This window comes from Schistocerca americana, chromosome 2 (assembly GCF_021461395.2).
Source record: "Schistocerca americana isolate TAMUIC-IGC-003095 chromosome 2, iqSchAmer2.1, whole genome shotgun sequence".
Classification (NCBI taxonomy): Eukaryota; Metazoa; Arthropoda; class Insecta; order Orthoptera; family Acrididae; genus Schistocerca; species Schistocerca americana.
Window position 1 is genome coordinate 1,086,099,893 of NC_060120.1, and position 1,153,433 is coordinate 1,087,253,325.

The 1,153,433-nt window shown below is 41.5% G+C and overlaps 4 protein-coding genes, 2 non-coding genes and 2 pseudogenes across 8 annotated transcripts; 5 read left to right on the forward strand and 3 right to left on the reverse strand.

The window, feature by feature from the left end:
* The first annotated feature begins 2,803 nt into the window (after nucleotides 1–2,803).
* On the forward strand, nucleotides 2,804–189,843 carry LOC124594685 (annotated as a pseudogene).
* On the forward strand, nucleotides 40,171–40,245 carry Trnas-uga. The gene has a single exon. It is a non-coding gene; the product is annotated as a tRNA-Ser (tRNA).
* A 64-nt stretch (nucleotides 189,844–189,907) lies between the features above and the next one.
* LOC124594686 (phospholipid-transporting ATPase ABCA3-like) lies at nucleotides 189,908–733,310 on the forward strand. Its single transcript, XM_047133052.1, has 29 exons — nucleotides 189,908–189,918; nucleotides 189,987–190,137; nucleotides 211,317–211,707; nucleotides 251,440–251,690; nucleotides 265,848–266,088; nucleotides 266,467–266,640; nucleotides 269,334–269,515; nucleotides 277,720–277,851; nucleotides 281,489–281,606; nucleotides 295,546–295,700; nucleotides 308,225–308,380; nucleotides 342,336–342,546; nucleotides 371,099–371,348; nucleotides 416,632–416,720; nucleotides 443,403–443,620; nucleotides 464,597–464,689; nucleotides 499,733–499,879; nucleotides 504,696–504,929; nucleotides 505,015–505,291; nucleotides 536,551–536,676; nucleotides 536,801–537,004; nucleotides 569,328–569,531; nucleotides 630,535–630,643; nucleotides 663,309–663,507; nucleotides 667,963–668,150; nucleotides 679,052–679,222; nucleotides 694,452–694,672; nucleotides 708,569–708,720; nucleotides 732,725–733,310. Exons 1-29 carry the CDS (start codon nucleotides 189,908–189,910, stop codon nucleotides 732,788–732,790), a joined length of 5,121 nt encoding a protein of 1,706 aa, XP_046989008.1. The 3' UTR covers nucleotides 732,791–733,310.
* LOC124597702 lies at nucleotides 480,185–480,302 on the reverse strand (annotated as a pseudogene).
* An 18,469-nt stretch (nucleotides 733,311–751,779) lies between the features above and the next one.
* LOC124596491 (acyl-CoA-binding domain-containing protein 6-like) lies at nucleotides 751,780–752,855 on the reverse strand. Its single transcript, XM_047135643.1, has one exon. It carries the CDS (start codon nucleotides 752,709–752,711, stop codon nucleotides 751,977–751,979), a length of 735 nt encoding a protein of 244 aa, XP_046991599.1. The 5' UTR covers nucleotides 752,712–752,855; the 3' UTR covers nucleotides 751,780–751,976.
* Nucleotides 752,856–752,914: 59 nt separating this feature from the next.
* On the reverse strand, nucleotides 752,915–754,010 carry LOC124596490 (probable methyltransferase-like protein 23). Its single transcript, XM_047135642.1, has 2 exons — nucleotides 753,753–754,010; nucleotides 752,915–753,641 (listed from the first exon to the last, which is right to left on the reverse strand). Exons 1-2 carry the CDS (start codon nucleotides 753,909–753,911, stop codon nucleotides 753,057–753,059), a joined length of 744 nt encoding a protein of 247 aa, XP_046991598.1. The 5' UTR covers nucleotides 753,912–754,010; the 3' UTR covers nucleotides 752,915–753,056.
* LOC124596489 lies at nucleotides 753,534–957,081 on the forward strand. 3 transcript variants are annotated; one of them, XM_047135639.1, is made up of 8 exons: nucleotides 753,534–753,697; nucleotides 754,055–754,185; nucleotides 754,363–754,460; nucleotides 821,621–821,836; nucleotides 859,487–859,658; nucleotides 886,415–886,651; nucleotides 924,993–925,113; nucleotides 955,021–957,081. In XM_047135639.1, the coding sequence occupies exons 2-8, from the start codon at nucleotides 754,084–754,086 to the stop codon at nucleotides 956,811–956,813; spliced, it is 2,739 nt and encodes a 912-aa protein (XP_046991595.1). In that variant the 5' UTR covers nucleotides 753,534–753,697; nucleotides 754,055–754,083; the 3' UTR covers nucleotides 956,814–957,081. The 3 variants fall into 3 exon arrangements, with proteins under 3 accessions (XP_046991595.1, XP_046991596.1, XP_046991597.1); XM_047135640.1 differs by lacking the exon at nucleotides 886,415–886,651; XM_047135641.1 differs by lacking the exons at nucleotides 753,534–753,697; nucleotides 754,055–754,185; nucleotides 754,363–754,460; nucleotides 821,621–821,836 and adding an exon at nucleotides 857,272–857,407.
* Nucleotides 957,082–1,021,343: 64,262 nt separating this feature from the next.
* On the forward strand, nucleotides 1,021,344–1,021,418 carry Trnat-ugu. The gene has a single exon. It is a non-coding gene; the product is annotated as a tRNA-Thr (tRNA).
* Nucleotides 1,021,419–1,153,433: the final 132,015 nt, after the last annotated feature.

The window sequence follows — 1,153,433 nt, forward strand, 5'->3', positions numbered from 1 at the left end:
GAAAGACTAAAAAATATAATTACATTTACAGATGTTTCCATACCTTAGTTTGACTAATGCGGTTCTGTAGTTGCGGGAAAGTGTAGTACCACAAGGTATAAATAATTACATGCTTTCGATCGACTTATCTCAACTTTCAAGAAACTGTACATAGCTCCTTCGAATAGTATCTATTTTAGGAAATTAATGTAATGAAACCAAGGCTAAGTGGAACTGTATTTTTTGTCTTGACGGTAAGAAAGGTTGAAGTCGGTGTCTGCTTAGAATCGTCTCTGAATTGTGTCCACAGCTCGCAACAAACATATGCGTCTCATCATTTGGCACCCCCCCCTCAGTTTTGGTCCCCAGCAGCCCTCCTGACACGTCACGTCACGTCACGTCACGTCCCGTACTGAAACCTCGCAGTCGTGGCGCCTCGGCACCCCAAGCAGCGGCTTGTGTCGCCCCGGACCTGCACTAAATCATGCGTGTGATGTCTATCTCCCCAGTGAAGGCTGATTTGTCACGTTCACAGGTCTCGTTTCCGACCGCTTACTAGATTGTGGTTAGAGCCGTTCCAAAGCTCACCATAGAAAGTGAATATTTTTCTTTGTCGTATTGTGCTTCGGACATTAGGATGTGACTCCTTTTGAGTGAAACATTGTTTTCAAAAATCCTTCAGCCGTGCAGTTTGTTTTTGAATTTCGGTGTAGTCAAAACGCAGGGCCTACACATTGAGCCGTGAAAAAAATTGAGGATATTAATAAAAGAGAAAATGTTGATTTGAGGATGATAGTTCCGCTCAGCGAACGTTAGAGTTGTGCTGCGAGGTCGTGGTGGTTCTGCAGGCCGGATGGAAAACGATGTCTGGAGGTCTGAAGACTAAAATCACAACAGAAATCAAAATGTGATTCATACCAGCTGAACACGTTAACGTATTAGTCGTGTCAACGTTGCTCGATCCTAGATTCAAGAACATATGCTTTAGCACATTCGAAAGCAATCGAAAGCTTCGAGGATTTGTTTGCAGCTGGCTCAAAATGGCTCTGAGCACTATGGGACTCAACTGCTGAGGTCATAAGTCCCCTAGAACTTAGAACTACTTAAACCTAACTAACCTAAGGACATCACACACATCCATGCCCGAGGCAGGATTCGAACCTGCGACCGTAGCGGTCACGCCTAGAACCGCTCGGCCACTTCGGCCGGCGTTTGCAGCTGTTGGAAACACTGTCAGTGAGGATGGCCAACACGCTACAGGAAAACAGAGAAAATAAATTTGATTTCCGGAGTGAACATTATAAAACAGCACAGAAGAGAATAATTTGAAAATAGGAACAGGAATACCTAGCATCATAGTTGAGTTAGTATCTGGAAGATCGACTTCTACGTCTTCAGCCAGATCCGTGGGAAGTATGCGGTCACGTCGTCAGTAGTACCTACCCAAAGCTACAAAAAACTTCATTTACACAGGGTGTCCCTGGAGGAATGGTAGGTATTCGTGGACATTACAGGAAAGTACGGTAAACGTGGGCTCTAAAATGCACACGTGAAGAGTTATCAGCACTACCTCACCGTTGATACTGTGAAACAAGACTCTTCTACTGCAAGCTCTTTGCTTTCCATACTTTGAGAGAAGGTAGTACGGATCAGAACAAAAAAATTTGCCCCGTAAACATGGACTCTAAAATGCATACGTTAAGACCTATGAGCCCTCAGTAGAAGGTATGTCTTAGATGAACAAGTGCCCATACCTCTCAAGATAGGCACTTTAGGGCCCGTGTCTAGTGGACAGTTTTTGTCTCGTCTCGGTCCGTCCTACCTCCTCTCAAAATATGGAAAGCAAAGAACTTTCACTAAAAGAGGTTTGTTTCAAAGTCTCTAAGATGAACAAGTGCTCATACCTCTTAAAGAATGCGTTTCGGTGCCACTTTAACTAGACTTCTTCCTACCATATCCCTGAATACTGACCATCACTCGCGCGACACCCTCAATATTTGAGCTGTTCTGCGACACGGTCATTTTCTGATAGACTGTTCTCACAAGCAGCAACGCTGTGCACTGCTCTCAAAAGTGTTACTTTGACAGTCTGTGGAGAAAAAGTTGTAGAATATGTACTGTTAATTATTGCTGCATTTGTTGATTATTGAATATATTTTTTGTTGCTTTCTCCGCGATTCTGTAAACCGATCGTTTACCATTGATGTTTTGAGCTCGATTATTATGAGCTATCGATCTTTGGAGTCGAAGTCAGCACTGATGATTCGCCAACATCGCTCATCCTTAGTGAGGAGTGCAGCAGTATTGATAACGTTGTGCATGGATGAAGGCGGAAGTTGGTTGACTGGCAGTGGCGCTGGCAGCAGCGCGTGTGGTGTTTGGCTGCAATACGGAGCAGGCGATCAGAGAGATGTCGGGTCGCCGAATAGAGTGGACACGGATATCTTGGACGACAGACGTCAAAAATGCCCTCCGCATACTGGGTAGGGGGTGCGGGCGCCAGTATCGAAACTGAGGCCTTCAGCTTGATGGCAGTAAAAATGAGACATACGGTTTTGTACCATTAAAACGAACAGAATAATGGGACTGAAATGTAAGACCAGAGGGTTGGATGGCGACAGCGCGGCTGTACTGTGGGCCTGTACGCTTGCCGCGCGCACTCTGATCGGAATGACGTGTCGCGCGGCCACAGTGCCCAGTAGGAGGCGTCAGAGGTGTCGAGGTGTGGCCCGGCTAGTTCTCTGAAACGCGCTGCACCTGCGTACAGCGAGCGCCCATACATGACTGTGTCAACACTGTGCTTCTCTCTACTTTTGCAGGAGACATGGCGAGAACGTGGACCAAGTTCCAGCTGCTTCTGTGGAAGAACTGGGTGCTCCAGATCAGGCATCCACTCCAAACAGTGCTGGAGATTCTCATTCCAGTTATTTTCTGCCTTCTCATTGTGCTCGTCCGGAGCATCGTGGATCCGACAACTTACAACGAACCCACGACGTACGACTTCATCCTCCCAGACAACGGCACCGTACCAGAGTGAGTATATGTATAATCACAGCTGCTTCGGTCCGACCTTAACGCCTCCCTATAGGAGATGTCCGAGTGTCACCCTGTCAGGCTTCGCACGGTCTGTGACAAGCAATCACTGAGATAACGTTTACGACTGGGATCTAAAAGTTGAAAGCTAAAATGAAGCACGTAATGGAATTAGAAACCGCCACGAACACCATCCTATGCTCTACAAAAATGTAGTATTCCTGAATGGTAGCCATCTTTACATCGATGAAACTACATATGAAATGTACTGTATCTGATTCGAGCGCATAGATTAATACTTTTTAAAAACGCTGGAGATTACCCAGTGTGTTCACTTCTTTACAGGAACAGATGCAAAAGATCACGTTTTATCTTTCTGTAAGAACACTGTTTCCATAATTAATGTACCTGAAACTTCCTGGCAGATTAAAACTGTGTGCCGGAAGGAGACTCGAAATCGGGTCCCCAGTTCGAGTCTCGGTCCGGCACACAGTTTTAATCTGCCAGGAAGCTTTATATCAGCACACACTCGGCTGCAGAGTGAAAATCTTATTCTGTATTAATGTACCTGCCCCACGTACCGTCTACTAACACATGGATGTACATAAACTCATTCTCCTAACACTGTGTTATCAACACGATGTATACGCGCCTTTTGTACGCGCACAGTTCGTTGTACTATGCTAATGTTTGATAACGATTCTGTTCACTGACACATCTCCAAATAACGACGCACACCGAGTGTCCTGGATCACAGGTAATCTCTTCTTCCACTTACTATAATACACACTACCCAGTTGTCCTCCTCATCGTTGCTTCCTTAACACTGTAAGCCATTGTTTGTTAAGCAAAGTTAAGTTTGTTAGGCCCAGACACTGCCACTTCTGTGGTATTGTAGTTCGATTTGTTGGCTTCTAATGAGGATACCCCGGGCTCCGTTTGCTGCCAAAAATTCTTCCATGGTTGGAAGATCTGGAGCGAGCAGCCCTCAGACTTGTGAGATGAATGAGAAGCTGCTTGAATAAGCGAGAGGCGAATTTGAGACACAATTCGTCCAAGTGGCGTCAGAGTGCACAGCTTGCATACGCAATTTATTTATTGCGTTTTCCTGTCGTATATTTCTATTGTTCGCGTGCATTATTTTATTTGTGACACACTGAACCAATATTACTTTACGAAGACTCGTGTAGGAGATATCTGGGTTGTTTGCGCGTTGTGGGATGGTTAGACCTCTTGTGTTGTGGGTTTTCTGTATACTGAAAACCTGTGTTGGTGGTTTTCATGTTATTGTGATCTCTAGGAAGTGTATTTTTTTCTTTGTCTGTCTTTCAACTGTGATGAGGATGTTTGGGTGGGCAGTATTAATGGCTCGTCTAACTTTAATATCCTGTCATGCTTTTTCTCTAGTAAGCAAATTATCTCATCAACCATTAGTGACTTACTGGCTAATATCTTCCTTGACCATACCGAAATCAAAATCGATGAATAAATAATACACCGTAACTTTTATAAGGTAATCTGTTGTTGCCACTATGTTGATGACATAATTTGCTTGGTATATGAACACACGATGAGATACTACAGTTACACTGCCATATCAATACTTTCAATCCAAATATCGACTTCACACTTGACACCGAAACAGACCAAAAAATAAATGAACTTCCTAGACATCACACCAAAACCGGATCTCAATATACAGAAATCCTATAACAACCAGTACAGCAATTTTAACAAAAAACACAACTGAGACTAAACACACACAACAATGTTTCAGCACAACGCACCAGTAATGCTCATACAGTAGTGGATACACAAGATAAAGAAACCAAAAACACCAGGAAAACATGGGACACGCGAACATTTGACAACAAAATATCCACAGAATAGGAAGCATTACGGCAAAACAAGGAATACATGTGGCACAGAAAACAGTCAGTAATCTACAGAGCAGAAATTCAGCAAAGTAGGTATGTATTAATTTACCTGCCAATATTGCGAATCAGTATATGTGGGACAGATGTATCGAAGCATTTCAGTGGAGGTCCCTTTATTGAAACAAAAAACAGATTTGAAAGTGTCAGAATTTGTAAATGATTTCTCCGCCCATTCAGTGTAACATTCATGGCACTAAACCCGCGTTCTCATTCAGCCGTAGATATAGGTATAATGTCGACTGCTTTCGTAAGTTATTTCATAGAAGTGGAAATGTGCTGAGGACTTTCTTCATAGATTCGGAAATCTTTACTAGTGGCGCACAAGTGCTTACACTTATTTTAAAATCCACCTTCTTACATAAACGACGAATTGACATGACACCACACAACACACGTTCATACTCGTCTGAAAGCCATGTGTGTGAGTTTAATACGGGTGCGTCCGAAAAGAAATCCAGGTTCTCATCGCGAGATGGTTCTTTAATTATGACTCCTTTGAAAGTGCGCTTTCGTCCAACTCTTTTACTATAATCCTAATTTGCGGGGTATCATTTGTTTTCTGTGTTTCAGTAGTTTTTATAGCCACGTCAATTTCTTGTTTTGCTTGAAGGATCGAAGAATTTCTGTTTTGCGGAACTTCTAAGCTCTAGGGCCTTATAAACACAATTAATTCCATTAAAGCAACCACTTTGTGAAACATTTTAATAAACTTTCAAATTTAGATCTATGACTAAGTGATCGGGAACCATCACAACTCATTTTGTCAAAAAGAGGGAGAAGAGAACTATGGATTCCAAGAAGGGCTCGAACAGCATTAAGTGACAAAGCAACCTCACGTACGATGAAAAACACAGCCTAGTTTTCATAGCTGAGGATAATTCTCGTGAAACACGCTTTAGTAGTCTCTGATTTTTGAGATTTTGGAGAAAACGGAGAATGTAAGGAAGCAAAAAAAGTCTGTATATGGTTCATATCTGCCACATCATTCGGACAGCAAGTTCCATTTTGTTGTTCATACAATGCACGACAAGTATTTCTTATGTAAATGATTAGTGCAGCATCTACCCATTTGTAATGTGAAAGCATTCTTGATGCACCGTCTCTTGCGATACCTGCAAGATGGTTTTTAGTACATTGTATTTAAAGTTGTACTTTTCAAGAGCTGCTAACAGTGTACTGAAAATACCTTTTCCTGTCCCTTTTTGTAATTGAGCAATATAGAAAAAATAATTGCAAGCAACTCCCTCAAAGGACAAATGTACATATATTAGTAAGCAGGTCGTTTTGGAAATCTTACTTTCGCCCATCATGATACTAATGTTTATACCTGATTCTGTAAGGAAGTGAGCAATATTAATTTTCATTTCTTCTCCTATTAACAAAAGGGTATTTTGGCATGTATGGTTAGAATGAACCATATTAGCGACTGATAAAACGTTAAACTTCTGTGGTTCGATTGCAGTAGCCAACAGTGAAAATCTAACTGGATGAAAAAGTTTTTGCTGACTGCTTCGACTACGCTGACTACGAAGACGAATTGAATTAGCTCTCGTTTCCAAGTGAAAGGGTGATGCATTTAATTGTAATTATATTTTATTAAGATTCATTATCAATCCCTTCCCATATAGGGTTCGAAAACCTGTTGATGGTAGACAAAGCGATGGAGTTTGATGCAACAATAGCTGTGTGTATTTTGTTGCCATTTTATCCCGCGCTCGTAACAACAGAGAGAAGGGGAAGATGAAGGAAGGAACAGTATGTTACAAGCTGTGTCCTGTTTGTGTGGTGGAAGAACGTGTTACTGTAGTTACTGGGGTGGTCACTGTAATGCTTGTGATTCAATATGCCTCGCAAATGCGTAGACAGAGCTGAACATTCTTGCTACATTTACGGACAGGCTACACTCAAATCGCAAAGGAGGCCAACAATGCCATATATTAGGAAGGCGTGGAGATTGTACTTTGGCTGTGAAATCGGGGACAAGGAAAAGCCCTGGCCCCTCACGTATGTTGCATATCTTGTGTCTTGAGTAAAATATCTTCCATGGGCTTTGCTATACCCGTGGTCTGGCGAGGAACATCAAACCATGTGAATGATTGTCATTTTCGTGTGACAGTTCCGTTAAGACACGGCGTTTCTTGACATACCGGGACCGCGCGGCCAGTGACTCACGGTCACTGGTATCCCGCTCCTGTCCCACGTGACTGCGGTAGTGACGAGGACGGCAGCGAAACTAGTGCTACAACGTCACTTGCAAAACCCAATTTTTCCAAAGATCCTGATTTTTTGTGTAACGATGAGGGGACAGAGATTCACAAAATAACACAGTGCGAACTTAATGACCTAGTGAGAGATCTGGGATTGACGAAAGGTAAAGATGGACTGCTCGCGTCAAGACTACAACAATGGAATTATCTTGACAAGACGGTAATTGTGACCGCGTTGCGTAACCGCCGTTTGCCATTCCCTCTATTTTTCGAAACTAAAGGAACTTGGATTTTTTGTAGTGACGTACAGGGACGAATGGCAGCTATGGGCATTGACTATAAAAGTGATCAGCGGACGTTGTTCATTGACTTCTGCAAAGTAAGTCTCAAGTGTGTGCTGTTGCATAATGGCAACGTGTTACCATAGATTTCGATTGGGTATGCACCTTACGTGAAAGTAATATATGATAACATGAAACAATTGTTATTGCTATTGAACCATGACAAGTTTAAATGGCAGGTTTCATTGGATGTAGAAGTCGTAAGCGACACAAAACGGCTGCACCAAATCCTATTGGATATCCGCACCAAAGCCCTTCATTATAAAAAGAAAGATTGGCTTAAGCGTCAATCACTGGAATGAAGATCTGTGTTATACGCGAAGCACTTGTCGAATTCAAGAACATAGTTCTCCCTGTTCCATATGTAAAATTGAATCCATTAAGAAACTTCGATAAGGCCATGGACAAAATGGAGGAGCACTTCTCTATTTGCGTGAGAATATTCTACGTATTAGTTTGAGAAAATAAAAGAGGGGATTTTTGTGCTTTCCCAGTTTTCAAACTGTACGAAGATGAGCATTTCAACACTATCTTCACAGTTGATGAAAAGTTTGTATTTATTCTAGCGGCCACAAACTCTCTAGGAAGAGGGTGCAAAACCATAATGATCTCGTGGAAAACCATCTGCACTGCTACAATAGACTGGGCTGCAACATGTCCTTAAAGCCATACCTCGTACATTCCCACTTGGATTTCTTTCCTGACAACTGTGGTGCTGTAACCGGCTAGCACGGTGAATGCTTCTGCCGGCAAATTTCGGACTTGGGAATGAGATACCAGGGAAAGTGGTGTGCGTCAGTGCTCGATGCTAGTCAGGGAATCACCAGCAACAGACTAAAAAAACAAACGCCAAGCAAAATGGTTGCGCCTTCAAGGCCCTTCCTCCGAGTCATAACATCGAAGTAAATACACGCATCAGCTTACACAGGCAATAACGTAAAGTTATTTATTTTAGCGAAAATACATTTTTAAATCCGTAGAGACGCATAACACATCATCCGAAATTGTGCTAAACGCATTCTCCGAAAATTATTTCTAGCAGTTAGTTCATGAACCTAGTCGATTAGTGAACGTTTGGAAAAAACACCTCTTAGCAACAAATAATCCTGAGCTAGTAACGAGCATCAAAACGGATGCGGGGATTAGCGAACACAGGGTTGTCGTAGCGAGACTGAATATTGGAACCACCAAAAATAAGCTAAAAATATACCTATTCAAAAAAGCAGATAAAAATTCACTTGACGCCTTCCTGAGAGGCAATCTCCACTCCTTCCAAATTAACATGCAAGTATAGACCAGATGTGGCTTGAATTCAAAGAAATAGTATCGACAGCAATTGAGAGATTTGTACCAACGAACGACGGAGCTAATCCCTCACGGCACACAAAACGGGTCAGAACGCTGTTGCAGAAACAACGAAAAAACCATGCCAAATTCAAACGAACGCAAAATCTTCGAAATTTAGTGCGTACATCAATGCGAAATGCTTATAATAGTTTCCACAACGAAACTTTATGTCGAGACGTGGCAGAAAATCCAAAGAGATTCTGGTCATATGTAAAGAATACTAGCGGCAAGACAGTCAATGCCTTCTCTGCGCTACAGCAGTGCAAACACTATGGACTACAGTGCTGCGAAAGCAGAGTTACTAAACACAGCCTTTCTAAATTTCTTCACCAAAGACGACGAAATAAACGTTCCAGAATTCGAATCACAAACAGCCGCCAACATGAGTAACTTAAAAGTACACTTCGGAGTAGTGAAGCAACTTAAATCACTCAACAAAAGCAAGTTCTGGTCCAGGCTGTTCACCAATTAGGTTCCTTTTAGAGTACGCTGATGCAGTAGTTCCATACTTAAGAATCATATACATCGCTCGCTCGACGAAAGATCCTTGGTTGTAACAGCCAAGTAACTAGCTACTGTGTGAATGATGGATTTAATGAAAGCAGATTCAAGTATTAAACCTGTACAGATTAGAAGTTTAATTTTAATTCATGTACATAATTTTACTGTTTATTGACTGAGGATCATTAAAAATAATGAAACTCATGTCTTTCTAATTACATTTTTGTAATGTGTTTATCCGGTATCTTCCGCACCCAGGAGGATCCCGTTTTTTGTGTCTATGGAATGAATAATTAATATAATCTAAGCCTTACCCAAAGACTGGAAAGTTCCACAGGTCACACCAATATTCAAGAAAGGTAGTAGGAGTAATCCGCTAAATTACAGGCTAATATCGTTAACGTCGATATGTAGCAGAATTTTGGCACATATATTGTGTTAAAACATTATCAATTACCTCGAAGAGAATGGTCAATTGACGTACGGATTTAGAAAACATCGTTTCTGTGAAACACAACTAGCTCTTTACACATACGAACTGTTGATTGCTATTGACAAGGGATTTCAAATTGATTCTGTATTTCTAGATTTCCAAAAGGCTTTTGACGCTGTACCACCCAAGCGGGTTGTAGTGAAATTGCGTGCTTATAGAATATTGTCTCAGTTATGTGACTGATTCGTGATTTCCTGTCAGAAACGTCACAGTTCGTAGTAATTAACGGATAGTCATCGAGTAAAACAGAAGTGATTTCTGGTGTTCCCCAAGATAGTGTTATAGGTCCTTTGCTGTTCTTTATCTTAGCCGTCTCAGGTTTTTTGCAGATGATGCTGTCGTTTATCGTCTAGTAAACTCATCAGAAGCTCAAAACAAATTGCAAAACGATTTAGAAAATATATCTGAATGGTGCGAAAATTGGCAATTGACCCTAAATAATGAAAAGTGTGAGGTCATCCACAAGAGTGCTAAAAGGAATCCTTTAAACTTCGGTTACACGATAAAGCAGTCTAATCTAAAGGCCGTAAATTCAACTAAATGCCTAGGAACTACAATTACGAACAATTTAAACTGGAAATAACACATAGAAAATGTAGTGGGGAAGGCAAACCAAAGACTGCGTTTTATTGGCAGAACACTTAGAAAATGTAACAGACCTACTATAGAGACCGCCTACACTATGCTTGTCCGCCCTCTTTTGGAGTACTGCTGCGCGGTATGAGATCCTTACCAAATAGGATCAACGGAGTGCATCCAGAAAGTTCAACGAAGAGCAGCACGTTTCGTTTCATCGCGAAGTCGGGGAGGGAGTGTCACGGACATGGTACAAGCTGTCAGTGAACGCCATTAAAACAAAGGCGTTTCTCGCTGCCGCAGTATCTTCTCGCGAAATTTCTATCACCAACTTTCTCCAACTCCGGGGAAATTGAGTAAGTACTTGCGTATCTTCTGGTTGGCGCCAAACAATTTGTACATGGGAACACGTATGCGGCAAGAAGAGGAATCCGCGAAAACGTCGACATCGATACGGAGGAAATCAGGGACGCAGTCAACTTTTTCCGTCGAGGCAGCATTATACTGTATATGTACTGAGGTACCAGTGATACACGCGCGTTGACTACTGTATTTGATGCTTTTCAGGAGGACAGAGAATCATTCACCCCTAAACTTACTTGCATCTGCGTCAAAGGACATCAGAGAGTGCACAGGGTGCTCGTTGACATGCAGCTGCAACGAGGTACAACTTAATGGTTGACTGATGCATTCTAGACAAGTAGACTTGGCAACAGCGCATGACCTCATCCAAGATGGCGGCTTTTGCCGAGAATATAGGTTAATTGAACTACGTTCACTAACCTAACCCCCAGAAAAAATGGCAGGAATTTAGAATTTTGGCGGGAAAAATATTTCAATTGGGCTACGTCCACTAACCTAACCCTTGAGAAAAAATGGCGGGAAGTTTGAATTTTGGCGGGAAAACAGGTCAGTTCTGCTATGTGCACTAACCTAAGCCTCCAGAAGAAAAAAAATGGCGGGAAGTTTGAATTCCAACAGGATAATGCATGCAAAACCTTACTTGTCTTTATTATTATTCAATAGTATTCATTATCATTTATTATTATTCATTATCATTTATTATTATTTATTATTATTGACCTGCCTCCACTAGAAAATTTCCTCCAAATTCAAATTCCAGCACGATAATGGCTGCAAAATCGTTCTTCTCTTTATTATTGTTCACTATCATTCATCACTTATTATTATTATTTATTGTTATTATTGGCCTACCTCCACTAGAAAATTGCCCCAAATTCAAATTCCAACACGATAATGTCTCGAAAACCGTACTTCAATTTTTTATTGTTTATTATCATTTATTATTATTATTTATTCAAGATGTCCGATTTTCTCGGCCAGAAAGCCATTTGCATTACATCCATAGCAAAAATCTATCACAAGTTCAAATCCCAACACCATAATCGATCACACGTACGAGCTTCCGCGGTCACTTACCCATTTTCACTGGTGACCTATCAGAATCGCATCAAATAATAAAGTGCACTTATAGTAAGCTAGGTCACGTCCTTTGATTTTGCAGGGGAAAGGGACTGAAGTCTTTACTTCAAGCAGTGCGGTTATCACTTGTTCTCCAACACAATCAGTACACATCTTCGATATCCCAGTGCAGTCGTCACGACGTCCACGCTACAACTGAATTAGTTGAGATCGTCGCCGCACCTGCCCCCTCTCCAAGGCGCCACGGTCGCCGAGTGAGCGGTGGCACAGGCCCGGCGCCACGGGTGAGGCGGCTCTGGCCCCCCGGCCAGCGCGTGCTGTGGCCTGCGGCGGTGCACTGGGGGCTGCCCGCGCTACCCGCTGGACCGGCGATCGCTCCCACGTCGTAAACATGTTTCCGCTGGACACGCTGGAACTTGGCGAGTTTGGCGTCACAATGGTCCCTTGTCTGTTCACCACGTATATTCGTCGCCTCTGCACGTTTCCTGCAAAAATTATTTGCCTCGGAGCTGAATCACACAATGGTCGGCCGTTCCACAAAGAACGCCCTACCACACTTTTGGCGCGAAAGTTGTTTTCCTGGGCACGTTCAAACCCGTCGATGCCGACCGTTCACCACCCACCCGACAACGTCGTGCTACACTTTTGGCGCCAAAGTTTGCTCAACAGTTTAATCCGCCATGACTGAACAAGAGCACGTTTGCTCACCGCAAGACCTCTCGCTAAGTCAATTCACTCTCTCTCGCGCCGCGCTGCCGCCTCGCTCACGTCCGACTGCTTACGTCACACACCCTCGATCGCCCCCTCCATACACACGATGGACGTAGTCTTCTGTAAATATGCTAACACCCACATCGCGCATCTAACCTATCAATCACCTAAGTACTTAATTCCATTTCAATTTTAATCATATCAAATAATTCAATTTACAATTTCGTATACGTTTGCGAAGGTGTTCAACTACCTACATTAAAATACGTTTAGAGGACCAGACCACAACCTCTTCCTAAGAACCCTCACCGAGTTTGAATTCTGTCAGTAAAAGAAAACGTCGCTTGCGCTTTCGCTGCCAACCTAAGAAAATTGTGCGTAAAGAAAGGGCACTTTTACTAACCTCATCCACCTGACCACCACATCCTCCTACCATCAGGCGCCAAGTGTGCAATCTGCCAGTAGAGAAACCTCACTCGGGTCTTCACTACCGACGTAAGAAAATTGCTGTAAATGAAGCCCGCCGCAGCCATCACTTCCTAGGGGGTGGATGTTAAAAGCACTGCGCTAGGCTGATGGAAGGAGGAAAGAGTATACTTTACTTATTTGGAAGCAATTTATTTAGGGATGGAGTATATATACCACAGAACACACGCTCTGACGTGCCCCCACAGCATACAGACCTGCAAACTACTCCTCCATAACTCATGTATAATGCTCTACACAAACGCTTGCTAATTCTAAACCGTGCAAAAATTCACTGAACAGCCTACAGACATGTGAAGCACACCTAAATAATTCAAGACATTCACGCCCATAGAACGGAACAAATATTAATTTCTCTAAAAAATAATCCATCTAAAATACCATCCTCCCTAATCGTAAACTGTTCAAAATCATACACATGTCTTTATTTAAACAACTAGACATAGACAGCACCAGCACCCTCTGTATTCACCACTCAGTCCATTGTCCATCTTACTTAGTACACAGGACAACCCCTCTGACATCGGAATATGTGAATAGTTTGACATATCTTTTTGAAACTTTTGCATCTCATAGGTTTTCATATGTAAGGCTGACCTAAGGCAGGTTCTGATTTTCAGTAGTGCACTACACTTGGCAACACAACCACACCCATCAAGATATTCGTTCCAATCCGGGCCTTTAACTCCTCTACAGATAAATTTCTTCAGTTATTTGTTGACTCACTCACAGTCTGACCAGATTGTCGTTTCTGCGCAAAAACCGCTCTGGTTGCGCTGTGCTGCTCGGGGAAGTAAGGAAGGACTGCACTCTATTTATTTCGGGCCCTTTTATTTAGTCATGAAGTATATTTGTCACACAACACCCGCAGCCCACAAACACGTAAACAACTCCTTGCCGGCCGCGGTGGTCTCGCGGTTCTAGGCGCGCAGTCCGGAACCGTGCGACTGCTACGGTCGCAGGTTCGAATCCTGCCTCGGGCATGGATGTGTGTGTTGTCCTTAGGTTAGTTAGGTTTAAGTAGTTCTAAGTTCTAGAGGACTGATGACCACAGCAGTGGAGTCCCATAGTGCTCAGAGCCATTTGAACCAGCCAACTCCTAATTTCACCACACAATAGCAAACTGCTCTTAAACAAAGCAGTACACAATATCCACAGATCAGCTCTGTACTCTTAAACTCTCCAAATAACGCACAGCACAGTGCACAGACATGCTCGCAAAATAGTGCAACAGACGCGCCCAAACACCCTCACCCAATACCCTGCCACCAGCTGCCAAACCGACCAAAAGTCTCTGCTCAGCCTACCCCAAACATGACCCCCTCATAGTCGCATTCGCGTCTAACACCGGAGAAATTGATATCACCTATGCGCCTTAGATTACGCTCCAAGGCAGGCTGCGCGCGCGTGCGGCCGGCGGGAGGGGGGGTTCCAGAACCTCCACCCAAGTTCAGCTTCTGCGCGCTCGTGACAGCCGACCAGAAAGGGCGCTCTCCTCTGACACATGTGAAAGCTACTTTGTTCTTTTCATGTATACCGCCAGCGTCTCAGGTGTGGACCTGCCTCTGCAGACGGCTCCCAGGAGCCGGTCCCACCGGCTGGTGGACCAAACATCGAGCATAGAATACTTGTCCCGACGTAATGCGTGCTTGGTCCACCCGCGAACCCTATCGCGGATGCTGCATATGGTGGATCTGCCCCCGGACACAGCTCCAGATTTTAACGAAATTGCTTTTATTTTCGTTAAAGATAGTATAATAATTATTATTGCTTTTAGTTACTTAATTTGCCTTTCTTTAACTTTCTTCTGTAAGTACGAACTTTGTTGTAGAACCTCTCTCTTATTTACGTGTGGTAATAAAAAAATTCACTTTCAAAAGAATTACGTACATTTAAAAATTACGTGAACTCATATTGACTGATTAAGAATATTTAGTTGAGAATTAAATCCTTTACATCATTCGGCCTTGGCACACATTTTCTAAATGCAGTGGATTTTTTGTTAAATATTTACTGAATTCTATCCCGGCGTTAACTATGGAACACAAGATTATCTCTATTAGCAGAAAATGGTTAATTATTGCCAAGCCGACATTTAATTATCACTGATCAAACCTACTTCGCTATACATTTAAGTTATTTGAAAGAACCAAAATTGTTAAATTTCAATGTTAACTAACATTAACTATCCGCCTACGAATGCACAAACGTATAATTAGTTTAAAATTCATCAGTCTCAGGATCACTGTAAAAGAAGAACAATTTCTTAATTCACTGTTAATTTTTATCTATCTGTTCCCGATTCACGGGTTTGGTTGATTTTCCTTTAGCGGAACAATTTTTTAAATGTGCCGCCGCTGCAAATCGATCGGTCGCGGCACAGCCCAGCAACACCGCTAAAAATGCTGAAAATTCTTTAAAGAAATTTTATAGATGACATGGGCAAGCTAATTTACATTAATAATACACACTTTTGATAAATTCTGATATATTTAGATCAAACAATAATTCAACTCACATTAATTTGTAACTTCTGCTCTAATGGCGGCTAAATCTAGACAGAGACAAAAGAAGTCTACACATTCATAAATCGCTTCAACACAGCTTCCTCTCGCATTCAGCTCTACACAGAGAAGACCAAAGAATACGCTGTACATGATTCTTTTATACTACTGCTGACTATTAACATTTCTTTGTAATTTGACAATATTATTCTGCTCTGGCTAAATTTCACATCTCTGTTATCGCAGATACTGACACATTTCACAATCACATAACAAATATAGAAAAATTACTATCCTAAATACAGAGAGAATATTACTACAAAAAATATTACGATAATAACAAATGTCTTTTACACAAAATTCAATAATATTTTTTGTTCAGTAATTACGGTATATACAACTTGCTCAGAGCGGCGTATATAGTACAAATAAACTCTTGTTCATTAATAGCGTGAGTTTGCCAGGGAACGTTACATTGCCCCCTGGCAGCATTTGGCAAAGAGTTTCTATACTTTGACACAATGGTGCCAGTAACGTTCTTTAGAATTCTGTATTTTTTTACGGAATGGCTCTTTTAATTAGTCCCAGGGTTATATATGTTCATGGCTCCCCCATTTGGGCGAAGGCAGACAGGAAACCTGGGCAAAACTGTGCCGGAGCCCAGCCATCCTAGTTGGTTCATGATTAATATTGTCTCTTTAACAGTCATTCATTTGAATTAATTTAGCAGTTTGTCACCAACGGTTACATAATATCACAGTCACATACAGTTCAACGAAAGTTTTCTTTCACTTAGCACAGGATCACTTTTCATAATGTTTCCACTACCTACGTGTTACAAATTCATCTCTTGCACTTGTTAGTGTTCATTTTCTCTTATCAGTTTACGGACATACATAATAAATGTTCAATGTTTATCAAAATGGAGTCATTGACATGTTATGCAGTTTATGTAAATATTTTGGAAAAAGTCAATAATGCTATAGTTGGTGAGCGGTGCGGAGTGATTGTTGAGCGGCGCTCGGCGCGGCGCGTCGGCTCCGTGTAGGTCACCGCCCCCGGTGTTGACAGCTACGGCGCGGAGAGGCGTATGGCTGTCTGGTCTGCTACGGGCTGCTGCGGCCGCTGCATGGCTGATGTAGCTGTATGCGCGTTGTATATCAGCTCGCCCGTGTGACGTCTTCTTGCAGTGCTCCAGCAAACATGCAATAAGTTCACAAACAGTGTACTATGCTTGTGGGCATTTTTCCTGCTGTGGAAAAAAAACGCACACAGTTATTGGCAGTTATTATTCAGTAGGCCTTCACTAGTCTGGTTTGCACAATGTTTCGTTGTCACAGTAACACGTTTTATGGGCACACAATATTTTTCACCATGTCATGACTTGTCATTAGTCACACGCAAGTTTTCACCTTATGACAAAATGTATCTCTGTAGTCAATGCGCTTTCCTAGCGTCCCTTGACATACAAAGAATTAAAGTTTGACACTATCTTGATCCACCGTCCGTTATCGGCTCGCTGTTCGTGTCGTGCTAGTTCCTTGTCCACTTGCACACACGGCGATGATACAGTTTTTTATTACTTATACACAACAACTTCGTGACGTATTGCTGCAGGTTTAACAGTCACTGTCCGTCTCTGCCACACAATACTGCACTTTTGTTTAAGTTCCTTTATTTTTATTTACAATGTCCGTTGTGCAATTTTTGTAACAGCACATTCGTAACTCTTTACGAAGGTGTGTGATATTTGCGTACATGGTAACAAATATTAAAATTTCGTATTAGTTTACCCAAAAATCATCTATATTCGTGTTCGAGTAGATTTTATTTGTGCATTCCAGCCGGATTCAGGCATATTGTTCAATAACTCCTTTGAAATTATGTCTTACTTCACTTGCAAGGTCCTACGTAACTACAGTGTAGTCTCTGTAGGCTAAAATTGACTTGGACTGTATCAGGCTAGCTCCTTTTTTACTGATTGAATCTGCACATGTTTCAATTGAAGCTTCTTTGCGCGTAACTTTGCGCTACTTAAATTTGCAATAAGTTTGCCTCCCATGGTGCCCTCGGGTCACTACTGGGTGCATTATTCTCTCTGATAACATTGGTTTGATAATAAAGTTCTCAGGGCCTCATATGACTGATATTGTTCTGGGTTCGAATCTGTCAATCTGACAGCTACACATATATACATACACTCCTGGAAATTGAAATAAGAACACCGTGAATTCATTGTCCCAGGAAGGGGAAACTTTATTGACACATTCCTGGGGTCAGATACATCACATGATCACACTGACAGAACCACAGGCACATAGACACAGGCAACAGAGCATGCACAATGTCGGCACTAGTACAGTGTATATCCACCTTTCGCAGCAATGCAGGCTGCTATTCTCCCATGGAGATCTTGCTGGCCAGGGTAGTTGACTTACACCTTCTAGACCACGTTGGGTGGCACAGGATACATGCGGACGTGCGTTGTCCTGTTGGAACAGCAAGTTCCCTTGCCGGTCTAGGAATGGTAGAACGATGGGTTCGATGACGGTTTGGATGTACCGTGCACTATTCAGTGTCCCCTCGACGATCACCAGTGGTGTACGGCCAGTGTAGGAGTTCGCTCCCCACACCATGATGCCGGGTGTTGGCCCTGTGTGCCTCGGTCGTATGCAGTCCTGATTGTGGCGCTCACCTGCACGGCGCCAAACACGCATACGACCATCATTGGCACCAAGGCAGAAGCGACTCTCATCGCTGAAGACGACACGTCTCCATTCGTCCCTCCATTCACGCCTGTCGCGACACCACTGGAGGCGGGCTGCACGATGTTGGGGCGTGAGCGGAAGACGGCCTAACGGTGTGCGGGACCGTAGCCCAGCTTCATGGAGACGGTTGCGAATGGTCCTCGCCGATACCCCAGGAGCAACAGTGTCCCTAATTTGCTGGGAAGTGGCGGTGCGGTCCCCTGCGGCACTGCGTAGGATCCTACGGTCTTGGCGTGCATCCGTGCGTCGCTGCGGTCCGGTCCCAGGTCGACGGGCACGTGCACCTTCCGCCGACCACTGGCGACAACATCGATGTACTGTGGAGACCTCACGCCCCACGTGTTGAGCAATTCGGCGGTATGTCCACCCGGCCTCCCGCATGCCCACTACACGCCCTCGCTCAAAGTCCGTCAACTGCACATACGGTTCACGTCCACGCTGTCGCGGCATGCTACCAGTGTTAAAGACCGCGATGGGGCTCCGTATGCCACGGCAAACTGGCTGACACTGACGGCGGCGGTGCACAAATGCTGCGCAGCTAGCGCCATTCGACGGCCAACACCGCGGTTCCTGGTGTGTCCGCTGTGCCGTGCGTGTGATCATTGCTTGTACAGCCCTCTCACAGTGTCCGGAGCAAGTATGGTGGGTCTGACACACCGGTGTCAATGTGTTCTTTTTTCCATTTCCAGGAGTGTATATACACATATAATAGAAAAGATTGTACAAGAAATATTTCAAGTTTGACACACATATAGAATATTATGCAGTACACAAACTAATCATTACTAAAATGTTCCTCCTGACTGATCTCTGTCACAATTTAACACTATAAATAATTGCACTAATCAGGTTATCTGTGCAGACATTTAGAGCATGTTTAAGCTAACATTAATTAAAAGAAGACATAACACAAATATTCATAAACAAAAGAGAAAGTCAATCATATTCTTATAACTAAATACTTCTTCACTAGTACATTATGTCTACAGATCACACATCATTAATGTTCATTCATTTACAAAAGAATGGTGTACCTATATAGGACTATTAGTCTTTTACTATAGAAATATTTTTACATCCTTACGCGGATACAGTCCCCGTACTCTCCCTGAGTGGGGATCTGCTAAGAGATAGCTACACTCATGTGGCACACTTACTACTCTAAAAGGTCCATTGTACACCAATTGCCACTTGCGATTCTGTTTCAAGGATGCCGAGGACTTAGGATGATTGCGTAAGAGTACCAAGTCCCCAACACTAAATTTTTGGTTATTCGTCACATGTCGATTATATTTTTCTTTCCTTTTCTGAGCGCACCTGGTAAGGTTGCACCCTGCTTTTCTTATCTTCTCTTCCTTAGGCTCAGGAATGACTGGGACCTTAGGCAAAGGTGCCAGCCACTCATTCAGAACTCTATTATTATTCATTATAATCTCGTTTGGTGGATACCCCGTAGAAGCATGCGGGGTTGCGTTGTGAATTTCCAAAAACTTAGGTATCAGATCTGGCCATCTTGTGTGCTTATATGCAATGCATAACCTGAAAAATTTATTTAACTCTCCAAATGTTCTCTCTACTAAACTTGCTTGTGGGTGAAAACGGGATATTAGTATGTGCTTTATATCTTGTTCATGTAAATAGTTTTTCCAGGTTACCCACTTGTGTAAAATATTCTTTCCCTAACCATTTAACTATTCCACGAGCAGTGGCTGATTTAAGGCAGTATATTTTTAAGTATTTAGAGAAAAGGTCATACACCGCTAAAATGTACTTAAATCCACCCCTGGCTCGTGGGTAGGGTCCTGCTATGTCTATAGATACTAACTGAAGTGGCCGATGAGGCACTATAGGATGCAGTTCAAACCTTGTGGACTTATTTTGAAACTTAGCTTTTTGGCACAGAGGACAAGTCCTGATAATGGTGCGAGTCTGCTGGCTTATTCCCTTAAAGTAACAGAATCTGGATAAAATCCTCATTGTTTTGCCTATCCCAGCGTGACCCCATGCTAAATGCGTGTGCCACACTACAGCTGGGATAGCCTGTTGCGGTATACACACGACTCCATGGTCATTTGACACACCCGTTTTATAATACAGAATATCATCTATTATTTTGAAATTCTGAACACTTTTAAGATTGGTTCCTTCTTTAATTTTGCTACTGATATCTCGCCAAATCGGATCAGTTTCCTGCAATATAGACATATTCTTACACATATGTAAAAAGTCCCTCCTATGTACCTTATCTTGTACTAAGAGTATTCGATATTCCTCCGATTGTTCCAAAATCTTTGACATTGAGGATTGCCCTAGTGGAAGCCTCGACAAGGCGTCAGCTACAACATTATCTTGTCCTTTTAGGTACATAATCTTAATTTTATATTCCTGCAATGCTAACCTCCATCTTAGCAAGCGGGTATGGTATAATTTGCAAGACATTAAATAGCTCAGAGCCTGGTGGTCACTGAATACTTTGAATTCTTTATCATAGATGTAATAATTGAATTTCTTTACCGCCCAAACCACTGCAAGAGCCTCTAATTCGGTAGCGGAATATGCTCTCTCACAGCCGTTTAGTGTGCGGCTGGCAAATCCGATTACATTGATTGTTGTGGGTCGTTGCTCCTGTCCCACTGAAATAAACAAGCGCCCAGACCGTATGAACATGAATCTGTCGCTATGCAAAAATCTTTTGTCATGTCTGGGTGTCGCAGTATGTTTGCATTCACCAAGGCGTTTTTGATAGCGTCAAATGCGCGTTGACATTCTTCTGTCCACACCCAGTGCGCATTTTTACGCAACAGGCTCAATAAAGATTCGTTACTCATTAATTGGTTTGGAACAAACCGTCTAAAAAAGGATGCAAGACCTATAAACGCTTTGAGTTGTCTCTTAGTTCTCGGACTAGGAAACCCACGAATTGCATCAAGTTTTTTGCTGTCAGGTTTGATGCCTTGTGGTGTTACTATGTGACCTAGAAATTTAATCTGATTACGTCCAAATTTGGATTTCTCAAGATTCGCTGTTACCCCCGCTTGCTTAAACCTTTCTAAGACTCTACCCAGTAGTTCTACGTGCTCCTCCCAGGTGGCAGTAGCAATCACCAGATCGTCTACATACACTGTTACCCTTTGCAGCAAATCCGGACCTAAAACCGCGTCGAGGGCTGTTATGAAAACTCCTGCACTTACATTTAAGCCGAAAGGTAGTACCCTAAATTGGTAGCTCCTTCCCCCAAATATAAATGCCGTATATTTCCTCGACTCGGGTGTGAGCAGGATTTGCCAGAATGAACTTTTCATATCAATAGATGTCAAATATTGCACTCCATGGAATTTTTGAATTTGCTCATCTAAGTTTTCCGGATGAGTCCTGACAGGTACAATAATTTCGTTTATGTCTCTCGCATCTAATACTAACCGTACCTGTCCGTCTGCTTTTGCTACCGCCACCAAGGGACTACTATAAGGGGACAAAGACGGTTCTATTATTCCCCACTCGATCAGTTTTCTTATTTCTTTAGCTACTACTTTCTTCTTGGACCAAGGAATGGAGTATGAGGCTCGACAGTAGGTTTTGTGAGGCTTCACCTCGATATTGTACTGATATCCCTTAACAATTCCTGGTCGTTCTGAAAATACATCTGCATAGTTAGTTAATAACTGTACCAAATCCTGCTGTTGCATTGAGTTCAAATTTTCGGACCGCGATACTTTGTTCACTAGTGCGTCCACATTTGCTTTTAATTGATCACTTTGTACGTCTGGATAATAGAGATTTTGTCCTTGACAATGATTGTCTAAATGTAGTATCCACTGATTCCTACACTTTATGTTAATAGCATTACAATTAGGCACAGGTACCTCTTCAGATCTGAGCATGGACAATTCTATCCTCCTACCAGCGTTCATCAAACTTAATTTTCCCCGAGAAAGGTCGATTACTGCGTCCCTTTCTCTCAAAAAATCTACCCCCAAAATGCAGGCTACCCTTAAACCCTTTACTACCAGGAATGAGCACGCTATGGCTTCTTCCCCTATATACATCTCTACCCGCACTTGGAGTTTAATTGTTTGTCGCTGTGCACTTATGGCTCCAGTGACTTTACAATTGTTCACAGGAAAAGTCAGCATACGCCTTTCTTTCCCCAGTACTTTGAATAAGTCCATACTCATGACACTGACAGTAGCACCTGTATCTACGATTGCTTGCACATCAATATTGTTAATTTTGATCTCTATTATCGCTTGTACTTTGTCTTTGTGCTCCTTTATGCACGTGGATGGTTCAGTTATCAATTCATGTCCCATCTGTACCCCGTCATTATACCTGAGGATACAGATTCCCAATGTTTTGTTCGGTGTCGGGCTGCTCTCACTCCAAACCTCAGCCGACGATGGAGAGCGTATCTCGGCTGAATCTAGTTTGTTGAATTATTACAGGTGGATGGGTGTGGCTGCTCTGTGTCACTGACCTCCACTATGTGTAAGTTGTGTTGCGTCGGCCGCCACGGTTGCGCAATTGGCGCATTTTGTGGTGGCGGTCGGTTATTGTCATATCCTTCACTGTTTGGCCGGTCCGTACTGGGCCTCTGGTTTTGTGGCCAAGTTCGGTTTGCATCATTATAGGTATTAGTGTTCCACGGCCCCCTGGCATTTTTCCATCTACTATTGCTTGGTGGGCCTGTTTCATATCGGTCATCAGACCTCCTTTTCCGGTCATTATTCACCGGCGGACTATTGCCGTTCCGGTCTCTACCTCTATTCCCGTTTTGTACATAATCTTGTCTCCTATTGTTACCTCCGCCGTTTCCATTATTTGGTGGAGGCGTGTTATTTCGACCATTTCTGTGACCGTTTCCGTTACTTCTAACCTGTTCAGAGGCTGCCTTAACGTCCTCCTGAATCAGGTCAATTGAGTCCAGAACAGACAAGAAATGTTCCATGTCATTTTCGGGCACGTGTATAAGTTTTTCCTTTACGTGTATCGGCAAGTGTGATTTCAAAAGTCCGATCAAATCCCGGGATGAAATCTGCTCGTCCCAATACCGGGTCTTATTAATGTACTTCTCAAAATATTTTCGCAAATTGCCTAATCGTGGAGAATACGGCTCTGGATTATATACCTCCTTCCGTAATCTCTCCTGAATACATGTTGACCAATATTTGGCCAAGAATGCCTTTTCAAATTGCTCACATGTATCGCAACTGTCAGCTGCTTCGGTTGCCCATAATGCAGCATCTCCTTGTATGTAAGACATAACGAACTGTATTTTCTGTGTATGACTCCAAACGCTAGGCAAAATGTTTCCAAATCCCTTGATAAACACTACAGGGTGAACAGATTTCTTCTCCGTTGTAAAGATCTGAAACTGTCGGTTTCTAATCAGGCTTTCTTCAATCACTACTCTGGAATGACATTTATTTGTTTCGCTTACATTGGTTGCCTGTTCTGTCTCGCAGTCGCAATTTTTTACTGCTCTATTTATATGCCTATCATTGTTGGACCTGGCTGGCGTGACATACAGCTGTGAGTCGTCATGCCGCAAGCTGATTTCTATTTCGGCAAGACGACGGTTGACATTCTGCTGCCACAGCGGAATGTCAGTGTGTACCACCTTTTTCAGGTTCTGCACTTCCGCATTTGAGCCCACATCTTTGGCTCAATCGCGGCGTGCACTTTCTCGTCTATTTCCTTTATAAATTCGCTTTCCATTTTGTGCACTTGTTCGGACACTTTGTGCTCAATTACTTGATTTGTGTCAGTCTCTAATTGTTCCACCCTGTTGGTCAGCACACTGATTTCCTCTACGATACTGGCGTTAGCCACTTGGATACTATCTACTCTTTCGCTTAGTTCTTGCACTGTTTTGGGTATGGTTTCATAGTTTTGTTTCAAACTAACTATCTCACTTTGCATAGCTTCCAAAGATTGCATTAACTGCAAGTCTCTCTCATGCAGGCGTCGGTCACGCTCTGCTTGTTCAGCATCACGTTCTCTATCACGCTCTGCTTGTTTACATGCAAATTCAGCTACCAATCTCTGGTCACGCTCTGCTTGTTCATGCACAAACGTAGCTTGGAAATTGAGCATGCGCTCGAACATAACTCTTAATGATTGCACTTCTGACACCTCACCACTCTCTGGTCCGTGTCTAGTGCTTGTGGGTGGCACAGTATTTCTACTTTCAACTGAATCACTGGCCGGCAGTGGCAACATTTCTTGCCCTTCTGCCCCCAGATTCTGACATTGTACTTCCTGAACTACGTCACTAACATTACTTTGTGTCCCACTTTCTAACTCGGTATCACTACTTACTAACTGTTGTTCATTATCCATGTTGATATCCTTCTGACTACGCAATCTAACCATAGTAAACAAAAGAAATAAAATCTGAACTAAATATCCTAACACTCAGGTTTCACTGACATAATCACACAAGAAATGGTCATTTGTTAAAACACACTTATTATATACTACAGTGACTAACTACTCAAATGTCCTGTTATTTTAAAACAAAGCACTAACAACAAGCACACCAATAATGATCCGAGAACACTGCACTGAGGCTACTTTACTACCCACAGAACAACTACACTGTAGCTTTACCTTTTGGTGATCTATCTTGGGTGCAGCTACCCCCTGATGTTGTGGTAGGTAATTAATTTTTCGAAATAATGAGCTCTCTTCCTCAGCTTGCCTCTGGGTATGTAGTGTTCTCATGCAAAAAATCATATACAGGTATTACCACACAATATTGGTTATGCAATACATACAATACATGGAAAAATTATTAAATGTTCTCCAACAAAGTTCGACTATAATAATTCCCTAGTTATCTCATGGGTATTTAGTGGCCACTGCATATTCGAGCCCCACGTTGGGCGCCAATTTAACGAAATTGCTATTGTTTTCGTTAAAGAATAATTATTAATTATTATTGCTTTTAGTTACTTAATTTGCCTTTCTTTAACTTTCTTCTGTAAGTACGAACTTTGTTGTAGAACCTCTCTCTTATTTACGTGTGGTAATAAAAAAATTCACTTTCAAACGAATTAAGTACATTTAAAAATTACGTGAACTCATATTGACTGATTAAGAATATTTAGTTGAGAATTAAATCCTTTACATCATTCGGCCTTGGCACACATTTTCTAAATGCAGTGGATTTTTTGTTAAATATTTACTGAATTCTATCCCGGCGTTAACTATGGAACACAAGATTATCTCTATTAGCAGAAAATGGTTAATTATTGCCAAGCCGACATTTAATTATCACTGATCAAACCTACTTCGCTATACATTTAAGTTATTTGAAAGAACCAAAATTGTTAAATTTCAATGTTAACTAACATTAACTATCCGCCTACGAATGCACAAACGTATAATTAGTTTAAAATTCATCAGTCTCAGGATCACTGTAAAAGAAGAACAATTTCTTAATTCACTGTTAATTTTTATCTATCTGTTCCCGATTCACGGGTTTGGTTGATTTTCCTTTAGCGGAACAATTTTTTAAATGTGCCGCCGCTGCAAATCGATCGGTCGCGGCACAGCCCAGCAACACCGCTAAAAATGCTGAAAATTCTTTAAAGAAATTTTATAGATGACATGGGCAAGCTAATTTACATTAATAATACACACTTTTGATAAATTCTGATATATTTAGATCAAACAATAATTCAACTCACATTAATTTGTAACTTCTGCTCTAATGGCGGCTAAATCTAGACAGAGACAAAAGAAGTCTACACATTCATAAATCGCTTCAACACAGCTTCCTCTCGCATTCAGCTCTACACAGAGAAGACCAAAGAATACGCTGTACATGATTCTTTTATACTACTGCTGACTACTAACATTTCTTTGTAATTTGACAATATTATTCTGCTCTGGCTAAATTTCACATCTCTGTTATCGCAGATACTGACACATTTCACAATCACATAACAAATATAGAAAAATTACTATCCTAAATACAGAGAGAATATTACTACAAAAAATATTACGATAATAACAAATGTCTTTTACACAAAATTCAATAATATTTTTTGTTCAGTAATTACGGTATATACAACTTGCTCAGAGCGGCGTATATAGTACAAATAAACTCTTGTTCATTAATAGCGTGAGTTTGCCAGGGAACGTTACAAGATATACAGTATGCACCAGATCCACACTCGAACGCTAACTGTATACTGTGGATCTGCATTCGAATACAGCTTCCTACCTTGTGCGAGACGGATCCACCTTCAAACACTACCCCGTGCGTGGCATATTGTGGATCTGAATCTGAACACCGCTCCGGATATAACTCGAGGCGGATCCACACTCGAACGTTAACTCGAGTCTACCGCCGGTCATGGGAGCCGTCCGCAAGGTGCGCTTGTACACAGACATACAGAAAACAGAGCAGGCGCTCTCCTAATGTGGAGGTGACTGAATACGCCTGGGGTACATTTAGGTGCAGTTTTAGAACACAGAACGATAGGTTGTGTCGCGGTTGCATGGATGGATCTGACATAAAATAGAAAGAAATGCGAAAACTGATTAGCGCATACGTATAAACTACCCTAATATACACCGAAATGCGGTGAAAATGAGGACGTACTTGCTTATCTTCTGGTTCGCAGGCGACAATTTGTACATGGAGTCAAGCATGCAGCAACAAGAGGAGTGTAAGAAAACGATGACATCGAACCGAGCAGAATCAGGAAGGTAGACAATTTTTTCTCGTTGGGTTCGTGTTACAGTGTATGTCTACTGAGGTAGCAGCGATACACGTGAGTTGAATAGTGTATTTGAGGAGTTACAGGCCCGGATTGGAACGAATATCTTGATGGGTGTGGTTGTGTTGCCAAGTGTTGTGCACTACTGAAAATCAGAACCTGCCTTAGGTCAGCCTTACATATGAAAACCTATGAGATGCAAAAGTTTCAAAAAGATATGTCAAACTATTCACATATTCCGATGTCAGAGGGGTTGTCCTGTGTACTAAGTAAGATGGACAATGGACTGAGTGGCGAATACAGAGGGTGCTGGTGCTGTCTATGTCTAGTTGTTTAAATAAAGACATGTGTATGATTTTGAACAGTTTGCGATTAGGGAGGATGGTATTTTAGATGGATTATTTTTTAGAGAAATTAATATTTGTTCCGTTCTATGGGCGTGAATGTCTTGAATTATTTAGGTGTGCTTCACATGTCTGTAGGCTGTTCAGTGAATTTTTGCACGGTTTAGAATTAGCAAGCGTTTGTGTAGAGCATTATACATGAGTTATGGAGGAGTAGTTTGCAGGTCTGTATGCTGTGGGGGCACGTCAGAGCGTGTGTTCTGTGGTATATATACTCCATCCCTAAATAAATTGCTTCCAAATAAGTAAAGTATACTCTTTCCTCCTTCCATCAGCCTAGCGCAGTGCTTTTAACATCCACCCCCTAGGAAGTGATGGCTGCGGCGGGCTTCATTTACAGCAATTTTCTTACGTCGGTAGTGAAGACCCGAGTGAGGTTTCTCTACTGGCAGATTGCACACTTGGCGCCTGATGGTAGGAGGATGTGGTGGTCAGATGGATGAGGTTAGTAAAAGTGCCCTTTCTTTACGCACAATTTTCTTAGGTTGGCAGCGAAAGCGCAAGCGACGTTTTCTTTTACTGACAGAATTCAAACTCGGTGAGGGTTCTTAGGAAGAGGTTGTGGTCTGGTCCTCTAAACGTATTTTAATGTAGGTAGTTGAACACCTTCGCAAACGTATACGAAATTGTAAATTGAATTATTTGATATGATTAAAATTGAAATGGAATTAAGTACTTAGGTGATTGATAGGTTAGATGCGCGATGTGGGTGTTAGCATATTTACAGAAGACTACGTCCATCGTGTGTATGGAGGGGGCGATCGAGGGTGTGTGACGTAAGCAGTCGGACGTGAGCGAGGCGGCAGCGCGGCGCGAGAGAGAGTGAATTGACTTAGCGAGAGGTCTTGCGGTGAGCAAACGTGCTCTTGTTCAGTCATGGCGGATTAAACTGTTGAGCAAACTTTGGCGCCAAAAGTGTAGCACGACGTTGTCGGGTGGGTGGTGAACGGTCGGCATCGACGGGTTTGAACGTGCCCAGGAAAACAACTTTCGCGCCAAAAGTGTGGTAGGGCGTTCTTTGTGGAACGGCCGACCATTGTGTGATTCAGCTCCGAGGCAAATAATTTTTGCAGGAAACGTGCAGAGGCGACGAATATACGTGGTGAACAGACAAGGGACCATTGTGACGCCAAACTCGCCAAGTTCCAGCGTGTCCAGCGGAAACATGTTTACGACGTGGGAGCGATCGCCGGTCCAGCGGGTAGCGCGGGCAGCCCCCAGTGCACCGCCGCAGGCCACAGCACGCGCTGGCCGGGGGGCCAGAGCCGCCTCACCCGTGGCGCCGGGCCTGTGCCACCGCTCACTCGGCTACCGTGGCGCCTTGGAGAGGGGGCAGGTGCGGCGACGATCTCAACTAATTCAGTTGTAGCGTGGACGTCGTGACGACTGCACTGGGATATCGAAGATGTGTACTGATTGTGTTGGAGAACAAGTGATAACCGCACTGCTTGAAGTAAAGACTTCAGTCCCTTTCCCCTGCAAAATCAAAGGACGTGACCTAGCTTACTATAAGTGCACTTTATTATTTGATGCGATTCTGATAGGTCACCAGTGAAAATGGGTAAGTGACCGCGGAAGCTCGTACGTGTGATCGATTATGGTGTTGGGATTTGAACTTGTGATAGATTTTTGCTATGGATGTAATGCAAATGGCTTTCTGGCCGAGAAAATCGGACATCTTGAATAAATAATAATAATAAATGATAATAAACAATAAAAAATTGAAGTACGGTTTTCGAGACATTATCGTGTTGGAATTTGAATTTGGGGCAATTTTCTAGTGGAGGTAGGCCAATAATAACAATAAATAATAATAATAAGTGATGAATGATAGTGAACAATAATAAAGAGAAGAACGATTTTGCAGCCATTATCGTGCTGGAATTTGAATTTGGAGGAAATTTTCTAGTGGAGGCAGGTCAATAATAATAAATAATAATAATAAATAATAATAAATGATAATGAATAATAATAAATGATAATGAATAATAATAAATGATAATGAATACTATTGAATAATAATAAAGACAAGTAAGGTTTTGCATGCATTACCCTTTCGGAATTCAAACTTCCCGCCATTTTTTTCTTCTGGAGGCTTAGGTTAGTGGACATAGCACAATTTACCTATTTTCCCGCCAAACTTCAAACTTCCCTCCATTTTTTCTCAAGGGTTAGGTTAGTGTATGTAGCCCAATTGACTTATTTTCCCACCAAAATTCAAAATTCCAGCCATGTTTTCTGGTGGTTAGGTTAGTAGACGTAGCACAATTGGCCTATTTTCCCACCAAAAGCCGCCATCTTGGATGACGTAAGCTCTGTTACCAAGTCTACATGCCGCCATCTTGGATCACGTCATCGCAGCCATCTTGAATAAATTTGGCAACAATGGAACGTGGCGCGACGCTTTCCTTGCCCCACTACTGACACAGTCCTCTAAATGAAGTACCCCCCCCCCCCCCCTCGTCGCATCTTGGGTGTAAAATCGAGACTTCATCATCATAACTAAGTTAGCGATAGATGCTTTAGATGCTTGTGAGGCATTGCAATCCCTGGGTACACATTTTCCTGACAGATGTGCTGTTTACGTTGTTAGTGATGGAATGACTTGTAATTTTCACATGTCAGACGCTGCTGTTATGCCTTTATCTGGTTTCTTGTAGGAAGTATGCCCCGCTACTAACGATCATTTTATATAGGCCTGATCCAGGCATCGTATAATTTCTGAACTGTGATCGGATATGAACAGTGGACACTATACATCTCTGGAAAGTTATATTGTGCACGTATCACGCATAGCCAGTGGTTTTAGGAGGTATTTTTCTTGTTTTACAGATCGATACCGTAGTTTATCATAGAGAAACCAGGAAGAAGGATGTATGTAATACTCTTGAAATATATTTCTTACATTGGAATGTTAACAGCGCTACATTCCATATGACTGATAGGTCAGAAGCGCAGGCGATCTAACATTATAGCCTGTTTTAAGTGCAGAACGTTTTAGCCTTAGGAGTGCGTGTGTTTATGTTCTCTCTTACCAATACCTACCAGGTACCGATCTTAGAGTCTAGAACAATAATTTAGAGTTGATTGATTTAAGTAAAAATGCGTCGAACTCCATCCATCTGTTGCTCCATCGCGCATAAAAATCATTCGTTTCTTGTTCTTCTTAACCATCTGCTGTTACATCACGACACTTTGAAATCTATTACCATACATCGATAAGGCGTGCTAAGCTCCTCAACACGGGCATATCTCGAGAAATCTTGTGCAGTTGGATGGGCGAGGACACGGTAAGCTCCATTCATTCGCGAGACACGGAAGTTAGCAGCCTATTTCTGGTCGGATGCAGATTAAATCGGTAGCGGTTCTGCAGGGTGGGCTGGTCAATGACAGTGCGAGAGGGTCTTTCACCATCTAATTTTACCCTAACACGGCGAGAATGCTCTGTGACTCTCATCAGCATAAATTATGCACTATGCTCAGGGTGTTAGAAATATGTAGAGCGTTGTCTGATATAGTTTGATGATGTTTGTGCTCGGGAACTAACAATGAGTGGACGTAGTGCACAGTCATCTATCCATGTTCGCAGTGATACTTGCAAAGTGGAGAAGGGGTGTTTTAGCTATGATACTGAAATTGGGAAACATGGTGTCACATCAATGGTTGTGTTGAAATTAGTGTAAAACTGCTAGCACTGTGATATTTATTATTAGAGTACATCGATGTTGTCTTTTCCATCCCACACATCCACTGGTATGCTTTTGGTTACCACATAATGACTGACTGACATCGCTGGTTTGAGTTGGGGAGAGAGTTTTGGCGGCTGGGCTATACCTTCTAGGATGGATAGCACCGAAACGGTGATCGCGTACATGACTGCAATATGGGGAATCAGTCGAAGCGGAACGTAGAGTTATCAGCTATTCCATCAGTGTGAGAGACGAGTCTAAATGTAGAGCTCGAGAATCACCATCATACTGTAGTTTGGAGACTCTACACAACGTGAGCAAACTCTTCCGGTTTTTCTATGTTGTAAATGTCTTTTATTTAAAATCAGCCGATGTGTGGCGTTTATGGTATCCACCGTAAGAACATGATTTACACTGTGCAACGTCAAGTTTCCTCCGAAACGCCGTGGATCAGAACTTCTTAATGTCAGTTTAGAACCTGGCATAGGCCTCGAAGTTGTGACAGAAAAACGAAATGTTTGGCATTGTACAAAAGTGTGTTAGAAAACAGTGTTTCAAACAACCAAGCAGGGCAAGAGGAAGCGTCTTTTGCGACTTGGACTTGGTATAGTCTGTGGGATACGATCATTCGCCTAGAGTATAGGTGATGAAACTTTAAAGTGGCTTCTGCAGTGACTGTATATTTAATAGGATAGTGCAACACAGGCGGCAGTAGCAGCAGCAGTTTGAGGTGTAAATTCGGTGAGGGACGGGGTATACCGTTAGGAATGCTCGGAAGGCTGCAGGCTGCGCTATTCTGGGAAGCATTGCGAAATCTCCGTGTGCGCGCTGGAACCCCACCGCTGCTTTGTGTCATCGCGTGAGCAATGGTGCCTAGGTGAGTTCTGTATCGGATGAAGTTAGTGGTGCTTCTATAGTTCTTAATTTTTCTCTGTTTGGGGGGAGAGAATAACGACGATAGCATGTTGGGCTGATAGATTTGAATGGATGCGGATCTGGAGTACTCCTATGTAGTTTGGGGACGCACCACAATGCGCGCATTCCCATTGAATGGTCAAAACATGCTGCTGTCGCACTAACTCAGGTCGCTCTGTTTCTACATGGGTTGCAGAAGGTGGTGCATATGGTTTTCTCCGACTTCTGCTCAATTCCAACTTACAATGGAACGATCACATGCGCAAAGCTGTAGAAATGGGAGCAGTTGCATGATGCATAGGGACTGACGAAAACCAGGTTGTAATTTTATATATAGCAGACAGGTTCGAGGGAGGTGACTCGTTGCGAGATATGAGAGTCCCAGTGAACCGTCGATTTACTTTCAAACTCTTTTCTTAAAGAATTTATTTTATTTACTAGCGATTCATCAAGAACATTAACACATTTAATCACACTATGTGAGCGTGGAAGTAGTTGCCAGTGGGTAACTGATGAAAGCAAATTTCTTTCAATAAATGGAAATTTTATTCCTAAAAACCCTTTCCTTTTTTTTAAACAGATTTAAAAAAGCACTCTCTAACTGTCAAGTTGCAATTTATTCATAGGCAGAAATAACAATTTTTTCTGTTTTTTGACAGTATGAGCTTTCAGGCTTAGAACCTTGTCGCTCCATTTTAACACGGCCGTAGTCACGACCGCTCACAACAACCTCTGAAAGACTGTTGTTGTTGTTGTTGTTGTGGTCTTCAGTCCTGAGACTGATTTGATGCAGCTCTCCATGCTACTCTATCCTGTACAAGCCTCTTCATCTCCCGGTACCTACCGCAACCTACATCCTTCTGAATCTGCTTACTATATTCATCTCTTGGTCTCCCTCTACGATTTTTATCCTCCACGCTGCCCTCCAATACTAAATTGGTGATCCCTTGATGACTCAGAACATGTCCCACCAACCGATCCCCTCTTCTAGTCAAGTTGTGCCACAAACTTCTCTTCTCCCCAATCCCATTCAATACTTCCTCATTAGTTATGTGATCTACCCATCTAATCTTCAGCAGTCCTCTGTAGCACCACATTTCAAAAGCTTCTATTCTCTTCTTGTCCAAACTATTTATCGTCCATGTTTCACTTCCATACATGGCTACACTCCATACAAATACTTTCAGAAATGACTTCCTGACACTTAAATCTATACTCGATGTTAACAAATTTCTCTTCTTCAGAAACGCTTTCCTTGCCATTGCAAGTCTACATTTTATATCCTCTCTACTTCGACCATCATCAGTTATTTTGCTCCCCAAATAGCAAAACTCCTTTACTACTTTAAGTGTCTCATTTCCTAATTTAATTCCCTCAGCATCACCCGACTTAATTCGACTACATTCCATTATCCTCGTTTTGCTTTTGTTGATGTTCATCTTATATCCTCCTTTCAAGACACTATCCATTCCGTTCAACTGCTCTTCCAAGTCCTTTGCTGTCTCTGATACAATTACAATGTCATCGGCAAACCTCAAAGTTTTTATTTCTTCTCCATGGATTTTAATACCTACTCCGAATTTTTCTGTTGTTTCCTTCACTGCTTGCTCAATATACAGATTGAATAACATCGGGGATAGACTACAACCCTGTCTCACTCCCTTCCCAACCACTGCTTCCCTTTCATGCCCCTCCACTCTTATAAGTGCCATCTGGTTTCTGTACAAATTGTAAATAGCCTTTCGCTCCCTGTATTTTACCCCTGCCACCTTCAGAATTTGAAAGAGAGTATTCCAGTCAAAATTGTCAAAAGCTTTCTCTAAGTCTACAAATGCTAGAAACGTAGGTTTGCCCTTCCTTAATCTAGCTTGTAAGATGAGTCGTAGGGTCAGTATTGCCTCACGTGTTCCAACATTTCTACGGAATCCAAACTGATCATTCCCGAGGTCGGCTTCTACTAGTTTTCCCATTCTTCTGTAAAGAATTCGCGTTAGTATTTTGCAGCTGTGACTTATTAAACTGATTGTTCGGTAATTTTCACATCTGTCAACACCTGCTTTCTTTGGGATTGGAATTATTATATTCTTCTTGAAGTCTGAGGGTATTTCGCCCGTCTCATACATCTTGCTCACCAGATGATAGAGTTTTGTCAGGACTGGCTCTCCCAAGGCCGTCAGTAGTTTTAATGGAATGTTGTCTACTCCGGGGGCCTTGTTTCGACTCAGGTCTTTCAGTGCTCTGTCAAACTCTTCACGCAGTATCGTATCTCCCATTTCATCTACATCCTGATCCATTTCCATAATATTGTCCTCAAGTACATCGCCCTTGTATAGACCTTCTATATACTCCTTCCACCTTTCCGCTTTCCCTTCTTTGCTTAGAACTGGGTTTCCATCTGAGCTCTTGATGTTCATACAAGTGGTTGTCATCTCCAAAGGTCTCTTTAATTTTTCTGTAGGCAGTATCTATCTTACCCCTAGGGAGATAAGCCTCTACATCCTTACATTTGTCCTCTAGCCATCCCTGTGTAGCCATTTTCCACTTCCTGTCGATCTCATTTTTGAGATGTTTGTATTCCTTTTTGCCTGCTTCATTTACTGCATTTTTGTATTTTCTCCTTTCATCAATTAAATTCAATACATCTTCTGTTACCCAAGGATTTCTACTAGCTCTCGTCTTTTTACCTACTTGATCCTCTGCTGCCTTCACTACTTCATCCCTCAAAGCTACCCATTCTTCTTCTACTGTATTTCTTTTCCCCATTCCTGTCAATTGTTCCCTTATGCTCTCCCTGAAACTCTGTAAAACCTCTGGTTCTTTCAGTTTGTCCAGGTCCCATCTCCTTAAATTCCCACCTTTCTGCAGTTTCTTCAGTTTTAATCTACAGGTTATAACCAATAGATTGTGGTCAGAGCCCACATCTGCCCCTGGAAATGTCTTACAATTTAAAACCTGGTTCCTAAATATCTGTCTTACCATTCGATAATCTATCTGAAACCTGTCAGTATCTCCAGGCTTCTTCCATGTATACAGCCTTCTTTTATGATTCTTGAACCAAGTGTTAGCTATGATTAAGTTGTGCTCTGTGCAAAATTCTACCAGGCGGCTTCCTCTTTCATTTCTTAGCCCCAATCCATATTCACCTACTACGTTACCTTCTCTCCCTTTTCCTACTATCGAATTCCAGTCACCCATGACTGATTTTCTCTCAGTATTATTTCGTATCGCCAGCAATCAGTAATTGACGAACTATTACAATTAGTAGTAGGGGGTGCATGATAGGTTCACATTGAGCATCAGGCTTATAAAGTATGTGTTAGTGCAAAGGAAATGACTATGTCCAGTCGTAAGGAAGGTATGGATTTGACATGGTATCCTGTGATAGCATGTGAAACGTATGTCAAATCATAAGAGTGATAACGATATTTCAATTTCGAGAGCCACAGACATTAACAGAATGTATTTTTGATACTTCACTCATTGTCGAATGTCGTTCAAGTGAGACGAATCGTAACATTTAGTTGTAAGTACAGGGCTAAGATATATATGTGACCGATTTCTTAGGATAAACATTCTACCTGTGTATGCTCAGCCTGTAGCTCCAGTGACGTGTGCGCGGGTGATTCAGGTTTCCCGTTAACGGTAGGAGCTGTCAGACTGGAGACGCCTGTTGGAGTGTAGGAATGTAGATGAATTAACCGTGTTGGCCTCTAGACGACTGAATAGCGAACTATTACCTAGTATGTGTTGGATAGCTTTCGTGATTGCATGGAAATTTAAGAAGATTAAATACAGAGGTGCGTTTGCGCTGAATCATTATGCCCTCCAATGTAATTTGTTTGGTTGACTGCTCCTGCACATTTCGTGCCTTTATTTAATTGAGAGAAGACAAGTGTGGTGTGTGGAAGACATGTTTGCCGGTTCTCTAGACCTGAGGAACACTTTAGTTAACCTTGTAAATTATAGGGATGATTTGGAATCTACTATATCCCCGACATCGGTAATCGAGAGTGCAAATATCAATTTCCTCTATTTGTTTCGAATTGCTGAGTAAATGTCTTCACATACGTGACAAGTTTCTAGTTAGTCAGTGGTTCAGAGCATGCTCCACCTCGCTGAAGTTTGGGGTTTGCAGAGAAATAATTTCCAGTCTATATCTCGGGAATTATGTTGCGCTAGCTATCGGTAGGATGCTGCGTAGTGCTTGATATCGAGAAGTATTGCGAAAATGGTATAATATTGTGGCGATCCATGCGAAAATACGTTTGTTCTTGTAATACCGGAGTCTAGAGATGTGTGTAGAAAAGCGAACAAGCAAAAAGCAGGTTTGGAGCAGAAACAGTAACGTGTTTGTGCCGAGGGGATATGAGCCCGAATTTGTAGAACGGCTCTGAGAGCGACTTCAGTCCGCCGAGTGTGCTCTGGTCACACGCTGGGGGTGAATGACCTGTGATCATCGGCTGCAGAAAAATATCTAGTGCTGTTAGGAGTATATACGGTACTGTCCGTCTTCACGGTATATGTACAAATGATGTTAAAGGGATGATTTTGTTTGGTGCAGGGTACGAATTGTATGTTTACTACATCAATGCAGTATGTGGTGACATATTGCTGGGTTGGAGATCAGTTTCACACACTAATATTCACACTCCAGTCCTCGGATGAAGAGCAGTGTAATTGAGTAGGAGTTTCTCCATATTCGACATTATGTAGGGTACACGGTGATATATTGATCGGTCGCAGGTTGGTTTCACATTCTAATAGTCAAGCTCCTGTCCTCGGTGGGACAGCAGTGTAAATGAGTAACAGTCTTTCCGTATTTGACGATATGTGTGGTAGTTTGTAAGATTTAATTGTCAGTGCAAATGGCGATTTGGGTAAAATAACTGCCGAAAGTCTCATCTGCAGAAGGAAAAAAGGCGGACGGTGCTTTGATACTAGCAGCAACAGTAATTCGGCAGGTAAATTCGATAAGAACCAATCACAATGCTCGATTTATTCACATCCTTTGTGCTGGGATGTAGGTGCCTCTACACAGTGCACTGAACGTTTATGTGTGTTGAAAGCAGGAAGGGTAACACGTGATGGACTGGGTACCAATTTAGGTCTGCGAGGAAGACTGCATTCGACGTTATTCTGCGCTGTTTTTATAAACAGGTTCTGTTGAGGCAAGAATTTCCGTGCATTCAACCTGCGACATCAAGACAGCGAATGTTGACTGTTTCTCAGACGCTATACAATTACCGCGAGGGTGAATCGGTTCTTATTTTTTACATAGTTATGTGACATCAGTATAAGATTGAGAACCTTCTTAGATGGGCTTGCAAAGGTTTGTAGCTATGTGTGTGCACTTCATGGTGTTGCGTCTGTCACACTGGGCAGTTAAGCAGGGTTAGATGTGTCTCTCATGTCGCACTAGGAACAATGTGCTCTGTGCTACTCTGTCATCAACAATAAAGACATGTGCTGCCCAGAGGCGTCTCACATATGAAACTGGCGTGAGTGTGCCTCGGAGTTATGTTACTTCATTATAACACTGACTGTCTACTCGAAAATAGAAACAACTTTCACCTGCGTCCGGTGGCGGCTTGCAGCTGTGACGGTGTGCATGCCCCTGGAGCGTCTGCACTCCTGCCCAGATGCATCAGCGAAGGTGCCTAGGTGAGCACATATATCGAGAGGAATTTATCAGGTATCAAGTATGAAAGGGATGTCACCGTCTCATGTGACAGCTGATGGCCGCGTCAACTCGCAGGGCTGCAGGTAGCCTCCTGTTTGATATACTGGATGGGGGTGGCGGACTGTGTCTGTGTATGTCATTTGCTTGTCTGTTGTATTATTTTGCGAGCAGGTCTGTAGGCTGTGCTATGTGGACATTTTATGAGTTGATTTCGGTCTGCACATCAGTGTAATAAATATACGCCATCCTTAAATAAATTGTTCCAAAATAAATAAAGTACACTCCTTCCTTACTCTGTCCAGCAGCCCACCACAGGCTGAGTCATTTTCGCACCATTTCCCCCTCCAGACCACCATCTTGGATCACTTCACAGGAGGGATGACAGCACCCTCTTGTGGCAGTATTGTGTACTAGCTCAGTTGGAATCTAGATCTCGTGGTGGAGACACTGCCTGCAAAATAAAAACGTATGTCCAGCACAAGCAGAGTCGTTTTCCCGCCATTTCCCCCCACCATCTTGGATTACATCACCAAACGGACGACAGCGCTCTCTGGTGGTAGTACTGTGTACTAGGTTCTGACCTCGTGATGAACACACTGTTTGTCGCCATCTTGGATAATGGTACTTGTGTCATCAGCTGACATCATGGCTGCCATCTTGGATTGCATCATGGAACAGTCGACAGTGCCCTACGGTGGTGGTACTGTGTACTATGTCAGTCGGGCTCTGGACCTTATGGCGAATACGCTGGATGGTGATGTGGCCTCTAATTGTTTAAATAAAGAGTAGTGCATGATTTATACAGTTGACAAATAGTAAGCATGTTTGCATAGTTTTTTAGTGGTTCGCATGTCTTTAGGCTGTGTGACGTGACCCCAAGCATGTCAGAGTGTGCTTTGTATCAGTCTAATAAGTATACTCCATCCCTAAATAAATTGCTCCAAAATAAATAAAGTACACTCCTTCCTCTCTCCACCAGCCCAGCACTGGTCGAGTCCTTTTCCTACAAATCCCTAGGAGGAGTTGGAGGTCGAGTGACTTAGGTTAGTCCAAGTGTCCTTTCTTTCGAGCCATTTTCTTAGCTTAGTAGAGATACGCAAATTGACATTTCTTTACCACCAAAATTCAAACTTGGCGCCATTTCCTAGGAACAGGTGGCGGTCAGGTGACTTGGGTTAGTGGAGGTAGCCCAAGTGACCTATCTTACCGCGATTTTCTTAGGTTAGTAGAGGTGTCATGCATTACTCTGTTTTAATTTGAACTCCCGCCAGGGGGGGGGGGTGTGTGGCAGAGGGGCGTGGCACTTTCTCGCCATCTTGGATAACGGTACTTTGGGGTAGAATCACCCTTGGGGTTCGGTAACATCACGATCGCCATCTTGGATGATGTCAACAACTGACATCATGGACGCCATCTTGGATGATGTCATCAACTGACGTCAGTTGATGACGTCATGGCCGCCATCTTCAATAATGGTACTTTGGGGTAGAATCCCCCTTGTCCCAATACTGATGACCTCAGCACTTTGGTCTCATAAGACCTTACCACCAATTTCCAAAATTTGCAAATTTCCTTCAGGAGTATCCACGTATATTTCCTTCTGAAGAAAAATACGAAGAAAAGTATTGGCAACTTCTAATTGTTCCAGAACCATTCCTTGTTGGATTGCAATAACTAGCATTACTCTAATAGTTGCAAGTTGAGCCACTGGTGCACGTGTTTCCTCGTAGTCAGATCCATTTGTATGTGAACATCCTTTACCCACAAGTCTAGGGTTGTGATTTGTGATATTTCCATCCTTGTCCTTCAATTTTAATATCCACTTACTGCCGATGGCCTTCCTTGCAGGAGGTAATTTAAGAAAGAACCAAGTGTTGTTTTCTTTTATAGAGTCAATTTCATCCAATATTCCTTATCTTGGCGAGTTACAATCTCCTTGTAGGTTTTCGGTACATCATCGAAAAAAGATTCAGCGTTCAGTGCAAGAACAGCATAATCATCTAGGTATTTGGAAGGGTTCTTCATCCTGGTATAATTTGGAACAGGTTCACTTTCAGAATGAGATTTTCACTCTTCAGAAGAGTGTGCACTGATATGAAACTTCCTGGCAGATTAAAACTGTGCGCCGGACCGAGACTCGAACTCGGGACCTTTGCCTTTTACAGGCAAGTGCTCTACCGACTGAGCTACCCAAGCACTACTCACGCCCCGTCCTCACAGCTTTACTTCTAACAGTACCTCGTCTCCTACCTTCCAAACCTTACAGAAGCTCTCCTGCGACCCTTGCAGAACTAGCACTCCTGAAAGAAAGGGTATTGCGGAGACATGGCTTAGCCACAGCTTGGGGGATGTTTCCAGAATGAGATTTTCACTCTGCAGAGGAGTGTACACTGATATGAATCTTCCTGGCAGACAGCGCGTGAGTCGTGCTTGGGTAGCTCAGTTGGTAGAGCACTTGCCCTTGAAAGGCAAAGGTGCTGAGTTCGAGTCTCGGTCCGGCACACAGTTTTAACCTGCCAGGAAGTTTCAGCTTCCTCTTCGTCACTGGTCAGTTCTGGTAGGGGAATTCTTTCATTTAACATCGTCTTCGGTGAGTTCACCTCCGTTATCGTCTCTGTGTCCCTTCTCTGATGATTCCTGTGCAGACGAGGTACTGGTATATGTACATAGTCAAATCTTCCTTCGCAGAAAACAATGTTCCTTCCTCTGACTGTTTTTCCTTACTCTGGACACCAGAGTCTGTAGTCGTTAGGACAGTAGCCAGTGAGGTAGCAATGCAAAGATTTGCTGTCAGTCTTCCCTGTTTTCAATTCCTTTGGCACCAGTAGATAAGCAATACATCCAAATACTATCAGGTTGCTCAAGTTAGGTTTCTTGTTGTACCACAAATCTGCAGGAACCTTTCCCTTCCAAACCGCAGTAGGACTTCTGTTTAGTAGATATAAAGCAGTACGCACTTCTGATCAGAACGTCTTACTTAATTTACACTGAAGTATCAAACAGCGAGCTTTCTCAATAAGAGTTCTGTTCATTCGCTGCGAGGCACCATTTTGTCGAGGAGTGTATCTGATTGTAAAGTCAGACTGTATTCCTTGTTCTTCAACTCGTTAGACATGTATTCACGACCATTGTCACACCGCAGTCGGCTGATCTTGAAGTTGAAATGAGCTGTAGCCATGGCGTGAAACGTCTTCAGATAGCGAGTTACCTCCGACTTCGATTCCAGTGCCACTGTGAAACCCGTAAAATCGTCGACGAACGTGAGCACATACTTGTTACTGTCGAGCGATTTGGCGAGATGGGCAGACGCAGGTCACTGTGGACCATCTCTAGTGTGACTGTGTGGCAGCTGTGATTGTTTTGATTCGACGCAATCTGAACATCGTTCCGTGTCCAGTTCCATACAGTCACCTTGTGGCTGAAGGCGTTCAAACCCATCGTAACTCAAATGGCCTAATCTGCGGTGCCACAGTTCCACATTAGTTTGAGTCGAAGCAGATGATAAGGCAACATGTTTCAAAAAAGTTAAAATATGTACTTGAGAACTATTCCTATTTGGAATGGAATGATTTCTTTTCCCATTTTAATTAAACCTTGATCTTTTTCAAACGAGATACTAAAACCATTCATTTCCAGTTTTCTAACTGAAAACAAATTATAATTAACATTAGGCACAGATAAAACATATTTGATCGTTACCTGAATTTCCTTTCACTTTGCAGCACTAGTGACTTTCATTTCCCCTTTTACTTTAGCCTCAAGAAAAATGTCTGACTTAGCTACTTTAATTGGTTGTTCTGACTTCTTTAAATTAATGAGAGGCATCTTACTGTTGATCAAGTGTTCCGTTGCTTCAGAGTCCAAGATTCAATTTACGTTGTTCACTAACTGAACTTCACTCGATGCTGCAAAACAAAATCATTTTCCTCTGTGACGTTAGGTATGACCACTGAATTGCTGGTTCCTCAGGTCTTGTTCGGTAACTTATATCTGCAGTTAGCCTTTTTGGGACCAGGCTTTCCACAACCATGACAAATAAAGTTGAATAAGTTCTCTGAAGTTCCTTGCTGATTTCTTGTTTTACTGGCGTCTGACGAATCTCGTTTCTGATACCGTTTGGTCTGAGACGCTGTTGGAGGGGGTGTATCTTCATTATTCTTTTTCCCGACGAGTCCCTTCTGCTTCGACTGTTCATCCAGTAATCTGTTTTTCACGAAGCTCAGTGTCAAGTCTTTCATTGAGAGCGTTTCGATTGCATTGGCCACTACGCTGTATTCTGCAACCATCGTTAAAAGTAGTTGGCGTACGTTGTCGGTTTCTTCGACAGTAGCTCCCGTCGAACGTAATTCTTGAATCAATTTATCAAATTTAAGAAAGTGATTAGCTAGCATATCATTTGTTGCATTTAACAACTGTTTCCTCAACGAAAGTTGACTAGCAACTCGTTTTTCTCAATCGTATTGCACATAGACAAGCATAAATCGAAAGAGGTTACCTTATCTTTCGCATATTCCAAGTGACTGTAGTTGATGCTTTGAATAAGATGACACTTACACTTCCGAACTTGTTAAGCTAATTCCTTCTCGGCACGCTGCGTGTCTGCCTCTCCGTCCACAAATTTCACCTTTGTGAGATAATTCGCTTGCACAAACAGTAAAAGTTCCAGTTCCTCGAGAAGCGTTTCCATCCTGAATTTCCTATTTTTGACATTTTTTTCCATCAAATAAAGAAATACGATATTTTTCCACTTCAGTTGCAATGCCGAGAAAACTTCACGCGAGCGTCCACTCGTGGCTAGATATTTTACTACAAATTCCGTTTTAAAACAAGCTTTTAAATTATAAATTTCTCACCCTTAAATAGCACTCACATGATAATTTTTCAGTTTCTCACCCTCGAACAACACTCTCAGAATGTTAGAGGCTATTATTAGTTGCTTTTTATAAAATTGAAAAATAACTGAAGAAATCTGAGCAGAAATTTAAATTATATTACTTAAATCGCAGATAAAAATCATTGAAATTGCACTTTCAACAGTATATATCAGACATTAAATTGTAAAGGGTAAAAATATCATTCTTGTTACAAAAAATTTTTAATTGTTCCATAAATGGTTACAGACAGTAAACTAAACTAAAGTTACACGTCTTGATAATAAATCACCATGACGGGAGAAAGTTGACTCAAACAAGCAAAAGTTCCTAATAAGATTACTAAGTTAAGGTTTTGAACACAATAGGCCTAAATAAATGCATTACACTGACCTTTAGAAAAATATTTATCGCACATGTTGTAAAGACTGTTGAGCAAGATACTCATGTGCTCAACCCTCATAAGCGAGCTATTGAATAGAGTCTTCTTCGAAAATTTTATTGATTGTACAATATTGTATTCCGTTCAGCATTGAATGTACTTGGAAAAAATGTTGTTATTTCCTAAAACTGGTTTCATGGGCATGTAGTGATTTTACCACTTTGGTCTAAAGCTGTCCTTTCTAGAAACGAATATTTCTCACTCGCTATGCTGACTGTCATTTCAAGAAGTCTGACTTTTTCTGCTCCTTCCTTCATATTATTTTCAAACCATTTATGTCTTGACTTCTCCATATATTTCTTTTAAACAAAAAGCCATAAAAATTATCCGCATTTAGGGTATCTGTTTTCTCCTTTACAACCTGAAATTGCTTTGTCCGATACAACTCGAACGGACCATTGTGGTAGTTCATGTTATTACTTGTGCTAGACATAGTCACAGCCTACAACATACACGATGTCATCAATTGTATCTAAGTATGCAATAAAAATGTAATAATACACTCCTGGAAATGGAAAAAAGAACACATTGACACCGGTGTGTCAGACCCACCATACTTGCTCCGGACACTGCGAGAGGGCTGTACAAGCAATGACCACACGCACGGCACAGCGGACACACCAGGAACCGCGGTGTTGGCCGTCGAATGGCGCTAGCTGCGCAGCATTTGTGCACCGCCGCCGTCAGTGTCAGCCAGTTTGCCGTGGCATACGGAGCTCCATCGCGGTCTTTAACACTGGTAGCATGCCGCGACAGCGTGGACGTGAACCGTATGTGCAGTTGACGGACTTTGAGCGAGGGCGTATAGTGGGCATGCGGGAGGCCGGGTGGACGTACCGCCGAATTGCTCAACACATGGGGCGTGAGGTCTCCACAGTACATCGATGTTGTCGCCAGTGGTTGGCGGAAGGTGCACGTGCCCGTCGACCTGGGACCGGACCGCAGCGACGCACGGATGCACGCCAAGACCGTAGGATCCTACGCAGTGCCGTAGGGGACCGCACCGCCACTTCCCAGCAAATTAGGGACACTGTTGCTCCTGGGGTATCGGCGAGGACCATTCGCAACCGTCTCCATGAAGCTGGGCTACGGTCCCGCACACCGTTAGGCCGTCTTCCGCTCACGCGCCAACATCGTGCAGCCCGCCTCCAGTGGTGTCGCGACAGGCGTGAATGGAGGGACGAATGGAGACGTGTCGTCTTCAGCGATGAGAGTCGCTTCTGCCATGGTGCCAGTGATGGTCGTATGCGTGTTTGGCGCCGTGCAGGTGAGCGCCACAATCAGGACTGCATACGACCGAGGCACACAGGGCCAACACCCGGCATCATGGTGTGGGGAGCGATCTCCTACACTGGCCGTACACCACTGGTGATCGTCGAGGGGACACTGAATAGTGCACGGTACATCCAAACCGTCATCGAACCCATCGTTCTACCATTCCTAGACCGGCAAGGGAACTTGCTGTTCCAACAGGACAATGCACGTCCGCATGTATCCCGTGCCACCCAACGTGCTCTAGAAGGTGTAAGTCAACTACCCTGGCCAGCAAGATCTCCGGATCTGTCCCCTATTGAGCATGTTTGGGACTGGATGAAGCATCGTCTCACGCGGTCTGCACGTCCAGCACGAACGCTGGTCCAGCTGAGGCGCCAGGTGGAAATGGCATGGCAAGCCGTTCCACAGGACTACATCCAGCATCTCTACGATCGTCTCCATGGGAGAATAGCAGCCTGCATTGCTGCGAAAGGTGGATATACACTGTACTAGTGCCGACATTGTGCATGCTCTGTTGCCTGTGTCTATGTACCTGTGGTTCTGTCAGTGTGATCATGTGATGTATCTGACCCCAGGAATGTGTCAATAAAGTTTCCCCTTCCTGGGACAATGAATTCATGGTGTTCTTATTTCAATTTCCAGGAGTGTATTTACTTCCAAACGAAACTCAATACTCCAGACTTTAAGTTCCTGCATCGATAGACTGAGTAGAAGCAAATGACTGGTTGCCATTCGGAAAAGCAATGTTTTAAAGATTGAAATTGGCGTAAACGGTCTTGTTCCTCATCTTCCCTAGCTGAACTGACTGACGCTTTAAGTGTTTCCGCTGGCGCTAGAGTCCGGAAGCAGCTCCTGTCCGCTATAGTCGGCTGCCTGGTACTGCCCGACCAGCCGCCACGTCACTATCATCTGGATGCCACACTCCAGCGGAGACAACAAGTAATTGTAGTGCCTGCTGCGTTGAGCAACATATAAAGCACAAGAAATGATGATAACGTGGCTTGGTGGCGTACGAAGGTTCCATCCTGCGGTAAAAGGGAACGACCGAGACAATTTCAGCAAGAAATTTCTGCATAATAGATCGTGTGCCCCATGGACAGTGTCTAATTTCAAGTTATTTTGATTTACTAAACGATATCACTTTACAAAATTTTGAATAACACAGCCCTCAGTCGCTGTGTTTTTCAAAATTTTGTATTATACAACAGTCGCTGATTGACAGCCATGTTAAAAACCTTAAGATATCACTTTATATTCGCCACATGAGCTGTGGAGCCACAACATCAGTTGTTCGAAGTTCATCTCCCGTTGGAATGTGGTATCAGGACACTTTATCAGTACAGACTACAAGAAAAGCAAGCTGCACTACAAGTCTATAATAACTACATCGATATAGAATGGAATAATATTAAGATCTGCATCATCGAAGCAACCTCAGAAGCACTTGGTAAAAGGAAGAAAACAGATGTTAAAATGCGACTCAGAATTTGGAACACAGAGATTAAAGAAACCATTAAACTAAAGCAGGTAGATTATTTCAAGTTTGTACAGACAAAAACATCAGAGAGATAAGAAAGAAACAAAATAAAAACGAACACTATGAAAAAAAAACAGTGCGCAAAGCATAGCAAAGGCGTGGGAAATAGGGGGACAATGCTAGCTTTAGCACAATTTCTTAATATGGGTTGCGTATTTCGGGGGCAAGTATATATTAAGAGGCAAAAGTATTGTTCTCTTTTGATTGACAGTTCCTAAACCTAATGTCCTATTGAGTGGATTATGACCTCTTGTGAATCGTCTGTTCTTCCAGGAAACCCCTACCTGTCCCCCCTTCTTTTCCCCCTCCTCCACCCCCATCACTATGGGAAATCCCCTTGCTGATACAAGAACACTATTGACATCAATTTGATTGACTAATAAATTAAATCGACCAAAAAATTAACCCATCCCCCTCTGGGAACCCCCTATTCCCTCCCCTCCCCCACCTGGAAACTGGCGGGAAAATGACTGAGTTCGGCTGCTTCGCCGTGAAAGCAGCGCCGCACTCGGGGACGTGGAACCGCGAGCGTCCGTGTCAGCCGCTGTGAGTAGACACCTGCTGCCCCCCGGGAACTGTAGGCGTCCTCCGTCTTCTCAGGTGGTCCGTATGCACGAACCGACCTGTCGAATACCAGTTCACGCGAGACACCTTCCTTCTGAAGCAAAAACCTGACTGGGAATTGATACAGAAATACTGCTGAAGTTAGTAAATAGACAATTTCCGGTCATGTGACCGTGATTAGGGGATATAAGGTGGATGCGGTAGCTATTTCACACACACAAATCGACGATATCACAAAACGAGTCGCAGGCTGATTCGATATACACTTTAAAAAATTATCATTGCATACAAAACGAGAGAGACCTGCAGTTTGCTTTGCGGATCACACGGGAACCAGCGTGGGATATTTCATTCTGCTGTGGACTCTAAACTGCCCCAGGCTTCCTGGGACACCTTCTTGGTTCAGGGGTTATTAAATTTGGTGTGGAATATCATACCTTGAAAATGTCGTGGGAAATATTAATTAAATCTTTAACAGATGCGTTTAAACAGTTTTCAACGCACAGTTAAAAACTACTCGAACTAAAGAGAGATCTACACCGCAGAGTGGTTTGCATACGTAAACAACAATGTTATGTTTTCTGCGAGAAATGTCGTTAAATAATCCAAACCTATTATTATATGACGTCACGATTGGAAGCGGTGATGGATGAAATTATAATCATAGAGTTCCCGACCACTACAGGTATGCTAACTGCATTTTCTTTTTAAAAGTGCTACACGGTCCCTAAGCCCCCTGGTTCTCTCAGGAGGGAGAAAGAGGGAGGAAAGAGTGTACTGCGTGATAGGATAGTACTCCAGCGCCAACACTCGTTACATACAATCTTCTTAAATTCCCACAGAGTATACTTGCAATGCACGTGGTCCATTCATCCGTCCAGATGGTGGTAGACCGGAAGCGCTCTCAGACTTTCTGAACTGGTGTACAAAGGATGGGCCAGCCCCAGCCCAGAATAAACTCGGCCGCTGAGACGCTGTTTCCAGCTCCGACCTGCTTGCTTGCTGCTGTGCTTTCTACACCCATCTCCATATTCACTAGATTGTTGGCAACGACACACATATTTATCGGTGTAACAACAATTAAACATTGCGATTGCTGCCGCAGTCTGACATCGAGCGATTTTCTGGAAATGTCTCCCCTTCATGCCTGTGGTTCTGGAACGAATCTCACGTTGAAATTTAATATCTATAGCGCACATAATTTTCCACATAAAATCTCTCGCATACTCTTATGACTACTGATGTGTTTAATTTGTACCTCTATAATGAATTCTACTCTGCGTTTGCAAATGATGAAAGTCTATGTGAATGCAGCTTGCCGCTAACTTGGTGTAATGTTTTGTCTGTACAGAAGTGTATCTGTCGCCTTTATCGCTCTTTCCCTCTCACACATAAATCGGTACAATAAAGTCAGGGCTTCGTGTTTTCTAGTTAGGCTGATCCGTGAAAAGACAGAGAAACAATTATGCTAATGGAGGATTCTCTCTCTCTCTCTCTCTCTCTCTCTCTCTCTCTCTGTCCTTTATCTGTGTGCAGTTTAAATATATTATTTACGTGAAATCAGCCTAGTAGAATCTCTGGTGGAGCCCCTTCGTCTTAATATTCAGCGGCTGGCTTGCTAGAAAAGATCTTTACATTTGTTATTATTATTAAGCGCTGCATTCAGTTGGGAAAATCGATCGTTTGAACAATTCGTTCAGTTTACGACAGATCTAAAATTTCAGATGTGGACGAAGCCTTTTTGGACGATTTCAAAAAACTCAGAGATTGCAGGCTCTCTTCGTCACAGCTGAAACTTCCCAATTAATTACAGGGCCCATACAACCATCAGTGGTTCAGACAGAGAACTCATTCGTCATTCACTCTAGAATAAAATGGTCACAAACCTTATTTCTGAGGAAAATTGTATATTGAATCCATTTCCGTACATGTTCCGTTTTCTGTTGGTTCCAAGTCTCATGTAATTTTCTTTTACAGGTTTTTCTTTCTCTTTATCTATCACGCTAGCGGCACAAACTTTCCTAGCTCGCTTTAGCGCGAAGAAGAGTAAATAAATCTCCTTTAGCAATCCGACAATCTTCCAACCGATACTTCCGAAGCTGTTCCTCTTTCCCACTATAATAACCATGGAGCATACATTTCTGTACCTCTGTTGTTCCAAAGAATAAACGTACTAGAAAAATACCTTGGCGTCGACGAGCTGTCGGCGCATATATTACTAGAAAATCTGATCAGATACTTTTCAAACGTAAATACATGTGGATGATTTGGTTGACCATTATTAATTATTGCGTGGTAGAGGGTAATTTTCCGTGGGGAGATTACAATGCCCCTCGCAGCGAGCGAAGTTTGTGAGCTCAATTTTGATTCACCGAACACACTTCGCGAGCTATCTATTAGCGTGGATAACCCGGAAGTGATGATTGTCAGTCCTCCGACTGAAAAAGAATATTATATTTGAGACAGACGAAGAAAAGAAATGTTGAAGACAGAAGAAATGAAGAGACCGGTACCGCTGCTGTATTGCTTTTACGTGCATCTAGGTGTTATATTTGCTGTGCACAACCAAGGAAGATGATCTTTCATGAACTGATGTCAGGGTCTACCCATTCGGGAACTTTCTTAAGCAGGGAAACCTTGGAAAAGCTCTTAAGCCTAGACCTCCAGCCTACGGTACATAGAAGATAGGAAAGCCTATAGAAGAAAAAAAAATATAATTTTGAAATAGATCTCTAAAGGAAAGACAGGGATCAATTTGTATCACGATTTGGAGAAGAGTGGTTTGTGCCTCTAGCAAAAAAAACGTTTTACAATAAATAACGCGAATTCTCGTTTTACAATCTTGCTCCTGGTACAATATCTTGCGGTGCTAAGCTCCCCCGGGTCTTGCATGTCCCCGACGTCCACATTTGTAGTCGGTCTTCTACGCGGCCCCCTCTGTAGTTGATCTTCTACGCGGCCCACAATGGGAAGAGTAGAAGGAACAGGGATACTCGAATTCACATGCAACATTCATTCCAAAAGAATTAGCAATGACCAAAAGGAAAACTCTTCCTGTAAGAGAACTGATTAGGTTGCACCGTCCAAGATTCTCCTTTTTGAAAGCAAAATCCTTATGGCTTCATGGATCTTTTTTGTTACGACGTACTTCCAGGAATTCAACCATTAACTAATGATGTTGCCAAAAGCATCATCCGATTTACTCCCTTTTGAATACTCCTTTTGACTTTGCCTCCCCACTTGTGCTTATAAGTCCAAAAGTTCTAACACATTTTCTATCACTGATTGTTCTTCGTAATTTAAAGGATTTATGTAACTTACTATAGATTTTGGATTCAAATCATCGAATAATGGAAAGTGTAGTTAATTTTATACCAAGACATCATCCATATTTCCTTGATAAGTCATATAATTTAGCTATACTCAAAACTTTTTATTCTAAATACATATATTTCTTCGCTTGAGTGCTGAAATGTAAAAGTTATTAGCATTGAGGAATGCGGATTCGCTTCTTTCAATTACTCTCTCATTCATACGGTGTTCATCCATGCTCATATATGGAAATGGATTTTTCACACAAAATTCCCAAACGAACACGAACCATTAAATTACTACTGAATCTATGAATATTACTTTCTTTAATCATTCATTAATAAATTAAAAACTCTTAACTTCTAATTATAACACCTATTCCTTTTAGAGTTCAACATGAATCAGTTTATCCTCGCGTTTGGTGCGAGTCTCTTACAAAGCATATCTGTATCGTCTATATCGATTTTAATTCCTGCGCCGACGTCAACTGTTTTGCGCGGGAAATTATCTTTGCGGCGTTAACCGTCACTCACGATTCACTACCACAACACATCCCTTCACACGTTTACACATGTAAGCGTTCACATGAGATTATATATGAATATTCACTCGGAACCTCTTTTGATTATTCCGCGTCATTTGCGGGAAACATTTCATTCTTCTTGAAGGTCAGTTAGATCCTTAATCATTCTTGATGACATTAGCAATGCTAAAGTTCTATGTTCACCCAAACCACAGGTGAAGCCTATCTCCACTATCTTCTTTACAACACTCGATAATAATAGTTAGTCACTATTTCTATACTCTATGTCACTGATTAACTATTTCAATTTAAAGGTTTCTATCACTACACACACAGTTTATTGTTATGTTTTTTACGAGCGTTCATTTCTGTCACTCGGAACACCATTCCTCCCTATCTTCTAATCTTCATTGTACTTTTTTAAGTCGTTATGAGAAAATAACCCTTTTATTTTGTTCGATCCCGGGTATGCTAACAGATAAGCCCCCGGATTCGGAATTTGTAGGATAATGCATGGTCCAGTATATAGTAACTCCCATTTCTTTATACTTTTCTTTATTGCGGATGATTTGGTATGTCGTTTAACTAGTACCTTCTCTCCGACATGGTATGTCTGTACCCTTTTGATTAATTTGTCATATCGTTGTTTTCTTTGATCAGCCTTTTTCGTCATATTTATGATAGCTTGTCTTATTTTTTCTTCCCAAGGCATCTCAGTTTCCTGAGTTTTGGGGATATGGTCAGTCCAGAAGTTTTCCTCTTTTGCTCCGAACATCAATTCACAAGGTGTATATCCAGTTGAGGAGTGGGGCATGTTATTATATATCTGCTCAAACTCTTCTACATAATTTGCCCACGCAGTTTGCTTATTATGGCAATACGTCCTCATAAATCGATTGAATTCTCTAAAAATCCTCTCAACCAAATTGCCTTGTGGGTGGTAAAATGATGTTAGTATGTGTTTCACACCGACTTGAGACAAAGTCTGCTTCCATCGGAGTCCCGTGAATATTTTAGCATTGTCTGTTATGATCGCCTTAGGTGTACCCACATGTGGAAGATAATCCCTTATCAATCTTAATACAATTACTTTGGCTGTAGCCGCCTTTATCGAGTATAGCTTTACGTATTTCGTACACACATCGAGAAATGCCAACACATATTTAACACCACCTCTTGAAGAAGGTAACGGTCCACACAGATCGCATGAAATTAATTCTTTTGGTTCTTGTACTAATATTGAGTATAATGGGTGCTTAGTCCCTTTTGAATCCGGCTTTGTTTTTTGACATATTATGCATCTCTTTAAGACCTCATGCACTCTGCGCTTTATGTTGGGAAAATAACAGTACCCACTTATTTTGTCTGCACATTTTGTCGCACCGAAATGTCCCCAGGTTAAATGAGTGAACCATACAAGTTTCTCTATTTGTGCCTCAGGTATACAAACACACCAACGGACTTTGTTTGGCCTTCCACAGCGGACAAATAATACGCCATTTACCAGCTTGTAATAGTTTGCCATCTGATCCGAAGGTTGCTGTTGTAACCTTTGAATGACACTTCCCCATTGAGCATCCTTTTTCTGTAACTGGGCCATATGCACACACAAATTGACGTAGTACGTCTTAAATGGATTTTCCTGCAGCAGCAATACAGGGAATTCTGAGGAATTATTTACTTCAATCTCTTTTGTTAAACCCTGCGGTGACCTTGATATAGCGTCAGCAATAATGTTTTGCTGCCCTGAGACATGTACGATCTGAAACTGGTATTGTTGCAGAGCGAGCATCCATCTAGCCAGCCTGGGGTGTAACAGTTTACACGTTTGTAAAAACGTTAATGATTGGTGATCGCAATATACGATAGTCTTCGACCCATATAAATAACAATGAAATTTTTTAAATCCCCAGACGACCGCAAGAGCCTCTAATTCTGTCGTCGTGTACGTTCGTTCACAGTTGGACAAAACACGACTAGCAAACGCAATAGGACAAAAGGTAAGCTGTCCATTTATCTTGCGTACTTGGAAAAGGCACACTCCAAGACCCACATTTGACGAATCTGTTGACAAGTAGAATTCCTCTTGCATGTCCGGATGGTACAAAAGCATTGCATTTACTAATTGCTTCTTTATCTCTTCAAATGCTTCTTGACACTCTAATGTCCAGAGCCAGGGCACATCCTTCTTCAGCAAACTATTTAGAGTTGCTGCATTCATGGCCTGATTCGTTATAAATCTTCTAAAAAATGAGGCAAGACCCATAAACCCTTTTAATTGCCTCCTATTTCTCGGTGTTGGAAACTTACTAATCGCAATTAGCTTCTCCTTGGTCGGTAAAATTCCCTTTGCGTCAACTATATGCCCCAGGTACTTGATTCTGTTTAGTGCAAAATGGGATTTCTGTAGGTTAGCAGTTATTCCCATGGTTTTGAACACGTCCAACACCCGACTCAGTAAGGTAATATGCTCCTCCCAGGTCTTCGATGCAATAAGCATATCATCAACAAATACTGTTATCCTGCTTCTTAGTTCTGGGCCTAGAGCATAATCTAGAGCTGCTATAAAGATTCCAGCACTAATGTTGAGTCCGAAAGGAACTACAGTAAATTGGTAACTTCTTCCGGCATAAATGAAAGCTGTATATTTCCTTGATAACTCATCCAGCTTGACCTGCCAATACGAACTCCGCAAATTGATGCTCGTCAAATATTGGACATCCTGGAACCGTTGTATCAGTTCGTCTATGTTTTCCGGATGTGTTCTCACTGGAATTATGATTTTATTTATTTCCCTGGCGTCGAGTACCAGTCTCACAGTTCCATTTGCTTTTGGCACCACCAACAATGGGGAGCAGTATGGGCTTGTAGAGGGTTCGATCAAACCCCATTTCAACATGCGATCTATTTCTTTTTGAACTTGAGCCTTTAACCTCCAGGGAACAGGATTGAAAGTTCTACAATACGTTTCGTGTGGCTTAACGTAGAGATGGCATATGTATCCCTTAATAACTCCTGGCCTTTCGTCAAACACGTTTTCATACACTAATAATAATTCTTTGAGCTGCTTCTTCTGCTCTTCAATAATGCAGTCGGATTCATTTAACTTCTCATACACTAATTGACCGAAGTCTCCTTTGACTTGGAACTCATTATTTACGTGCTGTTTAGAATTTTGTGCAGTCCTGATTACTTGCACACTGATCCCACTATTGTATTTTCTGGTAAGGCTTTCCTTTTTCAACAAGTCCAACTCAATTTCTTGTTTATTTACATTTAACCAAATTTTTCCTGTTTTAAAATCAATTCTGCATCCGTACTGACGTAGGCTGTCGACTCCTATAATGCAGTCTACCACCAAATTTTTTACAACAAGGTACGTGCTTAATATTGCTACATTTCCGACTTCTACACTAAGTAGTGACTGCACTTTTACATTAGCCGATCTAGCCCCAACGGCGCCTATTATTCTGCAATTTTGAACTGGAAAAATTGGTACTCGTCTTATATTTCTGATCTTGTTGAATAGAGCCTCCGAAATAACATTCGTGGTTGCAGCTGTGTCCAAAACCGCCACTATAGGTACAGTCTCCAAAATGACTTGCACTTCGGCTACTGCCACCTGTTCCTTATCCTCATCTTGGAGTTCTAAGTCCTCGGTCAACTCATCTGCCAGTAATCGTCCATCATTATACGTTAGCATGGGTACACATATCCTGTTGCCCCTCAACCAATTGTTGACCGCTCCTCCGGGGCACGAGTGGGTCCTTACAAGTTTGTTGGATTTTGGTTCGCCTGGTGGTTGACATCGTCCGTCACTTCGGTAATTACCGGTTGATTCGTAGATGTCCGTCCCCACTGATGTTGGTTATTTGAATCTATTCCCCCCGGTTGATTCCACTTTCTATTACTGTTATTGTTCCAGGCTTGCGGTCTGAAATTCCTTTCGTTCCCCCATACGGGATTGTATCTTTTCCCATTCCTGTTGTTCCCTGGATAGCCCCTCGCAAGACTATTGCCGGTATTATTATTGAGATTTTGAGGGGTTTCTCCACTATTTATCGATCTCTGTGCGTTCCCTTGCCTACCATTTGGCGGAGGTTCTATCTCCCTATATTGGAATCTGTTGTTACGGGCTTTCTGGTTGCTCTCTTCTGTAATGTCTATATGATCTAACGTCGTGAGGAACGACTCCAAGTCTTTATCGTTCCCGTAAATTAATTGATTCCGGATGTTAGTTGGTAATCTTGCCTTAAGTATGTTTATTATGTCTGGCAAAGGCATAGGTCTGTCCCAATATCTAGTTTTGTTTATATATTTTTCAAAATACTTCCTAAGGCTTCCTTTTGAAAAAGAGAAAGACTCTGGGTAGAGCACCTCCTGCCTTAGGCGTTCCTGTACCCCTTCTGACCAGAATTTTGCTAAAAACGCTTTCTCAAAATCGTCATATGTCGAGCAAACAGAAGTCATGTCCGAGGCCCAGATCGCCCCCGAACCTTGTATATACCCAGTCACGAAACTGATTTTCTGCCACTCCGACCAATTTCTGGGTAGCACTCCTCTAAAACTTCGGATAAAAACAATCGGATGGACCCCCCTTTTGTCAGTGTTAAAAATCTGGAATTGCCGATGCTTTATCATTTTTTCTTCGGCATGGCAAAGGCTTTCGTAATCTCCGTCAGATAAAACTTCACGCGAACAACTAGCTCGTGGGAATTTAATATTCGAGTTACTCACACAAGTCGGTATCGTGTGCGAATGTGCAGTAACTGGCTCTACAGACGCTGCCAACTTCTGCTGCTGGCCGGTATTCATTTGTTCTGAGCCTTGTTGTGAAACGCGTATCGACTCTTCTATCGTTTGTTTCCAATGCTCGAAATCAGCACCTAACTGCTGTCGCACTTCCTCAAGTCCTTTCGCAAACAAATTCTCTTCCTGTTTGCCGCATAGACTCTGGAATGCTGCTTTAACATTTTGCTCAACGTTTTCACACATTAGCCTTTTGTTTTCTAATGTGATTTCGGATAATTTACCCGTTAATACATTAATTTGGTGGTCTATAACGTCTTGACGTTCGGTCAGATGTTCAACACTTTCCTTTAGGTTCGTCTGCGTACGTGCCAATTCAGGAAGTTGCGCAATTGCACATGACATGGCATCTTGCTTTTGTACTAATTGCGGAACCATTTCCACCTGTTCCCGTACGGTATCTATCTTAATAGCCACATACTCCTTCATTTCTACACGTACGCGTTGAGTAGAATCCTCACATTGAGCTTTAACCAATTCTATTTGTGCAGTTAATTTTCGTTCCGTCTCTTCGGCCTGATCTTTAAGTTCCTTTGTCTTCGCCTCTATCCGCTGCTCTAATTCGGAAAAACTGTCATGTAACTGCTGCTTAATCTCAGCTTTCAGATTTTCCTGCCCCTCAGTAACTGAGGCTAATTTCGCATTCAAATCATTTTGCCCCTCGGTAACTGAGGCTAACTTCGCATTAATGTCGGTTTTCATATTATTCATGCTCTCGGTTATCATCTGCATCCGTCTCATGATAATTACTAATGGATCTAATCCATGTTGCATACTTGCTGTTACATCTCCAGCCGTGTCTACGGGGCGTTCTATTGCACTATCTGTAGCGATCGGTTCTACAACACTTCTTACTACATCACTATTATCCGTGCTCACAGCTGAAGGCTGTTGCGTGTTGCTCTGCTCTGCTTGACTCATCTTAAACATTGCCCTAGTTAAAACTATACAGATGTTCTACAGTCAATACGTATATATCTCCCTTCACACAAGAATACTTCTGTGGCTACTTTCATATAGTACTTACACAGGTAAATGCAACTAGGGCAGGTCAATCAAACTACATCTGGCATGAGCACAATTAGGAAATGTTCAAATCTACGTCTACTTCCTCAATACCAGTAAGCTTTAATAAAAATTATAGATCTGGCCCTTTTACTGCGCCCAGCGTGCTGCTTTCATTTGTAGATCCACTTAATTTGCCTGCGAGTATTTCTTCTCTTTTCCAAGTTAAGTTGTCTCGTCGTAGTTCGCATGAAACCGAGAACAAAATTATTTTAACAACGTCCAAAAACGTGTCCTGTCACGGATTGGCCATTATAATGAATTCTACTCTGCTTTTGTAAATGATGAAAGTCTATGTGAATGCAGCTTGCCGCTAACTTGGTGTAATGTTTTGTCTGTACAGAAGTGTATCTGTCGCCTTTATCGCTCTTTCCCTCTCACACATAAATCGGTACAATAAAGTCAGGGCTTCGTGTTTTCTAGTTAGGCTGATCCGTGAAAAGACAGTGAAAAAATTATGCTAATGGAGGATTCTCTCTCTCTCTCTGTCCTTTATCTGTGTGCAGTTTAAATATATTATTTACGTGAAATCAGCCTAGTAGAATCTCTGGTGGAGCCCCTTCGTCTTAATATTCAGCTGCTGGCTTGCTAGAAAAGATCTTTACATTTGTTATTATTATTAAGCGCTGCATTCAGTTGGGAAAATCGATCGTTTGAACAATTCGTTCAGTTTACGACAGATCTAAAATTTCAGATGTGGACGAAGCCTTTTTGGACGATTTCAAAAAACTCAGAGATTGCAGGCTCTCTTCGTCACAGCTGAAACTTCCCAATTAATTACAGGGCCCATACAACCATCAGTGGTTCAGACAGAGAACTCATTCGTCATTCACTCTAGAATAAAATGGTCACAAACCTTATTTCTGAGGAAAATTGTATATTGAATCCATTTCCGTACATGTTCCGTTTTCTGTTGGTTCCAAGTCTCATGTAATTTTCTTTTACAGGTTTTTCTTTCTCTTTATCTATCACGCTAGCGGCACAAACTTTCCTAGCTCGCTTTAGCGCGAAGAAGAGTAAATAAATCTCCTTTAGCAATCCGACAATCTTCCAACCGATACTTCCGAAGCTGTTCCTCTTTCCCACTATAATAACCATGGAGCATACATTTCTGTACCTCTGTTGTTCCAAAGAATAAACGTACTAGAAAAATACCTTGGCGTCGACGAGCTGTCGGCGCATATATTACTAGAAAATCTGATCAGATACTTTTCAAACGTAAATACATGTGGATGATTTGGTTGACCATTATTAATTATTGCGTGGTAGAGGGTAATTTTCCGTGGGGAGATTACACCTCCCGGATGATACGACACACAGTTATGTTCTTTGCACATGCCGGAACATAAGCTGCAGTAGCTTTACACTGCAACATACACAAATTTCAGACAAGCAGTGCAGTTATCGTTTATATGTGTACAGCACCTGCAAAACTTACAGTATGCCCAAACTCACATTGGCTGGGCGTCTCGATTCTCCTCAGTTCTAGGAAATTATTTGATATTTAAGTCTTGCAGTCAGCGCTTCCAGAAGATGCTGCATCCTACCAAGACTCTCTCAAACAAGTATTGTAAAGCACAGGCGTCTGGAGCTGCGTGATAATCGACAACGCTCTCGCGGGCGGGCCGGCCGCTGTGGCCGAGCGGTTCTAGGCGCTTCAGTCCGGAACCGCACGCTTGCTACGGTCTCAGGTTCGAATCCTGCCTCGGGCATGGATGTGTGTGATGTCCTTAGGTTATTTAGGTTTAAGTAGTTCTAAGTCTATGGAACTGATGACCTTAGATGTTAAGTCCCATAGTGCATAGAGCCATTTGAACCATTTTCTCGCTGGCGAAAGGGTTTGAAAAACATCACTGATGTGGGTTGGTGTGCTGTAACCACCATCGCAGTCGATAGTGCAACAAGGAAGATGTGAAGATCTGCTTAAGGGAGCCAATGAGGGGACGTTCTGTGTATCCATCTTGTTGCAGCTGTATTGCCTATCCTGTTTGTACACTATAGCAGATCGAGTTGAACCCTTGGAGCAGGAGGATATTACCGTTTAACGTCCCGTCGACAACGAGGTCATTAGAGACGGAGCACAAGCTCGGATTAGGGAAGGATGGGATAGGAATTCGGCCGTGCCCTTTCTAAGGAACCATCCCGGCATTTGCCTGAAGCGATTTAGGGAAATCACGGAAAGCCTAAATCAGGATGGCCGGACGCGGGATTGAACCCTTGCATTGCTATATTGTGCACCTGTTAATGAAATAAATCACCACTCCCATTTGGATATATTCCTCAGTGCGTTGAAATCACTATTCACCACGTCAAAACTACCCTCCCGATATGACTACACATACCTAATTTTCTTAGGTAGGTGGTAGTTTGATTACTTCTCACATAGGTGTGGTGATATGTCGGAACGTGAGCCACAGTATCTTTATGTTTAAGCAGCATAATGTATGGCTCTGACAATCATTTATAGGTGTATATAAAAATTTATGATTCCATAACAATAGACCAGCTGTATGTCATTTTCTCACTGCCTAGTAGCAAAAAAGCCTCTCGCCAATCGATCAATAAGGGATGTTATTAGAATTTAAAGAAGCCTTAGCTTCTTTTTTAATTTATCGATTTCACCACTTCCATTAAACATTATCATATTTTTGATATTTGTAAATCTAGCCAGCACACAGTGGTTTCTTATATACACTTCTGTCCAAAATTAAAGCAACAAATTCCGGTTTCCCCGTTCTGTGTCTAATTTATGATCTAATCATACAAACTGTCAACAGATGTCCGCACAATCATTTTATGCACTTTAGGTGGCATTCTGGTCAACAGATAACCACGCCAGTGATCACATCACGGCATTTATCAAATGGGGTAGTGCTTGCTGCGTTCTCCGTTATCCGCAATTGCTGTGTATATATTGTCACAGATGGTGCTGTATGGCACAGAGAATACACCTATCGGACACTCTGCGATGGACGACCACAGGAAGAATGGAAGGACGACAGTCACAAACTGATGTGGCCCGATGCCTTAATGAGGATCTTTGTTTCTCGGATGTGGCGACAGTTGATAGAGACCAAACCTGTATCCCAAAGGCCCAGGGCAGTGCCGGCCATTTGGACATAAGAAAGAGAGGACCGTCATTCGGTTGCAAGGGCACGACGGTACCGCCTTAATACTGCACGGCAACAGGCATCTGAATCTGCAGTATCTACTGGACGTGCTGTATCGAGGAAATTGGTGTGCGGCAGGTTTCGGCAGAGTGGTCTTTATTGTTGGAGACTGCCGTATGTGTACCTCTGATGCGTCTTCACAGAAGGGAACGTCTCGGGTAGAGACATCAGCATGCTACCTGGATGGTCCAACAGCGGTCTGATGTTCTTTCCACAGATGAGTTCCGATTTGGTACAGATAGTGATTCTCGACGGATTTGCTTGTGGGGGGAACTCGATTACGGGATCCAAACACTGGGGAAAGAGCCAATATCGAGGAGGATACCTAATGGCGTGGGCAAGGACTATGTTAACCACACGAACACTTCTTGTACAGGTGGATTGTCAAGGTTTAACTGCTGTCAGGTATGGTGGTGAGGTCTTGGGACCTCGTGCGGTTGTTGAGAGGTGCTGTGGGCTCAGACTTCGTACTGATGGACGACAATGCTCGACCTCGTAGATCACAGGTGAGTGATGTTTTCTTGTAAATGGAAAATATTGGGCCCATCGCATGGCCTGCTCGCTCTTCCGATTTGAATCTCATAGAGCATGCCTGGGATGAATACGGTGATGGGTTGTATCACGTCAGCTTCACCAACCACTCTCCATGACCTACGAGCCGATCTGCAGGAGAAACCGGCGTTATTGCCTCAACATGAAACTGATGACATCGTTCACACCGTGCCCCGCCGTTTCATGCCTGTAGTGCTGCCAGAGGTGGCCACACCCCATACTGAGCACATTAACCAGTTTTCAGAGTGAGTATCTATTGATACGTAATCAGCATGGTTTCAGAAAACATCGTTCTTGTGCAACGCAGCTAGCTCTTTATTCGCACGAAGTAATGGCCGCTATCGACAGGGGATCTCAAGTTGATTCCGTATTTCTAGATTTCCGGAAAGCTTTTGACACCGTTCCTCACAAGCGACTTCTAATCAAGCTGCGGGCCTATGGGGTATCGTCTCAGTTGTGCGACTGGATTCGTGATTTCCTGTCAGGAAGGTCGCAGTTTGTAGTAATAGATGGCAAATCATCGAGTAAAACTGAAGTGATATCAGGTGTTCCCCAGGGAAGCGTCCTGGGACTTCTGCTGTTCCTGATCTATATAAATGACCTGGTGACAATCTGAGCAGTTCTCTTAGGCTGTTCACAGATGATGCTGTAATTTACCGTCTAGTAACGTTATCCGAAGACCAGTATAAGTTGCAAAACGATTTAGAAAAGATTGCTGTATGGTGAGGCAGGTGGCAGTTGATGCTAAATAACGAAAAGTGTGAGGTGACCCACATGAGTTCCAAAAGAACTCTGGTCTGGAGAACAGGCAGGCCACTCCATTCGCCTGGTATCTTCTGTCTCGAGGTACTCCTCCACGATGGCACCTCAGTGGGGCCGTGTGTTATCATCCATCAGGAGGAAGGTGGGACCCACTGCACCCCTGAAAAGGCTGCAAAATGACATCCCGATACACCTGACCTGTTACAGCTCCTCTGTCAAAGACGTGCAGGGGTGTACGTGCACCAATTATAATCCCACTCCACACCATCAAACCATGACACCCACACAGGTCCCTTTCAAGGACATTAAGATGTTGGTATCTGGTTCCTGGTTCGCGCCAGATGAAAATCCTGAGAGAATCACTGTTCAGACTATACCTGGACTCGTCCATGAACATAACCTGGGCCCATTGTTCCAATAACCATGCACTGTCTTCTTTACACCAGGCTTTACGGGCTCCTCTGTGACCAAATGGTTCAGATGGCTCTGAGCACTATGGGACTTAACGTCTGAGGTCATCAGTCCCCAAGAACTTAGAATTACTTAAACCTAACTAACCTAAGGACATAACACACATCCAGGATTCGAACCTGCAACTGTAGTGGTTGCGCAGTTCCAGACTGAAGGGTCTAGAACCGCTCGGCCACTCCGGCCGGCTCCTGTGACCAGGGATCCGTGGAATGTACCATGCAGGTCTCCGAGTGAATAAACCATGTCTGTTCAATCGTCTGTAGACTGTGTGTCTGGAGACAACTGTTCCAGTTGCTGCAGTAAGGTCCCGAGCAAGGCTACCTGCTGTACTCCGTGGTCGTCTGCGAGCACTGATGGTGAGATATCGGTCTTCTTGTGGTGTTGTACACTGTGGACGTCCTGTACCATAGCGCCTGGAAACGTTTCCTGTCTGCTGCAATCGTTGCCATAATCTTGAGATCACACTTTGTGGCATGCGGAGGGCCCATGCTAGGACCTGCTGTGTTTGAAGAGCCTCCAGTTGCCCTGGTATTATACCCCTCATAACGTCATCAATATGTGTTTTTTGAGCCATTTTCAAGACACAGTCACCATTGTCACGTCTGAAAATGTCTGCACACTTACATGACGCTCCATGCTCTGACATGCACCAACACACCTCTGCGTCTGTGGACTGCAGCCAGCGTCACCGTGTGACGACCGCAGCTCAAATGCCCGCACGGTCACACTCCAAGGTGATTTAAACCTGCAAACCACCCACCAGAGCGTTGTTTCACCATGTATCAGCATTATCTTTAATTTAGAACATGAGTGTATTTTGTGGAAAAATAAACGCAACCTCGCAAAATTTTCATTTGCTGCTTAAATTTTGGACACCAGTTCTTGAGGTACAATTTGGCTGTGGTATATCAGTGCAGAGGTACTTTTAACTCACACGCTACAACAGCAACATTGGTTCAGAGTATTTCTTACAATTTATTTGCATAAGCAGTGGATGAGAATGTTTACAATTTTTCCAGATATATAAGTTCAAAAATGTTCAAATGTGTGTGAAATCATGGGACTTAACTGCTAAGGTCATCAGTCCCTAAGCTTACACACTACTTAACCTAAATTATCCTAAGGACACACATACACAGCCATGCCCGAGGGAGGACTCGAACCTCCTCCGGGACCAGCCGCACAGTCCATGACTGAAGTGCCTCTGACCGCCCGGCTAATCCCGCGCAGCGATATATAAGTCTACACTAAAAACTAACATGGAGATACATCATTTTTACTACTACAATTAAAGCCGCGAGGGATTAGCCGAGCGGTCTAAGGCGCTGCAGTCATGGACTGTGCGGCTGGTCCCGGCGGAAGTTCGAGTCCTCCCTCAGGCATGGGTGTGTGTGTTTGTCCTTAGGATAATTTAGGTTAAGTAGTGTGTAAGCTTAGGGACTGATGACCTTAGAAGTTAAGTCCCATAAGATTTCACACACACTACTATAATTAAATTTCAAAGCCCCCAATAGCATAGCTTTTACAATAATTCTGATGGACTGTGTACATTTAAAACTAATCTCACTTGGATGGCTAGTTGCACACGAAAAACTTAAAACTATTCTATTTACAAGACGCAGGTGGTGCATAGATATACATATTTGCTTGGTACACATAAACTGTGTATGAATAAATATATGTACAGATATTATTTGTTTACTCTTTTCCATTATTTAAACTTTTTTTTGATTTTTTCACGTACGTGGTGTGTATATATACAAGGTGCGACAATAAAGTAATGAGACCGATGTGAAAAAAATGTTGCTTACAGTTTTAGTCAAGTTTAGTGTTGTCTGCTTCAAAGTAGTTCCCTTCTGATTGACACACTTTTTTCAGCGCTTCTGCCATTGATGGTAACATTTCTGGAACTCATCTTCTGTAATATCCTCCAAGACCCTCGTCACAGCTTTTTGGAAATCTTGTGTTGTTTGAAAATGGTGTCCCTTGACCGCCGTTTTGACTCTTGGAAATAGAAAAAAGTCGCACAGAGCGATATCTGGTGAATAAGGTGACTGTGGTATTACTGAAACTTGTTCTGAGGTTAAGAATTGCTGTACTGACAGAGCAGTATGAGATGGTGCATTATCGTGATGCAAAATCAAATTATCAGCAATGTTGGCACGGTCATGAAGAACTCTTTTATGAAGTCTTTCAAAAATTTCCTTGTAGTAATATTGGTTAACTGTTTGTCCAGGAGGCACCCACTCTTTATGAACAATTCCCTTGGAATCAATGAAGCACACAAGCATGCATTTCACTTTTGACTTTGACATGCGAGCTTTTTTTGGTCTGGGTGATCCCTTTGAGCACCATTGCGAACTTTGGCGTTTTGTCTCTGAATCATACTGAAAAATCCAACAATCATCATCAGTGATAACACGGCTCAACAGTTCTGGATTGATTTCTGTTTGCTCTAACAGATAGGCTGCCACATTTTTCCGTGTTTCTCGCTGTTGTGGTGTGAGATTTCTGGGGACCATTTTTGCACAAATCTTTCTCATACCAAGATCTTCAGTTATTATTAGACGAACCATTTCTCGATTGATGTTCACTTCTTCTGCAATCATATTCATGGATAATCTTCGATCAAATCATATGAGTTCACGCACCCTGGCCAAGTTGACATCTGTCCGTGAGGTTGACGGTTGTCCACAGGAGTCTTCATATTCAACATTCGTTCTATCTTCACTAAACATTTTATGCCAACGAAAAACTTGAGCTCTTGACGTAACCTCCTCTCCAAAAGCCTTCTGAAGCTTACCGTAAGTTGCCGTGTTTTTATACTTTTCTTCAAAAAAATGGTTCAAATGGCTCTGAGCACTATGGGACTCGACTGATGAGGTCATCAGTCCCCTAGAACTTAGAACTACTTAAACCTAACTAACCTAAGGACATCACAAACATCTATGCCCGAGGCAGGATTCGAACCTGCGACCGTAGCGGTCTCGCGGTTCCAGACTGCAGCGCCTTTAACCGCACGGCCACTTCGGCCGACTACTTTTCTTCACACATGGTGTGTGAATGTACACGTGAACATAGCACACACAAATAAATAAATATCTAAATTACACACACACACACACACACACACACACACACACATACGAGGGGGGACCCAAAAGAAACCGGATTGTTGTCATAAAAAATTTATTGATGAACCTTTTTACAAAATTACTTCAGTCACCTTCAAAACACTCTCCATTACATGCGATGCACTTGTCAAGTCTCTTTTCCCACTGTTGGAAGCATGTTTGGAACTCTTCAAGTTTGATGTTGCCCAGTGCCCTTTGCAAAGCTGTTTTTACCGCCTCCACATCGTCGTAACGCTCCCCTTTTAGCGTTTTTTTCATTCGTGGAAATAGGAAAAAGTCGCGCGGGGCTAGGTCCGGCGAATACGGAGCGTGGGGAACGACAGAGCACCTCTGAGATGCCAAATAGTGTGTCACTCGTAACGCCGTGTGTGCTGGAGCGTTGTCGTGATGCAGAAACCAGTCACCTGATCGCCAAAGTTCAGGGCGTTTCCTCCTCACATCCTCTCGCAGACGCCTTAAAACATCCAAGTAAAAGTGCTGGTTAACAGTCTGGCCAGGGGGTAGGAATTCCCGATGCACAATTCCACGAACATCAAAAAAGACAATAATCATCGTCTTCACATTTGACCTCACTTGCCTTCCTTTTTTTGATCTGGGAGAGTTGGGAGTCCTCCACTGGCTTGACGCTTGCTTGGTTTCTGGGTCATACCCATAACACCAACTCTCATCCCCTGTAATGATTTTGTTCAAGAAGTTTGGATCACGTGCAATCTCTGTTTTCAAGTCCTGACACTCATTCATGCGGATGGCTCCAGTGTGAGAAGGTGCGGAACAAATTTAGCAGCAACACGTCTCATGTGCAAATCCTCACTCAAAATCCGCTGGCATGAGCTCCAACTGATTCCTGTCTCTGCTGAAATTTGGTCGATCGTTTGGCGACGATCCTCGTTGATCTTTTGGCGGACCTTTTCAATGTCCTCCTCATTTCGCGATATTGAAGGGCGTCCAGAACGAGCTTGGTCTTCAACACACATCTCACCACGTTTAAAGCGCCCAAACCACTCGAAAACCCGTGTGCGGCTCATAGCGTCCTCCTGAAAAGTTTCCTGAAGCATTTGGTATGTCTCCGTTGCAGTTTTTTAAAGCAGGAAACAAAATTTCACACACACTCTTTGTTCTTTTAAAGTTGCCATAACGACGTCGCAGAGGTAACCCGCCAACAGTCAGAGAAACACAATACCACACTTGCACGTTCAACTCTACACTAACGCCGTCTGCACAGTTGTTTCATGAAGGTCTCTACTAACACCATCTAGCGTGAGAACCCTGCACTACGTCTACGAGTGGCAGCGCCCTCGGAGTCCGGTTTCTTTTGGGTCCCCCCTCGTACACACTAAATTACTTACACTATGCACTATGATAAAAGCGTCATACTACCCCTCTACAGACTCTCTCTCTCTCTCTCTCTCTCTCTCTCTTTCTCACTCACTCATTCTCTCTCTCTCACTCAATCACAGTCGTCCCCCACCCCTTCTCTCGCTACAATTGAGAAGTGCGAGTATCGGAGAATTCCAACCCACGCACTTACAAATATCCCTTTTATTGCCATGAGGCGACAGGCCGATTTTAGTGCGCAGCACAGTGTACAGCACGCGTCCTCTCGATCAAATATTGGTCTGCTGTACCGCATGCAGTCGCTGCAATGCCGCACTGCGAACATAGCTGTACAGGAACTGCAAATACTCTTCGACAGAGAGGACTCCCACCTCTGGGTGGCACTTTCTAATGCACAATACGCATACAAATTTGATTGCAGGCCTACAAACTCCACAATTGGCAATCCATTCACCTCGACTTTCATAAGGCCAATAACCTTCTTTTTCTGTGGAACAATACCATTAGGATTATTGGCTGTGTGGGAGGACCTGTCGAATTATTATTGCGGTACTTCATTACTTCCCATGCATCGCAGTTCTTCACCCAATAAATGAAGCTATCTGTATGCATAAAAAATAAGTTTAGGATCTGAAAAATGATTTTTCACAAACTCATAATGAAAGTGGTACATGCGGAGTCTGAATAGGTCTGGTATGCACATCCCCACACAAAAAGGTTTCATAAACTCTACTCAGTCTTCGCCATATCTACAGGAACAAAGTTCTTATCGAATATTTTGACCCACTTAAAATTTGGTTTGGCAACGCATTTTCTTAGGCCATAATGCCCATCACACTTGGTTCTAATCAAAATTTCATATCGGTTCCTAAAATCTTCCGTTGTTTTAGCCGAAAACAGAATTAATCGTTCATTTATAAAAATCTTTCTCAAAGTCACACATTGTGGAAGCTCTCTGTCTCGTATTTAGATCAATATACTTCTTCACCCAGGGGGACTGCTTGAAGGAGATAGTCAGTGTGAATCTAACCAGCTCCATTCCCAAGTTGAGACACTGCTGGAGATTAGGATTATGAATAATGTATCACTGCTTATACCTCAGCATTGTCACCAGTTTTGGGGTAGAGCCTCCTAGTTGCTCTGGACACAGCGGCAAATCGGCACGTGCATCATGCAAACTAATAAGATATGTGAGTTCTTCCTCCATCACATACCTCCCATGATTTTTCCACCTAATCCCTTACATTCGTCTTCGGGCATCCATCGAAACTCATCAATCGGCAGTGATTGTTGCCTGGCGCGCCCACATAAGTTATTTACATCCAGGTATATCACGGAACTCGAATGAAGGGATGCGTTGAACCTGTCACCTAAACGTGAGTTATTTGTCTTCACATACCTATGGACACACTGGCAAAGTCCCCCATGGATCCCTCGCTCAAAGAAAAAAAGCATGTCAGCATCGATCAACAATTCAATGCTGCACTTCGTTTTCTCGAGCATTGCATCCCAAGACAACCCAGGTGCTGTGAAGTAAAAGGCAGGGTCCAGACACTATGTGGCCATACACAGATTCCGGAATTTCTCGAAAACGTCCACAAGCAAGTGCACGCCTGGAAGTGTAAAGCTGGGCAGACTTTCCTAAAGTGGGGATGTTGAGTTCCTGGCAGACATTCACGGCGTGCTCATACTCTGCATCCGTTATGGCATTGCTTGTAAGGTTGCGGGAAAATGCAGTTATGTCAGGTAGTCTGGTTTTGTAGAGTTTTGCCCACATACTCGTATGGGATAACCCTCTTCCTAGTCACAAGTTGAAATTTTTCCTCGTCAGCAAGTGCAGCTCGAATGATATACATATCACCCCGAGATTTTGTGGAGTGGGGCTTGCAGAAAACGTAATGTGTCAAGGAAGTGGAGTGTAATTCTCGGCGTCATTCGTTTGGAGAACGAAATGTATTTCTCGACGTTCTCTGGTAAGACTGTGACCTGATCTTTCTTCATGCCGAAATCAGCCAAGTGCTCAACAAGAAAGTGAGCGTCATACCCGCTTAAATTATGGAAGAAAATGGGTATTTGCCTTGGTAGCTGTACTTCAAATTGCTTGTATTGTGAGCTGCGCTACCGATCTTCTCCATAAGATGACAGTGATCTCTACAAGGAGTTTCTGCTTTTCTATCTAATGACAGCCCACAAATATGACAGTCAACCGCATTATTGTACAAATCTTCATTCTCCTTAGATTTGGTCATGGGAATGTTGTCACTGTAAAGCTTATCAACCTCCCACGAAAGTTTTTCAAACTCAGTCGGCAACATAACACAGGATTATCCGTGACATGAGATTTGTAGTGGTTAAGCTTGAATCATAGGCCGATACAATTTGGTACCTGAAGCATATGGTACGTATTTTTCTGTGAAGGTGGTATGGGAGGTCGTAGGGTCACCTTCACAGCGGGTCATAGGAGTGGGGAGGCATTCAAAGTAAATGTACACCACAAATGGGCATCGTTCCTGATGATGTGTATTTTTAAATTTTATGAATTTATTTTCCTTAGTGGGTGTAATAAACACGTACTGAGTCCTTGGAAGCGCAATCTACTAAATGCGCCACTAAAAACTTGTCTGAGGAAAAGGCACTTCGACACCTTAAGCAAATATGCTGTTTTATGTGCATGCTTGCTCAGTTAGGAGAAAAAGAGTTGGGATATGAGCTTCATTCAAATATAATGATAATTATCACATTCAGAGAAGAACAACATGTTTACATACATCTTACTCTCACTGGCAGTTTTTGAGAAATGGAGGTGGCCAACAACAATATGCTTCTCCTGCTCATCTGACTTGCTTTTCTTCTCCAGGCCATAAACATGAACCCATGTTCTGGTATTCTGCGCCTCGAATTTATATATGTCATAGATCTTGACGGGGAACTCAATATCATCAAAGTTATAACATTTATGAACGTCAAGGAATTTTTTAGCCTCCGATCACTTAGTACAGAAGCTACACGAGCGGCAGAAATTGGACATGCGCTGTTGGCTACTGCGCAACTCTCGTTTGCACACTCCGCCATTGCCGACCTCAAGGCATCAGTCTTTGTTGCACTACAGCCACTTAAACATGGCTGCCGTGATTGTTGCTCCCGCCAAGTGTGAATAACGAAGTGTAATTTGCTTTCTGCAAGCAGAAGCGAATAGTGCAGCAGAAATTCATCGGAGAATGAGCTGAGTGTACGGTGATATCTTCGCGACTGATGGTGTTGTGCGTGAATGGTGCCGAATGTTTAAAGATGGCCAAAATGACGTGAATGATGAAGGGGGCAAGGACGCATGTCTGTCGTTACAGCCGACCTTGTTGAACGAGTTGACAGAATCGTTAGAGAAAATGGTAGGTTCACCATAACTGCTTTGTCAATGGAAATTCCAGAAGTTTCAAGATCTGTTGTACACTGTATCATTACTGAACATTTAGGCTACATTAAACTTTGTGCTCGTTGGGTTCCAAAAATGTTGACAGACGCCCACAAAAGTCACTAAAGGGCGTCAGCTTTGCATTTCCTCGACCGTTATCGTGATGAAGGAGAGAACTTTTTGAAATCCATTGTTACTGGAGATGAAACTTGGATCCAATACGACACACCGGAAACAAAACGACAATCACAACAATGGATGCATCCAAATTCACCAAACAAACCAAAAAAATTCAAACAAGCATTCAACAACAGAAAGGTTATGGCTACCACGTTTTGGGACCAAAAAGGTGTGTTGCTTGTAGACCTGGAACTTCTATCAATGCAGCTGCTTACTGTGAAACTTTATGACGTTTGCGGAGAGCCATTCAAACCAAACGAAGAGGAATGATGACTTCAGGAATTGTGTTGATCCGTGACAACGCTCGTCCACACAGTGCTGGTACAACCCAACGGCTCCTCGAACAATTTCAGTGGGACATTTTCGATCATCCGCCGTACAGTCCTGACTTGGCACCCAGCGACTTCCACCTTTTCCCTGAACTGAAGACGTGGCTAGGGGGGCAGCACTTTCAAACAAACCAAGATCTTCAAAACAACGTCAATGTTCACTTTAAATCGTTGGTGGCAACATTTTTTGAAGGGGGTATTGCAAAGCTTGTCCACAGGTACGATAAATGTCTCAATCTTTTCGGTGATTATGTTGAAAAGTAACCATAAGGGTACAAAACTTTTGGTGATAAAATAATTGTTTTCTCTGAACATGTCTTTTATTTATGGGTTGAAAAAAAAAAAACAGCCTCATATTACCATATTGATATGTGCACGGCGAATAATTTCTCTTGCAAGCCAGGATTGGCCATGCAAACCAAGCCTGATCGGTTTTGTTTTCGACATTAATGCGTGCCTTCTTATTAGCTATATCTTCGGGGGGCTCTATATAGCTAGACTCTCTATTTACCATATTATGCACATGGACCTCCAGGTGTAATATTCGGCTGGTGCTTTAGCTGACCCTCTAACTTCCATCTCGGAAAATCGGTCCATTATAACACTCAAGGTGGATTCACAAAACCTGTCGGTGGTTGGTTGTGCTCCACGTTTATCGATTTTGATCCCTGAAATCATCTACAACCACAATAACGTATTACGTAAAGGACGAAATTTTTGGAAAGAAACTAAGTATACACAACGTATACTGAAACAATACGAAATACTTAGTGAAAAACTAACATTTATCGACTTTGGTCCCTCAAAATCATGTGGAACAACATATTACATACTCGATGAAAAATGTATACTCGTATTCTACTTACAATTATACTGCTGCGGCTGCAGTTCCTGCCACTGCTGCAGATGCTGCTGCAACTGCTGTTGCTGCCGCTTCTATTACTCGCTGGATATAAGACATGTACTCAATACGAAATTCTTAGTGAAAAATGGTTATCGTTATCGATTTTGATCCCTTGAAATCATCCACAGGCTCACTGGTCACACAAGAACTACATAGATGGAATATATTCTTATAATGCTACTGATGCTGCTGCCACAGTCTCTGCTGTTGCACCACAGCATTCGTTTCACCCACTGTTTGGTGTTCTTGGATATGCGCTGAATCAATAAGAAGAAAGCATTCAATACTACGAAGTTCTCAGTGGAAGAGAAAAGTTACAATTACCGATCTGAATCTGCACTTACCAGGTGGTGTTCTAACAGTCTCTGCCGTTTGGCGCGCCACTGGCACTGATGCCGCTGAAAACTTGTTGTTACATGAACCAAACAAACGATTAACGCGCTTGAGCAAGAACAAGACACTCGACCTCGCACTACGGTGATTGGCGACAGAAAGAGGGCGACTGGGGATATGGTGGCCTTCATATACCCTCTGCCCCCTCCACCCGCTATTTCCCGAAGGTAGTCAATAGGAACGCAGCACCATCCCACTCGCAGATGAATGCTGGTCTCAGTGCGCTGGACATGTGGGCGCCAGTCTGAGCACACTGGGCAATTCAGCGCTGGTTTGCGAACATAGCCTGTGTCCTGCTGCTTGTGAGTTTTTTTGCTGTGCAACAGAGCCGAACGTGAGATCATTGTAGGTAATTCTCTTGCCATTTCGCGATAACTATACGTTCAGCCCTCTATGTATCTAGGGTCGCAATAATTTTTGTCTGACATCCCAGGACATTTCTTTCAAATTGACCAAAAATTGACGTAATTTGGGAAGGAGAAATCGGTAAAAAGTGAAAGATTGAAGCAAATGCCGCTTTCAGTTGCGAACACTTGGAGCTACTTCCAAAAATAGCGGAACACTGGAAGATCACTGCGTATTTCTTTGACAGTGTCGGGCGCTGTTTCATAATTGCTGTCGATTCTGTAATACTCAACATCACATTTTTTGGCGGCTTCGGAAACACCAAAAAGTTTGGAGCATGAATTCAAAGACATGATGCTGTGTAACGGTATGACAGCACATTCCCAGATTTGCTGCTGTAACTAATTGACCCTGTTTGACTGAATTTGAAACAAAGTTACTGTCCACTTCTTTATGTGCTTCCAGAGTGCACGATTGATTTGTGCTTTACGTTAGCTAAATGCTCCTTAACATCCGCTCTAGCCCCGTCCACAATAACATCATATCACTTACAAATTACACGTTCTGCTTCGTTTTATGAAGAATCATTCATCTGAATATTTTTCTTGAAATGTACACTTCCTTTTCGGCATTTTGAGTTCACTTGAATCAATCACACACCTAAATAACAAATTAACTGCGACACGACTCAGAGAAACAGGGAATCACGTTGCCGCAAAGCTTAAATTCAGGTGAGATAAGGGACATTGATAGTGGTCCCTCAGTGTGGCATCGCGCATTCGAGTCATAGCGCTTGAAGCGAGGCTCATACTTTGAAATGAGCTCTTCCTTTTTAAACACGCCAGGTAGCAAATAAGATCTGTGTGATATATACTACACAGTAACGGTACAAATTGTGTAGGGAACATGCAGTGATCAAAAGCGTTCACGTGGTGACGACTCAATCAGTTTCATATAAATTTCCGAGAGCACATTACACACATTTCTTGATTTCACCCGCTCAAACACTTTGTAAGCAGTAACATCCTCTTTTCCCAGAGAACCCGTAGTCCTCAACCCTAGTTGTCGTAACATATTGAGGAAGTAAAATAAATGTATATGTCGTGTGACTAGGGCCTCCCGTCGGGTAAACCGTTTGCCGGGTGCAAGTCTTTCGATTTGCCGCCACTTCGGCGACTTGCGCGTCGGTGGGGATGAAATGATGATGATTAGGACAACACAACACCCAGTCTCTGAGCGGAGAAAATCTCCGACCCAGCCGGGAATCGAACGCGGGCCCTTTGGACTGACATTCTGTCGCACTGGCCACTCAGCTACAGGGGGCGGACATTGAGGAAGTGAGGACTGCAGAATATTTTTTTTTATAATGTGTGGCTACAACTCCATTCTCGAATAAGCAGAGTTCTGGAGTCACTATCCCCTCTTAATAGCGATAACAATAGCATGGCCATACTTTGCACAACACACTCACTATCACTCCTCAAATTCAATATCAGAATTACGGCACTGCGTTATTCACAGAAATCCTGCACACTTGAAGTTGAATAACTGAATGACGTTGCATTTTTAATGATTATACAGTTACATACAGCTGGTGCGCTGAAATGGACAAACGGAAGTCTATTGTACGCTTGGAATAAAGCATTCTTTACATTTAAGCCGATATTAGGTTTCTACATAACATAGTATTCCTTTTTGAAAATTCAACTCCCGCATACACATGTGATAGGATCCACATAATTAAGTCGCCGTTTCTCGCACATGTAGCAAATAAAAATATTTGTCCAACCCTCTAACATGCTCTTCTGATTTTCGTAACAAGCTCAATTCCGCAATAACAGATCCGTATGGCGGTGATCCTCCTCCTGCTCCAAGGTGTTAAAGAGGTACGATGCTTACCAACAACAAATTAAAACGTGCTTACACTCGATACACAGCAGTTTTGCGGTTTCTCCACCCATTTACTTGGACCCTGAAGATTAACTCCGAATGGACTTACTTTAATATATATTGCAAACGCAATGATTTCTTAGTCATGGAAAAACTATGTGATTTGTGTGGTACATAGATCTACGTTAGCTGTGCATCGAATACACTGATACAAACACCGACTTAGCGATCTGGATGTATATAAAACGCCACTGAATGTTGGCTGGATTTGCAAGTATCAAAAATAGGAAAAGGTTTCGTGGAAGAGGTAAAGCGATAAAAGACGTTACAATTTTAGTAAACTGTAATTGCATCCCTTATTGATCGACAAATAGGTGATAGTGGGAGGCTTCTTTGCTACTGGACAGTGCGAAAACGAAACCCAACTGGTGCGAGTGTGGATGTACCATAATTTCTTTTGTGCGCCTATAAACGATAACCAGAAATGTTATGCTGCTTGAACGTAACAGTATTGTGGCTCGTGTACCAACATATCACCAGACCTTTGTGGGAAGTAGTCAAACTACTTCCACGTAAAAAAGTAGGTATATATAGTCTCATCGGGAGGGTAGATTTGACGTGGTGAATCATGATTTCGACACACTGAGGAGTATATACAAATAGAAGGGGTGATAGATTCATTTCTAAACAGGTGATTCATTTCGTAAACAGGTGGACAATATAGCAATGCAAGGGTTCAATCGGATCTGCTATAGTGTAAAAATAGGACAGGCAATACAGCTGCAACAAGATGGATACACAGAACGTCCCCTCATTGGCTCCCTTAAGCAGATCGTCACGTCTTCCTTGTTGCACTATCGACTGCGGTGGTGCTTACAGCACACCAACCCATATCAGTGATGTCTTTCAAACCCTTTCGCCCGCGAGATAATGGTTCAAATGGCTCTCTGAGGTCATGAGTCCCCTAGACTTAGAACTACTTAAACCTAACTATCCTAAGGACATCACACACATCCATGCCCGAGGTAGGATTCGAACCTGAGATCGTAGCAGGCACTGAAGCGCCTAGAACCTAACGGCCACAGCGGCCGGCCCGCCCGCGGGAGCGTTATCGACTATCACGCAGCGCCAGATAGATGCCTGTGCTTTACAATACTTGTTTGAGAGAGTCTTGGTAGGATGCAGCATCTTCTGGAAGCGCTGACTGCAAAACTTAAACATCAAATAATTTCCTAGAGCTGAGGAGAATCGAGACGCCCAGCCAATGTGAGTTTGGGCATACTGTAAGTTTTGCAGGTGCAGTACACGTACAAACGATAACTGCACTGCTTGTCTGAAATTTGTGTATGTTGCAGTGTAAAGTTACTGCAGCTTATGTTCCGGCATGTGCAAAGACCATAACTGCGTGTCGTATCGTCAGGGAGGTATAAATTCAGCACATCAGTAGTCATAAGAGTATGCGAGGGATTTTATGTGGAAAATTACGTGCGCTACAGATATTGAAAATTCAACGTGAGATTCGTTCCAGAACCACAGGCATGAAGGGGAGACATTTCCAGAAAATCGCTCGATGTCAGACTGCGGCAGCAATCGCAATGTTTAATTGTAGTTACACCGACAAATATGTGCGTCGTTCCCAACAATCTAGTGAATATGGAGATGGGTGTAGAAAGCACAGCAGTAAGCAAGCAGGTCGGAGCTGGAAACAGCGTCTCAGCGGCCGAGTTTATTCTGGGCTGGGGCTGGCCCATCCTTTGTACACCAGTTCAGAAAGTCTGAGAGCGCTTCCGGTCTACCACCATCTGGACGGATGAATGGACCACGTGCATTGCAAGTATACTCTGTGGGAATTTAAGAAGACTGAATGTAACGAGTGTTGGCGCTGCAGTACTATCCCATCACGCAGGACGCTCTTTCCTCCCTCTTTCTCCCTCCTGGTGTAGCTGAGAGAACCAGGGGGCTTAGGGACCGTGTAGCACTTTTAAAAAGAAAATGCAGTTAGCATACCTGTAGTGGTCGGGAACTCTATGACTATAATTTCATCCATCACCGCTTCCACTCGCGACGTCATATAATAATAGGTTTGGATTATTTAACGACATTTCTCGCAGAAAACATAACATTGTTGTTTACGTATGCAAACCACTCTGCAGTGTAGATCTCTCTTTAGTTCGAGTAGTTTTTAACTGTGCGTAGAAAACTGTTTAAACGCATCTGTTAAAGATTTAATTAATATTTCCCACGACATTTTCAAGGTATGATATTCCACACCAAATTTAATAACCCCTGAACCAAGAAGGTGTCCCAGGAAGCCTGGGGCAGTTTAGAGTCCACAGCAGAATGAAATATCCCATGCTGGTTCCTGTGTCATCTGCAAAGCAAACTGCAGGTCTCTCTCGTTTTGTATGCAATGATAATTTTTTAAAGTGTATTTCGAATCAGCCTGCGACTCGTTTTGTGATATCGTCGATTTGTGGGTGTGAAATAGCTACCGCATCCACCTTATATCCCCTAATCACGGTCACACGACCGGAAATTAACTGTGAACAAGGAAGAATGAGACACTGCCTCACTGGTCATTACACGTAATTCACAATGGATGAATCATTCTACAGACATATGGTGCACACACAAGGCTGAAAATGACAGTGGAGAAACGATGTACTCGTAGAATGAAATGGAAGAGCCGATTACTATGGTGGAGCTACAAGTGGATTTGAAAAGCATGAATACCGGTGAAGCTACTGGTATAGACAGAATAAACGCAGAATTACACTCCTGGAAATGGAAAAAAGAACACATTGACACCGGTGTGTCAGACCCACCATACTTGCTCCGGACACTGCGAGAGGGCTGTACAAGCAATGATCACACGCACGGCACAGCGGACACACCAGGAACCGCGGTGTTGGCCGTCGAATGGCGCTAGCTGCGCAGCATTTGTGCACCGCCGCCGTCAGTGTCAGCCAGTTTGCCGTGGCATACGGAGCTCCATCGCAGTCTTTAACACTGGTAGCATGCCGCGACAGCGTGGACGTGAACCGTATGTGCAGTTGACGGACTTTGAGCGAGGGCGTATAGTGGGCATGCGGGAGGCCGGGTGGACGTACCGCCGAATTGCTCAACACGTGGGGCGTGAGGTCTCCACAGTACATCGATGTTGTCGCCAGTGGTCGGCGGAAGGTGCACGTGCCCGTCGACCTGGGACCGGACCGCAGCGACGCACGGATGCACGCCAAGACCGTACGATCCTACGCAGTGCCGTAGGGGACCGCACCGCCACTTCCTAGCAAATTAGGGACACTGTTGCTCCTGGGGTATCGGCGAGGACCATTCGCAACCGTCTCCATGAAGCTGGGCTACGGTCCCGCACACCATTAGGCCGTCTTCCGCTCACGCCCCAACATCGTGCAGCCCGCCTCCAGTGGTGTCGCGACAGGCGTGAATGGAGGGACGAATGGAGACGTGTCGTCTTCAGCGATGAGAGTCGCTTCTGCCTTGGTGCCTATGATGGTCGTATGCGTGTTTGGCGCCGTGCAGGTGAGCGCCACAATCAGGACTGCATACGACCGAGGCACACAGGGCCAACACCCGGCATCATGGAGTGGGGAGCGATCTCCTACACTGGCCGTACAACACTGGTGATCGTCGAGGGGACACTGAATAGTGCACGGTACATCCAAACAGTCATCGAACCCATCGTTTTACCATTCCTAGACCGGCAAGGGAACTTGCTGTTCCAACAGGACAATGCACGTCCGCATGTATCCCGTGCCACCCAACGTGCTCTAGAAGGTGTAAGTCAACTACCCTGGCCAGCAAGATCTCCGGATCTGTCCCCCATTGAGCATGTTTGGGACTGGATGAAGCGTCGTCTCACGCGGTCTGCACGTCCAGCACGAACGCTGGTCCAACTGAGGCGCCAGGTGGAAATGGCATGGCAAGCCGTTCCACAGGACTACATCCAGCATCTCTACGATCGTCTCCATGGGAGAATAGCAGCCTGCATTGCTGCGAAAGGTGGATATACACTGTACTAGTGCCGACATTGTGCATGCTCTGTTGCCTGTGTCTATGTGCCTGTGGTTCTGTCAGTGTGATCATGTGATGTATCTGACCCCAGGAATGTGTCAATAAAGATTCCCCTTCCTGGGACAATGAATTCACGGAGTTCTTATTTCAATTTCCAGGAGTGTATTTAAAGGTGGACGAAAAAAAAAAGTTCAAATGTGTGTGAAATCTTATGGGACTTAACTGCTAAGGTCATCAGTCCCTAAGCTTGCACACGACTTAACCTAAATTATCCTAAGGACAAACACACACACCCATGCCCGAGGGAGGACTCGAACTTCCGCCGGGACCAGCCGCACAGTCCATGATTGCAGCGCCCTAGACCGCTCGGTTAATCCCGCGCGCCTAAAGGTGGATATTTCAGTAGATGAAAGACTTTGACAACTAATAAATGAAGATTGGACGAACTGCAAGAGCACAGACCCTTAATGTATAGTAGAAGTAAGGTCTCTGTTCAAGAAAGTCAAACGTAGTGACTGTAAAAACTGTCATTACACCAGTCTTCAATACAGTGGCCACTAACCACATGAAGAATAACAGAGAAGCTACTATTTCTGAAGAACAGAATGGATTTAGATCATGTCGTTCATGCACAGATAAACTGTTTGTAAATATGAACGCTATAGAAAAGCACAGAGACTTTAATATGAAACTCATACAGCTGTGATAGTGTATGGAAGATTATACCTGGATGTGGATATCCTTATGATCCAACAGAGACAGTGAGAAGTCTTTACAAAAATACACGCATTACAATAAACGCAGATGGGAATCGATTAGTAGCAACAAATATTAACCAAGGTGTTAGGCAAATATATGAACTATCGACTACCCTTTTTAAAACTTACGTTCACTTCATTCTTCGTAAATGGGAATATGATATGAAGTAAACAGAGGAATTAACATAGTGAATGAGGAATACCTGAATGTTCTTTTGTTAGCAGATGATATTGTTATTATTCAGAAGAATGAAGATCACCTCCAAGCATTACATATACGCTGAACGAAATACGCAGGAAATATAACTTTAAAATTTCTACCAATAAAACGAAATTTATGGCATTCTGAGGAATATAATCAGTCGGATCCAAAGCTGTTTTGGATAATTCAATTTCATAACAAGTCTCTTAAATCTCTTATTTAGACTGGGCTATAGTTTTTGATTTTGACTCTGATACTGAAAGTAAAATAAGCAAATTCCAAGCAGTCTGTGTTACCACTAGCAGAACATTGGGCCATAAAGTACAAGAAAAGGCCATCATTAAACTTTATAAAGAGATGTCAGTTCCTGTGTTATCCTTTAGAAGCGAAATTAGGGTTACCACAAAAAAAGAAGAAAATAAAATCTAGACAGTAGTGGTGAGTGTCCCAAGCAATATGAGGCCTGCTCAAGAAATTCTGGAACATTCGTAATTTCGCGCCGATGGTGAATTGGAGCGAAATGCGGTTGGTATCCCTGCGCACGCCTGTGTAGCTGCTGGATGTTTCACTGATGTGTGTCTGTCATTTGTTGTTCAGTGCTGCACTGACTAGAACACTGTGTCAAGCAGTTTGCGATTTCGAGATGGCAGACTTAGAGGAGTAACGCAACTGCATTAAATTTTACGTGAAACTCAAGAAAACTTTTACAGAGACACACCAAATGATGCAAGAAGCCTCTGCTGATGAGTGCTTAAGTCGTTCTCGGTGTTACGAGTGGTTCACACGGTTTAAAAATATCCTTACGGAAGCTAAAGATGATCCTCGTTCAGGACGATCTTCGACGTGTACCGAAGACGCTCACGTCAGAACCATCAACGAAATTGTGCGTGCTAATGGAAGAATGACTGTCCGAGAGACTGCAGAAGAATGCAAAATTTCAGTTGGATCATGTTATGAAGTCCCGACACAGAATCTCGGAATGCGTGGTATCGCCGCCGAGGCGGTCCCACAGCCACGAACACCTCCGGCTCGCAATCTGCGAAGAGCTTATGGATCGCGCAAGAGATGTTCCTTAAGAGAATCGTAGCTGGTGATGGGACGTGGGTTTACAGTTAGGATGTTCAGCCCGAGATTCAATCTTCATAACGGGTCGGAAAAAATCCTCCGAGACCAAAAAACGCTCGTCAGGTCAGGTCAAATGCTAAGGGCATGCTGAGAGTTTTCTTTGACTTTGAAGGTTTAGTTCATCACGAATTTGTGCCACAGGGACAAACTGTTAACACTTTGGAGACCGAGCCCGAACACAGCTCGGGCCGCGACTGTGTTACGAAGGCGGCGCCCGAGTAGAGGTCGGGCCGCGATTTTATCGACGCGCGAGCCACCAGTCGCTTTAAAACTGTACTCATTTCATGTAGTAACAATGTACGGAAGTCTCGCAACCCGCCTCTTGATTGGGGCTGCCTCCTCCTGTTCATTTCTAGAATTATTTAGAAATAAACAGTGAACGTAACAGCTGCCCGCATCTCGTGGCCGTGCGGTAGCGTTCTCGCTTCCCACGCCCGGGTTCCCGGGTTCGATTCCCGGCGGGGTCAGGGATTTTCTCTGCCTCGTGATGGCTGGGTGTTGTGTGCTGTCCTTAGGTTAGTTAGGTTTAAGTAGTTCTAAGTTCTAGGGGACTTATGACCACAGCAGTTGAGTCCCATAGTGCTCAGAGCCATTTGAACCATTTGAACGTAACAGCTACTGTCGTTAATGTCTGAGCCAATACGATCACTGACGTAATTTATTGCGTGTACTCGGTACGTTCCGTAGTTCTCTGTAATTCTGCTACAAATACGTCAGATTTGTTGAGTGAGCAAGTAATTTTGGATGCTCGAGAGGAAGAAATTTGCTCAATAACTAGATCGATGTCTTTCTGACATTATTTTAAAATCTGTGATCTGACGAAGAACTAAAGTAAATGTTAAAAATAAATCTAAGCTTGGCCCCTGTCTAGTATGTATTACTCTTTAAGATCCATCAATTACATGTGTGCCAGTAACTCTTTAAGTAACGGCAGAAATGACCGGTTTCCTAGGCCCAATATTCCTCCAAGTGGTGTCAATTGACGGTACTACAGGGACGGGTTGCGACACCTGCGAGAAAGTATGAGAAGGAAACGGCCTGAAACGTGGCGAGGCAATTCGTGGCTCTTACTTCATGGTAACGCAGCCGCACAGTCACGTGACTATTGCACAGAAAACGAAATCACTGTGCCATCCCATCCTCCATACTCTGCAGCCCTGGCCGCTGCGGAAAACTCCACTGAAAGGACGAAGATTTGCAACGACAGGCGAGGTAAAAGAAAACTCGCAGACGGCGCTTCGCAAGAGGCGTACCGAGACTGCTTCTGGAAGTGGAAGCGGCGTTGCGAGCGGTCTGTCGATTGAGGAGCAGAGTATTCCGAAGGAGACCGTGGACAGCAAGTAAAATTCAAGCGCAGAAAAATTTTGTCGACAAAGTTCCGGAATTGTCTGAACAAATCTTGTACAAAGAGCTGTACCAGAAGAGATATGATTCAAAATGAAGATATTAAAACAAAATTAAATAGTTTCAACATGAATGAAAAAATTCAAAAATATCTTAAAGGTTGGAGACAATACCCCGTGAGAATGCCAGGTCACAGACATTCCCAGAAGATCCTTGAATGAGAAAAGAGATATTGGAAGACCTCAAAAAAGATGTGAGTGATTTTGTTTGTGAGTGCGGGACAGGCAGCAGCAGCAGCAGCTAATCCTCGAAAGCGAGGTGATACTGATGACGATGACTCGTGCAGCAGTAGATTTCTATTGCTGACAAGTTGTGGAAAAGAAAAAAGAAAATTTGCTGAATCATTTGCACGTACATGCTGCTCAGTAACAGCGTAAGTAGGCGATAGACTACGTCAAGTACCCAGAGTATAGGCCCTTTGCTGTTCCTTAACTATATAAACGATTTGGGAGACAATCTGAGCAGTTGTCTTAGGTTACTTGAAGATGACGCTGTCGTTTGTCGATTAATAAAGTCATCAGAAGATCAAAGCAAATTGCAAAACGATTTAGAAAAGATATCTGCATGATGCGAATATTGGCAGTCGACCTTAAATAACGAAAAGTGGGAGTTCATTCATATGAGTGCTGAAAGGAATCCGTTAAGCTGCGGTTACGTCATAAATCTGTCAAATCTAAAGGCCGAAAATTCAACTAAATACCTAGGAACTACAATTACGAACACATTAAATTGGAAGGAACACACAGAAAATGTTGTGGGGAAGGCTAACCAAAGTCTGCGTTTTATTGCCAGGACACTTAGAAAATGTAACAGATCTATTAAGGAGACTGCCTACACTACGCTTGTCCGTCCTGGTTTAGAATACTGCTGCGCGGTGTGGGATCCTTACCAGATAGGACTGACGGAGTACATAGAAAAACTTCAAAGAAGGGCAGCACGTTTTGTATTATCGCGAAATATGGGAGAGAGTGTCACTGAAATAATACAGTATTTGGGCAGGACACCATTAAATCAAAGAGTGTCACTGAAATAATACAGGATTTGGGCAGGACACCATTAAAACAAAGGCGTTTTTCGTTGCGACGGAGTCTTCTCACGAAATTCCAGCCACCAACTTTCTCCTCCGAATGCGAAAATATTTTGTTGACACCGACCTACATAGCGAGAAACGATCACCACGATACAATAATGGAAATCAGTGCTCGTACGGAAAGATATAGGTGTTCATTCTTTCCGCGCGCTATACGGGATTGGAATAATAGAGGAGTGTGAAGGTGGTTCGATGAATCCTCTGTCACGCACTTAAACGTGATTCGCAGATTATCCATGTAGATGTGGATAGATGTAGATGAGTTGAAAGTAATATACTGTGTATAAATAAACACTAAGTCGGATGAAATTACAGTGCAACAAAAGTCACGCTGCAGTTCTAACTGTGCAGAGTAAGGCGTACACAGAATACGGCGGTAGACAAAGTCACCAAAACTCTCCGTGCACCCAATGTTAATATCTCTTTCAGCCCTTCCCATTACAACAGATCTCAGGAGATATGCGCTTCTCGACACATATTTCTCTGTTCGTCTTATTTTCTTGTTTCAGTGAATAATATTACCTCTCAAAATATCCGATAGCAATGCCTGGCAACCAGTGGAAACAGCATAGGGTAGTTTAAGGTCATAGTAAAAGAAATGTCGGGGATGGAACAAGTGTCTGAGTAAGCAGTAAAACCTTCAGTCATTGGTAGAACACAAAGTTAATTCTGACTAAAATGCTAAAATTGTGAAAAGGAGGTGCCTAGAAGGTACGTTAGAGAGGAGAGTAAACAACCGTTAACGGACTGCACGCAGCAGTATACACTATGTGATCAAAAGTATCCGCACACCTGGCTGAAAATGACACAAGTTCCTGGCACCCTCCATCGGCATGGTGTTGGCCCACCCTTAGCCTTGATGACAGCTTCCACTCTCGCAGGTATTCAGTCAGGTAATGGAAGGTGTCTCGGGTAATGGCAGCCCATTATTCACGGAGGCCTGGCACGAAGTTGGCGTTCCAAAACATCCCAAAGGTGATCTATAGCATTCAGGTCAGCGCTCAGTACAGGCCAGTCGATTACAGGGATGTTACTGTCGTGTACCACTCCGCCACAGGCCGTGCATTATGAACAGGTGCTCGATCGTGTTGAAAGATGCAATCGACACCCCCAAATTGCTCTTCTACAGCGGTAAGCAAGAAGGTGCTTAAAACATCAATTTAGGCCTTTGCTGTGATATTGCTACGGAAAATAACAAGGGGCTCAAGACCCCTCCATCAAAAACACGACCACACCATAACACCACCGCCTTCGAATTTTACTGTTGGCACTACACACGCTGGCAGATGACGTTCACCGGGCATTCGCCATGCCCACACCCTACCATCTGATCGCCACATTGTGTACCGTGATTCGTCACTCTACACGTTTTTCCACTGTTCAATCTCCAATGTTTGCGCTCCGTACACCAAGCGAGGCGTCGTTTGCCATTTACCGGCGTGACGTGTGGCTTATGAGCAGCCGCTCGACCATGAAATCCAAGTTTTCTCACCTCTCGCCTAACTGTCATAGTACTTGTAGTGGATCCTAATGCAGTTTGAAATTCCTGTGTGATAGTCTGGATAAGTGTCTGCCTATTACACATTACGATCCTCTTCAACTGTCGGTGGTCTCTGTCAGTCAACAGACGAGGTCGGGCTGTACGCTTTTGTGCGGTACGTGTCCCTTCACGTTTCCACTTCAGTATCTCATCCGAGACAGTGGACCTAGGGATGCTTAGGAGTGTGGAAATCTCGCGTACAGACATATGACACGAGTGACACTCAATCACCTGACCACGTTCGAAATCCGTGAGTTCCGCAGAGCGCCCCATTCTGCTCTCTCACGATGTCTAATGACTACTGAGGTCGCTGATACGGAGCATGTGGCAGTAGGTGGCAGCACAAGGCACTTAATGGGGGGGGGGGGGGGCGTCCGGATACGTTTGATCACATAGTGTATATGGATTCACTGCCATCACTCTTGGGTAGTCTGCACTTTCATCATCACCCACTGACAGTTACTCAGCGACCAATCTGCTGGCAGCAGCACATGGAGATGTTGATTTGGAATTTGGAATATTGTAATGATCTGTCAGCAAAAATGTGTGAGCAACATTATACACTGAATTCCAAAACGGCCGATACACATCAGTCGTCTAGAGAGTTCATTGCTGAATTCATTGATGTATGTCGGAGCCACAGGTTTCTGGAAATTCGGGAACAAGGTACACAGCCATCGGGATAAGAAAGCAATGGCTTAAAATACTTCCATAGAGAAGTTAAAAGCAGCTGACCAAGCGACAAAGAAAACTCGTTGGGGGCTCTTCAGTAATGTGGCACTAGATAAATTTGGTCCCGAACTAGAGATCATTCCAGGAATTCTGATATCACCACTTGTTTATCTTCAAGGTCATCTTGGGAATCATGACATCCGGCCGTATGCCAAGGCTACTGAGGGGAGGGGTAGAGGAGTGGCAATGGCGTCACAACAGCAGCGACACTTCCTTCTCTCCGGGAATCGCGGCCTCAGCAGCAGCTCGTGCAGCCACATGTCAAGGCTGCAGAGGAGCAGGGACGGAGACCACCCTGCATCGCTGCTTGGCAGCCAGATACAATAAAGTATCTGAATTGCCTAAAATACCGAAAATTTGGTATCTGTGTTTGGATTACTGACTTCCGAAAATTCGTTTAAGGACTGATTCACCTGACACATTGGTAAATTTGATTTGAGGCTATATATCATTTCTCATGAGTAGACAGCATATTTCCCTATAAATAATTAAAAACCATCACACGGTTATATAATGTCAATAACAAATCAGGAATTTGTATTTGTTGAAAATGAGTTTCACCTTAAATACTATTCCATAAACCCTGGAGACGCGAAATAATTCATGCCATATTTCACATCTCAGTTGCTCCTGTCACCAGCGGATGACTGCACTGTAGAAAACGAGCAATGTTCGTTCTTTGTGCCACATTTTTCTTTGAGGTTATTAGTGCAACTAATAGATGGCGGCACTGTAGAAATGTAGATAGTTCATTCTTTGTACCACGAGTAGGTCTCACTGTACCAACAGATAGCGCCAGGGTTAACCCTTTAACTTTCTGATTTTCTAAAAAATTATGTTCCAAAAAATAAGTTTTTATCGATGAAAGCCGTCCTATGATGAATGATATTATATACAGACATATAAAGCTAGCTTTTAAAGCTCAAAATGACGAGTTATAAATTTTTGGACATAAATACCAAGTATAAAATAGCAAGTATAATCATGCACTGAAACTTGACTAAAATATCCAGAAATTTGAAGCCACTTTTTAGCTTCCTTGTTGCTATAGAATCTAACAATGTATTTCACAATCGTTTCCTAGAACAACTGATGTGTTTGTGTCGTACCACTGGTGAGCACTTGTCACTCAACTGGAAGCTATCGCCATTTTCAGTACCTTTTGAAGTAACGTCGCATTGTTCTTCACCACTTTCTGAGCCACTAAATTCAATGTCAAACTCAAGATCACCAAAGCCACCCTTTTTCGAAAGCAGTGCGTAAATAACAATACAGGACAGAGGCTGAAAGCATGTATTTGGTTGCTGAGTATCCAAAGCTGCAAAGAGAAAGATGATATTGAGTGGCAACCACGTCAACCGAAAGACTACAGCCAGCTTCTCTAGTGGCCAACCACTTGATTATCAGTACGGAAACAGAGATAATTTCTGCTCTTACGTTGTCTGAGTATACTCGGGATCTTAAGATTCTGTCAAAATAATAAAAACGAGATAACTCGGGATTTTATGTCAAGAGGCTAAAAAAAACATAACAGAGTCGTAAATTAATTGTTTTACACATCTAAGATGTTGAAATATGCGAAAATTTCTGCAAAACATGTAGGCAGCGCAAAAAGTGAGATGTTTACATGGGTTATATAGGACCTAGTTGAGGTTAAGTACATGGTAAAACGCTGTAAGACTCAAAATAGTTCAAATGGCTCTGAGCACTATGGGACTTAACATATGAGGTCATCAGTCCCCTAGAACTTAGAACTATTTAAACCTAACTAACCTAAGGACATCACACACATCCATGCCCGAGGCAGGATTAGAACCTACGACCGTAACGGTCGCGCGGTTCCAGACTGAAGCGCCTAGAACCGCTCGGTCACACAGGCCGGCTCTAAGACTCAAAACAATCAATGTGACTTCACAGTATTCTAAAAAGTCTACAAGAAATACGCCTGCAGTGGGAATGAAAGTGCAAGTTAATCTCTACAGATACAGATATTCGTTAAATTAGTCCCCAAAGTTGTAAAGAATGTATTCAAATCCTAGATTTCTATGCCTAATAATAGCTGACATTACCAAATGCTGCTATTATTTCAAATGACATGGACCAACTAAAGGCTTTGTACAGTAACAACAGTTTGGAATCACAACTAATGCAGCAAAGATCTCAAAAAAGCTTTTTAGACCGTGTTCACCACACACACACATACACACACACACACACACACACACACACACACACACACACACACACACACACACACACTTTCAGACCAAAATTATTAGTCCAGAATGAGATTTTCACTCTGCAGCGGAATGTGCGCTGATATGAAACTTCCTGGCAGATTAAAACTGTGTGCCGGACCGAGACTCGAACTCGGGACCTTTGCCTTTCGCGGGCAAGAGCTCTACTAACTGAGCTACCGAAGCATGACTCACGCCTGGTACTCACAGCTTTACTTCTGCCAGTACCCCGCTCCCTACCTTCCAAACTTTACAGAAGCTCTCCTGCGAACCTTGCAGAACTAGCACTCCTGAAAGAAAGGATATAGCGGAGACATGGCTTAGCCACAGCCTGGGGGATATTTCCAGAATGAGTCGTGCTTGGGTAGCTCAGTTGGTAGAGCACTTGCCCGCGAAAGGCAAAGGTCGCGAGTTCGAGTCTCGGTCCGGCACACAGTTTTAATCTGCCAGGAAGTTTCATATCAGCGCACACTCCGCTGTAGAGTGAATATCTCATTCTGGAAATATCCCCTAGGCTGTGGCTAAGCCATGTCTCCGCTATATCCTTTCTTTCAGGAGTACTAGTTCTGCAAGGTTCGCAGGAGAGCTTCTGTAAAGTTTGGAAGGTAGGAGACGAGGTACTGGCAGACGTAAAGTTGTGAGGACGGGGCGTGAGTCGTGCTTGAGTAACTGAGTTGGTAGAGCACTTGCCCGCGAAAGGCAAAGGTCCCGAGTTCGAGTCTCGGTCCGGCACACAGTTTTAAGCTGCCAGGAAGTTTCAAAATTATTAGTGTCTAATGCAGAAAAGCAATGTAGTGCTAGCAGACGGCATTTCCCTATGTAAGCGAGGAATCAAGCGGAAATCACCGTAAGTACAATTCAACATATTCTTAACGAACCGCTTTTCGATCTAAAAGCAAATCAAAATGTAAATAATTTAACTACAGACCACTGATGATGCTTTATCTCAATAAAGCGAAACGCGTCTGGTGAAAAAAAATCACGCATTTTTGTAGTTGCAATGACAGAACAAAAATATCCTCAAGAATTGTAAAGCAACTACGGACACTGCAACCACACAAATGAAGAATCAAAAGATAATTAATATAACGGAAAATTTTTACGACATGTTTTACACGTTTTAATTACTTCCACTATCTGTACCTGGCACCGCACTTCTTAAGATCGCCAGTTATACTGGTTTTCAATACTGGCGCCATAAAGATGTGCAAATAATGTGCATTATTAAGAGGTGTGTGGCTGGCGGATACATTCACCTTAGCAATTTACGCATCTAAGTTCGCACTTCCACAGTCTCTTTCTACGGTAACCGCTGGAACAGTTTATTATACTATATTAACTTTCCTTAGAACAGAGAGATAGTTACCTCTTCTTTCTTGATGAAGAAGATGCAGCATCCAGCTCCCTAATAAAGAATGCAGTGTAATACAATCATGAGTAATGTCGCCATCTGTTCGAAGTTTAGAGGCTACGGTGTATCTACATATCATTTTCAGAATGAAGCCATTTAGAAAGGAAAGAAACTGCCTTCCTTTCCAGAAGGTGTGTTGTAAAAACATTTACACAAATATATATTGTTGTCTGAGCTACACGCAATACGTCCTCTCAGAATCAAATGTTCAAATGTGTGTGAGTTGTTCAGGGACCAAACTGCAGAGGTCATCGGTCCCTAGGCTTACACACTAGTGAAACTAAGTTATGCTAAGAGCAACACACACACCCATGGCCGAGGGAGGACTCGAACCTCCGGCGGGAGGAGACTCAGAAGCACGAAAGGGAAGGGACCGATAGTAGAAGAGTGAAGCGGCTTAACGAAACATTACAATACAGATATACAGGGTGGTCTATCTGAAGTTTCGGATGAGATTATCTCGAAAACTATACATCGGGTAAAAATAGTGGGTAAGACAAGTTCGTAAGCTCAGAGGGGGTCATCAAATGGTACTACTCGTGACCTCCACCCCCTCCCCCTTGGGTGGGGCGGGGGGGGGGGGGGGGGGACTTTTAAATCTTAAATGGAAACACCCACTTTTTATTGCAGATTCGGATTCTCCATAAAAGAAATCAAGTTTCGTCTGAAACATTTTTTTAAACCATTGACAGTTGGCGCTGAAATCGAGGAAAAAATAAAATTGGGGAAGAAATCTGATTTATTTAGAATTATCCGAGAAAGACGCATTAAATCGATAAAAATTGTGCACCAATTCTTTCGTAACGCCAAATTTAGCTATTTTTGTGCAAAATGTACTGTATCCTACTTTTAGCGTTACCCAGCAAGAACGACATTGACATAGTAGAATGATGTTCCCATGGGGTGCTTCATCAGTGTGAGTCCCCTTGCCTCTCACATGTTGAGGTGCTTCATTAGCGTGAGTCCCCTTGCCTCCCACAATTTGGGGTGCTTAACTGATGAAATTAGCCACGATGAAATTGCCCAAAATTATCCCCATTTGCTTCAATGCATAAAGTCGATCGTATGCGAAAGTTGTCCACAGTTTTGAGCAGCACATCCCGTGGTACGGCTGCATACGCTCTTCGAATGCGTTGCACCATATCGTTTCGGGTTGTGGGCTGTCTTTCATAAACCTTATTTTTTAAATAACCCCACAAGAAAAAAACAAATGTTAGGTCTGGTGAACGTGGAGGCGACTGAATTTGTCTGCCCCGTCCTATCACCGACCAGGGCACCGTAAAAACGTTCCGCACATTTTTAGCATAATGGGGAGCTGCTCCGTCCTGTTGGAACCACATTCGTTGCCTAGTTTCTAAATCAACATCTTCCATTAGCTCCAACAAATCATCGTGGATAAGTTGTAAATAAGATTCTCCAGTAACATTCCAGACAAAAAAAAAAAAAAAAAAAAAAAAAAAAAAAAAAAAAAAAAAAAACAGTCCTATCAAGTAACCGTTTAAAATTCCACACAGAGCATTGACGACCAGTTGTGTTGATTGTCAACGGGTCTGTGCCAGTGTGGATTGACAGGGGACCAATAATGACAATCATGACGATTTAATTCGCCATTGTTTTTGAATGTGGCTTCATCGGTGAACGTAACGTATATAAAAAAACAATTGTCACCTCCTACCATTTCCAGGGTCCATTGGCAGAATGCCTGTGTCAGTGTGATATGATACGCATGATAATTATATGCCTTCAAAATCCTCTAAGCAGTTGATTTCAGTATTCCAGTTTGTATCTGAATCACACGAATACTAATTTCACGATCGAGTTGAACACAGGCGAGAACGGTAAGGATACGAGCTTCATTTTCATTGTATTCGCAATGACGAAGTGGACGATGCATGTATCCATTTCTAGCTCGTTGAGTGCAATTTCGAATAATGTTTTCGGTTGGACGTCGTCTGTTTGGGAAACGATCCGCATACAATTGCGCAGCTGCAGCGTAATTGTTATGGCATTCACCTAAAATTAACATCATATCAACAATCTCTGTAGGAGGATAGTGAACCATGTTTCGCTAAAGAACAATTTACTTTCGTCAGTTGATGTTTACGGTTCATAATCTGAAAGTGAAGTGACGTCTGATCGCATTGCACCGATCTTTATACTGAGCCATAGTTCGCAATTTGGCCACGATAGAGCCATAGTCAGGTGAGTAATGCAATTGTGAAGAGTTCCCTAACGAGATTTTAATACTATTCCGCCTCCGTCCATCAAAAATTGTGGCGGGTAGGATACATTTTGTAAAAAAAAAAAAAAAAAAAAAAAAAAAAAAAAAAAGCTTAATTTGGCGTAATGAAAGAATTGGTGCACATTTTCTACCGATCTGATGCGTCCTTCTCGGATCATTGTAAATAAATCAGAGTTCTTACCCAATTTTACTTTTTTCTCGATTTCAGCGCCATCTGTCAATGGTTTAAAAAAGTTTCAGGCAAAATTTGATTACTTTTTATGGAGAATCCGAATCTTCAATGAAAAATTGGGATTTCCATTTAAGATTTAAAAGTTGCCCCCACCCCATTCAAGAGGGTGGGGGCTGGGGGTCACGTGTAGTACCATTTGATGTCCCCCTCTGAGCTTACAAACTTGTCTTACCCACTATTTTTACACGATCTATAGTTTTCGAGATAATCTCATCCGAAACTTCAGATGGACCACCTTGTGTGTTCACCTTTCTTTTCGTACATATCTCTTTTTTCCGCAGGCTTATTTATATTGCGTCTTTGCCCCACACAGTGTTCTGATATTTACTAGATGACGTATGCTTTATGGCTAAACCAAATTAAGATCTATCAGAAGCTGCAGCAGTGTCAGCGATTGACAACAAGCTGACATTGCTAACATAGTGCTCTAAAACCATGTCATTCTATGTTAATAAGATTCGCGTTGACGGCTGTACATATAGCATTTTGGCTGGCCTACCAGCTCGCGTTACAATACTAGCAAATGGCGGGGGTGATGGAAATACGGTTTGCCAATGCGAATTTCCGAATATGGTCTATATCTCGTAGTCCGAACGCTGTTGTATGTGATTCAGACACTCATTAATAATACTACTTACTAAGACGTGTATAACACATCATAAAGTTTGTGGGTGGGATTATGAATTGCACTAGGTACCTCTGTATACTAGCTTACCAATTTGCTTTATAACAGGCACATATAAAATTTTAAGCTGTGGAATTTACATTTCACGAAGGGAAACAAATGCTATTTGCTGATACTGTTTTAATTACATCGAAAAAATCTCTGACTGTAGGTGCTATAGGCTCCCAACTCACAACACACGAGAAAATGGAGAGTGCACGTTTAACACAAGTAGTAATGTGTGTACATAACGTGGAGGGAATATGGTTCCCATCTCTTCCTGGACGCAGGTTTCACCCAGACGAGGCCACCAACCACATGTTGTTCAGATGACACTCCTTTATTCGGAATATTTGCCAAAAGTTTAAAATTTGATACAGCGTTCGCTGTAATTACGGTTGTTTTTTCGTTCGACACGTTAACAAGAATCAGAAATGAACATTTGTAGAGCCACAGAGCACGTGCTGACAACAGATCATCCTTTTCGTTTCAAATTGCGAAACACCATCGTAATGAAAACACAGTGTTTCAACACTGTTGCCAGTGTAAAAGTACTTTGCTTCACTTATTTCACCCAGTCACTGCTTCGTAGCTACACTGAAATGACATTGTAACAGTTCACTTCGGCGGTACAAAACAGTGTAGCCGTGATGCCTAAAACACTGTTGAGGCGCAGTGGATATTCCAAAGAGGTGATGTAATTAACTCCAAATTGCAGTACGATAAGACGATCCAAGGCACGGATCTAAGTTGAGTCAACATTCGTCATTCGAAGTGCAGTTCAGTCAGAGTTAACACCAAGAGAAGATGGAGTGCTGTCGCAGCAGCGCACCTTACAATTCGCTCTGGTGAACACACAACGTTTGCCACGACCTCCTCTCTCGTACAGCTTGAAGCCCCAGTGTTGGCGGTCCTCTTCTTCACCAGCTACGCACAGCTGCTCTCCAGTCTCCCAAGCCGCAGCATACCGCCCCGTCCCAGTGGGGCACGTGGAACGGACTTCCTGCAGACGATCGGCCGGGCGAGCCACTGGCACACTTATTAAAAAATTGTGCTTAGTATTACCAATATTTGTTGAAAGACAGAACCACCTATGATTCGCAATGAGTTAACTGGTTTTATGGGACAAATGTTACATCAACTAATCCTACTGTGTCTGATTTAAGAGCACTGCTCAATTTATTTCATGACATTTCCTTTGCAAAGCATCCTCAAGAACTTAAGTACCTCGGATGAAGCTCTGTGCCGGAATACCTCAATTCAGATACCTAGTTTCATCGAAACGTCGTTGTTGTAATTACTATTAATTGATGAAAATAGAATTGGGGAGAAGAGGAGTTTGTGGTACAACTTGACTAGAAGAAGGGATCGGTTGGTAGGACACGTTCTGAGGCATCGAGGGATCACCAATTTAGTATTGGAGGGCAGCGTGAAGGGAAAAACTCGTAGATGGAGACCAAGAGATGAATACAGTAAGCAGATTCAGAAGGATGTATGCTGCAGTAGGTACTTGGAGATGAAGAAGGTTGCACAGGATAGAGTAGCACGGAGAGCTGCATCAACCAGTCTCAGGACTGAAGACCACAACAACAACAATAAAAATATCGTAACTAAAACCGTTAAAATGCATTGATAACGTTGCATTGTCTAAATCCGATCTCACCTTTGTACTCTACTAATCATACACAGTCATTTACAAACAACACTGTGTCCAGTCTGTATTTTAACATTTTCGTAATGATCTCCGCTTTGTGTTTCTAGCGCTTACGTCGTGATGTCAGCCTGGTTCAGCCAAACGTGCTTTGCGTGCGAGCAGAACTGGCTGCCTGCGAGGGACTCGGTTTTATATCTCGATGTACTGTGTATTACCGTCCGTAAAATAGCCTCGACTGTAATTTGAAATTGCGTTAATATAATTATAATTTTGTGATTCGTGCGTGTGGCTTGGCTGAATGAGCTGACAAGGCCACATTATGAAGGAAGCTTGGGAGCGCAGTTAGAAGCAAAGCAGAGCAGAGCAGAGTGGGGCAGCCAGCGGGCGCCCCACAGCCTGCAGGTAGGTGGGTAGGTGGCGTGGGCGGGTGAGCGGCAAAAGGCTTAGCCCCAGCTGGAACACAATCAATCGAGCAATTGTTCTTTGCCAGGCCGAGCAATTCTGACATCCATTGGGCAATTGCTTAATATCCACGTTTGACAGAAAACAGAAATTACTAATGGATTGGTTGTTTACTTACCTTGAGTGGTCTCGCACCCAGGGCAGCAACCTAACTGCGTTATTTGGCAGTTACGCCAGCCGACAAAGGAAAGCAGGAGACTCCTTAACGTGACGCCGCACGCTGCTCTCTGCTAAGTAAGGCTTGCCCAGTACCCTGTTCCATTTTTAACTACTTTTATAGAACGCTGTTGTCCAAACTGCCTGCACTGTGCTACACTGAAGCCCCTTTTACACGACCGACTTTTCGTGTACCAGCAGCGCCCCTGGCGTTTCATTCGCGTACTGACTCTCGTCTGTCGTCTGCTCATTTTCGTTTTCACGTCAGCACCAAAATTGGCGGTGTTGCGAAAGATGCCTTCTGTGCAGTTTGGCATCTGAACGGTGAAAGTGGAGTTATGAGGTCCTATCCTTGTTAGGGAGCACTCAAAATATAGTAACAAAATGAAGGAACAAGCAACGACAATAGAGTTTATTAATGGCTGAAGCAGAATTCACGGTGGAAGTTCTTATCAAAAGAGGCGTGGTGATCTGTTCACACTCCAGATGACTGAAAAATAGGAAAAGTGTCAGCCAAGCATTTCGGAACATATACATTTGTTACTAGACATAATACTCACTTGGAAGAACATCAGACAATATGTAGAACGCAGGAAACAGCGGCTTTTTGCTTTATCCTTTATAACTTGTTTTCTTGCTAACTACCAAATAACAACGAAAATTATTCTTCTCGTTCTGTAATTTTGACTTTTTCACTGTTAAAATAATTTTGATTACACACGTTTACATATTTATGTTCTTCTTTATGTATAGTATAGGTTTTCTTCTCTGTAGAACGTAAATACTTTTTGCTTTCAGATATTCCGTCTCTCTTGTAGACTAGAAGAACACTACTAGGAAAAAATACGAAGACCTTGTGTAACTTCCCAGGTGCTACGGAAACAAAGCAGACACTACAATAAAGATTAAGAAGGCACGAAAGCACAAAACTAGTTTCTGTAATACGAACGAGCTCGACGACAATAGGTTATAACTTCCGATATTAGCAGATTAGTAGTCTCTCGTCTATGAGCGTGTGCAGTGTGCAACATACTCGGAAATTAAAGTTCCGTACTCGTTACAGTCTGTAAATAATTGACATCATAGACGCACACGCGACACGGTCGGTTGCTGATTTACGCGCAGGCACTAGGAGCGCAAGCACTCGGAGTAGTCGACTCGGACCAGAACATCCCTGGTGTGAGACGGGCGCGGCTGACGCCAGCTAACCCGGCTCTCTGTTTCAGTTCCTACGCGAGGGTCGCGTGGAGCCCGGCGCACGGCGCGCTGTCTGCAGTCATGGAGCAGGCGGCGGCCCGCCTCAACGTCACCGGTGAGTACAGTCCAGCCAGCTCTGTGTGCGTGTGCGTGCGCGTGCGTGCGACTCTCACACCGTTCCGTGTTGTCAGTGGGTTCTGTAACGGTACTTCGACTACCGCGCCTCCGCCAATACAAAGATATGATTTACGAGCGCCAGCGACCGATTTTTTAAAAGACGTCTATTTTTCGGCGCTGTGTTAAATATGCTTTTAAGTGGAAATTAAAACTATATTACGAAACGAAGTTATTTCAACAGTGATTCGAAATGGTTATCGCCAAATTTATAAATTAATCCTGACAGTGACAACTTAAGACATTTTCAACAGACGGAGAAAAATTCAAATGGCTCTGAGCAGTATGCGACTTAACTTCTGAGGTCATCAGTCGCCTAGAACTTAGAACTAATTAAACCTAACTAACCTAAGGACATCACACACATCCATGCCCGAGGCAGGATTCGAACCTGCGACCGTAGCGGTCACGCGGTTCCAGACTGAAGTGCCTTTAACCGCACGGCCACACCGGCCGGCAACAGACGGAGAACAATGAAAACAGGTCATACTACAAGAAAATTAAGAAGACAGCCACGAAGACTATATTATAATTAATACTACGTTTCTAACAAAATTATAAGGTAAATTTCAACTAATTTCTGATGCTATTTCCGTACCGTCGCTTTTTGTAGTGTTGCCGACCCGGTCTGCCATGCACGGTCAAATTACAGCACTATCTCAATCAGTAGTACGAAGTCCGCCTTATCCGTAACTTATTCCATCAAAATTCAAAACCCAATCAGATTTTCTATTTTATATTTTCACGGCAGAACCCCGAGGAAAGGAAACACTACAGTTCGCTCCTGACGACGGATACGCTGTCCTCTCTAAGAGAAGATCGAATGAACACAGTGGAACAGTTCTGTGGATACGCGACTTGTGATTCTCCGGCACACTTTATGTCGTGCGGGTCTCGGTGTGGAAGGAGACGAGATTCTCACGAGCCTCTAACTTTAAAAAAAAAATGGTTCAAATGACTCTGAGCACTATGGGACTTAACATCTGTGGTCATCAGTCCCCTAGAACTTAGAACTACTTAAACCTAACTAACCTAAGGACATCACACACATCCATGCCCGAGGCAGGATTCGAACCTGCGACCGTAGCAGTCCCGCGGTTCCGAACTGCAGCGCTAGAACCGCACGACCACCGCGGCCGGCGCCTCTAACTTCTTACCACTTAATACGCGGTTCTCATTAGGATCACATTGTGGGTCTTTGAAAGCCTGCACGGTTCTTCCGGGATCTACAGACGAGCCGAGACTAGTGCAGTTACGACGAGCCAATGGGGACAAAAGTGACTGGAATGTGTAGATAGGTATACGCTCGACCGTTCGGACAACGTACAGCCTTAGACATAAAAACTGACCGCCGGCCGGCCTCCACAGACACCAAGTCCGAGTCGTTCACTTAAGGTCGCTAAGTCCGGCCATCTGCACAATGTTGCAACACGGTAAAATGTGGAAGTATCAAGAGGACGTGTTATCTACTTCCGAGATGTTGTCGTGTTGTGTGAGCCCGTGGTATAGTGGTAATGGTTGTGCATTCTAAACTTATAGTCGCGTCTTCGCATCCGAATGTATCTCTTACTTTTTTAACGACATTTTGGTCATCGTCTAAAGTTACGAGTATGACTGAACATCGAACATAATTCGCTTCACTTTCTACCCACCAGTAATAGCAAATACTTCCAGAAACAATTCCGCATGACAGCTCGTGGCTGCGTCGCGATCAGAACAGCTTACGCTCGAGCGTTTCCTCGCGCTGCAGCGGCTACCGGCCACCGGCCAGACGCCACCCGCCGCCTGCAATCGGGAGCCGCCCAGGTGAACGCGGCGCCACGCCGTCAGTGTATGTATCAACTGTCATTTTCGAATTTGAAGTTCTAGTTATCATCTTGCAGTTAAGCATTGGATTTTGTATACTTGAAAATCATGAACTACAGTTAAGCGTTGTAAAGATGGGTCGCAAGAGGAGAGAGGTGTCACATCTGCAACACAGTATTTACTTTTGGTATAATAGAGCGGTGAATGCAGAGGAAGCAGTTCGAAAGATTTGAACTGTGTGTAGCGCGAGTGCTTTTGGGGAAAATACGCCAAGAAAAGATACTCTTGTTTCAACAAAGATTGTTCTGGCGTGAATGATTTACCACATTAAGGAAGTCTCGACTACTGATATAAGTGATGGATTACCATTTAACCATCATGCGACATTTGCATTCAACAAGCATGCTCTAATTCGAAACAACAAAAATTAACATAGTAACGACTATTGCAGTTTTGCTTGAACGTCATCAGGTCGCTCATTGAGCGTTCCTGTGCAATACTGTTAATGGTGCGAGTTATCGTGCCTTCATCGTTAACTTCCTAAGATGAAATGAAAGGCTGATCCCTATTAAAAGACCTAACCTTGAGCAAAGAGTAGTGTGAACATGATATTTTCGATGTGATAGCTCCAAAAGTGTGTTTTGCACTACGTATTCTTCCCCAAGGATGTGTCCATCTCAGCTGGAATTTGTTGCCAACAATTGAGACACCTCTCAGTCGCAGTGTAAGAAAATCGACCGACAAAACTGTATCACGTGTGCTACTGCATGATAACGCACTCTGTTGATTTGAGAAACAAAACTATCCAGGAGATTGATAGGGAAGTCATCTCTCAGGCACTTGTTCCTCTGATCACGTACTCGCAAAATTTTACCTTCCCTGCTCTCGATCGATCAACCGGCAAGGCAACTCATTTCTACACGAAAATGCTCATCAAACTACACTGGTTTAGTCACAACATTAGAACCAGTTGGTTTCTACAGGCGTAGAATTCGTAAACTACTTTAGCGTTGTCAGATTGTTTTACATACTGTGACGTTTGCTGATTAATTTCTTTTTGATGATTACTATTGTGTTCAATAAAGTAATGGAAAACGCAATTAAAATATTCAGTGTACTAACACGAATTAAATTCAACTTACTATAGAAACGTCACAAAGGCAGGCTATCTTAATAAAGCATTAAGTGACTGTAAGAGTATTGTGCCTATTTTAACACGAATTACTAGGTTATTACCGACTTTTGACTTTGAGAAGGTATGTATTTACTTCATGTCCTGTATCATACTCAAGTATTATGTAAATGTGGCACTTCATAGATAAAATTATGTATTCACAACAACGAAAAATATGTCGGCAGAAAACAAAAGTGTCATTATGAATTTTGCAGTATACCGTAAGGCTCTCGCTCTGACACTGAAGGGTACTGAAAGTAGCAAGACGAATTTTGTTCGAGCGTTGTCTTACGATTCCCTTATTGAGTTTCTAACTGTCTGCTAGTAGCTCAGCTGCAAAAGAATTAAAAACTTGGCCTTCAGCGAGTCTCGAAAGGCGAACGAAAGCACGTGGCAGCTGGTAGGCTACCTCTGGGCTAGCGAAGAGGTGAAGGAGCTCGGGCTTACTTATTGGCCCAGTAGCCGCCATGACAGATAAATCGCAACATAAGAGACGAGAGAAGTTGTATTTCCCGCGTGGAAGATTTTGGTGGACTCAAAAGCATTAACTGATACCCTTATACCACATCTCAAGAGAAAATCACTCACATGATTAATTGAAATGACACGATAATATCAAGTGAATTTAGCAGGATAGTTCTGTGCCATCCAGGAAGTAACTCGTCGGACACAGAGTTGCCAAACATATTCTGCGTTGTTGCCAAGTTTGAGTTATACTACCAGGAAGGATATTAGCTGATGTGTTCTGTGAGTGGCCTAAGAAGTGACTATAGCTTTGTCTCAAAGTTGGGGGTGGCAAGGGCAGGAATATCCTCATTATATGTCAATATGGCGAAAACACGATGTTTCTATTCTTCTAGCTCTAACATTCAAAAAATATTTACAATAAACAACAGAAGGGAGCCTGTGAAAAAAATAATTAGTTGAATCTCACAAACTCCATCTGTCATCTGATAATTGTGAAAAACTACTTTTTTTCATCTGCACTGCACTGCAGTATTTTCAGTGTGGATTTCAGGTAGAAAATTTGTTCGGTGCCAAATCTGTGTGGTCTGAACCGTGTTCGGTATTCACCAGTTAGGGTTCTCACTTGTTCTTGTGCACGTTCTAAGAGGCACGTGGAGTTGATTTTATGAGGGACTGAAAGGAGGGAAATTCCTCTGTCGTTATTCGTATCAGATTTGTGACCTTTTTTGTGGAGTGGTTGGATCAGTGCACATTTCCTGCCGTCTGGAAGTTTTCACTTCGCCAGATTTCCTAAATGGTCTGTGTGATTTCCTGTAGTGTTAGTGGTCCAAGATTTTTCAGTAGTTATGCGAGGATTCCCTCTTCTTCTGACGACTTTCCGTTCTTGAGTTTTTTGATGTGGAGATGGATTTCTTCTTGCGTCGGTGGATCGGCATTAGGTTTTTTTTATCTTGGAGATTTGTGTGGGAATCATTTGGTTGGTTTGGAGCATTTAAGGAGATCTGAAAAGGAATACGCCAATTCTTTACAGTTGTCTTTGTTGGTGAGGGCGAGTTTTACATTTTCTTCGCGATGGTCAGATTTTGTAGTGAGTAACCTTTAATTTTTTTGCGAAAGTTCTGTAGAAATTTCTGCTGTTGTAGTTTCGAAAGTTGTCCTCAATTGATTTCGTTATTTGGTGATGTAGTTGCGTTTTGTTTTTCTGATGGCTCTGTTTGTCTTTTTGCAGATGTCGAGGAAGTGTTACAGCGTTCCTGTAAATTTGTTGCTGTTGTATTTTTGGAAGGCCAATCTGCGATTGATGGCTTGAACGCAGTTGCAGTCCCGTCATGGTATTTTGCCTTTTTTAAAAGTGTGATTAATTCTTTGTCTTTTCTGATAATTTTACTGCAGAAGTGTGTCCATTTGTTCGTCGATCCTTGTTCCCATTCTTATATAATATTGGTTTCTTCAATTTTGGATCTGTCGAATTTTTGGATGCAGAGATTTTTGAAGTGAACTCTCTTCTGAGAGCATTTCACTTGAACTCGTGTGAGGTAGCAGTCTGAGCCAATTTTCGCGCCTCGTCGCACTTCAATATCGTGGATAACTCTGACCACAATCTATTGGTTATGAACTGTAGGTTAAAACTGAAGAAACTGCAAAAAGTTGGGAGTTTAAGGAGATGGGACCTGGATAAACTGACTAAACTAGAGGTTGTACAGAGTTTCAGGGAGAGCATAAGGGAACAATTGATAGGAATGGGGAAAAGAAATACAGTAGAAGAAGAATGAGAAGCTCTGAGGGATGAAGTAGTGAAGGCAGCGGAGGATCAAGTAGGTAAAAAGACGAGGGCTAGTAGAAATCCTTGGGTAACAGAAGAAATATTGAATTTAATTGATGAACGGAGAAAATATAAAAATGCAGCAAATGAAGCAGGCAAAATGGAATACAAATGTCTGAAAAATGAGATCGACAGGAAGTTGAGTTGAGTTGTTTTGGGGGAAGAGACCAAACAGCGAGGTCATCGGTCTCATCGGATTAGGGAAGGATGGGGAAGGAAGTCGGCCTTGCCCTTTGAAAGGAATCATCACAGCATTTGCCTGGAGCGATTTAGGGAAATCACGGAAAACCTAAATCAGGATGGCCAATCGCGGGATTGAACCATCGTCCTCGCGAATGCGAGTCCAGTGTGCTACCACTGCGCCACCTCGCTCGGTGATCGACAGGAAGTGCAAAATGGCTAAGCAGGGATGGCTAGAGGACAAATGTATGGATGTAGAGGCTTATCGCACGAGGGGTAAGATAGATATTGCCTACAAGAAATTTAAGAGACCTTTGGAGAAAAGAGAACCACTTGGATGAATGTCAAGAGCTCAGATGGAAACCCAGTTCTAAGCAAACAAGGGAAAGCAGTAAGGTGGAAGGAGTATATAGAGGGTATATACAAGAGCGATCTTCTTGAGGACAATATTATGGAAATGGAAGAGGATGTAGATGAAGATGAAATGGGAGATACGATACTGCATGAAGAGTTTGACAGAGCACTGAAAGACCTGAGTCGAAACAAGGCCCCGGGAATAGACAACATTCCATTAGAACTACTGACGGCCTTGGGAGAGCCAGTCCTGACAAAACTCTACCATCTGGTGAGCAAGATGTATGAAACAGGCGAAATACCCACAGACTTCAAGAAGAATATAATAATTCCAATCCCAAAGAAGGCAGGTGTTGACAGATGTGAAAATTACCGAACTGTCAGTTTAATAAGTCACAGCTGCAAAATACTAACGCGAATTCTTTACAGACGAATGGAAAAACTAGTAGAAGCCGACCTCAGGGGAAGATCAGTTAGGATTCCGTAGAAATGTTGGAACACGTGCGGCAATACCGACCCTACGACTTATCTTAGAAGGAAGATTAAGGAAAGGGCAAACCTACGTTTCTAGCATTTGTAGACTTAGAGAAAGCTTTTGACAATGAATGGGAAGCAGTGGTTGGGAAGGGAGTGAGACAGGGTTGTAGCCTCTCCCTTATGTTATTCAATCTGTATATTGAGCAAGCAGTAAAGGAAAGAAAAGAAAAATTCGGAGTAGGTATTAAAATCCATGGAGAAGAAATAAAAACTTTGAGGTTCGTCGATGACATTGTAATTCTATCAGAGACAGCAAAGGACTTGAATGAGCAATTGAAAGCAATGGACAGTGTCTTGAAAGGAGGGTATAAGATGAACATCAACAAAAGCAAAACGAGGATAATGGAACGTAGTCGAATTAAGTCGGGTGCTGCTGAGGGAATTAGATTAGGAAATGAGACACTTAAAGTAGTAAAGGGGTTTTACTATTTGGGGAGCAAAATAACTGATGATGGTCGAAATAGAGAGGATATAAAATGTAGACCGGCAATGGCAAGGAAAGCGTTTCTGAAGAAGAGAAATTTGTTAACATCGAGTATAGATTTAAGTGTCAGGAAGTCGTTTCCGAAAGTATTTGTATGGTGTGTAGCCATGTATGGAAGTGAAGCATGGACGATAAGTAGTTTGGACAAGAAGAGAATAGAAGCTTTCGAAATGTGGTGCTGCAGAAGAATGCTGAAGATTAGATGGGTAGATCACTTAACTAATGCGGAGGTATTGAATAGAATTGGGTAGAAGAGGAGTTTGTGGCACAACTTGACTAGAAGAAGGGATCGGTTGGTAGGACACGTTCTGAGGCATCAAGACGACATCAGTTTAGTACTGCGCGGAAGGGTAAAAATCGTAGAGGGAGACAAAGGCATGAATACACTAAACAGATTCAGAAGGATGTAGGTTGCAGTAGTTACTCGGAGATGAAGAAGCTTGCAGAGGATAGAGTAGCATGGAGAGCTGCATCAAACCAGTCTCAGGACTGAAGACAACAACAACAACTCTGTACTGGGTGTAGCAGATGGCAACGTGGTCGCCGCGCGCACTGGCCGCGCGGTTTGAGGCGCCACATCACGCAATGCGCGGCCCCTCCCGCCGGAGGTTCGAATCCTCCCTCAGGCACGGGTGTGTGTTTGTTCTTAGCATAATTTAGTTTAAGCAGTGTGTGAGTCTAGGGAGCGATGACCTCAGCAGTTTGGTCCCTTAGGAATTTACACACAGGTGAACATTTTTTTGCTCCGTGGTCGATGTGGTATTCACCAAGATGCTGTATCGGGGATCGCCATGTTTTCTGTTTTTCTGGGTAGACATCATTTCGAGGTTGAATTGTTGACAAATTTCTATGAGACATGTGCCATTGGTATTTTGGCGTGCTGAATTTTCACCGAAGACTTTTCTACGGGTTTTTTCTGTTCCATATTGAGCGTAGAAGTCTCCCATTAGAATTTTCACGTCATCTTCGTGAATTTTGCTCATGCTTTTTTCGAGTGTGTTCCAGAAGTTTTCGACATTTTCCGGATTTTCCTTATTTTCGATGTTGGTGGGGGCATATGCATTTAAGAGTGTAGCTATAGTTTGTATTGGTGCTCTGAATGCGCATAATTATCAGTCGATTGTTGATGGGTATGATTTCTTTCACAGTTGATGACGGATCTGTGTACGAGAAATGTCATGCCGAAGATTGGTGCGCCTTTCGCTACCTTTTGCTGTGTTTTGCTCTTGTAGATGCGATAGTTTCCGTAATGCAAGGTTTCATTGTCAGGTATTCATGTTTCTTGAAGAGCAGGGATGAGAATATTTGTCCGTCGATTTCTTATGTGAGATCATGTAGTTTTCCTTCTTGGATTAATGTATTGCTATTTAGTGTTGCAATGAATGTTTTCTGCTTGTAGGAAAGCCTACCACAGATCTCCGGTATTCTATGCTGTGCTAGCCTGGACTTTCCAGAATCCCAAAGTCCAGCTGCCGCCTGCCGACGGGCAGGTCGTGTACCACCTGGGTTAAAGTTGAATTTACTTGCACAGTTCACGTTTGCTTGTGTTTCATTGGTTTGGACTGGATAATACCAAGACCGGATAGGACCAAAGGTTATTGAAGCCTTTGGAACCAAATATTTTCAGCCGAGCTCATTGAGCTAACAGACGCTAACTAGAGTACCGGTGATTTTCACTCAGACGAGCCGGCCATTGTGGCCGAGCGGTTCTAGCCGCTACAGTATGCAACCGCGCGACCGATACGGTTGCAGGTTCGAATCCTGCATCAGGCATGGATGTGTGTGATGTCCTTCCATAGGTTAGTTAGGTTTAAGTAGTTCTAAGTTCTAGGGGACTGATGACCTCAGAAGTTAAGTCCCATAGTGCTCAGAGCCATTTGAACCATTCACTCAGACGTGTCTGGATTTTGGGTTCAACGGGTTGAATAACCGTTCAGGACTGTGTTAGTATTTGGTCCACCCCAAATATTTGATTTTCTCGGTACCACCCACATATGGGATGCCTTCCCCTATCGGCCACCTGGGGAGGCGCCCGATGGAGAATCTAACCACCTCGCACGGGATCATTATTATTGCGTTACTGCCCATTAAAATTGCTACACCAAGAAGAAATGCAGATGATAATCGGGTATTCATTGGACAAATATATTATACTAGAACTGACTTGTGATTACTTTTTCACCCAATTTGGGTGGATAGATCCTGACAAATCAGTACCCAGAACAACCACCTCTGGCCGTAATAACGGCCTTGATACGCCTGGGCATTGAGTCAAACAGAGCTTGGATGACGTGTACAGGTACAGCTGCCCATGCAGCTTCAACACGCTACCACAGTTCATCAAGAGTAGTGACTGGCGTATTGTGACGAGCCAGTTGCTCGGCCACCATTGACAGACGTTTTCAATTGGTGAGAGATCTGGAGAATGTGCTGGCCAGGGCAGCAGTCGAATATTTTCTGTTCAAAATGGCTCTGAGCACTATGGGACTTAACATCTGAGGTCATAAGTCCCCTAGAACTTAGAACTACTTAAACCTAACTCACCTAAGGACATCACACACATCCATGCCCGAGGTAGGATTCGAACCTGTGACCGTAGCGGTCGTGCGGTTCCAGATAACATTTTCTGTACCCAGAAAGGCCAGTACAGGACCTGCAACACGCGGTCGTGCATTATCCTGCTGAAATGTAGGGTTTCACAGGGATCGAATGAATGGTAGAGCCACGGATCGTAACACATCTGAAATGTAACGTCCACTGTTCAACGTGCCGCCATTGCGAACAAGACGTAACCAATGGCACCCCATACCATCACACCAGGTGATACGCCAGTATGGCGATGACGAATACGCGCTTCCAATGTGCGTTCACCCCGATGTCGCCAAACACGGAAGCGACCAACATGATGCTGTAAACAGAATCTGGATTCATCTGAAAAAATGACGTTTTGCCATTCGTGCACCCAGGTTCGTCGTTGAGTACACCATCACAGGCGCTCCTGTCTGTGATGCAGCGTCAAGGGTAACCGCAGCCATGGTCTCCGAGCTGATAGTCCATGCTGCTGCAAACGTCGTCGAACTGTTGGTGCAGATGGTTGTTGTCTTGCAAACGTCCCCATCTGTTGACTCAGGGATCGAGACATGGCTGCACGATCCGTTACAGCCATGCGGATAAGATGCCTGTCATCTCGACTGCTAGTGATACGAGGCCGTTGGGATCCAGCACGGCGTTCCGTATTACCCTCCTCAACCCACCGATTTCATATTTTGCTAACAGTCATTGGATCTCGACCAACGCGAGCAGCAATGTCGCGATACGATAAACCGCAATCGCGATAGGCTACAATCCGAACTTTATCAAAGTCGGAAACGTGATGGTACGCATTTCTTCTCCTTACACGAGGCATCACAACAACGTTTCACCAGGCAACTGCTGTTTGTGTATGAGAAATTGGTTGGAAACTTTCCTCATGTCAGCATGTTGTAGATGTCGCCACCGGCGCCAACCTTGTGTGAATGCTCTGAAAAGCTAATCATTTGCATATCACGGCATCTTCTTCCAGTCGGTTAAATTTCGCGTCTGTAGGACGTCATCTTCGTGGTGTAGCAATTTTAATTTAAAAAAATGGTTCAAATGGCTCTGAGCACTATGGGACTCAACTTCTGAGGTCATTAGTCCCATAGAACTTAGAACTAATTAAACCTAAATAACCTAAGGACATCACACACATCCATGCCCGAGGCAGGATTCGAACCTGCGACCGTAGCGGTCTCGCGGTTCCAGACTGCAGCGCCTAGAACCGCACGGCCACTTCGGCCCGCAGCAATCTTAATGGCCAGTAGTGTATTATGGTCACCACCCAACGATGCCTGGCCCTGCGACACAACACATGGTACCGGTCGCTTTAGGCGCGCCGCCAGCAGCCGGGTGAAAATCTTCAAGTCAGGGTTGAGTATGGTAAAGGGGCGATAATCACTGATCCTGGATCCGCCTCGTGGTTTGTGTATGGGCACAATGTCCTTCTAGGAACGCCCCAGGGATCTGCGTTCGCGACAAATATCAGTCCATGCTGGTGCCAGCAATTGTTGATATGTGCGATAAAATTCCAGAGGGAGGCCATCAGGTCCTGGGGACTTATGAGCAGCCCCTGCCTGTATTGCTTCAATGATTTCCTCTTCTGTTAAATCTGCAGTCAAATCCGCCTCCGCTGTCGGAGAGATCGTGCCGTAAGTGAGTTGAGAGACTTCAGCGACCACCTCTGGGCAATGTCGGTGTTCCGAGTACAGCCTAGTATAGTGAGCATAAAGGGCGTTTCCTATATCGCGCTGGGTCGTGATAGCTTGGATCAGTGTCCTGCGTTGGCGCCGGCCTCGGTGGTCTCGCGGTTCTAGGCGCGCAGTCCGGAACCGCGCGACTGCTACGGTCGCAGGTTCGAATCCTGCCTCGGGCATGGATGTGTGTGATGTCCTTAAGTTAGTTAGGTATAAGTAGTTCTAAGTTCTAGGGGACTGATGACCACAGCTGTTAAGTCCCATAGTGCTCAGAGCCATTTGAACCATCCTGCGTTGGCGCTATCGTTCTGCAATGACGTGGTACATGGACGGTTCCTCCTGGGCCACTCTGTCTTGAGTGCGCGCTCTGACGATCGCACCCTCAAGGTGGCAACCTGTTAATCTTGTGGTCTGTGCCTTGGCACGGTTCACCGTCACCTGCCTTGCGGGTGACTACGGCAGTGTTGTACATTCCCTTAAGATGCTGTAGTAAAAGTCCACGGCATGTCTCTTCCAAGCTGCAACATCTCGTCCGAAGCCTATGAAGGTCTTCCGGAGGGCTGGTTTAGCGCAGAGTAACCACCACGACAGTGTAGACCGGTAGGTGACACGCCGGCGGCTACAAGAATCCCACGTGGTCTTTATAAGGCGGCGGCATTCCTGAGAGGCTAGGTGGGCGACGTTCAACTTCCAAGGACCACGGCTGTGCCATACCTTCTGGCGGCCGAGGGTAATGGCGCAGATGTAGGCCTCGTGGTCAGAAAACGCTGTGGTTCAAACTTCGGCAGCTCTCGTTCTAGGCGCTACAGTCTGGAACCGCGCAAGCGCTACGGTCGCAGGTACGAATCCTGCCTCAGGCATGGATGTGTGTGATGTCCTTCCTTAGGTTAGTTAGGTTTAAGTAGTTCTAAGTTCTATGGGACTGATGACCTCAGAAGTTAAGTCCCATAGTGCTCAGAGCCATTTGAACCATTTTATTTTAAATCCAGCGTGGTCAATCGTTACAGTTCCTATGCGGCCATCAGGATACTTAAATCTTCAGTCCATGAGTGTGTCGGCACACTACATCAGTGCACGCCTCTTCATTGATCAGTCTTACGTATACGACTTTTTGTGTTATAGAAAAGTGTATTACAATGTTGTCTTGAGGTGCAATATGAAGTTCTTCCCGGATGAAACGTTCAGTGTCAAGTGCTCGAGGTCTTGCGTAGTCCCCTTGAAATGTGATCTTAATTGTGGACTTGCGGTACGAGTGCGCCATAGCACTACCGAGACACGGACGTGTCACACTCGCCGCAGCGGATGGTAAACAGGAAACACTCGCGCGCGCGGTACGCTAACAGGGGGACACAGGCACGACGACCTTGCCCCACCGCTGCTAACAGCGGACTATGCGACTATAAGTTTAGAATGCACGACCATTACCACTAGACCACGGGTTCACACAACACGACAACATCTCGGAAGCAAACAACACGTCCTCCTGACACTTCCACATCCTACAGTGTTGCCAGATTGTGCAGATGGCCGGACTTAGCGTTGTCCTGGGCGGTCGGTTTTATTGGCCACCTTAAGTGAACGACTCGGACTTAGTCTCTGTGGAGGCCGGCCGGCGGTCAGTTTTTATGTCTAAGACTGTACATGAGGAGTACAGTGATGACGACACGTGCTTAACAAGTGAAACAGGTGGGGAGCAGTGTAGTACACCATCTATGTCGGACAGTAAACCACAAATTGTGTCTCCAGTGGTACGTAGTAAACAACGATCGTTGTCCAAGGAATGGTTACTTAACGCAATTACGTACGTGGAAGATCATCAGCAGCATAGTGGTTTGGGGCAAGTCCGCAGAAATATGACCATGTAGCGCATAAGAAAAACGAGGGACATTCGAGGGAAGGCAAGGCGCACTTGTTACATAAACTGCCGTTCGCGCGTTTCAAAGGTACTCGGTACAATTTACAGGATGTGCATGATACTAGCCTGCAACATAATGCACATAAAATTGCGCGCGACGTAGACTACAGTGATTGCAAGGGAAACAGGGGATAGTTCCATAACTTCAAACAGTGGTATAGAATTGGACATCGTAAGATAACGAAATTTCATACAAAGCGTCAACTTCACGATGCACAGCAAACTGCGAAATCGGCCAGAAAATTTGTAGACGAGATAAACAAACTTTTCCCATCGTTCAGTAAGTAATTTGTTTTCAACTCCGACCATCGTAATTTGAAGAGGAAATGCATGTGAAAGGAATCCTGCAAGTTAGAGGTACGAAGAATGTTGTATCGAGGTCAACTAACATCATTGCCTTAACGCATAAGTATACAATTATGACGACTGTTAATACTGATGGTAAATCGGCTGGAAAGTTATTTATTGTACTGCGAGAAGTTGCAGGTGCTCTGCCCCCTGCGATTCTTTCTCGTGTCCGTGATCTTGCAAGGGCAGTAGAGAATATTTTCGTAACAGCAAGCGAGAGTGGGGAAATGGACATAAAGACTACAGCTATGGTATGAGCACTGCTTTGGTCCAATAGCTGGTCAAAATAACTTGCTTTTGCTCGATTCCTGGCCTGTGTCTGAAAATCCTACTTCTTTAGAGCAAATTATCGTTCGTGAAACTGTGTGACATTCCAATTCATACCACTTGGAACGATTTGACAAGTTCAACCTCTGGATGTTATGCACTAAAGGATAGCCAGTTTCACAATAAACTCCACGACAGACTGTTTAGCGTTCAGAGTATTGGGACAAGGCGGACACAAGCGCAAAGTACCGTTATCCAAGATGACGGCGATAACGACAATCAAGATAACGGATTTTGGCGGGAAGTTTTAATTTTGGCGGGAAGTTTGAATTTTGGCGGGAAGTTTGAATTTTGGCGGGAAAGTGCCAAGCCCCCCTCGCCCAGAAAATGACGCGAATTTCAAATTCCAACATGATAATGCATCACACCCCAGTTATCCTTACTAAGCAAAGAAAATGGCGGGAAAAAAGGACTTGTCTTTATTATTTAACCAGTTTCAAGCAGGTGTGTTCGCCACTGGATCTGGACTCCAACTGGCATAGTTCATATCATCGCCACCAGAGAGCGTCACCATGACGTCAGATCGTGACACAAGTACCGTTATTCAATATGGCTGCAACCAGTGTATCCACCACGTTGTGTAGGTCTAGCTCCTATAGCCGCCACCAGAGGGCTCTGTCACGGCGTCAGCTGATGACGTTCTGTGGTGGGGGAAATGGCGTGAACCAATAGGAGTCCTCAATCGAGTCACGTGTTCGACTTCGGCAAATAGGATCGAACTATACGATGACGTCATTGTAGGAGATACAGTTTAAACTCAGCAGCCCCGGGGCCTGAGCCTTGGTCAGTCAGTCAGCAGGATCATAAGAAGAAGAAGCATGAAGCGCCAACATCAGCAGCAGCAATCGACCTCCAGCACAGTCACTCAGAACAGGATCAAACAGAAAAGTAAGTCATGTTATTCTTCAGAGTTTTCACATACTGGCCCATATCTAATGATTCCTCATCTTTCTTCAACAGAGTCGAGCGCCACCATGCCTGGCTCTGCAGACGCATCCGGACCTGCATCAGCCTCGACAGCCATCTCACCGAGACCAACAACAGCGATACCCGTCACGTCTGACCCAGTAGCGGCCGTGGGGGACCCTGTAGCCCACATAGCACGCATGTTGGAGCAGGACAAGGAGCTGCTGCTCTCCGTCCCGCTCAGCAACTTGTGTGGTGAAGACGCACGACCTGCACACGGCGCATCGAATGCTGCTGCTGGAGGTGTTAAGTAGCAACTAGATGGAGGTCGGTACTGGGCGCCGACATACGCGCCTTCTCAGTCGAACATTCCTGTGATAGTGTTGCCGGCCGCGGCGGTCTCGCGGTTCTAGGCGCTCAGTCCAGAAACGCGCGACTGCTACGGTCGCAGGTTCGAATCCTGCCTCGGGCATGGATGTGTGTGATGTCCTTAGGGTAGTTAGGTTTAAGTAGTTCCAAGTTCTAGGGGACTGATGACCACAGATGTTAAGTCCCATAGTGCTCAGAGCCGTTTGAACCGTTTTTGTGATAGTGCACCCGCAGAGTTTAGGTACTGTAGATAAAAATAATAAGTCGAGTGCAGCCACGCTTTTCGCCATCACACACAATTTAACCCCCAGAGGCCCCAAACGTGTGAACATTGCTTTACAAGTGCACCATGTCGGGGGATCCAAGCTATAATGGAGATTGAAAACATTTGCAAATGTGTTAAAGTCCGAATTTCCGAGTTCGACTGCGATGAGACGTGCTATGCAGAGCGCTACATCAACCAGCAAATGACCACCGAATATAATCCATCCCATTCTCCCCCAGACATTCGTCTTACTGATGCTAAACTTTCTACTACTACGGTATATGATGACTGCGCCTTATGCGTGAAACCAGGTCTCAACTGCGTCAATCTAAGGCATCCGTCAGTTATCAAGTTATTCAGTCTAGACTCTGCCATACGGTTTGCGCTGGAGAGACTGAACCGTTGGTTGCCTAGCATAGAAGCAGCGTACAGTGATGTCATAAACACTCTACGTGTGAATATTATACATATTGACGGTTTTGAGCAGCACCTTCGTATGCATATGATCGTTAAAGCTAAAGACTTCCATTTGAAATACGTGTGTCAAAAACCAGAGTACTGTGAGTTACCTATTGGAGTGCGTGAGATACGTGCAGAATTTATTGGCAACCAAAAAGAATTATTAGGTTCTAAGAAGTAATGTACAGATTATGATGATACCCCAGAAATAGTACATCCAATGTACGATTATTAAATAAATAATTTATCTCTAAACTCAACTCTTATATGTATTTTATTTCATACCACTTTCCCATTACAATCAAATTATTAGAATTTTTTTTCAGTGTTATACCAGTTACTGAGATTATGATCATGCTACTCTTCAACCGTAAAATATATACTCATTTTCTTCGTGTAGTCAATATTGCTCAATCGGTCAAGTGATGGAACTATACTGGCTACACACAAATACTATTATTATCCTTTCACGTTTATTTTCTATATATAGATCAACTACATGACTGCATGACTCATTTAGTATAATGGCGGGCTGGGTGAAGCACCCTCGCCGCAAGGACTTTGTTGTCGGTGACTGGTCATGTGAAGATTCAAGTGAAGAGCTGAAGAAGAAGAACAAGAAGAATGGAATTCTCCTTCCAGATAATATATGAGCAATTATTGTAGGTCCATCGAATTGCGGGAAGACTAATGTCCTCATGACCTTGCTAACGCATGTAGACTGGCTCCGATTCGAACATGTCTGTGTATTCTCAAAAACACTGATTCAACCCAAGTATTAGCTATTGCAAGAGATAATGTGCAGTGTAGATGGTGTTACACACACGACGTTCAGTAAAAGCGGTGATATCCCTCCACCTGAAAAAGCAAAGCCAAACACAGTCTTCATATTTGACGATGTCGCCGTGAAAAACCAAGACCAAATTCGAAATCTTTCTCTTTCGGTCGCCATATGGGTGCTGACGTATTTTATCTAAGTCAAACGTATTCCAGCCGACCGGTGTGGCCGAGCAGTTCTAGGCGCTTCAGTCTGGAACCGCGCGACCGCTACGGTCGCAGGTTCGAATCCTGCCTCGGGCATGGATGTGTGTGATGTCCTTAGGTTAGTTAGGTTTAAGTAGTTCCAAGTTCTAGGGGACTGATGACCTCAGATGTTAACTCCCATAGTGCTCAGAGCCATTTGAACAATTTTTTGAATGATTATTGAAAAAAATGGCTCTGAGCACTATGGGACTCAACTGCTGAGGTCATCAGTTCCCTAGAACTTAGAACTAGTTAAACCTAACTAACCTAAGGACATCACACACATCCATGCCCGAGGCAGGATTCGAACCTGCGACCGTAGTGGTCTTGCGGTTCCAGACTGCAGCGCCTTTAACCGCACGGCCACTTCCACCGGCAATGATTATTGACACATACTCGAAATTTGCATGGTCATTACCAGTCAAAACAAAAACCGGTCCAAATGTCGCTGATGTTTTTGAATGATTGCTGCAGACAGGAATGAATCGATGGCTGGACAATCTCCAAACCTATCATGGTGGTGAGTTCTACAATGGGTATTTCAAGACAGTGATGCGGCGGTATGGAATACATCACTACTCCATTTATTGGATCATAGACATGTACATGGATGTCAAGGCCTGTAACAGTAACTCTTCTCCAAGTGAATCTTTTATTTACTTTACTGTCTGACTGCAAAAGGAAGGCCCCACATCACAGGTATCGTCACTTTGTGATACAAGGTAACTTTCAGAATTCGCAAAATACTCGTTGAGAGTCTTGCAGTTGACTGGGATAGTGGTTTCCTCCTTTCTCATGTTTATTTCACTTTTTACCACATTACAGGTTGCTTTACAGTTGTTTTTCGAATTTAATATGTACTCATTAGCTTTGCTTCTTGGTGTTTTAATTTCACATATGAAGGTTTTTCTTAAGCTTAAAGAGTTTTTCTTGTTCTCGCCACTGTCAGCAGTTATGTCATTCCGGGCGCTAATGACTGTAGCAGTTTTGCGCCCTAAAACCATAACAAAAAAAAGTTATGTCATTCATCATGAGTACAATATCCTGATTTTGCTTCGTTGTGGGGTATTTCTTTTTTTATGTTGTGGTTTGTGACTATTGCAGGTTTTTCATCTTTTAGAAACAAGATGGCAGTTTCTGTCTAGTGTATGTTTCATGATAGAAAAGGAATGTGAAGAACCATTCATTAATATCTGTCTCACTAGTTAGTATATTGGTCAACTCAATTAATGTAAAGTCAGTCCTCATTCTTTCAGTGTTCCCTTCATTGGTAACTATGTATATGTAGTTAACATCTTGAAATTATCAGTAGGCAGGTTTCCAATTTTGAGCCACATGACATAGTTGTGAGATATTCCTAATCTGATGGTGTCACATTCTGTTTAATTTCTTACACAGTGCTTACTGTCAGGACATGCTGCCTTCCTAGTCGGTTTTTCATTTCAGCAACAGACATTCATTGATCTTAACACATTTAGGAAACACTTCACATTTTTATCTCTTATTTATGGGTTAATATCCCCTGTGACAAACATTTTGTAATGCTTATATTGGCAGTTATTACAATTAAAGTTGGGAACTTTTTGCAAATGTTTCTTCATCAGAAGCTGGCATTTAGTAAACAGTTACAACAAGAAGTTTCTGAATGTGTAGTGCCATAGCAGAGCCTTCGAAAACATAAATTGTTGCAAGTGAATAACCATATTGAAATCTGGTTTCGCAGGACAGAGCTGATCAGGTTGTGGAAAGGGGCCAAGGTCAATTACTGTTAGTTATACAAGAGCACATACAACTTTATTCCTCAAACCAATACACAGTTTTCTCGTTAAAACAATAAAGATTAATTCTCGGCTGAGGGCCCAAGTAGCTTCCCCAGAATGTTTAAATGATTCCCTTTAAAACACCAGGATTTAAGAATAATGGCTGAAGGCCTTAATGAAGTAAAATTGCATTAACTTCTCGGCTAAAGGCCGAAATAATATTTCAGATCAGCTAAGGAAATTCTTTAAAAGCCAAGCATTTACAAATTCCAGTAAAAAACAATATTAACGAAAATTCAATTAATTCTTCGGCTGGAAGCCCAATAATTATTTTTTTACGCAATAAAAGAGAGGCTTTAAAGTTAAGCTTTTACACAGTGCAACGAAAAAACACCTTAAGAAAACTTGATGTATCTTGTCAGCTGATGGCCCAAACAATTACTCAAGAATAGTGAGAGACTACCTTAAGACAAACATTTACAGAACACGGCTGAAGGCCGTTTCAAGAATTGAAGATAATTAAAGAGAAACCTTACAGACAAGGATTTACATATTAAAGCCACAGATTCCGAAACAACGGCTGCTGAAGCCTTAAATACAGAGCAACAAAAATTTTAAATAAAACACAGCTGAAGGCCTAATCTTAAAACAGTTGTCATGAAGTTCGGCTGAAGGCCATATACTAAACATAAAACAGACAATATTAACACGTGGCTGAAGGCCTGGCACAATACCTATGACCAAACAAAATGACAATCACAAACAATAAACAATGGCGCTTAAAGTGTTTCAAGGGTCGGCCTGATGGGGAAACTCTAACCACAGGTTAGGTTAGACAGGCCTCCAAGTGTAACACTAAACAATCGGGTTGCAACACGACCTAGGGACGGCTGAAGAACCAACCAACAACCTAAACAATTCCCTCAGTCGCAACCGACGAACTGCCTATTCCAGCACGCAGACAGCATTCATTTGCTCAGTGGAAATCACAGAAGCTACACACAGTTCCACATAAACACACTTGCACAAGAACTCGAACAATCGTAAAAGCAATCACTGTGGAACAAAAGGGACGAATCAATTCGACACACAAAGTTTTCACAAGCGATCGGCGACCAACCCAGGTCGTTCCCACTCAAGTTGAGTGTGTCGGCGACGGTCGGGCGAGTCTTGGCTGTCCGAACCTGACTGTAGCTCCAACCCGACTCAACTCAATCTCCGTTCGGAACTCGGAGACACGGCGACCCGGGCACACTGGCTCAGACCCAACCATGCAGAGGTCACTCCTGCTCATTGGCCACGACATCTCTGCACAAGGATGGAACCGACCCCACGTCCAGCAAGATGGCCAACTGACGAGCCTAGAAACTGTCAAAAGACCAAATACACGTCGCCCGATGAGACGACCAACCAACGGTCGTCCCGCTCCAGTCTCCTTCCGTGGGACAGATCACGTCTGTCGCGAGCGGTCGGCGAGCACTGGCTGTCCGCACCTCACTGGCGCTCCGTCCCCGACTTCACCGCTGCTGCGTCCCGGTCGCTCCAGAGATGGTAGGACAGTGCACTTATCTATAAGCGCTGCTGCTGCCACTCGCGTGCAAGCAAACCAGCAACCTAGTGACGCCAGTAAATGGAATTAAGAAAAAACCTGGCGACAGAACTACATATACAAGATGACGAGCAATAAATGGCATACCGCGAGCCGCGCACGGCTCACAAATGGTACAAACAAGCTTATTTGCGTATTTTTATTCCAGAGGTCATTGACACATAGAACGTTGTACATAATTTTATTCAACCAGTATTGGAATTCAGTAACTTTACTACTTAAGGACTGTACATTTATATGTAACATCTCCTTCCAAAAAGAAAATCAAAATAATGGGACAATCGCGGGAAACTGAGGGTCTTAGAGTGAGGACATGCTAAACATAACAGTAAAATAAGCACACCACAATCCCAAAACACACGAAGTGACGAACAGAAGAAAACAAAATTACAACATTCCGCTACACCAACAAAATCCACAAGAATCAGACACTTCCCTTGACCTATATAGCTCAGCCGCAACTGTCGATACCACAAATACTACGAACATTGGAATCAGACATTTCCCTTGACCTTTATAGGTTATCCACAGCTGACGATACCAAATAGCAAAACCTACAACTACAAAAATTGGAATTGGACATTTCCCTCGATTACAACTATTGACACCAAAAAACCAACATCTACAACTTCGAAAAATAAAACCAAAACCACAACACCTCAAAAACCCAAACATCAATCACCCCTACGTAAATTAAAACACAATCAGTACACCATAAATACACAAAACGTCACAACTCAAGAAGAATTACCCCCCCCCCCCAAAAAAAACAATTACTTACCACCAACAGATTCCTACAATGAAAGCTAGGCCAGCCACGCCGCCCCTCCCCCCCCTGCACACACACACACACACACACACACACACACACACACACACACACACACGCGCGCGCGCAAAACAAGAAAACAGAAACAAAAAGACTCCCAGACCACCCACAGCCTACCAACCCCAAACCACCTACGGCCTACGTCACCCCCCTCCAGACAAATATCGCCACAAATAAAAATCGCAAAATAAACGAAAATCAATCACACCTCACAAATCAACAACTGCAACGAAAAAGGTCCTCTACAACAAAATCATAAAACAATCTCCCCCCCCCCCCCCCCCACAACCCAGTCACCAAAATCCACAAAAATTACGCACAACCCGCTCCCCTCCACCCACACATACCTAATCCCTTCAACTAACCACCCTCGGCCTGTACATCTTACTCACAGCTTTTAGAAAAACACGAAAAATACAGTAATCCCCAGGGAGATTCTTCCGCTATCAATACTGATCTAAATGAGATTGCAAGTTAGAAGAGTGCCTCTTCTACCTCCCTATGACTGATGTAGCCGCCGCCAAAACCCCTCTACTGTATTAGTACACGCCCCACATTCATAATTTTTGAACTCTAAACTATGGTTCACAACTAAATAATCAAAATCCCTCTTCCCCAAAATATCTGATACGACAGTACTCCCCTCATCAACATGCTCTTCAATCAACCCCACCAATTCACTCTTAGTACGGCCCTCCAAAATCCTGAAAAGACAGTCAGCATACCAACCCCCAGAAATACAGTAACAACCCCTCACACCCACACACCAACTGGAGAACTACCCCTTCCATACTTCCTCTTCCCATACTGCGACTCGTCGATCTCAAGCACCACTCCTGGCCCACCAAACTTACCCCTTTAGTTAACAAACTCAGAACACACGTCCCTACAAAAAGAAAACCAGTTTAACGCCGTTCTCTCACTCACTCCAGCCTCATGTTCACAATCTCAACAATCCGTGCAAATAAGTGGAGGAATTTAGTAATGGACAACATGTCCTCCCCCATCTCGGACCAGAACATGCACTGTTATATTTCGCCGTCATATCCATACCTAAAAACAGAAACCACACAATAAATTAAACGTTTTACTGCACCACAAACGGCAAACCAATAACAACTAACGAAAACGTCAAGCTTATAAACAAAAAAGTTAATTGATAGCTCACTGAAAAAACTTACAATCCTTACGTCCCAAACTACAAACACTACCAACGACTTCACACATCCATCATCAAAGCTCAAATGAACCCAATACTACAAATTACACTCAGCACATACACACACACTCACCATCAGAGGCACCATCAAACACAGCAAGATTACATATACAAACACAATACTATTTTGAGTCCACCCCATTGACTCTGGTGCTGGGGAAGGGCAAGTCGGTATGCGACGAGGCGCACGTACCTAGCGTGTATGTCGATCCTGACAAGGCTCATACTATGATGATGGTGATGGAGGAGGATGTTGCGATGTAACGAGGTCGGCGCGATGGGAACAGCCAGGCTGCGGCAATGGCTCCTGATGCTGTTGTGGACCTGACCCGGTAATTTGAGGGGCGGTAGTTCGTTGCTCGGCCCATGGGCGCCTGAGCGGAGGTGCCGGGGCGGCGGGGCGGTGGCGGGGGCGGTGGCGGGGGCGGTGGCTTCCCGCGCAGCGAGTAGCGGCGAGGCGTGCCTTACCGGGCGCCGCTTTGGTGAGGAAGACAGTTCAGCCGCCACCGGTATGCGCGCCACAGCCTGTTGAGGTTGTTGAGATGCGAGCGCTGTAGAAGAAGAGAGAAAATAAATAACCGTTAAGTACATTACTTACCGCGTTGAAAGACAGAGTGAGTAATTACCTTTCCCACTTTGGCTCCAGGGCATTAACACTTGATCGTTCGACTACACTGCACCCTCAAAAAAGTCATTATAATCATCATCTAGTAGAGGCAGATCGGAGCGCCTTTGTCTGTACTCGTCTGTCTCGCCTACAACAACAACAAACAAGATATATAAACCGATTTGTTACAGAAAAAACCTTCCTATACTAGTACCACTACTACTAGAGGCATATAATCTTTTTTTTTTTTTTTAAATTGACAAGTATGCTCCTCGGGGATCTCATTATTTGCTGGAGGCTGTTCCTGCATCTCCGGACGAATAGTCTCCAGCTGCCTGTCCAACAAACCTCTGGAACTGTTCCTGTAACAGGACGAGACATAATTTTATTGAGTTTGAATGTCGAGTTACACAGAAAGCTCACACACGGATATTGCTTTCTATACTTACGTGAGTGTTGTTGTTGGTTATTTACAGCTGTTCCACGCAGAGTTGCTGTGCTGCAGTAGATAATTGTTTTCAACCCACAGCTCTGCCTCCAGCTCAATTTGCATTTGCTTCAAGTGATCTAGAGGAACAAAAAAAGAAGTATGAAATATGAAAATTTTGAATCGCTACTATACAAGAACAAATTACAATGAAGATTATACTCACAAGGCAATTCTGGCTGAGAACCCAACACAGGAGGCTGAACTTCGAGAGTCTGCCACAGCTCTGTCCCCTCTCATCTCTCCTCACACTCCAGTATAAAATCGTGGAGTTGTACTATAATAAGCAGACGGAACAAATAAGGCGTATTTAACATACACACAAAAATTTACACTCAACATACAAATTATTTACTCACTTGGTAACCCTATCTCCAGAATTCTACGCCTCTTGCCGCTACATTCTGAAACGTTGCCACTGCTACCTCTCTTCATCTTGGCGGGAAAAAAACACGTACACGCAGAGATGACGATGCACACAAGGTAGACAGCAGCGGACTGAGGACAGTGGAGGTTGGTTGTCGGTTTAAAAGGGTGTCCCAGCTATCTTGTCCACCCAAAATATGTCTGGAACAATAACAGCTATTGGAAAACGACTTTCACCGGCATCAATGTAGGGCTGGGGCCCATGAATGTAAATATTTGGAAACATTCTAAAACGAAAGCATATGTGTTTTTTAACACAAACAATTTTTTTTTAAATGGACCTCCTATATTTTTTCTTCAGCAATCCATAGCATGACAAAGCACATACACAATGGCGTTGATTGCATCGCAATATTCCCCGTACATCCCGAGATACTGAGACGCGAAGTTGTCGCTTGAAACACCCGACATGCGCTGCTAGCGCACGTCCTGAGGCTCAGGCGTGAACCCCATGCTGCCCGTAATCGCGATGTGATTGACATGCGTAATCACACTTCCATACTTATCAAGAGGTCCGAAACGAATAATACGGTCTGCTGCCATCCTGCATTAACGTCGTACATTCCAGCAGGTATTTATCCCATAGGCTAGGGGTGATGCGGTTCTGCAACATATCTGTGTACCGCAACGTTAGTCACAAAGTTAACTTCGCTTATCCTTAATCCGTTACTAAAAAGGTAATGCCGTTCAACGTTAAAACTTTACTTTACTGTAGATCTAGTGCAAGTGACAGTTAATCATTCACTCGTAATAGTAAAATTCATGTTGATGGTTTTAATGAAACGAGCAAGTGGACTAAAAGTTTTACCGTTGTTTAGGTAAAAAGGTTTTGATTTGGGAAGTTCAGGTAGGACATAGAAGATGAATGTAAACATGTTTAACCAAATAGTTTTATTATCACATAATTATCAATGTTATGTTTATCTAATGCGTTAAATGACAAATTTTTGCAAACAGATGTTTCTTAACATCACTGGGTAAAATGGCCCTTTGTAGAAACTTCCACTTTCGGACCTCTTGATAAGTATGGAAGTGTGATTACGCATGTCAATCACATCGCGATTGCGGGCAGCATGGGGTTCACGCCTGAGCCTCAGGACGTGCGCTAGCAGCGCATGTCGGGTGTTTCAAGCGTCAACTTCGCTTCTTAATATCTCGGGATGTAAGGGGAATATTGCGATGCAATCAACGCCATTGTGTATGTGCTTTGTCATGCTATGGATTGCTGAAGAAAAAATATAGGAGGTCCTTTTAAAAAAACATAAGTTTGTGTTAAAAAACACATATGCTTTCGTTTTAGAATGTTTCCAAATATGTACATTCATGGGCCCCAGCCCTACATTGATACCGGTGAAAGTCGTTTTCCAATAGCTGTTATTGTTCCAGAGATATTTTGGGTGGACAAGATAGCTGGGACACGCTGTATATAGACCAAGCTGACCAATGAGAGACCTTCATTTGAGTGTACAGCCAATGTGAAGCTTTTATCGAACGTCACTATTTCTGGAAGGGCTTGATGCGACTATCATCTCTCTCTCTCTCTCTCCCTCTCATTCTCTGTCTCTCTGTCTCTCTCTCTCTCTCTCTCTCTCTCTCTCTCTCTCTCCCTCTCTCTCTCCCTCTCTCTCCCTCTCCAAGCAACAACAAAGCTTTTATGATTAACTGTGTTTCTGCATGTGTGCACATACATGATGGAGGCTTTTAGCGATGAGAAGTTTACCGTTTTTCGGACGTATGTTGAAAGCAGGATTTTTCTGGGAAGGATAACACGCGATGCTTTGTTAAGACTACGAGGAAGAATGCAATTGCTGTTATTCTGGGCTATTTTCGTTAACAGGTCCTTTTAGGATCCCGAGGGAGAGGAAGCAGTCGATATTGTTCTGGAACAGATTTCTATAGCGCGACCTGTGACGTCAGTACTCACAGGTAGAGAGAGGTTTTGCCCAGGCAACAGTAAACACGTTCGCATGCTGCCCGGAGAATGTCTTGGCTCTTATTTAGATAGACATGTGACATCAGAATAACACTCAAAGAACTCTTAACTGTAGATGCGGCTTTCACATGCCGTCGGCGGCAGCGTAACCCACCATTTTTCCCTCCTCCAGACCGCCATCTCGGATTATGAAGCAGGAGGGACGACGGCCCCCTCTGGTGGCAGGTCTGTGTACTTGTCCAGTTGGACTCCAGACCTCAAGGCGAACTCACTTGCTGGCAGGACTGCCTCTAATTGTTTAAATAACGACTAAATATGTCCATCCTTTCTAGCACAGGCCAAGTCCTTTTCCTGCCAATTATTAGGAAAAAGTGGAGGTCAGGTGACTTAGGTTAGTGGAGGTACCTAAGTAGTATTGGGGCAAAGAGATTTCTGGCACACTCTGCATTGTTGGCAGACATATCTAAGATGGTGACAATGATGGCATCCAAGATGGCGGCGTGTAGACTTGCAAACAGCGCTTGATGTCATACAATATGGTGGTCATGACGTCAGTTGATAACGCAAATACCGTTATCCAAGATGGTGGATTTTGGCGGGAAAGTGCCATGGCCCCCTCCCCCAGAACAATTGCGGGAAGTTCAAATTCCAACAGGATAATGCATCACACCTGGGTTATCTCTACTAACCTAAGAAAATCGCCGAAAGATAGGTCACTTCACCTACCTCCACTAACCTAAGTCACCCAACTGCCACCCTCTCCTGGTAACCGGCACCAAGTTTGGATTTTGGCAGAAATAAAGGTCAGTTGGGGTTTCGCTACCAATCTAAGAAAATTGCGGGAAACAAAGCTCACCTCCACTAACCTAAGTTAACCGGCTGCCAGCTCTTCCTAGGGGTTGGTGGGAAAAGGACTCAGCCTGCACTAGGCTGATGGAGAGAGGAAGGAGTGTACTTTATTTATTTGGTAGCAATTTATTTAGGGATGGAGTATATTTATCACAGTGATACAGAACAGACCCCCTGACATGCCCCACAGCATACAGACCTGCAAACTACTCCTGCATAAATCATGTATAATGCTCTACACACACGCTTGCTAATTGTAAAATATCAAAATAATAATCCAAATAAAAGACTCTGAAAAATGTTTGCTAATCGTCAACTGTCGAAATCATGCACCACTCTTTATTTAAACAATTAGGGGCAGCACCACCATCCAGTGTGTTCGCCACGAGGTCCCAACTCCAACTGACCTAGTACACAGTGCCACCACCAGAGGGCACTGTCGTCCAAGATAGCGGCCATGATGTCAGATGATGACGCAAGTACTGTTATCCAAGATGGCGTCAAACAGTGTGTTCTCCACAATATCTGGACCTAGTACTCAGTACCACCATGTGCAAATTTATGTATATAAAAATGTATATAATTAAACAAATTCATTGTATACTATGGACATATTTGATTTTTTATGATTCTTAGCAGGGGATAAATTGTCTTTTCTTTTAATCCATAAATTTCATAAATTGTGAGCCAGTCGTGTCAGGAATTTAGTTCTGGTGTCTTTAGTTATATTCATCTTCTTCTGACATAAGTATTCTCTTGACTGTGTGTTTAACATTAGTTCTTGATTGGGCGTCTTCTACCCATGTAGGCCGCTGACATTGAGATGATGCACAGAAGAAAGGAAAACTTTCGTGATTTTGCACAAATAATTGTTATTATTCAGACAACACAAATGGCTACCACACACATCTTACAAAGATACATCTTCTCCACTCCAGAACTAAAGACAGAGTCTCTCTATTAACAAAAAAAAATTGACTAGAATTTTTTATCATTTGTTATCCTCCTTACAGCGTAGGAAAATACATCTTTATCGGCGCTTACAGAGGCCATGCTAATAATTATGATCATTGGTTTTAAATTTTTGTCGTAGCTTGTTGGGGCTTTTCCTTATGTACCAATACAATTGCCCCCACACTGTGGGGGTGACATGTAATGGAGGCGCACAGTGTGTTGTATACATTTGTATAGCTTATTTAAGTTTGTGCTGAAGAGGGTACAATGACGTTTATTTGTCGGCGTATTTCGCTTTGTATTTTTGGGTTGGATATGTCAGGTTGTCTTGCTTACACATTATCTTAAAGGAAATGCGTAATTTACGTATGGAATGATAATTTATCAAGTATTTACAATAGGGCGCTCCAAGAGCGGTTACGCATCTCTTTGCCAACATTGCTAGTTTCTATGCGCATGCGTGCTAAATATGCTTGTTGACTGCGCAACAACCGTTAAATGTTCCACATACTACTGGGTACGGTCGTCCGCGATTCCACTCGCTCTTTTAGTGTCATTTTCACTCTCAGTGCCGTACTGCCCGTCGAATAAGTCGTTTTGGCGTGATTTTCCAACGTGAGTGCGATGCATATGCGTTTACTCTTCAAGAACCGATGCTGCGGCAGATAATTCACCTTTTATACATCCCGGGAGGAATCTTCTTCGTCGTAACCACATTGTCAGTGGGATGAATACTGCACATAAACACCCGATGTTAAGGTAAGTGATGCTTGCACAGTTGTAGTTTGCTGATTAATATATCAGACGTTGCGTAGCATGACATTACCATAATTGATTCCTTGCACTATTGCACACGCGTTTGGATACCACTACCTATTTCATCGTTCACTTTGGTGTAAGAATTGTTTTTAATCCTTGAGGTTTTTTTTCATTTTTTGCTAGCTTTTCAAGTTCATCTTTTACATATGGCTCGATATACACTTAAAATTCACATAAACATTTTGACATAAAAATGCATATTACAATGGCTTACATCTAAGGCTGACACTCCACCCATTATTTGTATCAAACGTAGAAAATTCTTAAATACTAAAACATTACAAAATTCCTTCTCCAATTACAGTTATTGGTGAGTACAGTTTGTTTGTTAACTTAAAAAAAAAATTCCTTTGTACATAAATACAAGTAAATTATTTACATTCCTTTACATCGTGTTACTATATGTGCATTTAATGCATCCGCATTTTATTTTCCAGTCATGCATACATCAGTTATGAGAGTTTAATATTTTCCTAGGGAGATTCAGAGAAAAACGCGTTGCTGACTTAACTACGCTTTGGTGCCTCCTCCTGCGTTGGGGAGGGAATAAGGAATTACTATTCTACTGGTTTATGGATTACTGAGGAAATGCTATTCGTCCTTCCTTAAGTCACTTATCAGGGAACCCCCTTTTAATGGATCCGAAACGTATAAACGACTCATGTACTATATACCATTGTGTTGCTTATAATTGTTTACGTGTAGCTTTGTGTTAGAACGCAAAAGGTTTTGCATTGCGTCATGCTTACCTCTTTACGATTTTGCGGAAATATCGTCGTTTATATCAGCATCTGACGCGATATGTGTTGATTAGTTTCATTTGAGGTCACTTGCCTCCGTGTTTATGTGAACTTTGTAGTCAGTAGGTACGTGCACATGTTTTGTAGTTGCACTGCGACGATGTATATTCTTATTCTTCATTTGCTTGATGACTAAAATATACACATAGACATACTAATAACTAAATCATTTCCTTGAGGTGCGGCCCGTTTTTTCATTTGGTACCTTGGGAGAGCCAGTCCTGACAAAACTCTACCATCTGGTGAGCAAGATGTATGAAACAGGCGAAATACCCTCAGACTTCAACAAGAATATAATAATTCCAATCCCAAAGAAACCAGGTGTTGACAGATGTGAAAATTACCGAACAGTCAGTTTAATAAGCCACGGCTGCAAAATACTAACACGAATTCTTTACAGACGAATGGAAAAACTAGTAGAAGCTAACCTCGGGGAAGATCAGTTTGGATTCCGTAGAAATACTGGAATACGTGAGGCAATACTGACCTTACGACTGATCCTAGAAGAAAGATTAAGGAAAGGCAAACCTACGTTTCTAGCATTTGTAGACTTAGAGAAAGCTTTTGACAATGTTGACTGGAATACTCTCTTTCAGATTCTGAAGGTGGCAGGGGTAAAACACAGGGAGCGAAAGGCTATTTACAATTTGTACAGAAACCAGATGGCAGTTATAAGAGTCGAGGGACATGCAAGGGAAGCAGTGGTTGGGAAGGGAGTGAGACAGAGCTGTAGCCTCTCCCCGATGTTATTCAATCTGTATATTGAGCAAGGAGTAAAGGAAACAAAAGAAAAATTTGGAGTAGGAATTAAAATCCATGGAGAAGAAATAAAAACCTTGAGGTTCGCCGATTCTATCAGAGACAACAAAGGACCTGGAAGAGCAGTTGAACGGAATGGACAGTGTCTTGAAAGGAGGATATCAGATGAACATCAACAAAAGCAAAACGAGGATAATGGAATGTAGTCGAATTAAGTCGGGTGATGCTGAGGGAATTAGATTAGGAAATGAGACACTTAAAGTAGTAACGGAGTTTTGCTATTTGGGGAGGAAAGTAACTGATGATGGTAGAAGTAGAGAGGATATAAAATGTAGACTGGCAATGGCAAGGAAAGCTTTTCTGAAGAAGAGAAATTTGTTAACATCGAGTATAGATTTAAGTGTCAGGAAGTCTTTTCTGAAAGTATTTGTATGGAGTGTAGCCATGTATGGAAGTGAAACATGGACGATAAATAGTTTGGACAAGAAGAGAATAGAAGCTTTCGAAATGTGGTGCTGCAGAAGAATGCTGAAGATTAGATGGGTAGATCACATAACTAATGAGAAAGTATTGAATAGGATTGGGGAGAAGAGAAGTTTGTGGCACAACTTGACCAGAAGAAGAGATCGGTTGGTAGGACATGTTCTGAGGCATCAAGGGATCACCAATTTAGTATTGGAGGGCAGCGTGGAGGGTAAAAATCGTAGAGGGAGACCAAGAGATGAATACACTAAGCAGATTCAGAAGGATGTAGGTTGCAGTAGGTACTGGGAGGTGAAGAAGCTTGCACAGGATAGAGTAGCATGGAGAGCAGCATCAAACAAGTCTCGGGACTGAAGACCACAACAACAACAACAACAACAACAACCTATAACACCCGTCGTAAATCTCTTCTTCTGCGCCGTGTGGATACGCTGGTCGCTGCAATATAAAAAACTTATAACTAACTTAAAAACTAATTGTGTTTTGTAGCTCAAAGGCCATTCATATACTCGGTCATCACATTCGTTTGCAGACTTTTTCATATTTCATTCTTATTTAATTATGTATTTATCTACTTGCATTTGTATTCCTTTCATTCACTTACCCTGCAAAGAAAGTTATTTTGACATCTCCTAAGGTATCTTATCCTTTTGTTAGCTAACACGTCCTGTATGTTTCGTTGTAATGATTTCTTTTAATTCTAGTTACAATGTATATTTTCTAGTATTGACGCAACTTCGCATGTTGATATAAATGTACTATTATATTCCTTCGTTCCCTGATAGTAATTATAGTTATTACGTGTTATTATTTATTTTGAAATTGGGCTTAATACTTGTGCAGCTTTGCGTTTCTATTTGGTTGCGCCGTGAGTTGGCCTGTTACGCTTGCGCAAGGTCATTGTCTCTTCCTAGTGCTGACGTAAATATGCATTGTTGAGCGCGCACAGCTGAGTCGTACGCTGCTCCAGTTTGCATTTCGCTTCGTGTGAAGCTGTGTTTTTTCACTGCCTCCCAAACAAATGTTTGTCTTTGCTTACAAAACAAGAAAATTACTTGAGTTCATACACATTTCATTTAAAAATACACATAATAAAAATTCTTACTTATAAAACTATGGCATTACTTTGTCTTTGTGAGGGTGGACACCTTTGTCTCTCCCTGTTCTTCCATATACCAACCTATAAGTTCCAGGATAAGGTATTTTTTAAATAATATGGGGCTCTGAGTATAGTAATTCCCATTTTTTATTCAAATTACCGATCTTTGTCGATTTGGGATGTGTTCTCAAGAGGACTTGTTGCCCTTCGAAAAAATGTGTAACTCGTTTTAACTTTTGTTGTATATTCTCTTTCTGTATTCTGCTCTATTCTCTAGTGTAATTACTGCTTGTTTGATTTTGTCCTGTGATGTTAACTCTTTAGTAGGTAATTTCGGTATGGGTCATTCGACAGTGCGCTTTGCGTTAAACATAAGTTCATTAGGAGTGAAACCTGGGGAAGAGTGGGGGAGATTGTTCACTATTTGCATAAATGGAGTCACGTATTCGATCCATTGTGGATGCTTATTATGAGCGTGTTTAATGGTCTGTGTGCTCATGAATTGTCTCCATTTTCTTCCTATGAAATAGGCTGCATTGTCTGTTAATATGACTTTGGGTTTCCCTACTCTTCGTAAATAATCCTCTTCAATTCTCCTTATAATGCTACTGGCTGTAGTGGTTTTGATAGCGTAAAGTTTGATGTATTCTGTGAAAATATCATAAAGGGCTATTATGCATTTGACACCACCTTTTGCTGTAGGATATGGCCCTGCGATATCCAGAGAAACCATTTCCAGTGGAGCTTTGGTTAGTATGGAGTGTAGTTCTGTAAACTTTGACATATTGGATGGTTTTGTTCTTTGACAAATAGCACACTTTTTCAATAGTTGTGGAACACTTCGTCGTAAATTAGGAAAGTAACGAAGTTTGGAAATCTTGTCTGTACATCTTGTTACTCCGTAGTGTCCCCATACTTCATGTGTGTGTTTGATAAATTCGTCGATATATTCCTCTGGAAGGCATACACACCAATGGTTAGAACTTCCGTGCTTCCGGTGGAACAATACGCCTTTGTATAACTGATACCATTTACTTAACTTATGGTTTGCATTCCGGTTAAGATTTTGTATTACCTTTTTCCACCTCTTGTCTTGCTGTTGTTTTATTTCCATTTGTTTACAGAAATTTTTGTAGTCTGATTTTTGTGTACTACTTTGCATCAATAATGTACGGATTTCTGAATCGTGTTCAGACAGTTCACTGAACTCGTCTAGTCCCTGCGGTAATCTGGATAATGCATCTGTCTGCCCTTTACGTATATTATTTCAAAATTGAATTCCTGCGGGCACAAACACCACCTCGCTAGTCTTCGGTGTAACAGTTTACATGTTAAGAGAAAGGATAATAATTGCTGATCACAATAGACCTTAGTGTTTTTACGCCAAAGAAAATACTCAAATTTCTTAAACGCCCAAACTACTGCTAAACTTTCAAGTTCTGATATCCAATATGATCTTTCCGCCTCTGATAAAGTTCTGCTGGCAAAGCTGATGACCTTGGGTACGGTTTTTCTTTTTTCTTCTTGTATCTGGAACAAACATGACCCCAGCCCTTGAGACGAGGTGTCCGTGCTTAAACAAAAGTCTTTGGACATGTCAGCAGGATGACTTAAAATGTTTGCTGATATTAATGAATTTTTAATTTTGGTAAAGTCCTCCTGGCATCTCTCATCCCATAACCAAGGCTTATTCTTTCTCAACAGGCTAAGTAGGGCATCGCTATTCATAAGCTGCTGTGGTATAAATCTTCGGAAAAAGGATGTTAGTCCTAGACATGCTTTCAATTGTTTTCTGTTTCTAGGGTGTGGGCAATTACGTATGGCATCTAGTTTCTTTGGGTCTGCTAATATACCCTGTTCTGATACGATATGTCCTAAAAACTTCACTTGTTCTTTGCCAAAGTTAGATTTCTCTAGATTTTCTGTTACTCCGTACTTTGTGACTCTCTGACATACCTTTTGTATTATACAGATGTGTTCTGTCCAAGTTGATGTGGCTATTAACATATCGTCAACATAAATGGTAACTTTACTGAGCAATTCAGGTCCTAAGACCTTGTAGATGGCTGATATAAATAGGCCTGCGCTAATGTTTAAGCCAAAGGGTAGAACTTGAAATTCATAACTCGTGCCATTGCCGACAAATGCTGTGTATTTTATACTCTCCTCATGTAACTTTATTTGCCAGTAATATTTTTTAAGGTCAATGATGCTGAAATATTTGGTGTTATGAAATTTTAGCAATTGTTCATCTAAATTATCTGGTTTTGCTCTTACTAGTACTAGGATTTTGTTTATGCCTCTAAAACTAGTCATACTGATCCATCAGGTTTGCTAATTGGTAGTATTTGGCTGCAATATGGAGAAAATGATGGCTATATTATTCCCCATTCGCACATTCTATTGATTTCCTGCTTAACTACTTCACTCTTTGCCCACAATCTAGAGTAAGACATAACGCAAAATGTTTCGTGAGGATGGACATTAAGTTTATGTTCATAATCTTTGATTACTCCTGGATTCTTATTAAACATACTTGCATATTTAAAAAGTAAGCCAGAAAGCCCTTGTCATTGTGTAGCATCTACAATATTTGGTTTGTTCAATTTTTGTTCTACTAATTCATGGTTAATTTCAGTGTCGTTCTCGCGTTCGTTATCACATTTGTTCACATAATACACGGTGGGATATGAATACTGTAAGTGACATGGGGTTCTGGGTTTACTTTCTCATACCTCTTCGGTGTGGTAATCAGGTTGACAGAAAATCTTTGGTCCTTCACAAAGAAATGGCACTTACCATTACCTATGTCTATTTGATTTTTGTAGGTTCTAAATGTGTCCATACCTATCAAGCAGGTGACTAGAAGTTTGTCTACTATTAAAAAATTACACTGCACAGAAAATTGTTCAATATACACGGTTATAAGAGCTTGGTGTTTTACTAATTTGGTTTTGCCGCCTGTAACGGTTTGAACTTGCAATTTTGCACTGGCCGAACAGGAAATTGATTCCGTCTTTTTAATTCAGTGAAAAATGCTTCAGGCATTAAATTAGTTGTGGACCCTGTATCAAGTATTAACTGTGTGTCTACACCAAAAATTCTCATTCTGATTACTGCTTGCACTTGTTCTTCCAGTGTATTTTTCGCCAATTTTAGTTCATGTTGGTATAGATCGTCTTTATGTCTCCTTGTTCATCGAATCGTACGGAACATGTTTGCAAATCTGGTTTGCCCCCATCGCTTATAAGCTCAATAGTATGGGGCTCAACTACGACCGATTCGGGTTTTCCTACGGCATTGTCTGATTTACTTCGGTACACGGACAGCTTCTGTCAGTTGTACTGTGTGATTGTTTCTCCAGTGTGTATCACTTCCAGTTCGCAACATGCTTTCTCGTGTCTTCATATGGCTGTTGTGAAATGTTGCCGTATTGTGATTTTGCTGCGCAAAGGTTGGCTGCGGTACGGCGTGTTGTATTTTATTGTTGTTGCCGCGCGCCGGACGCCGATGCGGCTGACAGTTTTCATTTACACGCGGTGCGTAATTTTGAGAGGAGGAATTGAAATTAGCTTGTGGATGGTAATCGTTCCTGTTATACGGAAAGTTTTGTTTAAATCTCTTGTTCCTACCATTTCCATCCCCGTATCCATTACCGCGGTTAAGGTATCCTTGCGGTTGCGCGCACCAGCTTTGCTGTGTGTTCCGTGTCTGGCTTTTTGTATTGACCATTCAAGTTACGTTGTTGCGGTGTATTAGATATTGACTCTAATTAGTCCTCTGTGAGATTATAAAGTTGACCTTTTAATCAAATACGCAATACACCATATTGCCAGGAACACACATTTTTAGATACCATTTATTCAACGATATACATAACGAAGATCAAGGAGAAAACATAAACTACCATACATATAACACATCAAAGAGTAAAATATGAATGCTCCCAACACCCCCACAAGTTCTCGAGATGACAATTCGCGAACTCTGAAAGTCCTACAGCTTGACAGCACCACTGATGTTTACCTTTAGGCAATGCCTTTGTCAAAAAATCAGCTTGCTGCTTATCGGTACTTACAGGTTTCACACTGAATTTTCCTGTTTTAATTAAATCACGAATATAGTGGTGCCTCACGCGAATGTGTTTTGTTCGAGCGTGATGCACACCATTGTGACTCAGTGCAATGGCACCTCTATTATCACAGCATACACTTACTGGTTTTTCACTATGCGTAACCCACAATTCACGAAGCAATCCTTGAAGGTATACCGCTTCTTGCGCTGCTGCTGATAGAGCTATATACTCAGCTTCTATAGTTGATAGAGCGACTGTTTGTTGTCGTTTTGAAGTCCAGGAAACTGCTGTTCCAGCTAACTTGAAGATATAGCCGGTCGTTGATAGCCGCTGATGGAGGTCTGATGCATAATAAGCATCACATAAACCTTCAATTTCAGTTGTTCCACTTTTTCGGAAAGTTAGTTCTACATTGACTGTGCCTTTAATGTATCGCATAATTCTTTTGATCGCTTCCCAGTGGATTTTCCGATAATTAGAATTGAATCTGCTTAGAACCCCCACAGCATACGCAATGTCCGGTCTTGTGCTTTGAGCTAAATACAGTAGTGATCCTACGGCTTGCTGATAAGGAATGCGATGTAACACAAGGTTTTCCTCATCTGTCAATTTATTTTCACATTTTTGCAGCTTTGAACCAGGTTCAAGTGGATATGCAACCGGATTACCAAATTTCTTGAATATGTTTGCTGCATATTTGCTTTGATCAATACTAATCGTCCCTTGTTTCCTGTTTCGTTTTATTCGCATGCCAAGACACCAACTAAGTTCACCAAGATCTCTCATCTTAAACTGATTCATTAATCCTTTCTTGAATTCTTTCTTCCACCTATTATTTCTATTAGAGAAAATGGTCAAGTCGTCTACATAAACAGCTATAATGAGTATATTTTGTTTCTCAATTCTGAAGTAAATGCAAGAATCATATTCTGACTTCTTTCGGTTCATTTTATGTAATGTCACATCTAATTTCATATTCGAAACGCGTGACGCCTGTTTTAGACCATAAATCGCCTTATCCAGCTTGCAAACCTTCATCTTCTCCCCCTTCTTCACGTAGCCTTCAGGTTGACGAATGTAAACTTCTTCATAGAGATCACCATATAGGAATGCAGTCTGAAAATCCATATGTTCAATATAAAGATCAAATTCAGCTTGTAAAGCTAACAGGATGCGAAGTGAAGAATGACGAACAACAGGCGAGACGTTTCATCAAAGTCTATTCCTGGTATTTGGGAATAACCTTTCGCTACAAAACGAGCCTTATAAAGTTCAATTGCACCATTTGACGTTTCTTTCACCTTGAACACCCATTTCGAATTAAATACCTTCCTGCCTGGTGGTAAATCAGTCAAAATCCATGTTTCATTTTCAAGTAAAGATTTATATTCATTATCTAAGGCTTCCTTCCATTTTTCACAGTCTTCCCAATTCATTGCTTCTTCATACAAATTTGGTTCAGAAATACAAGCAAGACAAGCAAAATCATCATTAAAATAGTTAGTATTTGGTTTTCTTTCACGTGATGATTTTCTCATTTCTGATTGCATTTCTGGCTGCGCAACTTCCGTGTGACTATGTACGTTGCTATTTACTGTTTTCTCAGTGTCCCTTTGTGCTAATTCAAGATAAACTGCACTTCTGTCAACTTCAGCAGGTTGTGTCAGTTCAGTTGCCTTTTCAATGATGTTAGGAGCTGGCGCTAGTTGACGACTGTCTATACGATTATCGTCAATTGGGGTACTGTTTGAAATACTGTTTCCACAAGTGCACTTTGAGTTTTCGATGAATTGCACATCAGGGGCTTTCACAATTGTCTTTGGTAAATTTGGATCAATCAGACGATATGCTTTAGAATCTTCGCAATATCCAACAAAGATAATTCTCCAAATAAATTGCTGTGTTTACAGCTTCAGCCCAAAATTGTCTACTTAGACCTGCATCTGTTAACATTGATCTTGCTTTTTCAATGATGTCCGATTTAACGTTATGCAACACAATTCTATTCTGGCGTGTAAGAAGTTGTTGTTTCATGTTGAATTCCATTCGTCTTTAAAAATAACTTCATGTGCCGATTGACGAACTCTTTTCCATTTTGTGTTCGAGGTATTTTGATTTTTCGACCAGTTTCATTTTCTGCTCGTGCTTTGAATTCAATGAATGTGTCACAAACTTCTGTTTTTGATTTTAGCATATAACCAAAAGATTTTCTTGACAGATCATCCGTAAAAGTGAGAAGATATCGTGATCCCCCCCACTCCCCACGAAGCCATGCTCATTGATCCACAAACATCAGAATGCACAATATCTAGTACATCGTTTGCTCTTCTACTTGATGTTTTAGGAAAAGGATGTCGAGACTGTTTACCTTTTATGCAGGGAATACACGGATCTAAATTGACGTTCGACTAGTTCAGTCCATCAGCCATTTTTTCTTTTAATAAATGCATGCTTACACGATTCAAATGTCCCAATCTTCGACGTCACAAGTCATAACTGTCAGTTTCTACAACATTTTCGTAATGATGCACTTCACCTAATCGATACATACCATTCATTTGAGTTGCAGCTGCTACTGGTGTTCCAGAAACAATTACATCACTTTTACTGTATACACCGCACTGCACATTGTCAAACAATACACACAATCCACGTCTTGTCATCTGACTAACCGACAGTAGGTTGTAAGCAAGGCTTGGAACATACGCAACATCAGTAGCAGTTATCTGTTTATTCTTGTCGTCACAAGTAACTCGAAGATGAACATCGCCCTCTCCAATAGCCTGAAGATTGCTGTTACCTGCTACTGTCACTTTAGCAGCTGTGGGCGATTGGAAAGTGTTGAACGAGGCTCTCTGATTCGTCATGTGTCGTGAACACCCGGAATCCACAAACCAGCCGTCACTATGACGCGAAGATGCAGTTAAAGCCATTAACACAGTTTCGTTTTCAGTACTCACTGCATTCGCAGAATTTGAAAATTCCTTTGGTTTCTTCTTTGTTCTACACTCATTCGCCTTGTGACCAGGTTTCTGACATTTATAACTTTTAAAAGGCTTGATATTTCGCACATCACGTTGGATATTCGTCGTCTGGTGTTTACTGTCCTGCTTACTAGCTACCAGCACCGAATCTGTGGCCTCATTTGTGGATGCAAACTGACGTTTCGTCGATTCTTGAATTAATCGCTGACCTACTAAATCACTTGTAATCTCGACATCCGAATTCTCAATTGCCATAATCAAGGGTTGGAAATCTGCTGGATTTGCAGCTACGAAATCATCGTCCATTTTCTTACCAATGCTTCGAAATTTTTGAGCAAGTGACATAATTTTCGACAAATACGCCTCCATATTTTTCTCAGAAGCCAATCGTACATTCATTAAGCATTGTAACAGCCCAATATAACTAGATAAACTCTTATCTTCAAATGCAGATTGTAAATTTTGCTATGCTTCTTTAGCAGTCGTTGCTCCACGATGTTTTGGATACACAGATGAATTTACAGATAAACATAATTTCGATAATGCTTTCTGTACATTCTTCTCATCTTCGTCAGTGCCAGCAATTGTGTCCCATAGTCCCTCATGTTTCAGGTACATTTCCATCGTGAATTTCCAGTCGTAGTTTGGCATACCGGTCAACTTTTCAAAATTAAAAGCCATCATGAATACGTTCAGATAGTGAAACAAGTAAATCTTGGAAGTTTCTCTGCAAAAAAAATACGATAGCAACAGTTTGAACACACGCGAAAATTATGTAACCTTGATTTATCAGTTTATTTCTTAGGTATGGAAAGTTCACTAATCTCTCCTGGGCCCATAACCTATTATACTGTATATGGACTCTAATTAGTCCGCTGTGAGATTATAAAGTTGACCTTTTAATCAAATACGCAATACACTATATTGCCAGGAACACACATTTTTAGAGACCATTTATTCAACGATGTACATAACGAAGATCAAGGAGAAAACATAAACTGCCATACACATATCACATCAAAGAGTAAAATATGAATGTTCACAACACGGTGTTTCGCTGTCTGACGCCCTATTTGTTACTACTTTCTCTTCATATATTAGGTCGATTGGATCTAAAATGGATAGAAAATATTCTGTGTCGTGCTCAGGTGTAGTAATTAATTTTTCACGAATGTGAGATGGCAAACGACTTTTTAAAATTTTTAGAACATCCACATGAGAAATAGGATTCGTCCAATAACGTGTTTTGTTGAGATACTTCTCAAAATATCTTCGCAAGCTTCCATATTTGCTATTAAAAGGGGCGGGGTTAAAAACCTCTCAAGTCTCTCCTGTACGGCTTCTGACCAGTATTTGCCAAGAAATGCCCGTTCAAATTGTAAATATGTGGTGTAACGCTCAGCTACCTCGGTTCTCCCACAAAAGTACATCGCCTTGCCTGTACCCAACAACAAACCTGATATTTTGTGCTTTCGTCCAGTTTCTAGGACACACATGTCGAAAAGCACTAATAAACAACAGGATTCATCGACTCACCTTCACTCGTAAATGTTGGAAATTGACGGTGTCCTAATAGACCTTCGTCAGCAAATATAGTGGACAAGCTGTTTGTATTTTGTGCTGTGTTTACATTCCTGTCATAATTATTTACACTTCTCGTAGTTACTGGTTCTGGTGTTATGCCCTGTAAACTTACACTCTGCATTCTCTCATTGCTATTGGCATTGTTTGTAGGGCCTGCAATGATCTGTGTGCATACATTTCTTTGGTTTGGTGTAGCTGGCATTTTGTTTATGTGTACAACTGGTGGCTCTGTATCAGTTTCACCTAAGTAGTTGCGTATCCTGTGCTCTATAGCTTGCAAATTGGTGTTCACTTTGTCGATAATGTCATTTTCCTTTTGTTGAATAACCCTATCAACTACATCATTGATTAATTTACATTCCTTCACTACCTTTTCCGCTGCGGTACTGGGTTTTTCTAAAATACCTGCTTCAGCTTGTGAAATTACGTCAGATAAATTTTCATTGATTTTGTCTCTTTCCTTTTTGGCAGAGACTGATTCGATTTCAAGTGATGCTACTTTTAAAGTGAGTTCATCTATTGCTGATGGTATATTTTCGTAATCCTTGCGCAGTTTGTTTACTAAGATAGAGATGTTCTTTACTGTGGAAGTTAATTGTGTTTGTGTAGCTTCCAGGATCGAGTGTGTGTCTTTCATCGCTTTTATTTGCTGCTCTACTGTATCATTCTGCTCGTTAATAGTGTCTAATTTCTATTTTATACCCATAACGTCATTGTTTACTTCGGAAAGTACATCTTGCTTTAGCTGTTTATCCATGTCTTTAAATTTTACATTCGTCTCCTTGCGAAAATTCTTTGTCAAATCACTAATCTGCTGTGTGACTGTATCCTGAAAGTCTTAAAACTTGTTTTTGCTCTTGTTTTATGTTGTTTATGTCTTGCGTGACTATGGTAAGGTTTTGCGACATACTGTCAAATTTTGTATTTATGTCTGCACGCAAATTGGTGTTAGTATTTTTTATGTCTGTGCTCAAGCTATTGAGTTTTTGAAGTATAGCGACAAGTGCGCTGTTTTGGTTGCTATCTAATGTACTTTGCTTGTTTATAACTGTACTCTGCAAATCAACATTTGACTTTCGTGTGATGAGTGACCGTAAAGTGTCGACAAAAATCATGTTATCTGCGCTTTTTATGTTTTCCTGTGCGAACAGAATGTTGCTCGCGGAGATACGTGATGTAGTTTCATCTATTGTCATCAACGTACCATCAAAGTTAGAACTCTGTGAAAGTTCACTAGCCCTTGTTGCTTCGGTTATGTTCATCTCTGAACTACTTAATACTTCTGAGTGTGAAAGACATGGCGCTGGTATTTGGAAGACATGGCGATGGTATTTCAAATGTTCTATCCTGCAATCGTACGCCACCTTGGATCATTGCGTTTTCACCGTTGTCAGCAATAACGAAAACTGATTTTTGTGCCATTTTGCTTGAATATAAAAATTAAAATTTTGAAAAATAGAAAATTGGAATATATTATTTTTGTGAATTTAAACATACGATTTACATGTCGTCAAGCGTTAAACAGCTACATTTAAGACGCATGAAATGTTATGACACAAAAACTTCAAACTTTTCTCTCGCTACTCAGCACGTAAAATTTCTGAAAAATTCACTACAATGCATTTAGGAAAGGAAATTAAGGAAAGGTACTTCTAATTATTACGCAGGAGACGTTACCAAGCATAGCTAAGCAAGTGGTTGCGTGGCGGTCCTACCTTCGGTGCGATGAAACAAACAGCGTATTTCCAAAATTTTCCGCAAATTCCGGTTTATTTTTGCTTCCTTTTTGAATTGGTTTTCTCCACAAGAATTTTCGGTTCTTCACAGTCGTGATGTTGCACATGAAAGTTTGAAAACAATTAGTACATGTAAAAAAACTCATGCAATGTCATAAGTAATTTTGAATACTTTACACAACTGGTTTCATGGCTTTCTCAATATCATGTCACCAGGTCGCCAGTTGTGCAAATTTATATATAATTAAACAAATTTCTGTTTGCATATTTGGTTTTTATGAGTTTTTCCAGTGAATAATTTTTTTTTTCACTTTTGAGCGAGTGATGTCGTGAACTTACTTCTGGTAGCACTGGTTATATTCGTCTTCTTCCGCTATGAGTAATAGTCTCTTGACCATGTCTTTAACATTAGTTCTTGATCGGGCTTCTTCCTCTGATGCAGGCCGCTGACATTGAGATGATGTGCAGAACAAACTTTCGCGGTTTTGACAAATAATAAATATTATTTAGACAACACAGATGGATACACAACACATCTTACAAAAATACGTCTTCTCCACTCGAGAAGTGAAGACAGAGTCTCTCTATTAACAAAAAAAAAAAAAAAAAAAAAACTGAATGGAATTTTTTATCGTTTGTTATCCGCCTTCCGGCGTAGGAAAATATGTCTTTATCAGCGATTCTGCGGCCGCGCTAATAATTATTATTTTTTTATTTTGAGCTTTTCCTCATTACAGAGGCTTATCTCCAACATAATAATTTACTTGAAAATTGCAATACAAACAATAAACGTTCTTAAACTATATTTTCAAAATATTCCTCCAGGTGTTTCGATCTTGTGTATCCTCTTCCTCTGCGCCCATTCTCCTCACTGTGTGCTGTACATTTTGGAGCCAGGTGGTCATAGGTCGTCCTATTCTTCTTCTCCCCTCCCGTTCCCACTCCAGTATCAATTTTGGCATTCTGGTTTTCTCCATTCGTCGCACATGCCCGTACCACTGTAAATTCTCCCTATCCATTACGTCATATATTCTTTCTTTTATTTCCATTCTCCTTATTATTTCGGTGTTCCTTATCTTTTCTTTCCTGGAGATTCTTGCCGATCTTCTCCAGAAGTCCATCTCTAGAGCTTGTAGTTTTTTAATGTGCTTCATGTTAATTGTCCAGGTCTCCGTTCCATACAGAACCACACTCTCTAATATGGATTTGTATATTAATTTTTTACTTCTGCTCATTACATTCCTGCTCCATAAGACTGAGTTAAGCATCCCAATGACCCTCCGTCCGCTACTAATTATTTTATTGATTTCTGACTCTGATTTTCCCACGATTTCTAAAATGGATCCCAAATAACAGAAAGTGTTTATCTTTTTGATTTTTTTCCCTTCAATGTATAGCTCATCTGAATCATTAGTCAAGTATTCTGTTTTTTGGTAATTAATCTTCAAACCCCAAGTTTTGTATGCTACTGCTAGTTGATTGCACATATAGTTATCATCCACCCCATCTTGTGCTACGACTACTAGATCATCAGCAAACAATAAATGATGTAGGTAAACTCCATCTCTTATTTCTAATCCCATACTATTACATTTACGAGACCATGTTCAAAGGCTAATATCTATATAGATTTTAAATAATGATGGTGACATGGGACAGCCCTGTAAAAGGCCTTTGCTTGTTCTAAATTTCTGTGAAAGTTTATTACCAACTTTCACTTGGCACATGTTATCTTTATACATCTGTTGTGTTATTTTAATCAAAGAAGGGTTTATGTTTGCCATATGTAGTGTTCTCCAAAGTAATTTTCTTGGAACAGTATCATACACTTTTTCTAGATCTATGAAAATTAATCCTATATTTTTTGATTTTTCCCTATGTTTCTCCAAAATCTGTCGTAATGTGAAAATATGGTCTACACATGATCTCCCAGCTGTGAATCCACATTGTTCTTCTTGGGTTCTAAAATTTTTTCCAGTTTGTTTTTAATTACTTTCGCAAAAATTCTCATTAATGTGTTTGTAACACAAATTCCTCGATAGTTTGAACAAATTTTGCGATCCCCTTTCTTAAATATTGTATTAATGTAACCTAGCTTCATCTCATTGGGTATTGAATCTCCATGTATCATTTTGTTGAAGAGCTGTGTTATCAGTTTCATAATTTTGTCACCACCATATTTCATACACTCCAGATTGATATTGCCTGGTCCCGGTGATTTACCATTCTTTCCTGTTCTCGACGCCTGAAGTACTTCACTTTCTAAAATTTGGATCTCATCATCTTCATGTCCTTTTTCTTCTGCTGTTCCTTCTTCTAGATATTCTTCTCTGTCCTCATTTAATAATTTTTGGAAATACCCTCCCCATTCCTTTTGTGTTACCAGTTGGAGATTAGTTTTGCTTTTTGTATCCTGTCAAAGCCTTTTTAATACTGACCATGCTTCTTTTGCTCTCCCAAATCCTAATTTGCTATTCACCTTGGCACATGTTCTTTCCCATGCTTCATTTTTTGCCATCCTTATTTTTTTCATCGCTTCATTCTTCTTTTCCTTGTATATTGATCTTGTTTCTTCTGATTTATCATTCACCCACTGAAGGAACGAATTCGTTTTGCTCTAACGAGAACCTCTAGTTCCTCTGACCACCACTCTGCTGCATGGTTGTGGTTGCTATCTTTTTTACCCAACACCTGTGTTGCTATGATTTTCACATTAGCTTTTATATAGTCATATATTTCCTCTGCACTTCCTTCAAATGATTCTACCAGTTTCCTTTCCATCCTGGCCGCAAAGAGTGTTCTGATACTTTCGTCTTGTAGGCTGTCAATTTTAAAAGGTAAATGTTTATCTTTCTCAGTCTGGTTCGTTTTATTTATGTTAAGTGTATCATTCCTTGCATTCTTCCATGCCCAGAGAGACTTCATTTTTACTAGATAGTGGTCTGATCCACACTGGGATCCTCTATAAGATCTGACGTCTACTGCCTTGAAACTATTTGTTCGCCTAATGATAATATAATCTATTATAGAACGAAGTTCTTTAGTGTTCTGTTGCCAAGTATATTTATGAATGTCCTTATGTTTGAAAAATGTGTTGGCAATTTTTAGATCAAATTGTTCACAAATTGCAATCAATCGTTCCCCATTGTCATTATATTCGTCCTCTCCATGTTTTCCTATTATTCTATAGGATTCTCTAATTCCTACTCTTCCATTCAGATCTCCCATGATAATCAGTTCATTTCTTCTTGGGATTTTTTCAATAGTCTCCCTGAGGGTGGCCCAAAATGTATCTTTCTCCTTATCTTTTGTGTCGTTCGTGGGTCCATATACGCCAATAATCACAACTTCCCTAGCAAATAATGTCATTTCAACAGTTATAATACGTTGATTGATGAATTTCCAATTTGTGATCCTTTCTTTCCATGATTTCTTTATCATAATGGAGACTCCTTCTTTGACTCTTACTGCTTTTGATAACAATTATTACCTGATTTTAAATTTTTTCTCATAGCTTGTTTGGGCTTTTCGTTATATACCTATACAACCACCAGAAAGTGCTGTCGTCCATTTCATGATGTAACCCAAGATGATGGGGGTAAAAAGCAGGAAAACGACTCTGCTTGTGCTGAACATGAGTTTTTATTTTGCAGGCAGTGTCTCCACCACAAGATGTAGACTCCATCTGACCTAGTACACAATACTCCCACCAGAGGTTGCTGTCATCCCTCCTGTGATGCAATCCAAGATGGGATCTAGGGTGGGGGAGAATGAAAGGAAAACGACTCTGGACACAAGTCTCTATTTTGCAGGCAGTCTCTCCACCATGAGATCTAGAGTCCAACTGACCTAGTACAATGTACTGCCACCAGATGGAACTGCCATCCCTCCAGTGACGTAATCCAAGATGGTGGTCTCTAGGGGGAAAATGGTGTGAAAATGACTCAGCCTGCACTGGCCTGCTGGGGAGAGTAAGGAAGGAGTGCACTCTATTGATTTTGGAACATTTTATTTAGGGGTGGAGGATATTTATCACACTGACACAAACACTAGGCCTGATGTGCTTGGGGTCACAATAAACAGTCTGCAGACACGCAAGCAACTCCTAATTTTCCGAAATAATTTCAGTACAGACCTGCAAACTGCTTCTAAATAATGCAGTACACACATGCGCAGACACGAAATCAACACGTAAACTGTCTAAATAGCACATAGCACAGCCTACAGGCCCACTCGCAACAGACACGCAACAAAAACACAAACAACACCTTCCACACCCTGTTGCAGGAAGTTAGCAGCAACCCCCGGAAGTGACGCGACTGTCGGCTGTCAAACCACACACAGGTGCCCTCAGGCATGAGGTGGCGACATCCCTTTCGTACTTGACACCTCAGAAATTCCTATCTAAATGTGTGTTTACCTAGACATTGGTGCTGGCACTACAGGGGCGTACACCCGCGAGTCGCTGCCATATGCAAGTGAAAGGGTGCAAAAAAGGGCAGCTCGTTTTGTATTATCACGTAATAGGGGAGAGAGTGTGGCAGATATGATACGCGAGTTGGGATGGAGTCATTAAAGCAAAGACGTTTTTCGCCGCGGCAAGATCTATTTACGAAATTTCAGTCACCAACTTTCTCTTCCGAATGCGAAAATATTTTGAGCCCAACCTACATAGGTAGGAATGATCATCAAAATAAAATAAGAGAAATCAGAGCTCAAACAGAAAGGTTTAGGTGTTCGTTTTTCCCGCGCGCTGGTTCAAATGGTTCGAATGGCTCTGAGCACTATGGGACTCAACTGCTGTGGTCATAAGTCCCCTAGAACTTAGAACTACTTAAACCTAACTAACCTAAGGACATCACACATATCCATGCCCGAGGCAGGATTCGAACCTGCGACCGTAGCGGTCGTGCGGTTCCAGACTGTAGCGCCTTTAACCGCTCGGCCACTCCGGGGGGCTCTCCCGCGCGCTGTTCGGGAGTGGAATGGTAGAGAGATAGTATGATTGTGGTTCAATGAATCCTCTGCGAAGCACTTAAATGTGAATTGCAGAGTAATTATGTAGATGTTGAAAGTTGTCTCTACTTTCGAGTATACAGTCACTGTTATACTTACGTTACAGAAGTCCAAAGTGCGCTCACGTCGGGCTCGTACATGAGACACCTCTGGGCAGCACTTGCCTTTACCATTGATGACAGAATAGCACAGGCTGCTTTCCCCCTAAAGCAACATATGAGCTGCGTCCAGCCATGCATACCTGCCCCCAGCGTGACTGACACCTCGCCGCGAGATGGTGGCGACTCGCCCTCTAAAAGTTTCTCAATGTTATTCTTGTGTATCATGGCTTTGTAAAAGATAACTGCCAAGTCGACCTCTCAGGAAATGTATAGTGTCCAGAAATAGTTAACGCTAGCTTCCTTGATGTCTCAGCTTGTATGCACAGAAATTCTTACCCTAACGGAACCTGTTTAGGAAAATAACACCAAATGCAGTCTTCCTCGCGGACCGAATGTGGTAGCCAGTCCATCAAGTGTTACCCTTGCTGCTTTCAAAACACTATGTAGAGGCTCCTTCTCCCAGCACGAAGTATGCGAATGAATTGGCCATTATGATTGGCCCTTATCGAATTTACCTGCTGAATTACTGATGCCGCTGGTATCGAAACACCGTCAGCCTTTTCTTTCCTTCTGCAGACGTGGCTTTCAGCGGCAATAAACTATTTTACACTGATCAACATATTGCAACAACAACTTAACCTCGCAAAACGTCATACACATCGTCGACTGATGACCACAGATGTTAAGTCCCATAGTGCTCAGGGCCATTTGAGCCATACACACCGTCAAATATGGAAAGACTCTCACTCAATTACAGTGCTGTCCCACTGAGGACCGGTGCTTCAATATTACTGCATGAAACCGATATCCAACCCAGCAATATATCACCACGTAGCATGTCGATGTAGTAAACATACAATTCATATCCTCTGCCAAACAAAATCATCCCTTATACATCATTTGTACATATACTGGGAAGACGGATAGTACCGTATATATACTCCTCTCAGCACTAGGGCATATATGCCCGATGGGTGCCCACATTACCTCAGAGGGCCGAAGTAGCTCTCAGAACTGTTCAACAAATTCGGCATCGTTTCTCCTTGGCAAAAACGCGTTACTGTTTCTGCTCTGAACCTGCTTCCTTGCTTGCTCGCTTTTCTATGCACATCTCCAGACTCGAGGATTACAAGAACACATGTATTTTTTCGCATGGGACGCCATAATATTGTACTGTTTCAGCGGTACTTCTCGATGTCAAGCACTAGGCAGCATCCTACAGATCGCTAGCGCAGCATAACTGCCAGGATATAAACTGGCAATTATTTCTCTACAAACCCCGAGCTTTAGCGAGGTGCAGTTTGTTGTAAACTACTGAGTAACTACAAATAAATAAAGGAAACTGATATTTCCACTCTCGAATACTGATGTTGGTGATGTACCAGATTCGAAATCATTCCTATAATTTACAAGCTAAGTAAGGTCTTTCCGATGTCTAGAGAACAGGCAAACATGTCTTCCACATGCCAGACGCACACACCACAATCGATCTTCTCTCAGCTAAATAAAGGTGCGAAATGTGCAGAAGCAGTCAACCGAACAATTTACATGGGAGGGAATAACTATTCAGTGCAAACGCATCTCCATACACAATCTTCTCAAATTTCCGCTTGATCACGAAAGCCGCCCAACACATACTAAGTATTAGTTCACTATACGGTCATTAGAGGATGGCAAAATTAACTCGGATATATTCCTACAGTCCAGCAGGCCTCTACATTCAGATGGCTGCTGCCGTTAACCCACCACAGGCCATGCATACACGGAATCATTCTAGAAAACTGGTCACATATATGTTTTATCATTATACTTATAATTAAATGTCACGATTGCGGTCTCAATTGAACGGCATTCCACAATGAACGAAGTACCGGAAATACACTCTGCTGTCGGCAGTGGCTCTGGAAATACAAATATCAGAAACGTCAGTATAAAGCCCGGTCCACACGCAACGATCTGTCTGCGCAGACATCGGCGCAGATGTCTGTACATGCAAAAGATCACTGCAAATTTGGTGTGTTCACACGACACAAACCCCAATCTACTACTCGCCCGCCATCTGTCGGTGTAGAAAAGAAATATCAGTGGCAAGCGATTACGCTCCCCGTAGACGTCAAAAATTTAATTCAGTTATTTTGAAATATAGAAATGGAGGAAGTTCTGTTGTGGTCTGTGTTCGCAACTTGTGTTGCAAGAAACATTCAGACCAACCACAGGAAACAGAGAAAGCGGTCAAAATGGTGTAGACAGTGGCTGCTAAAGCGAAAGCAGTTTTCTCACGCAAATATACTGCGAGAGTTGCAGGGCAAACCTAAAACATGGACAAGTATATTCATGTTTCTTTTTATAACAGCAGTATATTTTCTATTATGTTTGCATCAAATATATTCTTTTGAATAAACTTTTGATAAACGTATGTGAAATAAATTGTTTTTCATTACCTCGTGTTCCATTTCCTCGCACACTGACACTCCAATTTCATCTTCAATTGTACTCCTGCTTGGTCTTGGCGGTTCTTGATCACTAAGAAAGCCAAGCAGATCAGAATACCATAACGTTGGCTGGTATACTTGAGCTACTCCTACATCAGATCTTCTAGATTTCTGAACTTTGGATAACTCTTTTCGGTAAACAGTTCGCAACGATTTTTTTTTAATTACTGTTTCTCTGTTTGTCGAGGCGTCAACTGCCCGCAATTTTTCAATTAGAGCATTGTATGGTGCTGTCTTTTTGTCTCGGTCACTATATTCTTTACTTTTAATCTTCCACAAAGATGGGTGGTTTCTATATATTTCAATGAATTCACTTACAAACTCTCGAGAACACTGACGAGTATCAGCCATTTTAATGCCCTGTGCGCACAAATACAAATACTAGACTGAGCAAACAGCTGTTTCGCGCCAGATTTGCGGCGATCTCCCGTCCACACGCTCCAACTTGTCTGCGCAGGCGTGGTTTGAACCGACAGACTTGAGAGGTTTCGCTCAAACCTCCAACTCCAACTTCCAGGTTTGCACACACCTCAGGTTGGTGCAAATCTTCTGTCCACACACAACGATCTGTCTGCGCAGATGTGATGTGCGCAGACATTTGCGCAGACAGATCGTTGCGTGTGGACGGGCCTTAACAGTAACTGTATACTCGAAACTAGAGACAACTTTCAGTTGCGTATGGCAGCGACTCGCGGGTGTACGCCCCTGTAGTGCCAGCACCAATGTCTAGGTAAACACACATTTAGATAGGAATTTCTGAGGTGTCAAGTACGAAAGGGATGTCGCCACCTCATGCCTGAGGGCACCTGTGTGTGGTTTGACAGCCGACAGTCGCGTCACTTCCGGGGGTTGCTGCTAACTTCCTGCAACAGGGTGTGGAAGGTGTTGTTTGTGTTTTTGTTGCGTGTCTGTTGCGAGTGGGCCTGTAGGCTGTGCTATGTGCTATTTAGACAGTTTACGTGTTGATTTCGTGTCTGCGCATGTGTGTACTGCATTATTTAGAAGCAGTTTGCAGGTCTGTACTGAAATTATTTCGGAAAATTAGGAGTTGCTTGCGTGTCTGCAGACTGTTTATTGTGACCCCAAGCACATCAGGCCTAGTGTTTGTGTCAGTGTGATAAATATCCTCCACCCCTAAATAAAATGTTCCAAAATCAATAGAGTGCACTCCTTCCTTACTCTCCCCAGCAGGCCAGTGCAGGCTGAGTCATTTTCACACCATTTTCCCCCTAGAGACCACCATCTTGGATTACGTCACTGGAGGGATGGCAGTTCCATCTGGTGGCAGTACATTGTACTAGGTCAGTTGGACTCTAGATCTCATGGTGGAGAGACTGCCTGCAAAATAGAGACTTGTGTCCAGAGTCGTTTTCCTTTCATTCTCCCCCACCCTAGATCCCATCTTGGATTGCATCACAGGAGGGATGACAGCAACCTCTGGTGGGAGTATTGTGTACTAGGTCAGATGGAGTCTACATCTTGTGGTGGAGACACTGCCTGCAAAATAAAAACTCATGTTCAGCACAAGCAGAGTCGTTTTCCTGCAATTTACCCCCACCATCTTATGTTCCATCATGAAACTACTGACTAACTACAAATAAATAAAGGAAACTGATATTTCCACTCTCGAATACTGATGTTGGTGATGTACCAGATTCGAAATCATTCCTATAATTTACAAGCTAAGTAAGGTCTTTCCGATGTGTAGAGAACCTCATGGTGTACCTCATGGTGTACACACTGGATGGTGGTGTTGCCTCCAATTGTTTAAATAAAGAGTGGTGCATGATTTCGACAGTTGATGATTAGCAAACATGTTTGCAGAGTCTTTTAGTTGGATTATTATTTTGACATTTTACGAGTTGTTTGGCTCTCTGGATGTAAATGTATTGAATTATTTAGAAGTGGTTTGCAAGTGTGTAGGCTGTGCATTGCGTTATTTTTGTCAGTTTACAATTAGCAAGCGTGTGTGTAGAGCATTATACATGAGTTATGTAGGAGTAGTTTTCAGGTCTGTATGCTTATGGAAAGTCAGAGGGTCTGTTCTGTATCACTGTTATAAATATACTCCACCCCTAAGTAAACTGCTACAAAATAAATAAAGTACACTCCTTCCTCTGTCCATCAGCCTGGTGCAGGCAGAGTCCTTTTCCCACCAACCCCTAGGAATAGGTGGCGGCCGGGTGACTTAGGTTAGTGGAGGTGAGCTTTGTTTCCCACAATTTTCTTAGTTTGGTAGCGAAACCCCAAGTGACATTTCTTTACTACCAAAATTCAAACTTGACACCAGTTCCTAGGAGAAGATGGTGGTTGGGTGACTGAGGTCAGTCTAAGTGCCCTTTCTTTCACAGCATTTTCTTAGCTTAGTAGAGATATGTGAATTGACCTTTATTTACTGCCAAAATTGAAACTTGGCGCAAGTTCCTAGGAGGAGGTAGCTTAAGTTAGTGCAGGTAGGCCAAGTGACCTATCTTCCGACGATTTTCTTAGGTTATTAGAGATAACTGTGGTGTGATGCATTATGCTGCTGGAATTTGACCCGACGATTTTCTGAGGAAGGAGGGTGTGGCACTTTCCCACTAAATGCCGCCATCTCGGATAACGGTACTTGCGTCATCAGCTGATGTCATGGCCGCCATGTTGGATGACTATGTGGTGTTGCGCATGGATGACGTCATCGCCGCTATCTTGGATACATCTGGCAACAATGCAGAGTGTGCCAGCACACTCTTTGCCCCAGTACTCTAAGTGACCTATTTTCCTGCCATTTTCTTATGTTGGTGGAGGTATCTGTGGTGTGTTGCATTGTACTGATAGAATTTGAACTTCCTGCCGTTTTCTGGGTCGTGGGGGGAGGGGAGGGGGTTAGGTTAGTGGAAGTAGTCTAATTGACCTATTTTCCCTCCATTATGTCATTGCGACATTGCCATATCTATCGCCGCCATCTTGGACCCGCCATCTGGAATTAATTAGGCAACAAGGAGAGTGGGGCCACACCCCTGTTGTCCCCCTACTCACGTAACACCCTACACACATTTTTGCGTGACATAGGCAGATTCTAACCGATCCCACACCAAAAAGGGTAACCCTCCAGTAGCGTACACATCAAATGGACTTTCTCTTGTTCACAACGTCGACGACGAGTGAGGTAAGTTATTTCCTTTGTAATTACAAATATTTTGTTAATGCTCTACTTTTGTCATTGCTGTAGTGACCACTGTAAACACGGCACATATCATTCACCTCCAAAGTCGCTGTATCCATTTAGAATCACACGTTCGATATCTATCGTTTGGTGCCTGTGGATTCGATATGCAAACATTCTTGGAAATTACCCTCACTCTGTATACCGTGAGTTGGGTCTCTGCATTGTTAGCTGCTGCTAAGTTGTCTGCCGTGCGTGGGCTGCAGCAGCGGAGTGACTTCCGCTGTAAAATGCTCAGATCAGATCCAGTATCAATTAGATATTTCCTTCCTGAGGTCCGATCTGTTATAAATAGGTGCAGTCGGTGGCACCTGCCGGACGACCCCCGTTCCCGTGCACGGGCCAATACACTTTTCCGCCTTCTCGCCGTACCAGAAAACTGTAGGGCCAGACACGGACGCCGTATGCCAAGTGGAGCGACGCCTTCAGCGGCGTCGGCTACGCCTGCCACGGCGGCCCGTATTTCCGCGTGGAAGCAAAGCTGCCATCTGTGCGCTTAAGAGATAGATCCACCTTGGCGGCCAGGGCATCGTAGTCGCCACGTAACACCTTAGCGGTTATGGACGTAACACTGGAAGGAACAGTTATTTTACTGACCTGCGAGCTCGGCGGGATGGCATCTCGAATGCGGTCAGCAAGTTCTGCGACAAGTCCGACTGCGTAGCAATGACGGTCTTTACCTGGGCTGGCAGACGGTTGCTCCAAATCGTGCGCAAGAGGTTGTCAGGAAGGGTGCCGATGTCCACTTTGTTTGCGAAGATGACATCCACCCGCCCGCCCCCCCCCCCTTCCCCCCCCCCCCCCCCCCCCCCCCCCCCCCGGCTGGGCAAACCACAATGTGAGATTGTGGGGCTAAAAGCACGGGAGAAGCACTGCCAAGCTTGATAACGTAGACGGTTCCATCGATGTTTGATAAATCCGTACCGCAAAATTGCGTCGAGGTCACCACTGACGAGAGGTATACCTATGTGAGAAAATCTCGCACTTGAATTTGCGTATACTCAAAGGCGAGATGCAACTTCGGATTTATTAACTCTCCACATTCCCACGTGTGTACAAGCGTTACTGTAAACAACAAGAGTTACAGAACGTCTACAAAAAACAAAGAGTGAAAATCGGTAGTTGCTCTGCTATTCTAAGAGCGGATGTGGCGCGTCGCTGCAGGCGAGTCAGCGCACCCCTAGCGACGAGAACGCGCGGCCTAAGGACGGCATTATACTTGCTGTCCTCATTTCGCATTCGCGCGCCAACTTGGACGCGAGTCACTGTCGCACGCGCCGACTGCAATGTCAGTGTGTAGTAGTCGCTACAGGTTCTTGACAATTTAGATGTTTATCTTTTTCTTACATTATCTTCATGTTTGTTCCAACTACCATTACTTTCACGTTTGGATGAGCTTTAAAAATGTAAACAGTGTGAGTCCCATTAGCTCCAGCTATAATACTTGGATTTAATACACCTAATTTTGGGAATCCAATTTGATTTGAAAAGTTTGTACACATCTCCTGTTTTGAATATACATAGGCTTGTCATCACCATCTTTTCCCATAGAAATGGAATCACGTCTGTTAGGTTTTCACCTGCTACTATTGTCATTACAAGAAACTCTTTCACTAACAGAACTGTTTCAGTAGACAAGGACTGTCCAGGCTAAGGATAAGGAGTAGACTGTACTCGTATTCTCCTTTCTTCCACTACTTTCTTTTTGTACCATTTAAGTGCCTACTCCAAACTACCAACTTTGGTTAGGGAAGTCAGCACTAAATTTTTTTCACTTTTACTAGAAATGAGAAACTTGTCTTCAAACTAGTCAATTATTTCTGACTGTGAATCATCACAGCCACATGTTTTCTGATGTTCACCTGTTTCTCCCTGAAAGAAGTTTCACTTAATTTTACTCTAATTTCATCAGCTTCATCTTTGCAATATTTCTTTGAGCTGATACATTTCTTTATTACTGAGGTTTTCCGTATTAAAGCCAAAGAGTAGTTCAACAAATGCAAGCCATCTTCAGCATCCACAAACTCAGGGCCATCAATCGTGCTACAACTACTGTAAGATGGTTTCAGTTATCAGTAATTCAGGTTTTCTTTCGTTGATAATTTCTCTCTACAGGAAGTGCGGATTTTCATTCTATCTTCAGTACCTAAGCTCAGATCATTCATCCAGAGTTTCTTTTTAAGGGATTGCAACAAGATTTTGACCACTTTTATTCACAGTGCGTATTCTTAGGAAATCAAAGAAAGATAAATCGAAAACATCAACAAGATGAAACCTACAAGAGGTATAAAAATGTAAAATTCATAGTACAAATTAAATTGGCGCATTAATTATGATGGAACAATTTTTTTAAAGAAATACCCTTGCACAAACTTAGTAATGCATGCCGGTAAAGTTTGGTGCTCTAGTCCTCAGACTATAATTAATCTTATTGCATTCTGTGTAAAATGCCACTACTACTATTTCAGAAAGGCTCCTACACATAAGCTTGACTTGCGCATCATTTGTTGCACTGCAGCAACCTGCTCCTGTTTCCACCCTCCAGTGCGTTGGTAACTCTCTTTCAAGAACTTATTTCTGCTGAAGTTCATTATTCTGACAATAAAATTGAAAATTTTGTTTAATTATTGTTTATTGGTAGTCGATCTTTCTGTTATGTTACTTGTAATTAATTAATTGTAAGACAAACAGCTTTAGACACTGATCTGATTTCCACCGAAGAAACCTTGTAAATAAGCTGAAATTGGTCTGGGTGCACAAGTAAAATAAAAAATTGTTAATGGGCAGCTTGCAGAAGTCATTTCTCTGCTGCAAAAATGGTACCACGAATAACTGTTTAATATCATTTTAACTTTAGTTTTATGAACCATCGTTTTATCAACCAGTCTGCAAAAGTTGTAATATAGATGGCAAAGCAAATTTAAGTAGAATTAAATTTATTTCATTATGTTCTCGTTGGAATACTATCATGAAATTTAGCACACACATTATAGAAAGTGTATAAGAAACATTTTTTCGAAAGAAAAAGTTCTAATTTTGAAATTTTAAGAATTAAAAAACTTGGTTTTGGAAAATTGGATGTTTTTTTGGATGTAGTAAAGTAACACACATTTTTAAGTATTAGAAGAAACTGCATAAAGCAGAAAAAATTTCAGTTCTGTATTTCGAATAGTTTTTGGGATGTAGGCTTTTTAAGATTTCAGAGCATGACAAAAACGTCACAGTTATTGGTTGCTTTAAAAATTAAGATCTCTAAAATGGAAAGACCAAACAGAATATTTAATTTCGGACTTTTCATTATTCTGACAGGTAGAATAAAATGACAAATAATTTCAAAATTCTAAATGATCAATGTTCAAATTAAATTTTTTATTGTTTGATTTCACGTGGAATGACCCTGATGTTTTCATTATGAAGCATGCCAATTTGTGTGTAGTTAAAAACATGTGTATAATAGGCCTAATGAAGCCATCGGTTCCTGTACAAGTTTCGGATTTTCGGTAGCAGAACAGGTAAATTTGAGTGTATAAGTGTATGAAATGATTGATACGACTAATTTTGTCGAAACAGCGATGTTTGCCACTAGAAACATAATATTTAACCAGAAAACAGCCCGCCAGCAGAAAGTGTTCTCGGATTGAATAGACCTGCACGGCTAGTGTCGGCAGGCGGGCTGCGGGCTGCGGGCTGGCCAGCGCACAGCCGGGCCTCCGCCTCCTCCCCAGGGGGCGGCCGTGGCTGGCATACCCGCCACCATACATTACATCCCGCCCGACCAAAATAAATGGTTTTACCATTAAACTTAGCGCATTTCCCATACACTTAAGCAATGTGTGTGATTACATCGTGTTTAATTAATGTTGTTAACGATTTTTTTCTCCTTTCAGCGGTCGCATTTAACACCTCCGAGGAACTCATAAAAACTGTGACATCTTACGGCGTCCGTGAGACTTTCTTGGCGTCAGTAATTTTTGACAGCCCGTCGCTGGAAGAGTCTCCCGACCTGCCGACAGACTTAACTGTAAGTAGCAGCGCCACAGCAACTGTAGGTGTGTCAACATTTTTAACGTACTGTGTTTGAGTCAGTGAGTAGCATTTGAAGTATCAAAGCAGCGAGTGTGTCCTCTGTGAAGCAACTCAAAGTTCCCTCACCAGTATCCGTCTCTCGCGAGGCACGTATCGGCACCCAGATCCTGATCACACGCTTTCTCCCATGGGAAGGCGCAAACTTTTACCTCTGCAATTCCAGTGCTGGAGCGTGGGCACACAGAGTGGTGTGGTGGGTGTGACGGTGCGAGCAGCAGTGGCATGTTGTAGCCTGGGCCGTGTGCCTCCACTGCTGCTGCAACCACGAGTACTGCAGCCGGTATCGGGCTTGGCTGCTGATACGCTCGGTTGCCCCTAATTTAATTTTGGACACGTGTTGCGGGTATCAGCAGCACTGCCGTTGAAAACATTTTTGTAGGTATAGGAAAATGTTGCAGTATTGTTCTTATAGTTATTTAACAGTCTCCCAGATCGTGACACTCAAATGTTGACATTCAGTATCAGTGTACGTGACCTAAACAATAAGAAATACTCGTACGTCGAACAAAGGCAAACCTACGTTAACACGTGTGTAGTTTTAGAGAATGCTTTTGAGATTCTCGACTGGAATACAATCTTTGAAATTCAGAATGTAGCTGGAGTAAAATACAACTCGTACCGAAAGCAAAAACAGCAGTTACAAGAGTCGAAGGACATTGAGGGGAAGAAGGAGTGCTCGAGAAGGGAGTGAGACAAAGTTGTAGCCTACCCCTAATGTAATTCACTGTGTACATCGAGCAAGCAGTAAAATTAGTCGATAAGTCTGGAAAAGATTTCAGACGGAAGGTTTTGTCGACGGCATTTATAAATGTGTTAGAGACAGTAAAGGAGCTGGAAGAAGAGCTGAACGGAATGTATCGTGTCTGGAAGCGAAGTCGCGAGGTGAACACCGCCAAAAGTAAAACGAGGCTCACTGTAGAGTTGTGCTGTTGGGCAGTGGAATACCTGATGATGACCGCAGTAGAGATGACTGGCAACAGTAAGAAGAGAAATTTGTACGGAAGTTAAACATAGACGGTAAACGGTTCAAAGAACAAGAGAACAGAGGCGTTTGAAATTTGGCACTACAGATAAACGCTGATCAAATTGGGGGAAAAAATTATGGCACAGTTTTCCTAAACGTAGGTGGTGGTGATGATGGTGGCGTTTGGTTTGTGGGGCCCTCAGCTGCGCGGCCAGCGGCCAGCGGCGCCCGCCTGAAAGAAGGGATCGTGTGACAGGGCGCGACATGCCCTGAGGCAGCGGCCGACCGTCCGCCTCTGAGAAGCCGCCGCAACTTGTGGCAGCCGCGCGTCACTCGTACTGTACGCACACTGCCGTGGCTGTGCAGAGCACAGCGTGGAGAGCTGCGTCAAAAGTCTCTCGGACTAAACACTACGACGACCGGAAGAATTTTACATTACGACTGGTAGAGAAGAAGCGCCGGTTCGAGAATCTGTTTACGTCTTGCACTACCTAGACACAAATGTCGCTCTGTGAAATTGATGTTGTTAGTTTTATGATCCTAAGTGCCTCTGGCTGCTGGCGACGATTCCCTGTATTTTATTATCCGTACAGCTCGTCGAATTGCGCTGAGGAGACGCGTCTCGTTCGTTGACGTTTTACTGTCGCCTGTTTACAGCGAACTGAAGCCGACAGTAAGCCGATGAGGCGCGCCCTCAGTGAGGGACTACCGCGACGAAAAAGATGGCCAAAGTGAGCGACGTCCGTCAGACTGCGCCATCGTGCTCCAGTCCTCACAGCCCGTACGAAAGCTGAAACCGCGCCACACTGCTTGCAGGGACGTCAAACGCAAGGGCGGACTGCTCAGAAACCCAACGGTACGACGCAATCGGAGGACCCACACTAGGTGAATTTACTGGTGAGTTCGAGACTAAAACAAAAAAAAAATCGAAAACCCTCGTATACGTACAGTCTGAATAAGAAAAACCTTTGCTTCTTGGTATCAATTGACTTACGGCAAATGACGAACAACAGGTAAGCTACTCGTAGACGTTCCAAGTGGGACGAGCGCAGGCAGCAGGGAGCCGGGAAATGGCGGCGGCGGCGGCGGCGGCGTGCAGTAAGCCGAGTCCCGCCATTCTGCGGCTCCGATGTCGCAACGACAACATCAGAAATCTCGTCAATGTTTCGGCCTGTGAACTGAATTACTGAAATGAATTACATATGAACTGTGTAAACCACTGCCTCCAATTCTTCTCGGCGATATCCCAATACCCTATCAAAAAATGGTGAAGAACTTGAGCGTAGCTTAGAGTGAGCACCTCAGCTGGGCAGAAAGACTTTCACTAGCCGCTACGCCCTGCAGAAGTTTCGTAACACGTTCCCGCAGGTTGTGACCCCTATTACTGTCACGTGATCTACGTGATGAATTATGGCACTCGTAGTGAAATCTCTTAGGTGATTAGAACCAATCGTCTGCGCTACATTTGCAATATCCGATGTCATACGGTAGACAGTAAGTTGTCGGCAGAGGAGTTACGTAGCTAATATAAGCCACGTCTATTTCATCTGCTCTTCAAAGCACACGAACCCCAGTACCTGGCATCGGAGGTCAACTGTTTATCATCATAATCACACCACAATAAATAACTTGGCATGGCATTGCTGTCTCCACGCAGCCGTAAGTGCAGCGAAAGTGTTTCATCTCGTGCACGGCAGTTTACGCGCGGTCCCGAAAAGTACAGAGACTGTTAAAATCCCGTCACTAGTTCCATTAATCAAAGAAACTGTGTCATTTAAGAGAGGCATTGCTATGCTAACTACACAAGTTAGGCTATAGGTACGTCAGTTTCTATTTTTTTCTTTGTATCTTACTTATATGCTTAAATTTTCGTTGGGTATACGAAGTAAACGTATGGACTTTTTGAATAACGCGAGAAATTGCCGTAAAGAGGGAAGATCCATCTCATATGTCGATGAAAGATACATTCGTGGGTCACACATCATGTGGAACGAGTAGTCAGATGGCTCAAACAAACAAATAAAAGTGGCACTTTCAAAACGACAACTCCTCGCTTTAGTACAAACGTAGAAGTGAAAATAGTATATCGTGTGAATGTATAGATGTTAGTGTATTTTGTCCTGTGGATCAAATCACTACAGTAGCTTGTACCACTGACATGCGATATTACATGGAGTATGTCAATACAAAAATATATACTACAACACATACAACATGAATATCATACAATATTATCGCAAAATTTTACTAAAGGCTATTTCCAGACAGCAGGTATGAACGTTATAGTACTGATAGAGTTATTTTCACCTTTATAGCACAGCTTCTAATGGCTACAACTTCGTATAGTTCATTATCTCACTTTCATAGTGTGCTGCGTGGCTAGGCAGTACTACCCTCGCCCACTCACGCAGCACATCAAGAAAATAACATATCAATCTATATATTAGAACCTGTGCTATATACGTAAGAATAACACTATCAATAAGGTAATGTTCCCGCCTGCTCTTTCTCAATTTAGTAAAATTTTGTGATAATGATGTATGATACTCATTTTTTATATGTTGTAAAATACAAGAAATTTGCTCGTGCCTTGAAAATAGGTAAATGATTCTTCTACATGAGCAAAATCTCCTTGTGCTCCAAATGTGCTTTTAATGTTAAAGATAGGGAGTAAAACGGCAGATTAGCAAAAAGAGATGATTGCCGTAAGCGTTTCGTGGTAATTACTTGAGCTATGACTATTGATTTCAGATGCAGAAAGCAGTTTTGCCGTTTGATTTCATTACTATCGTTTTTGTGTTAGACGTCTGGAACAGGAATCAGTACCCACATTTCCTAGCAGTTCCGTTATTGTGCTTGCTGATTCTATTTTGAAATTTTGTATCTGTCGAATAATTAGCCGTTCTCAGGTAACGTTCAAAACGATTGCCTCTAGTCAAACCAGCTATAGCTTCAAGTTGGGCGAGCCATATAAAATTGATGCGCTATCTCTGGCTAAATATCGTGCAAAGAGAAAATTACAATTCGGCTGCAAATCGTAAAACTTGTAAAGCGTGTTACGTTGTGTACCAGTCTCTCATTTCTTACAGACAGCTGAAACGAAGACGCTCTTTTCATGTAAGTGATGTACTGAAAATAAAAATGAACCTGAATGTTTACGATTCAGTTATATTAGTCAACCACTATATTATTGCACATAGGACTGAGGGCGCTTCCGTCGGCTTCTCGAAAGCTTTTATCGTGATTGTTGACGCGGCCAAGCAGAAACAGTTGCCGTCCACGGTACCGCGCCATGTTTTCCTCCGTAGTCACCGCTCGCTGTCTCTACTCGTTTACTGTCAAGTCAGCGCGTGTTTCCGATAAACGCCACGGGAGGCCAAGTCCAGTAATTCCGTAGTAAACGCATACAGCCGGTGGCACAAATTATTCTGGTTCGAATTGCTGTATTATTTCGTATAATATAATTTACAACTACAATCTGTACAATCTTTGCGTGGCAAGTATAAAGACAAAATCTAGATTGTCATTGAAACCAAATCTGGTGAAAATACCTTCATTTTATAAGAAACAACCTGTTCAGTCCTATTACCTCTGACTTCTGGGAGTTAATAGTTCCCTCCTCGAATACTTTCAACATATTCCTCTGATGGCTATGCCTCAAGATACAATCCATTGACCATTGCCATTTTTTATTTACATGGCCAATTATCTTCAACGATGGCGAAGCCGACTTAACAGATACAGCCTGTAACTTTTTTATCCTTATGATTTCTCATTAGGTCAAATGCTACGGGTCGTTGTTCTTGGCGGTTTTGACATGTTCTCTGCGTGGCAAGTGCCAGCAAGTAGTAGTTGCTACTAGGTGTATCCTCTGATGATCAAACATTCATTTGGAATTGCATACACTCTGTTTTGTGATTTCTATAAAACATTTTGTCAACAATCGCGTGTATCAATTCTGTGTTAGTAAAAGTAGAATTTGGTGCACATGTTCTTGTTATGCTCATTTAGGGAATATGGCTCACTCTATTTGAACTGGACTGTAGATTAATCGTTATTCAAACACACACACACTCCATGATGCCTCTCGTTGCAACACTGCAAGGGCTATGCTGATGGACTAGCGGCCGGTGATCTCAAAACATCCCGAGGTGAGAGGAAAACCATAAAAACAGTGAATCATGTACTAGAATTTGCACAGCGCTTACGTGTTCCGTTTTGCAGAGACTACTCCCTAATTCGTACACAGTAGAGCGCCACGTCCAGGCACGTACATGGCATGAGGTAAGGTACGGTCAGAGACGGACGGCCTGGACACCCCTCCACGCGGCCCTGCACTAAAAGAACACTGAAATCCAGCAACGACGTTTTGGCCTCAGAATCGACACAATCTCACACTTTGACATACACAGTGACAAGAAAAATTCACACATAGCAACTTTATTTCTCTTTTTTGTAGCTGTAACTCAGATTCATCACATTATTGAGCTACAAATAGCATTCGTGTCCACCTTGAATGATGGATGACCCCTAGTGCAAGTAGAAATATTTCAAGAGATGTTGGTTTTTCACGAGAGAGATTGTACTTTAATTAAAAATATCAGTCCACTTGATTGTGACATTTGCGTCCCCCTCCCCTCCTCCTCTCCCCCCTCCCCCCCCCCCCCCCCCCCCCACGCACACACACACGAGAAGTCTTGGTATACCTAAGATTTCTCGTGTGGGGCGGGGGAGATCGATTTGTAGGTCTAGGTTAGGTTGGAATGTAACGTTTTGGTTGGAGGATCCTACAAGTATGATTACGAAATCTAGGATGTGGTGATTGACTGTAGGCTTAAGTTGCAATTAGAGCCAGCACTTTGGTTATGAATGTGAATGCGAAATCATGGTTGTGGCAACAAATAGCTTGATCTGTGACGTACTGATAAGCAACTCGTCACCTTGGAGTAGCTGTGTCGACCTAAAAAAAAAAAAAAAAAAAAAAAAAAAAAGCACTTGGTCGGTACCGCAAGCTTTTCGGCGCAGCCACGAGGGCAGGTATTCACCGCGGAGTTGAAGGCCACACAAATGTTTTATGTAACTGAGTTTGAAATAGTTTATATTTACTAACATGCTCCCTGAAAATAATTACGCACGTGTTATTGCAACCTATGGTTGGTTGAGAGCGTGAACAATTGAACATTGAGCCGAAGTAATACTCAGTCTTCCAACTTTTTATGAAACATGTACGGTACTCTCTTCAACAACCACTCCAAGGTTGTGCTTCGACTGCACAGTTAATAGCCTGATGTTTAGATTCTCTCCATATTTAAATCATTCTTTTGTTATAAAAACTCAAAATTGCAAGGTAAACCTATATTAGATAATAGACAGGTCTTCGAAGAGTATCTTGGTGCTCATAAACTACGAAAAATTCAAAGGGGGGAGGGGCATTATTGTACCATACGCATCTTGTACCCCTGTCGAAGCCACTGTTCTCTCGAAACAGTTCGAAGTACTTAGAATAAAATCCACAATTTTTTGCATATCAATCTGATTGTCCAGTACTGATTAACAGTTTAGAAGTAACCAAGCGCGTTGAAATTTTTTTGAGATTGCTAATGTCGGATCTGTGTTTCCACAGCTCGTTTTTTCCTAAAAAACGCATCGGAAAATGATTTAAATATTCTTGGAAAAACTGCTCGGACTTTATCAAAAACTGATGCTTTAACATAGAATTCATTTTGAAAGACGACTTTCACCTATTCATTTCCATAGAACTTAAAACCCCTATCGGTGTTAATTATTCGAAGGAGGCATAACTACATAACTTACTGAAGTTCAAAACTGTGTGCCCGACCGAGACTCGAACTCGGGACCTTTGCCTTTCGCGGGCAAGTGGCAAAGGTCCCGAGTTCGAGTCTCGGTCGGGCACACAGTTTTAATCTGCCAGGAAGTTTCATATCAGCGCACACTCCGCTGCAGAGTGAAAATCTCATTCTGGTTACTGAAGTTCATTCTCCGCTTCTCTCGCTTCGTTATCACCTCTCCACCGCTGCTTCTATTCGCTGAAAAGCTCAGATAACCGGTGACTGATTATATCTACGTCTACATAGATACTCCGCAAGCCACCGTGAGGTACGTGGCGGAGGGTACCCTGTGCCACTACTGGTCATTTCCTTTCCTGCTCCACTCCCAATCAGAGCGAGGGAAAAACGATTGTCTGTATACCTCAGCATGAGCCCTAACTTATTGTATCTTATCTTCGTGGTCCGTACGTGAAATTTATGTTGGAGCCAGTAGAATCATTTGGCAGTCAGCTTCAAATGTCGGTTCTTTAAATATTCTCAATAGTGAGTCTCGAAAAGAACGTCGCCTTCTCTCTCGGGATTCCGATTTGAGTTCCCGAAGCATTTGCTTACCTGTTGTTCAAGCGTACCGGTAACAAATGTAACAGCCCGCCTCTGAATGGCTTCAATGTCTGCCGACGTGGTACGGAGTCCAAACACTCGAGCAGTACTCAAGAATAGGTCGCACCAGCGTGCTATATGCGCTCTCCTTTACAAGTAATCACTCTTTCCTAAAATTCTCCCAATAAACCAAATTGACCATTCACCTTTCTACCACAATTCTCATATGCTCGTTCCCTATCACATCACTTTTCAGCGCTTTGCCGGGTATTTAACCGTCTTGACTGCGCTGAGCAGGACATTGGTAACACTGTATCCGAAGAGTACAGGTTTGTTCTTCCTAGTCATCCGTAGTAACTTACATTCTTCTACGCTTAGAGCTAGCTGCATTCATCACACACAACTAGAAATTTTGTCTAAGTCGTCTTGTATCTTCCTACAGTCACTCAACTTCGACACCTTACTGTACACCACAGCATAATCAGTAAACAACCGCAGATTGCTGCCTACCTTGTCCGCCAAGCCATTTATGTACAAAATAGAGAACAGCAGCAGTCCTGTCGGACTTCCCTGGGGCACTTTCTGGCGATACCCTTGTCTATGATGAACACTCGCCGTCGAGGCCAACATATTGGGTTCTATTACTCAAGAAGTCTTTGAGCCCCTCACATATCTGTCAACTTATTCCATATTCGTTAACAGCCTGCAATGAGGCACAAATGCTTTCCGGAAATCTAGAAACATGGAATCCGACTGTTGTTCTTCATCCATAGTTCGCAGAATATATTGTGAGAAAAGGGCAAGCTGAGTTTCACACGAGCGATGCTTTCTACAACCATGCTGATTCGTATATATAACCCTCTGACGCTCAAGAAAGTTACGTACATTCGAACTGGGAATATGTTCAAGGATTCTGCAGAAAACCTAAGTTAAGTATGCTGGTCTGTAATTTTGCGGGTCCGGTCTTCTACCCCTCCTGTACAGCGTGTACATAAAGTCCGGGAACAAGAAACAAACATTTTACAGATATCACACTTATGTCATTTTGAAGATAAGCCCTGAAAGTTTTTTTTCATGCATACTGCCACAGCGTAGTTTAGTAATTTGCTAGTCGCAAACATGGCAAGTTGAGGTGCGAAGTGCGCTTTCTGTGTGTTGGAGTTCGACAAAAACAAGTGTGCTACAGCTGTTCAACGGATGTTTAGAACCGAGTGCGGTAAGAAGCCACCAACAAGGAAGGCCATTTACCACTGGCACAACAACTTCGTTACGACGGGTTGTTTGTGCTCGGCAAAGTGGAGTGGACGTCCCAGTGTGAGTGAAGGGAATGTAGAGTGCGCACGAGAGAGATTCATAAGGAGTGCAAAGAAATCGGTGCGTCGTGCATCCCGTGAATTCCAAGTGGAAAGTCCTGCGACAGAAGCTGTCTGTGACACTATTCAAATTGGAGCTAGTGGTGAATCTCAATGACGACGACAAAGACAAGCGTTTTGAGTTTTGTTTGCAGTGGCAACAATTGAATGAGGACGGGGATGGCATAGTTGATCGCTTAATTTTTAGCGACGAAGCCACTTTTCGCACTGATGAGAAAGTGAACAGGCATAATCGTCGAATCTGGGGTACAAAGCATCCACACAAATGCACTGAATTTGAGCGTGATTCTCCAAAGGTAAATGTTTCTTGTGTCTTGTCACGTCGAAAACTGTACAGGCCATTCTGTTTCGCCGAGAGCACTGTCACTGGATATTCCTACTAGGACATGTTGCAGCAATGGCTGATGCCTCAAATGCAGTCGGACTCTCCCTGTTTTAAACGTGAAGTTCGTGGGTACACGAACACGGAGCTGCCGCATCGATGGATCGGCCGTACTACAGAAGGGGACAGCTCTTTCGTGAAATGGACTCCCCGATCACCAGATCTCACTCCGTGTGACTTTTTTCTGTGGGGACACATTAATGATATGGTGTACGTACCGCCTCTACCACGTGATGTAGCAGAGCTCCGGGAGAGAATACGGGAAGCGACTGCACGCTTATGTAGGATTTGTTAGAGGTAGAAATAAGTGGGCCACTTAAAGTTATCCATATTTTAACAGAACCATAAAAGATGTGTTACAAATCATTGCTTATTGTGTAATTTAGCTCTACAGAAAGACTGTTACTCAGTGAGATATTGCACGAAAAATTACATGCAGACTATAATTTCAAAATTAGACAGAATAGTAAAAGAATCTGGAGGTTTGCAGCTCGGTAATGAGTATATTTAAGGTCATTGGAATTCTTATATTCACTTCTCAGTACATTGACGCTTTGATGTTCCTGACAGCAAAAGTCAGTTTCAGCTGAAGGATTGTGAACTAACTTCACAAAGCTAGACGATAAAGTAGAAATGGCACAAGAAAGGCACAAAAGAATGATTTCTTACAAAAACAATGGATACAAGAGGGTCCAGAGAACGACTTTTACTTTTCCTACCTGCTTCCAAAGTTTAGAAAAGGAGGGATATGAGATAAATCGATAAAAAGGTAGAAATACACGTAGCTTCATTTTTTCCGAATGTAATGTAGATCATAGGAGAAGTCCATTCAAAGAAAGCCCCAGAAAGCCATTGCCTCCCTTCGAATGAGCTTTGTTGCCGAGTTAATTCTTCTGTGGAGACTGGCATTGTTGCAAAATATGTGACAATTTTCGTTCACATATGCTTTGCAACTGTTAACTAAAATCATATTCTGGCAGCTTGTACTATCACTCTACAGCTCAAAAAAGATTTTTTTTTTCTTCCATCAAGTTGATGAAATCATGTAAGACATACAGGGTGTGTCCAGAAAATAAATAAATCGAATAAATCTTACAGAACGATTTATTGAAAATTAAAGTACAAATCCTTAGTATTCTTCAAAATAGCACCCTTGGTGCCAACACACTTTACCAGCGGTTCTTCCAGCTCTGACAGGCTGCCCGGAACGCGTTGACAGACAGGAACCTCCTCCAGACACCTCGTCGTGGTGTCTTTCACGGCGTCTGCCGTCCCAAAATGATGACCTTTTAAGCCTCTATTTATTCAAGAAACCATAAAAAAGTCCGCTGATGCCAGATCGAGACTGAGTGGTGATTGGGACACATTGTCACACTGTGCCTGACCGGGAATTCGCCATCAATGAAAGTGGCATGAGACAGCTCGTTTGTGATAGAGTCGCCAGTTGTCACTGATCTTCCTAACGCGAGGCACCCTTTTTCGGAGACTTTCGAGGACTTTCCAGTAAAATTGGCTGTTGACTGTTTGTCCCTGTCGCACAAACTCCGGGTGGACAGTACCTTGGGAATCAAAAAACACGACGAGCATCGCCTTCAAGCCTACGTGTGCCACTTTGCACTTTGTCTCTTTGATTTAATCACATGTCACTGTTCCGGGAATCACACCACTTTGATCTGCTGACGTGTCACTTGAGCACAGGTACACATTACGAGCAACACGCACTGGGCAGCGACCTACCTTCCCAAGACCTCGCCCACCAACTCTTTCCACACCAGTCGCAACTTCCGAGCTGGCAGGAGAAAAAATCATTCTACTTACTTTACGGACGCACAATGTATTTGGGCGTCATAATGATGTTCCTCTGAGGAGCACTGTGAATTTTACCACTAACAGCGTAGTATACATCGCTAGAAAGCCTGTTCAAGAACCTCAATTTATGAATGATTTTTTTAATAACACCCATCTCCTCCCATCCTGTAAAAGCAATACAGAAATTATCAATAGAGCCCATACTATAGTTTGCAGGGGAGGGGAGGACGGTAGATGTGGGAGTGTAAAGTATTTTCCATATTTTGGAAGACGGATGATTACTTGCAAGTAGCCATAAAAAAGTTCTAATTCCGAACCTGTTAACAAGCTATGTAACAACGACTTTTAAATAATTTTCTTGGAAGAAAGACTCCTGACTGCACTATATTTTTTCCTTTCCCGGAGAGCAAGGGGCGCGCACGCTACCCCCTCCCCTCCCCCCTCCCTTTCCTTGTCTGTCACATTTGGCTGTCGAGGTGCTGGAGAACCCGCAATCATGTGAGCATCAGATCTTCAACGATCAGATCAACAACATAGTGTTCATTTCTGTCATTCAAAATGCATTCATCATGCGCGAACCCGAGTAATGCGAGGATAATGATTCAGTGAACTTCTGGGCTTCATACTTTGCAAGAAGCTCTCTTGTTTACAACAGGAGGTTCTAAAGATCCTCAAGGATCTATACACCCTCGAGTGCATAAGGTGTGGATCTTGCGGACCTCTCCAAGTGTACCTGTTCCAGTTTTATAAAGTGTTTGGGGAATCCTAGTTCATGGAACTTTTTGACAGATTAAAACTGTGTGCCGGACCGAGACTCGCACTCAGGACCTTTACCTTTTGCGGGCAAGAGCTTCTGTGAAGTTTGGAAAGTAGGAGACGAGGTACTGGCGAAACTAAAGCTGCGAGTACGTGATTCGGTAGAGCACTTGCCAGCGAAAGACAGAGAGGTTCCGAGTTCACGTCTCTGTCTGGCACACAGTTTTAATCTGACAGGAAAATTCATATCAGCTCACACTCCACTGCAGAGTCAAAATTTCATTCCTGAAATCCCAGCTCTTTTATAGGAACACGGTGCGCTTGTCCATAAAACATACACAACAGAAGGTGAGAAACACCGTGAGGCTATGACCAGCCTCATAACCAGTCTCTGGTGACCTGCTGCTCCTCATGATGTGAGAGATATGCAAGTTCTTGTCTGACACAAAACAAATGTCATTCAATCTAGAGGCTGTAGCCAGAAGTGTGCAACTGACAAAGCCATTGCGAATCTGAGCAAAGAAGGTCATCTACCGCCATTAACACTAAAACCACCGAGATGAATCTAAAAATATTTTATTTAAAAAGCAGTTTTTCAGCATCTGTGTATAAATTTCAGTGGAGAAATAACACAGCCAACTGGTTGAAAAGAATTGTTTAATATATTTACATATGTTTTGACACCTCTAAGAATGTCTTCGTCAGAATGAAAATTTAAAAGCTCTATAAAATAATACGCAGAAAAATAAGTTTGACGGAAAGAGGCACGTAAGAAAATGATAGTTTACCATTCAACTATCTTACATAATCACATCTCCCTAAATTATCTTTGCCGCATGGGGACGGCGCGAATATTCATTTATGTACGTAGGGCATTATAAAGAATCTACATAACTGCTTCCCCCTTCCCCCTTATTGTGGCGTGATCCATATCACTGGACATCAGTATACCGTGGTGGTACATTATACTACTTGCACCTTTTCCGTACTTCAAACTCTAGGCCTGTCAAGATACTGAGACCTTTATTCAAGGCCAAGTTTACCTCGTTTATCCCGGAACTTGTCAATACAAATTATCACTATAACTACGTACAAATTTTTAAAGATTGCGTGAACAGGTGCATTTGAATTCAGAGTCTGTAGTTTGATTATTGGAATCCAACCGCTGGTAGCCGGCCGCGGTGGCCGAACGGTTCTAGGTGCTACAGTCTGGAACCTTGCGACCGCTACAGTCGCAGGTTCGAATCCTGCCTCGGGCATGGATGTGTGTGATGTCCTTAGGTTTAAGTAGTTGTAAGTTCTAGGGGACTGATGACCTCAGATGTTAGGCCCCATAGTGCTGAGAGCCATTTGAACCATTTTTTAACCGCTGCTATTGCGGCATTGCCCAGCGCGCACCTCACGTGACGCACGCTGCGCTGCACGCGCACTTGAGTTCGTCAGCGCCGCAGTTACGTTGAGCTGTCTGTGAGTGTGCTACAATTTCGCTTGTTTACTCAGTCAACAAAAGTGCTCATCCCATTGCTGCAACGTAGTTTGCTGAGGCTTGTGCATAGTGGAACCGTCGATGCTTCGACGAGGAGGTTCATTATTTACGGCCCATGCCTTCGTTCCTGTCGTAATCCATACGTTTCAGTGGTTGAACCAGGCTCACGCTGTCAGCATCTTAAAGACACTTGAATGGGTTCAAGGTAAGTCTCCAATGCCATTTTTGTTTCCATGCCCGCTCTGTGTCCACCAAGGATATAAATGTTCGGAGTCAGTCTAAGTGAAGTTATCCCATAAAAATTAAGTTGGTTGCTTGACGATTTTGAAATATTTTTGCTTTTTCGCATGTGATTGTCCTATACTTGAGAAGTCTACAACAGTTTTTTTTTTTTTTTAATTTGCCTTGCACCGTTAATGAACGGCGGCTATTTTTATTTGTAAGTGCATGACGGATTTTCAGTTTGGAGACATTATCTCTGCATGGATTAAGTTACAACATTGCAGTTGACATTATTGTTTTTGGAAATGTCTCCTCTGCAACATTGTTTATTACCCAAAATATCCTAAATTAAAAAATAACCAGTCCTCACTTCCTTAATGTCCGCCCCCTTAAGCTGAATGGTCAGATTAAAACTGTGTGCTAAACCGAGACTCGAACTCGGGACCTTTGCCTTTCGCGGGCAAGTGCTCTTCCAACTTTTTTTTTAATGTCATTTTGTTCGCTTTTGTTCGTTGCATCTGCTCGGGGCGGACGTCGTAAGACATCCGTTTATGTTCGTTGTTGATCGATTAACTCAGTTTTTTTTGTTACAGGGGGCACGTAACCCTCTGACCGAACACGCTGAGCTACCGTGCCGGCTTCCAACTGAGCTACCCAAAGCACGACTCACGCCCCGTCCTCACAGCTTTACATCTGCCAGGAAGTTTCATATCAGCGCACACTCCGCTGCAGAGTGAAAATCTCATTCTGGAAACATCCCCCAGGCTGTGGCTAAGCCATGTCTCCGCAATATCCATTCTTTCAGGAGTGCTAGTTTTGCAAGGTTCGCAGGAGAGCTTCTGTAAAGTTTGGAAGGTAGGAGACGAGGTACTGGTAGAAGTAAAGCTGTGAGGACGCGGTGTGAGGCGTGCTTGGGTAGCTCAGTTGGAAGAGCACTTGTCCGCGAAAGGCAAAGGTCCCGAATTCGAGTCTCGGTTCGGCATACAGTTTTAATCTGCCAGGAAGTTTCATGTGTTTTTGTATCTTTCCCCACACTTACAATTTCATCCGATAGTTCATTTGAAAGATCATATCTTTTGCCAGGTCATTGAACTGTTGTGTTACGTTGGTTTTGAAAGCATCAGCAGTTTGCTTTTGCTGTTCAAGTAATTCCCTTTACGTTTCTATCTGTTGTTTTAAAAACTCATTAAATTTTTCATTTTGTTGTTTTGAAAAATCGTTAAATTTTTTAACAATACTTTGTTAGAGCTTTTGTTCTTGCTCTTCCATAAACTCTTTCTTAAAAATCATTGAGGATTTGTTTAAGTAACTGTTGTAACATTTGCATCTTGATCTCGTTGTAAGTGTGGCAGGCAGAGAATGATTTAACAAGTTTGCACTGTCGCATATTACATTTTCACCAAGGGAAAAAATACTCCCTGAAAAAATTTTACTCTATCTCATCTACTGTCATCATTGTATCATTTCGAATGATAATGTTACTATCAGCTGCATCCATGCTAATTGAAAGGTGTAATTGGTCGTCGTCAGTGTCACACGTTTTCAGTTTCGATTTCATTTGTTGCCATGTCTATTTCGAGGACATCTTGTGCCTGGCTATCCGGCAATAGACCGAAACAATGAGCCTATTGTGTGTACTGAATTTTTGATAATTTTACAAAATAACAAAATAAATTAATGCTTCTGAAAATGAAATATTGTTTGTTATAGTGAGGACACCAATACGAAACCTGTTCAGTAGTACCTCGCTAACATGTACCAAATGCATTGTTGGCGTAACTCAATTTTATGCACACATTTCTCCCCCTAAAATTAATTTTCTGTCGAAGTATCTACGTATTTTGCGAGGATTTGGGAATTGAATTACAAAAGGCACTACGACCACTATTGGCAAAAATGGCTCTGAGCACTATGGGACTCAACTGCTGAGGTCATTAGTCCCCTAGAACGTAGAACTAGTTAAACCTAACTAACCTAAGGACATCACAAACATCCATGCCCGAGGCAGGATTCGAACCTGCGACCGTAGCGGTCTTGCGGTTCCAGACTGCAGCGCCTTTAACCGCACGGCCACTTCGGCCGGCCACTATTGGCAGATAGGCTACAAAGTGCAGTGATGCACGCAATGGCTCATGAATTCGTCCACCCTTTCATTGGCTTTCTCGCTCCTTCCAGAAGTAATTCTCCAATTAATTATGTACTATCTTTTGCACATCGTGTGATTTCCATCCTCGTTGTGATAACATAGTATCACAGTCATGAGGCAGAGGAAGACAACAATTAGTATTACAGAAAATTCACAAAATTTAATGATTGTTTTAAATTATTACAAACTTGCAAACTATCTCTCCCGAAGGCGACGTCCGACTTCCTGTCACGGTTGCCAGATATATTAGTTGGAGAGAGAGATAATATGGATTTAAAAAAAAAAATCTTTATTCAAAACATTACATTACATTATTCATATAACCCACTACCTAACTACATTAGTGGGTCTTAATAATGATACAGTTAATGCAGCTTTTATTCTACACTACAGGTACTTCTATTAGTTTTACTCTAGTCTTACCGCTATGGGGTTCTATGCTACTTAATCTAAGAGTCTACATTCTACCTGCAGCGTTACAAGTGTGCCAGTGCTACTATAAACCTACTGGTGTTGGCCCGGCCCACTGAGCTAATCCCAGTGGGCGTGCCCCTGGCACTGGGCTGGCCTTTAACTTGGTGCCGCTGCAGTCTACTCTAGGTATTATCCTATCTTCTACATCTAATCTAATCTAACTAGATGTCATAATTGGTGTGCGGTCAAATCCGGTGTTTTGTACCCCCCTCCCTCCTAGTCCAAGGTAAGGCGGATTCCAGCCGTATGACGGCTGGGCAGGTCCCCACTTGGCGGTACAGGAAGGGTGCACGAAGTCTAAGTCTGTGAAAGTGTTAGTCTTTTACTGATGGTTGTCCCTTAGAAAGTTCTTAATTACTTTCTTTGATATTACATCAGTGAGAGTATTTAAGATGTTGAAGGTGTTTTCGTGCCTTAATATGTGGTACGTGTCATTGTTCGGTAGCTGTTGTCGTAGATCATGGGCTACATCATCGAAGAGGTGGCACTCATACACCACATGTTCTGGGGTACCTTGCACAGCACCACAGTCGCACGCTGGTGTAGCCTGCTTCCCAAACCGACATAGATATGTTGGGTATGGTCCATGTCCAGTAAGAAAGTGCAGCATTCCTCTTGTGCGTGTGAAAAATGTAAATTTCAACCTTTCCTTTATATCTGGTAGCAGTTCATAAGTTCTGCGTCCCGTGTCCTCACTACTCCATTGATTCTGCCAAAGTTCAATTCCTCTCTTTTTGATGGCATACCTGTCCCCCGCGTAGACCCCAAGTATTTCCCTGATTTTATCCCTATTTTCCTTCTTCTCCCAGTACCAGGCGGCTTGCTCCCGGATTTTTATGTCTAATGGACAAATCCCCATTAGTACTAGCAGCGCTCCTCCTGGTGTAGTCCTGTAAGCCCCTGCTGAACGTAGAAGCATATTCCGCTGCACTCTTCTTACGGCCATGGCAGGCATGACCCTCGTGAGTCTGTGTGCCCAGACTCCTGATCCGTATCCTACTATGGAGGTCAGAATACTATTATGATATAGTTTTATTAGGTTGGGTGGAAGGTGAAATCGCTTATGACCAATTCCAATGAGATTATTTAATAAAACCAGTGACTTTTGGGATACGGTATCAATATGTGATGCAAAGTTCCACCTCTCATCGATGATTACACCCAGGTATCGGGCCTCACGGCGCCGAAGAACTGGCATGCCGTTGATTCTTACGGTGGGATTTCTGACCAATTGGCCATTAAGAAGCAAGTATGTTGATTTGTTGGGCGCAATCGTCATTTTACTTTTGTGGCACCACGATGTAAGCGCAGTTACGGCTCTTTCCACTTTCGGTTCTAAATCCTCACGGCATCGGCCGCCGACAAGCAAGAGGAGGTCGTCTGCGTATGCTATGACCTCTAGCACATCGTCACAGTTCTTTAGATCTTCAAGTAGAGGCTCCATATTGATGTCCCAAAAGAGCGGTCCCAGGACAGAGCCCTGAGGACATCCTTTGGTCACAATCTTCCTGACCGTGCCGCTAGGGGCCGATAGCCAGATCTCCCTGTCTACACAATAGCTCCTCGGACAGCTGTATAGTAGCCCTGGACAGTGCTTTTCCCGCAGGCGGGAAAAGAGTGAGGGCCACCACAGGTTGTCGAAGGCGCCACTGATGTCTACCATGATGCCGACGACATACTTGTGCGGGGCAGAGCCACAGACCTCGGCAGCCAGGGCGATTGCGTCAGACGCAGAACACCCAGACCGAAAACCGAATTGTCTGTCGCTCATCCCACACAGCATGCGGTGTGCTGTCAGTCTGTGTGCTAGTAGCCTCTCAAAAAGTTTGCCCAGTACATCTAGCAAGCAGATGTGTCTATAGGACTTGATTTCTGTAGGATCTTTGTCTGGACCCTTTTTGATTATGATTACGTTCGCATTCTTCCAAATTGCTGGGAATTTCCCGAGTTGTAGGCACTCGTTGTACAACTTAGTGAGAGGAGCTACGAGCTGGGGGGCAAGGAATTGCACCACTTCCGCAGTAATGCCGTCCGGGCCAGGAGCTTTTCCCTTTTCAAGGGCCTTTATCTGGGCAGCGACTTGCTCTTCAGAGAAGGGGTAAGTTCTTATGTTGTTGTTGTAGTCCCTTTGGTCTTCTCTTCTTATTCTTTTCTGTTCTTCTGTCTCATTTTCCTCCACATCGTCAGGTAACAGGACCCGAAGGAGGGCCTCGGCAGTTTCCTGCCACGTGCCCGTCATCCGGTCCCCGTCCCTGACGGTGGATAGCACCATAGGTGATCTTATTTTCTCTCATACTAATTTGTATGGGACTCCCCAAGGGTCCATAGCCAATTGGCTTTTCACGTAATTTTCCCAACTTCTGAGTCTGACAGCCCTGAGCTCCTGTTGGAATCGATCCTTACTCTCTCTGTAGATCTGTAACCACCTTTGTTTTTCTCTCCAGACGACACTCTGCTGGTAGTACCTCCTCGCCCTCCTTACAGCCTGGCGCATCTGTTCTAATTCAGCCGACCATGGTGTGGGGGTGGCCGCAACGGCTCTCCTCCTGGTTGGTACTGCTGCTCGCACCGCCCTGGTGATAGCTTGTACCAGTTCTTCGGCGTACTCGTCCACGTTTTCATCACCCTCCAGCAATGTCGGGATGTTGCACTCTTCCGCGAGACGGTCCCAGTTGGCTTTGTTATAATTGAGCTGCAGCTCCCACCCCATGTCCCAGTGGCACTCCCTTTCCCCAATATTGAAAGAAATTAGGTTATGGTCACTGGTGGTTGCTCTGTCCCACACTTTCCAGTTATTGACTTTTGTGATGAGGTTTGGTGTTACCAACGTAACATCTATATTTGTGCCATCTCCCCCGCCGCCTGTACAGGTGGGGGGGGGGGGGGGGTTCCCTTGTTGGTTTGCAACCACCAGTTGTAATGCCATTATCGTCTCTTCAGCCTTTAGCCCTCGATCATCGTGAGTGCCACTGAACCAAAGGGGGGACTTTGCATTTATGTCTGCCGTCACTATCATCCTGCGTCCCCACAGTGCCGTGGTAACCAGTGTGAGTATCTCCAAGAACTCATCTATTTCTCGCCCATATTGGAAATACACTCCTGGAAATGGAAAAAAGAACACATTGACACCGGTGTGTCAGACCCACCATACTTGCTCCGGACACTGCGAGAGGGCTGTACAAGCAATGATCACACGCACGGCACAGCGGACACACCAGGAACCGCGGTGTTGGCCGTCGAATGGCGCTAGCTGCGCAGCATTTGTGCACCGCCGCCGTCAGTGTCAGCCAGTTTGCCGTGGCATACGGAGCTCCATCGCAGTCTTTAACACTGGTAGAATGCCGCGACAGCGTGGACGTGAACCGTATGTGCAGTTGACGGACTTTGAGCGAGGGCGTATAGTGGGCATGCGGGAGGCCGGGTGGACGTACCGCCGAATTGCTCAACACGTGGGGCGTGAGCTCTCCACAGTACATCGATGTTGTCGCCAGTGGTCGGCGGAAGGTGCACGTGCCCGTCGACCTGGGACCAGACCGCAGCGACGCACGGATGCACGCCAAGACCGTAGGATCCTACGCAGTGCTGTAGGGGACCGCACCGCCACTTCCCAGCAAATTAGGGACACTGTTGCTCCTGGGGTATCGGCGAGGACCATTCGCAACCGTCTCCATGAAGCTGGGCTACAGTCCCGCACACCGTTAGGCCGTCTTCCGCTCACGCCCCAACATCGTGCAGCCCGCCTCCAGTGGTGTCGCGACAGACGTGAATGGAGGGACGAATGGAGACGTGTCGTCTTCAGCGATGAGAGTCGCTTCTGCCTTGGTGCCAATGATGGTCGTATGCGTGTTTGGCGCCGTGCAGGTGAGCGCCACAATCAGGACTGCATACGACCGAGGCACACAGGGCCAACACCCGGCATCATGGTGTGGGGAGCGATCTCCTACACTGGCCATACACCACTGGTGATCGTCGAGGGGACACTGAATAGTGCACGGTACATCCAAACCGTCATCGAACCCATCGTTCTACCATTCCTAGACCGGAAAGGGAACTTGCTGTTCCAACAGGACAATGCACGTCCGCATGTATCCCGTGCCAGCCAACGTGCTCTAGAAGGTGTAAGTCAACTACCCTGGCCAGCAAGATCTCCGGATCTGTCCCCCATTGAGCATGTTTGGGACTGGATGAAGCGTCGTCTCACGCGGTCTGCACGTCCAGCACGAACGCTGGTCCAACTGAGGCGCCAGGTGGAAATGGTATGGCAAGCCGTTCCACAGGACTACATCCAGCATCTCTACGATCGTCTCCATGGGAGAATAGCAGCCTGCATTGCTGCGAAAGGTGGATATACACTGTACTAGTGCCGACATTGTGCATGCTCTGTTGCCTGTGTCTATGTGCCTGTGGTTCTGTCAGTGTGATCATGTGATGTATCTGACCCCAGGAATGTGTCAATAAAGTTTCCCCTTCCTGGGACAATGAATTCACGGAGTTCTTATTTCAATTTCCAGGAGTGTATATGTTGGAGATGTAGATCACTCCTGTCGATGTTTGCAGTTCCACGACATTGCAGTGTTCGCTCAAGAACTGCGCGAGGACCGTGGCCCTGAATGATCTGTTAGTGATTACTATTGCAGCTTTTGGTTCTGCTCCGGTGTATATTATTTGCCAATTGGCAGCCATGTATGGGATCCGTCCCGCTTGGGAGTACGGTTCCTGTAAACAGAGTACATCTAGACTCTTCTCTTCCACTACCCTCCGAAGTTCCTGCAAGACTAGTTTACTGTTATGTGCGTTTATCTGACCCACGTTTAGTTGGTCCATGTGGGAAGTAAGTGTGAATGTGCGATTCTGGCCAGTTTTTGGACCAGTCGTGAGCTATTCTACCAATGGTAATTACTGCTTGATGATATAGTTCCTCTATGTTGAAATTCTCATTGCGTCTTTCAAATACCTTTTTAACTAGATCTCGCAGGGCTCCGAAGTCGGTGGGGAGATTCATTGTCTTGAGCTGGATTCTGTCCACAGCCTCCATTACTGGAAAGGTGACATCTCTGCCATATTCATGGCCGACGCGTACCACATGTCTTAATGCCGTAGTGAGGATTGCCGGCTCCTCCAATCTGGAGAGTTGCAGTGCATGCTCCAGGTTGGGGTATATTCGTTGGGGGTCTATTCCCATTCCTCTCTGGGTTGGTGAGTCAGGGGATGAGTTTGTGCTGGTCACTTCGTTATACTGGACTTTTTCGGTATTTACCGATTCTTTGCTGTGTGGAAGTGAACTCCCAGGTACAGGATGCCTTCGTGGCCGAGAAGGTTCTTGGTTCGACCCAGGTCCCCAGCAGGGAGGAGAGGGAGCTTCTTCTTCACACGGATCTGTTTGTATACATACATCTTTCATTATTATAACCATAGATCTTGGTTGCGTAATTTTTTGTAAAAATTGTTTAAATTTGCTTGCCCTCAGAGCGTCCCTCAACCTCTTGCTTGGGGATTTCCTTTTAGGCTTCCTGAGTTCAGTTATGGCCTCAGCCATAGTCAATTCGAGAAATTAGCCTTTGTTCCAACATCCTGTACGTTGGGCAGTTCCTTCCGGTGGTGTTGCATGGTTTCCTTCCTCTTTTTATGCATGGGATGCAGGTTACATTTTGTTACAGTTTTTCCTTGTGTGGTCTTCTGCCCCACACCTGGAGCAGGCCGGCTTCCTTTCACAATGCTTATGGACATGGTCCAGATCGCCGCAATTGTGGCATCGGGGGACTACTAAGTAGTCTCTGACGTTAATTGCGTGGAACCCTATGTATACCTTGCCCATAGCGCTAAGTTTGCGCCACATCTTACCGGAAACCTCGGCGACGTGATGGACAACATCTCGCTCCCGAGGCCCGGTTTTAAAACGCAGCTTAAATTCATTTTTGAAAGTTTCCCATTCACAATCGTCAAAATTCTGATTATACAGGGTTTCGTATATGTCACTTTCGGTCAAGGCTACAGGTACATCATATAAAATAACTAGTGGATTTCTCTTTTTAAGTGGTTCACATTGAACTGCCTTCTTTAGTTTGGTATTATTTAATATCTTATCTCTATCTTCCTCTGTGGCAAGATCCACGATTACCACATTTTTGGTAGCTTTCGCTTTATTGACTTTAATTTTGTCTCTTGCCGGGTCGATGGTAGTTGTAAAAATCTCCTGTACTTTTTTAATGGTCTGTCCAGGTAGTGGTCTTAAAAAGACTGCCGTGTCTGGTTTCTTTGAAACCTTGGCTATCGTTTCTTTGGTTGTTTGGGCCTTCGTGGCGGTTTGCGCCACCATCCAGCCCATGTCTTGATCGGTTGTTGTCGTAGTCTGGCGTTCTCCTTCTCCAACTCTTGGAGACGCCCTTCGAGCTTCGCATGTGCTATGGCCCAGGCAGCGAGCTCGTTCTTTATTGCCAGGACCGCAGCCTGGCTAATTTTTCCGTTTTTGACACTGGAATCTAGGATCTGACTGATACGACAGTGTCTTTCGTATACATTTTCATCTTCGTGTCCCACTTCCTCCTGTGAGGTAGGGACAGTGGACATACTCGCCCTCGATAACGCACTCGAGTCACTCGTCTCTTGTTCAGCCATATTGTCGACGAGTGAAAGAAAGTTGGGAGCCCGTCTCTTACCCCGGACCGGCTCCTCTGGCATGGGGGGGGGGGGGGGGGGGACTATTGCAGCTCGCCCACCGACCTCGCCCCTAGGTCAAGGGCACTCCAGAGCTGCAGGGTTCAACGCGCCGTTGCCAGCGCCCTGGTCCCCGTCGAAGGCCTCGTCGTCGACGATTTCACACGACGCTCCTCGGCAAGTGCACCCCGCACTCCGGAGAGGCGGATGCACCCCTCGCCCTTCGCCGCCTACTAGCCCGAGCTTCCACCTGAAGGCCAAGGACCCACTCCTACTCAGGTGGTGGGTCGGTCCCCCAGTCGTTCGGCGGTCTGGGCCCATCTAACCTAGCCCAGGCGATGTCACCACCTCCTGGGTTTGGCAGAACACGCCCCGGTTACCCAGGGGCGCGGCGAAGCACCCTTGCCGACTCGCGCCGTGATCCCACGCCGACAAACGAGGTCGCCGGCATGCAGAGCACCTGCTGGTCTGTGCCCTGCGAACAGAAAGGGACTGGTGTTCGGTCCCTCGACACAGCTCCCCCTGTGCCACGCACCCTTCGCTTTCGCATCGGGTTGGGTCGCAGCTCTCCCTTTTGTCGCAAGGCAGAATGCCAAGCTTAACGTCTGGCACCACGGGAAGGCGGAAAGAGCCACTTGGGAAGGAGAGGCTGTAAGAGACGCTTCACTTCCCCTGTGAGGACTGCCGCGGCACACCCGACTGGGAAGCGATACGCCCCAGTGCGAGCCTCCGTGCCTTACGGCGCGCCGGCAACGGGCGGGCCCGCGCCGAAACGCGCCGTCAAGCGACTGACCTCACGCCAGACAGATCTGAAATAATTACCCTAATGCACGTTTATTCGCACCTTGTCTCCCCAAGCATGTACAACAAAGCCGGCGTGGCTGCGGCGGCTATTCTTCCTTCGTGGTGACTTCTTCCCCGAAAATCTCCATTTAATAATGTAAGTCCTCGTCGCATCAGGAGAAGGAAATTAGGACGTAGCTCGGTAGTAGAGTGAAAACTTGCGACTTCCGCATATTATAACTTTTACTTAACACAATACTGATACAGTGTAATCACGTACGTCAGTATCCCTACAGCTAAAAAAACCGACAGACACCGAGATTGGTGGGGAAAAAAAGTTAGGTACGTAAGAAAAATGTTAGTTTACCCTTCAGCTAGGTCACTCAGATAGTCACACCTCGGTACACTATCTTTGCCGCACGGGGATGGCGCGAATATTTATTTACATCTGTAGGCCGTGTAAAGAACCTAGACAGTGCGTTTTTACATAGACGTTTATCTTAAAGATGCGATACCTATTCGTAGCACAACTGTTCACTGCGCACTGGATGACTGCGGTGAACAGCGGTAGATCGTAACATTGGGAAGAGTTGCAAGAGGCGCCAAACGTTCCGAATTATCTTGACGAATTCCAAGCAGAAATGTGGGACTCAGCGAACAAGAAAAAGTAAGCAGTATGTGAAATAGCGCATCCAACAACTTTTTTGGCTTTTAGACAAAACAAATATAGGCCTACCCTGCAACAAATCTTTATTAAGTAAATGAATGAAAAAGCACGACATACATAAATAAATCAAAACTAAATTCAAAGATAAATATACGTTTATACACTTACCGTATATTAAATACAGGGTGTTTCAAAAATGACCGGTATATTTGAAACGGCAATAAAAACTAAACGAGCAGCGATAGAAATACACCGTTTGTTGCAATATGCTTGGGACAACAGTACATTTTCAGGCAGACAAACTTTCGAAATTACAGTAGTTCCAATTTTCAACAACAGATGGCGCTGCGGTCTGGGAAACTCTATAGTACGATGTTTTCCACATATCCACCATGCGTAGCAATAATATGGCGTAGTCTCTGAATGAAATTACCCGAAACCTTACACAACGTGTCTGGCGGAATGGCTTCACATGCAGATGAGATGTACTGCTTCAGCTGTTCAATTGTTTCTGGATTCTGGCGGTACACCTGGTCTTTCAAGTGTCCCCACAGAAAGAAGTCACAGGGGTTCATGTCTGGCGAATAGGGAGGCCAATCCACGCCGCCTCCTGTATGTTTCGGATAGCCCAAAGCAATCACACGATCATCGAAATATTCATTCAGGAAATTAAAGACGTCGGCCGTGCGATGTGGCCGGGCACCATCTTGCATAAACCACGAGGTGTTCGCAGTGTCGTCTAAGGCAGTTTGTACCGCCACAAATTCACGAAGAATGTCCAGATAGCGTGATGCAGTAATCGTTTTGGATCTGAAAAATGGGCCAATGATTCCTTTGGAAGAAATGGCGGCCCAGACCAGTACTTTTTGAGGTTGCAGGGACGATGGGACTGCAACATGGGGCTTTTCGGTTCCCCATATGCGCCAGTTCTGTTTATTGACGAAGCCGTCCAGGTAAAAATAAGCTTCGTCAGTAAACCAAATGCTGCCCACATGCATATCGCCGTCATCAATCCTGTGCACTATATCGTTAGCGAATGTCTCTCGTGCAGCAATGGTAGCGGCGCTGAGGGGTTGCCGCGTTTGAATTTTGTACGGATAGAGGTGTAAACTCTGGCGCACGAGACGATACGTGGACGTTGGCGTCATTTGGACCGCAGCTGCAACATGGCGAACGGAAACCCGAGGCCGCTGTCGGATCACCTGCTGCACTAGCTGCGCGTTGCCCTCTGTGGTTGCCGTACACGGTCGCCCTACCTTTCCAGCATGTTCATCCATCACGTTCCCAGTCCGTTGAAATTTTTCAAACAGATCCTTTATTGTACCGCTTTTCGGTCCTTTGGTTACATTAAACCTCCGTTGAAAACTTCGTCTTGTTGCAACAACACTGTGTTCTAGGCGGTGGAATTCCAACACCAGAAAAATCCTCTGTTCTAAGGAATAAACCAAGTTGTCTACAGCACACTTGCACGTTGTGAACAGCGCACGCTTACAGCAGAAAGACGACGTACAGAATGGCGCACCCACAGACTGCGTTGTCTTCTATATCTTTCACATCACTTGCAGCGCCATCTGTTGTTGAAAATTGTAACTACTGTAATTTCGAAAGTTTGTCCGCCTGAAAATGTACTGTTGTCCCAAGCATATTGCAACAAACGGTGTAATTCTATCGCCGCTCGTTTAGTTTTTATTGCCGTTTCAAATATACCGGTCATTTTTGAAACACCCTGTATATTTCTCTTGCTTTGTCATCAGCGAACTCTTGGTTCAAAACCAGACATTCACTCAGTTCGTGTTCCGTCGACACCGTTGCCAGACTACCCAGTCGTGCCAGGCCCATTGTTGACCTCCGCTACGTTTCAATCAATTTAAGCTTCGAAAAACTGCTTTCTCCACTTGCCGCTGTCACCGGTTGTGTCCGCAAAATTCGTAAGGCTACACTTTCGTTGGGCTCAAAGCAAATACTCTTTTATGAGTTCCACGATTTCAGTTGGCTTTACCAAGCAGTTTAACTTCATCTTTAAAGCCGGAAAGATTGATCTCCTTAGCCTGTCCATGACTAAAACTGTCGCACAGTTTGGAGCGCTTGTCACTTAGAACGTCAGATGACATGTCTTTAATTTTGTTAATGTCGTCCAAAAAATCACAAAACTCACCATCACTTTTAAGCTGTTGAACTCTCTCAGTGAGAGCATTTTATTATTCATGTATGTGTCTAATAGGACCACGCGACGTACAATCCATCAATTTCGCTTTTGGTGGGCGGCCTTCCTTTGCGTCCAGATTTGTTTCATCCTTTCAGAATGAAGTCTCTTTCTTTCATCAGCCACGGTGTTCCAGTCTGTTTTCTAACTTCCTTCTGACCAACTTAACAAACAAATACCTTTTGTCCGTTTTTTTTCTATCTGTAATGTCTGCCTGAGTTATACCGGCTGCTTTAAGATCCTCCTTAATAGCAGCGACCCATTTAATTGACTCAATTTTGGCCTTACTTCTGTGTTCGTAGAATTCTACTATTTGCTTTGTCAGCCTAGTGGGCGCCATTCTTTTAATGTGCCCATAAAATTTAAGTCTTCGTTTTCCCATGTCATCCCATATGTCTGTGTATTCTTCTATTTCCTTATTACTTCTCAACCTATAGTTTCTCTATCAGTAATTTTGTGACCTAATATTTTCCTAATAATTTTCCTTTCTTTCTTTTTACTTTCTATTTGAAATTAAAGTTTCTGCTCCATAAAGATATTCAGGTTTGATTACAGTGCTATAGTGCCTAAGTTTAGTGAATATAGAAAGTGATTTTTTATTACAAATATTTTGGGTTAATCTGAATACAGTTATCATTTTTTGACAGCGAACCTCGTTTACTGCTTTTACCAGACCGTTTTCTTGTATGCATTCCCCCAAGTATTTAAACTGAGAAACCTTTTTTATTTCCATATTTTGTGTTCAAAAACTTTGGCGCTTGTTTGTTGCCTGTCATATATTCCGTTTTTTGGATGATATTCGTAGTCCTATTTTTCCGCGTCTTCTTTAAGAATTTCAGTTTGTTTTTGAGCTGTGGTAATATCCCTAGTTCAAATTACCAGATCATCTGCAAAGTCGAGGCAGTATGCTCTAATATTACTTCTATCAAAAGTTGATTGGTTGACCTATATTTTGACTCAACTTTTGCTCTCGCCATTCTGTGATTACCTTTTCCAAAACACAGTAATGGGGAGAGTCCATCTCTCTGTCTAACACCAGTCTTTATATCAAATGGTTCAGAAATATCTGCCATGAATTTAACTTTAGAGCTAGCATCATTTAACGTTTCCTTAATCAGTGTTAGAGTTTTATTATCCAGTCCTTGTTCCTTTAAACTTTGGAAAAGAGATTCACAATCAACCAAGTCGTATGACTTTTTAAAATCCAGAAATGAACATACAATATTGTTACCAGAAATCACTTGGTGCCTAAGGATTAGTTTTAAATAAAGAATTTGTTCTGGACGGGATCTGTTTGGTCTGGTATTCACCAATTTTACGTTTTAATTATTCTTGGGCTCGCTCAAGTAAACACTGCGGGAGAACTCTGTATATGACCGAGAAAAGAGAGATTCCTCGCTAATTATTAACGTCGGTTATGTCCTCTTTTTTATGCAATGGATTCATTAGGGCAGCTTTCGAGTCCTCAAGCACTTTCTCAGTTTGCTAGATATGTCCTATTAGTTATCTCTTTTATTGTGTTAGGGCCAGATGATTTTAGTAGTACTGCAAGCACACCGTCTTCTCCGATGCTTCATTGTTTTTAAGTCGCTTAATTTATTTAATTATTTCGATTTCGTCAGGATCTTTAGAGTTAGGGTTGCTCTTATGAGTTTGCTGTGATTGGAATTTATTCCTGGTTCTTGACAGTTTTATAGCTTATCAAAGCAATTATCAAGTACCTTATAATTTTCCTCGTTGTTAATGGCTAAACTGCGATTTTCATTTTTGAAGCAAAGATTTTGAGGATGGTAACCGGTTAGTTTAGTTTTGAATGTTTTATGAAAGTTTCTTGTATTGTTCTTTTTGAAGTATTTTTCGATTTCTAAAAGTTGGGCATTTTCGTAGTTTCATTTAGTCTGTCGGATTAATGTATATGTTTCTTTTCTTAAAGTTAGAAAGGTGTTGTACGTATTTTAAATTTCGTTACAATTCCAATTTTTGAATGTCTCATGCTTAGACTTAACTGCTGTTTCACAATCCGCACTCCACCAAGGGTGTTTTTGTTTCTTTCGAAGCGGAATGAAATTTTGTGCTGTTTTTGCCAATTGTTCGATTAGTTTTTGTCAAGTTCGGTTATTAGAGTTGAGCTCATTTTAGCAGTCAGATTTTGGGATAACAAAAATGGCTCTGAGCACTATGGGACTTAACATCTGAGGTCATCGGTCTTTTGGGATTACATTTTTTGTTTTGAAGAGCATTTGAGGTCGAAGTTTTACTTTTATTCGCTTTAAATAATGGTCAGTATCAATATTAGCCCTCTTCCTAACTTGGACCTTTAAAATTTCTTTGTAGTTATAGCATGAAATTGCTACACGATCGATTTGAAATTTTTGTTTAGAAGGGTTCTTTTTAATATGTGTTGACATGATTTTAAGGTAAAATTTTTGCACGTTTCAACAAGTATTTGGCCGTTTTGGTTCGTCCATTTATGCACAGGAAATCCACCCACCGTTTTCTTATATTTTTTTCTATTTACTTAGGTGGGCATTAAAATCATCTATAAAAATTTTAACATGGTTTGGGGCAATTTTCGAGACGATGCTTTCTAAAATTTCCGAAGCTTCATTAACTTCTTCAGTCCTCATTGACTGGCACGTGGGCTAAAATTAAAGTGCATGCCTTATTTGCTCATTGAAGAGAAATTGTCATTAGTCTGTTAGAAATGTATTTTACCTCCGTTATTGAATTTATTTTTTATTTTTATTTTTTTTTGGTGACTGCAAAAGCAACTCCCAGATGTAGTGTATTATTAAGTAACGAGCGCATATATTATAATATCCAGTACTTTACAGTAAAAGTCTATTTTGTACTGCATTTCTGGATCTTCAGCTTTCTCTCTTCTCCCTTGTAGTGGAACTGTTTCTTCTTGTGTCTGTTTCGTACTTGCATTGTACCTCCTATGATCGGGTTTTCTATCCCGAGTTGAGTTACCTGTTCCTTAGCTTGGAATTTCAGGTCCTCCCTGCAGTTTGCGAAATACTCGGTTGACTCTTCGAGTAAGTCAATAGCGTTCGACATATATGTGCTAATACTTTGCGGTCTTTTGCTGACAACCTTAATATGGATATATCAATGATATATCATACATATCATAGTATGATATATCATACTATATCACCACTGAACAAAGGAATGTCCTATATTCGTCTTCGCTTATTTCAACCAGTGCGTCGCAGACCTCCCCTGTGCTACTTGACGTCAACCCTACTTTCTCTTCCTGTTGTACTCACCGGCATCAACATTGAGACAGATATATGACCATTTAAGATTGGTTAGCGTCGTATGGACGCAGAAAGGAAATCATAACTTTTTTCACCAAACAAAAGAATGAAACTGAATATTCTGATGCCTTTAGAGCATCATTCACAACTAGATTAAAGGTATGACTACTGCAGGGGATAAAAAATACCTTAAGATTTATGTCTATAATCTGCTTTTACATTCCTACGCTCTTGCCTTTCACATTAATACCGTTATCATAGCCTTGTCCTCTCATGTTAGCGAAAGATATTTTTATTTCCCCTAATTGTTTTAATACTATCTCTGTAAGCCCCGGACCAGATGTCTCTCTTGCAGGTAAAAAGCTGGGAAATGTTCACTAATTTTTATATCACTAGTGCCGACATCAGTATGATTCACATTAACAAGACACACTATCATTGTCATTAGCTCAACACCAGAAAATCTGCTCTAAAGTCTAAAATTATATTGCAATATTTTGCAAATTTTGTTTTTGACTTTTTGATGGGGAATGTAATTTTTTTTCATTTTAAATGTTTTGCCCCATATAATGGTGAGACTTATTATCACCATGAGTTGTCCTCCTTGTACGTTGTCCAAGAACTGAATCAAATTTTCCAAATAATTCGACCAACTTTCAAAAATTCCCATAGTTGTGAGTACACAGGTTGTCTTAAGTTCCTGTTGAAGGAAGATACTATACAGCAAAAAAAAAAAAAAATAATAATTGCTGTAAGGCGATCGATACACCTTACAAATGCCAAGATTATGCATTTAATATCTACAGAGTTCCTGCGTCGACAGTATTGCCAGATTTTAATTTTCAGAGGAGCTCCTTTTCACTTTTGGTGCGATTCTAAGTGCACTAGGGACCTATTATGGCTAGCTTATGTATCAAAAATGTGCCGCCAGTCACTGTAACCACCTAAAGTGAGTAATATTTTAGTTTTGTAAGAGATTGCAGCAGAAACAAAAAATAACATCTGCAGTTTTCGAATAAGCTAAACATTTTCTCTGAACAGTTTCACAAACTGTAACTGCAATTTTTAGAAGTGGTACGTTCCTATGAGATCAAACTACTGAGGTATCGGTCTTCTTAGAAGTAAAGCGACGATCGGAATCACCCTTAGGGTGGCTGTCAGATCTAGTGATTTGTTTTGGAGGGTTTCTTTTGACTAATGTTGTCTTAGCAAAATCGTCTATTCCGTCGTGGCATTTTGCAACTACATAACTTGTAATTTGAGTGTGAGGTGCGCTGTTGGTAGAATGAGCTAGAACAGTTCCCCATTCATTAGAAGTTCGCACACAATGCCCAGTCCCGATGTATCGAGAGCGCCGCCATTATGGACCTTCTTCTGCCAACATCCCGGCAAGATACAATTTTATCCAGATTTTGCAAAATACTGCAGCGAGCTTGGCTCAAGTACTGAAGTACCGTCATCTGTTAGCGCAACATGTAAATGCAACCTCCGTTAGTTTTGTTTATGTCAACAAGATTAAGTTGACAAGGTCGTCCCACAGATAGTGTTCCGTGTTGCGTATCCTGCATCGACGTTGTAAGCACCTTCATTCGAGAAAACACCGGACTTCTCTAGTAGTACGGGGCTGGAACTATTTAAGCAGCGCCACGTGGAAGAATCGGGCTGTTATCATTTGAATAGCGTTATGATAAGACGATTCTCTCGCCCCGTAATACGAACGAGTGCAAGTTAGTGTTTTCTATGGGCATATAGTGTTTACCGTGGGTATATAGGACGTGAAGTGTATAGTGACGTGTATTTCGATAACTGAAGTATTTTTGTCGACTGTTCACCGTCTAATTAACTTAGCATAGCTTACGAAACTGCCTAAGGATGGAAAGAGAAAGTGTCTCTTTTGGGACGACTGCACAAAAGGGTGGTCTTTTGTAAAGAAATGACGTTCGGACCAGGAAGCGTTTTGTTTCATCTCAGTAACTCCCGGAGGTAAGGTAGATGTGAGGCATCACGTTTCTACGAAGAATCATACAAACAGATTCGCGGTAGCAACGACGTCAAGGCCTACTTCTACATCCAAAAGTAATTTCGGACTTTTTCAGTTGTCCGATCAGTGAAATTTACTTCATGTTTCTGCAGTCAGATTTGACTCTGTTTGAAAAAAAGTATAAAAAGCGTAGAGAAGAATAAAGTCTCGCTAATTGAAACAAGAAATACATTAATTGACACTGAAGTAAGTCTGAATGAAAGGAAGACTGCCAGTTTTATTGGCATGCAAACCAAGATGAATTTGAACAACTTAAAGGATGAGAACCCTAACTAAGAAGTAATTAATTTGATTTCGAAATCTGAGAAAGAGACAATGGCTTTCTATACCATGGCATATGATTACTTAGAAAAATTGGCTATTTCTTTTAATAAATAGCAAGTATTTGATTAGATGACGCTATCTGTGATTCCGGATTAGGCGATGCTTGAAAACACTATTATATATCCAGTGACGTGGCTAAGCGAGGGGGTGGGGCGGGGAAGGGGGGGTGGGGGCGGCCCGCCCCAAGTGCCACTCGCATGGCTTTGAGTGCTGACACAAGTATCTGGTCTGTGCGTGTGTAACGAGGCGACGCCAGTGAAGATTAGGGAAAGACTACTTCCGTCTCTTACAGTACTGACAACTCAGTTTTAGTGCTGATTATCTGCTACGGTAGAAATATCCCACAGAACTAGAACAATTTGAGGACTCACAGGTTTAAATGCGGTACATCTTTTTAATACATCGTACCACAGTTATTGGAGTGCAGCGCCGGTCCGTGGTGTTGCACAACTACCAATAATTTTGCGCTTCGTATGTTCCCTTTTAGCCGGCCGAAGTGGCCGTGCGGTTAAAGGCGCTGCAGTCTGGAACCGCAAGACCGCTACGGTCGCAGGTTCGAATCCTGCCTCGGGCATGGATGTTTGTGATGTCCTTAGGTTAGTTAGGTTTAACTAGTTCTAAGTTCTAGGGGACTAATGACCTTAGCAGTTGAGTCCCATAGTGCTCAGAGCCATTTGAACCATTTGTTCCCTTTTCTTATATATTTTTCATGTTTCAGTAAGCGTAATACGAACCGTGAAATATGTTATCGTCCAACAACACTCTATTGGCTCGTAACGGACTACAAAACGCAGCTGGGCTACCAGAAGCAAACTCGAGGGGTTTTCCGTCCCGAGGCATCCCTCAGGAGGATGGCGCGGCCCAGTTAACCTGGAACGGGGTGGAGCACAGGGCCGCCTGTGCAGGCCTGGTGGCTCTGCGGTCACTTCACTGGGCGTCCTAGGCGACTAGAAACAGCTCATAAGGCTCCGCAATTTCTGATCTAGCCACTAGGATACGCCACCCACAATATCACCAATACTGATATTTCAGCATAATACATTTGCTTCATTCACGTACTTGTTTTGAGGGTAAAAATTTTGAGGAAGTGTCTTTTCATTAGCATAACTGCCTTTTTATATTTTTTTCAGTCGTGAATAACGAACTTCGGGAATCAAGGCGTTACAAAAATGTAACACTGAAACTTCATATACACACCTATCTTCATATACCACCGGCCCACAATGTTCGAATGCATTCCAGTAACCGTGCCTCGTACCAAACAAACGATCGCTAGGACTGGCAGCTGCAATTGAAGGCACGAAGTACAGCGACTTCTACAGATGTCCACTTCGGCGTTTGAGCTCACTATGGACTGGACAGACTGAATTGGATCCGCTTTCTGTTGCTTTTATTTTCACAGCTCTGCGGCTTGGTCTGGGTTCCCCCAAAATCGTCATTGCTTGTCGGCTGTTTCATTTCTTGTTTCTACTGTGTTGTGAAGTCTGACTTGAAGTGAATTACTGTTATTTCGATAGTGTGTTGTAAGAGAGCTGAAAAAGTATTTTGTAAAAAACTAAAATCGCCACCAGTTGCGTTTGGATGGGGCTTTTTGGCTGCTTTCGGGTAGCTACCTGTTTTCAAAAGCTGCATCAGAAGTATTTCTGACATGTCTGTGTATTGGCAGCATGTCACATGCTTAAGTCATAACAGAAGTAGTATTAACCACGTGTCAATTAACCATGGCGTGGTCAGGTCGTTCTCGTTCGTGCTGATAGTACAACTTCTGTTACGGTTTCTGTAAGCAGCTTATGCTACCCAAGCACAAACATGTGGTAAATCACCTCACGTAACTTTAGAAAATGGATGGTTTATGCTAACCGAAACCTGTTGTAACATTATTGTATTATATTTAGTATGCAATGTCATGCCATGCAAACATACGTAGCAAGGAATGTTTCATGTCATTCTGTGGAAATAAGCTGTTGGAGGACCCACCATTGTGCTGGACTAAGTACAGTAGAACATCGATCATCCGAACTAATTAGAGGAAATGTGTTATGTGGAGAATCGAACCGTATGTCCTAGAACCTCGTTTATACATTTTTTGAAGGTTGATGATAAAATAAATGCACAAGTGAGACTAACGTTAAAATGAAACTTCTCAGTATATTCGTATTAACTTAAAATGCATGCAAACGGACGATACATATACCGTAGAGTAGTAGACAGTTCTCGGGAGAGGCATTGTCTAACAGTTAGGAATCTTAAATGACGCACCACGCTAGTAATTTTCTCGAAACCAAAAATTATTAAACACTATCTGTTAGTCACTGCCTTTCACCACCTTTTTTTTTACAAGGGAACATATATGAGGGCTGGGCTATACTAATTGGGAACACTTTTTTTAGGTACATGTACGAAAGACGTAATAAAATAAACATTCTTCGAGGAATTCAAATGGAATGAGTGTTCTTATAGGACAACTATCCAAGGATTTCCACCCAATAATATCCAAACAGCAGACTCTCTACAAATTTTATTAAATTGGCAATACTAAACCCTTTTAAATAACAACAATTCATATAACTTACAGAACTCGACAAATGGTTAAAAGAATGAGCTTTAAAAACAATAACGGCGGCTTGCCATCATAAAATCAAGGAACCTTTTACAATAGTACTTTTAGAGTTTACCCAAGAGACAAAATCCAATAATAAGTTAACTTGGCTATACAACTTAAGATCACTTACAAAAACCTTTAAGATGATGACACTTGGTACCATAAAATTGGAAAAGATTAAGAGCAGTAATAAACTAAAAAAATAAAAATAATGGCAACTTGGCACATAAAATAAGAGAAATTTCTTCTGCAAGAACAAATTACAATGGTGCTTTAAAAGATTTTAGTCCACAGACCAAGATGCAACAATAAGTGAACTTGGCATTACAATTTAAAATCATTTATATAAAAAAAAATTGAGAAAGATAATGGCACTTGGCACCATAAAATCGAAGAAGCGCAACACACAACCAATAAATATAATAACAAAATAGTGATTTGATACAACCAAAGGGCGAGGGTAACTCCCAACGCAATCACAGACGAGCGAGCCCTCAACACTTGGGAGCCTTCCCACTACAAACGGTCCCCGAGATAAAGCGCTGGGAGCTCGCCGACATGCCTCCCACAACTGCCCATCACTTACGCACCTCGGTTATGTTATGTAACACATGACAGATAATACCAACACAAGATAAAATTCAAAAATTAAATAAAAATATAACATCCCGACAGCACATGATAACCACGGAGCCATTAACTCGGGCGCTCTTGACAAATGCCGGAAGCCAACACACACTAACCTTAATAAACAATTCTCGCTTCTTAAAACAAAACAATAAAAGCCAAGCACACATGAATAGTCAAACCACAGTCTTAGAAGTGCCTTAACGACACCAAACGCGACTCCCAGTGAGATAAAAATACAGAACATACCAGTAAATGCTGTTACGCAAACCAAATTGATGGGATCGTGTTGTTCGGATCCCAGAAGACCACATATACCAAGCAGCAGTAATTCACTATGCATATACTGTCAAAAACCGCCTTTCTTAGGCAGTATTTACCTAACACATCAAATGCCAAATATACCATACATAAACGCAACTCCGGGCAGGTAACACGAACCACCTACGTGAATTCCTTCAAAAAGGAACAAACAGGCACCACCAAAGGTAACGCTGAGCAGACCGGATGGGCAACGACCCACTCAGCGGGATAACCAAAAGATACTCCATTTGAGCAAATAAATTAGTACCAACAAATATCGTAACGTGCCACACATACACAGCAAAAACTTCCAACAACACCGTCCCACATCAGAATGAAGTTCAGAAACCGCTGCCGAAGCTTCCAGGGGAAAATCTGAAGAGCCAACCGAGCCCACACCCTAACCTGGCAGACGACTCCAAAACTCAGCAACTAGTTGTCTCCGGGCCAGAGTATCCAGCACCCCACCGGACCTCCAAATCAGACAGGCAGGCAGAACAAATATGCCGACTCCAGTTAATCACCACCGCATGGCCAGCACAGCGGCGAGCCGCCTCCGCCCCAGACCACTCTGCTCATATTGCGAGGCACAACAACCTTCGCGCTAGTCACCAGCAGGTCAGGCAGAGCGAACTTCACGTTCCGTGCAATACCGGGAAACCGACTACCCTCTCGCTTTCCGCCGGCCACCGCAACCACACGCCAGCGACGTAATAGCAAATCAGCACCGGAGCGCCACCCGCACCAGAACAGCGAGCTATAATCGATTATAGAGCGCGCTCTAAACAAGATCACAGGATAGCGACGCGCGCCATATCATCAAGCATCTAAAAAAAGAAATGGATTTCAGCAGATGAAAGCAAAACAGGCTAAAACGGATGTACTTCAGAGCCTGTCTGGCGCTATCTTCAAGTATGTTACGGAAATTGACGATTGCCAAAGTTAATCGAAATAAGACGATTCTCACTTTGGTGCAAGAAACGATTCGGATAATATCGGCTCCTCTTCAGAAGGCAGCAACGGAAATACGGATATGATGATAACCCATGAAGAGCCGGCCGAAGTGGCCGTGCGGTTAAAGGCGCTGCAGTCTGGAACCGCAAGACCGCTACGGTCCCAGGTTCGAATCCTGCCTCGGGCATGGATGTTTGTGTTGTCCTTAGGTTAGTTAGGTTTAACTAGTTCTAGGGGACTAATGACCTCAGCAGTTGAGTCCCATAGTGCTCAGAGCCATTTTTTTTAACCCATGAAGAAGACGGATCAGAAAAAAATACTGAAAATGATTGTGTAATAGTGATATAGTTATTATTATCAAAGACTGTAATAATGTTAAATGAATCACTGCGGGTCTTGAGATATGTCTCTCACCGGAACATTTATATTCCTTATAATGTTCGCTTTGCGATCGTAGAAAAAGGTAGTGAACATTTCCAGACCAGGGAAGGACCATTTGTCAGTGTATCTAGGCACGGATCAAACACAAAAAGGTGATGTGCAGTGTCTTTCAAAGTATGGTTTCATAAGGTAATGCCTCCTGCTAGAAAAATTCTGAGATCTTATGTGGTTTACTCTCCCACAGTTAATAACCTCTTATAGGTTATACATTGTTGTGTTGGAAGTCAGATCTGGAAGCTGGAGAGATCTGTGGAGATTGAATAAGAGTCGCTAACCGTTCTCTCCACCCATCTGTCGTCTTCTAATGTTGTGTCCCCAGCGCAGAAGACAGCTCATCGTCTTTGGCGGAGCCTGCTATGCTGTCATCTCGAACTTGAACCTGTGTTTGTGCTTTTTTTGTGGGATGCCACTTGCCCAGCTTACTCTCTGTATCTGTAGTACTGACAATGATGGTAGGCGACACCTCTCATCAATGTATCCTGTTTGTTTATATTTTAAAATAGCACTTTTTACGCTGTCTTCTACAACACTCGACATAGATTTGTTAATAGTGTGGTTACTTTTCTGGCTACTTCCGATACGTCCGTCCGAAACAGAGATACACGTCCGGCTCTGAGGAACACCCGAAACAGAGTGACTAGCGCAGCCGAAGTACTTCGTCTCGCGCGACCCGCGGCTGTCCGAAGCACTTCATTACTCTTATGTTTCTCAAAACAAGTGAAATTTAATAAGCAAAACCGGTAGACTCGTAGGGTAACCATGAGAGACTGTCATATTGAAAACTTGGTTAAATACGATGAAAAGCATATAAATAATGAATAAGAGAAGTTAACCTTTTTGGCGCCTAACACCCGAATGTGCCGACCAATCAGAAGCAAGTTCACTACAAATGGCGGACTGTTCCACGGGAGTGGTACATACTGCTGCGCTTATCTCACTCCACTTTTGCACCACATGCTACTTCACGTGTGTCGAGCTGCATCAAGGCGAGCTCCTAGCAAGATAAAATACTGGCAGCCGCAGTCTGCTGCCTTTTGCTGTCGTTCGTTTCCTGTCACCAGCAGTACTAATGCAAGATCTACATTTGTGACTGGATTTCAGAAATGGTGGAGACTGACCGTGAAACTACAAATGAACGTCTGGAAAATCATGAAAAGTGGAAAACATTCGAAGTGAGACTAAAATTGCATAAAACAAAAGATGATGCAGCCTTGCAATTAATGGACACTGAAAAACTTTAGCGGAAGACTCTTTTATCAAGGTTGTTGGACACAACTTTGTTCCTGGGTAAACAAAACCTGGCATTTCGTGGACGTAATGAAGGACGAGGCTCTACAAATACAGGCATTTTCGTAAAACTAGTGAAACTATTGTCAAAGTATGATGTAGTGCCAAAATAACAAAAAAATGCTTCAAATGGCTCTGAACACTATGGGACTTAACTTCTGAGGTCATCAGTCCCCTACACCTTAGAACTACTTAAACCTAACTAACCTAAGGACATCACACACATCCATGCCCGAGGCAGGATTCGAACCTGCGACCGTAGCAGTCGCGCGATTCCGAACTGAAACGCCTATAACCGCTCGGCCACCGCGGCCGGCCCGAAAGAACACATATTGAACTTGGAACGTGATAAATCTCAAAAAGTGTAATATTTGTCGACAGAAGTACAGAATGAATTTATAAATGTTTTAGCAAACCAGGTAAAATTTAAACTGGTCAACGAAATTAAATCGTCTAAATGTTTTGATATTATGTTTGATAGCACAGCTGACATTTCACATATTCATCAGGTGTCTGAAGTGACTCGTTTCGTGGTAATTGACAATAGAAAAGTAAAAGTAAAAGTAGTATTCCTTGGATTTTTTTCTTCTAAAAGGAAAAAAGCCGCTGACCTAAGTGACGAAACACTTCAGAAGCTTGAAAATTGTGGTTTAGACATTATGATGTGTTGTTCCCAAGGTTATGACAATACTGCTGTTATGAGCGGCGTATATGGAGGAGTACAAGCTATTACGAAAAAAAAGTAGCCGTTTTTGTTAGATGCATTGATCATTTAATTAATTTACGTGGCCAACATTCCTTTTGGACAAAATGTATCTAGTGTAACATTTTTCAGAACCATTTTTACATTTTTTTTCTGCTTCCACTGGGATGTTCTTATTAAACACAGCAAAGCATCTGTTAAAAGACTCTCACCAACACGATGGGTTGCTCATTATGCTGCAGGAAATTTTGATGGGTTTGTGGCTGCAATTGACAAATTTTATGATCAACAAGAAAATTTGGACACCAGAGGTGCTGGACAAAATCTTATGCCTGCTGTATGTTTATTTCCCATTTCTTAATTTGCCAGTTTTATCAGTTGCTTCAAGTGTGAGGAGCTTTAGTAAACTAAAATTAATCAAAAATTACTTACGATCCACAATGAACAATACGAGGCTACATAATCTTGCCACGTTAACTATCGTGTGGCGGACTCGAGTGTTAATATTTGTTTACATTCTTATTACTTAAAAAATGTTATCGTCTAAAAAATGTTATCGTCTCCGATCTTGTTCGCATCTACAAAGGGTGTTCAAAAAGTTTTGCACAGTATCTCTAATTTTTTAATTTTTTTCAGGAGGAGAATGAACATACTTGTAACATTTAGCTATACATTGAGCCTACTCAATGTAGCCTCCATGAACTGTAACGCATCTGGCCCAACGTTCTTTCCATGATGTCAATGCACTTTGGTGAAATTCTAGGGATTGACTTTTACACCATCGCTTGACGCAGGAAATAAGGTCTTTCTCACTATCAAATGTTTTACCGCGCAGGAGGGCCTTCAGGCAACCAAAGAGGTAAAAATCAGACAGAGGAAAGTCCGGACTGTTGGAAGGATGAGGAACAATTTTCCAACCCATTTTCCTGATTTTCTCCTGCGTCATAAGGGCTGTATGAGGTTTGGAATTGTCATGGTATAGTCTGATTAGCTGACCCTGAAGCTGTGGTCTGTGGGTCTTGATGGCACGTCGCATCTTATCCGATGACAAACAGTAATGGTCCCGGTTAATTGGGGAGCCAGGTTCCAAAATGTCATTGAAAATGACACCACACTGATCCCAGAAGAAAGATGCCATCACCTTTCGGCCTGCTGTTCGTGAAAGTCCTGGCTTCTTCTTCCATGGGGAGCCCAGATGACGCCACTCCATGGATTGGGTTTTGCTGTCAGGCTCGGACAAAAATAACCATGTTTCATCCTGGGTAATGACGCCGTCAAAACAATGTTTCCACTCTTCAGTAAAGGTCTTCACGAGACCCTCGCACACATTCTTCCTCGTCGTTTTCATTTCTCTTGTCAATAACCTAGACACTCAACGTGCACAGATTTTTCTGTACCCTAGGGATTGTGCCATCGATACCACGCTACCCAATGACAAACGAATAATTTCAGCAAGCTGTCGTGTCGTCACACATCTGTTATTTTGGATGATTTGATCAATGGTCTCGTTATTCACATCACTCACTGCCGTCAATGGTCTAGCGCATCGTGGATTGTACAGCAGAGAGAAATCACCTTCTTTAAACCCCTGCAGTCACAGCTGGATACTGCTGCGATCCAGTGTCCTCCCCATAAACAGGAAGCAACTTCCTGTGAATCGATGTGGCAGAGTCATCGCCGGTCTTGAAGAGGATCTCCATCACCAACCGTTGTCACAACCTGACATCTACTTCACGGTCCATTATACATTTATGTACCAACTTATAGCTAAATGTTGCAAGTATGTTCAAAAAAAATTTCATTCTCCTCCAGCAAAAAATACAAAATTAGAGACGATTGTGAAACACTTTTTGAACGCTCTTTGTAGAATGTTTTGAGAGCCCATTAAATGTATAAATACATCATTTCTTGTCTTTTATGGTCCTTCTACCACAAACCATAAACCATATTGGCAACCCCGACGCGATTAACAAGAAGCGGAACGCATTTGTGGTTAGTGAAGTGTAAAAATGATCGGTGACAGCAACAACACAAATCCAACGCCCGCATCAGTACAGAACGAAGCGGATATTACTCGTGTTTCAGTGAAGATTCCGCCCGTCTGGAAGAAAAACATAAAGGTACGGTTCCTTCAAGTTGAAGCACAGTTTACCACGTTGGGTATTATTAACGAAACCACGAAATTCAATCATGTTGTTGCGTCATTGGAAGCGGATGTTGTAGAATTAATTCTCGACTTTTTGACTCGACCATTATCTACGACTCCGTTCACAGAGCTTAAAACAAGACTAATTCAGGGATTTAAAGAGTGAGAAAACAGGAAAGTTACGAAATTATTAACAGAAGTGGAATTAGGTAATAAGAAGTGGAATTAGGTAATAGGAATCCAAGTCAGCTCTTGGGTGAGATGCGAACTTTAGCTGGTACGCAAGTCAAGGACGATTTTTTGAAAACCATATTTATGCAGCGGCTTCCTGTCACCGCACATTCTATGCTAGCTACAAGTAAAGATGATCTTGACACCATAACCACTATAGGTGACAAAATTGTCGAATTTTCACAAACGGGGTCGAACATATGTGCTCAATCCTTGCAGGCTTCATCCACTATTGCAGTCAGTAGAGTAAATGATTCCAGTAATGATAGAATCTCAAAACTAGAAACGAAGAGTGTTGAATTAACGCTGACAATCAATGAATTGAAGGCATTGCCACGTTCAAGAGGCAGCTCACGATCGCCTCGCTCCTCAGCAAGTACATCACGAGACAGACAGGTCACGGTCAGCCCACCGCTTCCATCCTAGTGGAGCACTATGTTGAAATATCACCACAGGGCCCACCTCCCACCCAAAATGCCAACAAAAGGTCAAACAGTCATGTGATAAGAATACATTACCGTAGCAGGCGAGGTACCACATAGACGTTTCACAGAAATGAAAACAACAAATAAACGAGTGTGAACTACGATACAACAAAGGAATTGAAGTCAGAACTTTCACAATGGAATGCAGTTTCAAAAACGTTAAAAAAATATGTTTTGACAGAGCACAGAGGAACTGTGTGATTGTGAAACTGTTGCGTTCGTTTGTTGCAGCTTATGTAACAAACTACTATGTTTTCATCATTTGATTGGGAATAATCAGTTTCACATTCATAACAACACCTAAATCGGGCAAGGAGGCATTTCTCAATTTCTTACCGGTCGTACAAGTTAGGTGCGTCAGTAAGAGGTGGCTGTCACATGACACACGTGCTATCTCACTAACGCCGCGTGTGACACACCAGACGTGTTCTCCGGTGGAGGAGTCGGATGACTTGTCGCCCATTCATCAGTCGTTTGCGGTTAACATTCAAAAGCCCTTTCAACTGCTAATACAGTAGTTGTGCAGAATCAACTGTCATTATAGGTCGCTTCCCTACACCTCGCCGTTGCAAGTGGACGTTACACCACGACACAGATACAAATCTGAATACAGCACAAAAATTAGCACGAGGGAGGTTCGAACACGGCACACCCCCTTGGCAGTCTCACACTGTGCCAACAACCCCGACAGTTCGATAATGAGGATACGTTTTATACAGTGCGTCACACGTACATCGCCTCAGCGGCAACAGCTTTGCTGGCACATTCAACTTGGACGGCTCTAGCCATCTAAGCTGCAGTGAAAAAAATGTGTGTGAAATCTTATGGGACTTGACTGCTAAGGTCATCAGTCGCTAAGCTTACACACTACTTAACCTAAATTATCCTAAGGACAGACACACACACCCGTGTCCGAGGGAGGACTCGAACCTCCGCCGGGACAAGCCGCACAGTCTATGACTGCTGCGCCTTTGACCGCTCGGCTAATCCCGCGCGGCTAAGCCGCAGTGATGCGAACAGTTGCAGTAAAGACGTAAAAATAAACGAGCAGAGAAACACTGTAGCTTTGAATGTAATTTAATTTTTAAACAGAAGGAAATACCATGTGGCAAAACTCAGGCGACATTGTAACTAAAAACAAGAGAGATGAAAATCACGGACTTTAAAAAGGGTAATTTTTCTGCTTGAGCTATGTAGGGCGTGAAAGCGCACTGTTGATTCCCATGTTTTTTAAATGTTGAGGCCACTGAAGGTATTACAGTCAGTCGTCTGGTAATCTCTAAACTTCCGTAGCAGACTCCAAGGAATACGGAATATTTCAGTACGGCTGCAACGATAACGAGAGGATCAACAGAATCCCAAGCCACCAAAAAATCCACATTTCCTCCTCTTTCATGACGTGCTGTTCTACATTTCGCCATCGTTCGGCAGTGACGTGTCACAAAGCTTTGCGCATTAGTACAATCACATTTAGCAACTAAAATGCTTTTTATTTCTCGCTACAAATCCCGTAACTTGGCTCAGCATCAGCTCTATTGTTTTCAGATGGCAGTGTTGCGGTGACGTCTGTAAAAATGCAGCACTTGTACAGTGTGCTCGATGTCGCGAAAATTGTTTTCCATGTTTCTACGACGCTTATCACTCTATATCATGTGACACCACATCTGTTCTTCAAAACAATAGATATTCAAATAAAGAGTACTTGATTTTTCACTTTTCTCCCAAAATTTAATTGTGTAATGTTTTCTTAACTTCAAAAATTCTTTTATAAAATATCGACAGTTAGGAATGTATATTTGCAATGAAAACCAGAATTTTGCGTCTGATGTGTAATTATAAACTAGAAGACATGCATTTTTCTTGAGAAATGATGTTCAAACGGAACGAAAAAAATTATGGACTACGAGGTTCGAACCGCCGTCCGCTAGTATACACGATAAATCATTCTACGCCACTCATATAACTAAATCACCCTTCCTTATTTTTATTGCATATTGCTTCTCGAAAAAGCGTTAAAGCTGATTTTTCTGTGTAATCTTGTGAAAACAACTTGTTTCTCGCAATTAACGGTGTCAGTGTGCGTGTTTCCTTACGAAGCAGGAAGCAGTGTCATCCATTTTCACAGTACTTATGAATAGCGAGGCAGTCGGAGCACGAGTAGCATTTACGAAGCAAAAGTACGATTTAGAAAAATGTCGACGGCTGTTAATACATCAGAATGTCTTAAAGACTCTTTTCTAGTGACATAGTAATAAGATACCGAATACATAAGTTGGACATAATTCCAAGAACGGAAGAACACCAGTGTACAAGGGCAACGGCTGCTGACCAATCATGGCGTTTGTGTTTGTTTACATGAAGGTTATTATGAATGAACACTCAGGATTGTCGGCGCTTCAACTATTCAAAGTGGCGGGTCACAGGGCAGCGAGTGCCTTACACATCAGTCCCTCATTGGTTTGCAAAACGTTCGTAAATGGCCGGTGCCTATTTAGTGTATCTGTAGTACGTAGAGGAACAGAAAGGGAAAACAGCTATGGTCGGACATCGAGAAAGCGTACTTTCCAACTGGAGTAAAGTTAAGTAAAACTGTGTTAAACACCGTAAGTCTTAACATCAATCTGAATAAATGAATTTGTATTTCAACAGATGGTTGCTCTGACATGACTTCTAGGATTGAGGTAGCGATCACTACAATAAAGAAAGAATAATAATACTTAAGGAGCACCTTGTTTTAACTATTCTTTAACCTTGTATATTTCTATTCACTCTGATGTGCAATTAATGTGAAACTCAATTGGGATCGTTAAAGAGATTGTCTCTCTTTTTGCAGCTTCGCCAGAAAGAAATGCTGCACTCATATAGCATGTAGGATGGCAACTGTCTATACTGTCGTTTAAAAAAAAAAGTCATTGAAAAAATCGTAACGCCTTGTGAAAATTTCGGAACGATCACATTTTTCAAGTGACACCTTTACCGAAACAGCTACGATCCTTTTATTTGCAATCAGAAACGGCTGATGTTCTCAGCCAAACATTATCTCTCAGTTGGTTTTCCCAGAAAGAAGCTACTGATGTTAGCAAACCAACTGAGAACTTGATTGATAGTCCTGACAATTCTAAAAACAAAGTGAGAAAATGTGGTTTCAGAATTCCTATTGTAGAGTCAAGCCAAACAGCTAGTGGATATAATAGGAAGCACCATTCAAAGAAGCAGGATCACACACTGACAAGTTAAGAGGTCTAATGTTGCTACATCAAGTATGGAATGTTATTGTAGGGTGAATGTTTTTATTCTTATTCTTGGCCCAATAAACACTGATTTATAAAACAGATGCTCTAAAGATTTTCTCAGTCTTTACAATCTCAACACACTACTACAAAAAATCTGCTCATCTTCAACAAGCTCCATGAAGTCAATGTTTATGGTTGTAGAAACTGTGCCTACAAAGTAACTGGGGAGTATTAAAGTGACTGCATTTCTAATCTGAAGGCAGAGATCAACCTGTGAGTGGCAAAACGGATAAGGGAATATGCAAACAAAACACTTCTGCCAAGCTGTGCAGTTGATTGTTTGCAGTTTTGCACTCCATGAATTTTTCCTTCAGTTAGATCTTTAATCTTGGTCCTTCCTTGTCTTCCTGTGTCAGCTGCAACAGCATAAAAATCTTTCTTGACACTGAAACTCATTAAGGCTTGGTTTAGAAAGCGTTGTGGGCAAAAATGCTTAACAGGACTTGCTTTGTTGTATATCCATGCAGATGTCATTATTAACAAAGAATAAAATCATGCAGAGGCATATTGAGAAGAGTGGAAAGAACAGAAAAGACATATTATCTTAATTACAGACTATAGTGACAGTTATTCTTCTGTGATACAAAAGGGTGGTAAATAGCGTTCATTACACTTTACAATTTTCTATAAAATGAAAAAGTGCAAATCAGATGCTAATGTGCATGAAGCACACCAAATATGTATTGCATGAGTGGAGAACTAAAATGAAAAATATGATCAAGATAAGTTTTGTAAGATCCTCTATGCCAGATTTTAAGCACTCAGTGTATAAAGAATACACAATATTACATTCAAAACTATAGTTTTACACGCCTTTAAGTAAGTTTTGAGTTACTATAATGGTGTAATACTATTCTCACTGTTTACCTGTACTTCTTTGGAAGTCTAGGCTGAAATACAGTGTTTTACCAATATAATTAATACTATATTGCATTTTTAATTATAGCATGTTTGTTTCAAAATGAGTATCATTGTAAATTGTACTGAAAAATAAAAATTACAAAAATATATTTGAGAATCTATTTAAAAAATAAGTATATTTATTTATAATGTGAAAAGGTAGCTGTCAACAAATTAAGAACTGCCGTTTTAAAAGCATTTTACTGTAATTTCAAATTATTTGCTCATAACTGGTTTAGCAGGTCTCTGTATCAAAAGACTTAAAGAGCTTGTAGTTAGGTGTCAACAGGTATATACATGAAGTTACCTAAGAAAAGGCTGTGAATGCAACATATTTCAAGAAATTTAAAACTTTTTTGTCTGAAATAAAACACATTTTTGTGCTTCTTTTTTACCTGTAAGAAAAAAAAATCATCCACACAACCCCAAAGACAACAGAGCAGTTACGTGCAAGAAGTATTGAGCAACCAGCACAACAGCTCATGCCTTCAAGCTGCTGAGAGTAATAATACACAGAATAACAGCAAATGAAGTTGAGGAGCTGTTAGAGGATCAGTTTGGTTTTAGGAAAGGTAAGGGCTTTAAAGGCAGTAGTGATGCTGCATTTGCTAATGAAAGCAAGACTGAAGACAAAACAAGACTATTTCAAAGAATTTTTTGATTTGAAAAAAGCATTCTGCAATGTAGAATGGTGCAAGATGTTTGAAATTTTCAAGAGAGGAAGTGTTAGTTATAAGGAGAGTTGGTTTATTGATCCATTTTCATCTACAGCTGCACAATGTGCAAGAAATATTTGGATTTTTATGTTAATATTAACAATTTTATATATAATTATACTTTTCTAGACAATAACACACATTAATATATCAATTAAAGATAAATACTTAAATAAATGTTGTTATGCTATATACAGAGAGGTAATATACAAATGTTCTTCTGTATGAGACTACAGTGGGTTAACATAGAAAAATTTATTTTCGTAGATATTCATTTACTGTGTAAAAGCAGTGATCAACCAATTAAGAGTTCGATTTAGATTTGAAGTGATCAGTGTTCTGTAATGGTATCTGGTAAGGCATTGTATAGTTTGATACTAGGATAGATAAGACTGTTTTGAAATAACTCTACGTTGGCACTTTGAACATGTACATCCAATTTTTGTCTTGTATCATAGCTGTGTATTGTGTGATTTAGAGTGATGAGTGGTCTTTTCATGTATAAGTTTTGTTTTAAACACATAATATTTTCCTATATATATATATATATATATATATATATATATATATATATATATATATATATATATATATAAGGAAGAGGCAGGATTATCCATTTTTGAAACAATGATCTACATGATTTGTGATTATCTAGTTTTCATAGCGCCTCCAGAATTTCCTCAGAACATATCCCATACCGGAGGTGAGATTGCACGACTGCATAAGATACACACTGAAGAGTGTTGTTGCTGGTACAATTTTTAATGTACAAAACAAAACAAGAAGTACTTAAATTTTTGTTCATTTGCTCAATATCTGCTTTCCATCTCAAGTTGCCTTGTAGATGAAGTCCAAAAAATTTGGTACAGGCTATTTTCTTAATCATCTATCCATATGTCAGTTATCAAAGCAACATGTTATCCTGTCAGTGACTTCTCTTATGTTTTTTACAAGGGTCTCTTCTGAGTTTCCTGTATTTAGGACGTTTGTATCATCAGCAAATTGAAATATTTTACTGCTGTCATTTCCTATGTTTAGGTCTTTTACATAAAGTAAGAACAGAACAGGACTCATTACTGATCCTTGTGGCACACCATATTTAACAGTCAGTAGCTTGGAATTATATTTGCTGATGACATTATCCCTTTTTTGATCTATTCCAACATACTGTTCCATGTTCTTAAGATAAGAGCTGAGCCAGTTGTTGGCTGTTCCTCTGATGCCAAGATTTTCTAACTTGTGTAACAATTTGTCATGATTTATGGTGTCAGATGCCTTTGACAAATCTAAAAATATGCCCGTGGTAAGTTTTTTGTTTACTAATGCTAACATCGCCTCCAGTAGGAAGGAGTGACCTGCTGACTCGGTTGAACAATTTGCTTTAAATAAATGTTGAGATTCTGACAGAATGTCATTATCCTCTAAGAAGTCTGATAGTCTCTTATTGAAGTGCCTTTATAATATTTTTGAGAAATAGTCAGAAGTGCCAATGGTCTATAGTTGGAAATATCATCTTTGTTTCCTTTCTTGTACCATGACTTTACTTTTGCTGTTTTGAAACATGAAGGAAAACTTCCTGTAGCAAAAGATAGGCTACATAGATGAGTTAAGACCTCAGTAATCAAGTCCCCACATTTCTCTATAGTGAAATCAGGTAAATCATCCATCCTTGAGAGTGTTTCATTTTGCAACTTTTTATTGTAACCTGTACTTCTTCTACATTCTTTGGGTACGGGAACATTGGTTTGCTTGAGACTTTTTTTGCAGTTTCTGTATACTGTTTTTTATTAGTGACCTGTTTTAGTAGTTTCTCTGTTTAATTCATAGTTATTAAACATATTACCTACTTCGATTGGGTTATTAATGTTTTCCAAGATGGCCTTCAATACAATATTATTAACTCTATTTTTGTCAGATTGTGTTTCTTTCTTTACAGCTTGCCAGGTTGCTTTGGTTCTGTTTGAAGCATTTTTTATGTATTTGTCTTTTTCTCGTTTCTTTGTCTCCTTCATTATTTTATCTAAGAGAGATTTGTATTTTTTGAAGTAACTATCAAACTCTGGAGTTGTGTTGTCACTTCTTGCAATACTGTGTAGATACCATTATCTAGCACAAGATTTCCTTATTCCACTCTTAATCCACTTGTTGCATTTAGTGGTTTGGGTTGTTTTGGCTTTCAGTGGAAAAGTAAGACCAAAATAATATTTGAGTATATTCATGAATGTCCAAAACTTATCAGAAATATTTTCTGTGTTATACACTAGCTCTCATGATTCTTGTCAGAGATAATTCTGGAATGTCTGTGCTGCAGCATTAATGAAAGTTCTACCCATGTGTGTAGATTTCCTCATACAATTATAGGATGTGTTACTGTTTCCACACCAGCTTATAGCCTATGATGATCAGCCAGTCCAGCTTTAATTACAACTGATTTATATTTTGTTTTGGAGCTAATTATTATTTGGTCTATAGTAGTACCACAGTGATTCATTTCACATGCAGGGGAGTGGACTGTAATCTCAAAATTATTGGCTAATAATATATTCATCATCTCAGATATCTAATTGCTTCACTTACTAAAGTCTACACTTATGTCTCCACATATAAGAACTGTTTTTCAATTTGTTACTCCTTTATTTAGTAAAGTATCAATGAAGAAGGCAAAAAGGAATACACTCCTGGAAATTGAAATAAGAACACCGTGAATTCATTGTCCCAGGAAGGGGAAACTTTATTGACACATTCCTGGGGTCAGATACATCACATGATCACACTGACAGAACCACAGGCACATAGACACAGGCAACAGAGCATGCACAATGTCGGCACTAGTACAGTGTATATCCACCTTTCGCAGCAATGCAGGCTGCTATTCTCCCATGGAGACGATCGTAGAGACGCTGGATGTAGTCCTGTGGAACGGCTTGCCATGCCATTTCCACCTGGCGCCTCAGTTGGACCAGCGTTCGTGCTGGACGTGCAGACCGCGTGAGACGACGCTTCATCCAGTCCCAAACATGCTCAATGGGGGACAGATCCGGAGATCTTGCTGGCCAGGGTAGTTGACTTACACCTTCTAGAGCACGTTGGGTGGCACGGGATACATGCGGACGTGCATTGTCCTGTTGGAACAGCAAGTTCCCTTGCCGGTCTAGGAATGGTAGAACGATGAGTTCGATGACGGTTTGGATGTACCGTGCACTATTCAGTGTCCCCTCGACGATCACCAGTGGTGTACGGCCAGTGTAGGAGATCGCTCCCCACACCATGATGCCGGGTGTTGGCCCTGTGTGCCTCGGTCGTATGCAGTCCTGATTGTGGCGCTCACCTGCACGGCGCCAAACACGCATACGACCACCATTGGCACCAAGGCAGAAGCGACTCTCATTGTTGAAGACGACACGTCTCCATTCGTCCCTCCATTCACGCCTGTCGCGACACCACTGGAGGCGGGCTGCACGATGTTGGGGCGTGAGCGGAAGACGGCCTAACGGTGTGCGGGACCGTAGCCCAGCTTCATGGAGACGGTTGCGAATGGTCCTCGCCGATACCCCAGGAGCAACAGTGTCCCTAATTTGCTGGGAAGTGGCGGTGCGGTCCCTTACGGCACTGCGTAGGATCCTACGGTCTTGGCGTGCATCCGTGCGTCGCTGCGGTCCGGTCCCAGGTCGACGGGCATGTGCACCTTCCGCCGACCACTGGCGACAACATCGATGTACTGTGGAGACCTCACGCCCCACGTGTTGAGCAATTCGGCGGTACGTCCACCCGGCCTCCCGCATGCCCACTATACGCCCTCGCTCAAAGTCCGTCAACTGCACATACGGTTCACGTCCACGCTGTCGCGGCATGCTACCAGTGTTAAAGACTGCGATGGAGCTCCGTATGCCACGGCAAACTGGCTGACACTGACGGCGGCGGTGCACAAATGCTGCGCAGCTAGCGCCATTCGACGGCCAACACCGCGGTTCCTGGTGTGTCCGCTGTGCCGTGCGTGTGATCATTGCTTGTACAGCCCTCTCGCAGTGTCCGGAGCAAGTATGGTGGGTCTGACACACCGGTGTCAATGTGTTCTTTTTTCCATTTCCAGGAGTGTATAAACGTCTCAAAAATGAGATCGACAGGAAGTGCAAAATGGCTAAGCAGGGATGGCTAGAGGACAAATGTAAGGATGTAGAGGCTTATCTCACTAGGGGTAAGATAGATACTGCCTACAGGAAAATTAAAGAGACCTTTGGAGAAAAGAGAGCCACTTATATGAATATCAAGAGCTCAGATGGAAACCCAGTTCTAAGCAAAGAAGGGAAAGCAGAAAGGTGGCGACTCACCTCCAACTGCGCAACGCTACGCGCTGTTCACATCCAGCTGCCGCTGCCCAACACTAAAATGGCAGACAACAACGCAAACTAGCCACAGACTGCACACAGCACACCCAGTGATTTTCATACAGAGCGCTACGTAACGTTGCCAATAAGAAAACAAACAGCCTACTTACAACAATATTATGGAAATGGAAGAGGATGTAGATGAAGATGAAATGGGAGATTCGATACTGCGTGAAGAGTTTGACAGAGCACTGAAAGACCCGAGTCGAAACAAGGCCCCGGGAGTAGACAACATTCCATTGGAACTACTGACGGCCTTGGGAGAGCCAGTCCTGACAAAACTCTACCATCTGGTAAGCAAGATGTATGAGACAGGCGAAATACCCTCAGACTTCAAGAAAAATATAATAATTCCAATCCCAAAGAAAGCAGGTGTTGACAGATGTGAAAATTACCGAATTATCAGTTTAATAAGTCACAGCTGCAAAATACTAACGCGAATTCTTTACAGACGAAATGAAAAACTGGTGGAAGCTGACCTCGGGGAAGATCAGTTTGGATTCCGCAGAAATGTTGGAACACGTGAGGCAATACTGACCCTACGACTTATCTTAGAATATAGATTAAGGAAAGACAAACCTACGTTTCTAGCATTTGTAGACTTAGAGAAAGCTTTCGACAATGTTGACTGGACTACTCTCTTTCAAATTCTAAAGATGGCAGGGGTAAAATACAGGGAGCGAAAGGCTATTTACAATTTGTACAGAAACCAGATGGCAGTTATAAGAGTCGAGGGACATGAAAGGGAAGCAGTGGTTGGGAAGGGAGTGAGACAGGGTTGTAGCCTCTTCCCGATGCTATTCAATCTGTATATTGAGCAAGCAGTAAAGGAAACAAAAGAAAAATTCGGAGTAGGTATTAAAATCCAGGGAGAAGAAATAAAAACTTTGAGGTTCGCCGATGACATTGTAATTCTGTCAGACACAGCAAAGGACTTGGAAGAGCAGTTGAACGGAATGGACAGTGTCTTGAAAGGATGATATAAGATGAACATCAACAAAATCAAACGAGGATAATGGAATATAGTCGAATTAAGTCGGGTGATGCTGAGGGAATTAGATTAGGAAATGAGACCCTTAAAGTAGTAAAGGAGGTTTGCTATTTGGGGAGCAAAATAACTGATGATGGTCGAAGTAGAGAGGATATAGAATGTAGACTGGCAATGGCAAGGAAAGCGTTTCTGAAGAAGAGAAATTTGTTAACATTGAGTATAGATTTAAGTGTCAGGAAGTCGTTTCTGAAAGTATTTGTATGGAGTGTAGCCATGTATGGAAGTGAAACGTGGATGATAAATAGTTTGGATAACAAGAGAATAGAAGCTTTTGAAATTGGTGCTACAGAAGAATGCTGAAGATTAGGTGGGTAGATCACGTAACTAATGAGGAGGTATTGACTATACACTCCTGGAAATGGAAAAAAGAACACATTGACACCGGTGTGTGAGACGCACCATACTTGCTCCGGACACTGCGAGAGGGCTGTACAAGCAATGATCACACGCACGGCACAGTGGACACACCAGGAACCGCGGTGTTGGCCGTCGAATGGCGCTAGCTGCGCAGCATTTGTGCACCGCCGCCGTCAGTGTCAGCCAGTTTGCCGTGGCATACGGAGCTCCATCGCAGTCTTTAACACTGGTAGCATGCCGCGACAGCGTGGACGTGAACCGTATGTGCAGTTGACGGACTTTGAGCGAGGGCGTATAGTGGGCATGCGGGAGGCCGGGTGGACGTACCGCCGAATTGCTCAACACGTGGGGCGTGAGGTCTCCACAGTACATCGATGTTGTCGCCAGTGGTCGGCGGAAGGTGCACGTGCCCGTCGACCTGGGACCGGACCGCAGCGACGCACGGATGCGCGCCAAGACCGTAGGATCCTACGCAGTGCCGTAGGGGACCGCACCGCCACTTCCCAGCAAATTAGGGACACTGTTGCTCCTGGGGTATCGGCGAGGACCATTCGCAACCGTCTCCATGAAGCTGGGCTACGGTCCCGCACACCGTTAGGCCGTCTTCCGCTCACGCCCCAACATCGTGCAGCCCGCCTCCAGTGGTGTCGCGACAGGCGTGAATGGAGGGACGAATGGAGACGTGTCGTCTTCAGCGATGAGAGTCGCTTCTGCCTTGGTGCCAATGATGGTCGTATGCGTGTTTGGCGCCGTGCAGGTGAGCGCCACAATCCGGACTGCATACGACCGAGGCACACAGGGCCAACACCCGGCATCATGGTATGGGGAGCGATCTCCTACACTGGCCGTACACCACTGGTGATCGTCGAAGGGACACTGAATAGTGCACGGTACATCCAAACCGTCATCGAACCCATCGTTCTACCATTCCTAGACCGGCAAGGGAACGTGCTGTTCCAACAGGACAATGCACGCCCGCATGTATCCCGTGCCACCCAACGTGCTCTAGAAGGTGTAAGTCAACTACCCTGGCCAGCAAGATCTCCGGATCTGTCCCCCATTGAGCATGTTTGGGACTGGATGAAGCATCGTCTCACGCGGTCTGCACGTCCAGCACGAACGCTGGTCCAACTGAGGCGCCAGGTGGAAATGGCATGGCAAGCCGTTCCACAGGACTACATCCAGCATCTCTACGATCGTCTCCATGGGAGAATAGCAGCCTGCATTGCTGCGAAAGGTGGATATACACTGTACTAGTGCCGACATTGTGCATGCTCTGTTGCCTGTGTCTATGTGCCTGTGGTTCTGTCAGTGTGATCATGTGATGTATCTGACCCCAGGAATGTGTCAATAAAGTTTCCCCTTTCTGGGACAATGAATTCACGGTGTTCTTATTTCAATTTCCAGGAGTGTAATTGGGGAGAAGAGGAGTTTGTTTCACAACTTGACAAGAAGAAGGGACCAGTTGGTAGGACATGTTCTGAGGCATCAAGGGATCACAAATTTAGCATTGGAGGGCAGCGTGGAGGGTAAAAATCGTAGAGGGAGACCAAGAGATGAATACACTAAGCAGATTGAGAAGGATGTAGGTTGCAGTAGGTACTGGGAGATGAAGGAGCTTGCACAGGGTAGATTAGCATGGAGAGCTGCATCAAACCAGTCTCAGGACTGAAGACCACAACAACAACAACAACTAAATTAAGTAAGTAAACTAGTAATTGAAGCAATACGGCCTTACCAATAAATAACTAGAGACTGCAGAGGTGTTAGCATGAAAAGTCAGTGCTTCTAATTAACAAATTGGTAATCTAAAAAAACAGTAATAGAAAATATCTTTATTTTGAGAATCAGCTTAAAAGTTATTATCAAGCGATGTATTTTCATTTGTTATTTATTTTTATGTCTTCCTCTGCAATTAATAGTCTTTGTAATTACATTTGTAATTAACTCTCCACCTGTTTACATCTCACAGTTTTCCAGTTTCAGAATTTGAGGCCTTATTTGTAACTTTCTCATATGTAGTCGGATAAAGCACAAGATTTGTAATATCAATGAATATTAGGACCCAGATCCAAACTGTAGTTAATTACATAACTAAAATAATACGAGACATTATTGTAATTAAAGTTCAGAATGATTTTCTTAAGGAAATTTGAAGATATTATTATCAAAGATGGTTATTCAAATATTGTATTTTATATATTATTCGACTGTAATATCAGTTTCTTTACGTTTTGTAAATTTTAATTGTAACACCAAAATTGTACAAAATTAATAATGCTTTATTTTGGAAACTATTGTTAAAACTCTATATAAATCGATGCAGCGAGGCTGCGAGTTAGTTGTTGTTTTGTAAGTCAGTTTTGAAGTTATGATTCTTCAGTTTCTCCCAGCGTATTTGTTGCTCGAATGGTCCACTGGTATACTGCCGGTTCATAGTGTCCAACGGGCACAATATTTCGGCGATCAGGCATGTCGCCATCGTCAGGTGCGCTGACGAACTGAGCTCCTGAGGACGGGCGGTCGATTTAAATCCACTCCCCCAACGGGCCGCTCTCTTCGCCGTCCGCGCCCGCGCCCCGGCGGTCGCGAAGACGTGGGCGTCGAAATCTGTCGTAGCGTCGATGTGCTTGCTACGTCCGCCCTGGTTGCCAGAGGATTTAAATCGGCCGCCCGCCCTCAGGAGCTCAGTTCCTCAGCGCACCTGACGATGGCGACATGCCTGATCGCCGAAATATTGTGCCTGTTGGACACCATCTTGGTCAGAAGATTGATAACCTTAAAAAGAATTTAAAAAAGGGGTAGTGAAACTTCATATACTCGGATTACAATTTCACCATGATTGTATGCCATTATAGTAGGGACACAACTTTGCCTACGTAGTAGGTTGATTCAGTGACATCAAGGACCACTTTCTGAACAAGTCCAGTGTATAAAATGTGGAGGTACACGCAGTATTGAGGCAACAAAGAAGTTGAGACACGTCAGAGCTATGAAATTTTTTATCTGCTTCAGTTCTGCGAGCAATTCGGATCACATTGAGCATGTGGGTCATTGAGCCAGTAGTGCACTGTTGAGGAACAGAACCATAAGCCAGTTGTTGAGGAAGGCCTTAATGGCTGAAAGCTTTGTTTGTGACAGTCTTTTTGTCGTGCCTAACTGTGACTCAAAATATGCGAGGAAGCATTTTGACAGCTCTCACACCAGAATGATTATTAGTGTGATGTCACTTGTTGTGTATCAACAATGAAAACATACTGATTCTCAATATTTACTAAAGCAGTTTCACTAAAGCATGTTTCTTCATTATTTCTTGCATATATGTCATAACAGCAGATTCTTTGGAGAGTCATTAATAAATGTAGAGTGTGGTTACAGTTAACTTTGGTCGCCGGTGACTGTTATTTAGCTTAGAAATAAAAACAATAATCTATGACATTTATTTACAGTTAAACTAACATAATATGAAAATATTAAAAGTGTCAAAAATACTACAATTTTTATTTATTTACTTTAGATGACAATACGATTTCCTGCTGAACTACGGCAATCACTTGGACTGTCTAGCCCACAGTCAAACTGGCAAACCAATAAATTATTTCCAACTTTTGAGACATATGGTCCAAGGGACAGGACTAAATCCTGTGGGGGAACACCATGTAAGTGTTATTGTTATTATTATTATTAATACTAAAAAATATCAGATTTCCTTTGGTTATAAACAGTCTGCACCAGGTAACATACAATAGAAAACATAGTTTTTCACTGCTTTACTACACACACTATGGACCGCCACTGGTGACTCCAGTACAAAAAACAAGCTAGTCTGCCCTTTGTAATTCCTTCAGTCTATTCGGAAAACTGACTCCAGGTCCATAAACATGCTACTATGCCCCATACACATCTCCATGTACTTGCTTCAGTCCATCAGGGAAACTGAATCAACATCCCTACTCTCCCCATATAAAGAGTGGAATGTTGAGTTCAGGAGAATACCAGTAACATCCTATCATGCATTATGGATCTCAGCACATAATTTTCTTGTAAACGGATTACATTCTGACAGTGAACTGAAATGGGACTTTGTGTTGTAGTTGCACCCTTTCATTATTAACCCCCGCTCTGCGTCTTGTAGTAATCTTTAAGTGTGCGGTATGCATTAGTTATGAAGTATGTTTTTGCTGTCTTTTTAACTCAAATAGTAATCTTTTGAGCAATGGAAAACCCAGGATGGAATGTAACGATATTATGAAAAGTATAGTTGCTACTCACCATATAGTGAAGATGCTGAGTCGCAGATGGGCTCAACAAAAAGGCTTCCGACGCCAGAGACTGTGGCCGCACATGCGTATGCGTGTGTGAGTGTTTGTTGTTGTGGTCTTCAGTCCAGAGACTGGTTTCATGCAGCTCTCGATGCTACTCTATCCTGTGCAAGCTTCTTCATCTCCCAGTACCTACTGCAACCTACATCCTTCTGAATCTGTTTACTGTATTCCTCTCTTTGTCTCCCTCTACGATTTTTACCTTCCACGCTACCCTACAATACTGTGAATGTGTGTGTGTGTTGTCTCTTTTGACAAAGGCCTTGTTGTGATGTTTAAAGCTTTCCCGGCGTACTGATTGTTCCATAACAACACGGGAGAACTGCCGGATATCAGTAACTTCCTGCCACGATATTTCGGCGCAGAGTCTTCTGGCCATCTTTAGGTGAATGCCACTGTAGTACTGGCGAGCACGCGTTGAGCTCCGCTATTGAAAGCCTTCTGAGGTGACATTGCGCATGCGCTGCTCAGCGTGCGCGTTCATAACGGCTCCGTGCGCTGCACCTCGCACCCTCCACTGTTAAAGCCTGGCGTATCGGTGTCAGGTCGATTTCCATCTTTATGCAGATGACTACGTCGACTACGAAGTTTCTCTATAACAGGATTCCAAGCAGAGTTCAGCTGATAACCACTCTCTCGATTGATGAGGGTCTCGTTGTCAGACAATCTTATTTCCACAGATTCATTGATAATCGAGCTCCAAAAGTTAGATGTATGGGCCAAAATTTTTGTGTCATCGTAATTCATGGAATGGTCTGTGGAAATACAATGTTCGGCGATTGCGGACTTGGTGGGTTGGAGAAGGCGAGTATGCCGTTGGTGTTCCACAATGCGTTCCTGCACAATTCGTGTTGTTTGCCCTATATATGATTTGCCACATTCACACGGAATTTTGTAAACACTTGGTTTACGCAGGCCCAGGGCGTCTTTAACGGATCCCACCAGTGATGAAATTTTGGTAGGAGGGCGAAAGATGACTCTCACTTGATACTTTCTCAATATTCTGCCTATCTGTGAAGAAATATTCCCAATAAATGGTAGATAAACAGTCGACCTGAAGGCCTCTTCCTCTTCCTTGTTCCGTCTACATATTTTATATTTAACAACGAATTTTACGAACATTCTGATGGTGTCGCCATGGGGAGTCCTTTGTCTCCCCTGGTGGCCAATCTTTTTAAGGAAGATTTTGAAGAGAGAGCACTCGACTCTGCCACTTTTAAACCGACAGTATTTCGGCGGTACGTTGGCGACACTTTTATAGTGTGGCTTCATGGTCTGGACCGTCTCCAAGAATTTTTACGTCACGTGAACTCCATACATGAAAACATAAAGTTTACCATGGAGACAGAGAGAGATGGCTGTCTGCCATTTTTAGACGTCTTGGTGCGACGGAAGAGTGACGGCACACTTGGTCACTCGGTGTACAGAAGGCCCACTCATACAGACCTGTATCTACGAGCTACTAGTTGCCACCATCCAGCACAAACAATGGGCGTTTTCAAACCCTTGGTCCACCGTGCCCATACTATCTCTGACGCCGACAGTCTTCAAGCGGAACTGGAACACCTGCAAAAAGTATTTTTGGAGAATGGCTTTTCACCTAGGCAAGTGAACAGAGTGATGAAGACCTACAAACGACGGAACAAGGAAGAGGAAGAGGCCTTCAGGTCGACTGTTTATCTACCATTTATTGGGAATATTTCTTCACAGATAGGCAGAATATTGAGAAAGTATCAAGTGAGAGTCATCTTTCGCCCTCCTACCAAAATTTCATCACTGGTGGGATCCGTTAAAGACGCCCTGGGCCTGCGTAAACCAAGTGTTTACAAAATTCCGTGTGAATGCGGCAAATCATATATAGGGCAAACAACACAAACTGTGCAGGAACGCATTGTGGAACACCAACGGCATACTCGCCTTCTCCAACCCACCAAGTCCGCAATCGCCGAACGTTGTATTTCCACAGACCATTCCATGAATTACGACAACACAAAAATATTGGCCCATACATCTAACTTTTGGAGCTCGATTATCAATGAATCTGTGGAAATAAGATTGTCTGACAACGAGACCCTCATCAATCGAGAGAGTGGTTATCAGCTGAACTCTGCTTGGAATCCTGTTATAGAGAAACTTCGTAGTCGACGTAGTCATCTGCATAAAGATGGAAATCGACCTGACACCGATACGCCAGGCTTTAACAGTGGAGGGCGCGAGGCGCAGCGCACGGAGCCGTTATGAACGCGCACGCTGAGCAGCGCATGCGCAATGTCACCTCAGAAGGCTTTAAATAGCGGAGCTCAGCGCGTACTCGCCAGTACTACTACAGTGGCATTCACCTGAAGATGACCAGAAGACTCTGCGCCGAAATATCGTGGCAGGAAGTTACTGATATCCGGCAGTTCTCCCGTGTTTTTATGGAACAAAGGCCTTGTTGGTCGAAAGGTCCCTTTCTGACAGTCTTTTTGTTGTGCCTGTCTGTGACTCAACATCTCCGCTATGTGGTGAGTAGCAACTAGCCTTTTCATAATATTGTTACATAGTAATCTTTTCCATCTTCTTAAGCAATTATTTTCTGATAGAAAACGCAGTGTGAAGTATTTATTTGTTTTTTGTTGGTAAATGGAAGTTCAAACTAGCTCTTGTTCTATGATTATGTATAGAACTATAAGTAAAATACTTAGTCTACTAATGGTTTCCCTGGTATGTACAACAAACTGGATAGATGTACACAGCCAGTGCAGTAAGAATACCCAGATTTTTAAATGAACCCAATCACTAGTTTTAGTTATTACTGTGACTTAAAGAGCAGTAGATTTTTCCCAAATACTTGCTTTCTCCTAAGATGTGCAGTAATAGGGTAGTTTACTAATAGGCCTAATTCCCACACTTATCCACGGGAGTAAATAAACACAAATCTTAATTGGTTTGTCAGTATACTCTACAGGGGTAGAGTATACTGCAAATTAATGTATAATTTTATTATTTACACAACTCTAAAGGCTTTTATTAATGATGGGATTTATGCAACATAATAAGTGAGTGTACAGATGAATGACTTAAATAACTAAAACTGATGCACCAAATTGGTGCACTGACTATGTCATTTTGGCAACGATGGAGAAGATACTATTAATACCAGCGGAATAAAACTGAGAGTTTGTCGCCTTTATTGAACTGAAAGTACTGGTAACTAGTACATTTTTAAGCCGAAATACATATACAAATACACATGGTCTTCACAAGACCTTTGATTTCTTATTGATTAAACAATAGTAAATACAAATCTAGTCTTAAGGGTGATAGCCACAGAAGTATATAGGATGAGAAACTTGAGTACAAACCAATATCTTGTTAAATAAAATATCCAGCTGTGGTAAAGATGTAAGAAGCAGAACAAGAGGAAAACTGAAAGAAATCCAAGAAAAACTTTTAAGGACTCCAACAAATGCCTTCAAGCAAAGATCTAACTGAAGAATGGACAAACATTAAAAATGCCATAACACAGGTGACTAAAGATATACTAGGTGAAAAACGCAAAACAGATAGTAAAAGGGGGCTTAAGATTGGAATAAAGTGACAGAAGAAGCCATAGAAAAGAAAAATAAAGCATATAGGGTGTTCTTACAGGAACAGACCGAGCAGGCTAAAGAGAAATACATAGAAATCAGGAATGGAACCAAAAATATAGAAAGACAGGCTCACAGATCCTCATGGGATGCATTTATAAGAAGAATTGAACGTGACATACACAATAGACAGGAAATAGCATATTATCTTATCAGACAGCTAAAAAGAACAACCAAAGATACTACAACTACAAATATCATTCCTTTAGAAGACTGGATAAGTCACTACATGAAATTACGATATAGTCCAGGTGTAGAAGAGCCAATGGAAAAGAAAGCACAGGTATGGACAGATTTAACAGATTTGAAAGAATTGAAACAAGCATTCAAGAAAACAAAAAACAGGAAAGCACCTAGATTAGATAGAATTAATTTAGAGCTGATAATTTACAGTAGGACATTTCTAGAATTCAGAATGCTCCATCTATATATCTGCAATTATTTGTGTAGTTCTGTTTCGATAACTTTTGTGCACCTCCATTCCTCTGGTATTTCACCTGTATGCCATATAGAAGGAAAATAACTTTTGAAGAAGAGAAAGACATAAAAAGTAAATTAACACCTATCAAGACATACATGGCACAGCAACAAGAACACTGTAGGGTAAAACTAGAAGAGAAACTTAAATGAAATTTTATAACAAAGTTCTAAGATAACTTTAAACATCAGAAATGACGATCCTTAGATCAGTGAAAGGCTGTAAAAGAAACTCCAGAAAAGACATGATGAAATAAGGAAAGCCATTAACTGAAAAATACAATGAAAGTAGGATTGGAAAGAGTATGTTTTGTGTACCGGTATGTCACTTCACAGAATGCCATGACAAGAAATGAAATACAATTCTATTGGAAGAAGGGGAGTGGGAAGGCTGAGGAAGAGATGTTGAGACTGGAACATGTCAAGGGGCCTAATCCGAGATTGGCAGAAGAAAAGGAAGAAACTGAGGTGTAATACTCAATTGTGGTAGAAGCCGTACAAATATGTTGTTGTTAACTATCTCAAAGAGAAAGCGACCTTTATTAACAAAACACACATTGAGACTGCACATTTTAACCAACACCTGATGGAAAGGGGTTTCAACAGTGTGGATTGAGTTTCACCCAAATGATAGACATGTAAATACTTAATTCTTCCATCAAGTGAAATGTGCATTCACCCATTCACACTGTTAGTGTGTAATGTGTAACCTCCACACATTACTATATCAAAGGCAGAAGTTGACACAAGATACTCTTTCACCCGCAAAAGACTTGAGCCAACACTGCAAATGTCGTAACATTGAACATGTACCAGTTTTTATTTCAGTAGATTCCACCTTATTTTTCTACGTATAATTTCGTTAGTAGAAAATTTTGTGAGAATATATGCTTACCAGATGAGGAACTAGTCATGTAAGTTGTGGAATATGATGCAAAGTTTGTCAGAGCTTAATTCTCTGGTGGTATGAAAAATCAGAATTTTGCAGGGTGAATCATTCCCTGTGAGATCAACCAATAACAAAATAAATTTTAACTTTAATTATTTATAATTATTTGTCATTATATTCTAGATATCAAAATTAGGTAAAATCCAAAATTAAAGATTTGTATACATTACGTTTCTGAGCTATCAATTTTTAAAGTTTCCAGACTAGTGCGATTTTTGTCATATTTTGAAACCTTAATGCGGCCATATCTCAAAAACTGTTAGATGTACTATCATGCACACCAGTTTATTCAGTTTCTTATGAACTTTAAAAATATGTGCTACTTGGCCATGTTCAGTAAAATGCTAAATTTTTCGTAACAAAGCTGTATTCTAAAAATATATTATTATTATTGTTACAGAATCTGGCCAGTTACAAACTGCTTAAAACCTAAGAGTTAGGTCTTTTTCTTTCTATGTTCCAAGAACTTTTTCATGCCTTGGCTGTTGGCCTGCCTTGTCCGTCGTTTCTGTTGTTGTTGGACAGGAAATTTTGTAGTATTTATCAGCAACCTGAAATTTTCCCTGTCGTGTATGGTGTCTTCAGAGACGTTACGTTTTCTCAGATCCCTTCCAGCTATGACGTGACCTTTTTTTTAATTTGGAAATAAAATTAAAATTTTTCTTCGTTAGCCTATTGTAATCATTATGTAAATATGACCATAAAACTGTAATCTCCCTTTTCTTATTGTGTCTGCAATTTTTTCTACTTTTTGTGAATTGACCTTCATTTCTTCTATTCTTCCGTTTGGTGTTGTACTTGGTGGGGAGGGGGCGTGGCAATTCCGACGGTAAAAAATCACTCGCACTCCCGTCACATACTATGAATACCTACATCCCCTCAGCGTACACACAAGGAGTGTAGCGTGAAGCGCGTATTACAGAGGGGAGGGCGAGCGTTGGAGCCAGTGGTTCTACGTCCTCACATTGTTTTTGTTACTGTTTGAGATCTAAAAACCTTTCGGAGTATTTTCCCCTTCTTTCTTTTCCAATTTTCCTTTTTCACCTCTTTCATTCACTGTTAGGAACTCAGATCCATAAAGTGATAATTCTATTCTTCGATCTTTCCTTAATTGTGGTTTTATTTAATCCATTATTCCGTTTGATTGTTAGGTGCAACAGGTAGAAGACGTGCGTTCAGTTGCTTCACTAGAGATTTTCATAGAGATAAAGTCATGCTGCATTGTAGATGGTGTAGAAGTGTGCACAGAATGAGCTAAGTGAAAAATCCGTGCAATACGCACTTGCGAAAAAATATATATATGTACCAATAAGTATAGCGATACGTTTTGAATTTGCGAACATTCGCGATAAACTCGTACTGTTATCGTCAATTGCAGACTTAAACTTAATTGAGCTCTTTTAAAATTTTTGAGAAGAGTAGGCCTGCCCTTGTTCAAAACAATCGTTCTCTAATTTCGTTGTGCGATTGCGTGGGAGGGTTAGGTTATTTTAAGAATCTTCGGACGCTTACCAATTATATTTTCGTAAGTTACCGGTTTGAGTGTTTTGGTTACATAATTTATTTCTTAGCAAGTCAGCGTTTGCGGTTCAAAGTTCTGTCAAAAAGTACATCACCTCGTAACTCAGAAAAACGTGCATTTTTGAAAATTTTCAGAAGCTACCATTGCCCTTTGCATAATCTGCGAGCAGACTGTAGCAAATCGCGGTTTGTGATTTAGTTACTGTTACATCTGGTTTTCTGTTAAAGAGGAGTAACCCTATATATTATCTTCATGTATTGAATATTAACACTGTTTTCGAGCTTGCTAACAACCATAATTAACCTCCAAACGATTTAGAAAACTGGTAGTTTTTGCCATAGGTTTTTGTGTTACGTTAATAGAAATCAAGTTTTGTGTATTTGCTTCATTTACTATAGGGAATTAGTAACTTTTTAGCGCAACAGACTGAAAGATAATCATCGGTCATAAATTAAAGTTATTAGTTCACTGCCTAATAATACATTGCAGCAGCCGAAATGGAGCCCAACTGTTCTTGAACATGGGATGAGTGGGTTGACGTTCGTAAGCAGCAGGAACTCACTCTGACTACTGTCAAACGATTAGCAAAAGAGCTTCCGGGAGTTGTTCCCTTGTGATACCTGCACCAGAGGTATCTCAAGTACTATCCTGTCCCTTGGATCCCAGTTCCTATGCAGAATGTACACGATCTGTCATTATAGATTCAAGTGATCGCGAGTGGTGTGGCAGTGGTGGATCTAGGCATCATGTACAAGGTGGAAGGGGGCCAGGGAGGACTCAGGGTGTTGTACCAGCCCCCTAACGAACAACTTCGAGGTGCTGCCTGTCACTAAAACTGAAACTGAGCCAGTTGTAGTAAATTCACCTGTTTTGGGGAAACCTGTTTTGTCCGATGTCAGGAGGAGGCAAACACAAGAGGGTAGGGATCTGTAATCATCGGCAGTTCTGACATATGCCAAATGATGGTACCCTATAGGAAAATGGCAAGAAAGGACACAAAGTACACTCAGTGTGTACGGCTATTCCGGCAGAAATTGAGGAAATAAAGTGCAACCAACTGCAGACCGTGGGGCACACTACAGCGAATGATCCCTGTCGCCGGGGCTCCAAGGTCTTTCCAGCAACTCTCAGAGAAGGTTGAGAAGACTAGCCTTGCACATGGAGTTTCCAGCATTGTCCCCAGAACTGATCGTGGCCCTCTGGTCAAGTGGAAGGAATGAACCAGAGACTTCGAAAGTGCTTTGACAAGGTACTCTGCGACTTCCTGGACTTGTGCCATAGGAATGAGAACTATAGGGTCCCCTTAAATGGGACACATGTGCATTACACATGAGAGGCTACTCAGGTAGCTGGCTGACTGTGGTGTGCACACAAGCCTTTTTTAAATTAGGTGACTCTCCTTACAATCCAGATAATGATAGGTGTGGGAAACCCAGGAATATCAGTGTAAGACAAAAGAAGTCCTCCTACAGGTCAGAGTAGTAAAATCCTAATGGTAAACTGCTGAAGTATTCACAGCAAAGTGCCAGAGTTTGAAGCTCTTCCAAAAAGCAATGAAGGTCACATCATGCTAGGTACAGAAATCTGGTTGAAACCTGAAATTGGTAGCAGTGAGATTTTTGGGGAAAATATAAGTGTACGTCAAAAGGATAGGCAAAGGGGAAATGGAGGTGGTGTTTTTGCCGCAGTAGGCAAGAAATGCAAATCCACTGAGGTAGAAATTTAAGTTGCATGTGTGCTTGTTTGGGCAAGAGTTGGTATCAGTGATGGGCATAAAATGATGATTGGATCCTTCTGTCACCCACGAGGCTCATCTCCCAGTGTAACGAGAAACTTAGAGAAAACCTCAGTTCACTTGTATGGAAGGTCCCCAATCATACTATAATCATTGGTGGAGACTTTAATCATCTGACAGTTAATTGGGAAACTTACAGTTTTTTTAGTGGTGGGGGAGATAAGACATCCTGTGAAACTTTTGATAAGACATCCTGTGAAACTTTACTAAGTGCTTTCTCTGAAAACTACCTAGGACAGGTAGTTAGGAGCCTCACCCATGATGGAAATGTATTGGACCTAACGGCAACAAATAGTCTTGACTTCTTTGAGGATGCCCACATCAAAACTGGTATCAGTGACCATCACGTGATTGTGGCAACAGTGATTATGAAAATAAAAAGGACAACTTAAACAAGGAAAAAGATATATGTGTTCAGTTAACTAGATAAAAAGTCAGTAGTGCCATACCTCAGTGAAGAACTTGAAACTTTCAGCACAGGGCAGGAGCATGTTGAGGAACTATGTCTCAGGTTTAAATAATAGTTGACCATGCACTGAACAGATATGTACCCATTAGAACAGTTCTTAATGGGAGAGAACTTCCTCGGTATACAGTCAATGTCAAGAAACCTCTAAAGAAACAGAGATTACTGCATGATAGGTGTAAAACAAAGCACAGGGCTATAGATAGAGAGATGCTGAATGAAACACATTTGGCTGTCAAGAGAGTAGTGCCCGAAGCCTTCAATTACTACTGTAGCAGAATATTGTCAAGTGATCTTTCACAGAACCCAAAGAAATTCTGGTCGTACGTAAAGGCTGTTAGTGGCACCGATGTTAGTGTCCAGTCCCTAGTGAATGAGAGGCACAGAAATATAGTAGCAAAGCAAAACCTGAAATGCTTAACTCCATTTTTAAATGTTCCTTTACAAAGGAAAACCCATGAGAATTGCCTCAATTTAATGCTTGTACCACTGAAAAGATGAATGAAATAAGTATTAGTGTCAGTGGCATTGAGAAACACTAAAATTGTTAAAATTAAATAAAACTCCAGGGCCCGATGGAATCCCAGTCAGATTCTGTACTGAATTTGCAGCTGGGTTAGCCTCTCTTCTAACTATAACCTGTCATAGATCTGTAGAACAAAAAACGATGCCCAGTTTTTTGAAAAAAGTTCAGGTCACACCCGTCTACAAGAAGGGTAGTAGAAGTGATCCACTAAACAACTGTCCAATATCCTTAACACTGATTTGTTGTAGAATCTTATAACATATTCTGAGCTCAAATATAATGAGGTGTCTTTAACTGAATGACCTCCTTAATGTTAACTAGCACAGATTTCGAAATTGTCGATCATGTGAAACCTAACCAGCACTTTTCTCACATGACATACTGAAAGCTTTGGATCAAGGCAATTGGGTAGATGCTGTATTTCTTGACCTCCAAAAAGTATTTGATTCGGTACCACAACTACTCTTATTGTCAAAAGTTGGATCTTATGGGATATCAAGTGAAATTTGTCACTGGATTGAACACTTTTTGGTAGGGAGGATGCAACATGTTACTTTGGATGGAGAGTCATTGTTGGATGCACAAGTAACTTCGGGTGTATCCCAGGGAAGTGTGTTGGGCACTTGCTGTTCATGTTGTACACTAATGACTTAGCAGACAATATTAGCTAATAGTAAAATCAGGATTTTTGTAGATGATGAAGTTATCAGTGATGAAGTACTGTATGAAAGAAGCTGCATAAATATTCAGTCTTCTTAATAAGATTTCAAAGTGGTGCAGAGATTGTCAACTTGCTTCCAATGTTCAGAAATGTTAAATTTTGCACTTATAGTACATTGAAATAGGCCATCTCTTGCAAATACCTTTAACACTTTGTAGGGAATGATCACATACGTTCAGTCATGGGTAAAGCAAGTGGTAGACTTTGGTTTATTGGTAGGATACTGGAGAAGTACAATCAATCTACAAAGACAATAGGTTCACATCACTTGTGCGACCGGTTCCAGAATATTGCTGAAGTGCGTGGGACCCGTACCATATATTGAACATATACAGAGAAGAGCAGCATAAATGGTCACAGGTTTGTTTAATCAATGGGAGAGTGTCACAGAGATACTGAAGGAACTGAACTGGAAGGCTCTTGAGGATAGATTTGAACTATCCTGAGAAAGTCTATTACCAAATTTAAAGAACTGGCTTTAAACGACTACTCCAGGAATATACTACAACCCCCTACATATCACTCACAAAGGGATCATGAGGATAAGATTAGAATAATTACTGTACACACTGAGGCAATCAATTAATCATTCTTCCCGCACTCCATATGTGAATGGAACAGGGAGAAACCCTAATAACTGGCACAATGGAATGTATCCTCTACAATGCACCTCACGGTGGTTTGCAGAGTATAGATTTAGATGTAGGTGTGTGTATCCATTTTCTTAAAATCTTAAACTTATCAGATGTTTTGATGTATCTGTGTTGTGTCTATATATATTTTTCTTTGCTCTCTTGGTTTTCATATATTCTGTTTTCTCACATTTGTAATGTAGTTTGAGCTGCAACTTTGTGAAGTGTATCTATAATTATCTTTGTGTCTGTTTTGTCCGTAGAATTTACTGCAATGTCATCAGCAAAACCGAGATATTTCAAATCAGATGTCTCTCTTTCTTGTCCTAGGTGGATTCCTTTATGTTTTTCTCTTGTAGTTCTTTCTTCCACTCTCCCATGATCTTGTCTAAGGCCAGATTGAAACAGTTGGTGAGAGCCCATCAACCTGTCAAACTCCTGTGTTAATCCTGAAGGGTTAAGAAACTTCTAGGAATTTAGCTTTTGGGTCATTCCACATCAAGGGGTCCCCACTTGACCATTTCAAAATATAATGAAATTTAGTGTGAAGGTTCTACATGGTCTTTGATGGTTATACACCCAATTTCAGTTCAGTATCTTCAGTGTTTGAATTCTTAGGGGATTTTAAAAAGAGGCTACTCACCTCCGCATCATGTACGAAGGCGCAAATGAGCCAACTTTGCTAGGCTTTTTTAAAAGTTCTAGCAAACATTTGGTCATTTGCATTAATATACACAGACAACGTTTTATGCTGAATCACACCATGGCAAGACTTAGGGATTTAGCCATACCTAAATATAGATACAAGCCACTAAAATGGTTAAAAAATTCGTCGCTCTATTGTGAGAGCCATGGTTTGTTCGACCCCTGCTACTTTTTGTGTGAGCCAATCATGCGAAAACTTCAGATGGCTATTCCTACCTATGATGTCTATATAGTAATCAAATTTAATTAGCACTGGATGCCCAGATGAAAAGATATGCATCTGCAAAGTTTGGCCAAAATTTTCCACTTGCAAATTTTAGGTTATTTTTGGGGGGCAATATCTCAACTGTGTCTTCTTTAATCCTCTTTTTCTTATCACAGCTGGCAAAACATCCTTTAAGATTTCAAAGAAAGCTTGTTCAATTTCTGGATCTTCAGTTTGACGAGTAAGAATACGTTTCAAAAGTTATTATTTTAGCACTTCGAGAAGATTGAAAAGTCAAATATTTTGCTCTTTAAGTACCATAATTAATTATTTTTATTCGAATGTATAAGTCACTTTCAAACATTAATTTAACACATGACATTAAAGTAAGTGTAGTACAAAACACAGCAAATTTGCAGAACAAAAATACTAAAGAGTCAGTTCCATTTTTCGTTAAGCACTACTACAATCTTGTCAATAACAGATTGTGGATAACTGTGTTGTCTTCCTGGTGACGACGTTGATGGGGCATCTAAAGTCATGAAGATATGTTGCTCAGGAATCTAGCAGGTATCTTTAGCAGTCGGCCAGTGGAAGGAACAAGCATGACCGTATGGGTGCATAAATCTGATGAGGACGTCTTGTTGTTCATGTGAAACTTCACGTTTCCAACCCACCAAAAATTCCCATCCATACAAGTAACATACTGTCCTGGTCGTAAACTTGGAATTGAGACTACTGGAATTTCTTCATCCGCTTCGAAGGCGTTAACTGTGAATGCTGTAGCATCATTGAAAACTCTGCTTACTCTGAGCTAATTACAATTAACTGATTTCCTCTTGTTCCAGATACTGTATGTCCCACGGTAAACCTTTTTTCTTGATCTGGGTAGATTTTTTCAATTTCTTCTTTTGGTATATAAAAAAGGTTTATGCCTGGAATACGATCATCAAAGAATTTGAATAAATCATGTGGTTGTTGTTGTTGTTGTTGTTGTGGTCTTCAGTCCTGAGACTGGTTTGATGCAGCTCTCCATGCTAATCTATCCTGTGCAAGCTCCTTCACCTCCCAGTACCTACTGCAACCTACATCCTTCTCAATCTGCTTAGTGTATTCATCTCTTGGTCTCCCTCTACGATTTTTACCTCCACGCTGCCCTCCAATGCTAAATTTGTGATCCCTTGATGCCTCAGGACATGTCCTACCAACCGGTCCCTTCTTCTTGTCACGTTGTGAAACAAACTCCTCTTCTCCCCAATTATATTCAATACCTCCTCATTAGTTATGTGATCTACCCACCTAATCTTCAGCATTCTTCTGTAGCACCAATTTCATAAGCTTTTATTCTCTTCTTGTCCAAACTACACTCCTGGAAATGGAAAAAAGAACACATTGACACCGGTGTGTCAGACCCACCATACTTGCTCCGGACACTGCGAGAGGGCTGTACAAGCAATGATCACACGCACGGCACAGCGGACACACCAGGAACCGCGGTGTTAGCCGTCGAATGGCGCTAGCTGCGCAGCATTTGTGCACCGCCGCCGTCAGTGTCAGCCAGTTTGCCGTGGCATACGGAGCTCCATCGCAGTCTTTAACACTGGTAGCATGCCGCGACAGCATGGACGTGAACCGTATGTGCAGTTGACGGACTTTGAGCGAGGGCGTATAATGAGCATGTGGGAGGCCGGGTGGACGTACCGCCGAATTGCTCAACACGTGGGGCGTGAGGGCTCCACAGTACATCGATGTTGTCGCCAGTGGTCGGCGGAAAGTGCACGTGCCCGTCGACCTGGGACCGGACCGCAGCGACGCACGGATGCACGCCAAGACTGTAGGATCCTACGCAGTGCCGTAGGGGACCGCACCGCCACTTCCCAGCAAATTAGGGACACTGTTGCTCCTGGGGTATCGGCGAGGACCATTCTCAACCGTCTCCATGAAGCTGGGCTACGGTCCCGCACACCGTTAGGCCCTCTTCCGCTCACGCCCCAACATCGTGCAGCCCGCCTCCAGTGGTGTCGCGACAGGCGTGAATGGAGGGACGAATGGAGACATGTCGTCTTCAGCGATGAGAGTCGCTTCTGCCTTGGTGCCAATGATGGTCGTATGCGTGTTTGGCGCCGTGCAGGTGAGTGCCACAATCAGGACTGCATACGACCGAGGCACACAGGACCAACACCCGGCGTCATGGTGTGGGGAGCGATCTCCTACACTGGCCGTACACCACTGGTGATCATCGAGGGGACACTGAATAGTGCACGGTACATCCAAACCGTCATCGAACCCATCGTTCTACCATTCCTAGACCGGCAAGGGAACTTGCTGTTCCAACAGGACAATGCACGTCCGCATGTATCCCGTGCCACCCAACGTGCTCTAGAAGGTGTACGTCAACTATCCTGGCCAGCAAGATCTCCGGATCTGTCCCCCATTGAGCATGTTTGGGACTGGATGAAGCGTCGTCTCACGCGGTCTGCACGTCCAGCACGAACGCTGGTCCAACTGAGGCGCCAGGTGGAAATGGCATGGCAAGCCGTTCCACAGGACTACATCCAGCATCTCTACGATCGTCTCCATGGGAGAATAGCAGCCTGCATTGCTGCGAAAGGTGGATATACACTGTACTAGTGCCGACATTGTGCATGCTCTGTTGCCTGTGTCTGTGTGCCTGTGGTTCTGTCAGTGTGATCATGTGATGTATCTGACCCCAGGAATGTGTCAATAAAGTTTCCCCTTCCTGGGACAATGAATTCACGGTGTTCTTATTTCAATTTCCAGGAGTGTATTTATCATCCACGTTTCACTTCCATACATGGCTACACTCCATACAAATACTTTCAGAAACGACTTCCTGACACTTAAATCTATACTCGATGTTAACAAATTTCTCTTCTTCAGAAACGCTTTCCTTGCCATTGCCAGTCTACATTTTATATCCTCTCTACTTCGACCATCATCAGTTATTTTGCTCCCCAAATAGCAAACCTTTACTACTTTAAGGGTCTCATTTCCTAATCTAATTCCCTCAGCATCACCCGACTTAATTCGACTATATTCCATTATCCTCGTTTGATTTTGTTGATGTTCATCTTATATCATCCTTTCAAGACACTGTCCATTCCGTTCAACTGCTCTTCCAAGTCCTTTGCTGTGTCTGACAGAATTACAATGTCATCGGTGAACCTCAAAGTTTTTATTTCTTCTCCCTGGATTTTAATGCCTACTCCGAATTTTTCTTTTGTTTCCTTTACTGCTTGCTCAATATACAGATTGAGTAACATCGGGGAGAGGCTACAACTCTGTCTCACTCCCTTCCCAACCACTGCTTCCCTTTCATGTCCCTCGACTCTTATAACTGCCATCTGGTTTCTGTATGAATTGTAAATAGCCTTCCGCTCCCTGTATTTTACCCCTGCCACCTTTATAATTTCAAAGAGAGTATTCCAGTATTCCAGTCAACATTGTCAAAAGCTTTCTCTAAGTCTACAAAAGCTAGAAACGTAGGTTTGCCTTTCCTTAAACTTTCTTCTAAGATAAGTCGTAAGGTCAGTATTACCTCACGTGTTCCAACATTTCTACGGAATCCAAACTGATCTTCCCCGAGGTTGGCTTCTACCAGTTTTTCCATTTGTATGTATAGAATTCGTGTTAGTATTTTGCAGCTGTGACTTATTAAACTGATAGTTCGGTAATTTTCACATCTGTCAACACCTGCTTTCTTTGGGATTGGAATTATTATATTCTTCTTGAAGTCTGAGGGTATTTCGCCTGTCTCATACATCTTGCTCACCAGATGGTAGAGTTTTGTCAGGACTGGCTCTCCCAAGGCCGTCAGTAGTTCTAATGGAATGTTGTCTACTCCCGGGGCCTTGTTTCGACTCAGGTCTTTCAGTGCTTTATCAAACTCTTCACGCAGTATCGTATCTCCCATTTCATCTTCATCTACATCCTCTTCCATTTCCATAATATTGTCCTCAAGTACATCGCCCTTGTATAGACCCTCTATATACTCCTTCCACCTTTCTGCTTTCCCTTCTTTGCTTAGAACTGAGTTTCCATCTGAGTTCTTGATATTCATACAAGTGGCTCTCTTTTCTCCAAAGGTCTCTTTAATTTTCCTGTAAGCTGTATCTATCTTACCCCTCGTGATATAAGCCTCTACATCCTTACATTTGTCCTCTAGCCATGCCTGCTTAGCCATTTTGCAATTCCTGTCAATCTCATTTTTGAGACGTTTGTATTCCTTTTTGCCTGCTTCATTTACTGCATTTTTGTATTTTCCCCTTTCATCGATTAAATTCAATATTTCTTCTGTTACCCAAGGATTTCTACTAGCCCTCGTCTTTTTACCTACTTGATCCTCTGCTGCCTTCACTACTTCATCCCTCAGAGCTACCCATTCGTCTTCTACTGTATTTCTTTCCCCCATTCCTGTCAATTGCTCCCTTATGCTGTCCCTGAAACTCTGTACAACCTCTAGTTTAGTCAGTTTATCCAGGTCCCATCTCCTTAAATTCCCACCTTTTTGCAGTTTCTTCAGTTTTAATCTACAGTTCAAAACCAATAGATTGTGGTCAGAGTCCACATCTGCCCCTGGATACGTCTTACAATTTAAAATCTGGTTCCTAAATCTCTGTCTTACCATTATATAATCTATCTGAAACCTTTTAGAATCTCCAGGGTTCTTCCATGTGTACAACCTTCTTTCATGATTCTTGAACCAAGTGTTAGCTATGATTAAGTTATACTCTGTGCAAAATTCCACCAGGCGGCTTCCTCTTTCATTTCTTAGCCCCAATCCGTATTCACCTACTACGTTTCCTTCTCTTCCTTTTCCTACTGTCGAATTCCAGTCACCCATGACTATTAAATTTTCGTCTCCCTTCACTATCTGAATAATTTCTTTTATCTCATCATAAATTTCATCAATTTCTTCATCATCTGCAGAGCTAGTTGGCATATAAACTTGCACTACTGTAGGAGGCGTGGGCTTCGTGTCTATCTTGGCCACAATAATGCGTTTGCTATGCTGTTTGTAGTAGCTTACCCGCATTCCTATTTATTATTAAACCTACTCCTGCATTACCCCTATTCGATTTTGTATTTATAACCCTGTATTCACCTGACCAAAAGTCTTGTTCCTTCTGCCACCGAACTTCACTAATTCGCACTATATCTAACTTTAACCTATGCATTTCCCTTTTTAAATTTTCTAACCTACCTGCTCAATTTAGGGATCTGACATTCCACGCTCCGATCCATAGAACGCCAGTTTTCTTTCTCCTGATAACGACGTCCTCTTGAGTAGTCCCCGCCCGGAGATCCGAATGGGGGACTATTTTACCTCCGGAATATTTTACCCGAGAGGACGCCATCATCATTTAATCACACAGTAAAGCTGCATGCCCTCGGGAAAAATTACGGCTGCAGTTTCCCTTTGCTTTCAGCCGTTCGCAGTACCACAACAGCAAGGCCGTTTTGGTTAATGTTACAAGGCCAGATCAGTCAATCATCCAGACTGTTGCCCCTGCAACTACTGAAAAGGCTGCTGCCCCTCTTCAGGAACCACATGTTTGTCTGGCCTCTCAACAGATACCCCTCCATTGTGGTTGCACCTACGGTACGGCCATCTGTATCGTTGAGGCACGCAAGCCTCCCCACAAACGGCAAGGTCCATGGATCAGGGGGGGGGGGGGGAATAAATCATATGGAGACAATATTTGGTTATCTAAGACCCTCTGAACACTAGCACAGGCTGCAAGTCCTTTTGCTCTTCCCCCCAAGGCCATCACAAGGCAATTTACCACGGCTTGTTAAAAAAAAATTCCATTTGGCAGTGATACCAAAATCCTTTTCATGCAGGCATAAACTGATGAAACTTTTGAAATTCTTATACTGAGCAGGTGAATCATCACTAAAGCAGTAAATGTTCTTAATGTTTTCAGTCTCTGTCTTTAAATATGCTATCAACTTTATTTGAAAGGCATGGACAGCAATGGTATTATGACAGAACAGCTGCTGACCATATGAATGCTAATACTCTGACATTCTTTGCCATCAAAATAGACATCATATGGATGAAATGTGGCCTTCCCGTTCTCCCTAATGGAATCCTTGCCCAGTATCCTGAACAACAAATGAATAATTCTCAGCAAAATCTGTCAATATAATTAATTTATTTTCTGCAAGATTTCTTTTTAGCTGCTTAAGATATAAATATTGCTGTTCTGACACAAAGTGATGGCTTCTTAAACGGATAATTTTCAAAATCAATGCCTCCACGAAATCTTCAACATTTCTCTGGCAAGTCTCCAACGTGTCTCTGACAGCATGGACCCATTGCTTGTATTCCATTGTTTCTTCAGGGTCATAGACTTTAAAATTGTCTTCAAGAAAAGCCTCTAGTCACATCTTTCCTGGACATTCCTTACAATGTTGGAGCATACAATTTTTTTTGTTCCAAACTGCATACAGTTTTTTTTCATGAAATCTTTGTAGTCATCTTGAATGGATGTTGCTGAAACCAACATTAATTTGACATTTTGATGAACTGCACATAGACATACTGAATGTGATCCAGAAGCACCAGCTGTACTACACCATTTTGACCTGAGCTCACAAAATTTTGAGAAGCTTAGTTCATTTCCATATTGCTTACAATAAGCAATAAACATTTCTTTAAAGCTACAAAGGAGCCGGCATTTCTCCTTGTGAATCTTTCCCCATTTATTCTTACTGCAACACAATCCTTTTTTCCTGGGTATGAACAAGAAAACTCATCATCTTCAAAGAAAGTGAGGACATTTTGTTTTATTTCATCACTGAGCTTTTTCTCCTTTTCGGTTTGCAGCTGTTGCCAAAATGCCATCTTCCATCTTTAGTTTCCTAGCCTTCTTCACCATTTTAGTTGAAACAGCAAATTCTTTAGCCATTTTTTCAGTAGTGCAGCCATTACGGGCCAGGGTGAAAATTTAAACTTGAGTGTTATTGCTTGAAATCTGAAGTATAATCTTAAGTTGTTCAATTAAGATGTCCATACATTTATGGCACTCATCCAGTTTTACCTGAGCAGTAACTGCTTGGCTCCCACCAGCAGCTGTGGCAATTACCTTCGTAATGCCGCCTTGGGCACTTGCACTTTTTGTTTCCCACTGAATCCCTTTTGCTGATCCTGAAGCTTTAGTAGTCATTCTCCAAGTGTTAGCAGTAAGGCAAGCATCAACAACACCCATGGCTTCAGTGGATGGTGATTCTTGCTTATCCTCGCGGGATGATTCTTTTTGGGCATTTCATGTCAACATTTGGTACAAATTTTCAGACCAGGTTTAAAGACTTTATTAGTCAGTAACATCAAACTATCTGCCATTGCAGTGTTTACTGGTATCAAGCCTTCTTGGTTATACGTTTTTCTTTACCAAATGGGTTGCAGAAATTCCGCAGGAATCGAAATTTTGTCATTAACAAGGCATTCTGGTATTAACAAATTTGGGCATCTTCAGTAAAATCAAGCCCAGACCTACACTGAAGAAGCTCCTTGTCAATTGGTGACATTTGCTTAACTGATTGTAGTTCCCTTTTGCTATGATAGAACGGTGATGACTTCAGACAATATTCTGTGTTGTTTTTATATAAAATATACTAATTATGCTAGCAAAACATATTGTATTAGAGCTTACCTTCAACTACAACAATAATTACCGATTATTCAAACACTGAGTACTCAACACTAAGGTTGTACAGTGTCAACATCAAAGATTACACCGCACAAAAGACTGACACTGTGAAAATTGCCAATAATGAAAGCAGCAACTGAAAGTGGTCATTCAGCAATGTATAAGAATAAGAATCTTTATTAGCCGTTCAGTATTTTCTTGTACAATGGGCTTCGTCAATAAGTTCAATTACAGTATAAAGATGGTTATATTCTCATAACAATGTATATATAAATCATATGAAATTTAGTGTAGTACAATAGCACACATTTGGAATTTTATATATTATTAATTTTACAATAAAAAGGAAAACATTATACAGATTTATATTAAGCAGGGAGTATTCATGTTGATGACACTATGTCATTATCATATACATGTTGATGACACTATGTCATTATCCTAAGCTATTGATACAAATTTAGGTCCTAGTACAGGCAGAGGTACCTTTCTCTATGTTAAAACAGCAAATATGCCATATTACAATCTTTAAATTCATTAACTGAGTAAAATGCTTTACCTTTGAGCCATTGACCCAATGTTGTCTTAAATTTACTTTTAGATACTGTTTGTACAATTTTAGGGAGCATATTAAACAGTTCGAGGCCTAAAAATTTATAACTATTATGTATCTTAGACAGTCTAGAGTATGGCAGATCAACTGTGTGGTTTCGTCTTGTATTGTGGGTGTGGACAGATGACCTAAGGGGATATTGAGCTATGTTTTCTTTTATGTGTAGTAAGCAATAATAGATGTACAAACAAGGAACTGTCGTGATGTTAAGTTTTTGGAAATGTTCCCTGCATGTATCCCTAGGAGACAAACCCACTATACAGTGAAGAGCTTTTTTTTGCCATCTGAAAATTGATATTGAATTGGGAGAATTTCCCCAGAGCAGAATACCATATGAAAGATGGGGGTGGATATAAGCAAAATATGAATGCAGCAGTAAGTTTTGGCTGACATTACTCCTAAGCTTATAAAGTAGGAACATAGCACGTGCAAGTTTAGAACAGACATATGTGATATGTTTATCCCAGCTAAGTTTCTGGTCAATCATCATTCCTAGCAGTTTAATGGACTTATTTTCTTTGTTTGATACCTTCAAATTAAAGAATATTTCCTCAGTTTTTGTTTCATTTATAAATATGGAGTTTGCACTAAATCAATGAACCGATTTTTCAAATATTATATTGTTTTATATCGTACAGATTCAAGAGTCTGTCCTGAATTGATAAAAGTTGTATCGTCTGCATAGAGGACTGTTTTACAGGGTAAATACTGTGGCATATCATTAACATATACTACAAACAGGAAGGGCCCAAGTATGGAGCCCTGTGGCACACCTCTTTTTATTGTTTGTGGGTTTGACAGCTGCCCATTTACACTAACAAATTGTACTCTGTTGCTTAAGTAGTATTCTAATAATTTCAGAGTGTCCTCTTCCATGCCGTAGTGTCTTAATTTCATGATCAAAGTACTATGAGATACAGTGTCAAATGCTTTACTCAGGTGTAGGAGAGTAGCACATGAGATTAATTTATTTTCAAAGCCATCATATATATCACTAACAATATTTTCAGCTGCTTTAACTGTGGATAGTTCAGACCTGAATCCATACTGTGAGTTACTTAACAAATTATTCCTCTCAAAATAGTGATTCATTTGTTGGTGAACACAGTCTTCGATTATTTTAGTTAGTATTGGGATTAATGAGATAGGGCGATAGTTACTTGGATTTGATTTATCTCCTTTCTTAAATATGGGAATAGTTACTGCTATATTCAAACAGTCAGGGAAAATCCCTTGCTGTAATATACATTAATGAGAGCGGTTAGAGGGGGCAGAAGATCACTTGATATCTTCTTTATGACAAAGTTTGACAGACCATAGAAGTCCTCTGCTCTGGAACTACTTAGTTTGCCTATTGCTTTGCTAACATCATTTTCAGTTACTGTTGCCCAGCAGAATTTATGGACTACATACTTATTTGAACCTAAAAGAGTTTTAGCATCAAGCATGGCGTTGGGGGGAGACAAATCTTGTTGTAGACTGAAGTTAACAAAGTGTGAGTTTAAGATATCTGGAGCTATGGGTATAGCAAGTTGAGTTGTTGGTCTATTTATTTCACTTTTAATTACTTCCCATGCAGCTTTACAGCTGTTTCTGGATTTAAGAATATAGTTATCATTCGCCCTACATTTTGCCAAACTTATTTCAGATCTATAAATTTTTCTTATTCTAATGTACATCTCTTTGTACTCGTTGCTGTTATGAGAGCTGTCCTTAAACATAAGAAGCATAATTCTGATGCTGTTGAGGTATGGTGTAAACCAATTATTTAGTCTCTGTGGTTTATGAGCTTGGTTATTATTCTGTCTTTTTACTAATCTAGGACAACACTCATCAAATATTCTTGCAATTTCCTCTATAAATAATTTGCTTGTGTTATTCACACACATATCTTTGTATAAGATGTCATTCCAGTTAACTGACCTTAATCTAGTTCTAAACTCTCTTATGTTGCATTCATTCATAGGTCTAACAGTTTTGTGTTGTTCATCTGGAATGCTGACTGGAACTGTAATCCATAGGCCATCATGGTCAGTTAGGCCTAACTTCACTACTCCAATTTCAACAATATTTTCATGGATTATATTGTCTAAGCATGCATTATATCTTGTAGGCTTATCATTTAGACAATAGCAATCAAAAGCTCTTAGGCTATCCAAGAATTACAATATGATATGACTCTGTACCCTGATGTCCATATTAATATCACTAAAAATTAACATTCTTTGGTATTTATATTTAGGCTTCGTTAGTAAGACTAACAGTTTTTTTAAATTTACCATAAATTCATATTCACTAGAAGATGGTGTGCGATATACAGGTGCAAGAATAATATTATGTTTAGGTATATGTACAACTGCAGCCTCAAAGATGGTGTCTATACACAGGTCTGTGACATCAATAGTAAAGTATTGTAGATTTAGTCTAGTCTTAATATATATTGCAACACCTCCATGTCCAATTGTTGATCTACAGTAACTAATAGCTAAGGAGTAACCAAATGGAATATTGAGGTCAATTTCTGATGAATATAGCCAGTGCTCATTTACACTAAGTATACCACAGTTGGAAGTTTCTAACCAGTACTGCAATTCTTCCAAGTTCTTTCTTAAAGACTGTATATTAATATGTAAAAACAAAAGACTATTTTTGCTAACCCTGGGCAGTAAAGATGAGGGTTCAGATTGTCTTCTTAAGGGCACTTCTATACAGCCGATATCTTGAGTTGTTTGTAAGTCTACTGCTGGTAGCCAGGCCCCATTTTGACAACGTTTGGATACATCTAGTTTCCTGGACTCAAGAGTGAATGGTTTGAAGGTTATTTTGATCCTGCTGGAGCATATCTGTTAATATTTTGCCAGACAGACCAGCAGGTTTTACAGGTTTCCTTGGTCCAGCGGTATTACTGTTAAGGTGGCCATTTCTTTACTCACAGTTTTGGTAATCAGTTTCGAGATTAATCTTCTTCCTTGGTTGTTGAGGTGGAATCCTTGTCGTGTATGGCACTCCCTGTCAAACCTGCTAGCTTTAATGATTGTGGTATTTTTGAATTTCGAACACAGGTGATATAGCCGTTTGTTTACGTCCAATACCTCGCGATTTACGCAGGATCGTTTTGTAAGATCATATCTAAATGGAACATCGACAACAAACACTTTTTTTGATGTGATACTTGGTAATGTGCTTCTTAAACCTTTTATTAAGTTCGCGCTGTTGTTTTTCGCTATGTCATTTGTTCCAGTCATAATTACGACGACATCAGCTTCAGAAGCCTTTTTGTTAGTGTTTTGCAAGACATCCTTGGCTTCTGCTGAAGGATACACACACCCCAGACACTCGAGATTTACGTTTTCATTAAGGTAACTTGAAACATTACGACCTTGACTATCACTCAATAAGGTGATTTTACAGGTTTTACGTACTAAACTTTGACCATCACACTGTTTCACTCCTGTTTGAATTTCTTTTTGATATTTATTAGCACTATTATGTTTCACTGCGTATGTTTCCTGATCGCTACTTCGTTCATGAAACTTGCTAGCATTCACACTGCGGCTACTTATGCTGTTTTTGGCATTATGCCGTTTTGCTGCGAATGTTTCTTGTTCATTACTTCGTTCACAAAGCTTACTTACGTTCACCCTACAGGTTTTTGCGCTGTCTTCTACCGGGCAGAGCTGCGAATATTTGTTTACGTCGGCGAACCTTACTCTTCTTGGTGGTTTATTTAATGCTGCTACGCTGTTATTATGGCGAACCGTTTCGCAGAGTGGAGGTTCCTTTACAGTACATGTTACCTTCGATATCTGCGATTTGTTATTTACTGCTTCTGAAGTCCCACATGCTCTCTGAGTGAGTCGTAACTGCTGATTTTCTTTCTTCAGGTATACGATTTCTTTATGTAGGACTTCCACAGTTTTCTGCAGACTGATTATTCGTCCGTTTAGCTTCACAGTAATATCACTACAAGGCACATATTTGTTGTTTTTTTACTACTGAACTATAACTTTCATACACACGCGAATTACAATCACTACCAGTTGCCGCCATCTTGAATCAGGCGTATATCACTATTATGACGATAGAGCCTTAAAAACTATTGCTGCTTTAAAATACCAATGCAAACCAAGTAACAATGCATTGTAGGGTTAAAACCTTCCAAAGGAACACAGCATTCCATTATGATCTTCTAGATTTTATAATATTCAGGGCACTTTCTGAGGTTTTATCATATGCTACACTGTAAAATAATGCAAAAACACTTCTTATTAGCATAGTTACTTTCCCTAAACCAAAGGAAAATCTTATAATATTGGAAGAGACTACAATTACACACTTTTTGATTTACAAATTCAAATTGTATTAATTTTTGTGTTTATCAGTAATCCATTTTCCCTACTTTTGATAGGTATTCTTACTCATCAATATGCAAGATCCAGAAATTAAACAATATGCTTAAAGGATGCTCTATCCAGCTGTGGCAAGAAAAAGAGGATTGAAGAAGACACAGTTCAGATATTACCCCCCCCCCCCCCCCCCCCCAAAGTACCCTAAAATTTGCAAATAGAAAATTTTGGCCAACTTTGCAGATGCATATCTTTTCATCTGGGCATCCAGTGTTAATTAAATTTGATTGCTATATAGACATAATAGATAGGATTAGCCATCTGAAGTTTTGGCGTGATTGGCTCACACAGAAATGGCTCTCAGAATAGCGCGACGAATTTTTTAGGCACCTTAGAGGCTTGTATCTATATTTCGGGATGGCTAAATCCCTAATTTTTGCCATTGTGTGATTCAGCATAAAAAGCTATCTATGTATATTAAAGCAAATGACCAAATGTTTGCTAGAACTTTTAAAAAAGTCTAGCAAAGTTGGCACATTTGTGCTTTTGTACATGATGCAGAGGTGAGTAGCCTCATTTTAAAATCCCCTAAGAATTCAAACACTGAAGATACTGAACTGAAATTTGGTATATAACCATCAAAGACCATGTAGAACCTTCACACCAGATTTTGTTAACTTTGGAGATGGTCGAGTGGGGACACTTTTTAATATTGGTCCCTTTGATGTGGAATGACCGTTTTGAAGTTGTGTCTGTTTGACTAATTGTCTGAGGGTATTGTCGATACCTGCATTTTCCAGTGTTAGAAATACTGTCTGTCTGTCTACAGAAATGTGGGCTTTTATGAAATCAATGAATGTAATGACTGTTTTAAGGTTCCCTTTTGTGCTGATCCTGAGAATGGTTTTCAAGTTAAAAATTTGCTCTGAGCATGCTCTATTTTTTCCGAACTCCACTTTGTACTCACCAGTTGTATGTTTTGCTTGAAGTTCTATCATATTTGGCAGGGCTTTGGGCATAATTTTATAGGTAAATGGAAGCAGAGGTATGCCTCGATAATTGTTGGAGTCTGTCATGTTACGTAGCGGATGGATTATAGCTTGTTTCCAGTTATTCAGTATTCTTCCTCCCTCCCAGCAGTCTTTAATAGCGTCCTAAATGGTTTCAGCTGCCAGTTTCCTCAGAGTTTCTGTTTCTGAGCTTATATCTGTCTTCACCTGACACTCTGTTGTTTTTAAGTGGCCAATGTACTGTTCAATTTGATCCACTGACAGTGGTTGTGGATGTGGAAATTTCTTTTGAGGCTATCTGAAAATTGGCCGTCATGTTGGTTCCTTGCAGTTTAGAAAATTTTTGAACTATTTTTGTTGTAACTCACGATTGTCTTCATTGTTGGTAATAAGTTCTTTTGTTGAATCTTTGAAGTGTGGGCTCTCTTCTTTGAAAACTTTGTAGAAGTCCCCCATGTTATTCCATCTGAAATTCGCATCTATTTCCTCTAATTGTTTTTTGTCATATTTCTGTTTCTCTGTTCGAATGATTTTTGATGTCTGTTTCCTGATCCTAGTGAATGTGTTCCAGTCTCTTTCCTTCTTGAAGGAGTTCCATTCTTTCCAAGCTGTCAGTCTACACTTCGTCACATATCTTATTCCATCACCTATGTTTCCTTCTTCTTCATGATTGTTCTAGTTATTTCACTGTTTCTACCTCTGCTTCTCTAATCTTGTCACAATTTTCCACCATCTCTTTGTGAAGCTTTTTAACAGATTCATTGCTGTTGTCTGACAGAAATTTTGTGTCAATTGTAAGGACTTTTTGAATTTTGGTCTTTGGTTTTTAGGTTGAAATTTGGCATCGATTTCTGTTAGAAAATGATGCTCATTTAGGCCTAGTCCTCATGAGAGCTGTACGTTCGCTATTTCTCTATGTTTTTGTTTGGTTATTGTCACGTGATACAGTTGACTTGAGCATAAATGTGTATTAGGAGAGGACCAGGTCTTCTTTCTCCTTGGTAATTTTCTGAAAAAGATGGACATTAGTTTCAAGTCAACATGTCTGCAGAAGTTGATGACCTTTTCTCCATTCTTATTGGTGTGCTTGTGTGCTGGAAAGTTTCCCTCTGTTGCCTTGTATTTCTCTTCTGTATTGCAGTTCTTGGTTTAAAGTTCCATACGAGTAGTTTTATGGTGTTCTGGTATTCTTGATGTCTCATTTTCTAGTGTTTCCCAGAACAGTTCAACGTCTTATGGATTTTTTTTCTATTGTCATTATTTGGGTAGCTGCATGTGCATTTATGATAGTATAGCCCTTGTTTGCTGATGTAAATGAGAGAAGTAATATTTGGACTAATGGGGATACAAAAGTTGTTACAGATTCTATCAACAAAAATAATTAGTTTTTGAAAATATAGTGTAATTGGATAGATAAAACATCTACTCACCAACAGTGGTAGGAGAACGTGCATGTAAAAAAGGTATTACATATGTAAGTTTTCAGAGCCAGTGGCTCCTTCTTGTGTCATAAAGGTTGAAGGGGAACAAAGAGGGGTGAAGGAAAAGGACTGGGGAGGTTTAGGTAAAGGGGTAGAGTTCAGGAAAGGCTTTTAGGATCCCAGGTCAGAGGAGACTTCTTTCCTTCCCATCCTGTGAAGTAAGTCTCATCTGACCGAGGGTTCTCGCTGGTCTGCCAGAGAATGTAGTCGTGTGTGCCTTTGTGTGTGTGTGTGTGTGTGTGTGTGTGTGTGTGTGTGTGTGTGTGTGTGTTGATTGAAAGTCCACTTTCTGACAGTCTTTTTGTTGTGTCTGTCTGCAGCTCAGCATTTCTGCGTTACAGTGAATACCAACTATCCTTTTGATAACATTGTTACCTTCCATCCTGGATTTTCCATTGTGTGATTCCACTGGTCACTTTTTTCTATCTAACAGATTATGAGCATGCAGCATAAAAAAGGAGCTTGGCAAAAAGATTTTTGAAGCCCTTGCAGTCCTGCATTTATTCCTATGTGTAAAGCCACAGAAGAAACAAAAATTGTTTCCAATTTTAAAGATTTTGATGTTCATCAAAATGTTCATCAAATTCGAGTGGATCTAGATGCAGATGGCATGCTTTTGAAAAGATTACACATCTTGTTACTTGTGCATATGACAATAAATGGTGAATGGCTTCTGTGCTGTTGGGAAATCAGAAAGGAGAAGTAAATCTTTTATTTATGCATCCATGTGGACCAGCTCTTTCCTTTTGATAAACAAAATCGTCAGATAAAGTGACTGTACTGAAAAAAGTTTCATACTACCTAAATTAAAAACAGCTGTCACTGAGAGCACATAGGCAATCAGATGAAAAGCTGTGAAAAGCCTCACAGATTATATAAGAAAAGAAATTGTTATTATATCAATAATCTATCATTACTGCTTGAGAGAAATAGGTTATGTCATTTAAAAGAAAACAGCAATATATCATCTTTTGACTCCTATTATATTGTTACTGGATCACCATCATGTCTTCTTTGTTGAAGATGAGTAGAAAGTTTCTCATTAATGGCACTCAAATAAATCATCATTGATAAAAACAGCTACATCATTGTTTGATGAATAATATTGATTAATATTAATGTATTTGTAAACTGAAATATAATTAAATAAATGTCCGCCTACTTAGCTGGGTGGTAACGTGCTTGCCTCCCTTGCACTGGGCCGGGGTGCTATTCCTGGCCGGGTTGGAGATTTTCTCCACTCAGGGACTGGGTTGTTGTGTTGACCTCGTCATCATTTTCATCCTCATCATTGGCTGCAAGGTGTCCAATGTGGCACTGACTGAAATAAGACTTGCACCCAGCAGCCGAACCCTGGGCAACAGTGCCATATGATCATTTGATTAAATAATTTATTCATAATATGTTGTTATGACGTGTGCTAAAATATTTGCATAGTTAACATTGGAAGGACAATCCTGTACTAATAAATCTGTAAAAATTGTTGTATATTTTTGTCGGACTGTTTGAACACACTAATCTCCAAAACTACTACGTGAGTTTTCATGGGGTAACTTGAGCACGGCTCGGGGCACTGTATTGCCTTAATTACATCAGAATCAGATCACGAGAAAATAAATAAATAAATAAAATAAAATAAGGGAAAGAGGCTGTTGTAATTGAAAGTTTCATCCACACTAATATTATAAATGCAAAAGTAACTCTGTCTGCTACGTTTTCACCACTAAACTGCGTAACCAATGTTGTTGAAATTTGGTGATGAGATAGCTTGAATCCTGAGGAAGAGCATAGGCTGCTTTAGAAAGTGTGTAGTACAAGATACTTAAATGATCTGAGGAATATTACTGAATTAAGTAAAAATATTTTCTCTTTGAAGAAGCTATTTACTCTCTGACTTTAAATTTTTATCGTATTTGTAAAAATTCTTTTATTGGTTAATTTGTATTATGTGATACAATTCAGAGTAATGAATACAATGGTTATACAACTTTCAGCATTTTTAATCCTTACTTTTACACTGTTGTACAGTTTATATGTTGCTTAATGTGTAGCTACTTGAATAGCACATTGTGTAGATTCGTGCTTGTGCCTGTGCCGTTCCATACGCTCTGTTCGACAGCAGCGTGTCAACTCGTCTTGCATCGGGACAGCTTGGGAGTGGAGAGAGCAGGGCACACGTCATGAGCTGTGCTTAGCTGAACAGGCAGACTCGTAAAGGAAGCTAATGTTATTGCTCGTACGATAGCTTACTTACTGACCGTCACTTCTGATAACAAAATTACTGATATGCGAGCACAACCATGGGTAACAGCTAGTCTTAACTTTGCATTACAACTTATTACTAAGTCCAAAGCCCTACAGGTTATGCACTAGCTGCTGTGCACTCACCAGTAAAATAAAAATTATTTTAATATGTTCCCATTGGAATACCATCATGAAATTTGCCACGCCCATTAACAAAAAAGGCATGATTAACATAATTAAAAAAAGTAACATTACAGTTTTGAAATTTTCACAATTAAAAAAAATTTGTTTGGGAAAATTCAACATGGTATTCATATAATCAACTAGGTTGTTTTGTTGGCATAATTCAGTGAGCCATGTGCTATTTCTATTGGTAAATTTGTGTGCTGGATTGTTTTCTAATGTCTTCTTGTATCTGTGTTCTCTGCCAATTTGTGCATTGAAGTCACTGAGTAGAATTCTCATATTATATTTATTATATTTGGCAATTTTGGCCATCTCTGTTACAAGTTCTTCCCAGAACCTTTCTGTTTCTTCAGGCTCTTTCTTTATCACCATTTGTTGGTGCATGTACATTAATAAAACTGTAGTTTTTCTTTGTGTGTCTGAATCTTAGAATCATTAGCGATTGTTGATGGGTTTCACATGTAATGAGGCCAGCACTTCTTTGTCTACAATAAAGGCCATTCCAAAGAGTGCTGCTCCTTTGCCAGTTTTCTTGTTTGTTCCACTTTTGAAGATTCTGCATTTATTTTAGTCTATTGCTTCTGAATCTGAATAGCATGTTTTTTGCAATGTGAGAGTTTGAATTTTCTGCTTCGTGAGTTCTGTTGTGAGATTGTGTAATTTTACTATGTAATTTTCCTGCTTGACTGAGTGTCTCAATATTGAAAGTGCCTTTATATGTATGTGTTTTTCATGGACGTTTACCAGAGCCCTCTGACCTCACTTTGGAAACATCCCAAAAAACAAAAAAAAAAATGTGGCGATCACCCATCCGTCATTTGGGAGAATTTCAGATTGATCATATTGCAATATCATATGACTACCAGAAATTCACAGTGTGCCAGTATGGAGAGGTGCAAATATCGATTCGGATAATTATTTAACCAAAATAAAAATTAAATTCACACTCAAGAGGAAATTCAAAAAGAAAAGCACCACTGATCCCAAACTTTGATCTAGACAAAATCAAAGACGCCAAAATCACTGAAAAATGGGAAGAACAACACACAGAAGATTGGAAGAAATTTCAAACTAAAATCATCAAAACACCAAAAGATGTGATCCCTTGTCACAAAAAACCAAAACACCCTTCGTGGAATCAAGGACGAGAACGAATTAGAAAAAAGAAGAAAGGCATTTCAAAAATATAATTGCAGCAAATCAGAAGAAACACAGAAGAAATTTTTTGAAATGTGCAAACAGACTCCCAAGATTTTAAGACAAATGAAACGTAAATATGTTGGTGAACAACTGTAGTCATTGAGGAAAATGTCAAAAACTACAACACATACGATTTCTATAAGAGCTTTGAAAACCAGATCAAAAACTCACCACAAAACATTTGCTTTCAAAAACAAGATGGCCCTGACAAATAAAGAAAATTGCCAAGTACTCGCCACATATTTTTCACAGCTTTTAAATTGTCCAGAACGCAAAGAGAGATTCCCAAAAGTGCAGCCAGAAATCTCACCACAGGTTTCATCACCACCAAAACAAGAAGAAATTTATGTGCACATCACGAAACTTAAAAGCAATAAAGCATCAGCGGAGGACAGAGTTGTAGTAGAACTCTTGAAGAATTTAGGCCCAAATTTACTCATAGAAATTACTCAAATAATCCGAAACATCTGGCAAACCGAGAAAATCCTGGATGATTGGAAGATTCCTCTGATTCATCCATTGCGTAAAAAGGTAATAAATCAGATGTAAACAAATATAGGGGGATCTCTGTATTACCATTCACCTACAAAATTCTATCAGCTTGTCTCTCGAATGTAACACAACAGCAATTAGAACCCAAAGTAGCAGAATATTAAGAAAGATCCCGACCGATCAGATCAAGTCTGGAGCAACTTTTCTACTTCAAGACCATACTCAAAATGCAATCTCTCAGACAAAAACCTGTAGTATGCGCATTTTTAGATTTCAAAAAAGCATACGATTCAATAGACAGGCCCTTACTATTCCAAATTTTAGAAGAGAGGCGATTAGATCCCAATACATGAGATATCACAAAACAAACACTAGATAGCACAAAATCTACAGCAAAATTTTGGGGGAAATCTCAGAACCCTTCAACATTCGAACAGGTGTGAGACAAGGTGATGGGCTCTCTCCTATTCTGTTCAACATAGTTCTAGACAAAGGTATGGAAGAATGGGAGAAAGAACTTGAGAAAAGTGGGGTTTGGAAGCTAATCCTACTGGGCGATGCTGAAAACAACCTCTACATACCATACCTTGCATTTGTGAACAACTTGGCGATACTAACAGAGTATGAGCAGACTGCAGTCAAACAGATGGAAATATTCAAAGAATGCACAGAAAATGTAGGTTTACAAATTTCTTTTGAGAAAACTAAATGCTTTTGTTCAAAAACAGAAATTTCAAGCTTGAAAACAAAATATGGTAAAATTGACAGTGTTCCATACTTTAAATACGTTGAAGAATTCAGGGAAACCACCAAGTATTGGAAAAATCCCACAGCAACAGTGTCTCAAAAAATTAAAAAAGTGTTAGGATTAACACAAAACCTCTTCAACAAAAAATTGATGTCAAGAGGGGCAAAAATTCGACACAACAATACTCTCATAAAACCAGGAATCCTCTACGCAAGTGAAACACTAACCCTTAACAGAAATTGACAACTTGAGACATCAAAAAAGAAGAGAGAAAGATCATCAGGAAAATTCTAGGAGGAAGACATACCCAAGACGGTTGTAGGGTACAAGCAATTAAAACAACAGAAAAGTTTCCAAACATTGAAATTGATATTAGGAGAAGGTGAACAAAATTCTTTGGCCATCTCAGCCAACTACCTGAAAAATGATTGACGAAGAGAATAATAGATTATGTAACCTCACTTAAGAATTCCACACCTTGGCTAGATGAAATTCAAAAGGACGTAAAGCCAAAAGGAAGTTTTGTTAGAGCAACCAAAAGAAAACCAAAGTGATCAGATGACCATAAACAAGGCTTTTTGGAAAGTATGAAAGTCTACTGGAAGAACAAGAAGAAGTCAAAGAAAAATTAATCGAGTTATTTGCTTAACACCTACCATTTCTGGGGAGAATTCGCCAATAATAATAATAATAATAATAATATAATCAAGTAGCTCACATTTTTAAGCTTATAAGAAACTAAATCTACCCCCATGAACCATGGACCTTGCCGTTGGTGGGGAGGCTTGCGTGCCTCAGCGATACAGATGGCCGTACCGTAGGTGCAACCACATCGGAGGGGTATCTGTTGAGAGGCCAGACAAATGTGTGGTTCCTGAAGAGGGGCAGCAGCCTTTTCAGTAGTTGCACGGGCAACAGTCTGGATGATTGAGAGATCTGGCCTTGCATCGCTAACCAAAACGGCCTTGCTGTGCTGGTACTGTGAACGGCTGAAAGCAAGGGGAAACTACAGCTGTAATTTTTCCCGAGGGCATGCAGCTTTACTGTATGGTTAAATGATGAAGGCGTCCTCTCGGGTAAAATATTCCAGAGGTAAAATAGTCCCCCATTCGGATCTCCGGGCGGGGACTACTCAAGAGGATGCCGTTATCAGGAGAAAGAAAACTGGCGTTCTACGGATCGGAGCGTGGAATGTCAGATCCCTTAATCGGGCAGGTAGGTTAGAAAATTTAAAAAGGGAAATTGATAGGTTGAAGTTAGATATAGTGGGAATTAGTGAAGTTCGGTGGCAGGAGTAACAAGACTTTTGGTCAGGTGAATACAGGGTTATAAATACAAAATCAAATAGGGGTAATGCAGGAGTAGGTTAATAATGAATAAAAAAAATAGGAGTGCGGGTAAGCTACTATCAACAGCATAGCGAACGCATTATTGTGGCCAAGATAGACACGAAGCCCACGCCTAATACAGTAGTACAAGTTTATATGCCAACTAGCTCTGCAGATGATGAAGAAATAGTTGTAATATATGATGAGATAAAAGAAATTATTCAGGTAGTGAAGGGAGACGAAAATTTAATAGTCATGGGTGACTTGAATTCGAGAGTAGGAAAAAGGAGAGAAGGAAACATAGTGGGTGATTATGGATTGAGGGAGAGAAATGAAAGAGGAAGCCGTCTGGTAGAATTTTGCACAGAGCATAACTTAATCATAGCTAACACTTGGTTCAAGAATCATAAAAGAAGGTTGTATACATGGAAGAATCCTGGAGATACTAGAAGGTATCAGATAGATAATATAATGGTAAGACAGAGATTTAGGAACCAGGTTTTAAATTGTAAGACATTTCCAGGGCCAGATGTGGACTCGGACCACAATCAATTGGTTATGAACTGTAGATTAAAACTGAAGAAGTTGGAAAAAGGTGGGAATTTAAGGAGGTGAGACCTGGATAAATTGACTAAACCAGAGGTTGTACAGAGTTTCAGGGACAGCATAAGGGAACAATTGACAGGAATGGGGGAAAGAAATACAGTAGAAGACAAATGGGTAGCTCTGAGGGATGAAGTAGTGAAGGCAGCAGAGGATCAAGTAGGTAAAAAGACGAGCGCTGGTAGAAATCCTTGGGTAACAGAAGAAATATTGAATTTAATTGATGAAAGGTGAAAATACAAAAATGCAGTTAATGAAGCAGGCAAAAAGCAATACAAACGTCTCAAAAGTGAGATCGACAGGAAATGCAAAATGGCTAAGCAGGCATGGCTAGAGGACAAATGTAAGGATGTAGAGGCTTATCTCACTTGGGGTAAGATAGATACTGCCTACAGGAAAGTTAAAGAGATCTTTGGAGAAAAGAGAACCACTTGCATGAATATCAAGAGCTCAGATGGAAACCCAGTTCTAAGCAAAGAAGGGAAAGCTGAAAGGTGGAAGGAGTATATAGAGATTCTATAAAGGGCGATGTACTTGAGGACAATATTATGGAAATGGAAGAGGATGTAGATGAAGAAGAAATGGGAGATACGATACTGTGTGAAGAGTTTGACAGAGGACTGAAAAACCTGAGTCGAAACAAGGCCCCGGGAGTAACAACATTCCATTGAAACTACTGACGGCCTTGGGAGAGCCAGTCCTGACAAAACTCTACCATCTGGTGAGCAAGATGTATGAGACAGGCGAAATACCCTCAGACTTCAGTAAGTATATAATAATTCCAATCCCAAAGAAAGCAGGTGTTGACAGATGTGAAAATTACCAAACTATCAGTTTAATAAGTCACAGCTGCAAAATACTAACGCAAATTCTTTACAGACAAATGGAAAAACTGGTAGAAGCTGACCTTGGCAAAGATCAGTTTGGATTCTGCAGAAATGTTGGAACATGTGAGGCAATACTGACCCTACGACTTATCTTAGAAAATAGATTAAGGAAAAGCTAACCTACATTTCTAGCATTTGTAGATTTATAGAAAGCTTTTGACAATGTTGACTGGAATACTCTCTTTCAAATTCTAAAGGTGGCAGGGGCAAAATACAGGGAGCGAAAGGCTATTTACAATTTGTACAGAAACCAGATGGCAGTTATAAGAGTCGAGGGGCATGAAAGGGCAGCAGCGGTAGGGAAGGGAGTGAGACAGGGTTGTAGCCTGTCCCGGATGTTATTCAATCTGTATACTGAGCAAGCAGTAAAGGAAACAAAAGAAAAATTCAGAGTAGGTATTAAAGTCCATGGAGAAGAAATAAAAACGTTGAGGTTCGCCGATGACATTGTAATTCTGTCAGACACAGCAAAGGACTTGGAAGAGCAGTTGAACTGAATGGACAGTGTCTTGAAAGGAGGATGTAAGATGAACATCAACAAAAGCAAAATGAGGATAATGGAATGTAGTCGAATTAAGTCGAGTGATGCTGAGGGAATTAGATTAGGCAATGAGACACTTAAAGTAGTAAAGGAGTTTTGCTATTTGGGGAGCAAAATAACTGATGATGGTCGAATTAGAGAGGATATAAAATGTAGACTGGCAATGGCAAGGAAAGCGTTTCTGAAGAAGAGAAATTTGCTAACATCGAGTATAGATTTAAGTGTCAGGAAGTCGTTTCTTTAAGTATTTGCATGGAGTGTAGCCATGTATGGAAGTGAAACATGGACGATAAATAGTTTGGACAAGAAGAGAATAGAAGCTTTCGAAATGTGGTGCTACAGAAGAATGCTGAAGATTAGATGGGTAGATCACATAACTAATGAGGAGGTATTGAATAGAATTGGGGAGAAGAGGAGTTTGTGGCACAACATGACAAGAAGAAGGGATCAGTTGGTAGGACATGTTCTGAGGCATCAAGGGATCACAAATTTAGCATTGGAGGGCAGCTTGGGGGGTAAAAATCGTAGAGGGAGACCAAGAGATGAGTACACTAAGCAGATTGAGAATGATGTAGGTTGCAGTTAGTACTGGGAGATGAAGAAGCTTGCACAGGATAGAGTAGCATGGAGAGCTGCATCAAACCAGTCTCAGGACTGAAGACAACAACAACAACAAGAAACTAAATAAAATGGTGCAAAATTGTAAATCTGTAGGTCAAACAGTTTTTGATATTTGTTGATTTTAAGATTTAAAAACATTGCAAAATTTCCAAAATTTGAAAAAAATTAACAACTCGAAAGTGAAAGGTCCAAAAACTGTACTTTGGGGATTTGCTTGTGAGCAACTAGCACTGTGAAAGCACAAAAACCTACCAAAATCTGAGATGTCATATATCAGACTAGTGGTTAATTTCATGTGGACCGACCTGGATCAGGCGTTAAGTTGTCAGATGAGCCTTAAATTGAGAATTACAATTAAATGAGACTGAATTCAAGTTACTGGAACACTGTATTGTTCAAAATAGCAGTTTCTGTGAAATAACATGCATTCTGCATTCCCCACATACCCAAAGGCTGATTTGTGCTTGATCTCATGTACAGCTTCACCAGATGCTTTGTACCGAGATCCTTTGTACCTACCATGCTTCCAAACACCCTGTGACTTACAATTTTTTCGTTGTAGATCAAAGCACTGTCTCTCTTCCAGTTCTAAAGCCCTGCTCTGAATGGTGGGGAGAAAAGCTCCATTTGTACATTTGTGGTGCTGATAATGCAGCTTCACTAAAGAGTCGTATGGTATGAATATACCATAGCCTGCCTTAGCACAATAAGTCTGGCAGAAGTGAACCACAAAACTGCTGTCTGGTACCCTTGACATTCATCTGTTCATAGAGCCTCAGAACATATTCAGAGCCCAAACATGATGAGGTATCTCGAACAAATGACCTTATCCATGACAACCGGCACATATTCCAAGAACATCGATTATGGGAAACCCAACAGTGCTTTCTCACTTGATATCCTGAAAGCCGTGGATCGAGGTAATTGAGTAGGTGCAGTATTTCTTGACTTCCAAAAAGCTCCCACGCCAACCCTTTTAAAGACAATTCAGTCACATAGAGTATCAAATAAAATTTGTTTCCGGACTAAGAATTCTTCACTAGGGAGGACCTGACATTTTATTTTGGTGGGAGAAAGGCATAGAAGTAACTTTAGGAGTTCCCCTGAGAAGTGTTTTGGAATCCTTGCTATTCATGTTGTATATTAATGATGTAGCAAACAGTATTAATAGCAACATCTGACTTTTTGAATATGCAGTTATCTGTAATGAAATACTGTTCGTAAAATGTGTGAGCATATTCAGGAACGCACAAAAAAAAAAGAACTCCAGGGATGCAAGCACCAGCCATGGAAGTCTGCATCGTATGAGCAGATACCTTCATGGGGAAAAGTTAAGCTGTTAGTAGCAGCATGGAAGACAAGCTGTGATTAATTACAGCAAAGATGAGGCATTTATGGAATCATTCTTCCTGTGTTCCATGAGATAATGGAATGGGAAAAAGTAACATGTGGTAGCGGAGGAAGCCCCTTCTGCTAGGCTCTCCAGATGTGGACGTAAATGTAGATAACCAGTTTGAAGAGTAACACACTGGAATTCTGTTTGTCTAATGATAGGCATTGTCAGGCTTAATTACTGTTACTTTAATATTCTCTTAGTTAAAAACAAATCTGGTCAGCTTACACATATTTAGCGAAAATGAACTCTACTCTTGAACAACTGATTTTCCACATCTTTTGTCCACTTTAGAACATGCTTGACATATCCAGCATAGATGTAGATGTAATGCAATTTTTTACACCATTGAAAGGACCAAAATTTTGTTTCCTCAAAGAACATCACATGTAGATGTATGAGTATTATTCGTATGTGTATGAATATAATGTTATATCAATATAGTACATAAAAATATATTTGTATTAATGAAATCTCTTCACTAGGTTGTCACATTGTGTATACTGTCCTCATTGCATTTGATTATATCCAAACTGTTAGAGATAATACAAGGGTCATTTCAAAAGTCCTGGGCACTGTAAGATGGAACTGAAAAAACTAATTTATTTTACGAAGTACCTTTACAGGCCTTAATAATAATTTCCAGTTTTGCTTATGAAGCCTTCCCAGTCTTTTGGCAACTTCTGTATTTTGGGTAGGGCAGCTCCATTGTTGGGCTGTCTGACTACTGGGCTTATCTCACTGGAATCTTCATCTATTGTACCAAAAGGTTTTCTGCTGAATTCTTCCTCCAATTTGGGAAAGAAATCAAAGCCTGGTGGGCTCATATCAGGACTGTACAGTTGGTGGAGAAATATTTTCGATCCATATTTGTCGAGCATTTCTCTCACTGGTAGGGCAATGTGCAGTCTTGCATTATCGTCCAAAATACGGTCACCACATGCAAACATCTCAGGCCTTCTTTGACGAATTTTTGGGTGCAAAATATTTGCAGAAACAGCTTGTAGCATGTGTCTGTTAACTGCAAATGTCCCGTGCAACACTCTGTCTATAGATGTGACTTCATTCACATCATATGGAAAGATCTGTTTCACCTTTGATTGTTGGCAGTGGAATTTTGACATTTGTGTAAGTTGGGATTTTTCCATTGTGATGGCTGAGACTTCAGTTCTGGCTCAAAATCTTGCATACAGGTTTCATGAAGTACAACAGTCCTTATCAGAAACAGTTCTGCTTCTGTTTGATAACATTGAAGCCATCTTAATGTGATTCTTTTGTGACCTTCTTTCTGCTCCAAGAATGAAATTTTCAATCTGCAGTGGAGTGTGTGCTGATATGACACTTACACTTAATTTTTGCATCTGTCAACACCTGCTTCCTTTGGCATTGGAATTATTATATTCTTCTTGAAGTCTGATGGTATTTCGCTGGTCTCATACATCTTGCTCACCAGATGGTAGAGTTTTGTCAGGACTAGCTCTCCCAAGGCGGTCAGTAGTTCTAATGGAATGTTGTCTACTCCCGGGGCCTTGTTTTGACTCAGGTCTTTCAGTGCTCTGTCAAACTCTTCACGCAGTATCATATCTCCCATTTCACCTTCATCTACATCCTCTTCCATTTCCATAATACTGTCCTCAAGTACATTCCCTTGTACAGACCCTCTATATGCTCCTTCCACCTTTCAGCTTTCCCTTCTTTGCTTAGAACTGGGTTTCCATCTGAGCTCTTGATATTCATACAAGTGGTTCTCTTTTCTCCAAAGATCTCTTTAATTTTCCTGTAGGCAGTATCTATCTCACCCCTAGTGAGATAAGCCTCTACATCCTTACATTCGTCCTCTAGCCATCCCTGCTTATCCATTTTGCACTTCCTGTCAATCTCATTTTTGAGACGTTTGTATTCCTTTTTGCCTGCTTCATTTATTGCATTTTTATATTTTCTCCTTTCATCAATTAAATTCAATATTTCTTCTGTTACCCAAGGATTTCTACCAGCGCTCGTCTTTTTACCTACTTGATCCTCTGCTGCCTTCACTACTTCCTCCCTCAAAGCTATCCATTCTTCTTCTACTGTATTTCTTTCCCCCATTCCTGTCAATTTTTCCATTATACTCTCCCTGAAACTCTGTGCAACCTCTGGTTTAGTCAGTTTATCCAGGTCCCATCTCCTTAAATTCCCATCTTTTTGCAGTTTCTTCAGTTTTTACCTACAATTCATAAGCAATAGATTGTGGTCAGAGTCCACATCTGGCCCTGGAAATGTCTTACAATTTAAAACCTGGTTCCTCCACCTCTGTCTTACCATTATATTATCTATCTGAAACCTGTCAGTATCTCCAGGCTTCTTCCATGTATACAACCTTCTTTTATGATTCTTGAACCAGGTGTTAGCTATGATTAAGTTATGCTCTGTGCAAAATTCTACCAGACAGCTTCCTCTTTCATTTCTTCCCCCCAATCCATAATCACCTACTACGTTTCCTTCTCTTCCTTTCCCTACTACCGAATTCCAGTTACCCATGACTATTAAATTTTCGTCTCCCTTCACTATTTGAATAATTTCTTTTATCTCCTCATACATTTCTTCAATTTCTTCATCATCTGCAGAGCTAGTTGGCATATAAACTTGTACTACTGTAGTAGGCATGGGCTTTGTGTCTATCTTGGCCACAATAATGCGTTCACTATGCTGTTTGTTGCAGCTTACCTGCACACATATTTTTTTATTCATTATTAAACCTACTCCTGCATTACCCCTATTTGATTTTATATTTATAACCCTGTATTCACCTGACCAAAAGTCTTGTTCCTCCCGCCACCAAACTTCACTAATTCCCACTATATCTAACTTTAACCTATCCATTTCCCTTTTGAAATTTTCTATACTACCTGCCCGATTAAGGGATCTGACATTCCACGCTCCGATCCGTAGAACGCCAGTGTTCTTTCTCCTGGTAACAACGTCCTCTTGAGTAGTCTCCACCCGGAAATCCGAATGGGGGACTATTTTACCTCCGAAATATTTTACCCGAGAGGACGCCATCATCATTTAACCATACAGTAAAGCTGCATGCCCTCGGGAAAAATTACAGCTGTAGTTTCCCCTTGCTTTCAGCCGTTCACAGTACCAGCACAGCAAAGCCGTTTTGGTTAGTGTTACAAGGCTAGATCAGTGAATCATCCAAACTGTTGCCCCTGCAACTACTGAAAAGGCTGCTGCCTCTCTTCAGGAACCACATGTTTCTCTGGCCTCTCAAGAGGTACCCCTTCGTTGTGGTTGCACCTCCGTTGTGGTACGGCCATCTGTATCACTGAGGCACGCAAGCCTCCCCACCAATGGCAAGGCCCATGGTTCATGGGGGGAGGAACACAGAACAAGGTTTGAACTCTGAATCTTTCGCTTAGCAGCCAAACACTTTAACCATTACGCTAACGCAGCTCATCAGTCTCACAGATACTGTGATTATTTCTGGTGACTTTATTATGAATTATATCGTGTGCACTGTGACTTATATTTCTGTCACTGCAAGTCATGCCATTGTGAAGTTCAACAAATGCTGTACCACCAATTAATGCCAAAATTATTGCTCTTTTGGATTTATTGACTTAGGAAGAGGTGCACTTCTCTATGCCTGTTTAAACACTGTACTGTACAACTGCAACTGGCCGTCCAGAAGCATTATAATGCTAATAAAGTGGGAGAGGCCACTTTAAACTCCACTGCTGTGTTGTCTACATCATTTTGGTACTATCCTTTTTCAGAATAATATTGCAGCACGTCAAGATAGGAGACTTCACACTAAATGGAACTGAATGGAAAACCAGTAAGGGGAACATCACGGTCACTGCTCACTGTGATGAGTGCTGCCTAGTGGCATTGCAGACATGTAATGCATATAAGCAAAGTATATAAATAGAGCAGACCGGAATGGGGAATTATTCTAGTGACGATAGGGGCTGCAAACTGGGAAATCCGCAGATGTGAGCAACTTTCACAAATGTCTGCTAACTGGGTGCAAGTATTTCAGACACAGCAAAGCTGATTGATTGTTCATGTACTAAAGTCATGAGCATCTATAGAAAATTGTTGAAGGACAGTGAAATCACAAGTAGACAAGTTGTCAGACGTTCACTCCTCATAACAGAATGTGGATGTCAGAAGTTTGCCCATTCTGTAAAGCTGTATAGGTGGCAATCTGTGGCAGATCTGATGACAGAATATGTTGCTTGTGCAGTCCCAAGTATTTCAGAACACACCATTCAGTGCACACTGTCAAATGTGGAGCTGCTGTAACACAATGTATCCATCAGTTGCCTTCTCTGTGAAAAACCATCAGCTCATAATTTGTGGGAATTGCTCAACCCGTCTGGTGACATCTCTTGCCGCATACATCTGTGGACTTGTCAGATCTGCACTGAGCAGAATCCCCACTGCATCAAATTTCCACACTATTGAGTAGGTGGTCACCATGTCACAATGTTTTATCTACCTCTCTTCCCTCCCGTCACCTGTCCTTCGCCTTCTAAAAGGATTCACTCCCTGCCTCTATCCCTCCTTTTACCAAGGTGTGGTTGACGCAAGTGAAGGCGTAAGGTGAAAAGGGTGAAAGTAAAGGGAAAGGTTGCTTTGCAGTATTCTGTTAGAATACAAACCTTTTGGTTATTAATGTAGAACATGAAATTGTGTTTCTGTTCCTAATGAACATGTTTCTCCTCTATAAAGCAAGAGGCCTCTCAGTTTCAGATTTTATCACGGTTTGTCTTACTGACATGGTGTTTAGTTGATTTTGTCATTTTTGCCCATTTATTTGAAATAAAAGATAATTTTACTATTGATAGTTAATGGAAAATATAATAATTGAAGCTTCAAATAATTCTCATTATTCAGTGTGGTGGAAGAAGGAATTATATTATTTCAGCAATGAGACTCTGAATACTTATGTTTGTTGACACTCAGAAACTATTCTTTTCAAGATTTTTTTTATTCAACACAGTGTATGAGGTATCCTCTATATAGTCACACCTTATTTCAGTCATGATAACAGGCAAGTTATAACTCAGTTTGAATGAATTACAACTGAAGATGTAGAAAAAATAGTATTCTTCCTTAAAAATAAAAATTTGACTGAATGGAACGAACTGCCAACCAGAGTAATTAAAACAGTTTCTAGTATAATATCAGGACCCTTATCAGAAATAATAAATCAGTCATGTGAAGAAGGATGCTTCCCTAGATGGTCTAAGAATGGCTCAAAAGAAGATGTAGGAAACTACCAACTAGTAAGTCTTCTCTCAATATTTTCAGAAGTACTTAAAAAAGTTGTTGCAAAACAGATCCAAAATTTCACGGCAAAATCTAATATAGTATGATATGTACCATCAACAAATTTATTGAGAAAATTTGCTTATCTCTGGACAAATCCCAAAAAATCACAGGAATTTTCTGTGATCTCACGAAGACTTTTGACTGTGTAAAACACTCTCTACTGTTACGTAAATTAGAAAGATGCAGAGTAAACGACAGTGCTTATGGTTTAAAATTAACAGACAGAAAGCAAAGGATAGTTGTAACATCAGATACAGGAAATTGTTTCTCAGATTGGAAAATTATTTCTGAGGGAGTTGTACAAAGTTCCACCTTAGGCCTAATCCTGTTTTTCTTTGATGTAAATGATTTATCTCTAAATATAACATCCCATCCAGTTTTATTTGCAGATGACGCATCTGTACTCATTGAAAGTGTGACCACAGAACAAATTCCCCAAAAAGACATTGACATCCTAAAGAGTTTAGAGCATTGAACGAAAACTTAACATGAAAAAAAAAAAAAAAAAAAGCCTTAGACAATTTAAAAGTGAACAACAAAATGAAGTGGGTTCTCCATTACCCATAAAAGCCAGCAACTTAGGGAAGCAGAATCTGTCAGAGTCCTGAGGATGTTTCTAGGAAAAAAATTATCCTGGTCTTCACATATAGCTATTTAGCAAACAAACTAAATGGTCTTGCATTTGTAGTGACAATATTTCCTTACGCAAGTGACATTGAGCCTAGGAAAGTTGTTCACCACAGCTGCTTTGAAGTTAATCACAGATACTTTGAAGTTATTGAAAGATACGGAATAATGTTTTTAGGGAATGCAAGTCATGTAAATAGAATGTTACTAATTTAAAAACCTGTTATTAGAAATATGTGTAATATCAAATCTAGAGAGTCATGCTAACCTTTATTCACGTATCTAAATATTTTAACTATTCCATATATTTACATTTATGAACTGTTTGTCTTTATCCATACCAGTCCAGAATTATGTATAAAAAGCATTTTCAAGAAACAAAGATAATATCATACCGGCATCTCATTTTAAACTGAAACTCTGCTCTCAGACTCTTCAATACATGACTATAAAAATTTATAATAAATTGATAATGAAAACTTTCAAGTATGAAGATAATATTATATGCCATCCTAGTACAAAAATTTTATTATTCACTCATGGAATTTTTAAATGGTGATGAAGATGTATTTGTAGAGTAATGAAACAGATTTGTAATGATTTTTGTAAATTAAGATTTTTGTTCTTTATTTGACACAGTGTATGTATCTCTGGTACGTTATCTGCTGTACTTTAAATCAGTGATTTATGCATGTACTCAGGTGACTCTTATTCTCTTTCATTTGTATCCATTGTTCCTTCTCATTTGATATACATAAGAAGATTACATGAAATCATGTATTTCTAAACTTTCTTTCTTTTTCAGACTACTGTTCCCAAGGATTTATTAAACTTCAGTATGCAGTCTCTGCGTCTATAATACAGTACGTTTCTAATATGAGCTGGGAAGATCTGCCAGAAGTGAGGCTACAGCGATATCCGTATATACCGTACATCGATGATCCCATGCTGGTGGCAATGGCCCAGTTTGTGCCTCTCATCATCATGTCAAGTTTTGTCTACACTTGTATTAGCACCATTAAATTTGTCACAACAGAAAAGGAAAACCAAATGAAGGTATTATATAAAAATAAAATAACTAAATGTCAGGGATAACTACAAGGATAAAAAATGTTGACATTGTGTGTTTTAATCTTTTGGCTGCTGTAGATGTGTGTACACATTGGGTTGCTCCTAGTACCAGGTGATATAGGAACATTTTAATATGCTGTCATTACTTTCCACCAGTACTGTCATTGTTTTTATTTATACTCCTCTTCTAACTCCTGGCTGCTGCAGAAGAGTCTAGATGCAGTTTTGTTGAGGTCTCGCTACTGTGGACACGGTAACATGCATAACCATGTTTTCACCACCTGATTTCCCCATATGTGTCTAAGATTCAGTCGACTTATAGTCTTTTATGCATTTCTGATGCTCTTTTCTGTTGCAATTTTCAGTTTTACTTTGATTATTCTTCAGGGTTGCAGCTTTGTTCTACATAGGCAGAACACATTTTATTTTTGCAAAGAAAATTACATGCTGTTGTGGGTACAAAAAGGAAGAATTGTGGATATACTTGGCAGGCAAGAGGGAGAACAAATTCTTGCAGACTCATGATAATGGTAATGCTTGTAACAGAATTTCATAGTCAGCTAAGTCCTCAGCCTTGTATCTCAGCAGAGATATAAACACAAGGTTGCCACAAGTTCTGCATATCAGGGTATTTCAGACATGTCAGGGAAATGCCATGGAAATTTGAAATAAACACTAAAAAGTCTTGATTTTTGCTGAACAGAAGAAATTGTTTGCTTATGGAGAGGATACTCATTGTCACTAGCTGCTGGGTGTCGTATGCCCCATTCCTACGCTGTACTTCCTACCAGTTCTCCCCTCCCAGCCTCTTTTCTAAGCATGGAGTGGTTCTCTTGAGTATTCACACAAGGTATCTGTGGCATGGATTGATAACCACAGTCTCTGTTTGTCAGCATGCTTTTGGTTACTAGTGAATATGGGCACGAATAGCTGGCCACACACAAGAAGATTTGTTAGACGGACCAGAACCGTGGGCCACTGCTGCAGTATGTCATGTTATTCATGTGAGAAGCATTTACAGTGTATAAAATAATGTACAGTATTTACATGTCGTGTGTATATGTATTTACAAGACACTTATTTATTTTTTGCCGCCCAGAAGTTAGAGACCAATATTGCATTTGGCGTTGTGTGTACCAGGTCTTCTGTTGTGCATGTTGCTGGACATTGGGTACACTGGAGCAGGTAGAGGGTTGTCTGCATTGCTCCACACTCACAGAGTGGCGGCTCCTCTAGGAAACCCAATTTAGTCAAATTGCTCTTACATTTCGTGAGACCCGAGCGTAGTCTGTTGAGGGATCTCCACGTATTCCAATTCTCTGTCTGGCTGGGTGGTAGTCTTTCGCTTGGTGTAATCTGTCCCACAGTACCGGTACGCCTTGCACGCCATAGTTCAATTCGGCATTACTGTGGTGTTCCAGCTAGAGCCTCTGTAGATCTGAGGAAGCTCTTTCTGGATTTTAGTCGTGGGTTTGCTGATGAATGGGCCCATTGGATCTGGTCTCTGCAATCTGCCCACAGGCTGGGTCCATTTGTGTGTGGTGTCGATCAGTGGATTTTTAGGATTTATCCGTGGTCCTAGGACTGTCGCACACTCTGGACAGGCTTGAGGTAGAGGGCAACGGATTTCAGGAGTTTTGGTGTTTTATAGGTGTTTTATTTATTGTAGTACATTTTCACTCTTTGAAAGTAGTTTATATACTTGAGAGAAAGTATGGATGACATCGGGAACTAAATTGTGGCAGTCACTGGCAGTTTGTGTATTATCGACTCCTATTTTTCTCGAAAGAAATGGACACAGCACAACAGGTAATAGCCTACAATAATGAACATAGTACAATCAAAATTCTATTGGTGCTCACTTGTTTCAAGACGCTTACATCTTTCTGAAGTTATTTATGAAATTATTATTTTAAATCCATCTTTGCAACTACAAGACAATGCATATTTTTGTCACCAAATGCATTTGTTTTATTGACATAAAATATCTTCAGTGGTATACAATGAAACATTTTTACAATCTGGCTTGCTTTCTGCATCTAATATAGTTTGTTAAAAAGTTGTGGATGTTACTTATGCTATGTTATGTCCAGATTTCACCCACCTCAGGAAATACCATCTGCTTGCATGTCTTTTAGGTATTCCCTAGTTTGGCACTGTTGTTTCTTGTATTGTAGTTGCAAAGGCAGATTTAAAATACCTTCAGTTGTTATAAAGACACATACACATACAATTGAACATTTTTTTCTGAAACATCACCTCATATTTTGTAGCTTAGTTTTTATAACACTGTGGTCCATAATTGAAAGACAATCTAGAAATGTTTCTACCATCTCTTTGTATGCCTTGTGTTTTACATTTTTGTTTGTGTAACATTCATGTGTCAGTTTTCACAAGCAAGGTATTTCACATTACGGTTGTATAAGTTTTTTGGATAAATAAAAAATCTACCTACCAAGCAGTGGTAGGAGAACACACATATCAAGAAAGGTTTTATGTATGCAAGCTTTCAGATCTGTGGCACTTCTTACAGCAGAAGGGTTGAAGAGGAAGGAAGAGGTGAATGAGAAAAACTGGAGACATTTAGGAAAACGGGAGGAGTTCAGAAAAGACACCCCTGACCCAGGTTTCTGGGTGACTTTTCTGAACTCTGCCTCTTTTCCTAAACCTGCCCAGTTCTTTTCCTTCACCCCTCTTCCTTCCTCTTCAACCCTTCCGCCAGAAGAAGGAGCCACTGGCTCCTAAAGCTTGCATATGTAAAACCTTTCTTTATACGTGTGTGTTCACCTACCACCACTCGGTGAGTATGTACAATGTATACTGGCAGCAGCAGAATCATTTGGCAGTCGGCTTCAGATGTCGGTTTCCTAAATTTTCTCCACAGTGTTCCTTGAAAATAACATCGCCTTCCTTCCACAAACTTCCATTTGATCTCCAGAGGCACCTCCACTACACTTATTGCAGATCCCACTCACTTGAGCAGTACTCGAGACTGAGTCACACCAGTGTCCTGCATGCGGTCTCCTCTACAGATGAACCACACTTTCCCAAAATTCTGCCAATAAGCTGAAGTCGACCATTTGCCTCCCCTACTACAGTCCTCACATGCTCATTCCATTTCATATTGCTTTGCATTGTTACCCCCAGATACTTAAGTCGCTCGATTGTGTCGAGCAGGACAATACTAATGCTGTATCCGAACATTGTGTGTTTGTTTTCTCTATGCACCCGCATTAACATACATTTTTCTACACTGAGAGCTAGTGGTCATTCATCACACCAAGAAGAAATTTTGCCTAGGTTATTTTGTATCCTCCTACAGTCCACCAACTTTGATGCCTTACTGTACACCACAGCATCATCAGCAAACAACCTCAGATTGCTGCCACCCTGTCCGCCAAATCATTTATGTATGTAGGGAACAACAGCAGTCTTATCTCACTTCCCTGGGACACTCCTCATGATAGCTTTGTCTGCGATGAACACTCACTACTGAGGACCACATGCTAGGTTCTATAACTTTAAAAGTTTTCAAACCACTCACATATTTTCAGGGAATTGCACTTTGGGAAACTTGTGGTAATCCTGGGGGGGAGGGGGGGGGGGGGCAAAAAAAAAATTAAAAAAAAAAAACAGACGGAAAGTTCCTAATCACCATATAGCAGAGATGCTAGAGATGCTGAGTCGCGATAGGCACAACAAAAAGATTCACACAACTATAGCTTTCGGCCATTAAGGTCTTTGTCAGCTGTAGATGCACATAAACATACGTTCACACACACACACACACACACACACACACACACACACTCATACAAACTCAACATGCACACACGTGTGCAGTCTCAGAGAGTTGAAACCACACTGCCAGCTCTCTGAGAATGCAGACGTGTGTGCAAGTTGCGTTTATGTGTGTGTGTGTGTGTGTGTGTGTGTGTGTGTGTGTGTGTGTCTGTGTAGGTGTCACTACTGCTGACAAAGGCCTTAATGGCCGAAAATTTAATTGTGTGAATCTTTTTGTTGTACCTATCACAACTCAGCATCTCCGCTATATGGTGAGTAACAACTTACCTTCTCTGGTATTGTTACATTCCATCCTGGATTTTCCGTTGTTTGAAACAAAATAAAAATATATTTTTAAGTTTATTAGTGTTTGTCCAAAGTTCACATAAAACAAATAGTGGGAAAATATTATGAAAGGAAAGTTGCTATTCACCATATAGCAGAGATCCTGAATAGCAGATAGACACAACAAAAGAGTGTTCAAAATCAAGCTTTCCGCCCATAAGGTCTTTGTCAAAAATAGAAGACAGACAGACAGACAGACAGACAGACAGACACACACACACACACACACACACACACACACACACACACCACACACACACACACACACACACTACTCATGCACACATGACTACAGTCCAAGGCCACTGTAGCCCCACTCCGAGCAGCAGCACCAATGCATGATGGGAGTGGCGACTAGGTGGGGGTAAGGAGGAGGCTGGGGCAGGGAGGGGGGAGGGAATGTAGGATATATTGCAGGGAAAGTTCCCACCTGCACAATTCAGAAAAGTTGGTGTTGGTGGGAAGGACCTATATGGCACAGGCTGTGAAGCAGTAATTGAAATGAAAGGTGTCATGTTTGACAGTGTGCTCAGCAACCAAGTGGTCCACTTGTTTCTTGGCCACAGTTTGTCAGTGGAAATTCATGTGGACAGACAGCTTGTTGGTTGTCATGCCCACATAGAATCAGCACAGTGGTTGCAGCTTAGCTTGTACATCACATGATTTGATTCACAGGTAGCCCTGCCTGTGATGGGAAAGGTGATGTTTGTGATCGGACTGGAGTAGATGGTGGCGGGAATATATAAGGGACAGGTATTGCATCTAGGTCTATTACAGAGGTATGAACCGTGAGGTAAGGGGTTGGGAGCAGCATTCCGCCATCCACCGAACCTACACAATGTACTCATCCTTCCCTACACAACCCCTGCTCCCAACCCCTTACCTCATGGCTCATACCCCTATAATAGACGTAGATGCAAGACCTATCCCATACACCCTCCCACCACCATCTACTCCTGTCTGATCACAAACATCACCTATCCATCAAAGGCAGGGCTATCTGTGAAACAAGTCATGTGATCTACAAGCTAAGCTGCAACCACTGTGCTGATTCTATGTGGGCATGGCAACCAACAAGCTGTCTGTCTGCACTAATGGCCACTGACAAACTGTGGCCGAGAGAAAAGTGGACCACTCGGTTGCTGAGCATGCTGCAAAACATGATATCCATCATTTCAATGACTGCCTCACAGCCAGTGCCATATGGATCCTTCCCATCAGCACCAGCTGTTCTGAATTGCATAGGTGGGAACTTCTCCTGTGATATATTCTACATTCCCGTAACCCTCCTGGCGTCTACCTTAGTTAGTCATTGTCCTCAGCCATCCGGCCTCCCTGTTCCCATTCCAGCACTGTACAACCCTCATTCCACCATCCCTCCTAGTCTTTTAGTTCTCTCCTTTTTTGCTACCCCCTCTCCCCACCTCTCCCCTGTCCTGGTTCTAATCTCCTGAATGCACATGGCTGCCCCTACCCCCTCCCTGCACATTCCCTAGCAGCACTGCACTGTCCACCACCCCTATCCCACTACCCCTCCCCCTCCCTGCACACAGCCTCCTCCTTACCTCCACCCAGTCGCCACTCCCATCGTGCATTGGTGCTGCTGCTCGCAGTGTGGCAACAGTTGTCTTAGACTGCAATTGTGTATGTGTGAGTTGCGCTTGCATATGTGTGTGTGTGTGTGTATGTCTGTCTGTCATCTATTTTTGAAGAGGGCCTTATGGGCCAAAACCTTTATTTGGAACAGTCTTTTTATCATGCCTATCTGCGACTCAGCATCTCAGCTATATGGTGAGTATCAACTTTCCTTTTCATAATGTTGCTACATTCCATCCTGAATTTTTCATTGTTTGACAAATAGTAGGAAATATTGATAGTGGGTGTAAAAGGTGTTCACAACCTGAAGAGTTTCTGAGCTTGAAGCTTCTCTCCAGATTAAACCACTGCACTAACAGATACACTAATATATACTTCATGCATGGAGTGAAAATATTAAAAACACAACATACGTACACGTGTGCAATTAATTGATTGTTTCTGATCTATAATTAAAAATAATCAAAAGAGGAAAGGCAATTGTAGCTCAGGAGCCACTTCATGGAAGCGGAGGTTAGCAGAAGACCACAGCTTTTAAAATGTTTGGAATCATTAGTTAACTTTGTGTTTTGGATGAAGTTGATTCATCATTCGGGGTGCATGCAACCCAGGACAACTGGGAAATCTGGGAGATCCTGGTAATATTTTCATCCAGGTGAAAACCGAGAAAAACGGGATTTTTTTGGAATTCTGGGAATTTTTCTTTGTTTTAGTTTTCTGTTAAATATTTGTGTTTTTGACTGAGAGTATTATTGTATCCCACTACTGCAGAATAATACTGTCAGCAATAAAACATGTTGTTGTTGTTGTTGTTGTTGTTGTGGTCTTCAGTCCTGAGACTGGTTTGATGCAGCTCTCCATGCTACCCTATCCTGTGCAAGCTTCTTCATCTCCCAGTCCTTACTGCAACCCACATCCTTCTGAATCTGCTTAGTGTATTCATCTCTTGGTCTCCCTCTACGAGTTTTACCCTCCACGCTGCCCTCCAATGCTAAATTGGTGATCCCTTGATGCCTCAGAACATGTCCTACTAACCGGTCCCTTCTTTTTGTCAAGTTGTGCCACATACTCCTCTTCTCCCCAATTCTATTCAATACTTCATCATTATTTATGTGATCTACCCATCTAATCTTCAGCATTCTTCTGTAGCACCACATTTCGAAAGCTTCTATTCTCCAATAAAACATAAATGAGAGAAAAAATACCAAAATAAAACTTCAGTTGCAAAGGAAAATTGCCATTTACAACAACAAAACACTGTGCACACAGAAGCGTCTGCCAACAGCAAAATATGTCAAAGGTCTTAGGACAAAGACTATGCAATACTTTGTCACAACAAACTGCTTCCAATGAGCATGACATCACAACTGTTAACATTAGGTTCATTTGAGCAGTTGCCAGCGGGCTCATGTGCATGTGCAGTTCAGTCGGATGTGAGCAGTACCTTCTCCTGCTTCTGGCTACTTGAAGCCAGATGGTAACTGGAAAAATTTTTCTGGCATGCCCAAGCTGCCAGATTCATGCATGTGCAGAGCAGTCTGAGTTGTGGTGGGGAGGGGGGTAGTGTCCACATGACCCAAGTTTACATTTAGAGATTTTGCTGTTTCCTCTTTGTGTACAGCTCCCATATAAAATGAAAACAAAATGGATTTCTGTAGCCGGGCACTATCAAGTGAATTAAAACACATTCACATAATTACAGAAAGCTGAAGTATATTACTAGTTTCAGTTTTCTGATTTTCTTTTTTTTTCCCTCTTGTTATTGGCTTGCTACGGAAATTTGGCTTTTATTAATCTTTCAGCTGAGGCAATAGTTGTTTGAGATTGAGCAGTATGGGATTGTTCCAACTGTTCAGCGAATTTCAAGTGCACATTTTCATCTTCTGGCACATGTGGCATTTTGCCATAATAAAGAACCAAACATGAGATAGTACATTACTGGTAGCCCAAGAAAGTTTACATCCCAAAAATCACCGTGAATAGCTTAATATCGGGTTGAGGGCTACTTCACTGTGAATCTGGACATACAAATGTGTGCTTCTGGCTGAATTATACATTTTAATATGGTTTATGAAATTCTGATACTGTTGGAGTATCCTATGATGTCCTGCTTCTTTTATGATGTAGGAGTTCCTAATGCTTTATATGTACAAACATACAGGATTTCTGCATCATTGTAGCTGTGCAAGCACAATAATTTCTGTTTTCTGGCACTCCCTGCCAACTGCTGAAGTGAACCTATCTCTAACAGTTCTCAGGAAAATATTGCGAGTTGTGCTTTGCAAAAGTTTTACTTTCAAATTAAATTTCATTTCACGCAAGATGAATTATATTATGTGTGAGAATGTGCAATGAATTTCTTAAATCACACAGCATTTAATTATTGTTTAAAACTTAACACTTTGAAGACTGGTCACTTGGAAGAATTTCAAGCCCAGATGACCTGACATTTATGTCATTATTTTAAATTTTACTGGCACATTTGTGTGATGTATCTTAAAGTGTAACACTCACCAAAAAAGACCAGTATTACCTGTGAAAGCTTAGCTTCTCTTGTAGCTTATTATTCTTCAGGATCAACATTATACATGAAAGCTTAAATTTCCTGTAGCTACACTGTGTATATTAATTTAAACTATTAACTTTTCCTATTTGTGTGTTAGTGCTACTTAACAGTGACGTTGCTATTGGATGATTACATCAATTGTCCTATGCTCTGAATATCTGCTGTCAACAGCTGATGAGATCACATGATGTGAGCTATGATTGGGTTACTAAAGGGCATCACAATCTCGATTTCAAAGCTTTGCAAACTAACGTTCTGTGTCTGGTGAAATTTGAATTTATATTTATTTATTTAGTGCATGGCATTTCATACGAACAGCGACTAGCAATGTGGATTACATAGTTTTACAAAATTTTACAAAAATATATTTATTTCATAATTTATAATTTAAAATATAAGTCTATAAATTAATATTTAATTTGTTGATCCATTCAAGGGCTGCCTCTGTCACTTCATAGAAATCTTCCAAGATCCCATGGTAGGCTCTTCTGTTACAGCTTGTTACAATGTGATGGATTGTCTGGTGTTCATACCCACAGTCCTCATCGGTAGAGGTATTCAGCACAGATGCCACGGCCTGTGTGGATCGATGTAGATGTAGATTAATTGTTTTGCAGGTGCGTCGCGTTGGTTCCATACCGGCTGGTCTTGTGTCAGGTCTTCGAAGGGTCTGATGTTCCTCATGGGCAATAGTGTTCCACATTTCTGTCCACTATTTTTTGATGCTGAAAGTAGCTGCCTGTAGCGATTCTGCCAGTAGGACAGATGGCTGCCTGGATTCTAATCACTTCATTCGGAGTGCAGGAACGTCAGAGTGCATTGGAAGCTCGGGGATTTTAAGTAATTTTTGGTATTCCTCGAGGAGGGCGTTCTGTCTTTGGAAATCTGGTGGTGCAATGTTGCTTAGAGGTGGTAACCAGTATAGAGGAGTAGATTTGATGCAGCCCATTATTGTCCTCATTGCTGCATTTAGCTCCACATCAATTTTTCTCACACGTGTGCTATTGAGCCACACTGGGGCACAGTATTCGGCTACAGGATAGACCGGCCCTAAGGCATCGCATCACAGTATTGTAGCTCTTGCGCCCCCGTGAGGTACCACTCAGCTTCTGTATGATGTTATTGCGTGATCTCAGCTTTGCTGTGGTGTTTTCTATGTGCTTCCTGTTAGAGAGGGTTCTACGGAGAGTCACTCCTATATATTCTGGAGAGTCTTGGTGGTGAAGGAACTGATCCTTAAAGGTGACATTCAATTTTGCATTGGCCATTCTGTTGTTAAGGTGAAAGCAGCTGACTTCAGTCTTCATTGGATTTGGTATCAGTCTCCACTTTTTGAAGTATTCATCTATTATGCTTAGATCTGCATATAGGATCGCCTCATCAGCTTCAAGAGTTCTCTGCTGGGTGGCCAAGGCCAGATCATATGCACAGATGAACTCCCTTGACTGTTTCAGGGAGGTCAGATGTATACAAGTTGAACAGGATTGCTGCCAAAACTGAGCTTTGAGGAAGACCATTATCAAGTTTCTTCTGTCTGCTTAGTTGGTTGCCAAGGACTACTTGGTAGTATCTCTCAGATAGCATGTTGTTTATCAGCCTGATTGTGGTTTGTCAATGTATGACACTGGCGAGTATGTACAAGAGTTCTTGTCTCCACATTGTATTGTAGGCAGCTGTAAGATCAATAAAAGCCACTGATGTTTTAAGGCGACATTGGAATCCGGCTTCTATGTGTGTAGTTAAGCTGAGCGCAGCTTCTGTTTGGTGTGAATACTGTTCGATGGGAATAACTTCGTGGATCTTTGGACCGATTTGGTTGAGGATGACTCTTTCCAAAAGCTTGTAGGAGTAGCTCAGGAGGGTGATTGGGCGATAGCTAGCAGTTTTGTTTGCTGGTTTACCCAGCTTCAGTGTTGCTATGGTTTTTGTTTTTTTGAAGGCTTTTGGCATGTTTCCTGATAGCATAATATTAGTGAAGAAACTTACAAGCCATCTACAAGTCCTGTTTCCACAACTGATGAAGAATTCAGTGTGTATCCCATCAAATCCTGGAGTTTTGCCTTTTTTCATTTTGAATTTATACTCTCATAATTACAAAAATATGCAGTGTACACACTGCTCCACATCAAAGATCTTTCCAAGACTTTTTTTGCTAGGTTTTGTTTTAAAACGTGGCTGCAGGAAGTTCTGCATTGATGATGTATAAAACGTTAATCATTCAAAGGATTGATAAGTTTTACAGTTCTATGGGAAAGTATACTGTCACTTAACAGGGAAAAAATGTATTTTCACCCGAGAGAAAATGTATTTTTTAACTGGGAAATTAGGAAATTGTTTTTTCCTTGTCCACCTATACTGCCTGTTCATTACACATGGCTTCACTAAAGCTGAACATTTATTTACTGTTACACAGATAACATGGAAATGAATCTGATCGACTGGAAAAGTGCTGTGCATTGTATTGTACATGCAAATCCTGTTCGTACTTCCAATATTTGGTGCGGTGGCCGATGGGAGGGAGAGCAAATTGAAAAATGCCTTTAGGGTAACCTCCATCTGCTACAGCACTGAGTGTCAACTTGGTTTCTGCGGATAGTATCTACACTGCACATGCGTGCTGACGTGGGTGTCCTAGTGAAACTCTTCGATTGCACATGGGAAGGAAATTTCAGTTCAAGGCACATTTTTTCTGACTGTGTTGGTGGGCCATACAAAACCCTTAGCAGACTTCATGTGGCCTGTGGACTGCTATTTGCCCATCCATGCACTACGTGGTTGAGATGTGGCAGTGTGCCACCAAGCAAGGTGGTTCATTGGTTAGCACACTGGACTTGCATTCGGGAGGACGATGGTTCAAACCCATGTCTGGCCATCCTGGTTTAGGTTTTCTGTGATTTCCCTATAATTGCTTCAGGCAAATGCCGGGAAGGTTCTCTGAAAGGTCATGTGTGATTTCCTTCCCCTTCCATCCCTAATCTGATGGGATGAGGCCTCGCTGTTTGTCCCCCCCCACCAAATCAACCAACCAGCCACAGAAACGAGACTGAAATTGTCACTAAGCCTTTGGGCAATATCCATCCTGAAAGCTAGCAAAAACACGCACTACAACGCCAGGCTTTTGTTAATCAATAGTACAAATTAGATTCCATCATCTTCTCTTTTGTCTTTAAACAATGATTAGGATTAAATTATTGGGCTTGTTTCTCATTAACATATTAATGTGATTTCAGTGCACTCAGTCAGAGATGATTTGTTGTACTTAACATAGATAACCTCAAAAGGCTCAATATTTTGAATGCTACATAATTTATTACATAAGTGTATGCCAAAAATTTAAGGAAAGAAGCCTTGGTGTACCAAAAGAAGCCTTGGTGTACTGAGAGATTAGCAGTTATTTCTGGTGCATAAAAAGTAATTCCAAACTTACAAAATTGATTGATAAGCCACTATATGGGTCACCTGGAGCTAAGTGATGGTCAGACTTCTCCACAGTTTTTATATCCTCCTGTAACTAAAGATTAAGTGAAATTGATTGAAGTTAATTACTATATTTATGTGAATCTAATGTGCCATCAAATATAATATGCACTCCAGTTTTAAAAATTACAATCACGAAGGAAAGAATTTGCTGGCACATCACTGGCAGGCAAAATTTATTTTACACAACAATGGGTTTATACATGAACTACCAAAACAACAACCCAAGTGACCCATTATTAAGTGACACAGTCATTAATAAAACAGAATGCTTAACTTGGTTACTTACGTGACATGGGAACAAACATACCATAAATTACAGGTGTTACTTATCATTATTGACTAATGTCATCATTACTGGTTTCCTCTGGGGATTTTGCATCAGAAACATATTCATTCCCTCTTTCCTCATCACCCTTGGGGTTGTTCCAGAGAACACCATCTCCACTTCTATCAAGATTATTTGAAATACAGCATTTATTGAATGATTTTACAATCACTGGTACTTCGATGCTTTTACAGACAGCCGAAAACCAGTGTGAAATAATGTGGGGTGCAGCACATTTAATTTTTACTGTCAGAGTCAGCTCATGTTTTGGTTTTTCAAAATCATTTTTTGTACTGTTGCTGAATGAGAGCTCTGAAAGGTTTATTTATATCCAGGATAGTGACACAGAAGTCAACCCTCCATGAGTCATGGCTAGAATGTAGTTTATTTTTACATTGTCAGTGAGATGACCACGAAATGCAGCAAGACAAAGCATTGATGGTAGTTTGGAAAGCCCATCAGAATGAAGATCTCCTGTGTTTTGGAGCCTGTCAAACATTAAAGTTTTAGTCATCCATCCTGTCTCTCAATTCTGAACAATGATATCATCAGGGAACAGCTTTTCATTTTTAGAGGTCTCGGGGCTCATTTTCTGCTCAAAGATTAAGAAAGGGGGAAGTGATTGCCAGCATTGCAGTTATGCACTGTTTTTCACACCCTGATGTTTTGGTAGTAACTTCTTTTGTCCCCTTCTCATCATTTGTGTAATTACTTGGCATTCAAACCAAAGTGGCATCCCATCACCATTGCCTATGTGGCCCATCAAAATATTCTTGTCTTTTGAAAGTGTGATGACATACCTCAGAATTTCTATGAAGGGATGTCTTCCTATGTGAGGGTCAGTGAATTTATTTTCAAGTAGCAGTAATTGCAACAATGAAAATTTCTCTTTATTCTATAAGTGAACGGTACTTTTAGCTACACTGAACTCTTATCCCATCCTCTTGTTCAGCATAAGGAATTCTCTGCTTGCCTTCCATTTTGTGACTACAAAATTCAAATGCACTACACAGTAACATGCCAAGAATAATGCAACAAAGTTGAGATGTACACTAATGTATTGTGACACAAGGAACAATACCTAAATTCCAATTATGCTGGTGGTGAATGACAGATTCAAGTTGGTTCTCAAATGTAAGGCACCATCGTGTCTTATGTGCATCCCAAATTTGAATACTGCATACTGTAAAAGAAATGCGCAGTAGATTCACAGAAATACGGTACTACTGTGGCTCACACTGCATGTGGATGTATTAGAATGGTATAGCAAATGGTTAGCATGTTTTGCTCACATTTATATTCCAAAGTAGCATGCTTTGAGCCACAAAAATGCCCTAGAATAATCTACAACAATCACATACTGCGAAACAATATGTACCCTGTCAAATATGAGCCCAACAGTCCAGCTGTCTAGTTTTCTACAAACTGAACTGTTAATTGAGTGATGGATGATGAAAATCTGTCCAATTTACTTCTACCAGAGCTGTTAATTTCTTGAGTTAGTGCAGTGAGAAAATGTGATAATAAAAGAAATTTTAACTTGGCTGTTTCATTGTCAGTTGAGTGATTAATGTGCAGAAAAGATTGAAAATAAACAAATTTTAATGTGACATTATTTTCAGTCCAAAGACTGTTTTGATGTAACTATTCATGTTAGCTGCAGGTGTTTACTCAAATGTGCTTACTGTAATCGAACTTTACGCCTTGTATTTATATTCTCTCTGTTGTGTGTTATCACAGCCATTGCTGTGGAAGTAATGAGCACAGCCTTAGCCAGGTGCACAGGTAAACCAGCACACCAGGTGACTACCCAGACACAAAGGCTTGCTGTGGAGGCAACCTGGTTAGGTTTAGCATGCATGGCATGTGGGAAGGAAGAATTTTTACAATAGCCAAGTAGTTAATGGCAGCCTGTATTTATGTTTGTGTGAAATAAATTTGTTATGTTTGATCATGTATTTATTATTCATGAAAAATGTTTATTCCAGAGCTACACTACTGTGCTGCAAAATTTTCTTGTAATCCTCTGGTGATATTTTTTGTGCAGGAAACACTAAAAATAATGGGAATTCCATCTTGGTTGCATTGGACAGCATGGTTTATAAAAACTCTGAGCCTTCTTTTAGTCACAGTCACGCTGATTGTGATTTTGTTGAAAGTTTCTTGGTACGGAACTGGGTTATCTGTATTCACTTACAGTAATGGAGTCGTACTTTTCCTGTTTTTTCTGCTATATGTGATGGCTGGTGTGTGCTTCTGCTTCATGGTTTCAGTATTCTTTCAGAAAGGTAAGTTCTTAATTGAAAATAATAAACATAAAAGATGGGATAACAAGAACATCATGACTTTCCATTGTTTGAACATAAAAGATGAAAGAGAAAAACTGAAATTTCAAAATGCAATTTGAAACACATCTTGATAGTGATTCCTTCTAGAAATTATCAACTTATCTAAATGCAAGGATTTACTAAAAACATGAAAATATTGTGGAGATGAACTGACCTCCATACATCATACCTGATAAAACAGTTCTAAGCATCATCGCAAGTTGTTGTGATGTAAAGATTGTAAGACATTCTGGTCATTTTCAGATAATTTGATTGATATGGATAATGTGAACTGTGATGAAATGACATGCATTTAATATAAACAATCACCTATTTCAGCAAATACAGCAGCTACTGTTGGTGGATTGTTGTGGTTTCTGGCATATGTGCCTTTCCTCTTTCTGCAGCAGCAGTATTCAGATTTAAGTCTTTTTGCAAAAGTTTTTTCATCCCTGGCCCACAATAGTGCCATGTCATTTGGCATGCAGCTCTTCATTATGTTTGAAGGAACAGGTGAGAATATATAGCTAGTCGTGGGGTTATCTCCTTCTTTTAAAATTCAAATGTTGTGACTTTGTATTGATACTTCATTAAGACTTATTTATTTTTATTAGTTATTTATTATTTTGTGGGTTCATCTTCTTTAGATATAATAGGAACAAGAACATATAATGACTTATTGTTATCAGTTTTGTATTAAAATCGATGTGGTATCTTTTTATACTGCGGATGAATATTTGAAAGAAAATGTATACCATCACTAAACTTATTGTGTCTAGAACTAGTTCAGTTGATTTTATTGAGCATTTGAGCATTATCACACTTTTTGTAACAACAGATTGGCTCTACCTGTGTTTACTCTTGTTAGCCTAATATCCAATTTAACTTTGTGCTCTTATTTCTAAGCTTTATTTGAAACTCCTTTTTCTGTTAAATGGTTGTTTTCACATTGTATCTTTTACTGTATTTATAGTATGTCTTACTTAAACTATGCACAATTTGGCATTGAATTGCCCTTGTATTTATTGTAAGTTTAAATTGAAACCTGTACAATTTGATACGTTCCATATCCTTGTGATTGACTCACTAACTGGATCTACGGAACATGAAATAAATAAATAAATAGTCATTTGCTGTCATGTTGCTTAGCCAACAATCAGTTATATCTAGTAGAGCATTCTCCTAAGTACAGTGAATCTCTGGATTTTGCCCTGTTATTCCAAGATAAACTTTAATATATTCCACTTTTCATCTTTGAAGTTTTCGTAATTAAGTGAAAATTCATTAATTTTCCTTCACTTCCCAATAATAAATTACACTATCAATTAAAAACACTTGTTACTGACTTGAAACATATTTTGTCAGTCTATTTCAAAACCAAAGATATTATTGGTTTAGCGTTTTCCATAATGCTCAGTTGTCAGAGTTAATTTTGATGTCATGAATTATTTCAGTCACTATTCAAAAAGACACAGTCTGAAATAACTTCTCATATACACATCAACAAATAATTACAACTCAAATAAAATTTTTTATCTTCACAAACACTTCACTGTTGGTATATTTATCATCACAACATACAAAGTAATGCCATGTATCTAAAAATTTTCATTGATATAAAATATATATAAACTATGTGATCAAAACTATCCGGACACCCCCACAAACATATGTTTTTCTTATTAGGTGCATTGTGCTGCCACCTACTACCAGGTACTCCATATGAGCAACCTCAGTAGTCATTAGACACCATGAGAGAGCAGAATGGGGCATTCCACAGAACTCACGGACTTCGAACATCCCTAGGTCCACTGTTTCTGATGTGATAGTGAAATGGAAACGTGAAGGGACACGTACAGCACAAAAGCATAGAGGCCGACCTCATCTGTTGACTGACAGAGACTGCCGACAGTTTAAGAGGGTCATAATGTGTAATAGGCAGACATCTATCCAGACCATCACACAGGAATTTCAAACTGTATCAGGATCTGCTGCAAGTACTATGACAATTAGGCGGGAGGTGAGAAAACGTTGATTTCACGGTTGAGCCACTGCTCATAAGCCACACATCAAGCCGGTAAATGGCAAACGATGTCTCGCTTGGTGTAAGGAGTGTAAACATTGGATGACTGAATAGTGGAAAAACATTGTGTGGAGTGACGAATCACAATACACAATGTGGCGATTCGATGGCAGAGTGTGGGTATGGCGAATGCCTGGTGAACGTCATCTGCCAGCATGTGTAGTGTCAACAGTAAAATTCGGAGGCGGCGGGGTTATAGTGTGGTTGTGTTTTTCATGGAGGGGGCTTGCACCCTTTGTTGTTTTGCATGGCACTATCACAGCACAGACCTACATTGATGTTTTAAGCACCTTCTTGCATTGCACTGTTGAACAGCAATTTGGGAATGGCGATTGCATCTTTCAACGTGATCGAGTACCTGTTCATAATGCACGGCCCGTGGCGGAGGGGTTATACAACAATTACATCCCTGTAATGGTCTAGCCTGCACAGAGTCCTGACCTGAATCCTATAGCACACGTCTGGGATGTTTTGGAACGCCAACTTCATGCCAGTCCTCACTGACCGACATCGATACCTCCCCTCAGTGCAGCACTCCGTGAAGAATGGGTTGCCATTCCTCAAGATACCTTCCAGCATCTGATAGAACATATGCCTGCGAGAGTGGAAGCTGCCATCAAGGCTAAGGGTGGGCCAACACCATTTTGAATTCCAGAATTACCAATGGAGGGTGCCACGAACTTGTAAGTCATTTTCAGCCAGTTGTCCAGATACTATTGATCACATAGTGGAAGTACTGTATCATCATCAAATATAAATTAATTACAACATTGATATTCAATCATTCATGCATTGTTTTATTTAATAATAATCACCACTGGAGATTTTTTATAGCCTCAGCCTTCTTCTCATGCTAGATGGCTGATGACAAAGCACAGGTTTAATCCAGTGACATGAAATTCTGTGCCACAGGAAGAGCAGGCTGTATCAGCTCTCACCTGAGTTTCATATTAAATAATTACTACAATAAAATCATTAACATTCATATATAACACCTAATCATTTATAAACTTTTGCAAAGTCACATACTTCTATTTTGACATAATGTCAATTCTTAAAGAATGTGTGTTCAAACATTTATATTACTAAAGTTACACCTCTGAAAAGTAGGACTTTTTTTCAGGTGTAGGCTTACAGTGGGAAGATTTTTGGAGACCCGTTAATCAGAATGATGACCTCGTTGTGGGACATATAATGCTGATGCTAATTGCGGACACTGTCATTTATATGCTTATTGCACTGTACGTAGAGGCTGTTTTTCCTGGAGAGTTTGGGGTACCTTTGCCATGGTACTTTTTTATGCAGGTATTTAATTTAATGTCAAAATACAGTTTTAGAAATAGAAACATTGAATTTATCAGATTGCCATATCATATGCTGTCTTTGTAATTATTCAATACTTTTAACATTCTTAACCTGATTAACTGCAAAATAAATCAGTAATGTTTATTAAAATGGAGATGAGCAAGCAATCTGTACTGTATTTGTGTCAATATTTCAGTGGAGGCTGGCCTGAACAGGAAAAAAGATCTATCCAGCAATTTTTGTGACATTTACAAATTATTCATTTCTGTAGATCGTACTATATTTCAAAATGGAGTAAAAGGGTTTCCTCTTAGAGAACTGGATTTACATTTCAGTGAAATGTAAAGTTGTTATGTTATGTAAACAATATTATGAAAAGGACAGATTGCTACTCCACCTTAAAAATGACAGGTTGAGTTGCAGACGGGAATAATGAAAAGACTACACACTGAGCTTTCACACGACCGCTAACTCCAGCTGCACTGGCCAGAATGCAGCTGCATCACATCGAACAGAAATGGCAATTCAGAGAATGGTTGGGAAGGGGGAGAGAGGTTGACACTGCCTCATGGAGTGTGTAGGGAACAGATGGTGGCAGGACAAGGCCGCCGGGCACAGCATCAGGAGGACACAGTGGAAGAGGGGAGGGGAAAAGGAGAGGAGCAGAGAAGGGGCAAGGCGAAAAGACTGGGAGGTGCGCTGCCACAGAGAAGCACACAGTGAGGATGAGGGGACGTGAATTAGGAGAAGATGTTAGGATATTTTTTTATCTTCACAAACACTTCATGTTGGTGCATTTATCACCACAGCATACAAAGGAATGCCACATATCTAAAAACTTTCACTGATGTAAAACATATATATGTACTGTATCATCATCAAATATAAATTAATTATGACAGTGATATTCAATCATTCATGTTGTTGTTGTTGTGGTCTTCAGTCCTCAGACTGGTTTGATGCAGCTCTCCATGCTACTCTATCCTGTGCAAGCTTTTTCATCTCCCAGTACCTATTGCAACCTACATCCTTCTGAATCTGCTTAGTGTATTCATCTCTTGGTCTCCCTCTACGATTTTTACCCTCCACGCTGCCCTCCAATACTAAATTGGTGATCCCTTGATGCCTCAGAACATGTCCTACCAACCGATCCCTTCTTCTGGTCAAGTTGTGCCACAAACTTCTCTTCACCCCAATCCTATTCAATACTTCCTCATTAGTTATGTGATCTACCCATCTAATCTTCAGCATTCTTCTGTAGCACCACATTTCGAAAGCTTCTATTCTCTTCTTGTCCAAACTATTTATCGTCCATGTTTCACTTCCATACATGGCTACACTCCATACAAATACTTTCAGAAATGACTTCCTGACACTTAAATCAATACTGGATGTTAACAAATTTCTCTTCTTCAGAAACGCCTTCCTTGCCATTGCCAGCCTACATTTTATATCCTCTCTACTTCGACCATCATCAGTTATTTTGCTCCCCAAATAGCAAAACTCCTTTACTACTTTAAGTGCCTCATTTCCTAATCTAATTCCCTCAGCATCACCCGACTTAATTAGACTACATTCCATTATCCTTGTTTTGCTTTTGTTGATGTTCATCTTATATCCTCCTTTCAAGACACTGTCCATTCCATTCAACTGCTCTTCCAAGTCCTTTGCTGTCTCTGACAGAATTACAATGTCATCGGCAAACCTCAAAGTTTTTATTTCTTCTCCATGAATTTTAATACCTACCCCGAATTTTTCTTTTGTTTCCTTTACTGCTTGCTCAATATACAGATTGAACAACATCGGGGAGAGGCTACAACCCTGTCTTACTCCCTTCCCAACCACTGCTTCCCTTTCATGCCCCTCGACTCTTATAACTGCCATCTGGTTTCTGTACAAATTGTAAATAGCCTTTCGCTCCCTGTATTTTACCCCTGCCACCTTCAGAATTTGAAAGAGAGTATTCCAGTCAACATTGTCAAAAGCTTTCTCTAAGTCTACAAATGCTAGAAACGTAGGTTTGCCTTTCCTTAATCTTTCTTCTAAGATAAGTCGTAAGGTCAGTATTGCCTCACGTGTTCCAGTGTTTCTACGGAATCCAAACTGATCTTCCCCGAGGTTGGCTTCTACTAGTTTTTCCATTCGTCTGTAAAGAATTCGTGTTAGTATTTTGCAGCTGTGGCTTATTAAACTGATTGTTCGGTAATTTTCACATCTGTCAACACCTGCTTTCTTTGGGATTGGAATTATTATATTCTTCTTGAAGTCTGAGGGTATTTCGCCTGTTTCATACATCTTGCTCACCAGATGGTAGAGTTTTGTCAGGACTGGCTCTCCCACGGCCGTCAGTAGTTCCAATGGAATATTGTCTACTCCGGGGGCCTTGTTTCTGTCAAACTCTTCACGCAGTATCCTATCTCCCATTTCATCTTCATCTACATCCTCTTCCATTTCCATAATATTGTCCTCAAGTACATCGCCCTTGTATAGACCCTCTATATACTCCTTCCACCTTTCTGCTTTCCCTTCTTTGCTTAGAACTGGGTTTCCATCTGAGCTCTTGATATTCATACAAGTCGTTCTCTTATCTCCAAAGGTCTCTTTAATTTTCCTGTAGGCGGTATCTATCTTACCCCTAGTGAGATAGGCCTCTACATCCTTACATTTGTCCTCTAGCCATGCCTGCTTAGCCATTTTGCACTTCCTGTCGATCTCGTTTTTGAGACGTTTGTATTCCTTTTTGCCTGTTTCACTTACCGCATTTTTATATTTTCTCCTTTCATCAATTAAATTCAATATTTCTTCTGTTACCCAAGGATTTCTACTAGCCCTCGTCTTTTTACCTACTTGATCCTCTGCTGCCTTCACTACTTCATCCCTCAAAGCTACCCATTCTTCTTCTACTGTATTTATTTCCCCCATTCCTGTCAATTGCTCCCTTATGCTCTCCCTGAATCTCTGTACAACCTCTGGTTCTTTCAGTTTATCCAGGTCCCATCTCCTTAAATTCCCACCTTTTTGCAGTTTCTTCAGTTTTAATCTACAGGTCATAACCAATAGATTGTGGTCAGAGTCCACATCTGCCCCTGGAAATGTCTTACAATTTAAAACCTGGTTCCTAAATCTCTGTCTTACCATTATATAATCTATCTGATACCTTTTAGTATCTCCAGGGTTCTTCCATGTATACAACCTTCTTTCATGATTCTTAAACCAAGTGTTAGTTATGATTATGTTGTGCTCTGTGCAAAATTCTACCAGGCGGCTTCCTCTTTCATTTCTGTCCCCCAATCCATATTCACCTACTATGTTTCCTTCTCTCCCTTTTCCTACACTCGAATTCCAGTCACCCATGACTATTAAATTTTCGTCTCCCTTCACAATCTGAATAATTTCTTTTATTTCATCATACATTTCTTCAATTTCTTCGTCATCTGCAGAGCTAGTTGGCATATAAACTTGTACTACTGTAGTAGGTGTGGGCTTCGTATCTATCTTGGCCACAATAATGCGTTCACTATGCTGTTTGTAGTAGCTTACCCGCATTCCTATTTTCCTATTCATTATTAAACCTACTCCTGCATTACCCCTATTTGATTTTGTGTTTATAACCCTGTAGTCACCTGACCAGAAGTCTTGTTCCTCCTGCCACCGAACTTCACTAATTCCCACTATATCTAACTTCAACCTATCCATTTCCCTTTTTAAATTTTCTAACCTACCTGCCCGATTAAGGGATCTGACATTCCACGCTCCGATCCGTAGAACGCCAGTTTTCTTTCTCCTGATAACGACATCCTCTTGAGTAGTCCCCGCCCGGAGATCCGAATGGGGGACTATTTTACCTCCGGAATATTTTACCCAAGAGGACGCCATCATCATGTAATCATACAGTAAAGCTGCATGCCCTCGGGAAAAATTACGGCTGTAGTTTCCCCTTGCTTTCAGCCGTTCGCAGTACCAGCACAGCAAGGCCGTTTTGGTTATTGTTACAAGGCCAGATCAGTCAATCATCCAGACTGTTGCCCTTGCAACTACTGAAAAGGCTGCTGCCCCTCTTCAGGAACCACACGCTTGTCTGGCCTCTCAACAGATACCCCTCCGTTGTGGTTGCACCTACGGTACGGCTATCTGTATCGCTGAGGCACGCAAGCCTCCCCACCATTGGCAAGGTCCATGGTTCATGGGGGGGGCAATCATTCATACATTGTTTTATTTAATAATAATCACCACTGGAGATTTTTCATAGCCTCAGCCTTCTTCTCATGCTAGATGGCGAAGATTTAATCCATTGATGTAAAATTCTGGTGCCGTGGGAAGAACAGGTGTTAGCTCTCACCTAGTCTCTGAATTACATTTTATTTATATATAAAATCAAAGATGAGGTGACTTACCGAACGAAAGCACTGGCAGGTCGATAGACACACAAACAAACACAAACATACACACAAAATTCAAGCTTTCGCAACAAACTGTTGCCTCATCAGGAAAGAGGGAAGGAGAGGGGAAGACGAAAGGAAGTCACCTCATCTTTGATTTTATATATAATTTTTCCCACGTGGAATGTTTCCTTCTATTATATTGATTACATTTTATTTAATAATATATAGCTCCTGACTGGAACCTGTAATCACTGGCTTGTAACTTCAGTAATCACTATAAGCTAAGAATTATCTTCTACAGTTAAAGGAAACTTGTTGCTGTATACCAATTAAAGAAGTGGAACTAACTTGAATTCCTGCAAACTATTGCTTTGTATTGTATTGTATGGAACTGGGGTCCTAGAAATGATGGAGAGGCTTGGTAGGGTTATTATGGTGTACGCGTATGTGGAGAAAGTGTTTGCACAGCAATTGTGGATATAGTGTAACTGAGGCAGAATAAGGGGAAGCAGCAAATTATCACATGGTACCTCAATTAGATGACAGGTCATTTCGTGTTGTGTTACTACGTCAAGCTAACCACAGCTTACTACATTAAAAGTATGACTGGATTTTGCCAATGGAAGATCCTGCAGATAATTCCATTACATTATAATGTGTTTAGCAGCATACAACCATTTAAAGGTAGTATTGAATCGCAAATGATACCCATTAGCTGCAGTTTACACTGAATTGTCATACACGAAGTTACAGATTATCCATTCCTAAAATCAACCTGTGTATCTATTAATGAGTTGAGCTCTGAGAACTACGCAACTACTCTTATTTTATGTTAGCTTTTCGAAAACTTTTGAGAACTTAGGTATATTGGCCACTAGTTGTTTCTTATGCAGATGCCACACTGCTTATTGTTTAAATACATCTGAAAAATCTTCCTGAAAGGTGTACTACATCTCTAAATCCGTCCACAGGTAATATAGAGTGCACAAATCATCACTACCATTCATATTGTGTAATCAAAACCATATGACTCCATTCGCTGTGTTGTTTCTCCCTGTGACGTATGATATTAATGCTGATAATGGTGTTAATGTGCTGTCATTATTTGGTAGCTTGTGCAAGTTTTACGTGTAATTCTTCTCAATTATGGCTGCCTTCTGATGATTTCCTGATGTCGCGGACTTGCAAATCGAGGCCACTGGTTACGGTATATGGCTTTTCTCTAGTGCAGTTGGTGCGAAGACTGTAAGAGAGTTCTAAATACGTCCAGCAGCTATGAAATTATACCTCAGCATTGTCTCACAAAACTGTTATATTTTAAATCATCTTGAACAATCTTACACTATATTGTAAGGGATCTCGAATTTCCAAATAATTACATCTAAATATATCTTTTCATGTCTACTGATCAAAGTTTAATTTAGTAATGAATGAACAAATTGTTTTTCAGTCCTTTGTCATTTTTACAACTAATTATGGCTTTTCTTCTCTGATACATCCAAAACACCTTCAAGCAGTGTCGACACACAATAATTAAACATTCACACAGCAAGTAGATCTGCTAGAGTGTCGTCACGCCTTGTAGACATTCTGTATGCATCCTGTTTCATAGACTTTACCTATAAATTATAACGACCTCAAACAGTGGGATGCTCCCACCTACTACTTAGCTACTTATCCTTTTACATGATCATCCCTTTTCTGACGTCAAGGAATAGGTGGAACATGTAACTCAGGGTGAGCTTCAGCCTACATCTCATCATGTCAACATCTTAAAAATTTCTTCATTGGTTGTCTCCACGAGCTCTGCTTCCTGGCATTTTCAAATAGATTTGTAGAAAGCTAAGTAATTTATGTTGAGCAATGAGCCTGATTCATTGTACTGACAATAAACAATATGTCATGACTGTGAAAATATTATGGAAAGGATAGATTGCTGCACACCATATAATGGAGAACCTTAGTCACACCATTTGTGTGGCATCCTTTTTGGAGTGCCTGTCTGAGACTCAACATCTCCACTATATGGTGAGTAACAATCTATCCTTTTCATAATATTGTCTTTATTCCACTGTGGATTTTTCCATTGTTTTATATCATTAACGTATATATAACATAACATATCTCAATAATCTCTTTGTGCTCTCATGTCAATTAACTGATTACTGAACATTTGTGGTTCTTATATGGTGAAATCTTTCCTAGCAGATTTTTTTCAGTTTTTTCTTAAATTTATGTACCCTACTTGCAGAGTTTGTATGCTTAAATATGGTAATAACATAATGTTTCTCAATACCTCCCATTATTTTTTGTAATTCAGATGTCCATGAATTTTGCTGTAAGTGTTGATACTATTCACACCTTCTTTCACAAGAGTTTCTGATGCTTTGTATTATTGTCACCATCTGTCACTGCAGGTAATGTATTTTATGTGCCTTTATGGAAAGTGACTTTCATAAAATGTGATAAAAATGTGAAATTGCACTCTGTTTATAATCAAAGATGCACTACACACTATGTGTCACTGGTGGTCATTTAAGGACTTTATAAGTAAGTCTACTGCAACTGTGTTTATGACTCTGAATTTATTGCATCCGTGGATTCTCATTGCTGTCGTAATACCTCCCACCATTAGAATGAGTACCACTTTGAATGATTGTCAATCAGAAACACTGACACATTGCACTTATCCATTAATGAGAGAAAAATGAAAATATTATCTCTTGTTGTGTTGTTGGTTCCTTCTATTCCTTTAAGATAATCACATTCCAAAGTTAATTAAATGAAGCATGCAGTGTTCTACTTCATTCTTTTCTGCAGAATGTCCCATTAAGTAATATTATGTTGGTAATTATACTTAGGATCTTTGTAATTACAGCTGAATAAAATGAATTTATCATATGAAAATTCTTTTTATTCACTTGTAATCAGATGGATTCAAAGTAATTTTATCAACAATATTGCATACAGCTGAAGATGACAGGACAACAGATATTAGAGATGCTTCTGTGTGGTGTTACATGAATCTTGTTCCATTGAAGAGAACTGTACACAGTTTGATTTTTCCCAGAAACCTCCTGAAGTATGTGACAGAATGGGACATTCTCTTTGGCATACAAGGAAACTTCTCCCTGAAATGGATATATAAAGAAGCAATTGACTAGCATGCATCCCCACAGGATGTTTTGAGAAATACAATATACATCACAGACACAAGCTGTTTCATTTAAGTTGTCCCATGGTATTTTGAACAAAATCTACATCTACATCTACTTGATTACTCTGCTATTCACAATTAAGTGCCAGGCAGAGGGTTCAGCAAACCACCTTCATGCTGTCTCTCTACCATTCCATTCTCGAATGGCACACAGGAGAAACGAGCACTTAAATTTTTCTGTGTGAGCCCTGATTTCTCTTATTTTATAATGATGATCATTTCTCCCTATGTAGGCAGGCACCAACAGAATGTTTTCAGAATCAGAGGAGAAAACTGGTGATTGAAATTTCATGCGAAGATCCTGTCGCAATGAAAAATGCCTTTGTTTTAATGATTGCTGGCTGAACGTTGAACTGTACCAGCAACTAGAGATAAAGGTCACAGCAGCAGTTCACTTGTCCGGCTGAAGTAGCGGAATACTTTTGACCAGATCGTGTCACGAGAACTGTATGTTGAGATTGTATGAGAGTCCTGTTTCACATTTCCGTTTCCAGTCCTTTTTGCTAGCTGACATCATATGTAACTAAAAATCCTCTTACAAAACATATGCATTATTCAAAATAAAATTTAAAAAAAGCCATAATTCTATTTACTTGTTTTTCCAGCGCTCATACTGGTTTGGAATTGAACATGACAATGAAGGCGTTAACGAGGAGCAAAGCATTCCTGAAAGTGAATTCTTCGAGAAGGAACCATTGCATCTGAAGAAGGGAATACAAATTATGAAACTCAGAAAGGTGAGTGGCTTAAATCTCCTTCCAGTTTTTCTCCTCTTTCTTGATGCAAAGTGAACAAGTAGCATATAATGCATCAAAAGAAGAATTTACTCTAGGAAATAATAAAGTTACAAAGGGACGCAATTGCTGGCCAGTACTTCCCTCGAGGAAGTGAAATTCAATCACTATCAACAGACACACTTAAAATTGAAAACACTGTCCTAGCTTCCAGAACTGTTAATTCTTTCCTCACGGAAGAAACAGGGATGGGTTGGGGAAGGTTTAAAAGCAGTGGTAGGGCAGTTGTGCAGACTCTTGGCTGAGAGGGGAGGGGCCCACCTGTTATGGGGGCAGCTTGACACAGTTGGCTGTTACATCGACACACCGTGTTTTTTTAGTAGCAGCACCTCTTATGATGTTTTTAGGATGTCCAAACAGATCCAGTGTGTATAATGGATGACAAGCTTTGATAGCGATATTACTATATGGTGAGCAAATTTTTTATGCTCTAACCCCATCACTCGGTTAACTTCTTTTGAGGTTTCATCACTTTATGTATTTGTTGTAGTCGTATTTCACTTGAGGTCATTGTGTAAATGTACTTACAAGTATATGTGGTCAGTGACTTTCTGGGAAGGAGTGGACCTGGTACTTTACAGTTTACTAAAAAAAGAGCTGCTGCTGAAGTAATGAGCTCATTGACTTTTCACGTTTGATTAAAGTTTGTCTTCTTAAAGGTAATAAGTGATAAAGTTGCAATTTTGTTCTTAAGCAGTGAATTGTAAGTGTCTTTTTTAATATAACTTTCCAAATGGTTCTCACATTTTTGTTTTGAGACTTTCTTATCGGATTGTGATTCCACGTGCTTTTTGTCTGTCTGCCTCCCTCTGTTGATAGTACTGAGGACAGGGCCCTCACTATTGCACCCACATTGTCAAGTCAAACTGTGGTGACCATCTGCTCAATAGTATGTCGGACCAACTTTGAAACCAAATATGACAGTTTTTCTGCACAGCACAGATTTGACAAGTCTTCTGTAGGTAAGTAGCACGTCCAGTGTCAGTAAATTACGAGCTGATTGTTCAGCATGTGAATCTGGCACCAGTAGTGTACCAGACATGTTTCGTTGTGTTCAGGTCGGCTCAGTTTGGTGACTGAGGCATTGACGTAAGTTTTCTACGTTGCTCTTCAAACCACTGTAACACTGTTCTGGACTTTTGACACAGACAATTATCCTGCTAAAAGATGCCATCACTGTCAAGGAAGACATTGGCACAAACAAATGCACGTGATCTGTAATTATGTTAACACAGTCTACAGCCATCATGCTGCCTCCGATAACTACCGTGGGTCTCGTGGGAGTCCCCATAGCATAATACCGTTCACATTGGTCCGTGACCACAGCACAGTTCATCCAAGTGACAATGTATCTGGGCACAGTCGACCCAGTGTAACGAGCAATGTGATTCCTGTGACAAGGTGACATGATCCCGTCAGTCCAGTCCAGTCTGATCCCAGAGGTCCCCAGTTTACTGTGGTACTAAATGACATCATTGGTCAATGTGGACACAAATATTCTGTGGAACCCTGTGTTCAACAATTTGCACCGAACGGTGCGCTCCGAAACACTTGTGCCTGCATCAGCATTTTAATCTGTCATTAAATATGCTACAGATTGCTGTTTATTCTGCTTTCTAGAGCAGGCAAGCCTCCACATTTTGTGACGAATCACGGACATCCGACACATCATCACTCGCTTATTGTTCTTTGACCACTTTCTGTAGAGCTCACAACAGTAGTACATGAACAGTACATGAAGTGATGAGCTTTGCCATTTCTGGGATACTTGTTTGAGAGTGCCTGGCTGTAATGATTTCTCTTACAAGCCAGCAATGACACCAGCCACATTCAGTTTCATACTGGGTGGTGGTCATAATGATTTGGCTCCTCAGTGTATTTTTGAGGTTGCCACAAGTTCTGGAAGTCTGGGAATAGCAAGGAATTTCAAACATATCACGGAAATTCGAAAAAAAAAAAAAAACCTGGAAAAATCTCATTTTTGTCTCAGTATCATGAAATTGTCCGTTTACTGAGATGTCGTGTTGTTGCTGGCTGGGCACAGCTGAGTACATGCACCGCCTCCCTACTCTCTCATTTTTACTGCTTCTCCCCTTCCCACCCCCTCCCCTCAGCTTGCAGTCAGTGCTGCCACCACTACTTGCTGCTAGCCTAGCAGCTGCCAACGAGAGTCAGGGGGCGTGAGGAGTGGTTTGTTTGGAGCTGATTCTCAGAGCCTGGTGACGCAGCGGCCAGAGACTGTGACAATGTGTGCACGAGTTGTCACTGTGTGAATATGTGTGCACGCTCGTTTTCTGACAAAGGCTATGGGCAAATACTTAGTTGTGAGAGTGTGATTGTCTTTTCTGTGTGCCTGTCTGTGACCCAGCAATCATATTTACGGTGAGTTGCTACCTATCCTCATTAGTATTGATTCTCAGAGTATTCACGCAAGTTACCTGTTGTGTCGGTGATCGCTGTGGTCTCATTTCTTCAACACGGTGTCTGTGACATGTGAATAGCTGGCCACACAAGTGGACTTCCATACCGGCCACAACTGCAGGCTATTTCTGTGGGTATCTCTAAGGGATTGTGCCTGCCGACCTGAATGAAGCCCACAGTTTCTCACCAATGTGCAGGCTCTGTCCATCGGGTCTAGTCTCACCGGTCTGCCCGCAGGCTGGGTCTGTCTGTGTATGGCACAGTGCAGTGGATTTTCACAGTTTATCCACGGACCCAGGACTGTGGTGCCTCTCGGCAGGCCGGAGCCTGTGGGCAATGGTTTTCAGGAATTGCAACTGTCTCACCACAAGTACATTGTACAGTGTAGTGTTTTATAGACATTTTATTTGTTCTAGTATATTTTGGCAATTTGAAAATAGTTTATATATTAGAAAGTATGGACGATAAGAAGAAGAAAATTGTGGCAGTCACTGGCAGTTTGCATGCCAGCTATAACACAGTGGGTAATAACCGACAATAACGAACGTAGTAGAACCAAAATTTTATTGGCGGTCACCTATAGTGTTGGTTTACACAACTCTTCCCCACCTTATACATTTCTTTCAAAGGGCCTACTTTTTTCTGAGGTTATTTCTGAAAGCAGTGAAGATATTTTAAATCTGTTTTGTGACTCCAACAAAATGCATATTTTGGTCACCAAATGTGTTTTGCTTTATTGAAATAAAATATCATCAGTGTTCTTAATGAAACATGTATACCATATTTCTTGCTTTCTCCATATAAAAATAGTTAATTACAAAAGAAGTTGACATTAGTACTTAAGATTTTTGCTCGCACGTTCAGAAATATAGAAGTCCTTACTTTTTTTGTCAATTTATGTCTTTATTTACCCTTGAGATCTCTAAATTTGTCAGGGAAAATGCTAAAACTTGTCCGGAAATCAGGGAATTTCACTTGGGGAAACGTGGTAATGCTGATTTTGCAATGACTGTGCAGAAAAGAAGAAGTTAATCTAGCTGTAAAAGATTTGACAATCTCAACTGGTTACAACATTGTGTACATTATAAAGAAATGTAACTTACTCTTACCTCCACTTTTTTCTAACATATGTGTATTCAGTCATTGATTCTTTATGCAGGTGTTCCATAACAATGTAGCTGTTGATGATCTGAACCTGAATATGTATGAAGGTCAAATTACTGTACTTCTTGGTCACAATGGAGCTGGCAAGACAACAACAATGTCACTTTTGACAGGTAATGATGTTCATATTACAGCAGGTCATGAAAATGATAAAGATTCAGTGAAATGTAGGTTGTTCACAAAGTGTGTAAATATTCGATACCAAACAAAATTAGTCAAGGACAAATAATCCAGCTCACTTTGTTACCTCCTGAAGTGTCCCTGTTCATCAGTATTTCTCCATGGGTTGAAAATTTCTCATCTGAGGTGGCTGCACCTTTCTTGTATTAATGTTTTTAATCATGACCAGTTTTTAATTTTAACCATTAAAATCAGTTTTTAACTGTATGAAAATATATGCTTTTGGAAACTAAATTGTAATGATTTGTGCAAGAAGGAAAATTTCTCACGAAATAAGGGATGACACAGTTGTATGCACTTAGATTCTTAAGACATAGCAAATCATAATTCATCCTGATATCAGTAAGACAAACTGATTGAAAGCTAATTTTAAATGTTGCCATGGAAATTTTGCGTAGTACTACCTGCTTACTAAAAGACTCCTATGATCAAATCATATACATGACTTAACAGAATACATAGAAAATACTGCTAAACACATGAGCTGGCAGTCCAAAGGCCTTCTCCTGAAGTAGACACACACACATTCACGCAAGCACAACACAGGCAAGTTTACGAGCACTTTACCATCCTCCACTCTTACCCTCCATCCCTCCCCCTCCCCACCACAGCTTCCCTCTTGACTCAACCGCCCAGAGTGTTTCTTCCATCGTGCACAGTTGCTTGCAGTCAGCCTCAGTGGACAGAGTCAGTGGTCGTGTGTGTGTGAGTTGTCTACTTCAGAAGAACAGAGGCAAGACCAGTGGTACAAAATGCCACTCAGATATCATCAACAGAAGAAAAATCAACACCATTGAAGCATCATTTATCTGCTTCATACGCAGCTTCAATGTCCACAGTAACGTCAGTGCCAACTATAGTTCAAGATTTAAACGAAAATACAGTTTTAGCAAAAGTTCCAGTATCAATTGGAACATCAGTTACAAAAACAGACTCAGCATCAAAACTGGCAGCATCTCCAACATCCACTGAATCATCAGCTTCAGAAACACCTCCAGCATCCGCTGAAACAGCAGCTACAACTACAGATACAACAAGTATGGTGGCACCTCCAGGGGTAAGAAATACAAGGAGCAGGAAACGTGTAATTCTTAAGGATTTTTGGTACCCAGCCTCAGCAAGGAACAGCCGGTAACATTGGGAAACATAAGTACCAACTCCTCTCAATCTAATTTCAATAATTTAAAAATAATGAGCCTTAACATACAATGCATTAAAAATAAAATATTAGAATTTGAGATTGCAGCCAGTGAAGCTAGTATAGATTGTATTTGCATTTAAGAACATTGGTGCATGAGTTATGAACTAGAAAATATTTGCATTTCCCCATACAAATTAGTAAGTCATTAATGCAGGAAGGAAACAAGACATGGTGGTGTTTGCATTTATGTAAAACCTGGAGTAAAGGTTAAAAATATGACTGTAACTGAATCCTTGAGTGAAGAAAAACATTTTGAGGCTGCAGCAATACAGTTGAATATGCAAAAGAGTAAATTAATAATAATGTCAGTGTACAGATCACCATGTGGTGACCCTGAAATTTTTAGAAATAAGTTAGAGGCATTGCTCAAAATATTATAATCATAAAAAATCAACAATAATTATAAGTGGAGATTTTAATGTCAACTTATTGACTGAAGGTGCATCCAAAGATCAGTTCCTGAATGTTTTACAGAGCTTCAATCTGTATCCACATATAACTATCCCTACAAGAATAACAAACCCTTCAAAAAGTCTCATAGATAATATCTTCACAAATATAGATGCTGTAGTAACATGGTTCACGTTTTCCGTCGCACTTCAGAGTAGACCGGGAACTGTCTCATAGGCATGCCCGATGTGAACTGACTGGGCACGGCCCGTGCTGCCTGAGTTGTTGTTGTTGTTGTTACGCCGGCAGAGGTCGCGTCCAAATTCTCGCGTGCCCTCTGGTGGACGGGACTCTACTTGCGGCAACTACCTTCCGTGACGCACAGTGCCGATGTGCGCCTCCCACGATCTTTCTGGTGGCTTGGTGGCTACTGCACTCCTCCTCCTTCGGGGGGTGAAGCCACTGTGATCCACTGCGTCAGAAGGTGGAGCGTTGTGCAGGAGTGATGACCTCCACGTCCATCGGAAGGCCAGAGTCGAGGGGATCTGCCAACCCTCGAGCCGGAACCTTCGAATACGGCTGGAAGTGACCCACACGAAGAGGCCCCCATCATCCCATCACTGGAACCCGGGAAAGAACGGGAGACAAGCTGTCGAACTTCGGATCCCGTTCCACCTCTGGAGGGGCAAGATCCAGTGGCGGGGACGATGGGGAAGGGACGACCACAGGTGAACCATCCTCCTGAGCAACCGGGCCTGCGAGGGGGGCCGGCTCTCGCTGGGGCATGTCGCACGATGGCGATACCGGTGCTGGAGCTACCGGAGGCTGCCAAGGCGACCATTTCGGCGCTGGACCACCGCTGGTATACAACGTGGATTGCGACCGAACCCACGTGCCCAGACCGACATACGCGGTGGAAAGCCAGGTACTCCGTTTTGTGAAGACTGGCGAGGACCGGGCCAGAGGAGGTGCAGCAGAGTCCTAGGGTGGCGCCCGTGGAGGAGCTCTGCAGGGCTGCGTTCTCCCGTAGGTGTGGTCCGGTATGCCGTCAGGAAAAACGTCAACGCCTCCTCCGCAAGAAATTCGTGCACATACTTTCTCATCTGTGTCTTAAATGTGCGCACCGTGCACTCAGCTTCCCCATTTGATTGTGGATGAAAGGGGGGAGAGCAAACGTGCCAAATATCGAAGTGCCTACAAAAATCCTGGAAGGTCTGCGACATAAACTGAGGTCCATTGTCCAAGACCAGGGTGACTGGCAGACCTTCCACAGAAAAGATTTTTGCTAGCGCCTGGATCACAACCTCTGAAGTGGTTGAGGAGCAACGAACCACATATGGAAATCGGGAATAAGCATTAATGACAATGAGCCAAAAGCCATTGGGAAACGTTCCCATGCCTGGGTTGCAGGCGGCCATGAAGAGAACGCTGACCTGGGAGACGCCTGTTGGCTCGCACACTGGGAACAGGCTGCCCCCAAGTGCTCAATTTCTCTGTCAATACCGGGCCAGTACACATGTCTGCGAGCCAAGGTTTTAGTACGGGAAACACCCCAGTGCCCCTCATGTAATAACGTGAGGACTTCCCTTCATAAACTTGCAGGAACAACCACGCGAGGAGCTGTATCATCGGTAGCCAGAAGGAGAACTCCGTCCAAGACCGAGAGGCGGTCTCGTAGAACAAAATAATTACGAAGAGGGTCCGAGGCCCGGCCTGGAGGTCGGGATGACCACCCCTCCTGAATGAGGCAAACTACTTGCCGGAGAACTGGGTCAGCTGCCGTTTCCCTGGCGACTCTAGAACTAGTGATCGGGAAGCCATCAACCGCTTGGCGGGACGCCACATCCAAATGAAAACACATAATCTCCTCTCGATCGAACTGAGGATCCGGGCCCACAGGAAGACGGGAAAGAGTGTCTGCGTTGGCATGCTGTCCGGTAGGGCAAAAATGAATGTCATGATGGTACTTAGAGAGGAACAAGGCCCAGCGCTGTAGTCTGTGGGCCGCCCTATCCGGAACCTGAGAGGCGGGGCCAAATAACGATATTAACGGCTTATGGTCAGTGATTAACTGAAACTTCGTGCCATACAAGAAAGGGTGAAACTTGGTAACAGTGTAGACAATAGCCAAAGCCTCTTTTTCCACCTGAGAGTAATGGGCCTGTGCGAGACTAAGAGTTTTAGACGCAAACGCCAGTGGCTGCTCGGAACCACCTGCATTGTGATGGGCCAGGACCGCCCCCACCCCATACTGCGAAGCATCTGTAGCCAGGATCAATGGCTTATGGGGGTCAAAAGTAGCCAAACATGGCGCTGACGTGAGGAGGCCTTTCAATGAGGTGAACGCTCGCTCGCACGCAGGCGACCAATCAAAAGGAACACCCTTGCGCAGAAGGCAGTACAGGGGGCGGGCGATGGTGGAAGTCCTGAGAATGAACCGGTGGTAATAAGCAATCTTGCCTAAAAAAGCTTGTAACTCCTTCAGCGAAGCGGGCCGCGGAAGGTCGACGATACCTTGGACCAAACTTCCTAGCAGCTGGACGCCGTGCCGAGAGATTGTGTAGCCCACATACTCAATGGACGGTTGGAAGAAGTTTGACTTACGCAGGTTGCAACGCAAGCCCACGGACCTGAATTTGAGAAAGAGGGTGCGAAGGTTGTGCAAGTGTTCCTTAGTGCTGCGGCCTGTGACAATTATGTCGTCCAGGTAATTAATACAATGAGGGATTGTCGACGTGACATGCTCAAGATAATACTGGAAGATCACCGGGGCACTGGATATTCCGAAGGCCAACCGCTGGTATTGGTAAAGGCCAAACGGGGTGTTGACAACCGCCAGCCGTTTGGAATCCTCATCAAGAGGTATCTGATGATAAGCCTCCAAAAGATCGATTTTCGAAAAATATTGGCCTCCCGCTACGGCGGAGAACAATTCATCAGCACGAGGCAAAGGATAGGTGTCCACCACCAATTGGGAATTAATGGTGGCTTTGAAATCGCCACAAAGACGTAATTTTCCCGAGGGTTTCCTGACAATAATGAGGGGCGAAGCCCACTCACTAGAAGAAATGGGAAGAATGACCAATAGGGCTGTCAGCCGGTCTAGCTCTTCCTTTACCTGAGGGCGGAGAGCCAAGGGGATCTGCCTCACACGTAGAAAACGCGGGCGAGCCGACGTCTTCAACATTAAGTGACCTTCAAAGTCTGAAACACGCCCCAGGCCCTCCTCAAAGGCATCCGGAAAGCCAGAGATCAAAGATTCTAATGATTGATAGGGAACGTCTTCGGAGGCCAACTGTATGGTGTCAGTGATAGAAAACCTGAAAGCTTGAAAGGCATCCAAGCCAAAAAGGTTAGCGGAGCTCGCATCACTGACAACAATAAAAGTAATAGGCCGAGTGACTGATTTGTAAGTCACGTCGGTAGTGAATTGACCCAGTAGGGGAATGAACTGTTTACCATAACCGCGTAGACGCTGGTAAACTGGCGCCAACTGGGGGGACCCAAGGTCGGAATAAGTTTGTGCATTCAACAAAGAAACTGTCACACCTGTATCTACTTGCAGTTGTAATTGGCGCGACCGAACCGACACCTCGATAAAGAGTTTGTGGGCCGATGCGTCGGGAGCCTGGCCCAATGAAACGTCCTGAATGTCAACGTCCATGTCCTCTGTACCTGCTTCGTTCGATTCTTTCAAGGCTGAGCGGCAAACTTTAGCAATGTGTCCTTTTTTATTACATTTGTGACAAACGGTCCAATGCTGGGGGCACTCCGATCGATCGTGATGTATATAGCACGACGCACTGGATGGCAACAGGGGCCAGCGGCCAGAACTCTTTTTATGCACTGTGCAGGAGCGGCCGTAACCGCCGGATTGTACCGCTCGCACGTCGTCCACCCCGGACACAGTGGACGCGGCCGCGCCGCCCTGAACCGCCGCGACGTCGCACCACGCTTCCAGCTGTTGACCTGCAGCGTGAGAGACTTCATATGATTGAGCAATGGACAGGACTTCCTCAAGGGAAGGGTCTTCTAACTGCAGGGCCTGTTGCCGGACCTCCCTATCAGGGGCCGAACGAACAATGACGTTGCGTACCATAACGTGGGCATACGACTCTCACGACTGCTCCGTGACAAAATGACACTTGCAACTAAGACCGTGCAGGGTAGCGGCCCACACCCGGTAAGACTGATGGGGCTGCTTCTTGCATTGATAGAACTCGACCCTAGCCGCACAACATGCGTGCAGCGGCGATAACATGAAGACAGTAATGAACACAATGCGCCAAAAGACAAGGACGAGGGTTCCTGCAATGGCGCTAGTTGCCGCAAAATTTGATACAGCGAGGGAGATATCCAAGACAAGAAAAGAGCACGACATACGTCCGCATCGACAACATGAAACACCTGGAAATGCTGCCGAAGGCGATGTTCATATGCGTCCCAATCCTCCGCCGTCTCGTCATACGGGGGAAAGGGTGGAGGGAACGGCGCTGGAGCAGACTGCGTGGAGAGCAACGCCGGAAGCACTTGTTTCATGATGGCCATGAGCTCCGTCTGCCACTCAACCAAAACCCGCACTAAATCCTCCATGCCGCGGATAAGCTGCGAAACCGGAACAATGACGCAACACGCAAAAGAACGACCCTACTCATCGCCAATTGTATAGTAACACTGTTCACGTTTACGTCGCACTTCACTTAGCGTAGACTGGGACTGTGTCCTATGCATGCCCGATGTTAACTGACTGGGCACGGCCCATGCTGCCTGAGTTGTTGTTGTTGTTGTTACGCCGGCAGAGGTCGCGTCCGAATTCTTGCGTGCCCTCTGGTGGACGGGACTCTACTTGCGGCAACTACCGTCCGTGACGCGCCGTGCCGATGTGCGCCTCCCACGATCTTTCTGGTGGCTACTGCAGATCCATAGATATAGATGTAATAAATGTTGACCTAGGAATATCTGATCACAATGCACTCATCCTTAAATTTCCCATAGCCCCTGTGACCAAAAATAGTTCATATCAAATGTACAAAAGAACCTTCTCCACAAATAATTGCAGTCACTTCATAAATACATTGACTAACCAATCATGGGCAGAAGTACTGTTACAAACTAGCACAAACACTGCATATAATGTTTTTTCTTCCCTGTTTATGTTGAATTTTGAAATGTGTTTTCCTAAGAAACATGTCAAAACAAACACATATGGGCATACACATACTAACTCATGGATCACAACAGGTATTAGAAATTCCTCCAGGACCATGAAAATGCTTAACTATAGACTGAAAAGTTGGACTGACGCCAAGTTTAAAGAACATGTAACAAATTACAAAAAAATAAAAAAAATAAAAAAAAATATAGAAAAGTAATTACAAAAGCAAAATTACTAAGTAATGATAAATTAATAAGAAAATCAGGCAATAAATCAAAAACTATATGGGAAATTGTGAAAAGGAAACAGGTAAGGGCCTCAAGGATCAGGAAATAGTACTCAAAAATAGTGAAAATATTGAAATAAAAGATGAAACTCTGGCAAATAACATTAATAATTACTTTTTAAGTATACCAGTGTCATTAAGTAAAAACTTTACTAAACATGAGAAATTAACAGCCCCAAAAGTAGACAGTAGTATGTTGTGAACTCCCACAAATGATAATGAAATATTAAAGGTGATAAAGAGTCTAAAATCAAAAATGTCTGCAGGTGTGGATGAAGTGCCTGTGTCAATAATAAAAAAAAAAGTTGCCTAACAAATTATAAAGCCCCTGGTACATATTGCCAATTTGTCTTTCAGCGAAGGTGTGTTTCCTGAGAGGTTGAAAATCTCTAAGGTTAGACCTCTGTTTAAAAAAGGAGATCCATACAAGGTAGATAATTATAGACCAATATCCCTTCTCCAATCATTTTCAAAAATTCTAGAGAAATTAATGAAAACCAGACTCATAAATTACTTAGATGCTCACAAACTTCTAAACTGCAGTCAACATGGCTTTCGCTCAGGCCACAGCACAGAATCAGCTATCCATGCCTATACCAAAGAGATTGTCAGGAGTCTCGACACTAAAAAATGTGTAGTGGGAATTAAATTAGATTTATCTAAAGCTTTTGATACAGTAAATCACAAAATTCTGTTAAACAAGATGGAGGCAATAGGTGTAAGGGGAGTTGTGAAGCAGTGGTTTCAATCTTACCTTCAAGATAGAACTCAGGTGGTAGAAATCATCGCAGAATATAAAAATCAGAAAATCAAGTGGGTCTCAGATGGAAAGAAATTGGAAATAGGTGTCGCACAGGGCAGTGTTCTTGGTCTCTTATTATTCTTGCTTTATATAAATGACATTAAAAAATCCTAATATTTCTACCAAAATAATGGTGTTCGCAGATGACACTAACATAATTATAAGTGATGATAAAAAATCATTAACCACCACAACTGATATAGTTCTGAAATATATTCAACATTGGTTTAATGATAATGAGTTAACACTTAATCTAAGTAAAACAAATTATATACAGTATGGCAAAGGAACTCAAGATATGGACCTCCAGTTAAAACTAATGTATAAGAAGATAGAGAGTGTACAGTCCACAAAGTTTTTGGGCATGCACATTGATCAAAACTTAAGCTGGAAAGACCATCTCAAGTACTTATCCCACAGGCTCAATTCGGCATGTTTTGCATTGAGGATATTATCTAGAGTATGCAGCACAGACTGTAGTAGACTAGAGTATCTTGCTTACTTTCAGTCCATCGTGTCTTACCGGCATAGTGTTCTGGGGTAAAACTAAATCAAGCTTAACAGATATCTTCAAATTTCAGAAAAGAGCTATACAAATCATAACACATAACTCTCCAAGAACTCGTTGTAGGCCCCTTTTCAAAGAACTGCAAATACTCACAATACCATCACTGTATATTTTTAAAAGCATTCTGTGTACAAGAGCACATATGAAAAATCTACGTACAAATGAGGACTGCCATAATTATAATACTAGAACTCGTAAGAATTTGTATGTAGAAAAGGTAAGGACAACACAAACCCAAAAGCATGTAAGTTATTTTGGAATAAAACTTTACGATGCTCTGCCAGTGTACATGAAGGAAATAATAGATGAAGTAAAATTTAAGACTGAGCTTAAAAATTACCTTTTAAGCAAAACTTTCTATGACGTAGATGAGTACTTTGATTGTGTGTAAATTTATTGCCAAAAATTTTAATTTATATGTCTAAATTTGTACTTTTAAAAATGCCTTGAAAGTGATATTCCATTATTATGTCTGTAGTACTTGTACTTGTATGATAACTTTGTTGTGACAATTTCTACATCATGTAAATGATTTACAGGAAGATAATAAAATTAAATGAAATGAAATGAAGCTTTTCTGGCTAGAAACTCACATCTTTAGCAGTGTTTTTATTATACCTATCTACAACTCAACATCTCCTCTATATGGTGGTAGTAATCTACACTTTACAACAATCTTATGAAAAGATGCTAAGTCTCAGAAAGACACAAAAAAAAGACTGTCAGAGTGTGAGCTTTGGCCAACAAGTCCTTTGTGAATCTGCTTCTGTGTTGTGTGTGTGTGTGTGTGTGTGTGTGTGTGTGTCTGTGTGTGTGTGTGTGTGTGTGTGTGTGTGCGTGTGTGTGTGTGATCTGTTTCCGACGAAGGCCTTGTTGGACATAAGCACACATTCTGACAATCTTTTGTTGTACCTATCTGCGATTCAGCATCTGTGTTATATGGTGAGCAGCAGCTATCATTTTCATAATATTGCAATGAAACCACCAATTTTTGACAGAATAATTTAAATGGATAGATAAAAAGCTACTCACCAAGTGGCGACAGAACATGCAATAAAAGAAGGTTGTAATTGGGCAAACTTTCAGAGCCAGTGGCTCCTTCTTCAGGCAGAAGGGTTGAAGGAAAAGGAAGAGTGGTGAGGGAAAGGTACTTGTGAGGTCTGGGAAAAGGGCCAGATTTCAGGAAAATCACGCAGAACCATGGCTCAGAGGGATGAGAAGGAAAGACTGATTATTGGGACTGCATCGGATGGGATTTGAAAACATGAGTGTGTAAAGGTGGAATACAGGGTAATATGCAAGACAGGGATTACTGCTTAAACATCATGCATGAGTTAATAAGAGCGAAAACCTAAGAGCAGTGCACATAACAGAAGTGGGAGGAGGGTGGTGAAAAATAGACAGGTAAGACTATGAAAGATGAAGAAAACTAAAATGGACTGAAGAAAAGAGTAGTTACAGTGAAGAAATGCTGAGATGGAAGAAATTAATGTAAATTAAGGCCAAATGAGTGGCAAGAAACAAGGACGTGTTGTAGTGCTAGTTCCAACCTGTGCAGCTCTCAGAAATTGGTATCTGGGGAAGAATCCATATGCTGCGTGTGGTGAAACAGGTGCAGAGGTTATGATTGTCATGTTGTAGAGCATGCTCTGCAGCAGGAAATTGTGTGTTGCCAGTGTACACCCTCTGCATATGCCCATTCATCCTAATTGATAATTTGATGGTAGTCATGCCAATGTAAAGAGCCGAACAGTCTTTACATAACAGCTGGTATATGACGTGTCATTTCACAGGTGACTCTCTTTTGCATAGTATGGGTTTTGCCAGTTACAGAGCTTGCTATAGGTGGTGGTAGGAGGTTGTGTTAAAAAGTCTTGCAGTGGCGACGGTCACATAGGTAGGCGCCATAGGGTAGGAAGATGGGTGCAGAAGGCGCATAGCGTCTGACAAGAACATTGCAGAAACTGGGAGGGCAACTAAAAGCCATTCTAGGTGTGGTGGGCAAAATTCCAGACAGAATGGATCTCATTTCAGGGCATGATTTTAGGAAGTCATGGCCATGTCCAAGCAGCTGATTAAAACATTCCAGATCAGGATAATACTGACTCACCATTGGTGCACTCCGAAGTTGTTTTTTGGAGGGATCAGCAGTACCAGGATTGGATGAAATGGCCTGGGAAGTTTGCTTTTGAGCTAGGCTGGTGGGTAAATAAGTGCAGTGAAGACAGGTGGGAATGGTGGTGTATTTCTGAAGAGACCTGCATCTGAACAAATATGTTTGCCTCGAAAGCCAACGCTGTATGGGAGGGAACATTTGAGAAAGGACGGCAACTGTCAAAATGTAAGGTCACAGATATTCGGGATATGACCCTACTATGCACCAGCCTCTTTTACAGTTTCAAATACAAAAATCTCTTGCTCTTGCCCGACTAATCTGTGACCTATATGCCTCAGTTTCCACTCCACCAGACTTCTCTCCGGCAGTTATCTGCAGTTATCTGCCCCTCATGTTTTCTGGGACGGATTCATCTCCCAAGCCAACTTCAGACTGCAACAAGCCAGAATTCGCCTCAAAAAGCTATCCCACCTTCTCCTAAACTACTTCAACAGTAATGTTTCCTTTCCTGTCCCTCTGCAGCTCCCTAAACAATCACACCATCAACCACACCATCAACCACCATTCTTCTCCTACAAACTGAGCTCAGCCAACCTCCATAACATCCCACAGTCTTCACCACTGCCTCCTAAACCAAGAATAACCCTTGTAATTACAAGAACTAGTCATAACAGTACAGTGTTCATAATCTCTCATCTAAAGCATTCTCCCCTCCTGAATTATCTGTATTATCCAAGGGTCTCATTTTTAGCCCTGAACCTGTGTTTGATCCTTTGCTGAGGGACCTACTTTCCTTCACGCATAATATCAATTGGGAATATCACTTCACAACCCAATCCAAAAACCTTTCCAACAGCAAACCTGACATTGAACCCTGCCTTGAAAAGTTCAGACCATGATCCGAGCTTGATCCACCACCACTACCTCAAAATCAACCCTTACAAGCCTTCCAAGAATTCCTTACATCCAGCATTGCTTCAAAACCCTTCCTCAGGTCCCTACAACATAATCCTGATCTGTCCTCTACACAACTCCAGGTTCTACATCCCCTAAAAGCTGATGACTCCATCAGTATCCTCCCAGCAGGCAAAGGATCTACCACTGTAGTACTTGACTGAAAGGAGTACATACGTTAGTGAAGGTCAACGCCAGTTGTCTGACAGCTCTACATGCAGTGTCTGCCATCAAGATCCCATCCCTGTGATTCAAACTGACCTGCAGTCCCTCCTTAAAACCCCAGGCCCCTCTCAAGGACTAACACTTCAATCCATAGAACTTCTCACACTACCCAAACCATGCACCTCCACCTTTTACCTTCCTCCTAAGATCCACAAACCCAATCATTCTGGGTGTCCTATAGTTGCTGGTTTCAAAGCACCCATCGAATGTTTGTCTGCCTTAGTTCATCCATACCTGCAACCCATAGTACAAAACTTCCCTCCTACATCAAAGATATCAACCATTTATTAGATTGTCTGAAATTCGTGCCCGTCCCACTCCCACCACACACCTTGCTTTTCACCATTGATGCCACCTCCCTCTATACCAACTTCCCCCATGTACATGGTCTGTCTGCTGCTGAACATTTCCTCAGTCAGCGCCCACCTGATGCCAAACCTATGACATCCTTCCTGCTCACCTTAATCAACTTTATACTTACCAACAACTACTTCATCTTTGAGGGCATACATACAAACAGATCAGGGGTACGGCCATGGGAACCAGGATGGCTCCTTCCTATGCCAACCTTTTCATGGGTCACTTGGAGGGAGCTTTCCTGGGATCCATAAGTCTTCAGCCCCTTGTTTGTTTTAGATACATTGATGGCATTTTTACCATATGGTGAGGCTGACCTGTTAAAATTCCTGGAATCTCTAAATATCTACTCCCAATTAAATTTCACATGGTCCTATTCTGAATCCCATGCCACTTTCCATGATGTTGATCTTGTCGTCACTGAAGGCCAGCTACACACTTTCGTCCACATTAAACCTACCAACAAACAACAGTACTTACATTTTGACAGTTGCCGTCCTTTCTCAAATGTTCCCTCCCATACAGCCTTGGCATCCGAGGCAAACATATTTGTTCGGATGCAGGGTCTTTTCAGCAATACCTCAGCCTTCACTGCACTTATTTACACCACCAACCTAGTTCAAAAGCAAACTTCCCGGGCCATCACATCCAATCCTGGTACTGCTAATCCCTCCAAAAAACAACTTCGGAGCTCACCACTGGTGACTCAGTATAACCTGGTCTTGAATGTTTTAATCAGTTACTTGGACATGGCCATGACTTCCTAAAATCATGCCCTGAAATGAGATTCATTCTGTTTGGAATTTTGCTTTTAGCCACCCTCCAAAACTCTGCAACATTCCTGTCAGACCCTATGCCCCTTCTGCACCCATCTTCCTACCCTATGGCTCCTACACACGCACCATCTGGATTCTTCCCCAGATACCAATTTCTGATAACTCCACAGGTTGGTACTAGCAGTACAACATGTCCTTGTTTCTTGCCACTCATTGGGCCTTAATTTACATTGATTTCTTCCATCTCAGCATTTCTTCTCTGTAACTACTCTTTTCTTCACTCTGTTTTAGTTTTCTTCATCTTTCATTGTCTTACCTGCCTATTTTTCACTGCCCTCCTCCCACATCTGTGATGTGCATTGCCCTAAGCTTTTCACTCTTATTAATTCATGCATCATGTTTAAGCAGTAATCCTCATCTTGCATATTACCTTGCCTTCCATCTTTAAGCCCTCAGGTTTTCAAATCCTGTCTGATGCAATCCCCAACAATCAGTCTTTCTTTCTCATCTCTGTTTTTCATTGTGAATAAATTGTGTCTTTATTCACACAATAAAATTATCAGCCACCAATTGCCTAGAATCTTTTTACGAAAACCTCGAGGACATTAGCATTTGGGTTTGGTAGATCTTAAGGTAACCATTGGCAGTCATCAGTAATGTAAGGTGAGAATTATAATAGTTTCACAGTTATGTGGTTTGTCTGTTGAAGTCTATGTGAATACTGAATACTACCAGACTATGTACCACACATTAAAAAATTTTTGGTGTAAATATTAGAATTTGATGGAGGTAACAACTGAGATAGAAGATGAACGTCTTGTTTACGTGTACTGAAATCAGTGTAATGAATGTTATTTTCAGAGATTTTTCTATGTACTGACATATTTGTGGTGGTGATAAGTAATTCTGACTGTCCACAAAGTTAGTATGAAGTCAGCTCAGTTGTCAAGTTTCTTAAAATGTTGAAATACCTTCTAGACAAATTTTGCCTTTTCAGTATTCACACAACCATCAAAGTATTACCCATCTCTATTGTTTCTAGGTATGTTAACACCTTCTGGTGGCACAGCATCTGTAAATGGATACGATATAAGAAGAAACATGGAAGCTGTCAGAGACAGCCTTGGCTTGTGTCCTCAGCATAATGTTCTATTTGATGAGCTCACTGTAAAGGAACACTTGCACTTCTTTGCGAAGGTAGGGGTATTAGTGCACGATCTTTAATTTAAATGTTGTACTGATAAGTATGGTAATCTCAGATGCTATTTAACAACATAAGGGAAACAATACATTGGTACTCACCGTAAAGGTGACATGCTGAGTTGCAGACGGGCACAACAGAAACAGTGTAATGATTTAACTTATGGCCAAAGCCTTCTTCACACACACACACACACACACACACACACACACACACACACAAGCATATATTCATACAGACAAGCAAGAAAACTTCACACACATGATCACCATCTGCAGGCTGCTGGAGATGACAGTCATGTGTGAGGTGTTCTTGATTGTATGAATGACTGTGTGTGTTTTCTTGGCCTTGGCTCTGAGCCAAATCACTGTAGTCTTTCCATTGTGCCTGTCTGCAAATCAGTGAGTAATCTTTAGGCTGAGTAGCAGTCTATTCTATTCCTTGCATTTAGTGTTGATATTCCCACCTGGAGTTTACATTGTCAGATGTTATTTTCATTATACAGGATGTATATGCCCTGGGACAACCAGGAACTCGGGGAAAAAACCTGGAAATATTTCATCTGGGAGAAAACTGGGAAGAACATGGATATTTTTTAGAATTCTGGGAAATTTTCAGTGTTTTGGTTTTCAGTTAAATTTTTGCAATTTTGACTGCTAAGAATGGATACTCTAACAAAGATTATTACTATATCCCACTACTGCAGAATTATACTGTAGCAATAAAACATAAATGAGAGAAAAAATAAAGTAAAACCTAAGTTTCAAAGGAAATGCGTGATCACAACATAACACACTGCAAATGCAAGGGTCTGCCAACAGCAAAATGTTTTAAAGGCATTAGGATGAAGACTATGCAATACTTTATAACAATAAACTGCTTGTGATGAGCGTGATGTCACAATTGTTTACATTAGCTTTGTTAGAGCAGTTACCAGTGAGCTCATGCACCTGCACAGTTGAGTCACGTATGGACAGTACATTCTCCAGCGTCTGGCTACTTGAAGTGTGGCTGTTGGCTGTATTGGTAAGCAGCCAGATGCTACCCGGAAAAATTTTTTCTGGCACGCAGTGTTTACACTTAGTGATTTTTCTGTTTCCTCTTCAATTAAAGCTCTCACGTCAAATGAAAACAAAACAGATTTCTGTAGCCGGGAGCCATCAATTGAATTAAATACATTCACATGATCATGTTTCCGTTTTGTGGTTTCAATTTATTTCTGGGTTTATGACAGCCAGCCATTAACTGCCTTGCAGAACGAAGTTACTTTTGTTGGTTTGTTAAAGAGATTTGGCTGTAATTAATGTTTTCCACTGAGGCAGTCAATTTATTTGAAACGAAATGTTTCATTCCAGACTGTTGGCTAGTTTCAACTGTTTGCTGGATTTCAAAAATTCAAATGGCTCTGAGCACTATGAGACTTAACATCTGAGGTCATCAGTCCCCTATAACTCAAAACTACTTAAGCCTAACTAACCTACGGACATCACACACATCCATGCCCGAGGCAGGATTCGAACCTGCGACCGTAGCGCTCACGCGGTTCCAGACTGAAGTGCCTAGAACCGCTCGGCCACAATGACCGGCACATATGGCATTATCCCATAATAAAGGTGGCAGTGTAGCCACACTATGTGTTACCGCTCCATTTGACCGTCAGCTACTGACCGCTGAGCATTGAAGTATGCGCACATGCAGGAAAGGTGACAAGCGCAATAATGCCTGTACGTCTTTGTGAGAAAGGCGTTGTCATCGAATTGTCTGCCTTTAAAATATGGTGTTGCATAAAATGTGTAAAAATAAAAGAACTATGAACATTGGCAAGAATAATAGACAGACTTGCATAGTTTATTATGTCTGTCGATCAACACAAGAATACCGTGTTGGGTAACTGGGAAAACTGCTGTGCATTTATTTATCTTTCCTATTCTAACTCAGAAAATACAATCTTCTTGTGCTGCCATGAAAAATAAAATTTGAAACGTAGAAGAAACCTCGTGAAAAAAATGTATTCCTAATGATGCTCAGACGATTTTTATAATACACATAAAATGTTTTGCAATATGTGTGAGTACCGGGAAAAATCGTGGCACATACAGGAGTATTTCTGTCTCCCTTTTGAACCCAGAGAATTCGTTCATCCTGTGATGGCATGCCATCTGTAGTCAAAATTATTTATTTGGATTGCAGGGAAAATATTCGCACGTGTGAAATTTTTGCATGCCAGTTTTTTAAGTGACCTAAGCAAACGTCTATATGTAGAGCATCTTTTTGGCACATAGCTGAAAGAATCATATTTCAGAAAATATAAAAAGAGCCTGACATACATGAAAAATCGTTATTAAAAGAACCAAAGGCACTTTCTGTTTCTAGACACCTCACGTACAACAAATAATTTATAGTTGTTGATATTGTGTCTATTGTACATAGTTATTGCTATAGATAATATAAAAGAAGTTTCCACATGCTGTTTGTTGGGACTAATTTTCGAGAAAGCAAGAACAATTACTTTTTCAAAAATGAAGACAGCAGTCCAACTAGCATCAACACAAATGAAATTTTACATATTTTGATGGATAATTCAATAAGAAAATTGACGAGTGTAATCACTGAAGACAAGCTTTAAACAAAGTCCACAACAAAATTGCGTAAGAAACTAAAATCTTTTTATAATTACTTTACCAGCCAGGCAAACCTAGACAGGCTTATGATTTACAATATATGTTTAAATGCTTACTGCAGCATTGCAGTGCTGTCACAGGTATCCCAAAACATCTTCATCCTCACTGTCTGATAAAGACGAATCCAAATTAAGAAGATTAATTATGAAAGGCTCCAGCACCGAGTCTCTGTTGATTTCCTTTTTAAAATCTTCTTCCTGGAGTGTTTCTGAATGTCTGATGCAGTTTGCCCATGCAGATATGTTTACATTGTCCACTGCTTCAAGTGTGAGTCTTTCCACGTCAGCAATTCGGAAGGTGCTGTTTCTTTCTGAGATATGTTCCTTAACTTGCGCCCATACCAGCTCAATAGGATTGTAATGGCAGTGATATGGTCGTAACCTGATTACTCGGTGACCATGCTGTTTTGCCAGTTCATCTATCTCGTAAGTGCAGTATTTAGGCTTGTATCCATTTACGAGAATGAGTAACTCTGCCCTGGTCTGTGATGCTGTGTGAGGAATATCATTAGACAAAAACCGTGAAGTAATTTCATCCTTCCTGGTATTTGAAGTAGGAGCCTTATTCACTTGTACAGAGTGCACACTTGCATTGTCCATGATAATAACAGAATTCTCTGCCATGTACGGAAGTAGCTGTTGCACAAACCACCGCTTGAAGACAGCATAGGTCATTTCAGAATGATAGTCATCTGATTCCTTTGTCTTCGATGCTTTAAATATTCATTTACTCTCTGGTACGAAGCCTGTCTCTGCAGAACCACCGTGAAGAACAATAAGGCATCTCTATTTTCCCACAGGAAACTTCAGGCCACCAACAGCGTCACTTGTCTTCCAGCACATTGGTCTTGAATGGTTCTGCTGAACGTATGTTTCATCGAGATAATAAATACGTGAATTTCTGGCCCATTTTATCTGGTGCATTTCTCTCAAGAACTCAGTTCTTGCTGCTACAGTGTCACTTCTCTCTAAGAGCAGTTTTCTTCCGTCATTGTTCTTTCTATATTTAAATCCCATCTCCCTTAATATTCTGAGCATGGTAGATTTGCTGCCGTTGAAACTTTTGGCTTCTTTCATGTAGGAACATAATTTATCTGCTGTAGGATATTCACCTTGGCTATACATGTCGAATATTTTGCGCCGTAACACATTCTTGCTGAAATCATTCAGCTCACTTACGAATTTCTTTCGATTTCGGCAGTTACCAGGTGACTTAAAAATAGGTGATTCGTTCTCTTCAGTAGATGCTTTGGCTTCACTGGCGATCCGTTGTACAGTTCTCAAACCGATACCACACACCTCAGCCATTCGTTCTTGGCACTTGTCAACACTTGGCGATGCTTTTTTGTCAGCGGTGGCTGCCACTTCCAGCTCCCATCTAAAGAACTGATACACGCGAAATATTATTTCTCTCGCCTGCCTGTGTAATACTGGATGAGATTTGCTGTTGCCACTTATATTATCACAATGCCTTGCAATACTTCTGAAAGAGCACTACACACAATGCTAAAACCAGTCGTAAACTTGCTCTGCACAGTTGTTGTTGTTGTGGTCTTCAGTCCTGAGACTGGTTTGATGCAGCTCTCCATGCTACTCTATCCCGTACAAGCTTCTTCATCTCCCAGTACCTACTGCAACCTACATCCTTCTGAATCTGCTTAGGGTATTCATCTTTTGGTCTCCCTCTACGATTTTTACCCTCCACGCTGCCCTCCAATACTAAATTGGTGATCCCTTGATGCCTCAGAATATGTCCTACCAACTGATCCCTTCTTCTAGTCAAGTTATGCCACAAACTTTTATTCTCCCCAATCCTATTCAATACCTCCTCTTTAGTTATATAATCTACCCATCTAATCTTCAGCATTCTTCTGTAGCACCACATTTCAAAAGCTTCTATCCTCTTCTTGTCCAAACTAGTTATCATCCATGTTTCACTTCCATTCATGGCTACACTCCATACAAATACTTTCAGAAACGACTTCCTGACACTTAAATCTATACAAATGTTAACAAATGTTAACAAATTTGTCTTCTTCAGAAACGCTTTCCTTGTCCAGAACGGCATTAAATCGGGCACTCGCTACGGCTGACTGACTCGACTCCTATTGGTCGACTAATGTGACTTCCGTGCTACTGCGCATCCAGTCCTCACCCACCAAGTTACATGACACCTGCTCTAACATCCCGAAAACCACACTTAAAAGTTTAATATCAGGTTGGGGCCTACTTCATAGTGAATTGAATCTGTACTTCAAGCAGAATTACCTATTTTAGTAAGATTTATGAAATTCCGATGTCTTGGAGTATCATCTGATGTCCTGTTTCTTTTATGATGTAATGTGAGATCTCTTAATGCTTAATATGAACAAAGATGCAGGCTTCCTACGTCACTGTAGCAGTAATGGCTGTTTTCTGGTGGTCGAGGCAATTGCTGAAACGAACCTATTTGTAATAGCTTGTGGGAAAATATTGTGAATGATGGTTTTAAAAATCATCACTTTCAATGTAAATTTCCTTTTACACAAGATGAATTACGTCACATATGAGAATGTGCGATGAATTTCTTAAATCACAGTGTTTGACTCTGACTTAACCCTTTGAGGACCAGCCACTCAGATGAATTTTGAGCCCAGAAGACTAGACATTTTTGTCATTATTAAAAAAAAAATAAAAAAAAAAAAAAAAATAGAGAAGACCAATTTATACATGTAACCTTAACTTTTCTGGTGGCTTATTGATATTTGAGACCAGTATTACATGTGAAAGCATAGCTTTTCTTGTAGCCACACTTGTATATTAATTTATACCTTTTAACTTTTCCTATTTGTGTGTTTGTGCTACTTAACAGTGATGTTGCTATCGACTGACTACATCACGTGCTGCTTTTGTTGATTGGCGAGATCATGTTACATGAGCGATGATCGACTTGCAAAAGCACATCGCAATCTCGATTTCAAATTTTCAACACTTCAGGAACTAACATGCTGTGTTTGGTGGAATTTGATACTTTTGTAATACAGAAATATGCAGTGTACTTGTTGCTGCACATTAGATATCTCTCCAATTTTTTCTTTTTCCTCCCTCCACTGGTGGTTTGTTACTAATGTACCGGGAAGTTCAAACCAGTGCATAAAATCGTAACCATTCAATTCATTAGTATTTTGAGGATGGGTTACAATAGTTGTTAGTGTGGTTTCACTGAGACAACATTGATATGATGTGTATCAGCTGGAAAGGAAAATGGTATATGTTTTTAACTGATCTGGTTTGCCTTACATCCAGTGATGATGGTCTACAAATGATTTTGCTACAGAACCTAATGACTGTCAGTCCTCATCTCATGAAAGCAGTTAGAAATATCTCTTTACAAATAATACAAGAAAATAGAGATGTACATACATAAAAAATTATGCAAGTCTACATTTGTAGATTTAACATTTATTGTATAAATGTGCCTGTATATTATATGATTAATGGAAAATCTCATATAAGATGTGAAACAAATACTAACAAAGAGATAGAGGTGCTGGCCAGTACTTACCTCAGCTCAGTACAGCCGATAGATACACATAAAACAGAACTGAAAATTTACATTCCTAGCTTTCGGAACTTTGTTCCTTCATCAGGGAGGAGAGAGGGGAAAAAAGGGAAGAAGGGAAAGTGGATTCAGTTACTCACAACCCAGGTTATGAAGCAACAGGGAAAGGTAAACAGGAAGGGTAGCAAGGATGGAGGCATGGTTGTCAGAGGGAAGCCAAAGATATTCTACTGTAAGTACTGTGCCAGCTTCAAACCAAAGAGGATGCATACAGAAGTAAAGTATAAAGATAAACACAACTATGTAGGATGAAAAGATGCGTGAATGGCTAAAGAGGAAAGGGAAAGAGCAGAAGACTGAAGAGTGAATGGGAGTGAGGTTGTTTAACGTAGGTTCAGTCCAGGGGGATGGCGGGATGAAAGGATGTGTTGGAATGCAAGTTCCCATCTCCGCAGTTCAGAGGGACTGGTGTTGGGTGGGAGAAGCCAAATGGCACATATGGTGTAGCAGGTTCCTAGGTCCCTAGAATTATGCTGGAGGGCATGCTCTGCTACTGGGTATTGGGCATCTCCTAGGCGGACAGTTCGTCTGTGTCCATTCATTCGCTCAGCCAGTTTGGTTGTTGTCATGCCGATGTAATAGGCTGTGCAGTGCAGGCACGTCAGTTGATAAATGACATGTGTAGTTTCACACGTAGCCCTGCCTTGAATTGTGTATGTTTTACCAGTAGCGGGGCTGGAGTAGGTGGTTGTGGGCGGATGCATGGGGCAGGTTTTGCAGCGGGGTCGGTTACAGGGGTAGGAACCGCTGGGTAGAGAAGGTAGTCTGGGAATATTGTAGGGTTTAACAAGGATGTTACGGAGGTTAGGGGGGCGACGAAAGGCAACTCTGGGTGGTGTGGGGAGAATTTTGTCAAGGGATGATCTCATTTCAGGGGTTGACTTGAGAAAGTCATATCCCTGGCGGAGTAATTTGTTGATGTTTTCGAGGCCAGGATAATATTGGGTGACAAGGGGGATGCTTCTGTGTGGTCTGGGGGTAGGAACATTGTTGTTGGACGGGGAGGAATGTATTGCTCGGGAAATCTGTTTGTGGACAAGGTCTGCAGGATTGTTGCGGGAGAGGAAAGCACTGGTCAGGTTATTGGTGTAGTTGTTGAGGGATTTGTCACTGGAGCAGATACGTTTGCCACGAATACCTAGGCTGTAGGGAAGGGAGCGTTTGATGTGGAAAGGATGGCAGCTATCAAAGTGAAGGTACTGTTGTTTGTTTGTGGGTTTGATATGGACAGAGGTGTGGATGTGAGCTTCAACAAGATGAAGGTCAACATCCAGGAAGGTGGCTTGGGTTTTCGAGAAGGACCAGGTGAAATTCAGATTCGAAAAGGAGTTGAGGTTATGGAGGAAATTAAGGAGTGTTTCTTCACCATGAGTCCAGACCACAAAGATGTCATCTATAAACCTATACCAGGCCAGGGGAAGCAGCTGTTGGGTCTTCAGGAAAGCCTCCTCCATGCGGCCCATGAAGAGGTTGGCATAGGAGGGAGCCATCCTGGTTCCCATGGCCGTTCCCCTGATTTGTTTGTAGGTCTGGCCTTCAAAAGTGAAGTAATTATGGGTGAGGATGAAGTTGGTAAGTGTGATAAGGAACGAGGTTTTTGGAAGATCTTCGGGTGGGCGTTGGGAGAGGTAGTGCTCAAGGGCAGAGAGACCATGGGTATGTGGGATGTTTGTGTAAAGGGATGTAGCATCTATGGTGACAAGAAAGGTTTCAGGTGGGAGAGGAGTGGGAATGGATTTGAGGCGCTCTAGGAAGTGGTTTGTGTCTTTGATGTAGGATGGGAGTCTGCGGGTGATAGGTTGGAGGTGCTGGTCTACCAGAGCTGAGATACGTTCAGTTGGGGATTTGAAGCCTGCTACAATGGGGCGGCCAGGATGGTTCTCTTTGTGGATTTTGGGTAATAGGTAGAAGGTAGGGGTACGTGGCTCAGATGGAGTGAGTAAGTCTATGGAAGCCGTTGTGACGCCTTGTGAGGGACCTTGGATTTTTAGGATTTTTTGCAGCTCAGTCTGGATGGAGGGAATGGGATCCTGGGTAACAGCTTTGTAGGTTGAGGTGTCAGAGAGTTGACGCAGTCCTTCTGCCACATACTCCACACGGTCAAGTACGACAGTTGTGGAGCTTTTATCCGCCGGGAGGATGACAATAGAGTGGTCTATTTATATTATATTATTTATGGTACAAGTTATATAATTTGAAGTAACGCTTGTAAGAGTGCATTCCTACATGATGTTTCCTGAATCCTGTTACGAGGGAGAGCATTCGGAGATGTGAGCAGCAACCACAGCTGGCCACTTCTGTAACGTATTCTTATAATGGATCTATTCACACTGATAATTACAGGAATTACTCCTGTGTTACTATATCTGACTATGCATTTTCGGGGAGAAAGGTAGCAGCTTTGAAATGCGTAATTGCCCCTCCCCTCTGCACCACGCCTCCTACGATGCTCAGCTGCTGCTTTGTACTCAGCATTTGTGTAACTTAGATGTTTTGTAGACCACTATAGCCATCTTTGTTGTGAAAAACTTAAAAAACCTCTGTAATGTGATCATTAGTATTAAATGAAATTTGCATCCCTGAGCCCATTATTCTGTTAAATTATGGGAGGAGCATTTAAGAAGGTATTCTTTCCTTTGTTTCTGAATATATGAGTATTTTCAGTTCCATGTCTAATACCAGCAGCTTATTATATACTTTGGCATCAAAATATAAAACTCCATTTTGAATCTTAGACACGGTCGGAGAGCCGCACGAAAATCATTTCTACTTACGGTATTACTGTGTGAATTTCACCGTCCTTTTTAAATTCATTTTTCTCTAGAATTCTTCCTGTCATTAGGGATCTGTGTTTAGAGATTTCTGTATTTCAACTTCTGAGGCCAGGTACCATTTCCAGTGGCACAATTAACAGCTTGTTTAAGAGAGGGGACTCATGAACTCTGTTTGTGAACCACATTTTCTACAAGGCAGTTTCAGTCCAGCCCGGCATTTGCCTCAACACGTGAAGAAAACAAATTTGAAAACCACACTGAATCTGGTTGATATATCATACTGATGCTTCTTAATCCAATGTGCTGATTCAATCCAACTCCTCGATTCATGAGCCAGCCCACTTTGTGTCAAGCAATACGAGCAGATGTCTAAATTTATTCTTATTTTTAACAAAAAATACCATCAGGGAGATTACATATTGGCATGTAAGTCTAAGAATCTCAAAGTCAAATGGCTCTGAGCACTATGGGACTTAACATCTGTGGTCATCAGTCCCCTACAGCTTAGAACTACTTAAACCTAACTAACCTAAGGATATCACACACATCCATGCCCGAGGCAGGATTCGAACCTGCGACTGTAGCAATCGCGTGGTTCCGGACTGAGCGCCTAGAACCGCTAGACCACCGCGGCCGGCAATCTCAAAGTCCCTCAGGAGGCTTCTACAACTTTACGCAATGTTTGTTCTGCACATTTCTGTAGAATAAATACATTTTTTGCCGTATCTGATTACCCACAAACATTATTCTGTAGAATGCTTTTGAGGGATAGTTTACAGAGTGTGCTAAGAATCCCGTCTGGAGGATAACATAATGAGAATGATTTCTAAATGGAAAGCAGTCACAACTGAGGTTTTTGATTAGCTTAACCACAAGCTTTTTCCACCTCCGTTATCCAGTTGGATATTAGAAATTTCACATAGGGAGTTTCATTTATTATGTGCCTATTGATTGTTATTTCATGTACCTGCAAGTATGATACACACACACACACACACACACACACACACACACATGCGCACAAATTCACCCGTGTGCATGTGTGGCTACATTGTAGCTGTGTACTACTTTGCAAGGGCACAGCTGCTCAACCGAGTAGAGGGATTGTGTCAAGTGAGGAGGAAGGAGTCTGGGGATGGATGGACGGAAAAGTAGCCTACAGGAGAGAGTCAGCAAGGGAATAAAGGGAATGCGATAGGAATGGGACATCGGTGAGACTGTCTCAATACATATGGGTGGTTTTGTATGGCACTGAGTGTGTTAGTTCTGTTGGTCGATTTTGGAATAACTGTGCTGGGAGTCAGCCCAACAGCTAACAGAAAGAGTATGAATTGGCTTGAAATTTAGCTAATTACTACTTGGAGTACTGGAATTAAAGCATGAATTCTTGTTGAAACTATATTTGTTACCATGAACAGTCTTCCTCAATGAAGTCACTATTAAGTTACACTGATGCTACCTCTAATGTTCTGTGGTTGCCATTAAAACTTTAAATATTTAAATATGTCTGCTTGTGTCTGTCTACGTGTGGATGGATATGTGTGTGTGTGTGTGAGTATACACCTGTCCTTTTTTCCCCTAAGGCAAGTTTATCCGCTCCCGGGATTGGAATGACTCCTTACCCTCTCCCTTAAAACCCACATCCTTTCGTCTTTCCCTCTCCTTTCCTCTTTCCTGATGAAGCAACCGGTGGTTGCGAAAGCTTGAAGTTTTGTGTGTGTGTTGGGGTGTTTTTTTTATTGTGTCTATCTACCAGCACTTTCCCATTTGAAAATATATCTAAAAACAAAGATGATGTAACTTACCAAATGAAAGCGTTGGTATATTGATAGAGACACTAACAAACACAAACACACACACAAAATTCAAGGTTCGCAGGAGAGCTTCTGTAAAGTTTGGAAAGTAGGAGACGAGGTACTGGTGGAAGTAAAGCTGTGAGGACGGGGCGTGAGTCGTGCTTGTGTAGCTCAGTTGGTAGGGCACTTGCCCGCGAAAGGCAAAGATCCCGAGTTCGAGTCTTGGTCCAGCACACAGTTTCAGTCTGCCAGGAAGTTTCATGTACAATGTATTTCTTAAATCACACAGTGGTTGACTCTAATTTAAAAACCAACTATTTGATGATGAACCATTTAGAAGAATTTCAAGCCCAGAAGATCAGACATTGATGTTGTTATTAAAAATTTTGCTGGTGAATTTGTAGATACATCTTAAAGTGTAACATGCACAAAAAAGATCAACTTTATTTGTGAAAGCTAGCTTCTGTTGCAGCTTGTTAACGTTAGAGACCAATATTATATGTGAAAGCATTGCTTTTCTTGTAGCAACACTATGTATATTAATTTAATTTTCCTGTTTGTGTGTTCGCACTATTTAACAGTGATGTTGCTATTGGCTGACCACTCACGCGTCCTACAGTCTGAGTATCCGCTGTGTCTGTCCCGATAGCTGAATGGTCAGTGTGACGGACTGCCGTCTTAAGGGGCCCAGGTTCGATTCCCGTCTGGGGTGGGGATTTTCTCCGCTCAGGGACTGGGTGTTATGTTGTCTTCATCATCATTTCATTCCCATCCAGCACGTAGGTCTTCCAATGTGGCGTCGAATGTAATAAGACCTGCACCAAGATGGCCAGACCTGCCCCGTAAGGGGCCTCCCGGCCAATGACGGCAAACGCTCATTTTCAATATCCACTGTCATCGGCTGGTGAGACCACGTGACATGAGCTATGACTGGCTTACAAAAGCACATTGCAATCTCGATTTAAATGCAGTGGAAAGTAACTTGTGGTGTTTGGTAGAATTCGAATTTATACTTTTGAAATATTAAAATATGCGGCATACTTGTCTTTCCAAAACGTGTTTTTTTTTCCTTGGTTTCGTTTCCTAAAGTGCTGGGAAATTCTACGCCTGTGTATAAAACCATAACCATTGAAAGGATTGATAAGTTTTACTGTCACCTAACATGGAAAAAGTATGTTTTCACCAGGGCTTGTGGCTTTACATGCATTTTGATCATTTACAGAAAAACAAATAGCACAATGCTTAAATGTGGGGAAATGTTACTGAAACACAGATTTGGCAATGTAGTGAATGGACATGACATTTACTACATCAGTTTTCAAACTTGCATATTGGAGCTTTACATTGACATACAAAGAGCATTGAAGTTAGAGATACCTATGCCTTTAGGTGCTGATACAGGCAGGACAATTAATATAGAATGTCATTTACTGGAAGCACCACATTTGCTTCCTTTCTCTTGCATCATAGGACGGAATGTGAAAATAACTGTTGAATTCAGATTTTATGGTCCACTGCAGAGCACTGATAATACAAGCAAATCAGGATACATATTGATATAAATATAAAATGATTGCAGTCCTTATACAGATTATTTAATTATACAGTATGCCAGTGCAGTCTTTCTAGAAATGTGATGATCATCTGCCCACAACTTTATTTTTTTCAGCTTAAAGGATTGGAAGGGAATGAGCTTAAACAACAGGTTCAAAAATATCTCAAGTTGCTGGACATTGAAGAAAAAGCTAATGCTGCTTCAAAGACATTATCTGGTGGAATGAAGCGTAAACTTTCAGCCGGTGTTGCATTATGTGGGCAGTCAAAGGTAATCTTCATTGTATAATATATGTTAACACTTTGGGTCCTGAGCCATTGCGCGCGGGTGTCTACCATAAAGACTGGCTGATTTTAACGTATTTTAAACTACTACAACTCATGAAAGGTTTCAGTTATAGCAATAAAATTACTTTATGAATATAATAGAGGGAAACGTTACATATGTCTGCTTGTGTCTGTATATGTGAGGGTGGACATGTGTGTGTGTGAGAGTGTATACCTGTACTTTTTTCCCCCTAAGGTAAGTCTTTCCGCTCCCGGGATTGGAATGACTCCTTACCCTCTCCCTTAAAACCCACATCCTTTTGTCTTTCCCTCTCCTTCCCTTTTTCCTGATGAAGCAACCGTGGGTTGTGAAAGCTTGAATTTTGTGTGTGTGTTTGTGTTTGTTTGTGTGTCTATCAACATACCAACGCTTTCGTGTGGAAAGTTACATCATCTTTGTTTTTAGAAATAAAATTACTTTTATTGGAAAACCTAGACTTTCTTGTTTAAAACTATATATAATACCTTTCTCTTGAATTAATACATACTTTTGACAAGCGTTATTATTATAACATTATTTTTGAAAAAAGGAAAAATTGGTCAAAGGTATATTCACTGTATTTTCTAGAAAGAATTTTTTTTTATTTTACACTAAAATTGTAGTTATGATGGATACAGTATGTCTTATCTACAGTAACCTCCTGTAACTATTTTAAGATGCAATTTTTCTCTTTGTGTGGTAAATTTTGAAGCACGACATTTTGCACAATGCTACTTTACATTCACTACACTGGTAGCTTGTGTCTTTTCGCCACACTTTTCCAGTCAGTTTTTTTCCTCTCAGAGAACACACTACACACTGTTTTTGTTTCTGTTTCTTATCAACATCTGTCTCAATCTTTTCAGGAAATGATTTCCAGTTGGTAGTCTTGAGAGTCCAGATGGACCAGGTTGGGGTTCAAGATCTTTGCTTTGTGCAAGATATGCACAGATAACTGTCATGAAGTGAGATATTGTGAGGCATTTTCCAGTAACCTTATTGTATAATATGCAGGAATTTACAGTCACCATTAGTATAACATGGAATGCCAACTTTCTCCACTACTTCACAGTTCGATGTTCAAATGCGCCGTATGACAATTGCTGATCTGATAAGTCAACACCAAATTTGTTTTTATTGTAGTCCACTACACAGGCTGGCTGTGACTTCTCTCTTCCTCTCTGATCAGTGAAAGTGACCATCTCAGCAGTGTGCCTTGTACTTATCATACGCACATTTCTTTTGTCCTTCCAACATAGTGCTAATATATTTCCTTTACGCTTGAAAATAAATTCGCCTCGCTGAAGGTTCGGATCTTTTATAGCACGAGGCAATCCCTGCCAAGATTTTCTTGTTGTTCCCACAAGAGCAGTTTTTGCAGCTTCCAGTTCTGAAGCAAGTATTGGACTTGTGTAGAGTCTGTCCGTGAACAAAGTGTAGCCTTTTCCTGACAGATTTGCAAGCAACGTCTTTACCAGAGTCACTGAGTCAGATCTTTCACCCACGTAAACAGAGAAATTCCAGATGCAAACTGTATCAGATTCGGTTAACATGTACAGTTTCATACTGTATTTATTTGGTTTTTGTGACGTGTACTGTTTGAAATACACACGACCTTGAAATTTACACATGCCTTCATCTACTGTAATTTTTTGAGATGGTGTATATGTACGCTGGAAATTAGCACACACATTATCTAGGAGTGTCTCACCTTGTGCAGTGGGTCATAGCCAGTTTCTCCTTTCCTCTTAGCTAAGGAATTATCACTAATGTGGAAGTTTCTCAAAATAGAAAGAAATCTGTCACGGCTCAAGATGTTTGGACAGAAATTACATGACACAACAGGGTTCTCGGACCAGTGCTCTCGTATACGTGGCCTCACACACAAATATGGACTACAATTGACAGAAACTTCCTTATTTGCATAAGTGTAACTCCTTTCCACTTTGATAATGAGCAGGTGGATGAAAGGGAATTTGTGCTTTGTAATCTCCTGATGCATTGTTGAGCATACAGATTAGTTTGTTCCTTTATATGTTTCATCATACTGTCTGTCAGGAAATGTGAAAAAAATTCTAGAGGTGCACTGTTCTGGTCTAAACTGACAACATTGCATATTCCAGATTGTCCTGAGAATAGATCGATATCTGGTGCATGATCAGTAGTTGTCGAACCTTCCTCAGAATCGGTGTGGCGCGCAGGTCTCGGCTTCCCCATCACCGTCAGCCTCGATCATTCTTCAGGCACAATGTAGATGGGATTACTTGCTGCTGAAGTGCTTGGACACCTGCTCTCCTCTTCTGAATCTATCAGAAGAGTAGTTTTTGCAAACAAAATCATAATTACGTACTGAGAGTTTTTCCAGTGAAAATCTGAACAAAAATTATACATGTTTTGTTGTCAGAATTCTTTACCTGAACTGCCAGAAACTTCTTCTTGAACATAGACCTCATCATCATCAGTCATCTACAATATCTTCCTCTGACAAATCAACGTCACTTTCTTCTAAATCACTTTCTTCTTTTGTCAAGCCACGCTTCGCCATGTCGATGCTACTGAGACCGCGCGGGAAAAAATCGCCGCTCACAAAACCCGACAAATAAAAACGGAAGCACACCCTTCCACAGCATGCCCACACCATCTAGTGACCAATACTCGAACTACAGTCTGTGCAGCACCTCCCAGACAAGCGGGAGCTGTAAGAACACACAAGGGAAGGAAGGGGAAGAACAAGAACACGCGCCCCTAAAATTATGGGCGCCAGACTTTTGGGCAGGCTGCGTACGCCCATATTTTTATGGGCGTTGGTGCCTAAGTGTTAAGATGTTCCGACACCGTGTCATCAATAAGTTTCCATAAAAAAAACCATAACAACTTGAAAATCAAAGACATCCAAGTTTTGACTGTTTCCTTCCTGAAAGTAGGGTCCATCACACATTGCTGAGCATGAGTTTCAGTCTCTTCATCAACTCAGAGAAGTAGTATTTCAAAGCTGTCTTGTGTTTGTTGGCCCCATCCTTTCAGATATCCTCAGATATCTGAAAAAAAGAAAAGAAAGGAGCAAATAGTCCAGAGGCAACAAATCTAAAATAAAATTATGTTGTAGTGAAAAGACTTGTTCTTGAGCGATGGACAGGTGATTTATTGCAGCAAAATGTACCAAGGCATCACCATAGGGCAGGAAAATACCAATAGGTGCAGAGGGCTGAGTGAACTTGTTGGTTTCCATCTGGCAGCATATTATGTCAACCTATTCCTAGGCCATATAGAGGACAATTTCCTAGTCATCTTGTATCCCAACCCTCTCACCTAGTTCAGACTCATTGATAATTTTTTAACACTTCTACTTAATTATTATCTACTTGTCAGTAAGGTAATCCTCAAAACTTTGAAGACAGATGAACTGACTTATCAAAAGTGCATGTCATCTGATGTTATCTAGAATCATAAGTAGAAGGTTAAAACAGAATTTTTCTCCACATAACTGAAATATTCGTAGATTGCTTGGATCTTCATGGAGTGTGTGATTTACAGTGAAAGTGATCGGTTCCAGTTTTTAAACATTTTTTCTTCTGCTCTTAAAGCTGATCAAATCCATCACGACACATTGCAAAGAGGCCGAGTTGTACAGTATGTCTTCGTAAAACGACTGACTGGTTCACAAATCAAGAAACATACTTTTTCACAACTTTAAATCTTAGTGAAATAATATTCGAGTAACTAACGCAGGTTACTCTTCGAGATATCAGCTCAAACTGCCCGTCGCAGCTGCCTCGCTGCTTCCCTATTTATATATTCTAACTAATGGATGGTCACTTCGACCATTATTACTTAATAATGATGACATATTTTTAATCGTATTTACAATTAAAAGTTACAAAGCTAAGATGTTCTGATTACACAGAATAATACGTCTAAAATTACAAAATTGAATAATATGTGAAATTTATAATGTAAAAATGTTTTTAAATGTGAAAATTCCATCTAAATATGAGTATAATAATGAACTTCACAAAATTAGTTAATACATGCTAATTACACAATGATTCACATTCCTAACAATAATTGAAGCTAAGAGGGTAAAACAAAACATGTTTTGATTGACAGAATTTGTAACAGATGCCTAAAATTTTATAGTTAGGTGTATATCTGGTTACAACAATACAAGTTTAATTAATAAAGTCATTAAGTCAGAATGTTCTTTACAGCTTTCATCCTAAATTTACGTTTTACAATATGTGCCTTCATTTGTAAGCAACAGAATAACTTCTCGAATGAGTAAACTACATTCATAAAAGTCCAATTATTTCAAAAATTACAGTTGGTGATTAATACCATATATTTTATTCTTATCATGTTCACTAATTAGTCTCCAATTTAGTGTCATTTTTATGAAATTCACGAATCACCACAATACCAATCATTTTAAAGTGAGGTATTGTACTACACGATGTCAGGGAATCAAAGTTTTCATTAGGTCTTTGTATATTAGGTATGTTACAACTTCGTAATGACCCGGACTGAGGATGAGGACACCATATCCGTGTTGCTCCAGACACTGAACAGCTTTTTCCCATTTGCTTCACCTGGTCCCCCTCTACTCAACAGCTTCCTCGATATTAACCTCCACCTCAAAGATGGCTGCGTCAGTGTGTCCATCCACATCAGTCCTATTAATCACCAACAGTATCTCCATTTTGACAACTGCCACCCATTTCACACCAAGAAGTCTCTTCCATACACCCTAGCCACCTGATGCCATCTGATATGCAGTGATGTGCAGTTCTTCTGCAAACCACCTGCCCCACCTCGTAAAACTACACCTGAAAGTACATGTATATGTATGTGTATATGAATTGTGTTGTTTTTGTTGTTTTTAAATTGCAATACCATGACATGTCCAGTGTCTTTGTAAAAGTGGTCTATGGATGAATAAAGCTACTACTAAATTAAACAATGGAAGTATGAGCTGGAATATCAACAATATCAGAAAAAGGATAGACTGCTATTCGTCATAAAGATGACATGTTGGGTTGCAGACAGACACATTAAGCTTTTGGCTAAGCTTTTCCACAGTGGCTGAAAGCTTAATGTGTGACAGTTGTTTTGTTGTGCCTGCCCACAACTCGACATATCGTCTTTATGGTGTGTAGTACCTATCCTTTTCCTTATACTGTTAGAAATACTACTACCACTACTAATACGTATTCTGAGTGTCTCACCGATGTCTCGACAGACCGCAGTTAACCTCCCCACCGTGTCCAGAAGCAGATATCTTGCACTTCGTCATTACCGTCCCACACGTACCCACTGACCACAGCACACCACGTGACTCGGTACCATCTACGCATAGCTCCCACAGTGGTATTCTGCTGCTGACCGACCTTACCCGATATCCTTGTCCGTCCCTGTTATGCTCCCAGCCCCTTGCCCCACAGCTTGTATCCGTGTAACAGACACGGATGCTAGATACTTCCCTCCTAGTCTACCTACTCTGACCCTAACGTGTCAAAGGTGGGGACACCTGTGAAAAAAGCCGTGTGGTCTGCTCAGCTGCAAACACTGTACAGCATCCTATGCGGGTGTGACCACAAATGAAGTATCTTTCCACAAAAATGGCTACCACCAAACGGTGGCCAGCCGATCAGTATTTTTCTTACCGACACCAACTTTTCTGGTTTATGCGGGACAGAATTGAAGTGGACTCGGAGGCCTCAGGCCATTTCTGCACCGTTTTGAGCAGGTGAGGGGGAGGGGGTGGCAAGGTTTCGGGCTGGTGGAAACCTAGTAAAACTATATTAACAAATCAATCACTTTATTACAACCTAGGCAGCTACACTCAGATGCCACAGCGGGGCAGCCGTGCCCCTTGCAGCTGGCAACCGGCTGTCGGGTCCCAGTGTACGAGCCACAGAATGTCGACACCTGCAAACAGCTAGTAGCAGCTATCCCAGTTAGGTATGCTGCTCTACTTGGGAGTAGTATAAGCAGTGCAGATGACTACGACATCTGCAGAGAATGCTAGCCTCCCAGTGGGAAACCCCTTCCCTGCAACTGGCGGCACGAGGCCTCACGGTGCCTGCACCGGTGTAGAAGGGAGAGCGTCTGTATTGCGCTGGTTGTGACCCACTACCGGCTCCCCTCCCCCCTTCCCCAGGCAGGAGTCGAGTAGCTGCTGGAGTGAATCCAGAGTGGCTCACCAGTGGAATGGCACTAAGCCTCAGAAAGAGATTTCCGCGCTAGTAGGTGTTATCGCGGTGGCGCCAGTCGGGCTCTCGGCAGCTGCTCGTCGACCCGTGATGCGGTAATGCTTCGCTCAGCCCCTTCACCATAGTCAGTCTGCCGGGCTGTGAATAAGTCTGCTAAAAAGTCACAGTTACTTTTATAATACTGTGTCTCGTTTATCGTACCGATGTGCTTCTTCTTGTCACGTTGTTGACAACATTTCTGTAGCGCGCCGGTGGAGAAACTGCTCGGCCCATTCTATAAGACGTCTTGCACTCGTCGGCAATGCTGCACAGCTTCCACAGAATTGTCAAAAGATAGTGACACCACTAGAGAACACTCGCTGCAACGTATCCTTTGTTCCAGTAATGTCCCTATCCACAACCTTCACTATTCCCTGTCCGTTATGTGCCTCTGTCCCCTTCCATTCCCTGACCCCACTCCAGTCTCACACATGCCTGCTACCCCACAGCACATCTGCATACCATTTTCTGGCCCCCACCCCCACCCCCTAACCCCCTCCAATCGCAGACTCCCAATGCTGCGCCTAGCAGCCCACTATCTTGATCCTGTCCCTGCACACTCCCACAGGAAGCACTACAGTTTCTTCCCCTTCCCTGCCCCACAACTCTTCTGTGTCATCTTTCCTCGCCAAGTCGAGTTCACTGCTCACCACTCACCAATTCTCGTAAACTGATGTACAGCCCGGAGAGCTGTGTGCTTACCAGATGCCGCTCCGTATCCACATCCAGTGACACCTGGGGGCTGAGGATGACACGGCGGCCGTTCGGTACTTTTGGGCCTTCCAAGGACTGTTCAGAGTTTGGTTTAGTTAAGTTTTTATGAATGTGTGTGTGTGTGTGTGTGTGTGTGTGTGTGTGTGTGTGTGTGTGTGTATGTATTTGTTTGTGTGTGTTCTGTGTCTCACTAGCTTAGTCTGCTTTTAAATGTTCATTTAATATACACCACTACAGGTAAATCTCATTATACTCTATAGTTACATGTACTGAATTCACGTAAATATAGGCTCATCTTCTATGTCAAATATGATGTTAGGTTCTCATTTAATAACATGTTAAGTTTAAAATAGCAGAGTTTCTTAGTATCTATATAAAAAATAACCAGTATCACCTTTCTGAATCACTTTTTAATGCAAAATTTTTCATTTAAAACTTTTACACTGAAACAGACAATACTACAATAAAATCACTTTCATTAAGTCCATCTACTTCCAAACAGCCTCTTAATTTTCTACATCAGAAGAATCTGATGTTGCTACAGACAGTTCAGTTTCCACAGTGGATTTCCTTACACACAAATGCTTTGTAGCTGAAGTGTTCTTGATAGGAGCTGGAACTGCCACACTGTTTTGCAAAGAAATGCTTAACTGTCAGCTGTGTGTCTTCTTTGCCAGTTGATTATGCAACTCTTTGTAACATATTAAGAGAATTTTCAACTTCTCTCTTCACTATTGCACTCCTTACTTGTCAAGGGTCACATTCTTCAAAAATGCCTTTTCTTCATCTTCAGCTTTCTGATGGGCAGAACTTCCTGAACTTCTGTTTCTTCTTTATTACTGTTCTCTGTGAAAACTGTCAAAGTTTTGTTGTTAAGATCTGTGGAATGAGAATTTAGGAGATCACACACATTCTGTTGTGTCCACCCAGTTCACAAGAAATGTTCACATAGATTTTGAAGAGCAAAATTTATTTAACAAGAGAGAATATGCCTTCTCTGACTTGTATTTGACAAAGACAATTACTTCTCGAATATGGGAAAACAATATTGAAAAGGAAGTCTTTTCTGGAGTTGTAGAAGAACAACTATATTTATAAAGCCGCTAAAGGCCTCAATGAAACAGTCAATGCCGGTGGAAGAACTAATAAACATCAGTGTTGCCTGAAGTCTGAAAAACTTAAGGAAGAAAACGAACACTCCAGCAAACAGTTACTAAATAGTGCACACACAAAGCACTACACTAGCCAAAATTTGAGTCCTGATGGGATAATCCACAGTTAAAGTTCTTGAATTTTTAATCACAGTATGAGGTAAAGTCCCCGAAAGACAGTTCAGTTTCGGAGTTTCAGTACGATAAAACACAATCCTGTTCGGAGTAGAAACAAAGACGGGAAATCTTACAGGTCCACTAGTTGATCCATGCAATGAAACACGGCATCATCATCATCATCATCATGGCAGCTCCAAAGTGACTTCCCGATTGATGGAATGCGACTCCATTTGGTGCCTGGCCCAGGAAACCCACTCGGAGTGAACTACTCAGCAACTACTCAAGCACTGGGCACCAGGATGCTGTAGGCACCACTTTCAATCACAGAGAATAGGTCTGTGGTGCCAGCGGCCTCCATTGGCACCTGGAATGCCATCCAGTGGCCAGGCAGATTGTGTTTGTCTGCAGGAAGTCTCCCACTGCTGCACAAATTATGTGATCGTTCCCCTCAAGTGCAGTGACAATTGTTGGTCTGCCCACAGCATGTTCTCTTCATTGACATCAGTGAATTTGATCTGCCATGCCATGTCTGCAAATACACTTGTTGCAGTGGTGTCGTCACTGCTCACTTCACCTTCTAGCACAGGTACAGCTTTGGCTGTTGTTTCCTTCATGCACTAGTCATACATTTTGAATCAATGTCAGTCTGAGTGTCTCTAATAACATCGATCACCATCTTAATATTAAACCAGTCAGAAAATCTGGATGGTAAGTTCCTATCACATTTTTCTATGAGATTGAAGAAAGTTTTATGCACATAGCATGCTTCAAATATAAAAATAACTTCCTGGTCCATGGGTTGCAGGATGAATGTAGTGCTCAGTGAAGGAAACAGGACTTCAGTGTTTTATTTGAATCAGTAATGGAAAGTGGGTGGCTGAGAACAGGTGGAGAATAATTTTGAAAAGGACTTTTTAGTTCTCACAGTAGACTTTCAATTCTCTGTTCAGGCCATTAACAAACTAGTCATTCAGAACAACAGAAGTCATCTAAGCTTTCTTGTTCCATCTCCAATGAATGCTCAGCATAATGATTTAGAGCTCTAGTATCTTGAGAGTGGTAGATCATAATAGGTTTTAATTTGCGGTTCCCACCAGCATTTCTTCCAAAAAATGGGTGCCTTGATAATTTGCACTCATAAACCCAGTTGCTGGTTTTTCTTCAGTAGAAATGAACATGTACCTGTTTTTAAATTCTTCAACTCAAACATCAACTGCTTTAGCGGCCTCTATTGTCATTTTAATGTTGTGAAAGGCAAAATGGTACTCGAAACAATTAGACCAATGTGAGATGCCCAAGGAAGGTGGTAGATTGTCCCCTTATTTTCTTAAATCTGTATACAAGATATTTGCTTTAGCTTGAATAGCAGCCCATGAGAAAGGCTCGTGCTGTGAGTTGTGATGCTCAGTCCAATGGCTAACCATCTTTTCCATGCTTTCATTGCCTCAGGTCACTCTAATCACACTTTACTCAGCTGACTATTGAGCAGTTTCTTGAATTGATTCTGCGTTGTCACAAAAAGTTCTCACACTGGATTCTCTAACACCCAAAAGCTTGCTGAATGTCAACAATGCACTCACCTTTCTCGTAGCATTCCAAAACTTCTAACTTTTTTTCTAATGAATATGAACTTCATACACACATCTTTCCCTTGACAGGCACACTTTCTTTCCTTTTACTCGATATTCTAAATACATATCTTTTCATGTTGCCCTTGAAAATGTGTATTGGGATGTGCTAATGCATTTGTGGCAATACTGAGCAGACGATGCACCACAACAAGTGAATAGTGTTCTCTTTTGAGTGTAAATTGATCATCTTTGCCACTGGCGGCGTAATAACTCGTGTTGATTCTCTTATATTTGTTCTTTGTAATGTGTGTTTTTGCTAAATGATTATTAGAAACAATCCTTCAAATTCCTCTGCTATAAATATTTATATGGTAAGTTCCCAAAGTGGTGACCATGAAAAAAAAGAAACAGAGAAACACACATTGTTGGAAGGAATGGATTCACAACCCCAAATATTGATGGTGAGAGTTAAGATGGAACAGGGTTTTTCATGAGACTCAAGACCCTTGATGGTTAATTTGCCTCCAATAGAAGCTACACAGAATAATGTTCAAGAGGGGGATAGCAAACGTCCAAGGTGGAAAAGTTAATCTTCCACTGTTCTGGACTGTGTTTACAAAAGATTTTTTCAGAAGATGGTATGGGGAAAAAAGAGCCTGTCACAGATACTCAGAACCCTTCACATTTTAGTGGGGCCAGATCTTCTTCCTCGCCAGTCCCTACGGGTGCTACGGTTACAAAATCTTCCAGCCAACATCGGTACTGTTGCAGCAGCACAGACAAATTCATTGTTATAGGACTTAATTAAGATGGTAGATTCTATCACAAAAATTTAGAGCAGACCTCCGTGCGTACAACAATCAACACTATGTGAGAGGAGGGCCCTGAGAGAGGTGTAGAAACAGACAAGAATAGTATGAACTCCGTAACAGACATGAAGGATTCACACTTACAATGCACATCAATAGGATGCACTGTGAAACAACTGGCAACCCAAGTGGCTAGGCTCAGTATGCAAGTAGTTGCCCATCGACAACAGATACATAGTCACAGCAAGAAGAAGTGCAATAATATTGATGGGGCAGTGTTGCTGGTATCACAAATATTTTGGGTACCTTGCTTGCCATTGCACTCAATCCTGTAGTTCCCCAACCTGCAAAGATGAATGTTAAAGGGCATCAAAAACCACATAGGCACCTGGAATGGTATAAAATATGCATAAGTACAAAAACAGTGTTGACCTCACACAATAGTTTCCCAATGACGGTTTGTGCATGACTGTGCTTCGGGTGAGAAATTTCGGGTGGACACAGGGTCAAAAATCAGTGTTTATCCGAGAATGGCTGCAGACACGAGGAGAGCAATACATACAATGTATTGATAGCAGCTAACAATTTGAGAATTCTGACATATGGGAAGAGACGGTTGGGACTACAACTGAGCCAAAATTCTCACCTATCCTGGACTTTGATAATTGCAGATGTGTTTCATCCTTTCATAGGTGCAGAGTTTCTGTACAATTATTGTCTCGTGCAAGACTGTGTCAACTGTCAATTAGTGCCAGTTCATACAGGAGAAGCATCGTCTACAACACCTTCTCAGTGACGTTCCACACCGTGCGAGGTGGCTGTGGCCAGCCGCACGAAGATGTCCGGTACCTCTTCCACGTCATTCGTGTCAGGGTTCATTCCCGTGATTCTGCAACGATCCACAGTGACGTGGGCACACACAGGTTCACCATGCGTGAAGAACTGTGGAAGACACTGGCATTCGGTTACAGTAAGCAATGTTACAGCACTATCCATGGACGGCCCATTTCACAAATTACTACGCAACTTCCCAGCACTTATGGGACCTGCAAGTGCCATTAGGAAATGTAAACATTTCACACAACATCACATCTAAGGACAACCTGTGTCCTGTTGGCTCCAGAGAGGCTGCTCACAGTGCAGGCAGAGTTCAACTGGCTGCTGAAAACAGTTATTGCAACTAGTTCTGACAATGTATCGGCATCACCAAGTCACACGGATCAAAGAAGAGATAAATACTGGAGAATAGATTGTGATTATAGGGTGTACAAAGCACAAACAGTTCTAGATCAGTACCCCATTCCTAACATGACGGACTTCCACAATACCGTTAGTGGCGTGACAGTATTTAGTGTGACAGATTGAGCAGAATTGTGGTCCCATATTCCAGTGGCTCACACAGATATTTAAAAAAACAGCAGTGACTACGTCTTTCAGACTTTTCATGCCATTCGGTCTCAGGAACGCTGCAGAGAAGTGAAAGAGATTCGTGCAAAAAGTGCTACAGGAGGTGCGATTTGTGTTCTGTTGCACGGATGACATTTTAATATTCTCTGCTTTAGTAGATCAGCATACTGACCACCTGTGGCAGCTTTTCTGTCAGCTACAACATTATGGCATCATTATCAATGAAGCAAAGTGTGTCATGGGAAAGAGTGAATTTCATTTTCTGCGATACTTAGTTTCCTTGGTACGGTTGGCATCATTATCTTAGTTGGTCAAAGCCAAGCAAAAACTGCCTCTTCCCAGTGCTTACAAAGACCTTCTCAGATTTTTGGGTATGCTAAATTAGTATAGACACCATTTTCCTGGGCTAAACCCTTCGCGACGTTGCTCGCCACAAAGAATATTACAGGCAACTGAAAGATTCCTGTGACTTCCAAGGCCAATACGGCATTCTGAGACCTTGAGAAACATCCGGCGTTGCTAGGACATCCAAAACTGAGCAGTCATGTAGCTGTTACGGTAGATGCAAGACAAACAGCAGGAGACGCAGCCTTGCAACAAAGGCAGACAGGAGGTGGCAGCCGCTTGCTTTGTTCTGCCTAGTCTTGAATTTGATGCAACAACAACAAAAATGGAGCGGCATCAACTGTGAACAGCTTATGATATACTTGGCAGTCCAACATTCTCGCACAGTCGTAGAGGGGAGACATTTTACAATCTTCGCAAACAACGAGCCCCTCGTTGTTGTTGTCCAGTGAAGTATGGACCTTAAGTCGCCGCATCAGTTTAGGCGTGTTGAATATATAACTCAATTTATAACCAAAATGCAGCACATAGCAGGAAAGAATAATGTGGTAGCAGATTGCCTGTCAAGAACTTGTGCCAGTCAGCAATCTATTCGTTGGGACAAGTTAGCGGCAGAGCAGCATATCGATCCTTTTTTTATGCAGTCTTCTCCAGAAATAATACATGGGATTGCAATTCAAAGGAGTACCATTTGCAGAAGTCTCGGGAGGATTTTGGTGTGGTGTAGCGAGAGGTCAACAGTGGCCCTATATAACCATATCCCCAGTGAGTTTTTGAAACGCTTTACAGTCTAACACACCCAGGTATGTGAGCTATGGCTAAGACAGTCATTTTCAAAGTGGTGTGGCCCGGGGCGCAAAGAGATTGTGAGGCTTCGACATGCACGCGTTTAACATGTCAGCGAAACAAAATTGGAAGAAGTGTTTGCATTGATTGCTCAATTTCTGACACATGCAGGCGGATTTTTGTGTACCAATGTGGACATTGTCGGCCCTTTCAGAGCTTTGCAGGACAGCATTTTACGAGATGGTTAGAAGTCACAATACTTACTCATATATTGGCAAAATTGGTGGTAAAAGAAATGATACACATGTGGTTCTCTGGATTTGGCCTACCACATGACATTAGCATAGATTGCAAAGGCAATTTGAAATACAACTGTTCAATGAGCTCATTTTATTATGTGGCTGCAATGATATGTATACAACGATCTACCACAGTGGAACGTTTCCATCACATGCTCAAGAAGTTGCTAATGTGTAGTCAGTTAGAGTGGGCAGAAGCACTTCCATTTGTCTTAATGGGATTATGCACGGCAGTGGTATTATGCATGGCAATAAAGGAAGATATTCAATGCTCTCCAGTGCAATTAGTTTATAGTGTATAACTGTGAGTTCCAGGAAAATTAATCCTCCAGACTCCACACATCAAATGGAGCCGCAGTTAAGTACGCAGTTCGAAAAACAGCTCAGAAATCGAATGAGGAACGTACAACCAACCAATCCCACCAGACTTTGTATACGAAAAGTATGAAAATATTCATGCACATGGACTTAGGAACAACATCCCATGTATTGCTTATGGATGAAGCAGTTCATCTTCTATACTTTTTGCCATAATGTGGTCCTTAAAAAATGATAGAAAGCTGGAGCCACACCTCCAACAGTGATAAATATGGGAAACATTGAGGGGCTCAAATCAGCATACACAGAAGGTGTCACCTTTCTTACTCAGCCTAAGACATCACTTTCTGAGGGGGAAACAGACAAGCTGATGGGTAGTGACAACAGACATCGAACCTGATGTTTAAGCCACTCAACAGAAGCAACCTACATCTGCAACCAATGGTTACATGAGGACTGGCAGGCAAGTAAGGTGGAAGTTCCATCACATTGTGGAAGCACCTGCCTTTAAAATTAAAGGAGGGTGGCAGTTGGGGGGGGGGGGGGGTGGGGGGGGGGGGGAGCAGCGATGAGGTGACATTGAACTGACAATGCACCACAAGTTCTCTTTGGATTGTGAAAGGATAATCTTTGCTGCTGTCAGCATAGTAACTCGTGTAGATTCACTTATAGTTGTTCTTTCTAGTGTCGGTTTTTGTGAGATAGAAATGAATAGTTATTAGAAGCAACCTTTTATATTCTTCTGCAGTAAATACATATATGGTGTGTTCCCAAACATTACTGCTTCCGCATACTATTAGCAGATGGTGCATGGGACTTAAAAGAATAACGAAATTGCATATAATGGGGGTCTATCTGTATATACACTGATGGAAAAAAAATCACAACACCAGAACATAATTTATAGAGAGTAATGAAATTTCGAGAATACATTTGTCTAGGTAACATATTAAGTGATGAATACTGCAAGATCACAGGTTAAAGCAAATGGGAAATGCTTGGACATTAATAACCAGGATAACTGCCAGAATATTATATGCATGCATGCTAGTGTGATGCACTGTGTCGTAGAAGTGCAGGATGGCAGTTTGTGGGATGGAGTCCCATGCCTGTTGCACTTAGTCAGTCAATATAGGGCGATTAATGCCGGTTGTGGATGACACTGGAGTTGTTGTTGATAATGTCCCATAGGCCAAGGCAATGTGTCATCACTATATAGGGCATTTTCGGTTACAACAGCGGTATGTCGGAGAGTGTTATCTTGTTGGAAATCAACCCCTGTAATGCTATTTATGAATGGCAGCACAACAGGTCAAATCGCCAGATGGATGTATAAATTTGCAGTAGGGGTGTGCAGGATAACCATGATTGTGCTGCTGCTGTCATATGAAATTGCACCCTGGACCATAACTCGTCTCGTGCAAGACTTAGTCAACTGTCGATTGTGCCAATTCGTACAGGAGAAGCATTGTCAACAAAGCCTTCTCAGTGAGTTTTCATGCCATGTGAGGTGCCTGTGGCTAGCTGCACGAATACATCCAGTACCTCTTCCACGTCATCCGTGTCAGGGTTCAGTGCTGTGATTCTACAATGATCCGTTATGATGCGGGGCACACATGTAGTCACCAGGCCTGTTAACTGTTTCGAGGGGAATGGGATCATACTACATGAGAAGTGTTACTACTCTGGCATTTGGCAGTTAGTTTTGACCAAACATGAATCGAATTATACGGCAACAGAAAAAGAGTTACTAGCCACAAAAGTTTCAAACTTTGATACGGGGATCCAAAACTGTGGTGTATACTGATCGTCAAGCTCTAGCATTTCTCATGGAAAGTCATTTATTACATAGGAGACTGATATGGTGGGTGTTATCCTTACAAGAGTACCAGACTGAAATTAATTACATAAAGGGTTCGTAAAATGTCGTTCCAGATGCCCTATCATGTCTTCCGTTGGGAAAGAACAATATGGTATGGACAGAAGGTCCTGGAGTTACTTACAGTATCAATTATTTAACATTAAGTTGGACTAACAATGAAGTATGCAATTCAGCCTTACGCATAAAGAAGTATATAGCCGAAAAATCCATATTTTAAAGATAAGTGATTGACAACTAAACAAAGTTTAACAACAGAGGATAAAAGATCAGAATGGTTGATTCATAAAGATGTATTATTCTGGAAAATAAAGAGAGTAAAGTTCAAATGGAGACTATGTATACCAGTTACAGTAGAATTAGACTTCATTACATTTATTCACAAGAGATATGGACACTTTGGTGTACAAAAGTGCATAAAGTATATGGTAAAATTCAATTATTTTAAGAACTTAAGTAGAAAAATATTAACAGTTATAAGAACCTGTGAAGTATGCCAAAAGATGAAGGAAGACAATTGAGTTGTAGTTATATCCTATAATACCTAAGAGATTTCATGACCTTTCTGCAGCAAATTTTTTTGGTCAACTTCCAGCAGGCAGGGGTTGGAGGAACGTGCATATTTGTGCTAATAGAGTGCTGGTGCAAATATGTTAAGCTCTACCCTATCAAACATGCAAATGCTGAAACAGTAATTTGCTGTCTGACATAATATTTCAGAGAATTGAGAAACTCACACAGATTACTGACTGATAATGGCCAACAATTTATGAGTCAAGCATTTAAAGAATTTTTAGCCTATTTCTAAATATCACCCACAAAGCAAGCCCTGTAATGAACTATGAAGGATATTTCATGTTTTTGTAGGACGTATTGTTCCACAAAACATATATCCAGGGTGCAGTTAATTCCACAATTTCAGGTACTGATAAATGAATTACTGCATGTGACAACAAGATTATCACCAGTAGGGGTAATGAATTAACCTTCCATAGGAGAACCATTGTTAAAAATGTTTAGTGGGGACAAAGGGGAAGAATTAACTATAGGTGAAGTACAGAGGCATGTAGAGAATAGCCTACCATATAATACACAACAATGGCAGCGGTGACAGAACAGTATTGTCCAGGTACCAGTTAAGCTTTAATACATGATCATCATTTAAGTTTTAATACTAAAAGAGGGATCATATCGAGTAATGGTGCACCACATCCTAAAGCATTCTTTTTAGTAGAGCCAGAAAGTGGTAATGAAAAGAGATTATATTACTTGATGAGACACAAAGGACAACCAATGACACTATATCGAGGACCCAAAGGTTAATGAGCATTTACACACACACACACACACACACACACACACACACACATATATATATATAAAAAAACAAAGACGAGGTGACTTACCGAACAAAAGTGCTGGCAGGTCGATAGACACACAAACAAACACAAACACACACACAAAATTCAAGCTTTCGCAACAAACTGTTGCCTCATCAGGAAAGAGGGAAGGAGAGGGGAAGACGAAAGGAAGTGGGTTTTAAGGGAGAGGGTAAGGAGTCATTCCAATCCCGGGAGCGGAAAGACTTACCTTAGGGGGAAAAAAGGACAGGTATACACTCGCACACACGCACATATCCATCCACACATACAGACACAAGCAGACATATTTAAAGACAAAGAGTTTGGGCACAGAGATGTCAGTCGAGGCAGAAGTGTAGAGGCAAAGAAGTTGTTGAAAGACAGGTGAGGTATGAGTGGCGGCAACTTGAAATTAGCGGAGATTGAGGCCTGGCGGATGATGAGAAGAGAGGATATACTGAAGGGCAAGTTCCCATCTCCAGAGTTCGGATAGGTTGGTGTTGGTGGGAAGTATCCAGATAACCCGGACGGTGTAACACTGTGCCAAGATGTGCTGGCTGTGCACCAAGGCATGTTTAGCCACAGGGTGATCCTCATTACCAACAAACACTGTCTGCCTGTTTATGCAGAGCCAAGAATATACACAGGATTTGCACCTCCTGTGGGCAGTAGTGGTGAACGGAAGTCATCACTTGCTGTGGTGGACATGTTATTCTGTGCAGCTGCTGACGGATGGCGTTATGGTGGACCACCAAGGAATAACTGAAGAGCAATGAACATTATGTAAAATGTAATGTAATTGACTTACTCTATTTTATCAGAGAGAAGTAGGAGTCTGGTGCTCATAGTAGAGTGCATTGTATTAATGGTTAATTTGACAATATATAGATGAAATGATGGCACTCTGATTGGGAATGCTTAATGTTTATTTGAGAAGAGACATGAGCTCTTTTTCCAGCTAATTCACAAAATCTTCAGGATAGAGGATCCGAGCACAATGAAGAAGATTATTAGCTGGACCTGAATAGCAGGACCAGCTATACAAGAGAAAGTTGTAGGTGACCGTACTATTCAGAAGATATTAGAAAATAAATTGAATCTAAAACTTAAAAAAAGATATAAAAAAGATTGTGTGCTATTCTGGAAGCACATATGCAACTAATAGGTTCGGTGTCTCACTGTGAGCACTAGGCACACAATATTAGATTTTCATAAGTGAGTATTTGAGTATCAAATCATGTAACATAAATGGCCATATCTTAGATTGAAATCAAACAATGGAAAATCCAGGATGGAATGTAACAATATGAGAGAAGGAAAGTTGCTACTCACCATATAGCGGAGATGCTGAGCCGCGATACGCACAATAAAAAGATTCACGCAATCATAGCTTTTGGCCATTAAGGCTTTTGTCAGCAGTAGGCACACAGGCGCGTGCACACACACACACACACACACACACACACACACACACACACGCAAGCGCAACTTTCTCACAAATCTGCAGTCTCAGAGAGCTGAAACTACCCTGCGAGCAGCAGCACCAGTGCATGATGGGAGTGGCGACTGGGTGGGGGTAGGAGGAAGCTGGGGCGGGGAGGGGGAGGGAGAGTAAGGTGGGAGTGGCGGACAGTGAAGTGTTGCAGTTTAGACGGAGGGTAGGAGAAAAGGTGTGGAGGGGGGAGGGGGTAAGTAGCGGAAAGGAGAGAAATAAAAATAAAAATAAAAGAAATTAAAAGACTGGGTGTGGCGGTGAAATGACAGCTGTGTAGTGCTGGAATGGGAACAGGGAGGGGGCTGGATGGGTGAAGACTGTGACTAAAGAAGGTTGAGGCCAGGAGGGTTACAGGAACGTAGGATGTATTGCAGGGAAAGTTCCCACTTGCACAATTCAGAAAAGCTGGTGTTGGTGGGGAGGATCCATATGGCACAGGCTGTGAAGCAGTCATTGAGATGAGGGGTATCGTGTTTGGCAGCGTGTTCAGCTACAGGGTGGTCCACTTATGTTTTGGCCACAGTTTGTCGGTGGCCGTTCATGCAGACAGTCAGCTTGTTGGTTGTCATGCCTACATAGAGTGCAGCACAGTGGTTGCAGCTTAGCTTGTAGATCACGTAAGTTTGGTGGACGGCGGAATACCGTGGTAGGAGGGGTGGGAAGGATAGTGGGTAGGACATTTCTCATTTCGGGGCACAACGAGAGGTAATTGAAACCCTGGCGGAGAATTAATTCAGTTGCTCCAGTCCCAGATGGTACTGAGTTAAGAGGGGAATGCTCCTCTGTGGCCGGACTGTGGGACTTTGGGAGGTGATGGGAGACTGGAAAGATAAGGCACAGGAGATTTGTTTTTTTACAAGGATGGGAGGATAATTACAGTCAGTGAAGGCTTCAGTGAGACCCTCGGTATATTTTGAGAGCGACTGCTCGTCACTGCAGATGCGATGACCACGGGTGGCTAGGCTGTATGGAAGGGACTTCTCGGTATGAAACAGATGGTATAACTGTCGAAGTGCAGGTATTGCTGGTGGTTAGTAGGTTTGATATGGATGGATGTACTGATGTAGCCATCTCTGAGGCAGAGGTCAACATCTAGGAAGGTGGCTTGTTGGGTTGAGTAGGACCAGGTGAAGTTGTTGAGGTTCTGGTGGAATGTGAATAAGGTGTCCTCACCTTCAATCCAGATAGCAAAGATGTCATCAATGAATCTGAACCAGGTGAGGGGTTTAGGATTCTGGGTTTTTAGGAAGGGTTCCTCTAGATAGCCCAGGAATAGGTTAGCGTAGGATGGTGCCATGCAGGTGCCCATAGCCATGTGTTCCTCTCCCTTTACTGCACAGTGTTCTACTCATCACTGTTGATGCCACCTCCCTGTACGCTAACATTCCTAATGCCCATGGCCTTACCACTCTTGAACACTACCTTTCCAGACGCCCTATGGATTCCAAACCAACAACCTCCTTCCTAGTCGCAATAACCAACTATATCCTCACCCACAATTGCTTCTCCTTTGAAGGCATTACCTACAAACAAATCTGCAGTACAGTCGTATGGGAAAATCTCCACTTCATTGCTACCTCAGAGATGCTGCCCCATCACTCGTGCACCGACTATAACACCGTGTTCAAACTCACTTAAATCTTGATAACCTACCATTGCAGCAGCAGTAACAGATCTAACAACTGCACCAGACACTAGTTATCTTATGTAGGCATTGACAGCTGCAGCACTGTAATCTACCTGTTTATATATCTCTGTATTTGAATATGCATGCCTATACCAGTTTCTTTGGCACTTCAGTGTACATCTACATACAAGACATTTTACAGTGCATCATGGAGGGTACTCTGTACCACTACTAACCATTTCCTTTCCTGTTCCACTCACAAACAGAATGAGGGAAAAATGTCTGTCTTTGTGCCTTAGTATAAAACCTAAATTCTCGTATCTTACCTTCCTGATCCTTACGTGAAATTTATGTTGGCAGCAGTGGAATGTTCTGCAGTCAGCTGCAAATGACAATTTTCTAAAATCTGGCTTTTGCCAAAGCTGCTCGAATCGACAGATGGCAGATTTCTGTATTTGCGCCACTGATAGTCACTAGAATGATTCCCGATTCATCCATTCTGTTCATCATCACATGCCCTCAGCACCACCGAGCAGCATACAACCTCACGGTGGGGAGTGGTCATAATGTTTTGGCTCATCAGGGTTGAGCTCTATGGCTTGCCACCATATTAATCTTTATAAATCCCACAATACTTCAAGCGACAACTGCTCAACTTATTGGGTGCTGGCTGCTGGTTACTGCTGGCAAGTAGCATATGCCGGTGTCCATGTTGCGATGGGCTTTTTATGGTTGTGTCTTCTGAAAGAGAACAATTGAATTGCACTTGAAGATGGATGATAATAAACATTGTGGGATTTCTATCTAACATTTCCTGCTCATTTGTTATATACAAAGGGACTTATTACATGGGTTTATCACCCAAAGTAATATGTCTGGAAAATTCTAATTGTGTTTAGTAAGTCTTCAAATTATTCTATTCAATAGCCCACGCGCTTCATTGTCAGAGCATAATGTACAAACCTTTCGCCTGGGTTCTGCTTGTTCAAATCTTTATGAAGCAGCCACAAAACCACTGTTTTTGGGAGTTTTAACCCTCCTGTCTTTGATACTCTGTTTAATCAGTTCAAGTGAGAGCTACCTCACAGTTTAGATTTCTTGTTTCTCACTTAAATCTTATGAGGCAAACATCTAGATGGTTCCTGTGAAAAAGGTACAGCTTATTTGTTGCCTCATCCTGCCCATTTCAAGGTTCTGCCCCACCCCCAATGTTATCATCATTGATGGGGTTTTAAACACTTACCTACATCTACATCTGTATTCTGCAAGCCACCTTTCGCTGTGTGGCATATTTCCTTCCTTAAGTACCTTTTACTGTATAGACTTGGCATCATTCTGTAAGTTTCTGGATGCTGTTTACCACGAGAACATCAGATGGGCTGATGAGGCATCTCAGCTAATCTGTGTAGCCACTATGCCAAGTCAGACTATTGACCTCTTGTTTCTATATGGTAACTTGTTATAGTGCTACATAGATACAGATTCAAATCTTTCCCATCACACCATTGAGAGTACCACTGTTAAGTGAGCTATTGAGTGGTCCACCATCCATGAGGCTTGAGACAATTTGTGACATGAGTACTGGAGTATCTGGCACAGATTGAGATGGCAGACATTAATGTCATGAAATTGTACTGGGAAAAGTAGCATCATTGGGTGCTTATGAAGTTCAGATTACTTTTAGCATGATACAGTTTATCTAAATATATATTTCACTGAGCATAAAATTTTAAATATATTTAACTTGTCCATGCTGTTATAATAACTAAGACTGTAACACTGAATTGTCAGACAGAATGTGTGAACAGCACTTACCCTCGGTATGTGAAACTCTTAATACTGTTGACAGTGCCAACAATTTTGTCTTCTGATAGTTTTCGTTTTGATGCAAAATTATGACGTATGCTGCTGTTCCATCACTTTCACTTAGTGTGCCTAAGTGGTCGACTTACCAAGCAAATTATCAAATACTAACAAAGAGGTAAAGGGGATGGCCAGTACTTACCTCAGCTCAGTATAGCTGATAGATAACACAAAACAGAACAGAAAATTTAGATTCCTAGCTTTCGGAATTTTGTTCCTTCATCAGGGAGGAGAGAGGGGAAAAATCATTTACAAGGAAATTATCAGTGTAACATGCAGAGCAGCCTCTTGTGGGCAGTACACTGTTGAAGTTGTGGGCAGTGCACGGTTGAAGTTGTGTCCATAAAAGGCAAAGAGCTGAGTCCAAGCATCTTGAATTACTTAAGCTTACTTAACAACTGTGGCTACATTTATGTGCGAAGTTATTCATTAATGCCTATATACCTGATGTTCACCCATGACAGCCTTTTAACTTTGCTATCAATATACAGTTCCCTGTACAATGTACCAAACAAAACATCTATTGATGTATTCATTTTTTTCTGTTTCATTGGCAGTAGGAAATTATTGTTTCCTATTATATCCAATATTTATGGAAACCTATTGTGTCTGTGACAGTTTGCTAAAGAGCCACAATTTTTGAAATACAGTGTTGGGAACAGCATTACTTATTGTGGCTATTGTAAAATGATGATTGTTTCATCATTGAGTATTGACCTGTGCCACCATCTGTCTATGTTTACATGAAGTTGAATTACATGTAATTTCTTGTTGTTGTTGTTGTTGTGGTCTTCAGTCCTGAGACTGGTTTGATGCAGCTCTCCATGCTACCCTATCCTGTGCAAGTTTCTTCATCTCCCAGTACCTACTGCAACCTTCTGCTTAGTGTATTCATCACTTGGTCTCCCTCTACGATTTTTACCCTCCATGCTGCCCTCCAATACTAAATTTGTGATCCCTTGATGCCTCAGAACATGTCCTACCAACCGGTCCCTTCTTCTCGTCAAGTTGTGCCACAAACTCCTCTTCTCTCCAATTCTATTCAATACCTCCTCATTAGTTATGTGATCTACCCATCTAATCTTCAGCATTCTTCTGTAGCACCACATTTCGAAAGCTTCTATTCTCTTCTTGTCCAAACTATTTATCGTCCATGTTTCACTTCCATACATGGCTACACTCCGTACAAATACTTTCAGAAATGACTTCCTGACACTTAGATCTATACTCGATGTTAACAAATTTTTCTTCTTCAGAAACGCCTTCCTTGCCATTGCCAGTCTACATTTTAATTCCTCTCTACTTTGACCATCATCAGTTATTTTGTTCCCCAAATAGCAAAATTTCTTTACTACTTTAAGTGTCTCATTTCCTAATCTAATTCCCTCAGCATCACCCAACTTAATTCGACTACATTCCATTATCCTTGTTTTGCTTTTGTTGATGTTCATCTTATATCCTCCTTTCAAGACAATGTCCATTCCGTTCAACTGCTCTTCCAAGTCCTTTGCTGTCTCTGACAGAATTACAATGTCATCGGTGAACCTCAAAGTTTTTATTTCTTCTCCATGGATTTGAATACCTACTCCGAATTTTTCTTTTGTTTCCTTTACTTCTTGCTCAATATACAGATTGAATAACATTGGGGAGAGGCTACAACCCTGTCTCACTCCCTTCCCAACCACTGCTTCCCTTTCATGTCCCTCGACTCTTATAACTGCCATCTGGTTTCTGTACAAATTGTAAATAGCCTTTCGCTCCCTGTATTTTACCCCTGCCACCTTTAGAATTTCGGAGAGAGTATTCCAGTCAACATTCTCAAAAGCTTTCTCTAAGTCTAGAAATGCTAGAAACGTAAGTTTGCCTTTCCTTAATCTTTCTTCTAAGATAAGTCGTAAGGTCAGTATTGCCTCATGTATTCCAATATTTCTACGGAATCCAAACTGGTCTTCCCCGAGGTCGGCTTCTACCAGTTTTTCCATTTGTTTGTACAGAATTCGCGTTAGTATTTTGCAGCTGTGACTTATTAAACTGATAGTTCGGTAATTTTCACATCTGTCAACACCTGCTTTCTTTGGGATTGGAATTATTATATTCTTATTGAAGTCTGAGGGTATTTCGCCTGTCTCATACATCTTGCTCACCAGATGGTAGAGTTTTGCCAGGACTGGCTCTCCCAAGGCCGTCAGTAGTTCTAATGGGATGTTGTCTACTCCCGGGGCCTTGTTTCGGCTCAGGTCTTTCAATGCTCTGTCAAACTCTTCCCACAGTATTGCATCTCCCATTTCATCTTCATCTACATCCTCTTCCATTTCTATAATATTGTCCTCAAGAACATCGCCCTTGTATAGACCCTCTATATAGTCCTTCCATCGTTCTGCTTGCCCTTCTTTGGTTAGAACTGGGTTTCCATCTGAGCTCTTGATATTCATACAAGTGGTTCTCTTTTCTCCAAAGGTCTCTTTAATTTTCCTGTAGGCAGTATCTATCTTACCCCTAGTGAGATAAGCCTCTACACCCTTACATTTGTCGTCTAGCCATCCCTGCTTAGCCATTTTGCACTTCCTGTCGATCTCATTTTTGAGACGTTTGTATTCCTTTTTGCCTGCTTCATTTACTGCAATTTTATATTTTCTCCTTTCATCAATTAAATTCAATATTTCTTCTGTTACCCAAGGATTTCTATTAGCCCTCATCTTTTTACCTACTTGATCCTCTGTTGCCTTCACTACTTCATCCCTCAGAGCTACCCATTCTTCTTCTACTGTACTTCTTTCCTCCACTGCTGTCAATTGTTCCATTATGCTGTCCCTGAAACTCTGTACAACCTCTGGTTTAGTCAGCTTATCCAGGTCCCATCTCCTTAAATTCCCACCTTTTTGCAGTTTCTTCGATTTTAATCTGCAGTTCATAACCAATAGATTGTAGTCAGAGTCCACATCTGCCCCTGGAAATGTATTACAATTTAAAACATGGTTCCTAAATCTCTGTCTTACCATTATATAATCTATCTGATACCTTTTAGTATCTCCGGGATTCTTCCATGTGTACAGTCTTCTTTTATGATTCTTGAACCAAGTGTTAGCTATGATTAAGTTATGCTCTGTGCAAAATTTTACCAGACGGCTTCCTCTTTCATTTCTTAGCCCCAATCCATATTCACCTACTATGTTTCCTTCTCTCCCTTTTCCCACTGATGAATTCCAGTCACCCATGACTATTAAATTTTCGTCTCCCTTCACTATCTGAATAATTTCTTTTATCTCATCATACATTTCTTCAATTTCTTCATCATCTGCAGAGCTAGTTGGCATATAAACTTGTACTACTGTAGTAGGCATGGGCTTCGTGTCTATCTTGGCCACAATAATGCGTTCACTATGTTGTTTGTAGTAGCTTACCCGCACGCCTATTTTTTTATTCATTATTATACCTACTCCTGCATTACCTCTATTTGATTTTCTATTTATAACCCTGTATTCACCTGACCAAAAGTCTTGTTCCTCCTGCCACCGAACTTCACTAATTCCCACTATATCTAACTTTAACCTATCCATTTCCCTTTTTAAATTTTCTAACCTACCTGCTCGATTAAGGGATCTGACATTCCACTCTCCGATTCGTAGAATGCCAGTTTTCTTTCTCCTGATAACAACGTCCTCCTGAGTAGTTCTCGCCCGGAGATCCGAATGGGGGACTATTTTACCTCCGGAATATTTTACCCAAGAGGACGCCATCATTATTTAACCATACAGTAAAGCTGCATGCCCTCGGGAAAAATTACGGCTGTAGTTTCCCCTTGCTTTCATCCGTTCGCAGTACCAGCACAGCAAGGTCGTTGTGGTTATTGTTACAAAGCCAGATCAGTCAATCATCCAGACTGTTGCCCCTGCAACTACTGAAAAGGCTGCTGCCCCTCTTCAGGAACCATACGTTTGTCTGGCCTCTCAACAGATACCCCTCCGTTGTGGTTGCACCTACAGTACGGCGATCTGTATCGCCGAGGCATGCATGCCTCCCCACCAACGGCAAGGTCCATGGGTCATGGGGGGGGCGGGGGGGAGTAATTTATTGTACCATTTTCTCACGGAATAACTTTATTTCTGTAAGCTCAATAACACTGTGTAGATCTCAGAGAAACAACATTTTTCAATCATAGAGAAAGAAATACTATACATGACAGAGAAAGAAATACTATACATCTTACAGCTGATGGACCTCCATTTTATGCCACTGACATTTTATGTTATGTAGAGTATAGATGTGTGCCATATGACAAATGTTTCGTGATTTTGTATAGCAAAACAGTTTTGTTGCAGCTGCCTCATTGTGCATGACAATCCCTAATCTGTTAAGCTGATGATACAGCTTTATGTCCTTTTGCATCACAACATTCCATATCCTGATAATATTATGCGAGAACCCCTTGATTCTGCATTAAATTGGTATGCAGCCAATAAATTTGTTTATAATCCACCCAAACTCAAAAGCTTGTGGTAGGATTGTCCAAGGAAATAGAAAATAAATGTGTCAAACTCTTAAAAATACACATTAATGCCAAAAAACTCAGTTGGGAAGAGGATATCAAGCATGTGAAAACTGAGATGTATGGTCGGTAATAATTATCTCTATTTGACATATAAAGGGCAGTCAAATGTAAATCAAACACACATCACAATTGGACGATGGAATGCTTCCATTCAAAAGTAATCATCATATGTGTTGGCCCCTGATGGTCTGACTGAAACCAATGTCCATGCATGTCTTTCTTCGCATCACCAATGATGGAAAATTGTACGGTGAACGATCTGTGCTGTAGTGTTTCCTAACCAAATTGCAGAATTGTAGTCTGTATCTGATTGGCAATGTGGGGCAAGTGTTATTGTGCAACAGTGTGATTTCATCCAACAGCTTCCCTGCTAGTTTCGGCTTCATGGTGCATCGCAATTTCTGCAAAAAGTCTTCATAGCGATGCGCATCGATTGTGGTTCCATGATTGAGGAACTTGGCGAGCAAAATTGCATGATAATGCTCGTTCCCACACTGCCAGTCAGATGAATGCCATGCTTCAGCTAAAACTAGTATCACTTAATAACCTCAATTCCTCTTCTTTACTTGTTGTTTTCTATTTTTCGATTATCCTTCATCTCCTCCCCATGTTATCTTTTCCTTTCTTCTGTCCATGTTGTTCCCGACTTCTGATTTCTTCTGCAATGAAAGCCTTCTACATTTAATATTTTATTCTTAAAAATGTTTCTGTTAGGTATTTCCAATTCTTTGATGTTTCAGTCTAGATCTTTCCATATTTCTGTTATCCATGCTATTGTTAATTTCTTCTTCCAGAAGTAGACAAATATTTGTTCCACGAACCTGTTCTCATTCATTCAGAAGAAGTGTCCTAAAAAGATTAATCTTCTTTTAGCCATTACTGCTGATATTTTCTCTATATTTTTGTAGCCCTCCTTATTACTTGTCATTTTCGGCCATCTGTAATTTGCATTGCACCCAGTATTTTTCCAGCTATCCATTTTTTAAGTACCTCTATTCTATCCAGCTTATAGTCCATTGTTAAGCATTCACATCTGTATAAACATTCTTGTCGTACCACTATGCTATAGTGTTTCAGCAGGCCGGAGTGGCTGTGTGGTTCTAGGCACTACAGTTTGAAACCGAGCGACCGATACGGTCGCAGGTTCGAATCCTGCCTCGGGCATGGATGTGTGTGATGTCCTTGGGTTAGTTAGATTTAATTAGTTCTGAGTTCTAGGCGACTGATGACCTCCGAAGTTAAGTCGCATAGTGCTCAAAGCCATTTGAACCATATAGTGTTTTAGTTTTGTTTTGCTAGGTATGCATTTCTTGTAGTAAATATTCTTTGTCAAACATTATGCTCTCTCAATTTTGTTAACTCTTACATTTACTGCAAATTTTTCTACTCCATTTTGTTGTATAGTTTCTCCAAGATGTTTGAATTCTGTTATTCTCTCTATTTTATGTATTTGTGTTTCTGTGAATTTTGGAGCATGTTTTTATGTTTGTCTTAAATCTGGTTTTTTCAACTGAAATTTTGAGACCAGATCTATTTGCTGTTTCTTCCAGAATATTTTTGTGAATAACTGCATTTGTCAGATTTTCTGAAAATATTGCAAAATTATCTGCAAAATCCAGACAGTTTACCTTAACTCCATTTGTTTTCTTTAGCTCCAAATTCCATGGGGCTATAGCTTCCCTCGTGCATTGGATGTATATTAATGTACCAGTACCACTTAGAATAATCAAGAAAGCTAAATATGCTTGGTATGCCTACCAACAAAGTGCTGACCCCAGACAAAAACTTCGAAATCGCCGGACATCTGGGTCAAATCGTATTATTTTCCTGGGCACACACATTCTGTCCTCCCCCCATGAACCATGGACCTTGCCGTTGATGGGGAGGCTTGTGTGCCTCAGCGATACAGATAGCTGTACCGTAGGTGCAACCACAATGGAGGGGTATCTGTTGAGAGGCCAGACAAACGTGTGGTTCCTGAAGAGGGGCAGCAGCCTTTTCAGTAGTTGCAAGGGCAACAGTCTGGATGATTGACTGATTTGGCCTTGTAACAATAACCAAAACGGCCTTGCTGTGCTGGTACTGTGAACGGATGAAAGCAAGGGGAAACTACGGCCGTAATTTTTCCCGAGGGCATGCAGCTTTACTGTATGACTAAATGTTGATGGCGCCCTCTTGCATAAAATATTCCGGAGGTAAAATAGTCCCCCATTCGGATCTCCGGGCGGGGACTACTCAAGAGGATGTCGTTATCAGGAGAAAGAAAACTGGTGTTCTACGGATCGGAGCGCGGAATGTCAAATCACTTAATCGGGCAGGTAGGTTAGAAAATTTAAAAAGGGAAATGGATAGGTTAAAGTGAGATATAGTAGGAATTAGTGAAGTTCGGTGGCAGGAGGAACAAGACTTCTGGTCAGGTGCCTACAGGGTTATAAACACAAAATCAAATAGGGGTAATGCAGGAGTAGGTTTAATAATGAATAGGAAAATAGGAATGCGGGTAAGCTACTACAAACAGCATAGTGAACGCATTATTGTGGCCAAGATAGATACGAAGCCCACACGTACTACAGTAGTACAAATTTATATGCCAACTAGCTCTGCAGATGACGAAGAAATTGAAGAAATGTATGATGAAATAAAAGAAATTATTCAGATAGTGAAGGGTGATGAAAATTTAATAGTCATGGGTGACTGCAATTCGGTAGTAGGAAAAGGGAGAGAAGGAAACGTAGTAGATGAATATGGAATGGTTTAAGAATCATGAAAGAGGGTTGTATACGTGGAAGAACCCTGGAGATACTAAAAGGTATCAGATAGATTATATAATGGTAAGACAGAGATTTAGGAACCAGGTTTTAAATTGTAAGACATTTCCAGGGGCAGATGTGGACTCTGACCACAATCTATTGATTATGACCTGTAGATTAAAACTGAAGAAACTGCAAAAAGGTGGGAATTTAAGGAGATGGGACTTGGATAAACTGAAAGAACCAGAGGTTGTACAGAGTTTCAGGGAGAGCATAAGGGAACAATTGACAGCAGTGGAGGAAAGAAGTACAGTAGAAGAAGAATGGGTAGCTTTGAGGGATGAAGTAGTGAAGGCAACAGAGGATCAAGTAGGTAAAAAGATGAGGGCTATAAGAAATCCTTGGGTAACAGAAGAAATATTGAACTTAATTGATGAAAGGAGAAAATATAAAAATGCGGTAAATGAAGCAGGCAAAAAGGAATACAAACGTCTCAAAAATGAGATCGACAGGAAGTGCAAAATGGGTAAGCAGGGAAGGCTAGAGGACAAATGTAAGGATGTAGAGGCTTATCTCACTAGGGGTAAAATAGATACTGCCTACAGGAAAATTAAAGAGACCTTTGGAGATAAGAGAACCACTTGTATGAATATCAAGAGCTCAGATGGAAACCCAGTTCTAACCAAAGAAGGGCAAGCAGAAAGATGGAAGGACTATATAGAGAGTCTATACAAGGGTGATGTACTTGAGGACAATATTGTGGAAATGGAAGAGGATGTAGATGAAGATGAAATGCGAGATACGATACTGCGTGAAGAGTTTGACAGAGCACTGAAAGACCTGAGTCGAAACAAGGCCCCAGGAGTAGACAACATTCCATTGGAACTACTGACAGCCTTGGGAGAGCCAGTCCTGACAAAACTCTACCATCTGGTGAGCAAGATGTATGAAACAGGCGAAATACCCTCAGACTTCAATAAGAATATAATTATTCCAATCCCAAAGAAAGCAGGTGTTGATAGATGTGAAAATTACCAAACAATCAGTTTAATAAGTTGCAGCTGCAAAATACTAACACGAATTCTTTACAGACGAATGGAAAAACTAATAGAAGCTGACCTCAGGGAAGATCAGTTTGGATTCCGTAGAAATACTGGAACACGTGAGGCAATACTGACCTTACAACTTATCTTAGAAGAAAGATTAAGGAAAGGCAAACCCACATTTCTAGCATTTGTAGACTTAGAGAAAGCTTTTGACAATGTTGACTGGAATACTCTCTTTCAAACTCTAAAGGTGGCAAGGGTAAAATACAGGGAGCGAAAGGCTATATATAATTTGTACAGAAACCAGATGGCAGTTATAAGAGTCGAGGGACATGAAAGGGAAGCAGTGGTAGGGAATGGAGTAAGACAGGGTTGTAGCCTCTCCCTGACGTTATTCAATCTGTATATTGAGCAATCAGTAAAGGAAACAAAAGAAAAATTCAGAGTAGTTATTAAAATCCATGGAGAAGAAATAAAAACTTTGAGGTTCGCCGATGACATTGTAATTCTGTCAGAGACAGCAAAGGACTTGGAAGAGCAGTTGAGTGGAATGGATAGCGTCTTGAAAGGAGGATATAAGATGAACATCAACAAAAGCAAAACAAGGATAATGGAATGTAGTCGAATTAAGTCGGGTGATGCTGAGGGAATTAGATTAGGAAATGAGACACTTAAAGTAGTAAAGGAATTTTGCTATTTGGGGAGCAAAATAACTGATGATGGTCGAAGTAGAGAGGATATAAAATGTAGACTGGCAATGGTAAGGAAAGCATTTCTGAAGAAGAGAAATTTGCTAACATCGAGTATAGATTTGTCAGGAAGTCATTTCTGAAAGTATTTGTATGGAGTGTGGCCTTGTATGGAAGTGAAACATGGACGATAAATAGTTTGGACAGGAAGAGAATAGAAGCTTTCAAAATGTGGTGCTACAGAAGAATGCTGAAGATTAGATGGGTAGATCACATAACTAATGAGGAGGTATTGAATAGGATTGGGGAGAAGAGAAGTTTGTGGCACAACTTGACAAGAAGAAGGGATCGGTTGGTAGGACATGTTCTGAGGCATCAAGGAATCACCAATTTAGTATTGGAGGGCAGCGTGGAGGGTAAAAATCGTAGAGGGAGACCAAGAGAGGAATACACTAAGCAGATTCAGAAGGATGTAGGTTGCAGTAGGTACTGGGAGATGAAGAAGCTTGCACAGGATAGAGTAGCATGGAGAGCTGCATCAAACCAGCCTCAGGACTGAAGACCACAACAACAACAACACATTCTGTAGAAACAATTTTACCCTGAACTGCAAAACAGCTACCAAAAACTACTTTAAGCAACATCAAATTTTACCATTTTGTCAGCGGAGGACCCCAACTCTCCTTTTATTGAGTGATATTCCATTCCCCCAACACCCCCCCTCCCCTCTCTCCTCCCCCGCCCCCTCCCCCTTTAGCCCCTGCCTTGACCGAGTTCTAGAATTGCCCTTGATGATAAAGCATCCCTTTCTCAAATACCATTTTTTGTTTTAAATGGCTGTGATACTTCTCACATAAATTTAATATTAGATATATCCTTTCTTAGAATATCATGAATTATGTTTGCTAATTTTGCTTTAACATCAAATTATCTAATGGTTTTATCTAGTGTTTCTTGTCTATTGAACAGAATGTGTATTTTTAATTACTGAATGGTACTTTTATAGATTTGCTGTGTAACATTCTTTGGCAAATTATTGATTTTATGTTAAAACTCCGTTGAGTACAGGATCTTCCCTTTTGAAAACCTCTTTGATATTCTTCCAGTTCCTTGTCTAAAGTTTCTACAACTGATAATTTTTGATAATTTTTGCATGCCATTGGCAAAAGTGATACTACTGATTAATTGTTGACGTTTTGTTTGTCTCCCTTTTGATGTAGTGGATGGATTAACGCTACTTTCCACTCATCTAGAAGCTTTTTGGTTTTCTAGGTGTTATTATTATTGTTATTCAGAGGGGCCCAGAAAAATGTATACACTGTTTGATAGCCAATAGTAATGGAACAAAATGACATACTATTACAATTCCTGCATGGGTTGGGGGTGGGAGGTTATTTTATGTGTTCAAAGTGCCCCCCATTAGCAGCCAAACAACGCTGATGCCACTGAACTGTTGAACGAACTGCATCTACCAATGTTGCCAGTGTGATAGTCACACAGGCTGCCTGAATGGTTTCTTTGTAGCTCATACATTATAGCTGGCTTCTGTTGATAAACTTCATTTTTCAGGGTCCCCCATAGGTAGAAGTCAAGAGGTGTAAGGCTTGGGGATTGTGATGGGTACTCAACTGCTCCTCTTCGATCTACCCATCATCCAGGCAGATTTTCATTCAAGTAGTGAGGTGGAGCGCCATATTGTTGTAGGTAAAATCTTTTATTTCCAAACATCTCTCAGATGGCAGGTAAAATCGATGTTTGCAACATATGAAGATACACCTCCCCAGTTACAGTACCTTAAAAGAAGAATGGGCCAATCAAACTTTGTGATGGCAGACCACACCACACATTAACATCTGATAGATTAACATGTTTGTTCACATGAAAGTGAGGATTTTCAGAAGCTCATTACATGCAGTTCTAATTATTTACAGTACTATTGAGTTTGAATTGTGCCTCGTCAGACCAGGTAGCCATCCCTGCATTTATTCAGCTTCACGAAGCATGCTTTCAATCCATTTGCAGTATTTCCATCCTTCTGTCCGGATTCTCCTCATTCATAGTGTACCGAGATCTTGGAATGTGACACTTTCCACTTTGCAGCCTTCAGAATTCATCATATGCTTGATCAGCATACCTCATTTTCGCATGCACCCTGTTTCACAGTTTTTTGAGGTGACCTAGTAAAGTGTTGCAACATAGCAGCACTGGAAGCTGGACTCAGTGATGTTTTTGGTCAGACAGAGCTTTCCTTATGCTCATCCTGAACAGTACTCAGCTACAAATTTATCCCGAATAAGTTAAATTGTTGTACATGTTGGTAGATGAGTTCCATACATGTTACGCCATTGTGTTGTACCTTCCAGTACTACTTCGACATGGCCTTGCATTTCTCAGACGACAATCTTACTTCATTCGTTGCTGCACTGTCACCTGCTGGAAAATGCATGCCAGGATCTGTTGAGACTGGACTCTACTACCACGCAAAATTGCAATGATATGTCATTTTGTTCCAAAGGTATTAAAAACCATTTTTCTGGATTCCTCTGTATTACTGTTCTTTTTGTTGTGGCAGTTGTACAAAATTGTGCAGATTATGAAAGCAGTTGAGCTGTAATATTACATGCTGCTTTGCTGTGACTGTGTAGCAAAACTAACAATTGCTGCATCACCAAAACTTACCTTTTTATCAAAGCTGTTGCACAGACATCCTGCATGAAAGCTCCACTGACTTTCTTAAGACTGAGCACAATTCCTAATGAAACTGTAGCATTTTACATATGCGTCCATTTAGAAGTCATTGGAATTATTTTCTCTAAAAAGTTCATAAATAGGAAATATTCAGTAAAAGATGGTGTTCTTGTTACCTTTCTAAAAGTCCAGTTTTTGATGCAGGTAGTGCTATTTGATGAACCTACTGCTGGAATGGATCCAACAGCAAGAAGATCACTGTGGGATGTACTCAAGGAAGAGAAAAAGCATCGCACAATTCTTATGACGACCCATCACATGGATGAAGCTGATATTATTGGGGACCGGGTTGCTATCATGGCAGGTGGACATTTGTGCTGTTGTGGTTCACCTTTCTTCTTGAAAAAGAGATATGGTAAATAAGTTTTATCTGTTACATGCCTGCAAGTTGTACACTAAATCAGTAATCTGAGGAAAATATTTAAATATGTTAAGCCTAGCACCTAGGAGTCAAACATTTTTTTTAAAAAAAGAGGGTTCAATAAGAAAAGGAGTTTGTGCTTTTGTGTGTGTGTGTGTGTGTGTGTGTGTGTGTGTGTGTGTGTTTGTGTGTGTGTGTGTGTGTGTGTGTGTGTGTGTGTGTGAGAGAGAGAGAGAGAGAGAGAGAGAGAGAGAGAGAGAGAGAGAGAGAGAGAGAGAGATATTGGGGGGGGGGGGGGGGGGAGGGTGAGGGGTGGGAGGGGAATGTAGAGAAGAGTCAGCAGACTGTGTGTTGCAGATGGTCACAACTCTTTGCCTATTGGGCTTTGGCTTCAATATATCTTCCAATAATAATACAGCAGCCGAATATGTCATCACTCAGTATTTAGCCAGGCCAGACATTGAGGAATTCCTTTTACTGTTCTGAATAAATTTCACTCTAGCAATAGAAATAAACTTCTTGAGTTAAGAAACACTGCATGATGTAGGTGAACACTAATTCACTAACAGTTCAGAGAATGACTATGGTAAACTGAACTAAAATCTTATATAGTTCAAAATTCTAGTGATTTTTATTACCTTGTGGCACAAAAACCTCACTTGTTGTTAATGAAAGTAGTCAATTTCCAAAAATATAATTGGATAGATAAAAAATCTACTCACTGAGCAGCAGCAAGAGCAAACATGTGCAAAAGTTAAGGGAATGTGCAAGCTTTCAGAGCAAATGGCTCTACTTTCTTACAGAACGGTTGCAGACGAAGGATGAGGGAAAAAGACAGGCGAGGTTTAAGAAATGAGGAGAATCATAGAAAAGTCACCCAGAACCTGGTCAGTGGTTCCCATTCCATCTAATAAGTCTCGTCTGAGCCAGAGTTCTGGACGACTTTTCCATAACTCTTCCCATTTCCTGAACCTTGCCGGTTCTTTTCTTCATCCATCTTCCTTCCCCTTCAATCCTTCTGCTACAAGAAGGAGACACTGGCTTTGAAAGTTCACACATTTCCTTAACTTTTGCACGTTTCTTACTGCTGCTGCTTGGTGAATAGATTTTTTATCTACCCAGTTATATTACTTATTATTAGGAGGAATTCTGGGTGTAATTTGGCAGTGACCTGAAACCACACTCCGTCGCTTGTATGCAGTCACTTCTGTAACACCTGGGAGCCTACAAAACAAGTGTAGTGCCACAATAAGTACTATTCTTGTACTGCAACTAAATGTCAGTGTATCGTATCGAGCCACACTCGCTGTGACATAGTAAGTGCTAGTCCTTAATATGTGTTCGTCTCATCCAATTTTTGTACTGTCACAGATTGATAGTACTATTTATATCACAGTTCATATGGAGTGTTCTCCCTACTCCAGAATGTGGAAAGACTGTCTTCTTTCATGGCTGTGTGCATGCTATAATCGATGTAATCATTTTCTATCTCATATAAGCATTTTCTATCCCATATAAGCATTTTATAAATAGCTAAAAATCTACCACATTTACATCTGTACCCTACAAAACATTATGAAGCGCATGGCAGAGGGTACTTAACCATCACATCACCTCACAGGGCTTCTTACCATTCTATTCGCCTATGGAGTGCTGGAAGAATGTTTGCTTAAATGCTTCTGAGTGTGCTGTAATTAGTCTGATCTTGTTTTTGTGAGCTCTGTAGCAGTATCAGCTGGAGTGAATAGTGAGTATACAGAATAGGTGTGGGGTGGCAGGGGAGGGGAGGGATAGCAGGATAATGCTGAAAGAAGATGCTGTTGCATGCCTGTAGGGATATAGGGACTAGCTGATGGGTAATTCACCACAGATGGGTCTCAGCACCCGGAGATGACAGCAGTGACCATACATCTGTGTGTGTGTGTGTGTGTGTGTGTGTGTGTGTGTGTGTGTGTGTGTGTGTGTGTGTGTGTGTGTTTATATGTTTCTGAAGAAGAACTCTGTGTAATACTGTAGTTTACTTCTAAATGTGCCTGTTTGCCTCTCTGTGCTCCTTGTGTGTCGTGAGCAGCAGTCTACTCTGTTTCATATTGTTGTTATTCCAAGTGAGATTTCTGTTTTTTGGTTTTATATTGTCTGCACCAGCCAGGTCATTAATATACAGCATAAACAGTAAGGGCGCAAAACACTTACCGTTCACACTTATGAGGTATATGCACCAATGGCCCTCTGTCCGAGGTAGTGTGCTGCATCCTCCCTACCGGCGTATCTTCAACTGTTGGTGGGGTTTCTGAGCCAAATTCTTTTCTAAAACAAAGAAGTAGTTCATCTACATAATTACCTTGATCTGTGGCTTTTGGAATATCGTGGGACAAAAAAGTGAGTCGAGTTCTGCACAGCCGACGTTTCCAGCCTAAATACTTGTCAGCATGGAGGATGTCACTCTGTTCGAGGTCTCTCACTATGTTGCAGCTCAGAATATGATCCGAGATTCTGCAACAAATGTACATGAAAGATATTTGGCGGCAGGTTTTTGGATCACTTGTTGTAGACGCTTGTAACCTGTGCTTTCTTCCAGCTACTTGGCAGTTTTTTGTTTGAGGAATCTGTGCTATATTACGATTGAAAGAGAGACTAAATCAGCCACAAATTCAAAATAGAATTTGGTAGATATTCTGTCAGGCCATAGAGCTTTGTCATTTTTAGCTATTTCTCAGCATCACTGACAATAATGTCTATGTCACATTTGCAGTGGTCCAAGAACTGGACCCAGGCATTACTCCTGGATTTTGGCTATATTTGCTTTATGGGCATTAGGCCTGGTTGGTTGGTTGGTTGGTTTTGGGGAAGGAGACCAGACAGCGTGGTCATCGGTCTCATCGGATTGGGGAAGGATGGGGAAGGAAGTCGGCCGTGCCCTTTCAGAGGAAGCATCCCGGCATTTGCCTGGAGTGATTTAGGGAAATCACGGAAAACCTAAATCAGGATGGCTGGACGCGGGATTGAACCGTCGTCCTCCCGAATGCGAGTCCAGTGTCTAACCACTGCGCCACCTCGCTCGGTCATTAGGCCTGGTCTGATGGATATTTCTCTGCCTAGTGTTTTGTCTTCCAATGCTGGAGGCACCATCAGAGGCAATAACAACTCACAAAGCCATTACAATCTCAAACAAACTCAGCAAACTGAACTGTTTCTCTTATGATGCCTCCAGCATCAGAAAACAAAACATTAGGCAGAGAAAGATGCCTTGGATGACAGCCTAATGCTTGTAAAACAAAGTTCACCAAAAACGTGGATACTAGCTGTGAAAGCCTGCACTGTCAGTACTTCTGGATTTCTCTTTGCAAAGAAATGGATTGTAGCATTTTTACTTTTCCTTTGCTACCCCCAGTTTCAATTCCTGTGTCATGAATGAGTGCCTGGACATCATATTTCATGCCACTGACAGCCTTTATGTGTCACTAGAATTTCTTTGTATTTTGTGAGTGTTGGTAAGGTTCTGGTATGAAATTCATTGAAGACTTTGTGCATTGCGAAATGTGTTTCATGTATAGATTCCTTATATCCAGCCTTATATTTTGTTTTATACCTATTGTGCACCAGAAATTTCTCAAAAGAGATTATATATTATGGACAATTCCTTCCCTCACGAACAGTTCATTCAGTGTATTTCCGTCTAATGCGTGGTCAACTATTCTTTTAAATGCCAGCCACAGTTCTTCTACACAGTCCAGCGCAGAGCTGAAAGTTTCAAGTTCCTCACTGAGTTATGACACTACTACCTCTGCATCTACATTGCTGAACATGTAAATTTTACATTTAATTAATTTAAGAAGATCTTCTTTAGTTGTACCAGTTATTTATTCCAACAACAATCGCTTGTGGGTTTTTAAAATTCCATTTTCAGGTGTAGGGAACAGTAACATACAAAGGAGAGGAGGGAAGAATTATAGTGTAGTGTATCTGTAAAATCCAGAAGAGCAGACTACTGAAACAAGATGACTCACTTATTGTATTTGGTAATGCACAATGTGGATGCACCAGATGGTGCAAGGGCTCCAAATCACCACATCTAACATGGAACTAGGAAAAGGACAGAGCATAATAATCAAACGGACCTAAAAATCTAACATCCAGGTGGGTAGGATGAACAAATCAGAAACCGAGAAAAAACACTATACTCACAGTGTCCGCCGTCGGGCAGCCACACGGTGTGAATTCCAACCAAGACAAAGTGGAGGGTCATGCCAGAGGTCTGGAGGCACAGTCCAGCACAGGTGCCAATGGAGTAGAGGCAAGTAAATATGATGTCGTTATTAGCGAAGATTGCAAAATCTGGATTGACTGGCCCGGGTGCTTACAATACTTCATTTAAAAACATAATAAATATAAATGAGCTGTGATATGATGTGAGGCCAAATAACTCCCAAACATGCAACAGCATCTTACGTTTTAGCCAACAAGACAAAGGTACATAGGCTAGATGAACAAACAAGGGGTAGAAACAGTAAACTCAATGGTATAAATTAACGGTAACATAGATCATGCAAAGTAATTCGTCATATGTATGATACATTATGAGCTCAAGTGATATAAAATAAAATATATAAAATCCATCACAAATCTAAACTGTGAGTGTAGTAATGTAAGCAGTGAAATAAGAATCAATCTGAATTACCACTCTGAGTGCCCTACATTATACAAAGCAATAATGATATGGAAAGGCACCTGACAGGTGAAATAAGTAAACTAATGGGAGAAAAATAAGCCTGAACCTCACAGACTTGTGTACATGTGTGTCATAATAGACAACTAAGCAATGGTACATAGGCCAAATGAGTGAACAGAGAATTAGACAGCAAAAGCTGTGATAAAAAAGTAGTGATAATATAAACTATAACAAGTGAATCTAGGACGTAAAATGAAATATGTAAAAATATAAATGCCCATCATAAAACTCTATAATGTAATCATGCACCATAAATTGCAAAATACCATACACAGGAATTATTTCTGTTAAAGTTGGCAAATGGTTACAAAAGTCCCTTATAATTCCTGTGTTTTATGGGAAAAACCAAGTGGGCCTACAGTTTGGACAGCATGAAACCTGTGACTGCAAACCAGATGTACTGACAGGTGTTCTTCAGATTAACTGTAATGATTGCCAATGCCTTTTTGTTGGACAAATAGGATGTACTTTTGCAATTCAGTTCGAAGAACTCCAGAAATTAGATAATTCAAGATCTGTGTTACCAAGTCACAGTTTATTAGCCCTTGACCCTAGGCTTCAATAGTTCTAAAAATATCTTCTTCAGAAGGTGTGGGCCCTAAAAATGTACATAACCAGTTACAAAAATTATTTTTACGAAAGAAACAAAATATTGAAAGAAAAATATTTGTGAGGTTCAGCATGCAGAAGATAGAGATCTATTTGCAAAAGATCGTAGTTACAAATGCATGGCGAAAGCAGAGCAAAGAAAAGCTAAACAATGACACTAAAGAGATAAAGGAAACAGAAAAAACTTTTGTTTACCACTATGGAAGCTTAAGCGAAAAGGAAAATGGGAAAGCAGTGGGCACTATATATATATGCGCGTAAGCACAGCATCTTGCTGGTGTTAAGTTGCATAATTTTACATTAAAGCAATATGACAATCTCGTATAGAAGGTCACTAATAAATGCAATAATTTTAGAGGTGGTAAGATAGATACTGGCTGCAGGAAAATTAAAGAGACTTTTGGAGAAAAGAGAACCACTTGTATGAATATCAATAGCTCAGATGGAAACCCAGTTCTGAGCAAAGAAGGGAAAGCAGAAAGGTGGAAGGAGTAAATAGAGGGTCTATACAAGGGCGATGTTCTTGATGACAGTATTATGGAAATGGAAGAGGATGTAGATGAAGATGAAATGGGAGATATAATACTGCGTGAAGACTTTGACAGAGCACTGAAAGGCCTAAGTCGAAACAACGCCCTGGGAACAGACAACATTCTATTAGAACTACTGATATCCTTGGGAGAGCCAATCATGACAAAACTGTACCATCTGGTGAGCAAGATGTATGAGACAGGCGAAATACCCTCAGACTTCAAGAAGAATATAATAATACCAATCCCAAGGAAAGAAGGTGTTGACAGGTGTGAAAATTACTGAACTATCAATTTAATAAGTCACAGCTGCAAAATACTAATGCGAATTCCTTACAGGCGAATGGAAAAACTGGTAGAAGCCAACCTCAGGGAAGATCAGTTTGGATTACGTAGAAATGTTGGAACACGTGAGGCAATACAGACCCTATGGCTTATCTTAGAAAATACATTAAGGAAAGGCAAACCTACGTTTCTATCATTTGTAGACTTAGAGAAAGCTTTTGAAAATGTTGACTGGAATACTCTCTTTCAAATTCTGAAGGTGGCAGGGGTAAAATACAGGGAGCGAAAAGCTATTTACAATTTGTACAGAAACCAGATGGCAGTTATAAGAGTTGAGGGGCATGAAAGGGAAGCAGTGGTTGGGAAGGGAGTGAGACAGGGTTGTAGCCTCTCCCCAATGTTATTCAATCTGTATATTGAGCAAGGAGTAAAGGAAACAAAAGAAAAATTTGGAGTCGGAATTATAATCCATGGAGAAGAAATAAAAACTTTGAGGTTCCCAATGACATTGTAATTCTATCAGAGAGAGGAAAGGACTTGGAACAGCAGTTGAACAGAATGAACAGTGTCTTGATAGGAGGGTATAAGATGAACATCAACAAAAGCAAAACGAGGATAATGGAATGTAGTCGAATTAAGTCGGGTGATGCTGAGGGAATTAGATTAGGAAATGGGACACTTAAAGTAGAAAAGGAGTTTTGCTATTTGGGGAGCAAAATAAATGATGATGGTCAAAGTAGAGAGGATATAAAATGTAGACTGGCAATGGCAAGGAAATCGTTTCTGAAGAAGAGAAATTTGTTAACATCTAGTATATATTTAAGCATCAAGAAGTCGTTTCTGAAAGTATTTGTTTGGAGTGTAGCCATGTATGGAAGTGAAACATGGACGATAAATAGTTTGGACAAGAAGAGAATAGAAGCTTTCGAAATGTTGTTCTACACAAGAATGCTGAAGATTAGATGGGTAGATCACATAACTAATGAGGAAGTATTGAATAGAATAGGGAAGAAGAGGAGTTTGTGGCACAACTTGACAAGAAGAAGGGACCGGTTGGTAGGACATGGGCATCAAGGGATCACAAATGTAGCATTGGAGGGCAGCGTGGAGGGTAAAAATCATAGATGGAGACCAAGAGAGGAATACACTAAGCATATTCAGAAGGATGTAGGTTGCAGTAGGTACTGGGAGATGAAGAAGCTTGCACAGGATAGAGTAGCATGGAGAGCTGCATCAAACCAGTCTCTGGACTGAAGACCACAACAACAACAACATTAAATATAAAATTATCTGTAAAACGTGTATGTAGCAAAGTTATACTGCATGTAGCTTTAGTTTGCAGAAGATAACTGCTACAAAAAATTACTTCTGTTTACAAGAAGGACAGAATAAAATGGATAAAGCTACATCTCAATTTAAAAATGAGATCCTTCTGTGTAGCTGTACTAATACCATTTTTGGAATATCAGCTGTAGAATTGTGTTGACAAGGCCACGAAAAATGAAACTTGGTGATATGAAACATCGGTAGTTTGACAGTAGAGAAACAATATTTTCAGGAGGACCGCACATTCACTGATATTAGTGGAGATCGGTAAACACATATTATGTGACCATGAGCAGTGGTTCAAATCTGTCAAGGAAGTGCTTACTTGCAAATTCAAAATGTTACCGTCTTTCTAAGCAAGATGTTGATAAATTTAAAGTTCTTCTAATAAATCCAGTTTCCAGCCTTTTATTTCTGTATATAAAATTATGATTTCTTTTAATTCCCTCAGTGCATGGTGTGAAATAAGTAAATGTTCAGCAATTATGCACATTCCCTGTTTCTTACCCAAAAGGTGCTACTTACATCTGGCTTTATAGCTCAACTGGTCGCCCTATTACATTTTTAGTAGCATCGTAGAGAAACTTTCATGCTTGCTTTAACTATTTATTTAACACAAGCAAACCATAGTTCTTATGCGCATGCATTTAGCACCCTCTGCAGCCCAATTTTTTCTGGTCGCTTGGGTCTGTATATTCATAACAGGTGGCTTCTGTCTCTGACATTATGTACACTTAATGTATGCAAATATTTTATCCTGTGACTCCTGTTATAATTTTATGTTGGCAGGAGCTACCTGTGGTCTTTTACCAGTGAGCATTCATTCTTAAGTGCGCTAAATGTAATCTGGCTGCTATTTAAAGCCATGACTTTGCAAAATTCTTGTTTTTGTCAGTTTATGTATTAAAGAGCTGCTCAGCTACAGCTATTTTAATGTACCATCATATGATGTAACAAGTGAGTATGCTAACCTCACAAACATTTTTCTATCAATATGTTGTTATGTTTGTAAAAATAATTTTTGTAACTGGTTGTATACATTTTTAAGGCTCACTTCTTCTGAAGAAGATATTTTTAGACATATCGAAACATAGGTCAAGGGCTAATAAATCTTCGTTTTGCAACTGGTTGGCTGATTTTTTCGACCTCTTCACTTAAATAATTTTCATCTCTTCACTTAAATATTTTCCACCTACAGGTGAAAGGTCGAGTCCTTAAGTTATTGGAAGAGATTAAATTTTATGCAGTTTAAATTAGAACCCACTGCAAGCAGTAAATGAGCAAAAGCATTGAAACATACAGTTTTGTTGATTAGTTATAATTTTTTTTAAAACAAGTCACAGGTTCAGACATATTTCCCTAAATTCCCATGTGCTTATTCATTGTTTCACTATAACCATCTTTCCATATTAGTACTATTTCATCTAATAAAGGGCACTCAGCTTAATTCTCTTAATTTGTTATTTGACTCCTCAAATTGCTATAATTACATTGTAGATTTTTATGATGGGTTTTATAGTTTTATATGTTTCATTTTACATCACTTGAGCCCATAAAATATCCTACATGTATGATGATTCACTTGGTAGAGTTTATATTACCATTAATTTTTATCATGGCTTTTACTGCCTAATTCTCTATTCAACATTTGGCCTCATTTCGTATTGCAGCAAACATTCTTACAAGTCTGTGAGGCTCAAGCTGATTTTTCTCCCATTTTTTCATATCATTATTACATTGTATAATGTAGGGGGCTCAGCTCGGTCATTTTTGTTTCTTATTTAGCTGCATACACTACTACAATCACAGTTTAGATTTGTGATGGTTTTTATATACTCTGACTGAAAATAGTGCAACACTAGGAAGGAGTTGCGTGACATAAACAAAATTTGTTAGGCTTGTTTCTACACCTGGAAGATGATGTCTATTCAAATTTCATGCCAGGTACATAAGAATGGTGCTAGTAGCGATACTGTGAGGATCCAAATCAGGTTTGCTTTATATACATACTGTAATGGTCATGAGCATTAGTTTCCCTTGAGAATGGACATGGTGATTTGATGTTAGTCACAAATGCCTCAGAGGTGACAGAGACAATAATTATTAGCACTTCACTGAGGTAGGGCTACAAGAAGTTGTATGTTCCTTCTGTGATGTTGTAGAAAGACTTGCAGGAATGCAATTGCTGTACATGTTTGCTGACAGGGACGATCACACGAATGCACAATTGGAAGGAGACCGGACTCTGGACGGCCATGTGGCACTATCGAGAGGGAAGGTCAGTGTGTTCTGTGTAAGGATCTGGTGCATTGTACTGCATCTGCAGCAGTAATTTGAGCAGCAGTTGGCACCATAGTCCCACAATGAACTGTTACAAACCAGTTTCTTCAATGACAGCCCTGAGCCAGATGCCCTGTGGTGTACATTCCACTGACTCCAAACGACAATCATTTGAGACTTGATGTCAAGTGAGAACTCATTGAATGCCAAGGTGGATGTCCATAGTGTTTGCTGGTTCTGCCTCAGTGCCAGTGATGGCCATGTGTTGGCTAGAGGAGCCCAGTTGAAGGCCTGCAGCCAACCAGTCTGCATGCTAGACGCACTGGACCTACACCTGGAGTCAGGGTCTAGGGTGTGATTTCATATGACAGCAGGAGCGCTGTTGTGGTTATCCCGAGCACCCTGACTGTAAACTTGTACCTCATTTTGGTGATTTGACCCATTGCGCTGCCATTCGTGAACTGCATTTCAGGGGGTATCTTCCAACAGGATAGCGCTCGTCCACATACTGTTGTTGTAACCCGACATGCTGTATGGAGTGTCGACATGTTGCCTTGGCCTGCACAATCACCAGATCGGTCTCCAATCGAGCACGTGTGGGGCATCATTGGACAACAACTCCACCACATCAATTAACAGCATTAATTGTCCCTGTATTGACTGAACAAGTGCAACAGGCATGGAACTCCATTCCACAAATTGACATCTGGCACCTACACAACACAATGCATGCATGTTAACATGCTTGCAGTCAACATCCTGGCAGTTACACTGGTTATTAAAGTACCAGCATGTCACATTTCCCATAACTTATCTCACACTTACATTAACTTGCAGTTTTGCAATGTTAATCACTTAAATAAGCTACCTTGGCAAATTTATTTCCAGAGTTTCACTACTCTAAATTAATTATTTATTGGTGTTGTGATTTTTTCTCTGTCAGTGTATTTTATTTTACGTCACTTGCACTGACTGACGCGGTGGTCTAGCGGTTCTAGGCGCGCAGTCCGGAACCGCGCGACTGCTACGGTCGCAGGTTCGAATCCTGCCTCGGGCATGGATGTGTGTGATGTCCTTAGGTTAGTTAGGTTTAAGTAGTTCTAAGTTCTAGGGGACTGATGACCTCAGATGTTAAGTCCCATAGTGCTCAGAGCCATTTGAACCATTTTTGAACTGACTGACGCGACTGCACGTTATGCGGTAGCAAACATAATAAACGAGTCACCTTGTTTTAATAGTCTGCTCTTCTGGATTTTACAGATAATTTGCATTATTTTTCTTCTCTTCTCTCCTTTATATGTTACAGTTTTATACGGTTGAAGATGAACTATTAAAATCCTGAAACTGTTGTGGTTAGAATAAATAATCAGTAAAAGTGAAGCAGATCTCTTTAAATTAATTAATCATGTTTCAGTTGAAAATGTACTACATACCAAATCTTATGTGTTAGTTTGACACAACTGCGTCACGGCCCCCGATGCCAGTTTCAGTACGGACTTTGTCAGAGATGTACGTTATTTTTTTTGCCTTCCTTAGTGTGCTTCAAAACTATCTGTTCCAGATATATTTTGGAAAATGCTTTTTGTATTGTGGCGTCGATAGTTTGTATCGACCACGAAACTTGATATCTGTGAACTGTAAGTGCTCTGTCGAGCCTCCATCTTAACTTTACTTTAGTCAGTTCTTTATTATACTTCATTCTGTACCCACGCTGGTGTTTATGCAACAGGTTATATGCACTACGCAATGACCACACCAAACAATGAATCGTTCAAAGATGTGGAAATATAACTCGAGTTTCGTCATTTCTTCGCCAACGGCGTATTCATCATTTACGCACAGTGATTCACGTCCTCAACCGATGCCGCGTGCTAACCTCATTATTTTTCAATGGTCGACAACTACGTTGTTAGAGCGAACAGTGGACTCAGACTTCGCGTCACAGGATTATGCCCATCCGACAGTGAAACTTAAACTGAACAGTATTTCAAATTGTGTCTCTTCAAATCAAGTGTTCCAAGAACAAAGTGATCTCCATTCGAACACGTGTTTAGCCACCCACCGGCATGCTACATCAGATACTGACGGGCTGTGTGCAATGCCGCCATTACTACAATCCGCGCTGGATCCGTTCCGCGCATGTGGTGTTCCAGTTGTGTCTAATTTACATGCACAACTCAGTATTTAACATAATATGGACCCCTTACCTCGCCTCAGTGGCCCGCCACATGCACTACAGGCATGTGATGCATCAGATAGTGGTAGCATTCTCAACCCCCCTGCCCCCGCCCCCTCAGTCGCGAGGGTCCCCGTTTCCGGTCACTCCGATCGCTCAACCGCTGGCCACAGCCCACAGCACCGCCTGTGTCTGTCGTGCCAGTCTCTTGCCCTGTACCAGAAGCGGGTCGTTTCCAGCCCTCTTCACTCATTGTCCAGTTTCCGTGCCCACCTCGTGTGCTGTCCATCCACCCGTTTCCACGGTACCGTCCATGCCTGCCACGCTGTGTTTTTGTCATACACAGTCAACTATGCCAGCTGTCACTACTACGGATTCACTTGCCTGGTTTACATCTGGGCCTACCGCACCAGCCTCTGACTTAACCTCAGTTCAGCCGCTACCTCAGAAGACACCGAAGCCACCCTCATCACTCCCTCCTGGCCGCCTGCTGAAGCTACCACCCTTATATGAGGACAACTCGGCATTGTGGTTGGCGCTCATTGAGCATCTGTTTGAGTTACATCATGTGTCTGATGACAACCCAAAGTTTCTCTGCCTCGTCACACACCTCCACAACCACTCGCATTTGATTTGTGACGTGCTCCTTTCGCCGCCGCCTGTACCAAGATACGAGTTTGCAAAGAAGACTATAATGGAACGACTTGCCTGCTTGCCATAAGAGTTAATAATCAAGATTCTCTATGAACACACACCCTCACAACTGTGGTGCCACCTTTGATTGCTTGTGAACGAGTTTACCGTGCCTGACGCCATGCTATGGGCTGTGTGGTCTGCCAAACTACCTAGCGATCTACAGATCCATCTGTTACCACACTCGTTCGCGTCCATCGGCTCGTGCCTACACATCGCTGACCAGTTGTATTCACTGCTGCAGCAGCACCAGCCGGTTCATTCCACACCGTTCATCGGCACAGCCACCCCCACATACCGACCTTCGGCCGGCAGAGGCAGGGCTCGCTTCGCCGCCACCTCGTCTGCTTCTCCTGGCAGTGTCAGCTCACTCTCGCTGCTATCCAAGCACTCCAGGATCGCCCACACACCTTATGTACCGGTCTATTTACTGGAACAAATCAACGAGGACAAACCGCCCCTGCTGTCGCAGTCTCCACCTCCTCCTCACCCTGCTCAACCTTTCTGTGGGTACCACAAAGTGTTCGGCGATGATGCCAAGAAGTGCAGGTTGCCATGCCAACACCCAAACACCGACCACAGGAACTAAGAGATGCCGAGTCCTGCGTGGAACCTAACAGGCGTCCTCTTACATTACACTCTGCTCTCTCGTCCGCCCAGCCAAGTGGTTGTCTCTATGTGACTGACATTGCGTCAGTTCTAGCTTTTCTGGTCGTCATTGTTGTTGATGTGTTGATCATACCTACTTTGATGGCACCACCCCCTTCTTCACAGAGGAAGTCACTTAGCTGTGAACGCATTGATGTTACCTACCTCAGGCTCAGTATAGGTTATGGTAACCCCATCTCCTCTACATTTTCCGTGGACGTTCTGCATTGCCAACATCAAAGAATCGATCCTCGGTATGGGTTTTTTCTCTCATTACGAACTATCTCTGAACGTCATACAGGGTTCAGGCTCCACCATCCTACGAACACTCACATAATGTGCACCCACGCCTATGTCCAACACTCTGTTTCCACCACAACATACGATATCAACGTGAGTGCTGCGCCCTCGCAGGCAACATTGTGACCTGCGTTACCAACCTACTGTCAGAATACGACTCGGTGACACAACTCCGCCAGGACAACGAGAAGCTGAAACAACGCATCGCATCCACTTACAGCGAGCTCGCCGCAGCTTGTACCTCACTTCTGCAACTGCAGTCCACGACACCGCCACCTAAACAAGATTTGCTCAGCTGAGCCTAGCTGAAACTCTCACTAGGTTTGTCCACAAACTTTACTTGCGTGTGACGTTCCAAACCCCTCCCGTCGCACTTGCCTCATCCAGTGCCGTGTGTCTCAAACAGTGCTACTAATGACAGTCACATGTGCGTTGCGACCACACCCACCTCTCAGACAGCTACCGCGCATGTTGATAAACATTCCCCCTCTATCACTCACCGGCCACATGACCCAGCAGCCATTGTGGCCCCACGTGCAACGCCAGCGCTGCTCTCGCCCATGCTGGTTGTCCAGTGCAAGGTTAACAGCGGACAGTCGCCGACCGTTCCCCTTCGCTCGGTGCTGTGTGCGCACCCACCCCCTCCACACAAGCACACGCCGTGCTCCTGTAACAGACACGTGGCTTTCGTGCTACCTTTCCCCACTCGCGCTAACGGCCTATGCCTCGTCGTGCCCTACTCGTCCAGAGACTCGACGCCAGGACATTAACCAATCTTATGTGCCCATGTGGCATCAATAGTTCATACTGACCATGAAATTTAATATCTGTGGACTCTAAATGCTCTGTCAAGTCTCCATCTTAACTTTACTTTAGTCAGTTCTTTGTTATACTTCATTCTGTATGGACGCAATGTCAAGTGTAAATATATATGAGCTGTGACATATATGGGAATGAAGTTATCTATATTGTGATTACCGATCCTGTTCCCATAGTATTATTTGTGGGGCATCTTGTCACATCACCTACTTGCAAAACTGTAACTCTTCAACTGTCAGTTACATATTGTGGTAGATATACAGATCTAATTATAAGTTTGTACTGATTATGTGCCTTGTCCAAACAAGTTTATATCCCCCAACCTTTGTCATTAACCTATTGTTTTGATATTCACTTAGACCTATGTCAAAAATCACACAGTATCGATTTCAGTTGTAGCTAAATTTTTGTACCCAGTATTATGTGAGCACCACTACTTTTTAGGAATTCTCACTTTGTTGTAAATGGTTCAGCAGTAGGTCACTATGATTTTAACAGCCTCATCCATGAGGACATTTCTTGGGATTTCATATTAACATTTTGTGATCTTCTCCAGTTATCTTTGTGTAGACTCGACGGAGAGTCACCTACCCTTAACAAAATCACATTCTACACACTAGAGCTGTATATTACCACTCTTTTCAGAGATATGATCAGAGCTGCTCACTCACTCACCGGAATGAATTAGCCGTTATATTCTGTTCTTGGTGATGCATGCCACAGTAAATGTTGATTTTCAGGTTGAAGCAGAGAACACTTTATTCATGGCACACATTCACAATCAAGTTAGGCTACTTCTAATAAAAAGTGAAAGATCATTCATGATAATTTGTGAATAACATAGGGTAAGTTCATTGGTATAATACCAATTCTAGAAGTCATCCCAAGCGGTTGTAGAGCAACATCAACAGCAGACACACTATGAAGTGTAATGTGAAGCATTGTTGCGGTGTAGAGTGGAGCATATGGGCCAGTCGAAGCAAGTTTTCAATTGCCAGTTCCTGGCCCAGAACTGAGCGAACAACTGAATTCCCCTTTTGTCTTAAGTACTTGCAGGCAGAAGGAAGTTTGCAATCAAACAACATGCGGATGGTACTTGTTTCCTCGATAGCAATGCCGCCACATAACATACTGTGTATCGACAAACTGTTTGTATACACTACCACGTCCACAACTCTTGGTGCCTTTGTAGTATTTGAAAATCATTTCTAGAGGAGCATTGCCTTCAGGCCAAGGGTAAGCAACTCACATGGCAAAGACTTTGTGCTGCAAGTGTAATGCAGTTGGCCTCCTGCTGATATGAACACTAAGTTTTTTTTATGACTAACCATTCACTTACTAAAACAAAAAAATATGTTTACCTTATTTTAAACAATTTTGGAAAGGATATTAATAATTTTAATATTTTAATAATAATAAAAGCATTTTAATAATAATTTTAATATTTCTGAACACTCCTACTTTTCATCTTCAGTAAAAATTAAAAACAATACATACTTTTTTGTTTTCTCCAAGAAAATTTCTCCTCCGAGATACAGCCCTCTGGCGATGACACTGCACATACTATTTTGAAGGTGTGAATTTAGGAAAAAATTTTAAAATGTTGTATCTCTGGAACACTTCTAGATATTTTGTTGTTTTTTTTATTTGAAAGATAATTGCTTTATGATTACATAGAAATCCTCCATTTGGACTTGCCTGTCAAAGTTGTTTTACTATAGCCTTCTGACCTTTTTTATAATTTATGTAACTTTTTTTTTTCAAAATATGCCAATCCATAAAATTTTGACTTTTTTCTGTTGATTAGTACCATATAGTTCTACATTCCCTGAAAAGGTGAGCTTCCATTTTTAGCTTGAACAGGTTTTGTAAACAATTGAAATTTTTGCTATAGGCCTACATAGAACCTGTTTTATTACCGCATTATTACATAATAGGCTCATAAAAATCAAAACCCAATCTTGTTAACATAATTTTAGATTTGAAAGATGAGTAAGAGACTCATTTTTCAAGCATTTTAAATGGTTCCAAAATGTATGTGAAAGGTCCAAAAACTTAAAGGTTTGAATTTATACAACTTCTGTCCACTCTGTTTTGTACTGAAATTAGCCAGTCAATGAACTGAAAAAGTGTTCCACTGCTTCAGTATCTTCCTTTGATATAGAGTGATGCCTTCCTGTTGAACCAATAGGGATTGGAGCATTTACACTCTACAAAACATTGTGAGCACAGAAGGCGTTGTTGCTGTCCTTCAGCTGGAAACCTATATCCAGCAGCTGGTCCATGGGGTAGCATAAGGTTCACTTCAGTTCTGTTTAACTCATAATTGGTGTCTATAATCTCTGCAATCCACCAGTCACAGTCATACATACATGCGACAAACATCCCCCTTCTCATGTTGAGAATCTGTATGTTATTTTGCTGTTTCTGAGGTGTTGGCCAAACAAACGAAATTTCTTCTTTGTTGCTTTTTAAAGTGTGTGCAATATGAGTTCACCCATCACTTTGTGTCCAACAATGTGTCTTCTGAATTCCCTTCAAATAAGTAGGTTGATTGGACCATTCTTCTTTTCTCTGCTCACGGAATTCTTCGATTTCTTCTTTGGTCAAAAGAATGAGAGCTGTGGATGTGTAAGATTTCACGACTCTCTTAAAATCCTTAGCGTTCTGAATTGCAGCTGTAAATATTATGTTTTGCAGCATGATGCTTCAGCAGGCCTCCTACACCATCACATGGCCCCTTCCTGTGACCAGTAGCACTGTATATCCAGTCAGTTGGCACAAGCGACTTACTCAATTCAAACAACTTGTAACAATTTTTAAAATGGCTAGGACCACCATCAGAAATAATGATGATCTTCTCTGCCACTGTTTGCAGTTGAAGAATTTTGTGCATTGCTAGCAAAGCATGTGCTGAGTCATGTCCTGTGTCATCACTTATAACTGCAACATAGTTCTTCAGCCTGTGCACACCCTTTCACTTCTGCAATATGCTGTTGTTGCAATCTCTTCAGATGCTGGTGTGTTACTGCTTCCACTGACCATTTACCAAGTTCATCAGTGAAACTGTCCAAGGCAACAGTTTTCTTGATTAGTTTATTTTCCTCTCATATCACATATGTAATTTCTGCAGAGTTATCTGCTACGTCTTCCAGGCCAAGTGTCTGTAGAGACAGTCCTCCCTTTCCAGGCAGTCACCACATACTTCAAACAAAGAAGTCTCTCAGTTTACATCACAGACTTCACTCGCCCAACCAAGATGTCATACGTCACGTGGTCTAGTAAGTTCTTCAAAGTTACCACACAAAGTTCAACATTCACGCAGGACACACATAAACAGACAGGTCATAGTGCATAAAAATTTGATCTTCCAATATATGAAATTGTATAGTTGCTCTTGTAAATTGCAAAAGTTTCTTTAATACTGCGAGTCATGTAGGTCTTCACTTTCACAAATTTTTTACCTTCAACTGTTACAGCTATAGTGTCTTTTTTGTTGGTACTCTGGCGAGAACAGTCCCACTTATTTTCCAGATAAAATGACTGCACTATTTGAACTTGAGCTGCTTCTATGGGATGACCATAAGAGGGATCTGGTCTTCCAAAGACTCCTTTGACAGACCTCACATTTCTTGATTTGTCTACCATGTACTTTGATACTGATGGAACGTGGTTCAAAATTGTTTTCTCTGAAAATGTCTCTGGAATAATACTTAAAACTTGCACCTTTTCACTGTAGAATGCATAATATTCAACAGCTGAATTGATATTTGTGAAAAATTCCTGGCAAGAGGTGCAAGAGTGCTTTGGTTAATTTTCTGCTGAAGATGAAATTTCTAGTTCGTAGAGTGTGGTCAGTTTTGCTGTAGTGTATTCATCCATAGCCTTAGTAATTTCTCTGTGCTTTCTTGATGCATAGAGCTTATGACTTGACTTCACTGATAATGGTTTATTAACAGGACTAACACTTACCTCTGTACTTGACTGATTCAGGGTATTTAATTCTTCCTCTATTGATGCAAAATCTGCATCATCTGCACTATGGAAGACTTCACCTTGTTCAGATACTATCATTGTTGTTATTCTGTCAAAACATTTAGAGCACAAAAAGTTGTCAATGGAAACATCTTCACTTTGAAACAGAACCTTCAAATAAGAACACTTGTTGCCAACCTGAACAAAGTCTATTTTTGTTCGTTTGTCTTATTTATCACTCTTTTATGGATATGCAAATAGTCAGCACACTTCACTCTCCTGTTGCCCCAGTCAGAAGACATTTCAAACAGTCGTTTTCACAAAACACACAGCAACTGTGTCAACTGGCAAATTCCTCACGAAAACACAGAACTCACTGGTTGATCTCAGATTTCTTAGAAGCTTCTTCAGTAAACAAATTAGCACTGAACAACTACAATACAGAAACCTGCAATGAACAACCACAAAGAAACTACAGGAAAGGGTAAGAAATATCTGCAACAATGAAAATGAAAAGAAATAACTGCAACAAAGAAAGTGATAAGAAATAACTGTAAAAAAGACAATAGAAATAAACATTGTAACAAAGAAATTAGTAAGAAACAACTTCAGTGAAGACATAAATTATCCTTGAAAGTTAAAAAAAAATTTTTTTTCAAATGAAACCTGTGAAACTTGAAAATGGAAGCTCTCCTTTACAGAGAATTACTATATTCTACTATATACATGGTAATAATCAAGGGGGAAAAATCTAACTTTTCTGGATTGGCATTTTTCCATAATTTTATAAAATGTTCAAAAGGCAGCAGTAACAGAACTTTAGCAGATATGTCCAATTGGAGGATACCATTGTAATCATAAATCAATTATCTTTCAAATAAGAAAAGCTCTAACAAAAATCTAGAACAGCTACAGAGACACAGCATTTAAAAAAAAATTCTGAAATTCATATCTTCAGAATGGTGTTCGCAGTGTCATCTTTGGAGGCCGCTATCTTGAGGCAGGAATTCTTTTGGAGAAAAGAAAAAAATACATGTTTATTACTTCTGAATTTTAACATATGCTAAATTCAATAACATTCAAGACTGTGAAGGTTCTAACACTTTGGGTGACTTAAAGTGGCGAAGTATGTGTGCAAAATCCCACTTTTTTAACGATACAACTTATTTGAGATGGTCAGCTGACTTTCCTTGCTGGTTAGCTTGTTGTTACAAGCTCCTTTTCTCTTCTTCTCCGCTGTATATCTGCTAGGAACAGGAATTTCTCATGACTCTTTCTACTTATAACAATAAACAGACATACACAGTTTGTTTTACTTCGCTTTATGATGTATGTTTGAACATCAAACTTTTACAAAACTCATTCTCTACATAAACAAACACTATCAAGTAAGTCTCTTTGCGTATCCATAGGTTAAAAACAGAGTTCATTTACACATAAGAAAAGGTTGGCTTAAAACCCAAGTCCATTCTCAGTCTGAATCTGAACACACGTCTTATCCTCTCTATGTCCAAAACAAACAATAATTAACAATATTTCAACTGTTCTTTTTCTCCACTACAATAGTCAAAGTTATAAAACAGCACAGAATACATAAATACTTCTTGTTCTTTCACTATGGCTCATGGCGTGACCGGCAAACACTTGTTGGTGCCGTTCGACTGCCATGTCTACAGGCTTCGTATTACACACTTCGAACCTCCACACACAGACAGGTGACTCACAGTAGGTAGGCTCTCTCACACTTATATTTAAAGTATTGTGTGTTCGAGATGGTAGAAGTCTGAGTGATTCTAGAATTTACATGGAAATTCTCGAAGCACTACATATCCTCCCCCCTCAGATCGAACATGTAATAGTTTGTACATAGTAATCTTGTACATTAATATGATACATAACAAAAATTCATATTTTAACATTATACCTTTATTTCATAGGTTTCCATATACGTTTTTCACACTAACAGTCCTTTTTTATTTTTTTTTTTTTTAAAAAAGCACACCCTTTAGCTGAGCAATTCTTTAATAACTAGACTTGAGTACTCATTACTGATCCAGTAAGCCTGACTAGCATTTGGGAAATGTGAGACTTTATTTATTTCTTTTTTTTTCAGCCGTAAATTACAGGTGTTTGTGACACTTGAGAAACATATTTTTGCTATCATTTTGGCCTGCTATGGACCTTGGAGATTCTTATCTCTTCCCTGATTGTGTTTTCCTCTTTTGCCAGTAGTTTTTCATTTTCACTGGCTGTGCTTCTTTTCTCTGTTTTGACCATTTGCAGGCAGGATGTGGAAATGGTGTAGTAAGCGAAATAAGGCTTTTAGTAATTTTGACTTTTTCTCTGAAAACTTCTCGATATTGAATGTCATCAAATGAAATTTCAGCTTCCTGTAAATCCTTTTTAAGTTGGCTTTCTCATTTTGAATATGATTTTGTTTTTGAAATTGATGAATGTATGCAATGAGTAAGACTTTGCAGGTTCATTCTTTCCAGATGACCAAAAAACATCATTCTCTGCTTCCTCATGCTGGTAACAATGTCTTCTGTATAATTCACAGTTGTGTCTTCGGTGGAATTCTCCATTTTCTTTGATAGGGCCAAGGATTTTCCTCAAAATTATCCTGTCTTTTATTTCAAGTTTTCGTAGTGGTCCTTTCTTTATCATGTTTAAACATTCTGATGCATACAAAGCTGACGGGCTAATTACAGTGTTATAATGACAAAGTTTTAGGTTTGAAGACAGGCTTTTGCTTTTGTATAAGTCTTTGCACAGATGAAAAGCACCTTCTAGTTTAGAACACCTGCTTTCTACAGCTGTATTTTCTGAACCATCAGGTGTAATTATTTCTCTAAGATATTTAAATTTCTTTGACTGCTTGATTTTCTCTTGTTGTATTTCAATATAAGGAGGATCGTGTTTGATGTTTGTGATGAATTCAGTTTTGTTAAATGCCATTTTTAGGCAAATCTTAGCAGCAATTGATTGTAGGCTGGACACTTGAAGCTTATTGCAATGAGTGCCAGCTGGTCAGCAAAAGCCAAACAGTTTCCACTGAGGCCATTTCTTTTGTGTCCAATTTGAATCCCATAACCTGGTGATATGGTTTTTTCCACTCTCTGGCTATCTTTTCCAGGACACAGTTGAAAAGCGATGGAGAGAGCAGGTCACCTTGTCTCACCCCTGTACAGATTTCAAATGGTTCTGATGGTTCACCTCTGAACTTGACGTTTGACACTGTGTTATTTAAAGTGGCGCTTATCAGATTGGTTGTTTCCCTATCTAGACCAAATTTGGCAAGGGTGTTCTTTATTGTTTCTTGATCAATTCAGTCATATGCTTTCTGAAAGTTGACAAAGGTCACAACAAACATTTTTGATCTTGATTTGGCGTATGATATAACAGATTTCAAGTTATGGATCTGCTGTGCACAAGATCCTGAAACCAGCTTGATATTCGCCCAATTGTTGATCTATGACTGATTTAGCTCTGTTTACCAACAGTCTGGAAAAGATCTTGTACATCCTCGGTAATTATTCAGATTACTCTTATCGCCTTTTTCATGAAGTGGGAGAATAATTGCTATGGTCCAATCTGGAGGTAGAGTTTCAGTTTCCCAAATCTTCACTATGATATCATGGAGATGTTTTGTTGTATCATGATCTGCGTATTTACACATTTCAGCCAAGATGTGATCCTCACCTCCAGATTTGTTATTTTTCAAGCCTTGTATTGTTTTCATGATTTCATCTAATGTGGGAGGGGGACTAATGTGGGAGGGGGACTAATGTGGGAGGGGGACTATCTGCAGGAGGAACAGCAGGATAAAAATCAAGCTTTTCATTTGGATTTTCAGCATTCAGCAGGGATGAAAAGTAATTTCGAAAAGCTGTAGCACATGATTTGTCATTCAAATTTAGTTTTCCATCGAGTCCTCTTATATCTAATGTAGGAGGTTTAAACTTCAATAGTGGTGATTTAAAGGCTTTATAAAATGCCCAAGTGTGATGTCTTCTAAAATTTGCTTCTATTTCATTGATTTGGTTTTTGTTGAATTGTCTCGTGGTTGTTCTCAATACTTTTGATGTATCCTGTCCAAAAGCTAAATTAAATTCAAGGAAATACAAACAATTGTTCATCCCAGTCCTACAAAAGCACAACCATCACTTATGAAGGGCCTTGAGACAAGCTTCAGTAAAGAACACAGTAGATACATCAAATAGCTGAATTATTAGCTTTGATAAATGAAATTAACGATAAGCCTATCATTGACATGGCCCGCCTAGCATCTCTAGACATTAAAAACCTTTATGTGAATGTGCTGGTAAATGAGGCCGTTAAGGTCATCAAAGAAAATTTGCTTAAGTACAAAACACTGTCTCAGCAAGAAATAGTCGAATTCATCGAACTGTTAGAATTCGTTCTGAAATATAATTATTTTTCTTTTAACAATAAATTTTATATGCAAAAAGTTGGACTGGCTATGGGTTCCAGTATATCTGGAACCATAACAGACATCTTTATAAATCATTTGGATAAAAGACTCCTCGTTAACCTGCAATATCCCATGTATAAATTTGTATATTACAAATGCTGTGTAGATGATACGCTGCGTCTTATTGATGGACAAGAAAAAGAATTTGCAGAAATAGTAAATAAATTTAACGAGTTACACGGTAAAATTGAATTCACTGTGGAAGAAGAGAAGAATGGTGAACTGCAATTTCTCTACCTAAGTATTAGGAAACAAAATGGTAGGCATGTTTTTAAAATATTTAGGAAACCAACCACAACTGATTTGTTGATACAAAATAATTCCTGCCATCCTAATAGCCAGAATCTTTCTGCTTTTAGATCTTTGATAGATAGAGCCTTTAGAGTCCCTATGAATGAAGAAGTCAGAATTACTGAGCTGTACATCGTGAAACAACTAGCCAGAGCTAATGGATATCACCAAAATGTTGTCAATAAATTAATACGACAGAAACAGTGCATGAATGCAAGGAAGAATACTGCAAATAATATTATGAGAGTCACAATACCATACTTCGGTGATATTTCGCAACAAGTGGCTAACATTTTCAAACCTTTTAAAGTTGATACCACTTTTCAGACCAATAATACGCTGCGGTTTAAACTAAGAAATAATTTGCAGCAGGAAAGCTATAAATATGAGAGAGCTGGGGTCTATAAAATTCAGTGTAACACGTGCAAGGCAAGCTATGTAGGCCAAACTGGTAGGTCCTTTAAAGTACATTACAAAGAACATAGTGATGCTTTCCAGCTTAATAATTTTGAAAAGTCAGCTGTAGCCACGCATATTTGGGAAACAGGACACCCCATGCTGGGAATAGATCAGGATCTTGTTATTTTACATAGACAGGACAATGGCAAAAAGCTGGATCTACTAGAACAGCTGGAAATTAAAATACATAGCGGGGATAATCAGAACACACTGAATGAAAAGCTAACTGGTGATACAAATAACTTTTTCAAACATTTCACTGGTTTCTTTCAGTAACTACAATTTTAGCAATTTGCAGGATACCATCATTTCATGAGGTTCTTGGAACATGTATACATTATCTGTTTGTATAGACATCTCTGTGACTTCCTTGTGTACTTGCGCGAGAGCTCACTCACGTTTCAGTGTCATGTATGGCTACGTGGTGTGTGGTATCAACGAAGACACACGGGCGGTTTACGATGATAGAGGAGAGGGCCATGTGGTTAGATGTTGAACACTATAGGCGACACCATTTTAGAGTTTTTTATATTTTGATGACTATCTGGAGATGCACCTTGGAAGACACGGCTGCAACAAGGGAAGTAGCCACGATGTTTTAATTTTACCATCAATTTTATTGTGCCTGGTGCATGTTCCATTTTAGTGAGTTTTAACAGGTTCTTTTACTTTTTGTTATTCTGATGATGGAAGCTTGACTTTCGAAACGCGTCAATCTTAGTGTTTTACACTATAAACAGGTGGTTGAGCTGATATATTTTTTAACATTGACATTCACAACCACGACCTCTCATCCAGTATGGATAAAATCAAATGATATTTTCCTTTTTTTTCATCCAGTTTTCCACTTGCACGTTTTAAGTAGAAATAATCTTGAAACAAGAAAAAATGTACATTTAGTATATTTTATAATCGACACGTGCTCAAAAAGATACAAAACATTTAAAATGAAATACACACACCTTGTTATTATAATTAACAAAATTCACACTCAGCTGAACTTGAACTCAGAACACTAGGTCAATTAGAAATCAGGTTGAACTGTGAACTAAACCAGTGAATGAGCCAAGAGCTTTGTAACCTGCATCGTGATACGAGAGTGGAATGAATGGGACGACTACCTCACAAACTGTGTGGTATGAAGCAGTGGCCGGAGAGCTATTGTGAGTCAGTTCCTTGCAGCTTACTTGCTTGAAGATAATTGGTGAGCGCTCCCCTTTCACAGTCTCTCATGTTGAAGTATCAAATGGACCACCGTGGGAGCTCCTTGTAAGCTGTTCAAGTTGAAAGGAAAAATAAAAGGTGAGAAAGTGTTGTCTGCATTAATGCCATGACTTAAAAAACTGACATTCCTTCAATCTCTATTTTTTTTTGTGTGGAAGCTCACAACAGTAAAGTACATCCATACATACTGTCTACATCATATTTTCTGCAGTGTGGGTGACATTTCTTACTGTCATAGTCTATGTCCCAGTGAATAATTCACCGCATTCCGTGGAATGCTGTCTCACCATATTGACCTAGAAACTTTGTTAGGCTCACTAACATCACTGGATAGATATTTTGGATCCAAAGAGTACCACTAATTTTTATTGAGTCACCGATTGGTTACTCTGTAGATCCATTCGTGGGCAGATTGGTCATCTCTAGTGTGTACTCTACACACAGTCAGCTGTCTGAGTAGTACACTCTGATGTATAGAGCACATTGGAGCCATTTAGGAGGAGAGTGCAGTTCTCAAACCTACGGCGCAAGTCTAGCAAACCGCACACAGAACCTTTGAAGTCTCTCGTACAATCTTTCCACTTGACTCAAAACCAGGGTGGCTACAAGCAGTTCTTGTGACAATGCAGCAGATTTTTAGCTTCACTGAAATTATGTAAGTGAGGCTGATCTTCTCAACCTTCTCCACCAGTTGCTGTAATGATCCTAATATGACCTCAGAGTCCAGAAGCCAGGAATCGACTGTCACTGTGCGATACAAGCTGTAGTCGGTTGCACCCTGTTCCCACAGTGGCTGTTAGAATGGGTAATTTCCTGGTCTGAATGGTGCTAGTCCCTGACCTTAGTGCAGGATGCCACAGAATGTTCAAAGGTGCTCATTCTCATTCTCGAATTGCAGGGACAGATGTGAAGGTTTTACGACATGCTTCATGCACCACACACTAATCCTCCCCTGTGGTTTTCAAACGTGGCCAACCAGAACCTCGATCACGAGTACACAGAGCTGACAGAAGCCACAGGATAGCTCTCAATATCGTGTCGGATCTCCTTTAGCACAGCACAGTGCAGAAACTTGACGTGACACGGACTTGACGAGTCATCAAAAGGACCCCGGAAAAATATTGAGCTGTGCTGCCTCTGTGGTAGTGCTGCCAGTGCAGGAGATTGTGCACGAATTGACCTCTCGTCTATATCCCGTAAAAGCTCGACGGGATCCGTGTCGGGTGATACGATCGGCCAGGTCGTTTACTCGAATTGTCCACTATGCCCTTCAAACTGGTGATGTGGTGCATTGTCATCTACAAAAATTCCACCACTGTGTGAGAACACGATGTCCACAAATGGCTGCAAATGCTCTTCAAGTATCCGAACGTAACCTTTCCAGTCAGCGATCGATTTTGTCGGACTGGTGGACCCGGTCTATTCCGTGTAAGTTCGGCCCACACCACTACACAGCCACCGTCAGCTCGCACAGTGCCTCGTTCACAACTCGGATCTGTGGCTCTGTGGGGTCTGCGTCGTACTCGAAATCTACCGTAAGTTCTTACCGACTGAAATACTGACTCGTCTGACCGGGTCATCTAGGGTCCGACCGATATGCTTACAAGTCCAGGAGAGGTGCTGCAGGTGAGGTTGTGCTGTTAGCAGAGGCACTCGCATCGGTAGTCTGCTGTCACAGCCCACTAACAGCATATTTTGCTGCACTGTCCTAACAGAAACGTCCGTCGTAGGTCCCACATTGATTTCCGCTCTGTTAGCTCCAACAGGTCTACACGAACTCCGATGCTCTCAGTCGTTAAGTAAAGGTTGTCGGCCACTGCATTGTCAAACATTACTTCTCAAAGTAATGCTCCAAATTTGGTATTCTCGGAACACTGTTGACACTGTGGATCTCGGAATACTGGATTTCCTAACGATTTCCGTAATGAGATGTCCCACGCATCGAGCTCCAGCTTCCATTCCATGTTCCAGATCTGTTAATTCCTCTCGTGTGGCCACAATCACGTCGGAACCTTTTCGTACGAATCACCCGAGTACAGATGACAGCTCCGACAATGCACTGCCCCTTTATCCTTTGTGTATATGATACTACTGCCATTTCTATATGTGGACGTCACTATCCTGGCGAATTAGGTGACATCAGTGTATACCTGCAGTTGAGGTACCAGAAATATTCAAGTATATATACTGGAATACTTCTGGTATCTCAACTGCAGATTTTTCAATGCTCATTTAACTTTAGGACTCTGTATCTCAGAATGAACAAAAATACACTTGCATCACTATTTAAATAAGCCCTTCATATTTACTCTGCAAAACGTAATAGGGAAAAGATGAGAAAACAATGTACAAACACTTGTAGCATTCATAGATTTGGTAAAAACATTTGGCATTGTGAACAGAAACAAAATTTGGACTATTATGGAAAGCGATTGATATCCTAACAAATTAGTCAAGGCTACAAAAAGCCTATGTAGATAATCAAAAATTGTAGTAAACATGAGTGAAATAAGAACAGAAGAAATTTTAATAAATAAAGGAGTATGGCAACTGCGACAAATACTGTCTAATATGAAAAAGAAATTGCTACTCACCATATAGCGGAGATTCTCAGTCACAGATAGACACAACAAAAAGACTGTCATAAATAAATAAAGCTTTCGGCCATTAATGCCTTCTTCAACAATAGACAGACACACACACACACACAAACACAATATAGTTGATGAAGGCCTTAATGGTGGAAAGCTTTATTTATTTGTAACAATCTTTTTGTTGTGCCTATCTGCGACTTAGCATCTTTACTATATGGTGAGTAGCAGTTTTCCTTTTCATAATATTGTTACATTCCATCCTGGATTTTCTATTATTTGAAATATTGCCTATTCTTTTAGCTATTCGTATCAATGAAATTATCATAATTGGATGCATCACATACAGAAAGATATTAAAATATCAAAAGACACAGTTTGGTTTAATTTGTGCACATGATGTCTTGATATTGCAAGAAAAAGAAGACAACTTACAATGTGCACTTAAACATGTGAATAAAATTTGTAAACAATAGAATGTTGAGATTTCCAAACCAAAACCAAATCCGAAATTATTGTGGATAACTTGATGTTAGGATGAATGACATCCTTCACTTATTTTGGATGTCAAATTTACCTAGACAATAATAAATATCTCAATTTAAAATTGACTAGATCTGAAAATGTGTGTGGCACAGTTCATAATGTATTTAAAAATAAGACCTGCCAAGAAATAAGAGCAAAATGTTATACAAGTGTGGGTCCTCCAGCATATGTTCATGGGCGTTAATGCTGGGTACCTACAAAAAGAAATTGAGGTACAATACAAAGTGCAGAAACGAAATTTGTAAGAACAAAAAGCTAGTCAAGAACAGACCACATAAAAAATGAAACAGTGCAACAAGAACTAAAAAGTAGAGTAACCAAACACCACAACACCTGATGTGAACATATACAAAGAGTTGGGCAGTAAGTGACTTCCCAAACTAGTTGTAGCCTATAAACTGGCAGAAAGAAGAGGTGTTGGAAGACCTTAGAAGAGATAGACAAGCAATTTCTGAGCATGGCACAGGCTTAATGCCTCATTCATGGAGCATAGAAGAAGACTATTATTTATATTTTTGATGAAGTCATGATAATACATTTTTTATGCATAATCCTTGTTTTGTTTTGCAGGTGCTGGATATCATTTGATCATTGTAAAGGGAGAGAAATGTAATGTTTCTGAAATTACAAATCTCCTCAGAAAGTACATAGATGACATAGAAGTGGCACAAAACATTGGTTCAGAGCTGTCATATATTCTGACAGAGGAAAAGTCATCAGTTTTTGAATCAATGCTAAAGGAACTTGAGGATAATGGCAAATCTTTGGACATCCTCAGTTTCGGGGTGTCTCTTACTACAATGGAAGAAGTGTTCATGAGGTATGCTGTTTTAGCTAAGCTTTGGTGGACAAAATTATAGGTAACTGCCGAAGAAAATGAAGAAATTTTATTATTATTATAATTATTGTTATTGTGATAATTTCTATTTTGTATCTGTCTCATACTAAAGTTATGAGAGAGGATTCTTATACTGCAGTTAAAGATACATATAGCTTGAAAGAAGAATAGTTTAAGAATCATGAAAGAAGGTTGTTTACATGGATGAGGCCTGGAGACACTGGAAGGTTTCAGATAGATAATATAATGGTAAGACAGAGATTTTGAACTAGGTTTTAAACTGTAAGACATTTCAAGGGGCAGATGTGGACTTGGACCACAATCTGTTGGTTATGAACTGTAGATTAAAATTGAAGAAACTGCAAAAAGGTGGGTATTTAATGCGATGGGACCTAGGTAAACTGAAAGAACCAGAGGTTGTAACAAGTTTCAGAGAGATCATTAGGGAACGATTAACAAGAATGGGGGAAAGAAATACAGTAGAAGAAGAATGGGTAGGTTTGAGAGATGAAATAGTGGAGGCAGCAGAGGATCAGTTAGCTAAAAAGATGAGGGCAAGTAGGAATCCTTGGGTAACAGAAGAGATATTGAATTTAATTGATGAAAGGAGAATATAAAAATGCAGTAAATGAAGCAGGCAAAAAGGAATACAAACGTCTTGAAAATGAGATCGAAAGGAAGTGCAAAATGGTTAAGCAGGGATGACTAGAGGACAAATGTAAGGATGTAGAGGCATGAATCACAAGGGGTAAGATAGATACTGCCTACAGGAAAATTAAAGAGACCTTTGGAGAAAATATCAAGACCTCAGATGGAAAACCAGTTCTGAGCAAAGAAGGGAAAGGTGAAAGATGGAAGGAATATGTATAGGGTCTATATAAGGGCAATGTACTTGAGGGCAATATTATGGAAATGGAAGAGGACATAGATGAAGATGAAATGGGACATATAATATTTATGAAGAATTTGACAGAGCACTGAACGACCTAATTTGAAACAAGGCCCTGGGAACAGACAACATTCCATTAGAACTACTGATAGTCTTGGGAAAGCCAACCATGACAAAACTGTACCATCTGGCGAGCAAGTTATATGAGACAGCCGAAATACCTGTAGACTTAAAGAAGAATATAATAGTTCCTATACCAAAGGAAACAGGTGTTGACAGGTGTGAAAATTACCAAACTATCATTTTAATAAACAACAACTGCAAAATACTGACACAAATTCTTTACAGACAAATGAAAAAACTGGTAAAGCCGATCTTGGGGAAGATCATTTTGGATTCCATAGAAATGTTGGACTACCTTAGAAGATAGATTAAGGAAAGGCAAACCTATGTTTCTAGCATTTGTAGAGTTAGAGAAAGCTTTTGATAATGTTGACTGGAATACTCCGTTTCAAATTCTGAAGGTGGCAGGGGTAAAATACAGGGAGCGACTGAAGACCACAACAACAACATAGCTTGAAAATAGGTTCCTGACATACAGCATATAAAATGAAACTGCTTTATGAAATGGAATTGCTATTTTTGTTTGTAAGACACACCTGCTGTTTTTTATATCTGCTGTTTCATATGTCATGATTCTATCAAATATTAATCAGAAGGAATGCAGTTTGTTACTAAGTTCTGTGCTCATAATTATGTTATCAAAATTAGTCAAAAAATTGTAGTTGTTTTTGAATTACAGTCACAATGACAAGCATCCTTGAAATGTTCAGCTAACAGCCTACATAGTTTGAAAGCTGAACATTTCTAGGATTCTTTTTCATTGTTCCTTTCTGTGACTTAATGCCTTCTCTCTGTGGTGAGTAGCAGTACATCCTTTGCATATTGTTGTTATTCTTTCCAGGACTTTCCATTGTTTTGAAGTTGTTTTTAGTAATTTTTTTATACAGATATTAGGCCATAGTCAAGGCATGTTTCTGTACATAAAGTTTCAGGTTGTAATGCTGGAGACATCCTGAAAGGCTATAATAACTTCATTAGTTGCTCTCTGAAATCAAATGAGCTTTGCAAGAAGAACTGTTTATACGTAACCACACAATCGTTGGGTTAGTGACATCATCTGACCACTGTCTGTTAATGGAGCCTTGCTCTTGTATATTAAGGAGTTTGAGCTGCAGAAAAGATGTTGTACTGTTTTACTTTGTTTAGCACTAACAAGCTCCACAACTTGTGTAATTTGTGTCCTCTTCTTCTTTTGAAATTGTTTTTGTGGTTTTTAAGTTAATGGCCCCTCCGTACTTTCCATAACAATAATGATTGGACCTTGATAAAAGTAGATTATTAGAGTGGTGGTTGTCTAGTCTGGTGCATGAGCTGCTACTGCAGATTTATCTATGATGTTCAGCTGACAATTGCTTTTATGTTCTTCATAATGTGTTTCAATGCTTATTTTAATAGTTCTTATGTTCATTCAGCCACATGTGAAGGGATTTTGTAAATTCCTACTGTGGCAAGCAGTGGATGTACTTCCTTTGCAGTGTTCAAATACTGATGCACCTGTCTTGTCAGTTGCATCACTGTGTCAATGCTGTGTATTCTGGAAAAATTTTCCCTTTTTTTTCCTTTTCCAATATCTTTTAGGATGTCCAAGTAGCTTTTTCTTCTGTCGAAGTAGCCATTTCTTCTGAAAGTGATTCTTAAATTTCCAGTTTTTGCTCCAAGTATTGTGGCTCAGATTTTTTGGGATGGTCCACTAATGTTTGGGATGGTGAATGGGGATGGAAATTTTTGTGAAGCTATCTATCTGTATTATTGGACTTCTGTAGACTTTGTACCATAAAGATTTTTCTTCATGTATATGCATACAAAAATTAAACATGCCCTCCTGTCTCTTTCCACTGTGAACTGTATGTTATGATTAATATTGTTCAGAAGACTTAGAAGTTCCGAGAGTTTGTTATCTCCATGAGGAAATATAATGTACAGAAACCAGTTGTTGTTTTTTTTTTCCCTGTCCAAAGCAGTGTTGTTCATAAAATTTTTCTGTACAAAAAGATCTGCTCATTAAATGATCATGTACAAATCACATAAATTGAATATTTTCAGAATTAGCAGCTCCTAGTTACCTTACGTGATGGATCAGTATTTGTTTTATTCGTAAAATTTTTCTGCACAAAAAGATCTGCTCATCAAATGATTATGTAAAAATCACATAAATTGAATATTTTCAGAAATAACAGCAACTAGTTACCTTACGTGATGGATCAATATTTGTTTTACTTGGATCAATATTTATTTTACTTCGATTGGTTTCAAGTCACCAGCAGATGGTCCACATTTTTTAGTGACTGTTTGAAGCTGTTTGGGAGTCGTTACTTAGCTGTGGCAAGAAATGATGGCCTGGGAATAATATATGTTAATGTTATTATGCAACTGGTAGGAAAAAAGACAGTGGCTGTTCACATACAAAGCCAAATCCTTGGCTATAGAAATTAATATAATCTAAAAATATTGCTTAAGGCAATTCATTTCCTTGCACTACACTTAAATAAAATGTATGACCTTGACTTCTATCTGCATCCCATAGACCCCTCTCCTCAGGATCCATTAAATATGACTGATGTAACATAATGTAATGAATATTCTACTGAACAACATTCTAAATGCTAATGCATTAGTAGGTCTAGAAATACTTTTCACAACTGTAGCTGTCAATTTGGTATCTGAACCACATAGTACTTGTTCACTAGCAGCTCCCACCCTTTGCTGACAGTTGGTGGCACCTGAAGGTGAAGCTTTATGCTTTGAAACTGGGGGAACAAATTAAGAAATTACTGCCAACTGAAGTGGACTTTTATTCTACAAATCTTTGGTGGTTGTTTCATTTGGGCGATATGCTCCAAATCATATTTGTGTTAATTCTTAAGAGATTTTTTTTTTCAGTGAAGGAGTGGAGAATCTTGATGTATTGTTTGTGATGTATTGTTTTGTGTTTTAAGTAGTTGTTGTTGTTGTGGTCTTCAATCCAGAGACTGGTTTGATGCAGCTCTCCATGCTACTCTATCCTGTGCAAGATTCTTCATCTCCAAGTAACTACTGCACCCTACATCCTTCTGAATCTGCTTAGTGTATTCATCTCTTGGTCTCCCTTTATGATTTTTACTGTCCACACTGCCCTCCAACACTAAATTGGTGATCCCTTGATACCTCAGAACATGTCCTACCAACCAATCCCTTCTTCTAGTCAAGTTGTGTCACAAATTCCTCTTCTCCCTAATTCTATCCGGTATCTCCTCATTAGTTATTTGATCTACCCATCGAATCTTCAACATTCTTCTGTAGCACCACATTTTGAAAGCTTCTATTCTCTTCTTGTCTAAACTATTTATTGTCCATGTTACACTTCCATACCTGGCTACATTCCATACAAATACTTTGAAAAAGGATTTCCTGATGCTTAAATCTATACTCAATGTCAACAAATATCTATTCCTCAGAAAAGCTTTCCTCGACATTGCCAGGCTACATTTTATATCCTCTCTACTTTGACCATCATCAGTTATTTTGCTTCCCAGATAGCGAAACTCATTTACTACTTTAAGTTTCTCATTTCCTAATCTAATTCCCTCAGCATCACCCGACTTAATTCAACTACATTCCATTATCTTAGTTTTGCTTTTGTTGATGTTCATCTTACATCCACCTTCCAACACACTGTCCATTCCATTTAACTGCTCTTCCAGGTCCTTTGCTGTCTCTGACAGAATTACAATGTCATTGGAAAACCTCAAAGTTTTTATTTCTTCACCATGGATTTTAATTCCTACTCTTTCTTTACAGAGCAGGCAAGCCTCCAACCTCCACATTTTGTGACAAGGCTCAGACATCTGGCATATCGCCAATGTCTCATTGTTTTACAACCTTTTATTGCCTTTCCAAGGATGTTAACGACAGTATCATGTGAACAGCTGACCAGCTTTGCTGTTACCATGATGCTCATGCTGGGCTCTGGGCCACAACATTTTGTCCCTTGTCAGAGTTGCATACACCAGTGGATTTCTCCATCTGCAGTCATACAATTGTACAGTTGTTGGATCGATTCTTCATCCATCCCTGCTGCACACATATACTTTCCTAACTGTGTCATGTCCTCGACACTGCCTGACAGCATTTAGTCTCAAAGTAGGCAGTGGCTGTTATATGAAGGCATGTTCAGAAAGTAAGTGTACTAGATTTTTATATTTTTGTAGAAAAGGTGTATTTAAGAAAAATTACAGGATTTCGATACACTGGTTGACTATTTTTCCACTTAAACACCATCCCGTTCCATGGTGATCTGTGGCATGAGCTCCTTTACGCCCTCCTCGAAGTACTCTTCCACCAGCACCTCTTTCTGCACCTGCCTGTTAATTGAAAGTTTAATTACACATGTATGCGCCTTCAGATCAAGGAAAGGCAAACCTATGTTTCTAGCATTTGTAGACTTGGAGAAGGCTTTTGACAATGTTGACTGGAATACTCTCTTTCAAATTCTGAAGGTAGCAGGGGTCAAATACAGGGAGCAAAAGGCTATTTACAATTTGTATAGAAACCAAATGGCAGTTATAAGAGTTGAGGGGCATGAAAGGGAAGCAGTGGTTGGGAAGGGAGTGAGACAGGGTTATAACCTGTTCCCAATGTTATTCAAACTGTATATTCAGGAAGCAGTAAAGGAAACAAAAGAAAAATTTTGAGTAGGAATTAAAATCCATGGTAAAGAAATAAAAACTTTGAGGTTTGCCGATGACATTGTAATTCTGTCAGAGACAGCAAAGCACATGCAAGAGCAGTTGAACAGAATGGACAAAGTGTTTAAAGGGGATATAAGATGAACATCAATAAAGCAAAACTAGGATAATGGAATGTAGTTGAATTAAATCAGATGATGCTGAGGCAATTAAATTAGGAAATACGATGAGTTTTGCTATCTGGGAAGCAAAATAACTGATGATGGTCAAAGTAGAGAGGATATAAAATGTAGACCGGCAATGGCAAGGAAAACATTTCTGAAGAAGAGAAATTTGTTAACATTGAGTATAGCTTGAAGTGTGAGGAAGTCTTTTCTGAAAGTAATTATATGGAGTGTAGCCATGTATGGATGTGAAACATGGACAATAACTACTTTAGACAAGAAGAGAGTAGAAGCTTTCGAAATGTGGTGCTACAGAAGAATGCTGAAGATTATATGGTAGATCATGTAAATAATGAGGAGGTACTGAACAGAATTGGAGAGAAGAGAAATTTGTGGCACAACTTGACAAGAAGAAGGGATCAGTTGGTAGGACATATTCTGAAGCATCAAGGGATCACCAATTTAGTATTGTAGGGCAGTGTGGAGGGTAAAAATCATAGAGGGAGACCAAGAGATGAATACACTAAGCAGATTCAGAAGGATGTAGGTTGCAGTAGGTACTTGGAGATGAAGAAGCTTGTGCAGGATAGAGTATCATGGAGGGCTGCATCAAACCAGTCTCTGGACTGAAGACCACAACACACAACAAAATGTGCCTTCAGAGAGGTGAAAATATGATAATCTGGGAATGCCGAGTGAGGAGAACACAGCGAGTGTCTCAAAACATCATGGTGGAATGAGTCGGTGAGCACCTGGGTGGCAGAGGCTGTTCTGTATGGGTGTTGTCATGTGACGAAGACACTCTTCTCATCAGCATTCCCCTCCTTTTGTTTTTAATGCTTCTTTTGAGTTTTTTAGGGTCCAAAAATATTGTTTCACATTCGTTGTCTCTCCGTGAAGCAGAAGTTTGACCAAACTGATGCCTTTCCAGTCCCAAAACGTTCAGACTATGAATTTTTTGCTCAAAATTATCGATTTGAATTTTTTGGCAGATGCAGAAATGGTGTGACGGCACTGTGACAACTGTCTGTTTTTCTCAAGTGTGTAATGAATCACCCACATCTCATCTCCAGTCACAACATACCTCAGAAATCCTCACCTATCAATCAGTCACATGGTCGCTACTGAAACAACTTTTCTTGTGCCACTCTCCCAGTATCCCATTTTGCATATAGTTTCTGGTATCCAGCATTTTTGTAAGTGTCTCATATAAGAGAGTTCTGGAGAGTTGTGGAAACGACATCCACTGTCAGTTGGCGGTACTCACAAACAGTTTCTTTGAAGTTCAGCGTCAACTGATCAGTCAAAATGGAAGGGCTTCTACTCCTCTGTTCATCATGAACATTCGTTCTGCCTCTGCTAAACTCCCTACACCCCTTAAACACACTTGTTCTGTTCACAATATCTTCACTGTAAACCGTTTTGGTTTGTAAAAAAATTTCAGTAGGTGTAATTCCTTCCATGAGTAGGAAGTGGATCACAGCACATGACTGGCACTTTGCGGGATTTCTTACCATCATCTTTTCAGCAATTAGACACTACAAGTGAGTTTATGTACTACCGTATAGGGACATTGTTAGTATTTTGGAGATTTGCAGTGCAGTATTTGCGTATGTGTGTGTGTTTGTTTTATTTTGCAACTGGTTGTATATCAAAACACTATTACATATTTTGCAAAATATTCAAAATAGCTGAAGTATGCCAATCTAGCATCTTCTGAGGTTGAGGTAATTCTTAAAGGGAAACAGACTGAATGGAGTTTATGTGATCATCAAAATTTAAATTTCCATCAAATTAATCTCTAATAATTTTGTAGATGTTACTCTATGTAACGCTTTGTCACATAGTACCAAATTAACATTTACATTTTGACTGATTTTAGCAAATTGCCTGAAGTTTATTTTATTAACATTTAATGTTACCCTTTTTGTGTTGAATCAAAAGTGGGCATACTTAAGGACTTAATCCATGGTTGTGTGCAACATGTGTTTTGGTAACTCACTCTAGTATAATCTGTGAATAGCGTGACATTGGCTGCACCATATGAGGTGTATGTATCATTTATCTAAATAAAAAATAGAATTGGACTTCCAGCACTGCCTTGTGTTACTCCTCATGGTAATTTGCAAAGTGGACAAGTAGAGGTTTCAGGTGCTCAAGGAAGTCTTCATCATCTCAAACATATATACCAGCCATTGCTGTAGTTGTCGATCTATAAAGTTATGTTCACTGGGGGCTTTCATGTTAACAATATTAGGGTCCTAATGACAGCGGAGAAAAAATTTAAAAGTATGGTCTTGCACTGTGAGTTCAGTTTCATGATGTTTGAAGGAAACTAAAATTACCAAAATCTTCACAAATCCACTTGAATCAAAGATGAAGAGTCATAGTGGCTGATGCTTTAAGTGGACTTAACAGAAAGTAGTGTAGGCCCTACTTCACATATTCACATAGAACACATACCATTGTATTGCTATCCTCACTTATTGGCATGATAATGAGCATCTACTTCAGTGGAATGAAGTACTTGTGATTCTACAAAAATTATGACTCCACCATATAAAAAAATCAAACAATGGAAAGTCAACAATTATTATTATTATTCTGGATTTACAATGTGAGTACATTTTTCCAGCACCTATTCTAGATTACAGTAAGTCACTAATTATTGTTCTCCACTCTTCTCTATTTGTCCATAAATCTTCAGGAATGTTGTTCTTCCTCATTGCTGACTGAACTCCCTGTATCCATGTATCAGGTGGTCGTCCCCTTTTTCTTCTTCCAATTGGTACCCAGTCGATTATGCATTTTGGTAGCCTTTCCTGTTCCATTCGTCTGATGTGTCCATACCATTTAAGTTGTTTGTGCTCGATGAAATCAATAATTGAATTTTTACATTTTATCTTGTCTCTGATTACTTCATTTCTTATTCTTTCTCGTCTTGATATTCTTGCTGAACGTCTCCAGAAATCCATTTCTGTGGCTAATAATTTTGATTTCAGTTGCCATTTTGCTGTCCACACTTCTGAACCATATGTAATAATGCTCCTAACTATTGTTTTAAAAATCCTTATTTTGTTATCAGTTGTTATGTGTTTGTCCCAGAGAATTCCATTCAATAAAGAGATTGTCGTCTTTCCAGAATTTATTCTTGATCTAATTTCTTTGTCCTGTTTCCCATCATTTGTAATTTTCACACCTAAATATTTATATTCCTCAGTAGCTGTTATTGTTCCCATCCCTTCTTCTAATATTAAGTCTCCATTCACTCCACCAATTACCATGTACTTTGTTTTATTCATGTTTACATTTAGACCTGATTTTTTATATTCTTGAATCAATTTTCTGGTCATATACTCTATGTCCTCACAGTCTTGGGCTATAATCAGTTGGTCATCTGCAAATTGTTACGAGTATATTGTTCTATCATTTATTGGTATTCCCATAGCGTGACATTTTTTCTTCCAATTCTGTAAAGTTACTTCTGTATATATTTTATACAATGTAGGTGAGATGCTACATCCTTGACGTAATCCTTTTGTGACTTGGAATCCATGTGATAGATATTTACCAATTTTTATTTTTGAAATAGAATTTTTATATAAATTTTGAATTGCTTTAACAAGAGATTGTCAACAATTAAGATGACATATCAAGTTGGAGACAGGCACAATAAAAAGACTGTTACACACCAAGCTTTTGGCCAAAGCCTCCTTCTGAAAAGAAAGGACTTCACATACACATTCAGTCAAGCAGGCACACCTCACACACACACACACACACACACACACACACACACACACACACACAACAGCTGACTCTGACCACTTTAGACCTTAATGCTACTGTTGCATTGAATGAAAGCAGCAGTTGGGAGTAGGGCAGGGAATGGGGAGTGATAGAAGAGTACAGGTGGTGGGAGAGAGTGTTGTATAGCAGTGTGTGCAGAGTTCACTATAGAAGGCAGCAGGACAAGGCTTAGGCAGCATTGGCTTGCTGTGGGGGAGGGTGGAGGAGAGGGGGGAAGCAGAAAAGGAGACCATCAGAGAGGGGAAAGGTCTAGTGTGTGCACTGGTAGAGAGTGAGATGATGTGAATTGGGAGGAGATTACAGGACAGAGAGGGCAAAAACAGTTGGGTTGGGGGTTTGGGGACAGTAGGTTATCATAGGTTAAGGCTGGGATAATTTCGGAAGTGGAGAATGTGTTGTAAGGATAATTTCCATCAATCAGTTCAGAAAATCTGGTGGTGCAGGGGTGGTTTCAGATAGCCTGGGTTATGAAGCAGCCATTCAAATTGAGCATATTATGTTTGGCCCTTCTCTCCCTCCCCCCTCCCACCCCCCTGTGCTTTGCTGTCCATCACTTTTCTCTACCCCACTCTAAATTTCTGCTTTTGAGCAACACAACATTCTGGCTAAAGCAGCTGGAGATAGTGGTCTTGTGTGTGTGAGACGTGCCTCTTGTGTGAATGTGCTGTGTTGTCCTTTCTTTTTTGAAGAAGGTTTTCGTCAAAAGCTTAGTGTGTTCATTACGCCTGTCTGGAACTCAGCATTTCATCTTTATGGTGAACAGCAATCTATCCTTTTCATAATTGTTCATATAAAAATATTTCAGGTTTATAGCATGGCTTAAGAGCTAATTCTGCTGGACTGCTGTTTCCTTTAAGTGGTACATGTGATTCAGGATGAAGTAACTTCTTTGAATATGGATTTGTAGCACTGGCCCTTGTAATTCTGGCTAACTGCACATCCAAAGGTCGCCTATTTAAAGTTTTTAGAATTCTGTAATTAGTTTTACTTGCCCTGCTACAAGATATAAAAACTAGTGAAAATCTAAGCTGTTAAATCTGCCTGTCAGCCTGCTGCCACCTGGTACGCATAAACTCTTCCCACATTTGTATAATTGCTTTTATTTATTTGTTTGGTGTGGTAAATCATTTTTAATATGTTGTTTGTACATATGATTTAGGGCAAGTAAGGGATAATGCTATTAATTCATAATTATAGTAGTTAATAAGTGACACTGTGTGTTCATCACAAGCAAACTAAATATTAATAAAAAGCACCATAATACATTATGATTTAACTAATAATATTTTGTAAATTAGACTTATAATAATTCTGCAGAAATTCAGAGGCAGAATAGTGGTTAAGCAAGAACTGTTTCAACTTTACTTTAAATGTATCTAATTTCAGTTTTAATCTTAAATAAGAAGCCATACAGTTTAATTTCATAGGCTTCTGCAGCCAGAAGCAGTTCGCAGAAGACATTAAGGTTTTATGGGTATTGTATCCTGTCATATTGTAAAAAAAGGTATACTGGAGGAACCAACATTTTGGCTACTGTAACTGTGGCCGAAATGCTGGCTTCTCCAGTATAGCTTTTTACATTATGACATGATATGATACTCAAAAAATCTTAATGTCAATCCATTTGGTTGTATAGCTGCTACTCACCATATAGCAGAGATAGTGATCTGCAGATAGGCACAACAAAAAAAGTGTCAGAAAGTAAGCTTTTAGCCAACAAGACCGTCATCAGAAATAGGCAACATACACATACATACACACACTCACGCAAACACAGATCACAAGCACGTGACTATGGTTTCTGGCTGATGAGTTCATAATATTGTCACACTCCATCCCAAATTTTTCATATTGTTGCATAATATCACACCAATATGATACATACCTATTTTTAAATTTATACTTTCTGTATTTACATGCAGATTAAACTTCTGCTTAGTTTCATATTAGTGAAAATCATAGCTGTTTTAGAAGATTTTTTCTCCTTTTAAGATGCTCTCTTTTGTCAAGATAACATATATATAGAAACAACGCATAGGCAGTGTTTGCAGACTTTAGAAAAGTGGTCTATGAGAATCCCTGAATTTAACTTGCTTTGTCACTCTGACAATCTTTGTCAGCATATTAATTTTTTTCTTTTAAAAAACAGTGAAATTACCTCAAAAAATGATTGTTCATCAGCAGAAAATGTTTACTACGGTCATACATTGTCACCATTGTTGACTGGATTGTATTTTGAGTGAGATTTCTAATGGCATATATAAGTTTATTCAACTTTTTATTTAGAGTGTTAAAATGCATCTCCCACTCCAAATCCCTCCCAATGTGTATGCGTGAAAATTTTCGACCACTCATATTGGAGACTTGTTTCCCTCAATAAACAAAACGGGGTTTACAAGATGCAGGTTTTGTGTGGTGTAGAGGTAATTGGTACAGTTTTTTTCAGAATTTATGATGAGCCTATTGGTTCTGAACCGTCTGCAACAGCATTGCTGTTCTGTCAGTCATCGTTTTGGCCAAGTGAAATATGATAGATCCCATCAAAGTCATCTCCTTACTTGATCTATTTCTCATTGCTGTAAAGTCTATTAGTTCTGTGTATTTCATTACCTCTGTATTTTATTTGTGTAATCTCTTGATGATCACCAGGGTATGATGGAATCCACCCTCCGATCCATCAGCCACGCTTCCCCAACCCTGTCCTCTGATTCACTATTTCTTCTTACTATTTATTTTTCCAAAAGTCTAACATTCTTTTTGACTTCAATATACAAGTTATTTACCCTTGTAGCCTAGTCCCTAGTAAATTCCTTTCTCAAGTACTTTAATTTACTTTCTTCTTTCCCTCAAATTTTTAAATGTTTCCTTAAATACTTGATTCACTCTAATTCCCTGTTAGTTTTAACAGTTAAGTTCCTTCCCTCTGTATTTTTATTCCATGATTCCTGTCCTGCTGATCCCTCCACATACCAGCCCTTAACATCATTAAGTCTCTTCTGTTCTACCACGATATTCTCTGCATTGTCTTTTACCTTCCATATCATCTTAGTTCCTTCATGGGCCTCAGTTGTCAACAATTTGGTTATTACCATAATTTAAAAAATAGATGTATCCTGTCCAAAAACTAAATTAAATTCAAGGAAATACAAACAATTGTTCACCCCAGTCCTACAACAGCACAACCATCACTTATAAAGGGCCTTGAGACAAGCTTCAGTAAAGAACACAGTAGAAAATTTTCTTAAAAATCAGTCAGTTTTCTCCAAAGATCCATGGTTCATTGCTCAGGATGGTAGAAATGTTATTCGCTAGTCCTCACAGTGGTTACTCTTTGTGACATTTCCGCCATCTCTTATCTTCTGCACTCATCAAAAAACTACCCTTAATGAGTTGTCAGGTCCATTGCCTTGTGAACAGATGTAGTATGCCTACTTCAGTTACTACCACAGAGCCAATTGTCATCAACAATTAAGCTCTCAGTCCATGTTAATGTTTTGGTTACCACATGTATGACTTTAACAATTAGCCTGGTCACATCAGGATTGGTTGACTGGCTGGACTTACAAGAATAAAACTGTGAGGTCATCAGTCCCTTTACTGTATATGTATCAAGCCAGGAACAATACTCGGAAGAAGCATAAGAAAGGCAGATGGTGGGAAGCCTGATTGTAAGAAAGATACAGTAAGACAGCTAAAATCAAGGAGAAGTAGGAGGGGAGTGACAGGGGGTAAGGTGAGTGAGCTGTTCTGCCAGAATGCCATTGGAAGTCCCCGGAGCATCCCACCAGCATCATCTCACCATCCGTTACCACAAGAAAACGAGCAGCACAGACAAGATGATGTGATAAAATTTTAAGAAAGATAAACATTAAAAACGGCAAGCAAAATAACAAGGAGAGTTAAATGGTGCTTGGATGGGTAGGGGCCAGGCCAGACTCTCGAGCAAGGGCCGCTGCAGGATCCTCAGGCCACAGCAGGCAAGAGGTGTCCCTCCAACCCCTCAGGCAGTCAATGAGGCCAAAGTACCCTGCCTGACAGAGACATGTAGAAACGGGCCCTACATGGGTGAACCATAAAACCAGGTCAGCCACTTTGGCTATGTCCACTAGCGCCAGAGGTAAGGTATCAGGAAGGCTAGGAGACTGCAGCAAAGCAGCAAAATTTGGGATAGGATATGGACGACCATCCGGCAGGCACCACATCAGCAGTAATGTGGCCACGGGTCAGCCAAGTGTGGTCAATGCGTAGCTGACGAAGGACAACGGATTCCCTGTGAGAAGCACAAAGGGAAGATGGTTATTTGGTTGTGGTTTCTTTTATTACCTGTTGTTTGTTTGGGGAGTCCAGGGTAGTTCCAGAGTTGGCATAAAGTTGACTGAAGGTCCAGTTCTAGGACCCCCATTTCCAAAATGAGCGTCCTGGTAGCCAACTTTGCCAACCAATTGGCATGTTCATTCCCTGAGATCCAATTATGTACAGGGTCCAATCAAGACGAACAGCTTTCCAGCTTGATGGAGGTCAGAAAGAAGATCCTGGATAGTTGTGTCTAATCGGTGATGAGGGTGGCACTGGTCTATAGGAAGTTGTTGCAGATTAGGAGCATCCTGCTAGTGCCCGAATGAGCATGGCCAAGGGCTTGTGGGATTGCCACCAATTCAGCAGTGAATACATTGAACCCATTTGGCAGGGAGCATAGTTAATTGCACTTCGTGTGTGTGTAAGCAAATCTGGTTCATCCATCAACTGTTGAGCCAATAGTGTATACCACTTCCAAACTCAGAAATGCATCGAGTACAGGTGATGAAAGACTACGGGGTCAGCTGAATCGTTCAGTCCAAAGGGTAAATCGAGAGAGATTTGTGGTCAGGGTACATGCCACAGGGGCATTTGCGATTGCTCCCTGACAAGAGGCTTTGGGGGGTCATTGGAGTTCAGAGCAGAGTCAAACTGCAGTTGTGACACCAGTTCTTTGTCTCTGTTGTGGGAGGTGGATCTCCCTTCTAGAAAAAAGGATTTAGTAGTTTGGATGCTCGGGGGAGCTGCAAACATGTATAGCGTAATTGAGTACCTGTTGTTGGTGTGTGTGATCCACACTGGAGGAACACCAGCCTCCACAAGGAGGCCGTTCGCAGGCAAAGTTCAAAAGGCTTCTGTTGTAATTTGGACCCCACTGTTGTGTATTGGGTCCAGTGGTTGCAATGCTGAAAGTGAAGCCAGATTCTCATAATCAAGATGGGACACGATAAGGGCTTTTCAATGCTGCAGAAAAGTAGTGCAATCTGCACCCCAACTGGTGTTACTGAGGCAGCGAAGTGTATTAAGTTTTAGTCACCATCTTCACTCGAGTTGGTGAAGATGGTGAAGCCACATCAGCCAGGCATTGAAGACTAGTCTCAAAAAGAAATAAGTCTCCAACACACTGAGTAATTGGCTGTTGAGGTAAAGTTATGGTCATGGATGAACAGTACAGCAGCAACAGAATTCTTGGCAGCAGAAAACTGAAAGCCACGGGTGAGTGCCCACGACTGCACCTTTCAACTATCAGTCTGTTGTAGGTGTTCAGCAACACACACACCGGAGGAGCAGTAGCAAAAGAAAAAATTGTCGGCTCATGAGGAGGGCAACTCTGAAGACCCCACAGGTGCTGGTAGACTGTTGAGGGTCTTGAAAGTAGGGTGCGACAAGAATTTCTGGACAAAAATTGGACATTGGCCCTGGAGCACCACTTGTGTGAGGTAGTGATGATGTGGTATCGCTTTGTGATGTCATAAGCCTTTTGTGGGCTGAAGAAGACTGCAATAAGGTGTTGACAACAGTTTTGCTGTCTGGATGGAAGACTCCAGGCAAACCAAATTATCAGCTGTGCAACAGGCTCAGCGAAAACCACCCTAGGACAGAGCCAGATGGCTCCGAGACTCGAGGAGATGCTCTCCCACCATGCATTCAGTCAACTTTCAGAGGACATTGGTGACACTAATTGTGTCATAGCTTTCCATCTGCTGGGGACGCTTACCTAGTTTCAGCACCAGGACAATGATTCTTTCCCGCCACTAAGATGGGAACTCACCTTCACTTTAGATACAGTTGGAGATGGTAAGAAGATGCTGACAACCCACTGATAGATGTCTGAGCATTTGGTTGCAGACGCTGTCCAGTGCTAGGGCAGTACCGGGACAAAGGGTTTGGGCAGTGAAGAATCCTCACTCACTGAGTGAAGCACAATAGGGCTCCAGGTGGCGTGTAGTGAAAGATAAGCTCAATCACTCAATCTGCTATTTAAGGACATGGAAGGCAGGTGGACAGTTCTCAGACACAGAGGCTCGAGCATAATGAAGAGTAAAATGTTCAGCCATCACATCTGGGTCAGTGAAAACAGTACCTTTCATGGAAATATCAAGAACACCTGCAAAGGACTGTTATATGTAAAGATGTACGATCTTCGCCCAAACACGTGATGCAGACGTATGGGGTCCATTGGTTGAAATGTACTGTTTCCAGGATTCTTGCTTCTGTCATTTTATCGTGTGGCTGACACGGGCACCGTGAAGCTGTTGAAAGGCAATGAGACGCTCAATTGACGGAAGCCATTTCTAACATCGGAGAGCCCATCTACAACTTCTAGTGGCCTCGGCAATTTCCAAGGTGCACAAATGTACTACCTTCTGTGGGGATCACTAAGTTGGCTTCCAACAGGGTGACTGCTCTCACATTCTGGACAGCCTCGCCAATGCTTTCATTTAGCGGGGAGCTAAGAATGACAGTGGAGGTGAAAGCATCCGAGTTGGCATTGTGGAGACCCCATCTAGGTAAGAGCACAGGGGAGTGATGCTGAGAGAGGGACAGGAAGATAGGGAAGTGGCTGCAGATAGAAAGATCAGTGGCTGAGTAAGTTCCATGTGCCGCACTGAAATTTTTGGAGGCTCCAGTATTCAAGAGATGTAGATCAAGGTCTTCCAGTAAGTTTTCAATGTCTTTGTCATGGCCAGTGATCATGGTTTCACCCCACAAAGGGTTACGTTCTCTGAAGTCGCCCAAGATTAGGAAAGGTGAGGGAAGCTGAAAAACCAATGCAGAAGACAATTTGTTCTGAGGCACTCCACCATGCTCGGGGAGATAAACATTACAGATGGTAAAACCCTGACGTGGCCTTACCCAAACAACCACAGCCTTCAAAGCTGTATCAAGAGATGCAAATTAACTACAGACAGTGTTAAGAACATATATACACCCTCCACTTGACACCCTAGCATAATCATCACAATTATTAAAATATCCCTGGTAGCTACAAAGAGCAGAGGTCCATATTGCTGGAAACCAAGTTTCTTCAAGGACAATGCAGGAAGCAGGGGAGAAGCTTAAGAGATGACATAGGTCAGTCAGGTGATGGAGAAAATCGCTAAAGTTCTGCTCGTGCTGTCAGTGTACTGTGAGGGTGTGAAGAGGCCATGGGTCACTTGCAGCCACTGGGTGAGAGGGTATGGTATAAAGACACATATAGGTTCTTAGATGAGTTGCATGCTATGATCCAGAGCCTCGGGCCACTGGGATTGCTGCTGTGGCCACAGAAGCAGAACACGTGGGGCCAGTGGCATGGGGGGACACAGGAATTTCCTTTATCTTGGAAGACTTCTGGTCTTTCTCTTCCTTAGGGTTTGGGTGAGTCAGAGGGCTTCTCTGAATTAATTTCAGAGGCTGAAGAAGATCGTGAAGCCCTAGGACCAGTAGCCTGTGGCTCCTTCAGCCTGTGGCTGATATCCAGTTACAGACTGGCAAAAACCTTAGAGGAGAGTGTCCTGAGGGATCCCTTCCTGGCACGAAAAGCAGAATGAGGGTGATGTGCCTCCAGCTGGGGGACAAGGATCGGCGTCCCCTGAGGATGGAGAGTAGCAGTAGTTGAAAGTTGCTAAGAGGTTCAGTGAAGCAGTTTTTTGTTTGCACTGACTTGCAAAGTCAATGTTGAGATCCCCACATATAATTAGTTTTCTGTTGTTTTGTGTAGTCTTGTGTAAGATATTTTCAAGGTTCTTTAACATGATGTTAATATCGCATTGTGTAGACAAATTATAACAATTTTTTCATCTGTGATTTCAATTCCATTTACCTCAATATCTTTCTCTACGGATAATTTTTCTACATAAGGCATACATTTAAAATTTATGCTATTTTGAACATAAATGCAACTACTACCATGTTTATACAATTTCCGACAAAAATAACTACCCAATACAAAATTTGGAATGCATACGATATGAAGTTTCTCTTTGTCAAGCCAGTGTTCAGTAAAACATAATACAGAAATATTTTTCATGTCATTTTCTGACAAAATATGAAATTTGTTTACTTTGTTGGATAGTGATTGCTCATTTTGATGAAATACCATCAGGTTTGGAGTTAAACATGAGTTCTGAAACTTACTGTCCTTAGTTCTTATATTTATATTGGAAATTCTGCCTGGAAGATATTTTTTTATTTTCAGTTTTCACTTTTGAATTTTCACCTCCTTCACATGGTATCAGTTTCCCTTGTTCTTAATGATTTTACAGAAGTCTGTAATCATTTTACTGAAATTCATTGAGCCTGTTGTTGTCTTCAGTCCTGAGACTGGTTTGATGCAGCTCTCCATGCTACTCTATCCTGTGCAAGCTTCTTCATCTCCCAGTACTTACTGCATCCTACATCCTTCTGAATCTGCTTAGTGTATTCATCTCTTGGTCTCCCTCTACGATTTTTACCCTCCATGCTGCCCTCCAATGCTAAATTTGTGATCCCATGATGCCTCAGAACATGTCCTACCAACTGATCCCTTCTTCTTGTCAAGTTGTGCCACAAACTCCTCTTCTCCCCAATTCTATTCAATACCTCCTCATTAGTTATGTGATCTACCCATCTAATCTTCAGCATTCTTCTGTAGCACCACATTTTGAAAGCTTCTATTCTCTTCTTGTCCAAACTATTTATTGTGTGGTGTCACCACCAGACACCACACTTGCTAGGTGGTAGCCTTTAAATCGGCCGCGGTCCGTTAGTATACGTCGGACCCGCGTGTCGCCACTATCAGTGATTGCAGACCGAGCGCCGCCACACGGCAGGTCTAGAGAGACTTCCTAGCACTCGCCCCAGTTGTACAACCACCTTTGCTAGTGATGGTTCACTGACAAAATACGGTCTCATTTGCCGAGACGATAGTTAGCATAGCCTTCAGCTACGTCATTTGCTACGACCTAGCAAAGCACCATTATCAGTTGCTATTGATCTTGTGATGCATGTACTGTCAGACCGATGTTCACCATTAACGGATTAAAGTTAAGTATTCCACCAGCTACGTCCGTTTTTCTAAGCTCTAATTTCCTTGTCCTGTTCCAGACCTCACGCCAGCCTGCGTGAGCTAAAACGCGTGCCTTTCGGCTTCCTCTATTATTAAGGTGTTGGCCCTCCTGCCAACCCACGACATTTTGTCCATGTTTCACTTCCATACATGGCTACACTCCATACAAATACTTTCAGAAATTTACTTCCTGACACTTAAATCTATACTCGATGTTAACAAATTTCTCTTCTTCAGAAACGCTTTCCTTGCCATTGCCAGTTTACATTTTATATCCTCTCCACTTCGACCATCATCAGTTATTTTGCTCCTCAACTAGCAAAACTCTTTTACTACTTTGTGTCTCATTTCCTAATCTAATTCCCTCAGCATCACCCGAGTTAATTTGACTACATTCCATTATCCTCGTTTTGCTTTTGTTGATGTTCATCTGATATCCTCCTTTCAAGACACTGTCCATTCCGTTCAACTGCTCTTCCAGGTCCTTTGCTGTCTCTGATAGAATCGGCGAACCTCAAAGTTTTTATTTCTTCTCCATGGATTTTAATTCCTACTCCAAATTTTTCTTTTGTTTCCTTTACTCCTTGCTCAATATACAGATTGAATAACATCGGGGACAGGCTACAACCCTGTCTCAGTCCCTTCCCAACCACTGCTTCCCTTTCATGCCCCTCGACTCTTATAACTGCCATCTGGTTTCTGTACAAATTGTAAATAGCCTTTTGCTCCCTGTATTGTACCCCTGCCACCTTCAGAATTTCAAAGAGAGTATTCCAGTCAACATTGTCAAAAGCTTTCTCTAAGTCTACAAATGCTAGAAACGTAGGTTTGCCTTTCCTTAATCTATTTTCGAAGATAAGTCGTAGGGTCAGTATTGCCTCACATGTTCCAATATTTCTGCGGAATCCAAACTGATCTTCCCCGAGGTTGGCTTCTACCAGTTTTTCCATTCGTCTGTAAAGAATTCGCATTAGTATTTTGCAGCTGTGACTTATTAAACTGATAGTTTGGTAATTTTCACATCTGTCAACACCTGCTTTCTTTGGGATTGGAATTATTATATTCTTCTTGAAGTCTGAGGGTATTTCGCCTGTCTCAAACATCTTGCTCACCAGATGGTAGAGTTTTGTCAGGACTGGCTCTCCCAAGGCTGTCAGTAGTTCCAATGGAATGTTGTCTACTCCCGGGGCCTTGTTTCGACTTAGGTCTTTCAGTGCTCTGTCAAACTCTTCACGCAGTACCGTGTCTCCCATTTCATCTTCATTGAGCCTAGTCTGTTTAAATGCAAGCCATCTCTTCCCAAGCATTTGTCACTTACAAATTTGTTGGGGGTAAATGAAAATTGTGCCAAGTTCATCGCACTGTTCCACGATAGCACTCTTTATGTTGTTTATATAAGAACTGCTTACTGACCTTCTGTGCAGAATTCCAGTTATAACCAATCTTGAGTTTGTATACAGTGCTTTGGCTGAACGAATGATGTCTCTCATCTCATTTACAATTTCTTCCTGACTGCTGCTTCGTATTGAATTTGTCCCAGAATGAATAAAAACACCTTTGTAATTGGTCTTTGGATCGTTTCCATTTTTAGTTGTAGACTGTTTTGCACCAAATTACTTAGTAACTTCAGGTTTGCTTCCTTGAGAGACTGAATTTCATTTCTAAGTGATTCAATATCACTTTGCAGCTGTTTGATTATTTTGTCCTTTGATTTGATCATAATTTCTAGGTATGTTTTTTTACTTGGTAAACATACTGGGCACATGCACGGAGAATCGTCGTTTATGAGTTTACAGATTTACTTTTGTGCACTTTTTGTGCAGCCAGAAATTCCACTTTATGCATTATATATATATATATATATATATATAAAAAAAACAAAGATGAGGTGACTTACCGAACAAAAGTGCTGGCAGGTCGATAGACACACAAACAAACACAAACACACACACAAAATTCAAGCTTTCACAACAAACTGTTGCCTCATCAGGAAAGAGGGAAGGAGAGGGGAAGACGAAAGGCTTTAAAACCCACTTCCTTTCGTCTTCCCCTCTCCTTCCCTCTTTCCTGATGAGGCAACAGTTTGTTGTGAAAGCTTGAATTTTGTGTGTGTGTTTGTGTTTGTTTGTGTGTCTATCGACCTGCCAGCACTTTTGTTTGGTAAGTCACCTCATCTTTGTTTTTATATATAATTTTTCCCACGTGGAATGTTTCCTTCCATTATATATATATATATATATATATATATATATATATATATATATATATATATATATATATAATAGAGGGAAACATTCCACGTGGGAAAAATATATAGTTTGTTGCGAAAGCTTGAATTTTGTGTGTATGTTTGTGTTTGTTTGTGTGTCTATCGACCTGCCAGCGCTTTTGTTTGGTAAGTTTCATCATCTTTCTTTTTAGATATATATATATATATATATATATATATATATATATATATATATATATATATATATATATATATATATATATATATATATATAAAACCGAGCAATGTGTCGTTACACTGTATACAGGGCACCATCTTAAGATGGAATGTTTGGAATGTTGTTAGAAGGGAGACAGGAAAAGTAACCACTGGGGTAGGTAGTATTACCGTTAAAGAGAATGAGACCATCTTAACCAACAGTACACAAGTAGCTAATGTATTTAACAACCATTTCTTATGTGTAGGTGAAAAAATTGTGAGAATAGTTCAAAAGAAAAAGCCATGCAGTACATCCAAGAGTCAGTTTTGAGAAATCTTAGTCAGATTAATTTTCTCGTAAGAATCTCCTGTAAAATAAGGAGAATCATTAAATCTTTGAAAAATAGATGTTCTGTTGGAATAGATGACATCTCTAACAGGACATTAAAACAATGTGGAACAGTTACAGCTGATGTTCTGAGTCACGTATGTAATATATCACTAACTCAAGGTATTTCCCTTGACAGGTTAAAATATGCCATTGTCAAGCCTCTCTACAAAAAAGGAGACACCGCAAAGGTCAATAATTACTGACCAGTATCCTTGCTTACAGCATTTTGAAAAATCTTTGAGAAAGTAACGGACTCAAGAGTGTTTAGCTGTCTCAGCAGTAATGGGATATTTAGTAAAACACATTTCAGATTTCAAAATTACTTTCCCACTGAGAGAGGAATATATAATTTCACTGCCCACATAATGGAGTCTTTAAATAGTAAAATGTCTCCAACAGGAATTTTCTGTGATTTATCCCTGCATTCCATTGTGTGAACCATGAAATTATCTTACAGAAATTACAATTTTTGGTATAAATGGAACAGCATATGAGTGGTTTAAGTCATATATACAGAACAGGAAGCAAAAAGTTTCTTAATATGATTTAAGCGATTTAAGGAAATTTGCCACTTCATCTAACTGGGATGAAATTACATTTGGTGTTCCACGGGGTTTGATCATGGATCCCCTTCTGTTCTTGATGTATGTGAATGATGTTCTGAATCACGTATGTAATGCATCACTAACTCAAGGTATTTTCCTAGACAGGTTAAAATATGCCATTGTCAAGCCTCTCTACAGTAAAGGAAACACCGCAAAGGCGTCTTAAACAAGAAGCAAAATGACACGGTTTGCTGATGATACAAACATGTTATTAATCCAGTAAAAGAAACTCCAATAGAAAATGATACAAAAAATGTCTTTGGAAAAATTATTAAGTGGATTTCTGCAATTGGACTTGCTCTGAACTTTGAAAAAACAAACTGCAATCAATTTTCTGCTGCTGGGAGAGTTCCTTCAATAAATATAAGATGTCAGCAGAGGTCAGGGTTGAGCATACCAAGTTTTTGGGTGTACATATAGATGAGAATCTTAATTGGAAAATTCATATTTTGGATATCCTAAAATGACTAGGTTCAGCAGCTTTTGCAATCAGAATAATCACCAATTTTGAGGATATAGAAATGAGTAAGGTAACATACTTTGCGTACTTTCACTGCCTGATGTCATACGAAATACTATTTTGGGGTAATTCAACAGTTAAAAAGTATTCACTGCTCAAAGCAACAAAGTGGTTAGAATAATGTATGGGGCTCATAGTCGCTCATCTTGTAGACATCTGTTTAAAAGGTTATGAATTATTACAACAACCTCACAGTACATTTACTCAGTAATGAAATTTGTTATCAACAACATGGACCAGTTTAGAAGCAACAGTGACATTCATGATTATAATACCAGAAGAAAGAAAGACTTACACTATCCTCTACTTAACCCATCTTTGGCACAGAAATGGGTAAAATATGCTGCTGTATAAAATTTTGATAAATTACTACATGAAATAAAATGTCTGGCAGATAGCAGCAATAGTTTCACAAATAAAGTGAAATTATATCTCCTTGACGACTCCTTCTATACCATAGATTACTTCTTCAATAGGAATAAATAAATCCATAGGTATAATATTCTATAATATATTGTGGAATTTAAGAGAATTTGGTAAGTAATAAAAGTTTTAAGCTCAGTTTTTTTTAAAAAAAGAACGTTGATTCATGTGTGCATTTCTTATGCACTTCATATGTTCCATACCAAAACGGTTACTGTGAGATTTATCAATGGAATATGTATCTAACTAACTGTCTGAAATCATGCCATGAATTTGAAAATAAACTGACATTCTTTTTAAATTCTACATTCTTCCTATTTGTTTTAGCAACTTTTAACACAATGTAAGGTTGTCCATCATTATAAATAAGTGATATGGATAGAGGCAATGAATTTTACATATTATAGGTCAATTCTTACTTTATAGCAAATTAAATTGCAAATTTTTTAAATGCTAAACCCAAATATTAAAAACAGAAACAAAACAAAGAAATTATAGTAAAAGATCAAAATCAGTTTTCTTTCTCGACATTCAAGATTATGTTGCAAACATTTCAGACATTGGCCATAAAAATACTTTTCTATTGGTGTGGTGTGTGGGCAAGAATTTCACACACACTTCCCTTGCACCAACATTTGTGGCCACTCCAACATACTTCCTCATATGCTTTTTGTTTCTGGACATGTATTTATAATCCACAACAAGAAAAGCCTCTTTTTTCAGCAGTGAAACTGCTGGGTGACGAGTTATTTTCACTTTCACTAGTTTTAGAAGTACTATCCCTCATTCCCACTATGTTTTTGTTTCCCTGGAAGTCATGGCCCGTAATTGATTTCCCAAGAGGAACATCTAGTTTGTAGCACTGAGAACTACCAAGCTTATTTGGAAGACAGTGAACTTCTTTGAGAATTTCTTTGTATCTGCATTGCTATGCCAGCTCTCCTCATTATCAGACACTTTTCCATAAGACATGATATGGATCATGTGGGATTAGGCCTGTGGCACAAAATCGATTCTTCCTGTTTTCATTAGCATGTGCTGAAACTTATTGTCTGTTTCAGAAGAAATGGAAAAGAATCCTCGTAAATGATGTACTTTTTCCATTCAGTTAATGTGAGGGTTGCCTAGAAAGTAATGCACAATATTTTTTTTCTCAGCCGAAAACAATGTTATGAATGCGAAACATTATGTATGTATTATTTGAAGTCTCCAGAGTGAGCACGTCAAGTTTCCCTCACTTCTGACATAGTGTAGCTGCAGGACAGTTTCAGAATGGTGTCTGTAGGCAATGTACATTATAAGCAAGTTGCCGTCATTGAATCTCTCACTGCAGAGAAAGAAATGTGAGCAATACTCACAAATACTTGTTCAAAGTCTACGGAGCATCTACTGTCGACAGAAGTACAACTAGTCACTGGGCACAGAAGGTAAGGTAGTCAGAAGGTGGTTCAATGGAGCTCCACGATTTGCAGTGTCAGAGAGACCATCCGTGGCTGTCACACCTGACATGTTGCAGCAAGCTGATGTTGTCATGCCACTTGTTTGGGCTATTAAAGGATGTGGAATACATTTTAAGCACTATGAGGAGGTGATTCACACAGTGAAGCACCTAGCTCTGCCACCAGGACAAGGATTGGTACCAACAGGGCATACACACATTTGTTTCGCGTTGGAGGAAGGCCATAGAACAGGATGGAGATTATGTGCAAAAATAGTGTGTGTAGATAAAACACCATTCTTTCGTGTATGTAATTATCATCATGTTCAATAAAGAACTCTTGGAAAAAGGAAAAATGGAACACAATACTTTCTGCCCAACCCTCATACTTCTCACCACACTGCATTCATTTGTCTAAAGAAGCTTACATCCAGTGGTTGAAGGAGTTTATCACTTCACTAGACTCTTGCTAAACCAGCCATTCCTTGCACATATGGGTGCCAGTTTAGTGGAAGCGCAGGATTATTGAGAGTGTCTAAAATTTATTATAAACACATACTGATTGTACTTTATCAAATCAAAAGATACATTCATTTTTATGGAAAACTTAGTCTTTGAGTGTGTACATGCATATTAATATCACTCGAAATTCACTGTGAAAGATGCCCCTAAGTTTTAGTTGTCACCATTATGATATGCAGCTGTAATATGCTTTATTACACAATGGCTTTACAAGCATTTCATAGGTCCTGCCATGTTTCTGATTGTTGCACAATGTACTCCAGGAAGATGTCTCCAGCTTCAGCACCAGCAGTTTGAGATATCCTAATGTTCTCTCCTCCTATGTCCTCTTCTTCATCAGTTTCACCGTAACTTTCCTGTGAGCTTACAATTACCTCTTTTCTGCTGACATTTGGTCATAACTCATCAACACTGTTGCCAGCAATAGTGGTTTTCTGTGAAGAATGTCAGTTCAGTTTACATCTAATTTTGACTTTCTGCTTGAGGTATAGCATAACGTGTTTCCCTTTAGAAGCCATGATAATGATCCGTAAAAAAAGCCACAATTTCAAAGTGTACAGGAATGTTGAACTTATAATTAACTAACAACAATGTTGCAGACGATATTTCATTATTGTAGGCGTCATTTCACGTTGAACGACTACAAGCTGGAAGTGATTACTGAGAGGCAAGACTACTGAGGGCCATATTAGGGATACTTTAATGTATTAGGGGGAAGCAGAATGAATGAACTATTATTCTGCACATACTTTTTGATAACTCTAAAGACATATGACTAGATAAGTTGTCTCCAACCATCACTATTGACCGTTTTACTTCTTCAAAGCGGGCAATGTGGTCGTAAAGAATCCGTCTTCAGATATTGGTTGATCAAACCACTTTGATTCATATTGAAACAGGTTCCTTGTGGGCCATCTTCTTGCCATGTGTTCCACAAATGCCCATATTTATAAAGAACTTATGGAGGAATCAGTTTACCATCAGAACTTGCTGCCATCATTATCAAAACACTAGATTTTGAGGAATTCAGCAGTTTGTCAGCAAGCTTAATCCCACATTTTGTAATTATCTGCTGCTTGTTCTGATCATCCATCATGTTGGTTTCATCGTAGTTGATTATGTTGCTAGGTAGGGGATTCTCCAGCATTGGCTTTATGTTGGAGAAATGCATTTCAGCCATCACTTTGTTCACTTCCATGTGAGCTCTTTTAATATTTTCACCTACACAAACAGAGAAATCTCCTGAATGTTGCTTGAGGAATAAATCTGCCCTTTCTTCTCCTGATACATTGTTAGAAAATTTCTTCTCTTTTCAGGCAGATTTATGAAGGTAATCTTTCACTACATATCTAATGTCCATTTTAGTGAAAAGGAGATAACCCATCATGTAGTACTAATTGTCCTCAAAATTTTTTTGGGTGAATCTCCTACACTCTATTTTGTACGCTCGATCTAGGTATCCCATACAAATCACATGCTTTTCTATACAATAATTTGCCACACTGAGAATCGTGAACAGCTTTATTTAAAAATTATGGGTCATAATTACACCATACTTCAGCATCTTTCTTGCTTTTATACAGTCTCAGCATTGTCTGAAATCAACCCAATGCAGTACACAATTTTGTAAAAAGCATCATTATTTTATAACATTACACAAAAAACTTGAGAAACTTGTACAACAATTGTGTCATTGACACAAGTCACTGATCTTATTCACAACAGCAGTTGTAATACTTTTCCGCTGGTCGCAACAGTAGAAAGTTTCCATTTGATGATACTATGCTGACTTTCAACAATGAGATTATTAATCAGATAATGACCTAGACAAATATTGACCCAAAATAGAAGTTGCGGAACGTGGCCAGTACAATCTCATGCTTAAAATAATTGGTGCACGGCAGTGAAAATTAGCAGCAAATCGTTGCTATGCATCGGGAAGGAGTAAGTAGACCATACTGTCTGAATTCCCCAAAATGTCTGAAATCACCCATTTCATGGTACATCTTATAAACTCTTTTTGAGACTCAAATCATTCATTCAACATCTCTTTCAAGTAGTTTGCTTTTTGTGAGAGAGTGACAATGTCATCGGCAAACCTTACAGCTTTTATGTCTCCTACATGATTTTTAATCCCCTTTCTGAATTTCTTTCAGTTTCCTATATTGCTTGTTCAATGTACAGATTGAATTAAGATTTGGAATAGGCTACAAACCTGTCTCACTCCTTTCTTGACCACAGTTCCCCTTTCATTTCCTTCAGCTCTCATAACTCCATTCTGGTTTCTGTACAGGTTGTAAATAACTGTTTGCTCCCTGTATTTTATCCTTGCTACCTTCAGAATTTCAATGAGTGTATTTCAGTCTGTACCTTGAACCAGCATTTGAAGATACACATTCTGCCTCACATATCCTTTGAACGGGCAGGTTTTGTTGAAGAAAAGTAAACTCGTGGACAGATTTCCGACATACGACAGATAATTGATAAATTGTGAGAGTTCAGCACTCCTGTTTTCATCTTCTTCCTTGAGTGCAGGAAAGCCTTTGACCATGTTGTCTGGGAAAAGTTGTGGGAGGTACTTGGGGAATTCGGTGTCCCACCACACTTGATAGCACTTATCAGAAGGCTATACAGAAATCACCTCACAGCTGAGAAGACAAATGCTGGCACATCTGATCTCTTCAAAGTATCAAAATGCGTCAGATAGGGCTGTGTCATACCTCTACAACTGTACAACCTCTATGCTGAACACGTCCTTAGAAAAAATCTTGATGGTCGCACTAAATTCCAATTGGTGGAACAACTATTAACAACCTCCAATTTGCTGACACCACCATGCTTTTACCCAGCAGTGAAGATGAAGCTACTGAAAGAATTAAGTGACATCAGTTTATCATAGGGATTAGACACCAGTCCTAGCAAGCCAATGTTCATGATAAACAGTCAGGGAACACAGGGCAATTAAAGAAACTGGAAGTCACGCATTTTCTGATCTATCTCGAAGCGACCAGCTGAAACATGACAAAATGTGAAGATGAGGTAATAAGACAAATTGTGCTATGGCAAGTAGCTATGAAGAAGCCTACCAAGACCTGTCAGAATAGAGCAGTAATGATCTGACTTGTTGAAACAGTGGTGATTCCATATTACATTACGGTTGTGAACCCTTAAGGCCAGAGACAATCAGCCTGTTGAATATCTAGAGAAAATAATCACGAAAGGAAAGTGAGGACACAAAACTGAGGGGAAGGGGGGCAGTGAACAAGTGAATGCATCAAATCAAACATTTCTCCATTCTACCTGTTCAGCAAGCTGCTAACTGTCGGGGATGGGGACACTCGGTTTGTGGGGTCACGACACTCAGCAATGAGTACAATGAATCGTGGTTGTTGTGATTGATGGATTTCACTCAACAATGTAAAAATCTTTTCTCTGAATCTGCAAATGCTACAAACAAAGGTCTACCTTTCTTTAACCTATGAATCTAATAGAGGGAAACATTCCACGTGGGAAAAATATATCTAAAAACAAAGATGATGTGACTTATCAAACAAAAGTGCTGGCAGGTCGATAGACACACAAACAAACACAAACATATACACAAAATTCAAGCTTTTGCAACAAACGGTTGCTTCATCAGGAAAGAGGGAAGGAGAGGGAAAGACGAAAGGATGTGGGTTTTAAGGGAGAGGGTAAGGAGTTATTCCAATCCCGGGAGCGGAAAGACTTACCTTAAGGGGAAAAAAGGATAGGTATACACTCGCACACACACACACACACACACACACACACACATATACATCCACACATGCACAGACACAAGCAGACATTTGTAAAGGCAAAGAGTTTGGGCAGAGATGTCAGTCGAGGTGGAAGTACAGAGGCAAAGATGTTGTTGAAAGACAGGTGAGGTATGAGCGGCGGCAAATTGAAATTAGCAGAGATTGAGGCCTGGTGGATAACAAGAAGAGAGGATATACTGAAAGGCAAGTTCCCATCTCCGGAGTTCTGACAGGTTGGTGTTAGTGGGAAGTATCCAGATAACCCGGACGGTGTAACACTGTGCCAAGATGTGCTGGCCGTGCACCAAGGCATGTTTAGCCACAGGTTGATCCTCATTACCAACAAACACTGTCTGCCTGTGTCCATTCATGCGAATGGACAGTTTGTTGCTGGTCATTCCCACATAGAAAGCTTCACAGTGTAGGCAGGTCAGTTGGTAAATCACGTGGGTGCTTTCACACATGGCTCTGCCTTTGATCATGTACACCTTCCGGGTTCCAGGACTGGCGTAGGTGGTGGTGGGAGGGTGCATGGACAGGTTTTACACTGGGGGCGGCTACAAGGGTAGGAGCCAGAGGGTAGGGAAGGTGGTTTGGGGATTTCATAGGGATGAACTAAGAGGTTACGAAGGTTAGGTGGACGGTGGAAAGACACTCTTGGTGGAGTGGGGAGGATTTCATGAAGGATGGATCTCATTTCAGGGCAGGATTTGAGGAAGTTGTATCCCTGTTGGAGAGCCACATTCAGAGTCTGATTCAGTCCCGGAAAGTATCCTGTCACAAGTGGGGCACTTTTGGGGTTCTTCTGTGGGAGGTTTTGGGTTTGAGGAGATGAGGAAGTGGCTCTGGCTATTTGCTTCTGTACCAGGTCGGGAGGGTAGTTGCGGGATGCGAAAGCTGTTTTCAGGTTGTTGGTGTAATGGTTCAGGGATTCCAGACTGGAGCAGATTCGTTTGCCATGAAGACCTAGGCTGTAGGGAAGGGACCGTTTGATGTGGAATGGGTGGCAGCTGTCATAATGGAGGTACTGTTGCTTGTTGGTGGGTTTGATGTGGACGGACGTGTGAAGCTGGCCATTGGACAGGTGGAGGTCAATGTCAAGGAAAGTGGCATGGGATTTGGAGTAGGACCAAGTGAATCTGATGGAACCAAAGGAGTTGAGGTTGGAGAGGAAATTCTGGAGTTCTTCTTCACTGTGAGTCCAGATCATGAAGATGTCATCAATAAATCTGTACCAAACTTTGGGTTGGCAGGCCTGGGTAACCAAGAAGGCTTCCTCTAAGCGACCCATGAATAGGTTGGCGTACGAGGGGGCCATCCTGGTACCCATGGCTGTTCCCTTTAATTGTTGGTATGTCTGGCCTTCGAAAGTGAAGAAGTTGTGGGTCAGGATGAAGCTGGCTAAGGTAATGAGGAAAGAGGTTTTAGGTAGGGTGGCAGGTGATCGGCGTGAAAGGAAGTGCTCCATCACAGTGGGGCCTTGGACGTGCGGAATATTTGTGTGTAAGGAAGTAGCATCAATGGTTTCAAGGATTGTTTCCAGGGGTAACATACTGGGTAAGGATTCCAGGCATTTGAGAAAGTGGTTGGTGTCTTTGATGAAGGATGGGAGACTGCATGTAATTGGTTGAAGGTGTTGGTCTACGTAGGCAGAGATACGTTCTGTGGGGGCTTGGTAACCAGCTACAATGGGGCGGCCGGGATGATTGGGTTTGTGAATTTTAGGAAGAAGGTAGAAGGTAGGGGTGCGGGGTGTTGGTGGGGTCAGGAGGTTGATGGAGTCAGGTGAAAGGTTTTTTAGGGGGCCTAAGGTTCTGAGGATTCCTTGAAGCTCCACCTGGACATCAGGAATGGGATTACCTTGGCAAACTTTGTATGTAGTGTTGTCTGAAAGCTGACACAGTCCCTCAGCCACATACTCCCGACGATCAAGTACCACGGTTGTGGAACCCTTGTCTGCCGGAAGAATGATGATGGATCGGTCAGCCTTCAGATCACTGATAGCCTGGGCTTCAGCAGTGGTGTTGTTGGGAGTAGGATTAAGGTTTTTTAAGAAGGATTGAGAGGCAAGGCTGGAAGTCAGAAATTCCTGGAAAGTTTGGTGAGGGTGATTTTGAGGGAGAGGAGGTGGGTCCCGCTGTGACGGAGGACGGAACTGTTCCAGGCAGGGTTCAATTTGGATAGTGTCTTGGGGAGATGGATCATTAGGAGTAGGATTAGGATCATTTTTCTTCATGGCAAAGTGATATTTCCAGCAGAGAGTACGGGTGTAGGACAGTAAATCTTTGACAAGGGCTGTTTGGTTGAATCTGGGAGTGGGGCTGAAGGTGAGGCCTTTGGATTGGACAGAGGTTTCGGATTGGGAGAGAGGTTTGGAGGAAAGTTTAGCTACTGAATTAGGGTGTTGTGGTTCCAGATTGTGTTGATTGGAATTTTGAGGTTTTGGGGGGAGTGGAGCTGGAAGTGGGAGATTGAGTAGATGGGAGAGACTGGGTCTGTGTGCAATGAGAGGAGGTTGAGGTTTGCTGGAAAGGTTGTGAAGGGTGAGTGAGTTGCCTTTCCGGAGGTGGGAAACCAGGAGATTGGATAGTTTTTTGAGGTGGAGGGTGGCATGCTGTTCTAATTTGCGGTTGGCCTGTAGGAGGATGCTCTGAACAGCTGGTGTGGATGTGGGAGAGGATAGATTGAGGACTTTTATTAAGGACAGGGGTTGACGGGTGTGTTCGTTGGCTGAGTTGATGTGTAGGTGAAGGATTATGTGGGTGAGGGCAATGGATTGTTCAGTTTGGAACTGGTATAGGGACTGATGGAAAGAAGGGTTACAGCCAGAGATGGGAACTTTAAGTGTGAGGCCTTTGGGGGTAATGCCAAATGTCAGACAAGCCTGAGAAAATAAAATATGGGAGTGTAACCTGGCTAGGGCGAAGGCATGTTTGCGGAGGGAATGTAAATAAAACTTAATGGGGTCGTTGTGGGGATGTTGTGAGGGTGACATGGTATTAGAAGGTGGAAAGTGTAACATGAGGTTGAAATGAAAATGAAAATAAAAATATATGGGGAGAGATAAAGGTGAACTAGAAAGCAACTGGAGATCTGGTGTGAAGAAAGGCGAAAAAGTGTTGGTTATAGCTGGGCTATGTTGATCCTGTGATGAACTTGGGTTGGTACACAACGATGTGCACAAAGGTTAGGTGGTTGTGTTGCCGCCAAAACACGTTAAAGGGTGGAGCAATTCGGGAAAATTTCGAAAAAACTGCGTGTGAATGTATTAAAAGGAGTGGTTTTGTGGTGGCAGATTGTGAAAATGAGGCTAACAATTGTCTGATGAAGAAATAATGACGTTAAAACCTGTGGGAAGCGGCTAAAAAAGATCAGTGATGTGGGAAAAATGGAAATGGAACAAAAGCGAAAGTTATAAGAACTAACCGAAATGGCTGTTTAATAGCTGAAAGGAACTGTTTGTGAACTGGAAACGGTGGATTTTATAGCAGTGGTAGTGTTGAAAGCGGAAAAAAAAATTTTTTGGTTATTGTTTGGAAGTGGGTTACGTATTATTGAGTATATATAGGCGGGATAAAATTGTATGGTAGATTCGGTAAAGAGGAGAAGGTGAATTCAAAGTGAAACTACTTGCCAAAACAGAAAGAGAAAATACGATGACAGGAAAGATTTCGAAATGCAACAGTGACAATAACAAATGTAATTGTTGGGTTCAAATTAATGATATGAATATAATAGAGGGAAACATTCCATGTGGGAAAAATATATCTAAAAACAAAGATGATGTGACTTACCAAACGAAAGTGCTGGCACGTCGATAGACACACAAACAAACACAAACATACACACAAAATTCAAGCTTTCACAACAAACGGTTGCTTCATCAGGAAAGAGGGAAGGAGAGGGAAAGACGAAAGGATGTGGGTTTTAAGGGAGAGGGTAAGGAGTCATTCCAATCCCGGGAGCGGAAAGACTTACCTTAGGGGGAAAAAAGGACAGGTATACACTCGCAGACACACACATATCCATCCACACATACACAGACACAAGCAGACATTTGTAAAGGCAAAGAGTTTGGGCAGAGATGTCAGTCGAGGTGGAAGTACAGAGGCAAAGATGTTGTTGAAAGACAGGTGAGGTATGAGCGGCGGCAAATTGAAATTAGCGGAGATTGAGGCCTGGCGGATAACGAGAAGAGAGGATATACTGAAGGGCAAGTTCCCATCTCCAGAGTTCTGACAGGTTGGTGTTAGTGGGAAGTATCCAGATAACCTGGACGGTGTAACACTGTGCCAAGATGTGCTGGCCGTGCACCAAGGCATGTTTAGCCACAGGGTGATCCTCATTACCAACAAACACTGTCTGCCAAATGGTCCCTTCCCTACAGCCTAGGTTTTCGTGGCAAACGAATCTGCTCCAGTCCGGAATCCCTGAACCATTACACCAACAACCTGAAAACAGCTTTCGCATCCCGCAACTACCCTCCCTGGAACAGAAGCAAATAACCAGAGCCACTTCCTCATCTCCTCAAACTCAGAACCTCCCACAGAAGAACCACAAAAGTGCCCCACTTGTGACAGGATACTTTCCGGGACTGGATCAGACTCTGAATGTGGCTCTCCAGCAGGGATACGACTTCCTCAAATCCTGTCCTGAAATGAGATCCATCCTAATATGAAATCCCCAAACCAACTTCCATACCCTCTGGCTCCTACCCTTGTAACCGCCCCCGGTGTAAAACCTGTCCCATGCACCCTCCCACCACCACCTACGCCAGTCCTGTAACCCGGAAGATGTACACGATCGAAGGCAGAGCCACGTGTGAAAGCACCCACGTGATTTACCAACTGACCTGCCTACACTATGAAGCTCTCTGTGTGGGAATGACCAGCAACAAACTGTCCATTCGCATGAATGGACACAGGCAGACATGTTTGTTGGTAATGAGGATCAACCTGTGGCTAAACATGCCTTGGTGCACGGCCAGCACATCTTGGCACAGTGTTACACCGTCCGGGTTATCTGGATGCTTCCCACTAACACCAACCTGTCAGAACTTCGGAGATGGGAACTTGCCCTCAGTATATCCTCTCTTCTCGTTATCTGCCAGGCCTCAATCTCCGCTAATTTCAATTTGCCGCCACTCATACCTCACCTGTCTTTCAACAACATCTTTGCCTCTGTACTTCCGCCTCGACTGACATCTCTGCCCAAACTCTTTGCCTTTACAAATGTCTGCTTATGTCTGTGTATGTGTGGATGGTAGAGGTGGGCCAAACGGTTATTCTGGAGTAACCGTTATCAAAGTTCCAGTTATTCCTTGATAACCGTTATTGTTAATGGTTACTAATAACTGCCAAGTTATTTTTCGCTAGCGAATACCGAATACTCTGAGGGGCTACAGTTAAATAACGACATAGTTGGAATCCATCAGTTTATTTATCAGTGCAACTGCGAGTAGTGTGAAATGGCAGGAATGTCATATGAACCGTGTCATAACCTTAGCTTATTAACTCCAGGTACATTTTAGTTGATGTTAGAACAATTATTAGTGTTTCGTATTATATGTTTGTAGGTTATTAGTCGCTATTAGAAATATTATCTTTGCAACTGCAACAGAAAGTACATGGAACTTCGCTACAGCACAGTTTAAGTAACATGTTAACAACGTGCGTTTTTAAGTATGAAGTAATATGTAAACTGAGTACTGTTGGTTAAATTCGAAGCTTAATTTCTTGTGCTGCTCACATAATAGAATATAGTGAGCCTTGTAATACAACAAAAAATCTACGTAATGTGACAGATTCGTTTACCCCTGTGCTGTAAAAGATAGTCCTACTGGGGAAAGTGTGAGTACGCTAATCCAAGTTTTATGTGAGATTTGGAAACTGCTCGATTTCTCCAGCTACAGCATGTTTATAACATATGAAGACATGCAGGTCGAAAAGGTTGACAGTGTTACATTTCTGGGACTACAACTCGATAATAAACTCAGTTGGGCAGGGCATACCACATTTTTTCACTCTATTATTTCATAAGGGAGCATATTCTTTGGTAACTCATCAAACGTAGCAAAAGTTCTTCACATGTAAAAGTGTTTAATAAAAATCGTTTGTGGTATAAATTCAAGAACATCATGTAGGAACCTGTTCAAGGAACTTTGTATTCTAACCACTGCTTCCTAGTATATTTATTCCTTAATGAAATTTGTTACAAGTATTTCCAACCAATAGCTCAGTACATAATAACAATAATAGAAATAGGAACAGCAATCTACAAAAGACCTAAAATCACTTACCTTGGTCCAAAAGGGGTCCAATATTCAGGAACATGCATTTTCAATAAGCTGCCAGCAAGTCAGCAACCATTAAAAACTTGGTTTCAGATAAAGCACGGTTTACAGTGTGTTTGAAAGACTTTATGATACATAAGTGTCTGATTCCACCCATCATCAATATGCCAGAAATGGCTATTTTAAGTGTGTCTATGACCTCACTACATACACATGGCAACAAGCACGAAGATACATATAAATAATACAATAACATCTCCCACCAAAAATACAATCAAACAAACAGGACAACTGTGGGAAGTTGGGGGTTTTAGGGTGAGGACAAGCTAGTAAAAAGAACACACCATGATCCCAAAACACAAAATGAAGAACAAAAAGAAAAAAAATACAGCAATCTGCTACACCAACAAAAATCTGCAGGAATCGGACACTTCCCTTGAACACTATAGGTCAACCATATTGACCATACCAAAACACAAATACCCACAACTAAAAGCACGAAAATTGGAATCGGACATTTCCCTTGACCTACATAGGTAAACCTCAGATGACGACACCAAAACATCAACACGTACAACTATGAAAATGGGATCGGTCATTTCCGGTGACCTATATAGGTCCACCACAGCTACTGATGCCAAAAAACCAACACCTACAACTGCAAAAAATAAAACCACAATCCCAAAAGTCCACAAATCAATCATCCCTACATAAATTAAATCACATTCAATACTCCATAAATACACAAAACATCACAGCTAGAAAAAAAAAATTAATTACCACCAGCAAATTCCGGACACACACACACACACACACACACACACACACACACAGACACACACACACACACAAACCAATTCATAAACACCGTGCCGTAATGACATTCACACACCACAACACCTTTTTACGCCGAAGCAGACGGGTGGAATCGGACGGTTCCATTGACCCTTCCTTCTACTCTGTAGATGAATATCGTAACAGAGACTGATAGACCAGCTTAGGTAAAAATTCTGCTATATTTCAGTTTTGACAGCACTTGGTTGCAACAGTCAAGATCGGGTATTCTGTGTACGATAAATTTATTAAAAGTGTGTATCTGTGTTTTATTCTGACAGTGTATCAATTCTGTAAATATTAGCACTTACTGTAATATATTCACATATTTTGACAATCTCCTGACAAATGATGAGGATAATAATTATTATATTCAACTGTATTGTGTTATACTTCCTGAGATGTTATTTGTCATGCGCAATGGCCAGCGGCTATTTCTGAAGAAGTACGTAAATATTTGTTCGCTCCAGTAACTATCATCTCTGAAATATCACCGGGGTCTAAGACTGGAGTCACTGTTTCAGGAACACAGACACACAGCTATTCCGTTACCAACTTCCAGGTTACCTGTAATGGTAGCCCGATAACTGCCAGAGAGTGAGAACTGTGAGCCAATAACGATAACTGCCAGAGGAAAATACCAATCTCTGACAGTTATTTCCATAGTCGCTCGAATTCCTTTTATGGTACCTCTCTTTATACTACCCGTCCAAGCTAAATTGACATATGAGGCGGTGGCTTAAGGGAACAACCGTACTTGTTAATGCCTGTACTGCAGCTCCTATCAGCCACCGCTTGGACATTAACTTTATTTAATTGTTTGTGCTAAAAGTAACGAAGGTGCATGATATAGTACACAGTTCTTATCAACAGATGGCGTGCAGTCTCAGATTTATTCCCATGGCCTATAGAACGCCTTCCAAATGGTCTACCCTCCCCTTAGTTCCTAGCCAGATCTCCGATGAGTTGACGGGAAAGTGTAGTACAATCTTAGGTCAACAGCTGGCGCGAGGCACTGTTGACATTAGACAGTTATTGAAATAACTGCCTGTATCAGAGGAACGGTTATCGCAGTAACTGTTACTTCTCAGTAACTAGTTATTTCTATCAGTTATGTTATTTTTTGCCACCTCTAGTGGATGGATATGTGTGTGTGTGCGAGTGTACACCTGTCCTTTTTTCCCCCTAAGCAACCATTGGTTGCGAAAACTTGGATTTTGTGTGTATGTTTGTGTTTGTTTGTGTGTCTATCGACCTGCCAGCACTTTCGTTTGGTAAGTCACATCATCTTTGTTTTTAATATAATGGAAGGAAACATTCCACGTGGGAAAAATTATATATAAAAACAAAGATGAGGTGACTTACCGAACAAAAGCGCTGGCAGGTCGATAGACACACAAACAAACACAAACACACACACAAAATTCAAGCTTTCGCAACAAACTGTTGCCTCATCAGGAAAGAGGGAAGGAGAGGGGAAGACGAAAGGAAGTGGGTTTTAAGGGAGAGGGTAAGGAGTCATTCCAATCCCGGGAGCGGAAAGACTTACCTTAGGGGGAAAAAAGGACAGGTATACACTCGCACACACGCACATATCCATCCACACATACAGACACAAGCAGACATATTTAAAGGTCTTTAAATATGTCTGCTTGTGTTTGTATGTGTGGATGGATATGTGCGTGTGTGCGAGTGTATACCTGTCCTTTTTTCCCCCTAAGGTAAGTCTTTCCGCTCCCGGGATTGGAATGACTCCTTACCCTCTCCCTTAAAACCCACTTCCTTTCGTCTTCCCCTCTCCTTCCCTCTTTCCTGATGAGGCAACAGTTTGTTGCGAAAGCTTGAATTTTGTGTGTGTGTTTGTGTGTGTTTGTGTGTCTATCGACCTGCCAGCACTTTTGTTCGGTAAGTCACCTCATCTTTGAGTTTTATATATCATCTTTGTTTTTAGATATATTTCTTTAACCTATCTTCTACAATAAATTTTAGGGATAGTATTAGCTCGAGTGTTCCTATATTTCTATGGAACACAAACTGATCTTCCCCAACGTGAACTTCTACCAGTTTTTGCACTCTTCTGTAAATAATTTGTGTTAGTATTTTCCAATCATGGCTTACTAACCTGATAGTTCGGCACTATTCAACCTGTCAGCACCTGCCTCTTTTGGAACTGGAATTATTACATTCTTCTGAGAGTCTCGGTGTATTTCCTGTGTTTCACATAGCTTACACCCCAGGTGGAGTGGTTTTGTCTGTCATGGCTGGCTTTCCCTAGGATCTTAATAATTCTGGGGTAATGTCATCTATTCCAAGGGCATTTTTTCTACTGTGGTCTCTCGGTGCCCTGTCAAATTCTTCTCATAGTATCATATCTCCCACCTCATCATCTATTTCCTCTTCTGTTTCTATAATATTGTTTTCAAGTTTATTTACTTTGTATAGCGCTTTTATATATTCATTCCATCTCCCAGCATTCCCTTCTTTGCTTAGAAATGGCTTGCCATTTGAGATCTTGTTATTTGTTACAGCTGCTTCTCTTTTCTGTGAAAGTTTCTTTAAGTTACTTATGGGTTGCATCTACCTGTCCCCTGCTTATGCATGTTTCTACTGCCTCCATCCAATCCTGGTTAGCCATTTTGCACTTTCTGCAAATCTCAATTTTTATATGTCTTTATTACCTTTCAACTGTTGACCCAAGAATCTCTACTAGGCATCAACTTTTAAGCTACTGCATGCTCTGCTGCCTTCATATCACAAAATGACCTAGTTCTAGTGTATTTCCATCCACTGTTTCAAACCATTGTCTGAAGCTTTCTCTGAAATTCTCAACCATTGGCTCTCTCAGTTTGCCTTAAATACCTACCTTTTTGCAATTTCTTCAGTTTTATTCTACTGTTCATAATGTCAATGGCTGCCTCACAACCCAGGCCATCTGGAGCCTCCTCTCCACCACCAGCGTTTCTGAACTTTGCTGAAGGCAGTTATCCCTGTAACACATTTACCATTCACAAAATTATCCCATTCTTGACCTACGGTTACCTACTGTCCCGACACCATCTGCCTGACAGTTTCCACCTCCTCTGTCTTGTCACCTCTTCCCTATTCGTGTCCCCTCACACTCATCATGTGCTGCTCTGCCATTGCACCCGCCCGCCGTTTCCTCTTCCCCGCTTCTTTCCTTTTCAGCTACACTACACCTGGCAGTCTCATTATGCTGTGCTTCCACCTAGTACCTGCATGCTTCGCTGGACAGTGCTCTTCTTTTCCTCCTACCTGTTTCATGCTATGACTTCCTCTTCCCTGCCCCACTCCAGATTACTGGATTCGTTCAATATGGCAGTTGCAGTCTGAATGGAGCTGTCAGAGATAGCGGTCATGTATGCATAATGTGTGCTCATTTTTGTGAATATGTGTGTGTGTGGGTGGGGGGGGGGGGGGGTTCTTTTCTGAAGGAGGCTTTGGCCGAAGGGGGGGGGGGGTTCTTTTCTGAAGGAGGCTTTGGCCGAAAGCTAATTACATATCAGTCTTTTTGTTGTATCTGTCTGCAACTTGACATGTCATCTTTACTGTGAGTATCAATCTATCCTTTCCTAACATCATTGTTATTTTGAATCAGTTCTGTACTACTGTAATTAGCTTATTTTGCACCTCCTTCTCCTTTTACAACTTAACAGGATGCCTTAGTTTTATTCCTAGAATGAAAATTTTAGTTTATCATTTTCTAGTTTTTGTGCTTTTGAAATAAAATAACAGTATTTGTTTGTATCTTTAGAAGTAGACAAGTTGGAGTGTTGATACAATCTCCTCTCATTTCTTCGTGACATGTCTATTTTGTCAAACCCTTGTGTATTCATTTATTTATTTTATTTATGGAGTTAAATGTATATGTTTTCTTGAGAAAAGCTGTTTAAAAATATACTTAAAATGTGACCACAAACTTACCATGTTTGCCATGGGTACTATTACAGTTGTAAACATGATTCCACTTTGCTCCCTTCAAGAGAAAAAAACTGTTCCTCATTTTCAGTTTTGAAGTCCCTTGAAGCGCTTCTCATTCCATGGAGTTTTGAATCTGCTGCAACATCCATTATAAGCATTTGAGCTAAGGGATCACCAATACCTGTGTTTAGCACATGTGGGTTATAGGCATGTTAATGCGTATTTATCAAAATCTGGTCAGTGATAGCTGCAGAAATTTGCTGTTTTCTGTGCTGGTTCAATTACAGTTAGGATTGGCAGCGCTGTGCCAGACTAGACATTTTTGCGCTCTCATAAAGATAAGCTATTTAGATTGTAATAACAGTTTGTTTAGTACAAATTACTCATTAAATACATATATCCATCCATTTTTAAGCTTACTATTAAAGGTATCACTTTCCTTTAAGTATTGGTCCAGAAAACACGAAAAGATTATGGGGTCAGATTGTAGCAGTATATTTATCTTCTTTTTGGCACAATTAACTCAGAGAATCCTGCCTAATTATTCTGTTTTTCTTTCCAATTTGAGCATGCCCATTCACTGTTAATTTCATATTTCCAGAAAGTAGAGTAAATTTTAATTTGTTTGATTTAGAATCTTTTGCACTAATGGGTAATTTGCATGTAGTTTTCATAGAATGAAGTTACATTCTGTCAGGATTGAGATCATTTAACAGATACTGCAGTTGAGTGAGTGCTGAGTTCTTGTTGTAACTGGAAATAAATAACTTTGTACGTTATGAAGTGCATCTGAAGCTCTAACCTGTAGACCTAATTTTTGCTGCTCGTAAGTAACAAAAACTCCTGTTGTGGAAAGTGTGTTAAGTGATTTAATTCCATTTTTTAATGTGTAATCCGTGGTGCAATGCTTGATAATTGTGAATGTTGCCAAAATATACTAAAGAGGGAGTGGTATGTGGTGACTGTGGGCTGGAACTTCACTGGGGTGACTGTAGTGGGGAACTGAATGGAAACTCAGTGAGGCTCTTCCATGGAACTATGGGCTTTGCAAAAAAGACATGAGAATTGCTGAGCAGGAGGCAAAAAGTGGTGCCCTTCAGCATGAATTAGATCACACAAAATTTGAACTGAATAGGGTGAAGTGGGAAAAAGATATTGGGAACTGCATAAAGGTAACAAGCTCTTCAACTTCATCTACGTTTTGGCTGACATACTTGAATAAATTTGATTTTTTACCTGATGTAGGAGAGGGGCAGGGAGGAGCCTCATCCAACTGCAGGTCACAGTAGGGTGCCGCAGACTTCTAGGAAAGAAACTCAGTGTAGGTCGGTACCAAAAGAGAGTAGGAAGAATAGAGTCTTTTGAGGGGTGTAGGCCAGATGGTGCAGGACAATTTAGGGACAGGGTACCAGGTTGCCAAATATTGTGAAACCAAATGCTAGCCTTAGCCAGATGTCATGGGACATTGGGAATTTGTGCAAAGGTTTTGGCAAATAGGATCGGGTTTTTATAGTTTGAGGAGAAGGGAACAGCTGGCTAAGACCAGTAATTGCAACATTAGGAATGACCTGGATGAAATAGTAGTAGCAACTAGACACAAAAATATGACTTTTGTGGAGGTCCTGCAGCGCCATGACCAGGCCCAGGTAAACACTGCTACAATTGGGGGATGGGAATATAGTAGACATGACCTGCACCTGAATGGAAGAGGGGAAGATAAGGTGGCTGCACTTCTTGCTGATATTACATGAGGGCCACCAGTGCACATAGCAAGATAAATGTGTTTACAGTGTCAGAGGGACACTTTTTTAGTTAGAATCAGAATTCAGCCAGCCTGTTTTGAAAGAAGTGAAAGTAACAGAAGAGCCCCACAAAATGGTTGATAATGCACAGAAAAGTAAGGTTAGCTTGTTTTATCAAAATATTAGCGGATTGAGTAACAAGGCAGAAGAGCTTCTTGTCTGGAAAATTTAGATAGCTCTGAAAAGATAAGACATCCTGTGCCAGTTTAAGCACCATATAACCGTACGGTTAGGCAAGTTACATACAGTATAAAAAATTACACTAATGTGGCTTACTCATGCACTAATAACATAGGAAAAGCAGAAGTCTTTCTTTGATGAAGCTCAGAATAAAAAAAATAGGTGGTAACAAATGCTCTCTGTGATCATAAAGCACAGGTATTTACGATAAATAACAGAGCACCTCACAGTATGGATACTTCTCAGTGGAAATCAGTAAGAATAACCACTGACTCCAGGACAAATGTTTTTAACAATAGTTTACAGGAGACGACATGGGATATAATTTATAATGAACCAAATGCTAACGTAAAATTTAATCTACTCCATGATAAATTCATATCATAGCTTTCTGCAGAAACTAATCAGAAGGGACACTACATAAACAGCCATGTAAAAAAACCATGGATCACTAGAGGGATTAAAGTACCTTGTGGAAAAGACAAATGTGTCTTTTGGCAAGAGCAAGTAATTATCCTGCAGTAGTTGCACACTACAAAAACTACTCAAAATTACTAAGAAAAGTTATTAAAAATCAAAGAACATGCACATAATGTCAGAAATCAGTACTTCTGCCAACCAACGGAAGGCCATATGAAATGCAGTGATGTGACAGACAGGACAACCAGCCACAGAGCAAGTTAACATCACTATTGAACTGAATGTAAGGGCTATGAATGATGAGTCACAGGTGTCAAATATTTTTATTAATCATTTCTTAAATATTGTAGAAAGCTTAGGGTGGAACAGTTCAAAAGAAAAAGCACAGCAGTATATTGAAAATGTACTTTCATAAATTTCAGTCACATGAATGTATCACCAACTTCTCCATCTGAAATTAAGAAAATTATACATTCTCTCAAAAATAAAAGCTCATCTGGTTTTCATGGTATTTCTGGTAGAAAACTAGGAAATTTGTTCCCATGTAATAAGTCCAGTCTTACCTGAAAGATGAAGTGCATCACTAACTCAAGCCATTTTTGCAGAGAGACTGAAGTACGTGATTGTTAAACCCCTCTTTAAGAAAGGTGATAAGAGAGACATCAGTAACTACTGACCTGTTTCACTACTGACATCATTCCCCAACATTTTTGAGAAGATGATGTATTCTAGAACAGTACCTCACCTTAGCAACAATACTGTCCTTTGCAAATCACAGTTTGGGTTTCAGAAAGGTTTCTCTACTGAGAATGCCATTTACATGTTCAGTTACCAGATCAGTTACCAGATTTTACAAGCATTAAATAATAAAACAGTGCTGGTTGGTATTTTCTGTGACATCTCTAAGGCATTTAACTGTGTGAATCACAATATTCTCCTAGATAAATTGACGTTTTATGGAACTGATGGTATAGCCAACCAAAGAATAATGTCATATGTAACCAAACAAATGCAGAAAGTTGTAATTAGTAATTCAGGCAATCTAGCCCAGGAACATAAATATTACTGGAGAGAAATAATCTATGGAGCTCCCCAAGGTTCAATCATAGGTTCACTACTGTTCCTCATAAATGTAAATGATCTTCCATCTAGTATACAACAAGCAGAATTAGTTCTTTTTCTGGATGACACTAGTATTGTAATAAATCCAAGCATACATACAGAAACAGAAGAAATGGTAAACAAAGTTCTTAAAAGTATCATTGACTGGTTTTCGCAAATGGTCTCACCCTCAATTTTTTTTCTTTTTTTTTCTTGAAGACACAACGTTAAGTTCTGCTCATCTAGAAGTAATACACCAATGATAAGCGTAATGCATGGTGAGGAAACTATAAATAGAGTGGAAACTTCAAAATTCTTAGGGGACTGTATTGATGATAATTTATTGAAAAAAGAAAAACACATTTTGGATTTCCTAAAACAACTTAGTTCAGCCAAGTTTGCACTTACAGCCATTGCAAATCTTGGGGAGAGACAAATCAGTAAGCTGACATATTTTGCATTTATTCTTCCAATAATGTCATATGGAATAGTGTTCTTCGGTAACTAATCTTTAAGAGAGTATTCATTGTGCACAGATGTGCTGTAAGAATAATAGGTGGTGCTCAATCATTTTGTAGACATCTGTTGAAGGAGTTGGGCATTCTGGCTACTGCTTCACTCATGCAGTTTGTTGTAAGTAATCCACTGAAGTTTGAAAGGAACAGTGAGGTACATAATTACAATATTGGAAGGAAAAATGACATTTGTTACTCCACATTAAGATTGTCACAAATTAAGGAGTGCACAATTCTGCAATAAACATTTTTGATCACTTACCCACTGATATAAAATGTCTAACAGATAGCAAAGTAAAATTTGATAACAAACTGAGGTAGTTTATCATTGACAACTCCTGTTATTGTGTAGAAGAAATTCTATTAATTTAATGTGTAAAAGGTGGTGGGTAGGAATTACTAACTTACATTTGTAAATCCTTTTTCTTTTTGGAAAAAAAACTTAGAAATGTTCAGAAAGTAACTGTATGTACAAATTAATTTGTGCTGTGAATGTAAAATGACTTGTTCCACATCATAATGACATGCAAAATGATCCATGAAACATATAACTAACTGACTTATGTTGAACAACTAAATCAGTGACTTGTTCCACATCATAATGACATGCAAAATGATCCACGAAACATATAACTAACTGACTTATGTGGAACAACTGAATCAAATCTATAATTCCAATTTCAAAATTCTTGGATTTCGAGAAATCAATATTGAAGTCTCTGCATATAATTATACTGTTCTCGAGAGAGTTACTTTCTTCCAAAAATTTCTCCGTATGACTATGAAAAACACTTAGTGCTGTACACAAATAAACTAAAGCTGTGTCATTCCTTGGTAATTCATCTATAGGGAATTTTATATCTTTTTCATTGGACATTCTCTAACAAAATATGTGTATTTACACCCATGACTCCATATTTTCCTACAATTTGTACTACCTAGTTTGAACAGAGGGAGGTGTGTCACCTGTAACAGAGCTTGGCTGAGCCAGTGTATTTTCGTCTTGAACTGCTCTTTCTTTATCATTTCCTACAATTAACTATTCTTAATATTTAATGAGTTGGTTTCAGACTTATGTAATAATTTTCTATTTTCTAGAGTTGGCAAAGATCAAGAGGTAGATGTGCTAAGAGATCATCATGCAAGTAATGAAAAATCTTCAAACAGCTCCGTTACGGAAGTTCCAGGTATGGCTATAAAGATAAATGTCATTATTTTTTATTAAAAGAATTACAGAAGTCATTAATATATAATTAAGAGATATAAACAATTTAGAATAGAAATCTCCTTCACACATATGTGATGTAGATATGTTCATGTTTTTTTTTCATAAGAAGCCAGGCACAAAGAATGAAAAGTTTTCATTCTGCCTGTAATGATGTTATTATTTTGAATAGAGTTTTATTTGCCTCAAATATATACTTTGTAAACTGAACGCTACTGTTCAGTGCATGCAGTCTTGAGCTTACCTGATGCAAGTATTATTTCTATATTCTTTTTACACATATGGATGCAGTTCAGAAAAAAATGTGGAAAAACTTCTTCTTCTTCGCAGATGGATCACTTAGGACCATGAGTAATCAACATTTGTTGGCCTTCCTTTGTGCCCAGTACTCCTTCATATGCAACGAATGGGCTAGTTTTCATTGCACAGTTCACGTATGTCAGTTATTTTCTCTCTCTTCTTCCTCAAAACCCCTTGTGTTTGTGATTTTTCTGATTTCATTTCTGCCATGTGGATTTGGAGACCCTAATTCTCTCAGGTCTTTTTCCATCTGTTTGTATCAGTTCAGTCTTGTAGTTTTGTTCTTTAAAAATGTATGGATTTTGTGTGTTAACTTGTTTGAGCCCATTGTTTCTAAATGCCCCATGAATTGGATTCTTCTCATGCGCATTGTGTCTGTTATTTTGGAGATATTTTTATGTATTTCTGCATTGGGTTTTGGATAATGCACACCATCTTTAGTTCTTGGTCGTAGGATTTTCCTCATTATTTTATGTTATTTCACTTCTGATTCCCCTTTTATTGTTCTGTGTTGAAGATTTAGTGTCTCAGATGTGTAGAGAGCTTCGGGTTTAATTACTGTTGTGTAATGTCGTATTTTGCAGTTCCACGAGAGACTCTTTTTGTTAACTGAAATGCTGTCTCCATTTTCTGCACTCTTGATCTGACAGATTTCTTTTCATTATAATTTTCTTTAATCCATTCACCTAAATATTTAAATTCTTTTACTCGAAAGATGTAGTTATTACCAATTTTGAGTTCAGAAGGTGCATCTTTGATGTCAGTCATCAATTTTGTTTTTTCAAGTAAAATTTCTAATCCTGTTTTTGCTGTCTGGTCTTGTAATAATTCTAGCTGTTTTTGTGCATCAGTAATGTCTTGGGCAATCAGTGCCATGTCATCACCAGATGCTTAACAGTTCAATTCTATGCCCTTACATTTTGGTCCCAGTCTGTGTACTGGTGCACCTGCTTTTCTTCATTCTCTAACAACTTTTTCAAGAGCACAATTGAAGAGCACTGGGGACAGTCCATCCCCTTGTCATACTCCTGTGTCTATTTCAAATTCTGTGCTCAATTCTCCCATAAATTGTACTTTGGATTTGGTCTCCATTTGTGTTTCTTTTATTATGTTTGTCGTCTTTTGATCTAGTCCAAATTCTGCTAACACTTCTCAGTCTGTACTGTCATATGCTTTTTTAAAGTCGACAAATGTGATGACATAACTTTTGTTTGAAGTACTATCGAGTTTTTCAAGTTAAGGATTTGTTCTACGCATGATCGACCTTTTCTGAATCCACCTTCTCCTAGTTTTGAATCCAGCTGAGGTTCTACTCGGTCTAGTAGGACTTTAGATAGAATTTTGTATGTTATTGATGATAAAGACATTCCACAACAGTTGTTGGGGTCTGTTTTACTTCCTTTTTTGTACAGAGGCTGTCTGATTGCTGTCTTCCAATCTGTGGCGATTTTTTCATTTTTCCAGATTTCATCTCTAATTTCTTTGAGTTTTGCAATAAGATTTTCTCCTGCATTTTTCCATAACTCTGTGATGATTTGGTCTTCTCCTGATTCTTTGTTATTTTTCAGTGACTGAATTATCTCTTTGATCTCCTGTAAACTTGGTGGCTTTGAGTCTGGGTTTCATTGTTTTATTTGGCTCTTCTTCCGTGAGCTGTTTTCAAGTTGAGCAATCTATACTTGTCATTACATTTTCAACTGAAACAGTCTTGATATGTATCTTACAGCTCAAGCCTGATTGAATGATTGTAAATAATGACAAACTTTATAGAAAATCAATGTCATGTAACTGAAGATTTGGGAAAAAACTATAAGTAATGAAACTGGCAGTAAAAGTCATTTGCCAATGCATTATGAACATTGATTTTTGGGATATCAGATAGTTTATATTGGGAACATGACAGAAACTAAAGAATTGAGAAAAGTGTAAAATTTGATACAGATTACAGGGAGCAAAATTTTTCAGGATGGCGGATTGACAGTGACATACAGAGTACTCAGTAAGAGTTAAGAATGTCTTTAGGCATCACAAAAAGAAAGGAAAATACGTGCTTATATCTTGTAGGCAATGAACTCAAGTGAGATGCAGAACATACTCACTCTGGGCAAGGCTGGGGAAAGAAGAAGGAACCATGTCAGCAGTTGGCGTAATCTGTTTAGGGAAACCACAGAATTCCTGGATTGCTGGAAGGGGATCTGAATCCAACTCCACACAGATGCCAGTCCAGTGTGTTAATTTTGTGTCAGCAGTTATGAGGATGAAGGTAGAATATGGGAACCATTTGTATGCATGTTTAATACTGTCAAAATACGTTTTCTTATTTATTTGTGACAGTTTTACACAATTTTGTGATCTATTAGATGGTATAGCTGACATAAATCCACTGCTGAAGCATCATAAATGATCATGTTTGTTTTCTGGGGAATGTGCTGCTGTTATGAATGCAACATTATATTAACAAAGAGAGAAAATACATTCAGGTGCCAGGACATTGGTAAGACCAAAGATCATAGGGACTAGGTAGCAGATGATAGTGTCAAACTGTTCAACTATGTACAGACTTTTCTGTTGACTTGCACCTGTTGGTATTTGAATTACAAGGAGACACACAAAAGCAACAGCTCAGCAAGACCAGGTTGCTTGCTTCAGGATGTCAAAATGACGTTTATTGACATGTAGAAGAACACTGTAAATCATTGAGACAAACTCTGGACTTTGGTCATGTGTAAAGGTTTTTTTTATTGTTATTATTTAGTGTACAATACATAACAAATTATTTAGTGTACAATACATAACAATCGGCTCATAGCCGTTGATCCTCATCACACGTAAAGGGGTGAAAGGAAATATTTACTCTTCAAAGGAAAAGTGTACAACTGAAAATGACCATTACACAAAGAAAGAAAAGAACACAAAACAATGGATAATTGAGGATGAAATAGTATAACATTATGAAAAGGATACACTGCTACTAGTGAAGATACTGAGTCGCATACAAGCATAACAGAAAGGCTGCTAAACATTATCTTCAACTTTTGTAGTCCTGCCTTCCTCAGTTGCGTGTAATGTTAAATGTGCAAACAATATATATGAGTCTTCTAAAACAAACCCTTTGGTTGCTTCATGTAAACTATTTTTTTTTTCAAATCGTCATTAAGGAATGCAGAAATGGCCTGATTTGCATATCTCGTGAAGCTGTTATGGCTACTAAAACTCTGGGTCATATTGGACCACAAGAGAGATCGTCTGTTCATAATTGTTGCCTTCTCATTGTGAACAGCCTTTCGCGCATAATCTAGCTCTGATGTGGTCAATTCTGATACACATGATAGACCCATTTACATCTAGCTGCCTATGATTGTGTGGTAATGGTACCAGATCCCAAGTTTTGGTCTTCTTCAAACACACCATTTCCTCTTAAAGTGCTTGCTTCCACTTGGATGACTCTTGTGGTGCCATCACTTCTTTAAATGTTTGAGGTTCTAATATACTGGCAAAACAGGCTATTTCTTGGTCCCAAAAATGAGCACGTACTCTCAGATTAGATAATCTCCCAGATCCAGCCTTTAATTTTCTTTGACTTGTGCACTAGTATCATCTTCTTTTGATTCCTCTTGACCATCTTCTGCAGGATTGTCACCTAAGTAAAATTCAGCATGTCTTTGTTCCATGTTTAAGTAGTACATTTACAATAGATTGTGACTCAGGATTGTAAAGATGATAAATGGTACTACACCCATCGTAGCAAACCGTGATCAGTGACCTCCATTTACTACCCCGTTTTTATGAAGATTGGTCAGGAATGTGTACATATGCTGATGATACAAACCATTTTTCAAGTGAAGTATGGAAATGGAAATGTCGTGTGACGAAGGCCTCCCGTCGGGTAGATCGTAATAGTATTATTTGCTTTACATGGTCGTTCACATACTGCCTCTGCACACAGTTTGTGAGATAAGTCTCTACTCAATAATATAGTGTGTGCACACCCAACAATGGATCTGTTTTCTTGATCAATTTGGCCATTCTGCTGTGGTGTATAGAGACATGTATTCTCTTGCATTATTCCATTTTGCTTGAAATAATCTTCAAATTGCATATTTATCTACATGGTTCCATTGTCACTTCTCAAAACTCTGATTTTGTTTCCAGTTTGTCTTTCAGTCAGTCTCTGAAATTCCAAAACCATAGGGAAATATCATGTTTGCTTTTAAGAAAATACAAAACTCTGTATGAAGTGCAATCATCTTTGAACACTATGTACAAATAGGCACCTCCAGGAGATGATTTTCTCATCCATCCACTCAAATCAAAACAGAAACTTTTGATCTTTATTTGAAATTTGACTTAAACAATTTTCTCTTCATCTTGCCGTACTCACACAAGTCACAATGAAGATCTTCCTCTTTATTCATTTTTAAACCAGAATTTAAGTTCATGTTAGCTATATTCTTCAGACCGCTGAAATGGTTGTGTCCAAGTCTCTCTTGCCAGATCATTATGGAATTCAAAGAAGCAGTAGTCATACATCTGGATATTTAAACAACATTTGGTAACACTGATTTTCCATATTGATTTCTGCTGCAAGTAGACCTGTATTGTGAACTTCCAATTTTCTTGTTGCTAAAAATAACTTTCATTCCTCTTTTTGTGATTGCTCCCACTGGAAATAAGTGTTTCTTTAGCTTAAGAATACATAAAGTATATTCCAAAGTGTGAGGTTGCCATTTTCCCCTCAACTGATGATAATACATCAATGGGTCCAATGCTTTCTGCTTCAACAATCGAGTCATCTCCAGTTTGAGCCACAAGATTGAATTGACGTGAAAGTGTTGTAGCAATCTTCAGGTGATGTCACATGTTTTGACACAACACTGTTGGCTAACCAAATATTTTTGTGACCTGGAGCAAAAGCATCAGCTTGTTCTGCACTCAAAGCCAGGTGCTCAGAATTATCAGTCTTTGTTTCAAGTTTTGTTAAAAGTTTTCTGCACTCAGATTTGAAATGTCCAATAACATTCAGTGTGTTTTCTATTGACAATGTTAGACGAAATGTGATTCTTTGAACTGTACTTGCTTGTTTTGTCTACATAACTGCTGCAAAGGCTGTTGACTTTTCCTCATATTCTAAAAGCTTTTGTTCTTCTTTCAATAAGATTGAAATCAGATTATCAAAAGTGCATTGATCTTCAGCTCACAAGTCCCACACAGTCAAAAACATTCCAAATTTTGCTGCCAGACTTCCCAAAGCTGTACCCATATTGTCAATTTCTGTCCAGCTAATGCTTGTACTTAAGATTCAACTTGACTTATATGTTGTATGATTGTGTCTGTTGGCAACTTTCTGTGATAAAAAAATTTCTGCCTCAAGACCATTTTATTAACTGCAGATCACTGCTAATGAATAGTATTTACTCTGGCCCACATTTCTGCTGCATTTATGGATGTCATGACACACTGCACTAATAGCAGACAGCATGAGATTGCCTTCATATTTAACTCATGCCAAGCTATTTGACTTTCACCAGCTTCAGTTGGCTTCAGTTTCCCCTCCGTGATATGAAGACCAGTGTGAAAACAATTTGTAACTAGTACTTCTTACCCTCAAATTTCTAGATACTGTAAGTCTTCAATTCATCCAACTTTGTGTAAGTCAAAATATCAAACAAATTTAAAGTACTTTGTTCGAAACAACAATGGAGGTTGTCCACAAGAGACCATCAAAACTCAACGGTTCCTGAACTTGAGTGTCAAACTTGAAATGTCATGGTTAACTTGTCTAAAACTCTGACCACACAGCGACTTTACAACAAAAAAAATGAAGTTTTTCTGAAAATCGCAGGGTGAAATAAATCAGAGTTAAATGAAAAATTGCTCGTTTTATAAGAAGTAAGAGGGACACTGTAACCATAGTGAAAAAAGGAAACCAAAGAGATATTTTTGTAACATCACAGGAACAGCCATGCACAGAACAAACGTTAATATCTGGTATGCTCACATTACGCAAAGCCAACAGGAACATTCCATACAGCAAGCTCACTCTTGTTAGCAATATGGTATGGTATGAAAAGGTGGTGAAAAGAAGAACAGAGAAAAATGATGTTGTATGATAAGACAGGTCGTATGATAAGACAGTGAATGAAACAAAATATGTGCAGAAAGAAAAGTAATGAAATGAGCAAAGAGAGTGAGAATAAGTAATAACAAACTACATCAGATACCATCCTGCCATTTGTTGACATTTCTTCCTGACAACACTTTGAGCACCGTGATCAGCATTAATATCTTTAGGGGAGTGAATTTAGGATGAACTCTGCAATTCATGATCACAAGACTAGAAATAAAAATAATTTAAAATATACTAGGCATTCCTCTCTAGAATTCAAAAATAATTTACATATATACTAGGAATTCTTCTCTAGAATTCAAAACGGAGCTCTGATGAAGAAGACCCTTAACACTTTTCTGGTAGACAGGGGGGAAGGTAATTGAAAATCCCATTATTAAAAAATCAAAGTGAAAGATTGCTCTCCTAGCTCCTCCTCGTATAATTAACAACAATATTAGGACTCTTCATTGTAAATGCTGGTTAGCAGTGTTGTTCATATTAAAGGTATTTTGACTTTAGAACTATATAAACAACATCTAACATTCTCTGAAGTCAGTACACAGGTTGTTCGGAACTTTTCTTCACAAACTTCTTGGGCTCATAGAGGGGAGTGAGTACATAATATTTTGAACTTATACCCACGTCCAGAAACATATTTTTTCCATTGTACAATGGTTTCAATTCAGATGGGAATGAAGTCTTTCATGACAGCACTTATATGTAAAACATTCTCGGTTTGACAGGATGATGTGTATTACTTCATGTGGGGTCATATGCACAGTTTAATCAACAAGTCTCCTGTAGAGACGCAAAGATGTGCTGCTACAAGTTCTGGCTGCTGCACTGGAAATTGAGGAGACACCACCAGATGGGATGGAGAGTGTGTATCAGAATACGCTTCGCAGGTACAGTCCCTGTAACAACGTCAGTGGTCGCCACATCGAGCTGTTACTGTAATGCATCAGCACTGTTCTGTACATAAAGTATGCCAGGTTCTTTTCTGTTTTGCAATAATGGAAGGCACCAGTCCTGTTCTGTACATACAGTATGCTGTATTCTTTTTCGTTTTGGAATAATGTATACATGTAATGTAAGTGTTAATACAAACAAATGTGATTAAATGATAAATGGATGTTTCATTATGTTTCCTTTTGAATTGTTACCTAATAATTGTACTGTGCCATACCTAATTTAATTCCTCAAGCGAAATTGGATGAGCTAAACATTTGAATTGAATGTAAAACATTCTTGGTTTTCTTGCCATGTCAACTGGGATAAAATCTCAAGCTTTCGACGATTACCTCCATCGTCATCTTAAGGAGCAACTAACTGTCTTCGCTGCTGCAGTGGTAGCCTTTTTTATAGCCTGTGGATGGCTCCTGATTGGTTGGCTTGTGATTGGTTGGCAATTACGTACTGCTGTCGCAGACAGTGTCAATGTGTGCGCCGGTGGCACCACTGCTTCCATTGGAATGTAAACCTTGGAAGGAACATCTCTGCTGCTTCTCTGCATCAAGCACTCATTTCCATGGACAGCTCAGGTGGTATCCGCTATCGCGGTTAAAGTTCTTTTGGCTCATTCTTATTTCAACAGCCTCCTTAACAACAGAATCCCAGTACGTGCAGGCATGGGACAGAATTTTTGTTTAGTCAAACAATATTTTATGCTTGTTCATTAGGCTGTGCTCCGCAATTGCCAATTTCTCCAGTTCTCTATTTTTAATATGGTGTTGGTGTTGTGCACAGCTGTCAGAAATGGTACGAATAGTCTGACCTATATAATTGCTTCCACACTCACACGGGATATTATAAACTCCAGGGACCCTCAGGCTGAGATTGTCATTAACAGAGCACATCATCTCCTTAATTTTCTTAGGTGGACAAAAAATCGGTCTTATACCCTGTCTACGCAGGACTCTTTCTATTTTGCTGGAAATAGCGCCACAAAGAGGAAGAACTGTAATCAGTGTGTCATCTTGTGAGTGTGCAGCATTTTCACGTTTCCTTTTTTTGGAGAATGCTGCTTCTATATTGCATGCACCATAGCCATTCTTTCGGAACACGTACTTCAGGTTGTTAATCTTGGATCTTAAGTGGTCCTCATCAGAAACAGTTTTTGCTCTACATAACAACGTGTTCAAAATGGCTCTCTTCTGAGCAGGATGATGGAAACTCTGTGCATTCAGGTATAAATCGGTATGCGTCGGCTTATGGTATACAGAGTGGCCAAGACACCCGTCCGCCTGTCGTTGTACTAAAACGTATAAGAAAGACAGTCTCCCTTCCTTCTCCATCTTGACAGTGAACTGGATGTTCGAATGTATGCTGTTCATGTATTCCCTGAATTGTTCGAGAGCTTCTTCACCGTGTGGCCAGATCATAAATGTATTGTCAATATAACGATAAAATCAGGATGGACGGAGGGGAGCCGAACTTAGTGCACGTTCCTCAAAATTCTCCATAAAAATGTTAGCCAGTGATGGAGACAACAGAGAGCCCATCGCCATACCGTCTGTCATTTCATAAAATTTGTTACCGTATAATAACCAGGTGGTCGTCATCATGTGCCGGTTTAGTTTCAGGAGGAAAAAGATCCGCCAGCATTTTCAAAGTGTCCTCCACAGGAACTTTTGTGAACAGTGATACCACATCCAGGCTGACTAAAATGTCATGTGGACCAATTCTAATCTGTTTGATTTTCTCAATGAACATCTGGGAGTTTTTGATGTGATGTTCACACTAGTCAACTATAGGGATCATCAACTTTGTTTGGTATTTGGCCAGATTGTAAGTAGGAGAACCAGTTGCACTGACAATAGGTCTCATGGGAACATTATCCTTGTGGATCTTTGGTAGTCTGTACAACCTGGGCAGTCTAGGAGCTCGGACTCTGAGATTTTTTGTAACATCATCTGGCAGCCCGAAATTCTTCAGTAACATCATGGTTTTTCTGCTGTACATCAAAGCTGGGTCCCATTTAAGACATTTATATGTACTGTCCTCCAACAGTGATGTCATTTTACTATGATATTCGGTAGTATTAAGGATCACAGTGGCATTTCCTTTGTCAGCTGGTAATATGACAAGATTTTCATCCTTCCAAAGTAAACGGAGCCCCTCCCTCTCCTCTCTACTGATATTAAATCTGGTAGGTTTAGCTGAAGCCAAAAAGTGACTGGTAAAAAGTCTCACTTTGTCGGCGTCGTCCTGTGCAAGATGCCGCACCACCTGTTCTACTCCACTGATAAGATCCACGATGGGTATAGTACGTGGTGTAGGAGCAAAATTCAAACCTTTATTAAGGGCCGAGATGGCTCCTTTGTCCAGGTTCTTGCCTGACAGGTTGACGACAGTGCGTGCTGTTTTGTACGATGCCTCTGATCTTTGCATAGCTGCAAGACGCTCAAATTTCTTTACCTGTTTAGCTGATGTATTACTAAGATGAGCTCTTTGATGAGCAGCCGTCTTCATATCAATTAATTCCCAGTCAAATGGCGAGAGAACTGTAGATAACAAAAGATGGCAACTATATTAACATCAAGCATTAAAATCTAGTTCGTATCCTTGTGTGTTGTAACCTTTCTTTGACAATCGCCCGGCTTGTCTTCTGTAATATATTCTTCATTCCAACTGACTTGGTATGGTGTTTAACCACATTTCTTAGACGTTTTAGTACATAACATAAGCCGACGTGTACTGATTTATACCCGAATGCACAGAGTTTCCATCATCTTGTTCAGAAGAGAGCCATTTTGAACACATTGGTACATAGAGCAAAAACTGTTTCTGACAAGGACCACTTAAGGTCCAAGATTAACCATCTGAAGTACGTGTTCCAAAAGAATGGCTATGGTGCACACAATATAAAGGCAGCATTCTCCAAAAAAAGGAAATGTGAAAATGGTGCACACTCACAGAAATGAAACACTGATTGCAGTTCTTCCTTTTTGTGGTGCTATTTCCAGCAAAATAGAAAGAATCCTGAATAGATGGGGTATGAGACCGATTGTTCGTCCTCCTAAGAAAATTAAGGAGATGATGTGCCCTGTTAAGGACTATCTCGGCCTCAGGGTCCCTGGAGTTTATAATATCCCCTGTGAGTGTGGAAGCAATTATATAGATCAGACCATTTGTACCATTTCCGACCGCTGTGCAGAACACCAACGCCATATTAAAAATAGAGAATTGGAGAAATCAGCAATTGCGGAGCACAGCCTCATGAACAAGCATAAAATATTGTTTGATTAAACAAAAATTCTGTCCCATGCCTGCACGTACTGGGATTCTGTTGTTAAGGAGGCTGTTGAAATAAGAATGAGCCAAAAGAACTTTAACCGCGATAGCGGATACCATCTGAGCTGTCCATGGAAATGAGCGCTTGATGCAGAGAAGCAGCAAAGATGTTAATTCCAAGGTTTACGTTCAATGGAAGCGGTGGCGCCAACAGCGCACACATTGACACCGTCTGCGACAGCAGTACGTAATCGCCAACCAATCACAAGCCAACCAATCAGGAGCCATCCACAGGCTATAAAAAAGGCTACCACTGCAGCAGTGAAGATAGTCAATTGCTCCTGACAATGATGATGGAGGTAATTGTCGAAAGCTTGAGATTTTATCCCAGTTGACATGGCAAGAAAACCAAGAATGTTTTACATTAATTCAAATGTTTAACTCATCCAATTTTGCTCGAGGAATTAAATTAGGTATGGCACAGTACAATTATTAGGTAACAATTCAAAAGGAAACATAATGAAACATCCATTTATCATTTAATCACATTTGTTTGTATTAACACTTACATTACATGTATACATTATTCCAAAATGCAAAAAGATACAGCATACTGTACGTACAGAACAGTACTGGTGCTTTCCATTATTGCAAAACAGAAAAGAACCTGGCATACTTTAAGCACAGAACAGTGCTGATGCATTACAGTAACAGCTCGATGTGGCGACCACTGACGATGTATCAGGGACTGTACCTGCGAAGCGTATTCTGATACACACTCTCCATCCCATCTGGTGGTGTCTCCTCAATTTCCAGTGCAGCAGCCAGAACTTGTAGCAGCACATCTTTGCGTCTCTACAGGAGACTTGTTGATTAAACTGTGCATATGACCCCACATGAAGTAATACACATCATCCTGTCAACTCTGTCGCCTACGAGGACAAGCAACTCTGAGACTTTTTTCTTTCCCTCAGCAGATGTAGATGTGTTCCACATCTGAAATGAAACCGCTGTAGAACAGAAATGGTATGTTTCTCGACATGGGTTTCTGTTCAAAATATTGTGAACTCACTCCCCTCTACAAGTCCTAGAAGTTTTTAACAATAATTTACAGACACTCTGTATGTTGTAAGTACTTTGTTTGAAGTAACTGAAGAGAACAGCTTCTGAGTACTGATGGCTTTATTCATAGTAGTTGGTTTTTTGCTAAGGCACATAATCCTCTGATTTCTAATGATGTAGAAAAGGTAATTCTTGTGATAAAAATGTGATTAATAATTATTTTCAGTATACTTTATAAAAATAGCCTGCAGTGGCTACTTCTGCCTCTTAGTGTATAATTTGGTCATACAATGCCTCTCGAAGTGCTGAGATATATAGAACACATTGTGCAAATGAACAGTTGTTAGTAGATGGACACAGAGAGAAATGGAATAAACTGACATGTCATACAACAAATGAGTGGGAGACATATTCCCTGGGATTATCGGGATTGATCTTAATTATTTGATTGCCATGTGAGCTATGATCCTGCGAGTCTCCTTTTCTGTTCTTATCCTTTGCAGTTGTGGAGCTACATTCACACTTAAACAATGTGTCAGTATGAATAAATGATTGTACACTCTCTCTCTGGGAAGATGACTACATAGATAAAATAATTATTCTATGGATACACAAAAAATACAAAGAAAAGTGAAAAAAGAGAGAGAATTTCTTAGTGACAGCTTACATTTAAGTTTGTCATAATGTACACAAGAGATTTTGTCGCCAGCAGTAACTGCAAATGTCACAACAGAAATTCAGTATGTCTATTTTGTAGATGAGTTGGCACTATTACAAGGTCAGCATGTAAATATTAACTTCTTTTAATATGTTACAAAGTGTTCTTGTTTCTGGCTGTGTGCTATGCTGAGAACACTGACTTTTTGATTTTTGTCACTGATCCTTATACATAATTATTCAAAGGCTGAAAAAATTAAGTTTCACAATTACAGCATTTAAGGCAATTATCTGGACCTGCATTAATTCAAGTAAATATGTTGTTACTGCTCACTACATATGGAATTCAGTTATGAAACTGGAAATTGAACTGTATCTTTCTACATTTTTCTACACACACAAAAAAAAGTTTTGTGTCACCTCGGTTCCAAGAGTTTTGGAACATGTACAGAAAATTGGAATAGAGATCAATATAAACATAATTTCTGCCCTTTTTATTGCTCATGAAAACCACACATTGCATGTTGTACCACAATACAGCGAGACCTTCAGAGGTGGTGGTCCAGATTGCTGTACACACCGGTACCTCTAATACCCCGTAACACATCATCTTGCATTGATATATGCCTGTATTCGTCATGGCATACTATCCACAAGTTCATCAAGGCACTGTTGGTCCAGATTGCCCCACTGCTCAATGGCGATGTGGCGTAGATCCCTCAGATTGGTTGGTGGGTCACGTCATCAATAAACATCCCTTTTCAGTCTATCCTAGGCATGTTTGATAGTGTTCATGTCTGGAGAACATGCTGGCTACTCTAGTAGAGCAATATCATTATCCAGAAGGAAGTCATTCACAATACGTGCGAGATGAGGGTGCAAATTGCCGTACGTGAAGACAAATGCCTCGCCAATATGCTGCCGATATGGTTGAGGGGCATGAAAGGGAAGCAGTGGTTGGGAAAGGAGTGAGACAGGGTTGTAGCCTCTCTCCAATGTTATTCAATCTGTATATTGAGCAAGCAGTAAAGGAAACAAAAGAAAAATTCAGAGTAGGCATTAAAATCCATGGAGAAGAAATAAAAACTTTGAGGTTCACCAATGACATTGTAATTCTATCAGAGACAGCAAAGGACTTGGAAGAGCAGTTGAACAGAATGGACATTGTCTTGAAAGGAGGATATAAGATGAACATCAACAAAAGAAAAACAAGGATAATGGAATGTAGTCAAATTAAGCAGGTGATGCTGAGGGAATTAGATTAGGAAATGAGACACTTAAAGTAGTAAAGGAATTTTGCTGTTTGGGGAGGAAAATAACTGGTGATGGTTGAAGTAGAGAGGATATAAAATGTAGACTGGCAGTGGCAAGGAAAGCATTTCAGAAGAAGATAAATTTGTTAACATCGAGTGTAGATTGAAGTGTCAGGAAGTCGTTTCTGAAAGTATTTGTATGGAGTGTAGCCATGTATGGAAGTGAAACATGGATGGTAAATAGTTTCAACAAGAAGAGAGTAGAAGCTTTCGAAATGAGGTGCTACAGGAGAATGCTGAAGATTAGATGGGTAGATCACATAACTAATGAGGATGTGTTGAATAGAATTGGGGAGTAGGGGAGTTTGTGGCACAACTTGACAAGAAGAAGGGACCAGTTGGTAGGACATGTTCTGAGGCATCAAGGGATCACAAATTTAGCATTGGAGGGCAGCATGGAGGGTAAAAATCGTAGAGGGAGCCCAAGAGATGAATACACTAAGCAGATTCAGAAGGATGTAGGCTGCAGTAAGTACTGGGAGATGAAGAAGCTTGCACAGGATAGAGTAGCATGGAGAGCTGCATCAAACCAGTCGCAGGACTGAAGACCACAACAACAACAAACATGGTTGCACTATCGGTCAGAGGATGGCATTCACATATCGTACAGCCATTACCACCTTCCATGACCACCAGCGGTGTATGTCGGCCGCACATAATACCACCACAAAACAGCAGGGAACCTCCACCTTGCTGCACTCGCTGGACAGTGTGTCTAAGGCATTCACCCTGATGGGGTTGCCTCCAAACATGTCTCCGACAATGGTCTGGTTGAAGGCATATGCGACTCACATTGGTGAAGAGAACATGTTGCCAATAGCGAGTGGTCCATTTGGCATGTTGTTGAGCCCATCTGTACTGCTCTGAATGGTGTTGTAGTTGGAGAGATGGACCTCGCCATGGGCAACGGGAGTGAAGTTGCACATCATGCAGCCTATTGTGCACAGTTTGAGTCATAACACAATGTACTGTGCTGCACGAAAAGCATTATTCATCATGGTGGCATTGCTGTCAGGGTTCCTCCAAGCCATAATCCATAGGTAGCAGCCATCCACTACAGTAGTAACTCTTGGGCAGCCTGAGCGAGGCATTTCATCAGCAGTTCCTGTCTCTCTGTATCTCCTCCATGTCCGAACAACATTGCTTTGGTTCACTCCGAGACGTCTGGACACTTCCCTTGTTGAGAGCCGTTCCTGGCACAAAGTAACAATGCAGACACGATCGAACCGCGTTATTGACTGTCTAGGCACGGTTGAACTAAAGACAACACGAGCTGTGTACCTCCTTCCTGATGGAATGACAGGAACTGATCGGCTGTCAGACCCCCCTCCGTCTAATAGGCACTGTTCGTGCGTGGTTGTTTACATCTTTGGGCAGGCTTAGAAACATCTCTCAACAGTCAAAGGGACCTCGTCTGTGATGCAATATCCACTGAAAATGTCTATCTTCAGGAGTTCTGGGAACCAGGATGATGCAAAACTTTTTTGATGTGTGTATTTTGGTGATATATGTTGATAAGTAAAACAATTCATTAGTGAATCTGTAGAATTTTCATAGGTTAATTCTTCAAAGTATTTGCAATACATTTATCGCTCACCTTGTTTCTTGTGCTGAAAGAGTCCTGCTAATCAGTGCCCCTTGACCTTGGATCTGCTCCTCTCAGTGGACTTCTTCTCATTTTCTGTCAAAAGGTGCTGCAAGAGATTTCTGTTGTTGAACGTATCCACTGGAATAACACACCGAGATAGTTTGAAGTTGGTGTATTGCCTGTAATATACAATTCTGGATGATGACAAATCAATTACCTTTTGCGTTCTTTACAGCCAGAAAAGAGAGTATACATCGGTTGGACTCCATCCAGACAGTAACAATTGTTACAAATCTATTTCAAAATCATTTGCTTTGTGGCGAGCATTTCTTTGATGTCACAGAGATCATGTTCTCTCCACACCAGTCACTCAGTGTTTGATTCCACCCAGCAAGTGGAAGTGCTGCCTTGCCTGCAGCACAGGATCAGTACAACTCCGATCTGCACAGACCGTAAAAGACCTTCGGAAAGTAGGGTGCTTATCACTAACTAACTAACTACCTTAAATCGAGAAACATCTTTCATCAGCCAATGAAGAGCATTCCTAGAATGAGAAACCTCATTACAGGAAGGCTGTGACAGAAATAGCTCTACAATTTCTTTCTTTTCCCTTGTGCATGATCATAAAATTCTTTTACAATATTCTTGCATAGAAGAAGGTGAATGACAAACACTAACTTCACTTAATGAAGGTTTACTCAGCACTTGCACTTACAAGAGCGCAGAGCAAACTGCCTCTGACCAGAACACATAGAGTATATATACAGCTACAGAACATTCCAGTACAATGATTCTTGACATTTGTGGATACTTATAGAATGTACTCAAATCGAATATAGAAATTAAAATTTTTCACTTCAGGCAAGTTTTGATCTTATGACCCTCCAGGCAACAAGCTAGTATAATAACCACTACACTATGGTGACTGCACTACTTGCCTTCTTCAGTGACATTCCTCCCTCCATAAGATAACAGCGTCTCGGTGTTACATCCTCGTAGTGCGGGAACGAGTCATCGGTCCTGCATACTCTGACTCCCGATGCCTGATGTTCGCCCTGGCGGTGATCATCTTAGAACTTTGTTTGCTGCTACATTCTTCATTACCTTTTCGCTTGTTGCCTGTTGCTGGAGCTTCGAATTTACCCTGGCTTGCAAGATCCTTATAAGGCTTCATTTGAAGGACGTGGACCGTATCTCTGATCGTTTGTCATCTTGTGTCGGGATCGAAATCTTCAAATTCATAAGTTACATCAGACATCTGTCTTACAACCTTATAAGGTCCAAAGTAGCGCCGGAGGAGCTTCTCAGAGAGACCAACCTTCCAAACAGGAGTGAAGATACAGACGAGGTCACCAGGCTGGTAAACAACAGGGCAGTGGCTCGCGTCATACCTTTGGCGATCATTTTCTTGAGCCTGCAGCATGCGGAGTCGAGCTAACTGCTGAGCTTCATCAGTTCTGGTCAACATCTGGCTGATGTAGTCATCGTCCACGTCATCGGGATGTAACAGAGAGACAGACTCCATCTTCGTCGTCGCCTCATGCCCATGCACGAGGAAAAATGGCGTAAATCCTGTGGTGTCCTGTTTGGTGGTGTTGTAGGCAAATGTCACGAAAGGCAGCACCTCATCCCAGTTGCTCTGCTCAACATTGATGAACAGCCAAGCTCTTACTAAGGCGTTCAGTATGCCCGTTAGTTTGCAGATGGTAGGCAGTCGTTATGTGATGAGTAATGTTGCACCGACGGTTTATCTCTGTCACAAGATTCGTTTGAAAACTTGCCCTCGATCAGTAATTAACAACCTGGAGGCACCGTGTTTTAATACAATGTCTTCCACGATGATTTTGGCTACCTCGGATGCTTCAGCTGTTTTCACAACTTTTGTAATGGCGTAGCATGTCAGACAACCAGTGCCCATCTATTGCCACTAGCAGATGTTGGAAACCATCCAAGGAGGTCAGTCCCAATATACCGGAAAGGCATTCTGGCTGGTGGAATTGGTATGAGTCAGCCAGGTGGTTTCTGAGGAACTGCCTTTCTCCTCTGGCACCCTCTAGAGTGCGACACATAGTGACGGACACTCCTAAATAAACCTGGGCAGAAAAATCTCTTGCAGATTCTAACATATGTCGTAATAAATCCTAAATATCCGGCCTTGGGTGTGTCATGGAATTTCTGTAGGACATCTAAGCACGTGTGTCTGGGAATCACTGGTAGCCACCGCTTTCCAAATGGATCAAAGTTTTTCTTGCAAAGTAATCCGTTAATTACCTTAAATTGTGCTTTCACACCCTCTGACCAAAGGCAAGCATAATTTTACATATCTTGGTGTCCTTCTTCTGCTCAGCAGAAAGATGCTGGAGTGCAGTGAGACAGTCAGTGCCTTCATCAAAGTCTTGATAGTCTTGTACAGGGTTTCTTGAGAGATAGTCGGCATCTTGGTGTTTTCTTCCACTTTTGTACACTATGGTAATGTCATACTCTTGAAGACATAGTGCCCACCTGGCGATTTGTCCTGCTGGATCCTTAAGACCAATCGACCAACAGAGTGAATGATGGCCTGTAACAACTGTGAATGGCCGTCCATAGAGATACTTTCGAAATCTGCACATGGTCCAGATCACAGCAAGACATTCTCTTTCTGTAGTTGAGTAGTATCTCTTGGCTTTTGTAAGTGTCCTAGAAGCACAGGATATAACCTTCTCTTTTCCATGCAAAATTTGCACCAGAACAGGACCGATCCCATACCCGCTGGCATCTGTGTGTAGTTCTGTAGGTGCCCTCTCATCATACAGACCAAGTACAGGGTCATTCGTCAGAGCTTCTCACAGCACATCGAAAGAATCTTGTTGAGCACCAACCCAGTTAAATTTAGCATCAGCTTTTAACAACTCTTGGAGTGACCTGGCTTTTATACAAAAGTCTTTGATAAAAAGACGGTAATAGGAACATAATCCGAGGAAGCTTCTCACATCTCTTTTAGGAATAGGAAATTCTGTTATAGATCTCACCTTTTCTTGGTCTGGCCTCACACCTTCATTTGACACAAGGTGTCCAAGTATTTTGATTTCTTTTGCTCCAGAGAGACACTTTCTTGGATTAAGTTTCAGTCGGCCTTGTTGGAGACACTTAGGAATGGCCCTCACTCTTTTTATATGTTCATCAAATGTCTCCGAGAACACTATAATGTCATCTTAATAACAAAGACACGTCATCCACTTCAGGTGCCTTAGAAGATTATCCATCATCCGTTCAAAAGTTGCTGGTGCAGTACGCAAACCAAACGGCATTATCTTAAACTCATATAGGCCTTCAGGGGTGATGAATGCAGTTTTCTCACGATCAGCCTCATCTACTTCAGTTTGCCAGTATCCCAAGTACATGTCCATCATTGAGAAAAACTTAGCCTCCTTCAGACAATCTAGTGAATCATCAATTTGTGGATGAGGGTAAATGTCCTTTTTAGTTATCTTATTAAGCTTCCTGTAATCAACACAAAAGTGCCAACTCCCATCCTTCTTCCTGACGAGGACCACTGGTGACAACCATGGGTTCTGCGAAGGCTGAATGGTGTCATTCTTCATCATTTTCTCTACCTCATCGGCCTTAGACTGTTTGCCGATGATGCTATAGTCTACAGGAATGTAGTATCACATGAAAGCTGTGAACAAATCAGTGAGGATTTGCAGAAAATAAATGTGTGGTGTAAAGACTTGCAGTTATTTCTCAATGTTAGTAAGTGTAACCTACTGCGTATAACAAGGCAAAAATCCCAATCAATGTACGAGTTCAAGATAAATGCCCAGTCTTTGGAAGCGGTAACGTCCATCAAGTATCTGGGTGGACTATTCGAAATGATCTCAAATGGAATGATCAGATTACACAAGTAATGGGTAAGGCGAACTCTAGATTGTGGTTTATTGGTAGAATCCTGAAGCGATGCAGTCATTCAACAAAGGAAATAGCTTACACTACGTTAGTTTGTCCTGTCTTGGAGTACTGTTTGTCTGTATGGGACCCTTACCAGTTGGGTCTGATTCAAGAGATTGAGAAGGTCCAAAGAAGAGCAGCAAGATTCGTGACTTGTACATTTACCAATTGCGAGAGTGTTACAAATCTCATAGAAAGTTTGAAGTGGGACACACTTGCAGATAGATGGTGCGCTAAACAAAAGAAGCTGCTCACTAAATTCCAAAATCTGATCTTCACCGAGGATGTAGAGCATATATTATTGCCACCAACTTTGAGATCGTGCAATGATCACCATTCAAAGATAAGGGAAATAAGAGCTCCTACTGAGGTATTCAGACAGTCGTTTTTCCCTTGCGCGATCCGCGAGTGGAACAGAAGAGGGGAAATATGATTTTGGCGTGAATTGTGCCCTCCGCCACACACGGCTTGGTGGCTAGCGGAGTATATATGTAGATGTAGATCATCATCATCATCATCATTTAAGACTGATTATGCCTTTCTGCATTCAGTCTGGAGCGTAGCCCCCTTATAAAATTCCTCCATGATCCCCTGTTCAGTGCTAACATTGGTGCCTTTTCTGATGTTAAACCTATTACTTCAAAATCATTCTTAACCGAATCCAGGTACCTTCTCCTTGGTCTAAAATCATTCTTAACTGAATCCAGGTACCTTCTCCTTGGTCTGCCCCGACTCCTCCTACCCTCTACTGCTGAACCCATGAGTCTCTTGGGTAGCCTTGCTTTTCCCATGCGTGTAACATGACCCCACCATCTAAGCCTGTTCACCCTGACTGCTACATCTATCGGGTTCATTCCCAGTTTTTCTTTGATTTCCTCATCGTGCACACCCTCCTGCCATTGTTCCCATCTACTAGTACCTGCAATCATCCTAGCTACTTTCATATCCGTAACCTCAACCTTGTTGATAAGGTAACCTGAATCCACCCAGCTTTCGCTCCCATACAACAAAGTTGGTCGGAAGATTGAACGGTGCGCAGATAACTTAGTCTTGCTACTGACTTCCTTCTTGCAGAAGAGAGTAGATCGTAGCTGAGCGCTCACTGCATTAGCTTTGCTACACCTTGCTTCCAGTTCTTTCACTATGTTGCCATCCTGTGAGAATATGCATCCTAAGTACTTGAAACCGTCTACCTGTTCTAACTTTGTTCCTCCTATTTGGCACTCAATCCGTTTATATTTCTTTCCCACCGACATTACTTTCGTTTTGGAGATGATAATCTTCATACCATAGTCCTTACATTTCTGATCTAGCTCTGAAATATTACTTTGCAAACTTTCAATCGAATCTGCCATCACAACTAAGTCATCCGCACATGCAAGACTGCTTATTTTGTGTTCACATATCTTAATTTCACCCAGCCAGTCTATTGTTTTCAACATATGATCCATAAATAATATGAACAACAGTGGAGACAGGTTGCAGCCTTGTCTTACCCCTGAAACTACTCTGAACCATGAAATCAATTTACCGTCAACTCTAACTGCTGCCTGACTATCCATGTAAAGACCTTTAATTGCTTGCAAAAGTTTGCCTCCTATTCCATAATCTCATAGAACAGACAATAACTTCCTCCTAGGAACCCGGTCATATGCCTTTTCTAGATCTATAAAGCACAGATACAATTCCCTGTTCCACTCATAACACTTCTCCATTATTTGCCGTAAGCTAAAGATCTGGTCCTGACAACCTCTAAGAGGCCTAAACCCACACTGATTTTCATCCAATTTGTCCTCAACTAATACTCACACTTTCCTTTCAACAATACCTGAGAAGATTTTACCCACAACGCTGATTAAAGAGATACCTCTGTAGTTGTTACAATATTTTCTGTTTCCATGTTTAAAGATTGGTGTGATTACTGCTTTTGTCCAGTCTGATGGAACCTGTCCCGACTCCCAGACCATTTCAATTATCCTGTGTAGCCATTTAAGACCTGACATTCCACTGTATTTGATGAGTTCCGACTTAATTTCATCCATCCCAGCTGCTTTATTGCACTGCAATCTATTGACCATTTTCTCCACTTCCTCAAATGTGATCCTTTTTCCATCATCATTCCTATCCAATTTTACCTCGAAATCTGAAACATTGCTGATCGTATTTTCACCTACATTGAGCAACTCTTCAAAATATTCCCTCCATCTGCCCAAGGCATCCACAGGAGTCACAGCAGTTTTCCTGACCTGTCCAAAATACTTGTCATTTCCTTCTTACCTCCCTTTCGAAGACTGCTAATTACATTCCAGAATTTTTTTCCAGCAGCTTGACCCATAGTCTCCAACCTGTTTCCAAAGTCTTCCCAAGATTTCTTCTTGGATGCTGCAATTATCTGTTTGGCTTTGTTTCTTTCTTCAACATAACTTTCTCTGTCTACCTGAGTTCTAGTATGTAGCCATTTTTGATACGCCTTCTTTTTCCTTTTACCGGCTGCCTTGACTGTGTCATTCCACCAAGCTGTTTGCTTCATCCTACTTTTACACACTACCGTTCCAAGACATTCTTTAGCCACTTCCAGTACTGTGTCCCTGTACCCTGTCCATTCCTTTTCCAATGACTGTAATTGACTACATTCAACTAACTGGTATCATTCTGAGATCGCTGTTATGTACTTGTGCCTGATTTCCTTATCCTGAAGTTTCTCCACTTTTATCCTCCTACATATGGACCTGACCTCCTGCACTTTTGGCCTCACAATCCCAATTTCACTGCAGATTAAATAACGATCAGTGTCATCAAAGAATCCCCTGAATACACGTGTATCCCTCACAGCCTTCCTGAATTCCTGATCTGTTATTATATAGTCAATGACAGATCTGGTTCCCCTGCCTTCCCAAGTATACCGGTGAATGTTCTTATGTTTAAAAAAGGAGTTTGTGATTACTAAGCCCATACTGGCACAGAAATCCAAGAGTTGTTTCCCGTTCCTGTTGGCCTCCATATCCTCTCCAAATTTACCCATAACCTTTTCATACCCTTCTGTTCGATTTCCAATCCTGGCATTAAAATCACCCATGAGCAGAACACTGTCCTTGTCCTTTACTCTAACAACTATATCACTGAGTGCCTCATAAAAACTATCCATCTTATCTTGATCTGTCCCTTCACAATGCAAATATACTGACACAATCCTAATTTTCTTGCTAGACACTGTCAGATCTATCCACATCAGTCGTTCGTTTACATACCTTACTGCAAGTACGCTGGGTTCCATTTCTTTCCTGATGTAAAGCGTTACACCCCATTGTGCTATTCCTGCTTTGACTCCTGACAGGTAGATCATGTATTCTCCCACTTCCTCTTCTTTCTCACCCCTTACCCGAATGTCACTAACAGCTAAAACATCCATCCCCATCTTACTTGCAGCCTCTGCCAGCTCTACCTTTTTCCCAGAGTAGCCCCCATTGATATTAATGGCTCCCCATCTCATTACCATTTGTTTGCCAAGTCGTATCTTAGGAGTCCCTGGTTTGTCAGTTAGAGGTGGGACTCCGTCGCCTCCAAAGGTCCGAGGCATTTTGCTCTGATTGTTGCCAGCATCATATTTAAAGTACCAGGGAAGCAGGTTGCTAGCCTTGCTTGCCCCGAGTCCCATTGAGTTTTACCCCTAACGGTTGAGGGACTAACTGGTGGATTTGGTAGTCTTTGCCCTATGAGCACAAAGGTGACCACGACTCAGAATATGTCCAAGATGCCCAGCCTTATTCCAAAGTAGCTGGTATCCCGACTGTCGGGACCACTTACTTGGCCACTCACCACTCATACGTTGCCCGTGGTTCATGAACTAGGACATCACTACAGGAACCCACACCATGAACCACGTAGATGTAGATGTAGAAGATGTAGAAGAATAATTTGACGTTCCGTTGCTGACACACGGTATGCTCTCTGGCTTATTGGTTGATGGTCTCTAGTGCTAATCCAGTGATTCACCATCAATTTGTCTAATTTGCTCTTCACGTGTGGACTGAAGCATTCAGAGAACTCATGAAGAATGGCAAGTAGCTTCTTCTGGTGTTCCTTAGTGAGATCAGGTGATAGTTGAGCTACAAGATCTTGTCTCATAGTGGTAGCTCTAATTTTGCCCAGAGACTCGGCGTGGGAGGTTTCTATGATGCTCAGCTGTTCTTCAATTAACAGCTCAGCATTTGCTATGCACATGCATCTTAGAAGGATCTGCGGTTCTCGGCGACAGTTAAGTATCCACAATTCACCAAATCCGTTCTTAAATGAGGCAACAGAGGCTGGGGTGACCAAGCTATTCTTCAGTGGTATGCTTCTCTTAAATTCCACCCATGGGATGATTCATGGTATGACACATGACAATTACCTTTCTCGTGCTGACTGCAGGAATGATCAGTTCATCCAGCACACATAGTCTCCACACATCTGAATGCGCATCTTCCTGTCCACAGTATCTCATCTCATCTAGCATAATCTTTGAGCGACCACAATCTATAATTGCCTTAGAAGCTTACGAAAAGTCCCATCCAAGAATGACATCATGACTACACTCTTGTAAGACGATGAATTCTAAGGGCTGTGTATGGCCACTTATATCCACACAAATGGTACATCTTCCTGTAGGTTTTACATATTTCCCATTAGCCGCCTTCAGCAGAGATGTTTTCTTGTCGACAAATACGATTTTCTGCAACTGGCGATGGTACATCTCCGAAATGACTGAATATGATGATCCAGAGTCCACAAGAGCTTTAGCTGGTCGGCCATTCATGAGGATATCAACGTAGTTTTCTATCATTTTTGTAGTGATCGACAATGGAGGATTTTTCTCTTCAGCGGCCTCACCTCCAAGGAAGGTCGCACCCTTAAGTTTTTAAGGTTGCTGCAACTAGGTGATCGGCTGGAGCTTCTAAACGGCGATGGAGCCCTTGATCAGCATGTTGGGAAGCGTCCTCTCCAGCGGCTAGCTTGCAGTGATGGTGACCTACGTCGTCCTGCACTCACATCTCCTTGTTCATCTTTGTCATCATGGAGGTGGCATCAGCCAAGATCGGTCTGCTATCTTCTGGCACGTGTGTCATCAAATACCCACCACCTTTCTCGACAATAGTGAACCACATGTACTGGTCGTCCACAGTGGAAACATACTGGCTGGTTATCTTGGGTCCTACAGACGTCAGCCTTTCTTGGTGCGCAAACAGGTTCTTCATGCGGCATTGTAGGAACATAACTGCACCTGGGTCTCGATTTTTTCATTGTTTTAAAGAGAAATGAAGGACGAGAGATTGGGTTCAATGTCTTTTCCACTTCCTCCTTTATGACCTCTTGAAGCGTCTCGGTTTTTTGCTTGCCATGCAATCCAAACCTGAAGGCTGAAGACTACACTACACAAACACACGAGATATTTTAAATTAAACTACAAAAAGATACAGAAAAATCTAAATAAGTAACTTGATTCTACGTAGAAGCTCATAAAAAATTAAGAAACTAACAACTGAGCTCACAAAATGACACAGTTACAACAATTAGCCTATTCAAATAAGGACACACCTGTTTATCAATGATTCAAAATAGGAATTGAGACAAATTTATTTGTAGTTATATTACTGCCTCAGAGTGAGACTATCAGTGCAGTCAATGCACAACAAAATTGTCAGACCCTAAAAAATTTCAAAAGGCTACATTCAAAACAAAAGGAGGGGAATGCTGATGTGAGGAGAATGCTTGTTGCACAAAATACCTGTCCTCACACAGCATTGGCCACCAGGGAGCTCTTCGACTTATTTAATTTAAATGTTTCTACCCCCTCCCCCCCCCCCCCCTCTCCTTCCCTATTCCACTGACTTGGCGCCTTCGGATTATCATCTTTTCACCTCCCTGAAGACACACATGTGAACAACGAGAAGGTGCAGAAAGAGGCTCTGAACTAAGGGAAGGATGTTGTGGGAGAGTTCTTCAAGTAGGGCATAAAGAAGATAGTGACATGATTCACCACATGTCCTGAACAGGTTGGCATTTGTGTAAAAAAATAGTCAACCAGTGCATCAACAGTAGCCTGTAATTTTTTTAAATTCACTTTTTCTAAAAGAAATTTAAAAATCTAGTACACTTACTATCTGAACATGCCTCATATATATTAAAAGCAACCAAAAGCATGGAATATAGTCTTAATGTAACCACTGTTACTGTAGTGTACTGCATGAAGAAAGACAAAGAGACGTTTTTTATATTACATATATTCTTTGGACCTCACTGCTTAAAAGTTTCCGCATGTGGTGATCCACAACTGTTTATTGAATTATTTAAAACAACTCCAGTTGCCATTGAGACTTTGTACTTGTACTATTATCTTTTGAATGTTGTTTCTCTTTAGCGTAATTTCTCAGAACCACCTAAAAATGGCTTAATACAAAAGGACAAAGCTGGTAGTGCACTCAATAACACATTCAAAGCAGCTGGAGCAGATTTTAATTTATTTAATAAAAGAACAAGCTAGAATAAACATGTCTGTTAGTTTCCATGATCTTTATTATGAAGAGGATACATTGCTATTGCTACCCACCGTATAGTGGTGATGTTGAGTCATAGGCAGGCACAATAAAAAGACTACTAAACAAGTGAGTTTTCGGCCAAAAGGCCTACTTCTGAAGTAGATAATACACACACACACACACACACACACACACACACACACACACACACACACACAAAAACTGTCTCTGGCTGTTGAGGCCTGACTCTGAGTGACTGAGCAACTTGTTGGCCAGAGGCAGTACTATTAATCTTCTTCATACTATTTTATTTTTGTTGCAAACAATGATTGTGATCAGGATTATCAGTAAATTTAGTACAAAGTAGCAGGAAGAGTTCACTGTGTTACTCCATCATAGACTGAACATGAAGTTGACTTTTATTAAAGCTATAGAGTTCTTTTCTTTTTAAGTAATATCTACACTATGTGAAAGTTCAGAACTGATCCTGCATAACTGTACACTGCATTAAAATATGGCTTCATGCTCAGAAAATTGCCAAGGAGGTATAGGTGTCAGTATAGGTAAACTCAAAAAGGAATAAGAACATTAAAAATATGTAATAGTTCAAATAGCACAGACTTCAAGTAACCACATCAGTCATACATAATGTCTGTCATGTATTATTGCTACTCAAAATGGTGATTGGTATGAAATATAAAAAATAAATTCTTTAATGACTTAATTACATTCCTATTAAATGACACTTTGTCTCTAATTACTTGTATGCCAAATGCAACCATTGATTTAATTTAGAATTTGATATTGTTGATAGTTCAGCAATGTTTTGTACTCATTCAGTATTTCTGAATGTATGCATATTATGAATATGTTCAAACCTTCATTGATTATTTCCTTTCATTTTCTCTGATTTCCATTCTTGGTGACACTTTTGAAGACGAAATATATTTGATAAAGAAGAATATGACAGGATTTCGACTAAAAATAAATCAGTTCCTTGCTATGCTCATGAAGAGAGCCCTGTACACAAAAAGGACATGGATTTTACTTCTTATAATGACAATAATACCTGTGTTCTTTTACATAATTGTCATTATTATTGTGCGTATAATGGGACAAATGGATGACCTGCCAGCTCTTGAACTCAGCTTACAGGTAAATATACAAATGACCACTATGATTTTTTTGTTGCTGTTAAATTGACTATGTTGCATAGACATACTTAAGATTAATAAAATGAAATTGATTTTTCTGTGGGAAAAATCTGTGATGATACAATTCAGAAATCTCTCAAAATATGTGTAAATATATAAGAAGCATTATACTTCACTATTGGAATTGTAAGTTTCTTCTTCAGAGTGAGAAGAATGTTTAGAATTTGGAGGAGGAAGCAGGTGGCAGAGGAGAAGTTTGGGGGGGGGGGGGGGGGGATTTTGCAGATCACTCATCACACTCACAAGTCAGTCAAGATCAGCACACTAGTTCAGTGATTTCTCAGAAATTTTCTGATGTCTTTTTCCCTTATCTTCACTTTTTATCCCCCAGCCTCAAGACTAGGGTACATACAGACAGTGTTTTCCATTTGGGAGCCCTCAGGAAGAAATAGAAAATAGTAATGCGAGGAACATATCTTGTGCCAAACAATACATGAAAAATATATTTTTTGATGTAGAAGTAGGTAGCAACTTCATCTAATTTCATGTTTTGTGTTTAAAGTTATCAAAGGAAGTAAAACTAATACATTTAGTGAAATTGAATGAAATGGCCAGTACCTGTAGACAGTAAGTTTGAGGGGTAGGAGTAATTATATATTACTAAAGTATTAGATTATCCTACGATAAGTGTACCCCAGAATATGAGAATTTACTTTCACATGACATAAGTTACCAGTCATTCTAAATGTCACATAATGTTCTAATTATGATTCATCTGGAATTGATGCCCTTCTGGACCTGATGATAAACTCTCACTCAAGATCTCTTTCTGATTTTACACTCCACAGTCACCTTATTTCTTTTTATCTAGGACAGTTAGCATCGTAGGAACATGATAGTACATAAATTCGTATTCTTGTGTCCAGTTGCATGAATGATGTCTGTAAGAAATCCCGCCAAGTGAGAGCCATGTGCTGTGATCTGCTTCCTACTCACAGAAGGAGTAACACCTACCAAAATATTTTTGTGGACCGAAACGGTTTATAGCACATGTGTTATGAACAGAATGAATGTGTTCAAGTGGTGTAGGGAATTCAGTAGAAGCAGAGCAAATGTTCATTGCAAACAGAGTTGTAGAAGACCCATTTTCACTGATGAGTTGGTGCAAAAAATCAAGGAAACTGCTTCTAAAGACCTACTACTTACAGTGCATAAAATTTCTGTGAAGTTTCCACAACTCTCCAGAATTCTCTTATACTATAGGCTCACAGAAATGCTGGGGTACTGGAAGTTGTGTGCAAGATGGGTCCCAAAACAGCTGGCAGAGCAGCACGAGAAAAATTGGGTCAGTAGCACCTGTGAGCAACTCGAATTGGGAGGTGAGGATTTTCTGAGCTCTGTTATTACTGGAAATGAAACGTGGGTGGATCATTACACACCTGAGACAAAAAGACAGACATCACAGTGGTGTCACACTAATTCCCTATTTGCCAAAAAATTTAAAACAACAATTCGGGATGAGAAATTTGTGGCCTAAGTGTTTTGAGTCTAAAGAGACATCACTTTGGTCAAATTTCTGCAACAGAGTCAGACCATCAATGCACAATAAAATTGTCAGACCCTAAAAAATTTCAAAAGGTGAATTCAAAACAAAAGGAGGGGAATGCTGATGTGAGGAGAGTGTTGCGCAAAATACCTGTCCTCACACAACATTGGCCACCAGGGAGCTCTTGGACTTATTTGATTTGAGTGTTTTTACCCCCCCCCCCCCCCCCCCCATTCCATTGACTTGGCACCTTCAGATTATCATCTTTTCACCTTCCTGAATGCACACATGTGAAGAATGAGGAGGTGCAGAAAGAGGCTCTGAACTGGGGGAAGGAAGTAGTGGGAGAGTTCTTCAAGGAGGGCATAAAGAAGATAGTGACATGGTTCACCACGTGTCCTGAGCAGGATGATGTTTGTGTAGAAAAATAGTCAATAGTCAACCAGTGTATCAACAGTATCTTATAACTTTTTAAATTCACTTTTTCTAAAAGAAAAAACTAAAAACTGAACATGCCTCATATATTAAAAGCCACCAAAAGAATGGAATATAGTGTTCGATGTAACTATTGTTACTGTAGTGTACTGCATGAAGAAAGACAGAGAGATGGTTTTTATATATTGCATACATTCTTTTGGATCTCACTGCTAAAAGGAACACTTATTAGTTTCCCCATGTGGTGATCCACAACTGTTTATTGAATTAATGAAAACAACTCCAATTGCTGTTGAGACTTTTATCTTGTACTTAAATCATTTAAATGTTGTTTCTCTTTAGTGTAATTTCTCAGAACCACCTAAAAATGGCTTAATACAAAAGGTCAAAACTGGTAGTGCACTCAATAACACATTCAAAGCAGCTGGAGCAGATTTTAATTTATTTAATAAAAGAACAAGCTGGAATAAACATGTCTATCAGTTTATCTTTATTATGAAAATGATGCATTGCTACTCACCATATAGTGGAGATGTTGAGTCATAGATAGGCATAACAAAAAGACTGCTAAACAAGTGAGTTTTTGGCCAAAAGGCCTAGTTCTGAAGTAGATATCAGCCACACACACACACACACACACACACACACACACACACAAAACCACTCTCTCTGGCTGTTCAGGCCTGACTGTGAGCAACTTGGTGGCCAGAGTCAGTGGACATGAGTGTGTGAGCTGTGCATAACCTAACTTAACGAGCACCTTCCATAATCCACAATTCGCACCATGAGTAAAACAAATTGTAAAAAAAAAAGGCTCACTTAACGAGCGATGTTTTGCATAATGAGTGACAAAGATTTAGTGCGACATCATCAGCCATTTGTGCACAGGAGAGGAAATGTTAAACAATATGGACATGTTTCATTGCTGCAAGCGGCATATGAACAATGTCTTTAGTATGTACTGCAGTCTGGGTTTAGTGCTCTTTCTGCCACCATCTTAGTGCACATCTTTCTAAACTTGTGTTCGTACATTGTTTTCTTATGTGCAAATTTTAATAACCTTCATAGAAATGTCCCAAAAGAAGCCAAAAGGTTGCTTCTGATATGGCTAAATGAAAAGCAGTTGCGATATGGCTAAATGAAAAGCAGTTGCAAGGTGATACTATTAATAAGAACATCATTTGTGAGAAGACGAGAATCATTTTTTCCGACATTGTTAAGAATATGCCAAGATTATCAGTGGCCGAAGATGTGTTTAAGGAAAGCTGTGGGTGGTTTGAGAAGTTTAAGAGAAGAACTTTCAGGCACAGTGAAGCAGCCAGCTGTGATACAAAGCAAGCAGAGAACTTCATGAACAACTTCAAAATGCTCATAGATTCTGAGGGTTATCTGCCTTGACAGGTTTTTAATTGTGACGATGAGTCTATTCTGGATAAAGATGCTGAAGCATATCTTTATAACAGCAGATGAAAATGCGTCACCCGATCACGAGCCAATGAAAGACCGTCTCACACTATTATTCTGTGCCAATGCAAGCAGTGATTTGAAAATTAAATCTCTGCTTGTTTACCATTCAGAAACTCCATGTGCCTTCAAGAAGTGTAAAGTCCAGAAGAGCAGGTTAAATGTGATGTGGATGCCCAACAACAAAGTTTGGATGACACGTGATCTTTGTTTGTGATTGGATCAATGAAGTGTTTGATCCTTCAGTGTTTGATATTTGCTTGAGAAGAATGTGCCACTCCATTTCTTGCATGTTATGGACGACTCTCCTGTCCATTCTTCAGGCCTACAAGACCACCTCTGTGAAGAATTTCAATTCATAAATACCCAATTTCTGTTTCCCAACACACTCAGTTACTCCAGCCTATGGACCAGCAGATTATTTCTAACTTTAAGAAGCTCTACACTAAAGCACTCTTTGAGCATTGCTTTAAGTTGACTGAAGCTACCAATCTCACTCTCTCAGAGTTTTGGAAATATCGGTTCAACATCATTGACAGGGTCAAGATGATCAAAAAGGCACGGGAAGGGGTTACTGAGAGAATGCTCACTCCTACTTGCAAGATGCTTTCGCTGGAGTGCAAAATCAGATGTGGCTCTGAAGCATTTCAGTCTATACCTGTGGTGCCTGTAGTAAACAAGATTGTGTCTTTGGCCAAGAGCACAGAACTAGAAGTGTCTGGCAATGATATCGACGAGCTTGTGGAAGATCACAGCCCAGGAGTGACCACCGAGGAGCTTATGAAGTTGCAGTGTGTTTCACAACAGGAAATTGTGGAGAGAGGAGTTCTTCAGAGGAGGAGGAGGAGGAAGAGGAGGAGGAGGAGGATGAGGAGCAGGAGGAGGATGAGGAGGCAGTAACAGCAACAGCCAAGCTGCAATCTTCTGGCGCAATAAGAGAAATGTTGAAAGCATGGGAATTGGGTGCATCGTACATTGAAAATCATCACCCCAATAAAGTAGTGGCATACATACTACAGATTTATTTGATCATAATTCTATGCCACATTTGGTCAGGTATTGAAAGATTGACAGAAACGAATGACTATAGATAGCTTCCTAGTAAAAAAAACTAGTCATGTATCATGAATGATAAACTGCATAATACTGTATGTATAATTTTCTTTGAATAAATGGCATGAGTAAGGTAAAACTTTTAGTATTTTTTCTGGATGAAATGCATCATCATATTTTACATTAATTTATATGTGATAAATTGTTTTGCTTCACAAGTGTTTTGCACTATGAGTAAGATTCTGAGACAAATTACACTTGCTATGCAAGATTCCACTGTGTGTGTGTGTGTTTTGTCTACTTGTGAAGGAGGCCTTTTGCCCAAATGCTCATATTTTTAACAGTCTTTTTGTTGTGACTGTCTGCAACTCAGTGTGTCTCCGCTATACGGCGAGTAGCAACCTGTTCTTTTCATATATTGTTATTATTCCATATTGGGTTTTCCATTGTTTGATTTTCCAGGATCTTTCTCGTTTTGATCAAATCTTTTGACCAAAATATTATTTTCAGAACTCTACAGTGTAATGGTGCCAAGAACAGAGATGTGTATCTATACAAAATTATCTATCAGTACTCCTCAAAAGTATGTGTTGAGCTATCTCCCATTTTCGCGTCTTTCTAAATTACCGTGTGTCTAAGAGTGAAACAGGGTAACTTTGATTTATATTCACATTGAACAAGTTCCAAAAATGGTATTCAGATTATTAGTAATTATTGTCATCACTTGATAGTAGTGGCACAGGTGTTAACAATGATTTCTATTATAGTTGTGCTACTGAAAGAGTGTCTGTGACAGCCAGTGACTATGTTATCAGTGCTACTATGTGGTATAGTTGTTCCTTGTTACATCTTGTTGGTTGCCCAACTATGTATATAGTACCAGAAAATTGCAGAGCTGTTGCAATGTTGTACTACTGAAGTGTGAAGAAACCTCAAGGGATCAGGTCATTCTCTCTTTGTAATTACAAGGGCATGCTGAAAGTAATGGCTCCAAAACTTTTATTCTGTTCTCAATATTGGTTATGTCACGCATATTACTCTCTCAATTTTGCTGCTTCGCTGGCAAGTTGCAGCCCGCTGCCACTACAGGGCTCCAAATTGTGGTGTGTAACATGGCTGTGTGTAATGAACCTAAGTCAGTGTGTGAGAAACACTTCGCTGCAATCAAGTTTCTAACCACAGAAAACATGCCTCCAGTTGAAATCCGTAGAAGAATGAAAGCTGTGAATGGTGACAATTGTATCGACATCAGTGATGCTCGACATTGTGTTGTTCGTGCTCGTGTCAGTGAGTTGGTCACCAGTTAATTCTGGTTTTGTTGTGCAGTCAACATCAGCTATACTGAACCACTCACTCTTGTCACTGAGCTCAAGGTCCACTTGTAAAGACAGCATCAAATGTTAACACTTAGTTGGTGCCACAATTTAGTTTTGCATACTTTAATATATAAGAACATTGTCACTAATCTATAAAAAAAAATGTATGCAGAGTAACACTCATTGATCGAGTTAGAACCAAGTTATTTTGCACTAAAAGTGCCTGAAATATTACACTTAGTGGCAGTCAGCTGTCTACTGATCCATATTGCAGATGACGAGCCATCCACTAGTCCAGTCATAATTGTAGCAGTGGCTGTGTAGGTACCAGAAATGGGATGTAACAATATAGTGCTGTGCATTTTCATGTTTTCATGGCACGATGACTACCCCCATTAAATTTCGGGTGTGCAGCCACATAACTGCAGCTTCTTCTTGTATTAGTTGGCTGAATGTTATACAGCCATAATATTAGAAGAAGAAGATGAAGAAGCTTTATTTATGCAATTATGTGTTTAATGGAGCAATTTTTTGACATTTTGAACATGAAGGTGATGGGTTCCTTAACAACATTGTGATAGGTGATGAAAGCTGGATTCAGCATTTTGGAAACAAGAGAGCACCAATGGAGTTCTGCCACAAAGAATCACCAACACCAAAAAAGTTCAAGACCATGCCACAAGCAGACAAAGTCACACTATCAGTGTTCTGGAATTTTCAAGGCGTGGTGCATTTCTAATTCACGCTAAAGGTGCCACCATAAACTCTGAAAGGTGTAGTGAGAGCCTCAGAAAACTGAAAGCACGTATTCGAAGAGTTCATCCACACACAGAGCACCCTCTCATTCGGCATGATAATGCCAGACCACAAATGAGTGCTGTGAAACCTGCAACAGCCTAATGCCTCGGGTTCACTGTCATTGATCATCTTCCATACATTCCCGACTTGGTCCCATCTGATTGTCATCTTTTTCCATAGTAAAAGACGGCATTTGACATCTTCACTTTGACAGTGATGAAGTGGTGCAAACACAGGTGAAGTTTTGCCTCTGTCAACAAACAGTCTACATTGACAGTATCAGCAAACTGGTCTTCCCTCATGAGAAATGTGTTCCTCACCATAGCGAGTATGTTGAGAAATAAATATGTTGATGTGAAGAATAAAGATGTAGAATGTTAGTAAAGTTTTTTTTATTTAAAAAGCTTTACGAATTTTCACATAAAAAATTTGGATGCTTACTTTTCAGCATGCTGTAATAAAAAGAAAAGGTTTGGAAATATATGTCAAGATAAAGCAAATATTACCAAATTTCACTATCTCATAACATATTTTAATGCATAGATGCATATCGTACCTGTATCTCACGGAAGACGGTAGACACCACAGTCTTCAAAGAGACTATTGCCATCATTCACATCTCCTATGCTACTGTCACTGTCTTCATTGACACTGCTGCTGCTGCTGTTGCGATCCCTTACTCTTATTATAAACTCCTCCACTCTTTGTTCCAGTGCTTCTCAGTGACATTCCTCTTCCAAGATGTGCCACATATGGGTGCCAGTAATGTTCTGTTTAGTAGGAGTAATAGTGCTCACTTTTATTTCTCTCTGCAAAATAAAATTTCACCTGAGCCCACACGGATTATATTGCATTGATATGACAATGATATGGTGAAAAGCACAAGACTCTAGGACCACTTTCTTCCACAATTTTGTCAATGTCATAAATGATATTATGGGATTCATGCTCTTTCATTATTTCCAGCAGTTCTCCATTTTTTTACTTCCATATCAAATGACTCTATGCTGTTCACCTGTAGCCAGTCTATAGTGTTACTTTTCCTGCAGCTGCATCTTGAGGCTTTGTTTAATCAGATGGAATGATACAAAACATTATTGAATATTATAGAGGAGCTATTTTCTATATTTTGTAGCAAAGAGTGTATGAACAACTCTTTAAATTTTGTTGCCATCATTTCCTTCTGGTATTCCCCAAATTTGTAGGGTGCAAGAAAATGTCAAAACATTTGGAACAAACTCACCAATCATTGCAGCATGTAAAAGAATGTGGCAACTACCTTCGGCAACTGGAGCTTCTATTGCTCATCATGCAGTGTTATCAGTCCACACAGTCAGTCTCCAATTACCGTCATTAACCCATGTTTCATCCAACCAAATGATTTTTGCATGTAAATATTTCCCTTAAAAATGATGCCTCCAGGCAACAATATCCTACTGTTCAAGTAGAACTCCAGGTAATATTTTCCATGGAAACCCTAACTCCTTTAGCACACCTGAAGCAGCTTTTTCTGGATGCAATATTCTTTCCACTTGTAACAGTCACGTGTGTTGTTGTCTTCAGTCTGAAGACTGGTGTAATGCAGTTCTCCACACTACACTATCTTGTGCGAGCCTCACCTGTTCATTTCCAAGTAACTACTGCAACCCACATCGATTTGATCCTGCTTACAGCATGTGTCTGTTGGTCTCCCTCTACAATTCTTGCCCCCACACTTCCCTCCAGTGCTAAATTGACAGTTACTCAATTTATCAGAATGTTTCCTGTCAACTGATCTCTTCTTTTAGTCATTATGCAACTGATATCTTTTGTATCCAATTCTTTTCAGTACCTTCTCATTAATCATGTGATAGACCTATACATTTTGATATACATATTTGGCATTCTTCTGTAGCACCACATTTTAAGAACTTTTATTCTCTTCCATAGGAGGCTACACTCCAAACAAATGCCCTGAAAAAAGAATTTGTATCAAATTTATTTGAAAGTCTAAGACTTCCTACCAAATTTATTTAAAAATCTTATTCCCTCAGCACTGCCTGATTTTATTCTACTACATTCAACTACCAGTTTTTTGCTTTTGTTCCACCTGTTGTACAACTATCTGTATCATTAAGAGACACAAGCGAACCAACCCTGGCTCTGTATTCGCCCAATATCGTCCTCTTGTTAATTATCAAGTTCCAGCAGCATGTAGTCTGGTTTTTCCTTTACTCAAAAGGGCAGCAGTGGGTTCCTGTAGGCCTCCAGCACACTTGTCCATCACTATGCTTTTCACAGGGGTTGCTTCAATTTTCAGGTTTCAACAGGAAAACAGTTTGTTCTATGACTTTTGACAGTGGTATAAGAGGCCAGCCATTATTCCTTTCTTCCTCAAAATAGCATATTGTGCAATATATGAGTTCACAAGATGGGCTTTTTAAGGTTGTGACCCTGACTACTTTCCTGGGGTTTAAGAATGAGGTTATATTACATAAATTTGAAGTTAAAAGAATGCCACTTTTCACCACATTCTTAACATAAAGTGAATAAGTAACTCACAATTTGTGACAAACAATTAGCATGGAATAAACTCTTTGGAGCCACTGAGAGCCACCATGTGTGACCTTTAGTTTTAGGGGAGGCAATACAGTGCCATCACCATGCCAACGTTTATGAATTTCAGAGCATGGATTGGTGCTGTGTGTAGTCTCCACACAATGTGCTCAACGTGTGTGAAGCATCAGGGACATTCTTCCAGTGGCCTGATTATAGTACAATTTACTCTTGTTCCTCCCACAGAAACATAGTATTGTGCTGTGTTTTGAACTAGTTCTTATCAATATGCTGCAATAAATATTTTTGAGTTATATAAATAGTTGGTATTCTTCACTAACATACAAATGACAAATGGTTTATTAAATAAGGTCTGCCAAAAAGGGAGCAAGGTTGTTCACATTTGAAATAGTTATTTTTCTGGTGTTTCAGTACATGACTGTTTTGCAAACTTGGACTGTCTCTTTATACCCTGTGACAGGTTTGATCAAAATTGATCAATTCAGTGGCAGTGGATGAGCAGTTTAATATAGATCCAGACTCACAGTCTGTAAAATGCAGTATTCCAAGTCTGACTCAAGCAAAATGAGTATAAGGATAGAAATGTATGAAATTGCTGAAAATAATCAGTGGTTATTATCTTAAAAGTAAGATTTTTTGAGAGCATGCATGTTTTCATTTTTCCTTCTGCTGTTCAGCCCAGACAATTTTTACAAGTAGTTTTTCCAAGTGGTTTATTATGATGTACTGTGTCAATAGTAGTGTGAGCAGTTTCATAAACACGCACTGCAATGTGTAGAAATTCAATTGAAACAAATAGTAATTCAATATACATACAATTATACTAGTGTCAATGGGGCACTGGTACATATTTATCTGTATTTGCTACTAAAAGTGATTATAAATCCTGTCTAACCTCAAGATGTCATTTTCTTTATGAAAATCTGATTTCCAGTGGCAGGGAGTTGCTGACAACAACCTAGGATTTCAAGAAGAAAACTTGTTACTCATCCAAAAGAAATGCTGTAGGCAATCAATTCCTAGTGTTATATTTTTGATTGTCAATACTCGCTCTCCTTGTCGTGGGTGAACACAAGAGTTATTTGCATTAGTTCAAGTGGGACATATTTAACTATCTACCTCACAGTCCTAGTTTGATTCCAATTGATCCACATTTGTTCATGAACATGAAGCAGTATCTTGAGTTCTTTGAAACTGGCCAGACAACTGGCAGACAAATGTTTGAATGCAAGAGTTGTATGCTACTGTTAATATTGGCAAACCAGAAACATGAGACACATCGTTAGCATTCCTTGGAATCATGCTCACATCATATCCAGCATCCATGAGGGCTAGAACCCTGAAGTCGTGTCAGTGAAAAAAAGCCTAGATGAAACCCTCACAGTCAAAACAGTAGCATTTTTGGAGCAACGTAGGCACTCTGCAGCTTTTACATGGTCCACGCACCTGTATGTGCCTATTGGGGGCATTTGGGTAATTGCAGGGCTTTGTACACCATCTGCTGCTTCAGCCAAAATGTCTGTGGTACCAATACCATTTACTTTGGCAAGGAGAATGTTGACACTCCTTTCCTACTATCTTCCTGCTGCTGTTATCCAACCTAACAATGAGTGTAGCCAATGCATTGAAACTACTGTGCAGAGTTGCGTCTGTCATGCTCACACTAGCAAGCAGAATGTACGTGTCCAGGCTACTCTCACTGGGCATGCATGATGCAGGGCCACCTTCATGAGCTTGTGTAAAGCACCACAAGAATTAGTATTGCTAGCAGTAGCAGTTGTTACGTCGTCCCTTTTCTTTGCTGAATCATCAACTGAAAGTTCATGGAAAGTGGATAGTATCACTTGTACACCTTGAGGTAATCATCACAGCCAAAAAAGCTTCACCAATTGCTCTGATAAAAGTTCCAACCCCATCAAAGTGCGAAGTGAATGCAGCACTTGTGATGGGGAACCCCCAGCCCAGAAATCACTGTCCACAATTTGACTGAGACACAATTCCGGTGGCATCAAGAAATGTTGTCAAACAATACCTTTAAAAACAGTAAAATAATGTTGTGGTACAATAATGTCCAACTGTTCAGTGAAATTCAACTCCAACTGGGATATAACTACAGCCAGTCTGTCAGTGCCAGAGATGATGCCATGAAGCTGGAAAATCACCTCCTCCTGAGCCAGCTGCAACTGAGGTCTTGTTGACCAGAAAGCCAGAATTTTTACATTGCTCAGTTCTGAGCCATTTCCACCATCAGAAGTGTTGTTGAGAACCGCAGGGGCAGTAGGTTGAGGAGCAGAGCAGGATAACAGCAAACCTTGCTGTTCCAGTCTCCATGGTGTGCGGTGCAAGAACTGACTACCACCATAACTCTGGCAGCAAATTAACACATGGAAGTTTTAGGCTCATTGACACAAATGCTAAATTACTGGTGCTGGCAAAATTCTAGGGAATTGACTTAGTAAATAATTGATAATAAAACATAGACAAAATGAGTACTTAAAATATATAGTATATAGACGTAAGTGGTTGGCAACCCATTGTAGTGACACACTCGGTGGCAAAACCGTGATAGTAGCGAAAGTACAAAATACTATCTCTCTTACACAAAACTCTCTTATTCTCCAGTTATATTTCATAACAAAATAAGTATAAGTATTCTCTGTTATTCTCTTTATGCTCTTGTTTGTATCTCCATACTGACTGACATGTCTTTGGTGTGTCTACCTACATGAATGCTGTCTTTAGGTCATGCCAATGTTATTAGTAATGCTGAAATGTTAAAAGTGATTTCACGTCCCCTTCAGTTTTTAGATCAATAATTGCCCTTACACCCCTTGATATTATTAAACGTTAACCTCTTTCCATATCTCCTACTTTAATTTTTATTCCTTGTCTCACAACTACGTAATGTTGGTTGTTGGCAGTCTCCTAACCAGTTGTGCTGAGTTGCAGTTGTTATTCCTTTTGTTGGCTCTCTCACTTACCTCCTCCCTAATGCTCATTGAGGACAGTTCAACGATTCTGGTTGCCTCTCGATGACGTCGACGTAACTTACCTGTCGGCGTTTTTGGTTTTGAATAAAATTAGAGTCCATTTGCCATGTATAGAGCATATAGGAAGGAAGGTACTTTCCTTAATGTTGAAAATGTATGTAAAGTTATACAAAATAATCGCTGTATAGTGGTTAAGACTTCTATGTTGAAAATCAGTGCTGCTTAAGGCACTAAGGTGCAGCAGGCATTGCACTCGCAAGATAGCAGAGTTCTGACATTATAGATATGGCTGGATCTAACCGGTGTGGGAGCAGCACTGGCATGCACAGCTAAGAGGTCCATCCTACTGGCAGGACATCGAACACTAAATAACTCTAGAATAATTCTCTGTGAAAGGCGGGTTCAGTGATTGTTTTATAGTACTAATGGTGACTGTCAGTGTAACTCGTATACCTAATGTCGTAGATAGAGGCATAGATGACTTCTCAAGTAACTCTTTGCAGGTCATGGGTTCAATGTTAGTAGGAACTCTCTCTTTCCCAACTGAAGTATGCGGCAGTTTTATATTTTACTTTGACCATTACTCTGTTGAAAGTTATTTGCATGGTGTTCAATTGGAGCTTTTATCGCTCCCTTCTTTACAACTCCTGATTAGCAGGTACATAAAACACTCTAAATGGTACTGTTGCAACAGATTAAAGATTAACTTCAGTAGTCGTCATATTAGTGAAGGTAAAAATGGTATAAGGTGTAGATGTTTCGTGTACTTCCTGTTTTTGCTAACGTTTATCGTAGCCATTGCTGTATATTGCACTAGGTGACATGGCTTAGACACTTCAGGAATGCAGGGGTGTGTGCTTTCTTAGCAGTTGTTTCTCTTGCCTGTGGCTGGATACAAAATTGATGGCTGGGCTTGGTCCCAACAGGGGGTGGGGCAGTGGTGGGAACAGAAAAGGCCCTATGTATGTGGAGGCAGGGTAGCCTTCCTTGCTATGCGCAGAGTGAAATTCCTCTGGGCGGGTACTAGATTCCTTCCAGGCTTACCGTATGTTGTTCATGACATTTATTCATGGAGGGCCTTCTTTTCAAGGGACACAGATAACTTAATCTTTAAAATTCACAGAACTGTCACTATTCATTTACTCACTTAGACCCTCTGTTCTTCTAAAATGTATGTAGTTGATAGATTTTATATTTCTGCATGAACTGTGATGATGACTTGACTCTCTTAAATATCATTTACTTGAAAGTCGGGGCTAATAACTTCTGAAGTTGACAGTGGGGTATGCAGTTAGTACTGTTATTCTGGAGTGGTATTAACTCAGTTTTTACTCTACTTTACTTTATTTTACAGTGGTACTTCAAACTCAATCCTTTTGGCTGACACGTTTCCCACACAGTGGTCACTTTACGGAATAAATATCACGGCAAGGACCAGCTTCCTTCTATTTAGTGGATTAGGTGATATACAAAAAGTTTTTTGTTTTTTTCATACTGAAAATTCAAATAACTGACATGAATAGATTTCTAGTCTAGAGTAAAACTAGTAGACTCTGTAAGGCAATATTAGGCTGGTGAGTTTATTTTTATAACTATCTTCTTCAGGTCTGTCGATTACATTGTAACCGTACGGTGGAAGGTGTGCAAGCATTGCACGGGGGGCTTACTCCACCGCGCCCAAGGCACGTGGCCTGCGGGGAGGAGGGAAGGGAGTGAGGGGTACCACATCACAAAGCAGCGCGGGGAGGGGCAGAATCCTAACGGCCGCTCACTCGGCGGGGAGGGCAAGGCTTGTGGTCTGTAAAGAAACTGCGTGCGGCTTTCTTGCCTGGCATTAACCACCAACTTTCTCTTTTGCCTTTGGTATGTAGAAACATGTAGTATCATGAAAACTTACCTCGTTGTCTCGCAAGTGGCATATTAAGAAACAATAATATAGCACTTATGGAGGGCTCCTTTTACTTTTAAAGTAACATATTTGATGTTTAACTTGAACGTATGTATTCTTGTCAATTGAAGACACTGTCTCTCTAGTCTGATGTTTGAATTTTTTTTCCCTTTTTAACATTGTTATCACGGGTGTCTGAGCTCTTAGCATAAACATACGCGTAATGTGGTGTATCCCAAAATGTAAGTAGAAGGCGGCAGTTTGTCTCTGATCTTGTGTTAAGGGTAGTTATGAGTACGTGTTACTAACGTGCTTTTATGGCAAAGCTTTAACAGCTGTTCCTGTTCACTGTTCACTAAATCAACGTGCGAAGTGTCATTCCATTTGACATATAAAAGATTAATTGTTCTTACTCTGTGTTCTACTGACAAGGACAACTTTTCCCCTTAATTCCCTTACTACTGAGTGATTGTGTTTCCAGCTCATTAACACTACAACAACATTACTGGAGACATTGAATGATGCGAGACAAAATGATTACGAAAAATTCCAATTCCTTCCCATTAACATATAACATCCTAACTTATATTATAAATGGTTTCCAATACTTATGAATACTTACAAATAACATGCACAACTTAAAAGAATATATTGCAATGACGGCGGTTTCCTATCAGTTAATTCTTTTGCTTCACTAAAGACTTTCCAAATTAAATACGTGGCATGCTGGACCTAGTCCCTAGATCGTAATTTTGACCTTAGAGCATATCTAGGTCGTGCTATAGGCGGTTGCACTACTTTCTTTGTCTTCTCGGATGGAGCTACTTGTGTAGCAGGCTCTGCTCGACTGTCTGGCAGAGGTAGCTCGGAACCCTTATACGACTTTAGCCTGTCAAAATGAACAATCACTGTCCTTTCTGATAACTGAATTTCTGCATTTACCAATGAAGTAAGCCACATGATGGGGCACGGACCTTCATACGTAGGAGTGAACTTCTTCATCCTTCACTTCTTAACTACTGGATTGCACAACATCTCTAAATCTCCTACCTTGTACTCGGGCATTATTGCTCTCTCAGTACTCATTTTTAACTGCTGAGCCATAGCTTTTGCATTGTTTCCTCTTACTTTCTTCCAAATAGCTTTTAAGTGTCATGCCAAACCTTCACATCCGTGGATCTAATCCCTGGGGGCAGTTTGTCAATATCAAAAGGTGAATTCGTGGGTCAGCCATATACTGCCTCGTAGGGGGAGCATCCAGTGGCCTCACGGATATGGCTATTATACGCTGACGTGACGTATTGGACGTACCTGTCCCAATCAGAATGATTTTTATTGACATAATAACAAAGCGTACGTGTAACTGTGCGGTGCGCTTGCTCTAAGTGTCCATTAGCCTTGGTGGAATGGGGTCATCCTCCACTTTTTGATTCACAATAGTTGACAAACTTTTGTAAATAAGGTTGACATAAAGTTCGTGCCTTGATCTGTAAGTACAGCTTCAGGGCTTTCATATGTGGGTGACAAATGCTCGAGCCACAGTTTCTGCTGACATGTCCGGTATGGGGACAAGAATTGGGAATCAGGAAAAATGATCTATAATTGACGTTATGTACTGGTTGTTCTGTGGACTCAAAGGGAAAGGACAGACAGTATGTGCTGCTACTAAGGCCCAGGGGCAAGTGGCTTCTGGCACTTGTTGTAAAGGTACATTCGTTCAAGGTGGTAATGACCTCCTAACGCAGGGCAAACAATTTTGTATATACCTTTGCACGTCTAACCGTCTGCCTTCCCAGAAACAATGGGCGGCTATTCGACAATTGGTGGTGCGAAGACAATTATGACACGCTTGCAGGCTATCATGACATTGTACTAATATCTTAGGACGTAATTCTTTTGGGATTACTACTCGTTTACTCAGTGGTGTTTTTCGATACAAAATTCGATGTTTGACAGAAAATTCGGGCAAAGTTTCATACTTCTGGCATTCAACATCTCTTTGCTGTGCTTCCCTCAATTATTCAACAGAAATATCATTGGCAACAATTACTCTAACCTTCCGGCTTAATGCATCGGCGTTTTGATGCAACTTGCCCAGTTTACGTTTCAGCTCGTATTCAAATTTGCTCAATTTCAAAGCCCAACAAGTTAACCTGCTACTGAGATCTTTTAAGCTTAGCATCCACTGTTATGTGGTGTGATCTGTAATGACAGTAAACTTCCTCCCTTACAAATAGCATCAAAAGTAGGTAACGCCAAACATGAGTGCTAGAAGTTCCTTCTCAGTCGTACTGTAATTCAGTTCCGCTTTGTTATGCTGTCAAGACACATAACCAATTGGTCACTCTTCTCCATTGATTTCTTGTGACAAAATGGCTCCTATGGCATAATCTGAGTCATTGCCGACAGAATAAATGGTTTTTCAAAATCCGTGTAAGTTAGCACAGGGGTTCTAGCCAAAACATGTTGAATTCGTTGCATTGCTTCATCACATTCCTTGGTCCAGGTGAAACTAACTCCTTTCTTCAATAGTTTAGTCAGGGGCTTAACAACGGTAGCATAATTGTTCACAAAAGTCTATAATAATTTGCAAGGCCTAAAAATGACTGTAATTCTTTGGTACATGTTGGTGTTGGAAAGTCCTTTACTGGCGTGGTCAAATGGGGATCCAGTTTGATACCTTACTCACTTATTATATGTCCTAAATATTGTACCTGTGATTGGGTAAAGGCACACTTCTCCAATTTCACACTCAGGTGGGCTTCTTTCAACTTTTCCAATACATCCTTCAAGCTCTCTGCATGATCCTTTATGGTCTTAGAAAAAAATTGGCGATTGGGCAAAGCCACACTTCTCCAGTTTCACACTCAGGTGGTCTCCTTTCAACCTTTCCATTACGTCCCTCAAGCTCTCTGCACGTTCCTTTATGGTCTTAGAAAAAAATGATAATGTCGTCTAAATATACTAAAAATGTTGTGGGTTTTAGTCAGCGCAGCAAGTCTGCAAATCTCTGGTAAGTGGCAGGTGCATTCCTCAAACCAAATGGCATTCTTACAAATTCATATAGTCCCATAGGTACAATGAAAGCAGTTTTATGGCGATGATGACGTGCAGCAGGGATCTGGTGATATCCAGAGTGCAAATCAAGTGTGGTGAAAAACTTACAGTTGCCTAGTCAGTCCAAGGTTTCATCAATACGTGGTGGGGGATATGTGCCCGGAGTAGTTACTCTGCTCACTGCCCTCATATCGACACAGTTGATAGGCTTTCTCACCATTTACTGACTTCTTCAGCATGATGACCACGGGAGATGCCTATGAGCTTGAGGAAGGCTGAATAATTCCTGCTGCTAACTGCTGCTGAATCGTATCTTCGACTGCTGATTGCAAATGTTATGGTAAATGATATGGCTTTTGTGCAATCGGCCGAGCTTCACCAGTTGGAATTTCGTGCTGAACCAAATCCATAGTTGGTAGAAACTGCCTCTCATCAAACAAACAAGAAAACTCCTCTAACACTGGCTGTAACATCTTTTTCTCCTCATTACATAAATGGCTTAACTTCTTTGGCAACTGATTCCATAGCAGTGATGCTACATAACGCACTTCTCTAACTGGAAATTTCTTTTTCTTCCGTCTCTTCTCATCTGTACTTTGTTGAATCCTGGCTTCTCCTACTTCTTCCAAAATCTCTTGCCCACTAGCGACAATAGTACCTTTCAGTATTATAACTTGTGTCATGCCAAAATTAGCTATACTCACAGATATTGCAAAACCTTTCTGTTTTCTTTCTGGTTGACAAATACTTCTCTTAATATGAACTTGTTGACAATCTAACACATCATTCTGGGTGAGTGAACCCACCAGAATGTCTGTCTTTGGCTGCCTCTGATTCTTGACATCTATCCAAAGAATTGTTCAACTTCCACCTCTTTTCCTTACAGGGTCGGTGGTTCTTATTGCCCACATTCGCGGTTTTGTGGGAGACTGTGAATGGCGCCCTTCACAGCTTCCTCACATCTGATGGGTTGGTGCACTACTGAAACGATGAATTACTTCACCTAACTGCACAGTTTGCGTTCGATAATTCTCTATCCCCTGATAATGGTGTAGAAAGTCATTCCCTAATATGATGTCAAAATCGCATTTCCTTAGCCTCACTACTTCCATCTCCTGACCGTAACTATTCTCATCTATTTGCAGGTTCACCACACACGTACCTACAGGGGCAATTGTTTCTTCTCCAAGACCACTAACATGAATTCGGGGTGGCTGCAGCACCCTTCAGTCATTTTCACCTTCAAATAACACACTAACTTGTGCACCAGTATCAATCAGAATCTTAACTAATTTGTTCCTGAGTATGCCACTTACACTAATATGTTCCACCTCTCCGCTCCTCACCAGGTGTATTATTCTAGTTGATCTCGCGTTGCGGCGGTGACTGCGCATCTGATAAGAAAATAGCGACTTTGTTGGGCAAACATTATTGAGATGGCTTACAGTCTGGCAAATAGTGCAACAACACATTTCCGTGTGGTTAGGTCTCCCACAACGCTGACAAATTACTTCCCTTGCTAATACTGGTAATGGCTCCGGCGGACACGGTGCGGCAGTGCAGAAGCGCAATACATCTTCGCGTACTACTGCCAAATGAACAGCATCAAACAGAGAGGCGGGAGAGCCCGCTTTAACTACTCCACCAATTCGGGGGTCAATGCCGGTGAATAAATACATCAATTGAATGGGCTTCTGCTTCCGAGTGCAAAATCATATTGTCACTGGCATTTTTGCTGAGCTTGTAGGTACGACAAGATACTGCTCGTATGCGATCTGGAAAAGCTCAAACTCCTCATTAGGCTTCTGCCTAAGAGTGGATAATTGATCTCGGTAATATCTGATACCTCTGGTGTCAGAATAATGCGTAATTAATCCGCGGGCCTAAACTTCAAAATCATGTGTATCACGCAATTTGTCCACTGTCTCTATGAACATTCTTGCTTCCTCTGTCCACTTCAATCTGTCTATGTTGACTAATAGATCATCCGGCCAGGCACAAGAACGACCTGTATCACGAATATTCTGTATGAAAATAACCACAATTTCATGGGACTTTCCAGAAAAGGTGGAAATGAAAGAAGCAGCAGGAAAATTGCTTACACTTGCCATGTTAGCTGAGGTTGTGGTAGTTTATTAGTGACAAAATTAGTTTAGCTGTCACGGGTTGTACAGTTCTTATGGGTGTGGAGCTAGCCACAGGTACAGAAGTTCGCACATTGGCTTCCAGCGTCTGTTTCAAAATGCAGTTGTGCTCGATTAACTCTTGATTTTGTATGAATAATTGCTTCATTCTAGCATTGATAGCCTTCAGCAGGTCTTGTGAGGCAGTTGCCTCTCCGGGAGTATCCTGTTCCATTGCTCAAGTTCCCATCAGCATGTTTACAAAATCAGGGGGCTCTAGTGACCATGAAATGAATGTTACAAAAAAAGATGGGCCACAAAATAACCTAATCCAGCAGTGGATGGCCCGCAATGTTAAGGTTTGAAGTGGCACTGTGACTTACGTTGAAGTTGAGTCGGCGCGACGTGTTGGCGGCAGCGACAGCGTGGCGAAGTGGCAGACGGCAAGATCGTCGGCATCTGTCATAGATGCAGGCTGGCTGTTACTCGACCCTCGGGTGGCGGCGGATGACAGTGGCTTGCCCAGCACTCGGCTGCATGCCCCTCATGTGTCAGTGGACAGCGCGACGATGTCCGCCTCACGTCGCTGGTTTTCTTGGACTTGAGCGGCTGCGGCACTGCAGTGCGTGCCCTGTGTGTTTCTACCAATGCAGCCGTGCCCCGTGCAGTGCAAACGTGGCATCTGGCTGGCACATTCTATACGCGTGAAATGCTCGGCGCTAAAATCGTAATGAAGTGGAAGCGTCCCACCACAGTGTACTGCTCATTATCCATAGAAAAGAGCTAATGATGTTACGACATGGGGCTAATGCCGAGATACCCTCGCCGGAAGAATTTAAATTAGCAACAAAGTTGTTGTGGAAACGAATCCCGATTCTGACACCAGTTTGTGCAGGAACAGCTCTATTAGGAGCAGCTAAGGCGGTGGGCGAATGCATTGAAAGAAATTGTTCTGATACCTTTTCTTGAAATGAGGCCATTTATTGGCAGAAAAACCAACAGATACGAATTTAAATAGGCAACACGAGTCAGGCCTGGTGAGGCGAGGGTGAGCCAAGATGTAGTGATGGGCGAAACATAGTTCGTAGAAAACTTAGGCGAAGTTAAAGAAAAGTGGTGGCTGCCATTCGGACAAGTCTGAATGGTAAGGCAGCTACAGAAACAAAGTCCTCAGCGCCGTAGCACCCGGAACATCATTTTGACGTTCACAGCCCCAGGGCGCACGGCAGAGAGAGTGTTTTCGGCCGACAGGCGGCAGGGTATCTCCAGCACGGCCACCCGATTTCCTCTGCCCCGATTGGCCAGGAACCAAGAAAATCGTGGGGGCAGCATGGAAAGTTCTGAAGTGTGGCTCGGTGAGCTTCGCTTAAGCGACATTACCTCGTCAGCACACGAGATCACACACCTCGCTCCTGACTTGCTGCTGCCAGACCGTGGGACGAGAAAATTACAGGCAGCTGAAGCTACCGGCTAATGCTTGACCGTAACAAGAGAATGAAATAAACCTTTTGAAATAAAATAAAGATAGAATCCCCTACTATCTGGCTCTACCTTACAGTTGCACTCACCACAGTATTAATAATAATAATTTATACATATATGTAAGTGTTATGTGATTGTTTCTCCCATTTAGTTCTCCAATTTAGTGAAATGAAAATGACCTCTTCTCTCTGCTGTTTTACTTTATAGTTGTAAAAATTGTATAGTAATTGCATGTTTAAACTTTCTCAATAAATTTGGCTTTGTTTCAGAGTTATGGTGAAAACCATGTAGTAACTGGTGCTATGTTTAACCTGAATGAAACATATGGTAGTGTGTTGCCTGTGGAATGGATTACTGATTTTGTAAGTATTATGTCATGTGGATACTCATCATAGTAGCTGTATTTTAGGTATCATCTGCTGTCTTCTCTTTCATAACTGTGTTTAAAGTAACTGCCAAACTCTGCAAGCAGCATGTACTTTCATCTCCATGAAAATGTCTATTCAAAGATTTTTCCTTCAGTCTCTTTCAGTCGATAATAAAAAGTGAGTACTTCTCTCAGGAAGAATTGTTGTAGTGATATGATATAACCTACTAGGTAAAGTCATGTCCAGGAAAACTTGTTTTATATCCAAAATGAGGATTGTCAGAGCTACACAGTGTGCAGTCTCCAGATACTCATGCAAGTCTTTATTTCAGGAACTCTTATACCTTTCCATTATCATCCTTTTCTGTAAATCAAATTGTTTGTTATTTATTCCTCTCATAATGAACAGCTGCTAATCATTTGGTTAGAGTACATGAGGTGTGTCAAAAAATGGGTAATACAACTTCACTGATAGAAAACTACAATTAATCAGAAATAATAATATTTCAGCTCTGCTGTATATTGCTTGAACTTCCACAGAAAACTAAATTAAACCCTTCAAATGTTTGCACTGCAATTGGAAATCTATGTACAAAAACCAGGATACCAGTCTCTCAAACTTTCATTCTTGTGTTCAAGAGTTTTCTTAACATGAAAGGTAGCCCTACGTAGTCTAGACATACGCGCAGAGCAGGAAACCAGACAGTATTGTCCAGGTAGTTCAGGAATACTTACTGTTTGCTTGCTTGTTGTGCCTGCAGACTGTAACCAGTCACGCCATCTCAGCACAGAGCATACCTCTTTCCTGGTTTTGGATTTTTTCCTTCTTTGCTTGCTGACAGTGATGGTCAGAATAGCTAGTGCCGAAAGCTGTGTGTGTTGCTGGTGTTTTTTAGTCTCATGTTTCATATCCACATTGTCACCGAGGTCTTGGAAAGACTGCCTCCTGTTTGCCAACAGCCATTCCTGCATTGGCAGTCTCTCCATGTGTACCCTAGAAATTAATAAGTTTCTACATGGAAAATTCAAGTGGAATTATCAGCTAATTTACTGAGTGCCCACCCTCCCATTTATCCTTGAAACAGTTGATCTGAATTAGGATCTGTACAGCCACATAATTTACTTACTAGGTACTTGTGTTCAACATGTTTATTTCTACATAAATTTTTATCTAGATTCAGTCACAGGACTTTAATAGAATCAGTTCCTCCAGACCTTAATTTTGTAATTTATTTTAGTTTCCTCAGAGTTTGACTCTTTTGTTCTGAACTGTATCAAACAGTTTTGGAATATTCAGGATTAACCCATTGAGATGAAACCATGTTTTAATGTGATTTATTGCATTAATTATGCAGTCAGGGATGTTTTCTGGCTCATTGTCTTCAATTACTACAGATGTATTGCATCCAAATAAAAATGATGGGCCATTTATACTGATAGCTAAATCATTAATGTAGAACATAAACAAAATAGGTCTCGAGATAGTGCCTAGATGGACACCTTGTATTACTGTTTCCCATTTGAAAGAATAATTTGTTGCATTTGAAGAGACAGTCACTCATTGTTTTCTGTGGCATAGATATGAAGTAGGCCATTATAGAACACTACCCCTGATTCCATACCTGTCAGATTTATATATAAACATTCTGTGATTTACATAGTCAGAGGCTTTTGTGAGATCACAGAAACTTCATGCAAATTATTGTTATTGTGTAATGATGTGTTAATCTTGTTAACAAACCTGTTAATCGCTTCTGTACTGCTATTGCCACACTGGAATCCACATAGGTTATTCAGAATAATCTAAAATTTTTCAATATTTCTTTCTCAAAATCATTTGACTTTGCCAGTAAAAGAGAAATGGGACAATAATTTCCCATATTATGCTTTGATCATTTCTGGACCAGCAATTCTACTTCTGCATACTGTGCTATCCCTGGTAAACATCATGTTCAACAGATTGTTTAATTGTTGTAGGTGCTGAGTATCTTATTATTGTTTAATTGTTGTAGATGTTGAGTATCCTGTTACTTTACACGCACATTTAACAGTGTTTAAAGGTATTTCATTTCAACCTATAGAATTTTTGTTTTTTGATGATAGTATGATATTTTCCATGTCTATTTCTTAAACTATTTCAAATTTTGCAAGGTATTCTGGCTTTATCAAAAATCAAGGGGCATATTTTGTTGACATAATCTGCAACATTGACACCTGATTTCACTGTGTTAATGAAGCATTCTGAAATTTAAGCTGGATTTACAGTAATCTCATCATCCAGCTTCATTTTACAAATTTCATGGCTAGATACATGAACACCTAATTAAGATTTTACACCAAAACAACTGCCTTAAAATTAATCAATTATTTGTTTTAGTGCCTTGACAACTTCCTTAAGCACAACTTTGTATTGCGTACCATATTCAACAAAATCAACTTTTTTATTATACCTTAGTTCATGATGCAGCTGTCTGTTCTTAGCACTAAACTTATATATTTAGTTGTTTATTTTAACTTTCTTGTCACTTTATTGAAACTAGTTTTAGGTAGAATTATTTCATTAAAAATGCTTACAGAATTGCTTAAGAATGTTTTAAGATTTGCAATGCTTGAATTATTTTGGCCAAGTTGCCATTCTATCTCATTCAGTTCATCAGAAAATAAAATAATTTTTCTTGATTTAAATTCCTTTTATGTAAACTTTTTTACCTGGGACTTGGTTAATTGCTTTGGGTAGTTCAATGAATTATGTTGAATGACCAGAAAATCCTAAATCTAAAGGATGTTTACATATGTGTAATTGGTAAAGGTATTATCAATACATGTAGCTGAATGAGCATTTTCACTGGCAGTTTCAGACAAATTTAATCTGAAACCATATTTCTGCATTAAGTCAATGAATTTTGATGTCACACAGTTTCCACTTAACACATTGATGTTGAAATCAGCAGTTACAATTCGTTTTCTATGATGGTGTTCTAGCAAACACTGAAATGTACATACGAAATGCCAATTTATCATTTTTGCTGGATTATATATATCAAAATTATAATGACATTTAGGCCCCTTAACTTGACACAGCAAGCCTACAAAATATACTCTCCTTTTAAACAGCTAACTCACTTCTAAGATAGTAATCTAATTAAGAATGTATATGTCTAAAAACAAAGATGATGTGACTTACCAAACAAAAGCGCTGGCAGGTTGATACACACACAAACAAACACAAACATACACACAAAATTCAAGCTTTCGCAACCAACGGTTGCTTCATCAGGAAAGAGGGAAGGAGAGGGAAAGACGAAAGGATGTGGGTTTTAAGGGAGAGGGTAAGGAGTCATTCCAGTCCCGGGATCGGAAAGACTTACCTTAGGGGGAAAAAAAGGACAGGTATACACTCGCACACACACACACACACACCCATACCCAACCGCACATACACAGACACAAACAGACATTTGTAAAGGCAAAGAGTTTCAGCAGAGATGTAGGTCGAGGCAGAAGTACAGAGGCAAAGATGTTGTTGAAAAACAGGTGAGGTATGAGCGGCGGCAACTTGAAATTAGCAGAGGTTGAGGCCTGGCGTGTAACGAGAAGAGAGGATATACTGAAGGGCAAGTTCCCATCTCCAGAGTTCTGACAGGTTGGTGTTAGTGGGAAGTATCCAGATGACACAGATGGTGTAACACTGTGCCAAGATGTGCTGGCCGTGCACCAAGGCATGTTTAGCCACAGGGTGATCCTCATTACCAACAAACACTGTCTGCCTGTGTCCATTCATGCGAATGGACAGTTTGTTGCTGGTCATTCCCACATAGAAAGCTTCGCAGTGTAGGCAGGTCAGTTGGTAAATCACGTGGGTGCTTTCACACGTGGCTCTGCCTTTGATCGTGTACACCTTCCGGGTTACAGGACTGGAATAGATGGTGGTGGGAGGGTGCATGGGACAGGTTTTACACCGGGGGCAGTTAGAAGGGTAGGAGCCAGAGGGTAGGGAAGGTGGTTTGGGGATTTCATAGGGATGACTAAGAGGTTACGAAGGTTAGGTGGACGGTGGAAAGACACTCTTGGTGGAGTGGGGAGGATTTAATGAAGGATGGATCTCATTTCAGGGCAGGATTTGAGGAAGTCGTATCCCTGCTGGAGAGCCACATTCAGAGTCTGATCCAGTCCCGGAAAGTATCCTGTCACAAGTGGGGCACTTTTGTGGTTCTTCTGTGGGAGGTTCTGGGTTTGAGGAGATGAGGAAGTGGCTCTGGTTATTTGCTTCTGTACCAGGTCGGGAGGGTAGTTGCGGGATGCGAAAGCTGTTTTCAGATTGTTGGTGTAATGGTTCAGGGATTCCGGACTGGAGCAGACTCATTTGCTACGAAGACCTAGGCTGTAGGGAAGGGACCGTTTGATGTGGAATGGGTGGCAGCTGTCATAATGGAGGTACTATTGCTTGTTGGTGGGTTTGATGTGGACGGACGTGTGAAGCTGGCCATTGGACAGATGGAGGTCAACGTCAAGGAAAGTGACATGGGACTTGGAGTAGAACCAGGTGAATCTGATGGAACCAAAGGAGTTGAGGTTGGAGAGGAAATTCTGGAGTTCTTCTTCACTGTGAGTCCAGATCATGAAGATGTCATCAATAAATCTGTACCAAACTTTGGGTTGGCAGGCCTGGGTAACCAAGAAGGCTTCCTCTAAGCAACCCATGAATAGGTTGGTGTACGAGGGCGCCATCCTGGTACCCATGGCTGTTCCCTTTAATTGTTGGTATGTCTGGCCTTCAAAAGTGAAGAAGTTGTGGGTCAGGATGAAGCTGGCTAAGGTAATGAGGAAAGAATTTTTAGGTAGGGTGGCAGGTGATCGGCGTGAAATGAGATCCATCCTTCATTAAATCCTCCCCACTCCACCAAGAGTGTCTTTCTGCCATCCACCTAACCTTCGTAACCTCTTAGTTCATCCCTATGAAATCCCCAAACCACCTTCCCTACCCTCTGGCTCCTACCCTTGTAACCGCCCCCGGTGTAAAACCTGTCCCATGCACCCTCCAACCACCACCTACGCCAGTCCTGTAACCCGGAAGGTGTACACGATTGAAGGCAGAGCCACGTGTGAAAGCACCCACGTGATTTACCAACTGACTACACTGTGAAGCTCTCTGTGTTGGAATGACCAGCAACAAACTGTCTATTCACATGAATGGACACAGGCAGACAGTGTTTGTTGGTAATGAGGATCACCCTGTGGCTAAACATGCCTTGGTGCAAGGCCAGCACATCTTGGCACAGTGTTACACCGTCTGTGTCATCTGTATACTTCCCACTAACACCAACCTGTCAGAACTCTGGAGGTGGGAACTTGCCCTTCAGTATATCCTCTCTTCTTGTTATCCGCCAGGCCTCAACCTCTGCTAATTTCAAGTTGCCGCCACTCATACCTCACCTGTCTTTCAACAACATCTTTGCCTCTGTACTTCTGCCTCAACCTACATCTCTGCCGAAACTCTTTGCCTTTACAAATGTCTGCTTGTGTCTGTATATGTGTGGATGGATATGTGTGTGTGCGAGTGTATACCCATCCTTTTCTCCCCCTAAGGTAACTCTTTCCGCTCCCAGGATTGGAATGACTCCTTACCCTCTCCCTTAAAACCCACATCCTTTTGTCTTTCCCTCTCCTTCCCTCTTTCCTGACGAAGCAACCGTTGGTTGTGAAAGCTTGAATTTTGTGTGTATGTTTGTGTTTGTTTGTGTGTGTATTGACCTTCCAGCGCTTTCATTTGGTAAGTCACAACATCTTTGTTTTTAGATATATTTTTCCCACGTGGAATGTTTCCCTCTATTATATCCATAAGAATGTATATGTTCACGTCAACCCCTCCTTGTGACTGTTTTCTTCCTGGAAAAGATGGTAGCTGTTGGGAAGGTTTCAATTTTATTTCATATTTTTGTGTGAAGTAATTTATTTAAATAAACACTGGCTTAGTGAAGCCAAATTTTCAAACTCAAACAGATAAATTTCCAGTTCATGTATTTTAGCGATTTGGAGCATTTAAACAATTTTATTATTTATTTATTAAACACATTGTGTACAAGGCATTGCTTAGTTAATTCAAGTTATCGTTTGCATAGTGAGGTAGTGACTAACTTCTTTCTTCACACTCATGATGTGATATGTATTGCAAGATCCTCGACATATGGTGCACTGGCAACTGTCATTGGATCTCTGATATCCCTTGATTGAGCATATTTGGGCATATATGAGCTGCCACCATCACATAAAGGTGGCAGAGATGGGAATTGGGTTTTTTCCGTCCTCTGTTCATCACTGCTGGGGCGTTGAGGAGTCTGTAATCTATGTCTGTTGCTTTTTGTCTCATGTCTTGAGGAGTCTTGTGCTTTGTGGGGTTGTGGGGCTGCCATCAGATCTTCAATGACAAACGATATGTCTGCCAAGATGTAAGTTATTCTGTTTTGAGTGTATTTTGAGATGCATAGCATTCTTTTCACATATTCTGCCTTGACTCTGTCTAGTTGTTTTACTTGTTTGAGATTTGAATATGTGAAGTGTCTCCATATAAGTTGTATGCTGTATGATACAATTAGTGCAACCTTTATGTTGAATAGCCTCAGGACTCTTCTTACAGATAATGGATTGAGTATCTTTTTCTCTCCTTCTCCTTCACCGACTTGGAGAGCCTCTTCAACAGTGTTGCCACATGATGCCCTTGCCCGGCTGACCTCCATGTCACCGGTGCATACCACGAATCGTTTTTCTCCCCTGGGCTGTGCAGGCTGACAGAAGAATGATGATGCTTCTCCAGATCTCATGGAGTATGATCCTCCTGCCTCTGTGTCCTGAAGCAGCGAGTCTTCTAAGGCTGCTACTCAGCAACTTCTGAGGTAACAGTCCTTCCTGTTTTTCCTCGTCATGACTCTCCTCCAATGGAACGTTCACGGTCACCGATCCATCGAAGAGGATTTACAGCTGCTCTTAGAATTGCAGTGTCCACTTGTTCTCTGCTTTCAGGAAATAAAATTGCATCCTCACGACTGCTTTGAGCTCTTGCATGTCTTCCTGGTCCATTTTGACACTCCTCCATCTCGTGGAGGAGTCATGCTGCACATGCGGGGTGATTTTCATAGTCAGCCCGTGTCCCTGACTGCCTGCCTTCAAGCTTTTGCAGTTCACCTTTTCCTTCCTCACTTGACCTTTTCCCTTTGTGCTGTTTACATCCCTTCATCATTCAGTGTCACCAGAGAAGAGCACCAACTTCTTGGGCAGCTAACTACCCCTCTGTGCTGCTTGATGACTTTAATTCATAACATCCCCTTGGGGGTTCTTCCAGAACCTGTCTGAGAGCTGTGCTCCTGGCAGACCTTCTCAATCAACTTAACCTCTTCTGCCTTAACACTGGAGCACCCACGTTCCTTTCAAACTCCACACACACCAATTCCCATTTAGGCCTATCCTTTTGCACTGCCCAACTTGCCCATCATCTCTAGTGGTCCATTCTTTTTGACACATATTGAAGCGACCATTTCACGTGGGCTGTCCGTTTGCTGACACCTACCCCACCTACGTGCACAGCCAAGTGGCAGCTTACTAAGGCTGCTTGGAGGCTTTACTGCTACTGGTGACCTTCGATGAACACCATTTCCCCAGTTGTGATGGTAAGGTAGGATACCTTGCAAACATTATCCCTACCACTGCAGAATGCTCCATTCCGTGCACTTCATCTTTACCACAACAAGTCCTGGTCCCTTGGTGAAATGAGGCCTGCCGCAATGCAATTCGTGTTTGTAGATCTGCTCTCTGCGTTTTTAATCGTCACCCTACAGTGGTAAACTGCACTCATTATAAACAGTTGTGTGCACAGTGTCGGTGTGCTCTTCAGGATAGCAAAAAAGCTAGCTGGGTTTCATTCACTAGTTCTTTTAAGAGTTCCACTCCCTCTTCCATCGCGTGGCCAACTTCCGACAGCGCCTGAGAGTAGCAGACGATGCCATCGTGGACCCTATTGCTATCCCCAACACCTTGGGCCACTATCTTGCAGAGATTTCGAGCTTCTCCCACTATCACCCTGCCTTCCTTCATCGGAAATGAGAACGTTCAGTGATACCCTTCTCTTCTCAGAATCGTGAGTGCTACAGTGCCTCCTTTACCATAAGGGAGCTAGATCATGCTCTCACTTCATCCCAGTCTTCCACCCCGTGACCAGACAATGTTCACATTCAGATGTTGCAGCACCTTGTCCTTGCAGGCAAGCATTTTCCTCTTCATACATATAATTGCATCTGGGCAGAGGGCAGGTTTCCTAGATGCTGTCGTGAAGCCACTGTCATACCCATACATAAGCCTAGTAAGGACAAACACCTTCGTTCCAGCTACCGCACTTTCCACTACCGACCTTATTATTAATTGCTACTCTACACGAATTAGTATGTCATATTAATTAATAACACCAATTTCATTATGAAACATGATGACAAATGTTTAGTAAATGTTTTGAATGCCATTTTTCTATTACTCAGTATTTTGGTACACATTGCATTGTATAACAACAGCCTTAATTTGATTTTGTGTTACAGCTACAGACATGTACCACATTCATGAATCCATGTTACTTCTGCTGACATTTACACCACAGCAGCAGGTTCTGAATTTTGATGTTAGTTCCTAGAAGCGTATTATTATAAAATATTATAAATTGTAAATTATTATATTATTATTAATACGGCTGAAGAGTGCAGGTGAAATGAACATTTGAATTGGACCTTATGCAGCCCTCAAGCCACAGTTTGACAACCACTGCTGTAGACCAATTGAGCAGGTGACCACTGGAAAGCCTCCTTTACAGCTGTTCCAGCCATACAAGCTGCAAAGTGCCAATCCATGGTGATGAGTAGCACATCAGTGCTGCCTTTAGTTTGTAGTTTAGTCTCTCCACGATCGCGTTACTGGTGGGTTGTTAACTGGTGGTGTGAATGTGTTTGCAGCCGCATTGTTGAAGGATGTCATGAAATAGCTGCAACTCAAACTGATGTCCATAATGAGTGGTAATGGTCTGAGAGACCTCGAAAACCGTATGAGTAACAGAGCCTTTGTCACTGTCTCTGTGGAGATGTCTGGTATGGGAATAGCTTTGAGGCCACCTCGTGAAATGATAAACTGCTATAAGTAAAAAGCGATGGTCATCTGAATAGGGTAATGGCCCAAGAGTGTCAACATGTTTGTGCGAAAATCTCTGAGTATTGGGAACTGAGCCTTTGGTGGGAAGTCACGACAGCTGAAATTCCAGGCAGGAGTGTGCCCGCACTCTAGAGCCCTTCTGTATTCCTGGCCACACCACCTTGCTTGCTACTAATTTAGCTGTTGCCCTGACACCCGAACGAAACAGAAAATGTAATGCTCGACACACTTACATCGATATTCTGTGGGTATGTATGAATGTCGTTTGTCCCACACTGTGTCACACCAGATACTTGTGTTACGATATGAAATCTGAAACTGTCCCAGTTGCAAAGCAGTGTGCTATCACCAAAGCAAGTCATTTAGTATTTTGTCCTCCTGTTTTGCTGGTGTTTACCCCACAATAATGGCTGTAGACTGGCACTTTTTTACGATAAGCAGCCTGCAACAATGTTACGATTACCCAGAAATTTGATGCACATTTCTGTAAATTGTGCAGCACATTCCACATGTCTACACAGAATGCGGTGATCTACGGTCGGTTGCAAGTTGAAGGAAACTAGTGATTGGCAAAGACTGTAAAATGTCTGCCTTCCACTGATGGCTGAAAACACTTAGCTCCCTCATAAATCACCAGCAACTCACGATCAATAGCAATCCAATTTCTTTGCTGTGGCATTAAGTTCTGTGAATGAAAAGCGAGCGGTTGCCAATGGGCATCCATCTTCTGCTGTGGTGCTGCTCTGGTGGGGTTTGGCTCTTATCTACTGTGAGAGCCAGTGGTGTGTTACTGCGTGGGTGCCCCAACTGTGCCGCCTCGTGCTAAACATTGTCTGACTTTACAAAACGCCTCTTCACTCATTGGTGTGCAGCCATCTCCTGGTTACCAGATATATGTTTGGTGGAAAGCAGCGCATTAAATGGGTCTCGCTAATGTTCCAGTCTAGGAACGTGTCATCGGTAGCAATTGATTATCCCTAAGAACCTGCGGAGCCCTCTGTAGACTGCCAGCAAAGGCATATCTTGCTCAGCTGCAACTCATCCTGGAAGCAGTGAGAGGCGTGCTCCCGAGACTAAATATCCTGAAAAAAATTGGGCCTTTGGCTGCTCAAAAACACATGTCACTGCATTCAAAAGAGGCGCTGAAAAAGTTGCCTAAGGTACATGACATGTTCATCCAATGTAGAAGAGAATATGGTCCCTATAATGAAATACCTTGAAATGTTGCCACATTTGTGCAGCATTTCACAATCCAAAAGTCATGACGATGTACTGAAATAGGCTGAAATGCATAGTTACCACATTTTCTTTACATCCATTGGTGCTACTAAAATTTTTAAATATGTGTTTTTACAGTCATTTACACTAAATACCTGAGCTTGAGCAACAGTGTACTGAAAGTCAGTCACAAGAGGCACAGGGTACAGCAAAGGATTGTGAGTCCCCTATAATCCCCATACAATCACCAGGATGGATCTTTTTGTGTACTGCAGTGATACCTGAGAACTTTTATACCTGTTCACAATACCTGTTTTCAAAATCTCTTCGAAACCTGCTTGTGCTGCCAGGAGCTTGTGAGGCAGAAGCCTTCTCGACTGAGCAGCCTCAGATTGGCTCAGTGAACTGCGAATATGGTGTGCAGTGGCATCCTAACAGGTAAGCGATGGAAATTCCTGTAGCTGACAACCAGAAAGATTACCTTCCTGAACTGCAGTGACCATTTCCATTGGTTGGAAAATATTCCCGTCCTGCTGTGAAGTTTCATTTGGTTCTTCATCTAATAGGACTTTTATCAGAATGGCGGTTCACCAAACCTGGGGACAGACGAAAATGTAGCAAAAAATCTTCATCAAGTACGGGGACATCAACATTGGCAACAATAAACATCCACGTAATTTCATAAGGAAGTCCCAAATGCAAATGTCGTTTTTCATTCACCATACATTTCAGTGTGGGTGTCTTTAGCTGCAGCGAGCATATGTTGCATCACTTTGTTTGTAGCAGTGCACAGCCATTTGGGGTAGACGCTCACTTTCGATCTAGAATCGTCGAGAAAACTCTGATCGGATATGCGATCAGAGGTGAATGACCTCAGTGACCGGTGCAGCACTGACAGTTCTGGATTAGCATGGCGCCTCTCAGCCCTGCTTTGTGGATGTACACATTGTTAGTGAAGAACATCAGTATCCTCTAATGCCTGTCTGTGGGCAGGGGGAGGTGCGCTACTAAGCTGCCTCCCCTAAACGCCTGTCTTAGTGTAATGAAGTCGCATCAAATCTGAATCGATTATCCTTGTACTGCCTTATCTGATGTCCAGGAGCACACTTAAATCGATGTCAAAATGTGCTCTGTCAGTCTGACAGCTTCAAATTTAGCCTCGTGAACTGATATTCTGACAGCTCCACTCTTGCATCAGCTCGTCTGTGCTTGTCGTGTACAATTCTGGTTTTGTGTTGATGTTTGCTATTTCAGTATTCATTATGTGACTTCTATCATCCATACTTTCCATTTTAATGCCTACTTTGATTTTGGACAGGACAGTTGATATCACATCATCTTTCTGTGCTGATTCGTACAGTGGCAAATCTTGATGAGCTGCCACAAATGAGCGAATGGCAACTGGTAATTTACAAAGCCACAGTGCCCGTAGGGACTGTTCTGCTAAAAGCTTAGGTCTGGATAGAGCACTCGTAGCATTTGAGATAACGAAGTGCTGCCCGTCTGCTCCTTGTCAGATGCTTTTTGTAGCTGAATCTCCAGTGACAAAGATAACATCTTACAACCATCTTCTTTAGCAAAGAGTAGAAATGCTGCTCTAGAATATCTTCGATTTCATCTATGACTGCTCCTTCTAAATAGGACACAGTTATTATGCATTTGTCTTCATCAGTGCCCACTTCATGTTGCTGAAAGGTGTGTTCTACTTTGTGTTAACCGTGCCTGTGGGTGATTATGCCAGAATGGTGAAAGCTTGCTGTGGATCAACTAGTTCATACTATACATATCTCTAGCTGACTGCTGTTGGCTACTGCTCATTCCTGCACATTCGGAGACGTGTTTGGCTCAGCCTGAGCTTCTGTTTCCAGTGAACGTGGTATGCACCTGTCATTCACACTTAAACAAAAGAATTTCAGTATCATATCTGTTCTTTACAGCAAATGAGTCACCACATAACACACACACACACACACACACACACACACACACACACACACACACACACACGCGACTATTCTGTAACTCACACAAAAGAATATTCTGCAAGTCTTTACAGTAACTTAAATCATAACTAACAAACATCCAATGCATAACAACACAAATTCTAAATTACTAATAAATACTCTTTGTCATATCAAAGAATCTTTGTCTCTTGCTCCACCTGTGCACACAGTGACTGATGTCATCACAACTCTGGTAGTTTCTTGCTTATGGTACAAATCAATTTCAAATGATCAGTGATTGATGAAACTACAATACAAGGTCCAAAAATAATTTTTGTGTAGACTTTGTCTCCTTGTCTGGATCTAACTGCATGGTTCTATATTCTGCTACAACAGCATTCAACAATCTCTCATACGACAAGAAACAAGAATTATCAATAGCCACCCCCTTCACAATTTATCGACTGTGTTTGTCAGTTGACAGTACATTGTCACTTAGATTTTATGTGGAGTGTACATTCTTTGATTATTAGTGTTGCCTTTGAATTTCAAACAAATAAGTGATGTACATTCTTTCCAGTTTACAATTACACAAAGTAATTAACTATTTATGTTGACTTAAATAAATTGTAGTTCAACACAACATTTTGTGACCCCAAATGTGAATCGTGCACCAGATTGCTTGCTTTGAGCATCAGAAAAATTTAATCTTAGAGTTGGAAAGATCGAACCCCTCTTAACGTAACTTTTCACATCGACTATGTTTCAAAGAACTACTTGTGTAGCACATAGTCAGTACCTACCATGATAGATGTACAGAATCCTGTAAGTACTGACATATCAGTGACAGACATGATCTTTAGTCCAATTGCCTTGAAACACTTTCCCTTCTTGTCAGATGATCCAGTAGTGTGGTTCACCTGACTTGAGAGTCTATTTGTCTTTACCCACATCACCTAACGCAAAACTCAGTATAGTCCTGTGGTGACTATGCTTCATGAAGATAGGCTGCTGAAGTGTAAGACATCCTAGCCTCCCCACCAAGCATTGAAAAATGCCCCTCTATAAAGCACAAACTTGTTACAGACAGAATCAAAGCTACACGAAAAATTGCTCTGCACTAAAGAATTTGGTGACCGCACACCACCCCAACAACTTTGTTGTCTTCTCAAGGGTGTGCAGCAAAACAGTTGGTGACATCACTCTCAGGAATATTTACTTGTCACGACAGGCCTCGATACTCGGAGAATAATCACAGTTTCCACTGGTGTCCTCAATGTTGTTTCCCAAATTGCTGACCAAATAGTTAAGACACATCCATCCACAGGCACTGCAAACATTTCCAACAGGGCCGTGGCTCCACTGGAAGCACTGCAAGCATAAGTCACAGAACTATCCTAGCGAGTTGTGGTGCAAATATAGTGCTGTATACCTGCATCATTACGACAATGATTATGAAGCAGGAACAAGCATTTGCCTACCACAGAGAACATCTACTGGTATCACAGAAAATGTGGTGCTGCAGCTTGGCAGTGCAACTAACCTGTGACAAGGAAAATGCTACAGGAAATCAGTAGCAACACTGGATGATTTCAGCCCAGACAACTGTCGGCTTTTCGTAACAGAGCACTATATCGAGCTACAATTACTCATTGGTACAGCTGCTTTCTGTCAGTTTACCATCCTTTCCATCTTTCTTGGCAACATACGTGTGCCCATTATGTGTACGCTGCAAATGGGTCTTCCATCGAGACTTATGGCCACGTCATCTTACATCTTTGATGTGAATTCTTGTGGAGATTTGTTGTTGCCACCGTGGTATACTCGATTGTTGTAGCAAATTTCTTATCAATTTATAGAATCCTCCTAGGTCTTTGCAGTAGATATGTGCTTAACTCTACAACACAGTTGTGTAGCCTCGGATACTTATGCCGGGCCAGCTGTATTGGCATCGATGTTATTGCCGGTGATTCACTGTGCTACAGAGATCTGCTTCACGACGTCCCTGAACTCGCCTGTTCATCGTTGACTCCAGGGATGGTAAAACACTTAATGATACTTCCTTGCACATTAAAACTGTGCATCTGACTGAGACTCAAACTCGGGACCCTCGAGTTTCGTGAGCAAGTACTCTACTGACCAAGTTATCCACGCGTTATTTGTGACGTGACTTCACAGCTTTATATCCGCCAGTGCCTCATCACCTATCTTCCCAACATCACACAATTTCTCCTGTGAAACTTTTGAGAGTAGCGCTCCTGGAAAAGAGGATACTGCGGAGACTTGTTTTAGCCACAGCCTGGGGGCTGTTACCAGAATGAAATATTCACTCTGCACGGAGTGTGCACTGACGTGAAACTTCACAGCAGATTAAAATTTTCTGCCAAACCGAGACTGGAACTTGGGACCTTTTCCTTGCACAGGCAAGTGCTCTTTCAGAGGAGAACTTCTGTGAAGTTTGGAAGGTAGTAAATGAGATACTGGTGGAAGTAAAGCTGTGAGGATGGATTGTAGGTCACATTTGGGCAGTTCAGCTTGCCTTCGAATGGTGAAGGTTCTGCGATTCAGTTCCACTTTTTCACCAAGTTTTAATGTGTCAGGTGCACAGAAAATTTCATTCTGTAAGCTGTTAATGGTATGTCACACTGTCACTACACCAAGACCACTAAACTTGCATGGCCTTGTTGTGCGCCTTCAAACAAACTCAAGATCACAAAGCAAAAATTCTTTTTCATGTTAGCATAAGGACTCTGTCACCGTTCAAATAGTAGCTGGGCCTCACAACTCCATATTCTCCCTATGAACAGCAAAGGGTGATGTCCTTTAGGCTACTATCATCAGCTTAATGCCAGAATGATACCTGATTGTTGACCTGTCCCACATATTGAAGAATTTGCTCTGCACATTCATGGCAAGACAGTTTTGTCCTTGCTTTTTATCATATTTTTAGCACTCCGTCTTCAGGCCACGAGTGGCCTACTGGGACCATCCGACTGCCGTGTCATCCTCGGTGGAGAATGCTGATAGGAGGGGCGTGGGGTCAGCACACCGCTCTCCCGGTCGTAAGATGGTATTCTTGACCAAAGCCACTACTATTAGGTTGAGTAGCTCCTCAATTGGCATCATGAGGCTGAGGGCACCCCGAAAAATGGCAACAGCAAATGGCGGCCTGGATGGTCACCCATCCAAGTGCCGACCACGCCCGACAGCGCTTAACTTCGGTGATCTCATGGGAACCGGTGTATTCACTGCGGCAAGGCTGTTGCCTTTTTATCATATACTTACTGTAATAAAGATACAATCAAAACCACTGTTTTCACTCTGTTCAGACACTAAGAATTTTTGCAAATGTCATTTGCACTATGAAATGCCACAACTTTCCAGGGGTTTGAAGATGAAATAACAAGAGACTTAGACTGCTGTTATTTCTATACTGAAGTGACAAAGGTTATCAGGTAGCAATATGCATGTATACAGATGATGGTAGTAACGTATAAACAAGGTGCAAAAGGGCGGTGTGACAGAGCTGTCATTTGCTCTCAAGTGACTCAGCTGAAAAAGTTTCTAAGATGGCCGCATGACAGCAATTAACTGACTTTGAATGCGGAATGGTAGTTGGAGCTAGAGGCATTGGACAGGCCATCTTGGAAATCATTTGGGAATTGAATATTCTGATATTGATGGTGTTAACAGTGTGCTGAGAACACCAAATGTCAGACATTACCTCTCACCACGGACAACACAGTGGTCGATGGCCTTCACTTAACGACCAAGAGCAGCAGTGTTTGCGTGTAGATCTGTCAGTGCTAACAGACAATCAACACTACATGAAGTAATCACAGAAATGAATGTGGGATGTGCAATGAATGTATCCATTAGGACAGTGCACCAAAATTTACATTAATGGGCTATGGCAGCAGGTGACAGATGCGTGTGCCTTTGCTAACAGCACAACATCGCCTGCAGCACCTCTCCTGGGCTTGTGACCATATCAGTTGGACTCTAGACGACTGGAAAACTGTGGCATGGTGAGATGGGTTTCCAATTGCAGGAATTCATGGACTTCATGTTCCCAAACAACGATGGAAGTTTTATGGATGACATTGTGTCACGAAGGACATTCCTAGACAGTTTGATGGAATGATTTGGGCACCCAATGAACATTTGTGGGACATAATTGAGAGAGACCAATTCATACATAAAATCCTGCACTGGTAACACATCTGCAATTATGGTCCTATAAAGGCAGCACGGCTCAATATTTCTGCAGGGGACTTCCAAAGACAAGTCGAGTGCAAGCCACACTGAGCTGCTGCACTATCCTGGGCAAAAGAACATCCAACATGATATTAGGAGGTATTCCATGACTTTTGTCGCCTCATTGTGTATTGGTGATGTAATATTGTCCAGTGAGACAGAGCATGTAGCTCTGGAATAAAAATTTTTAGGGTATGATATCAATGCATAAGGAATCCTGTCACCTCACAACAATGTTGAAGCTTTTTCTCAATTTCCACAGTCCACTAGATACACAAATTCCACAGTTTCGTGGGCTTGACAAGTTTGTATTGACATTTTGTGTCCAGTTATGCTCTGCTGGCAGCACTTCTCAATGAAATTTTAAAGGGTTTGCGTGCAACTGGAGACATGCTACAGCAGACTGATGAAAAGAAAAAGACCTTGGTCTGAGTGAAAACTGCTATTGCAGAAGCTGCATTCTTAGCTTGGCCTCTTCCTAGTGCACCACTTAATGTTATGGTGGTCGCAGCATCAACTGCCACTGGAGCTGTATCACATCACCATGCACAACGTGACTGGCAATCACTAGCTTTCTCAAGTAAAAAAATTATCGCTTTCAAACCAAATTGGTCAGTGTACAACCACAAATGCTACACAGCAGGTGCCTCAATCGTAAAGTTTAGCCACATTCTTGAAAGTAGACATTTCATTCTTTATCACAGGCCATAAGTCACTCATATTTGCCTTCCACCAGAAGCCATATGAGACATCACTGTCAGTTGTGGTATTTGGATGACATTGCACAATTTACTGTGAATATTTAGCTTACTGGAATGCCCAGGAAGAAGCAAGAAATTGAAGGCATTACTCAAAACATCGGACATTTTTAAATATTACATTTAAATGGAGCACTACGCTGTGACAGGATTGAGGGCTGATATAGAACCAATGAAAAAAGCATTTGTTTGTCCAAGTATTGAAAAGGATTTGAAGTCGTTTGTCCAGCACTGCAATGCTTCTCACCTATGATGAGATTATTGAACCTCTACGACTCTCAGAAGAGTACTGATAATGGTTGACAGCAATTGCCCTTTTCTTACTGGTCTGAACACTAGCCATTGAAAGATGCAACAATAGCAACTGTAGCCATGATTTTCTTTCATGAGTAGATTACATACTTCAGATTCACCTCCACATCATTACCAATTAGGGAAAACAATTTTGTGTCATATCTCTTTCAACCACTTTCAGCATTGCTTGGCATTAACCAAATTTGAATGTGTGCTACCATCTCACCGTTAATGGCTCCATTGACAATTAAAACACTCATTTGAATGCCTTGCCACAGAGCATTGGAGTCACAGCTACTCTATTGTCCTGTTAGAACTCTGAACAGCTTTGAAAAATGACCTCAATATGACATAGGTTGAATTAGTGCATTGCTATACACTTCAAATTCCTGAAGAATTTTTCACTGACATGTCAAACAATTTTATTGAAGCCCCAGTCTTCGCATACCACCTATACTTTCAGATTCACAAGCTCAATCGAGCTGTTTCAAAAAGAATGCTCTATTCAGTGGTCAACTGTTCTCTATGACTTACAGTCCTGCAAACAGATTTTCGTCCAACACACCACCATTTGAAACTATTCCAACCACCATACAATGGCCATACACAGTATTGGCATGCTACAAATAAACATTTGATGTTTACATGAATGGCTCGCCCTTCACAGCATCCATCAACAGACTTGAGCCAGCCCTCACTCCAGCTGAGACGCCTGTCAGTTCAGACACAGTAACTAATACTGAGATGCTACATACTTGTGATTCCAGAAGGACATCGAATGCACCCTCTTCCACCACTACAGCCTGTGCCTCCAAAAAAAGATCACTCACAACTCATTTTGGGCACCACCTACGCTTCACATACCATTGACACTTGGGGGGAGGGGAGACTGATGTTGACGGTATACCATTTGCTGTATATTATGTAAAATGTAAATCCTTTGATTATCTGTGTTGTTTCTAAACTTCAAATGAATGATATTGTTTGATTTTAATGAGTTTTCTTTGCTGTTTACAACTAAACAATGTGCTTAACTATTTATATTGTGTTGAATAAGTTACATGGCTTGTAGATAGCTGTTGTTATGTATAAACATCAATTTTGATATGTAGATATTATGTTGGCATAAAAAGTTGTAGCATATTTAATATAACTCAAATCCTAACAGTTTTTTAACAGTATTCTGGTAATTTTGGTGTTAAGTTTAAGCTGAGTAAGGAGAGATTTGGAATAGAGAGTGATAATTAAGAGTGCAGTTTCTGACCGTTGGCCCTCTTTACTAGTGCGCTATGACACATTTCATCTCCCTGAAGGTTCCCGTCCCCAGTGATCTTACCTTGTGACCCACCTGTACATCAGGAAGCATCACTTGTAAGTAAAGAAGCCCTGATATGTAAGGCTCCCCTGTACTAGAGAGACTCTAAAAAATAAATACATCAACAAGCATTTAGGTGATATATCTATTACTGTTCATAATACATGTGAATTTTAAATATGACTGATAACTCTCTTATACTTGCAGATTATCAGTAATTGATTTGAAGGCTGACAGTTGACTTTTAATGTAAAAATATCTAATATAAATCATGCAGATGAGTGAAAAGGTGCTACGCTAATTCACAAAACAATACGTATATCTTCAGTGACTCATATAACCATCAAGTATATAAAACAAACCACCCAGAGAGTGTTAACGTGAAACAACCACATAAATCAAGCATGCTGAACTACAAGTGCAAAATTAAAAATCTGTGGAAAAATTGTCACAAATTGCAAACCATCTGTAAAGGGAGTCACTTACAAAGCCCCTAGCGAAGCTGTTCTTGAGCATAGTTCCCTTGCCAGGCATTCTTTCCAAAGAGAAAGAATAGAAAAAATAGAGATTTTTCAAAAAGAAATATAAGATTTGTTATTATCTGTGTTATTGAGACTGTTTGTGAGAAAACACCTTCCAAGAAGTGTCACTTAATGTATTAACGTTCTGTAGCCTACATGGATGTTGTGTGATTTCCAGAATGAGAAAGGTAGAGTTAGCAGCTTCATGATGAGAACATTTAGCACACTTTTCTGTGGTTAGTACAGCATATCTTCAGTTATATTTGGGGACATACAATTTAGGGAAGCTAGGAACCATGGAAATAGCAATTTGTAGTACAATTTCTTCTTCAGGATACCTGAGCCATATAGCGAAGAGGAGGAAATCTTCAATTGATGGCATGACAAATCCCATCAAGCACAAGAGTGTTGAGAGGTGTGGAATGACTGAAGTTACACATTAGCAGACAGGAGGAGTTACTGCACGCTACTTCCCTAAATGATACTAACAGGAAATTATGTCTAGTGCTAATCTACATGCACTGACAAATATGGAAGCCATTTCTAGTGAATATATATTAGGAGAAAAGCTACATAGAAAAAAGCCATTTATCATCTTTTTAGAATACCTTACTGCTGTTTCATGTACTGCATCATAATACACATTTTTGTAACTTTGCTGCAGGACTAGTTGTATTTACTTAATTGCAACATAAAAACATCACTGACCTCCTGCTGAGTTTTCCTGTTCACACGGCAGTTTACAATCGCACACCTCGGAACCATACCATCGGTGATATCAATAGATTCTTGTTGACGAAGGTGAGTGGCTGCTCTTACCTGGTGAGTGGTGGTGACGAGATCAGCGTCTGTTAGTCTGGGTTCATAATGCAGCTACTTGTGTGGTGAGCTCAGCAACCTGTGCTTGTAGTGCTGTGTAGGTTGCTGTGTAGGTTGTGAGCAAACCGTTGCGATGCATGCGGATGGATACATTTCCGCTATACGATCCGCAGTTTGCACGAGTGCATCCAGATCACCGGCACACACTGTCAATGTTTTCTGCGAGTCGGGTGGCAGGCACGATAGCCAAATATGCCACAAAATGTCATCACTGACCACATTGCTCGCTAATGTATGCAGTCTGCATAGTAGCTGCAAAGGCGTGCGATTGCCTAGCTCCTCTGTGCGGAGTAGCTTCTACAATCTCTTCACCTCAGACTGCAAGAGCCGGGTAATCAGAGTGTACTTGATGGTTGTGTAACAATCAGTACTCAGTGGTGACGCCAGAATATCTTGTACTTCTATGGCCATATCTTCATTGAGTGCAGTAACTACGTAACTGTGCGTCGCTTCATCTGCGGTTGTGTGCGCTAGCACAAATTGACTTTCTACTTGAGCAAACCACAGCACAGGATTTTGTTGCCAAAATTGTGGCAGTTTTACTGTCACACAATTATACTGCTCCAGTAGACACTTCGGCAGTTGGTGGTGGGTCTGCCATCATGAGTCGCGAGTTACAGTAAAATGGAACACGGAAGATGCGTGACGCAGTGGACATGGATGTTCATATTTAACACGATGTGGCACGATACGTAGCATTGTGATCATTCAATTTCACATTAGTGACCGTTGGACATCACGTCAGGGTCACCAGTGTTGCAGGACTAGTTCTATTTACTTAATTGCAACATAAAAACACACCATAACTCATATGACTCCTTTACTAGAAAATTAAACAACAGAACTGCATAAAAACAAATGAGGAAATGTAAGTCAGAGACTGCGCCGCAGATAATAATTACAAATGGCAATTACTCGCACACAGCATTACACTGCATGTAACACTCCACCACTCCATCCTTAGTGTGAATGGTACTTTCTGTTGAAACGGACGTGTCATCCGGACCGTGTTACAACGAGTCATGCACAGGCTGCTGATGGTGCATTAGTGGTAGCCTCAGATGTCCGTTGAGGTTGACCTGTGATGTGCAGTGGAGTGGCCGAAGCTTCGCTCATGTCCGTAGTGTGTGTAGATGCGTCTGTACCAGGGTAGGAAGCGCGGAAAGCTGGTGTGAGCCTGTCGACGGAGACAGTGGTCGGTGTACCCATCACATCGACATTGACTGTCTTGTCCTCCATACTGATGACACGATAGGGTCCATTGTAGGGTGGCTGCAGCAGCTCGCATACTGCGTCATACCGTAAGAAGACATATTGGCATTCCCGTAGCTCATCAAACACAAATGGACGACAGGTCTGCTGAAACCTTGGAGCAATGGGGCACAGTTGCCGGATTTTTGTACGCAGCTTTTGTACAAAATCTGAAGTGTCAATGCCACTGTCTGGCACATTAACAAAGAACTCGCCGGGAAGTCATATCAGCTGGCCATAAATGAGTTCTGCAGTCGTGGCGTTCAGGTCTTCTTTCAGCGACGCACAGAGACCCAGGAGAACAATGGTTAACGTCTCTGTCCACCGCTGTGAATCATGACAACAAAGCAACACTTTCAGTTGGCAGTGCATGCATTCAATTAAACCATTTGCTGATGGGTGGTAAGCTGTAGTTCCCAGTAGGATAGAGAGTGCTTTGAACAAATATGACTCAAACTGTCTTCCTCAGTCTGTTGTGATTCGTAACAGCACTCCGAAATAGGTGATCCATCCCCTGAAGAATGCAGTCGTGACAGTTTCAGCAGTGATGTCAGCAATCAGGAACACTTTGGGCCAGCGAGTAAAACAATCGGTGGCTGTAAGGCAGTAGGTGTGTCCTTTCGATGGTGGAAGAGGTCCTACTAGGTCTAGGTGGACATGATAAAATCTCTGATTTGGAGGAAGGAATGTGCCAACAGGTGACCTAACTTGCCGGCTAACTTTATTCCGTTGACAGGCCACACATTGTCGCACATATTACTTGCAATCTTCGCAATCGCTTCACCATGTTGGTAGTGGCTCGTATTCCAGGGTGCAGCAAGTTATGTGAAGAAGCGATTGCCTGTTGGTGAAAGTCAGTAGTCACAAAAGATCTCAGTTTGTTGGTGGTGACATCACAATACAGCAGCACAGTTGACAGAGGCAGTGTAATACAGCAAAGTTGTAGGCCCGATGGTTGTGCCAACAAATCTCAGAGCTCACTATCAAATTGCTGCGCTACGGCGAGAGCTTCAAAATCGAGTGCTTTGGTGATTGCGTTAATCCTGAAGAGAGCATCAGCTGCCACATTTAGTTCTCCTTCAACACGGACAATAGAGGTTGTGAACTGTCCGATATAGTCGAGGTGTGGCAGCTGACGTGGTAATGCCTTCTCGAGATGCTGGCGGAAAGCATACGTTAGTGGCTTACGGTCTGTGATGAGAGTGAACTGCTGTCCTTCCGACATGTGATGAAATTTCTTAATAGCAGCATATGCAACATACAGTTCGCGATCATATGTGGACCAATTTTGTTGAGATGGCAATAGCTTTTTACTGAAGAAGTCTAAGGACTGACAGTGCCAGTCTATTTGCTGTTGCAGTGCTGCACCAATTCCAGCTGCAGATACATCGACCATCAGGGCGAGAGGCACATGTGGAACTGGCTGCACTAACAACGTAGCTTCTGTGATGGCAGTCTTCAGCTTGTTAAATACCAACTCAGCTTCACTGTCCCACCGGAGTTTGTCTTTCGGCTTTAGTGAACCTTGCAAGAATTAATCAGTGGTGCAGCTAGGAAGGCACGATCGTGAATGAATTGACGATAAAAATTGGTTATGCCAAGAAATATATGTAATTCTTTAACTATCGTAGGCTGGGGAAAATTCAGTATAGCTTCATGTGGTGGCCGTATACCTTCAGCGTTGATAGTGTAACCTAGGAACTGTACTTCAGCTGCTCCAGAAATGCACTACAATGGTTTGATGAGCAGGCCATGTGCACGTAAATGAGTGAAGATCTGTCGTAAGTGCAATAGGTGTTCTTCCTCTGAATTTGACATAATCAAAATGTCGTCAATATACACATAACAGAAGTCTAAGTCACGTGTCACTTCATCCGTGAACGTTGAAACGTTTGGGCGGCATTACAAAGTCCAAAAGGCATTCGCTAGCAACGTCTTCAGATGCCACAGGTTTCTAGTTGTCAAGCGGTGCGGACGAGCACGTATTGGTGGCCCAGGTGTAGTCAAAATACAGTGCACTGTCGAGTGCAGCACAGGTGCTAGTGTGGGAGTCTGGCATGTGATCTCTGGGAACTGTCTGAGGAGCTCAATAAATGGAGAATCACTAGTAACCACTCGTACTGCCATGTCTTCCACACAACGCACTCGACCTTGGCTTGCTAGGTTGGTAGTAGTGTCAAGACGGTGTCGGTGACGGAGGTCAGGCAGGAGTCCGTAAAATGATAAAAAAATCCGCTCCGCTGCAGCACATCTGCTATGAAAAATGCCATTCAAATTTGCGCCGCAGGCACAAGTTCAAAACTAATGTGACATGACCATACATTGTTATTGTGGAACCACTGGCCATAAAAAGGTGGCAGTCATCCCATTCGTGACATGGCAGACAGGCAGATGGATAGACTGACACGTCAGCACCCGTGTCTACCAAATACTCTAACTATGTGCTATGTTCCATTACAGTCAATGGCTGCCATCTGGAGAGCCAATATCCATCATCAATGAGTTCTGGCTGAGTTTCCTTGTTCACATGGCAGTTTACACTTGCATGCCTCGTCAGTAATGCCAACAGATTCTTGTTGATGAAGGTGAGTGGCTGCTCTTACCTGGTGAGTGGTAGTGACGAGATCAGCGGATGTTAGTCTGGGTCTATAATGCAGCTACTTGTGTGGTGAGCTCAGCAACCTGTGCTTGTAGTGCGGTGAGATCTGCCCAAGGTTGTGAGCAAACCGTTGCGATGCATGCGGATGGATACATTTCCGCTATACGATCCGCGGTTTGCACGAGTGTATCCAGATCACCAGCACACACTGTCAATGTTTTCTGCGAGTCGGGTAGCAGGTGCGATAGCCAAATATTTTGCAAAATGTCATCACTGACTGCGCTGCTTGCTAATGTATGCAGACGGTGTAGTAGCTGCAATGGCATGCGATTGCCTAGCTCCTCTGTATGGAGTAGCTTCTGCAATCTCTTCGCCTCGGACCGCGAGAGCCGGGTAATCAGAGCATTATTGATGGTTGTGTAACGATCAGTACTCAGTGGTGACGCCAGAATATCTTGTACTTCTGCGGCCATATCTTCATTGAGTGCAGTAACTACATAACTGTACTTCATTTCATCTGCGGTTGTGTGTGCTAGCACAAATTGACTTTCTACTTGAGCAAACCATAGCATGGGATTTTGTTGCCAAAATTGTGGCAGTTTTACTGTCACACAATTATACTGCTGCAGTAGACACTTCTGCAGTTGGTGGTGGGTCTGCCATCGTGAGCTACAGCGAAATGGACCACGGAAGATGCACAACGCAGCTGATGCGGATGTTCGTATTTAACGCGACGCGGCACAATACAGAGTGTAAGTGATCGTCAAATTTCACGTTAGTGACCGTTGGACATCACATCGGGGTCACCAATGTTGCGGGACTAGTTGTTTTTACTTAATTGCAACATAAAAACACACCGTAGCTCATACGACTCCTTTACTAGAAAATTAAATAACAGAACAGCATAAAAACAAATGAGATAACACAAGTCAGAGAGTGTGCCAGAGATAATAATTACAAATGGCAATCACTCGCACACAACATTACAGAGCATTTCAACTTTACCAGTTTCAGAGAGCACTGTGAGCTGTCAATATATTGGAAAATTTAACCAAGGGCAATATTAACATAAGTGTAATTGGAATTTACATCTCCAGCCCAAATATTATGATGAATTATAGAAGTAGTGACTAATTAGGCACTCTTTCACTGTTTTTTTGAATGTCTGTCAATTTCCAATTTCTTACCCAATGTCGACTGACAACTCTTTATCCACTTGGCACCAAATTATAAAGCTCTATTGTGCATTAAAGACAGAAAAGTATATACTATACAGAAATTACTCTTACTACTTGAATTGTAGTTGTGATTCCATGGTTCATCCCAAATGCACTCATGATATCAGCCATATATGCCATCAGAAAGAATTCCATAGTGGCTTGTGCAAGAATTTCATTTATACATACACAATAATTTCAACATTAAAATTTACAGTCATCCTTCTTCTGTTGCTATTTCAATGGTATTTATATTTGAAGGTATTTTTCATGTTGCTGGGCAACAGTCATACAAAAATTTTTAAATGAACACACTGCCATTTTATCATATTATCGTTATTATAAATTTTTGCCCTTAAGACAGTGATTGAACTTGAATATTACATGATTATTCAATTGTCCTCTTTTTTTATGTTTTCTTCTTCTTTTGCTCTTCCCAAAACCTTTTCATTCTTTGACTGTGTTCGTATTTCCATTGCTCTGTCCATATTTTCCCTGGTCTCTTCCTTTCTTTTACTTCAAATTTTGTGTTCATAATTTTGTTTCTGAATTGGTCTCTTTCATCTATCATTTCTTTATTGATTCCTGCTTGTTTTAGGTCTTCTTTTATTTCATGAAACCATTTTTTTGTTTTTTGTGTCTGGTGTTGTTCATTCTATGTATGTGCCCAAAGAATGTTAATCGATGTTTTCTGATTATATCTGTGAGTCTGTCTGTATGTTCATATAGTTCTTTGGTTGGTCTCTTCATTCATATACCATCTATATGTACTGCTCGAAAAATTTTTCGAAGGATTTTATGTTCTATCTTTTCTGTCTCTGTTATGCCTGACGCCCCTATTGTGGTCTTTCTGATGCATAGAGGGCTTCTGTTAGTACAACTCTATTGTAGTGCCTGAATTTAGCCTGTCTTGAAATGCTTCTTTTATTGTAGTGCATCCATGTAAGTTTGTATGCTTTCTGAAGTTTTTATATTTGTTCTGTATTGGATGGATCCTCCTATTTGTACATGTTCTCCAAGATACTTGAATTTTTCCGCTCAGTTAACTAATCCATATTTTGTGTGCATGATTTGTGTATTGTTGTTCTCTCTTTCTATATAGTGTTTTCTCGTATGATATCTGGAACCCCATTTTAGCAAAGACTTCATGTAAATACCCCAGGGCTACTTGCACTTCTTCTCTGTTGTTGCTGAGTATTGCTAAGTCATCTGGAAATGCTAGGCATTTTATGAATGTTTTGTTTGGATGTGTTCTTCCTAACTGAATTCCTTTTGCTTTTTCTTCCCACTGCTTGATAAGTTTGTCCAGGATGATGTTGAATAGAAGCCGTGAGAGACCATCTGCTTGTCTGACCCCTGTATGTATGGCTCTAAGATTTCTCCCATAAATTTTATTTTGGATGTGGTGTCTGTAAGCATCTGTTCTATCAGTACCCTAGTTTTTCTGTCTATTCCATATTCTTCTAGTGTGTCAAAGAGAGTCTGCCTGCCAGTGCAGTCGTAGGCCTTCTTAAAGTCCACAGATGTAACCACAGTGTTGTTCACCTGTCTGACCTTCAAGAGTGTTCACAGGTTCCAAATTTGTTCAATACGGGACCTTCCCTTTCTGAGCCTTGCCTGCTATTCATCTATCTTTGTATCCACTTGTGGTTCCAGTCTGTTCAATAACACCTTGGAACCTTGGGCAGAATTTTGTAAGTGACTGGTAATAATGAGATCCTTCTATAATTATTAGGATCTGTCCTGTCTCCCCTTTTTGTGGAGTGGGTGAATCAGTGCGCATTTCCATTCGTGTGGAATTTTCTTTGTATTCTATATTTCCAAGAGAATTGCATGAATTTTCTTTGTAATATTTTGGCCTGTGAGTTTCCAGATCTTGGTGATAATGCCATCTTCCCCTGGAGCTCTGTTGTTCTTTAGTTGTTTTATAACATCCTCTACCTCTGTGACTGTAGGCGGCTTTGAGTCAGGGTTTGGTAGTGCTTTCGTGAAGTATAATTTTTCTTTGGGCTTTTCACAGTTGAGAAGTTTATCAAGGTATCCTTTGAATATTGCAAGTCTCTTTTGTGTTTGTTTCTAGCGATCCATTTGTTCTTCTGAAGCAGATATTTGGAGGCTGATAACCCATTATATTTTATCCAAATATTCTGTAGAAATTTCTCGTATTATTTTTCTTGAAGTCTTCCTCAATTTCATTTAGTCTATTTTTGTCGTATGCCCTTTTCACTGCTCTGATATCTTTCGAGGCTTGTTTTTGGACTTTGGGGTAATCCTGCCATGTTTCTGTTGTTCTGTTACTGCTAAACTTCTTCCATGCCTTAACTCTTCATTCAATGGCCTGATCACAGATTGCATTCCACCATCTATACTTGAGTTTCCTGGGAGGCTCACCCCAACGCATTGCCTTCAGAATTGTCTTCGCCAGGTCTGTTCAGTTCTCTGTTGCATTCTGATTAATTTCGTCAATGATTTTGTCTTTGTTTATCTGTAAATATTCTGGATCTGGTCTTATAATTTTATTCTGTGTTGTCTTTCTATTTCTTGGAATTGGCTTAATCTTTACTTGTAGAAAGTGATGGTCAGACTTGAAGAATCCTTTGTGAGTTCTCCCATTTAGAATTTCACTTTTATTTTTACTTGTTATGACTATGTGGTCTATTTGGAATTCTCCCCATACGTTTTTCGGCATTTTCTACGTTGTGAGTTTTCATCTTGGTTTCTGAAATTGTGTCGACATAACATTTTGACAGTACTTTATCTAATGCTTCCCATTCTTGTTCGTGCATTTGTGTGCTTTATGTGAGCCTGTGATATGCTTGTACTTCTTCTCTTTGCCTAGTTGTGCATTGAAATCTCCTAGTACAATTTTGACATAGCTTTTTGGTATTTGTTTGTCATGGAAGAAATTTGATGTCTTCCCAAAAGTCTTCGACTTCTTGTGGTCTGTTCCTGTTGTTGTCATTTATAGTCGCACGTGTGTTGATAATTGTGTGTCTTTTGTTTCCTGACTTGAAGGTTATTGTGGAGACTGTTTCTGATGCTAAATTGTGATGTTGTCTATGATAGATTTGTGTACAGTAAATTCTGTGCCAAACATTGTTGGTGTTCCCCACCTGACGGCAAGTTTTCCTATTTATATCATGTAGTTTTCTGTGTTCAAATGGTTCTCTTCAGTAAAACAGGTCTCTTGTCTTGTGAAGATTTTGATGTGAAATTTTTCTAATACATCAGTAAGATGTTTAAGCTTGCCTATTTTAACCAGTGCATTGGTGTTGACTGTGCCAATAAAATGTTTGCGAACAAGTTTCGAGAAGCTCCAACTCTTCTCTATTTCGTGATGTTCCTGGTTCCCAGAAAGCGATGACCAGGAAAAACTAATAAATTCACTGGGACCTGAGGTATTGGGTATCTTTCCCGTTGTTCCATCATGATTTTTTCAAGTTGAAGGTGTTTGTGGTGCCTCTATTGGAGGTCACAGTTGTTAAAGACTTGATTGTTGAGATCAAGACGTATTTGTAGCATCCACACCAACAAGGTGAACAGATGACCAATAGCCACTGGATGCCAGAACAGACACTAATGGGTTTAGGTCTGTTTTAGTACATGGTACGCCTGGGTATTTCATTTCTTCACTACCACCGATATCTGGGAGGCTTTCCTCTATCCGCCACCTGGGAAGGTACCCGATGAGGGACCTAATGACCCCACACATTTGACTGTTGAAATTTCAGAGCAGATCAGGTTGTGGAAAGGGGCCAAGATCAGTTACTGTTAGTTACACAGGACCCACAACTTTATTCCTCGAAAACCAATGCACAGTTTTCTCTTTAAAACAACAAGGATCAATTCATGGCTGAGGGCCCAAGTAACTTCTCAATAATATAGTTTAAATAATTCCTTTTAATACACAAGGATTTAGAGAAATGTCTGGAGCTCTTACTTAAGTAAAATTAAAATATCTTCTCGGCTAAAGGCCCAAATAAAATTTCAGATCAGCAAAGGAAATTCTTAAAAAGCAAGCATTTACAAATTTTGGCTAAAAGCCATATTAAGGAAAATTTAAATTAACTCCTGTGCTGAAAGCCCAATAATATTTCAACATAATAAAATAGAACATTTAAAGACAAGCATTTACACAGTATAACAGAAAACCATCTTAAGAAAACCTGAAATATCGTGACAGCTGAAGCCCCAAACAATTATTCAAGATAATTAAAGACAAACCTTAAGATAAGCATTTACACAGTACAGCTGAAGTCCATTTTAAGATTTTAAGATAATTAAAGAGAAACCTTACAGACAGGAATTTACACATTACACGGTGAAAGCCACAGATTTTCAAACAAATGCGGCTGAAGGCCTAAATACAGAGCAAACAAGAATTTTAAATAAAACATGGCTGATGGCCTAACCTTAAAACACTTCACATAAGGTTCGGCTGAAGGCCATATACTGAACATAGAACAGACAAAATTAATACATGGCTGAAGGGCTGGCACTGTACTTGCGACAAAAGAAAATCACAATCACAAACAGCAGAGCAGTGGTGCTCAGAAGTGTTCCCAGGGTTAATCTGGGGAGGAAACTCTAATAACAGGTTAGGTGAGACAGGAAACCAATGGTAACACTAAATGATCAGGTGGCAGCATGACCTAGGGACAGCTGAAGAACCAACCAACAACGTAATCAATTCCCTTCCACCCAACCAATAGCACAACAACTAAAAATGACTTCCTCGCTGCTCTGTTGCAGCCGGCCAACTCCCTACACCAGTACGCAGACAGTATTCATCTGCTAAATGAAAATCACAGAAGCTACACACAGTTCCACATAAACACTTTCACCAAGAACGCCGACAGTCCTAAAAACCAATCACGGTGGAACAACAAGGAGAAGTGACAAGTCACACACACGCAGAGTTTCCATAAGCAGTTGGCGACCAAATACATATTGTCCAATGAGACGACCGACTGAACAACCAACCAACGTCATCCCTACTCAAGCTATGAGTGCTGGCAACAGTCGGGCGAGTCTTGGCTGTCCGGAGCTCACTGCAGCTCCAACCCGACTCAACTCGATGTCCATTCGGAACCTCGGAGACGTGGCAAACTGGGCACACTGGCTCGGATCCACCCATGCAGAGGTAACTCTTGCCCATCAGCGATGACATCTCTGCACAAGGAAGGAACCGACCCACGTCCGGCAAGATGGCCAGCTGATGAGGCCCAGAAATGGTCTAAAGACCAAATACAAGTTGCCCAATGAGACGACCAGGCGAAGGTTATTCCTGCTCCAATCTACTTCTGTCGGACAGTTCATGTGTGTGGCCAGCAGTCAGCAAGTACTGGCTGTCCATGCCTCACTGGTGCTCCGTCCCCGACTGAACTTCCGACAGACGATGACTCGGAAATACTAGCGATCGCTCCAGAGATAGTACGATAGTGCACTTATCAATAAGCACTGCAGCTGCCAGTCACAGGCAAGAAAACCAGCAACTTAGTGACGCCAGTACATCAAATAAGAAGGAGGCAACAGTACCATAAAGACAATGTGACAAGCAATAAACAGCATGAAGACGATCTTCGTATGGCTCAACTGTGTTGTTGTTTATTTAATTATGACCCAGGTTTTGACCTTTTATGCTATTTTCAAGTGATTGAGTTTATGTTATTAATATATATTGCAGGACATTAAGCTCAAAATTAGCTATAAATTAAGAAAAATAGTCACTCTCCACGAAATGCCAGATGTAAAATCATCATTTTTTAAAAAATGAATCAGTAAATAATAGTGGGAGTACATCATATTGAATAAAAACAGGATTACTTTAGTTATGCAATATATGTTAATGACATAAACTCAATCACTTGAAAGCAGTATAAAATGGCAAAACCTGGGTCATAATTAAATAAACAACAATACAGTCAACTGGCAGTGTGTTAATTTAAAAAGGAATCTATTTTATAGATAAGAATAGCCATTACTCATCTTTTGCAACTGAATTTGTATTATTGTTTTTAAGCAAACATGCTTCACCTAAATGTGTTAGTCATCTTTGTTGTTGTTGTGGTCTTCAGTCCAAAGACTCCATACCACTATATCCTGTGCAAGCCTCTTCATTTACAAATAAATACTGCAACCTACATCCTTCTGAACCTGCTTACTATATTCACCTCTTGGCCCCCCTCTTTGATTTTTACCATCCACGCTTTCCTCCAGTACTATATTGGTGATCCATTGGTTCTCCAGAATATGTCCTACCAACTGATCCCGTCTTCTAGTCAGGTTGTACCACAAATTTCTCTTCCCCCAGTTTTATTCAGTACCTCCTCATTAGTTATGTAATCTACCCATGTAATCTTCAGCATTCTTCTGCAGTGCTGCATTTTAAAAGCTTCTATTGTCTTCTTGTTAAACTGTTTATCGTCCATGTTTCACTTCCATACATGGCTACACTCAATACAAATACTTTCAGAAAGGACTTCCTGACACATAAAACTATACTCGATGTTAACAAATTTCTCTTCTTTAGAAATTCTTTTCTTGCCATTGTCAGTCTACATTTTATATCTCCCTACTTCGACCATCATCAGCTATTTTGCTTCCCAAATAGCAAAACCCATTTACTACTTAAGTGTCTCATTTCCTCATCTGATTCCCACCGCATCATCTGATTTGATTCGACTATGTTCCATTATCCTCGTTTTGCTTTTGTTGGTGTTCATCTTATATCCTCCTTTCAATAGACAGTCCATTCCATTCAACTGCTCTTCCTAGTCCTTTGGTGCATCTGACAGAATTACAATGTCATCAGCAAACATCAAAGTTTTTATTTCTTCTCCCTGGACTTTAATACCTACTCCAGATTTTTCTTTTGTTTCCTTTACTGCTTGCTCAATACACAGATTGAATAATATCAGGGATAGGCTACAACCCTGTCTCACTCCCTTCTCAATCACTGCTTCCCTTTTGTGCCACTCGACTCGTATAACTGCCATCTGGTTTCTGAACAAATTGTAAATAGCCTTTTGCTCCCTGTATTTTACCCCTGCCACCTTCAGAATTTGAAAGAGAGTATCCCAGCCAACATTGTCAAAAGCTGTCTCTAAGTCTACAAATCCTATAAACGAAGGTTTATCTTTCTTTAATCTCTCATCTAAGATAAGTAGTAGGGTCAGTATGGCCTTGCATGTTCCTACATTTCTACAGAATCCGAACTGATATTCCCTGAGGTCGGCCTCTGCAAGTTTTTCCATTCTTCTATAAAGGATCCATGTTAGTATTTTGCAGCCGTGACTAACTAAACTGATAGTTTGGTATTTTTCACACCTCTCAGCACTTGTTTTCTTTGGAATTTGAGTTATTATATTCTTCTTCAAGTCTGAGGTATTTCGCCTGTCTCATACATCTTGCTCACTAGATGGAAAAGTTTTGTTATGGCTGGCTCTCCCAAGGCTATCAGTAGCTTAAATGGTATGTTGTCTACTCCCAGGTCCTTGTTTTGACTTAAGCCTTTCAGTGCTTTGTCAAATTCTTCAGGCAGTATCACATCTCCCTTCTCATCTTCATCTATGTCCTCTTCCATTTCCCTAATACTGCCCTCAAGTACATCTCCCTTGTATTGACCCTCTATATACTCCTTCCACCTTTCTGCTTTCTCTTCTTTGCTTGAACTGGTTTTTGATCTGATCTCTTGATATTCATACAGGTGGTTTTCTTTTCTCCAAAGGTCTCTCTGACTTTCCTTTTGGGCAGCATCTGTCTTTTCCCTGGTGATATAGGCTTCTACATCCTTACATTTGTCCTCTAGCCATTCCTGCTTAGCCATTTTGCACTTCCTGTTGATCTCATTTTTCAGACGTTTGATTCCCTTTCACCTGCTTAATTTTTTGTATCTTCTCTTTTCATTGATTAAATTCAGTATCTCTTGTGTTACCCAAAGATTTCGACTATCCCTTATCTTTTTACCTACTTCAGCCTCTGCTGCCATCACTATTTCATCTTCCAGAGCTACCCATTCTTCTTCAACTGTATTCCTTTCCCCTGTTCTTGTCAATCATTCACTACTGCTTCCTCTGAAACTCTCTTCAACCTCTAGTCCTTTCAGTTTATCCAGGTCCATATCCTTAAATTCCTGCCTTTTTGAAGTTTCATTAGTTTTAATCTGCAGTTCATAACCAATAAATTGTGGTCAGAGACCACATCTGCTTACCATTATATAATAAATCTGAAATCTTCTGTTGTTTCCAGGTTTCATCCATTTATATAACCTTCTTTCATGATTGTTAAACCAAGTATTGGCTATGATTAAATTAAGCTCTCTGCAAAATTCTACAAGGTGGCTTCCTCTTTCATTCCATTCCCTCTGACCATATTCACCTACTACTTTTCCTACTGTCGAATTCCAGTTACCCGTGACTATTAAATTTTCGTCTCCCTTGACTATCTGAATTATTTCTTTTATCTCATCATACATTTCCTCAATCTCCTCCACATCTAAGGAGCTAGTTGGCCTATAAACTTCTACTACTGTCATGGGTGTGGGCTTTGTGTCTATCTTGGCTACAATAATGCGTTCACTATGCTGTTCATTGTAGCTTTCCCGTGTTCCTATTTTATTATTCATTAATAAACGTACTTCTGCATTAGCCTTATTTGATTTCATACTTATAACCCTGTATTCCCCTGACCAGAAGTCCTGTTCCATCCATTTCCCTTTTCAGATTTTCTAACGTACATGCCCAATTGAGGGACCTGACGTTCCATCCTCTGATCTGTAGAATGCCAGTTTTGTTTCTCCTGATAATGACATCCTCCTGAGTAGTCCCCAGCCAGAGATCTGAATGAATGATTATTTTACCTCTGGAATATTTTACTCAAGAGGATTCCATCATCATTTAACCATACAGTAAAGCTGCATGCCCTCGGGAAAAATTATAGCTGTAGTTTCCCCTTACCTTCAGCCGTGCACAATACCAGTATGGCAAGGCCATTTTGGTTTATGTTACAAGGCCAGATCAGTCAATCATCGAGACTGTTGCCCTTGGAACTACTAAAAGGCTGCTGCCCCTCTTAGGAACCATGATTGCTAACCTCTCAACGGGTACCCCAACATTATGTTTTCATCTACAGTGGGGCTATTTGTGTCACTGAGGCATGCAAGTCTCCCCACCAATGGCAAGGTCCATGGTTCATGGTTGGTACAAAAAGAAATGAAAGTAATAATTGTTTGATTAAGTACAAAGGTTTATTTTAAGATATATTAAATACTTTGTATGTCGAAACAAAATATATATAGCACCTTTGCTTTTTCCACACCAGTGAAGGTAACAAAGTTCAGACATACACTGAAAGACGTCAGGTACATGCCAGCGTAATTTCACTATGTTGTAGTACACCTGCTGCACTAATAGTGATGATGGTAGTAGTAGTAACAGTATAAGTCTAATAATAATAACATACACATAGAAGAAAACTGATTCTTCCTTATAGTTCTGCAATTTTCTAAAGCAAATTTGGCTTTTTCTTGTGCTGTGTTTTAAACGATATTTATGTACTTTTGCTGTAGCATTTGACTTAAAGTTTCTCGGTAATACTTTGTTTCAGAGCTATGATAAAAACTATATACTAACTGGTACAAAATCAAATGAAAGTATTGGGCTGTATGAGACATACAAGAGTTTGCTGCCAATGGAGTGGATTGTTGATCTTGGCATTAACAATACCAACATTACTGATGCAATTTTACGTGCTGTAAGTAGAATCCCACTAGGATAGTCATTGTAGTAATCATAATTTACATGTCTATAAAATTATGAGATGATACATGTCTTCAATAAGCAAGACATTAGCATTGCTGATAGTCAAGCATTACTGTACGTGACACTATCCTAGCTTTTTGAAATTTAGTTGGTAAAACAGAAGGAGAGGTCATTCACTCCTCAAGAAGAGAGGGAAGCTCCTGCTGGATTGGTCAATAGATTTGTGAAGATTAAAAAGGGAGGACAGGTCACCAAGACACACGCATTCCTCTCTTCTCCCCAAGGAATTAACTAATAGATCTAGCAGTTACAATAGTGTTGTGTGGCTGTTGGTAATACTGATGTTTTGCTTCCTGCCAGGTAAGTAACAGCCTGATATTCTATAGCAGAAGTAGTGATAATAGTGGTGGTAGTAGCAGTAGTGTGTGTCATTTCATGTGGCAGGATCCTCTATACCAAAAAATTAACATTGTTCAAAGCAGTTTTAACAAAAACATTTGTATAGAAATGATTCCTTTTCACAATAAAACAATTTATTTAAAAAATACTTCATTACTTTATTTCCCTAGGTTTTTCAATTTCGTCATTGTAGAGCTGCTCGGAAAATGGAAATTATAGCTTGTAGGTTGACTGCCCCAGTCAGATGCTCTTTTGTAACAGTAGGTTACCATTCACCACACTAACTGTTCAGATGCTACAGAATTTTCAGTGAAATTTTGAAGCAAATTAGGTGCATTTGAAACTTCTTGGCAGATTAAAACTGTGTGCCAGACTGAGACTCGAACTCGGGACCTCTTGTTCTGGAAACATCCCCCAAGGCTGTGGCTAAGTCATGTCTCCGCAATATCCTTTCTTTCAGGAGTGCTAGTTCTGCAGGTTCGCAGAAGAGCTTCTATAAAGTTTGGAAGGTAGGAGATGTGGTACTGGCAGAAGTAAAGCTGTGAGGATGGGATGTTAGTCATGCTTGGGTAGCTCAGATGGTAGAGCGCTTGCCCGGAAGGCACAGGTCCCGAGTTCGAGTCTCGGTCCGACACACAGTTTTAATCTGCCAGGAAGCTTCATATCAGCGCACACACTGCTGCAGAGTGAAAATCTCATTCTAGGTGCATTTTTCCACTGAACTGCTTCATAGAACATAACGATCCTTTGTAACACACGTATCACAAAACATGATGTTATTTATGATGAAGCAAAAGTAATTAATTTATCAATCTGGAAGCTTCAGTAAGGTTATATGCACGGTCTACATTTTTCTACATCAACTTTACTTTTCTTTTTTTTTTATATATATATATATATATATATATATATATATATATATATATATATATATATATATATATATATATATATATATATATATATATATATATATATATATATATAGCGTAACACTTTTGTGCAGAAATTGTGTTGTATGTCTGATACTATTTTACCTCGCTATATTAACATTTCTATTTCAGTGTTGCAATATGTAAATTAAACAGCTACTTCTTTGTTTGCTTCCTAAATGTCTGCCGGCCCGTGTGGCTGAGCAGTTCTAGGTGCTTCAGTCTGGAACCGCGCGACCGCTACAGTCGCAGGTTCGAAATCTGCCTCGGGCATGGATGTGTGTGATGTCCTTAGGTTAGTTAGGTTTAAGTAGTTCTAAGTTCTAGGGGACTGATGATCTCAGATGTTAAGTCCCATAGTGCTCAGAGCCAATTGAACCTAAATGTCTAAACTATTTCTCAGTTTAAGAATGTTTGCTACTAATAGATCATGTGTGTTTAGAGAAAAATCTAAATGGGATCCAATGAAGTATGCAGAATATCAATGAAAAGAGTGTGATAGACTTAAATTGCAAAGGATGAAAGAAAAACGGGCACTTCAGACTGATAGAAAGAAGATAAAAGTCAAGTGTGAGTTGGATAGGATGAGACACAAGTGGCACAGAGAAAAGCTGAAATAATTATGTGAGACAGAAAAAGGAGTTTTATAAAAGGGCTCTTATAGCAGTAGCATATCACCAGGTAAAGCAGTTGATAAGGTAAACAGAGGTTTGTCAAACAGCCAAGAAACGTAAAACATTGGTAACAAAATTTAAAGTTACTTACGAGAAAGCTCAATCAAGCTTGTAAATTCAAACAGGGATGCAAAAGTCTGAATGAAGAAACTAAAGCTTCTTCTGAATTAAGCACACACACCCACATTCGCTTAAACACAACTCACACACCCATGACCACTGTCTTTGGCTGCCAAAGCCAGACTATTCTAACACAGAAGAAGGCCTTCTGGCTGAAACCTCATGTGTGTAGCACTCTCTTTGTTGTGCCTGTATGCAACTCAACATATGCGCTATATGATGAGTAGCAATCTGTCTTTTTCATAACATTGCCATTATTCCATCCTGGATTTTCCATTGTTTAAAGCTAATGTGATACAATTTTATCTTTGTGATAATGTTAGCAGACAGAACCAGGTAAAAAGGACAAAATTACCATAAAGAACGCCCAAACTAGTACGAAAGAAGTGGTGCAGAAATACATAATAATGACAACTATTGCATAAACCTATGAAGAGATTGTGAAGGAATATCCTGACTATGTGATCTTTGCCTACCATTTGTATTTCCTGTTTCCTTTGTGCTCTATAACATTAGATACTGTGCCAGTATGCGGTTTTTGGTGGAAAGTATAGGAAAAGAAACATTAGTATTTCCAGACAGGATACAAGGATTAATAGCTCTCCTTGTATGAGATTCTGAAAACTTATTTTGTATTGCATATTTTGAATTGTCTGACCATCTTTAAATTCATTTTAATGGTAAACTCCTTTTGTTTCTTGCATTTTTTAGTGACGGATTATGTCTCTGTGTGCCACACACACATAAGTTCCACACACAAATTTTCAAATGAAAATTAAATGTCATACACATTTTGAAAGAATTCCATTCTGTTGTCTTACAAGTGAATATTTAATTTACAATAAAACAATGTTTCACTGAAATTGATGGATCATCAGAGCAGAAAATCTTTACTTATGTGGAAACAAATTGTTCTCATTCTTCACACATGCAACAAATATTTCAGTTTTAATATGCCAGTCTTAACTGGTTCAGACTTCCTGCCTGAATTACTTAAAATGCAAACTACTGTAATATAAGAAATTGAAAAATTTTAGCAGGTTAGTTGTGCTACTTATGATGCTTTTTGTAAGTGTATTTGTTAACTCTTAACACATGCAACCATGGAATGACCTTTATTCATCCAGAGACAGCATATAATGCTAGGAGTTTTTAGAAAATCTGTAGCATAAAGAATACAAGGTTGTATGGCATCCTACAAAGGGCAAGGGTGCATATTACATGCCACAATATATTATTCAAAAGTGCATAAGCAAATCTAATGAAGTACAAAAAGGTATTTCTTATTGAATACACACCACTGACACTTACATACTAATAAAATCTGAGTTCTAACACATTTGTTCCAACTATTCATTCACAATAAAATGAGCATTTGATTAAAAATACTGCTGAAATATAACGAATGACAATAGCTATTTCCTACAAGTTGACTTTAAAATTTTTGAATATTGCTTCCTTAATTCATTCACAGTAAAATAAGCACTTGGTTAAAAATACTGCTGACATATAACAAATGACAATAGCTATTTCCTACAAGTTGATCATTAAAAAAAATTAATATTGCTTCCTTCTTTTACCTGTTCCAGATGTTTATTGTACTGTTTACTACCCTGAATGCTTGTTTCTTTGCTTTCTTAAACTTTATCTGCCCTTTTTATATGGACATCATTGCATGCCTTCATGTTGTTAAGAATGGAGACTGGAATTAATTTTGAAACTATCATTGTACTTTTTTTTAAATTGAACTTTTTGTATATGTAGAGATGGCAAGTGTAGAACAGTTAGCTGTCAAAATAATTGATTCAAGAGCGTTAGCCTTGAATCATTGGTAATTATTCTGATAGTGTCTTCCTATGTGGTGAAGATGGTTTTTAGATCTGTCTTATTACAACACAGAAGTGAAGGCCACAGGTAATAACAGATTGGATGTAAGTCAAGTAGACAATTCTGCTACACTTTCTACTAGACTCAGTGCTGGTTACATGTAGCACAAAGTGAGTAGAGTTTAGTTTTTTAGTGAGATATGTGATGCAGAGTTTCAAGTCTGAATTTTCGTCAGTAAGAACACACAAAAATGTGCTGACAGATACCCTCTCAATTTCTTTATCTATGGTTAACCTGTTCATTTCAAACTAATTTTCAATATATCCTAAAACACTGGCTGCAAATTTTAGTAATACCTGGTTTATATTAGTTACAACAACATTTGTGTCATCTGGAGATAGAGTTATGTGAGAACCATCGTCTGAACTCTCAATATAATTTACATGAATAAGAAAGAGAGGTCCTGGGACATTTCTCTATTGAGACCTCTATTTGTACAGTCTGAATGTCAGATATATAAACAATACTTTGGTTTTTAATGTTTGCTGAAGTAATTTCTAGTGCCTGTCTCCTATTTTGAAGATATGACTGAAACTGTTTCTTCACTACTCCAGGTATACTAGTAGCTTCTAATTTATCTAGCAAAATACAGTGTTGGACAGTACTGAATGCCTCGGAAAAATACAAGTCTATTTCTATTATGCTACTGTTTCTGTCTAGTCCCATTAAAATATTTTCAGTGAGTGTACATGTCAACTTTTGTGAATTCTATATCTGTGTGTCCTAATTTATTTCATTATTTGCCTCTCCTTAAGTAAAGACAATGCTATCAAATTATGGTAATTGTTACTTGCAGCAAAACGAAAATTTGAAAGAAGCAAATCAAAGATATATTGTCAGTGCATCATTTGAACTGAACGAGATTACAAATCAGCCTATTGCTACAGGATGGTTTAATGCTCAACCTTATCATACACCACCTTTGTCTTTGAACTTACTTGTGAATGCAATGATGAGATTTTATTCTGGCAATAACAACTACACACTGAGAATTGTCAATCATCCACTACCTTATTCACAGGAATCACAGGTATCAGCTAAATATTTAAAATTTAGTGCTCTTATAAATTCTGTCAAATAACAAAAAAATTATTCATTGTATTTCCAAATTTCAGTTGTCGTTGGCAGCTGATGGAAGATCTGCTGGATTTCAAGTGGCTTTAAATCTTGCCTTCTCATTGTCATATGTAGCACCATTTTTTGTATTATTTTACATAAAAGAACGTGTTAGCAAGGTAAAGCTGCTGCAGATGGTGTCAGGTGTTGATGTATTTATCTTCTGGTGCACAGCTTTCATCTCAGACTTCATTTTATTCCTTGCACCACTGATAGCATTGATAATAACAATGATTGCATGTCAGGAGGAGGGCTTTAGAACAGCAGATGAATTAGGTAAGTACATGTTGATGACAATAAGAGGTTATGTAGATGTAATAATTGCAGTACAATAAAATATATTTGTCTTATGTCATCTAAAACTGTCCTGTGTATTACAAACTTTGTAGAAACCTTGTCCACTTCATGATGCACACAGTTTTCATATTAAACATTTATAAAGAATCATAAAATAATATAAAGCTTACCTTAAACTGATGTTGAATAGCATCTTGTGCTTGGGCAAGGGGAGTTATCCAAGCGTGGTGCTATCTTAAAATAGCATTTATTAACAAACGTATGTTACCATAAAAATCTCAAATAACTTCAATAGAGGTGCTTGACAGCTAATATTAATACAAACAGTATTCTTCCCAGACACAATACTTACTTAAAAATGACCAGAGCTCAAATAATAATAATAATAATAGCAATAATAAGAATGAGAATAATAATAGTCGTGCGACTAGGGCCTCCTGTCGGGTAGACTGTTCGCCAGGTGCAAGTCTTTCGGTTTGACGCCACTTCGGCGATTTGCATGTCAATGAAGATAAAATGATGATGATTAGGACAACACAACACCCAGTGCCTGAGCGGAGAAAATCTCCTACCCAGCCGGGAATCGAACCCGGGTCTTGGGATTGACAATCTGTCACGCTGACCACCCAGCTACCGGGGGTGGACAATAATAATAGTAGTAATAATAATAATAATAATAATAATAATAATAATAATAATAATAATAATAATAATAGTAATAATAATAATGATAATAATAATAATCCCCGTGGAGGCCCGGGAAAAGAATAGGCCTCCGGTATGTTCTGCCAGTCGTAAAAGGCGACGAAAAGAACAAACCACTAATGGGGCTAACCCCCCTTTTAGTGTGATTAGTTGGTTCAGGACAGAACTAAAGAAGCCTCGGACAAGCGCCGTCATGGTCGGGGACGACGCTTGAACCCTATGCCCGCCCACAATGGTAACGACACTGCTAGCCAACTGGAAAATGATTTAAATCCAAATAGAGGTGTTTTGCAGGATATGCTTCTTGCAACCACCCTAGAAGGAAAACAAAGACAGAGGATGAGATGGTCAGATGAAGTTAATCGACACCTCATGTTCTGTTATTACCAAGCAACAAACCTAGGAACCAACACAACTGGATACAGATCACAAGTATACACAACATTTATTACCAGATACCCAGAATTAAAATTTTTAACAGAACAACGACTAGCTGATCAGATCTGTGTAATAATAAAAAATAACAGGATACCCCAGTCAGAATTAGAAAATATCAAACAACAAGTGCAACAAATACTGGAACAAAATAATGTGCAATCAGAAGAAGAAGAAAATACAGTAATGGACTCAAACATCCCAGAGCAAACAAACAAAGAACAACACGCACCAATTAAACAATCAGAGGAAAACGAAATCTTAAGACAGCCACCAGAACAAGCACAAATAGAACACGAAGTGACACAGATGTTAGATATAGAAGAAAAATTTCAGCTAACAAATATAGAATACAAAGACACAAATACAGACATTAGACCATTCTTGCATAGACCACCAAATAACCCACAAGTCGAAACAACAATAAAAACTATCAACACAATCACACACAACAAATTAAATGAAAACACAACTATGGAAGAGTTACAACTACTGGTTTATATAGGAGCACTCACTACACTAAATATACACACTAGGCAGAGATCAGAACCAACCAACACACAGAAGAAACCCACAAAACCAGCATGGCAACACAGGCTACAGATCAAAATAGAAAAACTGAGAAAAGACATCAGACAGCTAACACAATTTATAAGAAATGAAATCTCGGAAAAAAAACGAAAAAGGTTTGGTAAAATCTCACAACAAGAAGCGACAGAGCAATTAGACGAAAAAAAGCAGAAATTACAAGCATTAGCCAAACGACTCAGAAGATACAAAAAAAGTGAAAATAGAAGGAAACAAAACCAAACATTCAACACAAACCAAAAGAAATTTTACCAGACAATAGATAACACACACATTAAAATAAACAATCCACCAAACATAACAGACATGGAACACTTCTGGAGCAACATATGGTCAAACCCGGTACAATATAACAGGCATGCACGGTGGATACAAGCAGAAACAGACACATACAAGATGATACCACAAATGCCTGAAGTGATAATTTTGCAACATGAAGTCACCCAAGCAATTAATTCTACTCACAATTGGAAAGCCCCTGGAAATGATAAAATAGCAAATTTCTGGTTAAAGAAGTTCACCTCAACACATTCACATCTAACTAAATTATTTAACAGTTACATTGCAGATCCATACACATTCCCTGATACACTTACACACGGAATAACATATCTGAAACCCAAAGATCAAGCAGACACAGCGAACCCAGCTAAATATCGCCCCATAACATGCCTACCAACAATATACAAAATATTAACTTCAGTCATTAAACAGAAATTAATGACACATACAACACAGAACAAAATTATAAATGAAGAACAAAAAGGCTGTTGCAAAGGAGCACGAGGATGTAAAGAGCAACTGATAATAGATGCAGAGGTGACATATCAAGCTAAAACTAAACAAAGGTCGCATACACTACGCATACATTGATTACCAAAAAGCTTTTGATAGTGTACCCCACTCATGGTTACTACAAATATTGGAAGTATACAAAGTAGATCCTAAATTGATACAGTTGCTAAACATAGTAATGAAAAATTGGAAAACCACACTTAATATCCAAACAAATTCAAATAATATCACATCACAGCCAATACAGATTAAGCGTGGAATATACCAAGGAGACTCATTAAGTCCTTTCTGGTTCTGCCTTGCTCTGAACCCACTATCCAACATGCTAAATAATACAAATTATGGATACAATATTACTGGAACATACCCACACAAAATCACACATTTGCTATACATGGATGATCTAAAACTACTGGCAGCAACAAATCAACAACTCAACCAATTACTAAAGATAACAGAAGGATTCAGCAATGATATAAGTATGGCTTTTGGAACAGACAAATGTAAGAAAAATAGCATAGTCAAGGGAAAACACACTAAACAAGAAGATTACATATCGGATAACCACAGCAACTGCATAGAAGCGATGGAAAAAACGGATGCCTATAAATATCTAGGATACAGACAAAAAATAGGAATAGATAATACAAATATTAAAGAAGAACTAAAAGAAAAATATAGACAAAGACTAACAAAAATACTGAAAACAGAATTGACAGCAAGAAACAAGACAAAAGCTATAAATACTTATGCCATACCAACATTGACCTACTCATTTGGAGTAGTGAAATGGAGTAACACAGACCTAGAAGCACTCAATACACTTACACGATCACAATGCCACAAATATAGAATACATCACATACATTCAGCAACAGAAAGATTCACATTAAGCAGGTAGGTAGGAGGAAGGGGATTTATCGACATAAAAAACCTACATTATGGACAGGTAGACAATTTAAGAAAATTCTTTCTAGAACGAGCAGAAACTAGCAAAATACACAAGGCAATCACTCATATAAATACATCGGCTACACCACTGCAATTCCATAACCACTTCTACAACCCTTTAGATCACATAACATCAACAGATACGAAGAAAGTAAATTGGAAAAAGAAAACACTTCATGGCAAGCACCCGTATCGTCTAACACAGCCACACATTGATCAAGACGCATCCAACACATGGCTAAGAAAAGGCAATATATACAGTGAGACAGAAGGATTCATGATTGCAATACAGGATCAAACAATAAACACCAGGTATTACAACAAGCATATTATTAAAGATCCCAATACCACAACGGATAAATGCAGACTTTGTAAACAACAAATAGAAACAGTAGATCACATCACAAGCGGATGTACAATACTAGCAAATACAGAATACCCCAGAAGACATGACAATGTCGCAAAAATAATACATCAACAGCTTGCCTTACAACATAAACTTTTAAAACAACACGTTCCTGCATACAAGTATACACCACAAAATGTACTGGAGAATGATGAATACAAATTATACTGGAACAGAACCATTATAACAGATAAAACAACGCCACATAACAAACCTGACATCATACTCACCAATAAAAAGAAGAAATTAACACAACTAATCGAAATATCCATACCCAATGCAACAAATATACAGGAGAAAAAATTGAAAAATACATCCAACTGGCTGAGGAAGTCAAAGACATGTGGCATCAGGATAAAGTTGACATCATACCAATTATACTATCAACTACAGGAGTCATACCACACAATATCCACCAGTACATCAATGCAATACAGCTACATCCAAACATATATATACAACTACAGAAATCCGTAATTATTGATACATGTTCAATTACCCGAAAGTTCCTAAATGCAATATAACACATACCGTACAGTTAAAAGGAAGTGACACTTGATCAAGGTCCGTGTCACTCCATTTTTAACCGGACTTAACGTCTGAGAAAGTGAAGATAATAATAATAATAATAATAATTCAACACAAACCAAAAGAAATTTTACCAGACAATAGATAACACACACATTAAAATAGACAATCCACCAAACATAACAGACATGGAACACTTCTGGAGCAACATATGGTCAAACCCAGTACAGCATAACAGGCATGCACAGTGGATACAAGCAGAAACAGACGCATACAAGATGATACCACAAATGCCTGAAGTGATAATTTTGCAACCTGAAGTCACCCAAGCAATTAATTCTACTTATAATTGGAAAGCCCCTGGAAAAGATAAAATAGCAAATTTCTGGCTAAAGAAGTTCACCTCAACACATTCACATTTAACTAAATTATTTAACAGTTACATTGCAGACTCATACACATTCCCTGATACACTTACACATGGAATAACTTATCTGAAACCTAAAGATCAAGCAGACACAGCAAACCCACCTAAATATCGCCCCATAACATGCCTACCAACAATATACAAAATATTAACTTCAGTCATTACACAGAAATTAATGACACATACAACACAGAACAAAATTATAAATGAAGAACAAAAAGGCTGTTGGAAAGGAGCACGAAGATGTAAAGAGCAACTGATAATAGATGCAGAGGTGACATATCAAGCTAAAACTAAACAAAGGTCGCTACACTACCCATACATTGATTACCAAAAAGCTTTTGATAGTGTGCCCCACTCATGGTTTAAGCATGGAATATACCAAGGAGACTCATTAAGTTCTTTCTGGTTCTGCCTTGCTCTAAACCCACTATCCAACATGCTAAATAATACAAATTATGGATACAATATTACTGGAACATACCCACACAAAATCACACATTTGCTATACATGGATGATCTAAAACTACTGGCAGCAACAAATCATCAACTCAATCAATTACTAAAGATAACAGAAGCATTCAGCAATGATGTAAATATGGCTTTTGGAACAGACAAATGTAAGAAAAATAGCATAGTCAAGGGAAAACACACTAAACAAGAAGATTACTTATTGAATAACCACAGCGACTGCATAGAAGCAATGGGAAAAACAGATACCTATAAATATCTAGGATACAGACAAAAAATAGGAATAGATAATACAAATATTAAAGAAGAACTAAAAGAAAAATATAGACAAAGACTAACAAAAATACTGAAAACAGAATTGACAGCAAGAAACAAGACAAAAGTTATAAATACTTATGCTATACCAATCTTGACCTACTCATTTGGAGTAGTGAAATGGAGTAACACATACCTAGAAGCACTCAATACACTTACACGATCACAATGCCACAAATATAGAATACATCACATACATTCAGCAACAGAAAGATTCACGTTAAGCAGGTAGGGAGGAGGAAGGGGATTTATCGACATAAAAAACCTACATTATGGACAGGTAGACAATTTAAGAAAATTCTTTCTAGAACGAGCAGAAACTAGCAAAATACACAAAGCAATCACTCATATAAATACATCAGCTATACCACTGCAATTTCATAACCACTTCTACAACCCTTTAGATCACATAACATCAACAGATACGAAGAAAGTAAATTGGAAAAAGAAAACACTACATGGCAAGCACCCGTATCATCTAACACAGCCACACATCGATCAAGACGCATCCAACACATGGCTAAGAAAAGGCAACATATACAGTGAGACGGAAGGATTCATGATTGCAATACAGGATCAAACAATAAACACCAGATATTACAGCAAGCATATTATTAAAGATCCCAATACTACAACAGATAAATGCAGACTTTGCAAACAACAAATAGAAACAGTAGATCACATCACAAGCAGACGTACAGTACTAGCAAATACAGAATACCCTAGAAGACATGACAATGTAGCAAAAATAATACATCAACAACTTGCCATACAACATAAACTAATAAAACAACACATTCCCACATACAAGTATGCACCACAAAATGTACTGGAGAATGATGAATACAAATTATAGTGGAACAGAACCATTATAACAGATAAAACAACACCACATAACAAACCTGACATCATACTCACCAATAAAAAGAAGAAATTAACACAACTAATCGAAATATCCATACCCAATGCAACAAATATACAGGAGAAAAAATTGAAAAATACATCCAACTGGCTGAGGAAGTCAAGGACATGTGGCATCAGGATAAAGTTGACATTATACCAATTATACTATGAACTACAGGAGTCATACCACACAATATCCAACAGTACATCAATGCAATACAGCTACATCCAAACTTATATATACAACTACAGAAATCTGTAATTATTGATACTTGTTCAATTACCCAAAAGCTCCTAAATGCAATGTAACATATACCGTACAGTTAAAAGGAAGTCACGCTTGATCAAGGTCCGCGTCACTTTCCATTTTTAACCAGACGTAACGTCTGTGAAAGGAAAGAAATAATAATAATAATAACAACAACAAAACTTATTCTAAGCAGATACAACATTTTCAAACAATAATCTTATTTAGTCCTGGTGTCATACAAGCAGGCACTGACCCAGGGGATATGAAGAGAAATGACTGCATCAGCTCAAAGTAAATTTATAAGTGGGCAATCGTAACAACACAGTATGCTACATGACCAAATGCGACAACACAATCTACACCCTACTACCAGAATCCTCTGCCAGCTACTCAGCTAATACTATGGACAACGTGACTACCCAGAGCTACCTAATATACCAACAATGGACAGCAGCATAACACACAAAAACATGTGATTTTGTACAGTGGCTGAGACACAACCTTTACGTCAATACAAAACATAATACAGAAAACACTGCCTTATGTAGGGTGTTGTGGTTCCAGATTGTGTTGATCGGAATTTTGAGGTTTTGGAGGAAGTGGAGCTGGAAGTGGGAGATTGAGTAGATGGGAGAGACTGGGTTTGTGTGCAATGAGAGGAGGTTGAGGTTTGCTGGAAAGGTTGTGAAGGGTGAGCGAGTTGCCTTTCCGGAGGTGGGAAACCAGGAGATTGGATAGTTTTTTGAGGTGGAGGGTGGCATGCTGTTCTAATTTACGGTTGGCCTGTAGGAGGATGCTCTGAACAGCCGGTGTGGATGTGGGAGAGGAAAGATTAAGGACTTTTATTAAGGATAGGAGTTGACGGGTGTGTTCATTGGCTGAGTTGATGTGTAGGTGAAGGATTAGGTGGGTGAGGGCAATGGATTGTTCAGTTTGGAACTGGTATAGGGACTGATGGAAGGAAGGGTTGCAGCCAGAGATGGGAACTTTAAGTGTGAGGCCTTTGGGGGTGATGCCAAATGTCAGACAAGCCTGAGAAAATAGAATATGGGAGCGTAATCTGGCTAGGGCGAAGGCATGTTTGCGGAGGGAATGTAAATAAAACTTAAAGGGGTCGTTGTGGGGGTGTTGTGAGGGTGACATGGTATTAGAAGGTGGAAAGTGTAACATGAGGTGAAACGAAAATGAAAATAAAAATATATGGGGAGAGATAAAGGTGAACCGGAAAGTAACTGGAGATCTGGAATGAAAAAAGGCAAAAAGGTGTTGGTTACAGCTGGGCTATGTTGGACTTGGGTTGATAGACAACGATGTGCATCAAGGTTAGGTGGTTGTGTTGCCGCCAAAACACGTTAAAGGACGGAGAAATTCGGGAAAATTTCGAAAAAACTGCGTGTAGTATATTAAAAGGAGTGGTATTGTGGTGGCAGATTATGAAAATGAGGCTAACAATTGTCTGACGAAGAAATAATGACGTTAAAACCTGTGGGAAGCGGCTAAAAATTATAAGTGATGTGGGAAAAACGGAAATGGAAATAAAGCGAAAGTTATTAGAACTGGCCGAAATGGTTGTTTAAAAGGTGAAAGGAGCTGTTTGTGAACTAGAAACGGTGGATATTATAGCGGCGGTAGTGCTGAAAGCGGCAAAAAAAATTTTTTGGTTGTGGTTTGGAAGTGGGTTACGTATTATTTAGTATATATAGGCGGGATAAAATAGTATAGCAGATTAGGGTAAAAAGAAGAAGGTGAATACAAAGTGAAACTACTGGCAAAAACAGAAAGAGGAAAATAAGACGACAGAAAAGATTTCGAAATGCAACAGTGACAATAACAAACGTAATTGTTGGATTCAAATTAATGATATCAATATAATAGAGGGACACATTCAACGTGGGAAAAATTATATATAAAAACAGAGATGAGGTGACTTACCGAACGAAAGCGCTGGCAGGTCGATAGACACACAAACAAACACAAACATACACACAAAATTCAAGCTTTCGCAACAAACTGTTGCCTCATCAGGAAAGAGGGAAGGAGAGGGAAAGACGAAAGGATGTGGGTTTTAAGGGAGAGGGTAAGGAGTCATTCCAATCCCGGGAGCGGAAAGACTTACCTTAGGGGGAAAAAAGGACGGGTATACACTCTCGCGCACACACACACACACACACACACACACACACACACACACACACACACACACACACACACACATATATATCCATCCACACATATACAGACACAAGCAGACATATTTAAAGACAAAGAGTTTGGGCAGAGATGTCAGTCGAGGCGGAAGTGCAGAGGCAAAGATGATGTTGAATGACAGGTGAGGTAAGCAGCAGGAGGGTACTTCTAATGTTGGATGCACATACTCTAAATACGTGCATAGAATTTGAAAGAGATCGACCAGTCGGAACAGATGAAATATTGATGAAGTTTGAACAGGCAAATTATTTTAGCTCGATGGATCTCACGCATGGGTACTGACAAGTCAAATTTGATGAGAATTCAAGGAAATATACTGCTTTTTATATGAGGGTAAATTATACCAATTTAGAGCGTTACCCTTTGGATTAAATACACTATGTGATCAAAAGTATCCGGACACCCCCAAAAACATACGTTTTCGTATTAGGTGCATTGTGCTGATACCTACTGCCAGGTACTCCATATCAACGACCTCAGTAGTCATTAAACATTGTGAGAGAGCAGAATGGGGCACTCCACAGAATGCATGGGCTTTGAACATGGTGAAGTGATTCAGTGTCACTTGTGTCATGCTTCTGTATGTAAGATTTCCACACTCCTAAACATCCATAGGTCCACTGTTTCCAATGTGATAGTGAAATGGAAAAGTGAAGGGACATGTACAGTACAAAAGTGTACTGGCTGACCTCATCTGTTGACTGACAGAGACCGCCGACAGTTGAAGAGGGTGTAATGTGTAATAGGCAGACATATATCCAGACCATCACACAGGAATTCCATACTGCATCAAGATCCACTGCAAGTACTGTGGAAGTTAGACTGGAGGTGAGAAAACTTGGATTTCATGGTCGAGCGGCTGCTCATAAGCCACACATTATGCCAGTAAATGCCAAATGACGCCTCGCTTGGTGTAAGGAGTGTAAACATTGGACAATTGAACAGTGGAAAAATGTTGTGTGGAGCGATGAATCACGGTACACCATGTGGTGATCTGATGGGAGGGTGGAGGTATGGCAAGTGCCCGGTGAACATCATCTGCCAGGGTGTGTAGTGCCAACAGTAAAATTCGGAGCCGGCCATGTTTATCATGGAGGGGACTTGTACCCCTTGTGTTTTGTGTGGTACTATCATAGCACAGGCCTGCATCGATGTTTTAAGCACCTTCTTGCTTCCCACTGTTGAAGAGCAATTCGGGGATGGCAATTGCATCTCTCAGTACGATCAAGCACCTGTTCATAATGTGTGGCCTGTGGTGGAGTGGTTACATGACAATAACATCCCTGTAATGGACTGGCCTGCACAGAGTCCTGACCAGAATCCTATAGAACACTTTTGGTATGTTTCTGAATGCCGACTTCGTGCCAGGCCTCACCGACCGATATCGATACCTATCCTCAGTGCAGCACTCCATGATGAGTGGGCTGCCATTCCCAAAGAAACCTTCCAACACCTGACTGAATGTATTCCTGCGAGAGTGGAAGTTGTCATCAAGGTTAAGGGTGGGCCAGCACCATACTGAATTCCAGCATTACTGATGGAGGGCACCACAAACTTGTAAGTCATTTTCAGCCAGGTTACTTTTGATCACATAGAGTATCTCAAACTCGGCATTCATAAGAGTCTTGGATGTTGCACTGGATAAGGATTTATTGAAAGACCTAATAATCTATGTTGATGACATACTCCTAGTGTCCAAGACATGGGAAAAACCTTATGATTTCCTGATTAGAACATAAGAAAGGTTTTATGTTACAGGTATCACTATAAGAACTTTGAGGTTCGCCGATGACATTGTAATTCTGTCAGAGACAGCAAAGGACTTGGAAGAGCAGTTGAACGGAATGGACAGTGTCTTGAAAGGATGATATAAGATGAACATCAACAAAAGCAAAATGAGGATAATGGAATGTAGTCAAATTAAATCGGGTGATGCTGAGGGGATTAGATTAGGAAATGAGACACTTAAAGTAGTAAAGGAGTTTTGCTATTTAGGGAGTAAAATAACTGATGATGGTCAAAGTAGAGAGGATATAAATTGTAGACTGGCAATGGCAAGGAAATCGTTTCTGAAGAAGAGAAATTTGTTAACATCGAGTATAGATTTAAGTGTCAGGAAGTCGTTTCTGAAAGTATTTGTATGGAGTGTAGCCATGTATGGAAGTGAAACATGGACGATAACCAGTTTGGACAAGAAGAGAATAGAAGCTTTTGAAATGTGGTGCTACAGAAGAATGCTGAAGATAAGGTGGGTAGATCACATAACTAATGAGGAGGTATTGAATAGGATTGGGGAGAAGAGAAGTTTGTGGCACAACTTGACTAGAAGAAGGGATCGGTTGGTAGGACATGTTTTGAGGCATCAAGGGATCACAAATTTAGTATTGGAGGGAAGCGTGGAGGGTAAATATTGTAGAGGGAGACCAAGAGATCAATACACTAAGCAGATTCAGAAGGATGTAAGTTGCAGTAGGTACTGGGAGATGAAGAAGCTTGCACAGGATAGAGTAGCATGGAGAGCTGCATCAAACCAGTCTCAAGACTGAAGACCACAACAACAACATCACTATAAGACTGTCGAAGTCAGTTCTTGGGAGAGAAGAACTTAAGTTTCTTCGTCACTTGGTAGGCATAAATGGAATAAAAGCAGATCTAGACCGGGTAATGTTCAGAACTTAAAAATATGAAACAATTGAAAGCATTTCTGGGACTAGCAGGACTCTGTAGGAAATGTTTTTGAGGTCAGTCTGTGAATAAACCTAAGTCTAAGGCCTTTAGTGAGATTAAAGTAGCCCTAGTACAGACACCCATTTTAAACCACCCAAAGATGGACAAACCTTTTAAGTTAAGTACTGACACCTCGGAGTATGGAATAGCATGTGAGTTGTTTCAGAGAGAGTGGGATATTAGAATGGGAGGACATAATACACTAGATTTTGCGAGACAAGCTCTAACCAATCGTGAGTTGAACTACAGGCCAACAGAGAAAGAATTCAGTAATTAAAACTTCCGGGCTAAGAATTACTTGCTATTGTGTGAAGTATAAAAAAATTTCAAACTAATTTGGGAATGAAAAATACTGACCACCAAGCACTTGCTTTCCTTACGAAAAGTTGACTATTACGTAGCAGGTTAATACATTGGGTACTATTTTTGCATGTAGTTCCTGACGCATTATCATGCTTGCCATTTGGCATGAATGATTTGGTAAGAATGGATGATCCAGGAGTTTGCTTCAACATTACTTTTTTATCATTATGCGATACTAGTAATGAAGTAAGAACCTAACTTTAAGAATAAAGAAAGACGTCACTGATGAACCATATTTCGAGGATAAGTGGAAAACCTTAGACTGAGTAGGGACAATTGATAATGGTATGTTAGAACTGATTATGGTAAACCACATTTTGTTCTGGAGAGTAAAGAAAGTTATACTTGAATGGAGCCTGTGTATTTCAAAATTGTAGAACTTGATTTTATTTCATTTGTTTATCCAAGATATAGACACTTTGGCATACGAAAATGTGTTCAACTTATGGTGAGATTTTATTGCTTTAAGAACATAAGTACAAAATTATTGTCTGTACTAAGTACATGTGAAACTTCCCAAAAGATGAAAGACAACAACCAAGTGATAATTTGAAATTTATACCCGATAATACCTAAAGTCTTACATTCCATCACGGCTTCTGATTTCTTATTTACCATTTACCAATCAATAGATGAGGGGGAGGGGGAGGGCTTCCCTTACATATTTGTACTAATGAAGTATTGGTCTAAATACCTTGAACTCTTGAACTCTGTCTTATTGAGCATGCCAACACAGAGAAGGTGATTAGATGTCTATGGGAATATTTCTCGGAGATGGGAAAGCCACATAGATTGTTGACAGACAATGGTCCACAGTTTGTGGGTTAAGCCTTTAATGATTTCTTAGCATAGGGAAATGTTAGACACATTGCTATCTCAAAATACCACTCACAAAGTAACCCTTGTGAATATATCATGAAAGAAATCTGTAGGTTATGTAGGAAGTACTGTTGAGACAGACATTCAACTTGGGTACATAAAACACCAGAGTTCCAAGTAATACTTAACGAACTTCCACATTTATCTATTGGTTTATCTCACATCGAAATACTTCAAGGTAAATTCATGAGTGAGCAACTGTTGAAATTGTTTAAATGGTCAGACAATGATAATAACAAACACAGAGACAGCTTGGATGATGATGTAAAATAAAATTTACAAGGAGCAGCAGATAAACAAATGCATAAATATAATGAAAAGCTATGACACCTATCTCCGATGTGGGTGATATGGTACTAATTAAGGAAATACACCACAGCTCAAATTTGAAGAAAGAAACACACAAGTTTTTTCTCTTAATATAGTGGTCCTTACAAAGTTTTAAATGTACCACATCCCAAAACAGTTTTCTCGGTTGATCCAGAAATGGGATTATACAATATTGATATGAGATTATATAATATTGATACGTTGAAGCAGTATATGACACCATTAAATTAAACTTGGTAAAAAAACACAGTAACAATAAAGAGCATTCTTAAAGGTGAAAGTGTGTAAACAAATATGGTTAACTGTTATTCAATCAGCTGTTAAGTATTCCATTAGTGTGAGATCACTGACTAAAGAGGAAGCTTACTTACTATCATATGATGGAAACAAGGATTGGGTTTGTGTGTGAATTATCACAAAAATTATACTGATCATTGATGATGGTTACGTGAATATACTTGAGCTATTCCATTACATTTCAAAGGGATTTGTTAGGGTGAATTTTTGCAGTTTCTGTGATGGGGAAACCATGGCAAGTCTGTACTGTTTCGAATGTCGAGTAACTTCTCCCTCTTGTGCCACGGTGATACATCTTAGCAGGTGGGATCCTGGGCATTTCTTGGTGGGTGCAGTCTTACGATTAGGTGAAACGGAAGGGGAGAAGTACTAAAGTACTCAATAAAGTAGTAGAGAAGAATGGTGACTTACTTCAGATATGGAGTTATGAGTAAATAATCCCCAAAGAAGGGAGCTTATGCCAGGTGCGGGTGAACCCAAATAAGGGATGCCCCAACCACTGTATGGGTAAGTAATCCCCAAAGAAGGGAGCTTATGCGAGGTTCAGGTGGACCCATGGAAGGGAGATCCTCAATAACTTTAGAGGACAGAAGAGGTACATCACACTGACCAGGCCTATGAAATAGGAGGAAAAAGATCACTGAATCCCCAGAAAGATAGCCTTCAAAATGGGAGAAGTGCTTATATTCATGAAGAAGAGGGTAAGGACCCTGCTTAAAGGAGCATCTGCTCCAAATTGGATAATAAATTTAGAAAGTAGAAAGTAGCTACTCTGAAGTTTACCACGAGTATTTGATTCTCTGCATAACCTGATGTGTGATCTTAGAATTGTGTATAACACTTCCTCCAAAGGTGAGAATACAGTGTAATGGAATTAATGGTTAAAGAGCTGAAAGTGCTCTGAAAGAAAGCAGTGTAATTATGGTTCACTCTATTTTACTTTGTTAGCCAAAGGAGAGGAGCTATCAAATGTAAGACAACGTAATTAATGAAAATTCTAAGTAGAGGATATGTATGTTTGTACTGATTGATTGTTAGGTGTATGATCATGACATCTTTTCTCTTAGTGAAGGGATATGTGGTGATCTATGCCAATCATGGAAGGGCATGTATCACATACATCAAATATAGAGCTCAGGTAAAGATGTGGGTGATTGCAATTAGTTTGTAAACTTTGGGCCATATACTGTGGGAAAGTATTACTCAACAGATGCAGAGTCTATTTGCTGGAGAGTATTTGTAATGTATTTGGAGCAAGGAGGAATGCAGGAGCTCTGGTACCATGGAAGATTTGTGGCCCAAAGGAAGATGAATATGATGTATATAAGTGATTGTTGTTACACAGTTCGCAGAACGTTAATGAAAGGTCTTCGAGACAGTAATATTAGTTTTGTTCTGGGAATAATAACTTCCCATATAATGTAAAACCATTCATGAAAGTTTGCGACAATATACAGAGTTATTTGGAACTAGTCTACATATTATTTAAGTAGAGAAGCAGTGTTTGTTTTATAGCCATTCACTTATAGAAATCTGCATGGAAGAAAGAAGTTCAATGCTGAGGAAGAACAGGGCACAGCTTAGTTGGCCACTGAGATAATCACAAGAGTTGCAAGGCTGAGTCTGTACATTGCTCTAATGAGGATATGTTAAGGCGGCAGTGTTAGGTATAGTTGTATGGAGTAATAGGCCTAGAACAGACGTTGCCCAAGCAGTCAAAACATTGCTGCACAAACTGAATACAGCAGTCAACAGCTGTTAATAAACATTCCAAAGTGCCTTATAAATTTAGTAAACAGTGAACGTCCACAATCTTAAAGAAGCAGTATTACTTCAGGAATCCAGTTGCTATGCTTTGTTACTTTTTTCCTTGTATTTTCTTTAGTGCTTTTCTGTAATTATCTCCCTTAGATATATTGTGTCCACACCTCGTGGTAGCATTCTCGCTTCCCGAGCACGGGGTCCCAGGTTCGATTCCAGGCGGGGTCAGGGATTTTCACCTGCCTTGAGATGACTGGGTGTTATTGTGTCGTTCTCATTATCATCATTCATCCCCATTACGGTCGGAGGAATGCAATGGCAAACCACCTTGCTTAGTACGGCGGTGTGGGTCTCGCGCAAGTCCCCTACGCTGTGTAACGGAGTATGGGACTTCATCATCAGCATCATCACCATCAAATATATTGTATTCCAACATAAAAAATGATGCTTTTTATTTGAGAGTTGTTGAATAAGAGACCTTATTATAAAGTAATGACCTGAGTTAACCTGGCTCTAACAGTTTTGATTAAAATAGAATAGATACACATGAGTAAGTCTAAAAGTATCTGCACAATATTTTTCTGATTTATTGAAACAATACAGAATTTACCATGACATTGCTTCACATTCATTGATGCAGCATATTCTGTGAATCCCATCATGAAGGAGAGAGTTCAGGGATGAGGAACAAGCCAAACTATACTCTGTAACAGTCAGGAGAAGCAACTCAAAAATGTACTAACAGCTGACCATAGCTAGTGCTATTTACTCAGATTGATAATTAAGGTACTTGTTCCTAGACGATTTTATATATTTGTATGTTAGTAGAAAAACAGATGCTTTGGAAAGAACCCCTGCTGCTGCTCCTCCTGTAATGCCCAATTGCTGTCCACATCTGATGCTCCAAACAAAACATTGTATTTTTATACACACCACTGGCAAAGTCAGCATAATATGAGAGTTAGCCAAAATTTGGTTTGACAAACTGCCTCGGGTTCTTTGACCGACATTTGATTGACGATTTTTCTGACATTTCACCAGCACGGTTGGTTGGCATTGTCAAAGCTTCACACTCAGTTGCTGGTGTGGTGGTGGACTGAAGTCAGGCTGACAGCCACAGATTGTATGTACCTGGTGCACACATGTCCAAAGGCTTTTCTGTGGTTATTTACAGTGCAGTTCTGTTCTGTTCTTGCTACCTGCAGTGGTCATTCGCTGCAGCACAGGGATCCAGGATCTGTTCACTTTAAGGCTTCTTCTTTCTTGTTGAAGCTGTTCTCATATTTGTGTATTTTTGTAGCTTCTCTGAACAAGTGGATGTGATAGCACTTCTGTAGAATCAGAACTTCTGTGCTGGTGAATTTTACTATGTGGTCGGCCTCACACAGTACATGCTCTGCTACGGCCGATTTCTCCACCTGTCACAGACTGAAATGTTGTGTTCTGTAAGCCCAGTGTCGATTGATCGTCCAGTCATTCCAGTGTAAACTTTTCTGCATGTGGTTGGATGCGGTATATTCCCTTTTCTCCTCTGCCAGTCTGAAACACTCTTTGAAATTCTTTGTCAGTTTATAAATAGTCTTTACACATTGTTTGTGCAATATATGGCTGATTCTGTCCATCAGTCCTGGGAATGTATGGCTGTACTGACATTTCTTGTTCCAGTGTCTCATTTCACCATGTGTTTGACTCTGTTACATTTATTATATAACTGGTGGAGTACCCATTGCTCCCCATAATGCTTTTCAGGTGTTGCATCTTGCATATGAGGTGCTGCAGTTCACATATTAATACGGCTCGCATTTTAAGAGCATTAATCGTGCCTCTTTTCGGACTCAGTCTCTCTGTTTTTGATACACGGTGTGTCCCAGGTTTTCACCATCCCTTGTGGCCAGCACATCTAGAAATGGTAGCTCTTTCTCCTTTTCTACTTCTATGATAAATTTTATGTTGGCATGGAAGCTGGACAAGTGTCTTAGGATGTTACCGAGCTGTTACTCACCATGGCTCCACACAGTGAGGATATCACGACGTACCTTTACGACACCTTAGGTTTACAGGGTGCCAAGTTCAGTGCTTGTGCTTCAAAATGTTCCATGAAGAATTTGGCCATCGCTGGGCTAGGAGGGCTACCCGTGGTGATGCCTTCCAGCTCTTCATAGAAGTTGCAATTCCATGTGAAATCTCATAGTGAGACATGCATGAAAGAGCTTGGTGATGTCTTGTTGGAAAATGGAACCAGTGTGCTCCAGAGTCACTGAGTAGCACTGTGGTAAACAAAGAAATAATGTCAAAGCTGACCAGGATGTTGTTTGGTGCAAGTTTTAGTTTCTTCAGCTTCTCAATGAAATGTCCTGAGTCCTTTATGTATGTGTCAGACTTTCCCATGCAACTGGAGAAGAGAGGTGAAGCATTTTGCCAGTTTCTACATTGGCAAGCCATGAGTGCTAACAACTGGTCTTAATGTAACATTACTGTTATAGATATTTGGTAATCCATACAGCCAAGGTGGTAGGGCTTCTGTGTTGTGCAGGTTCCTCTGTACATCCGCCGAGAGAGAAGACATCTTGATTAATCGATTCATATTCCATGTGATGCCCTGCATTGGAGCTGTACTTAGTTTTTGGTGCATCGTCAGGGACCTGGATCTCTGCTCGTAATCTTTGACCATTATTACAGTGGTTGCATTTCTATTATTGGCTGCCAGTACCAATATAGGCTTGTTGGGTTAAGACTCTTGATAGCTTGTGCCTCTTCTTTCTTCAGGTTGTATGCTGGTGGTTTTGCTCAGTGCTGTTTCAGTGCATATTTTCTCAGCTCTTTCACGAGGAAGGTCCAAATGGCTGCTTCAGCGTTAGCAGTGATGTCCTCCGCAGGTACAGTTCTCAGAACGATAGCAAAATTCCCATGTTCTTGAAGGACAGACTGTTCCTCTTTTGTCATTTGTCGTTCAGTGAGGTTGACCACTGTGCACGATATGTCGGGAATCACCTTGTCAGTCTGCTTGTGGCACCTTGCAAACTTTTTCTACTGTCGCTCAGTGCAGTGTTCGAGTTCATTCTGCGTGCTCCTGCGAGTGATGCTGTTGATCTTATCCCACTTGTCTCAATTCATTCTGCTACATAGTTGACAGAAAATGTCCAAACGCTCCTCATCCATTCTTGCCAAGTGCATCTTGAATTCACTCACAAAGAACAGCTTGTTCCAATCTGTGGTAGGTACGATGTTCTTGGTTGGTGGTGAATAGGCGCTTACATTTCAAGAACATCAGTGTAGCCCCTTCATTCTGGCACTGTGACAGGACGATGAGAGAGGACATCAGTAATGCTTTCTTCTTCTGTTCTTGGTCATGCTGTTGGTTCAATCTGCATATCTCCTACCCGTACAGGCGTAGTACCAAATTGTTAAGGCTCTCGTGGCCACTTGTTGACTAACTGCCTGTTGGCTTCTGTCTTGGGTTCTTTGGCTGACATTTGATTGATGATTTTTCTGACACTTCACCAACACAAGTAACTGGCATTGTCAAAGCTTCACCCTCCATTGCTTGTGGTGGAGTGGACTCAAGTATGATGCTGCAAATTGTATGTACTTGGCGCGTCACTGTCCGAGGGCTTTTCTGCGGTCATTTCCGGTGGTTTCTCCTTTTGCTATGTGCAAAGGCCATTCGCTGCAGCATGGCAATCCAAGATCCAGTCACCTTGAGGATTTTTTATTTTTTGTTGAAGTTATTCCCATATTTGTTATTTCTATAGCTTCTTTGAACAGGTGGGTGTGATAGCTCTTCTCTTCTCCACCTGCCCCAATCTGCAATGCCTCTTATATTCTGGGACCCTGGTGTTGATTGATTGTCAGTCATTCCAACATAAACTTTTCCACATGAGCGTGGCATGTGGTATATTCCTGACACTGCAAGTGGTCCCTTTTCTCCTTTACCAATCTGAGACACTCTTCAATCTTCTTTGTCAATTTATAAATAGTCTTGCTATAAATAGTCTTTGCTTTCCCAAGTAGAGTTGTAAATAGTCTTTGCATTCTCAAGTGCAAGTATTCAGATATATTGTAGCAGGAATGGCTAATGAGTTCTTTTTTTATTTGAGGATTTTCAATTTTTCTGTCTGTGGTCCACTGGCAACCTGTTATAGATTTTTGCACCAGAATGTAGATTTCCATTCTGAACTCTAGAGAGGGGTGCATAGATTATGTTGGAAGTATTTGTACTTCTCCCCCCATGAACCATGGACCTTGCCGTTGGTGGGGAGGCTTGCGTGCCTCAACGATACAGATGGCCGTACCGTAGGTGCAACCACAACGGAGGGGTATCGGTTGAGAGGCCAGACAAACGTGTGGTTCCTGAAGAGGGGCAGCAGCCTTTTCAGTAGTTGCAGGGGCAACAGTGTGGATGATTGACTGATCCGGTCTTGCAACACTGACCAAAATGGCCTTGCTGTTCTGGTACTGCGAACGGCTGAAAGCAAGGGGAAACTATAGCCATTATTTTTCCCGAGGGCATAAAGCTTTACTGTATGATTAAATGATGATGGTGTCCTCTTGGGTAAAATATTCCGGAGGTAAAATAGTCCCCCATTCGCATCTCCGGGCGGGGACTACTCAGGAGGACGTCGTTATCAGGAGAAAAAAAAACTGGTGTTCTACGGATCGGAGCGTGGAATGTCAAATCCCTTAATCGGGCAGGTAGGTTAGAAAATTTTAAAAGGGAAATGGATAGGTTAAAGTTAGATATAGTGGGAATTAGTGAAGTTTGGTGGCAGGAGGAACAAGACTTCTGGTCAGGTGAATACAGGGTTATAAATACAAAATCAGAAAGGGGTAATGCAGGAGTAGGTTTAATAATGAATTAAAAAATAGGATTGCGGGTAAGCTACTACAAACAGCATAGTGAACGCATTATTGTAGCCAAGATAGACACGAAGCCCACGCCTACTACAGTAGTACAAGTTTATATGCCTACTAGCTCTGCAGATGATGAAGAAATTGATGAAACATATGATGAGATAAAAAAAATTATTCAGGTAGTGAAGGGAGACGAAAATTTAATAGTCATGGGTGACTGGATTCAGGAGTAGGAAAAGGGAGAGAAGGAAACATAGTAGGTGAATATGGATTGGGGCTAAGGAAAGAAAGAGGAAGCCGCCTGGTAGAATTTTGCTCAGAGCATAACTTATTCATAGCTAACACTTGGTTTAAGAATCATGAAAGAAGGTTGTATACATGGAAGAACCCTGGAGATACTAAAAGGTATCAGATAGATTATATAATGAAAAGACAGAGATTTAGGAACCTGGTTTTAAATTGCAAGACATTTCCAGGGGTTAGATGTGGACTCTGACCACAATCTATTGGTTATGAACTGTAGATTAGAACTGAAGAAACTGCAAAAAGGTGGGAATTTAAGGAGATGAGACCTCAATAAACTGACTAAACCAGAGGTTGTACAGAGTTTCAGGGAGAGCATAAGGAACAATTGGCAGGAATGGGGGAAAGAAATACAGTAGAAGAAGAATGGGTAGCTCTGAGGGATGAAGTAGCGAAGGCAGCAGAGGACCAAATAGGTAAACAGACGAGGGCTAGTAGAAATCCTTGGGTAACAGAAGAAATATTGAATTTAATTGATGAAAGGAGAAAATATAAAAATGCAGTAAATGAAGCAGGCAAAAAGGAATACAAACGTCTCAAAAATGATATCAACAGGCAGTGCAAAATGGCTAAGCAGGGAAGGCTAGAGGACAAATGTAAGGATGTAGAGGCTTATCTCACTAGGGGTAAGATAGATACAGCCTACAGGGAAATTAAAGAGATCTTTGAAGAAAAGAAAACCACTTGTATGAATATCAAGAGCTTTGATGGAAACCCAGTTCTAAGCAAAGAAGGGAAAGCAGAAAGGTGGAAGGAGTATATAGAGGGTCTGTACAAGGGCAATGTACTTGAAGACAATATTATGGAAATGGAGGAGGATGTAGATGAAGATGAAATGGGAGATATGATACTGCGTGAAGAGTTTGACAGAGCACTGAAAGACCTGAGTCGAAACAAGGCCCCCGGAGTTGACAACATTTCGTTAGTTCTACTGACAGCCTTGGGAGAGCCAGCCCTGACAAAACTCTGCCATCTGGTGAGCAAAATGTATGAGACAGGCGAAATACCCTCAGACTTCAAGAAGAATACAATAATTCTAATCCCAAAGAAAGCAGGTGTTGACAGATGTGAAAATTACCAAACTATCAGTTTAATAAGTCACAGCTGCAAAATACTAATGTGAATTCTTTACAGACAAATGGAAAAACTGGTAGAAGCCGACCTCGGGAAAGATCAGTTTGGATTCCGTAGAAATGTTGGAACACGTGAGGCAATACTGACCCTACGACTTATCTTAGAAGAAAGATTGAGGAAAGGCAAACCTACATTTCTAGCATTTGTAGACTTAGAGAAAGCTTTTGACAATGTTGATTAGATTACTCTCTTTCAAATTCTGAAGGTGGCAGGGGTAAAATACAGGGAGCGAAAGGCTATTTACAATTTGTACAGAAACCAGAAGGCAGTTATAAGAGTCGAGGGGCATGAAAGGGAAGCAGTGGTTGGGAAGGGAGTGAGACAGGGTTGTAGCCTATCCCTGATGTTATTCAATCTATATATTGAGCAAGCAATAAAGGAAACAAAAGAAAAGTTCGGAGTAGGTATTAAATTCCATGGAGAAGAAATAAAAACTTTGAGGTTCGCCGATGACATTGTAATTTTGTCAGAGACATCAAAGAACTTGGAAGAGCAGTTGAATGGAATGGACAGTGTCTTGAAAGGAGGGTATAAGATGAACATCAACAAAAGCAAAACGAGGATAATGGGATGTAGTCGAATTAAGTCGGGTGATGTTGGGGGAATTAGATTAGGAAATGAGTCACTTAAAGTAGTAAAGGAGTTTTGCTATTTAGGGAGCAAAATAACTGATGATGGTCAAAGTAGAGAGGATATAAAATGTAGACTGGCAATGGCAAGGAAAGCGTTTCTGAAGAAGAAAAATTTTTTAACATCGAGTATAGATCTAAATGTCAGGAAGTCGTTCCTGAAAATATTTGTATGGAGTGTAGCCATGTATGGAAGTGAAACATGGACGATAAACAGTTTAGACAAGAAGAGAATAGAAGTTTTCGAAATGTGGTGCTACAGAAGAATGCTGAAGATTAGATGGGTAGATCACATAACTAATGAGGAGGTATTGAATAGAATTGGGGAGAAGAGAAGTTTGTGGCACAACTTGACTAGAAGAAGGGATCGGTTGGTAGGAGATGTTCTGAGACATTGAGGGAACACCAATTTAGTATTGGAGGGCAGCGTGGAGGGTAAAAATCGTAGAGGGAGACCAAGAGATGAATACACTAAGCAGATTCAGAAGGATGTAGGCTGCAGTAGGTACTGGGAGATGAAGAAGCTTGCACAGGATAGAGTAGCATGGAGAGCTGCATCAAACCAGTCTCAGGACTGAAGATCACAACAACAACAGTATTGTGTTTTAACTGTGTATATTTTTAAGTAGGCTTTACCATGACTATTATTAATATCTAATGAAATATCACAATTACTATTAATTGTTATAATTTATTTATTTCTTTGTCACATTTAAGAGGTTTAAGCCTCTATTGTCAGGTAGATTTATGTGATTAGTATGACACATATGTGCCATATCATGGTTTTTGGGTAACCTGTGTCACTCTCTAGTGGAATGAGGCAAAAACAAAACATTGTTTAACTACATTGCCCACAGGCATTTTACAGAGGGGATCAATAAAAATATAAATGTAAAAGTAAAAATACAAATCTAAACTTAAAAATACAAATCTAAACTTAAAAATACAAATCTAAATATAAAAACACAAATGGAAAAATAAAAATACCTCTGGTGATTATACCTTCATACTTTGTAAACACTAAATAGAACAGAGATTGTGTCTAGAATACAGTAAGCGCAAAGAACATAAAACAGAATACTATTTTAGAACAGATCTAAAGGTATTATGGAGATCTTTGGTTGGGCATATGAACAAAAAAGTGTAAATATCTCAAACAGTCACAGATTTTTTTTTCTATTAACTTGACGTAACTTAATACAGATATTTTGTAGACATACAAGCAATCATGATGGCTTGCTAAAAACATTTAAAGTGGAGAATAAATTACATAATAATGTTGCCAACAGTGGTAAAATTTATTGAAAAACCTTACTTTTTGATGCTCTTTTACGTATGTAATTGAGTGTTTGTATGTGTATGTGTATGTGTGTAGCCGAGAGAGACAGTGGTGGGCAGGGTGGGTGGTGGGTTTGGGGGGGGGGGGGGGTGGAATAGAGACTAGAGGATGAAAAGGATTGAGAGAAAGAGAACATAGTTTTGATTATGACAGAGCACTCATTGTTCAGGACAGTGTACTGAGTCTATTCCTTAAGAAGCATTTGGGCCTGTCATCTATCTTGTCAGAACTTCAAACCTTCATTAACAGTGTGCAATGGAGCACTGTGTGAAACACTTCCTGGTAATTGAGGATCATGGAATATCGTGTAAGGACAGGGCAAGCTGAGTTTCACAGCAGTGATGCATTCTAAATAAGTCGATTTGTGGATATAATCTTTTACGTCTCAAATATATTTGTTTTATTCAAACTTAAAAAATGTTCAGGAATACTGCTGCATGCCAATGTTAAGGATATTTGTTAGTAATTTTGCAGTTCCATTCTGTTATTCATCTCATATACAAGAATCACCACCTTTTTTCCAGTGACATGGGACTTTGCATCAGATGGGAGATTCATGATAATTGCAAGCTAAGTAAGAGGAGAATGCTATAGAATACTCTCTGTAAAACTGAACGGGGATCCCATCCAGCCCTAGTGACAAATTTGTCTTAAACTCTTTCAGATGCTTCTCACTGCCATGATTGACTTATTTCTATATCATCCAGTGGAGTCTATGTGATGGTTAGACAATGGTATACCTGCACAACCTTGCAGCAGGAATTATTTTTTAAATGCAAAATTTAAAACTTGAGCTTTCCTTTTGCTGCCTTCTAGTCACATCTGGCTTGTCAACACTTGTTGATTTTACATAGGATTTGAATTTTCTTGGGCTTGTTGCAAAATAATTTACAAACTTATGACAGTGAGAGTTGTTGTATGCATCACATATTGATCTTTTTGTAGGCACTTGAAAGTCTACTTCTACCTTAATTTCGCTTCGTATTTCATCCCCCTTATACAGACATTCAATATATTCTACCATCTGTTGAAAACCTCCTGCGGTTCTTCTGATAGAATACCATCTGCTCTTTCTATCTCCATGTTATTCCTCTTTCTTTTACATTAAAAAAACTATCTCACTAGGCAGTCTATATACATCATTTCATGCTTTCCCTCTTTCTCCATTTTGTTGCATTTTATTCATCCATTTTTCCCTTGCTTCTCCAGTTTCTTTTCTTAATTCATTATTGTTTCCTGTACCTCTTTGTGCCTTTTTCACTTTCTACATTTTTCCACTTTCTCCGCTCTTCCATCTTGTTCAACATGTCTTCTGTTATCCATTCTTTCATGGTACTTTGGGATAATCTAATTCCTAGTACTTCTTTGGCAGAGTCCATGAGTCCTTCCCTCATTTTTATCCATTTGTCATTAACACTTTCATCAACACTACCTCTTTCCCATTTTTCCATAAATCTGTTTTCAAAATCTGATGCCTTTCATATCTTTTTGTGTCTTTCTATGTTTAGTCTTTCTTTTGCTTTACCTCTCCAGACTTTTTTCATCTTCATTTGTATTTCTCCCACTACTAGGTTGTGGTCTGAATTTATATCTGCTCCTGGATAAGCTTTGGCATTCTTCAAACAGTTCATAAATCCGTTTTGTATCAGGATGTAGTCCAACTGATATCTTCCCCTATTCAAATTTGATATCCATGTGTAATGTCTCCTTTTGTGGTGTTCAAATTATGTATTACCCACCGCTAATGAATTTTCTTTACAGAAACTAATTAGTCATTCACCTCTCTTATTTCTTATTCCTAATCCAAATTTTCCTACTGTATCTTCATCTCTTCCTTCACCCACCGCTGCATTCCAATCCCCCATGATGATACTGCAGGCATTTCTATTTTCTGTCTCAATGAGTTCATGTATTTTCTCATAATATTCTTCCATTTCGTCATCTCTGTGTTGGCTGGTTGGCATATATACCTGTATTAACAGCAGATCTTTTGAACTACCTTTCAGTTGTATCATCATCAGTCTTCCATCAATATATTGTACCTTCATTACCTTATTTTTCAGCTTTTGCCCTATCAATATTCCTACTCCGTTTTCACCACTCTTGATTTCCCCTGAGTAAAAGAGCTTATAATCTCCACTTTCTATCTCCCCATTCTCTCCCCATCTCATTTCACACAAACCAAGGGCATATAATCTGTTCCTTTTCATCTCCTGTTTTCATTCTCTAGCTTTCCTGCTTGCAGTAGTGTCCTCACATACCTTGTCTACTCTCAATGTGTTCCCCTCCTAGAGATCCAAAAAGGGAAAGTTTTAACTGTGGAATCTTTCACATGGAGAGACATACCATGTACTGCTTGGGAATGTAATGTGGTAGTTTCCTGTTACTTTCTATATAGGCAGTAGGTTGCCCAGCCTAAAATCAACCGCTCACTATGAGTCAGATGCTGTCTGTAACTGCCCCTCTGGGGTACAGTCCCTACTTGTAGTCTTTTTGCACCCAAAGAGAAAAGGTGCCTCTTCCGCCAGCTTCACATCTGTGAAAGACTTTTTCTCCACTGTCACTGCCATTGAGGTCTTATACATATGAGGTGTGAGTGGAAACTACTGCTTACTGGCGTGCCAGGTAGGTACACGGAGGGTGGGGAGTGAGTCATTGCCTTGTCCTTGAACACCCTCTGAAAGGAAACTGCGTTTCCTTTATTCAGTTCATTGTGGCAGCTGGTTGAGTGTGGGTCTATTAGGGCTTGTTGCCAGATTCCGTCTGCATGAAAATGGACATAAAAATGGAGCAACGAATTTATGTGAAATTTTGTTTGAAAACTGGGAAATCAGCTTCTGAGACTTATGAACTATTAAAAACAGCTTTTGGAGATAACTGTATGAGCCATTCAAATGTTTTTGTCTGGTTCAAGAGATTTAAAAATGGCCATGAATCGTATGAAAATGAATCACAGTCTGGCCAGTCCCTCCACCTCAAAAACGAATGAAAGTGTTGTGGAAGTTCATGACTTAGTGTGCTCTGATTGTAGACTTAGAATTATGGTGATGGCTGACGAAGTTAAGTTTCTATGCAGTTGAAGATCTGAACTTGCAGTCTTCACAGTGGAAGACTCCAGGTTCACCACAACCGAAAGAAGCACGGCAAAGTCGGTCGAAGGTGAAGACAATGTTGGTGACTTTTTTCGATTCTACCATATTGTGCATAATGAATTTGCCCCTGGAGGACAGACAATTAACCAGGAATACTTTGAATGTGTCCTTGAACATTTGTGCGAAAAGGTGCGGAAGAAAAGGCCTGCATTGTGGAAAGACAGGAGTTGGGTGCTACACCACGACAGTGCTGCTCCGACTAATCGTGCCTTCTCCATCGTTGAATTTTTGGCCAAATTCAAAATTCCTGTGCTTCCACAACCACCATATTCCCCTCGATTTGGCCCCTGCGGACTTCTGTCTGTTTCCTAAACTGAAATTTTCACTGAAAGGGAAGTGATTTGACTCAACTGAAGACATCCTGGCAAATGCATAGAGCGTCCATAACACACTTCCAGGAAAAAAAAGTCCAGGAATGTTTCCAAAAGTGGAAACACCATTGGAGTTGGTGCTTTCAGTCAGGAAGGGACTATTTTGAAGGAGATGCATCATAGTAGCATGTAAGCACCACCATTGTACAATCACAAGTCCATTCTTAAAACTTTCCATTCACACCTTGTATAACAAGAAATGACAGGAAAAGGACATGGTGTGGACAGGTTTGAGGTAGGAAATGGGGAGCAATAGGCCATTGCAGGACACACATTGTCTGACTCCTCCCCTTTGGCCTGTCCGGCTTGGGTGATGCTTCTGGTAGCTAAGCTACTGCCGGCATAGCATTCCAGATCCGGAGCACGCAAATCTCCTCACCTGCATGGACACTGCTACATTAAGGCGGTGCCCCTGAGGAGGAGGAATAGGTGCCGGAAGATGGAAAGGGATTCACCATCTTGGAAGCAGAAGTCGAAAAAGCGCTGAAGGAGATGAAGAATAGGAAGGCGTGTGGAATTGATGATTTGCCAGCAAAACTGTTGAAGAGTCTGGGAAACAAGGCAAGAAAAGAAATAGTCTGCCTCTGTAATGATATGACAAAGGGGAATGGCCTGAGGACTTCCTTGCAACAGTTAGGATACCAATAGAGAAAAAGAGAAACACTAAAAAATGTGAAGAGCACCGGACCATCAGTCTAATTTTTCTCATGCAGCTAAAGTGTTCAAATGAGTGTGAATTCATAAGGGACCAAACTGCTGAGGTCATCGGTCCCTAGACTTACACACTACTTAAACTAACTTATGCTAAGAACGACACACACCCATGCTTGAGGGAGGACTCAAACCTCTTGCAGGAGGGCCTGTGCAATCCGTGGTATCACGCCTCAAACCACGCAGCCACTCTGCGCGACAGCTAAAGTGTTGAATAGAAGGCTATATGGCAAGCTGGATAGAGGGACTGCAGAGGAGCAGTTCGGATTTAGAATAGGAAAAGGAACAAGAGATGCTATTGGCCTGTTAAGGACTATAGGGGAAAGATATATGGAAAAAGGTAGGAAAATCTTTGCGGTTTTTATAGACTTAGAAAGGCTTTTGACAGAGTTCAGTGGAACAAGCTGATGGACATTTTGAAGAGAAAAAGACTAGATTGGAAAGAGAGACGACTGAAGTAGAATCTGTTTTTACACCAGAAAGTGAGGATAAGGATTGGAAATGAAATGTAGAAGGAAGCAGCATTGGATGAGGTGTTAGACAAGGTTGTTGCCTTTCCCCACTGTTGTTTAATGCAAACCTTGGAGAGATTATTGCAAAAGGCTTAGATGGGAAAAGAGGAGTGTGTATTGGTGAAAAGAGAACAGAATATATAAGATTTGCTGATGGCATGGTATTAGTGGCAGAAAGTGAGCGGACAGTGAATAACATGCTGAAACAGCTGAATGAAACTTGTGTGGAATATGGGATGCAAGTAAACACAGCAAAAACAAAGAGTATGGTCATCAATACAAGATTCCAGAATGTCCAGTTTTTAAATAGGACACGCTACCATTAGCCAGGTAAGTGCATGTAAATATCTTGGAAGCACAATAACAGAAGACTTGAGATGTCACCAGGAGGTGAAAACTTGAACTGCCATAGCGAAGGAGGCATTCAACAGAAAGAGGAGACTGTTATGTCACAAATTAGATAAAGGTCTGGCACTATATGGGGCAGAAATATGAACACTGAGACGAGAGGATGAAAAAAGGCTAGAAGCATTTGAGATGTGGATGTGGAGGAGAATGGAGAGGTTGAACTGGATGGAAAGAGTGAGGAATGAAAGAGTACTGGAAAGGGTTGGTGAGAAAGGTGTCTGCTGAAGGTTACAAGAGAAAGAAAAATGAACTGGTTGGGACATTCATTGAGAAGGGATTGCTTGCTAGCAGATGCTTTGAAAGGACTGGTTTGTGGGAGAACATTGAAGAAGGAGATACAAGATGATAGATGACATAAAGGGAAGAGGAAATTATATGGATTTGAAGAGGATGGCAGAAAACCGGACAGCATGGAGAACTACCATGTGAAAACCTGCCTTTTGGCAGAACACTAATGATGATGATGAATGTCTACTAGCTTCCTTTACACTTCTGCATTCTTTTTGAAACTGCTTCTTTTCCATTATTAACCCAGTTACATGGCACGTACCTCTTCAGTACCCGACTTTCAATCAATTTAAACCTTGCCTGTAGATTCTCTGCAACTATGGTGTTGGAACTAATGATGTACATTCACTAATGAGTATGCTAAGAATTGCTTATTTGCTGTTTCCAGCATTAAAACATTGCTAGTGCCGATGGATTTATCAACTTTAGTAACCATTGCCACTATGAGGACATCATGGTCAATCCCTGTCTCTATACTGACAATGTCAATAAGCTCAGGCCTGTTTGTAGTTACAAGGTCTAAAATATCTCCACAGCACATGGGCTGTCAAACTAGTTGCTCAAGACAGTTTTTGGAAAACATGTTCAAAACTACTTCACAAGACTGTGTGTCCATACTATCTCTGGTGGATCAATAGAGGTCCCATTCTACACTTGATAGTAAAGTCACATCCAAGTTATACTGCATGATAGAAGTGCTTTCATGGTACTGAACACATACTTTCTTCGAATGATTCTACAAGAAATTTGTATTTGACTGAAACAATGTAGCCATAATGTGTGTATGTTTTGTACTAGCTCGGTCTGTTTTTAATCTTCCTATCAACCGAATAATGCCTCAACTACAAATTGGGTTGCTACCTTACACTTTCAATCATTTGTCTCCAAGTTCTCATGTAACTATCAAAAGTTTTAATAGAATTTGTTATTTTCCTTCATGCTCACTTATATAATCTTGAAGTCTGAGACAACATACCATTAACCACTAGAACGGTGACACAATAAAGAGTTATTTTCCTTCATTCTGCAGTATCCAGTTACCTGTGTAGTTTTGAATAACTTTTTATGTAATTCCGTGTTTGACAGTGTTGTTCTGCATAAACATTTAATTCTTAGTGCACTGTATGCCAAAATGTTACACCTCGTAATTTGTTGACCCCGCCACTTTCCAAACCATCCTGTCCTAAACTCAATGTTAATTGAGGAGATAATACTCATTTTACAGTGTTCTACTGTCATGCTGCATAGATGTTAGATGTCTCTGAGAAGCTTTGCTCTGAACAACAAATGTTGACTATATGTTTATTTAGATTCTATGGTATATAGTTGTTATTCCTTCTTAGAGCAACATGGTTGTTTTATTCCTGTGACAAAGAATAGCTATTTGCTTGCAGATTGCATACCTATTTGTAACCTAAACAACACTTTATGTTTTGTAGGGCTTAGTCTTGTATTGTGTATTATATAAATTAATGGCAGCATGGTACTGTTATGTTTTAATTTAACAAATTTTTAACGTTTTCATTGAGAGTCACTCTTTATTTATTATTTTTCTAAAGAAGCTTTTGAGAATGGGGCTGTGGCTCAAACTGATCACAATAGGGCAAAAGGTAGCAAACAAAGTAAAACCAATTAACTGTAGCTGTGAACTTATATTTCCAAAGAAAAGTACACAACCTAATTTAATTACATATGTTTATGATGCAGACTAAATGAGAGGTAATCTTTCTTTTGTAACTGAATGGTTCGTTTGTGTCAGTTCGTTTGTGTCTAACTAAACATCTTTCACCTATTTACACAAGGCGCCATCAGTGGTATTTTCCTGTCTTTTTTGTGTACCTCTGTGTTATTCTGCAAGTTCTATGTGCGAACACTGCTGGTTTCCAGGTGATGGGTGAACCTGTACTGTGAGCATCCAATATGTACCGAATAACACATACACACTTTAAAAGAAGAGAATAATGAATATCACTGATAATGCCTAGGTGAAACACGTTTGGTTAGGCACAAATAAATTATCCCGCGGAAAAAGAATTTTAATTATCTACATGATAACAATAATTGAAGCAGCAACTGAGGAAGAATGACTGCAATACATAATTTAATTTTCTTTATAGATAAACAGGAATACTGTGATTAATGCCTATAAAATTGCAAGTTTTCAGTCTTAATCCTGATTACTTTTAATTTTTTCATTGCAGGAAGGATTGTGTTAATGCTGGTGCTGTTTGCATGGGCAATGTTACCACTGATCTACCTTGTGTCGTACTTGTTTACTGTTCCACCAACTGGGTATAGCAGACTGACAATGATCTTCATATTTACAGGTACAGTAGGACCGTATGTACCTATATTATAGGCACATATTAGTTGAATAATAATGTGGCTGCTTTCTTTCTTTGAAAATTAAATGAAATTAGAGCTGTGTTTATAAAATTTACCTCATTTTAGGTGTGGCAGGCTTCATGATAGTTGAAATACTGGAATCCCTAAACTCAAAAGAAGCGGCACAGATCATTGATTGGATACTGCTTATTATTCCCCATTATTCCTTCAGCAAGACCATTATAAATATGTATACTAATGAGAACTACCTATCAATATGTAGTATGATGAAAAAGGTCTGTTTCATTTTTCCAAATCCTTGTTGCAAAGGTGAGTTTTCATTCTTTTAGTCATCTTGTTGGTATTTATTTCCAAGAGTCCCTAATTAACTTAGTCATATCTATATTTTTGTGTGTTTGTTTCACCAAATGTAAAACACAGTAATGGCAGTATTATAAAAAAGATATAGTTGCTACTCATCATATAGCAGAGATGCTGAGTCGCAGATAGGCACAACAAAAAGAGTGTCAAACAAAGTTTTCAGCCAAACAAGCCTTCAGCACAGATAGGCACAACAAAAAGAGTGTCAAAGTTTTCGGCCAAACAAGCCTTCAACAGAATTAGACAACACACACACACACACACACACACACACACACACACACACACACACACACATCCACAAGTCTGACGTTGGCAGCCAGACTGTGGTCATGTTTGTGTGTGTGTGTGTGTGTGTGTGTGTGTGTGTGTGTGTATTTTCTAATTCTGATGAAGGCCTGTTTGGCCAAAACCTTTGTTTGACAGTCTTTTTGTTGGGCCTATTTGCAACTCAGCATCTCCAGCATATGGTGAGTAGCAATTATTCTTCTCATAACATTGTCATTATTCCATCCTGGATTTTTCATTGTTTAAACACAGTGATGACTATGATTTCACTTTGTCTGGTAAGGATGATCAATTTATTTGTTTTTAGTACATGATTTTATGACTTAAAAGAGTGAAAAACAAAACACAGAAATGTCATATCTCATACATAAGGTATGTTCTGCCTGATAACCTACAGGAAACAGGGCTTCCCTATTAATGGAGCAATCATACCCCCCCATGAACCATGCACCTTGCCGTTAGTGGGCAGGCTTGTGTGCCTCAGCAATACAGATAGCCATACTGTAGTTGCAACCACAACAGAGGGGTATCTGTTGAGAGGCCAGACAAACGTGTGGTTCCTGAAGAGGGGCAGCAGCCTTTTCAGTAGTTGCAGGGGCAACAGTCTGGATGATTGACTGATCTGGCCTTGTAACACTAACCAAAATGGCCTTGCTGTGCTGGTACTGCGAATGGCTGAAAGCAAGGGGAAACTACAGCTGTAATTTTTCCCGAGGGCATGCAGCTTTATTGTATGGTTAAATGATGATGGCGTCCTCTTGGGTAAAATATTTCGGAGGTAAAATAGTCCCCCATTCGGATCTCCGGGCGGGGACTACTCAGGAGGATGTCGTTATCAGGAGAAAAAAAACTGGTGTTCTACGGATCAGAGCATGGAATGTCAGATCCCTTAATCAAGTAGGTAGGTTAGAAAATTTAAAAAGGGAAATGGATAGGTTAAAGTTAGATATAGTAGGAATTATTGAAGTTCACTGGCAGGAGGAACAAGACTTTTGGTCAGGAGAATACAGGGTTGTAAATACAAAATCAAATAGGGGTAATGCAGGAGTAGGTTTAATAATGAATAAAAAAATAGGATTGCGGGTAAGCTACTACAAACAGCACAGTGAATGGATTATTGTGGCCAAGGTAGACACGAAGCCCACGCCTACTACAATAGTACAAGTTTATATGCCAACTAGCTCTGCAGATGACGAAGAAATTGAAGAAATGTATGATGAAATAAAAGAAATTATTCAGATAGTGAAGGGAGACGAAAGTTTAATATTCATGGGTGACTGGAATTCGGTACTAGGAAAATGGAGAGAAGGAAATGTAGTAGGTGAATATGGATTGGGGCTAAGAAATGAAAGAGGAAGCCGCCTGGTAGAATTTTGCACAGAGCACAAATTAATCATAGCTAACACTTGGTTCAAGAATCATAAAAGGAGGTTGTATACATGGAAGAACCCTGGAGATACTGACAGGTTTCAGATAGATTATGTAATGATAACACAGAGATTTAGGAACCTGGTTTTAAATTGTAAGACATTTCCAGGGGCAGATGTGGACTCTGACCACAATCTATTGGTTATGAACTGTAGATTAGAACTGAAGAAACTGCAAAAAGGTGGGAATTTAAGGAGATGGGACCTGGATAAACTGACTTAACCAGAAGTTGTACAGAGTTTCGGGGAGAGCATAAGGGAACAACAGACAGGAATGGGGGAAAGAAATACAGTAGAAGAAGAATGGGTAGCTGTGAGGGATGAAGTAGCGAAGGCAGTAGAGGATCAAGTAGGTAAAAAGACGAGGGCTAGTAGAAATCCTTGAGTGACAGAAGAAATATTGAATTTAATAGACGAAAGGAGAAAATATAAAAATGCAGTAAATGAAGCAGGCAAAAAGGAATACAAGCGTCTCAAAAATGAGATCGACAGGAAGTGCAAAATGGCTAAGCAGGGATGGCTAGAGGACAAATGTAAGGATGTAGAGGCTTATCTCACTAGGGGTAAGATAGATACTGCCTACAGGAAAATTAAAGAGACCTTTGGAGAAAAGAAAACCACTTGTATGAATATCAAGAGCTTTGATGGAAACCCAGTTCTAAGCAAAGAAGGGGAAGCCGAAAGGTGGAAGGAGTATATAGTGGGTCTATACAAGAGCGATGTACTTGAGGACAATATTATGGAAATGGAAAAGGATGTAGATGAAATGGGAGATACGATACTGCGTGAAGAGTTTGACAGAGCACTGAAAGACCTGAGTCGAAACAAGGCCCCCGAAGTAGACAACATTCCATTAGAACTACTGACAGCCTAGGGTAGACAGTCCTGACAAAACTCTACCATCTGGTGAGCAAAATGTATGAGACAGGCGAAATACCCTCAGACTTCAAGAAGAATATAATAATTCCAATCCCAAAGAAAGCAGGTGTTGACAGATGTGAAAATTACCATAAACCAGTTTAATAAGTCACGGATGCAAAATACTAATGCGAATTCTTTACAGATGAATGGAAAAACTGGTAGAAGCCGACCTCAGGGAAGATCAGTTTGGATTCCGTAGAAATGTTGGAACACGTGAGGCAATACTGACCCTACGACTTATCTTAGAAGCTTGATTAAGGAAAGGCAAACCTACGTTTCTAGCATTTGTAGACTTAGAGAAAGCTTTTGACAATGTTGACTGGAATACTCTCTTTCAAATTATGAATGTGGCAGGGGTAAAATACAGGGAGCGAAAGGCTATTTACAATTTGTACAGAAAGCAGATGGCAGTAATAAGAGTCGAGGGACATGAAAGGGAAGCAGTGGTTGGGAAGGTAGTGAGATAGGGTTGTAGACTCTCCCCAATGTTATTCAATCTGTTAATTGAGCAAGCAGTGAAGGAAACAAAACAAAAATTCAGTGTAGGTACTAAAATCCAAGGAGAAGAAATAAAAACTTTGAGATTCGTCGATGACATTGTAATTCTGTCAGAGACATCAAAGGACTTGGAAGCGCAGTTGAACGGATGGATAGTGTCTTGAAAGGAGAATATAAGATGAACATCAACAAAAGCAAAATGAGGATAATGGGATGTAGTCGAATTAAGTTCGGTGATACTGAGGGAATTAGATTAGGAAATGAGACACTTAAAGTAGTAAAGGAGTTTTGCTATTTGGGGAGCAAAATAACTGATGATGGTCGAAGTACAGAGGATATAAAATGTAGAGTGGCAATGGCAAGGAAAGTGTTTCTGAAGAAGAGAAATTTGTTAACATCGAGTATAGATTTACGTGCCAGGAAGTCGTTTCTGAAAGTATTTGTATGGAGCGTAGCCAAGTATGGAAGTGAAACAAGGACGATAACTAGTTTCAACGAGAAGTGAATAGAAGCTTTCGAAATGTGGTGCTACAGAAGAATGCTGAAGATTAGATGGGTAGATCATATAGCTAATGAAAAGGCATTGAATATGATTGGGGGAAGAGATGTTTGTGGCACAACTTGATTAGAAGAAGGGATCGGTTGGTAGGACATGTTCCGAGGCATCAAGGGATCACTAATTTAGTATTGGAGGGCAGCGTGGAGGGTAAAAATCGTAGAGGGAGACCAAGAGATGAATACACTAAGCAAATTCAGAAGGATGTAGGTTGCAGTAAGTACTGGGAGATGAAGAAGCTTGCACAGGATAAAGTAGCATGGAGAGCTGGATCAAACACATCTCAGGACTGAAGACCACAACAACAACAACAACATACACTTCATGTTTACTGATGAGATTTTGTGTCTGTTGTCCTGCCCTGCCCTTTTAAATCTTAACACAGACACATTCACACAAGCAAGTGCCCCCAAAGCACATACACTCCTGGAAATTGAAATAATAACACCGTGAATTCATTGTCCCAGGAAGGGGAAACTTTATTGACACATTCCTGGGGTCAGATACATCACATGATCACACTGACAGAGCCACAGGCACATAGACACAGGCAACAGAGCATGCACAATGTCGGCACTAGTACAGTGTATATCCACCTTTCGCAGCAATGCAGGCTGCTATTCTCCCGTGGAGACGATCGTAGAGATGCTGGATGTAGTCCTGTGGAACGGCTTGCCATGCCATTTCCACCTCGCGCCTCAGTTGGACCAGCGTTCGTGCTGGACGTGCAGACCGCGTGAGACGACGCTTCATCCAGTGCCAAACATGCTCAATGGGGGACAGATCTGGAGATCTTGCTGGCCAGGGTAGTTGACTTACACCTTCTAGAGCACGTTGGATGGCACGGGATACATGCGGACATGCATTGTCCTGTTGGAACAGCAAGTTCCCTTGCCAGTCTAGGAATGGTAGAACGATGGGTTCGATGACGGTTTGGATGTACCGTGCACTATTCAGTGTCCCCTCGACGATCACCAGTGGTGTACGGCCAGTGTAGGAGATTGCTCCCCACACCATGATGCCGGGTGTTGGCCCTGTGTGCCTCGGTCGTATGCAGTCCTGATTGTGGCGCTCACCTGCACAGCGCCAAACACGCATACGACCATCATTGGCACCAAGGCAGAAGCGACTCTCATCGCTGAAGACGACACGTCTCCATTCATCCCTCCATTCACGCCTGTCGCGACACCACTGGAGGCGGGCTGCACGATGTTGGGGGCATGAGCGGAAGACGGCCTAACGGTGTGCGGGACTGTAGCCCAGCTTCATGGAGACGGTTGCGAATGGTCCTCGCTGATACCCCAGGAGCAACAGTGTTCCTAATTTTCTGGGAAGTGGCGGTGCGGTCCCCTATGGCACTGCGTAGGATCCTACGGTCTTGGCGTGCATCCGTGCGTCGCTGCGGTCCGGTCCCAGGTCGACGGGCACGTGCACCTTCCGCCGACCACTGGCGACAACATCGATGTACTGTGGAGACCTCACGCCCCACGTGTTGAGCAATTCGGCGGTACGTCCACCCGGCCTCCCGCATGCCCACTATACGCCCTCACTCAAAGTCCGTCAACTGCACACACGGTTCACGTCCACGCTGTCGCGGCATGCTACCAGTGTTAAAGACTGCGATGGAGCTCCGTATGCCATGGTAAACTGGCTGACACTGACGGCGGCGGTGCACAAATGCTGCGCAGCTAGCGCCATTCGACGGCCAACACCGCGGTTCCTGGTGTGTCCGCTGTGCCGTGCGTGTGATCATTGCTTGTACAGACCTCTCGCAGTGTCCGGAGCAAGTATGGTGGATCTGACACACCGGTGTCAATGTGTTCTTTTTTCCATTTCCAGGAGTGTATGTCTGCTATCTAAGGCTGCACCAGCCAGAAAGCAACTGTGTCGCATTGAACAGAAGCAGCAATCGGGATATGGTAGCAGGACGAGGCTGCCAGGGGCAACTTCAGGAAGCTACCGGGCAAGGGGAGGAGGGAGGGGGGAATAATGGGGGGGGGGGGGGGGGGAAAGGAGAGGAGCAGAGAAGGGGGAAAGACCAGTGGGTGTATCGGCAGAGAGCTGTGCACAATGAGGGAGGTGTGGTGACAGTAGGTTACTGTATGTCGAGGCTGGAATTATTTCAGTAGCCGAGTATTTGTTGTAAGGATAACTTCCATCTCCACATTTCAGAAAGGCTGGTGGTGGAGGGGAGGATCCAGATGGCTCGGGTTGTGAAGCAGCCATTCAGCTGCATGTTTTGGCACAGGATGGCCCACTTTGCTCTAGGCCAGGTTTGGTGGTTGCCGTTCATCCTGGTGGGCAGCTGCTTGATAGTCACACCAGTATAAAAAGCTGTGCAGTGTTTGCGGCAGAGCTGATGTATGACATGGCTGCTTCCACAGGTGGCCTGTTCTCTGACGGGTTAGGGGAAGCCAGTCATGGAACTGGAATAGGAAGTGTGGGTGGATTGGGCAGATCTTGCACCTGAGGCTTCCATATAGAAGCAGGTAGCAGGTTGTGGTTGAGATTGGCATAGGGATGGACAAGGATTTTGTGGAGGTTGGATGGGTGATGGAACACCACTTGGGATGTATCTTGAGTAGGGTGTACCTCATTTCAGAGAATGATTATAGATAATCTAAGCCCTGACAAAGATTTCCAGTCCAGGTTGGTATCACGTGACAAAGGGGGTGCTCATTTGTAGCAAGTTCTTGGGGGTGGTGGGAGGATTAGGGGTGTGTGGGGATATAGTATGGAAAATCTTTTGTGGACAGGGGGATAGCGCCTTTTTGTGATGAGGATTTTGTGGGATTCGTAGCGTACTGGGCGAACGAGATCTGGTCGCTGCAGATTTTCCTTTACCGAGTGGCTGGGCTATGTGGGAGGGATTTTTTGATGTGGAAGGGATGGCAGCTGTCAGAATGCAGGTACTGGTCCTGGTTGGTTGGTTTAATGTGCACGGAAGCACAGAAGTGTGCATGGAGCCATCAGAGAGGAGGAAGTCAACATCCAGGAAGGTAGTACACTGGGTTGAGGAGGTTGAGCAAGGTGTAGAGTCAGGCAGACTGCAGCACAGTTGTCAAGTTACACGGCTCATTATGGCATCAGTCACCATTGGTGACACATCAGTTGGGGCACAAGTTGTAGCAAGTGCTTTTATAGTATACTTCTTCAGTTAGTTTTGTTAGGATGGGCAGGATGTGTGCATGCTGCCTGTGGATGCAGGAGGAGCCGATCACAGTTTGCATACAGCTGAATACTGTATTGGCTCTGGTCAGCCACATTTAGACTGCTGCCTTGGGGTGTAGTAGTGTGGAAAATCCTATGTCTCACAGGACAGTTATTGCTTCTTTCACTCATGCGCTCTGCTGCTGAGGCACCTCCTAGTGTACCCAACATAGTGGATCCATCCTTCCATCAGGGTGAGTGGTAGGTGGTAATGCGTTTGCATAGCTCGAGGTAGAGGGTCAGTCAGGACTTGCCTGTTCACCATGCGAGTGAACAGGCTGCTGTTCCATCAGATGGTTCTGAGTGGACACACAGGGGTAGAGGTTTGCTAGTTATTGGGTGCTCCAGCATTAGGCCCATTAAGGAGAACCTCAGGGAAATAGCATTCAGGGCCAGAAAGAAAGCCATATTGTCTGAGAGGTGTCATCAAAGATATGGAGGAGGCTTTGCCTGCATCTATCGAGCATGCTGGGTGCAGTAGCCAGCAAATTGTGACTCACTTCATCACCTCAGTTCCTACAGACAAGTGGCAGAAGTGGTGAAGAGTGCTGGTTCATGTGTGGGGTGCAAGCAGAGCTCAAAGTTTGCAGCATTGTTTCCAGAGTTGATAGGGGTCCTTTGGTTTGCAACCTGGTGGAGGGTGTCAGCAAAAGGCTTCATAAACTATGTGACAGTCTTGGCTGCAGATTTCTGGATGTGCATTATCAGGTGTAGAATTGTAGGACTCCCCGTCATTCATCAGGAATGCATTAAAAATAGAAAGCAGTTATTAGGACAGCAAAGAACTTGTGAACTGCACAAGGAGGATTTTGAGGTAGTTTGAGGTACTCTGACGAATGCTCGCCAGATGACATGCAAATAATGAAATCGGACCATGTTTAGAGTAAAGGCACTTTGGCTACCAAAATGTTATCAGTAAACTGTCAGAATATCTGCAAATTGTTCCTGGATTTATATCCTTCCATGAAATGTCTTGCACAGAAACTATTCTTGGCTTGAGAGGTGACCAAAACCCAAAGCAGAAAGCTCTGAGATATCTAGACAGTCATGGACTGTATATTGGAAAGATATTAGATGCCTTAGGACAGAGAATGTTCATTGCTGTTGACAAAAATATTCTCCCGGTGAAAGTCGAATTTGAGTGTGACAGCGAAGTTACCTGGTCATGTATAACAGGTCTAGCTGAAATCAAGCTAAGTGTTGTATGTTTTTACTAGACACCCAATTCCATTGTGACAGCTTTTAAGTCATTCAAAGGAAGTCTATGGCCACTTGTGCAAAAATAGCCAGATTGTGCAATATTAGTTGGAAGTGACTTAAACCTAGTGGGTATAGACTGAGACATCAATGGCTTCATTGCAAGGGGTGCAGACAATCTTGTGAAGTACTTGTGAACATGTTTTCTGAGAACTACCGTGAGCAACTAATTTAAAAGTCCACACACAATGTAAATATGTTAGACCTCGTACCTACAAAAAGACAACAACCTAGTATAGACATAGGAATTAGTGATCGTGATATCATAGGAGCCATGGTTACTAAGGTTAATAAATCAATCAAGAAGGCTAGGAGAGTATTTCTGCTAGAAACAGTGGGTAAGCAGCTGTAGCATTCCACCTAGGTAATGAAGTGACATCATTTAGATCCAGTATGATGGACATAAGAGGAATTATGGACAAAGTTCGAACAGACTGTAAATTGCACTCTGGAAAAGTATGTGGTGAGTAAGTGAATTAAGGATGGAAATAACCTACTGTGATTTAACAACAAAATTCAGAAAATACTGAGGAAGCAAAGACTTTTTCAATCTCACTTCAAAAGAGAATGTGCAAATGACAACAGGCCCAGATTCATGCAATTAGAAAAATATCGATACACAGAGCATAAAGTAACTAATAATTTGTCACAGACTTACAAACTCCGAGGATATAGTTGTAACATTTATAGATTTTATAAAGGTATTTGACTCAGTTGATAGGGAAACAGTAGATAAAATGATCAGAGAATCTGGCATCAAATCAAAATTAGCAAACTTTATTTGTGGAATGTTCACAGACACCAAATCAAAAGTAAAGTTTCAGGGTGAAATATCGAAGGCATTCGACAAGAAAACAGGTGTAAGGCAAGGTGACGGCCTATCTCCACTCCTCCTTAAGTGTGTACTAGAGAAAATAGTAAGAGAATGGAAACTAAAACTAAAAGAACAGAAGCTATCACCAATCACACTGAGAACTAAAAACAAAGGTACTGAAATTCACTGTTTAGCATTTGCGGATGATTTTGCCAGTAAAGATGGTGGCCAGTAAGAAAGTGCATCATGTATCGCCGCCAAACAAGGTATATTTAGGTAAAAAAAAAGAAAGTGTGTGTGAATTGTAAGGATGAGATATCAAAGTTAAATGAACATGTAAGAAGTTTACAGTTCATAATCAGTGCCCTAAAACAGGATATTAAAAACTACAAACTGGAAAAAAAAAAAAAAAAAAAAAAACAGTGAAACCATATTGCAACAAAACAATGTGCAAATATCAAATGCAACAAATTATGGAATAAAGTCATCTAACAAGAAATACGGTGCAAAAAACTAAAAGTAAATAAAAAGGCGTATGCACAAGCAGTTAGTTGTGTTAGTGAAAAATAACAGACAAAAGCATGCAAACGAATCAAACTTGCCTCACAATAGTGTCGAAGTGTCACATTCTCAAAGAAAACAAGAACCTAATATTGTATGCAAAAACAGATTCAGCGTGCTTGCAGAAACAACTAACAGACTAAGTGATGCAAATATTCAACCAAAAGTTTCAAAATCGAAAACAAAAAAAACAGTCAATGTGTAAAACAAGATGCTGGCATTATTAATCTGCTTGCTGATAGTCATGGAAAAGGATTGGCAGAAGTTACGAATGAAAAAACAATAAAACAAATTGTTGTTGGATTCGTGAAACCAGGTGCTGCACTACGAGAAGTTACTCAATACATTGACACATGCATCAACCAAGGAAGTTGTAACTCTTGCACTATTTTAGCTGGAGCAAATGATGTCTACAAAAACAAGGCAAAGTTTGCCTTGAGATCTTTAAGGGAAGCATTGTAAAAGGTTACAGACATGTAAGTGTTCGTAACAAGCATACCAATGAGACATGACCTGATGAAAACATCGTGTGTGAACACAGAAATTGAAGCAACTAACCAAAAGATCAAAAACATTTGTAAGTTTTTCAGCAATGCAACATATATTAACGCAGACAGCCAAAAAATGGAAGACTTCATTACCCATGGAATGCACAGAAATATAAAAGGCAAAGAAGCACTATGCAATGTAATACTGAAACAAATGAACCAAAATCAGCCTGGTTTAATGTGAGCTACAATTTTAGCAGCAGCAACGGAATCATCAGCTTCAACTTAAGAACCAGATACTCCAATGATTCGAGACAAAGCTGAAGAAACAAGAAGAGGATCTCCAAGTTTAGTTACAGTGCCCCAAGTTACAACTTCAAAAATCACGTGTGAAATGCCAGCTCACTACACATCAACCCACACCACTCATAAAATGAAAGAACCACATTTTTTATGGTAAGTGGCTCCAGAGAAATGTTACATCAATTGCGTAAAACATCGATCTGGAAAGAAAACTTCAACAATAAAAGTGAAGGGGCTATTCAAGGGAAGATGTGTTAGAAATTATAAGTAAGTGTAAGTCTTCATTCCTAATGCACTGGAACATAAACGGCCTAAATGCAACATATCCTCACGATAAAACGACAAAAATTGACAAGCTGCAAATTATTCTTTCACAAGGAAGAAATATCAAAGTTGTTTGCTTAAACAAACACTCCATTCTTAGATAAACTCCAGTGTCTCCTATATAAACTCACTAAATAAAACAGGAAAATAATTGTAATTGCTGTTGATTTTAACATAGATACAACAAGAATGTGAACTAAGTTTATTGATGTAATTCAAGAATATGGCTTTAGACTAAATTTCACTGACTTCACCAGAGTAAATAAGTGAACAGCAACATGCATATATAATATTTTATAGAAAAGACTGTTCGGTGAAGAAAATGTAAACTTGTTCTATTATAGATTAAATGAGGTAGACTGGTCATTACAACAAGAAAACTCATGTTCAGAAAATTCTGGAAAGTTTCTAAACAGCTTTTTACATGTCTTGATTGAAACATTTCCACCCGTAGCTTGCCCAAGAAGGGCAACAAATAAACTGAAGTGGATTACCACTGGCATAAAAATATCTAGCAATAGAAAGAGAGAGCTACATGCTGAGCTGAAATCAAATAAGAGTCCTGAGTTCATAAATTATACTAAAGCGTATAAAAAACTATTTAAGAAGTTTGCACAAGCATCAAAGGAAATGGCAAACACTAAATTCATTAAAAAAACACACACAAGTAAATCCAAGGCAGTATGGACAATAATCAAATCTGAATTTGGAATCAAACCTAGCAACCAGGAAATAACTAAAATAAAGATACAAGACAAAATAATTGTACATCCTGCTCAGATATCCAAAAATTTTAATAAATTATTCATAACTGTAGCAAAATCTGATGTTGATGTAGACTTATCAAGATAAGGTACATTTGTTCGGCTCAACTCAAGAGCAAGAAAGAGGGCCTAGTTAAATTTAACAAAGTAACAGTAAAATATGTAGAAAAAACTATACTAAACCTAAAAAAATAAAAATTCTGTGGGATGGGATGTAATACCTGCCAAAGTCATTAAAGCAGCTACAGCTACAATAGCACACTCACTACACAAATTAATCACTCAATCGCTTGAAGAAGGGTACTTTCCAGAATTTCTAAAATATGCAGATATCAAACCAGTATTTAAGAAAGGCTCCAAAGATGATATGAAAAATTACTGTCCAATTTCCCTTCTTCTTGTTGTTTCTAAGATATTTGAAATGATTGTTGTAATTGAAATCCAAAATTTATGCTACAAATATAATGTAATTTCAAAAAATCAATTTGGATTCCAGAAAGGCAAAAGTACAATTTATGCAATCAATGAATTTGTGACTTAAGTTAGTTCCACTTTGGACAAGTCAAAAAAAGCTGCAGGAATCTTCTGTAACTTATCCAAAGCATTCAACTGCATGAATCACTCCTTACTAATATATAAAACGAAAAAATATGGAATTATGGGTAGCACCTTACAGTGGTGTAAGTCATGTCGAATGGAGAGAAAGCAAAGGGTTGTCATAACATCAAGCATAGGCAAATACTCCTCGAAGTGGAGAACCATCTCACAGGGAGTACCACAAGGCTCAATTAATTCTGGGCCCAATCCTCTTTCTTTTTTTATGTAAGTGACTCACCCATAAATATTAATTATCATTAAGTTTTATTTGCTGATGACATATCTGTACTGGGAGAAAATAAAACCACTGAAGAAATTCCTGAATATGTTGTAGAAACTCTAGAAAACCTAGATGTTTGGTTCCATCTAAATTGCCTAAAGCTAAATATTTCAAGTCTCAAATAAATGATATTCACATTATGCACAGAAGCCAGGAAGTAAATGAAGCAGTGCATGTTAAATTCTTAGGAATGCAATTGGACAGAAACCTATCATGGTTCTCACACATAGATTATCTCAAAAATAGACTAAACAGCCTGGTGTTTGCTATGACAGTCTTAGCCAATGTCACACAAAAAAGTAATATACCATAGTTACTTTGCGTCATTAGTGAGATATGGTATTGTCTTCTGGGGGAATGCTAGCAACATGACAAAAATATTAACTTTGCAGAAAAAAATTATCACAAACATATGCAGTGCAAAGCCAAGAGAATCTTTATTAAGAGACCTTAAGATACTAAGCGTTCCCTCATTGTATCTGTATGAAATAATTCTTTTCACAAGTAATAACCACAAACTCTTTTTGTCAAATAATTTCCAGCATAGGTACGAAACTAGAAACAAAGAAAGCTTCATGCTGCCTACACACAGGCTTAATCTTTTTGCACAGACTCTACAATATATGGGAGTAAAAGTATACAATAAGGTGAGTTACGAAACTAGAAACAAAGAAAGCTTCATGCTGCCTATACACAGGCTTAATCTTTTTGCACAGACTTCACAATATTTGGGAATAAAAGTATACAATAAGCTGAAAGACACAAATTTTAGAAAGGTCCAAACTGAGGCAGTTAAAAGAGACTTGTAATAGCACCCTGGTGCAGAAATGTTATTACTCTGTTGATGAATTTTTTACTGATCTGACCATCTGAGCACAATAAAAACAATAATAATAATTAATATTCTGATTTTACTGTGATTATTTAAAAATACTGTATTCCACGTATAATTTATCATAGTTATAAGCTGACAAGTCTCCTGTACATAAAATCAATGATTTAACTTGTACACTATGAGGCAATAAAATCAGAATCAGAATTCTGATTTGCCATTCTTTCTGAATACCTAACAAATGCTGGAATACAGATCACTCTCTTAAAAGAAATAGCCAACAAAGCAGGTTTAAGAATAGCTGTAGAAAAAACAAAAAAATGCTCTGGAATCCCTAGCTACAGATATTGGCCAGAAAAAGAGGGTAAATAAATTTAAACGTTTGGGAGAAATTACCCAAGAAAATGGCTTAGAAAAATTCACTGTAGAAGGAAGAGTACATAAAATGAAGAGAGCTTATGGAATAACTAGGAATGTCTACAACAAAAGCTGTCTGCCTAAAAATTTGAAGATACAGCACTACAACACAGTAGTAAAACCAGAATGTCTCTCTGCACGTGAATTTGTAGTACTGAACTACAAATTACACCAACTTGAAGTCCTAGAAAGAAAAATCATTTGAAAAATGCTTAAGCAAACAAAAAAAACAGAGGTATGGACATTAAGAAGCAATGAAGAAGTTTATCACAACATAGAAAACATAAATGAAACACTACGAAAGAGGCAACTGCTATTTTTTGGACACTTATAAAGAATGAACAGCAACAGGTTAACCAAAGAGATTTTTAAATATCTTTGGGACAAGAAGTCAACAATAGCCTGGATTCAAGAAGTTAGGAAAGATTTGGAAAGAAACAACATAAGTGAATAGCCTGGATTCAAGAAGTTAGGAAAGATTTGGAAAGAAACAACATAAGTGAAAAAGATGCAACAGAAAGAGAGATTTTCAAGGGGAAAGTGTTAAAAATGGAAGGATTCCAAGGCAAGAAGGAGAAGACGGGGTCACAATGGTCCGAGGAGAGAAAAAGGATACATAGTGGAAAGATGAAAGAATACTGGAGGAAAAAGAATGACCAACAAAGAAGGAAGCATTGAAATTGGTGCGTGGTCCTCAGATGACCCAAACGAAGAAAAAAGAAGAAAGTAACTAATACTGTTGTACCTTCACAAAGGATCTTTCTGAGAACCTGAGAAAATTCTGATGATACATAAAATTGCTAAGCAGGTCCAAGTCTCCTGTCCATTCACTCGTTGGCCTATCTGATGCGGCAATAGAAGATACCTAAAGGAAAGACAAAGTTTTAAATTTCCCATTTCAGAAATCATTTGCACAAGAAAGCCAGACAAACATTCCATCATTTGACCATCACATAGGCTCCCATATGGAGCACATATAAATAAGTATCCCTGATGTAGAGAAATGAGTGAAAGAGTTGAAGGCAAATAAGTCACTAGGCCTAGATGGAATCCCAATTTGGTTTTAGAAAGAGTATTCTACAGGATTGGCCCATCACTTAACTTGCATTTACCATGAATCTCTCACCAAGTGCAAAGTCCCAAGTTACTGGAAAAAAGTACACGTGGTTCCTTTGTATAACAAGCATAAAGGAATGGGTCGAATTAAGTCGGGTGATGCTGAGGGAATTAGATTAGGAAATGAGACACTTAAAGTAGTAAAGGAGTTTTGCTATTTGGGGAGCAAAATAACTGATGATGGTTGAAGTGGAGAGGATATAAAACGTAGACTGGCGATGGGAAGGAAAGCGTTTCTGAAGAAGAAAAATTTGTTAACATCGAGTATAGATTTAAATGTCAGGAAGTCGTTTCTGAAAGTATTTGTATGGAGTGTAGCCATGTATGGAAGTGAAACGTGGACGATAAATAGTTTAGACAAGAAGAGAATAGAAGCTTTCGAAATGTGGTGCTACAGAAGAATGCTGAAGATTAGATGGGTAGATCACATAACTAATGAGGAGGTATTGAATAGAATTGGGGAGAAGAGGAGCTTGTGGCACAATTTGACAAGAAGAAGCAGATTCAGAAGGATGTAGGTTGCAGTAGGTACTGGGAGATGAAGAAGCTTGCACAGGATAGAGTAGCATGGAGAGCTGCATCAAACCAGTCTCAGGAGTGAAGACCACAACAACAACAAAAGAATGTAACTGCAAAATTATAGATCAACGTCCTTACCATCAGTTTGCTGGAGAATTTCTGAACATATTCTAAATTCAAATGTAATAAGTTTCCTTGCAACAGAAAAGCTTCTGTTCACAAATCAGCACAGTTGAAGAAAGCATCGCCCATATATTAACTCAGCTTACACTTTCCTCACATTATATCATGTGAACTACAGATGAAAGGAAATAAGTAAGTCCCATATTCATAAGTTTCCAAAAAGCATGTGACACTGCAGAATGTTAACAAAGGTACAAGCATACAGAATAGGTTCCCAGATATGTGAATGGCTCGAAGGCAACTTCAGTAACAGAATCCAGTACCTACTTCTCAATTGCCATTGTTCTTCATGGACAGGGATATTATCACCCAGAGAAATGTATTTGTATTTCTTTATTGGTACTGTAAATCATGTTTAGGTACATATTTGGCACAAACAGAGTAGGACAAGTCAGGATGGTACACATTGTTATTTTGAAAAGATTAATAATTAAAAATTAATCAATACATGTTGAGTATTGATGACAAAATTAATATAATGAAATAAAATGATAGATTGGTTAAGAATATTTGAGCAGTTACACTATACTTTTCTGGTACTCTAAAAACTCAGAAACGGAATATAAGCAGTGGTCAAGCAAGTACTCTTTCAGTTTCACTTTAAACTTTTGTAAATTTTGCATCCGTTTCAAATAGGATGGCATGTGATTGTATAGCATCATGCCAGTATGATACACTCCTCTCTTATAAATGTTTGTACTTACTGTATTGACATGCAAATAATTCTTCCACCTAGTATCATGAGGGAGGTAATCACAGTTATACCTGATGATATTTCCACTCTTCAAAATACTTCCTTTTGGGAAATTTAGTATTTCACACATATATAAGCAAGGAAGAGGCAGTATTTTGAGATTTTTAAATATTGGTCTACAGGAGTCTCTGTACTTAGCATGGTTTATTATTCTAACAATCTTTTTCTGAAGCCTTAATGTTTTGTTTGTACCTATGGAGTTCCCCCAAAAGATAATGCCGTACATCAGCAGTGACTGAATACTGCCATGGTACATTGTGATCACTGACGCATGGCTTGTATTTTGAGAGAGGATTCTTACTGCATACGTAAGTGTGTTTAACTTTTTATTTACATGATTAAGATGTGTCTCCCATTTTAGGTTTTGCTGAATATGTATGCCTAAAATTTTGTGACGCTCACAGATGAGACAGTTTCTCCATCAATTTTAAAAATCAGCCTTGCAGGATGTAGTTTCTCTGAATTGTGGAAATTGACTGTCACTGTTTTTTTCCTTATTTATTATTAGCTTTTTTGTTCTGAACCAATGTGTTAAATTGTATTATGCCTGTAGCTGTTTTTGTAGGCTTTCCTCATCACATGATTTGATTAGGATATTTGTGTCATCTGCAAAAGGCACTGTTGTACATTTAGTTATTTTTTCTGACAAATTATTAACATAAAGAATGAAAATAATTGGCCCAAGGACTGACCCTCGAGGAACTCCATATGTAATGTTTTGTGCATTACTGTAAAAATCACAAATTTTTTTTTTTTTTGTAAGTCTTATTTTATTTGAGTGGTCTGTTGACGGTCATGAAGGTAGGAATGTATCCACTTGTTTGGCAGGCCTCGTATTCCATAACTACCTAGCTTCTGCAACGGAGTATTATGATCAATTATATCAAAGGCTTTACTAAGGTCAAGAAATATCCCAGACACATGTACTGCAGTTAGAATTTCATTTAAGAAGGTATAAATAGCTGACTGTGTTGATCTGCCAGTTCTGAATATGTGTTGTGCATCACTTATTATTTTTTCTTTATTTAGAAAGGCTGTCAGCCCTCTAAGAAATAGTTTTTCAAGAATTTTGCCAAAGCCTGACAATACTGATACAGTTCTATAGTTTCCAACGTCCTGTTTGTCCCCTTTCTTGTACTGTGGTGTCACTTTTGCCATTTTCAGATTTTTCGGGGTGTGTGATATGACTGCTTTATTTTCTATATCCCTGTTTCTTCTTCTCTTACTATCAAACCTATTCATCAAGAATCAGCAACATTAATGGGCATAGGCCCCTTTGAAGTAAAATATTCCGGAGGTAAACTAGGTTCCCATGCAGAACTTCGGGCGTAACCTACTTCAAAGAGATTCAGGTGAAAGGAACTTTCAGGTTGGGAACATGGAATGTTAAAAGTTTGAACAGGCCAGGAACATTCCAGACATTATTAGACAAATTAGATAGATACAATGTAGACATTACAGCTATTCAAGAAACTCAGTGGCAGGGGGAGGGTAGCATAAAGAGGGGTAACTACACATTTTTCTATGGAGGTGCGGAAGCTCACAGTTTCGGAACAGGTTTCGCAGTACAGAGAAAAGTGCTTCATGCAGTCAGAGATATAAGGTTCATTAGTGACTGACTATCAGTTATAGTGCTGTCCAGCAGGTGGAATAGACTAGTAGTAATTAATGTACACGCACCAACTGAGGACACTGAAGAGGTTGTTAAAGACGGCTTTTATGAAGAACTAGATCAACTGTGGGATGAGTTCTCCTCATACGATACAAAATTAATCATAGGTGATTTTAATGTGAAGATAGGGAAGGAGGAAGCATTCCGGCCTACAATTGGGAAAGAAAGTTTGCATAACATTTCGAATGATAATGGCACAAGAGTGGTTAGTTTTGCTGTTTCAAAAGACATGATTGTTGAGAGCACATATTTCAAAAGGAACGACATTCATAAAGCAACTTGGGTCTCTTCGGATGAACACACCTGAAACCAAATTGATCATGTTCTTGTAGATCGGAGATGGCACACCAGTATAGAAAATGTTGGGACTTTCAGGGGAGCAGACTGCGATTCTGATCATTTTCTTGTAGTTGCCAAAGTTCACCAACGGCTATCTACAGCAACATCAAGGTGTCACAGTGCAGAACTTGTTAGGTTTGACACTGACATGCTAAATGATGAAAACATTAGAAGAAGGTACATGATAGAAATTTCAAATACGTTTGATGCTCTCCGGACACACAAAGATCAAGACGAGGATGTAAATAAACAGTGGATCACTGTGAGGATAATATCAAAGAGGCAATGAAGGTCACATTAGGTACAACTAAGAAGATTGGGAGGAAAGCATGGTTTGATGAGGAATGCAAGAAATTGGTAGAGGAAAGGAGAAAAGCGCGATTAGATTGGGATAGAATGGGAGACAGAAAACGAGAGAAGTTCTTGAACACGAGAAGGGAAGTTGGTTGTAGGCTATGGGCAAAGAAGAGGGATTATTTGAACAATCAAATTAAAAAAAATGGAAACAAACAGTAAAACAAAAAACATTAGGGAACTTTACCTAGACATAAATGGGTATAGGAAGGGGTTCAAGGCTAGGACAAATGCGCTTCGAGGGGATGCCAGGGGAATACTGACAGACCCTAGTGCTATATTAAGTAAATGGAGGGCATATTTTGAGCATCTATTAAATGTACACCAGGAAGCAGGAAATGAGCAAGCATATGAAATACATACAGCAGAACCCCAGATACCTGAGCCAACGTTAAAGGAAGTAAGAGATGCAATCAGCAAATTGAAAAACCATAAAGCACCAGGATCAGATTGCATAACTGCAGAATTAGTTATAAATGGGGGACAGAAATTGGTGGGAGTAGTTCACAAAGTGATAACTAAAGTATGGAACTCAGAGATGATACCTGAAGAGTGGCAAGAGTCGATTCTGATCCCAATTTTTAAGAAGGGTGACAAAATGGATTGTAGTAATTATAGAAGGATATTGCTATTACAAGTATGTTCCAAAATTTTCTCGATTATTCTGCTAAGCAGGCTTACACCATATGCAGATGAAATTGTGGGGGATTACCAAGCTGGCTTTCAGAGGAACAGATCAACTATAGACCAAATATTCTCCCTACGTCAAATTTTGGAAAAGAAATGGGAATACAATAAACCAGTTTATAATCTTTTCGTAGATTTTACAAAAGAATATGATTCAGTATTGCAGTCAAAATTGTACAGAATTCTTTTGGAACTTGGAATACCAAAGAAGTATGTTAGACTTACAGAAGCAAGTTTGAAAAACACAAAAGGTAGAGTACATGGGGGGAAATTTGTAACAAAGAACGGACTTAAGCAGGGAGATGCCATGTCTCCGCTACTTTTTAATTTAGTCCTAGACTATATTGTACGAATGGCAGCAGTTAAATGGAAATATTAAGATATTGGGGTATGCAGATGATATGAACATCAATAGCGATAGAAAAGAATCTGTAACAGCAAATGCGAATGCATTAATCAAGGCTAGTGAAGATGTAGGTCTAAGGATAAGTGAAGGCAAACCTAAATACCTGGTTACTACTAGAATGCCAACAGCAGTAGATCAGGAAATGTTAAGAGTTGGAGACATGCAGTTTGAAAAAGTGAACACATTTAAGTATCTAGGCATGGACATCACTTCGAGAAATGAGATTGAATCTGAACTGAAGAAGCGATTACGGGCAGGAAATGCATGCTACTTCTCACTGGATAGATTACTTTCATCACGGATATTGTCTAGGAATTTAAAGATTAGAATATACAAAACTATTATTCTACCAGTTATGCTGTATGGGTGTGAGACTTGGTCTCTCACTGTGCAAAATGAAAAGTCATTTCGAGTATTTGAAAACAAAATTTTGAGGAAAATTTTCAGAGCAAAAAGGGATGACATTAGCAGAGAGTGGTAAAAACTACATAACGAAGAGGTTCACGAACTCTATTCAAGCCCTGACATAATCAGTATTAGTAAATCACATAGGCTGCGATGGGCGGGTCACGTAGCTCGAATGTATGAGGGCAGGGCAGCGTGCAGAGTACTGGTAAGGCACTTAGAGGGATAGGGCACTTAGAGGGAAAACGTCCTGTGGGGAGACCAAGGGGTAGACGGGAGGACAATGTGAAGGCTGATTTGAGGAGCCTAGGTATTGAAGGTGAATGGAAGGAAATAGCCCAAGACAGGGACAGATGGCGAAAATACGTTGCTGCGGTAATGGACTCTCGAATCCAGTATGACCAGTGAGTGAGTGTGTGTGTGTGTGTGTGTGTGTGTGTGTGTGTGTGTGTGTGTGTGTGTGTGTGTATGTATGTGTGTGTGTGTGTGTATTATTTTCTATATACTTAAATGATCTGACAATATCATAAAAAGGTCAGATTTCTACTCATAGATGTTGTGTTGCAGACAGGCACAGCAAAAAGACTGCTAAACAAATGGGCTTTCAGCAAAAAGCCCTTCTTCTAAAGCAGATAAACACACACACACACACACACACACACACATACACACACACACACTGTCTCTGGCCACTGAGTTCCTTGCAGTCCGGCCTCAGTGGCCATAGACAATGGCCATGTGAACGAGTAGTACTTGTGTGAATGTGTGTGTTTTTTATCTACTTCAAGAAGGCCCTTTAGCTGAAAGCTCATATGTTTAGTGTTCTTTTTGTTGTGCCTGAGCACTCTGCAGCTGTTTACTGTGATGTACAGGAGGTTGATCGCTGAGTGACTCTAGGCCCAGGATACAAGATGACTTAGACAAAAGTTGTAGTTGGTAATATAAATGGCAGATAGCTCTAAATGTACAAAAATATAAGTTAATATAATAGAGGGAAACATTCCACATGGGAAAAATATATCTAAAAACAAAGATGATGTAACTTACCAAACGAAAGCGTTGGCATGTTGATAGACACACAAACAAACACAAACACACACACAAAATTCAAGCTTTCGCAACCAATGGTAGCTTCGTCAGGAAAGAGGGAAAGACGAAAGGATGTGGGTCTTAAGGGAGAGGGTAAGGAGTCATTCCAATCCTGGGAGCGGAAAGACTTACCTTAGTGGGAAAAAAGGACAGGTATACACTCGCACACACAAACATATCCATCCGCACATATACGGACACAAGCAGACATTTGTAAAGGCAAAGACTTTGGGCAGAGATGTCAGTCGAGACGCAAGTACAGAGGCAAAGATGTTATTGAATGACAGGTGAATTATGAGCGGCGGCGACTTGAAATTAGCGGAGGTTGAGGCCTGGTGGGTAACGGGAATAGTGGATATACTGAAGGGCAAGTTCCCATCTCCGGAGTTCTGACAGGTTGGTGTTAGTGGGAAGTATCCAGATAACCCGGACGGTGTAATACTGTGCCAAGATGTGCTGGCCGCACACCAAGGCATGTTTAGCCACAGGGTGATCCTCATTACTAACAAACACTGTCTGCCTCTGTCCAGTGGACAGTTTGTTGCTGGTCATTCCCACATAGAAAGCTTCACAGTGTAGGCAGGTCAGTTGGTAAATCACGTGGGTGCTTTCACACGTGGCTCAGCCTTTGATCATGTACACCTTCCGGGTTCCAGGACTGGCGCAGGTGGTAGTGGGAGGGTGCATGGGACAGGTTTTACACCGGGGGCGGTTACAAGAGTAGGAGCCAAAGGGTAGGGAAGGTGGTTTGGGGATTCCAAAGGGATGAAGCAAGAGGTTACGAAGGTTAGGTGGACGGTGTAAAGACACTCTTGGTGGAGTGGGGAGGATATCATGAAGGATGGATCTCATTTCAGGGCAGGATTTGAGGAAGTCGTATCCCTGCTGGAGAGCCACATTCAGAGTCTGATCCAGTCCTGATAAGTATCCTGTCACAAGTGGGGCACTTTTGTGGTTTTTTTGTGGGAGGTTCTGGGTTTGAGGGATGAGGAAATGGCTGTGGTAATTTGCTTCTGTACCAGGTCGGGAGGATAGTTGCAGGATGCGAAAGCTGTTTTCAGGTTGTAGAGAGGATATAAAATGTAGACTGCCAATGGTAAATGGAAATGAGCGTTTGGCGTCATTGGCCGGGAGGCCCCTCGCGGGGCAGGTCCGGCCGCCATATCGCAGGTCTTATTACATTCGGCGCCACATTGGGCGACCTGCACGCCGGATGGGGATGAAGTGATGATGAACACAACACAACACCCAGTCCCTGAGCGGAGAAAATCTCCGACCCAGCCGGGAATCGAACCCGGGCCCAGAGGACGGCAATCCGTCACGCTGACCACTCAGCTACTGGGGCGGACACTGCCAATGGTAAGGAAAGCGTTTCTGAAGAAGAGAAATTTGTTAACATCGAGTATAGATTTAAGTGTCAGGAAGTTGTTTCTGAAAGTATTTGTATGGAGTGTAGCCATGTATGGAAGTGAAACATGGACGATAAATAGTTTGGACAAGAAGAGAATAGAAGCTTTCGAAATGTGGTGCTACAGAAAAATGCTGAAGATTAGATGGGTAGATCACATAACTAATGAGGAGGTACTGAATAGGATTGGGGAGAAGAGGAGTTTGTGGCACAACTTGACTAGAAGAAGGGATCGGTTGGTAGGACACGTTCTGAGGCATCAAGGGATCACCAATTTAGTGTTGGAGGGCAGTGTGGAGGGTAAAAATCATAGAGGGAGACCAAGAGATGAATACACTAAGCGGATTCGGAAGGATGTAGGCTGCAGTATGTACTGGGAGATGAAGAAGCTTGCACAGGGTAGAGTAGCATGGAGAGCTGCATCAAACCAGTCTCAGAACTGAAGACCACAACAACAACAACAACAACAACAACAACAACATATGCCATAATAAAGAACCAAACAAAAGACAATATATAAAACTGCATTCAGAATAACCTTAGGAGTGACAGTTCGGAAGTAGCACAGGTGAGCGCAGCACAGAGTTGCCAAGTCCCACATGGAACTTGCACGTAATCTCATGTTTCATTCAGCTCACTCTCACACGCTAACTATTAGATCTTTAAATGTGGAGCCAACTAATTTCTTGTGAAATAATTTTGCTATGTGATGCTTTTATTTATTTCTTTTTTAATGTTCATGTAGGCATTAAAAGAAACAGCATTCCAACGACGTTATCAAATTTTCAACAAGCGAGAAAGTTTTTTGTTATTGTACACATTATGCAAATGAGATGTCAAGGAAACATCAAATTTTCATCTGTTTCAAACCTTAGCTGTGTCGAAGATCTCTAACGCGAGATGCAGGACTGTAAATAATATGATATCGTCTGCTCACTTACAGTACCGGCAGCGATAGGCAACAGATTTCTATATTTGTATTTGTAAAGACCTGATATGTTTCTGATATGTATCCTTATTTCCAACACAACAAAAAATAATATAATGCTTGTTTGGTATCTTAAATTGGGTAACATCTATTGTGAGAAACAAAAACAATACAAAAACTGCAAACGTATTGCAGACATTATTTTGTATACTGTAATATGTATGCACAAATTGAATTCTAGAAATGTACTAAACATGTATCTGAATCCGTTTGTGCTGCATTTCTATGTGGATAATGGTAAAACTCCACTGACATCACTCTCGTTGTTATCGCAGACACTTGAAGTTTCGCTGTCACTATTGTCATTTAAAGAGATAATCATTTCTCCCACTGAAGTCTCCAAAACAGCTTCATCCTGCTATGCTCTTTACATAATGTTGTGTGAGTGACAGCTTTCTTCTAGTCTTCAGAGGTAACGTGAGTAATAGCTTCTTTAGTGCATGCTTCTACTGCGGAGAGCGTAAATTTTTGGTTGTTCCTGGCAACGTATCCTTCAATTTGGGCCTATATCAACTCTATAGGTTTGAAGTGCCAGTGTTACCGTGGCAGCCTGACGATTGTATGCCCTTATTTTTTTGCCAGTTCGTCAATTTCATATTTTGGAAATTGCGGTTTATGGAAATTTATTTTTTTGATAATCTCGACCTTCTTAAGGTCATCAGATACATTTATGTTATGACACTCAAGCCAATAAATCATTTCCTCCTTTCGCTTTGCCATGGTAAGTGCTTTATCAACAACTGAATGATTCGGAGCATTGTCTGGAACAATTGTGGACAGTTTATCTAGATTGGGTATTAGAGCTTCTACGAACCACTTTGTGAATGTAATGCGGTTCATATCTTCATGGTAATCTCCTGTCTTTTCCGATTTAAAGAGAAGGAGACAGTTTGGTATGAAATCTTGCGAGGCAACTGCATGCAGTAGAATCAATCTGCCCCCCTTACCAGACGGCATCTGCATTGTTCCTTTAATCGTGTTGTCTGTCCACCCCTGATTAACTACGTGACCAGAATTAACCTATGTTTCATCGAGCCAAACCACTTCATTAACATTTATACTAAATATTTGCCTTAAAAATCGGCATCACCATGCAGCAATATCCTCCCTTTCCATCAATAGCTTACGGCCACAAAATTGTCCGTAGTGAAATCTACGTTGTGCAAAACTGTGAATAATGATGTTCAACTGCCCTGAAAAAGTCCTGATTCTTTAAGTGTGACCAATAACTTTGAGAGTGTGGGATGTTCCTTTCTGCTATAATAATCGTTAACATGTCGACGAACTGCATCCACTGCAAATGAATCTAAATTCTTAACACGCTTATCCATAGAACGTTTCTTGCCAGGAGTACCAAGTTTGGATAGTTCTCCAACTTTCTTTTCTGTCTCGAACAGGTCCTGCCCAATTTTTACGACAGTGTTGATATTCAGGGAGACTGCCATTCTATCTACTATCATGCTAACAGAGAGCAGAGGGCCACCATTAAGTTTTTCACTCTCAAAGTTTTTCACTCTCTACACTGTCGTCATCGTAAAGCAAACTCCTGTCCATGAGAACGATGTCGAACTTTTCCACTTCTAACTTTCGATGTACTTTCTTCTGACATGTTAAATAAGACACAACAAATAACTGTCACAAATGCTACGGTAACTCCAAAACTGCAACGAAACAAACACAGCGCGCAGTGATCTCACAAACTCACTCACTGCAAGTAAATGGCGGCTAAGTGGAAGTGTTGTGGACCGAGATTTGGCAACTCGGGGTGCACGTGCCAGCTGGGCTGCGGCTGCAGCCTTCACGAGACTGGCTGAATCCAAGCCGTGCCTCCGCCGGCGCGGCCTTCTCTCTACCACTTCCATCGCAGCTGTCAATACAAAAGTAATTTTGAATAGACTGTAGTACTGCTACTCCAAGAAAATTTGCAGCCTGAAAAACACACGGAAAAGCTTAATATCAGGTTGGGGCCTACGTCATTGTGAATCTGGACATATGAATGTATCCTCCAAGCCGAATTATGCATTTTTACTATGTTTTATGAAACTCCTATGCCCTTGGAGTGTCCTCTGATGTCCTATTTCTTTTATGACAGTCATGTAAGATCTGTTAATGCTACATGTATATGAACATATGGCCTTCCTACGTCCTAGCTCAGTAATGCCTGTTTTCTGGCGCTCTGTGGCAGCAGCTGAAACGAGCCCATGTCTAAGATGTCAGGGGAAAATATTGGAAATGGTTCTTTGGAAAATGTTATTTTCAAAGGAAACTTCATTTTACAGAAGATGAATTATGTTACATGTGAAAGTGTGCAATGAATTTCTTAAAACACAGAGCGTTTGACTCTCGTTCAAATGTTAACACTTCGAGTACCAGCCACTCAGAATAATTTTGAGCGCAGAAGCCCAGACATTACAGTCATTGTTTAAAATTTTAGTGACACATTTGTGTGTTTTGTAAAGTGTAACGCACACTAAAAAGACCAATATTAGTTGTAATTTATTCATTTATTCATCCATAGAGCAATATTTCTTATAAAATAAACATGTATCTTAACAGTATATACTTTTCTAATCGTGTCAAGTTAAATTTCTTACACAGTACAATGTTCATGAACATTAGTCTATAGTTATTTTAAATATTCATCTACAGTGTAATAGCTATTATCTAGTAAATATTTTTTTAGCCTTTGACTAAAGGTGTGGGGATCATTTACATCTTTTATTTATAGTGGTAATCTGTTGTACAATTTAATACCATGATACAATATACTATTTTGAGTTTTTGACTTGTTTCTTCAGTTTAGATGTAAACAGTGTCTGGATTTTGTTCCATGGTCTTGAATTGTGCTGTTTGTGGTATACAGATTAATGTTTTTCCTTATATACATTACGTTTTGATAAATATAGTCACATGGAACGGTCAGAATTTCTAACTTTTTGAACAACTCTTTACAGTGTGCCTTGTTACTGCTATTTGTTACTATTCGAACAGCTCTTTTCTGTATCTTGAAAATAGTTTGTATGCTTCCAGCACTTAACCCCCAAAACATTATCCATATACCCAGAGTAGGCTACCTTGAGGGATGAAATATTGCAGACTGGTGCAAGGACTCACAGGGCATAACATGCTGAAGACAGTCCCTTTGCTAAAATTCTGACGTGCCCTGTCCATTTTAGTGACAGTCTACATTCATCCCCAAGAACTTGCTGTCTGTTACACAATCAAGTATCTCATTGTTTACTTTCAGTGTAGTGTCAATGGGTTTTTTATTTAGTCGTAAGTTTATACAGTTTGTCTTTTTGACATTTAGAGTTACTTTATTCTTTAGTGACAAGTTGTGGATGTCACTGAGAGCTTCATTGGATTTTTCTGTTAACAGTGTTGAGCTTTCATCTGTAATCACTACAGTGCTGTCATCAGCAAATAGTGTTCTTTCCCCATGCCTGACACTCTGTGGGATATAATTTATATATATAAGGAAGAAGATTGGGCCCAGTACACTTCCCTGGGGGGATACCTATATTGGTCTGTGGTTTTCTACTATTTTGCATTGCAATTTTTTAGTACTGGTATTACTTTTGCTTGTTTCAGGTATTCAGGAAAGCAGCTAGATCTGAAACATTAGTTAATTATTGATGTTAGCTTTGCTTGTAGCTACACTATGTACATTAATTTAAACCATTAACTTTTCCTATTTGTGTGTTCACACTGCTTAATGGTGATGTTGTTATGGGTGACTACATCACGTGTCCCGTACTCTGAATGTTTTCTGTAATTGGCTGGCAAGATCACGTGACATGAGCTATGATTGGCTTACAAGAGCGCATTGGAATCTCTATTTCAATGCTTCGGAAACTAACGTGCTGTGTTTGGGGTAGAATTCAAATTTATACTTTCGTAATACGAAAATACGCAGCATACATGTTGCTGCACATCAAAGATCTTTCCAAACGTGTTTCTTTTTTTTTCCCATTGCCGAGTTTCGTTTTCTAAAGTGCTGGGAAGTTCTGGGCTGGTGTATAAATTCTTTACCATTCAAAGGATTGATATTTTTACAACTCCGAGGGAAAGAACACTGTTGCTTGTCATGGAAAAAGTGTATTTTCACCTTGGAAAAAGTATATTTTCATGTAGGAAAAAGTGCGTTTTTAACGGGGGGATTTTTTCTTTTCTTTCTTTCTTTTTTTTTTTTTTTTTTTTTTTTTTTTTTTTTTTTTTTTTTTTTTTTTTTTTTTTTTTTTTTTTTTTGACACAAGTAATTCATACAATGGAACATCAAGGATGGAATAGTGACAATATTATGAAATGGATAGATTGCTACTCGCTACATAGTAGGGATGCAGAGTCACAGATAGGCACATCAAGAAGACTGTCAAACAAGTGTGATGAAGGGCTTTTTGGCCAAAAGCTAACTTGTTTGACAGTCCCTTTGTTGTGCCTATCTGCAACTCAGCATCTCCATTATATGGTGAGTAACAATCTATCCTTTTCATAATATTGTCTTACTACATGCATTTGGACATGGAAAATTTAAGATTGATGAGGTATGTTACTTCAAAATATGATCTTTTTTGACATTTGATTAAGGTAAGTGAAATGTGCCAGCTTTGGAACATTTATGTCTGGCAACATCTATAGTTGTGTGAGTGTTTCAGCATTTCTACAGGATATACCTCCCAATGTTTTCAGGTTATAATGCCTGAATTTGATACTGACAACCTTTTCTATACATGATTTTCATAATATTTTATCCATGATGGAATGTAACAATATTATGAGTAGGAAAGTTGCTACTCACCATACAGCTTAGATGCTGAGTCACAGACAGGCACAACAAAAAGACTCTCACAATGTAAGCTCTTGGCCAACAAGGCGTTTGTCAAAAATGACCACACACACACACACACACACACACACACACACACACACACAAATGCATGCAACTCACACACACTACTTCAGCCTTGTTTGCCGAAAGCTTATATTGTGACAGTCTTTTTGTTGTGCCTATCTGTGACTCAGCATCTCTGCTATATGGTAAGTAGCAAATACCTCTTTCATAATAATAATATTGTTACATTCCATCATGGATTTACCATTGTTTAAATTCAAAAGAACATGCTACATGCAGTTCAGAACTTGTTAGACATTTTCATTCAGCATATATTTAAAATATTATGAAAATCACATATAGAAGTATTGAGCATTTTGTGGTATTTCCTGTCATATCATAATATTTTAGTTTACCTTAAAAATGTGATTTGTACATTTAAACAACTTTAACAGCTAACAGAACGTATACAAATCCTATTACTTGTTCTCTGATGAATTAAGTATTGGTGCATTCTCACCAAATGTGGTAATAGTGTCTCAGTTTTGACCTTTTCGAAAACTAAACTATGACATCAACAACACACACTGACGGAAAAAAATTCGGAACACCAAAAAGTAATTAATGTAGAGCCATGAAATTTGGGAAACATTTATCTATGGAACATATGTAAGTGAATAACATTGCAAGATCTCAGGTTAATGTAAGTGCAAAATGAGCCATCGCAAATGTGAAATGCCGATACTTTATTAACTGGCGTAACTGCCAGAATGTCGAATGCAGACGTGCACACATTCTATTGTACGAGTGCCAGGTGTCAGTTCGTGGGATGGTGTTCCGTGTCTGTTGCAGCTGGTCAGCCAATATAGGGAAGATTAATGCTGTCTGTGGACGACACCGGAGCTGTCATCCCACAGCGTCCCGTACGTGTCCGACGGGAGACAGACCTGGTGATCGAACAGGTGAAGGCGACATGTCGACACTCTACAGAGCCTGTTGGGTTACGAGAGCAATATGCGGGTGAATGTTATTCTGTCGGAAAACACCCTCTGGAATGGTGTTCGCGAATGTCGGCACAACAGGTCGAATCACCGGGTTGACGTACAAATTTGAACTCGGGATGCACGGGATAACAGTGAGAGTACTCCTGCCATCATACGGACTCGCTCCACAGACCGTAACTCCAGGTGTAGCTCCAGTGGGTTCAGCGTGCAGACAGGTCAGTTGGACGCACTGAATTGGCCTGCTCCTAACCGACATACGGCCATCACTGGCACTGAGCCAGAAACAGCTTCCATCGGAAAGCACAATAGACTTCCACTGTGCTCTCAAATGAGCTCTAACTCGACAGCTCGGAGCTGTGCTCGAAGTAACCAATTTGTATCAGTCCATCGTGTCACAGTGGTGCCAACTGCTGCCCAGATTGCTGCGGCAGATGCAGTACGGTGTGTCAGAGCTGTATGCTCTCTTCTCTCGGTAGTGGCACACGGCTGTCCGGAGCTCAGTCTTCTGTCTTCTTGTACCCACACATTCTCTTGACCACTGCTGCCAGCAATCGTGTACAGTGACTACAGTCCTGCCAAGTCTTTCTGCAATATCGTGGAAGGAACGTCCGGCTTCTCGTAGCCCTATTACGTGACTTCATTCAAACTCAGTGAGGTATTTATAATGACATCTGTGTCACCTTGAAGGAATCCTTCACAAACATCAACTCGCCACATCCAATCTCAAAGGTAACTGATGCTAACTATTGTTACAGCATGTGACTATGCAAACCTGATTTGCAGCTTCATAGTGGCTCTACTAGTGCCACCCTCGTGCAACTGGTGTGAAATTTGAATAGGTATCATCTTTCAGTTGCAGAAATGTGCCTACCGACTTTCATTTATACCGCACGACTCCTTCTTGGTGTTGCAATTTTTTTTCGTCAGTGCATTAGTTGTATTCGTTTAGTTAAGAAGCATTAAAGAAAAATTGGATGTGACGTTGGTGGTATCTTTTTATCTGTTCTCAATTCTCTTTTTTTCTAAAAAGAAAAAGTCTGGTTTCCAACATAGATGTGTAACTTCAGCAATTTCAGCCATTCAGGATATGTTCCAATGACAATTTGATGTTAAATCCTAAAATCCCTTCTTTTCTTGCTGGCACTTGTCACTTGTTATAAAAATCAATTTCTAATTATGCTGAGGAAAGTTCTGGCAGAGCGTAAATAACTTAGGAGTAAAGGAGGCCACTCACTGAATAGTAGAAGCATTGAATCACCAACATGCACACAAAACAGATTTGAAAACTGTGTTACTTTTTGGATGAAACAGGACTTGTGCATCTACATTGTATGGGCAAAACATACAGTGCCAGGACTGCATTCCTGCAAGTGGACTGGTGTGAGGGGTTGAGTTCAGAGGGTGGGTTGGGGGGGGGGGGGGGGGGGAGGCTTGAGGGAGAAAGAGCAGGAAGCAGGAGGCAGCTTTGAGTAGGTGTGCAGGAGGGAGAGGGAGCAGGTGTAAGGTGTAGGAATGTGACACACGAGCACCGGGGCCAGTGATTTTGTGAGGGTTGTACGAAGGCATGGGCGGGGAAGGGATAAGAGGCCAGAGAAAGAGAAGGGGAAACTGTTGGGAGAGAGTGTAGGTGCAGTGGCTTAGTAGAGACTGATGCCAGGACAATTATGAAAGTGAAGGATGTTGCAAAAACAACGCTCATCTGCACACTTCAGAAAAGCTGGTGATGAGTTGAAGGATCTATATTGCTTGAACTCGAGTGGGTCGTGTTCAGTAGTGTGTTTTGAAACCGAATAATTGACTGTGTTCTATGCTACAGCTTGACAATGGCCTTTTGTTCTGGAGAACCGGTGGCTGCTGTTTGTGCCCACATAAAATACTATGCAGAAATTGCAGCACAGCTTTTATATGACAAGCGTGCTGTCACAGATGTCCCAGCCTCTAATGGGGTAGGATAAGCCCATAACAGGACTACAGCAGCATGTTATAGGTAGTCGAATTGGGCAGTTCTTGCACCAGGGTTTTCCACAGGGATGTAACCCCTGTGACAAGGGCTTAGGAATGTGTGTGGCATACGGATGGGCCAGGATATTGTGTAGGTTGAGTGGGTTGCTGAAGAGCCACTCCTACAATTTATTAGAATGTTTGGCCTCAGGGATGTAAATTCCACATAATTCTAATGTTTTACTTATATGAATATAATAGAGGGAAAAATTCCACGTGGGAAAAATATATCTAAAAACAAAGATGATGTAACTTACCAAACGAAAGTGTTGGTATGTTGATAGAGACACTAACAAACACACACACAAAATTCAAGCTTTCGGAACCCACAGTTGCTTCATCAGGAAAGAGGGAAGGAGAGGGAAAGATGAAAGGATGTGGGTTTTAAGGGAGAGGGTAAGGAGTCATTCCAATCCTGGGAGCGGAAAGACTTACCTTAGGGGGAAAAAGGACAGGTATACACTTGAACACACACACATATCCATCCGCACATATACAGACACAAGCAGACATATGTAAAGGCCATGTCTGTATATGTGCAGATCGATATATGCACGTGTGTGTGTGCGTGAGTGTATACCTGTCCCTGTTTCCCCCTAAGGTAAAGACCATGTCTGCTTTTGTCTGTAAATGAGCAGATGGATATATGCATGTGTGTGTGTGCGCGAGTGTATACTTGTCCCTGTTTCCCCCTAAGGTAAGTCTTTCTGCTCCCAGGATTGGAATGACTCCTTACCCTCTTTCCTGATGAAGGAACTGTGGGTTGCGAAAGCTTGAATTTTGTGTGTGTGTTTGTGTTTGTTAGTGTCTCTATCAACATACCAATGCTTTCGTTTGGTAAGTTACGTCATATTTGTTTTTAGATATAATGTTTTACTTAAACACTTTGTAACTATGTCTTGCATCTGATAGGCATTGATTGTGATTTTCATGGGGATAATTATATCGTTGGAATATCTAATCAAATATATGTTTTCAGATACTGGTCAGTGTCCAGCTTCTAGCTGTATTGAATGGACAGAAAATATCTACGGTTGGGAATACCCTGGAATTGCACGAAACATTGTTTTCCTCATAGGAGGTGGTTTTATTTTCTTTACTTTGTTATTCTGCATTGAACTTGGAGCATTCAAAAGAGTGGCTTACTTTCTCAACTCAAAAGGAAAACCTAAATGGAATAGAGGTAAGTACTCGCAAAGCAGTTGTTTGATGGATTTCAAAAGCATTTATCAATACTGGCAGTAAAAAATTAATAACAAATCAACATGAATAATGAACAATGTAAAATTTCTCATCCTGATTTGTTGGTCCTAATTTAGATTGCTGAACCTTTATTATTATTATTATTATTATTATTATTATTATTTTGTGAGGGGGAGGGGTGGTGTGTAAGCACTTGCCACAAAAATTGGCAGTGGTAAATTGCAGCCGGATTCAAAGTGAATGATGTACAACAATTTTTGCAGACTATGATGAGAACATGCAGGAATGGGGGGAAAAAAAGTAAATAAAAATTTTTTAAAAAAATTAAAAATATTGAGTGTGATGTAATATTTTGTGTAATGTAATATCTTGTATTGACACCTTCTATTAACCTGACACATTCCACATCATTAAGAAGTGTCGTATTCATGATCTGTGGAACAAGTACTAATGTAATCTAATCTAAAATGACATAATCTGATTCACTTTAGGTAGGAGGGTTACCTTCATATTCCCAGATATTAGTGAATTTAGCATATGTTAAAATCCAGGAATAAGTAAGAAACGCATATTTTTTTGTTTTCTCCAAAAACGTTCCTGCCCCAAGATAAAGACCTCCAAAGATGACATTGCAAACACCATTTTGAAGATATGAATTTTGGAAAAAATTTTAAAATTCTGTATCTCTGTAACAGCTCTAGTCTATTTGAAAGATGATTGCTTTATGATTACAATGGTATCCTCCATTTGGACATATCTGTCAAAGTACTTGGTCCTGTTACCTTTTGAATTTTTTTATAATTCGTAGTAAAAATTTGTTTTTCAAAAATGGCAATCCAGAAAAGTTAGATTTTTTCTGTTGATTAGTACGATGTAGTACTATATTCTCTGTAAAAGAGAGCTTCCACTTTCAAGTTGGACAGGTTTTATTTTAAAAAACAATTTTTTGTAACTGTCAAGGGTAATGCATGTCTTCACTGAAGTTGTTTCTTATTAATTTCTTTGTTGCAATGTTTATTTCTATTGTCTTTGTTGCAGTTATTTCTTATCACTTTCTTTGTTGCAGTTATTTGTTTTCACTTTCATTATTGCAGATATTTTTTACACTTTGTTGAAGTTTCTTGTCAGTTTCTTTGTTGTGGTTGTTCATTGCAGGTTTCTGTGTTGTAGTTGTTCAATGATAATTTGTTTACTGAAGAGGCTTCTAAGAAATCTGATACCATCCAATGAGTTCTGTGTTTTTTTGAGGAATTTTCCAGTTGACACAGTTGCAGTGTATTTTGTGAAAAGAATTGTTTGAAATGTCTGCTGACTAGGGCCACAGGAGAGTGAAGTGTGCTGACTATTTGCATAGCCATAAAAGGAGTTATACATAAGACAATAATAAAAAAAAACAGAGACTTTGTTAAGATTGGGAATAAGTGTTCTCATTTGAAGACTCTGTTTCAAAGTGAAGATGTTTCCAGTGACGACTTTTTGTGTTCTAAATGTTTTGACAGGATAACAACAATGATAGTATCTGAACAAGGTGAAGCCTCCCACGGTGCAGATGATGCGGATTTTGCATCAATAGAGGAAGAATTAAATATCCTGAACCAGTCAACTACAGAGGTGGGTGCTAGTCCTGTTAAGAAGCCATGGTCAGTGAAGTTGAGTTATAAGCTCTGTGCATAAAGAAAGAGCAGAGAAATTACTAAAGCTATAGATGAATACACTACAGCAAGACTGACCACACTCTTCAAAGTAGAAGTTCTATCTTCAGAAGAAAATGAACCAAAACACTCTTGCACCTATTGCCAGGAATTTTTCACAAATATCAATTCAGCTGTTGAATATTGTGTATCCTACAATGAAAAGGAGCAAGTTTTAACTGTTATTCCAGAGACATTTTCAAAGAAAACAATTTTTAACCATGTTCCATTAGTATCAAAGTACATGACAGACAAATCAAGAAATGTGAGGACTGTAAAAGGAGTCTTTGGAAGACAGGATCCCTAGTATGGTCATACTGTGGAAGCAGCTCAAGTTCAAATAGTGCAGTCATTTTATCTCGAAGATAAATGGGACTGTTCTTGCCAGAGTGCCAACAAAAAGGACACTATAACTGTAACATTTTAAGGTGAAAAAGTTGTGAAAGTGAAGAGGTACATGACTTGCAGGATTAAAGAAACTTTTGCAATTTATAAGAGCAACTGTACAATTTCATATTTTGGAAGGCCAACATTTTATGTACTATGACCTGAGCGGGTGGTTCCACACCCACCTACAGATATCTGCTTATGTGTGTCCTGCACAAATTTTGAACTTTGTGTAGTAACTTTGAAGAACTTACTGGAGCACGTGACGTATGACATCTTGGTTGGGCGTGTGAAGTTATTAGCAGTCTGTGACATAAAGCGAGAGTCTTGTTTGTTTCAAGAATGTGGTGATTGCCCTGGAAAGGGAGGACTGTCTCTACAGACACTTGGCCTGGAAGACGTAGCAGATAACCCTGCAGAAATTACATGTACAACATGGGAAGAAAATAAACTAATTAAGAAAAATGTTTCATTGATGAACTTGGTAAATGGTCAGTGAAACCAGTAACACACCAACATCTGAATAAATTGCAACAACAACACACTGCAGAAGTGAAAAGGTGTGTACAGGCTGGAGAACTACGTTTAGTGTGTCCTTGTGATTCTGCTGAGAACTGGTCTGTAATTCTCCCACAAGAAGTACAAGGGTATCGATGGAGTAATGACCAGGTTTCAATTTTTACAGGAGTGACACATTTTCAAAACAAGACCACAAGTGTTGCAGTTATAAGTGATGACACAGGACATGACTCAGCACATGTTTTGCAGCAATGCACAAAATTCTTCAACTGCAAACGAGGAGAGAACTTTTTTTTTTTTTTTTTTTTTTTTTTTTTTTCGTTACCAGCTGTTTGGATTGTGCCAAGTGACTGGGTATACAGTGCTACTTTCACGGGAAGGGGCCTTGTGATGGTGTAGGAGCTCTGCTGAAGCACCAAGCTACAACACATAATCTTTCCAGACCAAATACAGCTGCAATTCAGAATGCTGAGTATTTTACGAGAGTTTGAAATCTGTGAAAGGAATTCGGAAGTCACAGTTTTGGACTCAAAGTGATGGGCAAACTCATATCACACGCACTTTAAAGAGCAAGAAAGAAGAAATTTCAATCGTTTGGCCAACAGCAGGTTAATATTCAGATTCAGAACCTGAGAAGGAGGATGTTTGTGTCGTGTGTGTATGACTGTGACTGGTGGATTGCAGAGATTATAGGCACCAGTTATGAGTTAAACGAAATTGTCGTTAATTTTATGCTACCACATGGACCAGCTGCTGGATATGGGTTTCCAGCTGAAGAACGGAAACAATGCCATAAATTATTAAAAAAAGTTCAGAAAGCTATAGTAAAACAACTTTGACAGATAAGTCCAAATGGAGGATTTCTTTGTAATCATAAAGCAATTATCTTTCAAATAAAAAAAAAACAACGGCAAAATATCTAGAGCTGTTCCAGAGAGACAGCATCTTAAAATTTTTTCCAAAATTCGCATCTTCAAAATGGTATGTGCAGTCTCATCTTTGGAGGGCTGTATCTCAGAGGATAATTTTTTTTGGATTAAACAAAAAAAAAAAATACATCTTCCTTACTTAGTCCTTCATTTTAACATATGCTAAATTCAATAACAACTGAGACTATGAAGGTAAGATTTTTTCCCAGCCTGCCTGAACTGATATGGACTATGCCAATTATAACTTGAAATAGTATGCAAACGCTGTCCTGTCAGTATTCTAGATCATTTCCAAGGAGACACAAAAGCTTTTCTGCAAATAAGATATGTTGTTCTTAGCTACTAATACAGAACAGAAACATTTTCATGGTCCAGGAGTCGATAGCCATTGTCCCTAGTGTCTGCAGTGATGTTTCATGTTATAAATTACCTGGTGCATGTTGTGTGTAAATCAAAGAACATTGTACAGCAGGGACCAGCCAAATGCGGCAGTTTATCCTATTTGGTAGGATAGAATTTGCCCTATGTGGCCTTCCTTATTTATGTTTTCTGTGCTTATCCTAAAACATTACAGGCAAATGCTGGCATGGTTCCTTAAGCGAGGTCACAGGCAACCACCTGCCCTGTGGTCATAAAAATGTGCTTAATTTTTTCTATGTTTATGTACATTTTGAACTACCTATTTTCATTGTATTATGATGACAAATCCTTTGTCATTGTGAGATGATACATGGATGAATAAATAAATAAATCAAATCAAATCATTTGTGCTAGCCTCTGCTGACTCTGAGTGGTTATCCTATAGACTTTTTATACGAAAGGCCAGAGGTTTGATTACATATTAAGTTGTAACAGATTTTTTCTTTTCTCTGTTTTCCACACCACTAGACACACATGCTGTATTGAAAATATTCCTCGTAGTTAATATTCCACAGTAGATATGAGACTTTTTAGGCTTTAAATCAATGATGGCTTCTTGCAGGAACAAATATGATAAAACTGCTGGCAATAGTTGCTAATAGTCCACTCTCCTGGGATGATTCTAACCTCTGCAATTAAACACAATAATTAGGGACCATTGAGAAATACTTTTGTAATAGGATTCATGTCACTAGGCCCTAGTTTTCAAACATATAGGTAGTAGCAATGCGTATCACTTCATACTCTCATTGAGCCGATCTCTTCCCAAACTTCATATTGACATTGTGTCAGGTAAAAGATGTCACAAAAGCATTCAAACACACAAAACTTCTGCACGTCCATAATGAATAAAAGACACTTTAGAGAATACACATTTCTGGAATTATATTCACTAAAATGTGTCTGTGCATAATTAGTTGAGGATAAGAGGCTTACTTACTTACTTACTTACTGTTTGGTGCTGCAGCCCATGTAGGGCCTTGGCCTCCTGGAGAATCTCCGCCCACTCTTTTCTGCTGGCTGCCTTGCCTCTGCATCTTCCATTCTTCTCAGGTCCTCCTCCATGTTGTGTAGCCATCTGGTCCTTGATCTGTCCCACATAAGGTGTCCATCTGGTTTTCCCGTGAAACTTTCTAGACTGTGCTGCTCTCCACCATTCTTTCTACATGCCCAACCAACATAATCTATTACACTTTATTTCTGTCATGATATGTGGTTTGTTGTACAACTCTCTAATCTTATTAGTTCTGATTTGCCAAAAACCCCTATCATTCACTGGCCCTAAGATTTTCATAAGTATCTCCCTTTGCCATTCTGCAACAACTTCTCATCATTTTGCATCACTGTGCAAGTCTCTGAACCACACATCACCACAGGTCTCACTACTTTAAGATATACTCTCAGCTTCAGATTCCTAATAAGGCTTCTTGCTTTAAATACTTTAATCAGTGTGAAGTAGCTCCTGTTACCAGCTGTAATCCTTGCACGTATTTCTTCTCTCATATCTTTATTCTCAGTTACCAGTGACTCAAGATATTTAAAGTCCTACAGCTTTCAAATTCTTTCCTGTTCAAAGTCGTGCATTTTTCTCCTTCACTATACCTTTTCCTAGATTTTAACATATACTTTGTCTTTGACTGATTAATTATCAGCCCCATCTCTGCTCCATATCTTTCTATTTTTTCAAGCATTTCTTCCAGGTTCTGTTTCCTCCTAGCTAACAAATCAGTATCATCTGCATATGAAAGAGCCTGCATCACTCTATTAAACAGTGTTCCCTAGTGTTGTCACTTTGTGTTTTTCACATTACTCTCTCCAAGGCAACATTAAACAGAATAGTGGAGAGCACATCACCCTGTCGCAATCTGTGATTAACTTCAAATGCCATTGATAAAGTGCCCTCAACCTTTACTTTACATACTGTTCTTCTCAAGGCCATTTGGACCAGTCTTAGTTTATTGGGTACTACTGCATCTTGCATTGCCTCCCAGAGTTGATCCCTTTTGATATTATCATAGGCTTGTTTGAAATCAATGATCTGCTGGTGGACATCAATGTTGTACTCATAACATTTTTCAAGGATCTGTCTGATGGTAAAAATCTGATCTGTAGTGGATCTATTAGTTCTGAAACCACAGTGGTAGTCTCCTACATACTCTTCTACATATGTTATGAGTCATCCCGCCATGATTTTGCCTAATATTGTATATACTATACAGAGCAGTGCAATCCCTGTATGATTTGTTCAGTTAGCTTTGTCATGTTTCTTATGTATAGGGCATAGTATAGCTGTATTCCACTTTATATACTATACAGAACAGTGCCATTCCCCTATAATTTGTACAGTCAGCTTTGTCATGTTTCTAATGAATAGGGCATAGTATAGCTGTATTCCTCTGTTCCAGCATATTTTCATTCTGCCATATTTCCACTACAATCTCATGCGAAACCCTTATTAGTTTTTCTGCACTATATGTTATCATTTCCGTTGTAATATTGTCTTCTCCCTGGGGTTTATTGTTTTTAAGAGTCTTGATACTAGCTTTAACTTCTTCCAGTGTAGGTTCCTGTATAGTTTCCTGGTACTCTTCTTCTCTGTTTGCTTCCTGCTCCACCTCATCTACCGTAGCAGAGTCAACTTTATCTTCATATTCTGATTCTGTATTCAATAGTTCACAAAAATACTCCATCCATCTGTCTGAAATCTGATGTTTTTTTTTCAATCAGATTTCCCTCCTTATCTTTACAGAAAAGTGCTCTGGGTTGGACTCCTTTCTATATATATTTCACCCGCATATAGAATTTCCTTTTTCCCTGATCAGTCTTTCTCTTTTCTAAATCATCAATCCACCATTTTTCAAATTCTGTCTTTTTCCTCCTACATTCCTTATCTGCTTCCTTTCTTTCATCCTGATATTCTACTATGGTAATTCTTGTTGTCCTCTGCAGCATTCTTTTTCTTGCCTCATTCCTTTCTTCTGTCTTCCTCCTACACTCTTCATCAAACCAGACTTGGATTGTGAATTGCTTCTTTCCACCCAATACAGTTTCAGCTGTCTCCTGTGTTATACCTTCGACTGTGTTCTGTCTTTTTTCAATACCCTCTCCTGCCAAATGTTCGACTTCAATGAGTGTACTTGTCAAAATAGTTTCATACTGTTGTGCTGTATTTTCGTCATTTCTTAACTTCGCGTCATCAAACCTTGGCACATTAGTTTTCTTGGTCTGTCTGTAACTGACTATCCTCTGTCTGTATTTGATTCTTACCAAATAGTGATTGCTGTCTCCAACTGCACCACAACAACTTTCCACTTCTAATACATCTGAAGCATGTCATCTATCTATGTCATAAATTTGATTTTTTATGATCCCATGTAGTGAGCACTTTCCTTATATTCTTCCTTTGCATCCATGTGCTATTAATAATCATGTTATTACCCATGACAAAGTCAATTACTCTGATACCATTGTCATTAGAAACTTCATGCAGACTCTCCTTACCAGCTGCTTCCCTGTATGCAATTTCTCTTCCTACTTGAGCATTGAAGTCCCCCATAACTACCTTAACATCATGCTTCACCACCCTTCCTATTTCCTGCTCCAGTTGCTCATAGAATATATCCTTCTCTGCCAGCTTTGCATCTTCTGTTGGAGCATATGTACATAGAAGCGGGCTTTCATTCGTAATACACAGATTCTTTCACCAGCAGGCTTAAACTTCAATACGGCAGTCTTATGAGGATTTTCAACCAGAAAACCTGTACCTCCATACCCTCTGCCTCCACAGCTGTATCCTCCTGCGGGTCCGGGGGTTAGAATAGGCCTGAGCTACCCCTGCCTGTTGTAAGATGTGACTAAAAGGAGTCTCACACTTTTCTGCACTATAAGTTCAGGTCCCATTTTATGGTTTGACTGGCCACTTTCCAAATTCTACAGAATTGTGGGACATATGGGGCAGGACACCTTATGTGGTGCATGAGTTATCCATAGTGCCATTAAATTTGATCTCCTAAATCTCTTGTCACGGCTTTGTATCTCCACCTGCAATTCAACTATTTGGGCGAGGACACTTTTTCGGGGTATGTCATCTTCTTCCATTGTTTCCTGTTCTCTTTTGCCCCCATGACAGTATTGGCTTTGTGTGCACCCAGTATCCAGCAATGTAGTCAGTCTGTTGTGGTGGGGCCATCATGCACCCATTTGGTTGTAGCCCCCAGACAACATAGGGTTCGCACTGCTGATGCCTGAGCTGTAAACTCCCCATGTATGCTGAGGAGTAGATGCCTGTCTTCCTGGGGCATCAGGACTTCTGGCAACAGCCATCATGCCAGATGGCCTTTGCTGTGGCTGGGTGGTATCTGTGGGAGAGCCACTGATCGGAGTGGGTGGCATCAGGGTGGATGACCCACAATGAAGTGGACTAACTGATCGCTTTCTGGTGACCGTACAGTGCCAGGAGTCTCAAAGAAGGGCAAGATTGAGTTCAATGCTGACAGATGTGACCCTAAATCGTTTCCCTCCCTCACTACACCATGGGAGGAATGAAGGGCTACAGAAGGAAGAGAGCCATATTTGCCTCTGTATTAAGTCTGTAACAGACTGGATGGGGTCTACTTTCTACCTATGAAGCCTCAATTTTTTGTTGAACACCTTGAGAATAAGTTTGGGGAAGTGACAGCGCTGTCCAAGATGAGAAGCGGTCCAGTCTTGATTCAGACAGCATCCCTAACCCAGTTCCGGGCATCACTCACTTGTAACCAGTTGGGTGATATTCCTGTTTCTGTCATTCCCCATAAAAGCCTCGACATTGTCTAGGCGATTATTTTCCATCATGATCTCTCTTGCAGTCTGACGACGAGCTCTGTGCCAATCTAGAACGGTGGGGTCTTCATTTCATCCAGCGCGTTTACAGGGGAGCCAAAGACAACAGGGTTGCTACTGGTGCCTTCATCTTGGCCTTTGAGTGTGATACATTGCCTGAAAATGTCAAGATGATGATTTACCGCTGTTATGTTAAACTGTACATCCCTCCCCCTATGCGATGCTTTAAGTGCTGGAAATTTGGGCACATGTCTTCCGCTGCCCTTCCGACACCACATGTCGAGACTGCGGTCGTCCACTGCATCCAGATACTCCCTGTGCACCTACTCCCACTATTATCAGCTGTGGAGAGCAGCACTCCCCCTGCTCACCAGACTGTGCAGTACTCCAAAAGAAGTGGAAAATCACCGAGTACAAGCCCCTGGACCGGTTGACTTACCAAGAGGCTAAACGTAAATTTAAACAATTACACCCCAATCGGTTGACGTCCACATACGCTGTAGCTATATTACCATCTCCATCACAAGTACCAGTCGTACCACACTTTGTGCCATGAACAGTCGGCCCTCCAGGCTTCCAGAATACATCTGCCCCCTTGGTGGTAGGGGGAAAATCTCCTTCCATTGCTCCCAAAGTACCTGCTTTGGGAGCAAGAGGGCAAGCAAGCAAAGAAGTCTGCTAAGAAAAGGATCCTCTGGTGGCCCCAACACCACCACTCCCTGCCAGTTCTGCACCTGCAGATGAGGCAGAGATCTCAGCGTCCCCTGAGGACCTGAATCTCACTGATGCCTCATCCACAATAGGAATTGATACAAATACTCAATTGGTGGCAGCAGATGACCCTGAGGTGTAACCTGCCTCCTTGCATGCTTTGTGCCTTCCCAGCCTCAGGATAATGCCATCCTCCAGTGGAATTGCTGCGGTATTTTCCACCACCTGGCTGAGCTACGGCAATCGTTAAGCCTTACACCTGCTTTCTGCATAGCCCTCCAGGAAACCTGGTTGCCAGCAATGTGAACCCCTGCATTTTGTGGCTATAGGGGATATTACAAGAACTGTAGCGACCATAATAGTGTGTCAGACGGAGTTTGTGTCTATGTCCTGAACTCAGTGCGTCTTCAAACTCCTCTTGAAGCTGTGACTGTCAGGATAAGGATGATGCAGGAAATAAATGACTGCAATGTATATCTTCCTCCAGATGGTGTAGTACCCCTGAACACATTAGCTGCACTGGTTCATCAACTCCCTAAGCCTTTCCTACTTTTGGGAGATTTAACGCCCATAACCCCTTGTGGGGCAGCACTGTGCTTCCTGGCCAAGGTAGAGACGCCGAAACTTTCCTGTCTCAACTCGACCTCTGCCTCTTAAATACTGGGGCCCGCACACATTTCGGTGTGGCTCATGGCACTTACTCAGTCATTGATTTATCCCTCTTCAGCCCAGGACTTCTCCCATCTGCCCACTGGAGAGCCTACGTTGACTTTTGTGGTAGTGACCATTTTCCCATCGTCCTGTTGCTCCCCCAGCACCTTTCCCCTGGACGTCTACCAAGATGGGCTTTAAACGAGGCAGACTTGGAAGCTTTCATCTCTGTTGTTACCGTTGAATCTCCCCACATGGTACCATCGATGTGGTAGTTGAGCAGGTCACGGGAATGCTCGTTTTTGTGGCAGAAAACATGATCCCTTGTTCTTTAGGGTGCCCCCAGTGAAAGTCAATACCTTGGTGGTCGCCGGAAATACCTGTGGCCATTAAAGAGCATTGGCAAGCTCTATAGTGACATAAGTGGCAACCTTCCCTAGAGCACGTAATAGCTTTTAAATGGCTCCATGCCTGTATTTGGCAGCTTATAAAAAGATGGTAACAAGCATGTTGGGAAAGGTACGTCTTGACCAATAGGTGCCATATGTCACCTTCCCAAGTCTGAATGAAGATCAGACGTGTTTGTGGGTACCAGACCCCAACATGTGTTACTGGCATTAACACCAATGGCGTGTTATCTACCGACACAAACACAATTGCTGAGTACTTTGCTGAGCAATATGCTCGAGCCTCCATGTCAGAGAATTTTCCTCCAGCATTTCCCACCCTCAAACAGCGGATGGAAAGGAAAGCCGTCTCGTTCACTGAATGTCACAGTGAACCCTATAATGCTCCATTTACAGAGTGGGAGCTCCTCAGCATCCTTGCACATTGCCCCGACACAGCTCCTGGGCCAGATCAGATCCACAGTCGGATGATTAAACATCTCTCATCTGACTACAAGCAACACCTCCTCGTCATCTTCAACCGGATCTGGTGCGATGCCATCTATCCATTGCAATGACGGGAGAGCAGACCTTGTAAAAACCCGCTTAATATGGGTAGCTATCGACCCATCAACCTCACCGACTTTCTTTGTAAGCTGTTAGAATGTATGGTAATTCGGCAGTTGTGTTGAGTCCTGGAGTCATGTGGCCTACTGGCTCCATGCCGGGGCAGTTTACGCCAGGCTCTCTACCATCGATAATCTAGTTTCCCTCGAGTCGGCCATCTGATCAGCCTTTTCCAGATCCCAACACCTAGTTGCCAGCTTTTTCTATTTACAAAAAGCTTACGACATGACCTGGTGACATGATATCCTTGCCACATTATATGAGTGGGGTCTCCAGGGCCCGCTCCCGATTTTTATCCAAAATTTTCTATCACTCCATACTTTCCCACGTCCAAGTTGGTGCCTCCCATCTTCTTCTTCTTCTTCTTCTTCTTCTTCTTCAGTAGCACTACAGCCTTTGGTGAGCCTTGGCTTCTTCAACAATCTTCCTTCACACTTCTCGGTTATTTGCTGCTCTTTTCCACCCCTAGACTCCCATACTGGTGAGATCCATTATTACCTTGTCGATCCATCTTCTTCTAGGTGTCCCTGTTCGCCTAGCTCACTGGATCACACCTTTCATCATTTTCTTTAGAATTCTATCCTCTGCCATTCTCTCCAGTGTCCTAGCCATCGTATTCGCTGTGATTTAACAAATTTTACTATGTCCCTGCCTTGTATTAACTCTTGTAATTCGGCATTGTAGCGTATTCTCCAGCCTTCTTCATCCCTTATTGGCCCATATATTTTGCGTAGTATTTTCTGCTCAATGGTTCTTAGTGCATTTTTCTTGTGTTCTGTCAACGTCCATACCTCTGACCCATATGTGATAACTGGGCAGACTAGGGAATTATATATAAGCAGTTTTGTTTATCTTGTAACAAGGCTATTTTTGAAAAGTTGCATATTTGCAAAGTAAGCTCTGTTTCCTGCTTGTATTCTTTCCCTTATACAGTAGCTTTCCAATACTGTTACCATTTGTTATTGGGGCTCCTAAGTAGTTGAAAGAGCACACTCCTTTGAAGCATTTCCCATTGATGTTTAGGTTTTTAGGGGTTCTTCTGGTCTCAGATTGTGACATTACCATGTATTTTGTTTTGTTTTCATTTACTATGACGCCAATTTTTAAGGCTTCTTTTTCCATTGCCCGGTATGTTTCTAGGAGTGTATTGGTATTTCTTCCTACTATAGCAATGTCACCAGTGTATGCACATATGTGGCTAGTTTTCATAAATATGGTGCCTCTTTTGTTGATTTTATTTACTACACTATGCAGGGCTATATTGAATAGGACAGTGGAGAGACTATCACCTTGCTTCGCACCTTTCTTAAAGTCAAAGCTTTCCCTTATTTTGCTAAGGACCTTTACTTTTGCTCTTGTCTCTGTCATTGTCATTTTGATTAGTCTTATTAGTTTAGCACATATACCAACTTGTTTCAGTACTCTGTATAGTTCTTGCCGATTTATGCTGTCAAAGGCTTGTTTGAAGTCAATGAATAGGAAATGCAGATCTATATCATATTCATAGAATTTTTCAGTCATTTGTCTTATCGCAAATATTTGATCAGTTGTTCCTCTGTCTGGTTGAAAGCCACACTGATATTCCCCTAGTATGCCTTTTGCACACTTCTGTATCCATTCGTTTAATATATTTGTGAAGATCTTATAAGCTGTGCTAAGGAGTGTTATACCTCTATAGTTTTCATATGCTGTTCTGCCCCTTTCTTATAAATAGGGATTATTATTCCAATTATGTGACATCATTTCTGTTTCCCATATTTCCGATGTTAATGTGTACGGTTCCTTTATTACAGCCTCACCACCAGTTTTTGTTAATGCAGCAATTTTGCTGTCTTCTGCAGGAACTCAATTGTTTTTTGACTTGTGCACAGCCTGGGAGACATCTTGGAGTGTTGGCTTTCTTGCCTCATAGGTTTCATTGTCTACTTCCAGCTCCACTCTTTCCTCCTGTGCGGCTGTCTCTTCATCTTCTAGGCAGGTGCTTAGTGTATCTTTGAAATACTTTGCACTTCTTCCCACTATCTATTCTTCCTCCCTTATCATCTTCACTGGAACAGGCCATTGATTTTGGTTGGAATCTATTCTTCATTTTGCCTGTAGCATGATAGAACTTTCTTATTTCACTCTGTTCCTTTAATTCTTCTAGTTTATGAAATTTCTTCTTATTCCACTCTCTTTTCTTTCTCTTGCACAGTCCGTTAGCTCTTCTCCTCAATTCTCTATATTGTTCCACATTATTTCTTGTTTCTCTCTGTAGCACTTTTGTTCTTGCCCTGTTCTTTTTTTCTATTGCTTACCTGCAATCTTCATCAAACCATTCCTGGGTTCTTCTATTCCTTCTTATGCCTATTATTTCCTCTGCAGCATTCCCTCTGCGAATTCCTGCTGCGAATTGGCATAGTAAGTCTCCATTCTCATTGTTTTCTTCATGTAGTGAATGTTTTCCAGAAACTGCATACGGATGTTCATTCCTCCCTATTTTTGCATTAAAATCTCCTATTACTAGCATCAGGTCATATTTAGGTTCTGCGCAGCATACTTTTTCCAAGTCTTCATAGAACTGTTCTTTAATTATATCCTCTTTTTCCTCTGTTGGTGCATGTGATTTGCTATTGATATATTCCTAAATTTCCCTCTTAGTCTGAGTCTGCACATCCTTTCATTTATGGGTTCAAATTCTAGAAGGCTTTTCCTAACTTGCCTAATTATTATAAACCCTGTTCTGAGTTGGACTGTTCTTTCTTCTGGTCCACTATATACCAACGAGTACTCAGGTTTATCTATCTGCCCATTCCCTTGCCATCTTATTTCCTGTAGCCCTACGATATCATATCTGAATATTAAAATTTCGTTGGCTATTTATTTCATTTTGCCATACTGAAGCATTGCCCTCACATTCCGATGCTACTGTCAGAACCTTTACCCGTTTCCTTTGCCAGGTCGTGATACATGCTTTCCATCCAGTTTCCGAGGCTTCTGTTGAATTTCTGTAATATTCTTTTTTTTACAGTATGGGGTTATTAGCCCCATGCCCAACCCCAAACATGGAGGACCAGGATTTGTGTGAGGTTTACTCCTCTAGGGGAGCTGACTTCACCACACTTCTAGAGCCTTCCCTGCCCTATGTTGTTGGACACGCCTTGTCTGGCTCCTCTGTCAAGACCAATCTGGCTTGGGTGACCCTGTCAGTAGCTATACTACTGCTGGCATAGCTCTCAACTTCAACGAAGCATGCAAACCCTCCTGACCGGCACTGAAGGTGCCTACTATTAGGCGGTGTCCCCTGGGAGGGTGGTGCCTCCCATATCCAGGAGAATGGGGTCTCCCATATCCAGGAGAATGGGGTCCCGCAGGGCTCTATATTGTATCTCTATTTTTAGTGGCCATTAATGGTCTAGCAGCAGCTGTCGGACCGATGGTCTCACATTCTCTGTATGCAGATGACTTCTGAATTTCGTACTGCTCCTCCAGTACTGGCATTGCCAAGCGGCGCCTACAGGGAGCCGTCCACAAGGTGCAGTCGTGGGCTCTAGCCCATGGCTTCCAGCAGTGGTCAGCTCCAAAGTTGTGTGTCATGCACTTATGTCAGCATTGTACCGTTCATCCAGAACCATAACTTTACCTTAATGACAATCCACCCACTATAATGGAGACATATCAATCCTTAGGACTGGTTTTCGACACCTGATTGACGTGGCTTCCTCATCTTTGTCAGCTGAAGTGGAAGTGCTGGCAGCACCTTAACTCTCATCGCTGCCTCAGCAATACCGACTGGGGTGCAGATTACTCTATGCTGCTGCAGTTCTACAGAGCCCTTTTTCAATTCTGCCTTGAGTATGGGAGTCTGGTTTATGGTTCGGCGGTGCCCACAGCGTTGTATTTACTCGACCCAGTGCATCACTGTGGCATTTGACTGGCAACAGGAGCTTTTAGGAATAGTCCAGTGACCAGCATTCTTCCATTGAAGTTTAGGCGTGCACAATTGCTCGTCAGTTATGTTGTACACATTCATAGTTCTCTTGAGCATCCAAATTACCATCTCCTTTTCCCAGCCACAGCAGTTCATCTCCTGCATTGGAGGCCCAGGTAAAGGCTCAAGATTGTGGTTCGTGTCTGATCTCTTCTGTCTGAAGTGGAGTCGTCGCCTTTACCACCTGTACTCAAGGTCCATTCACGTACACCTCCATTGTGTACACCTAGGCCAAAGCTTTGCCTGGACATTTCACTTGGTCCTAAGGACTCAGTTAACTCTGCTGCTCTCTGCTGTGAGTTCCCCTCAGTTCTTGACATGTACCGGGATAATAATAATAATGAGTGTATGGCATTGGTGGCCGGGAGACCCCTCATGGGGCCGTTCGGCCGCCACTCCACAAGTTCTTTAACGCCGCTATGGCGACTTGCGAGTGAATGAGAATGAAAAGATGATGAAAGACACACAACACCCAGTCATCTTGAGGCAGAGAAAATCCCTGACCCCGCCAGGAATCGAACCCGGGACCCCGTGCGCAGGAAGCGAGTATGCTACCGCAAGACCACGAGCCGCAGACATGTACCGGGATCGTGAAGTGGTTTACACTGACAGCTCGACGGCTGATGGTCGTGTTGGCTTCGCATATGTTCACGGAGGACATATCGATCAGCACTCCTTGTCAGATTGCTGCAGTGTTTTCACTGCAGAGCTGGCGGCCATTTCTCCTGCCCTTGAGCGCATCCGCTCATGCCCTGGCGAGTTGTTTCTTCTCTGTACTGACTCGTCGAGCAGCCTACAAGCTATCGACCAGCTCTACCCCTGCCATCCTTTGGTAGCGACCGTCCAGGAGTCCATCTATGCCATGGAATGGTCCAGTCATTCCGTGGTGTTTGTGTGGATCCCAGGCCACGTCGTAATCCCAGGAAATGAACTTGCTGACAGGCTAGCCAAACAGGCTACACGGAAACCACTTCTAGAAATCGGCACCCCTGTAACTGACCTCCAGTCATTATTGTGCTGCAAGGTTTTTCATCTTTGGGAGACGGAATTTCATAATCTCAGTACACACAACAAACTGCGTGCCTTTAAAGAGTCTACGAATGTGTGGAAGACCTCTGTGCAGGCCCCTCACAGGAACTCTGTGGTTCTGTGCCGGCTCCACATTGCCATACGTCGCTAACACGTGGCTACCTTCTCCATCGTGTGGACCCACCTCGGTGTCACTGTGGCTCACATATCACTGTCATCCACATCTTGCTGGAATGCCCACTTTTAGCCACTCTGCAACGGACTTTTAACCTTCCCAGCACCCTACCTTCGGTGTTGGGTGACAATTCCTCAACAGCAGATTTAGTTTTTGCTACTTTGAAACACAACTTGTAGTGTGCCGGGCTACTCCTTATATTAGTGCCACAGTTCACGTCACAACCGGATGTATTGAAACATTTCCTCACCCAGTAGATAGTGTGCAGTGTTCCCGACCTACCTTGATTTGCTTGTTCAATATTGTCTTCCCGGTAGCTGCGTCTGTCTCACCTAAATCACACTGAAATTAAGAAACCAGAATCCTAGATTAAGTTTTCCAAAATCAAAAGTCAAGACCGTATTCATTGTTGAACATTTATGATGACCACAGTGCGATTTATTTGTTATCACTCACACACACAATATTCATGTGACCAGGCCTCTCACACTTAATCGTCACATTAGGTAGGTCAAAAACTTCCAGTCTTTAACAATGTTCACAATTACCCGTTTTTGGTACCGACTGGAAAAATTAACTGACTTGCTGCACTTTTGCTCCATGAGAATCTGACCGAGAACTAACTGAGTACTGCACCAGCTCGGACCTTATATAGACGGGAGCTTGAATATTTGACTATTTCTGTTAATATATTATAGTTAATAATTTCCCAGGGTTAAAATGATCCTTTCTAACTGGTTTTGAAGTTAACTATTGGGTTTTATTACTTAAATAACATGAGTGAGCTGTATCAATTGAAATACGCAAAACTAAGTTATGCATCCGCAGTGGGAATTCCCGACTTATAACCATGGCAGCCCTCTTGAACAATAATTTTTACATATTCAAATTTACTTAATTCTTAATTAATGCACTTACAAAGTTGAGACTGGAGTCATTTTACGTAGAAAAATAAAGGTAGCAAAAGTATCGAAACAGATCTCGGAATTATTTAGTAGTTTGGTCACAATTGGCACTGAAAGTCATACTGGCTACAGATTTCAAGTCTTAATATCTATTTAACTAATAGACTTTAGGTTAATTTAAACACTTTGCTGGAATCAGTAAAATTTAGGCTTTCTTTTGGATGCAGTCTTATAGCTGAATTCGATCTATTAGCTCACTCGAGTTTTACTTAATATGTATTGCACAATGACAATGACGTATACGTCATTGTTCATAACTTTTAATAGGATGCATTTCCAATAAAACTAATTAGCTCATTACTTTCAGAATAGACATTAGAATGTACTGAAATAATAGATTTTACTAGGGGGATTTTATTTAAACTATTTCTGAATTCTGTACTATGAGGCTGAAGGCCATAGAATCTGTAGTCGGAATCTGAGAAGTGAAAATGAAAAAAAATAAATGTTCATTGCTTAACTAAGTTACTGAAGGAATGTAAAACCAAAACAGGACAGCAGTGGGCAACCCTGCTTTGTTACATCCCCCCCCCCCAATTGAATTATACTGATGAATATTTTTAAATATGAATCTGGATAATTCCAAGGAAAAAAATTTACATACAGGTGTTACATATATACCAACATCATTTCACTTTAAATTCACACATGTAGCATTTCATACACTAAAACATTTCAGTAGAAAACCCTGGAGCCACTGGTCATCAAATAAAACATATTATTCAAAAAGACAGAGTAAGAATTAACACATTTAAATTTGAATTTTCAATGACATATTGAAATCTTCCTATCTCAATACAAGAATAGTTACAAAACAAAACAAAACATGTACAAAAAATTGACATAATAATATTTACATTACATGAAAACATTCTTATTTCACACACATGACAGTTATCTGACAGCTTGTCAGTTATATCGTTCCTATAACAATTCCGGACTGGAGCAAGCGAATCTGCTCCAGTCCGGATCCCTTAACCATTACACCAACAACCTGGAAACAGCTTTCGCATCCGGCAACTACCCTCCCGACCTGGTACAGAAGCAAATAACCAGAGCCACTTCCTCATCTCCTCAAACCCAGAACCTCCCACAGAAGAAGCCCAAAAGTGCCCCACTTGTGACAGGATACTTTCCGGGACTGGATCAGACTCTGAATGTCCAGCAGGGATACGACTTCCTCAAATCCTGCCCTGAAATGAGATCCATCCTTCATTAAATCCTCCCCACTCCACCAAGAGTGTCTTTCCACCGTCCACCTAACCTTCGTAACCTCTTAGTTCATCCCTATGAAATCCCCAAACCATCTTCCCTACCCTCTGGCTCCTATCCTTGTAACCACCCCCAGTTAAAAACCTGTCCCGTGCACCCTCCCACCACCACCTACTCCAGTCCTGTAACCCGGAAGGTGTACACGATCAAAGGCAGAGCCACATGTGAAACCACCCACGTGATTTACCAACTGACCTGCCTACACTGTGAAGCTTTCTATGTGGGAATGACCAGCAACAAACTGTCCATTTGCATGAACGGACACAGGCAGACAGTGTTTGTTGGTAATGAGGATCACCCTGTGGCTAAACATGCCTTGGTGCACGGCCAGCACATCTTGGCACAGTGTTACACCGTCCGGGTTATCTGGATACTTCCCACTAACACCACCTCCAGAGATGGGAACTTGCCCTCCAATATATCCTCTCTTCCCGTTATCCGCCAGGCCTCAATCTCCGCTAATTTCAAGTTGCCGCCACTCATACCTCACCTCTCATTCAACAACATCTTTGCCTCTGCACTTCTGCCTCGACTGATATCTCTGCCCAAACTCTTTGCCTTTGAATAAGTCTGCTTGTGTCTGTATATGTGTGGATGGATATGTGTGCGTGTGCAAGTGTATACCTGTCCTTTTTTCCCCCTAAGGTAAGTCTTTCCGCTCCCGGGATTGGAATGACTCCTTACCCTCTCCCTTAAAACCCACATCCTTTCGTCTTTCCCTCTCCTTCCCTCTTTCCTGATGAAGCAACCATTTGTTGCGAAAGCTTGAATTTTGTGTGTATGTTTGTGTGTCTATCGACCTGCCAGCGCTTTTGTTTGGTAAGTCTCATCATCTTTGTTTATATATATATACACCCATCTGCAGGTGGTCACTCATGTTGGCACAAATGATGTGTGTCACTATGGATCGGAGGAAATCCCTCTGGCTTCCGGTGGCTATCTGATTTGGTGAAGACTGCCAGTCTTGCTAGGAGGATGAAACCAGAGCTCACCATCTGCAGCATCGTTGACAGGACTGACTGCGGACCTTTGGTACAGAGCTGAGTGGAAGGTCTGAATCAGAGGCTGCGACAGTTCTGCGACTGTGTGGGCTGCAGATTCCTCGACTTGCACCGTAGAGTGGTGGAGTTTTGGTTTTCGCCGGATGGGTCAGGAGTCCACTACACCCAGCATGCGGCTACACGGGTAGCAGGGTTTGTGTGACGTGGACTGGGCGGTTTTTTTAGGTTAGATGGCCTCGGGAAAGTACAGAAAGGGCAACAGCCTCAAAGGGTGCAGGGCAAAGTCAGGACATGCGGAGACCGAGCAGCAATCGATATTGTTGAAGCTACGTCGGTAAAGTACCGGAACTTCAAGCGCTGATAGAAAGCACCAAAGCTGAAATAGTTATTGGTACGGAAAGCTGGCTGAAGCCAGAGATAAATTCTGCCGAAATTTTTACAAAGGAACAGACGGTGTTTAGAAAGGATAGATTGCATGTAACCGGTGGTGGCGTGTTTGTCGCTGTTAGTAGTAGTTAATCCAGTAGTGAAATAGGAGTGAATAGTTCCTGTGTATTGTTATGGATGGAGGTTATACTCAACAACTGAGCTAGGTTAATAATTGGCTCCTTTTACCGACCTCCCGACTCAGCAGCATTAGTGGCAGAACAACTGAGAGAAAATGTGGAATACATTTAACATAAATTTCCTCAGCATGTTATAGTCTTAGATGGAGATTTCAATTTATCAGATATAGACTGGAACACTCAGATGTTTAGGACGGGTGGTAGGGACAGAGAATCGAGTGACATTATACTGAGTGCACTATCTGAAAGTTACCTCGAGCAATTAAACAGAGAACCGAATCGTGGAGATAACATCTTGGACCTACTGATGACAAACAGAACTGAACTTTTCGACACTATAAGTGCAGAACAGGGAATCAGTGATCATAAGGCCATTGCAGCATCCCTGAATATGGAAGTCAATAGGAATATATAAAAAAAGGAGGAAGGTTTATCTCTTTAGCAAGAGTAATAGGAGGCAGATTTCAGACTACCTAACAGATCAAAATGCAAATTTGTGTTCCGACACTGACGATGTTGAGTGTTTCAAGGCAATCGTAAAATGCATTTTAGACAGGTAAGTGCCAAGTAAAACTGTGAGGGACAGGAAAAACCCACCGTGGTTCAACAACAAAGTTAGGAAACTAATGCGAAAGCAAAGAGAGCTTCACTGCAAATTTAAACGCAGCCAAAACCTCCCAGACAAACAGAAGCTAAATGATGTTAAATTTAGCATAAGGAGGGATATGCGTGAAGCATTAGGTGAATTCGAAAGTAAAATTCTATGTACCTACTTGACAGAAAATCCTCGGAAGTTCTGGTCTTACGTTAAATCAGTAAGTGGATTGAAACAACATATCCAGATGGGATGATAATGGCATTGAAACAGAGGATGACACATGTAAAGCTGAAATACTAAACACCTTTTTCCAAAGCTGTTTCACAGAGGAAGACCGCACTGCAGTTCCTTCTCTAAACCCTTGCATGAACAAAAATATGGCTGACATTGAAATAAGTGTCCAAGGTATAGAAAAGCAACTGAAATCACTCAACAGAGGAAAGTCCACTGGACCTGATGTGATACCAATTCGATTCTACACAGAGTATGTGAAAGAACTTACCCCCCTTCTAACAGCTGTATACCACAAGTCTCTAGAGGAAAGGAAGGTTCCAAATGATTGGGAAAGAGCGTAGGTAGTTCCAGTTTTCAAGAAGGGCCGTTGAGCAGAGGTGCAAAACTATGGACCTATATCTCTGACATCAGTCTGTTGTAGAATTTTAGAACATGTTTTTTGCTCGCATATCATGTTATTTCTAGAAACCCAGAATCTACTCCATAGGAATCAACATGGATTCCGGAAACAGCGATCATGTGAGACCCAACTCGCTTTATTTATTCATGAGACCCAGAAAATATTAGATACAGGCTCCCAGGTAGATGCCATTTTTCTTGACTTCCGGAAGGCGTTCGATACAGTTCCACACTGTCTCCTGATAAACAAAGTAAGAGCCTACAGAATATGAGACCAGCTGTGTGGCTGGATTGAAGAGATTTTAGCAAACAGAACATAACATGTTGTTCTCAATGGAGAGACGTCTACAGACGTTAAAGTAACCTCTGGCATGCCACAGGGGAGTGTTATGGGACCATTGCTTTTCACAATATATATAAATGACCTAGTAGATAGTGTCGGAAGTTCCATGTGGCTTTGCGCGGATGATGCTGTAGTATACAGAGAAGTTGCAGTGTTAGAAAAATTGCAGCAAAATGCAGGAAGATGTGCAGTAGATAGGCACTTGGTGCAGGGAGTGGCAACTGACCCTTAACATAGACAAATGTAATGTATTGCGAATACATAAAAAGAAGGATCCTTTATTGTATGATTATATGATAGCGGAACAAACACTGGTAGCAGTTACTTCTGTAAAATATCTGGGAGTATGCGTGCGGAACGATTTGAAGTGGAATGATCATATAAAATTAATTGTTGGTAAGGCATGTGGCAGGCTAAGATTCATTGGGAGAGTCTTTAGAAAATGTTGTCCATCAACAAAAGAGTTGGCTTACAAAACACTCGTTCGACCTATACTTGAGTATTGCTCATCAGTGTGGTATCCATAACAGGTTGGGTTGACAGAGGAGATAGAGAAAATCCAAAAAAGAGTGGCATGTTTCGTCACAGGGTTATTTGGCAAGCATGATAGCGTTACAGAAATGTTTACCAAACTCAAGTGGCAGACTCTGCAAGAGAGGCACTCTGCATCCAGGTTTTGAGAGGGTACATTTCTGGATGAGGTATCAAATATATTGCTCCCCCCTACTTATACCTCCCGAGGAGATCACGAATCTAAAATTAGAGAGATTCGAGCGTGCATGGAGGCTTCCCGGCAGTTGTTCTTCCTGCGAACCATACACGACTGGAACAGGAAAGGGAGGTAATCACAGTGACACATAAAGTGCCCTCCGCCACACACCATGGGGTGGCTTGCAGAATATAAATGTAGATGTAGAAGATAAGTCACAAGGAAGGTGACTATTGATATCAGTGATCAGTGCCAGAAGTAGAATTTAATAAATCGTTTAAATTTGATGACAGCTGAGCTCATATATATATACAGGGTGTTTCAAAAATTACCGGTATATTTGAAATGGCAATAAAAACTAAATTAGCAGCGATAGAAATACACCGTTTGTTGCAATATGCTTGGGACAACAGTACATTTTCAGGCGGACAAACTTTCGAAATTACAGTAGTTACAATTTTCAACAACAGATGGCGCTGCAAGTGATTTGAAAGATATAGAAGACAACGCAGTCTTTGGTGTGCCATTCTGTACGTCGTCTTTCTGCTGTAAGCGTGTGCTGTTCACAACGTGCAAGTGTGCTGTAGACAACATGGTTTATTCCTTAGAACAGAGGATTTTTCTGGTGTTGGAATTCCACCGCCTAGAACACAGTGTTGTTGCAACAAGATGAAGTTTTCAACGGAGTTTTAATGTAACCAAAGGACCGAAAAGCGATACAATAAAGGATCTGTTTGAAAAATTTCAACGGACTGGGAACGTGACGGATGAACGTGCTGGAAAGGTAGGGCGACCGCGTACGGCAACCACAGAGGGCAACGCGCAGCTAGTGCAGCAGGTGATCCAACAGCGGCCTCGGGTTTCCGTTCGCCGTGTTGCAGCTGCGGTCCAAATGACGCCAATGTCCACATATCGTCTCATGTGCCAGAGTTGACACCTCTATCCATACAAAATTCAAATGCGGCAACCCCTCAGCGCCGCTACCATTGCTGCACGAGAGACATTCGCTAACGATATAGTGCACAGGATTGATGACGGCGATATGCATGTGGGCAGCATTTGGTTTACTGACGAAGCTTATTTTTACCTGGACGGCTTCGTCAATAAACAGCACTGGCGCATATGGGGAACCGAAAAGCCCCATGTTGCAGTCCCATCGTCCCTGCATCCTCAAAAAGTACTGGCCTGGGCCGCCATTTCTTCCAAAGGAATCATTGGCCCATTTTTCAAATCCGAAACGATTACTGCATCACGCTATCTGGACATTCTTCGTGAATTTGTGGCGGGACAAACTGCCTTAGACGACACTGCGAACACCTCGTGGTTTATGCAAGATGGTGCCCGGCCACATCGCACGGCCGACGTCTTTAATTTCCTGAATGAATATTTTGATGATCATGTGATTGCTTTGGGCTATCCGAAACATACAGGAGGCGGCGTGGATTGGCCTCCCTATTCGCCAGACATGAACCCCTGTTACTTCTTTCTGTGGGGACACTTGAAAGACCAGGTGTACTGCCAAAGGTTTCGGGTAATTTCATTCAGAAACTATGCCATATTATTGCTACGCATGGTGGATATGTGGAAAATATCGTACTATAGAGTTTACCAGACCGCAGTGCCATCTGTTGTTGAAAATTGTAACTACTGTAATTTCGAAAGTTTGTCTGCCTGAAAATGTTCTGTTGTCCCAAGCATATTGCAACAAACGGTGTATTTCTATCGCTGCTCGTTTAGTTTTTATTGCCGTTTCAAATATACCGGTCATTTTTGAAACACCCTGTATATATATAGAGGGAAACATTCCACGTGGGAAAAATATATCTAAAAACAAAGATGATGTTACTTACCAAACGAAAGCGCTGGCAGGTCAATAGACACACAAACAAACACAAACATCACATAAAATTCAAGCTTTCGCAACCAACGGCTGCTTCATCAGGAAAGAGGGAAGGAGAGGGAAAGACAAAAGGATGTGGGTTTTAAGGGAGAGGGTAAGGAGTCATCCCAATCCCGGGAGCGGAAAGACTTACCTTAGGGGGAAAAAAGGACGGGTATACACTCGCCCACACACACATATCCATCCACACATATACAGACACAAGCAGGCATATTCAAAGGCAAAGAGTTTGGGCAGAGATGTCAGTTGAGGCGGAAATGCAGAGGCAAAGATGTTGTTGAATGACAGGTGAGGTATGAGTGGCGGCAACTTGAAATTAGCGGAGATTGAGGCCTGGTGGATAACGGGAAGAGAGGATATATTGGAGGGCAAGTTCCCATCTCCGGAGTTCGGATAGATTGGTGTTAGTGGGAAGTATCCAGATAACCCGGACGGTGTAACACTGTGCCAACATGTGCTGGCCGTGAACACTTGTAAACATGCACATTCTTGTGTCCAGATGTGCCTCGTCGTGCTAGCAGTCTGCTATGCATCTATTACACAAGATGACATAAGAAGTAAACACAAGACGACTGTGGGTAAAATAGTGTCTAAACTGCAGAAACACAAGGAATACAAATTGATGCTGACGTTTTGTTTGCACATTTCCAGAAAAGTTGGTCATAACAATATTTAAAAATTTCTGCTTAGAAATATATTTCGTTAGCTGGCAACCAGCAACTTGTATACTAGTTTGACAATTTATTTCGCACTTCCTCCTCCCATGAACCGTGGACCTTGCTGTTGCTGGGGATGCTTGCGTGCTGCAGCCATAAGATAGCCACACCTTAGGTACTAGGTACAACCACGACGGAGTGGTATCTGTTGAGAGGCCAGACAAACGTGTGGTTCCTGAAGAGGGGCAGCAGCGTTTTCAGTAGTTGCAGGGGCAACAGTCTGGATGATTGACTGATCTGGCCTTGTGACATTAACCAAAACGGCCTTGCTGTGCTGGTACTGCGAACGGCTGAAAGCAAGGGGAAACTACAGCTGTAGTTTTTCCCGAGGACATGCAGCTCTACTGTATGATTAAATGATGATGGCGTCCTCTCGGGTAAAATATTCCGGAGGTAAAATAGTCCCCCATTCGGATCTCCGGGCGGGGACTACTCAGAAGGATGTCATTATCAGGCGAAAGAAAACTGGCATTCTACGGATCGGAGTGTGAACATATAAAAGAATAGGACCACAGGTAAGCTACTATGAACAGCATAGTGAATGCATTATTGTAGCAAAGATAGACACAAAGCCCATGCCTAGCACAGTAGTTAAAGTTTATATGCCAACTAGCTCTGCAGATGACTGAGAGATTGAAGAAACATATGGTGAGATAAAAGAAATTATTCAGATAGTGAAGTGAGACAAAAATTTAATAATCATGGGGGGGACTGGAATTCGATAGTAGGGAAAGGAAGAGAAGTAAAAGTAATAGGTGAGTGTGGAATGGGGGTAAGGAACGAAAGAGGAAGCCACCTGGTCGAATTTTGCACAGAGCATAACTTAATCATAATTAACACTTGGTTTAAGAATCATGAAAGAAGGTTGCATACATGGATGAGGCCTGGAGACACTGGGAAGGTTTCACATAGATTATACGCACATCAAAAACAGTTTTGCATCACCTCGGTTCTGAGAGTTCCAGAACCTGTACAGAAAATTGGAATAGAGATCAACATAAACATCGTTTCCACCCTCTTTATTGCTCATGAAAGCCACACATTGCATGTTGTAGCACCATATGGCGAGACCTTCAGAAGTGGTGGTGCCAATTGCTGTACACACTGGTACCTCTAATACCTGGTAAGACGTCCTCTTGCATTGATGCATGCCTGTATTCATCATAGCATACTATCCACAACTTCATCAAGGCACTGTTGGTACAGATTGTCCCACTCCTCAACGGCGATTCAGAGTAGATCCCTCAGAGTGGCTGGTGGGTCATGTCATCCATAAACAGCCCTTTCAGTCTATCCCAGGCATGTTTGATAGGGTTCATGTCTGGAGAACATGATGGCCACTGTAGTCGAGTGATGTCGTTTTCCAGAAAGAAGTCATTCACAAGATGTGCACGATGGGGGCGCGAATTGTCATCCATGAAGACAGATGCCTCGCCAGTATGCTGCTGCTGATATGGTTGCACCATTGTTTGGAGGATGGCATTCACGTATCATACAGCCATTACACCACCCTCCATGGCGACCAGTGGCGTATGTTGGCCCCACATAATGCCGCCCCAAAACAGCGGGGAACCTCCACCTTGCTGCATTTGCTGGACACTCTGTCTAAGAAGTTCAGCCTGACCAGATTGTCTGGTTGAAGGAATATGAAGAGGACGTGATGCCAATCCAGAGTGGTCCATTTGGCTTGTTGTTGGGCCCATCTGTACCTCACTGCATGGTGTCATAGTTGCAAAGATGGACCTCGCCATGCACATCGGGAGTGAAGTTGCGCATCATGCACGCTGTTGTGCACAGTTTGAGTCATAACACGACGTCCTGTGGCTACACAAAAAGCATTATTCAACATGGTGGCATTGCTGTCAGGGTTCCTCAGAGCCATAATCTGTAAGTAGCGATTGTCCAATGCAGTAGTAGCTCTTTGGTGGCCTGAGCAATTTGTGTCACCAACAGTTCTTGTCTCTCTGTATCTCCTCTATGCCAGAATAACATTGCTTTGGTTCACTCCGAGATGCCTGGACACTTCCCTTGTTGAGACCCCTTCCTGGCACAAAGTAACAATGCGGACGTGAATGAACCGCGGCATTGGCCGTCTAGTCATGGTTGAACTACACACAACATGAGCCCTGTACCTCCTTCCTGGTGGAAGGTCAGACCCCCTCCATCCAATAGACACTGGTAGTGGATGGTTGTTTACATATTTGGGCTGGTTTAGTGAAATCTCTCAACAGTCAAAGGGACTGTGTTTGTGATACAATATCCACAGTCAACATCTATCTTCACCGAGCAAGGTGGCGCAGTGGTTAGACACTGGACTCGCATTCGGGAGGACGACGGTTCAATCCCGCGTCTGGCCATCCTGATTTAGGTTTTCCGTGATTTCCTTAAATCGCTCCAGGCAAATGCCGGGATGGTTCCTTTCAAAGGGCACGGCCGACTTCCTTCCCCGTCCTTTCGTAATCCAATGAAACCGATGACCTCGCTGTCTGGTCTCCTTCCCCAAAACAACCAACCAACATCTATCTTCAGGAGTTCTGGGAACCGGGGTGATGTAAAACTTTTTTGATGTGTGTATTTTGGTGATAAGTGAAACTTTTTTGATGTGTGTATTTTGGTAATACGTGTTGATAAGTAAAACAATTCATTAGTCAGTCTGTAGAATTTTCGTAGGTTAATTCTTCAAAGTACTTGCAATATATTTATAGGTCATCATGTTCCTTGTGCTGAAAGAGTCTTGTTAATCAGTGATCTTGGATCTGCTCTTTTCAGTGGACTTCTCATTTTGCGTCAAAAGGTGCTGAAAGAGATTTCTGTCATTTGATGTATCCACTGGAATAACACACCGAAATAGAACAGAAACTTTTGGAATGTGGTGCTACAGAAGAATGCTCAAGGTTGAATGGGTAGATCATGTAACTAATGAGGAGGTACTGAATAGAATTGGGGAGAAGAGGAATTTGTGGCACAAGTTGACTAGAAGAAGGGATCATTTGGTGGGACACTTTCTGAGGCATCAAGGACCATCAATTTAGTATTGGAGAGAAGTGCAGAGGCTAAAAATTGTAGAGGGAGACTAAGGCATGTTGCAGTAGGTTGCAGTAGTTATTTGGAAATGATGAAGTTTGCACAGGATAGAGTAGCATGGAGAGCTGCATCAAATCAGTCTGTGGACCGAAGACCACAACAGCAACATTTCACATTTGAAAACAATGCATTTCCGTGATTATTCCTGAAACTGAAAAATACAGTGCCATATCTATTTAAGTAAGATTCTTAGTCTTTTTGTAAAGATTAATTTATAAAAAGCTCTTACACAACTTCTTGCAAGAGAGATTATATGTAGGTTAACATCCTCCTACTCAACAATTTTGGTAATGTCATAGACACTATAGAGTCCACTAGGACAGAGATAGTGTTTCCCAAATTTGTATTCTTTATATCATCAGTACCCTTCATTTCTGTCTCTAGTACTGGTACTGTAGCTTGTTGAGGAGTTACACTATCCCATGTTTTCTTTTGTTCAGATGTCATGCTCTTTGATTGTTGCGCTGTTAAGGCCAGTTCACGTTGACCATCACAGCATCATCACATCATGGCACTGTAGCATCAAAATGTATTCACATGTCACTTCACGGCCTGTCAAGTCAATTCAAGTCACTTATCTCAACTGTTTTTATCGCCGAAATTTCAATCTTCGCAAGATGATTTTCAACTGCTTTTACCCACAAAGTGCACAAGCACAGAATGGTAGCTTATATACATGGATACTGGAGTGCATATTTGTACGGAAATGACTTTTATAGGACTCAAATGATTTGCAGGTTGCACAGATAGCTTTTATATTAGAGATGGAAGACAGAAGTGCAAAACAACATAAAAAGTTTCGTGGCACACAAGGGGAATTTCACACACTATACAAGGAGCTCAAGGAGGAGGACACCTCATTTTATATTCTAGAAAGGTGAAACATAAGTTTTTTCATTCAGAATTTCTAAATTCGTGTAGTAATTCTTTGTGATGTATTATGAGCTACAATTCATTTGTTTGTTTATTTGTTTGTCCAGTGCAAATTATTTGTGCAACAGCTGTATTTCCCTCAATACCTTTCCTTTCAAGATTTGTAGGTTTTCTTTACATCTTGTATTTGGCTTTTAATAGTTCAAGTGCCTTATTTCTGCTGGGGATAGATAATGAAACCACATAAATATTACCCACTGGTGCTTGCAAAACTATCACACACAATCCAGAGATCTATTTAATAATAAATGAGCCTGCCACAAACACATATTTAAATAAACAACTTGCGGTGCCAGAAGGTTTCAGCCCACTACTTTATGATATGCTACTAATACATTACAAAATTAAAATAAATTCCACCTACTAACCCAACTCATTGTATCCACAGTATTTTTTTCTCTTCAAGTTTCAGCCATATTGCAATCCACATCATTGCAAAATATCAAATACAGTACCGGCATGTATAGAAGTCGACCTTATAAATGTAGCAGAGGGCAAGTAATTTAGTACACTTACATCATACAGTTCAGACCGCTACCTCACTGTTCTAATTAATCTTCTGTCATTTATTATAAATTCTAACAAAAGAAATAACAAAATGAAACAATTTGTAACAAGTAATGAACATTAAATAACAGATATCAACAATGAAAACCACAACGAAACATAATATGGAGATCTGCGCATGGCCATGTATCAGGAGGAAATGAGCATGGCGTGTCATGATCAACAACGGCTGTATGATGTCAACTGCCAAAACTTTCTCCCCGAGAAACCTTGATGGTTCTGTGATGTTATGTGATGGGACAGGATGGTCTAGGATTGCAGAATGTTTCGATAGGCTGGGAAGTGACACGATGTGACGCGATACGACAGCCAGTGTGAACTGATCTTAAGTAGCCATAACATTAATATTTGTCAGAAGTATTCATATACACTTCTCCTAGATTTATAGTCTGTTTCTTCTCTGATTTCTAACTTGGAGATTTATTTTTCTTGTTGAAGCATGTGATGGCTTCATCAGACAGAGCTTGTGCAGTACAGTTGGTTTCATCTAAAGTTATGATTTCAAATAACTATGTAACAGTACAAAAAATCTAAGAACTACACACAATAATTTTTTCCTGGAAATATCAGTGCCCTGATCTACAAATAATGGAAACTTGTGAGTTTGCAGAATACCATTCAGTTTACTGGACTCTTACTTTAGCCACAACATTTTTCAAAATACTTGTGCACTTTGAGCAATTTTAGAATTAACAAAAATTTCCTTTACAAGCTCTTCTTTACGATCTGTTGGTGACAAGGATTGTGAGTGCTCAGCAAATGCTTTCACCGATATTCTTTCAGCAGCTTCAGTGTTGTCTTCAAGCTTAATACTTGCAGTGCTTGTAGTAGGTTGATGTACCCTCGATGAAAGTTGTTTATTAAACTGTGACACTCGGCTTCTGTGCAAATCACAACTAAATTAAGGCTATTGTAACTCAACAATCCTAAACATCTACTACTGTCAGATTGCTTAGCTTGGCAAATGGCTACAATGAGGAACAGAGAACAAACGACACAAAAGTCAACAAAGCACACTGACATTACACACAGAACAAGCCACCGCCTTTCTGTAATCCAACTATAGAGAGCTTGCTGATGCAGCAGTGAATTGCTGGAATGCATGATGTTGCATTCCTTCTGCCCATTCACAGTGGTTTTCTTTGTATGACTACTGCTGCTAGGTTTGGATTAGTAAGGAGGGCACGTGTCCTCATCAATACTCAACAGAGTTTTTTTGTGATGAGAAGACTAAATGTTGTACTGAATCACACATTGCCTTTCCATTCAGTCCTTTTCATCAGTACCATGTGGGTTAGTGCATTTTTAGTCCTTTAATGCAGAATTTGCTGAGTGCTACTGCCCTTTAAGGAAAATTTAAAAATTCCATAATGGGCAAATCTGTTTCTAATCATCTTCAGGCTCAGTAGTGAGGGGAGGGGCGTTGTATAGCTACGCAATACTCAGCCATGCCACGAGGATAAGTGCCTATTCTTTATTGGTCTTTATTGGCAGTAGTTGCCATGTAGTATGCTACAGGTGCTGCAAATTGTATGCCAACTACAGCCAAGAGAGGAAAGGCATTAAAGCCCATGGCATCTTCGATCTCCAACTATGCATGTGACATCAGGGTAGAATCTACAGCAGAATAAGTTTGTGATAAAATAATTACTACAAAATAACCTCTCAAGTCCAGAAGTACTTGCTGCTTGCCGATTATGGATTCTGGTTTAGGGAAAGAGACCGCAATATATCACTTCAGTTTGGGAGTATAAACATCATAGATATCTCGGCAGGCAATGAGGGTATCGAGATACTCTGCTCGAGCATCAACTGGTTGGTGCTAATTTGCTTACTTCACTCATAAGTGGTGACATTCTTGCAGAATGTGACAAAAACAAAACAAAAATGAAAGTAAGTGAAATCACCCTCGTTGTTTTCATTTAAAATCGCAATTGTTGTAGTTTCTGGTTCTATAAGCTATTATAATTCCGGCACTCATTCCCCACGCCCATCACTCTCTTATGGAAAAATCTGAAAAGAGGTCATTTGTATTCTTTCCTGAAGATGTTAGTTTATTTTTCACAGCTTTCTGACAGAAAGACTAGATAGAAATTTATTTTTCCTTATTTGTCATTGTTCTCATTAATGCAAGAATGTAAACAAACTGGCAAATAATCAACGTGCACCAATGTAAGAAAAATATCTCAAACATTCACATTAAGAGATATCATAAAATCTGTTTTAATTTTGGTATACCAGCAATTTGTTTCTCAAATCCTTTAAATCGCCATGACTTCATGGCTAGTGGTAAGGTTCATTTGCTCTAAACCTTTATAATGCTGGATCCGCACCTGCATCTGTCGTCATGAAGCTTTGCGCAGTCATATGATACATACAATTGTAGCGATCCATTATCGGCTTTCATCATGAATATTCGGGCTGCATACCAGCTATTGTCCTGCTGGCAATAACATAGTGGCTTAGCACACTAAATATTCTGCTGCATGGACAGATTAGTGTTACTCATTTCAACTGACGTTCTTGGACTGATTACATGTTCTGATTAAATGAAAAGGAGTTATTGTACTACATTCATAAATGCATGAAACAATTGTTAGCATGCTTGTAGAAGTAACTTGACAAAAGTTTGAAAATTGTATTGTGGGCCATCTTGGATAATTGTAGAATAAAATTCCGAAGCAGCTGATGTGACCACTGCATTAGCACGCTTTTAGCGAGTAAAATATATGAAGCTTTGGCAGGTATCATTTCATCATGAGAAATGCAGGTGTGGACCCAGCATTAGAATTGCTTCATGAAATGGGCATGTGTTAAAGAGTTCTGATGCCACACTTAATAATTTGCTATGCCTAAAATTACGGTTCAAAACAAGCAGATTAAAGAATACTTTCAATTCATCTGGTGCATTTGAATGGCAAAATTTGATAGCCAGTTATTGAGTCAGGAAAACTGTGAAAAAGGGAGCAAATCGTTCTTCTCTTGAAGCAGCGGACACAATATGACTGACTGGCAGCAACTAAGAGCCAAGAAAAATGCAGTTGTGCATCTTCATATTTTCTTGGTGCAATGATTGTTTCATAAAATTTCAACCACATAAATTTCACTTCTTCCTCTAATATTTTGGCTGTATACCGTCCGTGTTCAGAATGAGTTGAGGTGACTAACACTCCAGCACTTGCTCCATCATTTTAAATCTATGGATCCCACCACTCGCATGGGGCCACAGATACACAAGGTGCCGGGGACATCGATCAATGGCAGCAATGTATAACATATGCATGAAATTATGTTTGTGGCTGCACAATTGATCCACACAGTGATATCGATGTATCACTGCGACGAATGTAAATTGCTTCTTTTACTACTGAGTCCCAAAAATATGAAGTCGAGGCTAAAATTTTGATGTTTTCATACACCATATAGTGCCCATTGTCAATACAATGCTCTGCCACCACTGATATATTACGTTGTAAGAGCCTGGTGTTCCTGTGGTGCTCTGTGCATCTCTCAAGGACTGTACGTGTCATCTGTCCAATGCATGAACAGCCACACTCACAGGGGGTCTTATAAACCACAGGCTTCCAAAGCACCAAATCATCTTTAACAGTACCCAGATGCACAGCTGTCTCTGGTGGAGGGTGAAAAATCACTTTAACTTTGCATTGCCTAAGGATCCACCCTATTTTTGACAATAGGCTTCCCACATATGGCAGAAAAGCTGTGGATTTAAAACTTTGTGTGTCTTCTTCTGCATTCCTTATGTCCACTGTCAATTTTGTTTGTAGTGCCTTATGTATCTGCTGTGGAGAGTACCCATTGGCTTCAAAAACTTTCCTAAAGTGTAGAAGCTCATCCTCCAGACTGCTCTCATTCGCAATGACGTATGCTCTGTGTACCACAGTTCTGACAGCATTCATCATCTGCAAAGGATGCTGGCACCTATGTGCATGTAAATATAAATCTGTATGGGTTGGTTTCTGATACATCCAAAAATGGAAGACATCCATCAATTTAGATTTCCATCTTGAACTGAATTTGTCTATGGATGGAAGTCAAATGATTTAAAAATTCCTTTAATTTATTTTCACCGTGGGGCCTCACTACATACATGTCGTCAACATACCTCCAAAATACTGTGGGCTTCAAGCTAGCAGATTCCAGCAACTTCTTGACAAAGGACTACCCATGGCAACTCTGTAAGTCTGTTCATAAAATTAGTTATTGGCTAAAAAATATGTCGAGGTCAAAACATGTTCAAACAAATCTGAAATCTCTTTGTCAAATATTTTGCCTATGAGAAGTAATGATTCGGAAAGAGGAACATTTGTGAACAATGACACTACATCGAAACTGACAAATACATCAGAACTGTTCAGTTTGAGTAATTTTAGTTTGCCTGTGAAGTCCACAAAGTTACATATGTGATGAGTGCATTTTCCCACCAGAGGCGTTAATAACTATGTTAAGGGTTTGGCACAATTGTAGGTTGGAGAGACAGTAGTACTGACTATCTGATGCAGAGGAACATCATTCTTACGGATCTTTGGAAGTCAATAAAGCCTTGAGGGTACCACATCTCTTGTTTTCAGTCTTCGTACAACTTCTGGTGGAAAGGAGTAGGCATTCAGAAGTGAAGCAGCCTTCCTTACCACTTAGATGGTGTGGTCTTTACTGATCTTCCGGTATGTGCTGTCACTCAGTAAACTGTTCATTTTACCACGATAGTCATCAAAAGACATTCAAACAGTGACATTACCTTTATCAGCTGGAAGAACCACCTTCTTGGTATCCTTACAAAGCATATGTTACTCCTTTGTGGGCAAACCTTCATAACTGCTCGATAAGTTTCGCATCTTATTTCTTCTGCTGATTGCGTAGAAGGAGGTCAAACAGCTTCTTCAATGGCACTGATGAACACAAGTATTGGCAAGACCTTTGGCGTGGATGCAAAGTTAAGTCATTTACTTAATCCATCATCGTAGTGTTTTCCAAATCTTTATGTGTCATGTTAATGACAGAGTGTCAAATGATAGTTTCTTGCTGCAAGCTGGCTAAACTTAGCCATCTGTCTCGATATGGCTACCTCATGAACCCAGACTGACTTGGCCCATGTTACACCATCAATCCAGTTCCATGAATTGTAGGGTAACTCCACAGATATCTTCAGATGCAGGCAATAAAGTTGTTCAGAAACCAGGTCCAATTTTCGATGGGTAAATTGGATCCTCCTCTTAACAACAGCAGCACCAGCTTTCCATAAAATCTTACTCATGGCAGTCGATTTCATAAAATGTACTAATGTGGCAAACTTCAAAACTATGCCATGGTCACAGCGCCTTAATAAAAAACTTAAAATAGCTCACTCACCTCGCTCTCAAGTGTCTTAACTTACCCAGCCAGCAAACATTGAAAATCATCTCCTCACCGAAGAGGTACTTTTTTCTACAAATGTTTCCAGATAGTGACGTTGAAAAACAGTTCTCATGTGGACCAACTAAGTGTATATATTTGGTCAGCTTTGGGGTAGCCCCATTTTTCATAACATACTCCACGTTAAACTTTATAATGTGGATAGTTGCACACTATGCTTTGCTAAAGCATTAAATAGATCTCTATAGGGCAAACAAATGGGTTTACACAAGCGTCACTGGGATAATGTAGGCTAAATGATAAAGTAGTAACATGATATCTATCTTGTCCTCTCCTAGGTTACAGTATGGCCGAGGATGCTATGAAAGCACTTCATGTTCTAGCAGATAAACTGGACCTACAAAAGTTAATTCAGATTTCAATGGATGAACCAAGCTGTTAATAGAAAATTTCTTAATAAAATTTCAACCAGTGGGAAAATGCCATGTAAATTTTGTAGCAATAGGTGGCTTGAAAATATTCAGGCAGCAGAGAGGACATTAGAGATATAGCAGGGTATGAAAGATTTTGTTTCTTGTGTGGGAAAGAAAGTAGTTTAACAAACCAGGGTTAAAATCTTATGAGACAGTAGAAAAAGCTACAAAAATTTTATAACTGTGAAACTTAATTTTTTTTATCTGTTGCCAGGATGTTAACGCCATTCTTAGAAAAGTATCAAAGCATTTGTCCAAAGTTACATTTTTTCTGAGGATCTAAGAAGGTCTGTTCTTAATCTTTTTATAAATTTTAATATAATTAAAAAAGAATGCAAACTAACTATCAAAATTGGATCTAAAGAAGATAAGCTTTGGACCATTAATGACTTATCTGGAGATTTTTCTATCAAGTTTTTAACTAATGAAATCAAAAAAATTATGAGCATCAGATCTTAAATTACAGATAACTTTCTCCAAGACTTTATTCTCAAAAAATAAATTTTTTGCTATTAATTTTTCTAAAAAGCCTAAAATAATTTTATGAATTTCTGTATTCACAGATGGCATGCAGATGGCATTAAATCACTTTGATTGTTATGCTAATGAAATTGGTGTTAAGGAACCTTATGAAAGTTAAAGTTGTTAGAGAGCATGAGTGTGAAGTTCTAATGATAGATTATAATAAATTTCCAAGCGAGCAAGTATCGTCTAACTATGATCTCTTTACAGTGTTCAGTCTTTCAGAGGAAAGAGTTGATTATTTTTCAAGCAAGTTCTTGACTCTGAATTTTACAAAGCTGTTCAGTGTCATCAAAAATTTATTGATTTTATCTCACAGTCAAGCAGATGCAGAATAGGTTTCTCATCAATAGAAATTAAGAATATGAAAAGTGAAACATTTATTGCCCAAATAATGATAACTGATTACCTAAAACATACTGGGGATTAGCTAATTTTTAAGTGAGCAAGGAACTTCATTGATCCCCTGCTAATGCCATGCGAAAATATACAGTGTTTCTTGAAGAATGGAAAAATTTGTAAAAATTTAAATTCAAGCTTCTAAAAGAAAAGTATTGGTGGGTGAAGTAGAAGAATTGAAAACCAAAACAATGAGTTTGGAAGATGCTATTAGTAAACTACAGAAATGTGCTGATGTTTTGGCAGAAAAAGCTGAAAATATGGAAGATATGAAATATATTTTCCAATCAAACAGTTTCAGAAGATCAGCCAAGGTGGAAAAAAAGCATAATTGACAGGAATAAACACTAAAATTGAATCCAAGCTGAAGGATATGAAAGTATATTATAATATATAATTATAATTAATGTATATATAGATAGTGGTATAGAGTGTATATCAAATAAAACATACATATAAAATACGGATTTTAAAGTGGCTAATAATGCCTTGTAATTGGTTTTGATAAATTAAAAAAAATATGTGGAACTATTGAACGTTTTCTTTTATCTTATATTTGCAACATCTATTGTTAAGTTTTCTCATTAGAATGCATGTGTTCACAGGCCCTAATTTTCAGATCACCTAAACACTGGGAACTCTGTATGCTGCTTCTCCACTGTTAGTCAAAGATCTCCTTCACTCCTTGTCAAAGAGGTTCCAATGGTGGTTGAAATCGGTATCCTCACAAGATGTAACAGTTGCATATTTTGATCTGTCTGGAAAAATTCCCTGTGTTATTGAAGCGTGACATATATTGCTATTAAGTTAAAACAGATTTTCAGAAGTCTATTTGAAATTCCATCAACACTATTTGAGCTCTACCCTGCTTTTCTTTTTATTTTCTTCCCCTCTTCAGTGAACAGATGAAGATCCAGCATCATTTCCTGTGGGACTTCTCAGAAAGTTGTCTCCCAGTCAATAGAGTGAATGCTTAAGTTTGATCTCGCAGTTACCCTTTGCTTCTCTTCTGTTAAACAAGAGCCTGTCCTGTCCTTGATCCCATGCATCTGCAATCTGTGGAGAAGTAAGGTGTGATTCACTGAATCACATGCTTTTGTCAGGTCACAGAATATTCCTGTGAAGTTGTTACCCTCAGCTAATGAGTTTCGTATTTATGTAAATTCAATTATGTATTTACAGTGCTTTTTTCTTTGCAGAGGTCAAACTAGTTTTTAAAAATTGTATCATTTTTTCTTATCAATTTTTGAATTTGTTTTGATGCAATCTTTTCAAATATTGTAGAGAATATCAACAGGAAAGACATAAGGCAAGCACTCCCTGTATCTATTGTTGATCCGTTTTAGAATGTTGGTTTTGCATTGACATATTTCAGCATATTTAGAAAGCTCCTGTTTATGAAGGACTGATTTATAGTTCATAATAATGGTTAGTGATTGAGAAATAATATTGTATACACTATAGATAACAGGTGTGGGTGTTCCATCCCATAAAACGAATTAATGTTTTTTGAATCCAATATTTCTTCCTCCGCATTTATTTGGGTGATTTTTTTGAAAGTTTTTTGAAAGGTGTGTTATGGTTACTTTCTGCGCTCATGAAATTTGAATTGGTCTGGTAGTCTGCCAAGTCCAAGTGATGTTATTACATTTCAGAGGAACTCGCTGAAATATTTTGATTCTGAACAGGACTAATTATAATAACAAAATAAATCATACATTCACAATATCTTGGCTTGATTTTGGCTTCTAATATTGACTGAGCAATGGACTATACTTTTTGGCCTTATTTTTTTGCCAGAGCATGAACATATTAGTTACAAGTCTTCTAGCTGCCAATATAACTTTCCTTCATACAGCTTCACATGTCCCATGATCATAGATCACCTCTTGTACTGCCTTGTAGGCAACAGTCAGGCTGCTGGAATAGTCCTAAGGCCTAATCTGTGAGTGGTGTTTATGTTTCTCTTTGTTATATGGTCAGTTGTGAAAGAGGTATCGGGGAAGATTGTGAGCACTCAATATATTATACCTCTTTTGTGTGAGAATAAAACTGCTGGGGAACCATGAGAGTTGTGCAAGTTATTGTAATAATCACATCTTGTCAATAGTCAGCATGTTAATTGGTACAGATAAATTCACTGGAATCTTGAAACCTTGTGTTCTGAAGCAACTACATCTGGTGCAGTTACAGCAAACATGCAAAGATAGAAGTGAATCTATTACTATGTCATTAAAAAGTAAAGACTCTTATGGGCGTAATTAAATTTCAAGCAGAAGTTCTGTACTTAGTCATCTGTCCAATGTGTCTTTCCAGTGTGGTCAATTTCCTGTGAGATTGAAGTTCTTGCTAGTGAAGCCACTTTATAAAGAGAGTGAAAGAGAAAATGTTGACACTTACAAAGGGTGCTCAAAAAGTTTTACACAGTGGACTGTAATTTTTTTATTTTTTGCAGGAGGATAATGAAATTTTTTTGTGAACATACTTGGAACATTTAGCTATACATTGAGCCTACTCAATGTAGTCTCCATCAGCTGTGACACATCTGGCCCAGTGTTCTTCCCATGATGTAAATGCACCTTGGTAAAACCCTGGGGATTGACTTTTACACCATCACTTGACACAGGAAATAAAGTCTTTCTCACTATCAAATGTTTTACCACACAGTTGGGCCTTCAGATGACCAAAGAGGTAAAAATCAAACAGAGCCAAGTCCGGACTGTAGGGAGGATGAGGAACAATTTTCCAACTTATTTTCCTGATTTTCTCCTGTGTCATAAGAGCTGTATGTGGTTTGGCATTGCCATGGTGTAGTCTGATGAGCTGACCCTGAAGCTGTGGTCTGTGGGTCTTGATGACATGTCACAGCTTGTCCAATGACAAACAGTAATGGTCCTGGTTAATTGTGGAGCCAGACTCCAAGAAGTCGATGAAAATGACACCACACTGATCCCAGAAAAAGGAGGCCATCACCTTTCAGCATGCTGTTCATGAGAGTCTTCTTCTGAGGGGAACCCGGATGACGCCACTCCATGGATTGGGTTTTGCTCTCAGGTTCGGACGAAACAACCATGTTTCATCATGGGTAATGATGCCGTCAAAACACTGTTTCCACTCTTCAGTAAAGGTCTTCATGAGACCCTCACACACATTCTTGCTCATTGTTTTCATTTCTCTTGTCAATAATCTAGGTACCCAACATGCACAGATTTTTCTATATGCTAGTGACTGTAACAGTGATACCACACTACCCAATGACAAACGTGTCATTTCAGCAAGCTGTCGTGTCATCACACATCTGTCATTTTGGATGATTTGATCAATGGTCTCCTTATTCATGTCACTCACTGCTGTCGATGGTCTATCGCATCATGGATTGTCCGGTAGAGAAAAATCACCTTCTTTAAACCTCAGCAACCACCGCTGGATACTGCTGCGATCCACTGTGTCCGCCCCATAAACAGGGAGCAACTTCCTATGAATCGATGTGGCAGAATCATCGCCGGTCTTGAAGAGGAACTCCATCACTGACCATTGTTGCAACCTGACATCTACTTCATGGTCCATTATGGCTCACGTGTAAATAAAAGCAAATACTTTTATATACCAACTTATTGCTAAATGTTCCAAGTATGTTGACAAAACATTTCATAGTTTCGTTTCAGAAAAGGAGTGTCGACTCAAAATGCAATTTATTCTTTTATGTGCATAGCATTATTGGGGTTAAATGATAGGTTGAGAACAGCTTATATTTCCTTCCATAGATCATGAGATACTTCTATATAAGCTGGAACATTGTGGGATTAGGAGAAAAGTTTAATAGTGATTCATTATTCACTTAATACCTAAAATCCAGAAGTTCCACCTCCAGTTTCAACAAGAGGGAGAGATTTGAATGTTTCTGGAAGGTTTGTAGGGTACTGGGGGTTGCCACAGGGTACTGATCTGTGTGTGTTGCTTTTGTTAATGTATATTAATGATCTGCCGCTAGGAAAGACAGATGATTGAAAAAAAATCTGTTTGCAGTTGACACAAGTGTTATTGTGAAATGAGTGCAATGTAATAAAAATGTAAAGCAAATAGGGTAGCCTAGTCAGTATCATCAACATATTGTTTTCAGAGAACACGTTAATGTATAACTGCAACAAAATGCAATGCATACGGTTTGTGACATGGAACTCTTGTGAAAGAGAAATTTTGTTGTCAAAAGATAGTCAACCTGTCAGTGAAGTCGATCATTTTAAATTATTAGGACAGAGGATACATAGAATGCTTCCTCGTAAGCATCACATTCAGGATCTTGGGCAGAAACTGAATGCTGCTGTAGTCACTATAAAATGATCTGTTCTGCTACTGAGACTGAAATGCAAAGACTTCTTAACTGTGTTTATTTCCACTCTATTGTCTTGTGTGATGTTAACTTATTTGTTGGAACAACACTGTGCATTCACCAGAATATTTACAGCTGAGAAAGTGGCAATCGGATATATCTGCACCGTCAGTTCGAGACTTTCATGTAGGCTATTCTTCAGATGTCCTGGATTTTCAACTCTGCCATCCCTGTACACATATTTCATCATGGGATTTGTTGTTGATAATATTGACACATTTAGAAGAAACTGTAACATTCATTCAATTAACATTAGTCAGGAAAACAATGTGCGCTTGGATAACACTTCTTAAGCCTTGTTAAGAAAACTAAACTCCACCCAAACAGGCCATGAAGGCCCAATGGTACTGACCAGTTGCCATGTCATCCTCAGCCCAAAGGCATCACTGGATGCGGATATGAGTGACACGGTCAGCACACCACTCTAGTGGCCGTATGTCAGTTTATGAGACCAGAGCTGCTACTTCTCAGTCAAATAGCTCCTTAGTAAGCCTTGTTCAGAAAGGTGTGCACAATGCAGCCGGTTTCACTTCCAGCAGAACTGAAATAAGTTAAATGATAAACTTCAAGGTTACTTGTCTGCACTGAAAGATATGCACACCCCACCTACTCAGTACGTGAGTCCCTCGCAGTAGTTAAGAACTTTCCTCTTCTACTTACTTCTATGTTTTGTGAATCCTGTAATTCTTTGTTTATAAATTTTCAAATCAGCATTCTGCAAAAAACAAATAATAGAGCAGTTCTGGATTGCATGTAACCTGACAGACAAATATACGAGTAAAAAGTCAGTGGTTTTGTTAGAGTTTAGCTTATTGTAGGCTTTTGCCTTCTAGCCCTAGTTATTATAATTCCTGGTGTCATCCATTTAAGCTGTTCACTTTCTATTGCCAGCTCTAGGAGGAAGAGTTTAGTGGAATACATGTATTTGTCATAGTTTCTGGTACTTAAGCTGTAGTGGTCTAAGCACCAGCCGCTTTGTTTATTGTAGAAAAATTTGAATTATGTTTAATGAAATACAGGCCACTGATCTACTATTTGCTCTAATATCTTCAGAAAAGGTTAACATGAGACTAGCTTTTTAAGTACCAAAATTTTGCAATTTCATTGCTTCAAATTTACGTTGAAGTCCACAGCAATCACAATTTTTTCTTACTTTTTTCTGAAGTTTTTCTGGGACATTCTGGAATTTAGATAAGAACATTTTTGTTATTGAAATTCCAGGAATTCTATAGAGTACTGTAATCATTGTATTCAAATTTTTGTGTTGTCGTTGACACTGTAGTGTCTTGTACCAGGGGAGGCAAGGCAGAGGATGTTGTTTGGTGGCCAGTGTCCTTTTCCTATAACACAGCTACATACATGTATTAACAGGGTTCTTTACTAACAAGAACAGAAAGCTACTTGTCTTAAGTTAGTCCATGTGTTGTGGTACAAGCTCTTCCATAATAGTCCACATTAGGCCCGCTGCTGGTGAAGTGCAAGTCCCACTATGTACCCTACTCTGGTTGCTATGTACTGACTGGGCCTTGTGACTGTGACCATAACTGGCTGTGACTAGACTGACTGACTGTCTGTGACTGACTGGGCCCTATGGTTTGTGGTGGTGATGTAAATACTGGCCGTTGAGAGAGCGTTGCCAGCGAGTCTGTCTTTGGCCTCTCTCCTGATAGGTGTGCTTGATTCAGTGCCTCTTATCGATCTTCTTATAACCTCTTTGCAGACTTCTGTGCTGTTGACAGCTTATGCCAGCACACAAATCACTGTAGAGCAACACCTCATTTAAGTAACCTGTCAGGGGTGCTTCACTAATTGAAAACCCTCAGCAGTACTGTAACTGTTGTTCTGTTGAGAGAGGCACATATAATGTGTCTGTCACACAATCTGATAACACAGGTTGACAAATTGAATGTGTGGTGTTAGCATGAAAATATCAATCTCTAACTAAACTGATTACACTGATCATGAATCTGAAGCCTGTTTCTGTACAGCATGTCAGGTTTTCGCACCATTGTTGTTGTCATCATTGAAATCTGTACCCTGTGAGATTGGAAAGCAATTACAGGAACATGGAGGTGAAATGGACAGCAATATGTTTTAAAAAAGCAATGTGAGAGACATACACATTAGAAGAGGCAAACATGGTGAATTGGACACTTAACAAGGTGAAGTTATTACTTAGGTTTATATAGGGTGTACATAAAGCCCGAGAACACTTTCAATTATTTATTGCGCAAGAACAAACATTGTACAGATATCATACATATGTCATTTTAAAGAGAAACCCTGATTTTTTTTCATGTATACTGCCACAGCATAGTTTGGTAACTTGCTGATAGTTAGCGCCAGTTGCAAACGTGGCGAGTTCAGATGCGGAGCGAGCTTTCTGTGTGTTGGAGTTCGACAAAAACAAGTGTGCTGCAGCTGTTCAGTGGATGTTTAGAACCAAGTATGGTAAGAAACCATCAACAAGGAAGGCCATTTACCACTGGCACAACAAATTCGTTACGACGGGTTGCTTGTGCCCAGCAAAGAGAAGCAGATGTCGCAGTGTGAATGAAGTGAATGTGGAGTGCGTACAAGAGCACTGTCACTGGATGTTCCTACTTGGACATGTTGCAGCAAAGGCTGATCCCTCAAATGCAGTCAGACTCTCCATTCATCTTTCAGCAGGATGGGGCTCCACTCCATTTTCATCGTGAAGTTCATGGGTACGTGAATACAGAGCTGCCACATCGATGGATCGGCCGTGCTACAGAAGGGGACAGCTGTTTCATTAAATGGCCTCTCCGATCACCAGATCTCACTCCGTGTGACTTTTTTCTGTGGGGACACATTAAAGATCTGGTGTGTGCACTACCTCTACCATGCGATATAGCAGAGCTCCAGGAGAGAATACGGGAGGCGACTGTCACAACAGTCAATGATGCCATGCTGGGATGGGTACTGCAAGAATTCGATTACCATATTGACGTCTGCCGGGTCACTCACGGTTCACATATCCACATATCGAATGTTTGTAAAAAAATTCTTAGAGTTTCTCTTCAAAATACAATATGTATGACATCTGTACAATCTTTAATTCTTGTGCAATAAATAATTGAAAGTGTTCCCAGACTTTATGTACACCCAGTATTTGCCCATGAATGAGTGCTTTCTGTCCTTCCTTTTGTGTGTCACTTCTTCCTTTATGTGTGATACACCAGCAGTTGTCAGACATCATGTTTATTCCACAGTGACCTCGATGACAATGTTCCACAGTTTTATGCTCCTGATGAAGGCTTTCACCTTGTTCCTCTGATGTGGCAGCCAAATTGCCATTAAGATTGCCTGTGTGTGATGTAATAAAATGTAGCTTTAGGGATGCCTTGCATCCTGACTGTTTAAGTGACTGTAGCATACGTTCCACTGTTTACTTGGCCAAGGACACAATGCTCAACTTTTCCAATCTTGCTGTTCTACTTCCACCGTTGTACTTTGAAAGAGTTTCTTCAGTTATCAATTGTCCAACAAATAAACTTTTCCCTTCTTTTCACTTTGCAGCCAATATATTTGGGTATTGGCTATACAGTTATTGCAAACAGCTTTCTGTTTTGTTCAGTGTTTTCACATACTTCTTTGTCAATCCTGATGTGATTTGCAGTAGAGGCTATAAAACATGTTCTGTAGTAACCAAAGGCTCATTCGCAATGTTCTCTGATCCTGCTATCAGATTTTTCCTCTTAGGCCACTCTATCCTCCAATATGTTCTGCTGTCCCATTCACTCATATAACAAAGCATTTTGGTATACGTTTTTAGCTGGCCAATCATCACACATGAGCCACTGGTGTTTGTTATATTTCACAGTTTGAAGGAGATGTTCCACTATGCAGCAATACTGCTTTCAAACTTCTCTTTGTAGAGTGTATAAATAACCTCCATTGCTTACTGTCACGCTTTTGAGCTCCCACTTTCATCACTAATCTGGTGATGTCTTTGCAAAACACCTTTAACCATTATCAACAAAAACTCTGTGCTATCCTTATCATGATTTCTGCACCATGAATATTACGAAAAAGATAAATTGCTACTCACCAAGCAGAGGAGACGGTAAGTTGCAGACAGGCACAGCAGAAAGATTGCTATAAGTTTAAGCTTTCAGCCAAAAGACCTTCTTCTGAAGTAGAAAACACACACACATTCACACAAGCAAAACTCACACACTCACTGTCCATTGTGGCCAGACTGGAATAAAGTCCGGCCACAATGGATAGAAACAGTAGCCGTGTGTATGGGAGTTGTGTTTGTGAGAATGTACATGTGTGTTTCTTCCAAAACAGAAGAAGGCCTTTTGGCCGAAAGGTTAAATGTGTAGCAGTCTTTTGATTATGTCTGTCTCTTACACAACATCTCAGCTATGTGACAAGTAGCAGTCTATTATTTTCATAATATTGTTGTTATTCCATATTGGACTTTCCATTGTTGTTTCTGTACATTGAATATGATGTAACATGTATAAGCAAATTATTTTCACTAATGTGTAATCCCAAAAGTTGTGCTGTGTCTTTTGAGAGTCCTAAGCCTTTCACCAGATTGTTCACTTAGAGTAAGAGGTTTTTAGTTACTATCATTACCACATTCAGGTTCAAAGTATAAAGATGTATCTATTGATGTTGGTGGAGAAGAGATCATTAGCCCTGGACCATGAGGGACAGATCTAATTGCTGGATCTAAGTCGGGATTCAAGATTTTGTTCACGTTTCTTTTGTTGTATCTCGCTACTTTTGTCATACAGAAGTAACAAGCATCAAAGTGATTCTCCTGTTCGTGCTGTACTGTGAGAATAGTGAGGGACAAACACTTCATTTTACCTTCACTCTCATTCATTACTTGCTCTGTGCATGTATGACACACAATTTGTAGAGCTAGTGGTTTGTTCTGAACTCCAAGCATCATACTAAAATAAGCAAAATACGATTTCTACACAAATTCTGTCTTTTGTCAATGTCTTGTACTTATGTGATAAGTTCCAGATATGTAACAAAATCTATCTGGGATATTCACACACTGCTGTCCTGACATTTGAACACGGCATCAGCGAAATACCACCACTCGTAACAAAATGTGTAAGCACCTTCTTATTGTTCTTGCACTCACTCAGCTCTCCATTTCTGCAGCAATAACAGAATTTAAGCTTTGAAGTTCAGTCACCCCCTCTACTTCACCATCCTACAAAAAATCAATGTCTGCAGATTTATATAAGTGCCACTGCATAACATAGATTTCACAGCCAATATTAAACAGCCCACAGTAGGTTAGACAGAGGGGTAGCTGTGCAGAGAAAACTGAAGTTGATGGGAAAAACTGATATTTTCATATTCAGTAGTGCCAAGTTAGTAAAGAACACCACTTACTTTCCAAACCCCAGAACCCATGCTGACCTGCGTAATTTGTGTCAGACACCTTCTACTCTCTGTGATGAAGTGAATAAAGAGTGTTTGACACAAATTAATAAAATGTGTGGCATACTCATTATAGGGGTTCCCTTGATGGAACAACATCTATGGTACTGAATTCATTCGATTCGTTAAGCACACTGAACAGGTACCTCAAGGTAAGACAGTGTTGTCTCAAAATTGTTTGTGTGTGCATGAGATAAAAATCAAAATATAATAAACTCTATAAGGAAACTGGCTTTCATTGCAATAAGTAAGTAATAACTGAAAGCACTATGAATATTTAATACATATATTAATACCTTCATAGCTGTTTTCAGATTTGTTCCCATGTTCTGCTATGTTCTTTTTCATACTGAACATGTTTTTCAAATGTTTATTCATCTGAGAGGATCAAATTCCAGCATGAGCATTGATTTTACAATTTCACACATTTGTAACACATGTGTGGGATAAGTTTTATTAACAGTGTAGCATTCTGGTCATAAATAATGTTTCACAGACGCTTGAGTGAGGAATTGTTATGTAAGTACTGCTATCTTTTCCTATGAAACTGAGAAAGGCCTCCAGTTACTTAAACATTTCAAACATCAAAGGCTTTCAATGGAGATTTCAGTGAGACAGAGGGAAGTATTTGTAGGAAGCAGTATGTATGAAATAACAGCAAAAGACATTAAGGTTATGATTTGTTAAACATAACTGACAGTCTCCTCCAGAGTGCTTACTTGCTGAAGACGATTCACAGGAAGAATCTTTGGGAAATTTTGATAAGTGATGGGAGATTTTGTATTATTTACCAAAAGCTGCATAAGCAGCAATGTAACAAATAAGTTTCCCAGAAAAGAATTTTATCAACTATTTAGTCTTGTATGTAGGTGATATGTCTGTTCCCTGACAAGTAAATACCCACTGAAAGCTATGCATACATTAAAAGCCATTAATACAATATTGTGCCCCTGTAATGACAATCTCTATATAGATTCTAGTACAAGTTTACAACTGCATAACTGTTTCCCATGGTCGCAAATGCTAAAATTCTTTTTGTGTTATTCATATTCATGGATGGAACCTAAGACAAATTCAACTGTATTTCACTAATATACTGCTATTGGATAATCTATTCAGCTGTTTTATTGATGGTACCATATTTAATTTGATTATCCAGTAACAGTATATTAATTGCAAGAATTGTGTAGCTCCCACTTCTGTTGATCCAAATATCAACATTGTAAGAAAAACTGTAAAGGAGGTTACTGCTCAAATTACAATTACACACTTTACAAATGAAAGTATGATCTCTTCATAGAGTGTCTGAAGATTTTCTATATGAGGGTCACTCCAAAAGAAATGCGCACTATTTTTTTTTTTAATCCATCTTTTATCCTACATGTTTGAAAGTTTGACAGTGTGTAGATACATCCTTTAGGAACAATATTTTCATTTCTCCACATAATTTCCATCCCTCTCAACTGCCATATGCCATCTTAGAACCAGCGCCTGTGTACCCGCACGGTAAAATTCTGGACCAACCTGTTGGAGCCACTGTTTGGCAGCATGCACAAGAGAGTCATCATCTTCAAACCTTGTTCCACGAAGAGAGTCTTTCAGTTTCCCAAAGAGATGATAGTCACATGGAGCCAGGTCAGGACTGTAAGGCGGGTGTTTCAATGTTGTCCATCTGAGTTTCGTGATCGCTTCCATGGTTTTTTGACTGACATGTGGCCGTGCATTGTTGTACAACAGCAAAACATCCTGCTTTTGCTGATGTGGTCGAACACGACTCAGTCAAGCTTGAAGTTTCTCAGTGTCATCACATATGCATCAGAATTTATTATGATTCCACTTGGCATGATGTCCACAAGCAAGAGTCCTTTGGAATCGAGAAACACCGTAGCCATAACTTTTCCAGCAGAAGGTGTGGTTTTGAATTTTTTTTTTTTTCTTGGGTGAATTTGCATGATGCCACTCCATTGGTTGCCTCTTCGTCTCTGGTGAAAAATGATGGAGCCATGTTTCATCACCTGTCACAATTCTTCCAAGAAATTCATCTCCACCATTCTCGTACTGTTCCAAAAGTTCGCTGCATACCATTTTTCTTGTTTCTTTGTGAGCCACTGTCAACATTCTGGGAACCCACCTTTTTCAACCTCTTGTGGATATCTCTCAGTCTCGTTCTATGACAGATGTTGCTTCTGACAAACGTCAAGTGTAGCAGCCATCTTGAAGACATGCTGTGATGGCACCACTCACGGGAACAGGTTGAAAACAAGCGGGAAGGATGTATCTACACACTGTAAAACTTTCACACGTGCAGAATGAAAACTGTATTTTTACAAAAATAGTGTGCATTTCTTGTGGAGTGGGCCTTGTAAATTTTTAAATTTCTGGAAAAATATTAAGGAGGATGTGTTCAAACTCAGCAATACATGAAAGCACATCAAAGAAAACTGTTAGACAAAAGAAGTTGGCCCACGCTGTACGATAACTACAATTGAAATTCAAATATTTTCATTTATTACATAATAATATGTTTTATTATTGTAATTTCCAATTTATGAGGGAGATGAAATTAAATAACTAGTCGTTGGTTAAAAAAAGTTGATAGAGTATGAGGCAAGTACTGTGAAAAGCACTTTGGACTGAGGATATGTTGATTTGTGATATGCATCACACCAACTTCTATGTTTCTAGCAACTGAAGTGAACAAAAAATAGATTGACGCCTTTGGTGCTCAAATATGAAGAGTTGCAGTCTGTGCACTACCACTGCAACTGAAAAGTGAGCAGTGATATGTGTGATGTGATTCAGTATGTACAGGTCAGAAAAAACACAAAATATTCTTGCTATGTAAAAGAAACAAAAAAAAAAAAATTAAGAAGTCACATAACATTGTTAAATGGCAGACAAATCACAGTGGAGATTAACGTGAAATCTTTTCACAGTTATTCCTCTCCTGAAACTTTATGATGAACAGCTGCTTCTAATGAATTTATATATATTATAAAGAACCACATTCAACCATTTAAAATCTGACTTCACGCTGACAAAAGGCACTGTGGTACGAACTGCAGGAACTTTCTGGAAGAAGGACTCCACCGTCTATCAGATACGTCCACCTACAACAAGCTCTGCCACAACGATCCATTACAGAAATCCAGCAAGATCTTCAGTCCCTCTTCAAATTTGTAGGTCAATTCAAGAACCTCTCCCCTGAATATCTATCCCCTCACCCCCACCACTCCCCACACTCATATTCTATGTGCTTCCTAAAGTACGTAAACTCAACCACCCAGGCTGCCCCATTTTAGCTGGTTACTATGTTCCTACAGAGATAATCTCATTATTTGTGGGCCAACACCTTCAGCCTGTCACCCGTAACCTAACATCCTGTATAAAAGACATTAACTGTTTTCTCCAATGTGACTCCACAGCTCCCATTTCTTTACAACCTGGTGCACTCCCCATCACTGTCGGTGTCACCCACCTCTACACTGACATCCCCAATGTCTGAAGCCTTATTGCTATTTAACACTAGCTTTCCCAATGCTTGAACGACTCCAAACCTACAGCCTTCTTCCTGATCACCATGACGAACTATATAGGTGCACACACCTACTTCTCCTTCGAAGGGCACATTTACAAACAAATTTATTTTACAACAATGGGGAGTTGCATGTTACCATTGTATACCCTCCTACTGGTGGACTATCTGGAGGAATCCTGAAAATTTCACTTTAATAATTTGTTTAGATCATTTGTGTTGGAATGTTCATACATTTATATCGATATATGGAATCCGATGAAGAGTAATATATCTTTAAAGCACAACCGTTTTGTTCTTTGCGTGTTTTCTCATTCACTGTAAAAAGAGGGATGTGTGTAGTTGTACAATGATTTGTACTTAACCTTTGTTCTGAATAAATATTATCAACGTGGTAGCAGTTTGCAGTTGTAAACCACAAACAAAATGTGTCCCTCAAAATAATAATGATCGGTTGTAAATTAAATGGAAGACTGTTATTCGAAAAAGTGTGATTTGTGAAACTGAACATGGCTGATATTAAGATACCAGTATATGATGGAGAAGACTACGGGAACTGGAAAAGAAGAATGGAAATGTACCTGAAAATGAAAGAATGCTATACAGTGGCTTCAAGAGCGAAAACAAGTGCGGACAAAGGGGATATGTGGGAAGAAGAAAATCTGATTGCAATGAACTACATATACGGAGCAATTTCGAACAAGCAACTAGAATTTGTGAGTGATAAGGAAACTGCATTTAAAATAATGAAAAAGTTTGATGATTTATATTGCAAAGAATCAATAGCACTGCCAATTGTGTGCAGAAACAAGTTGAACAAACTGAGGTTAAAAGACTATAGTGATATGGCAACATTCTTCAGTGTCTTTGAAATAACAGTGAATGAATTAAAATTAGCTAGTGCAAAAGTGACAGGAAAGGAGAAGCTAAATCATATGTTGAGAACATTTCCGGAAACCGTGAGCTATATTGGGGCCTTGATCGATGTTTTGAAAGAAGAAGCTCAGACAGTGGAATATGTTAAAATTAAACTTCAGATGATTAATCTAAAAGAAAAGGATGGAAGTGAATGTTTAAAATCCAATGCATTTCATGCTGAAAAGAAAACTAGTATGAGCTACGAAGAGCAATTGTGTTACGGATGTGGCAAACCAGGTCATATAAGGAGGGACTGTCGCCATTCAGGAACAAGCAGAGACTCAAGGACACGTGGCGGACATCACTGAGGAGGCGGTCGCAGCAGTTGCAAACACGGGCAGAGTGATCACTCCAGCGGGAACAACTGGTCATTTGGTCAGAGTAAACATCATGTTACAAGAGGAAGTCATCATCCTGGATGCCGAGGATGTCAACAGAATGGAGTCAGCATGAGCAGCCTTGTAACAGAGGTACAACCTACAGTGATGTGTAACAACCTTGAGTCAGGTAACAATGTACAGATTGATTGGTTATTGGATAGTGGTTGTACAGATCATGTTGTTAATAATGAGAGTTATTTTTCTGAGTATGTAACCTTAAGAGAGCCTGTAAATGTTAACATTGCAGATGGAAAAGTCTTGCAGGCTAAAAAAATAGGAAACATAATTAGTTATTTTCCAGTTTATGATGATATGGTTGCAATAAAAATGATAAATGTGTTTTTGTCAGAGGCATGGACAGAAATTTGATTAGCTGTGCTAAAGTACGAGGGTTGTTTTTTAAGTAAGGGCCATTTTTATTTTTAAAAAAAGATACAAATACTTTTGTAAAAAAAAAATTATTTTCTGATTCTACACACTTTTACCTATTTTTCTACATAGTTGCCCTGTTTATTTAAGCACTTGTCATACGATACAACTAAGTTTTTAATTCCCTCTTCAAAGAATTCGGCCGCCTGCTCCGACAGCCAAGAGTTCACGGCCGCTTTCACTTCATTGTCGTCATTGAAGCGCTGCCCGTCAAGATGGTGTTTCAGGTACCGGAAAAGGTGAAAATCGCTTGGAGCAAGGTCGGGGCTGTATGGTGCATGGTCCAAAACTTCCCAGCCAAAAGAATCAATCAAATCCCGAGTCTTTTGAGAGGTGTGAGGCCTAGCGTTATCATGCAGGAGCAAAACTCCTTTTGTCAGCATGCCGCGCCTTTTGTTTTGAATTGCTCTGTGGAGCTTCTTTAGAGTTGCAAAGTAGGCATCTGAGTTGATTGTTGTTCCTCGTGGCATAAAGTCCACTAGCAAAACACCGCGCCGGTCCCAGAACACAGTTGCCATAATCTTGCACTTTGACAGCGTCTGTTTGGCTTTGACCTTGACGGGTGAGGTTGTGTGTCACCATTCCATCGATTGTCGCTTGCTTACGGGAGTGATATGGGATACCCATGTTTCATCTCCAGTGACAATTTGACTCAACATGTCATCCCCTTCTTCCTCATAATGAATCAAAAAGTCCAATGAAGTGGCAAATCTCTTCCCTTTGTGGTCCTTTGTGAGGAGTCTGGGTACCCACCAAGAACACAGTTTCTTAAAGTTTAGGTTTTCAGACACAATTTTGTACAAAACCAATCTTGAAACTTGTGGAAATTCCAAAGAAAGAGTGGAAATTGTGAATCTTCTGTCCTCACGAATCTTTGTTTCGACTGCAGCCACCAAATCATCAGTGATCACAGAGGGCTGGCCTGAGCGTTCTTCGTCATGGATGTTTTGACGGCCATTTTTAAACTCTCTAACCCATTGACGCACTTTACCTTCACTCATTGCATTCAAGCCATAAACGTCTGTTAACTGACGATGAATTTCTGCAGCTGATAGGCTTCTCGCGGTCAAAAAACGTATCACTGACCGTATCTCACACGCGGCGGGCGATTCAGTAATCGTAAACATTATAAAGTAGCACAGCGATGCGTACACGTCAGCTACAGAGCTGCAACTTGCATCAGTGTGAACGGGAAGGGTGCCGGCAAGTGGCGCGGTGGCTTGTTGCGGCGTCCGCACGAACTACGGGACTATACGCGCAAACGGCCCTTACTTAGAAAACAACCCTCGTAACAGAAAAACATAAAGTTGTATCTGTGGGCAATACTTCAAAGATTTTCGATAAATACAATAACTTACTTGTGATTGCTTTGAAAGAAGATAGGCTGTACAAAGTGACAAGTAAAATCTACAAGGAGGAGATAAATGTAAACACTGTCAGTAGTGGGGATAGTATGTCAGTTAAGAAGAAATGGCATTGTATACTTCGACATGTCAATTTTAACGATTTGAATACATTGTGTAAACAGCAGTTAGCTTATGGATTGTCAAGAAATTTAGAATCAGAATTTATGAAGTGTAAAGTCTGTATTGAAAATAAAATGCACAATTTACCTTTAAAAAACAAAAGAAGCAAAGCAAAAGAAACATAGGAGATTATTCATACTGATTTAAATGGGCCTCACTCAACTTATGGTTTGCATGGGGAAAGATATTTTCTCACTTTCATTGATGATTATAGTAAAGCAGCTAGAGTCTATACTATTTAATCTAAAAGTCAGGTTTATGATTGTTTTGTTGTAAATGAAATTTAAAATTTAACTGGTAAAACTATTAAGAAATTGAGATGTGACAATAGGAAAGAATATTAAAATTCAGATATGTATCAGTTTATAAGACAGAAAGGAATCATATTAAATGTATGCCCTCCCTATGTACATGAATTAAATGAAATATATAACAGGTCAATTATGGATATGTTATGATGTCTGATATCTGAAGCAAGAGTAGATAGGCGATTTTGGCCAGAAGTGGTATGTGCAGCTGCATATTTAAGAACAGAACTTTAGCTAATACTATTGAAAAGAAAACTCCTTATGAGATATTATTTGAGAAGAAACCTGATGCTAAACATTTAAAGTTATATGGAAGTAGGGTTTTTGTACATGTACCAGAACAGTTGAGGAAGTCAAAGTGGGACCGTAAAGCAGACTTGGGAATTTTAATAGGGTACAGTGAAGTTGAGTACAGAGTATTGATTAATAACAAAGTTATCATTGCCAGACATGTTGATATTGTGGAAGAGGATGTCAGGTGTATTGATATTAAGGCATCCAATTCAAGGAATGAACATTTTAGTGTTTCTGAGAGCAAAAGCATAAACAATGAATCAGTAAATGAGCATATGGAAGGAAGAGGTGTCGAGCGTTGTCCAAGTAAGAAAAAACAAAACTAGGAACAAGAGTTGAGAAGGGCAACTGGGGAACATAGGTTGCCTGATAGATTAAATGATTACATCTTGAGTAACTTAATTTATGTAAACTTTTGTTGTGCTGATAGTCCAGGAAATTTTGAGGAGGCAATGAATAGTAATGAGTCAGAAATGTGGAAGGAAACAATGGATAAAGAAATTGAAAGTTTAAATAAAAATAAAACTTGGGAACTAGTAACGAAAACAATAAATGTAAATTTATTCACCAGTTGCTATGATGCAAAAATTGAACGTGTTGTTGTCAAAAGGGCTTAATTGTAAAACAAATGGATGTACAAACTGCATTTCTTAATGGAAAAATTTTGTCAGAAATTTATGTTAAGCAACCCCCTGGATACATGGATGGAACATATGGGGTTTGTAAGTTATTTAAGGCACTTCATGGCTTGAGGGAAAGCCCTAGAGCATGGTATGATTGTCTGGATGAGTTTTTAAAAGGTCAAGGGTTTCAGAGAAGTAACTATGACTATTATCTGTATGTACTGAGGACTACAATTTGTGTTGTCTATATAACTGCGTTTGTTGATGATCTGCTAATTTGTTGTAAAAGTAAAGAGAAAATACAAGAAATCAAATGTCTGTTATCCAAGCGTTTTGAGATGAAAGACTTAGGTGAAGTAAAGAATTATCTTGGGATAGATATTAATTATAATTATGCAGAAAATGTAATGACTCTGAGTCAGGGTAGCTATATTGAAGCTCTAGCTAAGAAATATCAGATTGAACATGCAAAATTGTACAGTACACCAATGGAAGAAAATTTGAAACTAGATGTAGCACATGATGGAAGTCTTGATAGGAACTTGATAGGTTCTCTCCTGTACATTAGTTCTGGAACACGGCCAGATATAAGTTACAGTGTGAATTATTTGAGTAGATTTCAAAGCTGTTACAATGATACTCACTTTAAGTATGCTGTGAGAGTACTGAAATATTTGTATCAAACAAAAGATTTGAAGCTTACATATAGAAAGACTGAAGATATAGATTTGTTAGATTGTTTTATAGATGCAGGTGATTCTGTGGATCGTAAGTCCACACCAGGCTATGTAATTAGATTATTTGGAAATGTAATATTTTGGAAATCCAAGAAACAAAGAAGTGTTACAAAATCTTCTACTTTCTCTTAGTATGTAGCATTGTCAGAAGCTGTTACTGAGATGTAAAGTCTGACAAGCCCATTAAAGTTTATGAAGATAACTCAAGGGCAGTCAATATTGCTAGATATGGTAATCTTACTAAAAATTCAAAGTATATTGAAGTGCATTACCATTTTGTGAATGACTGTTTTGAAATGGAATTATAGACATTTGTAAAGTAGATTCAGAAAGCAATGTAGCAGACATTTTTACCAAATCTCTGAGCAAGCACAAGTTTGTAAAATTTTGAGACATGTTAAATGTAATCTGATTATGGTATAAATGTAAGGAGGCATGTTCGAATGTTTGTACATTTATATCGATATATGGAATCTAATGAAGAGTGATATATCTTTATAGCACAACCATTTTGTTCTTTGCATATTTTCTCACTCACTGTAAAAAGATGGATTTGTATAGTTGTACCATGATTTTTGTACTTAAACTTTGTTCTGAATAAATATTATCAACAATTTAAAATCATTATGAGGCACAATTACAGTTAAATAGACATTTTCTCCCATCATATTGTGGTTGGAGGGCATGATCACCCCAAGAAAATTTCATCATATAGGGAAAAAGTGAAAAAAAATGTAAAGTAACAAAAATGTATCTTAATGTGAACAAGCAGTCTTATGATGAACCTGTTGGTTCAAAACTGGTAATGGACCTGAACAGCATTATAAAAAGTGGCTGGTTGCTGCTATCTTCTCTGCAAGAATAACCAGAAGAAATCCTTCTTGAACTCTCAGAATCCCATACCCCTCTCCTGTTTCAGATTCATTGATGGTATCTTCACGATCTGAAACAAGGGTTAGGACACCCTATCCCCAGTCCTCCAGAACCTCAACACCTCTCATTTGCGTCATCTGCTCCTCCTCAACCCATCAAGCCACCTTCTTTAATGTTGACCTCCATGTAAAGGATGGCCACATCAGTACATCCATCCATACCAAAGCTACCAATCACCAACAGTACCTCTATTTTGACTGCTGCCACCCATTCCATACCAACAAGCAAGAAGTCCTTTGCTTACAGTGTAGCCACCCATAGTCATTGCATCTGCAATGAGAAGCAGTCCCTCTCCAAATATGCCAAGGATCCCACTGTGACCTTCACAGGCCAAAATTATGCTCCCAGCCTTGTCCAGAAACAGATCTCCCACAGCTTGTCTCCCCAGTTACGTACCATCCCCCACATACCCATATTCTGGCCACAAAAGAGCACTTCTCTCATGAGCACCTGAATCACATTCTCCATCATAATTTCAACTATCTCTAATCCTGAGCCAACATCAGGAATATCCACCTCACAATTCGCCCCACCCATTCCCACCCTTCTCACAGTGTTATTCCACTGGCCACATGTGAAACGACACATGTCATTTATCATCTGACATGCTTGCACTGCACAGCCTTTTACATTGGTATGACGACAACTAAACTGGCTGAGCACATGAAGGGGCACAGACGAACTGTCCGCCTAGGAGATGTCCTATACCCAGTAGCAGAGCATGCCCTCCAGTATAATTCTAGGAACCTAGGAACGTGCTACACCGTACGTGCCATTTGGCTTCTCCCATCCAACACCAGTTCCTCGGAACTACGGAGATGGTAACGTGCACTCAAACACATCCTTTCATCCCGTCATCCCTCTGGACTGAACCTACGTTAACCAACCTCACTCCCATTTACTCTTCAGTCTTCTCCTCTTTCCCTTTCCTCTTTAGCCATTCATGCATCTTTTCATCCTACATAGTTGAGTTTATCTTTATACTATATACCTCTTTACTTCTGTATGCATCCTCTTTGGTTTGAAGCTGGCACAGCACTTACAGTAGAATATCTTTGGCTTCCATCTGACACCCATGCCTCCATCTTTGCTACCCTCCCTGTTTACCTTTCGCCTGTTGCTTCATAACTGTGGTTGTGAGTAACTAAATCCACTTTCCCTTCTTCCCATTTTTTCCCCTCTCTCCTCCCTGACGAAGGAACAAAGTTCCGAAGACTAGAATAAAATTTTTCTGTTCTGTTTTGTGTATCTATCGGCTGTACTGAGCTGAGGTAAGTACTGGCCAGCCCCTCTATCTCTTTGTTAGTAAAAATTTTTCCCCATAGCCAAACTGCAATCCCACATACTTTTCCTCCAGTCCTGCTTAACCTTTGGAATTACCCCGAAAGGACTTACCTTAAAAGTTCCCATCTCTGGGTGCAATCCCTCCTTCCACCAGTCTCTCCTGGACTTCCAGAACCTTCAATCCTTAGCCCTTACCCAACTTGTCTTGAATCTCTACACTACTTAGTGTAACCACCACTCCCAACAGCTCCTATCTCTCTTCAAAGTCCTCCACCTCTCGAACCCTTGCTTGGAGAACACACTCAGCAACATCGTCCTAGAAGCCAATTGTAAACTTGAGTTCCATGCCACACACCACCTGAAAAAACTATCCACAGTGCTAGTGCAACACCTAAGAAGTGGGGTCCCTCTCCCTATCCCTCACAAACACCAACCACTACAGCACCTTCAACAAACCCCCCTCATAGCCAACAAACCTAGCCTGGCCACCCTACTCAATCTCTCCATCCCAGCACGTACACCACGCAAACCAAATCTCAACTATAACCACAGTCAAATGCCACATATCACCAGTCCCAATTCAGTTCTAAACCTCTCATCCAGATCCCTCTCTCCTCCAGAGACATCTGTTCCCGTTCTATCAAAAGGCTTAACCTTTAGCCCCACACCTAAATTCAACCACACTGCCCTGGTTAAAGATCTCCTCTCGTTCACCCAGAACTTCAACTGGAAATATCACTTCACCCCCTAAAACACAGCCCTCAGATACTAGACCCAGTGTTGAACACTGTCTAGAACAGTTCCGAATGTCTTCTCAAAGGGATCCTCCTCCCCTCCCCCAAAACCATCCCTTGCAGACATTTGAGGAATTCCTCACATCCAGTGTTGCCTCCCAGTCCTTCTTGAAGAACATCCCGACAACCCCCAACATCAACCCAGCTGAATCCCGTGCCATTAAGGCTCTGCAAACAGACCGTTCTATTTTCATCCTACCAGTGGATAAAGGCTCCACATCTGTGGTACTTGACCGTGTGGAGTATGTGGCAGAAGGACTGCGTCAACTGTCCGACACCTCAACCTACAAAACTGTTACCCAGGATCCCATTCCCTCCATCCAGACTGAGCTGCAGAAAATCCTAAAAATCCAAGGTCCTTCACAAGGCCTCACAACGGCTTCCATAGACCTACTCACTCCACCTGAGCCACATACCCCTACCTTTCTATCTATTACCCAAAACCCACAAAGAGAACCATCCTAGCCGTCCCACTGTGGCAGGCTTCAAAGCCCCAACAGAACGTATCTCAGCTCTGGTAAACCAATACCTCCAACCTATCACCCGCAGACTCCCATCCTACATCAAAGACACAAACCACTTCCTAGAACGCCTCAAATCCATTCCTACTGCCCTCCCACCTGAAACCTTTCTTGTCACCATAGATGATACATCCCTTTACACAAACATCCCACATACCCATGGTCTCTCTGCGCTTGAACACTACCTCTCCCAACACCCACCCAAAGAATTCCCTAAAACCTCATTCCTTATCACACTTACCAACTTCATCCTCACCCATAATTACTTCACTTTTGAAGGCCAGAGATACAAGCAAATCAGGGGAACGGCAATGGGAACCAGGATGGCTCCGTCCTATGCCAACCTCTTCATGGGCCGCATGGAAGAGCTTTCCTGAAGACCCAACAGCTGCTTCCCCTGGCCTGGTATAAGTTTTATAGATGACATCTTTGTGGTCTGGACTCATGGTGAAGAAACACACCTCCATAACCTCAACTCCTTTTCGAATCTGAATTTCACTTGGTCCTTCTCCAAAACCCAAGCCACCTTCCTGGATGTTGACCTTCATCTTGTTGAAGCTCACATCCACACCTCTGTCCATATCAAACCCACAAACAAACAACAGTACCTTCACTTTGATAGCTGCCATCCATTCTACATCAAACGCTGCCTTCCCTACAGCCTAGGTATTTGTGGCAAACGTATCTGCTCCAGTGACGAATCCCTCAACAATTACACCAATAACCTGACCAGTGCTTTCCTCTCCCACAACTATCCTGCAGACCTCGTCCACAAACAGATCTCCTGAGCAATACATTCCTCCTCATCCAACAACAATGTTCCTATCCCCAGACCACACAGAAGCATCCCCCTTGTCACCCGATATTATCCTAGCCTCGAATACATCAACAAATTACTTCGCCAGGGATATGACTTTCTCAGGTCAAACCCTGATATGAGATCATCCCTTGACAATATTCTCCCCACACCACCCAGAGTTGCCTTTTGTCACCCCCCCTAACCTCCGTAACATCCTTGTCAAACCCTACAATATTCCCAGATCACCTTCTCTACCCAGCGGTTCCTACCCCTGTAACCGACCCCGCTCCTAAACCTGCCCCATGCATCCCCCCACAACCGCCTACTCCAGCCCTGCTACTGGTGAAACATACACAATTCAAGGCAGGGTCACATGTGAAACAACACATGTCATTTATCAGCTGATGTGCCTGCACTGCACAGCCTTTTACATTGGTATGACGACAACTAAACTGGCTGAGCACATGAAGGGGCACAGACGAACTGTCCGCCTAGGAGATGTCCAATACCCAGTAGCAGAGTATGCCCTCCAGCATAATTCAAGGGACCTAGGAACCTGCTACACCATATGTGCTATTTGGCTTCTCCTATCCAACACCAGTCCCTTGGAACTGCGGAGATGGGAGCTTGCACTCCAACACATCCTTTCATCCTGCCATCCCCCTGGAGTGAACCTACATTAACCAACCTCACTCCCATTTACTCTTCAGTCTTCTCCTCTTTCCCTTTCCTCTTTAGCCATTCACGCATCTTTTCATCCTACATAGTTATTTTTATCTTTATACTATATACCTCTTTACTTCTGTATGCATCCTCTTTGGTTTGAGGCTGGCACAGTACTTACAGTAGAATATCTTTGCCTTCCCTCTGACACCCATGCCTCCATGTTTGCTACCCTCCCTGTTTACCTTTCGCCTGTTGCTTCATAACCTGGGTTGTGAGTAACTGAATCCACTTTCCCTTTTTTCCCCCTCTCTCCTCCCTGACGAAGGAATAAAGTTCTGAAAGCTAGGATAAAAATTTTCTGTTCTGTTTTGTGTATCTATCGGCTATACTGAGCTGAGGTAAGTACTGGCCAGCCCCTCTATCTCTTTGTTAGTAAAAATTATTTTTAAAAAGACCAGTGATCTGGAAAATACATTGCGAACAACCAGACTTTAAATTCCCCTGCGCGAATTATGAAATACCGTAACTATTTGTCATTCATAAAACAAGATAAAACAAAGAAAAAAATTGTATTAGTGTTAGAAATGATATAAGAACAAACATATGGTTGCAACTTGATCTAGTACAATTGATTGGATCATTTATAATTTTCCATATGTATAGTAATGCCCTGATCCCTTATTTTAGATACACTTTGCCTATTGCTACTGCAGCATCCAGTTTTTATTCTTTAGTTTAAAATTATACATTTTGAATGAACAACACAAAGAAAGTGAATGAGGTATTACATAATAAACATAAATCTTAAAGAATGTAATAATATTATGAAAAGGAAAGTTGATACTCACCATATAGCAGAGATGCTAAGTCGCAGATAGACACAACAAAAAAACTGTCTTTTTGCTGTGCCTATCTGCGACTCAGCATCTCCACTATATGGTGAGTAGCAACTTTCCTTTTTCATAATATTGTTACATTCCATCCTGGATTTTCCGTTGTTTGACTTAAATCTTAAAGAAATGTTTAATATATTCCAGTCGCAGATCTTCGAGTCAATGCAGCAGATGATGATGTCTTGGCAGAGAAGGAGAAAGTCAAGCATGTAGTGATGTCATCAGAAGTAATGGAATACAGTATTGTACTCAAGTAAGTTTTTTTCTGTTGTATAAGGCGACACTGAGAGCTGTGTAATACCGAGACTGAGAGGAAAGTTGCTAAAACAGGAGGCCAATATTATTAGCTGCAAATTGTATTTGTTTTTAGCCCATAAGTAATTTTTTCCTACATCACATAAATCTTATCATTATTTTGTTAACTTCTCTCATAGCTGTTCTCAAAGTCTTAGAATATTTATGTCTGTGTGATATGAGGCTTTCCCAATGTATACGCTGCTTCCACAGTTCCCAAGTGTACTGCTGGATAGAATCATCAAAGGTCCACAATATTTTGGCAGACAATCATTCTACCATTATCTGGTGTAACCAATGAAATGAAGTGTATGTTGTGGGCACAGAGTATTTATACCTGTCCAGAGTTCAGGCCTGTGCTGTGCATTTGCTGGGAGTGCATGCGGCTGCAACAATGGAGGGGGAGATTCTTGGTTGCCTTCGTCCCACCATCATGTCATATCTCTCGTTCATCACATTTTGCTTTTGTGGAGCCTAGTATTTGCACCCATGCCTTGTTCAGTTGGAAGTTGATGTCTGTGTTGACTGAATTATGAATTTCACAAATTTCAATTGCTTCTTTGAAAATGCAGTCCCAAAATATGTTCCCTGGTGAAGCACTGAATTTATCTGTTGGGCCCCTTATGTTGGCAAGTGTACAAAAATCAAATGATTTGATCTACCAACTGTATGAGCTTGTGCTGCAGGACTCTTGACATTACAGTCAGCTTTGATATCACCTTTTTTTTCACTTGGGTCCCTTTGGAAGACTCCATAAAACTAATCCGTGAGATGTTCAACTCTAAGGTGACACAGGTTTTCCTGGCATCGAGTCACTTTGTTTTCAATGGACAAAACTACAAACAGACAGATGGCGTAGCCACAGGCAGCCTTCTCTTGTCAGTTCTAGCAAATCTATTTCTGGAGTATTTCAAAGACAGAGCACTGCAAACTCAAACCTGTTTTTTTTCTTTCAGTCGGTTGGAGTTGTTTTTGTTATTTGGCGGTCAGCCTGAAAACTACATAGTTTCTTAGAACATTTGAATTCCATCCACAAAGGCATCCACTCTACCATGGAAACACAGAAAGATGACAGTTTCCTTTTCTTGACATTCAAGTTCAGCATAGGCCTAACAGCTTGCCTGCCCACACTGTTCACCGTAAGCCACTGTGTATGAATTTATATCTCAGTGCCTCCAGGTGCCAGCATTCCTGACAGAAGAACAGGGCTCTCAGCACTCTAGTACACAGGGTGTAATTCGCCTCAGACAAACAAAGTCTGACGGCAGAGCTGTGGAACCTGGAGTCTGTACTCTATAGGAATGGATATAGCAACTGACAGATTCGGGTAGTTCTGCAACACAAGAGCCCCAAGAATGACACGGAAGATGAAAATACAGATGAAGAAGATAAGAAGAATGCTTCTGTACCATTTGGTGGTGCAGAATACTGCAAAAACTCCTAATAAAGCCAATTTTCTAAACATCACCTAAAACACAAGCTTCTTATGACAGTGAAAGACTACACAAGTACCACAACCACCTATTACAGCTCAACAAGTCTGCAATATCAGAACACTGCATTGAAGATGGACATGAAATGAATTACCAGCAAACCAGTAAATTTTGGAACTTGATTTTCAAAGAAAGAATTGAAATTTATGTGACTGATAATTTAACTAAGAAGGACACTGGCTTCCAACTGAGCAAGGAGTGGAAGCCTATATTTATCTCCATCAAAGCAAAACATGACAGGGATGAGAGATGTGACAGGGATAGTGATTGGAAGGCAACTGAAACCCTCCCCTGCACTGCACCGCACCACCGAGCACAGCACAGGGTCAGTGAAGCCTTAACTCTGGACCAGCAGGTATAAATACTGTGAGCCCACAGCGGGTATTTCATTCCACCAGCACCACCTGACAAAAGCGGAATGGTTGTATGTTCTGGAATACTCGATCATAGCATAAATATTAGCACTCTCCTTCCACAAGTTCAGTTCTATTATGGCTGTACATTGGTGGTTGTAGTAAATATGCTTTCAGTGCCACGTGTTGTACTCCAGTTAAGTAACATACAACCTATCACCATCACGGACAGGAACTGGAATACAACCAGCACATCATTCCCAAGGTCTGTATGTACAAGGTACCAATGGATTGCAAAACAACAACAGGGCAGCTGAACATCAGGAATAGCAGCATTGGAGATGCTGGTCGGGATCTGACAAAATGGCTGAAGGGAATCAAACAAGTCACCAAATACATTAGTGGAACGATGTGATGTGTTTCACAAATGTATACTTTTACTTGGATTACACAGTCGAACAGTAGTTTGAGAACGAAGAGAATCTCGATAGCTGGGAAAAATTACAAGCTAAAGTGAAGAAGACATTCGGTAACAATCAGCGGCAAGTTCACTAAGCTGAAGAACAGGGCCGAACACTAAGGGCAAATGAAGCAGTCCTACACACAGAATGTTTTTGTCCTATACCAATTGTGAATACGAATACCGCAGAAGCTGTCAGAATCTCACACTTGATGAAGAGGGTCACAGAAGACATGTACCAAGCCCTTCCAGTAAAGGATGTCATAACAACTGATGAATTCATCAAGTGGTACCAGCACATTGAGGATATGCAACAGAAGAAGGGTTTGGCAGAAGAAACAAAACCAACTCCAGTATGTGGATCATATGATGGTTGTGAAATGCCATCACAACCTCAACTTCCTCATACGATGAGTAGTGAGGAAGAGCTACAGCATTTTATGGCAACCGGAACTGTCAGACTGAGTAAGCGAGAGAAAGGAACTATGAATGTTGACAACGTCATGAGATAACAGAGAATGTTGAAGTATAAGTGTGTCAGGCCTGAGCACCAATCTCTGACGCCAGTTGAACACACCAGGAAGAATGTACTCTGCCAAATCTGACTTGCGCAACAACTTGGCATCCTGTTTACTCAAATGACATGAAGTCCTCTTATGAATATGATGCCCTGCAGAAGAATAGACTTTTGGAGGAAAGATCAACACACCAGTGAGTTTTCATTGTGGATGCCCTGCACATGTCTACTGCTGCAGAGAAAGAGGGTACATATTTTTATGACTGCTACACTACCAAATTTAGACTGTCACAGCAGTTTTTCTGTTTGTGCCAGTCAACTGCAAATGATTACAGTTGACACGTGGGATGTATCCTGTGCCTGTACCCTCAATGAAGTCAATCCCTGACACCCTGTAGCCGTCCTCCGCCACTGTAATGAGGTACTAGCCGCTTGCCTAGCTGCTAAATTCAGGAAAACCATCTGTGGAGGTAAGGACACCACAGATGAAAATCCTCCACGGACTGCAGTCACCGAGGTGTCCAGAAATCACATTGACGTCATTATCGATGGCCAGCTTGTGTGGGCACTATTCAACTCTGCGGCTTCCTTTTTTGTAATGTTAGTGCTTATCATTGTCAGCTAAAGAAGATTATATTCAATGATATGAAAATAATTGTGCTGAATGTCACAGATGAGAAATAGGAGTATGTCCAGCAGACAGGAATATGTATTGCAGGAACAGCGACCACTAACAGAGGACAGCGCTTCGCGTGTGTCCATTTCAGCAGAATGTAGTCACAATGTTATTTGCAGATGTGACTTCTTGCAGGCATCACAAGTATTCATAGACCGTGGAAGATCAGAGCTCCAGATTGCTGAAGCTATTTGAATGACCACAAATATTGAGGATTACTTTGGACTTTTTTGGCCACTCAAGACATTATCATCTTTCTGTCATCAGTTACTGAATTCAAGCTGTCGGCCTAGATGCTCAGTTAAACTATGAACCTTTTGTTGATTGCTAAAACATGCTCAGGCTTGTGAGAGGAACCTACATTCCAGTGCAATCATAATCATTGTAGATGACTGAGGAGAACTTGTGATCACTACTTATCACAATTAGCCACAACTCATCCCTGAAGGTATGTTTATAGGGCCAGCTGAAGCAATCCAGGAGGGGCAGCTCGGTACCATCGATAAACTGCAGGGCACAACAAGCGGACTGCCTATACGGTCTGGCCTGACCAACAAGCAACGTAAGCAACTGTTACACTTTCTGTACCTGTATTCAGATGCTTTCAAATCTAGAGTGGAGAATAGACAGACAGAGCAGCCCATGGTAAAAGAATATAGCAACACGGGATCATTTGCCAACTAGCCGAGTGCTTGTGTAGGGTGCGGGAGGAAGTGGAGAAGATGCTGCAAGATGATATCATTGTACCTTCAGAGAGTCTTTGGTCCTTTACTCTGGTCCTTGTGAAGAAGAAGGAAGGTACATAGATTTCTGTGTCTACTACTGGAAAAAAGTCTACTCATTGCCACGCATGTGTGACACCCTAGAGTGCTTGGAAGGAGCAAAGTATGATGTTCATTCAAATGAAACCTGGTCAGTGTGGCACCACATTACTATGGGTATGGGGGCACCATCTATTGGTAGAGAGACTGACGCGTGCACACCGTTTGATGCTGCAGAGTGCCAGTGTGGTTTCACACCGAAGAGAAGGTGGTCACACAAGTTATTGTCCACTACCGAACATGCAGGCGAGTAAGCAGGAACGACGAGGTGTGATTTGATTTTTGGTGGTGGAGGGAGTTGGAGGCCGTGAATGTAACGACGGATGAAGGCTGTGTACAGTGAGTGCAGTCTGAGTCGTTCAACTGTTGTGGAATGGTGCAAACAATTCCTCGAGCAGTGCAAGTCCCTGGAAGGTAATGCTCATCCTGGAGAGGCTCATCATGTCATCACACCGGAAATGGTTGCGGAAGTGAATGCTTTAGTCTTGGGCAACCGCAGAATCACCGTGGACAAGATCCAGTGGCTACTGGGTATTAGTGTGGACACTGCCCACACCATAATGCATCAACACTTCAACTTTTGAAATATCTGTGCACATTGGGTTCCCCACCAACTGACTGCCGAACAGTGCGATACTTGAATGGTGCTGTCTTTAAGTCATCTGCAACATTATCATGAGGAGGAATATGTCTAAAACAAGCCATTCGCAGACATCGATTTGCAACAGACAATGAAGTGTGTGACTGGGTCCAGGCCTGGATCCGACAGCAGCCTGCTAGCTTCTTCAAGGACGGAATCGACCAGCTAGTGCCGCAATGGGATAAATGTGCCAACAATTTTGGCAACTGTTTTTGAGTATGTGTACTGTGTATAACTACATTTTTGAGTTAATACAATCATCACCATTGCTTTACACCAGTGATCGGGTTTCATTTGAATGCAACTTGTATTTCTCAATTGTGGACATGCAGATCCACTACTGACAAATTGAGGGTAGTGTTAATGACCAAGAAACAACTGCTCCAGTAACTCCTGATGGTCTCAATGAGTTTCTTGTTATGCCTTTTGGATTCTGTAATGCTCTGGCCACTTTCAAACATATGATAGACGACTGGCTTCGACACCTTCTTATCTGAATGACGTTGTCTTTCTCTCTCTCTCTCTCTCTCTCTCTCTCTCTCTCTCTCTCTCTCTCTCTAAGCCACATGACAACCATATTGAAGTGTGCTCAGAATGCAGGCCTCTGCCTGGATCCAAACAAAGTGGTTCTTTACCACACTAGAAATAAGTCTTCTGGCAGTTGGTGAATGCAACAGAATCTGTCTTGATCCAGAAAAAAGAACAGCCGTTACAGATTTTCCAACTCCTCAGCATGGTTGTTGAAATATTCTTGTGATCCAGTGATTCATAATGGACATTTGTACTGAGGCATGTTTCTTGCAAGAACAGCTACAGGGAGACACCAAATTCTCCTGGAGTGAAGCGCAAGAAAAATCGTAACTTGTTTTTATGGAAGTGCTAACATCTGCTCCTGTCCTAGCATTGTATGATGAGAATGCTCAGACAGAACTTCACAGTGACACTGGTGGTTATGTCATAGGTGCAGTTCAAGTGCAAATTCAGGAAGGTACTGAAAATGAGATAGCTTATACTTCCATAGTACTCTCCAAGTCTAAGATGAACTACTCTATAACTGAGAAAGAGTGCATTGTAGTTGTGTGGGCCATCGACAAGTTCTTGCCATATTTATTTGGCAAACCAATCACAGTTGTGATGGACCACAGTTCTGTGTGCTGCCTGGCTAACCTGAAGGATCTGTGTGTCAACTGGTGAGACGAGCAATGTGGATGCACGAGTATGTCGCAGTGCTATACAAAAGCCGACACAAACACAAGGACACCCACTGTGTTTCAGTTAATCCTTTGATGGAACACAGCAGTATGGATAATAGCTCAGTCTTTGCTGCATTAAATAACATTGCTGCTGAATAGAGGGAAGATACAACACTGCTGAAAACCGTAGATACCTTGAAGGAGGAGGGATGGACCAAAGGAGGATTCCAATTAACAAATGAAGTAATTGTATACACAATATGAAAAGGATAGATTGTTACCCACTCTAAAAACGACATACTGAGCTGCAGACAGGCACCAAGAAAGACTATTACACCCTGAGCTTTTGGCCAAAGCCTTCTTCAGAAAATAAAAAAAAAAAAAAAAACACGCACTCATTCACACAAGCGGGCACACTTCATGCTATCTCGGACTGCTCTGGCAGTCTGGCTAGAGTGGTCAGAAATAACGCTCATGTGTTTGTGAGGCGCATCTGCTTGTAAGAGTGAGTGTGTGTGTGTGTGCACGTGTGCGCGCACGCGCGATGTGCGAGCGAGCTCACGTGTGCCAGCATTTTCATTTCATTTCTGAGGCTTTAGTCAAGAGCTCAGTGTGTAACAGTCTTTTCATTGTGGCTGTCTGCAACTCTATGTATCATCTTTACAATGAGTATCAATCTATTATTTTCATAATATTTTTTGTATTCTAAATTGGGCTTTCTGCTCCTTGGAACATTGTATAAGATGGACTACTATCCAATGAGATGGAAACAACTCTGTACAGACTCAGATACAGATATCACTGGCCAGGTCTCTACCTATGTGTTAGACACTGTGAGCCATTTAAGGAATGTCTGTGATGGCAGCAACTGCACAGTTACCTCTGGGGCATCTGGCACCAATTCTGCCTACAGCAGTAGCATTCCACTGAAGTGGAATTTACCTCTTAGGAAGGCTCCTGAAATCAACAAACTGGAATCGGTGGATAATAGTCTGTATTGACAGTCTAATCCACTGTGCTGTCACCAAAGTGCAAAAGTCCATATAAAATCATAATTCTGAAATATGGAGCACCCCTTGTGATGATCTCTGATCATATCATCTATATCACACGACAGAATTAAGCTGGCCAATTGCTATAGATATATTGGGATAATATTTTCCCTGGATATATTTTGCTGTGAATTGCAATAACATTATTGTTACGTTTCTATATGAAGTGATAGTGTGTCTGAGAGACACGTGTCTAATTCTCGATGAGTAGTTTCATAAATTCTTATAAGTTACTGAGAGTCCAGTTGTCATTGTGTATTTAAATAGCTTGAAACTGATTCTATTAATGAAAGTACAAAAATTCCTTGAATGTCAGTATGTGGATATGGTAATTAATTCTGATTTAATGATGAATTTAAGTGTAGCTATTTGCTGTAAGTCGCCTTGTGTTTTGCATCGGGGGTAGGAGGGGGGGGTCTCGATATACTGTTAGCCTGCACACTAGTTACTTGGATTTGATTTCGTTTTATCGGGACTTCTGCTGTTTGTCTTGGTAGCGGGTGTGGGTCCCTGGGTTGCATCCTGCTTGTGCTGTTGTGTATTTTCCAACCCCTTTGCCCATGTGTGCAGGCTGGCTGTGTATCTAGTTCGCTCGCGGCTTAATGTATAATTGGCCATATGCACATAAGATAATAGATTTGTACTGCTTAACTGATGTTCATTAATAGGTTGATTCATTCTACAGATGATGTGCTGTAATGAATTATTGTGTTTCTAGTTACTTAAGGCAGATGTCAGTCTGTTGTAGATACCCACTAGTTCTGGGATTTTTTGTGCCTATTCATGACCGTTGCTGCTCCCGTTTGTGGGTCTATGCCGAGCCTGTATTGGAAACAGCTGAGTGGGAGGGCGTCCGCTTCTGGGCATAGTTTGTTGAATCCCACGAGGTTGCTTGGTCACATGAAATTTTATGTTTTATATCCTACATTGTGGGGTGCCTGCCATTTAAGTAACTGGGTTGTGTGTCATGGTATCTGATTTGTTGTTGCCTGTACTCTGAATTACTTTGGTAATACCAATCACTGCAGTAACGAAAGACTACGTTTCCTCATTAAATTTTAGTAATTTGTTCTTCAGGTTGATTATAGTTTTTGAGTAAATAATATTTAACTCATTTCACTTAATGTGTAATAGGCCATAACTGCCGTGGTTTATGAATGTTTAAATTTTGAAATAACTTGCTCTCACCAAAATGGTAATTTTAAAAAAGTGTTGATGGTTTTATTTGTTATTTGCCTTGTTTAAATGTGCCAAATAAATGTTCAGTGCAACTGTCGATGGTGATTGCATTATGTGTCATTTGGTCCAGTCGTAGCACCCCACAGCCTGTTGTGCTGAGCTTGTGCCGTTGTGTAAAAGTTGAATTCCATGCTGTGCCGACACATCAACATCATTTTCTTTCTTGTGATAGTGTTTCTAGAGAAACTTCATCCTCCAGCACATATTTCTTTATATTTAACTGAGAAGTGAAACTATTTTTCATAGATTTACTTTTAAATATTTTTTGATATAATGGAATATGTTCTTCAAAATTCTTGTTCCCAATTTTACCACCTTTGTGGTTGAATTTCCAGAAAGGTTGAAACACATATTTCTTTATTTCTGACTGAGAAACCAAATACCAACTTTCGTAGTTCTAGCTTCAAAATTGCCTTAATAGTGATATATTTTCAAAAAAGCCTTTCATCCCATATTTTACCTCCTTAGAAGTGCAATTTTGAACAGGCCCGTCGTGAATGAAACCCTCTTCAAATTCCAAATTTCAATCCTTAGTGTTTGAGCTGGGCAATGATGAGTCAGAGAATCAGTTCCACCCCCTTAGAGGTTTAATTTTCAAAAACAGTGCAACGCATATTTTTTCATTTCTGAGAAGCCAAACACCAATTGTCATAGATTTATTTTCAAAAATGCTTGCATAATGAAATATTTCCATAAATAACTTTCATCCTCTATTTCACCCCCATAGGAATTTAATTTACAAAAACTGTGAAACACTATTTTTTATTTCTAACCTAGAAGTCAAATTAAGATTTTTATAGCTTTAAAAAAACTCTCACAATGAAATATTTCATAAAACACCCCTTTGGGGTTGAATTTCCAAAAATGCTGAAACTCATATTTTTTATTTCTAACGGAGAAGTCAGATAGCAATTTTCATACATCTGGCTTTCAAAATATTTTTCTAGTTCTTTAATAATGATTAGTTAAAAAAAACTTTCAACAACTGTTTTACTCCCTTAGGGGTTAAATTATTAAAAAATTCTGAGACACATAGTTCTTTATTTCTGACCAAGAAACCAAATATCAATTTTCATAGGTCTAGCTTCAAAATTACCTTTATAGCCAATGTTGTCAAAAAACTTTTCATTCCATATTTCATCGACAGCCTGACTGGTCTGGTTGATTTTTTTTAATGTGGTGTCTCTTACTGTCAGAACAAGGTTTGTTTGAAAGAAATTTTTTCGAAAATCTAACAGAAAAGTTGGAAAGTAACATCAGTTGCCAAATTATTTCATGAGTTAAGACACCTTGACAGATTTGGTTGGTTTTTTCTTTGTTGTATTCTTAATTGTCAGGACAAGGTTTGTTGGAAAGAAAATTTTGGAAAATCCAGTAGAAAAGTCAGAAATTAAAATCAGTTGTGAAAAATCATCACTTGAGAGCGGTACAACCAATTTGGCTGACATTACCACACCACCATAATTGTGGATGATAACGATATTTTTGATATGAAAAAGAAATTTTTTTTCATTTATTTTGACAGTTCTGCTGTCACATGGTTTCATAACAAAAAACGAATCTGTTTCAAAGTTACTTATATAATATGAAAATACATGTGTAATGTATAAAGGGGAAACATTGTTATTGAAAATCTCGAGAAGTTATTGACTGAATTTACAACAAATTTTTATTTGAAATATATATAGTATTGTCATATACATAGGGGTAGTGTGGTTGCCACAAATCTCGAAAAGTTCTTTACTGATATTCTTCAAATATTTACTCAGTATTCTAACTAACAGTCTCGAGGACATAGGGAGATTGGCTATGTATTTTTGTGATGTATGTAATATCTAAAGGAGGAAATGTTGTTACCACAAATCTCGAAAAGATCTTGGCCGACTTCCTTTCAATTTTTACACGAAACTCTAATGAACATTTGGATAGACATAGTCTATGCATTTTTGTAATATATTACTTACATAAAGGAGAAATATTGTTATCATAAATCTCTAAAACACCCCCACAGATTTATTTCAAATTATTACGCAATACTCTGCGTAACAATCGAAGGGAAATGAACATAGCAAGGATGAAGAAGGAGAAATGGGGAGAGGAGGAGGTGTATGGAGCTATTGAAGGTTTAGTCGGAAATGGTTATAGAGAGGGGAAAGAGGTTGTGCACCAAGAGATAGGGGGAGGGGTAGGGAAATTGTATGGAGAGAAAGGGAGGATGTGCAGATGGGCAGAGGTAGGGGTCAATGAATTTAGGATGTTTATGCAATTCTGGTACATATTTAGCAATTGTGAAACATTGATGAGTGTGCTAGTATTTATATATTGCTACTGGTTGACTAACAGAGTAACAACTATTACACATATCAGTTTAAAGAATTTTTGAGAAATTGTGTTTCTTATACTTCCATTGCACAGCAACTTCCATCTGCATCCAAATACAAACATTAAGTGGGAGGACTAAGAGATCAACACTGTGGTTCTCAAGAAAGTGCATCTGAACAGCATTGAGGCAGCCGTCACCGCTCTTCGACTGAGATTATTAGGGTGTGCTCCCCATATGTGTGATGCCGCGCTTCCTGCCAAATCCTTTAAGATGAACTCTTCTCTGGAAGTAGACCTCGTGGAGCTCCTCTTAAGCACTTTAAGGACCAGCTGAAACATGTCATGAAGACAATTGGTATAAACATAAAAACATGGGAGGGAAGTGCTGCTGAGGAACATTACATCCAACGCTGTCAACTCATTTGAAGGAGAATGCCACAGACGTGAAGAAACTGAGTGCAAGTGAGAAAGCTCCGGCAGTTACGACCTGGGCCTCCTCAAACCATTTGCTGAGATTTGTGTAGGCACATGTTTTATACCAGTACTTGTCTGTTTAGTGACTAAAATCACATCAGTAAACTCATCCGAAATTCAGGAAGCACTTACGCATACTCGGCATCAATTTGCAGCTGATGATGATAATACTTTCACCTGAGGGGCCTTCTGTACCTCTTAAAATGTCCTATTCACTACTGTGACACCTCTCTCTTCAACATCTCCGTATGCTACAAAATTCCTCTTTGTCAAGTCTTCACACAACCACACACATGTACTTCACAGCACTAATCTTAAAATGTTTATATACCCATGGTTTTTACTAAACCATCTTCCCAGCTTAACACCACTTTGTTCTTTTATTAGTTCTTAACTTCTCTACTGATTTTAGGTACATCAATATTACTGCTCAGCCCATATAAGAATTCATCACACTCCTCTTGCATCCAGACATGCTTGCAGGAGGGAGCCAGTGGGTGCAGCTGTCTCCCATGAAAATTCATTTAGTTTATGAATAGGAAAAAGGACCTGTAAATGTAGGGCCTGGATTTTTATGACTACAATACCTGGAAAAAGTATCACTAAAACTACTTGAAAATGTCAATAAAATGACATAGAAATGACATAAAAAATACATAAACAGAGATATAAAATGAATTAAAGTAATGAAAAATGCTGTAGGGGGTTAGAAGTGATATTATTAAAAGAATAAATAATTTAAAACTGGTAGGTTTTTCTTTAAGAAAACTCATTTTTTGAATTTGTACAGAAATTGTTGTATATCCATCTTAGAGCTATTGCAGTGTATCACAGTCAGCATGCAGAAGTTCCTAAAAGCGAGGGAATATCCGTTGATGGACAACATATACTTATAATCAACATTTGCTACAACAACTGGAGCATGCACTTTGATATTTCCCTTCGGTTTAAAAAACAATTCAAAAAAATTGACACACGAACATCAGTATTTTGCAAAAGGGCACGACACATGATACAATACCTTACGTAGTAAAAGTTAACCATCTATTTTCAACATGTATGAATATATTCATGAGCAACATTGTTGCATTTTTGTGAGAGGCATACACATTGTTCTTCCTTGGTTACTTAAAATGATGAACTGCTGTTTCATAAATGGACCTTAAAAACAGATATGTAAAAAATGAAGTAAAAATTTAAAAATGACATCATCATTGTATTAAGTACGCTGCCCACATGACAAAAAATGCAAACTTAAATCTACAGTTCTATAGACAGGACATGCGGGATTTTAGAACTTGTGAACAATGTTCATAAGAAAAGAAAGACTTCACTTCAACAAGTTCTGGAGATTACTAATGAGTTATAATAAAATTAAATGAAGGTACTGGATCAGTGAGTGACAAACCTACTACATATATATGCCGTCCACATCTGTGTCTACAGACATACTCTGTAAGCCACTAATATGGTGCATGGCAGAGGTTACCTTGTACCACTACTAGTGATTTGCTTTCCTGTTCCATTCACAAATGCAAGGGATAAATGAGTGTCTATATGTCTCAGTACAACCACTAACTTCTTTTATTTTGTCCTCACAGTCCTTACGCAAAACATATGTTGCCAGCAGAAGAATTGTCCAGCAATCTGCTGCAGATGCCACTTCTCTAAATTTTCTCTGCAGTGCTCAAGAATGGGTTGTGCTAGTGGTGTAAAAGCAGTGAGTTACACTTTCTTGAACTGTCCCAAAAAACTGAAGCTGCCATTTGCCTTTTCTACCACTGAACTTACATGCTTGTTGTGTTTCATATCACTTCCAACAATATGCATAGATACTTAATTGACTTTACTGTGTCAGGTAGCAAGTCATTAATACTGCATTAGAATATTACAACTGCTTATCTGCATTAAATTACATTCTTTTTTATATTCAGAGCAAGCTGCCATTCATTTCACCAGATATAAATTATATCTAAATCACCTTATATCCTCCTACAGTTGCTCAATGGCAACACCTCCCAATGTGCCACAGCATCAACAGTCACACATTACTGCTCAAACTATCTGTCAGATCATTTATGTATACAAAGATTAAGAGCGTCCCTATCACACTTCCCTTGGACACCCCTGATGAACACTCACTATCCAGAGGAACATACTGGTTTCTATTACTTAGGAAGTCTTATATGGGAACCTATTCCATATGTTCGGACCTTCATTAACAGTCCATAGTGAGGCACTATGCCAAACACTTCCCGAAAATCTGGTAATATGAAATTTGCCTTGTTGCTCTTCATCCGTGGTTCATATGATATCACGCGAGAGAATATTGAGATGAGTTTCACATGAGAATGCATTCTGAATCTGTACTGATTTGTAGACAGACACTTTTCTGTCTCAAGGAAATTTAATTATAGCCCAACTTAGAGTATGCTCAAGAATTCTGCAGCAAACCAATCTGTAATTTTTTGGGCCCATTCTTTCACACTTCTTCTGCATAGGAACCACCTGTGCTTTTTTCCAGTCACTTGAGATTTTGCACTAGGTAAGAGATTACAATAAATGCAAGCTAAGTAAGGCGTCAATGAGATTCCATCCAGACTTAGTCACTTATTTGTTTCTCAGGTCTTTCAGTTGCTTTCTAAACGCCAGGGAAGCCTATGTCCATGTACTTCATATGGAAGTTTGTGCGATGGTCAAACAGTGGTATGTCTGTATGATCCTCGTGTGTCAACAATTTTTTTAAATGTGAAATGTAGAACTTCAGCTTAGTGGGCCTTTCTTGAATCTCTGTTTCCTCAGCATTTAATGAATTTTATCACTAAAACATGGTGATTTTTTCCTGTCCTTAATCCATTTACTCAGAACATTTTCTCCCTTTAAGAAGGATACCTGTGGTGAGAGTTACTGTGTCACTAGGTATGCACATACTGATAAACCTCGAAGGGCTATTGATGTAACAAAACAGTTGGTTGAAAAAACACATTTGACAAAAGCTTATACTTCTATAATTCAAATAATGGTCAACAACTGTCGAGGACTAATCTAAAGTTGAGACTAGCTGCAGAACGATTCTGCTGTTGCAAATGTACATCTTTTTGTAAGGACCACAAAGATAAGATTAAAGAGATTAGGGCTCATACAGAGGCATGTAGACAACCATTTTCCCCTCGCTCTACAAGCGTCGTATTTGAGCAAAAAAGCCTTCATAATACACTGTTACGAAACACGGCTGATCAGTACCATGCGAGGGCGTTGTCAACAGTGAGTCATGTTATCTCTCAATTTTTCCATAGTTAACAGTAAGTTGTTAATAAACAGTGATGCACGAGTGTTGTTTACTTATTATTTTGTTTGTTGTATTGTGTAACAGCACAGTAAATAGCACAAAAAATGGCCAATATTCATAAGTTTTTGTTCTTCATAAATGAATGAAAATTAAATATATTACCAGGGATAAAATAGGACAAGAAAAGGGTTAGGCAAACTCAAATATCTCTACTAAAACCCTAGCAGTTGTATTTATGGAGAAAATATAGGTATAGTACCATTGCTGGCTTCAAGTACTTTGATGAAAGAGGTAGTAGTCCCTATGACAACCTGACAAAAATTATAATTTCAAGAATGACTTAAATGGCATAAAGAGAACATTTTTATTGGAACGACTGTCATTATGTCTATGGTTGGTTTATTAAAATTGTGCTTTCTAGATTATGTGTGCTTTTCCATCATGTATAGCAAGTTGCAGATATAATGATGCATTCATTAGCTATCCATTCAACAGTTTAAAAATAAATAAATCACAAATTGCAAAAATGCATATGAATATCAAGTGGCAGAAAGACACAGTTGAAAAGCCAAGTAGTTTTGTTAAACTATAACAAACAGAACTAACACTATAGAAGAACTCTTGCTGGAGAATTTTTGCAGAATTAGTACAAAATAATCATGCTAAGTTGAGATCAGTTGCTTCATGCATCACATGAGTTGCCTTTAAGAGGAAAAACAAAGTCAATTGCTGTTTTTTGATAGTTTAATGCAGTTCAAAATCAGGTGACAAAACAGTGCAGCAGTGCGTAGAAAATGTCACTAAAATATCAATTATACAAGGTGAGGGGGGCCCCCTCCAAGCTCTGCAGTGCACAAAAGCTCAGTCTGCTCGGAGCATCAGTATCATCAACATCATTGAATAAGTACTCCTCTGTTTCGATACCTTATCACAGTGCACAATGGTTCATTCAGTCAAACAACATCAGGCAATCAGTTTTTGCACAAAGCTCAATAAAAAGCCTTCTGAAACTCGTGCAATATTAAAGCGAGCCTATAGGGGCACTACAATGAGTTACATGCAAGTTACGAGGTGGGTGAAGTAGTTTAAGACTGGCCAGGGAGGGGTGAACAATGACTCTCACTCAGGAGACCATCGACAAGCAAAAACAAAGATAATGTGAATCATATTCATGAATTCTTGAATTCTGACTGCTGATTGAGTGTTCAGTTCTTAGCTGACAGTTTGAACTTTCCAAATGAATTCTGTGTTCAACATTGCTATGGAGGAATTGCACACAAGAAAGGTGTGTGCCAAGCTGGTCCCGAAAATTCAGTTGGACAAATAAAAGGCCAGTCGAGTGTTGTTTGCGAGTGAACTGTTGCAATGTGTGGACACTGGACTGTATTATTTGGACAGCGTTATTACTGGGGACGATACATGGACTTTCGTGTATGACTTGGAAATGAAGTGCCAAAATTCGGAATGGCATATCTGTGTCCCCAAAATCCAAGAAGACAAAGATGAGAAAATTCAAGGTGAAAACTGTACCAATATCTTCTTCAGCAGCAAGTGTGTGGTGCACAAAGAGGGCAGACCGTTCATGCTCTCTACTACATCGGTGTCCTGGAAAGATTAAGAAAAAGGGTTCTCTGGGTGCGAAAAGGCATCGCCTCTACTTGCTGCTGCATTATGACTGTGTGCCCAACCACACGTCCCTGCACACAACTTGACAATAATGCTGCAGCCTGACCTCTCTCCGCTAGACTTCTTCCTGTTCCCCACAATTAAAATCATGCTCAAAGGATACAATTTTGAGAGCATTAAGGGCATCCAAAAGACTGTGACAATGCTCTTAAGTGATGTTTTGGTCGAGGCCTTCCAGGGGTCTTACCAGTCATGGGTGAAACACTGGAAAAAATGTATGGATGCTAATGTTAACTACTTTGAAAAATCTTAAGGGGGGACATAGGAGAAAATGGACATGTTTACATAATGTAACACAGTTTTTGGTGTTTGGAAGATAACAGAACCAAATTGTGCATGTGAGGAATTATGTTATGGGCAACATTTCGGATTTTTTTCAATTTTTTTCTAAAAAAATTTGATTGTGGCATTGTTGGAAATTTTTGCAACACGTGCTATCGCACAAGGAACATTTCACAAAAATTAACTTACTTACAACTTTCATATTGTGGTAGGTAATTCTTAGTAATCACATAAGAAAAAGTGTGGAACAGTTTTTAAATACCAGTTTTAGACCTCTTACAATCTGTTTTAAAAAATTATGCATATGAAACAAAGCAATTTCAATTTCACAGAAAAGTAAATAATTTTGACAGAAATACACGTAGAAAAAATTTGTACCACAGGAAGTTGTGTTATACTATGAACAAAGTCTGGAGAAAATTTCACTTATCTATCTCCAATGGTTCAGGGGAAAATGTTCCTTATACACTGAAAAATGAAAGTTCCAGGAAATTCACATAAAAGATTTTATCAGGATTTACACCATAAAGTAGTACCTTAATGTTGACCATAACCATACATTTGGTCTTCTTGCTCTTTGTCTACCTGTTTCCCTTTTCTCTGATGTATCTGGCATGCCCTTTTGGCTATATCCTTCACAGACCATCAGAATATCCAATACATCAGTATCTATCTTCTTCTGTAGCTTCTCAGTGAAGCGACCTGCAACAAATCCTAGTCCAGTAAGGGTCCTTATTCTTATATTATTCCCTTAAAACCCACATCCTTTTGTCTTTCCCTCTCCTTCCCTCTTTCCTGATGAAGCAACCTTGAGTTGCGAAAGCTTGAAATTTGTGTGTGTGTTTGCGTCTTTTGTATTGTGTCTATCTACCAGCGCTTTCTCATTTGGTAAGTTACACCCTCTCCCTTAAAACCCACATCCTTTCATCTTTCCCTCTCCTTCCCTCTTTCCTGATGAAGCAACCTTGGGTTGCGAAAGCTTCAAATTTGTGTGTGTGTTTGTGTGTTTTTTATTGTGTCTATCTACCAGCGATTTCTCGTTTAGTAAGTTGCAGATGTCCATTCGCATGAATGGACACAGGCAGACAGTGTTTGTTGGTAATGAGGATCACCCTGTGGCTAAACATGCCTTGGTGCACAGCCAGTACATTTTGGCACAGTGTTACACCATCCGGGTTATCTGGATACTTCCAACTGACACCAACCTATCAGAACTACGGAGATGGGAACTTGCCCTTCAATATATTCTCGCTTTCCGTTACCCACCAGGCCTCAACCTCTGCTAATTTCAAGTTGCCACCCCTCGTACATCATCTGTCATTCAACAACATCTTTGCCTCTGTACTTCGGCCTCGACTGACATCTCTGCCCAACCTCTTCACATTTACATTTGTCTGCCTGTGTCTGTATATGTGCGGATGGATATGTGTGTGTGTGTGTGTGCGTGTGTGTGTGCGAGTGTATACCTGTCCTTTTTTCCCCCTAAGGTAAGTCTTTCCACTCCCGGGATTGGAATGACTCCTTACCCTCTCCCTTAAAACTCACATCCTTTCATCTTTCCCTCTCCTTCCCTCTTTCCTGACGAAGCAACCATTGTTTGCAAAAGCTTGAATTTTGTGTGTATGTATGTGTTTGTTTGTGTATCTATTGACCTGCCAGAGCTTTCGTATGGTAAGTCACATCATCTTTGTTTTTAGATATATATATCTTTTCTTAGTTACACTTCACATATGTTGTCTTCTTTTTACATGCAAGATGAGAAAAAATTTACAAGGTTTATACAAAAAAATCCATTAAGGGAAATAACATTTTCTTCTTAATTACACTTTAATATTTTCTTAATTACACTTCACATATTTTGTCTTCTTTTTACATGCAAGTTGTAAAAAATGAAGGTTTATGCAGAAAAATCAAAAGATGAGCACCACCTGTTTAGATAGCAAAGAAATTCATCAACATTATAGAAACTTTGAACTAATAGTAGCCTCTTTAATTCTTTTTTTAAATATATGTAAGTTTTGTGTGCTTTTTTTGTTTTGGTAAGGCATTGAACATTATTTTGGGTAGATACATCACACTGTTTTGGTACAGGGATTTTGAATGTATGTTTCTATGGAAATTATGCTTGTTTTTGGTTTGATTGTCGTGTACTTCACTGTATAGAGAAGAGAATTCTTGATTTGACTTCAGGAAACATACTGATTCATAGATGAATAAACTAGGGAGGGTCAAAATTTGCAACTCCTTAAAGAGTCCTCTACATGGATTTCTGTAGGCAATACCCTTCAGAATATGAATAGCTCTCTTTTGCAGCTTAAATAACTTTTTGTGAAACCTGTATTCCCCCAAAATATAATACCATATCTTAGATTACTATGTATGTAAGAGTAGTAGGCACATAGTACTGTTGAAAAATTGCAGTTTTCTTTAAGTTTTATTAATATATAACAGTAATTACTAAATTTTTTATTCAATAGTTCAACATGTTTTTCCCATCTCAAGTTATTGTCCAGCCACACACCTAAAAGTTTCGTAAAAGAAGTTTGTTCTATCAAACATTTCCCAATCTCTACTCTTATGTTATTTTTTACTTTGTTCCTTAAGTGCCTAAAGTTCATCCAAGTGGTTTTTTGTTATTTATAATTAAGTAATTGTCCTTAAACCATTCAGCTGTCTCACTCATTGTCGAAGCTATTTTTCCTTGTAGGTCAGTTTCACTAGCACCCTTAATAAAAAGGCTTATATCGTCTGCAAAAAGTACTGATTCTGCTCTTGTTAGATGGTTAGGAAAATCATTAATAAAAACTAAGAACAGCATAGGGCCTAGAACAGAATCCTGGGGTACACCACAGTTGACTTTCAGATATGTTGAGTAATATTTTGTGCCCTTATGTATTATTTCAACACTTTGATATCTGTTGCACAGATATGATTGAAACCAGCTGTATGCTTTTCCACATTCTCCATAGCAATACAGTTTCTCTAGCAAAATATCATGGCTGATGAGGTCAAATGCCTTGGATAGATCTAAAAATATTCCACAGTTTAAGTCCTCATTATCCATTGCAGTTAAAACCCGTTCCAATAAGTGATATACAGCTGTTTCTTTAGACCTGTTTTTCCTGAACCCATTCTGTGCATTGGTTATAATTTTGCATTTGTTTAGGAAACTCAACAGCCTCTCCTACATAATCCTCTCAATTACTTTAGCAAAACCTGACAGCTGTGATAATGGTCTATAATTTTGTATGGTATATGGGCAGTCTTTTTTATAAACTGGCTTTATTATTCATTTTTTAAGTGCAGAAGGGAATTTACCAGTTTTAAATGATGTATTAGTAATATCTACTAGTTCAGTTATTTTTTGTTTGCGCTATTTTTATAACGTTATAAGGAATACCATCACGTCCACAGGACATTTTATTTTTCAGCTTGTTAACTGCATTTCTTACTTCTCAATGTGTAACTGGGTACTAAAACATTGTCTTTTAATTTGATGGAACTTTTAGTTACTAACTTTTTGAGTTCCCCATGTTCTTGATAAGATTTTGAGCACTGTTAATGTAGTAGTCATTGAACATATTGGCAACACATGGAGGGTCTTCAACAACTTTTCTCCCCTTTTTATGATTAGATTATTGTTTGTCACTTTGGATTTACCAGTGTTATGGTTTATGACCTTCCAAACTGATATGGTTTTATCGCTGCCTTTTCTGGTAATTAAATCATTGTTCAGTTTTTTTACTGCATGAGTAACTTTTCTGTAGACTTTTCTGTAGCATCTAAGCTATGGTTTTAATGCTGCATTACGCTTTGAATGCCATCTCAGATTTCTAAGAGTACCTGCAGATTTCTTAATTCCCGCAGTTAACCATGAATTAGATTTCAGAGAGATTTTTACTTTTTTGAAGGGGAAAGCGACATCAAAGCACTATTTGTAATCAGAGAAAAATGACTCGTATTTAGAGTCTACAGTTTTGTTTGGGTCTGTGTCCCATTCAACACTATGCAACATGCTATAAAAATTCCAAAGGCTACTTTCATTAATGTATCTTGTTTCTATATAGTTTCCACTGCCATATTTTTTCCTAACCATATTTTTTACTAAGAGCTTGATTGCCATGTGGTCAGAGAAACCAGTATCTGTTACTTCAACCTCATAGCTACAGGTCTCTTTGTTAATAAACACCTGATCAATTGTTGTCTCACACCTATCTCCATACTTGGTGACATCAGTTACTGTAGGTTCTAAATTATATGAGGTCAAAAGATTTAGCAATTGATCCTTGTGGGCATTACTGTTACTTCCAAACTTGACGTTGAAATTAGCCAGTACAACTGCTGATTTTGAGCCAAGTCTCAATTCATTCATTAGATTCTCATGATTTTTTAAAAAAAATAAAGGAACATTCCCAGAAGTTGACCTATATATACAGATAGTTACAAAACCACAGACAGTCAGTTCACAGACACAGTATTCAAATTCTTTGTCTATACACTATGCTTTGCTTAAATTTACTTCTTTAGAATTAAGATTATCTCTAACATAAATACAAACACCTCCACATCTGTACTTTTCTCTGCAAAAACTGCTTATGATTTTAAATTTGGGAAGGGCTGCTGTACATATTTGAGAGTTTTGTAACCGGTATTCACTGACACATACAACTGATACTTGGTTAAAACTGTCACTCAACAAGACTTCAAGTTCACCCAGCTTATTACATAAACCTTGTACATTCTGATACAGGACTGAAAACTGATTATTAGACGCAAAGTTAAATAAATTATTACTTATATTAACACTGCTTTCTCGTGGCTCTTTGTCACTAAAAAATCCTTGAGGTGATTTGGCTGTCTCACACTTCTTCTAATTGGTAGCCCAGAAATTATTGCTCCTGCTTCTGTTGGTTTTGATGAAATGGTTACTGACGCTAGTTGTGTTGGTTGGGCTTCTGCTGTTGTTGCTAAGATGGAGTACTCATTGCTGATGCTGTTGGTGGTGCTGCATATGATGCTTATTGTGTTGTTTGTTGGGCTTCTGCTATTACTGGACTAATTGGTACCCCAGAAATTATTGCTGCTGCTGCTGTTGTTGTTTCTGATGTAGTGGTTACTGAAGCTGGTGGCGGTGTTGGTTGGGCTTCTGCTGTTGTTGTTAAGACTGTTGTTGTGGTTCCTTGATTACTCATTACTGACACTCTTGGTGTTGCTGTAGATGAAGCTGGTTTTAGTGTTGGTTGAGCCTCTGCTGTTTGTGCTGTTACTGGATTGGGTTCTGCTGCTGATGATGGATTATCCACTATAACAATGGTCTCTTTTTTTGTCCTAGCAACTGTACAATTTTATGCCCAAGGAGTGATTTTCCACTTGCATGCAAATGCAAACCATGTTTCATAAAGTCTTCTCGCTGCAAGAAATCAATAGATATGAAATGTGTGTAGAGGAATGCTTTATATACATATTTTTGAACTGTCTGTTTGCCTTAGCAATTTCTACATTCACACAAGAACTCTCTATCAGGTGGAATTTCAATGACAACTACTGATGCATTCTTGTTTCAACTCAAGGTTTCTTTCAAGCTATTTGTGACTTTAATTAATTCATTTTTTTATACGTCATTGGCACCCCCAATTATTACAGGACATCGATTACAATTAGACATTTTTGCATCTTTTATGTTTCTTGTTAGCTCAGCCATTGGTGCACCTGGCTTTACAGAAGAAGTAGCATTTATTCCATGTTCAGTATGTAAAATTTCCGCTAGGCCATGTCCCTGACTGACTGAATGTATAATCACTTTAAGTTTGGCGCTTTGCGATTTTAGAGTTTGGGCTTGTGTCTGTATATGTGCGGATGGGTATGTGTGTGTGTGTGAGTGTATACCTGTCCCTTTTTTCCCCTAAGGTAAGTCTTTCTGGTCCCGAAATTGGAATGACTCCTTACCCTCTCCCTTAAAACCCACATCCTTTCGTCTTTCCCTCTCCTTCCCTCTTTCCTGATGAAGCAACCGTGGGTTGCGAAAGCTTGATATTTGTGTGTGTGTTTGTGTGTTTTTTATTGTGTCTATCTACCAGCACTTTCCCATTTGGTAAGTCACAGCATCTTTTTTTAATATATTTTTCCCATGTGGAATGTTTCTTTCTATTATATTCATATCAGAAATGAATATTAAATATATTTGCTGCTGTGACTCTTCAGTTACAGACCTTCGATCCAGTTCAATAGTGATGTGGCTGGTTGTCCTTTCTCTCTTCTCATTACATTCCATGTAGCCTGAAGTCTGTTCTCAGAATGAGTGATTTGAGGCATAATTTGCATGTTACTTGATTTTTTAACAACATTTCATAGTAATTTTGAGTTTGTATCAGTTTGCCAGATTTAATGATGCCTGTTTTTCATGCACAAATGGGCTTCCGAAAACTGTGTTATTTGCATACAGTTCTTTTTTCTTGTTTACCCAGAATGATTAGTAAATCATATGACAGAGTATCTGTTGTGAATTTTGATGTACATAATAATAATGAAGGGGTCAGTGGAAGAAGGTACTAACCTTCAGTTTTATCACTTAATCTGTTGTGTTTAGAAACACACCACATGCTGGTGATGCACAGTTATATGTATAATGCTAGAAATTATTGTATACTATACAAGTTTCTTTGTCCTGTTGTATTTTTGTCCTTGTCTTTCAATTTGGCCAAACATATAACATTCAGTATCCCAAAAAACACTGTGCTGAGTTAGCGCTTACTTCCACCAACCTCTTCAGTTGTTGTATTTTGGCATAATACTTTGAAATATCTTTCAGTGCTTTGTGATTATCGTTTCTCGTAATCCACTGTTCGGTAACTGAAAATATCTTCTTTATTTATCACAGTCCCCTTTTGTTCTGTATAATAGAACATGGTCTTTGCCATCATAATTTTGAAGTCTTTTCAGTCTATAAATATCACATTTCTAAATAATATTCTTCAAAGTGATTTCAGCCGAAGACTTTTAAAATGGAAATCGCCAGTTTTTAGCCACAAATATCATATCAAATATTTGCTTCACTTGTACGAAATTGAAATAAATAACTATTGATGAATACATAATTCATTATTAGTGGTAATTATTTTCAGCATAAATAAGTGTATTGTGTTCAACTTTTATACAGTTTACAAAAACATGAACTATATCTAGCAGCCTTGTAAGCCAATTCCAAAGTCACCACCGAGCGAGGTGGCGCCGTGGTTAGCTCACTGGACTTGCATTCAGGAGGATGAAGGTTCAGTCCTGCATCTGGCCATCCTGATTTAGGTTTTCCGTGACTTCCCTAAATCGCTCCAGGCAAATGCCAGGACGGTTCCTTTGAAAGGGCACTGTCGACTTCCTTCCCCGTCCTTGTCTAATCCGATGGAACCAATGACCTCGCTGTCTGGCCCCCTCCCCAAAAAACAACCCAACCCAACCCAAAGCCGCTCTTGAAAATGTAGAACATTGTTGATAATGACCTAATAACAATTGTCTTCTGTGTAATTCTGTGTAATTTCCTCTGTGGGCTTTTGATATCTTTAGTAACTGTGCTGGATGTGCAAATGGAAGATACTTATGTACCCCAAAAAGTGTAACTTCACCCACATTGGTGCCTGCAACAGGAACACCTCCAATACAACAGGCCGATCACCTGTAGCCACCAAGTATAAAGTTGCCCAGTGCTGGTCTCTTCATAGCTTGTGTTATCTGGCTTTGCCTCTATATGTGAAATGTGACCACTGCTGCTGTTCATATGGACATACTTAGACTTATGTTGTACAGTGCTTCGATTGATGAATCTGTGGTGTCCACAACTGCCAGGCTTAGTGGAGCTTTGCAAAATAGCATACATCAAATTCTGAACAATGAATTACGATAAAATAATTGAAAAGTATAGAAAGAAATTTTCACACATAATGCCAAAATATAACAATTGAAGGGGTCTTTGGATGAAAGTGCTAGCCCACAACAGCATTTTTTGAGATATTGCTTGTTATATGTTTGGTTAAATCCAAAGATGAGAACAAAAACACAATAAGACAGAGCAATTCCTTGTGCTTGACAAAATAGTAGGACTTGGACTCAATACCAAATCAACCACAAACTACACTCCTGGAAATTGAAATAAGAACACCGTGAATTCATTGTCCCAGGAAGGGGAAACTTTATTGACACATTCCTGGGGTCAGATACATCACATGATCACACTGACAGAACCACAGGCACATAGACACAGGCAACAGAGCATGCACAATGTCGGCACTAGTACAGTGTATATCCACCTTTCGCAGCAATGCAGGCTGCTATTCTCCCATGGAGACGATCGTAGAGATGCTGGATGTAGTCCTGTGGAACGGCTTGCCATGCCATTTCCACCTGGCGCCACAGTTGGACCAGCGTTCGTGCTGGACGTGCAGACCGCGTGAGACGACGCTTCATCCAGTCCCAAACATGCTCAATGGGGGACAGATCCGGAGATCTTGCTGGCCAGGGTAGTTGACTTACACCTTCTAGAGCATGTTGGGTGGCACGGGATACATGCGGACGTGCATTGTCCTGTTGGAACAGCAAGTTCCCTTGCCAGTCTAGGAATGGTAGAACGATGGGTTCGATGACGGTTTGGATGTACCGTGCACTATTCAGTGTCCCCTCGACGATCACCAGTGGTGTACGGCCAGTGTAGGAGATCGCTCCCCACACCATGATGCCGGGTGTTGGCCCTGTGTGCCTCGGTCGTATGCAGTCCTGATTGTGGCGCTCACCTGCACGGCGCCAAACATGCATACGACCATCATTGGCACCAAGGCAGAAGCGACTCTCATCGCTGAAGACGACACGTCTCCATTCGTCCCTCCATTCACGCCTGTCGCGACACCACTGGAGGCGGGCTGCACGATGGTGGGGCGTGAGCGGAAGACGGCCTAACGGTGTGCGGGACCGTAGCCCAGCTTCACGGAGACGGTTGCGAATGGTCCTCGCCGATACCCCAGGAGCAACAGTGTCCCTAATTTGCTGGGAAGTGGCGGTGCGGTCCCCTACGGCACTGCGTAGGATCCTACGGTCTTGGCGTGCATCCGTGCGTCGCTGCGATCCGGTCCCAGGTCGACGGGCACGTACACCTTCCGTCGACCACTGGCGACAACATCGATGTACTGTGGAGACCTCACGCCCCATGTGTTGAGCAATTCGGCGGTACGTCCACCCGGCCTCCCGCATGCCCACTATACGCCCTCGCTCAAAGTCCGTCAACTGCACATGCGGTTCACGTCCACGCTGTCGCGGCATGCTACCAGTGTTAAAGACTGCGATGGAGCTCCATATGCCACGGCAAACTGGCTGACACTGACGGCGGCGGTGCACAAATGCTGCGCAGCTAGCGCCATTCGACGGCCAACACCGCGGTTCCTGGTGTGTCCTCTGTGCCGTGCGTGTGATCATTGCTTGTACAGCCCTCTCGCAGTGTCCGGAGCAAGTATGGTGGGTCTGACACACCGGTGTCAATGTGTTCTTTTTTCCATTTCCAGGAGTGTATTACGCATTAATGGTGTATATTAATTTCCTTCAATAATTATTATTCTTTTGTTTTTTAGACAAATAGGTAATCTTTTGTTACAGAAGTTTATTTGTGTTCAATAAGTGTTGTTGTCTCTAAAGTAGGGATTAAAACAGTGCCCATTGCTTTTGCTATTGTCAGTAACATTATTTTCGCTGATGCAGCCTTTACATGTGCACCCATAGCCAGCAGCTGGTTTACGAAAACAAAGAAAATTAGGTACAGAATAATTAAATCCTTTCTTTTATAAATTGCTATGTGCATTCCCTACCTAACTACATTCCTTCTTATTATGAAGATATTGAATGAAAGCAACATCAGTTTATTTTATTCATTGATTTGCTGTCCTTATAACAGACAGGTTTCAGACATTGCCATAGATTTAGTTCGCATGTGCATTGAGGTACATGATTATACATTAGTACATTTACTTCTCTTGCCAATGAAAGATAAATGCATACATTGTCATAAAAGTGAAGTTCAATTTCAAATCTTCTAATGAATAACTGCATTTCACTGTTAATAAACACTACAGTTTATTCTGTAGGACACTTAAATTAGCTACCTTAAGGTGTGAAGATCATAATTTATCAGTTCTTTGGTTACAAAAACAAACTTATGGCATATACATTAACAGTTTTACAAGGAACACTACAGTTTGAAATCTTCTATTGAATAAGTGCATTTCACTATTAATAAACACTTGAGTGTGTTCTTTAGGGCACTTAAATTAGCTGCCTTAAGATCAGATAGCAGTCTGTTTAAAGAAAAATGGTTCCTAGCGCGTGTGGACTGTGGTCTGCAACCTTTCTCTAATTTGTAATTCTGAATGTTTTCCCTTACCTGTGTATTGTATTTATGTATTGTATTTATGTACTTTGCTGTTTATTACATTATATTATTAAATATGATTGCCTGCAAGTACAGAGAGCAGTGGTAAGTATTTTATATTTCCTGAAAATTTCTCTACAAGGCTCTCTCTTGCACACATAGATAAAATAATAAATGAATAACCTAACCAAGAGTGTGGTATCTACGCTAGAGATAAATGTTTTCTGCGGTGGTGCAGCCAAATATTTTCATTATTGAAATTTGGGGCCAAGATGAGCACAGGTAATGTGATTATCACATTCCACATTTATGCATTAGGTTAAAGCTGGAACTGCTGTAATATGTTTCCTCAATGTAATATTATTCATGGTGACCTCTCAATTAGGTCAGAATATTAATCTTAATGGCCACCTTGGTTATCCTCTCTGAGAGGAACATATTCTCATTATCTCTTCAGTTTTTGTTTGCATCCATAACAAAATAAGAATAGAGTTTATCCATCTACAAACATTTTACATGTTATCAGTGTATATATTTACATAGAGAGCTAAGAGATATGTTGTTCATAAAATTGCTCGATGTTTACATCAGTGATACATTGTTGCATCTAATGTGAAAATTATATATGCAGTAAACTTTTGTAACTAGTAAATGTCATGAACAGTCGTTAAACAAACTAGTTTGTAACAGTTACTTGTCTCACACATCACGTACACATCAGTCTCACATGTTGGCAAACCAGTTTCAACTAACTTCTTGCTCTGATTTATTTGTGCATACTTCATGTTCGATAGATTAAGATTAAAGTTATAATGCATGAATGAAAAAGAGAGCATTATGAGAACATCTGCTTCATTAATAAATTCAGCACTAAGAACATGGAATAATGTTTCTAAAACTAATTAACTGGAACAATTTTCTATTGAGGGTGTGGCGTCGATAGTTCGTATCGACCATGAAACTTAATATCTGTGAACTCTAAGTGCTCTGTCGAGCCTCCATCTCAACTTTAGTTTATTTAGTTCTTTGTTATACTTCCCATTCCCATAGTGGTGACCCTGCAGTTCATTCATGTTTTGCATCTTCTGCACCGGTGTTTATGCAACAGGTTATATGCAGTACACAATGACCACGCCAAACAATGCCTCGTTCGAAGATGTAGAAGCTCAACTTCACTCACCGAGTTTCGCCGTTTCTTTGCCAATGGTGTATTCATCATTTACGCACAGTGATCTGCGTTCTCAACCGACGCCGTGTGCTAACCTCCTTATTTTGCAACGGTCGACAACTACACTGTTAGAGCAAACAATGTACTCAGGCTTTGCGTCACCGGATTATGCCCATCCGACAGTGAAATGTAAACTGAACTGAACAATATTTTGAATTGTGCATCTTCAAATCGAGTGTTTCAAGAACAAAGTGACTCCCATTCGAACACGTGTTTAGCCACCAGTGGCATGCTACATCAGTTACTGTCGGGCCGTGTGCAACGCTGCCATTACTACAAATCATGCCGGATCCATTCCGCGCACGTGGTGTTCCAGTTGTGTCTAATTTACATGCACAATTCAGTGTTTCTCATAACACAGACCCCTTACCTCACCTCAGTGGCCTGTCACATGCACTACAGGCATGTTCTGCATTGGATAGTTTCCAAGCGGGTTGCATTCCCAACCCCCACCCAGCCCCACTTGCGGGGCTCCACGTTTCTGGTCGCTCAACTGCCTGTCGCTCCCACAGCACCGCCTCTGTCTGTTGTGCCGGTCTCTCGCCCTGTTCCAGAAGTGGGTCGTTTCCATCCAGCACTCGTCACTCACAGTCCAGTTTCCAGGCTCCCTCCCCCTCATGTGCTGTCCATCCACCCATTTCCGTGCCTGCCGCACTGTGTTTTTGTGACACACAGTCAATTATACCAGCTGCCGCTACTACGGATTCACTCGGCTGGTTTAAATTTGGGCCTACCGCACCGGCCTTTGACTAAACCTCAGTTCAACCGCTACCCCTAGAGACACAGAAGCTGCCGTCGTCAACCCTTCCTGGCCGCCTGCCCTTATAAGAGGACAACCCGGCATCATGGTTCACGCTCGTCAAGCATCTGTTTGAGTTACATCATGTTTCTGACGACAACTCAAAGTTTCTCTGCCTCGTCACACACCTCCACGACCACTCAGATTTTATTTGTAACCTGCTCCTTTCGCCGCTGCCTGCACCAAAATACCAGTTTGCAAAGAAGACTATAATGGAACGACTTGCCTGCTTGCCACAAGAGTTAATAATCAAGATTCTCTACGAGGAGCACCTGGGGGAACGCACCCCCTCACAACTCTGGCGCTGTTCGATTGCTCGTGAACGAGCATATCATGCCTGATGCCTTGCTATTGGCTGTGTAGTCTGCCAAACGACCTACTTATCTACAGATCCATCTGTTACCACACTCGTTCGCATCCATCGGCTCGTGCCTACACATCGCTGACCAGTTGTATTCACTGCTGCAGCAGCACCAGCCGGTTCATTCCACACCGTTCATCGGCACAGCCACCCCCACATACCGACCTTCGGCCGGCAGAGGCAGGGCTCGCTTCGCCGCCACCTCATCTGCTTCTCCTGGCAGTGTCAGCTCACTCTCGCTGCTATTCGAGCACTCCAGGATCGCCCACGCACCTTATGTATTGGTCTATTTACTGGAACAAATCAACGAGGATAAACCGCCCCTGCTGTCACAGTCTCCACCTCCTCCTCACCCTGCTCAACCTTTCTGCGGGTACCACAAAGTGTTCGGCGACGACGCCAAGAAGTGCAGGTTGCCATGCCAACACCCAAACACTGACCGCAGGAACTAAGGGATGCCGAGTGCTCTGGGGAACCTAACAGGCGTCCTCTTACACTACACTCCATTCATTTGTCCACCTGGGCAAGTCGTTGCCTCTGTGTGACCGACACTGCGTCAGGTCTAGCTTTCTGGATGACACTGGTGCTGACGTGTCGATCATACCTACTTTGATGGCTCCACCCCCTTCTTCACAGAGGAAGCCACTTAGCTGTGAACGCATTGATGTTACCTACCTCAGGCTCAGTATAGGTTATGGTAACCCCATCTCCTCTACATTTTCCGTGGACGTTCTGCATTGTCGACATCGATGAACTGATCCTGGGAATGGATTTTTTGTCCCATTACGAACTATCTCTGAATGTGATACAGGGTTCAGTGCACCACCATCCTACAAACACTCACACATCATGCACCCGCACCTATGTCCAACGCTCCGTTTCCACCGCAACATACAATATCGTATGCGAGTGCTCCGCCCTCGTGGGCAACATTGTGACCTGCGTTACCGACCTACTGTCAGAATACAACTCGGCGACACAACTCCACCAGGACAACGAGAAATTGAAACAATGCATCGCATCCACTTACAGCGAGCTCGTTGTGGCTCATACCTCACTTCTGCAACTGCAGTCCACAGCGCTGCCACCTAAATGAGATACCTCAGTCGAGCCTAGCTCGAACTCTCACCAGGTTAGTCCATGAACTTTACTTGCGTGGGATGTTCAAACCCCCCCTCCCCGTTACACTCGCATCATCCAGTGCCATGTGTTTCAAACAGTGCTGCTAATGACAGTGGCGCGTGCGTTGTGACAACACCCACCTCTCGAACAGCTACCATGCGTGTTGATAAACATTCCCCCTCTCTCACTCACTGGGTACATGATCCAGTGGCCATTGTGGCCCCACCTGCGACGCCAGCGCTGCTCTCGTCCGTGCCGGTTGTCCAGTGCAAGATCAACAGCGGACAGTCGCCAGCCGTTCCCTTTCTCTCAGCACTGTGCACGCCCCCACCCCCTCCACACAAGCGCACGCCGTGCTCTCGTAAGAGACGTGTGACTTTCGTACTACCTTTCCCCACTCGTGCTAACGGCTAGCCTTGCCACGCCCTACTTATCCGAAGACTCGGCGCCAGGACGTTAACCAATCTTATGTGCAGTTCTCAGTTTCTTCCATCACTGATGGAATGACATACAAGATAGTTACCGCTACCGTCCCTCCTATTAGGCTTAAGGACCGACGCCTCAACCCTATCAAGCTGCGTGCGGCCCGGCAGCAGATTAATGAACTTTTGGCAGCAGGTGTTCTGCAACCTTCAGACGGCAACTGGTCTTCACTAATCCACCTTGCCCCCAAACACGATGGATGTTTTCGACTGTGGGCGATTATAGATGCTTAAATGCTCGTGCTGTCATCCTCAGTGATCACAAACCACTGGCAGAAGCGTTCTGCAACCCACCTGAGGACAGCCTCTTCAACGTAATTATCTTGGCCCCTACCAGGTCCTGCGGCGGGAGGACACAACTTTTGATATCGTGATTAAAGACCACACACAGACAGTTTCTCTGCATCGCCTGAAACTGGCTTTTGTCGACCCTGATGGTCTCACACTGCCACAGTCGGACTCTGCAAACGATCCATCCTTGATCGAGAACGAAGACAAGCTCCCATCAAACTCACCGCACAGCGCTTCCGCCGAAGACTGTTCGCCACCGTTCACTAGTTTTCCGACCTCGCCCCCTGTTTCACTTTGCGTGGATTTCGTGCCCTCACCTCCAACGTCAGAGACACACACACCTACTATCAGTTTATCCTGCAGTGTGCCGCAGCACCGAGTGAACAATGTTTCTATAGTGACGTTCGACAGCCGAGTGCTCATTCTTTTGACAGATACTGAGGATCCGCCATCGGACAGTCCCTTACATGTCAACATCGCACAAAACCTCACACTCCTGCGTGAGTGTGACCGAGCATCTCTGCGTGCTTTCATTTCTATGGATGGCTCTATGCACTTAAGGGCCACACACACCTCCACCACGTCGTCAACCGCTCCGCCCGCTTACCCCCCAGCCGGCCGCCGTTTCATCCAGCCGTGGTGGGTGACTGACTACGAAGGGGACCTGCCTCTCGCCGTTCCGCCTGCACGACCCACCTCGTTCGAGATGGAAGTACGTGTGGTGTGCCTGCCTACAAGCACGATTTCCACCGATATCCATGCCCACACGCCCTCGCCCTTGGACATCCGTAGTACTCCATACTGCGAGGGGGAGGGGGGGGCTGTGTGGCATCGATAGTTCATATCAACCACAAAACTTAATATCTGTGAAGTCTAGGTGCTCTGTTGATCCTCCATCTTAACTTTACTTTAATCAGTTCTTTGTTATTCTTCGTACTGTATGGACGCAGTATCAAGTGTAAATATATTCCAGCTATGGCATATATGGGAATTAAGTTTTCTGTATCCCGATTACTGATCCCATTCCCATAAGGGAAACTCTGTGAGCATTGTAAGATGAACATGATATTAAAATATAGGATTTATATATTAAACCCTATTAAATGTTATTTATTGCGTAAACTTGACACAGGTGTAAGTCCCCCCACCCTCTCCCATAACTGATGCTGTATATTAATAGTTACATTTGTGTTAACCAAGACAAGAAAATGGTGATTGATGTACTTTGGTATTTGCTCTTAAAAGAATTGCTTGTTTTTGCAAATCTATAGTCAATAAGTGAACATTTTCAGCTACTACTGCAATATACGAGGTCCAATAAATTGAATGCATGTGTTTGAATATTTTCACTCCCCATATATTTTCGTATTTCATTATTAGTTCTTTGTTTAAAAACTGCAGAATCTCTTATTCAGTTACTGACCCCTCCCATCTTTTTTTTCCAGAGACTTGACAAAATATTATGGCAAATTTCTGGCAGTTGATGGAATATCTGTTTGTGCAAGAAAAGGTGAATGTTTTGGTCTCCTAGGAGTGAATGGTGCAGGAAAATCAACAACATTCAAAATGTTAACAGGAGATGAAAAAATCTCATATGGTGATGCTTATGTCATTGGGTTAAGCATTAAATCAAATATGAAGAAGGTACAGTAGTTGATTATTTATTTATTTATGGTCCCTGGCATCTTGTTTTGTATGAGGGCTGCCCAGAAAGTAATGCACCACATTCTTCAACAATTCTTTATTGAACATAATAATCACACACACGAAAGAATGGTGTTTTATCTACAGACCTTGTTTTTCCATGTTTCCTCCATCCCCTTCTATGGCCTTCCTCAAGTGCAAAACAAGGACGTGTATGCCCTGTCAGTACCAATCCTTGACCTAGTGGTGGAGCCAGTGTTTCACTGTATGAGTCACCTCCTCATCGTTCCCATAATATCGTCCAAAAATGGCATCCTTTAATGGCCCAAACAAGTGCATGTCCAAGGGGCTAGGTCAGGGCTGTAGGATGGGTGGGGCAACACTGTTCAACCCTGTTTTGCAATGTGTTCAGCAGTCCTTGGACTTGTGTGGGGACGAGCATTATCGTGTCGCAACAAAACATCTCCTGTGTTGCTGTGGCATCGAAGTCACCATTTTTGTTAATGTGTCAAAATATGTTTCTGGATTAATGGTACCACCCCGTGGCATCACATCAATGAGACTCACACCTTCACAGTCCCAGATCACGGTAGTCATGATCTTACTGGTGGAAGCAGTTGCTTTGAATTTTTTCTTCTGTGGGAGTGGGAATGCGACCATTCCATTGACTGTCATTTTGGTTTGGTTAGCATAGGTCTCATCACCTGTCACAATCTGGGACAAGGAGGCCTATTACTCAGCTTCAAAACATTGCAAAAAATCAAGACAAATGTTTTTTCGCTGCAATTTGTGATCCACCGTGAGACATTGTGGCACCCATCTTGCACACACTTTTGAATATCCAAGAGTGCAGATAATTGCATCCACACTTCCTTTGCTGATTGACAAATGCAGCACCAACTGCCAAGTTGTAATGCATCTGTCCTCATGAATGACATCAGCTCGCTGCAACATGTCAGGTGTGACAGCCGTGGATGGTCTCCCCAACTGTGGAGCTCCACCAAACCGCCTTCTGATGACTTCACCCTCCATGCCTAGCGACTAACTGTACCTCTATCAACAGCAGATGCTCCGTAGACTTTGCACAAGTGTTTGTGAATATTCCACACAGTTTTGCCTCTGCAGTGAGAAATTCAATGCCACATTTCTTGTAACGTACATAACTTACAACGCCATTTTGAAAATGTCCTGCAGCTACGTTGTCTGGCGGAAGTGACAGAAACATGGCACGCTCACTCGGGAGACTTCAAATAATACAACGGTAACATTTCGCTTTCGTAGTATTGTTTTCAGCTGGGGGAGAGGGGGAGGGGGGGGAAGAGGTGGTGCTTTCTGGGCAATGCTTGTACATTGTACAAAGATGTATGACATGGTTTACAGTAACTGTGTGGTGATTGTTTCATTTTTTATAGGACATAATGAAACAGTATTAAAGTTAAATATTTTCAGATGCATAAGCTTAGATGTATTATGGCATAAAAATTGTCGAAAAGCTAAATATAAATAGGGGAATTCTAAGAATGTGAACTAACAGTTGTGTATATGGGCTTACAATGCATGGTGGGAATTAAGAAACTACAATAAGTACAAATGTATAGGCTTATTTCTATGCAGTCCTAGCACAACTAACTTACAGTCAATTTATTTCAGTATATAAAACAAGATTAAGACTAGGTAAAAATAAATTTAATGTGTTATTTGACAGTTAGTGATCTTGTGTTCTTATTTTATTGGGAAGGAGCTAGTGCAAATTTGCGAACAATAGGGTAAAAGGAGTGTGTGACAAGTAGTTCTTTTACTTTTTCCCTGAGTGAGAGCCCTTCACTATTCCTTATCGTCATAGGAAGCCAGCTTGACACCTACTTAGACTCGGGGACAGCAGATGAATGTTCAAATTTATTCTTGTGTTGTGCACATGTCTGCCCCCATTTTTTTAGCAAATAAGACTGTTTCCATTATATAAATATAGGGTACTGGTAAAATTTTCAAGTCTTTGAAAATTGGCTTTGCTGATGATCTAAGATGTTCTTGCTTCATTATTTCTAATAGCCTTTCCCTGAAGGGGATGCCATATGTTAAAATGGAATGAACTAGGCCAATGTGCATTGTTTTTAATGTATCTATATTGCATGTTTGCTGAGAATACTAAATGTATAACATAGGCTGTTCAGCTTATTCAGTACTTTATCTCTGTGCACGTCCCACTTCAAACTGTTATCTTCCCAGATTCCCAAAAATTTCATTGCTTCTACTTGATCGATTTCATGGCCTTGTATTACTGTTGTGGTCGTTTGAGTAGGTTTGTTTTTTATGGATTCAAGTGCATGTGGGCTGTTTTATTTGCATTCAGCAACAGTTTATTTCTGTGGAGCCAGGGCAGCAGCCTACTCATTGTATCTGATATATGGTCACCCATTTGTTGCACTGATGTGCTGTTGAACAACAGATTTATATCATCAGCAAATAGCACAGGAAAAGTTTAAGGAAGGTTCAGGAGAAGATCATTAATAAAAGGCAGAAAGAGAAGGTGGCCCAAACAGAGCCTTGTGGCACATCACAAGCAATCAGGCCTGTGTTAGAGCAAGTTCTTTCTTTGCTAGTGCTAGAGACTTCAACTACTTGCATCCTATTCATTAAGTATGGCTCAAACCATTGATTACATACTCCTTGGTCACCATATGTGTGTAGTTTCTGAAGTGGTATCTTGTGATTAACCAAATACTTTTAGTTAGGTCAATGAACAATCCAGGGGTGAATTCTCTGTGACTGAAAGAAGAAAAAATTTGGTCGCAAAGAGCAAAGAGGGCATCATTAACAGATCTGTGCTTGTGAAACCCATATTCGTATCCAGAAAATAAGTTTTCTTTATACCGAAATTCTAACACGTGACTGTACAGGACTTTTTCAGTTACCTTTGATGATACTGCTGGTAGGATGGGTATTGGCCAGTAATTATTTACATCATGTGGGTCACCCTTTTTAAAAATGGGATGACTTTTGAGATTTTGAAGAGTCCAGCAAAGCAGCCATTGCTCAATGAACTGTTTATTACATCACAAATGGGCCCAGGGATTTCTGTGGCAATACTTTTTATTAAATGGTCAGACAAACCATCAGTACCATAAGAGTATGAGATTTTTATTTCTCTGATAATTATAAGTCTGCAGCTGATGTTAGTGTTAAGATTTGTGACCTGTCTGATTTTTTTAGCACTATTTCAAAGGTTTTTGTGGCTTGGCCATTCCTGAAGAAAGATTGCTTATGTTACTTGTGAAATGTGCATTAAACAATTCACTTATACTTTAGTCTCTGATATTTTTTTCCCATTCTCTTTTATAAAATCGGACAGTGATTGCTTAGGCTTTGTTCATGTAGCACCACTGAAACTTTCCTCACAGCTCTACTACTCATTTTGTTTTCATTTTTAATGTACTGGTTGACTCAGAGATTTTTCGCCTTGGATATTACTTTCTGAAGAACTTTTTTGTATTTTTTGAAATAATTAAGAAAATTAGAGTCTCTGTTACTTTTACTTTGCATGTACCATTTTTTCTTAGGTTTACAGGAGGTGAGTGTCCCTTGTGTTATCCATCCTTTGTATTCAGGTTTCCTGGGGGTTCTAATTACATGTTTCTTGAGAGGGAAGGCAATATTAAATATGGTAGGCTTACATCAAACAGGAGGTCTCAGTGGTCAGAGAGGCTATTGACAAGTTCTCAGGTTTTATTACTGGGGCAGTGACGGGGCGAAGGACGTTTGTATATGTGAATTGCCCATCAGCCGACGAATGGCAACATGGCAATCCCACGGCCAATCGAGTGCAAGACGCCAAGTTTCCATAGCTTAAAAATGGTGTGTTGTCGACCTACACAACATTAGTAATTTTGGTTCCTACTGGCATCAGCTATCCAGGATTAAAATTTAAGGACACAATTTTTCTCCACCCTGTATAGTTTATGAAGACTGTTTAGGTGCAGTCCATTATGTGAGTGAAGTTTCTGCTATACTGGCATTCACGAAGTTAACATTTTTGAAATGCTTGCATATTTTTGCAAATTATAATTAGCAGATTTTATTTCATTATTTACACATGACTGATCTGGAAGATCGTAAATAAAACACTTTGAAGTGATCACATGTTAGTTTATAAAGAACATAAAAAGTTTCACATGTTGCTCTGTCTTGCGATGGAGGTGAGTAAGTGGCAGGGGGTGGGTGCACAGTTTAGAGAATGATTGCAGGGGTGGGAAACTTGAGGTAGGGATGATGACGTTGGAATGTTTATTTGGAATGACATGTAAATTTGTCCTGAGTTTCAAAACAGTATTTCAGCTTAAAAATATTAAGTAAAATGAAACTAATACAAAAACAGGTAACTATCACAAAAAACTATGTTTATAATGTGTAGTAAGGATGACTATAATACTTTGTTTCTATTTAATTTTCCATCAATAGGTATACCAAGAAATCGGATACTGTCCACAGTTTGATGCCCTTTTAGAGGAACTGACAGGATATGAAACACTGATGATGTTTTGTCTTATGAGGGGCTTAACCTATGATGATGCTAAATTCAGCATCAGTGAATGGGGAGATAAGCTTTTATTATCAAAGCACATCCACAAGAAAATTAAGGAGTACAGGTATGTGAAAAGAATTTTTCAGTGTCTTCTTTCAATGTCTCTGTCACTCTTTCCCTTTCTCTTCACTTCTTGTTTAAGCAAATTAAACATGAAATAAATTCCCAGAGTTTTGTTGAGAATCTGGATGCACAAAGGTATTTTCCTACCTGTCGTATATCTCCAGGTTATTGTTCTCTCTCTGATGAAATAGGATAGTGTTGTTAAAATTGGATAGGAGGAGCTGATGACTCTTCACGGTACTCGTTACATTAAGTGGTCAGTGTGGGGTTCAAACAATGATCGTCTACATGCTCCTGTGTGTTAAACGAAAATCTCAGACTCATAACTAGACAAATAGACAATGAAATTGTACGAGCAGATATTCAAGGTGAAACAACAAATGAAAGATGAAATTTTGCAACTAGATGCTCTAACTGCACATCGTAATGACAATTTGAAGGCTCTAAAAGAATAGTTAAATTATTCAAGTGCAACAGATGGTGGGTCAGTTCATCCTTATATCCAAAGAAGTAGGCCAATACTGTTCCGATGACTGTGACATGTTAGACACCCCAGTATACATAAGTGTAGGACAAACATGAATAGAACCACAGTACAGCGGCTGTGCACGTAACTAACATTCACGTGTTATTTGATGAAAGTGACAAAAACTGTGCACGCATTTTAAATGAGTATCATGAGACATTCTCTCTGTAGTGACCTTTGTTAAACCGGGTACACTATTTAACAAAGTTATCATTGATATTCATAACAAAATAAAATGCCTGGGAATAGAAGGTGCACTAATAGTGTTTGCTAGAGCAAATCACAGTAGAAATTATGAACAAGACCTATACTTTCAGAAGTGCTGTAAATGAGGTAATCAGAAACACAGTACACACAAGTATCACACTATTTGATGTAAGCAGATTGCTAAGAAGACAAGACTTCACATGACACATAAACAGAGGAGGAAGACAGAAGCTATGCAGGGAATTACGGTCTACAATAACAAGCTAAATGCAGACAACACTAATACAAAATAACACAGGAATAACTGTATGGACAGAAGAAAAATCTCCTACAAAATCAAAAGACCAGAAAGCTTTCACAACTGGACCATCACACTGCAAAAATGACAAAAATCACACTGACCCAAAAACAGAAGAAGTAGGTGCAGCATTAACTGAAGTATTGGAGCCATCACATTGTTCAAAACAGGTAGATCACAATGTGTCAACAGAAGAACCAGCTGGAGCACCATGAAATGTAATAAATGAACCATCACACACGATGACATAAAAAGAATGTGAAATACATCAAAGTAAAAAAAAAAAGAAAAAAGAAAAGCAACAGGCAGCAACTTCATAAATTTCACTAGTAGAAAGGAAACCAATGTGGACTTTGCAGAGAGTATGGGCAGTCCCTCACTACTTTGCAAATGATTTTTTATTCCACAGCCAACAAAAGGGAAGGAGGACTGATAAACAATAATAAGTACAGCCAGTCTCCAACTATAAGTACAACAGATTTTCAACAACTCAGGAGTCATCAAAAGGAAAATAATATTAAAGTCTTGCATTGAAACATTCAGTACCTACACAAGAGAAAACTAGAAGTGCTACTGAACTAAACACAACCAGATTTATTATGCCTTATTGAGCATGGACCAAATGCAGTCTAATAATAAAAAACTATTATCTGATTAATTATTTCTGTAGCTCAAAATATGAAGGTGGAGGAGTTGCAACATATAATAAGAAAATTATTAGTCTATAAGATACTGAATGCTGTGAATGTATAAACCCCCCAGCATGCATTGAAAAAAAATTTGAAATTACTGGCATAATGAGTGAAGAACTAAGAATTTTCTGTGTATATATGTCTCCAAGTGGTAACATTGCAACATTTCTGAAAAAACTATCAAAATTGTTACAGAAGTTTAAAATGAAGGATGTTGTAATATATGGAGACTACAACATAGATATGAATAAAGAATCAAAACCAAAACATGAATTGAAAGAAACGTTATCATAGTGGGATATAAAGCAGTGGTTACAAGTCTTCTAGAGCGGTGCCTGCTCCTTGCCAGCTTCAGCAGACTCCCATGGAGCAAGCAGTCTGATGATGACTAGGACAGTGGTCGAAACCTCTCACCTGTAAATAAACAAACATCTTTATGCAGTTGGGACAATGTAATATGAAAATAAAAATAAATGTACCGACAAGAATGATTGATTGGAGTCAGACCACCATTCATAACATTATCACTAATATTGAGAATAGTGAATGTGAAGCAAAATTCTGCAAAAAGAAATCTGTGATCATTGTGGGTTCATAGTTTGCATCTACAAAAATAGGAGCTCAAAAACAGAAGCAAAGTGAGACAAGAGAGAAGTCAGTATTATAAATATGCAGAACATGAACATTTTTAAAATAATAATCAGGAAAGAAGATTTGACTGAAATAATGCATGCACAAAGCACAAATGAAAAGTATGATGCATTTCTATTATTATATATTCCATGCATTCTCCCCCAAAATGACCTGACCAAAAGAACAAGGTCACAGTAGGCAATGCCTTAGCAAAGAAATAATTGAACTGAGGACTTCAGTGAAGGAACTCAGACAAACAGGGAACATGGAGACATTAACAAGCATCAGAATTACTACATGCAGTCAGGAATAGAAGTAAAAACCAGTTCAATAAACAGAGCCATAGCAAATTCATATCATAAAAGGAAATAGCATAGTTAATAATTGACACTGAAAGATTTAGTCAAGAGTGGAAATAACAGAGATTTGATTACCAATACAAGAGAAGGAAAGGTGCTACTCACCATATAGCGGAGATGCTGAGCTGCGATAGGCACAATAAAAAGATTCACACAGTCAAAGCTTTCGGCCATTAAGACCTTTGTCAGTAGTAGACACACATACACACACGCATGCCCACACACACACACACACACACACACACACACTCACGCAAGCGCACCTTGCACACACGTCTGCAGCCTCAGAGAGCTGAAACTACACTGCAAGCAGCAGCGCCAGTGCATGATGGAAGTGGCGACTGGGTGGGGGTAAGGAGGAGGCTGGGGCGGGGAGGGGGAGGGATAGTATGGTGGGAGTGGCGTCAGTGAAGTGTTGCAGTTTAGACGGAGGGTAGGTGAGAAGGTGCAGAGGGGGAGCAGGTAAGTTGCGGAAAGGAGAGAAATAAAAATAAAAATAAAAATGAAAGAAATCTAAACCAAAAAAGGTGACCATGAAAGTGATCAGATACAACACCACTACAGCTAATATTACGAAAGAAAATATAGAAAAATTTAGACAAGAAATTGAGACAAATAAAGAAGGTGATTGGTGTGAGCTCCAGATGAAAATAACTCAAGCAGCAGAGAAAAGGCAATGCCTTAGCAAAGAAATAATTGAACTCAGGACTACAGTGAAGGAATTCAGACAAACAGGTAACATGGAGACATTAACAAGCATTAGCCAAGAATAAAAAGAAGACATGGTGGGATGAGGACTGTGAAGAAGCACTAATACAAAGAGCTCAAAAATGGAGATGTTTGAAAAAAGAGGAAGACTTTGAACAATTCGGACAACAAAGAAAAGAAACATCAAAAATAATCCAGAAAATCAAAAGGAACTTTGAAAATTGTCAGCTTATTGAAATAGAAGAAAATTTCACCAAAATTAATTCTAGAAATTTTTATCAAACCTTTAAACATATACTTAAAGGATCTCAGGCACCAAGTATTTGTTTCAAAGATGAAAATGGCAAAATAGGATTAAATAATAAAGAAAATTGTGAAATTTTAGCAATTTTTTTTTTTTTTTTTTTTTTTTGAAAAGTTGTTAAACTGTCCCGTTCCAACAGATAAATTAGAATTTCCAGTGACACCTCAAAATCTAGAGGAAGATGTCCCGCCAACAGAGCTAGAAATTCATGAAGCCATTGAAACACTCAAAAACAATAAAGCAAGTGGTGAAGACTCAATTACAGCAGAATTATTGAAGTGGTCAGAACCAAAAATCATAAAGGATCTACAGCTGCTTTTTGACAACATTTGGAAAACTGAAAAGATTCCAGTTGAATGGAAAACAACATTAATCGACCCGCTACATAAAAAGGGAGACAAACAAAATGTCAGTAATTACAGAGGAGTGTCACTTCTGCCAGTGGCATACAAAATATTATCAAAAATTCTCCTCAACAGAGTGGTAGATACTTTAAACAAACAACTAGGAGAATATCAGGGTGGTTTTTGAAAGGGAAGATCCTGTGCAGAACAAATTTTTAACTTAAAGTCAATAATTCACCATAGAATGTTAACCAGCAAACCAATACTAGTGTCATTTATACATTTCGAGAAAGCATTTGACTGTATAGGCAGAGAAATGATAGATAAGGTCATTAGTGAATTTAGTGTTATATCAAAACTAGCAAACATAATTCGTGAAACATTAACAGGTACAGTATCTGAAGTCAAATTTATGGGAGAAGTATCTCAGCCTTTTGAAATAAAAACTGGTGTTAGACAAGGTGACGGTTTATCACCTTTACTGTTTAACTGTGTTCTAGAAAAAATTGTAAGGATCTGGAATTCAGAGCTAAAAAATCACAAAATTGAACCAATAGCTCTGAACTGCTTGGCTCTTGCAGATGATTTCGCAATACTTTCAGAAGCAGTTACTCAAATAAACATTCTGGAAAAATTAGCAAACAGAACTGGTCTCAAAATTTCAGCTAAAAAAACAAAATTCATGACAAATATAAAAAATGCACCAAAATACATAGAAACACAAATAGGTAAAATGGAGCGAGTAAATAAATTTAAATATCTTGGAAAACTATACAACAGAATGGATTAGAAAAATCTGCAATAGAAGTAAGAATTAACAAAATGGAAAGAGCATATAGTTTGATCAAAAATATTTACAACAAGAAATGTATATCTAGAAAAACAAAACTAAAACATTACACCACAGTGGTATGACCAGAATGTTTGTATGGATCTGAATGCCTAACGATAAGCTATAAGATGGACAAACTAGAGGTATTGGAAAGAAGGATTATTAGAAAAATAATGGGTGCAATGAAAACTGCAGATTGTTGGAAAATAAGAAGTAATGAGGAGATCTACAAAAATATAGAGAAGATATCTGAAGTAATGGCCAAATGAAGATTAACCTTTTTTTGACATCTCTACTGAATGGATGGAAATCGACTAACAAAACAAATACTCCTATATTTCTGGAAGAAGAAATCAACAATAGCATGGATTACAGAAGTAAGAAAAGATCTTGAAAGAAACAACATCAAAGAATCAGAAATAGCAGAAAGAAACTGTTTTAAAAACAAAGTACTAAATTTGGAAGGCTTTCAAAGCAGAAGAAATAAAAAATTGGGAACAACATGGACAGAAGAAAGGAAGAGACTTCATGGGGAGAAAATGAGGGAATACTGGAAACATAGGAAATAACAACAAAGGAAGAAGAGGAACTGAAGTTGTTAACGTGTGTGGCGGTGAAAACAGGGAGGGGGCTGGATGGGTGAGGACAGTGACTAACGAAGGTTGAGGCCAAGAGGGTTACGGGAACGTAAGATGTATTGCAGGGGAAGTTCCCACCTGCGCAATTCAGAAAAGCTGGTGTTGGTGGGAAGGATCCATATGGCACAGGCTGTGAAGCAGTCATTGAGATGAGGGGTATCTTGTTTGGCAGCGTGTTCAGCTACAGGGTGGTCCACTTGTTTTTGGCCACAGTTTGTTGGTGGCCATTCATGCGGACAGACAGCTTGTTGGTTGTCATGCCTACATAGAATTCAGCACAGTGGTTGCAGCTTAGCTTGTAGATCACATGACTGGTTTCACAGGTAGCCCTGCCTTTGATGGGATAGGTGATGTTAGTGACCGGACTGGAGTAGGTGGTGTTACGAGGACATATGGGACAGGTCTTGGATCTAGGTCTATTAAGGGGTATGAGCCATGAGGTAAGAGATTGGGAGCAGGGATTGTGTAAGGATGGACAAGTATATTGTGTAGGTTTGGCGGACAGCGGAATACCATGGTAGGGGGGGTGGGAAGGATAGTGGGTAGGACATTTCTCATTTCAGGGCACGACAGGAGGTAATTGAAACCCTGGCAGAGAATGTAATTCAGTTGCTCCAGTCCCAGATGGTACTGAGTTACGAGGGGAATGCTCCTCTGTGGCCAGACTGTGGGACTTTGGGAAGTGGTGGGAGACTGGAAAGATAAGGCACGGGAGGTTTGTTTTTGTACAAGGATGGGAGGGTAATTACGGTCAGTGAAGGCTTCAGTGAGACCCTCAATATATTTAGAGAGGGACTGCTCGTCACTGCAGATGCGACAACACAGGTGGCTAGGCTGTACAGAAGGGACTTCTTGGTATGAAACAGGTGGCAACTGTGAAGTGGAGGTATTGCTGGTGGTTAGTAGGTTTGATATGGACAGAGGTACTGATGTAGCCATCTCTGAGGTGGAGGTCAACATCTAGGAAGGTGGCTTGTTGGGTTGAGTAGGACCAGGTGAAGCAAATGGGGGAGAAGTAGTTGAGGTTCTGGAGGAATGTGAATAAGCTGTCCTCACCTTCAATCCAAATAGCAAAGATGTCATCAATGAATCTGAACCAGGTGAGGGGTTTAGGATTCTGGGTTTTTAGGAAGGATTCCTCTAGATGGCCCATGAATAGGTTAGCATAGGATGGTGCCATGCAGGTGCCCATAGCCGTACTGCGGATTTGTTTGTAGGTAATGCCTTCCAAGGAGAGATAATTGTGGGTGAGGATATAGTTGGTCATGGAGACTAGGAAGGAGGTTGTTGGTTTGGAATCCATAGGGCATCTGGAAAGGTAGTGTTCAATAGCAGTAAGGCCATGGGCATTAGGAATGTTAGCGTACAGGGAGGTGGCATCAATAGTGATGAGCAGGACACCGTGTGGTAAAGGGAGAGGAAATGTGGAGAGTCGGTTGAGGAAATGGTTGGTATCTTTTATATAGGAGGATAGGTTCCAGGTAATAGGTTGAAGGTGTTGGTCTATGAGAGCAGAGATTCTCTCAGTGGGGACCCAGTAACCGACCACAATGGGGCGTCCTGGGTGGTTGCGTTTATGGACTTTAGGAAGCATGTAGAAGGTGGGAGTGCGGGGAGTGGTAGGGGTAAGTAGAGAGGTGGACTCTGTGGAGATGTTCTGGGATGGGCCTAAGGATTTGAGTAGTGACTGGAGATCGTGCTGGATTGCTGGAATGGGCTCACTGTGGCATGGTTTGTAAGGGAAGTATCTGACAGCTGACGGAGTCCTTCTGCCACGTAATCCTTGTGGCTCAAAACTATGGTGGTGGAGCCTTTGTCTGCAGGTAGGATTATAAGATTGGGATCAGTTTTTAGATGGTGGACTGTGGTTCTTTCTGTGGATGTAAGGTTAGTATGCATGGTGAGGGATTTGGGGAATGGTGGTGAGACAAGGTTTGAGGATAAGGTTGGTTGGTTTGTGGGAGTAAAGGGACCAAATTGCTACGGTCATCGGTCCGTTGAGGATAAGAAATTCATTTTTCATCAGGATTTCTTGGTGGCATCAGGGGTGGTGGAAGCAGACAATGTTCTGCTTCTCTGCAGGGTGCTGATGTGACAAAGGTGGAGATCCCACATTCCACAGTGGAATTAGCTGATCGCCAAGTTACATCAAAGAAGTTTGTGCAATTGCTGCCTGGGGTGCTGATGTGCGTGCTTGTTCCGTGTCTGAGAAGACACACTATTGAACTCTGTGATTTTAGTTTTTAATATTTTTATTCTGTTGTTATCTTTCATAGTGACAAGTTTACGCATCCTTTTTGTTTCCAGTAAATATTCCTGTTCTCAACATACACGACTTTCCTTTACATAGTTGAGAGTTGCGAAATTTTTAAGTACAGGGGGAAGAATAACACTCCCATTTGCCTTGTGCTGTACCCCACATATCACATATAATTTAGTGGCTCTGTTATGGACCTATAAGATAATCTTCACATACTACAACAGAACTGGCCAAAATGATCACAATACAAGTGCTCAGAATTAAAGGTAATATATTACAAAAAGGCTTAAAAGCCATCCAGTAAATAGTTGCCCTTCCACAGAATAAGAACCTGTGTACACACCAGAAATGCCGTCTGTTCTTTCATACAACAACATGCACCAAAAATGAGGTGAGTGCTGTATGACAGTACACTCACACAGATCAAGACACTGCCTCAATCTGTGCTTTCCAGAAATTGCCAGAAACAGCCTGCTCTATCACAAACAGTGCTGGGTGTGCCATACTTCCACTGTTTGGACAGCACACTTTTTTTATCGGCCACCGGCTAGACCACGGCTATCCGGGCATCTGGTCAGATCTGTCCTGTGTGGCTGCTCAGTGCTACGTCACAGTTCCTTCCGATGTTATTTGCTCGATCGTACTCCAAATTCTGCCCGACACATCCACCTGGTCTCGTACAATGACTCACACCAGTGCCGGTGTCGTGGCTGTCTCACTTACAGTGCCCTCGTGGAATCACACTGCCGCAGCCATAACTTTGTTCACAGAGCTTTTCAAATTGCCACGACAGAGAGAGGTATCATTATGGCACACTATTCTATTGCTAATTGATAACATACTGTTTGTCCACCATAAGTGAGACAATTCACACAGTGGCTGTTGAAAACAGCAGGACATGCATCTTGACCCGCATCAGGACTGCAACAGGAGAGGAACAGTAAGGGGAAAGCAGTAAGGGGAAAGCAGTAAGGGGATGGCAGCATTGGCTGCTTGCTGTGGTCATGGCACTATTACCCTTAACAGTGTGCACGGTAATACTTTATGTTTGGGGCAGCTTAACATTTGCAATCTTAGAGATAAGTGAATATCTTTCTACCAGCACTGATTTTTTTCCACCAGTAGATTTGCCAAGGTATTGTGGACAAACATTATGTAGTTTATATCTTCCCCATAGTGCTGTGATGACTTGGTGCCTACCAAATAGTAAATGACATATTTTCAGTAAATGACTTATATAGCCAATTGGTTACATTTTTTCAGTGTCTGTTCTTATACTAAGCTGTTTTTCGTGGAGGATTTCTGCCATTTGACCTGAGAATTTCAGCTCATAATGTATGCTTTTCATTGTAATGTAATGTAAGTTGTGTGACTTTATTGCTTCTAAAGTAGATACCCTTAGTTGTATTGAAATCTGCAATTAACTTTATGCAACCAATTGGCAGTATACATCATATATTGTATATATGATGGTAGTATCTGTTCCCAAAAGAACAGTTACCCTTGATGACCACGCAGCTTTGCTAGAAATGAAATGATAATTAAATGGACACCCTAGCTGCAAACAGGCATTGATACACTTCATTGGGGACGTGTTGAAAATGTGTGCCCCAACCTGGACTTGAACCCGGGATCTCCTGCTTACATGGCAGACGCTCTTATAATCTGAGCCACCGACAGCACAGAGGATAGTGCGCCTGCAGGAACTTATCCCTTGCACTCTTCCCGTGAGACCCACATTCCTAACATGTCCACACCACTACATTCGTAGGGCGCCTACTAGATGTTTGCCCATCATACTCATTACTCGTGGCAGATTAATCTACCAAGTCCCGTACTGGGAGCATGCAAGGGATAAGTTCCTGCAGGCACAGTATTCTCTGTGCCCTCGGTGGCTCAGATGATAGAGCGTCTGCCATGTAAGCAGGAGATCCTGGGTTCGAGTCCCGGTTGGGACATACATTTTCAACATGTCCCCAATTAAGTATATCAACACCTGTTTGCAGCTAGGGTGTCCATTTAATTATCATTTCATATATTGTAAGCTTATTTATGGTTGCAGTTATCTGGTAAATGATGCACGTATGTTCACTCTGTAATTTCTAATTCTGTTGTCTAACAGGCTCTTGGGTGTTGTAAAATTCTGCGAAAGCGTACCGCTAATTTTAACCTTTTGTTTTATTATTATACAAGGTGATTCAAAAGTAACTGTACGTACTTTGCAGGTGTAATGTATACATGAAAATAAATGTAAAATGTTAAAAGTTTTGTTTGAAATTGTTATGCTGTAGAGTATGGATCGTAAGAACAACACAAACAACATAAAAGTAATTCTTCTCAGAAAGAAATAACAAAAAGTGACCTGAAATTCAACACAAATATGTACTGTACATTTACCCTGGAACATATTTGAAATGATGTACATGCAGATGAAGACAGTGATGTGCTTGACATCTGACCGCTCTCAGAATGTTACAGGCTCCATTCATCCCATTCTGCACAGTTGCACAGCCATTTTCAATTTTCTGCTGTGGTTGTGCTTCACACATGCTCCCTGATGTGTCCCAAAGGGTCAGGGGGTTAGTATCCGAAAGATCTGGTGGGCCACCAACTGGTCCTGCATGAGGAATACAATCATCAGGATAAGCGACATTGAGATACTCTCGTGCATCCCAACTGAAATGTGCAGGGACACAGTCGTGGATAAATCATGAACTGGTTTCTGGCACATCATGAAGCAGACCACCCAGTTCATCTTCCAAAGACTGTCTACATACTCTGCCAGTCAGATGCTGTGGAATAACGTGCAGTCCGAGGAGCTCATTGTCTACTATACCACGCCAAATGTCCACTGCAAAACAATGTTGATATGCTCAAACTATACTCACACAAGGATTCTCATACTCTGAAATAAAGCAATTTTGGACAAAACTTTATTTAACATTTTACTCTTATTTTGATGCATACATTACACCCACAAAGTGTATACACATACTTTTGAATTGTCATGTGTATGTTTTGTCATTACATATTTTTTGTATTATTTTAATTAAGAGGTTGTCTACATTTGTGAGATATTTTATTAATTTATTATTTTTCAGTGGTGGAAACAAACGGAAACTCAGCACTGCTCTTGCAATGGTTGGAAATCCATCTGTTGTTTATTTAGATGAACCAACTGCTGGAATGGATCCAGTTGCTAGAAGACACTTGTGGAATGTTATCTGTGATGCAAGAGAAAAAGGAAAGTGCATAGTTCTTACATCCCACAGGTATGGAATGATTTCATCCATGAGTATGTTGGTAATAAAGTTCTTCTTTGTTGAACTGTTTTTTGTGTTTCAGACAATTTAAAACTTCCATCTGTCACATGAACACAGTTGTTACATTGCTAGTATAATGTCTTCACCTTGTTAAGGAGGGAATTTGGCATCTTCCAGGAATTTCCAAATCGTATGTCTTGGGACAGTGCCATACGCCTACACTGTCTCGATATACCACGATAAGATTCTTCCCCAACTTGTAGTGCATCACTGTTTCCATTCTCGCAGCATAAATGTCATACACAATATTTCTGCCCTCTCTGAATCCATGATGTTCTCATTGTAAGAGAAGTTTCTTAATGTCTGTCGTATTTTTTCTAACATCTTCAATGTATGGGACAGCATTGAGAGGCAACTGTAATTTCCACAGTTCTTCCTAAGTCCTTTCTTAGGCCATGGGATAGTTGCTTTTGTCCAGATTTCATAGTTGCTTTTGTCATCCTAGATGACCAGACGTACTCTGTACAGCCAATGGAAACCTGATATCCCAGCTGCTTTTATCTAGTTTAATCTGAATTCATCAAAACACATTGTTTTTCATGTTCTTCAGTTCCCTTTCAAATTTTGACCGAATTACAGGATGTTGCTGACGATTTTCATATGTGTTGCTACTCTTGCCTCACTCATCCATAGACCCTACAAATAATGAGAACCTTCAGGGAAGTGGAAGGAGCCATGGTACACAATATCAAAAGACAAACATATCATAGAAACATAATAACTTAATGGTACTCATGCTTATGCCAACTAAATTATCTAAGCAAATTAAAAAGGAAGCTGCTACTTTTAATGGAGAAAACAGAACCATCTGCTTCATTCTCAGTTATATTTTCAAAGAAAGTACACTATCCAGACACCATTATGTAATGACCACTAAATGTCAAGAGAGGCAGACCTGCCGGTATAAAAGGAGTTGTGTTGTCAGTAGAAAAACAGTAACGATAGAATGTGTCAGTCAGGAGATATTCGTCACTTCACACATTAACTAGTTGTGGGATATCACATGACTGACAAAACCATCAGAGACATTTTAACTACTTTAAAGCTGCCGTAGTCCACTGTCACATATGTGAGCAAGAGGGGGGGGGGGGGGGGGGGAGGAATGCAAAGAAATGACAACAGCTAAACCGAGACCAGTCAGACCTCATGTATTGATGGGCAGGGGCTGTCGAGTATTTAGAAATGTGCCTGAAATCTATGGAAGGAATCATTTGTGAGTTCCAAAGTGCCACTGGCAGTCCAGCTAGCAGACTGACTGTGCTTAAGGCATTAAAGAGAATGTAGTACAGTGGTCGAGCATTCCCTCTTGAGCCACAAATTTCTGTAGTCAGTACTAACAAGGGAATCCTCCACTCTTGGAAATTCAGTTCAGGATGAGACTTCACAGGTTGGTAGTATACCTCAAGAGTGTCCACACACAGATGTCATAATTTGCACTATTCAGAATATTCCGAGAAAAAACCTCATTTACGGTCAGAAATAGCATTTCAGCATACAGGTGAAATAGCTCAGTCAGTAGTATGCTGGAATGTCACACAGCCAATTTTATTTTGTCTTCTTAATTGTTTTGAGAATTATAACAACTTTTAACTAAAGTTAATGACCTAATGTATTATCAGTTAAATCATAAATAATTTTCTTTCGTGTATGAAATGGCTCTCACAGGCTACTTAAAATGTGAATTACACTTATCAATAGTTTCTTTTTAAAAAGCCGAATAGTTTCAAATGCATTTTAATGGAGATAAATTAAAGTGTTAATTACTGTCATTGCAATGTTATTACAAAATTGAACGATGCTATAAGCTGCGGAAAGGTTATCAATATTCATTAAATTTGAGGAATTGGTGTCTTTGTGGAAAAGCAGAGTATAATTGGGACTAATGACCTCAGCAGTTTGGTCCCATGGGGGAGAGGGGGCAGAAGAGTAAAGATGTTGGCTTATTGTTTATACAAACAGTAAACGGTCAGGAAGTGTCAACACCAACACGGAACTAATCGAACAGTGAGCCTTACCTGCTAAAGTGCCATTAATTCCTGATTTTCGCAGAGACTGGGGTGTTCTGTACTGTGAAATATTATTGAAATTTTTACAATACAGTGAATTAAAAATGTCTGTCAATGAAGACATCACAAAAATACCAGAAGCTGCACTTTCATTATACAGCGAAGTGTCAAAGGTGATTTTGAAAGATGCTGTTGTTTATTATGAAAGCTTGCTTGCTGCAAATAATTTGATTCCAATGTAATCTTCAATGACAATATCTTGTGCTGGTTAAGGAAGAAGGAATATTTATCCTAATGGGAATAAAAAATAAAAAAGGAGGGAATCAGTTCCTGAACATACGATTGTTTTGTTGAAGCCTGACAGAATTATCAACAAGTGATTACACAGAATTTACAACAGTGGGCTTCAGCAGCAGCACAACAGTTTACAGATTTTGAATTTTAAGCTTTGGACAGGTGGGTTCATAGATTCAAAAATAAGCACAGAATTCGTCAGCAAAGAGTGAAAAGATTTGTTTCAAGAAAAGAGACAGCGATGATCGAAGAAACCATTGCAGCTGCTGACACTTTTTGAACCCAGACATTAAAATTGACACTGGATTTCAACAAAGATTTTGTTATCAACACTCATTGGCCACGTATTTATTGCAGGTTATTTAAAAATTCATTTTGCTCTCTATTTTTTACAATTCTCTGACAAAATACTTCAAGTTCAGTTGTTTTTTTCTATCAGATTGTCAATATCAGCCAGTGTACAACAGGATCTGGCTGTCAAAGGAAGAAAAATTATTTTTATCAAAAGACATGACATGAATAAAGTGACACTTATACATATACCGCTCATTATGTTCTCACTCTGTCTGGAAACAATCTGTTTCAAGTGCTCATTTCTTTACAAGAGTCAATCGGTAACTTCGGTCACCGAGTTCAAAAAACAGTAAAAGAATATGAGCAAAATTTTAAAAGCATTGTAGTAACATCTTCCAAATCTGGGAAGCTAATGACAGAACTGGATACTGACTTTCTCAGCCAGTGTTTGATGTCTTACGTGGGTGAAGAATGGTTTCTGTTAATTATTGACTCTTGGGACAGACAAGCAAAGCCTGAATTAAATGACAAAATCTTTCAAGGTGATGAGAAATCACCAACATGTACAATTAAAGTGATTCTTCCGAAATGTACTGCAGTTCTTCAACCAAGTTAAGCCTATTTTTATATACAAGTAAAAAATCTGGTAAAGCATATATAAAACTGTGCGTATTGTATTGAAAATAATAGAGAAATAAATTCTCATGAAGACTGTCATCACCAATTTTTAAGAAAATGATCTGATATGCCCAGTATATCGAATTATGAGACACAATGGCTGACCACTACTTATCTTAAGAACACAAAATTCTTAGTCCTATCACTAAAAACATATAAAACTACAAGAAACTATCCCAAATTTCAAAACTATTAGTTTGGAAATATTAGGAAACCAGTAGATTGCTACTCACTGTAAAGTCATAAAATGTCCCATTGAATTGCAGATAGGTGCAACAAAAAGACAGTTACATGTTAAAAGCCTTATTAAGTAAAGAAAACACACACATATTCACACAAGCAAGCAAACCTCATACATACACAATCACTACCACCGATAGCTCTACTTCAATCGTCGGTAAAAACATCTCCCAATGCATGCTAAGACCATGATGCAGATTTGTCAGCAAACAATCACAAACCAAATGTCTGAAGGTCCTACAGAAGCTCTCCAAAGAGCAACTACATTCCAAAGAGTAAATGTACCTCTCTCAGAATTTATTGTTAAAATAATAGAGCATTTGTTGAAGCCATCAGCTGATCAGGTTCCTAAACAGGTATTCAATAAAACATCATATGTTAGCACAGTTTCGGGAGCTGGGATGTTACATGGTCCCTTGCGGGAGTGAAAATATTGTATAACTACTTTCCATGATCCACACTGTACTAGTCATTTTACTTTTTCTTTTCATATGATTACTGAATGGATTTTGATTGTACTGCTTAAGGTAACAGTGGCAGCTTACCTGATTAGTAGCAGTTTTGGTGCTACTTATGAAACAAAGTTGGAATATGATTACCTTTACCAAATGCCCCTTAACAATCAATGATTGGTGTGTCCATGGCCTAATATGGTGACTGGCCTTCTCATTTGGGCAAATACTCCAAAGAAAATCATGAAAATCTGGAGTAAGGCCACACAACCTCATTTTACATTCAGGAAATATTGGTTCTCCAGATTTAGATGTTGCCAATTACAAAAGATACATTTATATTTTTTGGTTGTTATGCAATGAACAAGTGACCGAATTTGGACGTGTAGAACTTCCTCTGAATATGTGTTCTTATTTATAATTACTAACTGTTCATATCAATGTACATTACTCTTTGCAAGTTACTGCTTTCCTGGACCTTTCTAGGCAGGATGGGGAAATAACAATATAACCTGAGTTTGTTCACACATTTACTGTAAATAACTGCAGAATATCCCCAAGCCTTACGCATTGGATTAACCTGGTTTCATGTCCCTTGAGAATGCACACACACCAATTCTTATTCCTATTACCATGTCAATGGAGAGCACTCCACTGACAATCTTAAAACACTGGTTTAGTCTCTTGTATCCTAGTTGTTCTAATTTCTGTTTCTTGTTGGACCATCTCAGATTTCTTCTATGTAGCTCTACCACATTCCCCTAAGTAATATATTCTTGCTGTTACCTCTTTCATCAGTAGGCCTAATATAAGAAGTTCTCCCAGTTGCTCATCTGACCCATCCCATTCATTTCGGCAGTCTTGTTAGGGCATGTGCCATTAGATTTTTGTTTGCTTTGATATATTCTATACGAAATTTATATTCCTGCAATGGTGATGCCCATCATGACAATCTTGGTGTAAGCAATTTGCACATTTACAAGGTGCAAAGTGCTTGGTGATCACAGTAGACTACAGTTTGAGCACCATATAAATAATATAGTTGGATTTTTTGAATGCATGTATAACAGCCAATGCTTCTACCTCACTAGTTGTATACAACCTTTCACAACTACGTAATAACCCTGCTTGCAACTGCAATCGCACAAAATGTTGGTTGGCCTTCAGTTATCTAGATTTGGAATAAGTAGGTGCCTAATCTTACACTAGCTGAGAGTTCTTCATTAATCCAAATTCCAGTTTTATATCTACGTGATGTACTTGTTTGGGCATTAGTCAAGGCATGTTATATTTCTGCAGAGGTGTTCTGACATTCTTGTGTCCAGTGTCAAGTTATATTTTTCCTAAGCAGACTAATGGTTCTGCATTCATGTACTAGTCCTGTATGAACTGACCAAAAATTATTACATTCTTAAAAATCCTCTTAGCTGCTACCTGGTTTTGGGAACTGGAATATTCTTTATTGCACTAATCTTTGTAGTATTAGGTAGAGTGCCTTTTTCATTGATCAGGTGCCCTAAAAACTTTATCTTCTTCAGCCTAAAATATGATTTTTGCAGATTGGCCAGTATTCCTGATGTTTAGAAGATTTCAGTAGACAATTTCGCAGCCCTAAATGCTCTTCCCATTTTGCTGTTACTGTTAATATGTCATTTATTAATTCTGTTAATTGACTGCTCAATTTTGATCGCTAAAAGTGCATTGAGAGCCATTATAAATATGTCTGCACTTACATTGAGACTGAACGGTAGTACCTTGAACGGATAACTTCTCCCAGTATATACAAAAGCTGTATATTTTCATGACTAATCTTCTAACCTAATTGGCAGTATGAGCTACGAAGGTCTATATTTGTGAAGCACTTGGTCCCTTGACAATTCTGTATGTGTTTGTCAGATGTTTTCTGGATGGGTTCTGACTGGCACAGTTACTTTATTTATGACATGGGCCTCTACCACTAATCTAACTTTTCATCCTGGTTTAGGCATGACTAAGGACTGCAGTATGGGCTCTTTGATGGTTCAATTAAGTCCTTACTATTTTTTCATCTACTGGCTTGCTCTGTCTCCAAGGAATAGGATAGGGCATATTGCAATGCGTTGTATGTGGAAATGACTTCTAAATGAAAGGTAAATCCACATATTGTTCCAGGTTGAAATATTGACCAGTTGTTCCCTTTGTTCTAGGTCAAGGCCATCAGCTTCTTTGGATTTGTCTTGCACCTGTTCTAATATACCAAGAAGCTTCATACTTTCTTTTTTAAGTGGGTGTTTCTTTTACTTTCCATAATGATGGTAGACAGTGGAAACCCCATAACTTTATCTGTCTGTGAAAACTCTTAATTTCAGTAACCAATAATTCCATAACCAAAGAGAGATTTGAAAGCGCATGGATTTCTCTAATTTGTCAATAACTAGGTTTCTGCACACAGTTACAAATGTAAGAACTTCCAGTATCACTTTGTGTTACTTTTTAAGAAACTGTTTCTGCTTCACCTGCAAAATTTAACAAAGTAGAGTTACGAGGTTTTCATTGCCTGCCATTGATAATTTGTATTCGATTCGCATGACCTGTTTTCTCCCTGATGAGATCTACTTGTCGCAAAAACTAAAGCTACCAGTCGAGGAGTCTATTTTTAAGTCCTTCTCTCTTATGGTACCTAATTCAATGATACGGTCCTCAATTAATTTATAAACAACAAGGAACACACATACCAAAGCTGCATTTCCTATTTTAACCTACAGCACTATGTGTATCCGTATGTTTTGTGACCTGGTACCGATTACTCCAATGATCTTACAGTTATGGGTAGGAAATGTTGGGAGTTCTGTCTTTGGGATAATTTCTTAAATAAATCATTTGATATCATGATTGTGGAAACTTCAGTATCAAGTACTACTTTTACAAGGGCATCTAATATTTTGGCACATATAGCTGAAACTAATACCGTCAGATATACATGTTCACATGGATTTACATCTTATGTTTATTCTTCAATCATATTCATTCTATCATTGTGCCTAAAGAAGTGTACTTGGAGTTGATAGCCCCTTCTAGCTTCTCTATCAACCAATGCTCTGGGGGATGATCTGCTCATCTCCAGTTTAAAGTTATGCGTCTATTGTCCTCTTCTACCTCTGAGATTGACGTTTGTTTCCCCTCAATCCTTGATTAACTGTGAGTCTTGGTTCTGGTAAATTCTCGTTCCAGTGTTGCTGATTATTATTGATGTTGTATCTTGGATTACATCTTCTATCATATCTTCTTTGATTATTCCTGTTTTGTCTAGAATTGTTATTCTCATTCTGAAGTCTTTGTCCTGTGTGCTGTCTGTTATTATTGCTTGGTATACTACCATTACTTATCTTCCTTCTGTTGTTTCCACTCTGATGTCCACTGTAATGCAATTTCCTATTATGAGGTGGATTAATATTTGTTGAACTTTGTTCTCTTTTTCATATCTTATTGTATCAAACCGGTAGTGTCAAGGTGAAATATGCTCACTATTTTTATATACGTGAATTTAGCATATTTCATGACAGCACTCACTTTTCCGTGGATGTTTATAAGATGATATTTAATTTTTTTGTGTTGGTTGAAGTCGTCTAGTGAAAGTATGATTCCATAGTGCTGTTTCGTTGGCTGCGGAAATGTCCTGGTTCAATGCGTTTGCCTCATTTTTGGTGCTTCAAATACCATTTTTCCGAATGTGCTTCCTTCTTGATATTTATATAAAAAAGTAGTAGAATAACTCATTTTTACTGGTCACTTGCAAATTATTATAACGGGGACCTGTACATTGTTCCACCGTCACACACCGAGTGTTCACTGCCGACTGACTGTGGTCAAAGTTGACTCCAGCATCAAGGACATTTCACACAACACACAAGCTTCCACTTGTAATCAGTCTCTTTGATATTATTCGTCACATCTACTAATATTAATCAATATGCTGTCACTCTACAACATATAAGCAAATTAACATAAAATAAGGCAAATTACAATTCACAAAAAATATTCTGACAAAATATAAGAAAACATTTACAACCTCCCTCATTAGATTTGATATCAACAAATCCGGCAGAAAATAACACATCTCCCAGATCCATTACAAAGGGCAGACATGAAGTCTTCCAAGTTCTCTTCTGCGACGTGTTGGTTTCTCTCATATTTCCACAGGTAACTTGACCTTCAGTATTCTTAAAATATCCTTATGTTTGATGTGTTTGTCCAATAGGTGCTTTATTTAGATATTTCTCAAAGTATCTTCTTAAGTTCCCACTCCTGTATGAAAATGATTCAGGATTACAAACCTCCTTATCAAGTCATTCTTGTATACCTTTTGACCAATAATGGTTTAAAAATGCCTTCTCAAATTCCTTGTATGTTTTTCAGGTGTCCATCACGTTTGTAGCCCATAAATTACCATGTCCTAGTCTATATCCAGACACATAACTGATTTTTTTTTTCTGTTGTGATGTTACCCGAGGTAGCATTCTTCAGAAATTATGGATAAACCCAGCAGGATTCACGATTATTTTATCAGGAGAGAACATCTGGAACTGTCTGCGCTTTATCAATTTCTCCTCCATCAGCATGTTAGCATTGACACCAAACTATGACAGATTCCCATTATAAGCATGTTCATTCAGACTGCTGTACTTGTACTGATTCACATGTGTGTAATCACACAGTTACTAACGTCTGTGCTCATTGTCTCCACTATCCTGTGTAACCATTTCTGCTTTTGATTGCCCCTCAAATCTCCTGGAAACCCTTTGTGTGTGTTTGCATCTTTTGTGTAACTTTGCTTTTCCAATTAGTGAATTTTGTTCCAAGCAGATTCCATACTTTTCAAGTTCTTGATCCCGCTTATTTGGTAGGGGTAAGCCTTCATTTGTTATGTTCTCCAGTGCTTCTTTAATGCCTTTATTGATATGTAGCAAAACTTGTTGTTCCTTATCCACCATCCAGTCATCTGTTTGGTAAATTGTATTTGCTCTTGAGCTTAGTTTACATTGTACAGCTTGTTCAACATCTCTCCTTTCTCTTTAGGCAATGTATAACTTCATCTAAGACTGTAGCAAAATTTTCTTAGTTGGTAACCCTTCCACTATTGCTGACAAGTTATTCACTTTTGTTGAACAATTCTGTTTGTTCCATAACCAGATTATTTATTGTAGTTGACAAATTGCTACAGTGGCTGAGATGTTCACTTGCCCTGTAGCTGTACTGCTTTCAGTGCCCAATATGTTTGACTGTTCAGTAGCCACGTTTAGCTGTTCAGTAGCTATACTATTGACTGTGATTGACGTATTTGCCTGTTTGTCAGTTAGATTCATAACTGTTGTCAATTAAGGTCTCATCTGTTCGAAAGACCAGCTATAGGATCATTACCCTCTCCCTTACTCAGTGCTACAGCTTGCTCTAAACTGGGTTCGTTACTAGTCCACACATTTGCTTGCTGTTCCCATTGGATCTTGTAATATGATCAAGTTTTTACCACAACACGAAACACATAACATAAATATATTCATATTTATATGTAACACTTTCTAGCTACTGAATGTCAGTAACAGAAATTGCAAAAAGATTCTACAGTCTAACAGAATTTCTACGTAGACCATAGTGGTGCAGGCAATGAGCTATAATGTCTCTCTCATGCTTTCCTGAACACTAATGGTAGTTAGCTTGAAATTCATTTATGAAGGACCCCCATCATTGTGGATGGCTGGATACTCTGCTTGGCTGTGGTTTATGTAAGTTCATTCTCTCCAACAACTATACACCAGGATTAATACACATACAATACAGAGACAAGATCCCACAGAACACTTGCACATATTTTCACTCTTGGAAATGCATCGTTTATAAAATGAAACACGTTTAAATAACTTTTCAGCACACTATTATATCCTTGAGGAAAATTGCAGTCCCTTCTCTTCAGTATTTTTAATACATTTGTCACAATAGTAAAGTAAAATAAAAGTATCTTTAATGGTAGACAACAGCGAGTTACAATTCTGTTCAAGATTTGTACGTGTCTACTCTTGATTGCATACCACAACAGTGTGTGTCACCTGTCTCTGCTTTTCTCTTTAGATTTAGCTCTCCAAGGAGCAACTACAGCCCAAAGATAAAATGCATCTCTCTTGCAGAGGCAATGCACTACATACCTGTATTTCAGAATTTATCATTAAAACAATAGAGAGTTTGTGGAACCCATCAGCTGATCGGGTTCCTACACATATATTAAATAAAATATCATATGCTAGTGTAGTCTCGGGGGCTGGGATATTACAACAGAGATCAGTGATCATGATGTAATTACAGTGACTATGGTTATGAAAGTTAATAAATCACTTGAGAAGGCAGGGAGAGTGTTTCTGCTAGAAAGAGCAGATAAGCAGTTGTTAGCATCTCACTTTGAAAATGGATTGACATGACGTAATTCCAGTAATTTGGATGTAGAGGAATTATGGGCAAACTTTGAGCAGTTTGTAAGTCATGGTTTGGAGAATTATGTGCCTAGTAAGTGGATTAAGGACAGAAAAGACTCACTGTGGTATAATAACAAAATTCAAAAACTGTTGAGGAGGCAGAGGCTGTTTCAGTCTCGGTTCAAAAGGGGATGCACAAATGACAATGAGCAAAGGTTAGTAATGATTCTTGCACATGTGGGAAGATCTATGCTTGAAGCATACAACTACTGCTGTCGCACCTTAGCAAAAGATCTAGCAGAGAACCCAAGAAAATTTTGGTTCTATGTAAGATCACTTTGCAGGTCTAGTTCTTCCATCTAACCACTAGTTAACCAGTCTGGCATGGCAGTTAAAGATAGCGAAACTGAAGCCGAAGTTTGAAATATCACGTTTAAGAAATCATTTATTCAGGAGACTTGTACAAACATACCATCATTTGACCATTGAACAGATTCTGTGCGGACAAGACAGTAACAAGCATCCCTGGCTTAGAGAGAGGCAAAAAGAATTGAAAACAGGTATGATGCCGGTCCGGATGGAATCCCAGTTCAGTTTTACAAAGAATACTATACAGCATTGGTCCCTTCCCCAGCTTGTATTCATCATGAATCTCTCACCCAGTGCAAAGTCCCAAGTGATTGGAAAAACACAAGTGATACCTGCATATAAGAAGGGCAAAAGAAAAGACCCACAAAATCACAGGCCAATATCCCTAACATCAGTTTGCTGCATAATCCTTGAACATATTTTCAGTTTGGAATAATAAATTTTCTTGAGACTTGAGTCAGGGAAGTGGTGTCACATATGCTCAACTGTGCAGACAATTTGGTGCATAAGAAAAACTATGGACATTCAAGAGAGAACAAGGTGCACTTGTTACAAAAACTGGTGTTTGCATGTTTCAAGGATGCTTGATACAATTTACAGAATGTGCATGATAGTAACCTACTTCATTATGCACATCAAATTGCATGTGACAGAGATTACAGTGATTTTAAGAGAAGCAGTGGATGGCTGCATAACTTCAAAGAGTGCTACCAAATTGGAAGAAGTAAGATAATGAAATTTCAAACAGAGCTTCACCTTGATGATGCACAGTGAACTGTGGAATTTGCCCAAAAATTTGTAGATGAAATAAACAAAGTTATTCGATCATTCAGTAAAGTATTTGTTTTCAACTCCAACCAATCAGTACTTGAAGAGGGAATGCATATGGAAGGAACCCTGGAAATTAGAAGTACCAAGGGAGTTGTGTCAATATCAAATAACAGTGATGTCTTAAAGCATTTGTATAAAATTATACTGACTGTTAATCTGGATGATAAACTGGCTGGAATGTTATTTATTGTGGTGCAAGAAGTTGGAAGTGCTCTGCCCCCTACAGTTCTTTCTCATGCGCATGATCTTGCAAGGACAGTCGGCAATATTTGTGTCACAGCAAACAAGAGTGGGAAAATGGACATAAATGCAACAGCTGTGGTTTGAGCACTGCTTTTAGCCAGTAGCTGGTCAAAGTAACTTTCTTTTGCTTGATTCTTGGTCTCCGCATAAAAATCATATTCCTTTCAAGCAAGCTGTCCCTCCTGAAAAGTGAAATTGCAGTTCAGATCACCTTGAACCACTGAACAAATTTAGCCTCTGGATGTTTGTTTTTTCATGACTATAAAAGATATTATCACACTGTCTGCAGCTATGCCTTAAAGGTAGCCAGTTTCACGATAAGCTACATGACAGATTGTTTTGCATTTGGTTGCATGCCATCACATTCCATCAGTTGTCATCACCCTGTTACACCAATATGATTCTATATGCATTCTTTAAGACTGGATACCTAGTTGAATGTTATGTATGGTTTGTAACTCCCAAGGAGTTTGCCTGCAATCTTAATGGTGTTCATTGTACAAGTTAATGGTTTGTTTTGAATATTGCTCGAATGTCGATGATGTCTGTTTCATGAAGTTTAATACATACATCTCATTGGAGGTTGATCTCTGCACCTCTTGGACACTCATTTTCTATTGCCCTCCTGATGCACATGGGGAGTCATTAGCACCTAATATTTTTCCTGTCACGATTGGTAATAAAACACTTTCAAACAAGACTTAGTAAATACTGAACTTGCGACCTCTCTCTAAAGGGGTTCCTCGTTAGACAAAATTTCTCGTTGGCACGATGAATGGCAGTTAGCTCTACCTGTAGAAAACTGTAAGTTAATGTAGATGAGTAAGAGAAACAAACCCTTATTATTCAGATGTAACATTAATAGTGTCCTGGCATGATGTTGCCAAGCGATGTGAACTGGAATGAGCATTTAAGGATTATGGTGGGGAAGATGAAAGGTCAGCTTCAGTTGCAACTTGTTCTCGAGTACAGTTCAAGTGTTTGGGATCCGTGCAGGTCAGATTAAAGGAAGACATTGAAGCAATTCAGAGACGGGCTGCTAGATTTGTTACCAGTACTTTCTAACAACATGCAAGTGTTACGGAGATGCTTTGGGAACTCAAACAGGAATCTCTGGTCGATTGATTTGGGGGAGGGGATGAAACAGTGAGGTCATCGGTCCCATCGGATTAGGTAAGGAAATCGGCCATGCCCTTTCAAAAGAACCATCCCGGAATTTGCCTGCAGTGATTTAGGGAAATCACAGAAAACTTAAATCAGATTGGCCGGACGTGGGTTTTATCATCATCCTTCCAATTGTGAATCCAGTGTGCTAACCACTGTGCCCCCATGCTTGGTCGGTGGAGGGAAGGCAGAGTTCTTGTTGAGGAACACTGTAGAGAAAATTTAGAGAACCTGCATTTGAAGCCAACTGCAGTATGATTTTGCTACCACTAGCACACAGCATAAGGACCACAAAGGTAAGTACAAGAAATTAGGGCTCATATGGAGGCATATAGACAGCCATTTTTCCCTCGCTCTGTTTGTGACTGGAACAGGAGAGGAAATGACTAATAGTGATGCAGGGTACCCTCCGCCATGCACAGTATAATGGCTTGCAGAGCATGTATGTAGGTGTAGATGCAGGTGTCACCACTGAACGTGCACAACATTACAGGCATTGATCATTCATTTGCACATCTGGTGGGATTACCGAAAGATGTAGTACTTGCTTCAAGCAAATGCACTACAGGAAAATGACAGTAAAAATTAAAGCATTATGTTCAGACTTAATGCTCCCATTCATAACCAAAAAACACAAACCGTCAGAACTTCACAATGCTCCCATTCATAACCAAAAAACACAAACCGTCAGAACTTCACATAGAGTGAAAGTCAGGTGGGATACCCACATAGGAAACTTATGTAGCAGATTAGAATGCATGAGCTATTTACTGCATGAACTAAAGAGCTGTGTTAGCAAAGAACACCTATGTTTGTTTCACATTCTTCACATCCCATCTGAGTTATGGAATATTGTTATGGCTCTAAATTAGTGTTTAAACAACAAAAAAGACTATCAGCTTCACTGCAGGATTTAAATTACATGAATCATGTAGGTGTCATTCCAAATGACTCCATGTAATGGCAGTACCTAGCTGTGTCTTTCTCAGTCAGTTCATTGCCATAACACAAGAACTGAGAGTAACCTGCACTAGCTGTAAATAATTTGATGTTGCCTACTTCAGTAAATTAATTGAGAGTGCCCTCATATTGCCAAAAACAAATTTAGGACTAGCATTGTAAAATGGATGAAAAGTAAATGATTTTATTCTGTTCAAGAATTCCAGTAACCTAAATTTTTTATACCAGTGAATTATATATAAACTGTAGACTGTGTTGTGTAGCTATATGTACATAATTATTGAAATATTTATTTGATGACATTGATTTGCAAAAATCTATCTATTATTCCTAATTGTAAAGTGTCCCAATAGGAGTGCAGTAGCTTCTGTATTGTCCTCCTGAAAGCCAAATAACTGTTTGTCGCTATCTATAATGACAAATTAACTCCACCTCTTCTGCAATTCCAACCAAAATACAGTTTTTATGGATTTAGCTCCAGCTAACTTTGAGGAGCAGGAACTAAACACTGAAATGACCAACACTTGAGCTGTTTTCCAACACAGAAGCCTACTTCTGTGCATTGCACAGTCATCCCTGACGGCACGTTGACAAGAGCTTAATTGGGGGACTGCAAGCAGTTGCCGTATGAATTGGCTAGCCCTTATAGACAGGAACTGTCTGCAATGGTTCCTGTGTTTTCTTTAATAGCTATTCTCCAGAAAGAGATGTGCTGCCCCTAGTAACTCGTGACTGGATGTAGGCGTAGTCTCGTGATCTATTGCTGTTGCCTGGCGAGGAACCCAATGGTCTGTAGCTCTTTGTGCATTGCATGGCAGTCTGGGAGTATACTTGAAAATTTGCTTGGCTGCCACAGACAGAATGAGCAGTGCTTTCCATGACTCACACATTGTAGCCATCACACGTGTTGTGGATGGTGCCCCTGCGCACAATAGTAAATTGTATGTACAAATGTTCAAAGGTGAATAAGGCATATGAAGTGTAACAACTGAAAAAAGTTGGTAATCACTGTGAGGAACTGTTTGTTCTCATCAGTGCAACTTGCTAGTGCAGCATATATTTGGATTATCATTATTCACATAGCAAATGTCTGAGTATGCTCCTCAAATATTCCAAGGAGCAACTATTGTAAATATCTGCTTTCTCTATGACAATTCATATCTTCTTTGTCCAACTATGTAATTGTTAATTGAATTCACTGTTACAGCATGGAAGAGTGTGAAGCATTGTGCACTAAACTAGCTATTATGGTTAATGGACAATTCCAGTGCCTTGGCTCTTCACAACATCTTAAAAACAAATTTGCTGAGGGTTATACATTAACTGTGAAGTTGAAGAAGCCACGAAAGGAAAATCACATGCAAGACAGTGAATATTCTCACAATAGTGTGTCTGCCATAAAGGCTTTTATTAATGACACATTTGCAGGTGAGTAGCAGATTGCCAAATGAAAAATTTATCCAAGTAACTGTTACGTATTTTGTAAATACATTACTGGTAATGCATGTTTGCACTTACAATGTAACCACTTCATTATTCATAGCATAACATGATACAAGGTCCACACCTACTTTCCTAACTGCACAGATACTGACATCCAAAACATGTGGGGAGGGGGGGGCTTCATCATTCTTAGTGGTTTATCGAAATTGTATGCCCTCATTGTTCAGTGAAGAATGCACTGAACTTAACATTTAGGACCTGCCCACAGAAGACACACACTTTGATATTACTCCCAGTCTAGCACTCAATTACCAAAATTTTTAATCTGCATATACTCAACAAGATATTTATTTATTCCATTTCATTGTAGCCCATAACCAATAATTTAAACAAAGGCTGTATTGATTCTCACAGAAATTATGCAAGATACATTAATACTTTATTTTATCCTACACAGGGCTACCTCCTCTCGCTATAACTATTTGTAATAATAATAATAATAATAATATTAAAAAAGGTATTTCTACTATGAATGAAAACTACACCTACTACCAAATCTATGTCTGCTATTGTTGTGATAACTTCAGTTTCTGTCTGTCACATTAAACAGTACACTCCAATGTGCCCTGGTCCACAAGCTCGGCCTTCCGGTTCCTCAGGCACTCAGGGTGTGGGGTTTGTATCTGTCTCTACCATTGTTTGTTGGCTCCCTGGTTGCAGGGGAGGATTCTCCTACTCCACGGGAGCTTTGCTGTTGCCAGTGAAGAGCACAGCCGCATGCCAGCCCACGTCATCCCAGTTCTGGCACCTCAGGCGGCGAGACACGGACCGTGTCCATATTTCTCTACGTTGTTGTTATTATGGTGGCTGCACAAGTGGTTGTCGGCAGTTCTTCAGCCACAACTGTTGACTGCTGCTGCCTTCCTGCATTGCTTCTCAATCTTCTGTTGCAGTCTCTCACAGTGCAGTAGGCAGGGGTCGATTGATAAGATAGTGCGCTACCCGAGCCTTTCTTGAAATAGCATCAGCAGTATTGTCCAAGATCTGTCATTCTGTTTCCCAATTCAATATTCCTTGACATCGAGTGTTCTGTTCTGATTCAGTTGCTACCAATCAGTATCAGCTTATCAGCATACAGCAGACATCACTAGATAGTATGTTCTTTCATTTCATTTTTACCACTGGGTCTGTCTTTTACCAGTTCAATGATGGTAGGTGGCACAGGGGCTGTGACCAGCCGAGAAGTGTGTCAGGCCTCTTGAGGGATTCAGGTGCTCTGTTCCCAGTCTTTCTTTTATGTTTGTCAAAAAACTAAAGGTGCACCTTGCTGTTTGGGCATCATCCCATTCTTTCTACCATAGGCAAAGGCTCTGATTTTGAATTTGATGCTTGCTCATGGCCCATAAATTCAGCACTTCATGATATTGTTCTTTCTTCAGCCAATACATCACCACTTTTTCCCGTATGTGGAGATTGAGAGGACATAATCAAAGTGTTACTTGCAGCAGCTCAAAGTACCAAGATCTCGCGTGAACAGAAGAAGTATTCCACTTGGCACCCTGGTAACTATCCGTGCTGATGTTATGACCAAAGTCTTTGAACCCAAGCACCTGCACAGTATCCCACGAATGCAGTTAAGATAGCATTATGAAAGATTCTTATTCTTCACATTGGCCGCTTGTAATCGTAACTGGTGAGACTAATAATTTTGTTCACCATGTTCTTGGTTTTCTTGCTCATTTCTTTAATATGTTCACCATAACATTGTCATTCATCCAAGTAGATGCCTAAGTATCTGGTGATGATCTTTCTCTTAAGGGACCTTGTAATGGATCTGGGAGATGTATTATTTTCTACCGGATTTGTCGATACCAAATTGTAAATGTTTTCTTATATTTTTGTCAGAATTTTTTTTAAAATTGTAATTTGCCTTATTTTATGTTAATTTACTTATATTTTTGAGAGTGACAGCATATTGATTACTATTAGTAGATGTGACGAAGAATATCAAAGAGACTGATTACAAGTACAAGCTTGTGTGTTGTGTAAAATGTCTTTGACGCTGGAGTCGTCTTTGACTGTAGCCAGTCGGCAGTGAACTCTTGGTGTGTGTTGACGGTAGAACAATGTGCAGGTCGCCGTCATAATAATTTGCTAGTGAACAGAAAAATATGAATTATGTCACTAGTATTTTTATATAATCTTTAAGAGGAAACCACATTCGAAGAAATGGTATTTGAAGCACCAAAAATGAGGCAAATGCATTGAACCAGGTCATTTCTGCAGCCGACGAAACTGCATTATGGAATCATACTTCTACTAGACGACTGAAGCCAAGACAAATATCATCTTGTAAACATTTCACAGAAAAGGTACAGTCACGAAATATGCCAAATTTAAGTAAGTAAAAATAGTGAGCATATTTCAACCCGTAAGCTAATTTCATGATCGGGTCTTTTAAAAGATTCCCTTTAACAGCATATATGTGGTCCTTTCAGGCACAACAAGCAGTTTGACTCCTTGGCACCACCAATGTAATTGTTGAAGGACTATGTTACATCCGTCTTCCCAGCTGCTTCTGGAGATTCCCCAGTATTCTACCTATAAATTGAAATCTACCATCTGCTTAACCCATGACTGAGCCTACATGACCATTCAGTTTCATATCCATATAAAATGTTACACCCAGGTATTTGTATCAGTTGGCTGATTTCAACAGTGACTCATTGATAAAATATCAAACAATGGGAAATCCAGGATGGAATGTAACAATATTGTGAAAAGGGAAGTTGCTTCTCACCATATAGTGGAGATGCTGAGTTGCAGATAGGCACAACAAAAAGACTGTCGCAAATATAGCTTTCGGCCAGTAAGGCCTTTGTCTAAATTAAATAACAAACACACACATACAAACTCACACAAATGCTACTCACACACACAACTGCAGTCTCAGGCAGCTGAGGCCACACTGCCTTTAAAGTTATTGAATAGTTTATAGAAGTTTTCCCATTTATCATTCACATTTGTTACATTGTAAACTGATTACCGTTTGTCATTTTCTAATACCACCGTAAGTTAATTATAATTAAATTTTCTTTTATACATAAATGTATCACTTTTACTTATATAGACATTCCCTACATCAATCTTCATAGTAAGGACTCTGTGGTCAAATATATTGTTTTCTATGGTGTTTATGTTTATGTTCTTCTTTGTTATGTTTGTGAGAATGTGGTCAATGCATGTCTGTGTTCCTACAGTAATACTTGTAGGTTCTGAGTTTATGTGGAAAAGAGATTATAAGATTAACACAAACAAAAGTAAAACTTATTATATTAAGAAATTAGATCATAAAAGTAGTAATTGAGTGTTTTTATTTGGGCAGCAAAATAACTGACTGTCGACAGAGTAGAGAGAATATAAAATTCAGTGTGGCAGTTGCAAGATAAGTGTTTCTGTAAAAGAAAAACTTGTTAACCCTTTTGCTGCTGCAGCCATGCATCCATCTAGCCAGGTCAAGCACACCATTGAGGCTGTCTAATCCTGGTTCCTGTGCTAATGGCTTTCCCCATCAACCTGCAGCTGAGCTCACCACTTGGCCGAGCACACCCTGTGCTGAATATTTCTTGAGCCATGGTGTTTGTGGTTGTCTCGCCTTCTGAGTGTGATCACTGACACATGATGTATCTCAATACTTTTCCCGTGGCTTTGAATCGTCAGATGAATTACTGGACACACATGATGTGCATTGAAACTGCTTATGTTGCTAAGAATCACTATAATAAACGATATGTAGAATTAATTAATGTTAGCTTTGCCATCTTAAGCTAACTGCAATTAATGAAACATAATTTCACTCCTGACACGTTTCACTTTTATTTACAAAGCATCTTCTGTGTTCACTGGTTTTCCTGCTTCATGTTTACATCCTTTCACACCTCTGCTTTCCCTCTCTTCATTAGTGGAGGTTGACTTCTAAAGACAACATTTTTGTACACAAATAGCTGGCAGTCTTTTTTGCCATTTTCAGCTTTTTCTTCCACTGCATTGGCACTGTACCTCACCCCATTTGTGGAACTCGAGTTCCAAGTGAGGTGAGCTACAGTGCCAATGCAGTGGAAGAAAAAGCTGAAAACTTAAAAAAAAAAAAAAAAACTGCCAGCTATATGTAAACAAAGACATCGTCTTTAGATGTCAACCTCCACTAATGAAGAGAGGGAAAGCAAGTGGTGTGCAAAGGATGTAAACTTGAAGCAGGAACACCAATGACCAGAGAAGATGCTTTGTAAATAAAAGCGAAATGCGTCTAGTGTGAAATTCTTCTTCATTAATTGCAGTAAGATTAAGACGGCAAAGCCAACAATAATTAATTGTTAGAGCTGCTGCAGAAGATGGCCATGTAAACAAACATGATGTTTGTTTAAATCATCAATGTAGCACTATGCTTCTTTTAGTTTTATGCTTAACATATGTAATAGATTTAATGGCAACTGAGAAATGCAGTTCATGTTTTTGAGAGTGCAGTAATACTTCTAAAAATTGTTTCAAAATCAGAAATCCTAAGTGTTGGAGTATCTTTTACACCTTCTGAATATATTTTCCATCCTTCTTTTTGATCTTGGCTTTGGACTGGCACTGGCGAAGTTAAAAATATATATATATATTGAACCAACAGGACTTGAGAAAATAGCACAAAAAAACCGATTACAGAAAATCAAGAAAGTATTCGGACTTATTCAAAATATATATAACAAGAAATGTCTATCAAAAGGCACTAAAATCAGACACTACAACACAGTCATCAAACCAACAGTCACATATGCAAGTGAAACACTCTCCCTGAATAGAAAATTAGATTTACACGAAATTAAGAAAGTAGAGAGAAAAATTATTAGAAAAATCCTAGGACCACGATACACACAAGATGGATACAGGCTGCAGACTACCGAGACAACCAAAAAAATATCAAACATCGAGGCAGATATCAGGAAGAGGCGGATGAAGTTTTATGGACATATAGACAGATTACCTGGAAACAGGTTAACTAAACGTCTATTGGACTATATGACATCACTTAAGGCAACAATACCCTGGGTAACTGAAGTTAAGAAGGATTTGAAAAAGGCAAAAATTGACATAACAAACACATCAGACCGGGATACATTCAGAAGAAAAATCGACAAGTGGAAGTTTACTCCAGAGACGGAATCTAAACCTTTCCGACCAAAGTGGACCGAAGAAAGGAAGAAGGCCTTTGGGGAGGCAATGAAGAAATACTGGGGAAATAAGAAGAACATTAAGAAATGTTAATCACCTGCTTATCGTTCTCCCATGGGGACATTCGCTAATAATAATAATAATAATAATAATAATATATATATATATATATATATATATATTTTATTTTGTATACAATTTTTGTATTTTTTATCTTTATTTTCTTTTTGTTGACATTTACTTTTAGAAAATTATCAATGTCATTTCTTCTCTTCTGAGTGATTATAGACAGTTAATAGTTTCGTTTAGTGTGATAGGCCTCAAAACATGGCACTACACATAGTGGTATGTTTCATGCTCTACATTTGTATCTCGTTTCTCAGCGCACTTTCTGCATCGAGCATGCTGCGCACCAGCACATTGGCGTATGTTTCTTTGAGTTTTCCATCTCAGTGATCTTTGGAAAATGCCTCTCAGTAAATCTTAGAGGATTCTTGTCTCCAGACCACCTTCCTCTGCCAGCTTTCTTCGTTCTTTTGCACAAGCTTCAACAAGCTCTCTTACCAGACACAAATGGAATTCCGCTAGTTGCATTTTTCATCCTGTTACTACTACTCTGTGGAGAGCATCGCCATTTAAAATGCACAGATCCAGTATGTGGCAAAAGAATTTTTTGTACCACTTGACAGTCTTTCGTGCTGATTGCACTGAACTCAGCAGCATGTCACAGCAGTCAACAGCACCCATACTCTTGTTGTTATCTGCAATACATTGTGGTTTCCTTAATCTTCCACCTGTCTTTCTGTTTGTCTTTTCCGTATCAACCATTTCTGCAGTATTACAGGTGGTCAGCATCCACACTTCTGTTTTGTCACACCATTTCATCACAAGGAGTGTGCCAGTGGACATCAGCTGTATTTCTCCTCATTTTAGTTTGTTCTGTAATTTTGGCATGTTGCATATGTTTTTGCGAACAGTACCACATGCGCTTGTTCCATGGTTATGAAGCCAGAGGAACAGGCCTGGGCTTGAATACCAATTATGGACATAGAGCGTATGTCCCCTTCCTAAAAATGGTTTCATCAATGTTGCTACTACGTTGCCACTTTTCCTCAGATTGTGGAATTCAATTTCAGTACTTGTGCCCATGTAAACAATGAAATCCAGAATATAACCCACCTGGCAGTTGCGTAGCACAAATGTTTTTATTCCAGAGCTACTTCTTTTGGAGGGAATGTGCTGTTTGAACAATAATCAACCTTTTAACAACAAGAGGCTTTCGTCAATGCAGAGCTTTTGGTATGGATGAAATGTGCTGCGAAATGTTGCGCGAATTTTATCAACAATATACCTCATTTTAAACAACCTGTCTTCTCCATTGTTTACAGAGTTATCACTGAACTGAAGCAGTCATAAAATTAACAGAAAACAGTCCCTGGACATAATTTCACCAAAAACAGGAGTGTTCAAGAGTATGTCTGTGGCAAAGTGGTCAACGATTTTCAGCTTTTTCACACGAGCCATTAGCATACAAACAGTGAAAATGAATACAGTTCCTTGAAACCTGTTTCGATGAAAATCACTTTTCTTCCAGTCAAACGTATCACTTAAGCAAGCTCTTTTCACTGGCACTTCACTATCACTCTCAGACTCATCAGATTCTGAATGATACTCCTCCCATGTTGACAGATGTGCTGTTCCAGCTGAAGTACTCGGCACAGGACTGTTCCTTTGAGATTCAGTTGAAGAATAATCACTACCATTGCTGTCAAAAATTTCATTCTCACTGTCGCTTCTAGTGAGAATTTCGATGATTTCTTCATCAGTACAACCACGGCGGCATGCTATTTTCTTCTCAAACATTAACGTTGTCAACAGTCAGTAAAAGCACAGACGAAAACTGCAACACAAGAACACAGCAGCAAACACTTGTGAGACTTCAACTGTGCCATCGGAATGCTGAACAGCTCCTAGGCACTCGGCATGAATATACGCCTGGGTGCGTTAATGCGGCCAGAGGCCAGAGGCCACGGAAGAAGTGGCAGCGCAGCACATCTCAACATGTCAGGAGGACACGGGTGCCACTGAGGCAGTGGGTGTAGACACATTTAGAGTACCAAGTAGGACTGGTGGCACATGAAAACACATTCAGAGCACACAGGGACAGGTACAAAGGTGCGCGTTAATACGTCCGGAGCAGTTAAAGGGTTAATGGTAGATATAATATTAAATTTAAGGATGTCTTTCCTGAAAGTAATGGTTTGGTGTGTAGCCATCTATGAAAGTGAAATGTGGAGCTACAGAAGTATCTTGAAGAGTACATGTAATAGTACAAGAGAAGGAAAGTTACTGCTCACAATATAGTGGAGATGCTGAGCTGCGATAGGCACAATAAAAAGATTCACAATCTTTTTGTTGTGCCTATCGCAGCTCAGCATCTCTGCTATATGGTGAGTAGCAACTTTCCTTCTTTCGTATTGTTACACTCCATCCTAGATTTTCCATTGTTTGAAGAGTACATGGGTATACCAAATAATTAAAGAAGATATACTGAATAAAATTTGAATAAAAAAGAAATTTATGGCACAAAGTGAATAAAAGAAAGGATCATTAAGTTGCAGACATGCACAGTTAAAACACACTTGCATAAAGCTTTCAGTCACAGCCTTCATTAGTAAAAGAGAGACACCCACCATTCTTACACAAGCAAGCACACCTGATGCACACTCGACTGCCAGCTCCAGCATTTCTGGTGCGAGATGGTGGAGTGGCGGTCGTGTGCATGTGTTTATGAATGGTGTGTGTCTCTCTTTTGCTGTTGAAGGCTGAGGCTGAAAGCTTTATTTAAGTGTCCTTGTGCCTGTCTGCAACTTAAGGTGTCTTCTGTACAATAAGCAGCAATCCCTCTTTACCTACATTGTTTATACTCCTACCTGGAGTTTCGTAGAGGAATTGTCAGTTTGGTAATGGAAGGATGTGTAGGGAGTAAAAATTATAGTGTGTGATGACCAAGGCTTAAGTACAATAAGCAAATGTTTGCTGGTTCAGTAGTTATTCAAAGATGAGACTTTCGCAAAATGTGGGGTGAATTAGAAATGTAATGAGACTGACAACACTGTGAGGAATGTGGCAACACTGTGTTGTTCTACTTGTGTAGACAGGAATATTCATCTCTTCCAGAAGCTCAGTTCGAGTTTCACCTCACTTGATTTTTGAGAGTGCCATCGCTGAAGTTGTGCTTTTGTTGTGTGTTACGAAAATGGAACAGAAGAATTTACAGCAACTTTATGCAATCAAGGTTTGTGTTAAACTCAGGAAATACACAAGTGCGACTTTTGAAATGTTGGAGCAGGTCTATGGAGAACATTCCTTACTGAGAGCAAAGTTTTTCGCTGGCACAAATCATTTTTGGTAGGCGGAGAACACGTTGGAGATGAACCTAACTCAGGGAGATCTCCAGCTTCAACTGACAAAAACATCAAATGTGTGCATTCTCTTGTGAGATCGGACAGACATTTAACAGTAAGGATGTTAAACTTAAAGACTCACTATAGATCAAAATTTGACTGAAAATATGCACGCGTGGTAGGTTTGTGCCAAAATGGTCCTGGAAAACCTCTCACAACTGAGCAGAAGAACAATCGAAGAAAGGTGTGCATTGATCTTCTCTAAAGGATTACCATTGACCGTGAATGGTTCAGTCATGTGATCGCAGGTGATGAAGCCTGAATTTTGAGTATGAACCTGAGACAAAGTGAGGAGTGACACACTGAGACATCTTCTCAGCCAAGAAAAGCTCAAATGAGCAAATCGAAGATCAAAGTAATAGTGATTTGTTTTTTTGACAGAAGGGGTATCGTGCATAAGGGATTTGTTCCTCCAGGACAGACTGTCAACCAAGTGTTATACAAAGATGTCCGTGGAATATTCAGGAAAGGGGTGAATCAAGTGAGACCAGACATTGCAGACAAGTGGACACTGCATCACAAGAATGCCTCATATCACACAGCCACTTCCGGCATGCAATTTTTGACCTCAAAAGGCATTCCTGTTGTTCCACGGACTCCCTGTTCACCTGATCTGTGTCTTGTGACTTTTTTCTTTTCCTGAAATTGAAAAAATATCTTAAAAGGATGCTATTTTTGGATCGCTTAAAGAACATTCAAAAGAATGTGACTGTCATGTTAAAGGCTCTACCAACTGAAGTCTTCAATGCTGCTACCATGACCAGGAACAACAACTCCTCTGGTGTATAGCTGCCGGAAGGAACTACTTTGAAGGAGCAATATTGTTTTCTGACAAAAATCAAAACTTTAGTAGATAAAAAATTAGGCTCATTACTTTTCTCGCACACCTCATAGACTTGGATGGAGAGATGTACCAAAACAGTCTTTGGACTGAACACCACAACAGTATAATGTTTACTGCCAAACTTGATTATGCTTTGATTATTGTGAATCACTCTCATCCCTTCATAGTCGATGTCACTCCATACGGTAATTTTGTAATTTGTAATTTATTTGCGTGAAACATGTAATTACATGCATAGCAATTGGTAGTACAATACAACAGTATACAATCTAATTTTACTTTATAATAGGAGCTTAAGAATGTAGTCCAAATTATTTGGCATAATAATACTTTAGATTTTAGTTTGTACAGTAGGCTATAGAAGCACTCCTCAATGAGCCACGATTTTAGATGTTTTTTGAATGTCTCTCCAGTTATTACCTTCAGTTCATTTGGCAGTGCATTGAAGTATTTTGCTCCATTAATATATCGACTGTTTGCAGTTTCTTTCAGTCTTCTGTGTATCATATGGTAATTTTGTACTTGTCTAGTATTTTGATCAGGAATTTCTGCATTACGAGAGGTATATTTCTTATCTTCTACAGTTAATACTCATTTTCTGGCTGGGTAATTTTCCATTCACAATGCCAGAATAATGATACAGTGGTTTGGGGAGCACTAACTCACGTCACTGTCTCAGCCACCGAATTTGCCCAATCATAACCCTTCTGGAATGCTGCGGCCTGTAATTTATGTGACCTGTGCACAGACATTTGGGGGCCACGTACATCAGATACCTACCGTTTACTCATCGGATCCGTGCCATGTAGAATCGATGATGTATTGTGTTCCAAAGGTAGACCAAAATGCTAGTAACAATGGGTCATAATGTTTTGGCTCATCATTGTATAGACTTACAGGTTCCTTTTATTATGTCACACTCTGCATATTGTCTTTAAGGTACTTCACTTTGGAATATTTTGTTTGTGGTTGAGTAACAGTTTGTGCTGAGAAAACCTACAGGTAGGGCACTGTTCTTCTTGTTGTTACATAAAGGAATCAGAAAGACAAACTTGCATAGAAATATTAAAGTGGTTTCTATCAGTAAATAAATTCACATTTGCTTTGGATGGGTTAATGTATAATGCAAAATTTATCAGTTATTCTTTATTTATAAGACCTGTGATGGTGTGGCCTGCAGTGAGGATGGGGACAGACCCATCACAGCTGCCAATCACCTCAGGTACTGAGTGGTCTGCCCTTCCTCTCCCTCCCACCTCTACTAGGCAGCTGCTGAAAGCTAGGACAGTGTTGTCAGTTTTATACGTGTCATGCAGTAATAAACCTCCCCTCCCCCCCCCCCCCCCTGAAGGTAATTGGCCACCAGCAATTCTACCTGACAATTTAAAAGACTTTCTAAGGATTCTATGACTACAGACACCAATTTCAGTTGGCACACATTCTTCCTTACTTTTGCAGCTAATTATAACCTTTTCTTGATGTTTAGTGTCTTATTAATGCTCAGTAAGTATAATGTTTCCATTCTATTTTGTGTTGGCATTATAGGAGTTCATGCTTGTAAAATAATGCTCTGGATGAAAAAATTAGATTCTTTGTTTTCATTAACAAATTGTGTGTACACAGTCTTCATTAAATTTGCATTCATGTTTATGAAATGCTGTTATTAGTCTAATTTCCATATTATCTCTAATTTGCCATGGGCAGTCTTCAGCTTTGAACCAATATTTATGACATATTTTTTTTAAAAATGATAGTAATGCCTTATATGTGTACTTGTTATTATACTACAACAAAACTTATAGCTTTCGAATCTAGCTCTTACCGATGTGTAGGAAAGGAAAAAACATTCCGTGGAATTCAGTTATAACTTCATTGCTGACAGATATTACCCATACATCTGTGTTATTACACATAATCAAAACCACAAGATACACAGCACATTCTTTATCCTCCATCTTTGCTCTTATATGCAAAAAATGACTGTATCAGCTACGAATAGTAATGAGACATTCAGCTGCACCTGAAATGTGAACATATATTGTCCATACTTTTCCTGTGCCAGTAAAATTATATCTCATAACTGCAACATTATGAAAAGGAGAAATTGCTACTCACCACACACAGAAGACACTGAGTTGCAAACAGTCACAATAAAAAGACTACTGAACATTTAAGCTTTCAGCCAACAGGCCTCCTTCTGAATTACAAACAACACACATTCATATAAGCACAAGTCACACATACATTACCACTATCTCTGGTCGGACTGCAGCTGTGCCTGATGGGAGAAGCAATATGACACGAGTGTTAGGGATATGGAGAGGCAGAGGCAGGGAGCAGGAAGGTAGGAAGGTAGCAGGTTAGAGGTGGAGGAGGTGTAATACTGCTTGTGGGAGCATTCAGCACAGTTGAGAGGTTTGGGGGGGGGGGGGGGGGTGTCAAGCAGAAAAGGAGATAAGTAGAGAATGGAAAATAAACTAGTGGATGTGTTGGTGGAATAGAAGGCCGTGTAGTGCTGGAATGGAATGGAGCACAGAAGGCGATAGATAGGTGAAGGATGAGGCAAGGGCTCTACTGGAACATAGGATGTATTCCAGCTGAGCGGTCCAGGAAAGCTGGTGTCAGGAGGAAGGATCTCAGTCACTGGAAAGAAACACACTGTGTTGGACAGCATGTTCTGCAGCAGTAAATGATATGACTGCTTTCACATGTAGCCCTGCCTTTGACATGGTAGGAGATGCCAGTGGCTGGGTTTGAGCAAGTGGTTATGAGAGGATGTACGAGGGAGGTCTTGCAACCAGTCTATTGCAAGAATATGAGCAGTGAGGCAAGGGGTTTGGAGCGGGATGGGCCAGGATATTGCGTAGGTTTGGTGGACATCAGAACGGTATGATGGTGAGGCAACATTTGAGATTAAGAAATTCTGGAATGTTAAGGATGTTAACAGGGGGTGATCTGGAGGCAGTGGTGGCAGATCACTGTTAGATGGAGGAGTGAAATGAGTCGATATTGGTTTTGGGTTGAGTCTGACCGGTAGGGTTCGTAAGCAAATGTGCCACCTTCCTCGACGATGAACTCTGCCTCGAGGACAGCTACATTAGTGTCTCCGTCCAAAAAAAGTACCGACCACCAGAATACTTTCACTTCGACGGCTGCCACCCATTCGGTACCGAGTAGTCCTATCCGTATAGTCTAGCCCCCCTTGGTCATCATATCTGCAGTGATGAACAGTCGCTCTCCAAATACATCGAGGGACTCGGTGAGGCCTTCACTGACCTAAAGTACCGACTCAATGTTGTATCTCGCACGTCTTGTCTCTCCAGTCACCTACCACCTCCCACAAACCCACCATCTGGCCACAGAGGAGCACTCCCCTTGTGACTCAGTTCCACTGGTGACTGAAGCAGTTTAATCACATTCTCCACTGGAGTTTCAACTGCTTCTTGTTGTGCCCTGAAATGAGGAATTTCCTACCCACTATCCTTCCCATCTGTCCCAAAGTGGTTCCTGCCGCCCGCAGAACCTACACAATATCCTCGTGTGTTCCTACTCTGCCCTTGCTCCCAATACCTCATGTTTCATATCCCTGCAATAGAACTGGATATAAGACCTGTCCCATACATCCCCCACTACCACCTACTCCAGCCATCAGAGGGCCACCTGTGAATGCAACTGTGTGATGTACCAACTTAGCTGCAACCACTGTGCCACATTCTAGGTGGACATGATAACTAACAAGCTTTCTGTCCACGTGAATTGCCAAGACACAGCTGGACCACCTAGCTGCTAGGCATGCAATCCAACATGATGTCCTTCACTTTCGTGACTGCTCCACAGACTGCGTCATCTGGACATCTACCAGCTTTTCTAAACTGCACAGATGGAAATGCTCCATGCATTATATTCTACATTCCCATAATGTGCCCTGGACTCAACCTTCCCTAGTCCCTGTACTCCATCTACCTAACCCCTTCCCTATTCCCACTTTAGCACTACACAGCCTAATATTCCAACAACACACTCCCTAACCTTTTTCCCCGTCTCTACTTCTCCCCTCCTGCTATTCCATGCAATATTGTTTGTGCATTGCAAATTACTTTTCTCTATAAGCCAAATGAAGTGCTTTTCGTTGTAAAGCTGTGAATTTTAATTTATTATTTTTCCCCCAAGTTGGATCTCCGCTACTTACACTCTATAAATTAACTATATTGCCTAAATGAACAGTGTTGTTTTATCACCATTAGCATGAGCAGTCTTCAGACAGAGCTCAAAGAACAACATAAAGAGTAAATGTGATCATATTGCTACTGTTTTATGATTATATTTAACTGATAAAAGTAATTTAATTGACAGGTGCAGTACTTCGAGAGGAACATGATATCTTCCTGACGTACTACATCCCTAATTCAAGATTTCCTTGGTCTAGGATGTTTGGAATTATGGAAGATGTGAAGTTGAAGTTTAATATTGAAGATTATTCTATAGGCCAAACTACTCTAGAACAGGTATGTACATAATGAGCAACAACTACTGTTTAAAGGCTTAAACTGTTGATATAGAGGAAAGAATATAAAAAGTAATGCTGTCTGTTGATAGGAAAAGGTGGAAGGATTTGTCAGTGTGATGGGAAATGATTTTATGATTATTTCAAAAAAGTTCCCAATATGAAAATTGATCATGTTATATTGTACCACTGAATGCTCTAACATATTCTGAGTGCAGAAATAAGGAAGTATCTCGAACAGAATGACTTTCATGCTAGCAAGCCTCATCAGTCATGTTACCCAACTCCTGCTTTCCTCACCTGACATTCTGAAATTCACAGATCAAGACAAAAAGGTAGATTCAGCATTTCTTAAGTTGCAGAAAGCATTTGACTCAGAACTGCATCAACACTTATTAATGAACATGTGATAGTGTGGGATACAAAATGAAATTTGTGACTGGACTGAGAATTTTTTGGTACAAAGCAGATGTAAAAGTAATTTCATTCGTGTGCCAAGGAAGTGTCATGTGCCAAGGAAGTTTGTGGTGACCCTTGTGCATGTTTTATATTAATAACCTTGCAAATTAATCTCCTGTAATAGTAGACTCAAACAATTTATATACATAGCTGCCAACCTTGAGAAGAGGCTGTCAGTAACCAAATGGCAAATATGGATTGGTCCCCCATCCCCCAGAAACTGATCCAAATTATCATTTTCAATAAAGAAAACTTCTGCAGCCTCACACTTCCAATGGATGTGTCAGGGGAATCTGCAGTTGATGGTCCCCCTGCCATCTACTCGTTTACTACTGACTGCTGCCTCCTACATACATTCATTTCTGCCTCATAGAAAGTTTTTTGTTGTCATCAGCCTTTCATATCCTGGCAGCTTGCTTGCTGCTGTCAAATTTTTCCTGAGTCAGATAAGGAATCCTGTGGTTCTTGTTGTTGTTGTTGTGGTGGTGGTGGTGGTGGTGGTGTAGAGAAATGAGAAACTAAATATTGTTGGATGTAAGGTCTGCCAGTTATGCAAAACACCATTTTTTCAAAAGTTCTCAAACATGGTTCAACACCTCTGTGCCATTATCAGTGGATTTCTGTTCTGTTTAATCTTTACATTTGGTTTGCACTGTTTTTCAGGACCACTTGTATTTTATTTCATGCTGGTAACTTGTCATGTTTTTGTTTGGCAAGCCCTTTTTTCTCAGCGTGCTGATGAGGTGTTGTGAAGCACACATAAATATAACATATTTTCAGAAATTTGGTAGTAAAACCAGTTTGCACATCACCAAAACACACTGACCAAATTTCTGAAAAGACAAGAGCTGCAATCCATATGATGAGAAACTTTTTTTTATCCACATTACTGCTGTTGGTGCAAAACAATGCGGTATTTTTTCTTGTAGGGAGTTAAGCTTCTGTTTAATACTTTTTTATAACTATGACTTTGAAAATTCAAGAGGCACTCCTATGCCTCTGTAGTCAATGGAGAGTGACAAGTTCGTAAATTTTGCTTCTTGTCCAATTCTTTTCATCAAGAGCACACGTAAAGACAACATGTGACACTACAGATAGAGCAAAAACACACACACTAGTGTCGTGTAGTGGCATTTAGGGTAGCGTGCCAGGAACAATGTCCCTTTCATCTGAATTGCCAGGAACAATGTCTGTGCATGCAACGTTTTTTTGCAAAGTTGTTGACAACATGATGCGTGAGCTGCAAACAATATTGTACACCATATTTCGAACTCAGTGCAAATGCACCTTTAGTTAGCTTTGGTTATGAAATCATTCGTAGACAGGTTTACTGTACACTCTGGAAGGATATCATTATGATCCATAAAAGATTTTATATCAATGAAAATAATTAATTTTTGAAAATATAATGTAATTGGGTGGATAAAAAAATCTACTCACCAAACATGACAGGAGATCACACTTACTGGCGTAAAGAAATTTGCATGCTTATGGAGCCAATGGCTCTTTCTTCCAGCAGAAGAGTTGAGGAGGAATGAAAAGAACAAAGGAAAAGGACTAGCATGGTTCAGGAAATAGAAAGTGTTCAGAAAACTTGCCCAGAACCCTGGGTCATGGAAGACTTTCCGTATGGAATGAGAAGGAAAAACGGATTGTCAGGGACTGCACTGGACAAGGTTTGAAAACCTTAGAGCTTAAAAATGGAAGATGGGCAACACACAGTACAGAGATTACTACCCTAATTCTCAGTGTCAGTGAGTGTGCCAAGGCCTATATGCAAATTCCAGAGATGTTCCCAAGACGGCTGTTAATATCTCTTTCAGATTGTTTGAGTTTCAGTGTTGTCATATGGTTTACACATTGCAGCCTAGATGTGATAGTACTTTACAGATGAAGTTTCGAGAGATCTAAATTTTTGTTTTACATACAGGTGACATCCTTCTTTTTCTCATAGCGAACAAGAGCTTAAAAATGGAAGATGGGCAACACACAGTACAGAGATTACTACCCTAATTCTCAGTGTCAGTGAGTGTGCCAAGGCCTATATGCAAATTCCAGAGATGTTCCCAAGACGGCTGTTAATATCTCTTTCAGATTGTTTGAGTTTCAGTGTTGTCATATGGTTTACACATTGCAGCCTAGATGTGATAGTACTTTACAGATGAAGTTTCGAGAGATCTAAATTTTTGTTTTACATACAGGTGACATCCTTCTTTTTCTCATAGCGAACAAGAGCACATGCATGTGTTATATCAATGACTTCAGGAATATGGGGTCGTCCTAAATGCAAACAAGTGCACAATAGGGAAGCCATCTATTAATTTTGTAGGATGCATAATGTCAGCAGAGGGTATCAAACACCTCCCTGACTGTGTGCAGGCAGTTCACCAGGATTTAAGATGTTTATTGAGCATATTAAACTTTTATTGATGACACATACTAAGAGTAGCAAAAACCCAAGCCTGTCTCAATGCCGTTCTAGCAGCTAAAAACACCACTGGTAAATCCATGGTGACATGGACACAATAATGATGGGAAATTCGCAGCCATTAGCATTTTTTCCTCACAAACTCGCACTGGCTGAAACCTGTTGGTCAGCAACAGACTGGGAGCCTGTCACATTGTAAGAAGCACTAAAATACTTCCGCAGCAAACTTGAAGCAACGATTTTCACCGTCTTTGTTGATCATTATTGACTCATTTCTGTCTTCCTGAAGATTAATCAGTAACACTTGCCTCATTGTATAAGACACGTAGAATATATAGGATAATTTACCATGGATATCTGCTGTATAAGCTGCTTCAGAAATATTCTCACAGATTGTCTCTCACTCTCATGCAAATCAGCCAGTGTAGTGTCATGACAAGAAATCACAAATGCCCTGTGCACAGATCCAGAGTTACAATTGCTATTACACAATAATAGACCAATTAAAAATCAAAAGAAATCTTATTTCACCATTGCATATCACATTACGATGCGAAACCACCATTGTCAACAAAATGGTTCAAATGGTTCAAATGGCTCTGAGCACTATGGGACTTAACATCTGTGGTCGTCAGTCCCCTAGAACTTAGAACTACTTAAACCTAACTACCCTAAGAACATCACACACATCCATGCCCGAGGCAGGATTCGAACCTGCGACCATAGCAGTCGCGCGGTTCCGGACTGAGCGCCTAGAACCGCTAGACCACCGCGGCCGGCCATTGTCAACAACGCCCATGCATTGTGATGGAGAGCTGCAAAAATAAATTCTGAGCTGTTCATTGTCTGTCCCATCCTGGCATTCGTGCTTCCCCCTGCACTACAATTCAACACTTGACATTGTCGGGAGCCAATGAACAACAGCAGCAGCTGGCAAAAGGTAGTTACGGTGAAACAAGATCTATGGATGTGCACCTGGACTTAGTAGGACCACTTATGAATACAAAAACCTGTTAACAAAAATAGGCTGCCCTACCCACTTGTTGGAAGCCACACCTGTTACCAGTATTTCAGCAGAGACATGGATCGCCAGATTTTGAGTTCCATCCACAGTGACAATTTTTTTTTTTTTTTTTTTTTTTTTTTTTTTTTTTTTTTTTATCACAATATGAATTCTTTAGATGATGACTGGTTTCAGTCCGTAATGACCATCCTTAGATCTCTTTTACACCATGTCCCAAAGTGATGACGATGCCATTATGGCCTTATCACTTTAGGACAGGTGTAAAAAAGATCTGGGGACGGTCATTACGGACTGAAACCAGTCATCGTCTAAAGAATTCATATTGTGATCAAAGACTCAAATAAAAAACACTTGACAGTATTGGATCTCTGTTTGTATATGCGACCATGTCGCAGTTGGTGTTCACTTTTTACCAAGCTCTTGCAACTATGTGGGATCTCCCACTTCAGAATCAGAACTATCCTGCGAATCACAGTACCATAGAATGTCTGCATAGAACTCGCAAAGCTGCGCCCAAGTGCCACGAAAGTTCCTGGATGGACGCATTGCCTCTCATATTACTGGGTTTAAGGACAGCGGTAAAAATGCAAAGCAATGTTAATGTGCCACAAAAGTTACTGGAGGACACATTTTCTGTTGTATTACTGGGTTTAACCACAGTGGTAAGATATTGATGTGGCCCTCAGTCAGTAAGTCTACAGACAACAAATTCACGTTACCACAGACCTCATAGAGCACCAAGAAGTGACGGCACCCTCTGCCCACATACTGCAGGAGTTTGCACTAACACCACAGCACAATGTAGTGACTCCTTTCAGCAGCACCAGCTTATCATGACATCAAGCAAATATTTTTTTCACAACGATCTCCAGAGCTGTTAGCATGTTTAGTTACATGTTGATGCTACTAAGCCACTGCTGTTTCCCCCTTATGCTGGATCCTACTGGATATTCCTGTGCAGTTTGCACATCTTTGTAATACTTCAGAACGGCAAAGCCACAACAGTCTTCATAGAGTAAGTAAAGCCTGCATATGTCACAGATGAAGAGCCTTCAGGCGGCAGCTGCAGCTCCCCCAACTCAAACACCACTGTTTGAGCAATTCTCAGTGGACGACACCCCCACAGCTTCACCGAACTGAGACACCAACAATCCAGCTATATCAGCAACACCTACAGGATGCAGCTCTCTGACATCCAAAGCTCCACCTCTACTAGGTTTTATTAACCAATATGTGTTTGGTTTAATCAAACAATGGAGTATCCAGGATGGAATAATGTCAGTTGTGAAAAGGGTTGTTGCTACTCATCATATAGCGGGGACACTGAATTGCAGAGATGCACAAAAAAAAGACTGTCAGAAAGTAAGCTTTCAGCCAACAAGGCCTTCATCAGAAATAGACAAAAAACACACACACACACACACACACACACACACACACACACACAAACACACACACACACACACACACACACGCAGAGTCTGCCCTCAGTAGCCAGAGACTGGTCATGTGTGTGTGAGTTGCATTTGTGAGAGAGTATATGTTATGTTGTCTATTTCCAATGAAGGCCTTGTTGGCTGAAAGCTTACTTTCTGACAATCTTTTTGTTGTGCCTACTTGTGACTCAGAGTCTCCACTGTACACTGGATAGCAACTACCCTTTTCACATAATTGACATTACATGTTTTGTTTGGTATATATACTGTACCTTGTAATTTTGTAGCAAACATTTTATCTACCATTCGCAATGTAAGCCCATTATTCACTGTATCGTGCCTAAAGATGCCAAATTCCTTATCAGTTTCATTCTGCTGGAGGGGAGTACTGACTAGTCTGTGAACCATCCAAAGAAAAAAAAAATTCTTTGTGGGGCCTGTGGGTGACAAGAATTATTGTGGATGATGTTAGCAGTACAGACAACCATACTATCAGTGCTAAATCTATGAGCATTATCATCATTTTTCAGTCACATCCAGGAAACTAGGTGCATTTTGTTTTTCTGACTGTATAGCACAGGTAATGTTAGTATGTATGCTATTAAGCTGCGAACACAATATGAATATCAATGAATGAGCCTCTACTTGGCCCTAACACATCATCTCCATTTCTCATATAATATTCAGCTTTCTTAACAGTAACAGGGAATTTCTTGAAAAACTAACTTCCAAGATGATTCTCAAAAATGCCTGCAAGCAGCTGGTCGTGAAAAAAATCAGGATACCATTTTTGTAGATAAGGTTGGGGTGCATGGTTTCATAACTAAGACTTCTTTTATTTCTCTCTCTGAAAAAATGAAATTGCACTTTTTACAGCTTTTCTGATTGAGGCATTAAGTCAGTTAGCTGGCTCTTTATTTAACTTTATGATATCATTGGTAGGAACAAAATCATGTATTTTGTTAAAGTAGTCATCTCAACTGATGATCACTAGACTATTTCCCTTTTAGGCCTTAAGGGCTGTTACTTTGTTCTCAGCTAATTTCTTGTTGATTTTGTGAGCTGTCTGGTTTTGTTTGCCAGTGCAACTCTCTCTCTCTCTCTCTCTCTCTCTCTCTCTCTCTCTCTCTCTCCGTTCCAATATATCTTTATGATATAAATTATAATTCTGTTGTGTTCCTAGAATGATAACTGGGCTATGTTTAAGGCAACTTTAGTGTTGGCAGTTATTTTCTTAGTCATACCATCTTTCACAGTGGGAGACTAAATAATATTTTGAAAGCTCTCTGAGCTGGCAGATGTTCTTGGCCATGCTGTACTTGTTGCTATTTTTAAATCTCTTTAGGTGTGTTCACATTAATACAGCAAATTTTTGCACATGTGTGTTTTTTACCCTCTTACACTCGTGTTTTAAATATTTTGTTTACCTTGATCTGGTAAGATACCTCATTTTTACCACACAATGAGCCAATTGCGGTTATCTGTACATGTATTTATGTTTGTCACTAACTGTTGCTGATAGGAGTGCTCGTATGGTCTGTGGTAGCATAAATATATTCAGACTGCTGGAAACTTATGTTTTAGCATGTCATGACTTAATGTTCTGTAGTGAATTTCAACATACCATGTAAGTGCTATGTACATATTCAATTTTAACAATCTCTTACTTTATTTTAATGCCAGATAACTTCATATGGAGATAAATTTTGCTTTCATTATGCTGAAAATGTCAAAAGTTCAATTGCAGTAAATATTTTCAACAGCCATAAGTGGAATGCCTACATTCAGTAATTACGTAAAGTCTATGGATCGAGTTCTCATCAAATTTTAGTTTCTCTCATTGCTGAAACATGTCAAAAATTTGTGCCCAGAATTTTTCCAGCTATTATTCTGTTTCCTGCAGCAGTTAACTACATGTTTGTGGCACATGATGTGCCTCTGAAACTCATCGCTGCAAGTATCCAGCCCTTAGATGCCAGGCATTCCTCTCTGAGATACACAGTTTTTCGAAAGCCTTAGGTGGTAATCAAATCTGGTTTTGTTATGTCCACATGTAACATCTAAAATTAAGCACCTAATCAAGCAAATTTTTGCACACGTGTGTTTTTTACCCTCTTACGCTCGTGTTTTAAATATTTTGTTTACCTTGATCTGGTAAGATACCTCATTTTTACCACACAATGTGTGAAGATGTGCATTTCATCACATTCATATAAATGCCATAAAGTGTTGCAGACAATGTAGCTTGTCAACACCATAAACAGAATACAATGATACATATGGCTTAGCCGGCAACAAACTCACCATGTTAAGTAAGGCTGTAACAGCTGGAACAGCTGCTGCATTTGTTGGTCATTTAAGGAACCTTTAGGATCAAAGGTTGTAAATCCCATGTTAACTGTCATCACAGTACGCACCAAAATGACATCGATATATCCATGAAGCCTGCAAGTTAAGTCACTGATTGCTTAATGTTCAACAGTAGTTCACTAACGTTTTTCATATTAACTCATGTTATACATGTTGCAATGTTCTCTGAGAAATATGCCTTTGCATGAAAACACTTTTACTTTTAGAAAGTACTAAAGACAAGCTTATTTGAATGATATCAACAGGCATTCTGAATGACACATCTGTTCACTGCTGTGGAGCTTCAATGACTTTACTACAGACTACCAAAAAGATGCTCATCGATGAACAGTAACACCCCACGACACATTGTACTCTTTTTCCCTGCATTGTAGATGAGCTTTATGTGTCACAATTATTTCTCTTTTATTCATCTGGGCATATGAGAGTCTCGTCGTAACAACACGAGAATTCCTGTAGTTTACATCACCATGTAAATTTACATCTTGTTCTTGACTTTAATAAGCAGTTTTTGCCCTGTTAGTTGTACATTGAAAAGAACGAATGAATAGAAATCTGCAGTAGTTAGAAAGTCTTGGGAAAGAACAAAACTGATTTCACTCTCAGAAGATGCAGGTCAAACACAGGACAAGGTTCGACATAGAAACCACAGGCGTTATAATTGTACATTGTCATGGTTGTGTTGGGAAAGAACCAGAGCTGCAGGCATTTATGAAATAGAAAGCACTGAAGCTCATTGTTATAAGTACTGAAATCTGGCTAAAGCCAGCTATAAAATCAACCAAAATTTTTGCGAAGGACCAGAAAGTGTTCAGAAAGGCTACATTAAATACACAGTCAATGTAAATGACTGCAAAGACATACTTGACCTCGTAGCAACAAATATCACCAAGCAAATAGGGATCATTATGACAGAGACAGGGATTAGTGACCACAATGTCTGTTCCTGTTAGAAATAGTCCATCATGTTGCAAAATTGAAGTACTTACTTGCTGTGAGATAGTATGGCTACAGGTTGTACTTGAAAACTGGAATAAATTAATAGTTGGTTCCCTATACTTAGCCCCCCACCCTTCACCAACTCAGATGATTCAGTTGCTGAACAGTTCAAAGAAGACTTTGAGTCTCATTTCAAATAGGTACCCATTCATACAATTATAGTTGGTAGTAGGCATAAAACATTGTCTGAAGTCGTACTGAATGCTATCTCAGAAAATTATTTTTAACAACTTATTCAGGAGCCCACTAAAGGTGTAAATGGTTGCAAAGACATACTCGATCTTGTGGCAACACATATCACCAAGCAAACAGGGAGCATTATGATGGATACAGGAATTAGTGACCACAATGTCGTTGAAGTGAGACTGAATACTGTAACACTTGAAACCTATCAAAAATATATGCAAAATGTATCTTTTTAAAAAGCAGATAAAAATTCACTTCACAGCTTTCTAAGAGACTACCTCCATTACTTCCAAACTCACTATAAAAGTATAGACCAGATGTGGTTTGAATTCAGAGTAGTAATATCAACAGGAATGGAGAGATTTATACCAAATAAATTAATAATAGATAGAACTGACTCGCCATGGTACACAAAGCAGCTGACCCAACTGCTCCAGAAGCAACAAAAAAAGCATGCCAAATTTAAAAGAATTTAAAATCCCCAAGGCTGGCAAAGTTCCACAGAAGCTTGAAATTTAGTGTGAACTCCAAGGCGAGATGATTTCAATAGTTCCCACAACAAACCTCTATCTCAAAATCTGGTACAAAATCCAAAGAGATTTTGGTTGTATTTGAAGTGCATCAGTGGCAAAACATAATCAATATCTTCAATGCACGATAGCGAAGTTGATGTTCCCAATGATAGTGCCACTAAAGTGCAGTTTCTAAATACAGTTTTACTAAACTCTTTCAGCAGAGAACACAAAGTAAGTATTCCAAACTCAAATCAAGAACTGCTGCCAACATGAAAAGTGCCTTTGTTTTAGTGATTGTCACCCCAAGTCTCATATCATATCTGAGACACTCACTCACCTATTTTGCGATAATGCAAATCAAGCTGCCCTCCTTTGACGTTTTTCAGTGTCCTCCATCAATCCAGTCTGATAAGAATTCCTACTGCAGTGCAGCACTAGCAGAAAACAGATGAGAATAGTGTAAGCAGTCTCTTAAGTAAATGTGTTTCAACTTCTGTTCTGCCAATAAAACATAGTCTTTGGTTTGCCTTCCCCACAACATTATCTATGTGATCTTTCCAGTCTAAGTTGTTTGTAACTGTAATTCATAGGTATTTAGTTGAATTGACAGCCTTTAAATTTTTGTGATTTATGATCTAACCAAAATTTAATACATTCCTTTTAGTACTCACGTGGATGACCTCACACTTTTTATTATTTAGGGTCAATTGCCACTTTTTGTGCCACACAGATAACTTGTTTAAATAATTTTGCAATTGGTTTCGATCTTATGATGACTTTACTAAATGGTAAATGACAGCATCATAATGCAAGACAATTGCTCAGATTGCCTCCTAAGTTGTTTATATAGATTAGGAACAGCATGCAGTTTGATCATATGCCACTTGTGATAAATGGTATCGAAAGATTTTTGGAAATATAGAAATATGGAATCAATCTGTGATCCCCTGTATATAGCATCTGTTACTTCATGAGAACAAAGAGCTAGTTGTGTTTCACACGAGCATTATTTTCTGAATCTGTGACGACTGTGTGTCAACAGATTATTTTCCTTGAGTAATTTATGATGATCAGAAACAGTATATGTTCCAAAACACTACTGCAAGTTGACATCTGTGCTGCAGGTCTATAATTCAATTAATTACACCCACTTCCTTTCTTGAGTACTGGTGTGAACTGAGCAACTTTCCAGTCTTTAGATATGCATCTTTTGTTGAGCGAACTGTTGTGTGTGATTGTTAAGTACAGAGCTACATTGAAGTGGCAAAGAAACTGGTATGGACATGTGTATTCAAATGCAGATATGTGGAAACAGGCAGAATATGGTGCTCGAATCAGCAACACCTATATAGGACAGCAAGTGTCTGGTGAAGTTGTTAGATCAGTTACTGCTGTTAAAGTGGCAGGTAATCAGGATTTAAGTGAGTCTGAATGTAGTGTTATAGTCTGCACACTAGTGATGGGACACAACATCTCTGAAGTAGTGATGAAGTATGGGTTTCCTATATGACCATTTCACGAGTGTACCATAAATATCAGGAATATATAAGAAAATATCAGCCTCGATTGCGGTAATGAAACCAAACTTTACCTAGGTTTCAGCCCAAGTAATTTAGTCTTCTTCAGAAGATAAACCTGATTCTATAATATGTTTACGAGGACATGGTCTAGAAATGAAACTAAAACAGCCTCAATAGGCATAGTCACATTTTAAAAATACGGTACATAGGTACTAAGTCACCACCAAGACCAGGGGACTGTTAAAGCTGGTGGAGACTCTGTAATTAGTATGGCGCATGTGCAGTTGAAGTGACATGGGACCCCTGGTACATCTAGATACGACTCTGACAGGTGACATGCATGTAAGCATTCTGTCTGATCAACTGTATCTAGTCATGTCCATTGTGCATTCTGACAGACTCAATTACAGCAGGACAATGCTACACCCAACATGTCCAGAATTGCTACAGAGTGGCTCCAAGAACGCTCTTCTGAGTTTAAACACTTCTGATGGCCACCAAACTCCCCAAACATGAGCATTATTGAGCATATATGGGATGATTTGCAACGTACTGTTCAGAAGATATCTCCACCCCCTCGTGATCTTACAGATTTATGGACAGCCGAGCTGGATTCATGGTGTCAATTCTTTCTAGCACTGCTTCAGACTTTAGTCGAGTCCATGCTAGGTCATGTTGCAGCAGTTTTGCGTGCTCGTGGGGGCCCAACATGATATTAGCCAGGTGTACCAGTTTCTTTGGTTCTTCAGTGTATTATATCAGCAGTCTCTGAATGGAATCTAATTGGTATACTTTGTGGACTGGAGGATGTGTTAGTCTGTTGGGTAATTTTGCAATAACTGTGCTGAGAGGCAGCCCAACAGCTAACACAAAGAGTATGAATCAGCATGAAATTTACATAATGAGAGATAATTACTACATGCAGTACTGGAATTAAAGCATGAATTCTTGTTGAAACTAAATTGGTGCCATGAACAGTCTTCCTCGTTGCATAAGAAAAATACAATGCAAAGTACAAATACTGAAGGCGCAAAAATGAATAATGTATCTAGGATTTCTCTTACTCTATCGATGTAGATTTTTAGAATGTCTGTTTTTGCAGCAAACTTGGTGCTTAACAAAACGTCAATTGTTCGATTGTTACACATATATATGTTCAATAGAAGTCATTTCTAGGTTATGCTGATATCATTAGTTTACCTTTAATCTTCTGTGGTTTCTGATCACACAGTTCACCCACTAAATCTTGATGATTAGCACATACATATTTTAAAATGTCTTGCAGTATGGAAGAAATTACTGCCTCTTCTTATGATTGCAGGCAAAACTCATGCTTGTGAACAAATATTGGCATAATAAATAAAAATATTCTTGCAGGTATAATAACTTTTAATATGTACGAGGGCAGTTCAATAAGTAATGCAACACATTTTTTTCTGAAACAGGGGTTGTTTTATTCAGCATTGAAATACACCAGGTTATTCCCCAATCTTTTAGCTACACAACACTATTTTTCAACGTAATCTCCATTCAATGCTACGGCCTTACACCACCTTGAATTGAGGGCCTATATGCCTGCACGGTACCATTCCACTGGTCGATGTCGGAGCCAACGTCGTACTGCATCAATAACTTCTTCATGATCCGCGTAGTGCCTCCCACATATGGAAATCTGACGGTGCGAGATCGGGGCTGTAGGGTGCATGAGGAAGAACAGTCCACTGAAGTTTTGTGAGCTCCTCTCAGGTGCGAAGACTTGTGTGAGGTCTTGCGTTGTCATGAAGAAGGAGAAGTTCGTTCAGATTTTTGTGCCTACGAACACGCTGAAGTCGTTTCTTCAATTTCTGAAGAGTAGCACAATACACTTCAGAGTTGATCGTTTGACCATGGGGAAGGACATCGAACAGAATAACCCCTTCAGCGTCCCAGAAGACTGTAACCATGACTTTGCCGGCTGAGGGTATGGCTTTAAACTTTTTCTTGGTAGGGGAGTGGGTGTGGCGCCACTCCATTGATTGCTGTTTTGTTTCAGGTTCGAAGTGATGAACCCATGTTTCATCGCCTGTAACAATCTTTGACAAGAAATTGTCACCCTCAGCCACATGACGAGCAAGCAATTCCGCACAGATGGTTCTTCTTTGCTCTTTATGGTGTTCGGTTAGACAACGAGGGACCCAGCTGGAACAAACCTTTGAATATCCCAACTGGTGAACAATTGTGACAGCACTACCAACAGAGATGTCAAGTTGAGCACTGAGTTGTTTGATGGTGATCCGTCGATCATCTCGAACGAGTGTGTTCGCACGCTCCGCCATTGCAGGAGTCACAGCTGTGCACGGCCGGCCCGCACGCGGGAGAACAGACAGTCTTGCTTGACCTTGCGGCGATGATGACACACGCTTTGGCCAACGACTCACCGTGCTTTTGTCCACTGCCAGATCACCATAGACATTCTGCAAGCGCCCATGAATATCTGAGATGCCCTGGTTTTCCGCCAAAAGAAACTCGATCACTGCCCGTTGTTTGCAACGCACATCCATTACAGATGCCATTTTAACAGCTCCGTACAGCGCTGCCACCCGTCAGAAGTCAATGAAACTATACGAGACGAAGTGGGAATGTTTGAAAATATTCCACAAGAAATTTCCGGTTTTTTCAACCAAAATTGGCCAAGAAAAAAAATGTGTTGCATTACTTATTTAACTGCCCTCGTATATTTTCTTGCACTTTTATACACATATAGCATTTACTGCACAAATTTTTGACACACAGGTAAAAATTACATGTCCTTTTTGTGTAAGATCTAAAGCATGAGTACTCTCAAGTGAAACTGAAACAAAAGTTGTTAAAAAAATTGAATATTCTCCAGACATTGCTCTTCTATTAATAATAAATTTGTACATTCCCACAGAAGAGAGGAAAGATAGTCTTTTAGAGTTATCTTTATAATTCTAAAAGCCTATTTTTGCCATCTTTGCACAATGTACGAATTTATTATTACTAATGAGGAAAAGAAAACATTCTTATAAATTAATAATGAGAGAAAAGGAAAAAAAAGATATGATATTGGGAGCTAGTTGTTTAGGTATTACACAATTGCCCCTCACTTTACACTGACATTGTATGGTGGTGTAAAGTGTTAGGCAGTATCATATGATTAATTGATTGCTAGCTATTACCAATGTGTGGGGAGTCAAAGCAATTCATTTCTCGGTCTTTTAGATAGACTTATGTCATGTTAAGTGGAGATGTCAGCTTTACCTTATTATTTAACACATATATACATTATAAAAAAGGGGTACAAATATTGAATAATGTGCGTATTTAAGAATGCTTGATTTAATCAAGTCTCCTTCATTATTGTGCCCATGCGTGGCAAGTAGTTGACAGCCTGGCACTGGGACTTTAATGGTTGTGTCCTCGTCGAATACTTTTAACTTGTGCACGTCCATTTCAAGCAAAATCGTCATGTGTTGCACCATAGTTTCCTCCATAAATATTTGTTCATTTCTTGGAAATGGTGCATGTGCTTGTGGTAATTCCAATGCTGTGTTTTCGAAATATATTTGCATAAATAACAGATCTGTAAGTTCCTGTTCTTCCTTTTGCCCTGCTATTTCTTAGTTTACGTCTGATTCTGGCACTTGTTCATTATAGTGAGTGTTTCCAAATAATACAGTAGGAAATACAAATTGAACTGTCACATCAGACTCCTTCTGCTTGAGCTTCTTGTCTGACGTTTTTATTAAATTGACAGATAATACCTGTTCGTTTACAATGAAGTAGCACTTACCACTTCCTATGGCCATTTGCATCTTATAAACCCTTATAAGCCCTATACATGTCCATCCCAATCAAACAATATACTATTAATTTGTCACTGATGAGGAAATTACATTTGACAGTAAAGTGTCTTATTTTTGATGGAATAAGTGCTTGTAACTTCACTACTTTTAATTTGTTTCCAGTGGCTATCTGTATTCTTCAGTTGTGCACTGGGAATGTGGGAATTTTACCTCTTTTCTTTAACTCTTGAAAAAAATTCGGTTGACATTAAGTTAGTCGTTGCACCTGTGTCTAGAACTAAGTGTACTTCCATGTCAAATATTGTTGTCTTTATAAATGCCTGTACCTGTTCTTCATACAAGTTTTCCTGAACTTCCTCCTCATGTTGGTGTAAAGCATCTTTCATGTCACCTTGTTCATCATATCTCACAAAATTTGTTTGTAAGTGTATTGCACCACTGACACAGTTTCAGAGAACTGCTCATTGTGTGCTGTGTTACGCCAATTCGTGTCATTGGCTCTGCAAATTTGTGTTGGTAGTTGTGAAATTGTAGTTCACACTATTATTTTGTCTGTGGGAGTTGCCGGCAGAACATCCGTATACGCACAGTGAAGGATAGTATTATTCTGTGGCGGCGCGCACAAGGGGCAGATTGTTTATTCTTTGATTATATGTAATAGTTCTGTTGTTATTGATTCAATGTTAATATGAGCTTTTTGTTGCAATAAAAAAATAAATATTATAGCCTAACTACTTCGTGAGTCTTTCTGAAGATTGTAATAAGTAGTACGTGGCTAAAGTGGTGACCCCGCATACAGAATTTCATTGTAGACGAACAAATGCAGCCCAGTTCAATTTCGTCTACCAGGAGATCGGCGAGTCCGCGCAGCACACAGAGTGTTACAGATTGGCGCGACGTTTTGTTAAAGAGCATTGAGGAATTACGACGCAACTTTGAAGAACAAGAAAATGCTGTGTTGAATTTTTCTGCACCATCAAGTAACGGCCTTTCGACAAAGAACAGTAGCAAGATGAAATTATGCCCACCACAGTTCATACCTGATAAACCTGAACTGTGGCTTGCAATGCTTGATCTGACTTTCCAGCATCATGGCATTGTAAACAAAGAGACAAAATTTATGATCGCCGTTAGTGCGCTTGACAATAAAACAGCAACAGATATAATACTTCAGCCGCCCGCCACGCAAAAGTATACGCGTTTTAAGCAGTTACTCATTGAGCGACTACGTCGGCCGATGGAACAACGTATTCAGCAAGTATTGCACGGTGAAAAGAGAGGAGATAAGTCACCTTCGGAATTTTGGTGGCACCTGCATGTTTAGTCAACGACACTGAGTTGCCAGATATGACACTACAACATGTATGGCGTGTGCAGTTGCCAGAGGCAGTCAGAATGGCTGTGGCACTCTCAGACGCACAAGATATCTCATCGTCGATCTCATTAGCCGACAAGGTCTACACCTCGTTAGACGCAGCGCATATGTCGACGGTGATGTTCAGACACAACAGTACAGACTCACAGGAAACAGCAGCGATACAACAATGCCAACAGCCGGACATTTCTCAACAACTGGATGACCTACGAAAACAAGTTGACGGACTGAAGCAGCAGATATCGACATTGCTCAGAGGCAAGACAGGCACAACAAGAAGAGCAAGGAAGATGACATTGTGTCTGAGGAGCGTATCTGCTGGTACCATCGACGATTCGGAAGCGAGGCGACGTGCTGCACATCACCCTGCAATCACCCAAATGGCGACAGCGTTAGGCGCCGCCGGTTGCGAGTTCGAGCACCAGTGCCTACTGTTACGAGGTGAGATTGATGAGGGGCAGCTACGGGTGAATAACCTTTCTTCTTTACCTTCACTGTCCCATCGGCTGTTTGTTACAGACGTTAAGTCCAGCCATGCTTATCTAGTTGACTCAGGTTCAGACGTTAGTGTGTTGCCTGTTAGAAACTGTGATGTGAAGCTCCCTCCATCTCAGTCGAAACTCACAGCAGCAAACCAGACGTCGATAGCGACTTATGGAAAACGTCAGATAGAGGTAGACCTCAGGTTCCATGAAAGTTTACCATGGACTTTCGTAATTGCCAATGTGTCAGACGCAATATTGGGTGCAGCTTTCTTGTTTCATTATGCACTTGAGGCATCTATTAGCTCAGTGAGCATTCGATGTGAGACACAGTGCATTAGAGGCACCCTAGGACAAAGCCCTATTTCCACGTCTGATTGCAGAAAAGTAGCAAACTGTGAGTCCATGTCTGGTGGGCAGACAATAAAGCACAATACGGTACATCACATCAGGACCACACCCGGTCAGCCAGTGTCTCAACACCCACGCCGGTTAGCTCCAGATTGTTTTGCTGCAGTGAAGGCAGAGTTCGAAGAATTATTATGCTCGGGAATCGTGCGTAGGTCTGACAGTCTGTGGTCATCGCCACTTCACCTCGTAAAGAAGAAAGATGGGACTTGGAGACCATGCGGAGATTACAGGGCACTAAGTAGTCGTACCATCCCCGATCGTTATCTGATACCCCATATCAGAGATTTTACACATGCACTTGCAGGCGCGACCATTTTTAGTGTCATTGATTGCAAAAAAACGTATCACCAGATACCGGCCGCACCTGCTGATATACCGAAGATGGCTGTCACAACACCATTCAGTTTATTCGAATACCTCCGTATGCTTTTCGGGTTAAAAAATGCAGCACAAACTTGGCAGCGTTTCATTGACAAAGTCCTCAAAGGTTTACCATATTACTTCGCGTACCTTGACGACATCTTGGTTTTTTCGTTGTCTGAATAATTGCAGGAACTACATCTAAGGACTGTTTACCAATGTATTGAGGCATATGGCATTTCGGTCAATGAATCAAAGTGTTTACTTTGACGATATCAGGTGCCATTCTTGGGCTACTCAGTGACAACAGCTAGTATCAGCCCACTGCAAGACAAACTTGACCTTATCAGAGAGATGACTCGCCCCATCAACCATCGCCAACTACGCCGGTTTCTTGGAGCAGTTAACTTCTACAGACAACATCTGCCTAATGTGGCGGCCATTCGAGCACCTTTGACATCAGCACTAGTCGGCAAGGATGCAGTGGGCAAACAACCTTTACAGTGGACATCAGAGATGCAGATGGCATTCGACAAGATCAAAACCTGTCTACGTCAGGCAATAATGTTGGCACATCCGGTTCCTCAAGCTCGACTGGCGATTGTTGTGGATGCGAGCCAGCAGGCAATAGGTGCAGCTCTACACCAGAAGGTGGGAAACAATTGGCAGCCCCTAGGTTTCTTCTCCCGCAAGCTTACATCATCACAAGTAAAATGGAGTGCCTATGATAGGGAGCTACTGGCAATTTATGAAGCCATCAGACATTTCTGACCGCAAGTTGAAGGCGAACCATTCACTGTTTTCACAGACCACAAGCCAATTACCTTCGCCTTCAGTAAGAAGAAGGATGGTTGCTCACCACGACAATTTAGACAACTCAAGTTTATCGCCCAATTTACAACAGACCTGCAGCACATAAAAGGAGCTGAGAACGCCGTGGCAGATCTCCTGTCTAGATTGGAAACAATCTGTCAGACTATTGACTACAAGTAAATAGCTGCAGCACAGGAAATAGACCAGCAACTTGCTAAATTCTCTCGTGATAGTACGTCCAGGTTACGCTTGCAACAAATACAACCTATGGGTGAACACTTCCAAGTTTGGTGTGACATATCGCAAGGAAAACCGAGACCATTCGTACCTGAGAGATTGTGACAACAATTATTTGATAGCATCCATGGACTGGCTCATCCGGGAATAAATGCCAGCATCAAACTAATGACAGACAGATCTGTGTGGCCCAGTATAAATAGAGACTGCCGTAATTGGGCAAAAAGGTGCCTGGACTGTCAGAGGGCCAAGGTGGGATGACACGTGCACAAAGCGGTAGTAAACTTCCCACTTACCACACAATGTTTCACACATGTGCACCTGGACATCATGGGACCACTTTTTCCGTCAGAAGGATACCATTATCTCCTCACTGTGATGGACCGCTTCACCAGATGGGCAGAGGCGATTCCGTTATCGAATAGTTCAGCAGAAACAGTGGCACGCGTATGTCTTTCATCTTGGATCACACGTTTCGGCTGCCCTTTACATGTCACCACAGACCAGGGGCTTCAGTATGAATCGACGTTGTTCTCAGAATTGGTCAACCTCTGCAGGTTCCAACATCATCGCACCACAGCTTACCACCCAGCAAGCAATGGGACAGTGGAACGCTGGCATAGAACATTAAAACCTGCATTAATGTGCCATGCACAATCTTGGTTGTCAGCATTACCAGTAGTTTTGTTGGGCCTACGCACAGCATTGAAAATGGATTTAGGGGCATCCACCGCAGAATTGGTTTATGGTGAACCCTTACGACTGCCTGCAGAATTCTTCACCGATAAAGAAGGGGCACAACAGACTGAATTGCAATTTACATTGCAAATGGTACGTGAGCATACGGCCAGACTTCGTCCATCTCCTGTCTCGAGACATGGAGCGGTAAATATGTTCGTGCACAAAGATCTACGCTCCTGTACACATGCGATGCTATGGACGGACGCTGTCAAGTCACTGCTGCAGCCTCCTCACTCTGCAGAACACAGAGGTCAGGTACCAAGTGCCACCTTCCACACCACTGGACCAGGATGACACCATCTCACCACCACAAGAGGAAGTGGTACCGTCACTACCAGCAATGGAAGCTGAAGAAGTTCAACCAATGCCTTCAGTACACACAAGAGCTGGGCGTCGGGTGAAATATAAATACCCCCACATTCCCGGAGCTCTGCTCTATTGGAGGGGGGCTGTGTGGGAGTCGCCAGCAGAACATTTCTATTACCATATCCATTCCCGTTTTGTTTGCACTGTTTCAGATATGATTGCCATGCCTGTTGTGTAGTAACATTATTATTTACAGGTTGGTTCCCAAAGACAGGTTGAGGTGTTTGTTTATCAGCTGCTTTATGTTGCCATGGTGCCTCTTCACAAATCAGGTCAATGGAATCCAAAACCGACAAAAGTGTCATGTACTGGTGTGGTTACTAATTTTTCCCATATGTGTGACAGAAGTCAGCTCTTTAATATCTTCAATACATCCACTTGCGATATGGGATTGGTCCAATATCTGGTCTTATTTAAATACTTTACGAAATAATCCTGCAAGCTTCCATGCTTGCTGTTAAATGGAGCCGGGTTACAGACTTCACGCCTTAATCCCTCTTGAATGGCTTCTGACCAGTACTTATCTAAGAAAGCACATTCAAATTCCTTGTAACTGTGACAACATTATGCCATTTCACTGGCCCACAAAAGAACCTCACCTTGGGTGTAACCAACAATAAATCTTATCTTTTGAGCCTCTGTTCAGTTACATGGAAATAAGTTGTAGAATGCACTGCTAAAAACTACCAGATTCATCCACTTCCCATCTGTCGAATACGTGGGAAACTTCTTATGTCTCAGCAACCCTTCATCAGTGAAGATGAGTGTTAAACATATGGCATTATCTGACATTGGTATGTTGTTACAAGTGTGGGGAACACCATATGGTGGTAATTGGGCATGTGACAAGATGTGGATAACTATTACACCCATCCATCATGGGCACAGGTAGTTGAATATTAGCAACCTGACCTACTTCATTAGATGATTCAATTTCCCTTTTCTACATGGCCTCTTCTACCACGTCTACATATACTTTGCGTTCAGATATTACCTTCTGTGCTAATGTACTACTTTGATCTAAGATACCTGCATCTGCTCTTTTGGTTATATCATCTAAATTTTTCCTTATCTGAGCTCTTTTTCTCTTGGCACTCTAATTCTGAGCTTCCTACTCTTACTGTTAGCGCCTCTATTACCAATGGTAAACATTCATAGTCCTTGTGTAGCTTGTTGACATTAGTGGTCTCTCTCTTTATAGTATTACACATTTGGTTTTGATTTGCTCTTACACTATTATTCGTGTCCATGATTTTCTTTAATTCACTTTCTACATGTTCTTGATTGTCACTAATTGAACCTACCTTTTCATTCAAAACATCAATACTTTGTTTAATATCAGAAATAACCTCCTGTCTTAATTGCTTTTTCATTTTTTTTTTTAATTTTCGGGTATATCTGTGTGTAGAGTTTCTGTTGGATCATTGAATTTTTGTGTGAGACTGTTTTGGAAATCTTGCAACACCTGTTTTTGTTCTGTTTTGAAATCTGAAAAACCTTGTGACAAATTGTTACATCTTGTGTTCAAGTTACTAAGCTGTTGTGTAACTAGTGAATTTCACGTTCATATCATGGAATTTAGTGTTCATAGTTGTCAGTAAATGCCGTAACAGTGCATTTGTGTTACTATTATCATTGCTATCAACTGTACTTTACACATTAATATTTGGATTACTGATAATCGGTGTCTGTCCTATGTTGTCAGAATACACTGCTGTTTCACGTTCCTCTGTTTCGTTCAGCAGTGATAAATTGCTTACGGAAATGTGTGAAACGGTATCATTGATAGTCATCATGATATCATCATAGTTTGTCTGTGTATTTGTGCTGTTATTTGTTACATCTGTGATATCTATTTCTGATCTATGTCGGCTTTCTGCTAGCTGCGCACTCGTGCAAATCACTGCATCTTGGCCGATTGCACCTTCTGTATTACGATCAACAATGTATAATTTTTGGTCAGCCATTTTATCATGCTAGCAATTACCAAAAAATTAATGAAATTTTTATGTAAATAAATCTTGCACCTGAAACCTGAAACCTCCTATGAAATCATGTTTCAATAAATTCCTGTCAATTTATCGAAAAGTATTACGACACAAATGATTTAAATTTTCATAATAATTTACACTATACTGATGACTCGAAGTTTGGTATGATTTTTGAACCCTTTTGATCAATAAATTTTCTACTAGGGAAATGGTGAGGAAAAAGGAAAGAAAGCTAACTATGACAAGAGAGGCGCTACTAAACGTAATCATGCAAGCTATTGTGCAAATTTTGGAATAACCGTGCCGGGAGGTAGCCCAACAGCTAACACAAAGAGTATGAATCGACATGAAATTTATGTAATGAGAGATAATTACTACTTGCAGTACCAGAAGTAAAGCATGAATTCTTGTTGAAACAAAATTGGTGCCATAAACAGTCTTCCTCACAGCGTAGGAAAAATACAGTCAACGTACAGACACTGAAGGCGCAAAAATGAATAATGTAACTAGGATAATTTCTCTTACTCTCTCAATGTAGATTTTTGGAATGTCTGATTTTGCAGCAAACTTGGTGCTTGACGAAAAGTCAGTTGTTCAATTATTACACGTATATATATTTAATAGAAGTCACTATTAGGTAGGTTATGCTGATATCATTAATTTACCTTTAATCTTCTGTGGTTGCTGATCATACAGTCCATCCACTAAATCTTGATGATTAGCACATATATATTTTAAGATGTCTTGCAGTATGGAAGAAATTACTGCCTCTTCTTATGATTGCAAGCAAAAGTCACGTTGTGAACAAATATTGGTGTAATAAATAAAAATATTCTTGCAGCTATAACAACTTTTAATATGTATATTTGCTTGCATTTTTATACACACATAGCATTACTACATACATTGTTGATGCACAATTAAAAATTACACATCCTTTTTGTGTGAGATCTAAAACATAAGTACTCCCAAGCAAAACTGAAACAAAAGTTGTCAAAAAAAAATATAATGTTCTCTGGACATTGCTCTCTGTTACAAAGATAATTCTAAAAGACTGAAGTCTTCTTCGAACTGTTCAGCAACTGAGTCTTCCCACCCAATGTTAGAGAGTGAAACGGTAGAGAAATACTGTGAAAGTGGTTCAATGATCCCTCTGCCAGGCACTGAAGTGTGAATTGCAGAGTATTCATGTAGATGTAGATATGAATCTTCCTAGCAGATTAAACCTATGTGCCAGACCGGGACTTTGTGGGCAAGTGCTCCACCGAGTTACCCAATCGTAATCTCAAGCCATCCTCACAACTTTACTTCCACCAGTGACTTATCTTTTAATCTGCTGGGAAACTTGATACCAGTGCACACTCCATTGGAGAGTAAGGATTCACTCTGAAAGCAATCCCCCTGGCTGAGGCAAAGCCATATCTCCACAGCACCCATGCTAGTCCCACAAGTCACACAGAAGAACTTCTATGAAGTTTGGAAGGTAGGATATGAGGTACTGGCAGAAGTAAAAGTGTGAGGACAGGTTGTGAATTATGCTTGGGTAGCTCAGTTGACAGAGCACTTACCCACGAAAGGCAAAGTTCCCTGCTTCAAGTCCTGGCGAGAAAGTTTCAGATCCTTTATAGAACAATTACACGATTGCATAACTCACTAGAAGCAGTTACCTAGAAGTATGCGTATGGAGTAACTTAAAGTGGAACGACCACATAAAACTAATCACAGGATGCCAGACTTAGATTCAGTGGAAGAATCCTCAGGAAATATAGTCTGTCAACAAAACAGGTAGCTTAAAAACCCCTGTTCAACCAATATTCGCATATTGCTGATTAGTATGGGATGTGTAACAGACAGGATTGGTAGAGAAGATCCAAAGTAGACCAGCATGTTTTCTTACAGGTTCATTTAGTAAGCACAAAAGCGTCGTGGAGGCGATAAAACGACTCCAGTGGAAGATACTGCAAGAGAGGCGGGCGTTTTGCATCACGGTGTCGTTTACTATTGAAGTTCCGAGATTGTATACTCCTAGAGGAGTGGACAAGAATATTGCATTTTTCTATGTATATACTGCAAAATGACCATGAAGATGAAATCTGAGAGGTTCGAGCCCACACAGAGGCTTGCTGGCAATTGTTCTTCCCACAGACTACTCACAACTGGAAGAAGTGACAGTGGTACATAAATTTCCCTCTGCCATATACCGTAAAGTGGCTTGTGGAGTATAGGTACAGATGTAGATCTAATTTTGGCATCTCTTTTATTGTAAGTGATGCACACACTGTTCTGGCACCTGCATATTTTTTATATTCTTTCAGGAAGTTCCAGTCAGGAGCACAAGAGTTTTATCTCATTGTGTACCATAAAAAATTCATTATTGTACTTTCTACCAAATTTCTGGCTTGTGTGTCGGGCTTTCAAATCTGTATTTTACTGTAATTAATGTGCGACATTTGTGCAGAATTAACATTGAGTTTTGTTTTCTGCAGGTATTTTTGTCTTTTGCACGACATCAGAAAGAAGCTGCTGATGCGATATCAGAAAGAAGCTGCTGATGGGCAAAGATAACGATGGAAGGCCAGATGAATTGCACTGCAGACTAGTGTCCTTACGCACCAGTATTTGCCCCATTCGGTGAACATCCACCAGTTGGTGGTTACTGTATAAAGTGTAACTGTGGTAATTAAAAAATGTCTCCAGGACTCTCAAGTGCTATTTGAAACTGTGTCTCCAGTGGCAGTGAAGTTTGGAACTTTACTTTTGACCATTCGCGTTCTGTATTGTATCCAGTGTAACATTGAGCCTTCTTTCTCATCACTATGGTGGTGACAGTTTGAGATCTGAAGCAGATGCACTCAATACGAAGAGCCGATTAGTCTTGCATTTTGAATTAAATAAATGTTAAACAACATTCTGAAGTCAATTTAAGGCTAAGCAGCTTACGTGAAATGACGACTGTAATGCACATTATCTATTACGAGCAGTCTTGTACTTTTAATGTCTTAAATTATGTAGAAAATCATGTTTTCAATTTTGTAATCATTTTGTTTAAAAATAAATAAAGTAATGTTTTTAGTTAGTTCAGTTACCGTGTTACATGATTTTTGTAACTAATATTGCGAACAGCACTTTGAAAAAAGAATAAGAAAGCAAGCAGCATTATATATTTACCACTGAAATGATGAGCTGAATAAAACACACACACACACACACACACACACACACACAAACACACACAGAGAGAGAGAGAGAGAGAGAGAGAGAGAGAGAGAGAGAGAGATAGATAGATAGATAGATAGAGAGAGAGAGAGAGAGAGAGAGAGAGAGAGAGAGAGAGAGATTATTTTTATTGTATATTTTTGTTATCTTATATTCATGATTACTTGTGAAACATGGAGAAATGTACTTGTTCTAAAGCAGCCCCTAGACAGTCAGTCGCGGCACTCCTGCAGAAATTTAAATGGGAGGCTCTCGACCACCCTCCATACAGTCCAGACCTCTCTCCCTGTGATTACACCATTTTTGGCCCCCTTAAAAAAGCTCTGAGGGGCAAATGATTCACCTCGGATGATGATGTCCACCCGTACGTGTGGAACTGGTTAACATCGCAGCCCTGGAAATTTTATGAGACAGCCATTCAGTCCCTTGTGTCACAGTGTGACAAGTGTCTCAACAGCCAGGGTCAATACTTCTAACATACAGGTACTGGTTTCTGTAATTATACCTCTGGTTTGTTTATTTTTGAGTGCCCCTTATAGACATTACCAACATCAGCAAAATTGTGCTGAGTTCCAAAACTTATTGATCTGCTATAACACTTGATATTCCTTCACTCGGCTTATCAGATATATTTATTTTCATGTATAATGTAATACATTACAATTTTCTCAGTAAACCCTTTTTTTAATTCCCCCAACTGCCCTTCAGTTTGATTTACCATGGACTCGGTGGTGGTAGCAATTCTATGAGCACTGACACCTGCCAGCCTCTCCAGATTGTTCACTTAGTGATCTAACACAGCTGTTTGACTATCTATTTGCTGAGCAGTTGAAATTACTCTTGTAAATTTTTGATTGTCAGCACACAACTCAGAACCATATTAGTTTTCTAGAAGCCCCTATCTAGCATCTTTTGCTGTATTTTCAAACCAAGAGCCTGGGTGTCTACACAGTATAGAAACTCACAGTTGTGAGCCTGAAGGGCTTTGGTGAAAAATATCTAACTGTTTCCAATTAAATTTTGAAGTTAACTTTGAGCCTAATTTTTCACTTTGTGCTTCTAAAGTCCCCATGAAATCAAAGCGTAATTTAGCATTTTGTGTCTCTAACCTAGTCTGTAGAGAATCTAATTTAGCCTCTTGCTCCACTGGTGCTGTGATTAAAGTAATAAGTTGCATTTCAGTCAGTGCCATAAACTGAACCAACAAAGATTGCATATTGTCAGTGACAACATCTGGTTGCAAGTGATACTCGCCTTTTGTTGACCAGTATCTGCTGCAGATGTATCAAGGGCAGGGCGTTAAATCCCTTGATGCCACCATGCCGTATTACAATGGTACCAGTAGCACCCGTGTTGGTGTTGAAGTTCTCTCTCTCTCTGTCTCTCAATCTCTCTCCCTCTCTCAGGGCCGGGTAGGCAGAAACAACTGGGATACAGCCGCCACCTTCCGACTGAGTCTTGGGACAGAGGAAAAAGTTAATCTTCTGTCACTGTCACAGAATCAGTCAAGTTTGTTTCCTCACTAATAATTGTAATAAAGTTATACCTTCTTAGGTGTGTGGCAGAATGGGTGACCTACTCTGGTCCACAATGGACTAAGGCCCAGAGATCATTTCTCAGTGACTTTATGGACTCTAACACAGTAAAACAATGTGCCTACTCTGATAATAATATTTTTTTTTTATTTTTTTTTTATTTTTTTTTATTTTTTTTTTTTTAGGGCGCACAACTACAATGGTCATTAGTGCCCAGACTACGTTAGGAATGCACCGCGAGGCACAAGTTTAAAACAGCAACTAAAAGGGAAAACACGATAAAAGACAGATTGACAGGCAGAGGATTAAAAAAACAGCATAATCAAATGTCCTTAGACAGGTTTGTCAAGTTGATAAAACGAAGAACGCGAGCAGCTGCTCCTGGGTCATCCGCTAAAATGGCATCCAGAGTACATGGCAGGCCAAGATCAAGACGCAGTGTATTAAAATCCAGACAGGACGTTAAAATGTGGCGGACCGTCAGCAATGGCCCACATGGGCAGAACAGCGCCGGCGCAGCCGTCAGCAGATGGCGATGGCTGAACCGGCAGTGTCCAATTCGTAACCGGGCCAAAACGACCTCCTCTCGCCGAGAAGGGCATGAAGAGGTCGTCCAAGCTGCGGGAAGAGGTTTCAAGGCCCGAAGCTTGTTGTCCGTAAGTGCAGCCCAATCAGCATGCCGCAGCGATAAAACGCGCCGACAAATGACGCTGCTACAATCTGATGAAGGGACACAACAAGAAGCTGTCCGAGGCTGGAGGACCGCAGCCTTGGCCATGGCATCTGCAGCTTCGTTCCCAGGGATACCGACATGGCCAGGAACCCACATAAAGCTAACCAGAGAACCGTCATCCACCAGCTGCTGAAGAGAGCGTTGGATCCGGTGCACGAAAGGGTGAACCGGATACGGATCACTGAGGCTCTGGATGGCACTCAGGGAATCGGAGCAGATGACATAAGCAGAATGTCAGTGGCGGCAAATGTAAAGAACAGCCTGGTAGAGGGCAAAGAGCTCAGCTGTAAGACCGAACAATGGCCACGGAGCCGGTATTTGAAACTTTGTGCCCCGACAATAAAAAACACCCGACCCCATCATTGGTCTTAGAGCCATCTGTATAAATGAAGGTCATATTAATGAACTTCGAACGGGAGTGGTATACCGAACCGAGGGTAACCTCCTTTGGGAGCAAGCTGAGGTCAAAGTGAACGCGAACCTTAGCCTGGAGCCAAGGTGGCATGTGGCCCTCTAAAGGTTGCAGGGAGTGAAAATCGAGGTGTTGAAGGAGGCGACGAAAATGAACTCCAGGGGGTAGCAGGGCAGAGACATACAACCCGTATTGATGGTCGAGAGAGTCGTCAAAAAAGGAACGATAAGATGGGTGGTTGGGTATTGACAGTAGCCGACAGGCATACCGACAAAGCTGTATATTGTGCCGGTAGGTGAGTGGCAATTCACCGGCTTCAGCATGAAGACTCTCGACGGGACTAGTATAAAACGCTCCGATCGCAAGATGTAAACTCCAATGTTGTATGGAGTTGAGGCGGCGTAAGATGGACGGCCGTGCAGAGGAGTATACGAAGCTCCCATAATCCAGTTTGGAGCGGACGATCGACCGATATAGGCGAAGTAGGACGGTTCGATCCACTCCCCACGACATACCACTGAGAACACGGAGGACATTTAGAGAACGGGTACAATGGGCAGCCAAATAAGAGACATGTGGAGACCAGCTAAGTTTCCTGTCAAATGTAAGACCTAAATATTTTGTTGTCTCCACGAATGGGAGAGCAACGGGACCGAGCCGTAAGGACGGTGGGAGAAACTCTTTGTAGCGCCAGAAGTTAATACAGACCGTCTTCTCGGCACAAAAACGGAAGCCATTGGCGACACTCCAGGAGTAAAGACGGTCAAGAGAACGCTGAAGACAGCGCTCCAGGACACATGTACACTGCGCGCTGCAATAGATGGTAAAATCGTCCACGAAAATGGAACCTGATACATCAGCTGGGAGGCAATCCATTATTGGATTGATCGCTATGGCGAAGAGAGCGACGCTCAAAACTGAGCCCTGTGGCACCCCATTCTCCTGGCAAAAGGCGTCGGACAGGACAGAACCCACACGTACCCTGAACTGTCGATCCATTAAAAAGGAACGAATAAATAGAGGGAGGCGACCGCGAAGACCCCATGTATGCATGGTGCGGAGAATGCCCGCCCTCCAACAGGTGTCGTAAGCCTTCTCCAAATCAAAGAACACAGCCACAGTCGGGCGCTTCCGCAAGAAGTTATTCATAATGAAGGTCGACAAGGTAACCAGATGGTCAACAGCAGAGCGGCACCTATGAAATCCACATTGTACATTGGCAAGTAGGTGTCGAGATTCGAGTAGCCAAACCAAACGAGAGTTAACCATTCGCTCCATCACCTTACAGACACAGCTGGTAAGCGAGATGGGTCGATAACTGGAAGGCAAGTGCTTGTCCTTCCCCGGCTTAGGAATCGGTACAACAATAGACTCGCGCCAGCAAGCGGGAACATGTCCCTCAATCCAGATGCGATTATAAGTACGAAGAAGGAAACCTTTACCCGCAGGAGAAAGGTTCTTCAGCATCTGAATATGAATAGAATCAGGCCCTGGAGCAAAGGACCGTGACCGGGCAAGTGCATTTTCGAGTTCCCGCATGGTGAATGGGGCATTATAACTTTCACGATTCGAGGAGCGGAAGTTAGGTGGCCTTGCCTCCTCTGCCTGTTTTCGGGGGAGGAAGGCAGGGTGGTAATGAGCAGAGCTCGAAACGTCTGCGAAAAAGGGCCGAAGGCATTGGAGACATCCTCAGGGGCCACAAGGACGTCATTCGCGACCGTCAAGCCAGAAACTGGTGAGTGGACCTTAGTGCCAGATAGCCGGGGCAGGCTACCCCAGACAACAGAAGAAGGAGTAAAACTGTTGAAGGTGCTTGTGAAAGCAGCCCAGCTGGCTTTCTTGCTTTCTTTAATAATAAGACGACATTGCTCATGTAATCGTTTATAACTGATACAATTGGCCACTGTAGGGTGGCGTTTAAAGGTGCGTAAAGCACGTCGACGAGCACGTAAAGCGTCTCTACATGCTGCGGTCCACCAGGGGACCGGTACGCGACGTGGAGAAGAAGTAGTGTGAGGGATGAAATATTCAGCAGCAGTGAGAATGACTTCCGTGAGGTGTGCAACCTGACTATCGCAGCATGTGAATGTTTGATCATGAAAGGTCGCCCTGGAAGAGAAGAGCTCCCAGTCTGCTTTGGGGATGTTCCAACTAGTTGAGCACGGAGAGGGGGTACGATGCAGGAGATGGATAACACACAGGAAGTGGTCGCTCGAATATGTATCAGAAAGTCCATACCACTCAAACCGGCGTGCAAGTTGGGTAGTACATATAGAGAGGTCTAAATGGGAATAGGTGCGAGATGTGTCCGAAAGAAAAGTAGGGGCGCCAGTATTGAGGCAGACAAGATTGAGCTGGTTGAAAAGGTCTGCTAACAGGGAGCCCCTCGGGCAGGATGCTGGAGAGCCCCAAAGGGGATGGTGGGCATTGAAGTCTCCAGTTAACAAAAATGGTGCAGGTAGCTGAGCAATAATTTGCATCACGTCTGCCCTGGTAACGGCAGACGACGATGGAGTGTAAACGGTACAAATGGAAAATGTAAGAGTGGGGAGAGTAATTCGGACGGCAACTGCCTGCAGACCGGTGTGCAATGTGATGGGATCGTAGTAAATATCATCCCGGACCAGCAACATAACCCCTCCATGAGCCGGAATACCTGCCGCAGGGGGTAGGTCAAAACGCACAGAGGTGTAGTGTGCCAAGACAAATTGATCGCATGGGCGTAGCTTCGTTTCCTGGAGGGCTACGACGAGCGGACGGTGCAAGCGGAGCAGCAACTTCAAGTCCTCTCGGTTGGAGCGAATGCTGCCAATATTCCAGTGAATAAGTGCCATCGTGAGAAGAAAAAGAAAAAGAAGATGCAAGAAGGGGTCACCTCGAAGGCCGCTGAGGGCCTGGCTTGGAGAGAGCACTGCCGCCGCTATCAGTAGGCGGACAGTCATCGTCCATTGGTTCTATAGGTTCATCGGCCATCTTGTTAAGATGGCTGGGAGGGGCAGCTTCCTCCGCCGGTGAACGGCCAGATGTTCGGCTACCAGCGGTGCAGCCAGGTGAAACAGATGACGGCCTGGGGCGGCAACTGCTGGGTGGCGCAGGAGAAGCAATGTGCCTTGGCGGAGAAGGAGAACTGTGCTTCCTATGAGCCTTCTTGGAAGGTCGTTTGGTGGAAGTACTGGTCGATGGCTGGGAGTTCGAGGTACGTAGGAAGTCTGCACGGGACGGTTCCTTCTTGAAGCCCCGTGCATCTGACTTCTGGGTCTTCGTCTTGGCAGAAGCTGATGAAGGTGCTTGTGACTGAGGGGTGACAGGAGGAAGAGGAGACGTCGACCGGGCGATCTTAGCACTGGCCGAATGGACGATCGTAGTGCTGAAGGTCAGATCGCATGTCTGCGTCGCCACCTCCCTGGTAGTCAGAGGAGAGGCGAGGACAGTACTGTAATTCCCTGCTGGGAGCAGCGTGGGCTTCCTACTAGCAAATAGCTTGCGAGCAGCCGAGGTGGACACTTTCTCTTTGACCCGAATTTCCTGTATACAGCGTTCTTCCTTGTAGATGGGACAGTCGCGGGAGGACGCTGCATGGTCACCCTGACAGTTCACGCAACGAGGAGACGGAGGTGGACAGTCACCCTCATGGGCATCCCTGCCACAAGTGACACATTTAGCCGCATTACAACAAGACTGGCGAGTGTGATTAAAACGCTGACACTGGTAGCAGCGCGTAGGTGTCGGGACATAGGGGCGAACAGAAATAACCTCGTAGCCCGCTTTGATGCGCAACGGCAGCTGAACACTATCAAAGGTCAAGAAAATTGTCCGGGTCGGTACAAGGTCATTGTTGACCTCTTTCATGACCCTATGGACAGCCGTCACGCCCTGCTCAGTGAGGAAAGACTGAATCTCCTCGTCAGTCAATCCGTCGAGTGATCTAGTATATACCACACCATGAGATGAATTCAAAGTGCGGTGAGCCTCCACCCAGACAGGGAACGTGTACAGGAGTGTGGCCCGAAGCAGTTTTTGTGCCTGAAAGGCGCTCTCAGTTTCTAGTAACAAGGTACCGTTACGCAACCTGGTACAATACTTGACAGATCCGGCTATGGCATCTACGCCCTTCTGGATAACGAAAGGGTTGACAGAGGTAAAATCCTTTCCGTCCTCAGATCGAGAAACTACGAGGAACTGTGGGGCAGGCGGTAGTACTTTTGTCACTGGTGGCTGGTCAAGTTTCCGTTTTTGGGCAGAAGTCGAGAGAGAAGAAGAAGAGAAATCCACTGCGAAGGAATCCCCTACGATTGCCAGCGTCTCCGATGGCGCGCTCCTTCCTTGTGGGGCCCTCTCAGAGGGCACTCCCGCCTTAGGTGAATGTTTACACCTCAGGTCACACCTCCCGAGAAACGGACGGAGGGACCAATCGGCATGGTCGGAAGGTGTCAGCTCAGGCAATCACCCCTCCCTGGGCCCGGCCTTTACCAGGGGGTACGTGCGTGCCTTACTTGTCTACCCAGGGCGGGGAATTATGCATTACCCCGTCACCGGCTATGTGTGCGAATGCATGGGTCGGCCTTCAGGCACGCACAGGGAGGAAGGAAGAAGAGGAAAAAGAAGGGAGAGAGGGAGAGAAAGGACAGACTGTCTCAAACGCCGAGGCGGAGACCAGAGAAGGCAAGGAGAAGAAGGCAAGGGAAAGAGTAAGTAAGACAGTGAGATTGAGAAGAACAAAGAAAGGAACCAACCAAAGGAAGGAAGAAGCCAGAAGAAGTGAAAAACCAAAATGACTGCAAATATAGGTCGTGGAACCGTCCGTCTCCGGACGCAGGCGCTAACTACCCCCTTCAGGGGGAGGGACTCCTTTTAGTCGCCTCTTATGACAGGCAGGAATACCTCAGGCCTATTCTAACCCCCGGACCCGCAGGGGGGCTACTCTAATGGAATATAGTTCCTGCAGCCAACTGTAACACCACCACTATTTGGATGTTACCACAGAACTAGGTAGCTCAGCCACAGCAATGGAAAGCAGTCTGAGGACACTTACGTGCCGGTACATCGATTGCAGCATCGAGGGCTGTTCGGGTGGCACAAGTCAGATTAGGTCGGGCACCACAATATTGCAACCGTAGCAGTAAAACCCTCTCAGTGTGACGGAAGCTGGTGCCACACAACCAGGCCACAGATTTTTTTATACTGTGCACGGACAGAAGTAGCACATCGGCACAATTAGGCTGCGCATGAGAATAAATAATCATTAATTTGAGCACAGGACCAACATCACCATCAGAGACAGGAGGGCCATGGCATATGATGGGGCATTACAGGACAGCATGCAGTGGTAGGGGTGAGCAGAGACATGCACTCCGGGGAGAGATTCTGAGATGGGCCTAAGGATTTAAGGCCAGTATTACACTATCAAATTTCTTTGTCCAATATCTTTGTCCAAAATCTTTGTCAAAGATATTTGATCAAATCTAGGCCGAGGCCGTATATTTGATCAAAGAATTCGCTTGTCTTCTGTTCACTGCAATGCGATATGTTACCACGCGGAGCGCTAGCATCGCTGCAGCGTTCTGTCGTCTGTAGTGTTTTTATAACCATTGCCGGTAAATACAATTGGTGTGTGCCGACAACTACAGAATTAATAGAGATGTCTGAAGCTTATGAGGCGCTTTACAACGTGAGGCACCCTGAATAAAAAATAGAATAAGAAGATTGGAGACCTAACCTGACCTAACCTAACCTAACATAACATAACCCTCTCCTGTAGCAAGGAATCGGAGTGTTATAGTGAGCCTGTCTTCTGAAGATGTAGCAGTTCTTAAGTGAAAATTGTGCTTTGTGATATGAGGATACACTTCATTGAGCACATACAGAAATGTATGCTCATCCATTCTTAAGTAATTGATGTACGACTTGACGTCTTCCACTGTAAGCTCACGTAACAAGTTTTGTTGAATGCTTTTATCGTGTCGTCGTAAAACCCACGGCTTCACCCAGATTAGATTAGTTTTTCGTTCCATAGATCCGTGCTGAGGAGATCCTCGTGGATGTGGAACATGTCGATTTTTTTAAGCTGAAATAAAAATTCTAATAGTATGAATAAATATATCATTTGTTTCTATTAAAAATTTCGCCAATGGAGTAGAAGGAGTTGGCCAGTAGTAAGTCTTTCAGGCTCCTTTTAAACTGATCTTTATTTCTAACTAAATTTTTTGTTTCCTGGTAAATTATTGAAGATGAGTGTTCCTGAGTAGTGGACCCCTTTTTGAACTAAAGTAAGTGTTTTTAAGTCCTTGTGCAGATCATTTTTGTTCCTGGTATTGTATGTATGAACTGAGTTGTTTGTTGGAAAAAAGAGATATATTATTTACGACAAATTTTATTAAGAAGTAAATATACTGAGAGGCAGTAGTTAACCTGCGAGCTGGAAGTATAGTGAGACTCTGCCATTTGGGCCTATGAGAGTTACAGTTTTTTTTGTTTGTTTCTCATGCCTAGATAACTGTACAAACATATCGTTGCATGTATTGTAATAATCATTACATATAATGATCCACATGCAACAATATTTCTACGGAAGTATCTAGGCATGAAATACAAAACAAAAAAAGCTAACCTGCAAATCTCGTACGTCCAAACGACAGTCTCACTGTACTTCTGGCCCGCCAACAGTTTCATTTTCTTTCTTATTTTCCCCCAGTACCAATGCAAGAATCTGAAGTACCCAGTTCTTTGAAGAGGTTTCTGCAGGAGGTCCGTGAATTTACTCCACAAATAATAAGTATTACACGCTTTTGGACCTTGAAAACTTTTGTTTGACTTCAAGATTTACCCCAAAATATTATCCCATATGACATTATGGAATAAAGTATGCAAGCTTTTTCATTTTTATGTTTCCTATGTCTGCTAACACTCGAATTGCAAATACAGATTTGTTAAGGCGTTTCTGCAGTTCTGTGGTGTGCTCCTCCCAACTGAATTTATTATCAAGTTGTAATCCCAGGACTTTTAGACTGTCAACCTCGTATGTATGGTTCCATTTTCTCCCCCCACTTCTTTTCCGCACGTGCACACAATGCAATTGGAGTACGTAGAACTGCTGCGGTTAATAACAAGTTGTTGTCAGCCATCTTGAACTTTGACGAAAAATTTGATAACAGTGTAATACCCCTTGTAGCGCTACGTCAAAGATCTTTGTCAAATATATTGGACGGAATATTGGATCACATCTTTGATCAAATCTTTGAAAAAGAAATTTGATAGTGTAATACCGGCCTAAGGAGTGACTGGAGATCCTGCTGGATTTCTGGAATGGGTCACTGTGGCAAGGTTTGTAGCTGACACCTGACGGAATCGTCCTGCCAGGTAATCCTTGCGGTTCAACATGACAGTGGTGGAGCCTTTGTATGCAGGAAGGATTATAAGGTCGGGATCAGTTTTGAGATGGTGGACTGCTATTCTTTCTGTGGCTGTAAGGTTAGTTTGTATGTTGAGGGACTTGGGGAATGATGGTGAGGCAAGGTTCAAGGTTAAGAAATTCTGGAAAGATAACAGAGGGTAGATGCTTGCAACATGAGCTCGTGAACATTTGACCAGCTTCGCCATTTTCGAGGTACTCATTCGCAGGCTCCATGTAATAATAACCCGCCCCTTGTCAAAGTCACTTATCTCAATAGATCTTCCCATTTACAGCTCATATCTTCACTAGGATGATCTCCCATCTGTGTTTGCTCTGCCTACATACTTTTGTCACCATGTTACATGCCCGCAATGGCACCAGTTATTTTCCAACATTGCAGTTGGCAATGGTCATGTTTTGGCTGACCCATGTATTGCAGTGAGAGTTTCTACCTGCGCAATGCCGAAAAGTTGGTGTTGGTAGGAAGGATGTAGATGATAAAGGCTGTGAAGCAGTCATTGAAATGAAGAAGATCGTGTTAGGCAACATGCTCAGCATCTCTGTGGTCCAGCTGTTTCTTGGGCACAGTTTGTTGGTGGCCACTCATGCCACAGACTGCTTGTTGGTTATCATACCTGTGTAGAACACAGCACCGTGGTTGCAGCTTCGTTTGCAGATCATGACTGGTTTCAAAGGCAGTCCTGCGTTGTTGGGGTAGGCGGTGCTTGTGACCAGACTGGAGTGGGTGGTGGTGGAACGATGTATGGGACAGGTCTTGTGTCTGTGTCTATTACAGGGATATGAGTCATGGGAGCAGGAGTTAGTAGGGATGGATGAGGATATTGTGTAGGTTCTGTGGATGCTAGAATACCACTGTGGGAGGGGTGGGATGGACAGTGAGCAGTACAGTCCTTATTTCAGAGCACGGCAAGAGGTAGTCAAAACCCTGGTGGAGAATGTGATTCAGTTGCTCTAGCCCTGGGTGGTACTGAGTCATGAGGGAATGCTCCTCTGTGGCTGGATGGTGGGACTTTTGGAGGTGGCAGGTGACTCAGGAGATAAGGCACAGGAGATCTGTTTTTGTACAAGGTTGGGAGGGTAATTACGGTCTGTATAGGCCTCAGTGATATCCTCGGTGTATTTTTAGAGGCACAACTTGTCACTACAGATGTGATGGCCACAGAAGGGTAGGCAGTATGGAAAGGATATCCTGGTATGGAATGGATGGCAGCTGTTGAAGTGGAGGTATTGCAGGTGGTTAGTAGGTTTGATATGGACCAAGGTACTGATGCAGCCATCTTTGGGGCGGATGTCACCATCAAGAAAAGTGGCTATTGGGTTGAGGAGGACCAGGTGAAGCGAATGGGGGAGATGATGTTGAGGTTCTGGAGGAATGTGGATAGGCTGTCCTCACCCTCGATCCAGATCTCAGAGATGTCATCAATGAATATGAACCACGTGAGGTGTTTGGGGTTCTGGGTGGTGATAAATGATTCCTCTAGATGGCCCATGCATAGGTTGGCATAGGATGGTGCCATGCCGGTGCTCATTGCCTTACTCACAAGTAGAACTTTCCCCCTCCGCTATCCCTTCCCCTTCCCAAATCAGCCACTGTACTGTTTCACGCGATGGAATAAAGCTTAAAATAATGATACAGATGTGGACGCATCATGTCAGGAAATGGAGTGAGGTGCGAACAACAGACTACAGTTAAACCAACCATCAATTGAACAGTCTTATGACCTGATTGGCTGCTGTGATAAGTGGAGGAATTCTATAAAGTTGATAATACTTGTAAAGACATAATATATATACTCACCAAGAGCCAATGTAAATGTTACATTTTATAGACACACACATACACGCACACATGAAAGATGATTCAGCTACCTGCAAACTATCTGTCCTACATGAAAAATCATCAGGTCCTTTTAGTAGGTAATTTAAGGCAGTTAAATTCTGTACTGGTTCTCTGTGAGACTACCATGGAATTGCTAATAAACAGGCTGAGACTCTCACTTAGTGAAATAATAAGTTCCGAATTTCATAGAGAAGCCAGGTATTTTTTTTATTATGCACACTTCATTATGCAAAATAGAAAACTGTTCACTGAAATAGGTTATGGTAATATCTATGCCTAAAATAATTGCACATTAAGTTAGTAACCACTCTTATTATTCAAAAAACATAATAGTCTTTCACTCTCAAATATAGTAGCAAATATTATTAGAATTTCACAATTACACTCTGCATTTACTTGTAGAATTGCAAGTGACAGAATACAAAAATCTTACATGTGGTATTTATCACCACTACAAAATAAGGGAAATCAACAAAGATCTGAAACGTGATTTATGCAACCCCCAGCACCTTCAAATATCATGCACAAGATTTTGGCCTGTGACTCAGCATCTCCTCTCTGAGGCGAATAGTAATCTACCTTTTTCATAATACTGCCATTACTTCATCCTGGATTTCCCATCACTATGGAATGAGTCCAGTGCTTGCTGAAATCTTCATGGCCAATTTTGAAAAACAGTTTTTGGAAAATAATCCACTCCCTTTCATGGTTGGATACTGGTTTAGGTATGTTGTGATGTGTTGTGCTTTTGGGCATAGGTGCTGCCAGAAACTTCAAAAAATCCTCAAGCAGGTAAATTCTAAACACAGCAGTAAAAAAGTCATGAAGGAGTTTGGGGTTAACTGCATCAATTATTCAGATGTAACAATAGACATCAGTGATCATATTCATACTTTCAAGATTTATAGGAAACCTAACACCACAGATACTATAAAACCTGCCAATTCTCTGCACCCAGTAGTCCATAAACATACTGCCTTTCATTCAATGATACATCGCCTAATATCCATCATCATGAATGAAGGTAACTCCCAAATGGAATTGTATGCAATCAAACAATAGCATCAACCAATGGCTGCCCTCCTACCTTGGTGGACTCCACAATGTAGAAAAAGCAGAAACAATAGGTGTTCTCTCTTCTTTATCCAGTTCTTGACCTAGTAGTAGTAGTAGTCTTTATCTTTGTACCTGATGATGATGTAACAGCCTACAACCGGTTTGAGAAATAAGTAATAAATATTGTAGACTATTACACCAGTGTTGTGTGTTTTTTCACTCCTCAGATATGTAAAATATACTACCAAAAACCAACAGAACAGTCAATCAATGCAGTTAATGAATTTCTCTTTTGCAGAAATGTTTTCCTTCTGATCGCCAGTTTGCATTTTATATCCTCTCTGCTTCAACCATCATCACCTATTTTGCTGGCCAAATTAGACACAAATTTCAGTGTCATTTCCTAATTTAATGCACCACCCAATTTAATTAGATTACATGTCATTATCTTTGGTTTAGCTTTATTGGTGTTCATCTTACATCCTCATGTCAAGACACTATTCACCTGCTCTTCCAAGTCCTTTAGCATCTCTGCCAGAATTACATCATACCATAAAGATTTACTTCTTCTCCCTGGACTTTATAACCATTTTCAAAATTCTCTTTGGTTTCCTTCATTGCTTGCTAAATGTAGTGACTGAACATCATCAGGGATACACTACAATCCTGGCTCTCTTCCTTCTCAGCTACTGCGTCCCCTTCGTGTTATCATCATATAAATGCACTGCACTCTCCGTACGAGTTGAGGATAATCTTCTGCTCCCAGTACTTCATTCCTTTTACCTTCAGAATTTTAAGGTGTATTCCAGTCAACAGTCTCCAAAAATGTGGCATCTCTGACGCAAAGCAACACTTCTTTAATTATGCTCTTTGGTTTTGTCTTGAGTCTTTGTTCTCTCACGCCATGTTCAACACCCTTTTCTGTATTTGCTCTGTTCACTGGCGAAAAAAATGTTCATTCTGACTCTAAAAGTGTGTTAGTACAGTTCTACGCCACGTAATACCCACAAGTGCCAGAATAGTATTACAGTACTACTACTGTTCACGAAGTACGTAAGAGTATTATCAGAAAATGTAATTGGTGCTTTAAGTGTGTCTGCATTCAGTTATACTGATTACAGAATACTGTTCTTTGTGTAGCACGAGCACTCATTGTGAAGACGGGCAAGATACTTTAACATGTTGACAAATGTGCAGTGACAAATGCTTCACTGCCAGGCAGAAGGGCACACGGTGTCAGACACTGTTGCAGCCACCTGCAACAGGCGTGAGACTGTTGTGGTCACCAGCAGCTGTGTTACGATCAATGCTAAAAAGCAAATTATCAGACATTGTTCATACAATAGAAAATCCAGGGCAGAATGTAGCAATATTATGAAAAGAATGTTGCTACTCACTACAGAGCGGAGATGCTGAGTCACAGATGGGCACAACAAAAAGACTCTCACAATAAAAGCTTTCGGCCAACATGGTCTCTGTTTAAAGTAGACAAAACACGCACACTCTTTCTCAGCATCTCCGCTATATGGTGGATAGCAACTATCCTTATCATAATATTGAGACACTATTCATAAATGTTCAGGTGATCGCTCAGAGTGATATAAATCTGAACAACCGTATTAGTATTCTACTGGGAGAAAAAACCTTAGTGCAATTCAGTAACAGTATTCTGCAGAAGTGTAATTTACCTATAACTGCATTAGCTCATATCCTACGGCAGTATTTGCCAAGGATCAGACCACTTGTTTTTCCATGGGTCCAATTTCCAGAGAGCAGATTCACTCCTGAAGCAGCAGCCAAAATGTTTTTGAGATACTACAACTAAGAACAAAGAGCTTCTATAAATGTGGTTTTAATGCATCAGCATTACTCTGAACTGCTGAAATAATTGTAATGAGCGTATGGAATTGTGGGCCGGGAGTCCCCCATTCGGGGAAGTTCGGCTGCCAAGGGGAAGTACTTATTGCATTCGACGCCTTATTGGGCGACTTGCACGATGGAGATGGGGATGAAATGATGATGAGGACAACACAACACCCGGTCTCTGAGTGTAGAAAATTTCCTGCCCCAGCCGGGCATTGAATCTGGGCCCTTAGGCGTGGCACTCCACCACGCTGACCACTCAGCTAATGGAGGTGGACTCTGAACTGCTGAAAAAGTGCATAACAAAGACTGTTCTTATTTCCAATTAAAATTCCTTTGCGACACATTTCTATTTTTTAAGATTTCATTCCTATATCTAACAATCCCTATGCATCATCATAATAAAAAGAAGAGTAATATATAAGTAAGTATTTAATTTTATGCTACATAGTTTAGAAATGATTACTGAATTTTAAGACAGAATCAGTTAGTTACATGTCCCTTGGATCATTTTGCACGATAGTCTGTAATGATGTGGAATGAGTCATTTTACATTCTCATCCCAAATTAATTTGTACACACAGTTACATTCTGAACATCTCTAAGTTTTTTTGCCAGTAATTATATTTATGAAGTGAAGAATTAAGCACTGCTGATGAATAGACATGGTAAAAGAAGGGAGTGGGTATAGTGACAATACATTCTTAGTGCAATGAATTGAAATGATTCTTCCTTCAATGCGCTCCTCTTTGTCTGCCCCTTACCATCATCTCTGAAAATATGGAAAGTATCAATTTATATTTGAAAGACAGTAAACTCTAAAACTAGTCCTTCATCAGGCCTCAGGTTTTTATAGAAGCAAAGTAACTACACATCATCCCTCATGATGCTCCTTGCATTAAATGAAAGTGGCATAGAGTACAAACTTTTCTCAGAATTTGTATTGTTCTAAAGCCACTATAGCGACCTAACAATAGTTTCAACCACAGGCACTTTGTATTTTTTACCTACAATGACTTTAATTGAAAGTACATTTCGCTTTGTTGGAACACAGTAGCCTTTTTACTTTGAAAACCAATTCCATGTATACCTGATTTAACCTCTTTTTGATTTCTCTGTCACCTTACTAAAACATACAATATTTCATGATACATGTTAACTATTTTACAAACCTATATAAAGGAGACTGTCTGATATATTTCAAAAGACACCTTTGCTATTTCTACTGGAGGAAATTCTAACCATGTCATTGAGCATCACTTCCAGTCTATCTAGTATCAGTCTGGCCATTGCCATCGCTCATATATCCACGGATAACACATCAAAGCTGAAAGAACATCTAATGAAGCAAATACATGAATGTTCCTCTCAAAACAGGTGCTATGTGCACCTTTTTATCTCAGAGTTTGACACCTGCATTATTGTCAGAACTAATCTTTTATACCTATCTACTAGGCCAGCACATTTCAACCTTTCAGTATTCTTGACTGAATTTTCAGTCTTTCACCATAAACTCCTCCCCCCCCCCCCCCCCCCTCCACCGCCACATGACAACAATATATAATGTGTTCCGACACTAAAGCTACAAACCTTACAAACTGCCATGAGTAAGTAAATTTAGTGCTCACCAAACCCTGATAGCACATTATGAGGGGTTATGGATCCATTTCAAAATACTCCCAAAGGCCTCGCAACTTCCAAACAAGATATCTGCAAAGATTTCATGACAAGTGATGGAATCAAAAAACAAGTTAGTAATACACTGCTCTTTGTATTTTCATCAGAGTTGCACGATGATTTTTTTTTTCTGCGCTGAAAATGAGTGCTTTAAAGAAAAAAATACAGATCTCAGCTAAACATATACAAAGAATTGAGAGTATATTTACACATAAGCTTTTGGCCACAGCCTTCATCAGAAAGAAAAAAAAAACATTAATTAATGTTTTTCGGATGAAGTTTGTGACTGAAAGCTTGTGTGTGACTATTAGCAACTTAATTTGTCGTCTTTACAGTAATTAGCAACCTAGCTCTTTAATACATTGTTGATATTCCCATCTGGAGTTTCCAGTGTTTGATTTTGAAAAATTATTAAATGCATTGTGCAGTGCCAATCCAATCCTGTTTGTAAGTGTATTATATCGCTGTAAATGTGAATTTAATTTTTCTATTATCTCAGAATGTGTAATTCTTTCAGTAAATTAATCAGTTTCTGAATTCATACATTTTTCTTTTCAATAAGCTCGTGCCCCCCATTTCGTATGGTTATGGCCCTCGAGACAGGGGGGCTGGGGTGCACAGGTTGATAATTGTTGTACTGTACTTTTTGGGGCTGGGGGGAGGGGGGGTACACAGGTTGATAATTGTTGTACTGTATTTAGCCTACCCAATGCCTTTTTTTATAAAGAGAGAGATTATCTTTCTTGTTACTACATTTTATATTTTATACTGACTTACCTACAGCCTCTTCAAAACAGAATACTTGAAATGACTTACCTTGGTTGTTTTGTAACAACAGTAGAACATGCATTACATATCAAAGGGTGAGAGCAAAAATTTGCTGTATGGAAATATGGCTAGAATTAATTTCTTGTACGTAGAGAAAAAAAGTTTAAAAAATGAATAGAGTGAAAAAATAACAATTTAGACTTTTCAGAGTGGGTTATTCAGTTTTTTCGATTGGCCATTAAATAAGATTGGTTCTCACCAAACAGCTTTCAAGCAACCATTGAAATAATGATGCTGTTGTGGCAAATATTTGTTCCAGCCTCATACACACCAACAAACTGTCAACAATTCCAAATGTACACAGATCTAATGTTGAGAAAAGATGACAGTAGTTTACATATGCAACACTCCAGGCATAAGTCACATACATGAAACAAACTAATATGAGCAAAACTCTGTTTATAATTTACATTAGAAGAAAGATATGTTGGCAAATAGGTTCAAGCCTAAGCTGAACCGATACAGAGTATAATGACATACCACTGCAGATGATTATAACTACCTCCCCACCAACACACTATACAAAAAATAGTAGGTAAAGAACATGTGGCAGTCAATGCACTTAACTAGAAATTGCAAAACAATATACGCAAAAATAAATACCCTTCTTTTGATAACAATTTTATATAATTTAATTCCTAGGGTGTGAATGCATGTACCATATTTCCTTTAAAACATTTGTAATAGCCAGTGAAAAATCAAATATATTATCACTATAATGGTTTACAGACCATCCTACTTCAACATTTCAAATTGTTTCTCTACAAAGATAATTTTCATGTGGTTTTTGCACCTGTGTTACAGCAATTATGAAAATTACGCTAAATTACAGCCATTACTTCATATATAGAAACATTTACATGCACTTTTCCCCAATGATTCATGTAAGAATGGAAAATGCATACCATCAAGTAAACTGTGGCAACACTTTATCATACAAATGTAGGGGTAAATTAGGCCAAACACAATATAATAGAAACTCAAAAAGAATTTAATGACTTATTTCAAATTTACAGTCTTGTTTTAAATGATGGCGCACTTATTTACAACACATTATACTTCAAGGATTTATCAGCTATGCAAATGAAGGGAAAAGATCAATTAACTTCATTATCAATGCAAGAATAATCATGATGTCAAATGTTCATAGGCCTACATGAAACAATATCAGTTTGCTATTGTCAGAGCCTTCAATATTTCACTGTCAGCAGCGATATCTTTTGGGAGTGTCCCATCAAGATCAGCAATATTGGGATCTCCACCATGTTGAACTAAAAATTTAGTAACATTAACATGTCCACAGGCTGCAGCATAATGCAAAGCAGTTTGGCCATCAGCATCTTTTAAATTCACATCAGCTTTCAGTTTCTCAACTAGACAGTCTACCATTTCCATATTTCCTCTGTCAGCAGCCCAATGAAGTAATGCCATCCCACTTTCATCTTGTTTATTAATCATTTCAAGTGAACTGAAGCTCCTAGAGGCATCAATGACCTTCTGAACATTACCTTCTTTCACCCAGTCAAATACTGTTTTCTCTGTGTCTGGTAAGTACTCATCAGTATTTGTCATGCAGCTTACTGCCACCCATCCTGCACCACTGCCAGCAGGTCTTTCTGTAAATCGTTCCTCCCAAACAGGATCCACTTCAGATATTATTTTAACATATTTTATCATAGCAGTCTCACGATCCATATCCTTTAGGCGTCTCCATGATTCCCATTTCTGTTTAGCTGTTAAGTCATACCAGCTGGGCTTTGATGTTTGGCAAGGTCCTTCTGTAGCTTGTTTATAGTAACCGTACAGTTCCAGAAGTTCATTACTGTCAAATTCCCCACAAATCTCTTTAGCATACTTTGCTGCTTTTGTAAATTTTTCTACAAGCTCATCAGTATCATCCATACTGTTACAAATACTACAAAAACTGGTAACTGACTACAAATGACTATAATCACCAAATATTATTGTTGTCAGTGTGATGCAACTTGAACTGTTATTTGATTTCCTTCTAAAACATGAGTCTGTTTATTGGTGACCTTGTTAAAACCTGATTTATTACCAAGCACAACAAAACCATAGCCTCTTGATAAGCCAGTGTTTTTGTCAAAAACAACGACTGCTGAGGCAACAGGACCAAACTCAGAAAAATACATCCTCAGTTCACGATGTCCAATAGTCCAAGGAAGGTTTCCAACAAATATTTTATATGCAGCTCGTGCTGCCATTATTAACTGCCTATTATATAAATCAAGCTCTTGTTATTTCTAAGAGATGGATAGTGTGATCTTGCATTAATTCACTAGTGTCTATTCCTGATTCTGTGCCCAAGTTGTTTAAGGGGATATGTTCGCACTGCAGTCTCCACTTGTGCAATAAATGTTCTATGCACCAGTCGGCACTGCGTTCCTGATAAGTGCATAAAAATTTTGCGTGTGGATTCTTTTCCAATAAGAACGCAACGCTTACGATAATGTCTTCAAACACACCTGGTTCATAGAAACAATCTGATCCCAAAATGAGATCTACCTGACCAAGGCTAAATATACTTGATAGGAAAAGTCCCCAAGTCAGGCCAATGACTCTTGCCTGGTTTGGTTGGAGTCCATTTATTTCACAACACCGTTTCACGTGTTGCAAGCTCTTCGGTAGACAAGCATTATCCGTTAATGTTACAGCAGCACCACACTTTGCAGCGACAATCCCTGGAAGCGCGGTGCCCGAACCAAGTTCCAGTATATGTTTTCCTGGCAGTTCACGTCGATGTTCCCACAAGAACCATGCAAGTACTGGTGCTGATGGCCACGTGTAGAAACTGTAACCTGCTTGAAGTTGCTGAAAATAGAAACGCAATCATACTACTTTGCATAAAACACTAGCCATTACAAACGGTAAATAATTTTAGCGGATTCATAGCGCTTGTTTTAATATTCCTCATGTTTTTACCTCTGGTATCAGTATTTCTAGCGTCTCTATCTCGTTTTCACTCGCTCTATTGTTAACTGATTTGAAAACAAACTTTTTCACTTGCTCTGAAACCCCATCAGACATTGGACTGTTATACCGGAAATGAACTAAGATAAACACGGTACTTCGATTAGTCATACGCAAAATGTATAGGTGTCACTGAGAGCCAAATAAAGTTAAATTAAATCGTTTTTCCCATTAATATATTTGTTAGAGAACTCAGTGTTAGTTATATTGTCGAACTGGACTCTGTGTAAGTATAACATCTTCCCATGTTACAGTTTTGACATTTGGTTTAAGTCTGGTGAATATGGCTGTGAAGAACGAGTTTCAGACTACCGTGTCGCGCAGAAAAGTTACAAGACCGGTGACTGTGTCAGTAAAGGAAGAAAGGAAGGCATACTACAAAAAAGTAAAAATTATCATTGTTTTTTGTCATGTAAAAGTAATTTTTATACGGTAAATGAAGGTCCAGAGACAGCGCCAATTTAAAAACAACTCTGTTACGATTTACATTTTGTTTGCGGTTTTCTTCTCCAGTATTACATTCTCTGCCGATAAAAATTTGCTTATTTTCTCGTTTTTTCAGATTGCAATAATTCTTAAAAAACCGGAAGAAGTGCGAAGTGAGGAAGAAAAAACATTATTATCGAGCTGCCGTGAACTTGTCAAAGAAATCACCCGGAGGTAAACGAAAATTTAACAAAATTTCAAATACTTATAGCGTAGTGTAACAAACACATGTAGTATTACTCGGTCATGCATTGTCTGCTTTTGACTTCATCATAAGGTATTTCCAGTGTGAAATATTGCGATGTAAATGTTGAACCAGTAGTAGGCATTTAAGAAGCTTGTCAGGCAATAAATGGACATATGAATAAAGCAGGAATACTCGTATATCTTATAGCACCCATGTCTAACTGCTCTCAGCCTCTTGGATATGCTATAATTCACAAATGTAGGTATAATAGCTAGCTTTCATTTCTTTTTCAGTTGTCAGTAGATTCGCATGTCAGCTTATTTGTGAATGTAATCTGGCATTCACAACTATCATCAGATGTTCATCACACAGCAGAGCTGTGTTAAAGTGGGTTAAAATTTTTTTTTTTTTGTAACTAGTCTTTACTCCAGGTAACTCGTACAGAAGTACAGTGACTAGATGAATGTTGCAATCCTCGTGTTTTGAGAAATCATCATCTTATTTTTTGTTTTTTGTTTTAAATTTCTCAGAATTTATAGTAGTTTGGCAAAAAGTCACTTAAAAATGTATGTGTAATGTACACTTTCCTTGAGAAGTTGGGAGGGAGGGGGTGGGGATTTAAAGATTTGAAATTTAATTCTGTAGCACAGTAAAATAAAAAAATATTTTGTTCTTATCAGTTGTATCTTATTATGAAGTGTGTGTGTGTGTGTGTGTGTGTGTGTGTGTGTGTGTGTAGTGATATTTTTGTTTTATTTTTTCAGCTTTCTTTTAAAATAAGAATTTATCACATAGCTATATGGAAAAGATGAAGCAGGAAGGATGTGTGAATATTTACATTGACCGATCTTGTGACTACCCTTAGGCTATCTATCACACACACACACACACACACACACACACACACACACACACACACACACACACACACATTATTTATGTGAAGAAATGAAATGTACTGTTACTTTTGTGAAATGTAAAATTCTGTCCAGAAAGGTGTTAAATTCACAAAAGTGGCCCTGCAGGTGGTGTGGCCAGTACTTGCCTAAATAGATCTTCGTAGATGATACCAGTATCCTCATAACAAGCAAAAATGAACATGAACTCCAAGAGGCCATAAATGGAAATACAGACGAATTTGGTGATTGGTTTGAGAAAAACAAGCTCATAGTTAACACAAAGAAAACCACTTACCTAATCTTACACCTAAGATCAAATAAAATTATGCCTGATATGAAATTGCACGGTTCACAAATATCCCCAAATACAGAAACAAGATTTCTAGGCCTGTGGATTCAGGATAATCTAAAATGGCAAACACACATTAATCAAACTAATAGTAAGCTAAACCAAGTGTGCTATGCCCTACGAATCCTTGCATACTGCACAAGCCCAGAAACTGTTCATACAGCCTACTATGCACAATTCCACAGTGTAATGCTGTATGGTATTTTATTCTGAGGAGTCTCTACACATAGCCCAAACATTCTTCTCACCCAAAAGAGAGCTATAAGAATAATGAACAAGGCAAAACTGACTGACTGCTGCAGACCTCTCTTCCAAAAGTTGCTCATCCTACCCCTTGACAGCCTGTATATACTAGAACTATGCAAATTTGTAAAAAGTAATAGGCCTATTACAAAATTTAATAAAAATGTAAATGTCCATGACCGTGGTACTAGACAGAAAATGGAACTCCATGTTAAAGATATGTGCACCTTTGCCTTTAAAAACTCTCCCTTCAACAAAGACATTAAAATATACAATAGCCTGCCATCAGAAATAACAAACAATAAGTCCCTGACTGTATTTAATGAAAAATTAAAATCATTCCTACTTGATCATTGTTTCTACAGTGCAAGTGAATTTCTGCTCCACATGGGTGGAAAGAAACGTGAAACAAATTGCAGCAAAGAATTTTGTAAAGAGTAAAACATTAATGCAAGCATGTGCAAAAATCTGGAATCTGTATCATCTGCTACTAAGCAAATTAAGTGCAGAAAAAATATCCAACCAGGTACTGTTGTGTATATGTGTTAGAGGAATATGTAACTGAATATGTAATTTGTGTGTCCATAACTTCTCAGAAAATATGTATGTAACCTCATGTTTGTGTAAACTTTTGGCATATTACTTCATGCCAGCAAATTATCACAATGTCCAACATCAAATGTATGTATGTGCATCACCATGTGCATGTCATGTACAGTATTGATTCAGAGGACAATAAATAAATAAATCACAATTAGGTAACAGCACTCCTAGGACTAAGTGTTTCAAGCTGCTTCTTTAGGGAGGGAAGGAGGAGTAACTGAAGAAATACATGGGGTGAACATTAGACAACTCATCCTTTTCAAACACTTCATATTTTCGCTTGAAAAAGGAAACAGCTGTGCTGAAAGCTAGGAATGCTGTTTATTTCTGTGCATTTGTAGCATCTTTATTGAGAGTTTTACTCCTGAAGTAGGGGCCTAGTCTACTCTGTTTCCATTTTCAGTAACATCCCTGTTAAAGTCAGCAACTTTTTTCAAAAAAATGTGGGATGAGTTTTGCTGATTTAAGTACATACAACTAAAAAACAGGAGCCACTTTGTCGATTGGAGTGCACTCATTGTGAACATTTACTGATAAATATGTTTCTTCAAGGGTCCACACTCCCAATATGTTTCTCAAATGAAAACGTTGTTTGTTATAGGCTGTGAAATTTTAATATTAGTTTGTTATTGACCGGTTTTGCTTTTTTAGTCATTATCTGAATTTTGAAATTGGCCAACAGCCAAAACTCAACTCAAGACCTTTGCCTTGCTCTACCATCAACAAGGTACTGGCGGAGGTAAAGCTGAGAGGATGGGTTGTGAGTCGTGCTTAGGTAGCTCAAATTGTAGAGCACTTGCCCATGAAAGGCAAAGGTCCTGAGTTCGAGTCTCGATCCGGCATACAGTTTTATCTGCCTGAAAGTTTCATATAAGCGCACACTCCTCTGCAGACTGAAAATTTCATTCTGGAAACATCCCCCAGGCTGTGGCAAAGCCATGTCTCCGCATATCCTTCCTTCCAGGATTGCAAGTTTAGCAGGAGGGCTTCTGTGAAGTTTGGAAGGTAGGCGATGAGGTGCTGCTGGAAGTAAAGATGTGAGGATGGGTCGTGAGTTATGCGATGCTGAGTCGCAGATAGGCATAACAAAGACTGTCACAATATCAGTTGAAGCCACAGCTTTCAGCTGCCAGAGGCTGCAGTCGTGTGTGTGAGTTGTGTTTGCTTGTATGTGTGTTTGTATGTCTGTCATCTATTTTCGACAAAGGCCTTGATGCCCGAAAGCTTATATTGTGACTGTCCTTTTTTTGTGCCTATCTGTGACTCAGCATCTCCGCTATATGACGAGTAGTAACTTCCTTTTCATAATATTGTTACATTCCATCCTGGATTTTCCATTGTTTGATTCTTCGGAATAAAGTGAGAGATTGTTGGAAAAGGCATTGAAAGCTGTAAAAATTTTGGGTGATAACGTATAAGTGACTAACACCCATGCATTAAGAGAGAAGCCTATGAAATGGATGTGGAAACTAAGAGGTCTACTTGTTACACAGCTCTCTGTACACCTATGATGAAAGTTATTTATTTCTATGAGTTCTATCATTCTCAGCTGGGCAAGCCGGCTTCTTGCATTTTTTTATAGTTGATGTATAATATGTTTTACATAATAAGTGCCAAAATACTCATAGGAGATTGCCTGTTACGTAAGACAGCTTTTCCAAATTTATTTTGCAGTTTTAGTTGTTTGACAAAAAATGTTTTATATGTGGAGTGTCGATAACCTTGGACAGTGATACAGCCTAGTATGTTACCGCTTCGAATTGTCACCTTCCATGCGTAATCTACACATTGGGCTTCTCTACACATCAATCTCACCACAACCAAGAATTTGTGGAGGGATACTATCATATTTGGGTCACAGTTGCAAGCACCTGTCCCTTTTTATCTCGCATTCTGTCATCTCCAAAATAAATAACAGAGTTTATGGTGGTTTTATTTCGTAGATTTTTGTACTTGAATCAATTATATATGCTTCAAATGAAGACAGCTATTTCATCTGTGGTCTGTTACACACCATTGTCAAAGCCATGCAGCATCCTTTATTAACCTACCCTCACATATACACTTTAATCACCTGATCGTTTTATGCACCTGTCACTGTAAGCTGCAGCTTCATAACAAGATTCCTGCCAGAACACAGTGTCACAACAAAGTTGTGCACGTCACTGTCAGTCACCCCTACCCTACTATCCCTCCCCTTCCCTGTGCCAGCCTCCCATCATGCAGTGGTGCTGCTTGCTGCTGCTCGCAGTATTGCTGCAATTACCCGAGACTGGAGCCGTGTGTGTGTGTGTGTGTGTGTGTGTGTGTGTTCACTCATCTATTATCTATTTTTTGATGAAGGCCTCAAAGGCTGAAAGCTTTATTTGTGATAGTTTTTTATTGTTATATATCTGCAACTCAGTATCTCCCGTATCTGGTGAGTGGCAACTTTCCTTTTCATGATATTGTTACATTCCACCCTGAATTTTACATTGAGTGACCACAGTGAAGGAAGAAACATTCATGAAAATACAATGGACTAAGGAAATTACTTAGTAAATATACTTTATCAATTAATGACTGTACGTTGGCACAATAGAGGAACCTGGAAGCCAGTCCACTATCATTTTAGAATATTCCAGCTTCAAAACTTGATTGTGATAGATCTTTTTCTTAAACATTGATTTTAATTATTAGAGTATTTAGCATTTGACATAAACTGATTTGACTCTTGTAAAATACATCGGAGATTTTGTTGTTCATTCAGTCTTTCAGACACAACCAGTATAATGAGTCTTCGACCCTTTTTGTCACTTGCATTCTATTTACTTAATATAAAACTATTCTTCATACCCTGTGCTGTGCTTTGTCTCAATGCTCACTTTGACACTTCAAAAAATTGACAGAAAAACAAACTCAACCTCAGACTCAGCTGATGTAGCAGACATCGTCCAGCATTTATAGGTTAATAATTACAGTTAAAATATAAAGTAACTAACTTAAGAGTTTGATTTCAATTGTACTTCCATTGGTAGTGCATGTCTCGTAACTTCAGTTTGTTGTTTATTATTTAGACGGTAAAATAATCAACATGAGTAAATAGTCTGACATTGAAGAAGTCCATATGAGGAGCACCTAGCCTCGTACCTATGTCTTTTGGAATGTAAATTGGCCATTCTAAAGCTGTACAGAGTCCAGAAAATGTGTTAGTTTCCAAACAGTCTGTCACTCTGCTGCTATTGATGATATTTTTTTTACCTTAACTATTTTCTTGTACAATTGTCTTTACATAATTGTTTTCATGCAATGGACCTTGTTATGCTGCACCACCAACTCTTGCCTTGTGACTTCTCTGTCTGCAGAGGGTTGAGGGCTGGAAGAGAGCTTGTGAGTATTTGAGCTACGAAATGACATATCTGCTTTATAAAGAACTCATCTGTATTTTGATGCTCTTATGTAGCAATTACAACACTGGGTGAACAGATCTCTATTTTCAAACAACTTACAGACATTCAGCCAGGTAATATTTTCAGCGACCACCAATATTTCAGCGGGAGTACACCCCGCCATTTTCAAGCAAACTGCAACTGACAGGCGATGTACAGGCAAATTTAAACCTCGGCTCTTAGACTGATGCAGGAAAGATAACATACACTGAACACTAGTGCCATCAAAGATGACCAAAGTCAGAGATATCGATACTGAGACTACGAACTAGCAGGTGAGGTAACTTTGACTCTATCCCTATTTTTTGACTAGGGAGAGAGCAGGATTCCAAACAGAGTTTAAACAAAAGCTTCCATCCCTGTTTACAAGGTTGCTTGCTAATTTAATCTTAACTGCCTCCTTAATAACACTGTCCCAATAGCTGGATGTGCATGCCAATATCTCGGTGTTGTTATAAAGCATGAGGTGACAAGTATCTAAGCAATGTTTGGCAATAGCAGATCTACTTGGCTGCCATAATAGTGTGCCATTTATGTTCAGTACATCAGTCCTCCACGGTCCTGATAGTTTGACCAATATATGCCATGCCACAGCTACAAGGAATGCGATATACACCCGCCTTATGCAAACCACGATCATCCTCAACAGGACCCTAAAGCACTTTAATTTTAGATGGAGGTCGGAAAACACATTTCACGTTGTATTTCTGTAAAATACAACCGATTTTGTTGAGTGCTTCTCATGTAAGGCAAAAACACAGTAGACTTAGGTGTCGACTCAGAATTATCATCAATCCCCACCCCCCTGTGGGTCCAGGGATTAGAATAGGGCCGAGGTATTCCTGCCTGTCGTAAGGGGCAACTAAAAGAAGTCTCTCATGTTTCGGCCTTATGTGATGGTCCCCTGTAGGGTTTGACTTCCATTCTTCAAAATTTTCTCGAAGAGCGAGCCAATTGGGGAAGAGCGCCTTACAAGGTGCATGGTGTCCATCGTGCATTGAGATCTTTAGGCCACTTTCTTGTCATCGCGTTGCAGCCCCACCCATTCACCATCTCTTGGGCGAGGACACCTTCCTGGGTGCATTTTCCACCAAGCACTATGCAATGTCACTTTCTGTGTCGACGATGACCATTGACGTCTTTACACCTGATATTCAGCATGGTAGCCAGTCCGTTGTGGTAGTGTTGCCATGTACCCTGTTGGTTGTAGCCCCCTGACCACACAGGGATCGCTCCGCTGATGCTTGCGCCTTTAACTCCCCACATATGCCAAGGGGTAGATGTCCATCCCCCTGGGGCATCAGGACTCCCGGCAATGGCAATCCTGCCAGGTGGCCTTTGCTGCGGCTGGGTGGCGCTCGTGGAGAGGGCCCCTGGTCGGAGTGAGTGGCATCAGGCGGATGACACGCGATGAAGTGTAGTCCATCATCTTTTGCTGGTGGTGAAACACTAGTAGTCTCTAAGTGTACACGAGTTCAATTCAATGCACAGAAGTATGACCCCAAATCGTTACCCTCCCTGGGCACACCATGGGAGGAATGTAAGGCTAAGGATGGCAGCAGATCTTATTCCCCCAGTACCTCGTATGTTCAAGAGCTAATGGGGGAATCTTTCAAGACAACGAAGGCTCAGTTTTTTTGTTGAGAATTTAAAGGACAAGTTTGTGAAGGTGGAGGGCTTGCCAAAAATGAGGTCTGCGTCAGTCTTGATCAAAACAGCATCGTCTGCCCAGTCACGGGCATTACTCGCTTGTGACAAGCTATGGGATGTTTCTGTAACCATCACACCCCATAAGAGCTTAAATATGGTCTAGGGTATTATATTCCACAGGAACCTTCTTTTGCAGTCTGATGACGAGCTGTGTGCCAATTTAGAGCGGTGAGGTGTTCTTTGTCCTGTGCATCCATCGGGGTCCGAGGGATAACCAGGTTATCACCTGTGCCTTCATTTTGGCCTTTGAGGATGACACATCGCCTGAGAAGGTCAAGGTGATAGTCTAGCGCTGTGACCTATATCCCTCCCCCGATGCGGTGCTTTAAGTGCTGGAAGTTCGGCCAGCCCCACCTGTCGAGATTGTGGTCATCCATCACATCCCAATATTCTTTGTGGCCCGCCTCCCATCTGTGTCAACTGTGGAGAGCACCATTCGCCTTGCTCACCAGACTGCAGGATTGTCCAGAAAGAAAGGAAAATCATGGAATATAAGACCCTGGACCGACTGACCTACACTGAGGCTAAGAGAAAGTTTGAACACCTGCATCCTGCGCGTATGACATCATCTTACGCTGCCGGTACAACAGTTCTGGCACCATCACCTCCTCCGACCCCAGTCACCTCTCAGAGCCAGAAGACTACACATGCCCCCTTGATGATGGGGGGCATTTCCCTCCCTGTTGCTTCTGCAGCACCTACTTTGGGAGCACCCCCCCCTCCCCAACCATCGGGGGTGTCCGTCCCCACTTCTAAGCCGGAGAAGCGTAAGTCTTCTTGGGCTTCTCCTGCTAGAAAGGGGTCCCATGGGTCACTCCATTCCCAGGTTTCTGCTAGTGGGAAAAATGACACCAGCCAGTGGCTGAAGAGCCAAAAAGCATCTGGCCCTAGGGCTTCACACTCATCCTCAGTCCCGGAGACTTAGCCAGTGAAGTCCTCCCAGCCATTGAAACCCCAGTAGCAGAGAGAGAAATCCAAAAAGAAAACCCCTAAGACCAAGGAAATGGAGGTGGCACCCACACCACTGCTACCTACAAGCTCTGCATCTGAGGATGGGGTGGAGAGTTTGGCATCCGTTGAGGATCTAGATCATGCTAGACCCTCAGACACAATGGACATAGACTGCTCAGGCAATAAGTCGGTGGCAGCAGGTGACTCTGAAACATAAACTACCTCATTGAATGTTCCATGCCTTCCCAGTCTCTCATGATGATGTCATCTTCCAGTGGTATTGTGGCGGTTTTTTCCACCGTCTGGCTGAGCTATGGCAACTGTTGAGCTTTACACCTGCTATCTGCATTGCCCTCCAGGAAACCTGTTTCCCGGCAGTACGGACCCCTACCCTCCGCCACTGTAAGGGATATTACAGGAACCGTAGCGACTATACTCAAGTGTCAGGTGGAGTTTGCGTTTATGTCCTAAATTCAGTCTGTGGTGACACTGTGCCCCCTTCAAACCACCTCTTGAATCTGTGACTGTCAGGATAGGGACGACACAAGAAATAACTGTCTGCAATGTATATCTTCTTCCAGATGGTGCAGTACCCCTGAATGTATTAGCTGCTCTGATTGATCATCTCCCTAAACCTTTCCTAGTTTTGGGAGATTTTAATGCCCATAACCCCTTGTGGGGTGGCACTGTGCTTACTGGCCGAGGTAGAGATATCAAACTGTCTCAGTTCTACCTGCGCCTTTTAAATACTGGGGTGCATCTCAGTGTGGCCCGAGGTAGTTACTAGGCCATTGATTTATCAATTTGCAGCCCAGGACTTCTCCCATCTATTCACTGGAGAGCACATGGCGGTCTGTGGTGCTGTGACCACTTCCCCATCTTCTTGTCGCTGCCCCGGCGACAGGCCCATGGATGCTTACCCAGATCGGCTTTAAACAAGGCGGACTGGGAAACTTTCACCTCTGCTGTCACTGTTGAATCTCCCCCACACGGTAACATCGATGTGATGGTTGAGCAGGTGAATACAACAATCGTTTCTGCAGCAGTAAATGCGATCCCTCGCTCTTTAGGGTGCCCGAGGCGTAAGGCAGTCCCACGGTGGTCACCTAAGTCGCTGAAGCAGTTAAGGAACACCGGTGAGCTCTACAGCAGCACCCTTACCTGGAGCATCTCATAGTCTTTAAAGGGCTCCGTGCCCTCATACGCCAACTTATCAGACGACAGAAGCAGGAGTGTTGGGAGAAATACATCTCGACGATTGGATGCCGTACGTCACCTTCCCAAATCTGGGCAAAGGTCAGACATGCTTCCAGGTACCAGACACCCAACAGGTGTTCCTGGTGTTAGCATAAAAGGTGTGTTATCTACCGATGCAAACGCGATTGCCGAGCACTTGGCTGAGTTTTCTGCTCGAGCCTCTGCGTCAGAGAATTAGCCCCCCAGCTTTTCGTACTCTCAAGCAGCAGCTAGAAGGGAACATCCTCTCATTCACTACATGCCACAGTGAATCCTATAACGCCCCATTTATAGTGGGAGCTCCTCAGTGACCTTGCACATTGCCCCGACACAGCTCCCGGGCCTGAACAGGTCTACAGCCAGATGATTAAACATCTCTCCTCTGACTGCAAGCGACCTATCATCATTGTCTTCAACTGGATCTGGTGCAATGGCGTCTTTCCATCGCATTGGTGGGAGAGCATCATCATTCCGGTGCTCAAACCCCGTAAAAACTCGCTTGATGTGGATAACTATCGGCCCATCAGCCTCACCGACATTCTTTGTAAGCTGCTGGATTGTATGGCATGTCGGCGGTTGGGTTGGGTCCTGGAGTCACGTGCCATCCAAACAGCGTTTTCCAGATGGCAACACCTGGTTGCTGTCTTTTTCTTTTTTACTTACATAAAGCATACGACATGACCTGGCGGCATCATATTGTTGCCACATTGTACGAGTGGGGTCTTCGGGGCCCGCTCCCAATTTTTATCCAAAACTTCCTGTCACTTGGTACTTTCTGTGTCCAAGTTGGTGCCTCCCAAAGTTCCATCCATATCCAGGAGAACGGAGTCCCGCAGGGCTCTGTATTGAGTGTCTCTCTATTTTTAGTGGCCATTAATGGTCTAGCAGCAGCTGTCGGGCCCTCTGTCTCACCTTCTCTGTATGCAGACGACTTCTGCATTTTGTACTGCTTCTCCAGTACTGGTGTTGCTGAGCATCGCCTACAGGGAGCCAGCCACAAGGTGCAGTCATGGACTCTAGCCCATGGCTTCCAGTTTTCACCCGCAAAGTAATTTGTCATGCTCATCTGTCGGCATCATACCATTCATCCGGTCCCAGAACTTTACCTTTGTGATGTTCCACTCACTGTAGTGGAGACATATCGATTCTTAGGACTGGTTTTCGACATTCAATTGACTTGGCTTCCTCATCTTTGTCAGCTTAAGCAGAAGTGCTGGCAGCACGTCAATGTCCCCCATTGCCTGAGCAACACCAATTGGGGTGCAGATCACTCTACGCTGCTGCAGCTCTACAGAGCCCTTGTCCACTCCCGAATTGACTATGGGAGTGTGGTTTATGGTTCATCAGCACCGTCAGCATTGAATTTACTCGACCCTGTGCACCACTGTGGGATTTGAGTAGCGACAGGAGCTTGTAGGACGAGTCCGGTGACCAGCGTACTGGTGGAGGCTAGGGTCCATCCATTGCAGATCAGATGTGCACAACTGCTCGCCAGTTATGTTGCACACATTCGTAGTTCTCCTGAGCTTCCGAATTACCATGTCCTTTCCCCACCCGCGGCAGTCCATCTCCTGCATTGGCGGCCCAGATCGGGGTTAACGATTGCGGTTCAGGTGCAGTCCCTTCTCTCTGAACTAGAGTCCCTTCCCTTTACCACCTCCGCTTGCAGTCTGATCACGTACGCCTCCATGGTGTACGGCTCGGCTGCAACTTCGTCTGGACCTTTCACGTGGCCCTAAGGACTCCGTTAACCCTGCGGCTCTCCAGTGTCACTTCCTCTCAATTCTTTACGTGTTCCGGGGCTCAATGGCTGATGGTCACATAGGCTTTGCGTAAGTTTGTTGAAGACATATTGAGCAGCACTCCTTGGCTGCAGTGTTTTTACTGCAGAGCTGGCGGCCATATCTCGTGCTCTTGAGCACATCCGCTCATGCTCTGGCGTGTCATTTCTGCTGTGTACTGACTCATTGAGCAGCCTACAAGCTATCAACCAGTGCTACCCTTGCCATCCTCTGTTAGCATCCATCCAGGAGTCCACCTATGCCCTGGAGATGGGCATCTCCAAAGCTGACCTGCGTTCTGTCTTACGCCGCAGGGTTTTCAGGGTTTGGGAGACAGAATGGCATAACAGGACGCACAACAAGCTGTGTATCATTAAGGAGATGACGAATGTGTGGGAGGCTTCCGTGCGGTCCTCTCGCAGGGAATCAGTTGTCCTCTGCAGGCTCCACATTTCCCATACATGGCTAAGGTATGGTCACCTACTCAGTCGCTAGGACCCACCTCTGTGTCGCTGTGACTCCCAAATGACAGTCATCCAGCTCTTGCTGGACTGCCCACTTTTAGCCACTCTTCGGCGGACTTTTAACTTTCCCAGCTCCCTACCTGCGGTGTCGGGCGACGATGCCTCAGCAGCAGCTTTAGTTTTAAGTTTCATCCATGAGAGTGGGTTTTATACTTCTATATAGGTTTTAGAGCGTGTCCTTTGTCCCTCTGGGTCCTCCACCCTTGTGATTTTAGGGTGGAAGTTTTAATGTGTTGCAGAGTGGATGGCTTCTCCTTTTTATTCTCATGGTCGGCCAGCCACTGTAATCTGCTTTTCTGTTTTACTCCCTTCTGTTTCTAGCATCTCGATTGTTTTCTTGTCCTCTTTTGTTCCTTTTAGGGTTTGTTGCCTTTCCTTCGTTCGTGTGGTTTTTCCTTTCTTTCTGTTTTATATTATATGTCTCGTCCATTTTATTCTCACACTTGTGGCATTGTTTTATTAGGAACAAGGGACCGATGACCTCATAGTTTGGTCCCTTCGCTCCTCTTTTAAACCACCCAACCAACTTATCATCAATCACCCAAAGCACAGTTGGTCGATAGCACAGCACACGTTCAGTCTGTCTATCACTATAACCATTTTGACGAAACGTAACTTCAAGGTGGGACAGCTCAGCTGGCAAAGTCTCAGTGTCAAAAATGATGTATGCCCTCTGTACCAAGATACGAAGTACCCCTTCACCTTTAGAACTATTAACCTGTAAATACCAGTCGGTTTGAGTATGTTTCCTGTAAGCTGCATGTCCCAATGATCCATCATTCTTACTCCTAACCAAAAGTCAAGAAAGGGAAGGCAACCATCCTCTTCCACATCGATCGTAAAATGAATGTTCGGGTGGATCGAGTTCAGATGTTCTACAGAGGCATTCAAATTCTCCCTACCATGAGGCCAAACAACAAAAGTATCGTCAACATATCTGAAGAAACAGGCGGGTTTCAAAGGCGCCCACTCCAATGCACATTCTTCGATGTCTTCCATAAACAAATTTGCAATCACAGGAGACAATGGACTACCCATCGCAACTCCATCTGTCTGTTCGTAATACTGGTTATTGAATAAAAAGTAAGAGGATGTCAACACATGCCGAAAGAGATTAGTTAATTCAGCACCAAACCTAACCTCAGTTAACCGCAACGAATCAGACAGAGGAACACGAGTGAAGAGAGAGACCACATCGAAACTTACTAAAATATCAGTCATTGAACCGCAGTCCCTCCAAATGACATAAAAAAATCTGCCGAGTTCCTGATATGATGATCACACTGACCAACTTGTGGACTCAACAAAGAAGCAAGATGCTTGGCTACACGTTATGTCAGAGTACCAATATTACTCACTATAGGACTATAGGATGGAAAGGAATCCCTTCCTTGCGTACCTTCGGAAGGCCATATAACCTGGGGGGAACAGCACTATAGGTGTTAAGACTCTTGGTAGTGTCCTGCGACAAACCACTTTTCTTCAGTAGGCTGTTGGTCTTCCTCTCAACACTTTTTGTGGGGTCCGCATCAATTCTGCGATTCACTGAGTCAGATAGTAAATGTTGCATCTTTTGTACATAATCCTGTTTGTTTAAAACAACAGTGGCATTTCCCTTGTCTGCAGGTAAAATAACAATATCAGTTTCAACTATGAGAGAGCCCTAGTCAACACACAGCATGCCTCCCTCCTAACCTCCTCTGCAGTGTCAGGAGGTAGTTTGCAAACTGCCTGTTCAATTGAACTAATAAAATCAACTACCAGCAAACCCTTCGATGTGGGTGCAAAATTTAAACACTTCCAAAGCATGTATAAGGTTGCATCGTCGAAAGATTTCTCTGTGACATTTATCACAGAACGTCAAGATATAACATCAGACTCTGAAGATTGTATACGCCAGGAGAAACTTGGGTCTCACAGATCTCTCTGTTAATCAGAACATAATCTCCAAATCTCAGAACAGAAGAGAAGACATAAGTCATTTTTCTTCAGCTTCTTTTGACTGTTTCTGGGTGTCGTTAAGAGCAGCACCTGTTGTTCTCCACCTTCCAGAATGTTGCCGAACTGTGACACTAAAGCAGAAGAGATCCCTCCATTGCAGCAGCAGATGCCTGATTGCCTTTTGCTTTGGTGACATTGTGTGCTCACCAATCTCTCACCAACTCTGTACATTTAGCAAACAGGAGCACACACAGTGGAGAATTCTCTACATGTTAACCACATAAACAATATTTTTACATGAATTTTTTTCATCTCATTGTGAGGAAGAGGTAGAAAATTACATTACACCACACTGTGCTTTTAACTGTCTCACTTATCCTGCATACCATTTCACTCAGTCAGTAGATGTGCTTATGGAATTATTTTAAAAACCTGACAGCAGAGATGAGAAATGGAGTGGGTGCAAGCCTAATAGTGAGGGCTGCATAAATCTGAAATTGAGGCACTGCTGTTACATCAGCACTACACTACCTTCCTTCATTCGCACTGTGATTCTGAGAGTATGGTGAACCTGAGAACTGTGATACTGTGGTTGCTTCCTACTCGTGGACTTGTTCCCTCTTACTGATGATGCGTGCAGGAGAGTAAGACTAGCTGTGATGTGCAATTAGTTCGGAACTTGAGTGCACAATCTTGCTGTTGTAAAGTAGCTGTGACAAGGCAAAATAACCAATTGTCTGGGTCCAGCTGCCTTTCACAAAGCTGTTTTTTTGTAAAGACTGTGGAGATTATGAGATGAAAATTAAGTGACACAGTGTATACAGTGGCAGTTGTGTTCCATTAGAAGAGTAGTGGTGCCCAGAATCCATGCTGTAGTCTACACTTCAAATGAAAAACAGAAATTTTGTCGAATGCAAGCAAAATTGGTTGTGTGCTTGTTTATCCCTCCTTCACTGTAAGGAAATTTGGGAGTTGTATAGAGTGAAACCTGGACACACTGTTAGCTCAAAATGGTGACCATTGACAATTATACTTGCTGTAAAACAATTAGATGAGGACAATACTGCATGTTGAATTCCATCTGAGCTGATGGCAGAGTAAGCTCATATTATACAACCTTTGTGTCTTTGCCAGGAATTGGAATTCTGTTGTAAACTTGTTATTTCAATTTGCCCCACGAGTAAAAGTCCAGAGACATTAGGTCTAGTGAACTTTCAGGCCATTTTGTGCTGCCAGACAGTCCAATTCAGCGATCTTCAAATGTGTTGTTAAGAACTTCTGTAAATCTATACATATAATGTGAAGGACATCCAATGTGTTGGTATTACATGATTTGTTGTATGTCCGGTGGGATGTCCAGTAACAGTTGCAAAACCTCTATTGTTGTGGTCTTCAGTCTGAAGACTGGTTTAGTGCAGCTCTCCGTGCTACTCTGCGCAAGCCTCTTCATCTGTCAGTAACTGCTGCAGCCTACATCCTACATCCTTCTGAATCTGTTTAGTGTATTTCTCTCTTGGTCTCCCTCTACAGTTTTTAGCCCCACCACACTTTCCCCCCCACCCCCTCCCCCAAATACTAATGTGGTGATCTCTTGACATCTCAGAATGTGTCCTAACAGCTGGTGCCTTCTTTTAGTCAAATTGTGCCACGGATTTCTTGTCTCCCTAATTCTGTCCACTACCTCCTTATTAGTTATGTGTTCTAGACATCGAATTTTTGGCATTCTTATGTAACACCACATTTCAAAAGTTTCTGTTCTTTTCTTTTGGAAAGAGTTTGTTGTCCATGTTCACTTCCATACATGGCTCCACTCAAGGCAAATACCTTCAGAAAAGACTTCCAATTACTTATGTCTATATTGAATGGTAACAAACTTCTCTTCTTCAGAAACACTTTTTTGCCTTTGCCAGTCCTCATTTTTTATCCCCTCTACTTCAACCATCATCAGTTATTTTGCTGCCCAAATAGCAAAACTCATCAACCACTTTAAGTGTCTCATTTCCTAATCTAATTCCCTCACCATCACCTGATTTAATTCGATTACATTCTATTATCCTTGTTTTGCTGTCATTGATGATGTTCATCTTATATCCTTCTTCAAGACACTGTCCATCCTGTTCAACTGCTCTTCCAAGTCCTCTGCTTTCTCTGATAGGATTACAGTGTCATTGGCAGACCTAAAAGTTTTTATTCCTTCTCCATGAACTTTAATTCGTACTCCAAATTTTTGCTCACTGCTCACTGTACAGACCAAATAACATCAGGGATAACCTACAACCCTGATGTACTTACTTCTCAACCATTGCCTACTTTCCATGCCCCTTGACTTGTATACCTATTGTCTGGCTTCTGTAGAAGTTGTAAATAGCTTTTTGCTCCCAGTATTTTACCCCTGCTATCTTCAGAATTTCAAAGAGACTGTTCCAGTCCACATTGTCAAAATCATTCTCCGTATCTACTTATGCTCTAAATGTAGATTTGCCTTTCCTTGACCAATCTTCTAAGAAAAGTTGCAGGGTCAGTATCACCTCACATGTTCCTACAGTTCTCCAGAACCTCTGTCAAGAAATCAAAATATCTCACACTATTTAATTTCCTGTCAATAAAATAGTGACCAATAATTAGATTATTTAAAAGTAGCAGAAATGAGAATAGTGAGAAACTTGATGACAGAATTGATGGTCAAGAAGTAGATGAAGTTAAGGAATTCTGCTACTTTGGCAGCAAAATAACAGGTGATGGACAGAGTGAGGAGGACATCAAAAGCAGGCTATCCCTGGCGAAAACAGCATTCCTGGCCAAGAGAAGTCTACTAGTATCAAACTTTTCAGGAAGAAATTGCTGAGAATGTATGTTTGAAGCACAGCATTGTATGGTAGTGAAACATGGACTGTGGGGAAACCAGAAGAGAATTGAAGCATTTGAGATGTGGTGCTACCAACAGATGTTGAACTGATAAGGCAAGGAATGAGGAGGTTCTGTGCAGTATCTGAGAGGAAAGGAATACGTGGGAAACACAAGGGGAAGGGATAGGATGATACGACATCTGTTAAGATGTCAGGGAACGACTTCAGTGGTACTAACTAGAGAGTTGTAGAGGGCAAAAACTGTGTAGAACATATTCAAACATAATGAGGTATCTTGAAGAATGTGACCTCCACTATGCCAACCAGCGTAGATTCTGGAAACACTGAGCTATGCTTTGATTGTAATGACCTCGTCTTCGGCGGGATGTTAACTGTAATGTTTCTATCTCCAGAAAATAAATGAATAGAAGACCAAAGTAGTATGGCGTGCTTTCAATAAACTAAATAATATTCTGTAAAAGTATGCTTCAGATGTGCCTGAAAAGAAAAGTTTACAAGTGGTTTTAAACTTACGGCATTATGATGTGGGCATTTAATGAAAAAAACAATTCAATAACTGAGGGATGCAAAGGTAAGCAAATTAGTGGGTGAGACAGGGAAACAAACATTCAGGGAAGAGACTGGAGAGTGGGACATAATTGTGACGACTGTAACAAAAAATGTAGTCCAGTTGAGAAGGACAAGCAGAGTAGACAGGCGGTGAAGGATGTTCTTCGAGATTCTGAGAATGCAGTGACCTCACAGAAGGTGGATCAGTAATGTTATAAAATGTACTTCAGCAACACTAATGTGTCTGTCTAAGATTGTTGTATGCATGGGAAAGTCTAGAAGCAGGCGTTACTTGACACTTAATGCGAAATGTGTGGTGGTGATAAAGGGTAAGGTCATGTCAGTCCAAAGTCCTTAACACTCTAATTAAGAGCATCATATTTTTGTGGTCCTAGACACTCAGATTTTAAAATCTGAAACAATGCTTCCTTTGCTTTCAAAGGTGTGGAAGTACCCATGTGCAACTGACACAACCACTTCATTGGACTCACTTTCCAGCTGCAAATTTTTGCGGAGTCTAAATATGTAGAAAATGTAATTCAGTTTGTGGATGTTCTGACAATTTGAATTGAACTTTACGCAGTGTAAAAAGGCAATTTTGTGGACCAGTGTAATGTCCTAGTGAAAGATGAATGGTTTATTTTGCATATTTTATTACTTCTTACATATCATTTCACCCTATTGGGTGAGAAAAGCTACATGGTGTCCCTTTCCTAGCCCCCCAACGGGCCCCACAGTCCCTTTTGTGGGTACGTGTGTGGCGCGCATGGGGCCCTGAGCTATTGCAGTCCCCTTCCTTTCTCCAGACTGCATTATCATCCCTGTTCCTCTCCTTCCCTGTCCTTGCTCCTTTCTCCCTGCCACCTCCTTTCCCTCTTGGTGGACTTCTTTATATCGACTTGACTATCATCCCGGCTTTGTTTTGGTATGTGCTATTGTTTAGTTTGCTGTTTCCATCTCCTTTTCGGTGTTTCTGGTCCCATTGGGGTTTGACCTCCATTTCCAACATTTTACATTCAGTGTGAGCCATTTGGGGATGAACTCTCAGCCTAGTTTCCTCTCCCCCTCTCCCTCCCCTTCCTTTTCCCCATGCACGCTGGCCCCCTTCCTTCTAGGTCACCAGGACGGAAGCCAGTCCGTGTGGTGGGACTATTAAGTACCCACTTGGCGGAGTCTCCTGACAACACAGGGATCCGAAAACAAAGGAAGTAGGTTATAGTACGCTTGTTCGCCCACTGCTTGAATACTGCTCAGCAGTGTGGGATCCGTACCAGATAGGGTTGATAGAAGAGATAGAGAAGATCCGACGGAGAGCAGCGTGCTTCATTACAGGATCATTTAGTAATCGTGAAAGCGTTACGGAGGTGATAGATAAGCTCCAGTGGAATACTCTGCAGGAGAGACGCTCAGTAGCTCGGTACGGACTTTTGTTGAAGTTTCGAGAACATACCTTCTCCGAGGAGTCAAGCGGTATATTTCTCCCTACTACGTATATCTCACACAGAGACCATGAGGATAAAATCAGAGAGATTAGAGCCCACACAGAGGCATACCGACAATCCTTCTTTCCACGAACAATACGAGACTGGAATAGAAGGGAGAACCGATAGAGGTACTCGAGTTACCCTCCGCCATACACTGTCAGGTGGCTTGCGGAGTATGGATTTAGATGTAGATGTAGATGTAGATCATATTGGTAGTACCTGAGCTGTTAACGCCTCGTGTATGCCAAGGAATCATTGCTCATCACTTTGGGGCATAAGAACTCTCGGCAATGGCCGCCATGCCAGACGGCCCTTGCTGTGGCTGGGTGGTGCCCACGGGCCCTGGTTAGAGTGGTTGGTACTAGGGCAGATGCCTTGCACATGAAGCGACAAAAGCTACAACATCCTGTCTATTCTGTGGCCATCTCTATGAGTGGTAGAAGCCATGACACTCTTCCTTCTCATCCTTTGGCCTTCCCCTCCCTGGCCACCTCCTGGGAAGAGGATCAAGCTCACCAGCTTGGGTTGAAACCTTTCCTTTGGTACCTGGTTTGAACCAGGACTGATGGCAAAAGTTTTGCTGCTTCTAAGCCTTTGTTTTTCGTGGAGACGATTGAAGATAAGTATGGCGAAGTGGAATCCATCAGTAAAATGCGGTCAGTTCTTTGCTCATAAAGACATGTTCTGCTGCCCAATCTGAAGCCCTGTGTGCTTGTGACCATCTTGGTGACATCCAGTCTCCATCACACCCCACCAATTTTGAACTCAGTACAGGGCATCATTTTCCACCGGGATCTTCTTCTCCAAACTGACGAGGAGCTCCGTGCCAACCTTGAGCAGTGAGGAGGTTGATTTATCTGCCTTGTACAGCGATGCCCTAAAAACAATCTCACCAATACAGGCATCTTTATGCTGGCCTTCGAGGGGGATACCCTCCCAGAGAAGGTCAAGGTGATGATGTATCGGTGTGATGTAAAACCTTACATTCCACCACTGAGGAGATGCCTTAAATGCTTACGGTTTGGACACGTCCTCCCGCTGCACCAACGATCCCCTCTGCGGTGACTGTGGGTGCCCCCTCCATGAGGGGAGTGCCTGTGCTCCCCTGCCAGTGCGCATAAATTGTAATGCGTAACATTCTCCATGCTCCCCAGCATGCCTGGTGTATGTGAAAGAATGACAGATTCAAGAGTACAAGACCTTAGATAGACTTACCTACACCGAGGTTTGTTGAAAGTATGACAGGCTCCACCCCGTGCCCATAACTTCTACTTTTGCTTCAGTTATGTTCATTCCCCCTCCTATCACCACCTCTTCCCAGCCCCGCACCATTTGCCCCACACCTCTCCCTCTCCCTCTCCCTCCCTCTCTCTCTCTCTCTCTCTCTCTCTCTCTCTCTCTCCCCCTCTCTCTCCCCCCCCCCCCCTCTCCCACTCCCACTCCCCATACCCCTACTCATCAGTACCCATACCCACCCCTTCTGGTGCTGCTCCCCCTCCCCTGCTAGAGAAGTGCTCCCCTTCTTTGGCAGCCGCCAGTACTGGAGCTCCCTCCTGGGACTCATCTTCTCGGCACCCCCGTGAAAGGCAATCTGCAGCTCCACACCAACCGCCCGATCTGCGGCTGTTGGGTGCCAAGATTGCCAGGTGTAATTCTGTACCCGACCTCGCTGTGGTCTGCCCTTCTCTTCCTTCACAAGAGAAGAAGCAGAAATGCAAGAACAAGGGCAAGGCCCCTCCAGTACCCTGTGAGTTGCCGCCTTCCCCTCCCCCAGCCAATGAACCAACAGCGTCTGACCCCACGTATATGGACATTACACAATCGGTGACGGATGGTGACGTGGCAGCGTGACCGGCTCCGGTCCGTTCGCTTCCCATTTGGACTCCAGCTTCAGAATCCTCCAGTGGAATTGTAATGGATATTTGCATCACCTCCCGGAGTTGCAACCCCTTCTTTCCTCCTACTCTGCTGCTTGCATTGCTCTCCAGGAGACCCATTTTGTCAATTCTTACTCACCCACGATTTGTGGGTTCCGCGCGTTGTCGGAACCAAATTGCGCCTTGCAGGCTTCTGGTGGTGTTTGCACCTTGGTCCGCAAGGACATTGTTAGTAAATGGGTTCCCCTCCACACCACTCTGTAAGCAATTGCTTTCAGGGTCTCTGGCCACTCCAATCACAATCTATAATCTCTACCTCCCACCTGACAGGCCGTCCACATTCCTTGCCCTAGCCACCCTACTTCAACAACTCCCTTCTCCCTTCCTTTTTCCAGGGGACTTTAATGCCCACAACCCTCTTTGGGGTACCCACATGACTACTGCCCTGGGCAGGACAGTTGAAGCTGTTCTGGCAGGTCTTGACCTCTGTCTACTAAACACCGCCCCTCCCACACACTTTAGTGTGGCACACAGCACTTTCCCTGCCGTTGACCTCTCCATCTGCAGTCCCGGCCTTTGCCCTCCATTCAGTGGGGTGTCAATGATGACTTATGTGACAGCGATCATTGCCTGATTGTTTCGACTTTCCTTCAGTGTATCTCGCTCCATCACCCTCCCAGTTGGGCCTCGTCTAAAGCTGATTGGGGTGCCTTCTCCTCTACTACCATCCTCCCCTGTACTACGACACAGCAGTATTGATGAGTCTACACAGGCTTTGTTTGCCGCCATTCTTTCTGCGGCTGTTTCAGCCACCCCTTCTTCCTCAGCCCCCCCCCCCCCCCCCCCGCCCCCACCACCACCACCACCACCACCACCACCACCACCACCGTCGGAAGATGGTCCCTTGGTAGACTCTGGAAATTGCTGCGGCCAAAAAAGACCTCTGCCGTGCTCTTCAACACCTCAAATGGCACCCTTCTACTGCTCTCCTTCTGATCTTTAAACAGTTCCGCACCCGGGCCCGTTACGTAATCAAATTTCAGAAACGGATTTGCTGGGAACAATATGTGGCTGCCATAGTACCGCACACCCCCTCTCCACAAGTCTGGGTGAAACTCTGGTGAATTTTTGCCATCTTCCTCCCACCAGTGTTGCAGGAATTTCTGTGCATGGTGTTGTCCTTACCCATCCAGACGTATAGTCGCAGAGCATTTCGCTCAACACTTTGTCCAAGCCTCTGCATTGACTCGGTATCCACCCATGTTCCTCTTCCTGAAAGAGGGCTCAGAACTACTGCCTTTGTATTTCGTTTCTCACTGCTTGGAACCTTGTAACGCCCCATTTGGTGAGTGGGAATACACCAGTGCCGTCGGCCTTTGTCTCGACATGGCTCCTGGACCGGATCAGATACATAACCAAATGCTCCAACACTTATCGGTGGCTGGCCACCGTTGTGTACTGACCCTATCGGTGGCTGGCCACCGTTATGTACTGACCCTTTTCAACCGTCCTACCCAGTGGCAGGAAAGCATTGTTATTCTGGTGTTGAAGCCGGGGAAGCCACCTCTTCAGTTGGATAGCTACCGTCCAATTAGCCTTACCAACACCCTCTGCAAGCTCCTTGAATGCCTGGTGAGCCTGTAGCTGTTTTGGATCCTTGAATCCTGTAACCTTTTGTCATTGACTCGAGGTGGTTTTCACTGTGGCCACTCTATGGTGGATAACTTGGTCCACCAGGAGTCTGCTATCCAATCAGCTTTTGCCCATCAGCAACACCTCATTGCAGTCTTCTTTGACCTTACACCACCTGGCGCCACCACATCCTCACCACCCTTCATGAATGGGGCCTTCGTGGTGCTCTGCCCATTTTTATCCATAAATTTCTTTCTTGTAGCTCTTTCCGGGTCCAAGTTGGTTCCTCCTACAGCACTTCCCATCGGCAAGATGATGGGGTTCCACGGGGTTCTGTGCTGAGTGCCCCTCTCTTTCTCGTAGCCATTAATGGACTGGTGGTGGCTGCTGGGCCGACAGGCCCCCACTCTTTGTATGCTGACAATTTTTGTATCTATGTCACTTCCTCCGTCACGGGTGCTGCAGAATGCCATCTACAGGGGGCAATCTACTGGGCGCAATGTTGGGCTCTCTCCCATGGTTTTCGGTGGTAGAGTCCTGTGTCATGCATTTCTTTTCTCGCCGTACAGTCCATCCTCATTCGGACCTGTTGCTCGATGGCCAATGACTCGAGGTGGCGGACATCCATCGCTTCTTTGGTCTGGTCTTCGATGCCCGGTTGACATGGCTCCCTTATCTTCGCCAGCTGAAGAGGACATGCTGGTTACATCTCAGTGTTCTTAGATGACTGTGCAGTACCACCTGGGGTGCAGGCCGCTCTATTCTACTGTGATTGTACGAAGTGCTGGTCCAGTCTGGTTTAGACTACGTGAGTCCTGTCAATGGTTCTGCGTCACCTTCGACATTGCAGACACTAGACCCCATCCACCACTGTGGGGTACGACTTGCGACTGGTGTCATCTGAACTAGCCCCGTGATTAGCCTTCTCGCAGAGGCGGGGATTCCACCACTGCGAGTTTTGTGCCAACAATAGCTGATATCTTACACGCTCAGCATTCGCCGCACCCCAAAGCACCCTAATTATGGTCTCCTTTATCCAGACATTGAGATCAACCTTCAGCGGTGACGGCCACGATATGGGCTTACCGTGGCTGTCCGCATTCAGTCGCTCTTTTCTAAGCTGCAGCACTGCCTCTTTCCTCCCCTTACACAGTACCCCTCTGTGGTGCGTTTCTCGGCCACTGCTCTGTCTTGATCTCTCCCAAAGGATTCTGTCCCTCCGAAGACTCTTCACTGCCAATTCGCAGAAGTGATTTATACTGATGGCTCCATGGTTGCTGGTCACACTGGTTATGCTTACACCTATGCGAGACACACGGAACTTCATTTCTTGCCAGATGGCTGTAGTGTTTTTACTTCAGAATTGGTTGCCATCTTGTGCGCACTGTGCCATGTCTGCTTCTGCTAAGGACTGTCCTTCACTATCTGTAGTGACTCCTTGAGCATTTTGTAAGCTATCAGCCAGTGCTTCCCTCGCCACCCGTTGATCATAGCTATCCAGACTCCCTTTCTCTCCTTGCTCAATGTGGATGCTCAGTGGTTTTCATTTGGACGCCAGCCCATGTTGGGATCCCTAGAAATGAACTTGCCGATCAGCTGGTTAAATTGGCTACTAACAGGCCATCTCTTGCCATTGGCATACACTTGGCATTACATCATCTGGTTTTGACACTGTGGAATGCAGAATACCACACTCTTTCTTCGCCGAACAAGCTCAGGGCGATAAAGGATTCTACAACTATGTGGCAGTCCTTCTTATGGACCTCTCTTAAGGCCTCTGTCGTCCTTTGCCGGTTCCACATCAGCCACACATGGCTGTCTCACGGGTATCTCCTCCATTGTGAGGGCCCCCCCCCCCCCCTCTGTCCAGTTAACTGTGGTTCACCTCTTACTGGACTGTTCCAACTTCGCTGCCCTGCGATGGACGTTTAGCTTTCCTGACTTGCTACCCCTCACGTTAGCTGACAATGCCTCAGCGGCTGATCTAGTTTCACGATTTCTTCGTGATGGGGGTTTTTTATCACTTTATTTAAGGGTGGGACCTTCAACCTTATCAGTGGGTGGAGGGGCTGGCAGGCCATCTTGCTCCACTCTTCATCGCGATTGGACTGGCTTCGACTGGACTCGGTGGTTCACCCCCGCCCTCTACCTTTCCACTCCTCTCCTTACGGGGTCTGTTTTATCTTGAGTGTGTATCTTGTCTACCTGTGCTTCTTCCTTCATGCCTCTGTCATTAGTCACTTTCTTTCCCTCCCCTTTTCTTTAACCTTCTTCCTTCCTTCTCTGTTCCTAGTTTGTAATTTTATGGCTATTATCGTTCCGTCTTGTAGTGTGAGGTTTTATTGGTTTTAGTTATTCCGTGATCGTAGGGATTGATGATTGCGTAGTTTGGTCCCTTCTCCAATCCAACCACCAAACCTTTCCTAGCTTATGTTGTGCAGTGTTTTTCACAGTTTGGAGGTTTATTTTATCTTCATTTGTGGCTGGATGCTATTTCAGTTGCTGTAGTCACTGGTCAAGTTCAGGGAAGGAAGTTATGTAAACTTTTTTCTGCGAGTTATCCTGTTTTAACTGTTTGTGTTTCATATTATTTGAGGTGGAAATTGGAGATGGGTCTAGCATTTGTCTAAATGTGTGTAGAAAGCCCAGCTAAATACCACAAGCTGGCCAGTATAACAGACTTGACTGTCGTTAATCTGCGATACAAATTCAATCTGCCTCTGCCTCTGCTTCTCTTTCTGTCTCAGATGCTAGCACACTGCATGCTTGCACTGTATGAGCAGGTCAACAAAAGGTGCACGGTATTAACCAGTTACTGTTTCACTCTTTGCATGGCAATTGACAAGGTAAATCCCCCTCTGTTTCCCAGAAGACATTGCCCATAACCTTTCCAGTTGATGAAACACACACACACACACACACACACACACACACACACACACACACCAGGATAACTATCACCTGTTGCTTCGACTCCTCACCATTCCCCAACCCCCTCTCCCTCCCCCCTTCCCCCTGCGGGTTCGGGGCTTAGAATAGGCCCGCGGTATTCCTGCCTGTCGTAAGAGGCGACTAAAAGGAGTCTCAAATGTTTTGGCCTTAATGTGATGGTCCCCCTTGGGGTTTGACCTCCATTTTTCAAAATTCTACAGAAGTACGAGCCTTTTGGGGAAGGACACCTTACATGGTGTACCACTGGTCCTAAGTGCACTAAGACCTTGGCACTCAGCATTGCACCGGCGTTGTCACCATACCCATTATTCCTCAAATTGGGCCTAAACGCCTGATGGGTTGTCCACGTTACGCCCATAGTGCCTCTCCATCTGCACCAGCGATCATGATGGACTTTCCATGGCACCAGAAATCCAGCACGGTAGCCAGCCCGTTGTGGTGGGGTCGTCATGTACCCTCTAGGTTGTAGCCCCCTGACAACACAGGGATCGTACTGCCGATACCTGAGCTGCACCCTCCCCACGTTGGCCAAGGAGTAGATGCCCGTCTCCTTGGGGCATCAGGACTCCCGGCAATGGTCATCCTGCCAGGTGGCCCTTGCTGCGGCTGGGTGGCGCCCGTGGGGAGAGCCCCTGGTCGGAGTGGGTGGTATCGGGGCGGATGTTTCGCACATGAAACGTCAACACGTATCAGGTCGCTCTGCGGCCGAGTCTTCCAAAAGAAAAGGTACCGTTTCTAGTTCTGGTTCTCCTGCCCTTTCCCCCTTGGCCACTCCATGGGAGGAGGGACAGGCCCGCCGGCTTGGGGCGAAGTACTTCCCCCGCTATTTGGTCTGTTCTCGAACAGATGGGGGGACGTTCGCCACCTCCAAGCCCATGTTCTTTGTTCAACACATTGAGGACGTCTTCGGGGAAATCGAGGCTCTCAGCAAGATGCGATCTGGGTCCGTTCTTATCAAGACCACCTCTGCCACACAATCGGCGGCACTCCAGGCGTGCGACCGCCTAGGGGACATCCCGGTCTCCATTGTCCCACATCTGGCACTCAATAGGACGCAGGGGGTCATTTTTCATCGTGACCTCCTGCTACAATCTGATGAGGAGCTCAGGGCCAACCTGGAGCGCCGCGGCGTGCATTTCGTCCGGCGAGTCCAGCGCGGCCCCAAAGACCGTCGCATCGACACCGGGGCCTTTATCCTCGCCTTCGAGGGGGACGTTCTCCCGGAGAAGGTAAAGGTGATGTGCTACCGGTGTGACGTGCGACCTTACGTCCCGCCTCCTATGCGCTGTTTTAGATGTTTGCGTTTTGGGCACATGTCGTCCCGGTGTGAGGCTGAGCCCCTTTGCGGCGACTGTGGACGTCCTCTTCGTGAGGAACATACTTGCACCCCACCACCTCGGTGCCCTAATTGTCCTGGCGTCCACTCGCCTAGGTCCCCAGACTGCCCCGCCTATCAGAAGGAGAAAAAGTTACAAGAAATCAAAACTTTGGATCGGCTCTCTTATTCTGAGGCCAGGAAGAAGTATGACCGCCTTCATCCCGTGTCACTGGCCACTTCGTTTGCCTCAGTTGTGTCCACTCCTTCCACTGTATCCTCACCTTTATCCTGTCCCCCCTCCGCCTCCTCTGCCCGTCAGGGGGCTCTGCCTCCGCCTCCCACATCCCTCCCTTCCAACTCCTCCTCCCCCGCGGCCCCCACCCCCCCTGCCCCAGGGGCCACCCTTCCTCCTCCTCCTCCCCCCACGCCACCTGAGAAGCGATCCTCTTCTCAGGCGTCCATCGGGGAAACGTTCCGGACCCCAGCTTCCGAGGTCCGGCGTTCCAAAACGGACCCCGCGCGTGAGGACCTTCTTCGGGTCCAGCCCAACATCCCTGTGCCTCCTCGGCCTTCCAAGAAGGCCTCCAAGAAGAAATCTCTCTCCCCCTCTCCACCCCGGCGCGTTTCATCTGACGCTTCATCCGTGAGTCGCTGCTCCCGGCCGTCCTCAGTTTCGCCAGGACGCTCTGCTGCCAGGCGTTCCTCCGGCCTTTTGTCGGCAAATGATGCGGCCCCTCCTACACAATCAGGGACAGCGGCCGCAGCTGGCGACGAGTCGATGGAACCGGATCCGCCTGCCGTCAGTTGTAGCGTTGATGCCTCGCAACCTGGCCCTCCGCGGCCATCGAGGTGACCCGCTCTTCCCCGTCTCGTTCCCCCAACTTTTTGACTAGCGATGGCGTTGTTTCATTGGAACATAAGAGGTATTCGATCTAATCGGGAGGAATTACAACTGCTCCTCCGCCTGCACTGTCCGCTCGTCCTTGGTCTCCAGGAAACCAAGTTGCGCCCGACTGACCGTATTGCCTTTTCCCACTATACCTCGGAGCGGTATGACCTCGCCCCTGTGGACGGTATCCCAGCTCATGGTGGGGTCATGTTGCTCGTTCGGGACGATGTCTATTACCATCCCATCCCATTGACCACCCCACTCCAAGCAATAGCTATCCGCATTACTCTTTCTGCTTTTACTTTTTCAGTTTGTACCGTCTACACTCCACCGTCATCTGCTGTTAGCCGGGCAGACATGATGCACCTGATCGATCAGCTTCCCCCGCCGTTCTTATTGTTTGGCGACTTCAATGCCCATCATCCCCTTTGGGGCTCTCCTGCATCCTGTCAAAGAGGCTCACTCTTGGCGGATGTCTTCAACCATCTCAATCTTGTCTGCCTCAATACCGGCGCCCCGACTTTCCTCTCGGACTCTACTCATACCTACTCCCACTTGGACCTCTCGATCTGTTCTACCACTCTTGCCCGTCGGTTCGAGTGGTATGTCCTTTCTGACACCTATTCGAGCGACCACTTCCCCTGTGTCGTTCGTCTCCTGCACCACACCCCATCCCCACGTCCTTCGCGCTGGAACATACTGAAAGCTGACTGGGGACTTTACTCCTCCCTGGCGACCTTTCCGGACCGCGATTTTTCCAGTTGTGACAGTCAGGTCGAATACCTCACGGCTGTTATTATCAATGCTGCCGAACGTTCCATACCTCGTACTACTTCTTCTTCACGTCGCGTTTCCGTCCCCTGGTGGAACGAGGCTTGTAGGGACGCTATCCGTGCTCGACGACGAGCTTTACGCACCTTTCGCCGCCATCCTACGTTGGCGAATTGTATTGAATACAAACGACTCCGAGCGCAATGCCGTAGAGTCATCAAAGACAGCAAAAAAGCTTGCTGGGCCTCTTTCACGAGCTCCTTTACCAGTTTTACTCCCTCTTCCGTTGTTTGGGGTAGCCTGCGCCGGCTGTCGGGCATTAAGGCCCACTCCTCAGTACCTGGCCTGACCTCAGGTAATGAGGTCCTTGTTGATCCTGTGGCTGTCTCCAACGCCTTTGGCCGCTTTTTCGCGGAGGTTTCAAGCTCCGCCCATTACCATCCTGCCTTCCTTCCCAGGAAAGAGGCAGACGAGGCTCGGCGACCTTCCTTCCACTCGCTGAATCTGGAGACTTACAATGCCCCCTTTACTATGCGGGAACTCTGAACGTGCGCTTGCACTGTCCCGGTCCTCTGCTCCGGGGCCAGATGCCATTCACGTTCAGATGCTGGCACACCTTTCTCCGGCGGGCAAAAGCTTCCTTCTTCGTACCTACAATCGCGTCTGGACCGAAGGTCAGGTCCCCATGCGTTGGCGTGACGCCGTTGTTGTTCCTATACCCAAACCCGGGAAGGATAGACACCTTCCTTCTAGTTACCGCCCCATTTCTCTTACAAGCTGTGTCTGTAAGGTGATGGAGCGCATGGTTAATGCTCGGTTAGTTTGGATTCTTGAATCTCGACGACTACTTACTAATGTCCAATGCGGCTTTCGTCGCCGCCGCTCCGCTGTTGACCACCTTGTGACCTTGTCGACATTCATCATGAACAACTTTTTGCGAAGGCGCCAAACGGTAGCCGTGTTCTTCGACTTGGAGAAGGCTTATGATACCTGTTGGAGAGGAGGTATCCTCCGCACTATGCACAAGTGGGGCCTACGTGGTCGTCTGCCCCTTTTTATTGATTCCTTTTTAACGGATCGAAAGTTTAGGGTACGTGTGGGTTCAGTATTGTCCGACGTCTTCCTCCAGGAGAACGGAGTGCCTCAGGGCTCCGTCTTGAGCGTAGCCCTTTTTGCCATCGCGATCAATCCAATTATGGATTGCATTCCACCTAATGTCTCAGGCTCTCTCTTTGTCGATGACTTCGCGATCTACTGCAGTGCCCAGAGAACATGCCTCCTGGAGCGCTGCCTCCAGCGTTGTCTAGACAGCCTCTACTCATGGAGCGTGGCAAATGGCTTCCGGTTCTCTGAAGAGAAGACGGTTTGTATCAACTTTTGGCGATATAAAGCGTTCCTTCCGCCATCCTTACATCTCGGTCCCGTTGTTCTCCCATTCGTGGACACAACTAAGTTTCTAGGGCTCACGTTGGACCGGAAACTGTGTTGGTCTCCACATGTCTCTTATTTGGCGGCCCGTTGTACACGTTCCCTTAATGTCCTCAGAGTTCTTAGCGGTTCATCTTGGGGAGCGGATCGCACTGTCCTGCTTCGCTTGTATCGGTCCATAGTCCGATCGAAGCTGGATTATGGGAGCTTCGTCTACTCGTCCGCTCGGCCATCCCTCTTACGCCGGCTCAACTCCATCCACCATCGGGGGATACGTCTTGCGACCGGAGCCTTCTACACTAGTCCTGTCGAGAGTCTTTACGCTGAAGCTGCCGAGTTACCGTTGACCTACCGGCGCGACATACTGCTGTGTCGGTATGCCTGCCGGCTGTTGTCTATGCCCGACCACCCCTCTTACAAGTCCTTCTTCGCTGATTCTCTCGACCGTCAGTATGGGTTATATGTGTCTGCCCTGCTGCCCCCCGGAGTCCGCTTCCGTCGCCTGCTTCGACAATTGGATTTTGCCCTCCCTACCACCTTCAGAGAGGGTGAGAGCCCGACACCACCTTGGCTCCAGGCTCCGGTTCGTATTTATCTCGACCTCAGCTCACTCCCGAAGGAGGGTACTCCGGCTGCAGTGTATTGCTCACGGTTTGTCGAACTTCGTGCTCGACTTGCTGGTCACACCTTTATTTACACCGATGGCTCCAAAACTGACGATGGTGTCGGCTGTGCCTTTGTCGTCGGGACCGCCACCTTTAAATACCGGCTCCTTGACCAATGTTCCAGCTTTACGGCCGAGCTTTTTGCTCTCCATCAGGCCATTCAGTATGCCCGCCGCCACCGCCATTCATCGTATGTCCTCTGCACTGACTCACTCAGTGCTCTTCAGAGCCTTGGGGCTCCCTATCCGGTCCATCCCTTGATTCAACGAATACAGCAGTCCCTCCATTGTTTCGCCGATAATGGCGGTTCTGTCAGCTTTCTGTGGGTCCCCGGACATGTAGGAGTGCCTGGGAATGAGGCTGCGGATGCTGCAGCCAAGGCTGCAGTCCTCCAGCCTCGGCCAGCCTCCCATTGTGTCCCGTCATCTGACGTTTGTGGGGCTGTATGTAAGAGGCTTGTGTCCTTGTGGTGGGATGCTTGGTCATCCCTCCAAGGAAACAAGCTCCAGGCAGTCAAACCGCTCCCAACTGCTTGGTCAACTTCCTCCCGACCATCTCGGCGCGAGGAGGTCCTTCTGACCAGGTTGCGGATTGGGCATTGCCGGTTTAGCCACCGCTACCTGCTCTTTGGTGACCCAGCCCCGCAGTGCCCTTGTGGTCAGGCATTAACGGTGCGCCATGTTTTATTGTCGTGTCCCCGTTTTAGTCAATTTCGTGTTGTCCTGTCCCTGCCATCTACCTTACCGGATGTTTTAGCTGATGACGCTCGAGCAGCTGCTCGTCTTCTGCGTTTTATAACTTTAACTGGCTTGACCAAAGACATCTAACCTTTTTACTTATTTCATCTGCATCTTTGTCAGGTCCTTTTGATGTCCCCCCATCCCCTTGAGTTTTAGCAGGTTCCTTGTGCTCTAACACCAGTGACTGGGCGCTAATGACCTCAGCAGTTGAGCGCCCTTAAACCCTACCAAAAAAAAAAAAAAAAAAAAAAAATCCCTCCCCCCTCCCCCGGCCACCATTGTTTGTGTGGAGTGCTTTTTTTTACCTACTGTTACAACCTCTGTTGAAGTATTTTGAAAACATCTAAAAATGGCTGAGAACATTGTTTCCACATTAGCTTCTGGTTAGCACTGAAGTGTTCCTGGTTGGCTTGGGGTGTGTGGTGGTTTGTTATACTTTACCTCATGCATCAAACATCTATATAAGAGGCCACCTGTAACTGCTCCTTCTATTGAAAATGTTCATTGATAAAGTTCGGGCTCCAACCAGCCGGAGATAGAATGTCTGTATACTGTCTGATGAGGAACATTGCAAAAGAAGTCTGTCCTGCTGCACTATATTCACGCCGAGTGCATATTAATTGTACCAGCCAGTTCAAATAGTCATATGCTCCCTGACGGGGACAAGCACAGCTACATGTAGATGCATACAAACTGCTATTATTCCACTAATCGTGGTTACAGTCTATATACAGCAATAGTTTCTCCACTAAAATTTCCAGTTTAAATAAGCTAAATAGTCTGAATCGGTACGATAACTTTTTTTAGAGCGGCAACGAATATATGCTGTTATTAAAAAAAGGTCAAACACAGTAACTTAACATTATGATGGCTTAATCCTATCACTGTCTTAAAGAAGTAACCTCTCCCTAAGCTGGGTGGAATTTGTTACATAAATTTCAGTCCGAGAGTTTGCAATAAGATCCAGATTTCACCAGTTGCTTTAACGAAATCTTAAGTATTTTCTCACAATTCAATATGAATTTTCACTTCCTTTTTCATTAAATAATTAAATGTCGTGTGACGAGGCCCTCCCATCGGGTAGACCATTCGCCAGGTGCAAGTCTTTCGATTTGACACCACTTCGGCAGCTTGCGTGTTGGTGGGGATGGGATGCTGATGATGATGATGGTGGGTGATGATGATGATGATGATGATGATGATGACAACACGACACCCAGTGCCTGAGCAAAGAAAAGCTCCAATCCAGCCGGGAATCGAACCCGGGCCCTCAGGATTGACATTCTGTCGCGCTGACCACTCGGCTACCGGGGGCGGACTTTCATTAAATTACTAACAGTCTATCACTTTGGGACAAGTTCAGTCTTCCATTGATGATAATCAATTTAAGACAAATTTTGGTTCTTTTCCTATCTTGACTTTACATAATGATATACTCAAAGTTGCTGATCTACCTATTTCAAGCATAATGATTTCTAGCAGATCGCAGACAACACATTAAGTTAAGACACGATCGAGCAAGCGTTAGAAGCACATTAACAATGTATAACTTTATCTTCTGTATTCCGTGGTGTCCTCAAAGAGTTCTCACAAGGAGTATTCTTAGAGGTCACTTGTTCTACTCCGTGATCTATAAGTACACTACTTTGTGATCTACTTTTGCTTTAATCTCGTACAAAAGGGATTCTATTTTACTTTCTTCTGCAAAAATACTAAGTTACTTTAAACCGGATTTCTTTTCTATTTCTTTTTACATTGTTTCTCTTCAGTATACTTGCTGCTATTCAAGTGATGGTATCACAGTGGGTCTTTGTTTTCTTTTTTTATGAAATTTGGATCTTGGGTTTGGGGCCTGTATTGGGTTTTGGGTACTATTTTTATATTTTCGTCTTTGCGTCCAAAGGAAGTGGCGTTACACACCTGAGCACTCCTTTTATAGACAATGAATGTTGTTTATCGAATATTCGGTTGCTGTTAAGTACTATTAATTGTGGTCCAGTTAGTCTGTGTCATAAATCTGTGTACTTCCTTCCTCACACTTGGCTCAAACTTCGCCTCCTTGCAGACTGCAGAAAGAGCTGCTGAAAATTAGCTTCTCGTTCTCATTCATTACACGACATAGATAAGAAGAGAGATTGAATCTTAAAAATTTCAACTTAATACATGACAAATGAGGACAGCTACCAAGGACTTGATACCTCTCATTCAAGGAATGACATGTATCACTACAGCACATCGACAAATACACCCGCCACCTAGCACCAAACTTTCTCGTAGATAACTCATATAAAATATATAGTACTCTTTCTAATAATAGTATAGATGGTTAGTCATAAAGAGGCAAGTAAACATGACAGAAAACTTGATAGCCTTTACAGCTCCATTGTCCCAAATGTATCTACTCTAAACCGAAGAAACAAGTAAGTTTTCATTGTTCATATGCCTGTCAAAGACTAAACGCCTCTATTTTTTGTTGCACTGTTACCTTTACTCCTAAATTGTTTGCATTCCATCGAGACTGTTCATTATTTTACTTATACTCTTTTTTTCTAGTATGTGTATAACATCAGCTGTTTAAAACATCCCTAGTGGCAGAGTCTCCAATATTTGCATGGATTCATTCATTCATTGTATTTGATAAACTCTATTGTGAAGAAGACATGTGGAACGAGTCAAATTATTTCATAAGAAATCTATCAGCTTCCAGTACATGCTTTACAGCTGCACATGCAGTGTGCTGGTGCACACAGTGTTTACAGTTAATAGCTAATAGGCAATGATAATTAAAACTGCCAGATGGACATTAACATGCAACACTGATCACACTGCTGCATGAAGCTGTCTCCATTAGTCAGCATTGTTCTAGGAACATCGAAACTTCTACATGCCAGTTTTGAATATCGGTCTGAAAAGACTCGAATCCTAGTGAATGGAAATGAAGAAAAATTTTGCAACTGACTAATCGTCGTTACCTGTATTTATATTTGACACAAAATAATAGCTCTTAGCAGTGTACAGCTTCCCTTATGCAGACGTTTTAAACCTCATTCAGCAGCTACAGAGAATAGTAAGATTTAATAGAAATAACTGTCAAGTGATTATATGTTAAAATTTCAATATTGCTTTCATCCCTCATAATTTTAATTGAGGCCACTGAGAGTCCTTGATGTCCCGCTGTTGTTTGATGTCCACAATAATAGCAACTGCTTTGGATGCATCATATAGTGGCAACCTTACACTTGCCATCTAATGTGCTCTGATTTACAGATTTTAGTCCAGATACAGAATACAAATTCTAAATGTAAAGATCACCTTACTGTCACTCTCACATAGTCATTATAGTTGATAATGGTTATACCAGACTGCTATCCTCCATTTAATTGCATCATCAAAAATGTGTGTAAACTCCATTTGTGTTAATATGACAATTATGTGTTCTTTCTTCATTCTGTGTTGTAACTCGCATGGTATTTATAGAGGACTGCATGTATTGCAATCCTGGACAGTACTGTTTCACATAAACATCTCGTTTGTGGTGCAGTCTACATGAGGACATTACTGTTAATGTATTGAGCATGCCAATTTCTCTATTATCCCTTGTTACACGTGATGATAAGTGCAGATATACAAGTTACAGCTAACTGGTGTCCATGAACTGAACAACTGTATGGTTTATTATCACTGTGTTAGTTTCACTGCCTTCAAGTGCCTCACAACGGTTTTATTTCTACAATAATGATAAAATACCAGCTTACGTAGCTATCTGCAACCTAAACTACATTTTATGCTTTGTTGCGATTAACATCCATCCTCACTAATCTGGCCGTTCTTTGCATGTATTGGTGTTGGGTTAACAGAAGTGCCAGCTTATTGTGTGTGTCTGAAATGTAATTTGTTTTTATAGAAAACTTGTGTGTGTACATATACAGTAGTAACAATCACCATGAAATGTGTCACTGGTTGTTGCTTAATGTGCTCTAGGAAGGTACCTGAAGCTTCAGCAACAGCAGTGTGAGAAGTCTTGATACTCTCTCCACATGTGTCCTCATCTTAAAATTTGCCCAGCAAGGACACAAGAAGTGCCTGTCAGTAATGACATTCAGTAGATTCCAAGATTCTGTGGTCCATGGGCTGGATCAGGGCCATCACATTCACTAGAAGGAAGATTGGTTGTATGCCACTGGACTTTAGAATTGCATCAGAGTAATGACTGGAAGCATTGTCAATTACAAGGATAACTTTTGGTAGAAGCTTTTTCTTGCTGTTTTTCTCAGTTTCGGTGGACCCACTGAGAGAATATTTCTGTCCATCCACATTTTGTTTTCATCCTTGGTAAGTAGTATTTTTGAAGGAAGCATCTTGTAAAAGAGGCCAGTTTCATCAGCATTGTACTAGGCATCAGCAGTTAAATCTTCTTCCCCTATTATTTCCCGCATCATCTTTACAAACTCTTCTGTGCCTTTTTCGTTAGCTAAGTGACTTTCCCCAGTGGCTGTCATCTGCTGCACACTGTGTTGTTTTTTCCAGTTTGATAGCTAATCCTCACGTGCTGCAGACAGGTTACTGCCACCAAGTTATCTGTTAAATATAGCTGCTTTTTACTTAATTATCGGACCACTGCCCAGAATTCACTTACCTTTAGTGCATTTTTGTATGATTTCTCATTATTTTGCATAACGTTCCATTTTCCCAAATCACTCTTCATTTGGCTTGCATACTGTCTTAAGTCAGCATCTTTCCTTTTGATGTCATAAATAGTTGCCGAGGCAACATTGTACTCAGCTGGAATGGCTTTTTGCGAAGAACCTCGGTTCTTACTTAGCACTCAGTTCCTGTAGTTTCCTCTGGAACAGAGGGCCTGCCGAAATGCCTCCACCTGGTACGATTTCTAGCAAGTCTCTTCACTTCACTCCAGGTTTTCCAATCCTCTGCAGCTTCTCTCTCGATCGTCCTTTTCCGTGTCTTTTTGGGGCAACCGTGTTTTCTAACTCGTTGAGGGTTCCAGTTCGACGCCACCCTTTCAGCAGCTCCATCTGGTTTCCTCAATGTATGCGCAATCCAGTTCCATTGTCTTTCCTCGATTTGTGTATTTATTGGTTGCTGATTTGTCTCCCTCTAAAAATCTTCATTTGTCATTATATCTGGCCATCTCACATTTAAAATATGCCAGAGATAGCAGTCGATAAAAACTCGGAGCTGGTTTTTGATGTGATAAGTCACCTTAAAAGTTTCGCAACCGTACAACAGAACACCCTTCACATTGCTCTTGAAAAGCCAGAGTTTTGTGTTCTTTGAGATGTTCCTCCAAACAGGGTACAGTTGTACGAAAGCACCGTTCGCTTTGCGGATGCGACTACGAACGACGTTCTCGGCGCCTCCTGTAGTCGTGACTGTGCTTCCGAGATAGAAGAAAGATTGGACCTGTTCTGTGTCCTCTCCGTTAATGGCCAGCCTATTCATGATGGTCTAATTTATCCACAATTATTTGGTTTTGCAAACATTTATCTTGATGTCTGCAACACCTGCCTTTCTCTGTAATCTGGCCAGTTTCTCTTCGATGTCTCGATATTGTTGTGCCATTAAGCAGATGTCCCCCTCCTCGGGGGACACTGCCTTAAGGTATCACTGTTTGTGAGGGTGAGGAGGTTTGCGTACTCTGGATCCGGAGGGCTATGCCGGCAGTAGGCCGGACAGGCCAAAGGGGAGGAGCCAGACCGAGTGTGTCCCACGGCGACCTATCGAAAACCTGTCTCCTATCCTTTTCCTATACCCAGCCCATCCTTTTTCTTTCCATTTCCCCCACTTAACCGATGCTGGTGTTTAAACCACGTATAGGGATGCAGAGGAAATGCCAAGCCCATATGCCGAACCTCTGGTAAATTGTCAGTGCCTGGGCAATAAGGTGCCAGCCCCACCGAGGCAATTGGAAGCGGTGGGCCAATCACCTACCCTTCTTAAATAACCTGATTACTGAAACCGAGACAAGAAAACCTCGGTTTGACTTAACCCAAAATTTCAAGTTTCTGTTTGAGGTCTAGCAGAGCAGGTTTATCATAATTCACTGTTGAGAGTTTCATTTTTGCTTGAGTGACTATAGGTTGGATGTGGGCTGTATTACTGAGAGGCCGGACTATTGAGGGCTGAATTAGTGAGGCTGCAACCACAAAACTAATAAATAAAACAAGTGCAGATGTGGAACTGTTAGTTCTTCTCGGGGGGGATAAATGATGTAACAGTGATGGATAATTCATTTCTAAATCCAGCTGCCTTTCATCAGATAGCTCCACAATAAATGGCTTATCTGACCACAATGCCAAGTGGCAGCAATAAAATGTCTCCCTCAATGAAATTTAGCTGAGAAGGTAATGGTAGAATTTCACAGAATTGTACATGATTGCATTACACTATTCAGAGAGAATTTACTGTATGAAAACCTAATAAACACATGAAGGCAAACTGTTCAACTACTGGATGATGACAGCAGCAAATCACTGGCCACTGAATTCAGTGAATTCTTCCTAAGAGTTACTGAAAACACAGGGGGGGGGGGGGGGGGGAGAGATCACTAAAGTAGGTTTAATAGATATATGAAGTATGGTACTGAATACTGTAAAACTATATAACAAGTTTTGTTAAATAAATAGTTTGAGAGAGAAAAATAGTTAGGGCAATAAGAAGCAATAACTCTTTGGGCCATAGTGGTATTTCAGCTAAAGCACCAAAATATCTTGGTGGGGTGTCCCTTGAGTTTAGCTTTATAGCCAGTCAGGTGTTTTTCGTGGAAGACTGAGTATGTGGTTGATAACTCTTCCATAAATACAGTACAGTGATAAGCAAGTGGCCTGCGTGCTCACAAAAATATTTTTATGGTAACTTACAATAGAAAATTGAATCATCTTTCTGAGAACAACCTTTTAACAATAGCTACCAAGACAAGGTCTCCAGGGATGGGCTCTGCGTTTTGAAATCAAATATTGGGGGGGGGGGGGGGGGGGGAATTATTGTTTTGTGATCCACTAGAGCCTAGAAAATAATGACAAAACAGTTCCATTGTGTAGCAGTTAAGTTATTTGGCTGGTATCCTGAAATTTATAGGTTTGAGCTCTGTGAATTTTAAGTTTTTTTTGTTTACTTATTATATTTTAAAATTTTCCAGGCAAATTGTGTGTTCGTACAAATTTTGGGCTTGCAGTCAGTCATAATTTAAAACATCCCATGATTTATTAACTAGACACCTGCCAGTCATCTTCAGGTGAGCCAGCCTCACCCACTGTTTTCTCTTGCGTAACGAGCCACTTCCACAATGTGGCTGTAGAGCCAGACTGATGGTATCCCATATATTGGTGGAATGTCCCCTTCTTTTGGCCGTTTATACTAAGTATAGCCTTCCCAATTCCTTGTCTTTAATATTAGCACACTGTTCCAGAATGGCTGAATTGGTCCTCAGTTTCCCACATGAAAGTTGTTTTTATTTTCAGTTATAAGGTTTTTCTTTACTGCTGGACCAGGGCAGCGTGGTTGTGGTTGGGATCTCTTTGTGTTTTCTGGGTCTGGGACCCATGACCACTCCCCCTTGCAAAGACAGCTGTTTTATCCCCCTATTTTTCCAGTTTTTAGTTTTGGCCTACCCTTTTATGCCTTGTAATGTGTGTGTTTTACTTTCCTCACTTTATAGTGTGACTCCTCCGACTGGATCCAATCACTTTCAGTGGGCACCCCTGTCTTACACATGTAACTTTTGAATCACAGGACTGTTTAGTCCTGTAACCCCCCTCAATCAATCAATCAGGTGAGCCATGAAGGCTTGCTCCAGTTTGCAGTAAGCTGAGTTTGAGTCCTGTCTGGTGACACCAATTTTTTAAATGACTTATTTTTTCAGTTAATTGGTTGAAATAATTTTTTTCCGTTTCTGATATTTAACAAAGCCATGTTAAAAAATGCAATTGAAAAACTTCTGAGAGAATCTCAATTATCCAAAGTAAATATGAAGATAAAAACAAAAATCCTTAAATCGTTCATTGGATTCTGTATGTACCAGCATTTAGTAAAGTGATACGTAATGCCTGGTAGGGTTCAATGTTGTATAATGAAAAGACAGTATTTCATAACATTAGTGAAGTGTTCTTCCCTTTTAAATTTGTTAAAAATTGTTGGTGAGTCCCCAACAATCAGTCTTTCCTTCTCATCCCGTCCAGAAAGTCTCCCCTGAATGGGGTTCCAGGTGACTGTCCTGAACTGTACTCCTTTCCCTAAACCTCTCCAGTCATTTTCCTTCACCTCTCTTCCTTCCCCTTCAATTCTTCTGCCAGGAGGAGGAGCCACTGTCTCCAAAAGCTTGCAATAATTATATCCTTGTGTGTGTGTGTGTGTGTGTGTGTGTGTGTGTGTGTGTTCCCCTGCCGCCGCTTTGCGAGTAGATTTTTTTATCTGTCCATTTATATTATATTATCTATAATTGATTATTTTTGTTGAGTCGTGGTAGGCACAACATTTTGTGCCTATCGTGACTCAGCATCTCCGCTATATGGTGAGTGGCAACTTTCCTTCTCTGGCATTGTTATATTCCATCCTGGATTTTCCGTTGTTTGATTATTTTTGTTGTTATAAATAAGAGATCAGTATTACGGAACAGTTAGGTGCTACTTACCATATAATGGAGATGCTGAGTTTTAGATAGGCACACACAAAAAGACTGGCAAACAAAGCTTTTGGCCAAACAGGCATTTATCAGAATAGACAGAAAACACACACACGACCAAATATCTGGCGGCCAGAGCCTGTGTGAGTTGCATTTGCATGTGTTTGTGTATGTTGTCTATTCTGATGGACTGTTTGGCTGAAAGATTTGTTTCACAGTCTTTTTGTTGTGCCTATCTGTGACTCAGCATCTCCACTATATGAAGAGCAACAACTACCCTTTTCATAATATTGTCATGCAAGCAGCAGTCCACATACGCAGAGTTGTGTTGGTGCATGTCAGAGTACGGTGCAGCAAGTAAGTGTGCAGACGTTTTCAGACCTGCTAATGGTGACTCTGTGTTGAAAATGGCTCAAAGAACACATATTGATGACACTATGAGGGGGTAGAATATTAGGGTGACTGGAGGCTGGTCAAACACAGCAGGTTGTAGCATGAGACCTCCGTGTGCCACAAAGTGTGATCTCAAGATTATGGCAGTTATTCCAACAGACAGGAAATGGGTCCAGGTGCTACAGTACGGGACGTCCACAGTGTACAACTCCACAAGAAGACGGGTATCTCACCATCAGTGCCCACAGGCAGCCTTGCTCGGAACCTTACTGCAGCCACTGGAACAGCTGTCTCTAGACACACAGACTACAGACAACTGAAGTGACGCGGTTTATTCGCCCGAAGACCTGCAAGGTGCATTTCACTGACCCCTGGTCACAGGAGAGCCCGTAAGGCCTGGTGTCAATAACACAGTACATGGTCATTGTAACAGTGGTCCCAGGTTATGTTCATGGCCGAGTCCAGGATAGTATGAACAGTGATTCTCCCCCAGTTTTCATCTGGCGTGAACCAGGAACCAGATACCAACCCCTTAATGTCCTTGAAAGGGACCTATATGGAGGTCGTGGTTTGACGGTGTGGGCTGGAATTATGACTGATGCACTTACAAATGGTTCTGAGCACTATGGGACTCAACTGCTGAGGCCGTAAGTCCCCTAGAACTTAGAACTGCTTAAACCTAACCAACCTAAGGACATCACACACATCCATGCCCGAGGCAGGATTCGAACCTGCGACCGTAGCGGTCACGCGGTTCCGGACTGAAGCGCCTAGAACCGCATGGCCACGATGCACTTACACCCCTGCATGTCTTTGACAGAGGAAATGTAACAGGTCAGGTGTATCGAGACGTCATTTTGCATCAGTATGCCCGCCTTTTCAGGGGTGCAGTGGGTCCCATCCTGATGGATGATAACTCATGGCCCTCCGAGCTGCCATTGTGGAGTAGTACCTTGAAACAGAAGATATCAGGCAAATGGAGTGGCCTGCCTGTTCGCCAGACCTAAACCCTATCGAGCACATCTGGGATGCTCTCGGTTGATGTATCGCTGCACGTCTTCAAACTCCTATGACACTTCAGGAGCTCCGACAGGCACTGGTGCAAGAATGAGAGGTTATACCCCAGCAGCTGCTCGACCACCTTATCCAGAGTATGCCAATGCGTTGTGCGGCCTGTGTACGTGTGCATGGTGATCATATCCCATATTGATGTCGGGGTACATGCGCAGGAAACAGTGGCGTTTTGTAGCACGTGTTTTGGGACGGTTTTCTCAACTTATCACCAATACTGTGGACTTACAGATCTGTGTCATGTGAGTTCCCTATGTGCCGATGCTATTAGTGCCAGTTTTGTGTAGTGCCACATTGTGTGGCACCACATTCTGCAGTTATCCTTAATTTGTGAGCATGAATGTATGTTTATGTGACAATTGTTTTCCTTCTTTTTACTGAGGTGTGTACTATTTGTTTTCTTTATGTTCAGTGTTAATTAATTACACACTGCCCAATCAAAACCATGCTTTGGGGTTTTATCAGTAACCATAATATTGTGGCTAACAGCAAAGTGAACATTCCTCCATTTCTTATATTATCTGGAAAGTCATTAACATATAATAACAGCATTGGACCCAATACACTATCCTGAGGAACACCTGTGTTAATATATACTGATCTGACAATTGTTTTACAAAAAAATTATCAGTGTGCTCTCTGTTCTCCATGTAAGACTGGAGCCACTCATTTGCCGTTCCTCTAGTTTGTTTAGTAGTATTTTATGGTGAACAGTGCCAGAAACCTTGGGAAAATCAGAAAATATGCCTCTAACACAGTCATCCTTGTCAAGAGCTTCACTTCATTACCACTTTTGAACTCTGTAATGGCCACTGTTGAACTTCTCCCTCTTTGGAAACCTATTTATTCATGCAACTCGATAGTCTATCCTTCATGACTGATTCAGTTATTTTTGAGTGGAAACTGGTCTGTAGTTTTCAATATTCTCTGCATTATCTTTCATTAGTAAGGGCATACCTCGTGCATGCCTTAGATACCTTGGAAAAATACATGAACTAAAGAACTCCTTTATTATTATGTTTGATAATGTAGCTTGTATGCTCTCTAGTCACACTTTCAAAACAGACTGGAATCCAGTCTATACATGCTGATTTCTTACCTACTTTTTAAATTCCTGTATTGTCTTCCTGACTTCAATCTGTGTTGTGCTTGTTGTGTACATCATCGTGTGTGCTATATGCATTGTAGGAAGATTTTGCTGCGAGTACTTCACAATACCATAGAGACAGCTGTTTATAATATCTGCCAATTTTTGAGGATTTTCTATTATTCTATCCCCATCTTTGATTTGTATGTGACTATACATGTCTGCCTTCTCCAGCTTTGTTTTTTATGACATCCTGTACTAGATTATATAATATTTTGTTGTGGGAATATGACAACTTACTGTTTGCAATTTTAATATGTTTGAAAAGTTTTTGCTGTGATAATATGGACATAATATTATTTTTATTCTTTGGAATAATAGTGGTCCACTAGCATACAGTTAGGTAGACTGGACCCACATAAATTGCAAATTGTTAAAAAAGAATTTTTAGTTTGTGTTAAGTAATGGTATTATACATTCGTTGCAATCACAATGGGCTAGTCCACTACATCTTATTATGAAGCTAAATGGCAAGTGGTGAGTTTGCGGAGATTATGCCTGTATGAATGTTGTGACTCTCCCAGACCAGTATCCAGTTCCACGAGTTGATGATGTAAATTTTATCCTTCAAAATAAAATGATATTCTCAAAGATTGACATACCAAAAAGCATATTATCAAATTCCATTACCCGAAGAGGATAAACCAAGTCAGCTATTATTACACCTTTTTACCTTTGAGTTTAATTATATGCTATTCGGACTTCGTAATGCACCTAACACATTTCAGAGGTTTGAACGTTAAGTTGTAAGAGAACTAGATTTCTGTTTCCCATATTTGGATGATATTTTAATAGCAACTGAATCTCCAGAGAAGCTTGTCGAGCATGTAAACTCACTCTTTAAACAGCTGAATGAATATGGTCTTGTAAGAAATGATGAAAAATCAGTATTTGTTGCAGAACAGCTAACATTCTTAGGACAGTTAATTACACCTACTTAACCAACTTAACCTCCTCTGCCTTAACACTGGAGCACCCACTTTCCTTTCCGACTCTTCGCACACCTATTCCCATTTGGACCTATCCTTTTGCACTGCCAAACTTGCCCATCATCTTGAGTGGTCCGTTCTTTCTGACGCCTACTCTAGCGACTACTTCCCGTGTGCTCTCCGTCTGCTGACTCCTGCCCCATCCACAAGCATGCCCAAATGGCAGCTTACTAAGGCTGACTGGCAGCTTTACTCGAAGAACAAGATTTCTCTAGTTGGGATGACCAGGTGGTCCAGCTCACCAACAGTATCCTTATTGCTGTAAAACGCTCCATTCCTCGCACTTCCTCCTTACCACATCGTGTCCCAGTCCCTTGGTGGACTGGGGCACGCCGCGACGCAACTCACGCACAGAGACGTGCTCTCCACGTTTTTAATTGCCACCCTATGCTGGAAAACTGCATTTATTATAAACAGATGCGTGCAAAGTGTCGTTGACTTCTTTGGGATAGCAAAAAAGATAGCTGGATTTCATTCACTAGTTCTTTTAACAGTTGCACACCTTCCTCTGTCATGTGGACCAACCTCTGACGGTGCTGTGGAACCAAGATCCATCCCCCAGTTTCTGGCCTGACAGTAGCTGACGATGTCATCAGGAACCCTATTGCTATCTCCAACACCTTGGGCCACCATATTGCGGAAGTTTCAAGCTCTTCCCACTTTCACCCTGCCTTCATCCATCGGAAACAAGTGGAGGAGGCTTGGGCAATACCTGTCTCTTCTCAGCCCCATGGGTAGACGCCATCCATATTCAGATGTTCAGCACCTCTCTCTTGCGGGCTAGCAATTTCTGCTTAACACATACAACCACATCTGGGCTGAAGGCACATTTCCTGGATGCTGGCATGAAGCCACCGACGTACCCGTACCTAAGCCCAGTAAGGACAAAAACTTCCTTCTAGCTGCTGCCCCACGTCTCTTACCTGCTGCGTTTACAAAGTCATGGAACATATGATTCATGCCTGGCTGGTGTGGTGGCTTGAGTCTCGCCATTTACTAACGTATTCACAGTGTGGGTTTTGAGTGCTGCATTCTGCAGTTGACTATCTCATTCTTTTGTCCACCCATGTCATGAATGGTTTTCTGCAGAAATCCCAGACTGTGGCCATGTTTTTCGATTTGGAGAAGGCCTAAGACACTTTCTGGAGAACTGGTTTCCTCCGTACTCTTTACATGTGGGGCTTCTGTGAGCACATGCCCTGGTTTCTTCAGGAATTTTTACAAGACTGAGTTTTCAAGGTGTGAGTGGGTCCTGCCTTATTGGACACCTTTATCCAGGAAAATAGTGTGCCTCAGGGTTCCGTCCTGAGTGTCATCCTCTTTGCTATCGCCATTAATCCTATAATGGCCTGTCTCACACTGGGCATATCCAGCTCCCTTTTTGTCGATGATTTTGGCATCTATTGCAGTTCTCCCCGGACCTGCCTCCCTGAGCAGTGTCTTCAGCACTGTCTTGATCGTCTTCACACATGGAGCATTGACAATGGCTTTTGCTTTTCCCCTGACAAAACTGTCTGTATGAATTTCTGGCAGTGCAAAAGGTTTCTCCCACCATCTCTCCGTCTTGGGCCTGTTGCCCTTCCATTTGTTGACACTACAAAATTCCTGGGGCTCCTGCTTTATAGGAAACTCTCTTAGTCATCCCATGTATCTTAGCTGGCAGCCCGCTGTAGACGGTCCGTCAGTGTTTTACGTGTCCTCAGTGGTTCTTCATGGGGTGCAGATCGAACCACCCTCCTCCATTTGTACCGGTCCCTCATCTGTTCAAAACTCAACTATGGGTGCTTTGTTGATGCATCTGCATGCCCATCTCTTTTACGCCGTCTCAACACTATCCATCATAATGGCATCCATTTGAGCATGGGTGCTTTTTACACCAGCCCGGTTGAGAGTCTGTATGCTGAAGCTGCTGAACTACCACTGTCCTACCTCCGTGACTTTCACCTCAGCAGGTACGCGTGCTGTTTGTCTGCCAGGCGTGGCCACCCCTCCTATGCCTCCTTCTTTGATGATTCCTTTGATTGTCGGTGTGGGGCTCATCCCTCTTCTCTGTTACCTCCTGGAGTCTGCTTTCGCCGCTTGCTACAGCGGCTTAATTTCATGCTTCCTGCAACCTTCCCAGTGTGTGTGAACTCTTCACCACCTTGGCTTCTTGACGTGGCCCATGTTAACCTTGGCATTCATTCACTTCCTAAGGACACTACTCCAGCCTCGCCTATCGCCTTCAGTTTCACGACCCTCACGTGGAACTACGCGATTGTACCTTTGTATACACTGATGACTCTCGGACTGACCATGGGGGCGGGTGTGCCTTCGTCATTGGCACCCGTGTCTTTCAATATCGGCTTCCGGCACATTCCTCAGTATTTGTAGCTGAGCTTTTTGCCATGTATCAGGCCACGGAGTACATCCGGTGACACAGCCTTCCCAATTGTGTCCTCTGCTCAGACTCACTCGGCACCCTCCAAAGTCTTTGTGCAATGCATACTGCCCATCTCTTAGTGCAGCGGGTCCAGGAAAACTGCCACTTGCTCACTCTTGGAGGAGCCAATGTCGTGTTTCTGTGGGTCCCTGGTCATGTCAGTCTGCCAAGAAACGAGGCTGCTGCCAAGGCTGCAGTCCTCATACCTCAGCCCCCAATGATCTCTGCATTGCCGTCTGTCAGGAAGTGGTGTTCCTCTGGCATTGCCAATGGCCCTCTCTTCACGGGAATTAGCTTCGGCTTATTAAGCCTCTCGGCACCTTGGGCGACCTCCTCTTGGCCCTCCCGCCGGGAGGACATTATTTCAACTCGGCTTCATATCGGGCTCTGTCTTTTTAGCCATCGTCATTTGCTCAGTGGTGCTACCCCAACACTTTGTGCGCATGGTGCCCAAATTTTAACGGTCCGCCACTTTCTGTTGGAATGCCCTTTTTTTAACAATTTACGTTCCAGCTTGGGTTTGCCGTCTGATTTATCAGCCGCTTTAGCGAATGACGCACAGGCTGTCGACTGTGTTTTACTTTTTATCTGCTGAAGCAATATGGCGAAGGGCATTTAATTTTTAGTTTTGGACCTCCATTTTTGTATGTTTTTTTTTTAACTCTTTTACCACGTGCCTATTTTTAGCTATCTCCTATTCTGTCCATTGGGACTGACGTATAGTCATTTCCCACCTCTCTCTGTCTGTGTTCTATAGTTTTGACTTGGGTGCACATGACCCCAGTTGTTTTTTTGCGTCCTAAAACAAAACAAACACCTACTGGAACAAAGCCAGATCCAGAAAGATTGTGACAGTAATGAAGTACGAATGACCTGAAACAATTCGTAAACTTGCAGCATTCCAAGAGATCGTCAGTGTCTGTAGTCAGTATTTGGAACATACTGCAGAAAACCAAGCTTTGTTGAATGATTACTTGAAAGGTACAAGTAAAAAGGACTCCAATTGCTCAGTTCCAAAAATGCAAAAATCTTGCAAATGCTATGCTCTTGACATTTCGTGGGTTGCACAGTCAACGTGCATTGTTCATGGATGCATCAGATTTTGCAGCAGGTACTGCACTGCAACAGTGGCAAGGTAGACAGTGGAGGCCGATCGGGTTTTTCTCAAAAAAAAGTTCACAACTGCACCAAAGAAGTATTCCATGTATGACAGAGCTGCTTAGTATATACATGGCTGTTAAATATTTCAAATATCTGTTAGAAGGAAGAGAGACTTCTTTATGTATACTGACCATGCTGCTCTAATGTATGCATTCAACTAAAAGACCTGTGACATATATCTGGTAAAGAAAACATTGATGATAGCTTATCAAGGCTTGAAGAATTAATTCCAATTAACTATTAAGATATAGCTCAGGCACAAGATGATGAAGAGCTTCATCACTACAGTCTAGCTGTCATACATCACTTAAATTAAAATACCATTTGACACATGGAGGGGAAACAATTGTGGTGTGATGTGTCCACACAAAATATTCTCCCTTATATTACTGAAGCATTTAGATTTCCTATTTTCCAGCACTATCACAATTTTACTCATCTGGGCATTAAGACAGCCTTAAAAATGATAACATCAAGATTTGTGTGGACCAATAAAAAAGGATGTCATAAACTGGGATAAAACATGTACTGCTTGTCGGAAAACGTATCACATGTTCAAATACCATTAGGACAATTTCCCTGTATTGATGAAAACTTCAGAATAATTCACCTTGACCTTCTTCAGATTAATGTACTTATTGTTTAATATGCAGCAGTAGAGTTACAAATTGGACAATAGTACCTCTTAGAGATGCACAAGCGGAAGCTGTATCACTAGCATTTTTCAGCTGTTGGATGACTAGATTTGGAATGCCATTCCATGGAAGTCAATTTAACACTATCAGAAATATTTGCTGTAATCAAACACAAACTACAGCATATCATCCTCAATCAAATGGAAAAATTGAAAGATTTCATTGGACACTTAAAGCAACCATTCGTGCCCATGCAACTGCTAAATGAACTTGGGTAATACCTGTGATCCTTCTTGATCTTTGTTGATTAATTAGAGAAAACACTAATGCTACAATTGCGGAAATGGTTTATGGCTTGTCAGACAGGATACCAGATGGTTCTTTTTTACCCCCTCAAGACTATGGCACAAAAAGGAATTCAGATTTACCCCAATTTGTGTCATGATTGAAGCAGTATATGAATCATCTGAAACCTGTACAATACCCCACAAAGCGAAACAGACACCATTTGTATATAAGGACCTCAGCAAGTCAGTTTGTAAGGGTTGACTGAGTGAAGAAGGCATTGGAAGGCCCATATGAAGTGACTGAAAGGAACCCAAAATTCTTTGGACTTAAAATGAGATACCAGATAAGGAATACTTCCATTGATCAATTAAAACCTGCTACCTGATGAATGAGAATAATAAACACTCTGAGGACACTTCGATTGAACCGTCAGCACAGGACCAACAACCAGACTCTACAGAATGCGAAAAACCAAGATCAACAGGATCTGGTCATGGAATTAAATTTCCAGGAAGATTAGTTAAGTCCTAAAATGACTCTGCTGATGAGAAGGTGGGTGATGTGGGAACATAACAAATTGCTATTTGTAATTTTAGTGTGTTTGAAAAGTGTTTGCCATGATAATGTTGTCATAGTAATATTATTAATCTTTGGAATAAAATGAAAAAAGAAGTTTGTTATTCCGTGGTGATTGTAATTACTTAAGTTTCTTGGTGTGCGCGATAGTGAAATAAAATAAATTCAAAAATGTAGTTAAATTGAGTCCTTACTGAATGTAAAGAGCATCATTGCCATTGAATAATATTTTTGCAACAAGTAGTACCCTCCTGTATATTTTTTGTACCTGTCGCAGTAAGTAAAGTACTGTTGATTAATGTACCTGTTACAGTAAGTAAAGTACTGTGGGTTAATGCAGTGCTTTTGGAAAAGAGAGAGAGAGAGAGAGATTTAAGTGCCTGGGAGGACTTTCTAATGCCCACAGTTATCCAAATACGTAGGTTGGAACTTAGATAGTGGCAACACTGCTGTGGAGACACTATGCAATGAAATCTACTATTGTCGCTGATGGCACACATTGTTGACATACCTACCTTACCTCCAAGCAAATGGACTCACCCGTTCCACATCACCAGCGTGCGCACAATCGAGGAAAACACCGTCACTTGTGAGCGAGCTGTCTAACATAACGGTGTCACTATGTTTTCGAAACAGGAACAATGGAGTTGGATCAAGATTGAATGTGCCAGAGGTCATACAGCACCACAGTGTCATCAAGGTCTTCAAGAGGCATGCGGGGAATCGGCATTGCCGTACAGAACAGTGGGATGTTGGGTAAAAGCCATTAACAAAGTCTTAACAGCTTTGGACGACAATTTAAGTGTGAAGTACATACCCAAACTTCCACTGCTTTTACGAGATGACTTACTTAAGATGCTCGACTGACCTTCCTTGCTATTTAGCCTGCTGCTGCAAACTCTCTTTCACTTCTTCTGCGAGGTATGCAGCTTGGTACAGGAATCTCTTAAGGCTCTTCCTACTTATAAAAATAATTAGACATACAAAGTTTCATTTGCTTCAACTAACGATGTGTATTTTAACTACAGACAGTTTACAAATCCCACTCTTCACATAAATCTATGCTGTTTAGTAAGTATCTCGTGTCTCCAAACGTCAGAAACAAACTAATTTACATATACGAGAAAGGTGGCAGAAACACCCTGTCCATTCTCAACATGAGTCAGGGTACACGTCTTCCCTTCAACAAGAGTAAGACAAGAGTTTTTCTCAAGAGTACCTCCTCAACTGTTCTCATTATTTTAACATTGGTCACTGTCACAATTAGCACAGAAGAACTTAGAAGCTCCATGGTTCTTCCGTACACTTTCCACTTTCACTAAAACTTCCATGGATGCACACACAAACATGTGACGCGCAGTTGGTAGGGTTCTATCATCTCACACTCACTTCTAAAATAGCATTTGTTATAATTTACGCAGAAATTCTCAAAACGCTACATATGCCCCCCCCCTCTCTCACATCACATCACATCACATGCGATATTTTATACACAATCATCATGTAAATAATATCACTCATAACAACATTGCATATCATAACAATATACTTTTCTTATACATGTTTCACTTCAACAACAATCTTTTTTTTTTCTCCCCTCTAGAACAATCTTTAGCGAAGTGTTTCTTTATTCTGTTCTTTCTTTACTTTGATATCCAGATTACATGTAACGTAGGATCAGTACCTACACCTTGCTTGTGATTTGACCTTATGAGAGCACTTCCTCTTTCCATTCTGGTAGGTACGCCTCTTTATAGAACATTCCTATTTTTTAGGCCACAAGTCCATGTAAGTATGCCTACCCTATATACTTATCAAATGCCAGGTATGCCCCCCTTATTCTTTCTGAGTAGGCCTCCTGGTCCATTAACCTAGTATACATTCCTATGTATACTGTATGTAATTAAGTATTCTCTGGTAAAAATAAAAATCTATTTTACACTTTGCATTCACTTTTTACTGCTTCATTAACTCCCTAGGGTCCTCCTCTACTTCTCAACTTCTATACTCTCAGTAGATACTATGTCTATACAGGGTGAAAAGTGTTTAAACTGACAAACTCTGGGAGGTTGTAGGGGAAATCGAAACAAATATTTTTCCCTAATGTCATTTTTTTCCTATGAGGATTATTTAAACTGGTGGAGGCTGTATTATACTCTTCAGTTGTAGGCAACTGCTGTCCACCAGTGTAATAGCGCATTGTCTCTGTTTACTAATGGAGTGATACACCTGCAGTGAGTACACTGATATGGTTGGTGTGTACTACATAGTGCACCACAACGGACAAGCTGCACAGCGGGTTTATCAACAACTATATCCTAATCGCCGTATCCCGCATCATACGATCTTTGCTGCTGTGTAGCAACATCTGCATGAGACCTGGTCATTTAGCAGATTACCTGGACAGGGACGCCGTCGCCTGTTAAGAACGCTGCAATTTGAGGAAGCTGTCTTGCAGCATGTGGAGTGGGATCAGCACTCTTGCAATTGTTATGTGCATTTCACTTACAGCATGTCCACAACCTGGAACCTATTGATTATCCACTCAGAGCACAGTTTTTTGGAGTGGTACATGAAACAGTGTGAAATGCATCCTACATTTCCATCCTCTGTGTTGTTTACCGATGAAGCAATGTTCAGGCTTGATGGAGTCTTCAATATGCACAGTTCGCGTATTTGGAGTGAGGGTAACCCACATGCCACAGTTACTAGCGCTCATAAAGTGCGGTTCTTCGTTAATTTATGGGTCGGTGTTGTTGGGGACTGTTTAATTGGGCCGTATCTGCTACCAAGGCCATTAAATGACAGGCACTATTACAATTTTCTCACCAGAGCATTGCCAGAATTGCTGGAAGACCTCCCGCTCGCTACAAGACAGTGCACGTGGTTCCCACATGACGGCGTGCCGGCACATTTCAGTCGTCATGTGCGTCGATTCCTGGACCGACGGTTCCCATAAACGTGGATTGGCAGAGGTTGTCCTGTACCATGGCCTGCTCGATCCCCAGATATGTCCCCTCTGGAATTTTTTGGGTTGGGAGAGATGCGCAACCTTGTTTACGCAACTCCTGTTGCATCAGAGGAGGATCTGGTTACCCGGATAGTAGCAGCAGCAGGAACAATTCAGAATACTCCTGGGGATTTTGCCCGTGTCAGACAGAACATGATCCGACAGTGTAACCTTTGTTTATGTGTCAATGGAGGCAGTTTTGAAAATCTACTGTAATTGAAATTGGGTTGTGTTAATGTGTTGTCTCTTGGTCATAAAAAAATGGAAAAGTGTTTGTTGGTTTAATTAATTTGCCACCAGAGAAATCTTCCTCTACTGGTTTAAATACTTCTCATAGGAAAAAACGACATTAGGGAAAAATATTTGTTTTTGATGTCGCCTACAACATCCCAGAGTTTGTCGGTTTAAACATTTTTCACCCTGTATATGAGTCCCACTATCCTACTATTCGTCAGAATATTTATTAAACTGACATTTCCTAATTATCAGCATGACTAATACCATTCCTGCTTCTATTTGTCTAGCTCCTGCTCATTATTGCTTTATAGTTATCCCACAACTCTCTCTTTGCGCATAAGTAAATTGCCACTATTCTTTCTTTATTTACACCTCTTTGTATATAGAATAGTCATAATAATTCTCATATACAAATGTGATGTGGAAAATACTTTGCCACTATTCTTTCTTTATATACAACTCTTCGTGTGTGTGCGCGCGCCCGTGCATGAGTGTGCACGCGTGTGCGTGCAGTCGTGCTCACTCGCTCGCATATTTCCCTGCATACCCATATTCTTTCCTCTATGATACCTGGCGAGTCTCACATCGTGACTGCCTTTTTAGTCTGTAATTTCAATGTTTGTGTCTAAATGTATTTTCGAGTGTATGTGGGTGTGTGTTCGTGTAGTCTGATTCTTCGACCTTCTTATCTAAAGATAAGATGTAGGTTATTAGAAACCACGCAAACAAGGAAGGACTTCAGCAATAGAAGTTTGTGAATATGGAAAGAGGGGAAAAAATAGATAGGTCCTCAAATGAGAGGTAAGAAAGGAAAAAAAATAGATATGGTTGCTAAGATCTAAGAAGAGGGATAAGATAGCCCCAAAGACAGGAAACCCTTTCCACCCCCCTTCCCCAGGATCCCTACCCCTCAGGTACTTGAGTGAGACGCCAGACGAGGTTTGGTGTTAAATCATCTGCTACAGAACAGACATTCCCATCTTCACTCTTGAGGTCCCTGAAGGAAATCTTAGCAAGCATATGGAAACAGCAAATGGTAAAGAATCGGGCACACTTGTTTATGAGGGTTGTCTGAAAGGTGTGATGTGTGTTTTGTGTTAGCCATGATTTATTTGCTCTTGTAAACCATGCTTTTATTTACAATACCCACCCCCTTTCAAAACCTATACAAACCCTACCATTTACATCACATCTCATAAAAGATATAAAATACAAAATAGAAAATTTATACACTATGGTATCACAGTTGTGTAATTATTCACCTCGTATTATATTATACATAAATATAATACTCTATTCATTTTATTTTATGTCGATATCACTTTCTTTCTTATTCTGTGATTCTCCTAAGTTTTTGTTACCTTGATGTCGTATCCAGTTTTCTAAGAACTATGATTATAGGATAGTTTAAGATGTTAGGAATAGATGACAGAATAGTTTGATTTTAAAGGAATTCAGTGCAGGAAAACTATTTTGGAAGAAACACCAAAAACAACTCGGCATCCGACGGTCGTCACTTCAGAATGTTAACTCAGAATATTAATGTCCGTGGGCGTATATAACTCAGCCTGGGTCCCGTGGATCTGATATTAACTTTTCTTGTGTGCTGACAGACTAGTAATTCTTTTAAATTTCTTTTGAAAATCTTCCCAAGAGGAAAAATTATCAATATTCGTGGTTCCCCATTCTGAGGCTTCCCCTAGAAGGTAACCCACAACAAATTCAATCTTTTTAGAGTCTTCCCAATTTTTCGGCAAAGCTCGGTTAAACCTTTTCAAGAAATGTGTCAGAAGTACATCTCCATTGGGCTTAAATTTGGGGTATTGCCTCGATAACCCTGAATTAGGCCCCCCATTACAGGTCAGTCAGCACTTCACTAGTTATTACCACAGTAGCTGAAGTTACCCTTCTGCCTACTTTATCCCAGATAAGCTTGAATTCTTTCCGCATCTCGGCTATACCTTTCCTGGTGTCATTAAGTTCAGAAGATGGAATGGGGGATACATTTCCGGATGTTACTCTCTCTGTAACTTTTCGATCTATAATTTCTTCAACCCGTTCCTCCAAACTACTTCTAATTATGATATCAGAGTTCGCTAATTTCTTTTTGAAGCTCGTTTCCACATTATCTACTCGTGTATTAACACCTGTAATTTGCGATTGAATTATTGGCATTAAAATATCCTGTTTATCGACACACTCTTTCAAAGTACTCAACTTTTGATTGAGATTTTCACTCTGCAGCGGAATGTGCGCTGATATGAAACTACCTGGCAGATTAAAACTGTGTGCCGGACCGAGACTCGAACTCGGGACCTTTGCCTTTCGCGGGCAAGTGCTCCACCAACTGAGCTACCCAAGCACGACTCACGCCCAGTCCTCACAGCTTTACTTCTCCCAGTACCTCGTCTCCTACCTTCCAAACTTTACAGACCTCTCCTGCGAACCTTGCAGAACTATGAAAGGTAGGAGACGACTTACTGGCAGAAGTAAAGCAGTGAGGACGGGGCGTGAGTCGTGCTTGGGTAGCTCGGTTGGTAGAGCACTTGCCCGCGAAAGGCAAAGGTCCCGAGTTCGAGTCTAGGTCCGGCACACAGTTTTAATCTGCCAGGAAGATTCATATCAGCGCACACTCCGCTGCAGAGTGGAAATCTCATTCTGGAAACATCCCTTAGGCTGTGGCTAAGCCATGCCTCCGCAATATCCTTTCTTTCAGGAGTGCTAGTTCTGCAAGGTTCGCGGGAGAGCTTCTGTAAAGTTTGGTAGGTAGGAGATGAGGTACTGGCAGAAGTAAAGCTGTGAGGATGGGGCGTGAGTCGTGCTTGGGTAGCTCAGTTGGTAGAACACTTGCCTGCGAAAGGCAAAGGTCCCGAGTTCGAGTCTAGGTCCGGCACACAGTTTTAATCTGCCAGGAAGTTTTACTCAACTCTTGTTTACAGCATTAAATTTAACATTGCACACATTTTCAAAGGATCCTAACTTTTCATTAAGCTCTCATTCTACACTGTTACATTTGTCTCCGATATTCAGTTCTAACCTTTTTGTCAAATTCTGAAAATTATCATTCTGTTTTTGGCTGAAGCCAGTAAACATTTGATTTACATGAATAATCAAGGAACTAATCAATTCATTCTTTAAATCTAATTTCAAATTTTTTTCTTTACTATTTAAGGCATCAAATTGTCTTTAAAACATCCATGCCTTCGCATAGATTACTGAATACTTTGCTATGTGAGTCGACTTTGGCGTTTAACAATCTTAAATTTGTCGTTTGGGCATTTAATTGAGAATTTACTGAATCTAATTTTTCACTTAGTTGCATTTTGAGTTTTGATTAAATTTACTAACTGTTAGGTTATATCCTTGCAAGCTTTTGATCTAACTCTGATATAAATACATAATACTCTGCCCTTTAAGATAGTTCTATAGTGCTGCTCTTTATTGTGTCTACATCAGTGCTTTGTTTAATGCATTCCATTGTACTGTTCAAAGATTGTAATTCATCTTCAAGCTGGTGTACTTTATTTGTTAAAAAACTTCACATTTTGACAAATAACAATTTTGAGCAGAATTCTGTGGCGTTGAACACTCAAGTGTGATGGATTTTATTTCTGCATACTCAGTAGAGAAATCTCTAAGCTGTTTGAGATACTCAGTTTCAATATTTTGTTGACAGGGAACAGCAATATTTTTAATTCGTTAAATTGTTTATTAATGTTTCTGTCAACAGTTGTAGTATTTATTAGACGACTAGTTTCGTATCCTCACGGGTTCATTTTCAAGCCTGGCATACTGAGGATGCACTGACGGTGCCTGATCTTAATAATAAACATTCAGTGACAATGAATTTCATTTTGACTTGGTAACAGGCATGTGTGGATCGTGGCATTTGTCCTTCAAACATTTATAGAGCATTTGTTGCCACTCAATATTTGTTATTTATATCAGGCACTGTCAATGCAGCCTCAGTAGGCTAGGCTCAAAAATGAACTGTAAGGGTTCAAAACTAGTTGCCTATGATATACTGCAACTGGTGACAGAGCCATGAATAAACACATTAAAGGGAAGAATTTGTCACGGTTTATTGTTCAAAAGGTGTGGTCCTGCTGCCAATCACAAGAGGTATTTGATCACCCACGCTCTATTGTCTCACCAACCTCCCTTTCCAAATCCTGTCAATGCGCAGACCCTACCCAGTGTAGCCTCATCTCTGAATAGTCGGTATAGTGCCCGGTGGCACCAGTGGAACGTGCGCCTGATCAGCACTATGTCCAGATCGTATTGGCCCTGTACAAGATTGCTGAAAGTTGGCAGATTGTGCAGCAGGAACAGCTCCAGTGCTGACATCGAAGCCATCAGCTAGGGGCACTATTTTACTGAGGACACCATCTGTGTTGTACACCCTTTCTCAATTAGAGGTGTTCCCTGCCCCACCTACTATCACTTCCTGATCATCTATTTGTGAAATCTTTGAGGAGGACCCTAAACCCACAATCACCTGATTCAGCTTGAAAATGCTGGTGACTTGGTGCTCCTCCCCTAACTTCTCCTGCCATGATTGCTACCTGGCAGCAATACTCTGTTGTTCCTAACATCAGTGCCTTTCCACTCCCTGGTAGAGTCTGTTGCACATTTCCTACTCGTACACCATTCTGAGGCTCTCTACTCGTCAGTTCCGTCACCTGAAACCTGCTGCCAGTAGACACCACAAAAGTGTCAGACCACAACCTCCTCCCTCTGTCCTTCTTAGCAACTGCTAATTCCCAACCATCCCCCTCTTCCCTGCATTGCTTCATCCTCACTACTCTCGCCTAACTTGATCCGAATGTGCTCAGGAGGTGCTGCTCTTCCTATCCTGATCCTCTGTTAACCTATTCCTGCTGCATATTCTGCACTCCAATAGAGTGCCTCGATGACCTCTCCAGAGCTCTCCCCACTACATGCACCCCCTTCCCCCCACCCCCTTACTGTGAAACCATTTGCTACATATCTCACAATACATCCCATTACTTACTTTACATACTTTCCATTCGAGGTCAAATAAAATATATGTAGCATAGGAAGGACAAAACTAAATAAGTTATTCTCAGATGTATTATGTTTATTTTGATATAAAAGAATATAACCTATGATAATGTGTTAAGTTCGATCTGAACTAAAGTTCAGTAATGACTGATCTACCTACATAAACATAACATTAGAAAGGAGATGCACCTAACATAAATTCAACACAACATGAGATATTTTCTAAATGCAACACACACCCAGTCATGACACTACGGCAATTATTCACATGGCAAGGTGTGTGTAAAAATATGGGCAGATGTGCTCGGATCGTTACGAGCATTAATTCAGTTCTCTATTCCAACCACATTAAATTCATTGTACACCTAAATCTTTAGTATAATAGCCACTAAATATACTAAAAAGGTATAAAACATAAAAAGGGAATGAACATATAATCAAAAGTACAACAAGAACTCGGGTTTTGACTTGAACTAAAATCACATTTGTCATTCAACCGCTCCGTTACCGAAGATAATCAAATATTTTTTAAATCACTGGCAGTAATAAGATGGTCCAGTAATTCTTTATTAATGTTTTGTGTGAAGTTGCTTTGACAGCAGCATGGTTAAGTCTTCTTGGGAAAGTACCACTGTGAAAAGTTTCATTAGGTGAGTAACTCTGTTAATAAATTGATTCAGGTGAACAGAATTTTGTTTGATTTATTTATCAAGGGATCATCTTTAAATGATATTGGATTAATCAAACATTGAAAAAACCAAGATGGAATAATGATGTTGGATTTGTCATCGTAAGATAACAAAAATAAATAGCTCAACACATACTTACCATAGGATGTATAAGTATGCTTGTATGAGGATGGGACAGGTGGTCAGCATTTGCTTTAATGAAGGAACTTCTCCGGCATTTGCCCAAAATGTTTTAGGAAAACCTAAATTAGAATGTTCAGACAGAACAGACTCCATCCTCCTGATTAAGAGGTCAGTCCTTTAACAACTGCACTGCCTTATTTGGTTGGTCTCTATTGTGCTATGTTCTTTGACATAAGCACAGTTTTGCTCTTTATTGCTGCATACATCAAGGACACCCACTGGTGACTCCAGAACAATGAACATGTTGCTATGCCCATTCAGAAAACTGATTCTAGGCCCATAAACATGCCACTATTGTTGATAACACCAATAACTTCTTATGGGAATGTAGGCTGAAGTTTAATTTTATCAAACTTGTTTTGGAACCAGGGCTCCTTATTCAGTTTTTTCTCATACTGAGTTTAGTGTTGTTTCTGTGCAGCTTATCAGTGTTTTCGTCTGTGATTGAAATTTGGTTCGTCCTTAACTAGGAGCATGTGCTTAAATTCAGCTGTTTACTTGTAAACTGTTGGAAATGAAGCAGCGGTCTTTGTAAATGTTGATGAATGTGTGTATTAGCAATAAAATGTCCGCAACAAAGAATTTTATGGTGTGACATTCTGGTTGATCTATTTCAACGAAAGACACAAAGAACAACTACTTTAAAAAGCTGTGTAAATCCCACTCGTGAAATTAATCTGAGCTGTTAAAACAAAATAAAGAATCATGTCGCCCTTGTGGCAGGATGAGAATTTCTACTTTGCTTTTGTATACAGTGCTTCCCCCCCCCCCCCCCCCTCCCCCCTCCTCCCACACTCTCTCTCTCTCTCTCTCTCTCTCTCTCTCTCTCTGTGTGTGTGTGTGTGTGTGTGTGTGTGTGTGTGTGTGTGTGTGTGTGTGTGTGTGTGTTGGGGGGGGGGGGGGGGTTGCCAAAGGCTTTTTTGTAGTAGCATATTTTACTTCTGTTTAGCAACAAAGCATTTTCTGAGTTTCATGTAGGATGTGTGATATATTAATTTTTGTGTATCTTCTTTTATATAAATCAGTAACATGAAACTAAAAGAAGTCTTGCTTCTCCTTTAAATTAAAGAAACATTAGTAGTAATTACCTCATTCTGAAGCCAGATACCAAATTAAATGCAATGTTGCTCCTGATATGTTACAGCAGTAAATATTAATTATAACTGTTATTAGATTGGTGCATATGTTAGTCACATTTTTGTTTTACGTGTTGATATTCCAGTTGATATGGATTTATTTATTGATTGTCATTTTTTATTTGTGGTTCACTGTTACTGTATGAGTTTACATATTGTCTTTCTGTCGTTTGAAGACAGTGGGCAGAGCTGTGGAAGTCAGAGAACAGAGTGGTGCCTAGTGGAGAAAATAAAATATTCCTGACATATTCCTTGATTGAGTTCAGTAGAGGGGTGACAGTATCAGAGGCAGCTAGAAACATTTGTACCACATATGGAGATCATGCCATTGGATAGAGCATGGTACAAAAATTGTTTTCACATTTTAAGGAGGATCATTTTGATATTTGTGACTCTCCACATTCAGAAAGACCTTTGGAATTTGAAGAAGATTATTTAAACGAATCAATCCACAATGATCCACATCAGTGTACTCAAGACTTGGCAGATGTTATGAATTGTGATTATTCCACCATTATGTGAAATTTGCATGCAGTGGGAAAGGTTCAATAATTGGGTATATGGGTACCGAATATTCTAACACCCAACCCTCTATATGTCAGGCACTCAGATCTGGATCGAATGTCGTATGTCGATAGAGTATCAACCGAAACCCCAATTTAGTTCATACAGTGTGCTGTCATCCAGCAGAATGGGCATAAACGTTAATTAAAAGTAAACCAGAAATATCAGAGCACAGGAAAAGCATATCTGTGAATGCTATTGAGTATAGCTTCTGTGCGTGAGTTGGTAGAGCAATAGGTTGTTGTGTCAAGGACCCTGGATTGAAATCTCAATGTTGATGATTTATTTTAATTGTATTGTATGTGAAAGTGTTAAATGGGACATTTTCCTGACATGTAAAAGGACTGTTTGGATACAGCAATGTCCCCTCGGCAGTCTCTTTCGCTTTGTTTCTTTGAAGGTAGTCGGTCTATAGAACACATCTGCAATTTCACAAAATATACAATCAGGACAGAAAAATACAGAAACACCTGCGAAAATACGTAATAATAATCAACAGTACATCTGGCGTGCCCGGCGCTGCCACCTGCAGTATATTTTATTATTATCACTACTACTTCTATTAGTACTCCGACAAGTGTGATGCAATTGTTTCTTTATTCTGTTGTCCCATTGTTTCTGTTTTTTCTGTAAAACTTCAAATGCACTAGCTGCTTCATCACGAGTCATACCAGTTCTGTCGTACATGTCCGACAGAACACTAACACCTATCTATACAAATGTACTCTATAGGTTTGCTACTTTCAACTATCGAAGTGAAAGCAAATTGCCAAAAGAACATTTACAAACTCCGAAAAGTCGTTTTACGTGTAAGGAATATGTTGTCCCATATAACACTTTCACACATAATACAATAAAAAATTGTCGTAATTGAGATTTGAACCCGGAACTCTGTAGAACAAAATATCACTCCCCCAACTCTTCCGCGGGAGCCACTTGGGATTTATTTCACAGATATACTTTTCCTCTTCTCTGGTAGTTCTGATGTTGCTTTAATTAACGTTATGCCCGTTCTACTGGACGACAGCACATGTACGAACTAAATTGGAATTTTGGTTGATACTCCATCGACATATAACGTTCGGTCACGATCTGAGTGTCTGACATCTGAGGCTCGGGTGTAAGCCAAAATTGCAGAAATCAGCGGGTGGCCACATCTGCGTCACGCTTGCCCATCAGTTGCCTCGTGAACAACTTTGATCATTCCTATATCTTTACTGCTGATGACAAATGGTGTCTTTATGCTGACAAAATGAAAGGAAAGGAAAGGAATGGTTGATCCCAAACAAAGCAGTTGTACAAAGACCTGCATATATCCACAGAAGATAATGTTATGCTTCTGGTGGAACAGCGATGTTTTGGTTTACTACAAATTGCTTAACAACTTGTGCATCTTGCAGCTGCAGTCCAAGAACAACGATCAGTAAGACGGTGTGAAGGGATGCTACTCTGTGAAGACACCCGCCCACATTCTGCTAGACTGACCAAAAAATGCTATACAGGAGTAGGGTGGGAAATCACTCCCTACTCACATATTCACTTGATCTTGCAACCTCAGAGTTTCAACCTTTTCCAATTTCTATCGAACAATCTTCAAGGAACTTCCTTTCTGCACTCCAAACATGGGTCAATCCAAATGAAGTGGTCCAGTAAAAATTAAGTTGGTTTCTTGACCATTTTTAAATATTTTAATTTTTTTGTATGTGATTACCCTATAACTAAGAAGTTCAAACAGTTTTTTTAAAAAAATTTACGTTTCACCTTTGCTGAATGGCGGCCATTTTCGTTTGTAAGCACGCAGCGATGTTTCAGTTTAGAGACGTTAGCAAAAATATGAATATCTCTGCACTTGGTTGTTGTTGTTGTTGTTGTTGTTGTTTTCGTGGTGGTGGTGGTGGTCTTCATTCCTGAGACTGGTTTGATGCAGCTCTCCATGCTACTCTATCCTGTGCAAGCTTCTTCATCTCTCAGTACCTACTGCAGCCTACATCCTTCTGAATCTGCTTAGTGTATTCATCTCTTGGTCCCCCTCTACGATTTTTACCCTCCACGTTGCCCTCCAATACTAAATTGGTGATCCCTCGATGTCTCAGAACATGTCCTACCAACCGATCTCCTCTTCTAGTCAAGTTGTGCCACAAGCTCCTCTTCTGCCCAGTTCTATTCAATACCTCCTCATTAGTTATGTGATCTACCCATCTAACCTTCAGCATTCTTCTGTAGCACAACATTTTGAAAGCTTCTATTCTCTTCTTGTCTAAACAATTTTCGTCCACGTTTCACTTCCATACTCCATAGAAATACTTTCAGAAACAACTTCCTGATACTTAAATCTATACTCGATGTTAACAAATTTCTCTTTTTCAGAAACACTTTCCTTGCCATTGCCAGTCTACATTTTATATCCTCTCTACTTCGACCATCATCAGTTATTTTGCTCCCCAAATAGCAAAACTCCTTTACTGCTTTAAGTGTCTCATTTCCTAATCTAATTCCCTCAGCATCACCTGACATAATTTGACTACATACCATTATCCTCGTTTTGCTTTTGTTGATATTCATCTTATACCCTCCTTTCAAGACACTGTCCATTCCATTCAACTGCTCTTCCAAGTCCTTTGCTGTCTCTGACAGAATTACAATGTCATCGGCGAACCTAAAAGTTTTTATTTCTTCTCCATGGATTTTAATACCTACTCCGAACTTTTCTTTTGTTTCCTTTACTGCTTGCTCAATATACAGATTGAATAACACCAGGGATAGGCTACAACCCTGTCTCACTCCCTTCCCAACCACTGCTTCCCTTTCATGTCCCTCGACTCTTGTAACTGCCATCTGGTTTCTGTACAAATTGTAAATAGCCTTTTGCTCCCTGTATTTTACCCCTACCATCTTTAGAATTTGAAAGAGAGTATTCCAGTAAACATTGTCAAAAGCTTTCTCTAAGTCCACAAATGCTAGAAATGTAGGTTTGCCTTTCCTTAATCTATTTTCTAAGATAAGTCGTAGCATCAGTATTGCCTCACGTGTTCCAACATTTCTACGGAATCCAAACTGATCTTCCCCGAGGTCGGCTTCTATCAGTTTTTCCATTCGTCTGTAAAGAATTTGCGTTAGTATTTTGCAGCTGTGACTTATTAAACTGATAGTTTGGAAATTTTCACATCTGTCAACACCTGCTTTCTTTGGGATTGGAATTATTATATTCTTCTTGAAGTCTGAGGGTATTTCGCCTGTCTCATACATCTTGCTCACCAGGTGGTAGAGTTTTGTCAGGACTGGCTCTCCCAAGGCTGTCAGTAGTTCTAATGGAATGTTGTCTACTCCTCGGGCCTAGTTTCGACTCAGATCTTTCAGTGCTCTGTCAAACTCTTCACGCAGTATCATATCTCGCATTTCATCTTCATCTACATCCTCTTCCATTTCCATAATATTGTTCTCAAGTACATCGCCCTTGTATAGACCCTCTATATACTCCTTCCATCTTTTTGCTTTCTCTTCTTTGCTTAGAACTGGGTTTCCATTAAAGCTCTTGATATTCATGCAAGTGGTTCTCCGTTCTCCAAAGGTCTCTTTAATTTTCCTGTAGGCAGTATCTATCTTACCCCTAGTGAGATAAGCCTCTACATCCTTACATTTGTCCTCTAGCCATTCCTGCTTAACCATTTTGCACTGCCTGTCGATATCATTTTTGAGACGTTTGTATTCATTTTTGCCTGCTTCATTTACTGCGTTGTTATATTTTCTACTTGGGTTGTTACTACATTACAATTGACATAATTGTTTTTAGAAAAGTGCCCTGTACAACATTGTCTAGTACACAAAACACTGTAAGTTCAAAAATAACCTGTCAAAATGACCTCCAAAGTTTGGTATCCAAATTTTCAAAAATCGACTTTTTAGTTCCAAAAATAACAAACAAGGAGTGATTTATGAGGGTCTGTTTTTTCCTATAGTTAGATATCATACACTACTAGCCTCATATAGAGCAAGAACACTTACAAATGTTTCCTTAATTTTGTATGAATTTTTGAAATTTGAAAATTTTCATTTTTTGTAAAGTTTGGGGTTAGTTATCTCAGGTGGCACTGAATATAAAAATTTGATTTTTGCACCATTTGTACACCTATATGATAGCAACGTACTGTAAAAATTTCAACATTGATATCTGACTGTGAACAAAGATATGAATTTTTGAAAGTGAGGAGCTAATTCACATTACTCTATAACTGATCTTATGGCTGTTGCCTATTCATGTGTGATATTGGTGGGATATAATCAATTATTATATAGTATTATCATATAGTATTATAGTATTGTATAGTATTATTATATAGTATATACAAAAAGTGGTAACATCACTGAAATTAACATTTATATTATTTTGACATACTTAAAATAAATATTTTCAATTAACATCCATCGAGATGCGACTGTTCCTAAACATGGTGGTGAATGTTAAGAACACTTGTTTCATTTCTTCAGACAGCTTCTGTGATATAGAATAAGACCTTCCAGTTGCTGTGGTAAGTTCAAGCACTGACAGTTTCCTTAAAACATTTTTCATTGGTATCCAAGCTTTGTCACTAGTAGATTTCTTGAATGATGTTCTTGGGCCAGTAGGATGGTAAAAATGCACAAAAACATCGTTGTTTTCCAAACTTATTCTTTCAACCTCTGCAAGCCACCTCTGTCCACCATACACACATGCTTCTATGTCATTCAATGTTAAAGACAGAGATTGTAATTTTACTGACACAGTGATCCTCATAAATTTCGGTTTCTGATGTTACATAGCATTGAACTAAGTTTTCTGCAATGCCATGGAATTTGTGGAAATGCCTTGTTCCTTTTAGTGCTATACAGTTTCAAATCTGGTTTGAAATGTTGTTTTCATATGCAGAATCACTTCTTCTTTCTTGATCAGAAAATAGGTATTGCCTTTAATATTATCCTTGCAAAAGACATACATGTCTTGTTCTGTGAGAATTTGGTCTATGGTTGGTCTTTGTACGCTGGTTTTACTTACTTCACATTTTGTTGTACCTCCTACTCAATCACATGCATTTTTACCACGGCAAGACGCAAAAAGTGCCATTCAGCCTCCAGCACAAAGTCTACTTTGTGGTTGCACAGATTTGAAAAATTCTTTTTGTTCTTATACTGACTACCACTTCCACCTGAAAAGTATATCAGCTTCTCAACCTTGGGAAAATTTTCTTTTAGGTAATTTATTACTTGCTTTTGAAACATGTACAGCCATAGTGTTGTGCTCCAAGTAGTCGCTTAGAATGCATATTGAAGAACTGCAAACTTCATCTTTCTCATTTTTAAACCAGAGAACAAATAGATGCACTGTTGCATGGTCATTGACCCAGTGGTACCCTTGTATTGCATCCTGAATCACAAATGTGCTTTTTTTTTGTCCTTCAAAAACTTGCTTTGTATTTTAGAAACACAGTGGTGACTTGAGTTTTTGTAAGTTATCAATTAAAGATTCCAGTTACTCTTCCCGAGGTTTAACCACTGTTATCATTTCTGCCCTGTCAGTTGTGACCCACTGTTTGAAGGTAATACTGTCTGGCATTTCCTCATCATATTCGTGAAACAATTCAATAGCGGTTTCCTTACCAGGGCATTTATTACACAAGCTCATCATGCAGTCATAACAGTTAGTGTCACAGACCATTAAATCTAGTAACTCTTTGTAGTTAAGATCACTGAGTTTTGCACCCGCAATCATCAGTTTGACATTTTGATGATATAAACAAACACATATGGAGTGTGTCCTGTAGGATCCAGCCAGAATACACCACTTAGGGCGAAGGTCACAAAATTTTGACCTTCCAATTTTGCATTCAGGATGAGAATTTTTGAAAGCTACATAAAGTTCATTTAAATTTGACAGCAGTTTCTGCTTTGTTACTTTAACTCCGTTTGTAACAACTCTTTTGCTATCTTTGCAACCTGGGCACATTCTACTGTTTTCATCGTCTTCAAAAAACTGCTGGATCTTTTTAATTGTTTCTTCACTTATACCTACTCCTTTCTTCTTTCCTAAAACTCGAAGAATGCCTTGCTCTTTCTCTAATTCTCAGGTTAGTTTAACTGAATGATGAGAAACGTTGAATTCATGGACTATTTTTTTTCTCTTGACCATGAGTCAGGGAGCAAACTTAAAATTTTAACTGTTTCCTCTTTAGATGTTGCTGAACATTTAATTTTTTAATTTCTCTATTAAGCTGAAATATTCAGTGTCAGATGATGCTGGTGGTAGGTTTTCTTCGTCTTTAGACATAATGTTTGTATCTGTATTATTAAAGCATGATTTCAAGTCTTTTCTAATTTTGTCTGAAAGTTGTTGTACCTTATTTTCAATAGTTGCTTTTCTTTTTCTGCTACTTAATTTTTATTATTTTCGAAGCAGGAGATACGTCTAACTTAGAACAAGCAAAATCCAATATGCTAACAGCTTCCTCATTAACAAGGTTGCATGATTCTGGTTCTGGATTCACGACAGGTACTTTTGAGTAACAATTTGGGCACAGGGAATTTCCAGCAATCACATTACATCTCACTTGGGAAGCTGTTTCACTCTCACATAACAAGGACAAATGTTCAAGTTTTAATCCCTCAAACCTATAGTAATAGGCTTTTTATGGACTTTAAGTGGATCCCAGCACTTACTTCTAAAAATGAGGTTGTAATTCAGAATAGATTTCTTCTCATGATACTCGCACGCTGATGTTACCGAAGAACTTACTTGAAATTTAAACAAAGTTTGTCTAACTTCATCTAAGTCATTCACATTTTTCAAGTTTTTTGAAACTAAACTGTAAACTGTTTTGTGACACAGTTCACTTGCTATCTGTCCAACAGAGCACTGTTCATCCATGTTATTGCATTCCAGTTTATCTCTCAAAATGAATTACAAATTACACACAGAACAAAGCACATAACACATTTTACGCTCTCGATGGAGTATGTACATCCACTCTAACAGAGGTTTCAGAGCAGACTGACTACAACAATGCCACACGCAGCAATAATGTACTTCTTTATTGACAATAAATCTAAACGTAAATGGGCATACTTATTACCACAGAACAAAAGCGAAAGCTCCTACTGTTTATATTGCATTACTAAAAATAAATAAACTAAATTAATATTGGGTGATAGTGTTAACTAAATGTGTCACAATTAAATTTGATTACAATGAAACAATAAACCATTTTAACAGGCAACAGCCATAAAGTCAGTTGTAGAGTAATGTGAATTATTTCTTAATTTTCAAAAATTCATATCTTTGTTCACAGTCAGATATCAATGTCGAAATTTTTACAATACATTGCTATCATATAGGTGTACAAATGGTGCAAAAATCATATTTTTATATTCAGTCTCACCTGAGATAACTAACCCCAAACTTAACAAAAAATGAAAATTTTCAAATTTCAAAAATTCATACAAAATTAAGGAAACATTTGTAAGTGTTCTTGCTCTATATGAGGCTAGTAGTGTATGATATCTAACTATAGGAAAAAATAGACTCTCATAAATCACTCCTTGTTTGTTATTTTTGGACCTAAAAAGTCGATTTTTGAAAATTTGGATACCAAACTTTGGAGGTCATTTAGACTAGTTATTTTTGAATTTAGGGTATTTTGTGTAATAGACAATGTTGTAGAGGACACTTTTCTAAATACAATCATGTCAGTTGCAATGTAGTAACAACCCAGTGCAGAGATACTGATATTTTTACTAACGTCTCTAAACTGAAACATAGTCGTGCGCTTACAAACGAAAATGGCCGCCATTCAATAAAGGTGCAAGATTATTAAAATATTTAAATATGGTCAAGCAACCATCACTGGACCACTTCATATGGATTGACCCCACATGGCTCGATGAGTTGTTTGCCTCGACCATGTGATTTCCGCTTTATCAGAATGTAAAAGTTGCTCCATTATTCGCCGACTGTTTAAATACTGAAGGAGAATGTATTATTGATGACTAAAGTCCCTGTTACGCGTCTCTGTTGTGTTTATTAAACTCGTGGGGTAACGCTATGTACTTATGCACCAATCTAATATTTATTTATTTATTTATGTCACACTTGTATTGAAAAGCATGTTTTTTTGTGTAGGATTGAAACAAGGCAGAAACTGAAAGAGCGATCAAAGGAAATTGAGGATCCCCCAGAAGTTCTAACAGAGAAATGTCACACTTTAGCAGAAGCCTTAAGAAATTCACACCACCTTGTTGTATACACTGGAGCAGGCATAAGTACTGCAGCACAAATTCCTGATTATCGAGGAAGCAATGGAATTTGGACACTATTACAGCAAGGAAAAGATATTGGGTAAGTCTTAATAACTTCTCTCTTTAAAAGATGAGTGTTATTTTACCAAATTGCACAATGCAGCAAAAGGGCAGCAACTTAAAATACTCTTTCGCCCCTCCCCCCATCAAGCACTGCACCATCAAGGATATTAGTGAGAAAACAGAACACTTTAATTATTTAGTAAACACAGTCGTGTACGTATATGAGGTGTTACTTTTTATTTGTGGATAACTGGTTTCGATCTACTACAGGGACAACCATCAGATCTACATTCTGTGAAGAGGAATAAAACATATTACTTTACTTACAATCAAAATGCACTGTAATATATAATAATGGAGTAAAAAGGCTCAGCAGGTCTGTCCCTACTTACATTGAGAACACACTGCTGAAAATGGCTCAGCTGCTGGCAGTTAAATAGCAGCAGCCGTGCCCGTTGTTTCTGGCATAACATCATTTGTAGCCAGTGGCTTTGAGACTTGATTACTTTGTACGGAAAACTTGTATGAAATGTATAATTATTAGGAGTTCGGTCTTTGAGAAAACAACAAAGATTATTTTGATTTTATGAAGGGGAACATTCATGATAAAAGTAACAAAAGAGAAAAAGTCATTACCCACTGACAGGGGTCCTTAAAATGTGTGCTGCCCTCTGCAGGATCTTCTGGTAAATGTAATCGTAGCAAAGATGGTCGAGGGGGCACACCAGCCTGGTAACCAAGGAGACGTTATACATTCCGCCATTAATCAAAGATATTATGGATTCCCATTGGCAAGACGGACCTCAGCTAGAAATCGTGGTGTACCTGAGGAAAGAGGTGTTATTGATAGTTTCTGCAAAGGAAGAACACTAAGTGTTTTGAGACTTGTTCCAATGGTGTTCAAAAAGAAACTTACCAGAGTTGTGATAGATTGCTGAGAATAATTGAATAGGAAGTTGTTGAAGATGAGAGAAAGTGTCTGAATTTGTACGGCTTGAGTATGGGAGGTTTGGGAGAAGGAACAGAGTTATGTCATAAAAACTAACAAAGTCTATAATTGCTAGTTACTCAGTCATTAACTCCACCTGTATGATCATTTCTTCTTCTTCTTCCGTATCCAATGCACCAATTATATCTTCCCTTCCCAGTAGTTAGCAACGTAGGTTGCTTTGTCATTGACTTTCAAAATGTCATCTTTAGTGCATGTTATAGACATATCTGGGCAAAATCAATAGGTGGTCCAAGTCCTGTATTGCTCCGCATTCACACCTATCCCTATCACTGTAGCCCCATTTAAATAGGTTTGATTTGCACCCAGTTACTCCAGTGCGCAGCCGGTTTAATGACCTCCAAGTTGTAAAAGGTAGTTGAATTCCTGCAGATCCCCCCTCAAGTAGTTCCATTGTGGAGAGTGGCACCATTTCTTCCCAAAGAGACAGGCCGCCTTGCGACGGGCTTGGTGGTGAGCTCTTCAGTAGTTTCAATGAAACTCCTGCGGAATTTCAGCCAGACGCGTTGCTTTCGGTGCATATGCATTGGGTGTCGAGGATCATTCTTTTGTTTTGATCTTTCGATCTCAGGAGCTACTTGTCTGCAGATAGTGGGTGGTGCTATGCCTATGATGGGATAAATTTTGTCTTTGGGAGTTGGTTTGAGGCATCCTGTGGCAATACGTACAGTTTCGCTTACGGCGACGTCAACTTGCTTAGTGTGAGCAGAGTTCTTCCAAACTGGCGTCATGTATTCTGCTGCTGAGATACTCAGCGCCAGACCTGTGGTGTGCAAAATGTGTGGTTGAGCTCACCATGATGAACCTGTTAGCTTTTTTTGACAGTGCTGCTTAAAAGTAAGCGCTCTGTCCAATGTTACTCCCAGGTATTTTGGGCTGTTTGTATGCTTCAGCTCTTTCTCTTGCCACATGACTTGGAGCTTCGGTTTGGCTTGTTCGTTCCTAAGATGGAAGGCAAATACTTGAGATTTACTAGGGTTTGGTTTCAGATTATTGGCTTCGTAATAGGTAGCAAGTTCTGTTAAGGCTCCAGTGAGATTCTCGTCCACTTGTTCAAAGGTTTTATCTTGTGTGGCCACTGCTGCATCATCGGCATAAATGATCATTCATGTCTGGTGCCTGATGGGAAGGTCATTCATATAGATGTTAAATAATATTGGAGCCAAGACACTACCCTGTGCAAGTCCATTTTTCTGTGTCCTCCATCGGCTGTTTTTAGATTGTAAGGTTACATAGTAGCGTCTGTTCTGTAGCATGCATTGTACGAACATAGAAAGGATGTAGTCCTTAGTGACATTATACACTTTCTGGGTAAGCAACTTATGGTTAACTGTGTCATATGCGGCACTGAGATCCAGGAATGCGACCCCAGTTACTTCTCTTCTCTGATTGCCGTCTTCGATGTACTGTGTGAGATTAAGGATTTGGCCACAGCATGATTTTCCTGTTCGAAATCCAGCTTGTTCGTTAATGAGGGCTTTGTCCACATAATCAGCTATATGTTTGAGGATCATTTGCTCCTGCACTTTAAACAGATGACAAAGCAGTGAGACAGGCCGGAAATTTTTCGCTTCAGCTGGGTCTTTCCCTGGTTTTAGTAATGCAACAACCCGAGCTTTCATCCACAGTTTAGGAATTTGCATTGTTATAATACAGTTATTCATTAGCTCTAGGATCCATGCTTGTACCCTCTGTCCAAAGTGTTTAATTTGCTCAGATCTTAGATTGTCGAGGCCAGCGGCCTTATTGTTTTTCAAATCGTTTATGGCATCTTGTAGCTCCTGAATGAAGAACAGACGAGGTAGGAAGCTAATCTCCTTGTTCAATTTTCTTTTGATTTTGCCATTCCTGATTTCCGTTTTAGTTTTTCCGTCCGTGAGCAGTTGGTGAGCTATCTGATCAGTTGTAAATTCACTGTAATTTGATTGTGGTTCTGTTGGGTCATTGCTGAGACTTTTGAGCAGTTTCCATGCCTTCCTACTGCTGTGCTTCACGTCAGTCTCTTGTAGGAGGTAGCACCACTTTTCCTTTCTCACTTCAGAGATACCAGACATCAGTACCTCACCTGCCTGGATCGTTCCCTCTGAGAATGGGTCCTTATTGAAAGTTCTTCATGCTTTTTCAGAGCTTCCTTGCTGCTACCATTGAGTCCAGCAATATACTGAGTGCGGCACCCTGTAGGTATGCACCATCGAGAGATTTTCTTGACGAGGTCTATAAAAGTTTCATATGCTTGTACTTGTGGTTTAATTTCCAAGATCTCCTTATTTATCTAGGTCCTCTGCGAAAAGTTCCCAATGAGCTTTTTTGAAGTTGAAGCATCTCTTGAAGGGCATTACATCTGTTTTGATTATTGCTGTAATGCAGCTGGTTATTGCTCTGTGTTGCATTCTTGGAATTGGGTCCTCGATTTGCTTTACAGTTTGCAGGGATACCTTCTCGGGGACAAAGATGTTATCTGGATTATATCCTCGTTTCCATCTCCCGCTGTTAAATGATGCAGGCAACTTTGGGTCATGTATCAATTTCAATTTAGTCTGGTCTGCCCAGATCTCCAGCATTTCGCCGTCGTCATTTGTCTCTCTATAGCCCCATGCAAGAACATGACAGTTAAAATCTCCTAGTACAACTTTAATCTACATCTACATCCATACTCCGCAAGCCACCTGACGGTGTGTGGCGGAGGGTACCTTGAGTACCTCTATCGGTTCTCCCTTCTATTCCAGTCTCGTATTGTTCGTGGAAAGAAGGATTGTCGGTATGCATCTGTGTGGGCTCTAATCTCTCTGATTTTATCCTCATGGTCTCTTCGCAAGATATACGTAGGAGGGAGCAATATACTGCTTGACTCTTCGGTGAAGGTATGATCTCGAAACTTCAACAAAAGCCCGTACCGAGCTACTGAGCGTCTCTCCTGCAGAGTCTTCCACTGGAGTTTATCTATCATCTCCGTAACGCCTTCACGATTACCAGATGATCCTGTAACGAAGCGCGCTGCTCTCTGTTCGATCTTCTCTCTCTCTTCCATCGACCCTATCTGGTATGGATCCCACACTGCTGAGCAGTATTAAAGGAGTGGGCGGACAAGCGTACTGTAACCTACTTCCTTTGTTTTCGGATTGCATTTCCTTAGGATTCTCCCAATGAATCTCAGTCTGGCATCTGCTTTACCAATGACCAACTTTATATGATCATTCCATTTTAAATCACTCCTAATGCGTACTCCCAGATAATTTATGAAATTAACTGCTTCCAGTTGCTGACCTGCTATTTTGTAGCTAAATGATAAGGGATCTTTCTTTCTATGTATTCGCAGCACATTACACTTGTCTACATTGAGATTCAATTGCCATTCCCTGCACCATGCGTCAATTCGCTGCAGATCCTCCTGCATTTCAGTACAACTTTCCATTGTTACAACCTCTCGATATACCACAGCATCATCCGCAAAAAGCCTCAGTGAACTTCCGATGTCATCCACAAGGTCATTTATGTATATTGTGAATAGCAACGGTCCTACGACACTCCCCTGCGGCACACCTGAAATCACTCTTACTTTGGAAGACTTCTCTCCATTGAGAATGACATGCTAGTTGGTGCTCTGTGTGTTTCTTGTAACACACAGTTGTTTCGTTTGCACATGTCAGATAATAAAATTTCTTTATTTACAGATAAGCCTTCAATATTGCAGGAAGTTGTCACTAGTGATGGTCTTGATAAAGGCCTTTCAGCACATATTTCACCACTTAGATAACTGGTCTTGCGACAAATTGAGTTACTATACTTTAGTCGTACGTCAACTTCTGCACACATGCAATTGTTGTCAATCCATTATATAAAGTCTTTAGTTAATGCTATCCGATGAGCATTTTCATTTTAAGAATTCTCCATTTTCTTTACCAACTATCTTTTCATATTCTTAATATAACAATATACCCAACAATTAGGTTTCAGTACTGATTATATATAGTGCTTCTATATGTGCACAAAATATTTTCTCAACATTAGCCGTGAACTTAACATTCACTGCCAAATATTTCTTTTACTTTTCTTATATTTTTCATTTAATACTACTTCATTTTCATAATCTTTGACTTTTAATGTAGCAGCAGTACATTTGTACTAATGTTCCTTTCCAAACATATTTATAAGATTTTATTTTTAAAAATATGCAGCTTCTAAGATAACACAATTGATTCTGGCTGCTGTAACCTTCTACAATAATTTCACCATTTGGTTTCAATGACCACCGGAGCACCAAAACTAAAGATGTCAAAACAGCTTTCAGAATTGGGGGAGGTGCCCTGGCCCTGGTTCAGTGGTGGGTTAATGACAGACTTTGGTGCACCAGCTGTCTTGGATTTGGTTATTTAGGCTGTTTCACACATCCTGCTAGGCAAATACCAGGCTGGTTGCCACATTCTACCTCAAATACATGCTAAGCAAACCTTATGATACATTCTCACACTCAAACATTGGACTCACTGTGGTCACCAACAGATGCAGTTTCCAGTGTGGCCACTGACTTTCAAGATTTCAAGGGTAATATCTGTATGTATTGCCAAGCTGCACAATTTTAGGAAGTACGTGGGTTGAGAGCCCTGTTTGTACATGAAGCCCGTATTCTTCTATAGCATCTTGAAGGCAGTGTCCTCTTTCATCAATTGCTCTGCTATTCCAAAATGTAAATTTCGCATTTGCATCCATTACGAAACTGTCAGTTGTATTGACCCAGTATTTCTGGTGTTTTTAACTTTTCTGTGTGTGGTTGTTTCTCGTGACTGTATTGAAAATATTGATTGTGCACCTTGCCTTTGACAGGGAGTTTACTGCAAAAGCCAGCCACTGTGGCCGAGCGGTTCTAGGCATTTCAGCCCGGAATCACACAGCTGCTACGGTCGCAGGTTCGAATCCTGCCTCGGACATGGATGTGTGTGATGTCCTTAGGTTAGTTGGGTTTACGTAGTTCTAAGTCTAGGCGACTGATGACCTCAGATGTTAAGTCCCATAGTGCTTGGAGCGATTTACTGCTAAAAATCTGGCCAAGTCCAATCCTAATCTTGGTGAAGCACTTAAAATTTCCAAATATTTGAGGTTGCTTCGGCTGCTCAGCATGCTTTTAAAAATGGAATTTAAGTGTCAGAAGTAGACAGTGGTCAACTAATGATTTCGTTTCATCACCCTCTGTCTCTGCCTTTATGGTAAGTCTCACCCAAGTCCAAGGGCTTCCAGGCAACTAGTACGTGGACCATTCGGTTCGCCCCTCAGTGTTGAGTGACTCCTTGCATAATGTTAGCAGGAGTGAGAGAGATGCCTTCCCTCATTGGTGTTGTGACATATTTCACACAATGCGAAGGAATTCCAGTTCTGTCTTGACTGGCAACGGGCATGTCAGAACCAGATTCCCACAGCAGCTGCGGACTCAGAAGAATGTCAACAAGCATCTTGCACCTTGCTGGCTGCGTGCTCAGATGTGGTACAGGAATGACACAGTCAGAACTGCAGAGCAGGCAGCTTTCCTGCCATTGCAAAAGCTCACTTCGGAATTACCTTTGTTTGGCTAGTCCATGGAATTCCAGCTGGAAACCGGCACTGCCATGTCTTTAATCATTGACACTGTGTCGGATTCCATGTAAATATTCTGTGTATGAGCTCTCGCTGCCACCAACATTTTCGGTGTAGACATCTTATCAGTTTTTGATTCAGAGTAGAGGACCACATCAATTTAGTGGCAGAAACAGTTCCTTTTTCTGATCTTGATGCTCTATGCAGTATTTATAAGGATATTTTGAACCAGTGCTCTGGTGTGCGTGTGTGTGCGTGCGTGTAATTTTATGGCAACAAAATTTTGCAGAGCTTGCACAACAGTACCAAAGCATTATTTCCACCAATCAGTGGGCAACACCTGTGATTTTCACCTAAAGAACCAAATGGGTAGTTGTGCACTTGTGCATTTCAGGTCAACCATTAATTCCCAGTTTTATGTTGATCTCTGTCTGCTACCCAGAAAAGTTGTTGACTAAACTAACTGGGCCCCACTAGTATTCAAAAGTACATTTAAAGTATGCTTATCTCCAAATGCTGCTCAACGAGGAATCACACTGGTTGCTAGTCGTAATTTACTGTTTGCCTTGTGGAGATACAGCACCTTAACTTTGGTGTGCACATGCCATCTTCTAGAAGTATTTAGAACAGATGGTTAAAGATGTTCCACACTGTGTTAATTATTTGGATGATATAATTGTTAGGGGGTCGATGCTTGTGGGATGTCACAAGAATCCTGAATCCCTTTTTATGATTCCAGGAAAATAGCATATGCTGACAGTTGGAAAAGTGCCGTTCTTTGCTCCCAGCATCAGATACCTGGGGCATATTCTCAAGGTGCATTTACACCTGTACAACTTCCTGAACACTCTTGAGTGCATGTGGCAGTTTCCACACACACACACACACACACACACACACACACACACACTAGTCTAAAGTCAAGCACGTCTCTGAATTGTGTGCAGGGGCCACTCTATGCAGGTGCAAGAATCTCACCATCCCACATGGGTAGAGATATGCAATAGTTGTTCACCTGTCTGTGGTTTTCTCCATTTGGGGCTTTGTTTCACTTGTCTTTCTGTTAAGACTCAGTTTTTTGCACGCATACAAATTAGTCTTTGCGTTAGCATTTTGGCCGAGTAGTCAAATGAGAAACACATGAAAATTAAACAGTATTACTGTGCATTTCATTTTTTCTGGCTTGTTGATTCCGTGTACTGTAAAGACAGAGTGGAAGTAAATAACTTGCTAGTTTCTCACAAATAAGAGCAGCCTGGAAATATTGGAAGACCTGAACAAAATAAGCCTTTGTTTGTATTTCCAATGACTAAGAGTTGGAGGAGTGATTTTGGGACCCTTTATATACCAAAACCATCATTTCCTTTATGAGCCAATTTGATTCATAAACAGTTAGTTTCAGTGAGGAAGGAAGAAAGATCATTGTAATCTCTAGCAGAAATGTGCGTCCATAAACTACTTTGTGATTTGCAAATGGAATCAGCAGCATGACATCCACGTCAGGTATTTCTTCTCTATCCACCAGCCAGTGTCTGCATGATGCAGATCCATATGCTGCAGAGACTGCTCCCCTCTATGCTTCACAAACTTTGTCTCCTTACACATCCAGCTTAGTGAAATGATTTTGTCAAAGTAACAAGATGATGATCAGGCATTTCAGGCGCTTCAGTTGCGAGTGAAACAAAAATATGTATTTGTGATATAAATTGAAGTGGTGATGATACTTCTTTTTTATATAAAGTTTTTTTTTTTTTCATTTAGAATTGATCATTACGATTACATGTATTGCAAAATAGATAAAATGCGTAAGCTAACATTATTTTTGGCCTGTCCATTATAAACATTAAAAATCTAGCAAATGTTTTGTTCGTAATAGTACGTAGCGTTAGATGGTCTTCAGCGTGCCTTTAGAGAGCACATTTATGTGCAGCCTCCCTGGTTTGACATTACTAGACACCTCACAGGGTCAAATGGAATTGCTTACATACACTTGTTAAGAAAGAGGCGTGCACCTACACGTGTCCCTCTACTTACTTGTGGGACAGGTGGAGGCACATGGTGACAAGGTGCAGAGCATACAGGTGTACACTCACCTTAAGTCACGAAGGTATCATGCCCATTCAGAAACACAATCGTAAAAAAGCTGGCCTCTATTAGCCTTAAACAGTTAGTCATTTCTGGGTAAAATCATGTGCCAAATTTATTCACTGAGTGGTGCGGGCCACACGTCCCCTCAATTGGCTGCAAAAGAAGGGCATCAAAATTGTGCATTTGGCCACGTGTCAACAGTCTTCTCAGCACCTTAAGGATGGTCTCAAGGTGGCACCATGTCTGACGCCACAATAGTGAGCCTGCTGTTGACACGGGTGACTGACATGTTCCAGGACACCATTGCAGCAATTTTGTCCTACAAATTTAGTCCAAAATGTTAAACACTGCACGGCTAAACTATTCCCAGTTTGAGGAGCAGGAAGGTGTAACCCTCATTTATGAGGTCGAGAAATTTTGTGTCTATTCGTACGGCTGCAAATTCACCTGTTGAGTGGCCACAAACTGTCGATTTCGTTGTTTGGGCATCATTCTAAGTGCTCACATAAGTCAGTGCTCCCTCCCTGCAGGGGGCTCACCATTGTTTGTTGAGTGTGTGCTTGGCTACCACAGAGCCCCAGCCTTTGCAGCATTGCTTCCTCTTTCTGTGATGCAAACCTACACTTAGACTCTCTCTTCTCTCCGCTGACTTTCCATAGGATGGCACCATTTGGTACAGACCCTGCTTGGACTTGGTTTTTGATTTTGGCCTCGTTTTCTAGTTTCACTCCCGATGCTATCTTCACCTTCCATTAACGTTAGTACAGTCCCCATCGTTGGTTTTGACTGGCCAACTTTCCCAAATTTTAAAGAAGTGCATATCATGCCTGTGCCCTTCCACACTGGCACTCTTCCTTTCTGATGTAGTATGCCTGAAACCCAACATGGTAGCCATCCCATTGTGGGGAGGTCACAAAGTACCTCCACAACGATAGCTCCCCTGACCGCACAATGATCGCACTGTTGGTGCCTGCGCTGCACGCTCCCCAGTTATGCCATTGAGTATGTTCCTGTCATGACAGGCACAGGGACTCCCGGTTACTGGCCAGGTAGCCATTGCTGTGGCTGTGTGGCACCCACAGGGAGAGCCCTCATTTGGAATGGGTGGCACCATGGTGGCTAGTCGCACGTGAAGTGACTTAAACTTTCTCCCGCTAGTGGTCACGAGGCCTCAGCAGTCTCTTCAAATCGAAAGGCATTGCACATTGCAACAACATACGATCCCAACACATTTCCTTCCGTTGCCAGACTGTGGGAAGAATGCAGTAGAAACCAACAAGGGCCAAAATCCTCTCTCCAATACCTGATGTGTGCCAGGATTGACAGGGATATGTTTTTGGTCACAAAGCCTTTATGTTTTGTGAAAACATTGAGGACAGATATGGAGAAGCTGCAACCGTCTCTGAGATGAAGAGCAGTTCCCTCCCCATTAAAACATGATCTCCTGTTCAGTCACAGGTGCTGCTCTCTTGTGAATAGTTAGGTGACATTACGGTGACTGTCACTTCTCACGAGAATCTCAGTATGTTCCAGGACATTATCTATCACCGCGATCCTCTGAAATCTGGCAATGAGCTGTGGGCCAACATAATGACTTCATCCATCGTGTCCGTAGGGGACCGAGGGGAAACAGAGTTGGTACTGGAGCCTTCATCTTGGCCTTAGAGTGTGATATGTTGCCGGTCTACCAATATGATATGAAACACCATGTTCCTCCACCTGTGAGATGTTTCAGGTGTATGGGGTTCAGACACATGTCTTTCCTTTGCACTGATACCCCTGTCAGCAGGCATTGTGGACATCTGTTGCACGTGAATGTTCCTTGTGTCCCTCCTCCCATCTGTGTAAACTGTGGCAAACTCCACTCTCCCTGCTCACCAGATTGCTCAGTTCTTAAGTGTGAGAAGAAAATCCAAGAGTATAAGACCCTGGACAGGCTCACATATCAAGAGGTCAGAAGGCCAGAAAAAAGTATGGGCGTCTAGATCCCAGACAAATGACGCAATCTTATGCTACAGCTACAACGTCATTATTGCCTTCTGTGTTAATGGTGCCTTCCTCTGTTGTGCCTCTTATAGTGGACCCTCAGAACTGCCCACTGACATCTGCCACCCCCCACCCCCACGCAGTTGGGGGGGCTCTTCGCAGCCCCCAGGCAGTACACCCACTTTGGGAACTCTGGCTCCCCACCTGCCGGGGCACCAGTCCCCATCCCCTAGCAGGGGGCACCGTTTCCTCCTCCAGTTTCTCTAGCTAGGAAGAGGTCCACAGTTCCTGCTGGTCCATAGCCAGATGCCAGCCGGTGGCTGAAAGAATCACAGGCTGCTGGCCGTTGGACTTCTTGTTCCTCCTCTGTACCTGAAATAAATTCAGGGAAACTCTGTCCAAATTTTCCAAGGAGAAAGAAGACTTCCTCTAAGACAAAGGAAACTCTGGTGACCCTCATGCCACTGGACTCTGCACGTACTCCTTCTGTGCCGAAGGTCGAAGTCCCGATGGCCCCTGGGGCACCAGACCTCCCCAGGCAGTGTGCCACAGTACCTGTGTCAGTGGATCCCCTGACATCTCAACTGGTGACTCTACATGACCCTGGTTCATAACTACTCCCCCCCCCTCCTCCACCCCTCCCTGGTTGCTTAGTGCCCCCGCAGTATTCAGTCTTCTCCTCCAGTGGAATTGTAATGGATTTTTCCACCACTTGACTGAGCTACAGTAACTTATAAGCACATACCCTACATTCTGTATTGCCATTCAGGAAACATGGTTTCCAGCAACTTGGACCCCTACCCTTCATGGCTACCAAGGTTAGTTTAAGAACCTTACCAACTATAAGAGAGTATCGGGTGGAGTTTGTTGCTATATGCTGGACACTCTCAGTGGATTGTGAGCATCACATCGTACCCTCTTTAATCGGATCTGGAATGAAGATGAGTTCCCATCTCAGTGGCGAGAAAGCGCGAGAGTTACTGTACTGAAACTGGGTACGAACCCCTTCGAGATGGACAGTTGTTGCCCAACCAGCCTTACCGACGATCTCTGTAGATTGCTCAAATGCATGGTGGGCAAGCGGCTGTGTTGGCTCCTTGAGTCTCAGGGCCTCTTGGCTGTATCTCAGGGCAGTTTTCACAAAGGCTGCTCCACTGCCAATAATTTGGTTCACCTAGAATCCACCATCCGGATGGCCTTTGCATGTCATCAGTACCTCATTGCTGTATTTCTCGACCTACAGAATGCTTATGACATGACGTGGCGTCCCCACATCCTTGCTATGTTACACGAGTGAGGTCTCCGGGATCCACATCCGATTGTTGTCGAGAACTTCCTGTCGCACCATACGTTCTGGGTTCAAGTAGGTGGTACTGAGGGCCTCCCTCTTTCTGGTAGCCATCAATGGTCTAGCAGTGGCTGTGGGCTCTTCGGTATGACCCTCCTTATATGCCGATGATTTTCATTTTATTATTCCTGCTGTAGTATGGTTGTTGCTGAGGGTCACCTGCAGGACGCCCTGTGAAAGGTGCAGTCATGAGCTCTCACCCATGGCTTTTGGTTAGTGTTGAGCACTTTCGTCACTGTCACACTGCCCACCACACCCATAGCTTTACCTAAACAATAAATCACTTCTTGTAGTTGAGACTAGGATTGGTCTTCGATTCCCGACTGGTATAGCTTCCCCACCTTTACCAACTTAAGTGAGAGTGCTGACGAAACCTCAATATACTTCGCTGTCTCAGTAACACTAGCTGGGGTGCAGATCCCTCTTATCCTCTTGCAGCTCTACAAAGCCCTTGTTCTGTTGCCTCTTAATTACGTGAGTCTTGCATATGGTTCAGCATCATCTTCAGTGTTACGGATGCTGGACGTCATTCGTCATTGTGGGGTCTGACTTGTGACAGGAGCATTCCAAAAACAGTTCTGTGAACAGTCAAGTAGTCAAGGCTGGAATGCTTCCATCAAGTGCCAATAATAGCTAATAAATTACTCTGTATGCATTCGTAGCATCCCTGAGCATCCCAACTTCCATGCCCTTTCCTCTCAGTGGGAGCTCCACCTCCCACAGTGGCGACCCGGAAGTGGGTGTACAGTTGCTGAACGCCTCCAGGGCCCCTTTTCAGAACTGCAACTTCCTCCACTGTCACCTCTGGTCAGGGAGACATTGTATCTTCCCCCATGGTTGTGCCCCAACCTCAGATTTGCCTTAAGTCTCCTTCGGTCCGAAAGATTCTGTTGATCCTACTTTTTTCGCCACCTGTTCTTTGCTATCCTTGAGAAGTATCTGGTTTGGAGGTGGTATTCACCGATGGCTCAACAGTCAACGGACGAACAGGTTTTGCGTATACCCAAGCACAGTGTAGTGAACTCCACTATGTGTCAAGCAGCTGCTGTGCCTTCACTGCTGAATTGATGGCCATTAAATTAGCCCTTAGCCGTGTTCGTTCTTGCCTCCCAGGGGACCCGCAGTCCCTTTTGTCGGTACATGTGTGACTCGTACGGTGCCCCGAGCTATTTCAATCCCCTTCCTTTTTCCAGACAGCGTTATCATCCCTGTTCCTCTCCTTCCCTGCCCTTGCTCCTTTCTCCCTGCCCCCTCCTTTCGCTCTCGGTGGACTTCTTTATATTGACCTGGCTGTCCTGCCGGCTTTGTTTTGGTATGTGTTGTTGTTTAGTTTGCTGTTTCCATCTCCTTTTCAGCGTTTTTGGTCCCCTTGGGGTTCGACCTCCATTTCCAACATTTTACATTCAGTGTGAGCCATATGGGGATGAACTCTCAACCTAGTTTCCATTGTGCAGGCTCCTCTGCCCCCCCCCCCCCTTTTTCCCCTTGCACTCTGGCCCCCCTCTTATTAGGTCACCAGCACAGTAACCAGTCCATGTGGTGGCGCTGTTAAGTACCCACTTGGCTGAACCCCCTAACAACACAGGGATCACACTGTTAGTACCTGAGCTGTTAACGCCTCGTGTATGCCAAGGAGTCGTTGCTCATCACTTTGGGGCATCAGAAGTCCCGGCAATGGCCGCCGTGCCAGATGGCCCTTGCTGTGGCTGGGTGGCGCCCACGGGGCGAGCCCCTGGTCAGAGTGGTTGGTACTAAGGTGGACGGCTTGCACGTGAAGCGACAAAATCTTCAACATCCTGGCCATTCTGTGGCCGTCTCTAAGGGTGATAGTAGATGTGACACTCCTGATCATTCACCCTTCCCCTCACTGGCCACCCCTTGGTAAGAGGGTCAAGCTCACCTGCTTGGGTTGAAACCTTTCCCTCGGTACCTCGTTTGTACCAGGACTGATGGCGAAAGTTTTGCCACTACTAAGCCTTTGTTTTTCGTGGAGATGATTGAAGAAGTGGAATCCATGAGTAAAATGCGGTCCGGTTCTTTGCTCTTAAAGACATGTTCTGCTGCCCAATCTGAAGCCCTGCGTGCTTGCGACCACCTCGGTGACTTCTCAGCCTCCGTCGCACCCCATCAATATTTGAACTCGGTACAGGGCACCATTTTCTACCGGGATCTTCTTCTCCACACTGACGAGGAGCTCCATGTAAACCTCGAGCGACGAGGAGTTCGATTTATCTGCCGTGTACAGCGAGGCCCTAAAAAAAAACACATCGATACAGACACCGTTATCCTGGCCCTTGAGGTGATGGTGTATTGGTGTGATGTAAAACATTAGATTCCACCACTGATGAAATGCTTTAAATGCTTACAGTTTGGACACGTCTTACCGCTGCACCAATGATACCCTCTGCGGTGACTGTGGGCGCCCCCTCCATGAGGGGAGTTCCTGTGTTTCCCCTCCTGTGTTTCCCCTCCTGTGTGTCTTAATTGTCATGGCAATCATTCTCCATGTTCACGGGATTGCCCCGTTTATAAGAAGGAAAAAAAGATACAGGAGTATCTAACCTACACTGAGGCTCATAAAAAGTATGCACGTTGTCATCCTGTGTCAGTGACATCAAGCTATGCTTTAGTTACATCTTCAGCCCTTCAACTCTCTTCCTTACCCCAGTCCTGCACCCTTCTCCTCCCCCCTCCCCTACAGGTGCCGCTCCCCCTCTACAGCTGGAGAAGTGTCCCACTTCTTCGGTGTCTGCCGGTCAAGGGCGCCCCTCTCGGGACACCCTTCCCGGCACCTTCCAGGCCAAAGGTCTGCTGCCACATGGCAACCACGAGAACCAAGGTCTGTGGGCACCGAGGTAGCCCGCTCTCTTTCTGTTCCAGATCTTGCTGCAGCTGGCTCCTTTTTGCAGCACAGCCCTCCTCCATCTCAAACAGAAAAGAAGCAGCCAGAGGTCCCGTCCCCACCTTCACAACCTGACTCTGACCTGCTGTTCATGGATGTCGCCCCCTCCTTGTCGGTGACGGATGGTGACCCGGTGGCAAGACTGGCTTTAGCCTGTTCACCCCCAATTGGAATCATTGTTCTGTGGTTATCCAATGGAATTGTAATGGATATTACCATCTCCTTCCGTAGTTGACATCCCGTATTTCGTTTTACTCTGCAGCTTGTATGGTTCTGGAGGAATCTCATTTTACTGATGGATCACTCACTGACCCTTCGTGGGTTCCATGCTTTTTATCGAAATCGGGTTGGCCCACTGCTGGTCTCTGGTGGAGTTTGTACGTTGGTCTGTATGGACGTTGTTAGTATGTGGATTCCTCTTCAAACTACATTGGAAGCAGTCGCTGATAGGCTCCACCTGGACTCTGGGGTCGCAGTTTGCAATCTTTATTTCCCTCCTGACAGGACTTCCACCTGCTGTCTTAACTGCCCTTCTTCAGCAACTTCCTCCTCCCTTCCTCCTTCTCAGGGATTTTAATGCTCATCACCCCCGTGGTCTTCAGGGCCCACTCCCGATTTTTATCCGCCAGTTCTTGTTACACCGGTTGTTCGGGATTCAGGTTAGTACAGTTTTTAGTTCTCCACGGACCCAGGAGAATGGCATCCCAGAGGATTCCATCTTGAGTGTACTTCTTTTCCTCATTGCTGTAGATGGACTTGTGGCCTCCGTCGATCCTTTGGTCACCCTTGGTCTATATGTGGATGATTTCTGCACTTGGTTAGTTCCTCTTTGACGGCCTCTGCAGAGTGGCAGCTCCAGGGTGCTATACAGCGTGCCTCTGCATGGACCTTCTCACACGGATTTCAATTCTCTCCTTTAAAACCACAGGTGGTCCACTTCTGTCACCGTACTACGGTCCACCCCAGTCCGGAGCTCTATCTTGATGCACAACGATTACCTGTGGTCCCACAGTTTCGTTTCCTTTGCCTTCTTTTCGACAACAAGCTCACTTTCTGTTTTGTGGTCCCAGCTTCTGGTTTCTTATGCGGTCGCTGTCCGTTCCTCTCCCGCTCATCCTTCCTATTCTATCCTGTTCCCAAACCAAGGACGTCATCCACCTGATTTCCACCCTTGGGCGGGTTTACCGGTTGGGCTCCGCTTGCACGTTTCTTCGCCGTGATTTTCAGCTTCTTTCTTTGTCCTGTCTCCCATGTTCCCTTCCCAACACCCCTCCTTGGTTAGTTCCTCGGCCCTGATTTTGGGTGAATCTCCGCCGAGGTCCGAAAGATTCTGTTCCCCCAATAGTGTTTCATTGTTTTTTCCGCCGCATTTTATGGAAGTTTCGGGATGCTGTTGTTTTTTTCATCGATGCCTCTAAATCTGCTGATCATGTGGGATATGCCTTCACATCCTCTGTTGGCATGGAAAATCATGTCCTGCCAACTGCATGTGGGGTGTTTACTGCAGAATTGATGGCAATTTCCCAGGCCCTTACCTTTATTAAACAGTCCCAACTCATCCGCGTTTTGTTATGTATGCACTCAATGAGTGAGTGGTCTTCAGGCTCTTGACTGCTGTTTTTCCTGCCATCCCTTGGTCCCTGCTATCCAGGACCATCTCGCTGATCAGCACCATGCTGCTTTTTCCGTTGGCTTCCTTTGGGTACCTGGCTATTGGGGTATCCCAGGTAGTGGGCTTGCTGATCGTTTGGCTGTGGGAGCAGTCACTCCCACCCCCCCACCCCCTTTCCCTGTAACCCCTCCTGCAGCGGATTTACGGCTTCACATCAAATCCCACTTCGCACAGTCATGGGCCAATTCTTGGGAGGCTACTCCCCTGTCTAATAAACTTCGTGCGATTAAGGTGACACCTGTCCCGTGCGTTCTTCCTTCCGCCTCTCCTGAAAGGACTCGACCACCCTGTGTCGTCTCCGCAACAGCCACACCAGGCTGACCCGTGGTTTTCTTTTGCATAATGTGCCACCCCCACTTTGTGGTTGTGGAGCCTTCCAGTCAGTAGCCCTCATTTTGGTGGAATGCCCCCTTCTTTTGGCTCTGCATATTAAATACGTACTTCCCTGTACTTTAATATTGGTGGATAATTCCTGGATGGTTGAACTGGTTCTCAGTTTCCTCTGTGAAAGTGGTTTTATTTTCAGTTGTAAAGTTTTTAATCTCCCTCTGGATTTGGGGCAGGGTGGTGAGGGTTGGGATGTGTCTCTCACTGTTAGCTGTGTTTGGAGATTCCTGACTCCTCTCCTTGGCCAAGATCCTCTTTTTCTCCCTTTTACTCTGTTTTTATCGCTTTTTAGATTTGGTTAGTCTCCTTTTACAATACGCCCTTTTAAACTCTAGCGGTTGAACATTTTTCAATAGCAGGTGGTCTCGCCCGTACTGTATCAGAGGTGGTATATTTCCTGTCTTGGGATTGCCCTTTTACTGACTTCCCTCTTTTGTTTTTACCATTGACAACACGACTGAACTTTTACGTTTTTTAGCCTTTGACCTTTTATCGTTATGCCTCTTGTGAGATATACATCCGAACGAATGGACAACATTTGAAACAACAGACTGATGACCTTGCTGTTTAGTACCTTCAACCCCAATCAGTCAATCAACCAACCAACCCATTTAGTGAGTGGGAATTCACCAGCGCCCTCCCCTTTTGTCCCGACACGGCTCCTGGACATAACCAAATGCTCCAACACTTATCGGTGGCTGGCCACCGTCGTATACTGACCCTTTTCAACCGTCTGTGAAGTGAGGGGGTATTTCCTACCCAGTGGCAGGAAAGCATTGTTATTCCAGTGTTGAAGCTGGTTGGTTAGCTACTGTCCAATTAGCCTTACCAACACCCTGTGCAAACTCCTTGAATGCCTCGTGAGTCTGCAGCTGTTCTGGATCCTTGAATCCTGTAATCTTTTGTCATCGACTCAAGGTGGTTTTCACTGTGGCCGCTCTACGGTGGATATCTTGGTCCACCTGGAGTCTGCTATCCAGTCAGCTTTTGCCCATCGGCGACACCTGACTGCAGTCTTCTTTGACCTGCTTAAAGCGTACGACACCACCTCGCGCCACCACATCCTCACCACCCTTCATGAATGGGGCCTTCGTGGCGCTCTGCCCATTTTTATCCATAAATTTCTTTCTTGTCGCTTTTTCTGGGTTCAAGTTGGTTCCTCCTACAGCACTTCCCATCGGCAAGAAAATGAGGTTCACAGGGTTCCGTGCTGAGCATCCCTCTCTTTCTCGTCGCCATTAATGGACTGGTGGCGGCTGCTGGGTCGACAGGCCCCCACTCTTTGTATGCTGACAAGTTTTGTATCTATGTCACTTCCTCCGTCACGGGTGCTGCAGAATGCCATCTACAGGGGGCAATTTACCGGGTGCAATGTTGGGCTCTCTCCCATGGCTTTCAGTTTTCGGTGGCCAAGTTGTCTGTTATGCATTTCTGCCATCACCATACAATCCGTCCCCTCAATGGCCAATCGCTCAAGGTGGTGGGCACCCATCGCTTGGGTCTGGTCTTCGACGCCCGGTTGCCTCCCTCATCTTCACCAGGTGAAGAGGACATGCTGGTTACATCTCAATGTTCTTAGATGTCTGTGCAATACCACCTGGGGTGCAGACCACTCTAGCCTACTGAGATTGTACAAAGCACTGGTCCAGTCTGGTTTAGACTAAGAGAGTCCTGTCTATGGTTCTGCGTCACCTTCGACGTTGCAGATACTAGACCAAATCCACAATTGTGGGGTACGACTTGCGACTGGTGCCATCCGGACTAGCCCTGTGATTAGCCTTCTCGCAGAAGTGAGGATCCCACCGCTGTGAGTTTTGTGCCAACAATAGCTGATATCTTACATGCTCCGCAATTGCTGTTTCCCAAAGAACCCTAATTACGGTCTCCTTTATCCAGACACTGAGATCAACCTCCTGCGGCAGCAACCACGATGTGGGCTTACCATGGCTACCCACATTCAGTCGCTCTTTCCTGAGCTCCAGCATTTCCCTTTACCGCCTCTTTTTCTCGCTCGCGCGCGTACCCCTCCATGGATCGTCTCTCGGCCACAGCTCTGTCTTGACCTCTCCATTAATTCAAAGGTTTCTGTCCCTCCAGAGACCCTTCACCACCAATTCTACTATCTCCTCAGTTCATTCCAGGGTTCAGAAGTGATTTATACTGATGGCTCCATGGTTGCTGGTCACGCTGGTTATGCTTACACCTATGCGAGACACACGGAATTTCATTCCTTGCCAGATGGCTGTAGTGTTTTTACTTCAGAATTGGTTGCCATCTTGTGCACACTGGATCATGTCCACTTCTGCTCAGGACCGTCCTTCACTATCTGTAGCGACTGCTTGAGTAGTTTGTAAGCTATCAGCCAGTGCATCCCTCGCCACCCATTGGTCATAGCTATCCAGGACTTGTAGTGTTTCCTTTCCTCGGGGTTCTGCCATGAAAATACAAAATAGAAAATCTGATTGGGCTTTGAATTTTGATGGAATAAGTTACGGATAAGGCGGACTTCGTATTACTGATTGAGATAGTGCTGTAAGTTGACCGTGAATGACGGACAGGGTCAGCAACACTACAAAAAGCGACTAAGGAAATAACATCGGAAATAAGTTGAAATTTACCTTATAATTCTCTCATAAATGTAGTATCTATTATAATATAGTCTTCACGGCTACATCTGGAATACTGCTTGATCTTCTTGTAGGATGTCCTTTTTTCATTGCTCGCTGGTCCTCTTGTTCTCTGTCTGATGAAAATTTCTTGAAGTTCTCACTGTCTGGATTAATTTAAAAATTTGGCGATAACCATTGCGAATCACTACTGAAATAACTTGAAGACGCTGTGTGTTCGTTTCATAATATAGTTTTAATTTCCACTTAAAATCATTCTTTAACATCAGCGCCAAAAAATACACATCTTAAACGTATGAAGACAAGATAACAAGAAAGTACCGAACTAGTTGTTCAAACTAGCACCTACGCAAAAGTGAAAGAAGATCAAAATTACTTATGAAAATCTGTCGCTGGTGCAGTGCTCTTCTGCATGCGCGATCGTAAATCTCATCTTTGCTCTGGCGGAGGCGCGGTAGTCAAAGTATCGTTACAGGCTCCCTGTCTCTCCTTGCTCAGCGTGGATGCTCAGTGGTTTTCATTTGGACCCCAGGCCATGTTGGGATCCCCGGCAATGAACTTGCCGATCAGCTGGCTAAATTGGGTACTAACAGGCCATCTCTTGCTATTGGCATTTTGGCATTCGCTTGGCATTGCGTCGTCTGGTTTTGAGACTGTGGAATGCAGAATGGCACACTCTTTCTTCGCCGAACAAGCTCAGGGCGATAAAGGATTCTACAACTATGTGGCAGTCATCCTTACGGACCTCTCTTAAGGCCTCTGTCGTCGTTTGCCGGTTCCACATCAGCCATACCTAGCTGAATCACGGTTATCTCCTCCATCGTGAGGACCCCTTCTCTGTCGTTGTGAACCAGTGTTGACTGTGGGCCACCTCTTCCTGGACTGTCCCAACTTTGCTGCCCTGTGGCAGACTTTTAGCTTTCCTGGCTCGCTACCCCTGGCGTTAGCTGACAATGCCTCATCGGGTGATCTAGTTTTACGATTTCTTCATGATGTGGGTTTTTATCACTTTATTTAAGCGTGGAACCTTCAACCTTATCGGTGGGTGGGGGGAGGGGGGGGGGGGGGATGGCAGGCCGTCTTGCTCCCCCCTTCGCCCTGTCTTCGTATGGGCTTGGTGGTTCACCCCCACCCCCTGCCTTTCCACTCCTTTTCTTACGGGGTGTGTTTTATCTTGAGTGTGTATCTTGTCTACCTGTGCTGCTTCCTTCATGCCCCCTGTCATAGTCACTTTCTTTCCCTCCTCTCTTCTTCTGCTTTCTTCCTTCCTTCTCTGTCCATAGTTCATAATTTTATGGCCGTTGTCATTCCCTCTTATAGTATGAGGTTTTATCAGTTTTAGTTATTCCAAGGTCGGAAGGACTGATGACTGCGTAGTTTGGTCCTTTCTCCATTCCAACCAACCAACCAACCATGTTTGTTCTAGTACTACTCTGTAGTGACTTCCTTAGCAGCTTTCAGGCTATAGACCAGTGCTGCTCTCCTCACCCACTGGTTAAGGCTATCCAGGCTCTTGTCCCAGACCTCCATCAAGCTGGGGGGCCAGTTGTTTTCATTTGGACCCCAGGTAATGTTGGGATTTTGGGAAATGAATGAGCTGACCAGTTTGGCACCAGGATGTCGATTCTGGACGTGGGTTTGAGAACCGGACCTTTCATCATTTCTACACCATCAATTGCTGTAACTCTTGAACTCGGAATTGTCTGCCCTGATCTTCCCAAATAGAGCGAGGACAATTGAGGGGACCATGATCATGTGGCAGTCTTCCCTGCATGATACTCACAGGGAATCTACTGTCCTTTGTAGACTCCACATTTGCCACACTTGGCTGACCTGTGACAACATTCTCAGGCTTGAGGATCCCTGTTACTGCCAATGCCAAGCCCGCCCGATGGTGGTCCACTTACTCATAGGCTGCCCTAATTTGGGTGCTTTGAGATGGCGTCTTAATATTCCTGACAGGCTCCCTCAGGTGCTAGCAGACAATGCGAACTCAGCTGACCTGGTGTTAACATTTTGCCTGTGAAGACGGTTTCTATTCATCCATGCAAGGTAGGGCTTTTCGGCCTAGGGCTTTTTGGTGTGGTTGACTGCCTATGGAGTTGGTGGTGCACCTCTCTCTGCCTCCTGCCGCTTCCTCCCCTCCCCCCTGCGTATGCCCCTGGTGACCTTTGACGGACTTTGATCGGTGGCCCAGACTGGCTCTGCCCTTTCCACCTTTTAATGACTTGTCTGTGATGTTTTTTTTCTGAGCTTTATCTTTTTTATTGTGTTAGTTACGCTTAGGCTTTCCGGGATTTGTCTTTTGCCTTCTTTCTTTGACGACTACTCCTGGTTTTGCCACTTAACAGATGAAGGGACTGATGACCCTGCAGTTTAGTCCTATTCACTCCAAGTCAACCAACCAAGATAGTGTAGTGTCAAGCATTATTCTTAACTGGATACCACTACGAAATCAGCTTTCTCTCCACAGCCCAACACACCAAAACCCCATCTTGCTTGCATCTTGTCCCCGGCACTGAATTCGATCCCCAGGAAGCAGTTCATTTCATCCTGGAGTGGCATCTACAACAACTCCTGCACGATTTCACGTTGATTGATTGCGAGGTAGCCACAGCATAGGTCTACCATCCATTCCTGAAGAAAGTTTCACCAGTAGACTAGAAAATGTGGCTAAAGCACGTCTCCTGCCAGGCCGAGTTGACTTTCCAAAATTATTTCATGTACCCTGTTACATCTTCTGGGTCCTTTGCAGTGTGCCCCTCCTACGCGTAGTCCCACCTGTGCACAGGTCACCTGCGTTTCGTGCCTGCACATTCGGTCAGCATCAGAAGTAAGTCTTTATTACTGTGCCACTCGAGCTATCGCAAATCTCGCCTAGCTGCATTCGGACACTCACGTGGCTGTGGACGTGGACCAATGGTCGTAAAACGTTTTTGCTCAAGGACCAAAACTAACAATATGATGTGGCACCTCGGGCCGCAGATTTCCAGCTCTTTTTATTAACAGGCAAACCAGGCTTCCAAATATTCTTCCATGTTTCAGTAAATAGTTTCGGCGATAGCTAAGCCTGATTGGAGCATAGCAACAGTTGGAAAATTAGACAGATCTTTTACTTAGAGTTCATTTATATATAGTTGCAGTTTGGCTTCAGATGCAAATATTTTGTTTGTCATTTGCCCAGTTATCTTGTTTGGTCCTTGTAATTCAAAGTTAAATGTGTTGAATTTTTGTGTAATATCGGTCAAAAAAAGCTGTAAGTATCCACCATTCATCATCATCAAGTTCAGGATAATTTTTGCCACTTTGTTGTAAGAATAAAATAATTTCAGATTGACAAACCGTTCCAGCACTTTTCCTTTGCTTAGCCATCTGACAGCAGTATGTAGGAGAACATCACTGTAACAAGTTTGCAATTCTTGCAGAAGGTCTTTTTCAGTGATCAAGTTCACGGGCACGAATGAAATTTATAATGCTTATAACCATTTGCATAACATTCTTCAATTTGGCATTTGAAATTTGACATGCCGAACTTACTTGATGCAGTAAGCAGTGTATGGAGAGTAAATTTGGCAAATTCCATTCCTTCTTAATCAGTGCTATCAAAGCATTGTTGACACCCGTCATTGACGGACAACCATCTGTACATACTGATATTAATTTGCTCATAGATAATGCTTGCTTGCTTTTTTTTTTTTGCCGCCTCCGCAAAATCACATCCTTTTGTGTGACTTTTCATGGATATAATTGCTAAAAAATCTTTCTCTATTACCCCATCATTTGTGCAGTAACACACAAATAATGAAAACTGAGCCATCGAAACTAAATCAGTACTGAAATCACATGCGAGGTGCATAGTTTGACTTTATTAATTACTGCCTCAAACATATATTTTGAAATATCTTCTGTACAACGTCGACAGGTAGATTCTGAAAGTGTGAGCTTATTCATTTCAGCTGATATTTGTTTACTGTTGGAGAAATTTTGAAACAAAGTTTCAGAAATGGTGGTCATATTTTTTGCCAGAATATTACATACTTGATATGATGCTCTTGTGACAGCCTTACTTTGCCCAACTGCTGCTAACATAATGTTTTGTTGACAAGAAATGGTAGATTTTAGATGAGCAATTTTTTTCTTTCTTTCATTTGAATTCAAAGGAAAAGTTACTGTAAATGAATTGTACTTACTTGTGTAGTGGCAAAATAAATTGCATCTCTTCAGTCCCACAATCGTATCCCAGCATATTAAGCAAGTAGCAGTACCTTCTTAGTGCACGCTTATAAAGCAAAACTCTTCTTCCCATATTTCTTGGAAACTTCTTTTCTCTTCACATATTTTTCTATTAGTCACTGTTCTTGAGGGTACAGCAGATGTTATTTATTCCACTTATAATTACATCACCAAATATGAACACAAATACAGTCAATATGCAACGAACGTTCAGGGGCAACGAATCTTGGTTCACGGCTGACACACTGATATGACAAAGCTAACAATGAGGCGGCTGCAGGACAAGTCCGCCGCTGACAAACGAGTGGCCATGGGCACGCGGCACGTTTGATGCACGGCTCACATTGTTGACTAGAAGTCCGCTCACGCCTTTAGCGCTGCGGAACACCGGCAAGTGGTGCGTTAAATGAAAGTGGTCAATGGTTTTCAGTTATCTAATTACTTCCCCGACTTTAATCACAATTCTACACATTTTCTCTAAACAAAACACCACTACACCAGACAAGTAGGTAACTAATGCTACCCGTGCGAAGCTGAGGAGGGTCGCGGGCTGCACGGAAACATGATCTTGGCCGCATGTGGCCCGTGGGCTGCAGTTTGACGACCACTGTCAGACACTCCAGTTACCTTCATTGTCATTCCTTCTGTGTTCAGTTTGAGACAACTTGGGTCTCTTTACGGGTTACACATTTGTATTAGGAGTGGGCAGAAAAGTAATGTTTTCAGTTCTATTTTGAAACTGAAAGGAGCTATAATGGGAAGATTCATATATCGAGTTGGAAGAATACTTTGGAATATATAAAACGGATAGATTGCTATTCGCCCCATAAAGGAGGCATTGAGTCATAGACAAGCACAATGTAAAGACTAATAAACATAAAAACTTTTTTTTCAAAAAGCCTTTTTCAGAAATAGAAAGCACACGCACACACACATCCACTGTCTCTGGTTGCTGTGGCCTCACTGCGGACCGGAATTGCATTTGATGTGAACAGTAACCCAGGGTGGGTGGTGGGGGTAAGGAGGCGGTCTAGAGGGATAGCAGGTTAGCAGATGTTGTAAGAGCATGCAGGGACTTAGTGGGGCTACTAAGTGCTGAGTCAGGAGGAGGGGGAGTAGAGAAGGGAAAAAGACTAGTTGAGTGAAGGCATGTGTAATACTGGAGTTGGAGCAGGGAATGGCACAAATGGGTGGAGGACGAGGAGTAACAAAGCTCGAGGCTAGGGGAGTTGCAAGAATGAAAAATATGTTGTAGGGAGAGTTCCCACCTGCACAACTCAGAAAAGTTGGAATAGGTGGGAAGGATCCAGATGGTGCGTTTGCGCGCGCGCGTTTCTGTGTGTGTGTGTGTGTGTGTGTGTGTGTGTGTGTGTGTGTGTGTGTGTAGTGTCTACTGCTGACAAAGGCCTTAATGGCCAAAAACTATAATTGTGTGAATCGTTTTGTCGTGCCTATCGTGACTCAGCATCTCTGCTATATGGTGAGTAGCAACTTTCCGTCTCTGGTATTGTTATAAAGTTGAGGATTACAACCAGGAAGTCCAGTAATTTCCTATGAAAATATAGTTACTTGTTTTAAATTATAGCTTTTAATTGTAATAGGATTCCTTTGTATGCAAAGTAAAAAGTCCAAATTACTCCATGAAACAATCTTGGAATTGTTTTGTATATGGGTAGTGATTTTGATAATTTCGGCCCATATGATGAGCAGATGATAAACTAATTCATTAAAAAGGCTGTTTAGATAGGTAGTGTCTTAAGTATTAATTTTATAAACTTAGAATCACCTAACAACTTCATTGTATATTTGACTGACTACGTGTTAGGTCATAATGTACCTGACCTGTGAGTTGGGGGTTGTAACATCATAGATTAAGGGTCGACCTGTGACAGCAATTGCACAACTTGCGTACAGGCCGCTAGATGCCGCCGCGAGCGCTAAGAGTGCATTGCGATCACAGGCGCGCGTGTGTTACGTACGGGCCACGAGGTGCCGCCACCAGCGCAACCGTATATAAGTGCCGACGGAGTTTGGCCAGCTCTCATTATGTTGGCATCTCGTTTTTGCCTATTCTCTTATTTGCTTAGTTGCTTAGCTCTTATTCGTTTATGGCTCATGTTATTATGCTCTGTTTAAGCCATTCTGATTGTTTTGATTTACTCCCAGTTGAGAAGTGCTCATTTTGGCATTTCACTTTTGCATATTTCTCATTTTGCTAATAATATGCTCCTTAGCTTTTTACAGTTGAATTGATTAACATAGTCTCAGGTACTGTTTGTTCATTTCAGCCTGTTCATATTTTGATGTTCTTTAAATACTGTAATAATTATCGGAAGCATTTCTTCCCTTAAACTTGTGTAAAGTATTCTCGATGTAGGATTTGTTTTGTGACACAGGTGTTAGGTTTTGAATATAAATTATATACGAAACTGTGCTTTAAAAGGAATTTATTTTTTCAGTTTGTACTACATCAGACAACAATTTTGTGATATGAGGGAGAAATTTGAGGGGCGAACCCATGGAAATAGTCTTAAGTGATCCCCTTTAAAATTAAAAATTTGTGTGACACTGAAAGACGTGAAACTGTAGGCACAGAAAATATATATATATATATACTTCACAGGGTTTACATTTTTGTTCCTTGTAACACACAGTTCATTTCACTTCTTTCAAATTCAGATACAAAATTAATCATATTCTACCCACAATTTTTGTAAACTTTGTAGAACATTTTTCTTGTTACCCTGTTCTACAAACCACATTAGTTACACATTTTCCCTACTGATTATTTATTTATTTATTTATTCGTTGGGTGTATCTCGTGTGAGGAAAAGGTGTACTAAACAATGTAAAGACTAACCCTAAACTGAATTTTCCAGAACATGTCACCTTACTATTGATTCCTGGGACTGGAGTTTTTGTATGTGTGTGTTATATAGTCATTGCCTACCATTTTCTTCTTTCACTTGTTTTCCTTTTCGTTTTGCAGTGACTAAATGTAATTATTCATACTCAAAACCGCAAATGCATCTGTGTGTCGGACTCTTGTATGTTGGCTCATATGAATTCAACTTAATGTTGGCCTGAATCTGTGGGTACTGTTTCATAAATACTGGCCAGTGTGGGCGCCAGTATTGCCACCATTGTCCCTCCTGCGGGCCCGGGGTCTAGAGCAGGCCCGAGGTATTGCTGCTTGTCGTAAGAGGTGACTTCCCTCCCTGTTGCCCTCGCACAACCTACTTTAGGAACAACACCTCTCAACCATCAGGGATTTAATTCCTCACTTCTGAGCCAGAGAAGCATAAGGCTTCTTCGGCTCCTCTTGCTAGGAAGGGGTCTCTTGGGTCACTCCCTTCCCAGGTTTCTGCTAGGGGGAAAAATGACACCCGCCAGTGGCTGAAGAGCCCAAAAGCAGCTGGTAATAGGTCTTCGCACCCATCCACAGTCCCGGAGACTGATTCAGTTGAAATCCTTCCAACCAGGGAAACCCAAGGAACAGTGCAAGAAATATATATATAAAAAAAAAGAAGACCCCCAAGAACAATGAACTTGAGGCGACACCAACACGACCACTATCTGCAAGCTCTGCGACTGAGGATGGGGTTGAGATTCTGGTGTCCGCTGAGGACCTAGATCTCGTCGGACCCTCGGGCACAATGGATGTAGACTGCTCGGGCAATAAGTCGGTGGCAGCAGGTGACCCTGTGGCATAAATTGCCTCATTAAACGTTCCGTGCCTTCCCAGTCTCACGATGATGTCATCCTCCAGTGGTATTGTGGCAGTTTTTTCCACCACCTGGCTGAGCTACGGCAACTGTTGAGCTTTACACCTGCTATCTGCATTGCCCTCCAGGAAACCTGTTTCCCGGCAGTACGGACCCCTACCCTCCGCCACTGTAAGGGATATTACAGGAACCGTAGCGACTATACTCAAGTGTCAGGTGGAGTTTGCGTTTATGTCCTAAATTCAGTCTGTGGTGACACTGTGCCCCCTTCAAACCACCTCTTGAATCTGTGACTGTCAGGATAGGGACGACACAGGAAACAACTGTCTGCAGTGTATATCTTCCTCCTGATGGTGCAGTACCCCTGAATGTATTAACTGCACTGATTGATCAACTCCCTGAACCTTTCCTACTTTTGGGAGATTTTAACGCCCATAACCCCTTGTGGGGTGGCACTGTGCTTACTGGCCGAGGCAGAGGCGTCGAAACTTTACTGTCTCAGTTCGACCTGTACCTTTTAAATACTGGGGTGCATTTCAGTGTGGCCCGAGGTAGTTACTCGGCCATTGATTTATCAGTTTGCAGCCAAGGACTTCTCCCATCTATTCACTGGAGAGCACGTAACAACCTGTGTCGTAGTGACTACTTCCCCATCTTCTTGTCGCTGCCCCGGTGTCAGGCCTATGGACGCTTGCCCAGATGTTCTTTAAACAAGGTGGACTGGGAAACTTTAACCTCTGCTGTCACTACGGAATCTCCCTCGCACAGCAACATCGATGTGACGGTTGAGCAGGTGACTAAAACAATCGTTTCTGTGGCAGAAAACATGATCCCTCGCTCTTTAGGGTGCCCCCAGTGAATGACAGTTCCTTAGTGGTCACCGGATGTCTCTGAGGCAATAAAGAACATCGGCGAGCTCTACAGCGACATAAGCGGCACCCTTCGCTAGAGCATCTGATAGCTATCAAGCGGCTCCGTGCCTGGGTACACCAGCTTATAAAACGACAGAAACAGGAGTGTCGGGTGAGGTAGATGTCAACCATTGGACGCCGTACGTCACCTTCCCAACTCTGGACGAAGATCAGACATCTTTCAAGGTACCAGACCCCAACGGGTGGCCCTGATATTACTTTGCTGAGCACTAGGGTCGAGCCTCTGCATCGGAGAATTACCCCCCAGCCTTTCGCACCCTCAAACGGCGGATGGAAAGTAAAACCCTCTCATTGACTACGTGCCACAGTAAACCCAATAATACCCCATTTACAGAGTGGGAGTTCCTCAGTGCACTTGCACATTGCCCCGACACAGCTCCTGGGCCAGATCGGATCCACAGTCAGATGATTAAACATCTCTCGTCTGACTACAAGTGCCACCTCCTCGCCATCTTCAACCAGATTTGGTGCAATGGCGTCTTTCCATTGAATGCTGGGAGAGCACCATCGTTCCGGTGCTCAAATCTGGTAAAAACCCGCTTGATGTGGATAGCTATCAGCCTCACCGACGTTGTTTGTAAGCTGCAGGAATGTATGGTGTATCGGCGGTTGGGTTGGGTCCTGGAGTCGTGTGGCCTACAGCTTCCACCAGGGTCGCTCTACCTCTGATAATTTTGTGGCCCTGGAGTCTGCCATCTGAACAGCCTTTTCCAGACGCCATCCTTTTTGATCTACGCAAAGCGTATGACACCACCTGGCAACATCATATCCTTGCCACATTATACAAGTGGCGTGTCCGAGGCCCGATCCCGATTTTTATCCAAAATTTCCTGTTGCTTCGTACTTTCCGTGTCCAAGTTGGTGCCTCCCATAGTTCCCCCCCCCCCCCCCCCCCCCCCCCTCCCCTGCCGTGTCCAGGAAAATGGGGTCCTGCAGGGCTCTGTATTGAGTGTATAACTATTTTTAGTGGTCATTAACGGTCTAGCAGCAGCTGTAGGGCCGTCCGTCTTAACTCTGTGTATGCAGATGACTTCTTCTTTTCGTACTGCTGCTCCAGTACTGGTGTTGTTGAGCGGCGCCTACAGGGAGCCATCCACAAGGCGCAGTCGTGGGCTCTCACCCAAGGGTTCCAGTTTTCGGCCGCTAAGTCTTGTGTCGTACAGTTCTGTTAGCGTTGTACCATTCGTCCAGAACCAGAACTTTACCTTCATGACAATCCACTCACTATAGTGGAGACATATCGATTCTTAGGACTGGTTTTCGATGCCCGATTAACTTGGCTACCTCACCTTCGTCAGCTTAAGTGGAAGTGTTGGCAGCACCTCAATGCTCTCCGCTGCCTGAGCAACACCAACTGGGGTGAAGATCACTCTACTCTGCTGCAGCTCGACAAAGCCCTTGTTAAAGCCCACCTTGACTATGGGAGTCTGGTTTATTGTTTAGCAGTGCCCTCAGCGTTGCGTGTACTAGACCCAGTGCACCACTGTGACATTCACCTAGCGGCGGGAGCTTTTAGAATGATTCCGGTGACCAGTGTCCTGGTGGAGGCCGGAGTCCCTCCATTGCAGATCCGACATGAACAACTGCTTGCCAGTTACATTGCACACATTCATAATTCTCCTGAGCATCCGAATTACTGTCTCCTTTTTCCACCTGTGGCAGTTCATCTTCTGCATCGGTGGCGCAGGTCAGGGCTGACGATTGCGGTTTGCATGCGATCCCTTCTGTCTGAACTGGAGTTCTTCCCTTTACCACCTCCCATCCACGTCCGTCCACATACACCTCCACGGTGTACATCTAGGCCACAGACTCGTCCGGACCTTTAGCTTTAGCGTGGCCGTGAGGACTCAGTTACTCCTGCCGCTTTCAGCTCTCACTTCCTCTCACTTCCTCTCGATTCTTGACGTGTTCTGGGGCTCTGAAGTGGTTTACACTGACGGCTGGATGGCTGATGATCATGTTGGCTTCACCTACGTCCACAGAGGCCATTTTGAACAGCATTCCTTGCCCAATGGCTGCAGTGTATTCACTGCAGAACTGGTGCCCATCTCTCGTGCACTTCAACATATCTGTTCATGCTCCGGGGAATCGTTTCTTCTGTGTACTGTCTCCTTAAGCAGCCTTCAAGCTACCCTTATCATTTGGTAACGTCTATGCCCCGGACCAGTCCCGTCGTTCAGTGGTGTTCGGGTGGACCCCGGGACATGTCGACACCCCAGGCAACAAACTTGCCGACAGGCTGGCCAAACGGGCTACGCAGAAACCGCTTCTGGAGATGGGCATCTCTGAACGTGACCTGCGTTCTGACATACACCGTAGAGTTTTTCGGCTTTGGGAGATGGAATGATATAACAGTACTCACAAAAACTGTGTGTCATTAAGGAGACTGCGAACATGTGGAAGACTTACGTGCAGGCCTCTCGCAGGGAATCAGTTGTCCTCTGCTGGTTCCACATTGGCCACGCTCGAGCGACCCACGGTTACCTCCTGCGCCGTGAAGACCCACCTGAGTGTCGGTGCGGCACCCGGTTGACAGTGGCCCATATTCTGGTGCTCTGTCCCACATTGACTGCCCAGCGACGAAATCTTGGGTTACCGGACTCGTTGCCACTAATTTTATCTGACAACACCTCATCGGCTGATTTAGGTTTACGTTTTATTCGTGAGGGTGCGTTTTATCATTTGATCTAAGTTTTAGCGCATGTTCTTTGTCCCTCTGTGTCCTCCACCCTAGTGCTTCTAGGGTGGAGGTTTTAATGTGTTGCAGAGTGGCTGCCTCATCCTTTTTTATTCTCATGGTCAGTGCCTCATCCTTTTTTATTCTCATGGTCAGCTTTATTTTTTTAATCTCTTCATCCCATTTCTTACGTTTCTGTGGTTTTCTTGTCCTCTTTCGTCCATTTACCCATTTGTTGCCCTTCATCGTTCTTGTGATTTTTCCTTTCATTCTGTTTTGCGTTGTCAATCTCGTTTTGTTTTATTCTCACACTTGTGACATTGTCTTATTCGGAACAAGGGACAGATGACCTCTTAGTTTGATCCCTTTACCCCTCTTTTAAACCAACCAACCAACCATTGGCACCATTGTGTGGACTGGGGGCTATAAGCAAAGTCATCTAGGTGACTTGCTTCTTTTTTTAGATTGTGTTGCTTCCCTGGCACTTTAAAAGATTTTCACTAGGTATCTGTTGCAAGATTCTGACATCAGTCTAACATCCCACACTTCAGCAGCTCTTTCCTGGCAATTGGTAATGTTTGAGTTGGCGCCATATGGGCACGTCTTGTCTTTGCCCCACACTCTTTTCAGGAAGTTATAAGTGCAGAGCACTAGAACTTTAGTTTGTTGGTGTAACTCATGGTTCTATTATTTTATGTCACCATTACAAATACTGTAAGAACAATATAGCCATAAACTAATGTGTATAAAACGTTCAAAACATGCACACTAATGCACGAAGCAGACTGAAGTGATGGAATAATGCTTGAAGGCAAACTCCTGTCAGAATGCACAGCAACAGCTACTATTCATGAAAATTAGTTTGTACTCAGAGACTGACACCTACAGTGTAGTCTTGGTATTTCATCAGGGATTGTCTCAAATAATTCACACTGGAGTCTTCAGGCAGAGGTGATTGACAGTTCGTAAATATTGATCACTTCGCCCACAAGTAGAGGGCTCAGCAGTTGAAATTATGACAAAAGACTTCTCATCTTCATATAAGTTCATGGCTGATATTCTGTATTTTTAAACTTTCAGGAAGTTTCAGATTTTTCATTGGTTTTGCTCATGTAGATCAATAATGTGATGATGAAACAAAACTGGACTCGGAAATTAAGTGGCGGACATGCACCTCCTCATCCAAACTGGAGAAAGCAAAGAGTGAAGGCATAAAATGATATCCACTGTCTTCACATAAAGTGGACATTATACCAACAATACACTTCAAGATAAGGCAGTAAACGTAGTTTATTAAACCTAAATATGACCTAAGCTTTTCGAAATAATTCAGGATAAGAAGCCAAATGAGGATCTGTATGCTCAATGGTAATAAAAATACAAGCAGTACTTGAGGAAGCCCAAATCCAGTCACTTCCACCTTAATCTTAAACAGCCCGGATTTGGATCTGTGAGCTAATCTGCTTCTGAACAAAAGTTGCCTGTGATCATTTGTCGGTTGCTTGCAGCATCTGGGTCAGTCTAAAAAGTAATTTGTACTGTGTTCAGGTGAGAGCCAATCCAAAACTATGGTATCTACATCTACATTGACGTGTACATACATACTCCACAAGCCACCATATGATGTGTGGAGTATAGTATCCTGTTTCACTATTAGTCATTTCCTTTCATGTTCTACTCACAAACAGATAGGGAAAAAGACTGTCCATACACCTCCGTATGAGATCAAATTTCTCGTATCTTATCTTCTTGGTCCTTACTCCAAATGCATTCGGTGACAGTAGAACCATTTTGCATTCAGCTTCAAATGCCGGTTCTCACAGTTCTCTCAGTAGTGTTCCTTGAAAAGAATGTCAACTTCTTTCCAGGGATTCCCATTAGAGTTCCCGAAACATCTGAGTAATGCTTGCATGATGTTTGAACCTACCAGTAACAAATCTAGCAGCCTGCCTCTGAATTGCTTTGACGTCTTCCTTTAATCTGACCCGTGCAGATCCCAAACACTTGAGCAGTACTCAAGAATACATTGCACTAGTGTCCTGTGTGTGATCCCTTTTACAGGTGAAACATACTTACACAAAATTCTCCCAATAAACCAAAGTCAGTCATTCCCTTTCCCTACCACAATGCTCACATGCTCATTCAGTCTCGTATCACTTTGCGATGTTACATCCAGATATTTAAACAATGTGACTGTGTCAAGCAGGCCACTACTAATGCTGTATCCTAACATTACAGGTTTGTTTGTCCTACTTATCTGCATTAACTTACATTTTCCTATATTTAGAGCTACCTGCCATTCATCACAACAACTAAAAATTTTGTCTAAGTCTTCTTGTATCGTCCTGCAGTCACTCAACTTGGACACCTTCTCATACACCACAGCATCATCAGCAATCAGCCACAGACTGCTGATCATTCTGTCCTCCAGATCATTCATGTATATAGAAAATAATGTGGTCCTATCACACTTCCCTGAAGCACTCATAATGATACCCTTGTCTCTGATCCAACATGTGCCATTGAGGACAATTTCCTGGGTTGCAGTCTGCCAGCCACTCACATATCAGGTGACCTATTCAGTATGCTCATACCTTCATTAACAGTCTTGCAGTTGGGCATCACGTCAAATGCTTTTCGGAAACATAGGAATGTGGAATCTGCCTGTTGCCCTTCATCCATAGTTTTTTATTATTTTTATTTACACGTCAAGTTATGTAGGACCAAATTGAGGATCAAATCTCCTAGGTCATGGAATTTATCAGTACATGAAATTACAACATAAAAGTAATAACAGATAAAAATAAAATGTTTATCAACCCAAAAAAAAGTCAAGCCATAATTTTAAGTAAACACAGTTAACAATATAACATAAGAATCAGCTTAATTTTTCAAGGAACTCAACAGAATAGAAGGTGTGATCCATGAGGAAACTCTTCAGTTTCGATTTGGAAGCGCGTGAATTACTGCTAAGAGTTTTGAATACTTGTGATAGCTTATTGGAAATGGATACAGCAGTATAATGCACAAGATTAAAGTAAGTCCGATCCAAATGCAGGTTGGATTTCTGCCGAGTATTAACTGAGTGAAAGCTGCTTACTCTTGGGAATAAGCTGATATTGTTAACAAGAAATGGCAGTAAAGAATATATATATTGAGAGGCTAATGTCAAAATACCCAGACTAGTGAATAGGGGTTGACAAGAGGTTCACAAACTTCCACCACTTATTGCCTGAACCACCCGTTTCTGAGCCAAAAATATCCTTTTAGAATGGGAAGAGTTACACCAAAATATAATACCATATGACTTAAACGAATGAAAATAAGCGAAGTAGACTAATTTTTGTATCAAGCTATCACTTACTTTACATACTGTTTGAATAATAAAAATGGCAGCATTAAGTCTTTGTACAAGATCCTGAATGTGGGCTTTCCACAACAGTTTACTATTGATCTGAATGCGTAGAAATCTGAACTGTTCACTTTCACTAAACTGTTAATTCGCTTACATCATGTGAGAAAAGAACAAGCTGAATTTTACACGAGTAATGCTTTCTAAAACCATGCTGATTCATGGACAAAAGCTTCTCGGTCTTGAGAAAATTTATTATATTCACACTCAGAATATATTCAAGAGTTCTGCAGTAAACCAGCGTTAAGAGTGTTGGTCTGTAATTTTACAGGTCCATTCCTTTACCCTTCTTATACAGAAGTCACCTGTGCTTTTTTCCAGTTGCTTGAGACTTTGTGAAAGATTCACTATAAATTATGTTAATCAAAAATTTGTGAATCACAATTACTCTAGGAAAACTGCTGGAAAAGAGTGACCTTACTAGCAATTTTTAATTTCTCATAGGAAAAAGTCCTAGATAATAACTTTGCTCAATGGCTTTTGCCCTGGTTTTGTCCCTGTGAGAAAGCAAGTATTTAGCCAAGAAAAATGGCAGTGATTGCCATTCGGAAATGAACGCTGTCAGTTTCAAGAAGTGGTTCACTGAGCAATTCGTTCCAGACCTGAACCAAAGTCGACGGTAATTGTAGTGGACAGCACCAGCTCTTACAGAGAGAATACTAAGTCAAACAACAGAAAAGTGGTACTGTGCTCTGGCTTAAAATTAAAAACATTCTGTTCTATTATACAATTGGACTCGTGCTGAACTCCTGTTGCTCATTAATTTATACAAGTCACACAACAATGCATATGAACTTGATTTACTAGCACTTGAATGTTGTCATACAATTTTGAGTTGGCCACCATACCACTGCCAGTATAATCTGATTGAATTAATTTGGGTGCAGGTTAAAAGGTATATGATGGTAAAGAACAAAACATTCAAGACAACAGATGCTTGAACATGAAATAATAGACATCGTCTCCCCTTCAGTGTGGGCAGATTCCATGTAGCCCGTTGAAAAGCTTTAAGGAAGAGGACTTTGATTGGGAGGTGAAGATGGAGGTGAGCCTTGAACCTATAATCATAAATTTGCAATCACATACTTTGGAGACAGATTCAAATAGCAGTGACAATGGTATTACGATGTAGACTTCATTCCAAAGTAAGGTAACAACAGTTGTTGATTTTAAAGGCTCTTGGTTTAAAAACTGTTTTGTTTGTCACCATATTAGTTGTGTAAATAGTGTATGAGACTTCAGACTCTATTGGCTGGGATTTTGTGCCCTAAGATGTGTGCACACATTCACTTGTTCTGAGTGACAGGACTGTAATTTTTAACAGATTGCCCAAAGGGAAGCAGCTAATTTGCTAGTTAGGTAGATAGTTGTGAAATTTAGGCCTTTTCAACATTTGTACTACACTCTAATAGCTAACGAGAATGCAGCTGGGTGAATTCACAGAAAACTCCAATATTTCAACAGGTAACCTCGTTTCACTTTCAAGGCACAAATTGGAAAATGTCTTAAAATGACAGTGAGGGTTACCTATCGAGACGTTGCTGGTTTTCAACGTTATGGGGCAGCATTCCCTCGAGTAACTCAAAGAATTGCTTTCTTGTTCTATGGACCATAAATGCAGTCTCTCTCAGTAATGTCAAATGAGTTAATTTATGCTGTAATGTTCATAACCAGTTTCGATGACCTTACTGTTAATAAACAATCGCCTTTTTGAGGAAAATTGTACAAAGCTATGTCAGCTGTCCTTGCCTTCTGATGTGATGCAGCAACTGTGGACCAGCAGATGCACATAATCAGCATGAATCTCATCTAGACAGTCAAAATTGGTTTTCAAATTTATTATTCTGCTCATAGATTTGAACGTGTAATGCCATCTGCCATAGGCAAATGAACCTGATTGTTGTCCACGGAAACACGGTCTGGCAACCTGGATTTCGTTTGCCCAGTCTCTACCGCCACACTTAATACAAACCTGATCCCCTCTGTGCTTCCCTATCACTCTGGCACTCTGCACAGAAGTGCCTTTTGCATGACACGGGTCGTAATACATATGACATTAGCCAACATAACATGACAGAAAAGTCTTTACAGTTTATTAAACCTTGTGAACTTGATCAAAGGGCAGTTAGAACCACTATTCTTAAGGAGGTTCTGTTTTCTGTAGGCATCAGATTTTGAGTTTTTATGATCTCTCAAATTGAAGAGCATTGCATCGGCCATCCAGTTGACGAATAAGTAGGCAGCAACATATCTTTTGGAAGCCACACAGACCTTGGCTACTCCTGCACGAGATGATGACTAGTCAGAGATGTGGGCACATTGATTTGGATCACTATATTCAGTAATTAACTCAAGGGTGAGTTGAAATATCCAACAAATGTAATGTCTGTTAACATGTCCAAATTCTACAGGAGTAAAGTGATTGAAGGCCTGAACCATCAGAATTCCTAGACTGTAGTTCTATTAGGTCAATGTTTTACACAACTGATAAACATCCACCTCACTGTCTTCCAGTCATGACTGACTGGTTCATTTCCTCTTGTAGTTGCGTGTAGGCCTCTAAAGGCAAAATTTGCTGATATGATTGAGCTACTTTATGTAATCTTTGGGAGGAAGGTAATTGTATTTCTCGTTAGAGCTCTAACCATTCAACATTTTATTTTATGCTGTACTGATGTCATTCTAATTCACGTACTGAAATATTGTACGAGTTACATTTTTTCTGGTGCACGTGGGAAAAGTAGCTGGTGCTGTGTGTTTCATTAATGACATACGCAACTGTGGTTTTGAAAAACATAGATTATGATGAATGAAATTAACTTCTGTTTGTGGGTTGTGTTTGTGAAGCATTGTTTTCCCTCAGAAATGTTACAGATGAAAATAATTAAAAAATATCCTGTTTGTTGAGTATATTAATTTTTTGTATGTTATGTTATCAGATATACCTGTGTGTGTGTGTGTGTGTGTGTGTGTGTGTGTGTGTGTGTGTGTGTGTGAGAGAGAGAGAGAGAGAGAGAGAGAGAGAGAGAGAGAGAGACTAATGAAATAATTCATCATACAGTGGAATTACTGTGTTTATTGAAGTTTAATGTACCTGTGTACTTCTGTGTTTTCTTCTCATTAGCCACCATGACTTGACAAAGGCAGAACCAACACTAGCTCATATGGCACTATTTGAACTGCATCGTGTAGGCATTTTGAAATATGTTGTGTCCCAAAACTGTGATGGCTTGCATTTGCGAAGCGGTCTCCCAAAACGTGCCTTGTCAGAGCTGCATGGAAACATGTATCTAGAGGTTAGTAATACATTAAGTTTTGAGCTTCATACATGTTAATATAATGAATTTTCATAATAATAGTCCCTAGTATGGAAAACCAAAAGCAAATAACACTTTTTTATGAACTGAAAAGAACGTGTGATACAATAACTTTATGGCAAGAGGAACATAAGCAAAAAATATATGTGAGGTAGGGAACAGGGAGACGACACACATTTTTGGAGCGTGATGTAAGAGGACTTTTATTCATTTATTTAGTTATTTCTAAAGAAAAGAAAGGAAGACCAAGTAGGAAAGAATGGAAATAGAAAAGCACATTAAGGAGACGAACTGGAACTGCAGTTACAAACGGTAGAAAATGACTTTGCACTTACTGGACGAGCCACAGGTGTCAAGTCGAGTGTTAGACATATTCAGTGTTAGGAATGTGGTGCTTTTTTTTCGTATTCTTTTCCAGTGGCAGGGACAAGAGCAAATGAAATAGAATACTGGAGGGCAAGGACTAGCAGAGATTGAAGTTATCGGTGTTGTAAGACTCATGGACGTGTTCAGCAGAGGGAAGTTTATTATCTAAACAGTTCAGAAAAGTTAGTGTTGAGAGAGAGAGAGAGAGAGAGGGGGGGGGGGGGGGGGTCTTGATCCAGTGGGCACAGATTGTGAAACTGTTGCTGAGGTGAACGGACCTTCTGCATACAGCTGGCTAAATGTGAATAATTTGCTGGCAGCTTTTATATTGGTGAACTATATTTTGGTTTGTGTTCATGATCGTATAGAAATCTGCACAGTATTGTGACACATTACTGTCACAAGAAGCCTTATGTTTAACTGAGTACGGTAAGTGAGTCAGTATGTGGGACAGTTGAAGCACTTTGGTTTGTCACAGATACATGTCCATTGATACAAAAAGTTAGGAAGTAATAACACTGTGGCAACACACATTATTCATCAATCTATCATAAATCAAACAATGGAATGTAACAATATTATGAGAAGTTAATTACCATATAGTGGAGATGCTGAGTCGTAGGTAGGCAGAACAAAAAGACACTCACAATTAAAGCTTCTGGCCATTAAGGCCTTCATCAACAGAACACACACACACACACACACACACAAGATTGCACAACAAGGCACAGTAGCCTTATCTTTCCAGTCTCCCACCACCTCCCAAGTCCCACCATCTAGTCACAGAGGAGCATTCCTCTTGTAGCTCAGTACCACCCAGGACTGGAGCAACCGAATTGCATTCTCCGCCATTGTTTAGACTGCCTCTCACTGTGCCCTGAAATGAGAAATGTCCGGCCCACTATGCTTTCCATCTCTCCCACAGTGGTATTCCGCTGTCCACCAAACCTACACAATATACTCGTCCATCCTTACACAACCCCCAATCCCTTACCTCATGGCTCATACTACTGTAATAGACCTAGATGCAACACCTGTCCCATACAGCCTCCCACCACCATCTACTCCAGCCCGGTCACTGGCATCATCTTATTTCATCAAAGGCAGGGCTACCTGTGAAACGAGTCATGTGATCTACAAGCTAAGCTGCAACCACTATGCTGTATTCTATGTAAATATGACAACCAACAAGCTGTCTGTCCACATTGATGGCCACTGTCAAACTGTGACCAAGAAACAGGTGGACCACGCTGTGACTTAACACACAGTCAAACATGATATCTTTCATTTCAATCACTGCTTCACAGCCTGTGGCATATGGATCCTTCCCACAGACATCAGCTTTTCTGAGTTGTGCAGGTGGGAAATTTCCCTGCCATATATCCTTCATTCCCGTAATCCTCCTGGCCTCAACCTTCATTAATCACTGTCCTCACCCGTCCAGCCCCCTCCCTGTTCTCATTCCAGCACTGCACAGCCGTCATTCCACCGCCACACCCAGTCTTTTTATTTCTCTCCTTTTCCACTACTTCTCCCCCCTCCCCTCCCCACCTCTCTCCTGCCCCCCCCCCTCCCACCGTCTAACCTGCAGCACTTCACTGTCCGCCACCCCCACTACACTATCCCTACCCCTCCCAGCCCCAGCCTCCTCCTTCCCCCACACAGTCATCACTCTCATCATTCTCTGGTTCTACTGCTCGCAGTGTGGTTTCAGTTGCGTGGGTCTGCTGTTGTGTGTGTGTGTGTGTGTGTGTGTGTGTGTGTGTGTGTGTGTGTGTGTGTTTTCACGAAGGCCTTAATGTCCAAAAGCTTTAATTGTGAGAGTCTTTTTGTTGTGCCTGTCTGTGACTCGGCATCTCTGCTATATGGTGAGTAGCAGCTTTCCTTCTCATAATACCAGTATATCATAAGTTGTTTAAGCAGTGAGGTATTTATTTGTCAGGGCTGAGAAGAATAAGTAGGGAGGATATTTCCTCATTTCTGAACATGACTGCAAGTAGTCAACACCTGGCAGAGGATCAGATTTATTTCTGTGTGTAACAAATAGTATGCTCTTTGTAGCTAGGTAATGGGAGTAGCTGGGGTTTTACATCAAAGACTCTGTATTTGGAAAGAAAAAACTGATGGTGTGGTGTGATTTAGGGTTATGGTTGAATGGTGGAAAATTTTGCGTGAGGAACAGATAGTAGCTCTCTAAGTGTGGGTTTACTCATTGTAAATATGGTCAAAAGAGTTTGTAGAGTCATCAGAGCAGCAGGACATTCTACTTCAGAGTACTACCTTCTTAGTTACTTGATCACTGTTTTGTTTATTATTCACTCATCTTTATTAATAGTACATCATCCATGTAACTAATATGGACCACACTTTGTTAAATAAGAGTTTTGAAATGAGTTCTTCAGAGTGTGTATGCAGTCTTCTCATTTCATAAGCCCCAGATCACACAAGTGTCAAACAAATATTTGACCCAGGACTCTGTGTCCATCTACGCAGCATTTCGTACTTGGAATCGAAGTGATAAAAAATTTCCACCTCGGTGCTGGATAAGCAAGCATACATAATGGATATGTACAGGTATAAAAGTTACTTCAAAAGAAAGGAGAGATGTTCGTTGGAATAACCAATGATACCAAAACATCATCTCGGATGTAGTTCTATGATAATGTTCGTGAAGCTGACAAAAGACAGTGAAAATTTCTTAATTACTTCCATATAAACTTTCAACTTTATATGTTTTTATCAACTGGACTACAGGATTAATGATTTAATCAGTGGCAAAGGCCCAATATGAGTGCAGCTATTCCTCCAGTAGAAACATTGTTTAGCCGCAATTTTTTTTTTTTGTGTAGTTATGTTCACTATAGCTGATTTAAACTATGAATTTCTCTTGTTGATATTGGTGTCTATAGAAGAAAATCATAGGGTATCTCATTTGAGAAGTCAAAGTTTGTCTAGTTGTGCCAAAATAACAAACTGCATATTCCAAATGGCATAATTGTACCATGAATGTAAAAACCAATTTTTCCTCTCATATTTATTGGAAATGAAGCATTTTTTTTCTACCACAAAATGTTATGCAGCTGTACCGTAGTTCCTAATCAAAAGCCCACAATCGATTATCATCATACCTTTGCCAGAAGATCTGTTGAATGCATGTTCAGCATTCCTTTCAGCCACATGGAGAATTTTCCACAAAATGTTAAATGTCAAGAAGGATTTAGCTGTTAACAATGAAATATGGGATTTCATTTTAGTCCTTCAGTGATAAAAGCTTACCTGTTTCATTCTGTAGCTTTTCTTATTTTTGCTCAAGTCATATACAGCAAGCACACATTTTTCGTTTTTGTTCTGTCTTTATAAACATCCCACATCCCTGAATATTTTTTCAGTCACTAATAATCAGTTCAACATCAAAAAACTCTAAATCCATGCTGCCACACTCATTACTTGGGCAGCGGATGCCGCCACACTGCTGAGCTGCCAAAACAAGTCCTAGTGGAGGACGCAAGTAGTTTTTAGTAATACCTTGTCCTGGCAGGACAGCTGTGACGACACCACAGAATTTGTTGCACGTATTAACTCATCTACTAGGCACAGTGTACTATTAGAATGCTGGGAAAATGATGGCATGTCCCTACCTCCATTTGTTACTCATATAAATGAGGACTTGTGATCTATTGCTATTGCTGTATAACTACTTAAAATTATCCCTATCTAGTACTACAAAAGAAAATATCATGACGGATTGTCGCGTCCCGCCACAGGTCACGGATACCAATATAGAGTTGGTGGAGCCTGCGTGGCGCAATCGGGACGCTGACGACAATTATGGGTTTGCGGTTCCCTTTAACTAGCCTTTATTATGGAGGTGAGAGGGAGTAGAATCTCCTGGACTGTCTAAGGACGTGTAGGAGGTGTAGATACCTTAGACAATACTTCCAATAGGTAGCGGGTACAATGGGGGAATTGGCTGCACTGAAAAAACAGCAAGGTGAGATTTCTCCTTTAACGTAATTTATTAAACTAATATCACAAAGAACATGTGAGGTGTCAGACCCTTCCCCTTACTCTGTACACTTCTATAGATTCAGCCAGAATCTCCACTTTACTCTTCGTTTAAATAAAGGACCCTGATCTTATCCACAGGAGACAAGCACCAGCCAGTGGCTTGTTCCTTCTATTACTGAAACTAGCTGTAGAGGCTACTTGAGGCAGAGACAAACTGTCCCTGTTCAAAACTATTCCACGGTAAAACTTCTACTTAACTGACAGTTGTAGTTGATTCCACAAGAGCATCACCGTCTTCTCGTAGTTGCAGTTACTATAAACTCATCACTAGCGGATGCTACCTTCTCGATGCTACCGGGCCTTGGGCGCTGCTTGTGCCCTCTTCGACTTCTGCGACGACTCTGCTTCGTGCTGCTCGTGGATGCCCTTAAATACCCATTGTGGAGGTCTGCCCTGCTCGGACGCAGCCCTCGCATCGGCTTTCTCTAACTTATTTTTCGGTCTTCCCGGACATTTCGTCGCTGTGGACCTACATTGGTTTCGATATGTTGGGCCGAGTCCTGGATGGAAAGTTCCTTCTCACCCTCCAAGGTCCGAGAGATGCGCTGTTCGTATCCTCGACGTGTTTACTAGTTCAGGCTGTTTGTACTGTGTGACACTTTCCCTTCCGTGTCTGCGGTACTGCGCGGCGTCCGCGTAAGAAATACTGGCTGAACCTTTACATTATGAGTAGCTATGTCATTTTGTTAATTAAATCCTCTGGGGACCTGACAGGATATTGGTAGAGGAAATGGGAAAACAATAAAAAATAAAGAGATCTGTTGTTATAATTATAAACAAGCAGAAGAGGTGAAAATTACCATTACTTTTTAAGTAATCTAAGCTCAGTGGCTACCATGACTTCTGAAATAATGTAAGCTCAGTGGCTATACACTCCCTTCTGGATGTGTCTGAGAAAATTGCAGCTATCACTTTCAGGTAGTAAAATTCTTCATTTACTGTGAAGTCATCAAAATATTGTCATGTCCTTCTAGCTTCCATGGCGCACAGTCCAATTCGGAGCGAGAACAGCAGTGCAAGGGGCCATTAAATTGACCTACAGGCAAGTGTCAGCATGCAGAAAGACTGTGTGTGTCGCCCTGTCTTGCAGATACATTGCATAAATGTAAACTTGAGCTCATGCACAAAAGAAACAAACATTCTGCGAAGTCTGCAGGTCGAAATCAACTACTTAACTGACATGAAAACACTTTCTGAGGTTTCAACCATCGTTTGTCAAATAGAGAAAGACATGGTAGCAACACATCACTTTCTCGAAGGTGATTTGTTATAGAGGAGACGCTGAGTTGGAGACAGTCGCATCAAAAGGCTGCGGGTCAGCAACTCAGTGTCTCCTCTATTATTTTCATAATATTGTCATTATTCCATCCTGGGTTTTCCATTGATAGATTTTGCCCCTAAGGGATCTGAGATTGATACCCCAGAATTCACCCTCAAAGATTCAGCCATGAGGACAGAATTTGGTGGTTGTTCATGTCCAATTCTTTTTGGAACTCAACAGAGTAATCTACCTATGTGTGTAGTCTAGAAGACATACAATTTACTAGTACTTTTAGGATCCCTTGGTAGTAAATGAGGCCTATCGAGGTTGTCAGACTGTGGGGAAAAAGTACAGTAAGGGCCAAAATAATTAATGAATGTTATGCGGGCAAATCGACACGAAGACTGTTTCCAAAAGCTGTAACACAGTACGTAAAGGAATGAATAACCACTTTAGAAGTTGTTCATTTTGATCTCATAGGAGATATTAGCGTTCAAAATTATGGAGGTGACATATATTTTGAGTATGATGGATGATGCAAGCATATATGTACTTGTATGGTTTTTAAAAAAAATAAGGCTGAAGTATTTGGAGAATTCAAAAAGTGGAAGATTCAAACAGAAAAACAAACATGTAAATACATAAAGCGACTCTGCATTGAAGAAACAATGACTTATAAGCTGCAGAAATTGGTGAAGCTAAACATTTCTATAGAACTTTAATGGTCGCAGTTGCAACGAAGCAATTTACCAAAGATTTCTTGGGTTGATTGTTGTATGCTGTGGTGTACATAGGAAGTGGTGTTGCAAATAGCTACAACAATGAAAAAATGTCATGAATTGTGACAGGTGAAAGCCATGTGCGCAACATTTACGCGCGATAGGATGTTTACGTATCCAAACAGTGTCATTGCTCTAAATTATCCACAAGGACAGAAAAAGGTATTCTTATGGGATACTGTATATGTCTGTGGATACGGAATCTGGATGCCAGAAACGAAACAGGTTGTGGAGTTTAGGGACTGTATATTCATAGAATTTTTGAATGGCAAAGGCTCAGCTGAAAACAGAGACAAGTAAAAATTTATTGAACTCTACAATGAAAGAGCATTACCATTGCCAAGAATAGAAAATGAAAGAAAAAGTAAGAGAGAAGATTCTAACACTGAAGAGGGATTTGATTGTTTCACAGATGAATATTAAGTTAATCAGTAACTCATGGAACATTCTCAAACTTCGCAAAATTGATGCAGGCCAAGAAAAATAATAGAAGGAAAAAATGAGTTTAAGCAAATGTCATCCAATGATCCTTCCTTCCGAAGGGGAGGCTTATATACTCAAGAAGCACAAACAAATGTTGAGAAGGAGGAACAGTGACGAACCATTATCTTATTATGAAACAGTTCTTTCTTATGAAAGAGTGGAATGAATATTTGCAATCAATGAAGAAATTAACTCTGAAGAATAATGATGTTTGGAAAGTGATTGAACTACCATCTGCTGTAATTCCAGTCAAGAAAAGATTAGCATTTAAAAAGAAGACAGTTGGTGAAGGAGCAAATTTTTAAAGCTCATTTAGATACAAAGAGAGTTAGTCAAGTGAAAGGTGCAGAGTATAATGCAATCGGTGCTTGCGTTTCAAATTTTAAAACCATTATTCTACCTCATGGAGGTATGTTCCATCTTTGTATCTAATGAAGGACAGTTTATTTTTTGCCGTATGAGTTTTGCTTCTTTTATTTGTGAAGCATCTTCAGTGTGCTGCAGCACATGTTTCTTTTTATATATGTAGTAGTTACAAATATGGTACTGTGTTACATTTCTCATGTTTTTTGGATTAGAAACCACTTTTACAGCACAAATAGCTTCCGTTTAAAATATTGTATGATGTTATGATTTCCAATGTTGCTACTCCATGTGTGTAGTCTGTGAGATATGTTCATTCAGTCCCCATATGAAAGACAATTAATTTCTGTTTTTTTTTTTTCACACACATTTATTACAAAACTTCACGTGCATTTTTCATTGTGTGTTCAACATGTGTGGGTTTATAGTGTGTAGTGTTGCCGCTTATCTTTCATGCTTTGTGTGTGTGGTTTGATATTTTTTTCATTTTGTGTGTGGTGTGTGTGTGTGTGTGTGTGTGTGTGTGTGTGTGAGAGAGAGAGAGAGAGAGAGAGAGAGAGAGAGAGAGAGAGGGGGGGGGGGGGGGAAATATTCATTAATTATTTATTCAGGTTATGTTTCTGTTTGTTATTATCTTAGTGCTCAATATGATCAGTGAGTTACTGTTTATGTTGATTTACTCAGTGATTACTTTCTTTTTTTGGCGAGGGCTCTTAGTATATGAAAGTTTTCTTGTAATGTCAGAAGTTTGTTCTTGTAATTTTTCACTCTGATAATTTTCATATCCAGTTCCATGTTGGATGGTTGAGGTCCACATTTTATAAGGCATTCAGCAAAGGTAGAATGGGTTATGACATCACAGGAAAACTTTCATATACAAAGAGACCTTGCAATAAAAATAAAGTAATTAGATGACCAAATCAATATAGGCAGTAACTCACTGATTACGTTCGCCACTGAGACAATAACAAACAGAAATGTGAAACATAGCCAGGATAAATAATCAATGAATCTCCCTCCAACCCCGCTCTCTCCCCCCTCCGACCCCCGCTCTCTCCCCCCTCCGACCCCCGCTCTCTCCCCCCTCCGACCCCCGCTCTCTCCCCCCTCCGACCCCCGCTCTCTCCCCCCTCCGACCCCCGCTCTCTCCCCCCTCCGCCCCCGCTCTCTCCCCCCTCCGGCCCCCGCTCTCTCCCCCCTCCGGCCCCCGCTCTCTCCCCCCTCCGGCCCCCGCTCTCTCCCCCCTCCGGCCCCCGCTCTCTCCCCCCCTCCGGCCCCCGCTCTCTCCCCCCCTCCGGCCCCCGCTCTCTCCCCCCCTCCGGCCCCCGCTCTCTCCCCCCCTCCGGCCCCCGCTCTCTCCCCCCCTCCGACCCCCGCTCTCTCCCCCCCTCCGACCCCCGCTCTCTCCCCCCCTCCGACCCCCGCTCTCTCCCCCCCTCCGACCCCCGCTCTCTCCCCCCCTCCGACCCCCGCTCTCTCCCCCCCTCCGACCCCCGCTCTCTCCCCCCCTCCGACCCCCGCTCTCTCCCCCCCTCCGACCCCCGCTCTCTCCCCCCCTCCGACCCCCGCTCTCTCCCCCCCTCCGACCCCCGCTCTCTCCCCCCCTCCGACCCCCGCTCTCTCCCCCCCTCCGACCCCCGCTCTCTCCCCCCCTCCGACCCCCGCTCTCTCCCCCCCTCCGACCCCCGCTCTCTCCCCCCCTCCGACCCCCGCTCTCTCCCCCCCTCCGACCCCCGCTCTCTCCCCCCCTCCGACCCCCGCTCTCTCCCCCCCTCCGACCCCCGCTCTCTCCCCCCCCTCCGACCCCCGCTCTCTCCCCCCCTCCGACCCCCGCTCTCTCCCCCCCTCCGACCCCCGCTCTCTCCCCCCCTCCGACCCCCGCTCTCTCCCCCCCTCCGACCCCCGCTCTCTCCCCCCCTCCGACCCCCGCTCTCTCCCCCCCTCCGACCCCCGCTCTCTCCCCCCCTCCGACCCCCGCTCTCTCCCCCCCTCCGACCCCCGCTCTCTCCCCCCCCTCCGACCCCCGCTCTCCCCCCCCTCCGACCCCCGCTCTCCCCCCCCTCCGACCCCCGCTCTCCCCCTCCTCCGACTCCCGCTCTCTCCCCCCCTCTAAGCGCCGCTCTCTCCCCCCCCTCTAAGCGCCGCTCACTCCACCACCTCTAAGCGCCGCTCTCTCCCCCCCCCTCTAAGCGCCGCTCTCTCCCCCCTCCAAACGCCGCTCTCTCCCCCCCTCCAAACGCCGCTCTCCCCCCCTCCAAACCCCGCTCTCCCCCCCTCCCTCCCTCCCTCCACACCACTCCCCCCCCACTGTCTGCCCCCACATCCCCACTCCGCTCCCCCGCCTGCTCTCACTCCCCCACCCACTCTCTCCCCCCGCTCTCTCCGCTGCGTTCTCTTTTCCCCCACGTTCTATTTTCCCCCCCTCCCCCCCCTCACACACACACACACACACACACACACACACACACACACACACACACAGGGCCGCAGCATTTGTAGCACTAGTTTACTTTCTGTGCTGCAAGCTTTTACTTCTTCTAATCTTTTCTCCCCTCTATCCATTGGATGGTCTATCTGGTGCAGATTCCGCTTAGACCTGGTACATGATTTAGGATCCTAGTTCTCCACTTCACTTCCAGCGCTTTGTACACCTTTCCGTTAATGGTCTACATTGTTGCCTTTAATCGGCTATCACTTTTCCAAATTTTCTTATGTGCGGATTGTGCGGGCAAGGTTGCCCAATGTGACACATGTTCTACCTCAACACCTTTACAGTAAAGGAGCAAACACAAAACCCAAGATGATAGCCCCCTGCGGGTTCGGGGGTTAGAATAGGCCCGCGGTATTCCTGCCTGTCGTAAGAGGCGACTAAAAGGAGTCTCACATGTTTCGGCCTTATGTGATGGTCCCCTCTCGGGATTTGACCTCCATCTTTCTAAATTATTCCGAAGAGCGAGCCAATTGGGGAAGGGCGCCTTACATGGTGCACTGTATCCGTCGTGCAATTAGACCTTTAGCCGTCTTTCTCGTCGTTGCAATGGTGTCCCGCTCGTTTTCGATCTCTTGGGCGATTACCACGCTGCACTCTGCAGTGTTTCTTTTAACTGCGACGACGACCTTGGCCATTTTGCACCTAAGATCCAGCACGGTAGCCAGTCCGTTGTGGTGGGGCCGCCATGTACCCTCTTGGTTGTAGCCCCCTGACAACACAGGGATCGCTCTACTGATGCCTGCGCCGTTAACTCCCCACGTATGCCAAGGAGTAGATGCCCATCGCCCTGGGGCATCGGGACACCCGGCAATGGCCATCCTGCCAGGTGGCCTTTGCTGTGGCTGGGTGGCGCCCGTGGGGAGGGCCCTTGGTCGGAGTAGGTGGCATCAGGGCGGATGACCCGCAATGAAGCGTGGTACATCATCTCTCGCTGGCGGCCAGCCGTCAGCAGTCTCTAAGCGTTCCAAAGCTCACTTTAAGGCTAATGTGTATGACCCCAAATCGTTCCCCTCCCTGGCCACACCATGGGAGGAACGATGGGCTATGAATGAGAGGGAACGATACTCGCCCCGGTATCTTGTCTGTACCAGAGCTGACGGGGAATCTTTTATGTCCGTGAAGCCTCAGTTCTTTGTAGAGCATTTGGAGGACAAGTTTGGGGAGGTGGAGGGCTTGTCCAAGATGCGGTCCGGATCGGTGTTGATAAAAACGGCATTCTCCGCCCAGTCACGGGCCTTGCTCGCTTGTACTAAGCTGGGGGATGTCTCCGTCACTATCACGCCCCATAAAAGTCTGAACATGGTCCAGGGCATTATCTTTCACAGGGATCTCCTTTTACAGTCCGACGACGAGCTGCGCGCCAACTTGGAGCGCCGAGGTGTCCATTTCGTCCGGCGCGTCCACCGGGGTCCGAGGCATCGTCAAGTTGCCACCGGTGCCTTCATCTTGGCCTTCGAGGGTGACACGTTACCTGAGAAGGTCAAGGTGATGGTGTACCGTTGTGATGTCAAGCCGTATATCCCTCCCCCGATGCGGTGCTTCAAGTGTTGGAAGTTCGGCCACATGTCTTCACGCTGTGCGTCCGACCTCGTCTGTCGCGATTGCGGTCGACCTTCCCATCCTGATCATCCCTGTGCGCCGCCTCCAATCTGTGTGAACTGTGGTGCGCACCATCCGCCTTGCTCGCCAGACTGTCCGATTCTGCAGAAGGAGCGGAAGATCATGGAAATAAAGACTCTCGACCGCCTGACGTACACTGAAGCGAAGCGGAAATATGATCGGCTTCATCCAGTACGCATGACAGCTTCTTATGCCGCAACTGTCACTCCTTCTACGGTTCCATCCGCTCCAGTCAGCTCTCAAGAGTCGAAGTCCCACACCTGCCCCCTTGATGGTGGGGGGCACTAAACCTCCTGTTGCTCCTGCTCCATCTACTTCAGGAGCAACACCCCCCCAACCATCGGGGACATCAGTCCCCCCTTCCCAGCCGGAGAAGCGTAAGACTTCTTCGGCTACTCTCGTAAGGAAGGGGTCCCTTGGGGACCTCCCTTCACACGTTCCGACCGGTTCCAAAGCCGACAGCCGCAAGTGGCTCAAACAACCGCCAGTCCCTGGTCGTCGGGACACACGGTCATCGTCTGTCCCTGAGACTGACCTGGTGACGCCCTCCCAGCCTGAACCACCCAAGGCGCAGCGCGAGAAGCAGAAGAAGAAGAAGAAACTCCCCAAGGCTACCGACATTGCGGTGGCACCCATTCCACCGCTTCCTACAAGCTGTGCGTCTGAGGATGAGGTGGAGATTCTGGCGTCCGCTGAGGACATGGATCTCGCCAGTCCCTCGGATGCACTAGATGGCTGTTGTCCAAGTGGTGACTCAGTAGCAGCAGGGACCCCGGAGGCGTAATTTGCCTCCCCAATCCCTTCACGCCTTTCCCATCCATGGCTAATACCATCCTCCAGTGGAACTGCCGCGGTTTCTTCCACCATCTGGCTGAGCTCCGCCAACTTATCAGCCGTCATCCTTTCCTTTGCATTGCTCTGCAGGAAACTTGGTTTCCAGCAATGCGAACCCCCGCCCTCCGTGGCTATCGGGGTTATTTTAAGAACCGGGCAGCTTATGAAAGGGTGTCTGGTGGCATCTGCATATATGTCCTTAACTCTCTTCACAGCAAGTTTGTACCTCTACAAACAGCTTTAGAGGCTGTCGCTGTTCGGGTGTGGACGCCACAGGCTATCACCGTCTGCAGTATTTACCTTCCACCTGATGGTGCTGTCGCGCAGCATGTCCTGGCTGCTCTGATAGCCCAACTGCCGCCACCTTTTTTGCTGCTGGGCTATTTCAATGCCCACAACCCTCTATGGGGTGGGACTGTCTCCGATGATCGCGGTCGGGCCGTGGAGCATGTGTTGGCTCAACTCGACCTTAGCCTCTTGAACACCGGTGCTCCCACGCATTTCAGTGTGGCCCATGGCTCGTTCTCGGCCATCGATCTCTCTATTTGCAGCCCTGGACTTGTCCCATCCCTCCACTGGAGTGTGCATCCTGACCTGTGTGGTAGTGACCATTTCCCCGTCTATTTGTCACTGCCCCGGTGTCATTCTTCTGGGCGCTTGCCCCGCTGGGCTCTCCACAGGGCTGACTGGCCGGCTTTTACTTCCGCTGCAACCATTGAGTCTCCCCCACAGGGTGACATTGACGAGGTGGTCCGTGTTTTAACCACGTCCATCATTTCAGCGGCCGAGGCTGCCATCCCCCGTTCCTCTGGCCTCCCTCGGCGGAAGGCTGTCCCCTGGTGGTCGCCGGAGATTGCTGAGGCTATTCGCGACCGTAGGTGGGCTCTCCAGCGTCATAGGCGGCACCCGTCTCTGGAGACCCTCATCGCCTTTAAGAGGCTCCGTGCCTTCGCCCGTCGTCTTATTGCACGGCGTAAGCAGGAGTGCTGGGAGCGGTATGTTTCCTCCTTGGGCTCCCGTGTCTCCCTGTCGCTCGTGTGGTCCCGGGTACGGCGGATTTATGGACACCAGACCCCTACGGGTGTCCCTGGGATCTCTTTGGACGGCGCTGTGTGCACGGACGCTGCCGCCATTGCTGAACACCTTGCTGCGCACTTCGCTACGAGCTCTGCGACTGCAACTTATACCCCCGCCTTTCGCTCTCTCAAGGAGCGGGCCGAGCAGACGCCATTATCGTTCCACACGCGTCGTTCTGAAACTTACAATGCTCCTTTCAGCGAGAGGGAATTCCTCGCTGCCCTCGCCGATTGCCCTGATACAGCACCAGGCCCAGACTGCATCCACGCACAGATGCTGAAGCATCTCTCCAGGGACTGCCAGAGACACATTCTCGCGATATTTAATCGCATTTGGAGCGAAGGCGTGTTCCCGTCGCAATGGCGAGAGGGTGTTATTGTCCCCATCTTGAAGCCCGGTGCGGACCCACTGGCGGTGGACAGCTATCGTCCCATTACCCTCACAAACGTTTTGTGCAAATTGCTCGAACGTATGGTGGGGCAGCGTTTGTGTTGGGTCCTTGAGTCGCGCGGTCTCCTCGCTCCATCCCAGGGTGGCTTCCGTCGGGGCCGGTCTGCAGTGGACAATTTGGTGCGGCTGGAATCTGCTGTCCGTACGGCCTTTGCCCAACGTCAGCATCTCGTTGCTGTATTTTTCGATCTGCGGAAGGCGTATGACACCACATGGAGGCATCACATCCTCGCCACGTTGCATGAGTGGGGTCTTCGTGGTCGGCTCCCAGCTTTTCTTCAAAACTTTTTATTGCGCCGCTCTTTCCGGGTGCAAGTCGGTGCCACCTCTAGTTCCTCTTATATGCAGGAAAATGGGGTCCCGCAGGGCTCGGTGTTGAGCGTCTCCTTATTTTTAGTGGCCATTAATGGTCTGGCTGCAGCAGTGGGGTCGTCGGTGTCTCCTTTGTATGCCGACGACTTCTGCATCTCATTTAGCTCCACGACTACGGGAGTCGCCGAACGCAGGCTGCAAGTCGCCGTTCGCAAGGCAGCATCATGGGCTCTGACTCATGGTTTTCAGTTCTCTGCTGCCAAGACTCGAGTTATGCACTTCTGCAGGCGTCAGTCGGTCCACCCTCATCCTGCACTTTACCTCGACGGCCACCTGCTTGAAGTGGTGGACACTTGCCGCTTCTTGGGACTCGTGTTTGATGCCCGGCTCACATGGGTTCCCCATGTTACTCAGCTGAAGCAAAAATGCTGGCGGCACCTCAACGCCCTCCGCTGCCTTAGCCACACGTCTTGGGGTGCAGATCGCTGCACGCTACTGCAATTGTACAGAGCCCTTGTGCAGTCCCGGCTTGATTATGGGAGCCTGGCCTATGGGTCTGCGTCACCCTCAGTGTTGAAGTTGTTAGACCCCATACATCACTGTGGGGTTCGGCTTGCAACTGGCGCTTTTCGCACCAGCCCCGTGGATAGTCTACTGGTGGAGGCCGGGGTTCCCCCGCTGCGGATTCGCCGCCATCGTCTGCTCGCCGACTATGCTGTCCACGTACATTGCTCGCCAGGCCATCCCAATCGTCGCCTGCTTTTCCCTGCCATGGTCCACCACCTGCCCGAACGGCGACCTCGGTCTGGGCTTTCCGTAGCTGTCCGTGTCCAGTCCCTGCTGTCAGAACTGGGGTCATTCCCTCTTCTGCCTCCCTTCCGGGTTCGTACACCTACGCCTCCCTGGTGTTTGTCCCGGCCGTCCGTCCATCTGGACTTGGCACAGGGACCTAAGGACTCGGTTCCGCCTGTGGCCCTCCGTCGCCGTTTTCTTGCGCTCCTCGAATCATTTCCGGGCTGTGAGCCTGTCTACACTGATGGTTCCCTGGTTGATGGTCGCACTGCCTACGCTTTTGCTCACGCTGCCCATGTTGAGCAACGCTCCTTGCCGGCTGGCTGCAGTATTTTTACTGCAGAGCTGGTGGCCATCTTGCGCGCTCTTGAGCATATGCGTTTCTGCTCAGGTAGGTCCATCGTCATCTGCAGTGACTCCCTGAGCAGCCTTCAGGCCATCGACCGCTGCTATCCCTCCTCTCCTCTGGTGTCCTCCATTCAGGAGTCTGTTTCCGCCATTGCCCGTTCTGGTCGTTCGGTGGTCTTGGTTTGGACGCCAGGTCATGTTGGCATCCCGGGGAACGAACGTGTAGACAGGCTGGCCAAAGGGGCGATCGACGCCCCAGCTTTGGAGATCGGCCTCACAGCTCGCGACCTGCAGCTGGTGTTGCGCCGTAAGGTGTTTGGGGTGTGGGCTGATGAGTGGCGTTGCCTGACATCCCCGAATAAGCTGCGGGCTGTTAAGGAGACGAACGATGTGTGGCGTTCCTCCCTGCGGGCTTCTCGCAGGGACTCGGTAGTCCTGTGTCGGCTGCGCATCGGCCATACATACCTGACGCACGGCCATCTGTTGCGTCAGGAGGATCCCCCCTTGTGTCGGTGTGGGTCCCGGCTGACGGTCGGCCACATTTTGCTGGAGTGTCCTCGACTGCGCACACTCCGGCAATCTTTTAATCTCCCGGGCACTTTGGCTTTGGTTTTATCCGACGATGCCTCCATGGCTGACAATGTTTTACATTTTATCCGTAGTAGTCGTTTTTATGGTTCGATTTAGGGAGGTCCTGCGCCTTTCCCTTTCTGTGTCTTTTGTCCTTGTGTCTGTTGCTGTTCTGGTGTGCCGTCAGATGGTTGACGCTTTCCCTTTTTTTTCTCATGGTCAGTCAACCAGTCTCCGGCCATCCTCCTTTCTTCTGTTTCTTTCTGTCTGGTGTTCCTCTGTCCTGTTCTTGTCTGTAGTGTTCGTTGCTGCATTTGTGTTCTTTTAGCGCCTGGGGGGACGTCTCCTTCCCCTTTGGTTTTTATCTGCTCCGTAGATTTTTGGCTCGCCTGATTTTGGAATAGGGGACTGATGACCTTCGCTGTTTAGTCCCCCTTAAACATCCCAACAACCACCACCACCCAACATGATAGCCATCCCGTTGTGAGGGGCAGGGGGGAGGGAGATTGTCAAGTACCTGCACAGTAGTAGTCCCCAGACAACGCAGGGATAGTACTGTTGATGCCTCAGCTGAAACCTCTCATGTATGCCAAGGAGTATGTTCCCATTGTGATAGGGACACTGCGTCAGAGAAATCTCTCCTGAATACTTGTTTCTACAAGGATACACGGGGATTCTTTATTGGCCACAAACTATTTATTCTTTGTAGAGACTATAGAGGACAAGTTTGGGGATGTTGTAGCCTTCTCCAAACTGAAGAGTGGGTCAGTTTTGATTAAAACAGCATCCCCTGCCCAGTGACGGGTATTGCTTGCTTTGTGAATAGCTGGGTAACAATTGCTTGCCTGTGACAAGCTGGGTAACATTCCAGTGACTATTACTCTCCATTACAGTCTAAAGATGATTCAAGGCATCATTTTCCATCGTGATCCCCCTCTGCAATGCCAACTTGGAGCACCGTGGCATACACCTTTTCCTTCGTGTCCATAGTGGGTCAAAGGGCAGTAGGGTTGCTACATCTTTGAGGGTGATTTGTTGCCTGAAAAGATAAAGGTGATGGTATAGTGACCGGATGTGAAACTGTATGCACTCACCACCATCCTGACCCGCAGCCCTCTCTTCCCTTACACCATCTATGTGGTGCTTCAAATGAAATTCAGGCACATGTCTTCGTGTTGTGACAACAGTGCAGTCTGTAGGGATTGTGGATGACGGTTGTATACAAATGTGTTCCTCACCCTTTTCTGTGTCAACTGGGGAGAGCACTATTCTCTCTGCTTACCAGGCTGCACTGTACAGAGAGAGGGAAAAAATACAGGAATGTAAGACTCTGGTCAGGCTGACATATCAAGAGGCCAAGGAAAAGTATGAGCATCTACATCCTGCGTGCTTGGCATCATCGTGTGCTATAGCTATGACAATGTCACCCTCTGTATCAATGCTACTCTCCCCAATTATGTATCCTCGAGCCACTCGACCATGCCTAACTCACTGATTGTTGGATGCTCTCCTCCTCCTCCTCCTCCTCCTGCTGCTTCCCCTGAGTCACTTTGGGTTTGGGAGCAGCAGTTTCCCGCCTGCCAGGAACACCAAACCCCATACCCCAGCCAGAGAAATATCACTGTTCTCCAGGCTTCCGTGCCAATAAAAGGTCGCTCGGGACACTCACTTCCGAGGTTTACACCGATCTGTAACCGGATACCAGCCAGTGGTTGAAGGAGCCACAGGTTGCTGGTCATAGGGCTTCATGATCTCCCTCAGTTCCTGAGACTAATTCAGGAAAGCCCTTCCAGTCATTCGAAACATGTAAGGAGGAGAAAGATAAAGAGAAGTCTTATAAGAGGTGGAAAATTCTGGCGGCCTATGATCTGCTTCTGTGGTTGGGGTAGTGATCTCAGTGGCTCCTGAGGTTCCAGATCACACCACACAACATTTCTCAGATTTTGTAAGTATTAATATCATAACATCTCAACTGGTGGCAGAAGGTGATGCTGAGATTCTCCAGTGGAATTGTAGCGGATTTTACACCGACTGGCTGAGTTAAAACATTTCTTAATCTCCTCCCCCGCTTTCTGCATTGTCTTTCAGGAAACTCGGTTTCCAGCAATGTGAACCAATGCCCTTTGTGGCTAGAATTGTGCCGATTATTTTAGGGTGGAGTGCCTCAGAACAATTTGTCTTCTGCATTGGTTTCTCAGATCCTGTCACTTTTTCTAATCTTGGGCAACTTCAGTGGCCATAACTCTTTGTGTGGTGAAACCACGATCACTGACTGTGGTAAAGACATTGAAAACTTACTGGCAGATGTCTCCCCAGTACTGGTGCCTCGACATGCTTCGCTGCTGAAGTGTTTCAGGTTGGCTTGAGCTGCATGGTGGTTTGTTATATTTCACTTCGTGCACAAAACACTTAAATAAGTTGCCACCTGAGCGCTCCTTTTATATGCAATGCATGTTGCTTACAGAATAGTGAGTCACTGTTACGTATTATTAATGAGGGTCCAGGTAGTCTGTGTCCTGAACCTGTGTGCCTTCTTCCTCCAACTTGGCTCAGACTTCACCTCCTTACAGGCTGCAAAGAAATCTGCTGAAAATTAACTTCTCGTTCTCATTCACTCCACCACATAAATAAGAAGTGAGATTAAATTCACCTTCTTAGGTTGTTATCTTTAAAATTACATCTCAATACATAGTTAATGAGGACAGCTACCAACTCATATTCTGCCACTCTGTACTGCATACATGACAGATCTGATATTCAACTTGGTAATTAACAGTAACAATACATTTATTGTCTTTGATATTTTGCTTTCCTAGATTTCATGGAGCTCTTTCTTCCTCACCACTCGCTGCTTGGAATTGCTATCTCCACTTCAGCAGGTCTGACTGCTACCCACTTCAGTTTGGTCACTGGATCATTAGCTCCAGTTTCAACACTTAAGATTTAAAACACCTCCCCACCTCCCTGACATACGTTATTAAGGTCATGACACCTCTCATTCAGGGAATGGGATGTACCACTACAGTGCGGCACATGGAACTTACTCGGCCATTGATCTTTCTATTTGCAGCCCACGTGTTTTCCCCTGTGGACCTATCCAGATGGGCACTCCACAGTGCTGACTGGTATGCTTTCACTTCTGCTGTCGTTCTTGGAGGCTCTGACACGACTTTCCAGAGTGCAACAGCGGCCACTCCATTAGCAGCTGACTTAGCGATCCTCTATTCTTCAGCTCCCCTCACCCATGGTGGATCTTGGAAATCGCCGAGGCCATTAGGAAACACAGATGGACTTCGCAATGCCACAGCTGCATTCATTGATGGAGCCTCTCATTGCGTGTAAATGAATTCGTGCCAGGGTGTGACACTTAATAAAACAACGGATGCAAGACTGCAGGGAATTGTACTGTTCAACCATTTGGCCATGTACACCTGCTTCCAGGTCTGGGCAAAGATCAGATGTGTCTATGGATCAGTCCTCTGCAGCTGTACTTGGTATTTTGTTGAATGGTGCAGCTTTCACTGACCCAGACAACATAGCTGAACATTTTGCTCTGCATAATGCTCAAGCTTCTGCCTTTTGTGTTCTTAAATAGCAGGTGGAGCGATTGCACTTACCTTTCACTATGCACCACCTGGAGCCCAATGTGCATGGTAATTCTTCAGTGCCGTAGCCCTTTCCCCTGATGCAGCCACACACCCAGACTGCATCCATAACAAATGCTCAAACATCTATCAGTGGACTGCAGCGTTCATCTTATTACCATCTTCAATCGTCTCTGGAGCGAGTGTGAGTTGCCTTCTCTGGCAAGAAACTATCATCGTCCAGGTAGTTAAATGGATAAGCGTCCTCTAGTGATGGAAAGCTATCTCCCAATTACTCTCACCATTATTCTGTGTAAGTTTCTCGAATGCATAGTGTGCGACCAGCTGTGTTGGCTCCTTGAATTTCGGGGCCCTCTGTCTCTGTCCAGTAGGCAATTTCTCCAAGGCGATTCCACTGCTGGTAATTTGGTTGCCTGGAGTCTGCCATCTGGATAGCTTTTGACCGACATTAATACCATATTGCTGTCTTCTTTGACCTACAAAAGGTTTGTGGCATCACATTTTCATTACCTTATATTAGTAGGGTCTCTGGGTCCCCGCTTCTGATTTTTGTGTAGAGCTTCTTGTTATACCGTACTTTTTGGGTTCGTGTTGGTGCTTTCCACAGTACCTCCCATATCAAAGAGAATGTTGTTGTTGTTGTTGTTGTTGTTTTTTTGCTACTGTTCCTCTAGTGTGGGTGCTGCTCAACGCCGACTGCAGGGCACCATTCAGAATGTGCAGTCAAGGTCCCTCATACACGGCTCTGTATTCGATTACCAAGACTCGTGTCGTACTGTTGTGCTCTTCATCCACTACCAGAAATTTACCTTAACGACCAGTTACTCAGTGTGGTGGAGACTCATCGCACTGGCCTTCGATGCCCAACTGACACACCTTCCACAACTTCGCTACCTTAAGCAAAGGTGCTGGCTACACCTTAATACACAATACATGTCACTGCCTTAGTAACACCAGCTAGGATGCAGACTCCACAGCTTTGCAAAACCCATTCTGTCCTGTCTCGATAATGAGTGTCTGGCATGTGGTTCGGCATCACCCTCAGCATTGCAGTCACTGCACACGATACACAACGGTGATGTCTAATTTGCAAGAGGAGCCTTTCAAACTAGACCTGTGAACATCCTCCTCGTGGAGGCTGGGGTCCACCCCACTAAGGATCAGGTGCCAATAACAGCTACTCAATTATGCTTCACACGTTTGCATCTCCCCTAAGCATCCAAACTATAGTATCCTTTTTCCTAGTAGGGAGATCCAGCTCCCACAACAGAGATGGAGAATTAGGGTCACAATTGCAGTTCGACTACAGTGTGTGTGTTCTGGACTCCAACTTCCCTGACTGTCACCTCTTGTCAGAGAGCAATTGCTTATGCCCCCATGGCATGTACCCCAGCCTCATATCTGTCTTGATTTATCCTTTGGACCAAAAGATTTAGTTAACCCCGTGGAGTTTCGCCACCTGTTCCTGGCCCTTCATGATGCATTTCCAGATTCCGAATGTGTGTGTGTGTGTGTGTGTGTGTGTGTGTGTGTGTGTGTGTGTGTATGTGTGGGTGGGTGGAAACTTAACTGTAAAACCATGAGTAGGGAATTACATGTGGCAGACTTGTTAGTTTGATGTGGTCTAAGTTACCGTTTACTGTTCTTCCTCAAATATGATTGCCTTTATGTTTTGTTCTCATGCCATGCGCGAACTTATTCTTCTCAACTTTCACTCCAGGCAGGGTGATGCTGTAGGAGTATGTCTCACTATATCCAGCTACTGCATGACAAACACCTCTTCAATGAGATTCTGCCGTATTCCTTCAACTATTTACATTAATTGTGAAGACAGATCCAATTATCAATAACTCATAACTTCAAATACATTATTCGGTATGTCTGATCACACCGACCTCAACTTACAATCTAAGATTTACAGTCTTCATTTGTCTTGAGCATTTATGCCATAATATGTCTGTTTTCTCCAGGGTGTTCATGACACATTGAACAGGCATCGCAAAGGCATAAATGTCCATGTCTAGCTAGTGCTTCTTCACTCACTACGCCATGCTTTGCCTCTGCTGTGTTACATCACTGCATGGTATTTTTGTCATACTGCGTAAATGTTTCTAAAAGACACAACCAAATTTCACCATCATGAGTGTCTTAAGTGGAACATATGTCATCCTCACGAATAACCTATTATACAGTACAGGTTCATTCACTGAGACGAAAGAGGTCATGTAAAACTCCTTGAATGCTGTCTTTACAATTAAATGTCACATATTTGATATCATATTACAGCTTGTTACCCATTTCATTTTTCCTTAGTAAATATATATAAACATATAGAATATTTCCTTCAAATGTTCATGCACGATTTTTTATTTAGGACAGAATATGTCTCTAGTAAGTGACCGTACCAAGGCGTTCCTGTTAGATTGTTACACACTCAGAGGCAGCACAGTTGTGATTCTAGCTTACAGGGTTTGTATAAATAGTAATGAGACTGAGCCTGTGAATCAAAATTTATTGTAGGTATTGATACAACCACTTAGTACTCTTGAATGTATGACCCTTGAGAGTCAACAACCTGCTGCATGCGAGATTTCCACTGTTCAAATGCTGCCTTGAACACTTGAATCCGGGATGGCCTTCAAAGCCCTCCTCGTGGCGGCTTGGACCTCCTCCAGGGTCCCATGACTGCGTCCTTTCAGGGAAGTTTTTAGTTTGTGAAACCAAAAAAAGTCTGGCGGGTCCACAACTGAACTGTAGGGGGTCTGGGGAATTGTTGGGATCCCTTTCTTGGCCAGGTAGCTGGCCACCGTGAAGCAGGTGTGACTCGTTGGTTCCAGGGTAAATTTGTTTGTGCCAAACTAGTAAGGATACCCCTTTTGATAAAGTCACCAATTGTCACTCAACATGCCTTTTCCAACTTAATAATTGAGTTCATCCTTTTCTACGGGCAGATACCGTATTTACTCGAATCTAAGCCGCACCTGAAAAATGAGACTCGAAATAAAGGGGAAAAAAAAATTCCCCAAATCTAAACCGCACCTGAAACTTGAGACTCAAAATTCAAGGGGAGAGAAAAGTTTTAGGCCGCACTTCCAAATCGAAACAAAGTTGGCCCATTGTAATATGAGACACAATTTAGGTCGAATGAATGACGATACAGCTACAGTAGTTTGGTTCGAGTCGTAAGCTTAGCAGTTAAGCTTTACCAGGTAGCCATTGCTATGCGTCAGGCGCTCCGTCCGTATTTATACGGGTACCCTTCCTTTTTTACGTGCTTCGTCTGGTTTGAATCGATTGCTTATTTTGCTTTGATCTGATAAGTGCCGTTTTCTTTGTTATAGGTGTTTATGTCACTCTAAGCTGAAAATGCAATACTTTACTGTGTCATGCATTGTTTGTCGCATTCGGATAGTGCGTGTTTACAGCCTGTCGCCGCTCACGGAATGGCTTGCTTTTGTGCGCGCTACCGCCGCTTACAATTTAAAAAAAAAAAAAAAAAAAAAAAAAAGAGAGAGAGAGGAATCGTCTCATTAGTGAAACAATGGCAAGAGACTGCTATTTTTTGTTACTTACACTGCTGCTTTCTGTGATAATGATCAAAAAGAACCAAATAATAGACTGCGTATGATAGAACATGTTCTAATTTAGAGTTAGGCGAAAATTTTTCTCCATTTGAAAATCTTTGCGGCCGCTTCTTTAGTACATCAAATTCTGCACAGGAATTAGAGTCATCTTAGATTTAAAAATCTAGTCAGTTGCCGTGCTTCGTTTCTGACTGTATCACTATTAGGCATAAGAATAATACGAATATAAACATGACACGATACGTATATTCTTCCACGTTTGCTGTTGTCTCACTCTATTTTCGTAGTTTATTAGGCAGACAGGATTTAAATGAGATAGCAGCAAACACGAAAGAATATATGACAAAATGTTTATATTCCTATTATTCTTATGGTGAAGAGAATACTGCATGTGATTCACATTTCATCAGGTTCCTATTAGCAACCATCTCTTCTCACCGGGTAGGAAAAAATTCAGAATGTAGAGTTGGCCATATTGACAAACATCCCAAACAGTCTTGCCAGTCGGATTTTCGTAGTACATTGAAATTCTGCTACATTCGAAGATGAACAATACGGAATTTGTATTTACTTCATTGGATAATGTATGAAAATGCAGTGGTCGAAACTCGGGACGGAGAAAGAAAGCTCGTCTTCCACCCTTTTTTTTTTTTATTTATTTACTGACGCAGAGGTTTTGGCGCCAGCATTTACCTTTGTGCCTACACAGCATGCCTGTGTAGCGCTACATATATTCGAAGGCAGAAGTTAGTTGTGGTGGCACCTACCAACATTTTTCAGAACTTCCACTTCCTTTTCACTCAATTCTAAGCCGCAAGCGGTTTTTTGGATTACAAAAACCGGAAAAAAAAGTGCGGCTTAGATTCGAGTAAATACGGTAGTGTACAACCATTTGTTCTTTCAGATGAGAGTCCCCAGACTCCTCTACAGCAAATATGGTACAGGCCATGACTTTCTTGAGTGCATCTCACCTTATGTGTAGGACAGCCTCCCTATTGGTCTGCCTACCCATTTCAACTCTCTCAGTTCACTTAAAGCAGAGTACACTTCACCGTATAAAATTATAAAATCTGTGTGCACAGTACCTTAATTTGACTTCTCACATCCTGACGGGAAGGTGTTTTTTTACTTCTGGCATTGTACAACACCCCCCCCCCCCCCCCCCCGACTGAAATTGCTATTTTCATCCTTAGAAGAAGTAGCGGGTTTTATATTAATGACAAAACCTGCTAGGGAAGTTGAGATAACTCTATTTTCTTTTGTGCATTATTTTCTGATCCTGATTGAGCACTGTTATTTCCCACTGCAGAATGATGAACAGGTCTTCAAGGCTAATCTACTGTAATCTTTCAACTGCTTACATCAATTGTGGAGACATATCCAATTACCAATAACTCATAACGTCAAATACATCATTCAATATGTCTGACCACATAGAACTCAGCTTTAGATCTAAGATTTACAGGGTCCATTTGTTTACTCTAGGGCATTCATGACACCTTCAAGGAGTGTCACAATAGCATAAATGTCCACGTCTAGCAAGTGCTATTGCACTCACCATGCCACACTTTGCCCCTGCTGTGTTACATCGCTCCATATGCACCGTCTACGCAGGTCTCAGATCGGAGCACGCGCAATATGTTTTTCACGCTACATAAAATGTTTATAAAAGACACAACCAAACAAATAACCCATGTTAAACATCAGGCTCAGAAGTCAATGAATTAACCAGTTTTACACCACACACACACACACACACACACACACACACACACACACACAAGGTCTAGTGAACTACACTCCCTGCTGAATGGATACAATGCCTTTACTGCTGAATTGGTGGCCATAAAATGAGCCATTAGCCAAGCTAATCCTTGCACTGTCAAGATGCTTCTGATCTGCAATGACTACCTGACTAGACTACCGTCTACAGACCATGGTTACCCTCGTCACCCACTAATCGTGACTATCCAGGATCTTCTTCCAGACCTCCAAGCTGGACGGCCGATCGTCTTTGGACCTCCAGACATGTCAGGTTCTCAGGGGATGAACATGCCGACCTCTTGGCAAAATTGGCTACCGTAGTGCCGATTTTGGAAATCGGGATCCCAAAACTTTACCTTCAGTCGACTCTACACCGTCAGTTGTTGGAGGCTTGGAACTGGGAATGGTACCCCAGGACTTCCCAAGATAAAGCTGAGGAGGATGTTAAAGGAGGTCACAATCACATGGCAGTCTTTCCCCTCAAACTTCTCACAGGGACATTAGGGCACACCTTATTGTCGAAGTGGCACCTGCCTAATGGTGGCCCACTTCCTACTAGACTGCTTTGCTGCAAACTCGAAACCTTCCTGATGCACTACCTCTGGTGCTAGTGGATAACACCACAGCAGCTGACCTGGTTTTATGAGGTGGGGCACTTTGGCCTCATTGACCACCCAATGTTTTGGAGGGGCACTGCTTGCACGCTCTGGCACAGAGGTCTCCAGCCGGCCCTTGCTCTGTGGTCTGGCCTGGCCTGGCCTCTACTCTTCCCACATTTTATTCTCCTTATTCTTTTATATTGCGATTTTTTAAAGTTTTTTTTGTCCTTTATAAAATTTTATCATCTTCTCTGTGCTGGTCGTTTTCTTTGGGTAACAGATGGTGAGATAGTGCTGGTGAGCTGCAGAGTCTCCAGGTGCATTCTGAGCAGAGCGGTTTGCCCACCTGACCTCCTCCTCACTCCAGTCCTACTTCTCCTTGGTTTTACCTCTGTCTTACTGTATGTCGGTTACAATCGGGCTTCACAGTATTTGCCTTTTGTATCCTTCCTCTGGGAATAATTCCTGGTTTGGTACATATAGGATGAAGGGCTGATAACCTCAGTTTGGTACCTTTAACTCCAACCGACCTACCTACAGCTCCGTCCATCACAGGGCAGTCACACTAGGTTTTGGTTATATTTAGATCATTTTCTGTAATTGTTTTGTTGACTTGCCATCTGCAGTGCTGAAATGTTAATGTATTGAACATAAGGTAAGCCTCTGTTTCTGGACACACAAAGTTATACTGTTCTGCCCTGGTAATCTTCTAACAGTCATCGATCACTCTAATGTGCATTTCTGTTAATTCACTCCACCCTAGACACTTACTCATAATGAATCCTATTAAGTGTCTTTGAAATTGAGATCAGAGGGATGGAGGGGCAGGGCATCTCATCTCATTTTTATTTTCCACTACTTTAAATGTGAATCAGAAAACTTCTAGTGAAGCTCTGGTAAAGTTACATCCTGTTTAGAAAAATATCATTTGCAAAAGTTTCATATTTAGGTTTGAGCCCCAGCCTGGCTTACAGTTTTGACACACTAAGTTTTCTATGCAGTATATACTTTGTTAAAGAATGAATATAGTTCACCTCAGAAATGCAAGTACCTTGCTGTTTTTCTTTTGTGCCAGCTTTTCTTTTGGGCTTGCACAATTTAAAGTCTACGAAAGTACTTTCTGTACCGGTATATCTTCATTTGCCCTAACTTTTTCTCTTAATGGATAAAAGTGAAAACCTGCTACAAAAATTATTTTGTGGCATAGTGGTGCATCAGAATCACTTTTTGTGATGATTTTGTTAGTCTTGACAATGTTCTTAACTTAGTTGTGAAGAACCCAATTGCTAACTGAAATTTCCCTATAACAATAAGTGAAACCTTACCTCTCTTAGTCCTAAATTTATTGTAATTTCCTCAAATTCTGTAGGTTTGTTGCGATTGCAAACCCATCCGTGAGTACTGGCGACTGTTTGACGTCACCGAGAGGACAGCTAGGTTCAGCCACCGCACAATGCGTCGCTGCTACGCCTGCTGCAGGCCATTAGTAGACACTATTGTCCACTTTGGTGAAACTGGAAAACTGAAATGGCCAATAAATTGGTCTGGCGCATGTCAGGCTGCTGAAAAAGCTGATGTCATCTTGTGCATGGGATCAAGTCTGAAGGTAAAAATTTTGACATGGGACTTAGAACACTGCATTACTTGGGTTTCCTCCAGTATGCATCTTAAAGTAGTTACCAGTCACTAAGTATTATAAAAAGGATACATTGCTACTCACCATAGGGAGGAAATGTAGAGTCACAACAAAAAGACTCCTAAGTGTGTGAATTTTTAGCCAAAAAACCTTCTGCTAAAGTAGTTAACACACACATCCACACAAGCACAGCTAATGCACACGAGTTACTTGCAGTCCGGCTTCACTGACCAGAGACAGTGGTCATGTCCTCCATATGGTGAGTAGCAATCTGTACTCACCATAAATTGTTATTATTCCTTCCTGGATTTTCCATTGTTTGATTTTATCAGTTACTCATTTATTGATGTTTCTTTTTATTCTCATTTCATCTGTTGTTTGTTTTGTCAAAGTATGACATTACATTCTACATGGACACAGTAATGTATGACTCATGTTTCACCCAATACCAAGATTGGTTAATTTTTTTAATTAAATAAACTATTAATTTGTGTGATGTCGTTTAATCAGATTGCAGGCTGAAATGAAATGTATGTGAATATTTTGTTTAGATGGTAGGTACCGTACAGGCTTACTTCTCAAGTTGACGCAGTATATTTGTGCATTCATCAATATCTTAGTGTCTCTCTTCATTTAAACAATTAAAAAATACCTTCCCTAATGTTATGGTATCTGCAAATCTCTTTATGCTCCTCCAAACAGTCATTAATATTAGCATAATAAAGAAAACAAAAGTGGAGGAGGAGGGGAACCAAATTCGAGGATTGATTTAGTCATTACTTTTTTATTAGGGTGCCTAATGTCTTGTTGATTAGCACAAACCATAAAATGTTTTGAGTTGGAAATGCCAAATGTGTTCTGAATGGTACAATCCCCACTTGAAATCTGATCCACTTAGTCCCGCGCTCACTCACTTTTACTCGTGCATACAAATATGAGTTGGGAGTCTGAACCAGTAATCCTGAGTATACACTAAAATTTCCTGCCTAACAGTTCAGGCGGATCAGATGCATCACAGAATTCCAAAACATATACCACATACATATCATTGTCAGTTAGTTTAGGGGCAGATTAGATGGTAAACAGATTGCTCTCTGTTGTATGAAGCACGCACATTTAAATATGGTGTACTGAAATTTGTACATCATAAGCTTTGGACACTGGTAGGTTCTTTGGCTAGACGAATCTGTGTGTCATAAAATAGTGCCCTATCCAGAGACAGACTAAAACTACTCCATTCCACCTCAGTGGCAAGGAGGAAGAACTCCGCAGTTCCATTGGCTCAGCACACAGTTGCTCAACACCACACACTAACCTCCAGCCCTATCTCTCAAACAGCAACGTGTGCAGGTTATGCCACAATATTTTCCGTGTAGGCATCTTCAGCTGCTGTATATGTGGTATATTTCCATTACGTACCACCTACCTCTTTGCCCTGCAGAATGCCCTGTTAAGTGGGGAAGAATATTCTCTAAAGTTTGGACTTAATCTGCTGGGTACATGTGATGGATAACCTGTACTGCACTTAATAGAGTTCAGCAGTGGCACGATTACACTTCATCTGCTCGATTGCCCCCGATTCTGTATACATTTTGTGACTGAATACAGTTATTAATTAGATAAGTGACTGTTGATGATAAATTCCTCATACACCTCTGAGCAGGCAGTGGAAGTCCCTTCGTGAGACCCATTAGTGTGAACAACGTAGTTACTGTGGCCACCTAAAATTTTGTGTAACATCTAAAATGATTCTCGGTCTTGTCGACCATTGTGGTGAACAACACTTCTTGCTCAAATTCAGAAATACGGTCAACACAAAATGTCTTTGTCTGTAGCTTATCATAAATATTAAGTGAAATTATTCACAATTTGTTCATGAAGATTAGCTGCATTGCATGCTGATCAGTATTGGAGCTTCATGCCAAAGTGAGCAACTTTATGGGGTGCCAGTGATAAGAACAAAATCTTTTTGGTGAAAGGAGTCCACTCGCCAAAAAGCAGAAGCACCGCGTTTTCAATAAACACACGCAAAGGAAAGAAAAAGCAGTAGCTTTTGGAGTTATCCTTTGACAGGCTAGATACATAAAACATAAAAAACATTTTTTTGTTAGTGTGTGGATGAATAATCTGAAGCTAGTGAAACCAATATAATTATGGTCTTGCATCTTCAACCGTAAAGATTTTATATGCTTAACATCAAACATTTAATGTGTTGACTCATTTGTAAAGCAGTCGGATGTTTGAAGCTGTTTCATATATTGGGGCTGTGGAGTAACTGGTCAAATACTAATAGATGTGAAGTAATGAAATGATTGCGTTCACCGACAATGGCAAAATTGTAGGCTAGTATGAAACTGTGTGCACATGCCTGTGTTCCTAGCTATGTGACCTGTGTGAACTCTTATCAGGCAATTCGTGTGCCATATATTCTTATCATTTAATGATAATGCCCGTGGTGAAGGAACAAATCTTCCAAGCTGTTGCACTGAGAAAGAAAGCACACACTTGCAAATAAGATAGCAAATTGGAAAGTAAGGCTACAGTGATCAACATGTAATATGTTTATCCTCTGCTCCCTACTGCTTCTACGTACTTCAGCAGGATTCTAATTTTTCATACCACAATTTTCCCCGTTCATTTGTACAAGATTGTAGATAAAGGAGGCCACTGACTTTATAGATGGCCCATGTTGGAGGGTACCTTGTACTACTACTACTACTACTACTACTACTACTACTCATTCCCTTTGGCGCTCCACATGCTGAAGTGCTAGGGAAAAAATGACTGTCTCTGTGTCTTCCTGTGAGCTCAAATTTCTAGTATCTTGTCTGTGTGGTCCTTAAGCAAAATATATGTTGACAGCAATAGAATTATTCTGCAGTCAACTACAAATGTTGGTTCCCTAAATTTCTTTAATAGGGTTTTTCAAAAAGAATGTAGTTTTCCCTCGAGAGATCCCCATTTGAGTTCATGGAGCAGCTCCATAATACTCATGTTGATTGAACCCACCAATAACACACTTAGCAGGATGCCTCAGAATTTCTTTGATGTCTTCCTTTAATCCAACTTGGTGGGGTTCCCAAACGCTCAAGTAGTAATCAAGAATGAGTTGCAGTAGTGTTCAGTATAGTGCATTATAAAGATGAACTGTTTCATATTGCTTTGCAACATTATTCCCAGTAGAATTTTGGTGTTCAGTTCCCATTCGAGCTAGGCACATGCAGTACAAAGCTTTTGGTTTAGCTCGGAACAGTGGCCATTTGTACAGCCATTCGAACAACTATCTCCTATCACCTATGTTACGTTATATTCAGCAAAGTTTGAACGAAAAATTGGAGCTGGGCCACCAGCATATCGGATTGTGGTCTGAGATAAGTTTTAAAAAAAAGTTTCTTTTTTTAAAAAAAAAAAATCTTGCTTTAATTGTATTCCACATCGAAAAAACAAGGAATGTTTCTTAAGTGCGTCACTTTTCTGTTTGATCTGCGCGAATCATTTAAAATTTTGTAACATACATACACATAATTAATGGCCACTGCATTGTTTCGTGAAAGCTTTATCCTTTGCCATGATATAAGCACATGGTTTGCAAGACTATGAAAAAAGCCTAGTCAACAAAAATATAAATTAGCAGCCAAGCTATGGTGGTCTTATGAAAAAAAATTATGCTATAGTAAAAGTTGGGCAACAGAATGAAAGTGCTCCTGTCATAGCACAAAAAAGGCCAATTATGTCCTGAATATAATTAGGGATTTAAAGAGGGGGAACTAGCTTTTTGACTTATTTGGCAGCTTCAGTGACATTTAGATCAAAACATCTTGACATATTCACACCATACTTACGCAGCAGTGAGCTCTCTCAGCTGCAAGGCACACCAGCACTGTGCAATTTATGTGCTAAAGTCCCTGATCCTGTCCCCAAAAATTCATAAAATTTGCCAGCCATAGTAAATAATATACACTCCTGGAAATTGAAATAAGAACACCGTGAATTCATTGTCCCAGGAAGGGGAAACTTTATTGACACATTCCTGGGGTCAGATACATCACATGATCACACTGACAGAACCACAGGCACATAGACACAGGCAACAAAGCATGCACAATGTCGGCACTAGTACAGTGTATATCCACCTTTCACAGCAATGCAGGCTGCTATTCTCCCATGGAGACGATCGTAGAGATGCTGGATGTAGTCCTGTGGAACGGCTTGCCATGCCATTTCCACCTGGCGCCTCAGTTGGACCAGTGTTCGTGCTGGACGTGCAGACCGCGTGAGACGACACTTCATCCAGTCCCAAACATGCTCAATGGGGGACAGATCCGGAGATCTAGCTGGCCAGGGTAGTTGACTTACACCTTCTAGAGCACGTTGGGTGGCACGGGATACATGCGGACGTGTTGGAACAGCAAGTTCCCTTGCCGGTCTAGGGATGGTAGAACGATGGGTTCGATGACGGTTTGGATGTACCGTGCACTATTCAGTGTCCCCTCGACGATCACCAGTGGTGTACGGCCAGTGTAGGAGATCGCTCCCCACACCATGATGCCGGGTGTTGGCCCTGTGTGCCTCGGTCGTATGCAGTCCTGATTGTGGCGCTCACCTGCACGGCGCCAAACACGCATAAGACCATCATTGGCACCAAGGCAGAAGCGACTCTCATCGCTGAAGACGACACGTCTCCATTCGTCCCTCCATTCACGCCTGTCGCGACACCACTGGAGGCGGGCTGCACGATGTTGCAGCATGAGCGGAAGACGGCCTACCGGTGTGCGGGACCGTAGCCCAGCTTCATGGAGACGGTTGCGAATGGTCCTCGCCGATACCCCAGGAGCAACAGTGTCCCTAATTTGCTGGGAAGTGGCGGTGCGGTCCCCTACGGCACTGCGTAGGATCCTACAGTCTTGGCGTGCACCCGTGCGTCGCTGCGGTCCGGTCCCAGGTCGACGGGCACGTGTACCTTCCGCCGACTACTGGCGACAACATCGATGTACTGTGGAGACCTCACGCCCCACGTGTTGAGCAATTCGGCGGTACGTCCACCCGGCCTCCCGCATGCCCACTATACGCCCTCGCTCAAAGTCCGTCAACTGCACATACGGTTCACGTCCACGCTGTCGCGGCATGCTACCAGTGTTAAAGACTGCGATGGAGCTCCGTATGCCACGGCAAACTGGCTGACACTGACGGCGGCGGTGCACAAATGCTGCGCAGCTAGCGCCATTCGACAGCCGACACCGCGGTTCCTGGTGTGTCCGCTGTGCCGTGCGTGTGATCATTGCTTGTACAGCCCCCTCGCAGTGTCCGGAGCAAGTATGGTGGGTCTGACACACCGGTGTCAATGTGTTCTTTGTTCCATTTCCAGGAGTGTATGTCATCATGTGGTTGAAGAGAATACATGTAATAGCTAAAAAAGTTTTGCTGGGGGTGAATTTGTTCCTAGAGGGACGCTGGAACAGTTTTGCATGAATATGCCACAATATTTTATTTAAATGTGTCTGAAGCTGCCAGATAAGTCTGGATAAGAGCTAGTCCCTATCTTTTACACCCCTAACTTCACTCAGGACATATTCATCCTTTAATGTGCTACAATAGGAGCATTTTTCATTTTGTTTTAATCAACATGACTGTGTCAAGCACACCACTAACATTATGTTTGAACATTAGAGGATAGTTTTTCCTACACATCTATACTAACATACCTAATAAATATTGGAGAACCTATTCCAGATGATTGGACTTCATTAACAGTTTGCAATGGGGCACAGTTTCAAATGCTTCCCGGAAATGTAGGAATATGGAATCTGTCTGTTGCCCTTCATCCACATTTTGCAGGATATCATATTGTGGGGTAAATAATCATATTGTGGGGTAAATAATCATATTGTGGGGTAAATAATCATATTGTGGGGTAAATAATCATATTGTGGGGTAAATAATCATATTGTGGGGTAAATAATCGGAATGGTTGTTACTTCATTATGTTGTTATGAAAAGATGCTTAAATTGTCTGTGCCTGCTTTACACGTACCTACGCGATTTACAACTTTTTTTGCGATCAGCCAGAAAACGATGGAGAACGTACTGACCATAATTTCAGTCTGCAAGACAATGTTACTTTTTGTACTCATTGAAAGAAAATGTTCCTACTTGTGTTCCTATTTGCTGTGCAAGATCAGAAACTATGACTATAAATAAATGTTTTAACAAGACTGATATATTCAGTCAAAGTTCACAGGCACAAAATATAAGTCTTAATTCTAGCAGATATCCCTATCAGAAACAGCATTATTAACAACAGTTCAGAGGTTACCTCTATGGGATGTTCCAAATAAAATTGTCTATCACCAAAATTTAATTGCTTGCCTTAAAAGTGGAAAATAATGTCACACCACGTGCCACATGGTTTTGTCAACATTGCGGGCAGCACCCAAACAGTTACTTCCATGAAATCTATGTGATCCAGGACACTGTCCAGCCCTTGTGAGTTCAATTCCTACTTTTACTGAAAATGATTTTGGTAGCCACCTGGTTCTGATGATGTCAGAGGCACAGTGCATGCAGCTGTTTGACTGACAAGGAGATGTTGAGCTCTTCGTGTGAAGTGTCTCCTCCTGTCTCTCTGGCTGTCGGTATATATATAAAAAAAAAATTGAGGGAAACATTCCACCTGGGAAAAATATATCTAAAAACAAAGATGATGTAACTTACCAAACGAAAGTGTTAGCATGTTGATAGACACACAAACAAACACACACACAAAATTCAAGCTTTCGCAACCAACGGTTTCCTGATGAAGCAACCGTTGGCTGCGAAAGCTTGAATTTTGTGTATGTGGTTGTGTTTGTTTGTGTGTCTATCAACGTGCCAACGCTTTCGTTTGGTTAGTTACATCATCTTTGTTTTTAGTATCATTTAAATGGCCCTTTCTTGGAAATGTAATAATTAATTTGTCATTTAACAGTGTGCACTCTTCTTAATATTTTATATAAATGATTAATGGAAAATCGCATATTAAGTTGTGAAACAAATACTAACAAAGAGATAGAGGGGCTGGCCAGTACTTACCTCAGCTCAGTACAGCCGATAGATAACACAAAACAGAACAGAAAATTTACATTCCTAATTTTCGGAACTTTGTTCCTTCATCAGGGAGGAGAGAGGGCAAAAAAAGGGAAGAAGGGAAAGTGGATTCAGTTACTCACAACCCTGGTTATGAAGCAACAGGGAAGGTAGTAAGGATGGAGGCATGGTTGTCAGAGGGAAGCCAAAGATATTCTACTGTATGCATCCTCTTTGGTTTGAAGCTGGCACAGTTCTTAACTGTAGAATATCTTTGGCTTCCCTCTGACAACCATGCCTCCATCCTTGCTACCCTCCCTGTTTACCTTTCCCTGTTGCTTCATAGCCTGGGTTGTGAGTAACTGAATCCACTTTCCCTTCTTCCCTTTTTTCCCCTCTCTCCTCCCTGATGAAGGAACAAAGTTCCGAAAGCTAGGAATGTAAATTTTCAGTTCTGTTTTGTGAATCTAACAGTTGTACTGAGCTAAGGTAAGTGCTGGCCAGCCCCTCTATCTCTTTGTTAATATTTTATATAGATAGTTAAGTTTGCTTTTTAGCTATTGATACGGTTCTAGCTCTACTGCATTTAAACCTTCTGGCTAGAATTTTTAGAACAAAACTGACAGTAGAACATGACCTATGAACTGCCTCTTTAAAAGTCATTGTATTTGTAGTTATTTACAATACATTGTTGAAAGTTGTTACTCACCATATAGCGGAGACGCTGAGTCGCACATAGGCACAACAAGAAGGCTGTCAAAATAAAGCTTTCGGCTAGTAAGGCGTTCATCAAACTGCTATATGGTGAGTAGCAACTTTCCTTTTCATAATAGAGTCCGTCCTGGATTTCCATTGTTTGATTTGTATTATAGCATTATTGTAATAGCGTGCTGTAATTAGAACTATTACAAATACAAATGATGTACTGAAGCACATCCAATGTTTGGAAAAGTTATTTTAATTTTTAATTTTGCTCGTAGAGTAGGGTGCAGTTCTGTGTCTGTTAAGCACAGGTGCATTATGACAACGACGTGCTGGTAGTAGTGAACTGGGGTACGTCCCAGCACGCTCGCTAACCTCTGTATCTCTTACAATGGTACAGCATTTGTTTCACCTCGGTATGAGAAAAGGGCAAGCTTACTATATTTGAACTTTTGAGTATTCTCAACAATTCTGCAGCAAACCGACATTAAGGATATTGGTTTGTAATTTTGAGGGTTTGCTCTGTTACCATTCTTATAATGGGAGTCATTTGCTCTTTTTTTCCAGTCACTTGGGACTTTGCGCTGAGAAAGAGATTTGCAATAAATGCGAACTAACTGGGGCTAACTCTGGAGAGTACTGTCCGTAGAACAAAATTGGGATTCCATTGGGACCTGGTGACATTTGTTTTCAACTCTTTCAGTTGCTTCTCAAAGGTAGGGATGCTAATTTCAGTATCCTCCATACGGGATTCTGTGCAACAGTCAGCTTTACCCGTATTATAATTACCATCATCATGGGTTTCACCACACGTTTTGAAAAGCAATTTAAATTTTTTTGAGTCTTAGTTTACAAAAAATGACATTGTTGAATGGAGGTAGCCAAGATTGATTAATTAAATTTACTAAAAGCTCTTTCAGTAAGAATTAATGTTTTGCAGGATTTATTAATGTGCCAGTAGATCAGATCCAATTATATTATTCACTAAAAATGCAATGATCTGAATTTTAATGATTTGTGTCAGTATGATGGCGAGTGGAGATGGATCATGGTAAAATAAGCACTGAACTGTTTGGTTTGCCTCTTAAATTTTAGGAGGGTTGGCAAGAGGCAGATGGGTAACTATGGAACTTCACGCAAGAATCACTTGCAGATAAAAACAAAGATGACATAACTTACCAAACAAAAGCATTGGCATGTTGATAGACACACAAACACACACACACACAAAATTCAAGCTTTCGCAACCAACGGTTGCTTCCTCAGGAAAGAGGGAAGGAGAGGGAAAGACGAAAGGATGTGGGTTTTAAGGGAGAGGGTAAGGAGTCATTCCAATCCCGGGAGCGGAAACACTTACCTTAGGAGGAAAAAAAGGACAGGTATACACTCAGCAAATCCTTTAGCAAGGCAATGTTCTGTAATTTTGAGAGCTGAATCTCGCAACCCTAGCTCTATTATATTGTAGTTGTAAGGCTGAGTAGATTGGAAAACATTATATATATATATATATATATATATATGTTGTTGTGGTCTTCAGTCCTGAGACTGGTTTCATGCAGCTCTCCATGCTACTGCAACCTACATCCTTCTGAATCTGCTTAGTGTATTCATCTCTTGGTCTCCCTCTACGATTTTTACCCTCCACGCTGCCCTCCAATACTAAATTGGTGATCCCTTGATGCCTCAGAACATGTCCTACCAACCGATCCCTTCTTCTGGTCAAGTTGTGCCACAAACTTCTCTTCTCCCCAATCCTATTCAATACTTCCTCATTAGTTATGTGATCTACCCATCTAATCTTCAGCATTCTTCTGTAGCACCACATTTCGAAAGCTTCTATTCTCTTCTTGTCCAAACTATTTATCGTCCATGTTTCACTTCCATACATGGCTACACTCCATACGAATACTTTCAGAAATAACTTCCTGACACTTAAATCAATACTGGATGTTAACAAATTTCTCTTCTTCAGAAACGCTTTCCTTGCCATTGCCAGCCTACATTTTATATCCTCTCTACTTCGACCATCATCAGTTATTTTGCTCCCCAAATAGCAAAACTCCTTTACTACTTTAAGTGCCTCATTTCCTAATCTAATTCCCTCAGCATCACCCGACTTAATTAGACTACATTCCATTATCCTTGTTTTGCTTTTGTTGATGTTCATCTTATATCCTCCTTTCAAGAAAGACACTGTCCATTCCATTCAACTGCTCTTCCAAGTCCTTTGCTGTCTCTGACAGAATTACAATGTCATCGGCGAACCTCAAAGTTTTTATTTCTTCTCCATGAATTTTAATACCTACTCCGAATTTTTCTTTTGTTTCCTTTACTGCTTGCTCAATATACAGATTGAACAACATCGGGGAGAGGCTACAACCCTGTCTTACTCCCTTCCCAACCACTGCTTCCCTTTCATGTCCCTCGACTCTTATAACTGCCATCTGGTATATATATAAAGCACAAAGATGATGTGACTTACCAAATGAAAGTGCTGGCAGGTCGACAGACACACAAACAAACACAAACATACACACAAAATTCAAGCTTTTGCAACAAACTGTTGCCTCATCAGGAAAGAGGGAAGGAGAGGGAAAGACGAAAGGATGTGGGTTTTAAGGGAGAGGGTAAGGAGTCATTCCAATCCCGGGAGCGGAAAGACTTGCCTTAGGGGGAAAAAAGGACGGGTATACACTCGCGCGCACACACACACATATCCATCCACACATATACAGACACAAGCAGACATACATATTTCCTACGTGGAATGTTTCCCTCTATTTTTTTATATATATATATATATATATATATATATATATATATATATATATATATATATATATATAGAGGGAAACATTCCACGTGGGAAAAATATATCTAAAAAGAAAGATGATGAAACTTACCAAACAAAAGCGCTGGCAGGTCGATAGACACACAAACATACACACAAAATTCTAGCTTTCGCAACCAATGGTTGCCTCGTCAGGAAAGAGGGAAGGAGAAGGAAAGACAAAAGGATGTGGGTTTTAAGGGAGAGGGTAAGGAGTCATTCCAATCCCGGGAGCGGAAAGACTTACCTTAGGGGGAAAAAAGGACAGGTATACACTCGCACACACACACATATCCATCCACGCGTGGGGTATGCGTGGATGGATATGTGTGTGTGTGCGAGTGTATACCTGTCCTTTTTTCCCCCTAAGGTAAGTCTTTCCGCTCCCGGGATTGGAATGACTCCTTACCCTCTCCCTTAAAACCCATATCCTTTTGTCTTTCCTTCTCCTTCCCTCTTTCCTGACGAGGCAACCATTGGTTGCGAAAGCTAGAATTTTGTGTGTATGTTTGTGTTTGTGTGTCTATCGACAGGTGTATGCGTGGATGGATATGTGTGTGTGTGCGAGTGTATACCTGTCCTTTTTTCCCCCTAAGGTAAGTCTTTCCGCTCCCGGGATTGGAATGACTCCTTACCCTCTCCCTTAAAACCCATATCCTTTTGTCTTTCCTTCTCCTTCCCTCTTTCCTGACGAGGCAACCATTGGTTGCGAAAGCTAGAATTTTGTGTGTATGTTTGTGTTTGTTTGTGTGTCTATCGACCTGCCAGCGCTTTTGTTTGGTAAGTTTCATCATCTTTCTTTTTAGATATATTTTTCCCACGTGGAATGTTTCCCTCTATTATATTCATATCATTAATTTGAAGCCAACAATCACGTTTGTTATTGTTATCGTTATTGTTATTGTCACTGTTACATTTCGAAGTCTTTTCTGTCGTCTTATTTCCTCCTTCTGTTTTTGCCAGCAGTTTCACTTTCTATTCACCTTCTCCCTTTTTTACCGTAATCCAGTATACAATTTTATCCCGTCGATATACACTCAATAATACGTAATAATACGTAAATCACTTCGAAACCATAACCAAAAAAATTTTTTTTTTTTTTTTTTTTCCCCGCTTTGCTGCTATAAAATCCACCGTTTCCAGTCCACAAACAGTTCCTTTAGCTATTAAACAACCCTTTCGGCAGTTTTAATAACTTTTGCTTTATTTCCATTTCCGTTTTTCTCACATCACCGATCATTTTTAGCCGCTTCCCACAGGTTTTAACGTCACTATTTCTTCATCAAACAATTGTTAGCTTCATTTCCATAATCTGCCACCACCAAACCACTCCTTTTAATACATCCTCACGTAGTTTTTTCGAAATTTTCTCGAATTTCTCCACCCTTTAACGTGTTTTGGCGGCAACACAACCACCTAACCTTTATGCACATCATTATCTACCTACCCAAGTTCACCACAGGATCAACATAGCCCAGCCCTAACCAACCCTTTTTCGCCTTTTTTCACACCAGATCTCCATTTGCTTTCTAATTTTACCTTTATCTCTCCCCATATATTTTTTCATATTTATTTTCATTCTCATTTCAGCCTCGTGTTCCACTTTCCACCTTCTAGTACCATGTCACCCTCACAACACCTTCACAACGACCCCATTAAGTTTGGTGTATGCGTGGATGGATATGTGTGTGTGTGCGAGTGTATACCTGTCCTTTTTTCCCCCTAAGGTAAGTCTTTCCGCTCCCGGGATTGGAATGACTCCTTACCCTCTCCCTTAAAACCCATATCCTTTTGTCTTTCCTTCTCCTTCCCTCTTTCCTGACGAGGCAACCATTGGTTGCGAAAGCTAGAATTTTGTGTGTATGTTTGTGTTTGTTTGTGTGTCTATCGACCTGCCAGCGCTTTTGTTTGGTAAGTTTCATCATCTTTCTTTTTAGATATATATATATATATATAAAAATCATAGAGGGAAACATTCCCACTTCCTTTCGTCTTGCCCTCTCCTTCCCTCTTTCCTGATGAGGCAACAGTTTGTTGCGAAAGCTTGAATTTTGTGTGTATGTATGTGTCTGTTTGTGTTTCTATCGACCTGCCAGCGCTTTCGTATGGTAAGTCACATCATCTTAACTACAATGTAATAGAACTAGGGTTGCGAGATTCAGCTCTCAAAATTACAGAACATTGCCTTGCTGAAGGATTTGCTGAGCTGAAGTCTGAGGGTGAAAACAATAAAACATGTAGTAAATATAAAAAATTATATTGATTATTGCTAGTTACAGCTTTCAATGACCTTTTGCTATGTTATGAAAGTAGATATTGAATATGCAAAGACACCACTGCAAAATATATAGTTGCCAATGCACTAAAGAATGATGTCTGAAGATGTCCTTGTAAGCCGAAAACCGGTTAACAATAAAAGTAATATTGTAGAACAAAAGCAAACTGGTGCTTTTCATTTATCACCTTTTGTTAACTTTAACCGCAGAAATGAGTTTGTAAACATAGAAGCTTTGCTTCACTTTGTGATAATTCGTAAGTTTTATTTAGTTTACTGATCTCTTCACATAAACTATCTGCATCAGTATCTTCTTCAATACCACTACCTTTGATGCTTGTACGTATCTCTAAGTTAGATATGCTTATGACATATTGTACACAGTAAAATCAAAATGTAACTGTGTTCAACTCTGCAGTTTGACTAATTAACAGATGTGCAATGTAGTTTGGAGGTGGCAGCTGAATGGAGAAAAAGAAAATGACAGACGATGGCCAGTTAAGTTCATAAATGCATCACGCGGCAACTGGCAACAGCACACCACATTTTTCTTGATTTTATTTTGTCAATAAATAAATTAGTGATTTTGATGGAATTCTAAAAATAGCAAATCACTCGTACTTCAGTACAGAAAATGGGCCCGAAATATCGAACAGTTGGTTCAAAATCCCAACACCTGGCAACCCAGAGTAGAATGCTTAGTTTATAGGAATTTATCAGCTGTTTTGTAAACTGACCTAAGTATAACATATATTATATTAATGATATGGTTATAATCGAGGGAAACATTCCACGTAGGAAAAATATATCTAAAAACAAAGATGATGTGACTTACCAAATGAAAGTGCTGGCAGGTCGACAGACACACAAACATACACACAAAATTCAAGCTTTCGCAACAAACTGTTGCCTCATCAGGAAAGAGGGTAGGAGAGGGAAAGACGAAAGGAAGTGGGTTTTAAGGGAGAGGGTAAGGAGTCATTCCAATCCCGGGAGCGGAAAGACTTACCTTAGGGGGAAAAAAGGACGGGTATACACTCGCACACACACACATCCATCCACACATATACAGACACAAGCAGTCTGCTTGGATATGTGTGTGTGTGCGAGTGTATACCCGTCCTTTTTTCCCCCTAAGGTAAGTCTTTCCGCTCCCGGGATTGGAATGACTCCTTACCCTCTCCCTTAAAACCCACATCCTTTCGTCTTTCCCTCTCCTTCCCTCTTTCCTGATGAGGCAACAGTTTGTTGCGAAAGCTTGAATTTTGTGTGTATGTTTGTGTGTCTGTTGACCTGCCAGCACTTTCATTTGGTAAGTCACATCATCTTTGTTTTTAGATATATATCTATTAAGTTCTAAACATGTTATTTTTCCTTGTATCTTCCCTACAGTGAGGTTTATTCAAAATTAGAATTTTACCCATTGAGGCTTTGTCCATCTTACTCAGTAAAAGAAAACTTCACAGTGTAACTGTTTGGAGAGTGTTCTTGTAAAGTAATAGGTTTCCAGTGTTCTACATGCTTTAAAAGCATAGGTCTGTACTTTAATTATGAAATACATTGTGTTTCCAGGTGGATTATTTTCACTTTCTTAAGAACACACACACACACACACACACACACACACACACACACACACACACACACACAGAGAGAGAGAGAGAGAGAGAGAGAGAGAGAGAGAGAGAGAGAGAGTCAAAACAACAGGTTATAATGACATCGAAGGAACCAACGGTTTGTGGTTGTAATAGCAAATGGTCACACAAACCGTGTTTTGCTCTGTTTTCTGATAAAAAAAAAAATTCGTATTTGTAAGTTTTAGGCTGCTAGAGTGTTAACACTTTACAAAATAGCAGAAATACAGTACACCTGCGGTACTTACAATACAGCATTTGTGGAGAGGAACTGAAGAGGAATTTTTCTTATGCTTGAGCAGTAAGTACAACAATAAAATGCCAGAAAAATGTAAAAACCTTTAGCAAGTGAAGAAAGAAATAGCAACAATGTAAAGTCATCAGTTGTTTTATTTTTTTATTTTATTTATTTATTTATTGTTCCGTGGGACCAAATTAAGGAGAAGTCTCCATGGTCATGGGACGAGTCAATACATGAAATTATAACACGATATTAGAAACAGATAAAATGAAATATAAAAAAACATATTCAGGTGACAAGTCGTAAGTTTAAATAAAGAAAATCAACAATGTAACACTGGAATTTGCTTAATTTTTTAGCTCTTCCTCGAACAGAATAGAAGGAGTGAGCCATGAGGAAACTCTTCAGTTTAGACTTAAAAGAGTTTGGGCTACTGCTAAAATTTTTGAGTTCTTGTGGTAGCTTATTAAAAATGGATGCAGCAGAATACTGCACTCCTTTCTGCACAAGAGTCAAGGAAGTGCATTCCACATGCAGATCGGCTTTCTGCCTAGTATTAACTGAGTGAAAGCTGCTAACTCTTGGGAATAGGCAAATATTGCTAACAACAAACGACATTAAAGAAAATATATACTGTGAGGGCAGTGTCAGAATTCCCAGACTATTGAATAGGGGTCGACAAGAGGTTCTCGAACTTACACCACATATAGCTCGAACAGCCCATTTTTGAGCCAAAAATACCCTTTTTGAATCAGAAGAATTACCCCAAAAAATAATACCATACAACATAAGCGTATGAAAATATGCGAAGTAGACTGCTTTTCGTGTTGAAGTGTCACTTATTTCAGATACTGTTCTAATGGTAAATAAAGCAGCATTTAGTTTCTGAACAAGATCATGGACGTGGGCTTTCTACAACAGCTTACTATCTATCCGAACGCCTAGGAACTTGAACTGTTCTGTCTCGCTTATAATATGCCCATTCTGTCTGATCAAAATATCGGTTCTTGTTGAATTGTGAGTTAGAAACTGTAAAAACTGAGTCTTACTGTGATTTAGCATCAAATTATTTTCCACAAGCCACGTACTTATTTCATGAACTACATTATTTGATACTGTTTCAATATTACACACAAGATCCTTCACTACCAAGCTGGTGTCATCAGCAAACAGAAATGTTTTTGAATCACCTGTAATACTAGAAGGCATATCATTTATGTAAATAAGAAACAGCAGTGGCCCCAGCATTGACCGTTCAGGAACGCCCCACTTAACAGTGCCCCATTGGGACTGAACATCACTACCACTCTCAGTATTGCGGAGAATTACCTTCTGCTTTCTGTTCTTAAAGAAAGAGGCGAACCAATTGTAAGCTACTCCCCTTACTCCATAATGGTCCAACTTCTGCAGTAATATTTTGTAGTCAACACAGTCAAAAGCTTTCATTAAATCAAAGAAAACACCTAGCATTCGCAACCTTTTATTTAATCCATCCAAAACCTCACAGAGAAAAGAGAATATAGCATTTTCAGTTGTTAAACCATTTCTAAAACCAAACTGAACATTTGACAGCAAATTATGTGAATTTAAATGCTCCAGTAACCTTGTATATACAACCTTCTCGATAACTTTAGCAAACACTGATGGCATAGAAATAGGTCTAAAATTGTCAACATTATCAATGTCTCCCTTTTTATAAAGTGGCTTCACTACCGAGTACTTTAACCGGACAGGAAACCGACCACTCCTAAAGGAAAAGTTACCGATATGGCTGAGTACCTGCCTAACAACTTTGTGTTGAAAGTGTTCGTGGATAATGAATGACATAAAATGTTGAGCAAGTTTAAAACTTGCTCTTAAGCGCTGTATACTATAATTGTCATGAATGACACAACTTTGTTTCAGTTACTGTATTGCAAAAATTAGTCAACAATAGCAAAATGAAAAGACAGTATTCTATACATACATTACATGAAGGCCTACACTTTCTCCTAGGTTTCTCTTTAAAATGTTGTACAAATGTGATGCACTGTACCTAACATATTGAAAATGTCTTAACACAAACAACCACAAAACATCAGTAACAAATACACGGTTATTCCACTTCTGTACTTTGAAGAAAAGGAAAAAAGAAAAAAAAAAAACACAAATTGGATTTTATTTTTTCTACAATCACAGCAAAGGCAGTCTTGTTTAGTTTTTTAATCAGACAATTTAAGGTTAAACTGCCCAACTTAAGGTAATCAGTTTTCTTTGTTTGCTTTTTATATGTGAGGTGGGCATAAATATTTCGCATTTGACAATTCTTTCCTTTTAATGCCTGATTTGAAACCAACAGTCTCCAAAAAACAAGAGTTTGAAATTAAGTGTTGCATTGTTGTTAGCAATCCCAAAATACATTAGAAACAAAAATGAACATGATGTATTATAGCTGACATATTTCATCAAAATTGTAACAAAAACAAGAAGTCACAATAAGCAATCTTATACGTAGCGCGCCCCCCCCCCCCCCCCCAATACGGTGTTAAAAAGTGATAATGCTGTAAATGCCATTTGTGTGTGTGTGCGTGTGTGTGTGTGTGTGTGTGTGTGTGTGTTATTACAGAATTTGGCCATTTATAGGCTGCTTAGAACCTAAGACAAAAGTACTTCCTTTTTAACATCTTCCTAGAACTTCTTCATGCATTGGCTGATGGACTGCCTCTGTTCATTTGGCATCTCTCTCTTAGGTTGTGAATTTTGTTGTTGGATAGGAAATTTTGCGGTATTGATCAGGAGCCTGAAACATTACCTGTCCTGTTTGGTGTTTTCTGTGAAATTGTTTCCTCAAGTCCCTTCTTGTCTCTTCCAGCCATCCTGTGGTGTTTTTTAGTTTGGAAATGAAATTAAAAATTTTGTTTATTACCCTGTTGTCATTTATTCTGACTGTAAAACTTTATTCCCCTCTTTCTTATAGTGTGTGCGATTGTTTCTTTGTCTCTGTCTGTATTGACCTCCATTTTTCCTCTTCGTCCGGTTATCTTTGTTCTTTTGTGCTCTTAAAATTTTTCTGAGTGTTTTCCTCTCTTTCTTTTCCAGTTCTTTTTGTTCACCCCTTTTGTTCAATGTTAGGCATTGAGATCTGTAAAGTGCTTCTGGTTTAATTATTGTTGGGTAGTGTTTAATTTTTTCCTGCAATGATTCTGATCTTATATAATATCTGTTTTGGGTACGAGTATATGCTAATTATATTTTCTTCACTCTTTCGTAACTGGTGGTGTTACCTAATCCATTGCGTTGTATCCATTCACCCAAATACGTAAAATTATTAACTTTTTTGATGTTTTTTATGTTATCTTCTTATGTATTTTTCTCTGTTTTTTCATTTTCAGTGTATTCCATTCTCTCGTATGATATTCATAATCTGGTTTATCTGCAATGTCATAAAGTGTTTGTATCATCATCTTTGCATCTGTTTTATCCTCAGAAATTACTGCAGTATTGTCAGCAAAAGCGAGAAATTTCACCTCAAATCTTCCTCTTCCCCATCCTAGATGGATTTCTTTGATGTTTTCCTCTGTTAGTTCTTTATCTCAATCTCTTATGACCTTGTCTAAGACCAGATTCAAGAGAATCGGTGAGAGCTGTTAATTCTGAAGGGTTTGGAAACTTCTCCTAGGAACTTTATTTTCAAAGTTGTACCTGTGAGTGTTTGTTCGACTAATTGTCTGGTGATGTTGTCAATACCTGATTCTTCCAGTACTAGGAAAACTGTCTGTCTTTTACCGTTTCACTCTACCAACTGAATGAAGCTTTTACTTAGTTTGGAAAAAGATTCCATTTGAAATAGTTTTAATGGCTGTTTATGCTATAATACTTAATAATCATACACGCCCTGTCGATAGTTTAAATAACAATATTATATGACATTTTTATACTCGGTAATGCAACGTACATCTTAAACCTGGCATAAATTGGCACACTTTTGGAGTGCTAAGTGCCAATGCAATATATGGTCTTAGGTGTCCAGAATGCTGCAAAAAGTGGTTGTAGTTCCTAATTTTTTTCACATTTTTTCAGAGGGATGTTCCATTTTGACTCCCTTATGATCTATACTTATCTATTGTGCCCCTCCCCTATAATTTAATGCTGCTGAGGCTTGTCATTATTATACGTCCATAATATTGGAACTAAATGAAATCCATCCATTATCTTTAGTAGATTGCTCACAACTGCTTACCTGATATTTCCAGTATAAAAAAGATGCGTGGCATTTGTGGCCCCCTTGGTATTTATGAATAGTTCCTAAATGTGTTTGTGTTTTCTTATTTCATAATTCCATGCTATACCAAAGATATTTTTATTAACAAATTTCCCAGACTATGTTGAAAGAAATTTGTCTCTCTCCCTTTATAATGATTGCTGTATGACAGATTTCTAATGCTGTGATATTGAAAAAGCATCATATAGTTGCAAGACTAATTTATTGAATAAACTCTTTGCAATTAACAGTGTGATATTTCGGAAGAAAAATGTGTTTATACTTATATGGACTGTAATTCTACGGTGGAGCTGTCATTGTAATCCTAATTTACGTACTTGCTCAAAGATTTGCAGCATTGCGCAAGATGCACCATATACCAACTTCCTATATATTATACTCAGTCCAGCATGTGCAGGTAAAGTGAAGTGATGGCACTCGGACATTCATTGTATTCTAAATGTGCCTCTTATAGTCCATCATTCTTCTTTTGTGAGTTGTCACTCTCTTTTTCTCTTATCAGCCCAGTTCTCATTTTAAGCGCACATTTGGAATGACGTAAACAGGAAAATTTAGGTACACCAGAGTTTAATGCCCCATTAACTTCAAACTTGGACAAAAATCACATCTACATCTACATAGGTACTCTGTAAGCCACCATACGGTGTGTGGCAGAGGGTAGACAACTACTAGTCATTTCCTTTCCTGTACCACTTGCGGACAGGGCGAGGGAAAAGCGACTGTCTTTATGCCTTCGTATGAGCCCTAATTTCTCGTATCTTATCTTTGTGATCCTTGGCGGCAGGAGAACATTTGGCAGTCAGCTTCAGATGCTGGTTCTCGTAAATTTTCTCAGTAATGTTTCTCGAAAATAATGTTGCTTTCCATTCAGTGATTCCCTTATACGAGTAAGTTCCTAAAGCATCTCCATAATGGAACTTCCTAGCTGATTAAAACTGTGTGTCAGACCCGAAACTGGAAATCGGCACCTTTGCCTTTCACGGGCAAGTGCTCTACTGACTGAGCACACAAGCACGACTCACCACACGTCCTCACAGCTTTAATTCTGCCAGTACCGGCGGTACGTGGGTAGCTCAGTCGGCAGAGCACTTGCCTGCGAAAGGCAAAGGTCCCGAGTTCGACTCTTGGTTCGGCACACAGTTTTAATCTGCCAGAAAAGTTTCATATCGGCGCACACTCCACTGCAGAGTGAAAATTTCATTCTGGAAACATCTACATAATACTTATGTGTTGATCGAACCTACCAGTAACAAATTTAGAAGCCCACCTCTGAACTGCTTTGCTGTCTTAATTCAATCCAACTTACTACAGATCCCAAACACTCAGGCAGTACTGAAGAATGGGTCACACCAGCATCCTAGACGCAGTCTCCTTCATAGGTGAAACCACTTGTGACATTCGCCTGCTTTATTTCTTCATTGATAGCTGTTGGTGTCGATATACTGCATTGTTATACTGGCTGAAAAATACCGCATTTACTCGAATTGAAGCCGCACTTTTTTTCCGGCTTTTGTAATCTAAAAAACCACCTGCGGCTTAGAATCGAGTGCAAAGTAAGCGGAAGTTCTGAAAAATGTTGGTAGGTGCCGCCGCAACTTCTGCCGTCGAATATATGTAGCGCTACAAAGGCTTGCAATGCAGGCACAAAGATAAATACTGGCGCCAAAACCTCTGCGTCAGTAAATAAATTAAAAAAAAGAAAAAAAAAAGGTGGAAGACGAGCTTTTTTCTCCGCCCCGAGTTTTCGACCACTGCATTTTCATACATTATCCAACGAAGTAAATACAAATTCCGTGTTGTTCAGCTTTGAATGTAGCAGCATATCATTGTACTACGAAAATCCGACTGGCAAGACTGTTTGGGATGTTTGTCAATATGGCCAACTCTACATTCTGAATTTTTTCATACCTGTGAGAAGAGATGGTTGCTAATAGGAACTTCCATGAATTGTGACTCAAATGCAGTATTTTCTTCACCATAAGAATAATACGGATATAAACATTTTGCCATGTATTCTTTCGTGTTTGCCGCTATCTCATTTAAATCCTGTCTGCCTAATAAACTACGAAACTAGAGTGAGACAACAGCAAACGCGGAAGAATATACATATCATGTCATGTTTATATTCGTATTATTCTTATGCCTAATAGTGATACAGTCAGAAATGAAGCACGGCAATTGACTAGATTTTTAAATCTAAGATGACTCTAATTTCTGTGCAGAATTTGATGTACTAAAGAAGCGGCTGCAAAGATTTTCAAATGGAGAAAAATTTTCGCCGTGAGCGGCGACAGGCCGTAAACACTCATTATCAGAATGCAACAAACAATGCTTGACACAATACAGTAATGCATTTTCGGCTTAGAGTGACATAAACACCTATAACAAAGAGAACGGCACTTATGAGATCGACGAAAAATAAGCAATCAATTCAAACCAGACGAGCATGTGAAAATGGAAGGGTACCCGTATAAATACGGACGGAGCGCCTGACGCATAGCAATGGCTACCTGGTAAAGCTTAACTGCAAAGCTTACGACTCGAACCAAACTACTGTAGCTGTATCGTCATTCGATCTAAATTGTGTCTCATATTAAAATGGACCAATTCTTTTCGATTTGGAGGTGCGGCCTAAAACTTTTCTCTCCCCTTGAATTTCGAGTCTCAAATTTCATGTGCGGCTTAGATTCAGTTTTTTTTTTTTTTTTTTTCGAGTCTCATTTTCCAGGTGCGGCTTAGATTTGAGTAAATACAGTAGAGGGTGGACGTTCAACACTGGCTACTGTAAATGATGTAGCCGATAGTTGCATTTCAAAGTTCTTTACTGTCACTGTTCGCAACCCCCCTCCCTCCAACATTACACAGTTATATGGCCAGTTCTCTGTTGGTTAACTTTAATAAGGCTCATAATTAGTTTGCAGGCAAAGTTCAGCAAACTGCTGCAATAGTTTGCTGTTGAACATCTGTAAGCAGTAAATAGAGAACCACACAGTTCAGTTCTTGCAGAATAATAAGGTACCTGTGACTCTATTTTTCAATTGAACAGACACTGTCATTGTTTTAACACATGGCCTGGTGGTGTTACACTAATTCCACTGTTAAGTTAATGCATAAGTGTTACTCTAACTGATACAGACTTCCCGTCTGAAAATCGACTGTGGATTAACTGACTGGGGCCAAAAATCGGTCCTATATATACCCTCGCAATAATAGGCACTGAAACTATACACTATTTGATGTTCAAGTTACGGAAATTACATTTAAAACATAAGTCATTCAATTAACTGGATACATCGAATAATTCCTCCTCCTTAACAGTTCCTTCTATCACAAAGATAGGTCGAATTATTTGTTTAAATAATGAAATTAACAGATATATGTAAGCAAACAGTGCTTTTGACAAATGGAGTAATTATTTTGGAATTAATTAAGGGCTGGCTTTGCTAATATGTTTACAAATAGAGCCAAATAAATCCTTTAAGAATCCTAGTAGTTCTTTGTCCAAATGTTTATAAGTAGTAAACTATTTCTATGTGTGTATAAGTCAACAATAGCATTTAAGCCACGGAACAATTACTGATTTCACCCTATAACAAAAGATATTAACTAGGAATAGTCAAAATAAATCAGGAAATTAATTACATACACAAAACCAAGCACAAAATTAGATCTGGTGCTATATTTTTTAAGACTGAGGACCAACCTTTCTTTTTTATGGAAATGCAGATTATACTCATGCTTGTTAATGGTAATTAGGGAAGATTGAAAAAAAAAAAAAAAAAAAAAAAAAAAACGTATTTGAGGAGGCAGGTGGCAAAACAAGAGAGAAAGTAAAGAGATCCCAGCTTGCTTCGTCACAAACTCTTCCTAAAATTCTCCCAATAAATTGAAGTTGAGCATTCATCTTCCCTAACACAGTTTTCACATGCTCGTTCCACCTCTTATCACTTTGCAATGTTGCACCCAGATATTTAAACGGCTTGACTATGTCAAGCAGGACACTAGTAACACTGCATCTGAATATTATACATTTGATCTTCTTACTCGTCCACATTAACTTAAATTTTTTCTCATTTAGGGCTAGCTGCCATTCATCACACCAACTGGAAATTATGTCTAAATCATCTCGTATCTGCCTACAGTCAACTCAACTTCAACACCTTGCCGTACACCGTGGCATCGTCAGCAGACAACTGCAGATTGCTGCCCACTGTGTCAGCCAAATCATTTATGTATACAGAGAATGACAGCGGTCCTATCGCACTTCCCCAGGGCACTCCCTACCACGTCCCTGACGAAAACTTGCCGTCAAGGACAACATACGGGGTTCTGTTATTTAAGAAGTCTTCAAATCACTCGCATAGCTGTGAACTTATTCCGTATGCTTGTTTTTCAGTTAACAGCCCACAATGGGGCAACGTGTCAAATGCTTTCCGGAAATCTAGAAATATAGAATCAGCATGCTGCCCATCATCCATAGTTCTTAGTATATCATGTGAGAAAAGGGCAAGCTGAGTTTCACACACACAGTGCTTCCTAAAACCATGAGCTTCTCAGTCTCAAGAAATTTCATTATATTTGAACTGAGAACATGTTCAAGCATTCTACAGCAAACAGAATTTAGGGATATTGGTCTGTAATTTTGCAGGTCCATTCTTTTACTTTGGAGTAACATGTGCTTTTTTTAATCGCTTGGGACTCTGTGCTGGATGAGAGATTCACTATAAATGTGAGCTTGGTAAAGCGTGCAAGAGGGTGATCGACATTTGACAATCAATTGTAGTTGCTTTCTCGTATGACCGTAAAGACAAATTAAAGGAGAAGCTGTAAGTGTCCTGGTAGGAGACTGAAGTAGATCGAGTGGTTCAGCGTCTATTGTGCATCACACTCCTACCGACAACTATAATTCGAACACGCACAAGTAGACAACGTGTCATGTTTAATGGGTTGCGCGTGCATTTCGTACGAGTAACGTGACAGGAAATAAAATGTTGTGTTGTGACTAGTACACAATGAGTAACCAAAATTCCATGATTTCGGAATAGCATTTAATTCTACAAGTATGCTCACATCCAGCTGTGTGCGTAAGACAAATGAAAATTATAAAAATTGCCTCAAATCCGACAAGGAGTGGATGGCAATTTTGTAAGAATCTTGAACTATGGCAAGTATCCACGTTCAGAGGAATTTATTTTCACCACCAATATTTATTACAAACATTTCATATCTTAACAAAATCATATTCACTGTTGAGATACTCCAGCCAATGTTATTTATATATTAGTAAAGAAATAAGCAAAAAATTTCGTTCTTGCAGCAATAACTGCACTGATTGAGATTATTTCCTCTTGATGCCACTATATTTAGAAATGTTTCAGACTGGTATATAGTTTCTCATTTTATTTCAGAGTCCAAAACTTGAAAGCAGTTATTCCGAAAATACATTATACTGAAACTCTTGACACTGATAATGGTTGGATAACATTTTAGTTGTGTTACCTTGTGACTGTCTCTGTGGGTGAGGGGAAATGCTTCATCTCCCAAAAATATGTAAGGTGCAACAATGTCAGAAATTGGTAGCTATTCTTCCAGTAGCAACTGCAGTCTCTCTAAAAAATCTGTTTTTCTCAGTAGCTCACTGTCACTTTCTTTTCCATAAGCACCTACATCAACTACTCAGAATTTATAATATGAGCCAGAAATAGACAATAACACAGAAACAAAGTTTAGTTATAGTACATACTACCAGATTTGGGAGGCTTTTTTTCTAATCTTTCTGTCCAAACTTTGACAACAGTATGGAAGCTCGCCCTTTTGCAGATATAATTATTGTTGTTGTTGTTATTATTATTATTATTATTATTGATATTGTGTATTTTTTAAATCCTCCGTGCTTTAAAATTTCAAACACTTTCCATGAAGGACCCAATGGTTATTCTTGTCTCTGAAGCTTTGAATAAAGATAGTGGTATTTCTCATGTATAAATCATTTTCTATAAATTTTATTAAGAGATCTTTTTTCTTTTCTTTCTTCTTTTAACTTTGCAGTCAATTTCTGATAACAGGCAGATGTTTCCACCAAGCAAAAACACACAAACTCTGCGTGAGCCTTTCCGAAACTAAATTAATTGTATTTATGCTTTCTACTCTCAATGCCGAAGACACCCCTTTTGTCACGAAACAAGTACTTGTGGCATGCAAGCGAGTACTTGTGGCAAGATCGCTGGGCACAGAGCAATTGGCCACATGGTGACAGTTAATTAGGTCATAGCCTGATGATGATGAAATGCCTAATTGTGAGAAGTTTCTTGACAGTTAAAAATTGTATTAATGTGTGATTTGATTAATTTATTCGTCCAGGGATCATCTCACAGTGATAATATTTATCATAATAGAATGAAAATAAACAGTTCAAAATGTTATGGAAAAGTTCTTGTAGAATGTAAATACTTCTAAATTAAGGAGACCACTTACCGAAAAGCAGAAGTTTTGTGTTGTTGTTCTTAGGCACACAAATGGAAAGAAAGTTTGCTAGCTCTAAGAGTTGACAAGGTAAACTAACAGTACCAATGCTATTTTTTGGCAGTTGGGCTGGTTGTAATGGGAATAGTTTCGGGTGAGGTGGGGTGGGGTGGGTAGAAGGAGAGGGAGACAGAGGGAGGGGGGGGGGGGGGGGGCAGGTGGCTAGTGGCTCGAAGGGAAGTGGCCAGATTGCTGGCTAAGAATGTACAAAGGAGGGGTGGCAGGTATATGGCCTGGGATAATCGTAGAAAGCAGTGGGAAGTGGCACACGCTGTACGACAATGTGGGGACAAGAAATGGGAGGGGGTGACAGGACACAAGAAGGAGAAACAGTTGGGTGGAGGGCGTGAGGCCAGTGTGTCACACGAGATTGAGGCCAGGATGATTACAGGAGCAGACGATGTGTTGTAATGATGACTCACATCTGTGTAGTTCAGAAGTACTAGTGGTGGAGGGAAGGATCCAGATGGCTCAGATTATGATGAGCCATTGAAATTGAGCATTTTCTGCTCAGCTGCATGTGGTGCCATCAGGTGGTTGGCTTTGCTCTTGGCAACAGTTTAGCAGTGGCCATTCATTCTGATGGACAGCTGATTTGTGGTCATATTGACGTAAAAAGCTGTGCGTTGTTTGCAGCAGAGTTGGTATATGATATGGCTACATTCACAGGTGTCCTGGATACCTCTATGAGGTAGGATAAGTCCATGACAGGACTGGAGCAGGAGAAGCTTGGTGGGTGGATTGAGCAGGTCTTTCACCGTGGGAAATGACCTCTATGGCAAGGGGTGGGAGTGGATATGGCATATGGATGGGCTAGAATGTTGTGTATGTAGGGTGGGCAACAGAAAATGCCTATAGGAAGAGTGGGAAGGGGTCTCGGGTAGGATGTCTCTCATTTCAGGGCAGGATAAGAGATAAAGCCTTGGTGAAGGATATGGTCCTGTTGTTCCATTCCAGGATCATACTGGGTGATAGTTCCGGGGCTGGTGGGAGGATAGGGGGTGAGTGAGGATGTGACATGGATAATTTGTTTTTAAACTAGGTTTGGAGAGTTCTGCCTATCTGTGAAGGCCTTCAGAGGCACTCAGCATACTGAGGAGGGGAGGTCGCCTCGCTGCAGGTCCATTGTCCACAGGGAGCTAGGCTTTATTGCAGGGATTTTTTGTTGTGGAAGGGTTGGCAGCTATCAGAATGCTGGTGCTGTTGGTGTTTAATTGGCTTAATGTGGACAGAGGTGTGGATGGAGCCATTAGGAAGGTGGAGGTCAACTTCCAGGAAGGTGGTGTGTTAAGACGAGGAGGGCCACGTGAAGTGGATGGGAGGAAAGTTGTTGAGGTTGTGAAGGAATGTGGACAGGGTGTCCTGGCCCCGAGTCCAGTTCATATCAGTGAACCTGAACCAGACTTTTTTTTCCACAGATTTGTCTGTAAACCTTTCCTTCAAAGGAAAAGTAGTTGTGGCCCAGGATAAGCTGGTAAGGTGTAGAAGGAATGAGATGGGTTTGGAGTCAGAAGGACTTTGGGAGAGGTAGTGTTAGATAGTAGCAAAGCCATGGGCATGAGGGGGTTTCCTCCTTTCCTACGTGTGATAGTAATCCAGGCATGATATCGTCACACCACAAAACCATCCTATTGCTCCCAGCACAGTTTCTTCCCATTTCACTCCACAAACACACCCTGTACTATCCGGTTTTCCTTACAACCACCTAACGCTCACACTCACCCACTTCCTGTTTGCTAACGTCACCCCCACTCCAAAGGACACTGCTCTATCTCCGTTCTGTAGTTCAGAAAAGTATCCCTTTCCCTGGCTAAAACCCTGTCCTACATCCTCTGCTTTAAATGCTGACTCGACTGTGGAATCCCTTCCAAATGGCCTAACCGTAAAAATCCTCTTGTCTAATTACGCCTCTCATTTCAGAATGACCTTCATCTTTTCAGTTTCTGCCAGTTCCCCTATTCCTAACTAACCTTACACTGCAAAAGCACCTCCCTATGGCACAGGCATCCTAGAGCCACCTCTACTCCCACAACAAGATAGTGTTGCTACACCGTCCTTACTACATAAACAAAATCTTTGAAAAAGAAACACTTGCACTCAAACGCCTGGAAGAGTATTCCAGGCACCACATCCATTAATTGTCCAACCTGTTAACATCTTACTCACAGTGAAGCCCCTCGTCAACAGCTCATAACACCCAGATTGTGCGTAGCTGACCCCTTTAATTTACCACCTCCTCCAAAACTTCCACCCGACAACCCACAAAACCCAGGATCCAAAAGTTTCTGTTCTTCTAGAACACGTAACCTTCAGCCCTACAACCAGTTTCAACCATGCTGAATATGTCAAAGATTTCCTCTTCCTCCCAGTCCCTACATTTGAAACACTTCTTTGCCACCAATCCCTCCAACCTTAGCCAACCTAATCCCAATATCGAACAATGGCTCTGCCAATTCATATCACCATCACTCCACCTTGCCACCCCCACCACCCTAACTGACCACTTCCTAGTCAGTTTCCAAGAATTCCTTACTTCCAACTTAGCCTCACCATTCCTCTTCAGGTCTCTTCCTAAAAACGATAACCTATCGCCAGAATTTAATAGCCATACACAGCTTGAAAACAGATCCAGATCTGATCATCATCTCAGCAGGTAAGGGCTCCACTACTGTCGTGATGTAGTTCACAGAGGCTGGTCGATGAACTGTAATAATACTGTACCGACAGCCATTAATTTGGTATTGTTTCATTAGGAAGCCAGGTTCTACGTTCGAGTCACATCCTCTTCAGGACTGCCGCATAAATGACACCAAGTAACAGTCACGCAAGTGTAAGACGAGGGGTGCCAATATTCATATGCGGTTCTGTAGATATCTTTACTTCACAAGCATATTCGTGCACAAGCGAACTGTCGAAGGCTGTCTGAGAATGGCGGCTGTCGAAGACTGTGACTGAGACTGGCAGTGTAGCTGCTGCTGCCCACCCTGTATCATAGCAGCAGAGGATGCTCATAGTTGGAACTGCTGAAGGTGTAGCTCAGCAGGCGTGCCATAATTGACCTCCCAGGTCCCCACACGACTGCTGTCAGCGTCTGTCTGAAACGTTTCTGTTGCCAACTGTGAGACACTGGTGAGGGTGGTATCAGACTGTGATACCACACTCCTCACTCAACCACCACCCTGCACACCCACCTCCCTGCACACCCACCTTCTACATGCTCCCCATAATCCACAAACTGGGCAATCCTGGACACTGCATTGTAGCTGGCTATTGTGCTCCTACTAAAGGAATTTCCACTCTTATATCCCAACATCCTTCAGACAAGGGAAGGTTTACAAACAAACCAGCAGCACAGCCATGGCCATCCACATGGTGCCCTCCTATGCCAACATGTTTATGGGCCATGTAGGTATCAAGATGAAACCTTAGCCTCCCAAAATTTCAAACCCCTAGTCTGGTTCAGTTTTATTGATAATATCTTTGTGATCTAGACTCAGGGCCAAGACATATTATCCACATTTATTCACAACCTCAACACCTCTTCTCCCACCCTCCTCACATGGTCCTCCTCTACCCAACTCGCCTCCTTTCTGATGGCTCCATCCACATCTCTGTCCACAGTATACGCACTAACCACCCACAGTACCAGCATTTTGACAAGTGCCATTCTTTCCACACCAAAAAATCCCTTCTATAAAGCCTAGCCAGTGTATCTTCAGCGTCAAGAACTTCGTTTCCCAGTGTGTTGAATGCCTCACAAATGTCCTCATATACAGACAATGTCCCCTACACCTAGTCCATAAGTAGATGTCTCATGCCATATCGTAGCACACTCCCAGTCCTCCCACCACGCCCAAGCATCAGTTACAAAGGAGTGTCCCCTTGTCATCCAATATCAACCTTTTCTATGTAGGTATGACTACCAACCACCAATCCAGCAGGATGAGTGGGCCACTGCCAAACACATCCTCCAGTTCTGTCACAGGCTTATCCTACCCCACAGGGGCATCCAGGCCACCTGTGAAAGTAGCCATATCATACACCAACTCTGCTGCAAACATTGCACAGCTTTTTATGTTGATACGACCACACGCCAGCTGTCCACCAAAATGAATGGCCACTGCGAAACTGTTGTCAAGAACAAAGTTGACCACCCGATGGCACCACATGCAGCTGAGCAGAATGTGCTCAATTTCAGTCGCTGCTTCACAACCCGAGCCATCTGTATCTTTCCCTCCACTGCCAACTTCTCTGAACTACACAGATGGGAGTTATCATTACAACACATCCTCCATTCCTATAATGGTCCTGGTCTCAATTGCAGGTAATCCATTATCCCCGCACACAACACCTAACAGTTCCCCTATCCTCAATCCTATCACCTCCTCCCAATTAACATCATATTTCACCTTCAGTGTGTGGTGCTTCCCACCAGCTGCTTACCGACAAACTAGCCACCTCCTCCAAACCGCTAGTCACCCACCCTCCGTTCTTCTCCCTGCCTTACGCCTCCATGTCCCTCTACCCACCCCATCTGACATATCAACCACCACCGCCACAACAACAACAACAACAACAACAACAACAACCAATTCACCTGCCAAAAAATAGTTTTGGCACTGTTAGTTCAGCTGGCATCTTGTAGGGCATGTGTTTTACTCTAGCTCATCAAAGGATAACTCCGAAAGCTATCAAGTTTTTATTTCATTTGTGTGCCTATCGACAAGTCAATGATTCTGCTTTTAGGTGAGTAGTCTCCTTTAATTCAAAAATAACAAATACAGACACACAGATCATATAAGTGTGCTTATTATGAGGGTAGAATAGGTGATCAGCAGTGGCCTTGATGATGTCCCGTCATTTGTCTGAAATGATTTAGAATAGTTAGCAGAGCAAATTCTGTCCTCCCAAATTTGAGACCAGTATCTGGAACAACTTCACTGCCTTACTCAGTTTGGTGTAGTGCACAATATTCTTTGATTTACATACACTTTACTCGAGTTTCAGTTTTACATTTCATCACTGCACACCCTAAGGACATCCACTCGTGACTCCTGGACCATTAACATGCTGCTATGCCCCGTGTAACTAACTACAGTTCATTTGGAAAACTGACTTGAGGCCAGTAAACATGTGACTGAAGCTACATGTCTTCATGGCCTCCCATTAACCCACCTGAAAAAACTTGAGTTAACATCCTCTAAGGTGAACAAGTATTTATATCAGGAAAGTGACAGCCCGTTACTATCCTGCAGTATTGATCTTGGCATATGATTTTCTTGTAAAATCATTACATTCTGATTGTGTTTTGTAATGTGGTAGGTGATATTATCCACTCTGCCGTCCTCTAAGTAATCTTTTAACTGTGTAGTATGCATTACTTGTAAAGAAAGTTTTGAAACCGATTTATTGTAGGAATCTTTTCCTTTGCACAGGGAATTTATTATAGTTTTATTCCCCAGTAGAAAATGCATTTTTGAATTTCTGTTTGCTTTTCCTTTGTAAATCCAAGTCCAAACTGTCTCTGGTTCATGATTAAGTAGAGAACTACTAATAAAATACATAGTACTGTTTACCCTGACATGCAAAACACATTTTAAATGTTTTCACTTGGTGCAGTAAGGATACTCGGTTTTCAAATAAGCTGCCGGAAATTAAAAAAAATTAGTACACCTGGGAAAACAACATTTAGTTTTGAGCCGATGACGGTGTATGCTACTTGGGGTGACAGTAGATATAGCCTAATGATAATCATTTCGACATAATCCGCCAGCAGATAACATAGTGGCATAGCTGCCAGAGTGCCATCTTTGTGTACCCTTTAATAGGCTATGTGCACAGCCAGAAGGCTCAGTGTGGTGCAAACGTGTGAAGCAAACAGGCAACCATGCTTTTGACACACTCTCAAGCTTCCTACAGTGAAATGCGCTTCTTTGAAAGAGTTCAAATGGTGGCCTTCTGAGTGGCAGGATGGTGCTTTTGGAGGATTGTCATAAAAGTTGGATGTGCTGCGTCAGTTGTGCAACAATACTGGTATCAGTGGTCACATGGACATTCTCACACCTGCAGACAAGGTTCCGAACATCCACACAGCAGACACCCGCTAGGATTGTCATATTGTAAGGACAGAAGTGGCTCGTTGAACAGCTACCACAGCACTGATAAGGGAGCCTGTGGGCCAAGATGTGTCAACATGAACTGCTGCAAACCGGTTATTCGCGGGGAGACTACAGGCAAGCAAATCTCTAGTCCATCATCCTCTTGTGCCACAGCATTGATCTGCATGGCTTGACTGGTGCCTTCAGAGGATCATTTGGAAGATGGAATGACATACCGTGGTGTGTCATATTAACCCAGTGGTCAGTGGTACCGTGTAACTAAAATTCGTTGGGGAGCTGCTCCAAAAAAATTTTTGCCTTTGATTTAAAATTGTGTAAGAGGAATCAAAAACATGTAGTGACAAGAGCACATAGTGAAAATTATCATGACACAGATTGTTCAAAGTCGGAGATATATAATTCATGTTATTTGGTGTTTGTGTGACCTCTAGTTAACACTGTTTATCCTTTGTTTTCCATTGTCATATGTGTATCCAGAGATATAACATTCGTTAAAAGTTGAGAGTGAATATCTCATTATAAGACCCAACATTTTTTGGCGACACCGATTTGATCCTAAGATAATCATACAACACGAGTAGTAAGACCAACCACACCGCGTGATGTGATCGAGGCTCACCCGCAGTATGGTGTGAAAGTGTAACAGTCACACAACATATTTCCAACATGATTTACATTAAATATTAGACTGTACCAGTTGCAGCACCAACAACTGCAGATGAGGTGCCAGCAAGCATGGTAGTCAGCCACACTGCCTCTATTCTGGCAACATAATCTGGTGCTTTGGTTTGGAGAACCAGTTTGTGCTGTCACTTGTTACTGCTGATGAGACCAAGTAGAGCTATGTCACATTGCTAAACAAAGTGATGAGCACTGAAGTGCAGAACATTCTTGCAGCACCACCAGCTACAGAGCGGTATACAAAACTTAATAATGCATTCATTGAGTGAGATGAGAGTAATTGTTGTGGATGGAAGAACAAGGTGATCACACACTGTTACTACGTCATCTGCAAACATTGGTGAATAGCATAGTCAGCAACGACATTCAGAAAAATATTCGGTGTCATGCCTGCCATCAGATGCACAAAAGGTATTCGATTTGTGTGGGAGGATTGGACCTGCTTGCACTAATGGCTGATCACATTGTTGAAATGTGTCCATCTGCAAATGTAGTAGCTGTCAGCCTGCAACCAGATAATACCAGCTCTTTTGCATCACTTCCAGCACAGCTGGAGAAACTCTACACAAGTTGCAGATTTGCCAGTACCAGCTGACAATGACACTGTTGCTCAACAAGAAGTCACTTCCGCCTGCCATCAGCTACGAAATTATGCTGGTATTATTAGATGGTTTGGTACAGAGGCAGGGAAGTGCAATTCACTGTGTGAAATGGAAATGCAGTGGGATTACCTGGCCACCCGCCTTCTTTGCCCTAGTCGTGATGATTTACCATTTGTTTGCTGCCACTATTCAGACGATGAGTAGATAACATTAACCCTCAACCTCAGTCTCCGGCTTACATTTGAATGGCAGTTCATAGTTGCTGATGTGGTGCATCTGATACTCGGAGCAGACTTATTGTTATTCCTTGGGCTGCTCCCAGATACCCTGTGTCACACATTGAGGACTTCACACATAATGTGAACGGTAAATGTGTCTTCTCTACGATAGATCTAGTGCGTGCATACTGCTAAATACCGGTCGCACCAAAGATATTCGCAGAACAGCCATGTGTACATCTTTTGGACTCGAATTCACCAGATGCCGTTCAGTCTATGTAGTGGCGCACAAACTTTTCGAGGTTTATGGACGAAATGATGTGCAATTTTGAATTCTGCTTTGTTTGCATCAATGAGGTGTTAATAGTGTCCAGTTCAGAGACAGTATGTTTTCAGAGTGACGGAGGTGCAGTTTCTGAGCCACACCATTAACACCTACAGAATACAGTCTCTGCAGAAGAGGGTTGAGGCAATAGTCAGTTATCCCCAGCTGGCAACAATACATAAGTTACTTCAGTTTGTGGGTGTTATGAATTGTCACTTAATTTGAAACCACGCTTTCTTAACAGAGCCACTACATGAAATTCTACAAGGGATGCATAAATTTGGTGACAATCACAGACACCACACTGTTGACACATCCAATTCTGCAAGTACCTCTTGCTCTCACGATTGGTGCTCACACAATAGCAGTGGGTGCAGGGCTGCAACAGCAGATGAATCAATGTCTGTGGTTGTTAGCATTCTTTAGCAGGAAGCTTTCTCCAGCACAACAAAACTGGTCCGTGTATGATTGTGAACTATATGCAGAATAAACTGCCACTAAAAAATTTACACACATGCTGGAGGGGCAGCAGTTCATCCTGATCACTGATCACTAGCCTCTTACCCACACCCTTTGACAAATGTGGTGTCTAGGAAACCTGCGTACTCAGTTTGCTAGACAAACAATTCAAACAAATCGTAGTAATGAATTTTATTACAAAATGATAATTACAATGCTTAACTTTTGCAATTAGAGATGTGTCGCAAACAAAGGGTGACATACAAAATAATCTATCTTCTTCAGTACAAACAATTCCAAATCTGTGCTATGTAGACAGTACAAGCGAAGTAACTAGCATTGACACTGCTATTGAACTGGCCGGTCTTGAAGCTGCTGTTGAACTGGGCCGCCACCAGTCAGTCACAGCACTTATGTCCCCTTCACGTAGGGATCACTGCTGTCACGTTCTCGTCCTGGAGAGGAGTCGGTCAGTGTGTGATTGGCTGACATCTTCTCACAGCTATCTCTTCTCTATCGTGTCTGACAGGTGTGCTGGTGCTTGACTTTATGCCACAACAACAAAGGCCTGAAGAGGCTTTGCCACACCAGCTCCTTCAGTTACTTTACGTTGAGCAATTTATGATGAACATCGTACACAGTGTGGAAAGGAATGTGCCGGGTGACGCCTTATCTCACAGCCAAGAGATCGCAAGCACCAAGGATTACAAAGCATTTTCACCAGCAGAACAACTCAATCCAAAATTACTAAGAGCTTTTAGCACAACCTTCTGGTCTACAGTTACAGCATATCCAGCTGTCAACAACAAATGTATGCATGTACTGTTATGTGTCAGTCCCAAGAGTATGCCCATTGGTGACAGCTGGTTTCTGCCAACAAGCTACCACTTAATTACATCAACCGTCACATCCAGGGATCTGCAGCACTACCAGATTTTGTGTGGCAGATTTTGGACGCACTTACATGACAAGTGTATCAATAGCACCGCCTGTCAGCACAAAAAAATTACTCTGCATGTTCGTGCACCACTCGGTACATTTCTTGCATAATGGACACTCTGAACACATACATCTGGATATAATAGGATATCTACCACCATCTGAGGGTTTACCTATTGCTTGAGGTTCTTAACAGATTTACATGCTGACCCAGAGGTTTTCCCCCATGACCTATATCACAGGAGAGACAGTAGCTATCACCTTTTTATGGGAGTGGATCATCCTTTTTGGATTGTCTTTACAAATCACTATGGATCAGAGCATACTGTTTGACTCATACCTGTACAAGGCTCTCACCACGCTGTTTGCTGCGAAGAGGATGAGAACTGCAGCACACCAACTAGTGACAAATTGACTGGTGGAACAATTTCATCCAGAGGTGAAGGCATCATTAAATTGTCACAATTCATAGCATTGGACAGAAACTCTTACTCACTGTTCTACTGGGCATCTGTGCATATATAAAGGAGGATTTAGAAGCCACGGTATTTGACCTGGATATATGGACAACCTATCCGCCTACTGGGCAAATTCTTTGGCAGCAGACCAAGTGATGTTATTGAAGCATTGGACTTCATTACTAAGATGTGGTCATACATACAGTAACTTCGTCCGGTAGCAAAGAGGACACAGCAGTCTCATCATCCATTTGTTTTCAGTGAGTTGTCAAAATGTAGACAGGTTTTTGTTCGACACGGCGCCATGTGTAAGCTTTTACAGCCACCCTATAGTGGACCCTACAACGTGCTTTGCAGAGGTAAGAAGCTGTTTTAAGTTAGATGTTGAAGGAATTCTGACTACAATTTCAGTTCACAGGTTTACTGCACCATCTGGTATGAAGCACCCACACAATTAAACGCGGACACACAAACCTCACTCCCCTTCTGTATCGTAGTGCAGGCACATTGCAACCGCTGTAGAGCAGTGATACTGGGTGGCACTTCAGTGGAGACATCAAGCAGGTTGTTAACTGAGTCAGGGCAACAACTGCGATTCAATGATGGGGAAAAGGGAAGGGGGGGGTGAGGGAATACTTTAATGACAAGTACACATAGTAAAAAATTATAATGACGCAAATAGTTCCTTGTCAAAGGGATGTAATGCATGTTATTCAGTGTTTGTGTGACCCCTAATTAATGTTGCTTTTTCCTTGTTTCTATGTGTGTCAAGAGAAGTCACTCATGTTTTTCTACATCAGTTAAATATTAACAAACATCTTGTTATACAACCCAATAAATGTATGAAAAGAAAATTTATTCAGAAACTTGATAAAATCCTGAAAGAATAAAATACTAGTAAATAATAAAAGAATAAATGTGTTTTACTTACTTTTACGTAAATTCCCACAGTTCTAGCTTGATGTATTCATCTAACAATGAAATCTATTTTTCTTGTTTTAACTAGAGTGAAAAAATCGTTAATCTTAGTCTTGATCTCTGGATGATAACTGAGTAAAATTTTTCTCCATTGAAAGCACTGCAAGCATATTTAGTCTTTCCAAATTCTTAGAAAAGTTATTATTCTGTTCAGTGTTGAAAAGCAGTGTTCTGCTTCTGATAGAATCATGGGAACTGTAAAGAGGATTCTTACCAGTTTTGAACTTTCACTAAGATAATCATCTAGATTATTTTCTGAGATAAAATTCAGCAGCCCAATTAATTTGCAACATTCATAAACCTCAGATATGCAGTAGAGCACTTTTAGCCCCTATTCAAGCTTACCGTTGTCAATCGTGGGATGTATTTCAGCAGTCAGTAGTGTTTCTTCAGTAGGAAGTCCATTGTTTAAACTAGTCACACATTTCTTGTTCAACAATTTAGCAACTACTAAGTGTTCAGTGAAAAAATCTCTCTCTGAATATCACCACATTGTCTCACATTTCCCAGGTTTGTGCCATGTGCGCCTTTGAAGGATTCTAACACTTCCTTCATTGTGATTGCAGTTTTGATATTTGTTATACATTCATTAACTTCAAACACACTATTTTCCCAAGATTGCATTTGGTTGTAAATTATTTTAACATGAAGCATAATCTGACGAAAAGGACCTAGCCAAAATTTGAAATTACCATCATCCACGTATATGTTAAATGACATCTCGTTTCTTAGCTGTGACTGCCTCGTAAACAGACAGCAATGAAAAATTAATCTTTAACAATCATAGAATTTACTTCTGGGGGATGCAAGATCGTGGTTAAAGTATTCTGTAAAATAAAAGAACGGAAAAAATTAATCAAATAGAATAGCCAGAAGCAGAGTGATGATTTAATTCTATACTTTAATGCATTTGAGAATGTGGCAGACAGTTTCTACATTCAATTACACACACACACACACACACACACACACACACACACACACACACACACACACAGAGAGAGAGAGAGAGAGAGAGAGAGAGAGAGAGAGAGAGAGAGAGAGAGAGAGAGAGAGAGAGAGAATGAATAATAACTACCTTCCACCAGCATGTAAAGGTCGGCTTTGTGGGAGTGCCCAATGCTCTCACTCCTTTGCCCACATGGAGCTTCGTACGGGCACATGCGCACAACGGCCAAACAACACACCACTGTAATTGTGGAGTGCACAGTTCCAGACAAAGGTTTTTGTATCTTTTTTTCATAAACTGGGGGATGGCTACTGACAATAAGCTTAAGGATTATATATTGTACAAGTATGAAGAAAGAATTAAATAAGAAAGGATTCCTTACGTTAAATTATATCAACTAGAGACAGGATGCAGAAGTTCCACAGTGCCTGTATGTGAGCTACCACTGGCAGTGGTGCTCTGAAGGTAATAACAACAGCTGAGGCAAGAAACTTGTAACAGTGGGTACAAGTATGACTGGGAAATATTTTCACTGTTGCAGGTGTGTCATGTAATCATCTGTTCAACACAACAGTCGTACATCTATTTTCATAAATGTTAGAAGAAGAATAATTCTTGTAGAGCCATGGGGAATGGATGTGTAGTGAATTTTGTCTTGTCCATAAAAAAAAATGGTTCAAATGGCTCAGAGCACTATGGGACTTAATATCTGAGGTCATCAGTCCCCTAGAACTTAGAACTACTTAAACCTAACTAACCTAAGGACATCACACACATCCATGCCCGAGGCAGGATTCGAACCTGCGACCATAGCAGTCACGCGGTTCCAGACTGAAGCGCCTAGAAACGCACGGCCACACTGTCCATAAAAAAAAAGTGTCTTTCACCTCAATTGTTTTATCCATAATCATTCGTTTGGTTTTACTTACCATTGCTCACCAGTTTGTCTCTGTGAATGAAGCAGCTAGCCTGTATTGGTACCTTCCAGCATTAAAAATAAAGTTGTAAATTTGATTAACTTTACATGATGTAATTATGTCTAGAATCTCTTTGCAGGTACTGAAGCGATATCGTAGACTGTGGAGAATGGACCAACCAGCAAAGAGGAGACCAAAACTATACATAGTAAATTTACAGTGGACTCCAAAAGATGATCAGGCTGTACTCAAAATAAGTGGTAGGTCTGATCCCAGATATTACTTCATACTGTATTAATAGAAGTTCATTGCAAATTTCTTGTACTTTGCACAGAGTAGTTGTGTTGGCAATACTCTTGGAAAGATCAATCAATTTATATGATGGAAACATAAGACTCCTGACAGCTTGTGTTGGCATTATCAGACAATATCGAAGTTTCGTGCTACTTTTCTTACTACATGTAGCCATTATCTAGCTTTTAGTCGTCTTACAGAGGTTGCGGAGAGTGCAAGTTGTGATTCCAACTCAAGTTGCAGGCAGGAGCTTGATTCTGTTCTTCTAATGCTCTAGTTCAGTGGTGAGCAAATGAATGAAGCTTCTCAGCTGCCATACCATTTTTAAATCCTACTGTGAGCTACCAAAAGAAACTGTGATGGAAATAAGAACTTTAAAAAAAAATCTTTCATTTGTTTATTGCCAGTAAACTTCTCCCTCTCTCTCTCTCTCTCTCTCTCTCTCTCTCTCTCTCTCTCTCTCTCTCTCTCTCTCTCTTTTTATATGAAATGAATTTTAATTAAGTGGAATTTAAGAAAAAGCAACTGACATTGCATTGTACTTAATAAAGAAATTGAAGTGTATTTAGTAATAAATTACAAATGTAAGAACAGATTTTTTTTAGACTTACTAACTTGAATAAGGTATTGGGTTAAAGCTCTTCCTCTCTCCCTGGCTTTTGATAACAAATAATTTAGGTCTTTTAAATTTTGCTGGTGGTTCCTGTGTGAAGAATTTTGTTAAGAAGGCGAACTGCTACTTCCATGTTGTGCTCCACCAAAAATTCGGGATAGAGCCCATCTTCACCTGCAGATTTTCTACATTTCATGTGTTTAAGAGCTGACTCCAGTTCAGTGATAATAAAAAAAGAAGAGGATTCTCCACTTAGCTTTGCTTACAAATGCCTGGATAGAATGATACTAAACCCAATACTAGATCAAAGTAACACTAGGCCGTCCGGTGACACCACAGTGGTGTCATGAGCATAGTATCGCTCAGTGGCCGGCAATAGCACTTCAGTATCTTTTGCATTCTGTTCGTGTTTTGTTTAGGTAACAATAAGTTACACAAGTCAAAAAGTTTTTTGTATTTATAAGTACTTGTGCCCTTTCATCACGTGAGATGAAAGAGACGATACAATTATTTACGATGAATGCGCAGATGTCTTGTCTGATTTTCCGGACGAATTGGCTGATTGAGAAGAAAACATTGGATATCAAAAAATGAAAGTGAAGCACAATCGTCGGAAGATAGTGAATTACGTCCAAGAAGAATTCAGCGAATGCTAAAGTTGCCAAGTGATTTGGATGAATCAAACGAAGGAGACAGTACACGATGGCCAGATTGTGATTTACCGAGAACCAGTAATAAATTTTTTTAGGATCTCCGGGTCCAAACATATTTCCCAAAGATACACACAGCATAAAATTGTATATTGGGAACGATCTATTTGAATATATTACCAACAAAACCAACAGGTAATACAGTCCAAATTGCAATAGAAGGAAACTGGATAAATAAAATGCCAAATTTGTTGACATTGTGGGACCTGAAATTAGAAAATGGATTCTGCTTACTATCCTTACAGGAAAATCAAGGATCGATGATTATTGGTCAACAAATCCATTGATACACTCACTGATATTTCACAAAATGATATCCAGCAACCGATTTAGACAAATATCCTTTTTACATTTTTCCAACAACAACAACAAACCAGATAATCCCAACTGGCTTTTCAAAGTGCAATTCGTATTTCATAATTTTTCCAAAAAGTTTAAAGAAACTTTGAATCTAAGTCAAAGCATCTCAATTGATGAAGGAATAATACTGTGGCATGGCCAGTTAAATTATAAAGTTTGCAATCTGTCAAAAATTACGAAATACGGCATACTCATTTGAATGCTGTGTGATTCGAGTACAGGATGCATTTCCTCAGTCAATATATATTCTGGAGATGGACAGTCTTTAGCAAAAACAGTGATGGAACTATTGACACCAAGTTATGGAAAGTGGCATCACCTCTACCTAGATAATTATTGTAACAGTATAGAACTTGCAGAGAAGTCACTTGAAAAGATAACTAGAGTTTGTGAAACGATATGGCAAAATAGAAGTTTTCCAAAAAAAAATTAAAGTGCACAAAAGTCAATGTGTTTGAAGCTTGTCATCAACAGAAAGGTGAAGTACTTGCACAGGTATGGAGAGCTTTGAAAACTAAAATAATATGAATGATCTCTACAGTACGTAATACCACTCTGACGCTCAAACAAAGTAGAAAAACCAATTACACAATTAAAAAAAAACCTGAAAGTGTATTAGATTACAACAAATACATGAAAGGAATAGATCAGGCAGGCCAATATTTGAGTTATTACCCTATATATACAGAAAAACTATAAAATAGTCAAAAAAGTTTGCATGTACCTCTGTAATTGTGCATTATTCAATGCATTCCATACATGGCAATATTTCAATACAGAACACAAGTGTCTCAGATTTCATGATTTTGTATTGAAAGTGTCTGATTCGTGGTTAAAAGACCATGTACTTGCTTCTGAGCAAAACTTGGAGGTTACCACTACATCACGTAAGTCTCATCATGATCCTAAGTCTCATCATGATCCGGTTGACAGACTTTATGGTCACTTAAAGCAAATCCAACTAATACTTCTTTCTGAAATGGATAAATAAATAAATAAAAAACCAACCTACTGTGCGAGTCTTGTGGAGTTGCGTTACACCTTGGAGACTGTTTAGCTGCATATCATATGAAAGAGAAATACTAAGTACCAAAGACAACGCAAATAAATATATGAAACAAACAAATTTCGTATGTCTATCTTCAAAATTTCATGAATGTAGAGGAACAGGGTTGAGAATTTATGAGAACTAATGTTGAAATTAGTAAAACTTAACAATTTGTAATCTCCTGTTAAAGTTAAGAATGGCCGGCAACAAGCCGAGTAATCCAAATTAGCACTGCGGCACCAAGAGAATAAACTTGAACGAGACGTGTGGGCAGCGAAGTGTTAATTGTGTGGTACCATCTGAAGCATTTCAACTTAAACCTCATAGAAGTTGCTGTTAACAAGTACTATCCGTGACTATCCACATAGAAACTGGCTACCAGAAGAAACTAAAGACTGAGGTAGTTTCTGTTGACCTATCAACAGCTTACTACAACACGGTGTGGTGTGAGGAGGTACCATTGAAACTTCTGAAAACAATGCCTTGTAAAACTCAAGGTAATCTCTTAAACAACATGTTAAGCCATCAGCAGTTTAAAGTACACAGAGATGAAGAGAAAAGCAGATGGCATGTACTCAGTGATTAGTTGCCTCAAGGCTCTGTTCTTGCTCCACTGTTACACAGTCCCTACACAGCAGACCTGCCAAACACTCCAATATGCAGATGACCTTGCAATTTAATATCAGAGTGAAGATCTTTCTGAATTTGTAGGACACCTAACAAATAGCCTCACTCTACGTAATGAATATTTTCAGACATGGTAACTTAGACCTAATGTTTCTAAAACAAGTATTTTCTATCATCAGGAAATATCACCACACAGTTGGAAACATCACCACACAGTTTGGTCCCTTCAGCATGGGGAAATAAAATAATAAATCAGAATACCTTGCGGCACATTAGACAGAGCACTGACTTATTGTAAACATCTCTCTGGCACCGCTAAGAAGGTACAAACGAGTGAACCTAGTGAAGAAGCTGAAAGGTAGCATGGAGGGGAGCATCCCTTACATCGGTATATTCTGCAGTGGAATATTGCACGCCGATTTGGCTATGTGCTCATGTGAAGAAGGTTGATGTTCATTTGACCACAGCTAGAAGAAACATTAGTAGCACAGTTAGGTCTACACGTAATGGTGATTGCCAATACTATTGAAAAGTGTGTCTTCATTGAAAGGTGGTTCTGTACAACCTTTTCCAGCAAGTTTCAAAAAATGAGTGTTCCTCTTTATAATACTTTACTCTTCCTGCCTGCGAAATTCCTCAAATCTGGAAGACCAGCATCTGAAGGAGTCCAAATGCTCTCCACTGAGTGGGTGGAATCGTGAGTAGCAAGCCACGAAAACCCAAAACCATGAATTTATTGACAATGTAACTGTTAAAGTTTGCAGCTCTTTATCATCCAAGAGAGGTGTGGGTACCGCTGAACAGATACCAGACTGAAGAAGATATGTGCAAATACAACATGCAAAAATGAGGATTTTGCACTGACAATACATTTGACTTTGGTAACATTGAGATAATGAGCCACATTGTAAATGACTGACCCAACAGATTAACAGATATTTCCCTGGTGGCAAGAGTTTACACAAAGCATCCAATTTGGTGTTCCACTGGATTGAGTCTTTAGACATTTGTGTGTAGTGTGGGCCTTTTGAGAGTTATGTTGTGTAAATAGTTACACATGTGTATTTGTTTAAATATGTATTTGACTTGTAATTTATGTGTACGATAATAATAAGGTAACGAGAATGAAAAGGATGGCACTACTTTTGTGTCATGAACAAGTTTTATAATGTTAGGAAAGTAGGTAGTGCCTGCCATCCAGATACAATTGTCAAAGTGTTCATCAGTCAGTCTGCTTCTAAACACTCTCTCCCTCTCCTCCTCCCCCCCCCCCCCTCCACCTCTTCCCCCTCACTCCCTTCCTCACCCCCACGAGCAAGACTTCAAATATTTTCAGTGCTTCAACAAAATGATTTTGAAGATACGTAATTGAGAAAATCAGTGAGTTCCAACTCCACTGCACTTCCTGAAAATCAGAATGCTTCATGGCACAAGTAAAGAAATCATCGGCATCAATCTCTCTAAAAGACAATTTGACAAACGGTGCAACAATTGAAATGCTTTTAAAATCTTAGAAGAAGTTGGTGAATTGACTTCTCATATTAGGAAGAATGTCAATGTATTTGCTGTTGAAGATCCTTACTTGTCGAGGAGTTCTTTCTTACAGGCAAAGTATTTTATTCTTAATTAACCTTGGATATGATTTTTGTTCCCACATTTCCAGTTTTTTTGAGAATGACACAACATCTGAAATTGTTCTACCAATACCTTTATCCTTGCCTTGATGCTCCAAGTTAAATATTCTAACTTTCCAGTGACATCCACAAAAAAATCATAATCCTGCAGCCAAACTGTAACTTCTAGTTAATGGAAGAATTTACTTCATTCTTCAAAAATTCTACTAAGGCAGGAAGCAACTTGTTGTTGTTGTTGTTGTTGTTGTTGTCTTCAGTCCCGACTGGTTTGATGCAGCTCTCCTTCCTACTATAACCTGTGCAAGCCTCTTCATCTCTGAGTTACTACTGCGACCTACCCTTCCTTCTGAATCCGGTTACTGTATTCATTTCTTGGCTTCCCTCTATGGTTTTTACCCCTACGCTTCCCTCCAGTACTAAATTGGTTACCCCTTGATGCCTCAGAATGTCTCTTATCAACCAATCCCTTCTTCTAGTCAAGTTGTGACACAAATTTCTCTTCTCGCCAATTCTATTCAGTATCTCCTCATTAGTTACATGATCTACCCATCTAATCTTCTGTAGCCCTACATTTCGAAAGCTTCTGTTCTCTTCTTATCTAAACTAATTATCGTCCATATTTCACTTCCATACATGGCTACACTCCACACAAATACTTTCAGAAACGACTTCCAGACACTTAAATCTATACTCGATGTTAACAAATTTCTCTTCTTCAGAAACGCTTTCCTTGCCGTTTCCAGTCTACATTTTATATCCTCTCTACTTCGACCATCATCAGTTATTTTGCTCCCCAAATAGCAAAACTCCTTTACTACTTTAAGTGACTCATTTCCTAATCTAATTCCCTCAGCATCACCCGACGTAATTCGACTACATTCCATTATCCTCATTTTGCTTTTGTTGATGTTCGTGTCATATCCTCCTTTCATGACACTGCCCATTCCGTTCAACTGCTCTTCCAGGTCCTTTACTGTCTGACAGAATTAAAATGTCATCAGCAAACCTCAAAGTTATTATTTCTTCTCACTGAACTTTAATTCCTACTCCAGATTGCCCAATACACAGGCTGAATAACATTGGGGAAAGGCTACAATCCTTCATTCTCAACCACTGCTTCCTTTTCGTGCCCCTTGACTCTTACAGTTGCCATCTGGTTTCTGTACAAATTTTAAATAGCCTTTCACTCACTGTATTTTACCCCTGCCACCTTTAGAATTTGAAAGAGAGTATTCCAGCCAACATTGTCAAAAGCTTTCTCTAAGTCTACAAATGCTATAAACATATGTTTGCCTTTCCTTAACCTGTGTTCTATGAGAGGGTGTAGAGTCAGTATTGCCTCACATGTTTGCATATTTCTACTGAATCCAAACTGATCTTCCACGAGGTCAGCTTCTACCAGTTTTTCCATTCGTCTGTAAAGGATTCAAGTTAGTATTTTGCAGCTGTGACTTATTAAACTAATAGTTTGGTAATTTTCACTCCTGTCAGCATCTGCTTTCTTTGGAAATGGAATTATTATATTCTTCTTGAAATCTGAGGGTATTTCGAATGTCTTGTACATCTTACTCACTAGAAGGAAGAGTTCTACATCTACGTCTACATCCATACTCCGCAAGCCACCTGACGGGGTGCGGCGGAGGGTACCTTGAGTACCTCTATCGTTCTCCCTTCCATTCCAGTCTCGTATTGTTCGTGGAAAGGAGGATTGTTGGTATGCCTCTGTGTGGGCTCTAATCTCTCTGATTTTATCCTCACGGTCTCTTCGTGAGATATACATAGGAGGGAGCAATATACTGCTTGACTCTTCGGTGAAGGTATGTTCTTGAAACTTCAACAAAAGCCCGTACCGAGCTACTGAGCGTCTCTCCTGCAGAGTCTTCCACTGGAGTTTATCTATCATCTCCATAACGCTTTCATGATTACTAAATGAGCCTGTAACGAAGCACGCTGCTCTCCATTGGATCTTCTCTATCTCTTCTATCAACCCTATCTGGTACGGATCCCACACTGCTGAGCAGTATTCAAGCAGTGGGCGAACAAGCGTACTGTAACCTACTTCCTTTGTTTTCGGATTGCATTTCCTTAGGATTCTTCCAATGAATCTCAGTCTGGCATCTGCTTTACCGACGATCAACTTTATATGATCATTCCATTTTAAATCACTCCTAATGCCTACTCCCAGATAATTTATGGAATTAACTGCTTCCAGTTGCTGACCTGCTATATTGTAGCTAAATGATAAGGGATCTTTCTTTCTGTGTATTCACAGCACATTACACTTGTCTACATTGAGATTCAATTGCCGTTACCTGCACCATGCGTCAATTCGCTGCAGATCCTCCTGCATTTCAGTACAATTTTCCATTGTTACAACCTTTCAATATACCACAGCGAACTTTTGATGTCATCCACAAGGCCATTTATGTATATTGTGAATAGCAACGGTCCTACGACACTCCCCTGCGACACACCTGAAATCACTCTCACTTCAGAAGAATTCTCTCCATTGAGAATGACATGCTGCGTTTTGTCATGTCTTGCTCTCCCAAGGCTATTATTAGCTCTAACGGAATGTTGTCTACTCTCAGGGCCGTGTTTTGACTTAAGTCTGTCAGTGATTTGTCAAATTCTTCATGCATTATCATAACTCACTTTACATCTTCATCTACTTCCTCTTCCATTTCCACAATACTGCCCTCAAGTACATCTCCCTTTTATAGACCCTCTATATACTCCTTCCATCTTTTTGCTTTCTCTTCTTTACTTAGGAATGGTTTCCCATCTGAACTCTTGATATTCATACAAGTGGTTCTCTTTCCTCCAGAGGTCTCTCTAATTTTCCTGTAGGCAGTATCCATCTTTTCCCTAGTGATACATGCCTCTACATCCTTACAGTTGTCCTCTAGCCATCCCTGCTTAGCCATTTTGGACTTCCTGTCGATCCCATTTTTTAGGTGCTTCACCTGCTTCATTTATTGCATTTTTATATTTTCTCCTTTCATCGATTAAATATGTCATGTTACCCAAAGATTTCTATTAGTCTTTGTCTTTTTACCTACTTGATCCTCTGCCACCTTCACTGTTTCATCTTTCAAAGCTACCCATTCTTCTTCTACTGTCTCTTTCCCCTGTTCTTGTCAATCATTCCCTAATGCTCCCTCTGCAACTGTCTACAACCTCTGGTTTTTGAGTTTATCAAGCTCCCATCTCTGTAAAATCGTGCATTTTTGCAGTTTTAATCTGCATGGTATAACTAGTAACTTGTGGTCACGGTCCACATCTGCTGCTGGAAATGTCTTACAGTTTAAAAACTGGTTCCAAAACCTGTGTCTTACCATTATGTAATCAATCTGAAACCTTCCTTGTCTCCAGGTCTCTTCCACATATGCAACGTTCTTTCACGATTCTAAAACCAATGGTTAGCTATGATTACATTATGCTCTGTGCAAAATACTACCAGTCTGCTTCCCCAAGTCCAAATTCACCTACTACTTTCCCTTCTCTTCCTTTTCCTACTATCGAATTCCAGTCCCCCATGACTATTAAATTTTCATCTCCCTTCACTACCTGAATAATTTCTTTTGTCTCATCATACACTTCATCAATCTCTTCGTCATCTGCAGAGCTAGTTGGCATATAAACTTGTACTACTGTGGTAGGCATGGGCTTCGTGTCTATCTTACCTGCAATAATGTGTTCACTATGCTTTCATAGTAGTTTACCTGTGTTCCTTTTTTTAATGTACTCCTGGTTTACCCCTATTTGATTTTGTATTTATAACCCTGTATTCAGCTGACCAGAAGTCTGCCACTGAACTTCACAAATTCTCAATATATTTAACTTTAACCTATCCATTTTCCTTTTTAAATTTTCTAACCTACCTGCCCGATTAAGGGTCTGACATTCCACGCTCCAATCTGTAGAATGCTGGTTTCATTTCTCCTGATAACGACATCCTCCTGAGTAGTCCCCACCTGGAGATCTGAATGGGGAACTATTTTACCTCTGTAATATTTTAACCGAGAGGATCCCATTATCATTTAACTATACAGTAAAGCTTCTTGCTCTAGGGAAAAATTACAGTTGTAGTTTCCCTTTACTTTCAGCCGTTTGCAACTCCTTAAAACATTGTAAAACTGCATCTACTAAGCCAACGAAACTTACAATCAGATGGTTGAGACACAGAATCGGATAGCAGAGATAACAACTTAATGTAATAAAGTTTTAAAGACTTCTGCTGTAAAAAGAAAACAGTTTTTGTTCGTCATAAATAGTGTGCGAAAATATTCGAGCCTTCATTGACGGGGAATTTGTATCCTAAGAAGTACGCAGGTGTGCACTTGTTATGAGTGACATAACTATAATTTTTGACATGTTGCCCAAGAAGAAGGAATTAGTTTGTGAATTGTGAACTTCAAGCTTTTCCCAGCATTTACTATTCTGTAGTAACTTGCAAGAATGTGGCCACATAAATTTGTCAAAGTCTCCCAATATTTTGACATGTGACACCCTCCTTGCGCTTCTTAGAGTTATTCGATGATGGTAAGCTGTGTGCCTGTTTCCGGGACAATAAATCCGATGCCTCACTGTAATGTGGAACTATTTAGTTTACACCCATAATGTTCTTTGTAATTGAAAAATATAACACCACACAGACCATATGCAGAGTAGTCTTTTGCATTAATCTTTGCTACCAGTAATTCTTTTTTACTCACTGTGATGTAGCCTATATTTGACTATATTCACACAGACCCACACACATTCATTATAAAATTACACCTTTTTAAAAATTCTATGGAGTAGGAGGAGTTGTCAAGCAAATATAATGAATCCAGTTTCTGTGTTTGGAATTAATTTTCTTATCCACTAGATTCTTCACCTCAGTGGATAAGTTGACTAAGATTTTTGTAGCTCAATACTTCACTCATTTCTCTATGTAAAATGTAGTTGGACAGATAAAAAATCTACTCACCAAAAAGTGGCAGGAGAACTCACATACAAAAGGTATTACAGTTTGCAAGCTTTTGGAGCCAGTGGCTGAAGGTGAAGGAAGAGGGGTGACGGGAAAGGACCGGTGAGGGGTAGAGTTTGGAATGATGATGATGATGATGATGATGATGATTAGTGTAAAGAGTTTACCGTTGTGGTCTAAGAAGAGTTACCAAAGAATACAAAACTGAAACAAATCATTGAATGACAGCATGAATAGTAAGTCAGGCTGTTGTGCACAACTTCATGCATAACAGTGAGAAGAGGTGAACTGCAGAGTGGTATGGCAACTGTAATCGTATGAAAGTTGGACAGGAGCAGAAATTATTAATCAGAAAGTTAACACATAAAAATGAAGATTTACTTAATTTGTATTTCTCCAGGCAAATGAATGCATTACAAATAATGCAGTAAGAAACAGTACAGCTGTTACAATGTTCATAAGAAGGAGGCTCCCTGCAATGCAGCACAACTGTTGACTAGACAGCAACATGTAGTAAAGTGGCCCCAAGCATAAATTGGCCATATCACGGCTGCTGGCCATTCTATACTGTGGTGACAGAGGGCACTCGGGGTATCGAGCAGCTGAAGGCTTGGCTAACCCAGAAACTTACAATTCTGTTGCTGTGAATCCAATGGGATGGTATCAACAGGTGATACCATGCCCCTCCCTCCTAAACCTCCTAACCATTTAGTCTAGATAAGCGAACAACAGTTGGGGAGGGGGGAGGGTGGATGTACATGGCAATGAGGAGACTGGAGAAGAAACTGAGGCTGATGCCAGCTCCCACCTATGCACCGGCATATGCCCTGATCTGCTGCATCCAGGCAGGCATGGAATCTGAAAGTACAATGCCTGTCGGAGGATCGTGCAATTCACAAGGACAAATTTGATTATGGTGGCATCACAGTGAGCCTCGCCTCAATCTGTAAAAGCCCGAATCATTAGTGTGATACCATGCCCATCCGGTAGAGTGAGCTCCATCCACCGTGCAGCAACACAAGCAAGGTGCAGTGGCGCTGTCCACGTAACAACTCTGCTGGGGATTGTCCGTCACACAGCTGGAAGCAAGAGGAAGACATGAATTGCAACAGAGCTTGATCCCACGTGTGACAGGCATGAAGTTTGCCCATCTGTTGCTTAAATGTTGGTGCAAATCATTTGGCTTCACCAATGAATTGTGGGCAGAATTGTGCACTCGTGATGTACTTGATGCCTGAGGCAGTAGAAAACTGTTCAGACTTGGCAGCAGCAAATTGAGGTTCATTGTCACTCTAAGCCACTTCGGGCAATCCATTGAGGCAAAACATTGATGACAACGCCTGTGGACTGTGGAACAAGCCGCAATAGACTGCATAGGAACCACAAGGTAAATTTGCCAAGAGCATCAACGATCTTGATGAGCCAACGTGTGTTACAGTAAGGACTCGTGAAATCAAAGTGCAAACATTGCAAAGATCCTTGAGGTTTGAGCCGTGCAAAAAAAACTGCTGGCAGAGCTGACTTATGTTCTGCACATGGTTGGCACTGAGAAGTTAACTGTTCAATTTGCGCATCCAAACGGTGCCGAGTGCAATTGATTTCATGCCAACTGTTACATGTGGACAACACCCTAGTGATCTTAGTGTAGCAAATGAACTACATCTGGTGGGAGAGCCTGGGGAATCTCAACATATGGTTGATCATTATCAGTATGAAGCAAAATGACACACTTGCGAAATGCAAGGGCATGCCGACAGGCAAAATAAATGTGAACCACAGAGGTACAACCTGTCTGGCTGAATGCAGCCAACCAGAACGGATACAGTGCAACAGAATCTGCAAATCGAGATCTGCTGCTATGGCCTGGGCGATTTTCTGGTGATTATGCAGAAAGCTATGCGAAGCATCAGTGTCTTGTGCATCTATGTAGCAACAAGAAGCAGAGGACTTGTTGAATTTGGGGGAAACTGGACTAACAGGGAGGTGAGAAAGAGCGTCTGCATTGGAATGCTTAGAAGTGGGTTGTTACACAGTCTCATATTGATAGTTTGACAAAACAGCAGCCCCCTATTGCAGCTTCTGTACTGTTCTAGTTGGGACTGACCGTGAAGTGCTAAACAAAGATTGGAGAGGGTATTGCCCATCACGAAGTAGAATTTTCTGTCGGAAACATACTTATTAAACTTGGTGACACCAAAGAAATGGCAAGAGCCTCTTTTTTAATTTGTGAATAATTACACTGAGCTTTGTGCAACAGCTTCAAAGCAAAGGCAATTGGCCTGTCAACAGAATCAAATTTGTGTGACAAAACTGCACTGATGCTGTAACAGGAAGCATCCACAGTCGAGACCACAGGTTAGACTTGATCAAAATGAACAAGGCAAGGTCACTAAACAAAGCATATTTCAAATTCTGGAAAGTAGACTGACACTCATGCAACCAAACAAAAGCAACAGTCTTCCTGCACAAACGATGCACGGGAGCCACGATTTGAATGGTGTTAGGAATAAATCGGTTGTAATACTTAAGCTTCCCTAACAAAGCTGCAATTTCTGCATGTTTCACGAGGATGAAAGGTCATGGATAGCAAGCTACTGTGGTTGCAATGAACGAACACCCTGGTTATTAATGACCTGTCGTAAGTACTCAAGTTCAGTCTGAAAGAACACAATTTGTCTCTGTTACATTTGAGACAGGCTGCAGACGACAGTTGGACACAGTGCAAAGAATGCTGATGTGTCCTCCAGGAGTGTGACCTGAGATGACAATATCCTCTAAATAATTTGAGCAAAAAGGAACTTTGGCAATCATCTGCTCCAGGAAATACTGAAATATGGTGGGTGTGGAAGCACTGTTAAATGGCCACATCAAAAATTTGAAGAGAACCAGATGAGTGTTAATGATAAACACTTTTTGCGACTTTTCTTACAGAGGTAGTTGCAAGAAAATGTCACCCAAATCAGTTGTGGAACAGAGACAACCGGCATCCAATTTATCCGTGAATTCTCCAGGGCATGGTAAGGTGTAACTGTCAGTGACTATTGGAGAATTTAGTTTTCTTAAAATTGACACACAACCTGAGTCTGCTGGACAGCTCCTTTATAGTAACAAGAGGAGATGCCCACTGACTGGCATGAATGGGTGTAAGACTCCAGTGTCTTGCAAAGCAGTAAGTTCCTGAGCCACCATTTCTCGGAGGGCCTGAGGGGCAGGATATGCTCTACCAAAACTTGGCTGTGCATTGTCCTTCAGTGTGACATGGGCAGCAAGATTATTGGTTTTACGTAACCCTCAGAAAATAAATCCTGGAATTATGCACATAACTGAACAACATTGTCCCAAGAATCAAAGGAAGAAACAGAAAGCACCTTGTCCTGAATGCTTTATCCAAACAAATCAAAAGAGGTAGGGCCAAAAATATTAGCACTGTTTCATGAGGAAAGCACTGTAAATCTGTCTGTCAAACTGCGGAAAGTTGCAGGAAGTCTACAGGAAGTCTAAAGGTTCCTAAGTCAGGAATATGTTGACAGTCAACAGAACACCAGTGTCAAGTTGCAAATGGAGTGATTGTCCAGCAGTAATAAGAGGCACAAAGAGTTTGTTGTTTTCACATAACACTGCAGATGAGTTGGAAGCCTTTCTTGAATGGCTCTTGCACTGTTGTTTTGCATTAATGACACTATGGAGTTTGGGAAATACATTGCACACTTTTGTGACTTACATTTGTGTGAAGGAATAGCAGATAGCAGGGGGGTGCTTCAAACTTCTGTAAGCACACAGACTGTACATGTTCTCATTTGTCACAAAAATGCAAGTAACCTCATGTGAGATGGCAAGATCGGCAAGCACATGCTGTGCATTACAGCGAGGGCACGACTTCAAACTTCTGTAAGCACACAGACTGTACATGTTCTCATTTGTCACAAAAATGCAAGTAACCTCATGTGAGATGGCAAGATCGGCAAGCACGTGCTGTGCATTACAGCGAGGGCACGACTTCACGCCTTGTGCCAGACGCAACATGTGTTTATGTGCACACTGTGACTGTGGCTGGCTGCATTACTGTTTGCGAGCTGGCTGTGAGGCCAGTTTGTTGCAGCTATGTAATGAACAAACAGGAGCTACTTCAAAACTGTGTGCTGCACTTTCCCAGGAATCCTGATACTCTAGAATCTGCAGAACCTGTTGCAAGGAAAGGTTCGAGTATTTAAGAATCTGGTGGTGCAGGTGACTGCAGCACAGTAGCTATTATGAAACAAGCAATATACGAACAGCAAAAACCGAAAGGAGCAAGACAATGAAGCACAGAGAAAGCAAAAAGAGGTTGCAGTTGCAGCAACCTCAGAACCTAGAACATACAGAGCACAAGAAAAAAAAGGCTGGGTACGCAGAACAATGAATAACAGCAAAAAACAAAGCAAAAAGGTGACATTACGGGAGGTAAGCAATCACTTGATAACTTGAAGACAGCCTCGTGTAAGTGGTAGATCTCATCGCCAGGTGTTGTGTTAGGCTTTCTGCACAGGTAAGGAGGGATGGGCTACAAAGTGATGAGGTAACCGTGTTGTAGGAGAGCTGGACAGGGGCAGAAATGATTAGCGAGCAAGTTAATACAGGAAACAGAATATTTACTTAACTGGTATTTCTGTAAGCAAATGAAAACTGAATGCAACAGGCATGACTGTCAAGGTTGTCAAACCACAACTAGAGTGCCAGTTCTATCATGACTGTAAGGACTCAAAGTACATGAATAGGGTGTGCTACTACACCCAATTCTGAGTAAGACCAGCACACTGACGTACTCAGCAGCTACGTATTTGAAGAAACTGGTGTGCCTATATGCGGGGAAGTGTGTTCACCACACCTGCAAGTTGGAGGACTTATTGTGCGGTGTAGAGTAACTGTGTATCACGGTATCTGGTATAATGGTCATTTTTAATGTGGTCTTCCCATTTACTGAGATATCAGGGAAAGACTCACTGGAACTGACTGCAGAAAAATTTGATGATGCTCTGATGGACCTGTTCAGGCATATATTGATTTCAACATATATTCTGATCGGGGGACAATATTACAAGCAGACAGAACAAGGGGCCATGGGCAAGCTGCCCATCTCCAGTGGTTGCCTATCTATTTGTGGAGAAATTTGAAGATGACGCCTTAGAGACAGCTAGATACAAATCCACATGCTTTTTCAGGTATGTGGATGATACCATTGTGGTCTGGTCTCATTGTAGGAAGAGGTCCAGTGAGTTTCTGCGACAACTTATCTCGTGCCACCACCACCACGGAACTGGAGAAGGATGGTCAGCTGTCATTTCTGGATGTACTTCTCAAAAAGAGATTACATGGGTCGTTTGGCCACAGTATGTATTTTAAACCTGGCACCTGTCATCATCCAGTACAGAAAAACAAGAGTCCTAAAGACACTTGCCCCCAAGGCACACAACTTGTCAGGCCCAGATATTGAGCATCTATGCACAATCTTCTGGAAAAGATGGGATACATGCTCCAAGCAGATTCAGAAGGCTTTTCAGCCAGCCACTCCCGCCAGGGGGCTCACGGTTCTTTCATGAGTTTGTGCGTGGTGCACAAGGGGCCCGTTTTTCCCTCTTGGGCTGCATTTCCTTCACTGTGCCCCTCCCAACCTCCATCCTCGCTCCTTCCCCACTGCCCCCTCCTATCCCTTCTCTCGGCGTTCTGATTTATGTCTACCTGGCTATCCACCTGGTTTCCTGTATTCCCTGCAATTTTGTTCCTCTTTCATTTTTCTCTTTCATCCATATTGGTGTTTGGACCCCCTTACGGTCTGACATCCACTTCTAAATTTTCTGTCTTTAGAGTGAGCCATTTGAGGGCGAATTCCCTCCCTAGCGTCTATGGCATGGATTCTTCTCCTCCCCTTCCTTTACCTTTTCCTGCCCCGCTGCAGCCCCTCTGCCGCATTAAGTCACCAGCACGTGTAGCCCGTCCATGTGGTGAGGCTTTATGTACCCATATGGCTGAGCCCCCTGACAAAACAAGGATCACACTACTGATACCTGAGCTCTTTCCTCCCCGTGTATGCCAAGGAGTGGTTGCTTGTCTTGCTGGTCAGCCGTTGCTGTGGCTGCTCAATGCACCTCCTGTCATTCGCTGGGCACGTGCAACCTTCGGCGCTCGCGGAAGACGCATCTTGTTCTTGGTGTCCAGCAGAGGGGCTGTGCGGGATGTGGCAGTGTCGTGCTGGAGGACGCCACTGCTAGCGATGTGAGCTTCTTCGCTTCGCCTCATACGAGATGTTTACGTAGTTTGCAGTGCATTCGCACCATTGCCATCCCCGTCCCGACTTGTCCCGACTTTGCTCGAGATAGGACTGGGTGCTTAGCACATGATGTGTATCAAGCTGAAAAATTTGACCGCTCTCAAATGACCGTCACTTCGGGTGGATCCTGCAGACTTCCCTTCACTGGCTATCTACATCTACAGTTATACTCCGCAAGCCACCCAACGGTGTGTGGGGGAGGACACTTTACATGCCACTGTCATTACCTCCCTTTCCTGTTCCAGTCGCGTATGGTTCGTGGGAAGAACGACTGCCGGAAAGCCTCCGTGCGCGTTCAAATCTGTCTAATTATACATTCGTGATCTCCTCGGGAGGTATAAGTAGGGGGAAGCAATATATTCGATACCTCATCCCGAAATGCACCCTCTCGAAACCTGGACAGCAAGCTACACCGCAATGCAGAGCGCCTCTCTTGCAGAGTCTGCGAATTGAGTTTGCTAAACATCTCCGTAACGCTATCACGCTTACCAAATAACCCTGTGACGAAACGTGCCGCTCTTCTTTGGATCTTCTCTATCTCCTCCGTCAACCCGATCTGGTACGGATCCCACACTGATGAGCAATATTCAAGTATAGGCCGAACGAGTGTTTTGTAAGCCACCTCCTTTGTTGATGGATTACATTTTCTAAGGACTTTACCAATGAATCTCAACCTGGTACCCACTTTACCAACAATGAATTTTATATGATCATTCCACTTCAAATCGTTCTGCACACATACTCCCAGATATTTACAGAAGTAACTGCTACCAGTGTTTGTTCTGCTATCATATAATCATACAATAAAGGATCCTTCTTTCTATGTATTCGCAATACATTACATTTGTCTATGTTAAGGGTCAGTGGCCACTCCCTGTATTAAGTGTCTATCCGCTGCAGATCTTCCTGCATTTCGCTACAATTTTCTAATGCTGCAACTTCTCTGTATACTACAGCATCATCTGCGGAAAGCCGCTTGGAACTTCCGACACTATCTACTAGGTCATTTATATATACTGTGAAAAGCAATGGTCCCATAACACTCCCCTGTGGCACGCCAGAGGTTACTTTAACGTCTGTAGGCGTCTCTCCATTGAGAACAACATGCTGTGTTCTGTTTGCTAAAAATTCTTCAATCCAGCCACACAGCTGGTCTGATATTCCGTAGGCTCTTACTTTATCAGGCGACAGTGCGGAACTGTATTGAATGCCTTCCGGAAGTCAAGGAAAATAACATCTACCTGGGAGCCTGTATCTAATATTTTCTGGGTCTCATGAACAAATAAAGCGAGTTGGGTCTCACACGATCGCTGTTTCCGGAATCCATGTTGATTCCTACAGAGTAGATTCTGGGTTTCCAGAAACAACATGATACGCGAACAAAAAACATGTTCTAAAATTCTACAACAGATCGACGTCAGAGATATTGGTCTACAGTTCTGCGCATCTGCTCGACAACCCTTCTTGAAGACTGGGACTACCTGTGCTCTTTTCCAATCATTTGGAACCTTCCGTTCTTCTAGAGACTTACGGTACACGGCTGCTACAAGGGGGGCAAGTTCTTTCGCGCACTCTGTGTAGAATCGAATTGGTATCCCGTCAGGTCCAGTGGACTTTCCTCTGTTGAGTGATTCTAGTTGCTTTTCTATTCCTTGGACACTTATTTCGATGTCAGCCATTTTTTTGTTTGTGCGAGGATTTAGAGAAGGAACTGCAGTGCGGTCTTCCTCTGTGAAACAGCTTTGGAAAAAGGTGTTTAGTATTTCAGCTTTATGCGTGTCATCCTCTGTTTCAATGCCATCATCATCCCGGAGTGTCTGGATATGCTGTTTCGAGCCACTTACTGATTTAACGTAAGACCAGAACTTCCTAGGATTTTCTGTCAAGTCGGTACATAGAATTTTACTTTCGAATTCACTGAATGCTTCATGCATAGCCCTCCTTACGCTAACTTTGACATCGTTTAGCTTCTGTTTGTCTGAGAGGTTGTGGCTGCGTTTAAACTTGCAGTGAAGCTCTCTCTGCTTTCGCAGTAGCTTCCTAACTTTGTTGTTGAATCAAAGTGGGTTTTTCCCATCCCTCACAGTTTTACTCAGCACGTACCTGTCTAAAATGCATTTTACGATTGCCTTGTACTTTTTCCATAAACACTCAACATTGTCAGTGTCGGAACAGAAATTTTCATTTTGATCTGTTAGGTAGACTTTACCAATGCAGCTTCGACAGTTTACAATTACAATACCGATTGCTGCTTGGTCCCCGCATGTCCTGACTTTGCCCCACACCCTTGGAGGCTGTTGCCCTTTCTGTACTTTGAGAAGGGCCAGGCTTGCCGTCTTGGAATGAAACTCTTTCCCCACTACCTAGTATGTACTAGGATGGATGGGGACACATTCACTGCCACAAAGCCATTGTTTTTTGTGGAGAATGTTGAGGACAGGTTTGGCGAAATGGAGTGTCTGGGTAAGATGCAGTCGGGCTCCCTGTTGATTAAAGCTGCTTCTGCCACCCAATCTGTGATTGCCTTGGCAACGTCTCAGCGTCTGAAGGGTCCTAAAGACACTGCATCTGTATTGGTGCCTTATTCTGGCTTTCGAGGGGAATACCCTCCCAGAGAAGGTCAAGGTTATGTTACCAATGCGACATGAAGCCATTATGTCCTGCCACCCATGAGCTGCTAGTGCATACCTGGCCTATTTAGGGGGACCCTAAAGTCTCAGCCATATGGCGCAAGTCCAGAAAGTCGCAGCCTAGCTTGTCACAGAACTTTCAAAGTCTCTGGTTCACTCCTTCTTCTCGACTCAGAACCGTCTTCTCAATCATCTCTGCCAGTCATTGGATTGACCCAAGAATGACTTTGGACCCCAGACGACAGACGTCATTTGTTCGAACGTGTACCACAATCTGCTGTTGGTTATACCCTGTTCCCTCAATGGCTGCTGGAATAGCCTCTTCAACATGTTGAATGAGCCCCCAGAGTACACACCGAGTGCATATTGTATCCTTTCCTGTCCCTTGCTCCCATTTCCCTAATGGCTACCATCATTCGCCATACATTTGGACTGCTGACAATTAATAGACCCTACCCTTTTCTGTTTGCCCCCTCCTGACACTGGACAAAACAGGTTTCTCCACAACAGGTGAAGTGAGTCCCAATGGGTGAGTCCCAATGGGTCAGTTTCAGTGAAAGACAACACCTCGAACTTGGTGGTTAGTGGGATCCTTACAACACCCTGAGTCCTCTGTGGTCCCATCCACCCTGCACAGGGTGCCTAGAAGTACCATTGACACACCACTCGCAGTCAAGTGGACAGGTAATAACAGATCCTGAACTTTCTGCAGAGGAGACAGGATTCACAGAAGAGGATAGTACTTGATGTGCCTCTGGTACATGTATCACAGGTACACTGCTCTCAGGAGCTCTTCAGACACACGGATTTGCAGCAGCTGCCAATCGTTTGATGGTAGTCTGGGCAATTTCCAGCAGCTCACGACCATCAAACAACTCGTGCTGTGTTCAAGAGCAGCATTCACAGTGGGGCTGAATTTTGACTAGTGCAACATATGACAAGGCAGTGAACAAAGGACTTTAATTTAAACCTGCTGATTATCTTTTAATCTTAGGGCTAAAAAATTGCTAATTCCCTGTAAGAATTGAAGCAGATAAACAAATCAAGATTTGTATTAAGGCACCACAAAAACGCATATTAAAAATTACTAATTTGTTAAAACATCTTCACATTCATTATATTTGTTAGCAAACTCAAAAACCGAGTTGATTTATGATAGATGCAGATAATATACAGGGCTACTCCTCTCAAGGGAAAAATAGATGTAACACAAAATGTTAGTTAGAAAATCTGTCACACTAACTAAATCACAAACTCCGATTTGTTACAGATTGCTCATAGATTATACAAAGGACAATGGTAGCTTCCAAAAATTCTAAAAAATGCACATTTATTTTAGTTGATGTACGATAAAATTCAGGGAGTGATGCATACTTTGGCTGGATAGTGAACCACAAACGCTGATTTGCTATTAATTAAATTAGGTATCCAAAACTTTTGTACCACTCCGTATTTAATCAAAGTCCAGAATGTCATATTTGTTATGACAGGCTTTACAATGAAAAGTGGTAGCCTCTCTGAACTGCAAATTCTTGAATTGTTGGAATAGAGTAGATCAGAGTCCCAAAATATGTCTTGGAGAACAACTCCAAATGTGCAAGGGTGTGCAGCATGAATGTTTTCAATTAATGATATTTTCTAATTAACACACTCTCTAGCCAAACTAATTATACCAGTGCATTCAGAATAATTGATAATCGAAAGAATGCACCGAGTGATGTAGTTAATTTAAATTAGGCCTATTTATGAATTTGCAGTTTTCATGTCCCTACCACACACTATGTCCATGGCTCTATTGGAGATGACAGAAAAAATGATATAAAGGGTGATTCTTATTAATGTTTAAAAGCCCCTGAAGTGACGCAGATGACAGTGAGGCAAGTAATTTAATGGAAGACACATGGGGGCACAGGTGTTGGGAAACCCCAACAATAAATGTTGAACATGTGGTGTCACCGGATGATGCACCTAGCCACTTGTGCAGAGATTAGGCTTGTCGATCCTACCTGCTGGTAGGGGGCAGTGCTTCACATTGCTCTGCTAGGCTACTCTTTTTTTCAAGCACCTTTTGAAAATGTGGTTTATTGTAAACATAGAAGTTACAACTCCATTGTGCTCGCTGTAACCTAGCAAAAGCTGATCTTATTTCGTGTTTCTTTCCTTTTGTCCTTTCTATTTTTGTTCAAAGAACATGTAAGCTACCCCGTTTGGAAGCTTATACGTATTTACTTGTGATGCAATAGGGCAGCTTTTTGCTGTACTGTACTTTACAATTAAACAGTGGAGACCACGAGACTGGTAAACAAAATAATTAATATTATCTCAATGCAAACACCAATGTTTAATGCATTGCAGAAAAATAATGTCTGTGAAACACAAGACTCGAACCCAGAGCCCCATGCCGAAGTTGAGCAATGCGCACCTGACACAACAGCGATGTAAATGCTTGATATATGTGGTGTCTGTTCTTTTGAACATGTCCAAAAGAACGGACACCATTTTAATCCAGCAGCCATTATGAATTAAAAATATTGGCTGCAAGAGAGCATTGATTTAAACCAATGAGGAAAATTGAAAATTTGTGCTAGACCAGGATTCAGAAACAGGTCTCCTTCGTATTAGGCATGAATGAAGACACAAATGAATTATAGACATTGGCTGCAAGTGAGCGTTGATTTAAACCAATGGGGAAAGTTGAAAATTTGTGCTGGACCAGGATTCGAAAGCGGGTCTCCTGCTTGTTAGGCAAATGCTCTGACCACTATGCCATTCAGACACAGTGGTCATTGCAAACGCACACAGACTACCACAGCACGGCTCCTGTCAGAACCATATTTTCATCTTATTCACTCTCTCCAAATGTAGTACCCCTTGCCAACTATCCTGATTAATTATGGCACTGCGCCGATTCCTGTAAGAGTTCAGGCCTGGCGTGCATACACACTGGAGAGATCATTGGCCGTCCTTGCCTTAATTATATATATGTTGTGCCTCTTCAGCATGTCCGTATATATTTATTTTCTTATTTTCTCTTCTTATTTTCTCTTTCTGTTCCACGTGGGAAAAATATATCTAAAAACAAAGATGATGAGACTTACCAAACAAAAGCGCTGGCAGGTCGATAGACACACAAACATACACACAAAATTCAAGCTTTCGCAACAAACGGTTGCTTCATCAGGAAAGAGGGAAGGAGAGGGAAAGACGAAAGGATGTGGGTTTTAAGGGAGAGGGTTAGGAGTCATTCAAATCCCGGGAGCGGAAAGACTTACCTTAGGGGGGAAAAAGGACAGGTATACACTCGCGCGCGCACACACACACACACACACACACACACACACACACTTATCCATCCGCACATACACAGACACAAGCAGACATTTGTAAAGGCAAAGAGTTTGGGCAGAGATGTCAGTCGAGGCGGAAGTGAAGAGGCAAAGATGTTGTTGAAAGACAGGTGAGATATGAGCGGCAGCAACTTGAAATTAGCGGAGGTTGAGGCCTGGCGGATAACGAGAAGAGAGGATATACTGAAGGGCAAGTTCCCATCTCCGGAGTTCTGACAGGTTGATGTTAGTGGGAAGTATCCAGATAACCCGGATAGTGTAACACTGTGCCAAGATGTGCTGGCCGTGCACCAAGGCATGTTTAGCCACAAGGTGATCCTCATTACCAACAAACACTGTCTGCCTGTGTCCATTCATGCGAATGGACAGTTTGTTGCTGGTCATTCCCACATAGAAAGCTTCACAGTGTAGGCAGGTCAGTTGGTAAATCACGTGGGTGCTTTCACACGTGGCTCTGCCTTTGATCGTGTACATCTTCCGGGTTACAGGACTGGAGTAGGTGGTGGTGGGAGGGTGCATGGGACAGGTTTTACACCGGGGGTGGTTACAAGGGTAGGAGCCAGAGGGTAAGGAAGGTGGTTTGGGGATTTCATAGGGATGAACTAAGAGGTTACGAAGGTTAGGTGGACGGCGGAAAGACACACTTGGTGGAGTGGGGAGGATTTCATGAAGGATGGATCTCACTTCAGGGCAGGATTTGAGGAAGTCGTATCCCTGCTGGAGAGCCACATTCAGAGTCTGATCCAGTCCCGGAAAGTATCCTGTCACAAGTGGGGCACTTTTGGGGTTCTTCTGTGGGAGGTTCTGGGTTTGAAGGGATGAGGAAGTGGCTCTGGTTATTTGCTTCTGTACCAGGTCGGGAGGGTAGTTGCGGGATGCGAAAGCTGTTTTCAGGTTGTTGGTGTAATGGTTCGGGGATTCCGGACTGGAGCAGATTCGTTTGCCACGAAGATCTTGGCTGTAGGGAAGGAACCGTTTGATGTGGAATGGGTGGCAGTTATCATAATGGAGGTACTGTTGGTTGTTGGTGGGTTTGATGAGGACGGACGTGTGAAGCTGGCCATTGGACAGATGGAGGTCAACGTCAAGGAAAGTGGCATGGGATTTAGAGTAGGACCAGGTGAATCTGATGGAACCAAAGGAGTTGAGGTTGGAGAGGAAATTCTGGAGTTCTTCTTCACTCTGAGTCCAGATCATGAAGATGTCAGTGTAAGATGTCGGTGTAAAACCTGTCCCATGCACCCTCCCACCACCACCTACTCCAGTCCTGTAACCCGGAAGGTGTACACGATCAAAGGCAGAGCCACGTATGAAAGCACCCATGTGATTTACCAACTGACCTGCCTACACTGTGAAGCTTTCTATGTGGGAATGACCAGCAACAAACTGTCCATTCACATGAATGGACACAGGCAGACAGTGTTTTTTGGTAATGAGGATCACCTTGTAGCTAAACATGCCTTGGTGCACGGCCAGCACATCTTGGCACAGTGTTACACCGTCCGGGTTATCTGGATACTTCCCTCTAACACCAACCTGTCAGAACTCCGGAGATGGGAACTTGCCCTTCAGTATATCCTCTCTTCTCGTTATCCGCCAGGCCTCAACCTCCGCTAATTTCAAGTTGCCGCCGCTCATACCTCACCTGTCTTTCAACAACATCTTTGCCTCTTTACTTCCGCCTCGACTGAAATCTCTGCCCAAACTCTTTGCCTTTACAAATGTCTGCGTGTGTCTGTGTATGTGCAGATGGATGTGTGTGTGTGTGCGCGAGTGTATACCTGTCCTTTTTTCCCCCTAAGGTAAGTCTTTCCACTACCGGAATTGGAATGACTCCTTACCCTCTCCCTTAAAACCCACATCCTTTCGTCTTTCCCTCTCCTTACCTCTTTCCTGATGAAGCAACTGTTTGTTGCGAAAGCTTGAATTTTGTGTGTATGTTTGTATATATATATATATAATAGAGGGAAACATTCCACGTGGGAAAAATATATCTAAAAACAAAGATGATGTAACTTACCAAACGAAAGCATTGGTATGTTGATAGACACACAAACATACACACAAAATTCAAGCTTTCGCAACCCACGGTTGCTTCATCAGGAAAGAGGGAAGGAGAGGGAAAGACGAAAGGATGTGGGTTTTAAATGAGAGGGTAAGGAGTCATTCCAATCCCAGGAGCGGAAAGACGCACACACACACACACACACACACACACACACACACACACACACACACACACACACGTGCATCTAGTGTAATCCATGGAAGAGAGTGAATGTGTTCAGATGTCTGCAAGTCATGTAACTGAGGCAGGACGTGGGGACCAGCCAGTATTCACCTAGGGGATGTGGAAAACTGCCTAAAAACCATATCGAGGCTGGCTGGCACACTAATCTGCCGGGTGGATTTGATCTGGGGCTGCTATGCCTACCAGAGTCCAGGAAGCAGCACTAACCTGGCAGGTCAAAGGATGCCATTCCATTGACTGGCATATTGTTCTGGATTTTTAGGCAACACCAAGATCTCATCACCAGTAACATTTTGGTTCAAAAACTCCTCACCAACCTTGTTTTATTGCATGAGGAAAGTCAGTAACTCAGAGTCATTGTTGCTTTTTTGTTCATCTATTGAAAGTTGAGGAAACCACCTGGCAAAAATTTTTCTCTACTCTAAATTACCATTGTGAATTTAGTAAAGACCTGATCATGAAATTTCAAGAAAATACAAGCTCAGCCCACCTTTCATCTCACAGTTGCATATTCGGTGCACATTTAAACATTTAGTAGTATCATCAATGGGCTCAGAAGGGGGCAGTGTCTGGCAGAGTGCTGGTCAGAGAGGCCATCAGGCAGGATTCACATCTTCATCTTTCACTATCTTCATTCAATTCAACACCTAATGTGAATTATGCTTTCATCAAGTTTCATCAACGGTTTACTATCGCTTTTGGTTGTAAACTCGTATCACCTAAATTACAGCCAAGTAAAAAATTGAGCAAGTTGAACTGTTGCTCTTGGTCGAGCACATCATTGGATCATAGTGATTTCTGAGGTTTAATTTGCACTTTTTGTTTCCCCCTGTTGTTGTTGTTGTGGTCTTCAGTCCAGAGACTGGTTTGATGCAGCTCTCCTTGCTACTCTATCCTGTGCAAGCCTCTTCATCAAGTAACTACTACAACCTACATCATTCTTAATCTGCTAGGCGTATTCATCTCTTGGGTTTCCTCTACAATTTTTACCCTCCACACTTCCTTCCAGTACTAAATTGGTTATCCCTTGATGCCTCAGAACGTGTCCTACCAACTGATCCCTTCTTTCCAATTCTGCTCAGTACCTCCTCATTAGTTACATGCTCTACCCATCTAATCTTCAGCATTTTTCTGTAGCACCACATTTCAAAAGCTTCTATTCTCTTTTTGTCTAAACTGTTCATTGTCCACATTTCACTTTCATACGTGACTACACTCCATACAAATACATAAAGGCCTCCTGACACTTAAATCTATACCCAATGTCAACAAATTTCTCTTCTTCAGAAACGCTTTCGTTGATGTAACCAGTCTACATTTTATACCCTCTCTACTTCAAACATCATTAGTTATTTTGCTCCCCAAATAGCAAAACTCCTTTACTACCTTAAGTGTCTTATTTCTGAATCTAATTCCCTCACCATCACCTGATTTAATTTGACTACATTCCATCATCCATGTTTTGCTTTTGCTTATGTTCATCTTATATCCTCCTTTCAAGACACTGACTATTCCGTTCAGCTGCTCTTCCAGGTCCTTTGCTGTCTCTGACAGAATTACAATGTCGTTGGCAAACCTCAAGGTTTTTATTTCTTCTCCATTGATTTTAATCCCAACTCCAAATTTTTCTTATGTTTCCTTTAATGCTTGCTCAATATACAAATTGAATAACATCGGGGATAGGCTACCACCCTGTGTCACGCCCTTCTCAACCACTGCTCCCCTTTCATGCCCCTCGACTCGTATAACTAACATCTGGTTTCTGTACAAATTGTAAATAGTCTTCGGTCCTTCTATTTTACCCCTGCTTCCTTCAGAATTTTGAAGATTGTATTCCCCCTATATTTGTAAAAAACTATTTCCTTCAGTTACTGCATTTTCATTTTCCTACCTTTCTTATGGCATGGAATGTTTCCGTCAACACCTTCCTCTCTTGACACTAGAGTTGAAATTCTCTCGTTAGTAATCCTTGATTTATCTCCTGATTAAGGCATATCTCTCTCTTCTCCAGCTTCCAAATTAATAATCATAGATGCAAGAGTCAAGACCACATCAAATTCTTGCATGGATAACATAACCTCACTCATCTGATCGTTTTGCAAAGGGCCGTGTCATTCTGAAACATACACACATTCTTTATGTAATTGTTTTAGCTTTATCATTGGAAGATATCTCATTTCTAATAGTGCTCATTATCAGCCTAAGCCAGAACTTGAGGAACAACCGATTGTGCTACAACAGTTTCAAAATCAGATTCCATCTTTCAGTTTTATCTGATTCTTCTGTTTCAGTTTCTGTGCCAGTTTGCTGATTAATACTCTTTCTGCGGTGGGACCTCACTATCTGACCTCCCACTCTAGGTTAGGTGCTATGCTTCCACCAGATAGTTTTATATAGCCCACTATGGTAGTAATGTCATCTACTCCTGCCTTGCCACAAATTCTGTCATTTAAGTCTTCCTCTCTTGCACTGACTTTTATATTCTTACTTGCCCCAAATGATGGTTTAAATTCTTTGTTATTCTTTCTTTCTTTCATACATTCAGTGTTGCTGTTTAGCCTGTTATTCAGCACGTCATCCAGAAGCTGCCTCAGTTCTCCTGTATCCTTCCGGATTATGCTGTGTAAGTCATTCAGCACACAGGTTTAAAATAGTACCTTAGGTTTCAGAAATCAAAATGGCTGCAAGATTTCTTTCTTCAATTGTGTTTCCTCCATTTCCTTCTTTCTTACACTCATTTGGCTTTCCAACAATTCTCTTGTTTCGCTGTTTCAAAAAATAGACAGAAATTAAAACACACAAAATCTCCCAGAATGTTAAACCGTCATTGTAAATTCTAGCACTCTGTAGGACTAATGGCAAAAACAGCTGAGAAAAACATAAAGCCAATCACTCACTCTCAGATGTGCATCTGACGATCGGTGCTTCCAAAGGTCTAAGGTGACTTTCAGCACAGTGATCGCATTCGCGATAAGGTGTCACCCGGTGAAACATACCTTCCATCTGTCCTCGAAGCTTTCCCCGATCGGAATGCACGTGCCCTCGGTGGTGAACAGTGCCCAAGACTGACTCGTGATGTACTGCTCTGCAGACTTAATTGGGGACACTTATCGGTGGATCCAGTTTAATTACCTGCACAGTTAGTGTCCAGTCAGTCTAAGTAAGGATCTGTAGTCTCACTTTGACTCGCAAGATGTTTACTACTCCTATCTCAGTAATAAAAAACCTGTAACGCTCAAGTTATTTTCAGAAACACTCAGAGATCCGAACACTAGAATGGAGTACAATATGTTCACCACTGACATTTCCCTGCAACTTCTGCCGATAATCTCTGTGACAGAACGAGTCACACTTAGATTTGCACAAAAACAAATGAAATTTATTGGCATCAATTATTTCTAGCCCAGTCCATCAAAAGCAGTTAAATCCTGCGCCAAGGCCTCTTTCTGTCAAACAGTCCAACACTAAGTAATCCAACTCGCCAAGAAAAATAGGAAAGTGCCTGATCTGAACTGGACACCCGTACATGGGAGTCCACTTTTGAAAGCTCTGTAGCTTCCCCTACTTGAAAACTAACCTAATCTATTACAAAGGATCACTAGGGACTTTCATTTTAGGGACATTAAAACACAAACATCAACCCAGGGACCCACGATGCTAGTCTGTATCCCACAAGGGCTTCTGGCCAACCCAGAATCTAGGCCTTCTCATTGGCCATTTCCTGCTCCCACTTATAGCACTTCTGTAAGGCTGCCTCCTGCAAGGACTTTCATACCTTTATCTGCAAGGGGTGACCGAAAACTTCGGTCATGCAGCAGAAATTACTGGACCTACTCAGCTTTAACCAACACCCATTTAGGAGGTACGGTGACAGATCGGTCCATCATCACCAGGCTAAACAAAAAACTCGTTAGAAAACCACCTCGATGTAGTCGATGACTGCCCCTTGCAAACTGCAGGAGGACAGTGGACTAGCCTAGAGCTGTAGCCAGAAAATGATATGTTACGACAGGCAACAGGATGGTCAGTATTGTTGCAAAGTGGACAGTGACAATTACAAAAGACTTGCCTGTACTTCTGCTTCCAGAAATTAATTAATATTACGCTGGATGATAATCCACACTAAGACTCAATCCATTAGCAAATATGTTAAGAGTTCATGTCCTTTTGCAGACATTTTTCTGCCTTCCAGCAGACACACACCCAGATATGTGAACAACACAATGGGGGGCAATACCCTGTCTACTCCTTTAAGAGCTTATTTACAGACAGAGAGAGAGAGAGAGAGAGAGAGAGAGAGAGAGAGAGAGAGAGAGAGAGAGAGAGACCTCTAACGGTTCATAAGTTGCCTCCTTTTACTGGTCAAATGAAACCAGTTTCCTCAGAGACAAGGATCATCGTACGAATGTGTAGCTGTGGATCCAGACAACTCACAGATTATCATATTGTTACAGCTTAGCATCAAAAACTATTGCTCAGCATCACAAACTATTGACAGCGGGAAAAGAAAGAAAGGGCTCTCATTAAGACACTGACAAAGAGGGACTTTAAAATGGGAAAGCTGGTCTACTGTTTGCATGCTGCTGACATGAGAATGTTAAGAAAGTGGTGGGCAGTGATCCGTTACCAGGCGATGAGGTGTAGGGCAGTGATACCATTACTAGATGATGCGGTGTAGGCCAGTGTTTCCCAACCTGATAGTAATTACCCCATGAGGGGCAAAAACAAAATGGTTCAATTGTTTCTCAGTCATGAAACAAAATTATTTTTAGAAGATCATTGTCATTATCATCACTATTTCATAAGAGTATAATACTGATTACATAAGTTACCAATAATTACATTAATGTGTGACATAATGTGGTTAAGATTACAGCTTGTGAAGCAGATGTATGATCATCTTTCTCACAGTCCATCCACTACACACATGCATAGTACTTTGTACTGAGCACCCATGACAGTAATATATCCTTTTTCAGAGTTGTAAGTAGTATCTGCAATAGACCAGAAATAATGGGAAGTCCAGGCTGGAATAACAACAAAATTACTAAAAAGATGGATTACTACTCTTCATATAGAGGAGACGTTGAGGCACAGGCAGACACAATGTAAAGACTGCTGTACATTTAAGCTTTCGGCCAAAAGGCCCTTTTCCGTCGAAATCCATGCTAAATGTAATTCAGTTCCAAAGAATAATTTTAAATGACAGTATGTAATAACTAATGACTTGAGAAACGAGTATTCATGATAATAATTGATTTTATTTTATTACTTATAAATAATTATACATGATAATTTTAATTAATAATAATAATAATTTTAATTAGAAAGGAATCAAAATGTTTTTCATTAAGACCTTAACTTCTTATTACAGGAAAATGTGATGAAGTTATGAAAAAAGTGATGGAATACTTGGAACTGTCCATCCCAGTGTACAGCAAAGATAGAGACCCCATTTTTGGCCACTTCACACCTTTGCATCCAGCAGAAAAACACACTACTTCGAAGTCTTGCCTCAGTGTACCTCAAGTCACCAGCACAGGAAATCACACAGTTTCTAAGGAGGAGTCTAATACTACGTGTATTTTAAGTGGTGATATTGATTTTGAGGGAGGTAATGCTGACACTGCAGTATTACCAGTTAAGTCAGTAAAAAATAAACACAGTCAGTTTCTTCAAAGTAACTGTTCAATAAACAGTGCTGGTGAGTACAGTATTAAAGAGAGAAGAGAGTGGAAGGAAAATATTAAACACTCTCCAGCATTAAATGCAAGTGTAGAAATTCCTGTAGACGATAATTCAATGAAGAGTGCTGACCAGAATTTGTATGTAGCTTATGAGAAAATGCCATTGTTTTATTTTAGTGTTGAGTCTGGTAATGAAATTGATGACTGCCGAATTATCTGCAAGGAACAAGTTGGTGAATTGGAAACAAATTCTCCAATAGAAATTGTTTATGAAGGTGTGAAATTAAGACTTGGTGAGCATCTTGTTGGTGGCGATAACTGGTATAAGTTGTCATTGTCTTATTGTTGTACATGTCATTTTGATAAAATATCTGATAAGCTACTGTCTGCAGAGGCAGGTCATTTATCAAAGTCTGAAAATACTCATTCAGACTTGCTAGAAAAAGGTGACTTTGCAGACAAATTGCATAGAATATTGCTTAACGTTAATAAAATGTCCGTTAAGCAGTGTGATCTTGTTGCTTTCAAAAATTCTTCTACGACAGGTAACGGTAACACTTCAGACAGAGATAACGTGTGCACCTGCAACCAGAGGCCACAGGCTGATAAAATTTTCCAATTAGTTGATAGATCTTTATGTAAGGAAGTAAGTTCACATTATTTTAAATATATCTTGGAATGTGGTAAACAAATTGTCCAGGATGAGAGGACAGATTGTGTTAATTTGAAGCCCTTGCTCAGTATTAAAAATGATATTTGTGATACAGGTGTAAGTTCCAATGTTCATAATAGTCCTCACGTAGCAAAGCTCAGTTCGTGCCATAGGCAGTGTCATTTACACGGTGGCCTTCCACCTGAGGCCAAAATCTCTTCTAGCAAATTAGATCGTGTTAACGAATGTGTCTGTACTGTCGATAATTGTCTTTGTAACAGTTCGAGCTACTGCAGCTTCCATGAAACTGACAGAGAATTAAGGTTAAAAACAGTTTCATCAAATGCCACAAATATGTATAAAAGTAAATTATCACGTAGTCAGAGAAAAAAGAGAACTAGGTACACTGTGTTGAAAACGCAACATAAAGTGAACAGGAAAGTAGTGGAAAACAAGCTAAATTTTAATAAGAGTCATACTAAGTGTGTATTTTGCAAATTTAACTTCAATTCCAATATTTGCTTATTTTACCGTCCTTCTGTACCTAATTTCAAGAACATAAACAAACTTAGTAAGGACTCAAAGAATGAAAAAATCTTGTCTGTTTGTGAATGTTGTCAACATACAGACGACAGCAGTGACACTGGAGAAATTGAATCTAGTGACACACTTCAGGACACACAAGCACCTAAAGCAGGTAGCAGCTTTCAGTCTGCTGAAGATTATAATGAAACGTTGACCCAGAAAATAGTCATGACGAAAAAACCCAGCAACCCAGGATGGTATGGCAAAGGATGTAGAAAATTAATAAAAAAGAAAAGGAGATAGCAGTTTCATGTTTTTTTCCTCATTTGTATGTGTTGTTTGTAATGTAATGTGTAATGCTAGCAAATGTGTCCAAATGCTAAGAGTTGTCTTTCTGGTCTTCAAATTTACCAGAATCATATATGCAGTGGTTCTTGCTAGCACTTGACTGATTACAATATTCTGGTGCTTTCTTTCAACCATATAATTTAGTGTTAATTATAAGTAATTCTATTTGTTCAGCGTTGTCTATTTACAAACATTCTGTGCAAATAAAGTGTTTACATCTTCATTTTGAAGAAATGTTTGAATGCCTTTGTCCATAATTTTTTTAACAATCAGTACCTAGTAGTTTATTAAAATAATTTTAACGTTAGAGTGGGAGTGCTTATGTATAGATTGAACCAACCACAAATACTTTTTTCACTGTTCCATTGTTGCCTCACAACTGCATGCGTATTCCTTCACTATTGTGTCAGCTAACACAGTGATAAATTGTGTTGTCATACGCCCAAGTGAGCAGTAGTAACATAAAATGAACAGTGAGCTAGGAGACAGAAAATTTATTATCCATCCAAGAACATGATACAGATTACAAGCTAGCAGCACAATCGCACAATGAGGCAGTTGTTTATGAGAAAATTAGTAATTAAATGAGCAGTTGGCTAGGATCTGATGCAACTGTGCAGTTTAATGCTTTGAGTTAGCCATTACTGCAGGGTAAACACCTGTTCATGGCAACAGAGTGATACAATGAATGTTTCTTCATTGTTGTTTAATTAAACAGTGCTTTAGCACATATTATGTAAGTTTATTTTATTGTTGTAGAATCAAACTAAGAGTAAATTGTCATTTCATCCATACATATTTACCTTATTAACATAAAGACAGCCACACTCTTCACGTCGCACCCATTTGTGTTATAAAATCAGTGCACCTGCTACAGAGCTAAGAGGGTTTTACTACGATTACTAAAGCCTCCGAACAGTGACTTCACTCAAGAATGAAAAAATTGTCATTTATGAGAAATTCTGTTTCTCCAACTTTGTTTCCTAACAGTCTAGAATCGTGAGATGACTACTTCTTACACCCAGTGTCTGCAGTGGTAAATCAATTAGAACTGCAGCTTCTTGAGGAACAGCCTCCCTCATGTCTTTGTGACAATTGTTGAAACAGTTACTATTGCTTGCTAATATTTCATATATACATTACCCCATTGTTATCAAACAGTTTTGGCACAGCGTAGCAGTCATGGAGGTATGGAAGGAGGTGAAGATTTGGAAGTTCAAACCCCCCCCCCCTTTAGAAATAGTCTGTCAGCACTAGATTCTCCATTAGTGGAGGTACCTGCACTGCCCCAGTTGTTTCCTCACACTTCTCTTTGGTACAATCTCTAAAGCTATCCTAATGCAAATAAGTGGTCTCATTGTATTTCTGACAACAATGGCAACACAGTGGCCAACATTTCTAGAATCTTAAGTTGTTTGGTACATGTGTGGCAGTGTGACGTTGTTCTTTACCTAAAATTTACTCACTTTAGTGGCCTCTATAGAATCCTGGCCTATTCTGAAGCAATGTATACTGTGGTTCAACCTAGAAAAGGTGTTTAAAAGGAAGGGTGCACTGAATGTGTCAGGAAACATAAATTGTTCTGTCACATGACTTAAAAATGGGTTCATTCTATCAGATCTGACTGAAGCTACTAAATAAACCAAGTTTTCAGCTAAAATGCCTGTGCTATATTCTCACTTCAGTAGTATACATGTTGCTACAGAGTTGTCACTTATGCACAGCTGCTCTCCAAAGAACCGCAGTTTTTACCAATCAATAATCAGTAGGAAAGTTTACACAATGGTTTATCAGTTCATTACGATCACTCAGTACCGTGATACACAGTTAAACAATATTCAGTAATTTGAAGTTTCTGAAATACTGGTGCATAGCACACAAACAGAAAATCTTTTGCCCATCAGAAGAAAGCCACAATTTTCTTGGAAAATATCATGAAACTTCAGGAAATTTTATTTACAACAGTGAGTTGGGTGATGCATTCGATACCCCTCATGCTGCAAAAAGTACTCTGGGTAGCAACAGTAGAGATAATGAAATCGCCATTGTCAAACAGATACTGACAGCGTGTTAAACTTGGAGGAGGTTCTTAAGTGTGGTAAACGGCTGACAGCTACAGCTGTTCAACTTTTTTACATAATAGCTCACTTAACAACCGCAGATAAGCACTCATTTAATAAAATGAAAATAATTCCACTGTATAAACACTAGCTTAGTAAAGTGGAGACAGGAAATGCTGGGGAGGTATAGTTTGTAAACTGTGCTCATGAGGAAAGTTGTCTTTCCTGTAAGAATGCTGTGGCTGCTGTACAGGATGACTAAGAATCAATTTCCCATCTACCAGTATAGAAAAGTGTGCAGAAATTTACGTCGATTCTGTGTATAAGCTTTTCTTGCATTAAGTGTTATTAGCGGGGCCAGTTTATGAACCGAGTGACACGAGCTATCACTTTAGGTGCCGAGCTGAGAGGGGCACCAGAGACACCACAATTGTAAGACTTCTGTACAGAAAGTATTGCAGTTAATAGTGGCCGGTCAGCATGCCAAGCTTTACGGGGCTCTGGAGTAAAAGATTTGTATACGGTGTGTATCACAATTTGTAGCAAAAACTGATAAGGGTGAATTTGTATGAGGAGGGAAAAGTGGGGTGAGGGGGCACCAATGATAAGTCACTTGTGTGAAAAAATTTTGTCGGATTGGTCCTAATTATTAGTAAGACGTATGGGAATTACGTGTAGTGGTATCGCGCTTTGTGGGAAATAAACAACTCCCCTGGCATGTCTGCGCACTTAGTCACCAGTTATCCGTAAGGCATGCTGCAGGGGGTCGGTGTAGCTTCGTGAAATGCCCTGCAGTTGCTTCTCATTACTTAGTGGGGAAGGTAGAGTGCATATCACCACCTACCCCCTTTCGGTTTGCAGATCTATAGTGGAGGGAATCGCATTACCACATTGTGTCAACCTACCTTCCCTTGCACTTCTGCTCTCCACACACCCTCCCCCACCCACTGTGTTAACACTCGCAGAACACAATGTATCCCTTAATATGTCCTACTGCACTTAGGTGGTAACCCACTTAGTTAATAATAAACATGAATTTTATACCATTAAAACACTATTTTTATAATCTATAACTTTTTTTCCCCAACCCCTGAGAAGTAGAAAATATTACTCATAGAGAAAAAAATGAAGAGTTGTAGGAAATTTGATGCGGTTTTATTTTGTACTAGAAGACATTTTCTCTAGAAGATGCAATTTGAGAACTGTTTCAGAGTAACATCAAAAAGTATCAAAGAGAGCAAAGATGAAGGAGAAAGAGAGTATGTACGTTCAACATAGTATTAGGGTCAGTCAAATGAATCTGAGGCAGACAGGAAAAAAAGAGTAAACTGTTCATTGTTTCAAAAGTAAACACCATAACTGTTAATACACTTATCCCATTGTGAGACAAGACAGTCAATGCGTTCACGGAAAAATATTTGCAGTTGCTTACAGGGCCACAGTCGCACCCATCTGAAGCAAGTATAAGGTCCCAAATGTCTTTCTTCACACCTCAAAAATATGTATATCGCACGGGGAGATCTGGATTGTACAAAGGATGTGTAAGGGCTTTCCAGTGAAACTTCTGCAGCATAGTCGAAACAACTTTGGCAGCATTTGGTATGGCATATCCTGCAACAGAATGCCATCTGTCAACATTCCTAGGTGTATGGGCTTGATGGTGTGCTTAAATTATTGCAATGGGTCCAGGTCTATTGTGATACCATGTTCCAGAAAGTCAATGCGAGCAGCGTGCCCTTGAGGTCAAAGCAAAGATCATCATGACTTTCCCAGAGTTAGAGAGAGAGAGAGAGAGAGAGAGAGAGAGAGAGAGAGAGAGAGAGAGAGAGAGTGAGTGAGTGAGTGAGTGAGAGAGAGTGTACCGTAAGGAAGCAAGTGAGAGGATGTGGTTATGGATAGCCGGTATCCTCTCTCTAAAACACAAATGCATGCTTGGATTAATACAGTTCTTTATTTGCATCAACGGGAAAATTTACTGAAATCGAATGGAGTCCATGTTTGAGATACAAGCTCATTAGTAATAGTCACACTGTAGTCACTAATCTGGTTGCTATGCACTGTCGTAGCCTGTGACTAAGTAAACCAGCTCTGTGATTAAACTGACAGACACCAAACTGTATGAGTGAGTGAGTGAGGCCCTCTGATCAGTGGCGGCGGGCTAAATACATGTTGGCGAGATGGTGTTGGCAGTGTGTTGCTTGTAGGTGTGTCTCTCTGACCTCTCTTGTGATAGGCGCACTTGATCCAGCGCCTACTAACTGATCTCCGCACTTCATCTATGCCGACCGGTGTGCTGGCGGCAGCTTATGGCAGCACAGTCCTCCCCCCGAAATGACGCACCATTGCAGTGTACAGAGAATGTGAACATTGGGGGGGGGGGGGGGGGGGGGGGGACATGTATTTAGGCTGGCGCCACTGATCGGAGGGCCTCACTCACTCACAGAGTTTAGTGTCCGTCAGTTTACTCGCAGAGTTGGTTTACTTAGTCACAGGCTACGACAGTGCATAGCAACCACATTAGTGACTACAGTGTGCAGGCAGGGAAATCAGGACGCGCTCAGCTATCCAGATATTAGCAGTAAATTTTCAGAGTGTTCAGAATAAAGTTCCTGAATTTACTGCCCTCCAGAAAGCGTGTGGTGAGCAAATTATTCTCGGGACTGAGACCTGGCTGAACCCTGAGATAGGAAGTTCTGAAATATTTAGTGAGGGTTGGAACGTGTATCGGAAAGACATTAGACACCGTAGGAGGTGGTGTCTTCATTGCAGTTGACAAAAATATCGTGTCTACTGAGGTCGAAGTAGAGTGTGATTGTGAAGTTATCTGGACACGTTTAACAGGGCTAGGGGAAATAAAGGTAATTTTTGGGAGTTATTACCGGCCACCAGGTTCCACCATGACAGTTCTAGAATCATTCGAAGGGAGTCTTCATTCTGTATCGCAGAAGTACCCGAATCGTGCTATATTAGTCGGAGGCGACTTCAACCTACCTACAATAGACTGGGATGTCTATGGATTCATTACAGGTGGTACAGACAAGCCGTCTTGTGAATTACTTTTGAACACATTATCCGAAAACTGTCTTGAACAGCTAAATCGACAGCCAATGCGTAATGGATATATTTTAGATCTGGTAGCCACGAACAGATCAGACCTCATCGACGGTGTCAGTGTTGAGACAGGGATTAGTGATCATGATGTTGTCATTACGACTGTGGTTACGAAAGTTAAAAAGTCGGTCAAGAAGGCTAGGAGAGCATTCTTACTAGAAAGAACAGATAAGCAGTTGTTAGCATCCCACTTAGTAAATGAATCGACTTCATTTACTTCCGGTACAATGGACGTGGAAGAATTATGGGCAAATTTTAAACACATTGTAAATCACGCATTGGAGAAGTATGTGCCGAAAAAGTGGGTTACATACGGAAAAGACCCACCGTGGTTTAACAGCGCAATTCGGAGAATGCTCAGGAAGCAAAGAAAGTTGCACTCACGGTACATGAAAGATCTGGAGAATGAGGACAGGCAAAAGTTAGTAGAGATTCGTGCTGCTGTAAAAAGAGCGATGCACAAAGCATACTACCACTACCACCGTCATACCTTAGCAAAAGATCTTGCTGAAAACCCAAGGAAATTCTGGTCTTATGTAAAATCAGTAAGCAGGTCGAAGGCTTCCAACCAGTCACTCACTGATCAGTCTGGCCTGGCAACGGAAGACAGCAAAACGAACTGAAATTTTAAATTTAGCATTTGAGAAATCTTTCACGGCAGGAGGATCGTACAAACATACTGCCGTTTGAGTCGCGTACGATTCCCGTATGGAGGACATAGTGATAGACATCCCTGGGGTTGTGAAACAGCTGAATGGGTTGAAAACAAATAAATCGCCAGCTCCTGATGGGATTCCAATTCAGTTTTACAGAGAATACTCTACTGCATTCGCTCCTTACTTAGCTTGCATTTTTCGTGAATCTCTTGCTCAACGTAAAAGCGACTGGAAAAAAGTGCAGGTGACGTCTGTATATAAGAAGGGTAGAAGGACAGATACTCAAAATTACAGACCAATATCCTTAACATCGGTTTGTTGCAGGATTCTCGAACATATTCTCAGTTCGAACATAATGAATTTCCTTGAGACAAAGAAGTTGCTGTCCATGCATCAGCACGGCTTTAGAAAGCATCGCTCCTGCGAAACGCAACTCGCCCTTTTCTCACATATCTTGCGAACCATGGATGAAGGGTATCAGATGGATGCCGTATTCCTTGACTTCCGGAAAGCGTTTGACTCCGGTGCCCCACTGCAGACTCCTAACTAAGGTACGAGCATATGGGATTGGTTCCCAAATATGTGAGTGGCTCGAAGACTTCTTAAGCAATAGAACCCAGTACGTTGTCCTCGATGGTGAGTGTTCATCGGAGGTGAGGGTATCACATGGGGTGCCCCAGGGAAGTGTGGTAGGTCCGCTGTTATTTTCTATCTACATAAATGATCTTTTGGATAGGGTGGATAGCAATGTGCGGCTGTTTGCTGATGATGCTGTGGTGTACCGGAAGGTGTCGTCGTTGAGTGACTGGAGGAGGATACAAAATGACTTGGACAGGATTTGTGATTGGTGTAAAGAATGACAGCTAACTCTAAATATAGATAAATGTAAATTAATGCAGATGAATAGGAAAAAGAATCCCATAATGTTTGAATACTCCATTAGTAGTGTAGTGCTTGGCACAGTCACGTCGATTAAATATTTGGACGTAACAATGCAGAGAGATATGAAGTGGGACAAACATGTAATGGCAGTTGTGGGGAAGGCGGATAGTCGTCTTCGGTTCATTGGTAGAATTTTGGGAAGATGTGGTTCATCTGTAAAGGAGACCGCTAATAAAACACTAATTCGACCTATTCTTGAGTACTGCTCAAGTGTTTGGGATCCCTATCAGGTCGGATTGAGGGAGGGCATAGAAGCAATTCAGAGGCCGGCTGCTAGATTTGTTACTGGCAGGTTTGATCGTCACGCGAGTGTTACGGAAATGCTTCAGGAACTCGGGTGGGAGTCTCTGGAGGAAAGGAGGCGTTCTTTTCGTGAATTGCTACTGAGGAAATTTAGGGAACCAGCATTTGAGGCTGACTGCAGTACAATTTTATTGCCGCCAATTTATATTTCGCGGAAAGACCACAAAGATAAGATAAGAGAGATTAGGGCTCGTACAGAGGCATATAGGCAGTCATTTTTCCTTTGTTCTGTTTGGGAGTGGAACAGGGAAAGAAGATGCTAGTTGTGGTATGAGGTACTCTCCGCCATGCACCGTATAGTGGATTGTGGAGTATGTATGTAGATGTAGAGATGAGCCGTGGCTGTGGAAATCGGCATACTTCAGACTGTACCCGCTATCTGGCTTGCGACGCAACAGGAACACGCTCTAGAAAAACTGCTGCCGGAGCACACGTCCGGGCCCGAAGGAGTGTCTTCGGGCGATGACAGCGACAGTGGGTCCACGTCCATCGGGATGGCAACCGGGGACAGCGGGCCGAGGGTGCATCGTCCATCCGTTCCTCCTTGGATGCCCTGGTGGCACCAGTGGGTGGCTGCAATGGCCACGCAGTCCCGTGAGGCTGTGAATCTGGGGGAAGAAAAGCAGCAGAATCATGGGCAAATGACATGCATGAATTTTGTTCTGGTGGCGCTGCTACAAACCATCAGGACCTGCAATCAAGTACATAAAAGAGCCAATGCATCCCTGGGTCACGCTTCTTTCCCAGTGTCCACAGTTGCCATAAACCCTGAAAAGAACAAGATCACATGGTGCAAAGCGATACTCGCCGACCATTGGCAGTGCTGGGTGGTGCTGTGGGTGTAGCATCAAGTGTAGCAGCATCCAATGGCGGTGGCTGTGCAGAAGTTGCACTGATGGTGGTCCGTCTTGTGGGAGGGAGCAATAGAAGGCGAGAAAGAGTTGCAGTGCCTGTTCCCGTGTGTGGGTGGTGCTAAGGGCCACCTGTTCTGTAAAAGTGTGTACAGAGCACTTGTTATATGAAGAATGTCATTTTGTTCACAAAACTGTTCAAAATCAAGTGACATGAATTGTGATCCATTGTCTGACAGAAATACTTCTGGCAAACCATCTATGCAAAATATGGAGGACAATGTTTGAATAGTGCTATGTGATGTAGAAGCCACAGGCGCTGCAAAAAGTGGACTTGCTATAAGAGTTTCCCACTGTGAGCCAACGAGTGATACAAAATGGTCCTGCAAAGTCACGGTGATTGAGTCTCACCCCAAGCTGAGAATGTCTGTGGTGGAGCGGATTGGTTTTCTGCACGTACATGACACTGTGACATCATCTGTTCAATATGGGCGTCCATGCACTGCCAAGTACAGTGCCGTTGTGCTAACCATTTAGTGCAAACAATTCCCTAATGTCCTAGCTGGAGCAATTGCAACACAACCTTTTGCCACGCTATGGAAATAAGCACCCGAGATTGGCCATTCTAATCTTGAATGAGAATCACACCCTGTCGAACTGAGAGGTTATGCTGATATGCAAAATATCAGCTCACAACTGAGTTCTCGATACTGTTCAATGAACGAGGCCAAGACGTGCGAATGTAATGCAACAAAATCTAGTGATCTGGGTCTGCTTCCTTGGCTTGTGCAATTTTCCTATAGTTCAAGGGAAACGATTCCAGTAATACAGAATCCCATGCGCATCGATTTGGCAACAAGATGTGGCAGATGCATCAAAATCAGTGTCTGGACCACTCGGAAGGCGAGATGTGCCATAGGTCAGTAGACATTTTTATACTGATATGCGAGAGCAGCAAAGCCCATTGTTGCAATTTTTGAGCAGTGCACGTAAGAACTGGCTTTGACATGTGAAACAAGGACTGCAAAGGCTTGTGATCTGTCACTAAATAGAACTTGCGACGAAGAACTAGTCACACCATACACAATAGTGAGAGCCTCTTTTTCAATTTGTGAATAACTGCACTGAGTTTAAGTTAAGAACTTTGAGGCAAAAGCAATGGGTCTGTATTGTGCAACAATTCTGTGCAAAAGCAGAGTGCTGATTCTGTAGGAAGAAGTGCTGGCTTGCAAAACTAGCAAATTGACAGGCTCAAAATGCACAAAACATCTGTCACTGAGCAAGGCATTTTTTAGTTTCTGAAATGCATCGTGACACTCTTTGGTCCGCACAAAAGGCACATATTTCAGACACAAGCGATACAATGGAACCGTGATCTGAGCGGCATTCAGTACACACTGAATGTAGCATGTCACATTGCCTAGTACTGACTGCACTTCAGATAAATTGCAAGTAACAGGCAGGTCACGGATTGCAAGCAAATGATATTGGAGGGGTGCACACCCTGACAGTTTATGACACGATCTAAGTATTGTAGATAGTCTGAAAAAAGTCACACCTTTCAAGTCGACACTTGAGTCCCGCTTCTGACAACACTCGAAAAAGAGTACACAAATTGGCAATGTGTTCCTCTGGTGTATGACCTGAGATAACAATATTGTGTCACAGTAGTTTGAACAAAATGGGACTTTTGCAGTCAGCTGTTCCAAGTAATGTTGAATAATGGCGGGTGTGGAAGCACTGCTGAAGGACAAACGCAAATTCTTGAACAGTCCTAAGTATGTATTTACAATAAATACTTTCTATGATTCTTAATCCAATTGTATTTTCAAGTAGGCATCACGCAAATCCATCTTAGAAAAGTAACGTCCTGCACCGAACCTGTTTGTGAGTTCTTTAGGGCAGGTAATGGATAAGTGTCAACTATTGTCTGTGGGTTGACTGTAGACTTGAAGTCAACACACGTGTGAATGCAGCCAGAAGTCTTAGGCAACAAAGCGAAAGGACTTGCCCACTGACTAGCTTGAATGGAAGGAAGCAATTTCACCATTATCTTGCAATTCTTTCAATTCACTGGCTACTTTGTCTCTTAAAGCAATTGGAACAGGGAGGGCCCGGAAAAACTTAGGTTGTGCATTGTCTTTCAGTGTAACATGCACTACAAAGTTATTAGCTTTTCCCATTCTTACTGAAAATAGTTCAGTTAAGCAAACTAGTGATGATGTCTATTGGTTCAAAAACAGACACCTGAAGTACATTGTCTTGGATGTCAAGTCCAAAAAAATTAAAGGCTAAACCGAATATGTTTTCACTGACTCTTGATTTCGACTCGGTAAAATTCACTGTCTTAGTGTGAAATTTGTAAAATTCATTGTCCTAGTGAGAGATTTGTAAGTGGCAGGCACACTACGCTGTCAAACCACTGGAATTTCCTGTCCGTTGTAAGCAGTGAGGTACTTGCTAGATTTAGAAAGGCTCAGTGAGCCTAACTGTTCATACGTGGGATGATTAAGCAAAGTTACTAAGGCACCTGTGTCTTAACTGAAAGTTCACACGACGGCTAGCAATTTGTAATGAGACAAGTAGTTTGTTAGAATGTCATTGCACAGCACTAGAGCGAAAAGAAGTTGTTGTAGGTTTGAAAACACAGCATTCACTGCATGTGCACGAGCAGGCAAAATTGGTGTTTTTGTGCCATTGCAAACAAACTGCTTAGACATGGCCTTTTTTTCCACATGTGTAACACGTTGCGTTATATGCTGGGTAATCCTGTCTTTTACGGCGAGCAAACCATCTAAGAGCAAGACTCCATTAAATTCACAGGTCTGTTTACATGTCTATGTGGCTGTCCACTTGGCTGTGTATGTGCTCATTGTTGCGACTGCTTGGGGAGGTTGCGCAAGGGGCGACTTGACCCTGTTCAAAGTTTCTGGCCGCTATGGCACCCGAATCATATTGCTCTAAGATTTGCAATACTTGGGAAGTTAAGATCTGTTCCCGTATTCTACTATCTGGGATGCTGAATGTTACTACATCAGGTATCATTACTGTTAAAGTTGCCACAACTACACTTAAATTTACACTTCTTATTCATGCCCATTAGTTCTGTGTCCCACTGATGGTACGTATGTTCCGGCTTTTTCTGAAAGCGAAAGAACTGATATCTAGTAGTGACTCGGACTGGCTGGGCATAGTATTGAGTTAATGCCGCAATTACTTCATCATAGCTGAGTTCATCAGGAGTGTGACTGGGAATAGTTTTTGTGTTAACCTGAACATTGGGGACCCTGCAGTTGAAAGGAAGTATTGTAACTTGACAGTACCTTGGACACAAACTTGACAATGTGCTTGTAACTGAGTCAGATATTCAATCCATTCCTCCTCTATTTCCGTACATTGCAAGAATGTTGGTATACTGGTTGGTGGCACTTGTTGGACTGGTTGGTCAATTGTGGTTGTGCGTCTGATGTGGCTTGTGCAGTCAGTAGATGTTGTACCGTAATCAGTGAGGTAGCGATTTTGTTGGTTATGAAACTGAGAAACTTATGTTAGATCCATAACAGCAGCTATCTGCAGCTGAGGTGCAGGGGCAGGGGATGGAAGGGTTGGAGAATTCATGGTTTACACACATACATTATATCAAAAAGTAAGAAAAGCCTCTGAAAAGAGAAATTTGATTAGTTTTGTAGCTCCCCTCCTGAAATACATACAAGAACACAACTACAAAATAGCAAATAGAAACACTTGAACACGATCACCCCTGCAAGCTGAAACAAAAGAAAAGCAAGCAGAATCTTTGGCCAAGTTGATTATCTTCGGCCAAGTTGATTATCTTCGACCACCACTGAATTATCCTTTTTTGCCATTGTAGATCCTTGTACCGCAAGGAAGCAAGGGTGAGGATGTTGTTACTGTGGCCGGTATCCTCTTTCTACAACACAAATGCACACATGGATTACTACAGTTCTGTACTTACATGTACTGGAACATTTACTTAACTTGAACAGTCCATGTTTGTGGTAAAGGCTCATCAGTAATAGTCCTGCTGTAGTCATTAATCTGATCGCTATGCACTGTTGTAGCATGTGATGGGTAAACCCAATCTGCGAGTAAACTGGCAGATGCCAAGCTGGATGATTGATTGACTGATTGATTGAGTGAGGCCCTTCAGTCAGCGGCGGCGGCCTAAATACACGTTGTTGAGGGGGACTAGCAGTGTCACTTGTGAGTGCATCTATGGCCCCTCTCGTGATAGGTGGGTTTGATCCATCGCCTACTAATCCATCTTCGCCGTTCATATTTGCCGACCAGTGTGCTGGTGACAGTTTACGCCAGCAGAGCATGGCTTTGAATTTTTTCTGTGAGGGTGAATTCGTGTGCTTAGAATGATCGCTGTGATGCTTGATCCTCAGCTCAAAATGATGACTCCATGTTTCATGTCCCGCAACAATAAAGGACAGGAAATGCGACAATAAGGGACAGTAAACAATATTTTTCATTGTGATACTGTTCCATGCAGTGCAGTGATGTCGACATTCTGTTCAACTTCTGCCCCTCCACCAGGTTGTGGGGAGAACAACTCTGGAACTTCAAATGCCCTATAGTGATGGTGTGAATGGTACCACGACTGATCTGATGCCCAACCTGAACCAAACGTCTTCCACCATCCACACTCTCTCATTTCTGATGGCAGCCTCCACAGTAGCAATGACAGCAGTTTTCCACCAGGACAGGCGCCTTCTTCACTTCCTGACAGTCCTTCCACAGTTAAAAAGAGCGCTACACCTCGTTGTCCCTCTTTCCCAGGCTTCATAGTGAAGTTGGACACACACACACACACACACACACACACACACACACACACACACATTTAGAACATGTCTGACAGACAAATGGCACAGCAGTGAACGTACACTCTGTTCCTTCCTGATACAAGCAGAGGACACTTCCATAAACACACCTACCTGCGTTACCAACATCTGCGTCACAGTATGTCTTATTTTTATTTGACTCCCCTTATATGTTATTGGGAATTTTAAAGATTGTTTGCAAATGATATTTATCCATTTATTCATAGAACGAACTAAAAGAGAAGCAAACATGAAGAGAAAATGCCAAAAAAATAATGCCCATCAGGAAAAGAAAGAAAAACAATTAAATTATGCAATAAAATACTAACAACTACATAAGAATACTATATATACAACTACACTATATATACTGTTATTATTATATACATTTTATGGCCTTCATTGGACCACTCTAGCCAACTTTATACAAATAATTTTTCAGTTTCCTGTCAGCCCAGTAGTTCTTCATTTTTTCGGATCTCATCCTTCTTTCTTCATCGGAAATCACCCTTCCTATTGTCTGTCTGTTGATTCTCATTTGCAGTCTGATTTGTTTGTCTCTGAGTTTCCTGATTTTGTCAGTTTTGTTTCTTAGGTCTTCCAATGTAATCTGTAGCTCATCCATATCTTCGTTGATTTCTGCAATCCACTTAATGTTGCACATACTATTCCACAATTTTTCTATTATTACCCTGTTCTCTGGTGTTATGATTAGATGTCCGAAAAATGAAATGCGTTTCTTCCTGATTGTACTCGTTACTGGTTCTATTTCCTTGTAGACTGCTTCATTCGTAGCTACTCTCCAGTGTCCATCTGTCTGGTACGATTTGTTGATGCACGTTCTGATGATTCTTCTCTCTATTTTGAGTATTTTGTCAATTTGTGCAGTGTTAGTTGTTTTGAAGATGGCTTCACTTGCGTATGTTATTTCTGGTTGAGTGGCTGTTTTGTAGTGTTTTAATTTTGTTGCAATTACAGGCTCTTTTTTTTTTGTAGGTGTTCTTGGTGATATATTGTGCTCTAGTCAATTCGTTTATTCTGTAATGCTGTGTTGGCTTTTCGTTGAGGTTACATGTTATGATTTCTCCCAGATATTTAAATTTATCTACAATTTTGATTTTTTGGTTTCCTATGGCAATTTTGTTTGAGTGGTGGGTCTATTAATATGATGACTGTTTTTTTCAAAGGCTATTCCAAGACTAATTTTCTGTGCTATTTCCTGTAGTGAGATAACTTGTTGTTTGGTTTCCTGAATATTGTTGGACAAATCCTAGACAATTTAAACTTATGTTGTCTTTGGGTCTTCCAATTTGGGTGTTCTTTGGGTTAGTCTTGTACCATTCGCTCAATATGTATTGTAAAGCATAGTTGAACAACAGGGATTCAAAGCAATCTCCTTGTCTTAAACCTGTTTTTATGTTGAATGGCTCAGGGATTTACCCCCTGAACTTGACTTTTGATACAGTATTGGTTAAGGTGAATTCTATCAGTTTGATTTATTTTGTATAGAGCCCGAAATTTCTTAAGATTTTTAACATTGAAGGTTTGTGGATACAGTCATATGCTTTTTTAAAGTCCACGAAGGTTATTACAGGAGGTTTATTTCGTTGCTATGGCTAATTTTAAAGTGATGATCTGTTCTGTACAGCTTCTCCAAGGTCTGAAGCCTCCTTAGTATTCACCTAATTCTTCATCTAGTTGCTCTTGGATCCTCTTGTATAGGAGTCTGGAGAAAATCTTGTATGTGCAGTCTAAGAGAGAGATATCTATGTAATTATCTAGGTTGCTTTTATCTCCTTTTTTGCGGAGTGGGTGGATTATGGCTGTAGTTCGATGTTTGGGAAACTTTTCTGTTATCCAGATTTTTGTTACGGCTATGTGTAAGGATGTTTGAACTGTATCTCTGGCATATTTCCACATTTCTACAAAAACTTGTGTCTTATCCACATGCCTTATAATTTTTCATCTCTCTGAGTGCCATTTCCACCTATCGGATTGTTGGAGGATTTATTGGATCAGGTGGAGTCTTGATGGGGGTGTCTGTATTATTTGCTAGAAGTTCCTGGGGTTCTTCACAATTCAAAAGTTTGCTAAATGCTTCTGTCATGATTTCGGCATTTTCCTTGTCATTATGTGCCATTTTTCCATCTTCCCTTTTCAGCATTAATGTGGGAGGGGCAAATTTTTTTAGTTGTCTTACAAACATTTTGTAAAAGTCTCTGGAATTGGTTTTGTGGTAATAATTTTCTTCTATTGAGTTTATTAGTTCTTTCTGTGATTGTCTCTTGGTTTGCCTGCTAATTTGTGTGAACTTTTTCCTGATTTTTTGATGTTGGTTGCATTTTCTTCTGTTTTGTGTGTTTGAAATTTTAACCATGCATGATGTCTTTCTTCATAAATTTTGTCACATTCTGAGTTCCACCACACAAGTCTTTTACGTGGGTTCAATAGGGCTAAATTTTCTGCTTGTTGCCTGAGAATTTGAACCAGTTCTTCTAATAAATTATCTGTCAGTTTCATGTTTTGTGTGACTTCTTTATATTTATCATTTCTAATTAATTGGTAGGGATCAAAGTTCCTCTTTCGTTTATTGCACTTTGGTTTCTTTTTTAGTGGCGTGAGCTTAATTTTTGTTTTGACAATGTAATGATCTGAACCTGTATCTACCCCTCTTAATACTTTAACAATGTAGATTTCTCTGTGGAAGAATTTTTCCATAAATACATGAGCCAGCTACCATTCTCCTTTTCTCCAATCAGGATGTTTCTAAGTTTTACGTTTGTTTGGCCTCCTTTTGAAGTATGTGGACTTAGAGATCAGTTTGTGTTCCCTACAGAGTTCAACAAGTCTTTGACCAGTCTTATTTGTTTATTAATGTGGAGCCCATTTTCCAATGATATCCCCATCTTTCTTTTCTCTTCTGAGTTGGGCATTGAAGTTTCCTAACAGGATCTTAACATTGTTAATATTTACTTGCTTTATTGTTTGGTCAAGGAGATCCCAAAACTTTTCCACTTCTTTCCTAGTCTTTGTTAGAAAATTCTTCTCATTAGTAGGGGCATGGGCATTAATGATGGTATAAATTTTGTTGGATGCTTTTAAACTCAAAGTTGCAATTCTAGGGGAGATGGCTTGTAAATCTAAAATCAAATCTATTATTTTCACATTGACTATAAACCCAGTTCCAAGTTGGGGACATTCTTTCATAAACCTTATTCCAGGTTTGCCATTGTAAATTCTGTAACCTTTTCAATTGGTTCTTCTGTAGTATTTCTCATTTCCTGGAGTCCTGCTACTAAAATTTTCTGTTTATGTAATTCACCCGTCAAATTCTTTAGTGTTTCTGCTTTAATTAGAGAATTAATATTATGAGTTGCAATGTAGTTCATCTGATCTTGTTTGATCCTGTTCTTATAAACTGCCATAAGGATGGGCGATTACCAATGCTCCGACTCATTGATGCCTTCTAGGTGGCTACCCACCGAATCCGATGTAGCCTTCTCCTGCATTCTTGGACAGGACAGTGCAAATTTTTTCCTAAAAGACCTTTCCATGGAAGACTTTCGAAGGTAGTTAACCTTGGGTGGAGCAAGCTCCAATTTACAACTACGGCTGTTAACCGCAGAGGCACAACCCTAGATATTCAGGGTTTTGGGTTGGCATTTCCTCCTAACCCACTAAGGTACGGTTTTCCTGCCAATACTCGGGTAGCTGAGATATATATACATAACAGTACTAACAATCGCAACACAGATAAAAGGGGGTTACGTTAACAGAGTTTAAGTTCAGGATAGTGGCTTGTGAGATTCCTCTTATTTCAGGGCCCATTTATTTGGCATTTTTCACATTATATTTGAACGCTACATGTAAGATAGGTAAGTTGCTGTTGTAAGCAATACTGCAAAGCCCTACTGGAATGCTCCGGGAGGCAGCTCACAGGGCTGGCGGGCAGACAGCAAGTTCGGTCACACCATCCGTCACTGTAGGTACACTTGTGTTGTTGGGAGCCGAACAATGCGTGAGAGATTATGTATTGTAGCAGGTTACCTTCATAGTCTCAGATGTTATTGAATTTAGCATATATTAAAATTCAGGAGTAAGTAAGAAACATGTGTTTTTTGTTTCCTAAAAAAAAAAAAAAAAAAAAAAAAAATTGCTGCACTGAGGTACAGGCCTCCAAAGATAACACTGTGAACGTAATGTTGAAGATGCAAATATTGGAAAAACTTTTGAAGTGCTGTATCTCTGTAACACTTCTAGTTATTTTGCTAGAGTTTTTTATTTGAAAGATAATTGCTTTATGATTACACTGATACCCTCTGTTTGGACATATGTCAGTTATTTTACTGTCGGCTTTAAATTTTTTTTATAATTTACAGTTTTTTTGCTAATCCAGAGTACTATATTCTCCGTAATTTGGCCATGTTTTATTTTTAAAAATCATTTTTTAACTTTCAAGGGTAATGTATGTCTTCACTGTAGTTGTTTCTTACTAATTTCTTTGTTGCAGTTATGTCTCTCCACTTTCTTTGTTGCAGATATTTCTTACACTTTGTCGTAGTTTCTTGTTAGTTTCTTTGTTGTGGTTGTACATTGCAGGTTTCTGTATTGTAGTTGTTCTGTGTTAATTTGTTTACTGAAGAGGCTTCCAAGAAATCTGAGACGATCCAGTGAGTTCTGTCTTTTTGTGAGGAATTTACCAGTTGACACAGTTGCTGTGTGTTTTGTGAAAACGACTGTTTGAAATGTCTTCTGACTGAGGCCACAGGAAAGTGAAGTGTGCTGACTATTTGCATATCCATAAAAGAGTGATATAAAAGACAAACAAAAAAACAGACTTTGTTCAGGTTGGGAATAAGTGTTTTCATTTGAAGACTGTTTCAAAGTGAAGATGTTTCCAGTGATGAGTTTTTGTGTTCTAAATGTTTTGACAGGATAATAACAATGATAGTATCTGAACAAGGTGAAACCTCACATGGTGCAGATAACGCAGATTTTGCATCCATAGAGGAGGAATTAAATATCCTGAATCAGTCAACTACAGAGGTAGGTGTTGGTCCTGTTAAGAAACAGTGGTCAGTGAAGTTGAGTCATAAGCTCTATGCATCAAGAAAGCACAGAAAAATTACTTAAGCTATGGATGAATACACTGCAGAAAAACTGATTACACTCTTCAAAGTACACTCCTGGAAATGGAAAAAAGAACACATTGACACCGGTGTGTCAGACCCACCATACACTGCGAGAGCGCTGTACAAGCATTGATCACACGCACGGCACAGCGGACACTCCAAAAACCGCGGTGTTGGCCGTCGAATGGCGCTAGCTGCGCAGCATTTGTGCACCGCCGCCGTCAGTGTCAGCCAGTTTGCCGTGGCATACGGAGCTCCATCGCAGTCTTTAACACTGGTAGCATGCCGCGACAGTGTGGACGTGAACCGTATGTGCAGTTGACGGACTTTGAGCGAGGGCGTATAGTGGGCATGCGGGAGGTCGGGTGGACGTACCGCCGAATTGCTCAACACGTGGGGCGTGAGGCCTCCACAGTACATCGATGTTGTCGCCAGTGGTCGGCGGAAGGTGCACGTGCCCGTCGACCTGGGACCGGACCGCAGCGACGCACGGATGCACGCCAAGACTGTAGGATCCTACGCAGTGCCGTAGGGGACCGCACCGCCATTTCCCAGCAAATTAGGGACACTGTTGCTCCTGGGGTATCGGCGAGGACCATTCGCAACCGTCTCCATGAAGCTGGGCTACGGTCCCGCACACCGTTAGGCCATCTTCCGCTCACGCCCCAACATCGTGCAGCCCGCCTCCAGTGGTGTCGCGACAGGCGTGAATGGAGGGACGAATGGAGACGTGTCGTCTTCAGCGATGAGAGTCGCTTCTGCCTTGGTGCCAATGATGGTCGTATGCGTGTTTGGCGCCGTGCAGGTGAGCGCCACAATCAGGACTGCATACGACCGAGGCACACAGGGCCAACACCCGGCATCATGGTGTGGGGAGCGATCTCCTACACTGGCCGTACACCACTGGTGATCGTCGAGGGGACACTGAATAGTGCACGGTACATCCAAACCGTCATCGAACCCATCGTTCTACCATTCCTAGACCGGCAAGGGAACTTGCTGTTCCAACAGGACAATGCACGTCAGCATGTATCCCGTGCCACCCAACGTGCTCTAAAAGGTGTAAGTCAACTGCCCTGGCCAGCAAGATCTCCGGATCTGTCCCCCATTGAGCATGTTTGGGACTGGATGAAGCGTCGTCTCACGCGGTCTGCACGTCCAGCACGAACGCTGGTCCAACTGAGGCGCCAGGTGGAAATGGCATGGCAAGCCGTTCCACAGGACTGCATCCAGCATCTCTACGATCGTCTCCATGGGAGAATAGCAGCCTGCATTGCTGCGAAAGGTGGATATACACTGTACTAGTGCCGACATTGTGCATGCTCTGTTGCCTGTGTCTATGTGCCTGTGGTTCTGTCAGTGTGATCATGTGATGTATCTGACCCCAGGAATGTGTCAATAAAGTTTCCCCTTCCTGGGACAATGAATTCACGGTGTTCTTATTTCAATTTCCAGGAGTGTAGAAGTTCCATCTTCAGAAGAAAATGAACCAAAACGCTCTTGCACCTCTCGCCATGAAATTTTCACAAATATCAATTCAGCTGTTTAATATTGTGCATACTACAGTGGAAAAGTGCAAGTTTTAACTATTGTTCCAGTGACACTTTCAAAGGAAACAATTCTGAATCACGTTCCATCAGTATCAAAGTACATGGTAGACAAATCAAGAAATGTGAGGTCTGTCAAAGGAGTCTTTGGAAGACCAGATCCCTATTATGGTCATCCTGTGAAGGCAGCTCAAGTTCAAATAGTGCAGTCATTTTATCTGGAAGATAAATGGGACTGTTCTTGCCAGAGTGCTAACAAAAAAGACACTATAACTGTAACAGTTGAAGGTCAAAAAGTAGTGACAGTGAAGATCTATATGACTCACAGTAGTAAAGAAACTTTTGCAATTTATAAGAGCAACTATACAACTTCAGATATTGGAAGATCAAAATATTATGCACACCCACCTAGAGATGTCTGTTCATGTGTGTCCTGCGCGAATGTTGAACTTTGTGTGGTAACTTTGAAGAACTTACTAGAGCACGTGACATATGACATCTTGGTTGGGCGAGTGAAGCCATTAGTAGTCTGTGATGTAAATCGAGACTTCTTTGTTTGAAGTATGTGGTGACTGTCTGGAAAGGGAGGACTGTCTCTTCAGACACTTGGCCTGGAAGACGTAGCAGATAACTCTGCAGAAATTACATATGTGATATGAGAGGAAAATAATATAATTAAGGAAACTGTTGCCTTTGACAGTTTCATTGATGAACTTGGTAAATGGTCAGTGAAAGCAGTAACACAGCAGCATCAGAAGAAACTGCAACAACCACCCATTGCAGAAGTGAAATGGTGTGTACAGGCTGAAGAACTATGTTAAGTCCTTCACTGTGATTCTGCTGACAACTGGTCTGTAAGGCTCCCACAAGAAGTACAAGGGTATCGTTGGAGCAATGACCAGGTTTCAATTTTTACAGAAGCGACATCTTTTCAAAACAAGACCAAATGTGTTGCAGTTATAAGTGTTGACACAGGACATTACTCAGCCCATGCGAGATTCTTCAACTGTAAACAGGGACAGAGAAGAAGATCATTATTATTTCTGATGGTGCTCCTAGTCATTTTAAAAATTGTTACAAGTTGTTTGAATGGAGTAAGTCGCTTGTGCCAACTGACTGGGTATACTGTGCTACCGGTCCCAGGAAATGGCCTTATGATGGTGTAGGAGGTGTATAGGTACATAAAGGAAAAGCCCCAACACACTACGATATACACTAGCGAGGCCACTGTAATCGTCGGCAAAGAGAGATTTTGCTACGCTGGAAGGCGAAAGACAAATGATGGAAAACTTTTTTTTTTTTTTTTTTTTTTTTTTTTTTTTTTTTTTTTTTTTTTTTTTTTTTTTGACAGTTATTAGAAAGGGTCTGTCTTTAGTTCTCGCGGCAAGAAGACATATTCTTATGAGAAGTGTGTAGTAGACATTGTATTATCTGAATAATATTTTTTTATGAAAATATGAAGTGTGAGGATTCTGATTAGTGCAAAACCACGGAAAGTTTTCATTTCCTTCCGAGCATTATGCTAACGTCATGTCACTAGCTGCCTGCATCTGAAGAGGAAGTCCGATTAAGAATCAATATTGTATACACGGTCAAGAATGAGAACTAATTATACAGGAATCACTGTAAGTTCAAAGTGAAGGACATTGCATTTCCTCAAAATCTATAAGGAATCAAAATGATAAAAGCAAGAAAAAATCAATTTGTTTAATTAATTATATAGAGAGAGAGAGAGAGACTGTGACTGGTGGATTGTAGAGATTATAGACACCAAGTTATGACTTAAATGAAATAGTAGTGAACTTTATGCTACCACATTGACCAGCTGCTGGATATAGGTTTCCAGCTGAAGGACAGCAACGACACCATGAGTGAGTGCTCACGATGTTTTGAAGATTGTAAGTGCTCCAGTTCCTATTGGTTCAACAGGAAGACATCACTCTATAGTAAAGGAGGATACTGAAGCAGTGGAACACATTTTTAGTTCATTGACTGGCTAATGTCAGTACAAAACGGAGTGCACAGAAGTTGTATAAATTGAAACCTTTTAAGTTTTTAGACCTTTCACATACATATTGGAACCATTTAAAATGCCTGAAAATGATCTCTTACTCATCTTTCAAAACTAAAATTATGTTAAATAAGACTAGGTTTGATTTTTATGAGCCTGTTATGTGATAATAAAACAGGTTTTTGTATGACACAAATTTAAATTGTTTACAAAACCTGTTCAACCTAGAAGTGGAAGCTCTTCTTTTCAGGGAATGTAGAATTATATGGTACTAATCAACAGAAAAAAATCAAAATTTTACGGATTGGAATTTTGGGAAAAAAAACACATCCATAAATTACAAAAAAGTTCAGAGCGCTATAATAAAAACTCTGACAGATAAGTTCAAATGGAGGACTTCTTTGTCATTATAAAGCAATTATCTTTTAAATATTTTTCCAAAATTCACATCTTCAAAATGGCATGCATTGTGTCATCTTTGGAGGGCTGTATCTTGGAGCAAAAAATTTTCCTGTTCCTTACTTAGTCCTTCATTTTAACATGCTAAAATCAATAATATCTGAGGCTATGAAGGTAAGACTTTTTCCTAGCCTGCTTGAATTGATACGGACTATGCCAGCAATTGAAGAAGTCAGGGACCACTCAACATTTAGGCATGAAACAGCTGGTTTTCTGTATCAAATATTAATATTTATCATCTACTTTCAACATAATAAATGCTGTGGGCAGTCTAAGAGTCAATAAAGCTTCTTTACTATTAACTGTAAACAGAAACAAATGATGGTGAATACGCTACTGATAAAGTACAAATTCTTCCATTGTTGTACAAAGTTTGCCAGTGGCAAGTATGTCAGTCAGCATTAGGATGCGCTCCTGGTTAGGGCTCAGAGTCAGTAATGCTCTCAGTTTTCAGTATTCTATTTAAGTGCATCAAAATGAGTAATAAATGCACCTTAAGGGTATCCCATGTTGTTGTTGTTGTGGTCTTCAGTCCTGAGACTGGTTTGATGCAGCTCTCCATGCTACTCTATCCTGTGCAAGCTTCTTCATCTCCCAGTACCTACTGCAACCTACATCCTTCTGTATCTGTTTAGTGTATTCATCTCTTGGTCTCCCCCTACGATTTTTACCCTCCACGCTGCCCTCCAATACTAAATTGGTGATCCCTTGATGCCTCAGAACATGTCCTACCAACCGATCCCTTCTACTGGTCAAGTTGTGCCACAAGCTTCTCTTCTCCGCAATCCTATTCAATACTTCCTCATTAGTTATGTGATCTACCCATCTAATCTTCAGCATTCTTCTGTAGCACATTTCGAAAGCTTCTATTCTCTTCTTGTCCAAACTATTTACCGTCCATGTTTCACTTCCATACATGGCTACACTCCATACAAATACTTTCAGAAAGTATTTGTATTTTTCAGAGTATCCCATAATATTACTTAAAGTAGATTTGCTACCTGCATATCTAATCGTAACCACACAATCAGACATTTTACAACACAGAACATTTTCAGTGTGTTACATCTGTTGTGAGGGATGACATCAATGGGAGTACTGCAGAGATCAGGTAGGAGGAAGTCCTATGCCTCATACAAGAAAGTTTATCTTTTCCTTGCACTCTTGGGTGAAAAGACAAGCACTGTTGATCTGTACAGCTTCTCTGTCACCTACTACAGACCAACTAGTCTGAGGAGGACTTAATGGAGGTCTACTGCACGAGCAGATCTTGCAGTCTGAGTGAGAGGACATACTATCTGGAGTTAGAGAAACAGTGCTGGGTAAAAGGAAGCAGATGATCAATGCAGAGTAGCAGGCACTTGTGTACCTTGAGTCATGCTGTAGTTGCTCACCAACTGGTTAATGGCTGTGTGAAGGGTATACAGTTCTTGCATTTGTGCGTTTCATCAGTTTGTTTGTGGTCACAATTATTAGGGGACTTCAAAAGTCGTACATTAATATGGCAAAAGTCATGCATTAATATAGCAGGCCAAGTAATTTTCATTGCAAATTGTACTACACTTCAAAATTACACAGATGCATGAACTATTTTTTAACAGCAAAGTCTCTGAAACCAATTATTGGAGTATCCCACAAATTGTTCAATTCATTGACAACACAAATGTTTTCCTCGGTCATGGAGCAAGTAGAGAACAACTGTGTGAATATCCTCATTGCCAGAAAATCTGCAATTGCTGCAAATCGTTTACGAATGCCTGGACATCGTCATCTGCTGTCGATACTGGTGACCTTCCTGCCCAATTAATATCAACCACGTCTGAGTAGCATTGGTCAAATTGTCAGTACCATTTCAGCGAGTCACAAAATTGCATTTTGTCCGCATACTGCCAGGTCCTGTGCGCTTCAACTTTGGAATATGTTTCCACTTGCCACACCATTTCACTTCCACACTGTGATTCACCTTCTATCTTTACAGTGTAGAACTGTGTTCAGAAAACCCAAAATGTGTAATCACTCTTGATAACGTAGCACTCTTGTTGTGAAATGGTCTTACCATAGGATGGCATGTGTAACTTACTTTTTGAAGTCCCCTCGCATATAGAACATTCTGCACTGAACACTACAGCTGATAAACAATATGAGTAATTTCACAGATTCCTATATCTTTCATACTGTTTGGTTTGGTCTGGCTGTATCATGCTCTTTGAATTGCAGAGGTAAGGAGGGCAAATGTGGGTGGCATGGGGAGGATATGGGTGAGAAGAAAAGGGAGGAAGATTACGGTTTTAAGTTTCCATCAACAGCGAGGTAATTAGAGACGGAGCACAAGCTCAGACTGTGTCAAAACTGGAAAAGGAAATTGGCTGGCTCTCTTCAAAGGAACCATTCTGGAATTTGTCTGGAGTGGTTTAAGAAAATCATGGAAAACATCAATCTGGATGGCCGAACACTGATCTGAACAGTCATCCTGAAGTAAGTCCAATGTCGCTAATCACTATGCCACCTTGCACGCCACTGCACCACCTTGCTTTATATCAGTTGAGAATAAACTATTCGGGCATTCAGAATGTATGAGAAGACAAAACTGGCTAGTATAGAAGATGATCAATGAGGTTTTTAGGAGGCTTTCTTCTTCCATTCAGAAGCTAGTATTTCAGACCTGAGACTACGTGCATTGCTGGGAGTTGCACCTCCTGAGGGAAGTGATAGCCAGTCTTGTTTTCTCTGTGTTACTTCATATTTTTCCCTTTCTTTGAGTGACATAACATGCTACATTCCAAATGCTGCATGCAGTTTCAACTTTTGTGTGTGTCAGTGCACTTTAGTGACTTACAAATAGACATTGCTCTTCTGTCTCAAACATTTGCTACTACGGTTCTTCCACACAAAGTGGGCTAGTAGTGCCCACATGAACATTACTAGTCTGAATGAAATTTCACATAGAGCTCAAAACATTCCTGGTTTTACAAAGGTTTCACTACGATGGTGCAAAATGATGTCTGACCCCTATGACAGTTTTGGCTAGATTTAAGACAGCTTAAAACTGAAACTACTAGTAATATAAAGGAGATACATAGATCATATGCACAACTTTTTCTGCTCAAGACACTTGAAATTTTGAGCTTGTCTCTCTCGCCACTTTTGTACCACATAAGGTCAAAAGCAATTCTGACAATTTTTCAATCATTTAGTGACCAATGTATAGTGAGTGCTCCTTCATAGTTCTGCAGTGTTCATATGTACTAAACTACAACAATTATTTGTGGGTAACCTATAAGTTATTAATGTGTGAATTCCCCATCAACTTTTGTACCAAATTTGTTGTCATATATTTATCACATATTTTCTTTCTTTTTATTTCCTTAGAAAAAGGAGATGTAAAGGGAAAGGTTCTGTTTGTTTTTGAGACCCTGTGGATAAGGTTTAGTGAATGAGTTTGAAAATACTACTGCCAAATATTTGCGAACTGTTTTTATGATTAATGTTTAATAGACTTTTGTTAGTTTTTAGATGCTGTAATTTTGATATTTGCTAATATTTTTACTTTTTATCTATTGGTGTTGGAATCACTGGAAGAACTGTCTACCACATTAAAATGGCCCCAGAAGGATTAGCTCCAATAATCTCAGAATAAAATACAGATGGTGGAGTGAAGAATACAAGCAAATAATACAGATAGTGTCACAGAGATACTGAAGGAACTAAAGTGGAAGTCTCTTGAAGGTAGAAGTAAACTGTCCCGAGAAAGTCTGTTAACAAAGTTTCAAGAACCGGCTTCAAATGATTGCTCTAGAAACATACTACAAACCCCTACGTATCCCTCATATAGGGATCATGAGAACAGGATTAGAATAATTACTTCTCTCTCTCTCTCTCTCTCTCTCTCTCTCTCTCTCACACACACACACACACACACACACACACACACACACACACACACACAGAGAGAGAGAGAGGCATTCAATGTCTTGCCACACTTGATACATTGATGGGACAGGAAAAGAATCTAATAACCGGTACAATGGGACATTCCCTCTGCTACGCACCTCTCAGTGGTTTGCAGAGTATAGATGTAGAGAAGACACCAAGCTTGGATTAACAATCAAGCCCGAAAGTCAGAATAATCATATTTAGAAATAATAAAACAAAGTAACTTGCACCATAAAATCATATAAAGGATGAAATGAAAACATCTCAAGAACATCGTAGAAAATATGAAAGAGAATTTTCAGGGAAAAAAGTAACAATTGCTACAAAACTTTTGACATGTATCTTAAAAAAAATATGAGTCTCCAACATTAATTCTGTGTGATAAATCAGGAAAGTTGGCCCACAGTAACCAATTAAATGCAGAGATTTTCACAGATGCATTCAACAAATTTTTGAATTGTGATGACCTCCTGCAAACATTCCATGTCAACATGGTCACATTCATTGTAGCATTTCTTATGAAATAAATCCTCTGCAACTATTAATCACACAAAAATCACAATTGGGGACCTAAAGAATTAAAGGCAGGTGAAGAGAACTGTTGTTGTTGTTGTGGTCTTCAGTTCAGAGACTGGTTTGATGCAGCTCTCCATGCTACTCTACCCTGTGCAAGCTTCTTCATCTCCCAGTACCTACTGCAACCTACATCCTTCTGAATCTGTTTAGTGTATTCATCTCTTGGTCTCTACAATTTTTATCCTCCACACTGCCCTCCAATACTAAACTGGTGATCCCTTGATACCTCAGAATATGCCCTACCAACCGATCCCTTCTTCTAGTCAAGTTGTGCCACAAATTTCTCTTCTCTTCAATTCTATTCAGTACCTCCTCATTAGTTATGTGATCTACCCATTTAATCTTCAGCATTCTTCTGTAGCACCACATTTCGAAAGCTTCTATTCTCTTCTTGTCTAAACTATTTATCGTCCACATTTCACTTCCATACATGGCTACACTCCATACAAATACTTTCAGAAACAACTTCCTGATACTTAAATCTATACTCGATGTTAACAAATTTCTCTTTTTCAGAAACACTTTCCTTGCCATTGCCAGTCTACATTTTATATCCTCTCTACTTCGACCATCATCAGTTATTTTGCTCCCCAAATAGCAAAACTCATTTACTACTTTAAGCGTTTCATTTCCTAATCTAATTCCAGAAGCATCACCAGATTTAATTTGACTACTTCCCATTATTTTGCTTTTGTTGATGTTCACCTCATATCCTCCTTTCAAGACACTGTCCATTCCGTTCAGCTGCTCTTCCAGGTCCTTTGCTGTCTCTGACAGAATTACAATGTCATCGTCGAACCTCAATGTTTTTATTTCTTCTCCATGGATTTTAATTCCTACTCCGAAATTTTCTTTTGTTTCCTTTACTGCTTGCTCAGTATACAGATTGAATAACATCAGGGATAGGCTACAACCCTGTCTCACTCCCTTCCCAACCACTGCTTCCCTTTCATGCCCCTCAACTCTTATAACTGCCATCTGGTTTCTGTACAAATTGTAAATAGCCTTTTGCTCCCTATATTTTACCCCTGCCACCTACAGAATTTGAAAGAGAGTATTCCAGTCAACATTGTCAAAAGCTTTCTCTAAGTCTACAAATACTAGAAACATAGGTTTGCCTTTCCTTAATCTATTTTCTAAGATAAGTCGTAGGGTCAGTATTGCCTCATGTGTTCCAACATTCCTGCCGAATCCAAACTGATCTTCCTGAGGTCGGCTTCTACCAGTTTTTCCATTTGTCTGTAAAGAATTCATGTTAGTATTTTGCAGCCGTGGCTTATTAAACTGATAGTTCGTTAATTTTCACTTTTGTCAACACCTGCTTTCTTTGGGATTGGAAATATTATATTCTTCTTGAAGTCTGAGGGTATTTCGCCTGTCTCATACATCTTGCTCATTAGATGGTAGAGTTTTGTTAGACCTGGCTCTCCCAAGCCCGTCAGTAGTTCTAATGGAATGTTGTCTACTCCTGGGGCTTTGTTTCGACTTAGGTCTTTCATTGCTCTGTCAAACTCTTCACGCAGTATCATATATCCTATTTCATTGTCATGTACATTCTCTTCCATTTCAATAATATTGTCCTCAAGAACATCGCCTTTGTATAGACCCTCTATATACTCCTTCCACCTTTCTGCTTTCCCTTCTTTGCTTAGAACTGGGTTTCCATCTGAGCTCTTGATATTCATGCAAGTGGTTCTCTTTTCTCCAAAGGCCTCTTTAATTTTCCTGGTCTGTGCAAAAATATCTAAAAAGTAGAGAAAACCTATCCAAATAATTGTAGAGAAATAACCATTCCAGAAGGCACATGCAAATTTTTTTCCTGCATAATTTTACAAGAACAAAACAACTCTGTACCACAACTTCAAAAACACTACAAATGATTTCACCCAAACATTTACGCTGCCCATATCAAATTCTCAGGCTGAAATTAATAATAAAACAATGTAACTTCAAAAATAAACAGATATTTATATCAATCTGTTATTTAAAAAGTATTTGATAGCATCAACAGAACACACTTTTAAAAACTCAGAGAATACAATCTTAGTCCTAAATTAACAAAAAAATTAAACTAGAAGAGATGCTGAGTTGCAGACAGGCACAACAAAAAGAATGTCAGAAAGTGAGCTTTCAGCCAACAAGGCCTTCATCGGATGTACACACACACACACACACACACACACACACACACACACACACACACACACACACACACACAGACCAAGGTCAATGGCTTTTGGGGCTAGACTGTGAGCAGCAGCACATGATGGGAGAAGCAACCAGGTGGTGGGACTAAGGAGAAAGCTGGTGCGGAGAGGGAAAGGATAGTGGGCAGGACATTCCTCATTTCAGGGCACAATGAGAGGTAGTCGAAACCCTAGCAAAGAATATGATTCGATTGCTCCATTCCTGGGTGATAGTTACGAAGGGAATGCTTTTCTGTGGTTGGATGGCTACAGCAGTACCTCTGTCCATATCAAACCTACCAGCCACCAGCAGTACCTTCACTTAGACAGTTGCCACCCATTCCATACCAAGAAGTCTCTCCTACGCAGGTTAGCCACCCTGGCTGTCACATCTGTAGAGACTAGTGGTCCCTCTCAAAATATATCATGGGTCTCACTGAGGCTTTCACAAACCGTAATTACCTTCCCAACCTTGTATAAAAACAGCTCTCCTCTGTCTTATCTCTCCACTCACCCACCATTTCCCAAGCTCCCACTGTCCGGCAACAGAGGGGCATTTCTCTTGTGAGTTAATACTATCCGGGATTGGAGCAACTGAAACACATTCTCTGCCTGGGTTTCGACTACCCCTTGAAATGAGAAATGTCCTATCCACCATCCTTGCCCCTCTCCCACAGTGGTATTCCACTGCCCACCAAACCTGCACAACTTCCTCATCCATCCCTACACGACCCATTGCGTTATGGCTTGTATCCCTGTAATATGTGTTACATCTATGCAACACCTGTCCCATACATGCTTCCTCCACCACCTACCCCTTTCGGTCACAAGCATCACCTATCCCATCAAAGGCAGAGCTCCCTGTGAAACTAGTCATATGATCTACAAGCTACACTGCAACCACTGTGCTCCATTCTGCGTGGCCATGACAATGAACAAGCTGTCTGTGTGCCTGAATGGCCATGGCCCTTTTCCACTAACCTGACTGCATATAGTTGCTCTACCCTCTTCTCCACCTCATCCAGGTTTGTCCCCAAAAGTAGCACTTGACTATTTCCAACCCCTACTCAGCTATTCCCTCCCCCCAGCCCCCTCCTTATCCGGACCACCTGGTTGCTTCTTCCATCATGTGCTGCTGCCTTACAGTCTAGCCCCAAGAGCCAGGGGCTTTGGTGACTGTGGCCGTATGTGCGTGTGTGTTTTGTCTATTTCAATGAAGGCCTCGTTGAATCTCCGCTATAGGGTGAGCAGCAACTATCATTTTCATAATATTGTTAATTTCTTTCCTGGATTTTCCATTGTTTAGTAAAATCAAACTGTTCCAGAATAAAGACCGGGGTCAGACAGGGTGACCAATTCAAAGTAGCCCTCTGTTAAGTCACGAAGACTTGGCAAAAGTAAAATGAACTTAAAAGTTAAAATTGGAGCAAAACCTCCAATAAGAACAGACTGCCTGGCATTTGCAGACAGTATAAATCTCTTAGCCCTTAAAATGAAAGAAACTCATTCCCAGACTACAAGTGTACAAAAAATAGCATTACAAATATCATTGAGGAACAAACTATTAGAAAATTATTGTAGTGTTGCAATTTAAATGCATGAGAGAAATCATCACAAACAATCTAAGCGAGAAAGGAACATGAATAAATAGAACCAACAAAATGGAAAAGAGCCAAATTTTTAACCTGATCAACACTTAATAAGACATGCTTTTCCAGAACTATAAAACTGCTATTATCCTAGAAGCCACTTAAGCCTGCAAACCCATTCCAAATTAAAAACTAAAAGAGACCTGATTATCTCATTAAAACTGAAAGAAGAATCATCAGAAACTGAATAAATATAAAATATCAGGCCAGAAGACTTCTGAGAATCCTTCCCAAAAAACAGTCTATCAGGAGCTTCATCTAGTTTTTATTAGAATGAAGGAGAAAAGGATCTCATATTCCTTTCACTTCTTACAACTATCACAAAACAGAATCACTAGTGATGAGAAATTTTGGAAGGAAGATGGGAGGACAACGGATTCCTGAAATCCAGTGAGATCTCAAGGCAATTGAGCTGGAAAGAGGTGATGAATCGAAGCAGACTAAACTAACACCCTTCTTCAGACTCAAACTGTAAACAGAAATGGCATATCAAGGCTATAGAAATTTGACGAATAGAGGACAATCAAAACTGGAAAAAAAATAAACGAATATAAGTTGTCGGTATTCACACAAAATACAGTCATAAAATATTCAAAAGAAAAAATGTTTTGATGATAGAATAGGATACTGAATACTTTTAATCAATATTTTGGTACCTTGAAATTACCACTCAAAAGACTTGTTTTAACTGCTTTTGGAGTGTTAATAATTCACAACAAATGACAAAAAATGGGTGCGTTAAAAGTACAATATAAGGGGTTATTAATAAATAAAATGAAACAACATGGTTCCAGAGACCTTTTCAAGTCTATAACAACTATTATGTATTTGTGCAGACTGAAGCAATGAACAAAAATTTGCATCAACGCAGGGATTCGAACCCAGGTCTTTGGCTGACTAGGCAGGTGCACTAACCACTACACCATCCTGGCACAGTGGCTTTGCGTAACTGCACGGACTACACTAGCACGCTTCCTTACTCAGTCCAAATTCTCCATCATGCTTCAGCCCACTGATGTTCGTACTAAAACCGAACGGAATCCCTGGCCTCGGTAGAAATTTTCATTTGTTCCTTCAGTCTGCATATATACATCATAGATGTTTTGATACTTGAAAAGGTCTCTGGAACCATTTCATTAAAGCACCTGTGCCTGGCATAATCCTCCATTTCATTTGATACTGAGGTGCTATTCCAACACATTTGGAGAGCCTCTGCAATGCTGTAGAGATTAAGGGGAGTACCAAGTGAGATGAGGCCATGAATGGGAATTTGGATTGAGGGGGGAGGCGTTCTAGGGCAGTCCGTGCTGTTGTGCAAAGCCAGGGTGGCGTAGTGATTGGTGCATCTGCCTAGTGAGAAGGAGACACAGGCTCGAATCGCAGCCTTGGTACAAATTTTCATTTGGCCCCTCAGTCTGCACATATCCATCTTAATAAACTATCTTTTTGATATGTCTGACATCCAGAAACAGACTGTTGACATTGCGTGTCCTGTAGTGGACTTTACAGTATATGTATATTGCACGAATCTAAATCACTTAATGTGCACACATTACTATGGAAAAATCACATTAGGACCCAATCATCACACACCCCCACACATCACAATGAAGCAGCAGCTGGAACTGCTATACAACAATGGCACATTTAAATAAAAGAGAGCTGGCTCAAAAAAAAACTTGTGGAAATTCAACCATAATCAAACTTCATCTTCTGCTAATATTTTGGCGGAACTGTTTACAGCTAAAATATTTGTGGAAGAAAAACTTTAGTTATGGCTGAATTCCTACCATTTTATGGATGAAGTAATATATTATGAGAACATGGAGATTAAAAAAAGTGAGATGATTACAATTTTTAGGCTTCTTTCAGAGGATATACAATTAAGTCTCTGGAAGAGGGAATCTAAGTGAACAGCTGACAGCATAATGTGTGCACTGCAGTAGCGTATTACTGTTCATCAACTGACTAATTTTCATTTAGTCAAATTTGATTACTTTACATACAGTGTGTATACTTGTAATGGGAGATTCCATGGTGAATCATGTTACATTTTAAAATCAGTGTCTTATTATGTTGACCTTCTATTATCTGTAAACCTATATTTTCTTTTGTAAATCATCATTACATATTATGTTATTCGGGCAAAGACCTGGAATCAATATTTAAGTAGCGAGGAGCATTAAAATTAAAGAACAAGAATGTAATTTATGTTGTGACTCATGTTACAAATTTTGGACATCCTATTGCTAATGTTCATTTTAGGCCAAAAGTGTCCTCAAACTATTAAGTGTGTGGGACTGGTTTTTATCACAGAAAATGCATATTAGGTTGGCATTCAAATGAAAGTCACAGATTTTAAAAAATATTTATACCACATAAAATATTGTAATAAAGTGACACACATTACTTGCTACTTATTGTTGAAAAAACTTTTTCTTGCGAGCAGAGAAACAAAACTATGATGTTATTTACTAAATAAGATTAACTTAACATTAACATTTTACTTTTTAACCATTGAGAAAAATTATAAGAGCACGATATCTGGGAAAATATACTGTAACCTCAATTAGAAGTCAGAGGACTGAAAATATCACCTTGCATTGACAACATCAGGTGGATTAATTCTCTTCATAATTTTGTCCTGTGTGAACAGAATTTCATCACATTTTACAGGCCATTTCCAGTAGTGACCAGCATGCTCCATTGCAATGATTAGTAAGAATTTCCAAAAATTGCATGTACTTCTCCAGCATAAATTTTCCATATTCCACTTCGTACCAGTCTCCAATTTTCATACTTTCTATAGTTCCTTCAGTATGATGATCTGCAGGAATTCTTTGGAGACTGTAGCACTTCTTTCTTATAGTGAAAGCAGTGAATGCTTTTTATGTTTCATACTAATGATTCTGAAGAAAATATTTGAGCCAGATTAAGTTTCACATTGATTCCTTGAATTTCATCAGTGAACATATAGAAAACCTGCATAGTTGTGGTACTTGGAGTTGCCTGAGCAAAAGTTAATGCATTCCACACTTGCCTTTTCATAAGTGGACCAAGTCCATCTGCAGCTCCTTTACGGTGGGGTGTAGCAAAAAAGTTCCATTACATTTCCACAATGAGGAACGATTGATGTTGAAATGCGATTACTGTAAAATATTTGTTTTTAAATTGTAAGGCAGATCCATCTGACCAGATTGAAAGTACCTTCAAATTTGCTAATACCACAGTGAAAATACTAACTTGTGCTTGTGCTCAATATGTACTTTGCACCGATCATGATAAACATAAATGTAATTTCCAATAAAATTAATATGCAGCAATGCAAACTCCTTAGAATCTTGCCTCAGAACCATTTCCTTTTCCTGATAGTAAGATGCAGACCGTATTCACCAATTAGGATCACTTTGACAACTTCAGTAGCTCTTTTTCCTTTGTTGTTGTTTCCTATTTTTGCAGTATTCCCTCATTTTCTCCCCATGAAGTCTCTTCCTTTCTTCTGTCCATGTTGTTCCCGATTTTTGTTTTTATTTCTTCTGCTTTGAAAGCCTTCCAAATTTAGTATTTTATTTTTAAAGTGGTTTCTTTCTGCTATTTCTGATTCTTTGATGATGTTTCTTTCTAGATCTTTCTTTACCTCCGTAATCCATGCTATTGTCAATTTCTTCTTCCAGAAATATAGGAGTGTTTGTTTTGTTAGTCTATTTCCATCCATTTGGTAGAGGTGTCCAAAAAAGGTTAATCTTCGTTTGGCCATTACTTCAAATATTTTCTCTATGTTTTTGTAGCTCTCCCCATTACTTCTTATTTTCCAACCATCTTCAGTTTTTATTGCACCCATTATTTTTCTAATAATCCTTCTTTCCAGTACCTCTAGTTTGTCATCTTCTAGTTCATCATTAGGCATTCAGATTCATATAAACATTCTCGTTGCACCACTGTGGTGTAGTGTTTTAGTTTTGTTTTTCTACATATACATTTCTTGTTGTAAATATTTTTGGTCAGACCATATGCTGTTTCCATTTTGTTAATTCTTACATCTATTGCAGATTTTTTTCTTTGACTTTAATAATTTTATAATTGTTTTCTTCCATCTTCCAAACATACCATGATAAATTCGCAATTTCCAGCTCATCAATTTGATAGGCTACTTTGAAACCTCCACCATTTCAACAATTTACATTCATTCCACCAACAAATCTCACTGGGTGGATGGTATATGGTAGCCAATACAAATCTGTTGCTGTAAGTTGGAATATTATAAGTTTCGTATGAAGGCTGCTGATAGTATTTATGAAATTTTCGTGATATTTACACAAACGTACATTATGAGGTAGTTTGCTGCTTAATTGAACATGTGGTGGCCATACTTCCGCAAACTTCGATTTCCCAATTTGAACTTCAACTTGGTTCTGTTTGAATACCTCATAAGTTTCCATGATGGACATGACTAAGTGATGAATGTGAACTGTCTTTTTCTTATTTTCTCAAATCGCTATTTTGTCCTCCCTGCCTGGTGACGCAACTGACGTCACAGCAGTAGAAACCAGTTACCAAGTCTGTAGTTCCAGAACTAAGGTCTCTGTTTTGTGGACTACTGCCATGACTGGGTCTTTCAAACTTTAAATCTGATGAATTTCCACACAAGTCACTAAACAGCTCAAGAACAACTACGACTTTTATGTCATGGTGACAATGGCATGAAACGATCAGCTCAAGCCGTGGCTTTAGCATGAGAACTATGTGACATATACGGTGGAAAACCAGTTTTACTATGTTTTGTGCTGATTATGCTTCTTACGTTACGCTATGTTTTCTAACTCTCTCCCTAGTTTTATCACTTCTTTCTTGTAATAAATCATTGTTTATGTGGACTCAAATGCAGAAAATTTCTTTTACCGCTTCTGTTGACGTCTTTTTAAATTCTTCATAATTTTATTCACTCTTTAACTTTTCCTATCTCCTTTCCTGTCTTTCTGCTACTGCTAAGGGCATCCTGCTCTTTTAACATTAAAAAAATATAATTGTGACTGAGATTATGTGACTCATGTTACACGTTTAATTTTCTGTTTTTGCAATGTTTGTTCAAATAGGAAAATTTTAATAGTGATGTTAGTTACACCCATACAAAGAACTAAGTTACTGAACAAGATGAAGTTAGCTCAAACATTCCTCTCAATATAAAAACTTAATTACATGAAAGTGACTCACGTTACATGAAAGTTCATGTTGTATTATGTTATTTATCCTAACCTGTAATTTACTTACTTCAATTTTATACTGTTTATGCAGTATATTATGGTATGTAACAGTGATATAAATAATTATGTACTAATTGTTACCTGCAATTAGTTGAAAACAAGGCCTAAAATCTCCAACAATTCATACTGCCGTGATATTAGTTAGTTAGTTATGTGTTCCATTGATCAATAGCATGAAAAACCGTTATGATGTGGAATGTGTTAAATGCACAAGAAATGTGCACAGGAAACAAGTTTTCTTTTATTTACATTATAGTGTTATACCTAAATATTTCTATTATCTATCCCATTCCCTCAAAGGGCACAAAATGCATATATTATTTCTCCAGATTTATTTACTCATATTCATATTCAAGAATTCATCTATGGTATCGAAGGAGTTGTCAAGGAGGTATGATTTCAATTTGTTTTTGAAACTATTACTGCTGTCTGTCAGACATTTTATTTCATCAGGTAATTTATCGAAAAATTTTATAGCAGCATATTTTACCCCTTTCTGTGCCAAAGATAGGTTAAGTAAATGAAAGTGTAGGTCTTTCTCTTTTCTGGTATTGTAATCATGAATGTCGCTGTTGATTTTAAACTGGTCCATGTTGTTGAGAAAAAATTTCATTACTGATTAAATGGACTGTGAAGCAGTTGTAAAAATTCCTAACCTTTTAAACAAATGCCTACATGATGTGCGACTATGAACCCCACACATTATTCTAACTGCTTTCTTTTGAGCAGTGAATACATTTTGCCTAAGTCTTGAGTTGGCCCAGAATATTATTCCGTATGACATTGGAGAGTGGAAGTATGCAAAGTATGTTACCTTACTAATTTCTACATCCTCAAAATTGGCAATTATTCTGATTGCAAAAATTGCTCAACCTAGTCGCTTTTGTACAAACTACAAAGTCATTGGTAGTATGTATAGTGCATGAAGGTGGCTACATAAATTGAAAAAGAAATTAAACAGATTGTGGAAACGGTTAGCCCTGTGGATTGATGTCCGAAATAATAAATTTAGTCAATTTCGGCGGAACAATAAAAGTTCCCGCAATATTTTTCTGCATTGAAAATGAGTATTACGCAACGTACAGAACTGCACCTTTACTCCACGACATAACACAACAACAACAAATTCGATTAAGGAAACAATCAGCAGCAACAGTTTTACAACTGGCAAAATGAGACATTGCGCGGAAAATCTGAACTACACAAGTCAGTTCTCACAACAAAGCACAAAATAGATGCCAGATATAATTGTTGCACTTATGTATACAGGCTTCACATTGGAAGAAATCTATTTCGTGCAGCAATAAACAAACTGTTGAGGTGTACTATACAGCACCTACATAGCATGTTATTAGACACGAATTAGAATCTCATTTTGCTACGCTTTTGATGTGTGAAGTACCGGTACACAAATACCAAATTAAAGGATATAATTACTCCTGAGAATCCCATTCGACGTATGGTAGCTAGCTGTTACGTTATAGCACATGGCAAAGGCCATTGTAAGAGGTTTCTCTTGCACACCGCCCCCCAGCGCCTTTGGCAGGGCTACCACGTGACTACAGCGGTGACCGCCCCAGTCCCCCACCTCAACGTACCAGGCCCCTTTAAATAATCGATAATGGAGCCTAAGCATCGCGCCGGCCAGGCTGCGTGCTAGTAGCCGGGTTACAGAAGTTGCAGCTCGTTCAAAGGAGGTTGTAACTTCATGCAGTTTGAGACACATACCAAATTCGTTTGAAAGTGACTGTGGCATCTCATATTGATGTGGACAAATCGACTGCAAATGTAGCTTATTGTCTGAGGGAGAAGGATAGCAGTGACGTTTGTTTTTGCACAGATTCACCTCTTTCCTTCGTGTAATGTTTTCATTGCGTGTTTTCTTTGGTCCACGACTGATTGACTTTCCTTTTGTGTTTTTATATATATAATTACCAGTTTGTCTTTTTGGATCACAATGCACTAACACGACGGGAAAACGGACCCGCTGTATAAGCAAGGTCTGTATACAAATTAGAATCTTTTTTGTTTGAATATTAAAAATAGAACCTTGGTGAGTAGTTTGTAGCATATAGCGATCATGACAGAAAATACATGCATGGAATACTATTATGTCAGTTAATGTTCCGATTCCATTACTGGCTGCAGTGTGTGTAACAGCTTGCATTTCCATAAAAAAAAGCGCTTTAATGGAACACAAGTTGAGTAACGTGGCAGGTGGTTCTCATTCCTGACAATATCGTTTTAGTTAAACAACCATCTCGTTTCTCCTTGATCCCAGGAGAATAAATATGTCCAAAATAAAGGTATGACATGCCGATTCGAGTTTGCCATAACGTAAGTTATTGCTGTAAATTTAATTGGTTACTGTGTATTATACCTTGGTTACGTAATAATTGCTCTTTTTACTTTCGGAATCATGTGGTGGTGGCAACAAAGAGGTCGTGTTGTGCTTACTTAACTGACGTGCTGCTTATGAAAACTATTCGTTTCCACGTTGTAGAAATTTCCAGACAACTGTACTAATTTTCATAAGAATCTTCCCTGGAATTCAAAATATCGCAAGATGAAGAGAGAGAGAGAGTGTGTGAGAGTGAGTATGAGAGGTATCTTGAAGCACCACATAATTAGAATGTACCTTGATTTATTATTAAGTGAAAAATCTGTCTCAGTTCTAATACGTGCGTAGCGAAAAGCCAAATACCGGTAAGTAATATAAAACATGAATCTGCCAATCACAGAGCGACAATAGTTCCGGCATGAATCCAAACGATTACAGGAAAGGAAACTTAAGCAATATTATCGTAAAAGATTGCCGAGTAGGTCACTAAATTCTGCTTATTTATTTTTTACTTCTAGACTTCTTGAGTAAAGGAAGTATGAGCAGTGAAAATGAATCTGCCGCATTATTAGAAAGTTCTGCTAACGAGGCATTTCGCTTATCGCAACCTGCAGTCACAATGACGTCGTTTCGTTCGGCTCGTCAGTAGGGGGAAAAAAAAGCATTACTTTTCGTGCAGTTTCTCGCTGACTTGGTCAAAGCGTGAGAAGCCCACCAGCGATCGCACACGTTCCTCAAATCGAGGCAGTGCGCTACAAACGTTGAACAGGATGCATTCGGTAGAATTTTTACACGTAAGCAAGATGTTGTGACTTGTTCATGGAGAGAAAATAACATATTCGACAGAACACAAATATTTTATTGTGTAGTTCAATGGGAATACGCTTACATCATTCACATCAACCAGCTTACCGAGACGGCGTTTCGCGACCATGGTTCCACATTTTTCTCATTTACATCTATTTCTGCAAACCACTATAAAGTGCATGGCAGAGGGAACTAAAACCATTGAACCACTTGTTAGGACTCGGTACAGTGCCAATCGCGCTTTGGCTATGGGGAGAATGATTGCGTAAATGACTGTTCGTACTGTCCCTAGTCCAATCTTGTTTTTGCGATCCATACGGAAGCGATACACACACTCCTAGATTGCTCACTTAAAGCTAGCTCCTTAACCATGTTAGCAGGCTTTTGCAGGATAGCTGGCGTCTATCATGGAGCGTCTGCCAGTTCAGATTTTCAAGCAACTGCGTGACGCTCTCCATTTGGCAAACAAACTTGTTACTATTCGTTCAGTATCCCCTGTTAATCCTATTTTGTACGAGTCCCATACGTTTGAATAATTTTCTAGGGTGGGCTCCACGTGTCTTTTGTAAAGTGTTCAATATTATTGCCCAAAATTTCCGATTGTTTATTGACGTTGAACGTGTTTGGGTTGGATTGAAAGGCTGAGCAATAACATGAGCACTTGCTTCATCGATCATCCCGTTTCATCTTTGCTTCTTTTTCCTGGCCGTATCTCGCGTCTTCGCCTATTCGGATGTGGGAAACCGCCTGACAACCACATCCAGGCTGGCTGGCTCACGGACCCTCGTCGTTAATCCGCCGGGCGGGTTCACCCGGATCTGGCGCGTCTCTCCGAATCCCAGAAGCGACGTGCTAATGCGCGCGGCTATCGGGCCGCGTCTATCATTCAATTTCGTATCCCTACAGTTTGCAGCGTCTAGGTGTTGAAATGAGTCACTGATTCTAACTGCGCCTCATTGATTTTGTAGTCATAGGATAATACCTTTTTGTGTCTTTTAAAGTGCGTTATACATTGCTGACATTTAAAGCAAATTGAGAATGTATGCACGATTTTGAAATTGAAAGGAATTTTATGCGGTTATCCGCAGTCAAAGAAAATCCTTCTTTAACTTGTATCTCCTCAATTCACCTGTACACTTGTATCGTGATAGTGCTGGATAGTGGGGCAGTCAAGGGCTGTACCGAGAGTGACGCTTCCCTGTCGTCCACGGTGTGTGGGCATAGGCCGCGACAGGTGGGGCCACGTGTTGCAGTGTCAAGCAGGTGCAGGTGTACAGAGGTTACAGTGTGTTTGGTGTACAACATGGCGATCCCCGCATGTGGTCGTCTACTCCATGCAGTCCGACATCAGCCTACCGTCGCACCCGAAAGTCCCACAAATCTGGATACTGTGTTATTCGACCAGCAGGCCAAATGGAGACCCATCATTCTAACCCTGTCTGTGCTGATAAGGCTGTCTCACACAGTTCACGGCATTAGTGATCACTCAACGTGTGACGCAGTGCACACCCTACCAGGTTTTGTAACAACTCTGAACACGAACACGACGCTATTGCACTCTGGTGGCCGTCCTACCTGTCACCAGAGAACTGCATGCGCGCAAATGGTGTGCAAGTTGCATTTAAATCCTATTATATCTTCTGGGTGTTTCACCTTTTCTTGTCAGGCAATATATATCAGATGACTTCATTTATTTACGTGCATTACATTAGAGTTACACGCGTGTATAGTCACCTCCCACCAGGCGCCAGTCATCTGCAGTTTTTCTTTTCATTTAGCAACAAATTTCTAAAGACGTCAGTTCTCTGTAAACAGTTGCTTTTTCATCAAGACCTGCTTACTTGAATTCCTGTTACAGACCGTTTAATATAAAAATTCCACTATACTAGTCTAATATTGCTCAAATTACAGCCATAAAATTATTTGGAACAAAATAAAATATTTAACATACATAGGGAGTAAAATAAAATAAAATGAAATAAAGCTGCTAAAAACCCACCGCCAACTGTATATGTACTACTATATCATTTGCATGCCTGTCTCGGAATGGCATGGATCGTTGCCAGCCCCTTGTCCCGATTACTAACCTGTATATCACTGGTTCTCCAACTTTCTCCTCTGCTCATTCCGCCTTTCGCGAGGAAAAATAGTGTTAATCTCCCAGCCTATTTTATTAGTAAAAATAGTTATATTTTTGTATAAATTTTGTTAAAAGCAAAGTTGCTACTCGCCATATAGCGGAGATGCTGAGTCGCAGAACAGGCAAAATTTTTATATTTTCTTTTCCTTATTCCTTGTTTTATTAAATTCAATTTAGAAGGATTTTCCGCACAGAATCCAAAACTAAATGAATTAAAATAACGAAAATACGGAACAAATAGTTTATCATATTTACATTTATTCAAAAACTATGAAATGAACGCTGTTTATAGTTCAGCAAGGATTACAACAGCATTAAAAATTCAAATTACAAAGTTTATTGTGAGCGTCTTTTGAGAATAAAGTTTCTCAAGACGTGGTGTTATAGCAGAGACATCCATTCGACATTCCTTGCTTACATTTAGCTTTAAACTGTAATTCCACCTCGTAGCTGCGAAAACTGAAAAGCGAGTCTCGCGCAGTTGTTGCAAATGGAATGAGGAACTTCATTGCATTTTGACTCATCGTTGGTAGTTCCTTGTTAACACGTACCCAAAACAGACACACTTCACAAAATTTACTATTCATTGAAGTATCACAAGTGGAATCAGTAGGTTGTTCCTGCTCATTGCATGATGCGCATGGAGAATTCGTCGATTTTTTATTGCAATTAAATTTATCAAAATCGTTTCAGAAAAGCTTTTCGAAGTGAACTTTTAATATTGGGAGATGGTGAAGATGGCAGGCTTACATCTCCATCGGAAGTACTGGTTTGTGTGTGTCCTCTAGGAGTGGCGGTACACTGGGGAACATATCTATCGTGCCGCTTTCCGTTCGGTTTTGCTGAAACTCTTAATTTCTATATCAGCACTTTCGCTTTTTCGTTCCAGAATAACACAGTTGCCTGATCAGAAGTGTTAAGAATATTCATTTTCTCAAAAATGTCGGTGAAGTAAGCCACATTCAATAGGAAATCCTCGGTACTAAAACAGTTTGCCACAGACGGACTTTTCATCTTTAAAACACGATACCTCATTCCTCAGTTCTAACATTCGTTTTAGTACTTTATCCTTTGAAAGTCATCGATTATTACTCAAAAAGGAGCAATTGAGTATGTTCCATCACCCAACTCCTCGAATTTATGGATTTTTGTCTTAACATTATTAACTGCTTCTGTAACGGTTTACAGCACTTTAGGATCGGCGGCCAGAGCTTCACAATGTATCATGCAGTGAGTCCATACCACATCTTTAACTTTCACTTGCAATCCACAATGAACACCACATACTGAACCAACTCTACCCGTACATACTGCAGTGAATCTATTCCGTGATATCTCGTTTTGATTAAAAAAAGGTACTGATAGCGACAAAAAACCTTGAGCTGTAGCTGTTTTCAGTATCGGCTCACAGGCAATTACACTCATCAACGAAACGAACATAAGCAATCAAAAGGGCGTCTTTATGATTATCGATTGACTGCTCGAGTAAATTGCCAGAACCTTGTAAAATTCTTCTATACTCCGTTCATCATAAGAATAAACCTCATGTAAACAAACAAAAATGCGATGGTTGGTCAGAAGCCGTAGCACACGTACGCTGGTGTTGCTATGCTCTTGGAAGTAGGTCCTACTAGGGTCCTATATAAGGGGGAGAGGGGAGCAGGCAGCCTGTCCGTCTCCCCCCCCCCCCCACCTCCGAAATAATGAATATAGAGACAAAAAATAAATACGGTATCTGAGTAATGTAACGAATGATTCGTGAAGGCTTCGCTGTATTGGTGGGGTGTTAGTGGTGTGAAGTTTGTACCAGTTAGGTTTCATTCGATCCGAGTCGGGCTCACGCTCGGCCACCTGACCGTGTTTATCCTGTATAAGCCTCATAATCTCCGAATAACTACCGCAACCTACATCCTTCTGAATCTACGTAGCGTATTGTGCAAATATATACATAATAAATATTATTATTATTAATCGAATCAACCACAATACCATCAAATTCGATTTTTATAAATTTTGAAGTGAATTAATTGTCTTTCAGTCTTAATTTACAAATGTTGTAAATTGTAAGTTAGTAGTAGCGTGAACTTACGTCGATTTTGCTTTCTTTACTACGTTGAGACTTAGGGAATTTAGTTATATGCTTCTTCTTCCACCATAAGTGCTTCTCATTTTTGACCGTGAATACAATACTGTTTTTTATCGGACTTCCTCTTCAGATGCAGGCAGCTACAGTGACGTGACGTTAGCATAATGTGCGGAAGAAAAGAAAACTTTCGTGGTTTTGCATTAAAAAGAACTTTCATACTTCCATAAAAATTATTATTCGGACAACACAATGTATACTACACACTTCTCACAAAAAATACGCCTTCTCCCTACGAGAACTAAAGACAGAGGCTATGTAATAATTGACAAAAAAAATGAACGAAGTTTCTATCATTTGTTATTCGCCTTCCGGCGTAGCAAACTACATCTTTTCCGACTCTTCGAGAGGTCGCGCTAGTGTTTATTATGACTGCTTTTTAGTTTTTGTCGTAGCTTGTTGGGGCTTTTCCTTATGTACCTATACAATTGCCCCCACACTGTGCGGTGGCATGCAGTGGAGGTGCTCAGTGTTTTGTGTACACACGTACAGCTTAAATTTAAATTTTTGCCGAAAGGGATACAATGATCTTTATCTGTCGGCGTATTTGTCTTTGTATATTGGATAGGAGATGTCAACTTGTCTTGCTTACACATTATCTTACAGGAAATACACAACTTACATGCGGAATGATAATTCATTAAGTATTTACATGAGAGCGCTGCTAGACTGGCTACTTGTCTTTGTGGGAACATTGCCAGTCTGTGTGCGCATGGGCACAAATTATATTTGTTGGCTGTGGAGCAGCCGTGAGGCTAGGCGCAAATTGAGACGCGTATAGCGCGTGTGCCGCGACGCAGCGCAGCGCGCGTTTCTGTAACATCACAGATTCAAATAGGACCGCGCAAACTGCGACGCGACGCGACTGGGACGCGACACGTGACTGCGCCAGGTCGCGCGGCGTTGTGGTTGAGGCACAGTTTCTCGCGCCGCGCTAGCATCGTGGGAAATTTAAAGAGGGGAGCGGAAAAGTAGCCCGGCCATATGCTCACATCGAAACGGCGCATATCAGCAGTGGTAGTATTGCCAATACGATAAATTTTGCCTTACTGCGTACTGAATTTTATTGCCTTTGGGTAGTGTTTCGTTTTTCGCCATTCAAACGCTCCAGCTTTCTTCGTTAGCACGTTATACTTCTCTGTTATTTATATCTGCATAGTTTTGTTTTGTTTTTCTTCTGTCAAGAAGAATGTATACTTCAGTAACAGATGAGCCATTGGCCGCTGGAATTGCACCATATGCCTCCGTGATGTTTTCAGATCGCAAGAAGGGACAGAGGGTAGTGAATAAGGAAGCAAGGAATATTATAAAATCATGTGATTAAGAATCAAGGCAGGAAAGCAAGGTTATATTCTCGCTGCCTAGTAAGCTGGCGTATCTGTGCGATCTGTTACAAAAATTTGGAAAGGGATAATCTCCACAGGTGTGATCCCATTGTTCTTGTGGTAAAAAGCGTCCAAGATTTGAAGTATAGAAGTTTCACTGTGATTACTCTGATATGTATGTAATAATGTAATATGACACACTGTACTACATGCATGTGAACAACATATTTCCACTGCAAGCTAGAAACAGTCGAAAAGCAGTCACAAATAACAATGTTTTAATTGGTTCGCCGTGATGAGAAAAAGTATTTCAATTGTTGCATGGACGTTATCAGCATTAATAAACTAATTATACAACAGGCTACACAAATGAAGAAAATGGTCGGTATTATTACGAAAGTAAGAATATCCTAAAAGAGTGTTATGATTAGATATATTTAATTTGTTGAAATGTGCTGCTGACAAAGGCAGATCTACTTTCATGACAATGTTCGAACTCCATCTCACAAGGCACACATGGCTAACTTGTGCATTCCTGTCGCGCGCATTATCCTTCGCTGCTGACAATACACTGACCATTGTGTTGTGCGACAGATCAATTGTTTAATTTTCTCAATAACATCTATTTTATTCGCGATCACACGTTGTCAATTTGGCAAGCCGTAGGTGAGTAAACAGTATCTGGCATGTGCCTATCATTCCGCCTGAAGGAACGCTCGTCATTATTTTAATACTGCTCAGATCAAGAGAGGGAATAAAATCCTTTGGTAAGTTTCCATTCCCGTCGCTCAGTGTTAAAAATACGATGGGTTACGGGGATTCCACCAAAATTCCAACAGAATTGCCAATCTGTTTTTGTGTGAGTTGTTAACCTTTTCTCATTCGAAGAAGCATCAGCATTTATGAGTAAAGGCCGCATTTCTCTTGGTGACTAGTTTAATTGTACTTCCTTTGTCACAATGTAATTTGCCAAACTCATCTCACAGCAGCTATTGAGACAGAATTCCGAAACGCAGGGCCTCATTAAACAAGTAATTGGCAATTACAGAGCTCAATAGCTTACGAAAAACCTCATAGTATCGGTTTGCAGTAACATAAAAGAAGAAATTTCATGTTTATTTTCATACTAGGGAGCTCTTGTTTCGCTAGCTGTCGATAACTCTTAAAAAATTACAATCACTGGATTGAAATAAATAAAAGTATAAGTAGTGATATATCGCCATAGATAAGAAAGTTCCGTGTGTTTAATAATTGGCAAAACACTCTCCTCCTTGTGTGCTATCATTCGCCAAACTTTCGTTTCAATGTCTCGAGCGGTTTAGGAGATACGAGAGATGTTGCGAGTATTTCATTCTCGCGGGCGTGAGATCGGAAGTGAGCGCGCTACATGGGATCCATTTTCTCGAGATCGGAGGCAGATAGAGATCTCCTCCCAAGTCTAAACATAAATTCAGCATGTTAGCTAAATTTCATACGCAGCAACATATGGTGTAATACGCACCAAACGCAAAATCATAGAGACCCCTAATTTTCGTTGCAAACTTTTTGAGTTTTGCGTAGTGTCTTACTAAAATGTGTACGTCACAATAAGAATGGTCATTAGCGAGGTGATGGGCACGAAGCTGACATATAACGCTACAAGTAAGGCAAAAATCATATATTTTCAGAGAATAGTTTCTGTAAAATCGTTTGAGGAAGATAAGAGGCTGCGCGCGCTTCGGTTCAGTCAGCGCAGAGCGTCGCCAGTCGGCGCGTGCGAAGTATGGTGTACGCGTCGCAATATGCGCTGGACCCGCTTGACCCGTGCGGCACGTGCGTGTGCTCCACGTAATATTGTGTACGGTCGTTTGGGCTTCCACTTGCGCTTTTAGTGTCATTTTCACACTGAGTGCCCTACTATCCGTCGCATAATTTACTGAGGCATGGTTTCCCACAGTGAGTGCGGCGCAAGTGTGTTTATTCTTCAAGAACCGATGCTGTGGCAGATAATTCACCTTTGATACGGCCCAGGAAGAAATCTTCGTCGTATCTACATTTTCAGTGGGGTGATACTGCACATCAACACCCGACGTCAAGGTAAGTGATGCTTGCACAACTGTAGTTTGCTGATTAATATATCAGACGTTGCGTAGCATAACATTACCAAAATTGATTCATTGCACTATTGCACACGCGTTTGGATACCACTACATATTTCGTCGTTCACTTTGTCATCAGAATCGTTTTAATCCTTGAGGTTTTTTCCTTTTTTTATTTTTCAAGTTCATCTATTACATATGGCTCGATGTACACTTAAAATTCACGTAAACATTTTGACATAACAATGCGTATTACAATGGCTTACATCTAAGGCCGACATTCGACCCATTATTTGTATCAAACGTAGAAAATTCTCAAATTCTTAAACATTACAAAATTCCGTCTTCAGTTACTGGTTAGCATAGTTCGTTTGTTAACTTAAAAAAATCCTTTGTACAAAAATATAAATAACTTATTTACATTTCATTACATTGTGTTAGTATATTACTTTATTATTACTTTATTACTACTTTATTACTAGAAATGTGTCGTTTACCAGCCATGACTGGACAGACTGCGTCAAGATTAATTACATATATACATTTAAAAAAATATTCACAAAATTAAGTCATTTATACTTAATAGAAACAATATTTGTTTGTCCATTCACTTTGCTCACTATTAAAGAATTCACCAATGCAGTACAATGGGCGTTCTTTCAGGTCCTGTGCTACTCTCCTTCTGAATGTTCCTAGCGTCAGGGATTGCACTTATTGAGGCAGTGAGTTGAACATCTTTAGGGCAACCACGGGAAAGCTGTCTTGCGTTCCCGTCGGTCGACATCTGGGTATTTCGATGCTCCTCTTGTTACGGGTATTGTGATTGTGTGTATCTTGCCTCATGCTGAAGACTCCTTGGTTTTCTTTCACGCTGATGAGACATAAAAACACATACTGGCTGAAGACTGTGATAATTCCTAACTGCTTGAATATAGGCCTGCATTTAATGCATCCACATTTTGTTTTCCAGTCATGCATACATTAGTTATGAGAGTTTAATATTTTCCAAGGGATAAATAGAGAAAAACATTTACATCAAGATTCAACATTACGCATTGCTGGCTTAACCGTTTAGTGACCAAATTATTTCCGGAAGTTGTATACTTTTTATGAACACTTTATTGGGCTAAGAAACCGTTCATAAAATCATAGTTTAAATCTTGAGAGTTTAGACTACGAGTATAAAAAAAATTTGTGGGAACTATTGTTCCCACCGAACTCTGGAGTAACTTAACTTGCTAATTTAAAAAAGTATTTCCTTTATTTTTTAGTACAAAAACATGTTAAACATTACATTTATATTTGTATTAGTTCATACTGTCCTTTGAGTTCACTAAGGTGATGTACTATGGAACTTAGAGAAGCATGGTGCTACACACAAAGGTACACGACAGTTGCTACACATTATTTTTGTTCTCATTCCTTTGTTCTTGGCGCTACATTGGCGGCATCTTCTGTTTGTTGTACCTTTTGTAGGGAAATGAGTTCCAACTTTCTGCAGACAAACTTAATCTGGTACTCCAGACACCCCTCTTTTTAGTGTTTGAAAATGAACAGGCCTTCCTCTTCTCTTACGACTTGAGAACCCAGAGATAAGCTGCCTTGCTAAGTGCAATCTAAATGTTAGCTGGTCTGCTTCTGTCTTCTGTAGCTTCCACATAACGTAGGAATTAACAACTGCCAGATCCACAAGAAAGGAAAACAGTTTGTGCCACCACTTTTATGAACGACAGCCAACAGCATACCGTTCACGCAGCTGATCAAATCTATCCACTCCTCCCATTATTTTATTGTACTCTGCTACAGCCAATGGGCAGAATACTTCACTTCTGCTTCCACTAACTTACTTTGTAATATTTATGTAATTTTCAGTCAAATACAGCAAATATACACTAATACTATCTCCCTCATAAATATAAAAGTAGATAAATACAACACAATCACTTCACACGCAAAAGGAAAGCATATTATCCAAAAAACGCTGTAGCGGTCGAAACAGTGACTCGTTTTCACGCGGGAACTGCACTTCTGCATTGATTGACTCACAAGGTAGAAATACAACAGCTTTCGCCTAACCGTTGACAATCTACACATAGTTAGCACACTCTAACAGAGATGGTAGCACAAGTTAGAAGTGGGAACACTGATTACCACTGAACTTAAAGCGAAAACAAATAAGTGGGAACTATAGTTTCCACTGGTCACTAAAGGGTTAACTACGCTTTGGCACCGCCCCCTGCATTGGGGGGGGGGGATAAGGAATTACTATTCTACTGGTTTATGGATTACTAAGGAAATGTTGTTCGTCCTGTCTTAAATAACTTATCAGGGAACTCCTTTTTCATGGAAACGAAACATATTAACGATTTACTCATGTACTATATACCATAGAGTTGCTTAAGTTTATTTACGTGTAGCTTTGTGTTCATAACGCAGAAGTTTTTGCATCACGTCAAGCTTACCTCTTTACAATTAAACTGAAATGCCGTCGTTTATATTCACATGTGACGCGATATGAATTGATTAGGATTATTTGAGGGCACAATCCTCCGTGTTTATGTGCACTTTGTTGTCAGTAGGTACGGGTAAATATTTTGTAGTTGCACTGCGACGATGTATATTCTTATTCATTTGCTTGATGATCAAAATACACACACATACATACTAATAAATAAATCGTTTCTTTGAGGTGCGGCTCGTTTTTTCATTTGGTACCTATAACACCCATCGTAAATCTCTACTGCGCTGTGTCGATGCACTGGTCGCTGCAATATAAAAAACTTATAACTAACTTAAAAACTAATGGTGTTTTGTAGCTCATAGGCCACTCATATACTCTGTCTTCACATCCGTTCGCAGACGTTTTTCATATTTCATTCTTATTTGGTTATATATTTATTCACTTGCATTATTATTATTATTTTTAATTCATTTACTCTGCATAGAAAGTTACTTTGACATCTCCTACGGTGTCTTATCTTTTGTTAGCTAACACGTCCTGTATGTTTCGTTGTAATGATTTCTTTTAATTCTAGTTACAATGTATATATCTTAGTATTGCCACAACTTCTCATGTTGATATAATATTATATTCTTTAGTTCCCTGATAGTAAATATAGTTGTTACGTGTTATTATTTATTTTGAGATTGAGTTTGATCCTTCTGCAGCTTCGCATTTGTATTCGGTTGCGCCGCGAGATAGCCTGTTGCGGTTGCTCACTGTCAATGTCTCTTTCCTAGTACTGACGTAAGCATCCATTGTAGATCGCGCACAGCTGAGTCGTACGCTGCTCCATTTCGCATTTCGTTTCGCGTGAAGCTGTGTTTTTACACTTTCTTCTTGTCAAATGTTTGTCTTTGCGTACAAAACAAGAAAATTACTGACGTCTATACCTATTTCATTCAAAAATACACATAGTAAATTTTTGTATTACTTATAAAACAGTACTTACCTGATTACCGCCTGCACTTGTTCTTCTAGTGTATTTTTCGTCGATTCTAGTTCATGTTTGTATATGTAGTATTTTATGTATGTTTGAAAATCTGATTTGCTCCCATCGGCTGTAAGATCTATAGTGTGGGGCTCAACTACGACCGATTCGGGTTTTCCTGCGGTGTAGTCTGATCTACTTCTGTGCATGGAACAATTTCTGTCCGTTGTACTGTGTAATTGTTTCTCCAGTTTGTATCATTACCAGCTCGCGACATACTTTCTCGAATGTTCATATGGCTATTGTGATATGTTGCCGTATTGTGTTTTTGTTGGGCAAAGGTTGGCTGCGGTACGGCGTGTGGCATGTTATTGTTGTTGCCGCGCGCCGCCCATTGGTGCGGCTCACTTTTTATTTACACGCGGTGCATAGTTTCTAAGAGAACGGATTGAAATTAGCTTGGGGATGGTAACCGTTGCTGTTATGCGGAAAGTTTCGTTCAAATCTTTTGTTCTTGCCATTTCCATTCCCGTATCCATTACCACGGTTAATGTATCCTTGCGGTTGCGCGTCCGGCATTTTGTATTGACCATTCGAGTTATGTGGCTTTCTGACGCCCTATTTGTTATTACTTTCTCCTCATGTATTAGGTCGATTGAATATAAAACGGATAGAACATATTCTGTGTCGTGCTCAGTTGTAGTAACTAATTGTTCACGAATGTGTGATGGCAAACGACTTTTTAAAATTTTTAAACATTAACATGAGAAATAGGATTCGTCCAATAACGTGTTTTTTGGGATACTTCTCACAATACCCTCGCAAGCTACCATATTTGCTGTTAAAAGGGGCGGGGTTAAAAACCTCTCGCCTAAGTCTCTCCTGTACGGCGTCTGACCAGTATCTGTCAAGAAATTCCCGTTCCACAAAAGTACATCGCCTTGCGTGTACCCAACATCAAACCTGATCTTTTGTGTTTCCGTCCAATTTCTAGGAAACACATGTCGAAAAGCACTAATAAACACAACACAATTCATCTTCTTACCTTCAGTCGTAAATGTTGGAAATTGACTGTCTTAATAGACCTTCGTAAGCAAATATAGTGGACAAGCTGTTTGCATTTTGTGCTGTGTTTACATAGCTGTCATAATTATTTACACTTCTCGTAGGCCCTGTAAACTTACTCTGCGTTCTCTCATTACTGCTGGCATTGTTTGTAGGGTTTGCAATGATCTGTGTGCATACATTACTTTGGTTTGCTGCGGCTGGCTCATTGTTTGTGTACAGCTTGTGCCTCTGTAACATTCTCACCTAAGTAGTTGCTTATCCTGTGCTCCGTAGCTTGCAAATTGGTGTTCACTTTGTCGATAATGTCATTTTCCTTTTGCTGAATAACTTTTTCAACTACATCATTGATTAATCCACGTTCCTTCACGACCTTTACCGCTGTGGTACTGGTTTTGTCCAAAGTACCTGCTTCAGCTTGTGAAATTACATCACATAAATTTTCATTAATTTTGTCTCTTTCCTTTTTGGCACAGACTGTTTCGATTACAAGTGATGCTGCTTTTAAAGTGAGTTCATCAATTGATATTGGTATATTTTCGTAATCCTTATGCGCTTTGTTCACTACGGTAGAGATGTTCTTTATTGTGGAAGTTAATTGTGTTTGTGTAGCTTCCAGGTTCGTGTGTGTGTGTGTCTTTCATCGCTTTTATTTGCTGCTCTACTGTATCACTCTGCTCGTTAAGAGAATCTAATTTCTGTTATATTTCCGTAATGTCATTGTTTACTTCGGAAAGTACATCTTGCTTTAGCTGTTTCTCCATGTCTTTAAATTTTACATTCATTTCCTCGTGAATCGTCAAATCACTGATCTGTTGTGTGACTGTATTCTGAAAATCTTTTAAAACTTGTTTCTGCTCTTGTTTTATGTTGTTTACGTCTTGTGTGACTAGGTAAGGTTTTGCGACAAATTGTCAAATTTTGTATTTGTGTCTGCACGCAAATTGGTGTAATTGGTGTTCATACTATCGAGTTTTTGAAGTATGGCGGCAAGTGCGTTATTTTGGTTGCTATTTCATGTACTTTGGTTGTTAACAACTGTACTTTGACATTTGGATTTCGTATGATGGGTGACGGTAAAGTGTCGTAAAAAATCTTGTTATCTTCGCTTTCCATGTTTTCTTGTGTGAGCAGAATGTTGCTCGCGGAGATACGTGATGTAGTTTCATCTATTGTCATCACCGTATCATCAAAGTTAGACCTCTGTGAAAACTCACGATCACTTGTTACTTCGGTTATGTTCATCTCTGGACTGCTTAATACGTCTAAGTGTGGAAGACATGGCGCTGGTACTTCAGATGTTGTGTCTTGCAATTATACGCCATCTTGGCTCACTGCGTTTTCGCCATTGTCAACAATAATGGAAACTGATTTTGTGCCATTTTGACTGAATATTAAAATTAAAATTTTGAAAAATAGGAAATTGAAATATATTATTTTAGGAAATTTGAACATAAGATTTATTTGTCGTCAGGCGTTAATTGGCTACTTTTATAACGCACGAAATGTTGTGACACAAAAACTTCAAACTTTTCTCTCGCTAATCATTACGTAAAATTTCTGAAAAATTCACTACGATACATTTAGGAAGGGAAATTAAGGAAAGGGATGTCTAATTACTACGCAGGAGACGCTAGCAAGCATAGCTAAGCAAGTGGTTTCGTAGCGGTCCTACCTTTGCTGTGATGAAACAAACAGCGTATTTCCAAAATTTTCCGTAAATTCCGATTTCATTTTTGATTCCTTTTTGAATTGGTTACTTTATCCATAAGAATTTTTTTTCTGGTTATTTTGCTCCCAGTGATGATGTTGCACATGAAAATTTAAAAAGAATTAGTACATGCAAAAAATTTCATACAATGTCATAAATAATTTTGAATAACTTACTTTATACACAACTGGTTTCATGGCTTTCTCAATGTCATGTCACCAGATCGCCAGTTGTACCACAATACCATCAAATTCTATTTTTATAAATTTTGACGTGAAATAATTGTCTTTCAGACTTAGTTTACAAATGTTTTAAATGGTAAGTCAGTAGTAGCGTGAACTTACGTCGATTTTGCTGTCTTTACCCCGTTGAGATTTACAGAATTTAAATACCATAAGTACTTCTCATTTTTGACCGTGAATACAATACCAATTTTTATCGGACTTCCTCTTCAGATGCAGGCAGCTACAGTGACATGACGTTAGCATAATGCGCGGAAGAAAAGAAAACTTTCGTGGTTTTGCATTAAAAAGAACTTTCATACTTCCATACAAATTATTATTCAGACAACACAATGTACACTACACACTTCTCACAAAAAATACGTCTTCTCCCTACGAGAACTAAAGACAGAGTGTATGTAATAATTTACAAAAAAAAAAAAAATGAACGAAGTTTTTATCATTTGTTATTCGCTTTCCGGCGTAGAGGTCGCGCTAGTGTTTATCACTACTGCTTCTAAGCTTTTGTCGTAGCTTGTTGGGGATTTTCCTTACTTACCTATACAGTATTCATCTCTTGGTCTCCCTCTACGATTTTTACCCTCCACGCGTCCCTCCAATACAAAATTGGAGATCCCTTGAAGCCTCAGTATGTTTCCTACCAACCGATCCCTTCTTCTGGTCAAGCTGTGCCACAAATTTCTCGTCTCTCCAATTCTGTTCAGTACCTCCTCATTAGTTACGTGATCCACCCATCTTAACTTCAGCATTCTTCTGTAGTCCTACATTTCGAAAGCTTCTATTCTCTTCTTGTCCAAACTATGCATCGTCCTTGTTTCACATCCATACATGGCTATACTCTATACAAATACGTTCGGAAAAGACTTTCTGACACTTAAATCTATGCTCGATGTTAACAAATTTCTCTTCTTCAGGAAAGCTTACCTTGCCATTGCTAGTCTACATTTTATATCTTCCCTACTTCGACAGTCATCAGTTATTTTTCTTCCCAAATAGCAAAAGTCATCTACTACTTTGTCTCATTTCCTATCTAATTCCATCAGCATAACTTGATTTAATTCCAGTACATTCCATTATCCTCGTTTTGCTTTTCTTGATGTACATCTTATATCCTCCTAAGACACTGTCCATTCTGTTCAGCTGCTCTTCCAGGTCCTTTGCCGTCTCTGACAAAATTACAGTTTCGTCGGCAAACCTCAAAGTTTGTATTTCTTCACCATGGATTTTAATTCCTACTCCAAATTTTTCTTGTGTTTCCTTTACTCCTTGCTCAATATACAGATTGAATAACATCGGGGATAGGCTACAACCCTGTCTCACTCCCTTCTCAACCACTGCCTCCCTTTCGTACCCCTTGACTCTTTATAACTACCATCTGGTTTCTGTACAAACTGTAAATATCCTTTCGCTCCATGTATTTTACCCCTTCCACCTTCAGAATTTGAAAGGGAGTATTCCAGTCAACATTGTAAAGAGCTTCCACTAAGTCTACAAATACTATAAACGTAGATTTGCGTTTCCTTAACATATCTTCTTAGATAAGTCGTAGGGTCAGTATTGCCCCGCGTGTTCCAACATTTCTGCGGAATCCAAACTGATATTCCCCAAGGTTGGCTTCTACAAATTTTTCCATTCGTCTGTAAGAAATTCGTGTTAGTATTTTGCAACCGTGACTTATTAAACTGATAGTTCGGTAATTTTCACACCTGTCAGCACCTGCTTTCTTTGGGATTGAAATTATTATATTTTTCTTGAAGTCTAAGGGTATTTCACCTGTCTCATACATCTTGCCCATCAGATGGCTGGCTCTCCCTAGGCTGTCAGTAGTTCTAATGGAATGTTGTCTACTCCCGGTGCCTTGTTTCGATTTAGGTCTTTCAGTGCTCTGCCAAATTCTTCACGCAGTTTCGTATCTCCCATTTCATCTTCATCTACGTCATCTTCCCTTTCTATAACATTGCCCTCAAGTACATCGCCCTTGTATAGACCCTCTATATACTCTTTCTACCTTTCTGCTTCCCCTTCCTTGCTTAGGATTGGCTTTCCATCTGAGCCCTTTATATTCACATAGATGATTCTCTTTTCTCCAAAGGTCTCTTTAGTTTTCCTGTAGGCAGTATCTATCGTACCCCTAGTGAGATAAGCCTCTACATCCTTACATTTTTCGTCTAGCCATCCCTGCTTAACCATTTTGCACTTCCTGTCGATCTCATTTTTGAGACGTTTGTATTCCCTCTTGCCTGCTTCATTTACTGCATTTTTATATTTTCTCCTTTCATCAATTAAATTCAATATTTCTTCTGTTACCCAAGGATTTCTATTAGCCCTGGTCTTTTTACCTACTTGATCCTCTGCTGCCTTCACTACTTCATCCCTCAGAGCTACCCATTTGTCTTCTACTGTATTTCTTTCCCCCATTGCTATCAATTGTTCCCTTATGCTCTCCCTGAAACTCTGTACAACCTCTGGTTTAGTCAGTTTATCCAGGTCCCATCTCCTTAAATTCCCACCTTTTTGCAGTTTCTTCAGTTTTAATCTACAGTTCATAACCAACAGATTGTGATCAGAGTCCACATCTGCCCCTGGAAATGTCTTACAATTTAAAACGTGGTTCCTAAATCTCTGTCTTACCATTATATAATCTATCTGATACCTTCGAGTATCGCCAGGATTCTTCCATGTATACAACCTTCTTTTATGATTGCATTCCTTTTCGCCTCCTTCATATGCTGCATTTTTGTAGTTTCTCCTTTCATCAATTAAATTCAATATTTCTTCTGTTGCCCAAGGATTTCAACTAGTCCTTGTGTTTGTACCTACTTGATCCTGTGCTTCCTTCACTATTTCATCTGTCAAAGCTGCCCACCCTTCTTCTACTGTTTTTCTTTCCCCTGTTGTTGTCAATCGTTCCCCAATGCTCTGTCTGAAACTCTCTACAACCTCTGGTTCTTTCAGTTTATCCAGGTCCCATCTTTTTAAATTCGTTCCATTTTGCAGTTTGTTCAGTTTTCATCTACACTTCATAACCAATACATTGTGGTCAGAGTCCACAACTGTCCCTGGAAATGACTTACAATTTAAAACCTGGTTCTTAAATCTCTGTCTTACCGTTATATAATCTATCTGAAACCTTCCAGTGTTTCCAGGCCTCTTCCACGTATACAGCCTTGTTTGATGATTCGTAAACCAGTGTTAGCTATGATCAAGTAGCGTTCTGTGCCGAATTCTAGCAGGCAGTTTCCTCTTTCATTCCTTACCCACTCAGTCCATATTCACCTACTACTTTTCCTTCTCTTTCTTTTCCTACTATCGAATTCCAGTCACCCATGACGATTAAATTTTCGTCTCCCTTAAGTATCTGAATAATTTCTTTTTTCGCATTATACATTTCCTCAATCTCTTCATCATCTGCGGAGCTAGTTGGCATATAAACTTGTACTACTGTGGTATGTGTGGGCTTCGTGTCCATCTTGACTACGATAGTGCGTCCGCTATACCGTTGATAGTAGGTTACCTATTTTCTGATTCATCATTAAATCCACACCTGCATTACCCCTCCTTGATTTTAAATTTACAATCTTTTGAAATCCTGTTTCTCCTGCCACCGAACTTCACTAATTCCCGCTATGTATAACTTCAACCTATTCTGCTCCGTTAAGAGATCTGACATTCCACGCTCCGATCCGTAAAACGCCTGTTCTGTTTCTCCTGATAACGACGTCCTCCTGAGTAGTCCCAGTCAGGAGATCCGAATGAGGGAGTACTTTACCTCCGGAAAATTTTACCCAAGGGGACTCTAAAGCTGCATGCCCTCGGGAAAAATTACGGCTGTAGTTTCCCCTTGCTTTCAACCGTTCACAGTACCAGCACAGCAAGGCCGTTTTGGAAGGGTTATAAGGCCAGATCAGTCAATCGTCCAGACTGTTGCCACTGCAACTACTGAAAAGGCTTCTGCCCCTCTTCAGGAACCACACGTTAGTCTCAACAGATACCCCTCCGTTGTGGTTGCACGTACGGCACGGGTATCTGTATGACTGAGACACGCAGGCCTCCCCACCAATGGCAAGGTCCACGGTCGATGGTTCATGGGGGCCCTGCGCGTATGCGGACAATTATACCACGTTCGGAATAAAGGCCAATTCACACTATCCGTCTCCGCTCCTGTTAATTTCCTATTCTAGCTTCCGTCAACCTTCCGTAAGTTGACGTGACAGATTCCTGTTTCTCATCGTCCAGCCGGCCGCGGTGGTCGAGCGATTCTATGCGCTTCAGTCCGGAATCGCGCGACTGCTACGGTCGCAGGTTCGAATCCTACCTCGGGCATGGATGTGTGTGATGTCCTTAGGTTAGTCAGGTTTAAGTCAAAACACTCGTTAAATTGCGTCGATTCCGTTTTGCTCCACTTCAAAAACAAACTTGATTTTTTTTTATCAATATACACCGTTCGAAACAGGTAATTTGTCTTTAGGTAACTGATTTGTCCACATGAACTTCCTGAAAGAGGTTTTATAAGATCCTGTTCAAATGTCACATATCTTAGCCTCGTCTGAGCTGAAGCTATGCTTGAGACAAAATGTTTTATGATTAAGTTCTGTTAGTTGAAATATGTCCACACCAGCAGCTTAAAGTTACAAAAACTTCTGAAGTGTGATGTTTTAGTGTGTTTATAATTGCGTAGTATATGTACGATACACTGGTTCACTATTAATACATTTCACATAACCTTTGATAAGTAAATTAATAGTGGAACAGAAAACTGCAATGTAAGAGCGTGCAGTAGGTAAGGAGTTTGCGGGCTGCGGGGTGACAGCACTGCGCAGTGGTTGCGACCATCTCGGGTCATGCCGATTATTTGCTCAAGTAGGGATGCCGCGAAAGTAATGTTTCGTAAAAGCGCATTGTAAACACGTTCATGTTCAAATGTACTGATTGTCATGGTGTCAACAAACATAATGATGTAATAGCCTCTTTTTATGCAGGACTATCCATTGTCATTACACATGAACTATGTGACCAAAAGTATCCGGACCCCCTCAAAAAGATGCGTTTTTGATATTAGGTGCATTGTGCTGCCACCTATTGCCAGATACTCTGTGTCAACAACCTCAGTAGTCATTAGACATTGTGAGAGCGCAGACTGGGGCGCTCCACGGAACTCACGGACTTCGAACGTGGTCAGGTGATTGGGTGTCACTTGCGTCATACGGCTGTACGCGAGATTTCCACACTCCTAAACACCACTAAGTTAACTGTTTCCGATGTGATAGTGAAGTGGAAACGTGAAGGGACACCAATAGCACAAAAGAGTACAGGCCGACCTCGTCTGTTGACTGACAGAGTGCACCGACAGTTGAAGACGGTCGTAATGTACAGGGTGATTCAAAAAGAATACCACAACTTTAAAAATGTGTATTTAATGAAAGAAACATAATATAACCTTCTGTTATACATCATTACAAAGAGTATTTAAAAAGGTTTTTTTTTCACTCAAAGTTCAGAGATGTTCAATATGGCCCCCTCCAGACACACGAACAATATCAACCCGATACTCCAACTCGTTCCACACTCTCTGTAGCATATCAGGCGTAACAGTTTGGATAGCTGCTGTTATTTCTCGTTTCAAATCATCAATGGTGGCTGGGAGAGGTGGCCGAAACACCATATCCTTAACATACCCCCATAAGAAAAAATCGCAGGGGGTAAGATCAGGGCTTCTTGGAGGCCAGTGACGAAGTGCTCTGTCACGGGCTGCCTGGCGGCCGATCCTTCGCCTCGGGTAGTTGACGTTCAGGTTTCATAACTAACCTTTTTCGTAGGACTCTCGATACAGTTGATTGTGGAATTTGCAGCTCTCTGCTAGCTCTGCGAGTCGATTTTCCTGGGCTGCGAACAAATGCTTGCTGGATGTGTGCTACATTTTCATCACTCGTTCTCGGCTGTCCAGAACTTTTCGCTTCGCACAAACACCCATTCTCTGTAAACTGTTTATACCAACGTTTAATACACCACCTATCAGGAGGTTTAACACCATACTTCGTTCGAAATGCACGCTGAACAACTGTCGTCGATTCACTTCTGCCGTACTCAATAACACAAAAAGCTTTCTCTTGAGCGGTCGCCATCTTAGCATCAACTGACGCTGACGCCTAGTCAACAGCGCCTCAAGCGAACAAATGTACAACTAAATGAAACTTTATAGCTCCCTTAATTCGCCGACAGATAGTGCTTAGCTCTGCCTTTTGTCGTTGCAGAGTTTTAAATTCCTAAAGTTGTGGTATTCTTTTTGAATCACCCTGTATAATAGGCAGACATCTATCCAGACCATCACACAGGAGTTACAAACTGCAACAGAATCCACTGCAAGTACTATGACAGTTAGGCGGGAGGTGAGAAAACTTGGATTTCATGGTCGAGCGGCTGCTCATAAGCCACACATCACGCGCCACTAAATGGCAAACGACGTCTCGCTAGGTGTAAGGAGCGTAAACATTGGACGATTGAACAGTGGAAAAACATTGTGTGGAGTGACGAATCACGTTACACAATGTGGCGATTCGATGGCAGGGTGTGGGTATGGCGAAAGCTCGGTGAACGTCAGTTGCCAGCGTGTGTAGTGCCAACAGCAAAATTCGGAGGTGTTATGGTGTGGTCGTGTTTGGGGGCGTAGCAGTATCACAGCACAGGCCTACATCGATGTTTTAAGCACCTTCTTGCTTCTCACTGTTGAAGAGCGATCGAGGATGGCGATTACATCTTTCAACACGATTGAGCACCTGCTCATAATGCACGGCCTGTGGCGGAGTGGTTACACGACAATAACATACCTGTAATGGACTGCCCTGCTCAGAGTCCTGACCTGAATCCTACAGAACACCTTTGGGATGGTTTGAAACGCCGACTTCATCCCAGGCCTTTCTGACCGACATCAGTACCTTTCCTCAATGCAGTGCTCCGTGAAGAATGGGCTGCCATTCCCCAATAAACCTTCGAGCACCTGATGGAACGTTTACCTCCGAGAGTGGAAACTGTCATCAAGGCTAAGGGTGGGCCAACACCATACTGAATTCCAGCATTACCGATGGAGGCCCCACGAACTTGCAAGTCATTTTCAGCCAGGCGTCCGGATACTTTCGATCACATAGTGTACTTTGGCGTTAGTCTCGCCGACGACGGTTACCGACAATTACCGAACGGCGCCAGGAGCCAAGATTTTCCGACCGGACACCGATAATACAATCTATATTTCGTTGTTGTAGGCTATTGTTCGTTCGACACCCGTTGTACTTGCACTGAATTATGGTGGTGTTTTAAGTGTTAATATTTATGTACTTTTTAGTGTAATGAAGTTGGCCGTAAGTGAGCCACAATCGTAATGAAAAGACAAGCTTCTGTTCAAAACCTTTTCGCCAACAAACCAAATGTCTATACGCCCGCTGGAGACACTCCTGAAGTCGGTAGTTTTATGGGCTTGACGGTGTCAGTTCTGAAGTCAGCTGCGTTGGTAGAGTTGTTTCTTGTGACGTCGCTACTCCGAGCTCAGTTACTGTGGTTCCAGTTACGGAGGATAGTGGGCCTGATCAAGTAAGGAAAAATATGTATGATATTGGAAACTATTGTCAGAACAATTCCGTTCAGTCTGTCACAAACAAAAAAGAATTTCTTAGCTAGAAAAAATTTGGAAACCCGTGCCTGGGTACAAATTTCACCCAATTACTAGTTCAAATCATATTAGATATTTTCAAACGAAGTCTCTAGTCGAATTTACGTGGTTAGCTTATTCAGCTGAAAAAATCGATGTTTTTGCAAGTACTGCGTGTTATTTTCCCATACCGAAAATGTAGGGAAAGAAGTTGCAGGGGCGTTGGCTACTACACAAATACCTCCAATTTAAAAAAAAAGGCCTATAAAATGTTTAGCAAGCATGAGAACTTACCACCTCATAAGGAATATGTTTCGATTGCCGAAAACACAAAAGCTATAGTTAAGAAGAAAACTGAAAGTGTTATCAATCAAGTATATGCCCAAGGAAGACTGGATATTGAGAATAACAGAAAATTGCTTATCCGCCCATAATACAAACAATTCGATTTTGTGGGAGACAGCAAATATCTCTAAGGGGTCATCGTGATTCTGGACCTTGAAGAACCGGACGTTATTAAGATACAGAGCCAACAGTGGAAATAACATTCTTAAAAACGAATTAACGGTCAGTGGTGGGAAGACGATGTATAGAAGTTCTTTCATTCAATACGAACTTATTAACACGTTTGGTCACTTAATGCAATTAAAAATTGTAGAAAACGTCAGGAAGTCAGGTTTTTATTATGTTTTAGCAGATGAAACCACTGACATCCCTCAAATCGAACAATTTTCTCTCTGTGTACGTTACGTAGATGAGCAAACTTTCAAAATCAGGGATGGCTAACACAAATACCTCCTTTAGGAAACTGTATGGGTGTCTTAAAAGAAGTCTGCGGTTTTTTTCATTTGTCAGCCCAAAGAACAGAAATATTGAAATCAACGATTTATGAAGGTTGTCCAGAGCAAAAGAAAAAGAAACTTGTTTTATTGTGCTAAACCCGATGGATATAAAGGCACAACTCAGTAGTTTGATTTAAAGACACAGCTTTCTCTCCCTTTGCAAAATATAAGAGGATGTAAGTGGCACGCCATCTCACACTCTTAAATAGTGCTGTTAGTCAATTTGCGTTTCTTGTTAATCTTTTTGTTTTGAGACGGATGCTTATATGAATAGCTTCAAAACAAAAATGCTGATCGTCCACAGTCCTTGAGTAATGTTTGAGTAACGGACATGAATGCGCTCTGAGAGACGCTTCAGACTGCTGTATCTATAAGTAGTTTTGTTGGTTGGGTGATTCGGGTAGGGGGACCAAAAATCGAGGTCATCGGTCCCATCAAATTATTGAAGGATGGGGAAAGAAGTCGGCTGTGCCCTTTCGAAGGAACAATCCTGGCATTTCCCTGGTTTAGCGAAATCACGGAAAACCTAAATCAGGATGGCCCAGTGAAGGACTGAACCGTCGTCCTCCCGAATGCGAGTCCAGTGTGCTAACTACCTCGCATGGTATGTAGTTTGGAAACGCACTGTAATGCAGTAGCAAAATGCTCGTCCTTCTTCCAGTTCCCGTATAATGTGAAGTTTTCCTAATTTCCCTGATAACATACTCCACCATAACTACTCGTGATGCCCTCCTCACAACCTCGTGTTGAGGAGAAGGCTTCGTTTGGCGCTGGTCTTACACAGTGTACACGGTTGACAGAGCAGCGAGAACACGTTCCCATTTACAAAAAGTTGTCAAAACATGGTCCTGTCGCATTAACTCAGCTCGCCCTGTTTCTCCTCAGGATGCAGATGCGCTCTCTGACTTCCGCTCAGCTGCAACTTCACGTGGACAAAAGCTTCAGGGAGGGCTGGGCAGGTACTGAGAAATAGTTACAAGGTGCAGAGAGACTACAACCACCCTGGAGTTTTGCTGCATGGGGTCCTTAGCAGATAGGTTCGAAAACGATGAGATATGAGAGTGCCACGAATATGTTTCACCAGTGGCTGTAATCATTAAAACACATCTCCATGGGATTCAAACAGTTCATGTGGTTAAACGGAAAGACTTGACTGCAAACCACACACGGAATTTCTACCAGAAAGCGAAACACTGTAGATCTGAAAAACCAGTGTATTGGACAAAGGATTTTGTACATTTCTTACGATTTGAATCTAGCATTGCATTTTTAAGTGATTCCTCACATAGCATACCATCTACTGTATGTGATCAGTCTCAATAAACCATCATCCCTGTCGCCTATAAGCCCGTGGATATATTGCAGAATGTCTCTTACACTGACTACGTGGTGTCAAGATAGAATGCATTATAAATGTTGTTTATCAGCGTGGTAAATGACAGTGGCTTGATGGAGTTGCAAATATCGGCTTAATACCACGTTCCTTAGCCGAATCACTTTCTACATTCGGTGAGAAGGGTAATTTTATTGCGAGCTTACACCGGTGACCACATACGCACCCCGCGTTCGCCACCTACGCGTATATACAACGTCGCAGTAGTTGCATGGAAGACCACTTAATTCGGAAGCAGTACCACACCTCGATAAATGAGGCCTGAATAGTTTTTAACAAGGCCGTCATTGGCGACGCTAGTGTGTGCCTGTAGAATCGAGACCACTCTTTGTCCGGGGTGCCAGTAACACGATCGTTGTGATTCTACTTTTAATAAGTGGTCCCTTGTAAACGATTACGTCTTCTTCCCAAGGCACACTGGTGCCACTCGCAAGAAAAACAAATGGATCATGTCCGTCGATTGCGGATTTTCACTCAGTATTGTTTGATATCACCAGAATTTAGTTATTTGCGAAGTATTATACTTGTTAGGGGATGTGTGATAGTTTCGTTGTGATCAGCAGGTTTATAAAGTATGTGTTGGGTTGTAAAGTTACAGTGGTCAGTGTTCTGACATGTGGCCGATTTCCTAGGACGACGTCGTTTGGCACGCGGTACGCATAGCGGAGGTAGCCAGAATGCAATGACGTTTGCACTTAAGACAGTCGCGGGCGGTGGGTACAAAGAAAAGTTCCAACTGGCTGGCTAGCCAGTTCTTGTTCACAGCGCCATTGGAACCTGTCGGCCTCCTGGTCGGGTGACCAGCGAACTCAAAAGTGGTTCAAATGGTTCTGAGCACTATGGGACTTAACATCTGAGGTCATCATTCCCCTAGAACTTAGAACTACTCAAACCTAACTAACCTAAGGACATCACACAGGAGTCGAACCTGCGACGTAGGGGTCGCGCGGTTCCAGACTGAAGCGCCTAGAACCGCTCGGCCACAGCGGCCGGCAACAGCGAACTACTGAACAGTTGTTGGGCAGCCTTCGTGATTGCGTGTGTTACGGGTATTCTCAGATTTGTGTGTGGAAATTGGAGAAAATTGGATATGTCGAATGTTGGCGTCGGACATGTTGATAACGTCCGAATCCCAACCATTTTGGTCATCCTGGACACTCCCCACGACCGGGCGGTCCTCGCCAGCGGGCCGAGTGTGGCTGCAGGCCGGGCACGGTCGCTGAGACGTGCGTCCACGGCGGCAAGTAGCCTGGGACGATATCGGGATATGAACGAGTGGGATGTCCGACATCTAGCCTTGAGAACTACTACTACGGATTGGAATATTGTTTAAGTCTGTCTTGTTTAGTGCTTCTCAGTACACTGGAGCGGACTGTCTTGTAGTGGCTCTTAAGTTGTTGTCTCTCTCCTATCATGCAATAGGTCGTCCAGAATGTAATGGGGACAACCAATTTAGGAATTCTGCAGTGCTTTAAAAAGACAATCGTAACGTCAAATTCCGGATTTATCAATTTATTGTTTCCAATAGTTTTACTGCGAGCACACACATCAATCTAACCCCTCCACAGATTGTTTAATGACATAGCATTCAACTGTGTTGAAATTTGACCTTCTTGTGCGAACGCACACGCTATGCCCGAACTCGTACGGGACTTGGAAGATTAATCTGCCACGAGTAATGAGTATGATGGGCAAACATCTATTAGGCGCACTACGAATGTAGTGGTGTGGACATGTTGGGAATGTGGATCTCACGGGGAGCGTGCAAGGGATAAGTCCCTGCAGACGCACTATCCTCTGTGCCCGCGGTGGCTCAGATGGGTAGAGCGTCTGCCATGTAAGCAGGAGATCCCGGGTTCGAGTCCCGGTCGGGGCACACATTTTCAACATGTCCCCAATGAAGTGTATCAACGCCTGTTTGCAGCTAGGGTGTCCATTTAATTATCATTTCATAAAAAATGTGGTTATGAATAACCGAATTGTGAAACATTTTTGCAAATGGGCTACGTGCCAAATTTTAATCCAGTGAGTTTGGAACGATTACAGTATTTTAAAAAATTATAAATTATTCCGAACGATTATTTAACTCTCAGAAACAGTTTACTGACTTGTGAGTAACTTGATGACGTACGTTAACTACCAATTTCTCTCGGAGCGTAGAATTTTTAGAGTCCCTGAGAGCGTGTATTGTGGACGACATAAACTATTGCAGGCCTTGGGTGATCTGAGAGCTTTCCATTGTTCGTGTGAATAACGTGTGAGATAATTAAAACGACAGGTTGGAGTCGGCGGCCGTGAATAGCAAACAATAATACCTGAACGGAGCCGGCTCGCTCTGTCACACCGAACTACCGGTCGCTCCTGGGTCATGCAGCCGACAACTCTGGACAGGCAGGCACGTGTCCTCATCAGTGAAACACTGCCAGTGATTCTGCTGTCTGTCGAAACATCCTGTAGACGTACCGAACCACGTGCTGTGTCTATGTAGTGCTCGATACTCTAGGCTAGTAATCGGGGGCAGACGACTTGGCCGTAAGAACTTTGGATTTTTGCGATTACCGCAGACCTACCTCTTCGACCGTCGTCTGCACGTGAAGCACGGCTGCTGATCCCAGTGCTGTCCAGCTGGACTCACAAAACACCGAAATATCACAGTACTCCGAATTCGGCAAAATGCGACACGATAGTCAGTACTCTTGGTTCGAGAAGTACGAGTACTAGATGATAATATTTTTTTCCTATATTTTATGGGTGCGTATGGTAGTCTGCTGGAAAAATGTATTTACTAGTAAAAACCAATATAGCAATTTCGACCGCGTGCCTGTAATCGAGTGGAAATTATGTTTCGGATTACGATCATCGTCTGTGTATGGCATTGTTTGAATTGCACTCGTATTCTGTTTAACTTTTGCTCTCTTTCGTAATATTGGATAGGGTAATTTGCTTATTTTTTGATTTCATATGAAACAGAAGCTGCTTTGTCGCATAGTATTCTGTGGACTCGTGTCTATTTGTTACTGCTGAGGAATACGTGTGTGAACGGTTCGATTTAAATACACTGTTAGTACAGTGAGGTGACGAAAGTCATCGGATATCTGCTAATATCGTGTCGTAGCTTCTCTTGCAGGGCATAGCGCAGCAACTCGACATGGGACGGACTCGACAAGTCGTGGAAACAGTGAGTCGTGCTGCGTCTGCAGCCGTCCAGAAGTGCGAAAGTGTTGCCAGTGGAAGACTTTGTGCACCAACTGTCCTCTCGACTGCGTCCCGTAAATACTCGACGGGATTCGTGTTGGACGATCTGAATCGCCAACCACCCGACACAGTTGTCCAGAATGTACTTCAAACCAATCGCGAACAACTGCGGTACAGTGACATGACGCATTGCCATCCATAAAAATTGCGTCGCTGTTTGGCTGCAAATGGTCTCCGTGTATGCAAGCGTGACCGTTTCCAGTGAACGATCAGGTCAGCTGGAGCAGAGGATCCAGTCCGTTCCATGTAAACGCTGCACACCAACGGAGCCACCACCACCACGTTGCACAGTGGCGTGTGGGCGAAACTCGAACCCTATCAACAGATCTTACCAACTAAGAGCGGGACACGTCTGACCGTACCGCGGTTTTCCAGTCGTCTAGGGTCCAACCGACAGGGTCACGAGCCCAACGAAGGCGCTGTGGGGACGTCGTGCTGTCAGCAAAGGCACTCGCGTCGCTCGGGTGCCACAGCTCCTTAACGCCAAATTTCGCGGCACTGTCGTCATGGATACGTCGGTCGTACGTGCTACTTTGATTTCTGCTGTTATTTCACGCACTGACGGTTCTCTGTTAGCACTGACAACTCTGCGCAATCGTCGCTCCTCTCGGCCGGTAAGCGAAGGCCGTCGGCCATTGCGTCGTCCGTAGTGAGTGTCAATGCTTGAAATTTGATAATCTCGCCATACTCGTGACACTCTGGATCTCGCAATATTGAATTCCTTAACGATTTCCGAAAGGAATTTGCCACGCATCTAGCTCCGACTACCATTCCGTGTTCATAGTTTGTTAATTGCCGCCGTGCGGCCATAATGTCATCGGAAAGCTGTAAACAAACACGAAGCACCTGAGTACAAGTAGCAGCTGCGCCCTTTTGTAGCCTGTGTAATCAATACTGCCACGGTGTGCCAGGACTTTCGCCAGCTCAGTGTATACCTTCGAGAGCTGGTGACAACACTAAACACGAACAACAGTGACGCACTGTGGTGTCTGTCCATGGCTGCCAGCCTTAACGATTTAATAGCAGAGGACGGTGTACAAAGTTAGACTGGGGTGCGACCGTGTGTGCTGGCAGCTTCCCTTTTTTGGTTTGGCAGCGTGTTTTGCATACTAGGAGGAATAGTGTTGTTGTGGTCGGTTCTCGCAAGCTTTTACTAGATGAGCGAATATCACCTTCTCGAGGGGCTATTTTTCGACTTGGTTCTTTCAGTGCTTCGTCAACTTCTTTTCAGAGTGTCACATCTACGCATCTCATTGTCAGTTAATACACAGGAGCGCGTTCGTCAAGCGACTAGGTAATTACGATCCAGCAAAGCGAACTCAGTGACGCACGCTATAAGGCGGCGCCAGGAGACACCTGAAAGCTGCTGAAAGCAACTCTGCGCGCACACGCCTGTACGCTGACATCTCCCCCTACGACGCTCAGCTGTGTTTCGCCGTCAGTCACCTCGGTATTCTGATAAAACGGTCCAGGTGTGGTAGCTTCGGTACGGGACACTGAACGTTTCCGCCTCTGTCGCCTCTTCCTAGGTTTGGGTGTGATTCCCGCCCACAGACATTGTCTGCGGTATACAGTCGTACTTACGAGGTCTTCTTATATAACACAGTTTTTTGGATAGATTCAGTCCTTCACAAACCATTGGAAAATACTGAGGAATTTTTTTTGCACTGTACCACCTTATAACGATTTCATTATTTTCGCAAGAAGTTTTCTTTGCATAGAATATTGTCTTGACAGTGTTTGTACGAAATATACTGTGCCGCCTGCAGACACAATATAGGCTTAGACGAAATTATTTAATAGCCTTTGTATGTTTTTGTTGTAGTAAAAAGAAATGTACAAGTATTGACGAAGCATCTAGTATCTAAACGCAGAATAAATTGCAGAAACAACATTTTAACATATGATCTAGCGTATCACAGCGCTATTTTTCCCACAGCAGAACACGATCATATAAAGCAAGGAAACGCTGACGCAGTCGTAGCACTTAATTAGGGTCTGGAGTTGTCGTGCTGATATTTATTACGTACAGCTGCCTGTCATATATTATTATGAGTTTTGTTGCTAGCCGACTCTTGTTATCGTCTCGCTCACAGTAGGCAGAGACAGGAGCTCGTAAAATAGACTGGGAGCCTAGTTATTAGATTTTTAGTGGAGAGTGCAGTAAAGATTGAAACTTGGACGTGTTCTGCTGCTGCTATGGGACTAAGTGATGGATTGATCAAGCTGGGCGCCAGACCGACCCGAAATTGCCAGCTTTGCTTGCCGGGTAGCGCTACCTGTGTAAAGATCACATTCACGTTGACCCCACTGTCCAGAGGTGCTCTCGCACGGCACGATAAGCCAGCATTTTTGGGACGAATGACCTAGCGGAGAAACTACTGATGCATTATTTCCGGAGAGCAACTTGTGCTCTGTAACAGAGTGCCAGTGCTACATCCCGGTAGAGTAAGACTGGCGGATCGTCAGTCCATCCTCACCTTGTGGTTTGGGAACGAGGAGAGAGCTGCTGACTGCCTGAAGCTTTGAGCTGTGTTCTCATCATGTCCGAACAGCCGTGTCGCCGAGAACGCTGTCTTTACTGGCTCTCGCGTCGAGCACTTTGCTGGCCGGTGAGTACAGTAGAGTCTCGATAGCTCGAGTTTCCAATAATCCGAGCTCTTAAAAAAAATGTTGCAACCATCAACTTTTTTTTTTTTTTTTTTTTTTTTTTTTTTTTTTTTTACTGATATGATAAATGAGCTTCTCGGGGGAACAAAATGGTAAGCGCCAAAATCACAGTTTCGAGATACAGCGCATCTAAAGTTTCAATTGATCTGCAAATCTGAATAACTTTTTTTGAACAGGCCTTTTATTCTGTAGTGATTCTAACATCTATCTTCTACTATACAGACATAAATGAAAATCAGAACTAACTAAAACAAATGAAATATAAAAAAATTATTACATTACCATACACCATTAACAACACATAGTGATAGAACATTACATATTAAATTTTACAGTAAGTCTTCAACACTTTACTGAAACTGCAAAATCATCACTCCCATTACTAATGTCTTATTCATCTAAAACTTCTTTCTATGTATTCACGGCACATTACACTTGTCTACATTGAGATTCAATTGCCATTCGCCGCACCATGCGTCAATTCGCTGCAGATCCACCTGAATTTCAGTACAATCCTCCATCGTTACAACCCCACCGACACACCACAGCAGGAAATGCAATCCGAAAACAAAGGAAGTAGGTTACAGTACGCTTGTTCGCCCACTGCTTGAATACTGCTCAGCAGTGTGGAATCCGTACCAGATAGGGTTGATAGAAGAGAGAGAGAAGATCCAAAGGAGAGCAGCGCGCTTCGTTACAGGATCATTTAGTAATTGCGTAAGCGTTACGGAGATGATGGAGACACTCCAGTGAAAGACTCTGCAAGAGAGACGCTCAGTAGCTCGGTGCGGGCTTTTGTTGAAGTTTCGAGAACATACCTTCACCGAAGAGTCAAGCAGTATATTGCTCCCTCCTACGTATATCTCGCGAAGAGACCATGTGGATAAAATCAGAGAGATTAGAGCCCACACAGAAGCATACCGACAATCCTCCTTTCCACGAACAATACGAGACTGGAATAGAAGGGAGAACCGATAGAGGTACTCAGGGTACCCTCCGCCACACACCGTAAGGTGGCTTGCGGAGTATGGATGTAGATGTAGATGTTAGCTTTAGTGACAGGAAAAATCCATTGTGGACAGGAGGTATGTAATTTAGGAGCGACAGGACGTCAGCAACTTTCTTCTTTTCAATAAGCCTTGGCCCATTGTATTTAAGTCGAAGCGTAGGAACTGGTCCTTGCCTTCCACGTTTCCTGAAGTTTATTTCATGCCAAATGTCATGACAAAATGTCTCACTGATGAATAAAGATGATGGATATTCGCAGGTCACCTTCCACCTACATATTTTCCTTAGGTTGACAGCCCGATCATCAACTGTCTTCTTTCTGAAGACAAACGCTTCTTTAGAGTGTCGTATTTGATAGAAATCCTCTCTTTTCGTATTATATACAAGCCGACTTGTTGATGATCTCGCACCACTGATCTGGACTGTACACATCTTGTACTTGTCGGCGAACGTAATTTTCAATTGTACTTCAGAAACATAATGGTATGTGCATGCACTTACCATTATGTTCGTGAAACGTATTAAAGACAGTATATTTACAAAATAAGATACCTCTGAGTCATCTGAATCGTTAGGAATGTATTCTGGACCCCTCTCGAAGATATTAGTATCATTGGAAGTATATTCCTCGTCTTGTGCCATGTTCACTATTGCCATAATCTCAGAGATGTTTTTACTTGCCGCCATTATTTCTATCACTTACCATTATGTTTCCTCAACAGACGGACAGTGGCGCTTACCATTAAGCTCCTCCCTGACATCTGTTGAGTGAATTTGGAACTACTAGTAAGTTTACTGCATTGTGCATCCCACAGGTGGAGTCATTAGCCATCTACCGCAAAATACACGGCGATGGCGCTTACCATTGTGTTCCCCCGAGCAGCTCAAATAAGGAAAACATTATTGCAAAAGATCGATAGGGAGAGTACAGCTCAATGACAAAGCAGACAACAATGCAATCAACAACGACGATTAGCTCGCTGCCCTGTTGCACAAACATCTGTTGTCAATATGGTACGAAATACCCCGACTGCTGCCGGCTGCCACCGATCAAAACTGGGTAGTTCATACGCTGCTGTAGTTCCCAGTACCTGTACTGTACAGCGTTGTGTGTCGTTTTGTTTGTTGACTGTGTGTTCCGTTGTACACCTTACAAAGGTGAGTGCTGTAACAAGAAAGAGGAATTTTAGAAGCACTAAGACGACTTGACAAAGGAGAAACAATAAAAAAACTTGTTCTCGAATATGGTGTCGGTGAAGTTACTGTTGGTGACTAGCGAAGAAACCGACTTAAATTGAAACAGTTTCTTCACAGAAATGCTCACAAGAATCTCTCAGTCGAAGAAGTATAAAGAAGTCAGACTTCGAAAAAACAAGTGAGGCATTGTTCATGTAGTTTACCCAACAGAGACAGAAGGGTGCTCCGATTTCTGGCCCAATCTTGCAAGAAAAAGCTTTGTTTTTCAGAAACCAGCTGCAGGAAGGAGATGACAATTTCGCCGCTAGTGTGGGCTGGCTCGACAAGTGGAAGAAGAGGTATGGAGTGCGTCAACTAGACGTATGTGGAAAAAAACTCTCTGGTGACGCTCAGGCCGTTTCAAAATTTATCGTCGAGTTTAAAAAAATCATAACTGACGAAAATTTGTGTAATGAACAAATATATTAACTGTGACGAAAGTGGGCTAAATTTTAAAATGTTACCAGCGAGAACACTTGCTTCTTATGAAGAAAAAAGTGCTCCTGGGCACAAAAAAAAAAGCAAAGAGCGGCTCACAGTTATCGCAACTTCAAATACAACTGGAAACCACAAACTAAAACTAGTTGTGATTGGGAAGTTTGCCTAGCCAAGAGCATTCAAGAATGCATCCATCTCAGCTCTTCGGTTGTCTATACACATCAAAATAATGCCTGGATGAATCGGGAAATCTTCAAGAACTGGTTTTTTTAACTCATTTGTACCTGACTGCGAGAATTTTTTAAAAGAAAGGGGACTGCCATGCAAAGCAATTTTGCTCATGGATAATGCGTCCTCACATCCGAGTGCAGGAGAACTGCAGTGCGACGGTATCCGCGCTTTGTTTTCCCCACCAAACGTTACCTGTCGCATTCAGCCCACGGATCAAGGCGTTCTGGAATGTCTAAAAAAAAAGTATCGACGGCGATTGCTACAGTCAATCCTGCATTCCGAAGACGACGAAAGCATTGTAGGAGCTTTGAAGAAAGAGACTTTTAAGGACGTCGTGTACTGGATTAGCGAATCTTGGAGCGAGATAAAGTCAGACACAATTTCTAAGTCATGAAGGAAAATTGTACAGGAAAGTATGCCAGACACAGAAATTGAAGATTTAGGAGATGAGGACGATCAACCATTGTGTAATTTAATCAGAAGATTGCCAGGGTGTGAAGAGGCAGAAGAGGTGGAAGTAGGCGAGTGGTTAAATTCGGACGAACAGTTGGAAGTGACAGACTCTTCTATGATTGACACGGTTAACTTTCCATCGCAGTGTGAGAGTGACGAGGCAGAGGCTGCACCGGTGATGGGTCACAGCGATGGCTACGCTGCTCTCGAGGCCGCCACATGCTACGTGGCGACACCAGCTTACCTACTGCTCCTGAGACGGTGGCGTGACATTGCCGCGAGGAAACGTTGCAGCTTCGCCAAACAAAAGACACTTCACTATTACCTGTCTAAACAAATAATTATTGTTATTCTGCCAATGCAAATGCATGTGAAAATACTTTTATTTTAATAAAGTTCATATTTTGACCTGTATTACTTACAATATCGTAATATTTGTTTTTCCCATTTAAATTTCGATAGTCGGAGTTTTCGATAGTTCGAGGTGGTTCGGGTCCCGTTCACCTGGAACCATCGAGACTCTACTGTAGCTGCAGTGCTGCCGGCCTCATCGCGTGTACAGGTCCCGTGGGCCGACGCCGGCGGCGCTTTGTCGGCACGGGCGGTCGCGGTCTTACCCGAGCCCTGCACGACTTGGGTGCGCGAGTGGCCCTCTGGCCGAGCCGCGGAAGCTCGGCCGCCTCCAGGTCTCACAAGAGCTGCAGTCGTGGCGGTCCGACGCCGTTGCAGGAGCTAGTAGGTGGAACGTCTGGATTCGGGGTTTCCGCGAGGCATTCTCTCTAGGATCGTAACAACGCGCATCCTTCCAGGCGATAGTGTAGACAGCGGATGAATACGTACGTAATGCGTACTCATTTGACACTATAGTGGTACTTCTCCTACTTAAATTGGTTGCGGAAAGTTTCCACCAGCAGCAGCCGGTTCCACGGAAACAAATGTTTAGTTATCCCCGGTATATCATCAAAGAGTGCATACAGCCCGACATTAGTGAAAGCATCGTCATCAGATGAAGCACGATAAACGTCAAAGCTGCGATCGCCACAGAAACGTGTAATGGTCTCGCTCGAAGACAGTTCGCATATGACGTGTCGACGTTTGATTTGAGAATCGTGATGTGCAAGATCTGTTAGATGGGTGTGTTTACCCGAGTGCATTTTGCCTTTTGCTATTTCGTTATTATCGCGGAGTGATCTGCCACAGTGGCTTAGGCACCGAAGTCACATCCGGGAGGAGGGGGTGCATATCCCCGTCCTGCCCTGCCGAATTCAGTGCTCTGTGGTTTCTCCAGGCCGACATTGAAAACGCCGATGCCAGAACGGTTCCTTAGAAAAGTCCGCGGCCAATCTCCTGCCCACTCAGAACGCGAAGTGCGTCGCTAATGATGTTATCGGCGGGACCTTAAATTAATCTTCCTTTCTCCTTATTTCCAACTTTTTTTGTTGCTGTTTGGGAGTTAACTGTCCTTCTGGACCAATCAGCTTTTAAAGTTTTCGTGTGGTGGACTTCCCTTCTGTCTCCGGGGCCGATTCTAGGCCCAAGGCGCCAGAGGTGCCATAACTCTTCAAAGATTTCTGCACACGGCGCACCAGAGCGTGTCGTAATAAGCCTTACACGACTGGAAGTGTCCGAGGGAAGAGGAGGGGGGGGGGGGGGGGGAGCGGGGGAGCGAGAAGCCGCCGAGTGGCGAGAGTCGCTCGCGCGGCCCTGTCGGCCGCGTATGCATCGCGTACAACCAATTCACGGCCTGGCATGTAGGCGTACATACACGCATTCGTAGGGCACCCACCCCCAAATGGGGAGAACGCTGCCACGGAATAGGTGCACGTCGGATAATTAAGACTCGAATGGGGAAAGAGCGCCGAACAGCAGGTAGACTGCCCCCCGCAGGCAGAGAGCGGCGCACGAGACTGGGCGGCGCGCCGCCGGACTGTGTTTATCGATTGCCGCCGCCGCCTCCTGCACGTCACGGCAGCTGGCGACACTGGCAGTCAGCACTCGACACTCCAGGGAGGGTTCTGAGCAAGGCGCTGGAGTCGTGGGGCAGTGGGGCTCTGCAGCAGATGGGCCACTCGACGGTGGCAGGGAATGGAAACAACGTGCGAGTAATGAAACGTGGTATTAATCATCCTTACTATTACATCTTCCGGGAGGACTTCCGTTCCACACAGGCCAGTGGTGGCACTGTATGGGGACATTCGTCTGGGCCTGCAGGAGACGTGTGGTTTCTGGCGCTAAGAAACAGAAAAAAAAACTGCGGACAACGTCAATTTATAGTTCACCACTGACGTCTCTTAATGAGCTTCTTAGGTATCCAGCCTCTTTCGTTACACTCCGCATTGCCACTCTTGAGATGCTATCACAGGCTTGTTTAAAGTCGATATAAAGCTGTTGTATGTTAATTTGATGTTCGTAACATTTTTCAAGTATTATGCGCAATGTGAATATCTGGCCTTTCTTCCTATGATGACCCTCAGCGAAACCAACTGTAAAGTAAAAATACAGGGTGAAATCTCCAGAAAAGTGGAAGTGAACAATGCACTTAGAGAGGGTGACAATATTTCCTCATTGCTATTCAACCTTTGCCACAGAGAAAGTCACAAGTCAAATAGAGTGAAATAAAGGAGGAACCTTCTATAATCCTTCTTTGCAGTACCTAGCCTACGCCGACGATGTGGCATTACTCGCACTGCTGCTGTGCTAGGCGAAGCCTATCAACAACTGGAGAAAGGTGCAAGGGAACTTGGCCTGACAGTCAATGGCAATGACCAACCAACAAAACCCACACGGGAGTTTGGAAGGGTGAGAGACTTCAGGTACCTTGAGACAAATGACATTGGCAGTGAGGTGAAAGCCAGAATAGCAGCAGGCAACAGATGCTACTTTGCCGCATTACCCGTGCTTATGAGTTCGCTGCTATCACGAAAATCCAATATCCTCCTTTACAAAACAATTATAAGACCAGTTGTTATGTATGGTGCCGAAACGTGGACCGTGACTGTAAATGAGGGAAGGATCCTTAGCATTTGAGAGAGAAAGGTGCTACGTAAAATATGTGGTCCAATATATGATCAAGAAGGATGGCGCATTCGTACAACACCATTTTGAAGAACCTGACATTGTCACTACCATTAAAATAAGAAGACTGCGTTGGGCAGGGCACTTGGTCAGAATGGAAGAAGACAGAGCATGCCAGAGGATTTTTGATGGCAAGGCTGGAGGCAGACGGCGGAGGGGACGCCCTGGAAAGAGATGGGTGGATGGAGTTGAAGAAGACATGAAAAAGCTGGGTGTCAGAGGATGGAGGCGAAAGCGATGGATCGGATACAATCGCAGAATATTGTGATGCAGGCCAAGGCCCTTGAAGGGCTGTAGAGCCGAGGAGTAAAAGTAGTGGTCAACGTCTCTTAGTGGCTGATGTGTGTGTGTGTGTGTGTGTGTGTGTGTGTGTGTGTGTGTGTGTGTGTGTGTGTGCGTGCGTGTGTGTTTTTTCTTTCTGATGCAGCATTTTGCAGCTGGACAATTGAAAAGCATCTGATACCAGTGTTAGGATATTAACGTCGGCTAGAGACTTACAGACCACTTCCAAATAATACACGACACTATGTGATTCTAGCTATCTTGTGTAGGATACCCCAAAGAAGTGGAAAAATCGGTGAATTTAGTGGAAGGAAAAGGCGAACGTCTACGAAATAAAACTTAGCTTTTACAAGAGGCAAGTTTCGTCAGAATATAATACGAATTTGCATTGTTAATGTAGCTGTGGGACATCTATTTCCAAAACAAATTCCTAACGCAGTGTGAGAATACTGTCGGACTGTGTTAAGGAATTAGGTGAAAACGGCTAATGTCATGGAAGTAGAACCGCCAGAGCTGTTGCAGAACGTGTGATAAAATTCGTATTGTATAACCCTATTACTATCTACCGTGCAACATTGCGAAAATTATGCACATACCATTTATGTCTAATTCTGTCGTCCCAGAGTCCACACAACGGCTGAAACGATCTTTTTCAGTGAATGTTTCTGAAAATTGACTGCATTCTCCAGGCCTTCTCTGTGTCATCTGCAGGATCGTCAATGAACGACATTGGATATCACTTTGGTCAGTTGACTGACTTTTCGTAAAGGCTATTAAAGTTTCGACGGATGATTTTTTTTAATTCGCTGACGATTGTCGTAGTGCTCTGTGCTCACTGCGCTCAATATCCACCTACACAACCTCGTCCACATCTCCCAAAAGACTGCGTGACAAACGTAACGGATGCGTACCGTACTTCCTTTTTGATCGACACACTTTCGCTGAAAGGCATAATTAACCACATAATCTAAAGTGCATTTTTTCAAGCTGCACGCGACCGCTACGGTCGCAGGTTCGAATTCTGCCTCGGGCATGGATGTGTGTGATGTCCCTAGGTTAGTTAGGTTTAAGTAGTTCTGAGTTCCAGGGGACAGTAGCCACGGCCATCACCGCACAGCAAAATCGTGCTACACAGTTGAGGCCATGGGTACAGTTGCCCATGCAGCGCCACGTGGATATGGGGCTGCGTGGAGTTCTTTTTTCTGCACCTAGGTTCTCGCATCTGAAGAAGACAGCGAGGCACGCTGTTGAACAATCGTGCGAGGACGACGCGAACATCCGGCTGGATTCCCGAATATCCAAGATGTGTCAGTGTTGTTTGTTAGAGTACTGTATGAGTTTATCTCAACACCCAAAGACCAGCATGCTCAACCTTTGTAATACTTCCTACTTTCCAGGGAGATTGGCCATACTCCACACATGAGACGTCTCGTGCTGGCTCAGATGTATATTTTCAACAACAGGTAACACAGATTACGTTGATATGGTGTTTAGTTTCCAGATAGACAAAAGAAGACACCGTGCACACTCTGGAGCTTCCTCCGCATCTTATTGCCTATGTTGGTGTGGGTTCTGTTCTCCGAGACGATTCCCAATTTCTCTTGTTCGCAATTAGACGCACGGAAAACACTGTAGGGTAGTCCAGCGGCTCTACACGCCCAGAAAACCCGGCAGGCTAATCCAGCGGTTCACTAACCAAAGTAAGCAGCAAGTGTGCAGCGAGCTACGTAAATTTAAGTATTGACAGTGTTTTCTTACTTGTCACTTATTTTTCCGTGTGTTTTTGCTTTTAGGAAGCTTTAATTTTCGAGTATTAGTAACAGTGTTCCATAGATTTCGTGTTTGTTTTAAATACAGCCCAGAGACACTTAGTGCTTACCTTCTTTGTTTCCAGCAAAAAGTGTCTAGTAACCACAGTTTAGTCAGCTATCAGTCACCTTTAGTGAATTAGCAGTCTAGTTAAAAGTTCATTACTTAACTCTCTACAGTAAATTGTTGATTTCTTAGGATGGATAGGATGTGTGACTGCTGTGTACTGACGCAGGAGGAGCTGGCCACTGTTCGCGAACAGCTGAACGTGCTGATGGCCGCGGTCAGCCGTCTTCAGGCTGCTGCCTCGGAGTGTAGCGGCAGTGGGCAGTCTGGTGCACCGCATGCTACACCCCACGTGTTACATGCTTCACCCACGGTCCCCGCTGTCGAGACATCTGCGCGTTTGGGCCACCCATTCCCCAAGGGGAGTGGCGAGCTCAGCGGCGTTCGCGTCGCACGAGGCGGAGGGTAAATGTGGAGGCTGGCCGTGTGGCATCGCCCGCTCTGCCTGTTAAGAGGACATGTGCCCGCTCCTTCAGCAAGGTCCTAGCAGGCACACGGGGGGAGGGATTTATTAGTGATTGGGAGCTCCAGTGTTAGGCGGGTGATGGACCCCCTTAGGGAAATAGCGGAAAGGTCGAGGAAGGAGGTCAGTGTTCACTCTGTCTGCTTGCCGGGAGGTCTGTCCGAGATGTGGAGGACGCCCTGCCGGCGGCGATAGAGAGCACTGGGTGCACCCGACTGCAAATTGTTGCTCATGTCGGCACCAATGATTCCTGCCGCCTCGGTTCAGAGGTCATCCTCTGTTCATACAGGCGGTTGGCGGAGAAGGCGGAAAGCCTCGCTCACGGGGTGGAATCTGAGCTAACTATTTATAGCGTCGTTCCCAGAACCGATGGCGGTCCTCTGGTTTGGAGCCGAGTGGAAGGCTTAAACCAGAGGCTCAGACGATTCTGCGGAGATCTGGGGTGCAAATTTCTCGACCTCCGCTATCCGGTAGAGAAATGTAGGGTCCCCCTGAATAGGTCAGGCGTGCACTACACGCAGAAAGCGGCTACAAGGGTAGTACGTGTGGAGTGCAAATGTGGGTTTTTTAGGTTAGAGATTTTCCTCCCTAGTCCCGACGAGACGCCTCCTAAGACGCGACAAGGTAGCAGTAGGCAAAACGCAACAGGGAATGACAATATTAAAGTGGTAATAGTAAACTGCAGGAGCCTCTATAGAAAGGTCCCACAACTGCTCTCATTAATAAACGGTCACAATGCCCACATAGTACTAGGGACGGAAAGTTGGCTGAAACCAGATGTAAAAAGTAATGAAATTCTAAACTCAGATTGGAATGTATACTGCAGAGACAGGCTGGTCAGTGAAGGGGGAGGCGTGTTTATAGCGATTTATAGCAATAGTATCGAAGGAAATTGACGGAGATCCGAAATGTGAAATAATTTGGGTGAAGGTCACGGTTATACCAGGCTCTAACATGGTAATTGGATGTGTCTATAGGCCCCCTGGCTCAGCAGCTGTTGTGGCAGAACACCTGAAGGATAATTTGGAAAATATTTAGAGTAGATTTCCCCACCATGTTATAGTTCTGGGTGGAGATTTTAATTTGCCGGATATAGACTGGGAGACTCAAACGTTTATAACGGGTGGCAGGAACAAAGAATCCAGTGAAATTTTTTAAGTGCATTATCTGAAAACTACCTTGAGCAGTTAAACAGAGAACCGACTCCAGGCGATAACATAGTAGACCTTCTGGTGACAAACAGACCCGAACTATTTGAAACAGTTAACGCAGAACAGGGAATCAGCGATCATAAAGCGATTACAGCATCAATGATTTCAACCGTAAATAGAAATATTAAAAAAGATAGGAAGATATTTCTGTTTAGCAAAAGTGACAAAAAGGAAGATTTCAGAGTACTTGACGCCTCAACACAAAAGTTTTATCTCAAGTACAGATGGTGTTCAGGATCAGTGGACGAAGTTCAGAACCATTGTACAATATGCATTAGATGAGTTATGTGCCAAGAAAGATCGTAAGAGATGGAAAAGAGCCACCGTGGTACAACAAACGAGTCAGAAAACTGCAGTGGAAGCAAAGGGAACTTCACAGTAAACATAAACATAGCCAAAGCCTTGCAGTCAAACAAAAATTGCACGAAGCGAAATGTAGTGTGAGGAGGGCTATGCGAGAGACGTTCAACAAATTCGAAAGTAAAGTTCTGTGTACTGACTTGGCAGAAAATCCTAAGAAATTTTGGTCTTACGTCAAAGCGGTAGGTGGATCAAACAAAATGTCCAGACACTCTATGACCAAAGTGGTACTGAAACAGAAGATGACAGACTAAAGGCCGAAGTACTAAATGTCTTTTTCCAAAGCTGTTTCACAGAGGAAGACTGCACTGTAGTTCCTTCTCTAGATTGTCGCACAGTTAACAAAATGGTAGATATCGAAATAGATGACAAAGGGATAGAACAAACAATTAAAATCGCTCAAAAGAGGAAAGGCCGCTAGACCTGATGGGATATCAGTTCGATTTTACACAGAGTACGCGAAGGAACTTGCCCCCCTCCTTGCGGCGGTGTACCGTAGGTCTCTAGAAGAGCGTAGCGTTCCAAAATATTGGAAAACGGCACAGGTCATCCCCATTTTCAAGAAGGAACGTCGAACAGATTTGCAGAACTATAAACCTATATCTCTAAAGTCGATCAGTTGTAGAATTTTGGAACACGTGTTATGTTAGTCATCATCATCATTTAAGACTGATTATGCCTTTCAGCGTTCAGTCTGGAGCATAGCGCCCTTATAAAATTCCTCCATGATCCCCCATTCAGTGCTGACATTGGTACCTCTTCTGATGGTAAACCTATTACTTCAAAATCATTCTTAACCGAATCCAAGTACCTTCTCCTTGGTCTGCCCCGACTCCTCCTACCCTCTACTGCTGAACCCATGAGTCTCTTGGGTAACCTTGCTTCTCCCTTGCGTGTAACATGACCCCACCATCTAAGCCTGTTCGCCCTGACTGCTACATCTATCGAGTTCATTCCCAGTTTTTCTTTGATTACCTCATTGTGAACACCCTCCTGCCATTGTTCCCATCTACTAGTACCTGCAATCATCCTAGCTACTTTCATATCCGTAACCCCAACCTTGTTGATAACGTAACCTGAATCCACCCAGCTTTCGCTCCCATACAACAAAGTTGGTCGAAAGATTGAACGGTGCACAGATAACTTAGTCTTGCTACTGACTTCCTTCTTGCAGAAGAGAGTAGATCGTAGCTGAGCGCTCACTGCATTAGCTTTGCTACACCTTGCTTCCAGTTCTTTCACTATTTTGCCATCCTGTGAGAATATGCATCCTAAGTACTTGAAACCGTCCACCTGTTCTAACTTTGTTCCTCCTATTTGGCACTCAATCCGTTTATATTTCTTTCCCACTGACATTACTTTCGTTTTGGAGATGCTAACCTTCATACCATAGTCCTTACATTTTTGATCTAGCTCTGAAATATTACTTTGCAAACTTTCAATCGAATCTGCCATCACAACTAAGTCATCCGCATATGCAAGACTGCTTATTTTGCGTTCACATATCTTAATCTCACCCAGCCAGTCTATTGTTTTAAACATATGATCCATAAATAATATGAACAACAGTGGAGACAGGTGTCTTACCCCTGAAACTACTCTGAACCATGAACTCAATTTACCGTCAACTCTAACTGCTGCCTGACTATCCATGTAAAGACCTTTAATTGCTTGCAAAAGTTTGCCTCCTATTCCATAATCTCATAGAAGAGACAATAACTTCCTCCTAGGAACCCGGTCATATGCCTTTTCTAGATCTATAAAGCACAGATACAATTCCCTGTTCCACTCATAACACTTCTCCATTATTTGCCGTAATCTAAAGATCTGGTCCTGACAACCTCTAAGAGGCCTAAACCCACACTGATTTTCATCCAATTGGTCCTCAACTAATACTCGCACTTTCCTTTCAACAATACCTGAGAAGATTTTACCCACAACGCTGATTAAAGAGATACCTCTGTAGTTGTTACAATCTTTTCTGTTTCCATGTTTAAAAATTGGTGTGATTACTGCTTTTGTCCAGTCTGATGGAACCTGTCCCGACTCCCAGGCCATTTCAATTGTCCTGTGAAGCCATTTAAGACCCGACATTCCACTGTATTTGATGAGTTCCGACTTAATTTCATTCAACCCCAGCTGCTTTATTGCACTGCAATCTATTGACCATTTTCTCCACTTCCTCAAATGTGATCCTATTTCCATCATCATCCCTATCCCATTGTACCCCGAAATCTGAAACATAACTGATCGTATATTCACCTACATTGAGCAACTCTTCAAAATATTCCCTCCATCTGCCCAAGGCACCCACAGGATTCACCAGCAGTTTTCCTGACCTGTCCAAAATACTTGTCATTTCCTTCTTACCTCCATTTCGAAGACTGCTAATTACACTCCATAATGGTTTTCAGGCAGCTTGACCCATAGTCTCCAACCTGTTTCCAAAGTCTTCCCAAGATTTCTTCTTGGATGCTGCAATTATCTGTTTGGCTTTGTTTCTTTCTTCAACATTTTCTCTGTCTACCTGAGTTCTAGTATGTAGCCATTTTTGATACGCCTTCTTTTTCCTTTTACAGGCTGCCTTGACTGTGTCATTCCACCAAGCTGTTTGCTTCATCCTACTTTTACACACTACTGTTCCAAGACATACTTTAGCCACTTCTAGTACTGTGTCCCTGTACCCTGTCCATTCCTTTTCCAATGACTGTAATTGACTACATTCAACTAACTGGTATCATTCTGAGATCGCTGTTATGTACTTGTGCCTGATTTCCTTATCCTGAAGTTTCTCCACTCTTATCCTCCTACATATGGACCTGACCTCCTGCACTTTTGGCCTCACAATCCCAATTTCACTGCAGATTAAATAATGATCAGTGTCATCAAAGAATCCCCTGAATACACGTGTGTCCCTCACAGCCTTCCTGAATTCCTGATCTGTTATTATACAGTCAATGACAGATCTGTTTCCCCTGTCTTCCCAAGTATACCGGTGAATGTTCTTATGTTTAAAAAAGGAGTTTGTGATTACTAAGCCCATACTGGCACAGAAATCCAAGAGTTGTTTCTCGTTCCTGTTGGCCTCCATATCCTCTCCAAATTTACCCATAACCTTTTCATACCCTCCTGTTCGATTTCCAATCCTGGCATTACAATCCCCCATGAGCAGGACACTGTCCTTGTCCTTTACTCTTACAACTACATCACTGAGTGCCTCATAAAAACTATCCATCTTATCTTGATCTGTCCCTTCACAATGCGAATATACTGACACAATCCTAATATTCTTGCTAGACACTGTCAAATCTATCCACATCAGTCGTTCGTTTACATACCTTATTGCAACTACGCTGGGTTCCATTTCTTTCCTGATGTAAAGCTCTACACTCCATTGTGCTATTCCTGCTTTGACTCCTGACAGGTAGACCCTGTATTCTCCCACTTCCTCTTCTTTCTCACCCCTTACCCGAATGTCACTAACAGCTAAAACGTCCAGCCCCATCTTACTTGCAGTCTCTGCCAGCTCTACCTTCTTCCCAGAGTAGCCCCCAGTGATATTAATAGCTCCCCATCTCATTACCATTTGTTTGCCAAATCGTATCTTAGGAGTCCCTGGTTTGTCAGTTAGAGGTGGGACTCAGTCACCTCCAAAGGTCCGAGACATTTTGCTCTGATTGTTGCCAGCATCATATTTAAAGTACCAGAGAAGCAGGTTGCTAGCCTTACTGGGTGCAAATCAAACCTATTTAAATGGGGTTACAGTGATAGCGATAGGTGTGAATGCGGAGCAATACAGGACTTGGACCACCTACTGATCTGCCCTGATATGTCTATAACATGCACTAAAGATGATATTTTGAAAGTCAATGACAAAGCAATCTACGTTGCTAATTACTGGGAAGGGAAGATATAATTGGTGCATCCGGACACGGAAGAAGAAGAAGAAGCCTTACTTGCCCCGGGTCCCATTGAGTTTTACCCCTAACGGTTGAGGGACTAACCGGTGCATTTGGTAGTCTTTGCCGTATGAGCACAAAGGTGACCACGACTCAGAATATGTCCGAGATGCCCAGCTTTCTTCCAACGTAACTGGTATCCCGACTGTCGGGACCACTTACTTGGCCACTCATACGTTGCCCATGGTTCATGAACTAGGACATGAGTACAGGAATCCACACCATGAACCACACACGTTAGAGTATAATGACTTTTCTGGAGACCAGAAATCTACTCTGTAGGATTCATCATGGGTTTCGAAAAAGACGATCGGGTGAAACCCAGCTCGCGTTATTCGTCCACGAGACTCAGAGGCCCTTAGACATGGGTTCCCAGGTAGATGCCGTGTTCCTTGACTTCCGCAAGGCGTTTGATACAGTTCCCCACAGTCGTTTAAGGAAAAAAGTAAGAGCATATGGACTATCAGACCAATTGTGTGGTTGGATTGAAGAGTTCCTAGATAACAGAACGCAGCATGTCATTCTCAATGGAGAGAAGTCTTCCGAAGTAAGAGTGATTTCAGGTGTGCCGCAGGGGAGTGTCGTAGGACCGTTGCTATTCACAATATATATAAATGACCTTGTGTATAACATCAGAAGTTCACTGATGCTTTTTGCGGATGGTGCTGTAGTATATCAAGGGTGGTTGTTGTCTTCAGTCCTGAGACTGGTTTGATGCAGCTCTCCATGCTACTCTATCCTGTGCAAGCTTCTTCATCTCCCAGTACTTACTGCAACCTACATCCTTCTGAATCTGCTTAGTGTATTCATCTCTTGGTCTCCCTCTACGATTTTTACCCTCCACGCTGCCCTCCAATGCTAAATTTGTGATCCCTTGATGCCTCAGAACATGTCCTACCAACCGATCCCTTCTTCTTGTCAAGTTGTGCCACAATTCTATTCAATACCTCCTCATTAGTTATGTGATCTACCCATCTAGTCTTCAGCATTCTTCTGTAGTACCACATTTCGAAAGCTTCTATTCTCTTCTTGTCCAAACTATTTATCGTCCATGTTTCACTTCCATACATGGCTACCCTCCATACAAATACTTTCAGAAACGATGTACTGAAATGCAGGAGGATCTGCAATGAATTGACGCATGGTGCAGGGAATGGCAATTGAATCTGAATGTAGACAAGTGTAATATGCTGCGAACACACAGAAAGAAAGATCCTTAAGCATTTAGCTACAATATAGCAGGTCAGTAACTGGAAGCAGTTAATTCCATAAATTATCTGGAAGTAGGTATTAGGAGTATCTAAAATGGAATGACCATATAAAATTAATCGTCGGTAAAGCAGATGCCATACTGAGATTCATTGGAAGAATCCTCAGGAAATGCAATCCGAAAACAAAGGAAGTAGGTTACAGTACACTTGTTCGCCCACTGCTTGAATACTGCTCACCGGTGTGGGATCCGTACCAGATGGGGTTGATAGAAGAGATAGAGAAGATCCAACGGAGAGCAGCGCGCATCGTTACAGGATCATTTAGTAATTGCGAAAGCGTTACGGAGATGATGGAGAGACTCCAGTGAAAGACTCTGCAAGAGAGACGCTCAGTAGCTCGGTACGGGCTTTTGTTGAAGTTTCGAGAACATACCTTCACCGAAGAGTCAAGCCGTATATTGCTCCCTCCTACGTATATCTCGCGAAGAGAACATGGGGATAAAATCAGAGAGATTTAGAGCCCACACAGAGGCATACCGACAATCTTTCTTTCCACGAACAATACGAGACTGGAATAGAAGGGAGAAACGATAGAGGTACTCAAGATACACTTCGCCACCCTCCGTCAGGTGGCTTGCGGAGTATAGATGTAGATGTAGAAGCATAAGGTCACATACTGTGTATCTCACATGACAACACTCAGCATTGATGGGAAGAAGTGAAGGAATTCTGAACCTGCCAAATCGCACATGGATTTGGATGATTATTGCAAGAAAACAGGCTCAGCATTTGTCGAAATGATCCATGCACCTTTGTTGAATTAGTGTTTTTTTCGATTTACACCTCATAGAAGTAGTGGGTGTATCAGATACGAAATTTCATACGTTATGGATCAGCAAAACAGTCTTTAAATGAGAAACTACTACTCAAGAAATCACCAGGTGCATATAGCCATTGTGCTGAACATTCGTAGAGGATTAAAACTGTGTGCCAGAGTGGGATGCGGGCCTGGGCTCTAGCTAAGTTATTTCTGCGTAGTAATCTTTCTTCCAGATCTGCTACTTCCGAAAGATAAGCAGCAAATGTGTAGTTTGGAAAATAGGAGAAGAGGTACTTGCAGAACTGAAGATGTGATGGTGGGTCAAATCACGCTGAAGGACTACAAGCAATTTATGTTGTGACAAAAGTATATTATTAATTCCACCTTTAGTTTAAATAATTTGAACGATGTACTGATAATGGCTAAGCTATGCACCAGCGTTTTTAAGACTCCTAATTCTTGCATTTTAGTTCAATAAAAATTTTGTAAGAAACAAGATAACTAAGTCAGTAAGTCACTTGTACACGAAGAGCCAAAATCCCAGGATTGAGTCCGAGTCCAGCACACAGTTTTAATCTGTCACGAAATTTAATTCGGCACACACTCTGCTGCATATTTAAAACTCCATGACATTGCACCAGGTGCCTACACAAGTTGTCCTCTGTAGTTTTATGTTTCTGGCATACGTTAATGCAAGAAGGATTGCCTTGTCGCTACAGCCCAAAGTGAACCTAGGGAGCTTTCCAGATAGAATGTGTGGTGGAAAGACCAATGGTGCCTGGAACATTATTGAGTATTTTGGAGCAGTTCCCACACATGGTAAGCATAGCTTGATTGAAAATAATGCGTGTGTACAGTGTAGTATAAATGAAAGTGTCTATTGCATTTAGGTAGCAGTATTATTTGTACCTATAATAATAATAATAATAATAATAATAATAGAAAAGAATAGGCCTCCGGTATGTTCTGCCAGTCGTAAAAGGCGACGAAAAGAACAAACCACTCATAGGGCTAACCCCTCTTTTAGTGTGATTAGTTGGTTCAGGACAGAACTAATGAAGCCTCGGACAAGCGCCGTCATGGTCAGGGACGACGCTTGAACCCTATGCCCGCCCACAATGGTAACGACACTGCTAGCCAACTGGAAAATGATTTAAATCCAAATAGAGGTGTTTTGCAGGATATGCTTCCTGCAACCACCCTAGAAGGAAAACAAAGACAGAGGATGAGATGGTCAGATGAAGTTAATCGACACCTCATGTTCTGTTATTACCAAGCAACAAACCTAGGAACCAACACAACTGGATACAGATCACAAGTATACACAACATTTATTACCAGATACCCAGAATTAAAATTTTTAACAGAACAACGACTAGCTGATCAGATCCGTGTAATAATAAAAAATAACAGGATACCCCAGTCAGAATTAGATAACATCAAACAACAAGTACAACAAATACTGGAACAAAATAATGTGCAATCAGAAGAAGAAGAAAATACAGTAATGGACTCAAACATCCCAGAGCAAACAAACAAAGAACAACACACACCAATTAAACAATCAGAGGAAAACGAAATCTTAAGGCAGCCACCAGAACAAGCACAAATAGAACACAAAGTGACACAGATATTAGATGTAGAAGAAAAATTACAGCTAACATATATAGAATACAAAGACACAAATACAGACATTAGACCATTCTTGCATAGACCACCAAATAACCCACAAGTCGAAACAACAATAAAAACTATCAACACAATCATACACAACAAAATAAATGAAAACACAACTATGGAAGAGTTACAACTACTGGTATATATAGGAGCACTCACTACACTAAATATACACACTAGGCAGAGATCAGAACCAACCAACACACAGAAGAAACCCACAAAACCAGCATGGCAACACAGGCTACAGATCAAAATAGAAAAACTGAGAAAAGACATCGGACAGCTAACACAATTTATAAGAAATGAAATCTCGGAAAAAAAACGAAAAAGGTTAGGTAAAATCTCACAACAAGAAGCGACAGAGCAATTAGACGAAAAGAAGCAGAAATTACAAGCATTCGCCAAACGACTCAGAAGATACAAAAAAAGTGAAAATAGAAGGAAACAAAACCAAACATTCAACACAAACCAAAAGAAATTTTACCAGACAATAGATAACACACACATTGAAATAAACAATCCACCAAACATAACAGACATGGAACACTTCTGGAGCAACATATGGTCAAACCCGGTACAACATAACAGGCATGCACGGTGGATACAAGCAGAAACAGACACATACAAGATGATACCACAAATGCCTGAAGTGACAATTTTGCAACATGAAGTCACCCAAGCAATTAATTCTACTCACAATTGGAAAGCCCCTGGAAATGATAAAATAGCAAATTTCTGGTTAAAGAAGTTCACCTCAACACATTCACATCTAACTAAATTATTTAACAGTTACATTGCAGACCAATACACATTCCCTGATACACTTACACATGGAAAAACTTATCTGAAACCTAAAGATCTAGCAGACACAGCGAACCCAGCTAAATATCGCCCCATAACATGCCTACCAACAATATACAAAATATTAACTTCAGTCATTAAACAGAAACTAGTGACACATACAACACAGAACAAAATTATAAATGAAGTACAAAAAGGCTGTTGCAAAGGAGCACGAGGATGTAAAGAGCAACTGATAATAGATGCAGAGGTGACATATCAATCTAAAACTAAACAAAGGTCGCTACACTACGCATACATCGATTACCAAAAAGCTTTTGATAGTGTACCCCACTCATGGTTACTACAAATATTGGAAATATATAAAGTAGATCCTAAATTGATACGGTTCCTAAACATAGTAATGAAAAACTGGAAAACCACACTTAATATCCAAACAAATTCAAATAATATCACATCACAGCCAATACAGATTAAGCGTGGAATATACCAAGGAGATTCATTAAGTCCTTTCTGGTTCTGCCTTGCTCTGAACCCACTATCCAACATGCTAAATAATACAAATTATGGTTACAATATTACTGGAACATACCCACACAAAATCACACATTTGCTATACATGGATGATCTAAAACTACTGGCAGCAACAAATCAACAACTCAACCAATTACTAAAGATAACAGAAGTATTTAGCAATGATATAAATATGGCTTTTGGAACAGACAAATGTAAGAAAAATAGCATAGTCAAGGGAAAACACACTAAACAAGAAGATTACATATCGGATAACCACAGCAACTGCATAGAAGCGATGGAAAAAACAGATGCCTATAAATATCTAGGATACAGACAAAAAATAGGAATAGATGATAGAAATATTAAGGAAGAGCTAAAAGAAAAATATAGACAAAGACTAACAAAAATACTGAAAACAGAATTGACAGCAAGAAACAAGACAAAAGCTATAAATAGCTATGCTATACCAATATTGACCTACTCATTTGGAGTAGTGAAATGGAGTAACACAGACCTAGAAGCACTCAATACACTTACACGATCACAATGCCACAAATATAGAATACATCACATACATTCACCAACACAAAGATTCACATTAAGCAGAAAGGAAGGAGGAAGGGGATTTATCGACATAAAAAAACCTACATTATGGACAGGTAGACAATTTAAGAAAATTCTTTCTAGAACGAGCAGAAACGAGCAAAATACACAAAGCAATCACCCACATAAATACATCGGCTACACCACTACAATTTCATAACCACCTCTACAACCCTTTAGATCACATAACATCAACAGACACAAAGAAAGTAAATTGGAAAAAGAAAACACTACATGGCAAGCACCCGTATCATCTAACACAGCCACACATCGATCAAGACGCATCCAACACATGGCTAAGAAGAGGCAATGTATACAGTGAGACAGAAGGATTCATGATTGAAATACAGGATCAAACAATAAACACCAGATATTACAGCAAGCATATTATTAAAGATCCCAATACCACAACAGATAAATGCAGACTTTGCAAACAACAAATAGAAACAGTAGATCACATCACAAGCGGATGTACAATACTAGCAAATACAGAATACCCCAGAAGACATGACAACGTCGCAAAAATAATACATCAACAGCTTGCCTTACAACATAAACTTTTAAAACAACACGTTCCTACATACAAGTATACACCACAAAATGTGCTGGAGAATGATGAATACAAATTATACTGGAACAGAACCATTATAACAGATAAAACAACGCCACATAACAAACCTGACATCATACTCACCAATAAAAAGAAGAAATTAACACAACTAATTGAAATATCCATACCCAATACAGCAAATATACAGAAGAAAACAGGAGAAAAAATTGAAAAATACATCCAACTGGCTGAGGAAGTCAAGGACATGTGGCATCAGGATAAAGTTGACATTATACCAATTATACTTTCAACTACAGGAGTCATACCACGCAATATCCACCAGTACATCAATGCAATACAGCTACATCCAAACTTATATATACAACTTCAGAAATCCGTAATTATTGATACATGTTCAATTACCCGAAAGTTCCTAAACGCAATGTAACATATACCGTACAGTTAAAAGGAAGTGACGCTTGATCAAGGTCCGCGTCACTTTCATTCCGAACCAGACCTAAGGTCTGAGAAAGGAAAGATAATAATAATAACAAGGAAGTCATTAGATCTCCCTGAGTAATTCCTATTTATCATCGTAATTAGGACAAAGAAGAGATGCAGCAGACCTGGATATGCAGTAAAGTCCCCTTAATCCGAATTAATTGGGACTGGACCTTGGTCGGATTACCGATTTGTTCGGATTAGCCGGAATTACGGTGACGAGTTTCTGGAATGAAGTATACCAAGCAGATAAGTAGGTACACCATGGTAACAAATGGGAACAAGTGTGGGAACAATAACTCACTCTCACTCCGTGCCCTTGTTGTTGTGCGTTGTTGAGACCTTTGTAGTGTCTGAGTAGTCAGTGCAGTGCCAGTAGGCTCGCAAAGCGCTTGGTTATGTTAGTTATCGATCTCTGGCACACGTAACAGTTGTATTGTATTCGTTCAGGCGTAGTGGTGTAAGTATTTTCGTTGAAACAGTCCCAGTACGATAAAGTGGATGAAGCTCTTTTCCTTTGGTTTACGCAAGAAAGAGACAGGGGAACTCCTTTGAGTGGAGCACTGGTTCAGGAGAAGGCTGTTTACATGAACAAGTTAATGAATGGTAATGAGTCTTTTAGTGCGAGTATGGGTTGGTTGGACGGATTCAAAAATGTCATAGAATCCGTTAGCTAGCAATTACTGGAGAGAAGCTAGCTTTCTTCTGACCGTGATGCAGTAAAGGAATACTTTGGTCAGTTTGAAAAAATGATAAGAGAGGGAAAGTATTCTCCCCAACAAATTTATAACGCTGACGAGACTCGCCTTAATTTTAGAGCACTGCCAACAAAAAGCCTGGCGTCAAAAGCAGAAGACCATGCTCCTGTTTTTAAAATGTGCAAAGATCGTGTGTCTTTATTAGTGTGCAGCAACACTGCTGGTAATCACAAGCTGCCTCTAATGCTGATCGGCAAATCTGCCAGGCCCAGAGGTTTTAAAAACGGCAACGCCAAGTCCCTGCCCATGTATTATCGCAACCAGAAAAAAGCATGGATGGATGGTTAACTGTTCAAAGAATGGTTTCACGGCCAATTTGTTCCCTCTGTTTAAGGGTTTTCTAAGGAAAATCATTTGTCTCCCCGTGCAATCCTTTTGATTGATAACGCGCCATCTCACCCCAGCACTGAGGAATTACGTGATAGAGAAATTGTGGCGAAGTTTTCGCCGCCGAATGTTACACCACTTCTACAGCCCATGGACCAGGGCGTACTACAAACATTAAAACTGATTTGCAGAAATTTTTTAAGAATTCTGATCCAGGTTGATAACATTCCTTTAGTGGACAAAATAAAAAAGACGACTGTGAAGGATGCTGTTTATTGGGCCGCTATGGCATGGCAGAATATTTCAGAAAATACTCTGAGAAACTCGTGGAGAAAACTGTTGACATCTCTTGAATTTCAGGACAACCTAGTTGAAAATGATGCAGACAATCCCTGGGTGTGAATAAGCTAGTGAAGGAGACGTTAATGAGCGGATGGCAGCGGATGGGGCATTTGTGGGGAACCTTACTGATGCTGATTTAATTTCTGCTGCGACTCGAGACCAGGAAGAAGTGGACTGCTCTGGCGGAAGTGACAATGAGCCCGAAAGCGACAAAGGAGAGTGGTGTCAGACAGTGATGCAGCAGAAGACCTTGACCTCGCGCTACGTTATTTGGAGCAACAGCCCTCTGCTACACCTGCTGATTTGATGTTTATGAGACGATGGCGGAACTATGCGTCATATAACAGACTGTCTTCATTACGCCAGAAAACAATGACTGAGTTTTTGTCATCTAAAAAGTAGGGATAAAAGTCTGCTGTATTTTAGTAAGTTTGACAGCTTTTCTTTCATTGTTATGCATTGTTGAAACCTAATGTTTTCTTACCAATTTTTCTATTACATGTTTAGTGTATTGTGTAAATTAAAATTGTGTGTAAGTACAGCAGTTTACCGCACAGTTTTCCATACTTTGACTTACATTTTTGACGTCTGGATTAACCGAACGTTCGGATTACCGGGGTTCAGATTAGTGGGACTCTGCTGTATTGGGTTTTAAACCTATGATATTGATCGTCTATTTTATTTCACAATTATATCAACTGTGCCATGCTAATTGCCAGGAAATTAGCATATTATGTAAATGTTCTCACACTTACTTTTGACAAAATGGGTTTACATAACCGAAGATACATGTTTTGAACTATGACCTGTGTTCTACTCAAGCCTAATGATTTATAATACTTGCAACAATTGATAATGGCCTAAGGCCAAAACCGAGATTATAAAATAAAACCTGTTATACAGCCAAATGGCCGTTATATCTTTCAGAATGTAGTAATAGTACCCAAATATGATGTAATTGCACTTCATGCAGCCAGTAGTACTGGTAAAAATCCACCTTCCTGTTTTGTCAATCCAGAACATGTTTCTTCTTTTTTCTAAGATATTTAATTATTTCTTTCACAATTGAAATACCTAATGTAATAAGAAAATTTCCACCAGTTTTTTATCTTTCTTTTCTGAGCATCATTTACAAAATTATCAATACCTCTTAATTGTTCATTATTTAGTTTAATTGTAATTGCTTTAGGTTTAGTATTACCACTTGAAAGTAAACTGCAGTTGTAAAATAATTCGTTAAATAAAGAATTTTATAAACCTAAATCATAATCATCTAAACCCATACCTAATTTTCGTTTTCCATACAGTATTCCTCTAGCAGCAGTTGTGGCTAGTTTTTCGCCAAATGAACCATCTTCAGCATACATCCTTTTACAGATAGTTGAAGTTCTTTATCTGCTTCATGCCTTTTTTAAAAATCTTTATTATTTACAGTATCATGTTTCTTATAAGCTTCATCTAATTTATTTATCCCCAGATCACCACATGCTAATCTTTCATCTAGCTTGGTCCCCAGTCCAAAGTAATTATAACCAGGTAGATGCATTAATTAAAGTGGTGAAGGGTTACTGGTCCCCCATGAGGCAAATAGCAGAATGCTTACCAGATATGGTGGCACTGGGGAAATAAAATACATGGATGGAACAAAACCCGTAACTGTGACTTTCAGAGAGAGGATCCTCAAAGGCTAAGGGAGAGAACCCCGACAGAAAACCCCTGTGAGCTCGATTGCAGTAGAGGGAGCAGCCCTCCAATCGAGATAGGATGTATGGTCCGATAACCTGTGTACCTGAAACCAGCATATCACAGAAACTGCAACAGAGAATACCAACAATCGGATGGATTTAAAGATGACAACCTTGACGACGAAAAAGGTGAGATGCATAGGGTTCTGGAACGTGACAACAGTGTGGCAAACAGGTAAACACACGAAAATGGCGCACAAAATGGAACGATACAGATTAGAAATTTTACGATTAAGTGAAACAAGAATAACTGGATTTGGAGGAAGGCATATCCTCCTCTGTTTTGGAAGAAAGAATGGAACCCATAGTGGAATCAATAGTATACACAATGAGAGTAAGATCAGTGACTATTGTTCGATGTTATGCACCAACAGAAGTGTCTTAGGATGAAGAGAAACACAAGTTTTATAACAAATTCCAATAAACGCTACAGAAGTGTCGAGAAAGAGATATCCTCCTGCTGATGGATGACTTTAATTCAAAAACTGGGAATGACAACTATGGGATGGAGCAGATTATCGGGCAACGTGGGTTGAGCACGCAGAATGACAATGGAGAACGTCTCATAGACTTATGCGAGTGCAAGCTTTCTCGTCGAATTTCATATATGAAGTCTTCACAGGTTGTCAGCCGAGTAGCATCGTCGTATCGTAGCAACGTTTTGATGGAATGCGTCTCCATCATCTTCAGGCGAAGGTGATGGAGATGCATTCCATCGAAACGTTGCTACGAGACGACGATGCTACTCGGCTGACAACCCCTGAAGACTTCATATATGCCTCATAGACTTGTGCAACATGTTTATCCTGATAATTGGTGGTTTCATTTACCCCTATAAACGGTGTCACGAAGTGTCGTGGATTTCACCAGACAGCAGAACAGAGAACCGGTTAGACCACTATGCAGTTAGCAGGACCTGGCGAAAATCAGTCCCAGGTTTGAGGAATAAACGAGGAGCAGATGTTGGTAGTGACAGCCACCTTATGCTACCAACAATACGTGTAAAAATAGCTGCACAAAAGAGAATTAAGTTTAATTTTGGAAATATGGACAATACAAAAGTCTCAGAAGAGTTCTTGATCCAACAGAGAAATCGTTTTAAAGTGCTTAGCAGAGGAATCGAAGAGAATAACATTGAGGGTCAATGTGATGCAGTGAAAACCACCTATTCACAGACTGATGAATAAATTCTTGGAACAAAGGACCACAGCGGATAAGACTGGATCTCTGACCATACTTGGTATGCAACAGAGCAGAGGAGGAAGGCAAAATTCCAGCTAAATTTCGCACAGACAAGGAAAGTGAAAGAAGAAATCCACGAGGAAGATGGTGAAGAGGAGCTTCAGAAAAGATGAGAGAACCTTCATCAATAATCCCTCAGCTAAGGCAAAGTTAGCAGCTAACAGAGGCGATAACAAGATACTATATGGCATCACAAGGAAACTGTCGAATAAGAAATTTAGGGGTGATATGCCAGTCAAGGACAAGCAAGGAAATCTACCACATTTGGAGGAGACCAAGTGCACAGGTGGAAACAACATTTTGAGAACGTTCTGAACTGTGAACCTACAGATGACAATGTAACTCTACTGAAATCGATGAGGAAGGACTCCAACAAGATACACAACTAACATAGAACTGTCATCCAAGTTAGAAATCGCTAAAGCAGTCCATCAAATAATGAATGGAAAAGCTCCAGGCGTGAATAACATCAGTCCAGAGTTACTTAAAGTAGATCCCTCTACAACAGTAGAAGTTTACATCCTGACAACCATATGGATAATTGATAAAGTACTGAAAGACCTTTAACAGAGGCTCACTCATCAAGTTCCCCAAGAAATGAGACCTATCGGTTTGTGATAATTGGAGAACCGTAACTCTGCTGCCAGTCAGAAGCAAGATCATCTCGTGAATAACCTTAAATACCATACAAGCACATGTAGACAAGAAAATAAGAACAGAACAAGCAGGTTTCAGGGTAGGTCGCCCTTGCACTAACCAGATAAATACCTTGAGTATAATAGCTGAACATTCATATGAATACCAATCATTGTGTAACATGCTGTTTGTAGACTTTGAAAAGGCCTTATAATGTAGAAGAACGTATCTAAGAACAAAAATATGGAGCTGAGTTCAAATTTTTGAAATCCCCAAGAAAATAATTGCTCTTGTCAAATGGATGTATGAAAAAAACTACACCTGCAAGGTTCAACATCAACATCTGCTTTTAGATCCAATAGTAGTGAAAAGAGGAGTTAAGCAAAGCTGCATGCTGTCATTGGTACTATTTAATGTAGTACTGAATCTTGTAATAGCGCAAGCAATGCATAAAGTGAGAGAAATAAAATGGAGCAATGGAACACACCTAGAAGGCCTAGATTTTGCAGATGACTTTTGCCTTCTATCCCTACAGTGTCAACGACATGAAAGACAAACTAAAAGATATGAAAGGTTGGATAAGTTTTGCTACGTTGAAAGCATGGTTATACCACATGGTGGTCCAACAGAGAACATTAACAGCCGCATCAAAAAGCCAAAGCTGCATGTACCATTCTCCAGTCCATTTGGAGATCAAAGGAAATAACAATAATGACAAATTGCAGATATTTGAAAGTAATGTCAAATCTGTGCTTCTATATGGATGTGAAACGTGGAAAGCTGCAGCCACTCAACAACGGATGTCTGAGGGAAATCCTGGGGATACAGTGGCCAAATGTCATCTCTAATGAAACACTCTGGGAAAGAATCAGCCAGAAGCCAATTGAACTGCAAATAAGAAGCAGGAAGTGGAGATGGTTAGGTCATAGATTTAGGAGAACAAATGAAGGATGCACTTTACTGTATCCCTCAGACCCAAAATGACTTGGAGACGATCAGTTGAAGCAGGTCAATAGCAAGGAGTAGGATGGGAAGAAGTGAAAATCCTAGCAGAAGACAAAACAAGATGGCGATCCTTTGTTGTAGCCCTTTGCTCCATATAAGGTGTTAAGGGAATTAACAAATAAAATAAATTAACTAATCCTTTCCCATATTTTTCCAGTTTTCAAACTGTGTGAGGTAAATTTTTCAAAAATCTAAACAAAGCATACCTTTTGGATTATTAATAACAAAATCGTTAAATTTATTTGTTAACATTTTTGTTATTCTTACTTTTTCATTACAATAATTCTTCTCCATGAATAATTGCTACTCCATCAATTCATCCAAATATATCAGATTGTTTTTTCTGTATATTTTTAATATTTTTAGATATATTAACAAATGAATTATCAAATTATTGTATTTAATTCTTTTACTTCATTGTATTTTATTTGGGTTATTTTCATTATAAACTGCTTCTGAGTCGAAGAAAATTCTGGTCCAGTAATTAATGAACCAAATTATCGTATATACTTTCTAATTTTTAATACTTTACAAAATTTGGTAATTTCTGTAACTGATGAAAATAATAATTTGATTGATCTCAATGGTGATGCTTTAACAGTTATTTTAGAAATCTCTTAATAAATTTTTTCTATAGTAAATGAATAAAACTGAAAGTTTTAAGTTTTACTCATTCCCTGTTGATGAGAAGGCTAAAAATAACCTATTTTCACCTAATAAAGACACAGAAATTAATATAAGTATTGGAGATGGTTCTATTTATCCAAATCATTCTGAAATATATATGAATCAGATTTTATAGCATATGAAGGTAAACCAGATGTTGCACTAATTCATAATTATGTAGCCCAAGTATTTTACTTTATAACCATAAAAAAGATAAATAGTGTTTTATGTAGAATTGAACATCCATGTAGATCATCACCAGTTTTGTATAATATGACTTCATCTCTTACCAATAAAATAACAGTGGAAGGACACATAGTTAAATTTGTTAAATTAAAGATTAAGATGATCTAATATTATACCCACTGGAAACGCTTCGTGGATTTTTAAATATTACAAAGAAGTTATATGAGAAGGTATCATTACTGTTAATTTCATATGGAGTTCAACTGCAAATGATTGTATTTTTAGACATGTTAGTAGAAAGAACCATGGTACTGATGACGCTATTACGCTTCCAAAAGAAGATAAAATTCTGGTAAAAATGTAGAAATTCGAATACCAATAGTTATACATGATATCAGTTATGAACTCGAATTATAACAGTAAAGATTAAAAAATCCTAAAATAGCAACAACTTTCTTTGAAATACAAACAGTAGAAATTTCTGGATTGGGTAATAAAAATAATTTCTGTTTATATGTAACAAATTATTATAATTCAGAAGTATTTGATATGCCTAATTTTATTTTTGTTGTTTTCCAACAATACAAAAGTAACCAAATGTTTCATTTGTCATTATTTGATAATATTAAATTACAAAATAATTATTTAAAAGCGCACAATTCATTTTGAGATTTTAAATAAGCAACACAATTAGTAGCATATGTTGAACAAATCCATATATTTCATTATGAAATATCCTATTTATGTTGTAAGTATGGCTGAAAGAAAAATTAGTGTTGTGACCAAAAAACTACAACAAAATTATTTGCTACTTTCAGTGATAAAATTCCTGATGATTTTGTACCTTAAATAATTTGTTATGGAAAAAAGAATTTAAGTTATGATACTCAACATAGGATATTAATTGAGGCTCTTTAAATTGAATGTCTTACTTATTAAATGAGATCAGATTTTATTCATTAAATTTTTTCTGGATAGCTCTTTTCATTTAGATTATATTAGAGATTTAAATTCTTAAAATTGGTTAATATTTGGCTGAGAAGTTATTAAAACACATTTTACACCTTGTTTGTGTGAGTTACTTACTTCTGTGTAGTGGTTTTCCAAGGGTAATGGTCCTATCGAGAAACGAGGTAAAAACTAAATTATCTCTAAAAATAAAGATGTTATTATAAAAAAATTTAATACCTACTAAACCTGGTGCCTCTGAGCTATAGTATTGTGAAAATTCGTCAGCAATGGCGCTGATGTAAGATACATTTATATTTATAGGGGAACTCCTGATTTTAAATACAAATTATGTATTTTAACATTAATTTGAGTATTGTGATTAATATTACATGTAATTACATTTCATCTACTCAAATAAAATATAAGAATGTGAAAAAATAATTTATTTGCATTCAGAATAAAATTTTGGAAATTACTTAATTTGATTCAACTTTGTAACTCAAATACCAACTATATAAAAAAAGCTAAGTTTCAAACAGCCGTGTACCTTAAGTCTCTAGAGGAATGGAAGGTTCCCAATGATTGGAAAAGAGTGCAGGTAGTCCCAGTCTTCAAGAAGGGCCGTCGAGCAGATGCGCAAAACTATAGACCTATATCTCTGACGTCGATCTGTGGTAGAATTTTAGAACATGTTTTTTGCTCGCGTATCATGTCGTTTCTGGAAACCCAGAATATACTCTGTAGGAATCAACATGGATTCTGGAAACAGTGATCGTGTGAGACCCAACTCACTTTATTTGTTCATGAGACCCAGAAAATATTAGATATGGGCTCCCAGGTAGATGCTATTTTCCTTGACTTCCAGAAGGCGTTCGATACAGTTCCGCACTGTCGCCTGATAAACAAAGTAAGAGCCTACGGAAAATCTGACCAGCTGTGTGGCTGGATTGAAGAGTTTTAGCAAACAGAACACAGCATGTTGTTTTCAATGGAGAGACGTCTACAGATGTGAAAGTGACTTCTGGCATGCCACAGGGGAGTGTTATGGGACCATTGTTTTTACAATATACATAAATGACCTGGTAGATAGTGCTGGAAGTTCCATGCGGCTTTTGCGGATGATGCTGTAGTATGCAGAGAAGTTGCAGCGTTAGAAAATTGTAGCGAAATGCAGGAAGATCTGCAGCGGATAGGCACTTGGTGCAGGGAGTCGCAACTGACACTTAACATAGACAAATTTAATGAATTGTGAATACATAGAAAGACGGATTCTTTATTGTATTATTATATGATAGCGGAACAAACACTGGTAGCAGTTACTTCTGTAAAATATCTGGGAGTATGTGTGCGGAACGATTTGAAGTGGAATGATCATATAAAATTAATTGTTGGTAAGGCAGGTACCAGGTTGAGATTCATTGGGAGAGTCCTTAGAAAAGGTAGTCGATCAGCAAAGGAGGTGGCATACAAAACACTCGTTCGACCTATTGCTCATCAGTGTGGGATCCGTACCAGATTGGGTTGACGGCGGAGATAGAGAAGATCCAAAGAATAGCGGCGCGTTTCGTCACAGGGTTATTTGGTAAGCGTGATAGCGTTACAGAGATGTTTAGCAAACTCAAGTGGCAGATTCTGCAAGAGAGGCGGTCTGCATTGCGGTGTAGCTTGCTGTCCAGGTTTGGAGAGGGTGCATTTCTGGATGAGGTATCGAATATATTGCTTCCCCCTACTTATACCTCCCGTGAAGATCACGAATGTAAAATTAGAGAGATTTGAGCGCGCATGGAGGCTTTCCGGCAGTCGTTCTTCCTGCGAACCATACGCGACTGGAACCGGAATGGGAGGTAATGACAGTGGCACGTAAAGTGCCCTCCGCCACACACCGTTGGGTGGCTTGCGGAGTATAAATGTGGATTTAGATGTAGCTACATTAACCAAACTTCACACAAGCATATTGACCAAAGGGAATGCACATCACCAGAGGTCAGTACAATGTAATTTGTGGAGAGAGCTAGCCTTTTGGTTAAAGCAACCAACACCATCACCTGAGTATTTCATAGTGGCCTGAATAAATGAACTGTCTCAGAAGCGAGTCTTCATGTAGCACAGCATACATAGATGCAGAGGAGTCCAAAATACATGACTTGTGTGTAGTCAGTGTGCAGATTGTTTTGCAGGTTTTTTTGGTTTAATTGACGTATAAAAATTGGGATGTAACTAAAAGAAAAATAGTGTATTTGTTTAAACTCAATTAAAGTTGGATTTAAAAAATTAAATTTATTTTTTGTGTAAATAATATTCTTGTGTACACTTCATAACAATTTTCATTTTAAAAAATGTAAGTATAATTTACATATATATAAAGAGAATACAAACAACCTTAGAGCCACAACATAAATGAAATCGTAAATGGGCCCAATGCCTCTAAAAGCTTTAATAAATTAATACAATAAATAAATAAATCCTACAATATTTCAGAGGCTGAACTTATACCGACCAAATTTGGTCAAAAGGTTTTGTTAGTTTTAGAAGCCAAATTTATAATTATTCTTCCAGATGGTTATACTAAAATCTTTATGGGTGATGAAGATAAACCAAAGAACCTTATTGCTTTAAAATTTATATATCATCATAAAAAAATTAAAGATTATTATCTACATATTACTGAATTTCAAAGTTTTTTAGTGCTTGTTTTTAATTTTTTTGTTACTTTTTAATTGTTATAATTAATTAATTTCCATTTTTATTTGTTAATTTTTATTTTTTTAATTATTTTAATTTGTAAATTTTCATTTTTATTCATTAATTTTTAATTATTATAATTCATTAGTTTTTAATTACTTTAATTCTTAATTTAGCTGTTTGGTATCTCTTAATTTTGAAATTTTCAAATTATGGTTTTATATTGAAAAATTAAAAAAATTGCATTTTATTTAATTTCTCCACAGCTGGTAGATAGAATATATTCTTGGGCGTCTCCTAGAAAAGATCCCAGTGCAGTTAGCTATAAGGCACAGGTTTCAGCACAATAGTGCACTGTCCCATTATTCTAGAGAGGTTAGGAAATATCTCAACAATGTGTACCCCAAATGGTGGATATGCCATAGTTGTGGCATTTTACGGCTAGCGATATCGCCTGATTTAACGCCCTTGGATTTTTTCTTATGGGGTTATATCAAAGTCAAAGTTTGCACAATGGTACCAGAAAATCCAAATGTGTTAAAAGAACCTATACATCATGCTTGCAGTTCAGTATCTGCAGAAATGTAAAGAGGTGTCCATACTAATATTGAGACACTTTCATCAATGCATCCAACAAGGTGGACATACATTTGAACATTTGTATTATGAATAATGCAATTATAAAGATGTATTAGTCTATAACATAGGTTTAAATGAACATAATGTACGCTATCCATTATATTCACTGTCCTTTATGATAGTTAAAGATATGATAGCATTTGTGTAATACTACAGTTGTGAAGCATGAATTGGTGCATTATGTGTTGTTAATGAATTAGCTGCCATTTGTTAATAGCCTTGAAGCAGATAATTAATATGCCTTGGCCCTTGTGCGTATTATTTTCGTCATGGACAATCATTATGGTACACAAACTCCTTTCTTGAGCCCAGGACTTAAACCCAGCACCTTCCTGCAACAAGCATGGTTTCTAGCAACAATCTATAGGACCAGTTATAGCTGTAAAGTGTTTGTTTTCAAATGTTGGACTTACACTTAGCAGTGTCTCTTCTCTGGAATCCCAATTACTGTTCTGCTTAGTCAAACCTTTCTGCGTCTGTGGTATCCGTGATTAATTAACATCAAGGGAGAATGGCGTGTGTGAACCACTTCCTATGGTTGGATACTGTGGTTTTTGGCCACTTTCTTATGAGAGGACTGTTAAGGCGCTTCGTTCGCCTGATCGAGTATATTGAATGTAAACGTAATGTATTTTAGAATACCAAGGATCGGGAAGACGTGTGAATTTTGGAATACCAAGGACATTTTCTCTCAGGCACATGCAAAAACTGGGTAGCTACGATGCTGGTCAGAAAACTGAGAAATGTTTCTAGTCGGTTTCACATTTGGGAGGATTTGTTTCTCTCCAGAGAAAGCAGGTTTATTTATGTTGGCCTAATACACTGCACGAGCCACAAGTAGAGGAGGAAACAGAATGATACTTCAAGGGTCGAAAAATGTTCAAAAGAAATATTGTAATAATGCTAAGTTATTTAGCACTATTAGCTAATTTGGAAATTATCTATTTACTGGATATTGGTTCAAATATTAATTACTGTATAATAAACATGGTTGTCTGCTCGTTGTTCAGCAAAAGATATGAATTTATCTGTGTCCATTGAAGCTAATGTTATGTAACAAATACTCAGATGTTTTTGAGCACGAACAGTAACTACATGCATAGAAGCTCAGTTGCAAATACCAGGTATAAAAAACATAAACGATAGTTTATTGTTACTGTAACAGTCTGCTATAGAACCAGTTAAAACCAAAACTGATTAGCCGCCTGCAACATGTAATGCTACATGTACTGAGTTATATTCTTACTGAAGTTTCTTTCATGTTGTGCAGTGAATTAGAATTGCTAGAATGCACTTTCCATTCATGTTAGTCCTCTGTAGGATTGCCACACTCTACTCTCTTTGTGTGTGCTCACGCCTTAAAGATGCTAGTGCCGTACTTTGAATAAACTCTTTGGATTTTACAGTGTAAAGTCTCTGGCTTCACCAGCTTTTCTACTACAGAATTTTATGACATTGTTTTTAAATACTTCTTTATAAATATACAGGATGGTCAATATTTAGGGATATGACAGGAATGATCATTCGAAACAAGAAAGTGAAGTAAACGTTGGCTCTAAAACACATCCCTTAAGAGCTATGAGCAATTCTTGATGCTCAATACTATAACATAAATCTCTTCTACTCCAAGCTCTTTGCTTTCCATGTCTTGGGAAGTGGTAGTAATAACCAAAACAAGAAAAAAGCGTAGTAAACATGTGCTCAAAAATGTATACCTTAAGAACTGAGTTCATCTTCGCTACTTTGAAACACAACTCTTCTTTTAGGATATGCATTTTAGAGCATATTTTACTGAACTTTTTTTCTTGTTTTGGTCCATACTACCACTTCCCAAAACATGGAAAGCAAAGAGCTTGCAGTAAAAGAGACTTGTTTTACAGTATCGAAGATCAAGAATAGCTAATAGCTCTTAAGGTATGCGTTCTGGAGCTCACATTTACTTGACACTTTGGTTTCGGATGCTCATTCCTATCATATCCCTGAATATCGACCTTCACTTCTGAAACACCCTGTATCTTATAACTATTCAGTTCATGATCATTACAAACACAATAAGGAAATATATATTTTTATATTCATAAAATAATATTAATGTGGTAGAAATATATGAAGTGATAATTATGAGGCATTGTGTTGTAATGTTATAGTTCTCGTCAAGTCTTTGTATCCTTATCTGAGACCAAATGACCCAAACTGTTCTAAATGATTCTTGATATCCTGAACAATGATGCTGGGGGGCAGTTGATGTCCGAACTGGATCCACACATGTGTTACTGGGGATATATCAGTGGATCTTGCTGGCCAAGGAAGTTCCTCAACAATAAACAGAGAGTTCATAGACACACATGCCATGTGTAGATGGGCAGTGTTTATTTGGAAAAGGGCATCACAATTCTCTCACATGAGCGGTAACACATTAGAGCGTAGGAAATTAGCGCCAAGAATCTCCATTGGTGGAATGGTAGTGCTTCGGCAATAGAGTAGAATTTTCCGCCGGTTTTCGAGTTGCTGATTGGAACGTTTAACCACGCCCACTGTCGTGGGGGCGGGAATGTTCTGTGTTCGGTTTGTACGGGTGCTCTTGTGGTAGTCGGCTCACGCCTTTCGGTCGGAGTAGGTTAGAAGACTGAGCTCTTGCTGCTCTAGACAGCCTGCCTTCCTTTGGCTGTCTAATATACTTTTATTTGATTGTAACTGTTTAACGAAGTTGCTGAAGTTTCGACTTCAACGTAACTTTCCGAGTACAGTTGGCAATTGAGGGTTCTGCGTACAAGTGGCCTATGTTGTCTGTCTTGGGCAGTTTTGGCTAAAGTTGACTGTATCGGAGTTACTGTGTGACTTCGCTTGTTAAAATCAATCACTGTACCATCAGTGATTGTGTGGCGAGCCTTCTTCATCTCCCTCAGAGGCGCATTTGTATTGCTAGGAAGTCTTTAGTCTGGAACAACCAGACCAGTATAATTTGTTTCGGGCTATACTCGCGGCATTATCATCACCACGACGGACGTCGAAGGAACCAGCCATCGCCTCCGGTACGCCAAATCGTGTTCTGGCAGTTAAGAAGACAGTTTGGTAATGTATGTCCGCAGCACCGGCAGATAGGGATTTTCCTAGGTGATAATCAGAGCTCAGCAGAGCGCGCCTCTTCATCTTTTTCTAACTTTGTTCTGTCTTGGGTGATCATTGAGTTCTCACTACTGTAGCAGCAATTAATGTTGGGTTGGCTGTGTGTTTCTCTTAAGATTTGAGTTGCAAGGAATTGGCTGCACATACCACTTCGTCATAAATGTCACAATCTAGTTTAGAGACTTCACCTTCACAGCATTTATTGGAGTATCCAATTTGAGCCAATTTGATGTATTGTAAATGTTTCATGTGTTTTGTTTATTATTTTGACATTAGTCATAATAAATGATGTTGTTATTTTGGACAGAACTTTCATTCTGTTAATCGGTAGAGCAACCCATTCATTTCTCACTACATTAATGAAACTTTCCTTTATTTAACTTATTTATCAAATTAAATTATTGCAGGTGCCAAACTCTTTTCGACTCCACTTGCAGGGTCGATTACAGTCAGTTCGCGTTTCTTTTTGATCCATGTGCAACAGCAAAAGTCGGAGTTAGAATAGGGGGGGGCTTAGAGCATTATTTATATATGAAGATTCTAGAAGAATTTAGTGTTAAATACACTGCTAGCCCCGGCACCTCGCAAGCATAACTGTGTCACAGGTCCTATAAACGCTGAAACCCTATAGGGTATAGTCGTTTGATTTTATACAGTGGTTACCGCAAGAGACTACTAGAGAACACTGCTCTCTATGGGAGCCAGTCCACATGTAAACTAATACTGCGATACAACAAATATTGGAAGACGTGTTATTGGAGATGAGACAGTTCTTAATGCTTGTAAATTAAACTTCATTACAATAAGCGACATTGCTGAAGTCTTATCACACTCATTAAAATGACATGACGAATTGTTGTTCCTGATCCGATTTTGAACCCACAGTTAATCAAACAAGGCCTGTGTGTCTGACTGAGACTAGACTAGGCATAAACAAACGTAAAATATCGAAGTGTCCACCAGTATCAATACACAAGGTCGAATGTATAAATCTGGAAATAAATGACATTACATCTGGCACTGCTTCAGGAACCCCATGATTATCGACCCTGAGAAGAAAACGTTAAAGGTATGTAATAAACTGAAGCATCAAGTGTGAAAAGCCATGAAGTAAACTTGTGGTGACGAATGGGTAGTAGAGACCAGTACCTACATGAATTGTTAACTAAGCAATACTATGGAAGTTCATAAATAGCGTGACACTGGAACCTGAAACGATGATACAAATGATTTTTGCCTGCCAGGGATATAGCTAAAAATAGATATTAAATATTTATTGTTTTATCATTAGTGCGAGATTTGCATGTGTTCAGCTAGAGGAAATGTACTGAATAGTTCTATGCTACCAGGGACTCCGACTCCACGCATATCATCGTTGTTTACCCTACATGAGGATATCTCAACTGTAAAATTCTCTTTACTACTAGTTAGGATCGTGCCTTTCGTAGAGACCTGGACGAGCTTGGCATCGTGAGCGAGTAACACAATGATGGGACAGTATCACCTCGAAGCGTTCAAATCCAGAAAAAAATTGGAATCGTAGCTCGAATCCCAGTCCAGTACCAATAATTTCGAAATCTCAGTGTCGCCTAAAATAAGAAATGAAAGTCTTATGACCTTAAATGACGATTGGTTCATGAACTAAAATAACATTACTAGTGTAAAAAGCTTACTACAGATAGAGTTTCTGCAAGCAGCAACTTCCGCCTCTGGCAGCCAAACTCTGTTCCAGTCAGTAGCGAATGCATATGTTTAAAATTGATTTGGAACCACGGCATGAGTTTTTTACTTGGCGTTACTGGAGGTGAAAGGGTATGTTTGCGGCTGTGAAAAACTAGTACCTCCAACACGAAGCGAACCCACACCCTAGCCGCTGCAAGCTAGCTTTAGTCCAACCAACCACCGAATTTCACATGTGTTAGCATCACACGTTTTTGTCTCAGTGGGGTACACGGGACACCGTACGAGAAGCGTTTTTACGAATAACCTTTTCTTGGTCTAATAGTCAACGTCATGCAGTGCTTCTTGATACAGACCGGCGTCCGTCCAAGTGATGGTGACGCATTGGCCATAGAGCCTATGATCTCTGACGGACTTTTCTGTTCTCGAATTAGCAAGTATAACATTGCTAACGTTGCGTATGATATAATACTACGTTTCAGCATGCTCCGTAGCGTTTTATATGGCATCTTGCTACAGTCGTATTAACTATGCTCTTATTCTGTTCGAGTGTGTAGTGTAGCTCGTGCCATGTCAGCTTGAATGTTTCTCTTTTTTGACGTTATGAGAGGCGTCGTTTATGCATTAGAAAATGGAGTCTAACATGGAGTGAAGCCTAACATCTGTGACATTGTGTTCTGTTTGTGTTTAATAAAAGTGGAGGAAATTCAGAACACCTACGCCCTGTATAGAGCGAGTGTTATCGAGAAATTCAAGTTGCATCGTTTCAAGTACGATCGTTTTGAGATAAATTAAGCATCACATTGAGGAAGCCAAAGAGGCGGTGATGAAGGACATTTCTGCGGTTTACTACTGTGGTCAGTAACAGTGTATCCGGTAACTAGCAAGGCAGGCGAAAAATTAACCTACTAAGATTTAAGTGGGTCACCATAAACCTAAATCAGTGCGGCCTGATAGCGATTTATAGTACCGTATGGTATATTCACAAGGAGAAAATAGTGGGTAAGCCGTAAAAACATTATCTCAAACAATGGCATGTATACGTCCACAAAACGTATTGTAATCGACATCCATCTGGTTGTACAAGGAATGTGTTTTGTGTTACAAACTGCTTGACGGCTCACATTCGTTGCCAATAAATGTGATGCGTTGCAGTCGCAGAATTACTTACGCGACCAGGAACACAGCACTAAGGAGCTTAGTTGGCAAACACGCCTACCGCACGTCTTCTGATCTGGCATCTGCATTTGTTTACCTTTGTTTCTGCTTGTTTTGTTTTGGCGATTGCACTTCAAACGTGGCTTAACTCAGAATCAGCTAATTGCTACACGTGTGGGATCGAAAAGCTATATATGTATTATCAGATTGTTATCGATAACGAGGTTGAATTTATTGTCGATTATTTTTCTGATATTTGCGTCTAATTTATTCAACCTAACGGGTCTATTACACTACTGCACTAATACAACTGGTGTCTCATCATAATACCGTAAAACAAATGGCTATCGTAGTTAAACGTCCTATTGAGGTAGCTTTACTGGACTACGAAATACATACGACAATGTGGCTGTGAGAGTAGTTGCCGAATGAAATGCAATTAACAGAATATTCATTGATACGATTTCATTAACAGATACGTCTATTTTCAGTAACAGTTCCACAGTATTTTACGTTACGTACCTCTAGATCCACTGGTTGCTGAATGTAGCGAGATATAATGACAAAATTTTTAAATACAGTTGTTAGTAGCTCTGTCATAGAGGAGGTAAAATGTTTCCCTCGCACTTGTTTGGAACGCTTTACAGTGCGTCGACATTTTCATGAAGCAAGCGACCAACTGCATCGTTCATCGCCTCCTCAGTGCCCTTGTGATGGCTGACACAGATGATTGGCAATGTAGACAACGAGATTATTTGTAGTTTCTGCGTGAAAGTAATCTCCCCTATCGGTAAACATACGAGGGTAAGTCAATTATTATCCGCAATTTAGTTATATTTTTGTTTATTTTGGTAGTACTGTCGTTTTACGTTGGTGGCGCATGCTTTGTTATTTGTTGATATATCTTTGCAATTTTGAAGCTGTCGTGTTGTTAATCATGGCTGCTCCGCTGTCTAAGGAAGAGCAACGTTCAAGTGATCCGTTTTTTTTTTTTTTTTTGTGATCGGAAGGCGTATCAGGGGCCGAAATTCATTGAGGACTTGCGATGCAGTACGAGAACTGTGTTTTACCACACCGGGGTGTCTACGAATGGATTGAAAAATTCCGAAATGCTCGCACAAGTGTTACGCACGATGAAGGGGCCGGAAGACCGTTTACCGCCACAAGTGAAGAAACCATTGAGCGTTCAGGTAAAATGATTATCTTAGACAGACGATTAACTATTGTCGAAGTTGTGCAAAATGGGTCCCAAAACAACTCACACAGTTGCATAAAAAAACACGCTTGGGCATCTGTAAGAAACATTTGGATCGCTATGGTATTGAAGGGGACAACTCCTTGGACAGGATCATTACTGGTGACGAAACATGGACCCATCATTACGAGCCGGAGAGTAAACGGCAGAGTATGGAATGGAAACATCCAAATTCGCCGTGCAAGAAAAAGTTCAAGACGAAACTGATCCTTACGGTTTTTGGGGGCACAAGATCAAGTACTGGAGCATTATGGGGAAAGGGGCACAACAATAAACAGTGTACTTTACAGTGAGATACTTACTGCCAGGCTAAAGCCTGCAATTCGAAGCAAACGCCGAGGATTTCTGTCAAAAGGTGTCGTGTTGTTGCACGACAATGCCCGTCCGCATATTGGTGGTCACACTGCTGAAACGCTCCAGAAACTCAAATTTGAAGTACTGGCTCATCCTCCATATCGTCTCGATCTTGCCATTTCTGACTATCACATGTTTGGTTCACTCCAACAGGCATTAAGGGGACGTCGATTTGCCTCGGACTAAGCAGTGGCGGTGCATTCCTGGCTCTCAGCTTAACCGAGAACCTCCTTTTATGAGGGCATCATGAAACTTGTACAACGATGGACCAAGTGCGTTGAAACGCAAGGAGACTATGTCGAAAAATTATGATCTTGTAAGTCTCGTATTTGATTACAATAAAATTTTATTACTACTTTGTGGATAATAACTGACTTACCCTCGTACATTTGATAAGTCAATGACACACCGAAGTGGAATTCATTCAGAATCTTTGATTGATATACCACGAATCTATCACATGATTCTTCAAGATAATTCTCTGTGATTACAGAGAGTAACAAAACTATCACAGCGTCACCAGATGTGATCCACTATGTTGTCATGACCCTATCATAGTCGTAGCAGAACGTTTGTGCATCTTGTGGATGAACGGTTCAGCAGCTTAATTTCTTCAGTAGTAGGGCGAAGTGAGCATCACTCCACTTTGCATTGTTACCAGATTTATCCAAGATGGAGGCTGTGGTTGGGGCAATGTCACACTGACATCATGGCAGGAAATTAAAATTTTGGTGGAAAATAGGTAAATTGGACTATCTCCAGTGACCTAACTCCACCCATCCCACCCTTGTAAACGACGGGAAATTAAAAAAAGTAGTTGGAATTTCTATTTTATTGCCAGGAATATTAAATTTTCACATCGAGTATAGATTTAGCCATGTATGGAAGTGAAATGTGGACAATAAATAGCTCATACAAGAAGAGAAGAGAAACTTTCGAAATGTGGTGCTACAGAAGAATGCTGAAGATTAGATGGCTATATCACATAACTAATGAGGAGGTATTGAATAGAATTGGAGAGAAGAGAAATTTGTTGCACAACTTGACTAGAAGAAGGGATAGGGAAAATTCTGAGGCATCAAGGGATCACCAATTTAGTATTGGAGGGCAGTGTGGTGGGTAAAAATCGTAGAGGGAGACCAAGAGATGAATACACTAAACAAATTCTGAAGGATGTAGGTTGCAGTAGCTACTGGGAGATGAAGAAGTTTGCACAGGATAGAGTAGCACGGAGAGCTGCATCGAACCAATCTCTGGACTGAAGACCACAACACATTAAATTTTGTGTACTAACCTTGAGGTCCAGCGATCAGCTGACCTAGTTCAAAACACCACCACCAGAGGGTGCTGTTTGTCCTCCCTCACTCCCCTCTCCCCTCCCCTCACCACCACCATCTGTAAATTGGCGGGAAAAGGACTCGGTCTGTGCCCAGTTTCCCGAGATGACCTATGTATTTAATTACTGGTACTATGTGCTCAGTGAGTGAGATGTCTCTGCTGGAGAATGAGGAGTTTAATGGGTATATTAGTTGTAATGATGCAGGTCAGAACTTTGCCCATAGCCACTTTTATGATGCTTGGAAAGTGATGGTATTTGGTGAATGTATGAATAAGATGAACATATTTGGTCAAATAATTAAGATGCAGCAGGCAGGGGCTAAGTTAGCCTTCACAACTCATGTTGATAAATGCATGTACTGTAACTGTAGTGGGCGCTGATGACCACGCTGTTTAGCGCCCGAAAACCTCAAACCACACACACACTGTAACTGTAGATCACTCGATAAAAGTCCAGTCAATCTTCCAAAGTGCAAGAGACAAGATGCTCACCCTCTCTGGCACAAGCACCCATGTGTACAATTGAGGAAATGCTGGTGAGATGGCAATATATTTCTCAACCCTCTCAGGGAGGACACTGACCTGAATTTTCTCCCACCAAAATCAGTGCTCAGAAAAAGAAAGTGAGCATCATACTCGCGTAAATTATGGAGGAAAGTGACTGTGTGTTTTGGTAGCCGGTACTTTAAATTGTACGTATTGTGAGCTGTGCCACGGAACTTGCTCGTAAGACCCCTACAAGGAGTTTCCACTGTTCTGTGTAACGGCGGACCACAAGTATGACACAACTCAGCCCTTCGATTTGGCCAAGTGAACGTTATCGCTGTAAAGCATATCGGCCTCCCGTCAAAGTTTCTCGGGTTCCGTGAGCAGCCAAACCGCAGGATTATCCCTCACATAAGATTTGTAATGGTTAAGACTTGAATCATAGGAAGATACAGTTTGGTACGCTGCCACATGTGGTATGCGTTTCCCTGTAGAGGTGGTATGTGAAGTGGTAGGGTCACCTACGCAGTGGGTGACAGGAGCTAGGAGACATTCCAAGTCGCCGTACACTAAAAGAGCATCACTCCTGATGGGGAGCATTCTTAAACTTTATGAATTTGTTTTCTACAGTAGGCATAATAACACGTACCGGGTCCTTGGAAGCCCAAACTACTAGATGTGGTGTGAATAACTTGTCTGTGGAAAAGACACTGAGGCACCTTAGGCAAGTATGCTATTTCCACTTGTGGTTACTCAGTTGAGAGAACACAAGTCAGGACATGTCTTTGATCCATATGTATTGATCATTATCACCTTCAGAGAAGAGCAGTATGTTTACATGCATCTTACAGTCACCGACAAATTTTGAGAAATTGAGGAGGTCGACGACTTTATGCTTGTCCTGCTCATATGACTTGCATTTCTCCAGGCTGTAAACATGAACCGATATTTCAGGATTCTGTGGCTCAAATTTAGGTACGTCCTGGATCTTGATGCGAAATTCAATACCGACAAAGTTATAAAACCCACAAATACTATCAACTATATGGTATGTAATAGGACGTTGAGGATGATGTCTGTAATTGTAATTTCTGTCGCAAGCTAGGACTGACCGTGCAAAACAAGCCTGATCTGTTTTATTTTCGACATTTAATGCATGCCCTCTTTTAGCTATATCCTTAGGAAGCTCGATAGCCGGCCGGGGTGGCCGAGTGGTTCTAGGCGCTGCACTCTGGAACCGCGCGACCGCTACGATCGTAGGTTCGTATCCTGCCTCGGGCACGGATGTGTGTGATGTCCTTAGGTTAGTAAGGTTTAAGTAGTTCTAAGTTCTAGGGGACTGATGACCTCAGAAGTTAAGCCTCATAGTGCTCAGAGCCATTTGAACCAAGGAAGCTCGATATAGCTGGACCCTCCATTTACCGGATCATAGACAGATGTACGGTCGGCCAGGTGTTCTGCTGAGTGCATCAGTTGACCCTCTAACTTCCATCTCGGAAAACTGAGCCAGTACGGCTCTCAGGGTGGATTCGCAAAAACTCTTGACGATTAACGTGCTCCACGTTATCAAGCCATTATCCCCCACAGATAATGAAGACTTTGCGATACCAGAGGCAAGGTTTTGGTGGAGGGGAGGGAGGGGGTCCGACTGTTGGATGCACAGTACCACACCATATTCAATGGCAGGATACTTGGTATCCTCCTGCCGGTTTCTCGACCGTCGTGAACGAGATTCGCTCCTCAAAGGCGCCCAGAATCACCGAGTATTGTAACTGCAGTATGGTGTCACTGACCTTACGGCCTTCACTGAAAGGGCGGGAGAGGGAACTGCCGTTAGCCACAGAATCACATCTATTACTAGTAGTACAACTAGTAGGGGGGGGGGGGGGGGGGTGATGAGGTCCGTCCTGTTGGTGATGGAATCGGCAAGGTGCACAGGGGTAACCGCCGAGCCACACGTACATTTCGTTGCTGGCGATGATTCTGACGAGGACGAATCGGCAGTACTGGGTGAGGCGTGGGAACAGCCTGGCTGCTGCTGCTGGGCTGGGGGCTCGCTGCTCGGTCCACAGGCGTCAGGGCGCTGCTGGGGCGGCGCCGCGGCCGTGCTGAGTGTCTCACTGGATCCCGCTTTGGCGAGAGACGTTTAACCGCCACCGGTACCCACTGCGGGGATGAGGCTGCTGTACAAGAGAGAGAGAGAGAGAACGACGGAAAACATTAAGTAAAACCTTCCAGACATTGCCTGCTGCTGCAAGGAAAGAAAGAATACGTATGATCAGATTGTTATGTAAGCAGACTGAGTAATTACGTTTCCCGCTCTGGGTCGACGACGTGAGCATTTCGTCGGCATTATCAGGTATCTCCACTGCCCCTTCAGGAAAGTCGTGCCCCTCTAAAAGCGGCCAGGCCGTGTTGCCTTTGCAGCTCTTCATCTAGAGCCATTTCCCTGATCCATTCAGGTATCTCATCCTCATTAGAATCGACACGGTGCCACCGATCCCCCTCGCCTACAACTACGACAACAACAAAAAGGCATATACACAGATTTGTTAGAGAAAAAATGGTTCAAATGGCTCTGACCACTATGGGACTCAACTAGAACTTAGAACTGCTTAAACCTAACTAACCTAAGGACAACACACACACACCCATGCCCGAGGCAGGCTTCGAACCTGCGACCGTAGCGGTGGCGCGGTTCCAGACTGAAGCGCCTAGAACCGCTCGGCCACTCTGGCCGGCAGTGCGGCATTCTCCCGACTTGCTCATGAGAGCTGGTCTGAGCAGGCAGAGCATGTTGGTGCTGGTGTGCCGGCCACGGATGTCGCACGCTTTTGTATGTGCGTCCTGGCGCGCTCTCGAAATACCAAATCGTTACTCTAACTCGTTCTTCGTGCTGGAAGCCTTTCATCCATCCGGCTCGACAGCCCAGTTGTGGTCGCCGGTTCATTCTCAGGCGAGCCGCGGCGCATCGCGCGTCCCGGGATACAGCCGTGCCTTGTACAGCAAAGTTCTGTCATAGTGTAGTTGTCAATTTTTTTCGTGGTGTAGGATCGTCTTCAGAGTTACGATGCGATGAATTTGTAGTCATTTATTTAGGTTTCAATTTATAAACAATATTCCTGCGTATTTTCATTTATTTTTGTGAGATGTTATTTCCATCATTCCGTGTGCACCTGAGAAGACAGTGCATAGTTTTGTGTGCACATGTATTTCAAACAAATTGTGTAAAGCGACATTTGTATATGTATTGAGGTGTCAAATACTTTGCCTAATTTGTTTGTGTGCAAATATTCCAAAGCAATATCGATCTGTAATTTTAATTAATATTTCCTACTGTGCTGGCGTATATTCAGTTTGTGAAATTGTTTACCGATTTATTTAAGACACGCCTTGAAGCAAACTACTGTGCAGAGATAATTTTGAAACTGCATTAAGATTCAATTGGATTCAACAGCTCTTGAAGCAGCTCGTGCTCAAAGACAAGGCAGATTGTGGTATTTCCCACAAAAGCGCGCGAGTTGTCTCAGGGAGGAACACTGGGTGAAGACTGGGAAGTGTAGCAGAACCCGCCACGATCTTTTTGGAGCCTCGGAATAAAAAGTGCAATTACGTCGCAAATTCTTTAAACATTCTTTGGTCATCTCCAAAGCTCTCTCGTCTCCCTCCCTCCCTCCCTCTCTCTCTCCCTCCCTCCCTCTCTCTCTCTCGCTCTCCCTCTCTCTCTCTCTCGCTCTCCCTCTCTCTCTCTCTCTCTCTCTCTCTCTTTGTCCGAAGTCAGAAGTCACATTTAGTTTGTGACATCTTCGATTTATAAAATGTGTGAAATGTTCGAACAAAATTTCCAAATTGTTTAAACAATATACGATATCATCGCAAATTGTTTAAATATTCCAACTACAGCTCTCACAATGTTTTGTGTGCAAGCATATTTCTAGTAATTTTGTAATATTTGTTCAGTTTGTGAAGCGAATTGTTTAATTAATATTTTCTGTAGCAAATCTTCTGAACAAACATATGCAGAATTTAGCTCGATCTGTGACATTGTGATTACGTGGTTCCTTTCGCTATCAGAATGAAAAAAAAGTATGGCAATTGTTTAACATCGTCTAAATTGCTTAAACATCAGCGTCAATTTCGAGGTGGGTTGTGGTTTCGAAAATAAATAAACAATATCCTTAAACAAATTGTTAAAACAAATGCTTATGCAGGCTGTTTTAAGCTGTGGTTGTGGGGTCCTTCCAGTCCAGAAGCTCGGCACAGACTGAGCGAATTTCCCGATGGGGGAGGGGAGGGGAGCGGGAAGGGGGTTTGGGGAGGGTCCGCAGCATCCGCCGGCGGTGGTCTCGTGAGCTACGTCAGCTGGTCTCCGGACCACACACTGATAAATTTGAATTTCCTTCCTTTTTTTAATTTCCTGCCTTTTCTAGGGCTTGGGATGTATGGGGTTAGGTTACTGGAGGCAGCCCAATTGACCTATTTTCCCACCATATTTGAATTTCCTTCCATGACATTGCCACATCTCCGGCCGCCATCTTGGATCCACCATCTGAGTAATTTGGCAACAGTGGAGAGTGGCGTCATGCCCCTTTGCCCTACTGCTTACTTTTCCTACAACGTGATGAGGAGTATCTAGTAATTATTGTGAGCCAGAAGAATAGAAAATTGCGCAGTCCACGGCAATACATTTGAAAGAAAATAAATGCAATCCTCTGAGTAATCCATTTCATTGACATCAACATGTAGCAGGACGTGTGAACAAATACTTTGTTACAACGTCATGAAATTCCTCGAAATATATTACTGATTGACATCAAACCAGCACGGATTTGGAAAGCACAACTCTTGTTATTCACATGACGTACTGTGTACAGGGGATCTCAAATTGATTCCGTGTTTATACAATTCCAAAAAGGTTGTAATACCATTCCTCATAAGAGACTTCCAACCACATTGCTTTCCTACGGACTACCGTCTCAGTTGTCCGCAGCTCGTGGTCGTGCGGTAGCGTTCTCGCTTCCCGCGTCCGGGTTCCCGGGTTCGATTCCCGGTGGGGTCAGTGATTTTCTCTGCCTCGTGATGACTGGGTGTTGTGTGATGTCCTTAGGTTAGTTAGGTTTAAGTAGTTCTACGTTCTAGGGGACTGATGACCATAGATGTTAAGTGCCATAGTGCTCAGAGCCATTTGAACCGTCTCAGTTGTGCGACTGGATCGTGATTTCCTGTCTGAAAGGTCACAGTTCACAGTAACTGACGGGGTGTCACCTAGTGATGTAGCCTTCTTCCACTTCTAATGTATATAAACTAACAGCAGACAATCAGAACATTTCTCTTAGATTTGTGGCGGGTAATGCTGCCTTCTAATAAACTCCTCAGAAGAGCAAAGCGAACTGCAAAATGATGTTGAAAATATATCATCACGGTGCACAACATGAAGTTGACCTTATACAATAAAATGTGCGAGGTTCTCCGCATGATTACCAAGAAGGTTTCGTCGTGCTTCGAAAAAACGATAAGTAAAACAAATTTGACGGTTGTGTATGTAGCGTAAGTCCTGAGAGTTGCAAATAAAAACAACGAAACTGTGAAACATCACATGTTATGGCAAAGGTGAGAAACAAATGTTATTGACACAACCCGCAGGAGACCCGACAAGTGCAGTAAGGAGACTGCCAGCACTACGGCTGTTCGGCTTTTCGTGCATTGCTGAGCACTGTGCGATCCTCACCGTACGGGATTGACGGAGGACATCGAAGACATTGAAAGAAGGCAGCTGATTTTGTAGTGTAGCGAATTACGGGAGAGAGCGTCGCGAATCTTTTCTTTTTTTTCCTTGAGGATGGAGAGGTGAGAGGGTAGGGGGCGAGTTGAGGGCGCAGTATTAAAATAAACGCCCTTCACTTCTCATTACTTCCACCACCATCCTTCTCCTCCGAATGCAAACAGTTTTTGTTGCCACCGGCACACAAAGGAAGACATCACAACTGTAATAACATAAGTGAAATTAGAACTCACACACAAAGATTTTGGTGTCGGTTTTTCTCGAGCTTCGTACGTGAGTGAAATGGGCGAGAAATTAAAGCGATTCTGTGAACCCTTCACGAAACACGTAACTGCGAATTACAGAGTAATTGTGTATGATTGTGATGTAAATGAAGTGCATCAGCAGAACGTAATTTCCGTCGTGCAGTAGTTATTGTTTCAGAAACATTAAGTACACTTTATAAGCGCTCAACATGAGCACAATTATTTGGCAGGATTGCTGCCAGAACTACTTACTTTTACAATCTGCTTAGTTATCTGGGTAGAATACATATTTTCTTAAGGCAACATCTAATGGAGAGCGATTGCAAGAACGAATAGTTTCCTGCGACTGCTAGCTAATTGAAATATTTTGTGGTAGCTACGTTCATCACGAGTGTCTTCTTCAACTTTCGTTTCGTGAAATATTTGAATGAAACGTCAAAAGTAAATGTCCTGCTCGTGCTGTAACAAAAAACCTGTAGCTCCATTAGTTTGCACTACACCCTGGAGCAGGGTCGATGGAACGTTTGATCCGTGGAGGGGTAACCCTGGACGTGAACTAGCCGCCGGGCCGCCAGCGTGGGCGAGGAGAGGAGAGGCCGGTCGCCTGTTGCAATGGAGAGTGCGAGAGAGCAACTCGAGACAGAGTCGTCGCTGTTACTGAAGAAGGTGGACGTCCCATTGGAGAAGCCGGCAGAAGCTATGGCGTTCCACGTACCACTGCAACGAGATGGTGGAAAGAGGCACTAAGCTATGGCGTTCCACGTACCACTGCAACGAGATGGTGGAAAGAGGCACTTCCAGCAGAGCTCCTGGCTGAGGCAGGAAGAGACTGAGCTCACAGGAGCAGGACGGGAAGCTGGTGTCTAAGAGCTGAGAAAATCCCCTTCTGAACGCGAGACCGACTTCCCTGGTTCCAGTGACGTGATTCACCAAAGGCTGACGATCCGCCGTCGTTTTCCACCATTAACGACTTTCCGAGAGTCGCAAGGGACTCGCCATCGACACGAATATGTAACCGCGACGAGAAGAAGTGGGCGGCTTTATGTTTCCTGCTGGGGACGATCTTCTGTGAGAGGAGCAGGAATTCTTCACAGGATAGAAGGAACTCTCGACGAGCAGTACGGCCCACATATTGGAAAATGTGACGCTTCCGCCAGTGCGAATTCTGAGCGGAGAAGGGGACTTCTCCAGTTCACAAGTCTGCACTGGTCCAGCAGCAGCTTTCCGACGTCGTGGAATTGGCCGCCACGGGGTGCTGATGTCAACCCTATAGGAAACGTGTGGGCTCAGGTCGCCAGAACGTCAACAGAGAACTGGTCACGAAACCGACAAAATACAGCTGATGCTGCGTTCTCAAGCCAGGGAGAAAGTTGCTTCTTCAGGCTGTTACATCTGACGGCTTATAGATTCTGTGCCAAGACGCACGATAGAAGTACAAAATGATGTGGGATTTTGGATAAAGTATTAGTCTCCTTAAAACGTTTTATTATGTCGTCTTTTTCTTAATTTTTCGTCATTGAGAGCCAATAGCAAGATCATGTGGCAACAAATAAAATAATATTTGAGTTAGTATTCCTTTGAGTTGCATTTTTAATTAAAATGAGTTCAAAAAAATGGTTCAAATGGCTCTGAGAACTATGGGACTTAACTTCTGAGGTCATCAGTCTCCTAGAACTTAGAACTACTTAAACCTAACTAACCTAAGAACATCACACACATCCATGCCCGAGGCAGGATTCGAACTTGCGACCGTAGTGGTGACGCGGCTCCAGACTCTAGCGCCTAGAACCGCACGGCCACTATGGCCGGCTAAAGTGAGTTGTTTTTGTATATAGCCTATAGATCTCTTAGATCCCTCCCGCCTTCCTCCTGCTCCTCCCTGGGCATCTGCATCCACATCTACACGAATACTCTGTAATTCACAATTAAGTGCTTGGCAGAGGGTTCTTTGAACCACTGTCACTCTCTCAAAAAGCGCGCGGAAATAATGAACAACCAAACCTCATCACAATGGTCATCTCTCCTAGTACGTCGGCATAAACAAAGTATCGGGGCGTTCAATAGAGGAGATTGGCGATTGATAATGTAAAACGCCTACGTTTCAATCATTTCATTCCTATCTCGTTTACAATATACATGAAACGATCTCCCCTATTTAGTTATAATACTAACTTAAGTACCCTTCCGTCAGTCCTACCTCGTAGGGATCCCATGCCGCGCACGAATACCCACGAAGAGGACGCACAAGTGTATAGTAGGCGGTCACGTAAAATGCTTTGTCGCCTCTTGTATGCATTTTATCAATAAAACGCTGTCTTTGTATCTCCTTTCCCACAATATTTTCCATCTGACGGTTCGAATTCAAGTTGTTCATGATCGTGGTGCCTGGATACTTAGTTGAACTGTCAACCTTTGGATGTGACTGATGTACCGTGTAAGCGAACTTTCACGGAATAGTTTTTGTATTCATGTGCAGAACCTCATACTTTTTATCGTGTAATGTCAACTGCCACGTTTTGCACGTGGAAGATATATTTTCAACATCATCTTGCAATTCGCTTTGCCCTTCTGAGGACTTACCTAGGCGACAGCATTACCCGCCTAAAATCTAAGAGAGATGTTTTGATTGTCTGCTGAATCACGTATTAGAAATTACATATTAAAAACAGCAGAAGGTCGACATCACTGTACTAGCGGAATCACAGTTATCACGTCCATTTCACTAGGTGACGCCCCGTCAGTTACTGTGAACTGCGACATTTCATCGGGGAAATCACGAATCCAGTCGCACGGCTGAGACGATAGTCCGTAGGAAAGCAGTGTGATCGCACCTAGAATAACATCAAAAGCCTTTTTGGGATTCTATGAACCCGGAATCAATTTGCGAGGCCCTGTACGCAGTATGTCGTGCCAATAAAGTGCCAGCCGTGTCTCACAAGAATGATGCTTTCCAAATCGATGCTTGTGTGATGTCAGTATTAATGTATTTCGGTGTATTTTACACTCTGGATAAAGTATTTGTTCACACGCCCTGCTACATGTCTGTGTAATGAAATGGCTCTATAACTCAGTGTATTACGTTTGTTTTCTTTCGTGTGTGTTAGGGTGGTCTGTGCAACTTTCTGTTCTTCTCGCTCGCCATAAATACTAGAATGCTCCTTTTGACGTCGTAAGAAAAGTAATTAAATCTCTGCATCATTGATGCACAAGGTGCACTCCTAACCTCTTAGCCCACTCAAGAAAGACATTGCCTGTAGAAACATAATGGTCCTGCTAAGGCTATGACAGGGTCGTGACAACATAGTGGAACACGTCTGGTGACTCTGTCATAGTTTTGTTACTTTCCGTAATTACAGAAAATTATCTTGAAGAATCACTTCATATGTTCCTGGCGTAGCAATCAAAGATTCTGAACGAATTTCACTCCGTTGTGTCATCGACTCATCAAATGTCTGTCTACAGACAGGGGGGATTACTTTCATGCAGAAATTACAAATAATCTCGTTGCCTACATTGCCAATTATCTGCATCAGCCATCACAAGGGCACTGAGGACGCGACGAACGCTGCAGTTGGTCGCTTGCCCCATGAAAATGTCGACCCACTGTAAAGAGTAAGAGGCAGTAGCTCTCAGTTTCAAACTGGCGCTAGAGTAACATTTTACCTCCTCTGTGACTCAGAACGACATCTTTAGAAATTTTGTCATCGTAAGAGTCTCGCTACATTCAGTAACCAGTAGATGTAGGGGTGTGAAACATAAAATGTTCCGGAACTGCTACTGAAAATACACAAGTCCAAACAAACACTGTTTTTGCCTTGTTTCACAGTTTCTGTTGTTGTTACTGCACGACATAGGTTTCGGGTTATAAGCCCATTTTTAGGTACATTACTGATTCCCGAAAATGACAATGCCAAGATAAACATGATGATAACGTAAAGATAGTCATCTCAATGTCTTAATGTATCTAACCGTGCCTTAATGTAAAATTACTTCAACAGGTGTGGGGATACACTTCTGTTTTTGTAATTTCTAAAATTTCTAGCTGCTTGAGTGTAGCCCCCTTTTTCTCTGTGTGTAAGACGAATACATCAATTATGTATTTGCGGTTATTGTTAAGGCAATGTTCCGCAAAGGCTGAATCAGACTTCTTCAGTCTCCAGCTTCTGTGATGCTCCTTAGGCCTGGACCTCCCCGTCCAACCAATGTAGGAAGACTGAAACTCGTGGCGTGTGTTAATGTAAAACCCAGTTTTGTCTTTTCATTGAACAAACAACTACCTATTGTCTGAGGGACATAGAAAAAAACAGAGAAACCCTTTGCCTTCAAAATGTTATTTATTCTGTTTGACTGTTCTCTATAATAGGCGATCTGCACCATTTCTTTCGCAGTTGGTCTGTATTTTTGTATTTTGCATTGGGAACAACAGGGACCTGGCTTGCTTCTTCATCTTTTTACGTAGAATTTTGTCGATGACGCTGGGGTCAAATTCATAATTTGTGGCTATTGTTTTTATTATACACTCCTGGAAATTGAAATAAGAACACCGTGAATTCATTGTCCCAGGAAGGGGAAACTTTATTGACACATTCCTGGGGTCAGATACATCACATGATCACACTGACAGAACCACAGGCACATAGACACAGGCAACAGAGCATGCACAATGTCGGCACTAGTACAGTGTATATCCACCTTTCGCAGCAATGCAGGCTGCTATTCTCCCATGGAGACGATCGTAGAGATGCTGGATGTAGTCCTGTGGAACGGCTTGCCATGCCATTTCCACCTGGCGCCTCAGTTGGACCAGCGTTCGTGCTGGACGTGCAGACCGCGTGAGACGACGCTTCATCCAGTCCCAAACATGCTCAATGGGGGACAGATCCGGAGATCTTGCTGGCCAGGGTAGTTGACTTACACCTTCTAGAGCACGTTGGGTGGCACGGGATACGTGCGGACGTGCATTGTCCTGTTGGAACAGCAAGTTCCCTTGCCGGTCTAGGAATGGTAGAACGATGGGTTCGATGACGGTTTGGATGTACCGTGCACTATTCAGTGTCCCCTCGACGATCACCAGTGGTGTACGGTCAGTGTAGGAGATCGCTCCCCACACCATGATGCCGGGTGTTGGCCCTGTGTGCCTCGGTCGTATGCAGTCCTGATTGTGGCGCTCACCTGCACGGCGCCAAACACGCATACGACCATCATTGGCACCAAGGCAGAAGCGACTCTCATCGCTGAAGACGACACGTCTCCATTCGTCCCTCCATTCACGCCTGTCGCGACACCACTGGAGGCGGGCTGCACGATGTTGGGGCGTGAGCGGAAGACGGCCTAACGGTGTGCGGGACCGTAGCCCAGCTTCATGGAGACGGTTGCGAATGGTCCTCGCCGATACCCCAGGAGCAACAGTGTCCCTAATTTTCTGGGAAGTGGCGGTGCGGTCCCCTACGGCACTGCGTAGGATCCTAAGGTCTTGGCGTGCATCCGTGCGTCGCTGCGGTCCGGTCCCAGGTCGACGGGCACGTGCACCTTCCGCCGACCACTGGCGACAACATCGATGTACTGTGAAGACCTCACGCCCCACGTGTTGAGCAATTCGGCGGTACGTCCACCCGGCCTCCCGCATGCCCACTATACGCCCTCGCTCAAAGTCCGTCAACTGCACATACGGTTCATGTCCACGCTGTCGCGGCATGCTACCAGTGTTAAAGACTGCGATGGAGCTCCGTTTGCCACGGCAAACTGGCTGACACTGACGGCGGCGGTGCACAAATGCTGCGCAGCTAGCGCCATTCGACGGCCAACACCGCGGTTCCTGGTGTTTCCGCTGTGCCGTGCGTGTGATCATTGCTTGTACAGCCCTCTCGCAGTGTCCGGAGCAAGTATGGTGGGTCTGACACACCGGTGTTAATGTGTTCTTTTTTCCATTTCCAGGAGTGTATTAAGTTCCTGGTGAAAGTCTTCTTGGGACATAGAGACAGAAAGGAGACAGCGGATCATGTGGTGAATGGTGCATGTTTATAGACTGTAGGATGGTGGGAGGAAGCTGGGATGAATTTGTCAGTGAAGAAGTCTTTTCGATAAATTTTAAATTAATGGTGGCTTTCTTCTGTTCTTAAGCTAATTTCCAGGAAATTTACGCTGGATCCCCTCCCACCCCCCTCCCGCCCTTCACTACTAACCACCTCCTTACTCCATGCTCACCTTATGTTAGTGTGCCACTGGCTCCTATTTTCCACAATTTTGTGGAGTTGTCTATTGTAGCCTTTCCACATGAAAAGAATATCATCCACATATCTGTACCAATACACAAACTTTTTTGCCAATGGTTCCCATTTGTCCATGAACATTTCTGCTAGTAAGAGGGATAAAGGTGAGCCCATTACCAGACCATCTGCTTGCTGATAATAGCTCCCTTGAAAACAGAAATAATTTTGATTTAAACAACATTCCATTATACTAACAGTGCTCAGCTGTTCTGAGTTAATGTTTCGCGAATACAATGGTTATGACACAATATCTACACAGTCTTTCACTGGAATACTTGTGAACAAGGTATGCACATAAAAAGAGACTAATTTTGCATTTGTGGGAACTTTTACATCAACTTGTTGACTAAATCTAAACTCTTTTTAATGCTACACCACAGGACGGATTGGTAATTCAGGTTTGTTGAGCTTCGGTAAACCATACAGCTGTGGTGCCCAAGGATTCATTTGCAGAATGCTCTTACATGCGTATACAGAACAGATGTTGAAGCACTTGTTTTCTATCCTCTTAGCCTGATCATTGGAACTAGCTGTTGCATCTTTCCGCAATGGCTGGAAAAAATCTTCTAGTTTGCTTGTATAACCTATTCTATTTAACAGCACTATAGTCCCTCCTTCATTTTCCCTAGTCATAATCACATTACTGTTTTAACAGCGTCTATGGTCCCTCCTTTATATCCCCTAGTCTCAATCACAAATTTTGGAAATTAAAAACCAAATGTGTACATCCCCACACATATTATTAAACGAGCAAACTCAAATCAGTTATTCACTTCTTTTAGATGATATCACAACTCCCGGATAGAAGTAAAACTTTTGGCCTCAGTCCATCAGTAGATAAAAAGTTCTTGGCTGAAGCATAGCTTTATTCCCAGGTATGTTTAGTTATGTTAGTGTAATCGCTGAAGTGTGTTATTCCATATGTAATTTGTTAAGAAATGGTCATTGAGGTAATTTTACGTAGAGCCATGGATCCATACATTCAGAAGTTGAGATGACTATCTTTGCGTTATCATCTTTGAGAATCAGTAATGTACTTGTAAATGGAATTATAACCTGAAACTCAGGTTGTGCAGTAACAATATTAAAATACAAGGTAAAAAACAGTATTTGTTTAGTTAATTTACAATGTTTCACCAAGAAACCACAGTTGATTCAATTAAAATGATACACAAATCTATTAATGAAATCGTATCACTGGATACTCTGTTAACTCTATTTCATTCAGCAACTAGTTTCACAGCCACATTGTCTTATTTACATTGTAGTCGAGTAAAGCTACTTGAGTATGACAAAGGATTTCGTGTTTAATTAAGATAGCCATTTTTGTACGGTATTACGACAAGACACCAGTTGTATTAGTATAGTAGTATAGCCGTGTGGTGGATCCCGGTGGGTTAATGAATAAATTACACGCAAATATCAGAAAAGTAGTCAATAATAAATTCCACCTCGTCATCGATAACCATAATCTGCAAGTCGGAACATTCGTGGGATCGAAAAGCTATGTGCGCATCATGCTGATTCTGAGTTAAGTCACGTTTGAAGTGAAATCGCCAAAACAAAAGAAACAAAAACCAAGGTAAACACATGCAGGTGCCAGATCAGAAGACGTGCGGTAGGCGTGTTTGCCAACTAAGCTCCTCGGTGCTGTCTTCCTGGTCGCATATCTAACTGTGCGACTGCAAGGCTTCACGTTTGTTGGCAACAAGTATCAACTGTCAAGCAGTTTGTAACACAAGCCGGCCGCTGTGGACGAGCGGTTCTAGGCGCTTCAGTCCGGAACCGCGCTGCTGCTCCGGCCACAGGTTCGAATCCTGCCTCGGGCATGGATGTGTGTCATGTCCTGAGGTTAGTTAGGTTTAAGTACTTCGAAGTCTAGGGGGACTGATGATCTCAGATGTTAAGTCCCATAGTGCTTAGAGCCCTCTGAACTGTCTTGTAACACAAAACACCTTCTTTGTGCCACAAGATGTATGTCAATAACAATACTTTTTGTGGACGTGTACAGGCCACTGTTTCAGATAATGTTTTTTATGGCTTGCCCACTATTTTCTCCTTGTGAAATTCCAATACGGTATTTCAAATCGCCATCAGGCCGCACTGATTTAGATATGGTGACCTCCTTAAATCTATTATGGTGAATGCCAGAATCAGTCCTTTGAAAAGGCACAGACGATTTCCTTCCCCATCCTTCCTAGTTTGAGAATATGTTTCGCATCTAATCTCGTTTTCGACGAGACGTTGCACTTTAACGCTCCTTCCTTTCTTTTAACCTCGATATGACTGCCGATGACAAGTGTCGCAGCAAGATTAATTGGTCGTCTCACTTTCCAGCTACTGATACTGACCACAGTAGTAAATCGTAGAAATGTCCTTCATCAACACCTGTTTGGATTCCTCAATGTGATGCTTAATTTATCTCAAAGCGATCGTACTTGAAACGATGCAACTTGAATTTCTCGATAACACTCGCTCCACACAGAGCACAGATGTTCTCAATTGCCTCCACTTTTATTAAACACAAACAACACAGTGTCACAGATGTTAGACTTTACTCCATGTTAGACTCCATTTTCTATTGCATAAACGACGCCTCTCATAACGTCAAAAATGAGAAACATTCAAGCTGACATGGCACGAGCTACACTACACACTCGAACAGAATAAGAGCATAGTTAATACGACTGTAGCAAGATGCCATATAAAACGCTACGGAGCATGCTGAAACGTAGTATTATATCATACGCAACGTTAGCAATGTTATACTTGCTAATTCGAGAACAGAAAAGTCCGTCAGAGATCATAGGCTCTATGGCCAATGCGTCACCATCACTTGGACGGACGCCGGTCTGTATCAAGAAGCACTGCATGACGTTGACTATTACGACCACGAATAGGTTATTTGTAAAAACACTTCTCGTACGGTGTCCTGTGTACCCCATTGAGACAAAAACGTGTGACGCTAGCACATGTGAAATTCGGTGGTTGGTTGGACTGAAGCTAGCTTGCAGCGGCTAGGGTGTGGGTTCGCTTCGTGTTGGAGCTACCAGTTTTTCACAGCCGCAAACATACCCTTTCACCTCCAGTAACGCCAAGTAAAAAACTCATGCCGTGGTTCCAAATCAATTTTAAACATATGCATTCGCTACTGACTGGAACAGAGTTTGGCAGTCAGAGGCGGAAGTTGCTGCTTGCAGAAACTCTATCTGTAGTAAGCTTTTTACACTAGTAATGTTATTTTAGTTCATGAACCAATCGTCATTTCTTATTTTAGGCGACACTGAGATTTCGAAATTATTGGCACTGGACTGGGATTCGAGCTACGATTCCAATTTTTCTCTGGACTTGAACCGTTCGAGGTGATACTGCCCCATCATTCCGTTATTTCATCGGGTGCGTTTCCTTTTCCCAGGCAGCACAAAACTGTCCACTGCATTTCCTGTAGCCAAACACGTGCACTTCTCACGGCTGGTGAAGAAACAATAAATATTTCTTGTCTATTCGTAGCTGTAAGAAATAGCGAAAGGTGCCGGCTTCGAATCACTGGCAGGCAAAAATCATTTGCATGGTCGTTTCAGGTTCTAATATTACGCTGCTGGTAAACATATTTAATACGAGACATCTGACTGAACTTAGTTAACAATTCCTGTGGGTGCTGGGTTCTACTCCCCATCCATCATCACAAGTTTATTACAAATCCTTCATGTTTTCTTCGCAGGGGCTTCTTGTGCTTCCCGGTGCAGTGGTCGGCATAGTGTCATTTATGTCGAGGTTCCGACAATCAGCCTTGTAAACTGATACTGGTGGACACGTCTCTTTACGCCTAGTCGAGTCTCGACCAGACAGGTAAACTTTGTTTGATTGACAGTGGGTTCAGATTCGAATCACACGCAACAGCTCGTCATGTCATTTAAAGAGTGTGATAAGTCTTCTGAAAATGTAGTGTAATGAAGCGTTAAGAACTGTCTCAGCTCTAATAACGTGTTTTCTAATATTTGTTGTGTGATGGTATTGGTGTATATTCCGGGCTGACTGCCATAAAGAGCAGTGTTCCCTATTGGTCTCTTGTGGTATGCATTGTGTACAGTCAAACGGCTGTACTGCTGAGTGTTTAGAAAACCTGGGACCCAGCCTACATATTTGAAATCTGGGGTGGTCTGCTTTTTGTGTTTTCGAGTGTTCCACTGCGCCGTCAGATTTCCCTCAGTCACTAGCAGCTGTGACACGGGGTCATACCCGGTGGCTTCCCGTACCGTGATGCCGGGAGTAACACCGCTATGCCTGACGAAATCATTGCAGGAACGAGTGTGGGATGTCACAGGGAATCCATTACTTGTTCTCGTATGCAAGCACAATGTAAAGGGGTAACGACGTGCTCGGTGCACAGTATAGCGATGCTCGCCTGTGGCTGTCAGACCTGGGCGACTGGAATCTTGACGACCAGTATGTCTGCCCTCACGTTTCTAAACAGTCAAATTCTGGTCCACTGTCACATCGAAAGGCCCCACACGTCTGGATATTTCATGATTCTACCAGCAAGCCAAAAGGAAAGCCACTATGAGGCCACTTTCAGACTGTCAGTGTATCTGTGCCCTTGACAGCAATCGGTCTCTATCTGACACTGTTCACGCCCTTTACACACAGAGGTGACGAAAGTCATCGGGTATCTGCTAATATCGTGTCGTAGCTTCTCTTGCTGGGCATAGCGCAGCAACTCGACATGGGACGGACTCGACAAGTCGTGGAAACAGTGAGTCGTGCTGCGTCTGCAGCCGTCCAGAAGTGCGAAAGTGTTGCCAGTGGAAGACTTTGTGCACCAACTGTCCTCTCGACTGCGTCCCGTAAATACTCGACGGGATTCGTGTTGGACGATCTGAATCGCCAACCACCCGACACAGTTGTCCAGAATGTACTTCAAACCAATCGCGAACAACTGCGGTACAGTGACATGACGCATTGCCATCCATAAAAATTGCGTCGCTGTTTGGCTGCAAATGGTCTCCGTGTAAGCAAACGTGACCGTTTCCAGTGAACGATCGGGTCAGCTGGAGCAGAGGATCCAGTCCGTTCCATGTAAACGCTGCACACCACTACGGAGCCACCACCACCACCTTGCACAGTGGCGTGTGGGCGAAACTCGAACCCTATCAACAGATCTTACCAACTAAGAGCGGGACACGTCTGACCGTACCGCGGTTTTCCAGTCGTCTAGGGTCCAACCGACAGGGTCACGAGCCCAACGAAGGCGCTGTGGGGACGTCGTGCTGTCAGCAAAGGCACTCGCGTCGCTCGGGTGCCACAGCTCCTTAACGCCAAATTTCGCGGCACTGTCGTCATGGATACGTCGGTCGTACGTGCTACTTTGATTTCTGCTGTTATTTCACGCACTGACGGTTCTCTGTTAGCACTGACAACTCTGCGCAATCGTCGCTCCTCTCGGCCGGTAAGCGAAGGCCGTCGGCCATTGCGTCGTCCGTAGTGAGTGTCAATGCTTGAAATTTGATAATCTCGCCATACTCGTGACACTCTGGATCTCGCAATATTGAATTCCTTAACGATTTCCGAAAGGAATTTGCCACGCATCTAGCTCCGACTACCATTCCGTGTTCATAGTTTGTTAATTGCCGCCGTGCGGCCATAATGTCATCGGAAAGCTGTAAACAAACACGAAGCACCTGAGTACAAGTAGCAGCTGCGCCCTTTTGTAGCCTGTGTAATCAATACTGCCACGGTGTGCCAGGACTTTCGCCAGCTCAGTGTATACCTTCGAGAGCTGGTGACAACACTAAACACGAACAACAGTGACGCACTGTGGTGTCTGTCCATGGCTGCCAGCCTTAACGATTTAATAGCAGAGGACGGTGTACAAAGTTAGACTGGGGTGCGACCGTGTGTGCTGGCAGCTTCCCTTTTTTGGTTTGGCAGCGTGTTTTGCATACTAGGAGGAATAGTGTTGTTGTGGTCGGTTCTCGCAAGCTTTTACTAGATGAGCGAATATCACCTTCTCGAGGGGCTATTTTTCGACTTGGTTCTTTCAGTGCTTCGTCAACTTCTTTTCAGAGTGTCACATCTACGCATCTCATTGTCAGTTAATACACAGGAGCGCGTTCGTCAAGCGACTAGGTTATTACGATCCAGCAAAGTGAACTCAATTTTAGCAATTTTATCGTAATTTCAACACCGACCAATGATACGGCAACATGCTTACCAATTTCTGTATCATCGCTAAACAACCCCTCCACTAGTTTGCGAGTACCATCAGGAATGTAAGTAGATGACTGTGCAATATGATCGTTTAGTGTTAATGCTCGAATGTATATTCCAAAGTAAACCAGTCAGCGAGCTACATATCTGTAGCACTTGCATCATAGTGCATAACTTACGATCTTTGTCTATGTCAATGGGAGTCACAGCGCATTCTCGCATTCTTAGGATAAAGTTAGAGACCGAAAGATCTCCTCGCATTGTCTTTGATCAACACTCCCTGCAGATGACCAGAAGTAGACCGCTACATTCCACGTTGTATAGGGACTGTGCGAACCGAGGCTGTAATTGCTGTCCCGCATCCATCCAAGCCACAAGATTTCTTCATATGCGCGAATGTCGAGAAGGTTAGCATCCCTTATGGGTGTCCAGTAGATATGAAACTGCTGTGATGATGTAACAGACGGTTAAGAACAAGAAACGGGTGGTTTTTATGCATGATGGAGCTCCAGACGGACGGAGTTTGCTACGTTTTATGTAAATCAACTGTGCTAGCAATTCTAAAGTATTGTTCTAGTGTCTGGGGTCATTACAAAGAAGGTATTGGTAAGAGGCTACAATATTCTGCACTTAAAAAACGCTATAATGTTAGATCGCTGCGGTTTCTGAAATATTAGTCATATGCAATGCAACGCTGTTACTATCACAGTGTAAGAAATATACACTCCTGGAAATGGAAAAAAGAACACATTGACACCGGTGTGTCAGACCCACCATACTTGCTCCGGACACTGCGAGAGGGCTGTACAAGCAATGATCACACGCACGGCACAGCGGACACACCAGGAACCGCGGTGTTGGCCATCGAATGGCGCTAGCTGCGCAGCATTTGTGCACCGCCGCCGTCAGTGTCAGTCAGTTTGCCGTCGCAGTCTTTAACACTGGTAGCATGCCGCGACAGCGTGGACGTGAACCGTATGTGCAGCTGACGGACTTTGAGCGAGGGCGTATAGTGGGCATGCAGGAGGCCGGGTGGACGTACCGCCGAATTGCTCAACACGTGGGGCGTGAGGTCTCCACAGTACATCGATGTTGTCGCCAGTGGTCGGCGGAAGGTGCACGTGCCCGTCGACCTGGGACCGGACCGCAGCGACGCACGGATGCACGCCAAGACCGTAGGATCCTACGCAGTGCCGTAGGGGACCGCACCGCCACTTCCCAGCAAATTAGGGACACTGTTGCTCCTGGGGTATCGGCGAGGACCATTCGCAACCGTCTCCATGAAGCTGGGCTACGGTCCCGCACACCGTTAGGCCGTCTTCCGCTCACGCCCCAACATCGTGCAGCCCGCCTCCAGTGGTGTCGCGACAGGCGTGAATGGAGGGACGAAAGGAGACGTGTCGTCTTCAGCGATGAGAGTCGCTTCTGCCTTGGTGCCAATGATGGTCGTATGCGTGTTTGGCGCCGTGCAGGTGAGCGCCACAATCAGGACTGCATACGACCGAGGCACACAGGGCCAACACCCGGCATCATGGTGTGGGGAGCGATCTCCTACACTGGCCGTACACCACTGAATAGTGCACGGTACATCCAAACCGTCATCGAACCCATCGTTCTACCATTCCTAGACCGGCAAGGGAACTTGCTGTTCCAACAGGACAATGCACGTCCGCATGTATCCCGTGCCACCCAACGTGCTCTAGAAGGTGTAAGTCAACTACCCTGGCCAGCAAGATCTCCGGATCTGTCCCCCATTGAGCATGTTTGGGACTGGATGAAGCGTCGTCTCACGCGGTCTGCACGTCCAGCACGAAGGCTGGTCCAACTGAGGCGCCAGGTGGAAATGGCATGGCAAGCCGTTCCACAGGACTACATCCAGCATCTCTACGATCGTCTCCATGGGAGAATAGCAGCCTGCATTGCTGCGAAAGGTGGATATACACTGTACTAGTGCCGACATTGTGCATGCTCTGTTGCCTGTGCCTATGTGCCTGTGGTTCTGTCAGTGTGATCATGTGATGTATCTGACCCCAGGAATGTGTCAATAAAGTTTCCCCTTCCTAGGACAATGAATTCACGGTGTTCTTATTTCAATTTCCAGGAGTGTATTTACAGCCTGTGACATACATTCTCCTTACAGATTTCTCTACGACAAACTACGGTCATAAACTGTAATATGAAAAACTTCTTCCTTAAAACTTCGATTCCTTGTTATACATATACGATATAACTTTCCAGAAGTGTATAGCTCCCACTATTCACATCCTTTCACGGTTCATAAATTATATAAAATTATTTTTAGTAACAAAGAAAGGGACAAACACATAGCAGCGGTGTTTGACATGTGAAATTACAAGTCATTCCGCCACTAACTCCGTAAACAGGACATCTGTCAAGCTGATGTATACACGGGGATTGTAATACCTAACAAACACCTGTCGCTAACTTAGAATCACCATATTTATGAAACCGAAGACGCCATTTTATGCCCAAGCAGCGCAGGGGAATGGAGTACGTCGCATAAATCTTCCTTCGTTCAGAGGAATGTGTAGAAAGAGGATGGAAGTCCTCCGATGACCGAGAGGTTTGCTGTTAACGATCGCAAGTAGACAGTCACACACAGAACAAGCAGTTGTATGCGAGTCGAACGCAGGTTATGCCACACAACTGATGCATCCCGACAGAGCAACGGAAAAAAATGGTCAAATGACCTGCAACAACATGTCCGTCTCTCTCTAGAATGCATCATCAGTCTACCGTTAAATCCTATCTCGTTACAGCTCCATCTCAATCGCTCACTCCATTCACTCTCTGTCATCCTTTAACCCATAAGCAAGTAAGTTTATAAGCAGATGGATCTCTTTTTTCCAGGAAAGCATCAAAGACAGCGGACAACTCGCGCGTCTCGCTATTACCTCAATAGACATACAGCAGAATGCTGCCTCGACGAAGAATAAAAAATTGTTTCCTCGGTTCCCCGTGCTTCCATCTCAACGTTTTTCCGTGTTGCTCTTGCTTTCGTATGCTCGTTCCCATGTTCAAGAATTGCTCTGTACTAATCAGAAAACATGGAAGTACTCCCTCAATTTCCCCGCATTTCGGCGTATTTTCCCTCAATTTGTACGTATTTTCCGTCATTTTATCGATTTTATGCACTTTTATCCGTGCGATTGCGACGTCAGTTATCGTTCCGTTTTCCAGAATTGCTTGTAAATGTATTGCAGCTGCCAACACCTAGCACAAACGCACTATTTCTCTGGTCAGGCGGCATAGTTACAGCACTGTAATGGAGTGCAACCAGTCACCTCCAACCGCATATTCTACAGCTGCAGCACGTATCCGTGCATGGGCCGCGGATGGCTCCCAGGTCTCACAGGTTAACGTTCGAGGGTGGATCCGCCAAGGGCTATACCGGGAGTGATGTCGGGATGCGAATCCCCAATATATCGCGTTCACAACAGGATTTGAAGGTGGATCACATTGCATCATCAGTCTACCGTTAAATCCTACCTCGTTACAGCTCCATCTCAATCTTTCACGGTGTGTCGCAGAAGACTCCGGACGTTGCATGGGGGCTTAATTAAAAAGAAAAGACTAATATTAATGAATAAATGCAATAATTTTACTAGTAGTCTGACCGGTTACGAAGTCTCGTAACCGGTTGGCCCTGACTATTATTAGCATGCAATCTGACTGCATAAAATAAAAATAAAGAATGACAAGGAATTTCCATTAACACAATTCCCCTGCAACTATAAAAGCTACGAAACAACAAAGCACTAGTGTAACTGTTCTGTGTGTGGTAGTCTGACTCAATGTACATGTATCTGGCTCGGTTCTCCTCAATACGACAAAATATTTTAAACACCATTTACAATGAACTAATTGAAAAACCAGAAATACTATAGTTGCACATAGAAACCAGAATTACAAGTCTAATAAATGAACACGAGCCAGATGCTTTGTGACTGTACCTGTGAGCAAGAGGCATTGTTACTAAAGAAAACTGTAATACCCTTTTACCTCATTATATGTTGACGAAAATATTCCATTACTCCAGCATCGCCGCCCGTAGTGCAGAGCGGTTCTAGGCGCTACAGTCTGGAACCGTGCGACCGCTACGGTCGTAGGTTCGAATCATGCCTCGGGCATGGATGTGTGTGATGTCCTTAGGTTAGTTAGGTTTCTAAGTTCTAGGGGACTGATGACCTGAGAAGTTAAGTCCCACAGTGCTCAGAGCCATTTGAACACCAGCATCATAAATCAAAAGCCCATCTTCTTTCTCAAATATATTTTGAAAATTGCATCTTCTTCCATCTATACATTACACTAACCGAACAGTACGACATTTCCTCTCGACATCCTCTGAACTACTACTCCCAAGTGCAAGCGGTGGAGTAATAATCTTTGGCGCAATCTCTGGCTCTGTGACTCACTGTAGCCACCTTTCAACGTAACGGCTGATTGATCCACCTTCGAGCCCTGTTTTGCAAGTGACGTGTTGTGGATCCGCATTCCAACATAGCTCCGGATACAATGTGATCCACCTTCAAATCCTGTTGTGAACGCGATATATTGGGGATTCGCATCCCGACATCACTCCCGGTATAATCCTCGGCGGATCCACCCTCGAACGTTAACTCGCGTCACCTGTGAGACCTGGGAGCCATCCGCGGCCCATGCGCAGATACGTGCTGCAGCTGTAGAATATGCGGTTGGAGGTGACTGGTTGCACTCCATTACAGTGCTGTAACTATGCCGCCTGACCAGAGAAATAGTGCGTTTGTGCTAGGTGTTGGCAGCTGCAATACATTTACAAGCAATTCTGGAAAACGGAACGATAACTGACGTCGCAATCGCACGGATAAAAGTGCATAAAATCGATAAAATGACGGAAAATACGTACAAATTGAGGGAAAATACGCCGAAATGCGGGGAAATTGAGGGAGTACTTCCATGTTTTCTGATTAGTACAGAGCAATTCTTGAACATGGGAACGAGCATACGAAAGCAAGAGCAACACGGAAAAACGTTGAGATGGAAGCACGGGGAACCGAGGAAACAATTTTTTATTCTTCGTCGAGGCAGCATTCTGCTGTATGTCTATTGAGGTAATAGCGAGACGCGCGAGTTGTCCGCTGTCTTTGATGCTTTCCTGGAAAAAAGAGATCCATCTGCTTATAAACTTACTTGCTTATGGGTTAAAGGATGACAGAGAGTGAATGGAGTGAGCGATTGAGATGGAGCTGTAACGAGATAGGATTTAACGGTAGACTGATGATGCATTCTAGAGAGAGACGGACATGTTGTTGCAGGTCATTTGACCATTTTTTTCCGTTGCTCTGTCGGGATGCATCAGTTGTGTGGCATAACCTGCGTTCGACTCGCATACAACTGCTTGTTCTGTGTGTGACTGTCTACTTGCGATCGTTAACAGCAAACCTCTCGGTCATCAGAGGACTTCCATCCTCTTTCTACACATTCCTCTAAACGACCGAAGATTTATGCGACGTACTCCATTTCCGTGCCGCATCTTGGGCATAAAAACTAGTCTTCAGTTTCATAACTATGGTGATTCTAAGGTAGCGACAGGTGTTTCTTAGGTATACATCTGCTTGACAGATGTTCTGTTAACGGAGTTAGTGGCGGAATGACTTGTAACTTCACACGTCAAACACCACTACTATGCGTTTGTCCCTTCCTTTGTAAGAGGCGTTCCCCGTGACTAAAGATCATTTTATATAGGACTGATGCGAGCATAGAATAATTTATGAACCGTGATCGGATATGAGTTGTGGGGGCTATACACCTCTGGAAAGTTATATTGTATGTGTATAACAAGGAATTGATATTACAAAGAAGTGGGTTTTCACATTACAGTTTATCGCCATAGTTTATCGTAGCGAAATCTGCAAGGAGAATGTGTATCATACGCTGGAAATATATTTCTTACGTTGTGATAGTAACAGTGTTGCATTCCATATGACTAATAGGTCAGAAACCGCAACGATCTAACATTATAGCGTGTTTTAAGTGCAGAAATTTGTAGCCTTAGCGGTGCATGTGTTTATGTTCTTTCTTACCAATACCTTCTTGTTAATGACGCCAGACACTAGAACAATACTTTAGAATTGCTAGCGCAGTTGATTTACATAAAACGTAGCAAACTCCGTCCGTCTGGAGCTCCATTATGCATGTTCTTAAACGTCTGTTATATCATCACAACAGTTTCATATCTACTGTACACCCATAAGGGATGCTAGCCTCCTCGACATTCGCGCATCTGGAGAAATCTTGTGCCTTGGATGGGTGCGTGACAGCAATTACAGCCTCGGTTCGCACAGTCCCTATACGAAACGTGGAATGTAGCGGTCTGCTTCTGGTCATCTGCAGGGAGTGTTGATCAAAGACAATGCGAGGAGATCTTTCGGTCTCTAACTTTATCCTAAGAATGCGAGAACGCGCTGTGACTCCCATTGACATAGACAAAGATCGTAAGTTATACACTATGATGCAAGTGCTACAGATATGTAGCTCGCTGACTGGTTTACTTTGGTGTATACATTCGAGCATTAACACTGAATGATCATACTGCACAATCATCTACTTACATTCCTGATGGTACTCGCAAACTAGTGTAGGGGTTGTTTAGCGATGATACAGAAATTGGTAATCATGCTGCCGTGTCATTGGTCGGTGCTGAAATTACGATAAAATTGCTGAAATTGATCTCACTTTTAACTATGATGCTTATTATTACAGTACATCGACAGTGTCTTTTCCGTCCCAACAATCAACTGGTAAGCTACTGATTACCCCATAATGTGATTTACACTGTGCGATGTCTTGTTACCTGAGAGAATCAATGTATCAAACGTCAGTTTAGAAGCTGACACAGACGTCGGAGTCATGGAGGAAAAAAACAACATGGATATCAGTGTACAAAGTGTGTTACAGCAGAAAAAGCGCTGTATCAAACAAGGAAACAGGTACCGTCTCCTGCAACTGATAGCCTGCACAGGCGCTGAAACTTTACACCGGACTGTGCAAGCAACTTCGATCAATCGCCACCTGCTCCAGTGGATAATTACTTGTATATTTAATAGGATCGCCGCATATGCTCGATGCCGGCACATAGACGGTATTCGTGTTCGATATGTCGGAAGAGAGAGATGCTGTAAAAATCTATCGGATAAAGTTAGCGGAGCTTTTATAGTTCGTAATTTTTCTCTGTTGGATGGTACAGAATAACGATGATAGATGTGAATGGACCCTGAGGGATACGGATCTGATTTGGAGTGCAGTACTTGTATAATTTTGAGTCTTCCTAATTTTCACGATAAGATACACCTCCGTAACTATTCCTACCGTTGTTGTGTTGCAGGAGCAGGCTTCGGCTTCAGTTAACGCTGACCTTACCCATTATACACAGGTGGCAGAGCTATGGCAACATGTTCCCACTTCCACTGAGTGGTCAAACCACGCTCACGCTGTCTCTACACAGGTTGCAGAATGCGGTAGATACTGCTCTCTCCGACTACTGGGTAAAATTGCTAAAACTGGTCTCGTTATCAATTGCGGTGTGTATTACAGTAGATCGCTCGATATCAGTGGTGTATTTCGTATCCTGACCGTCCACTGGGTACGCTGTTGATTACCGCATAATGACTGAGACAGAGGGAAGCTTGGTGGAACACTGGATGATATCTGCTACTTGTCGCTGTGGAACATGGGATTGAATGTAGAGGTCATCACCCTAATACAAATATTCGGAAACATTCCTCATTGCTACAGACTCGACCTTTTTCCATATGCTGTGATGCCGTCAACATGTTTTTATTTTTACTTTTTAATTTTTTTTCACCAATAAGATAACAGTACCTCTTTTTATTTGTGCTACCTCAAGCATGTTGTGAACAGTACTTTCTGTACGGTAACAGTGATCAAGTACATGACTGAAAAATGAAGGAAGAATGCTTTTCGAAATGAAGCACAGAGACAGCTGCTACCCTCTCGATGGGAAGGTGAGATTAACTGCACAGGTAATCACTTTCGGGTAGCTGTTGGAAGCGTTCTACAAAACCGCAAATTCGTCCAGTTTACATACGTTGCAATATCTTCCACTTTTTTGTCAATGAGAAACATCGCGTCTGTGTTTTACTTCTACCAGCCTTTGCTGTGGTAGCTGCATAGTTTATGTCATGCGATGTTTAGTTTTCTGTGAGAGCCAGAGTATCGAAATATGTTAATGTCGGTTTACTGGCAGCATGGTAGAAAAAAACAAAGTGTTTGGTGGTGTACACTGATTGGGTGTGTTACAACCGAAAAAACCGATGTATTAAACTGCTTATGAAGGAGCAATACAGGAAGACATTCGTGTGATTGATACTGTGTTGGGTATGGTCATCCTACAGTACAGGTGATGAAACTTCACACCGGTTTGTGGAAGCGACGTCGATCACAAACCACCTGCTCCAATACACCAATATCTGTATATTTAATAGGATCACTAGATATGTTTGGGTGTTAGACATGAATGCACCCTGAGAGACACAGATCTCCTTCACACTACCTGTATGTGGTTTGGAGATGTGTTGCAGCGCAGTAGCAAAATCTTTGTCCTTCTTCCATGCCGTGTATGAAGTGTAGTCTGCATAATTTTTCTAACAAGAAACACCATTGTAACTGCTTCTACTATGTCTTCTACTACCTCGTGTTGCAGGGGAAAGCTTCAGAAATGCCTGGGCTAGAGGGAATGAGCGGATTAGGTTGTGGAAAGGGGCAAAAGTAAGTTGCTGTCTGTTGCAGTCAGCGTACAATCTTTATTTGTCAATACACAGTATTACAACAAGGATGCAAAACACTGTCACGGATTGTGCGGCTGATCCCGGTGGAGGTTCGAATTCTCCCTTGGGCATGGGTGTGTGTGTGTTTGTCCTTAGGATAATTTAGGTTAAGTAGTGCGTAAGCTTAGGGACTGATGACCTTAGCAGTTAAGTCCCATAATATTTCACACACATTCGATTTTTTTTTTGCAAAACACTCAAAACTTTAATTGACCTCCCTTGATTAACTTTAGATTGGCTGAAGACCACAGTCAAAATCCAAGACACAAGGCCTAAACAAGAAATTGAAATACAAGGTTCTTCTGGAGGTTTCGCCCAAAAATATTTTCTAAATCTTCAATCTAAACAGGGTGAAGGCCTTGGCAATTTAATTTTAATAGAACTTGGCTGGAGGCCATATATTAAGCAATAAGAAGAGTTATTACAATCAATAAGCAGAAGGCTTAAAACATTTCATGCAAAATTCAGCTGAAGTCCCCATACAAAAGCATAACAATCTTATGCCTTAAGGGTAAGACAAGAACATTAATTTGAGAGATTTTAAAACTCGGCTGAAGGCCGCACATCAGCAATTAATTTAACAGCTTAGGCCCTAGAATGAAGAGTTTCAATTTTAAAAGGCAGAAGGCCGTATCTCAGCATTTCATACAAAATTCCGTTGATGGCTCCTATAAAGAATAACAATCTGATGCCTTAAGGGCAAGACAAGAACATTAATTCAAGAGATATTAATACTCGGCTGAAGGCTACATATCAACAAAATATGTTTAACTGCTTAAGGCCTAGAAAAAGAGTTTCAATTTAAAAGCCAGAAGGCCTTATCCTAAAACATCTCATGTAAAATTCGGCTGAAGGCCCCACATAAAAGAAAAACAATCTCATGCCTTAAGGGCAAGAGAAGAACGTTAATTTAAGAGATATTGATGCTTGGCTGAAGGCCTCACATCAACCAAATAACTAAAACCCAGACAGGGAAATTACTATGTAACACACAAGGAACAGCACCCAGAAGTTTTCAGCGATCGGCCTGGGATTGTAACACTAAAGCCCGTTTAGGTGAGACAGGCAGCCTGTCCAACGACTTCTTAATCTGAAGGCAACCAAACCGACAGACAGCCGACCGATCGATAAATAAATCAGTTCTGCTCCATGCAACCAGCAAAATGACCACAAGATTTCAATACAACGATACACAGAATATTGTCGCCTACCACGACCAACAACACCTCAGCTGTCGAACTACACGCCGTGCTGAACAGTAACAACACGACGAGGAAAATACACTGCCGAAAATTACGTCAACGGCGAGGGCAGGCAACCAGAACGTCAACGGCCACAAGGCAAAAGATGCCGCTGGTCAACTTCAATAACAAGGAATAAATTAAGTTAAACTCCCCAGGAAGACGGCTGGAATCTTAGCCGACTTGAATACACACACGTTGTTGCTCGCGGGAATGTCCCAAAAGCGACAACCAGGATCAAACGAAGAAATTGTAGACAGTTGAGGCTCGATAGTAGATTAAGTGAGGACTCAGCTTTCGTGTCCAAGGTGGGCGACGAACATCGTAGCACTCAAAGCATCACCTCAGACTCCAACCGCGCATGCACATCGCCAGTGGCCCCAGCCAGAGTCCGCGCGTCGGAGACTTCCTTGCTGCTCCAGGCCAACCGACCGACTGGCCAGGCCCGGAAACGGTGAAAGGACCAAATGTACGTCGGCCGATGAGACGACCAACCGACGGTCGTCCTGCTCCTGTCTCTCTCCGTCGGACAGTTCACGTGTGTCGGCGAGCACCAGGGCTGTCTGCGCCTCACCGGCGCTCCATCCTCGACTTCACTGCTGCTGAGTCCTGACTGCAGTCCTGGCCCGTCTCCAGCTGACTCAGACACACGACGACCCGGACATACCGTCAGTCGCTCCAGAGATGGTACGACAGAGCACTTATCAATATGCGCTGCTGCTGCCGCTCGTGGGCAAGTAAGGTAGGAAGTTAGTGACGCCAGTAAATAGAATAAGAAGTACCTTAATAGAAGATGACAGACAGTAAATGGCACGAACACGTGTCAGCTTCGTTTGGCGCTGGCCCTACACATTGTGCACGGTTGGCGGAGCCGTGACACCATGTTCCCATTTCCACCGAGTGATCAAAACGCACTCCTGTCGCATTAACTCGCTCGTCTTGTTTCCCCACAGGATGCAAAAGATCTTAGATATAGAGCTCTCCGACTTCCATACAGGTCAGACTTAAACTGTGATGATCACTCCAATAGAAAACATTTTAACAAGATTGCGATCAAGACTGTTTTAAATTTTAATTTTAATCACATAGACTAAACTGCGGGGAGGGCAGGGCAGAGACTTAGGAGCAGTTACAGGATGCAGAGGGACTGTCTTAAGAACAGCACTGGAGTTCTTGGCGTATGGGATCCTTAGCAGATAGGTTCAACAAAAAATGATGACTCGTTTCGAGCGACAAGAGTGGTACGAATATGATTAACCAGTGGCTGTAATAATTGAAAGACGTTTCTACAGGATCCAACGCAAATATGTGGTTGAATGGATAGACTTGATCCAAATTGCTGACAGCATTTCTGCCTGAAAGCGAAACGCTACCAGCGTCTCGTGTGTGACTCTGTAGACTCGACACTCAGGCTGTGTGATCGTATCTTCAACAGCGCCGTCCTTACGCGAAATGTATGTTGTGGGTTGTAGAATCCCTCTGTGGTCAGATTCAGATGTCATTCCTCGAAAAGAACATTGTGTTCCCTCCATGGATTCCCAGTTGTCGAACTTGGCGAATGTAATCCGACTGCTGAAGAAAAAAGAAATTACTCGCCATACAAAGTGACTCTCATGATGAATTTAATTAATTAGCCTATCAAACTGGTATCAATGACGTGCCGCTTGGCAGGTTGAAGAGATGGCTATTGCTACGGAATGATTCGTGACAATCGTTTCTTTTTTTTTCGTTGCGGCGTTATCTTTTAACGAAATTTCAATCCCACCTACACAGGGCGATACAGGCTCTCACGATGTTTCGTAAACGCTAGTGTAATATAGCATCGCGTTGGTAAAGGGGAACCTGTCATAGTGTACAAAACAGCTACGTTCTCTTGAATTATAACTTTCTGTTGTCAAACGTAAAATGATTGTGTTTTTTTCTGACATGTGAGCCAATGGCATGAGTGATTGTATTCTCTGATGTTATTTCACGTGCATGACATTTTATTTACAGACACTGAACGCAAGAGACGCTCTCAGATCGTGTAATTTATTCAACGATCTGGAAGAAATTGCTTAGTATAGATTACTATTTTTTTCTTTTTCGATTAAATTTTTCTTCACTCCGATGATTATTTCGAGATAACGAGGACATACTGCGGTGATCGGTGATTATCGCAGCTGAATAGTCGAATTCTGTTTTTTCCTGATTTTACACATGATGGTGGACATGTCTCTGCTGATCATTTGTCATCGGTGGTGGTGGACGTCGTTGGACGTCACAAAAAATGAGATGCGATTGCAGGGGGGAGGAAGAGGGCCTCGATTTACGGCAGTTTGTGGACGCCTATCGAGGAGAATGCACGTTCAACTACCAACCTCTCTGCAGTCTTTAGGACGACGATTTTCCCCAGTGCATGTGCTGCATTATGACCCATTCATTACGAGTATTTTTTTTTTTTCAATTTCGACCTGTAATTACAAATGTGATGCATTTTTCCGTCATTTTTGGTATCGTGTATTGGTATCGGTTACCTGGGTTGCGGGGTTAGTTTTGAGCAGACGTCTGTGGCGAACTATGACGTCAAACAACTATAAATACAGGACTCAGCTGTATGGTTACTCGTAATACACGTATTGAACTTCTCTCTTTCTAACACCAGAATCTCGTCTGTTGAACATTGTTTCTGTTATACACAATAAAGATGTATCTTACACCCCTGCCTTTCTCCGACCAGTATGTAGGTGTAGGGTAAAGTTTGAGTTTGTCTGTCGCTAGTTCGAATGGTATTGCGAACTTTTTCCCAGCAGTATAAGACCATTTGTATGGTACCGTCAGTTTTTGAACTGTATTGCGCTTTTATACCGTCCTTGTGTAGCGCTAGGCGTACAGTTGTGTAAATAGACCCGATCTTTATGATTACTTACATAATTACGATCGATCTTTGCGTCAGTTCCCCGACCAAAATAAATAAAGTTCACTAACCTAACCTTCGTCTCCCGAATCTGGATAGTTTCCATGTGTTAGGAAGTGCACTTTGGTTTTTGATCCAGTAGAATCAGAGTTCTCGTCCCAGAAAGGGCACAGCCATTTTTAATTTCCTGTCAATTACAAGCGCCTCTAGTGGTTTAATTGTGTTAGGACGGTACACTTGGGCTTTGTGCACAGGAGGACACGGGTTTAAGTCCCAGAAATGGTACTGCCAATGTTAATTTCTTATCAATTCCCACGTGGGCGGGGGGTAGGGGGATGTCAGCACAGCCCTAGGGCAAAGAAATTCCCGCCAAAATTCATAATTTCCGGTAATAGGGTAGGTTCGGGGGAGGGGGGCCGTGGAGTAGTGGGGGAGGGGGAAGGGGAGGAGGGAGTTGGGGTACACGTGCAGCTGAGAAAAACACGTTACATCCACAGGGGTGGAGGTTGGCGTGGTCGGGGGCGGGCTTGGGTGGGGGCAGGAGTCATTGATTGATCAATTTAATTAATTTGGATATCAATTTGATATCAAAAGTTGAGTCGTGCCCCCAACTCCCTACTGTTGTCAGTAGTGTGCCAGTGCCACTCAGCTACTTCCTTGCCATACTCAATCAAGGTACGTCAAATGGCAGGTCAAGGTTGTGCAGTACTTAGTAAGTGTCGTTCACAGGTGGCCCATGTTTCGGTAATGCACTGAAGACATTCGGTATCATGAGGATGGGAGTTGTTTAGTTTGGACGGTGCACAACTGCGCCAGACCACTTATTGTGGAAGGAGAATTTTGCAGATGTAGGCACAGTCTGAAAAGGCCAAGGGCCAAAGTTCTGCACCTTGGACTGCAGGCGTGAGTTCCCGAGAGACGTAAATCCTATCGAGGCGGGTCGCGGAGTGACTCATCTGGTAAGTATGTTCAGGTGCGTCACCGTGCCGAACTTCCCAAATGTCGCGGAGGAACAGATCACGGACGACAAGGCGCAGTTCCTGACAGGTTTTGCGGTTGGCATTTGGTCCTTAGTGTGCAGGACACAATTGAAATCATCCCCAGAAACAAAGGGGTGATTTCTTTTGAATAGAAGTGTGCCCTGTCGCGTGTGTGAGTGGAGCCTGACGGGGCGGGGCGTATGTTGACAATACGCGTCCCCGTGACGGTGGCGGCCATGCCTCTGGCGGAGGGAAGGTATGTGATATCAGCCACCGGAATGCCCTCTCGGGCGGAAGATGGCTGTGCCACATCCCAGGTGGTCACCAAATTTTTTTTTTTTCTTTATTGTGATTTTAACACCTTATACAAAGGCGGGCTGGCAGCAGCGCAATACGCCGCTCTTCAGCCTTGAGTGTTACAACAAGTAGTACATAAAGGTGGCACAGAGTAGACAGTAAAAACGGTGGGCAAAAAAATGTAGACACTAAAAATCGAAAAAACGTGTAGCCGTTCACGCTGGACGAGAAACATCACTAACACTGGGCGACACGATGCACAGAACATGGATGATGGCGACGGCACGTGAACGGTGGGGGCGTGACGGCGAACAACACTACACACAAACGAAGGCACACACACGAAACACTGACGGCGATGATCTCCGGCGCGCGAATGTTCACTGAGCGTGTACGAGTCCGGGGACCTGCCAAGAGAGGAGGTGGAGGAGGAGGAATGGGAAGGGGAATGGGAGAGGGGGGAGCAGAGATGCCATGGGCAAAGGAGAGAGGGGGAGGGAGGAAGGGGGAGGGGAAGCCCGGTGGAGAGGGGAGGAGGGAGGGGGGAAAGGAAAGAGGAGGGAAGGGAAGGGAGGGAGGGAGGGTGCCTAAAGGAGAGGACACAGGAGGTGGGGGGGAGGATCAAAGTTGATAAGAGGGGTAGATGGAGGGGACGAGGACATCATCAGGGAGGGGGAGCTGGCGGAAGCCACCTTGGGAGAGGGTAAGGAGGGTGGAGAGATGGAGACCGGGTGGGACGTGGGAATACAGGCGCGGCAGCGGGCGGGGGTGGGAGAGGATCGGGGACACGAGCGGGTGAGGAGGATCAAGTTTACGGGAGGTGTACAGGATCCGTATCCTGTGGTCACCAAAAGAAGGATAAGTGTTATATCGCACGACGTCTGGAAGTGTGGCCAAGTGTACTTCCTGTAATAGTCCGATGTCGACGTCCGGTGCCCGTATCATCTCTCGCAGCAGTCGAATTTTCACGCGGGAGTTAATGGTGTTAGTGTCGATCGTCGCCACTCGGTAGGTTTGGAATCGTGCCCCGCCGTGGAGGGAACTCCATCGACGGAGGGTGAAGAGGGGCGAGGCAATGGCGAGCCGCGCCGTACGCCACCCGATGGCGTCATCGGCGGCATAACTAGGTCTCCGTCCGGGGTAAGAGGGCGCGGTCGTTGTGCCGTAGGAGCGAAGGACGTCTCGGCGGCAGTCGCAACTGTGGAGTCCATCGGTTCAGGTGCACCCGGGTGAATCAGCAGAGTAGGTAGGCACCGGCACCGGCACAGCCACAGCCACAGCCGGCGTCGTGTTGTCGTCATTCGTGTCGTCGTGCAGATTCTCCGAGGCCTCAGGGGGAGGTGATCTGTCTCGTTACGACACCGTACGGCGCCTCCTTTTGCGCCTTTTAGGCGAACGCTGTTAGCGTGCGCGCCCTTAGGTGTCGGAAGACGGGAGGGACTCGCGGCGGTCTGGGAGGAAGGCCGTGCCGGGGACGATAAGTGAGTGGGGGTTGGTATCCTCAGCCGGGAGGGGATCGGAAGTCGTCGCTGTCGGCAGTGGCGGCGGCAGTGAGCGTGACGCGTTGGCCCGGGCGATATCCGCAGCAGCAGGAAGGGTTACCGCTGCACGGCGGCCTGTGGGAGGAGAAGAGAGCGCCGATGCGTAGATGATCGGAGGCGCCACGGTAGTGGCTGGCAATTGGGTGATTCGTCGCTGAAGACACTCGGACCTGAGGTAGCCTTCTTTGTCGCACCCGGAACAGGTCCAGGGTCGGCCGTCGTATATGACGACCGCGCGGCACGCGCTAATTTGCAGGTAAGAGGGCACGTGGCGGTGGAGATCGACGGTGATCTGCCGTACACCGTTAAGAAAGGGGTACGTTTGGTATTCCATAGGGGTGGAAAGCCGCTATAACGTCATCCGCCGGGAGGTGGAACGGGAGTTGGAAAACTCGTACGGTGCGCATTCCCAAGCCAGCGTGGTCGACAGTGACCGCACCGACGTTTCCGTCGGCGTGGCAAAAGCGTAGTCCGCGTTTGGTGTCACGAAGTATTCTTTCGCACGCCGACTCTGACGTGTGCCGTACTGGTCTGGGTGCCCGAGATGTCGGAGGCTGGGATCTTAGCAGCGTCGCGTAGGAAGCGTTCCACTTCCGAGGCCTTTGGTCGTGCGTAGTCGTTGCAGAAGCTGAATCGTAGTGTTTACTTTCTTAAACGGTTGGCCGCGGTTCTTCTACACGTAACCGACACGTAAGTGACGGCCGCTGAAAGTAAACAAACGCGATGGCGCGCTGAAAACAACAGCGCGTCCGAAATGCACGGCTGCGAAAGCCAGACTGCTCAGCAGGTGGAGACATCAGCAGCTGAACCTGTTTCTTTACGTCGAGTGCCTGCACTAAAAAAAATAGCGTAACTCAGAGATGCGTATTTATAACAGGAATAAATCAGTTACTAGAGCGTTATTAACATTCTTTTATCCAACCATTCCACATGTTCTAAATTTAAACTCTCACAGCTACTGTTGGTCGGTACTCTGCTCACTATTTCCCTCGTCTATCCTAACAGTAAATTTTATGTATCTTTACTGTAATTTATATTATTAATGTATGGCTAAGGTGAGCACTCCACAGCAGTCCATGTGTTTCGACGTAATTGAGCTGGCTTTCGTGATTAGAATTAATTTCACTGATATTTCGACAAAGTACGGTATGTAGGCACGGACAAGCGGGGTAGATATGATCTGAAAACTTAGTAGTCGTGACACAAAGTGACGACATTATCACCGGATCAACTTGTACGCAGTACATGTTTTAACAGAGACATTAAAAATTTTGGAGAATCTACGACGTGCCTCTAGAATTTGCGCTTGTCTGTCTGTTTCACAGTTCAGCCTCATAGTTGTTCAGAGACATGCATGTGTAAATCCAGCTCTGGTTCCCTATATTCACAGTAAATACGCACAGTAAAGCGGCCCGGAGTGGCCGTGCGGTTCTAGGCGCTACAGTGTGGAACCGAACGACCGCTACGGTCGCAGGTTCGAATCCTGCCTCGGGAATGGATGTGTGTGATGTCCTCAGGTTAGTTAGGTTTAATTAGTTCTAAGTTCTAGGCGACTGATGACCTCAGAAGTTAAGTCGCATACTGCTCAGAGCCATTTTGCACAGTAAACAAGGACTCCATGGAACTGATACCAAATTTTACGAGAAGGTTACAATACCTGTGTAAGATGTCTATAATTAGTCTCTGTCACTATAGCACTCCTAATAACCCACTCTCTTTCACCACGTCAAATGGATTTTGGTTTAGCGCCAACAAATGAGAGACGTCAATTTTCTCTGCGTAAGAACGCCAAGTCCAGTCTGTCGCACGTGCAATGGTTGTGCCGGATCGGAGAAGAAATTAAGCCCTATCATGAATCTAATTCATCAAACAATACGCTGTGGTAATGCAAGAGGCGAGCGACCGTACTACGACGTCATTATTTTCTTTACAAATGTTATGAAATTCTTAACAAGGTGCTTTGCAAATTCTCTTACGTCAACTGTCTCTCGGGAGGAGGTTGCGGGCTGGGGGGGGGGGGGGGGGGGGGGGGGAAATCTGGTGGGAGGGCGTTGGTGGTTATACGGTGATTCAAAAGCAGATTTCATAGGTGAACATCAAATTTATTACGCAGAGTGTCTCACTTTTGAAAATAAAAGACAAGAATAACTACTTATTGGAATTCACTGTATCCTCTCACAATTTAATCTGACCTAACTAGCCTGCAGCGGCATGTCACTCGATAGAGAAAGAGGCAAAATGATTAAACGGAAAACGGAAGTGTATCCGGGAGCTTGATCGTTGCAGAAACAAATTACGATAGTGAGAATAAAAGCATGCAAAGTACATCGATTGGAGAACTCGCTATAGGAAGGTTAAAAGAAGTAAGCGGCCTCCCGGCCGCATCTTTACGTAACTTGCGTGCAAATTCTTGACGCGATTCTCAGATCACTTAATAGCAAAGTTACCATTGTCGACGCGAACACAAACATTTATCAGCTGACTCCGCAATACGAAAGAAATATCCACCCGCCACGTGGTCTCGGGATCGCGCAGAAGGCTACAAGATATTCGTCTAACACGCGAATTAAAGAGCGGAGGAAAAGCATTACAGGCAAAACTGATTAAAATGAGCGGGAAAGACGTTACTTACCGTAGCTGTCCAGAGGGTCCTCTTAACTGAAAACAGAGTAACGGACAAGGAACAGTCCAAACCGGCTGAAAACCAAGAGAATTTCACACGCAACAGGTGTAAAAAAAACGCAAGAATATCCAGGGGAAGAAGAAAGCTCTGGTGCTTTCAAGTTTATTGATTTCCCACAGTCACATCTACATCTACATCTATACTCCGCGAGCCACCTTACGGTGTGTGGCGGAGGGTACTTATTGTACCACTATCTGATCCCCCCTTCCCTGTTCCATTCACGAATTGTGCGTGGGAAGAACGACTGCTTGTAAGTCTCCGTATTTGCTCTAATTTCTCGGATCTTTTCGTTGTGATCATTACGCGAGATATATGTGGGCGGTAGTAATATGTTGCCCATCTCTTCCCGGAATGTGCTCTCTCGTAATTTCGATAATAAACCTCTCCGTATTGCGTAACGCCTTTCTTGAAGTGTCCGCCACGTTCGGAAACAACCAGAACACCTTCAACGACTAGAGACAGGACGTTCATATTCAGAGGACATGTACGTTAGTGTGTTGTGCACAAATGATTAGCATTTGAATCATATGGGCCCTCGGGTTCGAGGTGAACGTCGGTATTGCGGCGCAACACCACCTACCGTAAAAGTGCTTGCGGCCCTCTTCGCTATAAATCGAAGTGTGAGTGTGACTTGTGCAGACACGTGCGGGAAACGTACCGTCAAACCAGTGAGTTTGAAAGCGGGCGCTTTATTGGCACGAGAGAGTGTGAGGCGCGCATCCGGGAAATTGCTGCTCGTGTTGGGCTAAGTGTTTCGGCAGTGCAACGGGTGTGTGCACTATGAGAACGGTTCAGGGGAGGCCGTGAAATACAACGAGGTGGATGAGGTCGCACGATCCAGGGTGTGGGGGCAGCCGTGGGGAGCTGAGCTGTGTGTGTTTATAACAGGAGGAAAGAGTCCCCTATTATATTACATACACGTACACGTGCTGCTTCTAAGATTTGACAGCTACAGTCGGTCAGTATTCTAAACACTATTCCAGATGCAGTGTTTCTTAATTTCTGAAAAGCACTTGATTCTATACCACGTCTAAGCTTTTTTTATCAAAAGTACGAAATTTGTGACTGGAGTGACGATTTTTTGGTAGGGAGGACGCAACACGTTATTCTCGATGGAGAGTCATTGTCAGATGTAGAAGTAACTTAGTGTGTTACGCAGGGAAGTACGTCGAGACCGTTGCTGTTCTTGTTGTACGTTAATGTTGCAGACGACGCCGTAATCTAAAATGAAAGAAGCTTCGTAAGTTTTCAGTCAGATTTGGATAAGATGTGCAAAGAGGTGCAGCAAAACCTGGCAACTTGCTCGAGATGTTCAGAAATGTGTGCCTTTTACAAAACGAAAGAGCGCAGTAGGCTGTAAGACGAGCGAGTCGGAGCGGCGGCGGAGAGAGAGCGCAGTCGTGGCGAGCTGCTCTGACCGCGCGGTCGCCGGACGACGCCTGGGACGAACGGTTTGCCAGGAAAGCCTCGCTGGGTGACGTCCTCCAGTGTCGCCTGGAAGAGTGGCGTTCCTCGAGCTCTCAAACTGCACGGTGTAACGGTTCTCTCAGTATGCGCCGGTCGTGATTACGTGTCTCGTATCGACTGGCGGCCCACATTTTCCGCATCTGTCAGTCAGTACCATTTCCGAGATGCGCTGCTCAAACGGTGCATATAAACAACAGCGTTAAATCATCTCGATTTAAAATAATTGAAGGCATCAGTAAGATAACAACTAGGACGTAGAGAGCAACATTCGAATGTACTGAGTAGTCTGAAACAACTGCTACTTAGGACGGAGACGCAAACAGAAGTGAACGTTTTAGACTAGTTATGTAATCGAAACATCTGTTATCGATTTTGTTGCGTCACGCTACGAGGCGGGCAGTGACCCCGTCCCCTGCTTGTGGCGTCCTGTTGAACTCCTTACTTCGTAAATTCTGAGTGTCAATAAAAGAACAGTCGTAGAGTAGCACATACGGCGACGCTTCCCGCTGTCGCTCCAGCTTAATGAATAACGATTGTTCCTGTGTGTGTGTGTGTGTGTGTGTGTGTGTGTCTTTCCGCGTTCCCGAATCGACCGCCGGCGCGGGTTGTGTGTCCGTGTGGCGGAATGGCCCCCGCTCTCGTGCAGCAGCTTGCGCGCTCAAAGCGAAAACAGCTGGTCGCACTGCCTCTCATCGGTTACACTGAAATATCATTTCGTTTCGCAGTCATCAGTACTGCACACATTCGGCTCTGTAACTTTTCAGCTGAGTCTCAAGTACATACTAGGTGTAACATAATTTAAAGACAAACTGTTAAACAACCTTCGGTCGTCTTAATTATAGAACTGTGACTGAAATGATTACACTCACAGCGAGCAGAAATGTAATCTCAAACAAGAAGAAGTAGACATAAGTAGACATAATGTAAGTAGTAACAATAAATTCCTGTTTTCGTATTGTATCTTCGTATACCAAACTATCTACTCAATAAATAGGGTGTGGATGTAGATCTTCACACAGACCAGATGATGCAAGAAGTAAAATCTTCAGTGGAAGTACTGGAGGTATTACAAAATAATACTAAAACAGTGCTGAAACATGAAACATTTGTTGTAATATTTTTGGCGCTCAGACACCATCCCAGTATGTATGTTAATGCGACCCAGAGAATTAGGGTCGCGATTCGTGTAGGAAGCCAGCCAGACACGGTGGTTGGGTGAGTGGTCCACAACACGTCCGCTGGTGCTGGTGACGCAGCATTTTCTGTAACAGAGTTCGTCTTCTGGACGCAGTTTACAGAGGTGAGTAGCGCGGCTGCTCGGCGTAAGCCCGAACTGCGATCGAGTGCCGACGCAGCCGGTAGAGGCTGTGACGCGGTCAGTGAGCTGCGATCGTTCGTTCTGCCGGCGGCAGTGTGGAAACGGCAAGGCCTCGGCCGCTCGTATGTCACCGAGGTCGTACACAGCCAGCCGCCCCATCAGGTTAGGAGAGCAGACCGTGTGGTCGAGGATAGCATTGGGACAACCTCCATTCTGCGCCACCTTCCATTGTTGTCAGACGTATCCGAGAGGGCGCCGATGACGTCATACAAGATGGTGGCCTGTAGACTTCGCAACAGCGGATGACGTCATCCAATATGGCGGCCGTGACGTCATCCAAGATGGGGGATTTTGGTGGGAAGATTGAATTTTGGCGGGAAGGAGGTCAATTGGGCTACCTCCACAAACATAATCCCCCTCCCCTCCCCCATAAAAATGGCGGGAGGTTCTAATTCCAACAGGATGATGCATTACACCACGGTTGCCTCTACTTACGTAAGAAAATCCCGGGAAGTAGGTCAATTCGGCTACCTCCACTAACTTGTCATTCGACCACCACTTCGTCCTAGGGATTGCTGGGAAATTTCAATTTTGGTGGGAAGATAGATCAATTGGTGTATCTCTGCTAACCTAAGAAAATGATGAGAGAAAGGTCACCTCCACTAATGTATGTCACCCGACCACCACCTCCTTCTAGGGATTTGCGGGAACCTTGAATTTTGGCAGTAAAGAAAGGTCATTTGGGCTATCTCTACTAACCTAAGAAAATGGCGGGAAAGAAAGGGCATTTGGACTATCTCCACTAACCTAAGTCACCCTACCGCCACCTCTCCCTAGGGATTGGTGGGAAATTGTCTCAGCCTCTGCTCGACTGATGGAGAGACGAAGGAGTGTATTTCATTTATTTTGGAACAATTTAATTAGGGATGGATTTTGAAAGATAGTATATTTATCATAGTGGTACAGAACACACGATCTGACATGCCACACAGACTACAGACCTGCAAACCACTAGTAAATAATGCAGTACATTTATGCCCAGAGATCCAAACGACTCGAAAATCGTCAAAATAATAATCCATCTAAAAGACTCGCTGTTGGAGAGAGGAAGGAGTGTACATTATTTATTTTGGAATAATTTATTTAGGGACTGTTTGGACATATTATATTTACCACACTGATACGAAACACACGCTCTGACATGCTTCGGGTTTCGCCACACAGCCCACAGACCTGTAAACTACTCCTAAAGAACTCTCTGCAAACATGCAAACAACTCCTAAATTAACGAAATAATTCCAGTACAGACATACAAACTCCTCCTAAACAATGCAGTACACAGATGTGCAGACACGAAATCAACTCTTGAACTGTCCAAATAACGCATATCTCAGCCTCCAGACCTGTGCGTAAAATAATGCTACAGACACACAAACAACGTAGGCAGGCACCGCCCGCCACCCCCTATCCACTGGAACTGTGACTAGGCAGCCCCCACAAAGTGATACGGCTGTCAACTGCAAAGCCACACACGGGTGCCCGTTCGGGTCCCTCAAGAATGATGTGGTGGCATCCCCTTCATACTTGACACCTGTGAAATTCCTCTCAAAATATGAGATCACCTAGGCACTATTGATGACACAACCGGACGGGAGCGAAGACCTGTTTACAGAGTGCAGATGCTCGTAGGTAGGCAGTACGCGTGCGTGTTCGCCACTGCGCTGCAGAAATCGGCTCCAGAATAGCACAAGCTGCTTTCTCCCTAGGGCTTCTAATGGACCGAGCGTGATATGTGGCTGACACATCGCCGCACATAGCTACGTGCCATCACAAGTGCATCTATCAACATTCTCAGTGTTATACTGAAGTCACATGGCTATCTAAAATAATAACCAAGTCGAACTCTAGTAAATTGCATAGTGTCTCAGAAGTACTTAACATGTGCTTTTGTAGGAGTTTTCTTGATGTCTCAGCTTGTATGCATGGAAATTATTGAGCAACAGAACCTGTTTACGAAAATAGCGCAGAATAACATCGAATTCAGTCTTCCTAGTGGTCCTAATTTGATACCCTGTCTATCACGTATTACCTTTCCTGCTTTCAACACACACAAATGTTCCCACCGCTATATAGAGATTCCTATATCCCAGCGCAAAGGATGTCTTGTGAATGAATCGGGCATTATGATTGGCTCTTATCGAATTTAACTGCGGAATTACTGATTCCACCGGCATCGTAGTATCATCCACCTTTTCTTTCTTTCTGCAGACGACACTTTCAGAGGTAAAAAGCTTTTTACACAGATCGCCATATTGCACCGACAATTAAACCCTGCAGAGTGCCCCCATATATCATCAAATACGGAAAGACTTACTCAGTTACACTGCTCTCCCACCGAGGACAGGAGCTTGAATGTTATAATATGAAATCGACCTGCAACCTATCAATGTGTCACCGGGTACCCTACATATCGTCAAATATGGAAAGACTCCTACTCAATTACACTGCTCTCCCACCGTGGAGAGGAGTCTGAATATTAGAATGTGAAACCGACCTGTGACCCACCAATATATCACCGCATACCCTGCATATTGTCAAATATGGAAAGACTCCTAATCTATTACACTGCTCTCCCACCGAGGAAGGTGTTTGGACGTTAGAGCGTGAAACCGATCTCCAACCCAGCAATGTATCACCACCTACTGTCTCGATGCCGTAAACATACAATTCGTATCCTGCACCATACATAATCAGGTCGTAAGAAATGTACACCAGCTTTCAGATCTCTAGTGGTTCGCTATCCGCTAGAAATGATGTCTATGATTTGAAACCAAGTCCTTCCATTCAACCACATACCTGCATAGGATCACAGCCACAAGTGAATCATATTTCTGTCAATCCCATATCTCGAAACGAGTCACCTTTCTCGAACCAATCTGCTACAGTAAAATTCAAACATGGTTTTAGTAAGTCCCTATGCATCCTGCAACTGCTCCCATTCCTGCAGCTTTGCTCATGTGATGGTTCCAATTTAAGTCGGAAATGAGCAGAAGTCGGAGAAAGCCATATCCAGCACCTTCTGCAACCCATGTAGAAACAGAATGACTTGAGTTAGTGCAACAGGACCGTGTTTCGACCATTAGGTGGAAATGTGCAGGTCAAGAATGTCTGTGCATACAAGCTGAGACATCACGAAAACTCCTACAAAAGCACACATTAAGTATTTCTGGGACACTATGCAATTTCCTGGAGTTCGACTCAGTTATTATTTTAGATAGCCATGTGGCTTCAGCATAACATTAAGAATGTTGCTAGGTGTGCTTGCAATGGTATGTAGCTACAGGTGGCGATGCGTCAGCCACATGTCACGCATAGTCCGTTAGAATCGCTAGGGAGAAAGCAGCTTGTGCTGTTCTGGAACGAATTTCTGCAGCGTCGCTTGGCAATTAGCTCCTCAAGGGACTGCAGGTAGAAGGAGAGTTCACACCAGCAACGGCGAACACACGCGCATGCGGCCCACCTTGGAGCGTCTGCACTCTCCCATCCAGTCGCGTCATCAGCGGCACCTAGGTGATCACATATTTCGAGAGGAATTTGTCAGGTGTCGAGAATGAAGGGGATGCCACCACCACACGATACTTCAGGAACCCGAACAGGCACCTGTGTGGTATGGCTTGGCAGCTGTTTACAAATAAGCTGAGAAAACACGAAAGCGAGCGTTAACTATTTCTGGGGGGCACTATACAATTTCGGAGAGGTTGTCTGGGCTCTTATTTTTTTTTTACATAGAATGATGATCGTTTTAGATTGTGAGGGGGGGGGGGAGGGGGGAGGCAGCACTGGAATGTGTGTGGACGGTGAGTGTGTGTGAACTCGCTCTCGGCTATTCTGACAACAGACATGAAGGTGGAGATGTGTCGCAAATAGGCCGGTAAGCAATGGAATGCGGGCTTAACATGTGTGTTGGACCGCACTGAGTTAGGACGGTGACAGGCGACGCGCGCGGCCTGGCTTGGATAGTCATGTTCGGCGTGTAGACGATATGAATTTCGCAGGTGTTGGGTGTGAATGCGGCTGTTAGTCATGTTTGAGGGGTCGAACAGAGACCTTTGAGCGAATTGAGAGCTGTCGGACGTGTGACTTAGTGTGGGACAGGTTGATTGCGCGCGTCTGTTGAGTTATTTTACTATGCATTATTTGGACAGATTACGAGTACTAATGATGTTTACAGTTATGTGTACTGCATTATTTAGGATCAGTTTGATATTGTGCGCTGAAATTAGGAGCCGGCCGGAGTGGCCGAGCGGTTCTGGGCGCTACAGTCTGGAACCGCGCGACCGCTACGGTCGCAGGTTCGAATCCTGCCTCGGGCATGGATGTGTGTGATGTACTTAGGTTAGTTAGGTTTAAGTAGTTCTAAGTTTTAGGGGACTTATGACCACAGCAGTTGAGTCCCATAGTGCTCAGAGCCATTTGAACCTTTTTTTTTTAAATTAGGAGCTGTTTGCGTGTCTGCCGACTGTGCAACATGATACCAGGTCTGTCAGGGGGAGTGTTTTTTGTTTGAGAGTGATAGATATACTAGATGTATAAATAAAATGTAGGTCAAGTATTTGTGGGACGATATAGACTATGAGAGAGTTCGAGTTGGTTATTATTTTTGCTACTTGGCGGTTTTGTTAGATCAAATTGCTGAGGCCAGTAGCTAGGAGAGCGCGAGGGATGTGATTGCAGCATACCTCCGTCCGCATATGTCCGACGCGAGTAAAAGGTCTCGCGCTCGTGGTGTGTGAGAGAGGCAACGCCGAAGATTTTGAATCATCTCAGGTGACTTAGGTTAGTGGCTTCGTTTGCCACAATTTTCTTGTGTTGGTAGCGAAACACGAACTGACCATCAGAATTCAATCTTGGCTTATTTGTATAGAAAAATTGTGATATTGGTTAATGTAGGTTGGTGCACGTTAGTAAACGGCAGTACACATTAGTACATGTTAGCCGACGAACATGGGTCGGTAAGGGGCCGTGGTGGTCGGTAGGGACGTTAACTATTTCATTGCAAGTCCAGGTGGGCGTGGCACTGGTGAAAATTGATTCCCGGTCTAGGTGGACGTGAAATTTTCCGCATCACAGAGGTTAATTAATTGATCAATTTAATTAAGTAGTCATGGCAATTTTGTTGCATTGACTTGCGGAGGTACTAAGCTTGGCGCGCGCGAAGGCTCACGTGTACGGGCGTGTGTTTTCGCGACGGTCTTCAATTAGGTAAGTGCAGAATGTGGATTGAATAATGAGAGTGGGTTGATGAATTAACTTAGGAACGTCGTGGCGAGTGCATGTGCTGGACCACTTGTTGTGACGTCATGGCAGATTTCACTCTCGAGCAAACTTTGGCGCCAAACGTGCGGCAGGGCATTCTTTGTCAACCAGGCGCTGGATCAACCGACCGACCGTTATGAAGGCTGCATCGGCAGGTTCCAACCTGTCCAGCGAACAGTTTTGGCGCCAACTGGTCGGTGGGGTCGGACTCCACTGTCCACGAAATCATGTTTACATCGCTGGATCAACGCGGGCCTGCGAAGCGAGCCGGCGGCGGTAGGCTGTGACGTGGGCGGCCGCTGGGCACTGACGCATCCGGGCGGCCGTCACGCGAGGCGACCGCTCGCTTGCCGGTGGCGCGCGGGTCGGTGGCGACCATATGAACTAACTCAGTTGGACTGGAGGCATCGTGGCTGCTGTACTGCGACCTCTTGAATGTGTACTAACTCTGTTGGAGAACAAGTGATGACGGAACTGTTTGAAATAAAGACTTCAGGCCTTTTCCCACGGATTAACAGGAGGTGACTTACGTTACTACAAGTGCACTTTATTATTATTTGACTCGACTTTCATAGCTTAGGAGTCAAACAATAAGTGACAGCGAAAAATTCAAACTTCGTAGGTTGGGGTGGACTTAGGTTGTGCATATGGCCCAATACGTTTTTTTTTTATTTTTTATTTATTTATTTTTTTTTTTTTTCGTAGGTGTGATAGGTTATCGTGATTGAATCTGAATTTGTGAAAGATTTTTTGTTATGGATGTAAGGTAATTGGCTTTCTTGCCACAAAAATCGACCATCTTGAATAAATAATAATAAATGATAAAAAATGCTAATAAATAGTAGTAATTGATAATAATAATAAATAGAAGTACGGTTTTCCAGAGCTTATGAGATGTGAATTTGAACATGGCGGGATTTTCTATGTTAGTGGAGGTAGGCCAATAATAATAAATAATAATAAATGATAATAAATAATAATAGCTACAAAATGATAATAAATAATAATAAATGATGAATAATGAATAATAATAAAGACAAGTATGGTTTTGCAGCCATTATCGTTTTGGAATGTGAATTTGGAGTGAATTTTTTCGTGGAGGTAGGCCATTGATAATAAATGAGAATAAATGATGATGAATGATAGCGAATGATAATGAATGTTAATAAATGATAATGAATAATAATAAAGAAAAATAAGGTTTTGCATGCATTATTCTGTTGGAATTTGAATTTCGCGCCTATTTTTTCTGGAGGCTTAGGTTAGTGGACATGACAAATTGGTTTATTTTCCCGCCAAAATTGAAAATTGCCGCCATTTTTTCTGAAGGTTAAGTTAGTGGGTGTAGCACAATTCACCTATTTTCCCACCAAAGCCGCCATCTTGGATGACGTCATGTGCTGTTGCCAAGTCTACATGCCGCCATCTTGGATGACGTCAGCGCCGCCATCTTGAATAAATTTTGCAACAATGCAGCCTGTGGAGACACATACTTAGTCCCACTACTTACCTCATGTGAAAACAATTAAGGAATGGTATAGGAAGCTTCTAGTAATGGGAAGTGTTCTGAAACATTCTGGCAGTGCACGTTACAGAGTTTCAGAATAGACATAACTAGTTATTGTAGTGGTTTTGAGTATCTTTACTGGTCAGGAATTTTACGCCGACTGTGTGCGACTGTTTCTTGTTGAATCGTCTGATTATTCGGAAGTTGCTTTGCAGAGGAGGGAAAATTACTGTTGAAAATATAAATGTTTTTGGATAGCTCAACCCGAATTTCCTAAGGGACCTAAGTTTATCATGCATTTACCAGTAGAAAAAGGTGCGGAGAAAATATTTCGCCGTATGCAACTTTCGTCCGACTTCGTCGAAACGATTCGTGACTGTGAACCATCAAACTTTGCAAAAAACATAAAAGAAAATCAAATATATATGGTCATGAAGCAGTGAGGCATAGGTTCTATACTAAATAAATAGTCCATACACAAGTTCCATTTAACTTTGAATTTATGGTAATGAATAGACAACGAACTTACTATGATCTGAAGGATTTAACATGGATGCCGTTTTGATCGGCACTTATCTTCTCATAATGAAAATAAATCCTTTGACATTTCCAGATACACGTCGTACAATATTGTTTCTCACATAAATCTACGGCTGTGCAGTATGGCACTTCACATTACACTAAAATAATATTTTCAAGCAATGGTAATACGGTGGCAAGACATGCGTGTCCGACACAAACTACAAGAGACAGAAGAGTGAGTAACTGTTCATCGAGAATATCTCGAACATCAAAGAAAAACGGGTAAAAGTGTTCTTCTTTTGTCCGCCTTTTGCGCAGCGGCTTTCAAAGTGAATAGCTCACTGCATCTGACGGCGAAAGAATACTTCGTCACACCAAACAGGGACAACGCTTTTGCCATGCTGACGGACATGTCGGTGGGGTCACTGTCGACCACGCTGGCTTGGGAATGCGCACCATACGAGTTTTGGTTCAAGAATTATAAAAGAAGGTTGTATAAATGGAAGAATCCTGGCGATACTCGAAGGTATCAGATTATATAATGGTAAGACAGAGATTTAGGAACCAGGTTTTAAATTGTAAGACATTTCCAGGGGCAGATGTGGACTCTCACCACAATCTATTGGTTACGAACTGTAGATTAAAACTGAAGAAACTGCAAAAAGGTGGGAATTTAAGGAGATGGGACCTGGATAAACTGACTAAACCAGAGGTTGTACAGAGTTTCAGGAAGAGCATAAGGGAACAATTGACAAGAATGGGGGAAAGAAATACAGTAGAAGAAGAATGGGTATCTTTGAGGGATGAAGTAGTGAAGGCAGCAGAGGATCAAGTAGGTAAAAAGACGAGGGCTAGTAGAAATCCTTGGGTAACAGAAGAAATATTGAATTTAATTGATGAAAGGAGAAAATATAAAAACGCAGTAAGTGAAGCAGGCAAAAGGGAATACAAACGTCTCAAAAATCAGATCGACAGGAAGTGCAAAATGGTTAAGCAGGGATGGCTAGACGAAAAATGTAAGGATGTAGAGGTTTATCTCACTAGGGGTACGATAGATACTGCCTACAGGAAAATTAAAGAGACCTTTGGAGAAAAGAGAATCACTTCTATGAATATCAAGATCTCGGATGGAAACCCAGTTCGAAGCAAAGAATGGAAAGAAGAAAGGTGAAAGGAGTATATAGAGGATCTATAGAAGGTTGATGTACTTGAAGGCAATATTATGGAAATGGAAGAGGATGTAGATGAAGATGAAATGGGAGTTATGGTACTGCTTGACAGAGCACTGAAAGACCTAAGTCGAAACAAGGCCCCAGGAATAGACAACATTGCATTAGAACTACTGACAGCCTTGGGAGAGCCAGTCCTGACAAAATTCTACCATCTGGTGAGCAAGATGTATGAGACAGGCGAAATACCCTCAGACTTCAAGAAGAATATAATAATTCCAATCCCAAAGAAAGCAGGTGTTGACAGATGTGAAAATTACCGAACTATCAGTTTAATACAACATGGCTGCAAAATACTAACGCGAATTCTTTCAGACGAATGGAAAAACTGGTAGAAGCCGACCTCGGGGAGATCAATTTGGATTCTGTAGAAATGTTGGAACACGTGAGGCAATACCGACCCTACGACTTATCTTAGAAAATAGATTAAGGAAAGGCAAACGTACGTTTCTAGCATTTGTAGACTTAGAGAAAGCTTTTGACAATGTTGGCTGGAATACTCAATTTCAAATTCTGAAGGTGTCAGGGGTAAAATACAGGTAGCGAAAGGCTATTTAGAAATTGTACAGAAAACAGGTGGCAGTTATAAGAGTCGAGGGACATGAAGGGGAAGCAGTGGTTGGGAAGGGAGTGAGACAGGGTTGTAGCCTCTCCCCTATGTTATTCAATCTGCATATTTAGCAAGCAGTAAAGAAAATAAAAGAAAATTTCGGAGTAGGTATTAAAATCCATCGCCGATGACACTGTAATTCTGTCAGATACAGCAAAGGACTTGGAACAGCAGTTGAACGGAATGGACGTCGTCTTGAAAGGAGGATATAAGATGAACATCAACAAAAGCAAAACGAGAATAATGGAATGTAGTCGAATTAAGTCGGGTGATGCTGAGGGAATTAGATTAGGAAATGAGACATTTGCAGTAGTAATGGGGTTTTGCTATTTGGGCTGCAAAATAGCTGATGATGGTCGAAGTAGAGAGGATATAGAATGTAGACTGGCAAAGGCAAGGAAAGCGTTTCTGAAGAAGAGAAATTTGTTAACATCGAGTATACATTTGTCAGATAGCGCTGGCCGGGGTGGCCGAGCGGTTCTAGGCGCTACAGTGTGGAACCGCGCGACCGGTATGGTCGCAGGTTCGAATTCTGCCTCGGGCATGGATGTGTGTGATGTCCTTAGGTTAGTTAGGTTGAAGTAGTTCTAAGTTATAGGAGACTGATGACCTCAGAAGTTAAGTCCCATAGTGCTCAGAGCCATTTGTCAAGAAGTCGTTTCTGAAAGTATTTGTATGGAGTGTAGCCATCTATGAAACATGGAGGATAAATACACTCCTGGAAATGGAAAAAAGAACACATTGACACCGGTGTGGCAGACCCACCATACTTGCTCCGGACACTGCGAGTGGGCTGTACAAGCAATGATCACACGCACGGCACAGCGGACACACCAGGAACCGCGGTGTTGGCCGTCGAATGGCGCTAGCTGCGCAGCATTTGTGCACCGCCGCCGTCAGTGTCAGCCAGTTTGCCGTGGCATACGGAGCTCCATCGCAGTCTTTAACACTGGTAGCATGCCGCGACAGCGTGGACGTGAACCGTATGTGCAGTTGACGGACTTAGAGCGAGGGCGTATAGTGGGCATGCGGGAGGCCGGGTGGACGTACCGCCAAATTGCTCAACACGTGGGGCGTGAGGTCTCCACAGTACATCGATGTTGTCGCCAGTGGTCGGCGGAAGGTGCACGTGCCCGTCGACCTGGGACCGGACCGCAGCGACGCACGGATGCACGCCAAGACCGTAGGATCCCACGCAGTGCCGTAGGGGACCGCACCGCCACTTCCCAGCAAATTAGGGACACTGTTGCTCCTGGGGTATCGGCGAGGACCATTCGCAACCGTCTCCATGAAGCTGGGCTACGGTCCCGCACACCGTTAGGCCGTCTTCCGCTCACGCCCCAACCTCGTGCAGCCCGCCTCCAGTGGTGTCGCGACAGGCGTGAATGGAGGGACGAATGGAGACGTGTCGTCTTCAGCGATGAGAGTCGCTTCTGCCTTGGTGCCAATGATGATCGTATGCGTGTTTGGCGCCGTGCAGGTGAGCGCCACAATCAGGACTGCATACGACCGAGGCACACAGGGCCAACACCCGGCATCATGGTGTGGGGAGCGATCTCCAACACTGGCCGTACACCACTGGTGATCGTCGAGGGGACACTGAATAGTGCACGGTACATCCAAACCGTCATCGAACCCATCGTTCTACCATTCCTAGACCAGCAAGGGAACTTGCTGTTCCAACAGGACAATGCACGTCCGCATGTATCCCGTGCCACCCAACGTGCTCTAGAAGGTGTAAGTCAACTACCCTGGCCAGCAAGATCTCCGGATCTGTCCCCCATTGAGCATGTTTGGGACTGGATGAAGCGTCGTCTCACGCGGTCTGCACGTCCAGCACGAAGGATGGTCCAACTGAGGCGCCAGGTGGAAATGGCATGGCAAGCCGTTCCACAGGACTACATCCAGCATCTCTACGATCGTCTCCATGGGAGAATAGCAGCCTTCATTGCTGCGAAAGGTGGATATACACTGTACTAGTGCCGACATTGTGCATGCTCTGTTGCCTGTGTCTATGTGCCTGTGGTTCTGTCAGTGTGATCATGTGATGTATCTAACCCTAGGAATGTATCAATATAGTTTCCCCTTCCTGGGACAATGAATTCACGGTGTTCTTATTTCAATTTCCAGGAGTGTAGTTTGGACAAGAAGAGAATAGAAGCTTCCGAAATGTGGTGCTACAGAAGAATGCTGAAGACTAGATGGGTAGATCACATAACTAATGAGGAGGTACTGAATAGAACTGGGGAGAAGAGGAGCTTGTGGCACAACTTGACTAGAAGAAGGGATTGGTTGGTAGGACAAGTTCTGAGGCATCAAGGGATCACCAATTTAGTGTTGGAGGGCAGCATGGGGGGTAAAAATCGTAGAGCGAAACCAAGAGATGAATATGCTAAGCAGATTCAGAACGATATAGGTTGCAGTAGGTACTGGGAGATGGAGAGGCTTGCACAGGATAGAGTAGCATGGAGAGCTGCATCAAACCAGTCTCACGGCTGAAGACCACAACAACATCTACATGTACATCCACATCCATACTCCGCAAGCCACTGGCTGTGTGTGGCAGAGGGTACCTTGAGTACCTCTATCGGTTCTCCCTTCTATTCCAGTCTCGTGTTGTTCGTGGAAAGAAGGATTGTCGGTATGCTTCTGTGTGGGCTCTAATCTCTCTGATTTTATCCTCATTGTCTTTTCGCGAGATATACGTAGGAGGGAGCAATATACTGCTTGACTCCTCGGTGAAGGTATGTTCTCGAAACTTCAACAAAAGCCCGTATCCAGCTACTGAGCGTCTCTCCTGCAGAGTTTTCCACTGGAGTTTATCTGTCATCTCCGTAACGCTTTCGCGATTACTAAATGATCCTGTAACGAAGCGCGCTGCTCTCCGTTGGATCTTCTCTCTCTCTTCTATCAACCCTATCTGCTACGGATCCCACACTGCTGAGCTGTATTCAAGCAGTGGGCGAACAAGCGTACTGTAACCTACTTCCTTTGTTTTCAGGTTGCATTTCCTTATGATTCTTCCAATGAATCTCAGTTTGGCATCTGCTTTACCAACGATTAACTTTATATGATCATTCCATTTTAAATCACTCCTGATGCGTACTCCCAGATAATTTATGGAGTTAACTGCTTCCAGTTGCTGACCGGCTATCTTGTAGCTAAATGATAAGGGATATATCTTTCTATGTATTCGCAGCAACATGCTGAGATTGCTGGAATCACTCACAGTACGGGTGTCTCGTTATTGATAAAACTCGAAAACTGAATGACGGTAGGTACAGTCGGAAATTCCAGGAGTTCCTACATATACAATCGTACAAAATATGTGAATGCATCAGTTTCGCACACATGTCGAACTCTCAGTCTGAGATGTTAGGTTCACATAGACAAAATGCTCGCATGTATACTGATATGAAATTTCAAATTCTTGAGGGAAGACTCATCGTACTCGGTAAGGCTGTAGGGGAATTAAAGGACAATCAGAAAGTTTTTGCGCTTGCCAACACCGGCTAGAGAAAAGAATTAGTGCAGTTGAGGAGAAAATAGAAGCTGAGGTTCTTATTACTGATGTGGCGGAGGATCGGGGAAAGAAGAAGAAGATAGAACAAAGCATATAAAACGTCTCGCGATATATAGAGCTCAGATTAGTATGCATCAAGATGTCGACTAAGCATAAAGTCATCAGGCGCATAAAGCTGTTCGAGAGAAATTACGTTTGTTGAGTATAGGACATATGGAGCGGGAGCAAACACTAAGAGAGACATTTAAACCTGTTACTGAATCTATTAGAAAGCTAGCATCACGAGATGATAACAATGTTGAGAAAGATCCATTTGCTGAGTTCAGTACATGACTAGGATAGATAGAACATTCGGTGTCAGCAAGGAGAGACTGTACATGCTTGACTCTCAATCTATAAGTTTAACCGATAACACAATACAGATCGGGGATAAAGAGTTTAAAAGAACACCTGTCTTAATGAAACTCATCTTCCTAAGGGCCTCAAAAGACGTAAAATACTCCGCCAGTCATCCCAAGGCGTATGGAGAAATACTACAGTTGACTGAAGTATATAAGAATGCAGGCAGATGAACTACACTATTGGCCATTAAAATTGCTACACCACGAAGATGACGTGCTACAGACGCGAAATTTAACCGACTGGAAGAAGATGCTGTGATATGCAAATGATTAGCTCTTCAGAGCATTCACACAAGGTTGGCGCCGGTGGCGACACCTACAACTTGCTGACATGAGGAAAGTTTCCAACCGATTTCTCATCCACAATAGCAGTTCACCGGCGTTGCCTGGTGAAACGTTGTTGTGATGCTTCGTGTAAGGAGGAGAAATGCGTACCACCACGTTCCCGATTTTGATAATGGTCAGATTGTAGCCTATCGCGATTGCGGTTTATCGTATCGCGACATTGCTGCTCGCGTTGGTCGAGATCCAATGACTGTTAGCAGAATATGGAAACGATGGATTCAGGAGGGTAATACGGAACGCCGTGCTAGATCCCAACGGCCTCGTATCACTAGCAGTCGAGATGACAGGCGTTTTATCCGCATGGCTGCAACGGATCGTGCAGCCACGTCTCGATCCCTGAGTCAATAGATGGGGACGTTTGCAAGAGAACAACCATGTGCACGAACAGTTAGACGACGTTTGCAGCAGCACGGACTATCAGCTCGGAGACCATGGCTGCGGTTACCCTTGACGCTGGGTCACAGACAGAAGCGCCTGCGATGGTGTACTCAACGACGAACCTGGGTGCGCGAATGGCGAAACGTCATTTTTTTGGATGAATCCAGGTTCTGTTTACAGCATCATGATGGTCGCATCCGTGTTTGGCGGCATCGCGGTGAACGCACAATTGAAGCGTGTATTCGTGTATTCGTCATCGCCATACAGGCGTATCACCCGGCGTGATGGTATGGGGTGCCTTTGGCTACACGTCTCGGTCACCTCTTGTTCGCCTTAGCGGCACTTTGAACAGTGGACGTTACATTTCAGATGTGTTACGACCCGTGGCTCTACCCTTCATTCGATCCCTGCGAAACCATACATTTCAGCAGGATAATGCACGACCGCATGTTGCAGGTCCTGTACGGGCCTTTCTGGATACAGAAAATGTTCGACTGCTGCCCTGGCCAGCACATTCTCCAGATCTCTCACCAATTGAAAACGTCTAGTCAATGGTGGCCGAGCAACTGGCTCGTCACAATACGCCAGTCACTACTCTTGATGAACTGTGGTATCATGTTGAAGCTGCATGGGCAGCTGTACCTGTACACGCCATCCAAGCTCTGTTTGACTCAATGCCCAGGCGTATCAAGGCCGTTATTGCGATCGGAAGTTGTTGTTCTGGGTACTGATTTCTCAGGATCTATGCACCCAAATTGCGTGAAAATGTAATCACATGTCAGTTCTAGTATAATATATTTGTCCAATGAATAACCGTTTATCATCTGCATTTCTTCTTGGTGTAGCAATTTTAATGGCCAGTAGTGTAATAAATAGACTTCGGCTGTTGATGGCTTCAGCTGCAGCGGGTATTACAGTATATTCGAATGAGGTTGTCTCAATAATTACCAGCTTAGAGAAAGAGAAATCATCAAATAATAACAGCAGGTATGGAAACAGTAGTTCAGGAGCTGCACAAATCAGCACGCAGAACATACCCTCTCAGACATGTGATGATTAAAGGACTGGATGACTTTTGGCACGCGGATCTTGTGGATATGGGTCTGTACAACCGTGATAATAAAGGTTTCAAGTATATTTTAATGATCATTGATACATTAAATTCGCATGGGCATTACCTGTGAAAACAAAGACAGGGACAGATGTTGCTGAGGTGTTCGAGCGTTTGCTGCAAACAGGAACGAATCGATGTCCAGACAGCCATCAAACCGATCACGGTGGAGAGTTTTACAATGAACACACCAAGACTGCGATGGAGCGGTACGGAATACAACACTACTCAACGTTTACCCACCTGAAAGCGAGTATTGTCGAGCGTCTGAACGGAGCAGTAAAGGCTCAAATGTGGAAGCGATTTAATCTTCGTGGGTCGTACAAGTGGACGGATATCCTACCGCAGATAATAGCAAGGTATAATCGAACCAAACATAGTACAATAAAAAAGAGACCGATTGATGTTCGTGACAATTCACTCATGGAGTCGTTATATTTCCGCATTAAAATGCTGGATCCAGGCAAACAGAGGTTTAATGCAGGTGACTTAGTACGTATTTCAAAGCACAAGACTGCATTTGAGAAAACGTACTTACGAAACTGGTCAGCTGAAATATTCACAGTATCCAAAGTGCTGAGGACAAAGCCCCGAACATATATCTTAAAGGATAGTAAGGCTGAAGAAACTGCAGGATGCTTTTACTCAGAGGAATTGCAGAAGAGCTCTGTACCAGACATATTCCTCATCGAACGTGTAATAAGACGTCGTGGGAATAGAGCGCTAGTTAAATGGTTGGGATTTCCTTAATCAGAAAACAGCTGCATTGATGCTCACGAATTGGTATATAACAGGATGTGTAGACCTCAGTCACCTCAGTAACGTACAATAGGAGACACACGATAATAAGAGATGGAGGTGATATTCTCCACAAATTATCAGTTGAATTACACATTCCGGGATATAACTACTGTGGACCAGAAACAAAGCTTCAGAAACGCTTGGCACGTGGCGATAGAGGTATTAATTTACTCGACGAAGCCTGCCTGGAGCACGACCTAGCCTATGCCGCAAATAAAGATCTCCCAGCACGTCACGTCGCAGACGGAATTTTAGCTGATAGAACCAGGGAAATAAGACGAAGAAAAGGTTTTGGTATAGGTGAACGTGTGGCTGCATTTGTTGTTGATAAAACCGTTCGTGGTAAAATTAAGTTAGGCTAAGGAGTGATGAATTTCAAACGAATTATGAAGGCAGCGCGGTCCGCTTTGGGGAAGAAGAAGAAGAAATCAGGCTGCCTGAAAAGCTGCATTCTCACCTCGAGGTGTGCAGCTAAGCATACAATGATGAGTAAGAAGAACAACAACAACATGATGGGTACAATTAAATCACCTCGCGTTCTACCTTTACCCAAGACATCGAGTGGAATTATCCCGTTCCTCGTTCCAGCCCTTGCGGCTCTATCAGCAGTAGGCTCACTCACAGGGGGGGGGGGGGGGTGCGGCTGTAGCGAAAACAGTCAAGAATGCTCAAAACGCCCAAGCGCAAATGGTTCAAATGGCTCTGAGCACTATGCGACTTAACTTCTGAGGTCATCAGTCGCCTAGAACTTAGAACTAATTAAACCTAACTAACCTAAGGACATCACACAAATCCATGCCCGAGGCAGGATTTGAACCTGCGACCGTAGCTGTCGCTCGGGTCCAGACTGTAGCGCCTAGAACCGCACGGACACTCCGGCCGGCGCCCAAGCGCAGCTAGAGGAGTCACGAAGGCATAATCGTGTCCTGGAAGCTGCAGCCATTGGAAAGGGTCTGTACTGAAACCGTACAAGAAAGGACTAGGCCTCTTCATAAACAAAAGGCCGGCCGGAGTGGCCGTGCGGTTCTAGGCGCTAGAGTCTGGAGCCGAGCGACCGCTCCGGTCGCAGTTTCGAATCCTGCCTCGGGCATGGATGTGTGGGATGTCCTTAGGTTAGTTAGGTTTAATTAGTTCTAAGTTCTAGGTGACTGATGACCTCAGAAGTTAAGTTGCATAGTGCACAGAGCCATTTGAACCATAAATAAAAAAAAGCCCGTTAGCTATTCTACGTGATCGAGCGCTCCACCTGCTTAAGGTTGTTAAAGAAAAACTCCACATTCCAGGATTCCGTGGTGTCTTTTTGTGAGATATAATACCGAATACAATGTGGCGAACTAATGAATGCGGAAATGTGAATTTAGATGTTGCAGGAGGCCCAGGAATGTACTGGGTGTCATATGTCAAGAAAAATGCAAATACAGTTTATTATTTTGATTCATTTGGAAATTTACAGCCACCTGAAGAATTGCAACGATACTTTACTAGCAAAAGACGAGTCTTCTACAATTTTCAGCGATATCAGGGCTTTAACACATATTTGTGTGGACATCTATGCATTTTATTCCTCCTCACATCCTTCATGAAACAGCGTGTAAAACTACACCAAAGATAAGTGCACGCTCAACATCGAGGATGGTTGATGTATGTAAGAGCCATCACTGAACCTGTCCCCCCCCCCCCCACCCACTCCATCAGTTGAGGTTTAGATGTGATGTCGTACACTCTGACGTTAAAAGAACGAGCGTCTGTATTACGTGCAAATTACTTTCCACCGATTGATTTAAGTTCTGGTGATTGGAGTACTGCGCTGATTGTTCTGGAGACGTATAACAGCATCCCAAATATCACAAAGGCCAACCATAAACTCCATTTGGAAACTGACGGTCAGAAGCAGATTCTAGAAATGGTGTCTACGACACAGATGATTTAAACAAAGTCTTAAAACACTCTGGAAAAGGAATTGAACTACGGGCAAACTTCAATACGCTTAAATCTGAAAGACAAACAGAAAATGCAACGATAGACCCTAGGCACAAAAGGTTCAATAGGTTCACTGCTAGGTTTTGCGAAAGACCGTGTTTTGGTGAAGGATTCCAGTGAATTTTACGCATCAGATCAGGCTGTGGATATACTACCAGTCAGCACAATCCACGTTCAGTGTAATATAGCTACAATCTCAAATCTCAACGATAAGTTGATTCACCCTATTTACGGATTCTTCCCTACATTTGGCATAGGGTATAAGATATTTCAGACCCCCACAAACGCGATATACTTCCCGGTGACAGTTAAGGCATTGAACTACCTGGAGATACGTATTGTGGATCAAAATAATCGATTTGTTGACTTTCAGGGTGAAGAAATCATTGTACGTCTGCATCTAAAACAAGATGGGGGTAAGGTAAAAAGCCAGCACGCAGAGCTCACAGTCAGCCAGTGCGCCACAGAAGCGCAAGGTGATAACACGCCTTAATCACGAGTTCCTTATTTCAATTGGTCTCAAGCCGTGTGATGACGTCACTCAAAGTAATGCAGTCAGTGGAGTATGATTATCGAATCATACGTCATGAATTCCACTCACATAACCCCTACGCTTCAACCACATTTAACAAAAATGATGGAATTAGGAATGTTATTCAACACCAGGACGCTTTAACACTACCTTGCAAGAGCTTCTTATGCCTGGACTGCACATTTAAGAAAACTGATGGCTTAAGGTGTACGTTTCAGCCTCGACCTCCGATTCGAACAGCTTGGAAAATGCGGGGTAGTTCATAGATGTCGGATACGCTCGATCTACTGCTTGCGTGCCTCTAAAAATGCTTATGGGTTACTTTGAGGACATGCAAACAATTATTATGAACGCCAAACATGAACTTATTTTGGTGCGGAGTGCAAGTGATGCCAATTCATACACTCAAACAGAGGGAGATGAAGTCGAAATTAAGATTAACAGTGTACTATCGAAAATGCCCCACATCACTGTTGCTGGCGAGGAACGCTTGAAATTTTTAAAAGTTCTGAATGCCGGCGGCTAACCTTCCGATCGTGGGAGATTTTTGAATACCCTGTCTTACCTACAGCATCAACACATACGTGGGCTATTAAAACATTAGTTCAATTGGAAGCATCTCGATTCATCAGACTCAAAGGCGAGGGAATGTATCAAAAGACTGCAAGTTAAATAACGCGAGAGTGTACTTGAATTCGGAATACTGTCCATACGAGAATTTACATCTACAGTGGGACAGCAATGTAAACAGTCTAGCATTTGACATATATGCGAGATTCCGTGCGTCTTACTATGAAGGAGTTGAAAATGAGGGATGTCTGCTCAGTCCACAGAATTTCAAGAAGCTGGCACCAATAATCGTGATGGACTGCTCAAAACAGAATGAGATAATTAAATCAGGGCCGGTAGATGTACGGGTTGAATTTGAAATTTCAACAAACTTCCCAGATCACAGTGCAGCGTGTGCTCTAGTTCTGCATTATCGTGTTGTTAACTACTGCCCACTCAGAGGCGTTGTGCAGCGAGTTGTACATATTAACAGGTGCTCTGCCAGCTCCAGCACAGTTCGCGATGTTACCCCAGGGTGGAAGGATTGTAGCTGACGTTCAAGGGTTCTATTACAACGACTGCAAGCGATTCATAATTAAAGACTGTGCAATAATAGGCTTCACACAAAGTGATGGAATAATAGAAACATTCACAGCAAGCATTGCATCACCGAAACCTTTCGAGGATGTGAAGTGCGTTAAACCACGGAGAAGGGCAAAGTGGCTAACACGTTTCTTTCATGCTGGGACGATCCTGGTATACCTTATAAGAAAATGATGACGTCATTTGGAGTGTTCGATCATCCTAAGACCGTCATGTACGGCAAAGGCAAGGAGAAGATCGCCTGGATGCACTGAATCTAAGTGTTTGCACCTGAAATTCTACGGGTGTCCTGCTATCCAAGAAGCGCAAGAAGAAGAAGTTATGTGAAAATAGTGTTGTGTCTGCTTCTGAAAATGTAAAATTACTTTTAAGTTTGATTAATGAAAATAAATGAATTTTTACCTTACATTCTGTGTTTTTCTAGCTGCTACTTAGATAGCACGTAGCTTTGCCCAGATCCTATGTCTGTGGCTTTGTTCAAGCACAGCAGGTATAATTTCAGCCATGTTTGCTACATGTCTTTGGAAGCGGACACGATCACTCGCCGCCTGTTCCCAAAAACCTATACGTGCAGCACGGTAGGCGAAACGCCATGCAATCATCACACACATTTTGTCATCTTCCATCTCAAACTTCACCTCTTTAATAGCACTCATCTTCACCAAAGCTAATGTCATTTGAGACATGCACAACCTTTATATACGTATACATACATAATGCAATAAGAGATAGGGTTTCTTGTAAATAACAACAACAAAGATGTATAGTGACTGATTTTTTTTTCTTGGTTTATTCAGTCCACACAAGTACAATATAGTTCTTGAGGTACAATATAATTCTTGAGGTACAATGTAGTATTCTTGAGGTAAAAACTGACTCTGCTATTCCAATGCAGAGATACTTTTAACTTACATGCTGCGACAGTAACAGTGGTACGAATTTTTTTATAAATCTACGCTAAAAAGTAATGCGGAGACACTCTCTTTACTACTACAACTAAATTCCATGGCCCCAGTAGCATAGCTTTTACACTAATTCTGATGGACTGTGCACACATAGAATCTAATTTCAGCAGTCCACATTAGCAAAGGTTTTTACAACAACAATTCTGTTGGACTGAGAGCTATATACACTTAAAAACTATTCTGACTTGGATGGCGAGCAGCAGGTGAAAAATTTAAAAGTTATTCTATCTACAACACGTACATGGTTTACAGGCTACACATAAAATGCGTATGAACAAATAAATCAATATATAAATTTTTTTTTATTTTTTGCTTTTTAATATTTTTTTTGTTTATGGTTATTCTTTCTTTCACACACATGGTGGGCATGTATATATAAATGATGTTCTTTTTTTTACCCTTTCTTTTCCACACATTCTCTCTCTCTATGTATGTATATACATGTATACATAGTACACAAAAATATTTATATGACACACACACACACAAAATTACTTACACTATGATAAAAGGCTCCGCAGACTCTCTCTCTCTCTCTCTCTCTCTCTCTCTCTCTCACTCACTCTCACTATCACTCAATCACAGTCCTCCACACCTTATCACGTTACAAGAGAGTAGTGTGAGTATGGGAGAGTTTCAATCCCATCATCACAAATGACCCTTTTATCATCATGAGGCGACAGACCTATTTTAGACTGCAGCACATGTCCTCTCTATCGAATACTGGTCTGCCGTACCAGATTCGGGTTGCTGCTGTGCCGCACCATGAACACCACTTCACAGACACTGCAAATAGTCTTCGATAGAGAGAGCTGTTGATGCCATGTGATGCACACCCTTAGCCCGCCTCTGGGTGGCACCTTCCAGTGTGCGATATGCATACATTTTTGAGTGTACACCTACAAACTCCACAATCGGCAATCCATTCAGCTCATCCTTCATAACACCAAAATCTTCTTATTCTGTGGAATAATACCATAAGGATTATCGGCCGTGTATGAGGACGTGTCGAATTCATTACTGTGGCACATCATTACTTCACATGGATCGCATTTCTTCACCAAATAATGAAGCTATCTGTATCCATATAGCATATCCATACAGCATGACGGCGAGCTGGCATGACACGGGCATACAGAAACTGCCACAGTGCCTACAAAAATCCATCGACAGAAATGGTGATTATGTCGAAAAATAGCTAAATGTTCAAGCTGTAAACTGATGTAAAGCATTGTAGAAATAAACAGGTCTATGTACTTATAAAAAAATAGGAGACTTTATGTTTGGGATTACCCTCGTACATGCACAAGAGTCACGGTACGTGAATTTCGCCGCGAAGAAGTCAGCTTTCATAATACAGCGACCATCCTTTATACAGTACGTCCATAAATTCCCCTTGGGACTTCAAAATTTTATTACAACGGCAGTTGTTGAAATATTTTAACAAAATTTCTTTTATTGTAATCACTGTTTACTAAAGTTGTTATATATACTAAAATTTTGTGTTTCAGATACTGTGTTGACGGAAGGAAGTGGACCTCTATAAAATGGCGACTCCTCAAGAGAAGGCACAATGTGTGTCCTAGATTATTGAGACAAAATCGGGTGTTCAGACTCAACGAAACTTCAGAACGAAATATGGAATAGATCCACCACCGCGCCCTTCAATCAGTGCATGGCACAAAAAATTTATAGAGACAGGGACAGAGTTGGATAAAGGGAGGAGCGGGCGACCAAGAACTTGGCGTTTTAAACGTCTTCACTCGTTCACCTGCCAAGTCCGTCCGCACTGCCGCCACGCAGTTGCCACTACCACGTTCGACTGTGCATAACGCCCTCCACAAGAACTTGCGGCTGTACGCTTACAAAGTGCCACTGTTACAGACACTTGGGCCAAATTACAAACCAAAACGGACAGAGTTTGCACTCAACATTCTGGAACGCCTTTAGCAGGATGAAGCATTCCTCGAGGGAGTTTGTTTCAGTGACGAGGCTACTTTTCATGTTTCTGGTATATTAAAGAGACACAATGTGAGAATGTGACGAGGGAGCTTCACCGGGATAGTCCAAAAGTGAATGTGTGGTGTGGAATCATGTGCAACCGATTAATTGGTCCATTTTTCTTCCACGAGTCAACAATTACTGCAGATGTTTACCTCGACCGATTACGTAGCACCACAATTGATTGACTTATAGCCAACTATCATTTTCCAGCAAGATGGTGCACCACCGCATTGGGGACTGCATGTTCGTCGATTCCTCAATGAATCATTTCTAGGCAGATGGATTGGGACGGATGGGCCAATTCCTTGGCCACCGCGTTCGCCAAATATCACTACCTCGGACTTTTTTATGGGGATATGTAAAAGATATCGTGTATGAAACACAGATACGGGACATTGCGGACTTGGCGCAAAGGACTCGTAATGCCGTCGCCACCACTGATGACGCTACGCTTCAGCGAACACGGCAAGAAATGGAGTACCGTATTGATGTGCTTCGTGCAACTGAAGGCGCCCATATAGAGGTCTACTAAACACTGTCAAACAAACTTTTATAAAGACTGATTACAATAAAAGAAGTGTTCTTAAAATATTTCAACAAGTGCCGTTGTAATAAAATTTTGAAGTTGTAGAGGGACTTTACGGACACCCTGTATATTGCATTTTATCGTCAGCTCTGTTCTGTCGCCAGTGCGTGGGGGCGGGCTCTGGAAGTTACTGGTGCCCAGCCAGGAGAGTGTGCCGGCGAAACCAGGCCAGCAGGCCGAGGTGCCGCAAGAGCTGTGGGCGAGATGCAGAGCACTGGCGAGCCGGCAGAAGTCGCGTCGGATGTGCTCTAACTGCTGCAGTCCCGCGGTGCTATTGTGGCGGCCCTTTTACCCTTAGTAGCACGCCGAATGGCTCTTACGCGGACACGTGCCACCTGTTGACAGTCGGTCCACACTTCCGCAGTGCAGTGACTCACAGATCGAAGTTCGCACTGCGCGCCCGTCCCCGTTGATGTACTTACTGTAGAAGCCAATTAGAAACCCCTAACAAATGACGCTGTCAACTTGCAGTTTCCTGTTGAGTCACTTTTTGCTCCGCTATTGTGGAACTTGAACCGTTTTCGGGAAGAGAAGTCGGGAAGTGTTACAAAGGTTTGACGGAAATGGTTATCATTACTGTTTGGAAGTATCACTCCCGCACTTACCAGGAAAAAAAAACGGGAAGAAGAACTTGAAGCTTTTATTTGAAGACAGCAGCCGGCCGGTGTGGCCGAGCGGTTCTAGGCGCTTCAGCGTGGAACCGCGCACATTGGACTCGCATTCGGGAGGACGACGGTTCAATCCCGCGTCCGGCCATCCTGATTTAGGTTTTCCGTGATTTCCCTAAATCGCTCCAGGCAAATGCCGGGATGGTTCCTTCGAAAGGGCACGGCCGACTTCCTTCCCCATCCTTTCCTAATCAGATGAGACCGATGACCTCGCTGTCTGGTCTCCTCCCCCAAAAGCAGCCAACAGCAGGAACCGCGGGGCTGCTACGGCCGCAGGTTCGAATCCTGCCTCGGGCATGGGTGTGTGTGATGTCCTTAGGTTAGTTAGGTTTAAGTGGTTCTAAGTTCTAGGGGACTGATGACCTCAGCAGTTAAGTCCCATAGTGCTCAGAGCCATTTGAAGACAACGCACGGACGCCTGGAGGCTGGGCAGAGCAGTGCGCGGCGGCTGAGGTGCCTGAAGCGCGCAATTCCTCACTCTTACACGCTAGTTTAATTAAAAACTGTCGAGCGCGGGTACAGTGGTTCTCACTCAAATTGTACTTTGTGTGTTTTCTTTTTTTCTCTTTTCTTCTTCAAATAAGTGAATGGTGTATTCACTCAGAGTGTATCTATGTAACGAAAAAGTAATTTTTTTTATTTTCTACTGCGAGATGATAAATTTATTTGTTTTTATTTAATTTAAATTATTGCGACGCGAGTCGGACGTATTTTGGACACCATCAGGCGTAGATGCGTACAGAAAAAATTAACATAGAACACTGTTCTCTTTGGAGTCACTGTTCGACTATTTCGGGAAGGAAGGGGCGGGGGGAGGGGTGTCAGTGAGTGGCCAGAAAGCGATGTCCAGTGGTATCTTCTGCCGATGTGGAGCCGCGCTTCGTTCTTTGTTGTGACTAACTAGACAGCACGTACGGGATGCAGATAGTTGTGCGTCAGTTGTTTATGGTGCGATAATCGATTGGTACGCGTTTCGTGTGTCAGTTATTTACCTGCGAGTCTGACGTCCCAAAGCCTACTTTCCGTCGTTGGCACACTGGCGAAGCTGTTGTCTAACACTACACTATTGCAGTGCTTCATCTGACACTGATTTGGACGTAATTCACTGCTCAAACGTTTCTTCGCAGGTGTAAACGACATATTCTTAATACAATACGGCAGCCTTGAAGCGTGCGGACGAGTATCGACTATCTCTTCTTCACAGGGACACCTGCGACACCGACACTCTACCAGTGGCCTGTTTTTCACTGGGACCCCTCAAATCTGTTGCATTAGAACTGGCCTAAAGCTACTAGAGGTATTCCAGTTCTCCAACTGAGTTGTCTCGTTAAGAATATTAGCTCAATTTTTTGTATTAAGAATGAAAATTTCCATTTCTTCCACGATATCCATTCTTTCACTTTTTACGATTTTGTGCACAGTTTCAAAGTTGTCTTTACTTTTCAAACGGTTGCCTGTGTCTTTAATGTGTGTTGCTGCTGCTGATTTCATATATTTCTCCACTCACTAGCAATCTATATGTTACTTAAAGCCACCGTGGCCACAATTAACAAAAAAAGCAATTTTGACAATGATTATTTGGAATCCGTCGGTTTTCTTTAAATGACTTTTTTTTCTTTGAGCGATAACTTTCATTTCCTATTATATATTTGTGCACGATCGATCTGGAACGCTGGAATAAAAGGACGGTATTAACAGAATTTCAGTTAACACAGTTATTCTTGAAAAACTGGTTGTTAACCTTTCGAGTCCCAACAATATGAAATAATATAATTTTATAACAAAATTAACCTTTAGTATCATATCTATCTATCTATATTCGGATTCCTGACGAGTCCTCTCCATTTGGTTCGGTCCTCCCACCACTTTTCTTCCTCCACTTGCTGCCAGGTCACACATATCCTTTCCACAGATAATCTCACTCCCGTTTTCCACCGTGTTCTTGGGCGCCCTATAGGTCTTTTACCATCCATCTTTAGTTCTTCCATAATTTTGGGGAGTCTCTGCCCACACCTCCTCGTAACATGCCCGTACCATCTTAGTCTATTTTTTTTTCAATTTCTTCTTTCATACTTTCTTGTTTAAGGTCCTTTCTGATATCTACCTTCCTTAGTCTTGTTTTTCCCTTAACTGCTCTGAGAAATTTCATTTCCCCTGCTTGGAGTCTGCTCGAGTCCCTTTCTGTCATTGTCCATGTTTCTCCTCCACAGGTCACAATAGGGAAGTAATAACTCTTATACATAAGGAGTTTTGCTTTTTCCGGAACTTCCTTTATTGTTTGGTAGAAATTGCTTCTCTTTTGTAACCTCCTGTTAATTTCGTTGGTTACTCTTCCATTAATAGATATTTCACTTCCTAAATAAGTGAAACTGTCTACCACTTTGAGGGGTTCTCCATTCAAAGTAATATTTCCGGTAATCCCTTTGTCTCTTCCAAATACCATTACTTCACTCTTACCTTTATTTATTTTTAATCCGTACCTTTTCATTATTTCCTTCCACACATCGAGTTGTAAATGTACATCTACCTCTTTATCGCCCCATATTACCATATCATCTGCAAAAATCATCTTTTTGTCTTTTCTTTTACTATATCTTTAACTGCCCTATTCATTCCCTCCATCACAACATTAAAAAGTGCAGGAGATAGAATACTTCCTTGTTTAAGTCCTTGTCTTATTTCGAAGTATTCAGAGTTCCCCAATGATGTTCTAATTCTACATCTGCGTCCTGTGTACATTGTCTTTATTACATTAATGTACCCATCTTCTGTATCTATTTTCTTGACTTCTTCCCAGAGTCTTTCCCTGTTAACTGAGTCATATGCCTTTTCTGTGTCTATGAAAACCATTATCACCCTTTTGTTATACTCCCAACTTTTTTCCATCAGTTGACAAATAGAAAATATCAGGTCGATTGTGCTTCTTTCTTTCCTTAACCCATGCTGTTCTATACTCAGCTCCTTTTCTATCTTTTCACTTATCCGCCGGCCGAAGTGGCCGTGCGGTTAAAGGCGCTGCAGTCTGGAACCGCAAGACCGCTACGGTCGCAGGTTCGAATCCTGCCTCGGGCATGGATGTTTGTGATGTCCTTAGGTTAGTTAGGTTTAACTAGTTCTAAGTTCTAGGGGACTAATGACCTCAGCAGTTGAGTCCCATAGTGCTCAGAGCCATTTGAACCATTTTTTTTTCACTTATCCGATTTAGTGAAATTCTTTGAAAAATCTTGGCTGTATGTCTCGTAAGGGTTATTCCTCTGTAGTTTTTACAAAGTCTTTTATTGCCTTTTTTGAAGATGGGAACAATGTCTCCTCTTCTCCAGTCGTCAGGTATCGTACTATTTCTCCACACACTTGATAGTAGTCTATGCAGCCACTGCATTCCCACTGGGCTGCTGCTTTTATCATGTCCACTGATACTCCATCAGGTCCTGGGGCTTTCTCCCCATTTCTTCTTCACAGCTATTTCCATATATAATTTGTCCTAATACTGCTTCTCAACTTCTCTCAATTTCTCCATTATTTGTTGTTTCCTTGGCTTCCATCCAGTCACTCACAGATCAGTCTGGCCTGGCAACGGAAGACAGCAAAACGAAAGCTTAAATTTTAAATTTAGCATTTGAGAAATCTTTCCCGCAGGAGGATCGTACAAACATACCGCCGTTTGAGTCTCTACAGATTCCCGTATGGAGGACATAGTGATAGACATCCCTGGGGTTGTGAAGCAGCTGAATGGGTTGAAAACAAATAAATCGCCAGGTCTTGATCGGATTCCAATTCGGTTTTACAGAGAGTACTCTACTGCATTGGCTCCTTACTTAGCTTGCATTTATCGCGAATCTCTTGCCCAATGTAAAGACCCAAGCGACTGAAAAAAAGCGCAGGTGACGCCTGTATATAAGAAGGGTAGAAGGACGGATCCTCAAAATTACAGACAAATATCCTTAACATCGGTTTGTTGCAGGATTCTCGAACATATTCTCAGTTCGAATATAATGAATTTCCTTGACACAGAGAAGTTGCTGTCCATGCATCAGCACGGCTTTAGAAAGCATCGCTCCTGCGAAACGCAAATCGCCCTTTTTTCACATGATAGCTTGCGAAACATGGATGAAGGGTATCAGACGGATGCCATATTCCTTGACTTCCGGAAAGCGTTTGACTCCGGTGCCCCACTGCAGACTCCTAACTAAGGTACGAGCATATGGGATTGGTTCCCAAATATGTGAGTGGCTCGAAGACTTCTTAAGTAATAGAACCCAGTACGTTGTCCTCGATGGTGAGTGTTCATCGGAGATGAGGGTATCATCTGGAGTGACCCAAGGAAGTGTGGTAGGTCCGCTGTTGTTTTCTGTGTACATAAATGATCTTTTGGATAGGGTGGATAGCAATGTGCGGCTGTTTGCTGATGATGCTGTGGTGTACGGGAAGGTGTCGTCGTTGAGTGACTGTAGGAGGATACAAGATGACTTGGACTGGATTTGTGATTGGTGTAAAGAATGGCAACTAACTATAAATATAGATAAATGTAAATTAATGCAGCTGAATAGAAAAAAGAATCCCATAATGTTTGACTACTCCATTAGTAGTGTAGCGCTTGACACAGTCACGTCTATTAAATATTTGGGCGTGACATTGCAGAGCGATATGAAGTGGGACAAGCATGTAATGGCAGTTGTGGGGAAGACGGATAGTCGTCTTCGGTTCATTGGTAGAATTTTGGGAAGATGTGGTTCGTCTGTAAAGGAAACCGCTTATAAAACACTAATACGACCTATTTTTGAGTACTGCTCGAGCGTTTGGGATCCCTATCAGGCCGGATTGAGGACATAGAAGCAATTCAGAGGTGGGCTGCTAGATTTGTTACTGGTAGGTTTGATCATCATTCGAGTGTTACGGAAATGCTTCAGGAACTACGGTGGGAGTCTCTAGAGGAAAGGAGGCATTCTTTTCGTGAATCGCTACTGAGGAAATTTAGAGAACCAGCATTTGAGGCTGACTGCAGTACAATTTTACTGCCGCCAACTTACATTTCGCGGAAAGACCAGAAAGATAAGAGAGATTAGGGCTGGTACAGAGGCATATAGGCAGTCATTTTTCCGTCGTTCTGTTTGGGAGTGGAACAGGGAGAGAAAATGCTAATTGTGGTACGAGGTACCCTCCGCCACGCACCGTATGGTGGATTGCGGAGTATGTATGTAGATCTACCTGTCCCTCAGCGTATAACAGTTTCTTGAAATGTCCTTTCCAGACATCTTCTATATTCCCTGGATCTCAATCACAGTACCATCCTCTGTTTCCATCTTTACTGGTACTTCAGAAGCCTTCCTTTTATTTTTCATCATTTTATAGAACATTTTCTTATTGCTCTTCACATCTTCTTCAAGCTTTTTTTGTAAACTCTTCCCATGCCTTTTCTTTGCTGTTTCCACTATTTCTTTGCATTTTTTCTTTTCCTCTATATATCTTTTTTGGTCCTCGTCATTTTTAGTTTTCCACCACTTTCTCCATGCTCCATTTTTTCTTCTAACTGCTTGGATTGTGGTATCATCCCACCAACTTGTCTGTCTTGCTTCTTCCTTTCCAAATGTTCTACCTCATACTTTTTGTGCTGCTTCGACTAAAGTATCTTTGAATAAACTCCATTTTTTTTCTACATCAGAGAAAACTTCTTTTGGAAATTTTTGTGTGATTAATTCTCTATACTTCTGAGCACTTTCACTCTCCTTCAGTTTCCAATCCCGTATCCTCATCACTTTCTTCTGGTTTCTATTTTTCACACACTGATTCATTTTCCATTGTCCCACCAGTAATCTATGGTCTCCATCTGTACTCACATTTGTAATTACCTTCACATTTGTTGCTTTCTCTCCCCATTCCCTATCTATTAGAATATAATCAATTACACTCTTGGTTCTTCCATCCCAACTGTATCTGGTTATAACATGACTTTCTCTTTTCATAAACCAGTTGTTCGCTATTTTCATTCCATTCCTCTGGCACAAATCCAGGAGTCTTTCCCCTCCTCCATTTCTGCCTCCATATCCAAAACATCCCAACACTTGCTCAAATTCTGGTACCGCGCGCCGCGGAATTCGAATCCCCGCCAGACGTCATGGACGTCGAAGCACGCGCCTCCTGGCCCGCATTTAGTGTGAAGGTGCCACAGTGGAACACGTGGCGCCTCCGATAGAGTATTTAAGCGCCTGCCTCTCGCTCAGCCAGCCCGGCCTTACCGTCACCTGCGCCACCTACTATGTCCGCCCTAACGCCCCTATTCCTTTTGCCTTCCTTTCCCACATCGACCGCACCTTGTCCTACGTGATCACCGCCGACCTGAACATCCATAGTCGTTCCGCCGCCCAGTTACGGCGGTGGCATCGGTTGCTCTCGTCCCTCCAAGGCGACCTGGTTCCCATTCCCCAGCACACCCACCCTGCATCCCATACTACTCCAGATGTCGTCCTCTCCTCCCCTAACCTCCTTGGCCGCATAGCGGTGGACGTCCTTGACCCTATTGGTAGTGACTATCTCCCTGTCCTCACCGTTTCAGACGGTCGTCGCTCCCATCGCAATCCTCGCATCGACCCTCCCCTGAAATACGTCCATGATTATTCCTGTGTCGACTGGAATGCCTACCGGGATACCCTCTCTACCCAGGTCGATAGCCACCCCCTCACCTACAACCACCCTAATGATGTTACCCGTGCTGCCTCCTTTCTCCAGCAGACCTTGTCTGAGGCCGTGGAGGCCCACGTCCCTACCGTCGCCATCCACCCGCACCGTCCCACTTTACCCCCACAGGCCGTCCTCCTCCTCCGTGAATCCCGCCGTCTCTACCGTGCCTTCCTTCACACGCGTGACCTGGACACACTACGAAGCCACCAACAACTACAACGACACGTCAGAAACTTGCTCGCGGCTAAGAAACGCCGGGACTGGCGACAGACGTGCACCCGTCTTAATGCTACACTTCCTATCAACTCGTCAAAGTACTGGTCTGCCTTCCGCCGCCTTACCGGATCTAAATCCCCCCCCCCCCCCTACTACCCTCTCCCTCACGATAACCAACCCTTCCCTGACACCCTTAGTAAGGCCAATCACTTTGCCTCCTACCTCTCCGATGTGTTTTCCATCCCCGATGATCCCCAGTTCGATTACTTCCTCTTCCCGGATGTCCGCGATCGAACTGACACCTCTGCCCCACCCCTCATTCTCGGTTTCCAGTACTTGGACCACATTGCACACACGGAACTCAATGCCCCTGTCACTACTCAGGATATCATTACTACACTCCGCATGAAACGCAACACCACTCCCAGTCACGATCGTGTTACCTATCGCCACCTCTGTGAAGCTCCCGCCTCCTTCCTCTCCACCCTGGCCAGGCTATATAATGTGGTCTTGTCCACCAGCTACTACCGCGGCCTGTAGAAAACCTCCCTTATCCTGATGTTCCTCAAACCCGACAAACCGCCATCCGCTGTCTCCTCCAACTGTCTCATCAGCCTTACCTCGGTCTTCAGCAAGGTCCTGGAATCCATCCTTACCTGACGCATTCACCAGCATCTCTGCCAGCACCGCCTCCTTCCTGTTACCCAGTGTGGCTTTCGACCGTCCTTCTCTACCGATGACCTTCTCCTTCACCTCACTCATCTCCTCTCTCGTCGCTATGCCATTTTCCTCTCCCTCTACCTTGAACGCGCCTACGAACGTGTGTGGCATTCCGGTCTCCTCTTCGAGCTCAAAACCTTCGCCCTTCCTATCAACAACGTCCATCTGATCGGGTCCTTTCTTTCCCAACGTCCTTCCTATGTCACCATCCATAAGGCGGATACCTACACCTTCTACCCCTTCGCCGGTGTGCCCCAAGGTTCCGTCCTCTCCCCTCTTCTATACCTTCTGTATACGGCAGACGTGCTGCCGCCCTCACCCCCATCCACCTTCTCCAGTACGCCGATGACACTGCCTTCCTTGCCCTCGCCCCCATCCTGCAATGGTCCCAACACCTTCGCCAATCCCATCTTGACCGGTTCACCGCTCAAGGTCAATCCTTCCGAGACCCAGGCGATCACTGTAGGCAAAACCACTCCTTTCTTCTGTCTCCTCGAATTCCATCTCACCATTTATGGCCGTCCTATCGCTCTCACCCCCACCCTTAAGTACCTTGGCGTCACCGGTGACCGTCGCCTCTCCTGGACCCCCCATCTCCAGACTATCCAAGCCAAGGCACGCTCCCGACTCCTCGAGCTCCTCTCTGGCCGCACATGGGGTCTGCCCTATCATCGGCTACGCTCATCCTGTCTGGACCTCCACCCCTTTTACCTTTTACAAATTCCTTCAAATCCTCGAATGCCGTGTGCTCCTCCTTGCCTATCGCATCTGTCTCCCCTCCCCCACGCGGATCGTATATGACCTTATTCCGTTCCCGCACCTCCTCCTTTCCATGAACGGGTACAGATTCTCTAGACCTCCAACAAACTTGATCCCCCTCACCCGCTCGGTTCTCCCATCCTCTCCCACCCCCGGCTGCTGCCGCGCCTCCATTTCCACATCCCATCTGCTCTCCATCTCTCCACTCTCCATACCCTCGCCCAAGGTGGCTTCCACCAACTCCCCCTGCCTGATGATGCCCTCCTCCCCTCCATCTACCCCTCCTACCAACTCTGACCCTCCCCATCCACCCCTTGTGTTTTTTCCCAAGGTCACCCTCTCTCCCTTCTCTCCCTCCTCCCTCCTCCCTCCCTCCTCTCCCCCAGGCCACCCCTAACCCCCTTACCTTCTTTCCTACCCCTCCCATCTCTCCTGCCACTGGCATCTACTCTCCCCCTCCCTCCTCTCCCACCTTTTCCCCTTTCTGGCAGGTCCCCGAACTGGTACATGTATAGTGAACTTTCGCGCGTCGGAAATCGTCGCCTAGTGTTTGTGTGTGCCGTAGTGTTCATGTTCTAGTGTTCCAGTGTTTGTGCTCCAACGTTCGCGTGTATTATCGCTGTCGTCCACGTTTCTGAACATTTTTATTTTCGACACTGCGCCCGGGAACGGCTCCGTGTGTTTTAATTTTGTATGTCTACGATTGTATATCCACCATGTCTGTTCTGCAATTGCTCCTTTTGTATCATTAGTCTTATCTGTGGCCGAAGAGCGGCGTAGTATCCCGCTGCTGGCCTACCTGTATCAGGTGTGAAAATAACAATAAAGGATAAAAGAAAGCTCAGCCAGCCAGTCTAGCCTTGCGTTCGTCCGTCCCTGGACACATCGCCTCGTCTTAAACAGGTTATTTACTTTCCTGTTCTGTGTACGAATGGACGTCGTTGTTAGGTTTTCTTGTGACTCCGTTGTTTCGATCTTGTTGTTCGTTCTGTCCTGCGTTGGTCGTGTCCGTCCTCTTCCGTTGTGTTGTTGCTCGCGCGCCGCTTCGCGGGTCCCGACGCGTTTTCCGTCACTTCAACCCCGCGACCGTTCCGGTCGCCGTTACAACACACATCCCATCAGCATATAAGCACTCTCTATATGGTTCTCTAACTCATTTTCAAAGTCTATCTCCTCTTCTTCGCTACATCTCACTTGAGGTGGATAAATTTGGATAACTTTTAGTGTTTCTTTTTGGTATCCCAGCTTTAAGAAATGGCTCAAATGGCTCTGAGCACTATGGGACAACATCTGTGGTCATCAGTCCCCTAGAACTTAGAACTACCTAAACCTAACTAACCTAAGGACATCACACACATCCATGCCCGAGGCAGGATTAGAACCTGCGACCATAGCAGTCACGCGGCTCCGGACTGAGCGCCTAGAACCGCGAGACCACCGCGGCCGGCTCCCAGGTTTAAGATTATGATCTTGTCTGATATATATCTCACACTTTCAATACAGCTTTGTACATTCTTATTCACCATCATTACCACACCATTTCTTCCAAACGTGTTATTCCCACTCCAGCACAGTTTTCGTCCTCCTCTCAAATTCTTCTCACCTTTTCCCTTCCACTTCGTTTCGCATAATCCCAAAATATCTTTCTCTCTGTTAGTACATCTGTATTAGTGTCATAATGAGCAACAAATGCAAGAAGAAATCGCCAGAAAGTAAATGATCTATTGTTCTAAGGAGGTGTTTTCACTTTGTGCTATAATATTAAATTTTTTCACAAAATTAACCTTTGTTATCGTAATAAACAACGAATGGAAGAAGAAATTGGTGAAAGTAAAAGGCCGTTTGTTTTAGGGAGATGATTTCGCTTTGTAACCCCTGGTACACGCGCAGGCCTACATTTTTCAAGCAATATCGCATTTTTCCCAGACAAATTCCCACATCTCGAAACATCCATGATCTCATAATGCCCAAAACAAATTATAGTCCTAAATAACAAGCAAAAATGGGCCTAAAATTGAAGTACATACTAGCCCAGTGGTTTGATTTCGAAACCACTCATGAAAGCAGTAGTACAAACTCAAATGTATGTCACAGTAACTCGAGATGTACTGTATGTCAGTCTACACTATACAAAAACCACGCCTCACAATCGCCTACAGTCACGTAGCACCATCTCCACGCCGAATGTTTCCATTGGATGGACTACCTTCGACTGTGCCGGTCTGTGAACCATGAAACATGGAAAATCACAAAACGAGAACCCCAATCTCACCTTTGAACTATTAGTACCTGTAATATACCAAATAGACATTCATCGCTCTGATTACGATGTTGCGAAAGAGGCAGAAGTAAGAGAGACCTAGTTCATCTTAGTAACACTACAGGCTCCTCTTACCAACTTTGCCATGCCGGGAACTGAGCGTAAGCGTTAACTTACACGTGAGCTTCTCAGCGAAGGAATGAAATGGAGACTAGCCTCTAACTGACTGAAAAGAAACCACAGATAACTATGATACGCTCAAAAAACTTTGCACAAGTTCACAACTAATCTTAGAACAATAACACCTGGTTGCACTTTCGATCAACTAAGTCAAAATTCAATGCTGGTTATTACATGAAACATCGAATTTATAATAATTCGACGCTTGAACATATTTCGTCTGCTGTGTTAGAAAGTCCATACGATAATTTGCCTGCGACTTTACTCCTATTTGCACTTCACGCATTTCATGTCTTCGTAGCATTACAATCTATGCAGGTATGCATAGCAATACAAGCCACCCCTTCGGTTCCTCTCAAGGGGCGCCACAGCTGTAAGACTTCTGTACAGGGCGCCCACTTTGGGCACTAGTTGAGATGGACGCCATCTTTAGCAAGGTGGCAGCCGAATGAGAAGAGCTATTACAGTACTTGCCTGTACATTGAATTTTTCTAAGGTCGTTTACTGTTGTCTGACTTTTGTTTACATGCTGTACTCAACGATTTCAGTAATGGTAGTAAAATTAGAAAAAATATAAACGAAGATAGAAATTTTGTTTGGATGAAAACTGAAGCATAACAAACTACATGTGCTTTACAGTTGATTTTCATCATTTAGGTTGATAAATTTGATTACTAATTTTCGTGGTATAAGATGGATATTACGAAATGGATTGATATGAATCGTAAAAGCATATAATCGCAAAAATAGTTTCTTGGCAATTAAATATGGTCATAAATATATACAGATGAGAAATATATAATGTAAGTAGGAAAATTAACCCAAGTCTCGTCCAAATTTAAACGGAATCGGACATTTCCGTTAACCTGTATTAAAGTTCCGAGAGGCTAGGTTCATTATATAATGAAAAATTTTCGCTAAACGCTCTTAACAAACTATCTCCCCACGTTGTAATAGTGTTATAACAGTCAGTTGGCTGCCTTTCCACATATTCGATTTGCAAACAACGGAGTGGAAATGTTAACTACAGCCAACATCCTCCCTGCCGCTCTTGAAGTTGTCAGATGTGATTTCCTGCCTACTGTTCCTGTCGTTTTGTGGACGCGAAGCTCTTCGCACTGCGCGACGCAGATGTCCCCAAACTGCATCTGCTTCCACGAGCTAATAAAGATCGCACGGGCTTTCGTCCCAGGAAGCTCGCAGTCGCAGAAAAATACATTGCTTAGAACTGTGCTTTGACGAAATAGGTCGGCATGCAAAACTCGAAAATTCTGCACAAGGTCCTCTCGGTGCGTCATGAACCAGCAAAATGTGGAACTGCAACATTCACACCACCACCAGGCTAGAGGAACGTTTTAGACAAGAGATATTGGCTTAGTTCTTGCAGTCACTGTTATTTCCCGTTACCATCATACTTATTAGTCGGTGGGAGAATGCATCAGTTATGTAACACCTTCACACTGGTATAGTATGTCACCACAAGTGACTGGCTCTACAAACTGATACTAAAACACTAAGAGCGTAACATGCTGATGAGACTCTGTTTGTCAGTATCTTTGTGTGTTCATTCCATGTTAGCTGACAATGTTCATCCATAAAAACTTTGTGTTTTATGCGATTGCAGGCTTTCTCGGCGTGTTTCAGCTATGAAATCTTCACGGGTTATCTGCCGACTGGCTTCGTCTTCTAGTCGTAACGTTTCAATGGATTGGGTATCCATCATCTTCAGGCGAAGATCATGGATACGCAATCCACTGAAACGTTGCGACTAGAAGACGACGCCACTCGGCAGATAACCCGTGAAGATTCCATAACTTTGTGTTTGTTACTCAACCACCATATACTTATTTAACGTTTCTGTTTAATTTAGCAGAGTTGTTTTCCATTGCTGGACTGGTATGTCTCCTATTTCATTAGGGTTTTTTTTTTAACTTAATTGCAGATCGCAACAGTCGGCAGTGTCGTTTTCTTAATGCTGCACAAAAACTGCAAATACTACTGCCAATCATTGCAGTGCTAATTTACTTCTTCGTCGCTTTTCGTGTCAATACGGTGAGGGAGACTTATTATTTCTGCAGACTCACGGCCTTTTTTAGCTGGCTCAGGAGAGGGGAGTTAACTTAGGAGAACAGGAGTGTCGTAAAGTCGTTCGGTGCCGAAAGTCGCAGACACGGAATGTCGGGTAGGAATCTGCCACGTCCACACCGTAGGAACGCCGAAGAGACGGGGCTGCGTACCGTAAAATCTGTATTGTGCGAGGAATGAAAGGGAATCTCTTTCACATAGATAAGAGGGGAAAATGTAGAGCTTGAGAACGTGCCGCTTGCCGTCTATCACCGCCGTGCCGAGCAGGAATGTTTGTTCCAGTCGAGTAAGGGGTCCGTGATGGGCTCGCAGTAATTACTAGAAGGGTCGAGTTCGTGCTAAGCTTTACGGTGGCCGTGGCTGGGGGAGAAGTTCTGCCTTCTTCTCGGCACTGAACTTTATTTGTCAACTGTGACATCTGCGAGAGTAGGAAATTGTTCAACTCGTGTATAAAATTATTGGTCCAAATGGCTCTGAGCACTGTGGGACTTAACATCTGAGGTCATCAGTCCCCTAGAACTTAGAACTACTTAACTAACCTAAGGACATCACACACATCCATGCCCGAGGCAGGATTCCAACCTGCGACCGTAGCGGTCGCGCGGCTCCAGACTGAAGCGCCTTTAACCGCTTGGCCACACCGGCCGGCTATAAAATTATTACTAACCAGAACTCATAAGACTGCTGCGATTGGGCGGCAATGTTCTGATGCTGGCAGAGCAAGATATGTTTTGTGCAGTAAAGTCATAAGACAGTTGCAGCAGAAAGATCGAGAAAGGCACTCGCTTCAGGGACGCCGTGGAGGACGCACAGAGAGACATGTACGAGGGCAGTTCAATAAGTAATGCAACACATTTTTTTTCTGAAACAGGGGTTGTTTTATTCAGCATTGAAATACACCAGGTTATTCCCCAATCTTTTAGCTACACAACACTATTTTTCAACGTAATCTCCATTCAATGCTACGGCCTTACGCCACCTTGAAATGAGGGCCTGTATGCCTGCACGGTACCATTCCACTGGTCGATGTCGGAGCCAACGTCGTACTGCATCAATAACTTCTTCATCATCCGCGTAGTGCCTCCCACGGACTGCGTCCTTCATTGGGCCAAACATATGGAAATCCAACGGTGCAAGATCGGGGCTGTAGGGTGCATGAGGAAGAACAGTCCACTGAAGTTTTGTGAGCACCTCTCGGGTGCGAAGACTTGTGTGAGGTCTTGCGTTGTCATGAAGAAGGAGAAGTTCGTTCAGATTTTTGTGCCTACGAACACGCTGAAGTCGTTTCTTCAATTTCTGAAGAGTAGCACAATACACTTCAGAGTTGAGCGTTTGACCATGGGGAAGGACATCGAACAGAATAACCCCTTCAGCGTCCCAGAAGAATGTAACCATGACTTTACCGGCTGAGGGTATGGCTTTACACTTTTTCTTGGTAGGGGAGTGGGTGTGGCGCCACTCCATTGATTGCCGTTTTGTTTCAGGTTCGAAGTGATGAACCCATGTTTCACCGCCTGTAACAATCTTTGACAAGAAATTGTCACCCTCAGCCACATGACGAGCAAGCAATTCCGCACAGATGGTTCTCCTTTGCTCTTAAGGTGTTCGGTTAGACGACGAGAGACCCAGCGGGAACAAACCTTTGAATATCCCAACTGGTGAACGATTGTGACAGCGCTACCAACAGAGATGTCAAGTTGAGCACTGAGTTGTTTGATGGTGATCCGTCGATCATCTCGAACGTGTGTGTGTTCGCACGCTCCGCCATTGCAGGAGTCACAGCTGTGCACGGCCGGCCCGCACGCGGGAGATCAGACAGTCTTGCTTGACCTTGCGGCGATGATGACACGCGCTTTGCCCAACGACTCACCGTGCTTTTGTCCACTGCCAGATCACCGTAGACATTCTGCAAGCGCCTATGAATATCTGAGGTGACCTGGTTTCCCGCCAAAAGAAACTCGATCACTGCCCGTTGTTTGCAACGCACATCCGTTACAGACGCCATTTTAAAACAACTCCGTACAGCGCTGCCACCTGTCGGAAGTCAATGAAACTGTACGAGACGAAGCGGGAATGTTTGAAAATATTCCACAAGTAATTTCCGGTTTTTTCAACCAAAATTGGCCGAGAAAAAAAATGTGTTGCATTACTTATTGAACTGCCCTCGTAGTATAGATGTCGCTGCTGCAGCCGTCTCCCACACACACTGTCCAGGCACGCGCTGAGGCGACTGGGACGTGATGCTGGCCGATTTGCGTTAATGCTTCCGCGGATTTAAAATTATCAGACAGCTAGTTGTGCCTTGGCGAAAGTACTGGTGTTTGTTCTTGCTTTCCCGCGGATCTCTATTCAAATTACTAACTTTTTTTGCAGTCATTGGCAATGGCGTCTCGTAATTTGGATCTTCAGTCGTTGGCAAAGAAAAAAATACTCTATCACGCTTTACACCTTAGCCCTCTTTTTGTGACAATCGGAGGAATCTCTTTTGTGAGGCTAAATAGCGTTAAATGTTGGGAGGCTGTCAGGGCCGTGTCGTCAACTGTAAGACTTTTTTCCTAGTTGTGACCCATTGTAACCCGAAAATTGCAGCGCAAACAACCACATGTACAAAGAACAATGAGTTTAACCAAGAAAACCATGTGTCTGGCCCTTTTAGTCCACTGACGTAGATCGTCGCTGTATACTTAATAAAATAAAACAAAAACGAAACGTTTTGTAGCATAGTTGAGCCTACATGATGGGCTCCCTGAAAATGGAATAATATGTATCGAGGACATACTCTCAGTACAAATAAATAAATAAAATAAAATAAATTAATAAAAACAACTAAACCTTCTTAGATGCCAGAGTTTTGCAACACTGCAAAACAAGGCTATTGCTGTTAGATCTAAACTTATATCTATAGGAAGACTACGAAAACTATTTGTATTTGGTGGGTGAGTGATATGAACTCTTCATTCCATTCAACAAACATATAGTAGGGAAATCGACACCTTTTCTCCCTGTTTCTCTTCCTCTCTCTCTCTTGCGATAAATAAATACTGAAAACAGTTGAACTCCCAACAAATTATTATTTAAAAAAGATGATTTTACATAACCGACAGACTGTTTAAAAGAAGTGCAGACAAAGACGTAAAGCCGTTTGACAAATGTGAATTCTCGGCTCTGCAAACAGGGCTACCTTATTCACTTGAAGGCGAGGGAACTGCAGCGGCGTGCTCTTCTTGCGCTGAGCTCTCGGGAATGGCTGCGACCGACACAGCCGCTCTCTCGACATCACCCCATCTTTTCATTGCGAGTGCCGTTGCTCCATTTGTGAACACAACGAAATGGCGTAAATAAACCTTTTTCACTACTTTAATACTGAGCGTGTATCCGTCTCAGCAGGTATTGTCGGTTCACGTGAACGTCACTTCAATTTCACTTTGGATACTGCACCGGCTACACGATTTGCGTCGTCCTCTAAGGCGGATGCGACGACAAAAAAAAAAAAGTGCTGTGAATTCGTTGTTACATTCTACTGATTGTTGAAGTACCAGCTATCACGAGCATAGCAGTGCGTAAACGCAGCCTTAGCACATTTTTCCCCGACTTTACTTTGGAGGCCATTGAAGTGGCCAACACCGCCACAGGCTTGGGCAAATTAGTTTATCCCCACAGTTATATTGTGCCATTATTTCATCGACACAGTTAAAAAGAACTGTTGCAGTTCTGTCAGCGCTCACATCGCGAAACCTAAGAAATCGTTCAACTTTTTTTCTTCTGTGGAACTAAAATGTAAACAATACAGTTGACAACTATGAATTATGGCTTATATATGACATGTCATCAAGCATAGTAACCACAAAATCCGCATTCTTAATTTCGTTACAGGCTTCGTCTCTCAAAACGTCAGCTACTGCATTTACTAAATCATTTTGAATACTTGCGGATGTGCCGCGGAAAACCATAGACGTTACTAAATGTTCTTGCTACGGAGGATCAAACTCGGCATTTACAATAAGGAATTAGATATAATTTCCTTTGTTCGCGCATTCTGAATTTTCCTCGTGAACTCGAAAGGATAGTTCCTGTCTGCATTAATTAACCTGTTCAGTATTTCCCTGTTCTTTCTTTCTTTCTCGTTGTGCAGTTCTATTTCTACCCTTCGTTGACAAGTCACAAGATCGCCATTGTAGCACAGCATGCAATAAATCTGTTGTATGTTAAGTGAATAGAAAGCTGAATTTCAGATTCACCGTGTTTCTTCATCGCAGTATTAAATGATTTAAATCGTGACACCTTTGCTTATTCCAAATAGTTTTCTTTGTAGCAAATAACACAGGTCCAACAATAAAATCTATTCCTTACACCACAGCTGCAAAGCCGGTTTGACAACTTGTACAACTCCTTACGAAAATGACTCTCGCAGCCTTTTCCAGTGGACCACATTTCGCCTCTACGCACACTGATTCTGTTAAGTTGGTCCATGGCCTGCCCTTGTCAATAATTTGTTTCTTCTCTGTGCAAGGTGGTAATGAAACAGGACTGTGTAACAGTTTTTGCACAATGCTTTGCTAGCCATTTCAGAACTACCGCGACCTTCACGTACGCAAGAAACACAACAGTCACACAGGCAGCAACGGGCCGAGCCGTTGACAAAAAGAAGAGCGTGGACGCAGCTGAGGTATGCGCAGTGGCACCCGCGGACACTTTGGCGGCTGCCTTTGCTCGTGCCAGCGCCTCACACACAGCCAGGAGCCAGGCTGAAGCACTTGGCAGACGTAACGTACTTCATACTGATTAACAATGATATCATAATTTCCTAATTTTGTTCAGACTATGGCACACGACCCGCTCATTCCCCGGAGACGCCATTGGATATTAGCTGTATCCGTGATACGGCTTCGTACTGAGCTTGCATGTGTCCCACCTTTGTCGAGGTATATGCAAAGTCTTGTCCATTTATTAAATGCTTATATGTTTGATTCAGCGAGTAAATCGTTATGCTTGATGTCGTATGTCAATAAGCCGAACTGTTATAGTAACTGCCAGTTTCCATTCGTAGTTTGATGGATCCTTTCATTAATATACCTATGTGATGCGCGGTACCCGTACATTCGTGCTTATTTCGGCCATCCCTAATAATTTTCATTTAATAAGACATTATCTGTCGTACAACACAGTTTCTCTTAAATCTGCGCGGTCTTACGTGGGATTCTGTTCCCTGTAGGTCGCCGGGTATCGGACCTGTAGCATCTAAGCGGTGTGCTCGGCAACTCCGAACAAAACATTGGCACAGTTTTTAGCTGCGCGAATGCGCTGTAAGAGTCATGATCAAAAGTAGTAGTTAGGCTCATTGTAAAGAGACATTTAAAGAAAATGGGCATCTTTTGTGCACCAAACGAGTACACTTGCCATCTGTGGTACACATCAGGCGAAACGTAGTCATATACATAATCACGGAAGAAGAGCCAGTATGGATTTGCATTTGCCCAGGAAAAACAAACAGAAAACGGCATTTTATATCAGGGAATAACAACTTGAAAAACATTACTAAAATACATCTGCTCAAAAAGGCAACTAGAAAGTTCTTCATACCGAATATGACTTCAAACATTAAGATTACTTAGAGTAGCGGGTAGCACAACACTCTGTCACGTTTCAGTGTGTGGTAGTGGTTCGCTGCTTTCAGAAGAAAATCATGTGTCAAGACGTGTCACACATCATGGGGGGAGGGGGAGGGGGCATGCTGACGCAGCTTTTTTTGGTGGACTGAGGAGCATAGGTGAATATTTATGGGGATGGAGTCAGCTTTCTGAACAATTTGAAGTTGGTGCAAGAGGCACAGCGACATCTTCGCAGTCTTCTAGTCATCAGGGGGTGTCCCAAGGGTGTGGGTCAGTGAAGAACTAAACTGTGTTACCTGAAACAAATTGCCCGTAAATCAATGAACATTGCGCAATAGTGACCTACCAAATGAGGTAGTGTAGCTGTTAAGCCACCGTCCTCGTGTTCGCCAGGATGGAGTTTATGCGTTCAGTCCTGTAGATTTTGGTTTTCCGTTCTTTCCTTAAACCGCTTAGGCAAGGCCACGGCCGACCACCTATTCTCCTAGACCGAGTGTCCTATCCTCACAAGGCATTCTGTTTGTTGTATATTGTGAGCAACCGATTTTCGTAGCATTACCTTGACAACTCCTATATCATGATCCTTGGATGAGTAGAGATAAGATTTTTATATGCAGTGCAGATCACAATTAAATGCGAAAACTAACATAGATGAAAGAGTACAAGATGAAGGGGGGGGAGAGAGGGATGCCAAATGATAAGTCTCTTATGTGGAAAAATTTTCCTGAAACAGACATGAAGTTATGAATGGTTTTTCGTCTACCATTGATTGATTCGTTGTTGTAAAACACAATAGTAGGTATAGTACTTACTCGTAACGCTTTTTTAACAAAAATAAAAATATAAATAACAGTTTTTGCGTCAGTCAGTTAATTATTTTGCCATTGCGCTTTTCAGTGGTTCACACCATCATCTTATTTATGCTCCATCTAAAGATAATGGTGTTAATTCTTAGTAGAATTGTTTATTCTCTTCCTGAAGAGCATAGTTTATTCTCCATCTGAAGATAATGGTGTTAATTTTCGATGTGGAGATGGTTGTGTTAACCACTGAAATGCGTAGTTATTCTCCACCTGAAGGTGACGTTAATTCTGCACCTGAAGTTGATGATGTGAACCACTGAAGCGCGCAGTGGCAAAATAAATAAGTGACTGTTGCACAAAACTTTATTTGTATTTGTCAATGGACACGATGCCGTCCTTTATGGGCGAAATATTCAGATATAACAAAGTTTCACACCCAATATTCAATAGCTAATATACGTATGTCAATATTTTCATCATGAATTCCGTAATTAAACAATGTATGCCATATCATTTTTTTTTAATGATGGCATTTTCTTTGAACGAGCGACATGGATTATATAATCAGAATCAGGGATCATTAATGTCTCAACCGAGATGTAAGAACGTTTCCTATCACACTATTTTCGTGATTGCCTTTCTTATACTTACTGCAACTGGGAAGTACTCCCGTACAATCGACTTCGAAAAGAAAATTGAAGTTGGTGTATGTGTATTCATCTGTGGTTACCATTTATCGAATTTGATGTCAGAAAAAATAAAATTATGAAAATTTATTGTCAGTGAGCCTTAAAACTTGACTAAGAGGTGGTTGTTGTTCAGATCGTGTGTCTGAAGGCTGGTATGATCACACTACTCCATCCCGTGCAGACCTCTACGTCTCCGAATACCTACTGCAGCCCGCATCCTTTCGAACCTTTTTAGCGCATTTACCCCTTGGTCTCCCTCAGCAATACGAGTATTTATCGTCCACACTTTCCGTCTTTAGCACACTGATATACCTTGATGGCTTAGAACGTGTGCTATCAACTGATCCTTTCTTTCGGTCAAATTGTGCAATAAATTTCTATCTAACTCGATACAGTTCTCGTCATTAATTATTTGGTCTATCCATCTAATCTAATCTGTCAGAAAAGACATCGTGACACTAAAATTTATAGTAGATGTTAAGAATTCTTCTTTTTCAAAAATTATTTTCTTCTTAAAGCCAGACTACATTTACATCTTTTCTACTGTGGCAATCGTCAGTTATTTAGCCGCTCAAATAGCAAAACTTGTCTTCAAGCGTCTCATTTCGTAATCTAATTCCCCCAGCATCATCTGATTTGATATGACTGCACTGCAATATGCTTGTTTTATTTTTGTTGATACTCATCTCATAACCTGTTTTTAAGACACTATCCGTTCCATTCAACTGCTGTCACAAGTCATTTGCTGTCTCTGGCAGAATTACAGTGTCACTAGCAAATCCCAAGGATTTTATTTCTTCTCCCTTTCCAAAGTTCTTCTTCGTTTCCTTTACTGCTTGCTCAGTATATAGATATTCTACAACTCTGTCTCTATCCCTTCCTTTTGATATGATTGGACTCTAATACCTGAAATCAATTTTCTGCACTTGTTGTTAATGACTTTTTGTTCACAGTATTTTTATCCCTATATCCTTCATGATTTCACTGTGGTCAAGTCGACCTTGTTGAAAGTTTGCTTTAAACGGAATAAAGCTGTGAATGTAGGTGTGAAACGTCCCCTTAGAAAAATTTATGAATGATTGTGCTGATAAACCTCTTACATTATTTGATTTTCAAACAGCTGAGCAGAACTGAACATACTGAGACATTTCGCTCTTTACCTATTCTGATCAACACTAAACTGAAACACTATTTTTAGCGCAACGCAATCTGACTTTCAATAATCTCTACAAAAGAATGGCCCTGACTAACAGTAACCTATACCTTTCATGAATCACTTACCTCACAAAAATCTTCGTTACACGAACTACTGTAATACAACGAGCGCCAATACTGCCAGCTAAATAAAAGATTCTAACTACTGAAGTCACTAACTACTGATAGGCATAGTCAGCAAATGAAAGATTTTGATAGAGAACAAACAATGTATTTACCTTAATAGTGTTCAAAAGTCATTATATATATATATATATATATATATATATATATATATATATATATATATACCTCAGTTCATGACATCCAGTCTTACAAATTTATTCTCTCTGATGGACATACGTCCAGATCATCCGCTCTCAAAACTCCGCCATCTCACTCCCCACATCCACCACTGCTGGCGGCTCACCTCCAACTGCGCAACGCTACACGCTGTTTACAGCCAACTGCCCAACAATACAATAGCAAATTCCAGCAATGCAAACCAGCCACGGACTGCACACAGCACAGTCAGTGATTTTCATATAGAGCGCTACATGGCGTTACCAACATAAGAACCTAAAAGCCTTCTTACAGGTGTGCCTGTCTTCGATCAATCTAAAATTACTCGTATAATATTTTTGCCCCAATTGTTTATTTCTCCAGAAGCCAAGCTGATCTAGCCCACGGTCGGCTTCTACCAGTTTTTCGTTCTTGCGTTGAAATATCGTTCCACTAATTTTATTCACAGCTGTCACCACGTGCCTTCTTTGTAATTGGAATTATCAGGTTCTCCATGAAATGTGTTTCGTATTTCTTGTATAACAGCTGAAATAGTTTTGTCACGTTAAAGTTCTTCCAGGATTTTTGACATTTATGAGGGACCTTGTTTGGAATTAGGTCCTTCAGTGCTCTCTCAACTGTTCTCGTACTATTTTATCTTCCATTTCATCTCATGACTTCCGCTTCCATTTTTTAACAGATCCTTCACGTCCGTTTCCTTCCACCTTTTAGCTTCCCCATCTTTGCTTGCGAGGAGAACACGGCAACTACCATAACCCTGTTTCGCAGAATCCTCACTTACTAGAAGAGGGATCGAAATAAGCGAACACGTGTCTCGGCTTATCCGTAGATAATTGACCGTTTTTGAGACAGCGGTGGTCAAAATTTATTAGACACTTTTAACAATATGTTTACTTTTGTGTACTAACATACAGCTATAATCGGCCGTGGAAATATATTTGCAGAGAAAAGCACATAATGATATATACTGTATTTTAGGCCAATAGACATAACTAGTTATTGTCGTGGTTTTGAATACCTTTACTGGTCAGGAATTTTACGCCGACTGTGTGCGACTGTTCCTTGTTGAATCGTCTGATCATTCGGAAGTTGCTTTGCAGAGGAGGCTAAATGACTATTGAAAATATAATTGTTTTTGGATAGCTCAACCTGAATTTCCTAAGGGACCTAAGTTTATCATGCATTTACCAGTAGAATAAATATTTCGCCGTATGCAACAAATAAT

Bases quoted from the DNA above. Each gene is read 5' to 3' on its own strand.
- LOC124594686 (XM_047133052.1), top strand. The intron at 211,708-251,439 runs GTAGGACATTTC...TTTCTTTTTCAG, and splicing joins TTTAGAGCTGATAATTTACA to ACTACTGTTCCCAAGGATTT. The intron at 342,547-371,098 runs GTAAATAAGTTT...TTTGTTTTGCAG, and splicing joins CTTCTTGAAAAAGAGATATG to GTGCTGGATATCATTTGATC.
- LOC124596491 (XM_047135643.1), bottom strand. From the start codon at position 752,711: ATGGATGATACTGATGAGCTTGTAGAAAAATTTACAAAAGCAGCAAAG.
- LOC124596490 (XM_047135642.1), bottom strand. From the start codon at position 753,911: ATGACTAATCGAAGTACCGTGTTTATCTTAGTTCATTTCCGGTATAAC. The intron at 753,642-753,752 runs GTAAAAACATGA...TTCTATTTTCAG, and splicing joins TAGAAATACTGATACCAGAG to CAACTTCAAGCAGGTTACAG.
- LOC124596489 (XM_047135639.1), top strand. From the start codon at position 754,084: ATGGCTGTGAAGAACGAGTTTCAGACTACCGTGTCGCGCAGAAAAGTT. The intron at 754,186-754,362 runs GTAAAAATTATC...TCGTTTTTTCAG, and splicing joins GGAAGGCATACTACAAAAAA to ATTGCAATAATTCTTAAAAA. The intron at 859,659-886,414 runs GTTAGTAATACA...CAAATTCTGTAG, and splicing joins ATGGAAACATGTATCTAGAG to GTTTGTTGCGATTGCAAACC.